This window comes from Suncus etruscus, chromosome 2 (genome assembly GCF_024139225.1).
Source record: "Suncus etruscus isolate mSunEtr1 chromosome 2, mSunEtr1.pri.cur, whole genome shotgun sequence".
Lineage (NCBI taxonomy): Eukaryota > Metazoa > Chordata > Mammalia > Eulipotyphla > Soricidae > Suncus > Suncus etruscus.
Genome location: NC_064849.1, coordinates 55957326 through 56924825, shown reverse-complemented (window position 1 = coordinate 56924825; position 967500 = coordinate 55957326). Strand labels below are relative to the sequence as shown.

The 967500-nt window shown below is 37.3% G+C and overlaps 2 protein-coding genes, 4 non-coding genes and 1 pseudogene across 9 annotated transcripts; 3 read left to right on the top strand and 4 right to left on the bottom strand.

The window, feature by feature from the left end:
* Nucleotides 1-215056: 215056 nt before the first annotated feature.
* On the top strand, nucleotides 215057-298364 carry ARHGAP5 (Rho GTPase activating protein 5). Of its 3 annotated transcripts, none has more exons than XM_049766576.1 (7): nucleotides 215057-215200; nucleotides 227748-231631; nucleotides 270562-270709; nucleotides 285565-285642; nucleotides 289493-289624; nucleotides 291917-292022; nucleotides 297605-298364. In XM_049766576.1, exons 2-7 carry the CDS (start codon nucleotides 227912-227914, stop codon nucleotides 297930-297932), a joined length of 4512 nt encoding a protein of 1503 aa, XP_049622533.1. In that variant the 5' UTR covers nucleotides 215057-215200; nucleotides 227748-227911; the 3' UTR covers nucleotides 297933-298364. The 3 variants fall into 3 exon arrangements, with proteins under 3 accessions (XP_049622533.1, XP_049622534.1, XP_049622532.1); XM_049766577.1 differs by having other exon boundaries at nucleotides 227744-231631; nucleotides 270565-270709; XM_049766575.1 differs by having other exon boundaries at nucleotides 227744-231631.
* LOC126002592 (small nucleolar RNA SNORA51) lies at nucleotides 238058-238187 on the bottom strand. The gene has a single exon (XR_007493277.1). It is a non-coding gene; the product is annotated as a small nucleolar RNA SNORA51 (small nucleolar RNA).
* A 38895-nt stretch (nucleotides 298365-337259) lies between the features above and the next one.
* Nucleotides 337260-337366, top strand: LOC126003037 (U6 spliceosomal RNA). The gene has a single exon (XR_007493581.1). It is a non-coding gene; the product is annotated as a U6 spliceosomal RNA (small nuclear RNA).
* Nucleotides 337367-338645: 1279 nt separating this feature from the next.
* On the bottom strand, nucleotides 338646-338752 carry LOC126003036 (U6 spliceosomal RNA). Its single transcript, XR_007493580.1, has one exon. It is a non-coding gene; the product is annotated as a U6 spliceosomal RNA (small nuclear RNA).
* Nucleotides 338753-365146: 26394 nt separating this feature from the next.
* On the bottom strand, nucleotides 365147-365497 carry LOC125998883 (cytochrome c-like; annotated as a pseudogene).
* Nucleotides 365498-445324: 79827 nt separating this feature from the next.
* On the top strand, nucleotides 445325-950642 carry AKAP6 (A-kinase anchoring protein 6). 2 transcript variants are annotated; one of them, XM_049766574.1, is made up of 15 exons: nucleotides 445325-445446; nucleotides 559749-560106; nucleotides 637702-637953; nucleotides 648370-650118; nucleotides 693030-693152; nucleotides 719191-719287; nucleotides 720395-720558; nucleotides 806542-806690; nucleotides 818755-818875; nucleotides 864972-865118; nucleotides 868164-868388; nucleotides 910577-910792; nucleotides 940076-943476; nucleotides 949681-950104; nucleotides 950140-950642. In XM_049766574.1, the coding sequence occupies exons 2-13, from the start codon at nucleotides 559783-559785 to the stop codon at nucleotides 943433-943435; spliced, it is 6927 nt and encodes a 2308-aa protein (XP_049622531.1). In that variant the 5' UTR covers nucleotides 445325-445446; nucleotides 559749-559782; the 3' UTR covers nucleotides 943436-943476; nucleotides 949681-950104; nucleotides 950140-950642. The 2 variants fall into 2 exon arrangements, with proteins under 2 accessions (XP_049622531.1, XP_049622530.1); XM_049766573.1 differs by having other exon boundaries at nucleotides 720392-720558.
* On the bottom strand, nucleotides 914172-914306 carry LOC126002700 (small nucleolar RNA SNORA51). Its single transcript, XR_007493372.1, has one exon. It is a non-coding gene; the product is annotated as a small nucleolar RNA SNORA51 (small nucleolar RNA).
* Nucleotides 950643-967500: the final 16858 nt, after the last annotated feature.

Below are 967500 nucleotides of genomic sequence, written 5' to 3'. Positions count from 1 at the left end.
TCAGCATAATAATCTCCATATATATCCATATATATCCTTTATATTTTTGGATTTTGGACCACACCTGTTGATGCTCAGGGGTTACTCCTGGCTTTGTGCACAGAAATAGCTTCTGGCTTGGGGGGACCATATGGGGTGGTGGGGGATCGAACCGAGGTCCATCCTAGGCTATTGCTTGCAAGGCAGATGCCTTACCTCTAGTGTCACTGCTTTGGCCTCCATATATATCCATTTTTAAGCAAATTTCAAGACTTTATTTTTTTCCTAACAGCTGTATAGTATTCCACATAGTAGATGTACCACAGTTTCTTTAGCTACTCATCTGTTCTCAGTCACTTGTGCTGTTTCCAGATTCTGGCCATTGTAAATAGCCCGCAATTAGCATAGTAATTCAGAGGGCTTTTCTGCATGGTAATTTGGGTTCCTAAGGTATATCCCCAGATATTGCTGGAGTATATGGAAACTCAATTTCTAGAGTATATCCCCAGATATTGCTGGAGTATATGGAACCTCAATTTCTAGTTTTTTGAGGAATATACATATTGTTTTCCAAAAATGCTGGACCAGTCAGCATTCCACCAGCAGTGAATGAGTCGCTTTCTTTTCACATTTGCACCAGCACTGGTTGTTCTTGTGCTTTGTGATTGTGTCATTCTCTGTGGTACAAGATGATATCTCATTGTTGTTTTGATTCACATTTCTCTGATGATTAGTGGTGTGAAGCATTTTATTCATGTGCCTTTTGACCATTTTTATTTCTTTGATGAATTGTCTATTCATTCCTTCTCCCCATTTTTGGAGTTAGTTTTTATTTTCTTGTTAAACTCTATCTGTACCTTTTATATCTTAGATATTAACCCCTTGCCAGATGAGTATTGGGTGAATAATACCCATTCCATGGGTAGCCTTTGTATCCTAGTCACAGCTTTCTTTGAAGAAATGTCACATACTTTGATGGAAGCCCAAGATAAAAGTATAGTCATAGTCACTCCAATAAATATCTGTGATCAGACCATTACTCAAGAGGATAGAAAACTTGGAAATAATGCAAATGAGATGAAGGAGCATTCACCTCAGTGATTCTGCTGCACAATATAAAATTGTAATTATAGAACCCTTCCAAGAAAAGGGGGTCAGAGCAATAGCACAGAAGTTAGGGCATTTGCCTTGCATGCAGCTGACCCAGCTCCAATCTCTAGAATTCCATATGATCCCCTGAACCTGCTATGAGTGATTCGTGAGTGCAGAGCCAGGAGTAACCTCTGAGCATCACCAGGTGTGCCCCCCAAAACAAAACAAAACAAAACAAAAAACTTTTCAGGAAGACTGAAATGACAACCCTGTCTTTTCAATGAAATGCATTTCAAGCCATTTTCCCAAGATGCATGAGAGGGAAAATATTGTGTCTCCTTGACCTAAAGAGTAGGCATTGATTTAACTACCAGAGACAGAGCATCTAGAATCATTATTCATTTATCTGATCATTTATTTATTCACTGATCCTGGTCATTCAGTAAACAAGAAGTCCAATGCAAGGATTGATTTTCGTTGATACTATTGTTTACTTTCATGGTTAATGCTATCTATTGCTCAGCAAAATCTTAATTTAGTGAGGTACAAGGTTTGTTGTGTTCTTTTGTAATGAAGGTTTAGAGAGAAAGAAATGCTGTAGCTTAACTACTATAAAAGAAGAAAAGACTTCCCTGGTCGTAGCATTGATAGATAGGTAGATCTTTTTTGCCTCTAATTCACTTGTCCTTTTGCCTTTTCAAAACCCCCTTTGTCTCTAAATTCTACAATTTAGACTCAGCCCACAGTAAAACCAACTGATAATTATATTAGCATAAAGTGTTCAGAGCTAAATTTATGCACTTTTCTAAGATCATTTATGGTTTTAAAGCTATATGAAAAAAAGATAAGACAGTGAAATATATATATTATTACATTATTTGGGGGTGCCAAAATTATTTTTGATAAAGGATAATGGAAGTAGATGGGACAATGATTAGAGTCAAATATTTGTATACAAGGAGGTTTTTTCTACAATAATTTAGTTGGCATATATGACAAAAAACATATAAGAATATAAGAATTGGTAGGTAAATGGTGATATATCCATACAGCAGTTAAATAATTTGTTATTCACCCATAAATACCCATCAAGCATATCTTTTCAAAGTATATTTGAACACATAGGAAAATATTCAAGACAAATGTTAGGTGAAAATAAACCCATATACTTAATATTATTCTTGTTTTATTTGCTATAGATGTGTTACATATATGATACCTCTATTAATAAAGGACAGGGAGGGAGAGGCTGGAGAAATGGCACTGAGGTAAAGCATCTGCCTTGCAAGCACTAGCCTAGAATGGACGACGGTTCAATTCCTCAGCATCCCATATGGACCCCCCCCCCCAAGCCAGGGGCAATTTCTGAGTGCATAGCCAAGAGTAATCTCTGAGCATCAAATGGGTGTGGCCCAAGAAACCAAATAATAATAATAATAATAATAATAATAAAAGGACAGGGAGGGAGTATCTAAAATGCTAGCAGAGTTTATCTTTAAATAACAGATTATAGGTGTTCAATATCTGTTTCTTTAACTTCAAAATTTGGAGAATTATTTTAAAAGACATTAATAGACATAAATATGTCTGCTTAAGAGTTAAAGATGGAAAATCTATTATTTAAAGAACAGAAGATTGGGCCAGAGAGATAGCACAGCGGTAGGGCACTTACCTTGCATGCAGCCAATTCAGGACAGACAGTGGTTCAAATCCCGGCATCTTATATGGTCCCCTGTGCCTGCCAGGAGTGATTTCTGAGTGCAGAGCCAGAAATCACACCTGTGTGCCACCGGGCTTGATCCAAAAGCAAAACAAAAGAACAGAACAGAAGGTTGATTTTAGAAGAGACCTTATTTTCAGACAGAAAGAATTTTTTTCATTTATTTTAATTTGAGGGAGCTCAGAAGTGCCTTGAAGAGGGCCCAGGTTTGATTCTTGTGACACTTTGTGAACCTGTTCAGTGCTGGGGCTCACCAGTACTAAGGCAGAACAGGAATGTGCCCTGCAGTACTTGGAGGCCTCTTGGGACTTCAATCCACAATGTTGGAGAGACCAAACAGTCCAGGGCCTCAAACTGTGTCCCAGGAAGCATACTGAACTACCTCCCTGTCAAAATTGAGCTTTTGTTTGTTTGTTTGTTTGTTTGTTTTTGGGTCACAGCCAGTGACACTCGGGGGTTATCCTGGCTATGCACTCATAAATCACTCCTGGCTCGGGGACCATATGGGACACTGGGGATCGATCCCAGATCTGACCTGGGTCAGCTGCATGTAAGGGAAACAACCTACTGCTGCTCTATTGCTCTGGTCCAAGATTGTCTTTTGTTTTGTTTTGTTTTGTTTTGTTCTGTTTTTTGTTTTTTTTTCTTTTCTTCTCCCATATCTTTTCTTATATCTCCAAAAGATAGTCATATGATCATTTGGTGGAAATAAAAAATGATCAGACTTGAACATTACATCCAAATCAACAACAACAGAATTGATTCCCAATCTACAACAAGCTGTACAAATGGGGAACAGTTGCACTAGCGCTACTGGAGTAAAGGTGGGAGATATGGGATGCATGCTGAGAACAGGGGTGGAGGGAGAACAACACTGGTGGTGGGAATGCCCCTCATTCATTTTCACTATGTGCCTTAAATATTACTGTGAAAGATTTGTAATTCACTTTAACCACAATAAAAAAAAAAAAGATTGGGCATTTTAGGTGGTGTACCACTTGCCTTGCACATGACCAACCCAAGTTGAATCTCCAGCACAGCCTACGGTCCCCCAAGCACCACCATGAGTGAGAACCAGAAGTAATCCCTGAGCACCTAAGCACTTCACCCCCAAATAACAAAAAGTAGACATGTTGTATGTGACAGTTTTTATCATACATAATTGACAACAATTTTATAGAATAAGAAATCAATAATTTCATAGTATAATAACTAATCAATCTTTATTGTGTACTTATCATTTGCAGGCTTCATATTCAGCATTTTTCTTTTAATTATTCTATGAAGGTAAGTACTAGATAAACCTAACGAGGCAAACAAGGTTTATAAATGGTAAACATATTGGTTATTGTAAAACAAGCTGTTATAAGATAAAATTCAAATCCCATTGGATTAATATAAATATTATTTCTTAATAAGAAATTCTAGTAGCAGCCCAGTGTGTGGGGAAGGGCAGAATATTCTCTTGTGGCATGTAGTGGCCCTTGCTATCTTCAATAATTGCTCTCCAACTTTGCCCTGGGTATTCATATAGGACCAGCACCAGGGTGATAGAAATAACAGAGCAATGGTCAGATTTTGTGAATTTTAACATATATGGCTGCTCCTAACTACAAGGGAGGCTAAATATAGAGAATGGTCATGTCCTCAGGAGAACTCAGAGAATGACTTGCTATGTGTTTTGTGAGCTACTTACTAGAGATCACCAAGTAAGTAGTAGAGCAGGATTTGAGTACAGTCAATCTTATTCCAAAATTGGGGAGTAGATAGATAGGACAGAGGGTGAGGTGTTTGCCTTATACATAACAGACGCCTATTTAATACCCAGCACCACATATGATCCCCCTTCGAAGTGATAATCCTAAGTACAGAACAGCAGTATGTCTTGAGTAACATAAGAAGTGACCCCAAAACCAAGAAAGAAAACAAACAAACAAACAAAAACCTTCAAAACAAAAAAGCATTCCAAAGCTGACCATTTGACACATAGAGCCACACACATAATACTAGAAATTTAAAACCTGGTTGCCTTGAACATTGGTTTCTAGTATAACAGTCACTATCTTCAGAAATAAAATATTCAAACTTTTATTTTTATTTGCTTTTCAAAAAGAGATTTACTTAATTTTTTGCAAACTGAATTCAAGGGATATGAAATTGACTCAAAGGACTGAAGTGGTGTTCACTTCCTGATACCAGATGGCCGCCTGAACACTACCAGGTATAGGAGCCAACCGATGTGACCCTAGTGACCCCTAGAACTACTAGGAAAACACCCAAAATGAAAGCTCTATTCAGAATGCCTGGCAATGCATCCATGGCAAAATGTTCCTGTCTTGAAAGTGTTAGAGCCTGAGTTTAATCCCCAATGCCTCCCATATATTCTAAGCACAGTTTCTATGCTCTGATGTGTGGGCTTTCCAGCTCTGCAATGGTAGAATCTTATCTCCAAACCATAGCCAGGTGAGCACCATAACCTCATTAAACAGCCTGCCCATGCCCTCAGCAAAGAGTTCAGCAAAAGCTACATGAACATTTCATTAAGGGGTGTAACAGTCATTCTTGTGCATATGTGGGTCTGAACACCATAGCAAGCCCAGTGAACATTACAGTGAGAATTTGACAGACACCACACTCAAAGAAATGAGCCCCTGGCAAGAACATGTGCAGGCACAATAGCTCTGGTGGGCACCCTCCAGCAAGCAGCACAGCTGAGTGTGCAAGTCCACACCCAGTATCCAGCCCCTAGCAAACACCACAATCAAGTGTATGCAACCCAGCCAAGCAAATATGAAGAGAGAAAATCCCATTCAAAATGAAAGGAGATGCTAGTGAGATAGTCCAGCAAGTAATGAACTTGCCTTGCATGTTACTGACCCCAGTTTGATCCCGGGCACATCTCTTCCTCCAGCCCCACCACAATTGATTCCTGAGCACAAAACCAGGAGTAAGTTCTGAGAACTACTAGATATGATCTAGAAATAAAATGAAAAGAGTGGTTGAGGTTTTCCCAAGGCTATTCAAGAATAAGACATGCATCCAAAAACTATATATAGGATGAGTTGAGATATGTAAAAATAAAACCATGTTTTTTCAGGGGTAAAAAGAATAGATCCTTAGAAGAACAGGATACAAAAAAGAACAGCATGTTGTAAACGGATGTGAAAAGAAGTTAAAGAATACTTAATGCATTTTCTTTCAATATAGTCTTCTAAGAAAACAGAAGTTGGGGGATGGAGTAAAAGGCACTTTTCCTTGCATGCTGCCAACCTGGATTTGGTCATCACCACATCTGTTCCTCTGAGCCTGCTAGGAGTGATCCCTGAGCACTGCTGGGATCCCTCCTGAAAACAATGCATAAAAAAGACATGAAAAGTGCAGTGAATGTGAGATGTAAAACAACAATGAGCAGAGTTCATTGCTAATAAGATCAGTTCCAGAACATTTATTTCATGAACACTGCTTTCTATTGCTCCCAAGATACAGTTAAATGGCAGTATGGGAGAAAACCCAAAGACTATAGTGGGGAAAAGAGTGCAAGTGGGGTTAAAAGGAGAAACTTTATTAAGTTCCTGGAGGTGAAGAATGAGTTTGCAGAAAGGAAGCAGGGAAAGACTGCAACACAGAAGCAGTAGCAGGGACAAGAGAAACTTATGCCCAAGGAAAATGCTTTGGGTTAAAAATCATCAGCTCCTGGGGAGGCAGTGATCAGCAGTGGGTCTCAAATGAAGGTGAAGGAAGGCATCTGCTGAAGGACCCTGTTGAAGAGTTCATCCACATAAGAGTCAAATTCTCCTGGGCCAAGGTAGAAGAAGACAGTAGGAAAAGTGGAAGATTAGGAAAGGATGTCAATATATATATATATGTACATATACATACATATATATAATAGAGGTTCTAATATTATTTAACATTAGTGACAAATAGTAGAAAAACAAAATAATTTTGAATTAAGAGAAGAGAAGTTAATATAAACAAGATCCTTATCTTTCATATCAATAAGTTAATAAAATTTGCTTTAACTGATGCATTAAAATAAGGGCCAGAGAAATACAGTGGATAGGGTGTTTGCCTTGCACACAGCTGACCTGGCACTACATATGATGCCCCAAGCCATCCAGGAGTGGTCCCTGGGCCTTTGTAAGCAAGAATAAGCACTAAACAGCACTGGGTATAGCCCCCAAACAAAGCAAAATATTTGTATGCATATATATTTAGCCAACAAATTCCCCATAGGAGATAAATAACTTTCAGAATAATAAAAATTAAAATAAAAACCTCTTCTCTTTAGATTGTGTCTAGGAATACAGATGGGCACTGTGAATTGCAAGGCCTTCTTTCTGTACTACTTGACTTGCTCACTTCACAGAAAAAGAACATTGGTTCAATTCCCTTTTTTTGTTTTGGGCCACACCAAAAGCAATGCTCAGGGGTTACTCCTGGCTCTGCACTCAGGCATCATTCCTGGCAGGCTCGGGGAATATATGGGATGCGAAGGGTCGAACCTGGGTCAGCTGTGTGCAAGGTAAATGCCCTTTCTGCTGTGCTATCACTCTAGCCCCTCTGGATTCCCTTCTTTTATCTTGCATAGGTAGAATCACAGAGATCCTTTATGACATAGACTTGTGACCCTACTTCCAGACTCCTGAGACAGATTGACCAAAGACATCAACCGTCCATTAAGAGCCATATCATTAGACATAGAAAATTCTATCCAAAGGTACTGCCAAATTTTCAAAGAAGAAAGCAGAGTCAGAATTCTTTGCTCTCACTGTGACCACACTCTATGTATGATCTTTGAGTCTGCCTGCTCATTCTGCAGATATAGAAGTGTTCCAACTCTGCCCACATATGCCTTAAAGACAGCACTGCTTTGGTGATTCTCAAGGCCTATTGAAAGGTCTTTTATTCTAAGTCTGTGCCCGCAGAATCGCATCACTGCACATGATCATAACACCACTTCGACTATTTACAAAGTAAAGGTGACCTTTTACATGACTAACCCAGGCTGGATCCCCACATCTCATTTGGTCCTCCAAGCACTGCCAGCATAATTCCCGAGTGAAGAACCAGAAGTAACCCCTGAATATTGCCAGGTGTGTCACCAAAACCAAAAACAAAGCTGCTTTGTAGGGACAGAATTTATCCGGTTCTTGATTGGCTAGAATGTTTAATGGAAGACAACTCTTATGACCCAACTCCCATCTCCGCCATGTAGTTCTATCCAGCAGAGCAGTACTTCTAAATCATTTTCGGTTTTTTTTTTTATATTCACAAAAGGTTCTTTTTAAAAGAATCATTGCCAAACTCCAGTCTGAATCAATAGGATCTCTGAAGATAGGTCAAGACATTTGTATTTGTATCGATCCCCACCGCACCCCCCGAAGATTGTAGAGAATCTTGATATGTGACAGTCTCTGGCCAAGTTCTCTGAGTCCCCCTTCTTTTTTTTATTTTTTTTTTATTTAAACACCTTGATTACATACATGATTGTGTTTGGGTTTCAGTCATAAAAGGAACACCACCCATCAGCAGTGCAACATTCCCATCACCCATGTCCCAAATCTCCCTCCTCCCCACCCGACCCCTGCCTGTACTCTAAACAGGCTCTGCATTTCCCTCATACATTCTCAATATTAGGACAGTTCAAAATGTAGTTATTTCTCAAACTAAACTCATCACTCTTTGTGGTGAGCTTCCTGAGGTGAGCTGGAACTTCCAGCTCTTTTCTCTTTTGTGTCTGAAATTTATTATTGCAAGAATGTCTTTCATTTTTCTTAAAACCCATAGATGAGTGAGACCATTCTGCGTTTTTCTCTCTCTCTCTGACTTATTTCACTCAGCATAATAGATTCCATGTACATCCATGTATAGGAAAATTTCATGACTTCATCTCTCCTGACAGCTGCATAATATTCCATTGTGTATATGTACCACAGTTTCTTTAGCCATTCGTCTGTTGAAGGGCATCTTGGTTGTTTCCAAAGTCTTGCTATGGTAAATAGTGCTGCAATGAATATAGGTGTAAGGAAGGAATTTTTGTATTGTATTTTTGTGTTCCTAGGGTATATTCCTAGGAGTGGTATAGCTGGATCGTATGGGAGCTCGATTTCCAGTTTTTGGAGGAATCTCCATATTGCTTTCCATAAAGGTTGGACTAGATGGCATTCCCACCAGCAGTGGATAAGGGTTCCTTTCTCTCCACATCCCCGCCAGCACTGTTTGTTCTCATTCTTTGTGATGTGTGCATTCTCTGTGGTGTGAGGTGGTATCTCATTGTTGTTTTGATTTGCATCTCCCTGATGATTAGTGATGTGGAGCATTTCTTCATGTGTCTTTTGGCCATTTGTATTTCTTCTTTGTCAAAGTGTCTGTTCATTTCTTCCCATTTTTTGATGGGATTAGATTTTTTTTCTTGTACATTTCTGTCAGTGCCTTGTATATTTTAGAGATTAGCCCCTTATCTGATGGGTATTGGGTGAATAGTTTCTCCCACTCAGTGGGTGGCTCTTGTATCCTGGGCACTATTTCCTTTGAGGTGCAGAAGCTTCTCAACTTAATATATTCCCATCTGTTAATCTCTGTTTTCACTTGCTTGGAGAGTGCAGTTTCCTCCTTGAAGATGCCTGTAGTCTCAATGTCCTGGAGAGTTTTGCCTATGTGTTGTTCTATATATCTTATGGTTTGGGGTCTGATATCGAGGTCTTTAATCCATTTGGATTTTACCTTCATACATGATGTTAGCTGGGGGTCTAAGTTTAATTTTTTGCAAGTGGCTAGCCAGTTGTGCCAACACCACTTGTTGAAGAGGCTTTCTTTGCTCCATTTAGGATTTCTTGCTCCTTTATCAAACATTAGGTGATTGTATGTCTGGGGAACATTTTCTGAGTATTCAAGCCTATTCCACTGATCTGAGGGCTTGTCTTTATTTTAATACCATGCTGTTTTTATAACTATTGCTTTGTAGTAAAGCTTAAAGTTGGGGAAAGTAATTCCTCCCATATTCTTTTTCCCAATGATTACTTTAGCTATTCTAGGGTATTTATTGTTCCAAACGAATTTCAAAAGTGCCTGATCTACTTCTTTGAAGAGGGATCGCATTAAATCTGTTTGGGGAGTATTGCCATTTTGATGATGTTAATCATGCCAATCCATGAGCAGGGTATGTGTTTCCATTTCCACGTGTCCTCTCTTAGTTCTTGGAGCAGAGTTTTATAGTTTTCTTTGTATAGGTCCTTCACATTTTTAGTCAAGTTGATTCCAAGATATTTGAGTTTGTGTGACACTATTGTGAATGGGGTTGTTTGCTTAATGTCCATTTCTTCCTTATTACTATTGGTGTATAGAAAGGCCATTGACTTTTGTGCGTTGATTTTGTAGCCTGCCACCTTGCTATATGAGTCTATTGTTTCTAGAAGCTTTTTGGTAGAGTCTTTAGGGTTTTCTAAGTAGAGCATCATGTCATCTGCAAACAGTGAGAGCTTGACTTCTTCCTTTCCTATCTGGATTCCCTTGATATCTTTTTCTTGCCTAATCGCTATAGCAAGTACTTCCAGTGCTATATTGAATAGGAGTGGTGAGAGAGGACAGCCTTGTCTTGTGCCAGAATTTAGAGGAGGGAAGGCTTTTAGTTTTTCTCCATTGAGGATAATATTTGCCACTGGCTTGTGGTAGATGGCCTTAACTATATTGAGAAAGGTTCCTTCCATTCCCATCTTGCTGAGAGTTTTGATCAAGAATGGGTGTTGGACCTTATCAAATGCTTTTTCTGCATCTATTGATATGATCATGTGGTTTTTATTTTTCTTGTTATTGATGTTGTGTATTATGTTGATAGACTTACGGATGTTAAACCATCCTTGCATTCCTGGGATGAAACCTACTTGATCGTAGTGGATGATCTTCTTAATGAAGTATTGAATCCTATTTGCCAGGATTTTTGTTGAGGATCTTTGCATCTGCATTCATCAGCGATATTGGTCTGTAATTTTCTTTTTTCGTAGCATCTCTGTCTGGTTTAGGTATCAAGGTGATGTTGGCTTCATAAAAGCTATTTGGGAGTGTTTCCACTTGTTCAATTTCATGAAAGAGTCTTGCCAGGATTGGTAGTAGTTCCTCTTGGAAAGTTTGATAGAATTCATTAGTGAATCCATCTGGGCCTGGGCTTTTGTTTTTGGGCAGACTTTTGATTGCCATTTTTATTTCATCAATGGTGAGGGGGTGTTTAGATATGCTACATCCTCTTCTTTCAACCGTGGAAGATTATAAGAGTCCAAGAATTTATCCATTTCTTCCAGGTTCTCATTTTTAGTGGCGTAGAATTTTTCAAAGTAGTTTCTGATTACCCTTTGAATCTCTGTCATATCAGTAGTGATCTCTCCTTTTTCATTCCTAATACGAGTTATCAGGTTTCTCTCTCTTTCTTTGTTAGGTTTGCCAGTGGTCTATCAATCTTGTTTATTTTTTCAAAGAACCAACTTCTGCTTTCGTTGATCTTTCGGACTGTTTTTTGGGTTTCCACTTCGTTGATTTCTGCTCTCAGCTTTGTTATTTCCTTCTGTCTTCCTATTTTTGGGTCCTTTTGTTGAGTACTTTCTAGTTCTATTAGCTGTGTCATTAAGCTACTCAGGTAAGCTCCTTCTTCCTTCCTGATGTGTGCTTGCAAAGCTATAAATTTTCCTCTCAGTACTGCTTTTGCTGTGTCCCATAAGTTCTGATAGTTTGTGTCTTTATTGTCATTTGTTTCCAGGAACCTTTTTATTTCCTCCTTGATTTCATCTCGGACCCACTGGTTATTGAGTATGAGGTTGTTTAACTTCCAGGTGTTAAAGTGTTTCTTCTGAGTCCCTTTGGAATTCACAAATAATTTCAGAGCCTTGTGGTCAGCGAAGGTAGTCTGCAAAATTTCTATCCTCTTGATCTTATGGAGGTATGTTTTATGTGCCAGCATGTAGTCTATCCTGGAGAATGTCCCATGTACATTGGAGAAGAATGTGTATCCAGGTTTCTGGGGATGGAGTGTCCTATATATATCCACTAGGCCTCTTTCTTCCATTTCTCTCCTCAGGTCTAGTATATTCTTGTTGGGTTTCAGTCTGGTTGACCTATCCAATGTTGACAAAGCAGTGTTGAGGTTCCCCACAATTATTGTGTTGTTATTGATATTGTTTTTCAGATTTGTCAACAGTTGTTTTAAATATTTTGCTGGCCCCTCATTTGGTGCATATATGTTTAGGAGAATTATTTATTCCTGCTCTACATACCCCTTGATTAATATAAAATGTCCATCTTTGTTCCTTACAACCTTCCTGAGTATAAAGTTTGCATTATCTGATATTAGTATGGCCACTCCAGCTTTTTTATGGGTGTTGTTTGCTTGGATAATTTTTCTCCAGCCTTTTATTTTGAGTCTGTGTTTGTTCTGACTATTCAGGTGCGTTTCTTGTAGGCAGCAGAAGGTTGGATTGAGTTTTTTGATCCATTTAGCCACTCTGTGTCTCTTAACTGGTGCATTTAGTCCATTGACGTTGAGAGAAAGAATTGTCCTGGGATTTAATGCCATCTTTATATCGAAATTTGGTGTGTCTTTTGGTTAGTCTTGTTTTAAATTAGGTCTTTCAGTTTTTCTCTTAAGACTGGTTTTGAGTCTGTAAAGTTTCTGAGCTGTTTTTTGTCTGTGAAACCATGTATTCTTCCATCAAACCGGAAAGTGAGTTTTGCTGGGTACAGTATTCTAGGTGAAGCATTCATTTCATTCAGTCTTGTCACAATATCCCACCACTGCTTTCTGGCATTGAGCGTTTCTGGTGACAGGTCTGCTGTAAATCTCAAGGATGCTTGCTTGAATGTGATTTCCCCTTTTGATCTTGCTGTTTTCAGAATTCTGTCTCTATCTGTGGGATTTGTCATTGTGACTAGGATGTGTCTTGGGGTGGTTTTTCTTGGGTCTCTTTTGGTTGGTACTCTTCGAGCATGCAGGATTTGATCACATATATTCTTTAGCTCTGGAAGTTTCTCTTTAATGATGTTCTTGACTGTTGATTCTTCCTGGAAATTTTCTTCCTGGGTCTCTGGGACTCCAATGATTCTTAAGTTGTTTCTGTTGATCTTATCATAGACTTCTATTTTCATCTGTTCCCATTCTTTGACTAATTTTTCCATTGTCTGTTCATTTGTTTTAAGTTTTTTTTCCAATCTATCCTGCTGTATGGAATTGTTATGTATCTCATCTTCCACAGCACCAAGTCTATTCTCAGCTTCTGATACCCTGTCCCAGAGCTTATCCATTTTGTCATTCACTTCGTTTACTGATTTTTTCAGGCCTGTTAGTTGACATGTTATTTCAGTTTGGAGTTTTGTGATTTCTGTCTTCATATTTTCTTGATTATTATTAGTGTTCTGTTCCACTCTATCCATGGTTTTTTTGGAGGTCGTTGAGCATCTTTCATATTGCTAGTCTAAAGTCCTTATCTGAGAGGTTGATTAGTTGTTTGGTCATTAACTGGTCATCAGAATTGTCATCTTCATTCTCTATGTCTGATGCTGGCCTGCGTTGTTTCCCCATTGTCACACTTGTATTGTGGGTTTTTCTACGTGTTGTGGTGGTATTCATTGGTTATATGATGCAAGCAGCACACTTCTCTGGCTCTGCCCTTTCTGGATGGGCCTGCTTGCCTCCAAGGTAGGGGAGTCCTCCATGGATGAAGTCTCACACAGGATCAAATCTTAGGCCCGAGCACGCAGCAGAGAAGACAGTCTGGAGAGAAGTTCTTGCTTCTGTGATCCAACACAGTTCTTAGTGTGTTTTTTTTTCTTCTTGTGATGGTGTTATTTTTTTAGAAAGAGCGCATGGCTGCGTAGCGAAGTGGAGCTAAGTGCCTTCTGGAGCCTCTTTTCAGCCCACTCTCAGGAGGTTCACGCAGCAGGATAGTAGAGAGACACACACAGGCAGCACTCACAGTTTTTCACAGTCGGGCCCCACTGGACAGGCGTAGTTTTCACTCGCTTGCTTGGCAGCTTCAGAATGCTATATTTTTGGGGTCGCTTCCCAAGAGTCTGAGGAGAGTTGCTGGGTAGCTTCAGTTTTTGGGGGGTTTGCTTCCCAGGGCTCTGAGGTGAGCTTCCAGCGTTCAGGAAAGACAGAGAAGAGTAGGACAGGGCTCCCTTCAGGTCCTCAGTTTCCTCAGAAGGAGCACAGCCGGGTGGAGACTCTGCAGGTAGAGCAATCAGCACTCTGCCTGGAAACCCCCACATCCAGCCATTTCTTACTCACTCACTTGCTGGGTAGCTTCAGTTTTTTTGGAGTTTGCTTCCCAGGGCTCTGAGGAGAGCTTCCAGAGTTCAGGAAAGACAGAGAAGAGTAGGACAGGGCTCCCTTCAGGTCCTCAGTTTCCTCAGAAGAAGCACAGCCGGGTGGAGACTCTGCAGGTAGAGCAATCAGCACTCTGCCTGGAAACCCCCACATGCAGCCATTTCTTACTCACTCACTGGCTCACTGGCTAGCTTCCGAATGTAGTTTTTTGGGGGTTTGCTTCCCAGGGCTCTGAGGAGAGCTTCCAGAGTTCAGGAAAGACAGAGAAGAGTAGGACAGGGCTCCCTTCAGGTCCTCAGTTTCCTCAGAAGGAGCACAGCTGGGTGGAGACTCTGCAGGTAGAGCAATCAGCACTCTGCCTGGAAACCCCCACATCCAGCCATTTCTTACTCACTCACTTGCTGGGTAGCTTCAGTTTTTTTGGAGTTTGCTTCCCAGGGCTCTGAGGAGAGCTTCCAGAGTTCAGGAAAGACAGAGAAGAGTAGGACAGGGCTCCCTTCAGGTCCTCAGTTTCCTCAGAAGAAGCACAGCCGGGTGGAGACTCTGCAGGTAGAGCAATCAGCACTCTGCCTGGAAACCCCCACATGCAGCCATTTCTTACTCACTCACTGGCTCACTGGCTAGCTTCCGAATGTAGTTTTTTGGGGGTTTGCTTCCCAGGGCTCTGAGGAGAGCTTCCAGAGTTCAGGAAAGACAGAGAAGAGTAGGACAGGGCTCCCTTCAGGTCCTCAGTTTCCTCAGAAGGAGCACAGCTGGGTGGAGACTCTGCAGGTAGAGCAATCAGCACTCTGCCTGGAAACCCCCACATCCAGCCATTTTTTACTCACTCACTTGCTGGGTAGCTTCAGTTTTTTTGGAGTTTGCTTCCCAGGGCTCTGAGGAGAGCTTCCAGAGTTCAGGAAAGACAGAGAAGAGTAGGACAGGGCTCCCTTCAGGTCCTCAGTTTCCTCAGAAGAAGCACAGCCGGGTGGAGACTCTGCAGGTAGATCAATCAGCACTCTGCCTGGAAACCCCCACATGCAGCCATTTCTTACTCACTCCTGAGTCCCCCTTCTACCTCACCTACATACTGACTACATATAAGCAACTACTAAAGACCTATTTGCCTGTGGCACTAATTTGCTCACTTTCATTCAACTAGTTCCTTATCATTACAGGCCCAGACACTCAATTGTCTCAGTACTAGCTAAGAGTACTATGGTTGCCCACATTTATAGATAAAGAAGCTGAGGAAGCAGAGGCTAAGTCACTACATAATAGGAAGAAGTTCTCACTGATGGCCTTGATTCTGACATCACTAAGGACACTGAAGCAGAGAAAATTCCTTGTGGCACTCATGCCATACCTCACATCTTGCTGAAGTGGGACATCCTCCCCCATTTGTGTCAGACCCTTCTCTAGTTCTCCAAGAACACAAGGTTCTAGGACTCACACCAGCCCTCTCCTCAGCTCTTCTCTCTTCAATTGACTCTTTCTCTAGTTGTTGAAAATAGGTTGTGACATCTATAGAATCCCCTCCTAGAGACCACATCTCTCTGTAGCTGCCACCTTTTTTTCTCTCCTCAAGAGCGAAGTTCTTCAGAAGAGTGATCACTGCTTGTATTTACATCTGTTCTTCTCTAATCAGACTTCAGATTACTTTTCTCCCTCCTCCCCAGGTCTTACTGTGTATCCCAGTAGTCCAGTCCAGGTCTCACCTCTGCTTATAAACAACATGTCAGCATTAATGATCTCTCCTGAGAACTTCTGGCCTCTACTCTCACTTGGATTCTCTCTCATATTATTGATCATCTACTTCTGAATCCTATAGGGCAATCCCCACCCCCATCCCTGTTTTCTATTCATCAATCAGCACAGGTACTAGGCTTCTAAAATCATAGGTTATCCTATTTAGTACAGTGATAATTCTCATATTTGTATTTCTAAGTATCTTCATGACCATGGGGTAGGAAAATATTTCTTACATAATATCAAATGAGTAAAGAGAGCATAAAGGGGAAACTAGATTAACCAAACTGCCTTAAAATTTAGATTGTTGTGGCTGGGAATGTGGCTCTAGTGGTAAAGCACATGCATTTGACCCTGAGTTCAGTAGACAGAGTAATCCCAGTCTTTTCTCCTCCTTAACCTATTCCTCCTCCAATGAATAACAGCTCTAGTTGCCAGTTTTGAAGTCTAGACATCCATGAATAATTCTCAGTAGTTTTATCTCTCTAAAATTCTTTATACTCTTTGAGTTTCCAAGAGCTATGTAACAAGTGTTTGTCGGCTGAAATCTGGACATTATTTAGGGGAGACCTAAGTCTTCAGTGGTCACTGGTATGTATGGACTCTGAAACTATGTGCTGTTACCCACTCACCTACCCCTCAGCCTACTCTGCTTATAGTTTCATTGAATCATATTGCTTGTTATTTAATTTTAGCGGCTCCAATCATAAATATTTTATCTTCTATACATATGTCTTTCCCTATGTCATAGCTAAGAAATGCTATTAGCTACCTGGTACCAAAGTCAGAAAAGAGTCTCCTCTCCACAACACTTTCTTACTCACAGTACCTGATATTGAGCAGAGGTGAAGTCTTGGAGATATGCTTCCTTACTACTAAAATCTGTCCCTAATTTCACTTTTACTATCTCTAAACTGTTCACTCCCAGTCCGTATTTCTTGCCAGGCTTATTGCACTTCTCTCTTCATGAAGTCTCCCCACTTCACTTCGAGCTCTGCCAACTTGAATTTCACAATTCTACAGAGATGATTTTTTAACATGCAAATCTGCTTATATTATTTCTTTGCTTACTATTTCCAATAACTCTTTTGAATAAAATTTAAATTGCTTAGCCTGACTCAAGGCGCTCATGAGTGTGCCTCACTCACCCTGCTGTTGTCTCCATCTCGCTTTCCCCTATGTAAATCTAGCATTTTCCTAAATGTATTCTCCCTCTTCTTTCCTCTCTTAGTCCTCCCTGAGCTGTCTATTCCCTTTCCTCAGTCTGAATGATACTCACCTTTCAACCAAATATTTCCCTTTCCCAGGAGTCTTTTTTGACCATGTCCAGCCTGTGTTAAATATGACTTGGCTTAAGGAATTAGTTGTAGTTCACAGACCAACTAATTTTTAAAAGACAGGGAAGTGGGATGAATAGGTGATCTTGGGAAGGTTAGAGTAGAATAGTTTTCAGGCTGATTTTTGAAGAGAAACTTTTTTTTTTTGGTTTTTGGGTCACACCCAGCAGTGCTCAGGGGTTACTCCTGGCTTTATGCTCAGAAATCGCTCCTAGCAGGCTCAGGGACCTTCTGCATGTAAGGCAAATGCCTTACCTCCAGGCTATCTCTCCCACCTGAAGAGAAACTTTTTGATGAGCACTGAAAAGCAGACCTATCTAAGACTCACTGCATCTACCATAATCCAAAAGCCAGATAATAAGCAAGGGATATGGTCCAGGAATAGGTCAATGGGAGAGTACCGGCCTCACAAGATGAGGCTCATCAGGGTACTACCTCACAAACAGAATACAAACCCAACACCACCGCAATTAAGCAGTATATAATCCCCGGAGCAGAGAAACAAAGAGTGTGAGCTTCTCAACCTAATATGGGCCTATAATCCCTAGTCATTACATAATAAAAAATGGGGGAGAGGGGAAATTATAATAATAAGTAAGATGCTCCCACAATTCTTATCTCTAGGTCCATGCAGCCTCTAACAAGATCTGTATCACCCACACACCTCTGAAAGTGGGGCTAGACTCTGGCATCATTGTCCTAAGAAAAAGTACTTTTTACAATGGTACCTCATTGTAAATGGTTCTTGGTAGAAGCCGCATGGGCCTAGCAATAAAAATTGTGGGAGCATCTTGTGACATTAACATCCATGTTTCAAGTCTTTCATTCCTAACTTCTATTTAGCAGAGGCCAGGTCCATGTGGGAAAATTATGAGGAAAGTAAAAAATGTAATGTTTAGCTGTCCAATCTCTCAGTCGAAGAAAGGCATACTTCAAGGAGGTGGAAGGAGAGGGGCCAATTTATGTCTTGCCATTGTATATAAAGTTCTGTAGTAATAAGTACAGAGATAGTAATAGAAGAATCAGGCAGGTTCTACTTATTATCTAATATCTGTCTGTCCCATCTAAATAAACCAACTCATTACAAAACCAGGAGCCAGAGAACGTACAGGGTTAAATTAGGAGTAAACCTTGAACTCTAGATCCTTCCAACAAGCTTTCATCATCTCACCCATTCTAACAATTTTTATGATTTTGTTCCATCCAGTGGTATAAATTAACACCTAACTTTCTTAACCATGAATCTTCTCCTATCATTCCTAGTATAAAGCTTCTAGTACCTTTTCTTTTAGTAAAGCACAAAATCCTTAGCACAGTATTCAGTCTTCCTTTTTCTGTCCAGTTTTCTTATTTCTAGTGATAATCACCACTCTCTCAGACACCGATTATGATCTAATTACTCTACTATTTATTGCTCTAGGTGCCAATCCATTTTGCCCTTCACCACCTAGTTCAAATGACACTTATTTTAGACATCTTTTTCATTGCCTTTTATGCTCTGGCCTCCCAATTTTGCATACCTGACCAGCAGCTTACTTTAAAAAAAAAAAACATCTTTCCCTCCCAAGTGTTAATGTTGATTTTTCAAGTTTCCACTGAAATTTCATGTGGTGTGGGATATGGTCTCTTTTTTCTTTTCTTTTCTTTTCTTTTCTTTTCTTTTCTTTTCTTTTCTTTTCTTTTCTTTTCTTTCTTTCTTTCTTCCTTCCTTCCTTTCTTCCTTTCTTTCTTTCTTTCTTTCTATCTTTCTTTCTTTCTTTCTTTCTTTCTTTCTTTCTTTCTTTCTTTCTTTCTCTCTCTCTCTCTCTCTCTCTCTTTCTTTCTTTCTTTCTTTCTTTCTTTCTTTCTTTCTTTCTTTCTTTCTTTCTTTCTTTCTTTCTTTCTTTCTTTCTTTCTTTCTTCCTTTCTCTTTCTTTGCTTTCAACTGTAGAATCAGCAGCATTCTTTTTAGAGAAAATATACTATCAGTAAGTGGCTTGATACTTTTATATTACTGAATAGGTTACTGCCTTCTTCTGTCTACTGTAAGTCCCTTGACTGATTTAGAAAAGAATCCCCCCCACCTTGCCCCAGACTGAAGTGGAATTAGGTGGGGGCGCAAGACTGTTACTCAAACAATGTTGTTGGCATCTTCTATCCACATATTAGCTAGGGCAGCACATTTAGAGAAAAATTTATAGCTCTTGCTCCTTACCAGTAAATGGAAATTCACTAGATGAAAGTAATGGATGAAGGCTCTATGATTGTCTCTGTGGGTGGTAAGCAGCCATTTGTCAGCAGTTTTACAAGTTTGTGAGGTTTTTACTATCTTTGCCTAGTTTTCAGTTGACTTTTACTGCTCTTTTATTGAGTTTTCCCTCTTGGAGGTTGAGTAATGCTACATTTTATTCCCAGAACAACTAACTTTTCAGTAGGAACCAGAAAGACTTTGTATTATTTCTGCATCTTGAAATGTTTTCTGCACAGCATGTTATGAAACATTTTGGCAGGCAAGACAGTGACCCTGGGATTGTCATAGTTCTTGGGAATTTGGACACAACATATTTGGAAATATTGAAAGAATTTGAACATTAAACTGGTTGAGATACCTATTTTTTCTGAGAATTTTTTATAAAATGGAAGTATACTGGGGCTGGAGTGATAATACAGTGGGGAGGGCATTTGCCTTGCATGCAGCCAATTAGTATTTGATCCCTAGCACCTAGTATGGTTCCCCGAGCACTGCCAGAAATACTTCCTGAGCACATCCAGGTGTGACCCCAAAACAACAACAACAAAAAAAAGGAAGCATACTAGACATTACTGGATAATTAAGTTGTATTAATATTATTCTAACTAATTATAATTTCCTGGCTATTTTGATGCCTATTCGTTAGTATCATTAATTAGTTTAGTTGTACTTCTTTTTGCCTTTCTGTTTCCAGAGTTGATGTTTAATTATAGGATTATAAAAATACTTTCTTTAATAAGTAGATATGTTTGATTTCATAAATCTCATATGTCACATAAGGAAGCAAAGTGAGTAAGTAAACTGAGGAATGAATATATTTCCTCCATGTCAGGACAGGAAGGCTTCCTCTATTTACTTTGTGGTTAGAGACTAAAGTAAAGTACAAGTTTTGTACTAACAGTAGCATCCAGAGTAACTATAGGACTAGGCCTAACACTGTACATTTTATTTATTTATTTTGGTTTTTGGGCCACATCCGGTGACATTCAGGGGTTACTCCTGGCTATGCGCTCAGAAGTCGCTCTTGACTTGGGGGACCAAATGGGACGCCGGGGAATCAAACCACGGTCCTAGGCTAGCGCAGGCAAGGCAGGCACCTTACCTCTAGCACCACTGCCCGGCCCCATGCACATTTTATTTTATTTTTTTATTTTATTTTTTTGGGTCACACCCGGCAGTGCTCAGGGGTTTTTCCTGGCTCCGTGCTCAGAAATTGCTCCTAGCATGCACGGGGGACCATATGGGATGCCGGGATTTGAACTGATGACCTTCTGTATGAAAGGTAAATGCCTTACCTCCATGCTATCTCTCTGGCCCCACACATTTTATTTTTATTAGAATATTTTATTCTGTAACTGAATCTGCCTGGTATCTGTTGGACTTTTATTTATGTATGTACACATTCCAAATATGTACATTTAGCCTCTCATTCATGTATGTAAACATGAATGCTACAATATCATTAACTACCTCCAGTGGTTAGTGGACAAAAAGGAAATAACAGTTTTCAATATTGAAATTCGGAATTTATACTTTTATCAGCAAATCATTGTTCCATAGCTAAAGTGCCAATTTAAATTTTGACAAAGTTTTGGTGTCTTTTTTTGTTGTTGTTGTTTTGTTTTTTTGTTTTTTGGGTCATACCCGGCAGCACTCAGTGGTCACTCCTGGCTCTACACTCAGTAATCGCTCCTGGCAGGCTCAGGGGACCATACAGAATGCGGGATTTGAACCACCATCCTTCTTTGTGTAAGGCAAACGCCTTACCTCCATGCTATCTCTCTGACCCCAAAGTTTTGGTGTCTTATTTTCTTAAATCAGATGCTAGGTTAACAAGATTGCATCATTAGTTATAACTTTAACATAGTGAAGAAGAAAGGTTGTCCATGGTTTAAACTAATAGGAATTAAATAAGTGTCCCTAGTTTAAGCTAGCAGGATTAAAAACCCAGATAGTAAGAGTTATAAGCATATGGCTTATTTTTATGACTAATCACTTGAGATATGTAAATGGTGTCACCATAGAAGCAACAGAAGGAAATATAAAAATATGTGATATAATTATGTTTCAGGGAAGAAATAGCTAATTTTATAGGATCCTCTGAAAGATTTAAAAAACTTCTTGTGGCTAAGGATCAAACAAAGCTGTATTTTATAAACTTAAACAAATAAGTTCAGAACCAAAGCTCATGATTTTAAGAACTGTACTTAGAGATACAAAATGCTCAGCATGGACACAATCTTTGATGCAAATATCACAGTTCTAAAAATTGTCTGATAGTGCAGGGCAGCCTTTGAAATTTGGTTTATATATTAAGCTTGTGAATATACTACCTCATTCTGCCAGAGGCTTAAAATTAGTTTTTTTCTTGGTTCACTTGGGATGGGAGGTTGTGAGAAGAGGGTACAAAATTCAGTGCTTATTCATATGTACAAGGCAACATCTGTTCACTTCTCATTTCTGTCTGCATTTCTACCTTCAGAGCATTTTAAATAACCATTGAAATGAGTTTTGTGCTTAAAGTTTGGTAACTCTAAAGTGAAAATAAATAGGTAGGTACATGTTTATGCTAAAGTTCAGCTGGAATGCACCAGCTGTTCAAACACTAAACCCTTTTGCACTGTGGGTCAGTACCTATGGGCTCAATATTTCACCAGTGCTTTCATCTCTGGCTTTCAACCCCTTCCTAGGAAGCTCTGGTCTTTTTATAATTTAGAAACTAAAGAGTTAAGGCCTCCAAGACCCCATTGAAGTACTAGGTACTTCTAATATTTTAACCTAACGCTCTAGAAAAACAGGTTTCCCATAAAAGTCTAAACTGTTTCTACCCTCCCCTGTATTTAGCAGTATAATATTATCTATCTAGTCAAAGTTCTAGCAGGAAAGAGAGCATGCTCAGATGAAGATAATCTGTTAAGAGTCTATTTATAAGGGAACTATTTATAAGTGTGAGTGTTGAAGATAAGGTTTCACCGGATGCTACCTGTAGGTAGCACCATAAACCACAGCTAAAAGCAGCTAAACCACCCTCCCCCCGAAACCTGTGGGAGAATGTAGCGAGAATACAGAGAGGATGTAGGCTGTATTTCTAGAAGTGACGTGGTCAAGCACATTGTCCACCTAAAATAGTCTTGAAAGCAAGAATTCTGGTCAACTGCTGATTGCCACCAAACACAATTGCAGGCAGCTGCTGCCTGACCATCAGCTGCAGCTTTGGGGACCAATCCTGCCCAGAAGCATCTGCAGAAGCTGCATGGTCGGAGGTGAGCTGCTACCACCCAAGGAGTGTGGAGCCAGAGGAGCCTGGCCACTCCACTTTGCTCCACAGCTATGCACCTCTCTTAGTCAACGAACCCTAGTGCAACACACAGAAAACATCACACTACAGGCATGAAAATGGGGAAACAATGCAGGCCAACGCCATACATAGAGAATGAGGATGGCAGCTCTGATAATCCAAAAAAGTGCCAACCATCAATTTAGCCTCTCAGATAAGGAGTTTAGCAAAGAAATATGGAGGATGTTCATAGAACTCAAAGAACGGATAGACCTAGCTGAATGGACCACAAATAAAATTCAAGAGGCTATGAAAATAGAAATCAGAAAACTCCAAACTCAAATAATAGGACTGAAAAACATGGTAGGCAAAATGAAAACCTCACTGGAAAGCCTCTCCAACAGAGTAACAACAGCTGAGGACCAAATCAGTGAGCTGGAAGACGAGGTGATAACTCTATACAATGAAAGAAAATGGTAAAGTAGCTGTGGGCCCATAAAACACATCTTCATAAAATCAAGAGGATAGAAATTGTACAGACTACCTCTCAGATCACAAGGCACTGAAATTAGAAGTGAATTACAAAGGGACACAGAAGAAAAACTTTAACACCTAGAAATTAAGCAGCTCACTATGGAACAACAAGTGGGTCAGAGATTAAATCCAAGAGAAAATCAAAACATTCCTGGAAACAAATGACAGTGAAGACAGAAATTATCAGAATTTGTGGGACACAGCAAAAGTGGTACAAAGAGGAACATTTAGAGCTTTGCAAGAACACATCAGGAAGAAATAAGGGGCCTCCATAAATAATTTAATGACACAGCTTATAAAATTAGAAAATCGTCAAAAAAAATGAACCAAAAATAGGTAGGCAGAAGGAAATAACAAAGCTTAGAGTAGAAATCAATGAAGTGGAAATCCAAAAAATAGTCGAAAGATCAATGAAAGTAAAAGTTGGTTTGAAAGAATAAACAAGATTGATAAACCACTAGCAAAACTCACCAAAAAGGTAGAACTTTATCATCATCTATTCAACTGAGTTCTTATAACTTCAGCAACTGTGAAGAATCTTGCTCCACATCTTAGACTTACTTCTCTGACTGGACTGACTCATGTTCACTTCCCCATACTTGAAAAGATGCTATAAACTTCTCAGCAAATGATCAAAACATAGATTATAGGCCACAAAGAGACTTTGCTTCTTTTCTTTTGTCCCTTCCAAGTCTACCTCCAAACCCTGAGTCCACTGTGACTTAGGTTAAAATTAGATTCATGCCATCTGTTTCCTTCTCCCAGGGACCCACAGTTTTCTGTTGCCACTTCTGCTCCCTTGGTACTTTCCAACTTTGAAGGAAGACAAGCACAACTGGCCAGTAGTGGGAAAAGCATCTTCCAAGATATGGAACCTCAAAATCCAGTTGCCCAGATAACAGATATAATCCATCATGTACTTCTGTGAACACTCGGCTCCTTAGGCCTGTTCCTCTATGGAGGAAGCCCTTTTCTGATGACTGGTAATACAAAAGAGCTATGTTAGATCTCAATAAAGCTAATCACTTAACCCTGTTGCATTCTGGGTGTCATTTATGACTTCAGAGGGTTTTTGTGAAGACTACTTTTGTGGGATGTTTATCTTCTAGCTAGGGTCTGGGATGAATTTTTTTTTTACCTCATCATCAGTTGTCATTTTGGACCTTGTGATGATGTCAGCCCTTCTTGGCAGGGAACTGAGGAAATTATAATGTCTTCACTTCCTAAAGATATAATCTAATGCAAAGATATATGAACAGCTTTGTATTTGAAACGTTCCATTTAAACAATAGAAGAAAGGAAATGAGTGTTTTAATTCTGTGACCATTGAGGTTTCTTTCCCTTACATTTATATGCCTCAAGTGTGTAACAATCAACTTGAATAATGGAAAAATAACAGATAATGCAAAATGTAAGCATTTATTAATAGCCTAAGTATTCAGCACTCTCCAGGTGCAAATACAATGATAGAATTTGATGCCTACTTTGACCTCAGGAAGTCTCTGATCTAGACACTGGTCTAGACACTGGAATACAGAATAGGGAGCAGATAAGTCTAGCCAGAGACTAGAAATAGGGAAGGCCCTTAGAATTCATAACACTTGAACCAGACACTGTAATGCAATATCAGTTTCAAATAGTGAAAACACCCAACGCAAAGTCTGGATGTGAAAGCAAAGCAAGCCTGGAGGAAGTTGAGTCTGTAGAGCACTGTAGCCAGTAAACAATGGGGAGCCATTGTAGGGCCTTCAGCCACACACATTCTATTGGCATTTTATCACTGCTTATTTCACCCTTAGTTGCTACGTGGTAAGTATTGGTCAGGTATATTTAGCTCTAGCACTAGCACAGTGGGTTATGGTAATAACCAAGAGTCTCACATCTTGTTGCAAAGTTTACATAGTTACACACTTTATTCTGCTGCTCATTTGCCAGAAATTATACATTCCATTGAGAAGCTTGCAAGCATGCTTGCCAAGGGCTGTATTCCTGACCATAATGCTCAAATGTCTTTAGCTACTGTGCATCCCAAACAGCAGAGATGGGAGAACATTGCTTGGTGCATGTGTGTGGCATCAGGGATCAAGCTAATGGACTCAAATTTTAGGGCTGTTATTTTATTTATAGAGCCATTTGGCAGGCCCTGTATTTTATAACCATCAGTTTCATGTGAGTGCAAAGGATAAACGGGATATTCCTCCTCCAAAGATATGCATTGTAGGGTATTTTCAATGGCTTTCTAATTTGCTTTCAAAACAGTGATGAATTGCATAACAGTAAGGGTCCAGTCAAGAGAGAGAGAAATGACATCAGTTATTTTAATAGTTTAATTTAATATAAAGGATTGTTAACAGGAATCAGAGAGCTAAAAACAATAAATACATTGAGGTATCACAGTGGTAGTGGGTGTTGGCAACTGTAAGAAACAATTACCAATCTGAGAACTGGAGGATAAGGGATGGTGGGGATGGTGGTTCTGCACTGAGACTGACTTTGTGAATATTGAAAATGTTTCAGTCTGGTCAGCTGCTATCTCTGGCACGGATTGGTACTGCCAGGCTAAATGAGAAACTGGAAGGAATTAACAAGCAAAGAAACAGAAACACACAGGAGGATGCAAGATCTTTCTTCCATCTGCAGCCTTAATTATCTCCTATGGAGAGCATCTTCCTAGCAGGGCCTTGAGCCTGGCAGAGACACAGCAGGCTGCAGAGCCCCTACCCAGAACCACCAGGAAACCCCTGCAAGGTGAGTATGGAGCCAAGTGATAATGGTTTAGTAACTAGCACAGTTACTATCCCCAGCATAGAAGCTGGTGAATGACAAGATATGAGGTATAAGTCCCAGCAGCTATAAATTTCTTCCAACATTAGCAAGGCAATCAGTCATCTTTTAGAATTATTTTTAGGATTACCTGTAAATGCTATTAGCAGTCTTTGCGATCTCTAATTCACATTTACTTTGATGTCTTGAGACTTGTTGCTTTTCTTCAGAACTCCCCTCATCTATTGTCTTGCAGAACTATTATCACCTTTTTTGGAGGGCACACCTGGCGGAGCTCACTCCTGGCTCTTCACTCAAGAATTACTCCTGGCATTGGTTGAGGGGGCTATAGGATGCCAAGGATCAAACCTGGGTCAGTCAAATGCAAAATAAGTGCCCTACTCACTGTACTGTTGCTTGGGCCCCAAATATTGTCAACTTATGCAGATATGTCCAAGCACAACAAAAGCCGGTACTGCCATATTGGCCTGTGAACCCAAACTTTCTCCAGTCACTTGGAATTCTCGGGGGCATAGGGATCATTCACAGAAAAATTATGGTCCAAGTCTGTGTGGAAAAAGATGCATGAACTTGAAGCCAAAAGAATAGATTCAAATTTCAGCTCTGATACTAAGTCACATTCGAGTTACTTAATCTCTCTAAGCCTTTCTGGAGTATATGAAATGAAATGAAGTTATAATAGAATCTTGTACTTAACATATTTAGTAACTCACTTTTCTCTTTTTATCTTATGTCGCTTTTGGGGGTTTGCAGGGATTTGAGCTATAACCCAGTAGTGCTTAGGGGCTATTCCTGGCTGGGTGCTCAAGAGACACTCCTGGCAGTGCTTAAGGAATCATGTTATGCTGGTAATTAAAGCAGAGTTGATCACAAGCAATACAAACTCCTTACACCCCTGTGCTATCTCACTGTTAATATATCTCATTAAAGTAAGAAGATAATTTGAGGAATCATTTTAGGAGAAAAATTGAAAGTCTGTAAAACAAATGTTCTCCTGTTAGGCCATCTAGAACACTGAGTACACCAACAAATTTTTAAATATGTACTTGAAGTTATTTCTAGAGAGGAAGGTCATCTTCAGTGTGTGTAGACATGAGTGGCCGGATACTGTGTCAGAACAATAGCTATTCACTGTGTCCGTTTAAAGTTGGCACAGGGAGGCTCATATTCCAGTGTCATTTCTACACAAACAAATCTCCAGCCAGCTTTCTAGACTCTGCAGACTGGTTTAGACAACCCATTGCAAAAGTTTTCTCCATCTCTCGCCCATATCATTCATTGAAACACTCACTGCTTCTTGGGGAGGCTTATAAACAAAGCTAAATAACTAATGATGTTTTTTAAAACAAATACTCATCAGCTCTTACCCTCGGGATTGTGCTTTGTTGTTGAAGTACACATGGTAAACAGTTTGGTTCCTTCCACCAGAGCCATCAGATAACATGAGCTAGAGGAAGGAAAAGTCCTTTAAAGGCACCTAAGCATGAACAGGCTGACTGAGGTTTGCATCCTGCCAGAGGTCTGGACTCCTGGACCAGTGAATAACGACAGGCCCTTTATTTTTAAGTAGTAGTTAGCATTTGATAGCACTTAATATTTGCAGTGACCTTTACAGCTAATGCTACTCGTTATTCCTCCTGGTGGCTTTTTGAAGTAAATGACAAAACTATTTTTATTCTAACTCTCCAATTCCTGCTTCCACTCCAGTGGCAAGACCTGTGGTACTCTCCACATACCCCACTCATGTGCATTTAGCTGCAAGTCTCATTTGCTCATTATCACAATCTTAGGAATAATAGTCTCAAGTCAAAAACAATAGTTAGTACAGTTTATTTTAACATCATTAATGTAGACCAGGTCTTGTCCCATCTCAACTTTGAGCCCTGTACTTCTTCCTCATCTTAACTTGGTGTCAAAGTCAAAGTTCTTATAATATTCTGTAAGACCTTCATCCTTTGCTGTTTGGACCTCACCTCCTACTTCCCGCCCTCTCCCTTGACTATCCTAGCCTCATGAGGCCCTTTGCAGTTCTGTCAACAAAGCAGATTCTTGCCCTGGGCATTTGCACTGGTGTTTACCCTATTGTAATATTTTCTTCCAAGTACCCTCATTGCTAATTGTCCTCCTCTTTACCTTCTCAAAGATGCCTCCCCTGTTGATAAAACCTAACTCTGAAACTGATCAAGTAATTAAAGCCTAGTATACTCTATAACTTACTCAACCATTATATTTACCATTCTTTTTATCTGGCCCCACTATACTAGAAGATCCACAGAGGGAGAAATCCTCATCTCTTATTTATCGCCAAACACCTGGCACCCAGAGCAATGCATATAGAGGGTATAACTATGTGTGAGTGAACAAGCACTTCTCTTCTGAAGGTCAGAATTATGAAATCTGTCCTCCAGACGTAGAAAGCATTTCAATGTGGTTTATCTTGATATCCCTCAGCAGTAGTTTCTATGCTTATTTTCTACTCATAATAAGCAGTTCATTTTGATGGTAATTCTGTAGAGATAAACAAAGTACACAGATTCTTTTTTGTTTGTTTGTTTGTTTTTTTCGGCCACACCTGTTTGATGCTCAGGGGTTACTCCTGGCTAAGCACTCAGAAATTACCCCTGGCTTGGGGGGACCATATGGAACGCCAGGGGATCAAACCATGGTCCTTCCTTGGCTAGCGCTTGCAAGGCAGACACCTTATGTCTAGCGCCACCTCACCAGCCCCACAGATTCTTAAGCTTGCAAGGAAGAAAAAAAAAATCATTGTTATGGCTTACGAAAGAACTTTAGAGATTTTCTAGTCCAAATGCTCATCCAGTTTAATCCTGTCAGTTCATTGCATTGATGGTAACTACCTACTTCCTCAGGGTGGTGGGGAGTGCAGTGTTTAAAAGGAATAGCTCTAAGACTGGTTGCTCTGTTCTCTGACTCTTGTTTTTTCAGTGTCTGCTGTGTGACCTGGAAGGGTAGTCTCATTCCTCTCAGTCTTGGTTACTTCAAATGTCAAATGGATAAAAGTAAGTCTCCATTTTACAGGGATTTGAAAGATCTATAAGCTAAGGCATAGAAAGAATTTGGGTTATCATAAGCACCGAACAGGTTATTAGCTCTTTTATTAATAGTATTTCAGATTTTTTTAAAGTCCTTAAATGTGAACTTAATCTAATTGAACGTATGCAACTGTTTCAACCCCCTTCAACTATGGTGGTGACAAATCATTGATTTGGCTATTTTCCCTTTATTTGCCAGAAAAATTTTCTTTTTTTTTTTTTAATTTTTTTTTATTTAAACACCTTGATTACATACATGATTGTGTTTGGGTTTCAGTCATAAAAGGAACACCACCCATCACCAGTGCAACATTCCCATCACCCAAGTCCCAAATCTCCCTCCTCCCCACCCAACCCCCGCCTGTACCCTAAACAGGCTCAACATTTCCCTCATACATTCTCAATATTAGGACAGTTCAAAATGTAGTTATTTCTCTAACTAAACTCATCACTCTTTGTGGTGAGCTTCCTGAGGTGAGCTGGAACTTCCAGCTCTTTTCTCTTTTGTGTCTGAAAATTATTATTACAAGGGTGTCTTTCATTTTTCTTAAAACCCATAGATGAGTGAGACCATTCTACGTTTTTCTCTCTCTCTCTGACTTATTTCACTCAGCATAATAGATTCCATGTACATCCATGTATAGGAAAATTTCATGACTTCATCTCTCCTGACAGCTGCATAATATTCCATTGTGTATATGTACCACAGTTTCTTTAGCCATTTGTCTGTTGAAGGGCATCTTGCTTGTTTCCAGAGTCTTGCTATGGTAAATAGAGCTGCAATGAATATAGGTGTAAGGAAGGGGTTTTTGTATTGTATTTTTGTGTTCCTAGGGTATATTCCTAGGAGTGGTATAGCTGGATCGTATGGGAGCTCGATTTCCAGTTTTTGGAGGAATCTCCATATCGCTTTCCATAAAGGTTGAACTAGACAGCATTCCCACCAGCAGTGGATAAGAGTTCCTTTCTCTCCACATCCCCGCCAACACTGTTTATTCTCATTCTTTGTGATGTGTGCCATTCTCTGGGGTGTGAGGTGGTATCTCATCGTTGTTTTGATTTGCATCTCCCTGATGATTAGTGATGTGGAACATTTTTTCATGTGTCTTTTGGCCATGCGTATTTCTTCTTTGTCAAAGTGTCTGTTCATTTCTTCTCCCCATTTTTTGATGGGGTTAGATGTTTTTTTCTTGTAAAGTTCTGTCAGTGCCTTGTATATTTTGGAGATTAGCCCCTTATCTGATGGGTATTGGGTGAATAGTTTCTCCCACTCAGTGGGTGGCTCTTGTATCCTGGGCACTATTTCCTTTGAGGTGCAGAAGCTTCTCAACTTAATATATTCCCATCTGTTAATCTCTGCTTTCACTTGCTTGGAGAGTGCAGTTTCCTCCTTGAAGATGCCTGTAATGTCCTGTAGTGTTTTGCCTATGTGCTGTTCTATATATCTTATGGTTTTGGGGCTGATATCAAGGTCTTTAATCCATTTGGATTTTACCTTTGTACATGATGTTAGCTGGGGGTCTAAGTTTAATTTTTTGCAAGTGGCTATCCAATTGTGCCAACACCACTTGTTGAAGAGGCTTTCCCTGCTCCATTTAGGATTTCCTGCTCCTTTATCAAAAATTAGATGGTTGTATCTCTGGGGAACATTTTCTGAGTATTCAAGCCTATTCCACTGATCTGAGGACCTATCCTTATTCCAATACCATGCTGTTTTGATAACTGTTGCTTTGTAGTACAGTTTAAAGTTGGGAAAAGTAATTCCTCCCATATTCTTTACCCCAATGATTGCTTTAGCTATTCGAGGGTGTTTATTGTTCCAAATGAATTTCAAAAGTGTCTGATCCACGTCTTTGAAGAATGTCATGGGTATCTTTAGAGGGATGGCATTAAATCTGTATAATGCCTTGGGGAGTATTGCCATTTTGATGATGTTAATCCTGCCAATCCATGAGCAGGGTATGTGTTTCCATTTCCGTGTGTCCTCTCTTATTTCTTGGAGCAGAGTTTTATAGTTTTCTTTGTATAGGTCCTTCACATATTTAGTCAAGTTGATTCCAAGATATTTGAGTTTGTGTGGTACTATTGTGAATGGGGTTGTTTTCTTAATGTCCATTTCATCCTTATTACTATTGGTATATAGAAAGGCCATTGATTTTTGTGTGTTAATTTTGTAGCCTGCCACCTTGCTATATGAGTCTATTGTGTCTAGAAGCTTTTTGATAGAGTCTTTAGGGTTTTCTAAGTAGAGTATCATGTCATCTGCAAACAGTGAGAGCTTGACTTCTTCCTTTCCTATCTGGATTCCCTTGATATCCTTTTCTTGCCTAATCGCTATAGCAAGTACTTCCAGTGCTATGTTGAATAGGAGTGGTGAGAGAGGACAGCCTTGTCTTGTGCCAGAATTTAGAGGGAAGGCTTTCAGTTTTTCTCCATTGAGGATAATATTTGCCACTGGCTTGTGGTAGATGGCCTTCACTATATTGAGAAAGGTTCCCTCCATTCCCATCTTGCTGAGAGTTTTGATCAAGAATGGGTGTTGGACCTTATCAAATGCTTTCTCTGCATCTATTGATATGATCATGTGGTTTTTATTTTTCTTGTTATTGATGTTGTGTATTATGTTGATAGATTTACGGATGTTAAACCAGCCTTGCATTCCTGGGATGAAACCTACTTGATCGTAGTGGATGATCTTCTTAACGAGGCATTGAATCCTATTTGCCAGGATTTTGTTGAGGATCTTTGCATCTGCATTCATCAGTGATATTGGTCTGTAATTTTCTTTTTTGGTAGCGTCTCTGTCTGGTTTAGGTATCAAGGTGATGTTGGCTTCATAAAAGCTATTTGGAAGTGTTTCTGTTTGTTCAATTTCATGAAAGAGTCTTGCCAAGATTGGCAGTAGTTCCTCTTGGAAAGTTTGATAGAATTCATTAGTGAATCCATCTGGACCTGGGCTTTTGTTTTTCGGCAGACATTTGATTACTGTTTTAATTTCATCAATGGTGATGGGGGTGTTTAGATATGCTACATCCTCTTGCTTCAACCGTGGAAGATTATAAGAGTCCAAGAATTTATCCATTTCTTCCAGGTTCTCATTTTTAGTGGCGTAGAGTTTTTCAAAGTAGTTTCTGATTACCCTTTGAATCTCTGTCATATCAGTAGTGATCTCTCCTTTTTCATTCCTGATACGAGTTATCAAGTTTCTCTCTCTCTCTTTCTTTGTTAGGTTTGCCAGTGGTCTATCAATCTTGTTTATTTTTTCAAAGAACCAACTTCTGCTTTCGTTGATCTTTCGGATTGTTTTTTGAGTTTCCACTTCGTTGATTTCTGCTCTCAGCTTTGTTATTTCCTTCTGTCTTCCTATTCTTGGGTCCTTTTGTTGAGCATTTTCTAGTTCTATTAGCTGTGTCATTAAGCTACTCAGGTAAGCTCCTTCTTCCTTCCTGATGTGTGCTTGCAAAGCTATAAATTTTCCTCTCAGTACTGCTTTTGCTGTGTCCCATAAGTTCTGAGAGTTTGTGTCTTTATTGTCATTTGTTTCCAGGAACCTTTTTATTTCCTCCTTGATTTCATCTCGGACCCACTGGTTATTGAGCATGAGGCTGTTTAACTTCCAGGTGTTAAAGTGTTTCTTCTGAGTCCCTTTGGAGTTCACAAATAATTTCAGAGCCTTGTGGTCAGCGAAGGTAGCCTGCAAAATTTCTATCCTCTTGATCTTATGGAGGTATGTTTTATGTGCCAGCATGTAGTCTATCCTGGAGAATGTCCCATGTACATTGGAGAAGAATGTGTATCCAGGTTTCTGGGGATGGAGTGTCCTATATATATCCACTAGGCCTCTTTCTTCCATTTCTCTCCTCAGGTCTAGTATATTGTTGTTGGGTTTCAGTCTGGTTGACCTGTCCAGTGTTGACAAAGCCGTGTTAAGGTCCCCCACAATTATTGTGTTGTTGTTGATATTATTTTTCAGATTTGTCAACAGTTGTATTAAATATTTTGCTGGCCCCTCATTCGGTGCATATATGTTTAGGAGAGTGAATTCTTCCTGCTCTACGTACCCCTTGATTAATATAAAATGTCCGTCTTTGTCCCTTACAACCTTCCTGAGTATAAAGTTTGCATTATCTGATATTAGTATGGCCACTCCAGCTTTTTTATGGGTGTTGTTTGCTTGGATAACTTTTCTCCAGCCTTTTATTTTGAGTCTATGTTTGTTCTGACTATTCAGGTGCGTTTCTTGTAGGCAGCAGAAGGTTGGATTGAGTTTTTTGATCCATTTAGCCACTCTGTGTCTCTTAACTGGTGCATTTAGTCCATTGACGTTGAGAGAAAGAATTGTCCTGGGATTTAACGCCATCTTTATTTCAAAATTTGGTGTGTCTTTTGGGTAGTCTTGTCTTAGATTAGGTCTTTCAGTTTTTCTCTTAAGACTGGTTTTGTGTCTGTGAAGTTTCTGAGCTGTTTTTTGTCTGTGAAACCATGTATTCTTCCATCAAACCGGAAAGTGAGTTTTGCTGGGTATAGTATTCTGGGTGAAGCATTCATTTCATTCAGTCTTGTCACAATATCCCACCACTGCTTTCTGGCATTGAGCGTTTCTGGTGACAGGTCTGCTGTAAATCTCAGGGAAGCTTGCTTGAACATGATTTCCCCTTTTGATCTTGCTGTTTTCAGAATTCTGTCTCTATCTGTGGGATTTGTCATTGTGACTAGGATGTGTCTTGGGGTGGTTTTTCTGGGGTCTCTTTTGGTTGGTACTCTTCGGGCATGCAGGATTTGATCACATATATTCTTTAGCTCTGGAAGTTTCTCTTTAATGATGTTCTTGACCATTGATTCTTCCTGGAAATTTTCTTCCTGGGTCTCTGGGACTCCAATGATTCTTAAGTTGTTTCTGTTGATCTTATCATAGACTTCTATTTTCGTCTGTTCCCATTCTTTGACTAATTTTTCCATTGTCTGCTCATTTGCTTTAAGTTTTTTGTCCAATCTCTCCTGCTGTATGGAATTGTTATGTATCTCATCTTCCACAGCACCAAGTCTATTCTCAGCTTCTGATACCCTGTCCCAGAGCTTATCCATTTTGTCATTCACTTCGTTTACTGACTTTTTCAGTCCTGTTAGTTGACATGTTATTTCAGTTTGGAGTTTTGTCATTTCTGCCTTCATATTTTCTTGGTTCTTATTAGTGTTCTGTTCAACTCGATCCATGGTTTCTTGGAGTCTGTTGAGCACCTTCCATATTGCTAGTCTAAAGTCCTTATCTGAGAGGTTGATTAGTTGTTCAGTCATTATCTGGTCCTCAGAATTGTCATCTTCATTCTCTATGTCTGATGCTGGCCTACGTTGTTTCCCCATTGTCACACTTGTATTGTGGGTTTTTCTACGTGTTGTGGTGGTATTCATTGTCTATATGATGTAGGCAGCACACTCCTCTGGCTCCTCCCTTTCTGGATGGGCTGACTTGCCTCTAAGGGAGGGGAGTCCTCCGTGGATGAAGCCTCACACTGGGTCAAATCTTAGGCCCGAGCATGCAACAGAGAAGACAGTCCAGAGAGAAATGTTTGCTTCTGTGATATAGCGCCGTTCTTAGTGTGATTTTTCCTTCTTGTTGCAATGGAGTTCTTTCCTTAGAAAGAGTGCACGGCCTTGTAGCGAAGCGGAGCGGCTGTGCTCCTCTGAGCCTCTTTTTGCCCCACTCGCAAGAGTTTCACGCAAGAGGACAGTAGACAGACATAGACAGGTCACACTCACAGTCTTTCACAGCTGAGCCCCACTGGGCCGGTGTACTTTCGCGGATTTTCCCCGCCTGGTGTCACACACAGGGAGCCAGCTTTTGCAAAGGTTAGCCGGTTTTTATGCTCTGAAGTCCCTCCCTGAAAATGGCGTCTGGGCGAGCGAGGTTTCTGGAGGCTCTTTTTGCCCCACTCGCAAGAGTTTCACGCAAGAGGACAGTAGACAGACATAGACAGGTCACACTCACAGTCTTTCACAGCTGAGCCCCACTGGGCCGGTGTACTTTCGCGGATTTTCCCCGCCTGGTGTCACACACAGGGAGCCAGCTTTTGCAAAGGTTAGCCGGTTTTTATGCTCTGAAGTCCCTCCCTCCAGAAAAATTTTCTATTAGATTTTATAATAAATCCAAATTCAGTCTAAAGGCCCTTAACGCTACTAACATCTCTCTCTCTCTTTTTTTTTTTTTTTTTTTGGTTTTTGGGCCACACCCGGGTGGTGCTCAGGGGTTGCTCCTAGCTCTCTGCTCAGAAATCGCTCCTGGCAGGCAAGGGGTACCATATATGGAATGCCGCAATTCGAACTACCATTGGTCCTGGCGGGTCAGCAGCTTGCAAGGCAAATGCCCTACAGCTGTCCTATCTGTTGGCCCCCATTAACATCTTGTAAAGGTCTAGAAAAGGCTAGAACATCCTGGCCTGAATTCATTTCAATGGAACCAGTCCCAGACTAAACTTGGGAGTGTCTGAATAATCGGCCATGGGTTGCATTCCTCACTGCATGGCCAGAGTAGAACCTGGGATACTATTGAGCACCCTATACTACTGCTACAGCAGTTTCTCAGGGCTTAAGCTTTTAACATTTCCTTATTGTTTCAAACCACCCACATCATGAAGGATTACTGGGCTCTTGGAAAGCCACCCATGCCTCAAGGGTTCTTATGTGCCTGCTAACAGCCCAAGGTCATTCACCCAGAAGACTCCTGTTTGAATACTGTTTGTAACCTAGGGATTCCAGCAGAGGACTTCTTGTAGGGGTTTTCACACCAGGCAGATTGTCATTGCATCTGCTCCCGGAAGCTTCTTGACCCTCCTGCATTTGTCCTCTCATAACAAGAGATGTTGGAGCTACTGGCTTTGTCAGGTTACACACAGCTCTGCTAGCTTTCCTCTCCAGGCCTGTGAGACCTGGGCATGAAGTAGATATGAGTATCCTGAGTACCAGTGGCTGTGTACCAATGCTTCCCCTATCCGCACGCTCTATCTGCTCATTCATTTCACACTGTGCCCTATATGACAAAATTTCACCTAATTAGAATGCAACTAACCAGGACCCATAGGAAAGAAAAGATTCTTTCCTTCTCCCTAGGCTCCCCCCTGTTATTCACAGGATGATCTTAAGCTTTCAACACTAATAATAGATGCTTATTGAATGTGCCACATCAGGCACTTCTTAGTGCTCTTGCACTAGGGCAGTGGTCGGCAACCTGCGGCTCGCGAGCCACATGTGGCTCTTTACACTTTTAATTTGCTCTTCTGTGTGCCGGGCTGCCGCACCAGGAGTCAGGACTCTGCTCCTAGCCTCTGTCAGTGCGCGCCCTGTGTGGCTCTCAAAATAAATTTCAATCATGATTTTGGCGAGATTTGGCTCAGTTGAAAAAAAAAGGTTGCCAACCACTGCACTAGGGTATTTAACCACTGATTGATGAACAGGACTATGACCCAGTGCCAGTCTGCTGGAGTAAAAGACAAAGAAGATGGCTCAAAGAGCTGGGTTGCATACTACATGAGAAGCCCTGAGTTTAATTTTCAGCACCTCATAGTTCCCCAGTATCACAGGGAGAAATCCCTGAACACCATACTGGGTGTGGTCCTCAATTTTAAGTGAATATATAAAAAAGGCTGAAAGCCACTACTTTAATCTTTAAACAATCCCACAGGATAGGTGTCTTTGTCCTTTTATTTGTTGTTGTTGTTTATTTTTATTTTTTACTGTAAAATTGTGATAATTCTTTCAGGCATTTAGTGTTTCAACACCACACTCACCACTAGTGTGACTTCCCTCCATCAGTGCCCCAGTTTTCTACCCACTACCCAAGCTTGTCCCCTTCTCAGGCACAAAAAAAATCTACTTCATATTGCTTATTTAAACAAGTAGGTAAATGGGATGATCAATAAAAATCAATTTGTGATATTGTTATATCTCACAATGGAATTACTAAGGTCATTGAAGATTTATTAAGCTGGTTGGTGATAATTGAGCCAACTGTGTTACTGATTTTGCTCTTTAGCTTACAACTTTCCCATCAATTTTGCTATGTTTCTACTAGTTGCCCTCTTTAGAAGACAATGAAGCCAGCTTGGCAAGGTGTAGTGTATGCCCAAGTTCACATAGCTGTTAACTGGAACCCATGTCTTCTAGTTTCCAGTGAAGCCAGGCTTTGTTCAGATGGAGAGTAAATGCTGTGTCCCAGCTCAATCTCTCAGAATTATGCTTTGCTAAAGCAGAGAGAATGCTTAACTTGAATACTGTGGTAAGGATTTGATTTGATTTGATAAAGCAAGAAAAAGTGATTAATGCAGATACTTTATTAGTGTCCCCAAAATGTTCAGGGTGCTTTCCTTTTCTTTCCAATCAAGTGAACATTTTAGAATAACTTCCCATTTTCTTTAAAAGTGCCTGACACAGAATGGGTGCTCTGTAGGTGGGAACAACCCCCATTATTCCAGTGAGTGCTTGGAAGTCCCCTCCCTCACCTAATTGTTTCCCCAAATTCTTGGCATCTTAGGTTATGTCTTCAAGAACTTCACAGGATATACCAAGTGGATTTAAATAAAGCTGAAGGAAGGGGGCAGTCACCTTCATAGGGAGAGAGGTTCCTATTAGGAGGCCCCTAAATTAAACCCAGTTGACTGTAGTCATTACTCTCTTGGTCATTTATACTGTCAACAGATATTGAAATTTCAGTCAAATCAACATCTCTTTACTTAAGCTGTTATTGATCAATGCCTTATTTGGTTTGTCCTTGAATAATTGATTTATTTTTTTTTTCAAAAGTATCTTGTTTTTAATTCTACTTTCTCAAATGCAGTTTGTTTTGGAAACTTAAAAATTTAGAAAACCACAAAGAAGGAAATTAAAGTCAACATAAATCAACGTGAAGTATTGCTATTTCTCTTCTGTATTGTCTATATTTCTGCTTTTTATAAAATTAGAATCACATTATTAAAAATATTTTCTAAATCTGGTGATTTGTATCATTTTATCCTAGCCCTGAGAAAGCTGCCATCATTTCTGCCTTAAAATGCTCTATCGTTGGCTGAACTGATAATCATCCAAGTGGTCAAGCACATGCCCAGCATGTACAAGGCCAAAGTGTGATCCCCAGCACTATATGCACCCCTCATACCTGCCCAACACTGTAGTCCCTTTTATTAAAGAAATTATATTTCAAAACTGTAAAACAACTATTATAAATCCATATTGTTTTCCTTTCTTCGAGTCATTTTTTTCTAAAGTCTATTATTTAAAGCAGTGGTCCTCAAACTATGGCCCGTTGGGCCACATATTGTATTTGTATCTGTTTTGTTTCTTCATTGCAAAATAAGATATATGCAGTGTGCATAAGAATTCGTTCATAAGTTTTGTTTTTACTATAGTCAGACCCTCCAATGGTCTGAGGGACAGTGAACTGGCCCCCTGTTTAAAAAATTTTAGGACTCCTGATTTAAAGAATTAACTAATGTGTTTTTTAAAATCATAAGCTTTGTGGTCAAGACCCTCTAATTGTTTCTCACACCATAGAAAATAAACCTAGGGCCTTCACTGGCCAGCAAGACAATGTTCAATGAGCTTTCTCCAGCTTCATTTCTTTCCTCTTTCCTTGTGCTCTGAACCATGGTGCTTCCTTCCAGTTCCAGAGCTTGGAAAGGGAAGAACCTTTGTGTTTTCAGCACTCCGTGACTCATTTCAGCCTCCAATCAAGTGCCATCTTTCAGAGATCTCCCTTCTCCAAAGAGCACCTTTTCCTTCATCACCTCCCCTCCCTACTCTATTGCACTTTCAATTTCAATTATTCTCCTATAACACGATCTTCATAAGTATGACATTCTATCATAAGAATATTATATGACACTCTCAATTTCCCATTGTTAAACTTTTAGTTTGCTTTCCTTATTGGGTATTACAATTCATAGCTAAGATTCTACTTTTCAATTTGAAATCCTGATCATTTCTATAATCAGGCACTATATTCACGGCATTTATACACATTTATTTCACCTACATACCCAGTAAGGTAAAGGTAGACACAGTTATTATTGCCATTTTTCAGATGGGGAAATTGATTTAGAGAGTGTAACTAATATTTTTTACATCACTCACAACTAGTTAGGGGTGGAACTAGAATGGAAATCCAGGCTTACTGCTTTGACAGTCTGTGACTTCGGCCTTCCTTCCACGCACCAGGGTCTTGTTCCCAGCAGATGTCAACAAAATTTCTTTAATAGTCAGAAAACATATCAGACTGGAGCTTTGTTGCATTAAAATCTTTTCATAAGAGGATGCCAACTTGTTCATTATTACTTGGGGATTATAGTTAGTTGTAACTAGTTGTACTTATGGAGTCTATTTTATTCTACTGAGTTCACAAATACATTGCAACACCTTGTTTGTTAGCAATTTTTACACTTGATTGTCTACGGAACCCTGATCATCTGTCAACCCTGTGATTGAACTAAGGTAGGCCTGCTCAGCATTTGTCTTCCCAGATCAACATAAGATATTTTTTTGTTAGAATTTTTTTGCTAGAATTTTGTTTCAAGCCTCTAAAATTGAGACATTTGTTTCTGCAAGTTTATGGAACCATGCCTCAAATGCTCATGTACTATCATATTATCATTTTTAGTACTATAATTATGGACTATGTTTTTTAGTGGTCCAAGGATTATATGTATTATGATCTTGGTTGCAGTAAATATTTGGGTAAAAGTACAGATGGGGCTTAGATGTAATTCATGGAAGTATTGAGACTTAAATGTAGTAGTCAGGCTCTCTCCTCCTACCTCCTCACTATCTCAGATTTTAATTTCCTCTTGGCCATGCTTTTGCTCTCTATTGTGACTCAGTGATCATTCTTTTAGATAAAGAGGCTGGAAACAAACTAGGACTTGAGTAATTCTGTTCACTGTATCATCTCACAGTTAACTGTGTCATTTGCCTTAAGCAGTAGGCCAACCCTTTTATTTTTACTCTTCTTTCCAGTACATCCTAATGTCTCAATTGTCATTCTATGTATACATTAATCCCCAAACCAGTCTTTCACTTCTCTAACTTTATTCTTTTGCTTTATACCATCCCTTTGTTTCTACTCTTGGCTGCAAATTCCTCCTTCCTGTCTTTGTAAGTTTCCTTGTAAAATATAAGCTCACTGGAGACATAGAGATTTCTTTGGACAACTCCCTCTCTTCTTTCTCTCTGGAATTATGTTTGAATATATAGCCAGAACTATATTACGTGGCGCCTCCAATCTTTCTAGAATCAAGTTCTACATGATTCATGTCTCTCACTACTGAAATCAAAGAGCAGTTACTTATATCTTACATAATGAAACCCAGCACAATGGTAATAACAACAATAAAAGATGATTTTTATTGCTTGATTTACATGATTGGAGTAAGGGGCTTTATATACCTGGTCTCATTTAATTATCAAAATCAACATATAAGATAGGTTTTATGATTCATGAATATAGTGAGAAATCTGAGTTACAGCAAAGTGATATTTGTACAGTTGTGAGGTTGGAGCCAAGAGCCTGACTCAAACCTATCCAGATTTCTAGGATATACTTTTCCCTCCCATTATGAGTTTGTGTAAATCCCCTAAATCATACTTTCTTTTCTCTGACTTGGAAGTTCTCTTTCCCCACAGTCTCAGGAACACAAACTGATTATTATTCCTCCTTTGGCTTTTACATACCATTTGGTGGCAACTTTGCATTTATGTCCAGGTGCCAGTCACTTTTCTCTGTCAGATACACTCCCTCACCTCAGTGAACAGAAATAGGTTCAAGTGAAATAGATTCAAGCAGCAGCCCTCTTCATTGCCTCCTTGTCCTTCTGTGCCCTGAGATTGTCCACAGAGTAAGACTTGAATGAAATAGATGTTCTTCTATTGGAAGAGCAGAACTGTGAAAGTCTTCTGGATAATTCTTCCATCCCTTCTTAGCCTGCTGAAGCAGTGACAGGTGCACTTAGCCAGGTGGGCACAAGTGGACATAGGCCTCTCTCTCAGTCTGTCTCCCTCACATGCTGCAAAGATTCTTTTGGTTTCAAAGTTTTTCCTCAATTATGTTATACATGCCACTCACTCTTATAAAGAGTGTGATCCTGTTCATAATAAAACATGTCTCAAACAGGACATTAAAACTCCTTTCCAAATGCAGGCAGAGAAAGATCAGAAATCACATGATTCAATCTCTGGAAAGAATTTTTATAGCACATCAATGTATTTGATTAAATCTCAATACAGAAATTTCAGTTTGTGGGAACAGAGAAAGAACTTTGCAAGCAGGGAGAGAGGCAGAATCTCAGAGGCCTTTTCTATACAGCTAAGCAAAAGGAAACCACCTTGACTACTAATATTTAAGGAAATGTTCACTAATACATTTCATCTTCTTTTAGGGGCAAGGGAAGTGTTGAACTACCATCCCAGCAGTTCTCAGAGTATATTCTTGGCTATATGCTTAAGTATATATTCTCACTCTCTAGTCCCCCTGTTTTTAAGTTAAAAATCATTTTAAGGGGCCGGAGAGATAGCATGGAGGTAGGGTGTTTGCCTTGCATGCAGAAGGACAGTGGTTCGAATTCCTGCATCCCATATGGTCCCCCGTGCCTGACAGGGGCGATTTCTGAGTGTAGAGCCAGGAGTGGCCCCTGAGCACTGCCGGGTGTGACCCAAAAACCAAAAAAATATATCATTTTAATTGTAGTTTAGGTAACAGTTACAATAGTGCTAATATGTATTGTTTTGATATGCAAATACAAAATCATTACATCCCACTACCATTCTTTTGTTGTTGGTATACACACACATACCAAGAAAAATGGTACCAATGTCATAGTTAAGTCTATCAGTACTACTATCCCATGCCCACCAAAAGATTGCCAGGATCCCTCAAGCATCATCACAAAGTGAGAAGATTTCTCAGTTCCTTTGAGGAAGCACCAGAGGAAGGCAGCAGGGAACACCAGAATGGGATCTCCTTCAGGTAGCTTGCCCAAGGGTCAGAGCCTGGATCACTCAATATTGTCACCAATAAATGACTACAATAAGTTTATCTTTGAATCTTCATACCCTGGAACAAATTAAATAGATTAAATTCAGACTTTCCACTTATCTCTCTGTTATCATTTTTAAGCACAGCATTGGTATCAGTCATAATAAGATCTTTTTAAATTACCACTGTTACTTCAAGAGAAGCTAATCTACGAAGCAAGATTTCCAATAGAAAAATGGATGAGTGAGGAGTAAGTGAGTGAATGAGAGCCCACATGGCCCTAGCTCCCAGTGAATCAAGTTATGTCATATTAACTGAGCTACAAATAGTTCATTCATCAGGAATGGGGCGTGTTCTCTGTGGTATTTCCTGTTGCAATGAAGGCTAGAACTCGGGGAATTCTGAGTCAGACTAGCAGGTATCATCAGTATGATTCAGGACACTGTGGGGACAGAACAAAGAGCACAGCCACTTTGCTGACCAGTCCAGATAAGCCTACAATGACCTTATATTCACATATGACCAAGTTTATTCTACATATGGAAAAATAGCAAAAACATTGATAATGGAAAACTTTTTGTGCCAGAAACTAATTATTAGTCATGCTCTGCTATAAAAAGCCAAGAAGGTAGCTCAGGGATAGAATACATGCTTGGTGGCATGTATAAATGTTAAATAAAAAGAGCATATAAAACTATTCTCTTACCTTTTCATCTTTCCTTAATATGAAGGTTCTAAGCAAGGGTAATATGTGAGGAGTAGTAATTAATTTTGGCAAATATTGATATTTTTTAGTACAAGAAGTTATTATTAATGAGAAAAATGAGGACAAGGAAATGATTGATAATTCAGAATGTGTTCTTTCTTTAGGTTGATATAATTTAGTGAGAATAATTTTTAAAACTCTTGCAAAATTAGATTAGAATATGTAGTTTTAAATCCTTTGAGATGATATTATAGCAAAACTCAGAATACACAGAAATTCCTGAAGTTATCTCTGAAGACCTGTTTGTCCATGCATACATGAACCCATTCATGTCCCTCTGCCCACTGTTTTTCTATTTATTGATTCAATATTACCAAGCACTGTAATGGGATGAATGTTGTTCCTGCCTCCAATTTATATGTTGAAGTATTTTAATTATTGTGTGAGCCACTCTTGAAAGACTTTCAAGTGGCATGTGCTACCAGGAATCAAACCCAGGACCTTGTGCATACAACATATGTACTCTGCCATTTGAGTCACATCCTAAGTCCTTTTATTGAAGTCTTTTTTGAGGTGTGAAGGGGGCAGTTGAGCCACATCCAAAAATGCGCAGGAGGGAGCTCTTCTTGGCTTTATGCTTAGTGTTTACTCCAGATGGTGCTCAGAGAACTATATGTCGTGCTGGGGTTTCAAAACTGAGTTTTGCAGGAATAAGACAAATTACTTAAGCCCTGTGTTATCTTTCTGACCTCTTTTTGGAGGTGGAGATGGGAGTTTGGGCCACACCCAGTAGTGTTTAGGGCCTACTCTTGGCTATCTATGCTCAGAGATGTGGGAAACTGAGGCAAGCATATTATAAAGAAAATGAAGCTGCTTATTATTATAACAAATGTGGTCCTAAAATATAGTCATGTAAACTGATATAATTCACCAAATGTGAAAAAATTGGGAAGAAGCAAAATAAATGGAAGAAATGAAAAGTACTCAGGGGATCATATGTGGTGCTGAGGATGGAAGTGGGATCAGTTACATTTCAGGCAAACACCTTAATCCTATGTTGTCACTCTGGCTCTTTAATGCCTTGACTTCCAGTATCCCATACTATGACTGTACTTGTAGATAAGATCTCAAAGGAGGCAGTTAAAGTTAAATGAGGTCATTGACGTAGATCTTAATAAATATACACTGATGTCTTTAGAAGAAGAGGAAATTTGAACAGAGATATGTAGAAGAAAATATGTGTAAAGACATAAAATTTCTTTTCTACAAGCTAAGAAGAGACTTGAGAATAAAACAGCCCTGCTGACTCCTTGATCCTAGACTTATACTCTCCAAAATGGTGAAAAAAATTTTTAATGTTAAAGCCACACAGTTTACTTGGTTATGGTAACCTTAGCAAATTAATACAATATACCAATGCCCTATTCTAGTTGTGAATGAAATATCATTTCTTCCTTAAAAGAGCTCTTAGCCTGCTAAGTACAAAATATAGAGGGCTGTCATCATAAATCAACTACTATTAAACTATTAGATCTTGACAATCTATAAAACTTTATTTAAAAAGTTCTCATTCCCAACTCATCACAGGAACTGACATGTGAACTTATTTTATTTCAAATTCTGACAATAAACTTTTCTGGGGTGATGAGGAATTTCATGGAAGTTAAGTGAAATTTTTATCAGCCATAGGAAATGAAACCTTCAATAATACAGTAGATTGTGTTTTTAATTCATGTGACATCCTTTAAGTATAACACAATCTTCAGGACATTTCTAATGCCATAAACTCATCAGAAAACTCAATTTCACAGTAAGACCTTATCTTCATGGCAGATCTGATCACACCTAGTGTTAGCTGATTCCCAAGTAAACAGGAGATTTGGGAAGGGAGGTGACTTGTTCCTTGCTCACATAAATTCTGTATGTACCCCGATGTTTATTTACATGGACCTACTATGAGAACAAATTATGACTGGAACCACAGTGGAAAACAGAGAGTTGGACCCCTTGGCGTTAAAAGCAGAAAGTAGTCACAGATTTTAACAAAAAGCAAGAACCAAACTATGGCATTGTGGATTTTTAGAGTTCTAAAGGACTTAATAAGTTGTCCAATTGAAAAAAAATCCTCCCAAAGTGCAAAGGTAAAAGTATTTACCTAGTATACTGCGGTAGCTGAAACCCTGGTTTCAGAGTTTCTACTGTTAGAAACTGTTTCTACTGTTACTCTGAAACCCTGGCACAACATGTGCCCTCTCCCAAACCCCAGCATGACCAGGTGTTGCCCTTAAACACAGAGTTAGGAAAACCCCTGCACACGAGCCAGATATAGCTTCTGAGCACTGCTGAATGTACCTCCTCAAAAAAAAAAATTCTTCATTTTTATATATTTGTAAGATAGATTCCAGATAAGTGTTACATGATTAGCCTACAATTGAATTTAAAAAAAAAAAACAAAAAAACAACAACAACAAAAAAAAACCATGGGCCGGGAAGGTGGCGCTAGAGGTAAGGGGTCTGCCTTGCAAGCGCTAGCGTTGGACGGACCGCGGTTCGATCCCCCGGTGTCCCATATGGTCCCCCAAGCCAGGGGCGATTTCTGAGCGCATAGCCAGGAGTAACCCCTGAGCTTCAAACGGGTGTGGCCCAAAAACCAAAAAAAAAAAAAAAACCACTAGCTAATAGCTGAAATGGGCTGAAAACCCTAGTCTCATTTTAGAGATCCAGTTGCTTTTTCTGCCCCTATAGTTTAGGAGGTATGGGAAATCATAGTGTTAAGCAAATCTCTTCACAAACACATATTTGCATTTGAGGTATATTTTGCTGACTATAGAGAATCTGTCTACTCCTTGGTTGGTCTGGGTGGTTAAATTTCTTTTTTGATGTGTAAAACTGAGTCAGGCAAGTATAACCTTCATTTCCATAAACAAAATGGAGCTGCTTACTATTATAACAAATATGGCCCTAAAATATAATCATGTAAACTAACACAATTCACCGATGTGAAAAAATATGGAAGAAGCAAATGCACAGTAGGTATCAGCTATGGAGTCAGCACCAGGCCAGCAATTCAAAGCCATCCTGATGGCACTTTTGTTATCACTATTTTACATATGACAGAATTGAGGGTTGTTGAGGTCCCCTCTCTGGTCTCATGGTGCTAAAGGACAATTCTAGGATAGTTTAGTTTCTCTCTGTCTTAGCACACTCATGATTGATCCACAAGTGAACTGTATTTTGGAATGCCCCCAGGAGAATTATGGCACAAAAGGGGATGTTGCTCACCATCAACCTCAATCTAAGGATTTAATTTTTCCACCCACTCTATACAGCCTTCCTTGGTATAATTGATAACTATTATGAGGCTAAGTGAAATTTTGGTGATGATATTCAAGCAGACATTGAGATGTATCTTATTTGTTTACTTTTATCTTTCCTCAGTTGTTGTTGGTGCAACACTGGATCTTTCCTGGCTAAAATAAAATGCCACTGGAGTTCATTTGGAACCCTTTGTACTAGGAATTTTTCCTGGTCTCATATCTGAGAAACAGCTTTGCATCAGAGATTCTGTGGGTCAGTATGACAATTGCTTTCTCTAAACAAAGTGCCTTGCCACCTCTCTTGTTCTCATATCTGGCTTCTTGTTTAAGCTGTTGTGGGGAAACCTATAAACATGCCCTTTTTTACTTAGTTCCTGAGATCTTAGATCTCATGGTCAAAAATCAGGGTGCTTAGGGTTTAGAGAGATACTATAGTGGTAGGGTGCTTGCCTGTGAGCAGCTGACCCAAGTTCTATCCTCAGCATCCTGTATGGTCCCTCAAGCCCACCAGCAGTGATCCAGGAGTACAGAGCCAGGAGTAAGTCCTGAGCACAAGTAGAAAGGAAGGAAGGAAGGAAGGAAGGAAGGAAGGAAGGAAGGAAGGAAGGAAGGAAGGAAGGAAGGGAGGGAGGGAGGGAGGGAGGGAGGGAGGGAGGGAGGAAGGGAGGGAGGGAGGGAGGGAGGGAGGAAGGAAATGAGGAAGGAAGGAAGGAAGGAAGGAAGGAAGGAAGGAAGGAAGGAAGGAAGGAAGGAAGGAAGGGAGAGGGAGGGGAGGAGGGAGGAAAGGCAGGGGACAGAAAGGAGAGAGGGAAGCAAAGGAGAGAAGGGAGAGAGGCAGAGGACAGAAGGGAGGGAGAGAGAAGAAGAAGGTTTCGTTGGGTAAGTTTTCTTCATAGACATGAGAGGCCTCCGCAACATACAGTTTGTTGAATTCAGTGACTTACATTCTACTTGGAGCCCCCTTTTCTATGGAGCTGGTATTTAATGAACACTGATATTCCCTCTACCAACTGGTGCTTCAGAGACATAACAAGCCATATACCTATATGAATCATCCCCTTAAGACACAGAAGAATCTTTTTTTTTATCTTTAGAAATAAATACCATAAATACAAGCATAATTGTAATTGCGTTTCAGTCATAAACAAAACACCCTCCTTCACCAGTGCAACATTCCCACTACCAATGCCCCCTTCTTTTCCCACCCCTGCATGTATTTTTCAGGCATTCTACTTCTCTCCCTCATTGATGTTGTTGTGCTTGTGGTTAGTGTAGTTATTTCCCTAACTGCACTCACCACTCTTCGTGGTAAGCTTCATATTGTGAGCTGGTTCTTCTGGCCCTCATCTCTATTGCCTCTGGGCATTATTACAATAATGTCTTTAATTTTTCTTAAAACCCATAGATGAGTGAAACTATTCTAAAGACACATTGCACTTACCTACCTAAGTATACAAAGGTGTAAACAGTCACTTATGAAGATAAAACAATTCAACCAGGTGCATACAGCCATCAAGCACTCATGCCAGAGCTTTGAAGGTAGGCTGCCTGTGCAATATCCTGAGCTTCTAAATCTCTGTGTTTATTGCCTCTCTCACTGTGTTTCTCAAAGCTGAGGCTTTAATTCACCACCTCTCCATTTATTTCATAATTATTGCTCTTTCTTTTTTTTTTTTTTTTGGTTTTTGGGCCACACCCGTTTGACGCTCAGGGGTTACTCCTGGCTATGTGCTCAGAAATCGCCCCTGGCTTGGGGGGACCATATGGGACGCCGGGGGATCGAACCTCGGTCCTTCCTTGGCTAGCGCTTGCAAGGCAGACACCTTACCTCCAGCGCCACCTACCCGGCCCCAATTATTGCTCTTTCAACAGATGATTTCCAAGGTCCCTCAAGTATTGAATTTCCATGATTGATTAAAGTTGTGATTCATGTAGCTTGATTAATTTGTACTAATTCCTGCATTCATTTACTTCATTATTTCCTTTACCAAGGATTCTAATGGCTTTTTCATAACAACTTTTATATTTACTTACAGATCTCTTGGTGATCTAGAAGTCATGCTACTTTTCCCAGAATAACACTCAAAATCTGAATGTCAGAAATTTAGGGTTTAAAAAAAGTCATTTTTGAAATGTATCGAACTTTCAGATAGACACAGAACAATCTTGTAGAGGTCTCTCAGTTGTTTCTCCCTCATCTCGCAGAGGCAATGCTAATTGCCTGAAGCTCTGAGTCTTTTTTTATTTAATTAATTAATGGCTCTTTTTGTTTGTTTTTTTTTTGGGAGCCACACCCAGTGACACTCAGGGGTTACACCTGGCTATGCGCTCAGAAATAGCTCCCGGTATATGGGGGATCATATGGGATGCTGGGGTTCGAACCCAGGTCCATCCTGGGCCAGCCGTGTGCAAGGCAAATGTCCTAGCACTGTGCTATCGCTCCGGTCCCTAATTAATGGCTCCTGAACCACATCTAGATATGCTCAGGGCTTACTCTGGTTTCTGCACTCAGGGATGATTACTGGAGGGCTCAGGGGACCATATGAGGTGGAACCTGAGTTGACTGTGTGCAAGGCAAATGCCCTACACACTGTACTATCACTCTGACCTTTCTGGGTCAGAGTTACCATATGGTAACAATCTTAGTGCATCACATAGACATTCTTTCTTTGGAGATGGTTATGGTTCATAGGGGTGCTGAATCCACTTGGAGATCAACTTATGTGAACTTCAGGATGCTTCCTGGAGTACCTATTTGGTGCTCCTTTCATCATAGCATGGTATTCAGACTTGAGGCATTTATTTTCCACAAGTCCTCTGGGCTAGTTATAGCAACAATGACTTTACAGCTAAAGGCACATTTCAAGGATTAAAATTTTACTCTGGGGCTAAAGAGATAGCACAATGGTAGGGCATTTGCCTTAGTTGCAGAAGAACGGTGGTTCGAATCCCGGCATCCCATATGGTCCCCCAAGTTTGCCAAGAGCTATTTCTGAACCTAGAGCCAAAAGTAGCCCTGAGTGCTGCTAGGTGTGACCCAAAAAAAAAAACAAAAAAAAATTTATTTTTACTCTATCCGCATCAAGAAGGCAAGAAAGGTCAACATTAAAAGGGAAAAGAAGGGACAGGGTTTTGCAATTATATCTGGCATAAAATAGTCTCAGGTATCATTACAGACACTTCTGGACTTTGTCTGGCCTATGCTTTCCTACAGTTGAGTAGTGGCTAGAGGGCCTGTATCTAGTAAAGTAGTACTAGAGTCTTTAGTATAGCTGGTCAGAACTCTACTGTGAATAGCTGTGACTAGGTACTTTCGGGCCTATCTGTTGCAGTGCCCTTATCTGTAAATTGGGATGAGTTTATTGCTCCCCCTGCCCACCCCCAGTGTGCTGATTGATGACAACAGGTACTTGAACTGTTGATGCTTCAGGCCTGCTGGCCCCCCCCTGTCCCAACCATATCCACAGGTTGCTGCCTCTTTTAACTTGTTTGTCCTATCTATTCCTACTAAGACAGGATGCTCTAGGCAAATTTGGTTCATGCAAACCAGTATTTTAGGGACATTTGTACAGGTGTGTTTCATACACTATATGTGTACTTGTAAGGTACAAGTAAATTTGATTTTAATGTTTTATTCTAAGTATACTTGAAGAGTCAAGGTGTGTCTGTGTAGAAGGAATAGCAGAGGGAAAAGATCCTATCTTGAGAAACTTTGGAGGGCTGGTGCTTTTCTAGAACCAGTGATCTCCTAGAAAAATCCTGTGAAGCATCAAACCACACCCACCCATAGTTAGTGGAGCAGGTACATGAACTACTCTCATCATTGCTACTGTTACTGATAGAGAAATTGTCATCAAACACTTGAATTTGGCTCTAGATATATTTCAGAAGTGGTCTTTAATCAAGCAGAATCTAAGGGTACCTTTTGGGACTAGTAGTTGCACTGCTAATGAAGGGACACTTCTGTCACCTCAGGATTGATTCCACAGGGCACTTCACATGCTCTATGTCTTTGCTTTCTCCCAATAGCTGTGAGGTTCTTCCAGTGTAGACTCTGGTTTCTTGAGCACTGCACAGGAGCCTGTACCTGGTTGGGTTTTATTTAAGGGACTGGTGGGAATGGTACCCAGCTGACTGCTGAGCCCATGATGCTCTGTGGAAAGCTGGTTGTGAAAATGACCATCTTGTGTTGTGACTTAGGTTTCCAGAGGACAGTTTGGGCCAGATCAACTCAAGGCTGGGTAACTTAAAGCCTGGGCTAAATGGGACAAAAAGGGCTCAGCATACACAGGTCTGCATCTTCACGGGAGAGTTGTGTGAGATTGGTGGCACCAGGCAGCTGGCTGCCCTCCAAGTATTTACCATGCTGCTCCTGGCCTACTATTTTCCTTCTCCTAGCCATACCCTCCTCAACCCCTGCAGTTCTCCTGTACTTCCTCATGCACTTTTCATAAATTGGAAAAATGGTGTTACCCACTGGCCCAAGGGAGAAGAAACAATGGGAGTGGGGTCCATCCCTGCCCCAGTTTCAGATCCCAGGCCTTCTCAGGCCTTTCTGGTGATCATGCCACCTGCCTCTGCTCTGGAAGCTCCAACTCTAGACTTGAAACCTGTTCTGTACTCACATTTGCTTGGGTGTATCACTTCTTCCTGGAAAGAACAGATTGTCCACTAGGAAATGGAAGCCCCTTGCAGCCCCTGGATTCAGAGCAAGCCAAGGAGAACAAGAATTATACATCCACTCTGCCTCCTGCACCCCTCACTCCTATCCTCTGCTCTCACGTGCCCAGGACAACTGCCCTGCTTAGGGGCCACAGACTTTGTAGAAGGTTCCAAGAGAGAACCAGGTGGTGCCTTTAGTGGAACATCTCCATGCTTACCTCCCAGAGCTGGCACCCACTGCAGCTGCTTTTTGATGATTCCCATGTAGGCAACTGAAGTCTCATCTCCAAGGCAAGATGTTTGGAGCACCCTGAGCCTAGCCTTGGACAGAGAATTTGCTTGATAAGCCTACAGGGCTGCAAGCCCTGTACCAGAAGACTTCCCCAGCACCTTTCATGCTCACTTGTACTCTCAGAGGGTAACAGGAAGGTGTCTTGGTACTATCACTGCCCATTTGCTGTTGCTAGCAGCCAATTATTACCATTGGATGAAGGCGGGTCAGAAGGGTGGCAAGCACTAATCGTATGTGTGTAACTAATCGTGTGTGTGTGTGTGTGTGTGTGTGTGTGTGCGTGTTTGAACTAGCAACTTATGTATACTGGTAGAACCTTCATTTCATTCCTTTGTGCCCAGACCTGCTACTAGTAACTCTAGCAATGTCGGCTCCAGTGTTGGCTACCTCACATGGGGTAACCAGGTACAGCAGCCCCTGTTCACATTTTGGACATCTCTCCAGAAGTCCTCTGAGACCCATCCCAGAGCTCAGTAGAGGAGAGCTTTTTCAGGGCCTCAGACTCACTAATGGACTAAAAAATTTTTGTCAGAGAAAAAAATGTGCCTAAAGGCCAGTGAAAGAGGACTGAAAGAAGGAAATTATCAGGCACTTTAGACTTCTGTCACCCTTTAGTGCCATGCCCATGAATTTTTACTTATTTACTTATTTATTTATTTTTATTTTAGTCATTGGTTTGGGGGATATACTTGGGAGTGTATGGGGTTTACTTCTGGCTTTGTGTTTAAGGATTACTCCTATTCGTGTTCAGGGAACCATACATGGTCCTGGGAATTAAACCTAAGTCAACCACCTGCAGTGGTTGACTTTCAGCTCCAGACTATATCTTTGGTCCTGGCTATAATTTTTTTTAAAACAAGACCTATTATATATCTAATAGAATAATTACATGGCTGTGTGCATGCTTTAAATTTTACACATATTGCAAACTTAGATTCACTAGCAATGAATTTCTAAAATAGCTTCAATTGTTGACATCCTGTTTGGGCAGGCCTTGTTTTATTAGATCTGAGCCTCAGAGAATGGAAACACTTGGGCATCTGAGTGGCCCATGACCATGTTCTTCCTGGTGGATGGTGGGAAATAACTGTCCTGTCCACGTTGTTATTTTTTGCCTCAGAAAACTCTCAGGTGCAGCTCCATTTCTTTATAACACTGACCTAAAAAGAAAGACCTTCTAGGTGTGGGCATTCTCAGCTCAGCCCTTTTCTCACTCCCTGGGGAAAGGCTTTTTGATTTTTTGGTTTAGAACTGCAGCCTGTCCTATTGGGAAGAAATAACTAGATGATGTTCTTGTTTTTACCTCTGGACATTAGGGTTCAACTCAGGCTGCACAACAGAATCAAGCAGTGTTAAAAAAAAAAAAAAAAACCGATACCTTGGGGTATAGCTAAAATAATGGAGCATAAGCCTTGTGTGCCTGAGGGCCTGGCACTGCATAGCTTAAGAGCACTGCCAAGGAAACATCAGCAACAAATACCCTGGTGCTTGGACTCTACAAGAAAATTCCAACTTATTTGCTGTCAGATATAAGATGGACATTGGACATTTTAAGGCTCCCCAGGTGATTTTAATATGTAACCAAGTTACAGAAACAATGAGTTAAGACAGTGACTCAAATGAGGATGCAAGAGAAAAATTGGGCAGGAAGTGGCAGAGAGGAAGAAAGAGCTGTTACAAATCAGATTACTCTATCAGAGAAATAGTTCAATAGGCTGGAGTGCCCAAGGTTTATTCCCTGGCACTGCATGCTCTCTTGAGCACAGCCTGGAGCAACATCCAGCATCAAGTCAGGAATTACCCCTGTACACCACTCACCAGGTGTGGTCCTCAAAATAAACAAAGCAAACTGCTGGTTACTATGCCCCATCCCCATGGTTTCTGAATCTGAGTTTCTAGATAGTGCCTACTATTTGCATTTCTCACAAGATCTTTCTTGTGATGCAACACTTTGCTCCAGGACTGCGTTTTGAGAACCACTGCTCTAAAAGAATGCAAGTCAGGGAAGAGGAAAAAAGTGAATCCACAAAATTAGTTCTTTCTGAATCTCACACTATTACACTTGGCTTCAGAAGAAGGACCACTCCAAAATTCCAGGGTACGCAGAAAACTGCAGAAAATTGAGATGAGGGTTGAACTGAGAATGCTGGCAGTTTTAGAAATCTGACCCAGAAATAGAAGATCTGCTGGTTCTAGAGCATTCTGTCCTTGGAGAAATCATGCAAGGACATATGTGTCCCAGCTATAATGTTCTATTTTCTGGTCATACGAAAAAATTAGAAACTGAGATTAATTGTAACAATAGCTGTTTCGGCTCAATTTTCCAGAATGTTATCATTTTATTGAAACCAATATAAACTTTCTGAATGAGTTTTCAGACAGTCTTTTGTTCTTTCCTGGCTTTCCTTTCAGCTATTATTTTTCTGCTTAAGGCACATCTCAGTAAGGCCAGTCAGTCTCCTTCAGTAGTTGCCTGTGGCCAGTGCAAGCCTGGATACTGCCTCTGATCAAAGGCCAGGACACAGAGGTCCCGGCTGCTCCCAGCAGCAGCCAGTCTCTCCTTCCCACGCCTGCCAGCAACCCTGGGACCCTGGAGTCTGTTCTCAGCATCTGAGAATCTTTTGTCTTCACCAAGGGCGTTTCTGAAAAGCACAAAAGGTCGAGCCGGTCAAATCAGGTCCTCGGAGCTTGTTTCCTCATAGCTTGCGTGCTTGAATTCAGGCTGCCCACGCATTCACATCCTTTCCTCTGTTACCGACCTGACCTGCACAAAAGGGGAGAGGAGTCCCTGGATGTTGGTGGAGAGGACAAGGCAATTGTGGGAGAGAAATGGGAGACTGAAATGGACTAATGGTGAGAATGAGGGGAAAAGGAGAGTAAATGAAAGATATTTCCACCGCCTGTGGCTTAGGGACGCTTGTGTATGAATGCTCATGGTGCTGCATGCTCTGACACACAGATGCACTGTCACTTTACTCCTCAGAGCCTGTGGTGCTCTCTCCACTTTGAGACTTCCCTCCCTCTCTCTCACCCTCTTTCCCTCCCTCTCTCCCGTCCTCCCTCCCTCCCTTCTTTCCTCTCTTCCTTCCTCTCTTCCTTTCTTCCTCTCTCCTTCCTCCCTTCCTTCCTCTCTCCTTCCTCCCTTCCTTCCTCTCTTCTTTCTTTCGTCCTTCCTTTTTCTTTCTTTCTCTTTCTTCTTTCTTTCGTCTTTCCTTTTTCTTTCTTTCTCTCTTTCTTCCCCTTTCTTTTTTCTCTATATTTTTATTTATTTAAACATCTTGATTACATAAATGATTGTGATTAGGTTTCAGTCATGTAAAGAACACCCCCTTCACCAGTGCAACATTCCCACCACCAATGTCCCAAATCTCCCTCCATCCCACCCCACCCCCACCTGTACTCCAGACAGGCTTTCCAGTTCCCTCATTCATTCACATGATTATGATAGTTCTCTGTGTAGTTATTTCTATAGCTGCACTCACCATTCTTTGTGGTGAGCTTCATGAAGTGAGCTGGAAGTTCCAGCCCTCTTCTCATAGTCTCTGAGGATTGTTGCAAAAATGACTTTTATTTTTCTTAAAACCCATAGATGAGTGAGACTATTCTGCGTCTCTCTCTCTCCCTCTGACTTATTTCACTCAGCATGATAGATTCCATGCACGTCCATGTATTCTTTCTTTCTTTCTTTCTTTCTTTCTTCTCTTTCTTCTTCTTTCTTCTTTCTTCTTTCTTTCTTTCTTTCTTTCTTTCTTTCTTTCTTTCTTTCTTCTTTCTTTCTTCTTTCTTTCTTTCTTTCTTTCTCTCTCTTGCCTTCCTTCCTTCCTTCCTTCCTTCCTTCCTTCCTTCCTTCCTTCCTTCCTTCCTTCCTTCCTTCCTTCCTTCCTTCCTTCCTTCCTTCCTTCCTTCCTTCCTTCCTTCCTTCCTTCCTTCCTTCCTTCCTTCCTTCCTTCCTTTCTTTCCAGGCCACACCTGGCAGTGTTCAAGTGTTTAAAGTTTATTCCTGGCAGGGCTCAGGAGACCATTTGTGATGCCTGGGATTAAACACAGGTCAGCTAGGTGCAAGGATCGAGCCCTACTCACTGTACTTTCTCTCCCACCTCAAGTCTTTACACTGTGACTATTGAATGTCCCCTGTAAGAGAGAGCCTATTGGTGAGGCACTAGATTATAATTATTGGCACAAGTTTTGGAACAGTTAAGTCTGAGTTCAAACCTCACATTTGCAATTTAATTTTAGGCAAGTTATATCACTATGCCATGATTTTTTTCACTTGTAAAATGTATATAATAACACTTATCACAGAAATCTGATAAGGATAAAGTGAAGTAAGATATGTCTGGGGGGGTGGTCTCCACAATGCAGCTGGGTCCTGGGGGCCACTCTTGATGTGCTCAGAGTCCACAAAGGTCTTGTTCAGAGGTTCTCAAGGGAGCATGCTCAGGAGACCAAGTTGTACCAGTATCTGCTCTACCAAGGATCCATCTCTCTGGCCCTCATATTTTTAGCACTTTTTAGCACAGTGCGTGAAACCCCAGTGTCTGGTGTATGGTAGTGGCTGGAAACTCTTCTGGTGAATGAGATACCTTGGGTACAGAATTCAAGGGAGTACATACTCTCAGGGCCCACAGTTGTACCATTTACACAAAGCTTATTTCTTCATTTCTATAGATTAAATCAGGTCACTTGCTCCATAAAAGCTCCTGATAATCATGTCCATTTTCCCATGGACATAGTCTCGGAATCCCTTGGGTAGAAGTGATTTTTCCTTCACTTCTAGTCTGTGTTTGATATTTTTGTGTCTACATCTTCTCTCCCCTGATCCTGAAATAATGAACTATGTGTTTTGTGTGATTACGTGCACCTCCCCACATTGTAAGCACACCAACAACACTGGTGATGGTGATAACAGCATACATGGCCATACTGGCAGTGCTTGGGGTCACTCTCAGCAGGGCTCAAGGGACTGTGTGGTGTCAGAGATCAAATTCAGGCTTCTCTCTTTTTTTTTTTTTTTGGTTTTTGGGCCACACCCAGCGTTGCTCAGGGGTTACTCCTGGCTGTCTGCTCAGAAATAGCTCCTGGCAGGTACGGGGGACCATATGGGACACCGGGATTTGAACCAACCACCTTTGGTCCTGGATCGGCTGCTTGAAAGGCAAACACTGCTGTGCTATCTCTCTGGGCCCCAGCTTCTCTTATGCAAAGCACATGCTTATCCCTTTGAGCTCTTCCTTTCTCTTTTTGGCTCCATTTTAACTATTTTATTAATATATATTTTTATTGAAGTCATTGTGAATTACAAGTCTTTCACAGTTGTACTTCAAGTGTTTTTTTTATTTTGATTTTTAATTTTTTTTGTTTTTTGGGCCACACTCATTTGATGCTCAGGGGTTATTCCTGGCTAAGTGCTCAGAAATTGCCCCTGGCTTGGGGGTACCATGTGGGACACCGGGGGATTGAACTGTGGTCCTTCCTTGGTAGTGCTTGCAAGGCAGACACCTTACCTCTAGCGCCACCTCACCGGCCCCAGTTTGAGTGTTTAGTGACAGTGAATTAGGGCCATTCCCATCACCAGTGTTGACATCCCTCCACCATAGTTCCCCAAATGTATCCCAAACCTCACCCTTGGCCTCATGGAGTAGTAGTGTAAGAGGTCCATTTTGTGTTTAGCTTGTTATATTTTGGGTCTCTTGATTCTGTTGTCATTAACTTTGGCTTGGGTATTTAGATAGGACCTCTTGTTTTTATTTTTCCATTCAATGTTCCTGATTTTTTTTTTTATGTCACAGAGTACATTCACACTGCTATTCAACTATCACCACCATCTGTCACCAGAATCCTTTCCATGTTCTTAAACTGTACCCAGCATTCTCTATTTCCTTCCCTTCAGCCTCTGGAAACCACCATTCTTCTTCTTTTCCTCCTTCTGCTGCAGTCCTCTCTTCCTTTCCTCCCTCCTTCTCTTCATCCTCCATTGTCAGAATTGTTATCAGAGTGTCACACATACCTACTTTGTATTTTAATGAATTTGACTGCTCTTAGTGCTTTATATAAGTGATATCATATAGTATTTGACTGTTTGAAACTAGATAAACTTACTTAGCATTATGCTCTTTATTAATATTCATCAGTGATATTGGACCTTCATTGTGAATTGCAACTCCATGTGGGTTTGATAATTCATTTTATAGTTCATTAACAGTGTTTGATAATATTATTAACTATCAATGTTTATTATCTGTTTGATTTTGAAACATTTTATATACCTGGTGTTACATAAAATTTTCTTGGGCAAAAAGGGATTGTAAATAGAAAAATTTAGGAATCCTTATCATAGGATTGTCAAATTGCTTCCTTTGAGAGTCTAAATAACATTCCTTAGACATAAATATATATATTTTTATCTCCCTCTTCCATTAATGAATACTTGGTCTCCTTCCATCTTTGGGCTCTAGTCTGCTTAAAATAATACATTATGGAATTTTTCTCATGTGAGTTCCCACAGAGCTATCACATTCTTCTTAGTAGATTAATAATATTCCATTGTATTGGACTGAATTGTCTAGAGTCACACAACCAGCAGGTGGTGTGGTAGAGAGTTGATCCCAGTTCTTTCTGGTTCTGATGGTTGAGTGCTTTTCACTCCTTCAAAAGACATGAGAACATGTTGAGTCATTTTATGGGTGACATGGTGCAACTTGGTTGGGTTCAGAGAGGATTTATTTCAATAAGGTTGTGATGAGAGTGGGTGGAGGACACTTCTAACCCTGAATGGGGGGGCAGGGAGTGTGCCATATTGCAACCTCCTGTGACATAACTGCTTCCCGGTTACATAGTTTCTGATTTTGGTGGACATGGCCCCCATTTGGGGCTGGAATAATAATGAATAGTAGCATCTTCAGGGTAGAAGGAACCTTCTGGTAAATTTGACCTGACTTTGGAAGCAACTAAATGCTGGGGATGTTTTTGCCCAGCTTCTACTAAATAGTGGAGTAGCTAAGCTAAACAATGTGGTCAGACTCTCCCCACTGTATCCCACCTTAATTTTATTACTCATAATTGCTCAGTTGATGCTGGAAACCCATTTTTCCCCAAGTGCTTTATTTTTTTATTATTTATCTCTCCTGTATTTATGAATTCTCCTAACAGTTGGTCTGGCCCTATCAAAAGACATTTATGTTTTCTGTTCATTTCTACTTCTCTTTCTTTCAGGAATAGAAAATCAATTTGAGTATCATTAAGAGTATGTTACTTAAAGATTGCTGGGGATAGTGGATTTGTCACCCAACTTACTTTCTTTTACTGCGAAACTGGAATTTCTTCCCTGGGGAGACTGAAATCCAGTGTTGTTTCATTGTCTGTCTGAGTTTAGGCCTCTAACTGACTTGCCAATGTTCCATTTCATTGCTCTGCTGTCATTGGCCAATCTAATCTCTTCACTGATTAATTCACTTCAAACCCTTTCATATTGATTTAATAAAATTTGCTTGTTTAATTTTGTTGGGATATTCTAAGAATATTTTATTTAGACTCTTGATAAAAGGCATTTTTTAAACATCCTGTCAAACACATGCTTTGGGAGAGAGGCTGTCTCCCCTTCATTCTCTTGAGTGACAAACAAATACAGAAAGGATGACAGACCCTCCCTGCAGCCTGGTCTGGATGCTTTTATAACAGTTCTGCCTGAAGATGAGGTCTTTGTTGTGTCTTCTCACCAGAGAACATTCAAGCTGCTGCTGTTTCCCTCCAGAGGTCTCCTGAGGGTGGTTCTCAACACTAGGACTTAACCCGACAGGGAAGGGACCTCCCCGTGTCCATGTCTGCCTCTGGGCCAGGAAAGAGCATCAGCCCCTTTCCCAATCCTGCTTTCATTCCCTTACTGTACATTTATAAATGGCTTCCCCCTTTTTATTGACTGCAATCCCCCCTCAGGAGATGTGGACATGCAAATTACAAAGTTGAATGTTTTCTATGCTGTCACTAGGAGAAATGGATGGGCAGCTACAAGTGTCCTCTAAGGGAATTTGAAGGGAATTCGGCTGAGTGCCAAACCTCATCCCAGACGCAGAACTGATTCACCATGGTCTTTAAGACATGTTTTGGGGTGTGGCTGCTCAGTGACTGGAATTTTAATTCTACCGACTACTTTCCTAATCAGAAACCATGAGGATGCAGGGAACTCGTTTATTTAACATAATCAGACCACTAAATCCAAGGAATTTCTACTTGCATATTTCCCCTATTCACAGAAATGTCAAACATGCTCTTAGAATCTTCCTAGAATTTCCTTAAAATTTGCCCCTACACATAAATCCACACCCAAGGAGACTGTTCCCCTCCCCCAGTCTGGGTTGTCCAGGCAGTGACTGAACCTCAACACAGCAGCCCTCAACGCAAGCTTTCTCATAAGTCTCCATCAGACTAGGCAAGAGCTGCAGCCAGAAATGAGCTTCTTGCACACAGCACCACCCTGTTAGGCAGCCCTGGGAGCTACTGTGCAAACTGCAGCATTTGGCTGACTCATTTGTCTTCATTAATGTTGCTTATAGCCGAGGCCTTTGTCACATATATGATTATGGAGACTCAATTCTCCTGAATGTGTAAACACAGAGGCTGTCATACCTGGCTCCCAGCAAGCCACAGCTAGGAAAGGGGATTTTCTGCTGCTGGGGGCGGGGGGGGGGGGGGGGGAGGGGGCTACATGTGTTCTCAGGTCCCAGGATAAATGGGTAGGAAAATGGAGGTAGCTGAATTGTAAATGCGGAGTAACTAGTTTCTGGGGTGATAGGAGTTAAGAATGTTGCTGTTTTGGCCCTTTGCCCCAGGAGCTGGCCTCTGTTCTGCTCTCTAGTCACTTTCTGGGCTGCTCTTTTTCTTCCTCCAGCCCCTGACAGCTCCACATGCTATATGTAACCCTTACTGTCTCCTCACCTGGCCCTCCTTCTTTCTCCTGCTCTGTGTGTACCTGAAGTCACAGCTTCTTACTACTGTTGTTTCAGTCCACTTCTCCTTCAGCGTGGTTTTCCCTTCTACTCCATACATGGCACCCATAACTCAATTTTCTGGAAATACATATCTCCTTCTCTTTACATTCTTTGGGGCATATGAAAAGGACCTGTAAGCCATTGAAACTCAGCCATTGAAACTCAGCCCTTTCACCCTTCTAGCTTTGGCCTTATCAAACCCTGATTTCCTTACTCCCTCGGCCCCCCACACTTTTCTCTTTATGAGTAAGAGTGACTTGTTGACAGAGGTTTGTTTGTTTTGCTTTGTTTTTAGGTCACACCCAGCAGCACTCAGGGTTACTCCTGGCTATAAGCTTAGAAATCACTCCTGGCAGGCTCGGGGGACCATATGGGACACTGGGATTTGAACCACTGTCCTTCTGCATGTAAGGTAAATGCCTTACCTCCATTCTATCTCTCTGGCCCCATGTTGACAGAGTTTCAAAATAATTTTTTTGAGTTTTTAAGTTTAAAATAAAGCAATTTTTCATTTGAAATCACCCACTCTGCTACTTTTCCAATTAATAAAAGTAAAACATGAGGAGTTTGGCTGAATAATACTACAGTCAAGTTAATGCTTTGATCAACTATTCTCTTCTCTCTGGTTTGAAGCTTCCTTTCTGAGCTGTCACATTCAGACTACTTTAGGGGCAAGAAAGAGGACAATCAAGTTAGCAGAGAATAAAATGTGAGACTTTATTAAAGGATATTCATGAGAAAACCCAGAGAAATTAGATTTCAGGGAAGAAAGCAGACAGCTAGCTTTGTGGGCAAGCCCCATCTCTCCTCAAACATTTATATCTCTCATCAGCTTTGTCCTTACCCACCCTTCCTTCCTTCCTTCCTTCCTTCCTTCCTTCCTTCCTTCCTTCCTTCCTTCCTTCCTTCCTTCCTTCCTTCCTTCCTTCCTTCCGTCCTTCCTTCCTTCCTTCCTTCTTTCTTTCTTTCTTTCTTTCTTTCTTTCTTTCTTTCTTTCTTTCTTTCTTTCTTTCTTTTTTCTTCTTTCTTTTCTTTCTTTCTTCCTTTTCTATCTTTTTCTTTCTTTCTTCTTTCTTTCTTTCTTTCTTTCTTTCTTTCTTTCTTTCTTTCTTTTTTTCTTTCTTTCTTTCTTTCTTCTTTCTTTCTCTTTATTTCTTTCTCCCTCCCTCCCTTCCTCCCTTCCTTCCTCCCTCCCTCCCTTCCTCCCTCCCTCCCTCCCTTCCCTTCCCTCCTTCCTTCCTTCCTTCCGTCCTTCCTTCCTTCCTTCCTTCCTTCCTTCCTTCCTTCCTTCCTTCCTTCCCTTCCTCCCTCCCTCCTTCCCTCCCTCCCTTCCTTCCTCCCTTCCTTCCTTCCTTCCTTCCTTCCTTCCTTCCTTCCTTCCTTCCTTCCTTCCTTCCTTCCTTCCTTCTTTCCTTCTTTCCTTCCTTCCTTCCTTCCTCTTGTTCAGCTTATTTTGCTCATTTATCTGTGTACACAAAAGGGCAGCCACTTGTCTACACAGAATCCACAATCCACTACAACTCCCCTTTTGTCTGAGAATGTGTTGCTACATGTCACATTTACTCCAAGTTGCAAGAGTTCTAGGTCCTGACAAAACTAAAGATGGGGTATCTTAGACTCAAAATTAAATTTTTATACTTCCTGTGTGTGTGCATATATATGTGTGTTTCTAACATCTATTTAGGCATTGTGAATTACAATACTGTTAATTATATAATCTTGGGTATATGAGAGAGGTCTTACTGCATTTGTCCCTCTCCTAACTGACTTCACTTGACATGATACTCTCCTGCTCCATTTACGTTGCAGCAGATTTTATTATCTAATTTTTCTTATAGCCAAGTAGTATTCCACTTTATATATGTACCATTGTTTCTTTATCCAATTATCTGATCTTGGATATGGGTGATTTTCATATTTTGTCTATTTTGAATAGTGCTTCAGATGTCTTCTCTAAACTGAGGTTGGACCTTTGGTGTAGATCCCAGAAGTGGATTTGTTGAGTCATATGGTATATAGCTCAATTCCTAGTTTTTGGAGATAACCCTATTTCTTCTTTTGTATTTATTTGTGTTTCACTGATGTTCATATACATATTGACCAACTGTCAGTCTGTCATGAGGAAGTATCTGTTCAAAACTTCTCCACATTTTCTGGTGAAAAATGTCACAGGAGGTTTTTTTTTTTTTGTTTTGGTTTTGTTTTTGACTTAGAATTCTTTCTCACATTCTTCTTTGACCCAAGCAGAGAGGTTACAAGGATGTTCTGCCTTCTCATTCAGGGCGGGAAGGGGAGGCAGTTTATACACAGAAAACTGTATTGTTTATTATATTACCAATATCATCTAACAAAATTACAAAAGGAGATTGTATTAGTAACAAAGTATGGCAGAATGGATGGCTTCACGAAAATATCTTCTTGTCACAGTTTTTTAGGCAAGAAGTTTGAAGCCAGGATAACAGGCCTAGCTGCTGAGGGCTTAGAAGGAAAATCCATTAATGCCACTTTAAGATTCTGATCACCAGGAACATTTTCTTGACTTATACTAGTAGTTTCTCTGTATTTCTTGACATAGCCTTCTTTCTTTTATGTCTATCTCCTAAATATTCTATTTAATTTTTATAATTATTTATATATTATTTGGGAACAGAAAGCTCCCAGCAGTGGCTCAGAGGGGTCTGGTGCCACTCTTGGTAACTCTAACTCAGTCAAGTTGATGATGCATTGAAAAGGGACTAAGGATTTAATGCTGCTCAGGTCCTGGTTCTGAGGGTTGAGACCTCACAGATTCAGGGATTCAGACTGTAGTGTCCCCAGTGGGAACATAATTCTTCCCATAGGAGAGGTGAAGGGCAGGACTACATATATCCATAGTTTTCTTTCCAAGGTTTCTTCAAATGCCTGCCAGTGAGCCCTCTCTGTGCCAGTGCCTGGGGCATAGACAGATAGCAGGGACCTTAGGTTCAGAGTGAGTTCTCCATTTCAGTCAGAAATAGCCTTTCAAGAGAGGTGGAGCCAGCTTTCCCTGCAAATGTCTATCAGGGTTCCAGAGAACCACACCTTAGGTGAAAAGACAGCATAAGGACTATGCCAGAGGAGCACTCTCCTTCTAGTCAATGATCCCCAACATGGCAGGTAGAAAAACAGCATACTGCAACCATGACAATGGGGAAAATAATGTAGGCCTCCACTATGCTTAGAGAATGAAGATGGTAACACTGATGACCCAAAAAGTAACAGCCACCTATTTAGTTTCTCAGATAAGGACTTTAGAGAAGAAAATTAGAGGATGGTCATAGAAACTCAAAGAAAGCATGCAAAAGAACTGAATGAGTCAAAAATAGAAATCAAGAGGATATGAGAGTTGAAGTGAGAAAACCTCAAACTGAAATAACAGGACTGAAAAACTTCGTAGGTTAAATGAAAACCTCACTGGAAAGCTTCTCTAACAGTGTAACAGTGGCTGAGGACAGAATCAGTGAGCTGGACGATGAAATGCATAACATTTCTATACAATAGAAGAGGTTGGAAAGAGCCTTAAAACAAATGATCAGACAATGGAAAAAGTCCTTAAAGTATGTAAACAGATGAAAATAGATGTTTGATAAATTCAACAGAAATAACATAAAAATCATTGAAGTCTCAGAGACCCAGAATGAAAACATGTATGAAATATCAATGTCAAGGACATCATTGCACAGAAAGTCCCAGAGCTAAAGAGCACACGCAATGAAATCCTAAATGCCTGAAGAGTACAAGACAAAAGAGATCCAAAGAAAAGCACCCCAAGAAACATTCTACTCACAATGATGAATCCCACAGATAGGGGTATACTGAAAAAACCAAGATCAAATAAAAATTACATTCAAAGAAGCATCCTTAAAACTTATTGCAAATCTGTCATATGAAACTCTCAAGGCCTGAAGGCAGTGTGGGATATAGTGACAAAACACTTTGAAATCAATGCATTGTTAAGGGTATTTTACTCACCAGACTTATATTCAGGTTTGCAGAGAAGAGTAACAGCTTCATGAGTAAGCAACAGCTCAGAAACTTTACAGACTCAAAGCCAGCCTTAAAGATGAACTGAGGGCCCGGAGAGATAGCACAGTGATGTTTGCCTTGCAAGCAGCCTATCTAGGACCAAAGGTGGTTGGTTCGAATCCCGGTGTCCCATATGGTCCCCCGTGCCTGCCAGGAGCTACTTCTGAGCAGTCAGCCAGGAGTAACCCCTGAGCACCGCCGGGTGTGGCCCAAAAACAAAACAGAAAACAAACAAACAAAAAAAAGATGAAAGGTCTGCTTCAAGACAAAACAAACCAACGGACACACCAAATACCTAAAAAAAAAAAAAAAAACCCACTAAATACCATGACAATTGTCTCTCTCAACATCAATGGACTAAATGCACCAGTTAAGACCCAAAATGGCAAAATAGATCAAAAAGCTAAATCCAATGTTTTGCTGCCTACAAGAAACACACCTGAATAGTAAAAACAAACATAGACTCAAATTCAAAGATTGAAGGACAATCATTCCAGTAAACAACTTTCTTAAAAAGGCTGGAGTGGCCATACTAATATCAGATAACACAGACTTTAAACTTAAAAAACATATCAGGGACAGATGAAATATTTTGTAGTAATCAAGGAATATGTACAATGGGAGAAATCACTCCTAAACATATACACATATAATGAAGGGCCAGCAAGATATTTAAAACAACTGATAACTAATTTGAAGGAAAGCATCAATAGCAACACAATAATGTGGAAGATTTCAACACCATCCATGTCACCCCTTGATAGGTCAATGAGCTAAAACTTAAACAGAATATATTAGCACTGAAAGGAGAAATGGAAGAGAGTGGCCTATAGGTTGTATAGGATATATTGGATATACAGGGCTCTACATCCTCCAGAAAACCAAATATACATTCTTTTCCAATGCACATGAGTCATTTTTCAAGATAGGCCACATATTGGCTATAAAACATACCCTCCATATTAATATAGAAATTATATGAACTACCTTCTCTGATCATAACTCAATAAAGTTAGAGTGAATTACAAACAGACACAGAGAAAAAACTTTTAATACCTGAGATAAAACAGTTTATCACTGAAAAATCAGTGGGTCAGAAATAAAATCAAAGAGAATATCAAAAGATTTCTGAAAACAAATGAGACTGAAGACACAAATTATCAGAATTTGTGGGACACAGCTAAAATGGTACCAAGAGGAAAATTCATAATTTTGTAAACACACACCAGGAAGGAAGAAAAGGCCTACATAAGTAACTTAAAGACACAATTTATAAAATTAAAAAATGAACCAAAAATAGGCAAATGGAAGGAAATAATAAAGCTTAGAGCAGAAATTAATGAATTTAATATACAAAACAATGCAAAAGATCAATGAAAACAAGAGCTGGCTCTTTGGAAAATAAACAAGATCAATAAACCAGCAAAACTTGCAAAGAAAGGAGAGAGAAAATTAATACACTGAAATAGAAATGAAAAGGAGAGATTACTACAGATACTACAGAAATCCAAATGGTATTGAGATTACTTTGAGAAACTCTGTACCACAAAACAAGAGAACCTGAAAGAAATGTATAAATTCTTGGCCTCTTATAACCTCCCATGGTTGAACCAAGGTAATTTGACATATTTTTAAAAACCTATCACTATTGAGGGAATTAAAATGATAATCAAAAGTCTTACCCCAAACAAAAGCCCAGGCCCAAATGAATTTCCTAACAAATTCTTTCCAATTTTTAAAGAGACCTACTACCATTTTTTCAGGCTTTTTTAGGAAATGCAAATAAAAATAATGAGATACCATCTCACACCACAGAGATTGGCACACATCACAAAGAATAAGAACAATCAGTGCTGGTGGGGATGTGGGGAGAAAGAAACTCTAATTTACTGCTGGTGTGAATGCCATCTAGTCCAGCCTTTATGGAAAACAATATGGACATTTCTCAAAAAACTGGAAATTGAGCTCCCATATAATCTAGCTATACCACCCTAGGAACACAAAAAACACAATGCAAAAATGCCATCTGCATACCTATATTCATTGTAGCACTACTTACAATAGCCAGAATCTGGAACTAACCTAGGTGCCCAACAACAGATGAGTGGCTAAAGAAATTGTGGTACATATACACGATGGAAAACTATGCAGCTGTCAGGAAAAATGTAGTCATGAAATTTGCCTATAATTGGATGGACATGGAAACTGTTAGGTTGAGTGAAATGAGTCAGAGGTAGAGAAACAGACATAGAATAGTCTCACTCATCTATGGGATTTAAGAAAAATAAAAGACATTCTTGTAATAATACCCAGAGACAACAGAGATGAGGTCTAGAATGCCCACGATATGAAGCTTACCACAAAGAGTGGTGAGGGCAGTTAGAAAAATAACTACACTGACAACTATCATGACAATGGTAGTAAGTGAGAGAAATAGATTACCTGTCTTGAAGACAGGCAGGAGATTGGGGAGGAGGGAAATAGGTGGGAATGTTGCACTGGTGAGGGGGATGTTCTTTTTTATAACTGAAACGCAACAAAAATGTTTGTAATCATGATGCTTAAATAAAGACATTATATATATAAAATTATTATTAAAAATAGCCTTTCATTGTATTTTAGGTGCAGGAGTTGGGCCACATCTAGTGATTCTTATTTCTTACTCTCTGCTTTGTCTCAGTTCTGGATCTTTGCTCACAGACTACTCCTGGTAGAGTTTGGAGGATCATGCATGGTGCCAGGGATCAAACCCAAGTTAGTCATGTGCAAGGTAGTGTATCACTCTAGTCCCAAAAAGAACCTTTTAAATGACAAGTAAACTTGAGCTACAGATAACCAGTACCCCACTGAACCAAAGAATATAGTCTTTTGTTTGGTAAAAACTATAGGAAAAAAGTAATAACCTTCATAACAATTATTAGCACAGTCAATTATGACTCAACAATAATGGGAATACTGTACTTTTAGAGCATTTTCATTTTTTTTGAAACCACGATGTGAAATAGCAAATATGAGTTATTACTATTTTTTTCCTTTCTGTGCTTCAGTTTCTTTGTCTACAAAATGAAGATGGCAATAGTTATTCCAAATATTGTTGCATGGATTTAATGCATTAATAACTTTAAAGCATTGATATCCAAGAGGTATGAAATAATGGTTGCTATTTTTTTTTTGGTTTTTTTTTTTTTTTTTGGGCCACACCCTGTGAGGCTCAGGGGTTACTCCTGGCTATGCGCTCAGAAGTTGCTCCTGGCTTCTTGGGGGACCATTTGGGACGCCGGGGGATCGAACCGCGGTCCGTCCTAGGCTAGCGCAGGCAAGGCAGGCACCTTACCTCCAGCGCCACCGCCCGGCCCCTGCTATTTTCTTTTTTAGTTTTTTGTTTGTTTGTTTTGTTTTGTTTTGTGGCCATACCAGGCTGTGCTCAGGGGTTACTCCTGGCTCTGTGCTCAGAAACCAATACTGGCAGGCTCAGGAGACCATATGGGATGCTAGGATCAAACCTGGGTCATCTCTGTGCAAGGCAAACACCCTACCACTGTGCTATCACTCTGACCCAAATGATTGCTATTTTCATATGCCATTCATCTTGCAGAGGAAAGGAGAGGCAAAGTTGGGCCTCAGCCAGACCATGAAATGCATTACTATACTGGGGCTAAGGTGCACAGCTCAGGATCAAGAGATTTATTGAAGACCTCTCTGAGGCCAGGAAGGAGCTATATTTTCATTTCTACTCTCTCTTCTGATCTCTCCTAGAGTTCCTATGTTAGTGGCTGATATAGTGTTGTTTTCCTCAACTGTATATTCATTTATTTAATCTCTTGTCAAAGCCATTTTTATTTTAATAAAATTTAGGGAAATAGAAGAAAATATATATTTGAATACAATCTCTTTTATGTAGCTAGTATTATCTAAGAGCATTATCCCTTACCAGAAAAATCATAATATCTATATGTATGAGCATCTTTCTTCTCTCTGTTCTCTCTTCTTTCTCTCTTCTCTTCTTGACTATCTGAAACAGAGATTTGTTTCCTTTCTCTCCCTGAGGTTCTTTCGTTCATTCTGGAGTGTGTTGGGTGTATTGGACTCCTCAGAGAGGTGGAGGTAAGGAATTGGGTGAAACAGATTCTTTAAAAATCACTGCTGGGGAAGTTTGTGGTTTGGATACAGAAGTGGTATCAAGAAGGGAGGCCAGGATTGCTATCAAATCAAGCTCCACAGAGTTGCTCTGGGAGACAGAGTTGTCCTTCAGAAAGAATGAAGGCATTTTACACCCTGAAAATAAAAGTCACCACCTGCCTCCCTCCCCAGGCAAGACATTTTCTGTCACTTCCAGCTTTTTGTGTGCAAGACTGAAGTGGGGAAGGGTTATTAGACCAGAAACAGTTCTCTCACTGTTGAGAGGAGGAGCTGCATAAGAGGAGGAGGCAGAGATCTGAGGGGAGAAAGGCAGATCCCTCAAGTGTGTGACAGATGGAGAGGTTCTGATTCCTGATGCCCTTCTATGAGGAGCTACTTGAGGTTCTTCCACAGCAAAATTGACGGAGTTTTACAGATCCTTAAGCTACAAAACAAGCACATCTCTCTGTGTGCACACACGTACATTGGATATTTGGGCAGGGTGTTGATGTTTATGGTATACAGAATCTGGACTTCAGTTTCTTTAACTAATCTCAGAGAGGGAAAGAAAGAACAAGAGTGAAGAAGAATCTTTCAGTGGCAAGAGTGTGAAACTATTGGAGTGCCAGGCATGGATGAGAGGGAAGAGGAAAGTACTTTAAAAATGTACTATCTGGAGGCCGGAGAGATAGCATAGAGGTAAGGCGTTTGCCTCACATGCAGAAGGATGGTGGTTTGAATCCCGGCATCCCATATGGTCCCCCGAGTCTGCTAGGAGCGATTTCTGAGTGTAGAGCCAGGAGTAACCCCTGAGCGCTGCAGGGTGTGACCCAAAAATCAAAAAAAAAAAAAGTACTATCTGAGTTCTGCTTGCTAGACGATACCTGCAGAGGGGGAAGTTTATAGCTCAAGATGGTTTCTCTGAATGGAGAAGCAACTCAGGTCAGAAACTTGGAACGTTTTGGGACAAACAAAAATAACTGACGTCAGTGGGTAGGGCAATTGCCTTGCATGTGGCCAACTCATGTTCAATCTCTGGCATCCCGTATAGTCTGCTGAGTTTTCCAGGAGTAATTTATGAGTGCAGAATTAAAAGTAATCCCTGAGCACCACCTGTGTGACCCAAAAACAAATAAGCAAGTACTTGGAAATTTAGAGCTTTTTTCTTGGAAGGGAGTATCAACAATATCCTAGATTTGGGAGCACACTGAAGAAAGATTTGAAAGACTCTTTATCCTCTGAGAGGTCGAACAACAAGTCTATTGATCCTGGAGTCTCACTAGAACTCCCAACAACAACAGCATTTCTACTGTGCTGAATGGAAAGTGGTTTGGAAGTTTGCTCTTGAGGAAGGACACTGTAATTATTTATAATTTTTGTTTTGTTTTTGTTTTGGGGTCACACTGGTGGTTATCAGGGATTACTCCTGGCTCTGCACTGAGGGATTACTCCTCCTGGCGCTTGGAGGACCATAAGGGATGTCAGTGATAGAACCCACATTGGCTACAGGCAAAGCAAATACCAACTACACTATCATTCTTGCCCCGTTATATTTATTTATTTTACATATGTATATATTTAATGTTATTATAATTTTTTTAAATTTTTATTGTGACCAAAGTGCATTACAAATCTTTCACTGCATCATTTATGGTACATAGTGATTATGAATGAGGGGCATTCCCACCATCAGTGCTGTCCTCCCTCCGCCCCTGTTCCCAGTATGCATCCCATATCTCCCTCCTCTATCCCCCAGAATGCTAGTGCAACTGGTCTCCACTTTACAGCTTGTTGTAGATTGAGCATCTATTCCACCGTCATTGGAGATAAAAAGGATAAGAAAAAAGGGAGAAAAAAATTTGGTGACAACTACCAAAAAAAGAAAGAAGAGAGAGAGAAAATAAAGAAAAGAAAAATGGAAGAAAAAAGAAAAAAATGGACCCGGCAAATAAAAATAAAAATAAATCTCTAAATAATAACCACAAGAGTGAAAAAGAAAGAGAAAAGTGGAAGAAAAAAGAGAAGGAAATAAAGTCAAAAACTAACAAATCAAAACAAAACAAGAAAAAGTATGGGTGCTGGAGTAATAGGGTTTGGCATTTCCTCCCACTTTTTTCTTTTTTCTTTTTTTTTTGCATAGGCACAGTAAGCATTGGGGAAGAAAGGGAATTCCCGTGGCCTAAGAGATTCAGGGTTTCTCCATCCTTGAAGCATACCATCATGGGATCAACCCCTGGCTCCATATATACTCATTACCCCATCCCAAAGGCTTTTTTGTGATGCCAGAAAAGTTTCCTCTCAGTTGTGTGTGAGAAAATCAAGCCACTGTAGCTAGCGATCTTGGTATTTGTGCAGGTTATAGGTCAGGGTCTAGGATAGAATCTCTAGGTTCTAGAGGTTCCTACCCATCGTTGTTGTTGTGTTCAGTCTTCTGTAACACTTGCTCCCTGTTTTTCTTCAGTCCCTAAGCCGAAGCCTAGGATATTATGGATCCAAAGGTTCTGCTCAGTCTCTGTTGTCCAAGTTGGACCTCTGCAATAAGACATCTTGTTGTTGTTGTTGTTGTTTATGTGTCCTGGGCTACAGCCTAGGGTAGGGTTTTTCTTATTAGTCCCAAGATAGGTTCTGTTCAGTCACGGTTGCCAAAGTCAGTTTTCTCTTGTTGGTGCTCTTATTTTTCACAGTTCAAAGGACTATATCTCTTCTGATTTCCATTTAGTGTTAGGTGATGTGATAGGAGAGCCTGGTCTCAGGTCAAGTTTTCCTTTACTCCTTGTCATATCAAAACTGGCACAAGTTGGTGCCAGAGTAGTATTATAAATCTCCCAATAGAGCTTAGTTCCTGGTGGTGTTGCCTGGAGCTGTATCATTTCTACGTCAGGGATCTGGGGTTTTGAGTTGGACTAACACTGTCCAATCTCCGGGGACTGGTTGTATCCACATGAAAATGTTCAGGATGGGAGGCACTCTTCTGCTATAAAAAGTGAGTTCTTATCCCTAGAAGATACGATCTTGTTTCTATGTCTATGGTTCCCCCCCCCTTTTTTACTGTGCCCATACAAGAAGGTATGGGGTCATACTGTGTTGCTGGTGCTATTCTGGGTAAGGATGACAGGTTGCACACACAGTCTCTGTCGTCTGGTTTTGTTCTGAGCTTTTATCCCAGTCAAGGCTTTTTGTACCAAGCAGCACCAAAAATGGTAAGGATAGAGGAAAAAATGTATATATTAAAATAGAACAAATAAATAAAACTGAGTTAAAAAGAAAAGGAATTCGAATAAAACAAGTGGTGGAGGAGGCTACTTGTATATTTAGGAATACACATCTTAAGATGTATTGTTATACAGGTATTGAGCTTTCATAGGCAATATAAGACTCCCAATTAAGTCTTTTGATATACTCTTGTGGGGAGTAAAAGCCAAGGTACTTTTCAATTCACAGACCTTGGTATTGAGTTTGAGAGATGCTTTGCTGCATTATGAGACCATATAGTGTCTTTGAGCCGGGAGTTTTGCTGAGGCCGATTCCTGTATCGTGCAACAGTCCACGATTTGGTGGGGGTGAGAGGGGCCATCAAGCATGAGTCAGCAGGCGTGCTGGTTGTAGTTCTTTGCCGATGCATGATCACTGGGACCCAGAGGGTGTCTTTTACTGAGGAGCTGGAAGGTGGTCTGTTGAGGCAGGAGGTCAATCTTGGTGCCTACCGAGTTAGGAACTGAGGGTAAAGAGGGTTAAATTAAGGGAAGGTAACAGATCAGGATTGGGAGATGAGGGGATAGAAGAGACACAGGGGTAGGGGAGAGGCAATACATGACAGGGGCTATATATATGTATATATATATATATATATATATATATATATATATATATATATATATATATATATATATATAAATTGCTTGTGGTTTTGGCTTGGAGTCAGTATGGAAAGTCACCTCTATAAAGACTGACTTTAAAGATCTATTTGAGTGTTATCATACAAATCTTTGGTATTCCATTTTCTTTCCTAGGAACCGTCTAGAATAAAGATCATTTTTAGATAATGCTTAAAAAGTATATTTGTCGCTCAGTTATGAAAATGAGTATTAGTAAGAAAAGACACCACTGCAAGGGGACCAGTATGAATACGGGAGGAGTTTCCCTCCTCCCCCCACCCCCCAGAGCCCAGTTGCCAAACCTGGCCCTAAAGACCAGTTTGGCATGGGGCGGGGGGGGGGGATCTTGGTCTCCTGAACTAAGTGGTCAGCCCAGGAGGCCATTGGCCAGCTGTCTGCCCAGATTCCCAGCCATACTCGTAGGAGAGGACTATTATAATTTCTTTATTTTAGCACTTTGATTATAGAAATGTTCATTCTTTTAATTATTTCTAAAAGATATTTACATGCATATATATCTTTATTGTTACAATATTTTTAACTTAGGCTCTATAGACTAGCCAGAAATTATGCCCTGCTTGCACTTCTGAAAATTAATTTTCGTAAATCAGTTAAATTTTATTATTTAAGACAAAGACAATAATAATACCATAAACTATAGTCACTTCCATAGATCAATTTTCACAGCATCCTTGTGAAGAAGTGTAGTGTCATTTCTAGATAAGGGAACTGATATTCACAGGGATCAGGGATATGCTCAACCTATAGTAGCTAGTTCTCCTCACAGCAAAGTTTCTCTTCTTTTCTTTATTCATAACTCATTAACAAAATTAACTCCATGGAGAACATACTCATTTTTACAGGTTAATCTTTCTGTTTAAATTATGCAAAATATATTTGATTTTGTCATTATTATAAAGTGAATGTATCTTGGTTCACCAAAGACTTGGTTCATTGAAGACGAAGTGGACTTATTTCCTTATTGTGGTTAAGAAGATGAAAGAACAAAATTGTAAGTGAATTTTCTAAAAATTTAATCCTGAGAGTATCAGCACTGAAAACTTCAGGCCTCCAGGTTAGTCCAGACAATATACTTGTTGGTTCTTTCATTGATAAATTGGTTATTTGAAATACCCTTAAAAGTTCTCTCCGAATAGGCTTAGGTTAGCTTACATAAGACCCAAGGGAAGATACATGTATCTAAGCTTTGAAGGTTAAGCAATTTCACAGACCAATCTTAAGACAATGGATATGAATACAGAATTAGTGAAGAACTTTAAAGATTGAGCTTCATTAGCTTCACAGGAAATCACCCTCCACCAATAGCTGGCAGCAGTACTCCAGCAGATTTCTTTCATACTGTTGTATCATACTCCCAGAGCTCCACTGTCCTAATAGGCAGGAATGAGTTGATGTTTGTCTTCCTTCAAGTGAGGACACAGCCTTGTGAGGCAGAGAAGCCCCAATTGAGAGAAGATATTGAGAGCAGCTAGACATTTCAATGGCCACCAAGCCTCTAAGACAAGACAAATTACCTTCCAAAAATCTGACCTGTATTTGATTTCCAGTATCCCATATGATCCCCCTGAACACTGTCAGAAGTGAATTCTGAGTACAGAGCCAGAAACAAGCCCTTAGCACTATTGGTTATGCCCTCCCCAACAAAACAAAACAACCCAAGTACCCTAGAACAGATAAGTGAATCAAAGACTGTGCACCTACCAAGACCACTAATTACAGAAGACTGATTATAACAACTGTGATGGAACAAAACTTCTAGAACCATAAAGACTCTATCCTAGACTTTGACCTATGACCTTTGCAAATACCAATATCTCTAACTACAGAGGTCTGATTTTATCATTCACAACTGAGCGGAACATTTTCTAGCACCATAAAAAGACCTTGGGGGGGGGTTCAATGATGAGCATGTATAGAGCCTGTAGTTGTTCCATGAGAGTATGCTTCAAGGGCAGAGAAACCCTGCATCTCTTAGGCCAAGGGAATTTTCTTTCCAATTTCCTCAATACTTACTGTGTGTATAAAAAAAAAAAAAAGGCACAAAACCTTACCGCACCAACCCTCCTTCCTTATTTTTTCTTTGTCTTCTTTTTTTTTTTTCTTGTGGTTGTTGTTTTGCTGTTATTGTTTGTTGCTGTTGTACTTCTTTGTAGTTGCTTGTTTTGGTTTTTTTTTGTTATGATTTTCTTCTTTTTTCCCTTTATTTTTCTTAAATTGATATTTATAGCCTCTAGAAGGACTCCTTCCAGCCTTTATTTTCCCAACAGACCCACAGAACTTAAATCATCTTGTTCTGCCTCATAAACTGAGGAAGGAAAAATGAATGGTACCAGGACCAAACAGTGGTATGATCACTGAGTGAAAATAAAATATGATCAGACTTAAACATCAAACCCAAAGTCAATGTCAACAGAATTGATACCCAATCTACAACAAACTATACACTAGGATAGCAGTCCAGGGGACAAATGGGGGGAGATATGGGATGCATAATGGGAATGGGGTGGAGGGAGGACAACAGTGGTGGTGGGAATGACCCTGATTCATTGTCACTATGTACCTTAAATATTACTGTGAAAAGTTCATAATTCAGTTTGGTCACAGTAAAAATTCTAAAAAAAAATAAACTAAAAAACAGTTCAAAACAAAACTAAACAAAAAAACCTGTGCAGCTACACAATGGAATACTGCAAAGCTGCTAAAAAATGAAGTAATGAAATTCGCTTATACATGGATGGATATGGAGAGTATTATGCTGAGTGAAAGGAGTAAAAGGAAGAGGGATAAACACAGGATAAAACATCATTTGTGGGATATATATTTTTTAAAGATAGTAATAATATCCAAAGACAATAAAGATGAGAGCCAGAAGGATCATTCTATGGTAGGAAGCTTGTCACAAATAGTGAGTGTGTGCTCTTAGGACAGAGAAGGAACCCTAGAACAATGGTAGTTGGAAATGATTACTCTGGACAAGAACTGGGTACTGAAAGGAGAGAAAGTGATATGCATGATATCCTTCAGGAACAATATTGCAGACCAAGTGTCTAAAAGAAATGAGAGAGGGAGAGAGAGGGAGAGAGAGAGAGAGAGAGAGAGAGAGAGAGAGAGAGAGAGAGAGAGAGAGAGAGAGGGAGGGAGAGAGAGGGAGGGAGGGAGGGAGAGAGATGGTTGTCATAGAGGCAGATTGAGGGAGGGCAGGAAGAAACATGACAATGGTGACTGGAAATGTGCATTGGTGAAGGATATTGCATTGGGGATTGCATGAGTGAAATTCAATCATGGACAACTTTATAACTGTGAGAGAAAAAAATAAACAGGAACACTGGGGTGAGAGTTGGAAGACTTGTGGCAACTAGTGATCCAACTGTTAGAATGTCTTATGATGTAGTGAAAAATTTCTATGAAACATTGCAACTTGGGATAGAACATTGAAGAAAATGATTTTCAGGATTTCTTCAAATGCTGAAGTATTGAGTTTTTTCACTGATAAATCCCAACTACCAGGCTCTTCTGCACCAAATATGTCCAGACTAGAGGTTTTTTGAGCCAGAGTGAAAGGAATAGAACTGTCCAGGTGGAAGCAGGCAGCTTGGTAGTCACAACCTCACTAGCAACAAAGAGAGTGAAACTTATTATCTGACTTCAGATTATTTAATATTCTTCATAAAAGGAATGAAGTGGTAGAACTTTTCCTGAGACCACGAAGAAAGACATTGGGGCTGGACAATTAGTATGCCTGGAGCCTGGAGTTGATCTTATGACAGGATGCTTTATGGGTAGAGACACCCCAATTTTTTAGGCCAAGGGTATTATTTTTCTAATTTCTTCAACATTTTCTGTGCCTATGAAAAAAAAACCCAAACAAAACAAAAAAAAACCAACCCACAAAACTACCACTACCACCCTTTTTAAAAATTTTTATTTTTATCTTTTAGATAGGACTCACACCTTTTCCATAGAAAAACGGAGGTGAATTACTTTGTTTTTACCTTATATTTCTGCATCTTTCTGTAAGTTGAGAAAAGAAAAAATAAAGTGGATGAAGCCCAGTGGCCAAGAGGTCTAAGGTGCATTGGTGGAATAAAGGTCAGAACTAAATATCTAAGCCAAAGTCAATGACTATAGAATCAAGAGGCCCAAACTATAACAATCTAAACTTAAAATGGACCTGCTATACTGGTAGGCCAGGGGGCTAATGGTGGAGGTATGGAATGCATATTGGGAATTTTGGTGGAAGGAGGTCACAACTGGTGATGGGAATGGTTCTAATTTACTGTCATTATATAACTGAAATATAGCTAGCTATGAAGGACTTGTAATTCACGATGATCTCAATACAATTTTATTTAAAAAAAAAAGGATGATGTGATTGTTTAAAATATTACAAGTTAAAGAGTGCAGGAATGAAAACCTTGTAGTTTTGAAAAAAAGCATAGTATGGGTGGGAGACTCTACTCAGAGAGGTTATATATATGTCAACAGAGTACTTATACCCTCCATATCCTCCTCATTTCATAGCCATTTCAATCCATTGAAAAGACTGATTTGGCTTCTCTAAAGAATGCTACTGGTTACTTATTAACGTGTATGAAAAATGTTTGTAATGCTACCTCGGGGTTCAAAGTCAACCTAGCTGGATCAAACACAAGGCCTGAAAATCCTAATAATGTCAGCCTTGTTTCCTGTGAGAGCATGGTGGAAAGTGAAATATTAAATCGAGTCATTTAAGTACCTGGAAAACAATTTCACATCAGACTGGAAAGAATTTATCAAAAAAATGCATTTCCATTTTCCAACATTAGAACCCACCATTCATTGCACACAAGTTATACAGCAAAAATCCTGTCAGATTCTATCCTGGGCAAGTGTCCTGGTCATAATAGAAATTTTGACTGGGAATTTTCTCCCCAACCCAGCAATGTAATAAGATAGTCACAGATCCCCAACATTCTTTGTAAATGTATTCCCCAGGGCTCACTCTTTCTCAGATGGACACTGTCCTCTAAGGACAAAAACTGGGCATGTGGTGTGAGTGAGGTCCTTTTCACCAGGCCAGCTCCTAATTACGAACTGCCTTTCTCTAGTGTGCTCAGCAGCAAAACCAGACAGGCACAATGAACTCATGTTGCAGGCCCGGGATAATGCCAGTCATTTATTGTGCTTGAATATCACAGCCAGGGCCTTCCTGTTTCCAAACCAGTCAATAGAGTTATAGGGCTGGGAATGTGTTTCACAGCTTTTTGTCATTACATGGAAAACAAAGAAGAGTTTGATGTCTGTGCCCTAAATACTTAGCATAAGATGCAACATCCAGCCATTACTTTGCACAGCCATGAGAGACAGTGAGACTAGGAACTATTTTGATAGAAGCACATTTGCTGGGCAGCAACTGCGATTCTGTACTCTCATGTTCATGGACTTTTTCTTTACAAAGCAGTATTTGTTCTCCTGCATAAACACACAGACATCATTTGGGGACTTAAAAGATTGCTGAATTTTAAAAATCCATTTTCACACCCAGGCATTTCATGGTTTCTTTGTAAAAAAAATATTCCATTGTTTTCTTTAACATTTAATGAGACAATATTTTCAAAACACTTTAGATGTTCATCATAAAACATTGGTATGTGCCAGCTGTGCCTCTATTCCAAGAAATAGGTGATGTGAAAATCCTGTCTTCTTCCTATGCAGAGAACTGCTCTGCTAATCAGAACATATACAGTGGAGGTGGACCTTAACCCTTTGGGTATCAGTAATATAAAAGAAATACAGACTTGTTCAAGACAGTCTCTTTATTTTATTCACAATAGCTTGGAAGTCAGTTTATTCCTACACTTTGGTTGAGAAAGAATTGCTATGAATAGCAATAGAGCACGTGAACCAAGGCAGGAGTGTTCTGTAAATTAGAATCCAATCCATTCTTGTCTTCCCCATTTCTCCCTCTCCACTCTATTTGTAAGTAAACACTACTCCAAACATGTCAGGCAACTAAAAGTGTAGATATTTACAAAAACAAAACAAAACAAAAAAAAACCCCACAAAAACCAACATCTCATCCTCATCCTGCTATTCTGATGATATAAATCAGAAGCATGAAACTTATATGCATTTTATTAATTCATCTCAGTCTGTTTTGCTGCACATACTTTATTGTTTCATTTGATCCATTTTCTCTAGTGACTTCTAGTTAGCCAATAAACAACTTCCAGTCAGCTTACATCCCTTTGGGGGTGAAAGAGAATACCAAGGTAAATGATTTGACTGACAATAAACTAATTTAGATTAATAATAATATGAATATTTTAGTTATAGTAAAAAATTCCTTTAGGTAAATAGAGAAAAACCAGGGAAACAGTCTTAGGAATAAACTCGTAAGCCTTTCAGTTCTCAATGTATAATTTTCTCTCATTCTCTCAAACACCCTTAACCAACCAAGTCTTATTTCAGGCAATGATAACACTGGGAGGCCTTTTATGATCAAGCCTTTTATGGTCAAGACTAGGGTAGGTGGCTTCATTCTGTCTTTTATAATCTATCCGTTGCCTCAACAGAGCATTGTCTTGCCCATCTGTATAATAACTTTTTCTTTCTCTTTTCCACTGGTCTCTTCTTTCTAAGGCCAAGGTCCATTCCTGTCTTGCTCACATTTTGATCTCTATCACAGATTGTGACATATAGTAGGTGCTCAATAGGCATTCAATGGAGGAATGACATCACTGTCATTCAAGATAACCTAGACTTTGAGGACAAGTATGAATTGTGACCCTTTTTTGTGTGACTGTCATACTCTGTCCTAGTTTTTTGAGACCACTGATGGGACAAATGATGACCTTATTCCCAAATCTCTTACATACTATTCTAGTTAGTGAATTGAGACAATTAGAAATGCATCAAAAGCTAAACTGAATCTCTGACTTTAGCTGAAATTCAGAGAAGCAAAAGATCATCAGGACTAAGAAATAATGTAAGGCTTTAAATCTGGTGAGATTCCAGAAGGCCTTGACAGGAGTTGTATTTGATTATGGAGAAAAGGTAAAGAAGGTATCAAAGGAAGAAAGAACAAGATATTGAGGTGAGGGAGAGTCAGGCAAAAACAGGTTACTCGAGGAGCCTGGTTTCACTACAATAGAGTCCAGACTTTTCTATAGCCAGATAAACTGGGCTAGATTATGGAGCATTTAGAAAGCGAGACTAGAGGGGTTTAGACTCAGATACTGTGTAATAGGATAGAAATTTAAGATTTAGAGCAAAGGAATTTCATAATAAATTCATTTAGGAAGAAAGATTTAGGATGATGGCTAAAGGGACCTAAAGGGAGAGAGCTGCACTAGAAAGCCACAGAGTTGCCATTGAAATTATCCAAGAAGGAGGTGACCTGACCTGGGTAAGAATGCTGAGTAAAGGAAGGAAGGAAAAGAAATTGGCAGATTGGCCTCTGCCAGAAACTTATAGTCTTAAGAAGTCTCATTATCTAATTACCCCTGAGTCACCAATAACCAAAAACAGGAAGAGGAAGAAAAGGACTTTGGATATTCACATTCATAGAGAGTTCAGGCCAGTCTTCCCCTTTGACTATGTGCCTCTGTATCTTTTGTTTACTCCCAAGCATAGCACAGTAAGGAAAACTTCTTTCTTCTATATTCCACATTTGAAATGATTGTACTCTTGCTGTCTTACAGGAATTTGAGTACTTCCAAGACAGAACTGGCAGCTTCATTGGGTGCAAAATACCAATATGGCTAGAAAGATTTGGGTAGAGACAGGGAAAGTCATACCTGAATATGCTCAGAGATTACTCCGGCTTCTATGTGCAGGGCTACCGGCAGTGCTTGGGGGACAATATGCAGTGTTGGGAATCAAACTTGAGATGGTTGAATGTAAGGCCAGCACATTATCTGATGAAATCTCTGCCCATCCCAGGAAGAAATTTTAAGGACCCAGAATGTAGCACAGTGGTGGAATGAAGGTCTTGGTTGTATGAGGCCCTACATTTGATCACCTGCATCCCTTCCCACCTAATAAAAATTATTTTTAAAATTATACCAGCCTTACTAGAATGTTATTAGTACATATCATGAGTCTTATACCTATACAAAGGTATAAACTATATTCCTGAAATTCTAGAATGTTATTAACTAATAATAAACACTAAAGTATGTACATGTTAAAATACACACACTTTTGAATGCCTTTTCTAAGAATGCATCATAGCCATCTCTGCCTACATGCTTTTCTTTGATAGCTTTTCCCAGTAGTCTTAACAACCATCACATCACCTTTCAAGACAACGTGCGTTTTTTTTCATGAATATTCTCAGGAGTAGCCAGTTCACTTGCTCCTGATTGGGAGAAGTTGATGCCTCATTGTTATGATTTATCATTCTAGTGTCATTCCGAGACAGCCTGTATGCTTCCCTGGGTCAGCTTTTCATCATAATTTGGGGGCTTTTTGCTCAGTCTTAACATTGCTGTTGTAATTGTATTTTGGACCTGACCTCCTGGCAAGCTGTAGGCTTGGCTAAGGATGCTGGCAGAAGCTAAAAACTGCAAAGGAGAGTGGCTTGAGCTCATGAGCTACTTCATAAAAGAAGGATATTGGGAAAGACTCTCAGTTCTGCTTGTGCTTTCTGAGCCAGAAAAGGGGATTCAATGAGCAGCCATCTTGATGCTGTCTTTTGGGTCCAGTAATGGGATCACAATTGTGGTATGATGGTTCCCTACTTTGTCATGCCTTGATTCCAATCATGTCCCCAACCCCAAGCCTTTCATGCTGTTGTTATATTCCAACAAATATGATAGTTACTTCTCTTTAAATTTGGCTTCATCTGAAATGAGTTACAAAGCAACCTGGGCACAGCTTCCTACCTCACTTAGAATGGAGGCCGTAGGAGCCATAAAGTCTACTGAGCCTGTTGGGAGCTTTCTACCCACTTTTCAGGCCCCTATCCCATGCTTGTTGATCAGTGAGATGGAAAAGATTAAGAAGAAAAAAAAGCTTTGGGGGCCGGAGAGATAGCATGGAGGTAAGGCGTTTGCCTTTCATGCAGAAGGTCATCGGTTCAAATCCCGGCGTCCCATATGGTCCCCCGTGCCTGCCAGGAGCAATTTCTGAGCATGGAGCCAGGAGTAACCCCTGAGCACTGCCGGGTGTGACCCAAAAACCACAAAAAAAAAAAAAAAAGAAAGGAAAAAAAGCTTTGGCTGGACATCTGGAAACCTAGGAGCCCAGAGTCTTCTCTAACAGCCTTTCCCCTGGTGATTACTTCATAAGAATCAAACCAACCACCAGCCTCTATCTTTGCCTTGGAGGCATAGTTTTAACATTATTGATCATGTATGGTGTGTTAAGCTATTTACATAGACTGTTAATCCCCAGGATAGCTATTAAGAATAAATAGTTGTATTTATTTAATACAAATCTACAGTTGCTCCTGGAGTGAAAGTAATTAACTAAAGCTACAGAGCTAATAACTACTAAAAGTCCCTCTAACTTCTCTTACTGCCTCTGAGCAAGGATAGGCCTGCTTAAACACTGGCTCTTCTCATCCATAGTTAAACATGCCTATTAGAAGGATTGATATAAACAACTATTTATTAAATCACTTCAATGACAGAGAAAACCACATAGTGGTTCCTGTTCCCATCTCTGCAGCTATTTGGATTCCACCCCACCTCCTTCTCAGCAGGGCTATTTGGATTCCCTTATGATGTGAGCAGTTGGGTGTCATGCTTTCTACTCTCATTCCAGATAAATCAGTGGTATTCAGTGGGAAAAGTAATCCTGAACAAGAAGAGCCTGAGGGCTGATCCCAGCTGTCTAACTGTGTCAGACAACTCTTCATTTAGCCTGACTGGGTTTCAGTTTTTCCCCTCAAAAGAAATGTTGAAGCTCTCTTCCCAGCAGAGCCCTCTATAAAGAAAGACACATGCATCTCATATTTGCAAAGAAGTTGGTGCCAACCAACAAGCTGGACTGGAGAATTTTTGCTTATCTCCTCCTAGGAAGATGATCAGATAGAGTCCAATTGCTAGCTTTCCTGAAAAAAAAAAAAAGCAATAATCTTGTCTTCCTACCACCCCAACACAGGGGCAGATATTATTTGTTCTATTAGTCACATAGCCTCAGTATCTTCCATTTGAGCAGGGAATCTTAGAGTGAAGGTGATTCATCAGATTATAAACAGTTATCCATGAAGCTACTACAGAATTAATGCTCTTTCACTCTTCTCCACTTAACCTACTACTCCTCTTGACTCAGGATTTGGGATAAATAGCCTTTGCCTTGTACCCTAACTTTTTAGCTTAGCTTCTTGAATTACTAGGAGAAATGAGATATTTTTCCATCTCAGATTCATACTCAGGGCTCTTACTTTAGTTAGGGTGAATCTGTACTACACACACCAACAACCTCCACTGGGTATAGAAGGCTTGAATCAGAGCAGAGTTCAGCTATCTATCTGGATACCTCGGCTCTCCTCTTGTCTTCCCAAGTGACCTCACACTCTCTCATGACTCTTGTCCTTTCTCCACTCCAGCTCAGCCATAAATAATGTTTTTTTTTTCTTCCTTACATTTACCATTACTAGTTCCTCCCCTGGCTGTGGGGAAATACAGTGTTGAAGGAATTCAAAGTTTTACCTCTGTTGGTTGGGAAATGAACACCAAGAAGTGGCTAGCAGAGTATGCCATGAGCACAGGAGAAACTCAACAGAGAAGTCCAGCATTTGCATCTCTGTACCAGCATCAAGCACTTGTTTCCCTGGCCTCACAGAAAGTGATTTGTTTTGTTTGTAAAATTAGACATACAGTATTGTTTCTTCCCTGATAAGAATAGATTTTCTTAAAGTACACATTTACATTTTATCATAATTACCTTCAATAGAGCGATTTGTTTTAGAAGAAGAGTATTATTTTGCCACTGAGATGGGTAGAAAATCTTCCTGTTATTTCTTTTGCCTTTCATTACAGAGTGGAGAAAAATGGTACCTCTATCTATCTAGAGATAGACATTAGATAGTAACTCAACTCTCTAAATAAGTCTTTATTGCCTGTTATGTGCCAGACACATCTAGGCACTGGAGATACAAAATGAAATTAACAGGGGAGTACTCATATTCTAGCCTGGAGTTGTCACATCTTAATCCCCAGAAAAAGATATAACTCAAAGCCTCATGGCTTCCGCTAATGTGCTGCCACAGTGTTCTTAGAATTCTGTTGTCAGGAATTCTGTGATGCCTTTAAAATGCTCACAGATTTAAAAAAAAACAAAACCCAACAACCACCTCAACTGCATTTCATAAATCTGACTTAGGTAGCAACAAGCTACTTGGCAACAGTCCCCAAACCTCCCTATTCAGCTTCCACAGATTCCTGTGTTCAGCACTTGGCTGCTCATCCTGGCTCCTGAACCAAATCTGCCTTAAGCTTGATATCTTCACCCTACCTTTCTCCCAGCACAACCTCACATGCCCCCAAGTTTCAGATTTGTAGGGCTTTATTTATTAAAGCAACATAAGTGATTGATTACATAAATATTCACTACTGCCCACCTTCATGTTACTTTTCACACTAGCCTGACTCTTAGCATTGACATGTCACATCCTAAATTCCATTTGTATTAGAGGTCACTGCAGCAGCTGGGTGACCATGTAGTTGCTAAGTGGCATTGGAGAGTGGGGAAATGCACGGATTATTTTGGCAATGTCCAGGTATTTCATATTTGCTGTCATTGTGATTCCAAGATGACTTTCAGTGCTTATCAACATGTTTGGCAATACAGAAACATAGCCTTGGCCTGGAGAAGGCTGAAGCCATCTGTTCTTTTAAGCTATAAAATGGATGTAACTGGATTAGCTAGGACCAAGAGAACACAAGAATACTGTCTAAAAAGTGACCCAGGTCAAAATGTTGCTTACTGTGCATACAGAAAGATCCATAAAAAATGTTGAATGCTGACAGTTATAAGGGATTTATGGTCAGAGACATAAAATAAGTAAGTTGTTGGTTGCCAGTGACTGAAAGAGTGATGGGTATGGGGGTGATGAGGGAAAAAGAGTGATAGCTAGAATTTTGGAAGAAAGATGATAAAAAATGTCTCAAATTATGTAATGGTAATAATTGCACAGTACTGTAGTTATACTAAAACCCATTGAATTGTACATTAAACAACTGAATTTCATGGTTTTTGAGTACTAACTAAATTATACTTCTATTTAAAATAATCTATGATTGATAGAAACCCCCTAGTACACATTTAATTTAATAAATACTTGTTCAGTATCTGCTATGCACTAGGCTTTTTTTGAGGCATGAGAGGTATTCAGAAATAAGACAAACAAGGAGTTTTTGGAACTCTACGGAGCACAAAATTGCAATTGACATTTCCTTGTGCATATCTAGGGCTACCTGGATTATTTGTCAACACTGAGCTAGTAATAGATATCTACCCAATAACAGTGGTTCACCTTTGGACTTCCTGCCATGAAAATACTGTCCACCTTGGCAACTCTAAATCCCTGGCATCTCTAAGGAGTATTTCACTGATGAGCTGGCTTATCTCACTTGTTAGTTCGCAATCACATGAACAGAACAAACTGCAATCAATCGTTCTTCTTTTCCCTGGCTTGTAAGTGTGCTCCAGGTCTTTCTCTGAATATTTCCATCCAGAGATTTGGTCCTGAAAACTCAGTGCAAGATGTTATTCAGATAAAGCAGTGCTCCCAAGGCTGGCATGGCCTGGCAGTATTGAGCTCTTGGGTAGACCACTGCATCCAAATTGCATCCTCACCTTGAGAGGTTAAGCAGACCAGCGTGGGATGCCTGACCTGCACACTGATGAGCCCCAACCTTCTTTACCTGGAGGCCACACTAGCTATAGCAGGGGCTCTATATTCCTGATGTGCATTTATTCTCAGCCACAGAACCCAGTCACACTTCTGATTTCCAATCAAATTGTAAAGACTTTGTAAGTGTCCTTCTTGTCCTCTAACTGGCATTCCAGAAATACCCAACATCCGGCCTTGACCTTCCCACCAAACAAGAGTAAAGCCAGACCCAGACTGAACCCACTAAACCCAACTGAGTTGTGCACTTGGAACAAAGCCAAGTGTAACCAGATGAGGATTTCCATATGTGCCAAATGAGTTCTCAGGCAGGAGAACAAAGAGACAGTGTTGAAAAGATGTCATCTAGTTTTGGAAAGAGACAGACAGGAGTTCACATCTTGGGAGCCTACTGGCTACAAACAGACCCCAGAAGCCTGCTTTGAGAGATGTTTGTGAGTCCCCTTAGGGACAGAAAAGCTGTGGGCAAGTACAGCCCTTGGCACTTGGAAACTCCAGTGCCTGGAGCATAAATTGAGCAGTTGTGAGGCCTGGGGCATGGAAAAAGCAAGACACACTATTAGGAGGCTCTCTGGGGGATCTTGTGATGCTTCTTCTGCAAGACTTAGACAGGTTGGAGGAGCTTTCTTGGCAGAGGCAATAGAAACAAAGCAGTTCAGTTTTCTTTTTTGATAAAGTTCAGCTTAATTTTTATTTTAATTGCAGCTTGAGTGCAGTCTCTCAAATAAACACAGAAAAACATGGCTGTTTATTGCCACCAACCTGGAGAATTTTCTTTTCAAAATCATCTAAGTAACAATTGGAAGGTCACAAGGCAATTGGACAGGAACAGGTCCTGTCCAGCTGTCTCACAGGAGGAGAAAACAGATGCACAGAAGGGAAAGTTGAAAATAACAAGGGCTCTTTAAATAGAGCTATAAAACTGGGTGGCAAACTTAGTCCAAGGGTTAAAAACATGCCTTTCCTCCAAAGTTTCTATGGCAACTGGATGAAATCTACAGCAAGAGTGTATGCAGTTAATGAAATATTTCTTTAGGACCAACATGTAGCAGAAAATAATGAAGGCTGACTTTGTGCAAGGATCCAACACAGACATTTTTAGCTGCTACTTTTTTTCTGGCAAGAATTGGGTATAGTGTGGAAACTCCATGTACTATACAATCTTATTCTCTTGCCTCACCCATAGCATAGTCTCAAAAGTGCAGGCCAAAATGCTGGTGTTGATCCAAATCACTTGGAAGGAGAAGAACCTTCTCCCTCCCTTAATCCCCGCCCCCAGTTTGAATTCGTTTGACACACACTTACACTGTTAATTTGGACATTGAGAATAAATGCTCATGACTAACTAATTTTATCTGTACACAAAGAATAAACACAATCTGGTGAGGTTAGTTGGGAGCTATTTGTGTTGTGCATGACTAAGACGTAGTGGGAATGCTTGGACTTGGAGGCCTTGAAAATGATATTTTAACTCAGCCAGTTACTAGCAACAGAATTTTAGGCAAATAATTTAATATTTTTGTGTTCCAACTGGGCATGAGGCTCATGCCTGCCCAGAAGTTGGCTTAAGAATTAAAGCAGATTAATGTATTAACATGTGCCCAGCAGTGACTGGTATAGAGTAAGTCTTCAATAACCACTTGTTAATTCTGATTAAACTTTTTATTCTCTGGAGCACTTTAAATTTCTAGAGAAGTTCCACTATATTTCTCACCAATAATATTGACTTTTAATTCCTTTTCAATAAGGTGGATTCTTGAGGGGGTGATCTTAAAATATGAAATTATTCTAAGTAATGGCAGATATAATTAGATAATAGTGAAAGTAACTACCAGTTACCTGCACCTTTTTGTGTGTTGAGAACTAAACACAATTCTTTAGGATGAATTTACTTGTAATCCTTTTGTAGTAGTCAATACTGGTTTTTTTTTAGAAAATGAAAAAACTGAAGCATGGAGAAGTTGAAACTCTAGATAAAGTAGTGAGTTGTTTTAGTTTACATCCATTGCCACCATTATTGTTATCTCAGGAGCTTTACACAGTGCTAAACACTTTACATGTATTGCTTCATCCCACCTTCATAACATATCAGCTTCTCTCTATATGTAAGATTTCCCCATTTTAGTGTTCCTATACAAAAAGAAAAATGCCACATGATACTCCTGTTGTAAAAATAGCAAGCTAAACAATCTTGAAAACCCGTTTTTAACCTGAACTCATATCCCAAACAAGACTTTTCTTTTTTTTTTTATATAATTTTTATTTTGATCATAGTGGCTTACATATTGTTGACAATAATATTCTAGGTACATATTTACATAAAATCAGGGGGGATTCCCATCCCTAAATTGTCCTCCCTACACCTCCGTTTTTGACCTACCTCCCATTTCCTCTTCCCTCCCCCCAGGGTGGCTAGAATATGTGATCCCCTCTGTATTTGACCTACTACTTAGTAGTCTTGCATCAGTTTGGTCTTGGTGCCTCCCTTATTTCCCCCTCTAAGTGGGGGCAGGGCTAGCAGTTCAAGTTGGGTGGTTTTGCCTGAAAAAGAGAAAATGAGTAAATTGGGGTAAGAGTCTAATACCCCAAAAATGGGCAGAATCCTTCTAGAGGTTCTCCTCATCGATTGGGGAAATGAAGGAGAAAAAGAAGGTGAGACACCCCATCAGTACCAAAAGAAGTGTCAAATATCCAGTGAGGACTCCAGTTACATCGATAAGCACCACAAAAAAACTGATTAAAAAAAAATACAAACAAAAACAAACAAATATATAAACCAAAAAAACTCGCCGTGGTCTTGAAATAAGAAACATGGTGTAGCACATAACGAAAGAAAAGAAAGGAAGAGAAAAAAAAACAACAACAAAAAAAGAATAATTGGGGACAACAATTTCAATAATCACATCCAAACCGAGAAATCGACCAAAATAGGTAGGTAAATAAAAATGATAATAACAATAATAAATGAAGGTAATATATATATATGTATGTATATAAAAAATATCCAAGGTTTTGTGCTTTTTGCATTTTTGTTTTTTCCCTCTGCCCTGGCACAGTAAATATTGGGGTCATTCGACACGGAATTCACTTGCCCTATGAGATATGGGGATTCTCCGTCCTTGGAGTATACTGTCATGGGATCAGTTCTAGTCTTTGCTCAGGATCATTACTCTCCCGGTGGTGTTTTTTTTTTTTTGTTTTGTTTTGTTTTGTTTTGTTTTGTGTGTGGAAGACTTCTGCTTTGTCCAGGGTGATACATTCAGAGCTCTGTGTTTAGTGGTCTCAGTATCTGTACAGATCCTGAGGTGGGCCTTATGGTGGAGTCAGTCTTTGTGAATCTAGAGGTTCTGTTGCCTCAGTGCCATTTGAATCCATCTTCTGTGGTTGGTGATCTTGGTCTTTGTACTGAACCTAGGATGGCATCTAGGTTAGTGTCTTTCTTTGTGCTTCCGGAAGCCCCTTTCCGTTACAGTTGTCTCTGCCGGACCTTTGGAACTGGGGATCATGCTTGTTGTGCCAGTCTTAGTTCAAAGCCTAGACTAGGGCTTTTTAATTGGTCCCAAGATGTTTACAGTCTGGTCGTGGTTCTAGCAGCCAGTCCTCTGTAAATCACTATCTTGGCTTTTGGACCTACCAAAGGGTGCCACGTCTTCTGGTTTTGTCTTGTCGTTAGCTGGTAAGGTAGGCTAAACTGCTCTAAGGTCAAGTTGTTCACGTTTTCTTCATTGTCGGGATATCATGTTAGCGCTGGCCCTTGTTGTTGACCCTGCGGTATTGAGGCCATCCCAGATGGAGTTTGTTTCTTGCAGCTGTTGTGAAGAGCTGTGCCGTTTCTATGCCTGGGCACCAGGGTTCAAGGCTGGATGAATGGAATCTGATCACCTGAGGTCTAAGTTGATTCCACATGACATATTTTCAAGGTAGGAGATATCCCTGTATTGTAAACAACTATGAGTTCCTATCTCTAGTAGGTAAGAGCTCTTGTTTTTTTTTTTGTAAGATTTCCCCTTTATTTATTGTGCCTTTGCAGGGGGAAGTGGTGCTCCATTATATTGTTGGTGTATTTGGGGTGGACAGAGTGGATAACAGAAATAGGTCTCATACCCAAAAACGATTAAAAAAAAAAGTGCATGTGCCCACAAATGTATATGTAGGGCAAACATTAAAAAAAAAAAAGGAAATATAATGAGTTAGTGAAGTTTTTAAAGGACCAAAGTGGTGCAAAAGACTACTCTACAATTGGGGGAGAACAGGTAAAGAGGTGGTGTATTACAGTTCTTATGCCTATGTTGGAAGTACTGTTTTTCCCCTTGTCTTTTGGATTTTTCTTGTGGTGTGTGGGTTCCCAGGCATCTTCCAATTACACTCCCTGACCTTCTTCAGATTGGTAAAAATTTGTGGCAGGGAGGTCTTGGAAGAGTTCTTGCATTGGGGATACTATCCTAAGTCCGGTTTCAAGAAACAGTCCACGTTATGGGGAGTTGGTAGGGAGGGTCTCGCAGCATGAGTCCACAGGGGAGTTGGCTGTCTTTTCTTGCAGGAGATGAGGTGTGGGTTCGGCTGGGTGTCCCCTCCCCTGGGTGCTGGGTACTGGTTCGTTGGGTAGGAGGTCGATCTTGATGCCTAAAAGATTAAGGACTGAGGGTGGAGAGTTTTATTATGGTGGGAGATCTGGATGGGATTGAGGGGTGAAGGGATAGTTGGATTTCCGGGGGGGGGGGGGGAGAAAGGGGAAGGTATATGGGAGGGGTATGAAGGTAGAGAAAAGAGAAAATACCGTAGAAAGAAAGGGGGAAGAGAAAGGGAAAAAAGTAAAGAGAAGAATAGAAGAGAAAAAGAAAAAAGAAAAGAAGAAAAAAGAAAAATAAATAAAGTAGTGAGAAGAAAGGAGAGAATAACAAGGGAATGTTGGTTTGGCTGAATGTGTTCGATGGCTAGAGCCTGTAGTTTAGGTCTGTACGTCACAGGTACTGCTTTGGTGGTCTGACTGGTCACGTGGTTCAATTCCTAAAAGAAGGTTTAACCTAGAAATAAAGTGTATGTTAAAGAGTTTTCTCGTGGCCATCTCGTAGTGCAAGCAAGGTACGGTATCTCGTGTGGTATCCCGAGTTGCCATCTTAGTTTGTCCGCCCTTTGTATCTAAGGGCGCCTGTGGGCAGAAAAGCTGAGAGGTTATTTAAAGTATAGTAAGGTAAAGGGATTAAAACGTAGTGTTATGGTATGTTGCCATCGCATTCCGTGGTTTCCCGTGGTGTTCTATACTTGTGTTCCTGTTAACAATCTCTAAGGGATTATTGTGGACCTTTGTTGTAGGAGTCTGATTACATACCTCTCTATGTTGCTGTTTTCTTTGTGGTATAATGTGCAGTCAAGAGTTTGCGTTATTCCTTCTTCATGTATTTTTGGACACTGCTCCCATGTATATGTTGACTATTACATTGTTTAGAGTTTCTACCCTGTTAAACCCTGTTATATGATTGTTAGGTATTAGTTATGTATAAAATATATGTTCTAGGTGTTTCAGAATAGTGCTACCATTCTGTGTTTATCTTTTGTCTTCTGACTTACTTCGTTTAACATAACATGATCTAGGTCCATCCACGTTGCTGCAAAGTCTGTGATTGTATCATTTCTAACTGCCATGTAATATTCCATTGTGTATATGTACCACATCTTAATGATCCATTCATCAGTTGTTGGACATCTAGGTTGGTTCCAAGATTTGGCTATTATACTGAGTGCTGCGATAAATAGTGGGGTGCATACGTATTTTGGAATGAATGTCCTTCCATCTTGTGGGTATATGCCTAGGAGAGCAATTGCGGGGTCAAATGGCAGCTCGATTCTGAGTTCTTTGAGCACTCTCCAGACTTTCCTCCATAGGTGTTGGACTAGGGGGCATTCCCACCAGCAGTGGATGAGAGTTCCTTTCATACCGCATCCCCGCCAACAAAGGTTGTTTCCGTCATTTTTGATGTGAGCCATCCTCACTGGTGTAAGGTGGTATCTCATTGTTGTCTTGATTTGGATCTCCCTGATGATGAGTGAAGGTGAGCATGTTTTGATGTGTTTGTTGGCCATCCTTCTGTCTTCCTCAGAGAAGTGTCTATTCATTTCATCTCCCCATTTTTTTATAGCTTTGTTTGGTTTTGGGGGGCTCAGCTTTCTGAGTGCTTTGTATGTTCTAGATATCAGCCCTTTATCTGATATGTCGAGTGAAAAAAATTTTTCCCATTCTGTTGGCTGTCTTCTTGCGTTAAGTAGGGTTTCTTTCGCCATGCAGAAGCTTTTTAGTTTGATGTAGTCCCATTTGTTTATATTTGATGCTAATGTTCTTGCCATTGGTGCTCCATTCTCAAAGACCTTTTTGATATATAGGTCTTCGAGTGTTCTGCCTATTTTATTCTTGATAAACTTTATGGATTCGGGTCTGATTTCAAGGTCTTTGATCCATTTTGAGTTGATTTTTGTATAAGGAGTAAGGTATGGGTTGATTTTCACTTTCGTACATGTGGTTTTCCAGTTGTACCAACACCATTTGTTGAATAGGCTTTCTTTGTTCCATTTCAGATTCTTCCTCTTTTATCAAATATTAGTTGGCTATATACCTGGGGGTTTATGTCTGGGAATTCTGTTCTGACCCACTGGTCTGAGGTCCTGTCTCTGTTCCAGTACCATGCTGTTTTGATTACTATGGCTTTATAATATAGTTTCAAGTTAGGTAAGGAGATGCCTCCCAGCTTCTTGTTTTTCAGTATTTGTTTGGCTATCCTGGGTCTTTTGTGGTTCCAGATGAATTTTGTGAATGATTGTTCTAATTCTTTGAAGAATTGTGTCTGGATTTGGATAGGGATTGCATTAAATCTATATAGAAGTTTGGGTAGGATAGTCATTTTGATTATGTTAATTCTACCTATCCATGAGCATGGGATGTTCTTCCATTTCATTAGATCGCCTTCAATTTCTTTCTGAAGTATTTTGAAGTTTCCCTGGTATAGGTCTTTCACTTCTCTTGTAAGGTTGATTCCTAGATACTTGATATTTTTTGATACTATCTTAAATGGAATTGTATTTTTAATCTCTCTCTCCTCCGCTTCATTGTTTGTATATAGAAACGCTACTGTTTTTTGTGTATTGACCTTGTAACCAGCCACTTTGCTGTATTGGTTAATTGTTTCTAGGAGTTTTACTGTGGACTCTTTTGGGTTTTCGATGTATATCATCATATCATCGGCAAATAGAGATAGTTTGTGTTCCTCTTTCCCAATTTGAATTCCTTTGATTTCCTTCTCTTGTCGGATTGCTATTGCTAGGACTTCTAAGGTTATATTGAATAAGAGTGGAGAGAGTGGACAGCCTTGCCTAGTTCCTGATCTTAGTGGGAATGCTTCTAGTTTCTCGCCATTGAGTATAATGTTGGCTGTAGGCTTTTCATATATAGCTGTAACTATCTTGAGGAAAGTTCCTTCTAATCCTATTTTGCTGAGTGTCTTTAACATGAAAGGATGTTGGATTTTGTCAAACGCCTTCTCTGCATCGATTGATATGATCATGTGGTTTTTGTCTTTCATGTTGTTGATGTGGTGTATAATGTTGATTGATTTGCGTATGTTAAACCAACCTTGCATTCCTGGAATGAATCCCACTTGATCGTGATGTATGATCTTCTTGATGAAGTGCTGGATTCGGTTTGCTAAGATTTTATTGAGTATCTTTGCATCTATGTTCATTAGTGAGATTGGTCTGTAGTTTTCTTTTTTGGTAGTGTCTTTGCCTTCTTTGGGAATGAGTGTGATATTAGCCTCATAAAAGGAGTTGGGGAGGATTCCTGTTTTTTCTATGGTTTGGAAGAGCCTATGGAAAAGTGGTAGTAACTCTTCTTGAAATGCTTGATAGAATTCACCTGTAAATCCATCTGGGCCTGGGCTTTTGTTCTTAGGGAGTTTTTTAATTATATCTTCAATTTCCTCTGAGGTGATTGGTCTATTTAGGATCTCTAGATCTTCCTTTTCCAGTCTTGGAAGAGGGTGTTTTTCCAAGAATCTATCGATTTCTACTGGGTTCTCTAGCCTAGTTGAGTATAGATGTTCATAATATGATCTCATGATATGTTGTATTTCTTGGGGTTCTGTTGCAATATCTCCCCTTTCATTTGTGATCCTACTGATTTGGGTGTTTTCTCTCTTTTTTTTTGGTGAGTTTTGCCAATGGTTTGTCTATCTTGTTTATTTTTTTGAAAAACCAACTCCTGGTCTCATTGATTTTTTGTATTGTTTTCTTAGTTTCTATGTTGTTTATTTCTGCTCTAGTTTTTATTATTTCTTGCCTTCTGGATGTGGTTGGATTTCTCTGTTGCTGTTGTTCCAATTCTTTGAGGTGATCTTTTAAACTGTTGGTTTTGTTATTTTCCTGTTTCTTGACATAGGCCTGTATTGCTATGAGTTTCCCCCTAATTACTGCTTTTGCTGTGTCCCATAAATTTTGACATGTTGTCTCTTCATTGTCATTTGTCTCAAGGAATCTTTTTATTTCTTCCTTGAGTTGTTCTTTGACCCAGCTGTTGTTGAGCAGCATGTTGTTTAATCTCCAGGTATTAGTTTTTCTCCATTGCTTCTTCTTGACATCGATTTTGAGCTCTGTTGCATAGTGATCTGAGAGGGTACTTCTAATGATCCTTACCTTTGTGGTCTTATATAGGTTGGCTTTGTATCCTAAGACATGGTCTATTCTGGAGAAGGTTCCATGTGGGCTTGAGAAGAATGTGTATTCTGCTTTCTGGGGGTGGAGGGCTCTATATAAGTCTATTAGCCCTAAATCTTCTAATTTTTCATTCAGAGCTCTTATTTCTTTGCTAATTTTCTGTTTGGTGGATCTGTCCAGTGGTGATAGTGAAGTGTTGAGGTCCCCTGCTATTATCACATTTCCCTTCATGTGCTTCTCCAGGTTTGCCAGTAGTTGCCTCACATATTTTGCTGATTCTACATTAGGTGCATAGATATTGACCAGGGTTAGTGTTTCTTGATCTAATGTTCCCCTGATCAGTAAGTAGTGACCCTCTTTGTCTCTGACCACTTTCTTGAGGTTGAATGCAATTTGGTCTGATATGAGAATGGCTGTCCCTGCTCTTTTTTGTTTTCCATTGGCCTGAATAATTACTTTCCATCCTTTGATTCTTAGCCTATGCTTATCCTGTAGCTGTAGGTGTGTTTCTTGTAGACAGCAGAAGTCCGGTTTATTTTTCCTAATCCAGTTCTCTACTATGTGTCTTTTAATTGGAGAGTTTAGTCCATTAACATTTAGGGAGATTATTGAGAGAGAGGACTGTTGTGTAGTTGTGTTGTGTAGGGTGGCTTTTGTTACAATCGGGGGTTTGGATTGTGTAATTCGTCTCTCAGTAGGTCGTTTAGGATCGGCTTTGTTTGGACAAATAGCTCTAGTTCGGTCTTGTTTGAAAATGTTTTCAGCCTGTTCTCCCATATGAATGATAATTTTGCCGGATATTGGACTCTAGGTTGGAAGTTTCTTTCATTCAGTCGTTTAAATATGTCATTCCACTGTCTCCTTGCTTGGATTATTTCAATTGGGAGATCTGGCTTGATTCTTATGTCCCTACCTTTGTACTTGAGGTTTTTTTTCTCTCTTATTGCCTTAAGAAGTTCCTCTTTCTCTTTGTTTTTTGCCATTTGGATTACTATATGTCTTGGTGTAGGTTTATTAGGATCTATTTTACTAGGAACTCTCTTGATTTCCTGGATTTGCCCTGAAGTTTCATTCCAAAGGGTGGGGAAGTTCTCTGCTATTATCTCTCTGACTACTTGTTCTTCTCCTTTCCCTATTTCCTCCCCTTCTGGTATGCCCACGATTCTTAGGTTGTTTCTTTTGTCCTTGTTCATTAGGTACTGGACTTTTCCTTTCAGTGCTTTGCCTTTTATTTCTTTGTTGGTTTCTTGTTCATTTTTTGTTTGCAGTTTTCCTTCGAGTTCTTCGATGTGTTTCTCCAACTCTGTGTTTCTGCTAGTAAGGCTTGTTACTTTGTCTGTTAATTCCTTCACTTCTTTTTGTATGGACTCTCTCATACTCTTTAACATTTCTTCTTTAATTTGGGTGATTTGTTCCTCCATAGATGTTTTATACTCGGTAGCTAAAGTTTCTCTCATTTCTTTAATTAGTTCTTGCGTTTCCTTCCTCATTGCTGCTTTTAGGTCGCTTTCCCACAGATCTGTGCGTTTTGACGGGCTTGGAAACTTGTAAAGGTTTGTCTCCGTATCTTCAGATCTTAGGGTTCTCTTTGATTTACCCATATTTCCTTGTGTTTATTGCTGTGCTTTAGAGTGCTGTTTCTTCCAATTTCAGCCTGTTTTGATCCCCTGTGAGGTGGGAATGGGTCCCTTCCCTGAGGGTGGATCTAGTGGTACTGTTGGGTGGGCTTGTTGTGGTTTGGCTCCTCTTGTGCTCTTTCTGTGGTCTGATTCGTTGCTTTGCCTTATTGTTGCCAGCTATTTCTGGGTGGCAGGAGATTCTCGACGGGGGGCGGGGCACTTTCACGCTGTCCGCGTGGCTGTGTGGAACTTCCCTACCTTCCCGTGGGCAAAGGAGCCCCAGCAGGAGCAGGGCAACCGTTCGCGGGGTCGGAGTGGGTGGGCGGACCTTCCCTACCTTCCCGGGGACACGGGAACCCCAGCAGGAGCGAAGCAGCCGTTGGCGCGGTCGGGGTGCACGGGCGGGGCTTCCTTACCTTCCCGGGGGCAAGGGGACCCCAGCCGGAGGAAGGGAGCCGTTCGCGCGGTCTGGGCGTGCAGGCGGAGCCTCCTTACCCTGGCGGGGGCTATGGGACCCCCGCCGGAGGAAGGGAGCCGTTCGCGCGGTCTGGGCGTGCAGGCGGAGCCTCCTTACCCTGCCGGGGGCTATGGGACCCCCGCCGGAGGAAGGGAGCCGTTCGCGCGGTCGGGGCGGGCAGGCGGCCCAAACAAGACTTTTCTTCTAAAATTTCCTACTAAGCAGATCTAAAAAAGGGATAGAGGAAGCTACCTCTACATATGGAACTAGCCACTTCATATGACTATGAAGGAAATGCACCTACAAAAACATACAAAAGAAACATAGATATTCTCTTTAAGTCTTTTGAGATAGTTGAGGATGGTGGTGGTGGTGGTGAAATCCAGAGCACAGTATCATCCTGCCCATGGTCTTATGGAGCTAAGAAATGGTTCAAAGAAGTCGGAAATTGGGTAGTTTCCTCGAGCTGAAGATCTCTTGGGAGTTGAATCCCATAGCAAGCAACAGTTTACAGTGGAGGTAGGTGGGAGAAAACGGGCCGCATAGGATGAGTCTGAGGATGCTGTGGCTGCAGCTTCTCCCCTGCGTGAGACATAGTGTGCTGGAAGGGTGTTCTTTCACTTTAAGGGTCAGCAGGAAGCTTGTTGGTGTAGGGGAAAGATTCCAATTCCTGAGGAATTAAGAACTGAAGGTGAAATCTCATGTCATAGAGACTGGCACACATCACAAAAAAACAAACAAACAACAACAACAACAAAAAAACGTTCAGTGCTGGTGGGAATGTGGGAGAAAAGAACTCTTATTCATTGCTGGTGAATGACTTCTAGTCCAGCCTTCATGGAAATCAATATGGAGGTTCCTCAAAAAACTGGATATTGAGTAAAACTATTCTGTATCTACCTCACTCTGATTTATTTCACTCAGCGTAATAGTTTCCATGTTCATCCATGTATAGGAAAATTTCATGACTTCATCTCTCCTGACAGCTGCATAACATTCCATCCTGTATATGTACCACAGTTTCTTTAGCCATTCATCTGTTGAAGAGCATCTTGGTTGTTTCCAGATTCTGCCTACTGTAAATAGCGCTATAATGAATAATAGGTGTGCAGAAGGCATTTTTGCATTGTGTTTTTGTGTTGCTAGTGGGAGCTCAATTTCCAGTTTTTTGAGGAATCTCCATATTGTTTTCCATGAAGGCTGGACTAGAAGCCATGCCCACCAGCAGTGAATGAGAGTTCCTTTCTCCCAACATCCCTGCCAGTGCTGATTGTTCTTGTCCTTTGTGATGATGCCAGTCTCTGTGATGGTACCTCATTGCTGCTTTGATTTGCATCACCCTGATGATTAGTGATATGGAGAATTTTTTCATGTGCTTTTTGTCCATTTGTATTTCTTCTTTGAGAAAGTGTCTGTTCATTACTTCTCTCCATTTTTGATGAGGTGAGATTTTTTTTCTTGTTAAATTCTGTCAGTACCTTGTATATCTTAGATATTAGCCCCTTATCTGATGGGCATTGATGATAGTTTCTCCCATTATTTGGAACAAGATACATTTAAAATATTCCACAAGTCAAGGAAGATATCATAAGAAAAATGTGAAAGTCTTCTAAACTAAATGATAAATATATACTACATATACAAACATATGATACAGATAAAACAGTACTTAGATGGAAATTTATAGCTTAAAAAATTTAAGCATATTGGGACATTGGTGATGGGAATGGGTTACTCCTGGCTATGCGCTCAGAAGTTGCTCCTGGCGTGGCGGACCATATGGGTCGCCGGGGGATCGAACCGCGGTCTGTCCAAGGCTAGCACAGGCAAGGCAGGCACCTTACCTCTAGCGCCACCGCCCGGCCCCCAAGGGGGTGTTCTTTACATGACTGAAACCCAACTATAATCATATTTGTAATCAAGGTGTTTAAATAAAGATATTAATTAAAAAATAAAAATAAACAAAAAATTTTAAGCATAAAATTATGAGTGTAAATGATTTATTAGAAAAGAATGATTTAATTTAAAATATCTCATTTGACTAAAAAGATCAAATTAAACCTCAATAACTCAAGTCAAAGAAATAAACTAAAAAGGAGAGCATAAATCAAAGAAATAGAGTAAATTAGTAAAGCTAAATTTGCTTTAATAAAGTTTGTAATGCTCTAGCATTATTAAGAAGGAAAAATACAAATTATATCAAGCATGAACAAAGGGTGACAATATAGACATTCTACAGACATCAAAAGAAAATCAAGACAATATTGTGAAATATTCATGTTCATAAGTATAATTTAGAGGTTTTAGAAAAGTTGAAATTGCTAAAACAAAGGCAATATGTAAAAGGAAATCTGATTAGCTTATGACTATTAAAGAAATTCCTCTTGTAATAAAAAACCTTACCCACAAAGAAAAGTATACACCCAGTTTCAATAATAAATTTTCCTTAAGCACTTGAAATATGCAGGGCTAATATTCTCCATCCAACTTGCCTATTTGGTTTGTGCAGAAATCAAATGGATCTTAGAGAACAATGTTCGGTAACTGCAAATGTATCAAGGAGTTAACTAGTTCCCAATGTAGTTTTATTGTTTGAGAAAATTAACACTTACCTGATACTTAACATTCATTTACCAATGTGACCAATGCCTTTTTTCTTAAAATATTTTAGTAAAGGCCACCAGAAGCACTTTGCTTTCAATTTGCAAAACTACCAAAATATTTCCACTGTCCTATTTTAGGAGGTTGCAACTCTCTGGGCTAATGCCATAATTTAGTCCACAGATATTTTGATCCCTTATACCTTGCATATAATATATTGATTTACTATGGACCATCAAGTTACTAAGTACTATGAGTGTCTCATCATGAACTGACTCACTAGGAGGTCATTAAACTTGGCATGCCCACAAGAACTGATATCAAATAAAGTGGGCTTGTGGAGGCCCTGAAGAAATTGTATACTACACGAAGAGGACCTGGGGGCTGGAGAAATAATAGAGCATGTAAACTGACCTGAGTCAGTCCCCAACACCCTAGGTGGTCCCCCAAGAATCACCAGGAGTAATTCCTGAGCACATATTTAGGAGTAACACATGAGGACCTCTGGGTGTGGCACAATCCCTTAACCCCTTCAAAAAAGAGAAGGGAATCAAATTACCATGCTACTCTGACTTCTCTCTATAAGTCTATACCTCTGGCCTCAGAGGGTGCTCCTTGCAATAAGCTAAATAGAAGGAAATACTTGGGTTTTTGTTTGTTTGTTTGTTTGTTTGTTTGTTTGTTTTTAACAGAGTGTCTGTGCTATACACAAAAAGGTGAACTGTTGGCAATACTATTGATTCTTTCTGAAATGTCCTTAAAGGACAGTGGTAAAGGGAAATTCTTCCAGTGGTAGTACATCTTGTTTATTTTGCTTGGAAGGAAAAATGGAAAGAGGCATTAATATACAAATATACATATTTGTACTTTGATCAAAAGTTTGGTCATCATGAGACTCAAGTAGTAGCACAATGGGTAGGGCATTTGCCTTGCATTGGGTGACCTGGGTTCAATTCTAGCATCCTATTTTATCCCCAAATCTGCCAAGAGTAACTTCTGAGCACAGAGCTAGGAATAATCTTTGAGTGTCACTAGGTATGGTCCCAAAACAAAACAAAACAAAACAATGTTTGGTCATGACCAACCAGATTATATATACATTTATATAAACAACTCCTTGCAATATAGTCCTCTATCTATGCACATATATTTATAGGCATACAAATTTATTGTACTCATAGTTTTCTTTTTTTTTTTTTTTTTTTTGGTTTTTGGGTCACACCCAGCAGTGCAGGCATCCCATATGTTCCCCAAGCCTGCTAGGAGTGATTTCTGAGCTCTTGGAGAGCCAGGAGTAACTCCTGAGCACTGCTGAGTGTGACCCAAAAAGTTTTCTGATGATTTCTAATGGATACAACTCTTAATTTCTTTTATAAATCTAGAAGAACCCTTATAATAATATTTGTTAATAACTGAGAAAATAAAGTTATTGATCAATATCACTTATAATATGAAATAGACACAAAAATTCTCAAAAAATTTCAAAAATATAAGTGATATACAAATATTTAAGTATAAATAAAACATAAATAACTATAAATGATAATTGTGACTGTTCTAAAAATGCTCCATGTACAATCTAACCCAGGAAGCTTCTATCTAGCAAAGTTTATCCCCACCATTATGAATTGCATAGAAACTGGAAACCCCCTCCATATGCTGGTCTAATTTTTTAAATTTGTTTATTTTTTAAGTGCTCTGACCCATTCTATATGGGTCAGTCCTTCAACTGTAACCTACAAATAGATTTTCATTGTCTGCCTATTGTTTCTGTGTGAGTGTATATGTGGTGAACTCTAGTATGTTTGTCTAGTACTGTACATAATCCCTGCCTATATTGTATATAGTACTATTATATAATATCACTCACCCATCTACCACCTTACAAATCCCTTTCTATCCTCTCACCCCTCAACCCTGACCCTCTATCTCCCCCTATTTAATCCTCTTCACTCTCAGTTCTAAGTTTTATTTACTTTCTCATATATTCTTAAAATACTCTTATTTTTAACTTAATAATAATATATTTATTTAAGCACCATGATAATGAACATGTTTGTAGTTGAGTGTCAGTCATAGAAAAATACCCTCCTTCACCAGTACAACATTCCCACCTTCAATGGCCCCCATCTCCCTCCTCTCCCCTTCCACTGCCTGTATTTGAGACAGGCATTCTATTTCTCTCACTCACTACCATTGTTAGTGTAGTTATTTCTCTATCTGCACTCACCACTCATTGTGGTAAGCTTCATATCATCAGCCGGTCCTTCCAGCCCTCATCTCTGTTGTCTCTGGGTATTATTACAATACTGTCTTTTATTTTATTTTATTTTTTTAATCCCACAGATGAGTGAGACTAATCTATGTCTGTTTCTCTCCCTCTGACTTATTTCAATTAGCATAATAGTTTCATGTCCATCCATGTATAAGAAAATTTTATGATTTCATTTTTTCCTGAAGGCTGCATAGTTCTATTGTGTATATGTACTACAGTTTCTTTATCCACTAATCTGTTGTCGGGCAGCTGGGTTGGTTCCAGATTCTGGCTATTATAAATAATGCTGTAATGAATATAAGTGTGCAGAAGGTAGTTTTATATTGTGTTTTCCTATTCCTAGATATATACCTACAAGTGGTATAGCTGGATCAAATGAGAGCTCAATATTAGCCCCTTATCTGATAAGCATTGGTGAAGAGTTTCTCCCAGTCTGTGGAAAAAGATACATTTAAAATATTCCACAAGTCAAGGAAGATATCATAAGAAAAATGTGAAAAATCTTCCAAACTAAGTGATAAATATATACTACATATACAAACTTATATGATATGACAATGAGAAGACCACAGGACTCTGTAAGAAAAATGTGATTACTTTTCTATCTTTCAACAAAACTTTAAAGGAAAATGCAGTTTGAATGTAACATCGTGCTATAGAAAGTAATATCTACATTTTTTACTTGGCATACCCCAAAGGGTAGGGAGAGTAGTGAGGAGAGTACTGGTATTCAGACCCACTTTTCATACATTCATGGCATTCCCTTTTCTTTGATCTACTTTTCCAGAACTTAACCAATATATACAAAACCATCATTACAATACCAGGAAAGACAAGGCATACACATATCATAAATTAAATATGAAGACAGGGGAGAATACAATTTTAAGCTATAACTGGTTGGAATAGGGGGACAGGCTCAAATTCCCTTTCTAGGTGTTTGAACACCTCTCTAACACAATATCACTTGCTATACCTAAGACACAGGGGCTGGGCTAGGATTGGGCACATGAAACAAAAGATACCAATCTACAGATAGGGCTTAGCCAGTGACATTTCTAAGCATTTGAGCTATAAAACTTGGATTATAGTCAATGTAGAATTATCAATAAAGTAAGCATGAGAGCAGGCTAAAGTTATGACCATGGTGTGAAACTGGAAGTTCAAGAACTTTGGGCAATCTATAGATATAATAGGGCCAATAAAAGAAAAATCAATAGAAAAAATCCAAAGGCTAAGAGAAAAATAGATTCCTAACTGAAAATGTCCCAGTTAAGTCATATGTGTGAATGTGTATGTGTGTATGTGTGCGCTTCTGATGTTCAATTTCTGTCAGTCTACTGAATCCTCTCAGTAATTCTCTTTTTACTTCAGATTATTTTAGTTGTGGTTTTCTCCTGCCTTTATAATGATATCTACTCTAACTGGTACCATCACTAAGATGAAAGAAGTGTAAGAATTCAACCAAATTATAAATCATGTGGCCTGTAACTTAGGAGAGGAGACAAAAAACTTAAGGTTCATCTCAAAGGAAGCATTTTTTAATGTATAATAGTGTTTTAGGTACCGTGTTTTATAGTCCTGTTAATTATAGGATTTCATGCATACATTTTTGTTCAATACCACACACCCCTATCAGAGTATTCGCTTTCTTCCCACTGTTCCACTGTTACCCACCTCTTTTATTGCACCACACTACATTATCCTCCATAGCTCCCATTACACCTTCCTACTGAAGATCAATTCTCCATTTCTGTTGCCTTTGGTGATTTTTATTCCCCTGCTATGTTTGTTTATATCCTACATATGAGAGAGATCATTCTGTATCTGTCCCTCTCCTCTAACTGACTTCAATAAGCATGGTACTTTCCAGATCTATCAACATAAAAACAAATTGCATGACTTTACCTTTTCTTTAGTATATGTTGTGTGTATATAAATATATATCATAGTTTCTTTATTCAGCCATCTGTTGTTAGATACTTGTATAGTTTTCAGGTTTTTCACTATTAGGAAACTTTCTTCTTTTTTTTTTTTTTTTGGTTTTTGGGCCACACCCGGTAACGCTCAGGGGTTACTCCTGGCTATGCGCTCAGAAGTCGCTCCTGGCTTGGGGGACCATATGGGACGCCGGGGGATCGAACCGCGGTCCGTCTCCTAGGCTAGCGCAGGTAAGGCAGGCACCTTACCTCCAGCGCCACCGCCCGGCCCCAGGAAACTTTCTTCTTAGTAGTGTAAAATATGGGTAACCTTAAGCTGCCACATAATTTTCCTTTAGGGGTAGGAGAAATAGTATAGCTGGTAGAATGCTTTGCATGTGGCACACCTAAGTTTGATCTCCAGCACACCATATGGTCCCCTGAGCCCTTCCAGAGTGATTTCTGAATACAGAGCCAGGAGTAATTCCTGGACACAGCTGGGTGTGAGCCAAAAAACAAAAAACATTTTCATTTGTACTATTCATTGTATCACCTTTTAAAATGATCCACTAGCTTATTTTTGAACAGTTTCTATTAGTCACTGAGGCAGTCTGTCTTTTCCTCAATTTACTTCCTGTCAAAGGATGTATCACCTAGTTCTTTGTTGAGTCTGAAAGTATCAAGCTCCTGTGTCATACAATTTTTGATTGTTTTTAATAGTTTAGAAAATTATTATAGTATTAAGCTTTATGGTGTCAACTTATAAAGCTTATGGTATCACCTCACCATCACTAGAGTGCCCTGACCCTCCACCACAGTCCCTAACATCTTGTCTCTTGTCTTCCACCCTTTTTTCACACTGATAATTGGCTCTGTAGTTTATTTTGTCCTTCCAAGAGGTAGGATCATTTAGGGTAATAGCACAAAATGAGAATTAGAGCACTTGCCTTTAATTCTTAGTTTTTGTGGCCCAGAACCTGGTGCCAATTTCCCTGCTGTGTAGAGAATGAATATTGAAGGTCTTTCTCCCTCTTTCATTTAAGAATATCATTATAGGTGATCACATTAATGAGATCATGTTCCTAAGAGGATTTTATATCTTTCTGTGGTAAACAACAGAGATTACTAATCCACCCAATTGCTTGCTATTGCTAATAGTAAGTACTAGAGATTTTGAAAAGAAGTGGTTTTTAGTTATTTTTTCTGTAATTGTGAAGAAGATTGAGAAGTAAAAAGGAGGGGCAGAGAAATAACAACTGACTTCACTTTGAGATGGCATTTGACTTTCCTTTGGAGGTAGATGAAGGTAAAAAGAGACCCAAAAAGACCCAAAATTTTCCTATTCTTTCCTCTGCATCACTACAGTAAACCTAGTCTTGTCACTGTTTCGTTTGAGAGAACACTGATAAAAACAGATGGTCCTTAACTAATGTTCTCCTATGTGTTTGAATCAGTGATGACATTTAATATAATGGTGACATGGGTCAGGTTAAATTATTACTTTGCTATGAAGAGATTTGGAATAAAAGGCAGAACTGTAAACAAAACAGAGCCCAAATGGTATTTAATTTATAGACTAAAATAAAAATGAGTTTTGCATTTTGGATGATCTGTGTTAATGTACAAAAACATTCTAAAATGCATGGCAGAAATATCAGGCAAGACTGCATGAATGATAATATTTCTAACAAAAAGAAAAACCTAGGGGCCAGAAGGCAACCAACTATCATAAAAATAATAAATTGTTTTACTTTTTAATGGTCTGGCAAGATTGTCTATGAAAAAATAAATCACACAAATAGGATTATGATGTCAGACATACTATCCATCGAGGCTTAAGGGACCGGTCCTGCTGTAATTTACTAGAATGAATTTTAAAATGTTTTATGGAGTTGGGAAGAGCAATGTCAAATGGTTTCTCTTTTATAATATGCTAGATAGCATTTCTTTCCAAAAATTCCTTCTAAATTTACTGACTGTCTCTTTACCAATCATGTCTTTTACCAAGGACCAAGATTTTAGTGCCTGATTTTAATGACTCAGCTTAATGTGAACAAGACCACATTGTTGGCTTTCTTGTTTTTGCACCAGCATTATTGACAAGATTTGTATAACCCTTGCAAAAAAGGTCTGTTGTCTAACTAAGCTACTATGGAAACCTGATCCAAACCATTTAGAAGCCTAATGCCTTTTTTCTTTTGAAATTGTGAAGAATTTGTGGCTGGTTAAACTTCACTCAGAAAATATTCATCAGGGCATAGGGGCACAGCTAATTCACTCCACATCACTTTTCATCTGAAATCAGCTGTAGACTTACTGGCCCTGGTGAGGGCAATCATTGTAAAGCACACAAATTTTATGTATTTTATTCCTTACCTTTTTCTGACTGACAAGAGCAAGAAGATGCAAGAGTTTGGTTTCACAATACACACAAAAAGTAACATTCATAAAGTTGATGGCTGATTAAAAAAAAGTAGATGTCTATTCTATATCTGCAGATATCTCTGTATTTAAAAGTTGAAACTTTACCTCAAACCTCTAGATTCTAAGGAAGACTCGTAAGTGTGGTCTTTAACTCAGCTTCCCCATAAGAATGTTTCTTCTACCTACCCCTTTGCTTAAGATATCAACTTAAGGGGCAGGAGCAATAGCACAATGGATAGGGAATTTTCCTTGCACAGAGCCAACCCAGTTTTTATCCTCAGCATCCCATATGGTCCCCTGAGCCTGCCAAGAATAATTTCTGTGTGTAGGGCCAGGAGTAACCCCTGAATGCTTCCAGGTATAGCTCCAAACAAAAATAAACAAACAATATTAACTTGAAAAATGAAGGAACACTCTGAAAGGTGTTGAAAGAGTTCATTTATCAGGTATCTGTAGCCATGGCAGGAGTTCCTCTGGCTGTGTGGAATCCAATGACTTTCCTCTAAGCCATATTCTTTCCTGGTTATAAACTAAGTATTCTGAGATCTTGAAAGGATAAAAGGAAGCATCTTTGCCAGTATCTTTTCTTTTTTTTTTTTTTTTTTGTGGTTTTTGGGTCACACCCGGCAGTGCTCAGGGGTTACTCCTGGCTCCATGCTCAGAAATTGCTCCTGGCAGGCACGGGGGACCATATGGGACGCTGGGATTCGAACCGATGACCTCTTGCATGAAAGGCAAACGCCTTACCTCCATGCTATCTCTCCAGCCCCGCCAGTATCTTTTCTATTCTTTTCTTTTTTACAGCTTTTTCCTTAAATTTAATTAACTTTATTTAAAGAGTACATATTACATAGTTGATGTAGCTGATTGTAATACATTTGTTTCCAGGTATGTAGGAGATAATTTATTAAAGAAGAAAGTAAATAAAGAAAAAGAAGAAGTAAAAGAAATAAAAGAATACAGAAAGAAGTAATATGGGGAAATTATTGTATCTCCAATGAGGTAATTGTCAGAAAATTTAGTAAAGTCTTGTTGCTATTACTTCTATTGTTTCTGAACATTAGGTGGGCCCAGAAAAACATTGGTAATTAAATTGTTGTGTTTCCATGGGGATGACAGTATTAAACAAAAATGAAGCTGTTGTGTGGCTACATTTGCGGCTGCACTGTCCAGGAATTTCAAGCACTGTTGCCGATGAGCCGATGAGTCTACAGGGAGGAGCTAGAAACTGAAGCAATTGTAGCCTTTTTATATTCCCCTTACATCTTCTACAAAAATGATGATGATTAAATCTCACCATTATGTGAGGTAATTAAGATAATTTAATACATAGTTTCTATTCCTGATTCTGACAATATTTAAACTTATTTTAGGGGGGTCAGTTAAGAGTGTTAAGAGAAAAATTAGTGCCATTGAGCTTTACATCATCACCCCACCTTCAACCTTCCTATTCCTTTGAGTAAGTTATACAGATATTGTCAGTGATGCTGTTGCAAAAACAAAGCAAAGGGAAAAAGGATAAAGCAAAGAGTTTTTAATTTATTTAATTACCTTGAACCTGGAAACAAGCCAAGTGTCTGAGAAAGTAAAGAGTTTTAGTTGTTGCTATTGTTGTTTTTGGTTCTTGGGCCACACCCAGTGGTGCTCAGGGGTTACTCATGGTTCTGCACCCATAAATTACTCCTGGTAGACTTGGGGGAGGGCATATGGGATGCCTGTGATCAAACTGGGTGCCCACATACAAGGCAAATGCCCAACCTGCTGTCCTATCACTCAGACCCCAGCAAAAGTTTTTAATAGTCCCATCCTGGAGTTTCTACTCTTAGAGCAGTCATTCCTGACTGTTACAGTTCAGCCCCTGATGAGGTTGACTGATGGAGGGATGGAAGATAGGCCTTTCTCCTCCAGCTTGGACCACTCCTCTGTTACCCTGCTCAGCTGGAGGTTCTGAGATGAATTCGGTGGAAAGAAAGCCAACAGGCAGTCAAGCTTCCGAAGAAAACAGCTCTTTATTCCGGGAAGAGGCCAAAGCCAAAAGGCCTAAGAATAGGCCTCAGGAAAAAGACCCTCGCCTTCCACAGACCCTTGCTTTTATGCCCCAGAATCAGGTACCACCCAATGGTGGGAGCAGAATGCCAGGTCACACCCTAGGGTAGGCCACAATCACCGATCAGGGTAGGGTCAGTAACATAATAATCCCATTAAAATGTTTCCATACACAACACCTGACATAGAGGATGCAGCTGAAGTTGGGGTATGATTTAACCTTTCAGGTTCCCCTGGGGTAGTTTCTGCCACAGATCCTTTGACAGAAGGATATTAACCCAGAGACTTCAAGACAATCTGGCAGATTTAGTGAGAGGAAGATTCTGAGGCCGGAGGAAAGACTATTGTTCTCTGAATTCTTAGATTATTTTATCTCAACAAATTATGTTCTAGATATTCTAGATATTTAGGCTATGTAACTCAACAATAATGACAATAATAAAAAAAAAAAAACAAGACAGATATTCCAGTCCTGATAGAGATTACTTTCCAGTGCAAATAAAACCAATAGAAACCAAATAGAGGCTGGAACAGTGACACAGAGGTAGGGCGTTTGTCTTGCACTCGGCTGACCTAGGATGGACCACAGTTCTATCTCTCAGTGTCTCATATAGTCCCCCAAGCCAGGAGCAATTTCTCAGCACATAACCAGGAGTAACCTCTGAGTGTAGCCCAAAAACAAACAAACAAACAAACAAACAAAAAGAGAGACCAAATAAATAAGTTGATGATAAAGGTAAGGGAGTTCTGAGTTTTAGTATTGATTTACAAGCTCGATCAGGATGGATCCCATTGCAAATGAAGTTTAAGAAAGGAGTGGGAGTTTCCATTATTTGTATTTGGGCAGCTCCATAGACTCATCCTATTCTCACAAGAGATGTATACTAAGACATGAAAAATCATGGGTTCACCAGTTGCACAGCTGAAAATGGCAGTCTCTGGAGGAGAGGACAAGCCATGTCCTTGTCCTGCCAAAGCCACGCCTGCTGCACCCACCATTCATAGCTGCTACTTTGCCAATAACCCAGCTTCACTACTCAACCATGGAGCTCTGCAGAGATACCAAAATGGCCAAAACTCCAAGTATGTGGGTATTTGGGCTTAAATATCCAGGCTGTTTTTGGAGTGAGTGTGGGCACAATTCTTTTCACCCTGCCTTCTTATACTTCCAGAAGCCTAGCACCTGAAACCATGCCCTACAAAAGCTTCAATATTAGCCACACAGCTTGGAATTTCTGGACTATGCATATGCATAACTGCAACAACTCCAATTTTTTTTAGTGCTGTCATCCCAGTAGGAGCACACCAATTTAGATATCAATATGGAATTGAAGCCACTTACCTTCAGAAACAAAACTAACAATCAACTAGAAAGAAACTCTTGGCAAGCCTCTGACAATGATTTAATGATCTTTCTGCAAGATATATTTATTCCACAAATTTTTTTATTGTGATACTTAAAAAATAATTTATTACCACTTACCTGTAAACATGCAATATCAAATATATTATTTCATGCCTGCCAAGGGAGTAGGCTTGGGAATAGGTGGGAATCTCGGGGCAATGATACAGGGAATTTTACAATGGTCTTGCTATTGGTCTTGGAACAAATGTATAATGAGAAGCTATGTAATACATAACTTTTAAAACAAGTAATTTAAAGGGGAAAAAAGGAGTTGAAGGAAGTAAGAGAGTTTTCTGTGGGCTTTCTGAAAGATTATCCTGGATGGAAGAAAGATCAGTTGAAGGCTCTTATGTAGGAGACTTCTGGCACATTTGAGAATTGTAAAGAGAAAATACCCTAACAGGGGTCTCAAACTCAATTTACCTGGGGGCCGCAGGAGGCAAAGTCAGGGTGATCCTTGAGTGCAAAATCAGTAGTAAGCCTTGAACATTGGGGGTGTGACCCAAACAACTAAAACAAAACAAAACCAAACCAAAAAGGATTCCTCTAGGGCAGAGGGCAGGGCCACAAAATGTTGTACGGAAGCCGCAAACGGCCACGGGCCACAAGTTTGAGACCCCTGGTAGCAGAATGAGTAATGAGGAGAATGAGAAGGAAGAACATAATCGAAATGGTGGAGGGACAAAACAAATAGAATAGGAACCTCTAGTAAGAACTTTAGCTTTTATTTTGCAGATTATAGGCACTGGACAGTCTGAGCAGAAGAGTGACTTGTTATAATTGTTATAAAAGATTTTTCTGCCATCCTAGGATCAGTGCAAAGACCAAGACCACCAACCACAGAAGATGGACTAAAATGACACTGAGGGAACAGAACTTCTAGAACCACAAAGAACGACTTCATCATAAGTCCCGCTCCTGGACCTGTGCAGATACTGAGATCTCTAGATACAGAGGTCTGATTTTATCACCCAGGAAGGAGCAGAAGTCTTCCAAACACCACGAAAGCACCAAGGGGAGAGTAAATGAACCTGAACGGAGTCTATAGTTAACTCCATGACAATATACTCCAAAGGTGGAGAAACCCCATATCTCTTAGGCCAAGTGAATTCTTTTTCAAATGACCCCAATATTTACTGTGCCAGTACAGGAGGGAAAAAAAAGGCAAAAAGCACAAAACATTTTTTATATATTATTTTTATATACTCATTTTTTATTATTTTTTATTTTTATTTACCTATCTACTTCTTGTTGATTTCTTTGTTTTGGTGTGGTTATTGAAGTTGTTGTCCCCATTTATATTTATGTTTTTTCCTTCTTTTCTTTTTTTTCTTTATGTGCCCTGCCATGTTTTTTATCTCAAGACCATGGCTTTTTTTGTGGTGCTTATCGTTGTTATTGTTGGAGTGCTTACTGGATATTTGACACTTCTTTTTGTACTGTTGGGGTGTTTCACCTTATTTTTCTCCTTCGTCTCTCAAACCGATGATGAGAGCCTCTAGAAGGATTCCGCCCATTTTCGATGTATTAGACTTTTACCCCAGTTTATTACTTTTCTCTTCTTCAAACAAAACCACATAACTTGAACTATCTAGTCCTGTCTCCCAGTTAGAGGGGGAAATAAGGGAGGCACCAAGACCAAACAGGTGCAAGACTACTAAGTAGTAAACTAGGTACAGAGGGGACCACATTTTCTAACAGCCCCAAGGATGAGGGAAGAGGATATGGGAGGTAGGACAAAAATGGAGGTGTAGGGAGGATAAATTGGTGATGGGAATTCCCCTATATTAATTTTATATTAATATATACCTAAAATATTATTGTCAATAATATGTAAGTCACTATGATCAAAATAAGTTATATTAAAAACTTTTTTTCTGAAGACTTGAATCATAGTACAGCTGGTAGGACATTTGTCTTTTATATGTCCAACTTGGATTTAATCCCCAGTACCTTATATGACCCCCCCAGCCCAGAGCACATAACTACAGTAAGCCCTAATCACCATCAAATGTGTCCCCTCAAAAAAAGCCAAAACAGAATGTATTTGACTCCTGTACTCAGAACAAGGCAGAGTATAAAAGGGTGAAAGAAGAAAGACAACAGCTAGGAGGCTGTTGCAATAATCAAGGTGAAGAGATGATAGTGACTCAAATTAGAGCAGTAGAAATGGTGGAGAAAGGACAGCAAGAGAAAGAGAGGATTCTGAATTCATTTTAAAAGTAAAGGTCAAAAATTTACTGGTGTTTAATTCCCTAATTTCAGGAGTAGGAACAGGATAAATCTAAACTAGAAGGAAGAAAATTCCAGTACCCAGTGAGACACCCCCCACCCATGTGCCTCTAGTGGCCTTATAGGGGCAGGGGCAGCCAGAGAGGCAAATATCTCTGCCTGGACTGTCTGTTTAGCTTATCTCTTTCATTTCTCTAATGGTCTACTCAGCCCCAACCCCTACAGTGGTATAAAAATAATATTAAATTACAAACCAATTCTAGTCATGCAAGTGTCCTCTTCACACATATTCAGTACTGGTGTGTCAGTTACTGAGGATAAGAGAATCACTGTCATGTCTTGGTTTAGTCAGTCAGCTGGGATCTCTGTGCTTCACAATTATCTCATTTAATTCCTCTCAGAGACCCTTTGAAATAAGGACTATTTCCAATCTCTATTTTATAGATGAGTGATGAGGATCTTGGTTCAATAATTTTCCAAGGTCACACAGCTAACTAAGCATGAGCTATAACTTAAACTTCCTGTATCTGACCAGCTCTTACTTTTAGCTTAAAAACTCTAAAGCAAAAGTTGACAAACTGTGTTTTTCTTTCTTTGGGGGTGGGGAATGGGGATCACAGAGTTGTTATTTCTGTCTCTATACTCAGGAGTGACTCCTGGCTGTACTTGGAATGGGGTAGTCCATGGAGGAATCAAACCAGGTCATGGCAATTACATATAAAGCAAGTGCCTTAACCTCCTGTACTATTTTTCTGGCCCCAGAAGTTGATATGTCTTTACTTTAAAGGACTAGGAAGGAAATGGGACCATAAAGTCTCTGCACTATTCTATTGTAGGTGAATTCTGCCTTAGACTAACATAAGCCACAGGAGATGGCTGTGTTCCAATAAACTCACAACACTGGAATCTAAGTTTCACTTTATTTCCATGTCATGGATATTATTCTATTTCTAGTGTTAAAATGTAGCCCTAATTTTAGCTCATTAGCATTTGTTTTATTTTGGGGCCATACCTCATGGTGTTCAGGGGACACTCCTCATTCTGCCCTCAGGAATCACTGCTAGTAGGGTTCAAGAATTGGACCTGGGTCAGCTGAATTAAAGACAAGCACCCTAATCACTATACTCCAGCCCCATCTCATTAGTCTATAAAAGCAGGTAGTGAGCCTGAGGGGCCAAAAGGATTAACCCCTTCTCAAAAAATAAATTCTCTTATCTGAAAGGCTGAACCCTAACAATTTTCTAATCTATTAATTAGATTGTGATCTTCCTAGCTTTCTGATTTAGAAATGAAGAAACTGAGGCCCACAGGAACTTGCTTAGTTGGGCAAAGTAGTGGTGATGGATCCAGATCAATTCATCACTGAAGTAAATTTCTATAGGGATTATTTCCCCATCATTAAGGGCTTCCTGCTTGCAGCAAAAATGTTAAAGGCAACAAGTTTCCAAGGAGCAACTTCAGGATCCATGCTGGGCCTCAGTATTCTAACTAAGGGTTCTCAGCACTATAGACTTGAAGCCAGAAAGGAAAATAAATTTTCCTGAACTGAAGGAAGACAGTAAGGGATTCTTTAATTACCTAAGGAATCTCAGCTTCCTGTCACTGAGCAAAATAATTTTCTCCTGTCCTCTCTTTGCTTTGAAGTTAGGCAACTCTGTTCCCTTTCCCAAGTTCAGTTCTCCTAATTGGTAAGAGAAGCAAGATGGGAGGTATAGCATTTCAGGTCCACTGGTTAGAGATGCTCTAATCTGGAATTATGTGGGACCTATATATCAACTGCATTGTCAGATTCCTTCTATAATCTGCCCAGAACAAAAAGTGCTCATGTGACTTTTAGTTTCAGATTAGCTGAAAATCTTTAACATATTCTAATTTTAATGCATCTGGGAGAAAGCTCACTTACATTACAAAGACCAGGGGCTAGATAGATAGGATAGTGGGTAAATAATCCTGGAATCCCATATGATCCCCCAAGCCTGTGAGGAGTGGTTCCTGAGTGCAGCAAGGAGTAACTCCTAACCACTGCCAGGTGTGACTTAAAAATCAAAGAAAATAAACAAATAAAAAAGTTCAATGAACCTCTTGAGCCTTTAATGTGGTATACAGGAAATAAAAAAGCTTTCTTGGAGAAGAGGGGAAACAATATTTGAAGATTAATCATATGATCTTTCTAGAAAATAATCCATTAAGTAACTTCTGAATGGATAACATTGATGCTTGCATTACATCATAGTTGAGTGAATTCAGGGCGAGGCCTTAGTGTTCCTGCATGGGGTTCATGCAGAGCAGTCAACTGAGTGTCAGTTATAGAGAGCAGCACTTATTGGATTGGATATGCTCAACACCAGGTTGGCCAGGGCCTTGGAGAACAATAGATTCCCATTCAGGGACTCTGCTAGGCACATGTTCTTGGCTTCCACATTCGCAGGCCAGCACCTGGAACACTCAATGTCTAACTTGTAGAACATCTTGATGTGGTTTCTGGTGAAAGCAATGGACACCAGGAAGATATTTTTGCAGCCTCTCTTGCACATCCCTCTTATGGTGTTCTCCAGCTGAGGCATCAGATTCACCTTGCCTTGCCATACCAGCAGATAGAAGTTGAAGAAAGCCAGCTTATCCATGACCCTCTGCACAGAGGACCCCCACCTCCTGGAGGTAGGGGGTTTCCTCTGTTGACCACAGACAGTGGCAGTGAGTAATCAGAGAAGAGAATGACCATGCCACTTCTCTTGTTAGCTAGAAATGCTCCAGCTCTTTATGAGAGTTATCTGCAAAGCACTGGATGAGGAGGGGGGTTGTGGGCACCTGTCCATGGTGCTCCACTTTTTCCCAGGCTGCCAGCCAGTCTCTGTAGAATCTGAAAATGGTGTTCAGGCTTCTGCCTGTGGTGGAGCAGCTGTACTGCAGGTACTGAGTGAAAGCCCATTGATCTCATCTCCTTGATGGCTTCTTCTGTTAAAGGATGCACATACGGAAAACTGATGTAGCATTTGTGCATGGCTGTGGCAGGGGACATCTTATCCAGTTCATTCACCATGCCCACCGTGCCTGGTCCCTACATGGACATTCACCTCTTGACTGGAGAACCGTCTCCAATCTTGTACTGCTCTTGAATTTTGGAGGTCTGGCATTTGATGATGAGTGGGATGAGCTTATTCTGGAAATGAAGTGACATGAAGTCTTGGTCAAAAAAGAGCCTGAGCAGGAAGTCATAAATGTCTGCAAGGGTTTCTGGTCTCCCTCAGCATGAGATGATAGCATAGTATCGAAGGTGCTTGCCTTGTATGTGGCCAACCTGGATTCAATCCTCAGTATCCCATATGGTCCCCCAAGCACTGCCAAAAGTGTCTCCTGAATGTAGAACCAGGAGCACTGTTTGGTGTGGCCCCAAAACAAAAGATATCATTGGTGTATAGAAGACCAGGAAGAAAATCCATGTGAAGAAACAACAGTCAAAGACATCATCACTAGAAGTTACCAGAGATGAAGAAAGCTTATACCTACATTCTGAACACCCAAAAATACCAGCTAAAAGAGATCCAAATAAAAGCAGCCCTCCAGGCCCAAAGGCAGTGTTGAGATATAGTGAAAAAAATCAATAAAATGGACACCTCACCAAGAATACTTCATTAAGCCAGACTTCCATTCAGGTTTGAAGGAAAGATACACAGCTTCACAGATAAATAAAAGCTCAGGAACATTACAGATTCAAAACCTACCTTACAAGAAGTACTGAAGGGTCTACTTTAAGACAAGACAGACCCCACAAACACCAAAATTCTACAAAAAGATGGCACAAAATCCCATGGCAATCATCTCTCAATGTCAATGGACTACCAGTAAATATCAAGAGACACAGAATGGCAAAATGGATCAGAAAAGTGAATCCAACATTTTGCTACCTGCAAGAAACACATTTGAATATTTAGCACTAACCCAGACACATTTGATTAGTCAGAACTAACACAGAATCAAATTTAGGTTTGGAATTTGAGGTTGGAAGAAAATCCTTCAAGCAAACAACTCCCTTAAGAAGGCTGTAGTGGTCATACTAACATCAGACGACACAGACTTCAAGCTTAAAAAGGTTGTAAGAGGAGCCGGAGTGATGGCACAGCAGTAGGGTGTTTGCCTTGCACGTGGCTGACCCAGGACAGACCAAGTTCAATCCCCGGCGTCCCATGTGGTCCCCCAAGCCAGGAGCGATTTCTGAGCTTATAGCCAGGAGTAACCCCTGAGTGTCACCAGAGGTGGGCCCCCCAAAAAAAAGTTGTAAGAGGAAGGGTCAGTTCTTAATAATCAAGTGATGTGTACATTATAAAAAAAAAAAACCACACTCCTACATATATGCATCCAATAAGGAGCAAGCAAAGTACTTAAAAGAACTGCTAATAGACTTGAAGAAAGATATCAATAGCAACACAATAGCAACACACTGCTCTTTCACTTCTTGATAGATCAGCCAGACTAAAACTTGACAAGGATATACTGGCTTAAAGAAAGAAATGAAAGAGAGAATCTTAGGAGATATATATATATATATATATATATATATATATATATATATATATATCTCCTAAGATATATAGGGCTTTTCTCCCCCAAAAGCTGAAAATACATTTTTATACAATGCATATGAAACATTCTCCAAGATAGACCATATGCTGGGCTATAAAACATACCTTCATAAAATCAAGAGGATAAAAACTTATCAACTATCTTCTCAGACAATGATTCACTGAAAATAAAAGTAAATTAAAACAGGCATGGAATAATAAATTGAACAACTAGATATTAAACAGCTCACTACTGAAAAATCAATGCTTCAGAGAGGAAATAAAAATATTCTGAGGGGGCCAGGGAAGTGGCACAAAAAGTGGGGCATTTGCCTTGCACACGGCTGACTCAGGATGGACCACAGTTTGATCCCCCGGCATCCCATATGGTCCCCCAAGCCAGGAGCAATTTCTGAGTGCAGAGCCGAGAGTAACCCCTGAGCATCACCGGGTGTGGCCCCAAAACCTAATAATAATAATAATAATAACAATAATAATAACAATAATAATAATAAGATTCCTAGAAATGAGAAATGAGAATGTAGATACAAGTGATCAGAATTTGGAGACACAGCAAAAACAGTACTAATAAGAAAATTTATAGCTTTACAAGCATTCATAAGTAGGAAAGAAAAGGTCTACATAAATAATTTAATGAAACAGCTTAAGAAATTGGAAAAAGGGGAGGGAAAAAAAGAAATTTGAAAATGGGCTGGAGAGATAGCACAGCAGAAGGGTGTTTGCCTTGCACATGGCCAACCCAGGTCAGACAGTGGTTCAATTCCTGGCATCCCATATAGTCCTCCAAGCCTGTGATGAAGAATTTCTGAGCACAGATCTAGGAATAACTCCTGAGTGTCACCAGGTGTGACCCAAAAAGTTAAAAAAAATTGGAAAATGACCAACAAAAAAAGGGAAAGCAGGCAGGCTGAAGGAAATATTAAAACTTTAGAGCAGAAGGAGCTGACTGGGTGGCGCTAGAGGTAAGGTGTCTGCCTTGCAAGTGCTAGCCAAGGAAAGATGGCGGTTTGATCCCTCCGCATCCCATATGGTCCCCCCAAGTCAGGGGCAATTTCTGAACACTTAGCCAGGAATAACCCCTGAGCATCAAACAGGTGTGGCCGAAAAACCAAAAAAAAAAAAAATAGAGCAGAAATTAATGAACTAGACATCCAAAAAACAATCCAAAAGATCAATGAAAGCAAGACTTGGTTCTTTGGAAAAAAAATAAATGAATAAGATAAATCTCAAGACTCACAATGAAAAAGAGATAAACTTAATAAATTGAATCAGAAAAGAAAGGGTGGATGACACAGATATTACAGAAATTCATATGGCAACCAGAGATTACTTTGAGAATCTTTATGCCATGAAACAAGAGAACCTGGAAGAAATGGATAAATTCTTGGATTTCTATAATCTCCCAAGGTTGAACTAAAATGATCTGGCATACCTAAACAGACTTATGACTATTGAGGAAATTGAAATGATAATCAAAAGGCTCCCCCAAAACAAAAGTCCAGACTCAAATTGTTTTAGTAGTGAATTCTTTCAAACCTTTAAAGAGGACGTACTGCCAATTGTTTTCAGGCTCTGCCAATCTTTTTACTGTTCCAGAATATTGAAAAAACAAAAACACTCCCAGTTTCTCTGTAGCTATCTTTGGTATCATCCTGATACCAAAAGCAGAGATACCACCACCCCCCCAAAAAAAAAGAGAAAGAGAGAGAATTACAGGATAATACCCTTAATGAAAATAGATGCAAAGATTCTCAACAGAATACTAGCAACTAGAATCCAATAGCTCATCAAGAAGGTCAATATATCATGACCAAGTAGGACTCATTCTAGAGATGCAAGGATGGTTTAACAAACACAAGGCAATCAACATAATACACCACATTAAAAAGGAAAAATCATATTATCATAGCAATAGATGCAGATAAAGCATTTGAAAGGTTCAGCACCCATTCATGGCAAAAACTTTCAACAAGATGGAAATTGAAGGAACCTTCCTCAATATAGTCATTTACCACAATCTCATGGTAGCATTATAATCAATGGAAAAAACTAAAAGCCTTTCCTCTAAGATCTGGTACAAGACAAGGTTGTGCCCTTTTACCAATTCTATTCAGTATAGTTTATGAAATAATTGCCATAGCAATTAGGCAAGAAAAAGTTATCAAGGACATTCAGATAGAAAAAAAAAAAAAGAAAAGAAATCAAGCTCTCACTGTTTGCAGATGACATGATACTGTATTTAGAAAATCTTAAATATTCTACAAAAAAGCTACTAGAAAGGATAGATTTTTATAGTAAAGTGTAGGCTACAAAATTAATTTAAAAAATTCCTTGGATTTTTTTATATACAAAGAATTAAAAAGCAGAAAATGATATTTAAAAAATCAATTCATTCACAATGTGCCTCAGAAAATAAAGTATCCAATTTAACTAAAGAGGAGAAATTTATATACCAAAAAAATTTTACAAAACACTGATTTAAGAATTAAAAGAGGACACAGAAATGGAAACACATACCCTGCTCATATATTGGAATGATTAACATAATTAAAATGTCAATACTTCCCATTCTCAATACTTTCCATCCCTGTATACATTAAATTAAGTCCCTTTAATGATACCCTAACATATTTCAAAGAAATAAATCAAACACTCCTGTAATTCATATAGAATATGTCTCCACAAATACCTAAAGTAATTCAAAATATACTTGAATATTTTGATACTGACCCTCAGTATCAGAGGGTCAAAAAATATGAAGTGGAGCAAGCAAGGAAAGTCTCTTCAATAAGTGGTGTTGGCAAAACTGGCCACCTACATGCAAAAAAAAGTGAATTCAGACCTTTCATTAATGCTTTACACATAGTCAAGTCAAATTGTTTAAAGATCCTGATATCAGACTTGAAACCATAAGATACATAAAGAAAACTGAAGGCAGAACACTTCATGATCTTGAAACTAAAGGTATCTTCAAAGGTTAAATACCACTGGCCAAGCAAGTGGAAACAAATTGAAATAAATGGGACTACAAAAACTGAGAAGATTCTGTATCTCGACTAGGAAATAAAAGCTACCCATAGATTGGGAGAAACTAGTTAGCCAATACCCATCTGATAAAAGGTCAATATCCAATATGTACAAGTTATCTAACTCCATTCAAATATTGGGAGGAGAAATAAACATTTTCTCAATGAAGAAATTCAAATGGCCAAAAGTCACATGAAAAAATGCTCCACATCATGAATCATCAGGGAAATGCAAATCAAAACAATGAAATATTATCTCATACCCTCACACAACAGAGAAGGGTACACAGCATACACACAAACACACACACACACACACACACACACACAGAACAAGCAGTACTGGAGCAGATGCAGAGAGAAACTCTCTTTCACTGATGGTGGGAATGCTGAATGGTCCGGCCTTCTTGGAAAACGATATGAATATTTCTCAAGAAGCTATAAATTGAAATTTCATATGACCCAGAAATTCCACTCCTAGGAATATACCCTGGGAGCCCAAAAAACACAATGTAGAAAAGCTCTCTGCATCTCTATGTTCATTGCAGCACTATTCACAATAACCGGATTTGGAAGTTCCCGAGAACAGAAGAATGGTTAAAGAAGACACATCTATACAAAGGAATATTATGTATCTGTTAGGAAAAATGAAGTAATGGAATTTGCTTATACATGGAAGGATATGGAGAGTTTTATGTTGCGCGAAATGAGTCAGAGGGAGACGGATAGATATATAATGATATCACAAATTTGTGGAATATAAGAATAAAAATAGTATGACAATAATACTAAATACAATAGAGATAAGGTTAAGAAAGACCAGTTTAGGGTATGAATTTTCCCACAAATAACAGGAGAATGTAATTAGGGCAGAGAAAAGACCACTCTGACAATGATTGTTGGAAATGATCACTTTGTACATGAATTAGATGCTGAAAGAAGAAAAAGTGATAGGTATGATACCCCTTAGTAACAAAATTACAAACCATAGTGTCTAAAAGAGGGCAAGGGAGGAACTAAGAGAGATAAAAAGATAAAAAAAACTCTGTGCCCCATAGGCAGGCAGGGGAGAGGGCAGGAGAGAAATTAGGGACATTGGTGATGAGAAATGTGCACTGGTGAATCGTGTTGTACATTGCATGACTGAAACTCAATCATGAATTCCTTTTATCTGTGGAGGTAAAAACCAACTCTATAATGAACAACTTTGTATCCACAGTTTTTAAATAAAGTAATTAAATTTTTTTAAAATAAAATAAGCTGAATTTTATATTTTGTTTGCTTGGGAAATTAAACAAATGTATTAGGAGAAATAAAGTCAGTGAGCCATTCTCTTTTTTAGAGTTAGGATATTAGATACAGAAAAAGATATAGCATTGCAGGATTAAAGCAAGACTTTAATACTCTATGTACCTGGGCCAAGAAAATAGCTCAATAGGCTGAGCACAAAGTTTGTTTACTGGAGCACTGAGTTCTATCACTAACACCATGCATTACCTCTGTGCTTCATTAGGAGAGACCCTGAGCATAGAGCCAGGGGTAGCCCCTAAACACCACTAGGTATCCTCCTGAACAAATTTTGTGTAATTGCTGTATCCCTCCCATGTTTTCCCCCAAATGCATCTCTTTCTCCAGTGCTTTGAAGAGATTCAAATGAAAATTTCCATCATTTTCTTAAGATAAATTCCTCTGCATGACCAACACTGAAAGTGTGCTATTCTGCATGAAAATAGAAAAACTTTCTCTCAAATGTATTGCTGTGACCAAAAATGTCACCAGGTGACCCAATTCCTTCATTCAAATGTTATTTTTAGTGAATGTCAGCTTGAGGAAGAGTGTCATTGTGAGGCTGAGAACAAATCCCCAGCACAAGTCTTTCCTTTTCATCTGCACCACCCACGGAGGAGGACAGGCAGACACGGGGCCATTAGGTCTTTCAAGAAGATAATGGACTAGATCCCAAAAGATGCTTCAGCCAAGAGATGAGTCTGCCTTTTCTCTGTCCAAAAATTCAAGACTGCCCCCAAATTAAGATCCTAAATGTATAATAATGCCACTAAATACTGGATTTGAATGTAATGTATTATTCTACCAGAGACAGAAATAACATTAATAACTGTAATTTGGATAAAACTGTTTCTCAGATTTACAATCAAGAAGATTGTACTTCTATCTGTGTCTCTATGAAAAGACTCAACATTGATCCCATTTTTTAAAGAAAATGCATGGGAGGAGCCTGGAGAGATAGTATAGTAAGTAGGGCATTAATCTTGCACAAGGGTTGACTAAGGTTTGTTCCCCAGGACCCCATATGGTCCTCTGAGCTCACCAGCTTGGACTCAAAGCCAGGAGTAAGCTCTGAGTACAGCCATGTATGGCTCAAAAACAAAAAAAAGGAAGAAAGGAAGGAAGGAAGGAAGGAAGGAAGGAAGGAAGGAAGGAAGGAAGGAAGGAAGGAAGGAAGGAAGGAAGGAAGGAAGGAAGGAAGGAAGGAAGGAAGGAGGGAGGGAGGGAGGGAGGGAGGGAGGGAGGGAAGGAAGGAAGGAAGGAAGGAAGGAAGGAAGGAAGGAAGGAAGGAGGGAGGGAGGGAAGGAAGGAAGGAGGGAGGGAGGGAGGAAGGGAGGGAGGAAGGGAGGGAGGAAGGGAGGGAGGAGAGAGGAAAGAAGGAAAGAAGGAGGGAAGAAAGGAAGGAGGGAGGAAGGAAGGAAGGAAGGAGGGAAGGAAGGAAGGAGGGAGGGAGGAAGGAAGGAAGGAAGGAGGGAGGGAGGAAGGGAGGAAAGAAGGAAAGAAGGAGGGAAGGAAGGAAGGAGGGAGGGAGGAAGGAAGGAAGGAGGGAAGGAAGGAAGGAGGGAGGGAGGAAGGAAGGAAGGAAGGAAGGAAGGAAGGGAGGGAGGGAGGAAGGAGGGAGGGAGGGAGGAAGGGAGGGAGGAAGGAAGGAGGGAGGGAGGAAAGAAGGAAAGAAGGAGGGAAGGAAGGAAGGAGGGAAGGAAGGAAGGAAGGAAGGAAGGAAGGAAGGAGGGAGGGAGGGAGGAAGGAAGGAAGGAAGGAAGACGCTGTTAGAGAGAGTATAGGGGTAAAGTGCGTCTTTATTGGACCCCAGTCCAATTTCTGACCCCACATATGAGAGCCAGAAGTAATCCCTGAGTTTATAACGAGGAGTAAGTTTTGAGCACAGCTATATATGCTAACCCTAGCCCTTTAAATTAAACGCATAAAGGTTGGAAGTATGTGAAAGAATGAAACCCTGAGTTTGATTTCTGGAACTGCATGTTCCCTGCCAAGTATTCCTAGATGTGACTTTAAATACCACCAGGTATGCCCATTATAGAAAGGAACAAAATGTATTAAAATGAAATATTACAAATTGTCCACTTGGCTATCATGATAGACAAACCACCAGTCACTTGTTTCTGAATTTCTGACTAGTTGTGTGTGTTTATGTGTGTGTGTGCGCGCGCGTGGTGTGTGTGTGTATGTGTGTGAAAGAGAGGGGGCGGAGAGAATTTCTATTTTCTGTTTTCACTTCTTAAAAGCCAGAAATGGCATGAAGGGTGTTTTCTCAATCGTCGGAAATTCATATTTTTACCATCTGTTTGCCTGGATTCAGTAAATAAAATTGCTCCACATAACACTAAGGATTCAGTGAAGGTGAGTAGTTTCTGGATAAAGTGTAGCACTGTTGTGGCAAAAGTTGTTACCCCTACAGGCTACCCAGGATTGGATGAACATGAAAGCTGGCTTCACCATCAGTATCTCTACCTCCTGACCTTCAATCATTTCCTTCATGCTTTGTTGTTGGCCACATTCAGTAAGCTCACACTAGGTGAGCATGGCTCTATGAAAATCACTAAGGAAAAAGTGACTCAAGGGTCAGCCCTGCCAAGGGACATACCACCTATGTGACCTAAGGACCAAGTGACAATAGATGTCTAATACTTGGTGCTTATGTATTATATATAAGGAGTTCAATATTTATATACATATATTTATATATATGTCAGTATTTTCATTATGAATGTTTGTATACCCAATAGAGCCTATTGTTTAAGATATTGGCCTCCAGAGTTTTTCATTTCAAAATCCTTCCTTATCTCTTACTAGCCATGTCATCTTGGACAAATTAATGAATCCCTCTATACTTCACCATACTCTTTTTAAATAAAGGTTTAGTAGTACCCAGTTCATTATTACAAGAATTATGAAAATTATATGAGATGACACATGTAAAGCAATTGGCCTAATATCTACCATAATAAGCATTCGATTGCAGTTAGCTTTATTATCCGGTATTATTTATTATCTGGTATTATTTATTATCTGGTATTATTATTATCCGGTATTATTATTGCTTCTACAAATAATAAAAGTGTCTAATATATCAGGTGATTGCTAGCATTAAATAAGATAATAGCATTAAGAAGCTTAGAACAGTGTCTAACTCATTGTAAGGTCTCAATAAATGCTAATCCACAGTGGCTGGAGAGATGGCACAGAGGTAGGGCATTTGCCTTGCTGTACACAGTCAATCCAGGACAGACAGTGGTTCAAATTCCAGCATCCCACATAGTTCCCCGAGCCTACCAAGAGCGATTTCTGAGCACAGAACCAGAAGTAACCCCTGAGCGGCACTAGGTGTGACCCAAAAACCAAAAAAAAAAATAAAGCAATGCTGGTCCTGATGAGCATAATAATAACAATGACTAGGGAGGTGAAGTAACCATTGCAAACGTCAATACTAGCTAGTGAGCGAATGAAAATAGAATTGGAATATAATGGCACTACTATACCCTGCCTCTGCATTAAAAAGTGAGCTAAGAAGTAGCCATGAACATTTTATTTATTTTTCTTTCTTTTTACTATTATTTCTTTAATTTTATATTTTCTTCAATTTTTCTTTTTTTCTTTTTTTTGGGGGGGAGGGGAGGAGGGAGCTTTCCTTCCCATGCCTTTCTTTTTTTCTTTTCCTTTTCAGAGTTTTTTTTTTTAATAATACCTTTATTTAAACACCATGTTTACAAACATGATTGTAGTTGGGTTTCAGTCATAATTTCTTTCATTCAGCACCAACCAATACTTCTTGATATTAAAAATGCTGTTTCTCTTTAGGTGTTCCAAGATTTTCCTTGATTCTAGAATTCTTGCACTACCTTTTTTGACTATCCCACACATTATTAATTAACCATATTTTAAGTTCTCAATAAGTTTATTGGCCAATATTCATATAGTGTTTATGAGTGGAAATATGAGTACCAGAGTAGTGGAGGACAACAAATTCATGTTAGGATGAGTTTTAAATGATACATTTCTATAGATCATAAAACCTCAGGATCACTCACAGATTGTAGTAATTGCAGGTTTTAAATATACAAGTGTGAAATCCCAAAATACCAAGCATCTTTTCTCCTCATTTATTTCCCAGGATATTGTTCTAGAAAAAACTATGTGGATAATTTATAGAAAAAGCCTAAAATTATTCTAAAGACCATTAACCTTAAATTATCTTTTTGTATTCAAGTTTCCTGCAAGCTCAAAATAATCCAATTCATTCCTTAAAGTTTAAATGAGTAGCTATGATAAAATACTACTATGTTAGGGGAGAGTTACTGGGTTTGGGGGGATTTTGTGCGTTTGTGTATATAAAAATAATTTTATAGATACAATGAAAGAAATTTACATTGATACATTGAAAGATTGTGAAGGGAGAGAAAGAAGGAGAGATACATATTAAAGAAATAATATGAGCTTTTCAATGAGGAAAAAGCAGAGTTACTATTTTCATTTGTCATCTCCATAGTAGTCAAGATGGTTGAAGATTGAAAGACACATTTTTTTAATCACAGAAAAGGTGTGTTATTTTTCTATTTTCTTTCCAAATTTGTATTTAATGTTTTGAGCTTTTATTTTATGTTGTCACACCACTTTATTTTAATTCATTTAAATTTACAGAATCAGGGTCAGAGAGATAATACACAAGGTAGGGCTCTTGCCTTGCATGTGGCCAATGTGGGTTCAGTTCCCAGCATCCTATATAGTTAATTCTCAAAACACTCCCAAGAATAACCCCTGAGCATTCCTAAGTGTGACCCAAAACCCAAACTAAATAAATTTATAGATGCTTTTTTCTTTCATCCAGCATATGTTTCTTTTAATTCAATTCTTTTTCATTTTAGACATTGTGCTTTATAACACTATTAATGATGGCGCTTCATAATATAAAGCCTTACATCACACTCTCCACCAAATGTCCCCAGCAAAATACCAAATTACCTCAAGTCTTGCAACTCTCCATTCCCTTTCCTCCACCAGAGTAAGTTCAAATTCTACAGACTTGTCCTCAGGTTCTGTTGTTGATGACCATTTGTTATTTCCTTTATGTCCTACATATTTATCCACTCATCTGTTCTTGGACACTTGAGATGTTGTTAGATCTTAGCTATTGTTAATAGTGCTGCAAATGTTTTTTTGAAAAAAGTTTTGGACACTCATAGTAGATGCCAAGAAGTAGAATAACTGGGTCATATGGATCCTCAATTCTAATTATTTTGAAAAGTGTCCATATTATTTTCCAAAGAGGTCAAATCAGTAGATATTTCCATCAGCAGTGAATGAGGGTTCAAAAGGTTTATTTTTTCCTTCAAAAATCTCATTTAGACTTTAATATTTTAAAGTAATTTCTTATATTTACTTATACCAATTATATGCATTCAAATGGAAAACAACAGAAATGTTTCAAAAACTATTCAATCTTTACTAAGATGGGCCTTTCAGGAAGCAAACCTGATTGCACAGTATATAACACCTAACCTAAATGTCTCTGAGATATGGCAATAATGAAACATGTTTCTCACTTTATTGCTTTATTTTCTTTTTTTTTCAATAAAAGCAGTCTCTTAATTTTTCATGATAGAAAAATTATTCATAAAATTATAAAGAATGGTAGAAGAAAAAGTGTTAATTTTTTGAAAGAAAAAATAAAACTTGAGACCAGTGAAGTAGATAGCCAAGGGTTATTTCTTATCCAGATTCTATATCTATAGAGATTAAAGTGAAATTCATCTCTCAGATACAGGCTGTGCTCCATACTATCCAAATTTGTCTGGAATTTGGGCAGGGGTAAAGGAGAATGAAGCACTTCTCATTTTTAATTCCCACTTCCAGCAGGATAGTTTATGACTCATCTGATCCTACATGTGTACAGTACTCAATCCCTTGTTACTTTCTCACACATGAAACTCAGCTCCTCTCACTGCATGGCACAAAGTAAGGAAAACAACAAAAATCCCTCACTTGAGACTTTTGTACACACAGCAGACTTTAGATAAATATGAGGAGATGAAGGGATTTTATACCCTTGAAACATTAACAGTTGAAGTTAATTGAATATACCATTGAGTTTAAATTCAGGCTCCTTGACTCCTGAAATGTTCTTTTAGATTTCTCACTTTTCCATTTCTTTTTTCTTCCATCGTCAAGGCCCATTTCTCCTTTTTATTGATCTACTTTTACATAGCTATTTAACCTTTAGTTTGTTCTCTTTTGTCCTTATAGATGTTTCATTTTTCTGTATAAGTGGATCATCAGTTTACTCTTTATTAATTTCTTTCAATAAATTGTTATTGCACATCTATCATGTCCTCACACTGAGGTAGGCCCTGGATATTCAGAGGAATAAATGAAATTTGGCTCCTTTCCATATTAAACTTAGTAGTCATTTCTTTTTTTACAAAAAGATGTCTAATAACAAATAAAAATAGAGATTTTTAAAAATCTCACTGCATTACAAACAGGCCTCTGTATTTTCTAATTCATCATGGCATTCAATATTCTGCCATTGTGATAATAATAGTTTTCAAATGTATCAGACTTCTATTGGAATATGCAATAGTATATCCCGGTCCCAAGTAAGGCTGCTGACTTTAAAATGAATAAGTATAGGGTAAAACCAGAGAGACATCTTGGATGCTATATCCAGAGATTATAAGTATACCCTAAAGACTAGACAGGGCCATAGCTAGCTTCATCAGATAGAGAGAGACATGTCACATTGCCTGGCCTTCTTCTCTGGAAGGAAAAATACCAGGGAAGTACTCAGCATGTTAAGATAGAGGTCAAATTAAACAGTGTATTGTGGACACATGAAAACAGCATTCTTTAAACGTGTTTAGGCCTCAAATTAAAGATCTCCAAGACATACAAGAGTGGAACAAGTGTGAGGGCTAGGAGTTTGAATTAGCTCAGAAGGAGCCTTTTCTCTCCTTTTACAAGTGCCATGCAGGTGCGAATGAAAAGCAGTCAATTGGGGACAGCTAGAGACATGCAAAATAAGAGTGGAAGCCAGGGAACTTGGGGCTTCAGGACTGAAAGAAGGGCAGCAGTCAATGGGCAGATTGTGTTGCCTGCTTATCAGGCCTCATAAGCTAAATAGTGCAGGGCTTGTCCAATATGCAGATGAGGAAAGAGCAGATCCTTGTTTTCTACTAATGGCCTCATAACTACTGTCAAGTGAGAAGCAATAGTAACAGGCAGACAGTGGGGATTTATTTAGAGCAAGAGGGATGGAATGGCTCATTTCAATCCAGGCATCATGCAAACAACCCATACAGAAGCGTGCCTGGGTCAACCCTGATCAGCAGAACCCAGCTGCTGGCCAGCCTGGGAGCCCCGATGTGGTAGGTAGTCTTTGTTAGATGCAATAGGATATGTTTCCTGAATATTTTTGTACAGGCATCCTACCTGCAGAAATAGAACTATGGCTCTTTGGAAGCCAGACACTTAACAGATCATATATGCAAATTGGCTTATCTGGTTGAAGTTTCTCCTTTTGTGTTAAAAATATATTAGAATATTGTACTCTTTATATATAATAAAATAATATATATTTAGTATAAGAGTATTTAAGTTACTTGTTAATTGCTTTGTATACCAATCCCCAATGTTTGGAGAAAATACTCTTTTTCAGGAGGATGGACTTGTTTATACCTTGGCTGTCAGTACTTGGTGCCTGGCTACAAATTCTTTAGGAAGGGGAGAGAATATTTTTTGATGTGAATAATAGAATCTAATGGAAATGTCGCACCATCAGCAAAAATTTTGTCCTGTATAGACTGGGAGAGGAAAGCTGTTGTTTAAGGAAACATATATTCTGTACAGTCACCTATACACTTTCCTTTTTCATCTTGCACTCTCATGTCGGTGTCGTTTGGATGTCAGTTCCTGCCAATTCTCAAGCATTTGAGTATGATAAATACCACATAGCACCGCCTTAATAGATGGAAAGCCCTGCATTATTTAAACCCACTTGTTTCAGTCTTTCACAGACAGAATTAACAGTCTTTACTCTTTGAAGAGACCTGTAAAGACTATTCTAAGACACATATAAAAAAGTTTAGACATTTTCTACTTTCTTGTTCATTTTGGAATGGAAATAATGGAGTTGAAATAAGGTGTGTGATTCTGTCTTTCCTAAAATAGGAAAAACACAAAGAAAAAAGAAAAGAAAAGAACCAATTATTTAATTTGTTCTTGATTTCATACTATGATCACTTTGAGACAGACATTTCTCTATGTGAGAAAGCCTTGAGACTCTTAACTATAGCTAAAAGGTAGGTCTCCAAAATAAAATAGAATTTGTAGATGAATATCCAGCTAAAATTCTAGTCTGCTTCTAAATTAACCTAGATGGTTCAGACATAAGTGGGATATTGCCTGAATGACCCAGGTAATTACACAATGCCTGATGGCAATTGAAATGATGAGTATTTCCCCAAGTGAAGAATATGAGTATAATTTTTTGAGATATATGATGGCCAGAAGAATAATTGGCCAATTTCTTGACAACAGTTACAGAAGAAAAGAATCACAAATATACTCCTTGTTCAATCTCCTTTTAAGCAAAAATGACACGAGCCACTTGTAAAATCTGGGAGGCATTCCTCCTAAAGACTGAGGGTACTTTTCCTTGTGGGACTGTCTAAAGGAAATGACAATATTTGCTAATGCTTAGGTTGAGATGACTATCCTTTAACCTAAAGGTTTCCTTGAAAGCTAAATGATAGGAGGCTTACTCTTTCAAATGGTGAAAGAGCTCTTACAGTTCAGGGTGGGATTACTCTTAAAAGTTCACTAGCAACAAGGGCAGTTAGCAGATAAAAATGCTGTTGTAGTCAGCTGATGGGACAACACCATAGAAAATAAGAATGAAATAATCAAATGTAAAATTGTTTCTGAAAATCTATCCTTAATGTCAAGAAGAGAGAATTAGGGTCCGGAGTAATAGTACATACAGGTGGTAGGGTATTTGTCTTTCATGCGGCGACCCAAGTTTGTTCCCCAGCATCTCATATGGTTTCCCAAGCCCACCAGGAATAATTCCTGACTGCAGAACTAGAATTAACACCTGAGTATTTCTGTGTATTGCCCACCTTAGAATAAAACACAGCAACAACAAAAAGAATTTAATCCTGTATTTTAAAAGTCACCAATGGTAGTATGTATTATTACAAAATGGGAGAAGCATGAAAGGAAATTTCCAATTCGGCAACCTAATCGGCACAGAGTGCATAGGGCCCTCTTCACACAGTGAAATCTGTGTACCAACATTCACACTGTAGCTAGATATGGCAAGTTATCTATTAATTTTCTGTTCTTTTTAAAAACCAAGGCTTGGAATAAAGACAGACCTTCAGATCAATGGAATATACTTGAGTATTCATAGAATTTTTCCCAGATATAAATCAGTTAATCTTTGATAAAGGGGCAAGAAATGCAAAATGGAGCAAGAAAATCTTTAACAAGTGATGTTGGGACTGGTCAGCACATGTAAAAAAAGTGAACTTGGACCTTCATGCACAAAAGTCAAATCCAAATGGATTACAGACCTTGATATAAGACCCAGTACCATCATTTATATAGAAGAAAACATAGATAAAACACTTCATGACATTGACGGGACCAGAGCGATGGCACTAGAGATAAGGTGTCTGCCTTGCAGCACTAGTCTAGGACGGACCGTGGTTCGATCCCCTGGCGTCCCATGCGGTCCCCCAAGCCAGGAGCGATTTCTGAGTGTTTAGTCAGGAGTAACCCTTGAGAGTCAATGGGTGTGGTCCAAACCAACAAAACAAAACAAAAAACAAAAAAAACCACTTCATGACATTGAGACTAAAGATATCTTCAAGGAGAAAACACCACTGTCCAAACAAGTGGAAGCAGAGATAAACGAATGTGACTATATTAAACTGAGAAGCTTCTGCATCTCAAAGGAAATAGTGACTAGGATACAAAGCCCACCCATAGAATGGGAGATACTATTCACTCAATACCTGTCAGATAAGGGACTAATATCTAAGATACAAGATACTGACAGAACTTAACAAAAACAAAACAAAACAAAAAAAACTAACCCTGTCAAAAAATGGGGAGGAGAAATTAAAAAATATGTTCTCAAAGAAGAAATACAAATGTCTAAAAGGCATATGAAAAAATGTTCCACATTACTAATTATCAGGGAAATGCGAATCAAAACAACAATGAAGTACCATCTCACACCACAGAGATTGGCACACATCACAGAGAATAAAAGCAATCAGTGTTAGCAGAGATGTGAGGAGAAAGGAACTCCCATTCACTGCTGTTGGGAATGCATCTAGTCCAGCCTTTCTGAAAAACAATATAGAGATTTCTCAAAAAACTGGAAATTGAGCTCCCATGTGATCCAGCTTATACTACTCCTAGGAACACAAGGAACACAAAAAACACAATACAAAAATGGCCCCTGCATGCCTATGCTCATTGCAGTGCTATTTACAATAGCCAGAATCTAGAAATAACCCAGATGTCTGACAATAGATGAGTGGCTAAAGAAACTGTGGTACATGGGGCCAGAGCGGTGGACATTTGCCTTGCATACTCTAACCTAGGATGGACTGTAGTTAGACTGCCTGGTGTCCCATTTGGTCCCCCAAACCATGGAAGGACATAGAAATAATTAAGTTTAAGGCATTTGCCTTGCATACTCTAACCTAGGATGGACTGCAGTTAGATCACCTGGTGTCCCATTTGGTTCCCCAAACCATGGAAACACATAGAAATAATTAAGCTGAGTGAAATAAGTCAGAGGGAGAAAGATAGACCAGAATAGTCTCACTTATTTGTGGGATTTGAGAAAAAATAAAAGACATTATTGTATTAATATCCAGAGACAATAGAGATGAGGGCCAGAAGAACACTCATGATATGAATCTTACCATAAAGAGTGGTGAGTGCAGTTAGAGAAATAACTACACTAACAATACTCATGACAATGGCAGTAAGTGAAAGAAATAGAATGCCAGTCTCAACAACAGGCAGGGGGTGGGAGAGGAGGAAGGTGGAGGGTATTGGTTGTGAGAATGTTGCACTGGTGAAGGGGGGGGTGTACTTTTTATTATTATTATTATTACTTTTTTATTATTAAACCCAACTACTAACATGCTTGTAATCATGGTGCTTAAATAAAGATATTAAAAAATTAAAAACAAAGCCTTAACAAATGATTGGGTAAAGAAACTATAACACATATAGGCAATGGAACACTACTCTATAGCTGAAATTATGCAATTTGCTGGTACATAGCTAGATCTAGAGACTATCTTGCTGAGTGAAGTTAATCAGAAGGTGAGGGACAGACACAGATTAATCTCTCTCAGATGCCAGGTATAAAGAAAGTAGGAATATAACACATATCCAAAGCCAACAGACACTGAGAACCAATCTTCAGTAGAAAGCTTACTACAGGGAAGGGCAGCATGGGGGGGGGGATTAGGACACTGGGTTATTTGTACAAGGAAGTGAACACTCTGGTGGAGGTATGGTTCTGGAATGCTTTATCCATAAAATCCTAAAACTAACAGTATTGTAAGCCACAAGGCTAAATTTTGTTTTTGTTTTTGTTTTTTTGTGGGGCCACACCCAGTAGCACTCAATAGTTACTTCTGGTTCTGTACTCAGAAATCATGCCTGGCAGGCTCAGAGGACCATATGAGATGCTGGAGACTGAACCAGGGTTAGCCATGTGCAAGGTAAATGCTGTATACCTACTGTGCCCCAAGGTTAAAAAATTTTAATTAATAAATAAAAATAAAGACCTAACTTTTAACCTCAGGAAGAATTGCCAAGGTATTTGAGGTTCTATTGACCTGATTCAGAAATAATATTTTGACAATCCTCTTCTGAATCTAGGGCTACAGATTCTAAGAAAATTCTAAGAACAGAACTGAACTGTGTACAAAGGAACTGCCTGTTGAGCAGGCCAGAGAATAGGACAGTCATGGGACTTGAAACTGTTTGGTTGCTCCAAGAACGACCAGGTAGTCTGTCTCTCTCCCCTTCTCATTTTTTTTTGGGGGGGGGTCACATCCATCAGTGCTCAGGAATTACTCCTGGCTCTGCACTCAGAAATCACACCTGGTAGGCATGGGGGACCATATGGGATTCTGGGATTCAAACCACCATTCATCCTGGATCGGCTGCGTGCAAGGCAAGTGCCCTACAGCTGTGCTATCTATCAGGCCCCTATTCTACCTCCCTTTAAAGGGAGCTTGGACAACATTGCTCATGGCAGAGCTTAGAACCTCCTGCTGATGCCAGATCCATTTGTAGGATAATCTAATGAGCAAATTCTAGTGTGTGGTTAATAATTCTGTGCGGTGTGTTGTTTCTTCCCAGGGACAAGGACAAAGATACTTAAAGAAGGAATTTTTACAGATGCTATTGAGTCTGCAGGTGCTGGGTGGGCTGCCAACAAGCAAGCTCCACATGCTCTGTGATAACTTTAGACACAAATTTGATTCTGTTTTCCTGTCCCAGAGAAAGTCAGTCTTGCTATGGGCTTCTAGACTGTGTCTTTCTGTAGTCACCTGCATGATGTTGACCTTTGTGCAAAGGCAAAGAGTGACATACAGGAAAACAGACTTACTTTAGTCCTGAATTTGGTGTGAGCTCTACAGCACCACATGGCATATTAAAAAAATAATGTGGGAATTAATACCATCTCTTCCCTGTTTGTTCTTCTGAGTCATGCTCCAGTTTAAAGAGCACAAAGGATGACGACCTTTCTCTTCACTTTGACTTAAAGAGTAGCAGATGCCAAATGGAAATTTTTGAGAAAGTAATTGCCATGCATAGGTTCATTGGCCAGAGCATTTCCTTAAGGAATTCTTTTCCAAAGAAAGTGTCTCAGAGTGTGGTGGTGGTGGTGTGTGTGTGTCGGGGGGGGGGGGGGGGACACAGGTTTGAGAAACATGGCAGGTAGATTTTAGCAATCTCTTGGTGACTATGACTCTTGGAGTCTTTTTAATATTTTCCTAGACTTTTAACTTGGAGACAGGCTTATTTTGAGAGGAGATTCTTCCTTACAGACGCTTTGGGGGTGTAGTCAGGGCAAGAAAATTTAAGTTCAGATCCTGGAGTGTTTTCCTGACAGTGCTGATAATCTGCTAGAGAAAAAAAGGCATGTTCTAGTATCTTCTTTCCTGTGAGGTGACCATTCCAGCCCATGTGAGTCTTCTGGAAATCTTGGGTGTTTATGTGGTTAATATTGAAGTGAAAATCTAGACTCTCAGCAGACAAAAAAAATGTGGCTAATTCTCCAATCTGACATAAAGCTACAATTCTTTTCCCCAGGGCAGGTCCATGCTACTGTATACATGGATATTTGAGGAAAAGGTAGCAATGCTGGGTCTCATTATCTGGTTATTTTTAAAGCTTTTATACGGGGAGCTGGCTAATGAATGACCTAAAAGTAAAGACTATGAAGGAATGTACTCTAGAAAAGCAAGGCACTGATTGATTGCCTTTGTTAAGGCTTAAGAAAAAAGGTAAAAGAAACTTGTATTAAATCAACAGAGATATAGGCTAGACATAATGAGGAACTTGTTGATAACTTGAGCATTGTAAGCTACTGAGTAAAGCAAGTAAAAAACATAATCTTGCCTTTCACCAATGTAGAAAGCAATGAAATGAGCCAAATTTCTCACAAGAGTCTATATTATCTGAATTAAGTGGCATAAAACGGTTTTTTTTTTTTTGTTGTTGTTTTTTTATGGGCACGAGAGGGTTCATTTTTCCACAAACAGCTCTGTAGCTGTAGAGTTGGCAATTTTAAGGTCTCTCCAAAAAAAAAAAAATTCCTTGTAGAAACTTGAACCTTTCTCATCAGAGCTGAAAGTGAACTTAAAGTTCTAGGAAAACTAAATTTTTTAAATGGGAGCAGTTTCTGCTCCCTTCCTTTTCCCTCCTCCTCTGTCTCTCCCCCCCAACCCCGCCCTGCCCCCAAACCTCCCTCTTTCCTTTTTTATTCACCCTAGCTAAACTACCAGGCACAGATTCTTCCCAGGAGGCTGGTTCCTACTCCTATTTATTGAGATTACCAGGTCATATCACTTGTTTTCGATTAACCCAGAGCTATTTAAAACTGCTATTAGGTCATTAACTGCTTTCCTATCTGCCTAACTTTCCCAAGTCTCTTCCCTCCCATTTGGCTACCCCACTCCCTTTTTTCTTTGACTTTTTTTTTATCCTTTTTTATTACTACCCCTTATACTTCTTACTTTCTCGTTTCCCTGCTTTCTTCAGTTAGGACTCCTTGTTCATTCTTTCTTCCTCCTTCCCTTTTATAACTATTTTCCCTAATTTAATCCCTTCCCACTCTTCCCTCCCTCTTCTTTCTTTCCATCTTTTTTTCTCTCTCCCTTCCTCTCTCCCTTCCTTCTTCCTTCCCTCCCTCTCTTCCTTCTTTCCTTCCATTCCTCCTTCCCTCCCTCCCTCTCTTTTTTCCATCATTCCTTCCTTCTCCCCCTCCCTCCTTTCCTTCCTTCTTTCCTTCTTTCCTTCTTTCCTTCTTTCCTTCTTTCCTTCTTTCCTTCTTTCCTTCCTTCCTTCCTTCCTTCCTTCCTTCCTTCCTTCCTTCCTTCCTTCCTTCCTTCCTTCCTTCCTTCCTTCCTTCCTACCATGTTCACTGCTTCATTCCAGAATTTTTGCAAAAATTACGTTGCTTCTCAGGATCTAAAATATAAAGTTTAATAGAAAATTATTCCTGAGATAACCAGAAAAGCCAGAACAAGCATACAAATCTGTTTTTTTCTCAAATCACTAAATCTTTATTACATAATTACTATGTACCAGCACCATGAGATTAAAGTGAAAATAAAGCAGCACAATTAATATTTGGGCGTGAAAATAGATGACTTTTTTCTCATGATCCCTGGGTTCTGAATTAGCCGAATATTCCGTGCAAGACCAAAATGTAATACTTTTCAAGAAAGCTGATAGACTTTGCTTCAAGCTAACCACATATCAAAACTCTGATAAGAGTTTGGAAAGCAACACAGAATTATTGCAGCTGTGGACTCTCTGAGAGAAGGAAAGAATCCTTATATTGTTCAAGGATGACACAATGAGTTTGTAATGGAGTCGCTCCATCCTAGATATATTCAGACTCAATGCATTAATTCTCCTCGCCTGCCACTGCTTTCAATTAATGGTGAAAGGGGACAGCAATTAATTCTCTTACTTGCTCTAGATACACAGAAACCAAGCTGGGGGAGGGAGGAGGAAGTGCAAAAGATCAGTAAGAATAAACTACTTCTGAGTAAGAACCTAGTTTCAGGACCAACAGTTTGAGCAGGCCACATCAAGACAATATGTGGAGGAGGACGTCCTGGGTGGAAGCTTCACAGGGCTGAAAAATGGATGAACTTTACTATGGCAGTGATGGTTCTGCCTCTGGATTAAGGGCTGAGTCTGGGGGGAAAAAAAGGTCTTTTTTGACATTTAGGTAACTTCTGTATGATCTCTAAGTATCTTTTTCTCTATATGTCTTTCTTTTCTTTTTTCTTTTCTTTTCTTTCTCTTTCCTCTCCTCCCCTCCCCACCCTTCCCCTCTCCTCTCCTGCCCTCCTCTCTCTCCTCTCCTCTCCTCCCCTTCTCTTTTCATTTTCTCCCCTCCCTTTATTTCTCCTCCCCTCTCCTCTCCTCACCTCCACTTCCGTCTTCTAACTTGCTTTGCTTGCCGATTTTATTTCTTTGGGGCTACATCCTGTGGTGCTTAGAGGCTATTTGCTGGTTTTGTGCTGAGGAACCCCTGGCTAAGCTTAGGGGGCCATATGTGGGCCTGAGATTTAAATTGGCATTGATGGGATACAAGACGTAACCTTTGCACTGTCTCTTCAGCTCTCCTTAGATATCTGATACAGCTTTCCTTCTACTTCCTTCCACATTACTCGAAAACTGCTACTTTCTACAATTATTGCACCAAAGGCTTTGATAAAGCTTATTTACCATTTTTTAAATATATTTATTTGTTGATTGTTTTTTGGGCCACACCTGGCGATGCTGAGGAGTCACTCTTGGCTCTGTGCTCAGAAATCGCTCCTGGCAAGCTCAGGGAACCATATGGGATGCCAGGAATCAAACCGGGTCAGCTGCATGCAAGGCAAATGCCCTACTGCTGTGCTATCTCTCCGGTCCCCATTTTTCCATTATTAACTATATAATTTTGGCCTCTCCCTTTCCCTCCTCTCTGCCCTCTCCCTTTACCTCATCTTTACTTAAAGAGGTAACTTTGTTTGACAAGACAGCAACTAATGATAACTGATAGATGTACAATGTTACCAACCCATGCCATCTACCTTAATCTCTCTGGGCCTCAACCTCCTCATGAATAATGACTGAAAAAGAAAACTCAGCAGGATCAAGGTAGAAATTAAGTGAGGAAAAAAAAAAGAAATTAAGTGAGTTATTTAGGCATCTGTCTTATACTAATCATTATGAAAAATATCTTCATATTAAGTTTTATATGAAGGGGTTATGTACAAAGAGGCATGTTAGACTTAATAAACATCTATTCACTAGACATTTTTAAAAATTTTTATTTAATGATTAATGAAATGATTTGCTAATATAATAACTGAATTGGTTTTTTATTCCACTAACTATTTTTATTTAACATTTATAGCAGGGGGTACAACCTATGGTAAGAGTCCAGATAGGCTTCTCATGAGAGGATAAGTTAGCCTAGAGAAAAAACTAAATTTCAAGAATCCAAGAATGTCCAGCTATGGAAGAACAAATCAAAAAGTTGTAGTATATGTAAAATATATAATATAAGCATAAATACAGATGTAAATACTATGAAACTGTAATTAAAGGTGAAATAATTTATTTCTAACTAAAGGGTACCAGGTAAAGATACATAAGGGATCAACAAATGTCCAAAGGCAGAAGGACTAGAGAATTGGTCCACAGTATCAAATTTACTTTGGAGGGATTGAAATGAATGAAAGGAGCCCATGGGAAGTGGGCAATCTGTGGTGGATGTGGTAGTGGAATAATGTATGAATAAAACTCATTAAACCACAACATTTCAGTAAGAAAAGAAAATATAGGTTTTAAGTGTCACACAGAAGGTGGCATCTACTCTTCAGAACTTTACAATGTAGTGGTCAATGAGAAGTCACAGGCATTGTCCTTACTAGAAGTAAAGATAGGGAGAATTTCTTCTGAAGATATGGTGTAATAAACCCAGTGTTTTAGCACTAGGGTGTTTATGCAGAAGGAGCTAATAATTTGGGCATGATTCCTAGGAAAACTCTGACAAGGAATCACAGAAGATGAGCAGAAAGTGGATTTGTGGTTAAGGTCATATGCATCTACATCTTCATTGCCTTGTATGGACCTCTAGAGGTTATAGGGGCCCATGGTTTTTTTTCCTCTATCCAAATGATATCCAGTTGTGGAAGAGGTTTATATGTGATTTGCTCCTGGTAAGCATCAAATGAAGTAAAGTAGAAACTAACTGGCACTTGTGAGGGAGATGTCCTCTTTTCAGATGAATTTGCTTGCACCATGGCTGCATCAATGTGGTTATGTCCAAGAGAAACAAATTAGATAACTTCTCATGCTCCTTCTCATTCCCATGAGTGTAAGAAATAACCATTTTGGGGTGTGTGTGTATGTGTCCATGTGTGTGAGAGAGAGACAGAGCAGAGAAAAAGACAATACAATCATGGTATTTCTAGACAAATGTATGTTTCTATGATATTGGTGTTTTTTTTTTTCACAATTAGAACTAGGAAGTAGTTAATTACTTGGAAATATTTCAGACAGAAATGTTTTCACCAATTCTTCAGAGGTATCATTTAGAAAGAATGACTCAACTCTCTATGGGACAGATAATGCTTTCAGTAGCTTTTCTTAAGGGGATGGGACTTTGCTACTTCCAGTTCAGCGGACTTGGAATTAAAGGAAAACATTCCTGTGCCATCATAGCAAAAAAATACAGCTTAGGAGAAGCTCCGGATGTGGCTCATCAGTAGAGCACATGCCTTGCGTGTGTGAGGCCTGTGTTTTATCTCTGAGTCCATAAAATAATAATGATTATGATGCAGCTAAGTAGAAGGCCTTATTCCCAAGCAGGAAATGGAAAAGATGATTAATAGGAGTTAGGTTGTCTAGACTGTGGCCTGGGATAAGCTACTAACTAAAGAATAAACTTATCAAGTCACATAATTTCCTCAGACCACCGTTTTTCTAGCTGTGGCCGGTCTCCTCAGCACTAATATCCGGTGTTTTAAAGCACAGGAGTATATACAAATTAAGAAGCTACTTAAACATGGCTACTGTTTCCATATTTCCCTATTTTTCCAGCTATTTTAATCCTGGAAGAGTAATTCAGCATTAATAGGTATTAATCAATATCTAGACAAGTTTCAAATGGACTACATATCAATTCTTTTTCAGACACATTTCTTACAATAAAATTATGGTCATTTAAAGATATATAAAACTCTAGTGTATAGCATTTAATTCAAGTGATGGGGGAGGGGGTTGAGACCTTCACTGGTGATGCTTAACATTTACTCCTAACTCAGGCATCAGAGATCATTCTTGATAGATTTGGCAGATTATGGGCTGCAGGGAATTTTTCTGGGTCAGCTATTTGCAATGCAGGCACCCTACCTGCTGAACTATTGCTCAAGCTCTTCAAGTGATAATTTTTTTCTTCCTGATCCCTTAATTCTTTTTCTAGTTCCTTTTTGGTGGTGGTGGGGGCAGTGGTTGGTCCCATGACCTGGAACCCAATTCCTGGCAATACTCAGATCTCTGGGTTGAACATCTCAGTTCTTTGACCCAGTCTTTTTAGGGCTTCCAGGATTTTATCTGCCAGTTCTTAGGGACTCTAACGACTCACCCACCTTTTCTGAGGAAATAGAACTATTGGTACTTGAGACTGTACTTGGATCCTTTTGTACACAAGGCTTATTCTCCTGATCCCTGAGCAACTTCCCTTGCCCTACCCAGTTGTTTTAAATAATTTTGACACCCAGTATGTGCCCAGCATTGTCCAAAGGAAGATAATAATCAGATTACTACACTGAAGACTCCACCTCAAAACTGATAGACTCATAAAAAAGCACTAGAGCATTAGCTACAGTTTGGCATTTGTCCCAGAATCTGACTTGGACATACATTTTGAAGTGAGGTTTTTTTTTTTTTTTTTAATGAGCATTTGAAACTGAAGGCAATGAGTCTAGGGTGGACATCGCATACAATGCTTTCTTCAAAAAATAAGGTGTCAGCCAGGTTTCTATCACCTAACAACAATTACAGCTGACATAAAATCCCTCTTTCTTTGTCCCAGGAACAATATAAATGTAAAGTCTTAAGTCTGACAAGATAAAGGCTAGGATCCTCACAACTTCTCACAGGACAACAGACCTCCTCTAGAAGTGGATAGTGGATTCTCTGCTGGGCGCCATATTCTGAGAGGAGAGTACAGGAGTGATGGTTGCAGTTCTGATCAAAAGGGTGTCTTTTATTCCCTGAGATTCTTAGCAGGATTACTGTTCTCTCTGTATTACAATAGCATGATTGTTTTCACTTAAGGGGTACCAAAGACCAATGATAAAGTGAATGCCAAAAGGAACATAATACAAAAGAGTAATGCTGTGCAAGAATAAACTTTGTAAACAGTTAGTGGGAATTCAAAACAATGGGTGCTTCCAACTTCAATCTTCCTATCACCTGATAGTGTGTGTAGGAGTGTGCAAGAGATGTTTTCTCTGTTCTTATTTTCTAAGGACAAAGGAACACTAGGAGTTGGGCCAGAGCTGAGAGACAAATATACTGGTGGAGAAATAAGGTATGAAGCATCCCTAGCTCTCAGTGTTCCTGGTGTATAATGGTCTTTAGGAACCTTCTAGACAAAGAATTTAAAGTGAGTCCTGTTGCAAACCAAGAAAGCAATCTGGAGGGGAGAGATTGAATAACTACTAAATTGCTAGAGCCCTGAAGTCCCTGGGAGAAAAAATATTTTTCAGGGGAGAAAAATTTTGACACAGCAAACTGAGCTTAGCAATAGAACTTAAGGATCAAAAGGAGTAATGACTCTTGGTTCAGCATGAAGGCTGTTATTTGAAGCCAGCCTGGCCTAATTATCTTGCTGTTGTATGCTGGCCCTAGTGAGAAGAATAAATCAAATTAGAAAAGCTGTGTTACCAAATGACACATTGGAACATTGGAACACATCTGGAACATTGCAGAGTCCAGACAACTCCACTAGAGTATGGGATCTATCCACAGCAGAGTAGAACAAGACAGAAAACAGCACTTCATTCCCTGTAGTGCTTGCTAGGTAGCCAAAGTACTTGGAAAGGCCCTGCCTCCAAAGACTGAAGGGGCAGTAAATGGCAGGGTGGGGAGGCAGAATGCAAACTAAGGGCTCCTTCACAATCATCATAGGCCCAGAAAAGTCTTGAGAACTCTCCCCTTGACCTAGATTACTTATAGGGGTCAGGTGCTGTGGGAAGAAATGCAGATAGAATCCTCCAATTCAGGAATATCCTACATCTAGGATTAAAAATGTCTCACTAATTTCTGTAGGCTAGACACAGTGCTCATCAAGTTTTGGAAATATGCCTGCGACTGGATCTAACAAATACATTCTACTTCAGTAACCTGAGTCCACACTGTTTGTTCTGACTACGTCAGTGTTCAACTCTGCTTATGCTCCAGGTGACTTTTTACACAAGTTGGCTCCTTGTAGGGTCTCTGGGGCCAGGCCAACCCAACGAGACCAATGCAAGGCGTGGGTAAGGGTCTCTTCCCGCCCATAGCCTCGAGCCTAATAGGCATGACTCAGCAGAAAGAGATGGAAGACAGCGAAGCTACAGACTGACTGTGCAGGAGACGCGTTGGTCAGAGCAATGCAAGGCCTTTTAAGGGCCAAACTTTAACGTGGGAAGCAATGCAGTTTAAGACAGCTTAGGCGTTACAATAACGAGATGGTATTTGAAGACAACAGGTCACAAGGTACATGGCAACTACTGATTTGGATAGTCATGCACAAAAGATAAGCTGTTATCAATGCCCCATTGCATTATTAAATCAGAAGCATTGATTAAAGATAGTGTAGCAATACTCATGGCAATCATTCAATCAGGAAGAATGTAAAGATAGTGATTGCAATGCGTATGGCACGACATTAGTCCTAGACAGGTTCCCTTGACCTAGATGACTTTCTCCTGCACCTCATAACAGCAGGGACACAACCAGAGTCTAGCGGAGCCTTTTATTTTAAATTCAAGGCCAACTTGTAGAGAAATTTCCTTATTTCCAGGTCTCTCTCTCCACAGCACTAGTACTCTCTAGTTTTACAGTTGCAAGAATTTTCCCTTCTTCCTGGGAAGAAGGCGTTGGTTGAGGAGAATTCTACTGTCTCTCCTATCCCAATAAAATACATAATCCTGAAGATGTCATTGTGCCAGTGAGATAGTATGGTAGACAGGGGTTTACTTCATACTCTATGATCAGGGAATTCACTCTTCAGGTGTTCCAAGGAAATCATTCTTGTGATTACTCCAATGAAATCACATTGGGGCATCATATGCAATACTAGGAATGGAACCAGGGTCAACCACATGAAAACAAGCACCTCAACTCCCCATTTCTTTCTTATTCCCCAGAAAATTATATTCAGCATTTGGTCCTGTTTTTTCTTTCATAGCACCAGTATAACTATCCAAGACCTTTCAGAATGCCCAATTTATTGAATTTAGTATTTTTTACAACATTAGTAAGATCAGGAGGCCCATTTTACAAAAACAGCAAAGGAGATATCATAATAGGAACACAAATAAAGGATCTACCATGCATGTACTTGGCCCATCTAGAAGCAGTCAGTCTAATAATAGTATTTGCAGAGTTGAAGAATAAAAGCTCAAGCCAAATCACCTCTTGGGGAATATTTTTCCCTTTAAGAACTGGAGCACATTTCCTTATCTTTCACTCCTAGTGCTTAAATTGTAACTTTTATAATAATATAGTTAGCACATTGAATCCCTTCTGTGGCTCTGCTTTTTGAAGAAACCACATGAAAAAAGGAGGTTCTAGGACTGGAGAAATTAGTTTAGCAGGCAGGGGTGCTTCAATCCTAAACACATATATGTCCTCCAAAACACATCAGGTGGAGTGATCCTGAGCTCAAAGCCAAGTGAGAAACTGCTGGATATAGTCTCAAAATTAAATTTAAAAAAAAATAGAAAAGGAGGTCCTGACAATAGAAATATAAAGTCTGCAATCTCAACACTTTATCTGAAAATATTCCCCTTAGTCATTTTAATCCTAAAAATAAAATTTTATTGACTGCCATTTGTTTACAATTTTATATGGTTTAGGGAGTACAAAGTGCACACCAATCTTTTAAGCTTAATAATATTAACAGTCCATGCGCACAGTGTTTTGGGTTTGAATCATGGTATCAAGTAGAAAGAGCTAGTGGAAGATAATGTCTAAGAGTTCTTAAATTGCCACCAGACACCTCCATTGAAAATTTCAGTCAGAGCAACCGATACTAACATCAGGAATTAGACTAATCCAGAATAATCAGTTGATCAACCAAAGTTGATCTTTAATGCTTTGTACATATATACTTTTGTTCAGCCCTCTAAGCAACACACAAAAACTTAATACATGATGTTTTCTTTCCTGTCTTTCTTATCCCAGCACTTATAGCTCCATATTACGTTATTTGGGACTAATCACTTAATATTTGCAGTTGATTGTTAATGAGTGATTTAATCATTTCCAAGAAAGTTTCCAGATTTAAATAAAATAACCCTTAACTCAAGAGACCATATTTCTAATTGTGGAATTACTGTTACCAGTGGGTGGTTGGTACAAAGACATTTAAAAATTTCTTTTAAAACATTACATACACATTTATTGTCACTATGCCTAGAACTTAGTTCAAGCTCTTTTCTTTCTGTATCCTTGTTTACATTAATGCTTTACTACTCTGTCTATTTATATATCTATTTACTCATAAATATATCTGTAGTCTTTCCCTAAAATAATTCCTGGCTTAAATTCCTCTTAAAAAAGTGTGTAAGTAAGATAAGGCAAAGAAAACTCCCATGACTGCTGTTTAAAGATGTATTTATGGAACCACAGATGTAATTCTGTGGTGGGGTACGTGACTTGCATAAAGAAGGCCCTGGATTTGAGCACCAGCATGGTATAAAGTTTTTTAATTCATTCAATACATTTGAAATCAAAGCAAAGTAAAAAAAAATTCTGCTTCAATTGCCCCATTAAAAAGAAGTTTTTATATCTTATGTATATTTGTTTTCTGGAAACTGAAGTTCTTGGATTGTCATTTTTAGAATAAGAAAGAATCATCTGGGATCTGTGGCTTTAGGGATAGTACAGAGGGTAGGACACTTTCCTTGCACGTGACTGATCTGATCTCATCCCTGTTATCTGATACAGTCCCCTGAGAACCATCATGAGTTATCCCTAGGCAGAACCAAGAATAAGCCCTGAGCACCCTGAATATAGTCCCAAAATAAAAACAAAACATTCATTTTTCCTAATTCTGTTATAGTAAATCAACTCTCAATTGTTTGTTATAAAGATGATCAAAGCTCTAAAGTGTCTCTGGGTTTGTAGTGAAATTATAAATAATACCTTGAAATAAGCACAAAATTTGAGTCAGATCAACCTACTCGTCTGGTGACATTATCTGAAAGAACACTAATGAAATATCCTAGACATAAGGGAAAAGCCAGAATTCTATATGTAATTTTATCCTGATCTCAATTCCTCCTAACTTCAGATTTTCCCTACAGGACACTAACCACTGGGTTTGCTGCTTCTGCACCAAACATCCCTTAATAATTTCTCCCCAAGTGCTTCCACCAGCTCACTGACCACAGCTTACTTACTGCCACACAGTTCTAAGCATGAAATTGTTTGCTTATTTTCCATAGAATCATTCTGTTTCCATCTCAGCATTCAAGTTGTTGGAAGACAGGAAGCCTGTCTTCTGAATTGTCTGCATTGAATGCTCAGGGACTTGGCATACACCTAAGACTTTATACAGATCTTTAAGCCTTTTTAGATATATTCTCTCATTTAAACATAATGGATAGTGAACGGCTTGGCCTACTTACTTCCTCCAAACTGGCTCTGAGTACTTTAAAGTGTTTCTCCAGGGATACGTGATCATGGCAGTTAATACCAGTCAGAATATTTTCCAGCTAGACTGCGGGCAGTCATCATGAGCAGAGACAGAGACAGGGCTTTTCTGTGTGAGAGCCAGAATTCAGCAATGCTTAGCTTTTCTTGGGAAAAAAGAGACCCAAGGTTTTTTTTTTCAAACACCCATTTGCACTGACTCTTTTTCGGCTTCTTAGTAAAAGGATTAAGGACCAGGAAACTTGGTTGGTGGGAGGGAGAATGGCTGGTTTAGTTGGAGAGTGGAGCTTGTGCAATTCTGAAACACTGTCTGTGAAGAAGCCACAAAGGCACTCCCCTGCCTCTATTTCGGATAGAAGTGGCTTACCTGGGTCTCTCAGTATGATTTGCAGGGCTTTCTGCTCTTATGTTCACTGAATTAAAACTATTGTCTGTAGTAAGCGTATCCAAGACTTAGCTCAAATAAGATCCTGAAGCACAGAGGCAATTTATTAATCAATATCTTAAAGGTCTGAATTGCTTCATCTCAGCTTCCAGAGGGTCCCTTTTTTCTAAGCAATAACTGATCCTTTTATGTGTACCCTATGGGTGTTTAGCTAAACAAATAAAGATAAGCTTAAAAATAACAAGAGGTGTCAGAAATATAGTACAAAAGTTAAGGTGCTTGCCTAATATGTGTAACTGTTGACACTGCAACCTTAGTTCAAATCTCAACACTACATAGGAGTGATGTTTGAAACTAGAGCCAAGTGTAGTCCTTGAGCACTGCTGGGGCTAAAGAGAAAAGAAAGAAGAAAAGAAAGGGGTGGGGCAAGGGGCAATGAGAGGTTAGGAAGGGTTAAGGGAAGGGAGGGGAGGGAGGGAAAGTAAGGGAGGGGAGGGAAGGGAAGGAGGGCAGAGGAAAGAGAAAGAGGGGAAGGGAGGGGAGGGCAAAGGGAGGGGGAGGGGAAAGATGGGAGGGGGAGGAGGGGGGGGGGGGGGGGGAGGGGAAGGGGGGGGGGAGGGGGAGGGGGAAAGGGGAGGGAGGAAATGTTCCTAATCCCTAGTCTCAGTGGAAGTGAAGGGAAGGAAGTGAAAGGAAAATAAGACCAGAGAGACACAATAGGACAGAGTGATGCTTTGCATGTAGAGATACCAGGTTGGTCACTGACAGTGGAGTGACCCCCAAGCATAGAACCAGAAGTAGATCCCAGTACTCTTAGGTGTGGATAGGGGTCCTCAAATAAAAACAAACAAACACAGTTTCAGATTCTAGCTGACTAAGCCTTTATTTCTTCTGAGTGTCCCTAAAGAAATTCCCTTTTATTTAAAACTTTTTATGATAGAAATGTCCTGTACAAGTCACTGGAAACTTGCAGATATTTCTAGCCTGATAATAGGTGATAACTGGGTCCAACTGCCAGGTCCTGACCTAGTTAGATTTTTAAATCAGAATCCAGGTGAATTACAAAGTGACTTCTTTCATGATCCTTGTAAATGTACAGTGTTTTCAGTAAAGAGCAGGCTGACAGAAATCCGTAGGGGCTTATCATAAAAGTTGGATACAAAATCAGCAATTTAAGGTACGTGCAACACATAAATTTCCTTGAGTGATTCCCAGAGCATCTTTTATATGTCTTTCTTCCTCTGTCATTCCATAAGATCATTGTCAGTCTTCCTAGGAGCTGTCTGGAAAATAAAGCAGCATGAGAAGTAAACTTTGCCCAAAGAATGCTATGTGCCCTGGGAGCTGTTTAACACTGAATTCTTTTCTTTTCTTTTTTTGTTTGTTTGTTTGTTTGTTTTTGGGTCACACCCGGCAGCACTCAGGGGTTACTCCTGGCTCTACACTCAGAAATTGCTCCTGGCAGGCTCGGGGGACCAAATGGGATGTCGGATTCGAACAACTGCCCTTGTGCATGCAAGACAAACGTCTTACCTCCATGCTATCTCTCCGGCCCCAACAATGATTTACTTGGGGGAAAGAAATACCATGTGACCTTTCCCCATCCACACACCTTTTCCCTATCCACACTCACATATTTGGTGGTCTTGGATTCTTTGGAAATTGAGGACACCTTCACAGTCACCTCAGGCTACTAATTTCCACACCAGGACCCTGAAGACCACTGTGCCAAGTCTCAGAATCAGAGAGGGTAAATCATGCTACATTTTCATGCAATGACTGTGTTTGGATGCAGCACAGTATCTCATTAACATATGATGTGTTTTCAAATACGAGTTGGTTATGTATTACAATTTTATGAATCGGTTGGTTTTACCCCTTACCCGCCTCTCTCGTTCAGGGGTGAGGAGCTTGTGCATTAATGTGAATAGTCAAAAATCTTATAAAATGAGCAGAATTCTGAATTAATGGAATTATTCAGAGAATAATTAAAGATAGATTAAAGATAGGTTACAGTTAAGAGATGCTTAGAACTCTGCCAAACCTACAAAGCAAACCTGTTCATATCTACTATCTTTTGATTCTAAAGAGAGCTACAGTGTTCTGTCTCTAATCTCCTTGAGTCTCAGTGTTCTTGTTGAAAAAAAGAGATCTAGATACATCTTTAGCATTTGTGAAGTTCTGTGGTTCTAAAATTCTGTAGATCTGCATATCTTTGGCCAGGGTTTAACCGAATCCCCAAATTTTATTAATACCGCAAACTGCAAATTGACATGCATTTTCATGTTATTATGGATAGTTAACGAAGTACATAAAAACTCTAGACAAAAAGGAGTCTCGGGCCGGGCGGTGGCGCTGGAGGTAAGGTGCCTGCCTTACCTGCGCTAGCCTAGGAGACGGACCTCGGTTCGATCCCCCGGCGTCCCATATGGTCCCCCAAGCCAGGAGCGACTTCTGAGCGCATAGCCAGGAGTAACCCCTGAGCGTCACCGGGTGTGGCCCAAAAACCAAAAAAAAAAAAAAAAAAAAAAAAAAAAAAAAAAAAAAAAAGGAGTCTCTTCATTCAAACACACGTGATTACAAACATTTCTTAATTTTTGTCTGACTAGCATCTTTTATCTGCACAACATTTCCTGTATCTGTACTGACAAATAATGTTCCTGTGTAATGGTCATGCTCTCTCTCAGTATAGAAATAGCCTGGTTCAGTTGGATGTTAATAAGGCATTTCCCCTACATTATATTTTATGAATGGGAGGTTAATACAATTGTGCATGTTTTAGTATTTTACTTCGCACATTATTTTGTAATGGTAACGAGACTACCCTACCTTTAATTTAGGGTATTATTAGATTAAATGCATTTCAAATAAAGGGCCATTTTATTCTACTATTCCCTCATACTCTTATGAGTAAGAAAGCATTCTAAATGCTTGCATTTGTTGGTTCTCTTATCTTATCTTCTTATGATTATCTTATCTGAGGAGACTCAGATAGCCAATAATTTAGTCTATTTTTCACACAGAAAAGAAATTGGGTTTTGGAAAAACCAGAGATCTTTAAACTGACAAAAGAACTATATTCTGTATTTTTATAGTTTGTGCTCATCTAGTTAAAGAAATTTAAATTTTAGCATATTAACAATTACTCAAATATTCTCAACCAAGGAACTTAACATATCCCAGACTCACAGGTTCTCAGTGGCTGAGTATGACAAAATATTGGCTTTGGTAGGACACAATTCAGTTTGCATGGCTGACTCATACTTGAGAAGGTATTTGGCATTCTGGTACCCACTAAATGCCAGAAGCACCCTCTGATCATATATATATATATATATATATATATATATATATATATATATGTACATATATATACACACATATATATACATATACATATACATATATATATATAACAGCTGTCACAACTTTTCCAGAATGGAGGATTCATAATAAAATATTTGCTTTCAGAAACCCAGAAAGGAGTGTGCCCACATGTGAGAAATGTGGCTTTAATTATTCCGGCCCACAGCTTCAGTTCATGTATCTTGGCAATGCCATTGCTCCTGGATAATGACACTTAAGAGTAAAACAAAGAAACAAAAAAGGAGATTTGAGAATCATATGCTACAAAACAACATATATTTATCCTAAATTTGAAATAAGGATAAAAGTCCTTATTGTATAAACTTATAGAAAGTGTATTTAGTCTTTTTATGATTTGCAGCAAAAGTTTCCAACCACCTGTCTGCAAAACAGGCAGATACTAGTCTACATGTAGAAAATGCTTTAAAATTACGGCATTATATAATAAATTAGGTGTGCCCACCCCATAAAATTATCCTTTTGAAGTAGAGATCCTGCACATAGGAATCACAGAAAAATGAATAAATTTTGTTTCTGTGTTCCAGGTGTCTCTGTGATAGTAGGGTTTTGAATTTCAGTCCTAACTAGAACATTCAATAAAGAAGTATTGGTGCTCAATATGTTAGATGTTCTTTTGGATCCTATGCTTTAAATATTAATGACATATTTTCTCTGCCTTTGAGACCCACACCTATATATTAGACAATTAGGAAGAAATTAATCACCACCACCACCACTGAAGTATGTTTACATGCTATGAAAGTTAAATAAAAGGAGTGTTGAGAGATTGTAGTGATAGGACAGTGGTAGGACACTTGCCTTCATGTGGCCAGTCAAGGTTTGATTCCCCAGAACCACTTATGGTCCCTTTAGTCTCGCTAGGAGTGATCCCTGTGCACAGAGCAGGAGTAAGCCCTGAGCATCATCTGATGTGGCCACCCTAAAACAAATAAAAAAGTAAAGAGAGATTTGATTCCACCTAACTTGAAGTATTAATAAGGGTGGGTAGACTGGGAAATCCAAAGGAAGCTTCAGAGAGAAGGTACCAAGTGACTTGGGCCTTGAAGAAAAGATTATTTCCCATGTGGTGATGGGGGAGAGTATACGATCCCTAGCTGAGAATAGCATATACATGTCAGAGAAATATGATGGGTAATGAAGAAAAGGCAGCATGGTGGACAGAGAGAGGGTAAGAAATGAGTCAGGATCAAAGTTAGCATTCACAAGGCGTGATGTGGCAGGCCAAGAGATGTTGAAAGGCCAAGAGTTGAAAGGAAGCAAATTAGACAAGTAGTCTGTGCTTGGGGGTCACTTGAGAAAGTGGACGGACCCACCTGAACCTCCCACATGGAAAGCATGTGTTGATCCATTGTGCTCTCTCTCTTCAACTCCACAATTAGGGTTTTAGTTTTTTAAATAAGATAATAAAATAATCAGTTGATATGGGAACAAGAACAATGATGACAATATGAAAGGTAGGCAGATATAGACAAACTTTAACCAGGGATACCAATAAATAGATATTAATATCTCACTTTTAAGCACGCCTTTATAAGATTTGGAAAACCAAGTTATTCAATGGCATATAACATTGAGAAAAATAATAAATTTGAAGATTTTTTCCCAATAAAATTTTTAATGATATTTTTATTCCTGATATTGAAATCGGGCTCCTTTTGGGTTCTTTTGCCTTGTTCTGGTGTCGTACCTGACAGTGCTTTGAGCCTAATTTTGCCTCTAGGATCTGATTATAAATCCCTGTGGTTCTAGAATGGCATTCTAGAATTCATACCTTAGTGCCAGATATGGCTAGCCATGCCTCCAAGTGATGTTTTCCCTTCACAAAACACAGCCATTGCTTTCCAGGATGGTCACTGCATCTCCCAAACCTTTTTGCTTCTCAGGGAAGATATAGCAGCAGTTTCTACCAGTGAACTTAGATTTTGAATGTTACCATCTTTTATATTCTCTCCTTTTCTGCCATTTGCACCTCAAAAAGGATGGGAATCGAGGGAACAGATGTAGTAGAATCCCAGCCCTGATGGAGTCTAACTTGGAAGAAAATTACTAGAGAGCAACACCTGTGTTGTATTACTAATTTGAAGTTTAGGGGCTAATGCGATATGTTTCCAGAATTGACTGTGAATGTGCCACCTCCCTTTCTTGCCCTGGGCATTGAGACCAGAATAAACTCAAAGCCAGAACAGAACCACTGGTGCTCTGGTAGTTTACACAACATTGCTGAAGAGCTGTGAATCTACCTCAGATTACTCTGTTCTCCCGTATCCAGAGTAGCTCCTCTTTTTATTGAGCATAAAAGAAAAACCAGAAGGTGTCATAAACACAGACTAAGTTTGTAAACACATTGTCTTTGTGCCTGCTCCAAATACGTGAAAACTTGAGAGGAAAAAAATAACAGAGCTTTGCACCTAGTAGCACCTCTCTCATCTGTTAGAGACATCCATTCTAGCCCAAATTATATTTAGAAGCTGCTTCCTATTTGACAACTCTGCCTGCTGAATCAAAGCCACTTTTGGTGTGAAATCCAACACCTGTTTAATGGGTTCACAGGAGATGACGCAGCTGTTCAATAGTAAGCAAAAGAGTAAAACACCTGGGAAAAGGCACTATAACTGGGAAGAAGAAAAGCTAGGAATCTGGAGGTTTGTTTCCATTGCCACTGTCTTGAGAACTTGGTGACAGAGGTGAAAAACAGGAATTGATCCCATAGGTACTCCCAACAGAGACATATAGAATGTATCCCAGAGTTACCTACCTGAAGGAAAGAAGGGAGACCAGTAGTGTCTGATATAGACCTTAATGCTAGAAATACAAAAGGATTCGAGTCCATTGTTTCCTGATGCCAAGTACCAGGTCACTGCTCTTACTTCAAGCTTCCCCTGGTCTAAGATACAGTTGGGACATTTGCTTCCAGTTCTAGAATTGCTGCTGCTGGTTTCTTAGGAAAGCCTAAGTTTCAATTCCATAATATCTGGCCTTCAGCTTTCTTACCACTTAAAAAGGGATCTTGGGCTCATTTATTATTTCCCAAAGTGAATTAAGCAGTATTGTAATATTAATGAACAGACATTGCTGGGAAGAAAGGGTTTTGTGATCAAGTAAGACTGGCAAATGAAGCTAACCAAAGTCATACAAATTTCATCAGTGAAGGATTGATACTTCATGACATATATTTTACAAAACCCTTTATTTGAGAAGCAACTCAAAGAATCAGGTTGTTTTCTTATAATAATGTTTATTAACACTTTATTATTTGCCAAAACTCAGACCACAAACTTCTAGTACACATATATTTTTTTTCAATAGGAACTATACCTGGGAGTGCTCAGCCCAGTACCAACAAAAGTTGCTCAGGCTGATGGTGCTTGGAAGGCACCAGGGATATACCTGGCAGTGGATAGGGCAACCATACAGTACAAGGATTACACTTGGGACCTGGCATGTGCTAAGGATCTTCTCTGCTATTCAGTGCCCTCCTGCTATGTGTAGCACTTTATTCGTGGCTGGATAAATTGGCAAACAGGATAAAGCTCCTAATTTTTTTTATTGTAAGTGAGATAGAAGTTAGACAATATACAAATAACACAAACCAAAAACTTCTGCACATTTTGTGAAAAATTTAAATGCAGATATAAAAATTTGCCATGCATCATCTCATCGTAAGTGAAGGAGAAACATTTTATCATGGCTGTTTTACAAATAATGAATCTGAGGATGAGATGGCAACATTTAAAATCACAGAAATAGAAATAAAAATACAGGGTTATATCTGTATTAAAGTCTTTTTTAAATGTACAAAGTCAACTTAATTCATTTCCTGGGTACATTGACAATAACATTATCCATTACTTTATCAATTACAATGATATTATTTGTCATTGATTTATGTATGGCTCATACTTATAACTTCTTTATTAGTTCACCATGATTGTTTAGTCATTATACTGAAGGTCAGAGTTCTATAATAAACTATTTTGAATGGGCTGGAGAGATAGTATAACGGTTGACGTTGTTGCCTTTATGTGGCTGACCCTGGTTTGAACCCCAGCACTACATAAGGTTCACAAGCACACCTGAATAGTTTGAGAAGAGATCTAGCCCTACTAACAAAAAAGAATTACTCAAACACACAGTAAAGAGTCCGAAATCAAATGATTGAAAGTGATGATATTGCAAAGTATTGTATAATGTCTTATGAGCTATGCCTTTCAACAATTCTGAATAGATGCCTTTTTATTCTCTTCTTACCATAATAATTACATTTTTCTCTATGGAAAGTAAATATTTGTGAAAGTCTTGCAACTTAAATAATCTGAGTGACTTGTTAGTGATAAACTGATTTTAAACCATATACTTTATCTTGACACCATCAAGATAAAGAAAACAAAAAGTTCAGGTCACAATTTCTTTTTGGTTTTCTTTTGTTTTGGGGCCACACCTGGCAGTGCTCAGGGGTTACTTCTGGCTCTGAGCTCAGGAATTATTCTTGGCAGGCTTGGAGAACCATATGGGATGCCAGGAATTACACCCAGATCATTCCCAGGTTGGCTGCATGCAAGGCAAGTGCCTTACCCACTGTTCTATTGCTCTGGACCCTCAGGTCACAATTTTAATAATCTGTGATATCACTGTTAAAACAATAAAGTAGGGAAAAGAAGATTATACTTTTTTTATAAGGCCCATTGAAATGGTCAAGACTGTTTAATGTTAGAGACAATAAAATATCCCTTTTAGAATTTTATCATATTTAGCTTTCTTGAATGTAGCCATTCTATATACTATGATGAATTAAAGAACTGGTCCCGTAGATCTATAGGTGAGTTTTGAAATTTAATATTTCTGTGTTTTCCAAATTCACATATGAAAAATCATAATAAAGGTTACCCACCCCTAATTAGAGAGTATTAGAGAGTGGGGACTTTGCAAGATTTACTTACATTACCTGAGGTCATATGATGGAGCATTCAAGAATAGGATTGGCGCCCTTAGAAGAGTCAGGAAAGGGGCCAGCGAGGTGGCGCTAGAAGTAAGGTGTCTGTCTTGCAAGTGCTAGCCAAGGAAAGACTGCTGTTCGACCCCCCCTCCCCCCCGCATCCCGTATGGTCCCCCCAAGCCAGGGGCGATTTCTGAGTGCTTAGCCAGGAGTAACTCCTGAGCATCAAACGGGTGTGGATGTGGCCCGAAAAAACGAAAAAAAAAAAAAAAAAAAAAGAAGAGTCATGAAAACTTGTTTTCCCAGTGTGCTTTCTGCTATGTAAGGACACCAGGCAAAGTCATTCTACAAATCTAAAAAGAGTTCTCACAAGAACTGCCCATGCTTACACACGTATTCGTCTTTCAGACTTCAAACTTGGAGAAACAAATGTCTGTTGTTCCTAATCTACCTAATCTATGGCATTTTATTAAAGCAGCCTTTGCTAATGACAGCTTGGCATCTTGCTTACTTTAACTGAGGCTCACTGGCCATACTGGTAACATACTTTCTGAATCCTTTTCCAGGCTCGGTACAAAGGCAGAACCAGAAACTTGTTTGGTTGAATAGCCTGGCCTTCATCATTTTATCAAAGCACCATGTCAACTTTGTCTCTTTTATTGTGCTTGATAGTCAACACTAATCGAATTGAACATTTTTTTGTCCTTCATTCATTTCCAGTGGCTACAATTTCTTTGAAAATTCTTCAGAACAACAGCAAAAAGGACTTTAATACAACATGGTAGAGTAGAGGAATTAGTGCTAATTATGATTTTTTTCTCAAGAGGAATAAGAAGCCATGGATATAGTACTTTAAACTGGAAATATGAAAGAGAACCAAAGAGTATAACAACACATCTAGTCTCTAGAAGGCCAAAAAACCATGTCTTCTAGTACAACTCAATTTTTCAGTATTAGAACTAAAAAGGAAATTAGAAATGAGTTAGTGTCTTCCGTCCAAAAGAGAAAACTTAATGACTTAAGTGATTCTCGTAATTGCTTCAATGATCCATCTACTTCTTAGTGATAAAACTTTCTGCTCTGTCATTTACTATCTGACTTTAGATAAATTACTTAAGCTTTTCAAATCTTTTGTTTCCTAATAAGATGGATGTGGTGATAACTCAGTCACAATATATGTAAAATGTTTAGTAAGATGCCTTAAATGTGGGAAGAACTCAATTTATATTAGCAAATTAACAACAACAAAAATGACTTTATTGAGGTTGGAAAGATAGTACAGTGGATAGGGAGCTTGGCTTGCATGCAACCGACACAGGGTCAATCCCAGTCTTCTACATGGTTCCTCAAGCACCACCAAAAATGATTTTTGAGTGCAGAGCCAGAAAAAAAAAACACTAAGCATTGCTGAGTGTGGCCCCCAAACAAAAAATAATAATGATTATAGTATCATATGAGTAGTGCTCAATTCTGAATGGTAATCCAAATCACTAGAGTATTTGAGAAAGTTCAAATTTTCCTGGCCTACCCCAAACTTACTAAATCAGGAACTTGAGGAGGGAGGGGAATTCTGAAGAGTTCTGTTTACTGCTTCTGACAGTAAGAACAAAGATTAGAAACAATGTACCAAAGGCACTGCCATTCAACCTTTATTCTTTTTCAGTGTATGAGAACACAGAATCATGTTCAGTGGTTTGGTGCTTTAAGTGAGGGTAAGTATAAAGCTGGGGGTGAGAGAGAGTTACTGCCCATAGTTCTGTGACCACAGGAAATTAAAATCATACATTTGTCCCCAAAAGCAACAGAGAATGGATAATGGATGGCAAATTCAGGAAAATTGGTTATTCATCACTGGTACAAATAATTAATTATGCCCTGTTTTGCATATACATTTGCATGTCTCTTAATATAACATATGCAAATACATCTTTAATAGCATGACTTGTTTGCCAATGTTGAATACTAACAGTAAATAATTTCTATTTTGTGTAGTGTTTAGGAAACTTCAATATGGCACTTTCTGGCAGAGAGTTTTTCCTGAATTTAGCAACTTACTAGGCAATCATTACAGGAACAGTTTTTACTTACTTCTAACAAAAGAAGTCTAGACAACAATTTGTGGTTGTCTATGAAAGCAGGATAGATAAGGTAGGGATAATTTAAATTTATGCAACAGTTTAAGTATAACATCAACAGTTGTCTTTTTTATTCTAACTAAGCTTTTGCTAATGCAGAGGAAAATAGGTAGACCATTAGAAGTTTCATCATATTTTTATAGGACCTATTTACTATTCTGATGTCACTGACAACTAACATAACATAGACAATAGAATGCAGGAGAGAGAATGGCCAGGGACTCAGATTACTGCCAGGTATTACAGAATAATTTGTTGAAGTCTTCCTTTTTCCAGATCCTTTTCCTTCTCATTCATCAATCTGTTGTTTCCTGCCTCTATAAGAATCAGAGAAACTATTGTTTGAACTGTAAATTCTTGTACTTGACTCTGAGAGTTTCTGATAAAGTGCATCCAGGGTTCCTAAGGACCTGAACTATCCTACCTCCACAATCAATCTAGTGAATTTAATATAGATGGTCCTTAAGATATACATTGAAAAACACTGCCTTGGGCAATAAAAAAAACCCTCAAAACTCTGTGTGGTTCCTATGCTAATAGCATAGGAAGTTTGAAATGCAAAATCTTAGGATTCATTCAGCCATAGTCAACGATTGAGTATGTGACAATGTACATACTCACTGTATACAATGGTATACCATTTCAACAACATTCCCAGCTCATTTATATGTACATTTATAGGCATTGACCTAGAAGAACCATCTTCCTTTTTGGCATATATGAGCCTATTAATTTCCCTTGCCACTGTCCCCTCCTAAATTATATGGTATTGCTTCATTTTTCGGCTGCCTGGGCCCCTACAGGGGCTGAGTCAGAAACTCTTGAGTCCAGCAATTTGTGTTCTTGAAACCCTGCAGTGCAGCTTGATTCTGATATCTGCTTGATTTTGAGACACACAAACATGATCATTGCTACTGGCCTTTGTTTTACTTTATTTTATTTTTATTTTACTTTTTGGGGTTTTTTGACCACACCAGGCCAAGCCAGCCATATGCCCACTGTGCTATCTCTCTGGTTCCTGCCCTGTGTTTTAAACAAAACTTCATAGGAACATTCTGCATCCTCTTGTGTAACAAATGTCAGTGCTATCAGAGAGAGAATGAATCACAGAGACTCTTGCTTTATGTTGTCAATCCCCCAGAATCTGTTAGTCCTACGGTATCTCCTACCTCCTGCCTCACTGATGAAGAGGGGGCTGTCATCTCTTTCATAATTAATGAAATGCCAAAATCTGAACCAGGTAGCTCTGCTGTATATGGTATGGGGAAATGAACGGTTCCTGACAGTTGAGTTTCAAATGAAAAATAACATACTGATCTCAATACGTTGGAGGTTACAAATTAGTATTCTCCACTTCCTGAAGAATGACCCAATTGGAATAGCCTGAGAGAAAATAGCAAGGTGAAATGATGTTCCAAAGAGAGCCTCTGAATGTGAATTGGGATTGCAATGTGGCAGGAAGGTCAGGGAATAGACTGGATCTCTGAGCAAGTCAGTTCACATTGAATACATCCACCTTTTCCTCTCTCTTCTTTGGGCTTTCCAATAGATTATTACAGTCAATTCCTGATCTAATATCTTCTTGTACTAAGTCATAGTTGAGGACCAGAGAAATGATATCTTCCAGTTGAAGTCCAGTAGTCATACTCTAACTCATAGGTAGAGAAAGGCCCTAAATGCTGAAAGGTATTGGTCCTCACATAAAAGCAAAACAAAAACATTGGAGATTTTCATTTCTCTCAGGAGCTTTCATTCCATATCATTTTGGGGAATGCTAACTCAAGCACTCTCTCTTTCCACCCATCTCCCTCTGTCCCTCAATAACTCACAGCCCCACCCTCTTTTTTTTTTTCTATATCTTCAGCATCTCTATCGTCAGCACACTTTGTCTCTTATTCTCCCTGATTGACACTGTATCTTTAATAAAACATTTAATTTTGCGGAGAGGGGAGAAAAGGTAGGTTTCACTATGAAATAGGTTTTTGTTAATTTTTTTTCTGCTGTTGGGGAGTTATATGCTGTGTTCCTATCTTTCCACTTCTTTTTTTTTTGTTTTTTTGTTTTTTTAATTTGAGAGTGTTTGCCATAGATTATTATCAGGCAATTTCTCGATGGAACTGGAGTACTAGTTTATCAAAATGTCAGCATAAAGACCAAAAGTCAAGCAAATTTGCTGTAATAAGGAGAAGCTCTAAATTTGCTGTCAGTTAAAAAATCCTCTTGAATTTAAAGTGCAAGTCTAGCTAAAAGCATTTTTTAATAATTGTGATTCAATGAGGGCGAGGTTAACTCGGTATGTGTGCACTTTGATCTTGAGCCTTATTAAATTCCTCAGTTTTAATAATCGGTGCCGTTATTTATGCTATGATTCCAGGAGCAGTACTACCAGGGAATGCCTAAAATATCAAATCAGATTCATTTTGCTAATTTCATTTGTTGAAACTCACAGCTATCCTCCTCTTATTCTTTTTGAATGTTAATAATGATGTTCTCTGTAACGACTTTCCTCTTCAAGTCTTAATTATAGTTTGGATGGAATACTGAATTATTTTAACATTGAAAATATTTGGCAAATAAGGCCTATAAAATTATAAAAGTTTTATTATATTTATGCAGTGACTATCTAATGGATATAAGCACAAAGAGATGAAGTATATGAAAAAAAAAAAAGACTTTTATCTTCTTGGCATGTTAAGCCTTCCTGCAATATTCTAGTACAGTGGAGTCACAGAAAAAAAAGAATAAATTTCTCAAATCTAATTATCAAAAAGCTATTCATCTTGCTTGAGTATCTCAATCAACACATCCCTAAAGCCACTTCTCATTTTATCATCTTGTCTGATATATGAATTTGTGTGTGTATTATCATTTGGAAGAACCTCTTAGCATATGGTGAGAAAATGGCGTTTTGCTAATTTTGTGTTTTATTTCTTAATGGCCTATTTCTCTGCAGCAGCTTCAGGGAAATGTTTAAGTTCAATCTGACTTTTTTTAAAGTCTTTTACTCTGGAAGTGACTTAGCTGGGATAAAGCCTATATGCTTACATGATTGGGGCGAGGGGCTATTGGCTGCTATTTTTGCTGCTTTTGAGGAAAGCAAATTGCAGACCAATCAGAATAAATATGATCATTAATGGATGCAAATGCTGTAAGGATATGGGAATGACTTAGAACTCGGAGTTCAGTAAAGAGACTATGTGCTAAGGTGTCTGAGGAAACTGAAATGAGTAGTATCATTAAATAAATAAATAAATAAATAATTTGACCATAATTCTTTATCTTTAAAATCAGGTGAATACGTGCAATTTTAATTAAAATGCTACCCAGTTAATGGGTCAACTTTTCCAAGGACAAGGAAAGCTGCATAGTATTTTTACTTTAGAGAAATATTTTAATAAATGTTTTGTAAAGAAAACTACTTATAGGCAACTTCAACCTAAGATCTGGCAATACTGCATGTGTTGCAGAGGATAACAGCTTCTAACTAAATCGTCCATTGGTAGAATAATTATCTTTCCAAAAAGGGAAAGATGATCTGGGTTCTTTGGAAATTTGATTGTTCAGAACAAAATTGAAATTCTACCAATATGTAATTTATAGCCTGTCTTGAATAATACTGTCCATGTTAGTTAGAATTTATTGCAAAAGTAAGTTTCTTTGGTAAATCAATAAAGCTCAATTGCTTTTTTCCTATGTAATCACTGTACTATACACTCTAGATACTTCCAGATTTCCAGAGCTTTGGTTTATATATAATTCTTGTTCTCCAAGTGTTTACATTTCAGATCAAACACTTTAGTTGAACTTTCTACTGTGATGGAACTTTTCTATATTAAATTACCTAATTGTTTTTAATATAATATTTTATTTAAGCACCATGGTTACAAACATGCTTGTAATTGGGTTTCAACCATAAAATGCAGACCCCCATTTACCAGTGCAAATTTCCTGACACCATTGTTCCCCCATTTCCCTCCTCCCCCAATCCTTGCATGCCTTTGAGACAGACAATGTATTTCTCTCTCTATCATTGACATGGTAGTTGTTAGTGTAGTTATTTTCCTAGCTGTATAAACCACTCTTTGTGATAAGCTTCTAATCATGGGCTTGTCCTTCAAGCTCTCATCTCTATTGTCTCTGGGTGTTATTATTATGCTATCTTTTATTTTTCTTAGATCCCAATATGAGTGAGACTATTCTATGTTTATCTCTCTCCCTCCTATTCACTAAACACAATAGTTTCCATATTCATCCACGCATAAGAAAATTTTGTGACTTTATTTTTCTGATAGCTGCATAGTATTCCATTGTATAGATATAACACAGTTTCTTTAGCTACTGATCTGTTGTTGGGCATCTGGGTTATTTCCAAATTCTTGCTTTTGTAAATAGTGCTGCTATGAACATACGAGAGCAGAGAGAATTACGGCATTGTGTTCTAGTGGTCCTAAAGTATATCTCTAAGAGTTGTATTGATGAACCATATGGGATTATATATCCAATTTTTTAAGGAATATTCATATTGTTTTCCAGAAAAGCTGGAATAACTGACATTGCCAACAGCAGTGAATGAGAGCTTCTTTCTTCCCACATCCACACCAGCACAGGTTGCGCATGTTCTTTGTGATGTGTGCCAGTCTCTGTGGCATGAGATAATATCTCATTGTTGTTTTTTTGTTTTTTTTTTTTTTTTTTTTTTTGGTTTTTTTTGGGCCACACCCTGTGAGGCTCAGGGGTTACTCCTGGCTATGCGCTCAGAAGTTGCTCCTGGCTTCTTGGGGGACCATATGGGACGCCGGGGGATCGAACCGCGGTCCGTCCTAGGTTAGCGCAGGCAAGGCAGGCACCTTACCTCCAGCGCCACCGCCCGGCCCCTCATTGTTGTTTTAATTTGAATCTCCCTGATTATTAGTGACCTGAACTAATTTTTATGTGCCTTTTGGCCATCTGTATTTATTCTTGGAGAAAAATGTGGGTTCTTTTCTTCTCCACATTTTCTGATGCGGTTAGTTTTCTTTTTCTTGTTAAGTTCTGTCAGTACTTTGTATAGTTTAGATATTATCCCTTATCTGATGAGTATTGAGTAAATAGTTTCTCTCATTCCATAGGTGACCTTTTCATCCTGGTCGCTGTTTTCTTTGACATGTAGAAACTTCTCAGTTTAATGTAATATCATTTTTTTATCTCTACTTCCACTTGTTTGGACAGTGGTGTTTCCTCCTTGAAGATGCCTTTAGTCTCAATATCTTGGAATGTTTTGCCTACATTTTCTTCTATATATCTTATAGCTTCAGGTCTTATATCAAAGTATTTAATCCATTTTGATGTGACCTTTGTGCATAGTGTTAGATAAAGGTCTGAGTTCACTTTTTTGCATGTGGCCAGCCAGTTGTCCCAGCACAACTTTTGAAGAGGCTTTCTGTGACTCCATCCCAGATTTACGTGTAACTACCTGCAAGACCTGCCCTTTCCTGAGAGAAATTTGCCAGCATGGAGGTCAGAGGAAAGATGGCTGAAAGAAGTTAAGACACAGGGCAAGCTAAGAATGGCATGTGCTTAAATGGTTATGATATAGGCCACACACGTGGGCCAGGGCCAATAAAGATGTTATCTCTCTGGAAACCTGCCTGTGAGTGAGTTCTATATCCGCTGCTTTCCTGGACTCAGATACCCGCCAGCTGAAGGGGGTTGCAGAGCCATGTGGCCTGGGATGGCAAAGAAAGGTCCCATCTCCATCCACCAACATCCTAGCCCATCCTAAGGGCTACTTTACTATAACTTTCCTTGCTCCAGTTTGTGTTTCTTGCCCCCTTTTCAAAGATTAATGGTATATCTGGGGGTAATTCTCTTAATACTCAAGTTTATTCCATTGATCTCAGGGTCTGTCTTTATTCTAGTACCATGCTGTTTTAATGATTGTTGCTTCATAGTGCAATTTAAAGTTGGGGAAAATGATTCCTCCCTTCTTTTTTTTTAAGGGCTGCTTTAGCTTTTCTTGGGTTTATTGTTCCAAATGAATTTCAGGAGTATTTGATTCACTTCTTTGAAGAATGTCATAAGTATCCTTAGAGAGATTGCATTAAATCTGTATAATACTTTGGCTGTATTACCATTTTGAATATGTTAATCCTCCCAATCCATGAACAGGGTATATGTGGTATATGTCTCCATTTCCTTGTGTCCTTTTTTATTTCTTGAAGCAATGTTTTATAGTTTTCTTTGTATAGGTCCTTTACCTCTTTAGTTAAATTGACTCTAAGGTATTTAAATTTCTGTGGTGCTATTGTGAACAGGTTGTTTTTTTAATGCCTATTTCTTCTCTATCATTATTTGTGTATAAAAGGCCATTGGTTTTTTGTGCGTTAATTTTAGTCAGCAACTTTTCTATATGAATCTAATGTCTCTAGGGGCTTTTTGGTAGTCTAGGATTTTCTATGTATGATATCATGTCACCTGCAAACAGGGATTCATTGGCTCTTTGTTTTGGATTCAGTCCCTCACTTGGGTGCCACTGATGTGACTTCTAGGTCCCAAAGCTGCAGACTCTACCACTGTGGCCTCTTGTCTCTGGAACATGGATTCTGCAGCTCTGGATTCCTACCTTGCATCCTGCCCCTGACTTTGAAATGCAAATAGTTTAAATGAAAATCTTTTATTAATTAAAGTTCCAATAAGCATACAAAATTAGTAACAATTTTATTTTCTTTTTAAAAAATTATTTTCTCGCTCAGGGGGCCAGCGAGGTGTTTCCTGTTGAAGAGTTTAAAGGGTACCCCAGGCTCTCCCCATTCCCCACTCAGCCCTGAAGGGAGGGTCTGGGTGGGACTGGTGACCTCCGGGCTCCCAGCTCTTGAAGGATCTCTTTCCTTCCTGGGTACTGGTTTCAGGGAACTTTCCTTCCTACCCATGCCTATTCTTAAACCGTGTGGGTACTTAAGCCCCCGCGCAGAATATATAGACAATTTTTTGAATATCATTGGGTTTACTCTGTTTTATACAGAATGTCTATGATGTATAATTTTGTTTACCGTCTTAGCTCACCACCCAATGCTAATTTTTATTCCTTACTCTCTCACTCCTATGGCCTATCACCCTCATTTAACATTTTTACCTTCAGTCCTTGGCTACTCATAATCCATTTATTATCCTTGCCCAAGCCAGCTGCCAGACAGCTACTAAAGTGAAAAAAAAAAATATATATATATATATACATACTCACCAGCTGCAAAGAAACCAGTACTCTGCTCCTACCTATCTACTTTCAGCAGCCTCCTGTTCTCTACTTTTCTTCAATGTGTAACTGTGGTTGCTACCATACTAGGTTTCTGATTAGTTCCTATTCAAAGGCATTTTCTGATATGGAAATGCTAGTATTCATTTTGCTGACTCCAACAGGCCAAATCACAGACCAAAGTGGCATCCAGGTTCAGCACTCTCCGCCCGACTATTTTTAATGACATAAAAGAGGCATGCATATATATATATATATATATATGTATATGTATGTATGTATTACATGTATGAGATGTATTTCCTTAACCGCTATAACTCTTACTGAATATCCTCTTATATTGTGACAATTGTGCCCACTGTTTTCTGTCTACTTGTTTGTTAGTTTGTTTTTCTTTCTTTTTATTTAACACAAAGAAATCAGTTTAACAAGGAATTATTGTAGAAGCATCTTCTGCTTTAGAATTCATGTTAGAACCAAGTTAAGGAGATTGTTGAACTTGTTCCTTCGGCTCCCCAGAGGCACCAATAATACATTGTGGCATTGTTTCTCTTTTGCATAGGTGCATTAAAATGGGAAAATACTACATATGCAAACAAGTTATTATATAACAGATAGGAACACAAATTTTGGAATGCAATTAGGCCTTATGCCTTGATCACTGGCATAATGACTTGGCTCAAGCCTTCAAAGAATGGGCATTGCCCATACACCCTGAAGCATTGACTATCTACAGAAACAAGCACAATTTTCTACAGCATCACCAGGAGGCAAACCCCAACCAGGGGAGACCTTTCTACTACCCTGGCATTGACTTTACTTTAAGGAGTGTTCCCTTGATACCCAGATGACTCAGCGACAGTAGCAACTTGCTTGCACGCAGAATGCTCCGCATCTGATGGTGAGGTGAAACTGGAGGACGCTCCACATCCTGACTTTGATATGAAACACAAAAACCAGAATCCTTCTGGCACAGAAACCGAATCTTTAACTACAGAAACTGGACAACAACAACAGTTAATGTATGAAAAAACAAACTTTCACCACAGAAAATGACCAAGGGGTTGGACAAACTAGTATGCCTGGAGCCCAGAGTCAGTCTTATGCCAGAGAACTTCAGGGATAAGGTTTCTTTGTATTTAGGACAAGACTTTTTTTTTTTCCATTTACCCATATTTTGCTGGGCCTATGCAAAAAACACTTCCACTCTTACACCATTATTGCTGTATTTTTTTTTTTAGCTCTTATCCTTTAAAAAAATAACTTACTAAACTTTCTGCTGGTGCTTCATTGAATTCAATGTAAGTCAATAGTTTTCAAAAATACTCTCCTTTCTCTTACATTTCTTTAGTTTTTCTTTCAACTTTCTATCTTTTTTTTGGAAAAAAAACCATGTTGCTTTTGGTCTTCCTAAAAATTTATTATTATAAGTAATGTCAACAATGTAATGCATTTTCTTTAAATAAATTTTAAAAAATTATTTGCTCTTTCCCTCTTATCTTCCTTTTATTTAGTAAAGTAAAATAATTTTATTTCAAAATATGTACAATATAAAGGAGAGAGGAATATAGTAGGAGAGAGAAAGAGAGAAAATGCTGTGGGTATTACCTCAAGTTGAGAAGCAGGTGAATATTTATAATACCTTCCCTTCTCTTCCCTTCCCTTTTTATTATTGCTGCTAAAATAGTAGGTTTCACACACTTGGTTGCAGTGTGCTGGGAATAAAACTAGCACCTTTCAGGTGGTACTGGATCAAACTCATTTTTGCTTTTGAACTATCCCTGGGTTTCTAGGATGCCCATTTAAAAAAAAAAGGCAATATTAATTACCAGGAAATAATTAAGAAAATACTGTTTGTCATGGGGAAGAACTTGGGCTAAATTTTGTAAGCCAGGGTGTGACTATAATGAACAAAAGAAGGAAGTAAAGTTCTAGACTAAAAGTATAATAAACCGATCACTTGAATAATGAAATGCCATTGGGGTCATGGAGACTTCTCTACATCAACAAGCAACTCCACAGCACCAGACAGATATTCAAGAATTCATCCCAAGTCTAATGCTATCTCTCCAAAGATGGAGGCCATTTCCATAGGCTAATTCTGTGGGGTCCAGTCCAAGGAGTTAGACTCCTAACATCAGCCTCTGTTTCAGAGACACATAGCAAAACCAGCCTGTTACATGGACTTCTCACCAACCAGTTACTACTATGAGGTGCCCATGACCCTTTGCCAAAGTCCAAGTTTCTGTTGTAAGCCCAGATTATCTCTGGATTCTATCAGCCAGAGATTCATATGACTCCTAAGATTTAAATGATTTGTTAGAGTGACACTCCAAACTCAGAAAAAGTAATTGTACTCACTGTAGCACTGGTTTATTACAAAGAATATTAAAGGCTATGAGTTAACAGTCAGATGTAAAGAAACAGAGGACAAAAATCCCAAAACATGGCTAATCAGTTCTCACTGAGTTTACCTGGGTGTCATCAAGGCAGCACAATATGGTAAAAGGTGAAAGATTTATGTGATCTGAAGAGAAACCAGAGTATGGGGCAGCACAATATGGAAGCACTCTGATCTCCCAGTCTAAAAGCACTCTGAAGACACTTCCTCATGAGTTTATTATTATTAAATAAGCTTGACTAATGACTTCATTGGCTGTTGGCAATTTAAATCAATTTTTTTTCATGTGCCAGCTGACTATCAGTATGTCTTCTTTGGGGAACATACCTCTGTATCTCCCCTATCTGGCTTTTTATTAATAATTTTTATTTTGACCAAAGTGGATTACAAATCTTTCACAGTAATATTTTAGGTACATAGTGACATTGAATCCTGTCCCTCCCCTGAAGTTAAGGTAGATGGAACTGAAAGTTCTAGCTGTCAAAGGATTCAGTGATTTATTCTAGCAACACCCTGTTCTCAGATATTTTCTGTTATCTTCATTAAGGCCAAGGAGATAACACGAAGATTTGCAGCACATGCATCAGCCCATTTGACCAAGTATCTCTGTCTCTGTGAGTGGCCCTGAGCCTCCTGAGCATTGCTTGCATATGTAAAGGAACAGAGAAGACTTAAGGTCAGAGCAGTGGTGCAATTGGTAGGGCGTTTGCTTTGCACATGCTAACCTAGGACAAACCTCAGTTCGATCCCCTGGCGTCCCATATGGTCCCCCAAGCCAAGAGCAATTTCTGAGTGCATAGCCAGGAGTAACCCCTGAGCATCACTGGGTGTAGCCCAAAAAGAAAAAGAAAGGAAGGATGGAAGTAAGGAAGGAAGGAAGGAAGGAAGGAAGGAAGGAAGGAAGGAAGGAAGGAAGGAAGGCAGGAAGGACGGAAGGAAGGAAGGAAGGAGGGAAGGAAGGAAGGAAAGAGGGAGGGAGGGCAGGAAGGAAGGAAGGGCAGGAAGGAAGGAAGGAAGAAAAGAGAAGAATTATGTTAATAGTTACCATCATTAGCATTTTTAAAATGCTCTTTTTAATAATTTATTTACATAAAGAACATGTGTTACATAGTTGACATAGTTGATTATAATGCATTTGTTTCCAGAAAAGTGAAAATAAAGTTATTTAAAAAATAAAAGAAAAAAAAGGAAGAGAAAAAAGAAAATTAAAAATAAGAAATAGTGGGGCCAGAGAGATAGCATGGAGATAAGGCATTTGCCTTGCATGCAGAACGGCAGTTTGAATCCCGACATCCCATATGGTCCCCTGAGCCTGCCAGGAGCGATTTCTGAGCATAGAGCCAGGAGTAACCCCTGAGTGCTGCCGGGTGTGACCCCCCCAAAAAGAAAAGAAATAGTGACAAGCAAATTTGTAAAATTGTGAAATTGTAAAAAAAAATGTTGTATCTTCAATAAGGTCATTAAGACATTGCAGAAGGTTTAGTAAACTCTTGTTACTAGCTGACCATCCTGTTATTTATTATTTGTTATTTGTTTTTGAACATTAAGTGACCCCAGCTACATTTTGGCATCTAAATTGGTGTGTTCTTATGATGACAGAATCAAATAAATGAAGTTGTAGAGGAATTCAAAACACTATTACTGATACTGTGGCTTTTGTGGGGCATGTTCTCAGCTGCTAGATCTCCCAGAAGTAGGAAAATGTGGGGGTGGGGAGAAGGGTGCCTGCATTCACTCCCCCCCCCAAAAAAAAAAGCCCTGGTTAGATCAGATTATATAGTGGGAAACCTGGAGTTTGGTCAAATTGGTGTCTCTGCAGAGAATCAAAGAAGAGTGGTGAAGGACCATAGGCAAAGTGGGGATTATGGGTGATGGATGCAGCAGGAGTGGCTTTAGTAGTGCAGGGGCTTGACTTTCCTCATCCTGAGATTGTCAGCTTTCAGTTGTGTGAACAGGTGTACACACGGTTTTTCATGGCTTGGTTTACATTTCTTTCCAGAAAAGACTGAATCTATGGAGCTGATCTGGTGCAAACATGGCGACTATGTTTATGGGCCAACACACTCTTAATATTCTCAACACTTAAGAAGTTCCCAGGAGACCTATGAGTTAGAAACTATGGATGATCAAATATGCATGAAAAAAAATTTAGCCATCTTATAACCAAATTACTATAAATTATTATAAAATTTCTACAATTTATTATAAAGCTGTAGTTCTTTCTAGAGCTGAAAAGGAAAGAAAATGGGATGAAGAGAGAGAGAGTTGGGATATTAGGGAAATACCTCTCCTGTGTTATCATCAGGCCTGTGATGTATTAATGTTATATTAATGTTATATTAACCTCTATAACCAACTGATGATTAATTACAGCTATCATCCTTATTTTATACTCAAGAACAGGTCTTAGGGACATAATAATTTCCCCCCAAGGTCTCAGACTATAAAGCATCACGGCAAACTTTAGACATCCTAAATGTCATGTTGCTTTACCAACTTATTCCACTGCAGAGGTGGAATCTCTACTAACTTGTGACTGTGAGCATCTATACAATAGAGATATAAAAATATATATAATTGAAGGTTATTTAAGGTTGATGTGCTAGAATTACATGTGATAATGTGGATGGACAGCCTAACAAAGCTTAGCAAATAAAAAGGGTTCAACAGATCTTTGTCTAATCTGATTACATGGTGCTTGGCTTGCATGCTGCTAACATGAGTTGGATAACCCTTTCTCCCAGTATCCCATATGGTGTAATTCCCCCTGCCAAGCTCGCCAGGAGTGATTCCTGTGTGTAGAACCAGAAGTAACCCACTGGTTACTGGCAGGGATGGCCCAAAACAAAAACCAAAAGGTGGCAGTGAAGTTAGGGTTTGCCTAGTTACATACACAGCCTATTGCCTATGGGACAACAATTCAGTTTCTTGAGGACTGACATATTGAAAGTGCTACAAAGGACTAACTAGAGCAATAGTTTCAATGGGTATGGTGGGTAGGATACTTGCCTTGGAGGTGGTCAACCCAAATTTAATCCCCTCTATCCTATATGGTTCCCTGAGACCTGCCAGTACAATGTGATCCAAAAACAAACGAACAAACAAAAGACTAACCAAGGAGGCTTTAAAAAGACAATTACGGCCTTAACTTGTCCTAGAGACTAAGGCTCAACAAATTAAAAAAAAAAAAAGAAAAAAAGAAAGAAAGAAATTTTATTTATTTTCTTTGAAACAAAAATCAAGCTTTGGGGAAAAATGTTTTTAATTTCAAAAGATGACAAAAAAATTCAGCTGTAATTCCACATCTGAACAATCACCACCAGTATATTGGGATATATTTTACAGGGTAGTATGTTAGGGTTTTTTCTTTCCTTTTTTATGTGAGTGAGTGGAAAAAGTACATGCTCAGCAGTCTCAGGAGTGACCCTGATGATGCTCAGGGGACCATATATGTTCCTGAACATATATGAACATATTTGAACAGGGTTGCAGCAGCTTATAAGGCAATTGCTATATCTCCTGTATTATCTTTTAGTCCATCCTAGCAAGTTTTTATGTCTGTTTTATATATGCTAATTTACTTTTTAAAGTTTACTACTTTTACCCACAGTAAAATTCACAGTTTGGGTATAGTGTTCTATGAGTTTTGACAAATATTCTGTCATGTTGTCACCAGCACGATTAAGATATAGATTAGTTCCATTGGCCTCAAAAATTTTTGTGTTTTCTGACTTTATTTTAGCCTTTCCTTTTATTTCTATCCCCAGCCTTTTATGACTTCGATCTGTTTCATTTCCTATAAATGTGCCTTTTTTCTGAAATGTCATACAAATGAAATTATTCACAATGTCATCTTTTAAATCTGACTCCTTTTATTTAACATAAGGCATTTGACATCCATCCATATTGTGTATGAGGTAGTTCATTATTTTTTTATTGGCGAGTAATATTTTATTTTACATGAACCGTAGTTGGTGTCTAGTAAGATATTCTAGTTACTTTATTTCTATTATTTTAAGCAATTTGAATAGAACCACTTAGAATTAAGTTGTAATTTCTCCTTAAGCAGAGATCTAGATATGAGATTGCTGGATCTCATTGCTGGATCTCAGGTTAAGTAAATTTTTTACTTTATAAGAAAATAAAAGTTTCTCCTAAATGACTAGATCATTTCCATTTGCATTTCCATTAGCAAAGGTTCTAGTTGTTTCACATACTAACCAGAACTCCATTTGGTAAGGTGTATGTATGTGTGTGTGTTTAGATAATCTAGTAGTTATATAGTGGTACATTGTCATAGTTTTAATTTATATAATATCTTAATATGTTATTTTTGTCTTAAATAGAGAAATTTTTATTTCTTCTTTCCATGATATAGGCTTTTTTCTTTTACTTTTTTTGGGGGGTGGGGAGGGGGAGCACACCCGGTGGCGCTGAGGAGCTACTCCTTGCTCTGGACTCAGAAATCAAGCCTGGCAGGCTCAGGGGACCATATGGGATGTTGGGGATCGAACCCGGCTTCATCAGGGCCTGCTGCGTGCAAGGCAAACATCCTACCAGTGTGCTATCTATCCAGCCCCAAATACAGGCATTTTTCTTTTGCCTATCGCGTTGACTAAGACCTTCAATATAAGGTTAAATGGTTGATGGGGGGCCGGAGAGATAACATGGAGGTAAGGTGTTTGCCTTCATGCAGAAGGATGGTGGTTCGAATCCTGGCATCCCATATGGTCCTCTGAGCCTGCCGGGGGTGATTTCTGAGCATAGAGCCAGGAGTAGCCCCTGAGCACTGCCGGGTGTGGACACCCCCCACCAAAAAAAGGTTAAATGAAAGTGTTGAGAGCATACAGACTTCCCTTACTCTTATTATTAGCAACAAAAATATTTTTTCTTTCTCCATTAAATGCAATGTTAGCTGTGGTGCTTTTTGTAGATGCCATTATTATGTTTTTTGTTTTGGGGAGGGTTGGGATCTCAGGGGATGGTCCCTATTCTGTATTTGAGGGTCATTCACAAGTTTTGATCAAGGAACATGCAGTGTGAGCAATTGAACCTGGGTCTCCTGCATATAAAGCATGTGTTCAACCCAGTGCATTTCTAGCCCAGATACCATTTGTAAATCTGAGAATTTGCCTTTATGTCCTAAATTGATACTAATATCATGACTGGATGTAAAATCTTGTCAAATGTTTTCATGTATATATTGAGGTAATTATGATTTTCTTTTAGTCTATTGATATGGTAAATTGCATTGGTTGATATTCCAATGTTAAATCAGTCTTGCATTCCCAAGCTAAATTTCACTTAGCCATTCCATATCATCTTACATTTGGCTATATTTCTTTTGCATGCAGGGATGTGTTTGTGTTTGTGTTTGTGTATTTTTTAAATTACAAAGTGGATATTATGCTGGTTTGTTGCCTCTTTTTGAAAACTCAGATCTTATTAAAAAATAAATGATAAAAATAAAAGATAAAGGGGCCAGTGAGGTGGCACTAGAGGTAAGGTGTCTGCCTTGCAAGCGCTAGCCAAGGAAGGACCACGGTTCGATTCCCCGGCATCCCATATGATCCCTCCAAGCCAGGGGCAATTTCTGAGTGCTTAGCCAGGAGTATCCCCTGAGCATCAAACGAGTGTGGCCTCAAAAACCAAAAAAAAAAAAAAAAATAGTTAAAAATAGAAGATAAAAATGTTTCTACAGTTTGCCACAAAGAGCAGAGGAATAAAGTTAGGATAGAGAGAGACCATTATGACAATGATAGTTGGAAATGATCATTTCGGAGAAGAACTTGGTGCTATAAGAAGATAAGGTGATATATATGATACTCCTTCAGTAACAATATTGCAAATGACAGTGTCTAAAAGGGAAAAAAGGGAAGACAGAGATGAGAGAGAGAGCGAGAGAGAGAAAGAGCGAGAGAGAGAGCGAGAGAGAGAGAAGAAAAATCTCTGCCATGGAGGCAGGCAGGGGGGGAAGGGGGTAAGGTGGGAGTGGAACTGGGGATATTGGTGGTAGGAATTTTGCACTGATCAATCAACATTGGGTGCTGAACATTGTCTGAATGAAACTCAGCCATAAACAACTTTATAACTGTATCTCATGGTGATTCAATTAAAAATTTTATTTAAACAAATATTCCTTCTTGGGCTAAATTGATAGTACAGTGAGCAGATACTGGCCTTGCGTGTGGCAAACCCTGGGTCTATTCCAAGCATATCATATGTTCCCCCAAACACCACCAAGAGTTGGCCTTGAGTGTAGAGGCAGAAATAAGCTCTGAACATTGCCAGGTATGCCTCACTCCCTCAAAAAGTTTTTTTTTTATTACTTGAATAGATTCTTTTTACTTTTGATTGAAAATATAATTATTATTTTACTTCTGGTTCATTAAATTTGAAAACTGAAATGAGAAATTTCCAACCCACACAACCAACTCTTCTAATTACCTGATAAAACATTAAAAGGGCTATTTGCATCTTTGACACAATTTTATAGAGAAAACTGCTTTAACTTTTGAAGGCCATTATAAATGCTGAGAGTAAAGGAAGGAAAAGAAAATTGTGAAAGTGAAAATGTCATCATGAATCTGGGAGTACATGATACTTCATGGTATAGACTCCTTACAGTATTCAGTACCATATCACTTAATTTTCTAGATTTGAAAATGATGATTGTTTTTTAAGAATGCTACATACACAATCTAATCCATAAAACCTTTCTTCGGAAAAGTTTATCCTCACCAATCATGATTAGCTTAAAAAATGGAAAACCTTTACATTTGATTTGCCGGCTTTATAATTTTTAAGCATTCTGTCCCATTTCACCTGGGTAAGCTTTTCAACTGTAACCCATGGATCCATCCTCAGAGTCTGTCTATGTGGGTACATAAGTGTTTGTGTTGGCTATCTCAATGTCTAATGTCCGACTATAATATGCCTAATGTCTGTCTATGTTCTATATTGGCCTTTCCCCTAATATATATATATATATATATATATATATATATATATATATATATATATATCCTCCTTCTTCCTTTGCTTACCACCTTACAAATTCTTTTCTAGCCCTTCACTCTCTCAATCCACATCTGTTATTCCCCCCACCCATTTAACCCTTTTTACCTCAGTTCTTAACTCCTCATGAAGCAGAACATTCCCCTCACCCAGCCAGCTCCAACTGCCACCCAGCTGTCAACAAGTTCTCAAAGTGAAAAGATAGATTCTCAGCCTGAGAAGAAGCTGACATTGCTGCTGCTGCTGCTGCTGCTGCTGCTGCTGCTGCTGCTGCTGATGATGATGATGATGATGATGATGATGATGATTTGCTCTCACCGGTTCCTTTCCCCTGACCTCCCTTTGCTGTTTTTCCCCTTTTGCTTGCTACCAGATTCAGTTTCTGAGAAACCCCCAGTCAAGGACATATCCTGATATGTAACTGCTGGGAGCCATTTTTAGATTCCACAAGACCAAATCGCAGGCTGAAGCTTGTGCCAGATTTTACCCCCACCCCAAACTATTTCAAAAACTTAAAAGGGACATGTATATATCCTTTGAATATTTCTTTAGATGTTTTTCCTTAATGAGTATAACCCTTATTGTATATCTTCTTATGTAGTGGCATAAATAGTAGCATATGTAGTGACCATTTTGGGTGATCTGTATAGTAGGGAATTCTAGTAGATAAGATTCTTTTGTGTTTTGAGTTCATGTTAGAACCAGGTTATAGGGATTGTTGGGTTTGTTCTTTTTGCCCCATATGCACCAATAGTGTGGCATTGTGCACCTTGTAGCATTGTTCCTTTTTGCATAGGCACATTAAAATGGGAAAATCTTATATGCGCAAACAAGTTATTATCTAAGAGAGATAGGAACACATAGATTTTATATTGCAGTGGGGCCTTACACCCTAAATACTTGTCATTGTGACCTGGCTTAGGTTTCAGAAGATCGGACATTGACCATTCACCCCTGAACCTTGGATCCCATCTATGGAAACAACCACTATTTTCTACACCAACACCAGGATGCCCTGGCATCGACTTACTCCAGAGCAGGTTCTTATGACACCTTGATAATTTGTAACAGCAACAACTTGCTTTCAGGGCAGGGTTCTTTGCATTGTCACCTAATGGTGAGATGAAACCAGAAAATGCTCCACATCACCCTAACATTGACATAGAATCTATACAGAAAGTAGGGTCTCTAACTACAGAAACCTGACAGCAACAACCATGATTGTGAAGAGTTTTTACTGGAACCACAGAGAAAGACTTTGAGGTTGGACAACTTAGTATGCCTGGAGCCTAGAGTTGTTCTTATGCCAGGATACTTTGTGGGTAAGATCTCCCTGTTTTTAGGTCAAAGGTTTTTCATATTTTCCCCATATTTTGCTGTGCTTCTGTAAACAACATGAACTTCCACGCACACACACCTTTTATATTGTGTTTCTTTTAACCTTTTATCTTTAAAAAAAGAGCTTGCTAAACCTTCTGCTATTATATTAATGACTTCATTGAAGATACAATAATTTTCCCAAATATACTTGCTACTGAACTTTCTTCTTTCTTTTTTCTTCTCTTCTATTTTATATTTTAGTTTTTCTTTCTATTTTTAAATAACTTTTCTTTCCTTCATCTTAAAACAAATGTATTATGATCAGTTATGTCAAGTAAGTGATGCATTTTCTTTTTTGTGTGTGTATTGTTATTTGTTTTTATGGGGGGGGGTCACACCCAGCAATACTCAGGTGTTATTCCTGGCTCTACGCTCAGAAATCGTTCCTAGCAGGCTCCAGGGACCAAATGGGATATCGGGATTTGAACCACCGACCTTTTTGCATGCAAGGCAAATGCTCTACCTCTATGCTATCTTCCTGGCCCTGTGATGCATTTTCTTTAATAAAAATTATAAAAATAGTATTTTGTTATAGGACTTGGAAAGATAGTACAGGAATAAGGTGCTTGCCTTGTACACAGCCAACCTGATTGCATATGGTCTCCTGAGCTCCACCAGGAGTGACAATTGAGCTCAGATCCAGAAATAACACTTGAATACAGCTGGTTGTGATCCAAAAATTATAATAACAAAAATATTTTTTAAAATTTTATTTTGAATATTTTGTCTGTTTGGTTTTGTTTTTTTGGGGGGTCACACCTGGCAGTGCTCAGGCATTACTCCTGGCTCCACGCTCAGAAATTGCTCCTGGCAGGCTGGGGGACCATATGGGACGCTGGGATTCAAACCAATGACCTTCTGCATGAAAGGCATATGCCTTACCTCCATGCTATCTCTCCGACCCCTTCAATATTTTTTTTTTTTTTTTTTTGGTTTTTGGGTCACACCCGGCAGTGCTCAGGGGTTACTCCTGGCTGTCTGCTCAGAAATAGCTCCTGGCAGGCACGGGGGACCATATGGGACACCGGGATTCGAACCAACCACCTTAGGTCCTGGATAGGCTGCTTGCAAGGCAAACGCCGCTGTGCTATCTCTCCGGGCCCTAAGAAATTTTTTTTTTTTTTTTTTGGTTTTTGGGTCACACCCGGCATTGCTCAGGGGTTACTCCTGGCTGTCTGCTCAGAAATAGCTCCTGGCAGGCACAGGGGACCATATGGGACACCAGGATTCGAACCAATCACCTTTGGTCCTGGATCGGCCGTTTGCAAGGCAAACGCCGCTGTGCTATCTCTCCGGGCCCCCCCTTCAATATTTTTTGAGGTACTTTTCCCCTGACAAATTTTTCCATCAAAATATATGAGGGGCTGGAGCAATATTACAGTGGTGCTTGCCTTACAGAAGGCTGACCTGTGCTCAATCCCCAGCAGCACATATAGTCCCCTGAGCCCTCCAAGAATAATACTCTACCAGATATTACCAGAAAACAACAACAAAAATGTTTCTGTGTATCAAGAATAATTTGCACTGGGCAGCTACTTTAGACATGTTTTTAGAATTCTAAGAATCTACTTCCCCCCTAAGCTTTCTTTTAAGAAAAAATACAGCTTGGTTTCTCTTCATAGTAAACATTTTTAATGACATTGCTTTATTTTATATGTAAAGGCAGAGCTCAAGATGCTGCTAAATCTTGTTGAAGGCCTCAAGGATACTAAACAAAACCTTGGAAGGAATTAGAGTGCTTTTCTTGTGTTCCCCATTCTCAAACTGATGTGATGACGATTCTGGTTCTCAGAATGTTTTCAGGAAAGGATGAATTTCAATGTTTGTACCATTTCCCCTGTTTTATACTCTCCTCGCATAGACCATAGCTGAGAGCTTTAGAAAAAGGGCGCTTTCGTCAAGTGCAAAGTGGTATTGTCATGTTGCTACTGGAGCTGTTTGTGAGAGCCAAGAAAATAGGACAGAATAAAAAGGAAGTAAAATAAGTAAAACCTTCTCTCTCAGAGGAAAGCAAACATTGAAATATTGCTTGTTTTCCTGGCTGCCTATTAAAGGGGGAAATTTGCCTACTGTGCTAGATGAGTCTTAATTCATCGTTCTGTTGATGCAAAGCATCCAACTTGAGGTTTTTGTATGCATAACTCATTCTGTTTCTTAAGGGGAACTCAACTGACAGTGAGTATTGAACAGATTCAGCACTTCTCTGATTAGAAAAGATGTTGATTTGTTTTAAGCATTCAGTTATTTAAACTAGATCTGTTCTCTGAAAGAGTTCAATATAAACATGTTTGTTGCAAAGTCCATTCACATTTTTGAAATATAGCAAGTCATTTTTTACATGAGAATGGAAATTTTTATCTTAAATATGGATCAGTTTGTTTGAAATAAGATGCTATTTGACTATTTTGTCGAACTTGCACCCATTTATCACTGTCAAAATATTTCAGTAAGAGGGATAGTAAACTAATTAGCTAATATAATAATCTTGAGTTTATAGGTATAGAATTGTAGTGCCACACTGTGCAATTAAATATCCTACATTCCATTCTCAGAAATCCAAGGTCATTGGTCTAAATTACAATTACAATTTCTGCTATGATTGCTGATGATTGAAATAATTGACTAATTATTGCCTAAACAATGGAAGTTGGCTAAGACTCAACTCCAACAGATGCTTTTTTTTATGTGAGAACAGCAAGAAAATGGAATGCTTTTTTATTTTGTCATTCATTATTGTAGACTACAATTAATCATAAATATTGCACAAAGGGTGGGGGTGTGGAATCACTTTTCTGAAACATGCAAGAAGGCAACCCTCCAGAGAAATATGACCAATCATATTTAAAGAAAAGTCACATTGGCTGTCTAATCAAAAAGGTAGTATAGTGGGAAATCTCTCAGAAAATGATCCCAAAGTCTAGATTTTAACAATCAATGTTCTTCCTAGACCAAACATTGCTTTTAATAACATAAAACTCCATTTAAAGAAGGTGCCATCTTTCAACCTTCTTATCTGACCACAGGGTCAGAGCTCATTGCTAGACAAAGAAATACTAAAATATTTAATGAATTACAGGATGAACCTGTGTCTAAAAAATAGTTTGATTATCATTTATGATACTGCATTTAGAATAAGCATGTGTAGGGTCAGAGCTCTAGCACACTTATCTTGTGTAGGGCACTTGTCTTGCACGCGGCCAACACTGAACCAGACCCTGGTTCAATTCCTTGCTTCTCATTTAGTCTCCTGAGCCTGCCAGTAGAGATTTCTGAGTGCAGAGCCAGGAGTAACCCCTGCCTGAAGGCTGCCGGATGTGGCCAAAACAAAACAAAACAAAACAAAAGAATAAGCACTTTTATCTTTAGACAATTTCACATATTACATAATTTACTAAAACCATCTTTGCTTTTTCTGTCTTCTCCAGTAATTTGTTTGTCTGTTTTAGCCATTAGCTTCGAAGGAATTTGAAATATGAGAAGTTCGTCATTATCACCTTGCAAAGTGGAGATCTGTATAAGTATGATAATTCATCCCACAGTACAGAATTAAAAAATTAGGGAAGAAAATAGTGTGCACAATTTAGCTGTGCACCCTAAATTGTTAGGAATTACAGAGAGTTTTTGGCATTTTAACTTTTAACATATCTTTTGGCACTAAGGAACCACTGGTCCTAGATGTGAGTGAAAGTTCTCTGCTGAGGACTTACAACTGGGGCATCTCAGACTCAGAATTGACAACAGTTTTTTCTGTGAGCCTCAAGGCAGTCAAAATTTTCCCAGAAAATTTTAATTTGTCTTTTTTTTGGGGGGGGGGGTCACACCCGGCAGTGTTTAGGGGTTACTCCTGGCTCTACACTCAGAAATCGCTCTTGGCAGGCTCAGGGGACCATATGGGATGTCAGGATTTGAACCACAGTGCTGCATGCAAGACAAATGCCCTTTCTCTCCAGCCCCTTGATTTGTCTTATAACTACTTTCTCAAAGTCTAGGTAGAGCGTTGCCTCATCTTCCCAACCCTTTCAAGGAGCTTTATAAGTTGGAGTTACAAAGGTCATAATTCCATATCCCTAAATATTTAGCCTCATTGATAGAAAAGTTCCTTTTAAGAATAGCAAATTAGGAAGCCGGAGAGATAGCATAGCGGCAGGGCATTTGCCTTGCACACAGCCAATCCAGGACTGAAGGTGGTTAGAATTCCGGCATCCATACCAAGCCTGCCAGAAGCGATTTCTGAGCACAGAGCCAGGAGTAACCCCTGAGCATCGCTGGGTGTGACCCAAAGCAACAACATCATCATCAACAACAACAACAAAAAGAATAACAAATTATAGCTGGAAAGATATTGCAAGGGCTAAGGTACCTGCCTTATATCACATTGCCCCAAATTCTAATTTCTGCACCATATATGGTCCCCCATGCGCCGCCAGAAGTGATTCCTGAGGAAAGAATCAGAAATAAACCTTGAGCTCTCTACCAGATGTCACCCCAAAAACATAATTAACAAAAAGAAGAATAGATTGAACAGACCAATGCTAGTATCATAGTCCATACTAATAGCACATTCCAAAATTAATAATATGACTTCTGAAGTATTGGGTCAAATAAACTGCCTTAGTATAGCATAATGTAGCATAAGTAAAAAGTAACTTCCTGGGGCCGGCGAGGTGCACTAGAGGTAAGGTGTCTGCCTTGCAAGCGCTAGCCAAGGAAGGATCAAGGTTTGATCCCCCGGCGTCCCATATGGTCCCCCAAGCCAGGGGCAATTTCTGAGCGCTTAGCCAGGAATAACCCCTGAGCATCAAACGGGTGTGGCCCAAAAAACCAAAAAAAAAAAAAAAAAGTAAGTTTCTTCTTTGAATTTCATTTAAGCATTGCATGTAGCTCACCTAAGAGATTGTTTCATTTCCTTGGCAACAAGTGACTTAAAGGCAGAGGCAAGCTGTCCGTTATAGAATGAGACTCTGGAAACCTTGTGGAAAGTGGTGTATCAAACCATTTAAACATATCAGATATGATTTAACCAGCTATCAGGCTTAAATTTCTATTCTGCCATTGCCAGCTATAAATCCTTAAGCAAGATACTAAACTTCAGTGTACCTCAGTTTTTTCATTTGCCAAATAATATGTATAATATATAATTACACTTAATTCAAATTATTAGTGTGAGCAATTTTTTAAATTTGTTTTCTGGGCCACACCTGGCAGTGCTCTGGGGTTACTCCTGGCTCTGCACTTAGAAATCACTCCTGCTAGGTTTGAAAGACCATATGGGATAGTGGGAATCAAACCAGGATCAGCTATGTCCAAGGTAAATGCCCTATCTGCTGTACTATCACTTGACTGTGAGCAATTTTCAACATTCAGGTTGAAAACTTGATAGATTTAGCTGCCCTTTTATTGTGCATATTTCACATGCTCAGATTATTCTTTTTATGACCTAAACGATGCCAGGATTATTCAGAATCTTTTTTGAAAATTATTCTAAATGCCGAAAAGCAACAATTCTAGAAAATGCTATTTCTTGTAGGTACAAAACACACATCACTAGCAAAAGGCCAATCTCTCTATGTTTTCCTTAGTATTGGTAGGATAGCCTTATTATAATTATTTTACTGGGCTCAGAGTTAAAACAACATTATTAACTGGGCTCAAAGTCCTAAGAAATTAGACAAATTAAATGAAATTGGCTGAGTAGCATTCAAATGATTTTAGAATTGCTTCTCCCAGACGCTGGAGATATGTAGGGTACTTGCCTTGCATGTGGCCAACCTGGGTTCAATCCACAGTATCGCATATGGTATCCTGAGCACTGCCAAGAATGATCCCTGAACACAGAGCAGGAGTAAGCCTGAAAACACTGACAGTGTGGCCCGACACCAAGAGCAAAAGGAAATGGTTCTCCCACTGTTGCTTCTTCAGGTTCGGAATTGTTTTTACAAACTTTAGGAGACACAGAAAAATGTGAAGGGCGAAGTGCTGGAGTATTTGCATAGCCTGATGGTTGCTTTGCCTTTGATAGCTCATCAGGGTTTTATTCTGGAGTTACAAGAAGTTATTGACCAAGGTAAGTTCGAAAAAAAGAAGTTACTTTGCTGTTTTTAGACCATAGCATTCATAAATGTTCTTAGATAACAATTTTTGGGGTTTTTTTGGGGGGGTGCACCTAGGACTATTAAGAAAATGCTTTTCTTAAAATTTCTTTTTGGTGGCAGGCCCACATGCAGTAATGCTTAGGAGTTACTCCCAGCTCTGCATTCAGGATCAAAACCAGGTGGGCCCCATGCAAGGCAATTGCTCTACTCACTTAACTGTCATTCTAGCCCTTTAAAATTCTTAACCTAACATAGTAACTTTTTCATTTTAACTTCTGAGCTAACCTTGTAATACAAAGAATGAAACAATATTATACATTTTAGATGCACAGATGCAGAAAAAAACTTTCTTGAGTATAGTAAAATCATAAACTAAAAAAGTCAGTCAATTTATAAACTCTCCAAGATCTTGCTGAGAAAATGACTATAAAATTCATAGAAAATATGTTTATCATTATGACACATTCAAAATTCCAGACTATTTCCCTAAATGATAGTACCATGCTATATAGGACATGTAAGATTATGAATGCATTGAGTTTACTTAATATGAAGCTTTGGGGAATGTAGAATAATTGAAAGCTTTGGAGATAAAACTAGCATCAATTGAGTTGAAAGTTCCGTTTTAAATGAAAGCTGTTAAGTTATACTGTAAAATGCTAGAAAAAATATTATGTACTATCTAAATGTGAAATGAATGTCTCCCTCAGCATTGCTGTATGTAGTGCCTCTCAACTTATTTCAAAATTGAGTGAATTGTTTCTTTTGTTTCTAGAGATTCAGATTTCTCATGTAATAATAAATCTTTCCCTTGTCTCTTTATTTAACCAAATTCTGCTGCTAGACTAAAGTATTTGAACAAGCAAATTAGTGCCTCTTGGGAGAGTATTAATATGTCACAAAGCAAAGAGAAATATTTCAAGAAAAGTAAATATATATACATTTTCTTATAAAGCATCATAATTTACAAAGTTATTCATATTTTAGTTTTAGACATACTATGTCCCAGCACCAAAACCACCAGCAAAGTCATCTTCCCTTCTCCAAGGTTCCCAGGTTCACACCCACTTCCTTACCACCTTGACAGGCACATTTTTTTGTTTTGGTTATTGAAGTTTAGATCTCTTGTTTTCAGTATTTTTAACTCTGTGGTTTGTATATTTAGTTATATCACCTCTTACACCACCTATATACTTAGATCACCTTGCTTCCCATCTATTTCTTCTCCCTCCATATATCTTTTTTTCTTTTCTGTCCTCCCTATACTCTGGGGTCAAAGATTACTAAACATCCTCTCTTTCCAACATTTCATTTCCTTGTCCAGTTATTCTATATGCCACATATAAGTGAGATTGTCTTGTGTTCTTCTTAGGGCTTACTTTATTTAATGTGGTATCTTCCAGTTCCATCCATGTTGCAGCAAATTGCATGATTTCATCTTTCCTGCTGCTGCATAGTATTCCACTGTGTACCACACCTTCATGATCCACTTACCTACCCTTGGATCCTATGTTTATTCTATATCTTAGATGTTATACTAACTGCACAGTGAATATTGGTATGCATTATGTCTTTTTAAATTAATGTTTTTGTGATCTGATGGTAGATATCCAGAAGTAGAATTGTTTGGTCATATGCAGCTCTAGTCTTAGTTTACTGAGAGATTGTTTTCCATAAAGATTGAACGTTCTCTTTTCACCACATTCCCATTAACACAGATTGTTCCCAGTATTTTTGACCTGTGCCATTCTCACTGATGTGATATATCACATTGTTGTCCTTCTTTACATTTCCCAAATCATAAGTGATGAGCATTTTTTCATGTGCCTATTTGCCATACATTGGTCTTCCTCAGAGAAGTCCCTGTTCATTTCCTCTTCCCATTTTTAGTGAAGTTCTTTGAATTTTTTTGTTGTTGATCTTTGTAGGTACCTTTATATTCCTGTGTATCAACTCTTTATATAATGTGTTGAATTCAAATATTTTCTTCCATTCAACTAGCTATCTTTTTGTTTTAAAATTTTTTATTTTTGCCATGCAGAAATTCTAATTTGATGTAGTCCCATATTTTAATTTTTGTTTTGGGCCACACCCATCTATACTCAGGGATAACTCCTGACTCTGCTTTCTTCAGGACTGCATGGCAGTCCATATGTATAGCAGACCATATGGGATGCCAGGAACTGAACCTGGGTCAGCTACATGCAAGTAAAGCATCTTACCTGCTGTACTTTCTCTGGCCCCATTTTTTATTTATTTTTGTTTTGTTTTTAAATTAATATCTTTATTTAATCATTATGATTACAAACAGGTGGTAATTGGGTTTCAGTTATAACAAAAAGAATACCCCCCTTTACCAGTGCAATATTCCCACCACCAATGTCCCTCATTTCCCTCCTCCCCCACCCCCCACCTATCTTTGAGACAGGCATTCTATTTCTTTCACTCACTACTATAGTGATGGTAGTTGTCAGTGTAGTTATTTCTCTAAATGAACTCACCACTCTTTGTGGTAAACTTCATATCATGAGTCTGGTCCCATTTTTAAAATTGTTTATTCTGTTGCCTTTGCCAGTGGCATTGTATATTCACATTTTTTGTTTGTTTGTTTTTTGGGGCCACACCCAGTGATGCTCAGGGGTTACTCCTGGCTCTACACTCAGAAATCACTCCTGGCAGGCTCGGGGGTCCATATGGGAAGCCACAATTTGAACCACTGTCCTTCTGTTTGCAAGGCAAATGCCTTACTTCCATGCTATCTCTCCGGCCATTATATTCACAATTTTTAATGCTCCACTTGCTTTGTGACTTTACTCACTGAGTTGGAATCTTAGATCTTTTACCAAGGATCTTCCTTCTTTTTAGTAACTTTTGACCTAATTTATGCAGGTCATTCCATTTGTTGAATTTATCTCCATGAACACAAATTATCCAGTAAGTCATTCTTTGGTTATTCTAAGAATAAATATACATTTGTCAGTTGAATAATATTGTGTTTTCAATATTCATGGACACATATGAACGTAGGAAGTTATCAGTAGTTCTTTAAAATTAAGTTCAAGAGAGATGGCTCAACAGGCTGGAGTTTATGATTTGCTGTGACAATCCTATGTTTGTCTCCTGAAAAGCTAGTAATCACTCCCAAAAATTTAGTTTTTAAAAACTCAAGATACCTTTAGCTATTAAGGCACTATTTAAAACTAGGATAAATAATTGTGCAGAAAGTTAGTTTCTAAGATTCAAAAATAATATACTATACTGGAGAGATAGTACAGAATATAGGGCATTTGTCTTACATACAGATGACCCAGGTTTGATCCCTGGTACCCATATGATCCCTTAGTCCTTTCAGGAGTGGTCCCTGAGTGTAGAGCCAGGACTTTGTGCTGAGCACCATTAGATGTGACTCAAACTAAAACAATAAAGAAATACTATATACACAAACAATTTTTTATAGTTCCTGGAGAAAAACCCAGGCCCTCTCATGTGCAAGCAAGCCCTTTGCTACTGAACTATGTCCCTAGCAACTACAAAAATGTATACTACAAATCCAACAGCCTGGTTGAAGATATCAGCAAAATAAATGAATTTACTTTAAAAATATGAGTTATATTTGCTTCCAAATTTACTTTCCTATTTTCTTCCCCAAGCCATGCATGATATTTTGAGCCATTGTACTGATATTCTAATATGTATCAAGAAAGTAGACTCTGCTTCATTTAGGTCACCATTGAGATGTTTAGACTCCATACATTATTGTCATTTTAAAACATGTTTTTCTTCATCCAAATTAAATCGGTGATGTTTGATTTTAGAAATTGTTCTTTATATGTATGAAGAAGCATGGGGTTTGATCCTTGGCATGAGTGGGACATAAAAATCCTGCACTCTGCCCAGACATCAAATATTTTGGTTTGGGGTGTGTGTGTGTGTGTGTGTGTGTGTGTGTGTGTGTGTGTGTGTGTGTGTGTGTGTGTGTGTGTATGTGTGTGTGTGTTTGGTTGTTTTACCTTGCTACACTTGCTACACTTTCAATTAAATACAAACAACACAACATGCTGCTGCTTCACCCCAAGCACTGTTTTTAACTCATTCCTTTGTCTCAGACCTTTGAACTTCAAGTTTTTAGAGGTGAGATTCAGAAATACACAACTTCAACAAGCACTTAAGTAATTTTTCTATATATTAAAATTGCATTCTGTAATCAAATCATAGTCTACATGCTTTGTAGGAATTTTATTGCATGTACTATAAATTGGCCTAGTGGCATAATATATTCCCCTTTGAGAAATATGTAGTGTTTTGTGGTGAGATTCTGAAGACTGGTGTGGAAGATACTGTGGTAATAGGTAAGGACATTAAATTTAGACTTCCAGGTTCTACTATCTTGCAGTGTGAACCTTGCAAGTTGCTTAATTTTCTGAGCATCCAAATTTTCTCCTTTAAAATAAAAATAATCCTATACTCGCACAGTTGCTAAAATAACATGAATATAAAATACCTGGCATACTCAGCCTAGCTTATTAAAGGCAGGCAATGATTAATTACTGTCTTTACCTACGCTAATATAACTATTACTTTCTTTTTTTTTTTTTTTTTAATTTTTTTTTTTTATTTAAACACCTTGATTACATACATGATTGTGTTTGGGTTTCAGTCATAAAAGGAACACCACCCATCACCAGTGCAACATTCCCATCACCCAAGTCCCAAATCACCCTCCTCCCCACCCAACCCCCGCCTGTACCCTAAACAGGCTCTACATTTCCCTCATACATTCTCAATATTAGGACAGTTCAAAATGTAGTTATTTCTCTAACTAAACTCATCACTCTTTGTGGTGAGCTTCCTGAGGTGAGCTGGAACTTCCAGCTCTTTTCTCTTTTGTGTCTGAAAATTATTATTACAAGGGTGTCTTTCATTTTTCTTAAAACCCATAGATGAGTGAGACCATTCTGCGTTTTTCTCTCTCTCTCTGACTTATTTCACTCAGCATAATAGATTCCATGTACATCCATGTATAGGAAAATTTCATGACTTCATCTCTCCTGACAGCTGCATAATATTCCATTGTGTATATGTACCACAGTTTCTTTAGCCATTCATCTGTTGAAGGGCATCTTGGTTGTTTCCAGAGTCTTGCTATGGTAAATAGAGCTGCAATGAATATAGGTGTAAGGAAGGGGTTTTTGTATTGTATTTTTGTGTTCCTAGGGTATATTCCTAGGAGTGGTATAGCTGGATCGTATGGGAGCTCGATTTCCAGTTTTTGGAGGAATCTCCATATCGCTTTCCATAAAGGTTGAACTAGACAGCATTCCCACCAGCAGTGGATAAGAGTTCCTTTCTCTCCACATCCCCGCCAACACTGTTTATTCTCATTCTTTGTGATGTGTGCCATTCTCTGGGGTGTGAGGTGGTATCTCATCGTTGTTTTGATTTGCATCTCCCTGATGATTAGTGATGTGGAACATTTTTTCATGTGTCTTTTGGCCATGCGTATTTCTTCTTTGTCAAAGTGTCTGTTCATTTCTTCTCCCCATTTTTTGATGGGGTTAGATGTTTTTTTCTTGTAAAGTTCTGTCAGTGCCTTGTATATTTTGGAGATTAGCCCCTTATCTGATGGGTATTGGGTGAATAGTTTCTCCCACTCAGTGGGTGGCTCTTGTATCCTGGGCACTATTTCCTTTGAGGTGCAGAAGCTTCTCAGCTTAATATATTCCCATCTGTTAATCTCTGCTTTCACTTGCTTGGAGAGTGCAGTTTCCTCCTTGAAGATGCCTGTAATGTCCTGTAGTGTTTTGCCTATGTGCTGTTCTATATATCTTATGGTTTTGGGGCTGATATCGAGGTCTTTAATCCATTTGGATTTTACCTTTGTACATGATGTTAGCTGGGGGTCTAAGTTTAATTTTTTGCAAGTGGCTATCCAATTGTGCCAACACCACTTGTTGAAGAGGCTTTCCCTGCTCCATTTAGGATTTCCTGCTCCTTTATCAAAAATTAGATGGTTGTATCTCTGGGGAACATTTTCTGAGTATTCAAGCCTATTCCACTGATCTGAGGACCTATCCTTATTCCAATACCATGCTGTTTTGATAACTGTTGCTTTGTAGTACAGTTTAAAGTTGGGAAAAGTAATTCCTCCCATATTCTTTTTCCCAATGATTGCTTTAGCTATTCGAGGGTGTTTATTGTTCCAAATGAATTTCAAAAGTGTCTGATCCACTTCTTTGAAGAATGTCATGGGTATCTTTAGAGGGATGGCATTAAATCTGTATAATGCCTTGGGGAGTATTGACATTTTGATGATGTTAATCCTGCCAATCCATGAGCAGGGTATGTGTTTCCATTTCCGTGTGTCCTCTCTTATTTCTTGGAGCAGAGTTTTATAGTTTTCTTTGTATAGGTCCTTCACATATTTAGTCAAGTTGATTCCAAGATATTTGAGTTTGTGTGGTACTATTGTGAATGGGGTTGTTTTCTTAATGTCCATTTCTTCTTTATTACTGTTGGTGTATAGAAAGACCATTGATTTTTGTGTGTTAATTTTGTAGCCTGCCACCTTGCTATATGAGTCTATTGTTTCTAGAAGCTTTTTGATAGAGTCTTTAGGGTTTTCTAAGTAGAGTATCATGTCATCTGCAAACAGTGAGAGCTTGACTTCTTCCTTTCCTATCTGGATTCCCTTGATATCCTTTTCTTGCCTAATCGCTATAGCAAGTACTTCCAGTGCTATGTTGAATAGGAGTGGTGAGAGAGGACAGCCTTGTCTTGTGCCAGAATTTAGAGGGAAGGCTTTCAGTTTTTCTCCATTGAGGATAATATTTGCCACTGGCTTGTGGTAGATGGCCTTCACTATATTGAGAAAGGTTCCCTCCATTCCCATCTTGCTGAGAGTTTTGATCAAGAATGGGTGTTGGACCTTATCAAATGCTTTCTCTGCATCTATTGATATGATCATGTGGTTTTTATTTTTCTTGTTATTGATGTTGTGTATTATGTTGATAGATTTACGGATGTTAAACCAGCCTTGCATTCCTGGGATGAAACCTACTTGATCGTAGTGGATGATCTTCTTAATGAGGCATTGAATCCTATTTGCCAGGATTTTGTTGAGGATCTTTGCATCTGCATTCATCAGTGATATTGGTCTGTAATTTTCTTTTTTGGTAGCGTCTCTGTCTGGTTTAGGTATCAAGGTGATGTTGGCTTCATAAAAGCTATTTGGAAGTGTTTCTGTTTGTTCAATTTCATGAAAGAGTCTTGCCAAGATTGGCAGTAGTTCCTCTTGGAAAGTTTGATAGAATTCATTAGTGAATCCATCTGGACCTGGGCTTTTGTTTTTCGGCAGACATTTGATTACTGTTTTAATTTCATCAATGGTGATGGGGGTGTTTAGATATGCTACATCCTCTTCCTTCAACCGTGGAAGATTATAAGAGTCCAAGAATTTATCCATTTCTTCCAGGTTCTCATTTTTAGTGGCGTAGAGTTTTTCAAAGTAGTTTCTGATTACCCTTTGAATCTCTGTCATATCAGTAGTGATCTCTCCTTTTTCATTCCTGATACGAGTTATCAAGTTTCTCTCTCTCTCTTTCTTTGTTAGGTTTGCCAGTGGTCTATCAATCTTGTTTATTTTTTCAAAGAACCAACTTCTGCTTTCGTTGATCTTTCGGATTGTTTTTTGAGTTTCCACTTCGTTGATTTCTGCTCTCAGCTTTGTTATTTCCTTCTGTCTTCCTGTTCTTGGGTCCTTTTGTTGAGCATTTTCTAGTTCTATTAGCTGTGTCATTAAGCTACTCAGGTAAGCTCCTTCTTCCTTCCTGATGTGTGCTTGCAAAGCTATAAATTTTCCTCTCAGTACTGCTTTTGCTGTGTCCCATAAGTTCTGAGAGTTTGTGTCTTTATTGTCATTTGTTTCCAGGAACCTTTTTATTTCCTCCTTGATTTCATCTCGGACCCACTGGTTATTGAGCATGAGGCTGTTTAACTTCCAGGTGTTAAAGTGTTTCTTCTGAGTCCCTTTGGAGTTCACAAATAATTTCAGAGCCTTGTGGTCAGCGAAGGTAGTCTGCAAAATTTCTATCCTCTTGATCTTATGGAGGTATGTTTTATGTGCCAGCATGTAGTCTATCCTGGAGAATGTCCCATGTACATTGGAGAAGAATGTGTATCCAGGTTTCTGGGGATGGAGTGTCCTATATATATCCACTAGGCCTCTTTCTTCCATTTCTCTCCTCAGGTCTAGTATATTCTTGTTGGGTTTCAGTCTGGTTGACCTGTCCAGTGTTGACAAAGCCGTGTTTAGGTCCCCCACAATTATTGTGTTGTTGTTGATATTATTTTTCAGATTTGTCAGCAGTTGTATTAAATATTTTGCTGGCCCCTCATTCGGTGCATATATGTTTAGGAGAGTGAATTCTTCCTGCTCTACGTACCCCTTGATTAATATAAAATGTCCGTCTTTGTCCCTTACAACCTTCCTGAGTATAAAGTTTGCATTATCTGATATTAGTATGGCCACTCCAGCTTTTTTATGGGTGTTGTTTGCTTGGATAACTTTTCTCCAGCCTTTTATTTTGAGTCTATGTTTGTTCTGACTATTCAGGTGCGTTTCTTATAGGCAGCAGAAGGTTGGATTGAGTTTTTTGATCCATTTAGCCACTCTGTGTCTCTTAACTGGTGCATTTAGTCCATTGACGTTGAGAGAAAGAATTGTCCTGGGATTTAACGCCATCTTTATTTCAAAATTTGGTGTGTCTTTTGGGTAGTCTTGTCTTAGATTAGGTCTTTCAGTTTTTCTCTTAAGACTGGTTTTGTGTCTGTGAAGTTTCTGAGCTGTTTTTTGTCTGTGAAACCATGTATTCTTCCATCAAACCGGAAAGTGAGTTTTGCTGGGTATAGTATTCTGGGTGAAGCATTCATTTCATTCAGTCTTGTCACAATATCCCACCACTGCTTTCTGGCATTGAGCGTTTCTGGTGACAGGTCTGCTGTAAATCTCAGGGAAGCTTGCTTGAACATGATTTCCCCTTTTGATCTTGCTGTGTTCAGAATTCTGTCTCTATCTGTGGGATTTGTCATTGTGACTAGGATGTGTCTTGGGGTGGTTTTTCTGGGGTCTCTTTTGGTTGGTACTCTTCGGGCATGCAGGATTTGATCACATATATTCTTTAGCTCTGGAAGTTTCTCTTTAATGATGTTCTTGACCATTGATTCTTCCTCGAAATTTTCTTCCTGGGTCTCTGGGACTCCAATGATTCTTAAGTTGTTTCTGTTGATCTTATCATAGACTTCTATTTTCGTCTGTTCCCATTCTTTGACTAATTTTTCCATTGTCTGCTCATTTGCTTTAAGTTTTTTGTCCAATCTCTCCTGCTGTATGGAATTGTTATGTATCTCATCTTCCACAGCACCAAGTCTATTCTCAGCTTCTGATACCCTGTCCCAGAGCTTATCCATTTTGTCATTCACTTCGTTTACTGAGTTTTTCAGGCCTGTTAGTTGACATGTTATTTCAGTTTGGAGTTTTGTCATTTCTGCCTTCATATTTTCTTGGTTCTTATTAGTGTTCTGTTCAACTCGATCCATGGTTTCTTGGAGTCTGTTGAGCACCTTCCATATTGCTAGTCTAAAGTCCTTATCTGAGAGGTTGATTAGTTGTTCAGTCATTATCTGGTCCTCAGAATTGTCATCTTCATTCTCTATGTCTGATGCTGGCCTGCGCTGTTTCCCCATTGTCACATTTGTATTGTGGGTTTTTCTACGTGTTGTAGTGGTATTCATTGTCTATATGATGTAGGCAGCACACTCCTCTGGCTCCTCCCTTTCTGGATGGGCTGACTTGCCTCTAAGGGAGGGGAGTCCTCCGTGGATGAAGCCTCACACTGGGTCAAATCTTAGGCCCGAGCATGTAACAGAGAAGACAGTCCAGAGAGAAATGTTTGCTTCTGTGATATAGCGCCGTTCTTAGTGTGATTTTTCCTTCTTGTTGCAATGGAGTTCTTTCCTTAGAAAGAGTGCACGGCCGCGTAGCGAAGCTACGCGGCCGTGCTCCTCTGAGCCTCTTTTTGCCCCACTCGCAAGAGTTTCACGCAAGAGGACAGTAGACAGACATAGACAGGTCACACTCACAGTCTTTCACAGCTGAGCCCCACTGGGCCGGTGTACTTTCGCGGATTTTCCCCGCCTGGTGTCACACACAGGGAGCCAGCTTTTGCAAAGGATAGCCGGTTTTTATGCTCTGAAGTCCCTCCCTGAAAATGGCGTCTGGGCGAGCGAGGTTTCTGGAGGCTCTTTTTGCCCCACTCGCAAGAGTTTCACGCAAGAGGACAGTAGACAGACATAGACAGGTCACACTCACAGTCTTTCACAGCTGAGCCCCACTGGGCCGGTGTACTTTCGCGGATTTTCCCCGCCTGGTGTCACACACAGGGAGCCAGCTTTTGCAAAGGATAGCCGGCTTTTATGCTCTGAAGTCCCTCCCTGAAAATGGCGTCTGGGCAAGCGAGGTTTCTGGAGGCTCTTTTTGCCCCACTCGCAAGAGTTTCACGCAAGAGGACAGTAGACAGACATAGACAGGTCACACTCACAGTCTTTCACAGCTGAGCCCCACTGGGCCGGTGTACTTTCGCGGATTTTCCCCGCCTGGTGTCACACACAGGGAGCCAGCTTTTGCAAAGGATAGCCGGTTTTTATGCTCTGAAGTCCCTCCCTGAAAATGGCGTCTGGGCGAGCGAGGTTTCTGGAGGCTCTTTTTGCCCCACTCGCAAGAGTTTCACGCAAGAGGACAGTAGACAGACATAGACAGGTCACACTCACAGTCTTTCACAGCTGAGCCCCACTGGGCCGGTGTACTTTCGCGGATTTTCCCCGCCTGGTGTCACACACAGGGAGCCAGCTTTTGCAAAGGATAGCCGGCTTTTATCTAACTATTACTTTCTATGGCTCTTTCCTTACTTTCTAAAGTGATAACACACAGAATTTTGCATTGTTTCAGACACAGATACTATTTGTGGGTTATTTCTGTTCTTCGTTCCTCTACCCCTCCTTTTCTCTATTGTTTTTGGCTACCTCTTGGCTATTTCACTGTTCATTAGTCATCTCTACCAGGAGGAAAGGTAAAATAGAAATTCAACTCAAAACATCCATTTTCTTCATGTTTTTATTTTTAGTAAAAGGTTAAGTTTGAGTTAAGGGAGCAGAATCATGAAAGAACATGATTTCTACTTTTTTGAAAGTTTAATTAATCCTTTTATGATAAGTAGTAGTCACCCACTTACATACACTCACTTAAAAACTGACTTTTTAAAAAATAGAATGGTCATAATATCCAGAGACATTACAGGATGAGGGCCTGTCCATAGTAAGAAGCTTACCACGAAGAGGGGAGAGAAGGATTCACTATGACTGATCACTCTGGACAAGAACTGGGTGCTGAAAGGGGATAAAGTGATATGTATGGAAACCCTTTGTTAACAATAGTGCAAACCACAGTTTCAAAAAGAAAAAGAGAGAAAGAAAGGGCAAAAGAGAGTGAAAGAGAGAAAGAAAGAGAGAGAGAGAAAGAGAGAGAGGTAAAATGCTTGCTCCAGAGGGGTTTGGGGGCATGGGAGGGAAACTGGGGGCACAGCTGCCGGGAAATGTACACTGGTGAAGGGTGGTGTACATTCTATGACTGAAATTCAATTATGAACAATTTCGTAACCATGGTGCTTAAATAAAGTAATTATTAAAAAATTAAAAATAAATAAAAAAAACTGATTTGTAATTAACATTGCATGATACAAAGGATATTTCTAGATGAATCATTTTGGACAGAATTTCCATCTTTACTCCTTTTTTGGGAAACTGAAAAGATTTGACTTAGGAAACTCATTAAGATCCCATGGAGAAGAACTCAAGTACAAAGTAGGTCAAATTCAATCACTCTGGCTATGCCCTTTAGGCATTGCTGACAAGGGTTTCAGAAGAGGTGGGTCACATGTGCATGGATTCCTAGATTACAGAGCTTCTCTGGACAAGCTCAGGCATAATTAGAAGGTGACTTACTGGGCCTGTCATCAGGAATCTTGGTTGCTCTCAATGCCTTCAGATCTTCTGGAGGATTGTTTTCAGGACAGGTACTGCATCCCAGGACTTGCATAATAGGCCTCTGCTGGTCATCTGTGTAAAGACTGAGCTCTCAGAGGTTTTGACAACCCAAGAAGCAAAGAAGCATCACACCAAGGTGAGTGTAACAATAGGAAGATTGTTTTTTTCTGAATCATGAATTTATGTTGTCAGACTGGCAGGAAGTGGGTGGGCAGCCCTGTCTGGCAGCTTGAGTGCTCGTCCTAAGTCTTGCTCTGTCCCAAGGCTTCACAGAGTGTTTGATACTGGCTCATACAAACCTGATAGCTGAGTAATATGTGAGATGCAACTAATCCACTAGAATGGAAACTTCTTGGTGACAAGCATTTTTGCCTGCTTTATTCACAGCTCTAATCCCAGCATCTGGAATCAGATATAATACAGAATAGGTTTTCTATAAATATATGTTGAACAATTTTTTTATCAAAGCTAACAAATGTTTATTGAAGAAAATTAAGATTAAAAAATAGAAGAAGAGAAATACAAAATGATTGGCTTGGTTGAATAAGTCTATTATAAGAAGAAGGCTCTTTTCAGATAAATAAAAAAAGCACAATTGATCAGAAGCATCTGAGATGCCTGCTGTAGATTGGCCCTCCAAATAGATTTAAGATTTACACTGATAATATTAATGCCAGTGACTTATCTGATTGGTAAAATAAGAATAATGACGATAAATGATAGCAAGAGAAATTAATGTTTATTAAGCATTGAACCATGAGAGTTGTGTTTTCCAATATTTAACTTAATGAATAATAATAAAAGTATAAAGGCCTTTTTGCCCACTGCGTGAATCTTGGCCTTAAATGGTATCAGGCAATCTGATTAATGGGATATAATGTTACAAATAAGTGTTAAGGGCATCAGACTAGTCCAATTTCTTTAAACACAACTTTGAGAGAGTGAAAGAGAGATAGTGCATGCACATTTATTCACACGTTAATTATATAATTAATTTTACCCTTCTTTTCCCCCTTGTTCTGTAGTTACTGAGGATCACACATTTTGGGGTGTGATGCACAGCTGTAGAACTTGCACACCCTTTGTAAAGTTTATCAGGTTGTTCTTGAACACTTTTGGTTCTTATGCCCAGTGAGGGTTGTTCGCTTCACTGTGGTGTTTGTCCTCCTTGTTGCTATGCTCACAAGGAATTGCATACTTTGATTACAGTGCTTGCATAAACTGGCAGTGTCTCTACAAGCGAACATTACTGTGGCTCTGAGAGTCACAAAAGGCAACTTGCTGAGATTGTTCTCAACATGAGAGGCCTGGCTGAGGGCAATGCAAGGCAGGTATGCTTCACTCAGCTTGCCTTGGGGCACTTCGTATATGCAGCTGAATGCACAACTACTTAAAACCATTTCATTGATAACCATGAATCTGAGAGTTGGGTTGCTTGATAAAACTAAGTGTAATTTTTACTTTTACTGCCACCTTGTTTTCTGTGAAGTTTCCAAAACAACAAATGCAAATAACACAGGCATCTCTAGAAATTTTTCTATCTGGAAAATGACAAAATGCCAACCAAGGTGAAGTTCGGAGCATACTTTTCCGAAAAGCCCTCACCAGGCTTGTATTTTATAGATCTGTTATGTGGTCCTTATTTTGTCATTTGTTTGCTGCTTTCATTTTGTCTCTTGAATGTACTTCATTTAAATTCAGCGAAGGCACGCTGGAATAAATAGAGCCATTAAATAAATAGTAGTGTCCTTGAGTGTTTCCTCTGTGAAAGGGCATAGACTTAGAGAAAAACAGACTTGGTGGTTTGGATTCCAGCTCTGCCAATGACCACTTGAATGACCTTAACAGAGTTCTCCTCTGCAAAGTTGAGAAATAACTTCTAAGGATGCTTGTAAGGGTAGAGAAATCATCTCTGGAAAGTGCTTATTAGCACAAAAACATGGCCTCTATAATATGTGGGTGTGTAGATAATTGCTTCCTACCTGGTCTCACCACCAATACAACCCCTTAGCATTCTGCAATGGTTTGAGTACCTGGTCAACCTCTAGAGCCTCAGGGAAACCACTCCTTTCTCTCATAGACTGCTGTCATTATAGGTAAACAGTGTCCTACAGCTCACTTTCTATATTGTCACACACATTGTAATGCATATATACTCACACAGACTTCTTTATTCCATTTGCTTCTTAATTTTCTGCTACTTGCTAGATAAAGCACAGTTCCTTGTGAAAGCCTGCTTACATTCCTCATCTGGCCTTAGATCTCTTGACTCATTTCTTGTTGATCTTAATTGTTTCTTCAACCTTGCTTTTTATACCTCTGTGCCTTTGAGTAGGTTTTCTGTTTTGTTTTGGTTTTAGCCTGAAAATCTCCTAGCCCTCTCTGTCCACTGAATACCCACTATTTCTTCCTGTAATGTAAAAAGTTGTATTCTCTATTAAAAATCTCTATACTGCCTCAAGTCAACTCTGCCATTTCCCTTTATGCCTCTCTGGCTACCATAGGTTGTTATTTATATCTGTGTTAGAGCAGCATTAACTAGTGATTAAAATTCAAACACATGTAGCAATACCACTTTCTTCTTTACTTTGTTTTTGTTTTTGTTTGGGGCCACATCTAGCTGTGCTCACGGCTAATGCCTGGCTCTGCACTCAGAAATCAGTCCTAGTAGGACCTGGAGTACCATAAGAAATGCTGGGAATTGAATCTAGGCTAGACATGAATAAGGCAAGTGCCCTAGCCACTTTACTATTGTTCTGGCCAAAAAATAGAACAAACAAAACTTTCTATATGTGACCTTGGGCAAGTAGTATGCCCATAAAAGCCTTGTCTTCATTTTGAAGACATTTCTACCTATCTGACATTTATTTTAAGTATCATATGGCATAGTTCATGTAAAGCTCAGGCTCCATAGTGTATCTAGAACTAAGGCAACTGATCAGTAGTACTCTAGTAAAAATATAATAATTTCCTTAAAAGCCTATCTTTGTATGGGGCTGGAGAGGTGGTGCAAGTGGTAGGGCGTTTGCCTTGCATGTGTCTAACCTAGGATGGACCACGGTTTGATCCCCAGCATCCCATATTGTCCCCCAAGCCAGGAGCAATTTCTGAACACATAGTCAGGAGAACTCCTGAGTGTCACTGTGTGTGGTCCAAAACAAAACAAAACAAAATCCTATTTTTGTTAGACTTTGAACTACTTCACTTCATATCTTTAATTCCTAGTACAAAGCCTGGAAGATAGTAAGTATTTAATATTACTTTGTGAGAAGGAAAGAAAAAGCAACTAAACTGCCTTTTATCTATAACAAAGAAAATATGAACTCTATGAGGAAAGCTCAACAACTACTGTCTTTCAAACTTTCAGCTGAAACTCCTGAATATTTAGTTTCACTAGAAAATGTCTGTTCCCTTTTCCTCCCTCAAAAAGTTTATGAGATATAATATTTAAATTTACATAGTGTCCCAGGATTGAGAAATAGTTCCTAAAAAGTACTATGCATAGTGACCTTATCTAGTCCTCAATATCACATAGATGTGACCCATGAGTGTAGAAACAGAGGTAGCGCCTGAAAACCACTGGCTGTAGTCAAAACTCTTTCACTTAAGTTACACAGCCTTAAGTGTTTAGTTATTTCTCACCTTTCAAACCTGAATTAATGCTGTCAAAAAATTGGACAAAAAATATTAGATTTTAAGAATGCCTATAAAGTGGGAAAGTAAAGAAGTTTGGTAGAATGTGGGTCTGGAGAGATACTACAGAGGTTAAGGTAAGTTCTTAACCTTGTACTTAGCCAATCCAGGTTCACTCTCCAGCACTGCACATGATCCCCAAAACCCCACTACAAGTGATCCTTGAGCACAGAGCCATAAGTAAACCCTGAGCACCACTGACTGTACCCTCCTCCCCCAAATAAACAAATAAAAACAAAGACACATATATGTCTAACATGGTACTAGGCATACAGTTGTTACCCAATAAATGTCATTTTCTTGTTTATCAGGATCTTGTTTGCACCATGCTTTATTTAGATTTTCCTGTTTATATATAGGCCTACCTCACTCAATAAGCTCATATAAGGAAGGAATTATGCAGTATTCATCTTGAATTCTTAACAGCCAGTACTTTGTTTGACATCTAACAGATATCTATCTTCTACATAGTTATGAAGATAGAGGAAAAAGATGATTAAAAAAGGAAAGAAAGAGGAAAATACTAGCTAGACTTTAGTATCTAAAGCATAATTCTATAATGATTTGAGATATTGTGTTTAACTGATTATGATTTATCGTATTATAATATTTTTAAATAATCAAAATTAATGGCAACTGGGGCTGGAGAGGTAGCATGGAGGTAGGGAGTTTGCCTTGCATGCAGAAGGAAGGTGGTTCGACTCCCGGCATCCCATATGGCCCCCCGAGCCTACCAGGAGCACTTTCTGAGCGTAGAGCCAGGAGTAACCCTTGAGTGCTTCTGGGTGTGACCCCCCCCAAAGAATTAATGGCAACTTCTAGGATATCAGCATTATGAAAATATACTTCTTAATACTTTTTAATGAAGAAAACACATTTCTCTCCCTTTTGTTTTATACCAGTATACATGAGTAAGCATACTGAATAAATATTGCTTGTCAAAAATATAACAAATGTTAGTATGAAATTCTAGTAGACAAATCTTTGTTTAGAGGTCATGTAAGAAAAAGGTTATGGGGATTGTTGGTCTTGAGACCTCGGGCCCCCACATACAGTAGTAATACCTTGTGGCATTGTTCCTTTTCGCATAGGTACATTAAACTGGCAAAAGTTTACATATGCAAACAAGTTTTTATCTAATAGAGATAGGAACACAACATTTTATACTTCAGTGGGACCTTACATCCTGAACACTTGGCATAGTGACTTGGCTCAGACTTCAATTGATCGAACATTGACCATTCACCCCTGAACCATGGATGCTATCTACAGAAACAAACATGGTTTCCTACACCACCACCAGGAATAAAAAGTCTACCAAGGAAGGCCCCACTACTGCCATGGCACTGACTTACTCCAAAGATGGTTCTTATGACACCATGACACCTAGGAAAAGCAACAGTCTGCTTTTAGGGCAGGATTCTCTGCAATGCTTCCCAATGATGAGACGAAATCCCAAGACACTACACACCACTCGGACTTGGACATAGGATCTGTACAGAAACCAGGATCTATAACTACAGAAACCTGACAGCAACAACTGTGATGGTGAAGAGCTGTTACTAGGATCACAGAGAATTAAGGGATAGGACAACCTAGTGTGCCTGGAACCTTGAGTTAGTCTTTTGCCAAAATACTTCAAGGGTAAGGTCTCCCTGTTTTTAGGACAAAGGTTTTTTTCCTTCCAATTTCTTCCATATCCTGCTGTGCCTCTGCAAACAACAGCAACTGCCACCCACACACTTCTTTTTTTTTTTTTTTTAGTGTATCTCCTATCTTAAAAAAAAAAGTGTACTAAAATTTCTGCTATTGTATTAATAACTTTATTGGTGATACAATAATTTTCATGACTATAACTGCCAACTCCTCTTCTTTTTCCAATTTTTTTTCTTGAGATTTTCTATTTTCTACTATGCTTTAATAACTTCACTTTCTGTCATCCTGAAACAATTGTATTATTATGTTATGTCAACTTTGTGACATATTTTCTTTAAATAAATAAAATTTTTTAAATGTAACAAATGGGAGTTGGAGTTGTGATTTTGATAGCATGTTACATTTATGCCAGCAAAAGGAGTGAAGTGGCACCACGTTTCAGGGCTCTTATGTGGCACTTAGAAAACTTTGAAGTTTGCACTCTACTTATTCTATGACCTAGTCAAGGTAATTTATAACAGGTATAAAAGCATATGTTTCATGCCTTTTTAGTGATATGTTTAGTACATATTACAAAATAATACAATCTGTGTAGTATAAAGTCGCAGTGCATACCAGTCAGAGATGCTATACTTTTGGGTTACAGAATTCACTACTTAAAGTTACCTTACCTGAATTAGGAAAAGAACAAGAAGCTGCTGCCAAAATAGCTTTACATCTTCTCAAACTGTGAATGCTTCTTCTCAAATATGTACTATATCCCCTAACTTTATTTTAGATCTTTATTACTATTATTGTTCCTTTCTCTAGGTTAACAATTTATGCATCCATATTATTTTATTTTTCCTTACTTTTAAGTTTTAATATGAAAATTTAAATAATATAAGTAATAATAAACTATTGTTTTAGGAACTATGGATTGGTCCTTAATATGGCACTGTTTGAATGGGAGACTGCTAGGGCCAACTTGATAAGGAGTAACTCTGCTTCCGGGTCCAGAATAATCTCAGTGAAGTCAGGCAGAGGCAAGCATTATCTAGATGGTAGAGCAGCAAATAGAAGGTCAGGTTCAATTAGAATGTTTTTATCATTGGATTTTCAAGAAATGAATTTTATTTTAATTTCATATTTATCTTTATTTTATAATGCATCCAAGGAGAGTTTAATAATTTAAATGAATAGACACTTAAAATTATCCTACAAAATTTTATATGGGGAGAAATATAGGCAAATATGAAATGATGTTTTTCTTAGTACATCCAGTTCTACTGAAGTCCTACAAAATGATTGCTACTAAATTTAATGCATATTTTCTCATCTGTTTATTTTTGGAACAAGTGCTTTCATCATTTCCTTTCTATTACAAAAAATTTGTAATTTCTAAGAATTCTGCACTTTTAAATATTGAAAATGAGAAATGTAGTCTACAACTATTGGGCTTAAACTATCTTAAGTCTTAAACTATCAGGTTAGTGAGATAGTACAGGGGATAAGGTGCTTGCTTTACATATGGCTGACCTGGGTTTCCTGAGTGCAGTGCCAGAAGTAAATCCTGAGCATAGCTGGATATGGCTTTATACATATGTGTGTATGTATGCCACATACACACAAACACACATACATGAACACACACAGGAATAAACCTAAGTACTGCCCTGGAGAGTATGACCCCCCCAAAAAATGTAAATAAATGATAAAGTATCTACAGAGGATAACTACTTTGGAAAATAACTGCTATGTGACTTGGTGGTTAATGTGTCCAAAGGCACAGCAATTTTGATATTAAATCCATAATTTAGTAACTTACTAGACATTTATTTAACCCATAGAAATTATTCCAGAACTTTCCACAAAGATCTTTGAACAATTCAACTGGGCCAAATTAATTTTTGTTTTCGTTTGCTTTTTATTTTCAGAAAAAATTATACCAAAAACACTCCAATGTTTGTATGGAGTATGTTTGGTGACTTTTTAAAGTATGTTTGGCATGTTTAGTGACTTTTTAAAAAGTTGTTAGATTGAGAGCAAGAATACAAAAACATGTACCAAAATGAAATATGCTGCTAAAATTGTTAAACAGTGGTATTTGTAAAACATGGTTAAGTGTGTGTGCTTTTGTAAAAGTGATTAAACTGAAACAGGATTGGCAAAAATTTAGGGTTCAAGATTAGCATAGAAATTAATTTCTGAACAAGCAGTTTGTCTTGTTTTATTTAATTGCTTCCTGTGTGATTATGTAAAGCTGAAATTAATTTCTGAGCATTTTTTAAGCCTTGAAACTATAGCTGTGTTTTAATTTTCAAGTCTATTTAGAGTCCCATGTTTGTCTCTCATATAGTGGCCAATAAAGTCCTATTCATACCTTGATGAGTTTCTGACTAGTATTTTTGGGGGGATGGACAATGAAAATAGAGGGTTATCTCCCAAATGTGTTCAGCACTCCTCCTGGAATTCTCAGTCAATTAGGCAGACCTGAGTTTGTGAAGATATAAGGATGTGGTGCTTGAGGCTTCCAGGACTGTACCCAAAGATGATTGGGGGACCATGTGGTGTCAAGGATAGAACCAGGGTAGGCTACATAAAAGACTTGTGTCTAAACCCATCTATATCTTTCTAACCCTCTGACTAGCTGCTTATAATCCAAATTATGACATACAGCATGTTTTAAGTCTCTGAATCATTCCCAAGTGAAAAAAATGTTTTTGTTTTGTTTTTGTTTTTGTTTTTGCAGAACTGACACTCAAACTGAAGAAGTCAAACATATAAGACCTGAACTTTACCAATAGAACTCTTCTTATTATTTTTTAAAGCTTAGGGGGGACATACTCAGTAACAATCTCTAGCTCTGTGCTCAGGTTTTACTCCTAGTGGTGCACAGAAGACAATAAATGACACTAAGGATAGCATGCGTACAAGGCAAAAATCTACGCCCTCTATTATATCTCCACTCCCTAAACAGCATTAATGTTTTTATTTTAGACACCATATTAAATACTGTTAATGGTAGGGTTTCATACATAACATATGCCAGTATTACAGCCCCCACCAGCGTGTCTGCTTCACTTCACATTTGTCCCAGTATACCCGACCCCATCTCATCTTCACTTCCCACTAAAAAGTTTTTGTTGTCTTTGAATATTTTTATAATTTATTATTTTTATATCCCACATATTAGATATATTATTCTGTATCTTCCCCTTTTGTTCTGACAAACTTCACACAATATGATGTCTTTCAAATCCATCTATGTGGCAATAAATTGCATGATTTCATCTTATATCTAAATATATCTATGTACCATAGTTTCTTTACCTAGTCACCGTGGACTTCTGTGTTGTTTCCAGATTTTGGCTCTTGTGAATAGTACTATAATAAACATAGGATCACAAATATCTTTTCTGAATAGAGTTTTTGGGATTTGGGGGTAGATGCCAAGAAGTGTAATTACTAGATAATATGGAAGTTTAATTCCTAATTTTTTTAGAAGTGTCCATATTATTTTTCAAAAATACTGGGTCAGTGGATATTCCCAGCACTAGTAGATGAGTAAATGAGTAGGTTCTTTTTTCCCCACATCCATTCCAACACTGGTTTAAAAGTATATTTTTGTGAAATATTTTTACCCAATAGAACAAATCTTATAAAGCTTCATGAACATATTTATCCTCTTAAATTTTCAAAGGTCTAATCATATTAATTTAATTTGTTAGAATTATTAAGAATATAGGGGGCCGGAGAGATAGCATGGAGGTAAAGCGTTTGCCTTTCATGCAGGAGGTCATCGGTTCAAATCCCGGCGTCCCATATGGTCTCCCGTGCCTGCCAGGAGCAATTTCTGAGCATGGAGCCAGGAATAACCCCTGAGCACTGCCGGGTGTGACCCAAAAACCAAAAAAAAAAAAAAAAAAAAAAAAAAAGAATATAATTGATTAGAATTTCATTATCTTGGTCACTTTCAACTTTTTTTTGCAAATGTTAACAAATGCTTACAAAAGTAAAAATATTAAATTGAGATAGATTTCAACTAAAACATGGAAAAACATATGTAAAGATGGTGATAAAACGTCATAGTCTTTTAAGCAGTTATAATTAAATAGCATAAAGTAGAAAAATATTGAGTTAATAGTCATTCATATTAGTTAGGACAGTGATTGTTTTGGAGAACAAAATCATGTACCTGATTATTTCAATAACTTACACATTATAAAAGGATAGATTAAAGATATTCTCTTAGCATTTTTTGCAAAAATTATCTCCTAAGTCATGTTTGTTCTAAGTTATATTAATGGCCTTTAAATAAGTGCTAGACATCAGCACTTCTATCTATTATATAATTATGAGTATATTGAAATACAAATTTTATAGACTACTAACTAATAAAATATTAAGTAATACAGCAGCAGGGCCAAAGCAGGTAGAGCATTTGTGTTGCATGCTGCTGACCTGGGTTTGATCTCTGGCATCCCATATGGTCACCTAAGCCTGCCAGGTGTGGTTTCTGAGTACAGAGCTGGAAGTAACACCTGAGCACTACCAGGTATGGTCCAAAATCCAAAAAAAGAAATAGAGTAGTGTTTAAGAATATCATTCTGGATATTTATAATGGGTTCACTAACCATAAATAAGAATATTGATACATTTTTATGAAAAACTTCCCTGGCATAATTATATTAATATTGCCACAAGTTGACATTCACATCTACATGTGACATTTAAATTCATTTGTATGGTTCAAAAATAAAGGCCCTGATAAAATCAAATAACTTTTAGAGCTCAAAGGATTCTTAAAGAGCAGCTTGTCCAGGCTCCTTATTTTATAGATGAGGTAATTAAGTTTCAGGAAGAAGACCTTTTGTGCATGTGCTCAGGGGGTTTCTGCAAAACCAAGTATCCATGACTCAGGTGGTTGTTTTCCAAGAGGGCTGACTTTTGTGGGAAGCTTTAAATATATTCTCTACATCTAAAGATTTAATATATATCCCACATGTTCAATTTTTTCAGTTGTATGCAAATGCCACAGGGATTACTAAAGTGCATGCATCTTTTAATGAAAAGTAAATCAATGTAGTTTTCAGCTGGGCATTTTGTGTTCTTATTATCAAAATACAAACTATTACATAGAAATTGCTGAAAAATATGAAGTGATTATAAAAAGTTTGACAATGATATGTATTTTTTATCCTACTGACTGAAGAAAACTTTGATTCAAAATTTCACAAATATTGAAAAGTAATTTTTTTGGTATTATTTGTCATTGGAATAGGGGACTGACCTGTAGAGCTGGTGTTATGAGGAATCTAAAACAAAAGAATCAGGCATACAACACTATGGATCTATATAGATGATAAGAACTCTGATACTGGCTGTGTTCTGGACCACTCAAACATTATTTAACATGCACCCTAACCAAATGAAAGGCAATCTCTCTGCAGTAATTTTAAGATACAGTAAACATTTATGTATAATGGCCTTTACTTCTAAGAGTTTTAGCATATGAACATTCTATTGTTTTTTTTTATCCTGACTGACTAGCGGAAGTGACTTCTTAGAGCAATAGGTAGCATGGCAGTCTTATAAACATCCCTGGAGAAGACCACGAAACCCTATGATATCTCATGAATTAAATCAGCACTGCCAAGTCTTTCTTTATAAGCTATGCCCAGTGTAATTGCTTTTATTTTATTCATTATTCACGGTATCCTTTATAGGCTTAAAAATAGTTCTCCTGGAATCGGAGAGAAAGCACATTGGTAGTGCATTTGCATTGCACGCAGCAGACCCAGGACGGACCTGGGTTCAATTCCTAGCATCCCAGATGGTCCCCCGAGCCTGCCAGGAACGATTTCTGAGCCCAGAGCCAGGAGTAATACCGGTTGTGTGCCCCCTCAAAAGTTCTTCTTGTCTCAAGAAAACAGATACAAGCTACTTTATCTCTTATAAAATAAATTTCCCATAAATTAGTGCACTCAAAATGCTGGAGCAATAGTACAGTAGATCTGGCACTTGCCTTGCATTCAACTGACCTGGATATGATTTCAGAACCAAATATGATCCCCCAAGCCCACCAGAAATGCTTCCTAGTGTAAAAAGAAAGAAATGTTTGTGTTAAATTGTACTCTATCAGAAGATGGTGAACGGTGAGTGCATCGCTAGAACAGAAACACCCTGCTGTGAACCTGCTCAAAGGCAGGGTTTCAATAAACACACCAAGCCTTTCCCAGATGAAATGAGGACCCAGAACACACCCCTTAGTTGTACAATCCAAATAATAAATTGCACATTCACAGATTGTTCTCTGAGTTTCTGCTGTTATTCTGTGGGTTCCATGCTTTCTCCGATGTACATTTCAGGTCCCACAATCTTCCATGAATTTTATCCACATATTAAGAAACTGATCTTAATATGTAGGGAACTGCCTGTATGGTTTTTCTTAGGAAACAAGATTGTACACAGGAGTGTAACCAAGGTCTTCCTTAAGTTCAACTCCAAACAGATTTTGTCTCTATAACATTTGATATACTTGGGGCTCAAGTAAATCTTTGTATTTACCTTTGGTGGGCCACACATAATGGTAATGGTGGGTGTGGAGGGCCTTTCCCTGAGAAGTTCTCCAGAAGACATGTGGTATTAGGGATCAAATCAGGGTTATATAGAGGCAAGGCAAGAGCCTTACCCTCTATGCTATGTAACTGTCATTTAAAAGAAAATTTAATTCTTTGGCAAGACAAAAATCTATTTGGGGGGTTTAAATAATTTGAAAAATAGCACAATCACTAAAGAACTATAAACTATTATTTGTACTAAAGTCAAACATTATATGCACAGAATGTTCATTTTTAATTATTAGATTGTTAAAATTTGCTTAAAAGGATTTATGATGTGTTAGCAATATTATTATTATTATTTTCTGTACTACTATTTCTACCACTCTTGCTGCTGCTACTATTAATACCATCAAGAGGATTTGCTGAGCAAAAAGTCTGTTTTGCTTGTCTTAAAACACCTCCCTTTTATCACTTTTCTTGGAATGTCCTGTAAAAATTTAGCTATGTTGAAGGAAATGGAAACAGTATTTGAAGAAGGATGGCTTTTATGAAATGGTATTTGTGGAATGTCCTTATTTTGGATGAGTTTCAGGCTTCCAAATTCCGCAAAATAAAATAAAATAAAAAAAAACAGTTACATGCCAGTTAAAACAAGCCTTCACTCTGTTTTAAAATTCCCTCTAAGTCATTTAGTGGTAAAGCAGTAATTTAAGGACTGTTATACATGGGACCAGTGATAGTACAGTGGGTAGGGAATTTGCTTTGCATGCACCTGGCCTAGGTTTGATCCTTGGCATCTTGTACAGTCCCCTGAGTCCCTCCAAAAGGAATTCCTGAGTACAGAACCAGAAGTCACTCCTGATAATCACTGGAGCTATGCTGGGATTAAAACAAAACTAAATAAAAGACTGCATAAAACCCATGTGATTACAAACTTTTACTAGAAAACAGAGTTGACTAAAAATGCTTCAGAATGTGAATCTACAAATACTTTATTTTAATGAGGGACCCAAGGAACAGTGGGCAAAGCACTAGCCTTGGATACCAACCTGGGTTTGATCCCTGGTATCCCATATTGTTCCCTGAGCCCTGTAGGAATAATCCCTAAGTGCACAGCTAAAAGTAAATCCTGAACACTACTGGTTGTGGCCAAAATCAAAACAAAACAAAACACCCTAATCACAAAAAATTATTTGGACAAATTATTTGGCTAGATGATTAAGAATAAATTATTGTGGCTGGAGCAGTGGCGCAGGGCATAAGGCATCTGCCTTGTGAACACTAGCCTAGGACAGACCACAGTTTGATCCCCCAGCGTCCTATATGGTCTCCCAAGCTAGGGGTGATTTCTGAGCGTATAGCCAGGAGTAAGCACTGAGTATTACTGGGTGTGCCCCCCCCAAAAAAAAAGAAAAGAAAAGAATAAATTCTTGACTATTCAAATGTTTTTTCTTTACTTTTTCTGTTGTTTGTTTTTCAGCCACATCCTGTGACCCTCAGGGGTTACTCCTAACTATGCGCTCAGAAATCACTCCTGGCTTGGGAGACCATATGGGATGCCAGGGGGATTTAACCTCGGTCTGTCCTAGCTTATGGATCAAATAAGGTAAAATGATAAATTATACATGTTGAAGAAATTATAAAAAAATAAAGATTGAAAGCATAGTTTCTTTCCTCTAAAAGAAATGATCCATAGACCTACTTCTCAGTTAAGGACATAACTTCTCACCTAGGACATAAAAATGAGCTCATTATAGAGAGCCAGGGTGATAGTACAATGGGTCACACCCTTGCATGTAGCTGACCCAGTTTGACCCTGGTATGATCCTCCTAACCCCAACAGGAGTGATCCCTGAGCACAGAGCACAGAGTAAGCCCTGATGTGGCCCCCCCCAAAAAAAGAAATTAAAAATAAACTCCTTATAGGCTGAAAGCAGGCCATTCATTTTAATTTGTTCTATAGTGGCTAAAAATTAGTATCTGTAAAAGGTTACTTCAAAATAATAATCCCAAGAAATAGTCTAGTTAAATTTAAAATTCTTATTGATTGTATTTAGTCAGTATGAGTAATTTTAAGGAACATTGTAAATGAAGCTCCGTGTTATATATGCAGCAGTAAAACTATCTTTTTTTAAAAGTTCTACAAAAGTATATAGATATATAAGAAAATATATAGGATGAATACTTAAGAAAATATACATGATGAATATTTATTGATATGGAGTATGAGTCACATTTTTTCTAGAGCGTGTTTTCTCATGGGTTTAGGTAGGGTAGTACTGAGGATAGACTCAAAGAATCACTCATGTAGAAGGCATGTGCTCTTTTATTGAGACATACTACCAGAAGCCTTCATAATTAAAATGTGTTTTAGAAAATTATTCAGAAATCATCATTGTTAATTTTTTATATATTATTACAGCGTACCTAAGTACTGATTTGTCTTGTTTTGTTTTGGGGATACATCTACAGTACTCAGTGTTTATTCCTGTCTTTGTGTTCATGGATCACTCCTTGTGGGCTTGAGAAAGCCATATGGGACACCATAGATTGAACCCAGATTAGCTGTGTGCAAGGTAAATGTCCTATTCAATGTACTATCACTCTGGCCCAACATTGATGTTTTTTATATTTGAACAAACTGGAGATAACATTGAATTATTCAGAATATATAAAATGCTAAGTGTATTTCACATATAAAAAAGCCCAGCATTCCTAAATTGTTTTTATGTTGAAGGCTGTTCTATTTTCAAAATGGACATTTCTTGTTGGCACTTAGCATATTTATTCTATTTAAGAAGAGTTTGTTAGCCAAGTCTTCTGTCTAAAGTGCAAGTGTAACAGTGGCATCTGATCTAAAAATACTTTTGCAAACCCCTATTATTGTGATTTACTTAACAATACTTTTTGAATTGTTGTCTGAGGCAACCTACTAGAGTGAGTTAACTGGTAAGATGACTGAGGAGTGTTGAAAAACTTAACCCTCAGGTAAATTCAATTGTCAGCAGCCAGTTTCAATACCAGGTCAACATTCAGAACACTGTCAAAGGTAGAGCTCTTTTTATAAAATTAAGATGACACTTGGGACACCTATTACAATAACTTGAACCCAGAGGCCACACTAGATGTACACATAGTAAATTAGAAGTGAGTGTCCCAAGAACTGGAGTTTCTTTTTGATAATTCTTAAATCACTGTGGCACAGTTTCTTTGGGGACAAGAAGTTGCCTTGCACTCCAAATATTACAAAGCATGCAGCATTTTAAAGTATCAAATGAAAATATAGCTTTGAAGTGAGGTAAAATTCTACTCTGTTGGTTAATATAGTTACTTATTTTAAAAAATACTAAATGAGTAAAAATCAAACACCAAAGAAAAGAAAGCTAGTTGCGATACTTTAGGTTGAAGTGCCTCAATTTCCTGCCTGTCTTGTATTATAGCCCTTTATCTAGTTTTCTGATAGAATGAGTGTTCTGTTTCTAGAACAAAATAAAATAGAATAACTGGCATGAGATTCTCTTGTTTAAGCAAGGAGGAATAGAGACAGTCCATGTATCTCCAGTAATGAAGTACTTTACTCAGTGACATTCTAATATTACAACTGGGGGAAATTTTGCAAACCAAGGAAAATAAATACTTTAGGATAAAGATATGATTCAGTGGTAAAGTATATTCTTTGAATATGTAAGAACTAGGTTTGATTCCTGGTACTACAAAAAATACGTTACAAACACGCAAGAAAATTATTCTTGAAAATTGTTTCAGAAAAAGTATTGTAATAAGAAAAATAACGAAAATATTCTTTTCCAAAATTTTCAATGTAATAAGGTTGGACTCAATTATAAATGAAGGTGTGGAGTGAGAATAAGGATGGGTATGATGAATTGTGGGACTATCAATAACTGTGGACTTAGAAACTATAGGCAACTTTTTGGCAAAGAAGATTCAGAACAACTGACCTTTTCATCGGAATGAATAAGGAAGACTTGTTCTGGGAAACCTGTAGGTCCAAAAGTAATAAAATTAATTTGTTCAATATATTGTAAGAAATGCTAATTTACTTTTTTTTTTTTTTTTTTTGGTTTTTGGGCCACACCCAGTAACGCTCAGGGGTTACTCCTGGCTATGTGCTCAGAAGTTGCTCCTGGCTTGGGGGACCATATGGAACACCGGGGGATCGAACCGCGGTCCGTCCAAGGTTAGCGCAGGCAAGGCAGGCACCTTACCTTTAGCGCCACCGCCCGGCCCCTAGAAATGCTAATTTACTTGATTTAATCAGGTTAAATTGTATGCCTTCCCACTCTATATGCATAAACGTGAAGTAAGAGGCTAAGAGTGAGATAAGGGGCTATAACTAAACCTATTGAGAAGCCAAGATTCTTAGCTTCTTCCTAGGTGTGGTGGTGTTCACAGATGGACACATCTGTGAATGAGGAGAGATTTAGATTTATGAACATGGAGTGGATTATTTCTCAGTCTAGGACTGTAAGATATCCCTCAAAATAACTTTAAGTAGTAAATAATGATATTTTGGCAAAAGAGCCATTCTGTAGATGTAGAATCTGTTGAGAGAGATCCACTGATTACTGCAGATCACACCGTATGCAGACAGAACATGTCATGTTCAGGTTTGTGACTCCTATTTGGTGGTCTTTCTACTACAGATCAATTTGTGCCCTAGTATTCCTTTGTACTATTACAAGAAAATTTTTTATCTTTTCTTTAAGCTAGTCATTGAACGCACTGTGCTGAGTAAGATATAATAAAGGAGTTCCACAAGATAAATGCTGGAACTTAAACAAGAAGCCCTCAGTTCCCTGAGTGATGGGTGCCAAAGATAATTTAAGTGTTAGCAACTTCACATGAGAAACCATCCTAATGGAACACATTTGATCATAAACCTCGTGGTTAAAAAGAGGAATATTGGGACATGAGGAAATACCAGCTTAGCTTTATAAGTATTTTAAAAACCATTATCTATATCTGAAAGCTTTCAGAGTCATAGTATAAAAATAGATTAAGAAGTTTTTGTGTCATGAGACAATTAGTAACTAAAGCATTACTATAAACAGATTTACATACTTAAGAGTACTTAAAATAGTATTTCTCTGCTTGATAGGTTTTAGCCTATAAGAACTTTACAACAAAAGTCATCAAAACAAAAAAAAGGGGGAAAAATATCAAGGAATAAAATGATGGGAGGATGAAATATACATAGTTGGAGTAAGAGGGGTAAAGGTGAGAAGAAAAGGGAAAAGTATAAAAGATAAGTGGCAGGGCCGGAACAATAGCACAGTGGTAAGACGTTTGCTTTGAATGCAGCCAACACAGGACCAACCCGGTTCAAAGCCCAGCATCCTATATGGTCCCCTGTGCCTGCCAGGAGAGATTTCTGAGCCAGGAGTAACTCCTGAGTGCTGCCAGGTGTGACCAAAAAGAAAAAGATAAATGGAGTAAGAAGTTCAATATTTTTTCTTAGTTTGCTTATACATGGTCTCAAATTTTACTATCACTGTAATCCAAATAAAATATTTTTAGATGACTGAAAGTTTTCAAATTAACATTTTATCATAGATATTTACATTAGTTTATGACACTATAGATTTCAGTTATACAACACTATAAGTACACATAATACATTCAGATGTATACTTATAAACTATACTCTGTTTACCTGCAAATATTTGTTTTCAACCATCACCATGCAAAAGCAATTATTTTTTGGTTTTTGGGCCACACCCCGTGACACTCAGGAATTACTCCTGGCTATGACTCAAAAATCGCTCCTGGCTCAGGGGACCATATGGGACGCCAGAGGATCAAACCACGGTCTGTTCTAGGTCAGCCGCGTGCAAGGCAAATGCTCTACTGCTGTGCCACCTCTCCATCCTCCAAAAGCAATTTTTTTTTATTATCTAAGAATAATATTCTCTCAATCCCCATTCACAGGAATGCCTAGAATCACTCTTTATACACCATCGTCCACCACATAACAATTCACAATAGTGGAAACATCCTTTTCCATGTATGTGGGCCAATAGACTGAAGAAGACCCAAGCTTGGGTCATAAAAACTGCCACAAATAAAAATAAATTGAAATCATACAGTGTATACTTACAGATCATATTGTAATCACACACTAGAATGAACAGCATTTTCTATGAAGGACAATCTCCAAACACATGAAAACAACCTCCCATAGTCTGCAACAATGCAGTTTGAAAAAGTAGTCAGAAAAATACAGAGAAGGTGCAATACCAAGAGCCTGAGCTTGTAGCAGCGAATATTTATTTATTTATTTATTTATTTATTTTTTAATTTTTTTATAAAGGCAGTCTCTAAACAACTCAGTGTTCACCTGAGAGTTTAAGAGTGAATTAAATGCAAAGTGAACAGAACTTTTGTAAATTTATAAAATTTCACAAATAATTGTGGAAAGAATAAAAAGAAATTACAGTGTTCATTCCTATGGGAACCAAAGTTAAGAACCAATAGTATACACTATAGTATATACCAAAAGTATATACTGTATGTTTGTGATAGAATGTAGTGAAAGAACCATCTTGGGTGAAAGATAGGTATAATTACTCCTCATATTTAATAAGAAAATTATATTTTTCACTTAAAATATCAAATTGTAAATTGAGAATTTTTTTTGAAAAGTGCAAAGGATAGGTTGGCAAAGCAAGCATTTACTATTGATTTAGCTTGATACAATAGGGAAACATGATAAAGCTTTAATTGTGAAATGATTAGCTACCTTATTATTGATTTTAGAAACCCTGATGCTGCAGTATTTCTATAGAATGGTTGGTGATGATTCAGATCGGTAGTTATTTGTTACTAATAACTACAGCTACTATCTCCTGGAGAGGAGAGATATTATGTAAAGAAGTATGGATTATACTCAGAGGACATCTAACTCAATGTCACATACTAATTCAGCAGTTTTTAAAAATGATTTGTGTTTTCCAAACTGATTATCTCAGCTGGTCTTTTACAGTATAATCAAAAGCCTGTTGTTAGCAATAAATCTACAAAAATCTATAAAACCATGAGTGTCTCATGCTGTTATTATTAAACATGAATTGCTCTTTCTACTAATGGCATTCTACTTCTAGTATAGGGACACACAATTATTTGTAATTTCTTACAACTGGAGGAGTTCGTAATTCAAATTTGACACAAAGAAAGTGGGAACAAGGATATTCACAGAAAATATGTTCTATGGTTAAAATCCAAGCAATGCAAGTTCATGTTTCCCTATGTAATGATTTACAAATGATCATGATAACAATCTCAAATAGAGAATTCAGTTAGCAACCTTTGCAACAATATTTTACCTTTATGGGGTTAACCTTATTGGAGTTTGACTAAATTCAAGCTGTGATTTTTTTTTCATAGAAAACGCAATGGAGAGTTTAGATGGCCCAACAATACATCCCTTTGTGAAAGGAAATAACTCAAAAAGTTTTATCTAATTAAACTATTTGTGCTTGTGGTACCTGAGTGAATTGTTATTCCTTTAAAAGGAATCTGAATTACAGATAATATTTATAAGACAATTATGAAATAGTTTTGCTTCCATTGGCTCAGTGAATGTTTCAAGTCTTTGTGTAGATCTAGAATTTATTGGACACTTTGAAGCTAGACTCCTGATACCATCTTTAGGATTTCAGTCTGAAACTACAATACTGGGAAATCATCAGAACAAGGCTCTGTGGAATAATATGCCAGCCAGAAAGGTCAATGCATTACTTTCTATCTTTCCAGTCTTATACTCACAATTACTTCCACTCTTGTCAAAATATTTTCTATGGTAATGGCCAAGACATAATTAGCACCTGTCTTCAAGTTAAAAATATCATTGGGTCCTAAAACAAATTTGGAGAAAGTCTTTCAGAATTCGGCAAATGGTATACAATGATTTGCCTATTAGTGAGACACCCCATTTTATCCTGACTTTCTTTCTCCTTATATGGGCTCCAAAAAAGAGAGAAACCTAGGTGGGAGATAGGGCTTAGAACAGGAGTGAAAGTATGTAAATAAGTTATAAAATCCAATGAGAAATTAGAAAAAAAAATCTTATTTTCGAACCTTGATTGGTTCCTTATTTACTTTTGTTATTCATGAACTTTGTTGTACATTTTGCTGCTAATCAAGGTGATATTCTGAGGTAACTTGTTCACCAAGGTCCTGTCTTTTATCAAATGAGCAAACGTTTTTGTGTCCTCAGGAAAAGGTCCTTAGGTCTTGAATGAGGTTACAAAAGCCAAAGAGGTTATGATCAGGGATTTCCAGCAGGGGGGGTAGCAGCTTCTAGGGTAAGTTCTTTGGGTAAATCCATCACTCACTGCTGTGTTCTATTGATAGTGGAAGCTGGAATTAGCACTTGAAAAAAATTGACCATCTTTTTCTTTTATTGTAAGAGATTGTGCATAATAACTGCTTTATTAAGATGAGTTAAAGAGCTAGAAATTTGTGAACAAGACTATTTAAATTAAAAACCTAAAATGCCTGAAATCTTATCCTGCTTATTTAAAAAAAAAAAAGTAAATGAACTGTTAGATGATTTTAACTTACCAGTATGGCATCACAAGTGCTTAAATTTCTTATTTTAGATAAGAGCACTTGATTTGAGACTGCTTGGTCATATTTACTCTACCCCCTTCTTCTCTTTTCTTCTTTCCTCCCTTTCTCTCTCTCCCCTCCTCTATCTCTGTCTCAGTGTGTGTGTGTGTGTGTGTGTGTGTGTGTGTGTGTGTGTGTGTCTGTCTGTCTGTCTGTCTAGAATAAAATAGTTTTCTCAAAATGTTTTCTTTTAGTTGGGAGAGTGGATATTTAGACTATTTTTTAGAACTTTAATAATGACTCAATTAATTTTAAAAGATGCATCCTTTTCTTTGTTTTTAATTTCTGCTTTTTATTGAATTTTTTAGACATCTCAATGTTTACAAACAATAATTTACTCCCAATTCATATTTTCAGACTATTATTTGTATAGATTATGATTTATTTTCTAAGAGCAATGATAATAGAAATGTGAAACTTCTATTGACTTTTTTTGGAGGGGGGGTTTACACCCTGCAGCGCTCAGGGGTTACTCCTGGCTCTGCACTCAGAAATTGCTCCTGGCAGGCACGGAGGACCTATGGGATGCTGGGATTCAAACTGCTGTCCATGCTGGATCGGCTCTGTGCAAGACAAATGCCCTACCGCTCTGTTATCTCTCCGGCCACCTCCTTTATTGACTTTGTTGTAGTACAAGCAGTTTTGAACTACTGCTATTATTAAGGAGCAGAGTACTAAAGTTATAGATCCCTTAAATAAAGATGTAAGACTGAGAAGAAAGGTGACTATGAAAATGATCCTTTCAAAACTGACTTTAAAAAAATCGTATGACGTTTTCATTATGAGAAAAATTGTTTCAATTAATTTTTTTACTCCTCCAGTATCATTTCATTTCAAAGGAAAGGGTAATTTTATCTCCATGTTTCCTTTAAATAAAGCACTGGCTTGGGGAGGCGGAGCAGTTGGAGCCATAGTAGAGGGTTGGGCGTTTGCCTTGCGTGCGATTCCATAATCAGCATCCCATATGGTCCCTCGCCCACCACCAGGGATAATTCCTCTTTGTAAAACCAAGAATAATCCCTGAGCATTGCTGGGTATAAGCCCCAAAAGTAAAAAATAAAGTCCTAACTTGGGCTCTTCAAGCCCATGTTTCTCCCTTGAACATATATCTATATTCTGTTTCTTTGTTTGCTTATTTCTCTCTTGAACACATTTCCCCTCTTCCTCTCACATCTTTCATAGCAAGTTTTTATCAATACAAGTTATCTTGTTTCATTGAAAAATAAATGAATAGAACAAAAGCCCTAGTTTGGCTTTGGTTCATCTTGATACCTGATCATGTGTTATGGCATATTTTTATTATGTATGAAATGATTTTTAAATATCTTTAGGGTAGATCCTCTGTAAGTAACATCTCTCCTTAGACTTTGAATTTGCTTAATGTATTTTATACAGTACTTTGATTCCCCAAGCTAAATCTTTCATTTAGGACCCTTTCCTCCTTTTTAATATTTATATTTACTTTCATTGAATTTTTCTTTAATAACCTTTCCTGCCTATGATTTTTAACTGAAATAAAGAAGTACTTACAGATCTTATTTAAACTATTCGGTACCTTGGCAAATGCAAAGGAACGGTCTATAAAAGACATTTTAATCGGAAGTTTTAAAACTAGAGAGTAAGAAACAGAAATTAAAAATCTCTTTGTTTACCTTTAAGAAATATGGATAGTAGAAGGGCAGGGGTGTGGATAAAACAAACAACAGAACTTCTGCGGGAATATTGTGACAGATTTATTGACACTTGTCAGTAAATTTTCTCTAACACATTTTTAACCAAAAGGCAATTCTGTTTTTTTTTCCCCCACTGACAGACCATAAACGTATTTGAGGATGGCAGCAGTTACATCATTATAATGAAAATGCAACCCAGACTAACTTCAGTACCTTATGTGAGGTAAGAAACAATGATTAACTAGAATTTTTTTCCAAGACTTTGTTTTGTTTTTGTTTGGGGGCTACACTCGGCAATGCTCAGGGATTACTCGTGGTTCTCCAAGTAGGACTCACTCCTGACAGTGTTGGGGAGACCATCTGGGTTGCAGCGGATGGAACCTGGATCATGTGCTTGCAAGGCAAACCCCTAGCCGCTTCGACCTCGCAGACTTTTTTTTTTTTATGTCAACCATACCGATGATAAAATTATTTTCAAATCAGGGAACTACCATTTCTCCAAAAGAAATTCTCCCTCAAATTATATTTTGTCTTATCTTTTGGACAATTAAGCTAGATGCGTGTTTGTGCACTTTTTAAATTTCCTTTCTGCTGACCTCGGTGTAAGACACTTTCCGACGACCTTGGGAAAGTCACAAGACCGTTGTTTTATTTTTTTCTTACAGTGATGAAAGTCAGGGTAGTCAGCGCTCCCATTTTTTCTTTTTCCACCCATTCAATGGCCAATGGCCTGATGAGATACACGCACATAAGCACTGGTCACATTTCTGTAGGTTGAAATCCCATTTTTTTTGAGGCGGTCTAAGAACTCAGGTGGACAATGGTTTCAGCGTAGGCCGGTGATGGGGCAACAAGATTGGGGGGGGGGCTTTGAAAACCACAACTAAAACCTGCCCCAGGTCCTGGCATCTGCCCTAAAAAAATACCCAGGAATCTGCCTGAGAACCTGGGCATTCCGTGCCATATGCATAAGTCAATGCTCGATTGCTGGGGCTTCCTCGGAGTTCTGCTTTCGGGTGAATGAATAGGGCGCGTGAGGTCTCCAGTGGCCGAGCGATCCGGTGCAGAAGAACACGGTGGCGAACGAGCTGAGATCCTTTTATGCTCAGAGAACCGAGCGAGGCGTCCCGCGGGCCGAGCCTTAGTCTCGCCCGGCTGAGGCAGCTCCGGCTCAGTCTCCCGGTGCAGGACGTCCAGGTCGCTGCTTGCTTGGCTTCTCTCCGACGGCCCGAAACCGAAACAGACGGGAGCGAGCTAAGTAGCAAGTACTGGGTGCCAGCGTCTTCTCCGCTGTGAGGAGGACGGTGAAAGCCTGAGGGAAGGAAGAACCGGGCGACGAGGAGAAAGCCGAGGGAAAGAAAACACTCACGCCGACTGGGGAAAGGGAAAAGGTGAGAAGGAATGGAGTCGGCCCGCCCGGGAGCCAATGGGCGGGCGCGACGGCGGGAGGGGGAGGGGCGCAGCCAATGAGGGAGCGGGACCCTCCCGGCCCCCCCTCGCGCGCTCTCTCTCTCCCCCGCCCCGCCCCTCCCCTTCGCCCCTTTCCACAGCTCGCGCCTTCCCTCGCAGGCTCCCGGGAGACGACGGAGGGTGGGAGGGAGGGAGGGAGGGAGAAAGGGGCGGGGCCGAGGCGGGAGCGCGCGCGTGCGCGCGCGGCATCGCGAAGCGAGGGCGGTGGGGGCGGGGCCGCTGCTGAGCAAGGGAGGCGCGGAGACGCGCACGCGCGCCGCCCCCCTCCTTCCCTCCGCCGGGTGTGAGTGGCCGCGCGCACGCGCACGCGCGCGAATGTGTGCGTTCTGGCGCTGCGCGCTGAAGAGATGCTGAGGTAAAGTTCGGGCGAGCGAGCGAGAGAGCTCCGTCAGCGCGAGTGGCCGCCATTACTGAGGCGGCGGGCGCTGGGGACGGACGGGAGGGGGGAGGGACGGGGCCGCAGCCGCCGCCGGTGGCGGAGGGGGGGGGGGGTTCCAGGCAGCAGCAGCAGCCGCCGCCGGAGCCGGTGGGGCCGTGAGGGCGAAGCTTCGGGGCGCGCGCTCGCGTGTGCGGGCGAGGGGGAGGCGGCCGCAGGGAGCGCGCGGGGAGAGAGGCGAGCCGAGAGTGGAGGAGGAGGAGAGAAGGAGAAGGAGGCGGCGGCGGCGGGAGCGGGAGCGCTCCCCAGGAATGTCGCCGCTGCCGCCGCCGGCGCCGCAGCCGCGGGTGAGGAGCCCGAGGAGCCCGGCGGCGTTGGCGAGGTAGGTTGGAAGGAAGGAAGGAGGAAGGAAGGAAGGAGGCAGGCAGGCAGGCGGGACCCCGCAGCCTCCCTCGGCGCCCAGCACTCAGGCCGCGCTGCCGGCTGCTCGCTCCGGCCGCCGCCGGTTGGAACCGGTCGCAGGGGCCTCGGCCCGGGCTTCCCGGGCGGCCGCGAGCCCCGCACCTTCCCACAGGTGACGCCGGGCCGGGCTGCGGCGGCCGAGGCCCGGCGGCGGAGGGGCCGCGAGCGAGGTTCGCGCCGAGGCCGCGGCTGCGGTCTAACGAGTTGCACCTGGAGCGGGGGGCGGGGGCCGCGTCCGCCCCGGCACGTTCCCGGCCGCAAAGTTGAGTCGCCGCGCCCGCCCGGGGACCGGGAGCCCGGCCCCGACACCTGTACCTCTCTTCCCCGCGCCTCTCCCCCCACAACACTGCGCCCCAGCTGCTGGAGCTCAGGGAGGCGCGGAGAAGTTGAGCCCCGACTTTCTTCGCCTCCCCGGCGACGCCCGCGGGCCGGCTTTCGGGGCGCTGAAGGTCCGTCCCGTGGCCGGCCGCGGGAATCTGAGCCCTCGCCGGGCCGCGTCTGGGGTCCACTCGGGGAAGTATCGGGGTGGGGTGGGGGCGGGGAGGCTCGCGGGAGCGCGCGCGCACTTCTCGACACACTCGACACGCGCGCACACAGACACACAACACACGCACGCACGCCCACCCACCCCTCCTCCGATGAAATGCGGGCCATGGGGTGGCCGGTGCCGAAGGTGCTCGCCCCAAAGTTGTCGGTCGGGGACACGCCGGCTCGCACTCCTGCCTGCCGCATCTCCCAAATGGGCGTTCGCCCTCCCTGGCGTAGGAAATGGGACTGTAGGTGCCCAGGCTAGCCCAGAAGAGGGTCCAGATGGTGCGCGCGCGCGGTTTTCTTAAGTTTAGCTCCCCAGCCGCATCTGTGTATTCTTTTGTAGTAGGTAGGTCGATGTCATTTTTTTTTTTTCCTGAAAACGTTTAAGCAGCCTTTGTGATGCTTTGCCCTCCTAGGTTGCCTTCTACAGGTGTTGAGGGGCCAAGGATGAGGTTTGCTGGCTCCACTTGTGTGTCAAGTCAGCATTGAGTTGAAACTACGTTGGGCACGATTTTCATCTCAGGAGTAATTCTCTAAGCCTCCATTGAAAAGCGATTCTTACCAATATTTTAATCTAGACAGGACTATTCAGAGAAATACTTGGTTGAATAAGGTGATGTTAGTAAAGTGTTCGGTAAGTTTATGTCATTTCCGATTGACTTTAGTAGGATAAAACTGCTTTTACTATTTTACACATATTGATCATATTGCTAGCGCTCTGGACAATTTACAGTTTTTCACCTTGCTTTTATTTACAATTGCTTTCTCGTTTGGTTTTTTTTTTTTTTGTTAAGTTTTCCTTATATTTCTTGCATCATTTTATCAATAATAGAGCCTAGAAGAATTGTAGATCACTAAAAAGTTGTGTAAGCCTTGGAACACTTTGTGACTAAACATACAGTGCCATTATATATACATTATATATATATATAATATATATAATATACATTATACAGTGCTGAGTATATAACTGCTTTTTAGTTTCAAGAAGTAACTGTTGGTTTAATTGACTTAGGGCCTCACCATGTAACTGGATTTAGTTGTCATGTCGAGGCTACATATTAAAAGACAGGATACCATGGAGATTGGTGTAGTCTAGCAATATACGATATGTCAAAGAATTAGGATCTTTTAGTCTTTGGGGGGGTACCATTCCCTCTTTAACTACTTGGTCATTGAAAAAAATTATTACAACAAGACTGATCTCAGAACTTGGTCACATGGTGTGGTTATGTTTTTATTTATTATATTTTTGGTTGGGTGATGGCCATGGTAGGTTATGTTGTGTTTAGGGGCTATAGCTGATTTTATGTTGTGAAGACCATGTGGTCTGGTAACTAACACAGGCCTTCCACATACTCAGCCTGGTGAGCTTCTCCAGCCTCATCCAAATATTTTCAAACCATAGTCCTTCCCTTTCTTTGTTAGGCAAATTTAGTGTACAACTATTTGGGAGAAAATAACTTTGACCTTGAGTTTTTTTTAAGAAAATAAAAGACTTATAGGTATTAGGGTTGAAGCTTTGGTGTTCTCATCTTAAATGCTAAATATAAAAGAGGTATTTTTGGTAGCTACAGAATAAGTTAAATCTTTCACAATTTCATTTTCCATAGTGCCATTTAAAAAATGACTAGGTTTAAGATCCATGATTTTCTCTTTTTTTGGCACACCAAGAAGGTATACGGATTCATGAAGTATTGTATAGTGTTCAGATATAGTAATGTCTGTGTTTTAAAAAGATGTTTGTAAAATACTATCGTGAACCAGGAGAATTTATTTTTTAGAACAGATTTAATTTTAAAAGAAGAGAGAGATAGTACAGGGTTATGATTTTGTTTTTGAGGATTTCTTTTTTTGCATCAGCTGACCCAGCTTTGGTTTCTGATACTGTATACAGCCCCCTGAACAGTGCCAGAGTGATCACTGAACGCTGTTGGGTATGGCCAAAAAACTAAAAAAAAAAAAAAAAAAAAGAAAAGAAAAGAAAATCATAAAGTGATCTTTTAATACTTAACTAAATTCCCATTTCTTTGTAAGTGGTTGTTGGCCTATCTCCAGCCCTAAAAATTTTTTTGGACTACAGCCCCTAAAAAGTCCTTTTATTCTCAAATCTAGTTTCGTGTTCACTTCCATCTTACAATTTTTTTTTTGCTTATTACAAGGTCTAATTTGTTTTCTAAAAGTCTTCTGTAGTCATAACTATAGAAATAAATGGATTAAATGGGGGGAAAAAGTAATTCTTTACAGCATGACAACTATACTCAGGCACTTCATCCTAATTCACCCTTGAAAGACTTCTTTTTAAAAATCCAAGTAAGTCCAGGGGCTGGAGCAATAGCACAGCAGATAGGGCCTTTGCCTTGTATGCTGCTGACCTTGGTTTGATCCCCAGCATCCCATATGCTCTCTAGAGTCTGTCAGGAGTGATTTCTGAATGCAGAGTCAGGAGTAAACCCGAGCACCACCAGGTGTGGCCCCAAAACCAAAAATAAATAAACAAAAATCTATTTTTCAAAATTCTCTCAAATTCTTTCTTCTAACTGAAACTTTAAATTTCTTGTAGATCTCTGTAGATTATATAGCCTCTGAGCCAAATAAGTCCTGCTGCTTGTTTTTGTTTAATGGCTTTTTTTGTTTTGAAATGGTTGATGAAACCAAAGTTTTGTGATGCTGAAAATTATATGAAATTTAAATTTCAGTGCTCCTGAACATATTCTTTGTATCTATGTTTGCCTTTGTACTGCGATGGTAGTTGCAAAAGATGTATGGAACACAGAGCCTAAAATATTAGTCAAGCCTTTAATGAAAAAATTTAGAAGGACCGGATATAATGTATAATGTGTATAGCAAGCAGAGTTTGCCTTGCACATGGCTGACCCGGGTTCAATATCCTGGGCACCACAGAAGCTCCCATAAGGTCCCTTGAGCATTGCCAACTGTGATCCCTGAGCACAGTCAGGCTAAAACCTGAGAGCACTACCAGGTGTGGCCCCAAAACCAAAAAAAAAGTTTTGTTTTTGTAAGCTGTGATAGATTTCAACTTTTGCAGCAGTCTTTCATGTATTCAAATATCTATACCATGAGTTTATCAGATAACACTGGGATGAGGAATGTCTGACCTTGTAGGGCAGTTATGGTTCACAAAACCCTGGTTCATGCATGATGCTTCTCAGTTACCTAGGCCCCAACTACCTTCAAATAAATATCCGAAAGGAAATCTCCCTTACCCCTGGTAACATTTTGTCTTTTTCTCTGAGTTTAAAATTAGTGGTAAAAGGGCTGGAAAGATAGCACAGCGGCAAGGATTTGCCTTGCATGCGGCCAACCCAGGACAATCTGGTTCAATTCCTGGCATCCCATATGGTTATCCGAGCTTGCCAGGAGTGATTTCTGAACACAGAGCTAGGAGTAACCCCTGAGCATCCCTGGGTGTGGCCCGTAAAGCAATTAATTAATAAACTGCTTTAAAAAAAATAAAATTAGGAAAAGTGCTTTTCTACCCCAACCCTTTTATTGGTAGTGGTGTTAGGGATCAAATGAGTGTGCTTCATGAGTGTGAGGTATATATGTACACAACACTGAACAACATATATCCTAGCCCTCCTTTTTATTTTTTTTATTTTTTTGGCCTCACCCAGCAGTATTCAGGCTTTACTCCTGGCACTGCTCTTAGGGAATCACTCCTGGCAGGTTTGAAAAACCATATTGAGCAAGCACTTGAACCGCTCTATAATTGCTCTGGCTCTACATCCTAGCAAAATTTTTGGTGATGCTGTGATCCTTTTACATTCAAGTGCTCTGCTGCTGAGTTGTTTACCTGTCTCCTTTTTTCATCTCTGTTCATTTCTGAGATTTTTGTTGAATTTAACAATCCAATCATTAAGGAAATTGCTCAGTTTTACTTACCATAGTTTAAGTATTTGTATAATGAAAGTGATAGAATTGGCCCTGACTCCAAAAGGAAATGAGTATATATATTATAGCACTGGCTTATTGGATTTAACCTTTGTACTGTCAAAACTTGAGACATAAAGCTTAAGCAGATAGCAAATAAGCACAGTAAATACTTTGGAGTTGTTTACATAGCTTGATATAAATGAGTGACCTTTGGTTCTTTTCACCATGGAATAAGGAAACGGACTCAGGAAGAATTTAGAATAACTTTCATACAAAGGCCTCTAAAGAGACAACATGCTGTTAGATGAAAATGCATGTTAATTAATTTTATAAGTACTACTTTGGGTTTATACTATTTTAAACAGTGGAAAAATTTTTTCTGAGAAGTAATTACTGTGGTACCAAAAAATAAGATTAGATAAAAACAGAATAATTGTTACTGAATAGGACTTGGGGAACTTGTAGAGTATTTATCACGTGCTTGGATTCTTTTACTTCTTTGAGACTTTAGGCCTTGAATTAATCTCATAGTTTGTGTTAATGAATGTATGCACTGGCAATCTTGAAATTTTCTTTTACTAGAACATTCTGCCCTACTGGACTTTATGGGTTTAATAATAATACACACACACACACACACACACACACACACACACACACACACACACACACACTTTTTTTGTCTTGTTTTTGGGTCACACCTGGTGACGCTCAGGGGTTACTCTTAGCTGTGCACTCAGAAATTACTCCTGGCTTGGGGGACCATATGGAACGCTGGGGATCGAACTGTGTGGTCCATCCTAGGTCAGAGTAGGTCAACTGCAATGCAAATGCCCTACTACTGCGCCACTGCTTTGGCCCCAGTTTATAATTTTTTTGTTAATTATAACTACATGGCAATTTCAAGATTGCCTAATGGTGTATGTAGGATGGAGATTTATTTGTATAGTTATCAATTATCTTGAGTTCCCTCTCACCGTGTCAAGTCCTGTTTAGGTGTAAAGGATATGGTGAAAACAAACCAAAAAGCCTCCTGCATCTCTGTAAACTGTTTAATCCTATATCCCTCCACTGTATGATTCCAGAGTATTTAGTCATACATAAGTGATTGAAACTTTATAGATATTTTTCTTTAATTACCTGATTATAGTCCTGTTAGAAGAGTAGTTCATAGAAATGATGACATTTTTGTATTCCTTTTAATCTAAAAGTGCTGTTTGTTAGAAGTTTTGGCCAAACATTACATAAAATACGACTTTCTACAGGTATAGCATTTGTTTACTAATTAGGTACCTTGAATGTTAAAATAAGCAAATTTGACCCCTGGCACCACTTTGCCTCTAGAACAACACTGGAGGTGCCTCGTCATCCATAGCACTACCTGGTATAACGCAAACTCCTCCCCACCAAAAAGACTGTTTAAGGCTGTTTCTTTCCTACAGCATCAATAATGTGTTAAGAAGAATTAACAGCATTGGTTGGCTCAAAGGCCTTTAAGACATGTGTATTTGGGATTCAGTCCCTTACAATACAGAGTTCCTTTAGCACTGCCGGATGTGGTTTTCCCCTCAAAATAAAATTGAATTAGGGACATTAAAAACAAAACACATGGGATCCAGAGTGATAGGGGTCAAATGACCAGAGTACATGCTTTGCATTTAGGAGTCCTACATTTTCATCCACATACCACATGGTTCTCTGAGCACTGCTTGATGATGGCTCAAAAACTTAAAAAGAGAAATATTATATCCATATTATGTCCTATGCGTCTTTGAGTACAGTAACTATTTTTATTCTTAAACTATTCTAGACAATTTAATAGTCCTTAGGCTTTAATCTGTCTTTTTTGAACACTTGTTTATACAAGAAATATTTTATTTATGAGAGTAAGATGGAGCATATAATCACAAAATTAATTAGGTCTCGGTCTTGAAAATGTAATTTCTTGTATAATATTTGTGATTAAAGTTTTTGGTTCTGGGCCAGAGAGATAATGCATTGGGTAAGGCACTTACCTTGTACGCAGTCAACCCTGTTTGGGACCCTAGCATCCCGTATTGTTTCCGAGCACTGCCAGAGTGTTGCTGTAGCACAGAGCCAGAATTACTGGATTACTACTCAAAAAAAAAAAAAATGAAATAAATTTTTGTTTGTGGGGAGGAGCTTGGACCACCTGACTGCTCAGGGCTTACTCCTAGCTCTATGCTTAGGGATCATTTGCTGCTAGTGATCAAACTGAGCATGGCTGTATACCTGGCATGCACCTTACCTGCTGTATGAATACCCTACCCCTAAAAATATATTTTTAAATTAATAGTAATCATCTTCATTCTGGTGACTTAAGGTTTGACTAAACTTTGGGACCTGAAAATACATGTATATTTTCTCTATAAATAGCTTTAGAAAGCCCTATAGATGAATAAGTCACACTACTTATGCAGTAAATTTAATATACTTTAATTTTGTCAGATAATACTTCATTTTAATGTTAAGATTCATACAGTTATTAATTATGAGAGGCCCTTGAAATAAAAATTTGTGCCTTAGAGGTTCTTTTCTCTAAAACTGAAGTGATTGGGGAGAGGGGTAGAGTCAATGGCAATTTGCTAAAGAAATATTTGTAAAGAACATAAGGAATTAGTGAAGGAAAGTGGCTTAAGAAATAATTGGGAAAATCTAAATGCAAAAATAAGTACATGGTCTAGTATTGAGCAACAAGTCATTGCTCTTGTGTCCAGAGTATGAAAATGGGCAGAATAGATTGAGAGTAGGTCATAAAGTTAGCAGTGGACAATGCAAATCCTATGGGTAAGTCTTTTAAACAGATTTGACCTTGGGGCCAGATTATTAGATCCCTGGCATCACATATTGTCTCCTGTCCAGGGAAAGGAATTAAACCTGAGCAGTGTGAAGGCCCAAGAGATGTCATGGAGGTAGGGTGTTTGCCTTGCATGCAGAAGGACAGTGGTTTGAATCCCGGAATCCCATATGGTCCCCCGAGCCTGCCAGGATCGATTTCTGAGCGTAGAGCCAGGAGTAACCCCTGAGCGCTGCTGGGTGTGACCCCCCCCAAAAAAAAATACCTGAGCACTGTGGAGTATTTCCCCCAAAGCAATAAGTAAAAGACCTTAACTTCTACTTATTTAAGCCATTGGAGGTTTGAGCAGACAGAATGATGGAAGGATCTGACTTAAGTTTCCAAAGGAATGCTATCTAGTCTGATGTGAATAGGCTGGGGGTGGGAGGAAGTGAGTAGGAATCAAAAGGGAAATCAGAGAAATTAGAACGCTGGAATAATCTAGAGCTAAAGGTGTGATGGTGGATGGGATTAGAATTATAGCAGAAGTAGTTAAACAGTGGTAAATTCTGGGCACATTTTTAAGATAAGGCCAATGAAAATTTCCATACATAGTCTTAAGGAAAGATAAAATATTTTTCTTTCTCTTTTTCTCTTATAGTCTTGAGAACCATATCAGAGCCTCAGATATGCTTGGCAAATATTCTTTGCTAAACTATATCTCAGCCTCATAGATACTTTTATGATACCTTTTGTGCAACCATTTTGTGACAAGTTGCAAAACAAAATAATAATAATAATAAACCCTAACTCTAAAGGAACATATAATATGCTTAAAATTAAAGGGGCAAAAAAATTACACAGCAGATTATCAAAAACAGCTCTTTAAGAAAGTGTTTAAGAAACCGCTCTTTAAGAAGTGTCTCTTTAAGAAACAGCCCTTTAAGAAAGTGAAATTTTGGAGATAGGCAGTATGATCACTATGGCTTTATAGTATACCTTCAGGTTAGATAAAGAGATGCCACCCAACTTCTTTTCAGTATGTGTTTGGCTATCCTGGGTGGAGATAGGTAGTATGTTAGATAGGATGCTTGCCTTGTGAGTGTCTACTCGGGTTCAATTTCTGGCACCTATAATGCCTCTTTTTCCCTTTTTCCCCAGTACCGCCAAAAATGATGCCTGAACTCAGAACCAGGAATAAGTCCTGAACATTTCTGTGTGTGGCTCAAAAACCAAAAAGAAAAAGGAGGCATCATTTACATTTTTGAAATAGTCATTACTACTTTTGGTTTATTCCTGAAAGAAGCAGAGCATGATACTGGATTGTAAGACAAAATAATAATTATATGAAATTCATATAAAGCTACATCTAATAGCAAATATTACTCTTAAATATATTTTGAAAGGAATTTTCAGGTTAACATTCTGTGCTACATTGACTCTTAGTTGACAGAATAGAAAGCGAGGTGTTTAAAAGAAAAAGAAAGCAAGGTATTTAATTCTGAGTACACAAGAAAAAATACCTTGGTTAGTTTAAGAGCAGTTTTGACCTGGATGCTGAGGACGATGATGTTGGATATATAAACTATCCAAGTAACTGAAGTTCTCTTCTTTTCATAAAGAACAATTTGTTATAGATCTTTTTTTGTTTGTTTGTTTTTTCGGCCCACACCCGTTCGATGCTCAGGGGTTACTCCTGGCTAAGTGCTCAGAAATCGCCCCTGGCTTGGGGGGACCATATGGGACACCAGGGGATCGAACCTCCGTCCTGATCCTTGGCTAGCGCTTGCAAAGCAGACACCTTACCTCTAGCGCCACCTCGCCGGCCCCTATAGATCTTTCTTGTATGAGGTGGCGGTATTATGTTCACATTAAACAAATGACAAAATCTTTTTCAGGTAGATTGATGACATTTTTCGCTTAGCATAGGTTTGACTAACCTTTTTCTTTAAACAGAAGCTTCTGAGATAAGTAAATCTGTAAATCAGAAAAGGAAGGTGCTACTTGATGAGAATTATGATAGAGCAACTATTTACTCAACATCTTTTTTCCCATGTTGATGTGAAAAAAATTTACCATAGATCTACACTCTGATGTAATCTATGTGATGACATATGACCTAAAGCTGACTTTAGTATACCAACAGGTAATAGGCCCTACAGCACTGTTAGAAAGAAGGATGGGATGTTCTTTTTCATTGTGTTTTATTAATAGTTTACTGTGAATTTATTATAAAAATTATAAGTGTCATGCAAAACCTTACTGGTTTGGGGTGTTCACCTAGAAAGGCTTTGGCACCCAGTCACTGCTGGGGAATTCATCCTGTAACTCCCACAATCAAGGCTTATACTTTAACCCTTTAGCCATCTCCCCAGTCCAAAGCTACTTTATTTACCTTAGTCATTATTCAGATTATCATGATCAAATTAAGATGTGTTGAAATATCAGTATTGTATCTAACCTTATGAAGTTGAATTTATATCTCTTGATTTCAACGACTAGTGAAAGAGTAATGATTTTTATGCCTTCTCATCTTAATTCCCTTCTTCGAAGTTTTTAATTTGTTTTGTAATGGAGTTTTTATTTCTACTCATACCTTTTTTTATCTTAAATTATTTACAATGTAGCTCAGCTTCTTTGAGATTTATAGCACGAGAGCAGAACCCTTAGATGTGTTTAATTCTAGGTATATATTATACAATCCACATATTATATGTATGATTATATAATATAGATCAGGGGTGGCGAACAAGTTCAACACAAAGAGCCAAAATTTTAAACTGTGAGAGTCAGAGAGCCACACCACGCAGTGACCTGCCAAAACAGACACTCACACAAAAGCATATAATTTTAACAATAATATATTAAACATACTGATTTTGCCATTTTGAGTGAGGGTAAACATCCTGCAGTGATGGTGAGGGTGTGCTGCGTCCTCCACACTAAGAACTAACGGCAAGATGTGGCCCAACGTGTGACACACGAGTCCCCGCTTGCTGGCCCGTGCAGTTGTTTCCGAGGGATGGGAGACGGGATGACGCAGCCTGGGGGTGGGACTACGGGCTCGGAGATCTTTCCTCAGAGGTCCCTCCTCAGAGGCAGCAGAACAAAATCCAAACTTGGCAAAGAGCCACAGTACACAAAATAATGATAAGAGGCAGAGAGCTGCATTAATTTTGGCCGGGAGCCACATGTGGCTCGAGTGCCTTGTGTTCGCCACCCCTGGAATACAAGCTTCCCATATACAAAGAATCCCATTAAGTTAAATAAAATTCTCAAAGTTACTGATTTATTATTTTTACATAAATAAAATTAAATTACATGAAATTCTTGAAAGTCATAGTATTGTTGATACCAAATAATTCTAAGACTCCACATCAAATTATATATTTGAGAATCTTTTTTGCATTTGACTCCAAATGTGGCCTATACCCTTTTGTAACTTTTAGGAAAAAATAAATGAAGAAATCAAGGACATTTAGAAATAATTTGATAGATTTTTCCATTTGTTTGTTTTTGTGCCACACCCAACAATTCTCTAGGTACTCATGACTCTACTCAGGAATCATTCCTGGCAGTCTCAGGGGACCACATGGGATACTGGAGATTGAACCCAAGTCAGCTGCCTTACCCATTGTACTATAGCTTTGGTCTTTTGATAGAAATTTCAAGCTTCAACTCTAGTTAGAAATTAAGGCTAAAATTTATTTTTACTTAATTCACTGTATTTTACAGATTTGGGCTTGAAATAAGACAATTTAGTACTGAGACTGGGGATATGCCTCAAGTATTAATAAAGCTCATGCCAAGCATTCTGTTTTGGCATCACATTCATGTCCCACTTCCTAGCACTGCTTGGTATGTATGTAGCTCTGGTCTTCCCTGAGTGTCACTAAGAATGATTCCTGTGGGCCACCTGCTCAGTCCACTGTATTATGTGGTATCTATAAAAAACATGGGTCATTCAGTTCACCTTAGTAAAGCATTGATTTAAATACTAACATTGTATTTCTTTTTTTTTGTTTGCCTTTTTTTTTTTTTTTTGTTACTCCTGGCTCTACACTTAGAAATCGAGGCTTGGGGGACCATATGGATCCCGGGATTCGAACCACTATCCTTCTGCATGCAAGGCAAATGCCTTACCTCCATGCTATTGCTCTGGCCCCTAAACATTGTATTTCTTAATTGTCCATTTCTATTTCCTGTTATGTACTTGAGTTCTTCATTGCTTTCAATTATAATTGACAAATTTTACAGGAATATGTTAATACTTCTTGGGAGGATAAAGCAACCCTTAAAATTCTAAGATCGTGATTCCAGAGAAATATTACAGGGGTTACTGTATTTGCCCTGCATAAGAATGATCTCTGAGAAAGAGCCAGGAATAAGCCCTGAACATCTCCAGGTAGGACCCCAAGCAAACATCCACTCATCTACCTCGCCTGCAATCTAAAATCTTGTTAAATTCTTAGGAAATACTGTTTTAGGGAACAAGTTTTAAGGAATGGTATAATTTGAAATTCTATTTTAGGGAACAAATGTTTAGGGAAGGCATAACTGAAGTGTTTATAAGTTTTTAGGGAAGTTGTTTACAGCAAACTGTTTGTTTCTTAGAGGTAGAAAAATTGAGGAAAGAGAAAAGATTAGTTTTATATTCAGACACTTAGGGAGAAATGAAGACAAATAGCTGTTTAGTTAATAGGTATGTTTTTTAAGTTTGAGAAATCACATTACATTTGTTTATTTTATTTTGATGCTACGTCCAGTGTTCACAGCTTGATTCTGGTTTGTGTTATGGGATCATTCCTAGAGGTGTTCAAAGGACCACATGTGATGCCTGGTGTCGAACCAGGGTCAACTGCTTGTAAAAAGTACTTTATCTATTGTACCATTGCTCTGATCTTGAGAAATAGCATTACATTTTATGTCGCTTTAATTGGGGTTTGTGTGGGGGGCTCATACCTTGGCAGTGTTTAAAGAGCTTCTACTCAGTTTGGTGTTAGGATTCTACCAGAGGTTTCTGCATGCAAAACATGTATTCCAGCCCTTTTAACTAGCTTCCAAGCCTCTAACTGCCATACATTTTGAGGTCATCTTACATTTATAGCAGTAAACCACAAAATGTCTCCATAATGATTTCTTAAATTGCACATATTAAACTCTCATTGTTTTTTGAACGGACATCTATAATATGTGTAACTTAATAACTGAGATTTGTTCTTTCTTTCTCATTTTTAGGAAGATGATCCATATGATCTTGAGGACCTTTCTTCAGAGAAATGAGGGAAATACAAAGAATCAAATATAGTTCTGAAATACAGAATCTATATTTTGACTTGATTTTATTTTCAGAATGAGAAGTATATCTGCTTACCTTTATGAATGTAGAGACATGAGAATAGAGTTATGATGGCAAAAAATAAAGAACCTCGTCCCCCATCCTATACCATCAGTGTAGTTGGACTCTCTGGGACTGAAAAAGACAAGGGTAACTGTGGAGTTGGAAAATCTTGTCTGTGCAATAGGTTTGTTCGCTCAAAGGCAGATGAATATTATCCAGAGCATACTTCCGTACTTAGCACCATTGACTTTGGAGGACGTGTAGTAAACAATGATCACTTTTTGTACTGGGGGGACATTATACAAAATGGTGAAGACGGAATAGAATGCAAAATTCATGTTATTGAACAAACAGAGTTCATTGATGACCAGACTTTCTTGCCTCATCGGAGTACAAATTTGCAACCGTATATAAAACGTGCAGCTGCTTCTAAATTGCAGTCAGCAGAAAAACTTATGTACATTTGCACTGATCAGCTAGGCTTGGAGCAAGACTTTGAACAAAAACAAATGCCTGAAGGAAAGCTCAATGTAGATGGCTTCTTATTGTGCATTGATGTAAGTCAGGGATGCAATAGGAAGTTTGATGATCAACTTAAATTTGTGAATAACCTTTTTGTCCAATTATCAAAATCAAAAAAACCTGTAATAATAGCAGCTACTAAATGTGATGAGTGTGTGGATCATTATCTTAGAGAAGTTCAGGCATTTGCCTCAAACAAAAAGAACCTTCTTGTAGTGGAAACATCAGCAAGATTTAATGTCAACATTGAGACATGTTTCACTGCATTGGTACAAATGTTGGATAAAACTCGTGGCAAGCCGAAAATTATTCCCTATCTGGATGCTTATAAAACACAGAGACAACTTGTTGTCACAGCAACGGATAAGTTTGAAAAACTTGTGCAGACTGTGAGAGATTATCATGCAACTTGGAAAACTGTTAGTAATAAATTAAAAAATCATCCTGATTATGAAGAATACATCAACTTAGAGGGAACACGAAAAGCCAGAAATACATTCTCAAAACATATAGAACAACTTAAACAGGAACATATAAGAAAAAGGAGAGAAGAATATATAAATACTTTACCAAGAGCTTTTAACACTCTTTTGCCAAATTTAGAAGAAATTGAACATTTAAATTGGCCAGAAGCTCTGAAATTAATGGAAAAGAGACCAGATTTTCAGTTATGCTTTGTGGTGCTAGAAAAAACACCTTGGGATGAAACTGACCACATAGACAAAATTAATGATAGACGAATACCGTTTGACCTCCTGAGCACTTTAGAAGCTGAAAAAGTCTACCAGAACCATGTACAACATCTAATATCAGAGAAAAGGAGGGTAGAAATGAAGGAAAAATTCAAAAAGACTTTGGAAAAAATCCAATTTATTTCACCTGGACAACCATGGGAGGAAGTCATGTGCTTTGTTATGGAGGATGAAGCCTTCAAATATATCACTGAGGCTGATAGCAAAGAGGTATATAGTAGGCATCAGCGAGAAATAGTTGAAAAAGCCAAAGAAGAGTTTCAGGAAATGCTTTTTGAGCATTCTGAACTTTTTTATGATTTAGATCTAAATGCAACACCTAGTTCGGATAAAATGAGCGAGATTCATACAGTTTTGAGTGAAGAACCTAGATATAAAGCTTTACAGAAACTTGCACCTGATAGGGAGTCTCTTTTACTTAAGCATATAGGATTTGTTTATCATCCCACTAAAGAAACATGTCTTAGTGGCCAAAATTGTACAGACATTAAAGTGGAGCAATTACTTGCCAGCAGTCTTCTGCAGTTGGATCATGGTCGTTTAAGAGTCTATCCTGACAGCACCAATATAGACAAAGTTAATCTTTTTATTTTAGGGAAAGATGGCCTTGCTCAAGAATTAGCGAATGAGATAAGGACACAATCCACTGATGATGAGTATGCCTTAGATGGAAAAATTTATGAACTTGATCTTCGGCCAGTTGATGCCAAGTCGCCTTACTTTCTAAGTCAATTATGGACTGCTGCCTTTAAACCACATGGGTGCTTCTGTGTATTTAATTCCATTGAATCGCTGAATTTTATTGGGGAATTTATTGGGAAAATAAGAACTGAAGCCTCTCAGATCAGAAAAGATAAATATATGGCAAATCTTCCATTTACGCTAATTCTAGCTAATCAGAGAGAGTCTATAAGTAAAAATCTACCAATTCTCAGGCACCAAGGGCAACAGTTGGCAAACAAGTTACAGTGTCCTTTTGTAGATGTTCCTGCTGGTACATATCCTCGGAAATTTAATGAAACTCAAATAAAGCAAGCTCTAAGAGGAGTATTAGAATCAGTTAAACACAACTTAGATATGGTGAGCCCAGTTCCCACAAATAAGGATGTAGCTGAAGCTGACTTGAGAATTGTCATGTGTGCCATGTGTGGTGATCCATTTAGTGTGGATCTTATTCTTTCACCTTTCCTAGATTCTCATTCTTGCAGTGCTGCACAATCTGGGCAAAATAATTCCTTAATGCTTGATAAAATAATTGGTGAGAAAAGGAGACGAATACAGATCACAATATTGTCATATCATTCCTCAATTGGAGTAAGGAAAGATGAACTGGTTCATGGATATATATTAGTTTATTCTGCTAAGCGGAAAGCATCAATGGGAATGCTTAGAGCATTTTTATCAGAAGTTCAGGACACCATTCCTGTACAACTGGTGGCAGTTACTGATAGCCAAGCAGACTTTTTTGAAAATGAGGCCATTAAGGAGTTAATGACTGAAGGAGAACATATTGCAACTGAGATCACTGCTAAATTCACAGCATTATATTCTTTATCTCAGTATCATCGGCAAACAGAGGTCTTTACACTATTTTTTAGTGACGTTCTTGAGAAAAAAAATATGATAGAAAATTCGTATTTGTCTGATAATACAAGGGAATCAGCTCATCAAAATGAGGATGTTTTTCTACCATCTCCCAGAGACTGTTTTCCCTATAACCCCTACCTTGATTCAGATGATGATACGGAAGCACCACCTCCATATAGTCCAATTGGGGATGATGTCCAGTTGCTTCCAACACCTAGTGACCGTTCTAGGTATAGATTAGATTTGGAAGGAAATGAATATCCTATTCATAGCACCCCAAATTGTCATGACCATGAACGTAACCATAAAGTGCCTCCACCTATTAAACCTAAACCAATAGGACCCAAGACAAATGTGAAGAAACTGGATCCAAACCTTTTAAAAACAATTGAAGCTGGTATTGGTAAAAATCCAAGAAAACATATTTCACGGGTGCCTTTGGCACATCCTGAAGATATGGATCCATCTGATAATTATGCAGAACCCATTGACACGATTTTTAAACAAAAGGGTTATTCTGATGAGATATATGTTGTCCCAGATGATAGTCAGAATCGCATTATTAAAATTAGAAACTCATTTGTAAATAACACCCAAGGAGATGAAGAAAATGGATTTTCTGATAGAACCTCAAAAAGTCATGGAGAGCGGAGGCCTTCAAAATATAAATATAAATCTAAAACCCTTTTTAGTAAAGCCAAATCATACTACAGAAGAACACACTCAGATGCAAGTGATGATGAAGCTTTCACTACTTCTAAAACAAAAAGAAAAACAAAACATCGTGGAAGTGAAGAAGATCCACTACTATCTCCAGTCGAAACTTGGAAAGGTGGTATTGATAATCCTGCAATCACTTCGGACCAGGAGTTAGATGAAAAGAAAATGAAGAAAAAAACACACAAAGTAAAAGAAGATAAAAAGGTAAGTTTAATGTTTTATTAATGTGAATTATTTTGGTTATTTTATTGACATTTATTTTACTTGGGATAAAAACTTGATTTCATATTCTTCAGCATAGAAATTTTAGGTGAGAATGTTTTTTTTTTTGTTGTTTTTTTTTTTTTTACAAAAACCCAGATAGAAAGTCATGTCCTTTTTTATTTATAATCATTCAGTATGTCTCTTTTTTCCCTCTGGTTAATAGTTTTGCATTATTAGTTTGATATACCTGTCTGAAGGTAAGCTATTTTTACAGTATGATAAAACTAACATTTTATAGCCCTAAAATTTATAAACTTCCACACAACTACTTTGTGGATGGGAGTCTACTGCTTGAAGTCTGAAGTTTGAAATGTAAAATTCTGACCAAATAGTAAGTTTTATCTTTTATCATTATAGTAGATAATTTCTGATGGTATTAAGCATATACATAGTTGCTATTATACTTAATTGCTTTATTACTCAATTATTATTCAATAATACTATTTGATACTTGATTTAAGTGAAATACATCGTCTCTTACAAAGTTAATGTTTGTAAGTGGAGGTTTTTTTATTGGCTTAGGAATGAATACTGAAAGCTCTCAATATGCTTTTATTGACATTGATAATTTCTTCATTAAATCCATCATAACATTTATAACAAACTGCTTCTTATTAAGCCCAATTAAAGATAAAGATATTTTGATTGAAATTATTCTAAATTTCTTATATGTAGTCATTATCTTCTATATCAATTGATAGATGCCATTCTGTTTTCTAAGTTTTAAGTTACAAGTCTTTTAAGTTTTAAGTCTTTCCTTCTTTTATCACTAACTGTTCTCTAGGTTAGGCATGTAAATTGTTTTGAAGTAAGACCTAGGCTTACAGCAGGCTCAACTTATCACACAGATTTTACTCACCCTATTACTGGATTCTAACTGCACATTTTATCATTGTCAAAAGACTTTGATATTTCTTTTAATTTGCTTACATTATTAAAGCTACTTAATGTTTATTAAGAAAAATAGAGGTTCAGTGGGCTTGCAATGGGGGAGAACGTTTATATTTGAGCCCCTGATAATAACCAAGTGACCAGAAATAATACCGTCACACATTTTATATTTCTTAGCTTTTGTTTGTGTGTGTGTGTGTGTGTGTGTGTGTGTGTGTGTTTTAAATTTTGATTGCAGGAGTGCTTAATTGTTTGGTAGTGGTAACTTTGTACATAGTTTTTTTTTTTGCTGTGAGAGGAAGGCATACCAGCAGTGCCCAGGATTTACTCCTGTGTATGTTCTGGGCTCACTCCTGGTAAGGAGCAATACAAGGTACTACTGAGTACCAAACCAGAGAGTCAGCTGCTTGCAAGGAGATGCCTACCTGTTGCATTATTACTCGGGCACCCTTTTTATATAATTTTCAATTTAGAATAATGGTAGAATTGCAAAATAAGCTTTACCCTTTATCCTGGTGACCAACTGTTTGCCTTTTACCCCATTTGCTTGAAGGATATTTATATGTTTATATGTATGTATGTTTGTATTTGGGTTGGTTTTTGTTTGTTCTTTTTTGTTTTTCTTTTTTGAGCCATTCACCAATAGTGCTCAGAGTTTACTTCTGGCTCTTGTGATCAGGGAAGGGTTCTCTCCTTGTGGGATTTGGGGAATCATGGTGCCATGGATTGAACCCAGGCAGGTTGAGCACAAGACACTCTACCCACTATTGTCACTTCAGCCCCCATAGGGTGGTTTTTTTAACCCTTTGAGATGAAGTTGGAAGTGTTGGACTCTTCTATTATACGTTTTATTGTGTATTTACAATATATAAACTAATAATCTGTCAAAAATGCAATGGTACAGTTACCCAAATCGAATATTTTATGATTCAGTGCTGTTATTATCTAAAACAAAATTCATATTTTGATTTCCCAAAGTTTTTTAATACCTTCCATTTTCACCTTTTATTTAGTGTAGTTTAGTGTATATTATATTTTTCTATACTTTTCAGTCAGTTTTAAATATTGCTAAATAGTCTTTAGAATGATGATTTTAATCATTTAGCTTTTCATTTAGTAAATGGAAATCAAAATTGGATGATAAAACTTCCAAATTTAAAGTTTTCTGTCCTTTCTGTTTCGAATAGCCAATAAAAAACTTGCTAAAAGTGTTGATTTATTTTGGAACTTCTTTAGGATAGACCAGAAAATGAGATCACTAACTGAGCAAAAGGCATAAAAGTATGTTAGTGGCAGTATGTATTATTAACTTTTAACTCATGAGAAAGAATGGCAGATTTGTAAATTATAATCTGTTATGATGTTGGTTTGTTTTTTGGAGGGAGGTTTGGGCCACACCCAGTGACGCTCAGGGGTTAGTGCTGGCTATGTGCTCAGAAATTGATCGATCCTTGTTTCGGGGGACCATATGGGACGTGGGGGTGAGAGTGGGATCAAACTGTAGGCAGTCCTAGGTCAGTCATGTGCAAGGCAAACGTCCTACAGGTGCTGCACACAACTCTGGCCTTGGACTTTATAAATCTTATGAAAATATACCAAAATAGAATTAAAAACTAAAACTTGTGGGATATCAAGGACAGCTCTCTGGTTGGAGGCACACAGCAGAGACCTTTGTTTGAACCATGGTATCAGAGGCTCATGTGCAGCAGGGATCTAAATTTGAACTCTGGTATAAAATGGCTTATAAAACCCACTGAGCACTGCCCATTGTATTATTTTATTTGTGTTTGTTTGTTTGTTTGTTTGTTTTTTGTTTTTTTGCTTTGGGGCTACACCCAGCGATGCTCAGGGCTACTCATGTTCTGTGCTTAGAAATCACTCCTGGCAGGCATGGGTGACCATATGGGATGCCGGGATTCAAACCAGCGTCGGTCCTGGGTCGGTGCTTGCAAGGCAAATGCCCTACCACTGTTCTATCTCTCCGGCCCTATATGTATTTTTGATGACTTCCACCTCTACCAGATCCAAGCCAACATCATATTTCTGTGCAGTGAACTATCAGACCCAGTTGGTTGTACCATCTATTCCCCCAAAAAAGCAGTTGAAACTATATAAACTAAAAACCCAAGGGTCCAGAGTAGGGTAGGTCACAACTCAGGTGTGATTCCCAACATCCTATATAGTCCCCTAAGTCCACCAGGAGTGATTCCTGAGTGCAGAGTCGGGAACAACCCTGGAGTACCACCAGGTAACCAAAAACCAATACCAAATGGACAAAAAAACCCCAAGTATTAAGATTCTACAAAGACTAATATATATATTATATTATATATATGTTATATATATATAAATAATAAAGTATGTATATATTTAGGGGCCAAAATGATAGAAAAATATTTAGGAGCCAGCAGATATGGTGTTTGCCTTGCATGGTGCTGACTTGGGCTCAATCCCCTGTATGCCATATATCCTCCAAGCTCTAACAGGAGTGAACCCTAACTGTAGAGTCAGGAGTAAAACCCCAAGCTTCCCCCCCCCCACCCCAGAAAGCAGAAGGGAGTCAGGAGCAAGCCCTGAACACCCTTAGTTGTGACCCCAAACCATACACACACAGAGACACACACACACACCCAAGCCACACACACACCATAAAACAAAAGACCTAGAAAGTAGAAGGGAGTTAAGTCATATATCTTATTTTCCCTTTTTTTGGGTGGTTTGAGCCACACCTGGTAACGCTTGGGTTACTCCTGGCTATGAAATCGCTCTTGGCTTGGGGGACCATATGGGATGCTGAGGGATTGAACCATGGTCTGTCTGAGGTTAGCGTGTGCAAGGCAAATTGTCCTACCACTTGCGCCACTGCTCCAGCCCTTGTTATGATGTTTCTTGAATTGTCTTTGGCCAAGTAATTTTGTTTTATTGTTGGATTAAAATACTAAGACATTGGGAATATAGCTTTTTTACTTTTTAACATTGAATCATTCTGAGATACAGTTACAAAGTTGTTCATGATTGAGTTTCAGTTATACAATGTTCCAGCACCCATCCTTTTACCAGTGTACATTTCCCACCACCAATGTTCTCAGATTGCCTACCTCCCACTGTCCCCACTGCAAACCTTGCACTGATAAACTCTCCTCCTCTCCCCTCTTCCCATCTCTTCCCTCTATATCCCTTTCCCTCTCCCACCAGCAGTGAATGAGTCTCTTTCTCCCTGCATCCACATTACTACTGGTTGTTCTGTTCTTTTTGATGTGTGCCAGTCTCTGTGGTGTTAGATGATGTCTTGTGTTTTGTTGACTTGCATCTCAGTGATGATTGATGATGTCCACATTTTATGTACATTTTACGTACTATTTTATGTACGTTTTGGCCATGTGTATTTTTTGAAGAATTTTCTGTTCATGTCTTCTACCCATTTTTTAAATGGGGTTGGATGCTTTTTTTCTTGTAAAGTTCTACTGTCTCATATATTTTTGACATTAGCCCCTTATCAGATGACTGTGGGGTAATAATAGATCCCATTTAGTGGCCTGTCTTTTTGTATTCTGGCTGTGGCTTCCTTTGAGGTGCAGAAGTTTCTTACTTTAATGTAGTTCTTTTATTTTTGCTTTCACTTGTTTGGCCAGTGGTGTTTCATCTTTGAAGATGACTTTAACATCAGTGTCCTACATTTCCTATGTGCCTTATGGTTTCAAGTCTGATATCAGAGATTATATTGATTTGACTGTTGTGTACACATTAAACAAAGTGAGAGTTCAATTTTTTCTCGTAGCTGACTGGTTTTCCCAACACACTTTATGAAGATGGTTTTCTTGCTCCTTTATCAAAGATTAATAAGTCACATCTGAGTCTGTTTCAGAAAATTCAGGACTACTCTATTGATATGAGGGTGTATCTTTATTCCAGTACCATGCTGTTTTAATTACTACTACTACTTTGTAGTACAGTTTGAGGTTGGTGAAAGTGATAACTCCCAACTTTTTTTTTTATACCAGCATTGCTTTAGATGTTTTGTGTGTATGATATTGTTCCATTTAATTTCTGGAGTATTTGCTTTGTTTCTTAGAAGCATTCTACGGGTATCCTTATGCTATGAATCTGTATGATGCTTTGGGGAGATTTAGTTTTAATGATGTTAATCCTCCAAATCCATGAACAGGGGATGTATTTCCTTTTCCTTGTGTCCTCTTATTTCTTGGAGGTTTTTTATTTTTTATTTTATTTTTTATTTTTGGGCTACACCTGGCGGTGCTCAGGGGTTACTCCTGGCTGTCTGCTCAGAAATAACTCCTGGCAGGCACGGGGGACCATATGGGACATCAGGATTCGAACCAACCACTTTTGGTCCTGTATTGGCTGCTTGCAAGGCAAACGCCACTGTGCTAGCTCTCCGGTCCCATGTAGTTTTCTTTGTTTAGGTCTTTCACATCTTTAGATTCTGAGGAACTTGATTTTTCAAGGCACACTTGATTGATTTTTAAATGTCTCTTCTTTCATTTTTAATATAGGAAAGCCATGGACATTTGCATATTAATTTGTAGCATGCCACTTTACTACACAAATTATTTCTAGAAGGTTTTTTTTGTAGAAATTTTATTAAATATAGTATGTCATCTGCTTGAATTCTTCCTTTCCTATCTGGATGCCCTTGAAATCTTTTTCATGACTAATTATTTTGGATAATACTTCAAATTCTATATGGAATAGAAGTGCCAAGAGTGCAAGAATGAGCAATCTTGTTTTTAGCCTGTTCTTAGAGGGGGACTACTTTTATTTTTCCCCACTGAGCATATTCACTGTGGGCTTGTGATAAATAATTTTTGACTATATTGAGGAGAGTTTCTTTAATTCCCATCTTGTTGAGTTTTTGTTATGAATGGGTACTGGATCTTATCAAATGCTTTATCTGCATCTATTTTTCTGATCATACAATCTTTAGTTTTCCTTTTATTGATATCATATGTTGAGTTGATGGACTTGCAGATGTAAAGCCATCCTTGCATACCTGGGCTTGGTCATGCTGTATAATCTTTTTGATAAATTGGATTCTATTAGCTATTAGTATTTTATTAATGATCTCTGTATTTGTGTTCATCAAGGATCTTGCCTGTAATCTTTTTGTGGTATCTCTACTTTTTGTATTAGGGTGATGTTAGCATCATAGAAACTGGGGGAATGTTTCTTTTTCTTCAGTTTCCCAGAGTTTGAAAAGGATTGGCTGTAGGTCCTCTTTAAAGGTCTGGGCTTTTAATTTTGGGAAGTATTTTGATTACCATTTCAATTTTCTCAATGGTCATAGTTCTGTTCAGGTATTCCAGATCATCTTGGTTCAGTCTCGGTAGGTTATAGGAGTCCAACAATTCATCTGTTTCTTCAAGGATCTCTAGTGACATAAGATTCTCAAATTTCTGGTTACCCTTTGAATTTCTGTAGTTAATTTGTTGTGACATCCCCCCCCTTTATTTTGCCCCCCCCCCATTCACAGTACAGACCAGGCAAAGGGCCTGGGTTGAGGTGTATATGGGGAGCATTTACTGTACCTCCTCTTTCTATACCAGTCAGTGTAAAGAACACAGCCTGTGGTAAGCATTGGGAGGCCTTATCTTTTAATATATATTAAAAAAAAACCTTCACCAGTGCAACATTCCCATCACCAATATCCCAAGTATCCTTCCTCCCAACTCCACACAGGCTTTCTACTTCCCTCATTCAGTCACATTTTGTTATGAAAGTTCTCAGAGTAATTATTTCTGTGACTGCACTAAACAATCCCTTTGGTGAGCTTCATGTCAGGAGCTGGACCCTCCAGTCCTCCTCTATTTTGTGTCTGAGAATCATTACACAAATGTTTTTCATTTTTCTCAATTTCACACCACAGAGATTGGCACACATCAGAAAGAATGAGAACAAGCACTGCTGGTGGGGATGTGCAGAGAAAGGAACTCTTATTCACTGCCATCTAGTCCAACCTTTGTGGAAAGCAATATGGAGATTTCTCCCATATGATCCAACTATACCACTCCTAGGGATATATCCTAAGAACACAAAAATACAATACAAAAATCCCTTTCTTACACCTATATTCATTGCAGCGTTGTTTACAATAGCCCCCTTTTATTTCTAATTCAGTTTATTAAGTTTCTTCCTTTGTGATTCTTGGTCGTTTTTTTTTTTTTTTTTAAGGGAATCAACTCTTGCTTTCATTGATCTTTGGATTGTTTTTTTGGGTATCCAGTTTATTAATTTCTGCTCTAAGTTTTATTATTTCCTTCTGCCTGCTGCTTTCGGATCATTTTGTTGGTCATTTTTCAATTTCTTAAACTGTGCAGTCAAGTTATTTACATGACAGTTTATTCCTTCCTTAGAAGTGCTTTCAGAACAAGCTTTCCTCTTAACACTGCTTTTGCTCTATCATACAAGTTCTGATAGCTCATGTGTTCATGTGCATTTGTTTCCAGGAATCTTTTGATTTTTCTCTCTGATCAGCTGGTTATTCAATAGCGAGCTGTATAATTTCTAATTGTTAGAATTATTTCTCTGTTTTGTAATTCATTTCTATTTTAAAATCGTGGTCTAAAAAGATAGTTGACATATTTTCTATCCTTGAATGAATGGTGGTATATTTTGTATCTTAGCATGTAGATGGAAGTGGCTTTGGAGATTAAAAAAACCCTAATCATAACTAATCTCTCTTCCATTTCTTTCTTCAAAGCCAGTATTTCCTTGCTGGAGACTTTAAAATCACACAGTGACCTCTTGATTTTAAAGTCTACAGCTACCATTGTATTGCTCTCGGTGTCTTTCTTCAAGTCTGTTAGCCATTGTTTTATGTATTTTGCTGGTCCATCTTTTGAGTGCATTTATGTTTATGAGTTTATTTATGCTTATGATAGATCTACCAGATGTATTTGCTTTTTGATTGGCAGATGTATCTGCTTTTTGATTGGGTTGTTTTTGTTAAGTTGTGTGGTTTTTAAAATATATATATAATTTGGGTATTGTCCCCTAGTTAGGCATATCAGTGATGGCTAACCTTTTTTGAGCCCGAGTGCCCAAACTGCCGCACAATGCCCGGTCCTCCCAATGGCCAGTCTGGTCCTGTTGCCAGGTGAGCTGCAAAGCAGACACACGGCACACTCGCCTTCCGCCGCTCCGAATATCTTAATTGCGGGCTCCTTCCCGCATGCCAGCTGCAAGGCCTTCACATTCCACCGCTGACATGCATGTCATGGGTTCGCTAATGAGGGCATAGCATTTTAATTTGGTAGCTATTAGAATTGTCTTCAAATATATCTCTAAGGTTTCTTGACTTTGTATAGGTCTTTCACAGCATTTGATATGCCTTATTTGCTCCTTGGCATTTATCTTTATTTTTTTTAATGAAAGTTTAAGTAAATAGAATTGGAATCATTTTAATTTCTAATTCTTTGTACAGAGAAATTTAGTAGATTTTGTACATTGATATTTTTCCCTTTTACAAATTTCCTGTATTTATATTTTTGGTAGCTTAGATGTAAACTTTTCTGTCTTTTGTATATTTATTCTGTTCTCTGCAAATAGTGATAATTTTACCTTTACCTTTCTCTAGTATTCATTTGCTTTTTCTTATTTAATTGCACTGACTGGATTTCTAAAACTATGCTGACAATAGTGGTCAGATTAGTCATTTTCATCTTAATTGTCCTTGTTCCTGATCTAAAGAAAAGGCTTTCAAATTTTTTGGTGTTAAGATTATGATGTTAGCTGTAGATTTGTTTTATATGACCTTTACTATGTTCCTTCTATTTCAGGTCTATTGAGCTTTTTTTTAAATCATAAGTTGAAGTTGAATCTTGCTGAATGCTTTTTTCACTGTGTTGATGTGATCATGTGATTGTATCTTTTTCTTTTGTTCATGGACATATTGAACTATCTTCTATGGAATGACTTCTACTTGGTCATATTATATGACTTTTTTTTTCTTATATTTGTCCTCCTTTTTTATGGTTGCACACATTCCTGGTTGTGGTGTTTCTTTTTACCTTTCTTTAAAGAAAAAATTTTTAAACACACTGTCATTTACAATACTCTTTACATTTCATTATAGGGTTTATGATACAGTATTCCAGAGCCACACCCTCCAACAGTGTCCATTTTCCTTTCATCCTATTTCATGGGTCCCTCCCAACTTCACTGTCCTTGCTAAGTCCAGTTCTTTAAAGAAGTTCTCAGGTGTATTATTTTTGATTATTAGTCCCATACTATGTTCTTTTGTATTTTACATATAAGGGAAATCATTTTGTTACTTAAAAAATTTTAGCTGTGGTTCTCACTAGCTATCACACACCTAGTTGCAATTTTCCCACACATGACTGGATTACTCACTGAAATGTGCACTCACTTAGGTTTCACAGCTTGCAGGTTGTGCTTGTTTTTGCAGGTTGTTCCTTGTTTTTCCCGAGAGTGACACAAAAGTTGAAGGCACAATTTATTGTTATGTACTAAGCATGTTCACATGTGCCCACCAGGGATGAGAACTTATTGGCTATGGTTACTCTTACATATCTTTCTATTTGCATTGTTTGCAAAATGGTATTGCACTTCATTTTATGATGCTTATACACACCTCATTACTGTGTGGCTATAAGTTGCTGGCAGCAGAGAGAATGGTAGACAGCATAGCTGCATGTATTGCATTCAGCACTTGTGAGATTAGGGACTTGAATTCACAGCTTTACACTTCCAAGGCAAGTACTTTTATGTTTGGTTTGGGGTCGCATCTGCTGGTGCTCAGGGATTACTCTTGGCTCAGCACTCGAGAATTACTCCTGATTGATCTTGGAGGCGTGGTGATCTATGAGATGCTGGGACTTGAACCCAGGTCAGCTTTATATAAGGAAAACATGCTACTACCTGTGATGCTATTGCACAGGCCCACAATGTGTGTGCTTTTAAGCCACTGCATTCACTGTCTCTTCAGGTTTTGTGCAATTCTTTGATGTATTACTGTATTCACCGAGGTTTTATTGAGGTTTTTTTGCATCTTTGTCTCGTGCATGTGTGTGTATTTTGACCCTGTCTATTTTGGGTTTAGATTAATGTTGAGATTATATGTTCTAAAATGTTTTGGATAGCATTTCTATCTCTCAGATTTCCCATCTCTCCCTTAAGAGGCAGGTAGATTTTAAGAAGGGTAAGTATTGTATCTTTGAACATTCCATGGGATTCTTTAATTAAGCCATATGGCTCTGGTCTTTGTTTTTTGATTGCCTTGATTTGGTTGTGATTGGTCTGTACCAACTATTCCTACTTCAATCTTGAAAGTTGTAAAAGTCTTAAAAATTTGTCCATTATCCATCTCGGGAGGAGCAGGCCAAGCCTATGCCCAGATGAAGCTACACAGCTGCTCTCATCACCCAAAATCACCATTTTTCCCAATGGCCTTGTCTCTTTACTGACATTCTATAATGTCCTTTGGGGACACCAAAGTGACCACACTTCAGGTACATGGGTTGGAGATGAAATCATCAGGGCTTTCTGGAGCAAGTGCAGCCGCCCTTCCCCTCACCCCCTCTCCCCCTGGCCATCCCATATCCCCATATCTTTCATCTTCTAGGAGGCCAGGAACATGAAGTTTAGTAGATGCCCCTAAAAGTGATAGTATCAATACTAGTGCTTTGAATCTCTGGAAAACTTCATTTGTTTGATGATATCATCCTTGTAGGAACACACCAATTTAACAGAATGGACAGCCAGCAACAAGACCTTACTAAACCTCTGCCATTGTATAAATGACTTGATTAGAGAGGCAATAATTTTTACAAATGTAATTACTACTGTACTTTTTCATTTTTCTTTTTTTAACTACATTTCTTTTTTCTTTATATTTTATTTTTAATAACATTGCTTTCATTAGTCTAGAAACAAGTTATTATGATAAACTATGTTAACAACGTGATTTATTTCTTTAAATAAAAAAGTAATATAAGTTAAAACATTGTTTCTCAGGAATAAAATTAGAATAATCCTTAAAAAAATTGTCCATTATTTATAGGTTGTTTAGTTTGCATATAGATGTTCCAAAGCAATCTTTGTGTGGAAACAATGTAGTGTTGCCATTTTCATTTGAAATTCTTTACTAGTTTTTTTTTTCTGGTTTTCTTAGCAAGTGTAGTTAAGAGTTTACCAATTTTCTTTACTCGTTCAATGAACCAACTCTTAGTTTTATTGATCTTTTTTTTTTTTTTTTTTTGGTTTTTGGGCCACACCCTGTGACGCTCAGGGGTTACTCCTGGCTATGCGCTCAGAAGTTGCTCCTGGCTTCTTGGGGGGACCATATTTATAACTTCTTGATTTTATTTGGTTTATTTCTAATTTTTTTAATTTTGTTTTGTGGCCAAATCCAGTGGTGCTCAGTGATTACTCCTTGTGGTGCTCGGGGGACTGTAGTAGATGTCATGAATCAAGCACAGGTTTGCTGCTTGCATGGCCAGATGTCTTATCCTTTATATTTTTTCCAGCTCTCTGATCTGAATTTTTAATTTCCTTTCTTCTAACTTTCAGTTTCATTTGTTGATCTTTTTCTAATGCTTTATATTGAGATTGTTCGAGGCTAGATTGAGACTTTGATGTGCAGCTGTCTTGCTATGAGTTTTCCTCTTAATGCTTCTACTGTATGTCATAAACTCTGTTAGCTCTTCTCTTCCTTGGTCTTAATTTTTTATTCTTTGATTCCTTCATTTGCTCAAGAATTATGTAGAGGGGCTGGAGAGATAGTACAGCAGGTAAGGAACTTGCCTTGAATTAGGCCAACTTGAATTCAATACCCCACATCCCATATAATTATCCATCACCTCCAAGAATAATTCAAGAATTGGTAGATGCATTCATTTTATTTAGTGTACACATACTTGAGCTTTCCCCCCCTTTTTTCTGATTGTAGTACTTATGATTTTATTGTTTTGTGTCCCAGTGTTCCACTTCTACTTGAGAAAAGTATGTTCATTTATTTGGGCAAGGAAATGTCTATATATGTCTTTTAAGTACTTCTGACTGTTATTTAGTTTTGGGACATGTTAGCCGCTTGAGTTTCAGTTGTATCATGTCCTTTGCAGTACTTAGTATATTCAGTGTGTGTATGGTGTCTCAGTGGTGTGTGTGTGTGTGTGTGTACACACCCTAGAACTCTGTTAAGTAAACAAAGTGTTCCTCAGTTGTTTCCATGGCTATTGCCACTCAGCCTTCTATTTCAGGAAGTACTTGTCTGGCATATATAAATATATGTACATACATATATGAATATATTACTTCTGGCCTTTTGGCTTGAAATACCATACTTCAAGCCTTGAGTTTATGTTGGCTTTTGATGTAATATGGTTTTCTTATGTGTGTGTGTATATATATGTATGTATGTACATATATATAGGTGCTTTTTATTCATAAGCTGCTCCATGTCTTTTGATGAATAATTTTGGTCTATTCACATTTTGGTTGAATATTAAAAAAAGTTTTGGAGAGGGATTTGTTTTATTTATCTAGTGGGTTGGGGAGGGTGTTTGATTCATCTGACTTTTCATCTTATGATTCTTTTTTTTTAATTCATTTTAATTTTCCTCTAAGAGTCTGTTCCAGATTTTATTTTTGATTTTCACAAGAATTAGATCTACCAGTCTTTAGATATTTAGGATAATCTTTGTATACTGGCATTGGTTCGACTCTTCAGTTTTAAATCAACTCTTTTGTTTTTATTTATTCTTAAATATATTTTTGATTATTACTCTTTATAACCATGTTCAAGATTTTCTTGTATTATTTTCCTTTCATGTAAAAAATCTTTTAATTATTTCTTACAGTACAGATTTGGTGGTGGTAATCTAAATTTTCTCTGTGAAAGCCTCAATTTTTTTCTTTTTTCTTTTTTTGGGGGAGGAGCATCACCTGGTGATGCTCAGGGGTTACTCCTGGCTATGTGCTCAGAAATCGCTCCTGGCTTGGGGACCATATGGGATACTCAGGGATCAAATCGTGGTTCGTCCTAGCTTATTGCATGTAAGGCAAACACCCTACCACTTGTGCCACCACTCCGGCCCCAATTTTTTTTTTCCATTTTTTTGAATGATTTTGTATTCTTGGCTAGAAGCTTGTTGTTCGTGGTGGGTTTTTTTTTGTTTGTTTTGTTTTGTTTTGTTTTCTGTTTTTTTTTTTTTTTTTGCTAGGCTTATGAATATTTTATTTTGAATGTCATTACATTTCCAGGTCTGTAGAGTTTCTGCTAGCAAATCTGATACAGTTTTATGCCTCTTCAGAATGTTACTATACCATATCCACCACCCTCCAAAAATAGCAGTATCTCTCCACCACATTCCATTAGATCTCTTTCCTTCCACTCTCTCTTCTCAAGCCCTTCCCTTCCCTTACTCCCATCTTCTTGGTAAGCCAAATTCAAGGGATTTTTTTTTTCCTTTTAGCCTTGTGTCTCTCCTTGCTTTGCTTGTTTTATATTCCCTTCTATGAAAGCAAACATCATGTATATCTTTTCTTTTCTAACTCAGCTCTCAATTCCATTTATGTTGTTGCAAAAGGCAAAGTTTCATCTTGTCATAAAGCTTAAATAGAATCCCACATGTATTTAGGTAACATTTTCTTTGTTAGGGGTGCTTTGGACGTTTCTATATTTTAGCTTTATTCGAATTGTGTTTTTGTGAAGAAAAAAGGCATACGTACATCTTTTCAGGTTGTGCTTTTCTTTAAATAGACAACTTGGAGTGCAATTGGTAGATCTTACAGTAGATATATTTGACAGTTTGAGAAATCTCTGTATCAATTTCCATCATTACCTTTAAAATGTTTTAAATTTGATTATAATTTATAGTGCTGTTAATGATGGTTTCCCAAATACATACCAACACCACACTTAAATCATCAGTGTACCTCCCTGCCTCTCCCAAGAACCTAGTGTTCCATCCTTTCAACCATAATTTATCCCATGCTTCACAAACTCAGTTGTGTGGATCAATTCTTCCATTTCTCTGACCTTGGCTCTTTACTGCTATCTTACCTTTAAGTCCCTCAGATAAGAGAGATCTTTCTATATCTACCAGGTGTCCTCAAACTTTTTAAACAGGGGGCCAGTTCACTGTCCTTCAGACTGTTGGAGGGCTAGATTATAGTAAAAACAAAAATTATGAACAAATTTCTATGCACACTGCATATATCTTATTTAGAAGTGAAGAAACAAAATGGGAATAAACACAACATGTGGCCCGCGGGCCGTAGTTTGAGGAACATTGATCTATCCCTTTAATTCTGACTTTATTCAGTACAATATCTGCTAGTTCCATTCATGTTTTGGCAAATTGCATGACTGCTAGCCTGGAATTATAGGCTAGGTTTCCATAGTCTGAAACTGTTAATAGTTTATCCCTGTATCTCAAAGGGAGTTGGAGGTGTATGGATAGAAAGGGTATTCAGTCTGCTGTGCTATAATCGCTGGAGTTCACAGTCTGTCAGCCATCTAGTAAAGGAGCTTTTTGGATTACTGAGAACTTGTGTCTGAGAGTCCTGTTCTTCCTGCTATATATGCAATATGTGCAAGGGTCTCTATTTTCTTAATATTACTGACTTTTGTTCATCTACCCTTAAAAATGTATCTGCTTGGATTGATCTGATGTCATCTAGTGATAGGCTGTTAGCACTTTCATGAAATAGAGCTGGTTGGTTTCTGGCTGGTTTAAGAGGACTTGATGTAGTTTATTCTGTTTTGTGGCTGTTTATTAAATTAAATGTCAAACTGCTTGTCCTACACAGTCATGTTAACTGTATATATTTATATTCTTTTTTTGGGGGGGGTTTGGGCCACACCTGGTGACACACAGGGGTTTACTCCTGGCTATGCGTTCAGAAATTGCTCCTGGCTTGGGGGACCCTATGGGACACCGGTGGTTCTAACCACAGGCAGTCCTACGTCAGCCGCATGCAACGCAAATGCCCTACCGCTGTGCCACTGCTCCGGCTCCTGTATATGCTTATATTCTAAACATTGCTGTTTGTTGGGTCTCTTTAGTTTTTTTTTGTTTGTTTTTTTGTTTGTTTGTTTTTTTTAGGATTTAAGTTTTTGTTTGCTTTTGGGCTCTGTGCTCAGGAATCACTCCTGTCAGTACTGTGGGACCATATGAGGACCTAACCCAGGTGGACTGGATGCAAGGAATGTGCCCTCCCCATGATACTGTCTTCCAGTGCTTTGAAGTTGAAGTCTTACACTTCTACATTTAATTCTCTCTTCTTTTTTTTTTCCCCTTGGTTTTTGGGTCACTCCCGGCAGCGCTAAGGGGTTACTCCTGGCTCTGTGCTCAGAAACCGCTCCAGGCAGGCTCAGGGGACCATATGGGATACCGGGATTCGAACCACCATCCTTGTGCATGTAAGGCAAACGCACTACCTCCATGCTATCTCTCGGCCCCTTTTTTCTTTTCTTTTCTTTTTTTTTTTTTTTAGAGAAATAACTACGTTTTGAACTATCCTAATAATGAGAATGTATGAGGGAAATAGAAGCCTGTCTAGAGTACAGGCAGGGGTTGGGTGGGGTGGAGGGAGATTTTGGACATTGGTGATGGGAATTGATGGGAATGTTACACTGGTGATGGGTGGTGTTCTTTACATGAATGAAACCCAAATACAATCATGTATGTAATAAAGTTGGTTAAATTAAAAAAATATTGTAATAAAAAAACATTTAATTCTCATTCATTCTTCTTGATGTTACAAATGGGTTTTCTTTGAGGGGTGGGGTTTAGGCACCACATCTTGCACTGCTTAGGGACTATTTCTGACTCAAGTGACTGGGCAGTGCTTTGGAAAACACATGTAGAACCAGGGATTGAACGAGGATCTGCAGTGTGCCAGCCAGGTGTTTCCCCTTTCTTCAGCCCAGTATATGTGTGTATATATATGTGTGTGTATGTACATATGATATGTGTATGAATGTATATATACACACAAACATACACATGTGTGCTTATGTGATAATGTGATAGGAGCTGGTGATATAATATGTTCACTGGTTGAATAAGTTCTTTGCTTATATGAGAGCCCTGGCTTAATCCCTGGTAGCATACACATACAAAGAGAGACCAAGTGAGAAATAAACAAAGCCATAGTTGAATTTTTTGAGATTTGAAAAATAGATGAGAATTAAAAGGTAAATATATAAAAAGATCACATTAAAAATACTTAAGTCAACAGTTTTAAAGCTTTAATGATAAATAAAAATAAAACTAATAAAACTTTATCAAAGTTTTAAATAAGTATAATTTATCTAGAAAGTTGAATAATTCATGACTGTCGAATGTACCAAATCTAGATCTTTCTAGAGGAGACATCACCCCAGTGTTCTACAGACAAATTCATGCAATATAAAGCAATAAAGCATTTTTTATATTTCGTAGTTCTTTTGAGGGTAGGGCATTACATACCTGGCTATGTTCAGGGCTTACTCCTAGCTCTGCTCTCAGGAATTACTTCTGGAGGTAGTCAGAACCATTGAGATGCAGGATTGCACCGAGTCAGTGTTGTGTGTACCCTACTTTCTGTACTATCCATTCAGCCTTCTCCCCAATAATTTTATTTTCCAAAGTCGTTCATCCTTTTTTTGTTTTGTTTTGGGGCCAAACATGTCAGTGATCCAGTCTTATCCTGTCTCACCATTCAGTAATCACTTTTGGCTGTTTCAGAAGATCATTTGGGTTGTTGAGGATTGAATCCACATCAACAGAATATAAGACAAGCTCCTTTTCACTGTACTATCTCTCTGGTTCTATTAAGTCATCCATCCTTAGTTCTAGAATTACACATGGTAAAATTTATTATCCTGTAACCCTGTTTTACTTTTGTGTTTGCACGCAGAAGTCCTAATTAAAAAAAGGGCTACAGACTCTTTTAGCTACAGTTTGAAGTACAGTAATCTCTAAAAACCAAGGTTTTTGTTTTTTGGTTTTTTTTTAACCTCCCTCCCTCCAGATGATGGGATTTTTGATATTTCATCTAGGTCAGAGAGATAGTATGAAGCTTAGTAACTTGCCTTGAATGGGGTTGATCTTGGCTTGATCTAGCACACTGGGTATGATCTTTAAGCACCACCAGGAGTGATCCCTGAGTACAGAGCTCAGGAGTAAGCTTTGAGTACTGCCTATGTGCTTCAGTCTTCCCTCTTCTACATTCCATTCCTATGCTTTTGTTGTTAAGAGTTGTACTCTTTCTTCCCTGAGTGCCACTGGGTGTGACCCAAAAAACAACAACAAAAAAAGAGCTGTACTCTTGGTTGAGTTAGAATCCAACTTGGAAAAAAAAAAAGAATTCAACTTGGATGGGGTGTACCAGAGATTGCACACATCATTATGCTATTGAGGCTTGTTCTGAAAATGAAACTCATGACCCTTATGCCTTCAAGTTAGCATTGAAACCTGATTTGATTTGTTAGTGTCAAAGCCTGACTTGATGATTAGGTTCCAGGCTACTTAAAAATTATTGCTAGGCTAGAGAGAGAATAAGGCACTTGCCTTGCATGTTCCTGGCCCAGGTTTGATTCCCCAGCAGCCCATATGGTCCCCTGAACACTATCAAGGGTAATTCCTGAATGCAGAGCCAGGAGTAACCCCTGAGTCAATATATCATTGTTATGACCCCAAAACTTAAAAATAATAATTTATTTCCTAATTAAGAATGAATATCTTAGAGTTTACTGCCGAAGTATTCATGTATTTAGTAACAGGGTACTAACACAATTTGCTGATATGTGACATAATTTTGGGGGGGGAGGGGATTTGAGGCCACATCCAGCAGTGCTCAGGGTTTGGTTACTCCTGGCTCTGCACACAGAAATCATTCCTGGTAGCCTCAGGGACCATATGGGATGCTGGTGATCAAACCCGGGTCTACCGCATTCCGGGTAAACACTCTACCTGCTGTACTATCGCCCCAAACCCAGTGAGATTTTTATTTATACTTTTTTTAATTAAAAAAATTAATACCAAAGCATTTTCCTCAACGTTTTTTTAAGATAAAGGGATTGTGAACCTTGTTGGCTTTTTCTAGTTAACAGTTAAAATGGAGTAGAAGAAAACAACCCCCAGATCCTCTCTCCATCTGTGTGCTAGGGGTTGAACCTACATCTCATGTATGATCGTGGATTTTGTTGTGCTAGGAATCTAGGAATTGCATCCAGGATTTCATATGTAATGACCATATTTTTCGTACCATAAGACACCCCCCCCCCAAAGATGCATTTTATGAAGTGAATGCCACCTGGAGCTGAAGCCTGAGTGCAGGGGAGGAGTACATCTAAAAACTGTGTGTCTTATGGTCAGGTTTGTTCTATAGAGTGAAAAATACAGTACATCCTTAGCCTCAGGAAAGATTTTTATTTTTTGGTCACACGCAACTGTACTCAGCTCAGGAATCACACCAGCTACAAGCATCCTATCTGCTGTGCTATTCAGCCCCAGAAGAGAACATTAAGTTAACAGAAGATGTCTATAGATACACAATAAGTGTATGAGAAAGTATGAGAAATTGATAAGAAAAATTGTACAATCACTTCTTAACAATTTTCTTCAGAGATTCTAGTCAGAGAAGTAAAGGTCAAAAAAAAAAAAAAAACCCTTGAAAATTGGGAAGAAGATTATTGACATTATTTGCTGATTGCATGATTGTGTCTATGTAAAAGCCAGAGGATTTACAAGCAAATAAATCATGTTAATAAAAGAGCAGAATACCTTGATTAAAAAAAAATAGTCAAAATGAAGTTAAAAGTCAGTTGTGGGGCTGGAGCAATAGCACATTGGGTAAGGCATTTATTTGCCTTGCACTTACACATCTGACCCAGCTTCGTTCCCCAGCATTCCATGTGGTCCCCTGAGCCTGCCAGGCATGATTTCTGAGCACAGCTAAGAGTAACTCCTGAGGGTTGCAAGTTGTGGCCCCAAAACAAAACAAAAATATTTGGAAAACATGATTAGCCCCAGTAGCCATTTCTTACAAAAAGTATGAAAATTATCAAGTGCCTGGGAGTAATGTTTGCAAAACTTCATAGAAAGTATACTTTATTGAAAAATATTGAAAGCAGATGGTAAACTATTGTTTTTCTGTCTTTTAATGAAGCATTTTACTTATTTTTTGGTTTTGTTTTTGGGCCACAACTGGTAATGCTCAGACGTTACTCCTGGCCATGCACTCAGAAATTAAAAAAAATCGCTCCTGGCTTGGAGGACCATATGGGACGCCCGGTATCTAACCGAGGTCTGTCCTGAGTCAGCTGTGTGGAAGGCAGACACCCTACTACTGTGCTATCACTCTGGTCTCAGGTACAGAACCCTGGTTTAATGTCTACCATCACTTACCCTCTGAACATTAGTTATGACCTGGGTGACTACCAGAGCATAGAGCTGGAATAGCACTCCATCTTGGGGCCCTGGCATCCATTTGAGCTGATTGGCCAATTATTGCTCAGAGTGGCCCCAAGTGCCACTTGAGCTTGGAAGTTTTTCTTCCCAAAATGAACATAAAAATGTACCTATATGTGTATAGTATGTCATTATATATAATATTAATAAGAGATTGATAGATTATTTAGAATGTTGTCTTTTAAGTTCTGTGTTACTTTTGACTTCTAGAATCTCATAGTCTTTATTAAGTAAAATGCCTTTTTAGAATACTGTTCAAACAGCAGTAATCAGAATTATGTCTGTATCAAACTATTGTTTTTCTATATCAAAATGTGTATGTTGTAGGGTAAGTTTACTTGTTCTTTTAGTGTTCATCACTCAGCTTCTTGCTAGTCATTTGATAGGCTCTTAAGTATTTATATCTTAGGTTCATGGAAGAATTTTTATTAAGGTTAACTTAAAAATTGGATTCTGTAAAGCTTTCTGAAGATCAGTAAAATAGATTAAGTAGGTAAAGGGTGGGCATACACTATGTATAATGAGTAAGGTGATTTAACATAATTTTGCATGCTTTAAATTTTTTCAACAGCTTTTTCTTGGCAGTTAAGATTTATCTGTAGTTACCTAGCAGATACTTTTTTAGGGAAGAAATTGACGGTCATTTTTGGAATGAAAACATGTTTTAAGAGGTAAAAAACGTATGAGGCCTGAACATTAGCATAGCAGAGAGGTCATTTGCCTTACACCCGGTCGACCTGGGTTCAATCCCCAACATCTCACATGGTCCTGAACCTGCCAGAAATAATTTCTGAACAGAGTCAGGAGGGACTCCTGTGTGCTGCCAGGTATAGCCCATATAAAAAAAGTATAAATCAAAAAGTAAGAAAGGTATTTTTCAGACTTGCTCATCCAGTGTTTTCTAGTTTCCTGCCTTGGATTTGGTGCAGAGTGTATCCCTAACTACTAAGCTTTTATCAGGAGGATAGAATTATATTACTAAATTTAATCCTGTATCATTAGCTATAGTGCTCTGAGTGAAGTTGATTTTAATGAAGTAGTAATTTCAAAAAATGAAAGTCATGTCTACTACGAGCAGATTAATATCGTATTTATAAATGACCTCCATAGCCTAGCATAGTGTGTGTATTGTGTTCAGTTGTAGATAGTGAACATATAATTTTGTTTTCGTTAAGAGTAATAAAAAGCATGTAAGGGTATTAAGATATAACTCACCAGTAGGGAGTATGCTTCACCTTTTGCAGTCCTTTATACCAGAAATAAAAGAAGTATGTGTTTAATAATTTCAGGTTATTTTAACTTAGGAAACTTACTTTATTAAGCAAGCATCTTTCCAAATGCCTACAATGTTGAAACATTGAAGCTGAGGATATAGGAATGAGTTGGTCATGACTATGTTCTCAAGAAATTTAATGATAATGGATTTTCTGTTTTTTTTTTTAATTTTTTATTTTGAATTATGAGAACAAAGATGCAAAGAAAGAGGACAAGGTAAAGTTACAGTGGAAGGACAATCACCCATAACATCATTCTCAGAAGAAGTCCCCTTGCTGATATCTTAACTTTGAACTTTAAGCCAAAGAACATTAAGATAAATAAAACAGAATTCATGTACAGTTACTTTGTCCCTCACGTCCCCAGATTGTAACACATTATAATATTTCTTAACAGCACACAAGGAATTCTAAAGCTATAAAACTTACATAACTCCTTAAACATTAGAGGCATAGTATTTTTTCATTTCCATGTACATGCATATTAGCTTAAGTTAACCTCAAATTTTAAGTGTTTTTTTTTTTTTTTTTTTTTTTTTTTTTTAAGATTAGAGTCAAAGGAGCACAGTAAAAATGGTGTTAGAGTGGCAATTGAAATTTCCCGGCATAAGACCAACTCTAGGCTCCAGGCAAGCTAGATCGTCCAACCCAAGACATTGTCTGTAGTGCCAACACACTTATTTTTCACACAGTCTCTGTTGTTGGTATCATGTTTCTGTATTAAAGATTCTGGAATCTGCATATCCTACATTGAAGTCAGGGCGTGGAGCGCCTCACAATTAAAGGGTAATGCAGGAAGCCCTGTCCTGTAAGCAGGTCGTTGTTGTTGTTAAGTCTTCTCAGTGTTAAGGGAAGTCTCTTGAGCAGATCGATGTCTGAGCAGTGGTAGGGTCTTCCGTGGTAGAGGATTGCTTCCAGGTGATGTTATAGACAAACTTGGATGTTTCATGGATGGCTTCCCTGGTTCAGGGGTGAATGGAAAATGCCCTTTTTTCTGAGGCCTGTGCCAGGTCGTTATGTCAATGTTCAAGGTGTAAGGTCCCTTTGCACTGCAAGATTTATGTGTTCCAATCTCTATTAGATAGGATCTTATTTGTATGTATAGTATTTTCCCATTTTAATGTGCCTATGCAAAAAAGGAGCAATGCCAAGTGGCGTTATTGGCGCATATGGGGGCCGTAAGAATAAGTCCAACAATCCCCATGACATGGTTCAATCATAAGCATTAAACTGGGGGACTCTTTCACCAAAATTCCTTGTTGAACAGCTCATAGAGAGAAGATAAAAAGTGGTTAGAATCATCACTGTATAAGGGAATATTTAGTAAGACTTATAGCTGTCAGAGAAAAAAATACAAAATATTCTAAAGAAATACGTGTCCATTTTATGTCTTTTGAAACAGTTTGGGGTTGTTAAGGAGTAAAAATGAGTTTTGTAGGGGTGTGGGAAAGGGCAGAATACAAAATGGACATTCTGGATACGCAAAACTTAACATAAAAATAAGAAATACTCTTAATACATTCAGTGCGCGCAGGGGCACTAGCCCCAGCGTGGTTTTCCATATGTAGACTGGTCATAACTTGCCAGTGACAACTTAGTGCAACCGAGCAAAACTCAGCACACCCCAAGTTAGGACCCACCATTTCTGGCCTCCTGGGCTGCCACCCCAGAAGGCCTGGAGGCCGGGGGCAGAAGAGGGGAAGGCTGGGGGCCTATCAAGGCTCCCAGCGCACCCACGTTAGGGAGAAGGCCTTCCACATGGGGTCTCCCCAAACCCCATGCCAGCTAGAGCTAGCCTCCAGCTCAAGAGAGGATGGATAGAGAGCCGGAAGCCAGGATCTGCCCCCACCCTACACCATGTGCCCTTCCCACCCTAGAGCTGGGGGAAGGGCAGGGAAAGTTTGGAACCCCATCCAGGAGGGGCCTCCCGACACCCACCTTGTCCGGCCACCTGGGCTGCCACCCCAGAAGGCCTGGAGGCTGAGCGCAGAAGAGGGGAAGGCTGGGGGCCTATCAAGGCTCCCAGCGCACCCAAGTTAGGGAGAAGGCCTTCCACATGGGGTCTCCCCAAACCCCATGCCAGCTAGAGCTAGCCTTCAGCTCAAGAGAGGATGGATAGAGAGCGGGAAGCCGGGATCTGCCCCCGCCCTACGATAATGGATTTTCTTGAAAATTAAATGTATTTTATTTTCAGCAGTGGGTTTTTTTGTTTGTTTGTTTGTTTGTTTTGTTTTTAAATCTCATCTCCAAAGCATTAACTGAATCATTCTTTAGTAATCATACAGATCTTTTTGGTTGAGCTCCCTTTTGATCCAGCTATTCCACTCCTAGGGATATACCCTAGGAACACACGGATACAATACAAAAACCCTTTCCTCACACCTATATTTATTGCAGCACTATTCACAATAGCCAGGCTCTGGAAACAACAAAGATGCCCTTCAACAGACGAATGGCTAAAGAAACTGTGGTACATATACACAATGGGATATTATGAAGCCATCAGGAAAGATGAAGTCATGAAATTTTCCTATACATGGATGTACATGGAATCTATCATGCTGAGTGAAATAAGTCAGAGGGAGAGAGAGAGACACGAATAGTCTCACTCATCTATGGGTTTTAAGAAAAATAAAAGTCATTTTTGCAACAATCCTCAGAGACAGAGGAAGGCTGGAACTTCCAGTTCACTTCATGAAGCTCACCACAAAGAGTGGTGAGTGCAGTTATAGAAATAACTACACTGAGAACTACCATAATCATGTGAATGAATGAGGGAACTGGAAAGCCTGTCTATTGTATAGGTGGGGGTGGAGTGGAGAGGAGGGAGATCTGGGACATTGGTGGTGGGAATGTTGCACTGGTGAAGGGGGGTGTTCTTTACATGACTGAAACCTAATCACAATCATATTTGTAATCAAGATATTTAAATAAAGTTATAAAAAAGAAAATTAAATGTTTTATTTTCAGCAGTTTTTTTTTTAATCTCCAAAGCATTGACTGAATCATTCTTTAGTAATCATACAGATTTTTTTGGTTGTTTTCTTTTTTTGTTTGTTTGTTTTGGGGTCATACCCAATGATAATACTCAGGACTCAGTCTTTGATCTCCACTCAGGGATCACTTCTGAGGGGAACCAAATGGTGGATTGTTTGTGGAATCATGAGATGTTGGGGATTGAACACAGGTTGGCCATCTAAAAGGCAAGTACATCTACTGTTTATCACTTCAGTCCCATTTCTAGAGCTTTCTTCTAGTTAATTGGCTGATTGCTCTTCCACATTGATTAGTATGTACTGTTTCTTTCTTTCTTTTTTTTTTTTTTTTTGGTTTTTGGGTCACATCCAGCAGCACTCAGGATTTACTCCTGGCTCTGTGTTCAAAAATCACTCCTGGCAGGCTCTGGGGACCATAAGGGATGCCGGCATTCAAACCACCATTCATCCTGGATCGGCTGTTTGCAAGATAAATGCCCTATCTCTGTGCTGTCTCTCTGGCCCCATAGTCTGTACTGTTTCTAAATCTTGTAAAGTTAGGTTTCTTAAAATATCTGATTCTGTATATATAAGTCTTGGTATTAATATAAGTATAGACATGTCTATATTTTACCATTTTCTATTTTTTTAGTTTGGTGTTTTCCATTTAAGAATGTTTTATGGGGCCGGGTAGGTGGCGCTGGAGGTAAGGTGTCTGCCTTGCAAGCGCTAGCCAAGGAAGGACCGCGGTTCGATCCCCCGGCGTCCCATATGGTCCCCCCAAGCCAGGGGCGATTTCTGAGCACATAGCCAGGAGTAACCCCTGAGCATCAAACGGGTGTGGCCCAAAAACCAAAAAAAAAAAAAAAAGAATGTTTTAAATTTAGATCAAAATCTAGGTAATAAATTTTTTAATTGTTTTTAATTGTTTTTTTTATTGTTTTGGTTTTATGGGGGCATACAGGTGCTCAAGAGTTAGTCTTGGTTCTGCTGGCAGGGTCCTAGCATTGTTTGGGGTACCATATGGTGGGGTGCTAGAGATTGAACCCAGATGACTTGAGTGCAAAGAGTGCCTTACCCACTGCACTACTGCACTATCTACCTGCCTCTCTAATGAGAATTTAAATGATTGTTTTCACTAATTTAAAAGCAAAATGTAAATTTCTTCAGTGTGACATTTTTCTTAGAATATTAAATATTTAGCATATCATGGTACAGCATAAAATACTGAAGTTACTCTTATTTCTGCTGTGTACTAACTAGAATACAATCAGTTGATTGTAGAGTTTTTATCAAAAAACCAAATCAAATACCAAAAAAGAGTATTTATCAAAATAATATAATTTTAATTCCATGTCAATGGGCAATTGCAAAAATTACAGGTATAGAAAAGATGTTACTGGGAAATGTTGATTTATGTACTCTAAAATTCTATACACTACAAATTGTCTTACTCAGTCCTAGAAGTTATTTTTATATTGCTTGTAGTTTTTATTATTTTTAGGGGAAGGGCCTCCTAAGTGGGGAGTGGACCTTGGTAGGTTGAATGCAAAACTTGTGCCTTAACACATGTACACTCTCTAGGTATAATGCTTGTTTTATTTTTTGAGTGGAGGTAGGGTTTTGGCTACGTCAGGGTTGCTTATGGACTATTTCCAAGCTCTTGTGCTCAGGAGTAAGTCCCTAAGGCGTTTTTGGGACCATATAAATTCAGTATGGCGGATCAGATTGTGGTGGGCTATATCCAAGACTTACTTGACTTCTTCCTATCTTTAGCCTTTATAGCTTGTAATGTTTTCTTATCTCAGCTCAGTAAGTCTTAATCTGTGGCTGTTTACAAAAACCCAGCAGAAGAAAAAATAATAGTGCTAGTATTTCTTAGTACTAAATAAATGGGTTTGACAAGAGTGATCTTTGGTTATATTTTATTGTTCAATAAAGATACAACTTGCATAGTTTGTATAAAGCACTCATTTTTTAGGTTTTTTTTTTTTTTTTTTTTTTTTTTTAGAAATTTTAGCCTTTGAAAATCTTAGGAAAGGCTTGAGTATTATCTCTGAAAAAAGATATAAACATTTTACTGAGTTCTTTAGGATCTTATACTTTGTAAAATGTGGACTACTTGAGAATATTGGTTGATATGAATACTGAAGGAGAGTTACTTAACTTTTCTTTTATTATTTCTTATTATTATTCCTGATGTTGTAATGTAGCCTTTTAAATAATAGGGTACCTACCAAATGATGGGGAAAACGACAGCTTTAAGAATTAAATACTGAATTTAAGCTTATTTTTGTTTGAGAACACTTTAAGTTATGTGTATGTTTGGGAATGTTGTGAAGTAATCCATGCATTAGACACTTTACTTTTCTTAGAACTCTCCAAATGAGAGAAGTCCCAAGTGACTCCAGATTTGTTGTTACTAGTGAAGTTGTAATGGCATTAATAAAATATTTTCCAGGTGGATAGTACATGTTGATTTTTTGTTGTTGTTTGTTTTGTTTTGGGGCCACATCTGTCAGCACCCAGGCATTATTATGTGGGCAGGCTCAGGAACCATATGGGATGCCAAGGAATGAGCCTGGTCCACCGTGTGCAAGGCAAATGCCCTATTTGCTGTGCTATCGCTTTGGCCCTATGTTGAAATATTTTACAGGGATATGTCATCTCAGACTTGAATTAGCACTAGAACCAGTTTGTCTGATTACTATATGCAATAGTTTAAACCACATGTTTATTCTCTTGTCTCTTTTATACTTAATGTTATTTTTAATGCTGTCTATTAAATACCCTTTACAGCCTCCCTGATTTCCTAAGTGTTTGGATTCTCAGCCAACATGTATACCTCTTATAAGACTTTGTGTTTGGGAGTTTGTTTTGGGGTTGTACCATTTGATGCTTGGGTCTCTCTCTCTCTCTCTCTCTCTCTCTCTCTCTCTCTCTCTCTCTCTCTCTCTCTCTCTCTCTCCTTTCCCTCTCCCCTTCTCTCCTCTCCCTCTCCCCCCTCACTCCTCTCCGTCTCCCCTTCTCTCCCTCCCCGTAAATTTTTATTGAGTCTTGGCTCCAAATAAACATTTTTCTCACATTCATGTTTTATATTATAGTACAGTGCTTTGTATATACTTGTATAATACTCTTCTCATCTAATCACTATATAATAGTTACATTGCTTTGTAGTTTTGGTTTTGGTTTGTTTGGGTTTGGAGGCCACACCCAGAGGTGCTCAGTGGCTTACTTGTGGCTTTACACTAAGAGATCATGCATTCCTTGTGGGCTTGGAATGACTACTTGGTACCAGCAATCAAGTCTGCCTCCTGCAAGACAAGCGCCCTCCAGTATTGCCTTGTAATTCAATAACTTTTCTTACAACATAAAAAACTTTAATAGCAATTAGGATTATACTCAGTTTTGCATATCCTAACACTGGTATTTTATTATTCTTGAATTATATAAATCTTATTTTTTAGTTTTGGTTTTTTGGCCACACCCAGTGGTACTCAGGTTACTTCTGGCTATGTGCTCAAAAATTGCTCCTGGCTCGGGGACCATATGGGACGCCAGGGGATTAAACCAGGTTTGTCCTAGGCTAGCACACGCAAGGCAGACGCATTACCACTTGCACTACCACTCCGGCCCCTAAATTTTATATTTTAGATTTAACCCTCAGATATCTGTAGCTGTTTCCCAATTTGGGGCTTTTCTGTTTTCCTCTATTTGAAGATACTCAACTCTCAGTGTTTGGAGAGGGGGTTGTCACCTACCCTGGTGATTAGTATTAAATCATTCTTCCTGCATTCAAAGCATTTGTTCCAGTCTGCTGTCCTTGCTTGAAGTCCTTGCTTCTCCTGGTCATTTTTTAAAGCATAGTGGTTCTCCGCAGGATCAATTTTGTCTTTCAGGGGGCATCTGGAGTTTATATTATATTTAAATTTCCAAGTTTCTGTAGACATTTTTGATTCTCATGACTGGTTGCTTCTGATGTGAGGATATAGATATTGGAACACATCTTAGATTTCACATCCTTTAACCTACAACAGAGGATTATGCAATCAAAATATCCATGATGTTAAGAAACCTGAAATTCCTGTGGAATTTCTGGAAATTAGTAATAAGATGCATGCTTGTACCTTCACATTAGAGAAGGAAAGTTTTTCCTCACCGGTTATAGCTTTTACTTTTCTATTCTCCCTGTGTTGGGTAAAAATATATATTTTCCAGAAAAGGAACTGTCGTTCAAAGATAGCTGATGCTATTGCTGTTTTTTCTATTTGGCTCATCTTTTCATTTGCTGTAGAACTTGTTTGCTTCCGATTTATTGTCCCCAGCTTAGTTGAGGTCATTGTAGTCTAGTATCACTTAACATTGGGGTTTCTAGGATACATTTTGCAAAGTGTCACTAGGCAATCGTTTTATTGTGCAAATAGCATAGAGTGTAACTAAATAATTTTAGATTGATATGCCATTGGAACAAATATTGCACAGAAATTTATATACCTCTTACCCAGTTTCCCACTAAGATGATATCTTAAAGAACTTTACTGTAAAATCGTAACTGGAGTTTATATCTTATTTAGGTTTCCCAATTTGCCTATAGCCAGTCAATTTATGTATGTTTTTAGTTCTGTAGAATCTTTGATGTGTGGGTTTGTCTATCTGCCTCTAGAGGCAAGATAGAAAACAAAACAATTATATCAATGACTGGAGAGATAGCACAGTGGTAGGGCGTTTGCTTTGCATGCAGTCGATCCAGGACAGAGGTGGTTTGAATCCCAGCATCCCATATGGGCCTCTGTGCCTGCCAGGAGCGATTTCTGAGCACAGCCAGGAGTAACCCCTGAGCACCGCTGGGTGTGATTTAAAAACCAAAAAAATAAAAAACCCAAAAAACCAATACCTAGTTATATCAACAGCAGATTCCTCCTGTTGTCCCTATATAACCACATCCCACATCTTTTTTCCTCCCTTCCACTCCTAATAACCACAAATTTCTGTTTACCATTTTTTTGTTTGCCAGAATGTATAAATGTAATTCAGTTATGTGACTTACAGGGATTGCATTTTATTCAGCCTATTTTTTTTTAGATTTAATGAAATTATTGCATAAATTATTCACTTTCTATTGTTGTGTGTTCTATAGTATCGAAAAAAAATCCATTTCTGGGGCCAGAGTGATAGTACAGTGGGTAGGGCTTTTGCCTTGCAGCAGACCCAGGTTTGATCCCTTGCATTTCGTATGGTCCCCTGAGCCTGTCAGGAGTGATTTTACTCTCTTTCCTTTTCCCCTTCCCTCCGCTCCCCTCCCTTCCCCACCTCTGTTCTCCCCTCCCCTCTTCTTTTCTTCTCCCTTACCTTCTTCCCCTCCCCTTCCCTCCTTTCTACCCACCTAGCCCCCCTCCTCCCCTCTCCTCTCCTTCCCTCTTCTCCTCCAACCTCTCCCCCCTCTCTCCCTCTCCTTCCCTCTCCTTTCCTTTCCTCTCCCCTGTCCTCCTCTCTCCTCCCCTCCGATCTACTCTCCTCCCTTCCCCTCTGACCTAATAGTTTCATGCCATGGACTATTTTTTCTTTGGTTCCCAATCCCTATCCTGCTGGTGCCTGTATCTCAGATACCTTTCTATTAACACACAAGTGAAATGCAAAGGCTGGGAGGACCTGCTTGGCTGCAGCATGGGTGGAAACCCATCCAGAGGCTACATTTTACTGCCACCAATGTGAAAACTTAACTAAATCTCAAGGTTTCTAGAACTCTCCTGTGATCTGTGCGTGCTGAGGAAGTGTTGAAGGCCTTTCCCCCATTCTGAACATGTATTGCTTCACACCACTGAATTTATCCTCAATTATTACGGTTTGAAAATTTGGGAAAGGCCTCCACACATTACTTTCATACTGACAAAGGTTTCTCTCCAGTATATTTGTTTCTGTCCACACCTGGCAATGCTCAGGAGTTACACTTGACTCTGCACTCAGGAATCACTTCTGGTGGTGCATGAGACCATATGGGATGCTGTACATCAAAGTCTATTAGCCACATCAAGGCAAACACCCAAGTAACTGGAGTCTTCTTAACTCTGATCCCACCAGTATGGAATCTCGTATTTATAATAATGTGAGGATTTAGTGAAGGCCTTCACTTCCTACTTTTATATGATTTCCTCTAGTGTGTATTTTAGTTTTTGGGAAGCCACATCCAGCAGCACTCAGGCAATATTCCTGGCTCTATGCTTATAAATTACTCCAGGCAGATTTGGGGTATAAATGGGGTACCAGGGATTGAACTTGCAAGGCAAATGCCTACCCACTATACTATTGTTCCTGGCCCCAAGTATGTATTTTCTTATGCAGAGAAAACATTTTGAAGTAAACAAGGCCTTCATACGTTCCCTACATGTCATTCTCCTCAGTTTAAATTTTCTGGTTTTTTTTTTTTTTTGGTGGGGGAAACATCCCATGGTGCTAAGGTTACTCCTGGCTCTGCACCTTAGAATCTTGGTGTGCTTGGGTGACAATACAGGATTTGAAAGATCAAACCTGATCCAGTGATGTGCAAGGCCAACCATGTTCTGTGATCTCTCAGACCTACAAATAAAATTTTATATGTATGAAAAGTTTTGAATAGGAGTAAAGGACTCCCCACATTACTTACTTACGGACTTCATGTTTCTCTCCAAAATGAATTAATGTATGTCTACAAACACCTGAGTTGAAAGCAAAGGCCTTCCCACTCTCCCGGCATGTAGAAAGCTTTGTCCTATATGGATTTTTTTGTGCACAAAAAGGCCTGAATATTACTCCACTGCCAGGCATGATGTCTGACCACAAAGCCAGAAGTAACTCTGAGCTGAACCTGGTGTGACTCAAAAACAAAAATCAGTTTCTTAAGTTGTTGAAAGACATCAACAATAGATAGGGAACTATTATAATTAAAGTTGCTATTGACAGACTTTATATACACATTTCTCCAGGTTTGATGTGTAAGAATTCACTTATATGGTAATTTTTTTCTTTTATTTCTTTTTTTCGGTTTTTGGGTCACACCTGGCAGCGCTCAGGGCTAACTCCTGGCTCTATGCTCAGAAATTGCTCCAGGCAGGCTCCGGGGACCATATGGGATGCTGGGATTTGAACCACCAACCTTCTGAATGCAATGCTAATGCCTTACCTCCACGCTATCTCTGCAGCCACAGTTTATGGTAATTTTATGGTCTTGTGAAACCACCAAACTTTCCAGAGTGGATGGATGTACATTTTATTTATTAAATATTTTGTTTTTTGTTTTTTGGGTTATACCCAGCAGCGCTCTGGGGTTACTTCTGACTCTACGCTCAGAAATCACTCCTGGCAGGCTCAGGGGACCATATGGGATGCCGAGATTCCAACCGCTGTCCTTCTGCATGCAAGGCTAATGCCCTACTTCCATGCTATCTCTCCAGCCCCATGTACATTTTAAATTTCCACCTGCAGTGTCAGAATTTTGCCTTTTTTTCATATCCTCACCAATAGTGGAAGTATAGTAACTTGATTTTTTGTTTGTTTGTTTGTTTGTTTTTGGTTTGGGGCCACACCCAGTGATGCTCTGATGTTATTCCTGGCTATGTGCTCAGAAATCACTTTCTGGCTTGGGTGACCATATGTGACGTGGTGGATTGAACTGAGGTCTGTCCTGAGTCAGCTGCGTGCAAGACAAACACCCTATTACTGTGCTGTTGCGCTGGCCCCTATAGTAACTTAAGTTCTCTCTTTTATTCATCCTAGTTTCAAAGTATTCTATATTGCTTTATAAAGAATAATACTAAAACAGAACTGAATAATCTTCACTAAAATTACCTGGAGCCTTTTATGAATTCTTTTTTCTTAGGCACTTTGTTTTACCCTGATCTTCCTATTTCAATGTTTATTCCTATACATTTTTAGAGTCCAGATACATTGATATAGATGCAACATAATAAATTATCTTAGAGCTGCTATCAAGTTTATGCATAAAAGTAATCAATAAACTGTCAGTTTCTAATGATTTCTGGGCATTTATGCTGACATTATAGGTACCCAAATACTTATGAGTGGATGATTTATAGACTTAGTGTGTAAATTCTTGAAATGACTCTGATCTCATTTTCTTTCTTTATAGTATCTTGAATTCTCAGTTTTAAGCCTTACATTATTTTGACTCTTAATCATATGCTAATTTGTGCTGTTAAGTGATTGGTAGTGAAATATTCTTCACGTTTGATTATTATGTTCCTTAAGAACAATTTTTATTTGTTTTCTAGCTTTTATTTTTACTGATTTTTTTTTATTCTTTGCAATAGCCTATCATGATTTATGCTTATACCAAGTACTCGTTCTTAAATACTAAGGAAAGTATTGCCGTATATACAAATGAATTTACATAGACTTTACTGTAGATTCTGCAATTAGATAATCATTTTAAAAAATTTGTATTCTGATTTAATTTGGCTGTAAGTTGTTCATCTACTGCAGAAGCCCCAAGGCTGACTTTGTTCATAATTGAGTTTCAGTTATACAATATACAATACTAATCATCAGTGTACATATCCTGCCATCAGTGTCCCATTTTCCTCTTTTTTTTTATTTAAACAACTTTATTACATACATGATTGTGTTTGGGTTTCAGCCATGTAAAGAACACCACCCATCACTACTGCCAACATTCCCATCACCAATGTCCCAAATCTCCCTCCTCCCCACCCAATCCTTGCCTGTACTCTAGACAAGCTTTCTATTTCCCTCGTACATTCTCATTATTAGGATAGTACACAATGTAGTTATTTCTCTAACTAAACGCATCCCTGTTTGTGGTGAAATTCATGAGATGAGCTGGAACTTCCAGCTCTTTTCTCTTTTGTGTCTGAAAGTTATTATTGCAAGAATGTCTTTCATTTTTCTTAAAACCCATAGATGAGTGAAACCATTTTGCGTCTTTCTCTCTCTCTCTCTCTGACTTATTTCCCTCAGCATGATAGATTCCACGTACATCCATATATAGAAAAATTTTATGAGTTCATCTCTCCTGACAGCTGCATAATATTCCATTGTGTATATGTACCACAGTTTCTTTAGCCATTCATCTGTTGAAGGGCATCTTGGTTGTTTCCAGAGTCTTGCTATGGTAAATAGTGCTGCAATGAATATAGGTGCAAGGAAGGGATTTTTGTATTGTATTTTTAAGTTCCTAGGTTATATTCCTAGAAGTGGTATAGCTGGGTCATATGGGAGCTCGATTTCAAGTTTTTGGAGGAATCTCCATATCGCTTTCCATAAAGGTTGAACTAGACGGCATTCCCACCAGCAGTGGATAAGAGTTCCTTTCTCTCCACATCCCCGCCAACACTGCTTGTTCTCATTCGTTGTGATGTGTACCAATCTCTGGGGTGTGAGGTGGTACCTCATAGTAGTTTTGATTTACATCTCCCTGATGATTAGTGATGTGGAGCATTTTTTCATGTGTCTTTTGGCCATTTTTATTTCTTCTTTGTCAAAGTGTCTGTCCATTTCTTCTCCCCATTTTTTGATGGGATTAGATGTTTTTTTTTCTTGTAAATTTCTGTCAGTGCCTTGTATATTTTGGAGATTAGCCCCTTGTCTGATGGGTATTGGGTGAATAGTTTCTCCCACTCAGTGGGGGGCTCTTGTATCCTGGGCCCTATTTCTTTTGAGGTGCAGAAGCTTCTCAGCTTAATATATTCCCATCTGTTAATCTCTGCTTTCACTTGCTTGGAGAGTGCAGTTTCCTCTTTGAAGATGCCTTTAGTCTCAATGTCCTGGATGTTTTGCCAACGTGTTATTCTATATCTCTTATGGTTTCGGGTCTGATGTCGAGGTCTTTCATCCATTTGGATTTAAGCTTCGTACATGATGTTAGCTGGGGGTCTAAGTTCAATTTTTTGCAGGTGGCTAGCCAGTTGTGCCAACACCACTTGTTGAAGAGGCTTTCCCTGCTCCATTTAGGATTTCTTGCTCCTTTATCAAAAATTAGGTGATTGTATGTCTGGAGAACATTCTCTGAATATTCAAGCCTATTCCACTGATCTGAGGGCCTGTCTTTATTCCAATACCATGCTGTTTTGATAACTATTGCTTTGTAGTACAGTTTAAAGTTGGGGAAAGTAATTCCTCCCATATTCTTTTTCCCAATGATTGCTTTAGCTATTCTAGGGTATTTATTTTTCCAAACGAATTTCAAAAGTGCCTGATCCACTTCTTTGAAGAATGTCATGGGTATCTTTAGAGGGATCGCATTAAATCTGTACAGTGCTTTGGGGGGGGTATTGCCATTTTAATGATGTTAATCCTGCCAATCCATGAGCAGGGTATGTACTTCATTTTCCGCATGTCGTCTCTTATTTCTTGGAGCAGTTTTATAATTTTCTTTGTATAGGTCCTTCACATTTTTAGTCAAGTTGATCCCAAGATATTTGAGTTTGTGTGGCACTATTGTGAATGGGGTTGTTTGCTTAATGTCCATTTCTTCCTTATTACTAATTGGTGTATATAAAGGCCATTGATTTTTGTGTGTTAATTTTGTAGCCTGCCACCTTGCTATATGAGTCTATTGTTTCTAGAAGCTTTTTCGTAGAGACTTTAGGGTTTTCTAAGTAGAATATCATGTCATCTGCAAACAGCGAGAGCTTGACTTCTTCCTTTCCTATCTGGATTCCCTTGATATCTTTTTCTTGCCTAATCACTATACGAGTACTTCCAGTGCTATGTTGAATAGGAGTGGTGAGAGTGGACAGCCTTGTCTGTCAGAATTTAGAGGAAAGGCTTTCAGTTTTTCTCCATTGAGGACAATATTTGCCACTGGCTTGTGGTAGATGGCCTTAACTATATTGAGAAAGGTTCCTTCCATTCCCATCTTGCTGAGAGTTTTGATCAAGAATGGGTGTTGGACCTTATCAAATGCGTTCTCTGCGTCTATTGATATGATCATGTGATTTCTATTTTTCTTGATGTTGATGTGTATTGTGTTGATAGATTTACGGATGTTAAACCAGCCTTGCATTCCTGGGATGAAACCTACTTGATCATAGTGGATGGTCTTCTTAATGAGGCATTGAATCCTATTTGCCAGGATTTTGTTGAGGATCTTTGCATCTGTATTCATCAGCGATATTGGTCTGTAATTTTCTTTTTTGGTAGCATCTCTGTCTGGTTTAGGTATCAAGGTGATGTTGGCTTCATAAAAGCTATTTGGAAGTGTCCTGTTTTTTTTTGATTTCATGAAAGAGTCTTGCCAGGATTGGTAGAAGTTCCTCTTGAAAGGTTTGAAAGAATTCATTAGTAAATCCATCTGGGCCTGGGAATTTGTTTTTGGGCAGACATTTGATTACTGTCTTAATTTCCTCAATAGTGATGGGGGTGTTTAGATAGGCTACATCCTCTTCATTCAACCGTGGAAGATTTTCTTTCTTTCTTTCTTTCTTTCTTTCTTTCTTTCTTTCTTTCTTTCTTTCTTTCTTTCTTTCTTTCTTTCTTTCTTTCTTTCTTTCTTTCTTTCTTTCTTTCTTTCTTTCTTTCTTTCTTTCTTTCTTTCTTTCTTTCTTTCTCTCTCTCTCTCTCTCTCTTTCTTTCTTTCTTTCTTTCTTTCTTTCTTTCTTTCTTTCTTTCTTTCTTTCTTTCTTTCTCTCTCTCTCTCTCTTTCTTTCTTTCTTTCTTTCTTTCTTTCTTTCTTTCTTTCTTTCTTTCTTTCTTTCTTTCTCTCTCTCTCTCTCTCTTTCCTTCCTTTCTTTCTTTCTTTCTTTCTTTCTTTCTTTCTTTCTTTCTTTCTTTCTTTCTTTCTTTCTTTCTTTCTTTCTTTCTTTCTTTCTTTCTTTCTCTCTTTCTCTCTCTCTTTCTCTCTTTCTTTCTTTCTCTCTTTCTTTTTTCTTCTTTCTTTCTCTCCCTCCCTCCCTCCCTCCCTCCCTCCCTCCCTCCCTCCCTTCCTTCCTTCCTTCCTTCCTTCCTTCCTTCCTTCCTTCCTTCCTTCCTTCCTTCCTTCCTTCCTTCCTTCCTTCCATGATTTGACCCTCACAAGCCATTTGAAAAATGGAACAAAAAGCCAAATGAAAATATGTTGAAGAGTGACTGGGCTGTAAAAAGTAGAAAATAGTAGATATAGATTTCTACAAGAATTATAGTAATTTGAAGTCTGTGGAATCAGAAAAGGTTTTTATTTTAAAGATAAAGAGATGTTAGAGAGTATTTTATATGTTCATAAGAACATATTTTTCCCTCAGTAGAGAGACAAATAGATGCTATAGGGGGAAAAAGGAGAAAAGGGGTAGCTCAGAAGAAAAAAGGGGGGCAAGAATTTACATGCTTTTCAGAGTATGGAGTGGAGGGTTTGATGTATACAGATTCTTAGTTACTATAGGAAAGATTGAATGAGTCAGATCAGAAGATAGACTGGATTGATTATAGGCATAATTTATGTTGAGTAATTTGTCTCATGAAAATGTATGTCAAGGATTTGTGATTGTATACAATGTTTAAATAACTTTATGGAACCTTTTACTATCTCAGAGCATGTTAGTAAAGAACTCATTTAGAGTCCCCAGAAGTTCCTTTTCTTAAGCCAGTTACTTTGTTTTTGGGTTGTTGTTGGATTATTTTTTTAATTTAAACCCATGATTTTCAAATTGTTCATAATACAATTGTTTTGGGCATCAGAGCTCCAGCAACAATCCCACCACCATCATTATCATGAGTTTCCCACTCACCCATCCAAGCCTTAGTCCCTTAGTAGGCACAAAATAATTATATTTTCCTTTGCTTGTTACAAAAATTGACATCAGAAAATAGCTCAGTAAAAGGAAATTTGCGAAAATGTTATGTCACATTGCTATTTGAAGTTTTTAAAGTCATTCAGGGTTTATTGAGCTATTTAATGCTAGTGAGTGTTTTGTGTTATTTATTGCACTTGGTTGGCTTCTAGGCTATCTCATTTGCTGTGCTTTTACTGGGTTATCAGTACTTTGGTATTTGGAGGTGTTTTTAACTGTAGAATGCATCAGGAGCTCTAAGATCTGTAGAACTGGGGCCATTCTCTGTCCAATCCATTCACAAGGCTGGTCTAGAGGTTTCAACCTGAAGACCAGTATGACTATATGTTGGCTTGGCTTGCTATTTCCTCCTTGATTAGTTGTAAATCTGTGAAGTTGAGCCATTGTTTAGCCATTGTTTAGTTGGCAGCTGCGGGGGGGGGGGGGGGGATATGGATGCTGAGGCTCTGGCAGTATGTGATCATGGTAGTGAAACCGACCACCACCCCCACCACCACCCTGTTTCAAGAAGAGTCCAGAGTTTTCATCCCCAGAAATAGGAGTTTCATCTGCTTGGCATCTACATAGATGAATTATGGGCCTTTTGTGTGGCCGTTACTGTAAGGTACAGTATTTGGTGTGACTGATGGGACTTTCTCAGGGCAGGAACTTATCCTGCCCTTTACCCGCTTCCAAGGGAGCCACAGCGTTTTTTCAACCCAGAGACTAGTGTGTAGCTATGAGTTTCATTGTCTTGGCTTGGTATTTCTTATGAGTCACGAAGCAGGATTATTGTTTATATTGTGACAGCTGAGAATTTGTCAACATTTTTTCTATATATTATCTTCCTCCCACATAGTTCTTTCACCCCTGGGGCCCCATTTGGTCCCTGGTGCCCCCCCAGTAGTGACTTACTTAGTCTTTCATTACATTATATTACTAATTTTAGTGTAACTACAAATTTAAGCTGTTCTTGCAACTTTGTGGACTGTGGGGTTTGTTCCCTGAGCATAAGCCACAGAATATCTTATTTCCTTACCTTTACTGCTCCCAACCCTCTTTTTTAAATGAAGTATCGAGGGTTTTCTACATAAAGTTTACATTTTACTGTCCAGGACCCTAGATGGGGTAAAGATGGAATGATATCTAAGCCACCTAACTTACATTTGGGCTTCTAAAGGACATTATTAAAAAGATTTCTTCAGGTAACTTTGCAGACTGTTAAGATCTTGGTGGTTTTTTGGGGGGTTTGGTTTTTGTGATGCTAGGAATTGAACCCAGAGTCTCCACACTACCACCAAAGCCACATCCCTGACACTTAAGATCTTTTTATATTTAAGTTACTGTTGTTCCCACCAGTTTAGGCTTTTTGAAAAAAAAAGAAAGAAAAAGAAAAAAAAGGTAAAAACGGGCTTTATTTGAAGGTACTGAAGAAAAGGGAAGGAGAAGATAAGGATAAGAAAAGGAGAGAGTAATGTGCTCAAGAACTGAAAATAGGCTTCTATAGAGGTGGAGAAGAGTCTGGACTTTATTTTTATTAATCTACCTTCAGATGTGGATTCTTCCAATACTGTATTGCCTAAGCAATTTATTTTTGTTCCCAGTTTTCACTTACCAAATGATGAACAAAGTTGTACTTGACAATTTAAAAGCCCCTGAGTGCTTCTGAGAACAAAACCAACTCTGTCCCCCTACTCGGCTTTGAAATTACTGGTCTCCTTTCCATTCCTTTCCCCTGTTCTGTTTTGATAATGATAAAGTTTGAAGGATCATTTAAGGATTAAGGATATGAGTATAAGGATTTAGCATGTGGCCAACTCCAGTTCATTTCTCAGCACCATGGCACCACTAGGTGACCCTCAATTCCTATTTCCCAAAAAGGATCCATGCTACATAGTGGCCTATTTTTTTGTTATTAGGGACTATCCTGGGGATTAAATCCTGAGTTTGTGCTCCAGCTTTTAGAGTCATCATCCTAATCCTAGATTAAATCTTGAACAGACATTTCTTGTTAGCAACATTATAGACACCTAGCTATATTGTATGTAATCTGGTACATAGTAGAGTTGTATATGCTCTGAATTGTCAGAGAGTGATAGTAAATAAGGGCTTAGGAGTAGATTTCCTGGGCTTAAATTTGCTAGGTTGAGCAACTTAAAATTAAAGAAAGATTTTTATTATGATTTATAGACTCTTTGAAGATTCTGACTTGACCAATTTTGCTCAATGCCTAATTTTTTTTTTGAGTCAACATTCAGAAAGAAAGTTTTCAATCTCATTTTACTTATTTTTCAGTTATATGTCCATTATCTGACATTTTTGCTCTGCTCGCTTGTATTTTAAGATTGCTTAAGTTGATTCTTCCAGCAGTTTATTTACTGGTTTTCTCATAGTGATGAACATCTAATTTGTATATACTTTTTAAATATTTTATACAAAAAGGTATTTATGGCTTAATACTAATGTTTTTCAATAGAAATCTTAGTCATTTACTCTGGGAGGATTATATTTTTTAATATGAATGTTGTTTTACAGCAGAAAAAGAAAACTAAGAACTTCAATCCACCAACACGTAGAAATTGGGAAAGTAATTACTTTGGGATGCCCCTCCAGGATCTGGTTACAGCTGAAAGACCTATACCACTATTTGTTGAAAAATGTGTGGAATTTATTGAAGATACAGGTAGGTAGAGGCATCATTGAAAGAGGTTTGACTTAAAGTTTTATTTTTTCTTACATCATCTGTTGGTCATGTTCATGATTCATTACAGCTCAATTTTTAAAAAGATACATAATTCTAATGATTAGAATTGCAGTTGTCTTAAGTGTTACTTCAAGCATTAATCAGATATTAAAGAAATTTGTTGTTTACTGGTAATGATACTGAAATGGCTAGTTGATAACAAAAGTTTAAAGTTTTTTCTGGAATAAGGAAAAACTTGGTTATTAAATTACTCCTGTTAAATAAAGAATATTATTTAAATGAGTAATTCAAAAGTTTTTACTTTTATGTCTTAATACTACTTAGTTCCCATCCTTCATATGAATTCTTCTTATAAAATTTATAATAATTCCTTTTTTTTTTTTTCTATTTTGGTTTTTTTGGGGGGGCCACACCTGGTGGTGCTCAGGGGTTACTCCTGGCTGTGCGCTCAGAAATAGTCCTGGCTTGAGACACTATATGGGACACGGGATCGAACTTGGCTCTGTCCTGGGTCAACCGCATGCAAGGCAAATGCCCTACTCCTATGCCTATCACTCCAGCCCCTCATAGTAATTCTTATTAGTATATGAAAGACAACTAACTTATGGTGTGACTTCGGCAGCACTAACTTAAAGGTATTAGTCTTGAGATTGATTGTTTTGTTTGGGGGCCATACCAGTCTTCCCTTGGAGATTATCCTGGCTCTGCCTCAGAAATTACTCTTGTCAGGCTCAGGGGACCAATAAGGGATGCCAGAGGTTGAACCTGAGTCTACTACTTGCAATGCTCTACCACCAGGAAGAACTCCTAGTCTTCAGCATATTTACATTTAATGAGTTTCCAGCAAAATACAACTGCTAATAATTGCTAATCAACAATGTCACCTCTCAATAGATCAACTAGACTAAAGTCCAATAAGGAAATACTGGCTTTGAAGGAAGAAATGGAAGAGAGGGGCTTAGAAGATAAAGGACTTTTCATTCTAATGAAAATTTCAGTGTTCTTTGAGTATTTCATTGCTCATTCTCTAGACTCTAGAGCATATAGGACACATTCTCCAAAATAGACCATGTGCTTGGATAGTTTTCACAAAGTCAAGGAGGTAGAAATTGATACCAAGTACTTTCTCAGCTTATGAAGTAGTGAAAGTAAATATTAATCACAATCACAAACAAACAGTGCAAATGCCTGGGAACTATTTCCTTAGTGTGCAACCAGTGGGTCAGAGAGAAAATCAAGAGATACCTGGAAACAAATGAAAATGAGAATACAAGCCACTCGTTGGACACAGAGAAAAGAAAAGAATGTTAGGGGGAAAGTTTTGCAAGTATTCATAGAAGACAGTTCTTCATCTGGTTTAATGAGAGTATCAGGATAGGGGAAAATCTCATTTTACTTAGAGTCATGAGCATGTTTACTTAAGCCGTTGTTTTAGGACTCAAGTATCTGGCCATTTTAATTACATGCTATACAATATCAGGTGCTGTGTGTGTGACATGCGCATGTGCATTCATGATAGGCATTTTAGTAAGTAATGTTAAATTTTGTTTCACATCAGATTGTGTCTGTTTATCTCTTTGCTTTTAAGTACACTTTAATTTCAGCATACTAGTGTTCATATCAATTTTGCATATTTCATTTTGGTTTTCAGGCCATTGCTTGTAATTAAATTCCCAGATCTTAATTTCTCCCACTATAGTGTGTTTCTGTATTCCTGAATGCTTTACTAAACCTTTCTGCCTGGATGATAACTTGGATTTGTTTAAATTCATCTTTCTTCAAGCTACTTTCTTTTCCTTGATTTTCCTTTTTCTGATAATGTGTTTCTTTCCCCAGTGCTATGGACTAAAGTATTTTTATGCCCTTTTTATCCATTTCACTCATATAACATTAAATTTTAATTAGCTTTGCCTTTGCTTATTTTTATCCATTTTCCAGTGATATACTGAGGTGTATTATATTTATATTGTTGTTCCTATTGATCCAGTTTTTCCCAAACTAAGATAGTTATGTCCTCTTTTAAAATATTGATTGCCTAGATAAGCAGCTATAAATTTCATAGCCTAAGATATAAGGCCTTTTTAATAAAATAATTTTTTGCAAGAAAACATGCAAAAATTAAGTTTAGTTTCAAAGTTACCTTATGGAAGCCAAAAATATTAAATCTTCCAGTGGACTCATTTCTAAGGAATGCAGTTCTTTCTGTTATCTTTTTTTCTCTATACATAGTTTTTCCCAGAGTAGGTTATAACTCCAGTTGGGGGTGGATTCTGTGACTTTAGATGCAATTGGGGAGTGCTTGTTTTTTTGTTTCTGTAAAGTAGATTTTCTGAGAGGTGCTTAGAATTTTTTTCCTGAAAGGGGCAACTAGGCAAGTTTAGGAAACTTTGCTGTAGACTCACTTTCTTACCAAGACCATACATTTTTCTGTCTTCGTTTATTTTTTTTTCCACATGAGCTTTCAGATTTTTTTAAGTAAAAGATCACAGAATATAATTCATCTTATGTACATGTGGTATTTAATACATAGTATTTGGGCTTATCAGATATTAACTGTAGTTATAAGTAATTTTATTACCCCTAAGAAAAACCCTGTCTATGTCCACTAGTCAGTCACTGCTCTTTCGCCTTTGCAATTTCTAGTAACCACTAATCTATTTTATGTCTAGATTTATCTATTGTAGCTATTTCTAATATCTAAAATAAAAATTGGTGACTTTTGGGAAGGGATCCACACCTGGCAATTCTCAGCACTTATTCCAGGCTCAGTACTTAGGAATCACTCCTGAAGGGGCTGTGAGGACCATATGTGATGCTGGATATTTAATCCAGATTGGCTGCATGCAAGGCAAACATCCTACCTTCTGTACTATTGCCCAGGCCCCAAAACTAATGACAGTGTTTTTCAATACTTGGTGCTTTTTTAAAAATCATAATGTTTTTGGTTTTGTATTTGGCTTACAGGGTTTTTGGTTTTGGTGTTATTGTTTGTTTTGGCAGTACCTAAAGGTGCTCTGGGCTTAATTCTGTCTCTGCTCAGGAAATCACTCCTGGAAGTGCTTGGGACCTAGAGTGAGTTGCATGCAAGATAGGCACCTAAACCGCAGTAATATCTCTCCAACCCCTCATACAGTTCTTGAGATTAGTTCACATGATGCCATGTTTCAGCACTTATCCTCCTTTTATGGATGAGCAGTATTCTATTGATGGACTTTGAAAGTATTGTTAATAGTGCTTCTGTTAACATTTAAGTATAAACATTCTCACATTTATGAATACTTAGAGTATTTACTTGAAAACTTGAGTTCTTTTTTATAAGGCTCATAGACCCTGAGCACCCAGCAGTGCTCAGGAGTCATTCTTGGCTCTTCACTGTTCATGCTGGAAGGAAGGAGAAGCATATGGAATGTTGGAGATCAAACCCAGTTTGGCCACATGCAAAGGAAATCCCTACCTGCAGTACTCTCGCTCAGGTCCCCTTGAGTACCTGCATTCTTTAGGGGGATTGTGTAGGAGTGTAACTTATTTTGAAAAGCTTGAGCTGCTTTTGTTACCCACCAGCAGTGTTTGAGGGCCTCCCATTTTTCACCAACATTTATTATATTTACTTTTCAATTAAGCCATTATTAGTGGGTATGAAATAATCCCTCATTAAATTCAGGTTTGCACTTCCTTAGTTATTAATGTTATACATTTTTTAAATGTAATTGGCAGTGGAGGATGGTCATATTCATTTGAGAAGTGTCTTCACTTGAGTCTTTTATCATTTTTTTTCATTAGGTTATCAATAATTTCCTTGCTGGACTATTAAGAGTTCTTTTTTATCCTTCATTCTTATCTTTTTTGGCTCCTATATTTGATAAACTCAGTTAATTAATTCTGTTAATTTCTTCTGTCTCCTCAGATCTGGGGTTAAACCACCCTAGTTTTTATTTGAATAATTTCACTTATCCCAGGATTTTTCTTTGATATATATTTATTTATATTTCTTATCATTTCTGTGTATTTGTTCGTCTTAGTTTCTATAGGTAATTTTGTTGTTTACATATTTTACAAACATTTATTTAGAGTCTTGGTCTACTTAGTACAATCACTTGTTTTCTCATGGTCATTTATTACTTCCTTTAGGGACCATACTGTTTTAGGATTTATTTTTTCCTCATGCCTGTTGAATATCAAAATATAACCTCTTTGGAAATCACATTTCCTCTTATCGTGGTTTGCATGGTTGTGGCTGCTTGCATGACTAGTTTTCTAAAAAATTTTTTAATCTCTGTATCCTTTGTCATTTGGAGCTACTCATATCTGTTCCATTAGCTTTGTGGCTAGCTGATGTTTTGATGGTTTCCTTAAATTATGGAGCCAATGGGGGAAATTCTTTTCAAGCTTTTGCAGATTGACATGCTGGGGCATTCTTTCAGCACTTAACCAAGCCACTTAAAATTCTGCCTGGCTCTTCACTTTTGGACAGACTTGCCAGTCAGAACTTAAAGCTTAGAATTTGTTGCCACAAAGCATTTTTTGAGTGCTTTCTAGACCTAAGCATATGTGTTGTCATCTCAATTCCCCCAGTACATAGGACCACTTTAAGACTCATTTCTCTTTCCTTTCTGACATTTATTTATTTTAGGCTTCTCCGTTTGTATGTTGCTAGTCTTGATTGTTGCTTTGTTCCCATTCAATTCTATACCATTCAATTCTTGTGAAGGTATTCCCCCTCTTGGTTAACATTTATGTTGAGTGATGAACAGGCAAACACTTTTGCTAGTTTTAGTAGCTTCTAGACAGGTTGAACTTCACAGCCACAATTCTTTGAGAATAAAATCTGTATTGCGCTTTCTGACACTGCAACCTGTATTACCTTTATAGTTGACACCAGTATGAGAGAGGTGGTAGGGGTACAATTAAAAATTATTTCTTCATCAACTCCCTTTTCTAGTATCTGTGATCTTTTTAACAGATTCTAGAGATATGCAGAAGTTTCTTCTGCCCATTTTGAGCATTTTTTTTTGTTTGTTTATGGAACAAAGCCTGGCTTGATATCATTCCCAATGGTGTTTATCAATATACTTTAACCTGTGCTTTATTTACCCTTTAGTTTGTTACTTAGTTTGGCTCTACAGGCTTCTAGTACTTCAAGGGTTGCTGTGGTATTTCAGCACTACAAGGCATAGGCAATATCACATCCTCAGGCTCTTGCACTTAAACTTTAGATCTCCAGAGGACCCCAGACCTTTTGAGCACTACTTTGAAAGTGTCCCCTTTCTTCAAAAACAATGAGCTTTAAATTCTTCCTAAATTTGAGTTTGGTGCATTTTTAGATAGATTGTCAGGTTGTTAGATTCAGATTCTCATTTTTGTTAGAAACACCAGCAGGGTATTCTTCAAAGTACATTGTGTCTTTTGAGACAGGATGTCAGTTTGTCTAATAAAGGTGATATGGGTCAAATTATTTTGATCGTTTGGTATTGTAACAAGTGTCACTGAATTTAAAACTTTGGACTTAATAACTTATATTTGTATGGGCATATTCTTTTCAGTGAGTTAGGTATTAATATATTTTTGTTCATTTATTTGTTGTTTTTGGGACACACTCTGCAGCTCTTAGGGGTTACTCCTGGCTCTTCTCTCAGAAAGTAGCTCCTGACAGGCTCCGGGGACCATATAGGATGCCAAGGTTCAAACCTGGTCGGCCACATGCAAGGCAAATACCCTACCCACTGTGCTATTGCTCCGGTCCTTAAGATCCATTTTTTTTATATTCAGATTATGCTAGTTTATATCCTTTTATTTTAAATTATATCCACATAATTTTTCAAATATTTTCATTACTTTCTGGTATAAGATGCAAGTAAAGAATTTACCTTTTTTTCCAAAGAACTTTTGTTTGGGTTGAATGGTATTTAAAAACCAATATTTGTAACTTTACCTTGTCCTCTTTCTTTGCATCAAAAAAGAAAAAAAATTTTTTTAAAAACGGAGAGGTATAAACATAGAATGATCACAGTCATTTGTGGGATATAGAAGAAGAATACAGTATGGTAATAATATTCAGACAATAGAGACCTGGGCCAGGAAGATTAGTCCATGTTAGGAAGCTTAAAACAAATAACAAGTATAGTTAAGGGAGTGCAGTTAGGGCAGAGGACTATGACAATAATAGTTATAAATGTACCTTGGACAAGAACTGTGATGAAAGGAAGTAAAAATATTATACATGATAACCCCTACTATAACAATATTGCAAATAACACTGCCTAAAAGGAAAAGAGAAAGAACGAGAGAGCAAATAAACATCTGCTATAGGATGTTAGGATATAGGGAAGGGCAGGAGGGAAACTGGGAACACTGGTGGCAGGAAATGTTCACTGGTGAAGGGTTGAGTGTTGGACATTGTATGACTGAAACTCAATCATGAACAATTTTGTAACTGTATATTATACAATTATTAAAGTAAAATGTATAAATCAAGCAGCAATTTAAAAAAACCAATATTGTGGCTATCTTTGTCAACACACAAAGCTAGTAAGTAAATATATTTTGCACTATATATTTTTGTATCCATATCACAGACATTCTTGTTTCTTATTTTAAATTCAACACTTGATGGGGCCGGGTAGGTGGCGCTGGAGGTAAGGTGTCTGCCTTGCAAGCGCTAGCCAAGGAAGGACCGCGGTTCGATCCCCCGGCGTCCCATATGGTCCCCCCAAGCCAGGGGCGATTTCTGAGCACATAGCCAGGAGTAACCCCTGAGCGTCAAACGGGTGTGGCCCAAAAACCAAAAATAAATAAATAAATAAATAAATTCAACACTTGAAACAGTGAGTTAGTGCTACACTTTCATTATATCACCTCAGTAATCAGTGTTAGTATTAGAGAGTTTGCACCTCCAACAGTGAGAGAGTTATAACTGGAAGATATTCCAGTTATCTTCAGTGTACTTTAAATTTTTTTTTTTATTTAAAGAAAATGCATCACACAGTTGACATAACTGATTATAATTCACTTGCTTCAAGATGAGGGAAAACAAGTTCTTAAAAATAGAAAGAAAAACTAGAAAATAAAATTGAAGGGACTGGAGCAATGGCGTGGAGTGGTAAGATGTCTTTCTTGCTGGCGCTAGCCTAGGACAGACTGCAGTTCGATCCCCCAGCATCCTATATGGTCCCCCAAGCCAGGAGCGATTTCTGAGCACATAGCCAGGAGTAATCCCTGAGCGTCACCTAGTTGTAGCCCCAAAATTCAAAATAAATAAATAAATAAAATTGAAGAGAAGAAAAAAGAAAGGAGAAAAAGTTCAGTAGCAAGTATATTTGTGAACATTATTGTATCTCCAATAAAGTCATTAATATAATAGCAGAAGGTTTAGCAAATTTATTTTTTTAACGATAAGAGATAAGAAATACAATATAAAAGGTGTGTGTGTGTGTGTGTGTGTGTGTGTGTGGCAGGTGGTATTGTTTGTATAGGCATAGCAAAATGTGGGGGAAATAGAAAGAAAATCCTTTGTTCTAAAAACAGGGAGATCTTACCCATGAAGTATCCTGGCATTAAGACCAACTCCAGGGCCCGGAGAGATAGCACAGTGGCATTTGCCTTGCAAGCAGCTGATCCAGGACCAAAGGTGGTTGGTTCGAATCCCAGTGTCCCATATGGTCCCCCATGCCTGCCAGGAGCTATTTCTGAGCAAACAGCCAGGAGTAACCCCTGAGCACTGCCGGGTGTGGCACAAAAACAAAACAAAACAAAGACCAACTCCAGGCTCCAGGCATACTAAGTTGTCAGACACTAAAGACTTCCTCTGTAGTCCCAGTAAAAGCTTTTCACAATCATGGTGGTTGCTTTCAGGTTTCTCTAGTTAGAGATCCTAGTTTCTTTCTGTACCGATCCTATGTCGATGTCTGGGTGACGAGCATCTTCTGGTTTCAGCTCACCATTAGGTGGCAATGCAGAGAACCCTGTCCTGAAAGCAGGTTGTTGCTGTTACCAAGTCGTCAGGGTGTCATAAGAGCCCACTCTGGAGTAAGTTGATGCCTGTTCAGTAGCAGGGCCTTCTCTGGTAGAAGTCCGATTCCTGGTATTGGTGTAGAAAACAGTGGTGGTTTCCATAGGTGGGATCCAAGGTTCAAGGGTGAATGGTCAATATCTGATCTTCTGAAGTTAGCTAAGCCAAGTCACAATGACAGACATTCAGGGTGTAAGGCCCCACTGCAATATAAAAAGTATGTGTTCCTATCTCTCTTAAATAAGAACTTGTTTGCACACATAAGATTTACTCATTTTAATGTGCCTGTGCAAAAAAGGAACAATGCACAAGGTACTATTTGGTGCATAAGGGGACAAAGATAACAGTTTCAACAATCCCTATAACCTGGTTTTAACATGAACTCAAAACACTAAAGAAACTTATCTACTAGAGTTCCCTACTAAACAGATTCCTCCCAAAATGGGGAGATTTGCTGCTACATAAGAAGATAGACAGTAAGAATTATACTTTTTAAGGAAATATATCTAAAGAAATATTCAAAAGAGATATACATGTCCCCTTTAAGTCTTTTGAAAATAGTCCGGGGTTGTGATAAAATCTGGAGCACATTTCAGCCTGTGATTTGGTCTTGTGAAGTCTAAAAAATGGTTCCCAACAGTCACATATTAGGATATGTCCTTGAGACAGGGGGTTTCTCAGAAACTGAATCTGGTAACAAGCAACAGTCCACAATGAAGGGGGGGGGGTTGCCGAGAGCAAATCAGCAGCAGCAGTGTTAGCTTATCAGGCTGTGAATCTGTCTTTTCACTTTGGGAGCTGTTTGGCAACTGGCTGGGTTGGGAGAAATATTCCTCTTCCTGAATAGTTAAGAACTGAGGGTAATAAGGGTTAAATGTTGGGGAAATTACAGATTAGTTGAGAGCGAAGGGCTACAAAAGAATTTGTAAGGTGGTAAGAAAAGAGGGGAAGGAGGGGCGATATATAACAGGGGAAGACAATACATAACATAGACATTATATATATAAATGATAGACATTAGACATTGAGATGGCCAACACATACATTTACTTATGAACACACATAGACACTGAGGATCAATTCATGGGTTTCAGTGAAAAGCTTACCCAGGTGAAATGAGACAGAAAACTTAAAAGTTATAAAACCGGGTCAGATATAAAGATTTTCCATTTTCTAGGCCAATCATGATTAGTGAGGGTAAACTTTACTGAAGAAAGTCTTCATGGGTTAGATTGTCTATGGAGCATTCTTAATAACAATCATCATTTTCATGTCTAGAAAATTAAGTGAAATGGTCATGAGGAGTCTTACAATACAATATCATGAAATATTGTCTAGCAGATCTTGAGCATCCAGTTTTCTTTCCTAAAAGCATCTAAAATCATTAGCATTATGGTATAATGGTAAACTACCTACAATTAAAAACAACTAGATTATAATAACATTCAATGAATGAGCTCTATAACAGGAGTTTATGGCATGCAGCTTCATATTCCATTGCTATCTTTGGACATAAACATTAGATTAAATTATCAGCCATAATCAAGGAGAAAATGAAGAGATAAGAGTTTTTGTTGTCAAAAGAAATACAAATGGTCAAAAGGCACATGAAAAAATGTCCACATTACTAATCATAGGGAGATGCAAATCAAAACAACTAGGAGGTACCATTTCACACCACAAAGATTGGCACACATCACAAAGAATGAAAACAAGCAGTGCTGGCAGGGATGTGGAGAGAAAGGTACTCTTATCCACTGCTGGTGGGAATGCCGTCTAGTCCAGCCTTTATGGAAAGCAATAATATGGAGATTCTTCCAAAAACTGGAAATTGAGCTCCCATATGATCCAGCTATACCACTCGTAGGGATATACCCTAGGAACTCAAAAATACAAAAATCCCTTCCTCACACCTATAGTCATTGCAGCACTATTTACAATAGCCAGACTCTGGAAACAGCTAAGATGCCCTTCAAGAGATGAACGGTTAAAGTAACTGTGGTACATACACACAATGGAATGTTATGCAGCCTTCAGGAGAGATGAGATTATGAAATTTTCCTATACATGGATATACATGGAATCTATCATGCTGAATGAAATAAGTCAGAGGGAGAGAGATAGAAACAGAATAGTCTTACTCATCTATGGGTTCTAAGAAAAATAGACATTCTTGCAATAATTTTCAGAGACAAAAGAGGGGAGGGCTGGAAGTTTCAACTCACTACAGGAAGCTCACCACAAAGAGTGATGAGTGCAGTTAGAGAAATAACTACATTGAGAACTATCATAACAATTTGAATGAATGAGGGAAGTAGAAAGTCTGTCTAGAGTACAAGCAAGGGTGGGGAGGAGGGAGATTTGGGACAGTGGTGATGGAAATGTTGCACTGGTCAAGGGAGATGTTCTTTACATGACTGAAACCCAACCACATTCATGTTTGTAATCAAGGTGTTTAAATAAAGATATTAATTTAAAAAAAGAATTTTTGTTGTCACATTATCATAATGAGGTCTTCTGAGTAATATTCATTGACATTTAAGGAAACTATTGACAGAAAGGGCTGTTGTTATGCCATAATATTGTGTAGGATTGTTTTACAATTAGGAATTTGGTTTGTGTATTTACTTTTTGAGTAGCTCATTTAGGGTCGATTTGGTTAGCGCAGATATTGCAAGTTCTTTTTTGTCGAAGAATATTTTTAACCCCCCCTTATGTAAATGAGAGTTTTGCTGGATAGTGGACTCTAAGGTTGAAAGTCTCTTTCATTTCGTAATTGAATATGTCTTTTCATTCATTTTTTTGCCTGGATTGTTTCAGATGGAAGGTCTAGTTTGATTCTTACGTTGTTTCCTTTATACTTGAGGGGTTTTTTTCCTCCCCGTCTGCTTTAAAGATACCTCTCTCTGTTTTTAATTTTTTTATTATTTTGTTTTGTTTTATTCAGCCAAGCCCACTACGCTCAGGACTTACTCCTGAATATGTGCTCAGAAACCGCTCCTGGTTTGGGGGGAATCAATATGGCATGCTTGGGGATAGAACTGCGGTCCATCCTAGGCTAGCACCAGCAAAGCAGATGCCTTACCACTCTGCACCACCACTCTGGTCTCTTTGTTTTTAGCCATTTGGATTACTTAAATGTCTTGGTATTCTGTTATGGTCTATTTTGTTTAGCACTCTTTTTGCCTCTTTGATTTGTAGTGAAACTTTTTCTTTGTTTTTATCTCCCTGTTGTTAGCCTTTCCCATTTTATTCCTCTTCTGGAATTTCTATAATTCGGAGATTATTTCTCCTGTCTTGTTTTTTTTTTTTTGACTTCTTTATCCTAGTTGGCTTATAATTTGTCTTCAAGTTCCTCAATGCGATTCTCTCGCTACGTAATTCTACTATTATGGCTTACTAACATGTTTTTTTTTAGTTCCTTTGGTTCCTTTTGTATGGATTCTCTCATCTTCTGAAAGAGTTCTTCTTTGAGTTGGTTGAATTGTTCATGTATAGATTTCTTAATTACGCAGGCTAGTGACTCCTTGATTTCCATTGCTAAACCATGACGTGTTGATTTTAGGTTCTCATCTATAAGGTTCAGGCATTTGAGTGGATTTGGAGAATTGCCAGGATTTCTCTCTGTATCCCCCACAGTAGTTGTCTTCTTTAGCTTCCCTATTGATCTTTGCATTTAGTGGTTTGGATTGCTGGAATCTCGGGGATTGAAAGAAGTGCTAGATCTAATCAGCCATGAAGTCTATGATATAAATTGAAAAGACTTCTCCTGGTGGCTTTAGCTCCTTCATGGTTTGGGAAGAGATTAAGGCATGTGAGGTTCCTTATTCCCTTCCAGGCACCAACCTGGCTGGCCCAGAGGGCAGAGGGAACAATGATGGTACTAGAACCCAGAAGGAAACTGAGGGAAGGTTGGGAAGGATGCCCCGTTAGAGCTTGGTGGAGGGGACTTGGACCAGAGCCTCCTTGCTCTCACCCAGACAGGGGCCAACTTATCTTCCATATATTTCAAGTCTAAAATACACATAAGTGTACTTACTCCTCAGATGGGGAACCTGACTACAGTTCAGTAGTTAGTTAATATTATTCTATTCTCCCCCCCCCCTCTCTCTCTGCCATTCTCTTTCTCCCCTTTCTTCCTGTCCTTCCCCCTCTACCAACCTTCTATTCCAGGTCTGAGCTTTGTGTTTTATCAGCATTGTCCCTGCCCTGCCCCATCCTCTGATTTTTCCCTCCAATTTTTAGAACTAGTTATATAAAGAATGCCAAATTTATGCATATAGTTTAGTGAGTTATGACAAATGCTTGCCTCTTGACTCTTGTCAAGGCATAGCACATTTTCCTAAAACAATACAGAAAAGGTATTTGCTCTCCTACATTCATTGCAACACTACTCACAATATCCAAAATCTAGAAACAACTCAAGTGCCCAGGAATAGCCCATAGAGGCAGACTGGGTAAGGGGAAATTGGGGACATTGGTGGAGGGAACTAGACACCGTTGGACTGAAATGCAATCATGAACAACTTTGTAATTTTGTATTTTATGGTGATTTAATAAATAACCCCTCTACAGATAAATTCTCTCTGTGTTTGAATTTATTATTGGGTTAATAACGCTAAATAAATTATTTCATTTTTTATTACTTTCATCAATAGTATATCTGTGAGATTAATACCTATTGGCAATGTCATTAAAGCAACACTTTGAAAATAGTTTTATTAGCCAGAAAAATAACTTTAGGATTATGGGTGGCATGTTTTGCATGTGCATGGCTCCAAGTTTGATCCATGGCACTGTATGACTCCCCCAGTACAAACAAGTACAATAGTTCTCAGGGCCAATAGATGGCTCAGAGGCTTAATTAGGAATGTATGCAGCACTGTTTGAGAAATTTCTGGTTGCACATAGAAATAGATATAGATAACATGAATATTAAATATTTTGTTTTGGGGTTACACTGGCAGTACTTAGGGGTTATTCTTGGCTCTGCACTCAGGAATTATTTCTGGCAGGCTTAGGAGACCATCTGGGATGCCAGGGATCAAACCCAGGTTGCCCCTATTACAAGGCAAATGCCCTACCCACTGTACTATCATTCTCACTCCAAAAATTCAAGCTTTTGTTACTATTTTACAAATTTTGAAGTTCCAAGTTTAATATCATTATATTTGCATTGGGTAATTAGTTACTACTGATTTATCTTTAAATCACTAATTACTGTCATTCTGTTAAAATGCCAATTTAGTCAGTTATTTCTTTTAATATTATTAGTAGTAAAAATTTAAATTTATTTTATCTGAACTTTATTTCTTTGCCAAAATTGTACTTTTCACTCATTAGATAGTTTTATCATGGCTATTTAAAAATCTCTGTAATTCCTGTAACAACTTTATGTTGGTTGAAGCCAACATTTTCTTGATATATGAGTGATTTTTATTTCATTATTGTAGTCAGAACAATTTTTGATAATACAGAATGAAACATTGCATCTTTTTTGACTTTTACCTTTTAGCAGACCTCCTGAATACTATGTTGTAAAGGAAGGAAAACTGCACCATGACTGTAAGGGATGGGAAGGTTGGGGGGGGGGGGGCAATGAGATACAATTCCAAATTGTCCATTGTATTTCCATTGACCTCCACTGATAACCCGAATGAGAAAGAGAATACCATTTATCCTCATAGTCATTGCAGATTCTAGGAATGGGAAAAGGTGTGTCTTTGTTACTATTGGACAGTGGTCTAATTCTTGTGGTCTTTGCTGTTTAATGAGGAATGTTTACCATAAATTTTCCTGGAGTAAGACAGTTACACTAAAAAATGTTTTTTATGTTTGCTAAGGTGCACTTTTACCAATCTTATTACGAGAGAAAATAAGCTTTTATTCCTATTTATTTCCTGTATGTAGTTTTCTTTTTACTAACTTTTGGGTTGTGGACTTCTCTATTGCCTAATCCAAGATATAAAAGGCAAAAAGGAAAACCCAGGGAATTCACTGTCATGCTCTAAATTCCAAGCCGTGGGCCAGAGAGATAGCACAGCTGTAGAGCGTTTGTCTTGCAAGCAGCCGACCCTGGACAAACAGTGGTTCGAATCCTGGCATCCCATATATTCCCCCGAGCCAGCCAGGAGTGATTTCTGAGCAGAGAGCCAGGAATAATCCCTGAGTGCCACCGGGTGTGACCAAAAAAAAAAGTAAATTCCAAACTAGTCTACCTTCTTTCATTATCAAGAGTTTTAACTGATACCTGCTTTTATATATTGCATTCATTAATTTTAGCTGCTGGTAGTAGAAGACATGGGAATGTGTCTTCTCATTTTGCATGGAACTGGAATGTGTGTGTGTGTGTATATATATATATATATATATATTTTATGGGGCCACACCCACTGAAGCTCAAGGGTTACTATGCGCTCAGAAATTGCTCCTAGCTGGCTTGGGGGACCATATGGGATGCTGGGGGATAGAACAGCAGTCCATTCTAGGCTGGCACTGGCAAGGCAGACGCTTTACCTCTTGCGCCACCGCTCCAGCCCCTGGGTGTCCTTAATTATTTGAAATTAGTTTGAGGCCTGAGTGATATTACATCAGGTAGGGCATTTGCCTTGCATGTATAGCCCTCATGAACCTGTCAGGAGTAAACCCCAAGCATGTTGGATATGGGCCCCCCCAAAAAAAATACTAAAAGTAGTTTTCTAAATACTTAAAATGTTTTATTCTTTAATATTTTAGTATCATATTTTTAAGCACTAAGATGTATATAAAATAACAGTTTTTGTTGTAAATACAAATGCACATATAAAAACATATATGTATATTCCTGTAGGGTTATGTACTGAAGGACTCTACCGGGTTAGTGGAAACAAAACTGATCAAGACAATATTCAAAAGCAATTTGATCAAGGTAAGAAGAAAATAGAAATAAAACCATTTAAACATTGTTTTCTTTTCATTGTAAATTGTGGTAAGATTGGTTTTATATAAAAAGAAAACATGAGATGTGTGTTGACAGTTTTTGATATCTGGATGTGTTAAGTAGAAAGGATAACTGAAATCAAATGGGAGACCTATAAACTGTTACCAGAATTAGAAAAGCAACAAATTGATTTATAGTAGGTCCACACTTATTTCTAGCTGTAAATATAGATTATATATACCAATATATGATACATAAATATATAAAAATACATTTAGTTAAATGTTAGTTTTCTCCATAATACTGAACCAATAGGAATAAAAACAAAGCTAAATTCTATATGCATTAAAATAAATCATTTAACATCAACATAGGTATGAATAAATATAAAAAGTAAAATTGAGTACTGGAGAGGAAAATTGCATACATTTCTAATCTTTAACAACATTGACAAGCTGGACTACATAAAAAGTTATCAAACTGAACAGTTCACTTTGACATACTGGGTGAAATATGTTAAAGTCAAGAGACAAATTACAAATTTTGGAAGATGTAAAATTGCAGTAGGTGGGTGAATACTTAATAGAAAATAATGAACCAATTAATATGAAAGTGTGCTCAATCTTTATATTGTACAATATCAATTACAAAGTGGGCAGATAGGCAGTGAGTTACATATCCTTTGTCTATCATCTTCATTCCCCATCAAATCCTTAGAAGGAGATTACTCTAAAAGGATTTCATTGTCAGTGTGAACACTCTTATGAAAAGTTCATAGAGTATTGGCATACTTAAAAAATTTTAATTGTTGCGTGGGTATCTTTTAAAGTTAATTCAAGTTTATTAAAATTTAGTTAACTTCTAGAAAGATACCGTTTTTAAATATTTATGTTGCATAAGTCTTTGAGTAAGCACGTCACAGTACACTCAGTGATGTTTTGTTTTGGTTTGGTTTTGGTTTTTGGGCCACACCCAGTGACATTCAGGGGTTACTCCTGGCCATGTGATCAGAAATCGCTCTTGGCTTGGGGATCATATGGGACTTTGGAAGATCTAATCGCAGTTCATTCGTGGTTAGCCTGTGCAAGGCAAATGCCTTACTTGCTTACACCACCACTCTGGCTCCTGATGTTTAGTTTTATAAAAAGCATTGAGTGTTTGGCTTACTCTTGAAGCCAGTGCTCTTTGAATACATACCTTTTTGTTCACTCTTTCAAGTCCTTGTTCTCCAATGAATGCGTTCTTTCTCCCTACATCCCCTCCTGTCTAAGTTTCAATAAGAACTATCTTTAATTTACAAAAAAAAAAGGTCATGTATATCTATATTTTTTTTTGTTTGTTTGTTTGGCTTCTTTTTGTTTTTTTGGGTCACACCCAGCAGCGCTCAGGGGTTACTCCCAGCTCCAGGCTCAGATATCACTCCTGGCAGGCTCAGGGGACCATATGGGATGCCAGGATTTGAACCAATGACCTTCTGCATGAAAGGCAAATGCCTTACCTCCATGCTATCTCTCCAACCCCCATGTTTTTATAAACATAATACTGATTGCTGTTTCAAATAATGAAGATGCATATATGTTAAAATGGTAAAAAAAAATTGTCGGGGCCGGGCGGTGGCGCTGGAGGTAAGGTACCTGCCTTGCCTGCGCTAGCCTAGGACGGACCTGGTTCGATCCCCCGGCGTCCCATATGGTCCCCCAAGAAGCCAGGAGCAACTTCTGAGCGCATAGCCAGGAGTAACCCCTGAGCGTCACCAGGTGTGGCCCAAAAACCAAAAAAAAAAAATACGTAATTTTGTTTTAACATTTTTATAAGAGGGCTGGAGTGTTGGCACAGCACTAGGGCGTTTGCCTTCCACATGGTTGACCTAGGATGGACCACAGTTTGATTCCCGACATTCCATATGGTCCCCCAACCAGGAGCGATTTCTGAGCGCATAGCCAGGAGTAACACCTGAGTGTCATTGGGTGTGGTCCAAATAAAACTAAATAAATAAATAAAATAAAAATTTCTATAAGAAACTCTTTAGACTTTGTAATATCAAATTGATAGAGTTTTACCTGTAGCACTAAAGGGAAAATGTAACAGTGGTAGTAAGGTTTTTTTGAATCAGACTTTTGGATTTTATTTTCTAGTTCTGCCACTTTGTCCTAAAAACATTAATACTTTTTTTTTGGGGGGGGTGGCATATCTAGCAATGATTGTAAAACTTACTCCTGGTTTTGCACTTGAGGATTGCTTCATATGAATGGGGTGCCTGAGATCAAACCTGCATTGGCTGTGTGCAAAGCAAGCACTTTGCCCAATGTTTTACAATGTTCTATCCCTCTAGCTTCAGTCTTTCTAAATTTCAACTCTTACAGAGTTCTTTCTTGGTACCAGTTTTGAAAATTTTATGCAAAATTAAAATTGCAATTAAAACCTTACTGGCCTCCAAAAATGGTTTATAGAAGTTGCTTCTGAAATTTTAATAGCTTTGTGTAATGCCTTAAAAATGAAATTCGGGGCCCGGAGAGATAGCACAGCGGCGTTTGCCTTGCAAGCAGCCGATCCAGGACCAAAAGGTGGTTGGTTCGAATCCCGGTGTCCCATATGGTCCCCCGTGCCTGCCAGGAGCTATTTCTGAGCAGACAGCCAGGAGTAACCCCTGAGCACTGCCGGGTGTGGCCCAAAAACCAAAAAAAAAAAAAAATGAAATTCGGGGACAGGAAGATAACTCAGGCAACAGAGGCTGAGTTCAGTCCTTAGCACCATATTGTCCACACATACACACTCCCCTACCTCTAGCACATTGGGGTAATCTTAACTTTTAAAACAATTCTAATACTAAATGTATATATGATTTATTTCTAATAAACAATAACTGAAACAATGCAGTTCTCATAGATAATTGTTTCTAGGTTATGGAGCAGTGTGTGTATGTGAGATTAAGGCACTGGTTTACAAAACTATTCAGATGAGTTTCAGCATAACAGTATTCCAATCCCACCAGTGTAAATTTCTCTCCACCAACTTCCACAATTCTCCTTCCTCACCCTCCTCCCCATCTAGCCTCCTTCAAAGACCAATTACATTTTTGTTTGTTTTGGTTTTGGGGTCACTTCAGGGGTTATTCCTGGCAGTCTGGGGCCATATGGGATGCTGGGAATTTAACCCAGGTCGGCCATGTGCACGGCAAACGCCCTACCCACTGTACAATTGCTCTGGCCCCCAAAGGCCAATTAAATTTCAAGTACAAATTAAAGATCTAAACTCAAATTATTTGGGGTTTTTTCCCTGACTTTTGAATTTTTCCGACTTCTTTTAAATATATAAATTTGAATAACCTTGTATCAATGAAATTAAAAATGAAATTCAGGGACAGGAATATAGCTCAGTCCTTAGCACCATATTGTCCATGCACACATTTCCCTATATAAACACATTTTTTTTTTAAAGAAAGTATACATAGGCCAGAGAGATAGTGCAGGGATTAAAGAGGATTAAAGAGCTTGCTTTGTATGTGACTTAGCCCAGTTTGGTCTCTTGTCCCAAGGACTGCCAGGTGTGACCCAGAAAGCAAAAAAAATGTTTTTAATATCATCATAGTAACCAAAATACTGCTTTTTTGCTCCTTTCTTTCTAATCTGTATAGTTTGTTATAAGCAAACATTAAAACAATAGAAAGATTAATTAGCCTATAAAAGCTTAATGTGGATAGGGTAAATCTATTTCTCTAATGTTTATAAATATAAAATACAAAGTTCTAAAGGAATATATTTGATTATTACAAGTACCTATTTAGCTTCTAAAATTAAGTCTTTGTTATAAAAATTAAAATTTGAACTTTGTCTTCTAGATCATAATATCAGTCTAGTATCAATGGAAGTAACAGTCAATGCTGTAGCTGGAGCTCTTAAAGCTTTCTTTGCAGATCTGCCAGATCCTTTAATTCCTTATTCTCTTCATCCAGAATTGTTGGAAGCAGCAAGTAAGTATAAGTGTATTTTATTTTCTTCTTAAGGGATAATAATAGCAATTTAGTTAAATTAACTATACCTCAAAATAGTAAAATGGGAGCCTGAAAGATACAGAAGGTAGGGTGTTGCATTGCATACAGCTTTGATCTCCTGGCATCCAGTATGGTCCTTCAAGTCCCCCCATAAGTGATACCTCAACACATCCAGAAAGAAGCTCAAAATGCCACCACATGTGGCCAATTTTTTTTTTTTAAACGAAAAGGTAAAGCAGTAAAATGCATCCTTGGTCTCATTATTTATTCTTTTTTATTTGTTTTTTTCAGCCACACCCGGTGTTGCTCAGGGGTTATTCCTGGCTATACGCTCAGGAATCACTCCTGGCTTGGGGAACCATATGGGATGCCGGGGTATCTAACCATAGTCGGTCCTAGGCTAGCATGTGCAAGGCAGATGCATTATGCACTGTGCTACTGCTCCACCCCTCATTATTCTTACTTTAGCATTTATCCGCTTTTTTGGAGGGTGGAGTTGAGGGGTAGTAGTGGTCAGGGTACAGTAGGAATCTCTGGTGTTGCTCAGGGTTCTATATATCATGACAGGAATTAAATCAGGATCAGTTGCAAGACTGATAGTAAAGTCTAAGACAAGCACTTTACTATCTCTCCAGCCCCTATCTCATTGTTCCATTAGTCAGATATTCATTTATTACCTGGAAGATGAGATGAAGGTCTGTGTGAGTACCAAATATCCTGGTTCTCTATTTTTGTTTTGTTTTTAGGTGCCATACCTGGCAGTGCTCAATGGTTACTCCTGGTTCTGCACTTAGAAATCAATTCTGGCAGTGCTTAGGGGACCATATAGTATACCAGCGTTCAAATTTGAGTTGACCACATACAAGGCAACACCCCCTATCCACTATACTAGTGCTCCAGACCCTGATATCCTGGTTCTTAATCAGAATTTGTATTAATGTTTAAACCTTATTTAGTTTTTTAATATATTAAGTGGGACTACTTTGAAAATTTTAAATGTCAAAGGTTTTAGTCAATTTACATTAACTTTTTCACTATACTGTTAGAAAATGTATGGTTATTTTATATGTAGTCTTATTTGCAAAACTTTTAGACTTGGGAAGTATGAGAACTGATTTAGAAGTAATTTGTGGAAGGTGAAAATTAATTTGAAATAAACTTGAGTACAGATGACATAGTCTAGAGGAACCCATTGTTAACTTTAGAAAAATAAATGAGGTAAGTGGTAGAGCATAAGGCCTTGATCTCATTGCATCACCCCATTCACCCCAGACCCCCAGAACTTCCAGGAGAAGCTCCACAACAAAAATATGTAAGAATGGAAGTAAATCATTTCATTTATAACAGAACTACATTTATTATATCTTGTTTCAAAATTTTCATAAATTGTATAGGAACTGAGTTCAATATGCATACAACTTTGAAGAAAAAATCTTTATACATGTGTGAGTTTTAAATACTAGATGATACTTCAAGTCAGTTGGTGGCAAACTGGCTTACAGCTAAGATCTAACCTTGCCACCAGGTTTTGGAAGACTTGAAAGCTAAGAATAGTATATCATGTACTTTTTTCTGCCTCCTCCCTTTTGTACTAGGACTATAACACGTGAATTATGTACTTTATCATTGTGCCATATTTTTAATATTTTTATATTATGATTTTAAGTGATAAAAAATTTGTGACATAGTAAAATATGTGAAATTCAGACTTCAGAAGTTCAATTGGAACACAACCTTGGTTATTTGTTAATTGTGTCTGACTGCTTTGTGCTTACAGCTGCAGGGTTGAGTAGTTGTGCCCACAAAGCCTGAAATATTTTCTCTTTGTGTCATGAATAATAAAAATCTAGCATTTATAAGTAATTAGTTAATTCTAAATCAGAGTCTATTGAAAGAAATCGCTTGAGGCAGTTAGATCCAGTTCTTATACTTTGCTTTCTTCCAGTGATTGGCCTTATTTGCAAAAAGACTATTTTTTGTAGTAGTTATTTCCAACAAGTTCTATTTTTTTTAAATAATATCTTTATTTAAACATCATGATTACAAATATGTTTGTAGTTGGGTTCAGTCATAAAAAAGAACACCCACCCACCCCCTTCACCAGTGCAGCATTCCCACCACCAATGCTCCCCATTTCCCCCAGCAAGTTCTTTAATTTTCTCAATATCCTTTAAACATGTTCAATATTACCCTTATAATTAGGACAAGTAGAAAGTTTACTCACATCCTTAAAATCTTGAGTTTCACAAAAATTCTTTTTTAATTTTACAGAAATACCGGATAAAACAGAACGTCTTCATGCATTGAAAGAAATTGTTAAGAAATTTCATCCTGTAAACTATGATGTATTCAGATATGTAATAACACATCTGAACAGGTATTTAACTTTGTGTTTTTTTAAATAAATATCTCAAGCATATTATTTATAAAAATAATAGTTATAAAATAAATAAAATAAATTACATTAATATATAGGTCTTCCCCCTACACCTCAAAAATGTGCCTTTTGATGGGGGGGCACACCAGTGATGCTTGGGTTACTCCTGGATAAGCACTCAGAAATCGCTTCTGGCTTGGGGGGACCATATGGGACTCCAGGGGATCAAACTGGTCTGTCCTGGGTCAGCTATAAAAATATGAGAAAATTATGACTCACAAGTTGTTAGGATTCAATAAAATTATTAGTATTTGAACTAATATATTTAGTCTACTAACATTTTCAACTAATATTATCAAAGTTGAGTGTACCTTTCTATACCTCTAAAAAAGATTATATTAACCAATGTATATAAGTATTCATTGTATTTAGCTGATCTTAGTTTGATTCACTAGCAGTAGCCACAGAATGCTTCTGGCTGTAGGCTCCGATCCAAAAATAAACATATTTTTTAAATTCCAATACATCACAGTGCTAACCTACACATTAATATTGTTTTAGACACTGTTTTTCACTCTTGTGATTCAGAGGCAAAAAGCATTTTTGATATATTAGAGACCTGTTCAATCAAAACAGAATAAGAGATAAGGTCAGAATGGGAAGTGGATTGCCACAGCTAAGGACTATAGTCTGTTAACTAGGTTTAATTTCCAAAGTATTTTACTGACATGAAAAAGATAATAAAAAAGGTGTATCAAAGGAGAATATAAGTCACATATCACTAAACATACTGTTTAGTTCAGCTCACTTTGTAGAGTCTTGTGGAAGAAGATTCAGTGAAAAAAACATTGACTGCATGATTTTAATCTTTTACTTTGAGTAATAAGGAGAGCCACTGGAGAGTAGAGCAGAGAAATAACAACCTTTGTAAATATTCTTTTCTGCTTTCTCAATTTATATTTTATTGAAATAATACTCACCTTTATTTAAGACGTAACAGTTTCACACTTCATCAATCCTCCACCACAGTACCATTAGCCCTCTACAACTCATTGGACCCCCTTCTATCCGAGAGAGGGGGAGAGAGAAGAGAGGGAGGGAGGGAAAGAGAGGGAGGGAGGGAAAGAGAGAGGGAGAGAGAGAGATTTGGGGAATATAAAATAAGTGTTTTATTTCTTTCCCATTAATATTGAGATACTGTGATTTTATTAGACCCCCTTCTTTCCTTTCAATCTCCTGATTGTGTGTGTGTATGAGAGAGAGAGAGATTTATTTCTTCCCATTAATAATGAGATACTGTGATTTATAAAACAGTTAATGAGTCTTGCATACATTGTTCCAATGCCACACCCACCACCAGAGTGCTGACTTCCTCTTCTAATGACCAAGACCCTCCATCCACATACCTTCCACTCTACAGTACACCCATACAAACTCTTTCCCTCCCCTCTCAAGACAGACAGTAACACACACACACACACACACACACACACACACACACACACACATGTTCTGGAGACAAACACTCGAGTTCTGATCCTTTGACCATTTGTTGATGTCTTATTATGTCTTTATAGTCCATTTATGGCAGCTAAAGAGATAGTACTACAAGTAAGGATCTTACCATATCTGGGACTGACTGAGATTCAAATCCCTGAACTTATGGTCAAGAATGATCCCTGAGCGCTGCCACATGTACTCCCAAAACCAAGTAGAGATAGATAGATGCACATGAGAGGGATTTTTTTTTTCTTTTGGCCCATTTCCTTTGTTAACTTCAGTTCTACAGTGAGAATCCAATAAATTTTAATTAGACTTTATTTCCTTGGTTTGGTGTTTTATTTTTTTTATATCCCTAAACATAAGTTGTTATGAAAATGTTCATTGCCACATGTCAGGGAAATGCAAAGCAAAACAATAACTGCCATCGCACAGTAAGAATGACATATATCAAAAAGACTGGATTGGGGATAAAAACCAGAACGTTTGGTAAAATTTTTTTCTGATTTAGTTTCTAAAATCTGCAGTATGGAGAGCACTTACCTTGCACACAGCTGACCTTGGTTCAATCCCTGCGACTCATGTGCTGAGCATCACTGGTATAGCCCCAAAACAATCAATCAGATATCGGTATAAAAAATGTAAAAATAATAACCAGAAGTACCATGTGCAAGTAAAGGGAATGAAAAGATCTAATAAAAATCCAAATAGGAAAAAAAATTTATGATGTCTACTTTGCAACAAATTAGTTTTATTTGATCAGATAAGCTTATTAAAGAAATATTACACATAATGTAAATAAATGATAGAGGAACCAGAGATATAGTACAGTGGATGTCTTTTGCCTTGGCACACAACTGACCCAGGTTCAGTTCCTGCCACTGCCTATGGTATGTTGCCAGGAATAAGCCCTGAGCAGTCAGCTTTGACACCAAAACCAAAAGGAAAGAAATGAGCTCTTGTAGTTTGCTACATTGGAATTGGAGACATAATGTTAAGTCAGAGAGAGAAGGAAAAGTTCTTATTAATTTATGGTATCTGGATAAAAGAATGAAAACATCATTGATGAGCACAAAATTGAAATCACCAGTGAACGGAAGGAGAGTGAAAGAGACAGAAAGGAAGACTAGAAGCTAAAGCCAGTGTAGAGGGTCTTGAACTCTTAGGTGATTGTGAAGGTTTAGTAACTTTGTATTGGCAAATAATCTTGTACAACAGAACTATTAGTTATTACTATTGTAACCATGTTATTAAAAAATAATTTAAACAATTCTTGCTCAAAACTTGCAACAAAAAACTTGCCACATCTGCTCCCCATCCTTTTTGTTTTGTTTTGTTTCGTTTTTTGTTTTTTTGGGCCACACCTGAGGACGCCAGAGATTGAACCCAGGTCTGTCCTGGGTCGCAGTGTACAAGGCAAATGCCCTACTGCTGCACTATTACTCAGCCCCATGCTCCCATTCTTTTATTTTATTTTTTATTTATTTACTTTTCTTGTAATTTATTTATATTTATAGCTTCTAGACAGGGGCTCCCGCCTGCTTTTTTGCCTTTTTTTTTTTTGGGCCACACCCATTTGACGCTCAGGGGTTACTCCTGGCTATGCGCTCAGAAATCGCCCCTGGCTTGGGGGACCATATGGGACACCGGGGGACCGCGGTCCGTCCTACGCTAGCGCTTGCAAGGCAGACACCTTACCTCTAGCGCCACCTTCCCGGCCCCCTTTTTTCTTTTTTTTTTTAACAGAACCATAGAACATGAATCATCTTGTTCTACCTCATATTTCTATGTCTTCCTACAAATTGAGGGGAAAAAAGTGGATGGGACCAGGGGCCAACTGGTCTCAGGAGATTCAGTGGAAATAAAAAACAGTCAAAGTTCTTCCTTGATTGTATTATCTTTCATCCTCCATATTCAGTGATTTATCTTTTCAAATAATTTCTTTTCCCTGTTCTCAATGGTCTATACTTTTGCTTCAGACTTTATTATTTATTTAGGGAACTGATTCTTTGTAATTGAGACTCTCTGCCAATTCTTTTAAGTCTTGTCTTTATTCTGATGCCAGAATAATTTTTCCGAAGCTCTTTCTGTAAAGATCACTTTAGATTAAATATCCTATATCCTGAAGATAAAATTCAATTTTATCTGTTTCAGTGATCTAGCTCTAATTTCTTCAGTTAAGTAACTGTATAAGTAAGTGGTTGTATATTAATCCAGTAGCATCTAATAAAAAATAATGTGTTATGAATGTACTCACTCTGACAGCTTCCATATATACACCTATATTCCAAGTATATAGTAAGTATCCATTTGTGTTTCATTCTTCATATCTTACCTTAGTCATTAATTTTTTAAATTAATGTGTTTCTCAAATCAAGAAACACTACTGTGTGCAAGACAAGTGCTCTACTGAGAACTTGTTAGGAATGAAAATTAGCCAACCTTCCTTCAAATATAATTACTGATCTATGTTGACAAGTCCTCACAAAATTTTTTATTTTATTTTTGGGCCTCACCCTGTGATGCTCAGGGGTTACTCCTGGCTATGTGCTCAGAAATCGTTCCTGGCTTGGGGGACTATATGGGATGCTGGGGGATTGAACCGCGGTCTGGGTCTTTACTAGGTCAGATGTGTGCAAGGCAAACCGCCTTAATGCTTGTGCCACCACTACAGCCCCACCACAGAATTTTTTTATGCATTGAAGTTGACAATACTTTTCACTGAATTAACTTTCTTTGCTATCATTCTGCTAATGTCCATCTACCCAGAGTCAGTTCACAAGTATCTCATCAAGGAAGCCTTTCCTGTTTACCCTCATCTCTGATTTAGCTACCTATAGGTGCCTTTCCTTTTTACCTTTGACTCAACTTTTAGACATAGTTCCCAAACACTTTCTTTTAACTTTATATTCTTCCTTTTTTTCATTTTTCATTTTTTATTTGGGGCCACACTCATTGATGCTTAGTTGTTATTACTCCTGCCTCTGCACTCTGGAATTACTCTTTGGTTGGTTCAGGGACCACTTAGAATGCCAGGTATCAAACACAATTTGGCCATGTGCAAGGCAAGCATCCTACCTGCTGTACTGTCTTTCTAGACTCTAACTTGATAGTTTCAGAATCCATACTTGCCTGCTACATAGAAGTAACACCTAGCAGGAACACTGTATTTAACAAAGTTTAGTTTAATCTGGATATTGTTTATTAAGTAATATTAATTTTTACCATAGAACATTTTTAAGGCATATATCCCTATATCTGGATGTTCCTTGACTTAAATTTTAAATTTTCTGGTGTGCAAGTGTAAAGTTTCCCTGCTGCCTTGAATACTGGTCTGTAGAACTATGTGCACATTTTTCATTTTATTTTGTTTTAGAGAGGTTTTTGTTTTATTGAGTCATAACCACCTGTGCTCAGGTTATTCCTGCCTTTGTGCCCAGATATCTCTCCTGGAGGTTCTGGAGTACCAGATGTTGTGCACAGGGATCAATTGACTCAGCTGTGTCCAAGCAAATTCTCTGTCTGCTATACTGTCTTGCAATTTACTCACATATTTAAGAAATCAAATTTAAATCGGTTAATGTAATATGCAAAGTTGTTAAATTCTAAGAATATAAAATGAAATGTTTTGAGTGTTCTTTTTAAAAATGTGAAAAATACTGGTTTTATCTGGAAAGTAATATTTTTGAAAATGTAAATGTTTTCTATTGTCTAGTTTCTAGTGTCAGTAAGTGCCTTAGTTTTGACTTTTAACTTATACAATTAGAATTTGCTGTTCCTACTGCCAGAAACTCACTAAATTTGTCATATGACCTTTAAGACTGAAATTTCTACGCATAACTGCAGCTTTTGTGAGCCACATTTTGATTTTTTATTTCAGAACTTGGCACAACATTTTAAGAATGTTTTAGCATAAGAAATGAATTTTGGTATTCTCTCAAAATGTTACTGAACATAGAATGCACTTTGAATAGATATTTAAATTGTGGAAATAAATTATATAAAATTATTCCCAGCTTCAAGATCTTTAATTGCAATGTGTTTTTAATTGATTGCTAATTGTTTTATTATTATAATTTCAGGGTTAGTCAGCAAAATAAAATCAACCTTATGACAGCAGACAACTTATCCATCTGTTTTTGGCCAACTCTGATGAGACCTGATTTTGAAAATCGAGAGTTTCTATCTACCACTAAGATTCATCAATCTGTTGTTGAAACATTTATTCAACAGTGTCAGTTTTTCTTTTACAACGGAGAAATTGTTGAAACTGTGAATACTGTGGCTCTTCCACCACCTTCAAACCCTGGACAGTTAGTGGAACCAATGCTGCCACTTCAGTTACCACCACCATTACAACCTCAGTTGATACAGCCACAGTTACAGACGGATCCTCTTGGTATCATATAAATAGGAAGTGATAGCAGAGAGCCTGAAATTGGACAAAAAGCAAATCTAGGCATGCATGTTTCAGGGTTCAGTAGTATACTTTGTTTCTTACAGATAATTCACATTCAAAATGATGAGATACTTTCTCTTTGGACTATATGGTATTCTTATTCATTTACATTACAAATCTAAAACCTGTGATAAGCATGACTGGAGAGATTTAATTTTTATAAACAGAAATAGCTATAAAATACAAAGCTGCTGTTGCATGCAACTTTATTGCAATCAGTATATCATTCCTGTGGCATTTTTTGTCACATTATATTGTGAATAAAATTTTTCTATAGAAATTAAATGATTTAAAACATATATGAAACATTTAATGCTTTTCAGCCTGCTTTATGGCTGGTTTTGTTATTTGATGTGCTAATTTGGGCAACTTAATTTACATTTTAGCAGTCTGTGTAGCTAACTAAAAGCCCAATAAGTTTTATAATTTTAGACTATTCTGCCATGTTTAGGATGTTATTTGAAAGAAAGAAAAAAATATCCTTAACATATTTCTGTACCTTCATCATCTTAGTAAACTTGTGAAATGATTTGATGAGGGATAAATAAACATTTCTTGTACACACACACACACACACACACACACACACACACACACACACACACACACACCAAGGACATGCTTGTGGCTAAAGTGAATTGATAATGTTGTGCAAAGGATATTGTCACCAACTCTTTTTTTTTTTTTACAGTCCATGATAAAATAAACATCTTGTATACTGTTATAATTCTGTAAACAGATGCATGTTCAAAAGATCTATGATGGTCTTGTAATCTTAATCTAATATATTTTAGATATTTTAATTTTTTCCCTCTTGGGAAATACATTTAGTATAGTGTAGAAAGTAATCCATGACATTTTCATATAAGGTTATATAACTTTTCATACATAAAACAAAATTTGTTGTAGAAAATTCTTTAAATCAAACATTTTAATCTAGGAGTTCAATTTAATCTGTTCCTTGGATCTATTTTTATGTGCCCCTTAAAAACATATCTAAAACCATTGCTAATAGAGCAATAAAGATACTTTGGGTACTGACAGCCTTTTTGGAGTGTATATATAAGTTGCAAACTTGTATTCATATTCTTTTCTGTGATATGTTGTACTAAAATCCTGAATTACTTTCGCACCATTTTTTTAACAGAACATTTTTCTTTATGTTGGTACCAGATTTGCTGTAAATGACTGCTGCTTTTGGCATTAAAATTTTTTAGTGAAGATACCACCAGAACACTAAATTACAGATAAAATTTTCAGAATAAATTGCATAGGTAAATTTATTAGGCTTTATTCAAAATTTGTTCTTATCAAACCTTACCGATCCCCCCACTCCCCGGAAAGTAAAGAAATAGTTTGTCTTTGGTTGATTATATTTTGTGTAGTAAAGAGAAAATTATTTGGTCCATATTGTAATCTTCATTCATACTACAATTTTAAGGTTCTCTGATGTGTATTATACTAAATTTTGAGATTCAAGACTCCTAAGAGTTTGATTTGCTACATTTTTACCTAAAAATAAATACTGTCTTTCCCAACTGTCATGTCCTAGGTATTGTATTGTACTTCTAATTTTGACTTCAAAACAAGATGTTGCCATGAACCAGGCTGCTGTTTAAAGTACATGTATATTATAAATTACCTTATTTGTGTTATAGTCTTACATGTTTATTATCTTTTCTAAGAAAACAAAGTCCCTATTATTCCTATTGCAAAGCACACAGGAATTAAGAAAGTACAGTAATTTTTAAAAGAAAAGTCCGGTAAATGTAGCATTCTTAACTTGTTCTATATTACTTATACCTATTGTCTATATAGCTTTAATTTATAGCTGTCAGTTTAACATTGGCATGTCTGGCAAAGAAAATTAAACTTTAAGAGTTTTATAAACTGTTTCTAGGTTGCTAAAGAATTTATTTTTCTACTATATATGGTATAGACAAAGCTCAACACTATGTACAGGAAAAAAGCCTGACTATTTCTTTTGGAAGTAGACTGAATTCCCAGAACTGTTCATTTCTTCAATTTATTTTATCATAACATTGCTGTTGTAATATGTGAATCTCAGTTTATTTAAGCTTTTCTCTTTTATACTTTGTTAATTTAACTTTCTTGTGCATTTAGTACCACTTTTATTAAAACTAGCATTTACCATTTTCTACATTAACTTCTTTACACCTTCCCCCAGACTTATCTTCACTTTTCTATGCATTCTATAATTGATTTGACGAACTTAGTAATCGCTTAACTATTCTACATTTGGTTCAATTAACTAGTAAGTTACAGTTAATTGAAAATTAAAGTACAGTTTAAAGCTCAGTCTGTTACACTGAATTGATTGTGTTTGGTTTTGCAAAGGGGGTAGATGTTTTTAAATATTGAGATAATTCTAAGAACAGAATAATATAATTAAACAATTTTTCTGATACGATACTGGAAGGTTTCACTGCTTAGGGACAAAAGAGACGTCTTAAATGATGAAAAATAGCTAGTCTCATAATTATGAGTAAACATAAAGGCATTATATTTTACAATTTTAAATAAAATTCCATCTACACATATATTCACATGTTGCCATTGTTTCATTTAAACTTCAGTGCTTGTAGTCCTTACAAAATTGTACTTAACAGTATCTAGATTAGCAATATACGGAAACAATGCTACTCTTAGAATTTCGGTAGGTATATTGAAAGTTCATTCTATTTAACAAATACTTATTGGTACATACAATTTAAGAACAGAATTCCAAATACAGCATATTTTCATTTAAATTGGTATTGGTTAGAAGTGCTCTTTTTTCCCCTTTTCATCTACGAATGTAAATACTGTAGGTTACAGCAATCTAACTTAGCCAAAAAGCAGCTTTTATTTTCCATACTGTATGTAAATAATGTAGACTTTTTTTGAGGTGCTGGAGTTTAATTTCTAATATCTCAGATATTTTTTAAAAAGGGAACAATTGGAATAAAATTTAGGCCTTAGCTTCCATGGTGATTTTTAGTTTTTTATAAAGAAATAATTGTGATGCTATTTGTCAACTGGATATAAATATATAGAGAGAATTTTAAAGTCAAAAGTGCTTTCTTTCTTTGTTTGTAATTAATGTAATTTTGTGCTCCACCCACAGGATGCTGCAGTAAATTAAATATCAGTGAAGCTTCTGCTGTATAAAGAATGCTAAATAAAACTAAGAAGCTTTATAATTTAAGCTATAGTTGCCTCTAATTATACCATTTCATTAGTGAAACTTGAATTTTTTTGCATAAAATAGGAAAATAAAAATGTCAATACAAAGAAAATTTTATTAGGGAGCTCTTGTGAAAGGAGACCAAAATTGTATATGTGCGTGTGTATATGTGTGCGCATGTGTGTATTCATGTGTGTGCACAGGTTTAAATTAAGTTCATTCAATTAAGATTCCATGATATTACCTGGAACTGATTTGAGCTGTGGCTAGACAGTCTCAAGCCACTAGAAATATTTTTAGCCTATTTTAGTTTATAGCAGAACTTCTAACATCAAAGAAGGTATTTTTGTTTTTATGGTTATTAATATTAAACCAAAGTTTATGTCAGATATTTTAAGCCTAGTGTAGTCTGTACTTTAATTCTTAGCTGAAATATTTTATTAAAGTTTGATGAGGTATATTTAATTTTTTATTGTATTTGAACTTAAGGTTTTCAGCAAGCTTTATCAAATGTCTGAAAATAAAGTTTTCTAAGATTTAATATGGTGAGAAACTATTCAAATATTTTCTTGGAGCAACTGCGTAGTTAAGATTTCATTTTTCATGTCCCTTTCAGTTAGCCTGATTTTATTGTTGGTGGGGGGTGTAGGTTGGGCCACAAACAGCAGTGCTCAGGGGTTACTCCTGGCTGGCTCTGGAGATGCTGGAGATCAATGTGGGGTCAGTTTTGTGCAAGGCAAATGCTCCTTACCCATTGTGCTATGGTCTCTTTGACCCCATCATGTTATTTATTGTTAAAAATATTAATGAACTTTGGAAATCGTCATTATTCAGTTGAACTTCCTTATAATTTTATCTGTGATTCCACTTTCCCCTCGTGTGTTGGGGTGAAGGTGTAATAGGATTTGAGGATCCACAGTTAATAATGGTTTCAAATTTTAAAATGCTCGATATTAATCTTTTATAGAAACTGCAGGCAGTAGGAATTATCTTTACATGCTACTTAGTGAAAATGTTTTTATGTTAATTTATTGGTTAATTTAGTAAAAGTATAAACTTTGTAATTAACACTAAATACTGACAACAATGGTTAAGACCTGCAATTTGTTTCTGGTTCTCAAGGAATTTGCAGTATGGATACAACTTAAGGCTTGTTTATTCTCAGACTAAAATTTTGTTTCAAATTAAAAATAGTGATTTTTTTCTAAATTTTTAAGATTCTCAGCATTATAATTTTTCCTGCCCCCTCCCTCCTGCCCAGCATATAATCTTTTAAAAAATATTTTGTATAGCTTTAACAGCTGGTTTACTCATTACTAATTCATCCTAATTAATTTTACCAATATCCACCAAATCATTTTCTTGTAAATTCAACTAAAAATTTTGGTCCTAATTTAGTGTTTTCTAGGTAGTAGCCAGTTTTAGAATTTTGAGGGCTTTTGGGGGGGTGGGGTTTGGGGGGGTCACACCCAGCCAGCGCTCAGGGGTTACTTCTGCTCTACACTCAGAAATAGCTCCTGGCGAACGCCTTACCTCCATGCTATCTCTCAGCTCCCCCCTCCTTTTTGGTTTTTTTTTTTTTTTTTTTGGGCCACACCTGGTAACGCTCAGGGGTTACTCCTGGCTATGAGCTCAGAAGTTGCTCCTGGCTTGGGGGACCATATGGGACGCCGGGGATCGAACCGCGGTCCGTTCAAGGCTAGCGCAGGAAAGGCAGGCACCTTACCTCTTGCGCCACTGCCCGGCCCCTCCCCCCTCCTTTTTAAAATAAATTTGGAGTCCTTTATTTGCCCCTCTAGATTTCCATCATAATTTGGAACCTGAAGAGTGAAACCATGAAGAGATTATGGGTGATTTTCTGAAATGAGTGAAACAAAGCCTATACATTAGAATTCAACAACTGGTTCTGTTAAAGCAACAGTCTCTTCAAGTGCCTATACTTAGGCACTCATAGCAGAAATAATTGAATTAGTAAGTTGTAAAAAGTAGAGAAAACATTTTACCTCCACTGGAACACCATAAGATCTCCATTAAGGATAGAAGAAAATGAAATGGCATCTCTAAAGTGTTGAGAGGGGCAAATTGTCATTAAATAGTCCTTGTCGTACTCAGACAAAATATTACATAATCCAAAGGCTGCAGGAAAGAAGGAAAGCAGAAAGTAGTTCTTACATCATTTTACTCCTGTTGTCTACAGACTAATTTCGTTCCTTAGGGAGTATGCAATAAATGTTTCGAATTCCTTCTAGAAAGTTGCAAGGTTTGGAGTTTTTGATGTCTCTAGTACAAGCTACATTGAAGTTTCCGAGATCCTGAGATTAGTCAATTTTGGACTAATTCCATTGGAATTTAAAGATAGCCCAACACTTTGAGCCTTGTAGAAATGAGCATCGAGAACATAGTAATAAATTAGTAAGACCTACTACTGCTTGGTAGTTACTTTCAGGCCAGTCAGTACTTATTATTGGGAAGAAACAAAGAGTCACAGTGGGGAGAAACTTGAAAATTTCAAGTCTCTGTGTTTTCAAACATTTGAGGAGAGAATTCTTATGGAGAGGTATGTTTTAAATCTTGAAGCTAGAACGAAAAGTACAGGTTAGGCACTTGCCTACTGCTAACTGGTTCAATCAGTGGGAACTGCTAATTGGTTTCCCAAGCATTGCCAGTAGTGAGTCCTGTGCACTGTCAGGTGTGACCCTAAACAAATTGTTGTACACTGTGGTATTCACACTGGAGAGTACATCTTTAATTGCACTTAAAATTTTCACCCTGGGACCAGAGAGAGTACAGTGGTGTAGGGCACTTGCCTTGCACATATTCAACCCAGGCTCAATCACCTTATAAGCAGTCTCCGATCCTTCCAGGATAAGTAAGCCCCGAGTACACACACTAGCAAAAGGATGCAGTGATTATGAGAAACCTTGGTCCAAAAGTTAATGTACACCAGAAACTAAGTGTAGAAAGGAAATAAGTCAAAATAACTGATAGCCTCAAGTACTCCCAAGTGCTTTTCAAATCTTTCACATCCCTACTCACTTCCCCAAATTGGTCTTTGTGTCCAGTAGCTAGATGGCCTGTCACTTCCAAGACTATAAATGATAAAAACTTACTTGGACAACCACAGTACTTTTGTTTGGGGTATATGTACAAACCTTTGCTAGAAGGGAAGCAAAAATTGTCACGCTGTAACTGAAGAATCACATATGGTGAGAAACTAAAGTCTTCAACTAGGGGAAACTACCTTCAACAATTGTGAGTTCAAAAGCAATTTTTGCCCAGCTAACATCTTCAGTGGAAGCATAAAAGAACCTGAATTAAAACTACACAGCTAAGCCATTCCCAGGTTTCTGGTGCTCAGAAAAGTAATATTCTAAGCTATTTTATTTTGATTAATTTTATAGCAGTCAGCTAGGACAGGGGCAGAGATAACTGGCAAAAGCACCCACATTACAAGCATAAGAACAAGAGTTCAGTATTACCTACTTGCACGAAGTGCGGTTCCTGTAACTGCTATTTTGGGGATTCTGCCAACTCCACTCCAGAGCTACTGTGAAAGTGTACTGCTATCTCATACCACAGCCAGGTGTGCAAGCATCACTATTAGTGTGTGATACTCTAGGCAATCCAGCAGCTGTGTGTCATGGTGTGTAACCCCTGGCTTAAAGGGGTAAAAAGAATTTACTTCACTTTAAAGTCACAACCTTAACAGAAAATTCACACAAAGTTAAATGTGTACTGGGGAAATTTTACATGCTAGACTAAATCAATATTAAAAAGTAGATGAAAGCTGTATCAAATAGACCACAAAGTACACATTATAAGTAACTCATGGGAAATAACAATTTAAGTAAGTTTACAGAAGACATAAGTAATTTGTGTGGGTATATGTAGACATATGAAGACCTTTCATTAACAGGTAAAATTTGAACATGACCAGAGTTACTGTTAATGTCATAGCTGTGGCAAAGACCTTGAAATTAGTTTTGGATATTTGACAATAGATTTTAAAGTGTTTCTTACAGTGAGAAAGGGTCTCAAAAATCATTAAATTACACATAGATGTAAGATAGTTTAGAAAATATATGAACATAGCTGTGAGAAATTTAGGAGAAAACATCTAAGAATGTACTGATTGGGGCCAGAGTGATTGCACAACAGGTAGGGCATTTGCCTTGCATGAGGCACACCACTGTTAGATCCCTGGAATCCTATATTATCCCCCCCAGCCTGCCAGGAGCAATTTCTGAGAGCAGAGCCAATTTTTGAGTGCCTTCCCCCCCCTCCCAAAAAAAAAAAGAATTGTACTGAGAATAGGAGATCTTATCACACTTTTTAGCTATGATTTATAGTGGGAAACAGCAATTTGTGGTTTTAGGGTGTGTGCTGGCAATCTTTTTTATAAGGTAGATGGTCAATATTTTAAGATTTGTAGGCTAGCAAGGTTACAGTACTGGGTAGTAGTACATAGTGTGTAGAATGTTTTCCTTGCACTGTATAATACAGCCTGTATAATACAGGCTGGCCTGTATTCAGTTCCTACCAATACCCCACTAGGTCTCCTGAGCCTCACCAGAAGTGACCCCTGAACATCACCAGGTATGATAAATAGTTTTTAACCCGGGATATATAAGAAAATTTGATAAAAATCAAATTTGTATTAAAGTATAATTTCAATTTAAGGTTGTGTAGAAAATTCAGTTAAATTGATTTTGAAATGTAGAAAAAAAATTTTTGATATTCCATCAAGGTCTGAAAAGTGCTGCTGAAAATATACAGTGAACTTGGAAAACTTGTCCAATAAAAATTTAGGGCTGAAGATCTCTCTGTTTTTAACATCTGATAGTACATAAGTATATAAAGCAGTTTGACAACCACTTTTGTTAGTGTCATCAAAATGATAGTACCTGGTAGATTTTGCATGTGTAAGCTATTTTGCTTGTTATTTTAGATGGATTTATTTGATAAACCAAGCCTGCATATAACTAATTTTAAAATCCATTCATTGCTCAATGAAGGTAATTGGTTGGGTTCTGTCATTCAGAAGAATTTTAGTTATAAAATAGAAGAAAATGTGTGTGCATTTCACCAATGCAAAGAAACTGGAAGAGAAAATCTATGCTTTTGAGAAGTGAATGGAATTTACAATGGATTAGTGTATGATCTTGAAGTTTATTGTTGATACTGCTGGTTCAATAACACAAAAGATACAGATCTTTTCCATAAAGGACTTATTCATAGTGATGCAATAAATAATCTTAAATTTAAGCCTTTAAAAAAAACTATACAGGGGGCCAGAGTGATGGCGCAGCGGTAGCGCATTTGCCTTGCACGTGGCTGACGCAGGACAGACCACGGTTCTATACCCTGGTGTCCCATATGGTCCCCCAAGCTAGAAGCGATATTTGAGCACATAGCCAGGAGTAACCCCTGAGTGTCACCGGATTTGGCCCAAAATTAAAATAAAAAAAAAAACCTACATTATGTCTGTCTTATACATAGTTCATTATTTCTTGGTAAAACATTTGTTCTGAATGTTTTCTCAACTTTCTGAAAAATATTCTCTAAATTGTCCAACATAGGCTACTCAGATATTATTCAATTTCATCTGAATAGTCATTGATTCCTTAAATAGTCATCTACTAACCAGTTTTTATAACAGGGTCAGCCACATGCAAGGCAAGCAGCTTAACCACAGTATTTTCTTTTTGTTTTTTTGATTTTGGGGCCACTCCAAGTGCGGTGCTCAGGGATCAAATTTGGGTCAGTACAGCACCCTATCTGCTGTACTTTATCTTCACCATCCTTAATCCCCCTGTATTTTTTTTCTCCAGCCCAATTAGATTCTTTTATAATCACACAGAGGTTTGCATGACTTTTCAGTGAATTTATATAAGGAAGAAATAGCATTAATGTTCTAAGTCTAGTAGAATAGAAAAAAGAAGCACGGGACTGGAGAGATAGCATGGAGGTAAGGCATTTGCCTTTCATGCAGGAGGTCATCGGTTCGAATCCCGGCGTCCCATATGGTCCCCCGTGCCTGCCAGGAGCAATTTCTGAGCCTGGAGCCAGAAATTACCCCTGAGCACTGCCGGTGTGACCCAAAAAAACCAAAAGAAAAAAATAAAAGAAAAAAAAGAAGCACAAACTGATTTTATGAAATATTATTATTATTATTATTATTGGATTTTTGGTCCACACCCAGTGATGCTCAGGGGTTACTCTTGGCTGGCTATGCGCTCAGAAATCGCTCCTGGCATGGGGGACCATATGGGAAGCCAGGGGATTGAACCGTGGTCCATCCTAAGCTAGTGCACGCAAGGCAAACACCTTACCGCTTAGCGCCATCGCTCCAGCTTAGAGATATTATTTTGATAACTAAATTTAGCAAGGACAATTATAAAGCAATCTCATTCATGAATAAAACAAAAAAATTAAGTATTTGTATTTGGCAATACAGAGTTGTTTCAACTTTAAAATATCAGTCACTTTAATTTGCATATACATAGAGTAAGAAAAAGCATTATTTTTTGTAGACTCTAAAAAATATTTTATGAAAAGGATGTGAAAATACTAGCAATTGGTGATGTGATACTATTCTCAGAGAGAACACATAAGTAATGAATGGTTTGGGGGCTGGATACAGTACAGTGGATAGGGCACTTGGCTTGCAAGTAGTTGATATGAGTTTGATCCCTGACACTCTGTAGGTTCCCCCTTAGACCACCAGGAGCAATCCCTGAGTGCAGAACCAGAAGTAAGTCCAGGGCCAGAGCAATAGCACAGTGGTAGGGTCTTTCCCTTGCATGCGGCCAACCCCGGACAGACCCTGGTTCGGTCCCCTGATTCTGCAGGAGTGACTTCTGACTGCAGAGCCAGGAGTAACCCCTGAGCATCGCTGGGGTTACCCAACCCTCCCCCTGCCAAAAAAAGCACCACTGCATATGACCCCAAAACAAGAAGTTAAAAGTGAAAAAAATATTTGGTTTATCAGATAGAGATAGCAATTTTAAATGTATAAGCACCTAATAATAGCTCTAAGATAAATAAAATATAAAAAGAACTTTAGGGTCAGAGAGAGAGAGTACAGCAGGTAAGGCACTTGCCTTGCACACTGCCAATCCTGGTTCTATTCTCAGCATCCCATTTGATTCCCTAAATACGTCCAGAAATAATTCCTGTTTGCAGAGCCAGGAGTAACCCCTGAGCATTATTGGAAATGGCCAAAAAAGAAAAGGGAAAGAAAGGAAACTGACTTTAGAGAGAAAGCAAAGTCCACAAAGCAAGAAGATTGGAGATTAAAGTTTCATAAGTGACTAAACAAATGTTAACACCGGTGTTAAAGAATTAAGCATGATAAACCATGACATTATGGTCACTAAAGATATTTACATTAAGCTTTTCAAAATTGAATCTGTTGAGCCACAAAGGAAATCTTGAAAAATTCCAAGGTATTGAAATTACACAGAGTTGATTTTCAGTTTACATTAGAATAAGGATATACCTAAAGAACACAAAACAATACAAAAATGTTCTCTGCAGGTTTATGTTCATTGCAGCGCTATTTATGATAGCCAGAATCTGGAAACAACCCAGATGCCCAACAAGAGATGAGTTGCTAAAGAAACTTCTGCCCCAGGCCTCCAGGCCTTCCTGGGGTGGCAGCCCAGGCAGCCAGACAAGGTGGGTGTCAGGGGGGTGTGTTCCCTCCTGGATGGGGTCCCAAGCTTTCCCCGCCCTTCCCCCTGCACTAGGGTGGAGGGCGGGCAGATACTGGCTTCTGGCTCTCTATTGATCCTTTCATGATCTGGAGGCTAGCTCTAGCCGGCATGGGGTTTGGGGAGACCCCATGTGGAAGGCCTTCTCCCTAACTTGGGTGCACTGGGATCCTCATAGGCCCCCAGCCATCCCCTCTTCTGCCCCCGGCCTCCAGGCTTTCCCTGGGTTCCAGCATTCCACCATTCCAGAAATGGTGGGTCCTAACTTTGGGTGTGCTGTGATTTGCTCGGTTGCACTAAGTTTGTCACTGTCAATTTCTGACCAGTCTACATGTGGAAAACCGCGCGGGGGCGCATGTATTAAGAGTATTCCCTATCCTTATGTTTTGTGTATCCAGAATGTCCATTTTGTATTCTGCCCTTTCCCACACCCTACAAAGTTCATTTTTACTCCTTAACTCTCTCACACACACCCCAAACATCACTAACCCACATTACTCTTTTTAACTTCAGTACTGCACAATCCTAATCACAGACCAAAGCCATGCATTGTGTGTAACAACCCCCAACTATTTCAAAAGACATAAAATGGACACATATTTATTTGAATATTTTATGTGTTTTTTCTCTGACAGCTATAAGTCTTACTAAATATTCTCTTATACAGTGACGATTCTAACCACTTTTTATCTTCTCTTTGTTGCTGTTCAATAAGGCATTTTGGTGAAAGAGTTCCCAGTTTAATGCTGTTGATTGAACCATGTCACGGGGATTGTTGGACTTGTTCTTACGGCCCCCATATGCGCCAATAACGCCACGTGGCATTGTTCCTTTTTTGCATAGGCACATTAAAATGGGAAAATACTATACATACAAATAAGATCTTATCTAATAGAGATTGGAACACACAAATCTTGTTGTGCAAAGGGACCTTACACCCTGAACATTGACATAATGATCTGGCACAGGCTCAGAAGAATGGGCATTTTCCATTCACCCCTAAACCAGGGAAGCCATCCACGAAACATCCAGGTTTGTCTATAACATCACCTGGAAGCAATCCTCTACCACGGAAGACCCTACCACTGCTCAGACATCGACCTGCTCAAAAGAGACTTCCCTTAACACTGAGAAGACTTAACAACAACAACGACCTGTTTACAGGACAGAGCTCTCTGCATTGCCCTTTGATTGTGAGGTGAAACGAGAGGACGCTCCACGCCCTGACTTCAATGTAGTATATGCAGATTCCAGGATCTTTAATACAAAAACATGATACCAACAACAGAGACTGTGAAAAATAAAAGTGTGTTGGCACTACAGACAATGTCTTGGATTGGATGATCTAGCTTGTCTGGAGCCTAGAGTTGGTCTTATGCCAGGAAACTTCAGGGGGTAGGGTCTCTTTGTATTTAGGCCAAGGTTATTCCTTTCCATGCCCCTCATATTTTGGTGGGCCTATGCAAAAAACAATTGCCACTCTAACACCATTTTTACTGTGCTCCTTTGACTCTAATCCTTAAAAAATAACCCACTTAAACTTTTGAGGTTAACTTAAACTAATATGCATGTACATGGAAATGTAAAAAAAAATACTATGCCTCTAATGTCTAAGGAGTTGCATAAGTTTTATGGCTTTAGATTGCCTTGTCTGCTGCTAAGAAATATTATAATGTATTACAATCTGGGAACTTGAGGGACAAAGTAATTGTTCATGGATTCTGTTTTATTTATCTTAATGTTCTTTGGCTGAAAGTTCAAAGTTAAGATATCAGCAAGGGGACTTCTTCTGAAAATTATGTTATGGGTCATTGTCCTTCCACTGTAACTTTACCTTGTCCTCTTTCTTTGCATCTTTGTTCTCATAATTAAAAATTAAAAATTAAAAAAAATTGTGGTACATAAACACAATGGAATACTATGCAGCCATGAGGAAAAATGAAGTCATTAAATTTGCATATCCATGGAATGACATGGAAACTATTATGCTGAGTGAAATAAGTCAGAGGGAGAGTGATAAACAGAACAGTCTGAATTATTCTGTGGGATTTAAGAAAAATAAATGTATGGTAATAATATTCTGAGACAATAGAAATGAGGGCCAAAAGGACCAGTCCATGATATGAAGCTTAGATTGTTGAGTGCAGTTAGAGAAATAACTATACCAACAACTGTCATGACAATGAGAGAGAGAGAGACAGAGAGAGAGAGACAGAGAAAAATAGAATGCTTGTCTCAAATATGGGCAGAGGGGAGGTGAATGAGGGACATTGGTGGTGGGAAAGTTGCACTGATGAAGGGAGGTGTACATTTTATGACTGAAACCCAACTATGAATATGTTTGTAACAAGGCTGGAGTGATAGTGCAACAGGTAGGGAGCCTGCCTTGCACACAGCTGACCCAGATTCAATCCCAGACTTCTCATCTGGTCTCCTAAACCTATAGCATCTCCAGATTTGGCCCCAAAACAACCACCACCAAAAAAAGCCAACAAGGCAATCTCTGTGTTTGGTATTTAAGCATCTATTTCTAAACATTTTATGGTTGAAATGTTAAGTGAAATATATTTTGAACTAATAGATAATAAAAATATATCACCTTGTAGGGGTTAAAATATAGTGGAGATAGCTACAGTACCGCTTGTTGGAAATTTATGACTGCATATATTATAAATTGGAATTATAGTTTTGAGTGCATATATTATAAAACCTTAATTACCAGGGATAACAGACAAAATGAATGAATTAGATAAATATACTAAGATCATAATTCATATCTATAAAAAGTTAAGCAAAGTTAGCTATACTGGAAAGTCCCAATATGACAGTATATGAGTGGAAGGAATCTGCGGTGGGAAAAGATAATGTGAACTTTCTGGCATCCCCCAATAGGGAGACTACCTCTTTATTTATATTTATTTATGTAGCTGCTATGAAACATGAGTCATGTACTACTGTACCACTGAAAAACATACCTGGCCCCACAACTTAGCTTTAGAAAGGGGTTTAAGCAATATAAATCCAAGACATATCATTCCAAGGCACCTGTAGATAATGATCAAGTCATCTGTAGGAGATCACAAATATTAGGGCCAGACAAGTTTGCATTTACAAGTACCAGAAATATTTGTTTTGTTTGTTTTTTGTCCACACCCAGTGGTACTCAGGAGTTACTCCTAGCTCTTTGTTCAGGAGTAACTCCTGGCAGGCTCAAGGACCATAGGGGATGTCAGGGATCGAACCCAGGTCCATCCTAGGTCAGCAGCATGCTAGGCAAATTACCCTACCACTGAACTATCACTCCATCCCCTAGAAATATTCTTATGAGAGGGATACAAAGTGTGCAAAAGTTAGGTGGCTCTAACTCCTTTATTACTAGAAGAGGGAGGTCTCAGAATTGAGCTCTTTTACCAAAGTAGGATGGTATCATCCTAAACTAGATGCATACAAATCTGCCAGAAGCTAGAAAGCTGCAGTCATTGACATCTAAGGCTAGGGGTCATTGACATCTAAAACCCAGAGAGTTGACCAGAAAATTTAATAGACAAAAGCTTCTCTCAGCAGAAAAAGACCATGGAAATACTAAAACACAGCATACTTGGAAAATGAATATTCAATAATGGGCTTTTAAAAATCTTAAGTAATTAGATGTGGAAGAACAGGAGTGCAAATTACATCAAGAGAAGTTAAAATCCTCTACCAGCGTTCAGATTCAGAACTAATGAAATAAAAAGATAAGCTAGAATGACCCAACAACACCCCCTCCAGGTTGTCTGTAAGATTCTTTCTGTCCCCTCCCACAAAGACTCTGACCATTTATTTAGACAACTGGCACTACAGAAAGAATTTTTTGTTTTTTGTTTTTGGGGCACACCCAGTGGTGCTCAGGTATTACTCCTGGCTCTGCGCTCAGAAATCACTCCTGGCTGGCTTGGGAGACCATATCGGATGCTGGGGATCGAACCTGGGTTCGTCCAAGGTTGGCAGTGTGCAAGGCAAATGTCCTACCTCTGAGCTGTCATGCTGGCCGCAGGTACTTACATTTTAAAGAGTATTAGAGCTAAGTTAGAAGAAAGACAAATATTAAGTGATCTCACTTATATAGAGAGAGTAACAGGAGAAGTCTAGATCACAGAACTGAAGATTGGGGAAGGAAAGAAACCAATGTAGGAAGTAAAGTCCAGTCAGAGGCAAGAAAGGGACCTCAGAAACTGGTAGTGTTTTAAAACTGAGGTATCTATAGATCTGAACTACAAAATAAACATAAATAAAAGCACAGAAGTTAACAAACTCAATTTTATGTGCCTGTCAGGGATAGAGAATATATTAGTCAGGGCACTTTCCTTGTACCCATAAGGTCCCCCAAACCTCTCCAGGAGTGATCCTTGAGCAGAGCCAATAGTAAACCCTGAGAAAAACACTAGGTGTGGACAAAAAACAAGGATCCAGAACAATAGTACAGAGGATAGTTCATTTGCCTTGCAATCAAGACCAATCCAAGTTCAATCCCCCAATATGATCCTCCAAGCCTGCCAGGAGTGCTCTTGAGCTTCGAGTCAGGAATAAATCATGAGTACTGCCAAGTGTCTCATACACACACACACACACACACACACACACAAACAACTAAAGGAATGTACCTGTCATGTAATCAAACTGTGTGTGTGTGTGTGTGTGTGTGTGTGTGTGTGTGTGAATTTGGGGACATTGGTGAGGGAAGTTGACACAGATGATGAAATTGGTGCTAGAGCCTTTCATGCAGCTGACTCGGGTTCAATCCTTGGTATCACATATGGTGTTCCATCCCCACACACATTATCCCCATCCCTGAGCCCACCTGGAGTGATCCCTGAGTGTGGAGCCAGGAGTAAGCCCTGAGCACTGCTAAGTGTGGCCAAAAACAAACAAAAATATTAGAGTCTGACTTGACATTTGATATGACAATGAAGTAGAAACTCATAGAAGCATTAACACCCTTTTATTAGAATGAGAGGGGCTGAAGAGATAATACAAGAAGTGTGTAAAGGCTTGCCTTACATGTGGTCAACCTGGGTTCAATTCCCAGTGTCCCAATGGTCCCAGAGAACTGCAAAGAGTAATTCCTGAGTGTAGAGCCAGAAGTAAGGCCTGGCAATGGGTATGTGACCAAAAATTAAAAAAAAAAAATTAGAATACATTATTCCCTATGGAGGAGCCAATTTTATGGAATCCTGTCCAAAGTCCAGTCAGTTTACAGTGGATCTACTGTTTCTATAGAGCAGTCCACTGTTTATTTGATTGATCTTAAGTGTATAACTAGGTTTAACATGCTTGGTAGTTTGAGTAACCCACACATGGTACATGTACTTTGTTTAGACGGCTGCTACAGCAGTGAAAGACTCAATCTGCCAGCTTCTGAGAGTAATGTTGGATGATAAACCAGCTGTCAGACCTTTCCAAGAATTACCTTTGCCCAATATTTCTGGGAGTAGCCTGTATCCAATTACTGGTTAAGTATGTGACTATAAATTCCCAACCTCTTACCCTAGTGTGGAATAACTCTTAAGGAATCAGGCCTGTTTTAAAGCTCCTGATGAAGTTGATTGGGGCCTTTATTGTACTTGTATTACAGCTTTCCTACTCCCTTTGTTCAATCATTGTTATCTTCTCTTCCACCACTGATTAGTGTCTTGGAGCTGGTCTGCTCTGGAAGCAAACAGTTAAATTTTCAGGAACTTTAGAAGCTTTCCAATTTGATATTGTGCTAACATGTTAAATGTAATTAATCATAGTGGGAATTTTAAGGCCACAGACATCAGCAAACCCAATAGATCTTGATTTTCTTTCTCTCCAGGAAACCAGGTTAGTAAACAGTTTGCTAGTACATCACTTTGGTGCTGATCACAGAGCACTATTTCCTATTAAACCTTTTACATGCTAATGTGTATCATAGGCTGCTCCCTAGAAAGCTGACTTGCAAGTGTTGTATATGAAAATACAGGTGGGGCAACAGCAATGAAAATTGTTTCATTCAATGTTTAGGAAAATTTCCTGTTCTGGGTCCCTGAGTGGACTTTGCATAATGTCTCCATGATCATATCAGTTTTATTTGTATTCTATTTTTCTCCCACATTTCTCAAAGTGCAAATTGACATGTAAACTTGTCCTCGCATGTGTGTATATGTGTGTGTGTGTCTGTGTCTGTCTGTGTGAGCAGTCTAAGATGGAGGGAATCCTGCCCTGGCAGGGAATCGTGGTGCCTGCCTTGTTCCCTGAGTTGTGGGGAATAGACTCTAAACAAAATAAATAAACTCTAACCTATGATTCTGAAATGAAATAGGCAAATTAAAAAAATAATGAAAATTGATAATTATTTAATATAAGAAATATTTAGGGGTGAAAGATGTTTCTGTAGCTAGAAATGTTATAAGAACTTAACTATTATTTATATCAGTTAACATGACCCTTCAGGGTGATGGCTAAAAGGGCTGAAGCTTCAATTTATTAATTAAACCATATCCAAGTGTGAGCCATCAGTGGTGCATGCCAGTGTGTTAAAACATTGTTTTGCTTGCTTTGTGCATGGCTGATGCAGGTTCAATCCCCAGGACCTTATTTAGTCCTTGAGCACTGCTAGAAGTGAGTCCTAAATGGAAAGCCAAGGGTAAACCTAGAGCATATGGGCTATAACCCAATGCCCCCACCCCCACCCCCGAAAAGAAACCACCACTATTTGCAAGGCTCGAGATGGCTTAAAAGAATAGAGTATAGCCCTGGGTTCAATCTCTGACACCAGATGGTGTCATTATTTGGTGTAACCCCAAAACAAAACAAAAACATTTCATGTAAATTAATTTTCCAAGAACCTATCAGTGATGTTAACTGAGAACATCTGTATTTATGCAGTAATAGATCTTTATATGTATAACCTCCCACACAGGAATCAGATCCAAAAAAAAAAAAAAAGCATGTGAATGTCAGTATAAATTAAATTAGAACTTAGTGGAGAAAAGGATAATAATTAACTTGTCTAGGTTTGCTAGGCATCATAAGGTATCAGCATTGAAAATAAACTTCAGTCTCAGGTCACGAGAGTGGTTGACTGGCCACCCTAACAAAGAAGGTTGGGTTTCAGGTGTTATGTTGACTTGTTGATTAAGAGCAGGAGTTTCAGGGTGGTGATTGCAGTCAGAATAGGCTAAATGCATATGGAGAGAAAAGGCCTGGGTCTACCTAATGTTCAAGGTAAAATCAATTTTAGTAGTAGGGAAAAATGAGACTCTGAGGCTAGAGCGATGACACAAAAGGAGGACACTTGCCTTTTTCACAACTGGCCCAGGTTGGATCCTCAGCTCAACATATGGTCTTCTGAGCCTTTCCTTTGCAGAACCAGGAGTAAGCCCCGGACATAGCCAGGTGTGCTGCCTCCCATCCCACAAAAATGTAAAGGCTTTGTGCTGACAAATGGTGAGGAAGCAGAAAGGGCTGACCATCCTTTGCAGTATTTGTGGTCATGTACAGAAATGAAAATGTACAGAATCTGGCTTTCATTACAAGATGAAATCTATGATAGTTTTCTCATCAGTATGGATATACAGGAGAATGAGTTCAAGATTGAAATCTTAAGTTTCTTGCAGGCTCAAAGAGCTGCATGCAGAAGCCTCTAGGTCAATACCAAGCACTACACTGTACCCAAGCACCACTATAGAAGAACCCCAAGCATTGAGTCAAGAGGAACCTGAAGCATTACTGGGTATGGCTTTAAATTTTTTAAATTTTTTGGGTTTTTTTTTTTGGGGGGGGGGTCACACCCGGCAGCACTCAGGGGTTACTCCTGGTTCTGTGCTCAGAAATCGCTCCTCGCAGGCTCGGAGGACCATATAGGATGCCGAGATTTGAACCATCGTCCTTCTGCATCTAAAGCAAACGCCTTACCTCTGTGCTATCTCTCCGGCCCCAAATTTTAAATTTTAAAATAAAATAAATACATTTTATAGTGCTGAAATGAGGTCAGCTGTTGTTTATTTGGTATCTCAGCTTAGAAAGGCTTAGTTTTTTGAAGGAAATAACATTGAACTTATATAAAATTCAGAAACTTTTATTCAACAAGCCACAACAATTAAAAATAAGGATACAAAGAAATTTTGGAATGGTTCTTTTTTTTTGAGAAAGGAAGAGATCAGCATCTGGTGAATAAGATCTAAGTTGTCTGTGTACAAGAATAATAAGATACATACAAAATGATTCTTCAGCTTATCAAGGTTTTTAATAATAAAATACCAGCCATTATTGATTTTTGTAGGGGAAATTAGTTTTCTACAAATAGCTATCTAGTTTTATATGTATTCATGACATGAAAATATAAGTTCTTAACACATTTATTGCCTGTGTTTTATTTGAAGATCCCATAATAGGTGTATAAGGATAAGTTTCTTTATTAGTATTCACAGCCATGCCCTTAAAGACCATATGAAAAGTTTCAACAAGGCAAAAGAAATTAAATCCTTTTTTTGGAGGGGGGTTGTGTGCCATACCTGACAGCACTCAGGGGTTACTCCTGGCTTTCTGCTGAGAAATTGCTCCTGGCAGACTCAGTCATAGGGGGCACCAGGAACCAAACATGGGTCCAACCCTGGGTTGGCTGAATGCAAGGCAAATATCTTACCACTGTGCTATCACTCTGGTCCTAGAAATTAAATCTTGACCCTGACTCTCACTCCCTTTATAGGGAGTTGGGAGCTTTTATCTTTAGCATATGATGTCTGTCTGAAATGTTAGAAGATTAACTTACTAGAACTCAAAGTTTCGATGGTAGTCTGAGTGAGAAATGAGTGAGGTTGAGAACATTACAAATAATGTGTCTTCCTTCACTTCTATATCAGCATACATCTGAAACCATCCATTTTCTTGGTCACTTTAGGTTCTTGGAGCCTCTTCTTATCCCACAGTGCTTTTATCCTTTTGTATATACTTTGTGTATGATATCAACCAAAGATACCATTCACAACTTGTTCTGTAGATATGCATTCATGTGATAAGAAAACAATTTTAACCAAAGTGTCAAAAAAGAAAAGAGAGAGTGAAGTGGGGCCGGGCGGTGGCGCTAAAGGTAAGGTGCACCTGCCTTGCCTGCGCTAGCCTTGGACGGACGGCGGTTCGATCCCCCCGTGTCCCATATGGTCCCACAAGCCAGGAGCAACTTCTGAGTGCATAGCCAGGAGTAACCCCTGAGCGTTACCGGGTGTGGCCCAAAAACCAAAAAAAAAAAAAAAAAAAAGAGAGAGAGTGAAGTATAATGCCTGCCCAGAAGCAGATGAGGGAGGGGGAGTGGAAGGAAAGAGGGCATCAGGAAGGATGAGAGGTAAACTATTGACATTGGTGGGAAATGTGCATTGGTGAAGGTATGACATTGTATGATTGTAACTCAGTTATGAACAACTTTATCTGTGGGAAAAATGTAGTATGAACAACCTGGTAACCATGGTGTATAGATAAAAAATTTAAATAACATTTTGCATTTATGGTCCCCTGACCACCTTCTAAAGAAAGTGATTCATTAAGATTGAAGGAGTGTGAAATTGATTTTTCTTTCTTTTTTTTTTTACAATTTTATTGCTTTATTTTAATGTGAGTTTTAGTTATAATTTACTAATGGGTATAAAATAATTATTTTATTTTATAGCCCAATATAATTTTAAAACTTTTTAATATGTTCTCTTTATGTAATCAATGCAAGATTGAATATTATCATTTAACTGACATACTCATTATTTTTCAAATAAGCTGAAAGTTCTTTATCATATGAGTGATACCATACTGGGCAGTAGGTAAGTTTTTTGCCTCTTTGTAGTCAAATGATAATTCATCTTTACTATTACTCTGAATGTGTTAATAGGTCTAAAAAGTTAGAAGAAACAATCTCTATATAATCTCACTTACTCTTTTTTTTTACTCTGTAGCAACATTTAATTATAGAATAAATTGTTAACGCACCCTCCCATCAATAAGAGCATGAAACATAAATCACCTTACAAGTAAAAAATTGTGCCAACAACTTTGACTAACTGCTCCCCATGTTTCTGTCCATGAATTTGATTTTTCACTGAGACAAAATTATAGGACTAAAAATATGTTGCCTAAGATGAGGATGTGAAGAGGATGTGAAGAGATGAGGAGGAGATGAGGATAGAAGTTTGGAAAGGTAAAGCAGTTACATAGATTGACCAGGGAAGGAGCAGGACATCAGGTGTCTAGAGGCTTCAAAAATTCTCTGATAACAGAGAAGGTGTACAGGAATTGTATGGTGTAAGTAATATGCACTCTCTGAAGCAAGCTATCCTTATCTCCCTCCTCTCCCTTCTCAAAACCAAAATCCTAAAGAATCTACAAAAAAGCCTTCTTGAAATAATAGATCTGGGGTCAGAGCAATAGCACAGTAGTAGGACATTTGCCTTGCATACAAGCAAACCTGGATGGACCCCGGTTCTATTTCCAGCATCCTATATGGTCCCCCAAGCTTGCTAGGAGTGATTTATGAGTACAAAACCAGGAATAACATCCCTGAGCACTGCCAGGTGTAAATACCCCCCAAAGAAATAATAGATCTGTGTAGTAAAGTGGCAGGCTACAAAATTATTATGCAAAAGTACATGGCTTGCCTATAGGTTAAGATGAAAGAGAAGAGAGAGATTTAAAGCAATCCCATTCATAATTTTGGCTTGGAAAATCAAGTACCTCGTGCTGTGGCTAGCTTTGGTCCTGTTACTTTAGAGAAATTCTTTGAGTTCCCTCTAGAAGAGTGGGTGCACAGACAGTGAAATATGAAGGAATGAGGGACCAACGTGGTTATGTGGAAAAACAAGATGTTCTTATTTTTAATGCAAAGAATCAGGAGTATATATATATATATATATATATATATATATATATATATATACATATACATATATATGTGTGTATATATATATATATATATATATATATATATTACCAGTCACAGGTATGAAAAGAAAGCTCACATTGGTTTCTGTGCAAAGTATGACATGTCTCTCTTATAAATGGAGGCTTTATCAATATACATAGTTTAATCTACAAAATAATTCACTTGGCTTTAGGTGGTATGCAGACATGATGAATAGATATATTTCAAGTTAAGATCCAGAGTTAAAAATGATAAGATGAATTTTAACATCTCAAAGCAGTTACTTTGAACTAGTTCCTGGATGTCAATACTGATGTAATTTAAGGGATTTTACAAGATTCTGGGTTTCCCTATCAAAAATTTCTATTTCTGAGGGAAGATATTTTTCTATTAGAGGTAAATAAAAGAGACAAACTTATCTGAAAGGGATGCAAATCTATACCTGGTAAAAGTTCTCAACAGCTCAATGCTATATCCTGACCAAACTTTTTGGATGTTAATTCTGAGGTGAAAATTATCAAGTGGGCCCGGAGAGATAGCACAGTGGCGTTTGCCTTGCAAGCAGCCAATCCAGGACCAAAGGTGGTTGGTTCGAATCCCGGTGTCCCATATGGTCCCCCGTGCCTGCCAGGAGCTATTTCTGAGCAGACAGCCAGGAGTAACCCCTGAGCACCGCTGGGTGTGACCCAAAAACCAAAAAAAAAAAAAAAAAAAAAAAAAAAAAAAAAGAAAATTATCAAGTACTCAAAGTCCTTTTAGACATGTTCCAAAAGCAGAACATTCCTTTCTATTTAAATGGCGCAAGGACGTTTTAAAGACAAAGGAATAAAAGTTGTTTTTAAGTATCTTTTGGTGCTGAGTTTTCCAGGTAAATAGAAATTTAATCAAGGCTATATTTGCCTGTAAAATTCCTTATGTTTGTAAGTAAAAAGATCAAATATAGACACACTTTTTTTTTTTTTTGGGCCACACCCAGCGGTGCTCAGGGGTTACTCCTGGCTGTCTGCTCAGAAATAGCTCCTGGCAGGCACGGGGGACCATATGGGACACCGGGATTCGAACCAACCACCTTTGGTCCTGGATTGGCTGCTTGCAAGGCAAACGCTGCTGTGCTATCTCTCCGGGCCCAAATATAGACACACTTAATACAGCAGAAGGGAGATTCAGATTTAGGCCAAATGTTTGTTACTAAGCATGAGAAATGTCACCTTCGCTTTCAAAAATCTTGGTAAGCCATCTGCACTGAGGAAAGACTTCTCAGTGGGCCTTTTGATGAAATTCTCATTAGATAGTGGGGAGTGATAACTTCAGAATCAGCTTAACTAAAGAAGTAAAAGACCTATTTAAAAACCCCACCAAATACAACTCTTAAGAAGTAGATGACTGGGGTCAGAGCAATAGCTCAGTAGGTAGGGCATTTGCCTTGCATGCAGACAACCTGGGTTCAACCTCCAGCATCCCATATGGTTCCCTGAGTCTACCAGGAGTAATTTCTGAGCACAGAGCTAGGAATAACTCCTGAACACCACTAGATGTGCCCAAATACAAAGTTTATTAAAAAGAAAAGAAGTAGAAGACAAAAAGAGATGGAAATATAATCCTTGTTCATGGATTGAAGAATTAATATAAAAATGGCAATACCCCCCCATGTACCAATTCACTTAAGTCAGGGGTCTCAAACTCAATTTACCTGGGGGCCGCAGGAGGCAAAGTCGGGGTGATCCTTGAGTGCAAAGTCAGTAGTATGCCTTGAATATTGGGGGGTGTGACCCAAACAACTAAAACAAAACAATACAAAAAAAGATTCCTCTAGGGCAGGGCCAAAAAATGTTGTACGGAGGGCTGCTAACGGCCCATAGGCCGCAAGTTTGAGACCCCTGACTTAAGTCCTTATAAAGATATCCATGACATTTTTTTTCAAAGACATAGCTCAAACACTCCTGAAATTCATATGGAATAATAGCATACTCATCCCAAATAACAAAAGCAATCCTTGGGAAGAAGAAAATGGTGTTAAGGGAAAATTTATGAAAATAGATTTGAATAATTATAGTAACTCAGATAGGTGATTAGATATGGATGCTTGTTAAGCTTTTCTCCACCCCCACCTTGATCCTCTTGATCTGGAAGTTCACCTTGAGCAGGAAATCTTTGCCACAATTCACCCCACATTGTCTATCCTTTTGATATGGAATTTCACCTTCAGACATCGACAGCCTGCTGCTCTGGTAAACCATTAGCCAATGTCCCTCCTGAGAGAAACTTGACATATTTGGGCAAAAGAACAGAATTCTGCTAGCTCCTCCTAAAGTTCTTGCTTTATTTGAAAAAGAACAAACTCACCATCTGATTGGACATTGTGCTTGAACCTGGACTAGGAATTGGTGCATTCTACAAGCCCTTTCCATATAGACCCTCCTCTGAAGGTTCCTTAAACCTATAAAAGACACCTCGCTAGATTACCCTGGACTTTTGGTTTCAGAGCCGGTGCCCCAGCTAGCTGGAATCAATAAACCTGATTTGCTGTTTCATTCTTTGAAGATTCGTGGTCTTTATTTGAGGCGGTGGGCTTTCACGTATCTTTAACAATGGGAGGCATCACTTTCCCTAATTTCAAACTGTATTACAAGGCAATAGTAATATCAACTGCATGTTACTGGTATAAAGCCAGACTTCAAATCAGTGTAATAGATTGGAATATCCTGATACAGATCTTGAGGTATATGATCAGTTAATCTTCTAGTAATAAGGAAAACTGTGAGTGAAGCAAAGAAAGCCTCTCCAACATAGTGGTGTTGAGAAAACTGGTCATCTACATGCAAAAGAATAAAGTGAGACCTCTTTCTAATCCCATGTACAAAAGTCAAAATAAGACAAGATGGATTAAAGACCTTAATATCAGACCTGAATAAGAGGAAAACATAGCCAGACCTCTCTATGACACTGAAGCTAGAGGCATCTTTAAATATAAAACAACACTAACCAAGCAAGTTGAAGCAAAAATAAGCAAATGGAACGACATTAAATTAAAAAATTTCTGCTTAAAAAAAAAAACAATGATCAGGATACTAAGACAACCCATGGATTGAGAGAAATTAGTTACTTAACAATTTATCTGTGAGGGGTTAATATCTAAGACAGGATATTTAGAGGGGAAAAAATTCAGCCCATAAAAAATGGGAAAAGGAGATGAACAGAAACTTTCTCAAAAAAGAAATATTAATAATATATGAAAAATGCTCTGCATTACTAATCAGGTAGATGCAAATCAAAGTAACAATGAGATTATCATCTCACATCACAGATTGGTACACATAAAAAAGAACAAGAAAACCAGTGTTGGTGTGGATGCAGAGAGGAAGCGATTCTTTTTCACTGCTGGTGGAAATGTTTACTGATTTTGTTCTTCTGAAAAACAATATGGACATTCCTAAGAAATTTAGGAATCAGGCCAGAGCAATAACACAGGTGTTTGCCTCGGATGGACTGGGGTTTGGTTCTGGCATCCCATATGGTGCCCTGAACCTGCCAGGAGCGATTTATGAGTGCAACGCCAGGAGTAACCCCTGAGTACCACTGTCTGTGGCCCCAAACAAAATAAAGCAAACAAAAAAAGAAATCTAGGAATTGAGTTTACATTTGACCCAGCAATTCTACTTCTTATATATACTCAAAAGGCCCCAAAACAAGACATTTTGCACCCCTACGTTTCTTGCAACACTATTCACAATAGCCAAAATGTTGAAATAGCCTAAGTGTCCAAGAGTAGGTGATTAGATTTAAAAAACTATGGTACATCTCTGGGTGCCAGCCCACACGGTCAGAAAGGTGGGTTTCGGGAGGATTACGTTAAAGGGGTCTCCAGGCTATCCCCGCCCTTCCCCTAGCACTAGGGGGGGGAAGGGCACAGGGAGGAGGGTGAGCAGATGTCTGGCTTCTGATTCTCCACCGAATCCTTTCTTGATCTGGAGGCTAGCTCTTGCCAGCATGGGGTTTGGGGAGACCTCAGGCCAAAGGCCTTCTCCCTAGCTTGGGGTGCTGGGAGGCTAGGCAGGCCTAGCTGGGTTGCTGTGCTGTGCTGAGGCAGTCACTGGCAACTTTTTTCCTCATCGGTCTACATTTTCAAAACTGCGCGAGGGCTAGTACTGTATTTATTAATAGTAATCCCTATGATTAAGGTATGTTTTGAATATGCAGAACGTCCATTTTATATATTGCTCTTTCTCATACCCCTACAAGCTCTTCTCTAATTCTTCACTCCCTCACCTCCAACCATCATTACCCCACATTTACCCTTTTACCTTCAGTAATGCACAGGCCAAATCACTGACCAAAGTGGTGCACCTGATTTAACACCCCCAAGTATTTCAAAAGGCATAAAAGGGGCACATATATGTCTTTTGAAAAGTTTATATGTATTTCTTTAACAGCTCTAACTCTTACTAAATATTCTCTTATACAGTGACTATTTCCCCCACTATTTTTCTGTTCTTCCCTTTGCGATCTGTTCAATAAGGAATTCTAGTAGAAGAGTCTCTCAGTTTAAAGTTTATGTTTGAACCAAGTTACGGGGAGTGTTGGACTTGTTCTAGCGACCCCCATATGCACCAATAATGCCATGTGGCATTTTTCCTCTTTTGCACATTAAAATGGGAAAATACTATACATACAAACAAGTCCTTATCTATAGAGATAGGAACACACAAATCTTGTAATATAATGGGACCTTACACCCTGAACATTGTCATAATGACCTGGCTCAAACCTCAGAAGAATAAACATTCTCCATTCACCCTTGAACTAGGGATACCATCTATGAAACAACCAAGGTTGTCCATAACATCACCTGGGAGCAATCCTCTACCAGGGAAGACACTACCACTATTCTCACATTGACATACTCAAAAGAGACTTCCCTTAATACCCAGAAGACTTAACAACAACGACCTGCTTTCAGGACAGGGCTCTCTGCATTGCCCTCTAATTGTGAGGTGAAGCTAGAGGATGCTCCACAACATCCTAACTTTGATGTAGGATATGCACAGATTCCAGGATCTTTAACTACAGAAACCTGATACCAACAACAGCGACTGTGTGAAAAAGAAAAGTGCATTGGCACTACAGACAATGACTTGGGTTGGACAACCTAGCATGCTTGGAGCCTAGAGTTGGTCTTAGGTCAGAAAACTTGAGGGATAAGGTCTCCTTGTATTTAGGCCAAGGCTTTTCCTTCCCATGTCCCCCATATTTTGCTTGGCCTATGCAAATAACAATTGCCACTCTAACACCATTTTAGCTGTGCTCTTTTGACTCTAATCCTTAAAAAAACCACTTAAGAGTCTAGCAGGAGGGAGTTTGGCAGGCCCCCGCCATGCCAGAGGCCTTCTTAACCAGGCCTAGTGGGGGTTTAGGACTTGGGTAACCCCAGCACCCCTCTACCGCCTTGCTCCAGATCTCCAGGGCTTCCCCGGGCCACATGCCTGGGCAAGCCGGTGAGTTGGGCCCCTTGGTGGAGCTTGAAGGTACCCTAGGCTTTCCCCCATCATCCATTCAGCTCCTTAGGGAGGGTCTGGGTGGGGCTCTGAACTTCTGGCCTCCCAGCTTCTTGAAGTCACTGGTAATCTCTGTCCAGTCTATATTTTCAAAATCGAAACAAGAAACATTAGTAGTACTCACTATCATTGAATTATGTTTTTATGTATGCAGAATGTCCATTTTGTACTCTGCCCTTTTGCATACCCCTTCATAAGATCATATTTCTCTTTAACTTCCTTAACTCCTATCATCATTACTCCTCATTTACCATTTCTAACTTAAGTACTGTAGAGTCCTAAGTCACAGACCAAAGTGGTGCCCTGGAGTTAACACCCACCCAACTATTTTAAAAGGCATAAAAAGGACACTTATGTCTTTTCAACATTTTATGGGTGCTTTCTTTGACGGCTATAACTTTTGCTGAATATTTTCTTATACAGTGACGACCCCCCCCATGTGGTTTTTTTTTTTTTTTTTTTTTTTTTTTTTTTGTGGTTTTTGGGTCACACCCGGCAGTGCTCAGGGGTTAAGGCACGGGGACCATATGGGACGCTGGGATTCGAACCGATGACCTTCTGCATGAAAGACAAACACCTTACCTCCATGCTATCTCTTCGGCCCCTCCCCCCATGTTTTTTATCTTCTCTTTGTGAACTGCTCAATATGGAATTTGGTGTGAAAGAATCCCTCAGTTTAATGCTTATGTTTGAACCAAGTCATGGGTATTGTTGGAAATGTTCTTACGCCCCCATATATCTGATAGCACCACATGGCTTTATTTCTTGTTTGCTTAGGCACACTAAAATGGGAAAATACTATATATACCAATAAGTTCTTATCTAATAGAGATGGGAACACACAAATCTTGTAGTGCAATGAGACCTTACACCCTGAACATTGACATAAAGACCTGGCACAGGCCTCAGAAAAATGGGCATTCTCCATTCACCCCTGATCTAGAGAAGACATCTACAAAACATCCAAGGTTGTATATAACATCACCTGGAGGCATTCCTCTGCCAGGGAAGACCCTACAGCTGCTCTGACATCGGTCTACTCAAAAGAGACTTCCCTTAACACTGAGAAGACTTAACAAGAACAATGACATGCTTACTGGACAGGGCTTGCTGTATTGCCCCTTAATTGTGAAGTTTGTCTATAACATCACCTGGAAGCAATCCTCTACCACGGAAGACCCTACCACTGCTCAGACATCATCCTGCTCAAAAGAGACTTCCCTTAACACTGAGAAGACTTAACAACAACGACCTGCTTACAGGACAGGGCTTCCTGCGTTGCCCTTTCATGGTGAGGTGAAACGAGAAGACACTCCACATCATGACTTCAATGTAGGATAAGCAGATTCCAGAATCTTTAATACAGAAACATGATACCAACAACAGAGACTGTGTGAAAAGTGTGTTGGCACTACGGACAATGTCTTGGATCGCACGATAACTTGCCTGAAGCCTAGAGTTGGTCTTATACCAGGAAACTTCAGGGGTAGAGTCTCTCTGTATTTAGGCCAAGGTTATTCCTTTCCATGCCTCTCATATTTTAGTGGGCCTATGCAAACAACAATTGCCACTCTAATACCGTTTTTACTGTACTCCTTTGACTCTAATCCTTAAAAAGCACCCACTTAAAATTTGAGGTTAACTTAAGCTAATATGCATGTACATGGAAATGTAAAAAATACTATGCCTCTAATGTTTAAGGAGTTACGTAAGTTTTATGGCTTTAGATTGGCTTGTGTGCTGTTAAGAAATATTATAATGTGTTACAATCTGGGGACTTGAGGGACAAAGTAATTGTACATGGATTCTGTTTTATTTATCTTAATGTTCTTTGGCTGAAAGTTCAAAGTTAAGATATCAGCAAGGGGACTTCTGAGAATTATGTTATGGGTGATTGTCCTTCATTGTAACCTTATTGTAACTTTACCTTGTCCTCTTTCTTTGCATCTTTTGTTCTCATAATTCAAAATAAAAAAATTAAAAAAAAACCACTTAAACTATGAAGATTAACTTAAACTAATATGCATGGAACTGTTAAAAATATTATGCCTTTAATGTTAAAGGAGTTACATAAATTTTCCGTCTTTAGATTGCTTTGTATACTGCTAAGAAATGTTATAATGTACTACAATCTGGGGACTTGAGGGACAAAGTAATTGTGTATGGGTTTTGTTTTATTTTTCTTAATGCTCTTTGGCTGAAAGTTCAAAATTAAGGAGTCAGCAAGGGGATTTCTTCTGAGAATTCTGTTTATGGGTGATTGTCTTCCCACTATAACTTTACCTTGTCCTCTTCCTTTGCATCTTTGATCTCATAATAAAAAAAAACTATGGTACATACACACTGTGGAGTATTACACAGCCATAAGAAAAGTTAGTTATGACAATTTGAGGAACCTGGAGAAATCATACTGAATGAAGTCAGAGGGAGAGTGACCAACAGAATGATTTTGCTCACAAGTGGAATATAAATAAATATAATGGTGAAATAATGACTAAAGACAATGGAAATGAATAACATGAGAACTGGTATTCAATAGGAAACATGCCACTCAAGGAAGCTGGGGGATAAGAGAGGGAGGAATAAAGTCTATGGTGGAGAGAAGCATTCAACCTGGAGGAGGAAGAGGTGCTAGTAAAGTATTTGTTTGAAGCACTCCTATCAACAGTACTGTAAACCACAGTGCAAAAACTCATTAAATAAAAAACTGCCTCTCTTAGAAGTAGGCTGATGGGTGGGAGGCAAATGGGAGTGATGAAAGCACTGGCAGAGGAAAGTAGATACTGGTGAAGGGATTGGTTTTGAAATATTGTTATTGCCTGAAATCCAATCACTAATAAACTTGTCATTTCACACTGACTAAATTTAAAAGAACATTACTCACTTGTGCTTGAGAAGGTTAAGTTGTTTACTTGTGTTTTTTTTTCTGTTTAAGGTTATAGGACAAAGATGACAAAGTACTGAGCCTTTGAAAAGAGAGGCTGCCACAGAGACACAAACACACCATGTGTCTTTACAAGGATTCTTTCTGTAGAGCCCAGACCTGCCCATTCCTTTTCTCTTTTTACAGTGGCTTCTCCACTTCAGGCTTTGCATGGCCCTGCAGAGGCAGTAGAGGCAGTGGAGGAAGGAAAAAGGAAAGGGCTGGGCAAGAAGCCAGAGCCTGGGCTGAGTAGATTCCTCAAGGTTTTGTTGGAACAGGCCTTTCTTCTCCACCTTCTCTCTTCTCTCTAAACCCCTCTTGTGGCATGATACATAATGAAATTGTGGGGAGGACAAATGGAGAAGGTAGGAAGGACATTGACTCATATTGTAGGTGCTTTCACATACTCTTTTATAGATTTATATTTAGATATATAGATTTTCACCATTATAGAAAGTTATTTATAATTTATAGAGCAGGACACAGAAACCAAGAGGGATTAAGTGACAAGCTTAAGAGTTACAGAATTGGAGGGGCCGGGAAGGTGGCGCTAAAGGTAAGGTATCTGCCTTGCAAGCGCTAGCGTAGGACGGACCGCGGTTCGATCCCCCGGTGTCCCATATGGTCCCCCCCAAGCCAGGGGCAATTTCTGAGCGCATAGCCAGGAGTAATCCCTGAGCGTCAAACGGGTGTGGCCCAAAAAACAAAACAAAACAAAACAAAAAAGAGTTACAGAGTTGGAGAGTGGGCAGGTAGTTCTGACATAAAGTTTGTGCTGTTTCCTCTACTCACAACTGCTGTGCTGGAGTGAGTAATGTGGGATTGTGAGGGAATCATTGAATCAGGGTATCAGAGAGCCTTAAAGATCAACTTTTCAACCCTAAGCCCCAGGGGTCTGGAAATTGACCTGTTTTATCGGAAGTCGTCATCACTTTTACAGTATTCTATGAGGTTTCTTGCCCTCTGGATTCTTACCTCACTTTATACACTGAAAACTATTGCCTATTCACTGGAGAGCATTGTCACACATAATTCTTGGGAATTTAGTACTTTAAAAGTTAAAGAGTGTTTTAAAGCTAGTTTGATAAATTCTTCCCGTATATGATGCTTTCAGGGTTCCTGAAAACCAACTGAAACAAACATGAATACTGAGAACAGCTGATTTTGAGTTTAAATATATTATAGACTTCCATGGTTTAGGACTCCAGGAAAGAAACTATAATTTTTCTATTTTTAGTATTGATCCTAACCAACTCTTCATGGTTGCAATCTTCCTGAGCAGGCAATTCCACGATCCACTTATAAATTAGATTCCACAATTTAAAAAATATACTAGTGTTGATCTGTAAGTTCAAAGATTTTAGACTCTAAATATAGTTGCTATAAATATGAGCTTAAGAATTAATTTGTCAAATGTGAATTATTTTTATATCAATTATTTAGGTGAAAAATACAAATCTTTCTGGATAACATTTTATTTTTGGTGATTTGGACCTTACTCAGCTATATCCTCAGGGAGCCATGTGATATGGGGAATCAAACCGAGGTCTTTGCAAATCCCAAAGCAAATCAACAGCCTAACAAATTACCCATGGTGTAAGGAATCAAACAGGAGAGTTCATAATAGTATCTTTCCATGTATTTCCACATGGGAATAAGATTGGGAAGGCAGATTCCTGAGTGGGCAGCCAGATACTTCATTGTTTCTTCATAGCATTTCAAAAGTGAACATTTTTTATAACCCTAATACAGAATACTTTTTAAATACGCTAGCCTGTCCCCTGAAAAATAATTACTTTTAGTAATAACTTGAAAATCAAAACTTCTTGAAAATGATGCAGACACCATTATATATAATCTTTAGAACTTCATAAGAAAAAAACCCCTACTTCAAACAATTTTTTTAATCGTTGATAAGTTATATTTACTTAGAAACATTTTATTCCCACAAAGAACTGTAAGGCATAAGGGAATTCTATTACTCAGTGATAAACATTCTTTCCTTGTTGGGATGGGATGGGGTGGGGTGGGCCACATCAGTGATGCGCAGAGCTTACTTCTGGTTATGTGCTCAGGGATCCTCCTGACTTGAGGAACCATATATCAGGGTTCAGCTGGCAGCACAAGCACAATTAGTTACCTGTGTAATCATCTTTATCCTCCTTAGAAAAGGTGATCTCTCTTCATGCCTATATTCTAAATCACTTATAAACTGTATTATAAACTATATATTGGACTTCACTTCTTTTCTTTTTTTCTTTTTTTCTTTTTTTTTTTTTTTTTTTGGTTTTTGGGTCACACCCAGCGGTGTTCAGGGGTTACTCCTGGTTCTATGCTCAGAAATCGCTCCTGGCAGGCTCGGGGGACCATATGGGATGCCGGGATTCAAACCATTGTCCTTCTGCATGTGAGGCAAACGCCATACTTCCATGCTATCTCTCCAGCCCTTTACTTCCTTTTTGTTTTTTGTTTGTTTGTTTTTGGGTCACACCTGGAGGTGCTCAGGGGTTACTCCTGACTCTGCTCTCAGAAATCGCTCTTGGCAGGCTCAGTACCACCTGGGATGCTAGGATTCAAACCACCGCCTGCCCTGGATCTGCTGTGTGCAAGGCAAACGCCCCACCGCTGTGCTGTCCCTTCTGCTCCGCTTTAGTCATTTTATAATAATATATAACCATCATTTATTTATCTATGGAGAATTTGAAAGATATCTAAGTCCTTGAGACTGCATTGGACAAATCTAGTGCTCACTAACATTCTTAGGCAAAATATATAAAATGTATTAAGTGGACATCTATAAGTCTATATAGACAAGCTGTAATAGCAGCTAGTGGATTCAGATACAGAATATGGGATGGTTTGTCAGATTCACTCTTGTTGGACTCCTCCTGCTTCATCAGAAAATTCATTGAAACATGCCTGTCACAAATGAGCTCAGGACAAACATGAAGCTTCAGGTGACTTGTGAAAATAGATAGCCCTATCTAATTGGGGAGGCTCTGCCATCGGTGTTAGGGGATGATCCAGAAAGGCAACTTTCTGGGGTGGGGAAGGAGGGAGATGGGAGTCATTGGTGGTGGAAATGTTGTACTGGTGAAGTTTGGTGTTCTTCTTATGACTGAAACCCAACTACAATCATGTATGTAATCATGGTGCTTAAATAAAGATATTATAAAAAAAAGAAAGCCAACTTTTAAAAATTAAAGTAGCTTGTGAATGGACCTCTGAGTACTGCCTGTCAGCCTAAATAAAGGAATAAAGAAAATTTATAGTGTTGAATTAAATCAGAATAAAGCAGCAGCAGGATTTTTGATCCTAAGAGTACAAAGTTTGATATCTTTCCTTTAGTTTTGGTGCTTACCTATAACTGGCTATGGTGAAGCTGGAAATTGCTTCTCACTGATAACTGAGCTATCAGAAGCAAGCAAGTTCTATGCATATGTAGAGCTCAAGATTGAACTCGAGATCTTAGATTTGCAAGGCAATCTCTTAACTACTGAGCTACTAACTACTACTACTACTACTACTACTACTACTACTACTACTACTACTACTTTCTAACTACTGTTGTTCCAACATTTAATTCTTGTCTTTTATTGTTGTTGTTGTTTCAGTTGTTAGTTGCTGTAGGGGCCACTTCTAATGGTGCTTGAGGAGTCAACATGTGCTGGGATTCAAACCCAGAGCTCTCACAAGCCAAACACCACCACTTGGCTCACTTCCTCAGCCCTCAAATAGTAGTTTGATGCTACATCACAAAATGACATGTCTCTTAGTAATGTACTATTATGTAGTGGCTAATGAGAAATAAATAGAGTCTGAATAAGATGAACATGTTTGTGCCAAGTGAAAGTCAAATGCATTCAGTTCATTCTATACAAATAAAGATTGTTGTGGTGATTTGAATATTCTCAATTGAAACAGTGAAAATAATACTAATAAAATTTTCTTTATGATCAATTTCAGGAGCTGCTGTTAATGGTGAAATTCTGTATTCTCAAACTTGATTCTTGATTCAACCATAGTTCTGGGCCTGTCTGGAAAACCACACAGCCTATGATAACCCATGTCAGACTTGTTTCCCTGTTGGACCTGTCTGCCTTGTTTTGGAGGTGGGAGGGAAATATTTATTATACAGACTCTCTCTATTCTTTTTCTCTCTTGCTAACAATGGTTGGTATACTGGTCAATTAGTGTTCCAAGAGGATCAATAAAACACTTTTTTAATTCCTTCTTTACCTTCAACAGCATATAAGCTACAGGATTGAAATATAAAACAATTAGTTTTTAAAATAAAAATATTTAAAACTATTTTATATACATATGTCTTGTTTAAAATTTCAGTAAACCTGATAAAGTATATATTAAGTGCATATTTCAATTCTACTGTCATGCTAATTTCATGTTGAAATGAATGCTACAGTTTTCAAGTAGTAATTTGACATTAAGGATTCTCAACAGTAGCATATTAAGTCTGAGACCCAATACTCTTAATTACCTTATTTCAGAGAATCTCAGTTCTGTCCTCTTCTATGTCATCATCTCAACGGTGTTAAAATACAAAAATGAACACATTATTCAGTGGTGCCACGGTATAAAATTATGTGTTCTTGCTATTTCTGTATATAACTGATCATTTAAAGTTGTTATAAACATTTCACTGTCAGAATATTTGATCTGTTAACATTCAAGATTCTGTTTTTCTGTCTGTGTTGAACAACTTTTCTTCTTTTTTTTTTTTTTTTTGTTGTTTTTTTTTTTGGGGGGGCCACACCCGGTAACGCTCAGGGGTTACTCCTGGCTATGCGCTCAGAAGTTGCTCCTGGCTTGGGGGACCATATGGGACGCCGGGGGATCGAACTGTGGTCTGTCCAAGGCAAGGCAGGCACCTTACCTCTTGCGCCACCGCCCGGCCCCAACTTTTCTTCTTTTTAGAATTCAGTGGTTTGAGGGTTCAGGGAGGTAGTACAAGTGGTTGAGCACAGAGGTCAGTTGTGTTTGACCCTTCACTTTAGAGGCTACATCCATTTCCAACACTGTTAGGGGGAGTCCCTGTAAGAGGGGAGGGAGAGAGGGGGAGGGAGGGAGGGAGAGAGAGAGAGAGAGAGAGAGAGAGAGAGAGAGAGAGAGAGAGAGAGAGAGAGAGAGAGAGAGAGAGAGAGAGAGAGAGAGAGAGAGAGAGAGAGAGAGAGAGAGAGAGAGAGAGAATGAGCACTTGACTGAAAAAGCCCTGGAACACTGTTTTTCCTTGAGCCAAGTGTCTTGGTGATATTGTACTGTTTCTTTGATTCAGAGATTTTTGGGTCATGGCTTTATTTGACTCTACTCTCAGGAATCATGCCTCATGTCATAGGGTGCCAAGAATCAAACCTGCAGGTGCCCTATCTGCTGCACTTTCACCCCAGCCCCCCAAAGTTGTAAGGCTTCTAACAAGACATGAACATAGGGTTTGTGAAAATTTCTTTAAATTCTATGGCTGCACATAATTTTACTATTAATACATTTGAATCAGAAGTGATATAAACACAGGTCATTAAGAAGAAATCTATCAGGGCCAGAGCAATAGTACAGGTGATAGGACTGACCAAGGCTCTGATCCTAAGCATACCATAAGCAATTCCAGGAGTAATTTCTAAGTGTAGAGCCAGGAGTAACCCCTAGCAACGCTGTATCTGGCCTCAAAACGAACACCGCCCCCCCCAATAAAGAGTATATCAATGTATATTTTGTTTATAATTAGGTAACAATTTAACCCAATAGACAATTGTTGCCTAATTTGTGGGAGAATCTGGAGGAAGAATATACTTTTTCAATTACTTCTCAAAAGCTGTGAAGGAAAAGAATTATAACAGAGAAAGATTTAGCAATAATTCTAGTTGGCTTTCTGTTTTTTTTTGTTTGTTTTTTTTGGGGGGGGGGGCACACCCGGCGGTGCTCAGGGGTTACTCCTGGCTGTCTGCTCAGAAATAGCTCCTGGCAGGCATGGGGGACCATATAGGACACCGGGATTCAAACCAACCACCTTTGGTCCTGGATCGGCTGTTTGCAAGTCAAACGCCGCTGTGCTATCTCTCCGGACCCCTAGTTGGCTTTCTATACTTTCCTCTGTTTTTGTTTCATCAATACCAGAAACTCTTACATGGTTTCACACTATGTTCTTGTTGTACAGCAGAAAATAGGGTATAATTTTTATAAATTTCTTGAAGTTACTGATCTTACTAAGCTTTTATTTCAAAATATTGTCATAGTTTAATGGGGCAGTAGGGCCACAGGAAGAGATGAAAAACAAACTCCATTTACTGTGTTATTTATTAGGGTTGAACCTCTGACATTAATACACATAACATATATACATATAAATATTTAGAGAGCACATTCTATAACTAGTTCTTAATTCACTATGTTTGACTTTTAGCCCTATAACTTGAGCCACATGGATTCTTCATATTTAGCACCAACATTGGAATATTTCTTAAAAGTAGGTTTGTCCTGCATGTTTACATCATAGGCTTGGATTAGGTGTAGGAAGTATAAGGACAAGAATTATAGTCCAGTTAAAATCTACATGAAGAGTGTAATTTCAGGGCCGGAGAGATAGCATGGAGGTAAGGCTTTTGCCTTTCATGCAAAGGACGGTGGTTCGAATCCCGGCATCCCATATGGTCCCCTGTGCCTGCCAGATGCGATTTCTGAGCCTAGATCCAGGACTGACCCCTGAGCTCTGCCAGGTGTGAAAACCAAAAAAAGAAAAAAAAGTGTAATTCCTTAAATTTACTTCTCAGGCCACATAGGTGAGCTGTAGCGTGTTCTCTGGATAAAATGGCTGGGCAACAGAACCATTTTCACTGTTTTGGCCTTAAAAGACTCAGGCCTGACAGTGACCTAGAGCATTTACGTGGAGGGAATGAAACACGATTACACCCCTAAGTTTATGGCAAAATTATTCACAGTTGTGAAAACATGGAACCTCGAGAGACAGTATAGAGAGTAAGGTGCTTCTCTCTCATAGGACAGACCCTTGTTCCTTCCATCCCTATCTGATCTTTGCCCTAACATAAAGTTCCCTGAGTTTCCCCAGGACTAATTCCTAAGGCGAAGCCAGAGTAAGCACAGTAGTGTGGCCCCCAAATCTAACAAACACAAACATAGAATTCAATTTATATGCTTATCAGCAGGTGACTGCATAAAGAAGCTGAAGAGAGAGAGAGAGAGAGAGAGAGAGAGAGAAAGAGAGAGAGAGAGAGAGAGAGAGAGAGAGAGAGAGAGAGAGAGAGAGAGAGAGAGAGAGAGAGAGAGTGTGTACATAAAAACAAATACTATTTGCTTGGTGGAATGCCTATCTGTTCATATATAAAAAGAATGCCTTTGGGACAAAATGGATGACGCATATATATATATATATATATAGACAAAATCCAGCAGGCTTGGTGAAAACTGATGGTTACTAAAGAGAAAGAAGAAAAATTAGTAAAGGGGTCTTTTCTTTTTCCTTTTTTTTTTTTTTAAGGAGAAAGACCCTCTTGGTCAGACTGTCATTCTGGAGTGTTAGGTGCTCAAAGTGAAAGTGCTTAGGGACCACCAGTGCTGTACCCAGAAGACTTGGAGAAGTGGGAAAAAAAAAAACATTTGATGAGAGGATGGAATTCAGTCTCTTTGGTGGTGGGAATGGTAATCTACATATTCCAATGAGTAGAGCTTGAACTTTCATAATTTCATACCAATGATAACCTACAAAAATTTAAATACAGAGTACTATATATAATTTTAAAGCATAAAATAAGTACCTTATTTTCATTCCTTAAGCTACTACCAATTCTCAGACCCAAACCAATTTTCTCTAAGGTCACTTACTTTTGAAAAAGAAAAATTATTTTATTTTGTTGGTGTTTGGGGCCCACATTTGGCTATAATCAGGAGTTACTCCTGGTTCTGTACTCTGGAATCACTCCTGGCAGAAAGGTCACCTTCTTTGGTCAGTGAAGACTAAAAACCGCACTGCAGACTGACCTTAAAGTAGCTCCCCAAGTAAGTAGAGGAAAATCTGTGCACTGCAGAGGAATTGTGTATTTGACTTTGCTTTACTTTCTGGAGAAAGTATTATTTGTTCTTCGCAAATTAGATGAATATATGCACACACGAGTTTCTGCATTTATATGCAAATGCTTATCATCTTTAAGCTTATCATCAAATGCTTATTAACTCCTTTTTTAAAAAATAAATAGTGTCTAGAAGACACTAGCAATAGTGATAGCCACCCTTCTTGGTTCCTGGCACCCCACAGAGAAAGCAAAGAGCCTTGGAGGATGGACAGAAAGCAGCAGAGTGGACAGAGGCTACATGCAGAGTGGACAGGAATGCACAGACGCCGGAGCGGATGCACCCAGAGCCCAGGCAACCGAGAACGTGGTGCTGAGCGTCCAGAACTGAGCTAGGAGGAATGTCCGACCTAGAGGGCTGGACCTGGCATATGTCTACAAAACATTAGGCCCCCGGCACGAGTGCCCTAAGTCGAGGGAGAAAATATCGGTGACAGACACATGGCAAATTTTGCTAGGAGCTGTCTAGAAAAAAAAAAATTGTGCTAGTTGGCTCCGCCTCCAAGCCGTCTCAGTGGCACCAACAGGCTGCACCACTCGCGTCTATAAGCAAGGGCCGAAGGGCTCGAGCTCCCGGGGCTTTCTAGCAGAAGGTTCCCGTTCCCGGCATGCTCCGCGGGCGAGCGCACCAGCCCGAGAAGTCGCACAGGCTCCGGCCAGGGTTTCTTACCCAAGATGCCTCGGGAGCTCATTTGCATGTCTCACTCCCCCAGGTAAACCTGGCTGGTCACTAAGGTCTGGTTGTTGTTAAAAGCAAAAAATACCAGCACAGTGAAGGCAATTTGGCGTTTCAGTGTCCTGAAAATAGATAGAAAGGCGCAAAATAAATAGGAAAGTTACTCACCCTAACTAAGAAGTAGCAAGAGCTTCCGTGCTCTATAAATGCAGCGGATGGCTTCACAACCGTGCTCGCTTCGGCAGCACATATACTAAAATTGGAACGATACAGAGAAGATTAGCATGGCCCCTGCGCAAGGATGACACGCAAATTCGTGAAGCGTTCCATATTTTGGCTGGTTGGTTTTTAAAACTTTGGCTCCTCTGGAAAAGTAGGGCTAGAACTTGGTGGATCTCTAACGGGGTTTGACAGCTCTCCAAAGAAAAGGCCTGCTCTGACTGCGCTCCCTGCACGGGGTAAGAGGTCTTACGAGGTCCCCCACTCCACAGTCCTCTGGCAGCTCCGCAGATGCCCAGGTTCCTCCAAATGCGTCCAAATGTTTGTTTCCACTTGTCAGCATTTTTTTTCGGGCTGCGACCACTGAGCTTTAAAACTTCACTGCCATCACCGGCTTCATCCAATTTAGACAAACCAGCATTTCCCAAAAGCCGGCTAAAAGTGTTAGCCTCCCTCAGAAAGACGTGGGGAAGCAGATCTCAATTTCTGGCGGCTGTCGTGCAGCTCTCAACCGGCTTTGGAGCAACTCTCCGCCCGCGAGAAAGCGGGAGAGAAAGCGCACCTTTTTCCTACAGTACTTAACGCTATCACTGTCCAGGTGCAGGAACCGTGCACTCCGCTGCTTTGCTACTTTTCCTGAGCATTCGCGATGTTAACAGTCACTTATTGATTCAAGCATCGAATAATGACTTGGTAAGAAAGTTCCAAGCCAAAAAACAAACAAAAACCAAAACCCCTGCCTGGCAGCATTCTGGCGGTCCTTTGAAGTTTGTGTTGAAGGGAGAGAGTACAACGATTTCAGAGCTTTAAGGCTTTATTAGGGGAGGTGGAAATGGTCATGTTCTTCACTTCTGAGATATGCAGACGACAGCTGCACTGCCTGTAGCCAGGGCATTCATTGTCTTGCATAAAAATGCTTTCTTCTGAACATATAAGTCAGGAACAATCCCGCCCTGAAAACCTCCTGATGTGTCTCGCTGGAAAAGAAAAGAAGAGAGAGAAAGAAGGAAAGAAAGAAGGAAAGAAAGAAAGAAAGAAAGAAAGAAAGAAAGAAAGAAAGAAAGAAAGAAAGAAAGAAAGAAAGAAAGAAAGAAAGAAAGAAAGAAAGAAAGAAAGAAAGAGAAAGAAAGAAGAAAAAGAGGAAGAAAGAAAGAAAAAGAGAGAAAGAAAGAAAAAAGAGAAAGAGAAAGAAGGAAGAGAAAGAAAGAAAAAGAGGGGAAGAGAAAAAGAAAGAGAAAGAAAGAAAAAAAGAAGGGAAAGGGAAAGGGAAAGGGAGGAGAAAGAAAGAAAAGAGGAAAAAAGGAGAAGAGAAAGGAGAAAGGGAAAGGAAGAAGAAATGAAGGAAGAAAGAAGAAAGAAATGAAAAAAGAAAGTTACGTAATTAGCATTATCGTGGCAAAATATGGAACGCTTCACGAATTTGCGTGTCATCCTTGCGCAGGGGCCATGCTAATCTTCTCTGTATCGTTCCAATTTTAGTATATGTGCTGCCGAAGCGAGCACGAAACTTGTGCTGGCCAGTCCTACTTATAAGGCGAAGACACAGTGTCCCCTTTTATAGTAACGGTGAGTAAAACAAACAAAAAACACCAACAAACCAAAAAAAAAACAAAACAGGCCTTCTTGACGAAGTCCTGAAGAAATGCAAGCGCCTGAGTCACTTCACGAAGTTGCTACGTTGTTTGACAGGACGGCTCTCCCGGATGACAGGCGCGTCAACATTTGCCTAAGATATGCAAATGAGCCCGGGGCACCTTGGGAAAGGACCCGGGCTCTCACCTGGGCCGAGGGCTGAGCGTCTCCGGCGACGAACGCTCGCTCGGGCCGCGGAGCACGCCGGGAGAGGAGGGGGCGTGCTCGCGCGAGGGCGCCGTGGCGAGCGTGGCGCCGTCGAGGGCCGTGTGCACAGCCGCGAAGCGTGAGGCCCGCCGGACAACCTCGTTTCCCGCCTAAACTTCCTCTCAGCACTTCCGGTGTCCACGCAAGCCTCGACTGCACTCTGGAAAACTCTGAGATCACCGAACGTTCAGTCCGCGTTCCAGGTTCCTCGACATTGTTTTCCTCAGATGCTCAGACGACCTGTGGAGATTCCTTGAGTTGGGGGTCCCACTGTTGGCCCATTCAGACACCCCGAAGGCCTTAGGCTCCTGTCTTTAGGGGATGGTGGCCCTGACTGGATTGCTCCCTAGGGCCCTCTTCTCAGGCTTTTGAGGGGGTGTGCTGGGGCCCGAGGCCTTCCGCGTGCCTCTGGTCCTGGGGTGCTGTGGGGCGCTGCAGAGTCCAAGTCGAGGACACCTGTGTTGACCTCTCCTTCCCCGGCTTGCACACAGGAATTCCAGCGCACACAAGAATTCTAGGAATTCTTGGCTCTGATGAACATGGCCACTCTCAGGGTCTGTTGGCGCAGGATTTTTTTTTTAAAGCACCCCCCTTTCCTTCTTATTGTCTTTTTTTTTTCTCCCAATAGACGCATTGCAAATCAATGATATGAATGTAGGCCTCTTTTTTTTTTTTTTTTTTTTTTTTTTTACTTTTCTCCCTTCCTCCTTCTTTCTTTAAATGGCTGCCTGCCTGTGACTTGTCAAAACCCATGGGAAGAACTCCAAGGATGTTTCAAAACTCATCATTTTTGAGTTTTGCTTCTTCAGGACTCTGCTACCTATCCCCCAAAGGCTAACACAGATCACAGCTCCCCAAACCTGTGTATCATACGGTTTATAGAGTTGCAGGGATTAGCCAGTGCCTCCTCATTCAAGGCATAAGTTGGCTTGTCTTCCAGATGACCCAGAGTCTCTGTATTTGATAGACTGCTTTCATGAAATGAGAAAGTTACTGTGATAAGTCTGGCCTGGTTTATTTTTCCATAGAGTGCTCTTTCACGAGCACCAGTTCATTATTTTCATTTTTACCAGTTTTCAGTGAGGGGAATAACTGTAAGAGATAACCTTCCATATTTTCTCATCCTTACTACAAATCTATCTATATTCACATATACTTATTTTTCTTCTCTTTTGGTTTCTTCAGGAGAGGGATATGTCTTTTATGGGGTTGTAGCTATATGGAGAACTGCTTTCTATAGACTTAGAGAATATTCACTGGGATCATCTGATTTTAGTTCTATGGAAACTAACTTGAAACATGGTGAATTGTAGCTAAGAGCAATGCAGAAGTAATTATTATTGGGGGGGGGCCACAAAGATGGATCAAAAGACTAGAACACATGCTCTGCGCAAAGATATATACATATGCAAAATTTGCCCTTACCATAAAGGTTCAATTTTCTTTTTTCCACTATGGAGGAAACTAGTTTTGCCTCCATTTGCATCCATTTGAATAGTCCTATATGTCATATAAATATAATTTTTAATTGTTTGAGCAAATTGCTTCTACCATATTCCATCATTAAGCAATATAAATTTTTTAACATCTCATTTTTATGCCTTATGGGAAGCAAGCTTTTTTTGGTTTTATCTCTTTTTTGAAATAATGACTTATTTTTTAATTTATTTATTTAAAGAAAATGCATCACATAGTTAACAGAATTGATTATAATACATTGGTTTCCAGATAAGTGAAAGTAAAGTATTGAAAATAATAAAAAAAATAAAATAGAAGAGAAGAAAGAAAAATAAAATAAAAAAGAAAAGGTACAGTAGCAAGCGCTACATTTGTGAAAATTATTATATCTCCAATGAACTCATTAATACAATGCATAAGGTTTAGTTTGCTCTTGTTAAGCTGTCCATCAAACAAATGAAGTTGTCCAGAAATTCACACTATTCTTGATACTACAACTTTCAGGGGCATGTATGTATTCAGCTTCCAGGCCTCCTGGAAGAAAGATGACACGAGGGGTGGGGGTGAGTTGCCACACTTGCTCCAAAAAGCCCTGGTGATATTATCCCAAAACGTGTGTACTTGAATTATGGTCAGATTGGTGTCCCTGAAGGGAATCATAGAGGGTCAGTTATAAGGCAGGGTCATTAAAGAAATAGTGATTCTGGGCTAGCTTGGCTTTTGACAGCGCAGGGGGCTTGTTCCCACCTTTCCTCCCAAGATACATGTTTTCTCCTGCATGGGACAGTGTAGCCATTATCTTCTATGGCTTGCTTTACATCTTGTTCGAGAAAAGAGTGAGACTCTGGGGGCAGGAGCGGTGGCACAAGCTATAGGGTGTTTGCCTTGTGATGGACCACTGTTTGATCCCCCGTTGTGCCCAAAGCCAGGAGCTATTTCTGAGTGCATAGCCAGGAGTAACCCCAATAACCAAAATAAAAGGTGAATCTATGGAGCTGGCCCAGTTCGAACATGGTGACTGTTTTTTTTTTTTTTCCCTGTTTTTATCTTTTTTTGTTTTTGTTTTTGTTATAGGGTCACACTTGGCGGCGCTCAGGAGTTATTTCTGGCTCTGAGCTCAGAAGTCACTCCTGGCAGGCTGGGGGACCATATGGGATGCCAGGATTCGAACCTGGGTTTGTCTACATGCAAGGCAAACGCCTTACCACTGTGCTATCGCTCTGCCCCCTTGTTTTTGTCTGTTAATGGTTTAGAGATTTACTGAAATGCCCAGTGGATTTACCTAACTAAACCAGGTCTACTTTGTCACCAGAAAAGTGATGCTAGTGGACTATATAAAGCCCAGATACCTCTTTTAGCTTTTAAAATAACAACAGAAAATTTCAGATCATATCAAAGTTTGATATTATTTCTCTCATTTTGTGTTACGAGTGTTTTGTTGATATAACAAGTCATTGCCCACTGTTTCTAACAGTGATTGAAATTGGATAGTATGGTCTAACCATTTGCTGAGCTCTGTAAATAGATTAATGATTTGAAGAGATCTAGCTAGTTTCTGTTGCCCAACAACAGATGAGTGGCTAAAAAAACTGTGGTACATATACACAATGGAATACAATGCAGTCATCAGGAAAATGAAGTCATGAAATTTTTCTGTACTGAAAATTATTATGCTGAGTGAAATAAGTCAAAGGGAGAGAGCTAGATACAGAATAGTCTCACTCATCTATGGGTTTAAAAATAAAGATTATTGTAACAATTCCCAGAGACAATAGAGATGAGGGCTAGAAGGACCGGCTTATGATATGGAGCTTACCACGGAAGAGTGGTGAGTTCAGTTAGAGAAATAACTATACTGACAACTATCATGACAATGATAGAGAAAAAGAATGCCTGTCTTGAATCCAGGCAAGAGGTGGGTGTGGAGGGAGATGGAGGGCATTGGTGGTGGGAATGTTGCACTGGTGAAGGTGGGCAGTTAGCCCTGAGTATCACTTGGTATGGCTCAAGAAACAGAAAGAAAACAGGACCAAGTGATATTAGTGGTAGTGGAGAAAACAAAATAAAAGGACAGAACTAAATATCCAAACCAAAGTAAACAACAATAGACTCAAGAGACCTAATTTTTTTTAAATGAATATTGTTGCAAGTCAGCCTCTGAAGAGGTTGACTGATGGAGGGATGGAGGATGAGGTCTTTCCCCTCCAGCTCGGAGCACGCATTTGCCACCCTTTCCAGCCAACGGTTCTGAGGTGAAACGGCGGGTAAACAGCTCGCAGACAGTCAGGCTTGTGGAAATATTTGCTTTATTCGGTGGACAAGACTGAAGTCCAAGGTCTCAGCCTCAGTTCCAGCCAACCACCTCTCGCCTTCCACAGACCCTTGTTTTTATCCCCCAGAATCAGGTACCACCCAATGGTGGGATCAGATACCACCCAATGGTGGAAGCAGAATCAGGTACCACCCTAGGGTGGAGGCAGAATGCCAGGTCACACCCTAGGTAGGGCACAATCACTGGATCAGGGTAGGGTCAGTAACATAATAATCCCAAAAATATTTACATACACAATGGAATATATTTATTTAAGCACCACGATTACAAACATGTTTGTAGTTGGGTTTCAGTCATAAAAAATGTACACCCCCTTCACCAGTGCAACCTTTCCACCACCAATGCCCTCCCCAACTCATCTTCTTCCTCCCCCACTCCCTGCCTGTCTTTGAATCAGTTTACTTCTATCACTCACTACTATTGTCATGATAGTTGTTGGTGTAGTTATTTTTCTAACTGCATTCACCAATCTTTGTGGTAAGCTTCATATCATGGGCTGGTCCTTTCAAATCTTATCTCTATTAAGAGACCCAAGTTTTAATAATCTAAACTTAAATGTGCCTGATATACTGGCAGGCTAAGGGGCAAAGGGTGGTGGTATAAGATGCATTCTGGGATCATTTGTGGAGGGAGTTCAATACTGGTGGTAGGAATGGCCCTGATTCACTGTATATCTGAAATTCAACTATGAAGGACTTTGTAGATCACGGTGGTTTCAATAAAATAACATTTAAAAAAGATGAAGAAGGGTCTCATACAAAATACTGTCCCATATTATCTATGATTTTATGTATCAGATGAGGAGGTATACAGCTATTCTAAGAGACCCAAGGTCCCCTCAGTGATATTTAGCCAACTTGGAGTTAATGCTAGGACTGTACCCAGCGATGCTTGGGGGACTAAGAGGTATCAGGGACCAAACTGGAATTAGCCACATGCTAAGTATGCACCTAAATACTGTACTGTTATTCTGGTTTCTCCAATCAGCTATTTGTACAGTGAAATTTTTGTTTAAAAATCAACCGATCTTTATTTAGTCTCTTCTTACTTAAAACACAATGAAATAAAACTACGTTTTTACTTAATTTTTTAATAAAAAAAAACAAGAAAACAAAAGAAAAATAATAAAAGGTATCTGTGGGTTGAATTTCCCTACCTCTCAGATAAGCTTCTTTTAATATGCCCATAGTAGGTAGGCTGCTTTCAGAAGTATTAACTTGATATGGGGAACTAAAGGTCATCAAATTCCTGTTGGCCTTGGAAGTAACTGTTACAATTATTTAGGAATGCAGATTAACCAAGGAGATAGCTTAAAGGAATAGAATACAGACCCAGACCTGTACACTGTTGTCCATCCCAACACTACTCCTGGGTGTGGTCCTGGGGCTTCCAGTAATGCTGGACCCAAGTAGCCAGGAGTGCACTGCAGCTGCAAGTTTCGTGGAATGCTCTGAACTCATCGCACCCACCGCCAGCACCACTGGGGATCCTCCCTTATCCCCTCCTCCTAAAGAAAGCATTGCAGGAATTCAGATTATTTTAAGTGAAGAGCATTGACGGCTCTAGATGAGCTCTTGCCCATCTCTGTCCTTGGCCTTTTGCCTACGTAATTGACCTAGCAAAAATGTGTCTTTGAGGCTGCCAGTTTGAGAAGTTATATACGGTCTGTTGGCAAATATAGAAAGTTGTGGTGCTGTGAATTTATGAGTTTTGCTAGTTTGATAAAATATTGAAGTATGATTGTGTTCAGTTATCAACTCCCTAACTTTCTATGCAAAATAGAAATTACTTTGGTTAAAGGCTATAATTTTTATAAGTGGTTGTGACTACGGCAAGAAGCAGTAGCTACAATGAAATAGAACTGTGTATGTGTGCATTTCTATTTTTTTTCCTAAGAAAAAGACCATTTTTGTCTTAAAGGAGCCTGACAGTTTTTATGTTACCTTTTCTTTTGTTTTCTAATATCTCTAGTGAGGTCTCCTTTTTCTTTTCTTTTTTTTGGGCGGGGAGGGGGACGGGCGGGGACACACCAGATGATGCTCAGAGGTTAATTCTGGCTCTGTGCTCAGAAATCGCTCCTGGCTCAGGGAACCATATGGGACGCCAGGGATGGAACCCAGGTCAAGGCAAACACCCTACCACTGTGCTATGGCTCCGGCCCCCCCTTTTTTTTCTAATGTTGACAATTTATATTTTCTGATATTGACAATTTATATTTTCTCTCTTGATAGGCTTGGCTAGAATATGATACATTTTTTGGTGTTTTTTCTTTCTTAATTTATCTGTCATTGACTTGCTTTCTATTCTTTATTTCCTTCCATTTACTTTATTTTATAAAATTTTTTGCTGCTGTTGTTTGGTTTTTGTTTGTTTTGGGGGCCAAACCTGGTGATGCTCAGGGGTTACTCCTCGCTATTTGCTCAGAAATCGCTCCTGGCTTGGGGGACCATATGGGACACTGGGGGATTGAAGTGCGGTCGGTCTTAGGTCAGCCGCTTGCAAGGCAAATGCCCTACTGCTGCACCACAGCTCCGGCCCCAGCTTCCATTTACTTTAGATTAAATTTTCTGTTTTGTTTATTTCTTATAGTGACTACATGGATTATTAATTTTATAACTTTCTAGCAGTAACTTATTAGTGTTTAGTAGTAGTATATCTTTTTAGAAGTATTTAAAGCTAGTGATTTTTCTCTAGACTCTATCCAACTGTGCTCCACAAACTTAAATGGGCTGTATTTATATTTATATCTAGTTACAGATATTTACTTTCCATTTTTTTGGTCTTTATCACAAGGACTATTTAGGGGCTTTCACCTCTAAAATTTTGGGATGATATCTTTATATTCTTTTTTAATTTAATACTCTTGTAGTATGATTTCTGTTGGTTTAAATTTATTGAAATTTGTTTTATAGCCTAGGCTGTGGTACACTTAGTGCATAAGTATGCACAGGAAGAGAATGTGCAGTTGTTTGTAAACTGTTAATAGGTTAAGTTAGCTGGAATGTTTAATCATACATGTTCTTACTGATATTTTTATGCTTCTTCATGCATTATTGAGAGAAAACTGTTGACATTTAGCTCTAATATGGAGTTCTCTTTGTTTTAATTCAACGGTTTTGTTTACTGTGTTTTGAAATTATATTGTTACTTATATACACATTTAAAATTGCTTTGTCCGGGGAAAGTGCAGTTAGGGCAGAGAATGATACAGCAAAGAGTAATAGGGCAGAGAATCACTACGACAATGATAGTTGGAAGTGATCACTCTACCAGTGGTTCTCAAACTTTTTAATTAGGGGGCCAGTTCACTGTTCCTCAGACCATTGGAGGGCCGGACTATAGTAAAAAAAAAAGAACTATGAACAAATTCCTGTGTACACTGCATATATCTTATTTTGAAGTGAAGAAACAAATGGGAACAAATACAATATGTAGCTTGCGGGCAGTAGTTTGAAGCCCACTGCTAGACAAAGTCTGGGTGTTGAAAGTAGGTAAAGTGATATGAGTGATATCCTTTCAGTAACCATATTTCAAACCACATGTTTAAAGAGAAAAAAAAAAGAAGAAAGAGGGGAGAGAGGAGAGTGAGGGAGAGGAAGGGAGGGGCAGGCAGTGAGGGACAGAGAGGAAGGGAGGAAAGTAAATAGAGGGAGAGGAATGCAAGGGGGTGATGGAATATTGCATGATGGAAACTCAATCATGAACAACTTTCTAATTGTGTCTCACAGTGATTCAATTGAAATTATTAACTAAAGCATAAATAAAATTGCTTTGTTTTCTAAATCAAAACAATGAGATATCATCTCACGTCACAGAGACCGTCACATATCACAAAGAACAAGAACAACCACTACTGACATAGATGTGGGGAGAAAGGAAATCTCATTCACTGGTGGGAATGCCATCCAGTCCAGTCTTTCTGGAAAACAATATGGACATTTAAAAAAAAAAAAACTTGTCATTAAGCTCCCATATGATCCAGCAATACCAGTACTAGGGATATACCCTAGGACCATAAAAACACAATACAATAATGGCCTCTGCATGCTTATGTTCATAGCAGTGCTTTTTATATTAGCCAAACTCTGGAAACAACCCAGAAGACCAAAAACAGATGAGTAGCTAAATAAAATTGTGATACATCTAAATGTGAAATACTACATAGCTGTTAGAAAAATTGAAGTCACAAAATATACCTTTACATGAATGAATATAGAGATTATTATGCTGAGTGAAATAAGTCAAAGGGAGAGAGATAAACACAGAATAGCCTCACTCATCTGGGAATTAAGAAAAATAAAAGATAGTATAGTAATACTATCCAGAGACAATAAAAATGAGGACCAGAAGGACCAGCTCATGATATGAAACTTACCACAGAAGTGGCGAGTGCAGTTAGAAAAATAACTGCACTAACAACTACTATGAAGTTAGAAAAATAACTGCACTAACAACTACTATGACAATGATAGAGAAATACAATGCCTGTCTCAAAGACAGGCAGGGGATGTGGGAGGAGGGAAATGGGGACATTGGTGGTTGGGAAAGTTGCTCTGGTAAAAGGGAGTGTGCATTTTATGGCTGCAACTCAACTGCGAACATGTTTGTAACCATGGTTCTTAAATGTTGAATAGCAGCCCTGGAAGGGGCTGGATGGTGATGGGATGGATGGAGAGACTTTTCTCTACTGGCCCGGGCCATGCGTCTGCAACCCCCTTCAGCCGGCGAGTCTGAGGGTTTAGGGTGATGGTGTGGAAGACTCACATCAATCAGGTTTCAGGAGACATCAGCTTTATTCAGTGGAAGAAGCCTGAAGAATGGGCCCCAGAATGAGCCCCAGCCTTCCTCAGACCCTTGCTTTTATACACAGGAATCAGGTACCACCCTAAGGTGGGAGCAGAATACCAAGAAAGGAATAATCCAATATACTATCTCCAGGTCACACCCTAGGGTGGGGCACAATTATTGATTAGGGTAGGATCAGTAACACAACATCTCCCCCTTTTTGAATAATTAATGATCAGTAACAACACAAAGAAATTATTATTAAGAAAATTTTTTTAAAAATAATTTAAGTTTCATACCACAAGAGTGGTAAGTGCAGTTAGAGAAATAACTATAGTAACAACTATCATGACAATGTTAGTGAGAGAAATAGATCGCCTGTCTTGAGTACAGGTGGGTTTGGGGAGGGAGTTGGAGGGCATTGGTGGTGAAGAGATTGCACTGGTGAAGTGTGGTATTCTTTTTTTATAACTAAAACCCAACTACAAACATGTTTGTAATCATGGTGCTTAAATAAAGATATTATAAAAAAGAAAAGAAAAGAATTTAAGCTTCATTCAATATGTATATATATATATATAAAATATATATATTTGTTTTAGGTCACCCACCAATGCTCAACAATTATTCCTGATTTTGTGCTCAGGGATCACTGCTGGCAGGCCTCAGAACTCATGGGTTATCAGGGATTAAACTAGATCAGCTCTTGCAAAGCAAGAGCTTGGTAAATAAGCATTAAGAAAATTTTAAGTTACAGGTGTATTTTGTAGAAAAGTTACTTTTATGGAAAAGGCTGATATTTTAATTTTACACTTTAAACTTTGTTGCTATGGGAATATTAAGGTTCCCGCCTTTGGCTGGCGGAAGTCAGGAAAACAAAGCTTATTACAGTTCCTGATTAATTATTTAAAAAGGGGGAGATGTTGGGTTACTGATCAATAATTGTACTCCTCCCTAGGGATACCTAATCAATAATTGTACTCCACCTGGTGATAGTATATTAGATTATTCCTTACTTGGTATTCTGCTCCCACCCTAGGGTGGTACCTGACTCTTGTCAATAAAAGCAAGGGTCTGAGGAAGGCTGGGGCTCAATTTTTTGGTTTTCTTCCACTGAGCTGCACTCCATCTTAGGAGCAGAAAGCTTTTGTGGTTTGAATTTCTTGCTTGAGCACTGGATTTCCTGAACCCATTCTTGTACCTTTTCACTGTGTGGATTATTTTCTGTGGATCTTTACAACTGAAACTGTATCCCTTGACCTAATGGGACAGGGCAATGGGAACTGCCTTTCCTGTCTGGGAGCTCAGTGGGAATCAAACCTTAACCAATCTCGTAGAGAACGTGACACTTCAACACCCTCCCACTCTATTAAATCATTAGTCTCCACTAATCCACCAGTCTAATATTTAGATTAAATAAAAATATTTGTCTTGAGCTACATATTCTTAAAATACATTTATTATAAACATTAGTAGACACAGAAATTTCTTGTTAAAGAGAAATTTTAATATATTGACTAGATTTATATAAACCCTTTCCCCTAGGTAAGGGTGAGAGGAAACTGTGTACAGATGAACTGATTGGAGGACTTCGCACATTACATTCCTCTATTTTATCACAGAGTGAAACTTCACTTTGCTTAGTTTTCTTAGATTGATTTGAATTTCTACTGCTTAATGAACTTTGTTTGAAATTACCTTTTATTTTTATTAAATATTTAGAATGAGAATTTTTTTCTTATTCCTCCTCTCTATCCCTTTCTTTTGTTGTTGACATTGTTCTTGTTGAGGTGACTGGGTTGAATACATACCTGGCTTTCAAGGTTGCTGCGAGTCCACACGTCAAGCTGCAGTTGCTGCAGTCTTAGCTTGGTGCTCACAGAAGATTGCACTCTTTAGATTCCCTACTTGTGCATGTACTTGCTGGGACTGTGCTCTGAGCTGAAGCATACGTGTTGTGGTTCTGCATGTGCTTTTCTAAGATCACACTTCCAGACACTCATACTTTTTTTGTTATTGTAGGACTTGCCAGGGACCGCACCCCATTTTGTGATATTTACACAATGACTGCTCTGTGCCAAGATACTTCTTACTCTGCCAGGGCTCACAGGTAGCAGAACTGCCAGAGTCAAACAACAGGATTAACTTGAAATCTTCAAAGAATTTTACTTGGTACATATGTGACATGTGATTTGAACTTCTGACCATATATATACCTTACAAAACAGGTCCTTGAAGGCTCTGCACTGTTCTATTGGCTCCTTTCATGATATTGTTGTTAAAAATTACCCTAAAACTGGGGCACCCCCGGCCGGGCCGCCCCCGCCCCGACCCCACACCCCGAGGGTCTCTCTCCTTCGATCCCCCCCCACTCCCCGTCCCCTCCCCGTGCCACACAAAAAAAAAATTACCCTAAATCTTGGGCCTGGAGCTGTGGTGCAAGCAGTAAGATGTTTGCCTTGAACACTGACCTAGTATGGACCGCGGTTTGATCCCCTAGTGTCCCATATGATCCCCAAGCCAGGAGCAATTTCTGAGCACATAGCCAGGAATAACCCCCGAGCGTCACCAGGTGTGGCCCAAAAAGCAAAAAACAAAACAAACAAACAAACAAACAAAATTACCCTAAATCTGGTTAGTCAAAATCTTAAATGGTTAAATCTTAGATTGTTGAAAATAACAAGATTTTTCTTTGCTCAGAAACACTCTCAAATTGTTTTAACTAAGCTAACATCACCCTGATACCAAAATTAGAGATCACACACACACAACACACACATGCGCGCATGCACACACACACACACACTCACACACACACACACACACACACACACACACAAAGAAGTACATGCTAATATTCGTGATGAACACAGATACAAAGATCCTCAACAAAATCCTAGCAAATAGGATCGAATATCTCATCAAGAAGGTAATTCACCATGACCAAGTCCCAGAAATGCAAGGATGGTTTAACATACACAAATTAATCAACATAATACATTATATCAACAACAAAAAAAATAAAGACATATGATCATATCAATAGATGCAAAGAAAATATTTGACAAGGCCCAGAATCCATTTATGAGCAAAACTTTCAGCAAGATTGGAATTGAAGAAACTTTTCTCAATATAGTCAAGGCCATTTATGACAAACATGACAAATATTTTTCTCTCTGAGGAAAAACTAAAAGCCTTTCTTCTAAGATCTGGCACAAAACAAGGGTGGCCCTACTCGAAACTTATATTCAACATTGTCCTGGAAGCACTTGTCATAGCAATTAGGCAAGAAAAAGATATCGCGGGCATCCAAATAGGAAAGGAAGAAGTCAAGCTCTCAGTTTGCTGATGACATGATACTATATATAGAAAAGCCTAAAGAATTTACGAAAAAGAGGGCCCGGAGAGATAGCACAGCGGTGTTTGCCTTGCAAGCAGCCGATCCAGGACCAAAGGTGGTTGGTTCGAATCCTGGTGTCCCATATGGTCCCCCGTGCCTGCCAGGAGCTATTTCTGAGCAGATAGCCAGGAGTAAACCCTGAGCACTGCTGGGTGTGGCCCAAAAACCAAAAAAAAAAAAAAAAAGAATTTACAAAAATGTATCTAGAAACAGTAGATTTGTATAGTAAAGTGGCAGGCTACAAAATTAACACTTGTGATCATAATAAAATAATTTAAAAAAATTGACACACAGTAATTCATGGAATTTTTATATAAAAATAATGAAAGAGAAGAAAAAGACATTATAAAAACAACCCATTCACAATTGTGCCTCAGAAAATCAAATACCTTAGAGTCAACTAAGAGGTGAAAGACACATACAAAGAAAACTAAAACACTGCTTCAAGAATAAAAAGAGGATCCAAGCAAATGGAAACACATAACCTGATCATGGATTGGGAGGGTTAACATAACTAAAATAGCAATATTTCACAAAGTATTGTAAAGATTTTATGTAATCCTTCTAAAGATACCATGACATTTTGTTGTTTTGTTTTGTTTTTCGTTTTGGTTTTGGTTTTTGGGTCGCACCCGGCAGCACTCAGGGGTTACTCCAGGCTCTATGCTCAGAAATCATTCCAGGAAGGCTCAGGGGACCATATGGGATGCTGGATTCGAACCACCGACCTTCTGCATGCAAGGTAACCAAACGCCTTACCTCCATGCTATCTCTTCAGCTGCACTATGACATTTTTTTAAAGAAATGAATCAAACACTACTGAAGGTCATTTGGAACAATAAACACTCATGAATAATTAAAGCAATCCTTGGGAGAAAGAAGATGGGAGGCATCTATTTTCCCAACTTTAAATTGTATTACAAAGCAGTAGTCATTAAAACAGTATGGTATTGAAATAAAGACAGATCCTCAAATCAATGGAATAGACTTGAGTATTCTGATATTGGCCCCCAGGTATACAACCAATTAATCTTTGATAAAGGAGCAACAAATACAAGATGGAGCAAGAAAAGCCTCTCCAACAAGTGGTACTGGGGAAACTGTTCAATTTCATGCAAAAAGATAAACTCAGACCTCTCTTTAACACTATGCATAAAGGTCAAATCAAAATGGATTAGGGGCCTGAGAGATAGCATGGAGGTAAGGCATTTACCTTGCAATCAGAAGATCAGTTTTTCGAATCCTGACATCCCATATGGTCCCTCGAGCCTGCCAGGAGCAATTTCTGAGCATAGAGCCAGGAGTAACACCTGAGTGCTGCTGGGTATGACTCAAAAACAAAACAACAACAATAACAAAATTAAAATGGATTAAAGATCTTGATATCAGACTTGAAACCATAAAGTACATAGAGAAAAACATAGGCAAAACACTCCATGGAATTGAGACTAAAAGCATCTTCAAGGTAGAAACACCACTATTCAAGCAAGTGGAAGCAGAGATAAACAAATGAGACTATGTTAAACTGAGAAGCCTCTGCACTTCAAGGAAACAGTAACTAGGATACAAAGGCTGCCCATGGAATGGGAGAAACTATTCACTGAATATCCATCTAATAAAGGGCTAATATCTAAGAACTGAACAAGAAAAAACATTTAACCATATTCAAAAATGGGGAGAAGAAATGAACAGACACTTCCTCAAAGAAGAAATACCAATGGCCAAAAGGCACATGAAAAAATGCACCACATCACTAATCATCAGGGAGATGCAAATCAAAACAACAATGAGCTACCATCTTATGTCACAGAGATTGGCACACATCATGAAGAACAAGAACTATCAGTGCTGGTGGGATGTGGGGAGAAAGGAACTCTTATTAACTGCTACTGGGAATGCCATCTCACCCAGCCTTTATGGAAAACAATATAGAGATTTCTCAAAAAACAGGAAATTGAATTCTCATATGATCCAGCTATTCCACTCCTAGGGATATACCCTAGGAACACAAAAACACAACACAAAAAGGCCTTCTGCATACCTATATTCATTGCAGCACTATTTACAATAGCCAGAATCTGGAAACAACCCAGGTACCTGACAAGAGATGAGTGACTATAGAAAAAAATGGTATATCTACACAAAGGAATACTATGCAGCAGTTAGAAAAATGAAGTCACGAATTTTGCTTATACATGGAGAGTATTATGCTGATCAAAATGAGTCAGAGGGAGAGAGACATAGAAAAATCTCCTTATCAGTGGAATATAAGGAAAATAAAAGACAGAGTGGGATGATATACTGAGACAATTGAGAGGAAAATCAGAAGGGCCAATGGTAGCTTGCCACAAAGATCAGAGAGTGCAATTAAAGAAGAGAAGGTCTAATATGGAAAGGATATTCATGGCAACCCTTCAGGCAGGCCGAGGAGAATGTGTGGGAGGGAAGAGAGCATCAGGGAGGGTGAGAGGGAAACTTGGGACATTGATGGTGCACTGGTGCACTGGTGAAAGTTGCTGTGCATTGTATGCCTGTAATTCAATCATGAACAACTTTATCTGTGGAAAAAAAACTATTATAAGCAACCTTGTAACCATGGTGTTTATTTATTTGATTTATTTATTTAATTGATTGATTTGATTGATTGACTGTGGGTTTTGGACCACACCTTGTGGTGCTCAGTGGTCACTCCTGACTCTTAACTCAGAAATTGCTCCTGGCAGGTGGAGGACCACATGAGATTCCAGGATAAAACTGGGTTCCTCCTGGATTGGTTGCATGCAAGGCAAATACCTTACCACTTTGCTATTTCTTCAACCCCAACCATGGTGTTTAAGTAAAACAAAGATTTTCTTTTCTGCCACAAACAGTTGTTTATTCTATTTTTTTTTAATTTAAACACCATGGATACAAGGTTGTTCATACTATAGATTTTTCAACAGATAAAGTTGTTCATGATTGAGTTACAGTTATACAATATATAACAACCTTCACCAGTGCGCATTTCCCATCACCAAACAATTGTCAACAGTTTCCCTCTCACCCTCATGCCTTCTCACCTCTTGCCTTCTTCCCTCCCACACCTGTCTCTGGGACAAGCATTTTACTTCTCTCTCTCTCTCTCTCTCTCTCTCTCTCTCTCTCTCTCTCTCTCTCTCTCTCTCTCTCTCTCTCTCTCTCTCCTCCTTTTCTAGTTTCAATACTGTTAATGAAGCAGTGTCCCTTTCATAGTAGACCCTAATTGCACTCTCAGCTCTTTTGAGGCAAAAGTTGTTTATTTAAATGAGCTACATGCTTTGAAAATTAGAAACAATTAGGCAGAAATTCACTGAAGATGATTGGTCTGGTTGTTCTTTTTGCTTTTGGGGTGGTGGTGGTGGAAACATACCCAGCAGCATTCAGGGGTTATTTACTCCTGGCAGGCTTAGGAGACCATATGGATCTGGGGATTGAACCTGACCTAGTGCCGGCCCCATATTTTCATTTTCATTTATGCCTTTATTGGTAATCATAATTTCCCCCTGTACTTATTAATTGCTGTTATCTTTAATTATATGTAACATGTTTCTGTTATTTTAATAATTGTCTTTATATGTGTTATATATATGAGCAAATATATATGTCAATGCTTATTCAGTAATATTCTTCTGGATAATAAGGAATCTTATTGTTACACCCCTTTTTCTACAAGATATATTTTTATTGTTGTCTTGGTTTTATTTCAACTTAAAAAATAAGACCCCCTAAAAGCTTTTATTTTTATGGCTAAAGATTATTATTATACTTATTATACTTGTATCAATTTCTATACTTATTGCCCTGAACTCTTTCTTGCTGAAGTATGTTCTTTGAATTTTTTGTTGTTATTTATTTTTAATAAGAAAGTTTTTAGTGGTGCATTATATCTGAATAACTGGCTAGATATACCATACACCTAGAATGAAAGCTGTTTGGTTCTTATCTATCAGTATGTTATCTCTCAGATATTAGTTTATTTTCTTTTGACTTTGATTGTTGATGACAAATCTGTTGTTGGTCCAATTGTCATTCCTTCATAGATAACTGTCTTCATAGATATGTGTCTTTTCTCTCTACACCCTTAGGTCATTCTTCCTTTTTAAGTGGAGACTACACTCAACAATGCCCCTAGGCACCATGTGGTACATTACTTGAACTCTCTCCCTGGCCTCTTTAACTTTTACAATGTTCTGTAATTTTGGCACACATGGCTGTAGATTTTTTGATTGCTTCCCTTTGCCTATTAGAGTGCATTTTCAAGCTTGAGATTAAGGTTTTTTTTTTTAATTCTCAAAAACATTAACTCCAGTTTTTTGAATACTGAGCATCTTCATGAACTCTGTTCTTGCAAAATTGATTAGATGTATTTTGAAGTATCTCAATGTATTCTCCCTGTCTCTTAATTACCCTTTCACATTTTTGCTCTTTCTTAGCATTAGTTTTCAATTTCTTAATCTTTTCAGTGTGTACAGACTAGAGGTCATCTCACTACTTTTTTCAGTTTTTTATAATGTATTTATCATCTACTTCCTCTAACTTAATTTGTATTCATTCATCTTTAAAAATTTCAGTTCTTGTTTGTTTGTTTTTTGTTTGTTTTTGCCACATCCGGCTGTGCTCAGTGCTTACTTCTGCCTCTGCACTCAAATATCTTTCCTGGTAGGCTTTGCTAAGTGGCTGGTTACTACAAAAAACAAACAAACAAACAAAACAAAAAAAAAAAAACAGAGAATACAGAGTGAAAAGGACAGAGATAGGTTTGTTAAGACACAGCGCTGAGGGCCTGCAAGTCAGAGACTTGAAACCATTTGGGTGGTACTTTCATATGTTAGGTGGTTGGTTGCTGAGCAGAAGAGAGGACACAGAGAGGAGAGTATAAGAATATATTTATTGGGGCCAGAGTGATAGCATAGCGGTAGGACATTGCCTTGAATGCAGCCCACCTGGTACCTAGCAGGGTCCCATTCATGGTATCCCATATGATCCCCCTAGATTGCCAGGAGATATTTCTGAGGCCAAAACCAGGAGTGTGGCTCAAACAAACAACAACAATAACAACAAAATACACTTATTAAGACTCAGTGCTGAAGGCCTCCAAGTCAAAGGTACTCAAAGTGCTGAGGGCCCACAAATCTCAGAGACTTGGAGAAAGCAGTCTCAGTGGGATCTCCATATGTTAGGTGGCTGGTCACTGCACAGAAAAGAGGACACAGAGTGCAGAGGAGAGATAGGTTTGTTAAGACTCAGCACATAGGGCCTGTAAGTCAGAGACACTTGGAGCCATCTTGATGGGACGTCCACGTATTAAGTAGTCATAGAGGACACAGAGAGGAGAGTATAAGGATAGATTTAGTAAGATTCAGCTTGACGATCCGCAAGTCTGAGAGATTTTTGAGAGTAGTCTTGGTTGAATCTTCATGCTAGGTGGCTGGTTCTGTACAGACTAGAGAACAAAGAGGGTAAAGTTTAAGGATAGATTTGTTAGATTCAGTGCTGAGTGTCTGCTAGTCAAAAGGAGCCCTGAGCATGGGTAGGCATACAATTTATATATTTTCAGCCTGCATATTCAAGGAACATATCCATATTTCTTCAAGGTACATATAAGCAAAGCAGATGCCAAATTAAGCCATGCATCTTGTTTGTGAGCCCTGTTTGCTTGTTATCATCCTGTCCCTGCTCTCCCAGAGACCTGGGAGAATTTTCCTAATCTTATTCTGGGCACTGGGTGGGCCTGGTCTGTGTTTTGTTTTCTGAGGTTCAGACCCTAACTGTGTAATAGCACTGCTGTGGTTCACAATTTGGGAACCATATGGATTGAACCAGGGATTAAACCCAGGTCGGCCTCATGCAAGAGGCACCCTACCAAATGTGCTATTATTCGGGATCCTAAATTTTCAGGGTTTTTTTTTTTTTTTTAGGGGTGGGTAGGTCCACATATGGCAGTGCTTAGGAGCTTGGGGGATTGAACCCGGGTAGGTCAAAAGCAAGGCAAATGCCCTACCTGCTCTGTATTACCCTAAAATTTTAGTTTTTAAATGAATGTTATTTGTCTCTGTGAGATCATGAAAATCCATAAACCCTTTTCAGACTATTCTATTATTTTCAATGCATTTGCTGACTTTAGTTGTCTTTATTTATTGACAGTCTCTCTGCTATCTTTCTCACTCTTCTTCCTTCTCCTCTCTGCTCTTGTTTGTTTTTGTTTGTTTGTTTGTTTTGAGGCCACATCAGGCAGTACTATAAGGGATTACTCCTGGCTCTGCACTCAGAAATCACTCCTGGTAAGCTTAGGGGACCTCATGGGGTACAAGGAATTAAACCTGGGTCTGCTTCAGGCAAGGCAAATGTGCTGTCACTCCAGCCCCACCACTCCTTTTTTAATTTTTAAGTTCCAGGGATAAATTCAGGGTAGAAAAAGTACTCTACCATATGCAAGTAAGGCAAATGCTCTATACCTGAGCTATATTATTGGCTTCTTATTCTCTTTTCTCAGTTATCCCTCTAAATGTGTAACCCAAGCTTCCTGAAATTGCAGTTCAGAACCAAGTTTTATATGTGTGGTGGAAAGAATTCTGCCTTGTGTGCTACTTAGAAGACCACATGAAATGGGTGAGGAAATTAATTATGCAAGGACCTATTAGGAGTATCATAAAATGAATAAACATTGGTCCAGCCAGGATGGTTATCAGGGAGGTTTTCCAGGGTAATCACTGTTCATACCAGGAAACCCCTTCCCCGTCTTTCTAGCTTCTGTAAACTAGCCTTCATCTATAGCAAAGTTTCATGAATGATCCTTGACTTGTAAGCATAGAAGCAACATTGCCCCCCTAGAGCTATACAAGGCCTTCTTTCCTTCAGGAGAAGTAAGTTCAGTCCCTCTGTTCTGGAGTGTTGCAAGTCAGCCCTGAAGAGGTTGACTGATGGAGGGATGGAGGATGAGGCCTTTCTCCTCCAGCTCGGACCAAACGTCTGTTACCCTGTTCAGTCAGCAGTTCTGAGGTGAATGCAGTGGGAAGAAAGCCAACAGGCAGTCAGGCTTCCGAAGAAAACAGTTCTTTATTCCGTAAAGAGGCCGAAGCCAAAAGGCCTAAGAATAGGTCCAGGACAAAAAACCTTCCACAGACCCTTGTTTTTGTTTGTTTGTTTGTTTGTTTGTTTTGTTTTGGGGCCACACCCGGCGATGCTCAGGGGTTACTTCAGGCTGTCTGCTCAGAAATAGCTCCTGGCAGGCACGGGGGACCATATGGGACACCGGGATTTGAACCAACCACCTTTGGTCCTGGATCGGCTGCTTGCAAGGCAAACACCGCTGTGCTATCTCTCCGGGCCCGACCCTTGTTTTTATGCCCAAGAATCAGGTACCACCCAACGGTGGGATCAGGTACCACCCAATGGTGGGAGCAGAATCAGGTACCACCCTAGGGTGGGGGCAGAATGCCAGGTCACACCCTAGGGTAGGGCACAATCACGGATCAGGGTAGGGTCAGTAACATAATAATCCCATTAAAATGTTTACATACACAACACTGGAGGTCATCTTCAGCTAGGGAGGCAACTTGCTCCTGTAACTCAATAGAAAAATGGAGTCATGTCAGATCAGCATCCACTTGTTGGGAGAGTTGTCTAAGTTGTATGTCTCCCTTGACAAGGGAAGCCACTCCCATCCCAGTGGAGGTGACAATCCCATTTGCCACAGCGCTGGAAACGAAGGGAAATAGCCCTCTTTGGTGGGGATGATGACTTTGATAAATTTGTTCCCACCCACCTTCTCCTGTTATGTATGACACCTGGTGTAGGAGAATGACCATGATGCAAAACTCATCTGAGTTTGTAAAAGCAGTGGTAAACAAACAGGGAGTTCAGTTCTTTAGAACATGCAAACCATGTCCCATTCAGTCCTGATTGGGGATTACTTCCCCATGCAGCTATATTGATCTCTATGGGTCTCATTGCAGTAGTCCAGGTAAGGGAAGGGGACCCTGATGGCCCTTCCAGGGGTGGATAAGAGGCATGTGCCTGCCTCTTGTATTCTCTGCAAGTGATCCTCCCCTCAGTCCAGAGGCAGCTAGAGTCTGTTGTCTGAACCACTGTCCCCATGACTCCCAGTCCCATGAAATGTGGAGGTCCAAGCATAGCTAGTTGTGTTTGGCTAGCCCCAGCCGAGTGGCATGAGAAACTATGGTTTCTATGCTTCTATGGTCTTGAGTGTCTCTTTACATTTGGTTATTGGGCTAGGAAGAGGTACAGGATTACAGGCTCAGGTATTATTCCTGGGCATGGAGTGCTGGGTTTGGTGGGGGTGTGAGCAGAGGCCATTAGGGTGGCTGGGGTATCTGGTAAGTGAAGAAACTTTTGCCAGGCCCTATTTCTGGACCAATCCTAGGTCTGACCACCTTTTGGTTGGAAAATTCCATTCCAGAATCATTTCCAACTAGCATTATTTCCCAGTTTCCACTGCTGGAGGCTCAGAGTAATGCTGTTACACCTTCCCACAGCTCAACCATGGCCACTACCTATCACCATCCTATCACCTTCAAGTTTCTATAAGACTAGGGATCGCAGCCCCAGGAAGCACAATGGAAGTACTGGCTGTCCCCATATTTTCCCCCTTCTGACTCCGGGCAAATATAGAAATCTACATTGCGGAGTTGTGCTCCATTCCCTGTGTTCCGTACCCAGCCAAAGTGAGTACCGAGCACCAATTCAAGTCCAGGATCTGTGACAGTAGTGGTGTGCCTTTCTTCTTGCCCCCAGTGCCTGACAAGCTGGCACAGGTCCAGGCAGAACTTTGGTGATTATGTAGTAGTGTTCACCTGGACCATCACTCACCCCGTTCTTGGGTTTGAAAGGATCCTTTCAGAGGGGCGGAGAGGTAAGGCTGGTGTCCTAACAGACCCAGTGCTACCAGTGTCAGGAGCCAGGCCACGATCACTAATGCTGGAGTGGATTTCCAATGGCCTTCTGACCAATCAGAGTTTCAGTCCTTGTTCCTTATCCTGTGGTGACTCTGTCTTCTCCAGCTTGCTCCTTCCTGAGGTGGGAGAGGTAAACCCATGGTTTAATCTCATCCTTGGTGGGATGTGGTGGGAGTGGTGGATCACTGTATAGGGCCTTTTCCACTAGGGTTCGAGAGTACCAGGCTAATGTCCTTTCACCAGGACTGTGTCACTAGGCTGGAACTTGTCCTCAGCTGCCAAGTTGATCACTATTTCAAATTCAGGCTCCCCCTCATGGGCTGTTCTACTGGAGGACAGTGTGATCATTCAGTGTTCCTAGAACATCCTCCCATAACCTGGGCCACACTGGGAACTTTTGACCAAAAGAATCTCATAAGGACTGACAGAGCAAATGTAGGGGGTACACCAAGTCCGAAGGAGGGTGAAGGGAAGGAGATCTATCCAATTTCTACCAGTGTTCTCCAGTGTTCTCAATAATTTTTCCTAATATTGTCTTTAGGCTCCGATTCATCCTCTCTACTTGTCCTGAACTCTGAAATCTATATTACAGTGCAGCTTCCTCCCTTTTCATAAGCTTTCCTGCCCTCTCTATGACATACTGTTTTCTGGGACTTCATCCTGGATTGGATGCAGTTATATACCTGTCTGATTAGCAGTTCCCCAGCCTTCAGAGCAAAATGATCCTTATTTCTTCGTCCTTTGCCCAGCCATCCTCCCCCAACTTTCCTTCTTGTTAATATAGTACTCATCCTTCATAGTATAATCCAGTTTTTCTGGCAATGTGAGTGCAGGGCAAGGCCAGGAGGGCCTTGGTGGTCCCTAGGGCAGCTGCTGGGTGGGGGGCAAGAATGGGGCTCTAGTTTCCAACTGTGACCAGGTTTTCTCCTTTATGATGTCCTGGGCAATACTATTACTAAAAGGGTATCATGCATATCACTTTACTTCCTTTCATCACCCAAGTTTTGTTTGGGTTGATACATTCCAACTATCATTTTCAGTGGTTCTTTCTCTGTCCTAATTGCACTGCCTTCTACCCATCCACCCCTTGTGGCAAGCTTTATACTATGAACCAGTTCTCCTGGACTTCATTTCTATTGTCTTTTGGTATTATTTCCATGCTTTATTGTTGTAAATATCTCACACATGAGTTCGATCATTCTGTATGTCTGTCTGTCTGTCTGTCTCTCCCTCTCTCTCTCCCTCTCCCTCTCTCTCTGATTCATTCCACTCTGCATGATACTCTCCATGTTCATCCATGCATAAGCAAATTTCATAACTTCATTTTTCCTAATGGTTGTGTAGATGTGTAGATTGTGTAGATGTCCCAGTTTCATTATCCACTCTTTTGTTCTAGGGCACTTGGGTTGTTACCAGATTCTGGTTATTGTGAAAAGAACCTCTTGTTTTAAACCAGATTTATAAGGATTGCCACAAGATCCATCAACATCTTTCACTGAGAGATGAATGAACAACACCTGCTTTGCTTAGTTGCAAATAAATAAACAGGTCTGGGAGTTAGATTTAAAGTAGTAAATATCAATAGCAAGTTAGAGAATTTGGTATCTTTCTAAGCAGATCTAATACGATAACATTCTTTGGTAAAGAGGAGCAGGTGTTGAAAGTTTTGTGTTGTTGAATGCACTGAACACACAGTGGCTGAGAAGAATTATGGAAGACTGAAGAATTGAGTTATCAGTGATGATGTGAGCTGGCCAATTTGTAGCAAAGATGCTAAAGATAGCTGTATTGTTGCTCTGAGATATTTTGCTATCTTTAGAATTTATAACCAAAGCGGAGTGGGCACTTTGAGTAGAGTTTTTATTTAACACAAATCTTCCTTGAAAAAGTTGTATAGTCCAGAACATCAAATGTTAGTCATAGATGAGCATAGAGATTTCTGAGTCTTGTGAGAATATAACTAGTGGGTTGTGGGAGTAAGAGATGTATTGAATAGTTGATATTCTTTATGTGACTGTGGGTATAAAGAAGTTCTCACCAAATGATTTAGTTATAGATTCTTATAACTTGAGTGTTGAGCAGGGCTTTAGCAAACAAACACCTCATTGTGCAGGAGTTGAGACCCAAAAAGAACTTTCTTGCTAGAAGGGAATAAAATAGAGTTGAAATCCATGCTTCAGACCTTAACTTAACATTTATTTTTTACACTTCCCTGGGGTTGAACCAGGAAACCTCAGGGAAAGATAGGAATAGAAGAAATAAATGGAGACATGAGAAAACAGAAAAAAAAACTGACCAGTGAGAAAAGGAGTTTCTAAATTCTACCAGAGATTGGTTAAAGACTAAGTCACTTGAAATAATGTAAAAGACTTCATTTGTATTTATTTTCATCTAATCAGAATGCATTTAACATTATATATACCTGTATACCTGAATATATAATATATTTATAATATAATAAAATATAATTTGCTGTTCAAACTGAGACCCTTTGCAAATCGATATGGGCATTACTGGGCTTGTTGATAAAACTTTTGTAAACTGATACTGTCAGGCAAATATGGTAATATACCTGTCTATAGACCCTTTTCAGTCCCCATGGACACAACTAAGAGGTGAGACCTGTACTCATTCAAAAGATTTATTAAGCATGACTATGTCTACATTGTGCTAGACACTGGGATACAAAGCTGAAGCCCCAGTATCAGATGAGACCTTATTTCTTTTTTTTTTTTTTTTTTTTTTTTTTTGGTTTTTGGGCCACACCCGGTAACGCTCAGGGGTTACTCCTGGTTATGTGCTCAGAAGTTGCTCCTGGCTTGGGGGACCATATGGGACACCGGGGGATCGAACCGTGGTCCGTCCAAGGCTAGCGCAGGCAAGGCAGGCACCTTACCTTTAGCGCCACCACCCGGCCCCTGAGACCTTATTTCTATGTCAGAGAATGTCATAATGCCAAAGGGAAAGGCCAAACCTATACAACCCAGCTCACCAATTATAATGCTGAATGAGGTCTTGCTGTTTGGTAGTGACTGCACACTCTAAAGCATGAAGAGTCACAGTGATGCGATTTTTCTGCCACTTCTCTGCATATGTCCAGTTTAATCAAATAAACACCTAATCCTGTAGTGAATTTTATTAAGCTTTTTGCCCTTCCTCAGCAAAATTGTTACATGCTCATTCTCTGTCCTCTAAGTGGAATAAGTCGTGTGGTTATTTGTTTTCTGGCTTTGATTTTTTATTCTATGTTGATATTTTTTTAGAAATAGACCTGGAGTCAAGAATTACAGTGAAATTAAAGTGAATCTGAGCATTTTCAGTATCCTGAGTTAATACCTTTAAAGCTCCACTTCTCTTAATCAGGAAAGCCTTCAATTCGAGTGCTGTTAAATCAGTGTCCAGGAAGCTCTGCAGTTGGTTTCACAGATTTTACTGGAGAGACTGCAATTATTGTGTACCTAGGTAGTGAAAAAACACTTGGGGACATACAGCAATGGTAGAGTCCAGTTGAATCTGTAGGTCCCTGTTCTGGCCCTAACTGCAGAGCCCACATATCTGCTGGTGGCTGAATAAAAACTTGCCTCAGAACTACACCCATAATCCAAAAATGCCGCAATGTATGCACACTGGGCCAGTGCCATAGACTCATTTAACTTTTTGAAAGAGAGGGACAAAAACCTCAAAACTCATATCTCACAGCTGATGGCACTGGAACCCATCAAGAAGGAGGCAGGGCATGTTTCCTGTTCTGCTGAAGCCTCAGCAGCTCCACACACAAACTAACCCAACACATGCTGCTACTCCCATGACCCAACTTCACCACTTTTCCATTATTCTCTGCAGAGACACCTAACTGCCAAAAATTCCAGGTATAAAAGTGTTGAGGTTGACATCTATGGGATTCTTTGGAGCCAGGGCAGGCCACGTCCTCCCATGTCTCTGTACATCCAGAAGTCCCTGCAGCCATCCATGCCCACCATCTATTGCTGCGGCCATATTGAGTTCTTCAGATTCTCAGTCCTGGACTGTGACTGCATTAGCTCCATAGTTTATGAATACCTCCTAGTTTTAACACTGACATGGTAGGAATACACCAAATTAGATGTGAAATTATCATAAAAGCCACATAAGTTCAACAAACGAAACTATTAACAGAATTCAACTATCAATAAACAGCTTTGTAAACCTTCAGTGGCATAATTACCCTATTGTGAGATATAATAATTTTCACAAATTTTCTCTCAATGAAATCCTATTTATTTCAATCAAGTCTTAATTGATAGTTTCATTTCCATTTAGTTGTAACAAGCAGTATTAAGTAAATTATTTGTACTTGTCAAGGGGCAGGTTTTGGGAGGTTAGGAAACTTGGGACAATGGTAGAAGGAGTTTTACACTGGTTGTGATATTGGTACTGGTGTTGGAAAATTGGATGTCATAAATAACTATATTGTGAGCAACCCTGTAGACCCTAATGTTTAAAATAAAGAAATTTATTTTAAAAAATTCTTGCCTCAGTGAGACTTCCTAATCTATATGATCTATTTGGCTACTTCATTGCCTTAATGATCATATCATTCTTTGTTTTTAAAGATGAGACATGTTAAGTATTTTTTATTTGATACTATATATCACACTAAAATAACCATTAAGTGAAAGACAACATTTTAGATAGAGGGACTTTTTGGTTAAGTTGGCATAATTAAGAACAAAAAGATTTAAGGATCACTGTCATCTTATCCTGTTATTTTTTTCCCTTTATCAGGCTAATGAATACAACCTAAAACAGATAAGTCTTCCTGTGCTAGGAGACAGTGATTTCTTCAATCTTTGGGTATATTAACATAGCCAGTTATAGAAATCTGAATAGGAAACTATTCTCCCACAGGTAAATATATGGCAATCCCCATCTCTTGGAAAGGTGAATGTGACCAATTAAGTTCAATCATATCTTTAGAAGAGGCAAACAGTGACTTGTACTTGCTGACCTGGAATTATCAAAATTCAAAAAGCTGATCATAAGTCACTTAAACACAAGCCAATCTTATTTAAATCAGGACAGTCCAACAAAAAATATGCTACACCAGTTACTCATAATCAGAATTCCGATGAACAAAATGGAATTAAATATGATACACAAAAACATCTTGAGACATTTTTGTAATAAATAAGGTGGTGTTAACTATTACTCATCAGTAACTTTTTTGTGGTAAACTATCAACTCTGACCTCTCGGTCTTCTTCTTAATGCCAGTGAAGATCATTTTTGTTCCAGGGATGTACTTCTTGAGGTTCTTCAAATACTCCCTCAGTGACCATCTCCCCAGGTGATGTCTTTGTCCTTGTTAGCACCAGTATAAGAAAATCCAGGAGCCAGACCCATCTTCCATCCAAACAGACCATGGAGATTCTGCCCAATCTTGTACTTGCCTCTTTTCTCCATGGTATGGCACTGAGCACACTTCTGGACAAAGATCTTTTTGCCCTTCTCAATATTACTCATCTTAGAATCTTGCTGTCGCTGCACATGACCAAAAGAGACCCAATCATATTCTTAACATTTAAAACAACTTGAAAATAAACTGTATAAATCTCAAATCTGCAAATAATAAAAAAGGCACAGAAAATTCCCATTGTAGCTTATTTTCATTTTTTTGTTTTTGTTTGTTTGTTTGTTTGTTTACATTTATTTATTTATTTATTTAAACACCTTGATTACATACATGATTGTGTTTGGGTTTCAGTCATGTAAAGAACACCACCCATCACCAGTGCAACATTCCCATCACCAATGTCCCAAGTCTCCCTCCTCCCCACCCGACCCCCGCCTGTACTCTAAACAGGCTCTCCATTTCCCTCATACATTCTCATTATTAGGACAGTTCAAAATGTAGTTATTTCTCTAACTAAACTCATCACTCTTTGTGGTGAGCTTCCTGAGGTGAGCTGGAACTTCCAGTTCTTTTCTCTTTTGTGTCTGAAAATTATTACTGCAAGAATGTCTTTCATTTTTCTTAAAACCCATAGATGAGTGAGACCATTCTGCGTTTTTCTCTCTCTCTCTGACTTATTTCACTCAGCATAATAGATTCCGTGTACATCCATGTATAGGAAAATTTCATAACTTCATCTCTCCTGACAGCTGCATAATATTCCATTGTGTATATGTACCACAGTTTATTTAGCCATTCAATTGTTGAAGGGCATCTTGGTTGTTTCCAGAGTCTTGCTATGGTAAATAGTGCTGCAATGAATATAGGTGTAAGGAAGGGGTTTTTGTATTGTATTTTTGTGTTCCTAGGGTATATTCCTAGGAGTGGTATAGCTGGATCGTATGGGAGCTCGATTTCCAGTTTTTGGAGGAATCTCCATATAGCTTTCCATAAAGGTTGAACTAGACGGCATTCCAACCAGCAGTGGATAAGAGTTCCTTTCTCTCCACATCCCCACCAACACTGTTTATTCTCATTCTTTGTGATGTGTGCCATTCTCTGTGGTGTGAGGTGGTATCTCATCGTTGTTTTGATTTGCATCTATCTCCCTGATGATTAGTGATGTGGAGTTATTTTCATTTTAATAGTTATTCTCCTTAGCAATCATGATAAAGTTTTACTCTGATGGGATGAAAAAGATTTAAAATGTGTTTATATATAACAAGTTAAAATTTGGTTAATTTTCAGTAACTACTACTTTATAACACATGGATTCTTTTCCCTTTTGGTATTATCAAAAGATTTAATGTCAAAAGGTTTATGTATTTTTAAAGTTCTTTGGGGAAGGTTTCTCATTTCTGTTGTTTTTCAAGTACCTCATCCTTTACTAGCTATATCCTAGTGCTAGATCGATGGTTTTTCACAGAGAGGCTAACTGAAAAATATTTCCCAATTCAATACCTTTGACTTGTAAATCCATAGTATTCTTTAGACCATAATTTTTCAAGTAGGTGACATTTGGGCCTCTGGGCTATCTGACATGGGAAATTTTAAATGAAAAATATTACAAAAATGGGGGAACTGGTGACTACAGGGTCAGCTGGTAGGCTTATTCTATTTAAACATACATAGCACTACACCTTTGGAGGCTTTTACTTAATTTTAAAGGGGAATATTAAAGTCTGTAAGGGATCTTGTTCTATCAGCTACTAAAAGTAGACTTAGGGAAATAGTTGTATAAATGCTGTGAGCACATTAAAGCATGTACACCTCTTTTGTTTTCTTTTGGCTTTTGAGCCACACCTGGCAGTGTTCAGAGGTAACTCCTGACTCTGAGCCCAGAAACAACTCCTGGCAGGCTCGGGGGACCATATGGTATGTTGGGGACTGAACTCGGGCTGGCCACATGCAAGGCAAACTTCCTATCCACTGTGCTAGCGCTCTAGCCCTCAGCAGATTAACTTTAAAAAGTAAATCTTGGGGCTTGTGTGGTAGTACAGGAAGAAGGGGGCTTGCCTTGTATGTTTGGGGGATGACCTTCCTTGCCTATTCATTTTCTTTTCTTTTAACTTTGCTTACTCCTATTATTCCTACTACTTGGGCTCTTCTATCTAGTTCCCCAGCTTTCCAAGTTCTCCAGCACCACCAGTGTGGCCAAGAAATCAAAACAAAATAATAAATAAAAGTAAATCATTTGGCCATAAATTAATGTGATTATTGATGAAAATGGAAATATTAATGACACACCTTAGATTCTAAGGCTTAGAAGAAGCAATGGTATCTTGTGAGGAGAGAGGCTAAGAAATAAGGGGATTTCTGCAAACTGGCCTTGAATATAAAAGAAAGTCTCAGGGTAGAGACTTAGGTTATGAGTGCAGAAAAAAGTCGTCCAGGTCAAACAACCTGTTAGGTTAATAGTGCCACAAGTATTGCAACCACTATCTTTACATACTTCCTGATTTAATGATGTCATGGGCATTACTACGCTATATTTACATGCTTCCTGAATGAATGATGCCATGGGCATTGTAACCGCAATCTTTGCATACCATCCAAATCAATGATGCCATGTTCCTTGTGACTGTTGTCTTCACATACCATCTTATTGCTGTAATGCCTACACCGTATTACCCACATTCTGTTTCCAGCCTAAAGTTTACCCTTAAAAGCCTTATCCCTGCCTTCAATAAAGGAAGCCTATTGCTCTGACAATGCTTCTTTGTGAACGGTCTGTGGCTCGTAGTCTTCCCTTCCTTTCCCTAGCCTAGCCTCCGAGGCTATGGGCTGGAAGAGAACCTTACCCACCCTTGCATCGGACTCGTTGGGGGGCCTGGTACCAGAACCCTACAGTATATGTTCCTTGAAGGGGTTGATGAGTATTTTTCTTGGTGGGCATGTTCACATTTCTGGAGAGATAGCACAGCGGTAGAGCTTTTTGCTTTGCACACAGCCAATCTAGGATGGACAGTGGTCTGAATTCCGGCATCCCATATGGTCCTCTGTGCTTGCCAGGAGTGACTTCTGAGTGCAAAGCCAGGAGTAACCCCTGAAAACTGCCGGATGTGACCCCCACCAAATAAAATTTCTGACAGTAACTTAAAGGATTCTTCTGCTTTTACTCATTAGAGAGATTCTCCTTTGCAAGGATAAGGCCGATTACTTTGTTTGAGGGTACACGGGTACAAAGGCAGAATTATCATGCTTCTTATAGAGTGGTTGCTGTAAAATGTGAGCTATTAGAGGCTGTAAGTGGGTGCTATACCATCAGGACCTACTTGCCTTGCAGAGTTAAGGGAATGCATCCAAAATCTCAAGAAAATACTTTCCTAAAACATCGCACTCCCACAGTGCTGATTAAGAGTTGATGATTCACATTTAGGTGCCCTTCCACCTCTATCCCCTATGTAATGATACAAAATTTGAGTCAAACTTGAACCTTGCTAAGCAAACTTACTTGCTCTTTTTAGTTCAGCAGCTCTGTAGTCTAAAGAGAGACTATGTGGGAAGGCACATCCTTTGTTACCTCCTCCCCAAGCTGTTAGAGGAATTTCATACCTCTGTCTGCCAAAGCTCTTTTATGATGAGCTCTGGATTTTTTTTTTCTCCCTCTGTAGGGGTGAAGGAATGCTTTAAGTAACTTATATCCCTCCCTCTTCTGGGCCTCAGTTGTTCCTCTTAACAGGATTTTTGAGGTGCCTCTGGCCTAACCTGGATTCCCCTCTAGCTGGACTTACTACCAGAGAGCTTGTCCTGGCTCAAGAGGACTGCACTATATTTGGAGACAACAAATTGCAGTATGTCACTCTGCAGAGAGGAGCTAATTTGGAGTGAGAACTTCATAGCAAGAGACTTTTGAAAAATACAGATTTTCTGGGAAAGGAGAGCAATAATAGTGCCTTGCTTTGTTGTTGTTGTTGTTGTTTGTTTTGATTTTTGGAGGGACACACCAGGCGGTGCTCAGGAGTTACTCATGACTCTGTGCTCAGAAATTGCTCTGGCTCGGGGACCATATGGAATGCTGGGAATCGAACCCGCATTAGTCCTGGGTTAGCTGTATGCAAGGCCTCTACCACTGTGCTACCACTCTGGCCCCAGGCCTTACTTATTTTAAGGGCCCTAGAAATCAAAATGATTAGACTCTGCTTGGCTTTGCTAGTGCTTGGTCAAATTATTTGTCCTCAGTTTGTGGTTATCTGAGTGGAGAGACCCACAGGTTAGGGAAATGAAGAGGCCAACAAACCTAACTCTATTCTTTGGTTTGTATGTGACTATGAATTGTTGGGCTTTTTGTGCACCTTCTTTTCATTAAGTGTTATATGAGGATGCCTTACAATTTTGTGTAGGGAGGCCAGAGAGATAGCATGGAGGTAGGGCATTTGCCTTGCATGCAGAAGGATGGTGGTTCGAACTCCAGCATTCCATATGGTTCCCACCTCCCCTCTCTGAGCCTGCCAGAAACAATTTCTGAATGTAGAGCCAGATTCCCTGAGTGCTGCTGGGTGTGACCCAAAAACAAAAAAAAAATTATTTTTTGTGTGTGGGGAAGTTTGATTCTTGTGAAAGAAAACCTGATTTCCTGTTCCTGCTTACCACTCTATCACTCTCCCATGCTTGTCTACTATCATCCTACCCTATATATCTGTTGAGCTGGCACCAGTGTTAAATAAATTATTCCTTGTTCCTATGGTGTGTGTCCTTGTCTATTTTCTTTACTGGACTGTTCTACAACATGGGGAAGGGTTATGTAAGTGAAATAACAAATATAGGATAACAGTCTAGTAAGGTGTGGTCATTCCTCAGATCTCCAAGTTTAGCTCACTGTGAGTGAGTTGAAGCTGTCTAATACTATGTACCAGATCTTGGGTATGTGTAGGGGCCTAAGAAATATCTCATTGAATGAATGAAGAAAGCTAAAATGTAATAAGAGGGAATATGTACAGTGGTTAAGGTTAAGTGGTTAAGTGGATACTAGAATTAGTTTACTTAGGTTTGAATCCTAGTGCTAGTCACAACTTGAATAGTGCCAAGTCTATCTTTTCCTCAGTTTTCTCTTCTGCAGAATGATAGTCATAAAAATGCACTTTTTTCCTTGGGTTATTATTAATAGCAAGCTAGTTTTTTAATAATAATTAGATCAGTCCTGATATGTGGTGCCATTTAAGAACCTATCATTATTTTTAAAGATCATTAGTTTAGGATTAGACAAACCTAAGTTCTAAGTCTATTATTAATTATCTGGCTTTAATACAACCAATTAAATTTCTCTATGCTCCAATTTCCTTATCAATAGAATAAAGATGGTATACCCATAGGATAAATTGTTATGAAGACAAAATTGAGATAAGTTCTGTCTATACTTAATAACTGGTGGTAACTATTAGAAACTTGCTTTAGTTACCTAGAACCAAGAGTCTTAAGTGACTGATGTTCTTTAGGAACCTGGAAACCTTAACTTTTGGGGCTTGCATAGACTGGGCAAGAGGAGTAGTGGATGCATTGCAGGAATGGATAGATTATTTTTTTTATTTGTGCTGGTTGCTAAGCTGTATCACCAAAAGCCTAACCAAATTAGGTAATTAAAATACATTTGGAAGAGAGACTTTATCTGTGTGAAATTCCAACACAGGCCCATGCATGTCCCCTTTCTATGTATCTCTGATTATGTAAGGTGTTTCTTGTATTTTTGTCCTTCAGTATCTGGCTAAGGTACTGTTACAGAAGTGCTAGAGATAGGGTATGGAGATGGGCCATTATCTGCCAGTCACATTAGACTGTGATTCTTGGTTTCCAAGACATTTCCAATACTTAAGAGTCTGAGCGGGTCTCACTTTGTCTCTTCTTAGGAAGCCAAGTTAGTACTCAGAGAGTTTTTGTAGGGTTTAGACTTAGTCTAGGGTTAGATTTATACCACAAGATCTGATTTGGTTCTTAGTGATGTAATAGATTCTAAGGGGTTTATGTCCCCTAAATCTTTACAAGTCTACAATTCAGGACAGAGAACATTGTCATCTCAGTGTAGTTCAAGAGACCTAGTGGGACCTGGGGGTGGTGGGACAAGCAAATGCAAATAAGTTTCAGAAAGGTGCTTTGGCTTTTCTTCTGGTGACTTTTTGTTATTTGCTTCAAAGACTAGGAATTTGAACCTTATTTCTCCCGTCATTTGAGTTACAACTTTTTTTTTTTTTTTTGGTTTTTGGGCCACACCCAGTAACGCTCAGGGGTTACTCCTGGCTATGTGCTCAGAAGTTGCTCCTGGCTTGGGGGACCATATGGGACACCGGGGGATCGAACCGCGGTCCGTCCAAGGTTAGCGCAGGCAAGGCAGGCACCTTACCTTTAGCGCCACCGCCCGGCCCCGAGTTACAACTTTTTAGGATGCAAGTTTTTCAATTGCTTTCTTCTTTTCCAGAACTGTTTTCATTAAAGGTGTGTGTGTATGGATTGGTGAACTTTTTTTTTGTTTTGTTTTTGTTTTTTGAGCGGTGTTCAGGGATTACTCCTGGCTGTCTGCTCAGAAATAGCTCCTGGCAGGCACTGGGGACCATATGGGACACCGGGATTCGAACCAACCACCTTTGGTCCTGGATCTGCTGCTTGCAAGGCAAACACCGCTGTGCTATCTCTCCGGGCCCCATTCTTAAACATGCAAAGCTTGTGCCTCTATCTGAGCAACATATTCATACCTGTTCTGTTCTTACTTTGTATTTGGTAAGAAATTCTTCTGTGCAGTGCAGCATATTTTCAGTCTATCTCCTTTCCCTTTTGTTTCTATGGCTGGGAGGGGTCAATACTAGGTTGTGATGATCACACTCTTGACTGTGGTATGTTCACATTTTTATGTCTCTGGGGAGTGAATTAGCATTGATTGGACCCAGTTGGTCATGTGTATAGGGCTGGGCATTTATATATATAAGGCAGGAGTTCTATCACTGATCTTGGGCCCTATGCAATGAATTATTTGCTAAAGATATGCAATATGCAATAAAATATATTGTATTCCTAGCTCAAAATTATGTATTTGCTACATATTGTAATAGCATCTCATCATCTCATAATAGCTTTGTGGCTTATTCTTAGTAGTGCCAAAATTGGTTTGAAATATCAAGATAAAAGTAACCACTTTTTCCCTCATTATCTTTGAGGGTTTTTTGTTTGTTTGTTTGTTTTTCCTGGTTTTTGGATCACACCCAGCAGCGCTCAGGGCTTACTCCTGGCTCAGAAATTGCCCCCAGCAGGCTCGGTGGGACCATATGGGATGTCAGGATTTGAACCACCGTCCTTCCGCATGCAAGGCAAAGGCCTTACTGCTGTGCTATCTCCCCGGCCCCACCTTAGAGTTTTTTTTTTTTTTTTTTTTTTTGTGGTTTTTGGGTCACACCCGGCAGTGCTCAGGGTTACTCCTGGCTCCATGCTCAGAAATTGCTCCTGGCAGGCACGGGGGACCATATGGGGCGCTGGGATTCGAACCGATGACCTCTTGCATGAAAGGCAAACGCCTTACCTCCATGCTATCTCTCCAGCCCCCCACCTTAGAGTTTTTTATGATTATACTCTCCCCTATGTCCCATTATATTTAGGGTGGGAGAAAAGGTTCTTGACTAATTTCAATTTGCTTACTAAAGTTCAGATAAGGTTAAGTTTAAAGAGCTTTCAATTATATTCAGGTGTTAGGCCTGTATACAGCATTTCAGTGAAGTTCAACAGTTACATATACCTGATGAGTTTTTAGAAGTATGCTGCTCAATTTAAGACTATCAAAATAATTCACTGAGCTAGTATAAAGACAAGATATTTGAATATTTTTAGATGAGTATAATGAGAAACACAGTTGAGTATAATGAATTAAACAAACTGTTTTGTTTGGATTAAAAAATTACATGAATGACTGTATGTTGGAATAACCAGTCTTCTTTCTATTCAGGATAATTCTTCTTTGTTGGTGCTTATTACTCATTGGATTGAAGCACCTTTTGGATTTGTCCTTACTCTACCTGTTCTCCACCCTAGGGTGTGGTCTTTCACTTTCCAATAAAGACCCTGGGTCTCAGGGAGAAACTGCTTGGGGTTTTGTTTTTTCACAATTGAGCTAGCTATCTGCCTGCTGACCTTAGTGTTAGGAATGGAAAGTTCATGGTGGACTTTTCCTGAATGTGAACCATTGCCCTTCAATTTTGTGTGGATTATTTCCTGTGTCAGTGTTTGCTCCCAGACCCCATCTCCCCAATTCCTTGGGATTGGGCCATCAGGCTGGTGCCTGGAACAGGGATCCCATTTATGACTGATGAGATGTTCCCTAGGGTGATTTTGTAGTTGTTCAAGTGGATAATTCCACTGTGGATTTTGCAATTAGTTTCTATTTTGTTCAAAGTTATGACAATGGCTTGGTTTTGATTTGAGGGAACTTTGCCACTCTTCACATATAATGCTACCTTCTTTATTCCAACAGTCAAAATAAAACATACTGATGTAGTAATTTGTGGGGAGCCTAGCTGATAAACCTAGAACATAAGACACCTCAGTAATTCCTAATCTGGTCACCACGTGACCAAAGGCGCCCATGCCTTGAGAACAAAGGAAATAGACAAATAAAGTAATTCAAAGCAGCCCAATACATCCAGCCAGAAAGAAAGATATAGAGCAACTTGCCTTTGTGTTAGCAAAACGTTATTAAGATTACAGCTGAGGTTCTATTTATGCATGTTGAGTGTAATATATAGAACTCTGTTTGAATCTTATGCCTTCTAGTAAAACGTGCTCAGGTCTACCTCTTTGCCCCTCCCTATTACCTGCCCCAGTTTATGCTAATGAATGCTTGTAACTGTGATTGGTGGAAAACTTGTAACACCTTCTGACGTATTTCAACCCTTAAAAGCTGATCCCCCAACAATAAACTTCCCTTTTTGAACAGCATGCGTTGTCTTGAAGGCTTCTCTTACTAATTTTTCTAGTTCTTCTTTACAGGTCGGTTCTGCTCAGGTGAACCCACTAATAACTAGCAACCTTCATTTCCACACCCCCGCGGATCAGGGGTCTCCCACGGGAGGTTGCAGTAATTTATATATTTGTTATTCTAATAGTGGTTCTTATTGACATAATAGTTCATATTTATTGCTAAATGCATAATGTCAAGCTGAGTGTTCTAAAATCATTCCATTTGTTTCTGAGACACTCTCAACTGTTTCTGAAGTGCCTCCTACTGCTTCTGAAAAGTCTCTTTCAGAAAACAAAAGTGTTTTCCCAGTAGTGATCTGTGCTCAAGCCAAAAGACCTGAGGCTGGTAATTCACTACCACCACCACCCTGGCTCTGGACATAGGAGCCACCAACAGCTGACATTGGTTTACTAGATGAAACAAATGCCGAAAATGAGATACTAACAGTCCAAGTGAATGCTGAGTCAGAAAGTGGATCTGTAAGGTTACAACTCAACCTGCCCCAGCTCCACCTCCTTAGAGAGTGTGGGACAAGTTCCACCCCACACCCACCGAGACTTTTAAGAGAGTGTGGTACTAACACAGATGCAGAAAAAGCTCCTATCAGAGAAACAATCAAACCCTCACCTATGTGGGTTTAAATATGGAATATCTCAGTTGGTTTAAGAAAGTGTGCTCAAAGTATGGTCCACTTTCTCCGTTTTGTCTTGACTTCCTTGTTACCTGGAGTGACAGTGGGTGATGGATCCATTAGGACATTAATACTGTGGCTAAGACTTGCCTGAGAGCTTTCCAAATTTTGTAATAAAAATGTGTTGGTTGATAGAACTAAAACTAAGATTAATAGCCTAGATCACTCTGGAAGTATGGTTGCAGGAGTTCTATTGTCATATGAACTATACAGGAAGGAGCCTTTTGAGATACAAACAAGCAGGAAAAATCACCACATTCTGTTTTGGAACCTGGCAGAGAGCTTTCATTTAAAGTTTGAGAAAAAGTTGATGCAGATGTTGAATTTAAGGGCAGCTTTACAGAATTTTTCAAGCTGTTTCAGAGCCATATGAAGAATTTCTAGGGAAACCGATAGATGTAACCCAGAGGCAGATTAAAGAGAAGGAAGCACTATAGATTATGACAAAAACTTTAGCCTTTGAAAATGCCAATGAAAATTGTCAGGCTATATTACATCCCATTAGGGAGATGTAGATTAGAAGATGTCATGGGATTTCTACATACTTGTAAGAATATTAGAACATGAAATTCTTCTCTTTCTTTAGTAAATATGCAGTACAGAGGCAAACTCCTGGAAACCAGAGAAGATACAATTAACCTGTTAGAGGACATGGCAAACTCCACCCAAGAAGACCACATGCACTGTGCCTGAGGTGTGGCAAAGGATTTCATTGGAATAGAGATTCTCATTTTCTTATCATGTCTTGAGTGATTGGAAAGAGGTCCAAGCCCAGCCCTGTGAGTTCATGCCATATTCTTTACCAGTGGCAAAATGGCACATTTATGTAGAGACTGCTGGATGCCACTCCTTTCTGCTCCAGTTCCCAGAACCACATCCTTGAGGCCAAGACTTAATCATACAGTCTCAGGAAACTGTGTTAGGGGCTAATTCCAGGCTCCATAAAATCTGGAAACTTTTGGTTGACAATTCAGCTTTCCAAGAGAACTCTACAGTATGAACTCATTAAAGCTTGCCACATCAGGATGCTGTGCCATTGATATATCCTGCCCTGAAGAATTAACCAGAATGCCAGCCCAATGCCCTTACAAGGTAAGATCTGGCATAAAAGGGATGATTCCTTTGGGAATAGTGGGCTTGATAATGGAAGACACAGTCTGACTATTTCTGTTCATTTGGGAATGATAGATTCTGACCACAATTGAGAAATAATAATTCTTAATTCTGTGCCTACAGTTTGGACTATAAAAAAAAGGTGAAAATGTGGCAAATTTTATTACTTCCTTAGATTATATCTGGCAAATCAGAATATTGATGGGAAGGGGGTGTCAGAAGTACAAATCCTGATGATTCTGCTCATTTCTTAATAGGCTATACTGCCAAACTTAATGAAAATCCAATGTTAACTCTTAAAATTTAGGGCAGGAAATTTAAAGAAATGTTTGATTCTGGCACTCAAGTTTCATTGGACCTGCAATTAGGCTTTGCAAGATATACTTTATAGCCTAGAGGGGAAAGGTGGTATTCTGCCTTCAGCATCTGTCCCTCAAAGTTCAAAAATGTTAAGGTGCATATATCCAGAAAGTCAGCAAACAGCCTTTTCTTTTTGTTATATGTGGCTCCAATTTCTTTGAACTCCTGGGTCTAGGTGCATGACTTGCATAGACAGTGGGAGGTATAGTACCACATCCCTTGTCCAGTTCCCTCTCAAATCACCAGCTCAGATGTTTCATCTCCTTGCTCAACCCCCTTTCAGTCCACCAGCTGAGAAAATTTGCCTTTTTTTTTTTTTTTTTTTTTTAAGATTTGTCTTTTTAATTGAAGCTACTGGATTACAGCACCTGGCACCCATTCCAATCTAATGGAAATTGAATGTTCCAATCTGGAGTCCCTGGTAGCTCATTAACAGCACAAAATTAGAGGCACTGTAAAACTTAGTTGATGAGCAGCTAAGACTGGGACACATTGAAACCTCATTTTCTGAATGGAGTTCCTCTATATTTGTTATACAAAAGAAATCATGTAACTGGAGATTTTTGTCTGATTTAAGAGCTGGTTCCTATGGGGGAAATTACAGAATGACTTACCTTCACCAGTAGCTATTCCAAAAAACAGCCTTTGATAGTAATTGACTTAAAAGACTGTTTTTATAATATTCCCATTCACCCAAAAGATAGAAAACATGTTGCCTTTTCAATTATTTCATTCAATAATAGAGCTTTCATGAGGCTGTTTCAATGGACTGTTATGCTTTAGAGCATAGCAAACTCACCCACAATGTATCAATATTTTGTTGATGTGGTTCTACACCCTGCTTGTGAATAATTTCACCATGTTTATACGTTACTTGGACGACATTCTCTTAGCCTGATCTACTAACAGAGAATTACAATGTTTGTATGAATATGTCATCAGTTGCCTATAAGTTATGGGTTTATCAATAGCCACAGAAAAATACATAGCCACAGAAAAATTCAGACTTTGTCCCCATTTCAGTACTTTGGTTTTATATTGGAGTGTACTTTGGTGAGTCCCCCAAATATATTTTTTTATCAGAAATATCTAAGGACTCAATGATTTTCAAAAACTCTTAGATGACATAAATTGGATCCCTTCCTCAATTGGGATTTTAAGTTCTAAACTCAGCAACCTGTTCAACACACTGGAGGAAGATTCAGTATCTAAATCAAAAGGCCCAAAAGGATTTGGATTTTTCCATGGACTGGCTCCAAAAGTCCTATCTTTCTAGGTTCACACCTGGAGAAAAGGTGTGGCTTTTAATTTTTGCAAGTACTCATTCTCCTAAGGGTGCTATTATTTAGATGTCTTGGCGTTTAGAATGGGTTTATTTACACAACAGGTAATCTCGAATATTTGTGCCCTATTTAGAATTGATCACTGCTCTGATCATCAAAAGGTTTGGAACAGTGTCTTTGTTAGGCTTTGATTCTGAAATAATAGTTCTACCAATTCCAAAAAAAAAAAAAAAAAAGTAGAAGCATAGTACCTCTTAGTGAGCCTCTTCAATGAGCCCTATCAGATTTTTTAGAAGTTTCTTCCCATTGTTTCCTGCTGGAAAGGCCTGGATTTTTTTCAGAAGGACATATTTTGTAATTTCTTCTGTTCCTCCCCTATACCTGATGCCCATGTGTTTTAAATTGATGGGTCATGATCAGGAAAAGGCAGTATGACTGGCCCTTCATTAACAATAACAGTGTCTACAAATTACAAGTCTGCCCAACAAGTGAACTTGCTACTTGGAATTACTTACTATGACATGTTTCAGGGTCATGCAACATAGTAAGCCACTTAGCCTATGTGGTGGTTGGCTTTTTCCTGGGATCATCGATGCTTCTCTAAATGTCCGTAATCACGTGGTTCAGGAATTGCTTTAGCATTTCCTAAAATGCATTTCCTGAAATGCATTTCCTGAAAAGCATTCTGAGCTAATATTTATCACTCACATAAGAGTCTATTCTGGCCTCCCATGGCTGATGGCTCAAAGAAATTAAACTGCTGATCGTTTAGTCATGCCAATATTTAAGTCCCCTGAAGAACAATTCAAGATTCCATACAAATGCCTGCTGCTTGCATGTGAACTATCATTTTCCATGGAAGTAAGCAAGACAGATAGTTGATAAGTGTACCATTTGCTCATCTTTGCATAAAAGAACACATGTAGCTGGGGCCAATCCCTGAGGTTTACAGACAAATAAATTATGGCAAATAGATATTAACACCTTGACTTCTTTCCAAGAAAACCTTATATCCATGTGGTTGTCAAGACACAAGCAGTTTAATAAATCTTTTATTGCTACACTTTTCCAAGGCCAGTTCAAGTCCACAGTTCAATGCCTCACCTGCCACCAAGAATCTTGGATATTTGAGATCTTTATTCATTTAACCTTGCCTTTGACATTTACAGATAAATGCATATTGCAAGGTTGACTTAATTTATTTTTCAAAGAACTGAGAGAAAATAATAGGTTTTACTGCAGTCACTGCAACACACAGCAGGATTCTTTAAAAAGGACAGAAATTTGGAAATTACACCTGTGCTTCTTAATATATCTGAAATGCTTTTCCTACTATGGCAAGTGGATGAAAAAACTACAGACCTACAAGGAATTTGCTTTGAAACACCTTGACATGGGGCTGGAGTGGTGGTACAGCTGTAGGGCATTTGCCTTACATGCATGTGACCTAGGATGGACCATGGTTCAATACCTTGGTGTCCCATGTGGTCCAATTCCTCGGTGTCCCATATGGTCCCCTAAGCCAGGATTGATTTCTGAGCACATAGCCAGGAGTAATCCCTGAGTGTCACTGGGTGTGGCCCAAAAACAAACAAAACAAACAAACAAACAAAACCCTTGATTTGTCACAGTATACAATGGATTTTAAGGTCAACCCTGAAAAATACAATTTATTCTATTTTTTAACCATTATAGTAAAATGGAAAGGGTCATTGCACAAACCTATTGTAAAAATGCAGCAAGATAACATAGGTTTAAGTTTGATGATCAAGAAGTTTTAGAAATCTCCAACTCATCTGCGAAATCTTCAGCTCTTATATACTTTTTTATACTTTAGAGAGTCCGGCAGCAACAGATACAGCTGTTTAGGTTAAGCAGGTGTTCAACTAACTGCTCTTTATAGATGTCTATAATAATGTTCTAATGTTTTTACCAGAGAAACAGCTGTAGAATGTATTTGGAAGCCATAGACTCCCATTAAAGTGCTCACTATTAGACTGTTTTAGTGTTCTAATTTCAATATTATTATGTTTATAATATCTTTTAATAGTTTTTGTTTACAGTGATCCTTGGAGATATAGGATGGATGCCCTAGTTTCTCATTATAGTGCTATATTCCATTAGGTTCCTATTACAGATAATTTTAAGAAATATTTTAAATTATTCATTTCTATTTGATTATTCCTGCTTGTATGATTCTCTCCACAGATATTCTTGGGTAAGGCATATACATGCCATAGACTTTTGCTACAGTGCTCAGTCATTGAGTATGTTTGTGCAATTTATTTTAAATTCAAGATAGTTTTCTACTATATCAAAATGCCTTTGTTCTCAGTTTCCAGGAAAGGAACCTGAATATTTGAGACCTGTAATATGATACTTCACCCTGAACATTTGCCATAGTGACTTGACTTAGGTTTTAGTCTCTTGGACATTGACTGATTATCCCTGAACTTTGGATCCCATCTTTTGAATTGGTACGGTTTTCTACACCAACACTAGGAATCAACCTTCAATCAAGACAATGTTGAGTGAGAGAAGTAGAATGCCTGTCTTGAATACAGGCAGGGGGTGGAGGAGGAGGAAGATTGCGGGGGGGTATTGGTGGTAGAAATGTTGCACTGGTGAAAGGGGTGTTCCTTTTATGACTGAAACCAACTACAAACATGTTTGTAATCACGGAGCTTATATAAAGATATTTAAAAAGAAAACAATGTAGTGGATAACATTAAAGGTTAACTTGTTACTTTTAAAGGTTATAAGATAGTGCTATTTAAAAGGCTTTGTCTTTGTGATTTTTGTTGTTTTTAAAAATTAAACTCAAGGTATTGGGACTTGAAATGTTCTACCTTTCATCAGGACCATAACAAAAATATTATCTATTTGAATAATCTTTTTGGTGTATGACTATTTTGACTCTGGTAATTTCCAATGAAGTTGAACAGAGTGCCCTTAAGGGACTAGTTGGAGTCACTTTTTTTAGAATTAATAGCTTTCATATCGCTCCTTACAACACATTCCTCAAACTTACTGTTGGGATTCTTAGGTTTCCAGTTAAGTAAAACTGCAGAAGTCAGCCTTGTAAATGATCAGATTGTCTTTTAGATGAGTGAGAGCATACATTGAAAGCCACTTTCTCGAAAGTTTTCTTTTCACTCTGTTATATATAGTATATTCTTCTCCTTAAAGCTTTATGTAGAAATGTCAATTTACTTATAAAAAAATTTAGGGTGGAGGGGAAACAAGAAAAAAAAAGAATTTAGGGCTGGACACTTACTGCATACTTACTTACTTACTTACTTACTTACTTACTTACTTACTTACTTACTTACTTACTTACTTACTTACTTAGTTACTGCATAGCCTCTGAAAATCTGATGCACCTGTGGTTAGAAGTCTCAGCCCTTTTATGGATGGCACTCAAGTGCAGGAAGGAAACGATTCTGATTCCGATTTGCCCTGAAAATGCTGGCTGAGTCCCTCTTGAAGCACTTTGGTTTCCTGAAGTTTCTAGCTTGGCTCTGTTGCTTTTGGAGCCGAAGTGAATCGTAATCATTAACATTAATGAATCGTTGCTCATTAGCATTTGTGAGGAGTACCAGAATGACTCCAACAAAGGGTGCAAAATCCTTGCTTGTGGGGGAGGGTGAGCTGGATTGTTTCCTCTTGGAATCGTACCAGAGTTATTTCCCTTGGTGCAGATTCATTATTCTCTGTGTGGGAATGTTTAATGTACTGTTAGATGAGCATCTCATTTGAAGAACTTGTGAAAAATACACACTGTTCTCAACATATCTTAAAGTACTCATACTCCCCCATCCCTCCAATAACCTCCACAACTGAAAGGCGTGATGACTTTCAGAAATTTGAAAGGACCTTCTACAGCAGGGGAGCATTTCTTGCAGAGCAAGTCTATGTGTCATTCAGGCAAAGAGTTAACTTGGGCCAGGAAGCTTTCTCTGGCAGCCTACAAGATTTGTGCAATAGCAAGTTGGGGGCTGAGAATTGCTGAGATTCATTTGTTTATGTATGAGGCGTTCATTCCCAAAGTCTTAGACATTGCATACCAGGAAAGATGATTGTGAAAAGCAGAGACAAACTCAAGTGTTTTCTGGCTGTACTGGTTGTCTTTGATATTACCAAGTTTACTAGGCCGTGTTTGCCACTTGGTTGTCTAAACAAAAATTTCTTCTTTGGTGGTGAGCGAGAATTAATTATTCACATCCAGTCTCCTCATAAATATTATTATGCGAGCTTGTGTACCTAAATTAGTCTTGTAATAAAAGCTTTAGTTTGGAAATCTTCACCCTTTATTTTGATTATACCATTTGTAAACATCACCCTGGAACAGAGTAGCTTGATGAGGTCTTTGATTCTGAGACACAGCAGAGGGGTTTTGCAGGAAGACAGCTAGAAATTTCTCTTAGGACTTTAAACGCTGTCACTTCCTTTCTCTCATTGCCAAAGTCCGTGGGCCTGGATATAGCAACAGCACCCTCTGGTGTGAGACCAGTCATAGGTGGACTCCTGGTTTGCTCAGTAGGGTGAGGTGGTCTATCTAGCCTCAAGAACCTTGAAGTTGGGAAGCTGACCACTTGACTTTCAACTAACAGTACAGTCATGAAATAATATGTAACAACAGTGTATTTCTTAGGTCCTGACAGCTGTGAAGACAAGATACAAACAGCAAGAAGATAGGATTTAAATCGAAAGCCCTATCAAGGGGTATAAAGAGGTAAGTAGATATTAGGGGTAGAAAGAGAAAATATGGAGGTCACTGGGAAAGAATTGTTCTTATGAACAATTTTCATTTTTCCAGAAATTCCAGAATTGGGTCATGTGGACAGAGAGAAGAATATATGAGACTTTCAATGATTGTTGAGACTGTGCCTACAAAGGGGTCAAAGCCTTTTTGTTTAGTTCTGTTTATAGTTAGACTGAAATTCTAAATATGATAAGTTGAAGGCTACTAAAATAAAGTCCTGGGTATGTAATGTATGGATGGTGATTATAGTTAATTATAATCTATTGTATATTTGAAAATTGCTAGGAGAATATATATTGGAAATCATAATAAGAAAAACTTTTATTTGTGGGGGCCGGGCGGTGGCGCTGGAGGTAAGGTGCCTGCCTTGCCTGCGCTAGCCTAGGACGGACCGCGGTTCGATCCCCCGGCGTCCCATATGGTCCCCCAAGAAGCCAGGAGCAACTTCTGAGCGCATAGCCAGGAGTAACCCCTGAGCGTCACAGGGTGTGGCCCAAAAACCAAAAAAAAAACAAAAACTTTTATTTGTAACTATGAGAGGTGACAAAGTTAAATGTTATTATTTCACAGTATAGATGGATACTAAATCATGCTTTATATCCAAGACTATAAGTTTATATATGTTAGGCTTATTTTTTTTTTAATTTTATTAAAAATCTTTTTGTAGATTGGGTCACACCACTGGTGCTCAGGACTTACTCCTGGCTTTACACTTAGAAATTACTTCTGGAAGGCTCAAAGAATCAACCATATGACATGCCTGAAATCAAACTTAAATTGCCACTTGCAAGGCAAATACCCTACCTCTGTACTATTGTTCCAGTCTCTGCCTCAGTTTTTAAAAAGGTAACTAAAAAAGACAATAATATAAATGACTAAGATACTAGCTGATAGCAAAGTTTTGAGACATTCATAAGTACCAATAGGAAGAGGGGCAAAGAGTATGTCCACATGGAGGTAGCTTCTAGAGAGAAGGGTAGTAGGATCCTTCCTACATTTTGTTCTTTTAATACATTTTTATTGTTTAGATGCTTTAGGGGCAACTTCTATTCAAGGTCCTGATATACATATATGAAAAAGCAGCCCTGAATTCATGAAGCAATAATCATTATAGTTATCAAAATGCAGGTAACCAGGTCCCAGTCAGTGTTCCATGTTCACATCCTCACATTTTATTATATATATATTTTTTTGTTTTGTTTTTGTTGTTTTGTTTACGGACCACACCCAGTAGTGCTCAGGGGTTACACCTTGCTCTGTACCCAGGAATCACTCCCTGGTCCACCATGTACAAGGCAAATACCTTACCTGCTATGCTACCACTCCAGCCTCTAACGTCATACTTATATCTCCTTATTTATTGTCTGAAAGTTTATTTATACTTTTATTTATATATTTATAGAAATATATGTTATTATTCGATAATTAATATTATTATACATTACATTTATTTATACTATTTATACTTTATTTATTTATACTTTTATCTTTATTTATTGCCTGAAAGTTAACCATCTGACTAGACCTGGAATGATAAGAACACTGAAGAGTAAAATAAAATTCTGGTCCTGGGGACTAGAGAGATATTACAGTGGTTAATGTGCATGCATGCCAGCCCTTACTGAAATTCAGCACTAAATGGTTTTTTGGTCATCACTGTTGGGTATGGTCCTTAAGGCTCCTAAACACTGCTTGGGGTGGCCCCGGTAATCCCTATACTGCTGGGTTGGTACCATATTGTATCACTGAACTGCTAGCTCAGCTGGCCAAGAATCTCAAAGAATGGACCCTGGGCTTTCTGAGCACTGTGTGGAGGCCCTGACATTCTGGCCCTTTCAAATTATGACTTGAGGAATTTACTTCTCAGAACTAGAAACCAAAGTTTCAAATTATGACTTGAGGAATTTACTTCTCAGAACTAGAAACCAGGGGCCGGGAAGGTGGCGCTAGAGATAAGGTGTCTGCCTTGTAAGCGCTACCAAGGAAGGGACCGCTGTTCGATCCCCCGGCGTCCCATATGGTCCCAGCAAGCCAGGGGCGATTTCTGAGCGCATAGCCAGGAGTAACCCTTGAGCGTCAAACGGGTGTGGCCCAAAAACCAAAAAAAAAAAAAAAAAAAAAAAAGAACTAGAAACCAAAGCTTCTCCCTTGTAAAAGCAGCTGTATTATTCCTGCTAGATCCCTTCTAGCTCTGACATTTCCTTTCACATGGCATATTACATTAAAGAACACTGGACTATGGATCTACCTCTGGGGACATGGGTTATTGTTTGGGAGTAAGAGCAGAACTAAGTTAGACAGTGAAAAAAAATAAAAGAAAAGAAGGGGACATGGAAAAGCAACATGATTTGATAACCAAATTGAGGCTTTTGAAAATATTTCCAAGGCAGTTATTCCCAGGTTCAATTTTAGAGTAGAAATTGCTTAGAAAGGAAGGTGGTAGTGTGGATATGTTTCAGAATTTTGTAGGTCAATGAACTTTAAAAATTATCTATTAAATGTATATCATAGATATCATAGATGTGACTTCTGAACTGCAGCTTCTCCTCTAAAGAGCTTTATGATATTTTTATTTTGAATTGTGTGGAGTGTTTTCTTTTTACTTTCCCTATAGACTTTGAATCCTAGAGAGCAATTGACCTACTTTTTACTATTGTGCCTGCAATATTCAGTGAGAGTATATTTTAGGAAATACTTTTTCAGTTTGAAACATGATTTTGCTTGTGAAAACCCACTGCAGTAGAACACCCAGCTGGATTTCTTGACTGTCCTAACCCACTGTGTAACTTTGGATTCTCTGTGACTTTTCTTCTTGGAAAGAGGCCATATAAAATCTGTTCGCTTCTTTGGGAAAGAAGTGGAATTTCAACTTTACAGACTCTTGTGATGCAGATTAATGCAAGCTTTGATGGTGTTTTGAAGTGAAACAGACAACTGCCCCCACCCCCCACAATTATTTGTTAGGTTTTTTTTGCAGTTGTTTTTCAGGCTTTCCTGATTTTGTCATCTTTCACTTTGCAAAGTTTCAGTTTATCCAAGAAGTCCAAAGTACTGTGTGAACAGTATTTCAGGAAAGAACATGGGTGGAACTTTTTTGCAAAATTTCTTCCTACATTTGGCCTGCTTATAAAGACATAACATTAAGGAGTAACAGAGAGGCAGAAACTTTGGGCAACTCTAGAGTTTTCTATGTGTGTGTTCTGCCATCTGCTGGAAAAGGATCACAGCATTGGGAAGCTTCAAAGCAGAGGAGGGTGTGCTACCCTCACCCTCTTGTAGAACTGGGAAGAGAAAAGCTCATAACGTTATTGTGAAGTACTTGCTTTCCTATCTGATTACCTTGATCCATGAGTTTCTCACCAGTCTGCTGGACTAAGTGGCTTGACACTTCAGACATTGCTGCTTTGGGAGTTTGCATCCAAATACCCTCTGGCCTCATTTCTCTGGTGTCCTGGATAGTCTTGAAGTACATTTTATTAGTTTAAAGTGGAAACAAAACATAATATTAAAATTTATAAACATAGAGCAGCAGGGTGACTGCCTTCTTACGAACCTGATTAGAAAAGAGTGTTCTCTTTTTCTGAGAGTATAATCTCCCTGTTTTTAAGAGTTTTAACAAACTGATAGTTATAAATGAGTTGTGTTAGGCATCAGAAAAAAATCAGTAACGGTAAGTTCAAAAATTCTTTTGTATATATAGGGTGGAAAGTGAGGGAAGGCTCCTGGGTGGTGCTCAGGGGACCCTTAGGGACCACTACCAGTGGTGCTTGGCTAACTAGACTGTTTCTTCAAAGCTATAGTTCAAAGATGTGGTACTAATCACCCCTGTCATGTTGGGCAGTAGGGTCAACATTCAAAGAATGTGCCTTACCCTTGTACTATCTCTCCTACCTGCCCTTCAGTCTTCCAGATCTTTAAAATGTTTCTCTGTCTGTGAAATCCCTAAGGCTGGTCAAATTTGGGGTAGCTGTTATTTCCTGTGCTGTCATCTTTACTATCCTGTGACAATTTGTCGCTTCCATATTTTCTCTGGCAAATTATCTGTGGGTTTTATGTGCTGTGACCCACATAGAAACAAAAATAATAGTGTGGTAGAATGAGGATATTGTTGCTTTATTAACTGGGTCACTGCCTTACAGACGAACTTTGGTTTATTAGTGAAATAAATGCTTGGCCTGATTTACACGCTTTTGGATGAGTTTCTTCCTCTGGAGTCCTGGGTGGAATGTGACTTCCTGGCAGGATGTGAAAGTAGGACTCCATGGGAAAGACTTAGATTTCTGGCAGCCAGATAGAACTTCCCGGCACAGTGTTGGAGGCCCAGTCTCCCTATTTCTTCTTGAGCTTTCTCAGATATATACACTACTTTTGAAAGATCTTAAAATAGTATATGACTTTTAAAAAACAAGAGCACTGTGATTTAAAATACTGTTTAAAGTAGGGCTTCATGTATCAAACATTCCAGCACCATACCTTCCCTGTCTGTCCATTTTCTTCCCCATTGCCCCAAGTAGCCCTCTCCCACAAAGAAACCTCAGACCCTGCCCTTAGTAAGCCCAGTTTTGTAAACTACTTCTCAGGTTATATTATCTTTCATCATTTGTTATTTCCTTACTGTTTCTTTATATCCACATATGAGAGAGATCCTTCTGTGTCATTCTCTCGCTTTCTCACTAATGTCACTCAGCACAATACTCTCCAGATCTGTCTGCGTAGCAGCAAATTGCATGACTTCATTTTCTCTTATAGTAGAGTATTATTCCATTATGTATATGTACCATAGTTTCTTTATCCAGTCATGTGTTATTAGAAACTGGGGCTGTTTTTAGATTTTGACTGCTGTGAACAGCGCTTCAGTAAATAAAGGAGCTCAAATGAGTTTTCAGGTATTTGATAGAAGTGGAATTGCTGTGTTGTGTGGATGTTTAATATTTATTTTTTGAGAAAACACACATAGTTTTCAGGAGGTTGAAGCAATCAACACTCCCCCTGCAGCAGTGAATGAGAGTTGGGATAAGAAATTTTAATATCTTTGGTTAGTTAAAATATTCTAGTAATTGTATATTTCTCTTTATTAAGGATTATAATTCCAGAAGGGTTTCTGTTTAAAGTTCTTTAAAATGTTAATTCAGAAAATGAAAGAAAAACTCAAAAAGAAGGGCCCGGAGAGATAGCACAGCGGTGTTTGCCTTGCAAGCAGCCAACCCAGAACCAAAGGTAGTTGGTTCGAATCCCGGTGTCCCATATGGTCCCCCGTGCCTGCCAGGAGCTATTTCTGAGCAGACAGCCAGGAGTAACTCCTGAGCACAGCCGGGTGTGACCCAAAAACAAAAAAAAAAAAAAAAACCTCAAAAAGAAGTGGAGATACTCTAAGGCACATTTGGTAGTTGACTCGAAGGAACTTGAATTGAAAGAATTTTGAATTTGAATTTGAAAATTAGTTTTGCATTAAGAGGACAGAGAAATTAGATCTGAGTAGATCGAGGCTGGGAAATTAAGTTTCAGCTGAAGCCAGAACACATGGTGTCCATGTTGAAAAAAGATCTTTAAAGAATAAGGCTTTGGGTATATTTGGGTATAACAACTGATCTGAATTATCTAGGACATTCAGGATTATTAGGTGCGGACTTCTTATGGAAACCTAAGAAGCCTGAGATCTAAAGGCCATGCAAAAAAGGTGGAAAACTTTCTTGGTAACTTTTCACAGGTCAGATTCTTTTATAAATATAGGCAAGAAGTGATTTCATAAAACTTTTGAAACTTGATTCACCATTTTGGCAGATTTGTATTGTCTGATAAATATTTTAGACTGTGTGTATATTATTTTCAAGGAAAGGCAATAAAATGTAGACTTCTTTTTCAGCAAAAATGAAATATTGTAGTAGTGTTGGCATTTAAGTTAGAATTTTGTTAAGTGGGATGGCATATTTTTTTATCCCTAGGAGAAAAAGGGGAGGTTATTTTTTTTAATAGAATTAGGTATATTTATTTATTTATTTATTGGTTTTTGGGCCATACCCAATTATGCTCAGAGGTTACTCTTGGCTATGCACTCAGAAGTCACCCCTGGCTTAGGGACCATATGGAATGAACCGCTGTCTGTCCTGGGTCAGCCGCGTGCAAGGCAAATATCCTACCTCTGTGCTGTCACTTCGGTCCCAGAATTAGGTAAATTTAAAGTATTTTTTTCATTGAAAGTGATTAGATCAAGGTTTAATATGATTTGATTGTTAATTAATTTACTGTCACTTGTATTATATTATTTAATTTTTTACTGCATCTAAAATCTGTGTGTAAATCGATAGCAACTGAAAATGTGACTTCCACTGTTTAGAAGGAAAATTTGAAAGCAGAAGAGTTTAGGATTAATAGTTTCAAAAGGGAGCAATTATTTAACATTAAGGGTGTGGGAAATGTTACAGTGGCACTTGCCTTGCATGCAGCTGATCATAGTTTGATCCCTGGAATTGATTCCCACCCCTCTCACTTCCAGGAGGAAGTTGAAATGATCCAGAAAGGAAATAAATCAAGGGTGTGTACTGGTTTCCTTAAATCATAGCTTGTGTTAATGATACCATCTTGTATTTTCTTCCGAATGTGCTTCACATCTGTCATTTTATTTGCTATTCAAATATTTATTATGGTATATGGTTATAGTAATCTGCATTTCATTTGCTATTCAAATATTTGTTAAGGTATATGGTTATAGTAAGAATATCTCTATCTTTTAACTTGAAAAATAGATGTACAGATTACAAATTGTCTCCTGTCTTCTGCTTCTGTTTCCATAATTAATTTCTTATTATTGGTAATAAGACTAACATACATCAACCACACATTTGTCAAGTACTTTACCTGTAATATATCATTTTTTTCTGATGTGAATATAATCATAATTTTTCAGATGAAGAAATAGTGGTTTGTTGAGATTTTTTAAATTGTTGGAATTTATCCAGGTTTCAATTCGTATTGTGGCAGAACTTTAACTGATCCTGCTCTGATGATGTTTAAAACCATTTCACTTTATTGCTTCTCTAGCAATATGTCACAGATACTGCAGCTTTCATAGACCAGTTGAACCTTGAACCTAACTTCTTTTACTAGGTTACCAGTTTATTTACTCTTTTCCCTCCAGAAAAATAAGGGGTTGACTTAATACTTCCATGACAAGATTCTGGAGAGGCAGAGAATATTGCTTTCTAGGCTCAGGGTTCTCTGTCATGCTAAGATGTTTTAAAACGACATGACAAATACATAGTAAATAAATATATATTCTCTATATTAAAAGACTCAGTGAATAAAGATAGTAATTGGTAAGGTCAAAGAAAGCAGGCAGGAGGCTTCACATGAACAGGCCCATCCAAAGTTTAGAGAGGTGTCATCGTCTCAGCTTTAATCCCATCCTGCCTTCTTTCCTTTTCTGTTTTCTTGGGCAGAATCCCAACTTTTCTTGAACTTTTTCCAACTTTTCTTTTGAACTTTTTGAAGAATATCAAAACTTGGACTTCTTAGCTGTCTAAATCAAATTATCACTAAGGTTTGCTCTTTCAGAAAAGATATGTTGGGTTGAGCTGAACTTTTATGCCTTGGCATTACAGGAAATTCAGACACTACAGGAGAATCTCAAAACCAACAGCTGTTTCCTTTATCTCATAGTTAGAAATTTGACAGAAAAAAATCCTACAAATTTATCTAATGTCAAATAGTAACTTGGGACAATGCCATAAATGCTTCCAATTTTTATTCTTTGAGAGGTAATCTTTCTTTTACAGACCCCCATCCTGTACAAATAAAATTATATTTGAATGTAGTTATTGTAGGAGGTGCCATTTGGTGTGTCATAGTCTTTGAATTCCGAAGCATCTTTATTATTTTATTGACTATCAACATTTTAGAAGAAATCATTTTGTAAAATACATACTCTGTATCTGGCTTGTGTAAAATTAATTTTAAGGGATGATGCCATAAATGTATAATGTACATAATTTACTGTTTTAGAAAGACAAAAAGATAGTAAGCTCTTCATTATTTTTTTTGGTTCTGTGAGATAATCAGATTTAACTTTTTAAATTTCTCATATGCCTCAAATATTAAAAGTTCTCAGCTCTGCACCAACACAAAATATCTCACATACTTTAAGGATTTTAGAAGAAGCAGGGTGTGGTTAGAAGGCTGCCTTCTTTCCCCTAACACAGACAAATAGTGTCAAATCACTTTTTAATTATTTACAGAAAAATTGACCTTTTGTTTTAGCCTCTGCATATTAAGATCATGATTTCTAACTTTTATTTATTTTTTTGGTTTTTCCGGACCACACCTGTTTGATGCTCAGGGGTTACTCCTGGCTAAGCGCTCAGAAATTGCCCCTGGCATGGGGGGACCACCCGGGGATGCTGTCCTTCCTTGGCTAGTGCTGGCAAGGCAGACACCTTACCTCTAGCGCCACCTCACCGGCCCCAAGATCATGATTTCTAAATACCATTCGTTACAGCAAAAATTCATTACTTTTAGTATATGGGTTCAGATGCTCATTATATTATGTTTCCTCTTTTGCTTCCTAAAACGATGTTCACTTACTCCTGCACTTCTACAAGCATACTGCAAATGGGAAAGAGTTAAATAGATCTGACTCATCAGCAAACTCAGCCCTTGGCCTTCGGGCAAATCTCTCAGTGAACTGGAACTTTAACAGGAAATGGATTTTTGAGGAAGGCAGTTTCAAGTAATTTGGCAGTTTTGTTAGCAGCATTCATATAAACCAGAGGATAATCTTTTCCTGGTCCAAACATCTTACAACACAGTGGTGGAACCAGATGTACATGTGATTTCTTCAATATACCCATTGTCCAATTTTGAGCCTTCAAAGTGTGTTGGTGAGGTGTTACCTATGTCTTAATTAAAGAGGATAGATTTCTGCATTTAGCAGGTTATATATGTTATCATTCCTGAACAGGGTATGCCTCCTTTTGGAAAACAGGCCCTCTAACCCTACCAGGGTAAGATAACCTCTAATCCAAGCCCAGAGTAAGGATAATGAGAATGGGAACCTTAAAGATACCCTCACCCAGTGGATGATCAACTTTGATATAAATGAGGCCATTCTTCCTTCTTGTTTTCCAGACTCTGGATTTCTTCCTGTTGTGATATATCACTATAGATTCATATTGCATCCTGGAAGATAGTTCCTGTTTTTGTAGAGAATTACTTCCAAGCTATTATTTCAGTTCTCTCTTAACAGGTATTTCATGCTTGATTAGGTTGATGGCTTATGCATGGTAAAGTAGGTGGCCAATATATTTCTTGATCATTGACCTATTTTCTGTCATTGACTTTTATTTCATAGTAAAGTGTATTGCTGGTAGCATGATAGGTTTTTTGGTATTCCATATATATGAAATTGGCACACTGTGAGCCCTGGATGGTGGTGCAGATGGAAACTCTGCAGATAGTGAAGGCAAAAGCCTGCACTCAGATTAGTTACATTATTCTATGAGAATCATTGGCCTTTAAAGGGATACCATTTGCCACCAGGCATCATCCCCAGGGGATGATCAGCAGTTATTTCTGAGCTAGGAAAGTCAGGGTTGTAAATCTGTTGAAGTCTGTTGGCCTTGGCAAGTGGGAAACTTACTCTGTCACTGTGAGATTGTGCCCATATTATCAATGACAGATACAGCATTTCAGCTGACAAAGTGATTTTTGCCTATTAAGTTGTCTTGTGTTTATTTCATGGTTGATGGTTCCTGGTGAGTATTAATATGTAAGGCAAACTCTTTAATCTTTATACCCTACAACTTTGTCTATTTACTGGCCTTTTTTGGGGGTGGGGGGCACCTGGCAGTGCTCAGGGGTTATTCCTGGCTCTGCGCTCAGAAATTGCTCCTGGCAGGCTCAGAGGACCATATGAGATGCCCAGAATTAAACCTGGTCTGTCCCAGGTCGGCAACATACAAGGCAAATGCCCTACCACTGTGTTATCGCTCAGGCTCGGGCCCTTGACTTTTTTTTTCTCTGACCTTTTGCTATCTTTCTACTTTAGATCTCTGATCAGTCATCAAGCCCCTCTAATCTTGCAAGTCACTATAGTAATTATATTTTTGTTCTTTTATAACTTTTTAAAAATTACAGATTAGTTAACACAGCAACAATAATGCTTATGGCATTTTTTGTATAGTTACTATATATTGCCATCACCAAAATGCTCAAGACCCTCCACCACTGTCCTGTCATCTCTAATGCATGTCTTCTTTCCAACTTTGCCTTCTGCTTAGTAATATGAGTTTTGTAATCCAAGGCCAAGGGTTTGTCATCATTCGGTACTGGAGACTGTCTTTTTCCTTGTTTTGTCTCTCTATGCATCACAGATGTGCAAGACCATCTGGTATTTTGATTAACATGATAAAATCCAATTGTAGATAGAATTGTCCACATTTCAGTGAACTGCAGGTTTTCATTTTATGGCTGCTTAATATTCCATTATGAAGATATATAACAGTTTCTTGATTTTTAATTAATTTTTAAAATTTTAGTCAACATTTCTACCAGCAGTGAATGAGAGTTTCTTTCTTCCCACATCCATGCAAGTCCAGGTTTTTCTTTTTTTTTTTTTTTTTTGTGGTTTTTGGGTCACACCCGGCAGTGCTCAGGGGTTACTCCTGGCTCCATGCTCAGAAATTGCTCCTGGCAGGCACCTGGACCATATGGGACGGCGGGATTCGAACCGATGACCTTCTGCATGAAAGGCAAACACCTTACCTCCATGCTATCTCTCCGGCCCGGAGCATTTTTTTCCATATGCCTTTTGGATATCTGTATTTATTTTTTGAGGAATTTTTGTTAATCTCTTCTTCCCATATTTTGATGAGTTGGAATTTTTTTTTCTATAAAGTTCTATCAGTGCCTTATATCTTTGATATTAGCTCCTTATTAGATGGTTATTGGGTAAGTAATTTCTCCCAGTCCATGGACAGTCTTTGTATCCTGGTCATTTCTTTTGAGGTACAGAAGCCTATTAATTTAGTCCCATTTGTTTATCTTTGCTTCCACTTGCTTGGTGTTTAATCCTTGAATATGCCTCTAGCTTCTGTGTCATGGAGAGCTCTGCCTACATTTTACTCTTATTCAGGTCTGATATTAAGGTCCTTATCCACCTTATTTTGCCTTTTGTGCAGGCATTAGAGGTCTCAGTTCATTCTTTTGCATGTATCCTGATATTTTACTCTATTCCATTGATCTGAAGGTCAGTCTTTATTCCAATACCATGCTGCTTTAATTACTACCATTTTGTTGTACAGTTTGAAATTGGGTGAAGTCATGACCCCATCTTCTTTTTTATGAGGATTGCCTTGTCTACTCAATGACTTGAGTTTTGGGGCTTTTGGTACCACAGTTTCTTTATCCATTCATCTGTCATTGGACATTTGTTTTGCTTCCATATTTTGGTTATTGTACTAAAGTCTATTGCAGTAGTTCTGATCTCCTAACTTCTGAGCATCCATTAATAATTTATTTGAACAGTTACCCAACCCTGTTCCTATCAACAAACCATACTTTGTGACCCCCTCCTCTTCTTTTATTGGCTCTCTTAACAGAGAAGAGCTAATCATAACATTTTTTGTGATGCTGGTTCCTTTATCACTAGCAAATTCCTAATGCCTTGGTTCTTCTATGAAATGTAATTCTCTGGTGGGTCATTTGACTTTAACTGATGCATCATGCCTGTTTACCTGTTACCATTTGCCTCTTTATCTGTTATAATGCTTGTTGTAGAATTTTAATCACTTTAACCTTTTAAAGCATGGGCTATAATTTTGTTTCAGCATTCAAGAATCACCTTAACAGGAAGTTTATGCCTTTCATGGGGTCTTAGCCAGGGTTTTAAATTACACGTGCTAAGAAACTGCTCCCAGGTTAATTTATTCTTGCTTATACAATCTTACATTCCTCTTTCCTTAATTAAGCACCCTCAAATCCAACAATAGAGGCCTTCCCTTAGATTGTCAGGAACATCTTAATTCTTGCAGTTCTTTTAGTTGGTAATCTTTTCTCTTATCAGCTCTAATATGTTACCACAAATTATGCTGAGATTTATTTCTAGTTATCAATTTGTCAGCCAGAGGACAAGATTTTTGAAGATGGCATGTATTGTCTTGTAGTGGAAAGGCTGCTGTAGTGTCTTCTTGCATGGCTAAGGTTAGGGGTGTGTGTGTGTGTGTGTGTGTGTGTGTGTGTGTGTGTGTGTGTGTGTGTGTGTGCTGCCTCCTTACTCCTGGCTGCTCTATACACAGGGATCATTCCTAGCAGTGCTTTAGGGACCATATGGGATTCCAGGGATTGAACCTGGGTTGGCTGTATGTGAGATAAATACCCTATGTGTTGTACTACTGCTTTATCCCAAAGAAGAATTTTGATTAATGTAAACCAGATTACATTCTCAGTTTGGAAATCATTCAGAGAAAATTTATTATTTATTTTAATTTATTATTATTATTATCATCATCATGATCATCATCATGATCATCATCATCTTGGCCACACCTGGTGTTACTTATGGCTTACTACTGGTTATATTTAAAGATCACTCTTGGCAGGCTTGGGTGACCATATAAAGTGCCGGGATAGAATTCAGGTGTTTGGTGCAAGACAAGTGCCTTTCCTACTGTACTATGACTGAGGACTTTTAGTGTAAAAGCCAGTCTTTTCATAGACAAACATTATCTATGCTTTTCTACTTTTCCCCTTTTCTGATCTTGTCTTTTCCTTTGTTCACTTGCTCTAGCTCTAGCTGCCTATTTTCATCTTCAAGAAGGTTAGCTTCTCTGCTACATAAAGATCTTTGCATAAATATTTCCTCTGACATCCCTTTTCCATTTACCCACTTGGTTCATATTCTAACTTCTGAGATACTGTTTAGATGTTACCTTATTAAGAAAATGTTTCGGGCCCAGAGAGATAGCACAGTGGTGTTTGCCTTGCAAGCAGCCGATCCAGGACCAAAGGTGGTTGGTTCGAATCCCGGTGTCCCGTATGGTCCCCCGTGCCTGCCAGGAGCTATTTCTGAGCAGACAGCCAGGAGTAACCCCTGAGCACCGCTGGGTGTGGCCCAAAAACCAAAAAAAAAAAAAAAAAAAAAAAAGAAAAAGAAAAAAAGAAATGTTTCCTGGGGCCGGAGAGATAGCATGGAGGTAAGGTGTTTGCCTTGAATACAGGATGGTGGTTCGAATCCTGGCATCCCATATGGTCCCCTGAGCCTGCCAGGAGCGATTTCTGAGCCTAGAGCCAGGAGTAACCCCTGAGTGCTGCTGGGTGTGACCCCAAAACAAAAACAAAACAAAAAAGAAAATGTTTACCAACACACTGGTTAAAACCACTTTTTCCCTCTGCACACCAGAACTCCTCTTAAATTCCTCTGTTTTGTTCCTTTTCCAGAACACTAACATATAATTTATTATTTATTTGCATTCACTTAGGTGTGAGGGAAAGCAATTTTTGTTTTGTTGTTTGATATGTCCAAAGTAATGTAACAGTGTTTTATTCTTAGAAGATGCCTATTGTTTAATATATAAAAAAACTAGGTTTTCCAGAAGAGAAAACAGAGCAAAATATTAAACTTGATAATCTGCTAGTGCAATAAATTCCTCTGTGATTTTTTTGTTTTTGTTTTTAGGCCACACTTGGCAATGCTCAGGAGTTACGTTAGCTCTACACTCAGGAATCACTTCTATCATTGCTCAGGGGATCATATGGGTTGGCTTTATTTAAGGCAAGTGTCCTACACAGTGTGCTATCTCTCTAGCCTCAGTTTTATGATTTAATATTGCTTTGAATCTTATACTCAGAACTGACCAATTTTTATTCACCTCACATTTACTTAAAAGTATCTTGTGTCATGCACAAGATCAGGAAGGAATCATGTTCTGCCCTTGACTTCAGAGTTTCAGAGGCAGGAGCCAGAGTGATAGCTCATGTGTTTAGAGCTCCAAACCAGTACCCTCAAGCCCCAAATAAAGCAAAGAACTCAGAGACAGGCACTTACATGTCATAGAATATCTCTTTGTCATTTCTTCCTTTAATTTTTTTGGTCACACCCAATGATGCCTAGGGTTTACTCCTGGTGAAGCTTGGAGACAATGCGGTGCATTGCAGGGAATCGAACCTGGGGCATATGTTCCAGTCTTTTGGGGCATTCCTCTGACCATCATTTAAAAAAAATCTAATATGTACATAATAGAAGCAAGATAGGAGGCACATATGAGTTATTATAGAGTTTCATATACCCCAAATTTGATTTTTGGGGCCACATTTGTGTTCAGGGTCTACTCTTGGCACTTTGTTCAGGAATTTCTCCTGGGAGGGTTTAGGGGACCATATGATATCAAATCATATCAAACCAGTATGCAAATCAAGTGCTTTACTTCTACTCTTTCTCCAGCTCCCTATTTCAAATATTAGAAGTTACTGTAACTCCCATTTATCAAAATTATATGAAAAACATGTCTTATATGAAACAAGATTAATCTGTTTAAAAGTGAAGGTACATTTTTTGTTACCTAAAAAGAGTCATTGTGAAACTTTCTATTAATTAATTAGCTTTAGGACAGCTTAAATTAAGCTTATAAACAAAGTTATGTTGACTCTGATCACAGAGCCAGGAGTATGCCCTGAGCACAGGTGTGGGAGCCATAATCCTCACCTTCATTAGGTTGTAACTTGTTCATAATATTAGAAAAGAAAATAGATGTTTTTAGTTCTTCTTAAAAAGATTAATGTTTATTTAAACATTGTGGTTACAAAAATAATTCTTTACATGTGTCTGAGAAGGTTTTTGCTTAAATTTAATTAGTTTTCTTTCATTGATTTAAGAACATAATTCTTGCTGTCTCTCATTGAAATAATTTAGAATATTTAAGCAAAGACTTCAAGAAAAGCAATGTTTGGGGGTCCATGTCAATTTTTATTTGTTATTTCTTCATTTATCTGTTATTTGTTTAAAAAGAGTAATGGGGTAGAAAGATAATATAGGAAGTAAGGTTTGCATGCTGCCAAACAGATTTTGAATTCTTCACACCACATACAGTCCCAAGTACCATCAGAGGTGACTGTTGTGCAGTCAGGAATAAGCCCCAAACACCAATTGGTATGACTCCCAAACCAAATACCATTTTCATATTTATTTAATATTTTCTAACTTCTGTCTCCTTCTCTTTCTCTTCCTCCTCAACTTCTTTTTTCTTATTAGTATTCTCCAGTAGCTAGTTTCTAAAGAGTTTTTAAATTTTTAACAAGTTTAAAAAGCATGGGCTCAAGCAATAGCACAGTGAGTAGGGTGTTTGCCTTGCATGCAGCCAACCCTGGTTTGATCCCTGTCATCCCTTATGATCCCTGAAACTGTCAGCGGTGATTCCTGAGTGAAAAGCCAGGAAGTAATCTCTGACCACCAATGGCTGTGGCTCAAAAGAAAATAAAAAGTTAAAAAAAACTCACCATTTCCTTGAGTAAATCAGGTTATTCTTAGATCATTTTCCAACCTTCTTGCCTTTTTTTAAATCTTCTCTTCTTTGACCTTTCCCTTCAAAGACATCATCTTATTTTTGCTTTTTATCCTTTCTGAAATTTAGCTAACCCATTTTATTTTATTTTTTGAAATTTTTTAGTTTCATTGATTTTCTGTACTTGAGAAAAGTTTCATTAGATTTCTGAGAACATTTTTCCAAGTTCAGAATATGTCCCTAAGAAAGGCACTTTAGGGGCCTTAGCAATAATAGCACAGTAGTAGGGCATTTGATTTGCATGTAGCTGATCAAGTCCGACTTTGGTTCTATCCCCTGGTGTCCCATATGGTCCCCCAAGTCAGAAGTGATTTCTGAGTGCATAACTAGGAGTAACCCCTGGGTGTCACAGGGTGTGGTCCAAAAAGTAAAAAAAAAGGCACTTCCCTCTGAAATTTTTTCTTTTGCATTCTCCATATTTTGTTTATTTCAGTTCAGTTTTGTTATCATTTTGTTCTATTACTGTATTTCTGGAGGTTATAAAACTTTTCTTTTTCTGAATTATCTTTAATTCATTGGTGTCATGATTCCTAGATATATGTCAGATTTTAATTTTCCTTTTTTATTATAGAAGCTACACCCAACTTCTCTCTCTCTTTCTCCCTCTCTCTCTTTTTTGTGATAGTTACATTTTGCTTCCATAATTTTTATTGAAGTACCAGGAGTTATAATATAAGTGATAATACTTTATATACATACTTTATTTCAGTACCACACCTATTGCTAGAGAGCCTGCTTCCCTCCACCATTATCCTAAACATCCTTTCTACAACTCTCCCTATCTAAACTCAGTTCTGTAGACAAAGCCTTCAGTTCCTATGGCATTGACCATCTACTGTTTTCTTACTATATTCATTTTTACCCCACATATGAGGGTTCTTATTAATTTAGACACATGTAGATGAATAGAGCTAATATGAAATTCCGCAAAATTTTAAATCAGTGCTAATACGTTGATAATTTTTTCAAAAACTATGTTTATAGAGGTATACATTAAAATCAATGTAACGAATAACTCTATCTTAAAACATTTAAAATTTACATAAAATAAAATTTTACAAATAGGGATTCCCTGCTTGGGACATCAGGCGGGGAAAAGACACGAATCTAAGCCTGCGCAGAGGGGCCCAACTGTGAGTGTGAACTGTAAATATCTGTCTACTGTCCTCTTGTGTGAAACTCTTGGGAGTGGAGCAAAAGAGGCTCCAGAAATCTGCTCTCCCTATCCCGGAGGCCATTCCCAGGGTGGGATTCAGGACATAAAAACCGGCCGGTAGACTGCTGCAGAAGCTGGATTCCCTGCTTGGGACATCAGGCGGGGAAAAGACACGAATCTAAGCCTGCGCAGAGGGGCCCAACTGTGAGTGTGAACTGTAAATATCTGTCTACTGTCCTCTTGTGTGAAACTCTTGGGATTGGAGCAAAAGAGGCTCCAGAAATCTGCTCTCCCTATCCCGGAGGCCATTTCCAGGGCGGGATTCAGGACATAAAAACCGGCCGGCAGACTGCTGCAGAAGCTGGATTCCCTGCTTGGGACATCAGGCGGGGAAAAGACACGAATCTAAGCCTGCGCAGAGGGGCCCAACTGTGAGTGTGAACTGTAAATATCTGTCTACTGTCCTCTTGTGTGAAACTCTTGGGAGTGGAGCAAAAGAGGCTCCAGAAATCTGCTCTCCCTATCCCGGAGGCCATTTCCAGGGCGGGATTCAGGACATAAAAACCGGCCGGCAGACTGCTGCAGAAGCTGGATTCCCTGCTTGGGACATCAGGCGGGGAAAAGACACGAATCTAAGCCTGCGCAGAGGGGCCCAACTGTGAGTGTGAACTGTAAATATCTGTCTACTGTCCTCTTGTGTGAAACTCTTGGGATTGGAGCAAAAGAGGCTCCAGAAATCTGCTCTCCCTATCCCGGAGGCCATTTCCAGGGCGGGATTCAGGACATAAAAACCGGCCGGCAGACTGCTGCAGAAGCTGGATTCCCTGCTTGGGACATCAGGCGGGTAAAAGACATGAATCTAAGCCTGCGCAGAGGGGCCCAACTGTGAGTGTGAACTGTAAATATCTGTCTACTGTCCTCTTGTGTGAAACTCTTGGGATTGGAGCAAAAGAGGCTCCATCAGAGCACGCGGCCGTGCGCTTCTTCTAAGAAAAGAACACCATTGCAACAATAAGAAAAAATCACAATAAGAACTGTGCTATATCAGAGAAGCAAGCATTTCTCTCTGGACTGTCTTCTCTGTTGCATGCTCGGGCCTAAGATTTGACCCAGTGTGAGGCTTCATCCACGGAGGACTCCCCTCCCTTAGAGGCAAGCCAGCCCATCCAGAAAGGGAGGAGCCAGAGGAGTGTGCTGCCTACATCATATAGACAATGAATACCACCACAACACGTAGAAAAACCCACAATACAAGTGTGACAATGGGGAAACAACGCAGGCCAGCATCAGACATAGAGAATAAAGATGACAATTCTGAGGACCAGATAATGACTGAACAACTAATCAACCTCTCAGATAAGGACTTTAGACTAGCAATATGGAAGGTGCTCAACAGACTCCAAGAAACCATGGATCGAGTTGAACAGAACACTAATAAGAACCAAGAAAATATGAAGGCAGAAATGACAAAACTCCAAACTGAAATAACATGTCAACTAACATGACTGAAAAAGTCAGTAAACGAAGTGAATGACAAAATGGATAAGCTCTGGGACAGGGTATCAGAAGCTGAGAATAGACTTGGTGCTGTGGAAGATGAGATACATAACAATTCCATACAGCAGGAGAGATTGGACAAAAAACTTAAAGCAAATGAGCAGACAACGGAAAAATTAGTCAAAGAATGGGAACAGATGAAAATAGAAGTCTATGATAAGATCAACAGAAACAACTTAAGAATCATTGGCGTCCCAGAGACCCAGGAAGAAAATTCCCAGGAAGAATCAATGGTCAAGAACATCATTAAAGAGAAACTTCCAGAGCTAAAGAATATAGGTGATCAAATCCTGCATGCTCGAAGAGTACCAACCAAAAGAGACCCCAGAAAAACCACCCCAAGACACATCCTAGTCACAATGACAAATCCCACAGATAGAGACAGAATTCTGAAAACAGCAAGATCAAAAGGGGAAATTACATTCAAGCAAGCATCCTTGAGATTTACAGCAGACCTGTCACCAGAAACACTCAATGCCAGAAAGCAGTGGTGGGATATTGTGACAAGACTGAATGAAATGAATGCTTCACCCAGAATACTATACCCAGCAAAACTCACTTTCCGGTTTGACGGAAGAATACATGGTTTCACTGACAAAAAGCAGCTCAGAAACTTTACAGACACAAAACCAGTCTTAAGAGAAAAACTGAAAGACCTAATTTAAGACAAGACTAACCAAAAGACACCAAATTTCGATATAAAGATGGCATTAAATCCCAGGACAATTCTTTCTCTCAACGTCAATGGTCTAAATGCACCAGTCAAGAGACACAGAGTGGCTAAATGGATCAAAAAACTCAATCCAACCTTCTGCTGCCTACAAGAAACACACCTGAATAGTCAGAACAAACATAGACTCAAAATAAAAGGCTGGAGAAAAATCATCCAAGCAAACAACACCCATAAAAAAGCTGGAGTGGCCATACTAATATCAGATAATGCAAACTTTATACTCAGGAAGGTTGTAAGGGACAAAGATGGACATTTTATATTAATCAAGGGGTATATAGAGCAGGAAGAATTCACTCTCCTAAACATATATGCACCAAATGAGGGGCCAGCAAAATATTTAATACAACTGTTGACAAATCTGAAAAATAATATCAATAACAACACAATAATTGTGGGGGACCTTAACACGGCTTTGTCAACACTGCATAGGTCAACCAGACTGAAACCCAACAAGAATATACTAGACCTGAGGAGAGAAATGGAAGAAAGAGGCCTAGAGGATATATATAGGACACTCCACCCCCAGAAACCTGGATACACATTCTTCTCCAATGTACATGGGACATTCTCCAGGATAGACTACATGCTGGCACATAAAACATATCTCCATAATATCAAGAGGATAGAAATTTTGCAGACTACCTTTGCTGACCACAAGGCTCTGAAATTATTTGTGAATTCCAAAGGGACTCAGAAGAAAAACATTAACACCTGGAAGTTAAACAGCCTCATACTCAATAACCAGTGGGTCCGAGATGAAATCAAGGAGGAAATCAAAAGGTTCCTGGAAACAAATGACAATAAAGACACAAACTATCAGAACTTATGGGACACAGCAAAAGCAGTACTGAGAGGAAAATTTATAGCTTTGCAAGCACACATCAGGAAGGAAGAAGGAGCTTACCTGAGTAGCTTAATGACACAGCTAATAGAACTAGAAAGTGCTCAACAAAAGGACCCAAAAATAGGAAGACAGAAGGAAATAACAAAGCTGAGAGCAGAAATCAATGAAGTGGAAACCCAAAAAACAATCCGAAAGATCAACGAAAGCAGAAGTTGGTTCTTTGAAAAAATAAACAAGATTGATAGACCACTGGCAAACCTAACAAAGAAAGAGAGAGAGAGAAACTTGATAACTCGTATTAGGAATGAAAAAGGAGAGATCACTACTGATATGACAGAGATTCAAAGGGTAATCAGAAACTACTTTGAGAAACTCTACGCCACTAAAAATGAGAACCTGGAAGAAATGGATAAATTCTTGGACTCTTATAATCTTCCACGGTTGAAGGAAGAGGATGTAGCATATCTAAACACCCCCATCACCATTGATGAAATCAAAACGGTAATCAAAGGTCTGCCGAAAAACAAAAGCCCAGGCCCAGATGGATTCACTAATGAATTCTTTCAAACTTTCCAAGAGGAACTACTACCAATCCTGGCAAGACTCTTTCATGAAATTGAACAAACGGAAACACTTCCAAATAGCTTTTATGAAGCCAACATCACCTTGATACCTAAACCAGACAGAGATGCTACAAAAAAAGAAAATTACAGACCAATATCGCTGATGAATGCCAATGCAAAGATCTTCAACAAAATCCTGGCAAATAGGATTCAATGCCTCATTAAGAAGATCATCCACTACGATCAAGTAGGTTTCATCCCAGGAATGCAAGGCTGGTTTAACATCCGTAAATCCATCAACATCATACACAACATCAATAACAAGAAAAATAAAAACCACATGATCATATCAATAGATGCAGAGAAAGCATTTGATAAGGTCCAACACCCATTCTTGATCAAAACTCTCAGCAAGATGGGAATGGAAGGAACCTTTCTCAATCTAGTTGAAGCCATCTACCACAAGCCAATGGCAAATATTATCCTCAACGGAGAAAAACTAAAAGCCTTCCCTCTAAATTCTGGTACAAGACAAGGCTGTCCTCTCTCACCACTCCTATTCAACATAGCACTGGAAGTACTTGCTATAGCGATTAGGCAAGAAAAAGATATCAAGGGAATTCAGATAGGAAAGGAAGAAGTCAAGCTCTCACTGTTTGCAGATGACATGATACTCTACTTAGAAAACCCTAAAGACTCCACCAAAAAGCTTCTAGAAACAATAGACTCATATAGCAAGGTGGCAGGCTATAAAATTAACACACAAAAATCAATGGCCTTTCTATACACCAATAGCAATAAGGAAGAAATGGACATTAAGAAAACAATCCCATTCACAATAGTGCCACACAAACTCAAATATCTTGGAATCAACTTGACTAAAAATGTGAAGGACCTATACAAAGAAAACTATAAAACTCTGCTCCAAGAAATAAGAGAGGACACACGGAAATGGAAACGCATACCCTGCTCGTGGATTGGCAGGATTAACATCATCAAAATGGCAATACTCCCCAAGGCATTATACAGATTTAATGCTATCCCTCTAAAGATACCCATGACATTCTTCAAAGAAGTGGATCAGGCACTTTTGAAATTCATTTGGAACAATAAACACCCTCGAATAGCTAAAGCAATCATTGGGAAAAAGAATATGGGAGGAATTACTTTCCCCAACTTTAAACTGTACTACAAAGCAATAGTTATCAAAACAGCATGGTATTGGAATAAGGACAGGCCCTCAGACCAGTGGAATAGACTTGAATACTCAGAAAATGTTCCCCAGACATACAACCACCTAATTTTCGATAAAGGAGCAGGAAACCCTAAATGGAGCAGGGAAAGCCTCTTCAACAAGTGGTGTTGGCACAATTGGATAGCTGCTTGCAAAAAATTGAACGTAGACCCCCAGCTATCATCATGCACGAAGGTAAAATCCAAATGGATTAAAGACCTCGATATCAGCCCCAAAACCATAAGATATATAGAACAGCACATAGGCAAGACACTCCAGGACATTACAGGCATCTTCAAGGAGGAAACTGCACTCTCCAAGCAGAGATTAACAGATGGGAATATATTAAGCTGAGAAGTTTCTGCACCTCAAAGGAAATAGTGCCCAGGATACAAGAGCCACCCACTGAGTGGGAGAAACTATTCACCCAATACCCATCAGATAAGGGGCTAATCTCCAAAATATACAAGGCACTGACAGAACTTTACAAGAAAAAAACATCTAATCCCATCAAAAAATGGGGAGAAGAAATGAACAGACACTTTGACAAAGAAGAAATACAAATGGCCAAGAGACACATGAAAAAATGCTCCACATCACTAATCATCAGGGAGATGCAAATCAAAACAACGATGAGATACCACCTCACACCACAGAGAATGGCACACATCACAAAGAATGAGAACAAACAGTGTTGGCGGGGATGTGGAGAGAAAGGAACTCTTATTCACTGCTGGTGGGAATGCCGTCTAGTTCAACCTTTATGGAAAGCGATATGGAGATTCCTTCAAAAACTGGAAATCGAGCTCCCATATGATCCAGCTATACCACTCCTAGGAATATACCCTAGGAACACAAAAATACAGTACAAAAACCCCTTCCTTACACCTATATTCATTGCAGCACTATTTACCATAGCAAGACTCTGGAAACAACCAAGATGCCCTTCAACAGATGAATGGCTAAAGAAACTGTGGTACATATACACAATGGAATATTATGCAGCTGTCAGGAGAGATGAAGTCATGAAATTTTCCTATACATGGATGTATACGGAATCTATTATGCTGAGTGAAATAAGTCAGAGAGAGAGAGAAAAACGCAGAATGGTCTCACTCATCTATGGGTTTTAAGAGAAATGAAAGACATTCTTGCAATAATAATTTCCAGACACAAAAGTGAAAAGAGCTGGATGTTCCAGCTCACCATAGGAAGCTCACCACAAAGAGTGATGAGTTTAGTTAGAGAAATAACTACATTTTGAATTTTCCTTATAATGAGAATGTATGAGGGAAATGGAGAGCCTGTTTAGAGTACAGGCGGGGGTTGGGTGGGTAGGAGGGAGACTTGGACATTGGTGATGGGAATGTTGCACTGGTGATGGGTGGTGTTCTTTACATGACTGAAACCCAAAAACAATCATGTATGTAATCAAGGTGTTTAAATAAAAAAAATAAAAATTAAAAAAAAAATTTTACAAATAAAAAAAATTAATAAGAGTGCGGAGAATTAAGAAAATTTTAGGGGGAGGCAGATTCATGACATAGCATACAAATTGCACAGATTTGTGGCAGGGACCTGAAACCTGAAACCTAAGACCTGAAACAACTCGAAACCTCCAGGCAGAGCAAACTAACCTGCCCAAGCAGACAGACTTCTGACCCCCACACACAGGTCAGAGGCCATGCCCAGGTTGTAGCCTCTTGAGTGGCTGCTTATGTGACTGTGAGATAATCTCATACACTTTAACTCCCCTGAGACCTCTCCTGCACTGAGGAAGAATGACCGTGATATAGGAGAGAAGAACCTTGAGATTACAAAAGGACATGGTAAGCAGCAGCAAAAAACATCACATTTTGTGGCTGAAGATTGCAGTCCTACAGACCCAATCAGTAGTAACCCCCTATCTGAACTCCCTCTGAAGTGAAGTTCAAATCACAAAGGCTTAGTTTGTTCAATGAGCTCAAAAACAATGGAACATTTGGGCAGGAGCAAAAGCATAGTGGGAATGGGCATATGCCTTGCACTCAGCCAACTTCGTTTGAACCTCAGCATCCCATATGATTCCGTGAGCCTGCTAGTGTTAGGTTCATGCTAACAACTCAGCGATAGGACAAAGAGACCACTTGGCAATGCAAGTCACAAAGCAGGGTTTATTAAGCCAGCATGCTGGGGTCCAATCACTCCTGACCAGCAGGATATAGGTTAGGCCCTGAACTTGGAGTCCATAGAGTTTTTATAGCCATTGTGCACAACATGATGCACATTGTTCAGTTAGCCTCAGGAAACAGATAGCAAAGGATACACATTTTTCATAATACAAGTAACATAATTCAAATGGATCAAGGTCACCCTAGACATGACATGTTCACCAGGCCAGGATGTAGGAGAGCAGACATAGATAAATATTTATGGGGGCGTCATAGGCAATTATCAGTATCAGTTTCTGTGCCTCCCTGGTGCCTCTTTTCTTCTGGGAAGGTTGGTAGGCTGTATTTTCCTACATCAGCTTGACCTCTGGCTGTATATGAGTATTAAGGCATAGTTAAAGCATAGCCTAGGGCCTAACCAGCCAGGCATCTTGGTCAGTGCCTTTGAATGTGAGGTTGGAATGTACCCACCTGTCTTTACATTAGGAGTAATTTCTGAACTCAAAGTCTGAAGTAACTCCTGAAGTCCACTTGGTGTGGCCCCCAAACAAAACAAAATAAAACAAAAAGAAAAAAAATAATGGAATGGACTGCCAATAAAACACATAGACTATGAGGGCAGAAATGAGGAAAATACAAACAGAAATGTCAGAAAAACTTGGTAGGCAAAGTGAAAAATTCATTAGAAAGCCTCACCAGCAGAGTGAAATTTTAAATAAATTAAACAGAAATAACATCTGAATCACCAGGGTTCCAGAGAGTAAAGAAGAAAATCCCTGTGAGGAAGCAAGTCAGTGACTTAATTGCTGACTTCTCAAAGCCAAAACATATGCACCCACATCCTGGAAGATCAAAGAGTACAAAATTTTATATATAAAATAAAGGCCGGAGTGGTAGGGCAGTTGCCTTGCATGCAGCTGACCCAGGACCAATGTGAGTTTGATCCCTGGCATCCCATATGGTCCTCAAATCCAGGAGCTATTTCTGGAGTGCAGAGCCAGGAGTATCCCCTGAGAGCACCAGGGCACCAGGTGTGCTCCCCCCCCCCCTAAAAAAAGACCCCAAGGCACATGGTAGTCACAATGATGAGAAGCAGAGATAGAGGTAGAAAACTGAAAGCAGCAAGATAAAAATGGAAATTACATACAAAGGAGCATTTGTAAGATTTATAGTAGATTTACCAGAGGAAAATAGTGGTTTATAATGAAAAACCTCAATAAAATGAATGCCTCACTAAGAATAATTTACTCTGGGTCAGGAGCAATATCACAGGGGGTACAGGTACAGCTTTGCATGTGCTGACCCAGGATTGATCCTTGGCATCCAATATGGACTCTGAGAACCACCAGGAATGACTCCTGAGCACTGTTGGGTGTGGCCCCAAAACAAAAGAATACTTTACCCAGATAGATTCTCATTTATATTTGAAGGACTGCTACACAACTTCAGAGATAAAGAGCTCAGGGAGACAAAGAGCTCAGGAACTTTATTGACTCAAAATCACCTTTAAGAGAAGAACTAAAGGGGCTACTTTAAGACAAACACACCAAACTTCTATGGAAAGATTGAAAAAACTCCATGACCATAATCTATTTGTGGCAATGGACTAAGTGCACTAATTAAAAAACACAGAGTGGCAGAGGGGTTAGAAAATTGAACCTTATGTTCAAAACACATTTCAACAACAGAGAAAATAGATACTTTTGGTCAAAGGTTGGGAAATAATTCTTAAGAGAAAACATTCCCTCTTAAAAAGGCGAGGATGGCTCTACTAGTATCAGATGATAGAGACCTTAGGTTCAAAAGGGTTAAAAGACAAAGAAGGTCATTCATGATCCAGGGACAGTACATCACAAATAGCCTACAATCCTAAGCATATATGTACCTAATGAAAGACCAGCAAAATACTTAAAACAACTGCTAATAGACTTGAAAAAAACATTGGTAGTAGCACAATAGTGTTGATTAAAATATAAATATAAAGCATAGAGTCCACGTGTAGGGTGAGGCCACTCAAGGCACCTCACTGCTCCTCTAGTGCCTTTGGATGGTGGGTCTGAAGATGCAGGATAATGGCAGAGAAATAATTCACAAGCAGTCAGTTAAAGTATCATCAGCTCTTATTTCATGACTTTTCTCTGCCATGAGCCTCTCAGACATGTACCATGTCTGCCTAACTCATGCCTTTCTTTCAGGAGATTTTTCAGTCTCCCTTGTTGCTGCTCCCTTGCTACATCCCAGGCAATCTTTTATTCTATTATTCAAAATAGCCCGCTCTTGTAAAGTTCTGTCAGTGCCTTGTATATTTTGGAGATTAGCCCCTTATCTGATGGGTATTGGGTGAATAGTTTCTCCCACTCAGTGGGGGGCTCTTGTAGCCTGGGCACTATTTCCTTTGAGGTGCAGAAGCTTCTCAGCTTAATATATTCCCATCTGTTAATCTCTGCTTTCACTTGCTTGGAGAGTGTAGTTTCCTCCTTGAAGATGCCTGTAGTCTCAATGTCCTGGAGTGTTTTGCCTACATGTTGTTCTATATATCTTATGGTTTTGGGTCTGATATGGAGGTCTTTAATCCATTTGGATTTTACCTTCGTACATGCTGTTAGCTGGGGGTCTAAGTTCAATTTTTTGCAAGTGGCTATCCAGTTGTGCCAACACCACTTGTTGAAGAGGCTTTCCCTGCTCCATTTAGGATTTCCTGCTCCTTTATAAAAAATTAGGTGATTGTATGTCTGGAGAACATTCTCTGAGTATTCAAGCCTATTCCACTGATCTGAGGGCCTGTCTTTATTCCAATACCATGCTGTTTTGAAAAATATTGCTTTGTAGTAAAGTTTAAAGTTGGGGAAAGTAATTCCTCCCATATTCTTTTTCCCAATGATAGCTTTAGCTATTTTAAGGTGTTTATTGTTCCAAACGAATTTCAAAAGTGCCTGATCCACTTCTTTGAAGAATGTCATGGGTATCTTTAGAGGGATCGCATTAAATCTGTATAATGCCTTGGGGAGTATTGCCATTTTGATGATGTTAATCCTGCCAATTCATGAGCAGGGTATGCGTTTCCATTTCCGTGTGTCCTCTCTTATTTCTTGCAGCAGAGTTTTATAGTTTTCTTTGTATAGGTCCTTCACATTTTTAGTCAAGTTGATTCCAAGATATTTGAGTTTGTGTGGCACTATTGTGAATGGGGTTGTTTTCTTAATGTCCATTTCTTCCTTATTACTATTGGTGTATAGAAAGGCCATTGATTTTTGTGTGTTAATTTTGTAGCCTGCCACCTTGCTAAAACATCTAATCCCATCAAAAAATGGGGAGAAGAAATGAACAGACACTTTGACAAAGAAGAAATACAAATGGCCAAAAGACACATAAAAAAAATGCTCCACATCACTAATCATCAGGGAGATGCAAATCAAAACAACGATGAAATACCACCTCATACCACAGAGAATGGTACACATCACAAAGAATGAGAATAAAGTGTTGGCGGGGATGTGGAGAGAAAGGAACTCTTATCCACTGCTGGTGGGAATGCTGTCTAGTTCAACCTTTATGGAAAGCTATATGGAGAATCCTCCAAAAACTGGAAATCGAGCTCCCATACGATCCAGCTATACCACTCCTAGGAATATACCCTAGGAACAAAAATACAATACAAAACCCCCTTCCTTACACCTATATTCATTGCAGCACTATTTACCATAGCAAGACTCTGGAAACAACCAAGATGCCCTTCAACAGACGAATGGCTAAAGAAACTGTGGTACATATACACAATGGAATATTATGCAGCTGTCAGGAGAGATGAAGTCATGAAATTTTCCTATACATGGATGTACACGGAATCTATTATGCTGAGTGAAATAAGTCAGAGAGAGAGAGAGAAAAACGCAGAATGGTCTCACTCATCTATGGGTTTTAAGAAAAATGAAAGACACCCTTGTAATAATAATTTTCAGACACAAAAGAGAAAAGAGCTGGAAGTTCCAGCTCACCTCAGGAAGCTCACCACAAAGAGTGATGAGTTTAGTTAGAGAAATAACTACATTTTGAACTGTCCTAATAATGAGAATGTATGAGGGAAATGGAGAGCCTGTTTAGAGTACAGGCGGGGGTCGGGTGGGGAGGAGGGAGACTTGGGACATTGGTGATGGGAATGTTGCACTGGTGATGGGTGGTGTTCTTTACATGGCTGAAACCCAAACACAATCATGTATGTAATCAAGGTGTTTAAATAAAATAATAAACAAAACAAAACAAAATAGCCCACTCATCTTAGGTGTGGGTAGATTTTATTATCCAGGTGGGATTAACATCTCAAAAGGAAGCTTTGGTAAGGGTTTTGAGGGAAGGGGTACCCTACATTTTTCACCTCTTTTATTTTATAAAACAAAACAAAAAAGAAATAAGAAAATTTAAATTATATAGAATTCTCAAAGCAATCAACCTTTTCCACATCTTTTACATACACGATTTTTTCCCTAGACTTTTCTGAACATAAGCATTAGAACTTTTCTGCAGATAACACTTATAGTTTGAAAATTCTTAGCATTATTACGCCAACCACTGTAATAAGTCTAGAACATCTGAGTTGTCTTTTTTTTTTTTTTTTTTTTTTTTTGGTTTTTGGGCCACACCCGGCAGTGCTCAGGGGTTACTCCTGGCTGTCTGCTCAGAAATATCTCCTGGCAGGCTCGGGGAACCATATGAGATGCTGGGATTTGAACCAACCACCTTAGGTCCTGGATCAGCTACTTGCAAGGCAAATGCCACTGAGCTGTCTCTTCGGTCCCACGTTCATTTCATTGAGTTTCATGGCTGTACATTTTTGCTGAAGGAATAGGAAGTTTGAGGTAGGTATTTTGGCTCTTGTAAAAAAACAACGATGAGATACCACCTTCCAGTTTCCTGGTATAGTGGCCAAAACTTGCCACAAAGTTAAGTAGAGTAAGCAAATACTTATCTCAAGGACCCCTTTGCCTTCAGAGATCTTCCTTTCATATTTAATCTAGGTACTGAAAATTTTATATTTGCAAAAGTAGCTCCTCTTTTCAAACCACTTATTTGAATGTGTAAGAAAGGTTCATCACAGTAATGTTTTATATATCTCATTTCATTCTTTCCATGGCCCTTAATAGATTTATAAAAGATAGAAGAACCCTAAAGAATATTGAGAAGAAAAGTATGAAAGAATAGCCAGAGGCATAGCTCAGTGGATTGAGAGCACCCATTTCATGCCAGAGGCTGGGATTTGATTCCTTGCATTGTGTGCTTCCATAAGCTCTGCTGAGGACAATCCCCAGCACTGGAAGGTATGGCCCCCAAACTAGATTGCTGCTATACCAAAGTTTAGGTAGCTCATATACAGAATGGCTGATAATCAAAATGATCTTGAGAGGTTGGAAACATAAGTCTGAATCAACAAGATGAAGTAATATTTGGATAAAAAGGTATATTTAGAATTCTTATCATGGAACCAAATACACACACCTCTCTGATGCAGGGGTTAGGAATGCAGAAGGAATATCCAGAAGGAAGGAGAGTAAGTTTTAGCCCTAACTACTTTCTTTTGCCAAAGAAGAAAGCCAGGGGCCAGAAAAATAGTACAGCTGGTGAGGTGTTTGCCTTTCTTTGGGTCAACTTGAGTTTCATCCCTGACACTGCATATGGTCCCCTGAGTCTGCCAGGAATGATCCCTAAGTGCAGGTGTAAGTTTTGGGTGCAACCCCAAAACACGCAAACAAAAAGAAGCTAGATGAGCAGCAGCTTCTGTAATTTACACACTGTCTTTTGGTGCTTCTTTCTACTAACTTTTCCACTGAGATATTTTTTGTGACCAATCCTTATCATAAATATACAGGAGGCACTGGAGTTATGGCATAAATAGTAGAGCACATGTCTGACATATGAGAGGCTCTGTGTTTACATGGCCTCTTTGAACATCATTGGGTTGTGGGCCACTTAGTAAGCTGTCACAAATAAAGGAATGTCTGAAACCTTTTGTGAATAGCACTGTATGCCTTTGTTTCCCACTTTCTAATTTATTTTCCCTTTATAGTACTGGTGCTTCAGTCCTTCTAGGCCTTGGAAAGCAATCAGTCTTTTGGAACTTCTTCACCTCCACTGTAACTATCCAGATTTAAAGAAAACCAGGAAGGACAATGCATTTTGTGTTGTTGTTTTTGGACACCCCCAGGATTACTCAAAGCTTACTCCTGGCTCTATGCTCAGGTGTCACTCCTGGTGCTGCTCAGGGAACTTAATATGGTGCCAGGGATTGAACCCAGGTCAGTTAGTTGCATGCAAGGCAACTGCCCTTCCACTTTACCATGGCTCTGATCCAATGCAGTTTTTAATCTAAGGGGATTAAGGTTATTGGTGGACCAAAACAACAATGAAACACAACTAGGCAACAGAACTCTTAAAACCTTTGCAATAAGAAACACTTTGATATCAGATCAGAGAAACTTTGCACTTTAGAGAGATCAAAGGGACAAAACAAGGCACGGAGATAGAATCAGCCAAGAAATCAGCATTGTCATTTGATTTAGCCCAGATGGCAATCTTGAAAGGGTCCTATCATTGGGACAAACACAAAGATACTATTCAGCCTCATCACTACCAAATACCACTTGTTGAGCAATTCATGGTTTTGTTTTTACTGAATGAGGCATGGGATGATGAATAGCTTGAAATAGCAAGGAATTATTTGGTCACTGATTTGATTTTTTTCATGTGCCTATTGGCCATCTGTGTGTCTGCAATGAAGAAATACTTGATTGATCCTATGCCCACTTTCCCTGTCTTCTTTTCCTTTTGCTGTTGTGATGATCAGGGATTGCACAGGTACTTGAAACCTTATTGTGGTGCTCACTGCTATTTACACACTTTAGTTAGTGTTTGCAGTGGGCTACACACTTGGTGGTGGTGCTTGCCAAGGGTAATACACTTTTAATTGCAGTACTTGTACACATATACTGTTGTGCATTGTTTTATTGTGGTAGTAGGTATCACAAAAGCCCACAATGTATTTGTGCTTAGCATATGGACCTGGTGCCAGAGAGCAAACTTGTAGTCTCGTACATTAAAACAGGTACTCTACTTCTGAACAACTTCTTCCAAGTTAACTTTTATTAGTTTTTAAATCATGTTTTGGACATTAATCCCCTTATTGGTTGTATTATTTACAAATATACTAACAAAGTTAGTAAGATGTTATTACTTTGATTAGTTTCCTTTGCTGGGCAGAAGTTTCTTGGTTTATGGTCACATCTTTAAAAATTTATGCATTTGTTTTGAAATCTTGCTATTGAAGTTGAGTACCCAAAAACCTCTTAAATATGTTGAGGAGTATATCATCTCAAGGATATGCTCTCAAAGGAGTATATCCTTTTTATGGTTTCAATTTCTATGTGTATGTCTTTATTTAATTTGAATGACTTTGATTTTGGTGTTAGTAGTCTAGTTTCATTCTTTTACAGGAGACTACTCAGTTTTTCCATATTTGTTGAAAGACTTTCCTCATTCTGTTTTATATTCTTGAATTTTTCTTTTCGTCCCTCCATCAATCCCTTCCTTTTTTTCTCCCTTCTTCCCTCTCTCCCTCCCTCCCTCTCTCTCCCTCATACCCTAGGAGGCAAGTAGACCTTTTATATTTGAATCACATTATTTTTTAGGTAACAGGAAGAAGATGTAAAATAGGTTTTGATCATACTTTATTCTGTAATGTCACCATAATAATTACCTCTAACTATGACCTAGTAACCAGAAAGAAAGAGGGGAATATTTAAATTTTTTTTATCTTTTCTCTCCCTGTGATGAAGAAATCATCAATGATTGTGATATCTAGAAGAAGAAAATGAAAGTATCAAAAATTTAAGCAAATTAAGAATTTGATCAGAGAAGTATGTATTTATATATACATATAAAATACATAAATATTTTCTCACAAGCATATAAGGTTACATACTTATAATATGACAAATCCCTTCTTATATGTACATTTGTATATACTCACACAAGGGAATTTAAGACAGGAATGTGAACTTATAATTGGGAGTTGATAAATGAGTCTCTGAAAAGTGCTGGAGTTTGTAGGTACTAGGTAGGGTAGTCTTTGTAGAGTGTCTACAAAGAGCAAAGAGCTAGAAAGCAAGAGCAAGCTGGAAACATAAATACAGATAAGATGCCACACAAATGGATTGAATCTTTGAAAGTCCTTTTTTGTCTTTGATATTACTTTAAAGTTGATTGAACTATATCTGATTTCCAATATTTACTCTGGTTAATATTTTTACTCTCCCTGGCTTTTCCCTCCTTTTCTTTATTCAGGAAAAAAAAAGACAAGTTTAAACATCAAAGTTGTTAATGGGCATTACTGGGTCTTTTACTTCAAGAGATTCTGATAGCAAAATGAAGAAAATTATGCAACTTATATTTGAGATGCTGTCTCAGATAGCTTCCTTTGTTCACTTGTCTTTTGTTGTATTATTGCAGGCATACGAGTTGATTTAAAAGACAAACATCTTTAGACATCTATTTTATTCTATAAAAAGATCCCACATATTATACTCTAACATTAATTTTTGTAATAGTCTGCTTTAGGTTTGGCAGTTTTTGTTGTTGTTACTGAATTAAAAAGATTACAATTAGAATATTAAATATCTAAAGTCTTGGTTGATAATGCCAATTATAATATTAAAGCTTAAGTGGTGAACCATACTTAAATATTTGATTTAGAAATAAATATTTAAGCATACCAAAATTCATGTATATTTATACATATTTACATATATTTTCTAAATATATCCATAAACATTTGACCCTAGTTTTCTTTCCTTTTATTCAAGAAAAATAACTTTTTTTTAGTCTGCAAAGAAGAAACATGTAATAAACTTGTTCTCATTCCAGTATCTCATTTTATGCTGGGATGAGAACTAGTTTTTTCCATGTTCTAGTAATATCAGAATCTGCTGACATGGTTTTTTAGGGAGTTTTTTGGACTACATCTGGCATTGCTTAGGGCTTACTTCTTGCTCTGTACTCAGGGATCATTTTCTTTGGTGGTTAAGGGATGATATATGGTGCTGGGGATTAAACTGGCATCATCTGCATGCAAGGAAAGCTCTAATAATTCCAGTATTATCTCTAACTTAAAAATTGCCATATTGAGGGGCCAGAGAGATAGCAGAGTGGTAGGGTGTTTGCCTTGCATGCAGCTCATCTAGGACAGATGGTGGTTCAAATCCTGGCATTCCATTTGGTCCCCATGCATGACAGGAGTGATTTCTGAGTGCAGAGCCAGGAGTAACTCCTGAATGCCACCGGGTGTGACCCATAAATCAAAACCAAAACCAAACCAAACAAAAACCAACCAACCAACCAACCAAACAAACAAACAAAAAAAACAATGCCATATTGACCTTTGCTAGCAATTTGTCAATTTGTTAGCACATGCCTATTTTATTTGTTTTTTGGACCACAGTGGCAATGCTTAGGAGTTACATGTGGCTCTGCATGCATGACTCATTCCTGGCAGGCTCTGGGGACTATATGGAGTGCTGGGGATTGAATGCATGATGACTGCCTGCGAGGCAAATGTCCTACACTCTATACTATTGCTCTGACCCCCAACATTTGCCTATTTGGGATTGAATCCAGACTAGTGTATACTGGGGAGTGGAACTCAACATGACCTAGGAAAGTGAACTTGGAGACCTGCCCTGTTATTTATGAAATGGAAAAAGTTGGGAAGGCAAAAAGCAGTTTTGGATGCTGCACAATTATGGCCCTACCCCAGAAGCTTCAATTTGAGGCTCACTCTTCTCATTTTTCTAACCGGTGACATGAAAAGACAGAGGTACTCCTGAACCATTGCCAGAGCAGGGATACTTAGCATCTATGTAAGAGAAGTGCTTATTGGAATGGAGCCCATTCTTACTACTGTTTCATCATGCCACTAGGCTAGGACCATTAGAGATGAGCTTTCCTTAAAGGTCCTAATTCATTTCTAGACTCCCAAATACCTAGGATTGAATTACTTACAGAAACATGAAGAAGCAGGTTTTTTATTTTAACATTTTTTTTGTTTTGTTTTGTTTTGTTTGGGCCACACCCGGTGACGCTCAGGGGTTATTCCTGGCTATGCACTCAGAAGTTGCTCCTGGCTTGGGGGACCATATTGGACGCCGGGGGATCGAACCGCGGTCCGTCCTAGGCTAGCGCAGGCAAGACAGGCACCTTACCTCTAGCGCCACCACCCGGCCCTATTTTAACATTTTAAAAGAGTTAACATTGTGCACTTTTGAGTAATTCCCAGAATTAGAAATTAAATGCAAAATTGTTGAAATGATTTGTTTGGTCATAGCTATGTTATTTTGGGAGAATCTTTTGCTTATGGTCATTCAAACTATTTCCATCATCACACAACTAGGTTTTTTTTTTTTTTTTTTTTTGCTTTTTTTGGGCCACAACCGGTGACGCTCTGGAGTTACTCCTGGCTATGCGCTCAGAATTCGCTCCTGGCTTGGGGGACCATATGGGACGCCGGGGTATCGAACCGCGGTCTGTCCAAGGCTAGCGCAGGCGGGCAGACACCTTACCTCTAGTGCCACAGCCCGGCCCCACACAACTAGGTTTTGAAAACAGTTAAGAAGGCAGATGCTTCTCAGGTCACTTTATGAACAGAAGTTTCAAATAACTTGACAAAGATTTATTTTGGAAACACAAACATCTATTTTTTAAAATATTTTTGTCATTAAAAGATTTTATTTCGGCTACACTTGGCTCTGTTTTCAGGAATCACTTCTGGTGGTGATAGTGGGAACTTATGTGGTACTGGGATCCAAACCAGAGTCACAGTGGCTATAGCTACATAGTAGGCAAGCACTTTAACCTTTGTGCTATCTCTTTGTCCCTGAAAACATAGTTCTATGAAAGAAACATAAAACAAATATTTCAGGGGGCTGGAGTGATAGCACAGCAGTAAGGCGGTTGCCTTGAACCAACACAGGGTGGACCCCAGTTTGAATCCCGGCATCCCATATGGTTCCCTGAGTCTGCCATGAGTGACTTCTGAGCTCAAAGCCAGGAGTAACCCTTGAGTGCTGATGGGTGTGAACCCCCTAACACTCCCCCTTAACTTTGAATATAGTCTAACTTAGAACTTATATTACATATGTATATGTGTAATTTATTCTAATAAATAATTCTAAAATGTATAGTGATATCAGTCAGGAAAAGACTGGTTAAGGTATTAACTTTAAGTTGAATACAATTTAGCTATTAAAGTACATGAAAAAGCCCTACAAGTAACCACAGAAACTGGAAAAAAGTAACTTGCAAAAGAGTCTATAATATAATAATAAAATTCTTATCTTTTTTTTAATTTTAGTTTTTGGGCCACACCCAGTGACACTCAGTGGTTACTCCTGACTTGGGGACTATATGGAATGCCATGTGATCAAACCATGGTCCATCCTAGGTTAGCATGTGCAAGGCAAACACCCTATGGATTGCTCCACTACTCCGGCGCCTAAAATTCTTATCTTAATATCAGCATCATATCTGGGATTGGAGAGTAATACAAGAATAAGGCACTTACCCTGCATGCTGCTGATCCATACCAAGCATGGTTGCCTGAGTACTGCCAAGAGTGAATGATTCTTGAACACAAAGTCAGAAATTAGCATTGAACACAGCCTGGTATGGTCTAAAAAATCTCATCCAGACCCAGTTCCACATATATGTACAAATAATCTACATGTATATACAAATAACTCACATAAGTCTCTTTTTATGTTGCTAAACAATACCCAACAAAGATACCAAATCATTTATCCTCAAGGAGATAGGGGGCACATTTTCTTTTTCTGTTTAGTATTTAAAAAATATTATACTTTTTAATAATTTTGTGTTCCTTTTGAAACAAAAAAAATACAATATTCCTTTTTCCTTTCTTCCTTTCAGACCCAATCAGGGGATAGCCTGAGATCTCCAGGGATGTGATGAATAAAGCCTTGGGTATTACTGCGTGGTAGGAGATTTTCTCTTAAAAAGTCTTATCCTGACCAGACCATCAAGGCTAATTAAAAATGGAAAATTCATGGAAGGGGAGGCCTCTCTGCACACCCCAGGGGAGCCATTCTTCCTAGGCTCCCTCTGGATTCTTCCAGTTCATTAGCTAAGAGGGAGTCGAGGAATGGCCTCTGGCCACAGCTGCTGCCTTCTCGAGTGTCACTCTGAGCTGGTCAGCAAACCCCTGTGGAAAGTAGCAAGCCCTGAACAGTCTGCCAGTTCCCTGCTTTCTTTTCAGACATCCCTCCTCTCTGCACGAACCATTGTGCAAAGTGCAGATAATAGTTTGGAAACTTGAGGATTGAGGAATTTGATCTTCAAGAAGGGATAGGAGAGATGTGGAGGAGACCTGAGACACCAGAAATGACCAGAGCCTATGGCCTTATTTGGGTGATGAACTTAATGTGTCCACAGAAATTGTAAACTTTGCCCTGTGCATCTGAGACCCCCTCTTTTGTGATGCTTCCCCTCTCTCTGAATCTTTGAGAGGTGTGAGCACAAGATTGCATTAATGTCAAGGTAGCATGTAGGATGAGCCACAGAGCAACAAATAACATCTGGGCCAGTTTCAGTTTGAAGGAGGCAGCCCAACTGACAATGGAAATAGTGAAGTGTCAGAAGCCACCGACAGAAGTCAGAAAACACTGCTCAAAGAGGGTATGTGTCTTTTCCTTAACTCCAGGTCTGTACCCCCACAGATGATGCTTCATCAGAGTTAAAACATTGTGATTTGCTTTGGTAGTTTCCACATCACCACACTAGGATTTCTGTAGTATTAATTCTCTGCTCACCTTCAACACCTTTTTTTTTTTTTTTTTTTGGTGTTTTCGGCCACACCCGTTTGATACTCAGGGGTTACTCCTGGCTAAGCACTCAGAAATTGCCCCTGGCTTGGGGGAACCATATGGGGCGCTGGGGGATCGAACCGCGGTCTGTCCTACACTAGCGCTTGCAAGGCAGACACCTTACCTCTAGCGCCACCTCACCGGGCCCTTTTAACTGATATGATTATAATGACATCTAAAGAGATGGTGTAAGCAAAAAACCAAAGTAGCCTGTGAAAACAGCTCCTTTTCCACCTGAGATTTAATTATTCAGCATCTTGTTATCTTAGTACTTTTTCTTATTTAATAAAAAACAAATGCTTATCTTAATACAAAGTAAGGTATAACAAAATAAATAAAGGTAAAATAAAGCTGCCCAGGGGTTACTCCTGGCTCTGTGTTCAGAAATTACCCCTGGCAGGTTCTAGGGACTATATAGGATGCTGGAGATCGAAGCCGGGTTGGTTGCATGCAAAACAAACCACTACCAACTGTGCTATTGCTTAGCCCTCAGCTGCTTTTAAAAAATTGTTGTTTTGTTTCTGTTTTGTTTTATTTTATTTTATTTTAGGGCTATTTCAAGCTGTGTTCAGGGTTTACTTCTGGCTCTATGATTAGGGATCACTCTTGGTGGGGCTTAGATCAAATCTGGGTTAGCTCTGTGCAAGGCAAGAGCTAACCTGTACTATCTTTTCAACTCTGTTTCTTCATTCTTTCACGACAAAAGATTTGCTTGTGCTTTGAAAATACACCTTCTTTCCTTTTTTCCTCCCAGGGCACAATCCTAGGCACCATTTCTTTCTTTTTCTTTTTTTGGGGGGGTTCCTCCTGGCTCTATGCTCAGAAATCGCTCCTGGCAGGCTCCGGGGACCATATGGGATGCCGGGATTTGAACTACTGTCCTTCTGCGTCTCAGGCAAATGCCCTACCACTGTGCTATCTCTCCAGCCCCAGGATCTCATTTCTTAGTCTCTCTTGCAACTACTATGTATGGCTTTATCTGGATTTGATCCATGGAATATCAGAAAAAGGTCTTACCCATAAATAAAATAACTAAAAATAATAATGGCAAGAAAATTAAGACTTTGAGAATATCACAGTTGCAAGATTGAGGAACTTGAGTCCTGAAAACTCTATGGAACAGAATTTCTCTAATGATTCACTAGACTGATATGAATAAAAAGCAAATTTTTTTCCATAGCCACTGAGATTTGGGGATTCTGTGTTAGAAGTCTCTTCTCATATTAAAAAAAATTTTAGGGCCACACCCAGCAGTGCTCAGGGGTTACTCCTGGCTCTGCTCTCAAAATCTTTCCTGGTTCGGGGAGCCATATGGGATGCCGGTGATTGAACCTGTGCCCAACCTTTGTCAGCTGCGTACAAGGCAAGTGCCCTAGTGCTGTGCTACCATTCTGGCCCAATCTCTTCTAATATTAGTATGGATTGCTTAGGATTCAGAGATTTCTTTATACTTTAATTCATTATAGTGAGAAAATGCTACAGAAGTATTATGTTTCTATATTACTAGATCTTCATTTAAAGTTCATGGCTTCAGAAATTCTTTTAGGCAGGGGCTGGAGCAATAGCATAGTGATAGGGCATTTACCTTGCACGAGGCTAACATAGGATGGACACCGATTTGATTTCCCGCATCCCATATGGTCCCCCAATCCTGTTGGCAGTAGCAATTTCTGAGCACAGAGCCAGGAGTAACTCCTGAGCATCGTCGTCGTCGGGTATGACTCCCCTCCCAAATCTTTTAGGCAAGTTAAAATAATCTTGTGAAAGTGGTCAGATCAGAAATGATTTATACTATAGTTCTATTATTGCCAAGCAGAAAACAATTGACTTTCTATGTGGTAAGATTAAAACACAAACTAAAATGTTATTTCTCTTCCACTGCAATAGAATGGTCAGTGGTAAGGTATCATTATTGAACTATTTTTAAGGTGCATCCCAGATAAGATACTCTGGTCCTTTTAAGTTTGTAACAAAATTGACTTTATATATTAAAATAAAAAAGATTGAACAGATTTGTATAGTTCATAGATGATAACAGAAAAAAGGATCTCCTAAGCCATGATAGCTCCAGGATCAGAGAGGAGTTCATGGAAAACTCTAGCTGCCTTCAGAATAACAGCTCTACTTATTGTCTATCTTTTCATTTCTTCTGTCATGCTCTATTTCCTGCGGGGGAGAGACTGTTTACATGCCTAGCCCTTGGCTGACAACCCTTGATGAGACTACTCTGAGAGACTGAGGAGTACCACTAGGAGGGGGAAAGGGAGAATATTCCCAATGAAAGGCAGGAATCTGAAATGTCCCTTAATAAAATGTCCCTTAATAAAAACAAAAAAGCAGAAACAGAGTTAGATGACTATAAATCTCTTTTGCCTGGTTTTCTCTTCTATATAATGAGTGTCCCCTTTTCTGACTAATAAATATCTAAAGAGATACTGCAAGGTCAACACATAAAACTTTTATAACCAAATGCATAATTTATTATTGCATGATTGTTACCAATTACTGCACTCTCAGTAAGCATTATTATCCAAAAGCTTCTAATATTTTTACTGTATTTAATTTCTTATCAAATGAACAAGATTCATGGATATAATAAGAAGTGAGGTATAATCACAAGCATGTGGCATGGTGGTATTGTGGGTAATTACAGTTTTTAATACTGTGCTTAAATTAGCAACATGCAGATTTATCTGGAAAGTGTCTTCAGACTGACAGCAACTTTTAAAGTAATTGCTGCCTACTAGAAAGAGAGTGCTTGAGCTTATTAGCACCTGAGGTCAAAAGAACAATAAATTATATGAGTAAATTATATGAAACCTGTTTACTGATCCTTGAGGCTCTCTTTTTTTTTAATAAAAAATTTAATCATCATGAGTTATAGATTTGCAAAGCTATTTGTTATTGTTTCATTCATGCAATATTCCAACACTAATCCCTTCATCAGTGTCCCCAGTTTCTCTTCCATCTCTCTGACTTCTTCTAGAAGAGGTATATTGTCTGAGTGTTCTCTTCCTTAATTTGTCCCCTGCCATCCAATACAGTGTGAAGTTTTCTACTGAAGAATAGTTCTCCTGCTCTTTGTTTCTATTTCCTTTTTGGAAATATTTTTGGAAATATTTCCCTTGTTATTTATTCCCATATGAAGCTTATATTCTACACATAAGAGATCATTCTGTTTGTCCTTCTCCTCCTGACTAACTTCATTCAACATGGTATTCTCCAGAGATGTTTACATAACAGCAAGTTGCATGACATTATCTTTTCTTACTGCTGAGTAGTATTCCATTTTGTAAATGTACCATAATTTCTTTATCCACTCATCTGTTCTTGGGCACTTGGGTTGGTTCCAGATTTTGACTGTTGTAAATAGTGCTGCAATGATTATAGAGTAAATATGTCTTCTCTGGCTTGTGTTTTTGGACTTTTGGGGATATATTCTGAGTAGTGGTATTGCTGGGTCATATGAATGCTCAATGATATTTTTTTGAGTAATGATCATATTGACTACAAAAAAGGCTGGATCAGTCAACATTCCCACTAAGTATGAGTGAAAGTCCCTTTTCCCACATCTTTGCTAACACTAGTTGTTGTTCTTTTTGGCAAATGCTATTGTCTTTGATGTGAGGTCATATTTTATTATTATTTTGGTTTGCATTTCCTTAATGAGTAGTGATAGTCTTTTTAATATGAGTTTTGGCATTTGTATTTCTTCTTTTTGGAAGCTTCTGTTCATCTCTTCTCCTTTTTTGATGGGATTGGATTTTGTTTTTTCTTGTAGAATTCTACCAGTGCTTTACATAATTTAGATATTAACATTTTATTGGATGGACAAAAATTTTCCCAAGTCTGTTGATTGTCTTTGTATTCTGGTCATAATTTCTTTTGAGTTATAATCATTGAGGCTCTTTATGCACAGTATCATTCATTTCTTGTTTGGATAGTATAGACTCTGTGAAATGTAGTTACATTCACTTTTTAAATTTTACTTTAAAAAGAACTTAAGAGTTTGTTGTAAAGTAGGAAAGTTTCTGTATATTTTTCACTTAGTTTCCTCTCCTGCTAATATTTCATGTTAATACACATAGTAAAAATCTATTTTTTTAGCCATACTTAGTGACACTCAGGGGTTACTCCTAGCTCTGCACTTAGAAATTAGTACTGGCAGGCTCAGGGAATCATGTGGGATGCTGGGAATTAAATCTGGTTTGGTCTCGTGAAAGGCAAATGACCTACCTGCTGTGTTATTGCTCCAGCCCCAGTCATATTTAAGTGGTTGATGAGTAACACAGTTATTTGACTAGAGAGAGACTGATACACCTAAAAGTATGGAGCTTTGGACTCTGACAAATGGGTTTAGATACTATAATCTATTTAAAAACTATTAGACGATTTTAGTTAAGTTATTTCTCTGTAAAAACAGGTTCTTTTTGTGATATAGCTGAGTAATAGGGAGTACATGCCTCACATTTATGAGCTTCTGGGTTTAATTCTTAGAAGCAAAAAAAGGGGATGCAATCTCTGTGGGCATTAACTATTCCACAGAATAGAATCTTGTAAAGATATGAAATATAATAGTTGCTTAACAAATATTTATTTTCTCTCGCTCTGTAACTAACATTCTTTATGCTCCTTATATTCATATCATAGGAAAATGTCATTTTTTTAATGTTTTCCTTGTTTTTGACTTCTACGTTTTTACCTGTTCCCAGACAATCATCTTAAATTTCCAATTCTTTCGCTTTCTGCTGATAAAGGATGAGATGCCCTTTTCAACCTTAATATTGCCCAGCCTCTTACTGATTTTGCATATAATTCACCAGTTTGAAGCACAAAATATTTCTGCATCATTCACAAAAATACTGAGAAATTATGAGAAAATAAAGAAACGTTTGTAGTCTGCAAAGTGTGTGTGTGCATATGTGTGTGTATGTGTGTGTAAAGTGGGGGCACTACAGCCAGGATATAAACTTTGAAAGATAGCTCTAGCCTCCCTATACTTTAATACTGAGAAGGATTTTAGTGTGTGAAGTTCAAGGTCTTGTACTTAAATAAATACTGGACAGGATTATATTAAATGAAGTTCAATGTGCGGGGTCCATTTTAGCCAACCAGGGCTCAGCTACTTGATAGGCTAATCTACTCTCATCATTTACACTGATGGATGTCCACAGGGAAGGGGAGTAGCACAATACTGGCACCATTTCTCTTTTGACAAAAATCTGCTTAAAACCAGATGCCTGGTAGCCATCTGACAGATGCTCCATCCTGAAGAGAGGCTGCCCCTCAGGGACCTAGAAGAGGTGGGATGATTATACTGTGTGCTTACGTCTAAGCCTAATGGGTAAGCTGGGAGGGTTAGATGGAGCCTTGAACATCTTGGAGGTGACATCCTCTGGGCCATAAGTGCTCCAAAAAGGATTTAGCCTCAGCTAAGCAGCTGTCCCATGGCATCAGCCCTTTTCACCATATGGGGATCTGTACTTGGCAAGGAATTTGTATCCTCAGGCTGATAAAAACCCCATCATTAAGTGAGCGTGTGCTTAGAGCCCTAATTTGTGTGTGTGTGTGTGTGTGTGTGTGTGTGTGTGTATGTGTGTGTGTGTGAGTGAAAGAGGGAAGGGAAAAGAGAGGGACACACATATACGCATAGAGAATTATAGTTAATCTTAATTGCCTTAATTGTTATTATTTTTTCATTCAAGGACTTTTCTTTTTTGTACCACAATAGGAAAGAGGAGCAAGTCTGACTTTGTTACCCCAGGAACTAAGATAAGGAAAAAAAAAACAGAAATTAGGGTTGAACTAGGAAAGAGTTTCACTAAGAAGAAATGCCCCCTCTTTTTTTTCTTTTAAAAGTTCAGGGGTTATTATGAGAAAAATAGGTCAAAATAGGACCTTTTGGTTAAGGAGAAAAGATGGAGGCCATATGTGAGGCAAGTGGCATTTTTGTAACAACTAAACACCCAAATTTGCTGACACTTGACAGTGTTCTTTCTCTGGCGGTGGTGGCTGGAATACAGGACCATATGACACCTCCTTTTCCTGAACCGTGTGGGAGGGGCAAGTTGGGGATGCATCTGGGTAGGTGGGGGACTAATTTGTTATAAAGATTGAGTCATTATTGTTAATATATATTACCACGTTTGAACTTTGCAGAGGTGGCAGAAGTGGAATCATTTTGATTAAGTCAAATATCAGGAAAATTCCAATTTGTGAAAATATGATATGGTCCTATTTTGGAAGACAAATGCTAACATATATCAGATCAGCATAACTATGTGATATAGAGGAAAAATGATTGAATAATAAATCAATTTTGTTTGATTTGCTTTATTCCTTTTTCTATCAAGGAGAATATCAATAATAGCTGATATCTCATGATTAGTCTTGTACTGGGTATTTTCCTTGTAAAAGCACTGTTATTATTTTCTTCGTCTTAAAATAATTTTTTTATTTTATAATGAAGGAATTGAGACTTGTGTGAAGATCTTTCTAATGCCTTACATCTAGTATATGTCTGCCCATTGGCCTGGGCAATCTAATTTTAGAGCCTATATATTTAATTCCTCTGTTATATACTCCATTCTATTTAGCTCACCATGGCAATGGTGTGATGGCTCCTAGACTGGAGAGAGCAGATCCTTTGGAAATTTATTAAGGCGTTTTTAAAACCTAAAAATCACCTTTTAAATATCTGTAAAGTCCTTCATCTTAGAATTTTTGAACTGTAAACTAAATGGCCTACTTTTGGATAAAAATCAGATGACTTTTCTGACTCCTGGGAGTTAAAAAATGATGTGTATATATATATATATATATATATATATATATATATATATATATTTCAATTTTTAGTAGTTAAAAAGAATGAAAATTGACTGCAGCAATGAAAGTTTTACATATTAATCCTGAGCTTTAGAACCCTGTAGGTATTTTTATATTCCTTGTTAGTAATAATGGGGGTGAATACAAAGTTGTCATTCATTTACTAATAACAGCATTTAACATGGACTTACCATGGTTCAGGTGCTGTTCTAGTTCCTTTACTTGCATCAACTTATTTAGCAATCACTGAAGAAGATGTTCTAAAAGTTTCTAATTTCATAGATCAAACTGAAGCAATGAGAGATTAGGTGACTTGTTTATTATACACAGCTTCTAAATGACAGAACTGGGATCTGTTCTTATAATTCATAATGACTATTATTTGAGTCCTAAGACCATATGTTTGCAAGAAGAAATAGAGAATTTATGGTTCAATCTTCTGCCTCACAGTGAGAATGACTTGTTTAGGTTCAGAGGAATAATAGTGTGGGTAAAGCATTAGCCTTGCAGATAGCTGGTCTGCTTTTAATCAAGATACCCTGAGCACTTCCAGGAGTATCTGAGTACTGAATTAGGAGCCCTGAGCACCACAGGGTGTGACTCAACCTCTCCTCATGAAAAAACAAGTAAACCCCACAACAACCCAAGAAAAAATGTTTGGTATTTCTCAGTGTTTATTCAATCTCTGCATATCTTTCTTGAGCATCAATGTGTTTTATGCCCTAATCTGGCAACTTCACCTTTTCCTTCTCTACTGATCTTTTAGATTTTGAGGTACATAGAAGATCATTTTTTTCATCAAAATGACACTCCTTCACTGTTGAAATACTAATACACACCCATTATTTTCTAAGCCAGCAACTTTAGTTCACTTCAATGGTGATTCATTGACTTAGTTAGTCGGACTATATATATATTACATATGTATATTCTGTATGTGTGGACTAGTGAGGAAGAACAATTATTGGCTACAGAACTTAATTTTTTTAATTTTAGGTTAAGATTGCATTAGCTTTTTGTATAACCTTATCACATACATTTCTCTTATTGATTACAAAACAGCTAACTGACCACCTGTTGGTTAGCCTATTTAGGCTACCATAGCAGAATACCTAACACTGACTTAAACAATATAACACTTATTTTTTTCACAGTTTTGGAAGCTCTGTTTCAGACCAATGTTCTGAATAATTTTGTTTCCAGGGAGAGATCTCATCTGAAGAAAAATGTGACCTTTAGTCTAAAGTACAGCAGATAGGGCGCTTGACTGGCATGCAGCCAAACAAGGTTCAATCCCTGGAAACTCTTATGGTCCCTTGAGCACCACCAGGAGTTATTCCTGAGTGGAGTTAGGAATAACCCCTGAGCATTTCTGGGTGTCATCCAAGAACCCTCAAAAATTAACTTGGGCCCGGAGAGATAGCACAGCGGTGTTTACCTTGCAAGCAGCCAATCCAGGACCTAAGGTGGTTGGTTCAAATCCCGGTGTCCCATATGGTCCCCCGTGCCTGCCAGGAGCTATTTCTGAGCAGACAGCCAGGAGTAACCCTGAGCACTGCCAGGTGTGGCCCAAAAAACTAAAAAAAAAAAAATTAACAACAACAAAAAAAGAATAATCACATCCTCATATATACTTCCTCAGTGTCTGTGTAATGATGAGTACAAGCTTCAGTGTGTCTCCCTTTTAACAATGACAATAGTTGGATCATATTAGGCCATCAGATTAGTGCCCCCAATGATTTCAGTTAGACTTTATTACTTCCTAAGGGGGTATGTTTCCAAATATAAGCCTAGTGGAATTATGACTTCAACATATAAATTTTGAGGGACACAATAAAACTTATTACCACATTATAAGTTAAAAGCATCTTATGATCATAAGAATGTGGATCAATAGGATTGGGGACTTGTGATAAAGTGAAGGAAAGTCCACGATGGAGCTTCAGGGCAACGTGGGGAGAGCGAAAACTGGCCCTCTATGACCTTCATGGGCTAGTCTTTCTGATTCTGTAATCTCATAAGCCCCCAATTTTTCTTAGTTGTAGCTTTGATATTGACAAGTATGGATAGAAAGAAAGTGGATTCAAGTATGTCATTGTACAAATAACTCTTTTTCAAGCCCAGGGATTCCCCAGCTATTCTATATTGGACATTTGGCCTTCTTGACATTGGAAACAGATGCTGGGAGAGCAAAGTTGTAAGCTGAGCCCTTAATTATGAGGCAAAACCCCCCACAAACCTTCCTTAGGAACTTCACAGTCAGCAGCAATACTGTGTAGACATGCTAAAGAAATACCAGCTGTCATGTGGAGAGGTTCAAGGAGGAGAGACCCACTTTCTCTGTGATGTAGCCTACTTTAGCCAACAGCAGAGAGGATCTATCAGAAAGGGCACATGTTGGTCAGAATTTTTTGGATTACAAATGGTAGCAAAATCAGCTTCTAAAGGGCTTTTAACAATATGGTCATGTCCCAGTACCTGGTAACTCTACAGGCAGGTTGGGATTCTAGTGCCTTTTCTTTAGTGCTTAAAAAGTATCACCAGAATCAGTCTTTAGGCAGAGGTTGCTTGGGTTGAGCTTGGCGGCATCACATTGTGGTTTCATAACTTCTCTCTACTAATTCCAGAAGAAGACTAAACATGTTCCCTTGGCTCTGACTACTTTATGTTCCATTCTGGGTTGAATTAGTGTAGCCAAAGGGAGAGGCTTCATTATTTTTTTTAAAGCCAATCACCACTTTCCCTGCCTCTCTTCCTCTTCTTCCCACAAACTCTCCAAAGTTAGGGTTGGAGTTAGTTCTGTATAAACCACATAACAAGATAATGGTGAAGATGGTTTCCTAAAGGAAATCTTGGATCTTTTATAGCTTCTGGAAATTCTGTGACAAACATAATAGATGTTGTGGCTCACTTATGACATGGTATTTAAAATAAAAATCTAGCCAATGTTATTGGCATTTTCCTGAGAATTATAATAAGGTCACTTTCTCTTTAGATTCATTGCAAGCAACCTTATGTTTCTTTTGTATTCTGTTGTGTAGGGTTATAAACCCTCAACACTCTCTCCCATTTCTTTTTCTTTCTTTTTTTCTTTTTTTTTTTTCAATTTTCCCCTTGGTCTTGCTTGTGTGTCATTTTATCTTTAAACACATGCTTACTGTATCCTGTGAACATGAGATGTATTAGGTACTAGGGATGTTCCAGTGAATAAGAGGAAGAAAGAGGAATTGTCCCCAGTCTTTATGGGTTAGGATTACAGAGTCCTCATCAAGCTGCTACACTGGCGTTGCCCATCATGTACATGGTTCATGTATTTGTGATCTTCCTCAGTGATGGTTTCTTTCACCACCACTTTGGCAGTATCCTGTTCTTTATTACATGGTATCACTCAGAGAACAGGTATACCATCCTCCTCATAATTCTTTGCAGACAGCTAGCAGTATTCTCTCATGTGTGTGGCCCTTGTTACTGAATTATCTATATATTTTATTATTTGCTTAGTATCTTTCTCACTAGACTACTCTAGTTTATATTATACTCTTGTCTTTATTTTGTTTTTCATCATTAGTTCCTCATGCAGTCTGTTAGTGCGTTGAGTGATCTGATAGATTCTTAGGTTTTTAAAGGCTGCATAAAGTTCAGGAATAATGAAACAGAAATAGAATATAAAATATCTTGAAAAAGTTATTTGGCCTTTGGATTGTAAGCAATCTCAGGATTCCATTTAAAAAATCTAGATTTGGGAACAGTGGTGGAGGGAGGACAACACTGGTGATGGGAATGCCCCTGTTTAACTGTCACTATGTACCTTAAATGTTACTGAGAAAGATTTGTAATTCACTTCGAAACAATAAAAATTATTAAAATATCTAGATTGGATAATTTAAGCACAGAAATTAATTTTCTCATTTTTGGAGGCTGGGAAGTACAACATCAAGATTATGACCAGTTTGATTCTGATGAGAGTGCTCTTTCTCACTCACAGATGGCTGCTTCCTTGCTTGCTGTTTCCCCACATGGCATACAAAGCCAATTTCCCTGTTGTTTCTTAGACATAAAGCCTGGCCAATAAGCACCCTACCCTTGATACTTCATTTTACCTTAATTACTTCCAAATACATTTAATTTTTGCTCCAAATACATTTAATTTTTGGGAAGGGCCACATCTGGTGGGGATCAGGCATTATTCTTATCGTTGCACTCCTGGTCAACTCAGGGGACCATATGGGATGCTGGGGATCAAACCTAGGTTGATCTCATGCAAGGAAAAATGCCCTATCTGCTGTACTATCACTTTGGTTCCACATTTATTTTATTTAAATTTTTCATTATGGAATTACTGTGAAGTATGCAGTTACAGTTATTCATGATTGAGTTTCAGGAATTCAACATTCCAACACCAATCCATTCACCAGTGTTCATTTCTCTCCACCAATGTCCCTACATTTATACACAGCTTACTGATATCCCTGACAGTGATAAACTGCAGTACTACAGTGGTCCCATGAGATTCTCTCATATAGCTTATTCCATAGGAGGCTCTATTATCTAGGTTTGGGTAATTACACACTATGATATTCACACAAAGGCAAAAATAGCAAAAAATAGCCCAATGATGCAATTATTTAAAAATATTCTGGTTGTTAAATGAGGCGTAACTTTATTATTACATTATTGAAAGTTAGAACTTTATATTTCAATTTGTGGGGAACTTAATTTAGTCTACAGTAGTGCTGCTGTTCTCATACTACATAGCTCTAGGTACAGAGACAAATGTACACATCTTCCTAGTTTCTGCATGCTTTCTTGTGGCAGAGTCCCATTTACCAGCTGGAATGCAGTCAGCTTGTTGACTCATAAGAATCTGAGCATACTTGTCCAAAGACCCAAAAGGAATGAAGTCCCTCTACTTCTAGTCGAAAGTAGGTTTCTGAGTTCCTGTATTTGTCCAAGTCTGTCTCATACATGTATTGGGAATATTACTTTATTTTAAGGTAATCTTGTCCTCTGTCCATAGTTTATCTCTGTGAAAAATAGACAAAATATATTTAAACAATATAGTTAAACAACCACAGTAACATAAGAATATTGGTTAGGGGTCTTGAGCATTTTGATAGTTTATAGGTGAGGTAACTATGTACATAAAATACTCATAAAAATATAAACATGTGACATACAATGACACATAAACACACACAAGTATAAACATGCGACATGCATGTGAGATGTAATAATACTCATAAGAGTATAAACATGTGACCCAAACTATAACAAGTAAATTAAAATGACTTTTCTAAGGCAGTGGGTAGGATGGAAATTTGGTTTATTGGTAGAGGGACACTGACTCTGATGGTAGGTTTGTAGTTTCGTGAAACATTGAATTCATGAGACTGTTCTTAAAAGCTTTGTAAATCATGATACCTAAAGTTAAAAAGGGACATTAGATAAAACAGAAACAGTTTAGCCCAATCTCCAAAGAAAATATTTACTAAACAATACTTATATTTTAAATTTGAAATAGTCACATTAGTTAAGTTTGTATTGTCCTCCAAGAAAAATGAGTGATGCATTTGGTGATGTAAAATTAGTGATGTAACTAAAGATCTACATAGACACGTTTTTCAAAACAAAGATCATCCATCCCAAAGGGAATTCGAGCCCTATTAATGGGTAGATAAAATTGTTCCAGTACCTTCTACAGATTTTACTTATTAAGCCTAGGCAAATCATAGAAGTGACTAAAACTTAGACTATATATAAATATTACTTTAGTTTGGTACTGAATAATATAGTGTAATATTTTAAAATATGAAGCTAGTACACTGTGTACTTGAATCATGATTACTGCAATAAAGAATAAAATTCCACCTCCAAACTGCCAGATATGTGTTTTCTGTAGATATAATCAATAGAAACAGAAACATCATTAGGAGTATAGCATTATTTTGTTCTGAATGTTAAATCATTCAGCTGTAATTAAAAAAAAAGACTACTTCTAGATGTCTGCATCAGCCAGTGCTATAGATTTATTTTATTCTCAAAAGAGATGTAAACCAAGCTGTGAAAATCATGGGTACATTGATTTCACAGATAAAAATGGGCACTCAGGAGAGATGGGCCAGGTCCCTACCCTGCCAAAGCATCACCAGCTGTAACCACCAATCATATGCATTGCTTTGCCAATGGGCCAACTTCACTGCTTAACACTGATCTCTACAGAGATGCCTAATCAACCAAAACTCCAGGTATGCCTGTATTTGGGCAAACATTACCAGGACTTTGTCAGAGTGGGTGTAATAACCCTTCCCCAGCCTTCTCATGCTTCTAAAAGGCCTGGCAGTTGAAACAACACCCCACAGACACTGCTATCTCAGGCACAGAGTTTGAAATTCCTGACCTACACAGCTACATGCAACAATTCCATTTTTTCAATACTGTTATCCCAATAGGAACACACTAAATTTTTGATTTTTATAATTTTAATTTTTTTTTTTTTTTTTTTTTTTTTTTTTTTTTTTGGTTTTTGGGCCACACCCGGTAACGCTCAGGGGTTACTCCTGGCTATGCGCTCAGAAGTCGCTCCTGGCTTGGGGGACCATATGGGACGCCGGGGGATCGAACCGCGGTCCGTCTCCTAGGCTAGCGCAGGTAAGGCAGGCACCTTACCTCCAGCGCCACCGCCCGGCCCCTTATAATTTTAATTTAATTGAAACCATTGTGATTTACAAAGTCCTTCATAGTTAGGTTTCAGACATACAATGATTCAGAACCAATCCCACCACCAGCATCGATCTTCCTCCACCAATGTCCCCAGGTGCAACCCATACTACTCCCTCTTGCTCCCCAGCCTGCCAGTATAACAGGCCAATTTTAAGGTTTGATTCTTAAAGTTTGGGTCTCTTGATTCCATTGTTGCTGTCTTTGGCTTGAATATTTAGTGATGTCCTCTTTTTAACACTGCCAATATACCTGAGACCACTTGGCTCCTGGCCCCCATCCTTTCATATTTGGGAACACACTAATTTAGATGCCAATATTGAATTGAAGCCACCTAATGTTCAGAAACAAAACAAATAACAGAAAAATCAACTAGTAACAAATAGTTTGCAAACCTTCTGACAATGACTTAATGACCTTATTGCAAGATACAATGATTTTCACAAATTCTCTTTTTTTGCTGTACTTTAAAAATAATTTAATTACCACTTATCTATAAATAAGCAATACAGATATACTATTTTGTGCCTTCCAAGGCTTGTGAATGGGTGAGGACTTGGGGATAATAATAATAATAATAATACATTGGTATTGGAATATGGAGTGGCAGAAACAAATGTATTATGAACAACTATGTAAATCATGGTCTTTTAAATAAACTAGTTTATAAAAACAACAACAGGAATGAGCTCAGGTGGTAGCTTATTTTGCATATGTGAGATGTTCAGTTCTATTCCCAGCATTGAATATCCCTGAGCTCTAAATTGTATAGGCCCTGGTCTCTAAGCACTGCAACAGCAGTAGCACCACCATCACCACCACCAGCAGCACCAAATCAACAAGAAAATCAAACAAAACTCATTTCTTGGACTAACCATAGATAATGACAAAATATCACCAAATATAAATACTCTGGTTGGCCTTTACTTTAGTATTGTAAAATAATGTCTCAGGAGGAGAAAGACAAGTTTTGAAATATGTTTGCCTTCTGACATGCTCACTGATTTATTCGCCTACAGTTTTGGTGGAGAATATTTAATATAATTGATGAATGCTCTAAGATTGAATGAGGAAACCAACAAGACAGCAGTTTAAAAACATGAATCAAGAATAAAATACAATTTTAAAATGGTTGAAATGTTTTTTTCTGGTAATAATAGTGAAGGGAACAAGCAACATTTCTGTCATGCTTTAGAGTCTACATCTGTTTTAGAGACAAGCACAGTTCAAATCCACACTAGTAAATAACTTTAAATCTCATCATTCAAATAGCTTGTGGCTGTGTGTGTGTATGTGTGTGTTAGTGTGTGTATGTGTGTGTGTGTATGTGGAGGGAAGGGGCTTTATTTTGCCTCTTCCAATGCTTTATGATACCTCAACTTCTGTGGGTCCCTCATTATCTCACTTGAAATTACATACCTTTGGAATTTCTAGATTTCTCCTAAAAGGAAGAGGACTTACTTTCCTTTTTTATTTTTATTTTTTGCTATCAAGGAAGAAAGAAATAACTATAAGATAACCATGTTACAGATTGAACACAGGATTATTAACCTGTCCTGGCTTATCATCAGCCATTTTATATCATCTGATTCTGTATTTTTCCATCACTCAGCTAAAACCCACCATTGTCATACACTAAACTTGGCAGAGGTAGGAATCTAGAATCAGGAAATCCGTTCCTGGGTGGGCCAAGGGAAGTTTAAAAAGCCTGAACCCTGGCTGATTTAGGGGACATGGTGATGGGATAGAAGTGATAGATTTTGCTCTGGGTACTTTCTTCCAGCACCATTCCTTGAATCATCTTCCATGTGTTTCTCCTGTAGAGCAGGGGGACTCTTGCTTTCTTTCCTTTAGTTTGTCCCCTCAGAGAGCTCAGAGAAGAGATACTTCTCCCCTTGGGATTCAGTCAGATGGACCTTTCTTAGTGACCTTTGGTTTCCTATTGCTGAGGCAGGAGGAAAGTGCTGGGTGATGATGAGCTCATCAGGCCAGTATAGAAAACAAGGTTTCTGACTTGTTCGTTCTCAGAGAGCAGATTGTTGTCTCTCATTTGTATGTTAATAAAATTGCTACCAAGTGATAAGTGGTAAGTAACAGTCTACTTGATATATATTAATTGAATTCCTCTGAGTTTACTCCATCAAGTTGTCTTTACATGATGTATTTCTTCTACTGTGTTGTTTTTACAAGTGTTTGGATGAGCATATTTAGATGAGTATCTTCATATATATATATACATATATATATACATATATATATATATTTTTACCAGATAGGTTTACATCTCTGTTGAAAATTCCTCCAACTTCTTTCAGTAGTGCCTTTTTTATCTTTAGAAAGTAGGCCCTCTATTTTTTAAATCTATATGTCTCTTTATTTTATAAAATATGTTTTTATTTATTTAAAGACTATGTATTACATAGTTGATCATAATACATTTGTTTCCAGGGAAGTGGGAGAGAAAGTATTAGAAACAATAAAGAAAAGAAGGAAAGAAAAAATAAAAAAAGAAGAAAATAGTACAACAGCAAAATTTGTGAAAATTATTGCATCTCTCAGTGAAGTCATTGATAGGTTTATAAAATTTTGTTGCTAGTTGATTTTTATGTTACTTCTTTTTATTTATGAACATTAGATGACTTCATATTGGTGTCTTCCTACTGGGATGACGATATAAAGATATTTAGAATTATTGTGCAGTCGTGTATACAGCATTGTTGTCCAGGAATTCAAAACATGGTGTCTGATACTGTGGTTTTCATGGGGCGTGCTTTTGGCTGCTAGGCTTTGGAGAAGTTTGAGGTGTGTGTGTGTGTGTGTGTGTGTGTGTGTGTGTGTGTGTGTGTGTGTGTGTGTATTGTACCTGCATAAATCCTGGTGATGTAATCCCAAATACCAATATTTCTGAGTTTTGGTCATAGAGTCATAGATGAGCCATGTGACTAGGCCATTGGCAAAATGGCAATTGTGGGTTGTGGGTGGTGAGGACAGCTGGCATGGCATCAGCAGGGCAGGAACTTGGCCAGCTTCTCCTCCCAAAAATGTCAGTTTTCAACTGCATGTAGGTCCTCTTTATAGTAACAGAAAGATGCTGCCTATAGGGCCAATAGGGATGATAACTTACAGAGCCAGTAACGAGAAACCTTGTTTAGTACTCACTAGCATTTGAACTTTCTCAATTTGAGAATTTACCCAGGTTTTAACAGCCTACAAGATTAGTGTTCATATACATGGGAAATTTTACCCTCTTGTTATAGGGATGGGTTATTCATAGAATGTTACATTAGTATTTCTCAACCTTTTTCTGACCTTGTTTTTTCCCTGTGCTTGCCTATTTCATGCTATTGTCTTTTACTTATGAGATATTTTCACCTGATTCTCTTGGAATATTCCGGGGGTCCTACAGTGGGCCACTTCAATAAACGCTGTTGAAAAATATTGTTCTAAATAAGAGATTAACATCACATTTATTACTATTGTTACTATTCCTGACTACTCTTACTACTGCTAATATTGTGGCTGTTACCTGCGGTTTTACTAGAAATAGAGCAGATTCTACTGTGGATGATTTTGCTGAAACTAGTGTTGCTTCTTCTGCTGTCACTATCATCACTATTCACTTCTCCTATGCTAGGTACTTATTAAAATTCATTATTCAAATCTTTAAGATGCTTTTAGTCTACGTATGACCAAACTTGAGAGATAATGGCTGGTATATAAGCACACTAATTACCATTTATTTTATATCAATGTGTACTTGGCACTGATATTCTTAGCCCATTTAATTCTCTTCATCCTTCTAAGAGTTAGGTTGTACTATTAATACTTCCCACTAAATGTTTAAAGAGGACAAGTAACTTGCTGATGATAACATAGTAAAGGGCAGAGTTCTTCTCAAATACTTATACTGTTTTTTTTATTAGACTGTTCTATAGTCTTTAAATAAGAAAATAACGTTATCTAAGAGGATTTCACAATAGTCCCCAGAAATGATAGAACATATTATGAAGAACAAAAAAATGAACTTGAAGCAGAAAATATGAATGACTCTCAGAGATAGTTAGCAGAACTGGTGTTTAGGTCTTTAAATTACCAGTTCATGCTTTGATTCCCAATGGAAAAACAGTGTTTTACTGACTCAGTCTTTATAAAGCAACCCTGCAAATTAGTGCAGGCCCAGAACCTGAAAATTGGGCCAGGGGGACAAAAGTTGTAGCAATTATTGAGAGTGTACTTCTTGTACGACACCCTGTACTTGGGTAGCAACTATGCCCCTTGAGCAGTATAATGGAATATTGCTTTGATCAACAGTTTATTATTTTGTCCTTTATCCACTAATTTTTATTGTAAGATTGTGATTTGCCAAGTTGTAGCAGAAACTTTTTGAGAATTTCATAAACATGATGCCCTCCAGTATCAGATTGGACAAGCAAGTCTTTGGCAATATTTGGTGACCTCTAAAATGAGTAATAACAGGAATCTATTTAAGGGTTAGTCTCCCTCTATGATCTATAAGTGGCTAAGTGATGTTTTGGGCTATAGTGAGCCTTGCCTTCACTGTGGAATGCATTCTGTGTTGCTGGGGGGAACCAAGGTGTAAAGACAAGATATTAGGAAAGGTATATTAAGAGAATTGTTGAGAGGAAACTATAAACACTTCAGATATCATATCCTGTGTTTTGGATTTAAGGGCACAGACAGTGCTAATTAACTAGTTCAAGGCCTTTCTCTACTATTATGAGAAGCAAGAGGACACTCTGGATACCTTTATTTCTTTTTTTAATAATATTTTTATTTAAGCACCTTGATTACAGACATGATTGTAATTGGGTATCAAGTATATAAAGTATACTCCCTTTACCAGTGCAACATTCCCATCAACAATGCCCTCCATTTCTTATTCCTCTCCATCTCCCATCTTCCCCCTCCCTCAGCCTGTATTTGAGACAGGCCTTGCACTTATCTCACTTATTGAAATTGTTATGGTAGTTGTCAGTGTAGTTATTTCTCTAACTGCACTCACCACTCTTTGTGTTCAGCTTCATACTGTGAGCTGGTCCTTCCAGCCCTCCTCTCTATTGTCTCTGGGCATTATTACAATAATATTTTTTGTTTTCCTTAAAACCCATAGATGAATGAAACTCTTCAGTGTCTATCTCTCTTCTTCTGACTTATTTCACTCATCATAATAGATACCATGTACATTCAGGTATAGGAAAATTTCATGACTTCATTTCTCCTGATGGCTGCTTAATATTCCATTGTATATATGTACCACAGCTTCTTTAGCTATTCATCTGTTGAAGGGTATCTTGTTTGTTTCCAGAGTCTGTCTATTGTAAATAGCACTGCAATGAATATAGATGTGAGGAAGGCATTTTGTATTGTGTTTTTGTGTTCTTAGGGTATATTCCTCAGAGTGGTATAGCTGGATCATATGGGAGCTCAATTTCCAGTCTTTTGAGAAATCTCATATTGTTTTATAAAGTCTGGATGAGACGGCGTTACCACCAACAGTGAATGAAAATTCCTTTTTTCTCACATCCCCTCAGCACTGATTGTTCTTGTTCTTTGTAATGTGTGCCAGTCTCTTTGGCATGAGATAGTACCTCATCATTGTTTTGATTTGCATCTCCCTGATGATTAGTGATGTATGCATTTTTTCATGTGCTTTTTGGCCATTTGTATTTCTTCTTCGAAGAATTGTCTATTCATTTCTTCTCCCCATTTTTTGATGGGGTTAAAATTTTTTTTACTTGTTAAATTCTGTCAGTACCTTTTATATTTTTGATATTAGCCCCTTATCTGTTGGGTATTGGGTGAATAGTTTCTCCCAGTCTGTGGGTGGCTTTTGTATCCTAGGCACTATTTCCTTTGAGGTGCAGAAGCTTCTCAGCTTAATATAGTCCCATCTATTTATCTCCTCTTCTGCTTGTTTGGAGAGTGCTGTTTCCTCCTTGAAGATGCCATTGGTTTCAATGTCATGGAGTGTTTTACCTATGTATTGTTATTTATACCTTCTGGTTTCTGATCTGATATTAAGGTCTTTAATCTATTTGAATTTGACCTTTATTCATGATATTATATGGAGGTCTGAATTTGCTTTATTGCAGATGGCTGACCAGTTGTGCCAACACCACTTGTAGAAGAAACTTTCATTGCTCTATTTTGCATTTCTTGCCTCTTTATCAAAAGTTAATTGATTATATATCTGGGGCACATTCTCTGAATACTCAAGTCTATTCCACTGACTTGAGGGTCTGTCTTTATTCCAGTACCATGCTGTTTTAATGACTATAGCTTTATAATACAATTTAAAGTTGGGGAAATTGATGCCTCTCATATGAGGAAGGCATTTTTGCATGTGTTTTTTCGTTGTTCCTGAGGTATATCCCTAGGAGAGGTCTAGCTGGATCATATGAGAGTTCAATTTCTAAGTTTTGAGGAATTTTCGTATTGTTTTCCAGAAAGGCTGGACTAGACGGCATTTCCACCAACAGTGAATGAGAGTTTCTTTCTCCTCACATTCCCACCAACACTGATTGTTTTTGTTTTTGTGATGTGTGCCAGTCTCTGTGGCATGAGATGGATACCTCTATTTCTTATAAAACTGAGACTCCAAGTAATTTTTAAAAATTTATTTTGGGGTTAGGAGGTATGCCTGGAGTGCTCAGGGGCTACTTCTCACTCAGTATTTAGATGTTGTTCCTGGTAAGGCTTGGAAGGCCATGTGAAGCCCAAGATAGAACAATGTCTCCTACATGTTAAGCATGGATTCTAGCTCATTGAGTGCACTCTTTGGCTCACACAGCCTCGTTTCAAAATGAACTAGAAATCAGAGATAGTACAGAGGTTAAAGCATTTACCATCTTTGTAGCCAACATGGGTTTGATCCTTTTAGCACAAGCTAACAGTAACCCTTGTGCACTGCTAGTGTGACTAATAAATAAAAACATAAATTAAAGACAAGTAATAATTACCCTCAAATGCTGCTTCATAACTACTATAGAAATAGTTATATTTTCTTTTATATTTATTTCCCAAAAAGTAACTCACATTGCACGAAAATATTTGAAAACTTTATTTTCACACATGTATACATATATATACTTTAGTAATATATATATATATATACTTATATATAACTATGTACTATATATACTACTTTTGTAATTTAAACTGAGAGTATATGTTTAAACCATAGTTTTTAGATACATTACAAAAATCAAAGAGATTTGGTCAATTTAGCAATTAAGAGTAGAGCCATTTATGGACTAGAGAGATAGTTGGGATAGCATTAGAGCATTTGCCTTGCCTGTGGCTGACTCAGGTTTGATTCTTGGCATCTCATATGGTCTCCTGAGCTCCACCAGGAGTAATTCCTGACTGTAGAGCAAGGAGTAGTCCCTGAGCACCACTGGGTATGACTCTAAATTAAAAAAAAGATTCTGCCAACAAAATATAAAACCAAAAACCCCCAAACAAGAGTAGACCCATTCCTAAAAAGAACAGATGAGATGGAATTGCTCAAAGAATAGTGTTTGGTTTATGCATTTGTCTAGTTTAGGTGTTAGTAACTTCATATCTTCCTCTTTCCCTTCCTCTCCAGACCTCTCCCATATGTTTTTTATCTGTTTTCCTCACCTTGCACACTCTCTATTACCTTCTATAAGTCAAGCCTGCAAGCAAGGAGTAGATTAGGTCAAATATGTCACCCATAGTAGAAAAACAAATTATTCTAGACAGTGGAAGTCTGTAGTGGTTCATCCCATATTTATTGAGTACAAAGGTATACTTCACACAGTCCAGCAAAATTCTGAGAGAAAGCCATACTTTTGGGCTTCTTTGAATGTGGCTCTTATAATGAGGCATAGCATTTGTGGGAATTCTGGAAGTTCTTATGAAATGTTGGAAAGGTAATGACTCCTATGAAGGATGGTGTTTTAAGACTGCTAATTTGCAAGAAGTATTATCTCTCATTATTCTTGTGCCATTGCTGAGATACCAGGTTGAATTATTCCTGGACACAGTGTGGGCTACTGCATATAAGGGTCAGGCCTTGCAGAAAGAGCAGTGTGGATGCTTCCTTATTGGCCAATTCTGAATAGTACCATGCTATTGTTAGTTGTAAAAACTCTCAAGTCTCTGTCTGAGTGGTCAAGTTAACTTCAGAAAACACACATAAAATTTAGCCTTAAACAAGGCCAATATCCTGATGTGGCAGAAGCTATGTAGCAGGGTATGACCCTAGTTTTTTGCCTTGGGGAGGCATACGACTAGGCTTTATTTTTAAGTTTCTGTTACAATATACATGAATATTGGAGCCAGTTAGTGGTGAAGTGAAGAAGAGAGCATCTAAATCTACTTGTAGGTTCTTTTGTGTGTCTCTCCTTCCTTATCTCCTCTTTTGATGAGTGAATACCAAGGATCCTAAGGAAGGTGAAACCTCAGTCTAGCCTGACTAAGTGAATGGCAATAGGAGCACCTATTTAGACTTCATGTGAAATATATCAAAAGTGTTAGACAGGTAACTTGAAGAATTTCCCATGAAATCAATTAATATTCAAATTTAATCATTAGCTTTTGGCTAACAGCATTCTTTAGATTTAATATTCTAGAAATTCTTTAATATTCTAATTATTTCTAATTAATTCTTTAATATTCTAGAATTTTTTTTTGTTTTTGGGTCACACCCAGCAGTGCTCAGGGGTCATTCCTGGCTCTGTGCTCAGAAATTGTTCCTGGCAGGCTCAGGGGACCATATGGGATGCTAGGATTCATACCACCGTCCTTCTGGATGCAAGGCAAACGCCCTACCTACATGCTATCTCTCCAGCCCCTAAATCTAGAAATTTTTAGGTCATACTCTACTGTAGTTTTCCTGAACCCTTTTCTGATATGTCCTGCTTCTGACCATTTTGTAGTCTTCTGATCATATCAGTTATCCCTTAGACTTCAGTTATGGACCCCATTTATATAATTTTTACTTGTGAATCCCTAGGAATATCCTGGCCTACTTTGGAATATCCTGGTGGGCCATGTGCTCCTAGTTGAGAAGTGCTGTTCTCAGGAATGTAGGTCTGTCACATTTTCAGTAATTATTTTAAGATGTTTTAAATCCCTAAATACAAACATAAGAAACATGTGTACATTATGAGCTAATGACTTGGAAAGAATAGTATGTGTTCTGAGATGGTAAGATTATACAACTACTAATATGGAAAAGAAAAATGGGCAGGAGGAAACATTTATATAAATTTATAACATCACCATATTTTTGTCTGGCCAAGATGATGGAGAAAGAATATGATTTCCATGTGGTTCAGTTGAGCACTAGGGAGAGAATATCTATGTCATCATTCATTTCTATGATGCTTTTGGTTTCCAAATGCATAATGTATGTATGCAATACTTAAGCAAGAGTGGGATAGTGATGTAGGAAAAGTAAGAATAGTCACAGTGGTCTCCATGATGAATGACTAAAGTCCCATTCACAAGGAAGGAAATCTGTAATTTTCATAATGTTGTGACTTATAATAATAATAATAATAAAAATTCACATACATATAAATATTTCTTTGTTTCTCTAACACATATCTTCTAAACTTTCAAAATATTTTATTTGTTTATGGGCTATGCTGACAATGCTCATGGTTCTGCACTCAAGGATCACTCCTGGTGAGGTTGGGGGACCATATGGTGTGCTGGGGATTAAACCCAGTCAGCTGTGTACAAGGCCTTATTTAAAATATATATATGTTGCTCTGTCCCCATACTTTGGATATTTTTCTGTGGTGAATATGTTAGGTGAGAAAGAAATGTCAAAGAGGTGACTTTTATAATGCACTCATTTCACTTACATTTGAAGACTAGTCAGGGTAACTAATCTGTGATCAGAAGATTGGAGCTTTCAATCCCCCATTAGTCTTCACCCAGGAATGGATATGGCTGGAAGGTAAACCTATTGCCAATGGCTAATGATTTAATAACTTATGTAATGAATTGTCATCCAAACTTAACAATAAAGGAATTTAGAAATCATGGTATTGGCTAAGTCTATCATCTCTTTGGATAAAAAAGTTGGGGCCCAGAGATGTTCATTAATTGATTGGCCTGATGTCACACATGCTCATTGGAGGAAGTGGGATTAATAATAGTGTTCCTTGAATCCTAGACTAGGGATCCTGGAGTTGCTGCGTGCTACTTCCTTCCATAGTGTACATTACATTTCTTAGATAGAGTGTAGTGAAGCCCAGACCTTATCCAAGAGCATGCCTGGCTTGGGCAGAACTCCACCTTTTTATAGTTCATCTCCTAGTTTCTCTTTGGGTAATGGAAAAATAAAACTTATTGTTTAGGAGCTCTCCCTTTTATCTCTTTTGGTTTATTTTATTTACCTGACTAAAAATAAATTAATATAAGAAAGATTTCAAAATAAATGACAAATCTCATTTCACATGTATAAATTTTTGTAAGACTTAGAAATTAGTGAATGACCAAACCAGGAGTCTCAAACTCGCGGCCCACAGGCCACAAATGGCCCTCCATACAACATTTTGTGGCCTGCCCTAGAGGAATCTTTTTTGTTTTGTTTTGTTTTAGTTGTTTGGGTCACACCCCCAATGTTCAAGGCTTACTATTGACTTTGAACTCAAGGATCACCCCGACTTTGCCTCCTGCGGCCCCCAGGTAAATTGAGTTTGAGACCCCTGAAAGCAGTTAACTTATATAATTTTTGGACAAGGAAGCAATGAATCTGTACAGTAGGGCAAAAAATTATTGAAATATTTTGTTTGAACAATGAATTTAATGAGGCAGGCAGACATGCTTTCTTTTTGGGATTAGGGGAGAAGGTGATATCACGAATAAAGCACATAGCCTCATAAAATCAAGAAACTTTTATCTTTGAGCTATATTCTTAGTCTTAAGCAGAGTTTTAATGCAACTTTCCATTCCTCTCTCACTGACAATAAGGGTATCTCCCTGCCTCTGTGCAGGGAGGGTAACTTTCACATAGATTTATTTCTTATTTTCACTGGGAATAGAAAAGAAAGGGGGGCAGAAGAACCTGCCTGCTTTTCAAAGAAAAGGAGATTTGGGATATCATTCATTAACTGTCTGTTTCTTTATTTTCCAATAATTAGTATTCTACTTCGCCACATCTTGAGTGGCCTAATCTAGGACCTGCCACTGTCCAGGGCACAACTGCTCTGTGCACAGATGATGGTGCACCCTGCTTGTGTCTTGGCACTTCTCAGGCGTTTGATTAACTCTTAGTTTCCAAGGCACTGCTTGAATTCCTTCTGTCATTTTATCCACATTATAACCCCCTATGGGTTAGTAGCACCATATAAGGACTCAAGCGGGAGGCGACAACATATTCATCTCATTAGATTTTGCACTTTGCTCCAGAGGTGTGAAGGTAGAATGGATGTAAATTGGCTTGTCTGTCTCCAGTCTGCAAGTATTAAATATGTCAGAGATGGCTGCTTTTTCCAGGTGTCTGTTCCCCATTTCTTCTCATATGATATTTGTTTCTGTTTAGGACTAGAAAGAGATGAGTTCCTATAGGTATGTTTCTTTTATAAATCAAATGTGAACTACCTCATCATGCCTTGTTTAAACTTTTTAAGCAATTCTGACTTTTTTTTGGGGGGGAGACATATATTGGGGGGGGTAGGATGAGCATGAGCAAATTTTTCCTGTATGTCTTACTGATCTAAAGAAAGGAAAATAGAATCTCAGAACTTGGAATGTTGACATTTTAAAATTTCTAGTATGTTTGCTACTTGTTATAACTTCTAGTTTAGTTCCAGAAGACCTTCTTAAATTTTACTTATGAGTGGGAGGCATTCTCTACAAGCCAAAGAAATATTCTTCCACCTGCCTACTCATTGATCAAGTGAGAGTTGAAACTAGTCTGCATGAGAAGTTTCTATGAGTTTATGTCCTTCAGAGGAAAGGATAAGGGCAGACTTTGTTGGTGAAAGTTTGCTCATCTTTGGACAATTAAAGTCTGTAGGAGTTTGGCTGTGTTTTGAAAACAAGAACCCATTTGCCATTTAGTTGTTTCTATTCCATTTTTAATTCTTTTCCCCCCTGTTTTGCTTTGTACTTTTTGGTCTTTGACAGATGAAAAAAATTTATTTTTTTATTAACTTTTAAAAGTATCTAATTCTATACAGAGAAAAAAGTGATGTACTTAATAGGGAAACATTGCATTTTGAATTTTACTTGTTCAGTACTGAATGCACACTCTCTCCATCTTTTCTAAAAATGTAACAACAAAGTAGGAGGTCATTTTAATTTTTTCTCAAAGTGCTTTTCATTTAGGAATTCCCTTTTAAATCTATGGAAGAGACGAGAGATCCTCTTCCTTCAGTCTACATTTTGCATATCGTCTGTTCCTTACAGTGCTTCCGTATTGTCTTAGGCTCCACTGGAAATGCAGCAAGGATTCCTAGCACATCCCGGTTGCCATAGCAACAGCAGTCTTTCCCATAATGAGCTGCATCATCTGAACTGATGTCACAGCATCATGCAGCAGGTCAAACAAGGCATCTTCTAGTATTGCATCCTACAGATGTGCTGTAAACATCAAAAGAAGACTGTGGGAGCAGGAGATGGTGAGTGTTAAATGTCTGGGCCTTAATTGCATGGCTGTTTTTCTGGTTAGTCGTTGTCTGCGAAGGCGGAGGTGGGTAAATGTTGTCTGCTTGAAATGGACTAGGGAAAGGAGAGAGCTGTTTTACCTAAATCTGTTTTTCAATCTTCTGGGTTAAGACAAAGGCCTATAAGAGTCTTAGAGGCATAAAAATATGCAGAATTATTCTTGGTGTTGTTCTACCTGATTTTTTTAGTGTTCTTATAGAATTTATTTATAAGCATAAGGTAATTTTCTATTGTAAAATCTAAAACAGTGTTTAAAATGAGTAGTTCATAAAAGTAAACATTGAGATGATAAAAATTTTTATGGGTAGAGGTAATTGATTCCATAATTGTATTGTGATTTATGAAATACTTTGTGATTTTTCAGTATGGAATTCAGTATTTACCTCGGTTGGGTTTCAGTTTCTTCATGGCAGGGAATGAATGCTGAATAAGCATTTGATAATCCTGATGTGAAAGGAAGTCTCTGACATAGTTAAGACAATTTATTGACAATATAAAGACCAAATCAAATATATTATTTGAGTCTTTTCGATTTATATGGTAGTTCTTCAATCCTGTTCTTTAATGCTCCTGGACTGCCACGATGTTTTCCATCTTTAGCTAGTCTTTAAAATAGCTCGAGTTGTTTGCAGGCTGACTTGTAACAAGTCTCCTCTGCGGCAGTTCAGCAAAGGGTAACCTAACCCTAAGGAGAGGCTCTGAAGTAGCAGGCATCTTGGCAATCTTTTGCTTAACTTTAACCAGAATTTGGTAAAACAAATAAATATGGTTCTTGGCTACAGATTTCTGTGCTCAGTCATAACCTCATTTCTGAAACTCAGATAAACATGGGTCCATTTTCATTCCAACTCTTAGCTCTGTGGCATAATATTATTTTTTACCACCAGCATCATCATCATCCCCATATGTGGCATGACAGCATTAGATAAAGGTACAGTGTGTTGCCTTTTGTTTTGGAAATGAAATGGATTTCCCTGGTACTGCTGATTGCTACTGAGGGAGAGAAAGGAGGAGGCACATGTCAGCTCAATTGATCAATATGTCCACTTGTAATCAGGGAGTGGTCTTTTGGCTCCATGCTGCTGAGTTGATAGTTTTTATTTGAAATTCCTCAGTGGGAAGGATGGCAAATCTTGAGTTGTTAAATTTTTTTAGGGGCTTTATTGAGTCTAAAAGAGATGTATCACAGGAAGCAGGAAAAGCAATACCTCTAGCCAGCTTGAAGTGATTATTTTTGCACAGTTGAGCATATTGGTCCCATTAGGCACTAGCTGGAATGAAAGATCTCAGATTTTAATTAGTTTGTTTATACACATCACACACATGCTACTCTCGATCCTTTAAGCTCATATAGCTGACATGCAGTTGGGTCGGAGGGGAGAGGTCAGTTCAACCTGGCTTTTTTGTTAGCATTTAGGACCATGAATTGTTCATTGTCTGCTTTTTTATGTCATATAATTTGAGAAGAAAGCTCTATTGGGACTTCTGGGTGTGAACACACCTAAGTCAGAATCTCTAAGGTGACAGGAAGGAGTTGCTAGATGGGGATGGGGGAAGGGAAGGTGTGTCTACTGGCTGGGTTATGAGTCTAGAGAAACTCAATTCCCGTTAGAAATCTTTTAAAGTATTGTTTCCAAGTGAAAGTAATGAAGAAAAACTTGTTCGGTAACATAAATTGTTGGGAGTAGAAACAACAAAGGCAGCATTTTAATGAATTTTCTATTTGCTAAATTTTCATTTCTTTTGTCTGACAGTGTTCTCAGTTGCTTATAATCATTTTGAATGATTTATACTATTACTGGAAGTTGCAGAAGCCTTTTAAGGACAGTATTAGGAAAAGTGGGGAGTCATAGTTGGAGGAGGGTGAGAAGGTGCTACTGCATGTGGACTGATGCCTTCTCTGGTAGCATTGCTTCCCTGCACAGAGGAATTGATGATCATCTCATATGTTCACAGTGTACTTACATTCAGTTCCTCAACTTTGTGCTCTATGCTCTTTTGGCTTTAGGAGAACAAAGCTCGGGTAATGGAAGCTGTCATCCTGGCACTGGGTTTCTTTGCAAAGGACCACAGCCTGATTAGTTGTGTATCTTAATTACTGATTAAGGCTGTTGCATTCGTTTTTAATATATTCCCAAGAGGGTGGATAGTGTATGTATATATGTATGGGGAAGGGTGATGTTGCTCTGTGATTGCACTTACTGGTGTGTCACTGATACTTTCTAGAATTCAAAGAATTTTGTTTCATGGTAATCAACCAAAGAATAGGTGCCTATTGACAATGTGACCAAACTTTGAAGTCTCTCAAAAGCTATCTTCTTCCATATTTTACATTATGGTTAAAATAAATCAGAATCACGATGATATAGAAAAATATTAAATCTTCATGAGAATTAGGCAATAGTTGGATAACACACATAATAATTTTTTAATTTTGTTTTTGGGCCATACCCGGCATTGCTTAGGGTTTACTCCTGGCTCTGCAGTCAGGGATTATTCCTTTTAGGGCTCAGAGGATCATATGGAGTGCTAAGAATTGAACTCAGGCTGTCTCCATACAAAGCTAGTGACCTGAATGACCTCTGTTGTCTTAATGATCACAATTACTACAGCTATCATTCATTAAATATTCTGTATCAGGTTCTAGACTAATATTAGTTATGTCTCACAATGACACTATGAGATAGTAACAGTTTATATTTTGCAGAAGCCAGATTAACAAACTAAGGTCAAGTTAATAAGTGATTGAACCTGAATTCAGAACCAATGTGATTTGACTCTGAAACTCACATCTTACTCATAGTCATCTTAGTTTTCTGACACCTTAACTGTGCAAACTGTAGAGATTAGTCATTCTCACTCTATGGTATTCACCTTACTGCATCTCATTCTAATTGGAAAATCAAAAATCACATGTAGAATGAAGTTCCACGATCAGTTTTACTTCAGGAATAAGCATGTCTTGGTCACAAACTCAAATCCTTGAGATTCAAGTTTTGTAAATTTATGTTCAAATTTTGACATTACCCTTAGTTGATAAATCTTTCTAGAAGGCTATGAGGAAACGGTGCACAGATGACTTTTTGCATGATAGAGCTATGATTGCAATCTTACCTGAATCAATAATGATTCAGATTTATTGTACCTGTATTATCAGCTTTATAAATAGTATTCTATTAACTTTAATCTATTTACTGTTTCTGGCAACAGACAGTGCCAGACAAGAGATAGGCGAAAAAACTTTTTCACAATCAGGAAAGTGTACTATGAATATATCTTTTGGGTTAAATAGATAAAGAAACGTAATTTTTCTGTGTCACTGCCTACCTCTGATGAGGCTTAAGTATGACTATCTTGTGCAGGTCCTGGAAACTTTGTAAACTGGAATTGACATAGTCATCTCTGCATCATTGTGTTTATCCTCATATATCCACACCCTGTATCATTATTAAACTTTAAGTGCTGTTTCTTGTTTTGTTTGACTGTGGGGCTAATGCACACATTGATAGCATATTGATATTGATTCTGGTATAGTGAGTACTTCATAATATTACTCCACAGAGCTCTTTTGCCCTTTCTAGGTTCTGGGAAGAATTAACCTTTGTGCCAGCTATATCAGGAAGGCCCAAAATTATGACTTCATGAGCTCCAGGAATAGAAGACTCATCAGATGATGCCTTCATTAGAGTTTCTAGATGGAGTAACTATGAGAATTAGATTCTAGTTAGGTAATTAAGAACCAGTGAAATTAGGGAAGTTAGTGATACTGCTATAGTTTTCTCATTTCCTCTTTCTAATTCTACAATCAGTTGATCTTATTTGTTTTAAAAGATCAGAATGATAGTATAGCAGGTAGGGATACAGCCGACCTGAGTTTAACCCCCAACACCCAATATAGACTTCAGAGCCCACCAGTAGTGATTCATGAGTGCTGAACCACGAATAAGCCCTGAGAGCTATTGAGTATGACCTGAAAAACTGAAACCAAAAATGTTTTGTTTTGATAATTAAGATTCAGCTAATTTCAACAAGTATTTAAGTGTCTAGTATGTGTCAGGCACTGTCATAGCAGTAAATTCGTCAGATTTAAAACTTCTTCCCTATTTACTATATATGGACAGACAAAAATAAACACATAAATTAGTATAATTTGGAAAAATTATTTTCTCTGATATTGTGGTAATATTTCTATATACATTTAGTCCTTTTGCTAATAGAAGAAATCTATATCTGCATATATGTAGGTGCATCTAGATATACAGGGTCTACATGTATATGCATATATGACAGTAAATAATTGTTTTGCTTATGCTTCAGTTTTATTAGAGTTTTGCTACATATAGACAAAGCAATAATGGCAATTAACATTTTGTTGGTATAAACTATTCTGAAAAGTATAATTATAATCAAAACATACATCTGTCTCAACTGACACACACCTGACACAGGACTATAAAAATACGTGGAAGATTAATAAAAAGAGATAGTATCTTAAAATGTTTACAAACATGCTCAGAGAGCTCTCTAGCTGGAATATTTTTAGTCAGTGTGCTCACAGACATAGCTGCCATACAGAAAGGCATATTGGGAATTCCAGCCTTGAACAGGCTCTTCATTCACTCTTGCAAAAACCACTTTGTTTTGGAAGCATTTTCTAGATAGTCTAGAATACATAACAAATGGTAATCCTATTTTTGTGTAATTTTTTTTCAGATGTGTGGCCATCTGAAATTTTTGTCAGATGCATGTGGATTGTCTGATATATGGCAGCTCCTTGCAGATTGATGGTCATTGCTGAAACCCAACTAAGTGGATAGACCTTGAGTAGGAAGATAGACATTTCAGTAGAACATCAGTTTAAAATAGATTTTGACTATTGCAGTAGATATTTGTATGTTGAATACACAAGGCAGAAATTTCCATTTCAAAAATTTCAAGTGCTCATACTTGTGAGCAACTGACATCCCAGTTATTTATTTTATTTTATTTTATTTTTGAAAGGGCAGAGTGTGTTTAGGTCACACTGGTGGTGCTCATACACTATTCCTGACTCTGTTTAAGGGTGACTCCAGGAAGTGCTTGAGGAAGCATACATAGTGCTGGTCTGAACCAGGTTTTCAACTACTGCAGGTGCATGAAAGATAAGGGCCTTTCCTCTTCTACCATCTCACTGCCTTCAGTTGGTTTTAAAACTTGCTGAGGACTAAGGAGAGGGACCTTGTTTTCTTTCAAAGGCACTATCCCCCCTTTTTTTTATTCTTTAATACTAAGTCATGCTATGGTCCAAACTCTTCCAACTATCTTGTATCTGTGAGATTTAAGTCATAAAGGGCAATATGTAGAGAATTTAAGACCATTTTTCTTTTGGTTTTTGGGTCAGACCTGGCAGTGCTCAGGGGTTACTCCTGGCTCTACACTCAGAAATTGCTCCTGGCAGGCTCGGGGGACCATATGGGATGCCGGGATTCGAACCACTGTTCTTCTGCATGCAAGGCAAACACCTTACCTCCATGCTGTCTCTCTAGCCTGATTTAAGACCTTTTAAACAGGGTTTTAAACTGAGTGTTTCAGGGCCAGAGTGGTAGCACAGCAGTAGGGTGATTGCCTTGTTGACCCAGGATGGATGCGGTTCTATCCTAGGCATCCCATATGGTCTCCTGAGCCAGGAGTGATTTCTGAGTGCAGAGCCAGGAGTAACCCCTGAGAACCTCCAAGTGTGGTCCCTTCCCCCCAAAATATTGAGTAATTCATGAGTTAAACATGGCATGTAGCTTTTTATATGGTTTCAGGGCAGGCTTCATGTATTTGTAAGCTGTGTAGTTAATTAAGTTCCTGCATATAGAAGGGTCCTAACTTGGTTTAATATTCTACTGTTTTCAATTTAATATTCTGAATAACTTTGAGTAAGGGGCTCTGTATGTTCATTTTACATCAGAACTTGAAAATTAAGTAATCAGTTTTAGTTGACTTTTTATGAGGCAGGCATGGGGGTGGGATGGGGTGTTTTGGGCCACATCCCATGATACTCAGGGGTCTCTCTCAGATCTGTGTGCAAGGAATTCCTCCCAGAACAGTGCTCAGGAAACCATATGTTGTTGGAGATTGAGCTAGAGTTGGCTATATGCAAGGCAAATATTTTAAATCTTTGTACTTTTTTCAGCTCTATATGTCTGCTTTTCTATGAAACGTCAAATTTCAGTTTTTTTTTTTTTTTTTTTTTTTTTGGTTTTTGGGCCACACCCGGCAGTGCTCAGGGGTCACTCCTGGCTGTCTGCTCAGAAATAGCTCCTGGCAGGCACGGGGGACCATATGGGACACTGGGATTCGAACCAACCACCTTAGGTCCTGGATGGGCTGCTTGCAAGGCAAACACCGCTGTGCTATCTCTCCGGGCCCCAAATTTCAGTTTTATGATTTCTTTGATGAAGTAGCATAGCACCTGGGGCTTAGACAGACGTTTTCTTCACTTCATCCTGGTATACTTTCCAGTCCCACTATTCTTGCTACCTCAGTTATTTGATCCAGTGTGTGTTTGTGAGTTTGAGAACTCTGCTCTAGAACAATTCAAAAAAGCAAAAGCAAAAACAAAAAGAAAACATAGAATCTAAAAAACAGAAGGGACCATTGTTAGAGTACAGACCTCATGCAAGGTGATTTAGAGTATCCATGGTAATTCAGTACCATACAATGATTGAGTGGCATTTCTTTTATAGGTAATGGGGGGATTATATTACATTATACCTGAAGACATTTGGAAGGTCAGGCTTATTTGTCACTACCATTGCTTTCATGGGAAAAATCAAATCTTTGTAAAAGCAAGCTAATTAGCAATCCTATTGGTTCATTGTTTATATTAATTCTCTTGCCCTTTGCTTACTACTTGATTATTTTTATCACCTTCTTTGGTAAATTTTTTAAATTACACATTTTATGTTGACTTTTTTAAACACTGTTCTCTCCTCCCCCTACCACCTTCTCCCCAGGAGGCCTATAATTTGAGGTAATATGATTGCAAGAAGAGTTTTTTTTAATTAAAAGGGAGGTACAGTCAATATTCACAATGAATCCTTCTTTAGAAAAACAGTTCCAACTGTGCTAATGTTCACAATCTAAATCTGCCCTTCTGGTTTATAATGAGATGCTAGTGACAGACTTCTGGACCTGAGATTGGACAAAGCATGCCTGCTCCTTGTTACAGGGTAAAGCTATTTTTCTAATATATAGATATGCAAAGATTCATTAAAGAGTTATGAAATATTAACTTGCTAACAGCAAAAAGTGAATGAAATTGTGGGGCTGTGTGAGTAAACAAAGACTTGACAAGCTAGGATCGGAGGAGAAATTTTCTCCAGGCTTCAACTTTCAAGAACTCATGTTCTTATGATATGCCTCAAAAGAATCCTAAAGTCCATCATGCCTGTTATTATACAATTTATAAAGCTAACATTTAAGATAATTTTGCTAAATTAACAATCAACAAATGCATCAAATGTGCAAGATCCTGTGTTAAATTAACAAACATGTTCTGGATTGTGATGATCAAAGACATGCACAAGTATTTTATTTGGGGAGCTTGTCATTAATTTAACATCTAGACATGATAAAATTTTCTCCTCTTTGGAGGTACCCTGAAATGGATCTTTAAATATGGAGGTACTTTGCCTACAATATTCTGTTCTTGGCCAGAGAGATAGCATGGAGGTAGAGCATTTGCCTTGCATGCAGAAGGACAGTGGTTCAAATCCTGGCATCCCATAGGGTCCCCTGAGCCTGCCAGAAGCGATTTCTGAGTGTAGAGCCAGAAGTAACCCCTGATTGCTGCTGGGTGTGACTCAAAACCCCAAAATAAAAATAAATAAATATTCTGTTCTTTTAATTTAATTCCTTGATTAAATACCCCCCCCACTTTAAAAAGCATATGAATTACTCTGATTGGCCCACTTTGAATCTTTTTTCCCATTTCTTTTCTATTTGAAAAGACATTCGAAAAACTGAAAAGTTTATAATGATCAGAGTTTGTTTTAACCTTTTACCTTTGGGATAGATCTGAAACCATCATAATCCTCTCTGCTAGAAATGCCCCAAACTTTCATCTTCCTTCCACTGATTCCACTATATTAGCCATCTGGAACTGAATTTTACTGTTGCCACAGTCTTATGAACTCATCTGCTTATCAATAGCTTTTTATAGTTCATTTAGCTATTACACTGTACTTCACTTTTCCCTTTATGTGAATTAGATTTACTTACTAAAATTAAATTTCTTATTAGTCATTCCTTCAGGTAGTCCACGTGGAACATTAACTAGCAATAACCTAAATAGCAGTGCCATATGAAAAAATGAAAACAGGTGTGCAAATGTATTTTAACACTCTTTAATTTTGTTATTACATTGTATATTAAATTAACAGTAGATAAAAATAAAGGGGGTAGTATAATAAAAATGAAGGTTGGCAGTACAGCAAGGTGCCAGATAGCTGTCTATTTCTTCAGGCTTGGATAAGAGTTGTAGGCACCTTTTATCATTCTTAAGGAAAATGGCAGGTTTACAAGAAGTACTGCTTTAGAAGATAGGACATCTGAAAATAGAGATAAAAATTAAAATAAGCACGGCATAGTCTGATGGATTTAGAGAATAAAGAACAAGACTGGTAACTTAGTATACTATTTTTCACTAATTTAGTAATAAATACTCTACAGCATTTCCCCCTTTTTTTCTTTAGGACCACACCCTACTTGCTCAGAGTTTACTCCTGACTCTGTGCTTAGGTATCACTTCTGATGGTGCTTGGGGACCATATATGGTGCCAAGGATTAAATGCCAAAAGGCCAAGTACAAGACAAGTGCCTTAACTTGTGTATCACCTCTCTTGTTCTAATAGCATAGCTTTTAAACATCTGAATATTTTTAGTATTTTAGTTTCCATTAGGAAAAATGGCATGTTATTATATATGTTTAAAGTAAACTGTATGGTGTTTGATTTGCATACATTTAAAGCATTTGAATTTTGCCTAAACTCAAAAGGCAGCTGACAGAAAATAAAGTGCACTTAACCAACTGAGAAGAGATGAAGAATTTTACAAGGTTTTGTTTTAGGGCATTTTCCCTTTTGTACTCTGTTCTGGTTATTATTATTTCTCCTCTTTTCTTTTCCTTTTTTTGTAAATTCCTGTGTTTTATTTAATTTTTAAAATTACTTAATGATTTGTGGCATAATTTTTGTAATATACAACCAAGTTATTGGCTCAAAACAAGCATTAGGAAATAAAAAATTATTTTAACATTCTGAAGTAGTAAGATAATATTCTACTCCCCATGAAGAAATGTAATTTCTTGACTCTAATACACAAACCAATAAGATTATTTTTGAGCATTTGTTGAAGGAAAAAATAAGCCTTTAATATATTTAAATGCTTTTATTGCACTATACACATGTATTGCCTCGCATAATTTCCTTCCTTGTATAATTTTCTCCATAATATCTATCTACTAACTACACATTTTTTCTTATATTCATCTTCCCCTACTATAAAACAAATTACACAAGGACAAAATTTTGGTCTATTTTGTTCACTGATGTTTTCTCAGCTCTTAGGAAGTGCTTGGCATATGGTCATTACTTAATAAATACTTATTGCAAAAATGAATTAATTCACATTACCCTATGACAGGGTATGATTGTATTCATTGTGTATAAAATGAGTTTCCTTTAGTAATAATGTCCTTTTAAGGAACTAAATACCCTTATTAAGTCTTTCTATCCCAGATAGCATGACAAAAAGCCTGTGTGAACTAATGGTTAACTGTTATCACCATCCAATGAGTCTAAATTCTTCCATTGAAAGCAGATACTGCATGAACAGCTTACCTTGCCTGTGGCTTCTCTCCAGTGTGAGTTTCTATAAAAATTCTGGGTTTCACAGGTCATTTCAAAGATACATCTGTTCTCAGGACCAAAGTGATAGTACAGCAGATAAGATGTGTGTCTTGAATGTGCCTGACTTAGGTTCTATCTATCTATCTATCTATCTATCTATCTATCTATCTATCTATCTATCTATCTATCTATCTATCTATCTATCCTGCCCTGTAATCCTCCAGGAGTGTTCCTTAGCACCATCAAGTATGCCTAAAAACAAAAACAGAAAATAAAGATACAGGGGCCAGAGCGGTGACGCAAGCACTAATGTGTTTGCCTTGCACACGCTAACCTAGGATGAACCATGGTTCGATCTCCTGGCATCCCATATGGTCCCCCAATACAGGAGTGATCTCTGAGTGCATAGCCAGGAGTAACCCCTGAGCATCACACGGTGTGGATCAAAAAGAGGAATAAAAGAAAAGAAAGATACATCAATTCTTTAATGTGTGATTGTTGCCTGTCTTTAGTGAATTTGATTCCCCTTCAAGATAATTTCTCTCAGACCTTAAATCTTTATTTTTTTAATTTTTAAATTAAAAATTTTTTTTTGTTTTTTTGGGTCACACCTGGCAGCGCTTAGGGGCTATTCCTGGCTCTAGGCTCAGGAATCGTACCCAGCAGGCTTGGGAGAACATATGGATGCCAAGCTTTGAACCACCATCGTTCTGCATGCAAGACAAATGCCCTACCACTGTGCTATCTCTCTGGCCCCATCAGACCTTGAATCTTTAGTATAAATATCTAATAGAATGAATTACTAGATGATGAAAATTTTTTGATAGAATTATATAGAATAGTAATCTATCACAGTAAGCTCTGTCTGTTATTAAAAATGTTCTGATAATACTGTATTCAATGGGGCTGAAGTGATAGTACAGCAGGTAGGGCATTTGCCTTGCTTGAGACTGATCCGGGTTGATTCCCCCAGCATCCCATATGGTCCTTGAACACACCAGGAATGATTTCTGAGTGTGTAGCCAGGAGTAAATCCTGAGCGTTTCTGGGTGTGGCTCAATCTCTTCCCTCTGAGAAAAGTTCTAATAAGAAGGAAAAGCACAGACACATAAAAATATAGTTGTTCTGCCTAAAAAAAAAATACAGTCTCATTATATAGGAACTATGATAGTAGTTGATTTTTCTTTTAGGTAAACTATCTTTTGGCAACTCAATGTCTATAGCAGAATTTTATATCTAAGGAATTCTAAATGTCACAATAATGAGCTGAATATTTCTCAGTGAGCATGTGTGGAATTTTTTTTTTCAATTCCAACCATTTTAATAGCACAGCTTTTTGAAGTACTTTCCTATTTTTAAGAAAGCAAAACAATATCCAAAAGCAATTAAAAAAAACCCTGAGAGATGGTAGTTAACAAATTGAACAAATGTATCCAATCCTGTTAAAATTTAAAACTCAGTGTTTTTATTTTGTGCTCATGTAACATATTTAATGTTGTTTTTAGCAATGTCATTAATGCTACAAGATAAATTATACATCATGAAAATTTTCTCATGTATGTTAAATATTCCACGGCTAGTTGTAATACAAAAAGACATTATTGTGTTAAATTCATTAAAAAAAAACACAAAGCTATTTTAAAAAGCTTGAATTGGAAGTAAGGAAGATAAGTTCTATTACCTGATGATATTATCTTCCTGACACTACTTTTCTTCTTAATAAATATGTTGAATTTCATTTATTTTTGTTTCTTTTTAGTTCTAATGTTTTATACCTTACAGGTTTCTCCATGTTTTTCAATTGGACATCTTTTTCAATTTTCTAAATAGTGATTCACAAAGTATTTTAAATTTACTTATTATTCTCATGTAGATGAAAGCATATTTCAATTTTCATTTTATTTAAGAACGCACTTGTATATTTCATTAGTTTGTGGTTAACCTATATTTAATATACAAGGTCTTAATTTAACAAATCATTGTTTATAGTAATCTTTCCTTTCTATTGAATTTATGTATGCTATATTTATTCCTCTTTCTAACCATAGCATGTAGTTTACGTTAATGAGCTAAATGAATTATTTATTTCTTCTTTACTCTTGCTATTGAGTGGTGTTCAGGGGCTATTCCTGTCATGATGCTCGAGGGACTCTGTGGTGCTAGAGAGAGATTCTGGAGTTTGCACTAGCAAGACATGGCCCCAGCCTTTTAAGTTGTCTCCCTCTCCCCTCTAAGTCTACTTAGAAACTCCACTGCTGCTTTAGATATTTATAAAAAAGACAACTGTTCATCCTTTAACAAGGTCAAACCATATGAATTCCCATTTCTGTAGGTAAAAAAAAAAAAAGATCAGTATTAGTAGTTTCTGGTGTTCAACTACTTAGTTTACTAACTAAAGAACATTGGTTCTTTTACTACTTTTAAAATTAAGTGATGAAAAATGTCTTAAATGTGCTAATGCAAAGATCATGCAGGGGCTTTGGTTAAGACAGAGCTGGATTGTATTCTACTATTCTCTACCATTAATGTGCCTTGGGCAAGTTTCTCAGTTGGAGGACTTCTGTTTCCTCTTCTGAGGAATGAAAAGCTGATGCCTTCTCACAGACTTGCTAAGTATCACTATAGCTCAGGAATGCTGCTGGTCACCCACTCGACACTCAATAACTGGCCATACTGTTTCTACTAAAATCATTGTAATATTACCTCATTCCTAAGCAATGTAAGTGTTAAATTATTAAAACAAGCATGTGGAGACTTGAGATCATGGCTTACTGGCATAAAGCATCTGCTGCAAGCATGAAGCTGTGAGCTTGACACCTGGTGCTGAGCAATGTCCTTGTAGCTCTGCTGTTTGGGACCCGAGTGCTACACTGAGGACAGATTCTCTCATCCATAAGAGGGTGTTTGTGAGCATCAAATGACTCCTAGCAAATCTATAACCAGAATATACCACAACACAAAACCCAAGAGAGTATGATCCCAGATCCCCCACTCCTCTTCTTTTCTTTTATTGGGATGAATGTGGGGAGTTTAGTCAACACCCTATTGTGCGCAGGGCTTATTTCTAAGTCTGTGCTCAAGAATTACTCTTGTCTTTGCTCAGAGGATCACATAATATTGGGGACTGATCTATGGTCAGCAGGATGCAAGGCAAACTCCTCATATTATCTCCTTAACTCCTATATTATCTCCCTACTCACCCTTCATTTTATATTTTATTTTTGAAAGCAACAAGCTTCTCTTATAATAATGACAGGCTATTAAATCATAAATATGTTTCCAACAGGTTATAAATGCTATCCTATAAGATTTTTTTTGCTAAGAAATGTAGAGTTTAAATATTTTATTTGCTTGTTTTTGGGCCGTGCTCAGTGATACTCAGGGGTTACTCCTGGTAATGCACTCAGGAATTACTTCTGATGGTGCTTGGGGATGCCAGCAATCAAATCCTGGTCTGTTGTGTGCAGCACACTAACCACTGTACTATCTCTATCACCCTAAATGTTTTAAATAAGTGAAACACATATATTAGTAAGCTTAAATAACTGTAGAGTTTAAATGTTTTAAGTAAGATTAAATAAGTATTGTATTCATTTTATGCCTTCTATGTAAAAAAACCATGACGTTTTAATGAGTTTAACATCATTCTTATGCTTCTGGTCCCAATATAACCCTTCCTTTAACCCTCCCCCCCAATTATTTTGGTTTTTTTTGGGGGGGGCACATTTAGTGGTGATCAGGACTTATTTCTGGTTTTGTGCTCAGAGATCACTCCCAGTGGGGAACCTTAATGATAATAGAGCAAACTTGGGTCAGCTTTATGCAAGGCAAGTGTCCTACCTTCTGTACTATGGCTCTGACCCCTATTAATATATTTTTAACTTTCATCTTTTTTTCTGGGATGCTCTTACTTGAACCATGTAGATTCCTCCTATAGGTATGAGCTAATGACTCACACATTCAGATTTTTGTCCTCTGCTTCTTTTTCACTAGACTCAGTATTATACTTCTCTTGCTTTCTGCGTATCTCCTGAATCTTCATGTGTGCCTTTCCTCTGCACAACTAAAGGGATTCCCCTCTTACCTATTCCTAACTGGTTTCTCTTTGTGAACTTCCCAAATAAAAACTGCTTAATTCCTTCCTTCAGCTTGGAGGCTCAATTTACCCCCCCCATTTTTATTATAACACCATGATTTTCCAAATTGTTCATAATGCAATCATTTCAGGCATTAGAATACCAGTCCCATAACACTAGTGACCTTCCCTTCACCAAAGTTTCTCCAGTTTCCTACCACTACCATAGTCTGCCTCCAAGCAGGCATGAACAAATTTACTTCAATTGGTACAACACAAAGGCAAACGAAATAATCAAAACTTAGATCAGGGGCTGGAGCACAGCGGTAGGCATTTGCCTTGCACATAGCTGACCCAGGATGGACCTTGGTTCGATCTCCAGTGTCCCATATGGTCCCCTGAGCCAGGAGCGATTTCTGAGCGCATAGCCAGGAGTAACCCCTGAACATCATCGGTGTGGCCCAAAAACCAAAATAAAAACCAAAAACAAAAAAAAGAATAAAAACAAAACAAAACCTATAGATCAACAAAGGCCAATTTGAAATGATTGATATAACTCTCTATGATGTTACTAAAGTCAATTTCTAAGAATTTACTGGGTGGTGGTTGGAACTTGTTGAGCCGTCTATGTTAAGGCTTCTATGTTAAGGCTCACTGAATTTGGTAGATTACTATGTAACTTTTCCACCAGAGTTCCTATGATAATACTGGGATGACACTACTATAAAAGATTCAGGTTTCACGCAGCCTTGCATGGTCACCATAGTTTCATGGACCAGGATTTATAGATCTAAAACAAATTTGGTGGCTTAGAAGGTTAAGTTGGGGAGCTAGACCGTTTCTGTCAGAGGGTGAAGAGTGCAGCATTGGGTTGCTGCTGATCATGCAGAAAGGGGATTCTGCATGCCCTGTCTTATCTGAGAATGCCACAGAGTTATTAGCTAGAACTGGATTACCTGGGAAGTATCAGCGGTCATTGTTTTCTTTTGGAACTCAATGGAAAATCACCAGGAAGATGGCAGCAGTAGGCAGAGGCTGCTGGGTTTTCTGGTGGGTGGGTGGGTAAGTTGGCCCAATTCCCTTCTGAAAAGAAAGTCCCAGAGCTTTCAGCCCTGTAGTCTGATCTCACCTGAGAAAATTTAGCTGCTCATATTATTTGATTTCAGTCGAGGAACTGGGCTATTTCTGTGGGAGGGTATAGGATGTGGTGTGAGAATCTTTCTTTCCATCTCTTCCTCTCATTCAAGTTGCAGAGAGACTGGCTCCTTTTGAATTTCTAGCTCTCTGGGATTTGGTGAAAAAGATATTATTGTCTTAAAGATCTAGGTCATTTGCCCCTACCTCCCAACTTTTCTTTTTTTAAACCACTGATATTATTAGACATTTTCATGGAAAGCCAGCTTATTTCCACAATCTTCTCGGTTGTGCTCTGAACTTTTTCCAGATCTATAGTCTATGTCCAGAACCTCAGGTATCCAGTGTAACTGTGATGAAGGTGAGGAGAAAATTATTACCATGATAACTGGATGGATATGCTCATGATCAAAAGACCTGTATGGAAAGAATGTTATTTTCACCTTGAAGATTTTATCTGATGAAAGAGTTCCAAGAGCTGATATCTAAGGTTACTACAGTCAGAATCAAGAGGATTACATATTGCTGATTCAGCTCCCATTTGCATTCTCTTTTACAGGCACAGTTCTCGTTTGTCTTTTGAATTAATTCCAAAAGCCAGTATTAAGTCTGTGGCTAGCAGTACCAGAAGTATTAACAGGACAGAAAACTGGTAACCTTTAATCTTCTTGAATGATTTAGGAGGCAGGCTGGCAGCTTGTTTGCTGAGCCACTTAGATCTGAGTTCAAATTCCAGTCCTGAAACTTGCTTGTGGTGTCTAGGGAAAGGTGGTCTTCTGAGCTCTGTATTTCTTCATAAGACCTGCCTTGTCTGGCACTGTGAAGTTCCAAAACAATGTGTATAGTGAAAAAGGAAGGGCAGTAGTGGCCAGATTTCCTTCCTTTTCTGACCTTGATTTAGGAGAGCATCATTTCACATCTCAGCCTCTAGGATTTCAGAGGACAAATAAAATGTTTTTAATATCTTATATAGTTAGCATATTTCTCCCTATTTTTTTTTGGCCAGACCCGGTGACACTCAGGGGCCATTTCTGGCTATGTACTCAGAAATCTCTCCTGGCTTGGGGGACCATATGAGACGTCGGGAGATTGAACCGCGATCTGTCCATCCTAGGTTAGCACATGCACAAGTCAGACACCTTACAGCCTGCACCACCATTCTGGGCCCTTTTTTCCCTAATTTTTTATTATTACTAGATAGGTGTTATTAATATTAGAATGTTGTTATCACTATGTCATATTTTATTTTTTGTTGTTCTCTTTATAATTTGGGGGATTTTTCCCCCATAGGAAATGGTTTCAGGCCTAATTAAAAACTCACCATTCTCATAATCTGATAGGCTTGTCAAAGGAAATTTCATATTTTAAAATATGCATTTACTTCCCTAACACAGATTCAGTTAATGCAATCTGTTAAATCCTTCAGTATTTTAAAAATGTTTTGCACAGTTTACTTTTCTTTCCTCTCTCTTCTATTGAGTATGTAAGCAATGATTGGTGAGAGGCATCCAGTTTCTGTATAAAATTGCCTAGAGGGGCTTTCCTATACAGGTAAAGTATTACATGGGAAATGACAATGTGAATTAGCAAGGCAGAGTTAGTTTTTCTGGAGTCTGTCAGCTATGGTGTAGCCTGGCACCTTTCAGCTTGAATTGCCCTGTCAACGCAGAATATATCTGGGCATGACTACCAAAAATCTGTCTCTCCGATGTCTGTAATGAATTGGTGTTTTGTCCTATCAGTGGAAATCATGGATTGTCACTAGGCCAGAATAACCTTTTTGAGAAAATTTATCCTAAGAGAGATAGGGATAGTCATGATTAACTCTTATTAGAGTCATTCTGAGCCTAGTAGGCAGTGAGTCAGAGGAGGCATCCTCTTGTATGCACTTTCTGCATGCTGGACTTAGTTCTGATAAGCTGGGGAGGTACATAAGAGCATACGATAGATAAGAACCATTAATAGTGAGTCTGCATTGTGTGGCACAAGACCTCTCCTGCAGTAACTTTTAGTATGGTATGTAGAAGCCTGGTTTCTTTCTTACCACAGATACTCTAAATAGAGACTTTCAAATTATTTTGATTGATATACCAATGTTAAAATATTCTAAGCCCTTCATTCGGTTGGGAGAGAGAGAGCATGCTGGTAAAGCACTTGCCATGCATGCAGCTGACCTGGGTTCAATTCCCAGTATTCTTTATGGTTCCCCAACCAAACCCACCAGTCAGGAGTGATTCCTGAGTGCAGAGTCAGGGCATAAATCCTGTGTACTCTGGAATGTGGCCAGAAAGCAAAACTTGTACAGGTAAGTTCTTAATACAGAAGAAAAAAAACTCAAAAGAATGGAACAATGAAGCAAAATTTTATGATTTTTTAAATATTCCCAAATATACTTACTTGTAATCTTCCATGGAGTGAGCCTGGCCCTGAGGACCACTGCTGTGGATTATCAGTGAAGGGGAGGTGGGGACTAGGTCCAAAAGTAGTGGTGGAGGGGCCTGGTGGACTCCTTTCCCTGTAGAAGTGTTCACACATCTGAGACCCATGCTGAATTAAGTAACACCTCCTTTGAAAATTCAGGGTGAGGTAGGTAACAAAGAAACATGTGAGACAATACTAAGACCCCATTTCTATCTCTACTCCAGAGATAGGAAAACTTGGGTTTGTATAAAAATTCTTCTGAGATTGTATGTTTGTATTACATTTAAAAGTTTACCACTAGCTTTCACATAACTTCTGAATTACTCTGTAGGCTCTGAGGATAGAAAGAGAGGATTCCTTATGTCAATTTAGTCATATTTAGTTTTGGGGCTCCATTTGGAAATCATAGTAGTTAGCACCCAAGAAATTTAAGATGATGCTACTTGTTCACAATCTTAATAAAAGTACAATTCAGACCAAAATCTACCATATAAACTGCAGATTTTTATTAAATTCTTATTAGATTCTTGTGCCTAGAGGGCTCTCTAACTGATCTAAGATTTCTTAACATAGAGATAGATATAAGTTGTCCTCATAGAACCTATTGGTTTTCTAAGAACTCCCTAGTTAACTATTGGTTATCTAATTTTTCTTTGTTTTGTTTTTGGGTCACACCTGGCATTGCTCAGGAGTTACTCCTGGCTCCAGTCTCAGAAATCGCTCCTGGCAGGCTTGGGGGACCATATGGGATGCTGGGATTTGAACCGATGACCTTCTGCCTGAAAGGCAAACTCCTTACCTCTATGCTATCTCTCCGGCCCCTGGTTATTTAATTTTTAAAAGGAACTCTCTAGTACCTATTATGCAATAAAAGAAGTGTCATTGTTGTTTGACACAGTAGAAACTGAAGGAATTTTTACAGATTTATTGGATAGCAGCCATTTTTTTTTTTTACTGATGACATTGCAGCATTTCAAAACAGCAGTGCTTTGGGCAAAGATTCAAAGCTCACTATATAGATCCACAGTCAATTTGAACTGTATGTGGGAGTGTTTATTTTTAAATGCCCTTCAGATGATTCATTTAATATTAAAAAACTTAAAAACAAGGGTAAACCTTTTTGCATTAAAATCTTTAATTTTATGTCACTGTGTAGATGCTTGAAAATGAGAGAAAATGATTTATTATCAAATAATAAAGCATTCCAGACTGAGAGTAGGAGGGTTAATTTCTTGGCCTTATATGGTCCTGAATTTCAAAAATAGATAATGATTTATAGGACTATTACAACTTGATATAAAGATTAATAGGATAAAATTTGGTTTAGGATTTGGACATTCCAGATTTATTATGAATGCTCATCATCAGCATCACAATTATGCCAATAATAGTTCATTTCACTTGATGAGTGATTACTATGTATCAAACTCTTTGTTAAGAAGTGGTTCATATATAATTTATTATGTTTACTATAATCTTTAATTTATTCAAAGGATTTTGAAAGGACACACAGTTCCTAGGTTCTTATTTCTAAGCTTCATTTTTTAATAAAAGGAATCAGTGTGCCTAAGAGAAATGGTCAATTCTAGGGCTAAGGCAGTGAAAATTTTAAGATGAATGAACATTAGGTAGCATATTTAGAATGTAAGAGACCTTTTTAGTATAGTATTCACAAATCAAAAGAATGGGGGTATATTAAAAGGACATAAAAGCTAAGCTGAATTGGCCTCTAATGGTCAAATTTAGAACAATTTGAGCAAGAAAATATTACTTATTGGCCTATTTTGCTTATTAATTTTTATCCAAAGTATAGAATGAGATGGGAGACACTTAGTAATTCAATTCCAAGAAACAGAGAAGGGCAAAGGAAAATTAATACATTTCTGAGATGAAATTTGACAAATACAAGAAAATGATAAAAATCCACATCATTCGTGATATGTCAATGTCCTGTTACCTTGATAAAATATAATGATAAGGTGCATCAGTGCTGAGTGTGTGCCAAGATCAGCATTAATTTTTGCATGTATAACTTAATAATATCAGATGTTACAATAGAAGAAATAATGTTGGTATGTATATTTAGAGCTCTCTGTTCTATTGCTTTTGTAGCTTTTATGTAGATCTGAAGTTATTCCAGTTAAGTCCATTAAAGTAGAGAAATGAATACTGAGGTAACTGAAATTAAAAAAGGTATATGCTCTAAATTTTTTGAAAGAACATTGCAGAAAGTGAAAAATAGTAGAAACTGTGATTCTGCCCTACTCAAATAGCAGAGGTAAATATTACTGATCAACTTGGTATGAAATTGCCAGGTATTTGTTATTACATACATTTATATACTTGAAAAATGTCTAACTAAAACTTTTTTTTTGCATTCTGTCTTGCGACTTTTTCTCTCTATTCAGCATTGAATCATGGTTTCAAGACACATATAATGATTTTCTGGTGATTTTTATTTGTTTGTTTCTTTGTTTTTGGGCCACACCAGGTGATGCTCAGCGGTTACTCCTGGCTATGCACTCAGAAATCGCTCCTAACTAGGGGGACCATATGGAACACTGGGGGATTGAACCATGCTCCATTCCTAGACTAATGCAGGCAAGGCAGATGCCTTACCGCTTGCACCACTGCTTCGGCCCTTGATTTTCTAGTGATTTTTAAGTGTTCATGAAGGAGTATTGCTTCCACAGAGGCATTAAACTGTTGAGTCTACATCTTTTTAAGTCTCTGAGAAGTGCTTTTATAGAGACCTTTAGGCATTTCTAAAATTTTGTCATATTATGTGAGATTATTACTTTCTCTGTTTTGAAAATAGTGCTTGGTAATCACATTTTTAAGAAATAAGTCTAAGAAAAGAAAAGTATTAATTTATTAAAATAAAAGAAACAGAAAAGATGTTGCTAGTTTACACATTGTAGTGATGATTATTGATAACTTAAATGAAGTCATTGGTGATAGAAACTGAATGTGTGTCAGTCTGAATATCTATGTTTGTGTGTTTGTCCACAGACCTATATATAAAATTACTACTGACTCACATCAGGTATAAGAATAGTAACCTCTGATTATCTGTTCTCTGAGCGAAAGAAATTGGCAGTCTGGGTAATGCTTTATTCTCTCTCTCTCTCTCTCTCTCTCTCTCTCTCTCTCTCTCTCTCTCCCCCTCTCCCTCTCCCTAGCCCTCCCCCTCTCCCTCCCCTTCTCCCTCCCCCTCTCCCTCTCTCCCTCTCCCTCTTTCCCTTTCCCTGTCTCATGTGTGTGCATGCGCACACTCAGAATTGTGCTCAGGTTTTACTTTTGCCTATATACTCATATGTGTGTATGAGTGTACATGGATACATGGGTTGGTGCTTGCAAGGCCTGTTGTACTATTACTCCAGCTCCTAATGTTCTATGTTCATTTCCTCTTGTAACATGACTGGAATTAGTCCTTGGCCCTGAATATGTCTCAAGTATCATGCTTCATTGACTTCGCTACTGGGTAAAAGTTATATAGCATGGACACTGGTTGCTGTGCAACATTTGGAAGAGTCTGTGTATGTGTGCAGAGTTTTCTTTAATGTGTGTTCCGAAGATTTTTTTCTCCTTCACAGTCCATTTTCTCTTGTTCCCAAGCCAACACTAACAATCCTTCACTAGTCTGCCTAGTCGTGACTTTCCAACCTCCCATTTCTCAGTCTCTGCAGAAAGAAATGATTCCCTTACACCCTACTTCTCTGATTCAAACCTGGTACATTCTTTGTTATTTACATTAACTGTTTTTTATAGGAGAAGGCAATGTATTGTTGAAAGTATGGGGTTTGGAATCTGGAGGGAAGAGATTTCTTACCATTGTGGCTGCATGACCTTGGGTAATTTATAAAGATTTTTCCAATATTCATGTAACAATATGGCTCTTTCTATATATTACTTGGTAGTATCATAGATTGCTTAGGAAAATCTTTTCCACAAGGTGTCTAGCACAGTAGGCACCTGAATAAGTAAATAAAGAGCAATAGTGGCCTTTTCCTGTTAGAATGGAATCTAGCATTTCCTGGGATTTAAATCTCTATTGCTCTGGCTCCTTATTCTATAAATATGCTCAATTAAAAGTAATCAAGAACCCTCCTTTTAAGACTTTCTTGTGATTTTACGTTTATTTTCTGCCTTTTTTTCCTCTTCTCACATCCAAGATTTTCAACAGTGTTTTCGCCCCGTTTTATGTGACCTTAGCCCTCAGGCTAAAGCAGTTTGGATTATGTTTCCCTTGAATGAAAATTGTTCTCACACAGGTTCTCTATGTGACCCCGAAGTTGACATCTTCATTAGGGTGCTTCAGTTCTGTGCCCCTTTAGTTACTAGTGTACTGTTATGAGGAGATCACACTTCTTTGTGGATTTGGGGACCAGTTCAAGAATTTGGTGCCATTTCCAAACTAAGGGATAGGCTTAAGACCTCCGATCAGATCAAACAGACAAGCAAGTCAGGGAAATGAAGAAAAAGATTATTTTCTCTCTGCTAACTTGATTCCCTAGGACATTTTTTTCCCTGTCTTTTCAGGGGACGAGTTCTACAACTTTCCTTGGAATCTATAATATGCTTAATATTTCTTTTGATATATTTCTTTTTTGTTTTATGATGGGTCTATTGCTTATGGGAAAAGGACTTAATCCATACAAATTCTTGGAAGCTTCTTTGATATTTTACTATGGTTTATTCCTCTCTCATCCATCCTTGAATCTAGTACATGTCTCTAGTAAAGTTTCTAGTACTTTGCTACTTTAGAACACATGAATTACCATGTGTTTATCCATTTTTCTTTGATGCTAAAATGAGTTCTTAAGAAAAAAGGACCATTTATATATTTCTAGCTCAGGTTATGCTAAGGAGCTCATCCATAGTCATAGTTCCTCCAAAATTTTTGTTGACATATTTAGTACTATTGCTAAAAAGTCACTATTGTGTGATACAAATAGAGTAGTTTTTATGGTATGAGAGAAAATGAATAAGTTTTATACACAATAAATTTAGGACAGATTTTTTAGCCTTGAAATGTAGCATAATTGTAGTAGAGAAAGTAGGTTAAGAAATTAAAGCACAATTAAATTATAGACATTTTGAAAAGTGATTTCATAACTATTCTAGCTAGATATATTAACATATGAAATAATTTTCCCATCATATCTATTATGTATATATAATATCTTTTCATAATATCTTTCTAAAATATCTTATCTAAATGGTGTTGGTTTTGCTTTGAGTACAAATTCTTAGATAAATAGCCAAAAAAACAGGAATACTTCTGGCATTTAGTGTGTTTGAATATTGAAAATTAGCATAAATTTATTGGCTGAAAATCACACAGAATGCATTGAAATAGCAGTTGCTGCTTCTTCCATGTAAAAAAGACATAAGACATGAAAGCAGAACTTCATGCAAAATAGATTCTTTTCTCAAAATATTTTGCTTTAGGGGCCAGAGAAATAGCACAGCAGCAGGACGTTTGCCTTGCACACAGACAATCCAGAACAGACAGTGGTTCAAATCCCGGCATCCCATATGGTTCCCCGAGCCTGCCAGGAGCGATTTCTGAGCATAGAACCAGGAATAACCCCTGAGTGCTGCTGGGTGTGATCCAAATTCCCCCCCAAAAAAAGATTGTTTTATTGTTTTAGGAAGTTGTTATCACTGAATGATGCTATTAGAATAGGATGCTCTGCTATTATTTCCTGGTGAATCATACAATAGATATGAAAATATATGATGTTAAAGGAAACTTCACCATCTGCCTCTGTCCTCTCCCCCACTCACCTTCCTCATGCCCAGCTGTAAAAATGAATGAAGGAAAAAATAAATTAGTACATAACAAGCAAATATGTGAAAATTATTTCTGTCTCCATGAGGTCTTTAAATCATTGTCAGAAGGTTTAGTAAGGGCCTGAGAGATAGCACAGAGGCAGGTCATTTGCCTTACATGGAACTGATCCAGGATGAATGGTGATTCAAATCCCGGTATCCCATAGAATTTCCCGAGCCTGCCAGGAATGATTTCTGAATGCAGAGCTAGGAGTGATCCCTGAATGCCACCGGGCGTGACCCAAAAACAACAACAACAAAAAGAAGGTTTAGTAAGCTCTTATTGTTAGTTGACCATTCTGCTACTTCTTTTGTTTCTAAATATGATGTGGCTTCAGATACACTTTGGCATATAAATCAGTATATTTCTACAGGGAAGACAGTATTAAACAAAAATGGAGTTGTTGCAAGATCCAGACATTTCAAACACTATTGCTAAATCTGTGGCTTTTATGGGGTGTATTTTTAGCTATCAAGTCTTTCAGAAGTACTATAAGGCACTGGAGGGAGGGCTTGGGTGTGGGTGGGAGGTGTTTTCTAGACTTTTTGATATGTTCCATTGTCACTGACTTGAGATGATCAATCAAATCAATGTTTTGATTTGCATCATGAATAATGATGACCGTTTCTAATATGCTTATTGGCCATTGGTCTTCTTTGGGAAATTTTGTTGTTGTTGTTGCTTTTGTGTGTTTGTTTTTGGATACCTGGTGATGCTCATAACTTAGTCCTGTCTCATGCTCTCAGGTTTGCTGAGGGTCAAACCACAGTTGACTGTGTGCAAGATAAACTCCTTATCTGCTGTACTATTGCTCTATCCCCTGTTGAGTTTTGTGAGTGCTTTATAGAACTTTATAGAACTTTGATATTAACACTTTATTTGATATTTTGAGTGCAATATCGCATACAGCACTTGTTTAATTTTGTTTTTGTTGTCTTCTGCAGTCAATTTCCTGAAGAGTTCTGCCAATGTTTTCTTCAATGTATTTTATGTCTAATCTTGAGGTTTTTAATTTGCTTTAAATTTACTTGTGTGAATAGGTGAGATAGTTACAATTTATGTTTTTTTTTCACACATAGCTATCCATTATCCCTTACAGCAGGTGTGTATGAATGTATGTCTTTGCTTGTTTATTTTTTGACTACACTCAACAAAATTCAGGGGTTACTTCTGGCTCTGCCCTCAGAAATCACTCCTAGCAGTGCTCAGGGGAACATATTGGGTGCTGGGTATTGAGCCTAAGCTGGCTGCATGCAAGGCATGCCTTATCCACTTGCTATCTCTCCAACCCCAGCTAGTAATTAACCTATGTTATCCATGGCTAAGGTGTTGGCTAACAATAAAGTTAATGCTTTACTCCTACACTTTGTTCATTCACTTTTCTATTTAGTATATATTTATGGATGTTTATTTTATGTGTCATGTTATTATCCACTAAAATAGCTATTCCTTACATTGTTCAAATTGTTTCAGCTCCAGCACTGATACACTTCTGAATATCTGGAATGTGTCATTGTTGACTGAGAGCACAGTATGAGTAGTAGTATGAATAGTAGTATCTGCTAGTGAAGAAACCTGGCTGGATCAGGGTCTTGAAGTTAGGTTCTGCTGGAAATGGCAGGGGATAACACACATGTGTAACACATAGGCTCAGGAGGCCAGTAAGCCAGCACTGGCAGCAAATAATCAAGGGAACAGTTATTTCAAAGCACAGAAACTAATGAATTATTATATAATTTTAAATAATGCCATTTAGAATTTTGTTTTGAATTTTGCCTGAATGAAGTGTGATGTGAGACTAATTAGAGCTTTCTTCATTTCTCTTAAAAACCTTTCTCTTTTCTGCAAGGAATATTTCTAACTGCAGTTGAAATAGATTGATTTTTATTCTTACTGGCTTTCATTAGGTTTTATGCTTTATAATATAAGACTCAATGTCAACAACAACCAGGGCGCACTTAGGTTAAATAGAAAACAATTTGATAATCTGTTTCTTATCCTTCGATTGCTCTTTCCCATTCATTAATTAGAGCTCGTGGGGGTGTTGCTGTACTTTGGTGCTGAAAAGACCCCTTTGGTTGTACAGGTTTATCATTGAATTGCACACCAGGGGAGCATTTTGCTGCTGACTGGCTTGAAAGATGCTTGTGAGTCTTTGCTCGGTGAGTTTCTCTTTCTTAAGCACTATAAGTAAATTGTTTGCTCATCTCACAGGTCTGTGGTGAGAAATTAATAAGATGGTTTATTAAAAAATATCACCTACAATATCACACAACCAATTGCCTGTGTTCAATTAAGGCTTTGAGAATGAAAAAGGGAGTTGAGAGGATCCTGAAAAAATTGGTGAGTGTATACAATGCTTGGGAGTCCATTGCTAAGTTCACTTCAGCATTTAGAGTAAATGCTTTGTATTTAATTTTGAATATTTCTAAATATGTGGACTCTATAGTTATCTTTGTCAGTGGTTATAAACATTGATTGGGAACTTTCCTAATGTTAGTACAGCCTGACTTGTGAGCATTACAAAGGTGAACTAAGTATGTCCTGACTACAAGTGCACTTACAATACAGTGGGGGAACAGCTGTGTAAATAGAATTAAAATTCAGTGCATTAAGTGCTATGTTAGAGGTATGAACAAAGAGTAATGGGGCAGAAGAGAAATGAATGAGCTTTGTCAGATTCAGGAAAGGAAGTTTAAATTTGAGAGTGGCTTTTATTCAAAACAGGAATGAATATTTAGGCCAGAGGGTACAACGGTAAGGTGCTTGCCTTGCATACAGCTGACCCAGATTCGATTCATCCCATATGATTTCCTGTGTATATTTTAGGAGTGATTACTGAGAACAGAGCCATGTGTAACTCTTTCTCTTTCTTTCTTTCTTTTTCTTTCTATCTTTCTTTCTTTCTTTCTTTCTTTCTTTCTTTCTTTCTTTCTTTCTTTCTTTCTTTCTTTCTTTCTTTCTTTCTTTCTTTCTTTCTTTCTTTCTTTCTTTCTTTCTTTCTTTCTTTCTTTCTTTCTTTCTTTCTTTCTTTCTTTCTTTCTTTCTTTCTTTCTTTCTTTCTTTCTTTCTTTCTTTCTTTTCTTTTTTTTTTTTGGTGTGGTTTTTGGGTCACACCCGGCAGTGCTCAGGGGCCACTCCTGGCTCCATGCTCAGAAATTGCTCCCGGCAGGCACGGGGGACCATATGGGACGCCGGGATTCGAACCGATGACCTTCTGCATGAAAGGCAAACGCCTTACCTCCATGCTATCTCTCGGCCCCATTCTTTCTTTTCTTTTCTTTCTTTCTTTCTTCTTTCTTTCTTTTTCTTGCCAGGGATGAACTCAGGAGCCTACTGCTGCTCTCCATTCCCAGGAAAGCCAGATCACTCTTGCTCAGTATCATAGTGTAGTAGGAGGAGAGAGAACATAAGAAGGTGGAAGGTGAGCAGCAGGGAGCTGTTCTATATGGAGCTAAAGATGTAGATAATGATTCTGGATTGCTCATTGTCAAAACTTAGCAGAAAAAAAAAAGATGTGAGAAAGGTGGGAGGCTTTGAGGGGAATAAATTGTGCAGAGAGACAGTGAATTTGGACTAGTTTAGTATTCTCTGGAATTCTTCTAGGACCTTATACAGAGATGCTTTAATTGTAAGTACCCTCCCCTCCATATATATTACCATAGCAGGCCTATGGATGCTGCCTGAGGACCATAGTAGAGTAGCTGACCTGGCTGGCTGTGCAGGTATAGTACCAGTATTCTCCTGTTGCAGCCTGCACCATCTGTTGGAAGCGCTGGTGGTGGTAGAAGTATGATTTCTTTAGTGCGTACTTTCTCTACCTGTGAAAAACAGTCAATCTTTCACACTGGCAGCATTTTCAACTTTTTGTTTCATTTTGTTTTCCGGCCACACCCAGTGATACTCAGGGGTAGTACTCCTGGCTATGCACTCAGAAATCACTCCTGGCTTGGGGGTGGGGGGAACCATATGGGACACCGCGGGATCGAAACATGGTCTGTCCTAGGCTAGCTGGCGCAAGGTCTTATGCCCTGCGCCACTGCTCCAGCCCCTCAACTTTTTCTTCATTTGGCTCACACGTTTCTCTTCCTCCTCCCCAAAATTGCTCATTTCCCACCCTCACCCTCTTGCTCACAGTGAAGTATAAAATTTTCTAACAAAGAAACTAAGATCTTTATTCAAAAGTAAAAGTGATGTGGAGAGATTTTTGATTCATTTTTTTAGTCTCTACTCCAAAAACTCCAAATGCTGCCTTTCCATGTGACTGTGGACAATACAAACAGTAAATCATAAGAGCCACACCGTGGTCTTATCAGAATGTCTCTTTTATTTTGAGCTAAGTGGTGAGCTTAGGTTTGCCAGAGCTGTTTGGACTCTGGATCAGATATTTAACTCCTAAACAAAGTTAATGATAGAATTTAAAGAACAGTTACATCAAAGAACAGCTTAGAACATATCTATATTCTAGAACAAACTGGGAAGCTGGCAGTCTTTTTGAACAGTATTTGGAGGGCATGAGTTGGGCAATACCCTCAGCCTGTACATATAATTCTATGGGACCTGGCTCTGCTGCAGTGGGCTGGGAGTGGCTCCGCATTCCTTCATGGCTCCTGTTGCTTCCATCATTCCCTTGTTTAAGTTACAGGATAATGAGATCTTTGTCTTTTAGTGAGTCATCTCAGACAATGTGCTTGCTTACCTAAGGATTAATTTCTGGGACAGCTGGGAGAGGGATTCTCTTTTTTTTTTTTTTTTTTTTTTTGGTTTTTGGGTCACACCTGGCAGTGCTCAGGGGTTACTCCTGGCTGTCTACTCAGAAATAGCTCCTGGCAGGCACGGGGGACCATATGGGGCACCAGGATTCGAACCAACCACCTTTGGTCCTGGATCGGCTGCTTGCAAGAAAAACACCGCTGTGCTATCTCTCCGGGCCCGAGAGGGATTCTCTTGATGGGAATTTCCTGCAGCCAGTTTCCACTGAACCTCCTTATGACAGATCAAGTTTTCTCCCTTTTGCAGGACATCTATAGTGACACTTGGTATCAGGAAACTGTCATTTCTCTGGGATTTGCTGGCAATCCTAGGACAGGCCTGTTCTCCCTTTGGAACTGGCCATGTAATGTGTGCTTTATCTGATCAGTTAATACTCTTGATTGCTAATTCCAATCCTCTTCGATCCTCTTTTGGACAGCTTTTTCTTAGTGTCCTGGCCTGTAATGACTCTACTCTCTCCTTTCATCTTCTGTGGTCATTACTTTTGGGGATCTTGGACCCTCTATCAAGCAGTGTCTGAGCCACTCCCTGGACAACCCCCCCTGATCAGTCTTTATCCTGTCTTCTGAGTAACAGTCCAAATTTTTACCCTAATTCCTTCCCTATTAACTCAGGGAAAGACTTACCCCAGGGGGTCCCAAGGAAATAATTTACCCATTATAACTATATTATCTATATTTTCTTTCTTTTTTTCTTTCTTTCTTTCTTTCTTTCTTTCTTTCTTTCTTTCTTTCTTTCTTTCTTTCTTTCTTTCTTTCTTTCTTTCTTTCTTTCTTTCTTTCTTTCTTTCTTTCTTTCTTTCTTTCTTTCTTTCTTTCTATATTTCTTTCTTTCTTTCTTTCTTTCTTTCTTTCTTTCTTTCTTTCTTTCTTTCTTTCTTTCTTTCTTTCTTTCTTTCTTTCTTTCTTTCTTTCTTTCTTTCTTTCTTTCTTTCTTTCTTTCTTTCTTTCTTTCTTCCTTCCTTCCTTCCTTCCTTCCTTCCTTCCTTCCTTCCTTCCTTCCTTCCTTTCTTTCTTTTCTTTCTTTTTTTTGTTTCTTTCTTTCTTTTTTTTTTTTTTTCTTACCTGGTGGCGCTCAGAGGTTACTCCTGGCTCTGTGCTCAACAATTGCTCTTGGCTTAGGGGACCAAATGGGATGCAGGGGATCAAACCTGAGTCAGTCCTGATTCAGCTGCATGCAAGGCAAATGCCCTACCACAGTGCTACCACTCCAACCCCTATCTTTTATTTTTCTTATGATGATGATGATCTTCTTTGATATTCCTTTCCTGTCATTGTTCTTTCTTTGTGCTTGCAGTGGCACCAGGTAAAGATCTTATCAGACTTCAGCTGTGTGTTCCCAAGGTAGGTCTTAACAGTAATACTTTTAGCAACATTTAGAGTTGTGAGAGTTTCTTCTTCAAATCCCATCTCTTGCTTTTGTAACAACCCCAAAACTTTTATTATTTTCCAATAATTCATTGTCATTGGGATGGTCCTTCCCTATCTTCCTGCCTGCCTACTTTAATTTGGAGAATGGTACTGCCTCTACCTCAGTGTCCTGGGCATGTTTACTGGTCTCTATGCTCAACATTTTCTCATTCTTTAGGCGAGAGCTTTACCTGCTCTTTCTACCTGTTCCTGTAGTCCTTTAGACCTGGTCATCTCCGCTTGACTCTGTGTCTTCAGACATCTCTCCCTACTTCCCCTCTTTGGGAGGAGGGATTTGGGCCACACCCACAGTGTTTAGGGCTTACACCACATGTGGTGCTCAGGATTGAACCTGGTTTGGCTGCATGCAAGAAAATACCCAACTCCATGTGCTATTACTGTGGCCCCCAAAACTACTTTTCTTCACTGGTCCTTCCCCTTGAAATATGAATCTCTCAAACTGCACCTTTTAAAAAACATATCTAGACAGAGACACTCTCCCTGCCCCCCACCCCCATTCAAGAAATACCATCTCTGCTCAGCCCTCCCCACTTACCCCATTCTTGCTCCTCTTCTTTGGTAGTGGCTTCTGGGTAAGGCTTCTTTGATTAGACCGCTTTCCCTGAAAATTCAACTCTCTGAACAACTTGATGCTGGGGAACCTCAGGAGTTAATTCTTTGTGGGGCAGCCCCTTTGGAGTCAAAGTTCCCCTTGGATGTATTGTCAGACTGTGGCTGTTTGCCTGTTTCCTATACCACCTGTGGCTGGTTATGTCTGCTGATGGAGTGTGGATGGTTGTGATCCTTGGCACATGCTGTCTGTTTTCAGTCCAAGGTCTTTAGAAAACCATTGTGTAAGCTACACAATCTGTCCTGAGAACCAAGTCCTTTTATTTTTAGAATGTTGATTTTAGCTAGTGTTGCCTATTTTATCTCTGGCTGTTTCTTAAATAGAGAGTAAAATCTAATCAAAAAGATCAGTGAAAGTGAAAGTTAATTCTTTGAAAAAATAAACAAGATCGATAAATCATTAGCAAGACTCACAAAGAAAGGGAGAGAAAGAAACTTAATATGCAATCAGAAATGAAAAGGGTGATGTTACTACAGATACTACAGAAATATAAAAGGTAAGTCGAGAGTAAAATCTTTCTCTTTACATTTGTATTTGAAAATAAGTCTGTGTGTAAAGTAGTAGTGTAAAGGGATGTTTATAATCAAAACGGTAACATACATTTTTGTTTCATCTGTTTATTTGATATGTTAATTATGAAAATTGAGGTGCCCAGATCTCATATTTGTCACCTAGGAGAAAGAAAGGCTTGTGTAATGTTATGGAAGCTAGGGGAAAGAAGTTTAAAGGCACACTCCAGGGTGCTTTACAAACCAGCTTGACTTGCCTTCTCATGAAACTTCCGAATAGGTGATTGAAAGGCCCTAACATAGTAGCTAAACACGAGGGTATTCTAAAATTCCCTGCAGTGGGCTGCTCCAGCTCAAATCATGAATTATTCAGAAGTGCGTTTGGAAGCCCTCCTGGGAACTGCAGTCCTACTCCCCTGGAGTGGACTATTTTCAAAGAGTGAGGCCCTTCCACTTCTTCAGACTTGTGGTTGGGAACGCCTTTCCTGCCCCACTAAGTCCAACAAAACAACACAGCCTGCAACAAGGAGCCAGTGGCCTCTGTCACCTCCATTCTTATCTCAGAGCCTGGGAAGGCCACTGCTATTCTGGTGCCCTCCAACTCGGGTTAAGAACAACTTAAGAATGCAAAGGAGTCTAAATGCTCATGTTCAATAATCTCTATCACTTTGCTTGCTTGCTTTTTCAATTACTAATAACTCAGAAGCTAAGAATAGGAATATGTTATTCAGCATTATTTCCTATGAAAGAGAATCATACTTTTTCCTTCACCTTTAGTTAAAGTGAAGAATTTTGTTTGTTTGTTTTTACTAAAAGTTAAAAACTGACATTAAGGGCAGGTGAGATAATATAGCAGGAAGGAGCTTGCCTTGAATGTGGCAGACCTGGATTTGATTCCCAACATCCTGAGATCACCAGGAGCGATTCCTGAGTGCAGAGCCAGTAGTAATCTGAGTACTGCTGGGTGTTACCCCAAAACAATAGCAATCAAAATTGACTGTCATATCTGTATGTACATTTTTTTATATTTTAAAAGAATAATCGATTGCTCTCAGTCACATTTTAAAATTTTTAATTTTTAAATATTATTTCTTTTTTATTTTTGGTGGGAGACACATGCTGTACATGCTTACGACTTATTTCTGGCTCTGCATAAAAAGTTTACTCATGGAAGTTCTGGAAGTCATATAGATGCTGGGGATCAAACCCAGGCTGGCCATATGCAAGACAAATGCCCTACCCGCTGCATGATCTCTCTGGCCACCATAATTTTCTTCTTATGATTGTATCACCTTTAGTGATACCTTCTCATTATACCCTGCTTCTCTCCTACTTCATCAATTTTTTTTAAGGGGGTAAGGGGCTCCCAAGCTGTTCTTAAGGATCACTTGCAGCCATACTCAGACCATCAGACTGAACAGCTCAGTGCCAGGGCCCTGCTCTATGGAGTTGTGGTGCCTAGGTATTCCTCACACCCAGTGCTGCTGGGTGCCACCTGGGCCACATCTCTCAGTTCTCAAGGGGCTATGGAGTACAAGAATTAGACATGCAAGGCTCCTGAACTGTAACCTCTTTCACTGGGCCCTAACAATTTTTTATAGGTGTGTAGAATAGGGGCAGCCATGAATTCTCAGAAGGTTCAGCAAGATCTGATAGTTTTTGACTTGACAGGCCAAACTGTTTAAGTACTTCAACCTCTAGTACTCTTCTTTGCTCTTTATTATTGTTGATGGTGGAAGTTCTCTAGGTGGCTTATGTGAGGAAGGAAGTTAGAGAGTTGGGAGCCTCAAGAAGAAAATTTGCTGTTTTCTTTTTCCCTAATTTTGTCAACTGGGGAAACACCTCGGAGATTTAGGACTGGTAAATCCTGGTAAATTGACCCCTTGCACAGCATGGAGACTCACATTCTGCCAACTCCATGAGGCAATTCTCAAGCCACACCTGAAATCTACTTGTTCTACCTTGTATGGGTGATGACTCTATTTCTAAGGGAACTGTGGACTTGATGTAGAAGCAGTGATAGTGGGTCCCTGTGTGTATGGTTTTGGATTCTTCAGGATTTTCAGTAATGAAAATATTGAGTAATCAAAAGTTCAGATGCAATTGAAAATAAAAAAGTTTTTTTTGAAAGTAGAAGGGAAAGGGAAGGAAACTTCCCACTTGTAGAATAGTAGAGAAACTTAGTATAGAACAAAGTTAATTATGACCCATTTTATCTGTTTCCAGAGGAAAATTAGGTCATTGTGTTATTGAATGACAAGAATGTTAGAAGGGTGCAGGGAAGTCAAAGATAAGTGATTGTGTGTGTGTGTGTGTGTGTGTGTGTGTGTCCCTTATTACATGGAAATTGGGCTCATTGCATTTCTTACCAATTGATAATGTGATAGAGAATGCAAGGATCATACAGAGTATGATTTGTCTTAGATATTGCCCATGATCTCTGCAGAGTCACTAAACATACCAAAACTTCAGGTATGTTGGAAATTGGGTTGACATCATCAGGACTTTTTTGGAATGAGTATGGGTACCCTCTCTCCACCTTCTTGTATTCCCAGAAGCCCTGGAAGTGGAGACTGTGCCTCACAAAAGCTAACAAAAATCTCAAAAGAAATAGAACCAATAGGATACATAGAAATATATGTGAACAGCCTTTATTGTAGGAATCACCATTGTCAATGAGGGCTGCTGAGAAGTCCCTTGATTTGCAAACTAGAAATCACAAAAGCCGATGGTGGAATTGAGTCCAAGTGCAAAGGCCTGAGGAAAATGGTGTTAAATTCTGTTCTGAGTTCAAATGTCTGTGAATCTGGAGCACTTATGTGCACAAGTAGGTGAAATTGAATGTCCCCACACAAGCAGAGATAAAGGATTTACCCTTCATCTATTTTTTAATTGATGCCCTCAGTAGGTTGGATGATGTTAACCCGAATGGGTGAGGATTGTCTTTTATTTTATTGATTTAAATTCTAATGTCTCTCAGAGTCACCCTTTTAGACATAACCTGTAACAATATTCTACCAATTATTTGGGTAATTGCTTCAGCCCAGTCAAAATGACATGAAACTAATCATCATATATTCAGTACATATATTATATTGAGTTAAAATATTTTTCTTGACAAGTGAGGGAGAGAATACTCATTATAAACATCATGTTGCTCTCTTCAGGTGTTTGTTTTGCTCAAAATGTAAATAATTCTTTCTGTTGTTCTCAGTGTCATTTTATATCTTCTAAAAACAATCCTATTAATGTGATGGTATTCTGAGTTTTTCTGGGAAACGAATATAAAAATTATTTCTGGAGATAGAGAAACTACAGTAGGTAAAAACACTTGCCTTACATATAGTTGACCTGGGGTTGATCCTCACCATCTATGGGCCCTCAAGCACTACCAGGAGCCATCCATTAGCACAGAGCCTGGTGTAAGCTCTGAGCACTACTTAGTACAGTTCTAAACATATACCCTCCTCTCTGCCCCTAACTCTTCCTGAACTCTGGCTCAGCAGAGTTCTCTCTAAAGGCTTAATATTAGTGTGAACTCATATAATGACTGAGTTTGATTCCCTACAGACTAAAATTGTTCTTTATGAGGTATGACTACTAACAGAGTTCTGCAGTGTCTCCAACTGCACAATTTTTAGACTTGGTCATAAATAACTTCCTGAGTAGTTAGAGAGGAAACCAGTGACTATTAGTGTTGGTGAATGAAAGAAATACTGAAAAACTCAAATAACGTATATTGTCTACACTAAAGATAGATAGAAGTTTATAGTTCCTAGATTTTATGGCTTGCAAAGACAGGCAGATATTAGTATTAGAGGGACCTGTCCCTGTGTGGTCATTCATAATTGTACCCTCTTTTTGTATATGTAAGAGACAGATGAATTGTTACTGATGATTCTGATCTATTGAGGTAAAAAAATGAACTAATTTTTTTTAATCTCCCTTTTATTTGGGTGGCCTTGGGCCACACCTGATGGTGCTCAGGACTTACTCCAGACTCAATGCTCAGGGATCACTCTTGGGGAACTCAAGGGACCATATGCAGTGCCAGGTATTGAACTTGGTTGACTGCATGCAAGGCAAATACTTCAACTACTGTATTTTCTCTCCTCTCAAAAATGATCTTTTTTTAATATCCAACAGATCTAACATATGAGTGTAATCATTCTATGTCTGCCCCTCTCCTTCTGACCCAGAGACAATAGAAATGTTGGGTAGTAAGTGCAGTGTAGATGAGAAAGGACTACTATGACAATAAGAAATGGAAATAATCACTCTGGACAAAAATTAGGAATTGAATGGAAGTAAAGTGATGTACATGATACTCCTTCAGTAACAGTACTAAAAATATGGTGCCTAAAAGGAAAAATGAAAAAGAAGAGAGAGAGACCGAGACAGAGAGAAGGGGTGGAATGATGAGGGAGGGTAATTGCAGAAATTGGTGTCTGGAAATGAACACTGATGAAGAATTGGGTGTTGTAACATTGTATGATCAAAACTCAACTATCAACTCTATAACTCATGATTTAATAACAATAAATAAATAAATAAATAAAAATGACGTTTCTTAAATTTATTCTGGTAGATATCCTTTGGTAGTTGAAGTAATGTTAATTAAAGAGAAATTTTTCCTTAAACTACAGCACAAGGGGCCAGAGAGATAGCACAGTGGTATTTTGCCTTGCATTAGGCCAACACAGAAAGGATCCTGGTTCAAATCCTAGCATCCCACATGGTCCCCCGAACTTGCCAGAAACAACTTCTGAGCATAGAGCCAGGGTAAACCCTGAGAGCTGCTTAGTGTGACCCCCCCCCCAAAAGAAACAACAAAATTTACACCACAAAACGTCAGAATCTGAAAAATTAATGAAAATTTTACCTTAAAGTAATTATACTGATATTAATTTCTATTAGCTGAAAAGTGTCAGAAGCAAGACAACGAGCCACTTATCACTCTGTTTTATCTTTCACTTCCTCTTCTTTTCAACACATGTTTACTGTCTACTTTATTCTGGTTGTACTATGTTTTGGGGACATAAAATGTACCTCAATGCCCACTGTCCAGAGATGATGAATGAATACATTGTCAGAAGGAGAGTTTCTAGGAGTTTTTGTGAGTTGGAGGAGGTTAGCTGAAGAAGACTTTTATCTCCCCCCTTTTTAAAACTTGTTTTATTAAAGCATTGTGATTTACAAAGTCCTTCATAATTGGTTTTCAGACATATAATGAATCAGGGCCAATCCCATCACCAGTGTCCACCTCCCTTCACCAATGTTTCCCAAGTGCATCCAATACCACCCCCTTGCTCTCCAGACTGCCAGTATAAGAGGCCCATTTTAAGCTTAGGTTGTTAAAGTTTGGGTCCATCTCTTGATTTCATTTTTGTTGCCTTTGGCCCTGTCCTTTTTTTTACACTAACATGCACCTGAGACCACTTGGTTCTTGGCCTCCATCTTTTCATATTTGTATTTCTCCTCTTCCACTCAGTTTCTTTCCTCTTTCTTGCTATGCTTTGGGCCAAGAATGCTTGAGACTATGACCATTTAGATCATTGCGTTTCTTCCTGTAGTTACTCTAAATATCATATATAATTGATATGATTCTGTATTTATCCTTCTTTTTTCTGGTTCAATTCACTTAACAAAATATCTTCCATGTTGTAGCAAATGGTATTTATTGCATCATTCCTTACAGTTATGTAGTATTCCACTGTATATATGTACTACATCTTTATGACCCACTCATCTGTTGTTGGACAGCTAGGTTGATTCCAAGTCCTGGCTATTGTACTGAGTGCTGCAATGAATTGCGGTGTGCATACATTCTTTTGGATGAATGTTTTTCTTTCCTGGGATAGATATCCAAAAGATATTGTTCAGTCATATGGCAGTTCAATTTTGAGTTTACTGAGAATCCTTCATAGTGTTTTCTATAGAGGTTAGACCAGGCAGCATTCCCACCAGCAGTGCAGGAGAGTTCCTTTCTCACAATGTACCCACCAACAGAGATTGTTCCCAGTATTCTTGAAATGTGATATCCTCACTGATGTGAGATGATATCTCATTGTTGTTTTAATTTGCATTTCCCTAATGATAAATTATAAATGAGCATTTTTTCATGTGTCTGTTGGCCACTGTTGAAGTTCTTTAGAAAAGTATCTGTTCATTTCCTCTTCCCATTTTGATGGGCTTTTAGGTTTTGTGGAGTTAACCTTTGAGAGTACTTTGTATATCCTAGATATCAAACCTTTATCTGAAGTGTTGAGTGAAAAAAATTTCTCCCATTTATTTAGCTGTCTTTTGGTTTTAGACCATGTTTCTTTTTCTATACAAATATTTTTTAGTTTGTTGTAGTCCCATTTATCCAGAACTAATGCTATAGCCCTTGCATTTGGCATCCTATTATCAAAGACTTTCTTGATGTCCAAGTCTTGGAGTGTTCTGCCTATATTTTCCTCAATGAACTTTGTGGGTTCATGTTTAATATCAAGATATTTAACTCACTTTGAATATATTATTTTGTAGGATGTGAGATATGGATTGATCTTTAATTTCTTTTTTTTTGTTTGTTTGTTTGTTTTTGGGTCACATCGGCAGCGCTCAGGGGTTACTCCTGGCTCTACATTCAGAAATTGCTCCTGGTAGGCTCGGGGACCATATGGGATGCCGGGATTCGAACTACTGTCCTTCAGCATGCAAAGCAAATGCCCTACCTCCATGCTATCTCTTTGGTTCCGATCTTTAATTTCTTAAATGCGGTTATCCAATTGTTCCAACACTTTGTTTAAGACTCTTTATTCCATTTCAAATTCTTGTAAAAGATGAATTTCCCATATACTTGTAAAAGATTAGTTTCCTATATACTTGGGGGTTTGTCACTGGATATTCTATTCTGATCAATTGGTCAGAAAGTGTTTGTTCTAATACCATTCTGTTTTCATCACTATGCCTTGTAGTAGAGCTTCAAATTAGGTAATGAAATGCCTCAAGTTTCTTGATTTTCACTACAAATTTGGCTATCCTAAGTAAATTTATCCTAGATCTTTTATGGTTCCACACAAGCTTTATAATTGATTGCTATAAAAGACTTTTTATACAAACAACATTTGCAACCACTCTGTAAATGATGCTTATTATCTTAACATTTTTCTTTTAATTTTGATGGATCCTTTGTGGATTTTTATTATGATAGATAAGTTTTGAGCCATTGTATTGAGGAATTTTGTTAAAAAATACACAATTGGCAAGGAGAGGGAAGGATATTTTAGTTTAATGAACCTTAGTTCAGAGCAAATTTAGTGAGCCAGATGTAGTGTTTGCAATAATTAGTGATAGAGCACTTGCCTTGAATATGAGAGGCACCAGGTTTAAACCTCAGAATTAAAAAAAATTAAAAAAAAGAACTGATCATTAAAGTCTAATGTCTTTCAAATTAATTTTAAAATGGTTACATGTCTAACATAGAAGTAAAACCCCCACACCGGCCCAGTGGGGCTCAGCTGTGAAAGACTGTGAGTGTGACCTGTCTATGTCTGTCTACTGTCCTCTTGCGTGAAACTCTTGCGAGTGGGGCAAAAAGAGCCTCCAGAAACCTCGCTCGCCCAGACGCCATTTTCAGGGAGGGACTTCAGAGCATAAAAACCGGCTAACCTTTTGCAAAAGCTGGCTCCCTGTGTGTGACACTAGGCGGGGAAAATCCAGCGAAAGTACACACGGCCCCAGTGGGGCTCAGCTGTGAAAGACTGTGAGTGTGACCTGTCTATGTCTTTCTACTGTCCTCTTGCGTGAAACTCTTGCGAGTTGGGGCCAAAAAGAGCCTCCAGAAACCTTGCTCGCCCAGACGCCATTTTCAGGAGGGACTTCTAGAGCATAAAAAACCGGCTAACCTTTGCAAAAGCTGGCTCCCTGTGTGTGACACCAGGCGGGGAAAATCCGCGAAAGTACACCGGCCCAGTGGGGCTCAGCTGTGAAAGACTGTGAGTGTGACCTGTCTATGTCTGTCTACTGTCCTCTTGCGTGAAACTCTTGCGAGTGGGGCAAAAAGAGCCTCCAGAAACCTCGCTCACCCAGACGCCATTTTCAGGGAGGGACTTCAGAGCATAAAAACTGGCTAACCTTTGCAAAAGCTGGCTCCCTGTGTGTGACACCAGGCGGGGAAAATCCGCGAAAGTACACCGGCCCAGTGGGGCTCAGCTGTGAAAGACTGTGAGTGTGACCTGTCTATGTCTGTCTACTGTCCTCTTGCGTGAAACTCTTGCGAGTGGGGCAAAAAGAGGCTCAGAGGAGCACGGCCGCTCCGCTTCGCTACGTGGCCGTGCACTCTTTCTAAGGAAAGAACTCCATTGCAACAAGAAGGAAAAATCACACTAAGAACGGCGCTATATCACAGAAGCAAACATATTGGACTGTCTTCTCTGTTGCATGCTCGGGCCTAAGATTTGACCCAGTGTGAGGCTTCATCCACGGAGGACTCCCCTCCCTTAGAGGCAAGTCAGCCCATCCAGAAAGGGAGGAGCCAGAGGAGTGTGCTGCCTACATCATATAGACAATGAATACCACCACAACACGTAGAAAAACCCACAATACAAGTGTGACAATGGGGAAACAACGCAGGCCAGCATCAGACATAGAGAATGAAGATGACAATTCTGAGGACCAGATAATGACTGAACAACTAATCAACCTCTCAGATAAGGACTTTAGACTAGCAATATGGAAGGTGCTCAACAGACTCCAAGAAACCATGGATCGAGTTGAACAGAACACTAATAAGAACCAAGAAAATATGAAGGCAGAAATGACAAAACTCCAAACTGAAATAACATGTCAACTAACAGGACTGAAAAAGTCAGTAAACGAAGTGAATGACAAAATGGATAAGCTCTGGGACAGGGTATCAGAAGCTGAGAATAGACTTGGTGCTGTGGAAGATGAGATACATAACAATTCCATACAGCAGGAGAGATTGGACAAAAAACTTAAAGCAAATGAGCAGACAATGGAAAAATTAGTCAAAGAATGGGAACAGACGAAAATAGAAGTCTATGATAAGATCAACAGAAACAACTTAAGAATCATTGGAGTCCCAGAGACCCAGGAAGAAAATTTCCAGGAAGAATCAATGGTCAAGAACATCATTAAAGAGAAACTTCCAGAGCTAAAGAATATATGTGATCAAATCCTGCATGCCTGAAGAGTACCAACCAAAAGAGACCCCAGAAAAACTACCCCAAGACACATCCTAGTCACAATGACAAATCCCACAGATAGAGACAGAATTCTGAAAACAGCAAGATCAAAAGGGGAAATCATGTTCAAGCAAGCTTCCCTGAGATTTACAGCAGACCTGTCACCAGAAACGCTCAATGCCAGAAAGCAGTGGTGGGATATTGTGACAAGACTGAATGAAATGAATGCTTCACCCAGAATACTATACCCAGCAAAACTCACTTTCCGGTTTGATGGAAGAATACATGGTTTCACAGACAAAAACAGCTCAGAATCTTCACAGACACAAAACAGTCTTAAGAGAAAAACTGAAAGACCTAACCCTAAGACAAGACTACCAAAAAGACACACCAAATTTTGAAATAAAGATGGCGTTAAATCCCAGGACAATTCTTTCTCTCAACGTCAATGGACTAAATGCACCAGTTAAGAGACACAGAGAGGCTAAATGGATCAAAAAACTCAATCCAACCTTCTGCTGCCTACAAGAAACACACCTGAATAGTCAGAACAAACATAGACTCAAAATAAAAGGCTGGAGAAAAGTTATCCAAGCAAACAACACCCATAAAAAAGCTGGAGTGGCCATACTAATATCAGATAATGCAAACTTTATACTCAGGAAGGTTGTAAGGGACAAAGACGGGACATGTTATAATATAATCAAGGGGTACGTAGAGCAGGAAGAATTCACCTCCTAAACATATATGCACCGAATGAGGGGCCAGCAAAATATTTAATACAACTGTTGACAAATCTGAAAAATAATATCAACAACAACACAATAATTGTGGGGGACCTTAACACGGCCTTGTCAACACTGGACAGGTCAACCAGAACTGAAACCCAACAAGAATATACTAGACCTGAGGAGAGAAATGGAAGAAAGAGGCCTAGTGGATATATATAGGACACTCCATCCCCAGAAAACCTGGATACACATTCTTCTCAATGTACATGGGACATTCTCCAGGATAGACTACATACTGGCACATAAAACATACCTCCATAAGATCAAGAGAATAGAAATTTTGCAGACTACCTTCGCTGACCACAAGGCTCTGAAATTATTTGTGAACTCCAAAGGGACTCAGAAGAAACACTTTAAACACCTGGAAGTTAAACAGCCTCAATGCTCAATAACCAGTGGGTCCGAGATGAAAATCAAGGAGGAAATAAAAAGGTTCCTGGAAACAAATGACAATAAAGACACAAACTCTCAGAACCTATGGGACACAGCAAAAGCAGTACTGAGAGGAAAATTTATAGCTTTGCAAGCACACATCAGGAAGGAAGAAGGAGCTTACCTGAGTAGCTTAATGACACAGCTAATAGAACTAGAAAATGCTCAACAAAAGGACCCAAGAATAGGAAGACAGAAGGAAATAACAAAGCTGAGAGCAGAAATCAACGAAGAGGAAACTCAAAAAACAATCCGAAAGATCAACGAAAGCAGAAGTTGGTTCTTTGAAAAAATAAACAAGATTGATAGACCACTGGCAAACCTAACAAAGAAAGAGAGAGAAACTTGATAACTCGTATTAGGAATGAAAAAGGAGAGATCACTACTGATATGACAGAGATTCAAAGGGTAATCAGAAACTACTTTGAAAAACTCTACGCCACTAAAAATGAGAACCTGGAAGAAATGGATAAATTCTTGGACTCTTATAATCTTCCACGGTTGAAGGAAGAGGATGTAGCATATCTAAACACCCCCATCACCATTGATGAAATTAAAACAGTAATCAAATGTCTGCCGAAAAACAAAAGCCCAGGTCCAGATGGATTCACTAATGAATTCTATCAAACTTTCCAAGAGGAACTACTGCCAATCTTGGCAAGACTCTTTCATGAAATTGAACAAACAGAAACACTTCCAAATAGCTTTTATGAAGCCAACATCACCTTGATACCTAAACCAGACAGAGACGCTACCAAAAAAGAAAATTACAGACCAATATCACTGATGAATGCAGATGCAAAGATCCTCAACAAAATCCTGGCAAATAGGATTCAATGCCTCGTTAAGAAGATCATCCACTACGATCAAGTAGGTTTCATCCCAGGAATGCAAGGCTGGTTTAACATCCGTAAATCTATCAACATAATACACAACATCAATAACAAGAAAAATAAAAACCACATGATCATATCAATAGATGCAGAGAAAGCATTTGATAAGGTCCAACACCCATTCTTGATCAAAACTCTCAGCAAGATGGGAATGGAGGGAACCTTTCTCAATATAGTGAAGGCCATCTACCACAAGCCAGTGGCAAATATTATCCTCAATGGAGAAAAAACTGAAAGCCTTCCCTCTAAATTCTGGCACAAGACAAGGCTGTCCTCTCTCACCACTCCTATTCAACATAGCACTGGAAGTACTTGCTATAGCGATTAGGCAAGAAAAGGATATCAAGGGAATCCAGATAGGAAAGGAAGAAGTCAAGCTCTCACTGTTTGCAGATGACATGATACTCTACTTAGAAAACCCTAAAGACTCTACCAAAAAGCTTCTAGAAACAATAGACTCATATAGCAAGGTGGCAGGCTACAAAATTAACACACAAAAATCAATGGCCTTTCTATATACCAATAGTAATAAGGATGAAATGGACATTAAGAAAACAACCCCATTCACAATAGTACCACACAAACTCAAATATCTTGGAATCAACTTGACTAAATATGTGAAGGACCTATACAAAGAAAACTATAAAACTCTGCTCCAAGAAATAAGAGAGGACACACGGAAATGGAAACACATACCCTGCTCATGGATTGGCAGTATTAACATCATCAAAATGTCAATACTCCCAAGGCATTTATCAGATTTAATGCCATCCCTCTAAAGATACCCATGACAATTCTTCAAAGAAGTGGATCAGACACTTTTGAAAATTCATTTGGAACAATAAACACCTCTCGAAAAGCTAAAGCAATATTGGAAAAAGAATATGGGAGGGAATTACTTTTCCCAACTTTAAAACTGTACTACAAGCAACAGTTATCAAAACACAGCATGGTATTGGAATAAGGATAGGTCCTCAGATCAGTGGAATAGGCTTGAATACTCAGAAAACTGTTCCCCAGAGATACAACCAATCTAATTTTTGAAAAGGAGCAGGAAATCCTAAATGGAGCAGGGAAAGCCTCTTCAACAAGTGGTGTTGGCCACAATGGATAGCCACTTGCAAAAAATTAAACTTAGGACCCCCCAGCTAAAATCATGTACAAAGGTAAAATCCAAATGGATTAAAGACCTTAGATATCAGCCCCAAAACCATAAGATATATAGAACAGCACATAGGCAAAACACTACAGGACTATTACAGGCATCTTCAAGGAGGAAACTGCACTCTCCAAGCAAGTGAAAGCAGAGATTAACAGATGGGAATATATTAAGCTGAGAAGCTTCTGCACCTCAAAGGAAATAGTGCCCAGGATACAAGAGCCACCCACCGAGTGGGAGAAACTATTCACCCAATACCCATCAGATAAGGGGCTAATCTCCAAAATATACAAGGCACTGTCAGAACTTTACAAGAAAAAAACATCTTAAACCCATCAAAAAATGGGGGAGAAGAAATGAACAGACACTTTGACAAAGAAGAAATACGCATGGCCAAAAGACACATGAAAAAATGTTCCACATCACTAATCATCAGGGAGATGCAAATCAAAACAACGATGAGATACCACCTCACACCCCAGAGAATGGCACCCCATCACAAAGAATGAGAATAAACAGTGTTGGCGGGGATGTGGAGAGAAAGGAACTCTTATCCACTGCTGGTGGGAATGCTGTCTAGTTCAACCTTTATGGAAAGCGATATGGAGATTCCCTCCAAAAACTGGAAATCGAGCTCCCATACGATCCAGCTATACTCACTCCTAGGAATATACCCTAGGAACACAAAAATACAATACAAAAAACCCCTTCCTTACACCTATATTCATTGCAGCTCTATTTACCATAGCAAGACTCTGGAAAACAACCAAGATGCACTTCAACAGACGAATGGCTAAAGAAACTGTGGTACATATACACAATGGAATATTATGCAGCTGTCAGAGAGATGAAGTCATGAAATTTTCCTATACATGGATGTACATGGAATCTATTATGCTGAGTGAAATAAGTCAGAGAGAGAGAGAAAAACGCAGAATGGTCTCACTCATCTATGGGTTTTAAGAAAAATGAAAGACACCCTTGTAATAATAATTTTCAGACACAAAAGAGAAAAGAGCTGGAAGTTCCAGCTCACCTCAGGAAGCTCACCACAAAGAGTGATGAGTTTAGTTAGAGAAATAACTACATTTTGAACTGTCCTAATATTGAGAATGTATGAGGGGAAATGTAGAGCCTGTTTAGGGTACAGGCGGGGGTTGGGTGGGGAGGAGGGAGATTGGGACTTGGGTGATGGGAATGTTTGCACTGGTGATGGGTGGTGTTCCTTTTATCACTGAAACCCAAACACAATCATGTATGTAATCAAGGTGTTTAAATAAAAAAAATTATGCATTAAAAAAAAAAGAAGTAAAACCCTTTTATTTCCAGATTATAAGCTTTATTTAATCATTTTTCCAACTTTTATTGCGACACTATAATTTACAATACTGTTAATGTGAGGGTTTCATGAATGAATACCACACCCACCACCAGAGTGTTCCATGATTCCTTCCTGTACCCCCACATCCTTTTGCAAACACACTTTTGTAGGAAAACTCTCAGGTTCTGTTGGCATTGACCACGTGTTATTCTCTGTGTTTTTTCACATCCTACAAAGGAGAAATAATTCCTTTTTATATAGTTTTAAAAATTGAATCACTGTGAGATCCACAGTTACAAAGTTGTTCATGATTGCATTTACCACCACCAATGTTCCCAGATTCCCTCCCACCTTTACCCCTGACCTCTTCCCTTCCTGCCTTTATGGTATATATTTTGCTTCTCTCTCTCTCTTGTTCTCCTTTTTCTCAATATTGTTTTCGAAGGGGTATCATGCATATCAATTTATCTCCTTTAAGCACCCAGTTCTTGTTCAGAGGGATCATTTCCAATTGTTATTGTCATAGTGGTCTCTTCTTTGCTGTATACTACGCTTTGTGGCAAGATTTCTCTGGGCCCCCAGGAGAGATTATTCTGTCCCTGTCTTTAGTGACTTTATTCACCCTGATACCCATCCAAGTAGTAGAAAATATATGGTTTAATTTTTTCTTGTATCTGAGTAGTATTCCATTGTGCAAATATACCACATTATTATTATTATTATTATTATTATTATTATTATTAATTATAATTATTTTCTTTTGGTTTGGGGGCCATATTCAAAGGCACTCAGGCTTTCCTTATGTCTCTTCACTCAGAAATCATTCCTGTCAGAATTGAGGGGGCCATATAAGATGCCAAAGATTGAATCCAGGTCAGCTGCATGCAAGGCAAATGCCCTACCCACTGTGCTTTTGCTCCGCCAATATGCCACATTTTTTTAATCCACTCATATGTTCTTGGGCACTTGGGTTGTTTCCTTATCTTAATTACTGTGAATAGTGTGGTGAACATAGGAGTACAAATGTCATTTCATGTTAGTGTTAGGAAGCCACAGAGCCAAGATTTTCTAGTTTGGACAAGTGGATATTTGATATATGTAAAAGAGAGGGGGAAAGAGGCTAGGGACTTAAATAGAAAGGAAAACATTTTGGATATTTTGAGCTTAGGTACCTAATGAAGTTGTATTGATGGTGATGCTTGGAAATACTCCAGAGAGTTCTGGATATATAGAGCCAGGATTGTATAGATGTGGCATTATGTCATCTAAGTTGAAGCTGATTTCACAAGGTACGTTTAAGACAAGTAGAAAAGCAGGTCTAAGGGAATAACTTTAAGAAGGGGCCGGGAAGGTGGCACTAGAGGTAAGGTGTCTACCTTGCAAGCACTAGCATAGGACGGACCGCGGTTCAATCCCCCGGTGTCCCATATGGTCCCCCCAAGCCAGGAGCGATTTCTGAGTGCTTAGCCAGGAGTAACCCCTGAGCATCAAACGGGTGTGGCCCAAAAACCAAAACACACACACACACACACACACACACACACACACACACACACACACACACACACACAAAATAACTTTAAGAAAAGGTAATGTGTAAGTGATAAGAGGAAAATGCTGAGTCAGCCAGAAACCAAGCCTCAGATAGATGAAGGTTTATTATGAATTTGCTATGTTTCAGGTATCATAGATTTATATTTATAGACTCATTGAATGATTACTCTTTTATAGTTTAAAAAATAAGGTAACTCATGAACAGAAAAGTCAAATAACTTGCTGGTTAATAAGTGTCAGAGATGAGTTTTGGACTAAATTATTCATGTTGACTTACCTTGTAGCCAGGGAATGAGGGTTTTTTCTAAGAGAATAGTCAGTAAGATCTACATGGTTTGGTCCTAATCTATATTTTTATCTTTTTCTTATAATAACTTCACTTGAGCTGGTCAGTTTAAAGTTTTTTGTGTGGATTAGTAGTTTCCTGAGATGCTCTATAAGAAAGAGTTTGAGAAATGCTGCCAACCTGACTCTTATCACATATATCAGCCCAGAAAAGATATTGTGAAGTCTTCTAGGTAGAGAACTTCTTTCTATCAAAGTATTTATCAAATTTATGTGAACTTGTTAACCTAGGGACCCATTTCCCTTTTCCTCACAGGAATCTAAAAGTTAACTCGAATTGGAGTTCTCAAATAATTCAAGTCAAACAGTTTAATTTTCTTTAGGCACTTGTAGTTGAGATATGTGTACCTTATCTGTTTCTCATTCTTGATGTCCAGGAAACACACTTTTCCTATATCATTTATGCTCTGTATGCCTCCCTCTTTTTGTGCCTATTTCATTTTGGTGATTTACATAAGAATTACCACAGTGAATCTCATATAGTACTTATTTCACCAAATTCTTTTTGTGAATAAATAAAACACTTATCTTTTTTGGGAGGGCCACATCCGGTGACACTCAGGGGTTACTCCTGGCTATGCACTCAGAAATTGCTCCTCTAGGGGCCAGGGAGATAGCATGGAGGTAGGGCATTTGCCTTGCACGCTGAAGGACGGTGATTCGAATTGGGGCATTCCATATGGTCCCTGTGCCTGCCAGGAGTGATTTCTGAGCATAGAGCCAGGAGTAACCCCTGAGCACTGCTGGGTGTGACCCCACCCCCCTTAAAAAAAACACAGAAATCACTCCTGGCTTGGCGGACCATATGGGATGCCTGGGAATCAAACTGCAGTCAGTCCTGGGTCAGCTGTGTGCAAGGCAAATGCCCTTTCTGCTGCGCCATCACTCTGGCCCCAAAACACTTACCTTTTAAGTAAAAAGACCTACTGGTACATTTAAAAGAATTACTGTTTTTAAAAACATGAAAACAAGTATTGATGAAAGCCAGGGCTTGGTTTGAGATTAAGAATTTTTGTTTTAACTGTTTGCTTCTGTGTTCTGTTAAGTATATCGAAGAAAGTAACATTGTGGTTATTCTTGTCTAATTTCTTATTTCTGCTACTTACTATGGAGCATACCATAGTCTTGGAAACCATTTTTCTTGAGTACTGCTGGTCTTGTCTTATATTCAAAGTCAGATTTAGATTTTAAATCTAAGTTACTGCATACCTGTAGCCTTTAAACATTTCTCACTGGTTTGATGCAGTTATTCTCTTGCTTATGCTAACTTACTGTTGGCAGTAGTACCATTGGTTTCATTAGTTTGTCAGATCTTATATGGAATTTAATCAAATGTGATGTTTTGTCTGATCTTTGTCTCCTTTGAACAAACTTCATCTTTGCCTTCATCTGTTTTCCTTTGGAGAGAGAGAGAGAAACGAGACATTTCTTGGACTTCGTCCCACACTTCTTTGCATCATGCAGCTCATAACACCCACATGTTCTAAGTCAGATAGAAGCGAGAGAGTGAGAAAAAACAAGAGTGAAGGCATGTATGAGATAGAGTCTAGGTGATAAAGAGTGTGTGTGTTTGTGTGTGTGTGTGTGTGTGTGTGTGTGTGTGTGTGTGCGCACACACCTATAAGTCAGAGAGTTGTTAGGGAAGGAGAGAGGTATTTCCAAGCACAAGCAGTTAGCAAGAGATGAATATGAAGACAGTTAGAAAAGCCCTGAGTATTTGGGTAAAATGGTTGTCTTCCTTTATGCATTAACCCTGCCAGCATTTCTACTTCGGGAGCAGAACACCAGAATACCGGAGAGTTTAGAGGTCTCTGTAGGAGTTTTATTAGCTCACAATACTTGTTTAAGAGCTCTGATTAATCATAATTAATGTTTTATAATGAGTCTGAGTTTCTTATGAAGGTGAATTGTATTTGAAGTATGTATTTTTATTTTTAGTTTCTTCAGTGCATGAAGAATAAATTATCTTAATTGGCATATGTAAACATTGTGGTGGTAGACAGCTAAGCAATACAGAAAATCTAAGAAATAACATTTTTGAATAAACAACTATTATGATATCATATTGCAAAAGGGAGAAAGTATATGATTGGCTTGATGCACAGAGAAGGCTGTTTATAACCATTAGCACTAAATAACAAGAGGTACATTTCCATCTCTATTGCTTCCCCTATGAACTGTCTTGTGTCTTCAGAGCTGCCTTTGAAGCCCATACACAATTTTGGCTTACATCCATTTTAAAAGCAACCTTTGAAGTCAGTGGGAGCTCGAGCCTGGAATAGAAGAAAATGACTAAGTCTTGGGTACCTACTGGGGAAGAGAGATAAGCCTAATTATCAGAAAAAAAATTATTGATTATCCTCATGTGCATGATCTATTAGGCTTTATTCTAAAGTGACTTTTGAACTGTTTGCTTTCATTTTACAGTATTACAAAGCTACTAAGATGATTTAAACTAGCATAATCTTTTAAGGCATTTTTTCCAGTCATTTGAAATAACTGGAGAAAAAGGGATATTTATAGTAAAAATAAATCTTTAATCCTGAACATCACAAACTCCATGCTTCATGATAATGTTTCTAGATAATTGAAACTAATAATTAAGAATAATTCTTTTGTTTGTTTTTGGACCACACTCAGCAGTGAACATGGCTTACTCTGGGCACTGTACTTAAATATGACTCCTGGTGGGACTTGATACTATGCTAGATTCTAGAAATGTCATCAACTATGTGCAAGTCAAGCACCATATTTACTGTGCTCTCTCTCCAGCCCCAGGAGTAATTAATTTGAGCATGATGAATTTTTTTCTCCTTTATGAAATCATGTCAGACTCTTCAACTTAGAAAAACAACTTGTCAAAATTTGGAGCTACTAGGAAGTAAAGTAAAATATTTCTCATTCTGCCTGCCCTGCCTTTTCCTTATTGCTTCTAGTTCTCAAGCAGGGAATTGTTCTATTTCTGTTGGGCTCTATTACTTCCTTTCACTGTTTTATTTTTTTCTCCTTGGTTCCTTTTTTAATGGTTAATGATTAATGTTTTAATGATTAATTTATTTAAGCACCATGATTACAAACATGTTTGTAGTTGGGTTTCAGTTATAAAAAAAGAACATCATTCTACACAAGTGCAATCTTCTCACCACTAATGATTCCCATCTCCCTCCTTCCTCACCCCCCTCCTGTGATCTAGACAGGCATTCTATTTCTCTCACTACCATTGTCATGATAGTTGTTAGCATAGTTATTTCTCAACTAAACTCATCACTCTTTGTGGTAAGCTTCATATCATGCATGGGCTCATCCTTCAGCTCTCATCTCTATTATCTCTGGATATTTTTACAATCATGTATTTTATTTTTCTTAAATCTCATAATGAGTGAGACTATTGTGTGTCTATCTCTCTCTTTATGACTTATTTCACTCAGCAGAATAGTTTCCATGGCCATCCATGTATAGGAAAATTTCATGACTTCATTTTTCATCATGGTTTCATAGTATTCCATTGTGTATATGTACCACAGTTTCTTTAGCCACTCATCTGTTGTCAGACATCTGGGAACTTCCATATGATTCAATTATACCACTCCGAGGGATATACCCTAGGAACACAAAAACAGAATACAAAATTGCCTTCTGCACGCCTATATTCATTACAGCTCTATTTACAATAGCCAGAATCTGGAAACAACCTTTCACTGTTTTCTAAAGAAGCAGAAGCCCGAGGTAGTTTTGCACCTTTTTTTACAGAGCAGTGATTAAAAGAAATAGAATGCCAGTCTCAAATACAGGCAGGGGAGTGGGGAAAGAGGATGATGGGGTGCATTGGTGGTAGGAAGATTGCACTGGTGAAGGGGAGTATTCTTTTTTATGACTTTAACCCAACTACAAACATGTTTGTAATCATGGTGCTTAAATAAAAACTTAAAATACATGAATAAATAATAATAAAAAAAGTTTCTTCTCTTTTTCTTTTTTAATCCTCTCATTTTTTCTTAGTCCTCACTTTCTGTCTTTCTTTTCCTAAGCTCTCTGTTGCTCTTTCTGATTCCATTACTCTACCATCTGTGCAGAGATGTGTCATGATGTCCAAGCTTTTGGACAGACTTGAGCTTTTTCTGAGTTAAACTTGACCTCTGAGGGACTTGGTTGCTACACTTCAAAGTTGAGTCCAGCAATACCCACAAAGATCTTTATTTTCAATCTTTCTTGTGCTATCACCTTCCATCCACCCACCATCTGGTCTAAAAATATGTGAATTTCAACAACTTGACAACTTCTAACACTCCACTTCTAATCATTTAACAAATCCTGTGAGGTTCATTTTAGAAATCCATGTCCTGCCCATCTTTGTTCTTTCCACACTATCTTTTCTGGTTCCTTATCACTTCTTGGGATATCTCCTTTCAAGTTATTTTCTTGGACAGATTTATTTCTCACTGTTGCAAGTTCTCTTTCCCCTAGCTTTTGATGCTGACATCACTTCCAGATGTGATCACTTCCTCCTATCTAACAACATTTTGTTTCAGCTAAGTATCTAAAGCATCTTGTTAACCCATATGACTCTAGTAACTACTAATGCCACAACATTTTTTTTCCTATTGTCACAAAAAACACTATTTCATTTGACAAATGTCTGCATTCTTTAAGACTAGATGATTCTTTTCTATGATACTCTCTCCAGTACCTTCAGGCAACTGTGCCTCTGGGCTCTCCACTTACTCTCTTTTCCTCATTTATGGTTATTGGTGAGATGACCTATGATAACCTGTCTTATGTCCTATGTTCTAGAGTGAGCATTCCTTTAACAGCAGTTTATAATCCCTCCCCCATCGCTATCCCAGTGCATATTTTATCAGAATGAGCAAAGACTTTGAAAGGCTTTTGGTTTTTTTTTTTTCACTGTTGTACATGATGCTGTGTTTTATGTTATTGAAGATGCTGGCTCAGACATTAACATAATAAAACATTTAACAGATTTTTATCTTCAAGAGAAATCTAGTTGGAAAAAATACAACTTTTATTTCTTGCAAGAGAAAACAGTGCCTTTACCCTAAGGATGGACTAGACCAAGGACAGAAAGTTCTGCTTTTTTAGTGATGTTGTTAAGCTTCTGTACCACCTCCAGAATCATCTGTTGTTAGAATTTTTGGTGCATGAGAAAAGTAACCCTCCTTATTAAAAAAAAACTTTCTTAAGAGTACAGTGTGTAGCCATCTGTTTCATAGCATTTACTGCTCAAGATTTCTAAGATTTCTCCTAAATCTCTTACAAAGAGTTTTTTTAAGTGCTTTTAGCAATACCTATAACCAAAAACTTATATCTCCTAAGAATTACCTAGAGAATGATGATACAGTTGAAGAAATATGTAGACAATGTACTTAGACAAAACACCTAGACAAAGTACCTGTAAATGAGGAACCTGGGTAGAGCAGTAGCACAGTGGGTAGGACATTTGCCTTGCACACGGTTGACCTGAGTTCAATCTCTGGAATCCCATAAGGTCTCCTGAGCCTGCAGGAGTGATTCTTGAGTTCAGAGTCAGGAGTAACCCCTATGCACTGCCAGGTGTGGCTCCAAAAGCAAAACCAAAAAACTAAAATAAAGAGAGAAAATGAGAAACTTTGTGAAGAGAGACCTGGCTTCAGTTTCAGTCATGTTTCTGGACATTGGTAGAAACAGAAAATGATGCCCAGCTAATTTTAAAATTGAAGAACATTTGGTTTCATTTTGTAAATAGACAAAATAAAAGCATGCTTCAGTTCTTATCATTTGGGTGACTAAAAGAGGAGTGAAAGGGAGAAGGATATATCTGGAGGCAGAGCAGTTGGGGACTTGAGTACTCAGCAAATACATGAGTTAGAGAGGAGCCTGGGAAGGCAGACAAAACCACCAAGGAGAGGAGGGTGTTCTATTCTTTCTCTCATTGCTCCTTAGGCTTCTATTCAAGGTCTCTGCTTTGTTGACTTTTTTTCCTACCTTCTAATCTTACTCATCTATCCAAAGAGTCTTATAATACCATTCAAATTATTACTCAAGGCAAGTAAGATTATTATTATTTTTTTAAACAGTTTTTCTCCAGACTCTCCCCTGCTCTGGCTACCAGGTACTATTGTGTGTGAGATTTCAGATCCTTCCTTCTCTCAGTGGAAGAAAATTCTATTTGTTCATCTTAGCTTTGCTGGAATCTTTGGTGTGTTATTTAGCCCTCAGCATTCTCGTCTGTAGAGAAGATAAGTAATGCATACCTCAGAAGATTGTGAGTCACCCAGCAAATAGGTGGCCCTTAGCAAATATTTGCTTTCTGCTGCTGTTCCCATTGCGTCACTCCCACTTGCTGACATTAGTGATTTCCCTCCAGTCTCCATTAGTGTTCAGCATGGGCTTGTAATCTACCACTGGAATCTGCTATGTGTCTAACCCTGATTCTGAAATGAAGGTTTCAGAGAGTTCAGGCATCTCTGTCCAAGGTCTAAGCTTCTGAGTTGAACACTTCTGATTTGGATTTTGGTCCTGCCTCATGCTTGCAGAGTGAGCATTGAACAGATTACATACTCTCTTATGATTTAATTTTCTCATAGTCACTGGTGGGGGAGGAGGGTAATAGCTATTATCCTCATAAAGTTGTAATAAGTCCTAGATAACCCACTTCATGAATTCTCAGAATATGTTGTTCATTATCTGCAATTAATACATCAGTCTAGAAAATTTGCTGAATATCTTATCACTAAGGCACAAATTTCTTAAGACCCCAAATGCCCTATCACTTGCACCACTGCTCTGGCCCTAGAAAGTGGAAATATTTTAGTGGGTAGTTTCAGTGACATGTCAGAGCAGGCTTTTGCTAATGGCTTGTTGAGGGTCACCGTTTCGGGAGTGTGGAATGGTGTTCTGGCTTGCTTTTGCCTGGGAATGAGGCCTCACCAATAGCAGGAAGGACAACAGCTACAAGGAAATGGTAATGCGATTTTTTTAGGTGACCATTCTGGAAAGAAGTGAGGGATGTAGCTTGGGAGAAGGGGGTTGTCCTACAAAGTCTGGTACTCTCTTGGTATCTTCATCCTCGCATTCACCACTAGATTCATGTTCCTTAGACTCTATAAACCATTAAACACTTGCTTCCTTAAGGGTGCTGGGGGAAAATCATGTTCTATGCTGAGGAAAGTAACCAGAAGGGACAAATTAAAAAAATTTTTTATATTGTTGATTTTGGTCCTGGAGACCGAACCAGGATTGGCCATGTGCAAGCAAGTGCCTTAATCCTTGTACTATTTCTCTGGCTCCTGAATTTGTTTCCTAAGACAGGTATAGAGAAGGACTAAAAATAAACTGCATTCATAGATTAAAATGTTAATTTAGCTAATATTAAAACAGTAGCAAAAATATTAAGATTTTCAGAAAAGAATTATTTTAAAGTAACTTAAAAATAGGTGACTGGGGCCCGGAGAGATAGCACAGCGGTGTTTGCCTTGCAAGCAGCCGATCCAGGACCAAAGGTGGTTGGTTCGAATCCCGGTGTCCCATATGGTCCCCGTGCCTACCAGGAGCTATTTCTGAGCAGACAGCCAGGAGTAGCCCCTGAGCACCGCCGGGTGTGACCCAAAAACCAAAAAAAAAAAAAAATAGGTGACTGATCTAAAGAGCTTGTAAGGAAGTGAGGCACTTGTCTTGTATAGAGTCCAATCTAGTTTGAATCCCAGAGGCAACATATGGGGCCATGATCACTGAGCACAAAGTATTCCTGAGCACAGAGTCCTGAGTACTTCTGGGTGTGACCATAATCCCATTTCCATGGGCTATTTGTTTGTCAAAATGAATAAGTCTGATCAAAGAAATAAACCAATTAACCAAATAAACCAATAATCCATGCTTGTTAATAGGAAACAAAACAAGTGAGTTTATGCATTTGTGTATATGTACTCAAAGAAAAGGGAAAATATATATTTTAGGGCTTGTATTTTTCTAGAATTATTACAGTTTCTGAAATCTATAATTTATCACATACTCTAAGGCTAAGACAGAATTTCTGACTTTGGCTAGTGCTAGAAAATCTAGTGTTGACAGTATAGTGGTTATCTCATATGGCATAGCATATGAAAATTAAGCCAGGAGCTTTAGAAAAGAAATGGAAATATTGTGAGTTTTTCTACATGCTGATTCATTCATTCCTAGGATTTTACTTGGGATAGGAGTCACAGTTTTGCTTTTTCTCTGTTGATCTTAGCTTCTTCAGGACACTAAGGTGGAACAAATACTCAAGCGAAAGATGATTCTGGTCTTATCTATGACTCCTGAGAGTAAGATGATAAGTAAGATGACTTACTTATCCCTCACTTATGCTCTAAAAATGTCATTCCAATACTAGAGAATAGCAATGTTACCAAGGGCCATGAGTCTGTCCTCACAATGTGTTTCTTAATGGATCTTCAGATAATTTTTCAGATAACAAACTGTCATATCTGCTGTTAGGAGAATTTAAACCCTGGCACAATGTACTTCCTTAGTAATTCCTCAACTTCATCACAAATTACTTTTATTTTTATTTTTATGTTTTTTGGTTTTTGGGCCACACACAGTGGTGCTCAGTGGTTTCTCCTGGCTGTCTGCTCAGAAATAGCTCCTGGCAGGCACGGGGGACCATATGGGACACCAGAATTTGAACCAACCACCTTTGGTACTGGATTGGCTGCTTGCAAGGCAAACGCCGCTGTGCTATCTCTCCGGGCCCCACAAATTACTTTTAAATCTGGTCTTCCACTTTTTCTCTCTACTCAGTTTCTATTTCTTTGCTATTGTGTATGAAAGCAGGGAATAGGTAGTCAAAAGACTGGTTCATGACCATCAAACATTTCTCAGTAATGTGGTGATTCGTACTGGAATTAGGAGCACCTAACTAGGAGGTAATGCCCTAAAATGAACAGTTTAGGTCTGTAGAAATGCTATCAATAAGAAAAATCCTTAATGTTAAGAATCAGACTCTAGACCCAAGAGAAATGTGGTCATACATCTGTTTTTGCCAGAATAATTCAAGGAGGGTTTGCTTGTTTTCTAGACTAGATTAAGTTTCATAACCAGAACAATAGGTGGAAGCTCTTTGGTTTAGATCTTGTGTCTTGTATTTTCCCGATCAGCAGAGCATTCAAACTAGCCACATTCTCATGGTAAAATTGGTACTATGAATATGTATTATTATGAACTGATCATGTCATATTTGTTGCCGTTGCTTAGTGATAATGGGGAGGAGGGAAGCAAGCCATAGTTGATTACACATACCTACAAAACTAAAATAATCATAAATTTTGGAAGCTAAGTCCTATTTAAATTTTAGAGTGGGAAATTATTTGCTTAAGATAGTCAGAACTAGAACCTGTTTTCTGTCCCAGGATGGTGTTCTTTATGATTTTACAGTGTCAGATGAACTGCTTAAATAGGAACTGGTTTAGCCTGTTTAGTGTCAATACAGTGCTACCCTCCATTGAGGCCCCAGAAAAGGAGAGGACAAAGACTACATTATTTTACTTCTTTGGGTTTTAGGGGATATTATTGAAATGGATAAAGTGTGAAGTATGCATTAACTCTAAAAATATTTTGTGTTTTTATATGCAGGAACTGGGGAGGGACAAAAATGGGAGTAGTTAGGCTGAATGAAGAGGGAACATGATGCTAATGAAAGATATAATACAAAAAAATCTAAGTCCATTATTGTAATTTCCACTTATCCTGTATTTATGAAATTGATGAGGATGTTGTGAATGTTGCATACTTGGGTCTATTTGACTTTAGACAGATAACCAAGTAGTAAATTTAAAATGAGAAAGAGTTTTAGAGATTACTTTCTTGCTACTTCTTTTGTTATGTTGTTGCCACAGGACCTCTTTTGACTTGACCTTTAAAAAAAAACAAACAAGCCAACAAAAGCTCTTCAACATACCAATGATGTCACTCATTTGTGGTAGAAGGAAAGAAGACAGGACAAGTAAATAGACAGTATTGAAGGATGAAATATTCTTGGCCTTGAATTACAAACAGATTATTAAGCAGGGGGGACAAGGTGAGAGGAAATAAAGAGGTGATCTAGAGGTTACAGAGGAATAGTTGCAGAGGATTTTAAGGACTTTGGAAATAATTAAATACAATACCTTTGTACATAAGTGCCATAAATGGTAAGCATATTACTCAAATTATAATTAAATATATAAATGAAAATGAAAATAAAGAAAAACTTCTCTAGTCTGTGGCACCCTAGAAAGAAGGATGGGTCTAAAAAAAATCAAAGGGCACATTTTCTAAAGACAATAGCACTCATGGTTATGCAGGTTAGAGGCAGGTTGGAGGGTTCATTCGGGAACAGAGTCAATAATAGATCCACATAGACTATAGAATAGACCAGAGCCATGTTGAGTATGGCCCATAACCCACATACCACATACTACAAGAAAAGAAAATTCCTTCCATATATAATTTTACAAGCTACAAATTTATTTTGTTTGTATTTTGTTTTGCTTTTGGGAGCCACACCAAAAATACTTGAATGTTACTCCCAGATTTGTGCTCAGGGCTCACTTCCTGCTACACATGCTACAACATAATCTCATAATGGGGTTACTGAAGTTATTGCCTAAAGATTGTCTGAGCTGTTAGGTACCAGTTGAGACTTCTGTGCTACTGTTTTTGCTGTTTACTTGGCTTCTAATTTTCTGTGTTCTTATTGGACTGTCAGTACTGTGAACTTTAGAGATGTAGTGTAGCTGCACGTATAGCTACTACCTCCTAAAGCTGGACATGGATATTAAGCACCAAAGTGTCTTGGGCCTAACAGGATCATCCTGGGCAGTGGCTTCTCTTTAAAATTGGTCAGAGGGCCAGGATATTTTTGTTCTTTTATGGACCACATCTAGTGGCACTCAGGTTACTCCTGGCAGGCTTGGGGGACCATATGGCTAATATCCAAAATATACAAGGCACTGACAGAACTTTACAAAAAAAATTACAGCTAACCCCATCAAAAAATGGAGAGAAGAAATGAACAAATACTTTGTCAAAGAAGAAATACAAATGGCCAAAAGAGACATAAAAATGCTCCACGTCACTAATCATCAGGGCGATGCAAATCAAAACAACTATGAGGAATCATCTCATGCCATAGAGATTGGCACACATCACAAAGAATGAGAACAAGCAGTGCTGGCAGGAATGTGGAGAGAAAGGAACTCTTATTTACTGCTGGTGGGAATGCCATCTAGTCCAACCTTAAATTGGAAAGTGATATGGAGATTCCTCCAAAAACTGGAAATTGAGCTCCCATATGATCCAGCTATACTACTCCTAGGGATATACCCTACAAACACAAAAATACAATACAAAAATCCCTTCCTCACACTTATATTCATTGCAGTGCTATTATAATAGCCAAACTCTGGAAACAACCAAGATGCCCTTCAACAGATGAATGGCTAAAGAAACTGTGGTACATATACACAATGGAATATTATGCAGCCATCAGGAGAGACGAAATCATGAAATTTTCCTATACATGAGGGATGTACATGAAATCTATTATGCTGAGTGAAATAAGCCAGAGGGAGAGAGATAGTTGCAGAATAGCCTCACTTATCAATGGGTTTTTAAGAAAAATAAAGGATATTTTTGCAATAATTCTTGGAGACAAAAGAGAGGAGGGCTGGAAGGTCTAGCTCATGACTTAAAGCTCACCACAAAGAGTGATGAGTGCAGGTAGAGAAATAAGTACATTGAGAACTACCATAACAATTTAAATTTTCAGGGGTCTCAAACTCAATTTACTGGGGGCCGCAGGAGGCAAAGTCAGGGTGATCCTTGAGTGCAAAGTCAGTAATAAGCCTTGAACATTGGGGGGTGTGACTCAAACAACTAAAACAAAACAAAACAAAACAAAAAAAGATTCCTCTAGGGCAGGGCCACAAAATGTTGTACGGAGGGCCACAAACGGCCCGGGGCTGCGAGTTTGAGACCCCTGGTTTGGTCATTCACTAATTTCTTTAGAGTCTAAAGTGTAGGTATTTTGATTAATAATATATCATTTTAAAATAATATATAATTTTATGTATATTATAATTTGGCAAACTTTAATCTCTTCTAATTTTTGTACTATTGTTATATTTTACTTTTATATATATTGAAATTCCAAAAAATATTATTTTACTTTAAGTATCCAAACTTCTAAAAGAAATAAATAATTATATACTTATTATATAGGTATATAAATATCTATATATTTCCTCTTTTTGTGGGGGCGGTTATACCCAGCAATATTCAGGACTGCCTCTGGTGAGGCCTTCTCAAATTAAAATAAAATTATACCAGGACTGAGACCAAGGTGAAGAGAGGTACCAAGGGTAATTAAAGAATAACATAAAGAGTTTAAGAAGAGTGATCTAATAAGGCAGGTGTAGTTCTGATGATCCCCAGACAAGCAGCCCCATATCACAAAGTGGGATTGAACATTGAATTTTCAGGCCTCCAGATAAAAATCACTGAGTGTGACCCCTGAGCATTGCTTTGGGAGTGACCTACAAACCAAAAACATTTTGATAGGGCTAAAGAGATAGTATAAATATTATGATGGTTAGGGTTCTTATCTTTCTTGTGGTTGACCTAGTTTTGATTCTGGGCACCACATGATTCCTCTTGCATTACTGCCTATGCTTCCCCAACATACAACACATCATGTATGCCAGAATATGACTTAACAATTTAATGTAGAATTTGTGTGTGAGGCCTACTTGGGTCTTTCCACCAACACTGCGAAACAAAAACATAAACAGGTACATACTATGTTAATTTTATTTAAAATATAGTTCTCTCCTCCACAATGGTATTGACCCCTTTTCTCATTTTACTCACTCTTTACCTGTCCTCACTTTTGATAATCTTTATTTGGTCTTAGAACCTAAATTTAATTTGTTTTAATAAGTTTTATGTAGTATTAAAAATAAAATGAAGAAGTAAAATGGAGAATAGACTAACATTTATAATAGTCTCAGTTTATATTTAACTAGGCATTTAGAAAGTATTTGTTTTGACAATTTTAATTACTTAAATATTACTGCATTTTAACCATTAATTGTAATTTTATGGTGCCTTTTAATTTTCATCTAGATACAGAAATGTTATACTAATATTTTCTAAAAACTAGATAAAACTTATAACAAATACTAGAAGAATATATAGGAAATTGATAAAACATTGACTCAGGTGGTAGGATTTAGTTTGGTATTTTAAACTAAATACTTCCACCTTTAATTCAATTTTGCTATGATCATAAAACTGAAAACTTTAGTTTATTAAAAAAATTTTTTTTGATTTTGGACCACACCTGCCAGTGCTCAGGGGTTGTTGCTGTCTTGGCATTCAGGACTTAATCCTGGTGGTGCTTGGGGGACCATGTAGGATTATCGGAGATTGAACCCCAGTCAGGTGGATGAAAGGCAAGTACTCTATTACCCACAGTACCATCTCTCCTGACCCTATAATTTAAATTTTTATCATAGTATATAAATCTAGTATTTTGAATTTCTATTAATTTTTTATAGAAAGCAAGCCAAAAACAAGGTTTGAGGGGGGGGGGGCAAAGTTTGAGTAAAAGGGAAATGGGGCAAGAAAAATGCCAGAGTATGTGCTGTGAAGCATTATTATACTGTGTCAAACAAGAGTTGCATGCAGGACTTTTTCCTTCAGAAAATCCATAATATGAAAAGAAGGAAGCCCATGGAATGCTAACAAGAGAAAGAAAAGAGGAGATAGGTAAGGGACTTTCAAGACATGAAGGTTTTGTAGACCAGTAGATGAAGAAGGAAAGAATAATAAAATATAGAAAAAATGGCATCAAATAGTAAGGAAGGACATTAGATAACTATCTCAAGATCCTGTAGATGGTGCAGGATGTTTATTTCAGAATTAGTTAGACCTGAATCTAGATTCATATTTCATCATATAGAAGTTGTGTGTGATGCAGAGAAAATAAAATGATTTGTTTAGGCTATATTTTTATATCTAAAATGAAGAAAAAAGTTGTTTTGAGAAATCTGTTAACTTAATGAGATTGCCTGGCACTTGGTGTATATTGCTTTCCTCTATTCCACTTTTGTTATCTTATTAAATTTTATAAAAACTTATATTACTTCATCAGTATTTGTTTCTTGGGATATGGAGACATTGGAGTGGAGGAAAAAACTGAGTATTTTCCCCAACATTAATGGGAAATGAATAAGTGAATTAAATTTCCGATAGCATCTATTCTCATTGTGGCTAATGGAGAAATCTAATTTTACCATTTTATAGATACAAAGATCATAGCATGCCTCCTCTTGAAAGTGACTCACTCTTTTTCAGATTACTTACGTTCAGTCATATTATCTCTGCAAAATTTTTTTGCTTTATATTAAAAAGATGACTTAATTAACTTGTTTGTTCATGTTTTCTGATAGTCAGGCATAGCTTAATATGATTCAAAACTAAAATCTTTAATTACCCTGGTAAAGTGGCTATACAATCCAAGAGGTATGGAACTACGAGAGTTTGGTGGCTTGGAAGCTTAACGAGGTTTAGTTATGGAGCCAGGACATTTCTATACCAGAGTATATTTGGTAAGACTTGGGGCTACTGGGCCTTAGGCAGAAAGGAATATCTGTCCACCTCTATTTTGAGAAGTCCTCAGAATTCTCAACCTGGACCCATCTACCTGGGACAATTCAATTCCATCATGTTCTTTTTGAGATTAGTTGTGGAGCTGGAACGTTTCTATGCTGGCAGTTGTTTTCTGTATAACTTTTCTGGCAAAGAGCTTTGCTCTAGAACCTTTTATTTTTCCTGTACTTCTTATCTTCCAGGCAGAGTATCTTAGTCCATAGACATCAGAAGTGATAAGTTAATATCCATGGTATATTATTAAATTACTAGGTAGTTAAAAATATACCCAAAAGAGAGATACCAGAAATATAAAAATACTTTAAAATCTGTGAAGGATCTTCCCATTTATGGAACTAGAATGGTTTTCTGCACCAGCACCAAGAATCATACTTCCACCAGGGAAGGCTGCTATGGCACCAAATTGCTACAGAGTGGATTTATATAACATCCTGAGGACTTGGAAACAGCAACAACTTGCTTTCAAGGCAGGGTTCTCTGCATTGCCACCTATCGGTGAGATGAAACCACAACTTTTACAGGGACTTTGGGGTTAGACAACTTAGTATACCCAGAGCCTATAGTTGGTCTTATGACAGGTTGTTTCATGAATAGGGTCTCCTTGTTTTTAAGTCAAAGGTCTTCTTGTTTTTTCCTTTCTGTTTTTCTCAACTCTTGCTTCACTTATGCAAAACAAACAAAAACCCAACAACAAACAAACACACACACAAAACAAAAAACCTGCCACACACACTTTCTTTCTTTTTTTTTTTTTTTAAATATTTTATCTCTTAAACTGGAGCACCCACTTTTTTCATAAACCTTGGGACATGGAAATTACTTTGTTTTACCACATATTTCTAAACTTTTTTTTAAAAATAAAACTATGAAGAAAGGAAAGAAGAAAGGCTGGGAATCATGGATCAAGTGGTCTCAGATGCATTGGTAGAGCAAAAGAAAGGACAGAACTAAATATCCAAGCCAAAGTTAACAACAATATACTCAAGAGACCTAAACTTTAACAATCTAAACTTAAATACTGACAGGCCAGGGGCAAAGGTAGAGGTATAGGATGTACTCTGGGTTCATTGGCGGAGGGAGGTCAACACTGGTGGTGGGAATGGCCCTGACTCACTGTATATTTGAAATTCAACTATGAATGACTTTGTAAATCATAATGATTTCAGTAAAATAAAATTTATTTACTTTATTTTATTTTTGGTTTTGGGGTTACACCCGGTGATGCTCAGGGGTTACTCCTGGCTATGTGCTCAGAAATCGCCCTTGGCTTGGGGGAACATATGGAATGCCAGGCGATCAAACCAAGGTCTGTTCTAGGTTAGCCACGTGCAAGGCAAATTGCCTACCACTTGTGCCACTGCTCCGGCCCCACAATAAAATAAAATAAAACTTAAGAAAATCTGTGAGGGATCTTGTTTTAAATAAGACACCTTTTTGTTAGATTAAAAATAAACTGTTTCATGCAGTAAGAGGAATCCTGGCAGAGCATGGATTATTTCTGGGTATGCTTATCTGAGTGACTGGTATTTTTAGAAACATTTTTCCCCAGTAGCTCATATATTCCAGAATTTGAACAAACTGTCATATCACTTTTTATCATTCAGATGAAAATGTCATATCTAAAACTTTTGTTTAAAAAACAGTGATGATATACAATGGTATTCTTTTAAGAATTGTTAAGTGAAAAAAGCAAAAGCAAAGTGTAAGTGACTATAATTTGGAACCCTTCACATAAGAAAGCTAGGAAAATTAATAAATTTACAATTGTTAAAGAAGAATATAAGGCAAACAAACAACATAAATAAGCTAGTTTATGTAGAGAGTAGGAGGAGAAAACTGGAAAACAGTGTATGTATGTGGGAAAAGACAATGAAAGAAGAAAGAAGATACAGAGGAGTGACTTTGCTCTGAACATAACTTTTTAGTGTGGTTCTGACTTTTAGAATCATGTTAGTGTTTTGTTTACTTTGATAAGCACTCAGGATGAGGGAAAATTAAACATGAAATTTAAACCAAAAGAATGAAACTATTACATATGAATATCATAATCACAATGAATGAGATAGAGAAGAAAATAATTAACTTAAACAACTTGGGAAACAGTTTTTCATTACATGTTATAGTGTAAAAGATTATAAAAAAGACTGAACAGAGATAATTTTCTTTAGTTAACAGCTTGTTTTCCCACATGGGTAAATAATTTTGAAATGTTATTTATAATTTTGAAATGACTTTATGTGTGTTCTAGAATATAGAATAAATAAGAAAATACACGAGAGATAATGAAAACCAAGTGTTGACTAAAGAGATAGCTCAACAGGCTGGAGCACAAGCTTTGAATGCAGGAGGGCTGGGTTCAATCCTCTGCTCCTAGTACAAATCCTGAAGTAGCTAGCATTGCCCCACATAGATAAAAACAACACCAACAACAAAATGACAAGTTTATTTTTACTGTCAAGGAAAGGAACTACAAGAAGATACAGAAGACTATAATGAACCCTATGATGATAGAGACTGAAGAAATTAAAATGTACTCATTTTCTATTTATATACAGTTTATAGGAATAGATACGGATGTTTATCTATTTGGTTATGTGTACATGCACACACACACACACACACACACACACACACACACACACACACACACACACCCAAGTATTTTTTTTCCACAGAGAGGCAGTGAAAACCAGTAGCTAAAAGCACTACCAGCCTAAGTTTTGGTTTTAAAGTACTTTTATCAGTGTTTTTCAACACATGGTGTCTTTAAACAGATAGCTAGAGGCATGAGTCTCCTGCCAAAAGTGTACCATACTATCTGGGATTTTTCTGCTGAAGATATGTTGTTTATACTTGTTGTCTTTGTTAGATTCCTAAAGCTTGTCCAGATAATAGACTGTTTTTGAGCCAAAGTTGGTGTTGCTAAGAACCCTTCCTGGTTCCATGTTTGGGGATTTCTGGGGGGTAACTATGGGGTGCTTAAGAGAACTAAATTCAGTACCCTGCATACTTAGCTTGCATTCATCCCACTGAGTTATCTCTAGCTTTGTTTGGCCTCTGTAATGTATTTGTAATGCTGGCATGTGTCCATGATTGCTCAATGTATCTCATACTATTAATTTGTTATCAGCTCTGTCTTCATTTTATTTTGTGGATCCTAACCAATATCTGGAAAGCTATAGCCACAGGATACATTGTTTGTGAGTGAAATAATGTTATTATCATCTATAATGTATATTCATTTCACTTCACAGAGTTAACAGACTGAGTTATTTCATAGAAAATCATATCATTTTGGACAGGAGAAGAGAGAAACTGATGGGAGAAATGAACAGGCAATAGTTTTACTTTTTATTTAACTTCTGCATTGCCTATAAGATCTCATAAATTTGAGTCCAGATTGATTGCTATTCATTCAGTGCTAAGGTGGTGTTTGTGATCTTGGCCTGTGGCTTCATCTGTATAATTACCATGTCGATAACAGAGGGTTTTCCTTCCTAGGAGAGTGTTATGGAAAACAAGTTGCCTTTCAATCAGTCATTCCTCCTTTTTCTCTGTGGCTGATCCCATATTTTTTGTAACCTTCCCTCTCAAACATGGGATGTAGGTATGTAGATAGGGGAAGAAGGAGCTAATCTCACCTTGGGTTGCGGGAAAGGGCCTGATTATCTTCGTCTTGCCAGTATTGATTGAAGAAAAGACTTTGTGCTGCAGTTGGAACTCATGATAAAAGAGGAAGGATGTGCTGAAGCCTTTTTTTTTGGGGGGGGGGTCACACACGGCAGCGCTCAGGGTTTACTCCTGGCTCTATGCTCAGAAATCGCTCCTTGCAGGCTCGGGGGACCATATGGGATGCCGGGATTCGAACCACCATCCTTCTGCATGCAAGGCAAGCACCCTACCTCCATGCTATCTCTCTGGCTCCTATGCTGGAGACTTTTGGTGAAGTTTTCCCTCATACTTTTGAAAGAGTTTTCCTAAAGTGAACCTCCTGCCTTCCATTGAATGCTTCTATATGCAGATGTGGTACTGAGCTCCTGGTGATATGCTGAAGGCAGCTTGAGGTTGAAGCTAGTCCTCAGAATCTGTCCTTATGTCATTTTAGATACTTGAGCAAATTAATGTTCTCATTGTTCAGGCTAGTTTGCTAAGTGTCTTCTGTGACTTACAGTCAAAATTGTCATAACTTGTTTAATAAAGAAGTTTCCAGTTTTGAATAGGGATAAAGTAAAAAATAGAAATAAAGAAAGACAAGCTGACAAGCTGGAGAGCAACACAGAATTCTCTTATGCTTCTCTAATTTGAACATTATGATAGAATCTCCTAAAGCACAAATTGCCTTGCTTCAATAGCTTAGTGTAGTGACTGAGGATTTGTATTTCTAACAACTTCCTCAAAGGTGCACATGTTTCTGGTCCAGGCTCCATATTTTGAGAATCACTCTGTGGACTTTCAAGTATTTTGCCTTTATGTCAGGTTTGCCACTGGTAATGGGCAGGGTCATGGTAGCAAAAATGAGTTCTAGCTTTCCAGGAGGAGCCATTGAGAATTTGAAGTAGATTAGGCAGGTACATCCATATCATAAGACAACTTACTAGAACAAAATTGTCATCCAGAATTAACCCTATGTTTATTAAGGATAGGGTTCATAAGAAAAGGGTTCATGAATTGAATGTTTTTGTTCCCCAGAGGATTTAGTTCTCGGCTCTAAGTATATTCTAAATATTAGAAACAGCTTGAGTGTTTACTAAGAGAGCAGCACTATTTGTCCACTTTTGTGGTTGGATGATTTAAGTTAAGAATAACCAGATTCTCAACAACAGATGAGTGGCTAAAGAAACTGTGGTACATATGCATGATGGAATACTATGCAGCTATAAAAAATGAAGTCATAAATTTTGCCCATACATGAATGGACATGGAAATTGTTATGCTTAGTGAAATGAGTTAGAGGGAGAGAGAGATACAATAGTTTCACTCATTATGGGATTTAAGAAAAGTAAAATCATTGTAATAGTACCCAGAGACATTAGAGATAAGGTTTGAAAGGACCAGCCCATAATATGAAGATTACCACAAAAATTGTTGAGCACAGTTAGAGAAATAACTATACCAACAACTATCATCATAATGAGTAAGAGAAATAGAATGCCTGCTAGAAGATAGGCAGGGGTGGGGGAGGAGGAATATGCGGGGAATTGTTGGCAGAAAGTTTGCACTGGTGAAGGGGGTATGTATTATTTTTTGACTGAAACCCAACTACAAACATGTTTGTAATCATGGTGCTTAAATAAATATTTTATTTAAAAAAAAGAATTAGTAGAGGATTGTAAGTAAGGAGTGATTGTTAAGTGCTCACCTTGCCTGCAGTAGACCTTTGTTTTGAATTCCTGGCATCACATGTGGTTTGCTAAGTACCACTAGGAATGATCCCTGAGCACAGAGCCAGGAGTAATCCCTGAACACCACTGAGTGTGGCTCAATCATCCTCACTCTCCAAAAATAAAAAAAGAAATAAATATAATATACAAGAATGGCTAAAACTAATACTAACCCAAAGTGATTATTATGTAAACAGAGGCTCAAAAGGTTGCTAAGAAATTCAACAGCTACTCTTTTGGGCAACTGCCAAGCTGACGGCTTCCTCTTTGAAGTCTTAATCACTGATCACTTTCTACTTTTCCTACCAACTGCAAACTAAGTCTTTCATACTGCCTTACTGGTTTGATACTGTTGTTTTTGCCTTGGTGTATTGACTTCCTCTATAAATGCCCCAAATCCTAGGTGTTAGTTCAGGTAGATAATAAACTACTGCTTTTTCAGAGAGAAGATTCTTCCTGCTCTTTCTATTGACTGCATTTAGACAAATGTCTTTTTTTTTTTTAGACAAATGTCTTTTAAATAAGGAGCACACTTGTTCATGTATTTCCAGAGTGTGCCCATTCTTTCTTCCAAGCTTCAAACAGTGGTCTTCAATGTGGTGAGGCTCTGCTGTGCTCTCTTGCCTGTGATGGGAGGAAATTGAAAGTTCGAAGGAGTGGCTTTCTCCTAGGCAGGGAGTTGCTATTTCCTGCAAGCCTCTATTAAACCAGGTGTTTGTTCAGCCTGAGGCAGGGTCAGGCTAGGGCTTTTGGCTTTGAGTTATCCTTGGCCTTTCTTTTGGCATTAGGCTTCGCCAAGTGATTCACACATGCTGGAAATGCAGACAAGCCTGAAGGAGGGGCCTTTCCCTTTGCCAGGAATAGATTAAGACAGTCATCAAATCTGATGAACATGATTTGACGCAACTCCTATGCTTTCACTGAACACATTATATATTGATGCCTCTTCCATGGTTTCAGCATTCTGCTATGATGAGCCAGAATAAAAGGTGCAACAATCTCTGTGAATAAATAATTTCTGATGATTTCTAAACTGCAGACCTTCAAAGTGACATTTCTCCAGTACTGCAGTGGAATAGTTTGTTGTTTGTTTTGCATTTTCTGATGATCAAACCCATGTCTTCCACATGTAAATTATGCACTATTCTACTGTGGAGTTGAATTTTTATTTATAATAATTGATGGCATCTACACACTGCTTTCCTGCCTTTTTATTACTACAAATTATTATAAATACTTTTTAAAGATTCTCTCCTATTTTAGAAAAATATAGCAAAATTCTGTTTCACAGACAAGAACCAATCAGATAATCAGAGGTTTGATGTCAATATGGTATCTTCTAAAATGTTGGACTTTGTTGTGAAATATTCTCCAATTTACATATTAAACTAATGCATCTAAATAGGATACTTTCTATAGAACACAAGATTTCACAATGCCTTACATCGATAGTCTTTTTATGCTCTAAAAATTTAGCCTCATTGGCCATTTAACTATTGTTCAATTTTTTAATAATATAGTAGGAATAAAGACAAGGTTTTCCATGGTAAAACTTGAGGTCATCGTTAATATTCAAAGTAGGACAACTTGAGGTCCACTTGCTTTGATATTCAGGTTAAAAATGTTTTATGAAGCAATGAACATCTTTTCCCACTTTTTGTTTTGGTTTGGTTTGGTTCACACTCGATGGCGCTCAGGGGTTACTCCTGGTTCTGCACTCAGAAATCGCTCCTCACTCACGGGACCATATGGGATGCTGGAGATCAAAACCACAATCATTGTCCTGGGTCAGGCGCGTGCAAGACAAACACCCTACCACTGTGCTATCATTCCAGCCCCTAATTTTTTATTTAATTATTAATTTTTTATTATTTAGTCACTGCGAAATGACATAGTTATTCACAATTGGCTTTAGGCATATAATGTTTTAATACTGATCCCTTTACGAACATTCACTTTCCTCCACTAATGCCCCATCGCTTCTCTTACTACAGGATTTCATACAAGGCACTTTACCACCTTTCAACACCATATCTTACTCACAGTTTAATATTTTTCTTCACCATAGATCTTGTCCCCTCCCTGTCCTGTCCCCCAGGTTCCTCAGGTATCATGTTTCCTACTGAATTCCAGTTCTCAAACTTTTTGTTTCCATTATCTTTGGACATATGTTATTCCATAATTATGTTATTTTTATATCTGTCATTGGGAGAAATTATTCTGTGTCTTTCTCCCTCTGACTAACTTCACTCATTGTGTTACTCTTCAGATGCATCCATATAGCAGCAAAATTTACAACTTCTACCACCATATGTCCCATGGTTGTTTCTTCTTCTTCTTCTTCTTCTTCTTCTTCTTCTTCTTCTTCTTCTTCTTCTTCTTCTTCTTCTTCTTCTTCTTCTTCTTCTTCTTCTTCTTTCTTCTCCTTTTTCACCTTCTCCTCCTCCTCCTCCTCCTCCTCCTCCTCCTCCTCCTTCTTCTTCTTCTTCTTCTTCTTCTTCTTCTTCTTCTTCTTCTTCTTCTTCTTCTTCTTCTCCTCCTCCTCCTCCTCCTCCTCCTCCTCCTCACTCCTGGTTATGCACTCAGAAATTGCTCCTGGCTTGGGGAACCATATGGGACGCTGGGGAATTGAACTGAGGTCCATCCATTCTAGGTCAACTGCAGGGAAGGCAAATGCCCCTACCACTACACCCTACCACTGCACCACCACTTCGTCCCCCTTTAATTTCTTTTCTTCTTTCTTTCTTTCTTTCTTTCTTTCTTTCTTTCTTTCTTTCTTTCTTTCTTTCTTTCTTTCTTTCTTTCTTTCTTTCTTTCTTTCTTTCTTTCTTTCTTTCTTTCTTTCTTTCTTTCTTTCTTTCTTTCTTTCTTTCTTTCTTTCTTTCTTTCTTTCTTTCTTTCTTTCTTTCTTTCTTTCTTTCTTTCCTTTCTTTTTTTTTTTTTTTTTTGGTTTTTGGGTCACACCTGGCAGTGCTCAGGAACTACTCCTGGCTCTATGCTCAGAAATCGTCCCTGGCAGGCTTGGAGGACCATGTGGGATGTTGGTATTTGAACCACCATCCTTCTGCTTGCAAGGCAAAAGCCCTACCTCCATGCTATCTCTTGGCCCCCCCATCTTTCATTTCTTATCCTGTTTATTTTTTGAGTTCTCTCTTTGTGAATCTTGCTAGTGGTTTGCCAAGCTTGTTTATTTTTTTCAAAGACAAAACTCCAATTCTTTTGGATTCTAGCTCATTAATTTTGGCTCTAAATTTTATTAACCTCTTCCTGCCTATTTTGTGTTTCTTTTGTTGATCATATTTGAAGGCTGACCTTAAATTATAAATTGTCAGGAGATATCTTTATTTATTTATTTTTAGCTTTCATGTTAATTTAGTGTTTGTTTCATATTGTTATCTGTGTATAGAACTTTTTCTCAGTGTAAGCTTTCTAAAATAGTGGTTAGATGCCTTTTAGGTTAAAATTCAGTTCCATTACCCCACCTTGTGGTTACCTTATGTATACATAATTACTGAGGTTAGCAGTGTCCTCTAGAATAACATATGAGTTATTAAGTAAGTGTTTTTAGATTCTCTCTCTCTTTTTTAAATCTTTGCTAGTTTACCTTTTGGTCCTTTGGAGGTTGACATTGAATTGGGGAAAGGGGGTGGAGAGCGGACAGTGTTTTTATATTTCTAGGCCATCTTTTGTGGACTGGTTATTCTTGATCCCAAAAAATAAGTTAAAATTCCTCAGGCTACCTCACAACTTGGAAATTTATTGAAATCCTTAGATTCAAGAGAAAATATTATACTTCTCTGGCCCATCTTTATTTCAATACACATATCAAGGACTTTAGAGCCTCCTGAGAAATTAGAGGGGCTAAGACAGCTGCTATACATTAGCTGTGATATAATCGGGAAAAAACTAGATTGAGTCATAACTAAGCTTAATTTTTGACTTCCCCTTGTAAAATAAACTGAATTAAATAATTTGTGCTTTTATTGTATCATCTATGACATGGAGAAAAAAATACCTCATAGTTACTATGGAAAGTTAAAGAGTACAGTGCACTTTAAAACTTGGCATTAATTAGGCATTCAGAAATCTAGCTGAATGCAACCCTGTCACTTTCTTAAGGGTTATGTTGTGCTTCATTTTCTCATACCTGGATAGTCTCTGAGAATTCATTTCTATGTATTCTAGTCTGAACCAGCTGTTCACAAATTAAATACTTGCAAATCACCTCTGATTTCTTCTTAAAAACATAGATGTGTTTCAATTCTGAAATTTCAATTCTTTAATTCTGATATTATAATCTAGTAAAATCTGGATCTTGTTCCAATAGTTTGCATTGCCAGATAATGATGGTATCTTGAAACCATACTTTGACAAACCAGTTTCAATAACATTGTTATTCTTTGCTCCCTTAGTAAGGGTTATGGGATATGAATCTGCTAAGAATTATTAATTTACGAAGTGGTTTAATAATTTAAAAAGTGAAAGTTGGTGTAGAGCTTCCAGAAAAGACTTTAAATTCTGTGATAAAGGTACAGCAAAAGGTGGTCTTGTTTTTCCTTTGGATGTTATATGAGGACCTGATGCTTAGAATTGCCATAGAAAACACCTTCATTGCCAAGTATGAGGTTAATCTAAGGTTTGCACAGAATCAAGAGAATTATAGGCCAGCTGAACTTTTTTCTGGTTAGACATAGTCCTACCTCTATTATCACACTGTGTATATGATGGTATATCTGTGGAATTTTAAAATATGAATATATTCTCCCTACTAGCAGCTCCAAATATTCTAAGTGGTGCAGTCATTGTATTAATATGTTAAGTCTTAGTATGTGTCAACCCTAGTTTTGGGAAACAAAGTTTTTAAGTGTATCTATTTATTTGTATTTATTTTGTTGTGGTTATACTTGGCAGAGCTCTGGGATCACTCCTATCTCTTCTTCACTCTTCTTTCTGTGCTCAGCAACACCTGGTGGTGCTTAGGGCATCAAATGTGGTGCCATAGGTCCACCTGGGATCAACTACATGCAAGATTAGTACTTTAATTTCTGTAGTAGCTCTCTATCCCTAAATTTGTTTTTAATTATGTTTTTTTCTTTTTAAAACTACTCATTTTCTGTGATATTATCTTCTCTACTTTACACATCCACAACCCTTAAACTTACCTACTCTTCTGTTAGTTACATGTTTAAATACTGTCAAAATTGTGAATCCTTTCAAAGGAAGCAGCAGATTCAAACTTGTTTCTAATTTGCACATATGAGACAGCAGGATATATTTCTGATTCAATGAATGATGATAATGTTTGTAGACGTATTTTCCACATATTTCTATACAGTTATTCTTTTGGCAACTTCTTGTTTAATTAGTGTCTTAATTTGTTCCATTTCAGACTTTAGTTCCAATTTCTCAAATTCCTCAATCAAGTCAAATTGATTCTACCAGAAGTTCAAAAATAGTCTGTCCTTGGTGTTAAATTTTTGTTGGAAAGAATCACAGAAAATATTAAGACCACATGATCCAAATACCTAAAATCCTGAAATGTGACCAGGACCACAAAGAAAATAAAAATGGAGCTCTCTAAGGAGTTGAGCTAGCCCAGCACCTCCACATGAATCTGAAAGAGAGAACAGTGAATCCCCCCACTCTTCTTTGAAATCCATTTGTATAGCCTCTTTATTCAGAACATCAAGGATTGTTGACAGTTCAGTGAAAGGAATGGGGGCCCATGGGATTGCAAACGAGACACAAAGCCATTTTGGAATCAAAATACATTTTTATCTTTTGGCTTCTCTTGCCATAGGGGAAATGCATTAAAAGCTTTAAACCAATTTCTATTGATAGGTATTCTTATCATGGTTAACAATGTGATGTGTTTTCTATTGGTTTCTGGGAGTGAAGGCCAAGGGGCTTCTAGTTGTGTGCTGTCCTCTATTAGCTGGAGCTGGGTCAAGGTGAGAAAATTGGTATTAATGTGCATGAAGCACACTGTCTAAAAGGCAACAAAACTTCTCTTTGTAAAAATGTTTATATAACTATGTGTTTTAGGAGTGCTTTTTCACACCTCTTAAAAAGCAAGTTATCTTATCACACCTATTGTCAAAGTGCCAAAACCCTTTCACCACCTGAATTAGACTCCTTCACCCTTTGTGACCACAGATCCTCTCTACCTCTGGAAACTTCAGTTTTATTGTCCAAATCTAAGGGCTCATTTGAATGTATTATTTTCTGCTCCCTTGAGTTTTTATCTTTACATTACACATATGAATAAGATGATCTGGTATTTGGTATTTTTCTTTTCTCCCTTTGACTTCTTTTACATGACACTTGTTTTCTTCAGCATCTTGACTATTGTAATCAGGTCTGATTATATATAAATACATTTTCTCATTCAAATTAGTATTTATATATATTTTTTGATTTATGTTTTGGAGTAAAACTGGGGTATTTTAAGTCTACTTTCAGTATCTTGAGATTATTATTTTCTGTTTACGTTTCCACCAATAATGTATTAAGATTACTTTTTAAAATAACCTTGCCAATACTTATTATTTCTGGTCTTTTGATACAGGTCGTTCTTATAGCTGTAGAGTTTTTTTTTTTTTTTGTGGTTATTATTTATATCTCCCAATAATAAGTGATGAAAAGCTTTTTTTCCCCTTTTTGTTTTTTGAATTACACATGGTGTTGCTCAGGGGTTATTCCTGGCTCTGGGCTCAGGGATTATTTCCCGTAATACTCTGAGGACCATATGGGATGCTCAGTATTGAAGCTGGATTGGTCACATGCAAGACAAACTCCCTACCCACTGTGCTGTTGCTCTGGTCCTGAAAAGCATTTTTTTTTTATTTTGGTTTTTGGGCCACACCTGGTGACGCTCAGGGGTTACTCCTGGCTATGTGCCCAGAAATCGCTCCTGGCTTGGGGGACCATATGGGACGCTGGGAGATCAAATCATGGTCTGTCCTAGGCTAGCGCGTGCAAGGCAGATGTCTTACTGCTTGCGCCACTGCTCTGGCCCCCTGAAAAGCATTTTTTATGTGCCTGTTTTTTTAATGTCATTTTTTAGAGAAGTGTCTATTCATCTCCTGTTTTTGAAGGAGTCTGTTGTTGAATTTTACAATGATTTTAAAATATATTTTGGATATCAGCATCCTAATTAAATACATAATGGTCAAATATTTTCTTTAATTGAACAATGATTTCTTTCACTGTGTAGATAAACATGTTTTAGTTGATGTTCTATTGTTTATTTTTACTTTTATTGTTCTTGCTATGGGAGTTATGGTCTCAAAGACATCATGAAGGCTAAAATCATGATTTGTTTTGCCTATTTTCCTTTTTTGTATTTTATGTATTTTTAACTTTTTAAATTTTTTGTATTTTATGATATTTTACATCCAAATATTTAATTTATTTGAAATTAATTTTATTTAATTTTTATTGTGGTCAAAGTGCACTACAATTCTTTCACAGTAATATTTGAGGCACATAGTGACAATGAATGAGGGGCATTCCCAACATCAGTGTTGTCCTCCCCTCCCACCCCTGTTTCCGTATGCATTCCACATCTCCCTATTTTACCCCATAATGCTAGTACAACTGTTCCCCCTTAACAGCTGGTTGTAGATTGGATATCGTTTCTATTGTCATTGACTTTGGATTTGGTATTCATGTCTGATCAGTTTTTATTTTTACCATCATTTGGAATTAATTTGTGTGTAAGTTATAAAATAGTGAATTATTTTGTAAATGGACAACCAATTTTTTCTAGCACCATTTGTTGAAGATTGTTTTCTTATACCATTGCATGTCTTTCTTTTTTACACTAAATTAAGTGCCCACATATGTGTTATTTTTTTCTTGACTTTCATTCTATTCTACTGATTCATATGTTTATTTTTTTCTAATACTGTACCTTTTAAATTCTCTCACTTTGTAGTATAGTTTAACAGGAGTGCTACCTTCTTTTCTTTTTTAAAATTTATTTTAGTCACCATGATTTACAGTTCCTTTAATACTAGGGTTTACTCATCACACAATTCATCATTCCCTCAATGCCCCAGTGTCTATTCCTTTCCACCATTATTTATGTGCCCCACCCCTCCTCTTGCTGAAATCATTAAAAACTCTCTAGTTCTATCCACATAGAAGCAAATAACATTATTTTGTCATTTTAAAAATTGCTTTATTGAAGCACTATGGTTACAGACTTGTTCATCATTGTTTTGGATTTCAGTCATAGGATGTACACCAGTGCAACTTTCCCACCACCAGTGTCCCCAATTTCCTCTCATCCATCCACCCCCTGCCTGTCTCTGGGGCAGGCATTTTGCTTCTCTCTCACTCTCTTTCCTTTAGGAAAGAGACTGTTTGGCACTGTGTTTGCTTTTGTTGAGAAGGGATGCCATGCATGTCACTTTTCACCCTTTCAGCACCCAGTTCTTGTCCAAAGTGATCAGTTCCAACTACCATAGTTGTCATAGTAGTCCCCTCTCTACTCTAACTGAACTTACCACTTTTTGTGACAAGCTTCCTATCATGGATTGGTCTCCTGACCCTCATCTCTATTGTCTTTGGATATTATTACCATGTTATCTTTTATGTTTTTATATCCCACAGATGAGTAAAATTATTCTATGTCTATTCCTCTTCCTCTGACTCATTTTACTCAGCATAATACTCTCCATATCCATCCATGTATATGCTTACACTTCATGACTTAATTTTTCCCAACATCTACATAGTATTTTGTTGTGAAGGTGTACCATAGTTTCTTTAGCCACTCATCTGTTCTCAGGCACTTGGGCTGTTTCCAGATTCTGGTTATTGTAAATAGTGCTGGGATAAACATAGTCATGCAAAAGGCATTTTTATATTGTGTGTTTATATTCCTAGGGTTTTTTTTTTTGTCTTAAAAAAAGTTTTGGGCCACATGTAGTGGTAAACAGGGAACACTCTTGACATTTCTGGGTTCTTGAGATCCATCCTTTCTTTGTGCCTCAGGGAAACCATGAGATTCTAGACATCAAACCCTAGGGACCTTGCATGATAAACTTGTTTTCCATTCCAGCCCTTTTAAACTGTTTTTCTCTCCCTGAATCTTTATTTTCTTTTATGAATTTATTACACTACAGACTTAAAAACTATTCATCTTCCAGAGTGCATAGAGATGCATATCAGGTCTTTTAAAGTTCCCTAAAAGTGAATGAAAAATAATGCTCTCTCTTTGGGAAGAGACAGCTTAGTTGCTAAAAGATTCCACAAGGATTCTTGATTCCCTCTTAAATAATGAGTATACTGAAGTTGCTTTTTTTTTCCTTTTCCTCGTGATAAAATTAGATTCTAAAGCCAAGCCTATGACTTCACAAATGTTACTGCAGTGATAGTCCTCCTGGGATGCCTAGTTCCTATTTTCAGTTACTCATGAAAGAGAAGCAGTCTAAGTGGAATTTGTGTGTTACCATAAGTTCATTTTTTTTTTTTTTGCATTTTTCTTAATTGTACACACTTAAGAGTACTGTGTTTACAAGATCTTGTGGAGACAGCACAGCTTGGTGGTTAGATGTCTGGGCTCTAAGCCAGATGACTTACATTTGAATCCCAGCTCTGTCACTTACTGGCTATGTGACTTTGTACAAGTTACAAAAGTTACATTCAGCTTCTTTATTTATCAAATGACAATAATAATAGAGATATAGTTCTTAGGGTTGCCCTTGATATTAAATAAATCACTGCATGTAAAATATTTTAAGTAGTGTTTTTGTATGTTTTTGCTTGATTTAAATATTAGCTGTTCTTAATTTTTTTAAATCAGTCTCTCATTGTTATTAGTACAGATTGATATGGGAGTTGTACTTTTTAAATAGGTAACTGACATATATAAACCTCAGGGACTTAATAAATATTTAATATTTGGGCATATTATGAAGTTAGCATCATCGTATGTCTAGTTACTCCCTGTCAGCATACAAAGCTATAGAGAGCAAGCCTTTTGTCTTTTGATGAAGACATTTCACACTTACTCAGCAACTTTCAGATTGTCACACACTGTTGAATACAGTTAATATATTGTTTGTTAATCCTCAAGACTTAATGGAAGATTTTTACCTTTTAGCTTTCTTCATTTGATTTGCCTCCTTACACCTCCTATTATGAATAACAATAGTTTTATTTTTTAATACACACTTGAGTGTTTTAGGTAGCACATCAAAGATCAGGCAGTTATTTGTATTTCTTTGATTTAGTTCACCGAGCAGAATGCCCTTGAAGTTCCAATCATTTTGTTACAAACAAGATTTAAACATATTGAAGTTGATACTGCATGGACCTCGTTTTTCTATTAGCTTGAAAACTGAACCTTTAACAACAATGAAAGGTTTTGAGTAATTCCACAAAGTATATATTTAACCTGAAGAGATGATCTGACTGGTGAGTTTTCAGCCTTCATTTTGTAGGAAAGAAAAATAATAGAGATTTCTTGGGAGGAAGTTGTGCTAAATGAAGTAAATTTTCCAATGTTATTGGAAATCCATTCATAATAGAGCAATATAGAATGGCTGTGCTATAAAGCTTCCTTAGCTATATGCTCATCTTGCACTGTTTCCCTCACTTTCTTGTGAAAATTGAGACTGTAATTAAACAGCTAGTTTCAGTACCTTTATTTCCAGAATCCTAAGAGCTGATAGAATTAAAATATTCTTATTTAAGACAGTGAAAACATTTTCACTTGGAGTCTAAGATAATATTTAAAAGTTGTGATAGATTTTGGAATGACAAAGAGTAAGAATATATACTAGTAGGGCCACATCAGGAAATAGTTGCTACTGTAAAAATGGGTAATTTTGAGAGAGTTTCAAAGTAAATTTTTATGAAGGTATGAGCAGGGCTTAGGGAAATGACAGGGGACAGTAGTTTTTTTTTTTTTTTTAGGTAGTAGGAATAAAAACTATGTTTACCTGCCTTAGGTCTGAGTTGGTGAAAGAATAAACAACAGAAATAAAGGGAGAAGGTAGAGGAAGGAGGAAGAAGAGGAGGGCAAGGTAGAGGAAATGAAGAGATTAAGAGTAGAGAGAAGGTATAAGAAAAAGAATCAGGATGCAAAAAAGGAGGAGAATGTTTAGAACTAGGCATATTGAAAATATTTCTGCAGGAAGTATGACCTCTGGCTAAAATCAAAAGATAATGGGAAAGTAAACTGATATATCAATCATTGATAACAATATGACATATTTTTAAAAAGTTAAAAGTAGAATGAAGTAGATGGCTCGGGGCTGGAGAGATAGCATGGAGGTAGGGTGGTGCATATCTTGCATGCAGAAGGATGGTGGTTAGAATCTCAGCATTCAATATGGTCCCCTGAGCCTGCCAGGAGCAATTTCTGAGTGTAGAGCCACAAGTAACCCTTGACTCCCCCAAAAAAAGTAGAATGCCCTTGTGATCCAGACATTTGAAGCCTATATAGTTATTCAAAGAAAATGGTGTCACTTTTTGTAGAGCTATCTACATTTATTCATTGGCATTTTATTCAGAATACTTAAGATAAGGAAACACCAATTTTTATCTACAGGGAATAAAGACGTACAATATATTTACATTGGAATATTATTCATCTGTAGAAAAGGGAATATCTGATAGTTATGGCATGATTAGACCTTGAGGAAATTCTTAAAATGTAATAAGCTAGACAGAAAAACAAACAATACACAATCTCATTTATATGTTGATCTCATAAAAGCAAACTCAAAAATAAAATAGAATTGATTAATAAAATAGAAAGGATAGGGAAGTTGGATAAAAAGATGTTATTGAAAGGGTACAACATGGGTGCAGTTAAATAAAATTAGTAAGTTCTCAAGATCTAATGTATAGCATTAAGAATATAGTTAGTGGGGCCGGCAAGGTGGCGCTAAAGGTAAGGTGTCTGCCTTGCAAGTGCTAACCAAGGACCGCGGTTCGATCCCCCGGCCTCCCATATGGTACCCCCAAGCCAGGGGCAATTTCGGAGAGCTTAGCCAGGAGTAACCCCTGAGCATCAAACGGGTGTGGGCTGAAAAAAACAAACAAAAAAAGAATATAGTTAGTAAGGTATTGTATACTTCAAATTTGTTCAGATAATGACTTTCAAGTGTTTTCACCACACAAGAATTTAACTGGGATGGGGTGTGGGGGAACCATTTCATAATGTATATGTATATCAAAGAATCCTTTTCTCTCCTTAAATATATACAATGCATATTTTCCATTCATACCAGCAAAACTGGGTTTTGGAGTGGAGTTTCAAAGAATGTTGCCAGACTGGAATATGATTTCAAGAAAGGGAATGAGGTTGTGATCTCACTCTTCATTCCTATTCTTCCAGATGTTTCCTATGACCATATTCAGAATCCAGAGAGCAGGGGTACCCTTTATATCTCTATATAAGCAAATCTATCTAACTCAGTGTTCAGAGAGATCGATCATATTTTACATATTTTCATTGGCAGTGTTTAACAATTCATTTTGACAAACAATCGTGTAAATACTTAGTAATGACCACTGTTTTCTTGATTTATCCTTAAGTTTTGTAATGAATATATTTAACTGCTAATAATTATAAGTAGCATTTTTAAAATTTATTCAAATTCCTAAAATAGTTCTGAATTTCAATATCCATTTCTCAAACAGAAAATAGTTGTATTGTTGTAATTTTACAGTTTTAAATATGAATTAAGGGTTCCACAGGATTATATAAAGTGGCAGAATTGACATAATTTATAATTTGGTTCTTCCTCTCGACAACACCTGTTTCTAATTACTCTTTAAACAAGGGATTTGTAGTCTTTTGGAACTAGAGACAAGAACTTCTGCAGCAAACCCAAGGACTCTTAATATCTGTAATTTAATTTAGAAAGAAATGACTGTATTCAGGTCTCTGAACTTTTTTTTTTTTTGTGGTTTTTGGGTCACACCCGGCAGTTCTCAGGGGTTTTTCCTGGCTCTGTGCTAAGAAATTGCTCCTGGCATGCACGGGGGACCATATGGGACACCGGGATTCGAACTGATGACCTTCTGCATGAAAGGTAAATGCCTTACCTCCATGCTATCTCTCCGGCCCCGGGTCTCTGAACTTTTTAAGTAACTCTACTAAACCACATGTATATTAAAAGTGAGTGAGGAATAGGGGAAATTTGAAGTCTACCCAGGTATTATTAAAATTATAACATCACTTCATTTTAAAATTTTAGTCATGGCATGAACAAAAATTATATTATTACTGGTTTATTAGTTCTTTTGAATTCTCCATAAACAATTCACCCCCTAGATGCTGGCCATTGGAGCACAGAACATGATTAGGAGGGTATAGAGAGGCAGGACACCCTTACACCTTAGCTGACTTTTTCAGCAAGTGATGTTTATTCCATGTCTGTCTGAATGAGATTGTCAGGTTTGTTAACCTCTTACTACTGATTTATGACAGCTACATGCTAGGGGTGAAAGGTTGAGTGAGACTGATTATAACAGACTAGAGTAAGGATTCATAATAATTCTACATAATAAAAACCTTAGAGGCATTTTTCTTTTTTTGCTGTAAGATTTTTGCTGCAAGTTTTCAAGAGCTTTAGGGAATGACATTATGGAATTACTTTGTTCTATCCTAGAAACATACTTCCGTGGAAGTTGCCACCCACTGCCAACCAACTTCACTTGCTTGATTTTCTTTTTAATTTAAGTTTCTACAAGTCCTGAAGATTTGATGGCTCCTTTGCCCTCTTGACTTTTTTCTCTTTACCCTCTTCTTGGGTACCTCTGTTTTCTTCCTCTTTCTTTCCTGGATCAGACATGTATTTGGTCTGGGAACTTTTAGTAATCGATGGAAAAGATTGTTAGAAGCTTTATGTCAAATGTTTTGTTGCTTGGTAACTCAGAGAATCTCATGCCAAGTTTATGTTCAGAGACTTAGACAAAGCACCCAATCCCCACTGTTTTTAGGTCTGGGCAATATCAGCTTGCCAGCTGAACTATGTCTGAGGAGATCCCCACAGCACCGGAGCCTCAGTCTCCAGAGAACAATGAGAGTTCAGACAGAGGCCGAGACCAACTCCCTGGACTGAAGAGATCCTTGGGGAAACTAACCAGTGCAGAGGTGCTGATATATTACCGCAGCCAAGAAAACTGAATAATCACTCCACATTGGTAGGTAGTTTGAGATTTTTCTCATATTTCTTTATTGCTTCCTTTGTTCTACTGTGATATTTCTCATTCTCATTTCAGTTCCTAGTGGCTTTCAGGAAGCACAGAATTTTAGATAGAAAAACTCTAACAAACAGTGCTAGGTAGCATAGAGCTTCTCACTGCCAGCCTTCAAAAGAAATAAAAGTGAACAAATTCCTCTAAGTTACTGGATTGGGAGATATCAACTTGGAAATGAGAAAATGAGATATCCATAGTGATACCATAGGATGGTACATGAATCCACAGGATTCATTGGATAAAATAGTGGCTCTATTATCAGTTAGGAGCTAAGGGCCAGAAGTGTTCCAAGGTCCCACAAAGAGTTCCATGCTGGAAAACAGATAATAGTTACAGCCTAATAATATATGGTAAAGTGCCAGAAGAATAGGTTTCTCCTATGCAATTTCAGGATCCTCTGTTATATGCATAAACAATTGACTTTATAATTCTCTCAACTGTCACACAAGAAATATTAAAAGAACTTATAAGAAGACAAGAACTGCCATAGCAGGAGTAAGAATTGCTATTTGGCAACCATCACAAGGACTGGATAGGGTGGGAAGCAGGATATTCTCCAAGACTGACTGGCTATAAGCCAGAATTATTCAAGTGGAAATGAACAGAGAGAGATGGGAAAAGAACAAGTCTTTCGAAGGTTATATTAAAAATTATAATAATGAATCTTCAAATATTGTATTGTCATATTGTTTATTGACAAAAATAATTGCAAGAAAGGAAAAGACCTCACATTAACAAAAATATTTGTATTAAGAGGTTTACAATGCTTAGAGTAATGGGCAAGAATGGTTTTAAGTGTTGAAACTCATTTTATTTTTATTTTTTTTAATAAGATAGATGAAAAAAATCTATCTATAGAGATAAGAATAAAAATTTAGGTGTTGAGACAGAAATGATAATATGGAGAGCAGGGTATTACCTTGTCTAAGACCCAGGTTTGTTCCCTGTTATCCCATACGGTCCCCCAACTTCTGCCAGGAGTGATGTCTGAATATAGCACTTCTAATTGTGATGCCCCCACAAAGATGCATGTTAAGTTGTTCTTAGAATACTAAGAAATAGGGTGACTGACTTAGACATATAGTAAGAGCTATTGTATTCTACTATATGAAGTTGGGGAAGGAAGATATGTGTGTATATATAGATATATATATACATATATATCTATGTATAATTTTAGATATACATATAAAATTTTCAAGAAAATATACCAGTAAGTAGAAGAGGAAGATTGTGATTTCACTTACCTAGGAGAGGTAATGTTCGATGGATCTTGGCAAAGGATAAAGGCTCATGTATTTGGAGAAGAGAATGCTGGTCAGACTGCAGTATGAATCATTAGTTGATAGAATCTAACAAGATTTATTCATAAAACCCTGTGCAAAGATTCCTTTCCACCATCACTACCTAGAAGAATGTATAGGTTTGAATGGAGTTAGGTACAAGCAGAATGACTTTGAATAAAGGATGCTCAGATGTCTTGTTCTGTTCCTTCTTTTCCCGAGGCTTAGAAATATTTTAGTGCTGCAGAACTATATGGATGAGGGTGAGGCATCAGATCTCTTGATTTAAAACCTGATAGGTAAGAATAAATAAGGTCTTTTATTTAAAGATAAGACCAAGTAAAAGTTACAAAAATAATTTACGTAGATTTTTTAGGTGAGTTGCAGTTGGGCATTATTAAAAGCAAACAAACAACACGTCGGTAAAACATTCCATGACATTGAGACTAAAGGCATCTTCAAGGAGGAAACTGCACTTTCCAAACAAGTGGAAGCAGAGATCAACAGATGGGAATACATTAAGCTGAGAAGTTTCTGCACCTCAAAAGAAATAGTGCCCAGGATACAAGAGCCACCCACAGAGTGGGGGAAACTATTCACCCAACAGATAAGGGGCTAATATCCAAAATATACAGGGCACTGACAAAACTTTACAAGAAAAAAACATCTAATCCCATCAAAAAATGGGGAGAAGAAATGAACAGATAATTTGATAAAAAAGAAATACAAATGGCCAAAAGGCACATGAAAAAAATGCTCCACATCATTAATCATCAGGGAGATGCAAATCAAAACAACTATGAGGTACCACCTCACACCACAGAGATTGGCACACATCACAAAGAATGAGAACAATCAGTGCTGGCGGGGATGTGGAGAGAAAGGAACTCTTATCCACTGCTGGTGGGAATGCCGTCTAGTCTAACCTCTATGGAAAATGATATGGAGATTCCTCCAAAATCTGGAAATTGAACTCCCATTTGACCCAGCTATTCCACTCCTAGAGATATACCCTAAGAACACAAGAATACAACACAAAAACCCCTTCCTCACACCAATATTTATTGCAGCACTATTCACAATAGCCAGGCTCTGGAAACAACCAAGATGCCCTTCAACAGACGAGTGGCTAAAGAAACTGTGGTACATATACACAATGGAATATTATGCAGCCATAGGGGGGGATGAAGTCATGAAATTTTCTTATACATGGATATACATGGAATCTATCATTCTGAGTGAAATAAGTCAGAGGGAGAGAGAGAGAGATGCAGAATATTCTCACTCATCTATGGGTTTTAAGAAAAATAAAAGTCATTTTTGCAACAATCCTCAGAGACAATGAGAGGAAGGCTGGAACTTCCAGCTCACTTCATGAAGCTCACCACAAAGGGTGGTGAGTGCAGTTATAGAAATAACTACACAGAGAACTACCATAATCATGTGAATGAATGAGGGAACTGGAAAGCCTGTCTGGAGTACAGGTTGGGGTGGGGTGGGATGGAGGGAGATTTGGGACATTGGTGGTGGGAATGTTGCACTGGTGAAGGGGGTGTTCTTTACATGACTGAAACCTAATCACAATCATGTGTGTAATCAAGATGTTTAAATAAAGAAAAAAAAAAGAAAACAAACAAACAAAACCCTAGCTCTTTGTACTTGAACATGTTTCAGGAGTTATAAAAGCAATTACTACACAAAGTTGACTTTGTGTGATCCTTATGAAAAGTTCAATTTTTTTGGGGGGGGGTGCACATCCTGTGATGCTCAGGGGTTACTCCTGGCTATGCACTCAGAAATCGCTCCTGAATTGGGGGGCCAACTGGGATGTAGGGGTTCGAACTAAGGTCCATCCTGGATCAGCCGCATGCAAGGCAAACGCCCTACTGCTGTGCTATCACTCCGACCCTGAAAAATTTTAATCTTATGTGTAAAATGTACTTGCATACTGCTGTGAAATAATAACAAGATTTAATTCAAAGCTAATGGTAAAACTGATGACTTGTGTGAATAAGATTAAAAATCCACCAGTTAAAAGTGATGTTAGGGGGCCGGGCGGTGGCGCTAAAGGTAAGGTGCCTGCCTTGCCTGCGCTAACCTTGGACGGACCGCGGTTCGATCCCCCGGTGTCCCATATGGTCCCCCAAGCCAGGAGCAACTTCTGAGCACATAGCCAGGAGTAACCCCTGAGCGTTACCGGGTGTGGCCCAAAAACCAAAAAAAAAAAAAAAAAAAAAAAAGTGATGTTAGATACGCCCGGAAAGGGGGAAGCCACTGAACTCTGCTGGAACTCAAATGCCAGCACCTATCTCTGACTGTCTCCTGTGCTGTGCTGCATTTTTGGCCTAATTTCATCCTGTGTGTGGCTTCATCTGCGCATGGCTAGCCTTCCCCGAAGGTGAGTTGATACGCCCAGAGAGGGAGGAGCCACAGGAGCGCTCTGCTTCACTACTGGCCACACACATCATTTAGCCAATGAATACAACCACAACACGTAGAAAAACCAACAATACAAGTGTGACAATGGGAAACAATGCAGGTCAGCGCCAGACATAGAGAATGAAAATGGCAACTCAGATGACCAGAACATGGTCAACCAACTAGTCAGTCTCTCAGATAAGGAGTTTAGAGTCGAAATATGGAAGATGTTCAAAGAACTCAAAGAAAATATAGACAAGAACACTAATAAGAATCAAGAGAATATGGTTTTTTTTTTTTTTTTTTTTGGTTTTTCGGGCCACATCCATTTGATGCTCAGGGGTTACTCCTGGCTAAGCGCTCAGAAATTGCCCCAGGCTTGGGGGGACAATATGGGATGCCGGAGGATCGAACCGCGGTCGCGATCTTTCCTTGGCTAGCGCTTGCAAGGCAGACACCTTACCTCTAGCGCTACCTCACCGGCTCCGAATGAAGAGAATATGAAGATAGAAATGAGAAAACTCCAAACTGAAAATTCAGGTCAAATAACAGGTCTGAAAAACTCAGTAGATGAATTGAAGAAAAACATGGATGAGCTTTCCCATGGGTTAACAGCAGCTGAGGATACAATTAGTACACTGTTATTCATCCATGAATAACAACTCCGTACAGCAGAAGAGATTGGAAAAAAGCCTTAAAGCAAATGATCAAACAATGGAAAAATTACTCAAAGAATGGGAACAGATAAAAATAGAAGTCTATGATAAGCTCAACAGAAACAACTTAAGAATCATTGGAGTCCCAGAGACCCAGGAAGAAAATCTCCAGGAAGAATCAACAGTCAAGAACATCATTAAAGAGAAACTGCCAGAGGTAAAGACTACATGCGATCAAATCCTGCATGCCCGAAGAGTACCAACAGAGACCAACAGAGACCCCAGAAAAAACACCTCGAGACACATCCTAGTACAATGACGAATCCCACAGATAGAGACAGAATTCTGAAAGCAGCAAGATAGAAAAGAGAAATTACATTCAAGGGAACATTCTTGAGATTTACTGCAGACCTGTCACCTAAAACACTCAAGGCCAGAAAGCAGTGGTGGGACATAGTGACAAAACTCAATGAAATAAGTGCTTCGCCTAGAATACTGCACCCAGCAAAACTCACTTTCAGGTTTGAAGGAACAATACATGGTTTCACAGACAAACAACAGCTCAGAAACTTTACAGACTCAAAACCAGTCTTAAAAGAAAAACTGAAAGACCTACTTTAAGCAAGACTGACCAACAGACACACCAAACTTTGATATAAAGATGGCACTAACTCCCAGGACAATTCTTTCTTTCAATGTCAATGGAATAAATGCACTAAGAGACACAGAGTGGCTAAATGGATCAAAAAACTCAATCCAACCTTCTGCTGCCTACAAGAAATGCACCTGAATAGTCAGAACTAACATAGACTCAAAATAAAAGGCTGGAGAAAAGTCATCCAAGCAAACAACACCCATAAAAAAGCTAGAGTGGCCATACTAATATCAGATGATGCAAACTTTATACTCGGGAAAGTTGTAAGGAACAAAGATGGGCATTTTGTATTAATCAATGGATATGTACAGCAGGAAGAAATCACTCTCCTAAACATATATGCACCGAATAAGGGGCCAGCAAAATATTTAATACAATTGTTGACGAATCTGAAAAATAATATCAATAACAACACAATAATTGTGGGAAACCTCAACATGGCATTGTCAACACTGGATAGGTCAACCAGACTGATACCCAACAAGAATATACTAGACCTGAAAAGAGAAATGGAAGAAAGAGGCTTAGTAGATATATATAGGACACTCCACCCCCAGAAACCTGGATACACATTCTTCTCTAATGTACATGGGACATTCTCCAGGATAGACTACATGCTAGCACATAAAATATACCTCCATAATATGAAGGGGATAGAAATTTTGCAGGCTACCTTCGCTGACCACAAGGCCCTGAAATTAAATGTGAACTACAAACAGACACAGAAGAAAAACTGGAAGTTAAACAGCCTAATACTGAATAACCAGTGGATTCGAGATGAAATCAAAGATGAAATCAAAACTTTCCTAGAAACAAATGACAATGGAGACACTTACTATCAGAACCTATGGGACACAGCAAAAGCGGTACTGAGAGGAAAATTTAAAGCTTTGCAAGCACACATCAGGAAAGAAGAAGGGGCATACCTGAATAGCTTAATGACGCAGCTCATAGAATTAGAAAGTGCTCAACAAAAGGAACCAAAAATAGGGAGACAAAAGGAAACAACAATGCTGAGAGCAGAAACCAATGAAGTGGAAACCCGAAAAACAATCTGAAAGATCAACGAGAGCAGAAGTTGGTTCTTTGAAAAAAATAAACAAGATTGATAGACCACTGGCAAAACTAACTAAGAAAGAGAGAGAGAAACTTGATAACTCATATGAGGAATGAAAAAGGAGAGATCACTACTGATATGACAGAGATTCAAAGGGTAATCAGAAACTACTTTGAGAAATTCTATGCAACTAAAAATGAGTACCTGGAAGAAATGGATAAATTCTTGGACACGTAATCTTCCACAGTTGAATGAAGAGGATGTAGCATATCTAAACACACCCATCACTATTGAGGAAATTAAGACAGTAATCAAATGTCTGCCCCCCCAAAAAAAGCCCAGGCCCAGATGGATTCACTAATGAATTCTTTCAAACCTTTCAAGAGGAACTACTACCAATCCTGGCAAGACTTTTTCATAAAATAGAAAAAACAGGAACATTTCCAAATAGCTTTTATGAAGCCAACATCACCTTGATACCTAAACCAGACAGAGATGCAACAAAAAAAAAGAAAATTACAGACCAATATCACTGATGAACACAGATGCAAAGATCCTCAACAAAATTCTGGCAAATAGGATTCAATGCCTCATTAAGAAGATCATCCACTATGATCAAGTAGGTTTCATCCCAGGAATGCAAGGATGGTTTAACATTCATAAATCTATCAACATAATACACAACATCAACAACAAGAAAAATAAAAATCACAAGATCATATCAATAGATGCAGAGAAAGCATTTGATAAGATCCAACACCCATTCTTGATCAAAACTCTCAGCAAGATGGGAATGGAAGGAACCTTTCTCAATATAGTTAAGGCCATCACCACAAGCCAGACGCAAATATTATCCTCAATGGAGAAAAACTAAAAGCCTTCCCTCTAAATTCTGGCACAAGACAAGGCTGTCCTCTCTCACCACTCCTATTTAACATAGCACTGGAAGTCCTTGCTATAGTAATTAGGCAAGAAAAATATATCAAGGGAATCCAGATAGGAAAGGAAGAAGCCAAGCTTTTGCTGTTTGCAGATGACATGATACTCTACTTAGAAAACCCTAAAGACTCTACCAAAAAGCTTCTAGAAATAATAAACTCATATAGCAATGTGGCAGGTTACAAAATTAACACACAAAAATCAATAGCCTTTCTATACATCAATAATAATAGGAAAGAAATGGACATTAAGAAAACAACCCCATTCACAATAGTGCCACACAAACTCAAATACCTTGGAATCAACTTGACTAAAAATGTGAAGGACCTATACAAAGAAAACTATAAAACTCTGCTCCAAGAAGTAAGAGAGGACATGCGGAAATGGAAACATATACCCTGCTCTTGGATTGGCACGATTAACATCATCAAAATAGCAATGCTCCCCAAAGCATTGTACAGATTTAATGCGATCTCTCTAGAGATACCCATGACATTCTTCAAAGAAGTGAATCAGGCACTTTTGAAATTCATTTGGAACAATAAACACCCTAAAATAGCTAAAGCAATCATTGGGAAAAAGAATATGGGAGGAATTACTTTTCCCAACTTTAAACTTTACTACAAAGCGAGAGTTATCAAAACAGCATGGTATTGGAATAGACAGGCCCTCAGATCAGTGGAATAGGCTTGAATACTCAGAGAATGTTCTCAGGACCTCAGATCAGTGGAATAGGCTTGAATACTCAGAGAATGTTCTCCAGACATACAATCACCTAATTTTTGATAAAGGAGCAAGAAAACCTAAATGGAGCAAAGAAAGCCTCTTCAGCAAGTGGTGTTGGCACAACTGGCTAGCCACTTGCAAAAAATTGAACTTAAACCCTCCAGTTAAGATCATGTACAATGGTAAAATCCAAATGGATTAAAGACCTCGGTATCAGACCTGAAATCATAAGATATATAGAACAACACGTAGGCAAAACACTCCAGGACATTGAGATTACAGGCATCTTCAAGGAGGAAACTGCATTCTTCAAGCAAGTAAAAGCAGAGATTAACAGATGGGAATATATTAAGCTGAGAAGCTTCTGCATTTCAAAGGAAATAGCACCCAGGATACAAGAGCACCCCACTGAGTGTGAGAAACTATTCACTCAATACCCATCAGATAAGGGGCTAATCTCTAAAATATACAGGGCACTGTACAAGAAAAAAAACATATAACCCCATCAAAAAATGGGGACAAGAAATGGACAGACACTTTGACAAAGAAGAAATACAAATGACCAAAAGACTCATGAAAAAAAGCTCCACAACCCTAATCATCAGGGAGATGCAAATCAAAACAACTATGAGGTACCACCTCACCCCAGAGATTGGCACACATCACAAAGAATGAGAACAAGCAGTGTTGCTGGGGAAGTGGAGAGAAAGGAACTCTTATCCACTGCTGGTGGGAATGCCGTTTAGTTCAACCTTTATGGAAAGCAATATGGAGATTCCACCAAAAACTGGAAATCGAGCTCCCATACGATCCAGCTATACCACTCCTAGGAATATACCCTAGGAACACAAAAATACAATACAAAAATCCCTTCCTTACATCTATATTCATTGCAGCACTATTTACCATAGCAAGACTCTGGAAACAGCCAAGATACCCTTCAACAGATGAATGGCTAATGAAACAGTGGTACATATACACAATGGAATATTATGCAGCTGTCAGGAGAGATGAAGTCATGAATTTTTCCTATACATGGATGTACATGGAATCTATTATTGCTGAGTGAAATAATTCAGAGAGAGAGAGAAAGTTGCAGAATGGTCTCACTCATTTATGGGTTTTAAGAATAATGAAAGAGATTCTTGCAATAATAATTTTCAGACACAAAAGAGAGGAGGGCTGGAAATTACAGCCCACCTAATGAAGCTCACCACAAACAGGGGTGAGTTTAGTTAGAGAAAGAACTATATTGTGAACTATCCTAACAATGAGAATGTATGAGGGAAATAGAATGCCTGTCTAGAGTACAGGTTGGGGTTGGGTGGGGAGGAGGAAGATTTGGGACATTGGAAATGGGAATGTTGCACTGATGATGGCTGGTGTTCTTTACATTGCTGAAGCCTAAACACAATCATGTAGGTAATCAAGTTGTTTAAATAAAATATATATTAAAAGTGATGCTAGAATTAGATTCTCACCTTGTACAGGCCAGAACATCACGGGTAGCCTCAGGAGATGCCTTAGTTTTTCACCTCCTTAAATAATATATTAGATTTAAAATTATTAATAAGATAATGTTCCTTGACTGATAAGAACAAACTATTTTCACAGGTATGCCATATTAATTGTTATTTATTTTCATATACTTTTAATATTAAACAATATTTTAGGGACCATGAGTTACACCTGGCTGTTCTCAGGTCTTACTCTTGGCTTTGTGCCTTGGGATCATTCCTGAATATACTTAAGGGCTGTGTGAGGTTCCAGGAATTGAGCCTAGGTCAGTTGCATGGAAGTCAAGCACCTGACCCCAAATATAAAATAATCTTTTTTTGAGAATTTTGCTTTCTAGATGGCTAATTACTTTAAGCATGAGTTATAGGTATATAGTTATCATCATCCACCCATCTGAAACTAATGTCATTTAATATTTAAGAAATTGATTGCAAGATCTTTTGGTGTGTATGGAATATGTCAAGCATGAGGTTCAGTAGGAAGCAGAAGTGTTTTGGCTTCCCATGAGAATATGTTATTCTCTGTAGACATCTGTGATTGTCCTATGTGGACAATAAAGTACTAATTATACTTGGTTCAAATATCAAGGTTCAAGTACTACTTCCATAGTGGGTAGAGGTTAACAGATATTACTAAATGGATATTTGTTGTGAGAAGCTTCCTTGTGCATTATTATTCTCTAATGCAAAGGATAACTTCACAAAAATAACCTGACCCCCAAAGTCAAAATGTCAAATCTAAGAAATGTTCCATAGAATGATAGAAGGAATTGCTTACTGATGAAAAATCTGCCTATACATGATACCCCTTAAGTGACAGTATTGCAGACCACGGCATCAAAGAAAAAAAAGAAAGATGGAGAGAGAGAGAGAAAGAAAGAAATAATGAAAAAGAGAAGCAAAATATCTGCCATAAAGGCAGACAGGGATGGGGAAGGCAGGAAGGAAATCGAAGACATTGGAGGCAGGAAATGTGTATTGGAGAGGGGATAAGTGTTGGATATTGTATGACTGAAACTCAATCATGAACAACTTTATAACTATCTCATGGTGAATCAATTAAAAGAATTAACATAGAACCTCAATATCTACTTGACAAAAAATATCACGTTTTAAAAACCCAAAGAAATCTTACAGTTCAAGGACTCTCTCCCAGAAAAGCAGTAAGAAAATTTTCTTCCTGAAAAGTTGGAAAAAAAAAAAAGAGAAATTCACCTGTAATCTTATCTTTTTAGGTCTATTCTTTAGAACGGATCAGGTCTCAGCCTTCTAACTGTTGGAGGGTTTTAAAGCCCTATGGCTAGCTTTCCCTTCTTTTGATTTTTACTTTGACAGTCTGAGTTCAAAGGCTCTCTCCCACTTTAAAATAAAAGAAACCCCTCTCAAAATAAACTTATAAAGACATTTAGACACTGGTATTTACAAAGTTGTTGACAATAGAGTTTCAGCTACATAGCGGAAATGCCAAGAAAGTAGGTGTGTGTGTGTGTGTGTGTGTGTGTGTGTGTGTGTGTGTGTGTGTGTGTGTGTGTATGTATGTATGTAAAGTAATACACACAGTGAGGTAATACTGGGCAAGGGCAAGGCTCATGGAACAGAAACACTCCCTTTTCTTTTCCTCAGAGGGAATTTGAACTTTTTGACATTTGTGTTTGTTAAATTGTCTTTCAGATAGTCCTGTTATTTAGGCTTACTTCATCCCAGTTCTGGGGCATTAGGGAGACTCCACATACATATGAATTGATGTGGCTTTCAGTTTCTCTCACTTGAGGATTGATTCAGCTTCCTCAGACTTGCAAAAATCACTTAATTGTCCATTTGTTTTCTGGTTTCAAAAGTTCTCTTGTCTTTATTACTATTAGATACTTCATTAGTTAAAAACTTTCCTTTAGTGGTATGTTTGTGGGAGTTTGAGAGAATGCAGAGCTTAATGAGAGCATTTGACATTCATCAGAAGTATGAAATCATTTTTTCATTTTTAGAATGTGTTCTATAGTGCTAGCCTGCTAATTTGCCTGCTAATGTCAAGAAATAATTTTCTTTTTTGCAATGTAAAGAGAGTTTAAGTATTTGAGTGGTTTTTTTTTTGTGAGATAAGTCCCAGATTGAGTGCTATATCAAAAATTTCTTCTATAACTAGAAATAAAGGAAAAGAACATTTACCTTTTTTGTTTCCCTGAATTTTTCCCCTTAATTATCTCATAGTGACTTATTTATTATGGAGCATATAGTTTCCTACTAGTTTATTAATATCAACTCCTTTTCTCTTCACCAATGGCATCATTTATGCATTTACTCTCCCTCTCACTGACTCAATTCACATGTCTTTGTTCATGTTTGTCACATGCCTGCTATGGTGAAGAGTCTGAGTCAGGCACTCTAAGATGCAAAATTATGCCATATGATTTCTGGTTATTTTAAGGAGTTTACAATTTTAGAAGCAAGTAACCTGACATTTTCCATGACAATGTGGCATACATCATAATATTTACATATAATATTAACACAATACCATTCTCCTCTCTTGTACACTTAGTTTTGAAAGGCATCTTATCCACCTGAAATAATTGATTTTAAGTATTAAATATCATAGTCAAAAGAAAACTGCCATTCACTGTGGATCTTTGAGTCCTTTGGAGGTGAAGCTAAAACTCATTTGAAATATCTATTAAACTACAGATTTTAGGCATATGCAGTGTTATTTTTTGATTATGTCTCAAAGCCAAAGAAAAATAAATGGGAAAATTGATTAGAGACTTGCTATTTATGTTCAAGCTAAGGTTTTCTCTAACCATTTTCTCTCTGTAGTTCTGTTGAGAATTTAATTGCACACAGAAGCTGCCAGTTTTTATTTTTCTAGACCTAATATTCAGGGAGGGTGGAATATTGCTCAATGTTGACCCATTTATCTTCATACACCATGCAAGCAAGTGTCAGACAAAGTGAGATGGCATGAAGTATATTTTAAAGCATCAACAGTAGTGTATACAAAACTGTCAGGTCTCAATATATTCCTTTGATTTCTTAATTCTGTCTAAATCTAACTTCATTTTTATATCATATTGCATATTATGGAGGAAGCAGAGGGAAAAAGGCATTCTTTCTGCTATATCTATTTTACATTATGTTAACAATAAAGTGGCACAAAAGCACCCTATATTTATAAACTTAGAGGTTGTTACACATGTCCATTTTTTACATTTTTTATGTTGAAGAAATATTCAGGATAGTTTATTTTCATAAATATGTAGTAACATTTCTTGTGGAATAAATCAATTCAAATGACCTCAAGTTTCCAAACGATGCTTGGATTATACAAAACTATTGAAAATGATAAGATTGAGGAAAAGGCTCTGAGGAACAGAAGTTATCACAGGCATTATTGGTCAGAGGTTTATTTGCATCTGGCAACAAGTGACTAAAACCAAACATTGATGAATCATGCACTATATGAATGTGAAGCATTACTTGAAAATTATAAATGCAAATCATCTAGAGACTTTGGAAAAGGTTTTATTGTTTCAGAGTGTCTCAGAAGTTGTAACATTTGCTAACAAAGGAAGATATGACAAATTAAGTTTTTTAAATGGACAGTCAGTTTTTAAGCATCTGAACCAACCTTGGATTGTGACTAATTGCTCATGTACTCATTTATCCATGACTGACTTACATTAGGCATGCAAGAAGTAAATGCTTGGAAATGACAGTCATTGGAAGTTTCTGCTCCCTTATCTCTGCACCACAGTTAGGCTTGATTAGTGGTAAGTGATGAATCTAATGGCTGGGGAATTTTGTTTTTATTTAAAGCTTTACCACTTATGGCATAGGGGAAATAATTTGAATTGAGCTTTTATAATATTCACTAGTTTGTACCTTGTGGATTGAGAGGGAATCGACTTTTAAAAATAAAACCTGTTTTTTTTTTCCTGTGTTTTCTGAAAGGAAGATATGGCAGAGCATCTGGTAATACTTATGTATGATTTTCTAGAATTGATGAAGGGTCTGCAAGATTTTTTTAAAAAGATTTTAAGACAGTAGCCCTTAGTCAGCATTTTTATTATAACTGTATTAAACAAGAACCTGGTTTATTAACAAAGTAAAAAAATTAACACAAAAGAAATTATAATAAGTTGTTAATTGTTCATGATTTTTATTTTCTACCTGCATCAGTACTTTTTTTAAAAAGTAAAATAATTTTATTAACACATTTCATATACACATTAATAATAGTGAATATTTAATCAATTAAATTTTTTAGTATAAGGAGAAATGGCTACATGGTATGACCTGGACAATACTCAGAAAATTCTGCATCCTCTAGAGTTCTAATACACAGGGTCATATTTGCTAGGGGTGGAAGAATTTAAAATTTAAAAGAAGTATAGAGTGCATGGTTTATCTATCTTCTTGATTTTTTCAAAGAACCAACTTTTGCTTTCATTGATCATTTGAATTGTTCTTTGGATTTTCACTTCATTAATTTCTGCTCTAAGCTTTGTTATTTTCTTCTGTCTACCTATTTTGTGTTCATTTTGTTGACCACTTTCTAATTTTATAACTTTTGTCATTAAGTTATTTATGTAGTCCCCTTTTTCCTTCTGATTTGTGCTTGCAAAGCTATAAATATTTCTTTTAGTATCACTTTTGCTGTGTGCCAAAAATTTTGATAATTTGTGTATTCATTCACGTTTATTTCCAGGAATCTTTGATTTCCTCTTTGATTTCACCCCTGAACCACTGGTTGTTCAGTGTTGAGCTGTTTAATTTCCAGGTGTTAATGTCTTTCTTTTGTGTTTCTTCGTAGTTGACCTCTAAATTTAGTGCATTGTGATCTGAGAAGGTAGCCTGTACAGTTTCTATCCTCTTGATTTTATGGAGGTATGTCTTAAGAGCTAGCATGTAGTCTATCCTAGAGAATGACTCATGTACATTGGAGAAGAATGTGTATTCAGTTTTCTGGGCATGGGATGCCCTATATACACCTACTAGGCCAATTTATTCTATTTCTCCTTTCAGATCTAGTATAATCTTGTTAGATTTCATTCTGGTTGACCTATCAAGGGGTTACAGGGTAATGTTGAGGTCTCTCAATATTATTGTGTTGCTATTGATGTCTTCCTTTAGATTTGTTAACAATTGTATTAATATTTAGCTAGTCCCACATTGGGTGTGTTTATGTTTAGGAGTGTGATTTCTTCCTGTTGTATACCCCTCAATTATTATAAAATGTCCACTTTTCCCTTATAATTTTCTAAATATAAAATTTGAGTCATCTAATATTAATATGGCCACTCTAATATTTTTACAAGCGTTGTTTGCTTGGATGGTTGTCCTCCAACATTTGATTTTGAGTCTGTTTGTTCTGACTATTCATGTATGTTTCTTGTAGGCAGCAGAATGTTGGATTCGGCTTTATATCCATGGTGCCACTCTGTGTCTCTTAACTGATATATTTAGTCCATTGACGTTGAGAGAGTTAGAGAGATAAATGTCATAGCATTTAGTGTCATATTTATGTAGTAATATGGTCTGTCTCTTGGTCTGTTCTGTCTTAAGGTAGACCTTTTAATTTTTCTTTTAAGGTTGGCTTTGAGTCTGTACAGTATCTGAGCTGCTGTTTATCCATGAAGCTATGTATCCTTCCTTCAAACCTGAATGTGAGTTTGGCTGGATGCAGTATTCTAGGTGAAGCATTCATTTCATTGATTTTTGTCACTATATCCCACCACTGCCTTCTGCCTTGAGTATTTCTTGGGACTTATCTGCTGTAAATCTTAAGGATGCTTCTTTGAATGTAATTTTCCTTTATGATCTTGCTGCTTTTAGTATTCTATTCCTATCTCTGGGATTTGTCATTGTGACTAGGATGTGTGTTGGGGTGCTTTTCTTTGCATGTCTTTTAATTGGTACTCTTCGGACACACAGGATTTTGTTGCATGTATTTTTAACTCTGGAAGTTTCAACAATGATCCCTGACTATTGCTTCTTCCTGGGGATTTTCTTCCTGGGTTTCTGGACTCCAATGATTCTTATGTTGTGTCTGTTGAGTTTATCAAAGACTTCTATTTTTCTGTTCACATTCTTTGAGGATTTTTTTTCATTTTCTGATTGTTTGCATTAAGGCTCTTTTCCAATCTCTTCTGTTGTATAGAGTTGCTATGCATCTCATCTTCCAGCTCACTGATTTTGTCCTCAACTACTGTTAATTCTGTTTGAGAGGCTTTCCAGTGAGTTCTCATTTCACCTACCAAATTTTTCAGGACTGTTACTTCAGTTTGGAGTTTTCTCATTTCTATTTTCATATTCTCTTGATTCTTACTTGTGGTTCATTCAGTTCGAACCATGCTTTCTTTGAGTTCTGTGAACATCCTCCATATTTCTTCTCTAAATTCCTCATCTGAAAAGCTAAGTGATTGGAACTTTTTGGGTCATCATAGTTGTCATCTTCATTCTCTATGCCTGGTGTTGGCCTATGTTATTTTTCCCATTATCACACTTGTAGTGAGGTGTTTTCATTGTGTTGTGCTAGGATTCATGGGCTGGGATATGTTTTTTTTTTTTAAGGATAAATGATCTGTAGTTATTAGAATTCAAAGATTTAGTGAGAAGCATATGGCTGGGAGCAAAGTTGGAGAGATTTTCCAAAAAATTTCTATGAGTTGATATGAAATTTAGACATTATCTTTCCTTCTTTCTTTCTTTTTTTTTAATGAGGCTTAGGGTTACATCCAGTATTAATAAGGGCTTATTTCTTGTTCGTTGCTCAAGGATCACTCTCAATGGTGTCTAGAAGACCATATGGCGTGACAGGGATTGGACTCAGGTTGACTGTGTGCACAGCAAGCACCTGACCATTGTGCTATTACTTAGGCCCCTAGGCTATATGATTACAAACATGTTTGTACATGAGTTTCAGTCATAAAAAGCATACTCCCCTTCATGCAACATTGCAACATTCCCATTACCAATGCTCCCCATCTCCCTTCTTCTCCACCCTCTGCCTGTATTCAAGACAGGTATTCTACTTCTCTCATGTATTAACTTTATCATGATAGTTAGTGTAGTTATTTCTCTAACTGCACTCACCACTCTTTGTGGTGAGTTTCATATTATGAGCCTTTCCTTCTAACCCTGACTTCTATTGTCTCTGGGCATTTTTATAATAATGTCATTTTTCCCCTTAAAACCTATAGATGAATGCGAATCTATTCTCTGTCTATCTCTCTCCCTCTGACTAATTTTACTCAGCACAATAGTTTTCATGTCCATCCATGTATAGGAAAATTTTATGACTTCATCTCTTCTGATAGCTGCATAATATTCCATTGCATATATGGACCACAGTTTCTTTAGCCATTCATCTGTTGAAAGGCATCTTGATTATTTCCAGATTCTGGCTATTGTAAACAGTACTGCAATGAATATAGGTATGCAGAAGGCATTTTTGTATTGTGTTTTTGTGTTCCTAAGGTTAGGATATGTGCTTGGCCTTGGCTCCTCTGGCTCTGCCCTTGGTGGGTGGGGAAAGCTCACCTCAAAGAAGTACCCTCGGGGCCAGAGAGATAGCATAGAGGTAAAACATTTGCCTTGCTTGTGGAAGGAAGGTGGTTCAAATCCCAAGCCTGCCAGGAGCGATTTCTGAGCATAGAGCCAGGATTAACCCCTGAGCACTGCTGGATATAACCCAAAACCCAACTCCCCCTCAAAAAAAAGAAGTACCCTCAGGAAACTTCTGGGTGGAGTGGTTCAAGGTCCAGCCTAGCAGAGCAGATAAAGTCACAATGGCTGTGGTGTGCTAAACACATAGCAGGAGTCCCTACCTACATCAATACTTTTAAGTAGAAAAAAATGTATTTAATTTTATTTGGAAACATAATGATATCTTATTTCATATATGATTTTTTCGTGAAATAACTCATGATAGAATCTGTTATAATTGATCAAAAACCCACAATTGCTTAGATGACAGTTTAATGCCTTGATACATTTTAAGAAAGATAATTGAAAATATTTGAAATAGATTCTATATTGCTGAATTTTTTTCTTTGCAAAGCAGATATTGGTTCAAAACTTAAGATATTTTTCTGTAACAACATTAAGAGGGATGATCTCTCTGATCAGACAGATCTATGAGTAGTCAGAATCTTTGATCTCTTCCTTTAGTATTTTTTAGTGGGACATCAGGATATTCTAAAAAAAATCCTTCCTGCCTAGGTGGAAGGTAAAAATAAATAAGAAATAATCATGAATAAAAATCAAGGCTTTGAAAACCTGTATCTTTTTTAGAGTTCATTACCCTAAAATGTTGTCTTTTCTGAAACAACAAGACAATCAGTTACTTGATGAATCCTCATGTTGTAGTATAAACAGCAAAAAAAAAAACACACACACAAAAAAACAAAGGTTATTGATTTCAACAAAGGTTGAAAGTTCTAACTTAAGTTCATTATTTTGTATTTTATCTGAACACACTTGTCTTAAAAATTAAGAAACATGTACTCTGAATTATGTTTTCTCATGGGATAAATAATAAAACAACACATTTTCATCCACATTCATTTCACATAGCTCTAGAGATATGTGAAGAATGAGGAGAAAGACAAATATTATAACAAAATATTGCTTTTTAGAAATTATCTAAACACCATTACAGAAATGTTCATGATTGAGTTTCAGTCATACAGTGTACACCATCCTTCAACAGTGCACATTTCTCTTACACCAGTGTCTACAGTATAAGACACTGTCTTACAGTGTCTACAGTGTAAGACACATGTCTCACCACCACCCCCTGGCAGACACTTTACTTCTCTGTCTGTCTAGACATCTATCTCTCCTTTACTTTTAGATATTTGGTTCACACTATTAATAATAAAGGGGTTCCATGCATATCACTTTATTTTTTTTTCAGCATCCAGTTCTTCTCCAGAGTGATAAGTTCCAACTATCATCTTCATAGTAATATCTTGTCTACTCTAACTGTATTGCTCCACTATTTGTGGCAAGCTCCCTACCATGGATTGATTGTTTCTCCTGGCCATCATTTCTATAGTCTCTGGATATTATAACCATACTGTCTTTTATTTTTCTTGTAGCTCACAAATGAGTGACATTCTATCTCTCCCATCTCCTTCTGATTCATTTCACTCAGCACAATACTCTCCATACACTATCCATGTATAAACAAATTTCATTACTTCATTCTTCCCAATGGCTGCATAATATTCCATTGTGTAGTTGTACCACTGTTTCTTTAACCACTCATCTGTTCTCAGGCACTTGGGTTGTTTCTAAATTTTGGCTAAATTTTTGTAAATAATGCTGTGACAAACATAGGAATGCATAGGGCTTATTTTCTTATCAAGTGGAAGCTAAAGTTCTATTTTTTAAAGGAATATCCATATTGTCTTCTAGAAAGGCTGGACTAGTCTAAATTTCCACCAGCAGAGAATGAGAGCCCCTATCTCTCCACATCCACACCAGCACTGGTTGTTCTTGTTCTTTGTGATGTATTCTAGTCTGTGTCATGTGAGATGATATCTCATTGTTGTTTTGATTTGCATCTTCCTGATGATTAGTGATGTGGACCATTTTTTTCATATGCCTTTTGGCCATCTATATTTCTTCTTTGAGGAAATGTCTATTCATATTTTTTGCCATTTTTTGAATGGGGATAATATTTTTCTTGCTAAGTTCTATAATTGCCTTGTATATATATACATATATATATATGATATTAGCTCCTTATCAGATGGATATTGCGTGAATATTTTCTCTCATTCTGTGGGTAGTCTTTGATTGACCTAGAAAATGGAAAATCTTTCCATCTGACTGACTTGTTGATTTTATAATTTTTAAGCATTATGTCCCATTTCACCTGGATCAGCTTTTCAACTGTAACCCATTTATTAATCCTCAGGGTCTATGTGTGCACATGAGTGTATATGTTGAACATCACAATGACTGTCTAATGTCCAACTATAATATGCATAATGTCTGTCTATGTTGTATATTGTCCTTCTCCTTGTTATATAAAAGGCCTCCTCCCCCTCCTTTGCTTACCATCTTACAAATTCTTTTCTAGCTCTTCACTCTCTTAACTCTCATCTGTTATTCCCCTACTTCACCCCATTTAACCCTTTATACCCTCAGTTCTTAACTCCTCATGAAGCGGAACATTCCTCCTACCCAAGCCATCTGCCAACCAGCTCCCAAAATGAAAAGACAGATCCTCAACCTGAGAAGAAGTTGACACTGCCGCTGCTTCCCACCTCTTGACTGAACTTGAGATTATTAGGATAGCAGAGAAACTTTTAAGTCATGTAACTTATTTTTGCAATGGTGTAGTACATATATCCTATTTCAAAATTAATTAAAAGGTAATTTAGAACAAGAAAGTAAAAATCAATGCATAAATGAAGCCTAAAAACATTTCACTTGATACTTATGGCGCTATTATTGTGAGTTGAGTTAATGGGTAATTTTTATGTTTAATGAAATTAGTAAACCAGCATTGAACTCAATAACTGATCCAAAAGACTATCATTTCTCTTTTCATCTCTCTATCCATATTTTTTGTGTGAACTAGAAAAAATATTTGAAAGTTACATTTTATATTAATAAAATCTCTTTATTTTAAGAGGATATTGATACCACAATACTAATTTCTCATTTTTTTGTTGGTAAATAAGAACATGTATGCTGATATTTATGTCTCATTCTTGAACACAGATATAATCTTACTTCTTTTATTTGTGATATTTAGGTCTGTATTCCCTGTGAGATCAACTCTATCATGTGCCATCTACAGAACTATTATGATGATAGCTACAACTTGCCATATGATCTTACCTATCTGTCTTTTCTGGGAAGCTCCATTTTCCTCTTGATTGAATGCTTTACTGTTTTTTTCTCAACTTCTTGGCATTGATGTCTCCATGTTCATGCAGTTACCCCCATTGTCGATTTGTTTGCCTACCCACCCTTCTATCTCTGCCCATTGAAGTCAGAACTATTGTTTCCCAAGTCTTTGAATTGTTACCTGTTTGTTAAAGTTTCACCTTCTCTTTTCTATATCCATAATTAATGCCATATACTAAGGCCTCACAGGATTTTGCTCATGCCCTGCCTATGATATAGGTAGTATTTGTGTTTTTATGGTAGAGATGGTAGGTGTTAGTAGTGGATAGAGAAATTGAAATTCGTCCTATTAAATTATAATTTACTGGAGGGCAAATATATATAACCTATGCATATATATCATATATAAACATTTATACAGATATACAGGTTATATGTATATAGTAGATTTACACTTTCATTTGATTTGAAACATAGTTTTACTTTATGTTAATAGCATTTACAGAAGAAAAACCATACAAAATATTTCTATTTACAAATCCTCTGAGACATTTTTAGAAATAGCACAAGATTGGTTATTTGAACTTGAGACGGGTATTAGAAATGTGAATGATTGTTTGCCTAAAGCCAGGGCTGCTCTCATGAGCCTAGGCCATGTTTGTGGTTATGTTGCTGGCTACCCAGGTGACTTTCCTGAGTGACAGGAACCTGGTGGGCCTGATGACTAGCTGGCTCAATCTGGGAGTCTCTGTCACAAGAGATGGGTCTGAATAATTGAAGGAGATGATAGGAGGAGGGGTTGAGGGTGGGAGATGATTGATGAGCTATATTATAGCTGACAGAAAATCATGTGGTCTGGGGTAGGGAGTTAGCAGGTGATTGAAGGGTGTCCTGGGAGAAGGGTGTATGGTCTCTGTGATTAGCTAGAAGTAATCAGCCATCTGCCTGGGGACACAGCTGTACACAAAGGATACATTAAAGGAGAAGAAAGAGGGGGAAAGGAAAAATATCAGTGATTAATACCAAGAAGATCTCTTAAATTGTAGAAATGTTTTCTGGCCCCCAAATTTACACTGTTTCTCATCCATACCTCATGCAGGGACATAACTTCTCATTCATATCACTTGCAGGGGACATGTCCTTTGTCATGGCAAGAAGATTATAAAGTTACTAATCTGGGGTTACTGCAGCCATCTCACTAACCTATTTTCGCAGCTGAGTGCTGAGTGGGACCAGGAGAGTAAGAGATAGGAAAAGGGGAAATTAGGTAGCAGTGATGGGAAGATTCTTAGGATCATTGTACAAAAGCCACTCTCTTTTTTTCCTAAGAACAAATTTAACTTCAATACTTGGCAGGAATTCTTCAACTCTTTCCTGTAAGAGCTTAAAGTAGTTTAAATTTCCCAAATGTAGAACTCACAAGAGGCCAGTGAGTTGGGAGGCAATAAGATTTAAAACTGAGTAATATATTAGAGTCTCATTCATCTAGGTAGTCTGTGACATTTAATTTAGCGAAGCACTAGATATACTTTTGTATTTTATTAACAGAAGCCATTTATAAGACCCTGGAATTGGACATAGTGTGTGTGTTCTTCCTGCACTTACTTATTTATCCTGAACAGTCAAACTATGAGCTAAAGAAAATCTAAAGAAAAGCTAAAGAAAATTAAGAAAGGGAGAATAACAGAAATCAAGACACATGAAGAAAACTTTATTGCCCTCTAAAACTTAGTGAAAATCTCTGTGAAGAGTGACCATGAGAATATAAAGAAAAAAAATGATGAAGGTATTTTGTAAAGGGCACTGTATGGTGTCTAATTATTTTCTCTTTCTCAGTTTAGTAGCATGTACTAAAATCTCTCTTAAGGCTCTAGTCTCTCACATTTTTTAAAGGAGTAAATAGGACACTAAAAGATGGAGAGTAAGAACTGAGACGGATTAGATTTACATGTTGATAAGACTGCCTCATACATAAGTTGTGGTGGTTTTGCTTGTAAAGAACTAGGGTTTATTTTGTTTTTTATAAAGAAAGGGGTTGAATCTTTTTCAGCATTTTGCTTTGTTGGCAAGTTATGTTAACACAATGTCACTCATTTATGTATAAATGTGTTAGTGTATCCTGTTTTGGGCTGCACAGTTTTTCAGTTTTACTTCTTCTGAACCAATGGCTGGAAGCACTTGTTCCACTTAAACACTCTTTCCCCATAGTGATCCCATTGTTTTGGCAATCATCCCTGATTTCTCAGCTCACTTATCACGGGCTTGTTTGTGAAAGGTCTGCCTCTAACTGCACAGCCCTGCAGTTATATGTTAGCTTCCAAATAGGGAAAGCATAGTAGCTCTCTCTTTGGCAGAGATTTAGGCCACAAGGACGTATGAAACGGGTGCTCTGATGATTTGCCAGTGTTCTGCTGGCATGAAGGAGCCCGGACACAGGCTGTTATCTTGTTTGGACTTAAGAAGAGAATCCTTAGAAAAGAGAGCAGGAGGAGTCAGAATCCTAATCCAAAAGCCTTTTAGGACAAATCAGTGAGTACAGTGGACAGATTTCTGGTTTTTCTTTAATTTCAGAGAAAGTTACAAGAGAAAGGAAGTAGAGGTGAGCAGTCTAGATAACTGTTGTTGCATTTCTTGCCTCCTTTCAAAGAACTCAATGATTTCAGTGTTTCTTTATTCAAATTGAATGCATCTGCTAATGTTAAGTTTTGACTTACAACTAGTGAACTTTGAGCTATATGGTGAAGTTGTCCTTCCTGGTAAATAGAGGAGCACTCTCCTGAAATTATAAAGAAAATAATCTTTAAAATCTTTGCTGCTTTCATCTTTTGCTCTTAAATGTTGACCCTTCTTCGGATTTGTAGAAAGAAAAGGGTTTGATGAATGTTATTTTTAACAACAGCTGAGATAAAGATGGTATTATCTCTAATGCCAGAGAGGTGACCACATATAAGGATTTGGCTGAGACACTAAGAAGGTGAGTTCCAAAAGGCTGATTTATCATTCCTCTCATGCAGTTTTGGAGCTAGAGTTGTCATTGGGTGGGATTTGTGTGCTTTGGGAGCCATTGCTTTCATTCAAATAATCAAAAATAGTTCACTACCCTTATTACCACATCACCAATAACTAGAACATAATCTTATTGCAAAATGTTTTCTAAAAAATACAGATTTGATGGTATTATAGAAGGATATAGAAATATGCTTAGTTTCCTATTTATTTACACCCAAGTGAACTAAATAATTTGATGAGAAAGCTCATCAAATTTCACAGAAATAGTGTTACTATATATATCTACAATATGAAACATTTTCACAGAAAATTTCTGTGGAGAATTTCACAGAAATAGTGTTACTATATATATATCTACAATATGAAACATTTTCTTTTATTTTTATAATTTTAGTTATGGTCAAAATCAGCTATGATATTGTGGAAATGAGAGTTTGGTTATATATGGAGAGTTTATTTAAATGTGGACTACCAGACTTGAAAATTAAATATGAACTACCAGAATTGAAATGTAAATGTTAATAATAATTTGCATTAAAATGGGTAATCCATCAAATCATGTAAGAGCAGGCTTGGCATGCTATTTTGATAGATATGGCTTACCTTTCTTAATGACAAAGCTGTATAAAAAAGAAAGTAAATAGAATAAAATATTGAGTAAAGTTCTGTTTTGAATTTCTTTTCTGGAGTTTTGAAAAATCTCAGTTTACTATACTAGCAGTTAAATATAAAAACAGGACATGCAGGTTAAAATTTTAGAGATGCAGAGAAATTTTGCTTAGACTCCCATGCTCTTTGCTGGTAAGTGATGTGCACTCCATCCCTTTTGTTTAAGGCTTTATTTAGTCTGTTTTCCTCTAATGTATAGTACATATACATGTATACTTCTGTGCCATGTGAGTCTTAAATTTCAAATTTCTAGAGAATAGAAGCTCCATTAACTTCTCTGAGAAAAATTAGCAACATGTAATGTGTAAATAGTGATTTATAAAATGTGTTTGCAGGACTATTCATTTACTTATTTTTATTAAGTAGACAAGTCTATTGGTGCTGTTTGGTTATGGCAGAACAGAGTGTCATCATTTTGTATATGTGCAGTTGTCAGCATAGGCAAGATGTTTTCAATAGTTTTGAAATCTCTCAATGAATAATTGTAGGTTTTTAGAACAAGATAAGATCTTACAGATTATCTAGGCCAATTTTGTCCTTTCATAGATGAGGATGTTAAAGCCAAGAAATGTGAAACTTCTTTCTCTCAATTACACAAAGCTACACAATGCCTAATTTGTACATTGCCCTGAGGATACAGAAATGCCTGTTGGGACATAAATTGCATTGAGTTAATTCTTTGTGTTATTAAATTTATATTTGTGTTGATCTAGTGGTCAGGGTATTGGGGGTGAGTAGATATGTAAGAGTATCTGAAATCTTTATTGTATACTGCCCTTTCCTATTGTTTCTGGTTTAGATGTGTCTGGTTTCTTAGAAGAGAGAAAGGCTATTGACACTTATGTCATAAGTAATGTCTTTCACTGATTCTCTGCCCTTGATCCAGAATTTTTTAATTAATCTTTGTGTCTTAGTTTTCTTCTGTGAGAGTACAGTCTTTCTCAGCTGATCCCCAGAGGATATAGTTAGCCAATTAATAATTGAAGAGTACTTTTGGAAGTCAAAATCAAAGCATCTCTGAGGCTAGGGAACAGTTTAATGAAGTTGTGGTGTAGTTCACTATTCCTGGAATTTTATTCCACCCAGTGAAAATTTCATTATCTTCAGTTCTGTTTTATTGTTGAATAGCCTGTTATATTATTTGTATTTTAAAAATGTTATCAAGGGAGGCATGGATTTCTCTATAAAAAGAAGAGAAAGCTATTAAGTTGAAGTCTAAAATTATTCTCTAAGGCATGTACCTATGTTATAAGCCTATTTTATCATAACATTTTGCTTTCTGTTTATAACTTTACTTTATACATTTATTTATAAATGTTTTGATGAATTGTCTGGGGGAAGGTGTTCAGGAGGTCCAGGCTTTTTATAAATTCTTTGACAACTGGGCTGAAGGCTTCCTATGAGGACCAGAGAATGCAAGGCCTGTACCTTAAGTAGCCTGAACATTTTTCCTTTACACTGATTATTTAATTTAAAATATGCTCAAGAAATTAGGAGGAGGAAACAGTGCCTATAGCATTAGAAGGCTCCTGAAATAAAATATAAAGTAATGCTCTTAAGGTTTGTCAATTTAGTAAGTCTTTTGTTACCTATCCCATTTATATAAAACAAGTTACATGTTTCTTGTCCAATGGGATCTTTCATGATTGTATCCTCCTTATTTTTATTTTTAGAAAAACTATTTGTTGTTACTAGTAAATATATGAATAAAAAATAAGTGAACAGGGCCCGGAGAGATAGCACAGCGGCGTTTGCCTTGCAAGCAGCCGATCCAGGACCTAAGGTGGTTGGTTCGAATCCCGGTGTCCCATATGGTCCCCCGTGCCTGCCAGGAGCTATTTCTGAGCAGACAGCCAGGAGTAACCCCTGAGCACCGCCGGGTGTGGCCCAAAAAACAAAACAAAACAAACAAAAAAAAATAAGTGAACAGTCTCATTTGCTTTCTGATTTTTTGGTTGGCTACCCTTTATCTTTGAGGGAAATTTAACTATAAACTAATTGAATGTGTAATACGGAAAAACATAAGAAAAAGGGACCTCTTCTGTTGGGGGGGAATGAAAGAATTTATTCCTGAAACTGAAAATAATGGCAATTTTATTTTATTTTATTTTTTTGGTTTTTGGGTCACACCTGGCAGTGCTCAGGGGTTACTCCTGGCTCTATGCTCAGAAATCGCCCCTAGCAGGCTCAGGGGATCATATGGGATGCCAGGATTCGAACCACCGATCTTCTGCATGAAAGGCAAAAACACCTTACTTTCATGCTATCTCTCCGGCCCCAATAATGGCAATTTTAAATAGCAATTTTAGAGCATAAAATCTCAAAATTTGTTATTTATGAAACTGAATTTTTAAAAACAAGATAAATAGCTAGATCATTACTACATAAATTAACTTTAACTTTATTATTTATATCTTTATTTAGGCACCATGGTTATAAACATACTTGTAGTTGGTTTTCAGTCATAAAAAAAAACAATCTCTTCATCAGTGCAACCTTCCTGCCACCAATGTTCCCCCACCTACTACATTTTTCTCCTACCCCAGCCCTGCCTGTATTTTAGATAGGTATTCTATTTCTCTCACTCACTACCATTGTCATAATAATTGTTAGTGTATTTATTTCTCTAAATGCACTACCCAATCTTTGTGATATAATTTTTTGTGGAAATTTTTATATCAATTTTTGTGGACATAATTTGAAAGTTACATTTTATATTAACAAAAATTTTTATTTTTAAATCTCATATCTATTGTCTCTGGGTATTATTACAATAATGTATTTTACTTTTCTTAAATCCCACAGATGAGTGAGGCTATTCTGTGTCTATTTTTCTTTTCTCTGACTCTTTTACTCAGCATAGTAGTTTCCATGTCCATCCATATATAGGAAAATTTCATGATTTCTTTTTTCTGACAGTTGTATAGTTTTTCATTGTGTATATGTACCACAATTTCTTTGGCCACTCATCTGTTGTTGGGCAACTGGGTTGTTTCAAGATTCTGGCTATTGTAGTTAGAGTTTCAATGAACATAGGTGTGCCAAGGCAATTTGGTATTGTATTTTTTTGTTCCTAGGTTATGTCCCATCGGACATATGGGAGATCAATTTCCAGTTTTTTGAGGAATATCCATATTGCTTTCAGAAAGCAATACAACTGGATTAGTATTATTGCTGGATCATATGGGAGCTCAATTTCTCATTTTTTGAGGAATATTCATATTGTTTTCCATAAAGGCTAGACTAGGCAGCATTTTCACCAGCAGAGAATGAGACAGTTCCTTTCTCCTAACATCTCCACCAGAACTGATTGTTCTTGTTCTTTGTGATGTCTATCAATTTCTGTGGTGTGAGATGGTACCTCATTGTCGTTTTGACTTTTATCTCCCTGATGATTAGTGATGTGGAGAATTTTTTCAGTTCCTTTTAGTCATTTGTATTTCTTCTTTTAGGAAGTGTCTGTTGATTTCTTCTCATTTTTGATGGAGTTAGAAAATTTTTTTCTTGTTAAGTTCTGTCAGTACCTTGTATATATTAGATATTAGCCCTTATCTGATAGATATTAGGCAAATAGTTTCTCCCATTCCGTGGGTGGTCTTTGTATCCTAGACACTATTTCCTTTGAGGTGTAGAACCTTCTCAGCCTAATATAGTCCCATAAGTTTATCTCTGCTTCCACTTGTTTGGACAGTGGTGTTTTGTCCTTGAAGATGCCTTTAGTCTCAATTTCATGGAGTGTTTTACCTATGTGCTCTTCTTTATACCATATAATTCCGAATTTGATATCAAGGTCTTTAATCCACTTGGATTTGAGCTTTGTGTATGAGGTTAGATGGAGGTCTGAGTTTGGCTTTTTGCATGTGGATGACCAGTTGTCCCAATACCACTTGTTGAAGAGGCTTTCCTTGCTCCATTTTGCATTATTTTGTCCCTTTATTAAAGATTAATAGATTGTATATCTGAGAAATATTCTCTGAAAACTCAAATATATTCCATTGATCCTAGGGTCTGTCTGTTCCAATAATATACTATTTTAATGACTATTGCTTTGTAATACAATATAAAGTTGGGAAAAGTGATGCCTCTCAACTTCTTTTTCTTAAGTGTTGCTTTAACTATTTGTGGGCATTTATTGTTCCAAATGAATTTCAGGAGTATTTGATCCACATCTTTAAAGAATGTCATAGATATCTTTAGAGGAATTTTGCACTGAATCTATATAATTCTTTGAGGAATATTGTCATTTTAATAATGTTAATACTCCCAATCCATGGATAGGGCATGTGTCTCCATTTCCTTGTGTTCTCTTAGTTCTTGAAGAAGTGTTGGTAGTTTTCTTTGTATAGGTCCTTCACCTCTTTAGTTTAGTTGACTCCAACGTATTTGGGTTTCTGTGGCAATAATGTGAATGGGATTTTTAAAGTTTCATTTCTTCTCTATCATTTATGTATAAGAAGGGTATTGATTTTTGTATGTTAATTTTGAAGCCTATGACTTTTGCTATATGAATCTGTTGTTTTCAGAAGCTTTTTGGTAGAGCCTTTAGGGTTTTTTTTTAGGGTTTTCTAAATACAGTAATATGTCATCTGCAAACAGTGAGAGCATGACGTCTTCCTTCCTATCTAGATGCCCTTTATATCTTTTACTTGCCTAATTGCTATGGTAAGTACTTCCAGTACAATGTTAAATAGGAGCAGTGAGAGAGGCAGCCTTGTCTTGTACCAGATTTTAGAGGAAAGACTTTCAGTTTGTCTCCATTGAGTTTAATATTAGCCATGCGCTTGTGATAAATGGCCTTGACTATACTGAGAAAAGTTCCTTCCATTACCATCTTGGTGATAAAAAGTTTTTATCTTGAATGGATATTCGATTTTATTAAATGCTTTCTCTGAATCTATTGATATGATCATATGGCTTTTATTTTTCTATTGTTGATATGTTGTATTATATTGACAGATTTATGTATGCTAAATCACCTTTGCATCTCTGGATGATAATTGGTGTACGACCTTTTTAATGAGGCATTGGATCCTATTTATTAATATTTTGTTGAGGATCTTTGTATCTGTACTCATCAGGGATATTGGTCTGTAGTTTTCTTTTTTGCAGTTTCTCTATCTTTTTATGGTATCAGGGTAAGGTTAGCTTTGTAAAAACTTTGGGTGTGTTTCTGTTATTTTAATTTCCTGGAAAAGACTGAAAAGGATAGGTAGTAGTTCCTCTGGAATGGTTTGAAAAAATTCATTAGTGAATCCATCTGGGCCTGGCTTTTGTTTTCAGAAACATTTTTGATTAGCATTTTAACTTACTCAATAGTGATGGGTCTGTTTATATATGTTATATCATCCTGGTTCAACCATGGCAGATTACGAGTCCAATAATTTATTCATTTCTTTCAGGTTCTCTTGTTTTGTGGCATAGAGTTCCTCAAAGTAGTCTCAAATTACTTTTGAATCTCTGTAGTATCTGTAGTGATCGCCCCCTTTTCATTTCTAATTCTGTTTGTTAATTTTGCTCTCTTCCTTTCTTTATGAGTTTTGCCAGTGGTTAATCAATCTTGTTTATTTTATTCAAAGAACCAAATTTTACTTTCATTGGATTTCCAACTTATTTATTTCTTCTCTAAGCCTTGTTATTTCCTTCTGCCTACCTATTTTTTGTTCATTTTATTGATCATTTTCTAATTTTATAAGCTGTGTTATATAATAGTAGGCCCTTTTCTACCTTCCTGATGTGTGCCTGCAAAACTATAAATTTTCTTCTTAGTCCCAATTTTTTCTGTGTCCCACAAATTCTGTAAATTTGTGTCTTTATTTACATTAGTTTCCAGGAATTTTTTGATTTCCTCTTTGATTTCATCTATGACCCACTGGTTGTTCAGCAGTGTGATGTTTAATTTCCAGGTGTTAAAGATTTTCCCTGTTTCTCTTTGTAAATCACTTTTAATTTTCTTTATTTTTTTGCCACACCTGGCAGTGCTGAGGTTTATTCCTGGTTCTTCTTTCAGAGAAGCTCCTGCTTTCATGGAGCTTCTGGCAGGCTCCTTGGCCCATATAGTATGCCAGGGATCAAACCCGGGTCCGTCCCAGGTCAGCAGCATACAAGGCAAACACCCTACTGCTATGCTATCAATTGGGTCTCTTAAATTCACTTAGAATTTCAATGCAATGTAATCTGAGAAAGTAGTTTGTACAATTTTATGCTCTTTATTTTATGGAGGTATTTTTATGGCCCAGTATGTGTTCTATCCTGAAGTATCACCTATGTGCACTGGAGACGTATGTGTATTTTCTATGGGTAGGCCACTTTCTTCCTTTACTTCTTTCAGAGCTAGTAAATTCTTATTATGTTGGCCTATCTAGAGGTGATAGGGCAGTTTTGAGGTCTCTCACTATTATTGTGTTGCCATTGATGTCTTCTTTCATATTTGTCAACAATTGTATTGAATATTTTGCCGATCTTTCATTGGGTGCATATATGTTTAGGAATGTGGTTTCTTCCTGTTGAACATATCTCTTGATTATTATGAAATGCTCATTTTTAAGTCTAAAGTTTGTGTCATCAGGTATTAAATATGGCCACTCCAGCTTAAGGGAATTGTTTGCTTGGATGATTATCTTCCTACCTTTGGTTTTTAGCCTATGTTTGTTCTGACTATTCAGATGAGTTTCTTGTAGGCAGCAGAATGTTGAATTTAGATTTTTGATCCATTTGCCACTTTGTGTCTCTTAACTAGTGCATTTAGTTAATTGATATTGAGAGAGATGATTGTCATGGGATTTAGTGTCATCTTTATGTAGGAGTTTCATGTGTCTCTTGGTCAGTCTTTTAAAGCAGACCTTTGAATTTGTCTTTTAAGTTTTGAGTCTTTAAAGTTCCTGAGCTGTTGTTTATCCTTGAAGCCATATATACTTTCTTTAAACCTGATTTGGGTCTTGCTGTGTGAAGAATTCATTTCATTGAGTTTTGTCACTACATCCCACCACTGCCTTTGGGCCTTGAGGGTTTTTCTTCTGACAGATCTGCTGTAAATGTTAAAGATGCTCCTTTGAATATGATTTCCCTTTTTGATCTTGCTGCTTTCAGTTTTCTATCCATATTTGTGAGATTAATCATTGTGTCTAGGATGTGTCTTGAGGTGCTTTTCTTCGGGTCTCTTTTAGCTGGTACTATTTAGGCATACAGGATTTGGTTTCACGTACTCTTTAGCTCTGGGAGTTTCTCTGCAATGATGTCCTCGACTGTTGATTCTTCATTGGTATTTTCTTCCTAGGTCTCTGAGACTCCAATGATTCTTATGTTGTTTCTATTGAGTTTATCAAAAACTTCTATTTTCATCTGTTTATATTCTTTGAGAATTTTTTATTGTCTGATTATTTGTTTTAAGTCTCTTTTCCAATATCTTTTGTTGTATGGAGTTGTTATGCATCTCGCTTCCAGCTCACTGATTTGGTCCTCAGCAGCTGTTATTCTGTGGGAGAGACTTTTCAGTGAAATTTTCATTTTGCCTACCTGGTTTTCAGCCTTGTTATTTCAGTTTGGAGTTTTCTTATTTCTATTTTCATATCCTCTTGATTCTTATTTGTGGTTCATTCAATTTGTTCCATGCTTTCTGTGAGTTCTATAAACATTCTCCATATTGCTTCCCTATACTTTTTATCTGAGAGGCTAAATAGGTATTTGGCACTTTTTGGGTCATTAGTACTGCCCTCTTCATTCTCTATGCATGGTGGAAGCCTGTGTTGTTTTCCCATTGTCACACTCATAGTGTGATATTTTCTACTTGTTGTGCTAGGGTTCATTGACCAGGAGATGTGCCTGGCGTTGAAGTGGAGTGGAGTGGCTGGGGTCTCTGACTCTGCCCTTTTTGGCTGTGGTCAGTTCACTTCTATTGATGTGCCTCAGAGTGCTCTTCTGAGAGGGATGGCTCCTGGCCACCCAGCGACAGCAGTGGTGGTTCAAGATGGCACCAGTGTTGAAATATCTTAATTTTAACTTTAAAAGTAACTTTACTTCATTATGATTTACACTAAGTTATTTGTAACTTTACTCTAATATAAATTTTACTTAGTTATTTGTAACATATTTAATTAGATTTAAATAGTACTCATTTAAGAACAATTTCTAGTTGTTGAAATATTAGAGTTCTCTTAAAGTTTATGATAATTAAATAATGTAATTTGTTGAAAGTTCATGAGATATGTTCTATATAGTCTTTGATTTGCAGGTTTTAGAAAAATAGAAGTTTAGAATTACTCACATATATGTCTAAAATAATAAAAATTTTGACTCTAATATGTCTGGGATTTTTTACATGATGTTGCTTATAATAAAATGTTTTATGTTATGATTTATTAATACAAGAAAGTTGAATATTAGACTGGAGTGTTAGTATTGGGTTGAGGCTTACCTTACACAAGATTGAACCTAGTTTGATCCCTATCACCACATATAGTTCCAGGGCATGTCAGGAGCAATCTCTTGAGGAAAGGCCTAGGAAAAAGTAAGCTCTGGACAGTATTGAGTGTGACCTCACAAGTTAAATAAACAAAATAGTAAATAAAAATGACATGAAAAAGAAAAGTTTTCCTAAGTTCATCATTAAGACATTTCTAATGGTGACAGCTTCCCTCTATAGGGGCAGAGAGTCAATTTTCCACTGACTTTTTTTGTTGTTGTTCTTTGGGAACTGGTTGATCAATCAAATTTACTTCAAACATTTTAAGAGGAGAAAAGAGCACATTTTCTTATACATATAAAATTTTACATGGATTTAAATTCTAAAGTATATGGGTTAAAATGAGAGTGTTTAACCTGAGCTAAAGAGGGAGAAGTGGATTTCTTAAGAGTGTGATTCATATAACAAATAACACATAGTCTGTGATTACTTGTTAGCCCTGCCATATAAGATAGGCTTCTCTGATAGATTATTTCGGATAAAATATTAAATTTGGGGGCAGTATTCTTAATCTTTGATCTTCTAGAAAAGTAAGTAAGTGGTAAAGTTTCTTTTGAACCTACAGCCTTGGTTGACCTTAGCACATACTAAGTCACATGGTAAAGTAACATATTTTAGAAAACACTGTTCCGAACATCTTAGGGAGGCCTACTCTGTGCTATTGAATATTTCATTTATATAGTCAATTAGAATCCAAAAATATATCGACTATATAGGAAAACCCAAAAACAATAATAAGATAAAACTTCAAGGGAAAAATCTCTTTTCCTCTCAATGAAAGCCCAGGACCCTATTCAGGACTGGAGTACCTGCTTCCTTGCTCTATCATTCTCTAATCAGCTTCCCCAGAAGCCACTCCTGATCTGATGCTAACTGGAACTTCAGTCATTAGACCACATTACAAGTTGGAACAAGAGGGAAAGATAGAAAGGGAGAGAGAGGACCCCTCCTGAGTCAACTCCCTTTTAGTCTTGCAGCTTTCTACCGAACAGCCCCTTTAATCTCTCATTGGTCAGAATTTAGCCACGTGGCCACATAGTTGCATTGGAATCATGGAATGTAGCTTTAAATTCTTGGCAGAAAAACAGCTACCTGAAAGTCAAGTATTTTGTTGCTAAGGATTGAGGAGAGAACAGGTTGAAGCAGTCGGTATTACTATGATTTTTCTGTTTGTATCATGTGCTGGATTTGGGGACTACTATCTTTCAAAACATCCCTTTATGCTTCTGTTATGAGCCATGGTTTCTTAATTTAGAAATCTGGCTTAATTTAGAAGTCCTGTTTCTTCTGTGAAATATCATTTCTTTATTTGGCAATCTTTTCTGACTCTTGCTTTCTTCTTTCCCTCTTGTTTTTCAGCTGTTTTGGAAAGAAGTAAGGCTTAGCTTTCTCCATGTTCACCATGAGTGTGACACTTTCTCCCTTGAGGTCACAGGATCTAGACCCCATGGCTACTGATGCTTCTCCCATGGCCATCAACTTGACACCCACTGTGGAGCAGGATGAGGGAGAAGAGGTGATGAAGGACATGGATTCAGATCAGCAGTATGAAAAGCCACCTCCATTGCACACAGGGGCCGACTGGAAGATTGTCCTTCACTTACCTGAAATTGAGACCTGGCTCCGGATGACATCAGATAGAGTCCGGGATCTAACCCATTCTGTCCAGCAGGACTCAGACAGCAAACATGTGGATGTACATCTTGTTCAACTGAAGGTAGGATAAGTCTCTGGGCTCAGAAACCCTCCTGATACAAGTCCAAAAAGAAAGTGACACCAAAAGTTTGGGCTCTGGATTTCCAGTGAAATAGGCTGAAAGTCATTATCTTTATAGATCAACATGGGAAAAATGTATTTTATTTTTTTGTGCTGATTATCTAGAATACAATTGACTTGGGGGATAATGCAGAGTAGAGAATGGGAGAGGAATTTTTATGCCATGTCATAGAAATCATTTATAATGAATAAAAGTAATACAAGAGGTTTCAAAGACATTCAAAGGTAAAGCATCATACTGAGTTGGGACTGTGTATATGCATTATTACTACTGATTAAAGTGCTCTCAAATCCCAATATAAATCTCTAGTTAACTAGATAGGATCCTAAGTTCAGATAAAAAACCTTTACCTATGCTGGTTTATCCTAAATTATCTGAAATCAAAAAGAAAACATATTTTTGGTCTTTAATCCTTAAATGGCTTATACTATGCAGCCAACAGCATGAAAGGAAAATATTGGTATTTAAGAGAGACCATTGTCTCTGAAGTCCTGAATTCATCTGCAGCATAAGAGAATGTATCCAAAAGAGGGACAAAGGTTATTGTTGAGGGTAAAATGAAGGAGACCAAGAGAAGGGGGAGAAAGAAGAAGATAGGAAGAGAGAAGGGGATATTCTGTGTACATATTCTTAGAAAGTAAAAATGCAGCACACAAACAAAAACAGCTAGGACATCATCAAAAAGATGAAAGATTGGTTTCTTTCTTACCATGGCAAGCAGGAATTATATTTTAGAAACTCTTTGAAACTTTCTTTTCATCCTAGAGCAATTTTCCAAACTCTATGATGCTAGAGGGAAATAGGAGTTGGGGAGTCCATTTTATCTCTTCTCTACTTTGTCCCTCTAGTGCAGGGATGGCAAACATCTGATTCACAGGACACAGAGATTCAGAAAAGTCTGTGGCCTGACATTGGCATATAACAGGTCAGACAGGTACACTTCTTATGGACTCTCAACAGACTACCTAACCTTATTATTTGGCTTGAAAATTATTGTAAGTATCCAATGGTTCTTGGTAGAAAAACAGTTCCCCAGCCTCATTCTAGTGTTACATCTATCTGTGACTTCATGTAGATACAAGGTTGGATTGTAATACAAAATCATGGTATTTTATATTAATAAATAAATGATGATCTTTAGAATATTGCACTAATGGTGCTGCTAAATGTTCCTAACATTAATGTGCCAATTAGCTGAATTTAATTACATCAATATACTTAATAAAATTTTAAATTTTGGTTCCAAATAGGAATGTAAATTTTGTGTGCAATTAGTTAACTAGTGTTATTATAGTTAGTACTTGAGAACTCACCTCTACATGAATTTGTTTGCCCTTTGATTTCTGGGATCACCTATCACCTCACTTCAGAAGAAGCTTCTTTGGTCACATGCATCCTGCTCTCTCTTTCCTCTCTCTCTCTCTCTCTCTCTCTCTCTCTCTCTCTCTCTCTCTCTCTCTCAGTGTGGGTTGTCTCTCTCCTGAGAAAGAAGTTAACAGGGCATGAAGTCAATGCAGCAGCCAGTAGTTAATCAATAATTGTTAAGGAAGGAATTGAAATGATGTGATGGTTATTTTATTCTAGGGTTTCTGTCATTACTCTTTTTAAATGTGCATTTCACTAGATGATTTAAACATCCAATTCTCTGTAATGCTCTATAGTAATAAAGCCCAAAGTCACAATCACTGGTCAGTAAGCTGTGACCTTCTCTATACAAAGGTTTCATTTTATTCTTCTAATCTGTATAGTTGTTTCCCCCTTATTTAACACTGCTTTATTCAGTCAAATAAGCATATGGATGCATTAAAAATGAACACATGTCACTTTTTCATACTTCTACACTGATGCACAGAATAAAAGGTGAAATTGTACATCGTGCTTTGTGTATGGAATATAATAAAACCACCATGAAGAAGAGGCTCTAGTGAAGTCATATGCCAGAATACAAAGGGTTCTCCACCTGGGCAGTTCCAGCCATCTGCTGCAGGGCATCCCAGTTCAACTCCTGCTATCTTTATAAATTTATCCATTTATTTACTTATAATAAAATGCTATCAAGGCAGTTCGGGTTGCTCAGGATTTTAAGCATTATTTTTAATGAAATTTTAAAAATCTTCAAAATTTATAACCATCCTATACCTTCCCAGGAGCATAGCTAGCTGTTCTTTCCATTATGCTTGTATTGTCTCAAACTGGTTATACTCAATGAATTCTTTGTCTTAAAATTTTTAGTAAAAGGCAACACTCTTTCTCACACCTAGATATGACTTCCCATTTCACACTAATGTGTGTGTATGTGTGTGGCTCAGCATATCATGGAATCTATCTCCAAAACATGACCTAAAGTTGTTTACCTCTCTGAATACTACCACTATCCCATCATTACCTTAAGTTTTATCACTGCTTGTCTAAGTTATATTGGGAGCCTCCTACCACCCTTATTTACTACTGTACACAATGGAATGTTTTAAAAAGGTAAATGAGGTCATATTTCTTTATCATGATATTTGCAATAAGACTCCAAACTCTTTCAATGACTTTGCCTCTGTCGATGCCGTTTCTATGTCTCTGTTTATATCTTCTGTTACTTCCCCCTTCTTCAAAAACCTCCAGTTGCATTATAATTAAAGAAGTGTTAAATTAGTTCTTTCCTTATAAAAGGAAGAAAATATATATATTTAAATATATATAAAAGGAAGAAACTCTCTTCCTGCATCTCTGGCAGATTCTGTACTATCCAGTCAGGGGCATAGCCAAGTTCTAGTATCAAGGAGGCATTAACCTGGAAGACTATGGGCAGAAGTTAGGAGTAAGAAAAGGGACTGTGTAATGTGTTTGGTGGAGGACAAAGATAAGTGAGCCTTACCTAAATTTTTCCATGCCTCTCACACCCTTTCACATTACTTGTTTTAAGTTTTGCCACCATAGTCTTTCCCATCTTTGTATCAGTGTGATTAATTTTGAAAAATTCATTGAAAAGAAACTCAGCTTATGATTTTATTTTAAAAGATAGGTAGGTTAAATGCTATTTTTAAAATTCATCATCTCCTCCAAGCATTATCCAAATTGTCTCAGATGCTGCTTACCACCAGTTGCAATAATTCTCTGCTCTTAATTGTGTAGGACAAGGGCTAGACACTTGCAGAGACTTAGTTTATCTTTTAGTTGAATCTCTGAGTTCAGCTGAGTCTTTGGTCGGTGCCTTCACTAAAAACAGACCTGTTTTTACTGAAAGACAAGACTAAGGGCTAAATTTGGATAAAGGCATTGTATGAAATAAGTTTCAAGTGCATTTGGAGCATTACTTTCTGCTTAGGAAAAGTTTGTGATTTAGAAGTCTTAGAATTTTTGTTTAGGAAATATTCCCAGGAGATTCAGTTTTCCCTGTGTCTCTTCTCACCCCTCTTTCTTTTGGACTTCCTGTTTGGTAATGCGTTTGCTCAATTAACTTACTCTTGGTTCTTCTTGACTGGAAACTACTCTTTATAGATATCTATAGCAGAGAATCACACCCTTCTGTGGAATATAGAAAGACAAAGAACACAGACAGAACTCTTTATATGAGTATATAATATAAGAACAATAACAAACTCAGGTATTGGAAAATAGAAGCAATCACCAAACTGTGGGAGGGGGGGAGGCAAAAGAATGGAAGAGAAGACCAAAATAATAGTCATAGAGATAGTAATAAAAGAGTGTGGACATTTTGGTAGTAGTGTGATATAGTAATTTTGTTAGTGATAACATAAATTTTAAAACTATTTTAACTATTTAAAATGTAATGAATTAAACATATTAAAGAGGAAATATGGACCAAAAAAGTCAAACAATTTTGTTTATATTTAGTCACTCTTGATTATTTTTTTTCTTTTTGGACACACTGGCAGTACTGAGGGGTTACTCCTGGCTCTGCACTCAGGAATTAATCTTGGTAGTGCTCAGAGGACCATATGAATGCAAGAGATCAAACCTGGCTTGGCCAAACCTGGGTCAGCCTCACTCAAGGCCTAAGTACTAAGAATGTTTATTTATCAGTGAGCATTCTTACAACTTTTCCCACAAGTTATTAGGGGATTTTTAAAAATTGTCTCCTTCAAGATTGATTACAAATTATTGTTATAAAGTTCCTGTGGACAGGTTGTGATTGATTGTAGTGCATGAGTAAAAACATCTAACCTTGAGATTAAAATAGAGAAACTATGTATTATGTATATTTTGCCATTACTTTTAAATTGGCAATGTTTTATTGCATCTTAGCGTCTAGCTATTCTTTATTAAGAATTCTGCTGAAACATTTTTAGAAATTCCCCCTCTCTTTTTCTTCTTTATGTTTAGGGGCTGTGCTCTGAAGGAAAACAAGACTAAAGGTCTTAAAATTTATTGACTTTAACTGAGACCTTTAGTCTTGGTGAATCCATTTGAATACTCAGGCCAATTAGGAACTTCTGCTTTCTGATGAGTGGTCCTCTTAGCATATTATTTGTGTTTCCTGGAAATATGATAGCAGGAAAGAGGCAGGGCTGGGATTAGTTGGGAGTCTAAATAATGTAGCTTGATGGCAAATACTAGTTTTAAAGTGGCTAAGTAGAAGTCAGCATCCCAGATAATCTGCTTTAGAAAGTTTGGAACTGATTATCAGAATTCAACAGACTATTTATAAAATGCTCTTTCAGGGTAATACTGAGATTAAGATGTGGCTGGCATTAATTAATTAATTAATCCAGGTACCCAGTGACTCACATAGGCTCTGAAATAATTTCTGAATAAAAGTTTTAATCCTCTTCATGGGTAAGACTGAGGCATTGTCTGGTGAACTGAAAATAACCTAAGACCTTGGATGTGACATTCATAGGAGAGGATCCACTCTCATATGCCTCTTCTCAATTTAGGAGGGAGGAAAATGGTGTTTGGAGTTCAATGTCTATGTTCCTAGGCTAGAACAACTCAGCATGTGCATAGAGAGGGCAAGGCTTTTGGACATATTTTAAATGGTGCTCTCTCTGGGCTTCTCTCCTCCTCACATTCAGCAAGGCACAAAAGGAAATAGTTTCACAAGTAGTTTGAGGCTTGGAAGATTTCTGATATTAAGTGTTAATAAGACCATATGTTAAAGCCCAAGTTTCCTATTTACACCCTCTAACACCCTGTGCTATGCAGCAAAATGGTGCTTACCAAATTGTAATGTTTTTCCTGTCCTGAGTGTCTAAATATGTAAAAGCTCATTAACTATTAAAATATATGAAATAAAAAGAATGCTGAATATTTGAAAGGCCAATTTCAGATATTGAAAATTGGAAATTCAATTTTGTTTCTAAATTTTAAAAAATCAGTTTCTATTTTTATTTATTAATGATTTAAACTGGTATCTCCTTACCATCCAATACCCACATGCAGTGCTGGAAAAATAGATGAATACCTTTTTATTTGGGGATTGTTATATTTTCATCATGACTTTGATTATCTAAAGATTTTCATATTTAGCCACTGTTTCATTTTATAGATTTCATTTAGTAATCCTGGTTAAAACATGGAAGAGTGACATGAAAAACTTACTTTGGTACTTTCTCACATTTGTATTGAAGGTCTTTGGATATGCATGAATTGTAGCTATGTGAATATTTAGAACTCAGGAAGGCAGTGTTGATAGTCAAAGGGGCCCAACAAGTCCATCCCCTGATTCAACTGGGTAGTTTTTTTTTTTTTAATTTAATCAAAACCACTATGATTTACAAGTTCTTCATAGTTGTGTTTCAGGCATACAATGAATCAGAGCCAATTCCATTACCAGTTTCCCAGAGTGTATCCCAACCACCAACCTTTGCCCCCCAACCTTTCAGTATAAAAGTATTTAAAGTTTAGATTGTTAGAGTTTGGATCTCTTAAGTCCATTGTTGTTGATTTTTGGCTTGGATAAATCTATTATTTATTTATTTATTTATTTATTTATTTATTTATTTATTTATTTATTTATTTATTTATTTATTATCTCCACCAATGCACCTGAGACTGCTTGGTCTCTCGCCCCCATCCTTTCATATTTGAGTTTCTTCTCCTCCACTTAGGTTTTTTTTTTCTTTCTCCTCACTATACTCTGGGGCCAATTTTTTGTTTAGTTTCGTTTTGTTTTGGGGTCACACCTGGCATCATTCAGGCTACTCCAGGCTCTATGCTCAGTAATTACTCCTGGCAGGCTCGAAAGACCAGATGGGACCAGATGGGATGCTGGGTCCCCACAAGGGTCGGCTGTGTGCAAGGCAAATACTCTACCAGCTGTGCTATTGCTCCAGCTCCACCAACCTCGACAGTTTTTAATTACAATAATAGTAATAGCATTGCTACTAATGCAATAGTAACAAGAAAAAACAAGGACTATTAAAAATGTCACAATTTGAAAGAAATAATGAAAATAGGGTTTAGAAAAAAGTAGTAAGTATCATGGGATGATTTGAAAATATCACCAATGAGAAAAGTCTGAGTAAATTGCGTTATTTACATTCAAGAAATGTTACTAGAGTTTGTTACTTAGAAATGGTTTTCAATGTCATCATGGGCAAAAATTGTGTTTTGTTTTATTTTCTGTTCTCAACCTGGCAGTGCAGTTCCTCTTGACTTGGTACTGGCAGACTGCATGGTGCCAAGAATTGAACCTAGGCCTCTGGCATGGAAAGCCTGTGAATTTTCCCTTTGAGCTGTCATCCTGGCCCTGAGCCATTGGTTTTAATTATCACTGGTATGGAAGGTAAGGGGAATGTCTATCAGAAATAGGATAAGAATGAACGAACTCTTTCAGTGCCTACAGAATTTTAACTTAAGTAAAATTCATTGAATTTCTAGTATGTACCAGGCCTTTTTGAAAAAAATCCCAAGATTTTAGTTAATCATAATAATAACCATGCAATTGAGAAGAGAAAATTTTGTCTTGGGTTAGTAGATGATCATCTTGGAAATCAAAGCAGGTTTTATGTGTCTAACATGCAGTTTTTCTACTTCTGTGCAATGATCTCATTCTCATCTATTGGTGTGAGAAAGTTATAAGGTGTAAGAATAATACTCTCATTTTCTTGCTCTAGATGATTGGTAAATCTCCTAGTGTGATTTAGCATTCTGTTAAAACAAAACTAAGATATAACATGTGTGTATTATAATGCATCACAAATAGAAATATGATGGTTTTGAGGCAAGGGCATAAATGAAATTCTAAGCTTCTTGAGGGCTAGGGAGTATTTATAATGATCTTGAGCATGAAAGATATCTTGTTAATTTCTTTCTTTTCCTTAATAGCTGCTATCATGCCCATGCCCCCTGACTCCAAAATTTGATGTCTTTCAAATGGGAAAACATAAGATCTCATTAAAGTACTAAGGCATAAATAGTAGTATCCTACTACTACTAATACTAATCCTAATAAGGAATTAATTGGAGCAAAAGGCAAACATCTTTCATGATAAACTGTGTTAATTAATTCATTGATTTCAAGGATTGGTATGCATAAATATGGTGGCTCTTGAGTGACTATCATTTAACTTAAGCAAAACTGGTACATTTCCTAAGTTACATTCTGCAACAGAACAGCTCCAACAGAATCTGAATTTGGACTTGTGTATTATTGCTTTCAGAGTCTACCCAGGTGATTCCAAATGCATATCTATAAATCACAACCCTTGGAAGGAAATGCTTTGGAATAGGGAGTTTGGGGATGCATTTTGCATATCCCAAAAATTTCCCCTTTATTTCTAAATGAGGATTTAAAATCACTAATTAAGGAATAGATTGCTACATGGCTCTTGTGTGCTTCTTCTGTTCCTAAATAACCTCATTAAGTCATGAAAAATAGTGGCAAGGAAGAGAGCCTATACCAAATACTAGCCTATGAGTTTAAAATAGTACTCTCTCAGGCAATTCTCATGTTTTATTTACAAAAGTTGCCCCAGAAAAAGAATGCAACTCTTTCCTTAATTTTTCACAAGCTTTAACTAGAAATTATTTTTATCAAGACTTCCAGATACCTATGCCTATGCAGGCTATTAGGAATTTCTTTTTGTGGAATTGTGCAGCACACTTTCACTACATTCTGTCTACTTATTGAATGTAAAAACATAAGGCCTGTTTCCTCTGGATTAAAGGAATGTTGAATGACATTTTTTTAGCTTAGTAGAGGCATATTTTGAAGGGTCATAAATACTTAGGATGCCACAGAGAAGCCTGGGCTTGATCCAGTAGTTACAAAGGCATCTACAAACAAAATAATTAAACCTGGTAAAAAAAAAAAATTGGGTCATTGAATGAATTTGAGAGTATGTGCATGGTGGTTTGAGGAGAGAGATGTTGATAAAATAGAAATTGTTAAACTTAAAATTGTAGCTCATTGGTAGACATTCCCTAGGGAGAGTTAGTTCTCATATGTGCCCTAAAAATATAAAGCATGACTGTTTTCATCTTCTTTTTATCTTTGACACGACATCTTGGACACTTTGCTCTTTGGGAATATGACTCTGGGAAGTAATCCTTACTTTCATACTCTGCTTGCAATTTCAAAGATAGCCAATAAAAAATTTAAGTAAATAATATTGCTAACAAAAACTGGATGTCATTAATAAAGTTACTGTAAGGAAACTCAAAGATGATGATTTACTTTTATCTTTTTGAGATTTTTTTTTGTATTGTTGCTTTGTATATATTAGACTATGTGTACATGAGTACAGACAGCTCTGTATCAGGGGAAAAACAATTGAACATTCGTACAGACTGGATGATTTTCTGGGTTATTTGTTTAATGTGTTAACTCTAGAAGTTCTCCCTGAGGTATATTTAATTAGTATGTTAAAATATTAAAATGAATTTATACTTAGCATATATTAACATAATAGTTGATATTCTATGTGTTATTACTTTATTTCCTTTTATGTTTCTTTTTCCCTGCGTGTATCTTTTATATGATGAGTTTATATTTTAAATATTTCTTCTAGTGCTTTTATAAATTTACTTATAGATATGTAAAAAGATGTTTGTAAAATGATAATTTATATGAACTGCTTCCTAGAGCTGGTAAGCATGTGTCTTGCTATTTTTGTTTGATTTACATTTTTTAAATTGTTCTTACCTCTTTCTAAAGATCTACAAGTGATTATAATTTTTCTTTGAACATGATTATAAACAAGAAAAATATTTTATAGTTGTTTAATGTAGTTATCTAAAATTAAATCCATCTTTTAAAAATCAATTCCATATGTTTGTTTTACCACAGATTTTTCAGAACAAACTTACAAAGAACAATCAACAAAACTTTATTAGTTTACTTAGTGGATATAGTTTTATTTAGTTATTTAGTGTATTTATTTAGTGGAATTTAATAGCATCTGCTTTTATTTTGGGAGGCAAATGTATTTTTTCATTTCTTGTCAAACTTTAATTTTTCTGTCTTATTTTGGTCCTTATTGATATTTGTGTAGATGTTAGCCAAAGATAGAAAATCTTATTTTAAACTGAAGTTATTTAAGAAGAACGTGCTCAATTTTCTCTTATTTTTCTTATCCCTGCATATATTCTATTTTCACACTATTCTCTTCCACATCCAATTTATAATTAGTGATCCAAGACCTAAAAAACAGCTCGCTTTTCTTGCTACTTTTTAACTAATTGAACATCAGCATTTGTTTTTGTGCTATGATTTTTTTAATTACCTTAAACAAGTCTAAAAGCTTTTTAAGATACAATCTCCTATTTTTTTTTATAAAACTCCAAATGCTTTTTGGGTCAACTGACTCACTGAATCCTTACTCTATCAAATTTCACTTTATCTTCTACTTTAAGTTGCATTAGTATACTAGGGGAACCATAGCTTTCCAAGGATATTTCATTGAAATATTAAATGCATTCATAAGCATTTTTAAATTCGTATAATTGTTCACAGATACTTTAGGATGAGGGGTTGGCCAAAATAAGCAGAAATTTTTCTGGAATTAACCCAGCACAGCAAAATTTTAAATTTTTCTTAGAAAGAATGAGACGACGAGTAACTATAATTAAGTTCTTTCAAAGACAACAGACTCCAACTAACACATCTCAAATTTGGGGCCAAATTAAATATCTGCACTCTGTGCAAGTCAAAGAAATAGTATTTTTGTCTGAGAAGAAGTAGAAGTAGGAAACTAACTCCACTTGTATTACTTGGTAGTTTTATTTTGTACTTATCCAGGTAAGCATTGGGGTAGAAATATGGTCACTCATGACATTCTTTCTATCAACTCCTACAGTGGAAGTCTTTGTTTAAAAGGATAGATCAGGTATACTGACATTTAAATCAATCATATACTTGCCAATGCATGCTGCTTTTTCTGTAGTAAGGAAAGCAAAGACGGAGGAATTAGAAACTAAATGAATTGGCATCTTGATTAATGATGCTCAGGGTCAAAGGTTCTCTTGTAAGGAAGAAAAAACATCTATAATTCTGTTGAAACTGAGTGGTTTTTGTTTGGGATGGGAACACCAGTATCTCAGTGGTAGCTATTCTTCTTCCAGTTGCTTGGTTAGACCTAAAATTTCAGGTACAGCTTTGTCATTAAATTTAAGATGTGGCAACACTTTCATTTCCTGGGTTTTTACCATTTTCTTTTGCAAAATGAGGGACTTTAGGGGCTTCTTTCAGCCCCCAAATTTTGCAAAACTATTTAGGCATACCCTAATAAGCTAACCTTTGCCAAATTGTGGCCTCCCTCTCTAATTTTCTCTTACGCATTTGAATGAAGATTTGTTCTACTTCTAAAAGTTTCTCAAGCCTGTTACTCTGTTAGTAATGATACTAACATGCACTATGACATTTATTCTTTACTTTTTTCAGAGTGACTTCCCTTTATTATCTCAGTTAATCCTTACAATAAACTAGATTCCTTGCTTGGGATTCGTGACACAGAAAAATTAACTTAACTAGGGTCACATAGTAAGAAAGTGGTAGAACTAGGAATGCGAACTAGGTTTTTATGATTTTGAAATCTATGTTTAGCCAATTTTGGAACAGTAATTTGAGTTTGTGATGAAACCTGTGATCATCATCTCAATTGTAAACCTGTGCCCATCATTTTTTTGCGTACTTCTTTAAGAAAACTTTTGAAACTTATTCATGGAAACTTTAAGTTAATTTCTGTAGATGACTACATCATGCTGCTTTGCAGTTACTTTTTCCTGATTTCTAAATAGTAAGATTCTTGGAAAGAAGCATATTAAAACACACACACTTTATTTCACAGTTTATATTTAGTATAAAAAAGCTACCCGGGGGCTAGAGCTATAGCACAGTGGTAGGGCATTTGCCTTGCATGGGGCTGATCCAGGACAGACCTGGTTCAATCGCTGGAGTCCCATATGATTCCCTTAGCCAGGAGCGATTTCTAAGCACATAGCCAGGAGTAATTCCTGAGCACATAAGCCTAGCCAGGAGTAATTCCTAAGCATCACTGGTGTGGCCCCAAAACAAAAACAAAAACAAAAAGCTACCTGAATTTTTTTGGCATTAGATTTCTTCAATATATATATTCAATATGATATATATGTATATATTGAACATCAGGGACTTGGGGCTAGGGTAGAGGGTCTGACCAGTCCCTACGTAGATGGTAAAGCTGAAGGAAAGGTCTTCACTATTGAAAATTATCTTCCCAGAGAGCTCTTAAATGCCTGAATTTCCTTTCTTTTTTCTTTTTTTTCTTCTTTTTTTCTTTTTTGGGCCACACTCGTTTGACGCTCAGGGGTTACTCCTGGCTAAGTGCTCAGAAATTGCCCCTGGCTTGGGGGGACCATATGGGACGCCGGGGGATCGAACCGCAATCCGTTCCTTGGCTAGCGCTTACAAGGCAGACACCTTATCTCTAGCGCCACCTTCCGGGCCCCTGAATTTCCTTTCTTTCATAAAACTTACACCCTACAATTAAGTCACTATAAAGTAAACGTCATAGTGGGTAGGGAAATGAAAGTGTTGCACACAGCCAACCTGGACTTAATCCCTGGCATCCCATGTGGTTCCTTAAAGACTTCCAGGAGAAATTCTACTGAGTGTAGATTCAAGAGTAAGCATTACCAGTTGTGGCCCAAAATCTAGGGGGAAAAAGGTAAATGTTATTGGAATAAGTGATACATTCCTTTCTGTGGTTCTCAAGAGCAAATAACAGAAGCTTTTTTAGAAATGGTTTTTTTTATAGAGGAGAGAGCTTTGGGCCTATAATGGGCAGCATCTCTTCCATTATCTCTTCCAGTTTATAGGCTCTGCTGATAAATTGCTAGTTTTACTTCAGTCTTTTTATTTGATGCCTACTTATTTTAATTGAATCAGAGTAAACTAGGTTCTAAGCACATGTGTCATAACTACTAAAACAGTCAAAGGTATTCTTAAAACTGGATTGAAGCTGGCTTCTGGAGTTTTATAGGCATTTAGAGATGTTCTGTAACTCTTATCTTAATGGTATCTTGCATATTTCCAGCTGCTACAGAGATTTCAGAAGTATACAGTGAACAATAAAAACTTGATTCATTTATTAGTATTGTTTAGCATATTATGCCTGGATGGGAGTTCTTCAAATTACTTACCATTAATTATCATCCCTGACACCATATTTTCCCTATTGCTGCTGACCTAGGCTGGGAGTGAGGCAAAATGGAAAACCTCCAGGATTTAGATTTGGCAGATTTGGAAACTGTCAAATCTTTACAAACCACTAGAATTGATATACCAAAGAATTCAGGAATTTCTATGAGCATTAATTTTCTAGGTGCAAATATGCATCTTACAAAGGATATTGTAAAAATAAACTAATTTATTGAAAGAATGTGACAATCAGATATTATGTTTTTTTTGTTTTGTTTTGTTTTTTGGGCCACACCCATTTGATGCAAAGGGGTTATTCCTGGCTAAGCGCTCAGAAATCACCTCTGGCTTGGGGGGACCATATGGGACGCCTGGGGATCGAACCACAGTCCTTCCTTGGCTAGCACTTGCAAGGCAGACACCTTAACTCTAGCGCCACCTCTCCAGCCCCAATCAGGTATTATTTCAATCAAAGGTTCCCAATTTTTTTGGTCTACTTACACCTTTTAAAAAAAATGACTCAGTAATCCTCTGAGCATATAAAATGTCTTCAGTTGCACATGAGATTACTAGACTCCCCCATCATTCCATCATTCCATCCCCCTCTATTCCTGTGGTATCTCATGCTTGGAGTAACATTGATTTAAATGTTTGTATTTGATAATAATTAATGTCCCAGTATAGATACTGCTTGATATTTTTGTGATATTACACAGTGAGCTGGCAAGTGTGTAGCATGTATATATTTATTAGATTTTTTGATAACAATGTTTGCATACTTCCAATACAGCCTCCTATAATTTTTTTCAGTTCATGAGGGATCATGAAGTTGTATGGGATTAAGTTGTATGGGAATAGATTTGAACAGCAGAGATTTCTCTTACTTTATATGGGTCTAAAAAATCAAATTAGCTTGTTTTGGGGGAGTTATTTTGCATGCTTCTTTATTTTTTTAAATTTATTTCTTTTTAATTTCTTTTTCTTAATATTTTTTACTTAAACACCTTGGTTACAAACATGATTGTGGTTGCGTTTCAGTCATATAAGATGACCCCCCCCATCAACAGTGTAACATTCCCATCACCAATGCCCCAAATATCCCTCCTCCCCTCCCCGCCCCCACCTGTACTCTAGACAGGCTTTTTATTTCCCTCATATATTCTCATCGTTAGGATAGTTTGAAATGTAGTTATTTCTCTAAATAAACTCATCACTCTTTGTGGTGAGGTTCATGAGATTGGCTGTAACGTCCAGCCCTCCTCTCTTTTGTCTCTGAAAATTGTTGAGAAATGTCTTTCATTTTTCTTTACACCCATAGATGAGTGAGACCATTCTGCATCTTTCTCTCTCTCTCTCTGACTTATTTCACTCAGCATAATAGATTCCGTGTACATCCATATACAGGAAAATTTCATGACTTCATCTCTCCTGACAGCTGCATAATATTCCATTGTGTATATGTGCCACAGTTTCTTTAGCCATTCCTCTGTTGAAGGGCATCTTGGTTGTTTCCAGAATCTTGCTATGGTAAATAGTGCTGTAATAAATATAGGTGTAAGCAAGGGGTTTTTGTATTGTATTTTTGTGTTCCTAGGGTATATTCCTAGGAATGGTATAGCTGGATCGTATGGGAGATCAATTTCCAGTTTTAGGAGGAATCTCCATATTGCTCTCCAGAAAGCTCGAACTACTCAGCATTCCCACCAGCAGTGGATAAGAGTTCCTGTCTCATCGCATCTCTGCCAACACTGCTTGTTCTCATTCTTTGTGATGTGTGCCAATCTCTGTGGTGTGAGGTGGTACCTCATAGTTGTTTTGATTTGCATCTCCCTGATGATTAGTGATGTGGAGCATTTTTTCATGTGTCTTTTGGCCATTTGTATTTCTTCTTTGTCAAAGTGTCTGTCCATTTCTTCTCCTCATTTTTTGATGGGATTAGATGTTTTTTTTTTTCTTGTAGAGTTCTGACAGTGCCCTGTATATTTTGGATATTAGCCCCTTATCTCATAGGTATTGGGTGAATAGTTTCTCCCAATCAGTGGGTGGCTCTTATATCCAAGGCATTATTTCCTTCGAGGTGCAGAAGCTTCTCAGCTTAATATATTCCTATCTGTTAACTTCTGCTTTCACTTGCTTGGAGAGTGCAGTTTCCTCCTTGAAGATGCCTTTAGTCTCAATGTCTTGGAGTGTTTGACCTACGTGTTGTTCTATATACCTTATGGTTTCAGGAGTGATATCGAGGTCTTTAATCTATTTGGATTTTACCTTCGTACATGATGTTAGCTGGGGGTCTAAGTTCGCTTTTATGCAAGTGGCTAGCCAGTTGTGCCAACACCACTTGTTGAAGAGGCTTTCTTTGCTCCATTTAGGACTTCTTGCTCCTTTATCAAAGATTAGGTGATTGTATGTTTTGGGAACATTCTCTGAGTACTCAAGTCTATTCCACTGATCTTAGGGTCTGTCTGCATGCTTCTTTAGAATTAAATTTTATACTAGCTAGGATAAGAGAAAATATAAGATATTCTATTGCTTTATTGGATAAAAGTACATAGGATAGAAATAAAATTCAAAACTTGTAAGTAAAGACATGAGCTTCGCAGTGACTAAAATCCATTCAGTGAGTTGAATAATTTATCACCTTATTAAAAATATATTACAGCTTTCAATGCTTCAGCTTTCATTTTTCTACTTCCTTCCATTTATCACTCTTTCTGGTTTATTATTTTTTATTATGAGATCAAAGATGCAAAGAAAGTGGACAAGGTAAAGTTACAGTGGGACGCCAATCACCCATAAACAGAATTCTCTGAAGAAATCCCCTTGCTGACACCTTAATTTTGCACTTACAGCCAAAGAGCATTAAGAAAAATAAAATAAAACCCATGCACTCTTACTTTGTCCCTCAAGTCTCCAGATTGTAGTACATTATAACATTTCTTAACAGTACACAAAGCAATCTAAAGCCACAAAATTTATGTAACTCCTTTAAAATTGAAGGCATAGTATTTTTTTTTAACAATTCCACATATATATTATTAGTTTAAGTTAACCTCAATAGTTTAAGTGGTTTTTTAAGGATTAGAGTCAAAGGAGCACAGCTAAAACGGTGTTAGAGTGGCGATTGTTGTTTGCATAGGCTCAGCAAAATATGGGGGACTTGGAAAAGAAAAGTCTTGGCCTAAATACAAGGAGACCTTATCCCTGAAGTTTTCTGGCATAAGACCACCTCTAGGCACCAGGCATATACTAGGTTGTCCTGTCCAAGTTATTGTCTGTAGTGCCAATACACTTTTTTCACCAGTCATTGTTGTTGGTGTCAGGTTTCTGTAATTAAAGATCCTGGAATCTGTGCATATCCTACATCGAAGTCAGGATGTTGTGGAGCGTCCTCTAGCTTCACCTTGCAATTAGAGGGCAATGCAGAAATCCCTGTCCTGAAAGCAGGCCGTTGTTGTTAAGTCTTCTGGGAGTTAAGGGAAGTCTCTTTTGAGTAGGTCGATGTGAGAGCAGCGGTAGTCTCTTCCCTGGTAGAGTATTGTTCCCAAGTGATGTTATAGACAATCTTGGTTGTTTCGTAGATGGCATCCCTGGTTCAAGGGTGAATGAAGAATGAAGATTCTTCTGAGGCCTGAGCCAAGTCATTATGACAATGTTCAGGGTGTAAGGTCCCATTGCATTACAAGATTTGTGTGTTCCTCTCTCTATTAGATAAGAACTTGTTTGTATTTATAGTATTTTCTCGTTTTAATGTGCCTATGCAAAAGAGGAACAATGCCATGTGGCGGTATTGGTGCATATGAGGACCACTAGAACAAGTCTAAAACTCCCGTGACTTGGTTCAAACATAAACTTTAAAATGAAAGACTCTTCTACCAGATTTCCTTATTGAACAGATCAGAAAGGGAAGAACAGACAAATAATGGGGAAAAAGTCACTGTATAAGAGAATATTTAGTAAGAGTTATAGCTGTTTAAGGAAATACATATAAAATTTTCAAAAGACATATACATGTCCCTTTTATGTCTTTTGAAATAGTTGGGGGTTGTTAAATCCGGTGTTCCTCTTTGGTCAGTGATTTGGCCTGTGTAGTACTTACTGAAGTTAAAAAGGGTAAATGTAGGGTAATGATGGTTGGAGGTGAGGGAGTGAAGGACTAGAGATGAGCTTGTAGGGTGTGAGAAAGGGTGAGATACAAGATGGACATACTGCATATTTAAAAAAAGAAAACCTTGATCATAGGGATTACTATTAATAAATACTATATATGTGGGGGCACTAGCCCCCCCCCCACTGTTTTGATAATGTAGACCAGTGAGGAAAAAAAAGTTGCCCGTGACTGCCTCAGTGCAGTCCAGCAACCCAGCTAGGGCTGCTTAGCCTCCCAGCAACCCCAAGCTAGGGAGAAGGCCTTCAGCCTAGTGTCTCCCCAAACCCCATGCCAGCAAGATCTAGCCTCCAGAACAAGAAAGGATTCGGTGGAGAACTGGAAGCCATCTTTCTGGTTTATTCTTTAGTGAAACCTCAGAGGTTAATTTTTTTTGGTATTAAGTTTTTTTAACTTTCTACTTGGTAAAGCATTGTCTAAGAAATTTCCCAGATTAGCACTGCCACTCATGGTCTAGATATCAATGATGCAGAACATGGATTGGGGGTTCTCACCTACAACACTGAAGCTCCTTCAGAAACTGTTATTCACTAATCTGGTTTTGTCTAGAAGCTAGTTCTTAATTTTTGTTGTTTTTATACTTAAAACATTTTTAGATTTTGGGAGGGCTATAAAGTAACATGTAGTTTTTAAAACAAATGCCAGTCTTCTCTGTTGTGTAATAGGGTAACTACTAGCCATGTATGAATAAGTTCAAATTAATTAAAATGAAACAGAAATTAAATTTTAGTCCATAGTCTTTCTTACTAGCCATCTTAAAGTTAGTGGCAAATGTATTTTATAGTCCAGGGTATGTTTTTCATAAATGCTGGGAATTTTGTTGTGGATGATGCGGATAGATACTTCAGATCACTTTCTTTATTATTATTATTTTATTATTATATTATTATTAGATATTATTATTTTTAGATCACTTTAACTTATATAAGTTGTGACCACATCTCAAACTCAAACTCAAACAGTGTCTACTATTATTTTTAGTACTCTCTAGTAATGTAGTACTAATACTACATTCTGTATTTGTATAGTCTAATGATTAAGTTGCTTTTATTTCCCTCTGTTTTTAAGGTGTTATAAATATTAATATCATTGAGAATAATTTATTTTGTACATATCTAAAATACTCAACAGTGGAATTGCTGGGCCCAAGACAACATTTTTATATTTTTAATGGACTCTAAGCTGGAAATTTAATCAGTTTTTGAATATGTCATTCATTTCAATTTTTCCTAGCTTGTAAGATATCATATTGAAGGTAATTGCTATTCTTTTTTTATTTTTTAATAATATTTTTTTACTTATTGAAAAAATGCATCATATAGTTGACATAACTGATTATAATACAATTATTTCAGGAAGACAAAAGCAGTATGATTAAAAAAAGAAAATTGAAAGAAAAACTAAAGATATGGGAGAGAAAGGAAAGAAAATGTTCAGTTGCAAGTATATTTTTGAAAATTTTTAAATCACCAATGAACTCATTAAAGCACTAGCATAAAGTTTAGTAAGTTCTTTTTTTTTTTTTAATACAGTATAAATGGTGTGAGTAGTAACTGTTGTTTGCATAGGCCCAGCAAAATATGGGGGAAATGGAAGGGAAATGCCTTGGCCTAAATACCTTATCCCTGAAATTTTCTGGCATAAGACCGACTCTGGACTCCAGGCATACTAGGTTGTCCAACCCCTGAGTCATTCTCTGTGGCCCCGGTAAAAAATATTTCCCAGATTCACTGTTGTTTGTGTCAGGTTTCTGAAGTTAAAGATTCTGGTTTCTGTGCATCTTTTTCATCAAAGTCAGGATGATGTTGAGCAACTTCTAATTTCACTTCACCATTAGCAGGCAATGTGGAGAGCCCTGACCTACAACAGGTTTTTGTTGTTGCTAATTCCTCTGGTTGTTAAGAGAATACTCTTTGGAGTAAGTCAGTACCAGGGCAATGGTAGGGTCTTCCCTGGTAGAGATTTACTTTCTGGTATAGACAATTGTGGTTGTTTCTGTAGATGGTATACATGGTACAAGGGTTTATGGGCAATGCCTGTTCTCATGAGGCCTGAGCCAAGTCATTATGACCATGTTCAGGGTATAAGGCCCCACTGCATTACAAACTTTGTGTTCCTATCTCTATTAGATAAGAACTTGTTTGCATATGTAATATTTTCCCATTTTAATGTGCCTATGCAAAAGGAGGACAATGCCACAAGGTATTATTGGTGCATATGAGGGACAAGGGAACAAGTACAACAATCCTTGTGACTTGGCTCTAATATGAACTCGAAACAGAGAGGTTCTTCTGACAGAATTCCCTATTGAACATATTGCAAAACAAACCAAAAACAATAGGCGAAATTGTCACGATATAAGAGGATATTCAATAATAGTTATAGCTGTTAAGGGAATACATCTAAGATATGTAAAGGAGTTATATTTGTCCCTTTTATGCCTTTAGAAATAGTTGAGGGAGTGCTCAGTCCGGGATACCACTTTGGTCTGTGATTTGACCTTCTGGAGTCTCCAAAATGACTCCCAGCAGTCCCATATCAGGAAATGTCTATGATTGGGGACTTCTCAGAAACCCAGTAAGGTAGCAAGTACATTTACTCAATGAAGGGAGGTGGAGGAAAGGAGGCCGCTGAGAGTAAATCAATATCAACAAAGTATTGGTTTCTTCTCAGTCTGAGAGTCTATTTTTTTTTATTTTGGGAGCTGGTTGGCAGCTGTCTTGAGTGGGGATAATGATCTGCTTGTGAGGAGTCAAGAACTGAAGGTTAAAAGGGGTTAAATATGGGATAATAGGCGGTGGGATGAGTTGGTAAAGGACTAGAAATGCGCCTGTAAGGTGGTGAGCCAAGGGAGGAAGGACAGTATATTACATTCTGTATATTGCAAACGTAGATTAACTCTAAGATATCCTATTAAACTATATAAACTTTGCGCACAGGGGCACTAGCCCCCTGTTTGAGAATGGGGCTAGTGGGAAGGAAAGTTGCAAGTGACTTCCTCAAGCCTCACCCCTCTTGTGCAGGGTGGGAGCTGGGGAAGGCCTGGGGGTCCCCTTTAAACTCCTCTCCGGCACCCACCTCATTGGTACCATGGGTAAGTGCCCAGGGATAGCCTCGGAGTCCAGGAGGAAGGTGAGAGAAGGCTGTTGGGGGCCTGCATTTTTTACATTTTAATACATATTAGAGTTGATTTCTAGAGTAGTTTTTTAATAAATATTTCCTTGGTTATTTGTGAGAGAAGAATGTCTACTGAGATAAGTCACTGAACTTCTCCAAATATCATTAATTTTTCTATTTAAAGTTTGAATAATAAAACCTGCCACTTACTATACTAGGGAGTAAAATAAACGAAAAAATACCTATGAACACTTAAACAATGAGAAAAAAGTGCTTTTGTCATGAATGGTATTTATTTTATTAAACTAATGTTCATTGTAAGGATAAAAATCAAGGATCCTTAATCCTATGTGATCTAGTTTAAACACCTGAATAAGCATACCACCAGTAGAGGGATAGTGGTGGGAGAACTTGTAGAGGAGGAAGATGAGGAAAGAAGATGACTTTGGAGGTTTATTATGGTAATAAAATCCCTAGCTTCAGAAACAACATGTTGTAATATAAGTACACAGGGCAAAGGAACAGTTTTTTTAATATATGAGGACAGATAGAGAGCGAGATAATTTAGTGTTGCTTTTGTGTTATGGTTGTTTGACTTGAGGTGTTCCTGACTCTGCACTCAGACTCCCCCTGGTGGGTTCAGGGGACCATTTATGGTGCCTAGGATTAAACTCAGGTCAGCTGCACGCAAAAGCAAATGCCTTCCTGTTACACTCCCCATTCCATCCCCAATATTTATTTTAAAGTGAAAACGTGGTGAAATTTGAGAGGTTATTCAACCCCATTCATTGTTCTACATGAGCAAATTGAAAACTTGAGAAGTTAAATGAACATCAGGTTCTCACAGCTGACAAGGAGGCAGAATCCACGTTAGGCTTGGGCTCTTTTCCTCAGCAAGCTCTGCCCTGGCTCTGAGTAATGAGTGCTCCTTAGGCAGTAGCTTGCTTCTCCACCTGCTCACATGAGTTCTGACAACTGTGCTTGCCAGTGTGATAACCAGCATTTACTTGGATGATTCTTCTGGAACATACTGCTTGTATATAGTAACTGGGACATCTGAAAGTCAGGCTTCCAAATATTCATTAGTTATGTGAAATGCCTGTAGTAATAATAGAAATTTTCCAGCAGGCTGTTTAAGACAGCTCACCAGCCAGGCTGTTCTCATTAATGGCATCCAAGTTAAATAGTAACTTAGAGAGGAATTAGAACTCTCACTCTGGCTTATTTCTGAAACTCTCTGAAAGCCAAATCTTTAATACCTTCATTTACTTTATGGCTTTATATTGAAACCTTATAACAAAGATTGTTATTAGCCTGTAAAACCAACCAGATGGCAGTATCCTTCCACACTTTCTGAACTTGCCTTCAGAGTGCTTCCTATTAGTGATTCTTCCCCACTTAATTGCTTCAGCAACATTTTTTGGAAGTGTCTAGTAGCAGCTAAAGCTGATGTCCCCGCTCCTGTAAGCTATCTAGCTCTATGAAAAAACAGTAAGAGCTCTGTTTCGAAAGGGGAGCCCATCTAGTGAATCGTGTGTGAGATTGCAACTTTGCTGCTTGGTCCCTCTAATCCCTGTACTTCTACAGGAAATAAAATTTTCCAGAAGTTTTGAGCACAGTAGTTTCTCACGTGGCCATTGCTGACTCCTACATTACAGGTTTCCCATACATGAGAGTTTCGGCTAGGCCTTGTACCTGATGATGAAAAACAGCAGAAAATGAGGAAACGGTTGTGCAGGAATAGATCAACAGAGAGTTAAATTACAGAAAAAACTTGATTTGTACGTGAATTGAAAAGATACAAGGGCCAGCAAGAATTCAAAGTGTGGCAATCCAGATAGGATCTCTGGCATCATATAACCTTGAACCTGAAGAACTGCTTGGAAGTAACTGAGCACAGAGCCTGGAGTATTCCCTGATCTCTGTTAGGCATGGCATCAAAATTAAAAAATCCAAAAAGTAAAATTGACATAATACACATTCCTAGGGTTCCAAAGTATGTTGCCATTTATTTTGTGATATAGATATAGCACAAAATAAATGTATATATATACATATATATTTATGCTATATACTTTTAATGGCACAAAATTGTATATTTTTGACATGGATAGGATTATTTTCCTCATATATGCTTCGCTTTATTATTTTCTTCATTACTCATCATTAAATTTTTATGATTTCTTGATATTTAGCAATTGAGAAGTATTTTCTTAAAAATTAAGCATTTAAAAATTATGAATGAGACTTAACTAATTGAATAACCCTTAGAATAACCATTAAACATTAGATTGTTTCAGTGTATGATTAGTTGTTTGGTTAGTTGTCAAACCTGGTTTACTCAAAATTATAAAATATTATCCACTGAAAATCAGATTGCCTGCTCTCTCCTTTTTATTGAACCTAATTCTGTTCCTCTGAAATTTTATTAGCAAGTCGATACTAATGGAAAGAATAGTGAACCTGCTTGGTCCTGCCCCATGGCTTCCTTTATAACAACCCAGCTTCATTTTTTACCTGTGCTGTCCACTTTTTTAAGTTAACACATAACTGTTTCAGACCTACTCTGAAAATGCATCAGTATACTAAGCAATGATTGATGGGTAGACTGTGCATGCTGGCATAGTGCTGGATGAGAGGAAGGTGACTGAGGAAAGGAAGTTGTAATATTGATGTGGCTGTTTTCCAAGGGATGAAGTTGTGTGTATTTATATTGTTATTATCCTTCATATTTTTATTTGTTTGCTTGTTTATGCCTTTTTAGTGGTAAAGGAGCAGATGTAGAAGATATACATGTATTTAGAGTATGGCTCTGAGGGTCCTTCTAGGCTAAATGGAGAAACCTCACCATCATGAGATAATACATTGGGTGGTCCCAAGAATCACTGAAGGCCTCTATATAGTGTAATATATTTATATAACTATAAATACACAATATTACAAAGTTTTTTTGGTTTTGGGGCCACACCCAGTGACGCTCGGGGGTTACTCCTGGCCATGTGCTCAGAAATCACTCCTAGCTTGGGAGACCATCTGGGATGCCAGGGGCTAGAACCAAGGTCCATCCTAGACTAGCGCAGGCAAGGCAGATGTCTTACCGCTTGCACCACCACTCTGGCACCACAATATTAAAATTTTTAAGTGATTAAATATTAATGTTTTTTCAAGATGTGATAAATGTCTGAATATATTTGATTATAAAACTGGTATATCAATATTGCTGAGGTCAATAGGATTTATAGAAATGAATCTAAATATGATCATAGTACTTTATATGAAAAGGAAGTTTCACTATAGTTTATATTTTAATTCTGAGCAGTCTTTGTCTACTAATTAGTAGTGTTTTATATATATTGTGTTATATTAGTAGTGTCTAATCTGGGAAATCTTTCAAAGTAAAGAAAAAGTAAAAATACTTTTGCTCCACATATGTAAGTTTGATTTTGACTTTGGAAAGAACAAAACGAGATTATAATTTTCTTTACAAAATCAAAGTCCACTATACACACATCAAACGGCAGCTGTTAGAAAACAATAAAATAAGATAAAATATTCAAAAAATCAAATCCCATATACAAAATAAAAAGCTATAATATAGGGGCTAGAGAGATAGCACAGCAGTAGGGTGTTTGCCTTGAATGCAGCCAACTCAGGAGGTACCCAGTTTAATTCTGGCATCCCTTATGGTCCCCTAGCTTCGAGGGGTAATTTCTGAGTGCAGAGCCAGGAGTAACCGCTGAGCACTGCTGGGTGTGGCCCAACAACCAATCTATCAATGAATCAATAAATAAAGTTTAAAAAAAGCTATTATATACTAAGAGATTGCTAAACACAGCTAGTTTGAGGAGTAAACATGCAAAACTTTTAGTTTTATTACTAAATAACAAAAATAGTTAACCTATAGCCAACCTTATAAAATGAATTATGATTTCAAAATTAAAAACTTTAATTTGAAGTACAAAATCTAATCCAATAGTTTTAGTATGGTTTGTCCAACAGTCTTATTTTGGAGCGACACCCAGCAAAATGATCAGGGGTTAGTCCTGGCTCTGAGCTCAGGAGTTACCCCTGACAGGGGTCAGAGGACCATATGGAATGCAGAGGATAAAAACTCAGGTTGGCTGTACTGAAAGCAAGCATGTGCTATTGCTCTGGTTCCAGGTCCAACAGTTTTTTTTTTTTCAAAATGAGGGGATATGGTGAGAATGGATTGGGTAAGGTGAGAGCTTCTTGCAGTCTGAGAAGCCACTCATCCAAGTTCTGATTAGGGGCCAATCATCTACTAGGTAGGGGTTAAGGAAGTTCAAAAAAGTAAAATTAGGTTTTGAATAGCTTGGGAAAAGGATTGGCCTGCAACGCCTATTGTAGTGAGAAATTTTGGTAGTATTAAATGAGATCCTGAGGATTCTGGACCGTTTATTTCTGAAGTTTTACAGTTTGGCCTTCAAACGACCCTGGTGTGCAAAGGAGGCAGCTCAAAATGAGCAAGTGACCCTGGCTGAAATTTTTCTCTTTTCCAAAGATGGCTGAGAACAACATGCTCTCATTCAAACTGGGAATTATGATAAAGCAAAACTCAGAAATCACCAGCTTTTCATTAATCTAGGAGCACTTTCAGGACTTCTACATAGTGCTCCATAAGAATGAAAACAGAAGATACTCTTGTGATGATCACACTGGAAATTTTTCCGTCTGTGCTGATACTGACATCTTGATAAAGTTCAGGCTATTGGTGACGCTGCACAGACAGGACCGAGTCTCCAGACCACAGACCTCATCTACGTCACAAACATAAAAATTTTAAATTCTTCCTGTTGGAAAATATTTTCATTGTTTAGAGGCCATAAACTTTAATTATGTAATTGGAATCTAAGAAAAGCCAAACTAGAACATTTCTGTTCATTTGTCTAAAAATTTTCTCCCTTAACTTTGGAAAGTTGAAAAATGACATGGTTATCATTTGAGCCATTCAAAATGACTTACATCACTACATGGAATTCTATTAATTTTTTTTACAAAGTCATTTTTGTTTGAGCTGTCTGTGTGACAGGAAGTGAATGTAAATGAAAAACCATGCCAACTACATATGAGTAAATACAATTAAGAGTCAGGTTATTCAAGATGTCAGTTCTTTCACTATCTTAAAATGACACTTGTAGCCAGAAATGTGAAAATTTGCATTCATTTCCTAAATGGAATTCCTAAGCAGAGAAAAAAACTACTTAGAAAAATTATTTTTCAGATTAGGATAATAGGTTTCCATTTGAATTGTGTACCACCTTACAAAATTATCAATGAATTACTCTTGACCCCTCAAAATAAAGAAAAGAGAAAAGGCAAATGCTAATGATGATCAAAGTTCAATTTACAGGAAATACAGGGGAGAATTTTGTGCTAAATAATACCATGGAGTTTTAATCAGTAAAAATCAGACTCTGTGAAACATGAAAATGCACAGGAAAAACAACACCGATGTTTCAACAAAAATTTCCAAAATAGATAGGGAAAGAGAAAAATATCTACTGATGAATCAAGATATGAAGCATATTAATTAATCAATGTGTGGGCCTTATTTAGATCCTGAGCTTAAATAAAAGTAATATAAATAATGTATATGACAACTTGACAACTGGTGAATTTGTGACATAACATGATTATTAATGAATTAACGTTGAAAGAATATAACATTATTGTGGGTCCTTTAAAAACAAGAATCTTGTCTTTTAGCAATGCCTACTGAAACATTTAGATGAAATTAAAGAATGTCTAAAATTTGCTTCAAAATGATTTGATTTCAGCAAGAATAGGTAGGAATATAGATAAAGACTGACCAAGGGTCACAAACTTTTATTGTTTATTTATGAGTATATGGAGATTCCTTCTACAATTACCTGCATTTTTTTATGTTTAAAATAGTCCATAATGAAAAAGATCAAAAAATAGGATGGCTAATTTATGTAAGATTTTTTCATACCTTGTAGTAAAATCTTTATTGTTCTGCAGGACAGGAAATAGATACTTAGGTTCTTATTTGCCATAGGGCATATGACAAGAGAGCATTACAATTAGGAATTCCAGCCTGATCCTTTCATGTCTCTGCCTGTTTAAAGCATGCTGTCTTAAAACAGGTCCCCTGAATGCCTGGGAAACTCCATCCAATGTTCTCATGCTTGGTGTGTGAGAAGTCTGAATTTCAATAATTTGATATATGATTCCTGTAACATCAAATGGTCTACCTCCCTCCCTCCCTTCCTCCCTCTCTCCCTTCCCTTCCTTCCCCTTCCTCCCTCCTTTCCCTTCCTTCCACCTTCCCTCTCTTCCTTCCTCCCTCCCTTCCTTCTTCCCTTCCTCCCTCCCTCCTTCCCTTCTTCCCTCTCTTCCTCCCTCCCTCCTCCCTCTCTTCCTTCCTTCCTCCCTTCCTACCTCCCTCCCTCCCTTCTTCCTTTCCTTCCTCCCTCCTTCCCTTCTTCCCTTCCTTCCTCCCTCCTTCCCTTCTTCCCTTCCTTCCTCCCTCCTTCCCTTCTTCCCTTCCTTCCTTCCTCCCTCCCTCCCCTCCCTCCCTCCTCCATTCCTCTCTCCCTCCTCCCTATCTCTCTCCTTCCTTCCTCCCTCTCTCCTTCCTTCCTTTCTCTCTCTCTCTCCTTCCTTCCTTCCTTCCTTCCTTCCTTCCTTCCTTCCTTCCTTCCTTTTTCTTCCTTCCTTCCTTCCTTCCTTTTTCCTTCCTTCCTTCCTTTTTCCTTCCTTCCTTCCTTCCTTCCTTCCTTCCTTCCTTCCTTCCTTCCTTCCTTCCTTCCTTCCTTCCTTCCTTCCTTCCTTCCTTCCTTCCTTCCTTCCTTCCATTTCCTATTTTTTGGGCCACACCCTGTGCTGCTTAAGACTTACTCATGTCTCTGCAATCAGGAATTACTCCAGGTTGGTTCTGAGGACCATATGAGGTGGCTGGGCTGGAATCAGAGTCAAGTGTGTGCAAGGCAAGTTTCCAACATGTACTATTGTATTATTGCTCAGGCCCCTACAATTTCTACTTTTTGGTGACACTTGCATTCTCTTCCTTAGCCCACTTTTTTTTATCTTTTAAGACTGTACCTGGCATTGGATTTGGGTTTCAGCCCTTGTATGCCTTCTTTCTCTATCTAGGAAATGAGTACTCCATAGTTCTGTGAGACCTTGTGAGACTCTGAGACAAGTGAGCTCACCTCACCTGTACAGCACTGAAGCACTAGATTGGGAGCTGCTTAAAAGCAGACTTAGTGCTTACCTTAGGATTACCTCTCCCTACTAGGTACTCTGTAATTATGGAGAATTGCAGAATGTTCTTTCTCTAACTCAGATCAAGTGTTAGAAAGGTTTCTTGTTAGATCACACACCTGCGCTACAATAAAGTAAGGAAGAATAGAAGAATCCACTAGCAAAATGACCCTCTTCTTCTGGTATAATTCATTGTCTTCTGTCCCCTAGTTTTACCCCTCCATTTTTCTCTTCCATTTACTCCAGACTCTAATTCCCCTCTCCCAACCAAAATTCTCCTATCACAACACACATTTCAGAAATTCTCAATTCCCCAAAATGTCTTGTGTGGAAACTGTCCCTCTTGGCTCTAACAATCCTAAGCCACCTTTGCCTTGTTATTTCTAGAATATTGTACTGATAAAAAGCATTTGTTTAAAATGACTTTTTTTAGTGTGTGGGAGTCATACCTGGAAATGCTCAGGGATTACTTCCCCTTTTTCCCTGAGGAATGATTCTTGACAGTTCTCAAGGAACCACAGAAGATACTGGGAATTGAACCCTGGTCAGGAGTATACAAGGCAAACACTCTATCTGCTATACTATCGCTCCAGCTTCTAAAGTAATCCTTAATAAGATGTAATGGGAAGATTTTATCCAAATTAATGTCTGCTTAATGAAGTGTGTGAACCAGATGGACCTAAATTCTATAGAGATTCTATTGACTAACTAGACATTCCCCAAGAAAATTAGTGGATTCAGCTTCTAATTATTCAGTCCTCCAAGACTTGCAGAGTTCACTGTGATCCATAATTGGGAAGTGTTGCCCAGACATTGAATCTTACTCAGAGAATGAAATTCTGGACATTGTGTGATGAAGCTCATAGCTAACCCAGTAAATCTTTAGAGAGTTTCTGTTATTCTTAAATATCTCTAATTAATTTTTATTAAAAATCCTATGCAAGCTCATCCTCATTAGTATAGTGGTGAGTGGGGACACCTGCCATGTGGGAAACGGGTTCGCATGTATATCTTTTTTCACTGTAAAAGATTTGTAATTCACTTTGCCCACAATAAGAATAATTAAAAAATCCTATGCATGCCAATGTATTGCAAATTATGTGACCTTTAATATTCTCCCATTATAATCTAAGGAGAATTATAAAACATATTTGTACATGAAATGTTCATATGTTCATAACTGCTAGTTATGACATAGTAAATCACCAGTGAATCCCAAAAGTATTTCATAGTAGTAGAAAAATAACTGGTGATATGTAGAATGAACTCAAGTTTAGTGCTTTCTTTGTAAAAAAAAAAAAAAAAGTAGACAAAATTTAGCAATTAATTCTGAGTAAATTGTCGTAAGGGATTGCCTGAACACTTGCTGTTTAATTGTGTTGTAGCACCACCTAGTGCTTATAAAGAAAAGAGCTTTCAATTCCTTTTTTTCCTTTCTTTGCCTCACCATTTACCAAAAACCTTACACATTTCAGTTACCAGCTAAAGAAATGCTACTCAAAGATGTTTGAACATTATGAAACACAAATTAAATTATTTTTCTAAAATAAAGGAGTTGCCTAATAATCTGGAATGACATATTAATTTATATGCACACATGATTTTTTTTTAAAACCAATTTTAAACTTCAGGTCTTTTCATTTCCTACCAAAGGACCTTGTAGATGTTAGTAAATTACTGATTCACTTAATTTCAGTTGCTCTTTCAGCAAACAGATGCTAAAATGGTGGCAAATAAATTGTGCCAAATATATTAAGGCTATTCAGATTCAGATAGCCAATAGGAAATTTCACTTTTTTCCTGCCACTAGTGGGTGGGGGGAACCACACCTGGGTGTGCTCAGAGCTTGTTTATGGCTCTGCACTCAGCAATCACTCCTGGCAGGGCTCAGGGAATCATATGCTGTGCTGTGGATGGAACCTGGGTTGGCTGATGCAAAGCGAGTGCCCTACACATTGTACCATCTTTCTTGCTCTTAAGTGAAGTTTTGATATTTAGAACTTTGGTGCCCAAAGTGTGGTGCATAGATGACAGCACCAGCTGTCAGGTCAGGAATGCCAAGTTTCTGCTCCTATTCTAGAATAAGGCTTTGTAAATTTTTTCCACTTGTCACCCCCCTTTTGCTATGAACATTTTCTTTCTTTCTTTCTTTCTTTCTTTCTTTCTTTCTTTCTTTCTTTCTTTCTTTCTTTCTTTCTTTCTTTCTTCTTTCTTTCTTTCTTTCTTTCTTTCTTTCTTTCTTTCTTTCTTTCTTTCTTTCTTTCTTTCTTTCTTTCTTTCTTTCTTTCTTTCTTTCTTTCTTTCTTTCTTTCTTCTTTCCTCTCTCCCCTCCCTTCCTTCCTCCCTCCCTTCATTCCTTGCTTCCTTCCTTCCTTCCTTCCTTCCTTCCTTCCTTCCTTCCTTCCTTCCTTCCTTCCTTCCTTCCTTCCTTCCTTCCTTCCTTCCTTCCTTCCTTCCTTCCTTCCTTCCTTCCTTTTTTGGCCACACCCGGCATTGCTCAGGGGTTACTCCTGGCTGGCTGCTCAGAAATAGCTCCTGGCAGGCATGGGGGACCATATGGGACACCGGGATCGAACCAACCACCTTTGGACCTGGATCGGCTGCTTGCAAGGCAAATGCCGCTGTGCTATCTCTCCGGGCCTGCTATGGACATTTTCATATGACCCTATGTATATTGGTAGAAAATTCAAGCATTTACTCATAACACACCATAAATTTGTTTTAGAACAGAATTTTCATGACTTACATATTCAGTGAAATGTCCTTCATATTGGGTTGATCTCCTATTTAAGGAACAGGGTTTTCAGAATTGATTGTACATTGCAATTTCAATGATTATTGGTTCTAATGTAATGGTCACTGTTATGGTTTGCCCTTAAACATATTATTATGAATGTTAGAAATATATCAAAAAAATTTTGAGGCTTTCCAGGTGACTCAAATAAGAAGGAAAATTCAAAAGCCTCTGTTCTGGACCTATGAATCAAGATCACCATCTAATTCATATGTCCATTAAAATTTGAGAACTGTTTTTAAAACTTAATCCATCTTTCCTTTCCCTGCCAAAGATTGAACATCAAACCAAGACTAAGAGATTTGATTTTGATTTTAGTTTTACAGTATTTTATTCTCGGAAGAAGTTTTTCAGTTTTCTTGTCTGACTCATGGCTTAGTTTATATAAATTATATCAATACTGTATTTTCTTAGATCCATAATCAACAAATAAGCCGTCCAATGAGGGAGTCAAGTAAAGTAGCAGAAAAGAAAATTTAGGGCATGAAAATGCTAACAAAACTTCTAAGATTGGTGTAAATTGAGTCATAGTTTAAATAGATAATAGATGAAACAAATAATTTCTGACAATTGAAATAGGAAAGAAAACTTAAAACTGGGCTTATTATTAAAATTGAACAGTATAAGCCTGATTTAAATTCTAATTTTATTATATTTATCTTTCTACTTACAAATCTAGTATATTAGGTATAAATATAAATTTACTATCGTTTTTTTTACCTAATATTCACTAGTTCAATACTATAACAATTTACCATCATTCACAACTTTAGTTAAATATCTTTCCCTTATAATTTGACCTACCTAATGAGCTCAGAAATGTTTTATGAATGAGAGCATCTGTCTTGAAACATAAAATGTCAACATTCATGTGTACTTAGACAAATTTTGAAAATGAAGTAAACCAAATTATAAGATTCTTACTTTTATCACAGTCACAGCTAATATCTGTTAAACATTTCAGACAGAAATTTTAAGGCAGTATTATATTTCAGTTTCTTAAAAATCTTCCCCAAATTTGAAAATAAACAAAAATTGTCACCATAATTACAAATTTTATAACTACATTTAATACAAAGTAACATGGCTTATGTTATTATTCCAAGACTCATTTTATGTTTACCTAGGATTTCCCGTGTACAGCTGAGTGAAAGAGAAATGTAAGTGGTTTTCTCTGAGGCTGATTCTTTGAGGAGAACCCATAATGGAATAAATGAAACACAAGATCATTGTATTGAAACTTCTTATCATTTAAGTCTTCCATGCCAGCAGGCAATTCAAGTTCATGGGTCTCATTTGATATTTAGTTTCACAGTTCAGTGCATCACTTGTTCCCTGGAGTATTCTCCCTTATTCACATTTTATTGTAAGCTCTTCCATTATATACTCTCACTCAGTTTGGATAGATGGGACTCTACCCTCCACCAGGTTTTAACTGAACACATTCAGCTAATGTGTTCATCATATAATTAGTAGTTATTATGTATCTACCTGGGCTATAAATTGTATAGTTTATTACCTGTTTCATCTGCCTCAATTCTACATTTTGTTGATGTTTCATTCCCTCTGAAGAGTTTGGCTGAGAATGAAATGCAAAGCACTGTTACAATAACCCCGGGGGAACCCAGAGACTGCAGTGTGGTAGGTATCCTGAGTTATTATTGTGAATAGACAAAGAAGTCAATTTTGGTGAGGCTGCTTACAGACTTCAAATAATTTAGTGGATTTTTTCATAAAAGAAACTAGAGGAAAAGCTGGAGAGAAAATACATGGGAAGGAGCTTGCCTTGCAGGTGGCAGACGTAGATTGAATCCTTAGCACCCCATATAATCCCCCAAGCTCCAGCAGGAATGATTCCGGGTGCAGTGCCAAAAGTAAATCCTGAGCACCACCAGGTGTCCCACCTGCAGAGAAGAAAAATAAAGAAATTAGAAATTTGATGAGTGAGATGGGTTGCAATTGGTAGAGCATTGTACTTACATAAGGGCAGTCCTGTGTCTGGCACTGCATCTTCTCCCAAACTTCATTCTGCTGAGTGTGGTCCCATAACAATAATAAAAGAAAAAAATAGAAAGCAAGAAACTAGAGGTTTAATAGAGGTTTAAGAATGTATTTCTTAATATAGTCTGAGTACCCAGAAAATAGATTTTAAGATGCTGATATCTGCATGCGTGGTGTAAACTGTTGGGAAAACACCTGTGAGAGATGTGGAAAGTCTCATTAAGCAGAGGAAGCAGTTGAACCCCATCCTGTTGCTGCAACAGAGATCTTAGATATTGTTGTAGGGAATTCTACAAGGCTGTACCCTTCTCCCTCACCAAGCTTTAATATCCCCTCTATTGAGCATATGTGGAATAGGATTGCACCCAGGGAAAGGGTGGTCTAATGTGAAGGCAGCTAAGGGCAATTCCCAAAAAAGGTCTCAGTAAGCAGCCAACTCTTATTAGTTGGAGGAACAAATGCCTCAGTCAGAAGTAGGGAGAAGCATAGATGCTGCCCATAGCATTCACTGTGCTTTACTTATTGTTGTTGTTATTATTATTATTTTCAAAGAAGGAATTGGTCCAGAGGAAAAAAATCATGGCATTCTATCAAGAAACTAAATTCTAGGAGAGGCAATGTAATAGCAGACTGATTAATGCAAATAGAAAACGCCCTTCTTTCAATGCTGAGGCGCATTGTGGAGAATGCAGAAAAACATGGCATTGATGTTGGCAAGGGAGATAGCAAATGAGATTCTCTGAACCAACTGTCTGCTGCAGCTGTGAAAAGACACACAGTCTGGTTGCCAACTGTTGGCCTCATTGTGCTTTGGCTGAATTTAGTTCCCTCTTATGTCAACTTGCAATTCTAAGTCGAAGAAAATTAGTCTGGTCTGCCACTATCCTCATCTCTTAGCAACTGAGAGAGATTGAAACAACAGCTGGGTAATTTGATAGTGGGAATTTAAGAGGTCATGAAAATGGATATAATAGCTGTCTGTTTTAGAGGGAAGGGGGTAAAAAGAGAAAATTATGTAACTCTGTTGCTTAGAAATCTTTGGAATGCTACATATGGGTTGCAGAAAGTAAAAATTTAGTTTAAACAGGATTATTCCTCCCTGATAGCAATGGAGTCCTGAAGCAATTCTAGATACCTATATTTGCCTAAATATAAATTCATGTGGATTATGAAAATACTTTCTGTCCTCTGAATTTATTTCTTTAGACTTAACTTATTGCTTTCTTACCACAAATTTTATAATTCCATTGTAAGATATGTGGTAGCTTTGAATTTTATTGTCTTGTTGGACAGTTGGGGTGGGGACCGGAGTTGAGGATGGGAGGAAATGAGGGGTTGACCTTGAGGGCAATTATATACTCCAAACATGTTTCATAGACTATATTCAGTCTATCTCTAGGGTATTATGGGTAATAATACAATTACATGTTCTAAAACTAGAAAATGAAAAACCAAGTTAACAAGTTGTTTCTCTTCTACCCCAGGGCCAGTGAAGAGGCCATTTGGTTTTCAAATGAGGGAAGTCAGAAAATACAGTGTCAGAGTAAGTCAGATGTCATACTCTAATGAAATTTTCCAAATCAGAAACAGAGAAGGAAAAAGGGAGGAGGTGGAGGAGCATTCGACTTTCTTAATTAGTAAGATGAGCTACTTGCTGCTTGTATTCCTAGAGGCCCATAATCTAAGCATTTTGCAACTGTTTGGTAAATTTTTCTGGACATGATTGGTTTTAAGGGGATGATGAATAAAGGAAAACTGACTGAAAATTTAGGCATTACATGGTAAGTAGGGGCCTGATTTTGCTTCTCAGACTAATTTGTTTATTCACCATACATGCAGTTATCACTACAGCACTGAGGGAAGACATCTCCCCTTTTTTCTTAATGGTTCAGTTCTTTGACATTTTCTCATTTAGTCATGTCATGGACCTACTCACAGCATCAATGTGAACATCTCTGTGCTTTAATATCAACAACTAAGAGAACTGAACTTCTTCCTGTGAAGTGGTTCCAATTCCCTAAGTTTCACTGAGGTTTTTGTGACATAGTAATTTTAAAAAGGTAAAGATTTATTGAGAAGCATATCACTTCTTATCCAACTACTGCCTTAGCTCCCAACTTGCCCCCAGACAATACCCATTTAATTTATAATAAATGAAGTAAAACTTTATAAAATTATTTTCCTGGAGGTCAGTAAGCTACATATACTTAATTTAACATTGTTGGTTCAACTTCCAAATACACAAACAAGTGATCTAAGAAAAAAGGCAAATAAATTGAGAGACAGAATATGAGCACTAACCTTAAAATTTTCTGAGAGGAAAAATAAACAGAAACTTCAAGTTAAATAATGACAAATTTATTTGTAACCAAACTAAATTTCAGATTAAGCTGATTTATAGTTACTGACATGTAGAAGAAATAGGAATTGTATTGTGAAGAAAACTAGTGCTTCTTGAGAGATATGAAGATTTAAAATAGGGGAGAGATTTTTCCAGATTACTTGATCTTACATATTTCTTTAAAATTCTTTTTTCGTTTGTTTGGTTTTGGTTTTTGAGCCACACCTGGTTGATACTCAGGGGTTACTCCAGGCTATGTGCTCAGAAATCACTCCTGGCTTGGGGGACCATATGGGACACTGGGGATCGAACCAGGTCCGTCCTGGGTCAGCCATATGCAAGGCAAATGCCCTACTGATGTGCTATCGCTCTGGCCCCATCTTTAAAATTCTTTTTTATATTAGCACCTTATTTTTCCAGATTTTCACAATTCTAGACCTCTGTGATACATTACTAAGAATTTATTTATAGATTCTTTGCTTTGAAAGCTAGGAAAAATATAGTTTTAGCAAAATACATGAAACCTGTAACTTTTCATTTATACCTGATAAAGAAAGTGTGCATTTTTACCGTGGCTCTAGAATATTTGTTCTCAATTTTGTATTTTAAGCTTTTAAGCAACAGAAAATATATTTGTTTATTTTTCTTTTGGAATGAACTTAGACTTACACCCTGATGAGTATTTTACAAAAGAATAAACATCTTAACATAGTGCTCTGGAGCTTTTCCCCAGTGGTGCCAAGGATTGAGCCCATGTCTCATTTATAAAAGCACATATCCAGGCATGACATTTATTTTATTTTATTTTATTTTTGGTTTTCAGGCCACATCTAGTGGTGTTCAGAATTTATTCCTGGCTCAGAGATTACTTCTGACAGGATCAGGGGACCATCTGGGATGTTGGGATCAAACCCAGGTTGGGCAAGTGTGATGTAAACACCCTACCAGAACCTTGTAATGTAAGTGATTTATGAAAATAATAATCACCTTAGGCAGCAATATATGTTAGTTTTAGTTTTCATTTTGAGTTTTGGGGTCATACCTGGCAGTGATTCAGGCTTTTTCCTGGCTCTGAAGCCATTCTTGGTGATGGTATAATTTTAAGCGGTATTGCAGTCATAGCCACATGCTAATCAAACTCTTTCACCCTTGCCTTATCTCTGTGTTCCTTAGATGTGAATTTTATCCAACATTGTATGCCAACATTTACTCTTTATTAATCAATATAAGAGCTAGTTTTGTTTATTTTTTTCTAAAATTTTTTGTTTTCAGGGGGAGGGCATATCCAGTGGTGCTCAGAAGTTACTCTTGGTTCTGTGCTCAGAAATCAGTTTTGGCATGATTCTAGGGACTATATGAGATGTCAGAGATTGAACCCAGGTGGTCTGGGTGCAAGGTAAACTCCCTTCTTGCTGTGTTATTGCTCCAGCCTTTTTTTCTCTAAATTTTCAATAAAAGTTTTTGTTGTCTTTTTGAAATGTACCTTGTGGACCACCTGGTACTGGAAATAAAACCTGGGGTTCTTACACTTATAGCATGTGACTAGACCTTTGCAGCATCTTATAGGTCCTACTTTTTTTTTATTAGTTTACTTAAACACTGTGGTTTACAAAGGTATTCATAATGCACTTGTTTCTGGCATTCAATGTCCCAACACCAATCCCACCATCATTGTAACATTCCCTTCACCTTTGTTCCAATTTCCCACCTACTTCTAATCCTGCCCCCTTGGCAGGCACAAATAATTTACTTTATATTACCCATTATAACTAAAAGGCAATGGAATTATTGACAAGCTTCAGTCAAGGAAAATTTGTGAAAATTATTATATCTCACAATGGGATCATTGTCATCTTTTTTTTTTCTTTTTGTTTTTGGGCCACACTTGGCAGCATTCAGGGTTACTCATGGCAGGCTTGGGGACCATATGGGATGCTGAGGATCAAACTCGGGCCCGTCCCAGGTCGGCTGTGTGTAAAACAAACACCCTGCCACTGTGCTATTGCTTTGGCCCCAGTCATCACCTAAACTGTTGCTACTTGTGTATTCTGTTAATTGGTTTTGTTTGTTGAATTTGGGTGGCTTCTATGCAATTTCACATCTAGTTTGGTGTGTTCTGCTGGGGTATCAGCATTGAAAAATTTAGAGACTGCTTGCTCCTGGAATTCTGATGACTGGACCGATGGCAGCTGCTATGAGATATGAATGTGGCTACTAAAATTTTTTGAATTTTGGAACTTTTCGGAAGTATGGAGGGGCAGTTAGGGGCTGTTTGCCCTACCACTGAGAAGCCGTCAAGTTTTTCAGCCTCCAAAACTCCAAACCTGAAGTTCTTGTCAGGTTGCTGTGTATGCTGAAATTTAGCAGTGAAGTGATCAAGTCGGGCCATTGATGCGGCAGTGATTGTGAAGTGTGAGTGCATTTTCCCAGGGCTTCAGCAGGGCAGGAAGTTGGCCTATACTCCTCAGGAGGGCATCCTAAATTTTTCAGGTGTGAAATTGATGTATCCATGAATTTATTTTGTTTGTTTTGGGGCCACACCCATTGACGCTCAGGAGTTACTCCTGACTATGTGCTCAGAAATCGCTCCTGGCTTGGGGGACCATATGGGACGCTGAAGGATGCCGTCAGTCCTAGGCTAGCGCTTGCAAGGCAGACACCTTACCTCTAGCGCCACAGCTCCAGCCCTTAATGTACCCATGAATTTTAGCAGCTTGCATCTTTTATAAGAATAAAATGAGTCTATGGAGCTTATGGAAATGGCTGATCAGCCTATATGGTGGAGACTATGGGACATTGTCTTAAAGGCCCTACTTTTTTATTTATTTAAAATTTTATTGATTAAGATTCTATGATTTATAGTATGCTATTGATGACACCCATCATCAGTGTACCCACCTTCCTTCCCCAGGAATTTCAACACCCTCCCTTCCAACCATCCCTGCCCAACTCAGTTGTGTTGTTACTTTCGGCCTTTTTTTGGTGTTTCATCATGTATAAACGTTTAAGTTCACCCAGGAGAGAACATTCTCTCTGCCCCATATCTTCTCAGCATAATATGCTCTAGCTCCATACATATTGCTGCCAATTGCCTGCTTTTGTCCTTTCTTAGAGCAACATCATATTTCAATATTTGTGTATATATTATACTTTATGATTCATAGTTAGGCATTTGGGTTGTTTCCATATTTTGGCTATTTACTAAGCATAGAGTCCTACATTTAATACAGATAACATATGTGGAACTTGAATTACAGAGGTTAAATTTCTCTCTCAAGGAATTGAATTGTTGATAGCAACTCTGAGACATTCTCTCAGGTCATCTTCAGATATACTCTCCTAATTTAAAGTACCATTTGCCTCTGCACTGAATGCGACCAATTTTGAGATTTCTCCAATTAAGCATTATTAGTGAAGGTTTCTGTTTTCTGTTCCTGTTTTAAAGGTGACATTTGGATAAGGTGTCTTCAAGGGTTGGTACCAAGTGCCTATTGGCTATTCTATGAAGAACAAAATTTCAAAAGAATTATCTTGTATTATTTTTGTTGTTGTTGTTGGAATAGAAACAAAATATTCTTCTGTGTGTGCAGTCAGCCCATTTACCTGAATCCATCACTGATGAGTTGAGTATACAGCCAGCAACCATTATTAGCAAAATATAAATCCCATTTTAATGATACAATATTAAAATTACTACTTAGTACCATCAAATTTTTCTGTTTTGCTGATATAGACATTCTTTATGCTGTTCTTAATATATTTATTTCTATGCTATATATTCTTGCTATTTATTAATGTACTAAATATTTATTGAGAGCCTACAAAATATCAGACATCCTTCTTGGCACAACACTAAAATAACAAAAGTTCTGACCTGGAGCACTTAACGCACTGTAGTGAATTAGCTTTTAAAAGTGTTATCAACAATAGGCCAGGAAGGAGAGACATGTATAGAAGCAACTCCTCAGAGAGAATAGAGAGGCCCGAGGAGCAATGTAAAGTACTTCTTCAATCAGGGGAAAGCTAGCTCAGCACTCTGCTCAAGAGCAAACACAAAATAGAGGCCAGAAGAGGTTTAGGCTGCTTTTTTCTTTCTGAGAATTATTTTCATAAATGCTCTAGGTATAGTGTTAGTTTTATATGGATTTAAGCTTAATTTTTCATTGACCTTTATCTATTTTAACTGTCAGATAAAATTAAAATTCTTAAACATCAAGCCTTAAATAGGTAATTTTTCTGAACTTTTTTGATTCATGAATCAAAAATTTTTGAATCAGAAATCAGAAATTTTTTATGAATTATTTAATTCTATGTTAAAATAATATAGAAGAAAGAAATGTATAAGTGAAGCAGCTGAATGATGGGGACTCAGGGTATATTCTTCAGTACTCTCTCAAAGGAGTGGCTAACACTTTTTGGTGAAAGCTCAACTAAAAGGCAATTTTGTTGTCATATGTTTGTGAGCGCCAGTGCTGACAGTCTAGTGCTAGAGTGCAATGAAACATTTTTATTCACACAGCTCTTGCTACAGTTAAGAGGCAGTTGGTAGTCAAGAAAATTGATTCCAGCAGCCCAACTGTCTGGGTTCTACTTCCAGGTCTTTTATAGCCACATAAGATAGCTTTCTGCTTAATTTCTTTTCAGTAAGATAGTTGTAACAATAATAGTATCTAACTCACAGGATTGTAATGAGTAGAGTATATGTTAGAATGATGCCTGACAATATTAAGTATTATGTAAATGTGTCAAATATTATATGGATATAAGACTAGAAGCTATACAATAAATACACAGAAGAAAAATATAAGTGATATTTTCCTGGACAATAGTCTCATGGATATATTTGTGTATTCAATTCCAACAAGGGAAATGAATGCAAAATTAAATAGGACTAAAAATTTTCTATCCAGAAGAAGAAACTAGCCTAAAACTGAGAAGGCAACCTAGTGACTGTAAGAAGACATTTGTACATCAGATGGCTACTAAAATTTAAAAGGAACTAATACAACTTAACAACAAAAACAGAAGTGCAATAAACAATGGGATCTGGAGAGACACTTCTCCAGAGGAAAAATATTACATGAAAAAAAGCTCAACATCACTTACTAGCAGAGAAATACAAATCAAAATAGTGATAAGATATAATCTCACACTTGTGAAAATGACCTATCTAAAAAGGCTGGGGACAGTAAATATTAGTGAGAGTGTGAAGAAAAAGAAACTCATACACTGATGGTGGGGATGTAAATTTGTGCTGCCTTTATTTATATAAAATAGAACTGAGTCTTTTTTTGAGGTTTTCTTTTCATAATTTTTAAAGTTTTCTTTATTTTGTTTGAGTTACAAGTCATTCACAGTTAATATTTAAGGTACATTGTGACAGTGAATTATGGCAATTCCCACCACCAGTGTTGACCTCCGTCCACCACTGTTCCCAGCATGCATCCCATACCTGCAACCTTAGCCACCTGGGCTGCTTAGTATAACAGGTCCCTTTTATGTATAGCTTCTTGTAGTTTGGGTCTCTTGATTCTATTGTTGACTTTGGGTTGGGCATTTAGGTCTGATAATTTTTTATTTCCATTCAATGCTCATGAAACTGTTTTGCCCCTGGTACCATCCACATTTTTTTTTATTAATTTGTAGGAAGACATAGAAATATGATACAGGAGAAAATGATTCATGTTTTATTATTCTGTTAAAAAAAGAAAGAAAGTGGGTGGGAGCCCCTGTCTAGAAGCTACAAATATAATTTAAACGAAAAGAAAAATCGGGGGTATAGGCTGGTGTGGGCTGGTGTAGCAAGGTATTTTGTTGTCGTGGTTTTTGTTTATTTGTTTTGTTTGCATAGGCACAGTAAGTATTGGGGAAATTAGGAAGGAAATTCCCTTAACCTAAAAGATATAGGGTTTCTTCACCCTTCTAGCATACTGTCATGAGTCCAATTACAGCCTCGAACATGTTCATTGTCGAACACCAAGGACTTTCTTTATGGTGCCAGGAAATGTCTTGCTCAGTTGTGGTTGTCAAAGTCAGCCCTCTGTATTTGGAGATATTGGTTTTTATACAGATCCTAGGATGAAGTCTAGGATAGGGTCTTTCTTTGTGGTTCCAGAAGTTCTGCTCAGTCATGATTATTGTTGTTAGTCTTCTGTAATAAGTGATCTTGGTTTTTGCACAGATCAAAGGACTGAGTGTCTTCTGATTTTATCTCACAGTTAGGTGATGAGGAAGGACAACCTGCCCTTAAATGAAGTTTGCTGTTTCTTTGTTGACAAGAAGTTGTATGGTTTGGGTTTTATTGTTTTTGTTTTTGTTTTGTTTTATGGGTCATGCCCAGAGGTGCTCGGGGGTTACTGAGCTAGGGCTCTGCACTCAGAAATTGCTCCTGGCAGGTTCAGGAGACCATATGGGATGCTGGAAATCAAACTGGGGTTTGTCCAGGGTTGGATGCTTGCAAGGCAAATGCTCTACTGCTGTGCTATCATTTCTGCCCCATCAAATTATTTTTTAAGGGAAAAGAAATTCACAGTTGACCTGAATAGTGAATTCTCTGGTATGGTCTTTTGCATTAATACAAGTTTTGCATTTAGTGAAGTATTATGTTGAAAACAATAGGGTATATGCAGAGAGCCCATAATAAACAAAAAATAAAAATACCATAATTTATCAATAACTCAACTAGATATTTATTTGAAAAACATGGAAACACTAATGCAAAGTATATATACATATTTCCCCATTCATAGAAACATTATTTATAGCGCCCAAGTGTGAAATTAACTGAAATGCCCTTGATGGATGACTGTAAAACTGTGGTATATAAACTTGATGGAATACTATTTATGTATTATAAAATTAATTTGTATGTATTACAAAATTAATATTGTCTTTTACAACATTCAGAGAAAATGTGAGGTGATTATGCTGAGAAAAAAATAAGGGGAAAGACATATAGGTGGGTATTGTCACACACATAGAGTATAAATAACCAATGAAACTACATACTAAAAATCTGTTAGACTTCAAAAATACGGTGGTTAACAGAAGGAAAGAGGACTAGATGGAAGGAGTCAGTTTGATTGTGTATAAATTGATGGTGGGCAGGGTGAAGCATATACACATATATAATGTTAAATTATGTTCTCAAAATTGTATAGTATTACAAATTCATAATAAAGCAATGCATGTAGCAATATGATGACAGCTTTAGATTTTTCTTTCAATAGGCATTGCTTCAGCTGGCGAGAACGTTTCACATCACACACTTGGATAGATTTAGTGGCCATTGGTCTTAAGTGCCAGAAACCAACTCATAAGTCTCAGAGAAAAGCCATGTGCTAGGTCATTGCTGTGTACGAAGAGTTGGGTTTTTGTATTTAGTGATTCAGAGCCAGCATTAATGAATATCATTGCTAATAAGTATTTGCCCCCACCGGTGCATATGTTTGCAAGCCACGTTCCTATATGCTGCCACTGAATATATCAGGAATATGTCATGCTAAATATCTATGAAATCATCCAGGAAGGTGAGAGTTCTTCTTTTAAACAGATGACTAAAAAAATTAAGTGGTGGACAACAAAAAGGAGAAATTCCAGACTCCAATTGTAGTCAAGGTGTAGAGTTTGATGTGACTTCAGCTCAGCTAAAATATCATAGTGACAAGAATTAAAGAGGGACAAATGTCTTTATTTGAACTGAATATCTTTAGTTAGAAAGCCAAATGAGGCATATATCACAGATCAAAAACTATGATTCAATGGCTGGAAGAGGTGACTAAGTGTGGAAAACAAGATTTAGCCTGAAATCAATGTCTATTCAAGGTATAGGCCAGGGACAGATGAACATCAAATTGGATGTCTGCAGAATGTGGGGGGAGGTGTCACAGGCACTGGCCCATTTGGATTTTACCTGGTATTCTGAACTGTGAAAGAAAAAGCATTCTACATATGTAAGGCATAACTTGGAGATGAGACTTTGGAGGTTGTGTCCTCTTATAGCCTTACTTTAAGGAGCATAATCTGATTAAAGCTATATTTCCTAACATAAACAAGTGATATTTAGTTCTTGCTTAAGAGATTAAATGCTGGTAAATTACTATGTCTAATATTGATAAAAAAAATGACAGTTTAACTATTCTTCAGAATTAGGTGAAAAATCATAGTCATCATTAATAATACATGTAAGAGATGGTGAAGTCATTTTTAAGAGAAAAGAAATTCACAGTGAATTTTCTGGTGTGGTCTTTTGCATTAATGAAAGTTTTGTATTTAGTGAAGTCTTATGATGGAAACAATAGCATAATATGTAGAATTCAAAAGGTTTTCTTCTTAAACACTCATGCCTGATTCATAGATGAGATGTCCATTCATAGTCATGCTTCTGTTGCTGAGTTTCCTTTTATGATTTGTAGATTTTTGTCTAGTGACTCGTGTAGCTATTCTGGAAAAAAGAAGAAATACTTTTTGATTTAGTATAAGCAAATTTGGAGCCTAACCATGAAAAACAATTACTTTTCATCTATCATGTGTTTCTTTTAGGTTCAAATATATAGCAAACAAGGCTGTAATCAATCCAGATATGGTTGTTACTATTCCCCTTTTGGTTGTATCCCTGCTGCCATACTTTGATATTTAAAATAAATTTACAGATTAAGATATGGTAAAGTAGTTTGAAAATAGAAAATATACATGTTTTTATGATATACAAGATTATTGTTTAAAAAGCAAAGAGGTCACATAACTTCAGAATGTTCTTTTAATATTCTCAGCAATAATTGATAACTTGGCATATATTTTTCATGATAGTCATTCATTGTTTCATAAATTTTACTGCCCAATTCTGCAATAAAATAACATATTTTACTTTAGAGTTTAAATATACAGTAGATAGTATCAAATACTTTAGAGTTTAAAATAAATTATATCTATAAATTAAATAATATTTTAACTTTCCTTCCTCAAAATATGCCCACGGACATTATCTTTTTAGCATATGCTTTCTGTTTTCAAATATTTTAAAACACCATACATTTTTTCTCAAATTTGTGGGTTTTTTTGTTTTGTTTTGTTTTTTGCTTTTTGGGCCACACCTGTTTGATGCTCAGGGGTTACTCCTGGCTAAGTGCTCAGAAAGTGCCCCTGGCTTGGGGGGACCATATGGGACGCTGGGGGATCTAACCACGGTCCTTCCTTGGCTAGTGCTTGCAAGGCAGACACCTTACCTCTAGCGCCACCTCGCCGGCCTCTCAAATTTGTTTTTAAAAAACAAAATACCATTGATTTTTAGAGTGGTTATATTATTTTTCTTTTATATTTCTGTGTTTATTTTATTCTGTGAGTCTGAATCTTTTGTTCCTCTAATATTTAAGACTAACAGTTGGACTTATCTACATAGTCTCTTAGATTGGTTCATGAATTTGCAAAGGCCTTGAAAGAGACAAATGAGGTTTTCCCATTTTTTTGTCAAATTGTAGGTTCTTAGATCCTTAATGTTTTGGTATTTCACAGATGCCTTCAAGCAGAATCTTATTATTTATTATTATTCAGCTTGTCTGGTTCTTCTCAGTGAGATGGTTGGTCTGCATAAGACAGTCTGACAGGGCTAGAAATATAAATTAATAAATTAAATAAAATGGCAGTTTAAGATTAAAGTACAGAATTTTTGTTACTGAATCATTATTATAATTTATATTCATGCTATGAAACAACAAAAGTAGCAGAAATGACCTCAATTGAATATTGTGGTATTTAGCATCCTAAGGAATGATCTGGCATTGTCATTGGTCACTCCACCTATCTCTGATTAATTACCTAAGTCATCTCAGTGCTGGGTGGTTTCTCCTTTCTCCCTGAGAACTTCCCGTGTATACCGCCTGGATACCTCTGTTTAGGATTACCTAAGTCATAAATTAATAAAGACATGAGTTAGTCATGCTCAATGGCTTTGCTTCTTTACCCACTATCTTTGGACTGATGATAGAATAAGGTATACTATATTTCCCAGTTACTTTAGCAATCATTCATTCTTTTTTTATTTTACTGACATTTTATATGTCCTTATCCTGAGTTGTTGAAGATTCCTATTCTAGACCTCCTGTCCAAACAAGAAATGATCCTTCTAAAGTATGGATCTCACCCAAATTTTTACAACTATGACAGCAATAGCTCTTTGTAAATTAGAATTACTTCTTTGTCTCAAGGATGCAATTATGTATTATATATAAGTATATGAATATATAATATAAATACAAATATAAATATATTTGTAAAAATACAAATATAAAATAATAAAAATAAAATATTCATATTTAAAAATATATATACATGCATGTTCTCCCTTTCTGTCAGCAGTAATGAAGACAGTCACTGAGTGTGATCGGATATTTAGGCACATCTGTCCTTATCAAAGGACTACCTTCTTCAAGTAATTAGAGAAAATCACTTTTTCAAACTTTGATTTCCTCCTTCACAGTAAGAGTAAATTGATGCCCACAACTAATGACATCCCATCTCTCTCCTCTCCAACCTTCTGCCTGTATTCAAGATAGGCATTAGAAGGGGGGTGTTCTTTTTTACAACTGAAACCTAACTATAAACATGTTTGTAATTATGGTGCTTTAATAAAGATATTAATGAATTAAAAAAAGAAAAGAAAATAATAAAAATAAAATATTCATATTTAAAAAAGAGTGAATTGAACCATAAGTGTCTACACTTACTACTAGGATATACAGAGTTTTAGTCATTAAGTGATTCTGAATCATTGCCTTAAAATGTATGATTATGTGTGCCCTTAAAAGTAAAATTTATGTTTATTGCAGCACCCATATCTGAATAGCAAATGCTGTATATAGAATACCAGCACAACTCAATTATACAATTTTTATGTAATGATGATTTTTTTTATCTATACTGATTTGTGACTAAATGTCAACAGAATTATTGTTTACTTGAAGTTTTATTTGAAATTCTTAGTGTTAAGGTGCATTGAAAAATGTGATAACTCAAAGATTGGCACACATCACAAAGAACAATCAGTGCTGGCAGGGATATGAGGAGAAAGAAACTCTTATTCACTGCTGGTGGGAATGCTGTCTAGTCCAGCCCTTATGGAAAACAATATGGAGATTCCTCAAAAACTGTAAATTGAGCTCCCATTTGACACAGCTATACCACTCCTAGGGATATACCCTAGGAATACAAAAATACAATACAAAAATCCCTTCCTCACACCTATATTCATTGTAGCACTTTTTACAATATCCAGACTCTGGAACAACCATGGTGCCCTTCAACAGATGAATGGCTAAAGAAACTGTGGTACATATAGACAATGGAATATTATGCAGCCGTCAAGAGAGATAAAGTCATGAAATTTTCCTATCCATGATGTACATGGATTCTATTATGCTGAGTGAAATTAGTCAGAGGGAGACAGAGACACACAGAATAGTCTCACTATCTATGGGTTTTAAGAAAAATTAAAGACATTTAAATAATTCCCAGAGATTAGGGCCAGGAGGCCCAGCTCAACATATGAAGCTCACCATGAAGAGTGGTGAGTACAGTTAAATAACTATGCTGAGAACTATCATAACAATGTCAGTGAGTGAGGAATGTAGAAAGCCTGTCTCAGGCGGGGGTAAAGAGGGTAGAGATGGGGGCATTGGTGATGGGAAGGTTGCATGGTGAAGGGGGTGTTCTTGTTATGACTGAAACCCAACTACAATTATGTTTGTAATCACGGTGTTTAAGTAAAGAAATAATTTTAAAACTTATTAAAAAAATAAAAATGTGACAACTGACAGCCTTTCCTCTGGACTAGCTCAAGTGTGATTTTATTTGTTGGTTGGTAACTTTGCATTCTGTTACTCACTTCATTTCTTATTTTTTTCTTTTTTTCTTTTTTGTGTTTTGGGTCACACCCGGTGGCACTTGGCTTATTTCTGGCTCTATGCTCAGAAATTGCTCCTGGCAGGCTCAGGGGATCATATGGGATGCCAGGATTCTAACCACCGCCCTTCTGCATGCATTTCTTAACTTTCTAGAATTTTTTCATTTTGAGGTGTTTTCAGTTCCTTCAAAAACAGTGCTCAGGGTCCCAGCAAGTGGATTTCAGTGAGGAGCAGTTTAAAGGAGACCCCAGGCTTCCTCATTCCTGCAGAGGGCTGGGAGGGGATGGGTGAACTTCCGGCTTCCAGCAATTAGGAAGTCGGAATTAGGGGAGTCGGAAGCTTCAGCAGGCAACACAGGGGCGACATGGCTCCATGAGCTCTTCGCTTGGCCAAATCACAGACCAAATTGGTATCTCAGAAACGACAACCTCCCTCAAACATAAACCTCCTTTTATGTTTCTAAAACATAAAAGGGACACATGTATCTCCTTTGTATATATCAGATGTATTCCCTTAACATCTATAACTCTTTTTGAATATCCTCTTATATAGTAACAATTTTGCCCACTGGTTTTTTCATTTGATTGTTTCCTTTTCCCCCTTTGAGATCTGTTTTATAAGCAATACTGGTAGAAGAGTATCTCTGTATAGAATTCATGTTTGAACCAAGTTATGGGGAATGTTGGACTTTATTCGTTGGCCCCCAGATGCACCAACAATATCTTGTGGCATTATTTCTCTTTTACATAGGCACATTAAAATGGGAAAATAATACATATGCAAACAAGTTCTTATCTAATAGAGATGGTAACATAAATTTGGTGATGCAGTTAGGCCTTATACCCTGAACATTGGCATAATGATTTGGCTTAGACCTCAGAAGAATGGGCATTGCCCATACACCCCTGAACCATGGATGCCATCTATGGAAACAAACACAATTTTATATAACATTACCAGGATCCAAACCTCTACCAGGGAAGACCTACTACTGCTCTGGCATTGACTTACTCCAGAGACTGCTCTCAACACCCAAATGATACAGCATCAGCCTGCTTGCGGGGCAGATCACTCCGCATCTAATGGTGTGCTGAAACTAGAGGCTGCTCCACATCAGCCTGACTTCGAAGAAAGAAATGCATAGAATCCAGAATCCTTAAATATACCTACAACAGCTAAAGTGTGAAAATAGTTTCACCGGGTCCACAGAGAATGACTCGGGTTGTACAGACTGGTATGCCTGGAGCCCAGAGTCGGTCTTATGCCAATAAACTTCGGGGGTGAGGCCTTCTTGTAATCAGGCCAAGGATTTTTTCCCATTTTCCCCATATTTTTCTGGCCTATGCAAACAATGGCGATTGCCACTGTCACACCTTTACTATTTTGTTGTTGTTGTTGTTGTTGTTGTTGTTTTTGGGGGGCACACCCAGTGACGCTCAGGTGTTACTCCTGGCTATGAGCTCAGAAATCATGCCTGGCTTGGGGACCATATGGGACAACGGGGGATCGAACCGTGGTCCGTCCTAGGCTAGCACAGGCAAGGCAAGCACCTTACCTCTAGCGCCACCACGCTGGCCCCTACTAATTTTTTTCTTAACTCTTATCCTTTAAGAAAAAAAAAACAACAATTTACTGAACTTAAAAACAAATAGCTATAGTAGAATGCCTGTCTCGAATACAGGCAGGGGATGGGAAGGGAGGGAGTGGGGAATGTTACACTGGTGAAGGGTGGTGTTCTCTTTGTGACTATAACCCAACTATAATTATGTTACTTAAATAAAAATATATTTAAAATAAACAGTGCCATATTCTCTCTAACTTTCAGGTCTTTTCACAGAATGTATCTTAAATGCTACACCTCAAACATATGTCTGGCTTTCTATTACATGTTCTTTAAAACTTGAGTTTATTTCATCTCCTCTAAGTAGCCTTTCTGTTTTATTCTGAGTTAGGTGGCCTTCCATTCTTTCCTGTTTCCATTATCTTCTCTAAAGATACCATCACTATAATTATTTTTTAATTAACATTAAAATCTTAAGAGGGCTGGAGAGATAGCCAGCAGTAGGGCGTTTGTCTTGCATGCGGCCAACACAGGACAGACCCCGGTTTGATTCCCGGCATCCCATATGGCCCCTCGAGCTTGCCAGGAATGATTCTGAATGCAGAGCCAGGAGTATCCCCTGAGCACTGCCAGGTGTGATCCATACACAAAACAAAACAAAATTTAAAATCTTAAAATAAAAAAATAAACTATGATTTATAATACTGTTAACAATAAGTTTCATGTATAATACTACCCATCACTAGCCCTGCACCCAGAGTGCCAACTTTCTTTTACCATTGTCTTAGTGTTGACCCCCACACCATAACCCACCTGCCTATTCCTTTCCTATGTAAGCTCCTTCAGTCTACCATTTCCAGGTTTTTGTTGCCCTTGGGAATTTATTTCTCTAATGATTATTTTTTTTATTTAAACAACTTTATTACATATATGATTGTGTTTGGGTTTCAGTCATGTAAAGAACATCACCCATCACCAGTGCAACATTTTCATCACCAGTGTCCCAAATCTCCCTCCTCCCCACCCAACCCCTGCCTGTACTCTAGAAAGGCTTTCTATTTCCCTAATGATTCTTTATGTCTCACATAAGATATAGATAATTCTGTGTCTTTCTGACTAACTTCACTCAGCATAATACTCTTCAGATCCATCCATACTGCAGCAAATTGCATGATTCCATCTTCTCTTATAGTCAAATAGTATTCCATTGTATATGGAATATACAGTTATATTCCATTGTATATAACTGCATCATAGTTTCATTACCAGTCATTGGTTCTTGGACATTTGAGTTGTTTCCATATTTTGGCTATTGTGAAGTGTACTATAATGTTCATAGGAAGGTGGATATCTGTTCTGTATAGATTTTTCTGGCCCTTGGGATAGATGCCAAGAGGTAGAATTGTTGGATCATATATAGCTTAATTCCTATTTTTTTTAAAGAAGTATCATACTTTTTAAAAAATGACTAGACCAATAGACATTACAACCAGCAGTGAATGAGGGCCCCTTTTCCCCCCAAATCCATACACTCTCGTTATTTTTTTGTTGATATCACACAACATTGTCTTTATTTTGTCATCTGTCTGCTATATAGAGCCTGAGGTCCTTCATGATAGAGCCATGTTCATTATAAAATGCTATGATCTGAGAACAAAGCTTAAGATGCAATTAATATTAAATAACTTTATACTTAAAGAATATATTTCACAATAAAATGTTTAAAGAAGAGTATTTTTTAAATATTAGACAAATTCCTCTTATATTTAACTTTATTAAGGAATGAGTAGCTTTGGGTAGTATGTGTATGTTTGTATTTGCTTTTGGTATGTGATATTTATGGAAAATTATGCTTATATACTTCTTAAATTCTCTGAGTAACATGTAATTCTCAAATAAGAATAATTTTAGACTTATGTTAATATTTGGTGCTAGTAAGAAGTTTTGCCATATTTTTATTTTCCTTTTTTGATTTTCATCTTGGTTTTGTCATCTTTCTTCTTTTGTTCTGGCAAGATCCAATAGCTATTTAAATGAGAATTAAAAATAGGATCTTGTGAAATACATGCTTCTTTTTTTCATTCCATTAGGATATAACTAACTCAGTAATAATAGATCAAGGCTTATATATCTATTTTAAAAAATTATCAAGGGCTGGATATAGATAGTTCAAAAATTAAGGCACTTTTCTTGTGTTCTTATGACTCTGGTTTGATTATGATCACTGTATTTGATCCCCTAGATACTACCAGAAATAATCCTCAGCACAGAGCCTGGCATGACTCAAAGACCCCTTACTCCCAAATCTTCCTCCTCAAATTGCCAAAAGACCATGCTATCAAATTCTGATAAAAACAAGGGGTGAAAAATAACTCCTAAAATAGTTGTACACCATTCACCAGATAAGAGTTAATATCAAAAGTTGTAAAGAATACATAGAGCTCAAGAACAACAAAAATGAACAACTTGGTTAAAAAGGGCCCAAGATCTGTATAGATACGTCTCCAAAGAAGATACAAAGATGGTGAACAGGCACTTGAAAATTTGCTATCACTTCTAATTATTAGATACATGCTAATCACAACTGTATTGCACCATCATTTCACATCTGTGAAAATGTCTTAGATGAAAAGTCCTAGTAACATATGTTGGTGAGTCTGTAGAGAAAAATAAATCCTGATTGATAGAAATTACATTTAAATAATTTGAAAAAATAATTTCAAACTAAACAATTTAAAAAATTAAAGGCTCAATAAAAAGCTTTCTAAAAGGTATTTTAGTGGACCCAAGTACCTTTTACTACTTTTAGTAGAAATAGTGCAATTTTCTTATTCCTAAAAGATATACAGATAATCTCAAAATTAAAGTGTTGCCAGTTTGTATCTTTGTGATTCATCCACATTATCTTGGCTTTGACTGACATATATGTCTCCCTGACTGCATCATTACAAAAGGAAGCACCTCAGCTGCTGAGAAGCTTGGGCATTAAAGAGTAAGAATGATTGCTTATCAGGCGTGGCAATATGTGCAAGCTTTTTGGCTTTGGGTAAGTGAGTTTTAATTTATTGTTGGGACTGACTGACTAGCACAGGACTGACTTAAGACTAGTGTTGAAAAAAAGAGAAGAATTTGGATCTAAGATTAGCTTTAACTTAGGATTTGACACACAGTTTTCATTTATTTATTCCTTCATCATATACCCATTGAGTTTTATTGAACAGTCTGTTTGACATCAACCATTTTGCCAACTCAGTCAACCAGTGTTAATGTTATCTTAGGAAAGCGAATAAAGAGTGAAATAATTTATTGAACCCATGATCAAGCCATGTGTGCCCTAGTGAACGTTATAACCTCAGAATTAATTTAGCAAACATTCATTGGTACTTACTAAGGACCAGATACTGTAAGTCCAGCTACTGCAGATCTGAGCTAGACTCAGGGTACACATAAAGTGGTATTAAGCTCTTTAAAATACTGGGTAATGGCAGAGCTCAAGAGCATTGAGGAGAGTCCTTTCAGCCACTCTTTGTGTTCATGAAACTTCTAGAAGAGGCTTACATTGAGAGAGAGTTTTGAAAGTGTTAGTAGCTGGAAAGGAAAAACCTCCCAACATTATCCATCTCAGACCTCTCTAGGCTCACTGTTCCTAACAGACCTCTCAGTTCTTTTCTTCAAACTTTTCTCAGTTTGACTAATTTTTCACAAGTGATTCTCAGCCTGCCTTCAACCTAGAAGTCTGTCATATCTAATTTAGAGCCACTCCTTCCTGGAAATCCTGCTTCTGACTATTGTGGAAACCATGAGAAGAGTGTTGATGAGGAAGTTGAAAGGTTTGTGAGTTTGTTTCATGTGGCTTTTGGGAGTCAGAAAGCTCAGGACAGCCTTAAGAAAGCCACTGGTAAGGGACACAATGAAATTTCCTTCTATAGCTTCTTTTTGGGTTATATCTCTCATGAGCTATGTATCTGCAAATTGGTGATATGAGCCAGTAGGTGGAGTACTTTATAGGGACTAGCTTTATGAGTCATTTTCTGTTGATATGTATCAGTTTGTAGGTGGAATTGACTTTTATGCTTTGAAAAGTGTTGACAAAGCATTTTTGTATTTATCTTTCTCTATGAGAATCTAGAAGGGAATGAATTCTTTGGATAAGATTCTAGACAGTTTTATTTTACTGTGACTTCTTTTGATGTGGTACTTTATGTGACTATTTAGAACCTAACTATTTAAACTATTTAGAAATCTGCCATTTAGAACTTAAGATTGCTTTGTAAAATAGCTGCTCAAGTCTTTCTTTTGCATGCCTGAATTATTATTCATGATGAGTATATATCTTATGTATGATAGTTTAGGTGTGTGATTTCAGTGTTTTGTAGTAGGGTGCAAGGAAATGCTGCATATAAATTGTAAGCTTCTGGAATAAGCTTTCTGTTGTAACCAAGCAACTGATACATTAGATACCCCTTTGCCATCAGCTTACATTCTCTGAGAACTTAGGTCAGTGCCTAAAATAACTCTGCTAATTGTGAGGGGCACATGTGGGCTGAAATTCCAGTTAGCAGTCTGGTAGCCGAGGGACTGAGGATTTGAGACCTGATTATAGTTACAGTTCACAATGAGTCTCTTGAAAGTTAAGTCCAAAGTGTCTAAATGTTGGGAATGAAAAGAAAATTAAATATCGTGTTTTATAGTCTCTGTCTGTAAAGCTGGTTAGCCAGTGACAGCTGGTTAAAGACCAAATCTACTTAGGTTACCAGATCTGGACTTTCCGTGTCCTGCTTTCTTCCTTTCGGGTGTGGTGGAAGAACTAACAGAAGTGGATGGCTTGCTTGAGGGATATGGAAATTTTGCAGCACTCATAGGAAGCCTTTGGACTTCTTGCGGTGCAGTTCAGGTAGGATGCTTTAAGATAGACAGAGATTTATGCCTGTGCACTTCTAGAGTTGGATGTGAGAGTCTCGTGTCTATTACACACAGCATGATGGGGGTACTGTAGATCATTCCCACTAGCACATCATGCTCAGGGAGAATATAGTCTTAATCAAGTGAACTCAAATTCTAGTGCATAAAGGAGACTGATGGAATTCTAAGAAGTATGATTTATCTGTCATGTCTCTTTAAAATTTACTTTCATTATTAAAAGAAAATTCCTTTATTCTAACTTTAAGCAGCATGCTTTTATTCTTGTGGGAAATTGTGAAAGAAAAGTTAAATCTCTTAGTGTTTCTTACGTTAAAAAAATCACTCCATAGTTTTTGGGTTTTATCTTTGAGATTACATTCAACATTCTTTTATAAATAACTGCTCTTCTGTTTGTACTCTATGTCAGTGTAAATGACATCAAATGCTGCAATATTAGTGCTTCTTCTTATTCTATTCTTAACTTGTAATATTGAGTCAGATTTCATTTTGTCTTCCAAGTATTTGGTAAAATAACCATGCAAATGCTGTAAAATTATACTTTGAAATGTCTGAGTGAATTTTTAATCAAGTATTTATTCAAATTTATACATGTATCATTTAACAGATTTCTGAAACATATGAAAATGTGTTTTGTAATAGAATATTTAAAACACACTCTAAATACTGATCAGTTTCTTGGTGGTAGGGGAAGGTTGGGTCACACCCAGTAGTACTCAGGGCTACTCTTTGGCACATCTAATGTGGTTTTATCCATGCAAAGCATGTGCCCATTAAGCTCCTTGCTGGCACTAAAAGTGGATCACTTTTAAGTAAATTAATGTGTAAAATGAAAAAAGTACAGGTTAATTGATGCATTGAAGATTCTTTTTTTTAATATCAAGGTTCTTAAATAGAGAATTACTGATGTATAAAACTCGAATACATTTCATAAATGAAAGCTGACTTCATTGTCAAGGAATATAATCGTATATGTGGATGCACATATATATGCATATGTATACAAACATATACAGTTGTATTCAGTCTTTTAGGGAATCCCTAAAAGTGATGTCTGTGTGATAGTAATGTCTGTATGACTTGGGGGTGACCAACTAATTTCATTAGCTATTAAAGTGCGCCTTTCTTGGAGTAGGTTTTCTAGATTTAAAACTTTAGCTTAGGTAAGGTGTCATTCTACACTTTGCGCATCTTGTAAATGTAATTTGAAAAGCTCCCACTTTATTGTCCTCTTATCATATTTTATGGAACACAGTTTCAGGCAGTAGAAGCATGATCATGTGAAGTTGTAAACATTATTAATAAATAAAATAGTAAAATGATTTATATTTATATTACCCTAATGCCTATGATAGAAATATCCTATAAGAGAAAGACCTTTTAAAGAAAGTTACAGTCACAGAATTAATCAAAAAAAAAAAAAAAAGAACAGATTTCAGAATTCTTGTTTTAACACAAGGGGCAAAAGGTGCACAATTTTTTATGTACTCGGCATTGCTAGTTCTCATTATTCATTAATGTTTAATAAGCTCATTGTTGCTATCTTGGCAAGTGCTAACCTAGGCCACAACTTGCCTTTTCTCAGCAGTGTCTGCCAGGGCTTTACCTCCTTTTTCAGGGAGGAGGGTAGGCCTATACCACAGCAGGCCTGCTGGTATTCAGTCATCATGCCTGTAGGCCAGGGCTATAGCATAAGTCTATCTAGGATACAGAATAATCCTAAATGCCAATGCCTCTAAATAAGAGGCCTTTAAAATACATTAGACCAGGGACAGAACTATAGAAAAGTAGGTATGGTGTTTGCCTTGCACAAGGCTGACCTCGACATCCCATTTGGTCCTTCCAGCCAGCCAGGAAGAATTCCTGAATGCAGAACCAGGAAATAACCCCTGAGCACAATTGGGTATGGCCAAAACAAACAAACAAACAAACAAACAAAAATATACTAAATCAAAGTTGATAGAATAACAATGAGGAAAAGACAGGTTCATGACCATAAATGAGCTGTCATTACCCCTCAAAAGAGTTGAACGAATGAGTGACACTGTGATGGTAGAGAAGGTGTGGTTTGTATCCCAGAAGCACCAACATTAACACTACTATAACTCTGACACCTCATTAACAATTAAAAATTGTTTTTAATTTGTTTTGGGCTCAGAGTTTCCAGTAGTAAATATGTGTTCATTAATTTCTGGTATGTTTTATGGGCAATCCTTCCATATGTCAATTTTGGGGAATTTGAGTGTGAACATGTGCCTGGCTTTGGTGGTACTTGGTGAAGCTGCTGTGAGTAGAAAAGGTGCTAAGGATGCTGGCCACTGGAGTGTAGGGCATGCCATGTACGCAGTGCAGTGCAGGGGCACCTTGGACCTCACCAGGCCTCTCAAGCTATATAAGCTCAAAATAATTCATGTATTTCTATAAAGGTAACAACAATTTTTTATTTTGGAGGGGCCACACCTGGCAACACTCAAGGGTTACTCCTGACTCTGTGCTCAGAAATCGTTCTTCTCAGGCTTGGGGGGTCATATGGGATGCCAGGAATCGAACACAGGTTCGTCCTAGGTCAGTCACATGCAAGGCAAATGCCTTACCACTGTGCTGTCTTTCTGGCCCAGGTAACAACTATTTTAAAGCATTTTTCTTCCCTCATCTTCTCAGGCATTATTTCTTTTTACTTTGTAATTTGGGGGTCCCATGTCCAGAGATTTGCTTGCGGTCTCACTCTACCTATTATGCTATTTAGCATGAATTGCCAATGGCATGTTTTACAGTATCATGGAGCAAATAAATATTTGTTTGACGAATAAATATTTGCCTCTGTGTGTCCTGGATGATACAGGATTACACTAGAACAGTAACTCATTTCTTTCTTGAACTGAATATTTCTTAAAGAAAGTGATCACTGGGAGAGTTCAAGGCAGCAGCATCATGAAGGGGAGACATCTTGAGATTTTGTGAATGAGCAGTCAGTTCCATCGGACTGAAATTAGTGTCAAAATTACTCAGTGTAGAACTTTCTCATGCACTAAGACAGGAACACATGGGAAATCAGCTTACAGCAGCTAAAGTTGGCTGGGATTTACATGTGCTTCAGCTCCATCAGAGTAGCAGTAGTAGTTTGGCCACAGAAACAAGTTAGCTTTGGTCATCTAGCCAGGGTAACCTCGAGGGTCTGGGGACTAGAAGAAGGTCAGTGTGGTTTGATTGCATTATTGGCAAAGAAGTTTAGAGACTTTCAGCTACCATATCAATGTACTTTCACATTGCAGAGTTCTACATATATTCTCTGTTTTCTTTTTCTTATCAAACTACCTTATGTGATATTAAATAACCCCAGTTTAAAAATTAGGGACATTTCTAAAGTTAGATACATAAATATTCACTATATTAACATTCTTATACATTCTTATATATTATGTAATATATCATCCTGTGTATTCAACATAGCTAATGATAAAAAGCATGGCATATGAAAACTTCTTTCAAATGCATTGTTGCTGAAACAAGGCAGAATAAAGTATACTTTCTAATGCAATTTATATAAAAATTAAAAACAGGGAAAGCTGAACTGTTTTAGTTTGATATATCCATATGAAATAATTTGTAAAGTTTTAGGTAAAATATTTTTAAGTAGCAAAACATGATCACAAAATAATAGGTGATGACGTCTATGCAGAAGCAAATATGTGAACATCTTGGTTGTTAGCAGTATCTCATTTCTGAAGCAACATCATACTTAAACATCTGTTAATTCTATGGTTATTCACTAGTTTTGCAGTAATGAAAACTATATTTAAAAACAAATAATTAAAACATGATGAGAGAAATAAAAAAAAAGAGAGCTAGAGGAAGAATTTTATTCCTTGGGAAGGAGTTATCTTTCAAGTGGTTCTTAGTAAGCCTAGGGCCACTTTTATTTATAACTAGATAAGTGGGCTAGGGTGCTAGGGACTGAAGAAACTGAGTTGTTCAGGCCCTGCAGTGTTAGGAACCACCAGGGACAACCTAGCAATGTTTGGAGCCACCCTGGCTGCACTTAGTAGTATTATGGCACCATGGGTACTATGGTTTGAAAGCTGCTTTGCATGCATGGTAACCCCATACTATCTCTCCAAAATAAGAATAAATTGAGTTTTCATTATCATTAATTTAGAGATATAATTCATTTTTTAAATTGGAGGCACCATGATTTACAGTACCATTTATGATAAGCTTTCATGCATAAAGCAATTTACCATACACACACACTCTCCACCAGAATGTCCACTTCCCTCCATCATTGTCTCAGGATTTCTCCCAACCACCTTCCATCCCCACTATTGGTAAGCTTTGTTTTGTAAACCAGTTTTCAGTCTCTGTTTCCTTTAGTCCACTTGTCATTCTCCTACTTTGTTACTTTTATATTCCACATATGAGAGATATCATTCTCTATGTTCTATTCATCTGATTTCACTCAGCATGATGCCTGTCAGTTCCATCCAGGTAGCAGCAAGTTTTATGATTTTAGGGTTTGTTTGTTTGTATTATATTGGGTTATAATTTTAAGGAAATCTGCCCCTTGTCTGCTTTCTTCTTTAATTATTATTTTAATAGAGACCCATACCTAGAAAAACTCATTGAGGTCCACCAGGGTCAAGCCCAGGGAACAAGTAGAAGCAAGGATGAATCTCAGGACCTTGTCCATGCTAGGCTTGTACTCTACATTTGAGTTCTCTTTCAAGACTCTTCTTAGCCACATTGTACAAATTAGGAACCTGGTACTGGGAAAGACTGTATAATTGGCTGTTCCGATAAAAATGGCAGTGACTGGAGATCTTAACTCTAGTGATGTTCTTTCCTTGGATCCTCTGTTGTTTCTTTGTCTCCATTTAGTTCTTTCTAGAAACAGTTCTTGCAGAAAATGTGTAACTTCCATATTTGATCTCATCAGCTTTCCTAGGCTTCTCTATGACTTAATGACAGTATCTTATTACTCGTATTTTGGTAAATGGCAGGCAACCCAATATAATAAAACAAATATGTTTTCGTGAATGATTCCACTAATAGTACTATTCCGAGCTTTGCATTATCATATTGAGTGGCTCTTTTCCTTCTGAATACTGAAGCTCCTCATTCAAAGCTAAGTATTATTAAGATCCTCATCAAGCCATTTCAGTATATAGCTGGCATTTTGTCATAATGAGCAGTTAGTTCAGTTGAAGTTTTCAGCTTTTTTAATAGTGCCTATAAGAATAGTAACAGAAGTGCTCTTAATGGTGAAATTATTGAATTGAAGTGCTTGCATAGCTGCATTATTTCTTAGATGGAAGGGGATATTTTAGATGGCAAAGTGAGATAACATTCTTCCAGTAGACTAATAGTAAAGAGTGACAGTTTTCCCGGAATTAATGATGCTAGTTAAATCTTAGGCACCAACCCAATCTAAAACAAACAAACAAAATACTATATGGACAATTAACAATTAAGAAAATGTCCATGAATGTAAGGTTTTATTGAAGAAAATGTAGCTAGACTACTGCCCTTTGGCTTGAAATAACTCATTGCAAATTAGTTTCAATTTTTGTTTTCTTAAAATCTTCAGTATGAATATATTCAGAATTTACTCACAGGGTTAAAAATATTTATATATTTAAAAATAGTGCCAGGCCTTCTTTTTTTGCTCAGTTTACTGATTGATTTCTTTGCCCACTTACTCTTTTCTCCTCCAAACAGGTAGGTACTCATTTGTTTTCTGCAGAGTTTTCCTGAGTTTGTATACACATCTATAAGTAATATTAATAATTTTAATATTCTTTTTTATTGTATACCCTTTTGTCTTAAACTGAATAAGAATCTTTCTTTTAGTTATAGAGCTTTGTTTTAAAAAAAATCATTCTTGGGCCAGAGAGATAGCATGGAGGTAAGGCTCTTGACTTTCATGCAGAAGGACGGTAGTTTGAATCCCGGCATTCCATATGGTCCCCTGTGCCTGCCAGGAGCGATTTCTGAGCATAGAGCCAGGAGTAACCCCTGAGCTCTGCCAGGTATGACCCCAAAACAAAACAAAACAAAAAAATTATTCTTTGTAGCCTTCTACTGAATGAATTAGTATATCTAATTTCCTTAAGTTATTTATGAAGGATTTATGTTATAGTTTCAAATCTTTAGTCTGTTTCAAATCTTTCAATGTTATAAATCATATTGCAATGAAGAGATCTAAATACAGCTCATTGAAAAAATGTAAAATATATAGGAGATATAGTTTCTTAGAAGTAGGATTACATGTCTGTGGTATCATGTACATTAGACATTTGATAGAAATAGTCAACTGAAAAAAATAAATAAAAAGAAATAGTCAACTGTCTTCCAGTGCTTGTATTAATTTATTCTCCAAACAGAAATGTACAGTGTCTATTTCTTATACCTTTGCCAATATTTTATTAACAATATTTAAAATTTACCTTATAGCTGAAGTGATATATTAGAATTATTTAAATTAATATTTTCATACGATGAGAAAGCTAGACATCTTTCTATATATATTTTTTTCTTTGGTGAGAAGGGAAGTTTGGGCTACATCCATCTGTGTTAAGGAATTTTTTCTGACTCTGTGCTGAGGGAGTCATTCCTAGCATATGTGGTACTAGGGAACAAATCATGGTCATCTGCATATAAAGCAACTTCTTTACCCTTTTATATTTCTGGTTACCAGTTCCAAATATTGGGATAATTTGTATTAATTTTACTGTGCTCATATATTTTTTCCTATTTTTAGTTTTGTTTTGGATTGTTAAAACTAAGTTTAGAGAGTTTTGTGTTTGTTAGAGGGATAAGTCCTTAAACATGAGTTTTCATTTCTTTTTCCTGATGTTTCATATGCCTGTTGACTTGGCTTGAAGTATATTTCTTCATCACTATAAGGTGTTTATGTCAAATGCTCCTCTTTTTGTTCTGTCTTTAGGCTATACCTGATGGTGCTAGGGAAAAGGGGGAAGTCTACTTCAACCTCAGCTCTCTACTCAAGAGTTGCTTCTGATGGTTCTAGGGCACCTTGCAGTGCCATAATCTAAGCTAGATCTCCTGCTTTTCCTATGCACAACTCACTGAGAATTTGTTTCTAAAGCCCCAATATACTCTTTTTTATAATCATAATTCAATAATATTCACATTTATAATTTAGATTTTGGATTCTTCTTTATAGACATTTGCAATATTTCCCTAAAAGTTTCTTAATTTTATGCTTTATAATAATAAAATTAAAAAATTATTTATGGCCAAGTAAGTAGGGTTATTAAGTTGAATATTAGTTTTTAGTCAAAATAACAAAGAATGTGTAACTATGATTCAGATGACAGATGATACAAATATTAGTGAGTAACTTTGAACTTGCCTGAAGACTTTCCTTGAAGTAAAACTGAAGATATTTTTTTATAACTATGGTGCTGGAAAATAAGGTATGTAGTGCCACAGAGTGACTACTAAGAGAACATGCATCTTGTGTTCTTTTGTTCTTTGTTGTTGTTGCTGTTTTTATCATACCCAGTAGTCTATCTAGTTTAGGAGCTTGAAGTCATCCCCTTACTGTTCAGAGAACTATGTGTTGCTGGGGACTGAACCTCGAACTCCAGCTCTTTGAAGTGTTACTTTTGTAATAATAAAATCTAGTGTTAGTATAGATGTGTAAATGAATGGATGTATATATATACATATATATATAAAATTTAGTACTTCCCTTGACTTACAAAATAAAAGGCAGTTTGTTGGCAAAGTAATATTAGGAGTGTTGTCAAAGTAATTAAGTGCAATTCTTGACTATCTTTCAAGCTCAGTCAATATTATGTTTATACATCCTATTTGTCAAAAATATCAGTTAGTTTGGGTTCTTTGCCAAATAAAACTTTAATTTGGATATTGTGGATGACTTATAGAAAACTAATAAGAATTGCTTTACATTTTGTAGATTAATACCTTGTATAAAATACTATTTAAATATTGAAATAAATAAGACAGTCTTCCTCTCAAAGATTTGACTATCCTGTGCATCAACTTACTTTTAAGGTGGGAAGTTTTTTTTTTTTTTTGGTTTTTGGGCCACACCCGGCGGTGCTCAGGGGTTACTCCTGGCTGTCTGCTCAGAAATAGCTCCTGGCAGGCACTGGGGACCATGTGGGACACTGGGATTCGAACCAACCACCTTTGGTCTTGCGTTGGCTGCTTGCAAGGCAAACGCCACTGTGCTATCTCTCCGGGCCCAAGGTGGGAAGTTTTATAATTAGTAAGCCAAAAACATTGACCTCAAAATAAATTCTACATTTAAAATAATAGAGGGTGAATAAAAGTAAGATTTTCTGCCTACATAACTGTGACTATTAAATTGTATATTTTAGTATCAGAATAACTTGACTTTCTCAACCCATTGGGATAAAAAAATCTTTGCATTTTCACCCTCAGCTTTTAAAAAATATGCAAGATACTTCCCTGAGCTGTGAAATATTTACTGTTGTAAAATGACATGTGATTTAAGTGATGGAATGAGTGTGGGCAGATATGTGCTGTTGTAGAGAGGACAAACATTTTTGTTTGGCTTGGGGAAACATTCTGGAGGAGATAAGGCTTGAGCTGGGTCTTATAAAAGATTGGATCAGCCACCAGGTCAGGTCAAAAGTCCAATTCAGGCAACGGTAATAATTAAGTAAAAGGCTTGAGCAGCCAGAATGAGTCAGGTTATTTTCAAGGAGTGTCTGAAAACTGTCTCCACTGAAAGGATCTGGGTAGGAGCTGATCTGGCAAAGTAGACTGGAAGGCAGCTGGTGTGTCCTGAAGTAAGCAAGTCATGGTTTTTAGGCCACAGACCAGGGCTCTGCCACTGAACATGTGTCCTTGGCAAGTTATTAAACCTCCCAACTTCAGTTTTCATCAGCTGTGAAAAACTGGCTTCAGACAGAAAAGTCTGTAAAGAATTCTATAATTTTCATGATTTTTCTAAATTTGCTAAGCCTTTAAGGTTACTTTGAATAAAAGAATCACATAATGGGAAGGATATTTACTGTAACTCAATTCAGCAAAGTACTTTGCCTAGGGAAGGCTGTTAGCAGAGGAAAGAGGCTCTGTCAGATGATAGCTTGGCTGTTGAAATATAAATCAAAAGAGGGACATGTAAAGTTCTTGTTTATTTCTTCTTTATTGATCATGAGAAATTATACATGGTAGTTGGAATGTGGTGCTGAGAAATAATCCCTTTTTACATGGAACTTAATAGTATAACAGAAGGAAAAATCAGAGGTTAGGGAGATAGGTCCAAGGCCAAAGTGTATGCTTGGCCTAGACAGGATCTGAGATGGAGCCAAAGGCCCTACAAAGTGTGACCCTGAGGGCTTTTAGCAAGTTTTTTCAGGAATGGTCACTGGGACTTCTGAGGATTTAGGAACACTTCTCCAAATTTAAAGGGAATATCAGAATTTAGTGACATCAATGAAGAATTCAAGGTCAATTGTTCAGCAGCAAAGATTGTCTTGAAAAATATTTTATGAATCTATAAATAGTTATAAAACATTTATTTAAAGAAAAGAGTACTGATGATGCAATTGAGTGAAAAGCAACAAATATAGAATAAAATTTAGATATAGATCATGTTATCTGAAGAGGATTATTAGTGATTTATTTATCCCTATTTGCTTATTTCTTAAGTATCTACTGTGTGCCAGATATTCTTGTTTTCAGGGATAAATAGGACAGATATTTTTTACTTGTCTTTATGTGTGTGTGTGTGTGTGTGTGTGTGTGTGTGTGTGTGTGTGTGAGGATAGAGGGGCCACATCCAGTGGTGCTCAGGGGCTATTCCTGGCACAGTGCCTTGATGGAGGGGGGTTGCTCCTGACACTGCCAGGAATTGAACTTGAGTCACCTTCATGAAGAACAAACATTTCAGCCTTTTTGGACTTATTTCCCCAGATTTTTCTTTTTCTTTTTTTTTTTTTTTTTGGTCGCCTACATATTTTTGAAGTGAATTAATATTGTTTTTGTGAAAAATTAAAAAGAATCCTTTCATTGGTCATTTATGTGTTGTGAGTATTTAAATTTTCTTCTCTCCTTGGCTTTACAAGAGCAGTGGTGGATATATTCTTATAAATGACCCTGTTTTGTGTTTTATCCAGATAAGGATTGAACTTACCCATAACCTCCATCAAAAATCTCAGCCACTCTATTCCACAAAGCTAATTTAAACAACTTTCCTAAAAGAGGATAGTGTAGACCCAAAGACTACCCAGCCTACAAACGTTTCAGTGAATACTAAGCAGGGTTTTTGGTTTACAAAACTAAGCAAGGTTTTGTCTACTCCCCTCACTCTCACCCCAGATAAATGGAAGTTTTATAGCACCAAATAACCTGCTGGCAAAGTGTCCTTTTCGGGGTACTGGTAACTAGCAACTTCACCTTTTTAATGGCCCCATGTACCATCTATCTGTGGATCTCCACTAGGCCAATGCTGTCTTAATGCCATGTGCTGATGTTGGGAATAGTGTGCAGCAAACCTGACTCAGGCATGGGTGAACCAAAGGAAGATGTGCAAATTCTGAGGCTGAATGTAGCTCTCTGGCAACAGATAAGGGAGTTGGACAGATATTATAGATGTTCTTGAAAACTATGTGTACAACTTGTGTTTGTTGACCACTCCCAATGGTATTCAGGGATTACTTCTTCCTCTTTGCTCAAAGATAACTCCTGGTGGTGTTCAGAGGACCACATTTAGGGGCCAAGATAGAACCAGAATTGACTGCCAAAGTGCCTTAATTATTAAAATAATGCTCCACTATCTCATTGGCCTTGTGTATATAATTTTAAAACTACTTGATCAAGCCACTTGAGAGAGCCAGCCTGGAAGATATTTGTCTACCATATTGTTTCTCTTGTGTTGAAACACAGTCCCTAATTAAATCATATTGGTACATATTTTTGACTAAAATTTCAGTTTTTGTTACATGCATGGCCAAAGAACCTGAGCCTGTTTATACTTCATGAGCAGGGAGGTGGCTCTGGGACATCAACCTCCCTGTGTGGGGTGAACCAGGTCATGGCTGCTTGCTCTCTGGTGGCTAGAGAGATCAGAACCATCCTACCTCCACTCCCAAACTTTATCTGCTTCCAAAACATGATGATTCGACTGGCAACTCTACAGGCTTTTTATAGACTTTCTAAGGGCTGATCATGGGAGCCTTGGTGTCAATTTACATTTACATAGAGTGACTTGACAATCCTTTATTCCTGTTGAAGTTGCCTCTCCCGGAAATCTCTGTCATTCCATAAACCCTTGGCAACTGTCTGTGCAGCTGAACTCCTACAATTTGAAAAACAAAATTTATTCTGGCTTTATTTAAAGAATTTGGGTCAACTTGGTTGTGTGATATTTTTGTGGGTAGAACACAGTAATGTTGTTCTGGTTTTAGATACATCCTGGTTTCCAAATCCAAAGAGCCAAAGTCTTTGTGTTCTTTTCTTTCTTCTGTGGTGACAGCTTTTCTCAGTTACTATCAGTTACTATATCTTACTGTATCTTTCCTGCTAGGACGAACTCCTCATCACTTTTCATTTTTAATAGGCAAGAATATTGTGTATATATGCTAAAGAACAAATAAGCAAAATCAGAATACCAAATTATTATTTTTAGAAAGGATTCCACTTTCCTCAAAAATTAATTGTGACAATTAAATAAATTGATATATCAATGAAGAAAATATTACTTGCAATTCTTTTCCCCAGAGACACTGCCATGGATCTGACTGTACTATGTGTACTTGTTTTACTTTGTAATCTCATGGTTGTTTTTAGCTTCTGTTTTACCATTTATATAATATAGTCATGATCATAAAAATATTTTTCATCATTGATTTTATTCTTTCTTTAGAAAATGAATGTTAGCAAAATGAGTTGCTTAGATGCTATTTTCATTGAGAAAGTTTCTTTTTGGTCCTGATCTTGTAATGATAGAATATTGATCCATTTCAGGAAAGCCTGGGTTTGTTTTCTCACATGAGTTTTGCTGTGGGTAGTGACTGAAATCAAGCTAGCCAATCAAATCCTCACTCTTTCTAGCTCTGTAAAGAAACCTAGGGGCATTTTAGTACAGAGGGCAGGTGGGGAATAGTCTTGACTTTTGTACTGTCTTGAGGGAGAAAGGAGAAAAAGAGGTTCTTAGGGACCAAATTATCTGTACATACCTTTCCCTTCTTTGTGGAGTGTGAGAACTTTTTGGATGCTTATGTGGGAAAACCTGGTATGTGGTCCCTCTATAAGGTGTCCATGGACAAAGTTTAATAATAGAGAGGTAGTTCATGATATAAAACATTTTTAAAATCTTTACTTGTGGTTGAAGGATCAGCTCCTCAAAGCTTTTTCCAGTATTTCCAGAGCTGGTATTTTGTAATACTAGTTTGTCATTCCAGTATGCGATGCGATCAAATGATGCTCTAGAGTGCTGAGGTTCCCAAATTATTTCAAGTATCACCTCCCTTCTAGAAAGAAAAAATATCACTTAGCCCTCTGAGTGCCTTCTTTAAACAGACAGTGTCCCTGCCTCCTACCCATTGCACTGAGCTTGTCCAGAACTCCCCTTCTTTGAGGCTAAGCCAAATCTTGTCTTCTCCCCAAGATTTGCCTTTTGTATAATCTAAGAAGCAACAGTGTTCCAGAATGTACTTTGAAGGCTCTGGGGGTGGGGTGTATCATCCAGGTTTGGGTCTGTCTGTTAATATGTACTATCATTCTGAGAACAGAAGGTTTCCAGTAGTAACAATGAAATCATCCCCTTTGTCATTTGAAGTCTCCCTCTCCTCTGACCTTTTTGAGATTTATCCACATTATCCTTTGCTAAAATTTGGGGCTATTAATCACTGACATGACCTCTGGCTTTGTTATTGACTTGGTTTCTCCTTTGTGTACTACTCTGGTACCATTTTGATAACTTATCCCATCTGATAAAAACCCAGAAGGTTGAGAATTTCCCCCTGTAACTCTATATAACCACTGTTCTATTTCATTTGAACAGACAACATTCTTTTTGTTTTGTTTTGTTTTGCTTTTTTGGGCCACACCTTGTGACGATCAGGGGCTACTCCTGGCCATGCATTCAGAAATTACTCCTGTCTTGGGGGACCATATGGGATGCCAGAAATCAAACCACAGTCCATCCTGAGTCAGCCATGTGCAAGGCAAACGCCCTATCACTGCACCACTGCTCCTGCCCCTGAACAGAGAACATTTTTAATCTTAATCGAACCTTGTTATAGCTCTCCACTTATTCATAAAGATATGCATCTTTAAAGACTCAAGATCCTCCTTGTTTGGGTGTTTCATACCTTTTGTTCATTTTACTGACAGGGATTATCCATTATTACCTTCTAATGCTGACCACTGACAATTTCTATGTATCTCTGATTTCTCTTAACCAATCTTTCTTCTATCCATGCCTGGCCACACACTTTATCTTCCTACTGTAAAGTTAAAATGACAGTGTGCAAGTGCAGCTATTTTACTTTAAGTCTTATTTATCATGTTTTTCCTATCTTCTTTTAATAGTTCACTATTTGTAAGCCACATTCATTATCTTCTTTATATATGTACATAGTATAATTAATAATATAATTTGTCTATATTTTTAGTCAGTTTCAGTTCATTTCCTCCTTTTACTTATTTTTTGATCATTATTATTTTGTCTATACACATCTGAATTTTTTGGCTGGATATTCACAAAATGTTTCCTTGTATGTGAGTTAAATAAGGTTAGAATGGCATAAGACTTAATTAAATGAATTTAACATTTAAGGAAAAAACTTGAGATTTGGTTGATATTAGTGCTTGTTCAGAGCTACATTATTCATCTAGCTTTCCATTTTATGTGTTTTAATGGAATTCTGTATATTTAATTATGGGAAAGAAAGTTCTTTCTAAGTTTATAGCCAATCTAGATAAATAATGAGGTGACTTCTCCTTTCCCCTATGCTTAGTAATGATTTTATAGGTAAAATTAACCTGGATGTTTGGAAAATGCATCAACATTAAAAGAATTTTAAAGCTGATAGCTGAGGTCAAAAGTAAATCTCAGAACAGGGGAGATAATGCAAAGGGCTGGAGCTTCTACTTTGTTTGTGGGAGATCCAGCTTCAGTTGCAGGCACTGCATAGTCTCTCAGCATCCTGAAGCACCACACTAGGAATATCCCTTGAGCACCACCAGTTGTGAACCTAAGCAAAAACTAAACAATCACCATAAAAATAAGAACAAGAATAAAAACTCAATACTCCTCAATGTCTTTTTGAGGAGACTCAATAAGAATTATAGATTGTTTGAATGGATCATCATTCAGGACATTAATAATTGATGATTGCTGTACATGGTGGTCAGATATAATTTTTACTCATTATTATTTCTCCACGGGGCTCTGGAATAGGCAGTGAAGGTGAATTTAAGAACATTATTGGAATTCAATAACTTTCATCTTGCTTTGTATGTCCAGTATTTACTGAAGAGTTGTTATAATTTGGAGAGTCAGCCAAGCATGGAGGAGGCAAATTTCCAAAATAGTTTTTATAACTAAGATAAAAACTGATTTCTATGTTTTAGTGTAGACTCTGTGGTCAACACAAAATTTAAAGAAAATGTGTTCGATGTATACATTATGCTCTTTTTGAGTAAGTGGATGAAAGAATGAACATAGAACAAAAATCTAGAGTACAAATTATTTGGAGTAAGCCAAAGGTTTTTTGAAAATTATTTTTATTATAGTTTTGATAATATGATTATAATAATAGTGTCATTTATAGCATATAAAATGAGGTATTTCTAAATTATTTAGCAGAAATTGTGTAGTCCAATAATTTCTAGGCATTGTGAAGGACTAGATTTTTAGTTATATAAAACAAACCACTGTGGGGGCATTCAGTCCCTTTTAAATGCCTTCCACTTCCTGGAAATTAAGCTAAAGTAATGGTGGCTTGATATAGTAACTTAATCATTGAATCACAGAATTCAATTCTAAGGTATTGAAAACACTCCTGGAGAAATGGGGTTTATTTTGTTAAGTGATAGAATCTCACCTCAAAAATATTATTCCCCATAGATTTGTCGAAGAAGGTAGAAGATGGTGATCTATCCAGTCATATTTTAAGATAAATCAATAAAATTTAAAAGAAGAGTAATAGTTACTCTTTTCAGATGATTAGTGTCATTCTTTCACTCAAGTCTGTATTTCAAGTATGTCCTTTTTTTTTAAACAGAGCAAAAAACAAAACCAAAGTTAAGTCTTTAGGGTTGGTGGACGGAAGAGATAGCGCAGCTATACAGCATTTGCCTCGCACACAGCGGACCTAGGACGGACAGTGGTTCGATTCCCAACATCCCATATGGTCCTCTGAGACTGCCAGGAGCGATTTCTGAGAGCAGAGCCAGGAGTAACCCGAGTGCCGCAAGGTGTAACCCAAAAACAAAACAAAACAAAACAAAACAAAAATCAAGGTTGGAGATACAGCTCAAAGAGCTAGAGTTGCCTCTTTCCCAAAATAAATCCTTCTGAAAAAGGGGCTGGATCAATAGGAGTTTGTTTTCCTTGCAAATGGTTGATCTGGGTTCAATCCCTGTCACCTCATCTGGTCCCCTAAGCACCACCAGGAGTGATCCCTGAGTGAAGAGCCAGAAGTAATCCCTCAGCATCTCTACGTAGAAAACCAAAATAATATAAAATAAAATAAAATAAAATAAAATAAAATATAAAGCTGGCATATATCTGGCAGCAGAAACCCCAGGTCAATCCTTGGTACTGCATGACACTCACCAAGCACTGCCAGTGAACAACCCTGAAGCAATGAGCCATGAGTTGCCTTTAGCATCAGTGAGTTTGGTTCCCCACCAAAACCCATGTCTGAATAATAAGTGATTAATGATTAATACATTATTGATCTATTACTTAATAGCAACTGGCCATCTTAGATAGAGTCCTATAGGATGAAGGAATAAGATGAATGACTTTCTACAACAAGAAGGATGGGAGACTGAGGATCCTATCTGATACTGCTATTCTTTAGTTCCTATGATATTGTACTTTATATCACTTATTTAGCAAAGATGGACCTCGTTCTTTCAGTGTTGTTTTGTAACTTCACTTCTTTCTTATTATTCAATCTTTTGTGTATTTTTAAACAAATGAATTTCTATTAGAAAAATGCAAAACATATAGAAAAAGTATATTAACAATCATTTGTACCCTTACATGTGTGAGATCCTGGGTTCAATTCCTGGCATTTAAAGACATTGTTTTAATAATGCTGTAATTGTAGAAACTACTATAAGCTGATTTTTACATCTTTGCTTTGCTCTTTATCTATTTAGATAGCTATATTTTCTTATGGATAGCTTTTTTTTGTTATTGCTGTTGCTTGTTTATTTTATTTTTGTTTTTTTTTGTTTTTTTTTTCAGGGATTTTTTTAAATATAATTTTTATTTTGATTCTTATGGATAGCTTTAATAAGTTTTTTTCTCAAGAAACTGTCTTCTAAAGCCATAAATACATTGAAGAGATAATTATTGTGCTTGAAGACTTGACTTCCCTGGAAGGGATATATAAACAAAAATAGACAAATAGAATTAAATAAAACTGTGCACAATGGAAAAAACTTGTATCAAAATAAAAAGTCATGCAACTAAATAGAAGATATTTGTATTTCATGTTTGGCAAGGAGTTAATATATAAAATATGTAGATAACTCATAATGCAACAACTAGAAAAATAAACTAGGCAGAAAAAATTAAAACTAGGAAAATTAAATCTATCTAGAACTTTTTCAAAGAAGATAAACAGATGGTCAGTAAACACATTTAAAGATGGTTGTCTCATCAGGGAAGTAAAATTAAGACAGCAATGAGCTGTCACCTCACACTTATTAAATGATTATTCTAAAGAAAGAAAACAACATGGATGCAGAGAGACTTAAGTGGGTGGGGTTGTTATTTCTTTCCTATTGTAGAACTGTCCAAAGCTGTGAGTGAGAATTTAAACTCACTCCCTTCCCTGTACCACCTCCCCATATGTACACACCATTACTGAATTACTATTGCTGATATTCTTCCTACTACTAATTGCTTAAAGTATATTCGTGCTCAGTTGTAAAACTTCTTATTGTTTGTAACTCCTCATCATTGTCTAATGCCCTTTATTATCTTACTACTTTTTCTAGCTGAAAATTTTTAGATCTACCATATTTTTTTGAGGAAGGAATGCAGTGTTCATTACCATTTTCTTATATAATTATTTTCTGATCTGTAATTTTGAGCCTCTAGAAGCTACGTTTACAGCAGATTGTTCACAGAATTGAGGTTTCTAAATGGGGGGTGGATGTAGGAAGTGAGCTACAAGTGTTCAGTGTAGTAGAGGGATATTGGAATTTTGGAGGTGGCAAGGTATGATGACTTTTGACTCAAAGCATATAAATATTTATAGTCTTGTAAACTAAGGTTACTTCAATAAAATTTAAAGATGGTAGTGAAATAAAACTCATCAAGTGCATTTAAATGCATAAAGATATGATAACACTAAGTAAATCAAGTGGTTTATTTTTTGAGAATCAACTAACAGAATCAATTTATCATCATGAAAACTGGATAAAGAAAAGAAAAAAGAAGCCGGAGTAATAGCACAGCCTCTATGGTATTTGCCTTGAACACAGCCAACGTGGGTTTGATCCCTGGCATCCCATATGGTCCCCATGGCCTCCTAGGAGCGATTTCTGAGTGCAGAACAAGGACTAATCTTTGAGCACCACTAGGTGTGGCCCCAAAACAAAATTAACAAGCAAAAAAATAAAAAAAAATCAAAGGAAAGGAAAGAATCAAGTACTTACATTGAATTTTAAATGAATTTCACAGCATTATCTAATAGATACAAAGTGGGATCATCTAATGAAGTAATTCCAGCTATTAATAAAAAAAAAGCAGAATGATAGAATTAGATTAGGCATAGAAAGTTAACTTCTGAAATACCTGGGCATATAAATTTACAAAAAATCCAAAGTTAATGTCTCTCTCTCTCTCTCTCTCTCTCTCTCTCTCTCTCTCTCTCTCTCTCTCTCGTACCTTTTTGTAGTAATTACATTTTATATTTTTCTTCTTTTTGCTGGTTTTGATTTATTGTTAATTTACAACATTATAGAATATCAGGGACATAATCTAACATCTCTCTGTAGCATTTACCAGACCTACCCTAAAAAATGATTGGCCAAAATTGTTGTTGTTGTTGCTTAATTTATTTTATGTGTATTTGCCTACCCTTTGTCTATTTCCTATCTCATAGATATTGGCAGTGAAAAATTCTGAGATGGAACAGCTGAAGAATCTAACAGAGGCGGCGGGGGTTGGGGCACAGGAAGAGACTAAGGACAGTGGCTGAAATATTCTAACACTGGTGGTGGGTGTGGTGCAGTAGCATTATAAATAAGCAAAGGGTAAGAATATAAAAACTATTGAAATCATGATTCTGCAACTAAATTTACTTTAAAAGGTGCATTTTCCAAAAGGAGAAAGGAGTTAATCTCTTTAAGGTGAAATAAAACACCTTGTTATTGGAACTTGTATTGTTGGATACAGAGCAGTTTGGCTAGTCAACTGAAAATTATGAATTATGAATTATGAAAATTATGAATACTTGATTAAAGGAACTTTGGAACTTTTAAATTTTGTTGGGGTTTTCTTTTTGTATAAAGTTGCAAACTTTATGACAAATAGTACACTTGTAATTTTTTTTAACTAAAATGTATGCTCTTGGTTTGGATTTTACAATATAAATTGCATCATATTAGAATTATATAAGAATCTTGTGTCACCATTTTTATATTTTTTGAGGTAAAATGGTCTTATTGAAAGAGATTTAGAGAGGTGTGGGAAGAGAGGGAGACATATACATGTCCAAGAGAGTATGGGGCTTTGCAGATGGTGAAAGCTCCTTGCCATTTTTTTTTATTGTATCTTGATTACAAATATGATTGTGATTAGGTTTCAATCATGTAAAGAACACTGCCCTTCACCAGTGCAACATTCCCACCACCAATGTCCCAAATCTCCCTCCATCCCACACCACCCCCACCTGTACTCAAGACAGGCTTTCCAGTTCTCTCATTCATTCACATGATTATGGTAGTTCTCTGTGTAGTTATTTCTCTAACTGCACTCACCACTCTTTGTGGTGAGCTTCATGAAGTGAGCTGGAAGTTCCAGCCCTCCTCTCATTGCCTCTGAGGACTGTTGCAAAAATGACTGTTATTTTTCTTAAAACCCATAGATGAGTGAGACTATTCTGTGTCTCTCTCTCTCTCTCCCTCTGACTTATTTCATTCAGCATGATAGATTCCATGTACATCCATGTATAGGAAAATTTTATGACTTTGTCTCTCCTGATGACTGCATAATATTCCATTGTGTATATGTACCACAGTTTCTTTAGCCATTTTTCTGTTGAAGGGCATCTTGGTTATTTCCAGAACCTGGCTATTGTGAATAGTGCTGCAATATAGGTGTGAGGAAGGGTTTTTTGTATTGTATTTGTGTGTTCCTAGGGTATATCCCTAGGAGTGGAATAGCTGGGTCAAATGGTAGCTCAATTTCCAGTTTTTGGAGGAATCTCCATATCGCTTTTCATAGAGGTTGGACTAGTCGGCATTCCCACCAGCAGTGGATAAGAGTTCCTTTCTCTCCACATCTCTGCCAGCACTGATTGTTCTCATTCTTTGTGATGTGTGCCAATCTCTGTGGTGTGAGATGGTATCTCATTGTTGTTTTGATTTGCATCTCCCTGATGATCAGTGATGAGGAGCATTTTTTCATGTGCCTTTTGGCCATTTGTATTTCTTTTTTTTATCAAAGTTTCTGTTCATTTCTTCTCCCCATTTTTTGATGGGATTAGATTTTTTTTTCTTGTACAGTTCTGTCAGTGCCCTATATATTTTGGATATTAGCCCCTTATCTGATGGGTATTGGGTGAATAGTTTCTTCCACACGGTGGTTGGCTCTTGTATCCTGGGCACTATTTCTTTTGAGGTGCAGAAGCTTCTCAGTTTAATGTATTCCTACGTGTTTATCTTTGCTTCCACTTGTTTGGAAAGTACATTTTTCACCTTTAATCTCAATGTCATGGAGTGTTTTACCTACGTGTTTTTCTATATACCTTATAGTATCAGGTCTGATATCTAGGTCTCCTCACCATTTTTCTAATGAATACATGCATGGATATGATATATTCTTTTAAAATAAAATTATTTATTTCTACAGTTTTTGTAATACCTCTATTAGTAATAATAGTAAGATATTTTGCAATGAGATTAACGAATTCACACAAAAATCCCTCCTATGTATACTTCTCTCATTTTCTGACCTTAGAATATACAGACTTTTGTTCTAAAGTTAACTGTTTTGAATAAATTGAAGGTCCATGGAAGTGGGATTGATACATAATTTAAAAAATAGACTTTCAGTCATTTTTGTTTTAGAAACATTTTCCAAAAATGTTCTTCAGTTATATGAATGTAAACCAAGACTGTTTTGAAATAAATAGTGGTATTATTTTCTGGCAATTAGAGAAATATTCTTGGAGGGGTAGATGGAAGAAAAAGTATTCATGAAAACGTAGGTTGTAAGGAGTGGGGTAATTTCTGTGTTTTCTCATTTAAGGATTGCATGTGCACAAACAAGAAGCACGGAGAAGTGGCTGGGACTGAACTGTGCAAATTCATGAAATTAAACTACCAAGTGTTGATAATGTGATATGGTGAAGAAGTTGCTAGAGAACAGATGTACCTTCAGATGCACACAGAGCCTTGGATATTGGGAATTTGTTGATCTATGGACACTTATAATTTTATGAGAAAACCTTTAAAAATAGTTGAGAATAGGCATAGTGGCTGTGATAAGAAAACAATAAAATGTCTTCTAGGAATAGTTAGCATGACTGGAGGAAGTGACATTGTTATTATAGTAAGCAACCACAGGAGGGTGACCTTATTTCTATTCGCCTGATGGTGAAAAGCATTACTTTGCATTTTTTCTTTTGAAGGTTCTATACTTGACAGTACCTAGGGTTTATTCCTAGGTCTATGCTCAGTGCTTTAGGAAACTGTAAGTGCCAGAAATAAAAATCAGGTGCTGCCTACAATATAAGTTCCTTGCCTCTGTACACCTTTCCAGACCCTAGGTGTATAGTTATTACTTTGGTTTGGGAGTGGCATATCTATTGGTGATCCTGGCTCTGTACTCAGGACCACTCTTGATGGTGCTTGAAGGACCATATGTGGTGCTGGCATTGGTGGCATGCAAAGCAAGAGCCTTACTTGCTATACTGTCTCCCTGTGCTCCCATGCTCCCTCCCTCCATGTATATAGTTCACTACACTTTGCACAAAGCACCAGTATCCTGGGCAAGGATGATATGACAGTGGGAGGGAGGGCATTTGCCTTGCATGCGATTCAGGCTCAATTCCACAACATTCCATATGGTCTTCTGAGCCTGCCAGGAGTGATTCCTGAGCTCAGAGCCAGTAGTAGTCCCTAAGCACTGCCAAGTATGACCCAAAATCAAACCAAAACAAAACAAAAAGTACCAGTATCTTCTCTCAACTCTCCTTGGATCCAATTTTGTTTTCCACTTCCACCTCTTCCTTTCTTCACTACGGCCAGCCACTTGTTATTTTTAGTTCTGTTGTCAGTTTATGGGTTTATTTTCTTTGGCTATTGTTTGTTCCATTGCCATGTTTCTTTATATATATATATACACCACATGAACAAGATAGTCAGGTATTTTTCTTTCTCCATATAACTTATCATTAGTCCTTCTAGTGCTGTAGCAAAATGCAAGATTTCATCTTTCTGTTCTTCTGCTTCATCTTGTTAAGGTAATACACAGAGCTGAATTTCTCTTTTTATTCCAAACAACCCCCAAAGAAAGGAAGCCATTCAACACCTTGTTTCTTAAAAATATCTAACACTTAACTATCTGCATTAAAATTAGCAGAATGTAATCACCTCCAGTTTCTTTTTTATGAATGTTCAGCAAATATGCTACAGCTAAGCATGAGAAACCTCAAAATGATTATTCATTAAACATTTGTTCAACATTTATACAGAAGGAAAGGGAAAATGGATTTTCTGATATAAAAACGTATGTAAACTAATTATACCTCAGTTAATCTTTCTTGAAAATAAAATAAAATAAAATCTCTAATTAAGTGCTCAGAGTATGTCTGGAAAAAGATGCATTTATACAAACATTCGCATATACCCAGACCACTTCCATGATAATTTGTAGGTCATGTTATAAAGTTTATGAATACATGTGATGTTTGCTAAACTTTGTGACAGAGTAGAGAATATAAAAAATAATATGAGATTTTACACAAGTTATTTAGTTTCATAATTTCATGCATATTGCCAAATATCCAAGTGCATGAATTCTCTTAGGGAGAAGGAGTTTCTTTCTCTTCAGGATCATCTTCTTCTGGGAACAGGACCAGTTTATGTTTTCCAATTGTTTAAGGAGGAATGAAGTGTATGAGATCCAAACTTGAATTCTACCACTGATGCTTACTTTAGTGACCTTACAAAAACTGTTGTCCTTAGATGATTGCCAAATAATCTTGACCCATCCATCAATTTTGAGGGACCCAAATAATGTCAGAGAGGTAGATGACAAGTGGTTTGGTATGAAATTTTTATGGTGCCAAGGCTATATATAACTTCTAAAATTGTGGAGTGGGAGCATGATGATTAAGAAATACCTTTTAGGGTATTTGAAGCAGTTAGCATAAAGGTTACCTAAGCTTTTTTGTTTTCTAGTACTACAAAATAGTTTGTTCCTATAGGAGTAAAGCAGATATATAAATTGGGGGCTCCTGACAATGATTTATTAAGAAGTAGTTCAACCAAGATGGAATTTAAAGAGGTCTCTAGCACTAAAGCAACAAAAAGAATTAATGCTGAATTCATTTTGTGAACATAAGAATAAAGAGGCTGCTAAAACTCTAGCTGGAGCCAGCACGGACCCAGAGAAGTCTGGTTCTTCCTCCAGATAAAAGCTTCAGCAGGAATAAAGATTGTAACAAAGACACCAGGGTGGAAGCCAACAGTTCTAAATATCCTCTTAACAACACCAACATACTCCTTTCTCCACTGTAACTTCTACCCCATATCTCAGTGGGACCATTTGTGCTCATGAACTACATGTGGAAGAATATTGCTTATTTGAGATTCCCAAATCTATTTAGTTTAATATTTTTGGTATTATGCTACATTATCAGACTCAGGACTTTGCACATACAAAGTAAAAGCTCTACAATTGTGTTATATCCCAGGAGCGATTAGTTTGTTTTTTCAATCTTTTATTAGGCATTCTCACCAATTTGTATCACTGTCATTTATTATTTTTTGACTTCAAGAACCATTATTGTTCCATTTACTGAACTAATACAATTGTTATAATTCTTCAGGATTCAACACAACTTTACACCATTTTTTTTTTTAAAAAAAGCTATCCATTTCCCCTAGATTTTCTCATTTCATGACATATAGATTTTCAAAGTTATCTCTGATGATCCTTTGGATTTCTGCAGTTGTGATGTCTCCCCTTTCATTTCTGATTCAGCTTATTTGAATTCTCTCTCTCTCTCTCTCTCTTATTGTTTATGACTTTGACATTCTTGAATAGAGTTTTTTGTCCACAATTCTACATTGTCAAATAAAGTGCCTATTTCATACTCCTTGATTTTAACATTACAGTGGAACTTTGGGAATGTGTAAGGACACCAGATATGCTTTCCTAGTAGTATATGTAGAGGTGATGGAAATTTTGATTAAGGATAATTTTAAGTATCTGGATCTAAAGAAAAAAATCTATATAGTATCTTTCTTCATCATTTTGTGGTATAGGGGGGCTTTGCTTTCTTAGAGTAATTATTTTTGAAAGGTCAAATTGAAACTTAGATGTTCATTATGAATTTAGATACAACATATTCCTCAATGAGGAATTGAGGAATACTTTTTTATAATAAATATTCCAAGACTCATTGAAAATGGCCAGGAGTTCCTTTGAAGCACATACCCTAACCTGTCTTCTTTCATGCTATCTGGGGATGCTTCTACTTTGAAGTGTTGTATGATCTCTGGAAGTGACTAACACAGAGAACTACTGTTTTTTATTTTTGTTTAGGATCCAAACAAATAGTCACTAGAGAGGAAAGAAAACTATTTTGTAGGCAAAATATTTTGTAGCTCAACTTCCAATTTGAGCAATCTAAAGACTAAGTAATATAATTTTATTTTTTGTTTGTTTGTTTGTTTGTTTGTTTTGGAGCCACAACTGGCAATGTTCAGGGGCAATTCCTGGCTCTGCACTTGGGATCCACTCCTGGTGATTGAGGGACCTTATGGGATACCAGGGATCAAACCTGGGTAGGGTGCATGCAAGGCAAGCTTCCTACAAGTTGTACTATCTCTTAGGCACCGGTAGTATGATTTTAGTTATTAAAAGCAGATTGCAACCATGCTCTAAGGAACCATTACCAAGGAATATGGCACACATCAATGTATCTGACCTTTGATTTCTGTGGGGTAAGGAGTAATGGCTCAGGAGGTAGTTGGGATCATACTTGGTGATGCTTGGACTTACTCCAGGAATCAAAGGTACCAGGGACTAAATCGTTTCAGCCACTTGCAAGGCAATCACCTTAATCCTATGGTGCACTATAATCTCCAGCCCTCTGTACTGATGGAAAAACACAAGCCAGTCTTCAAATATGCTCTCACCAGACCTGCCTAAAATTGGTGTCAAGTGAAGGGGTCATTTTTCATTGACTACCCTGCCTCCCCAGGATAAAGCAAGCAGTCCTCAGTTATTGTACTTTTCTTTCCTGCAGGATATTTGTGAAGACATTTCAGATCATGTCGAGCAGATCCATGCTCTCCTCGAAACTGAATTCTCCCTGAAGCTGCTGTCCTACTCGGTCAATGTAATTGTGGACATCCATGCAGTGCAGCTCCTCTGGCACCAGCTCAGAGTCTCAGTGCTGGTTCTGCGGGAGCGAATTCTGCAAGGCCTGCAGGACGCCAATGGCAATTACACCAGGCAGACAGACATTTTGCAAGCTTTTTCTGAGGAGACAACGGAGGTGGGTATTTCCTTTAAAACCCAGGTAATGCTTTGTTTAAGTGTGAGCTTTTGACAATGTTTCATTTCAGAGAGGTGGGCTAGGAGATCTTCGTAGGGAAATGAACAGGTCCTGAATCAGACTTTGAACCTAGATAGGTAGATTAGAGGGCACTTCTAAAGTGAATGAAGTTTTGGATCATGGTGTATACATCACCTCATAATTGGCACTAGTACTGTGTTTCACTCAATTATTTGATAACTACTTACTGAACACTTATACTTACCACCAGAATGTTTATTCCCCCCTCCCAATTGTCTCAGGGTCCTCCTCTTAGCAGAGTAAATTCAGTTTTGTAGGCTATTTCTTAGGCTCTTTCATTTAGGCCACTTGTTATTCCCTTACTATTAACTTTAATATCACACATATGAGAGGTATTATTCTGTATCTCTCCCTCTCCTTTGGTTGATTTTACTCAGCATGATACTTGTCAATTCCATTTATATAGCAACAAATGGCATAATTTCATGTAATATTTCTATTTCTGCTTTAAAATAGAAAAACTATTCCTTATTGCTGAATAGTATTTCATTGTGTACATATGCCATGATTTTTTTTATCTAGTTACCTGTTCTTAAGTATTTGGGTTATTTCCAGATTTTGTATTGAAAAGACATAAGGAGGTCTGCACAGTTCGTTAATATTTTATTGATTCCATATTATCAAAACACAAAAATGTGTGATTATTGTCATAAATGATCTATGCTTATTATTGGTAATTTTCAGAATAGCAGGCCTCTTGCTGTGGCTCCGAAACATGTTGGGCTCAAGTAACCATACTTCTATTGCTCACATTCACTTGGTCTTTTTCATTTAGTACTCTCTGTTATTGTGGCTGTGAGGGAGGTGATAGAAATTTTGGTAGAATCCTTCTGAAATTATATGAGGAACGTGTAGGTACACTATTAATAATCACGCTGTTAGTGATTAGATGCCAATTCCTCTTAAAATGGATTCCTAGAGAGTTTTCATTTGCTACTCTTGTGACAAACAATGATAGATCATGAACATTTTGAAGCTGGTTGACAGTGTCCTAAATATGTTCTATCTGAGTTATGTAGTTATGTACTGATGAACATGGGAAGTTATTTTTTTTAATAATATCTTTATTTAACCACCATGATTACAAGCACGTTTGTAGTTGGGTTTCAGTCATAAAAAAGAACACCTCCTTTCACCAGTGCAACCTTCCCACCATCAATGTTCCCCATACTCATCCTCCCCCAATCCCTGTCTGTATTTGAGACAGGCATTCTACTTTATCGCTTACTGCTATTGTCATGTGATTTGTTAGTGTAGTTATTTCTCTAACTGCACTCACCACTCTTTGTGGTAAGCTTCATATCATGAGCCAGTCCTTCCAGTCCCCATATCTAATGTCTCTGGGTATTATTACAATAATGTCTTATTTTTCTTAAATCCCATAGATGAATGAGACCATTATGTGTCTATATCCCTTCTTCTGACATTTCACTCAGAATAATAGTTTGATATGACTTCATTTCTCCTGATGGTTGCATACTATTCCATTGTGTATATAACCACAGTTCCTTTAGTCACTTATTTGTTGTCAGTCATCTCTGTGTTTATAAATTCTGGCTATTGTAAATAGTGCTGCAACAAATATAGGTGTGCAGAAGGTTTATTTGTATTGCATTTTGGGGTTCCTAGGATGTTGGGTTACACCTTATTTTACCCAAAACAAAGATCATTCCAGGTTTCTTTATATGTAAGTTTACAAGTTGGATTTACCCCCAAAAAAGAGATTGTAAACCTGGGTGGATTTAAGCTCCACCACGGGTGGTCTCTGTATTCAATAAAAATGGCAGTTCTGGCAGGCAGCTGGCTTCCATATTAAGTAGAAGACTGTCAGACTATACTTATTTTACCCTCAGCTTGGTTTGGATTATTTTATGTGTGACCTTGATTCAGACTTGCTCACCAGGGATTGGAGACATGGTGTGTGGAGTGATTTTACACTAGGGTATATCCCTAGGCATGATCATATGGGAGCTCAATTTCCAGTTTTTTGAGGGATTTCCATATTGCTTTCCATAAAGTCTGGACTAGCAGTGAATGAGAGTTCTTTTCTCCCCACATTCCTGCCAACACTGATTGTTCTTGTTTTTTGTCATGTGTGCCAGTCTCTGTGGCTTGAGATGGTACCTCATTGTTGTTTTAATTTGCATCTCCCTGATGATTCGTGATTTGGAGCATTTTTTCAGGTGCCTTTTGGCCATTTGCAATTCTTCTTTGAAGAAATGTCTGTTCATTTTTTCTCCCCATCTTTGGATGAGGTTAGATTTTTTTTTCTTGTTAAGTTTTGTCAGTAACTTGTATATCTTAGATATTAGTTCCTTATCTGATGGGTATTGAGTTAATAGTTTCTCCCATTCTGTGGGTGGCCTTTGTATTCTCATCACTATTTCCTTTGAGGTGCAGAAGCTTCTTAGCTGAAGCTTAGCTGTTTACCCATCTGTTTAGCTCTTCTTCTGTTTATTTGGAGAGAGATGTTTCCTCCTTGAAGATGCCTTTAGTCTCAATATCGAGCGTTTTATCTACATGATATTCTATATACCTTATGGTTTCGGGTGTGATACCAAGGTCTTTAATCTATTTGGATTTGACCTTTGTTCATGGTATTAGATGGAAATCTGAGTTAGCTTTTTTGCACGTGGCTGGCCAGTATCCCAACACCACCTTTTGAGAGGCTTTCCTTGCTCCATTTTTGCATTTCTTGCCCCTTTATCAAAGATAATTTAACATTCTCTGAATACTCAAGTCTATTCCATTGTTCTGAGGTTCTGTCTTTATTCTAATACCATGCAGTTTTAATGACCACTGCTTTTTAATACATATTAAAGTTGAGGAAAGTGATGCCGCCCATCTTCTTTTCTCTAAGTATTGCTCTAGCTTTTCATGGGTGTTGTTCCAAATGAATTTCAGGTGTCTTGGATCCACTTCTTTGAAAAATGTCATGGGTATCCTTAGAGGAATTATATTAAGTCTGTACAATGCTTTGGAGGAATATTGTCATTTTAATTATTTTAATCCTCCCAATCCATGAACAGGGTATCTGTCTCCATTTCCTGTGTTCTCTTTTATTTCTTGAAGCAGTGTTTGTAGTTTTCTTTGTATAGGTCCTTCACCTCTTTAGTTAAGTTGACTCCAAGGTATTTGAGTTTGTGTGACACTAATGTGAATGGGATTGTTTTTTTGATGTCCATTTCTTCTCCATCATTACTTTTGTACAAGAAGGCCATTGATATTTTAGTATTAATTTTGTAGCCTACCACTTTGCTAGATGAATCTATTGTTTTTAGGAGCTTTCTGGTTTTTAGTTTTTAGGATTTTCTAAATATAACATTAGTTATCTGCAAACAGTGAGAGCTTGACTTCTTCCTTTTCTATCTGTATGCCCTTGATAAATTTGTCTTACCTAATTGCTATGGCAAGAACTTCCAGAACTATATTGACTAGGAGTGATGAAAAGGGGCAGCCTTGTCTTGCACTTTAGAGACTTTAGAGGAAAGGCTTTTAGCTTATCTCGATTGCAAATAATAGTTGCCATTGGTTTGTGGTAGATGGCTTTGACTATACTGAGAAAATTTTCCTAACATGGGGAGTTCTTGACTAAACTTTTTATTATTTTTCCCAGGTGCTCTGCTGGCTCTGCTCAGTATTTAGTCTGACCAGTCATCACTTGATTCCCAATTTCTGCTATATAGGGTAATTAGACATCTTTGACTAAAGCCAATTTATTTGCTAGTTTATTTTTTTGATACACACTTGTTGACCAACTCTTTTATAGTATATCTGGGGTTATAGTAGTGCTATAGACTTTATTTTAATCATGATTGTTGTTATTTTGAAACTGTGTATCTAATAGAGTTACTTAGACTTGCATCATACTTAATGGTAACCCAAGAAATGAAGAAAATCCATTGAGGCTAATAATTTGTTGCTAGCCACTTTGGTCACAGCTCTGTTTCAAGTGTATGTTACCGAGTGTACATAGCATTTCTCATGTTTAAGCTCAGTAGCAGTTAACAGACATGAAGGAAAGCATTTTTAATGCATTTTTTAAAATTATAGTCAGTTTTCAAAGACTATGCCATATAAAGAGCAATGGGATAGTGAATTTTTTTAATTTTATTTTTATTATTTCTATTATTATTTTTTTGGTTTTTGGGTCACACCTGGCAGTGCTCAGGGTTTACTCCTGGCTCTATGCTCAGAAATCACTCCTGGCAGGTTCGGGGAACCATATGGGATGCCCGGATTGGAACCATCATCCTTCTGCATGCAAGGCAAACACCTTACCTCTATGCTATCTCTCCGGCCCCGGGATAGTGAATTCTAAGTTGTCTACTCTGTGAATGTTTTTCTTGTTGTTGATGTTGTGTATGATGTTGATAGATTTACGGATGTCAAACCATCCTTGCATTCCTGGGATAAAACCTACTTAGTCGTAGTGTATGATCTTCTTGATGATGCACTGGATCCTATTTGCCAGGATTTTGTTGAAGATGTTTGCATCTGTATTTATCAGGAATATTGGTCTGTAATTTTCTTTTTGGGCAGCATCTCTGTCTGGTTTTGGTATCAAGGTGATGTTTGCTTCATAAAAGCTATTTGGGAGTGTTCCCATTTTTTCAGTTTCATGTAAGAGCCTGGATAGGATTGGTAGTAGCTCCTCTTGAAAGGTTTGAAAGAATTCATTAGTAAATCCATCTGGGCCTGGGCTTTTCTTTTTGGGCAGATGTTTGATTACAGTTTCAATTTCCTCAATAGTGATGGGGGTGTTTAGATATGCTACATCCTTCTTACCTAACTGTGGAAGGTTATTAAGTGTCCAAGAATTTTTCCATTTCTTCTAGGTTCTCATGTTTAGTAGCACAAAGTTTCTCAAAGTAGTCTCTGATTACCCTTTGGATCTCTGCAATATCTGTCGTGATCTCCCCCTTTTAATTTCTAATATGGGTTATCAGGTTTCTCTCTCTCTTTCTTTGTGAGTTTTGCCAATGGTCTATCAATCTTGTTTAGTTTTTCAAAGAAACAACTTCTGCTTTCGTTGATCTTTCGTATTGTTTTTTGGTTTTCCACTTCATTGATTTCTGCTTTCAGTTTTTTTTTTTATTTCCTTCTATCTCCCTGTTTTTGGTTCCTTTTGTTGGTAAATTTCTAATTTTATGAGCTGCATCATTAAGTTATTCAGGTATGCCCCTTCTTCCTTCCTGATGTGTGCTTGCAAAGCTATAAATTTTCCTCTCAGGACTGCTTTTGCTGTGTCCCATATATTCTGGCAGTTTGTGTCTTCATTATTATTTGTTTCCAGGAAAGTTTTGATTTCATCTTTGATTTCATCTCAGACCCAGTAGCAGTAGCAGGCTGTTTAATTTCCAATTGTTAAAGTTTTTCTTTTGTGTGGCTTTGTAGTTCACATCTAATTTCAGAGCCTTGTGGTCAGCAAAGGTAGCCTGCAAGATTTCTATCCTCTTGATTTTATGAAGGTATGTTTTATGTGTCAACATGTAGTCTATCCTGGAGAATGACCCATGTACATTGGAGAAGAATGTGTATCCAGGTTTTTTAGGGTGTAGTGTCCTATATATATCTACTAGTCCTCTTTCTTCCATTACTCTTTTCAGGGCTAGTATGTTTTTGTTGGGTTTCAGTCTCTGGTTGACCTATTAAGTGTTGACAGAACGGTGTTGAGGTCTCCCACAATTATTGTTTTATTATTGATGTCTTCTTTCAGATTTGTCAGTAATAGTAAATTAGATAATTTGCTGGTCTCTTATGTTTAATAGTTTAATATGTTTAATAGTCTGATTTCTTCCTGTTTCACATATCCCTTGATTAGTACATAGTGTCCAACTTTGTCCCTTACAACTTTTCTGAGTATAAAGTTAGTGTCATCAGATATTAATATGACCACCCCAGCTTTTTTAAGGGTGTTGTTTGATTGGATGATTTTTCCTCCAGCCTTTGATTTTGAGTTTATGTTTGTTCTGACTATTCAGGTGTATTTCTTGTAGGCAGCAGAAGGTTTGATTCATCTTTTTGACCCATTTTGCCACTCTGTGTCTTTTAATTGGTGAATTTAGTCTATTGTCATTGAGGGAGATGATTGTCATAGGATTTAATGTCATCTTTGTAGATAAGTTTGCTGTGTTTGTTGGTCTCTCTTGTCTTAAAGTAGACCTTTTGGTTTTTCCTTTAAGGCTGGTTTTTCATCTGTGAAGTTTCTGAGCTGTTGTTTATCCATGAAGCTATGTATCTTTCCTTCAAAACTGAATGTGAGTTGGGCTGGGTGCAGTATTCTTGGTGAGGCATCCATTTCATTCAGTCTTGTCACAATATCCCACCACTGTCTTCTGGCCTTGAGAGTTTCTTGTGACATGTCAGCTGTAAGTCTTAGGGATGCTCCTTTGAATGTAATTTCCCTTTTTGATCTTGCTGCTTTCAGTATTCTATCTCTATCTGTGGGATTTGTCATCATAACGAGGATTTGTCTTGGGGTGTTTTTCTTTGGGTCTCTTTTAGCTGGTACTCTTTGGGCATGCAGGATTTGATTGAATGTAGTCTTTAACTCTGGGAGTATCTCTTTGATGATGTCTTTGACAGTTGATTCTTCCTGAAGATCTCCTACCTGGGCCTCTGGGACTCCAATGATTCTTATGTTGTTTCTGTTAAATTTATGAAAGACTTCTATTTTCATCTGTTCACATTCCTTGAGTACTTTTTCCATTGCCTGTTCGTTTGTCTTAAGGTTCTTTTCCAATTTCTTCTGCTGTGTTGAGTTTTTCTGCATCTCATCTTCCAGCACGCTGATTCTGTCCTCAGCTACTGTTACCCTGCTGGAGAGGCCTCCACTGAATTTTTCAGTTGAGCTACCGTGTTTTTCAGATCTGTTATTTCAGTTTGGAGTTTTCTGATTTCTGTCTTTGTGTTCTGTTCAGATCGATCTATGCTTTCTTTGAGTTCTACAAACATCTTCCTTGTTTCTGTTCTAAACTCCTTATCTGAGAGGTTAATCAGATGGTTGGAATTTTTTAGGTCATCTGAGCTATCGTCTTCATTCTCTGTGCATGGTGTTTGCCTGCGAGATTTCCCCATTGTCACGCTTGTAGTGTAATTTTTTTCTGCGTGTTGTGGTGGGGTTCATTGGTTAGAAAAAGCGCATGGCCGCTAAGTGAAGCAGAGTGGCCATGCTCTTCTGGAGCCTCTGGGAGAGCTATTTTTCTGGGCCCTTTTCGGCCCACTCCCAAGAAGTTCAAGAGACAGGACAGTGGAAAAACATGCACAGGCAACATTCACAGTTTCTCACAGTCGGGAACCACTGGGCAGCGTGGATTTTCCCAGCCTGACGTCACAAACAGGAGACCTGCCTTTCTGCAGAATACTGCGGGTAGCCGGTTTTCATGGTCGGACACAGTTCCCTGGTGTTCTGGCCCTTGGATGAGCCTCTGGGAGAGCTATTTTTCTGGGCCATTTTCGGCCCACTCCCCTGTCAGGAGACAGGACAGTGGAACACAGGCAACACTCACAGTTTCTCCTTTCAAATTTTTTAGTATACTATACATTAAAAATAGTATTTTAATAATTCTGTGTTAATACATTTTAAATTTACATGAAATAGATAAATTATATAAACTGTGTCTTGTAAACAAACTTGGCAAAAGACTTACAGATCCAGAACCAAAAACTACAGATAAATAAAAATTGAGTAAATGCTAAATATGTATAAAAATGTATTGTACTAAGTTTTTCTTTATTTAAGACTAATAAAAACTTTCATTGCTTCATTAACTAAGTAAGTAAAGGATGTATTAGTTCAATGTTATATATGTGATGACAATAATTTAAAAAAGGTTATTTGTATAGAAATACAAATCTAGAAATAGTGAAATAAACACAATCTTCCAATTCTTAACTTTTCCCTATTGTATATTTCTTTTTCTCATTTCTTCATTCCTCTCTCCTTCCCTTCCTTCCTGGCAACTTATCATACTTCCCTAGATATTTTTTGTTTTCTTATTGTACATAAGTCTCTAAGCATTCAGGTGAACAATATACATCAGAAATCATCTCTAAAATTTCTTAGATACTGTAATAGCAAGTTAGCAGAGCAGGTATTTATAATAAATAAAAGGATGAGATATTATTTGTAAAACTTGTCCTTTTATAAGGTAGTGGTAACTATTAATACTATTAGCACAATCCCAATTTATTAAGAATTAACCCAGGGTGTGGTGAGCATTTTATTTATAAAATACTTCTCTCTCAGTGGCACTGAATTATATCCTTTCAGAACATATGATACTGAATGCTCCTTCATGCTTAGTGTGTACATTTACTGGCACTCATAATACTGTATTATAACAAAGTATGTGCTGGCTTTGAAAACTTCAGGAGTGCTGGCAGCACTATTGAAGCATCCTTATATCTCCCACAACCTTGTACTGCTGTTTATAATACCTGATGATTTGAAGTGTATATCATCAATTTAAGTAGAAAGAAAGATATATATCATGGTAGGTTGGTAGACTAGTATAGTATGGGCCAGAAAGATAGTCCAGGAGGTGAAGTGTTTATTCTATGTTCAGCTTACGCTGGTTTAGTTCCTAGCACTGCATTGTCTCCCAAACACCTCCAGTAGTGAGTGACCTTTGAGCACAAAGCTTTAAGTAGGTCCTGATACCAGTGTGGCCTACACCCCTCTAAATTGAGTATGAATAAAATAGTTATATTTATTAATTAACAAAATTAATAGCTAATTATAATGAATAATTATAAAATAATAGTTAATTATCATTGATAATCCTTCATACTCCAAAAAAGTAAACTTAATGGGAATAAGGATAGGGTTCTTTTTGGAGCATATATTTCTGATTTATTTTCCAAAAGTGTTGATTAGTGATCTCTATAGAGTTAGGAAAAGGCACTCTATTATTTGACTCTATTATTTGATGTAGTGTCATGTCATCTATTCATCAATTTATTAGGCCCAACCTTTTTCAAGCAAGACAAAATTCTTGATTAGAAGTTTCTGTGGCATCCCTTTCCCCAAATGGAAACCATATACAGTTCCATGGTCATAATGGTCCCTACCTATCAGGGCAAATGATAAATACTTTTAGGATTTAATTTCTTGTGTGTTCTCTCATTTTATTCACTCTTCTTAGAAATCCTTAGAGCCCCCTTAGTCTCAGTTAAGAAGTTGTGGTGCTGTATCTTATTGATTGGTAGAGGATATATTTTAGCAGGTTAGTAATTTAAATATGGTAAACTTGTAGCATAGCTTTGGGACTTACCCATCATTTCTACTATTTTTGTAGGAGAGAGATTTAGGTGATGGGAATGTTGGCACTGGTGAAGGGGGTGTTCTTAACATGACTGAAACTCAACTACAATCATGTTTGTAATCAAGGTGTTTAAATAAAGATATTATTAAAAATAAAATAAAAGAAAGAAGTAACAAATAGCCACATTATTATTTTTTCCTGAAATAAAGCCAACTTTTACATTTGGAATTTTCACTATTACTTTCTAATTATAAACAATATGTCTATTGTTTGATTACTTCATTACACTGTTTTTGAATTTTTTCTCTTATTTGTTTGTAAATTCAGCAAGTCATCTTCCTGTAATTTATGGATGCATATCTTACATTTCAGATATCACATAAGTAATTATTTTATTTAAATCAAATTGGTTGAGCATCTACTACTACCACTCTGGTAGTTGCTACAGTGATAATTGTAAGCAAAATGGACAATGATGGAGATTGTACTCCTACTTTATTTTGTTTACAAAAATGTTTATCCTTAAGGCATTACAGAGGAAATAGTTAATAAGTGAATAATATGTTATTTTAAAATAAAATTTTAAGGGGCCGGGCGGTGGCGCTAGAGTGCCTGCCTTGCCTGCGCTAGCCTAGGACGGACCACGGTTCGATCCCCCGGCGTCCCATATCGTCCCCCAAGCCAGGAGCGACTTCTGAGCGAATACCCAGGAGTAACCCCTGAGCGTCACCGGGTGTGGCCCAAAAACCAAAAAAATAAATAAATAAATAAATAAAAAAATAAAAATAAAAATAAAATTTTAAGGTATGTATAAATTAGTATTTGGGCTTGACCTTGACTATTCTTAGTAAGGCTCTATATTCATTAAAAATCTTAAAAACAAGAATAAGAACTATCAAAAGTAATATAAGCAGATAAAAATATGCTTTTCTGTGTGTCAAACCAGAAGCCATTGAAACTTCTGCATTTCTGCCTCTGTAGTGGCCTCTGTTGAGACTTCACTTGAGAAGCAGCTGAGTGTAAAGGATGTTGCTTATACTAAAATTATTACCATTGTCTGTTCCAGGGCCGACTTGATTCACTAACAGAAGTGGATGATTCAGGTCAACTAACCATCAAGTGCTCTCAAAACTATTTGTCTCTTGATTGTGGTATTACTGCTTTTGAACTGTCTGACTACAGTCCAAGTGAGGATTTGCTTGGTGGTCTGGGTGATATGACCTCTAACCAGGTGAAAACCAAACCCTTTGACTCTTGGAGCTACAGTGAGATGGAAAAGGAGTTCCCAGAGCTTATCAGAAGTGTTGGGCTACTTGCAGGATCTACTGACCTTGTTCCCTCCAGCTCCAGTGAAGCATTTGGTGAGGACATGTCTGACAAATCTCGTTCAGCAGACAGCAAAGAGGGTCATAAAGAAAACAATGCTTGCACAGTAGAGGAAGAGCCAGGCTCAGTGCCAGCTACGTCATCATCTGGGGAAGTGCTGACAAATGCTGATCAATCATCATCTGAGTCTTTGAAACAAGACGCCCAGTCCACCTCCCAGCTTGGGCCAAAAAACCAACAGATTTTTCCTGGTGAAAATGCAACTCCCAAGCGGAGCATCAGAGATTGCTTTAATTATAATGAAGATTCTCCTACACAGCCCACAGTGCCCAAAAGAGGGCTTTTCCTTAAAGAGAAAACACTGAAGGATCTGAAAGGCACTGTGAAGAAGAAGCAGATGGCTGACCTCAAGCCTGAGATGAGCAGAAGCACCCCTTCCCTGGTGGACCCCCCTGACAGATCTAAACTCTCCCTGGTGTTGCAGTCTTCCTATCCCAGCAGCCCATCAGTTGCCAGCCAATCATATGAGTGTTTGCACCAGGTAGGGGATGGGAATCTTGAAAACACCGTCAAAAACCACATTAAAGAAATCTCTTCTAGCCTGGGAAGGCTGAATGATTGCCATAAAGAGAAATCCCGATTTAAAAAGTCTCGAAAGACATCACAAGAAGCATTTCCACGCCAAATACCTAAGCAAGGAAGTAGTTCAGACAAACGAGCAGAAAATGTGGGACGCACAATTGTAACTAATGGAATCCCTGCGGGCACCTCCAAGGCCATAGACACAGATTCTGCTTCCACATCTTCACTTGAGCCAGGTAGTCAAAATAGCTGTAATGCTGAATTGCCAGTGCAGGCAGAAACTGCCAGTTTATCTTTTTTGTCTCAAAGCAGTGAATCCTCTGCTGGTTCAGAGAACATCATATCTCCAATTCCCCTTCTTTCAAAACACAAAAGCAAGAAAAGTACTTCTCCTCCAAATCATGTAACCATGAACGGTCCAGTTGTGGAAGCCTGGTATGGCTCCGATGAATACTTAGCACTGCCCTCGCACCTTAGACAGACAGAGGTCTTAGCCTTGAAATTGGAAAACCTAACAAAGCTTCTGCCTCAGAAACCCAGAGAAATTATTCAGAATATTGATGATTGGGAACTCTCAGAAATGAATTCTGATTCCGAGATTTATCCAGTGTACCATGTCAAGAAGAAACATAGGAGACTAGGCAGGGCATCGCCAAGCTCGTCCAGTGACATAGCGTCTTCCCTGGGAGAAAGCGTTGAATCTGGACCCCTGAGTGACCTTCTTTCTGATGAGGAGTCATCTATGCCTCTCTCTGGCCTGAAAAAATACATTAGCCAGAAGTCAGAGGGAGCTTCATCCACTGAAAAAAACGAGAGTCACTCTGCTGCAAAATCTGCTTTAATTCAGAAACTGATGCAAGATATTCAGCACCAAGACAACTATGAAGCCATATGGGAAAAAATTGAGGTAAGACCGTCTTCTTAATATGATTTCCTACCTGAATCATGGAAATAATGCTGGGGGAAAGTCAACTTTTCCCTGTTTCAAAAAAAAATTAGTTGCTTTTTTGATAAACCTAATTGAATTCCTCAAATATATGTAAGAAAAAATTATAGTGGTAGCAAAACTGTGATGGAATCTTCAGCTTAGGAACTGGCCTTGCTAAGGATTTGACTTGATGTGATTTGTCATGTACAGGAATTTTGGTTGATGTATCTTAGACCTCACAGATCCTGATAAACTGTGGACTACCCTGAAAAGCAATGAAAGATAAAAGGCTAGATGTGCATACATATCAATCACTTGGAAATATGAGTAGTCTTCTCACTGTCACTATAATTAAAAGCTCACTTTCTAGCTATAGTGTTAAGCTACTGTAGAAAAGAGTAGACATTTTGTATTTTCCTTCAATTTTCCTCAGCTTTTAGGTCCCTGAATAATAACTGAGCTACTTATACTTTGTACCTCTTCAAAGTATAGCTGTTTTCTGAGATGGGGAGTTAAGTTTTAGTATTAACCTGAATCTGAATTTAAAATTATATATTTATATTTATTTGGAATAATAAAAAGTTCAGGAGCATAGTTTCACTCCTTGATAAGAATGTGTCCACACCATATTCAACTACTATTTTAGGCACAATTCATCACTGTCAAGTTGATGATTAACCATTCTCTTCCACACAATTTTTCCTTTCTCATTGGAAAACATCATTTTAATCTCAGAATCTAAGAATAATTTTTGTTGTGTTATTAATTTGTTGTGTTTTATTGTATGTTCATTTGTTATTTTTTTATATTCCACATGCAATTAAAACCATTCATTTGCCTTTTTTGGACTGACATTGATTAACATAACCATTCAAGTTTTATTTTGCTACAACAGCAATTTTTTTGAGTGAGGGGTACTTTGGGTCAAATCTGATGATGCTTAGAGCCTGTCCTTGCTTCTATGTTCAAGTGACCCCTCGCGGTGCACAGGGACAACTGGTAATGGTGGTATGGATCTAATATTGGCATGATGCAAAGCAAGTGTCTTAATCGCTGTACTATCTCTCTGACTCAAAAGATTATCATTTAGCTATTATTCCATTAAGTATATATTTGTATAATATTCCCTTTCCTTAGTCTTCTTTCAATAAGAATTCAAATGATTTTATATCTTGACTATTGGAAATAATACTGCAATAAAATATGAAATGTGTATATCTTTTCTTTTTTTAAATTTTATTTTATTGAAACCATTTTGATCTACAAAGTCCTTTATAGCTAAACTTCAGATATACAGTGAATAAGGGCCATTCCCACCATTAGTGTCAACCTTTCTCCACCAATGAACCCAGAGTGCATCCTATACCACCACCCTTTGACCCTGGCCTGCCAGTATAACACGTCCACTTAAACTCAGATTGTTAAATTTTAGGTCTCTTGATTCTATTGTAGTTTATTTTGGCTTCAATATTTAGTTCTATTCTTTTTTTTCCCTCCACCAATGCAACTGAGACCACTTGGCCCCTAACCCTTATCCTTTCTTTTTTTTCTTTTCATCATAATTTTACAGAAAATGCAGAAATATGAAGTAAAACAAAGTAATTTATGTTCCAAGGTTTTATATACAAAGGTGGGTGTCTCTATTTAAAAGGTTAAAAAAATAAAGAAGAAAAAACTACAAAAATGGGGATGGTGGCAGTTTTTGCATAGGTGCAGCAAAAGTTGGGGGAAATAGAAAGGAAAACCTTTGACCTAAAACAGGAAGACCCTACCCATGAAGCATTCTGCCATAAGACCAACTACAGGCTCCAAGCATACTAAGTTGTCTAGCTTCAAAGTCTTTCTTCATGGTCCCAGTAGAAGTTCTCCTCCATCACAGTTGTTGCAGTCAGATTTATATAATTAGAAATCTTGTTTATTAGCATAGATTCTATGAATATCTGTGCTATGTTGAAGTCAGGGTGTTACAGAGTGTCTTCTGCTTTCTTTTTCTTTTTTTTTTTTATTATTCCCATTCTTTTTTTTTATTTAAACACCTTAATTACATACATGATTGTGTTTGGGTTTCAGTCATAAAAGGAACACCACCCATCACCAGTGCAACATTCCCATCACCCATGTCCCAAATCTCCCTCCTCCCCACCCGACCCCTGCCTGTACTCTAAACAGGCTCTGCATTTCCCTCATACATTCTCAATATTAGGACAGTTCAAAATGTAGTTATTTCTCTAACTAAACTCATCACTCTTTGTGGTGAGCTTCCTGAGGTGAGCTGGAACTTCCAGCTCTTTTCTCTTTTGTGTCTGAAATTTATTATTGCAAGAATGTCTTACATTTTTCTTAAAACCCATAGATGAGTGAGACCATTCTGCGTTTTTCTCTCTCTCTCTGACTTATTTCACTCAGCATAATAGATTCTGTGTACATCCATGTATAGGAAAATTTCATGACTTCATCTCTCCTGACAGCTGCATAATATTCCATTGTGTATATGTACCACAGTTTCTTTAGCCATTCGTCTGTTGAAGGGCATCTTGGTTGTTTCCAGAGTCTTGCTATGGTAAATAGTGCTGCAATGAATATAGGTGTAAGGAAGGGATTTTTGTATTGTATTTTTGTGTTCTTAGGGTATATTCCTAGGAGTGGTATAGCTGGATTGTATGGGAGCTCGATTTCCAGTTTTTGGAGGAATCTCCATATTGCTTTCCATAAAGGTTGAACTAGACGGCATTCCCACCAGCAGTGGATAAGGGTTCCTTTCTCTCCACATCCCCGCCAGCACTGTTTGTTCTCATTCTTTGTGATGTGTGCCATTCTCTGTGGTGTGAGGTGGTATCTCATTGTTGTTTTGATTTGCATCTCCCTGATGATTAGTGATGTGGAGCATTTCTTCATGTGTCTTTTGGCTATTTGTATTTCTTCTTTGTCAAAGTGTCTGTTCATTTCTTCTCCCCATTTTTTGATGGGATTAGATGTTTTTTTCTTGTAAATTTCTGTCAGTGCCTTGTATATTTTAGAGATTAGCCCCTTATCTGATGGGTATTGGGTGAATAGTTTCTCCCACTCAGTGGGAGGCTCTTGTATCCTGGGCACTATTTCCTTTGAGGTGCAGAAGCTTCTCAACTTAATATATTCCCATCTGTTAATCTCTGCTTTCACTTGCTTGGAGAGTGCAGTTTCCTCCTTGAAGATGCCTGTAGTCTCAATGTCCTGGAGAGTTTTGCCTATGTGTTGTTCTATATATCTTATGGTTTGGGGTCTGATATCGAGGTCTTTAATCCATTTGGATTTTACCTTCGTACATGATGTTAGCTGGGGGTCTAAGTTTAAATTTTTGCAAGTGGCTAGCCAGTTGTGCCAACACCACTTGTTGAAGAGGCTTTCTTTGCTCTATTTAGGATTTCCTGCTCCTTTATCAAAAATTAGGTGATTGTATGTCTGGGGAACATTTTCTGAGTATTCAAGCCTATTCCACTGATCTGAGGGTCTGTCCTTATTCCAATACCATGCCTTTTTGATAACTATTGCTTTGTAGTAAAGTTTAAAGTTGGGGAAAGTAATTCCTCCCATATTCTTTTTCCCAATGATTGCTTTAGCTATTCTAGGGTGTTTATTGTTCCAAGCAAATTTCAAAAGTGCCTGATCCACTTCTTTGAAGAATGTCATGGGTATCTTTAGAGGGATAGCGTTGAATCTGTATAATGCCTTGGGAAGTATTGCCATTTTGATGATGTTAATCCTGCCAATCCATGAGCAGGGTATGTGTTTCCATTTCCGCGTGTCCTCTCTTATTTCTTGGAGCAGAGTTTTATAGTTTTCTTTGTATAGGTCCTTCACATTTTTAGTCAAGTTGATTCCAAGATATTTGAGTTTGTGTGGCACTATTGTGAATGGGGTTGTTTTCTTAATGTCCATTTCTTCCTTATTACTATTGTTGTATAGAAAGGCCATTGATTTTTGTGTGTTAATTTTGTAGCCTGCCACCTTGCTATATGAGTCTATTGTTTCTAGAAGCTTTTTGGTAGAGTCTTTAGGGTTTTCTAAGTAGAGCATCATGTCATCTGCAAACAGTGAGAGCTTGACTTCTTCCTTTCCTATCTGGATTCCCTTGATATCTTTTTCTTGCCTAATCGCTATAGCAAGTACTTCCAGTGCTATGTTGAATAGGAGTGGTGAGAGAGGACAGCCTTGTCTTGTGCCAGAATTTAGAGGGAAGGCTTTTAGTTTTTCTCCATTGAGGATAATATTTGCGTCTGGCTTGTGGTGATGGCCTTAACTATATTGAGAAAGGTTCCTTCCATTCCCATCTTGCTGAGAGTTTTGATCAAGAATGGGTGTTGGACCTTATCAAATGCTTTCTCTGCATCTATTGATATGATCATGTGGTTTTTATTTTTCTTGTTATTGATGTTGTGTATTATGTTGATAGACTTACGGATGTTAAACCATCCTTGCATTCCTGGGATGAAACCTACTTGATCGTAGTGGATGATCTCCTTAATGAGGTATTGAATCCTATTTGCCAGGATTTTGTTGAGGATCTTTGCTTCTGCATTCATCAGCGATATTGGTCTGTAATTTTCTTTTTTCGTAGCATCTCTGTCTGGTTTAGGTATCAGGGTGATGTTGGCTTCATAAAAGCTATTTGGGAGTGTTTCCACTTGTTCAATTTCATGAAAGAGTCTTGCCAGGATTGGTAGTAGTTCCTCTTGGAAAGTTTGATAGAATTCATTAGTGAATCCATCTGGGCCTGGGCTTTTGTTTTTGGGCAGACTTTTGATTACTATTTTTATTTTATCAATGGTGATGGGGGTGTTTAGATATGCTACATCCTCTTCTTTCAACCGTGGAAGATTATAAGAGTCCAAGAATTTATCCATTTCTTCCAGGTTCTCATTTTTAGTGGCATAGAGTTTTTCAAAGTAGTTTCTGATTACCCTTTGAATCTTTGTCATATCAGTAGTGATCTCTCCTTTTTCATTCCTAATACGAGTTATCAAGTTTCTGTCTCTCTCTTTGTTAGGTTTGCCAGTGGTCTATCAATCTTGTTTATTTTTTCAAAGAACCAACTTCTGCTTTCGTTGATCTTTCGGACTGTTTTTTGGGTTTCCACTTCGTTGATTTCTGCTCTCAGCTTTGTTATTTCCTTCTGTCTTCCTATTTTTGGGTCCTTTTGTTGAGCACTTTCTAGTTCTATTAGCTGTGTCATTAAGCTACTCAGGTAAGCTCCTTTTTCCTTTCTGATGTGGGCTTGCAAAGCTATAAATTTTCCTCTCAGTACTGCTTTTGCTGTGTCCCATAAGTTCTGATAGCTTGTGTCTTTATTGTCATTTGTTTCCAGGAACCTTTTTATTTCCTCCTTGATTTTATCTCGGACCCACTGGTTATTGAGTATGAGGTTGTTTAACTTCCAGGTGTTAAAGTTTTTCTTCTGAGTCCCTTTGGAATTCACAAATAATTTCAGAGCCTTGTGGTCAGTGAAGGTAGTCTGCAAAATTTCTATCCTCTTGATCTTATGGAGGTATGTTTTATGTGCCAGCATGTAGTCTATCCTGGAGAATGTCCCATGTACATTGGAGAAGAATGTGTATCCAGGTTTCGTGTCTTCTGCTTTCATCTCACTGTTAAGTGACCAGGCAGGAAAACCTGCCCTTGAAAGCAAGTTGTTGCTGTTGCCAAGTCATCAAGGTGTCATATGAACCCACTCAGTGCAGTATTAAGGTCTTCCCCAATAGAAGTTCGATTCCTAGTGCTGGTGACGAAAATGGTGCCAGTTCCAAAGACGAAATCCAAAGTTCAGGGGTGAGTGGCCAATGTCCAGTTGACTGAAGCCTAAGGCATATATTCATGCACGCACATAGACAGTGAAGATAGATCCATAGGTGCAGTTGGAAAACTAACCCAAGAATGCTTAAAAAATATAAAGCTGGCAAGTCAGATGGAAAGGTTTTCCATTTCCTAGGCAAATCATTACTGATGAGGGTAAACTTTACTGAGGAGAGGCTTCCTGGGTTAGATTGTGTATCATAAATTTCAAATCTAAAATACTAAGCAATATGATAATAAGCACTGTAAAAGAAGTCTACACCATGAAGTATCATCTAATGTGTCTTGAGCATCCAGGTTCCTTTCCTGGAAGCAAATTGAAATTGTGTGCATTATAATAAAATAGTAAAGTAGCTTGAATTGAAAATATATTGCAATAAGATAATGAATGAGCACTGTAGCAAGAGTCTATAGCATGCAGTTGCCTATTCCAAAGATATCTGTGATATAAACATTAGATCATATTAGCAGGCATAATCAAATGGAAAGTGAATAAATTAGAATATTTGTCAAGAATTTGTCTTAATAAACACTGTATTTGGAGTCTAATATAGCACTGCAGTGTGAAACTAAGGCAGCCAACCTATATCTCTAAGAATCACTGTGAACAAAATAAAGAGTTATTATAGACATTAAAATTAAGACACTAAAACATTATTATAGTGAGCATTGCATTTGGAGTCCATGGCTTCCAAACATGTTCTGCAGCTGTTTCTGAAATGGCCATGGGAAGCAGTCAATCAGGACTCAGGATTTGCATACATTTTCAAATTTGTTTTTGGTGTTATTTACACAAATAACTAGAAGTGAAATGACTAAAACATTTGCCATTTTTCTTAAATTTCTGGTGGATTGTCCATTCTATTGTCTATAGAGACACACATTTGCATTTCTATCAACAGTGCTGAGTTTCCTCCTTTTCCATACCTGCACCACACTGATTACTAGTTTTTGGATACAGACTGCTATCATGGTGTACAAAGGTATTTTCATTGAAGTTTTGATTTACAGTTCCTTAATTCTAAGTTATGTTGAACATTTTTGTGCCTGTTTACCATCATGTATTTTCTCTGGAGAAATGATTTTGCCATTTTAGATTGAATTATTTTGCTGTTTTTTTTATGAGCTCTTCCAAAAATCATCTAGTTTCATTCTTTTGCTTTTCAGATTTTCCACATTTTAAAAGAGGCATTGCTTTCTTTACTGTGTATTCTTGCTTCTTTGCTATAAATATTTATGTATGTATGAATGTATTTATGTATTTAGTCCTTATGTGTAGGGTTATATTTCTGAGCTCTCAATTATTATCCATTGGTCCATGTGTATTTACTCTAATAACATATTGTTTTGATTGATATGTTTTTTAATTTTATGTATTTGGGAGTATTAGGTGCTCAGAACCCAAGTACTCAGGGCTTATTTCTGGTTCTGTGATCACTGAGGTGTTAGAGGTGCTCAGGCTGTTGCAAGATGCTGAGACTGGTTTAACGGGAACTTCTTGGGAAGCATGGGGTTGACATGGGGTTGGATACTTCTAAACCAAAGTCTAAGCTTCAACTTCAATTGTACCTTATATCCCTTGAAGTAGGCTTAGTCAGAGAAGCAGAAAGTAGTATTATGCTAAAAAAGAACAATCCTTTCGCATTGACTGGTTGATATTATTACCTTCACCTGAAAGTCTGTTACTGTGAGCTCCTAGAATAAACAGTCCTCTCCCCCTTTTTTCAAAAAGGCGTCTCTATCTACACTCCCAGGGATTTCTACCATAGTAGAAAACATGAAGAGTGCTGGGAAACAAATCTAGTGGTCACATGCAAGAAAATTATCTTAATTTTTGAACTGTCACTCCAGGATTCTGGTTGATATAATCTTGTAGCACAGTTTAAAATTGGAGACCATTGTCCTGTGTCATCTATTTTTCTTTCTTTCTCTTTTTAGTATTGCTTTAGCTTCTCAGGGTCTTTTGTGACTTCTCAATTTTTTTTATTGTTTGAAAAAGGTCACTGAATTTTTAAATTTTTTGTCACATCTGGAGGTGCTCAGACTAATTGGGTGCTGGGAACTGATATATACATATTATATTGGGTGTAAGACCTTGCTTGTCTCCAACCTTTGAATTTTACCAGAACTTAATTTAGTATCTTATAATGTTTTTGTCATTATAAAATTTTATTGTATGTAAGTAGATCCAGAAAATTTAAAGAAATAAAAAAAAATCACCTGAACATTGTTATACTGTATATTCCTTAATGATGCAGAACTTTTCACACTCAAAAGCATTAAGCATTATTGCTCAGAAATGCTCATTATACTCAAATTGTTATCTCAGAAATACCGAAAACTTGGGGCTGGAGCAGTGGCACAGGGCTTAAGGCGTCTGCCTTGAGCACACCAACCAGGGACTGACTGCAGTTCTATTCCTTGGCATCCTATATATGGTCCCCCAAGCCAGGAGTGATTTCTGAGTGCATAGCCAGGAGTAACCCTTGAGCATCACTGGTTGTGGCCCCCCCCCAAAAAAAAAAAAAAAAAGGAGAAAGAAAGAAATACTGAAGACTTGTTAATTTCTCTTCTAAATAATCCATAAAATTAAACAATTATGATAAAATTAAATTTCAATCATATTTTGAATCTGATTTTTCTTGATAACCTCATTAATTTCAGCTTTTTACATAGTCTATTATCATTAATTATTATCAGTTAGGTCACATGTTTACAATAGTGTTAATGTTTTGGGGTGGTATTTTTTTGATTTTGGTCCCCACCTAGGTGCACTCTGAGGTTGCTACTTCTGGCTCTGTGCTCAGAAATTACTCCTGGCAGGCTCAGGGGATCATATGGGATACCAGGAATTGAACCCAGGTCAGCCCACATTCAAGGCAAATGTGCTACCTGCTGTGCTATTGTTCCAGCTTGTTTTTAATTTTGATGTACAGTTTCCACATTTTACGACCACTATAGTGCCCAATACTTTCCACTAGTGACTTTACCAGTCTGCTTCAGAATGTTCTGGGGTTTTTTGTTTGTTTTCTGGGGGGCCATACTCGGTGATTCTTAGGAGTTACTTCTGGCTATGCTCTCGAGAATTGCTCCTGGCTTGGGGGACCATGTGGGACACCGGAGGATCAAACCGCAGTCCGTCCTCGATCAACCGTGTGCAAGGCAAATGCCCTACTGCTGCGCCACCGTTCTGGCCAGAATGTTCTGTTTTTATTATACAAGTCTTTCATCTTCTTTGTTAAATTTTTTTTATGAAATTTTTCTTTTTAATTTTAGGGCCTCAAACCCTGTGATGCTTAAGGAACACTCCTCGCTTTATACTTGCGGGTTATTTCGGTCCTCAGGGGATTATGTTGTGCTGGGGATCACTTGGGCCTCCTGCATTCGAAGTATATGCTCAGCATATTAAGCACTTCTTTTACCTTCCCACTCATTTTTATCCTTTCTCCCTATAGGTTGCTATTCTTGAAAGTACTTAGGGTACCTGGGGAAACTCCAGGCTGTATTGGGTTCAGTACAGCTACACCTGACAGCACTCTGCTAGGTGCATAGTCTACAATTTAAGCTATTTCCATGTTCCTAGAATACTTTATTAGATATGATGAAATCTAAAAGGATAGATTTATCAAAAATTTTAAGGTTTATTTCATCAAATATGCCATGGTTTAAAATACAGGATAAATATATGTACTTACAGACAGAATAATTCAGAGAAAGAAAATAAAGATACACAAAATGAAGAAGGGAATAAATCAATAGCAATGTATAATGTATATTATATATTGATGGTAATTTGGGACTGCTGATGTCTGGCTTACCCAGAGTACATGCTTTGTATATACAAGACCCAAGGTGCAATTCCTGGCACTACAAAATAAAAGTGTTTTTCCAAATTATTTAGGTATCTAGTCATCTCAATAATCCTAAAATCAATCCTATTTTATATTTGAAGAGACTGAGTATGAGAGAGCTATTCCATAACCCAGGCTACAAAGTTAAAGTTTTTCTGTCTCTCCATGAGAAAATAACTAAGATATTGAGGTATTCATCTAGAGAGTAAATAATATTCACAGATATAGAATTTTCCTGGGAAGTTCTTGTGAAGTCCTTCAGTGGAGTGTAGAAGGATGTCCCAGGACTTAGGCAGATACAGAGCATTTCATATGGGAGAAACAGAAAATAAAACCAGAGGTGGATGGGATATGGGAATGAGTATGTGGCACACAGAGAGCATTCCTGAATCAAAATCTGTGATCAGAGAATGATGGTAGTTTTCCTGAATATCATGATCTTAATAGCTGTACAGACAGACCTGAAAGTCAGTCATTTCAGTTAGAATCTAACCACCAGACATTTACGGCAACTCTTCAACAGTGACTGAGAATAGCAACATAACTCAAAGAAATCAGCACCTCATGGGCTCTGATCCAAGAGTTCTACAAAATTTATTCTAAATGAGTCCTAGGATTTTTTTTCAAATAGGTAGGAATTTTTTCAGATAAATTTAAGGGCATAATATGTGATTAAGATACTTATTTAGTAGACAGAGAGATAGTAATCTGAGAGATAGTGGCAGGGTGCTTGTCCTATAGACAGTCTGTACACATTTGATCCCTAGCACCCCATATCAAACCCTGAGTGATCACTGACCAGAGTCAGGAGTAAGTCCTAAGCATCAATGGATGTGGCTTCCAAACCAAATAACTTTACATGTAGAGTCAGGGCAAAAGATATTGTAAAGGGTGTGAGGTGCTTGTTGTGAATGCAACCAACCCTTGTTCTATGCCAGCACTGATGGTTATATCCCATCCTCAAAGTGAAAAATATAAATGGAGAGTTAAGACTTGAAACAAGAGCTGGAATACTTAAAACCTTATAGATCATGGTGCCCAATAAACTTGCTGAAGGTTTAATTGACAAAAATTAGAAAGATATTCATGGGCAACCATTGTGCTGTCCAGGGCAGAGATATTGCCCCATGGCAGCCAACTGAAAGAATACAATGATGTTCAGTGTGTTAGAATAGAAAGAGGAAAAGGTGTAGAAGTAAAACAGATCTGGAAAACTGACTTTAGGCCTTGCTTAGTTATTAAAACTTGTAGTTACTAAAACCCCTATTATTTTTTTTTTTTTGGTTTTTGGGTCACACCCGGCAGTGCTCAGGGGTTATTCCTGGCTCCAGGCTCAGAAATTGCTCCTGGCAGGCACGGGGGACCATATGGGGTGCCGGGATTTGAACCGATGACCTCCTGCATGAAAGGCAAACGCCTTACCTCCATGCTATCTCTCCGGCCCCTAAAACCCCTATTATTACTTATAGGTATTCATCCTCCATTCGGGTAATTAAGTCTTTAGTAAATAAGAGATTTTTAATCAGATGATGTCTGTGACACTAACTTCCAATGACAGTATGCACTCTTAATACCAGAAAGCTTACGTAACACTTTTAGCCTCTGAATCTTGAATAAGGAAATATTTGGATGGGTAGCTGGGTTAAAGTTGAAGCGAAGCGGGTAATTAAACTGTGCATAGTTATGAAGTATATTATGAGACTTTCAAGAGGAAGTACCTTGTAAGTTGTTGGAAATAGTGTCCTAGAATTAAAATAAGAAATGAAAGCTCTGAGAAGATTAGTCAGATACCTCAGTCCAACTTCCCTTCAAGTATCAGGTGAGGATAGTTGCAGTTGCCAATATTATGTCAATCAATTGACCCTGAATATTTGAGTCTAGGTTTAATGAACCAATGAACCAAAGAACCTGTTTGAGCTTAAAAATTAGACACAGCGGGAGAAATTTATTAAACATTCCTTATTTCCTATGTCTACCCTTTACCTGCAATAATTTTCTCATAGGATTCTCATAGTCACCCTACAGCATCAATTTTTTTGTGTGTGTGTGGTTTTCGGGTCACACCCGGCAGTGCTCAGGGGAAACTCCTGGCTCCATGCTCAGAAATTGCTCCTGGCAGGCATGGGGGACCATATGGGAAGCCGGATTCGAACTGATGACCTTCTGCATGAAAGGCAAACGCCCTACCTTCATGCTATCTCTCCGGCCCAGCATCATCAATTTTTTTTTATCCAACATGAACCCCTGCAATTTTCCTCTATCCTTACAACCTTATGTTCCCATGTTGGTCTCAGCCATTGAGCTCCATTTCCTGGATTATTGTAGTAGCCCATCTGGCCCCTGCTGCCACCTTGTGTCCACTCGAGTTAGTTCCCCACACAACAGCCAGTGAGCCACTTGAGAGTCAAGTCTGATCATTTCACTGCTTTCTCAGAACCCTGGAATAATGTTGGTTCTACTCAGAGGCCCTAGTTTATCTGCTCTCTTGATTTCTTCTGACTTTATTTTCTGCAGGTGTCCTCATACTCCCTGCTACGTATTTAATACATCTGGCATTTTTTGTAGTCTTTGGATAAACTGTGCTTTTTGGAGTCAGTCCCCTCTGCCTGCACCTCTCAACCAAAAGTCATCATTTCTAATTCCTGCTCCTTCTCTGAGTCTTTCCACAAACATTACTTCTCTCAGAGAAACCAACCTAGATCAAAAGAGAACCTGATCTCCTTTCTTTTTTTTTTTCTACAGTTCTTATTATCTTCTGTAATTTGATATAATCATTTTTTGTTTTCAAATTTTGGGGGGTCTATACCTGACATTGTTTAGGAGCTCCTTTAAACTCCCATCTCTGTGCTCAGGGACTGTGTAGGGCCGGAGATAAAACCCAGGCCTCTGGCATGCATAGCAAGCACCTCAGCTCATTAACTAGCTCTCTTCACTAATCCTCTTAGTTTTTAGTGTTATTTTTTTTTAATTTGTCTCTCCTGCTGAAATGAGAACTCTGTGAGGGTAAGATTATTTATCTCTTTAATTTACTTGTATACTCATATACCTAGAAAGGTGCCAAATACATGATAAAAAAGAACTGCTCAGTAAAGACTATTGAATGAATAAACAAATTTACATTTTAGAGCAGGGTAAACTTAGTTAAGAGATAGTACACTATACCAGAGCTGTTTTCTAATAAATCAAAGGGTCAGGCTTTTTTTTTCTTCAGATAAAGTTTTGGAAAGAGATGGACCTGTTGAAGTCAAAAGGATGGAGAAGGAAGAAAGGTGTCAACTGAATTTTAGCTTGTATTCTACTTATGAGGGAGCAACAAGGAAGGGGCCCAACTGTGGGGTCTAAGAAGTTATAGAGGATTCTCAGGTATTTAGTAAATGAAGTGATGAGAGATATTTATTAAGATGCATGTTGGCTTTGTTCTCTGTAAAAGGGAGATAAAAAGGAATAAGAACAAAGTCAAAAGCATCCATAAGATTTGTTTGAAAGAATCAATGAGAACCTAAGAGTAAAGGGGACTTAATGAAAGAAAGGATGGAAGGAGATGCTGGATTATATATGATTAAGAAGTGAAAGAGAATCGTCCTAATAGGTGAAAGAATTAGGTCATGAAAGCAATATATAGAAAAAGATAGAAGTTGAAAGCAACTTAAAATGAAAGTTTTGTTTTAAAGAAGGTAAAGCTTATTTTAATTCAGGAAAAGAGACTACAAGAAAGTAGAAAGAGAGCTGGTATGTAAATGTGGCACCTACTGAGAAGGGAGGTTTTATAGAGCTCTGTGTGAAGAATTACAATTGACAATAAAATGCTATAAAATAGGGGCTGGCAAGGTGGTGCTAGAGGTAAGATGTCTGCCTTGCAAGGACCGTGGTTCGATCCCCCGGCATCCCATATGGTCCCCCCAAGCCAGGAGCGATTTCTAAGGGCTTAGCCAGGAGTAACCTCTGAGCATCAAACGAGTGTGGCCCAAAAAAACAAAACAAAACAAAACAAAAACACAAAAAATGCTATAAAATACCTGGACTAGAGAAGTAGTACAGTAAGGAGGGCACTTGTCTTACAGGCAGCTAACCTGGATTTAATTCTCAGCCCTCCACTGTAGCTTCTTTAAGCTCTACCAAGAGTAATCCCTGAGTGTAGAGCCAGAAGCAAGCCCTGCATATTACCAGATGTGCCCCAAAACACAAACAAAATATTTTAAAATAATAAAGAACACTTCTTGAACACATCTCCACCAAAGATGAGATACAGAACCAATGAAGGAGGGTGTGTTTCCTCCACCCACCACACTCCAGTTACCTCCATCCTGTGTTCTTCTGGCCCCACAGTGCACAGGACAGGGGACAGAGAAGCCCACTAACAGGTAAGGTGCAGAAAGGATTGTGACATTCAAGTGACAAATATCTCAAATGCCATTTCTGTTCTTGCTACTCCCACTCTTTCCTTGTAAGATTTTAGGTAGCCTGACTTGATTAACAAAAATTTCTTTGTGTATTTATAATCCTTAAAATAATTTATTTGAATATAAAATGTACTCACATGGTTTAAGCAGACATATATCTCTGTACATTAGAGTACACGGTCAAAAACCTCTCTTGCTTTTATTTCCACTTGTGATTCCTGTCCCACCATAAGTGATCACTGTTGTTTTAAGTCTTCTTACATCCTTTAATAATTTCTAAGCAAACAAATATTTTAAGTGATAGTAATATTTCAAATCCCTGGAAACAGGTCACTACCTTCTCCAGAAATAAATCTCTGTTGGGGCTGGAGCAAGATACAACAGATAAGGTGCTTGACGTGCATGAAGCCAACCTGGGTGCAATCCTGGTATTCCCTATGGTTGACAGAGCTCACTAGGAATAATTCTCGAGTATAGAATTAGAAATGATCCCTGAGCACCTCCAGATGTGGCCTGGCCTCAAAACAAAAAGCAAACACACACACACACACACACACACATACACACACACACACACACAAAGGAAAGAAGCTCTGAAGTTAACTTCAAATTCCTATTGACTAGTAACTTTATCTTTAAGCGTTTTTTAAAGAATCTTGCTTAGATCAGGCTGTTTTCTCAAGAACCTTTCTTATGGATACAGTAGTTAGGTGCTTCACACTTGGTACTCACTACTTTTGGGGAGGGCAATCCCCCCAAAAAACCTATGGAGCAAACTCATAGGTGCTCAGGGGTTATTCCTATGTCCGTACTCAGGAATTACTCCATATGGGATACCAGGGATTGAATCCAGGTCAGCCAAGTGCAAGGCAAAGGTCCTCCCCACTATGCTTAAAGGACCAGCTCAATGCCTAAAATTAAAAGTGAAAAATCAGGGGCTGGAGAGATAGCATGGAGGTAAGGCGTTTGCTTTTAATGCAGAAGATCATTGTTCGAATCCCAGCATCCCATATGGCCCCTCGTGCCTGCCTGGGGCGATTTCTGAGCATAGAGCCAGGAGTAACCCCTGAGCGCTGCCAGGTGTGGGCCCCCCCACCCAAATAAATAAAAGTGAAAAATCAGACAAATATTTTCAGTGAGGCTTATTTGTTCTGATCATTCAAGGCATCAGATAAACACAAAAGAGAAAGTCAGAAAGGGTATGTTTGGAGCAGAATGATTCAAACAAAACAGTGAAAAAATTAGTGTTGTACAGGACATATGTGGTCTAAGTAATGTGGTCAATATAAATACATAAATCAAACTATAATTTGTGGGCTAAATATGCCCAATGCTTAATTTTTAGACTAAAGTTTATTAAAACATTGTTATGAGCATCATTTGTGCCTGCTCCTCTATAGCAGTGATAAAGTTGGATGTTGGTTGTAGAGATCAGTAGCTTGCAAAGCATGAAATATTTATTATATAGTCCTTTACAGAAAATACAAATTGCTGACCCCTAGAGGGACCCAAGAGGTTAATCTTGTTGGCATCTGTCACTTCCTAGTTATGGAGTAGGTTATTTCATTTAATTTCAATAACACTTCAATGGAAGAAATGCTATTTGGGGGCTGTTCTAAAGCAGTTAGTGCACACAAGATCCAGGAGCCCTACTGAAGATTCTTCCGGACTAGCAGTTCTATGACTGGTGATGATGCTGTGCTGATTTGGTTTTGTGCTGTCAGAGACAGGCTGGCAGTTTTTGCTGGGAAATGAACCAGAGATATGCTGAGCTATACTATCTCCTGATTTGTGGTGCCATTTTATGGATGATGAATCTAAGGTTCCAGTGCCTTGCCCAGCATCATACTGCTGCTTAGTGTGAGAGTTTGGATTTCAATGGTGAAAGCAATGCTTACCTAGTTTTCTTCTCCTGGTAGAGCTGGGAAGTTACTGATGTTTCATTGGCAGAATGTAGTGCAGGCTGGTGCTACCACTGAAACATTGCTGTGGTTTAGGGAAAGACACAAGTCACAGGCTTGTTATTCATACCAAATTTTCAAACTCTTTCCAAGTTCTCAAACTCTTCCTGGAGGACCTCATTCCCTGAGATTGAATTCAGTTACAAGTCAGTGAAACATGGCAAGTTGATTGTTTTGTCTCCAGAGAAACAGATGTCCTCTAATGCTAAATTATAACATCTAATGATAGGTCACTACTTCAGCTCTTGTTACCACTTTGTCTGTCACTCTTTTAATTTAATTTTTAAAAACTCTCCAGCATCAGCTTCTTCTAAGGGTGTCCTCACAGAGAACTTATTTTGGATTCAGTGCTGCAAATACTTAGTAGTGTTTGCTCTTGTGTAAGTAGTTATAAACTTTCAGCCAAGTCTATGCTATTAGTGCCACCATTGCTGCCTAAAGGTCTGGAGGTGGGAAATGATGCAAAATACAAGGGCGATATTAATGTTGAAGATACTTTTCCCTTGGATTAATTTGGCAAGATTTATAGATTTATTTTTCTTGGAGGTAACATGGGTTCACAGAGGACCCATCTTCTCTTTACCTTCATCATCTCCCTGGTTATTTTTAGTTTGTTTGTTGTTTGTTTGTTTTAGTTTTTGGACCATACCCACTGATACTCAGGGCTTATTTCTGGTTCTTTGCTCAGAGATCACTCCAGGTAGGCTCAGGTGACCATAAGGTGCTGGGGATCAAATAGGATTGGCTTTATGCCAGGCAAACACTTTACCTGTTATACTATTTCTCTGACCTCTTTTACCATATTTTGTTGCTGGTTTTGTTGTTTTTTTTTTTTACTGGTTTGTTTGGGGGCCACACCTGGCAGTACTTGAGGTTACCCCTGGCTCTGCACTGAGGAATCACTCTTGATCCTGTAGGCATATCAGTGATGGTGGCAGTCATTGAACAAATTTGTTCTGTCATTGAACAAAGTTGTTCTGAGGTCTCATCCTTTCTTTTTGTATCTTTTCTTTTAAAAACATGTTTGTAGTTGAATTTCAGTCATAAAAATGTACACATCACCTTCACCCGTGCAACCTCCTTCTCTTCCCTTCCCTACCTTTCCTTCCCTTCCCTTCCCTACCTTTCCTTCCCTTCCCTTCCCTACCTTTCCTTCCCTTCCCTTCCCTTTCCTTCCCCTTCCCTTCCCTTCCCTTCCCTTCCCTTCCCCTTCCCTTCCCTTCCCTTCCCTTCCCCTTCCCTTCCCCTTCCCTTCCCCTTCCCTTCCCCTTCCCTTCCCCTTCCCTTCCCCTTCCCTTCCCTTCCCCTTCCCTTCCCCTTCACCTTCCCTTCCCGTCCCTACCCTTCCCGTCCCGTCCCTTCCCCTCCCCTTCCCTTCCCCTTCCCTTCCCCTTCCCTTCCCTTCCCCTTCCCTTCCCTTCCCTTCCCTTCCCTTCCCTTCCCTTCCCTTCCCCTTCCCTTCCCTTCCCCTCCCCTCCCTTCCCTTCCCTTCCCTTCTCTTCCCTTCCCTTCCCTTCCCTTCCCTACCTTCCCTTTCCCCTCCCCTCCCCTCTCCTCCCCTCCCCTTTCCCTCCCCTTCCCCTCCCCTCCCCTTCCCTTCTCCTCCCCTCCCCTTCTCCTCCCCTCCCCTTCCCCTCTCTTTCCTTTTTTTGGTTCCTTTTTTCTTTTCCTTTCTCTTCTCTTCTTATTTTTTTTTTGAGGCCATACCCAGAGGCACTCAGAGGTTAATAGTGACTCTATGCTCAGGAACTAGTCCTGGCAGGTTGGGGGACCATATGGGATACAGAGGATTGAGCCTGGGTCAGCAAGACAAATGTCCTACCTGCTATGCTATTGCTCCAGCCCTCTTCCTTTCTTTCTATTAAGATTAAAGTATTAAGTATATACATGTGACTGTGAAAAAGAACTCTAGAAGTTCTTCTTTGAAGAAAATTCTGTCTCTAATCCTATTAAACAACGGCCCTTTTTCCTTCCCTCTAGCTCCTGATAGCCCCCACCTTATTGTTTATATGAATGTAACTTTTTAGATGGCTCATTTAAGTGGAATAATACAGTATTTTGTGTGTGTGTGACTGGTTTGTGTCTGCAGAATTTCCTCATGTTCATCTATGTTATATAATGGTAAAAATTCCTACCTTTTTAATACTGGGAAATATTGTATTATAGATATGTACATAATTCTGTTCATTCATTTGGCTATGAACTGATACTTGGCTTACTTCTATCTATTGGGTGTTATGAGTAGTGTTGCTATGAATATGAAAGTGCAAGTATTTCTTTGAGAAACTTATTTTATTTTGGGGGGTATACACACTTTCAGAATAGGATTGCTGGATCATGTGGTTAATTTTTCAAAATAGTTTTTGTTATTTGGGCCACACCCAGCAGTGTTCAGAGATTACTCCTGACTCAGGGGACCATATGAAATGCTAGGGATTGAACCAGTGTTTGTTTTGGGTCAGCAACGTGCAAGGCAAATGCTCTACCACTTTGTTATCACTCTGATCCCTTTATTTCAATTGTTTAAAAAATATCTTTACCAATTTCCATACCAGTTGTTATATTTAACAATCTGACCAATAATATATAAAATTTCCAGCTTCTTTATATCTTTTCAAACAAATGTTCTAGATTTGGGCAGTAGCTAGTAATCATCTTAATGGATGTGAAGTAATATCATAATTTGCTTTTTAATTCTTTTATGATTAATGACATCAAGCATCTTTTATATACATTTAGGCCATTTTTTATTTATCTTGGGAGAAGTGTTTCAATTGGTTTATTTGATTTTTTTGCTGACTTATGAGTTCTGTAAATATTCTGAATATAAATTCCTTATTATATATTAAATGCATTTTTATTCTTAACTTTCCTTTTTACTCAGTTGATTCATTCAACATGTATTTTTAAGAATGATATAGTTGCACACATCTATTTCTGTTTGTTTTTTTGTGTGCCCAATTGGTATCACATCCAAGAAATTATTGCCAGGTTAAATGTCATCATCAAGTTTATTCTCTACTTTTTCTTTGAGGAATTCTTAGAATTCTCTTTTATCTCATTGCAAACAACTGTCATGTTTTAAGGATCTCACTCTAGGATTTCTTAAAACATAAGACATAGCTTCAATGATAGAATCAATAATCTTTTGGGAGATAAATCATTAAAATACTTTGTAAGGCATGGAGAGATAGTACAATGGGTAAGGCACTTGCCTTTCATGTGACCAACCAGAATCTGACCCCTGAGACTCCATATGGTCCCCTGAGCACCATCAGGAGTGATGCCTGAGCACAGTCAGGTGTGGTCTCAATAAAAAGAAAAGACTTTGTAGTTTCCCCTAAAAACCCAATCTGTTCTTTAATTATTTGATTTTTTATCTAAACAAGTTCCATTAGGAGCATCTATTGCTTTATTAACCTCCAGAACACAGCATCATGATAGCAGAGGAGTTTGGAAGGTGAGCCTTTTTACAATCAAATAAACTATATATTTGTTTTTATTTTGTCTTTGATATTTATTTGATATTTGGTTGAGTGGAAGTCTGCTCTAAGGTGTTGGTAACTGTCTTTTAAGAGTACTCTAGTGTGTGTAGAAAACATTTTAGTCTTATTGGATTCCATCGATCTTCACTGGGGTCTCACTTTGTGTGTGCCTTTTCTTTGTTCATTTTTCCATTTCCTCCCTGCATTTTCACCCACAGTGCTAGTCTTCCTTTTATCTCTGGGTGTTCTCTTTCTTATGTCTTTCTTTTTGTTCCACTTCTTGCTTTTATTCTGCTTATCTTCTCTCTGGATTTTATTTTTCTTTTGAAATTCTTCCTGTTTATTTTCTATTTTCTTCTCAGTGGTTTTCTTATTTAATTTCTTATATAAGAGAGTACTGTGAATTTTCTCCCCATCACCATTTAGGCTTGAACCCTTGGCCTTTACAGAACATTTTTCAGTCTCAGACATGTTCAACTAAAGAGTTGAACAACTGTTGAGATAATAAAATAAGCAAAAAATAATTTAGCTTAAACATAAAGAGTAGCAACTTAAGGGCCAGAAAGAAAATACAGTGTGAAGGTCTCTTGCCTTGAACATTGCTGACCTATATTTGATCCCTAGGACTCCATATGGTCTCCCAATCCCCTCCAGAAGTGTTCCGTAAGCACAGAACTAGGAGTAAGCCCTGAGCATTGCCAGTATGCCCTTCCCCCTGTAAACAAGACAAACCACTTAGAAATGATCAGATTGCACCATAGCCAAAACATCTTTATTTGAAAGCAGGCATTATGCTTCTAATTCACAGCCAAGGACCAGTCCCAAGATGTGCTTCATCAGGTCTTGGGAGATAAAGAGGATCAAGATGAGGAGTGATCTGATATGGTCATTTTTAATTTTTGGAATAGTGGACTGGAGTCTTCAAACAGAATTAGATTGTCTTCCTGTTTCTTGTCTATTCATTAGGAGAGAACACGGTGTTGGTGTTTCTTTTCCTAATAAATGATAAGGAGAAAGCAACAGGTCTTCTTTTGATAAGAAGATATCAATGAGCAAATATACTCATGATCACCAGGAGGGAGTTGAGTTCATTTGTTGAGTCAAGTCCTTTACTTAGATTTTTGCCACATGCCTAGACTTTCTTAGCTTTTGCCTACATGTTTTATCATGGTAGTAAGATATAAGTTGGAGTTTGTGTAACTCAAGATAGGCGTCATAAGGCAAAGTTCAAAATCATGAAGGCAGGCTTGACTTTGTGATTAATACTGGTAAATTCATCAGCCCTAAAGGATAACAAATTGAATGTGAGTTGGTAGTGTAGATGATTATTCAAAAATGAGTTTAAAAAGAGTCATTAACATATTATTGCTCAAAAAATTATAACTGAGTGCTAATTGGGACTCTGAATACATTTTTTAAAATCTTATCTAAAATATAAAATTTCTTTCATTTATTTGTTATTTATTGCTTTTGGGGCCAAATCCGGTAGCACCCAGGAGTTGCTCCTAGCTCTGTGCTTAGAAATCACTCCTGGCAGGCTCAGGAGACCATATAGAATGCTGAAGATTAAACCCAGGTTGGCTGCGGGAAAGGCAAATGCTCTTCCCACTGTGCTATCACTCCAGCTCCTAAAATTTCTTTTAGATTCTGGATTAAGACCATATGAAAGCTAATGACAGCATAATTCAAGGTCCATTGCTTGTCACATAAATAATTGTGATAAGTACCAATTCTAGAACAGAGCAAGGATGATAATAATGAGAATAACTAGAAGAAAGAAGCATGACAGAAAGGGACCTCTTGCTTCTTGAATAGTGAGTATGGTCTACATAACAGACAGGAACAGACAGGTTAGTGATAATGACAGAAGCTTTGGCATAAACTAAATTTGAGGTCAAGATTGTTGGGGAAGGCTCACACTCAGCACTGCTCAAGGGTTACTCCTAGTTCTACTCGGGAATTACTCCTGTCAGTGTTCAGAGAACCACATGAAGTTCTGGAAATAGAACCTGAATTGGCAGCATGCAAGACAAATGCTATGCCCATTACTATTGCTCTGTGCCCTACAGGCAAGGATTTTAAAGATATATTTGGGCAATAGATGCTTGGTATTTAGATTGTAGATAAAGCTGCAATAAATGGAGATCCCAAAATAAAATATACTAGAAGTCGCTTTTCTTTCACACAATGAGATAGGCAACAGTTTAGGAAAATATAGGCCATCTGTGAATCCAGGTGCCTTCCCCCGGTTGTGCTGCTTATTTGTAGATTACCAATATTTTGTCTGAAATTCCTTTTCACTGAAAGAGGAAGGCTGAAAGCCGCCAGCTTTATTTCTACAGGTAATTACTTGAAAGTGTTACTCACCACTTTTGTTTATGTACTGTTGGCTCAGGCTTTGTCACATGGCTTCAATTAACAGCAGAGGTATTGGAAAGTGAACTGGGGGAAAGGCATAATTCTAGCTGGTTAGCGTAGAGTTTTGAAAGGGGCCTATATAGTTAGAAATAAAGAACAGGGACAACGTAAAATGTACTTTGCCTCACATGTTCGCATAGCTCAGACATAAACACAAATACATGAAGAGTGTGAATTAAATGTAAAATAGAATTTAGAGTTCAGTTGGAACCATGTATTCTAGACAAAATGACTTTCTGAGGTCAATCAAAAAATAGAGCAGTCAAATAGGTAGGTGGAAAAGAGATGTGATGGAGATAGAAAAATGAGAGGCATATCAGTGTTCAGAGACAGTCACTGAAGGAATTATTGCTGGAAATCTGGCATGGTGTGATAAAATCATGCAGTTTAAGAAGTCTGGATTTGGAGGCTGAAGTGGGGGCATCTGCCTTGAACGTGCTAGCCTAGGATAGATCTTGGTTTGATCCCACTGGCATTCCATATGAGCCCCCAAGCCAGGAGTGATTTCTGAGTGCATAGCCAGGAGTAACCCCTGAGTGTCACTGGGTGTGGCCCCAAAACCAAAAACCAAAAAAAAAAAAAAGTCTGAATTTTATATATCTCTCAATTTAAAAACTTCAAGTAATCCCAATGTGCATTCAAGGTTGGAAATCAATGTGGTAAGGCTAATGTTGAAGGTTATAGCAATAATTTGGATATGTAGTAAAGGGTTTGAACTGTGGTTCTAGAAGGTAACTGACAGAGATACTGATGATGTGGTAGTTTTTGCAGGATCTTTAGAAATAAGATGTTCTGAGGCCAGAGAGATAGTACAGAGGTAAAGGAGCTTACTAACAGCAGATTCAAAAAAGGGAATTTCTTGAATACAGAAGGGACTCAAAAGAATTGAGATTGGGGTTTGGGAAATCTAAGAAATTTAATATTTCTATGGGACATGGGAAATTAGGAGATAACAGTGGCAGAATTGAGATCTAAGAACTATCTTTTATGCAAACACTGCAGTTAAATACAAATGGAGAAATCTAAATAACCATACCATTCTGAAAGATAAGGCTACATAATTCTTTTAAAAGATAATAATAGTTTGCGTATATTTTAATTTTGCAAAGTCAAGGAAAATAACTAGTGAAGATTTTAATGGATTTGTTGAGACAGTATGTCAAGGTCGTTCGTTGCTCAAGGTTGCTGGGGAAGAACTGCAGGATGGAAGTAAATTGCTTCCTGTTTTTTTTTTTTTTTGTTTTGTTTTGTTTTTTTTTTGGTTTTTGGTTTTTGGTTTTTGGGCCACACCCCGCGGTGTTCAGGGGTTTCTCCTGGCTGTCTGCTCAGAAATAGCTCCTGGCAGGCACGGGGGACCTGCTTCCTGTTTTTAACAGGACTATTTCAGTCCTGCTTCTGGCTAGTCTTTGTGAGCCTTCACAAACTTGAGGCTTTATCAGTGATGCCAGCACCACCGTGAGGTTGAATCTGGTTACTGCATTCGGTACTTGGCCGCTGAAATATATAAGGGACAGATCAGTTTTTGTTTGCAGTTTAAATGCTTACACAAAATAGTTTTTTGTTATTTCTTTTATATGGGAAAGTGGCGATGCAATAGCATTTGCGTGTCAAGATCATAAAAATGGTCAGCATTTGAGCATATTTCTGTGATAATAAAAATCGAAAGAAAAATCTGGGGCCAGAGAGAGCATGGAGGTAGGAGGTTTGCTTTGCATGCAGAAAGACGATGGTTCGAATCCTGGCATCCCAAGCCTGCTAGGAGCGATTTCTGAGCGCAGAGCCAGGAGTAACCCCTGAGTGCTGCCGAGTGTGACCCAAAAGCCAAAAAAAAAAAATCAAAAGACAAATAAACTCAGTTTGGAAGTAAACTAAAATAATCAATAGAACATTTGTGAATTAATTTTTTCTTTTGTCATTTGGGCCACACCCGGTGGGCTCAGGGGTTACTCCTGACTCTGCACTCAGGGGTCATTCTTGACTGGGCTCAGAAGATCATATAGTATGTCGGGGATTGAACCCAGGTAAGCCAAGTGCAGCCTTGCCTGCTGTGCTATTGCTCTGGTACCACGAATTTTTATTTATTTTTTTAAATCTGAATTAGTGACTTTGTGATGAATTAATGAGACTGTATTACTGATAAGATGTTTTGAAAAAATAAAAAATTATCTGATGACAATAGATAGGATTGGCACTTTTGACCACCATTCAGTGGAAGTACTATGTTTCAGAGAATGAGACAAACACAGAAGGAGATAAACACATGGACAGTCTGCATCTAACATCTGCACTTTAGATTTGCCAGGGCAGCCATTAATGAGCTCAAAGGGAGGCCATTTATTCAATACCATATCATTCCCTCACCCCTATGGACTCTCAATCAGTGAGCCATTGTTTTAAGTTGACAAAACCATTAAGAAGACTAAGAGCATCAGCATTCAATAGATAAAGAGCAAATAAATAAAATTATTTATTTTTATTTATTATTATTTAAAAAAATAAAATTAAAAAATAAAGTCTATGACAGTTTCTTGTTTTATTTTTATTTTTTTTAATTTTTACTGTGACCAAAGTGCATTACAAATCTTTCACTGCATCATTTATGGTACATAGTGACAATTAATGAGGGGCATTCCCACCACCAGTGCTGTTCTCCCTCTGCCCCTGTTCCCAGTATGCATCCCATATCTCCTTCCTCTACCCCCCAGAATGCTAGTGCAACTGGTCTCCACTTTATAGCTTGTTGTAGATTGAGCATCTATTCCACCGTCATTGGAGATAAAAAGGATAAAAAAAGGGAGAAAAAAATTTGGTGACAACTACCAAAAAAAGAAAGAAGAGAGGAAAAAAAAAGAAAAATGGAAGAAAAAAGAAAAAAAATGGACCCGGCAAATAAAAATAAAAATAAATCTTTAATAACCACAAGAATGAAAAAGAAAGAGAAAAGTGAAAGAAAAAAGAGAAGGAAAATAAAGTCAAAACTAACAAATCAAAACAAAACAAGAAAAAGTATGGGTGCTGGAGTGGTAGGGTTTGGTGTTCCCCCCCACTTTTTTTTTTTTTTTTTGCATAGGCACAGTAAGCATTGGGGAAGAAAGGGAATTCCCGTGGCCTAAGAGATTCAGAGTTTCTCCATTCTTGAAGCATACCATCATGGGATCAACCCCTGGCTTCATATACTCATTACCCCATCCCAAAGGCTTTTTTGTGATGCCAGGACCTGTCCCAACACTTAAAGACCCTAAATAGTCTTATTCTGTGCTTGCCTGATATTCTCTTTTTTTCTGGGTGCACATTTGCACTTTTGCACTTTAATATATAAACTATTTTACTATGGCATATCCCATTCTTGGGTTTTTTCTTTTTGTTAGGGGTGACTTCCCACAAAAACTGAAACAAAACCTTGACCTTTATTGCTTACATACATGTCAAGCTATATGATGAGAGTTTCTTCATTTAATACACTATTTTATTTAGTTATTGATGATAACTCTTTCTTTGGTGCACATACTCTTATATCCCACTTTACTAATGACAAATAATAAACTAATGATATACTAATATACTACATATACTAATAATATGCATAATGATATACACTTATTTACCACTTTACAGAGAGATATAGAGAAGTTGGTAATTTAAATAAAGACACAGACCTGAGGGCAAACCCATAGCCTCGATTTACAATTCCTTTTCTTGATTGAGTAAATTTGAAGAAGTCTCTCATGATTATTATTAAAACTTACTAATCTTTAAAGTAGAATATTATGTTCTATGTCATTGAATAGGTATAGAATTTGTATAGAATTACAAAGATACAGGCTCATTGTTACTACTAAAAGTTGAATATCAAGCATTGTGTCTTATCCTATGAATCAAGACACCAAAAAAAGTAGACAAAATAAAAATAAAAGTTTTAATTCACTCCTAAGTAGCATTTAGACTTTGGGAATTTAACTTTCCATGCTTTAATTTTGAGGAGTAAGCATTGATAAAGAGGAACCAAAGAGATGCCAAAAGATAGGGCACTTGTCTTGCACACTTGTTTACCTGGATTCTATGCCCAGCATCCCAGGTGGTCCCTCGAGTACTACCAGGAATGATTACTGAGTGCAGAGCTAGAAGAGTATCCCCTAAACATTCTGAATGTGGCTCCCAAACTAACAATCAAACAAAATAAAAAATTTGATAAATAAATTGAAGAGCAGTTCAAAAGACTAGATACATACTTGATATGTATCTTTGACTTTGACTTTGGGATTTTGGAACCAAATATGATGTTATGTCTTATCCATTTGTCTTCAGCCATGTTAGTCTTAGGAAGTTTCTGCCTCCTACATAACCACTTGCTACAAGGTTAATGGCACCCTCTTTCTTCTTGAGACCTGTTATGGTTGCCTAGCCTCCTGCTGCCTTTTCTCTGTGAGACATTAAGCTTCTTGCCCTGATAGATGATTTCTGTATTGTCTTAGAGCTAATTCTTCTCTAATTGGTTCAATAATTTTAGTTAATATACTTTTCTGACATCTTAGAAAGTTTATGTCAGGGAATTTATGCTATGAATGTATAGTAGAAAAAATACAAATAACATTCTAGTTTATAGACTGCCATACAACAACCTTATAAATAACATGAATTTATTTATAATTTATAAATAAATATATTATATTTATTTGTAATTATGTACTTATTAACAATAGTATCCAGGGGCTGCAGCGATAGCACAGTGGTTAGGCATTTACTGTTCATGCGGCTGACCTGGGTTTGAGTCTCAGCATCCCATATGATCCCCCAAGCCTGCCAGGAGTAATTTCTGAGCACAGAACAAGGAGTAATCCCTGAGCACCTCTATGTGTGATCCAAAACCCAAAACAAACAAATAAAAAATATCCACAGCACTCTTTAACCAGTGAGAGAATTAAAAGGAAGGGCCTCTAATAAATTGATTTAAAATTATACCTCAAAGTATAGACTGCTATAGATGGGAAGACTGAGACCACTTTTAAAAACAGAGCAATTAGATTTGGCTGGAGGAACATTTGAGCTGGTTAAAAAAATGTGATATGTAGTAGAACATGATTGGAAATGGATTTGGAAGTAATCTAATATGAATTCACGGTCTGACATTAGAAGGTGAAACTTACGGAATTCTTTGGCTATAAAAGAGGCTCCATATGTGAAAACCACAGATGCTAACAGAGAAAAGTCAAGAGAAGTTGTCCAGAGGAGACTCACACCCTGTTTATCTTTATCTCATCAAAGAGTCACTTACAGATCCCTGGTTATCCCAGATCTTGCAAGCTTGTCACAAACGAACAGCAGCATTTCTTTTTCCTTCTCTCAAGATCAACTATAAAATATTCCTAGTGTGTCACAATAATGAAATTTTTTTTATTTAAACACCTTGATTACATACATGATTGTGTTTGGGTTTCAGTGATAAAAGGAACACCACCCATCACCAGTGCAACATTCCCATCACCCAAGTCCCAAATCTCCCTCCTCCCCACCCAACCCCTGCCTGTACTCTAAACAGGCTCTACATTTCCCTCATACATTCTCAATATTAGGACAGTTCAAAATGTAGTTATTTCTCTAACTAAACTCATCACTCTTTGTGGTGAGCTTCCTGAGGTGAGCTGGAACTTCCAGCTCTTTTCTCTTTTGTGTCTGAAATTTATTATTGCAAGAATGTCTTTCATTTTTCTTAAAAGCCATAGATGAGTGAGACCATTCTGCGTTTTTCTCTCTCTCTCTGACTTATTTCACTCAGCATAATAGATTCTGTGTACATCCATGTATAGGAAAATTTCATGACTTCATCTCTCCTGACAGCTGCATAATATTCCATTGTGTATATGTACCACAGTTTCTTTAGCCATTCGTCTGTTGAAGGGCATCTTGGTTGTTTCCAGAGTCTTGCTATGGTAAATAGTGCTGCAATGAATATAGGTGTAAGGAAGGGATTTTTGTATTGTATTTTTGTGTTCTTAGGGTATATTCCTAGGAGTGGTATAGCTGGGTCGTATGGGAGCTCGATTTCCAGTTTTTGGAGGAATCTCCATATTGCTTTCCATAAAGGTTGAACTAGACGGCATTCCCACCAGCAGTGGATAAGGGTTCCTTTCTCTCCACATCCCCGCCAGCACTGTTTGTTCTCATTCTTTGTGATGTGTGCCATTCTCTGTGGTGTGAGGTGGTATCTCATTGTTGTTTTGATTTGCATCTCCCTGATGATTAGTGATGTGGAGCATTTCTTCATGTGTCTTTTGGCCATTTGTATTTCTTCTTTGTCAAAGTGTCTGTTCATTTCTTCTCCCCATTTTTTGATGGGATTAGATGTTTTTTTCTTGTAAATTTCTGTCAGTGCCTTGTATATTTTGGAGATTAGCCCCTTGTCTGATGGGTATTGGGTGAATAGATTCTCCCACTCAGTGGGTGGCTCTTGTATCCTGGGCACTATTTCCTTTGAGGTGCAGAAGCTTCTCAACTTAATATATTCCCATCTGTTAATCTCTGCTTTCACTTGCTTGGAGAGTGCAGTTTCCTCCTTGAAGATGCCTGTAGTCTCAATGTCCTGGAGAGTTATGCCTATGTGTTCTATATATCTTATGGTTTGGGGTCTGATATCGAGGTCTTTAATCCATTTGGATTTTACCTTCGTACATGATGTTAGCTGGGGGTCTAAGTTCAACTTTTTGCAAGTGGCTAGCCAGTTGTGCCAATACCACTTGTTGAAGAGGCTTTCCTTGCTCCATTTAGGATTTCCTGCTCCTTTATCAAAAAATTAGGTGATTGTATGTCTGGGGAACATTTTCTGAGTATTCAAGCCTATTCCACTGATCTGAGGGTCTGTCCTTATTCCAATACCATGCTGTTTTGATAACTATTGCTTTGTAGTAAAGTTTAAAGTTGGGGAAAGTAATTCCTCCCATATTCTTTTTCTCAATGATTGCTTTAGCTATTCTAGGGTGTTTATTGTTCCAAACAAATTTCAAAAGTGCCTGATCCACTTCTTTGAAGAATGTCATAGGTATCTTTAGAGGGATAGCGTTGAATCTGTGTATTATGGAGGTATGTTTTATGTGCCAGCATGTAGTCTATCCTGGAGAATGTCCCATGTACATTGGAGAAGAATGTGTATCCAGGTTTCTGGGGATGGAGTGTCCTATATATATCTACTAGGCCTCTTTCTTCCATTTCTCTCCTCAGGTGTAGTATATTCTTGTTGGGTTTCAGTCTGGTTGACCTATCCAGTGTTGACAAAGCAGTGTTGAGGTCCCCCACAATTATTGTGTTGTTATTGATATTGTTTTTCAGATTTGTCAACAGTTGTTTTAAATATTTTGCTGGCCCCTCATTTGGTGCATATATGTTTAGGAGAGTTATTTCTTCCTGCTCTACATACCCCTTGATTAATATAAAATATCCATCTTTGTCCCTTACAACCTTCCTGAGTATAAAGTTTGCATTATCTGATATTAGTATGGCCACTCCAGCTTTTTTATGGGTGTTGTTTGCTTGGATAACTTTTCTCCAGCCTTTTATTTTGAGTCTATGTTTGTTCTGACTATTCAGGTGCGTTTCTTGTAGGCAGCAGAAGGTTGGATTGAGTTTTTTGATCCATTTAGCCACTCTGTGTCCCTTAACTGGTGCATTTAGTCCATTGACGTTGAGAGAAAGAATTGTCCTGGGATTTAATGCCATCTTTATATCGAAATTTGGTGTGTCTTATGGTTAGTCTTGTTTTAAATTAGGTCTTTCAGTTTTTCTCTTAAGACTGGTTTTGAGTCTGTAAAGTTTCTGAGCTGTTTTTTGTCTGTGAAACCATGTATTCTTCCGTCAAACCAGAAAGTGAGTTTTGCTGGGTACAGTATTCTAGGTGAAGCATTCATTTCATTCAGTCTTGTCACAATATCCCACCACTGCTTTCTGGCATTGAGTGTTTCTGGTGACAGGTCTGCTGTAAATCTCAAGGATGCTTGCTTGAATGTAATTTCCCCTTTTGATCTTGCTGTTTTCAGAATTCTCTCTCTATCTGTGGGATTTGTCATTGTGACTAGGATGTGTCTTGGGGTGGTTTTTCTTGGGTCTCTTTTGGTTGGTACTCTTCGAGCATGCAGGATTTGATCACATATATTCTTTAGCTCTGGGAGTTTCTCTTTAATGATGTTCTTGACCGTTGATTCTTCCTGGAAATTTTCTTCCTGGGTCTCTGGGACTCCAATGATTCTTAAGTTGTTTCTGTTGATCTTATCATAGACCTCTATTTTCATCTGTTCCCATTCTTTGACTAATTTTTTCATTGTCTGTTCATTTGTTTTAAGTTTTTTTTCCAATCTCTCCTGTTGTATGGAATTGTTATGTATTTCATCTTCCACAGCACCAAGTCTATTCTCAGCTTCTGCTACCCTGTCCCAGAGCTTATCCATTTTGTCATTCACTTCGTTTACTGATTTTTTCAGGCCTGTTAGTTGACATGTTATTTCAGTTTGGAGTTTTGTGATTTCTGTCTTCATATTTTCTTGATTCTTATTAGTGTTCTGTTCTACTCTATTCATGGTTTCTTTGAGTTCTTTGAGCATATTCCATGTTGCTACTCTAAAGTCCTTATCTGAGAGATTGATTAGTTGGTTGGTCGTTAACTGGTCATCAGAATTGTCATCTTCATTCTCTATGTCTGATGCTGGCCTGCGTTGTTTCCCCATTGTCACACTTGTATTGTGGGTTTTTCTACGTGTTGTGGTGGTATTCATTGTCTATATGATGCAGGCAGCACACTCCTCTGGCTCCTCCCTTTCTGGATGGGTCGACTTACCTCCAAGGTAGGGGAGTCCTCCGTGGATGAAGCCTCACACAGGATCAAATCTTAGGCCCGAGCACGCAGCAGAGAAGACAGTCTGGAGAGAAATTCTTGCTTCTGTGATCCAGCACAGTTCTTAGTGTGGTTTTTTTCCTCTTGTGATGGTGTTCTTTTTTTTAGAAAGAGCGCATGGCTGCGTAGCGAAGTGGAGCTAAGTGCCTTCTGGAGCCTCTTTTCAGCTCACTCTCAGGAGGTTCACGCAACAGGATAGCAGAGAGACATACACAGGCAGAACTCACAGTTTTTCACAGTCGGGCGCACTGGTCAGGCGTAGTTTTCACTCGCTCGCTGGGCAGCTTCAGAATGCTGTATTTTTGGGATTCACTTCCCAGGACTCTGAGGAGAGTCACTGGCTCGCTGGGTAGCTTCCGAATGTAGTTTCTTTGGGGTTCGCTTCCCAGGGCTCTGAGGAGAGCTTCCAGAGTTCAGGAAAGACAGAGAAGAGTAGGACAGGGCTTCCTTCAGGTGCTCAGTTTCTGGCTCGCTGGGTAGCTCCCGAATGTAGTTTCTTTGGGGTTCGCTTCCCAGGGCTCTGAGGAGAGCTTCCAGAGTTCAGGAAAGACAGAGAAGGGTAGGACAGGGCTCCCTTCAGGTGCTCAGTTTCCTCAGAAGAAGCACAGCCGGGTGGAGACTCTGCAGGTAGAGCAATCAGCACTCTGCCTGGAAACCCCCACATCCAGCCATTTCTTACTCACTCACTCAATAATGAAAATTTTATCTCTGAAAACAACAGAGACTTTGGCAGCAGATTTCACTTTTCTTTTTTTTTCTTCCACAAATCAATTTGTTTTATTTATCTAATTTTTGTCGGTTTCTTTGTTTTGGTGTGGTTGTTTTTTTCCCCCTTTATTTAAACATCTTGATTACACATATGATTGTGATTAGGTTTCAGTCATGTAAAGAGCACCCCCTTCACCAGTGCAACATTCCCACCACCAATGTCCCAAATCTCCCTCCATCCCACCCCACCCCCACCTGTACTCCAGACAGGCTTTCCAGTTCCCTCATTCATTCACATGATTATGGTAGTTCTCTGTGTAGTTATTTCTCTAACTGCACTCACCACTCTTTGTGGTGAGCTTCATGAAGTGACCTGGAAGTTCCAGCCCTCTTCTCATTGTCTCTGAGGATTGTTGCAAAAATGACTTTTATTTTCTTAAACCCATAGATGAGTGAGACTATTCTGCGTCTCTCTCTCTCCCTCTGACTTATTTCCCTCAGCATGATAGATTCCATGTACATCCATGTATAGAAAAAATTCATGACTTCATCTCTCCTGACGACTGCATAATATTCCATTGTGTATTTCTTTAGTCATTTGTCTGTTGAAGGGCATCTTGGTTGTTTCCAGAACCTGGCTATTGTGAATAGTGCTGCAATAAATATAGATGTGAGGAAGGGGGTTTTGTATTGTATTCTTGTGTTCTTAGGGTATATCCCTAGGAGTGAAATAGCTGGGTCGAATGGGAGCTCAATATCCAGATTTTGGAGGAATCTCCATATTGCTTTTCATAGAGGTTGGACTAGTCGGCATTCCCACCAGCAGTGGATAAGAGTTCCTTTCTCTCCACATCCCTGCCAGCACTGATTGTTCTCATTCTTTGTGATGTATGCCAATCTCTGTGGTGTGAGATGGTATCTCATTGTTGTTTTGATTTGCATCTCTCTGATAATTAGTGATGAGGAGCATTTTTTCATGTGCCTTTTGGCCATTTGTATTTCTTTTTTTTATCAAAGTGTCTGTTCATTTCTTCTCCCATTTTTTGATGGGATTAGATATTTTTCTTGTAAAGTTCTGTCAGTGCCCTGTATATTTTGTATATTAGCCCCTTATCTGATAGGTGTTGGGTGAATAGTTTCTCCCACATGGTGGGTGGCTCTTGTATCCTGGGCACTATTTCTTTTGAGGAGTAGAATCTTCTCAGCTTAATGTATTCCCATCTGTTGATCTTTGCTTCCACTTGTTTGGAAAGTGCAGTTTCCTCCTTGAAGATGCCTTTAGTCTCAATGTCATGGAGTGTTTTACCGACTGTTGTTCTATATACCTTATGGTATCAGGTTTGATCACTCTGAGGACTTCAAGGGAAACTTCTCCTGTGCCTGTCTGTGTTTCTGAATACCTAAAGGTCTCCTCAGAGGCCTAGGGAGATTTCACTTTTCTATATGCAGAGCTTCACAGTTGATTTTGAGACCTGGCTTAGGGTTGAAAATAATTGAGATAGACAGAAAATGCATCACTGACATGAGAAAATTGGAGTGCACTTCATAATGTGGTCTCAGAATGTGGAAAACACACTGTTCTAGGTTTTCATCCATTCTCAAGGTCTTCAGTAAGTACTCAGTGTGCTACTTTCTCTAAACCAGATAGTGTTCCATGCCTTAACAGTATTGGAGAATGAATGAATGGTGTCTAATACCATGTTATCTATCTATAAAAGATTTCTTCCTTCTCAATTTCTTATTGCTGCTTTTCAGGGTATGGTACTTCTAAAAAAATGAAAAGTTACCATCCAACTGGTCCTATCCATTTTTAACTTCTCTCTCTTTTTCTGTCTCTATCTCTGTATTTTTGTCTCTGTTTTCATATCTCTCTCTCTCTCTCTCTCTCTCTCTCTCTCTCCCCCACACTGTTCTACTGCTTCAGTCAAAACCATTGACCTTTTTCCAAGCAACATTTAAACTGAAGAAAGAACCTTTTTTCTATATTAAGTACATTCTTTTTTTTTTTTCGGGCCACACCCATTTGATGCTCAGAGGTTACTCTTGGCTAATCATTCAGAAATTGCCCCTGGCGTGGGGGGACCATATGGGACGCCGGGGAATCGAACCGCGGTCTTTCCTTGGGTAGCGCTTGCAAGGCAGACACCTTACCTCTAGCGCCACCTCGCTGGCCCCTCTCATTCAATGTTTAAGAAGTTTTTTTAGAGGCTACATAATATGTGATTTTACCATAGATTCAATGTACAAAAGAAATGGGAATCCAGCTGTTTTTTATTAAGCCAGACAGAAATAAAATCTGTATACATCTAAAAGAGTACCACTCTTTTCCTTATTTTGAAAGCACAATTTCATAACAACAATGTATGATGACTTATAATAGGCTACTATTATTTAGAAATTAACCAATAATTTTTAAATTCTAAAATGAATATAGTTATGATGCAAGATATCAAAAGAGGAGATTTTTCAAAAAACTGGAAATTGATCTCCCATATGATCCAGCTATACCATTCCTAGGGATATACCCTAGGAACACAAAAATACAGTACAAAAAATGTCTTCTGCACACCTATATTTATTGCAGCACTATTTATAATAGCCAGAATCTGGAAACAACCAAGATGCCCGAAAACAGATGAGTGGCTAAAGAAACTGTGGTACATATACACGATACTATACAAGCATCAGGGAAAATGAAGTCATGAAATTTTCCTATGCATGGATGAAAATGGAAACTTTTCTGCTGAATGAGATAAGTCAGAGGGAGATAGACACACAACAGTCTCATTCATTATGTATTATGAGATTTAAGAAAAATAAAAGACATCATTGTAATAATACCCAGAGACAATAGAGATGAAGGCTGAAGGACTGCCTCACTATATGAAGCTTACCACAGAGTGGTGAATTCAGTTAGAGAAATAACTACATTGACAGCTATCATGAAAATGGTAGTGAGTGAGAGAAATAGAATGCCTGTCTCAAATACTGGCATGGTCGGGAGGAAGGAGTTGGGGGACATTGGTGGTGGAAAGGCTGCATTGCGACGGGGTATGTTCTTTTTATAACTGAAACCCAACAACAAACATATTTGTAATCATGGTCCTTAAAAAAAGGTATGTTTTAAAAAATAAACAAACAATAAGAGCTCTTAAAAATCAAAAAAGAAAAATTTAATGTATTCTTTTTAAAATGGTATGGTTTCTTTAATAATTCCAGAGTCTAAAATGACTTGTCTAAGAGTTTTTGAACTACTTATCTGTATTGTCATTCATGTTTGTTGTTTTTTGGGTCACACCCGGCAGGGCTCAGGGGTCACTCCTGGCTCTACACTCAAAAATCGCTCCTGGCAGGCTCAGGGGACCATATGGGATGCTGGGATTTGAATCACAGTCCTGCATGCAAGGCAAACGCCCTATCTCCATGCTATCTCTCCAGCCCCATCATCCATATTTTACTTTATATCACAATGATCTGTAATCTACAAGAAAAGAACCTGGGTGATTTATGTTAGTTAAAGACTATTTTATTATGTGAGACTTAGCTCTTTATAAATAATTTTAGTAATGTACTTAAAATATACATTTGCATGCATACAAACCATACATACTCATTAGAAAGACAATGCAATATTTAATTCAACTGTCATAAAGCTAACTGATCTAAATATAGAGTTTAAAGTTAGTTAAACCAGTAGTGCTCTGAAATTTTATGTTGTTTTTAAGGACTCTTGCATTTTTTTGAAATCTAGAAATTTTATTCAAATAATATATATGAGAACTTTAAAACAAACAACTATGGCTCTATACTTGAAAACAGAATTCCTGAATTCTTCTAGCTTTCCTACATCTTCTTGTTATTCTTTAAACATAATTGATGATGTTAGTCAAGTGCTTAAATTTTCTGAGACTCTCTACTACCCCCAAAAGTCATAATATTTCTGATGGGTAAATAGTACAGGGGTAAGGGCACTTGTCTTGCATTTGATTCACACCACTTTGATCCCTGATACCTCATGTAGCTCCTGGAATACCTTTAGGGGTATTCCCTGAGCACAGAGCCAGGAGGAAACCTTGAGCACTCCCCCAAATAAAAATAAATAGATTAACAAACTAGAAATTTTAAATATTTATATAAGCAATAGCTCAACAATCACAGGCAATCTTTCAAATAACCTAAGCACCCTCCAAACACTTTCATATCATTTTGCATTTTCTTATTCTAGGTATTTGATTTGCAAGGTGGTCTGACTAATTAGCAAGGTGTTTTGAGCTAATCCAAATAAGATCAGGCTAACAATATAAGCTCTGCACTTCAGTGTCAAGCAATCAGCCCTTTACATGAAAGTTTATGGACATACTGGAAATATTGTTTATTAAAATGATTAATTAGCCTCAACCATGTCAGGGGGGCTTTGAGATGTAGAGTAAGAGCTGCTGAACAAAGACAAGGAAAGAAGTGACAGGATTAAAGGAAGAAGAGAAAGTATAAAAGGAGAAAGTAAGAGATCATGAGAGCTAGAAAAGAGGAAAATCAAAAGAGAGATAGGAATCAAGAAAGAGAAGTGAAGAAGCATAGAGCATGAGAATGATCTAACGCAGAGGTGTCTATGACAGGAATGATGAAGAATGGTGAGTAGTGTGATAATGTAGGCCTGAAAAATAAGAATGGACAGCAGTGGGAGTAACAGTTCTTTGATTTTTCTCTCCACCAACCTTGTGGGAGTAGATATGGCATTGTAATTCAGAACTTGGGGATGTGTCAAAACTATTTAATAGCTTGACCTTGGATATTATGTAACTCCTCTATGTGACAGCCCCTTCCTCTGTATAATAGAGAAAACTGTGAAGATTAAATGACAATGTAAGTTATTTAAAAATAGCTAGTAGCATCAATTGCCTGCTATTGTTATTTAAAATAATATTATTAATAATCATTTTAATAAACTATTCCCAGATATGCCCATAACCTTTCATGTAAAGGGCTGATTCCTTGACACTGTAATGCAGAGCTGATATTGTTAGTCTGATCTTATTTGGATTAGCTCAAAATACTCTACAAACACTTTCATGTCATTTTGCATTTTCTTGTTACTGGTATTTGATTTGCAAGGAGGTCTGACTAATCAGTAGAGTACTTAGGCTATTCGAAAGATTACTTGTGATTGTTGAGCTATTGCTCATATAAATATTCTAAATTTTCTATTTTTATTTATTTATAATACTGGATAGAAAAAACCTACAATTAAACAACTAAGCTATCATAATCGTAAATCCTAAGGTATGGGCTTCTCAGATCCTTGTTTGAAATAGAGGGGTAGATAAAGATTTTATTTGTTTTTCCAGTTACTGGAGGACTACAGTGCCTGGAAGAAGGTCTCAGCTAGAAGGGGGCAAATATGAGACAGTAGGACCACCTGAGAGCATCCCAGCTTCACTTCTGATGGCTGTGTGTGTTTGAAGTGGTTGTGCTTTGATTTCTTCCTCTAAGTAGTGTACAGTATGGAGACCTAATACTAGTGTATTAAATGGCACCCAGTTATCACCGCATTCCTCAGTTTTCTCTTTCCTTTTCACCCATCCCTTTGATATGTAAAAGTCCACCTGGTTCTCACACCACCCTCCCTGCCAGGATGAATTTGTACTGATGGAGTAAAGAAAAGACAGTTTGGTTTAGTATGCAGAGAGACCAGTAGGTGAGAAGCAAACTGACTCCATGATTTTCTCCTGACTGGCTTAGTTTATTAATTCTTTGTGGCTACCCTTCTTCAGACTCTTTCAACTGAGGTTGGTAATATTGTGCGTGGGGTGATTTCAAAACATGGGCTTTATTTTACATGAGAGTTTTTGTTTGGGTTGGAGTGGGGTTATTGGGACCACATTCAGTTGTTCTTGGTTTATTCCTGTCTTTGTATCAGGGATCACTCCTAGCAGGGGTCAGAAGATCATACATAGTGCTGGGGTTAAAACTGGGATTGGCCATGTACAAGCCTAAATCCCTAAACTGTCTCACCAGCCTAACTTTTATACTTAGAAAGATTAAATAAATGTCGGCACATAATAAACAATCAGTTAAGATGATTAGTTCCAGTTTGTTCCCATTTCTTTCATATATATTTAGATGTGGATTTCAATCATGATACCTTTAAAATAGTTAATAATTTCTTCTTATACCAATGGGGATAAACTTACCTTAAAGCCTCTAGAAATAGCCCTTTTTCATGAGACTTTGAAAATTTTTTGAGTTTTTTTTCCCGATTGAAACTACAGTGAATTGTATTTTATATATTTGAGATTTTAGCCAATTTACATGATCTAATTAAAAATAGAACATCTCCCCTTTACCCAAAATTTGGTCAGTTTTGATAATGCCATTCTGTGCTATTTTATTTTCCTCTGTTCAACTATCTAATACAGTTTAAATTTAATTTTTATTTTTTAATTTAAAAGTAAATTTTGGGAGGAGTGGGTTTTTTTGTTTGCTTGTTTTTGGGTCTCACCTGGCAGTGCTCAAGGGTTCCTCCTGATACTATGCTCAGAAATCGCTCCTGGCAGGCTCGGGACCATATGGGATGCCGGGATTCAAACCACTGACCTTCTGCATGAAAGGCAAACACCTTACCTTCATGCTATCTCTTCCGCCCTAAGAGGAGTGGTTTTTGCTGATCCTCAGAGCTAACTCCTGGCTCTGGGAACCATATGTAATGTTAAGGATTAAACCAGGTACAACCTCATACAAGGCAAGTACCTTAATCTCTGTACTATCTCTCCAGACCCTGATACAGTTTTTTTAAAATAATATCTTTATTTAAACACTGTGATTACAAACATGATTGTAGTTGGGTTTCAGTAATAAAAACGAATACCCCCCTTTACAAGTGCAACATTCCTACCACCAATGTCCCCCATCTCCCTTTGACACAGTTTTATCAGAAAAATGTTAAAATCCTAAAGACATCCATTCAACTTTTAGAATAGAAACTAAATATTTCTCAACACTTTTCAGTATGTGAATGTGCATGTTGTGTGTATGTGTAATTGAAGTTACAACTGCCTTGAACCTTTACATTTTCTCTTTAGTTTTTATTCTAAAAGCACATGACACGTTCATCCTTCTCTCATTTACCGTATTTTTCACTCTATAAGACACACCTAACCGAAAGATGCACATGGTTTTTAGATGAGGAAAGCAAGAAAAAAATATACATTTTGTTTGTTTGTTTGTTTTGTTTGGGCCATACCTGGTGATGCTTAGGGGTTACTCCTGGCAATGCACTCAGAAAATCGTTCCTGGCTTGGGGAACCATATGGGATACAGGGGTATCAAATCACGGTCTGTCCTAGGCTAGCAGATACCTTACCACTCTGTGCCACTGCTCTGGCCTCATGAAAAAAATATTCTAAAGCAAATGTGTACTAAAATATTTAATAAACACAGGAGATAGTGACTGGGAACAATCAGCATGTGAGGCTGAAGTATATTTACAATAAACCGGTCCACAGCTGGTTACACACATTAAGCTAATTTTTTTTACATCAGAAAATAAAATAAACATTTTTAAAAATAGTTCTTCGTTAATATAAAAGAAGATAAAAGTCACAGCAGTGATCAAATAGTCTTACATGAAAGCTCTCTATGTGAAAGTGAAAATGTATTAACCTGATTGCTCATACTGTGTGGTATATCAGTGCAATAAAGTGGGAGTAACGCTGCGGAAGTCAAGTGGTTAGTATATGCTCTCCTCTGCACTCAGGCTTCACTTCCAGGTGGCATTTGCTCCATAAGATACGCAGACATTTTCCCCCATCTTTTGGGGGGAATATGTGTTTCTTATGGTACAAAAAATATGGTACTTGTTTTCTATTGCATTTTTGTGGGTACAAATGAAATTAAGTGTGTTACATAGAAATTTTTGAATATCCACATGTAGCTCTTTGATATTGTTCTTTAATATAATTGTACTCCAAAATACACTGTTAGTTTTAGTACATATTTAGCTAGGAAAGGTAAATTTTATATAATAAAATGTATATAAATATAAAATCTAAAGTAGTAATTTTATGTAGGAAAATGGATCAGAGAATTAAGCACAAATGGTGGAGGGAGGAGGTGAGTAAAGAGAGGAAGAGAGGAAAGAAGAAAGAAAGGAAAATAGGATGGAAATAGGTGGTGCTTAGGACTTTCTTCTGGTTCTGTCTTCAGATATCCATTCTGGTGATGCTCAGGGGACCATATATAGGGTACCAGGGATAGAATCCAGGTCAGCTGCATGCAAGGCAAATGTCCTACCCACTGTTCTATCCCAGAGGTCCAACTTCCTCCCTCCCTCCCTCACTTCTTCACTTCCTCCCTAAGTCCCTCCCTCCCTCCCTCTTTCCCTCCCTCCTTCTTTCCCTCCCTCCTTTGCTTCTTCCTTCCTTCCTTCCTCCCTCCCTCCCTCCCTCTTTCCCTCCCTCCTTTGCTTCTTCCTTCCTTCCTCCCTCCCTCCCTCCTTTCCTTCCTTCCTTCCTTCCTTCCTTCCTTCCTTCCTTCCTTCCTTCCTTCCTTCCTTCCTTCCTTCCTTCCTTCCTTCCTTCCTTCCTTCCTTCCTTCCTTCCTTCCTTCCTTCCTCTCTTCTTTAAATTTTGGGCCCCACCCAGCAATATTCAGGGCTTACTACTGACTCTGTGCTCAGGGATTTCAACTGGCAGATTCAGGGGACCACATAAGATGCTGAGCATCAATCAAACCAAGATTGGCTACTTACAGGGCAAAGGCCTTACTTTCTATTCTATCACTGTAGCCCCAATGGGCCCCTGTTTCATTTGCTTTCATGATTTCTGCATTTATTCTTATATGCTACTAACTACACATAGCAGTAGGAAGCTAAGAGCTCCCTAAAAGGGAGCAGCACTTAGCTTTAATTACAAGTTAAGAACACAGGAATCTCCTGGGTTTCTGTTGTGATTGATTAAACATTTTTAGCATTGGCAAGAGGAGAAAATCCATAAGAACTGAAAATTGGTAAAGATGGGATATAATTTAGAAGATACCTAGTTAAAGCCTGGAAAAATTTCATTTCATCTATATTTTTAGTCTTTGTTTTACAGTTTGTTTGTCTCTCCCCACCACCCCCCACACAAAAGATTATCTAGAAAATTTCACCAGGTTATATAGTTGATATATAGCTTTGACTCAATATGGGTCTAATGGTGTACAATTAAATGCAGTCAGAGGTTCTATTAAAAAACAGATAATAATTTTTGAACACTATCTTAAGTTTAACCTCTTGGGATGAAATAACCAAGTAAAATCTCTCTCTCCCTCTCTCTCTTTCTCTCTCTCTCTCTCTCTCTCTCTCTCTTTCTCTCCTCCCTTTCTTCTCTCTCCATCTCTCTGCCTCCTCTCTCTTTTCTCCCCCTCTTTTTCCTTTTAGTCAGTGCAGTTTGCAATACTGTTAGGGGGTATCATTAATACCATTATACTTCCTTTTGGTTTCCAACATTGATGCCATAGTGTCATAGTGGTATTTTTCTGTCTTCACTGCACTTCCCATTCAACATTTCTATTGTCTTTGGGTATTGCTCTTATACTATGGGTGTTTTTTAAATTTATTTATCTATTTATTTTGGGGGACAGCGGTGCTCAAGGGTTACTTTTGGCTTTGCACTCAAAAATTGCTCCTAGCAGGCTCAGGGGACCATATGGATGCAGGAAATCGAGCTCAGGTCTGTCGTGGGTAGGCCGCAAGCAAGGCAACACCCCTACTACTGTGCTATCTCTCCAGCCCCTATGGGTGTTTTTTAAATACCTCCCTTATGGCAGATGCGAAAGTATTTCTGAGTTTGTCTCCCTTTCTCTTTATCAGCCTCCTTCTCATTTTCTTTAAAAAAAAAAAAAAGCAAAACAAAAAATTTTAAAACAACAAATTATAGGGTAATGAATCTTAAAATATTTCCTAGGAGAAACTTTAAACAAATTTATGTATACATTTAACTCCATCCATATAAAAACTTCAGTGAAGCATTGAACATATTAAAATCAATCAAAGAAATGTCTGAAGAATAGGTAAATTTCAAGCTGTCTTAAAGAATACATGTGGATGTCTGTCATTGCTCCTTTAGGCCACCAGGTGGTGCTGCTTACCTAGTTTTGGAATGCAGGCTCCCAGCCCTGATTTGTAAATGGGTTTACATTGCTTTCAAATATTTTCCATTCTACGAATGTGTACTTTAGTAGGTCAACATTTTTTTAAATAAATTCTCGTTGAGAAAGTTGTATCTACCAATCAAGAGCGTTTCTTTATTTCAGAGATATCCGCAGTCAGCATTTGTTGCTTGATGCCACCTCCTTCCTGACCTTCCCTTGCTTCTCTGAACCCAGGCCCATCCACGACATTTGTATGTCAGAACTCATCTCAGACCCTTTAAACACATTGACTTTTTAAAGCAGGATTTCTCATTTAGTTAAGGCAACTCAGATTCATAGGCTCCAACCTCTGAGTAAAGAACGTTGTCTTCCAAAATCTCTTTATTCCTTCAAACCAACTTGTGTTCCTAACACTGAACAGATTATGGTGAGGGGTCATTTCTCGGACTCCAGAAATGCTTTGAGAATTTGAATAACCTTTATAGTGATGATACCTTACCATCCTCTCTGGAGGATGAGAAAAGTATTTCTAGGAAAATAATTGCGAGGACATCAGCAGTCATGTCATTCTTTTGATAGATTTCAGAGTGCAAATTCTGGGAATTCTGTTCCACGGCTTGGAATAAGGGTGCTATAGTATTGTTTATATCATGGATGAGGCTTAGAATTCTTAAGACTGACTTTTTTTTATGGGGCAAGGCACAGCCAGTGGCACTCAGGTGTTTATTCCTGGCTTTGCCTTTAGAAATTACTCCTGGCAGGCTCGGGGGATATTTGGGGATCAAACCCAGGTTGGCTGAGTGCAAGATAGCATCCACTGTGCTATCGCTCCAGCCCCTTAAGACTGACTTTTTAATATCACCTTCAGACTTCATGGTCTTGGGTCTTACATTGAGGCATTGACTCTTCTGAATTCATTTTATGTGTATGGAATTACAAAGTAATTCATCTTTATTAATTATACATAACTGATCAGTTGTCTTTGTACATTTGACAAAGTATTTCTTGGATATTTGGCATAAATTGGTCTCAGTAAGTGTGTAGGCTTATTTCTGTAGTTTTAAGTTCTAGTCCAATGATTTATATGTCTGTTTTTATGTCTGTTTTTATTCCAAAAAATATATTGAATTACAAAAAAAATAAATAAATAACTGAATTACAAAAAAAAAAAAGACTGACTTTTTAAAAGAACCAACTAACATGCTTTTCTTCTTTTTCTTTTCTCTTTCTGTTACCAGGGGTTTGTAAACAAGCTGGATGAATTTATTCAATGGTTAAATGAAGCCATGGAAACCACGGAGAATTGGACTCCACCCAAAGCAGAGACTGATAGCCTTAAACTGTACCTGGAGACTCACTTGGTAGGCAAGATTATGCTCTGCTATTAGGAGGAAAAGGATTTTAATGTTCTGTTTGGCTGTTTATGGAGAATACAAGTATTTTTATCAGGAAGTGCTAAATGATAACAAAGGTCCATTTTTATTTATTGCTTCAGGGTCACACCTGGGTATTGTGGTGCTAGGGACCCTTAAGCCAGACCCAGGGACAGGGCAGCATCCAGAGTCTCATAGAAAGACTCAGATACCACACCTACCACATGAACTACATCTTGGCCCTAAAATAAACATTTTTGTTTGTTCATTTTGGTTCTTGTTTCTTGAGGGGCGTGGTCACAGCCAGTGATATTCAGTGATTACTCCTGGCTCTGCACTCAGGAATCACTACTGGCAGTGCTTGGGGGATCATATGGGATGCCAAAGAATCAAACCTGATCAGCCATGTACAAGGCAAGTGCCCTGCCCACTGTACTATCACTCTAGTCCACTGTGATGTAGTTTTATTGGGGTAGATGCGAAGCTAAAATTGTAATTCAGGTAATTATTCCATATTTTCAAGCTGTTCTTTTTTGTTTTGTTTGTTATTATTGTTGTTTTGGGGCCACGCCCAGTAGTGCTCAAGGGTTACTTCTTGCTCTGCACTTAGAAATCACTCCTGAAAGGCTAGTGGGACCATATGGGATGCGGCATTGAACTGGGTTTAGTCCCAGGTAGGCCGCACGAAAGTCAAAAATCCTACCTCTGTGCTATCACTTCGGCTCCACAAGCTGTTTTATTTCTTTTAAAAAAATTTCCCCCAAAGGTAAATCATTATTCTAGGAATATCTTAAGCGATTTTTCAATGCCCTTGCTCTCTAAAGCACTGTCCCTCTTCAAAGAATAAATAAGAGATCATTTTCATGACCATTCTAAGCTTTCTAGAATTCTTGTAAAATTAATGAACTTCTCATTATCAAGAAGGTCTATTTTATCTGTTTTACACTGGGTTATTTTAATAAAATATTTAAAATGATGAGCTCCATCATTTTTGCTATGTGGATTGTTCAGCACATAATTAATACAACTGTCATTACACTCATCCTACTGCACAAGAAAAGCCATGGAGAGAAGTTGAAAACACTGAATGAATATGCTTCTGAACATGCAAGAAGCAAGAATTATGGACTGGGGGACAGTTGATGAACCTCGTGAGGTTTTTCCTAAATGCTTCAAATGGCCGATATCAATTATGAAGGGGTGGAAACCAAGTAGTGGAGTGTGATAAAGCATGAAACGGAATCACGTTGTTATAGGGAATGAAAATTCAGGCTTTAAGGAGCTCATCTTTATTCCTTTCACTGATAGCATAAAATTGACAAAGGCAATGAACATGAATCCTTGGGCACCCAACTGTGGGCTTGGTTTTCTGCCCCTCTTACACACTCAGAATTTGGATTTAGTAAACATGGTGTGGGAGCCCTCCTTGTAAAGAATTTGCAGGGTTTTTAGAAAGATTTTCTGTGATGAAGAATTAGAGGGAGGGAGGGAAAGAGGAAGGGAGGGAGGCAAAAACAGAAGGTTTTAATACACTATAAGAAAACCAGTCTAAAAGTCTATTGCTGTATGTAAATAGCCTTGTGTGTGATAAAGAATGATGACATTGTGGTATAGTTGAGTATATAGTTTTCTTTTTTTTGGAGACCTGGGTGGATGGAGTGTAAGGGCCAGTGACCTAAGCACCTTTCTTGTACATGGATTTTAAATACTGCCCTTGGTACCCAATTCCCTGTTGAGTTGAGCCTTGATTTTTTTTTAAAGAGGGCATTTCATAATAGCAAGATAACGATATTCAGTGCTTTATAATGTAAATTGTATTAATTAGAATGTCAACTTTTCACTGGCATTGTTCTGACAGAAATTCTAATCTGTGTTTAAACAGGAGTATCTGAACTTTATTTCACATTAAGAATGCTGTCTTAATTTCTCTTGATTTAATATTTTATGGAAAACACACATTTAGTTTTTGAGGTCCCAGAGGGTACAAGGACATAAAAAGCACTGTAAGCTATTTGTTGAAAGCCAGGCTGTGAACCTTTCTTCTCTTTAGAAGCTGAATGACATGGGCCTTTAGTACCGATTGCCTTGTTGTCATCTAATCCATCTTGTAAAGTTTCTTACCTGGCATCCCTGGATTGGTTTCTGCCATGTTCTAGTCCAGTGTGTTCTAGAACTAGCCCAATATTAGAACTTTTTGCAGCAATGAAATGTTTTATAGTCCAAGTCTAGTTAAGAATCCATGAATCATAGGGATCTAAGTAGCACTTGAAATGTGACTAAGCCAATTGAGTGGATGAATTTTTAATTACAATTAACTTTTATATTATAATTATATTTAAATTTCACTTGCCAATGTGGTTTGTGATGATTATATTCTAGCCTTAAAATGTCAGGACTCTTTTTTTATAGGTGTCTCTACCTTCCTCATTGTAGCATTCTTAGCAACATGCAGAAACCATTTCCCTTTCCACAGTTAAGAATTCATCTAAAAATGATTGTTTTCTACCAAGTGTTCAACACTTTCTTGAATTAATTTTTTCTTTACCATATCTGATTACTATCATATATTTTTATTCAGCACATGATGTCTGATAGTGTTAATATTAGTGTTGCAGAAATGCAATGTTACTGTACCACAATCTTCTCTGATCCCCATTTAGTATCAGCATCTCTCAGTACTAACTCTAGGTCCTCTCTGTGACCTACACTTTGGAAATTTGTTTCTATAAGCAGACTTCCAGAATCTGTTATCATTATCTTACATTTTTATTTGTGCTATACCTGGCTGTACTCAGGATTTACTCCTAGTTCTGCACTCAGGAATTACTCCTGGCTGTGCTTGGGAAACCATTCGGGATGCTGGGAATAGAACCTGGCTTGGCTACATGAAAGGCAAATGTCCTAGCAGTTGTACCATTTTGACCCTCATTGACATAACTTATTCCTTTACTTTGTTTTGTTATTCCTTTACTTTTTTTTTCTTGTGTTTCTTAATTTACGTGTGAATAAGACCATTAGATATTTGTCCTTCTTCCTGACTCACTTTGCTCAGCATAATACCATCTAGGTCCATGCAAGTTGCAGAAAATGGCTAGATTTCACCTTTTTTTTATAGCTGAGTAGTATTCAATTATATATGCATATATTTATATATCTTTGTAATTTCTCATTTACACAAATTACACAATTTCTTTATTAAATCATTTGTGTCTAACACTTAGTTTGTTTCCAGCTCTTGGTTATAGCAAATGGTGCTATAATGAACACAGTAGTGCAAATATATATTTTAACTGATATTTTTGTATTCATAGGGTGAATACCAAGATGTGGGATTTCTGGGTCACATGAAAGCTCTATTCTTAATTTTTTGAGAAGTCTCCATAATATTTTCCAGAGATTGAACATATTAGAGTCCTACCAACAGTGACTAAAAATTCTTTTTATGCTTGCTTGTTTCATTTGATATAGAAACAGATATAAATATATATTTGTTTTGTTTTTGGAGCCATATCTGGAAGTGCTCAGGGAATACTCCTGGGTCTGTACTCAGAAATTACTCTTGGTTGGCTTGGAGGCCATATAGAATGCCAGGGGATGAACCTGCGTTGACCACATGAAAGACAAAGGTCCTACCCATTGTAGTATTGCTCTGGTCCCCATAGAAATATTCTTATCTCTCATTCATGAATAATGAGAGACTGTGATATCTGGACTTACAAAAACTGATTATTGTTATACTCTCAAATTTCAATTCTAAAATGATGAATGCTAGTGTTTAAAGTTACTAAGATCTAGTATCCGAGACCACTGATGAGTGTTGAGGAGGGCCATTATGGACTCACTGCTTCATTGCATACAGTCCCTCTTATCTAGTTACTGCCTATTGTTTAGACATCCTTCAAATAAACTCTGAGCTACTCTGTCAACATAAGCATCTTTACGGTTTCTCTCAACTAGGGTTGTTATTTATACATTTCTATTAAATATTCTTTACTGTGGTGTTGAGCTAGTATTGTCTTTCTTAAAAGGAAGAAAAAATGTTCCCTTTTCTATAAACTAAGTAAACCTCTAAGCCTAAGGATTTATAGTCTTTAAAGTATTCTGTACAAATTACTGCTGCTTAACGCATCAGCAAGTGGTATTTGCAAAATTACACAGTATATATGAACAATCATATGCATTTCTTTAAATAACCCTACAGGTCCTATAATATAACATTAAATCATCAGTGGCACAAGCCACAGAATTCAGTGTCTCTCTGTACTTAATAATGTGTTGGCATAGTTGGCACCCTGCAGTGTTTATTGTAGAGAAAATATAAAAACAATACCAGAAATTGTACATTTATACTTTGATACTTAATTCAATTATTTTCCATGATGGTAACCAAGGGGTTCTTACCAACACAAATCAATTAAAGCTTCACAATACCTTTATGAGAGGTATGAAGGAGCTTTATTTTAACTGCAAGAAATACTGTGAAATTGCAATGATACATCAATGATTTTCTATGATAATTAATCATCTGCTTGCAACCTGGCTGCTTCTTTCAAAAATACAATTCCTATCTTGCTAGAAAGTGACATTTTCCTGAAAATGTCATTCTAGAAAGGCATTTGTTGAGTATTGAACATATTGAATATTTTCTTACTTCAAAACTTTTTAAAAATAGTGCAGTATGTATATATGAATATAAATAGATAGATAGATATAGATAGATAGATAGATAGATAGATAGACAGATAGATAGAGATTGATAGAAAGATAGATGGGTCACTATGTATCTTCCTGGACAGACTTCTTTATTGTCTACATTTTTACTTCAAGGTATAATTGTCACAAAATAACTTACATTTAAAGTACACAATTTTACAAGTTTTGACAAATGTTTATATTCCATGAAACTATCACCATAATCGAAATCATGAACATATCTATCATGCCCCCAAACACTATAATTATTCTCTCTTCCCCTTCCACATTCCTAAGCAATCACTAATCTGCTTATTCACTTTCAAAAGAAATCAAAATCCTACTTTGGTGGGTACTTTGGTGGGAGATCTCATTGCTGTCACTCAGCATACTTAATTTTTTTTATAATATAATTTTTATTTTGATCATAGTGGTTTACATGTTGACAATAATATTTTAGTTAAATATTTACATAACATCAGGAGGGATTCCCATCACCAAATTGTCTTCCCTTCACCTCTGTTTTTGTCCTATCTCCCATATACACTTCCCTCACCCCCAGGGCTGCTAGGATATGTGGTCCCCTATGTACCTATCCTACCACATAGTAGTCTTGCATACTTAATTTATGTCAATGTTTTTCATTCCTTTTTATTGAGTACTATTTTATTGTATAGATAATTCACATGTGGTTTTCCAAAAACCATTGATAGACATTTTGATTCTTTCCCTCTTAACCTTTTATTTATTTATTCATTGTTTTGGGGCCACACTTGGTAGTGCTCAGGGTTTACTTCTGGCTTTACATTTAGGAAACACTCCTGGTGGGCTTAGGGGACCATATGGAGTCTTGAGGATTGAACCCAGGTCAGCCATGTGCAAGGCAAGCACCACACTTTCTGTGCTCTCTCTCTTTTTCTCCCCCGCATTACCTATATTTTTTACTGACTAAAGAAGAATGTATCACCAAAACCTATGTATGAGTTTCAACATAATGTATATTTCTTAGTAAAGAAATAGAATTTTCATTAGAAGAATTTGTAGTATCTTTGGTCAGAGTCCTTTATGAGTAAAGCAGTAGAGCAGGCTAGCAGCTTTCCCCTCTAGACATTTCATTTCATATCCATTTGCTCCTGAAAAAAAACCTTTGATCTTTCAAGTTGTTCTTAATGCATGCCCAACTCACCAAATGGCATCATTTTATATGCAATCAATTTCAGTAAAACAAACCAGAAATTCTTTTATCTATAGTCAGAAAAACAAACCAGAAGTTCTTTTATCTGTAGCCAATCAGAGTATTCAGTAGGATAAAGCAAAGTCAAACTGACATCAGAGAGCTGTAAAGAATTAGAGAAAAAAGAGCCAAACACAAGTTTGGTTCTTCAAATTTGAAGAAAAATTTGCATTTATAGTACTTACCATATCATGTTGGACAAACACTAACAACATAAAAACAGCCTTGGTAGAAAAACATTCTTAATTCTATTTGATAAATGAGAAAACACAGGGGAAATGGAACGAGTTAATATGTATTAAGCACCTGTGAATTCCAGATAGTTTTTTTAGGTACTTTGAATACATGATGAACATGTTTGGTTTCTCTCTCCCAAGGATTTACGATCTAAGTGAGTAAGATCACAAATTGCATTTAACAGACCTATCAATGACAAAAGTTATACAATGTTAAATAGTAAAATTCTTGTAGGATAAGCAGAGTACTGTTTGAAAAGTAAATAAATGTTTTATTTATTTTTTTCTGAGGAGAGGGAAGGTTAAAACATGAGGATGGAGCAATTGATACACAGCATTTTAACTAATGAGTTGAAAGACCTATACAAAGAAAACTACAAAAAACTGCATCAAGAAATAAAAAAAAAAAAAAAAACCAGAATCATCTGCAAACACATACTCTGCTCAATGGATTAGGATGATTAACGTCATTAAAATGGCAATATTCTCAAAGTATTGTACAGATATAATGCTATCCTTATAAGGATACCCATAACATTTGTTCAAAGAAATAGATCAAATATTTCTGAAATACATATGAAGCAATGAGCCTCCATAAACAGCTAAAGCAAACTATGGGAAAAAGATGGGAGGCATTACTTTCTCCAACTTCAAACTGTATTATAAAATAATGGTCATTAAAACACCAGGGTATTGGAATAAATACAAACTCTCAGATCAGTGGAATAGACTTGAACATCCTGGAACTGATCCTCAGGTATATGATCAATGAATTTTTTAAATTAAATGTTTTTATTTTGATCAAAGTGCATTACAAATCTTTCACAGTAATATTTTAGGTACATAGTGATATTAAATCAGAGGCATTCCCACCATCAATATTGTTCTCCCTCCACCCCTGTACCCAGCATACATCCAATGTCCCCCACTTTTACCCCCCAGGCTGCTAGTATAGGTGGTTCCCTCTGTGCTAGTATGTTGTAAATTGGGTATTGAGTCTGTTGTCGTTGACTTTGAATTTGGTGCTTAAGTTTGATCATTTTTTTATTTTTACTTAATGTTCAATGACTGTTTGATTAATTAAGTTTTGATAAAAGGGCAAGAAATATGAAGTAGATCAAGAAAAGCCTCTTCAACATGTATTGTTGGGAAACTTCTACATTTAAAATAAAATTGTGGCCAGGATACAAAACTGCCCATGGATTGGTATAATTGAATTGAGTTCACCCAATACCTATCTGATAAGGGGTTACATTCTAAGATATACAAGGTACTGATAGGGCTTAATGAGTAAAAACATCTAACCCTATCCAAAAATGGGAAAAAGATATTAACAGAAACTTCCTTAAAGAGAAATACACATGGCTAAAAGACACATGAAAAAATGCTCCACATCATTAATCATCACATAGATTCAAATCAAAGCAACAATGAGATATCATATTATACTACAGAGACTAGCACACATAGAATAAGAACAACTAGTGCTGGTGAGGCTGTGTGGAGAAAGGACCCTTATTAACTTCTGGTGAGATTATCAACTGGCTAAGCCAGTTGTTATTTTTTTTATAAAAAGTTGATATCTTTTTAAAAACAATATATATTGAATATATATTATACATATATTTATATATTGTATATATATTTCCTGAAAAACTAGAACTTGAGCTTCCATATGGCCTAGCTATATGGATACTAAGAATATACCCGAAGGGCCCATAAACACAGTGCAGAGAAGCCCTCTGTACTCCTATATTCATTGCTACACTTTCACAATAGTGAAAACAACTGGAAACAACCCATCTGTTCATCTCAGAATAGATGAATGGATAAAGAAATAGTCTTACATTTAGGCTATGGATACAACATAGCAGTTAGGAAAAAATGAAGTCATGAAATTTGTTTATACATGGATGGATATGAAAAGTATCATGCTGGGGTCAGAGAGATAGCATGGAGGTAGTGCATTTGCCTTGCATGCAGAAGGACGGTGGTTAGAATTCTGGCATCCCATATGGTCCCCCAAGCCTTCCAGGAGTGATTTCTGAACATAGAGCCAGGAGTAACCCCTGAGCATTGCCAGGCGTGACCAAAAAAAAAGAAAGAAAGAAAGAAAGAAAGAGAGAGAGAGAGAGAGAGAGAGAGAAAGAAAGAAAGAAAGAAAGAAAGAAAGAAAGAAAGAAAGAAAGAAAGAAAGAAAGAAAGAAAGAAAGAAAGAAAGAAAGAAAGAAAGAAAGAAAGAAAGAAAGAAAAGAAAAGAAAAGTATCATGCTGAGTGAAATAATTCAGAGAGAAAGGATAAACAGACATTTAAATAAAAAATAGTTTGGTAAACAAGACAATAGAGATGAAGGCCAAGAGGACCAGTCTATGGTATGAAGCTTTCCACAAATAGTAGAGAGGTGCAGTTAAGGCAGAAAAGGGAACATTATGACAATGATAGTTTAAAATGATCACTCTGGACAAGAACTAGGTGCTGAAAGGAAACAAAAAGTGACATGCTTGATATCCCCTCAATAACAATATTGCAAACCACCACTAAAGAAACAAAAGAAAAAAAATACACAAAAGAAAAAAAGGAAGATAGAACAGAAAAATGCTACAAAGATAGTCAGTTAGGGGAGGGCAGAAGGGAAAATGGGAACACTGGTGGCACAGGTGAAGGGATAGGTGTTGGGACATTGTATGATTAAAACTCAACCATGAACAACTTTGTAACGGTGTATTGCATGGTAATTTAATATTCAATATATTTAAAATATATTTTAAAATTAAAATATTTTTAAAATAAAAATTAATATATTTAAAAAATTAAAAGCAAAACAAACACAAATATATGATTATATTAGTTATGTTATTCTACTATATAGCAATGATTTATATTATATTAGCAATGATTTAAAATTAGTAACTATAGAACTATATAATACCTTTGAATGGTGGCATGGTATTCATGCACAGTGAAAATGTTGTAATTTATCTAACCTGTTCTTTATTGATAGGAATGGAGGATCTTTGTAGTCTTTTCTTTTTCTATGGCAGAGTCCTTCATTGAAAATCCTTGGATATTCATCATCTTGCATAGTATAAGTATGTCCTTAGAAAAATATCTTATATGTGAAATTTCTGGGTCAAAGGTCATACACATTTAAAATTGTCATGTATGCTAAATTGCTCTTGGTAAAGATTGTTCCAATTTTTACTCTGAAATGCATGAGAATGCCTATTTCTACATATCTTTTCTAAAAGAGTATGCTATCATATTGGCTGATCTTTGTCCCTTTGATAGTTACAAATGACATCTTACTATAGTTTGGTTTGTATTTCTTGTATTTTAAGTGAAGTTACATATTTTTCATAGTTTTAGGAGTCATTTATATATCTTTGTGATAACTATCAGCTCAATTATTAGCCTATTTTTATATTATCATTGACTTTTTGCATCAGGATTTATATAGAGCATTCTATATATTAAGAAAAAGTTTCCAGTGTTTTTTTTGGATGGATAGAATATATATATTTTCAACAATCTAATTTGTCTTTAGAAACTTTGCTGATTTTTATTAATCTTTATTTTTATGAATAGTTACTTTATCTAAGCATTATGGTCACCAAATTATTCATAAATGAGTTTCAGTCATAAAATATACATTACCTTTCACCAGTTCCCTTTTCTGCGGGGGGGGGGGGTCATGCCCAGCGATACTCAGGGGTTACTTCTGGCTCTGTGCTCAGAAATAGCCCCTGCAGGCTTAGGGGATCATATGGGATGCTGGAAATAGAACCACCATAGGTCCTGGGTCAGCCGCATGCAAGGCAAACACCCTACCTGCTGTGCTTATCTCTCAGGCCCTTACCAGTTCACAGTGCACTCTTTCCACTCCACATGTCTCTGGGACAAGTATTTTGCTTCTACTCTCTCTATTTATCTCTATCTCTCTCTTCCTCTCTAGCTCCCTCTCTCTGTCTTTATCTCTTTTATCATTTTTGACACTGTGGTTTGCCCTATTGTTAATGAAAGAGTACCATGCATGGCACTTTACTGTAGACTCTTCTTTACTCTAACTGTACTCACCACTCTTTATGGCTAGCTTCCTACAATGAACTGATAGAATATATTTTCATTATTTTAGGAATTCTGTTCCAGAAGAACATGAGGATCTCAGTAGTCTGACAAATCCAGTGATAGGCAGACATGAAGATAGGCTGGTAACCATGAAATAGTTCTCTATTCTCAGCAAAAACATCTTCAAATTACAATCCTATAAAAGCCAGTACATTCTAGGTTGTTTGCTTACTTAAGTATGAAGAGTACAAATCTAAATCTGAGTATGTTTTTGAGCATTTAGATTGAATGCTATTTCAGTAATGAGAGAAATTGAGCATGTAAAGGGGTCAGGTTTGGATGAGAAATAGATAAGAGTAAAGAGATTAGGAAAGAAGGAACAATTGGAGGAACAGGTCAGGTTGCAATGATAGTATAGTGAGTAAGGCTCTTGCCACTGTACTGTTGGAGAATTTGAATATTGTTTCCTTATTGTGTCAGGTATGTATAAAATCAGATTGCATCAAACTGATATGTCTGCTTAACAAGTTTTCAGTGCATATAATTTTATGTATTGGCATCTATATTTTTATATATAATATTTTTTTATTTTAGACATTATAGTTTACAGACTTGTTCATACTACAGTTATATCTGGCATTCAATGTTCCAACACCAATCTCACCTCCAGTGTAACTAACATTCCCTTCAGAATTGTCCCCAGTTTCAGAAGACAGCTAACTGAATGGGAGAAAATTTTGTACTCAACACATCAGATAAAGGGTCTACAAAATATAGTTCTTGTAGAAGTATCTAGATGTTTGATTAAGGAAATAACAGAATTTTATATTTGTTAAGCTTTTCAATGTCTGCACTAGGGAATTTTTTACATAAAAGACAAGTTTTGGATTCCTTCCCTTTCTAATATACATTACCAGCTTTATGCTATATTTATGCTCACAGTGCTCCTGAGTGAGAGAAATAGAATGCCTGTCTTGAATATAGGCATGGTGTGGGGGAGGAGGGTGATAGGGGGTATTGGTGGTGGGAATGTTACATCAGTGAAGGAGATTGTTCTTTTCTATAATTGAAACTCAACTACAAACATGTTTATAATTGTGGTGCTTAAATAAAGAGATTTTTTTATATTTTTTGGGGGGGTCACACCTAGTGATGCTCAGGGGTTATTCCTGGCTATGCTCTCAGAAATCGCTCCAAATGCCACCGCTTGCGCCACCCCTCTGGCCCCAATAAAGATATTATTATATAAAAAAAACAACTTTCCTTTTCCAGGTTTCCTGGTACCATCTCTTTCTGTCTTCTTTTCTCTGTGGAAATGATAGGCAGCCCTGGTATAAGCAAGTTGAGCCCACAAGACCAGCAGTTTCCATATAACTGTACTACTTAGCTAATGGGAGGCAGTCATTCTGTCAGATTTCAAAAGTCTGAGCTCTGTGAATTTGACTCTCACCTCCCTCAGCCTTACTGAGCAGAACTGGTATTCTGGAAAGAAAGAGCTTTGAAGTTTCATTTGCTGGTCCTCCATTATTCCCTTCAGTGTAAGATGAGTAACTGATAGTTTGGAAGGCAATGGCAGCACTTCTTGATTTACAAAATGTGTGACTTCTGAGTTACTCCTTTGGTGGCACAGGAATGTAAATGTCAGTCAGCAGATGATAACAGGCAGGCATTTGGAGGTTGGTGGGAGTGAACAGGTGGCATGTTTTAGACATGTGGACATCCTGGGCCACACTTCTCTGTTCTTTAACTTAAATTCTATGTATCTCAGGGAGAAATAATGCTACCTTCCTTTTTATTTTATTTTTTTTTATTGAAAAGGATCCCTGAATCATTCAAAGTATTAGTACCTAGGAATTATACTTAAAAAAAATAAAATAAAACCCTGACTTTAAGGACTCTTGGATCAAATACTTTACTTTTTGCAGCATTTTGAAAATTTGTAGTGATTGGACACATTATGGATTTATTGCTTTATTGTTCTTTTTAGGTATCGTGGGCTTTAGATTAGAATGGCAGGAAAACCTGCATTTATTATCGATTCCTGATTAGGATAGTGATGTGTTTAGTGCTGAAGAAAGTTTATAGACTTGCAGTGGGTTCATTTGCATAGCGAGGCCACATCATAAATGATTGATTCTCAGGAGATAGGACCTGATACCAACTATATCTCTCCTTTTGTTGAGCCACATGCAGGTGTTACTTGCCCAGTATGCCATGTGACATCATGAAACAATTTAGTCAGCATAAATGGTATTAAGATACAAGTTCTGGGCCTAAAACAGATATTAACAGTATTCAGAAAAAAGCTTATTATTTGGGGTGGGGGAAAAAGCTTATTATTTATCTTAAGTTTATGCTAACATCAAATCAACTTGTTGTATAGGGGGATGCTTTGTTTATTTGGGGGAACATAGCTTATTTTTACTTATTGATAAGAGGATAGGAAAAAGGGAATTGGAGAGAGGTAATTAAAAGGTTAAAGCTTTCAATTATTCTGTAAGCACCAGGATGTACAATACAAGATAAGGATACAAACTGAATTTATTACAGTAAGTAAGCATTTAACAATGTAAATCAATCATGCGTATACATTAACTTATAAAGTACTATACAATGTGCTATTTGTTACAAAAATTCATAAAAGAGAATCATCCAGCCAGAGCAAATAATAAATAAATATATTTTTAAGAAATAAAATTTTGGAGTAGTTCATTACACAGAAATAGCTAACTGATACAGGTCTTACTAATTATAAATAAGCCAATATGTAAGTTTCGCAAAACTATTCTTAAGTTCTGGTGTTTGCACTGGAACCTTTATATTAGCAGGTGTATGTGTGAATAATATACTTCTATTTTGGAGATGAGAAAATGTGGTGTGAGAAAAGCATTCCTAGAGAGAGAAGTGGTAATTCTCTGCATCCACCTTCCTTCATCTGACTCAGGGATTTCTGTGTTTTTGGTGTCTCCCTTGCTGCTCAGTATTGCTTGCATATGTACAATAGGAATTAGGAGTAACTATTGAATGAATGCATATATGTAGAAACAATATAACAACCACCACAAGCAGTACATTATTCTAATGTAATAAATAAACAAGCAAGAGCTGAGAATGTTTGCAAGTTAAATTATTTCCTCTGCTATTTCCAAGCTAAAGTAGGTTCTGACTACAAAGTTTTCCTTCCTTCCTTCCTTCCTTCCTTCCTTCCTTCCTTCCTTCCTTCCTTCCTTCCTTCCTTCCTTCCTTCCTTCCTTCCATCCTTCCTTCCTTCCTTCCTTCCTTCCTTCCTTCCTTCCTTCCTTCCTTCCTTCCCTCCCTCCCTCCCTCCCTCCCTCCCTCCCTCCTTCCTTCCTTCCTTCCTTCCTTCCTTCCTTCCTTCCTTCCTTCCTTCCTTCCTTCCTTCCTTCCTTCCTCCTTCCCTCACTCTCTCCCCCTCTCCTTCCCTCCTTCCCTCCTTCCTCCCTTCCTCCCTCCCTCCCTCCTTCCTTCCCTCCCTCCCTCCCTCCCTCCTTCCTTCCCTCCCTCCCTCCCTCCCTTCCTTCCTTCCTTCCTTCCTTTCTTCCCTCCTTCCTTCCTTCCTTTCTTCCCTCCTTCCTTCCTTCCTTCCTTCCCTCCTTCCTTCCTTCCTTCCTTCCTTCCTTCCTTCCTTCCTTCCTTCCTTCCTTCCTTCCTTCCTTCCCTCTCTCCCCCTCTCCTTCCCTCCTTCCCTCCTTCCTCCCTTCCTCCCTCCCTCCTTCCTTCCCTCCCTTCCTCCCTCCCTCCCTCCTTCCTTCCCTCCCCTCCCTCCCTCCCTCCCTCCCTTCCTTCCTTCCTTCCTTCCTTCCTTCCTTCCTTCCTCCTTCCCTCCTTCCCTCCTTCCTTCCTTCCTTCCTTCCTTCCTTCCCTCCCTCTCTCCCCCTCTCCTTCCCTCCTTCCTCCCTTCCTCCCTCCCTCCCTCCTTCCTTCCCTCCCTCCCTCCCTCCCTCCTTCCTTCCCTCCCTCCCTCCCTCCCTCCCTCCTTTCCTTCCTTCCTTCCTTCCTTCCTTCCTTCCTTCCTTCCTTCCTTCCTTCCTTCCTTCCTTCCTTCCTTCCTTCCTTCCTTCCTTCCTTCCTTCCCTCCTTCCGTCCTTCCTTCCTTTTGTATTTTGGGTCACACCCAATGATGCTCAGGGGTAACTCCTGGCTATGCACTCAGAAAACGCTCCTGGCTTGGGGGACCATATCGGATGTGGGGGGGGGAACGAACCACCTGTAGTCAGTCCTAGATTGGTGCTTGCAAGGAAAATGCCCTACCACTTGTGCCACCGCTTAGGCCCCATCTACAAAGTTTTCTGTATATTATGTGCTATATTTGTAATAAGAAAATGCCTGTAGAGAAGAAAAATAGTAATGTTTTCAGGATGTAATTCCCTCCCCATTGGCAGCAAACACAAGGAAAATGAGAATGTTAACTCAGATACTAAAAGGGTTTAAAAAAATTCCACAGGCTAACATTACTATTTTGGAACATAAAGACTGCACTAGAGAATGTTAATGACTTGACATTACAAATTTTATTTAATTTATTTTTAAACCAATATGGTTCCCCCTCTCAAATGCATGAAACATGTGGGAGTTGAAATATCTTTGCCCCAGGCTGCTAAACAAATTTTTAATGGAACGGAAGTCCTTCAGGGATTGTCCTAAATCCACATAATATTCTTAAGTCCTGGTGTTTGCACTGGGACTTGTGTATTAACAGATGCACGTGTGAATAATATACTTCTATCCATCCATCACCTTGGTGACTTCCGGCTGGAGGGGCTGCTGCACATCAATTATTCCACTGCAGGGGGTAGGGAGATATTTTGGTGAACATTGACCTCCTTTTCAATCAGAGCCTCAGAGCAGTGTGCGCTGGAAGGGAAATGGTCCCTTTGGATAAAACCTCTGTTTGAGAATCCATTTAGCCTAATGTGGTCATGCTGGGAAGCCAATGTGATTACCTGTGCCAGGTGTGGAGAAGGTATCAAAAAAGTAAATAAAGAAAATGAAAATTTGGTTACTAAGAGGCATCATCATCATTCAGGCCCTCTCCCATAGATCTAATTCTTGCATCAGGAATTAGCACAATAAGAAATGAATGTCAACTTTACTCAAATAAACTAACCCTCTGTAAAAAAAAAAAAAGGATAATTGTTCATTTGAAAACATGGGCCTTGTTGAAAGATCTTATTTTAAAAGGGTTGGGAATATTTAAATTATCTGAGGTTTTAGAAATAAAGTTACTCAGAAAAAATAAGATCTTAGCTTTTCTATTTTAGTGTATTTTTTAAAGAAAACAGATTTTATAATGCTTATCTTTTGATTAGACTCTTCATACTTCTTTCTAAGGGTATACAGTGCTTTTAATATTTTAAGCTTCTGATGCTAGACCTGGAGGTGTGTTATAGATTGTCATAACTGATAAATCAATGACAAATGTGGCCACTTCATTTTGTTGGGGAAATACACAATTGTGATGGTGGCTGACCATTTATTTAATTAGGTGGTAAGCACCAAGTGATGAGAGGGTAAAGTTAAATTGATGATTTGGGCTATCTCAGCCAGGGTGTAGTTTACATGGCAATTACACTGGGATCATCTAAGTGTAATTGGCAAGTAATTTCATAAGTGAAGGAACATGACAGCTCATTTACAAGGTGTTCACTGAGTAAAATTTGGGGACATTCATCAACCACTTCCAAGTGGAGAGTAATTGCATTAATATCTCTTCAAATGCTTTGAAAGCTACATGGAAGATTTCTGAATCTTCTTTTATTTGCTCCTTGAGCATTTACTAGGCATGTACCCTCTATCAGGTACTGGTCCAGGCACTGAAGACAAAAACTGAGAGCAAACTTCTGCTTAGCACTCATGGGTGGAAAGCAGAGATGGCATCAACAGATGTGAGCTTATCACAGGTTCTGTGGATGCTTAGCACTCATGGGTGGAAAGCAGAGATGGCATCAACAGATGTGAGCTTATCACAGGTTCTGTGGATGCTGACAATGAAAATCTAGAAGGAGAGAAGATTGTCAGGAAACTTCTGTGTAGAGAGGGTGGTCCAGGCATTGAGTTTTTAAGGAATAAGCAACTCAGTCAGGGGAAATGAGAAAAGGATATATGGTCAGAAGTGTCAGCAAGAAGATATACTTGTGGGTAACCAGTTTGAGTTGAAAACTTTAAGCACTTCAGGCATATTTGAAAGTAGACATGTGGCCCACCATACAGTCTGGGCTGAGATCCTTTTGTGGGATATGATAGACTCCTGAACCTTGACTGAGTAAAGAGGATATGGGGTGGTGGTGGTGATAATAATAAGACAGGAATATTTTAAGAAAAGAAGCATTTTTGGACTGAAGGGATTTTTATAGAACAACTATAAGCTGTTCATGCTGTGTTATGAAATGTTTGAATTGAGTTGTTAGGATACACCAGACTCTGTTTTACAAGTATTAAGTACTTGTTTTCACAGCAACCCCATGAAGTTGGCACTGACCTTCTTACTTTTTACTGATGAGGAAACTGAATTACATAGGCATTGCCTGAAGCTAGTACAGTACATGATGCAAGAATCAGGATTTGAACCACTGTCCATCTCTAGAGCTTATGCTGGTCATCAGTTCTCCACACAATTTTTTGATTTTCAGATGCGCATGCACCCTCCCTGTTACACTAGTCTGTGCTGCTAGAGGACAGGTCCATTCTCATTTTGTTCGTAGCAATCTCTTCAAGCTTTGGGCAGTGCCTGCACCATTTCAGGGACCCCACAGTGATGTCTGCCACCTCAGACTTTTGAAGTCAACCTGGCAAAGGGGAGGCTGAGGGTCTGTAGCTAGAGCAACATTAGTCAGTACTGAAGAGAGGGTGGAGAAATCAATCAGCAGGAACTGATGATTGATTGGACATATGGATTTTGTTGGCATATTCTCACAACGTTTAGGATTTTCAATTCCTATGCTGAAGATGACTTGACAAAAGAATCTGGAACACAGAGAAGGTTGTGCTGCTGTTCTAATAACTCCTAAATTCCTCAGAAAAAAATGCTTCTGAATGACTGAAGATTTGGAAGAGCCTGGAGGTGGTTAAAAATAGAATGGCTACATCTGCCTGGGTCAGCTGAGGGACACAGATGCCCTGGGGTAGATGAGTGGGCAGATGGCCTTTGGGATTCTTCTTTTGAAAATTTTCTGGTTTAAAATAAATAAAAACTATTCTGAGCCACCTCTCCTTAACTGTCTGACTGTATGATAAAAAAAATCAAAGGGTCCAGCAACTGGAAAACTTTGAGTCCAAATGCCTGGGCTGTAGATAAGGAAACAGAAGCCCAGAAGGGTTAGATGACTGATCCAGGGACACTCACCGGAGGCAAAAGGAAGGCCTGACTACATGTCTGGTTTGTCCCCTTCCCTCTGCAATGTTCCTGTGTGGCTCCCACTGTGATCAGGTCTGTGCTGGGCAGTCTGATGTTTTCACTGGGGCACTGGCAAAGAGTTCCACAGAGTGAGTACTGCCTGCCACCTGGAAGTCCCCAAAAGTATTGTCTATTCTTGAGAAAGTTTGAAACCTAGGTGACATGAGCTACGTCTTAATGATGGTTCCCCCAATACACACAAAATTCTAGGCACCGTTTTCACACTTTACATTCACTTGTGCTAATTCTGTCATGGACTGAAAAGCTGGATGGTATTATTTTCATTTCATTGTATTTTTTTAAAAATGTTTTAATTTAAAAACTGTGGTTACAAGGTTAGTCATACTACAGAATTTTTTGACAGATAAAGTTGTTCATGATTGAGTTACAGTTATACAGTGTACTATAGCCTTCACCAGTGTGCATTTTTTATGACCATTTTACCTCTCACCTTCCCTGATGCCCTCTTTTCTCTCACTCACCCTCGTCCACTGCCGCCTTCTTCTTCTTCTTCTTCTTCTTCTTCTTCTTCTTCTTCTTCTTCTTCTTCTTCTTCTTCTTCTTCTTCTGTCTTGTTCATCTTCTTCCTCTCCTCCTCCTCCTCTTCTCCTCCTCCTCCTCCCCCTCCTCCTTCTCCTTCGCCTTCTCTTTCTCCTCTTCCTCTCTCTCTCTCTCTCTCTCTCTCTCTTCTTTTATGTCAATGTTATTGAAAGGGTGCCATGCATGTTCTTTTCATAGTAGACACTTCTCTTTTCAAATTGCACTCTGCTCTTTATGGCAAACTTCCTACCATGGACGGATTCCCTAAATCCTCATCTGTATTGTCTCTGGATATCATCCCCAGACTGTCATTAATTTGTTTTATATCCCACAGATTATTGAGATTATTCTATATTTAACCATTTTCCTCTGACTCATTTCACTCAGCATAATAGTTCCAAGTCCATCCATGTATAAGCAAATTTCATGACTTCATTTTTCTTAATGGCTGCATAGTATTCCATTATGTAGAAGTATCACAGTTTCTTTAGCCACTCATCTCTTGTCAGGCACCTAGGTTGCTTCGAGGTTCTGGCTATTGTAAATAGTGTTGTTATGACCATGGGAGTGCAGATTATATTTTTGTATTGTGTTTTTGTGTTCCTAGGGTTTATCTCTAGGAGTGGTATTGCTGGACACTCAATTTTTGGTATTTTGAGGAACATCTATATTGATTTCCAGAAAGGCTGGACTAGATGGAATTCCCACCAGCGATGAATGAGAGTCACTTTCTCCCTGCATTCATGCCAGCACTTGCTATTCATGTTCTTTGTGGTATAAGCCATTCTCTGTGGTGATGATACCACATTGTTCTTTTGATTTGCATCTCTCTAGTGATTAGTTATGTAGAACATTTTTATGTGCCTTTTGGCCATGTGCATTTCTTCTTTGAGGAAATGTCTGTTCATTTCTTCTCCCCATTCTTTGATGGAGTTAAACTTTTATTCTAGTTCATTTTTGTCAGTACCTTATATAAACTTAGATATTAACCCTTTGTCAGATGGATATTGGGTGAAAAGTTTCTCACATTCTGTGGGTAGTCTTTGTATCCTAGTCACTGTCCTAGTCCTTTAAAGTGCAGAAACTTCTGTTTAATGTAGTCCCATTTGTTTATATCTCCTTCCACTTGCTTGTACAATGGTGTTTCCTCCTTGAAGATGCCTTTAGTTTCAATGTCATGGAGTGTTTTGTTTATGTTTCCCTCTATGTACCATATAGTTTCAAGTCTGATATCAAGGTTTTTAATCCATTTTGATTTGTCTTTTGTGTGGGGGTTAAAGAGAGGTCTGAGTTTACATTTTTGCATGTAGTTGACCAGTGTTCCCAACACCACTAGTTGAAGAGGCTTTCTTTCTTCACTTTGTATCTGCTGCCCCTTTATCAAAGATTAATTGGTTAAATATTTGGTGGTCAGTCTCTGAAAATTCAAGTCTATTCTATTGATTTTAGGGTCTATCTTTGTTTCAGTACCATGTCGTTTTAAAGACTATTGCTTTATAGTACAATTTAAAGTTGGGGAAAGTAATCCTCCCATCTTCTTTATCCCAAGGAGTGCTTTAGTTATTCATGAGTGTTTGTTTGTTTATTTATTGTCAAATCCCTGTTATTTTGTGAGAATTTGTCTTTTTTTAAAATATCTTTATTTAAGCACCATGATTACAAACATGTTTGTAGTTGGGTTTCAATCATAAAAAAGACACTATTGTTCCAAGTGAATTTCAGGAATATTTGATCTTTTTCTTTGAAATATGTCATGGATATCCTTCAAGGAATTGCATTAAATATGTACAATGCTTTGGGAAGTATTGCCATTTTACTGATATTAATCCAATCCATGAGTAGGGTATATATTTCTATTTCCTTGTATCCTCTTTTATTTCTTGAAGTAGCATTTTATAGTTTTCTTTATATAGGTCATTTTATGTTTCAGAAAACTAAAGCAACAAAAACTAAAACTAAAGCACTAAACACAAATGCAATCTGAACAGATGGTGCAAACATTTTGTGGTGTTGCCCCATGCTCTTTTTATTTATCTACTGGGATCCTTCATTCGTAGAGGTGTTTTTATCTTATCTTAGATGATATTTGGAATCTTGATTTTTGCTTGTAATCGATTTTATTATTTTAATTTTTTATTTTGTTTTATTAGTTATTCTGGACCACACCTATAGTTCTTTGAGTCTTCTTTCCGTAGTGCCATAGACTTAGGGTTCCTCTATGCAAAGCATGAGTTTCTCCTGAGCTATCTCACTGGGTCTCTTTAGTTTGAATTCATTGTTAATTCAATGTCTGCATTATTTCTGAATTAAGTTTCTGGGTGGTTTCCAGAATCTATGGCATTGAGAAAACATATCTTTAATTTTTAGGACTGGCTTCTATTGATGGAATTGGGAGGAGGGAAGAGAAATGGTTTTCCACAGAGATTCATGGCTCCCTTCCCACTGCTTTCTACTTCCCAACCTCAGTGTAAGAGCCCCTCCTAGAACCCAGGACAATGCTGAGAACAGCTCAGTGACTCTGGTGTGTGTGTGTGTGTGACAATGTCCTAAGGAAGATAGCAGGTGACTTTTCAAATCTGCTTTTACTTACTGAATTCTTCTTCCTGCCTTTGTAAAAAAAAAAAAAAAAAAAAAAGGCAAGTTTTCATTTTCTTAGGGTAGTAAAATCTTTTGTGTGAGGAAAAAGTGTCAGCAAGTGCCTTATTCATCAGCATATATACCATCTCTTTAAAATGACAGTGGGAGTAAAAGTTCATCAGTTCAATATGTCTTTCACATTTGGAGACTCCTGACTAATAACCTCTGGTATTTATCATCAGAGCAGCCAAGAACTCAATTCTGGCACATGCTGCTCTCACGCACTGAACAATCTTTAAAAGAAAAGAAGACTTTTTTTCTCATTTTTTCTTCTTCCATTCATTTAGAAGAGAAATCATACCTTTTTTTAATTAAAAAAAAAAGCACTAAGTAACATCTGGCCTGTATTATCCTACTAGCCTCCTAAATGGCCTTCCTGTCTCCAGTATTGCCTTTTCAAGTCAACTTTACACAGGAGTCAGAGAGCTTTCTAGAACGTGGAAGTGCATCAGTCACTCTTCTGTGTTGTTGCACTTCCTTGACTCTTTCATGGCTATTGGAGTTAAGTACCATGTGTTGCCACGTACCCTGCTGGATCCCTGTCACAGTCACACCCAGCTGCCTGTGACTTCCTGGATTGTTTGTTAATTTCCACAGCGAACCATATGCAAATCAGTCCTTCCTTCCTTCCTTCCTTCCTTCCTTCCTTCTTTCCTTCCTTCCTTCCTTCCTTCCTTCCTTCCTTCCTTCCTTCCTTCCTTCCTTCCTTCCTTCCTTCCTTCCTTCCTTCCTTCCTTCCTTCCTTCCTTCCTTCTTTCCTTCTTTCTTTCTTTCTTTCTTTCTTTCTTTCTTTCTTTCTTTCTTTCTTTCTTTCTTTCTTTCTTTCTGTCTGTCTGTCTGTCTGTCTGTCTTTCTTTCTTTCTTTCTTTCTTTCTTTCTTTCTTTCTTTCTTTCTTTCTTTCTTTCTTTCTTTCTTTCTTTCTTTCTTTCTTTCTTTCTTTCTTTCTTTCTTTCTTTCTTTCTTTCTTTCTTTCCTTTCTTTCCTTCCTTCCTTTTTATCTTTCTTTTATTTTTTGAGGCCATACCTGTGCTCAGGGCTTACTCTGGTTTGATGCTCAGATATCATTCCTGACAGTGCTCAGGAGGTGCTGGGAATTGAACTTGGGTTGAGCATGTGCCAGGCAGGCACCTTAACCCCTGTACTATTGCTCTGGCCCACAAATTAATCTCCTTTTAACCAGTTCCCTGACAGAGTCTGCAGATTCTGGCTCCCCGAGTGGGTACCCACAACACCTACCTAACACTTATCACACATGGATGGAATACATCTCACAATTTTGTTTTCACTTAACTAAATTGGTAGTCAACTTTTAAATGTTGTAATCTTATTGACTTGGACATTTTTAGTTCACTTAAAATCTTATAACTGTTATAGAGCAAACCATATTTATATATTTATTCTATACAGTGTCATATAGGACTATTTACTTCATTTTTCTTTTTACCTGATCCACTATAACCTGCTCAAGTGAGGTTATAAAATTGTATATTAACTTTTGTTACTTTTAGACCTGACAAAGATGGCTTTCAATAACTGTGCATTTATTAATGTATGCTTTTTAAAAAACTGATATTAGGTTAGGAAATACTCACTAATACTTTTTATTTCTTTTGGTCATTTATGTGTCATAAGATTCATAGATCTCAGTGGGCCTGGCAAGTACTAATAGTTTTATGTGGTAATGATTAAATGTCTACACTCAAGAAATGATGCTAAAGTTAAGCCACTTTGGATCTTTAAATCTCTGTGATCATGTTCTTCCCCACTATTTTCAGTACAAGTTCTTAGGATATTTTACATTTGTCACAAGTTTTATTTCTGTAGTCGGGTTTTGATCTCAGTTTTATATCCATATAACCTCACTCCAATCAAATGGGCTTCAGAAATTTGAATGGACTATGATTAGATATAGTGTTTTGTTGTTTCTTTTTTTACTTCCACTTTGCGAAGTCTGATCAGAATCAAAATACAGTCAGCCTCCTCTGTAAGTTGGATCCTACCAAGGAGTAATTCACTTAGCTCTGTACCAAATTCTGGTGAGGGAGGTTAGAGATGGCCATAAAGAAAACATACATTGAAGCGGCGTTTGCCTTGCAAGCAGCCGATCCAGGACCTAAGGTGGTTGATTCGAATCCCAGCGTCCTATATGGTCCCCCGTGGCTGCCAGGAGCTATTTCTGAGCAGATAGTCAGGAGTAACCCCTGAGCACCACTGGGTGTGGCCCCAAAACTTACCCACCCCCCAAAAATATGTTGATAAATATTTGTTGTATCATTATTTAGATAGTCCAGTCCTTTGTCTAGTCACTGTATTTTCACTTCTATAATTACTCTCTTTGAGATGTTCAGTGCTTGTTGTTTTAAGTTAGGAGTTAACTTTAAAATGTCCAGCATTCCTCAAGGCCCAGATTACTAACATTTATGTAATTTCATATTATCAGTGAAACAGCACTATATTGCTTGCTTATGGTGATGCCATTGCCATAAATTCAGTCTTCAGAACACACCCTGCATTTTGGGGGTATGCTATGGATGTTACAATGGGACTTTATTTCATAAAGCATTGCATAGAAAATGCTTCAGTAGCATAACATAAATCTGTCCAAGTATCATATTCAAGGGTGGGGGGAAGAAGAAGAAAACCTTTCTTTCAGTTTTTCTTCCCTCAGGAAGAGGTAGACACCAAATGGGGAAGTTATAATAAAGAATCATTTAGTAACCAGAAATTTTATTGATAGTTTTGCTAACATACCATTTAGACTGTTTTTTTCTGAGGCTTATGTGAACCCCTTAATTAATAGTATTCATGCTTTATGGATGTCATTGAAAGCTAAACCAGATCGCACCCATTTGACTAGTTATAGTAAATGAGTCTATAACATCAAACTTGACAGTTTTTATTTTACCTAGTAATGATTTATAATCAATTGCTTTCACATCAAAAATTAAAATCAAATTGTATTAAAATTTTGTTTCACATCATTTGAGAAACATCTAGTTGTATCAACTGCATCAATTCTATATCTTTAGCTTCAATACTGTCAAATTATCCTACCTACTCCCAGGTCCTTAGTTTCTCTTTTGCTCAAAAACTCAAGATTTCCAACCATTCAGCTTGTGTGTTGTAGTAAACATGAGAACCAGAGAGAATGCCAGGGTGGGAGACAGTGAGATAGCTTATAGGTCTAGAGCACAGATTTTTGTGTGCCGAAGACCTGGCAACAGGGCATCTCAGAATCCTTCAGTCCCCACTGAACCCGAATGTGACCCCCTCATTTATATTTTTAAAGAATAGAGTGTGGCATAGTTTCAGAGTTGAAGATTTCCAATGCAGAAGCAAAAAGTTAATATAGTCATGTTTAGGTTACAAATGAACAAAATTTAAATGTTTCATAGAAAGCAAAGTAACCAAAAGTTTCAGAATCACCAAACACTGCCACATTTAATTTTATTCATTCAAATCCCTGCAGCTGAGATAGATTGACCAACCTGGGGGGAAGCCATCAGTGTCCTTTTCTGTCCTCTACCACTAATCTAATGATACGAGTCCTAATATTGGAGTCAGTCTTTTTTTTAATCAAAGTTCTTATCTTTGTATTTTTCAGTCTAATCTGCCTGTTTCCTGTCCCCATTTTCTTCAATTTAGTGCCTATTTTCTTAACTAATTTCTACTAAGTAAAGGAGCACACAGACTCCCCATTTATTCTCCAAAATGACACAGGCTGCATTTCATTCTTCCAGTAACTTGTCCAATGCCTTTGTTGCTAGATACCAGGCTTGTCCAGCTCTTCTATTCTTTCCTGGCCTACTGGACAATATGCTTTCTAAACAAATAAATAAAGCCCAGTTTTACAGTTTGTGGATGTTTCATTTTATTCTTACTGGGACTATATTACCTAGAACATCTATCAATTACTAATGTTAATTCTAGTACAATATTTACAACTAACTTTCAATGAATGTTCATTGAGCATAAAACATGTTGTCTATTTTAGATCCCCATCATGTCAGACCCCCAATTTTTTCACAACACATTTTAAAACTCATGCTAGTTTTAGTTAGTTCAAAGATTTTTAATCCCACAGATATGGTATTTTTTGGCATGCAGCTGACTCCTGGCACTGCATATAATCTCCTGATTTTGGTTTGTGTGGTCCCTAAAGAACAAAAAATAATTGGCAATGTTTAAATGGAAGATGTCCCCTTTAGAAAGTACAATTGATGTATTCCAATGGTTATCTATTCTTCACAAACATTTAGGAATAATTTTGATCCATTCCAGTGGATATTCAACACTTAAGAATACCTTATTTGTAACAAGGGATTCAGATACATATGAAATTGGTATTTTGAAAATTGCTTGTAATTTTTGGTAGCTAAATATGGAAAGAGAAGAAATGAAATCTGATAAATGCAATAACAGGAGGAAGCATATGGATATAACAGAGGTAACATAGAGGGGAATCATAAATTTGTAAGGAAGAAAGACCTGTTTCCTGAAAGAAATGGCTCTGAGTTAGAATTCAACCATTAGATGATAGTGGTTTGTGTCTTTTGGATGACTGTCATAAATTTAAAAAAAAAAACAAACCAGGATAAACTTGGTTGATTCTGTTATAAAGGAGTGTCCTATGTAAGGAATATACTTTAAAAAAGAAAGATTTCCAAGGCCGTTGACTTTTCTGTACAGCCAGCACCTAAATCTACCTTGGCATTTTATGGTTTGTGCGATAGCTGAGAAACAGAACTGAATTAAGCTCTACTATATTAATAGATTTATATATGTGCACATAATGCTAATATATTTTATGCTGCCAATTTTTATGGTTTCATAAATAGTGCAATCACTAGCAATTTTTTTAAACGAAGAAAAGAGCTCAGATGTGCCGGTAGAGATTCAGTGTATTTTATAGATCACTGCTACCCTTGATATAGCCTATGGGATATGACTTTTCATAAAAAAAAAAACACTAATGAATATCTAGATTTGTCAGCTGTTTCCAAAACAGATGTACCCTGCTAATCTAATGGAAATGTCTTGAGCCCAGATCTCGAGTATCAGTAGCTTTTAGTATTGCAAATTAGTTTGTCTATTGGGTAAATCAGCTTTGCGGTTCTTGATAAAAAATTGTGAGTAATTTTTCATAGATATGTTTTGTACTGAACTTCCCTGCTAGGGTGTGATCTTCCTATATTTCTCTTTACAGAGTTTCAAGTTGAATGTAGACAGTCATTGTGCTCTAAAGGAAGCTGTGGAGGAGGAAGGACACCAACTTCTTGAGCTTATTGCGTCTCACAAAGCAGGTAAATCCTCCTGAAATATTGCGAGTCTTTATGTCTCCAGACTATTAAGAATGAAGAAGCATTGCTGTAAATTACTGCATATATTCACTTTCTTATGTATTATTAATATTTACATTATCAGATTGACCTTCAAGATTTATAAATGTTTCATATACTGCATACAATGCTGTGATACTTATAAGATGAAATACTGCCTCCAAATGGTCTGTTCATTTTATTTGGGGCTTGCTGTTCGCCTGAGTTTCAATTGAAAGCACATTCCTGCAAACTTCAAGTTGACATGCTTTTTGATGTAGGTGTTCTGGAAATAACATTAAGATAATGAATGAGGATTGTGCATATAGTTAAAATGCATATGCACTAGAGTACTTATAGATATCATTACAGATATAAGGCAGGCAGTCTGATTATTTGCCAGTTCACACACATACATATTTCGCATGTATTTTGCTAGGCTTTCTGTTCACAGAGTTTGGGCATTAAACCAGTTCTTACTCAGTATTAATGTATTTATGAAAAGTAGATTAAACATGAAAAAATTTTTTATTTGGTTATACTTAGCCTCATAATAAAAGAACATAAGAGGATGAATTACAATTGGCCCTTGATTTGGGGCTTACATAGCTACATAAGAAAAGATCCGTATTAATCAGATGTGCTAATGCTAAAGACCACTGTCTTAATTTTAGCCATATACTCTATTTCTCATCAAGTTAACTTTTTCTATTTTCATAAATAATTCTAATGATTAAAAATTCTCCACACCCATATACCTGGGGCCTATTCTGTGAAATATAAGATGATATGAAGGTGATTTTTGTACATCATGAATTTGTTCCTCATGCCTTTTTTAGTCCACACATGCAAACTAATGATTACAAACTCTGCATGTGTGTGGTTACTCCTTGTTTGTGTCCTTATGCCTGATGTCAAGTCAATATTTCCTTTCTCTATTTTGAATGACAAATGATAATAGAGCAGGTGATGGTAATCATCATTTAAAATGTTTGTTGTTTGCAATCACTCTCTAATTTGCTGTGTAAAAAATAATAGCAGGTAAAACTATAGTCGATTCATACCTTGTGCTTTCCCCTCCTTTTGGAGAAGGACTGAAGGACATGCTGCGGATGATTGCAAGTCAATGGAAGGAGCTGCAGAGGCAAATCAAACGGCAACACAGCTGGATTCTCCGGGCTCTGGATACCATCAAAGCTGAGATTCTGGCTACTGATGTGTCTGTGGAGGATGAGGAAGGGACTGGAAGCCCCAAGGTAAGTGGCTTGAAGTTTGGTTTATTTCCTCTTATTTCTGTCTTCTTTTGAACTGGGCACCACTGAAGTTTTCTTTCCACCCCTAAGGCTTTTTGTTCTTACTGTGTAAACTTTACTTCTCTCTTCCTAACCCATTTTCTCTTTCTCTCTCCACCCTTCTCTCCTTCTCTCTCTCTCCCTCTCTCTTTATAAAATATATATATATGTATATATATACATTTATGTATATGCATGCTTATATAAACAAAATGAAATGACTTAGTTTAAAACAATGTTAAAAGCACACAACTTTCAAGTTTTCCAGAAAAAATCTTTTTTTAAATGTTAGGGTAGGAATGTACAATACTTTTAGGGGTAAGAGAAAGGGGAACATAAAACGTTTAGTAAACAAAACAGAAAACATTTTTAACATGAATAATCAGAATGGTTTTAAATTGTTTTGTTGCAACTATAAATCACTATAATCAGTGCAATCACTCAGCTCTGACATCCATTAGCCGCTTGGTTACAGCAAATTAACAAAGAAGAAAGAAAGTGATTCATTATCTCATTCCTGTTAATGACTATCAGATGCATTGCCTAATTAGGGGATGGTCATTGTAGTGGGAAGAAGGTCATATGCTTTGCAACAAATCTTTTAGCTCTGAGTGTAAGTTCCCCCATTATAGTACATACACTGAATACAACAAGTACTTTAAAAATTAATATTGACATATTTTGTTTATCTATTTTAAATTTAAAAAATAATCTCATACAGCAAATAAAATGAAACTTTCTATCAGGCACCCTTTATTTGCACATTGTATCACTGTTTTAAAGGTATCTTTGAATTTCTGTTGTGAGAAATAATTTTATTGATTTGATATTTTCACATAACAATTGTCTTTTGTATTCATTCTTTTATGAAAGTTAGTACAGAAGATTAATCTGATAATGGTTGTGCATTGAAACATTATGTAACATAGAAAAAACAGACTTAAAAGATTATAGCTTCTATGTCTGTCATGGACAGAGTAATTAAATTTTCATAAAGTTTCATTTATTCAGCATGCATCTGGATTGGCATTGTGGTAAATGTACACAGATCAAGTTAAACAAACCCTTTGTTCTTATACAATCATGGGATGCTGGGGAATTGAACCCTGGTCAGTCCTGGGTCATCTGCGTGCAAGGCAAATGCCCTATGGCTGTGCTATCTCTCCAACCTGACATGGAAGAGCTTCACCCAGATATCTTACACAGATATCTTACTACTGACCCATTGAGTACTTAAGTAGTATTTTTTTTTTCTTTTTTGGGTTTTGAGCCATACCCAGAGATGCTCAGGAGTTACTCCTGACTTTGCACTCAGGAATCTATCCTGTCAGTGTTCAGGGGATGATATGTAGTGCCAGGGAGCAAACTCGTGTTGACCGCACATAAAACAAAAAACTTACTCACTGTGCTTTCCTCCAGTCTTAATATTTAATTTTTGTGTGTGTGTGGTTTTTGGGTCACACCTGGCAGTGCTCAGGGTTTACTCCTGGCTCCATGCTTTGAAAATGCTCCTGGTAGGCACGGGGGACCATATGGGATGCCAGGATTCGAACTGATGACCTTCTGCATGAAAGGCAAACGCCTTACCTCCATGCTATTTTATTGAGCCTAGAACTTACTTTTTACATATAATCCTGTATTGGCTACATTTGATATACCAGGTACTATTCTACAGCTCTTTGTTGTTATATTATTTATAGCAAGAGACCTTTAGATAATCTTGTTATAATTACTAATGGAGAAACTTGGACACAGAGAAATTAAGTAACTTGCTTATGTTCCCACAGATATGAATAGCTGAGCTTGAATCTGAAGTGGAATCCTTTGGCCCTATAGCTCATAATGACCAACCATGTGATTTTCAATTTTTTGGACATGGCACAGTGTACAGGTGTGAAAGGATTGGAAATCACTGTTCTGGACTGAGCATGAAAATGTGCTGTTAGCTTCAGTGCTTGGTTCTTGCAATTTGTGGTAGTTTAGGTGACACACTTAAAAAGAGTGATTATTTTTTATAGAAAGTGATAGGAAAAGGAGAGGAAGTAACTGGAATTTGGCTGGGAGAAATTATCAGGGCATCAAGGAGGCCTTCCTTGAGGAAGCAACATTCTAAGATCAGGGCAATGATGACAGAGAGGAATTATGAGCAAGAGAAGTTGGATGGCTAGTTGTCAGGGAAAGGTAAGGGATGGCAAGCTAATGCTCTACTGATCTGCAGTATAAACTCACCCTGACTCAAGGGTAGAACAAGAGTGGACGGAGTGGGGCAATGAGGCAAGGATGGAAAGATGCCAAAGTGGAACAACAGAGAGGTATGAAATTATCTCCATTAATACAAATCCTGGGTTAGAAATTAGTATTTTTGAGCCATTGTGCTTTTGATTCAGTCCATTTTCTAGGAAGGTATTAAGAAAAATAAAGATAGTTTGGGTTGGGGTGTTGCTTAGTGCACTGTTGGACATATGCCTCATATATGTGAAACTTTGGAACCTCTGAAACTAAAATAACAATAAGCTGTTATTCTTATTTTATAGTAACCTATAGAGTAAGAGAAGGTAGTATCCAAATGAGGAGCAATGCCAGCTTTTCACAGCAATAATACTACATGCACAGGTTTTACCTTAGACAGATCAGAACCTCTTTGTTTGGGGCCCAGAATTTGCATTCCAGAAAACTCCCATCAAACCCTAGACTGGATTCTCAAAAGATCCTTCTTCCTGGGCTATAGTTCTTATGTGAATAAGAGTTTTTGTCACATTTATTTTTATAATAGGAAAAATATCAACCTAAATGTTTTAAACATAACATAATTTATTAATTATGCTATATATTATCCTAATGAAATATTAGCTAACCTTATGCTTATATGTAAGAACATGCATGAAGACTTAGGACCACAACCAATGATGTTCAGGGGATACTTCTGGCTCAGTGTAGGGGTTGTCTTTGGCAGTGCCTCAAGGATGTGATGCCAGGGATCAGATGAAGCCTCTGGTATGCAAAGCATGTGCTCCAGCCTATTGAGCTATCATTCCAGTACTGAAAATAATGTTTTAGAAGAGAATTTTAAATAGCACTCATAGAGGTATATAATATAAAATTATATAATTTAACTGTTATTGAGTATATTTAATACATGCAATGAATACATTTTTAATCTAAAAAGTTAAAACTCAAAAGATAATTACTTCATCAGAAAAAATGAAGAATATATCTAAAATACAAGAATTAGGTGATTAGCCTGGAGAGAGATTATGTGGAGGTCTGAGTTCTATCTCTAGCATTAAAAATATCCCTTTGAGCACTCTTAGGTGTGACCCCAAACTCCCTGGACCCTAAACATGATTTGAAAGGTAAAACTTGATTAGAAAGGTGTCATTGATCTGTGGGGACTGGGGATTTAAATTTAAATATCAGGAGGAAAAAAATAAAAACATCTGGTACTTAATGAATTCTGTTCCTCACTTTTCCACAAATAAAACAATATTTCTTTCTTTTGGAATCATCTTCAACTTGACCACATTTTTCCTGGAGTCATGTCCATTTCCAAAGAATCACCTGAGCATTTTACCCATTAATAGTATTTCTGTTTCAAAGCATTCTATGCCGCATTCTGCACAGTGCAGGCATCTGAAAGGGATGATGAAGAGATGAAGCTGCAGACTAGTCTTGCAGACACTGAGCCACAGACTTGCAGCCTCTAAACCAGATCTCTTTCCCTGTCTGGGTTGAATTTTCTCTAAGAAAACAAACTCATTCACTGTCAAGGGTAAAGGTGAAATCAATTTAAGACTTAGAAAATATATTTCTAAAGTTAAGCTTAGGAACCGATGGAGAAATCAAAATGATCATTCTATTTGTTTAATGTCTATAGATTGCTTCCCCTAGTCCCTTGGGCAAACATGAATAATAATAGGTGAACTCAGATTCTGAACTCAGACTTCTCCAGTCCAGGTCTTGAAATGTACTCCCTGAAGCTTCACTGCAACCTGGGGACATTAACCTTTCTTTGCTTCAAAATTCTTCATTTGTAAGATGTGGTGATAATATTCATCACAACAATTTAGGTTGCACATTTAAGAGCCGAAATTTTAAAAGCTCTTAGAACAGTGCCTGATATGAAATAAATCCTAGATAAAGGAAAAAGTACAGGCTGTATATTCTAGTAGAGGAGACAGTAAACAAATAGTTATAGTAGAATTTGATAAATACTCCAGTAGAGATGGGTACAAATTTCTCTGAGTTACAGAGAAAGAAATAACTACTCTTACTTTGAAGCACCATGAATATTTACAAGTTGCTAATGTTTGGAATGAAGGACAGTAAGGATCTTCGGTAGGGTGAAAGAACTTGGCAGAGAACTGTACGAAGACTTAAGTGGTGTTAAAGAAAGGGTGTGAGCTAGAATCATGATCATGTCCTGGACAGACCAGCTAGTCCTAGTCTGCACCAAGGTCACAATGTGATAACAAAGTAAACCTTAATGATCTGTGATTTGTGCACTGTTCCTTATAGGTTTCCAATTGACATTCTCCAAACCAGAGTCATCTTTCTCTATAGCATGTGTCTTATATGTATTGTTTAAACATGTTTTTTTATTGCCCTATTGTATTAATAGAGCAAACTTAAATAGGTTACCCTGGAGTCCTCCAAGACTAAAAACTGCATTGAACTTGTTATAACCGTGTCAATCTTCTTTCCCTGATGTGACCTTGTACAGGTCAGGTACAAATAGTGCCATGAAATGCATCTCCAAGCACAGCAGTTATGATCATGTATTTCATCTTAGACCTAAAGAGGAACTAAAATTAAAACATAATAAAAAATAACTCCAGAATTCATCTTCGGCTTACTTCAGAAGCTACTGGGAACTTGAGAAGCATAATAGAAAATCTAAGGAATATATCTAGGGGGTATTTTTCTTTTTTACCTTGTTTGAGAGACTGCAGAAAAGGACTTGGTCTTAGATATCTTGTAAAGAAGGAGGATAGGAGGAAATTCAAAGACTCTGGGAAACTTCTCCCGCAGGACTCTGCAGCATACCTTATTTGTTGTATTTCATTTCTTAAAAAAGTGTTTTCCCAGGACTGTGAGATCTTTTATACATGGAAATAGAAAGCAAAATTCTCCAGTTGTAGAAATAGAGCATCAGCACTCACATCCAAGAATTGAAAATATGCTTATAATTATGTGTTTTATTTTAGGATAGATTGGTGAAATTTTATCACCTTAAAGTAGGCTTTTAGTATGTTAACTTTTATTTTGGATTAAAGAGATTTTGAAAACTGTGAATATTTACTCTGTCAGAGGCTGCATTCTATTTTTGACCTTTTAAGGCAAAATCTACAAATCTTAAAAATTGAGAGAGCAGATGTGACTCAGTGGTGTAACACATATTTTCTATGAGTGAGGCCATGGGCTTGATTATGACACTGAGACAAAGAAAAATCCTGGGCCAGAGAGATGGCTTGATGGGCTCAGAGCACTTTGCCTACAGGAGTCCCAGGTTCCGTCCCAGTCCCTGACACCGCATGTTCCCCAAGTACAGAGATGGAACATCAGGGCTATATCCCTCAGAAACAAAACAAGAAAAGAAAAATCCACAAAGCAACCAGAGTTCAGGCTTGCACATTGCCTACATGTATTAAATAAAGGCCAACATTTCTCTATACAATATCTCAAACGGCATCACAGAGATACACATAAGCAATCCTCCTTGTCCTCTTTAAAGAAATAAAGATTTAAAGAAAAAGAAAGATTGATAATTTTATTGTGAAGTCATAAACTTTTCTAGCTATTAGAACGATGACCTAGCTAAGTTTTAATCGATATCTTTAACTCCCAAGTGAAAGGAAACAGAGGGTTAACTATTTTGAATCCAGCACTATGTTTATTTTATCTATCTTCTGTGAGGTTCTTAAATGTGGTGTAGTATCCCTTTGGAAAGCAATAACAAATGACTAAGGTCATCAACATTATCACTTTAACAATATCAAATTTCTTTTGGTGGGGTTCTCAATCAGTGCTCCTGACAGCAGCAGGGCTTCTGGGAACCACATGGTGCCTGGGATGGGGCTAGAACTTTGGTTTGCCTGGCATGTAATCAGCTCATGGATATTTCTTAAATCTCTTTAAATCTGTTCAAATTGTTAGGTAACAGTCTTAGAGATGAATTGAGAAGACCCTGTAGTGATCTCAGACTTGTCACAGACAATCTTGCATTTCTTTAGATGTCAAGTGAGGGCAAGACTAAGATTAATATACATTTTTAAAATTTGTTTTCCAGATACACCTTAATTCAGTACTTATGGGAATTTGGGATGACAAGTTTTAACTGAAGGTGGAGAAAGAAGAGGATTGAGGGCATTTTCTAAGATATTTTCTTTGTATGATATAGTTTTTACTTCGTGGGTAAAATGCATCTGGATATTATTATCTGGAATGAGATTGGATCCTGATTGTCCCAAAGTAGTGTCTCTGCATTCTTTTCTTTTTTGGCTCACTTGTTGTGTCTTTTAACACAAAAACACCATTAAGGTCATAAATGGGAATTGCATTTAAATGTTGTTACTTTCATATCCATATCCACCAACATACTAGTATATATACATATATATTAATATATATAATACTTTGCTCTCTTCTGCATGCATAAAGAAGCACAAATGTAAGCTGTGTAAAGGAACCAGCAATGTTATAGTAAAATTAAATTGTGCCTTAAGTAGTAGAAAGGTAATGGGTAAAGGCTGGCTATTATTTATGGAGTGCTGACAGAGTGCTGGGTCGGAGTGGGGCCAGACACAGAGAAGTCATGCTTTTCTGCTCAGTGGTCTTATCATGTCAGTGTAAGCACACACTGGAACATCTTGTCTAATGTAGATTGCCCTATCTTAGATCTGGAATAATAGATCACCTAAGATTCAGATCATCTTAATTAGGATGCTGGCAGATTGAAATGAAAAGGGATTCTTGATGCAAGCAAATGAGTTTTGAACACATTAGCAATTCCACTTCTCCCTTGCAGAATTCTTCCTGAAAGTCTGTATATATACACACATATATACATTTATACATATATTACTCTTTGCCTGCCAAACAATCTACATGTATATACAGATATGCGGTACCAAGGGAAAGTACATTCTGGATTCTTCAGTATTCCTGTTTCTTTGTTATCAGAAGGGCAACTTTTCTTCTAAAGTGGCTTTGAAAGATAGAAACAAAACTGAGTCGTTTCTTTGAAATTTAGTTTTGGTTACTAAATTTGTGATAGCATCACATAAAAGATTGCTTCTATAATCTCCTAGAAGCACTTAAATTTGCATTTTATCAGATGCATGAGTAGATCCAGAATGAGGATTTTTGTTTTAATTGCCACCCTAACAAGGTGACTGAAGTGGTTGAGAGAATGGAAATACTTAGGAGGTCAAAAGGTGACTTAATTCAGCCCCTTGTGATCTCGATATTATATTAGACCATACTTTTTTTACTTATTTCAACCAATTCTTCCATGACTGGTGGCTTTGGGAATGGAAGCATTACACTCTGCAAAAAAGTGTGAAATTCTTTGGTGTTTGTAATCAACACAGAAAAATGTCATTAATAGACACAGGTAGTTTTTCTCTTACTTAGTCAAAGAATTCTTGGTCTCTGAATATAAAATGTCAAGAGTTGTAAAGATGTGCTGTATTAGACACAACATCACAAACTACAAAAAAGTAGCATGACTCACTTTTTAAAAATCCACTATGTCTATTTTAAAGTCAACACAGAATACCTAAGGGGTCACAGAATGGTTTGCACATGGCTGACCCAAGATGGACAGCGGTTCGATCTTCTGGCATCCCATAAGGTCCCTCAAGCTAAGATTGATTTCTGAGCATTTAGCCAGGAGTAACCCCTGAGTGTAACCAGGTGTGGCCCAAAAGTAAAAAACAAAACAAAACAAACAAAAAGAAGTAATACCTGAGAGCATTTTTCTAGTGTATGGTGGAGGTGAATGTTGTCTTCTAAACTAGGAGTATTTAAGTGCAAAAAGAAAGGCAGGACATATAATTGTTTCTATAAATGCATTAATAAGTCAATTATTGAAAAGTAAGAAAGAATAACCTCAATATGTGGCTTATACTTTTTCCCAGAGTTGTTCTTTCTGACTAGAGAGCAGGCTGAGCTAGGGAGAGCCCAGCTAAATGGATCACTAATTTGGCACTTGTATTAATGCCTCAAGTCTCCCCAAACACAGCAGCTTTGAAAAGTTCTCAGTCCTGCATTCTACACCTTGAACTCTCCAAATATGTTTAACTGCACTCATATCTAGTATCTCATATCTAGTGACATCAAGAAGCACCACAATGTCTACAATTCTGGCTTTTTATTTCTCCTCAGACCAGTAGAAATACATTTATGTGGTTCCTATGCCAATAGAGAGCGAACTGTGTTTTTGATGTATGCTGTGCTCTTCACCATTAATACAAAATATTCACAAACTCACCTCCTGAAGCACCTAAATGAACATGAATACTTCTCAGGAAATATGAACTAGATTGGAAATCCAGTTAGACCCAATGAAAGGGACCATCTTACTGCAGCTTTCAAGTCTTGCATTGTGATAGGCTGTGGCTTCTCATCTTTTTATTTAGTATGTGGAGAGAAGCCAGTATTTGTTTGACTCCCATCAACATTTCCATTCCTAGGAATGAGCAAAACTATGCACATCCCAGTGGAAATGGAAGCAAGGGAAAACTGAAGCAAAAGACAAAGAAAAAGAGAGAAAAAATATTAACAGAGGGAATTAAATAAGCAAGTACAGTATATGCTACCCTTCTGTCTTTAAAGGCTATTATTCTCTTCCCTGCCTCTTCCTCAGCCTTTCTTCCTCCCTTTCTTAATATATGTGCTGCTGAAGTGAGTACCCTTCTTTTCTTCTTTTCTCTCTCCCTCTCTCCTCTCTCATACCATTATTATCCTGTAAAAGTAGAATACCAATGACACCTAAAGTAAAGAGTAGTCGTTTGAATGTGATTTTATAGGAGGAGAATCAAAAGGATTTTGCATACAGAGGATGAAAGGCTAAGGAAAGAAGCAATGATGCATTAAAATAGTTGAGCCTTGAGCAGTAGGAAACTGGCATTACTATTAACTTGTTTTTGGTTACATTTTTATTAAGAGTGGATTTGAAAGTGAAGTATAGCATCTCAATGTCTAATAAATATAACAATATTCGTGTGTAAACTTGTGTATAGATGTTTTTGTAATCTTCACAGATTATTCCAAAGTATATGAAGCTTGGAAAACAATTCTATTACTAAATAAAATAAACCTGAATATTTTCTATTTGTGCAATGTTTGATAGTGCAATACTCAGTGAAAATGCGGACATGGAGCCTGAAGTAGTGGCTAATAGTTTGGCAGCCAAATAGAAATGATAGCTATAGCCTTGGAAGTTCACTTGAATAAGAATGACATCATTGTGACATGATTTACATTGTCATGTTAATCTCCACTTTTATGGTAAAAAGATCTACACATCTTTTATGGTATATTTTTGTTCTTGTTATTGTAGAGCCAAAATCAGGCAGTGCTCAAATTCAAGATGAGTGCTCCTCCACTTGAGCCACATCCCCAGCCTTTATGGATAGCTTTTCAGGTGCTTATATTCGACTATAGTTGCCAACACCTCAGAACTTCAACTTGTATCTTCAGTTTCTTTGTTTTATTCATCAAAAGCATTATTTAAACTAAAAATTTTAATTTTATATACAATATTCATGAGAATAGTGCATTTTATGAGTATACAATATTACATAGCATCACATATAACACAATACAATATTCATAAGAAAAGCTAAAGAGAGAATTCCATCTTGCCTGCTCATTTTCATGATACTTTATCTTAGCTGTGTAAATAATGGCACAATATATCTTTATCCTCTCTTCCTTTTCATAGTTCTTTCCTATTTCCTTTGTTTCATGCTTTTATTGTAAATGAAACAATTTTTGAAAGAGATGTTTCAACTAGTTTCCCCCTAAATAACTAGTTGTTTATACCAAAAAAGAAAAGGTATGACTTTATTGGTTATTAATTTTTTGGTCAGTGCTGGGGTTGATGCCAGGACTTTGTGTAAGTGAGGTATACATTATATCACTGTCATCAAACCATATCCCTTGTCCTTTATTATTTTTGTGCTATTTTTGGTCATGTTTACTTGGTTAATTATTTTAATAATTTTAAAGTGTTTTAATCTATTTGCTGATCAAGTATGCTTTGTGTTTTTTCTTTGGAAAATTCTAAAAGCATCTAATGTGACTTAGCAGCTGACCAGCATACTGGTTGATGAAATTTGTACTCTTTACTCTAAAGCTTTATAACAAGATTAAGTGAGATTGAACTTGAAAAGGTAAAGGTCTCTAAATTGACATAAATTCAAAGGGCAGAAGTGGATCATACCACTTTTTGAATCTCTAACAAAGTCTAACCTCTGACATATTATGTTTGATGTACTATCTGTGTGCATACACATCTTTCTATCAAATGATGAATGAGAGTTAGCTAACAAAATCAACTCTGTAGTCTTCTAAACCTTAGTAGGATATACAGAATCAGGAAACTCTGCTCTGTAAAATGACCAGTATCATTTGATGAAGTTGTATTTTTCTAAAACACGGTCAGATTTATTTCTATGCTATTGTTAACCTGACCGCTTTCCTGTCTGTCATTAGATACATTTATAATCAGATAAATAACAAATTTTATGTTGTAGTTTTTTGTTATACAGAGAGGGTAATAAGGCATCAGATTAGGGAAAGAATAGCCCTAAAGAAAGGAATTACTGGTGTGTAAAAATAGACTATTTGTAATATGGACCCAGAATACACCAGCTAACCTGTATGGACTAGAAGATAATCATTGTAATGATCCTTATTCTTCATGCTGTTTGACTGAATTGCCTGTATTAAACTTAGGGAAAAGTGCTCACTCATCCCTAGAGAAAATTCTATGTAGAAAAAGGGGGCTACATTTCTCTGCACTTTTATTTAGAAGACCCTTCCCATTCTGCAGGAGCTTTCCTGTCCTCTCTTCTGTTTAATTAAATCTCTTCTGAGTTTGGCCATTTCATTTTGTCTTGCTTTCAATTTTGACTACTTGAGGACAAGAACCCAAGTACTTTAACATTTCTGAGGGAGTATTGATCTATTTGTGACATCAGAGACAATAGTTGTTTCATCACATGTTTTGACTCTCATACTTAATCTGCATCTTCTGAAGATTCAACCATCATTTAAGAGATACACATTTTGGATTATATGGAACTTAGAAAAACTTTTCTTTGACTCAGCTCTTATCTCCTTTTAGATCCTCAAGCTCAGAGTTTTCATTTCTTCCCTTGTTGAAGCCAAACTAATACTTACATAATGTAGACTTAATGTGAGGTTGACTCTTAGACCCACTCAGTAGCAATCATGAATAGTAATTGCTAGAGCTGATGGCAACTGGTTAATGTATTAAAATTTTCTTCGTTATTCAAGACATTGAAGTTTCTGAGACCTCCTCGGTGCCTTTGATTTCCTTATATAGTTGCACAATGTTTTTTATCTTCAAACTATTCTAAAACTTTTATTTTTGGAAAATGATAGATTTTTGAGTTCTCATTGATAAATTCTTGTGTCATGATTTAAAAATAAATTTCAAGTAAATTAGACTAATACAACTCAACAAAACAAAGTGTGTTTTTTTCAGTCTTCAATGGTATTGCCATTAATATTGTGTTTTATATTGAAATCACATAATTTTTTTTCTTTTTTGGGCCATACCCGGTGATGCTCAGGGGTTACTCTTGGCTATGCACTCAGAAATTGCTCCTGGCTTGGGGGACCATATGGGACACCGGGGGATCGAACAGCGGTTCATCTGAGATCAGCACATTCAAGGCAAATGCCCTACCAGCTTGCCCGACTGCTTGCACCACTGCACGGCCCATGAAATCATATGATTTTTTAAATAAATTATAGCTTATAAATAGTACTGCTAGTCAATAATTAAATATGCTTTATTTTTGTTGAAGGCCATGAATTCTTTAATAATGTATGACAAAGGGAATAGTGATATTGCTAGCTTAAAATAAATTTAGAGATCTGAGTTTTTCTCTTTTGTAATTAGTTTTGCACTTTATCCATTTGTGAAATACTTTTTAATTATAAATTCCTGCTTCAGACCTTTAACAAATAATATCTTTTTTTGGGGGGGGCACACCCAGCAGTACTCAGGGGTTACTCCTGGCTGTCTGCTCAGAAATAGCTCCAAGTCTCTCTTACACACAAAAAGCTTAATGACTTTTTTTCTATTGATTAATATACATAAGAGAAACCAAGTAAAAGAGTTTGAAGATAAAATCTCTTTAAAAATCTTGCATTTTAAGTAAACATCATCTCACAACAACTCCTTCCACTGAATGTCTTGAAATAGAGACTCGTGGTCTGTTCTTCTCCTAGACAATCAATAGTTCTTTTTCCTCCCATAAATGGTAAAATTGGGTATTAGAAAGTATAGACACACTTCCCCTCATCAGAAAAAACAAAGTTGTGGATGTCGCATTAATAATATAATCATCAACAACAGCATCAATATTTATTAAGCTTAATTGGCAGACATGTGGACTGCCTAACCAGTACATATTTTTATTTGCTCCTCTAAAATTACCCATTTAGTCAGTTAATTTTTTTTTGCAATACTAAGGATTGAAATCAAGGTATCACACAAGCATAGTCTGCATTATATTGCTGAGATGCCTCCCTAGCCTTCAGTATACCATTTTGTACACATACTACCTTCCTCCATACATTACATGATTCAGGTAATGTGGGCCCTTTTTTCCCAGCCCAGGAACTGAACCATAGTGAGTCCATCAAGCAGAAGGGCTCCCCTAGCCTTGTCAGTGATTCAATTGGTGCCCTTCTCTAACCAGAGAAATGTAAAGAAAAATCTCTGCAGTGTTAGGGGAAATTTTTGCTTTCTCATAGAGAGAAATAAACAGGTAAGAAAGTTCTTTTTCAAATTCTTTCACAGAGATGCTTTCACAGGGACATAAAATGAACTATATTCATTCTGTCACTTTGAATAAAGTTGAAGACAAGGCTTATATGCCAAAGATGACAGAGGGCAAAGAATTCTTTGTATCATTGAAGAGCTGACTTAACCAACCCTGGAAAACTACCTCCTGCACCTCCAATATTATCTCTCTTGTTTAAATACCTTTTATTACTGGGGTAGATTTTTTTGTCGTTGTTGTTATTATAACACAAGTATCCTAAGCAGCAAAATCATTGTTTTAATGAATATTGCATAGGTGCCTAAGTCTTATTCTATTAGAATCCCTTTCTATGTGTTACGTTTAAATTATTTCTTTAAAAAATTTCCCTATTACTGAACTATCTTTTAAGCAAACAAAAAACTCAATTTCTTCTCAATTGCTGCCTGGAGCCTGTGCTCACAGAACTCTGTTAAAATCATCCATTAGTGCTCATGCATGGCTTCCTGTTATTAAGTCAAATAGTTTCTGGGCCTAAACTCCTAATGGGTGGTTTTAATTTAAAAATTATCAGCCAATAACTAATTATTGCCATAAGTATTTTATTACTTATCAATATTCTGATTGTTTTAATAATTGATTATATCAATTGGCAAAAATTATTCATTATTAGCCATTATTTTTAAAACATTAAACATTATTTATAACCTTAGCTTATAGAACAAACCAATGAAGGCTTCTTGGTTCCTTTCGAATGATGGACTTGCCCCCAGCTTCCTGACACCTTTATCTTTTGTTTGTCCTTGCCACTAAGACTTGCCAGTTCCACAAGTTCTAAAACTGATCTTTGCATTTGAGCTGATTTCCAGTGTTTCTTCTGCCTTTTTGCTGTTTTCAGTGTAGCAGTTCTACCTAAAATGTTCTTGTTTTTTTTTTTTTCATTGTCTGCCTGTAAAGTCATTTCCAGCTTTGGTCTTTGAATCTTCATTGTGCTCCTTTGTTGGCTGCAACTACATGAGGTTCCTCATGGTCTCTATTAGTACTGGATTTGTCCTGTTTGCTTCTCGTTCTGCACCTCTCATCTTTGCTCATCTGTGTTTGATCATTGCTTTGCACATGTGCATAGTATTTATTGAAGTGAAAGTGGCTGTAAATTTTCCCAAAGTTCCTGGAGATTTTAAATTCTATCATAACATGGATCCTCACATGATCTCTTTAGAGTGTTTTGTTTGTTTTAATTTTGTTTTGTTTGGGGGCCACTTCCAGAGGTGCTCAAGACTTATTCCTCCTCTATACTTAGGAATAGAGTACCAAATGGGATGCCAGGGATTAAATTCAGGTCAGTTGTGTGCAGGGCAAAAGCCTGACCTACTAAACTGGTCCCTCTCTTTGGAGTTTATATTAAAGACATTTCTCCAGGTTCACATTCTTTGAAGGCAAGAAATTAATCCTTCATTGTCATGTAAAGGGTCTCCAATGAGTCCCTCAAAGATGACTCTATATAAATTCTTATCAATGAACAAAATTTATAACTAAAGTCAAAAATCTTTAAATTATGTGGTCTTGTTTAACTTTTTATTTTTATGAGTCCCTTAAGTGTTTATAAACATTATATAAACTACACTATACTACTTTAAGTTAGTAGAATAAATCTACTTAATTGATTAAATATAATTATATGATGGAATCTAGGCCAATTATTTAAAACTACGGTGAGTATCTTCTCAATGCAAATTGTTTTGTAGCTTTGCATTTCATAATATAAAAGAAAGATATAAAACCAAAGTAACCAACTATATCCATACCTTTGTTTGATATTTTGATCAGAGACTTCCAACTAATGCTTAGGTGGCTCTAGGTATTTTCACATGTGATTCTCCAATAACAGGGAGGTGGAGGCAGTTCAGTTTAATGGCCTGAAGACAGTGGCACTTTGTGGTTCCCAGCTGGTGCCTTGAATACCTGAGATGTCCCAGCATTTCTGGGATTATTTTGGCTATACCAGGAAGTGCTATATGGGCCATGTGGTTCTGAAAATTAAATGAAATCATGAATTACATGCTATAGGCAGGTATCCTAAAAACTATCCTGTCTCCCACTGCCCAGAAATCTACTTTGTGGTACCTAAAACAGTGTTATTTATGAGTTAGTTAGCTGAATGACATCCTAGGATATTATTTGTCAATTTATGAGAAGTATAGAAGCTGTACTAATACTGTATTTTAAACACTCAATTATTCTCATTTTAATTGAGATAACATTATGTTACATGACTGCATTGCTGTAGGGGATTTCATGTAACTACTAGATATATGTTTCCAAACTATCACTACCACAATAGTGCCACAGTCCCTCCACTAGAAACACTGTAGCAGTGAATATTTAAATGAGTTATTGAGATTCCATGAGGATGATCAAATGTGTGATTTCAATAAAGTGTATATCTATTTGTATTTATTTTATCATTTACTCTAATTGCTAAAGGTTACCATTCTTTAGTAGAATGTCTAAAATTCTAGAAAAGTAAAATAAAATTTAGAAAAGTAGATGAAGATAAGAATGTATCACTGTACAACTATTTATTTTTTTGTTTTGTTTTTGGGTCACACCTGGTGGTATTCTGGGATTATTCCTGGATTTGCACTCAGGAATTACTTCTGGAGCTGTTCAGAGGACCATATTGGATGATGGGGATTGTGCAAGGCAAATATCCTATTTGCTGTACTATTTCTAGAGTTCCTATTTTTCTTCTATCTCTTTCTCTTGTTGTGTATGTGGGGAGAGGGAATTCCTGACAGTACTCAAGGGCTACTCCTGGCTCTAAACTGAATGACTGCTCTCAGTAGATTTCAGGAGACTATGTAATATGGAGGAATAACTAAGATCTCCTGCTCATGGAACATGGGCTAAGCCAGTTATGGCTTAACTTCTTTTTTTATTTAAGCATGGTTACAGAATTGTTCATGATTAAGTTTTTGTCATAGAATGTACACCAACCTTAACCAGTGCACTTTTCCTGCCACCAATGTCCCCAGTTTGCCTCCCAACCCACTTCCACCTGCTTTGGGGCAGACATTTTACTTCTGTCTTTCTCTCTCTCTTTCCCTTTTTCTCTCCCTTCATTCATTAACAATAGTCATTCAGCTCTTTAGTTTCTACTGTTTGATTTAATTTACTTCATGCTGTATAATTTTATTAGTTAAACTTTGTTTTAAAGAGTAGTCATTTTATTTAAAAAGGTTTGTATTTTAAAGACCATAATAAAGACAACAGTGATGATATAATGTTTGCCATGCTTTGGAAATGAAAATAAAAATAAATTTAGTTAAGTACTTTTTCAAGGCTAATGTCAGTTATTTTCATAACTTGGAAGTACTGGCTTCAACAAAGAAATTATAGAGAAAAACAATGATCAATCAGATCAATAAGAGATGGAAATAAGTTTCTATATCCATAAACCACAGGAAAATGAAACTCTTATTTTCAGGGATTATCCAATCAGAGAATCCTCTCTTGTGCTCATCACCTGCACAGGAAAAATAAGAATATTACCTCTTTACCTTCCTGCATGGGGCAATTGACGGCATTAGATAATACACGTGGACATGTTTTCTGACTTAGATTCTTGACTATGTGTTATGAAAACAATAGATGTTCTGGTTATTCCTAAACTGCTATAGTTGCTTGCAAGAGTCTGGCTCCCTATTTTCATGCAGTAGGGATGATGACCTGCCGAGACCACAGTGATGCCACACAAGGAACAATGAGTGAGAAACAAAAGAGAATGGCAGCATCCATGGGGACCAAAAGCACAATCAAAAGCAAGGACTGAGTTAGTACTGGAGTCAGAACTAACTGGCGGCAGAGAGAATCAATGCAGGAAGGGAAATAGAAAATGGTACCTAGAAAAAGCCACTTGGAGACACCAGTTTTCAGGTACATATACTTTACAATATTAATTTTGGGTGGTACCATAGGTGGTAGTGTTATAGCCATTAAGGTGATAGAAAAGTGAGTCCCAGCATGCACTACATCTTCGACACATCATCTTGTCATTTCTGGGACTACTCTTGAGGGTAAAAATATTAGCTCTCTTGGCCTCACAGATCAAGCACTGGTAAGAAACCTTCATTTTTGGAATCACATTATACCCTATGATATCTAGAAGTTTTAAAAAAAATACAGAATTTGAGCTCCCGAGTGATTTTAATTTTTGTTATTATTATCAGACATAATTCTGCCTTTTATATAGACATACCATAAAGTGTTTTTGTCTCTGGCATTGACATTTCTTGATAGGTCTAATATATTATCAGGATGTGGCTCAGTGGTAGAGGGCATGCCTTGATTTGTGAGGCTCTGATTCACAAGTCTACCAAAGAAAAAGAAAAGAAAAAAGTGTTAGTGGAAAAATGGGGAAAAAATAACAGTCCAGGTCACTAAGGGTTGGCCTATATATGTACATTATGCAACCATTATAAAAATAGTATGAAGATTAAAAATACTAAAAATGGAAATGACATTACCATTCCTGAGTATGTTTATCTCAAAATATGAAAAATACTAATACAGAAAGATTTTGAACTTCTGTGTTTATAGCAGCAGCTTTTACAACAATCAAAATACAGAATCAACCTAAATGTCTATCATTAGTTGACAAAAAATAAGCTATGGCAGGGCCAAGAGAAAACTCAGTGCTAAAGCATGCTTTACATGTGGGAGCTCCAGGTTTGATCCACATTGTGTGGTCCAATAAGCTACAAAGGAATGGCTCCCAGGATATCCAGGCATGACTGTGAGTACTGTGTGATCCAATTAAAACAATAAGATTTTAGGGCCCGGAGAGATAGCACAGCGGTGTTTGCCTTGCAAGCAGCCGATCCAGGACCAAAGGTGGTTGGTTCGAATCCCGGTGTCCCATATGGTCCCCCGTGCCTGCCAGGAGCTATTTCTGAGCAGACAGCCAGGAGTGACCCCTGAGCACTGCCGGGTGTGGCCCAAAAACCAAAAAAAAAAAAAAAACAAAGAAAAAAAAAACAAAACAATAAGATTTTTTAAAGATGCTTTATTACTCAATAAAGTACTACTCTGCCAGAGAGATAGTAATGGGGTGAAGACATGCTTTGCATGCATCCAACTCTGGTTTGATGCTGGACATCACAAGGAAACCCTGAAGATTCTCTGAGAATTTCTAGGTGTGAGTGGGTGCACCCCAGAATCGCCAGCACTGCAGGCCAAGGCAGCACAACATTCCCAGGCTCTTTCATTGAACCTCTAACCTGCTTGTCTGAATATCACTCCACAGGAACCCTGGGCCTCCTGAACAATGCTCAGAGACACCCCAGAGACCCCACCACAAAACAAAACAAAACAAACAAACAAACAAAAAAAACGCAAAATGATTAAATGCTGCTTCATGGATAGATCTTGAGGAACTTAAACTAAGTGAAGATGTGAAATGTTATTACTGGATTGTTTCACTCATGTGTGAAAATAAAGCAAAGAACTAGCAAGAAACAAAACTTTTAGACTCTGTATAAACTCTAAATATTTCTTAGTAGAGGGGAATGGGAAAAAGGATTATTTTTGATAGTGAAATGGCACTAGAACTTTGTGGTAGGTGTTGTGAATTTTGCAGACTGGAATTGTGGAGCTATTAGCTATTATATTCTGAAATTCTATAATATTATATCCCAATGAAAACTTAATAGGAACGGGGAAAAGTGCCATCATAAAAAAGGTAAATCTTGTATATCCTTTTCCATAGGCACCTCTAAATTCTTTGTGGCATATTTGCTGCTTTTGGCTTACCAGCTAGTAGTGATGCCCCACTCAAAATAAGAGTTAAGAGTGTTGTGACCAAAAGGCAGAAAGAAGACTAGGACAATGCTTTAAGAAAAGGGTGTTTTACCCAATTCAGCATCTAGGGTAGTGTTAGTACTTCAACGTAGGAAAGCAACATTTCCTGCCCACATAATTTCCATACTGTGATCTTATAACAAACGTTGAGCAGGAAGTGGAATCTGCATGTGATTGCCTGGCTGTATGAGCCATCCATCAGCTGCTTATAGAAGCTTGGATCCTGGGGGAGTTGTGTTTGACTTGTTTAGTACAAAAGTGGTTGTACAAAAATTTTGGAGGAAAAAATAGTGTCCAGTGGACTCACTATAACAACATGGGTAAAAATGGTTACTGAAAATGCCGTTGGCCTCCTTTCTAATTGTATTGGGATTTTGAATAAAATCAAAAGACTTTTCATAAGGTCAAGCTTATCTTAATTGCTTTTAGTGCTAGTAAGAAGCTATTCTATAGTGCAAATGACAAGCAAGCCTTTGGGTTTATGAGTTCAGGATCTCGGAGCTCTCACCTTAGAAAACATTGGAGGATCGTTGTTGGATTAGTGGCCACAAATGATGACAAAGCACAGGGTAAGGATTGATTAAAATATGCTGCTCAGAAACATAGTCTTTTTTTAACAAAGCACTGACGTTCTTGTACCCTGAATCTGCCATGATATAATGACCTTATTAAAGGAAAAAAAGTGAAAATAAGGAGTCAGCATGGTTGTTACCTAAACCTATCATAACATTTTAAATTGCTTGAAGTTGCAATCTCTTTAAAAGATATTACAGTTGTTGAGTGGCCGTATTGGCTACTTGGCAAGATTTGTAATTAAGATGGTTAAGAACTTAATTCTTATGGAATTTTGTTTGTTTTTTTTATGTAAAAGGGTCACAACATTTTATATATTATAGAAAAATATGAGATGATTAAGACAAAAAATGGGCCAAGAGAAATAAAAAGCATACCTCTTTCCTGTAGTAGAGTATTAAGTAAGACAAACAGCTTTATAATTAGAAAGAAAATTATGAGAAGTTATTTTTATTCTAAAAATCACATTAATGGCTTTGTCTGCAGCACAGTTATTACCAATTGCCATTAACTTGTGACACAAACAAGCTTAAAATTTATTTCATTTTCTATAGTCCTAATAATTTTTTGAAAAAGTGTAGCATTCAAATGGTGTAATTAAAGCAAGTAGAATAATAAACATTTATTTATGAAGGGTTGTAGATGTATTTGTTTTAAGTTGAATAGATAATTTCTAGTGATTTTGTGAGTCATACAGTGAATAATTAAAATAAATTTAAACTCAAATATTAACATTTCAATTTCCAGTTTGGTGAACATAAGCAAATTATTATAAGTTTGTTTTCAATTCCTTCGTAGCATATTAAAATTAACTTTTTCTCCATTTAAGTAATGTGTATAACTAAACTTCCTTCCTACTGTGAAACAGTTTCATTTATTGCTATTTGTAAACTGCCTAGGATAGATGCAGAGCGCATTGGGCTCAAAACTCCTTGAACAGTTTCTTTTGAAATAACACTACATACGTTAAGCTCAATTACACATCCAAACAGCCACAGCTCACTTTTGGTAATTTATTCATTGATTTAACATAGTACCCAGAAGAGCCATGCCTGCTGTCATTTTTGTAATATATTATGTTTTAAATATACTCATGCTCACCCATGCACACCATTAAGGTGTGCATAAACCTGTGTTTTTCTCTCTTGACAGCTATAAATGTTTGTTATTATTACACAAAACATATGTTCATGTTGTTTTTGTCTAAATTATTCTATCTGGGGCTATAAAGTTTTAATGTTATTAGTTGCCCTTAGAATTTTAATGTTTCACTGCTGTAACCTTCTTAGGATTTCTGTGCAATTAAATAGAAACTATTTCACTGCAGCCTGGAAAAAACAATATATATTATATAAATTTTTAAAAATCCTGCTCCATTTTCTTTCACATAGTAAAAATGTTTGCTTGACAGTTTTCTTTTGAGTCTATGGAAGCACATTACCTGTGGTCATATCTAAGCACCAGCTGTGTGCAAAACTTTGTTCTTCCTGCTCCTGGCAAAGATAGGAGTTAAGGATCATTTAAACCAAAGGAAAGATATCGAACAAACTCTCAGGGGTCATTCCAGGTGCTGTTTTGTTAACTCTATTTGTGCACAATTCTGGTATAAAGAGTGGACTGAGGAGCTACTTGCAAAGGCTGGAGTAGTTGCCTTGAATGCAAGTGCCCTGGATCCAATCGCCAGAACTACATGGACATAACTATCTCTACAAAGTAAAATATACAGAAACTAATAGGTGTTAACCAGAAAACCCATTATTATACTAGATGTCCAAATTGGGTGGTTTTCCTCAGTCTGAGAAAAGGATTTTTAATTTAGAGATTAGTGGAAACACTAATTAGCATTTGATTACTCAGAACAATGGTTTTTCTCCTTTCTACATCTATATACATCCCTATACTTGGCCTTGGTCCTTATTGTTTCAAAGCTGTGTAGACTAATCTTGAAACCTATTGTTCTATATGTAGAATCAGTGCATTACAAATAATTTTTATTTTCAGATGACATTCTAAGAATACTGACTTCTTCACCTAAAAGTCTATACAGTTCGTTATGTCAGGGTCCACTCACCTTGAAGTCTTTCTTTCACATACTGCTGGAAATGAATAATGTCACTGACAGCTACTTGACTCTTGGCTTCGATTTTTCTCCCTATTTTCTTATCACTGTGGTTCTAATGTCATCTTCCTAAAATACATCTCAGATCACATCAAAACTTAAGCTGAAAAGCAGTGACACAAATATACCTGAACTCCCTTAATAAGTCATTCAAAAGTCTTGATGTTATACTGTTACTTCTGCAAGCACATTGACCCTTAGTTTTCTTGCATTGCACACACTTCAGCCTTTCTTCACCCTCAGCCACAGGTTCAAGCCTGTTCCTTAGACTCAGATTCTCTTTTTGCTCTGCTTTCTATCCATTCAAATTCACTTCTTAAAAATTTATTTAAAATACTGTTTCATTTTTGAGAATCTTTCTAATTATCAGTCAGTTAAAATTAATTGCATCTACTCTGTTCCTCCAGTGCTTTGCTTTGTAATCTCTCATATTTTGCTCTATTTCATTGAGTTTACTATATTATTAGCTCCATTTAGACAAGGACTGGGTTGGTGTGATAACATAGCAGTAGGGCATTTGCCTTGCCTGCAGATGACCCAGGATGGACCCGGGTTCAATCTCTGGCATTCTGTACAGTTCCCCAAGTCCACCAGCAGTGATTTCTGAGCAAGACACAGGAGTAACTCCTGAGTGCTGCTGAGTATGGCCCAAAACAAACAAACAACAAGAAAAGCAAGGACTATATTTTTCTGTCTTCTAACTGAATCATTATTTATAATAGGTATTGATTTATTGGTGAATGAATGAACATTATTTCCCATTTTCTTACTTTTTTGGGGGGGAGGTCACACTTAACAGTGCTCAGGGATTACCCCTGGCTCTGTACTCAAGCATCATTTTTGGCAGACTCAGAGATACTGGGGACTGAATGCAAGATGACTCTAGTTAAGGCAAACTCTCTTAATATCACTCCAGCCTTTTCTTTACTTTTTTTAACCTTGAGAACCACTGGGAATTATTAGGTTGGCATTGACTAAAATTATACTTAATCTCTCTATCTTTGTTCAGAAATTATGGGTTTAACTATAGATCTAATAGAAGGATAGATCAAAAGGCTATAGGGCCAGAAAGATAGCTCAATGGGTTGAAGCATAATTTGACTTTAAGAGGCTGGTTTTCTATTCCTGAGATTATGTATCTCTTTAGAGTAACACAATGCATATGTTTAAATCCCTGTGAATCCTTTTGCTTGAATCTGAAAGTACTTCTATCTGTTATTGAGAAACCAAAGATGATGTGGCTCTCATGATTTGAATTGTATCCTACTGCAATAAAAATTCAGTGTAAAAATCAGAGGAACAAATAAGTACTTTTTATATGATGGGTTTATCTTATATAAGTTCTGTTTAATTTTAGTTTCAACTTTTAGGCTTATTTAGTTGTCGGAAATTATGTTTAATCAGTATTTAGTATTATTTCATTTTCCAAGATCTTGATTTTGTGTTGTTAATGTATTTTTTAATTATTTTTTATTATTTATTATTATTATTTAATATAATAAATATTATTATTATTATTTATTATTTATTATTTTTTACCATATTAAGCCTTTAATTTTTGTATATGGGCTTATAACCATTAATGCAGGGTAACCAGTAATGCAAGAATATGAACTCCCAGTGTCATACACAGTGTTCTTGTGAATCTATGTGGTATGAGGTGTTTGTGATGTGAGGATTTGAATTCAGGGCCTTGCATATTTTTGTTATGTGTTCTTAAGATATTTTCATATCCAGCACTGGAATGATAGCGCAGTGGTAGGGCATTTGCCTTGTATGCAGCTGATCCAGGAAGGACCTTGGTTTGATCCCCGGCATCCCATAAGGTCCCCCAAGCCAGGAGCGATTTCTGAGCACGTAGCCAGGAGAAACCCCTGAGTGTCATCGGGTGTGGCCCAAAAACCAAAAAAAAAGGAGATATTTTTATATCTTCCAAATTGATCCACTCTTATTTGAATATAAATTACATAACTAAATACAAGCTTTATATTCATATAAAGCTATAGCATATAATCATATATAACATCATGATATAGTCATATCATATAATGTTTTACCAATATAATCTTATAAATAACGGCTAATAATTAAATGTAAACTTTATATAAAGTTTTAGATAACTGTAAAGGCTTATTTATCTTTTCTTAAACAGTTCTCCTAAAATAGCTTGCATTTTATATTTTGAGTTATTCTTAATGTTCTCAAGCTGAGCCAAAAAATATTTTTGAGATATTTTATCTCAAAATAATTGGATTTGTGAAATCTTGAGTACACACCTGGCTGTACTTGGAACTTACTCTTGGCTCTGTGTTCAGGGATTTCTCCTGGTGGTGTTTTGGGGAACTATACATGGTGCTGGGGATTGAACCCAGATTAGCTGCATTCAAGGCAAGTAAGTACCTTATCCACTATACTAACTCTCCAACCCTATAACTTGATTTTAATAGAAAATTCGATTAATGTATTTTCCTTTTCTTCTCTTCACTATCTGTAGTAATGGTAGAGCTAGGAAAGAAAGCAGAAAATGAAGTTCTTAAAGAATTTTAGAAGTCTTGGGGCTGGAGAGGTGGTGCTAGAGGTAAGGTGTCTGCGTTGCAAGTGCTAGCCAAGGAAGGACCACGGTTCGATCTCCTGGCGTTCCATATTGTCCCCCCAAGCCAGGGGCAAATTCTGAGTGCTTAGCCTGGAGTAACCCCTGAGCATCAAATGGATGTGGCCAAAAAAAACCTAAAAAAAAATTTTAGAAGTCTGTAATTGAAATTTCTTCTTTCAGACTTTCTTCTGTCTTCCATACTTTCCAGTAAATACCATGTAAAAAGCCTTGTTGAAAAGAGACTTAGAAAAACATGTTTAATATTTTAAACATTTATATTTAAACATTATATATTATATTTAAACATTATAGGTATATAGATATATATTTTGCTTGAAGTGGTCACAAATGCCAGTGAATTAAGTCCTCAGAAAACAGCAATCATGGCCCAGGAAGAGTGTACCCCATTTACTCTACATAATTTTAGCTACTTTTAAAGCTTTTACCCATTACATGGTAAGCCTGGGCAGAGGTTCCTAGTGAAGTCTGTAGAATTAGAAGAGTTTATATTGGGAAAGTCCAATATTTGTAGAATGGCTCTAACAGAGAATGGTAAATCAAGGTACTTGGTTGCACAATAATTTCCCATTAAGTGCTCATTACTGTTAAATAATTGAGTGTGTTACCAGAAGTTTCTCAGCGAGAAAGGGGCAAGGAGGTCAGTTTCTGGTGCTAATGACCATATCGGACATTAGAGGGTATGAATGCTACTCAGAACAGAACTTAACTTTTCATTGAAGTTTTTATTTAAATGATATTAACTTCAATTCAATTTTTGATTGAGGTGCAACCATCCAAATTCTACAGCCAGGCACCCAGTGGTAGTAATGAACATAAAATTACCTGTTCTTCTGATAGGTGATTAGAATTTCAAGGGCCTCCATAAAGCTGTTATTAGACACAAACTGCTTTGAATTCTTCTGTTAGAATTAAGATTGGGGAAACGATTTCATGAAATAATTTCAACTTAGTCCTCTGAAAGTATTTAAAAAAGGAAATAAAATATTTTTGTTCGCTTTTTTGTGGTAAAGTGAAAGGAGTCATTTATATAGCCAGTTTTGAATGTACTAAATGGGAATAGAAAAAAAAACACACAAGAAGAGATAGCCTTTCCCCCCTAAATTAAAAAAAAGTGGACAACATACCTATATGTCATTAATTCTCTTAGGATAGCTGTGGTATGAGATTTAAGAATAAAATAGGGGCCTGAGAGGTGGAGCAAGCAGTAGGGTGTTTGCATTGCACACGCTGACTGAGGACAGATGGCAGTTCAATCCCCCCGCATCCCATATTTCCCATTAAGTGCTCATTACTGTTAAATAATTGAGTGTGTTACCAGAAGTTTCTCAGCGAGAAAGGGGCAAGGAGGCTATGGTCCCCCAAGCCAGGAGTGATTTCCTAGTGATAGCCAGGAGCAACCCCCAGTCATCACCGGGTGTGGCCCAAAAAGCAAAAAAAATAAAATAAAATAAAATAAAATAAAATTAAAAAAAATAAACATACCTTTGCTAAGCGAAGCATAAATAATTAGTTCCAGAACTTTGCTATCTATGATTTATAAACAAGTTAATTTCTAAATAAAAAACATCTAACCCACTGTAGTTGAGATCTCATGGAAACGTGGGAGTGCATGTGCAATTTGGGGAGGGAATCATCTATTTCTCCTTCTCTAGGAACAAAAGAGAGATAAAGCAATTTCAAGGTTCATAATTTTACCTCTTGGAGCCAAGAAGAAGGAGCTATGGGTAGTGAACAATTCATAAACAGAATCGTCCATACCTAAAACCCTTTGTCTTGTTGTAATAATAAACTTCATGAAGATTTGGTGTTAAGTTGGTCGGTTGCCATTTTACAGCAAAGAAATTTGCTAAAGGAATTTATAATGGCCCTTTTTCCCCTTGGAAATGGATTTAAGCTACTTTACATTTTTGGTAGATAGCCAGCATTTTGTCATTTAAAATTGTCACATTACTATAAAAACATCATGCATCATAACACAGCATAACTGTGTGATTAAGAGCTAGCTTCTCCAAAAATAAAGGAAGGAAAAGGAAAAAGAAAGGAAAAAGACATTTGCTCTCTCTCTCTCTCTCTCTCTCTCTCTCTCTCTCTCTCTCTCTCTCTCTCTCTCTCTCTCTCTCTCTCTCTCTCTCTCTCTCTCCCCCTCCCTCTCTCTGTGAAAAAGCCAATTGACTGTTGATGCAAACTTTCAAACTAGCATGACATCTCTGGATGTACAGGTATAAGTGGGCTTCTTCTATAAATGTGAGTCGACAAATCTGGCTTTATTTCTAATCAGGAAAAATAGCACATAAATCGGTGACATGTTTAATGCATCTAGTTGTATGTGTGCACTCATTTGTCAGGAATCTGCTAGACCTGAGTTTTTTAAACACAATTAAATTTCTTCTGTGATTTGATTTTTATCCTTTGTAAGAAAGATAATACAACACTATATAATATTGACTAACCCTAGAATTAGTTTGAAATGACCTCAGTGCACTTGTGAAAAAAAAAACCCTGCTTATAATAGCTAAACCAATAAAATCATTTCTGTGTGATTGCTGGAAGTTTATTACTCAAAGAGGTGGATTTCACATCTGTGAGAAAACCAAGGCTGCAGCTCTCAGCTGCCTCTGCTGTCCCTATTAAATAAAGTTGTCACAATTTAACATGTAAAATTTTTAATTGAAGATCTCATCTCATTTTAAACTTGGGCTTTGAGAAGATCATGTTTCATAGGTTCATTTAATTTACTTCAAATCATCTTTAAATTGAAATTAGAAATAGGGTCCCAGATGAGAATATAAGCAAATAGCTTATTGTATTGTTCAACATTTAGGAAATGAAGGATTTTTTATTCAACTATAAAAAGAGTATAATGGAAAATTACCTCATCTTGCTATTATGGAAAAAAAAGCAATATAATGCATTACTTGTAGAATTTGATGTAAAACCTATTAATGCAATAGGGTTGGGTATTGGTATTGATTTTATTTTTCAAGACATTTTTGTAATAATTTTTACAATAATTCAAAGGAAAAGGCAAAATGCTTTTGGACCTCAGAGAGCATATTCATCTCAAAGTGAATGGCACCTACTAGGACTTGGATGCAAACAACCCAACAGAAATGAAATTGTAACCTGATAATATGAGCTTCCAACATTCTCTGAAATCTGAAGTAAAGGTGGAATGTACAAAGAATACTTAAAAGTATATACCGTTTTTGATACAAAGGGATTTGTTTTTCATATCTTAACCACTGTTCTTTTTTATATTAATAGAAGTTCTTTAATGAACACATGGAAATTATAGAAAACAAATAAAAAAATAAAATCATAATATTACCACTAAACAGTAAGGGCAAATAACATTTTATGTATCATATTCCCCTCTAGTATATTTTCTACTGCCAAATATTTTTATATTTAAACCAATTCACAGATTATATTAAAATATGTAAATTAGACAAGATATTTTATACTTTACATTTTTTCTTTATTTAAACATCTTGATTACAAATATGATTGTGATTAAATTTCAGTCATGTAAAGAACACCCCCCTTCACCAGTGCAACAGTCCCACCACCAATATCCTAAATCTCCCTCCATCCCACCCCACCCCATCTGTACTCTAGACAGGCTTTCCAGTTCCCTCATTCATTCACATGATTATGGTAGTTCTCTGTGTAGTTATTTCTATAACTGCACGCACTACTCTTTGTGGTGAGCTTAATGAAGTGAGCTGAAAGTTCCAGCCCTCCTCTCATTGTCTCTGAGGATTGTTGTAAAGATGACTTTTATTTTTCTTAAACCCATAGATGAGTGAGACTATTCTGCGTCTCTCTCTCTCCCTCTGACTTATTTCACTCAGCATGATAGATTCCATGTACATCCATGTATAGGAAAATTTCATGACTTCATCTCTCCTGATGGTTGCATAATATTCCATTGTGTATATGTACCACATTTTCTTTAGCCATTCGTCTGGTGAAGGGCATCTTGGTTGTTTCCAGAGCCTGGCTATTGTGAATAGTGCTGCAATAAATATAGGTGTGAGGGAGGGGTTTTTGTATTGTATTCTTGTGTTCCTAGGGTATATCCCTAGGAGTGGAATAGCTGGGTTGAATGGGAGCTCAATTTCCAGTTTTTGGAGGAATCTCCATATCACTTTCCATAGAGGTTGAACTAGACGGCATTCCCACCAGCAGTGGATAAGAGTTCCTTTCTCTCCACATCCCCGCCAGCACTGATTGTTCTCATTCTTTGTGATGTGTGCCAATCTCTGTGGTATGAGAGGTATCTCATCATTGTTTTGATTTGCATCTCCCTGATGATCAGTGATGAGGAGTATTTTTTGTGTGCCTTTAGGCCAATTGCATTTCTTTTTTATCAAAGTGTCTGTTCATTTCTTCTCCCCATTTTTTGATGGAATTAGATGTTTTTTTCTTGTAAAGTTCTGTCAGTGCCCTATATATTTTGGATATTAGCCTTTTATCTGTTGGGTATTGGGTGAATAGTTTCTCCCACATGGTGGGTGGCTCTTGTATCCTGGGCACTATTTCTTTTGAGGTGCAGAAGCTTCTCAGCTTAATGTATTCTCATCTGTTGATCTCTGCTTCCACTTGTTTGGAAAGTGCAGTTTCCTCCTTGAAGATGCCTTTAGTCTCAATGTCATGGAGTGTTTTAAATATGTGTTGTTCTATATACCTTATGGTATCAGGTCTGATATCAAGGTCTTTAATCCATTTAGATTTTACCTTCGTACATGATGTTAACTGGGGGTCTATGTTTGCTTTTTTGCAAGTGGCTAACCAGTTCTGCCAGCACCACTTGTTGAAGAGGTTTTCCCTGCTCCACTTAGAATTTCTTGCTTCCTTGTAAAAAATTAGGTGATTGTATGTCTGGGGGACATGGACGGGCGTCAAGTTTTCAGACAATACTTAACATTTTTTATTAAGAAATTGCCTTCTCTGTTTCATTTTCCAGGAATCACAATTAATTTTGTTTGGAAGAGTTTTTTTTTCTTATACTTACTTTACTGAATATCATATTGTATTTGAAATACCCATCTACTGTTGCCATGTTATTTTTAGAAATTATTCTTTGAACGCCCTATATTTGTGTATAAGATTGAGATTTATACCACTTCTGTGCTTATTTAAATAAACTCATGATGTTATAATGACAGGTTTTATATTTACCAATTTTCCACTTTTCAGAATGCCTTCTTGGATAGTTTATGATTTCATGATTAGATTTCATGATTGAATAGTTTACGATTTTTTAAGATTGAGTGAGATTGGTTAGATTTTTAAATAGGTTTTACAAATGGAGCAAAACTGTAAACACTACATATTACAGTTGTGCAGTTGTAGAAACTAGGGGAAATACATTTATTAATCACTTGAGAACAGTAAGTGCACCATAAAATATGAGATTCTGCTCACGGTCTTCTACTACTTCAACGTTTGCTGCTATAATTTGAACTCAATACTGCAGCATTTCACTAATAAGATAACCTCAATGTCTCTGAGTTCATCTTTGGCAACCATTCCTAAAGTGTTGACCTGGCCAGATCAATGGCATGTTTAAAATGATTTTAAAATTTATAACAGCATTTTTATTGTCAATTAAATTCAGTTAAAGTCATTTATAAAGCAAATGTGATGTGGTTGTGGTATGAGTTACAAATGTTCTTTTGAAAACTGTTCCTTTACATGTTGCAGATCATTATGATCTATAAAAGGAAGCATTCTTAGACCTTGATAACATTCTAATAACATTCCATAGTATTTAGGAAATGGCAAATTAGGTGATGAATCAAATTTTCTTTTTAATATTACAATTCACATCATTATATTTTTTCATTTCTCCAATAGTTCTAATTTTGTATTTTTACAGTGTGTGTACATGTTTGAGAGAAAAAAAAGGATGATTGTTGAGATTTATGTGATTATTTGACTTGGCACCACACTTTCCTAAAGCTATTGGCTACAGCTTTTCCTCCTTGCCTAGGTATGAACAAGATGTACTAAACATTACCTATAAAAACACATATTGAATCTTACTTAGATAAATTTATCCATTTAGGAATTACCTATGGAAGACTATTAGCCTTTTCTTTTAGTTTTAGTAAATACTAAATACTAGAATATACCATCAACTCACTTATCCTTTTTTCTCTATTCTAAAATATTTATTAACTTTCTAGTGTCTTTTCTTCATTCTAATATATTTTTCCCCAGACTTTCAAGTTTTGTGTTCTTGAAAAACTTGGGCTTCCCATGAAAAATATTGTAGGTTTGCAAGAATGGCAAGAGACTGACCATTTTCTAATTGAATGTCAAATGAATCTTTAATTTATAAAATTGATCTTTGATATTTAATGGGAATGTTCTGTTATCAGAAAACTGTACTCAGATAAAATTGAAAAATTTTAAGGATATATAGCTATATTTTGGAATGTATATATGAAACTTGATAGGAGGCTAGGAGAGGAATCAGTTGAACCAGACAAAGAGTGACTTTTAGAAAGACTTTGCTTGGGATTTATAAATGACTAATAGGAACAATAATTGACCAAAAATAATTGAAGATGATATAAATCTATTAATAAGCAGTTACCTTGATAGATTTATAAACTTCAAATTAGTCATTTGAAAATGACTAATTCTAAAGATAACATATTGGACCAGAGTGTTACAGCAGGTTGGGCATTTTCCTTGCATGCAGCTGACCCAGTTTTTATCTTTACATCCCATATGGTTCCATGAGCCCAATTAGGCATAAATCCCAAGTACTGCCAGGAATAACCTCCAAACAAAAATAAAAGTATATTTTTATTTGCTTTAATGACTTGTGTTTTTTAGCATAATTTATCAGTACTAGAATGTATTCTACTAATGTATCTTCACTGTTACAGACTAGTATCACATATATTTTAATGTAACCAGACTATTTTTTTAGGTCGAGTCACAAAGAATCAGCAGGTAAAAGCACTTTAATTTCACCTCATTTAAGGTTGAAAATCAAGGAGGTATGAACACATGTTAACTAGGTTCTTTCTTCGTATTTTTTTCTAATTGAACTTTATTTGTAATGAAAGAATGTAAAAGATTCTTATGGGTTTCAACAGTTCAGATAAAGTATCATGATTCACTTTTCAGTCTTACAGATTTTAGGCATAGGATGATAAAATCATACTACGTGAGGTTTTTACATTAAAAAGCACAAGTGAGTATCAGTTGTTCTTAGAAGAGAGCCTTGTATCTGGGGATAAGAGACTTCACCCTTAACTACATGGTTTAATCATTTCGGGCTGTTGCTTTAATTTGTAGAGACAGCATCTCTAGGAAACACAAGGTTCTTCTGGTAGATTGTATTATTTTTCCCAGGGTTCACTCCCCTTTTCTGTAAGAGGATTATAAACTCCTGCCTACTATCACATGATTCACAGATCTTCTGAGGAGGAGGTTCACCCCTGCTAAATCCATATTGAGTTAAAACTTGACTGTGCCGTTTGCCACAGACGATGTCAGTGAGCAGATGGAAGAATGTCGATCTATCAGCTCTCTGATTCTTTCCCCGTGGCTCCAAGAAGTGCATGTAGAGGCTGTTCCTTCATACTAGGTCCAGGAATAAAGAAGAAAGACAGAAAATAAAAAGCATAATTAGTAAAGAATTGCCTTTTTTAGACATGTAAAGTAAGTGAGATACACATTTTGTAAACTCCTAACACTTGTGGGTTTTTACTGCAGCAAAGTTTACAAAACATGTTTATCAAAAGCCTGATTTACTATCAAATAACTTACTAACCTCTTCCAACTATACTGCCTTTCTGCATGCCTTACAAATTTAAGTCTTCTTATCATGCTGTTCTCTTGCTCATAAATCTTCCATGGCTCCTTACCTCAAAGTCAATCCTTTTATTTTCTAAGGCAGCATTTGCTTTTTCATGTGACAAAATTATTTTCTGATTTGATTCTGTCCAGTCTCCATCATTAGTTAGGCCAATGTCCTTATTTGCCCCCAGGATCCACATTTATGTTAAAGACATATAGTGGTTAAGACATCTGGTTTCAGATGCCACAGAGTAAACCATGTAGAGTGTTATTGAACACAAAACTCAAACTATATGGCTTCAATTTATTTTTCTGCAAAATTGGATTAAGAACACATACCTCACAGGGCTTTAATATGAACTAATGTTAAGACTGTGACTATTTAATGTGGCACCTGTCCTATGGTAAATCCTTAATGAGTAGCAGTACTTTGTGACCTTCACCTGGAAGGTTTATCTGTCTTGTTCTTTATCTGAGTTGTTATCAAACTTCAAGTTTCTTTATGAAATATCTTCTTTTAAGTTTCATTTCTTTCTTTCTTTTTATTTTGGCCACACCCTTTGGTGTGTAGGGGTTACTCCTGGCTCTATGTTCAGAAATCGACCCTGGCAGTCTCAGGGGACCATATGGGATGCCAGGAATCAAACCTATTTTGGTTGTGTGCAAGGCAAATACCCTACTGCTGTGCTAGTGCTCTGGACTCTTTGCTTTTTTTGTTTGTTTGTTTTTTGTCCTTTCATTTTTAAGCATTTTGAAAACTGACTAGTTAAATGTACATTGTATCATTGTATTCTTGTGTTGATGGAGGGCTTCATGGCAGCCCACTCTCATTTATTGACGGTAATTACATTGTCAATGATTTTTTTGATTTGTTTTGGAGATAGTTATTGGAAAGAATGTCATTGTGAAAACAGTGACCATGTTAACATAATTTATTTTAGACCACTCTGTTTGTTTGTTTGTTTTGGGGCCACCCTAGTGGCGCTCATGGTTTACTTTTGGCTTTGCACTCAGAAATCGCTCCTGACAGACTCAGAGGACCATATAGGGTCCCAGGATTGAACACAGGTCTTTCCCAGGTCATCTGCATGCAAGGCAATATCGCTTTGGTCTCTATTTTAGATCTGAAATGGTTGACGTGGCAAGCCAGCCAATTATCTTCCTAAATACACCCCAAATTTGAACCTTATAGCCATAACAATAGGTTTGGTGGTAAGATAAAAGTGTCTCAAGAATTCAAAACTTGTAAGCAAATGGAAACTCAAAAATTTGATTAATAAAAAGAACTCAAAGCAAAAAGAAGTGAGGCATTGACATAAAGTCTAGTTTTCAATATAAAGCTCAAGAACAATTTTAGTATTGGTGAGTTTAATCAGGGAAGTTTTGAAAAAGAAAACCATTCTAGCTCAATAAAATATGTTTCTTTCCCAAGGTCAAGTTGTCCTTTATAGTTTGGAAATTTCTGTTTTGTACCTTATTAATTGTTTTCATATTGAAAAATAAAGTCTTTTCAGGGAACTCTGGGAGTCAGTCAGTTTATCAGTGAAGGAATGGGGCAAAAAAAAAATCAGTTTGCCAATCCTATACAACTATGCAGAGCAAAGAATTACAGAAATATTACTAAATTATTTCTCGTCAGAGTAAACAAATCTTTTCTTCAGGGTCTAAGGTGTATATATTATGTACAAAAGAAACAGACTTGGTGTCTTTTATTGTCTGTTTTAATTTGTATCACTAGCTAAAAGAATTATATGAAGCAAGCACATTAAAGATCCATCTGTAATTATTAAATTGAAAGTACTTTTAGGAAGTACTAACCTTGACAAAAAGCTTTATTATTTTAGCTATATTTAGGAAGCTGTCTTGGAACTGGGAGCTGCTAGTTTATATGACTGAGTTAGATAAAAATTAGATTTTACTGGATTGTGAGGGACAAATCAGAGGGTTGGTACTTTGTATGTGGGAGTTCCTAGGTTCTCTCTCTGGCACTACATAATCTTCCCCACTCCAAGAAATACCCCAGGGAATGCAGTTGAGTACCCCTGACACTATCAGCTATAAATCAAAGACAACAAGAGAAAATATGATTAAAGAATATTAAGCAAATTTACAGTATTTTGAAGTATTTATAATTGGGAAAACTGTCTTAAAGGGATAACTATGTAGAAATGAGTGTTTCACTGGTCATATTTTATTAAGTACAAAAATAATGTTGAACCAATGATAATTAATTACAAAACCTAATTTTTGAAAAGTATGAACACATGAGAATTATAGGAATATATGTTAAGCTAAATAATGGTCGAAGACATTATGTCAAAGAAACGAGTTTATAAAACCATTTTATTAGCCTTTGTGAGAAAAATTCAATTTACTTGTAGCTTTGTGTTTGATTGTTCTCCAGAGATCTAAGGCCCACCATTAAGCTTACTGATTTACATGCAAATAGTGGCAGTTTTTTTTTTTTATCATTTGTGTACAATCCAATATTTGTAAAGACCTGGTGTTATGCTCAGAAATGTTTTTGTACTTAAAATTATTTAAAATAAAGATATCCCAGTATTTGTCAGGCACTCGAAACAAAAAAAAAAAATCACATGCCTTTAAACCAGGCTGTGAAATGCAGCAAATGGTACATGTACAGAAATATCTACACACATATAACATAATTGCTGGCAATCAAATAACTTACCCATCAAAACAAGCAAATGGTGTCTATTTTACTCTAAATGCATGACTGCTGTCTTCATTAGGAGTATTGACTTATCAAAACATCATTTGTTGCACTTAGAAAAGGATAAAAAAGAATTCCTTAGGTGAATGATAGAGTTTGAAACCTACTCTTCTTGATATATGACTTCAAGTTGGGGGCAGTTAAATTAGAAAGAATACACAAAGAAGCAGGTATTTGATTCCCTTTCCACATTAAAAACACTGTGAGGATTTCAAAGCTGAGAAAGCCACAGACCCGATAGCCCCATAGGAGATCTTAGTTGAGTGTGAAGGATATCATATAACTTGTACTGTGGTACAAGGTAGGAAGGCATCTGCCTCAAGCAACAAGAAAACTTTTCAAATGAACTGTCACCACTGTGTGACACTGTCAAAGGGGCAGGAAGAAACTCAATTTGCTCATGGGGCAAGGGAAAAGTGTTGTGATCAGGGAGGCAGATAAAGAAGCTAGCTGTGATTTGACTCCAGTGATAAATCTACTGAGTTTTCATCTATTAATGAAAGTGCATGCGTTGGGCATTTAATTGAAGGACAACACAAACAATAATGAATTGAGAGGAATCCCTAACATCAATTGGAAAAATTTGGGGAGATGGAAAATTTAACCTGGAAAAGCAAGGAGGAAGAAAGTGAGTTTCTTGCTACCCCTATTCCAGGTGGCAGAGATAGTAAAAAAGGACAGGTTGTGTCCAATAAGCATTAAGGAGGTAGAAGGATCTTGGCTTTGACAGTTACTTCTTATTAAAATGTCCATATTCATAAAATGGAATAATAATAATGCTTTTTTTCTCTGTGATTGTGAGGATTAAGTAAAAGACTGTGTTCTGGAATGATAACTGTGGAGAAAGGAAGGGTGGAGGTCAGATTATAGTGAATTCAAAAATAAATTCAAAGTGAAGAATTTGTAGGAAAGATGTAATAAGTATTTCAAATGAAGGAAAGGAGAGAAACAAGATCCTACTCAAAGGGACCTGCTATTAAAAGATCTTCTTTTGCAATTTTGCTTTTATTTTGAATTATTTGTTTGTATCTTAAGAAGAATTATGCAAAATTTAGTTGAGTAGGGAAATAGTAACAAGGAGATAAATGAATAAGTCCTAATATATAGGCTAAAAAAGATAAAAAAAAAACAAACCAGAAGAAAGCAGGTAAGTGGATATGGATTAGAGTTGTTATTCAAGGCATGTCTAGAAAGTATATATTGTTTGTTTTGGGGCCTCATCTGTTGATTCTCAGGTGTTACTTGGGTCTGTACTCAGGAATCATGCCTAGTCTTGCTGTGGGACCATATGGGATGCTGGGGATCAAATCAAGGCACATATAAGTGTCTTACCTGAAACAGCCCTGAAAGTATAAATGTATTAATGGAAAAAGAGAAGAAAAGAGAGTGAGCACACGCATTGGTGAATCAGTGCTTGTGCTTAGAGAGTGGGAATCGAAGTTTACATCCACATCCTAAATATGTCAAGAATAGGATCTGGGAGTGAAGTGAAGCATTGTGTAGGTCATCATAATGAAAGAAGTAGAAGAACTAGGATGTAGAAAGAGTCTCCCTCACTTTGAAATTGTCCAGAGCAGTTTGGAGAAAGGAGAGAGACAGGGATTCTGTACCAGGTGCCATATTCTCAACTGATGAGTGGAGAAATTCAGGAGTAATGATCCATATAAAGTGTTTGTTTGTTTGTTTGGGTTTTTTGGTCAATACCCAGCAGTGCTCATGCTTTTTATTTAATAATAATTTTTTAAGTATCATTGTTACAAAAATGTTCATAGTTGGGTTTCAGTTATTAAATGTAAACTTGACTCTGCACTCAGGAATCACTCCTGGCAGGCTCAGAGGACCATACAGAATTCCAAGATTGAACCCAAGTTAGCTGCGTACAAGGCAAATGCCCTACCTGCTGTACTATTGCTCTGGCCACAAAGGGACATGTTTATTTGAAGTTAGAACAAATGAGCATGGTTTGAGAAAGATTAAGAGGAACAAGACTTTCTCTTCTGGATGTTGTGGTGATTCAAGAGTGGAAGGATGAGTAGCCTCTACTTCTGAGGAAAGGACTAGTCGAACAATAGAGAGAAAGCTAGTTGGAAGAAGTACTAGATAAATAAGAGGAAAGAAACGGGTACTTTTTGAGAGGAATGGTGAAGAATCACAGGATTGTGACACATAATAAAATTATTAGCTTTCAATAAAATTACTCTCCCATTCTGTTTTGTTTTTTGTTTGTTTGCCATACCTACCAGTGCTCAAAGTAACTCCTGGCTCTGTGCTTAGGAATTACTCCTGGCAGTGCTCAGGGAATCATCTGGAATACAAAGGATTGAGTCAAGGTCAACCTAATGAAAGGCAAACATCCTACTGACTGTACTGTCACTCAAGCCCTTCACTCTTTCATTCTGATACAAGCTGTATTTCTGAAGGAACTGTGGCCCAAAAACTGTTTATTCAATTTTGTTTTATGTACCTCTGCTTTGTTTTTCTTTCTGTTCACTGAAATCCAACATTTTTCCTATTTCACTGTGCATTAGCACTTCTGCCAGATAATTGAGAGAAGGTGAGAAGAAATGAAAATCTAATCAGTACATGATTGCATATAGTGATAAAAACAAAAATGGAAATAGCTGCTACAGATAGTTGATATTATCTTATCTAATGGCTTAATCCAAACAAAGTATATCATGTAGAGACCACTTTCCTTCCTATTTTTTTCTTATACTGTCTCTTCCTATTCACTTATCTCCTTCATTTCCAAATATAAGACATACATTGTTTTAATGTCAAAGCACTCTGTTCTATTGTAGAATAGAATATTGGAGAAAATATACAATTCTTATTATGTTTTTTGTTTGTTTGTTTGTTTGTTTGTGTTTGGGGGATGTATCTAGTGGTGTATAAGGGTTATTCCTGGCTCTGCACTCAGAAATCATTCCTGGCGGGCTTGGGGGATCATATGAGATACAAGGATAGAACCTGGGTTGGTTGCAGGCATGGCTGGCATCCTTCCTGCTATTGCTTTTTTGTTTGTTTGCTTGTTTGGAGGCCACACCCGGTGACACTCAGGGGTTACTCCTGGCTATGCGCTTAGAAATCGCTCCTGACTTGGGGGACCATATGGGACGCTGGGGTATCCAACCGCAGTGCTTCCTAGGTCAGCCGTGTGCAAGGCAAACGCTGTGCTATTGCTTTAGCCCCACAATTAATATTTTTTGGGGGAGTTGGGCAATACTCAGTAGTGCTTAGGGGTTATTCCTGGCTCTGCGCTCAGAAATCGCTCCTGGCATGCTCAGGGGACCATATGAGATGCCAGGAATTGAACCGGGGTCCGTTCCTGATCTGCCTGGTGCAAGGGAAATGCCTTCCCACTGTGCGATCTCTCCAGCCCTCCACAATTACTATTTTTGTTTGTTTGTTGTTGTTTCGGGGGTCACACCAGGTGGCGCTCAAGGGTTTCTCCTGGCTCCATGCTCAGAAATCACTCCTGGCAGGCTCGGGGGACCATATGGGATGCCGGGATTCGAACCACCGTCCTTCTGCATGCAAGGTAAACACCCTACCTCCATGCTATCTCTCCAGCCCCCACAATTACTATTTTTAAGGTCACTATAAATAAAGGAAAAAAATCTGGCCATTTTAACTATAGTGCCAAAAAATGGCTTAAAGTAACAAAGAATGTATTCTGGAAATAAGGACATGAAAGAATTGCTAATATGTAATTATTTATAATATTTTTTATTTAGTAGGAATTTTGGTCTTGGTATGGCATTAACACCAAATCTCAAAGTCTGTGGGGCAAGACTGATGGTACAGAGGTAGGACATTTACCTTGCATGCGGGTAACTGGTACTTTATCCCCTGCATCCCATATGGTTGCCCAAGAAGGCCAGGAATGATCCCTAAGTTCAGAGTCAGAGGTAAGCCCAAGATTTGGCATTTGACTTGCAGCTGACTTGGGAGGGGTCTGGTTCAATTCCTGGCATTCCATATGGTCCCCCAGCCTGTTAGGGGCAATTTCTGAGTGCAGAGCCAGGAGCACCCTGAGCACCACTGGGTGTGACCCAGAAACCAATCAATCACTAATCAATCAATCAAGTTAAAAAATAGAAAAAAAAGTAAAGAAAATAAGCCCAAGAAAAGCCTGTTGTGGCCCCAAAACAAATATTTAAAAAAATTCAGATGTCTTCATGTATGTTGGATGTTCTAAGTTTCTCTGATGTCAGCACAGATAACTGACATATATGCAATATATGGTCTTATTGCTATTGACTTTTTCATACTATATTAATGTTATGGTCCATTACATACAAATAAACCCTAAGGATATTTAAAGGAACTGTACATGGGTCAGAAATATCTAAGTTGGTTTTTCTATGACATGAATTTATGTTTGTGTTTAATCATTAATAAGGTTAATTGTGTGTGTGTTTTTATGGGGCCACACTTGGCAGCACTCAAGGGTTACTTCTGGTTCTGTTCCCAGAAATCACTCCTGGCAGGCTTGGGACACCAAATGGGTTGCCAGGGATTGAACCCAGGTCCATCCTGGGTAGACCACATGCAAGGCAAATGCCCTATGGTTGTCCTATCACTCTAGCTCCAATCATTGATTAGTTTTTTTAATCAGATTTGGGACTGCAGCAATAGTACAGCAGGTAGTGCATTTGCCTTGTATGAGGCTGACCTGGTTTCTATCCCCAGCATTCTATATGATCCTTCAAGCAGGGGTCCTCAAACTTTTTAAACAGGGGGCCAGTTCACTGTCCCTCAGACCATTGGAGGGTCTGACTATAGTAAAAACAAAACTTATGAACAATTCTTATGCACACTGCATATATCTTATTTTGCAATGAAGAAACAAAACAGATACAAATACAATATGCGGCCCGCGGGCCATGGTTTGAGGACCACTGCAACACTGAGAAGTAATCATTGAGTGCAGAGCCTCAAGTAACACTTGAGCATCAACAGATGGGGTGTTCAGGTGAGAGAGAGAGAGACAGACAGAGAGAGAGAGACAGACAGAGAGACAGAGACAGAGAGACAGAGACAGAGAGACAGAGACAGATAGAGATGGAGAGAGACAGAGAGAGGAGAGAGAATTTAATTTGAGAAGAGGTTTCAAAATTAATTTTTGGGAGCCACACCAAGCATTGTTTAGGGATTACTCATGACTGTGACTCAGAAATCACAACTGGTGAAAGTGATCATATGGGGTGACAGAGATCTAATCTGGTCAGCCACATGCAAGGCAAGCTTCACTGTACCATTGCTCTGGTTCTAAACATTATCAATTTTTTACAATGAAGGTACTACAGCCATCTCCTCCAAGATTTGATGGTTACTTTGATTTTATCAACACAACACTGACCATTCCAATATGAATTGAAAATCATTCATTCCTTTGCTTAGTTGTCAGACATTCACTAAGTGACTTCCATGTGCCCGGACTTATACTGAGTCATTTAAGAAGCCATCATAAAAATATCTGATAAGATGTATTCTCTCATGAAGCTTGAGGGTGGATTCATGGAATATAACACAATATATGTTCAGATAAAAAATTGTGTTTTGTGGAACATACAGTAAGGGAAATCTCCACATTGTAAGGAGAACTTATAATTGATTTGATCTGCTCAGGGTGGTCCAGCAAGTTTTTAACCAAAATGGAATGGTGACTTTAGCAATCATTAGGTGTTAAATGAGTAAAGATCAGTAGGAGAGAAAGACTGAGATGTTTTTAGACTGAGGAAGTTTTAGTGATTGTGTGATGACTGAAACAAAGGTTGCAAGAAGGATCATAGTGTGGAGCAAGATCTGGGAGGAAAACAATAGTCAGATTGCTCAAGATCTCTTAATACCTCATTCTGTGATGGCCAAATGCATAAACCAAGTAATTTCTATTTTTATTCCTATAGTTTATTTTAACATAGATGCATCTCAAGTTAAATAGCTTTTAAGAATAAAGTGGAAACACTATTATTGTAATGATAGAATGTTTTGATATTTTTCTTTTTGTCTTGTTTGTTTATTTGTTTGTTTTGGTGCCAGGGATTGAATCCAAGTTCCTGCATATAAAGTCATGTACTTTATACCACCGAGTCATATCCCCAGCCCCCCATGTTAGAATATCTTCATAAAAAGTAAAAATAATATTGTTTTATTTTTATTTCAGAGGAAATTTATCTAATGAAAAGGAAAAACATCACAGTACTTCACTCATAAAATAAATATATAAATGAGAAGAAAAATAAGATCTCGAGCTCCTATCTTGTTTATCCTAATCAGGATTAGCTTTATCCTAATCAACAATCTTATATTCAACCTTAATGATATTTCATTAGCTTCTCAGAACCACCTTTCCTGTCTAAGTCTAATTATATCTAATGTAATGTATCTCAACTCACTATATTAAATCATTTTTTAAAAAACATTTTAAAAACATCTAAAAATTACTCTACAGAGTTTTAACTTAGGACTTAGAGAAGATTGAAGCTCTCATATTTTTCTTTTGGACCCATGACCTTTCAGTTTTTTCCTAAATGTTTTTTATTTTTCTTATTTTTAATTTAGGAAGATAAAACATTTTATTTGTAACAATTTATAAATGTCTTCTTATATAAATTGCAAACGTCTATATCTGTTTCAGTCTTCGCAATAATTAGGGACTACTGTGATAGCACAGCAGGTAGGGCATTTGTCTTGAATGAGGCCAAAACGAGTTTGATCCCTGGCATCCATTATGGTTCCCTGAGCACTGCCAAGAATGACCTCTGAGCACAGAGCCAGGAGGAAGAGCTGAGCTCTGCCAGTTGTGGCCCAAAACCCAAAAATAAATAAATAAAATTATTCAGTTATTATATTTTATATTGTGAATAAAGACCAACAACACTCTTACCTGTGTTATTTTTAGCCTTCACATATAGCTTCTACTTGATTCCGTTAATTTGTTCTTCATTTGAAAGTCTTAGAGTTAGGTAGTGGCAGATTCTATACCTTATAACTCAAGATAATTGAGAAATACGTGGTAAAGACTAAGGATTGTTTGTTTCAGGAATATACAGACAATGAATATACAAATCAAAGCATTCAAATTAAAATCCAATTGTGAAAAATAGTAAGAAACCATTAGATGTTTCCATGTCTCTTTGATGACCATATGGTAGTGTATATTTATAGACTACTATCATTGAAGGCACTGTTCAGAGAATTCTCAGATTTCTTTTAAGGTACATTATGGATGCTATTTTTAGTGGTGTGCAGGAGATATATATATTCATATTAATCTACTCTTTGTTATGATTTTTTCATTAAAATAATGTTTTGAAATTAATAAAGAAAAATGCTTATTTTCTTTATAGGATGGTAAAGAGGCATTGGCTTTGCATTTAATTAAATCCAGCACATTTGATGTTCAGAAGGTTAGGTCTGAATAGAAGAGAATACAAATTATGTAAGTGAAAGAAGTGGAATATTTCAATGATATGCTGTATAGAAAAGCAGAAATCTAGAACCTTCCAAACAGAAAAGAGAATCTCCAGCTTTTTCTGTTATGTTAACATATTAAATGTTAAAGATATTAAAGATGCTTAAAATTTAGCATCTTATTTTTAAGTGGGTTTTGAGGAAAGCAACAATTTGACCATTGCGTATTGCATTCTCTATAGAAAGAAGAATTTTAAAATACTACAGATACTGTGTAACCTTCAGATGATTAGAATTGGTTACAAATATAAATGAATTCTTCAACATATATGTTATGTTTAATATGTTAAACCTATTCCATATGAATTTTAGGGTTTTTTCTAATGGTTAGAGTTAATGGTCCCTATAGACATACCTTGAAGACTACCAATAGAAAATGGTTAAATTCAGTATGGTCCCTTAATTCCACTCTGATAAATAACTGTCAGACACATTTGGAACTTGAATAAAAGGGAATTTGTGTAAACTTAAAATGGTATGATTTACAGGTGCATTCTTGATAAATGTTACATAAAAGAAAGTGAAGTATAAAAAAATAAGAAAGTGAAGTATATTTGTATATTTTGCTGCTAGGGTATTTTATATTTTAACTTAAAAGGATTTTTAAAAAGGAGAGAAGCCAACATTCTTATGTAGAAGTTGTTTTTGAAAATGTTCTTAGAACCGGGAGATTTAAAGATGAGAAATCAGAAAATAAATAAAGGTATCTTTAAGGAAAAGGCTGTTAACATGATTTTTCCAGAAATGCAATATCATTTACTTGGAGGAACAGAAATGATTAATATAGTCTTTTTGTTCAGGGAAGCTATTCCACAAGATAAAAGGCTAGTAATCTAATAACTAGCATATCAGTATTATTTTATTTGCTTTTTCCTGTTTGCAAAATAACTTCAGTGCTATCTTGTTATTGTTGTTATACTTGGCTAGTTATACATCTACGATAAGAGAACATAATTAATGTGAAAAATTATACTGAACTGGTTGTGTTTATTCTGTGTCACTTAAGCAATGCCCCTTCAGGAGTGCTATTCTTATTTTCCACTTGCATTCAATAATAGGCTTGCAGCCAGTGGCATTGTATTTACACAATTTTTGTCAAAACAATTTTATCTCTAATAGATTTTTATCTACATTGACAAAAAACTTCTGTTTCTGTTTAAACTTTAATGTAATTTCTTGCATTTCTATTTCAGGCACTAAAAAACTTTTGAACTTATATATTCTTGGCAGCTATTTATATTTTTGTTTCAAAAGTTGCTTTATTTTTTTAAATAAGGTGAAATGTCCTTAAAAGTAAATACTTAAAAGTATTTTTAAGTGGGTTTTGAGGAAAGCAACAAATTTGACCGTTGTCTGTGTATTGCATTCATTCTCTATAGAAAAGAGACTTTTAAAACACTACAGATATTGAGTGACCTTCAGATGATTAGAATTGGTTACAAATATAAATGAATTTTTCAACACCATTAAATGAACCCCCAAGAAACCTTATTTGAGAAAAATGTAGTGTTTTTTTTTCCATTTTGATGCATAAGGATTTACATGTGTGACTCTCTATTATTTTTACTCAGGTAAATCCCATTAAAAATGCATATGCCTCTGTGTGTAAATTTATACATGAAGTTCAGTTAGAGTATAACTGTTAATATAGTGCTGTGGGAATAAAATATGATGAAAAAATTGGCAATACAGTTCATGTTTACATGGTATTAGAATATTTTCATTAGGATAAAAAGTTTTCATGACAATATGAGGATAGATTGATACTTGTTAGTACAACTAAAACAAATGTATACAGTTCAGTATGCTCATAAAACAAAAGCAACATAAATTAAAGCTCTGCATCTCTTAAAAGGAATTCCCATACCATTGGGTTGCCCTGCTGAATATTTGAAATCTATCCCTGGATAAAAATAAGAATAGATGGTTAAATCTCTTTTATAGGCTGTATATTATGTTGAAAAAGGTGCTTCCTGTTTGCCTTCTTTTCATCATTCCTTTTTCTTTTCTTCCTCACTTGGTTCTAACGTTCTGCTTTATCCTTTCATTTTTTTCCCTCCTGGTTCATAAGTATGTTTCCTCTTTCTACTTTTAAACATTTGTGCTGTTGAAGAGAGTTATAGGGTTTACTGTTACCCATTATATCTTATCAATGAAAAGAAACATATCCTTAATATAAATAGATCTTTGAACTGTAATGACCCAGTAATAGTACTGGGTCTTGATTCCCTGCCAAGACCAAACCCAGGTGAAATAGAAAAGGAAAATGGATGATTCTTTATCATCAGTTAGGAGTAAATCTGTAATGCTGAATGCAGTTATTTGTCTCTTTCTCTTTCTCCTATTTCTCATATATATGTTCACCTGACATACTGAAATAATAATAAGTACAGCACGTACAAAGTCCACTAATTTGACTTATGAAGATACTCAGTAGCAGACCTTTGAGGATGAGATGTTTGTTGGAGTAGCCATTTCTAATAGATCATTTGATGTTCAATGGTCTGACTAAATTTGATAATCTGTTTGCCACAGGATGAGTCCAAAGCATTGTAAACCCAATGTTCACAGTGATCTCAATCCAGATAGAGTTGGAATTGATCTTAAGGATTTTGAAGCAGTATGAGGGGTAGAAGTTGCTATTCTCTGAAGGCTGTCAAATAATGTCCAGAGAAATGACTCTCTCTATGATGGTCATTTTTTCCTCCTATCAAGTGTTTCCAGGACAGCTTCAGAGAGGAAAGCTGTCAGTAATTTCTAACCTGGCTAGGTTTTATCTGGTGACCTTGGAGCAAAGAATCTCTAACATAGTGCTGGTTTCTTGAGACATTCATTTGATCTCTGTAAATACTGCCCAAGGGGTTTTGTATCTAGTTCTCCTACCAGGTAAGAAAACAAAAAGGACTTTAGATACTCAAAAAAAATTTTTTTCTGATTTCCTATAAAATGGCACCAATCCCCAGATTTTTATTTTTCTACTCTTTTCTGGGAACCAAGACCTTTTGAAAATCCCATTATCTCTCTCTCTTTCTTCACCTTAATTTCCTTTTTTCTATTTTCTCTTCTTACCAATTCTTATATACACAAACATTTCTGTTTCTCCAAATATGTGCATTTCTTTTTTCTTCTCACTTAATCTTTCCAATTTCTTAAACAATGAGCCTTGGGAGAAACCCAATAAAATTTCTTCCTGTCTTTGTCAAGAGAGGTCTTTTTATCACCTGGAAAGCTGCCTGCAATGATGTTTTTGACAGACTAACAGGTGTGTTTACTGTAATCAATGGATCATTCAAGCACAAAAGTTACAAACTAGTCACCTCTCAGTTACAGATTTATTTCCTGACAAACCTAAATTTGTTGTTATTCTTGCAGTAAAGAATGTATGGTGCTTGGCTTAGGATGGTATGATTAAGAAAAAGAACTTTGACTTTTGACCATAACCTAGTCTCAAACCAGTAGGCTCTTCTTAAATGTTCACACTGTGCACAGGAGAATCGTCATTAAATAAAAATTCATTTGTTGTTCTGTAACACAAATCATCGGGGAAAACCTTTTCTTCTTAAAAAAAAAAATCACATGTAAAAGAGCAAGGTAGCCTTGAGGAAAATTTCTACCTTGAATTTTTTGAAGTGCCACAAACTATCAGTAGAGTTGGCTATGTTTCCTTTCCCATCACAACTGACTGTCAATGTATTTGTGGGTAAAAAGAAGATCTCTTTCTGACTAGCTGCCTCCTACCTTGTGTCTTTTGATTGCCCTGTCTAGCTTGGTGACAGAGGGAGTGGGGTATCACAGAGGCATCTGAACAGCCGCACCAATAACAGGGTTGTGCTGAATTCAAGTTAAATCTGCAAGAGAAGCAGGTGAATAGAAAGTCAGACACTACACACATTTCTTAGGCCTCTCTGGCAGGTGGATAAGAGCTTGACAGAAAGAATCTTCAAATAAAACATCACAGAAGGCTGAATTGCACTTTTTAATGGGAAATTCTTGTTTTGATTCTAATTTTATGCTTAGATGCTTTTAATTTGATCCACATTTAATTTGCCATTCCTTGGAGAAGGCATTGATTATATAAAAAACTATCTGCTCTGTTGCTAACAAAACAGGAATGTTTTTGGAGGCTACCAGGATAGCATTGTGGTTATTGGTGCCCACTTAATAACACTGAAGGCATGTGCCCCTGAAATAATCTATACACTTATTGTATTAGTGACTTTATCACAGTTTTGAAATAAAACAAATCACAATTGTGTCTTGAAAAAGTAGGGGAAAAACAAAGTTTGACTATGAATTACAAATTATTGCAAAGGATTATTTAAAATGTTAAATAAAGGGCAATTGAACATCTGAGAACACATATAATTTAAGATATGTTTTATACGTAATTACCCAAATCCAATTGCTGTGTACCTTAATAAAAATAATGATACTTGACACTCATTTCAGAAGATAGAGATTTTTGAGATTAGGGTAAGAAACTGTATAATAATTGTTATTTTAGTTAGAAATCTGATACTACGTACAGAATCTACTACAAACATTGTTTCAGAAAATTTATGTCTTCTACGTTTAAGAAATTAGGCTGCCATTATTTCCAAAACTCAAATACTGTACTAGCAATAGTAAAGATGTCCATATTTTGATGAAATGTATTTCATAAATTAGCTTATCATTGCACTGATTTAGCATGCCTAGCAGGTGAGAGACAAAAACATGTGTTATCTTCCCTAGGGAACCTTCAATGAATGTCATTTTGGCTTCATATGTCTTTCTTCTCTTCCCTTCTTGAACTGATATAAAATTCTAATGTGTGCCCTCTAGTTCCATCTTCATTGAAATCTAGCAAAACTGCTGAAGGTAAGATAGTGGCAATGGTGCATGAAAAAAAGGGAAAAGGAATACAGTGATTCATAGCATACTTGAAGAAAGTTGCAGTTGTTAACAGCACTATTATTGTATGTAGACAGGTTAAAATATGTCATATATCAGTGTGAAAATAAAGTTATTCATCTTGGATAGTTCCTTAAAGTTCAAGGGAAAAAACACTAAAACTATATTGGTATCTTAAAAATATTTCCTATTATATCTGAGGGTATATCAAATCACTCTCAAACAATGAAATATGACATTTTCAAACATAGTAGATTATGCTAACTTCCCCTATCTCTGATAAATTTTCACATATGTAAATTTCAACCAATAAATGTGATTAAACATCATTTTACAAATGGCAACCATTGATCTTCACATCTACAGATGCCAATGCTTTTAGAAAGAAATGATCTTTCTTTTTTTTTTTTTTTGGTTTTTGGGCCACACCCAGTAACGCTCAGGGGTTACTCCTGGCTATGTGCTCAGAAGTTGCTCCTGGCTTGGGGGACCATATGGGACACCGGGGGATCGAACCGCGGTCCGTCCAAGGCTAGCGCAGGCAAGGCAGGCACCTTACCTTTAGCGCCACCGCCCGGCCCCAAGAAATGATCTTTCACTCTAGTTGTTATTTTTGTCGCTAGGTAAGAAAACTGAAGTATATGCCAACTATGTATCTTTTTACTGGTAAGAAAAGTGAGGTCTAGCTTCCTAGGGAGAGTTTGTGCTTTGTAAACATGAGGCAGTGAGTTTGAGTCCCAGTACCAGTCCTTCTGTGGTGGTTTGACTCCAAAGGTCCTGCCATTTAGGATCTTTAGTGCTACTAGTACACAATCTCTGGTACAACCAACTAAGCCACAACTAAAAAGTAAGTGACCACTGGTAGGCATGATGACCAGTATGCAGGCATTATACCCAGTGTGCAACTCCTGATCATCCCAACAACAACAACATAAAAGGAAGTTAAGATAAAAGAAAAATAATTTTAGGGGCCAGAGCAGTGGTGCAAGCAATAGGGCATTTGCCTTGCATATGCTAACCTAGGCTGAACCACAGTTCAATCCCCTGGCATCCCATATGGTGCCCCAAGCCAGGAGCGATTTCTGAGTGCATAGCCAGGAGTAACCCCTGAACATCACCGGGTGTGGCCTCAAAACCACAAATAAATAAAATAATTTTAAAACAGCAAAGTAAATTTAAATGGCTAATTGAATTTTAAAAATGAATTTTTGGAATATTGCTCCCTTTCTCAACTTGCTTAGTCTTTTCTTTTTAAATTGGGGTAAGTTCCCATTATTTGGTCTTGATGATACTTGGGTTCAGGGTTCAATAGGGCCAAACCTGGTTGTCCTGGAGGACTAGAAGCAGGTTCATTTGGTGCAGGAAATCAAATTCAGAACCTTAACCTCACTAGTTATATGCTCTGCCACTTAAATTGTTTTTCTGGTCCTTTTTTTGTCAGTGAAAACATACAGAAATTTTACTCTTCCCTTTGCTTAGGAAGCCTGAGCAAACATTACATGAATTATCATGTTAAAGAGAACACTCAGGTTGAAGCTTGAATCAAGCAATTCTTTTGAAAGTAAGGGAGGATTATAATATTTTGTGATCTGTAACTATATGTAAGAAAATCCTCACAGATGAGTTGACCTTCTAAATTCTAGCCAATGGTTGTTTACAGCATTAGTGTAATTGAATGTTAAAAGTAATGTTTCATCAACTATTGAGAATTAAAACTTCATACCATGGAAAGCTGGACCATTGTTGAAAATTGTCCTCTCCACTTATCAATAAGAACAGTATCCTTTTTTTTTTGATAAACCTTTTGCCAGTGTATTAATGACATCATTGGTGATAGAATAATATTCACAAATGATCTTGCTACTGAACTTTTTCTTTTTTCTTTTCTTTTTCTCTACTCTTCCATTTCTTTTTTAATTTTTAATTTGATCATAGTGGCTTACATATCTTTCACATTAGTATTTTAGGTACATATTAACATTGAATCAGGGGAATACCCACCACCAAATTTGTCCTCCCCCCTTCCCCGTTCCCTTTCTGCAACCCATATCCCCCAGCCTAACCCCCTGAGCTGCTAGAGTAGGTGGTCACCTCTTTGTCTAGCTTACTATCAGTGATCATACACCTGTTTGGTCCTGGTGCCCTCCCTTGTTTCTCCCTCTATTTGAGAAGCTAGGCTAGATAAATCGAGTTATGTGGTTTTGTTTGAGGGAAAGAAAAACAATAGAATGGGGTAAAGATTAAGCAAAAAAAATTAAAAAAAATTTGGTGAAAATGGGCAGAGTCCATCTAGTGGCTATCAGCCTCAGTTTGAGAGAGGTAATTGAAACACCATAACAATACAAAAATAAATGTCAAATTAAATATCTATGAGCCCTACAGCAATAAAGAGAAGCACCACACAATAGTCTCGGTTCTGAATTCAAATCATGCCAGCGTGCAAAAAGAAAGAGAAAGATAAGATAAAATAATATAAAATAAAAAGGGAGACATCAACTTCAATATCTACACCAAAATAAGGACTTCAAAAAAAGCAATCAATCAATCAATATATATGTGGAAAAATGATTATTTTATGCTTTTATTTCCTTTTTTTTTTCTTTTTCCCCCTGCATAGGCACAGTAATTATTGGGGATATTATAGAGGGAATTCCCTTGGCCTAGGAGATACAGGGTTTCTCCATCCCTGAAATATACTGTCATGAGATTAACTATAGACTCCTTGCATGATCATTTACTCTCCCCTCGGTTCTTTTGTGGTGTATGGAAGACTTCTGCTTCATCATGGATGGTAAAATCAGTCCTCTGTATCTAGAGATTTTGGTGACTGTGCAGCTCAAAGAATGGAGTTAATGATGAAGGCTTTCTTTGTTGTTCTAGCTGTTCTGCTTCTTCAAGTGTTGTTTTAATTCATCTTCTGTAGTTGGTGTTCTTGGTCATTATGTTGCTCCTAGGATGGAGCCTGGGACAGAGTCTTTCATTATGTTTCTGGAAGACCTGTTCACTTGCGGTTGTCACAGTCAGATCTCTGGAACTGGAGATCTTGTTTGTTGAACAGATTGTAGACCAAAAGCTAGGTTAGAGCTTTTTGTTATTGTTATTGTTGGTCCCGGGATGCATACTGTCTAGTCCTGGTTGTAACAACCAGTCATCTGTATATAGCAATCTTGTTTTGCACAGATCAAAGGGTGGCATGTCTTCTGATTTTGTCTTATCGTTGGCTGGTGAGGAAGGATAACTTGTTCTTAGATCTAGTTGTTCCCATTTCCTCATTTTCAGCTTATCAATTTAGAACTGGCATATGTTGGCGTCAGAGCAACATTATGAATGCCCTGGAGGGGACTTGGTTCCTGGAGCTGTTGTGGAGAACTCTGTCATTTCTATGTCTGGGACCCAGGAGTCAAGGCTGGATGGTCGGTGCCTATTTCCCTGGAGTCTAAGTTGGTTCCCCATGACATACATTCAGGGTGGGAGATGTCCCTGTGTTGTAAAAAAGTATAAGTTCTTACACGTAAAATTTCCCCTATTTTTAATATGCCTTTGCAGGAAGAAGTGGTGCTACATTATATTGCTGGTGGATTTGGGGATGGAGAGAGAAGAAAACAGACCCATGACAGAAACTAAAAATATATATGCTCAGACATATCTAAAGAAAAAAGTTTCTTAAAAGAAAATAAAAGGATTAAATAAAGGACATAATTAAAGGAATAAAGTGGGGCTGGGAGGGATAGCATAAAGGCAAGGCGTCTGTCCTTCCTGCAAAAGGACAGTGGCTCACATCCCGGTATCCCACATGGTCCCCCATGCCCACCAGGGGCAACTTCCGAGCACAGAGCCAGGAGCACCCTCCAAGTGCCACCAGCTATGACCCAAAAGAAGCACAAAACAAATCAAATCAAAAAACAAAAAGTAGAACAAAACAAATAATAATAATAACAACAACAACAACAACAACAACAATAATAATAATAATAATAATAATAATAATAATAATAATAAAATGAACAAGGGGGAAAAAAGAAAAAAAAACAAAGAAAAAGGGAGAAAGTGATACAGGAGATTACATTTGGGGAGAAACAGTATAGGAGGTAGTGTTATATAAGTCTATACTTATGATGATAGTATAGGCTTCCCCATTGTCTTTTGAGATTTCCTCGTGAGGTGTGGGCTAGGCAGGGAGGTCTTGGGCAGAGTTTTTGTAATGGGAGTCCTTTTGGAGCTAATCCGGTATTAAGCCACAGTCCACAATAGGGAGAGGTGATTAGGAGGGCCACACTGCATAAGTCAATCGGGGTATTGGTTGTATTTTGTTGCCGGGAACGAGGTGTGAGTTTGAGTTAGGGTGTCTCTTCACTTGTGAACCGGGTACCGGTTCGTTGGTGTAGGAGGTTGGTCTTGATGCCTAATGGGTGAAGAACTGAGGGTGAAGAGTTATAACATGGTGGGGATATTGGGGATTGGATTAAGGGGTGAAGGGATAGTCAGGTTTCTGAGGGGGGAGAGGGGATAGTACATGGGAGGGGTTATAAGGTATAGGTATGTATTGATTGTGGTTTAGGTTTGTCTTTTAAGGAGGATTCCTATCTCTGTGTGCTCCTGCCCTCATATAAACATATAGAAGTTAGCTTAGATATATATTAATGTAGAGAGGTGGGGAGGGCAAGAGATACGCTGAGTACAGAAAGATAGGTAGGTATAGTACTTGTAAGGAAAGGAAACTAATAGATCAACTTTTGGATATGTATAGGTTTTGTGTCTCAAGTACTAACCATTGTGTTAGTGAGGTCTATCTATATAGGTGTTTACCCTTTGCAGTATTGTCCACAGCACTCTATATATCAGCTTTCTTTCCTTTCCTATAGAGGAGGTAACCGTGTGGTTTTATTTGACATGGATTGAATTGATGGTAATAAGGAGAAGAAGGTGGAAGAAGAGGGAGACAAGAAGAGAGAAAAGGGAAAACAAAACAGAACAAAACAACCAACAATTAAACAACAACACCAACAAAAATATGAAGTAATGAGAAGAGAGGGTAAAAGAGCAAGGGCTTGTTAGTTTGCTTGAATGTGTTCGATGCTTAGGCCCTGTAGTAAAAATCTGTCAGTCACGGTTGTTGCTTCGGTGGTCTGGCTGGTCATGCACTTCAGGTCCTAAAAGAAGACATAATCTAGAGATAAAGGGTATGTTAAAGAGTTATATCCGGACATTTTCATGATGCAAGCTGAGTATGGTCTGACTCAGCACCAAGGTACCACTGTAGGATGTTCAACCTTTGTATCTAGGAACCCCTATAGGCAGAAAAACTGAGAGGTTATTTTAAATGTGGTAAGGTTAAGGCATTCAACCGTAATGTTTTGAAATGTTTCCATTGGAGTCAATAATTTCCCATCATAATCTTTACCTGTATTCCTGTATAAGAGCCCTAGTAAATTATTATGGGCCTTTGTAGTAAAACAATAATTACATACCTGTTCTCTCTATGCTGCTGTTTCTGCTGTTGCTGTTTTTTTTTATGATATAATGTGTAGTCGAGCTTCGTGTTGTTTCTCTTCCCTTTGTTTTGGGCTCTACGTTCCAGTATATGGTGATTGTTACAGTGTTTGAGGTTTCTATCTTGTTACACCCTGTTATTTAATTGTGGGGTTTTGGTTATATATCTGGTACCTATTCTAGGTACTTCAGAATAGTGCTATCATTCAGTGTTTATCTTTCGTCTTCTGGCTTGCTTCATTTAACATAATATGCTCTAGGTCCATCCACGTTGCTGCAATGTCTGTGATTGTATCATTTCTGACTGCATGTAGTATTCCATTGTGTATAGATACCACATCTTAATGATCCACTCATTTGTTGTTGGACATCAAGGTTGGCTCCAAGACTTGGCTATTATACTGAGTGCTGCAATAAATAGTGGGTGCACACATACTTTGGGATGAATGTCCTTCCGACTTGGGGGTAGATAACCTAGGAGAGCAATTGCTGGATCAAATGGCAGCTCAATTCTGAGTTCCTTTAGCACTCTCCAAACTAGAACAGTATCCTTTTTACTTAGCAAAGCTTTTCTTGATTTTATTGAAAGATTATTAGAATATCACATATGTTATATTTCATACATTTTAAGTGTTTAAAATGATGGTTTGATATAAATATCTATTATGAAACAGTTTTACAATGATCAGGTTAGTTAATATCTCATATGTTATATTTCATACATTTTAAGTGTTTAAAATGATGGTTTGATATAAATATCTATTATGAAACAGTTTTACAATGATCAGGTTAGTTAATATCTCCATCCTACTACTTAATTCATTTTTCTGTGTGGTGATAGCTTTTAAGATATACACTTTAGTAACTTTTAGTTTTATAATACAACATTGTTATAAAAACTAAGTTTTTGCAGCCACAGTGTCATAAGCATGGGAATTACATGTATTCTCATTTCTCTGACTCACGCAAATCAAAACTATGAACTAAATCCCAAACTTAGCTAGAACAGACTTTAGAAGAAGGCTTTGTTTTATTGTTAAGCAGATATTTTAGAAAATATGCTGATGTGAGCATTTTAGATATAAAGTTAAATAAACTTCCTCATTGTTCATTAAGAGTTGATCTCTCAGATTGTGGCTTTTTCCTTCTTTTAAGGATTACTATTTAACTATGTAAAATTGCTTTTGGCTGTTTCATAAATAGTTGTGATTATTTGAAATCACTCTTTTGAGAGGACACACCCAATGACACTCAGGGCTTACTCTTGGCTATAAGCTCAGAAATCGCTCCTGGCTTGGAGGACTATATGGGATGCCAGGGTATCAAACTGCAGTCCGTCCTGGGTCAGCCACAAGCACAGCAAACATCCTATGGCTGTGCCATCACTCCGGCCCTTGCAATCACGTTTTTTTTATTAATAATTTTTATTTTGACCAAAGTGGATTACAAATCATTCACAGTAGTATTCTAGGTACATAGTGACATTGAATCAGGGGCATTCCCACCACCAGTGTTGTCCTCCTTCCACCACTGTTCCCCAGCATGCATCTTATATAGCCCCTCCTTTTTTAAAAGAGAAATATGAATGTGCTCTCTTTTGGTCAAGTGCTTTCAGCAAGAAGGGTTGGCTCTTCCTTTTCTTTTCTTTTCCTTTTTTTTTTTTTTAGACTTACCACTCTGTCATTATCTGATGTTTAGCAAAAACTGTTTTCTCTTGCCTGAATATGCTTTGACAGAGCTGACATTAGAAACTGTATCTTAACTTACTTGAATCAGTGCTGTAGAAAAGCACCCAGGCATGCTTAAGACAGCTTTTATGAGGTGCATTTTGTCAGAGTAAACACTGCAAAATCCAACACATTTGGAAAAGCACGCTCTGTATTTGTTAGAATGAATGAATCGCTAATGCATTAAAGAGCGCGTCCAAATAAACCTAGGCTAGTCATAAGCATATGTGGCCTAATATTCAAATGTAGGAAATCCAATTAAGCTCCTGGTCTCTTTAGTTTCTCATTCAGGAGGCGGTAGCTCTACCGAAAAAGCAAATAACTGAAAGTTTCTTTTACCAAAAAAAAGGCATTGCATTTTTTAAATATAAGTTTGAAGTTAGTCTTCCACAGATAGCCAATTTAATTATGCTAAAAATGACATTTTTAATTAAACACCAAGGTAAGCATAAATGGATTTCAAAATAATTAATCAAACATCAAAAAAATTGAAACCTTTTTCTGCTTGAGCAGCAGAAATGAAAGAACCAGTCTTCGGGTCTCATAGAGATTCAATCTAATTTAATTCTCTGTCTTCTCTAAATAAACATTCCTAAAACCTTTTTTTCATCTGGGGGAATAAGGATGAGAGGGGTAATCAATATTTCTAGCATTTTAATTAAAACCGTTAGTGGAATAAATCCATTTAATTATCAGTTAATGAAATACAAGGTCATTTACCTGACAGGAACTTTGAGGGTGGATTACTAGCTGGAATAAAGCAGAAGAACCCAATGTCACAGCCATTTAACTTCTGTCAAATTTAAGGTTAAAATCCTTTTAGACTCTTTAACCTATTCTCTACCATTTTCCTATTATGTATGCCAATTGGCAGGAGAAACGCATGCTAAAACTTATTTTACATTTAATTGTGCTGAAAGTTTTCATTAAATTTCTACAATACTTTTATATTTCTAAGGCATGTACTAAAAGACTAGACTAGATTTCAGTGTCATTTCATTTATAATTTATCAGTGATAAAGTTAAAACAGACATTTATGTATTATTTCTTCTTTTTTAAAATAAATATGGATGAATTAAATACAAGTTTTAGTAGTTTGTAAATTTTTGATCCAAGTATGGGAAAAACAGGAAACAAGTAGCTACATAATTATGATTAATTTTGTAGAGCTCTTTTCATAAGTGAGCTGTATCTCATAAAAATAGTATAAAAAATCTTCCAGAAATTGCTCAAAGGACTGGAGGCATACTGGACTCTTGAGTTTGATACTAGGTACCACATGGGGCACTGAAGGGAGCAAATCCTCAACCCCAACATCTACCAGAAAGAGCTCCTCAGTCCCTCCCAGTCTGGTCCCAAAACAATCACCAAAAAAATCAAACAACAAAAAGAAAGAATAGAAGGTATGTAATAACTGATTGCTCACTAAGCTAAGTTTACAGTTTATGTTGATAAATTTAGATAGTTTTAAGAAATGAGAAGTGAAGGCAGAGAGTAAGTAAGTATGTTGCAGAGAGAGGTTCCTTATCTTTGATAGAGAGCAGGGTTTCTCTAAGCAGTTCACACTGCTCAGATTTTGTATCGATCAATTTTTAACCCTAAGATGGACACTTGTTATTCCTTTAACATAGATGTTAGATTAACTCTCGAGGGTTTTGGAATTTATTTTAATTTTGAATATTTTGAGTGTCTCATACCTGCAAATTTCATTAAAAAGGGTCACTAGTCACTCATACCTCATTGTTCCTTTTTTTTTTTAATTAAAATTCCTACATACTAAAATGATGTGTAATACAAACAGGCAATTTACTCTGTGGAATTTCATCCCAAGCATCTTAGCTGAAGCCAAATACTGGTATATAATTAATAAGTATTAAATATGACAATTAAGTGACAAAAATCCAAGCAACCTAAGGGGGGGGGGGAATATGTTACCAGCTCAAATCTAGGTTGTTGGTTGTTTTTTGTTCGTTTGCTTGTTTTTTTTGATTGAATCAAAAAACCACACCCAGTGAAACTCAGTGGTTTCTTCTGGCTATGCACTCAGAAATTGCTCCTGGCTTGAGGGACCATATGGGACACCAGGGATCTAACTCAGGTCCATCCTGGGTCAGCCGCGTGCAAGGCAAAAGTCCTACTGCTGTGCTATTGCTCTGGCCACTCAAATGTGTTTTAATCAGACCAAGATTCCTCTTGAAAATGAAAGCATTATTAGCTCCATTTGCATTCACCTAGTCTGGACATAGATTTTTTTTTTTCATAAAGAGAAAGTAAAGAACCTCTTAAGAAGGACTGGTTTAGGATAGATAGCTTCAAAAACATTTCCTCTTTATTACTCTTTCTAAGTTATTTCAATCATTTTTTATCATCATAGTGGTGGCGCAGTGTTAAATTGTTACATATAGTTTGTTAATTCTCTGTGGGGTCACTTTTAGTTCCTTGTACTGTGTATCTGATTCCTATCTAGATTATTAACAGCAAATAACTAATTTCCTTTGATCCATTCCTTTTTTTCCTTTGACTATCTTCGACATTTATTCTGGGTTTCTCTAGATAATATTCTTTGTGGGAAGGTGCAAGGTCTCCCAAGCAGTGCTCATGAACCTCAAAGATCTCTAGGACTACATCTGCCAGTGCTCTGAGGGCTCTGGGGTCCTGGGAATTGATGCTCAAGGGAACACATTTGGCATGAGGGATAGAATTGGGGTCAGTGACAAGAAAATCAAGTGCTTTACCCTCTTTACTGTCTCTTCAGCCCATATATACTTTTTACATTATATCTATATAACACAAATATATCTACACATACTCTCTTTTGAGAATTATATAACAGGATAATTTCACCCACTACTCTCAACAGTGATGATCAGCTTTGCATCTTCAGTGAACTATCTGTTCATTTTGCATCTTGTAGTAATCTTCAGTGGCCTAAAGAATATAATAATTTTATGATGTTGATATCTAAAACTTTTCGTACCAACTTATTTTTACTTTTCTTTTTATATCTCTTTTGTAGTCCTACCCTGCTGCCTGTATATGCCAGTCTCCTCAGCAATAGAAAGCAGAACCCTTTTCATTGTTCTTTCCTTTACTTCCCCAAAGAAAAACACCAGTCACCTAGCCCTCCCTGAAGCTTCCTCAACAAGAACTCTTAGAAGCATTTTTTCTGTATTTTTCTGGGTATTGCAATAACGTAATTTAATTTACTTTTTTTGTTTTGTTTTTGGCCCACACCCGGTGATGCTCAGGAGTTACTCTTGGTTATGCGCTCAGAAATCGCTCCTGGCATGGGGGACCATATGGTATGCCAGGGAATTGAATGCGGTCTGTCCTAGGTTAGGGTGTGCAAGGCAAACACCCTACCACTTATACCACCACTGGTCCCTAATTTACTTTTTATTAGGAAAATCCTCTCACTCCTACTTAAAATGGTAGCTGCTCTTATTTTAAACATGTTTTATTTTCTCCTCAATTGACAATTCCCCTTATCCTCAACATTCTTCTTTCTGAATGTACATTTTTCAGGCTCATCAGTCAGCGCTTTTACTTCAAACATTTATATCATGAAATAATTACTTGATTAATTGGTACATGTTTCCTCTACGTCTAAGTTATCCACCATTGAAAGCTTAGTTACCATGTTTGGTCATGCCATCTCATTTTTCCTTTACTGACATATACATAAATTTTGTGTGTCAGTTTTCTCATTTATAAAATTGGAATGATATTTTTTATTTTGAAGAACATGATGAAATGGTTAAGTATTAAGTAATGGGTTTGAATTTGTTTGTTTCCTCTGATCTCTGTATGAAAATAAACAAAATATTATGTTTTAATTGATTGGTTCAACAGAGAAAACATAATAATTGATTTTGGGGGAGTTGGTGCAATAGTACAATGGGTAGAGCATTTGCCTTGCATGCAGCCAACCCAGGTTGAATCTTTGGCATTTATATGGTCCTCTGAGCCTTTCAGGCATGATTTCTGAGTGCAAAGCAAGGAATAATCACTGAGCACTGCTGAGTGTGGCCCCAAAACAAACAAACAGAACCCCACACATAGTAATTAATTTTTGTGATCTTATATTCATCCTTGCTATTTTTAGGGCTTGGCCTATTCATACCTGTGTACTTTCATAGCAACAAATCAGAGGAATCATGCCCTGGGTCACGTGTGTTCTTCTGCTATGTGCTCAAGTTTAATTGGAACCATTGTACCTTAAACTCTTATTAATTGCTCAAACTTAAAGCCATTAATTTGGATCATCATTAAAAATCAGTCTCTGCCCTATCAAATACCCATAATTTTAGTAGCTGTATAAATTTCTTCTCAAAAAATGACATGCTTAATTTAATAATGGTATGTCATATGCAGATGACTGGGGGACTTTGTGAGGTCATTTACAAGCTCTAGTTTCACAAGAGTTGGAATTTGAAGCTCATACCATCCAGTAGATTTTCCTGACATAGTCTCATAGCATAATCCTTAACAGGACAGCCAGAAAATGGCATTGACTTTTTGGAAACTTTCTTCTGAGTGAGAGTAAATTGCAAAGAACCTAACCATAAATGCATCAAATGAATTAAATTACAACAAAGCATGTGATTCCATGATTTGGGGGCCACACCCAATAGTATTCAGGGCTTGCTTCTGTCTCTGACCTTGTGAATCACTCTTGGAAGTGCTCTGGGACCAAAAGTGGTGCTGGAGATTAAACCCAGGTCAGCTACATTCAGGGAAAGAAATTTATCTGCTGTACTGTAGAATCTCTTTGACTCCTATAAATGCTAAGTATGAGAACATTTTAGAAAAGGTGTTTCATGTGGTAGAAGTATTGCTTGTAGAGACTCAGGGTAAGAAGCACTTCTCTTCAGGAGTCAGTGATGAATAGAAAAAATGGCCTTGAAAAGAATGTTCTCTGGAAAGTAATGGGAGAGAAGATTGAAAAAGGAGGTAAGACTGGGGAAAGCTTTTCTGCCAACCTAACTTTTTATCTAGTAAAGTGAATTGGACCATATTTTCTCAGATTTATATTGATCTTGTCATATGTAATATAATCAGAAATCTAAGAAAGTCAATGTATGTTAAATCTGTCTCTCTTAAGATAAATATATCTACTTCTCTCTAGATAAGTCTTTCTTAGTTATTTCAGTGAAAATATAGAGTTGGATGGCATGAAACATGATATAGATTCAGCCATATGCTGGTGAAGTAATAGTAACAAAACTAGAGATTCTACTAACATTGACCTTCTTTAATGAAAAGTTTTTAGAGATAGATAGTCCAGTTGGTAAGACACTTACTTCACACACGACTGAACTCAGAGAGCCCTGAGCATAGATGGGTATGTGGCCCAAACCCTAATTTTTATAAATGTGTTTGAAAACTCCATTTATGAAATATTATGTACAATAGAGAGAATTGTAAAAATAATTTATTCCAAACAAACATTTTTTATTATTTGTGGTTTTTAATCTGCCCATTATATCATGTTGATTCTAAAAAGTGAGTTTTATCAAAATGTTTTTCTCTTAAACTTTCATATTCCCTCTCCTTGAAGTGCCAAAGCTATGAAGTTAGATGTAGACTTTTGTTCTCTCTTTTTTTTTTTTTTTTTTGGTTTTTGGTTTTTGGGTCACACCCAGCAGTGCTCAGGGGTTACTCCTGTCTCTATGTTCAGAAATGGTTCCAGGCAGGCTCGGGGGACCATATGGGATGCCAGGATTTGAACCACCATCCTTCTGCACGCAAGGCAAACGCCTTACCTCATGCTATCTCTCCAGCCCTTTTTATTCTCCATTTTATGGTCATTTCCTATCATAACAATAATAATCTGACAAGTAGAAGACAGTGGCTTCTCTCTCATAAGATCTCTATATTTACTGACGAAACATCACTTGGAAGAGCTGGCTAACGTTCACCAAAAAATTCATTTCTCACAACTCTGCATTTGAGTCTACATTTTAGTAAATCTGATTCTGATTCAGTTGATTTTTGAAGTGCTGAGAAACTTTAAAGTGAGGGGAATAAATCAATTTAGTAGAGAGAACTTACACTTTTAGGCATTTGTTGGACATATTTATATTCAGTAAACAAAAGACTTAGTGCCTTATGTTTTTGCATCTTTGAGGTAGGTCCTAGGAACTCGGGTATTTGTGAAGCCTTGCCGAATTTCTAAAATAAAATTCAGTGCTGCTTAAAGCCCTGGCTTTAAATATGGTTGTTTCTGTCTCTTGTATTATATATTTACTGCATAAGATTTCAGATATAGCAACACTTCATAAGGAATTTCATCATATAAAAATATTTTGGTAAAAGAACTACAAATTCATTCAAACAGAATCAGGAGTGCCCTTGCATATATTTTCAGGATGGAACCTCAGACTTGTTTGAAGGAAGAACATGTCTGCAAGATCTTCCAGGATTCTGGGCCCTGATATGCCACAGTAGAAAAGACCAAGTAATTCACAGTAACAGCCTGTAAAAAAATCTTTGCACACTCCCAAAATTTTTATTTCCCAATTTGTTAACTTAAAAAACACACTGAAAAAGATATCTGTGGGAAGCTGTGGTAAAATGATAATTGACAGGAAGCTCAGGTACAGATGTTAATGAAGATACTAGCCATGCATGTGGCTGACCCTAGATTGATTCCCCCCAATACCACATATGGTCCCTTCACACCACTGATGTACTTGGGTCCCCTATACTCCTGCTTCCCATCTGTCTCTCTCCTCCCCTTAATTTGTTTCCTCAAAGATCTATTCTTATACAGTTGAATCTTAAAGAAATTAAAAGGTGACTTTGTTTTTTAAAATAAAGTTTCTGCCTTTTGGAGACTTCAAATACTAAATGGCATTGCAACTGGTACTTTCTTTGGTCCCTTGGAATATGGAGGTTAAGAGATTGTCACATTGTTACTATGAATTCTTGTTGAGTCATTTATCACTTATAAGAAAAGTCTCAGTCTGTGGGGATTTTTAAAACAAAATCTTCTGCCCTCTAAATAATCATTGCAGATTGCAATATATTCTCATATTTGAAGTGTGAATGCCATTGGCTCAATATTTTCAAAAGAATTTCCTTTTTTCATTTTGATAGAGTTTCACTCATATTATGAACATCTCCCTGTTTAATATTTTAGATTTGCTGTGTACTTCAAATGTGATTGCTATTTTGTGATTTACCACCTAGGAGAAAAATAACATGGTAGTCATAACTTTGCAGTATTTTTTGTGATGCATGAAGATCAGATTTTTTAATGTTGGTTAATGCTTTGCTAATTAAAGTGTGCATGTTAATTAAAGCAGAGGCTAATGTTAATTACCTATATTAATGGAATATCATGTAGCACCTGCCTGAAGCAATGGGTTCAATTTTCAAAATATCTCAATTAAGGTTGAAACTTTTGATTTGCATCTAGTAGGGTTTCAATTAACTGCATTGAAAACTTAAATAACACTCTTAGAGGTGCAAAATATCAGTGATTATGTGAAGTGTGGTGGAATTTGATAGGTTCATTTATAGAGACTCTCCCCTAAGTTTTATTTCTCCTAAAATACATTTATTTCTTGTCTAGTGGACAAATGTCTATTTATCTATCAAGACACAGTGAAAATATGACCTACCTCATCAAATGTTTTCCCAATAAGTGTTGGTTTCCATTTATTCCAGCTGAGATGTAACTGGAAAACCAGGAAAAAGAATACATAAATGAATTATAATATCCCTATTTCCAGTTATCTATATTCTGATTCATTAAATTAAGATTTGAGTCCCTATCTGATAACTCCATGTATGTATTTTAATATTATTATGTTTTACAATTACTTTTAAGTTTGGGTCTTTTGGTAACATAAATTTCCTTAAAACCTTGTCTCTTAGTCTCTTACAAAAAGCAGCAAAACTCTAAAATGAAAGCTGAAGATAGTTTTTTTTTTTTTTTTTTTTGGTTTTTGGGCCACACCCGGTAACGCTCAGGGGTTACTCCTGGCTATGCGCTCAGAAGTCGCTCCTGGCTTGGGGGACCATATGGGACGCCGGGGGATCGAACCGCGGTCCGTCCAAGGCTAGCGCAGGCAAGGCAGGCACCTTACCTCTTTGCGCCACCGCCCGGCCCCAAAAGCTGAAGATAGTTTTTAAGTTTTCATAAAACAATTCAATATATCTATTGACAAAAGTGAAATGAAATGAGTTTTGCACTTTTACATAGTGATTGTATTATTGCTCCATCTATGATAGTCCTAAGTATGGTATAAAGTTGCTATTTGGGATATCATTGTATTCTCAAATAAAAGAGATACTTTACTAATTGCAGTTTATATGAATAGATATGGGGAATAAGTCAATTGTTTAAGATAAAATATCAATATTGTGATGCTAGGGGATATGTTTTTATTCTGCCAGGGGCATTAATATCCTCAGTCAGTACCACACTTATCATTTGATCATTGTAAATCTGTCTTGTGACTAAAACATATGACCAGACTCATATTGCTCTAAATAAGCCACTGATTTGTCAGACTTGGAAAGGTTGTTTCTTTTGGGAGAAAATATATGAGATTATCATATGGAGAGTCCAAATCTTATAATAATGAATTTAATATAGGACTAGATGACTCTAGACAGGTATATTGTAATTAGTATCGATTTTTCAGAACTGTCTTCTGTTTGCTGAAATCTCAACAGTCATTACTCTCGTTGGGTCTCTGGATGGGATTTTTGAGCTTTCAAAAAGTGTGAACCTTTTTGATATGTAGCATAATCATAATTTTAGAAAAATATTCACCATTATTCTACATAATTGGAGGGAATAATAATCTCGGTAAGTGTTACAAATGGAAATAGCATCAGAAAGGCTGAGCTTTGGCTGACTTTGACTCTTAACTGACGATTGATTTTGGAACTCTAGGATTTGTCTCCACTCAACTGTGGAAAAAAATAAGCAAGAATCAGAGTCACATGGGCAAAGTACAGCCAGGAAGATGACACAAAGTCTCAGACTTCCTCATTCTCCTGATCTACAGTCATGCTGGTAAAAATAAATAAGGGTACAAAGATTAGTGCTATTTGAGCATGAAGATGTCTATTGTTATCCTGAAGAGATCCTGTGGTAGGTTGATATAAAATGTGTATTCATGAATGAAGAGCAATGCAGCTTTAGACATGATAATGAAAACTCATGTGCTTCATGTCACAGATGACCTAATTTTGATTAGCACTTGAAAAAATGCAACTCATTTATGGAGAAATGGAAAATATGTGCAGTTCAGACTCACAAGATGAGGCAATGGCCAGGTCTTCACAATTGAAAAAGCCAACTCACCCAAAGCATCCATTTCCTCTGTTCTCTCTTGTGATACCTTTAAGTTGGCATATGGCAGAGCATTAAGTAGAAAGACATGGGGAACATCTGGAAAACATCTGTTAGGAAGTAGAAACCTATAGGAGTTCTGAGCTTTTTCTAATTGTGAAGCAATAACTCAAAAAAGCCTAGAAAGAAACTTCAATATTTTGCTTGGTGGAAGGAAGGAGTTGACTAAAGTGCCGCCTCTAGTTGTTTACTTTAGTGGTTCTGAATATAATTGACTTCAGAGGCTTGGACAGAATTGAGCAAGGAGAACTTTGAAGGGGGAAAATGATTATACAAAACTAATTTGCATAACCCCAAGTTTTTAATTAAAGGTAATTTTTTTCTTACTTTTTGGTTTGGGAACCACACCTGGCTATGTTCAGGGATTGTTCCTGGCTATGTTCAGGGCTCAAATGCCACTAATGGCAGGGCTCAAGAGGACATTATATGGTGCCAGAATCAAACTAGGGCTGACCACATGCACAGACAGTACCTTATCACTATACTACTTCTCTGACCCAAAATAACATTTTAAAGTGTATATGAGGACCTGGACTTTACCTTAGGAATTAGATTCATCACTATATTGTGAATAATATTTAAAGTATGAAATTCTGAAGGTACATTGAAATGGTGAGTATTCATTCAGTGTAGGGAATACTAACTTAGCTGAAGTGAGGGTATGGACTATTTCACAACTCAATTCACTGTATCTTCTTAATGTGATGCCTTTTATGAGATCTAGTTGAAATACACAAAGAATTTTATGTTTTTTAAAACTATTCTGTCTCCATATTATTTTCCTCACTCTAAAATTTTAATTGAGTCTGTCTCTAATGGTTTACTTTCCACTTTGTTAAATCTCATCTAAAAAATTCCTTCCACTTTTCTTCCTTTCAATTCTTTCTCCTTCCTTTACCTTCCTTCCACTCCTTTCTCCTTTCTGTCCCTTCACTTCTCTTCACTTTAGTTCTCTCCCCTCCCTTACCCTCTATTTTTCTTTCCCTCTTTCTTTTCCCTCCCCTCCCCTTCTTTCTCCTTCCCTTCCCTTCTCCTTTACTCCCTTCCCGTTCTCTCACCCTCCCTCCCCTTTGCTTCTTTCTCCTTCCCATACCTCCCATACCTTTCCTTTTCTTCCCCTTCCCTTTTCTTCTTTTCACTCTCCTTTCCCTTCCTTCTTTCCCATACCCTCTCCTTCTTTTTCCTTTCCTTTTCCCCCCTACTTTTCCTTATCCTTTCTTCTCTTTCCCTTCTCTTCCTTCTCCTGCCCTCCCCTTTCCTCCTGTTTCCTTCCCTCCCCTTCTGTTCTCTTGCCTTTCTCTTCTCTTCCTTTTTATTCTCTTCATATCCATCTCCTTCACTTCTACATTTCTTCCCTCCCCTCCTATTCTCTTCCTTTTCCTTCTGTCTTTTTTTTTTAATTTTAGTCTTAATCTCATTCACTCTTAGGGAGCCCAGGAGTAAAATCTTGATATCCTCTCAGTGTGGTTATATAGATTGTCCAGTCCATAAGTGCCAGCAGAATCACTTCTGGCCAGGCTGGGAGGAGACAGGTAGAGAAGGGTGACTGTGGGACTAGGGATAGAATATGCATAACAATCCTTCCAGCTTTTAAATTTTTTCCTGGTACTTAAAATTTTTATTTCTTAGTTGTTTGGGGTTAAATCACTCAAATATTGTTTGGCAGTCCCAGAGGTTCCTCCCTGAAATTCTTAGTTGGTGGTTCCATTATGGTGGCCTAGGAAATGGTGCTGTTTTGACTCTGAAGTACCCATTAACCAAAGCCACCTTTAGAATTATAACCAGGAATGCTTGGGGAGCTCTGTGATGGCAAGGATCAAACCAGAGTCAGTTGCATGTGCCTTAACCCCATTGTTATCTCTTGCCCCTACCTAATTTTCTTTAATGTTTTTCTTTTCAGTGACAAACTATCCTTATACAGTGACACTTCTTTAGGGAAGTTACTGTTCTACAGAGCAAGAACAGTGACATCTATGTTTCCTCATAGACTGATTGGTAGAACTGAGGGAGACAAAGGTCACTTAAGTCTTCTGCCTGAAGAAGACAGGTTATTTCACAGAGTACCAAAGTACCTCAATTGTTTTATGAAGATTTAGTTGGCATATGCAAGCCTACATGATTCAGGATATAAAAAAATTATAAGTAGGTATCAGAGGGCCAGAGAGATAGTCTGGATGAAAGGTGTTTGCCTTGCCTGCAGAAGGTCAGTGGTTCGAATTCAGGCACCCCATATGGTCCCCCGAGCCTGCCAGGAGCTATTCCTGAGCATAGAGCCAGAAGTAACTCCTGAGCATTGTTGGGTGTGACCCAAAAATCAAAAAAATAAGTAGGTACCAGGGGATTTGTGAATTTCCTGGGTGTTGTCCCAATCTACTGGACTTTGAGAACATTAAACAAAACTGTTGAAAGGTATTATAAAAATTCATCAAAAGGTCTACCTTTCCAATGTACTCAACCTATCTTCCTTCATCCAGCTTGATCCCAGACATTGGACTGACAGTTTATTTTACTCTGTCTCCAACAGAAAGAAAAGAAGGAACTGAACAATTAGCTCCTACAGGGTATGACTATCTCCATTCCTGAGCATGAACAGTCCAGATGTCCTCTTAGAAAAGGCAGGCAGCTGTGATCAGAGGAACAATTGGAAAACACATAGGAAAAGAGGGGCTGAAAGGCTGAGCAATCATAGGGGGAATGAGTAAGTATTTTTGAAGCAACGTGAAAGCTAAATTAGAAGTCCCAGAGAAGCATTTTATGTAGGGAAAAGGAGGTCAGAATAAAGCTGGGATCATCTCTCTAGAAAGAAAAGATGGAGACAAAAATCAAGGCAAAGAAGTCAAGGGCTTAACACATGCTGCAATCCCACCCCCAAATGTCTATGTCTTAAGACCCTTATGAACCCTCAATATCAACTCTTCTTATTAATATCAAGTATTGATACTGATTGAGAATAGACCATCAAAATTGGCAAGAGAAAGATCTTCATGGTAAGACCAAATGAATGTTCTGAGTAAAGGAATACAAGCTGAGTCAGACAATTAGAGTGGAAGGACCAGTAACACAAGGAGGGGCACAGCCTCAGAGGTTGCAGAGTCAGTGTCATCTCTGAAGGCAAAGGAGCAAAAAGTTAATTGAGTGCAAGAGTCACACAGCCACATCCATTGAGACTTGCCAAAACTGACATATGCGTGTGCTTCAGTGACTTCCTACCAGACACAGGCCCTTTTATTTGCCTTTGTTGGGACTAGCTAAGAGCTAGAAATCACAGTCAGAGCTGTGGAAGAGCTTGGGGTGGTTTGAAGAAGCAGCAGCAGACTTGGAACTAGACCCCTATCTTTAGCTATGTGACTCAGAAAACAAATTTTCTTGATTGCTGACTTTTCATCTGGTCAGTGGGTATAATAATGCCCAATCTACTTGAGGATAAGATAGGCTAATAAAATGAGAAAGATAAGATAAGATAAGATAGGCTAATAAACGAGAAAATGCATGCGAAATCACATAAGCTCTAGACGTATAAAGGTGCTTTATTACTAAAAGTTTTAATATCCAATTACAAGTGGTTCCTGATAAAACAGAATATTTTTCTCATGAGGTACCCAGTGAATAGGGTGCTAATATAGTGAGAGATAGTTGATCCACATCTAAATAACCACTTCTAAATAACCAATTTAATTTGCATATTGCTACAAGTAACAAGACAAAATGAGTACTTGCTTCATAGAAGAATAGATTATTTGGGCTGACACCATAAAATGTGAATATCTAATTATGTAAAATATAAAATTTTACAGTTCTTCTTAAATGTCTAATAAAATATCGAAGTTCTATTTTGGTTGTGGGGTCTTCACTACAAATATGGTGTTTATCATTTAAAAAAATACAGTTCTAACAGTTGCTTTCATGTCTGCCCTTTGGCCAGTGCCATAAACGCATTTAACTCTCAAAAGAGAGGCAAGCCAAGCCTCATTAAAAAAATCATAAATATATTGGTCTCATAGCTGATTGCACTGAGGCCGTTTGGGAGGAGTCTGAAGCAAGTCTTCTGCTCTGCTGAAGACTCAGCAGCACAGACCAGCCCCATACTGTTGCCACTCCAAAGACCCAAACTCAGTGCTTTTCCACTAATCTCTGCATAGACACCTAATCACCAAAACCTCCAAATATACCAGTTTCAATGCTGAGATCTCTGGGAGCTTTTTAGAGTCAGAGCAGGTTACCTCCCCCAGTACCTCTGTACTTCCAGAAATTATGGTAGTTATGTTCACAATCCATAGCCACTGCCATGTCAGCACATTGGCCTAGCTCCATAGATTCTTAAAGTCCTGGACTGCATATCTGGACCTCCATATTTTTCAACAGTGATATCCGAGTAGGAATTCATCAAATTAGATGTGAAATTATCATAGAAAGCACCTAAGCTCAACAAACAAAACCAACAAACAGCTTAGTAAACTTTCAAATAATGACATAATGACTGCATTGCAAGATATGAAAACTTTCACAAGTGTTTTTTTTTTTAGCAAAGGTTGTTTATTGATTGATTGATTGGTTTTTGGGCCACACTCGGTGACACTTGGGGGTTACTCCTGGCTATGCACTCAGAAATCGCTCCGGGTTCGGGGACCATGTGGGATGCGGGATGGAACCTGGGTCCGAGAGCAAGGCAAACACCCCACGAATTGTGCTTCGGCCCCAGAAGGTTGGGTTTTTTTTGTTTGTTTGTTTGTTTTGTTTTGACAACACCATCACCATTAAGTTGAAACAAGCAATATTAAGTAAATTGCTCAGACCTGCCAAGGTGCAGGCTTGGGAAAAGGTGGGAAACTGGAGACAATGGTGGAGGGAATGTTAACTGATAGTGGAATTGATGTTGGAGCACTGAATGCCAGAAATAACTTGTGAGCCACTTTGTAAATCACTATGTTTAAATAAAGAAAAAAAAATTTTTTTGTGGTTTTTGGGTCACACCCGGCAGTGCTCAGGGGTTATTTCTGGCTCCAGGCTCAGAAATTGCTCCTGGTAGGACAGGGGGACCATATGGGACGCTGGGATTTGAACCGATGACCTCCTGCATGAAAGGCAAACGTCTTACCTCCATGCTATCTCTCCAGCCCCAAATAAAAAAAAAATTTTATAAGAAATAAAAATAGAATTCTTTTTAAGGACTGGTTCTCAAGCGGCAGACTATTACATAAGAACGTAGTACATTTAATGTCGGTATAAAATGACTTATTTTCAGTTTTCACTGTCATCTTTTATTCCAACATGTTTTTCTGCCTCAGAACCCTGCTTCAACTGAGGCCCCAGCAGCCTTTAAATATCAATGTGAAATAATACTTCTCTGATTGTTATCTCAGTTTCTTCTAACTTTTTTTTCTCCATTCCTTATCCCTATTTCTTCTGAACTCTGTAATTGGTCCAGAGACTTGCCTGGATTCAATTTAGACATTTGTGGATTGCATTTTCATATGGTATCTCCATATATCAGATTGTCAATAGTTTTTATGTCAAAGTGCTGATGTCTCTTTGGTGATGAGATTTCTTTTGGTGATGTGATTTCCTTTATACTTACCAGGTAATCTATAGAGGCTGTGCTTTTTGTATTTGGTAATAGTCAGTTTCCATCTGAGGTTTGCTTACTGGTTTTACAATATATTGATGAATCTTACTAAATCAATCCTTACCTTAAAATTTATAATTATAATTTTATTCTACATGTTAACTGACATTTTCCCATAATACTTCCTCTTAACATCTTACCTGATGAACTATATTAATCTCCTTAAGAAAACAAGTGAGGAGTTGGGGTAATAGTATGTTAGATTATTCTTTATTTTACCCAAAACAAAGATCATCCCTGGTTTCTTTGTATATATTTGTTTACAACTTGGTTTTTATTCCAAAACAGAGATTGTCTTAATGTAAACCTGGGCAGGACTGGCTCAGGATAGCCTGAACTATCTGTACTTATTCTGTCCTTACTCTCCACATGGGAGTGGTCTCTGTGCTCAATAAAAATGACCTGCTGGCAGGTCTGCTGGCAACTGGTTCTTGATTCAAGGTAGAAGATTGAGAGACTACATGTGTTTCATACTCTACCTGGTTTGGAGTATTTCATGCACAATTCATTCCCTGACTCATACTCATTTACCTGAGGTTAGAGATACAGCACATGAGATGATTTTACAGTAGTAATACAATGGGTGGGGCACTTGCCTTGCTCATGGCCAACTCGGGTTTGATCCCTGGTATTCCATATAGTCCTCCAAACATACTAGGAAGAAAACCTGATCTCAGAACCATTAGTAAGCCCAGGATAAAGTCAGGTGTGCTCCATAAACAAAAAGAAAGAAAAAGAAAAAGCAAGTGAAATGCCTAATTTCTCCTCAATAATTTTTGTGGTAAAGAGTTATACTTTTTAAAAAATTCCCTTTTCAGTATAGTTACATATATATTGATTTTAATGGACTCAATATCTACCTATAATAAATAAGATTATTTTATGTGATACTTAAATTATCCAAATTTTTCCTCTTTATTATAGATAGATGCTGTGTTGTTTGCTATATCTCCATTGATGACTAATTGCTTCTTTGCTTTTGGGTTCAAGATGTTCCAGGCTTACCTCCATCTTTATCCTGCCCCAGACTTTAAAGAGGCTTTTAGATGATATCTTTAACTCTTTCTAGATAGCAACAAGCTGTTGCAGACCATCTCTTTGCTTCATTCATTCAGTGAATATTCTTTGTCTATGATGTGTCAGGAATCTGTGATTTGAAAATCAATCAAAGTTCTATACTTGGAGAGTCTAAAATATAAGATGAGAGCAGAGTCATGGATATCTGTAAACAGTGGAAAGCAGCATATGTTTTATAACAGTGTTTGAGAAATTCAGCTGAAGTGGAAGCTGAGTAAGCCTGGAGAAATATGTAGGATGTAGAGCTCCAGACAGAGAAGGGAACGCTGTGCATATGGGAAATTGATTTTCGTCTAATCTGAATTTAAGGAGCATTTGCCTTTTGTCAAAAAAGAAGAAACACATAAAGTGTTTGTAAATGTGGACTAAGATTCCTCCCTAAGTGGTATTTACAAACCAAATTGAGGCATTTGAATTTTATTTTGAAGAACAATTAAAAAGGTTTTGTTGTCTGTCATTATTTTTTAAAGCAAGAGAAAGGTGTAATACCTAAACACTGTTTGGCATTGCCCCTAAAGCAACTGGGATAAATTTTTTAATTAAAAAATTGTTCTAACCCTCCCCCTTTTGATTACTACTGCTAAATTAAATAGGATTAAGAGGGTCTGTGAGCTTATTTTAGAGAGTTTGTCCATTTATTATTTTTATTTTCCTTTGGTACCTTGTGATTTGAACTTTTCTATCTTAGCACTTTTATGTTGTGAAATTGTTTCCCCCTACTATAACTTTGAAGATTCTTATTCCCACTGCTACCTGGAATGTGATATTTTCTGTATATTAGTTCAAATAGGAGCTTTTTTCCCAGGGGTAAGCATCTGTGAAGACCTCTTAAATTCAGGCATTTTCACTTTAAATTAAAATGTCTAACAAAAAGACCTAATGTCACCTAATAGTTTCCTTATTTGAAATTTTTAGATAATACCATTCTATTTTTTAAACTGTAGGAAATCTTATGGAATTCTAGTCAAAGCAGCCCATTAAAGGACATTCATGTAGCCATAGTTTAGGAAAGCTTTAGTATGCCATCAGTGGCATTCCATCACTCAAAATCATAACTTGAGCAATTTTTCAACCCTGAACAAAGATTTCTCTGCCTCTACACAGACATCACCTCTACTTGAGATCTCCTACTAATATCATTTATGAACTGTCACAAAACAGCCCATCATTCCTTCATTCACTTTCTGCACACAATTTCCTGGGAAGTGGAGATACAATTATAAGCAAGAATGATTAGGATCCTCCCTTCTTTTCTCCCACCTTAACTGTATTTCCAGACACTGTAAAAAAGCATTTCAATGGTATATAGATCTGTTGAAAAATGTGTGCAAATAGATAAACAATTGTTCAATGAAATATTATAAATCAATAAATATTAGGAATAAATATAATAGTACCCAAGGAAAAGAGGAGAAAGAAATTTAATAATGAAAAATGCCTTTGACAAAATGATCAGGGAGAGGTAACAATTTAAACTGAGACCTTATGGCAGGGCTCTTCAAACTTTTTAAAGTGGGGGCCAGATTACAGTTCCTTAGAGAGCTGGAGGGCTGGACTATATGAGCTACTAATTCCTACTCAAACTGCACATATTTTATATAAATAAAATATAAACCATTTATAAATAAACAGATCACGCACCAGTATTTCAATGGGAACTGTGGGCCTGCTTTTGGCTAATGAGATGGTCAATGTCCAGTTCCATATTTGTCACTGCCAGCCATAACAGGTGATGCAAGTGGGCATCAGTTAATCTTGATCTGGTTGGAGATTTTCAGGTGTTTCATTCTTGAAAAAGTCTGTTCACAGGCATAAGTGCTACCAAAGATGGTTACCATTTTGAGTGCATGGTTCCTGATATTTGGATATGTCTCAGAGGGGAGATATGCATAGAAATTCAAAAGGTTACTTGACTTAAATGCGTCTTTCAGAGAGTCACAATTCTGCAGTTCAGCCAGTTCCGTTTGGTAAATTGTAAGGACATTTTCAATCTCAACAGAAAATGGGTTACGAGAAAGCTATATGTCCTGTTCATGGAGATGAAGCTCTTTGAATCTAAATTGAAACTCCTTTTGCAACAATTCTAGTGAAGCCAGACATGTTTCCTTTGGGAATGCAACCAATGGTTTGTCTGCTGACAGGTTTTGAGTTGTTGGGAGAAGACTGAAGTTTTCCTCCTGTATTTGTTTGATGAGAAGGCCTAATTTTACTTCAAATGTTTTCCATGCGATGCCATATCACAGATGAGCTTCCCCTTGCCTTGAAATTGCAGATTGAAACTGTTGAGTAGCTCTGTTATATCTGTCAGAAAGGCAAGGTGCCATTTCCATTCTGCATCATTGAGCTCTGGTACTTCTTGGTTTTTTGAAAGTAGAAAAGCCGTAATCTGCGGAAGTAAGTCATAGAAATGTTTCAAAACTCTCCCTCTACTCAGCCAATGGACTTCTGTGTGGTACAGAACATCTTCATGGGCAACATTTACCTCAGATAGAAATTCCTGAAATTGTCAGTGGTTTAGTGCATGAGTTCTAATGTAATTAACACAAGATTCCACAATTTTCATAACAGAGTCCCACTTCAGTGATTTACAACACAGCGCTTGTTGGTGGATGAGGCAGTGTATGGCAATTGGATGAGGATGGTTATGTTTGTCCATCTCTTGTGTAATGTGAGCAATTACTCCTCTCTTAGACCCCACCATGCTAGGAGCACCTTCAGTTGTTACACTGACTAGTTTAACCCAGTCCAGCTCCAAACCATTCACAGTTTGGCAAACCTTTTCAAATATATCCACTCCTGTGGTTGTACCTTTGATACTTTGCAGTGCAGCAAGCTCTTCTGTGACTTCAAAATACTCATTTGTCCCACGCATATAAATGAGAAGTTGGGCAGAATCATGAACATCATTGCTTTCATCGAGTACCAAGGAAAAATAGCAAAGTTTCTTTGCAGAGTTTTGCAAATGGTGCAGCAAATTTTCTCCCATTTCTTCAATCCTTCATATCATTGTAACTCCTGAAAGGCTCACTGTACTAAATCGGCCTTCTCTGGACACATCTCTTTGGCAACAGAAATAAGGCATTCTTTAACAAATTCTCCCTCCACAAATGGTTTGCCATTGCGTGCTATTAGCTTGGCAACTTGAAAACTTGCCCACAGTGAGGAAGTATTTAACTGCTTCTGCTTCACAAAAGTATTTTGCTGAGTCATCAGTGTATGTTTCAGTTGTAATATTTAATCTTTTCTCACTTCTCCAACCAAACAATCATATTTATCTTTATGTTGAGTTTGATAGTGGCGTCGCAAATAGTATTCTTTGAACACAGCAACTATATTCTGGCATATCAGACACACAGCGTTTTCTTTGTACCGCATAAAAAAGTAAAGTCCACTGTTCTTTGAATATCCTACACTCGCCATCAATTTTTCTTTTTCTTGACATCATTGTTTCCTAGGGATTCCAAACTGATATTAGTGAAATACAAATATGTGTGTATATATACACACAGTATATGAACCCCCATTAGTCCCTGATGTGAACACTTACCCCTTGCAGGCTTTTCTAAGCAGACCAGCTCAGTCCCTGATAGTTCAGTTATATCTCTCTATATAATAACCAAATTGATATGTTCGGAATCAGCATGTGAACACTGAAAAGGAATTGCAAAATGCATCTAAAATTTTCAATGTAACCCCTTTAAAATGCTTCAGCATCGAACCCCTAATTTTCCACATGGGCAATTCAGCACCGAACCCCTAACCTCCTAACCACCGCCCACCCCCCTAATTTTGATTTCAGCACTGAACACCTCACCACCCCCAAAGGGGAATTTTCATATGAGTCACCCACAGCCCAATCAGGCAGAACCTCCCATCTGGCAAAAATTTATTTCTATGGCACTTTTGACTGACCTTTGGCAGTGGAGGGAATGGAGGAAAACCTCACTGACAGGCAGGCACAGCACACAGACACCACATTGCCTAGAGGTGGAGCAGGCGCCTTTTTACATCATATAGTCACCCACATGTGGTACTCCTCACCACGCGACGTCTGGTGCCCTCCAGTGATGTCATCAGCAATGCACACCAAGTGCCAGGCACAAGGGCGCATCAGTGTCCCTCTCAACACTGCCCTCACGCCCACCCTCCCGGCACACAACATGCCATGGGTGGAGGCGGTTGACGTCATCCCTAAGAAACCGTGACACTGAGTGTATATGCTGTCAGGTATCTTGGCAACCAAACAGTGCTCACTGCTGGCGGGCTGGATCAGACTCCTCTGCAGGCTGCATGTGGCCCGCAGGCCGTAGTTTGAAGTCCCCTGCCTTATGGTGTCAGAGAGATAGTGCAATGGGTAAGGTACTTGACTTGCATGCAGCTGACCCAGGTTAGGTCCTGGCATTCAATAAGTGTGGCCCCCAAACTGATAGTAAAAAAAAAAAAAGAATAAACTGAGATCTAATAACTATGAAGAGATTGGCAGGTGAAGAAAGGAGAAAAGTTCCTGGTAGAGAGAACCACATTTACAAGATGGGAAGAAGTAATGAGTTAATTAAGGAATTGAAAGCAGTATTAGACTGGGTGGGTAGGCAGGGCCAAGAGGAGCTCAAAACTTAAGGACAGCAGAGACAGAAATCAGACTCCCCAAAACTCACTACAAAATTTTTCAAGGAGAAATGCTTATATTATGAATAAAAAATTCTAGTTACCGATGATGGTAAGTTTTTACCACCAAATAGATTTTAATTATAGTATCTAATACCTGCTATATTGTTACATGTAAGGATAAAATACGGAATAATGAGAATATAGAATAACAGTGAAAGTCTTTATTTAAATTTGTCTGCTTCGTATAGACAAATTTAGACAGTGATAATTAGCAATCTTTTTATGAATATTTTTTGGCATAAGAGATAACATTTCATTTTCTCAAATTCTAAAGTAAAACAAATCAGAAAAATCATATAATTGAAGTAAATAAAATGAAGAGAATATTATCTTGCTTAACCTATTCTTTTTCTTAGAATAGCAATATGCTTTTCAGATAGAAATCAGGTCATTGGAAGGAAATAATGTGTATTTTCTCAAAAGTCTCCTCCAGCTGGAATAACAATGAGCTAGTGAACATTTTCAGGAACAACTAAGCAGCAAAACACCTTTAATCTAGTCATAAGGATGACACCAATACATGGTTTCTACGTACGTTTGCATATATGTGTGTGTATATGTGTAGAGTTGAGTTGATCCTAAGCATAGATCCTGAGAGATGGGCACCCAGATTTGGGAATATTTCCCAAGGCTCTCTTTTGCCCTATATTTTTATGTTTTTATTTGGTTGAAGAGTTTGATTCACACCTGGCTGTGCTCAGGGCTGACTCCTGTCTCTGTATGCAAGGCAAGTTCTTGGCTTCTAGGCTATCTTTCTGGCTCTAATAATTTTGACAGTAATAATTTAATGTGATTTTCTCATTCACATGATTATGATGGTATAGTAAACAAATGATCCCATTTTAAAATATTTTCTATAAAATATTGTTAATATTCTATTTTATTTTATTTTTAAATTGTTTTTACTTGTTTTCTTAAAATAAATTTTAAATAAAATATAGAAGTTTGAAAATGACTTTCCTATTTTTTTCTTTTTTTCATCTTCAAATATTTCTCATTAAACAGTAGACCACATCTCACTGTAATATCTTAATAAAAAAATCTTCTCCCTCCTTTTAAATAATTTTATAATATCATCTGTTTTTATGGCATGTCGCTGCATGTCTCCAGAGGCACACAGCATTTTTATTTCCAAGTAAATTCATATTAGTTACAGTCTCCAGCTGTTTTAGATATAGGATCATTTCCTGTTGGTCCTGTTTCCTGGACTATTCTTCTTGTCCCTCACAAAAAATGAAAAATGTAATTTAACCAAGACAGCCTATAATTGCCTTCATATCTAGCAAGGTATCTAGCAATCGAAATACTTGTTTTATTTAAAACATCTGTCTACATAATATCTATTGATTGTTCATCCTGTATCATCCTTGAGAAAGGCAATTGCTGCCATTTTTATTTAACTTATGGAACTAGCTAAACCAACTAAAATAATCTCCTTAATGTTGAATCTTTTTCTACTAGGTCATATTGTGAAATATTTTTTTAATTGAGCTTACCTTTATGGAGCTTACAAATCATTTTGTCTTTCTTAAATTGGGAAAAACTATTTTGAAAATAACTAAGGTGGGGACAGCCAGAGCATAAGTGCAACAGATTGGATGCTTGCATTGCAAATGTCCGACCTAGTCTCAGTTTCCAGCATCCCATAAGGGCCTTGAGCCTCCAGGAATGATCCCTGAGTGCAGAAGCAAGAGTAAACAGCACATGGTATGATCCAAAACCCAAGAATCGAAAAGAAGAAAAGAAAAGTAAAAAACATTTTATAAGAATACTAAGCTTTTATTATAAATATCAAAATACATGAATCAAAATGGGGCTTTCCTGCTCTACTCAAATAGGCATCACATCTTTTCAAACTGTTAAAAACTATTTGTGTCTGGTGTATATTTTAATGTGTAAGAAAAAAGCAAAGGTGTGTGTCTGTGTGTGCATGTGTGTGTAGTCTGCTTAATAGTTAATATTTTTCTTGTTATTTTTCAGAAAATACATAGAGAAAGATGGCAGCTTCTATAAAAGTTCTTTGTCTTGAGTGTGATACTGAGTGTTGCTTGTAGAGAAACCCATTTGCAAACTGTTTATTGTGTGTGACCCTGGGAGCCCAAGACAAAGTGTTTAACTTCTAATAGATGGTATCACTAAGCTCAGCCGAATGCCAAAAACAACAGACACTGAGGCTTATTACAAGATTTGTCTAAATGGGAAAGTTTACCTTTTCCGGGGAAATAATAAAAATATTCCTTTTTTGGAACACTAAGAGTTTGAAAGGAAATGATTATAGCTCCCTACTGACATAATGCTATGATTGACAGGAAAAACCAACATGCATGCCACCTGAGACATCTTGTTCAGGAATTTTCTGGAGGGTAGTAAATTGGTGTTGGCACAAACACAAAAAAATAAAATGACTTGATTCAGCACTTTTCAATTCTAAATCCCCAAACACTAAAGAAAGAAGTAAATATTCATCATATGATCAAAATTTATATTGATTTTTATTCTACATTAGCAGCTCAAAGTCGAGATCCTTGACAGGGTGGTTGTTGGTTTGAATGATTCTCTTTGAAATGAGGATACAGGCACTGAGCTGTGTGCTTCCTTGCATTCCTGAACCATAGGCCTGCTTATTAGAAGCTGAGAAGGCTAAATTTGCCAAAGTACCTGTATAAAAGCGTACTTGTTCAGTTTTGTTTTGATAACAAAATTGTTATTATTAATATGTAAAGTAATTCTTGTTGTTCCTGTTCCTTTCATTCCTTTTCTAGCACTATCTCTGCATGACTATTTTATAGAATCTCAAAGAAACTAGAGTGCACTTCGTGTCAGAGACTTAGGCAACATTTGCCAGCATAATTGTACTTGGGAAGGAACCACCAGTCTTCAGGGCAAGAGAAGCTAAGATTCTATCTTCGCATTATACATCTTTAATTTTTAGTTTTTGCCAGCAAGTAAATAAGGATTTGCTGTAGTGAATTTATAAGATGGGAATAAGGACGCAGCCACCGAATATAAACAGACTTGATGCCGTGTCATTGTGCAGAGATTTGCTAAGGAAACAGTGGCTAAACATCGAAATTCTAATCATCCCTGCCAGTCCACACAGTGTAATCACACTGCCTTCCCATCCTGGCTCATGACATAAAATGCTGCATTTTTAATGACTTTACTTGCATTACAAAGAGGAGTTGGGTGGTGGTGGATGAGGCTGTCCACAAAGGCAATTGTGTGATTTATTTGTTCGTTTTAGTTGTGAGGTGGAGGTATTGTTGTTGCTGGTAATAAACATTTCCTGTCATTAAAATGAAGGAAGAGGACATTTTTCTTTACACACAAACAAATGCCAAAAAATAATGAAAATAATGACCATGTTAATTTTTCTGCACGGTTTAAATGCTTAGAAATAGCACTAACTTCAAATAGCTTCAAAATGGATTTCCCAAACATTATGGCAGTGTTTTTATGATATATAAACAAAATCAAGTCAATAGCTAGAAAGATGACCTTTTACAGATGCAAATTTATTTTTATGTAAATAAGTTATCTTTTGCACTTGTTTTGGCTCAATTACTCATGGGTATAAATAGAAATAACTCCTGAAAACTTAAGAGTAGATGTTTTGCAGTTGCCAATACTGTCAAAAGTTTTAAATGCAAAATTTTTCACAAAACATAACATTTTTGTGCAAAAATCAGGATACATTTGTGTCCTATAATCAATAGACTCTTCTGATATATTGAAATAATATTAAAATTATTATTCCATGTTCTTATGTATTTTTATTAGTGGAAAATATTTTTGATACTCATAGCTTATTGTATATTGAGGCAAGAGTTGCTGTACCTTTGAATGGACATTTTTTGCTTCTATCAGTAAGTTTAATTTTTCTATAATTCATGGTTACATATTCCCTGAGGTAATTATGATTACCTGAGAAAAGGTACAAAATGAACCCTGATTTTATATTGCACAATGTCTCACTACACAAAAGCTACTCAAGAGACTGGAGTAATACAACTAGAAGGATGGTCCCCTTGTGTGCAGCTAACTAGTGTTCAATCCTTGGCACTCAATATCAATATGGTCCTGGATGTGATTTCTGAATACAGAACTAGAATAAGCCTACACACCACTTCATGTCTTCTCCCAAAAATATTATATCAGAAGAGGATATTCAAGATTATATTTTTCAAATGATTAAATGAATGTCCTTAATCAGCTTTACTCCATTAAAATACACTGCTCTCTGCCCTCTGCCTCCTGGTTCTAACCTTGTAAGGTGGCTGTGGTACTCCTCCATCCCTGCATTGGGGCCTGAAGAACAAACACCATGTAATGATCATCTGTTGTAATGGCAAATGTTAATTGTACTCAGCCAGGTTGTAGCTGGTCATGGATATGTAGATGAACAGAGAGTTTGTTCTAGAGCATTTGTTTTGAATAAGGAAAAAAAATTCTTGAACTTGTTCCTCAAGGTGAATTATTTCAGAAAATTATGCTCTTTCAACAATGGTAATCAAAACAAAAATATGCACAAAATAATGAGAATCAGTGGAGTTGGTAGGGATTAGGGTTTGGATGTTCTAAAGAAAAGTCCTAGAATGAGAATGGGTTTTGCCAAACAAAAGCTTGGTGATTTCCAAGAGTAGATTCTAATCAACCCTAGAATTACTTGTTATGGGCCCTGGGGAGTCTTGAGACCAAATGGTGTTTCCAGAAGAGTATCAGCATCTAAGTCTGCTGCATGAGGGATTATAATGAGGAAAAAGGGAGGCAAATTAAGTATTTGTAGAAGGAAAGAGAAAAAGGCATGTGGTGGAAAGTACTGCATCTGAGGTGGGGAAGAAGGGAGAACTAGCAAAAGAAAGAAAATACTCCCTAAATATCCAAATTATTGCCAGAAAATGTACAACCCTCCCTCTTTCTCCTTCTACATAGAAAGATCTCTACCTTGTTAGCCTAGACTCTTCAATAGCATGGTTACTGTCACCTTCCAAAATGCCACTGACTCCTGTCTTTAAACGTGAAATCAGATTTTATTAAATAAAAACAAATTCCTACCCCTAATTCTTAAAATTTAATTTTAAAATTTATTCTCACAAGAAGAAAATAGCTTAAGTTCTTATTCTACATTTGGGACCATTGTGGTTAGTTACTTTTTAGCTGAATAAAACATGCCCAGTGATTCTTGAGTCAAAACATTCATTTTAATTTTTCCCGAGTGAAAAGTAAATAGCCGTGTATTTCAATAATTTTATATTTTTATAAATATATTTTTATAAAGAGGCCTCTCCAGCAGTCCTTGGGACTGAGGCAGCTACAGTTCTGGAGGGCACATGGATTGGGGATTGAAGAACCTTATTTTTATGAAGTAGGTTTTCTATTCCTTGAGCTTTCCGCAAAATCTTAATTTTCTTTCTTCTTAAAGAAGAAAAAATTTTTAAGGAAAAATAAAATGTATTGGTTTTAAAATCATGCTGAAACTATGACCTTCAAGTTATTTCATTTTTTGGAGAGGTAACAGCAAGTAAGCCAACTGGGGTTTAATCTTCCACAGCTCTGCCATTGGAGCGGTAAGAATAAGACACAGGTCTATATATGATAACAGCAGCAGTTATGTTTTTAATCCTTAATGAGTCTTAGAATGACTGGAATGTCCCCCATCCCTAAACTTGTGAGGGCAGAAAACTCTTTTCTTGTTTGTTTGTTTTTTGGGAGGTCACACTTGGTTGTGCTTAGGGATCACTCCTGGCTGTGTGTAAGGAATCATGTGTAGTACAGGATGAATCAGAATTGACCATATACAAGAAAGCACCTTAACTCCTGTGTGATATCTCTCAGGGACTAATAACTTTTTTATTACTAGACACAACATCAAAGGGAAGTCTATAGTTGAGTTTTCAAGCCCCTCAACATCACTGGTTTTGAGTTAAATACAATATAAAACATTTGAGTTAAATACAAACTTAAACTTAAAGACATCTTTTAAAAATATATTTTGCTTTTGGGGCCACACCCAGCAATGCTTAGGGGCATACTCCTGATTCTGTGCTCAGGGGTCACTTTTGGTGGTAGTTGGAGCACTCTGTAATATCTCTCCAACCAAAATAAATTATATTAGAACACTTCTTGTATTCTGATCAAGTTAGTAATTTATAGTCTAAATTTGAGTGGAGTACCTTTTTTGCTCTGGGCACCAGGTGCAGGCAAAACAAAGTGAAAACATGCTACTAATGGGGCCAAAGTGATGCACAGTGGGTAGGGCATTTGCCTTGCACGCAGCTGACCTGCTTAGATCCCTGGCATCCCATATGGTACCCTGATCTGCCAGGAGTGATTTCTGTGCAGAGATCCAGGAGTAACCCCTGAGCATTGCTGGGTATGACCCAAAAACAAACAAAGAAAAACATTCTATTAATTATAAGCAGCAATGCTGTTGTATAAAACTTCAGATGACAAGACAGTGATTTTCTTTATTTATTATGTGTATTAGTCAGCTAGGACAGCAATTTTGTACCATAGATTGTCAGCTTCAACAAAAGCAATTTTTTTCTCACAAATTTCTTTTTAAGTCTTTGGAACTCAGAGTCCCAGATCAAGGAGTTGATAGGTTTGATTTGGTTTCTAGTATGGCCTCTCTCCTTAGTTTGCAAATAGTTTTCTTCTTGTAGTCCTCAAGTAGTTTTCTTATTGGGTGTCCATCTTCAGCATCTTTTTACCTTCTTATATGGTCATGTGATTTATTAGCTTAAGTCCTACCCTTATGGATTTATTTAATGTTAATCACCCCTTATTTTCAAATGCAGTCATTTTGTGGATTATAGCTTCAACATATTAACTGGGAAGAACACAGTTCATTATGGTAAAGAGCAAGTTACTAGACTCCCCTAGATATTACCACTGTTTGTGTCTTCTGACTTGGGGAGAACTGCTGATTTTTATCTTAATGCAGAATTCTCAAAGTCACCAAAGAGAGAGGCTATAATGAGCATATTTGGAGTAATACATCAGATGACTATTATTCCAGTGCAGAAGAAGATGGAGGAAGGTTAAGGCCATCATAGAAAACATTGGCATGCTGTTTAGCTTCCAACTTTCTAACCAGATGTCATACACACACTGTCCCTTTTTTCTCTCCTCTTTGAAACCCCCAAACTCTAGCCAACATTCTCTGAACTTGCAATCACTTTTCACAATTTTAGGTCCTTGAAAAAATAGATCATTCTATCTATAATAGTAGCCCCTTGCTTCTTTTTCTGACAAAAATCATATCCCATATTCCCAGATCTGACTCAAATGTTATATTTACTCAGCTTTTTCTACCCATCTCCAATTTTCAGGTACTTATGGTTTTCCATTCTTTCCTAAAATCATTTCACTTGACATACTTTTAAGAATTAATATAGAGACTAATGGAATTGCTCAATCAGATATTTATCATTACTACCTTTTTACGGACTATATTTTCTTTAACTTTTTCTCATAAAGATATATCTGAACTAATACATACATGGAAAAAAAGTTTCAACTGTCTGCAGAAAAATTTAGAATGGTAAAGTCATTCAACCTTAGCAGAAGGAGCTACTTTGGCTCTATTTTTATCCTCACAGTTAGGAATGAATCACTGAAAGCAGAGTTAGAAATAGAGATGGATAGGGAAGACCTGGGCCATCTAATTCATCTCCCTGTTAGTGAAGATAAGTTTGCTATGTCAAATGCCTGTGAGATATTGTGTAATAAAAATGTTCAATTACAGCATTTCAATCATTTTTGTAATGTGACTATCTTTCAAGTTACTCAGAATTGTTTGCTTAACTCCTTTCCAGGTATCCTTATCATGTGAAAGAAATTTCCCTTTCTATGCAGAAATGACCAAGAATCTCAAAGGACTTTACTCCAATTATTTTTTGTTGTAGTACAAATTAAGTCAACCTCCATCTTTATGATCTACTTTTTTGTGACTCATTTTGTGAGATCATTACCCAGAATAAGCAGTGGCTCAGTTTGTTACTTTTGCATGGCTAGAACTAATAGGAATTGTTAGGGATCAAATATGACACTTGGCATCTAATGTTAATATAGATGCATTACTCTAATGGGGTTACTAGTGGAATACTTGGTATATACTTCTTATTATCGCAGTACTTTTAACCAGATGAGAAGTGTGTGTGTGGGTGTGTGATATCTGAGAGGATTTTTTAAATTATTAACTATTGTTTATTATTTATTTTATATTTAGTCACATAAGAACATCACATACTCTTTTGAAAGATATACTGTTTTATTTTAAAAAAATAAGTGACCCTTACATTATTTTTATGCTATATGTCCCTGTCTAATTAATTAATTAATTAATTTTAAATTAATATTCTTAGGTCACAAGACATTCCTTTGAGCCCACTACTATCTGAAAATGTCTTAGTTGGTATTCGTCTATAATGCCCTTAACATACTCCTCTTCCACTTCAATATTAAGATGATAAATAGAGCAAGAGAAACAATAGTACAGGAGTTAAGCACCTACCTTACATGAGCTCTACAGCCCTTTAAAATTCCTGGCATCACATCTGATTCCTTGAGCACTAGTAGGAATGATCCCTGAGGACAACACTAAGTAAATTCTGAGCATTGACAGTTATGGCTCAAACCCCTCTCCCTGTAAAAAAGATTTTTTAATGATAAATAACTCTCAATGTAGCATTTCCTTTGTGTCTTGCTATCAACCACATCATTAACGCCACCAAACAGAACATACTCAATATCACATTTCCTTTGCTTAGAACAATATTTTCCCACTGCTGGGTGTTATATGGCCCTTTGTGAGTCCCCAGATTATTCCAAAGGTACCATAGGTAAAAATCTCAGAAATAGGGGACCATAGCATGAGACTATGCACTAACCAGAAAGAGCAGGAATTACAGGAATGAATTGAGGTCATAAGGGATCATAGTTAGGAATGGATTGAGAGATATTGGTCTAGAACATTTGAATCTAGTCTTATTTAATCCAGTTAATTTGGGTAAGAAAAGTATATGTGAACTGCTACATAGATTGCCATCTTAAACTGCTCTCTAAGATTGTGATTAATTTTTGCCAAATTTCAATTAAATGTTGTCAAAATTATTGCCAAAAAAAAAGTACAACCCTCTTCCTTTCCTCTTCTACTTAGAGAGATCTCTACCTGTTTGTTAGACTACAGTCTTCCAAGTAGACATCACTGCATGGCACTGTCACCTACAAAAATGCCACTGACTCCTGGTCTTTAAATGTGAAATAAGATTTTATTAAATTAAAACAAATTCCTCCTCCAATTCCTAAAATTTATTTTAAAATGTATTCTCTCAAGAAGAAAATAGCTTAAATTCTCATTCTACATTTGGGACTATTGTAATTGGATTACTCTTTTGCTGAAGCAAACATGCCAAGTGATTCTTGAGTCAAAACTTTCATTAATTAATGATGTTAGCAGGGTTGTTTTTTTTTTTTTAAAGTTATTCTGCAATCTAGAATGTTCTGAATACTACTTGTGGTAATTACTTGTGGAAGGCATCTCCAGAATGGTTTTAAGACCTAACATTTCATAAGCCACCACTTTCCTATCCAAAATCCTAAGATTTTTTTTTTTGGGGGGGGGAGTACCTGGTGACACTCAGAGGTTACTCCTGGCTATGCTCTCAGAAATCGCTCCTGGCTTGGGGGACCATATGGGTCGCCAAAAGATTGAATCGCGGTCTGTCCTAGGCTAGCGTGTGCAACGCAGACAGATGCCTTACTGCATGTGCCACCGCTCTAGCCCCTCTTTTCTTTTTCTTTATTGTTTAGTTTGTAAAACTAAAGATCAGGTCAAAGGCCTTGTTTGCTCTGGACACAAAACACAGAAGATCATGTCTGACTTAGCTTTCCTTACATGTGACAGAATTCTAGAAGTTCTGCATTAGCTGACCCAGAACTAATTTTGTTAGTCTAAATAGTAAAATTATAAAGAAGTAGCCATTTGAAGCTCTACATCCCTAACCCTCACCATGCATGAATGCAAACCTCAAGAAAAAAGGGCAGTGTGGGGCTACAAGGTATACACACACAACACCATCCCTGGCTCTATTACCATGGGTAAGCATGTTGCTAGATGAGTTTGCTCCTGATCTCATCTGGTATTCTTGGAAAACTAAAGCCACAGAAATCAAAACAGCTGCAATAAATAAAGCATCTACTCAGTACATTTCCATGCCAAAAATTATTCAGCATTCTTTGGTCTTGACTTGAGAGAAAACAGCCCGGGGAACTTACTACCTCTCCATTACAGTGAGCTGCAAGGTACTAGAAAGATTGAACTAATCAAACCTCCATGTAAACAAAATCACTAATTTCCCTACTGTAGGACTGCTAAGATACATAGAACGAAAAATAGTTTGAGTCTTCTGTCCCTTCCTTTTGGAGGCATTGGAATGAGTCTTATGCCATTTTTCCCCTCAAAATAGGATGCAGAGTATGTGTCCATCCAAGTGTGTGGCTTGAAGGAGGTTCTACAAAATAAATGTTACATGTGTGTGGCAACATGAGTAAGAACAATAATATTAGGAAATCTCACAGAATGTTTATGTAGTCTCATCATACTGTGTTTGGAGCTCAGGGATATTTTGTGATATTTACTGATTCTTCTGAGAGTTCCTTTATTTTATTCATATTTAAAGGAGGAACTTTTTAAGATTCAGATCTAAATATAATTCTGTAATATGCCCGCCTGATTCTATTAAATGCAAGCTTAAAAGGAGTGGTAGAGTGATTTGAACAATTCCCACTCTTTGAGTCATTCTACCTCACGTGCAGTGCATTCATTGTGGATTCAAACAGAAATTCTTTGTTTCTCTCTCCAGGCTGAGGTTCAACTATGCTACCTGGAAGCACAAAGAGATGCTGTTGAGCAGATGTCCCTCAAGCTGTACAGTGAGCAATACACCAGCAGCAGCAAAAGGAAAGAAGAGTTTGCTGACATGTCAAAAGTTCATTCAGTGGGAAGCAATGGGTAGGAAACTGTTCTTTTTGTTGTTTTATTCTCACTAATCTTGACCTTTTCAGCGATTTTCACTGGTAGGTGTTAGGCAGGCATATCCACTTTAACTAACAGGCAAGAGACGTTCAGTCGACAAGGCATTTATGTTCTTTTTCATTCATGCCAGAATTGAAGACTGAATTTTATCAGCCTCTGTCATCTAACCCAGAACTTCCTAACTTTGTTGTTATTTTTTTTTCAGAACAGTCTTGTGATTTTACAAGGCTTTTTTGTATATGCATTGCACTTGTGGTATTAGTTTTATTGTTTATCTACTTTTTAATGTTTTTACCCGTTTTAAATGTCACCATTTATTTTAATGTCTATATAAGGAAAATATGAATACCAGAATCTCATTGAAAACGTGGTGGAGCATATATTTTTAAAAATGTATTTATTTGATAATTATTAGAAACCATAAACTTTCAAGTTAGCTTCCTATAGAATTCAATGGGAACAATAGAATACCATTGACTATAGAAAGGAATAATATAGAATTTATTAGAGTACCTGAAAGACTTTTCAACTTCAATGACTTATGAGTCTGAGACATCTGTATTTATAATATACTAATTGTCCATACTCTATTGAATAACTAACTTGTACAACCAGATATTTTCAAATGACTATGAAGTCATGAAAACATTGTGTGTTACAGTTTTTATGACTCAGGTATAATATTTGGTAGTTGATTATTAAAGAGTAAGAATAATATTGACATTTACTTATTTCATAGTTTTTAATAGCTCAAGTATACTCATAAAAATAAAAACATATTTTACTTTCATTTAAGCCATATAACAAAAGGAAGAAACTATTCCTAAACTTCTATTTTATGTGTTATAGCATCATCTTAATCTGTACATTATAACTCTAGCCAATTTTTTTCCTGAAAAAGTCAGGATGAAAGTCCTTCCAAGTGCTTCTTTGCTTTAAAATTTTTGAAAGTGCTTATAGTTCTAATTACTTATAATCCTCATACAAATGTTGATAATAAATTAAGTACACAAATACACATTCTCTTTTGGGCTGGAGAGATTGTGTACAATGAGTAATGTGCATATGGCTGACCCAGTTTCAAATCCTGGTACTGTACATGGTCCCCTAAACATCTCCAGAAGCAATCCCTGAGCATAGCTGGGAGTAAGCCCTAAACACGGCTTGTTGTAATCCTCTTCTTCAAGATAAACAAACCAAAAAGAAATTCTTTCTTTGGAGAAATCCACAGGCCTAAGCATATAGAGAAAGAATCTCAGTTATCATTTTGAATAGGAAATTCTATCTACGATTAAGTTTATTCCTCTATTTAGGAAATGGAAATAGATTGTTCATAAATTGTTGCTCTGACAGGACTTTTTAACGTACATAGACATGCTGTGTATGTATATGGTTCATCTTATGTGATTGAGTAGATATTATTCACCCAAGGAAAAACATAAGGATAAATAAGGAAGAGAAGGTTAAATTTTAGAATGGGAAACAATAAGCTGCTTTGAGGTCTTAAAGCATCTCTAAATGCCTAAATAATCTCTGGTGCACAAGTAAGCACAAACTTTGGTCACATTTTTGTGTTTTGTAAAGGCCTGGAAATTGTGTGGGCACTACGTGCTTCTGACCTCAGATTCCAAAGACCCAACCTGAGTACTTTCTCTGGACAGCACAAATCTTAAATCTGCCCTGGGAATTGCTTAGTTAACAACAAGCATTGTTCTGGGAAGTGGGAGTAGGTGAACTTTCCTGATATCCTTTGTTTATGCTCTTTGGGGTGCTGAAGGCAATGTATTGTGCAGAAATTTAAGAACCCACTAAAGCAAAACTAGCTATTTAATGTTAAGGACAAAAATTGTATATTCCTTTCTATTTTCTGTTTACAAAGAGAAAAGCATTGTTTAAGAAATTCATGTGGGTGAGGTTATCTAGGGTGTCCTGCCCTCAAGACTTGCTCCCACAGTCAAGTCCTTGATTCTAAAACCTTAGGAACACAGTCTTGCAAAATTATCTGCTCCAGTGATACATAAACTTCATTAAATGTTTCTTTTGTATAGAATGAGCATTGTTTCTGATAAGCAATTACGGGAATAGTGTGGGCTTCCTAGGGTCTTCATCCATATGCAGATTACAATCTACTAAAGAGAAAATTAAGTTGGTGGCACAATTCATATATTTTTATTCCCCCTGTGCCTACCTGCCTTTTTAAAATAATTACTTTAAGCACTGTGTTTACAAAATTGTTCATGGTTGATTTTCAGTCATAGAATGTACACCACTTTTCTTGCTATCAATTTCCCCTTTCTCTTGTATAAGCATTTTGCTTTTTTCTCTATTTTCTTTCTCTCTTTCATTGTTGACACTGTAGTTTGCACTACAGTTAATGAAGGGGTACCATGATATCATTTTATCCCTTTTCATCACCTAATTCTTATCCAGGCTGATCAGTTTCAGCTATCTTTGTCATAATGGATCCTTCTCTACTCTAACTGAACTCACTTCTCTTTATGGCAAGCTTCCTACCATGGGCTGGTCCTCCTGGCCCTCATCTTTATTGTCTCTGAATATTATTACCATATTGTCTTTTACTTTTCTTATATCCCACAAATGAGTGAGGTAAATCTATGTCTATCCTTATTCCTCTAACCTATTACACTCAGTGCAATAATCTCCATATCTATCCATGTATAAGCAAATTTAATGACTTCATTTTTCCTAACAGCTGCGTCTTATTCTATTGTGTAGATGTACCACAGTCTCTTTAGCTACTCCTATGTTGTCAGGTATCTGAGTTGTTTCCAGATTCTGACTATTGTAAATAGTATTGCAACAACATAGAAATATAGAGGGTTTTTCTGCATGGTGTTTTTAGGTTCGTAGGGTATACTCCTAGGAGTGATATTGCTGGATCATATGGGAGCTCAATTTCTAATTTTTTGAGGAATATCCATATTGTTTTCCATAAAGGCTAGACTAGACAGCATTCCCACCAGCAGTGAATGAGAATTCCTTTCTCCCCACAACCCAGCCAGCTCTGATTGTTCTAGTTCTTTGTGATGTGTGCCAGTCTCTGTGGCGTGAGATGGTGCCTCATTGTTGTTTTGATTTGCATTTCCCTAATGATTAGTGATGTGGCACATTTTTTTCATGTGCCTTTTGGCCATCTGTATTTCTTTTTTGAGGAAATGTCTGTTTGTTTCTTTTTCTCATTTTTGGATGGGGTTAGATGTTTTTTTTTCTTCCTAAATTCTATCATTAACTTGTATAGCTTAGATACTAAGCCCTTATTAGATGGATATTGGGTGAATAGTTTCTCCCATTCCATGTCACTGTTTCCTTTGAAGTAAGAAGATTCTCAGTTTAATGTAGTCTCATTTATTTAGCTCTGCTTCCATTTGTTTGGACAGTGGTGTTTCTTGAGGTTGCCTTTAGTGTCACTGTCATGGAGTGTTTTGCCTACATTTTCCTCTATGTGCCTTATGGTTCAGGTCTGACATCAAGGTCTTTAATCCATTTTGATTTGTCCTTTGTGCATGTGTAAAAGAGAAGTCTGAGTTCACTTTTTGCATATAGTTAACCAGTTACTCCAACATCACTTGTTAAAGAGGCTTTCCTTGTTCCACTTTGTATTTCTTACCCCTTTATCAAAGATGAATTGATTGCATATGTTGGGGTTAATCTCATAATAGTCAAGTCTATTCCTCTGATCTGAGGTTATGTCTTTATTTCAATACCATGCTATTTTAATGACTACAGCTTTATTGTACATTTAAAGTTGGGAAAAGAAATGCCTTGCATTGGCCTGCCTATTTTTTATAATAGTAAAAAAGAGTAAAGGAAAGAATGAAAATATGCAATAATACTATCGTAGGGAGGACTCTGAAATATTAAAAATTGATCTTAAATTTATATGAAATTTAATTAACCAAAATATATCTTAGAAACTCACTTATATCTCTCTGTCTTGACAAAAAGGTATATATTACTGTAATTAAAGTTTTTTTATAACAACCACTGTATGTTTCACAGCCATGAAGGTGTGTGATGGGAGAATTTTCCCAATGTATGTGAGGCTGTGAGAGCTTTAGTAACATGTGTGTTCCTGTAGGAGATATGGGCATAGGCTACAACTTTGCAAAGTTGGAAAGCATGACTTTCTGGCAGACTTTCTGACGGAGGGGTCACCGATTCTCAGTCACTGAGGGGTTACTGATCTCAGTAAAGGCACATTGGTTCTTTGAGATTACAATTCATTTTAAAAGAAAGTAGTTGTGGATTGTTTTATTTCTTTAACTTAGTAAATATTGCTGAAGGCCTACTATGTGCATAGCATGATACTAGAACAGAGTGTGCCAAGAACACTTACATGTTGGCCAAGATTAAATTATGTTCTAGTCAGATCTTTCAGTTGATAAATATTGTTCTGTTCTTTTCTAAATTATTTGAAAAATAAGATATTTTGAATAATTGAAAGCACTCAGAAAGATGAATATATACCCTGGATTTTTCACCGTAAGGTGATCTTTCTGGCAAATTATTAGTCCCCACCACACAAAAACCATCTGAGTAGTATGTGTAAATATATGTAATAAATATACATGTTTATATATAAATATTATATATGTTTATATTTAAACATATTTAAATATGTGTTTGGGGTCATGCTATTACTATTTTAAGGTACAGATATATTTAACTTTTTAACATTAGAAATGGACAGTCTTCCACTTCATGATCTGATAATTCTCCATACTAGAAGTCAACAAAGTAAACCAGAAACATACTGGGGGAAAATACAACATACTTCAATTAATAGTCAAGATAGTAAATAAAGATGCTTGTGCAACTCCTACATTGTAATAATTTCACTTTGGAGAATTGATGGGCCCACTGAAGAGGAAGAGTGATAATAGGAGTAAGAAAGTACTGGAAATAAATCTAATCTGCCTATTTCTACTGTTCAATACTCAAGTCACTTTTTAATTTATTCCTTTGTTTATTCCCCTATCCCCTTCACAAAGTATTTGAGTTAACCTGCAGAAGTATTTATAATAAAATAGAATAACTATTGAGCTGGAATACATTAAGCTTAAGTACAATGTGTATAGGAAAATACACAAATGCATATTCTTTGCATATATCCAAAAACTTTGATTTAACCCTAAGCTTTCCCACTTGAGGAAAAGAGTGAAAACTTCTTTACCAGGAAAATAGTGCCTCGAGATGAAAAATAGATGAAGTGTTTTTGAGAAAAGTCTCTATATTCACTATTATCCTCTATTTTTGCTGGGAACTGGACTGGTGAAATTTATTTTCAGATTGTTTACTTCCTACCCTTATCTTGAGAGTAAACTTTTCTATTGCTCAATAAATAAGCAATAGAATAAGCAGAGAATTTAAGAATAAGTTATATTAACTTATGCAACTCACCTTCTACAAAAAAGTGAGATGCCCAAACCACAGCAGAAGACCAGAAGTGGTCAAACTCCAGTCACCTCTACAAATAAATGACAATAAAGTAAGGTTCAGCCTTTTAAAATTTCTTTAAAGCTTCCCTTTCTTTTGAGTATAGATCTCTGTGTTAGAATTACTACTGATTCTAGATTCTTCAGAATATTTTAAATTATTTGTCTAGAATTTACCCCAGTATGTTATGTGTACATTTAAACAAGGTTCTTATTTCTGTCGGCATTTTAGGATTCCCTTAATATGCCCATAAAACTACATTGATATTCAAATTTTTATAGCTGGTGTGTGTGTGTGTGTGTGTGTGTGTGTGTGTGTGTGTGTGTGTGTGTGTGTGTGTGTGTGTGTAGCAGGGGTAATATTTAGCTATTCTAGGGGCTTCTGCTGAGCTCTGCACTCAGAGCATACTCCTGATAGGGCTCTGGGAACCATATTGGATGTGGAGGATTGAACCCGGGTCAGCCATATGCAAAGCAAGCACCCAACTCACTATACTTCAACCCCCTCAATTTCATGGATAATTTAGAGTTGAGAATGTTTCTGCTTTGTGGCTTTTCTTTCAATAGCATTTATTTATGGACTTTAGATCCAGGGTCAATGTGAAAGTTAGCTAGTCACTGACTAATTTGTAGGGTTAATTTTATTTTTTCTTAAATATTTTCATGAGTACACAAACATATATGAGAATCAAGAAAATTACTGCTGGGAAGCAGTCCATATTCCTTTTTATTTATTAATGGCAAAGGGAAGCTGCTTTTCTCATGAGAAAGTAGCTCATGAATTTTCATTCAAAATAGTAAATTAGTGTCCACACTTTAATATGTTTAGAGTGAAGAGGGACTCGACAGGCAAGTGTGCATATCAAATTCCATGTCTGGAAAGCTAAATTGTATTCTTTAATGATATTATCATTGGTCTAGATACCACTGTTATATGTATCTCCCTTCTGCGCTTACTTTTCATGTGCAGTGGAGGATTATGGAAAATTTCTAACTTAATATTTTACTTCAGCAAATTTCTTAAGCTGTATTTTTATGAGATTTTTTATTACTCATCTTTTAAGTGTCTTTCTATTGTTTTCGTTTGTTTTGTTTTGTTTTGGGGATCACACCCAGCCACGCTCAAGGGCTACTCCTGGCTCTGCACTCAGAAATCACTCCTGGCAGGCCTGGGGGTCCATTTGGGATGCTGGGATTCAAACCACCATCCATCCTGGGTTGGCTATGTGCAAGTCAAACACTCTACCTCTGTGCTATCTCTCCAGTCCTTAAGGCCAATAATAAATTTTCTTGATCAAGGGGAGAGTAGTGATACTTAGTGAATATTAGAGAAAACAATTATATGCTGAAGAAACTAGGAAAATCTGATATTCAATGGAAGTCCTAACTCATACAGCTGTTATATCAGGAACCAGTGGTGGTGTATTTTTGGATGTATCACTGTGAAATCAACTGCTAAACAGACAAAAGTAGGATTCTTAAATGCTTAGAAATATGTATTATTCTCACCTTAAGTGGAAATCTTTTAGTATTGTGTCCTCAACTAAAAATTTCTCTCCTTTGATGATTTTTTCATTTAGTTGTCAGTTTTAATCAAAATTCCTTAGTGGGCCAAGCTGAAACCTCATATATTCACACACACCTCTCATTGATTTCACTTGGGTGAAACTTTATCTTTTAAGCAAAGTTTAAGTTGAAATGTTGAGTTAATGATGCTCACTTTAAATACCAAAGGCTGAATGCATTTATGTATTCAAACACTTAGCTAGTCAAATATAACTCCCAACAGGGTTTAGAGAAAGGATTATATCTTAAACTATGCCAGCCACACAAATAATATATTACTATTCAATCTGCAGCAAAATGATACTAAATAGGCTTGTTAGTATTTTATTTCTGTGGTGACAGGTCCTGCAATTGTTTTTTCTTTATATTAAAAGGACTGAGTAAAATAATGGACAGTATATTGGGAAATGATTTTGGCAATTACCCAGAATGCTTATTACATAAACTAAGAAATAGACACAAAAGAAAAAAAGCACAATAATTTCTCCATGACATTGTCTCTGTCTCTAAAAAAATCTTAGGCTTTAAAATAAATTCATAACTCTTTAATTGTCTAACAAATACTGACTTTGACTTAGAAGCCTTTTTCTTCTCATGACATTATTAAGCTTTTAAACTTCCTAAATGGGAATATTACACTAGCAACAGAATTTCCAATTATTTTTTCTGTGAACTCATTTAAGATCAGCTGTACAGCAATTTAAAGGAGAAATAGCCATAAGAATACATTTTGGTGATGTGTTCACTTTATTAACACCTTCACGGTGTGTATGTAAATTTGCTTTATAACATTTTCATAGAGAATATATTTATAAAGTACAAGAAAAAAAGGGTTGAGATATTTTAACATCTAAGAGACTACATATTTGAGTGAATAAGTTCACAGTAAACACAAACACAATTACAAAGAAAAAAAATTTATGAAGAAAATTTCTCCAAAATAGTAATTCCCAAAGCCATATTCTTATAAGATTTTGAGCTATTTGCTACAATTTCAATTGCCTCTCTCTACTATAAAAAGAGTAACTAGAACATTTGTCACCAGGAATTTAAGAAAGAACCTAATTCTGAATTCAGTGAATGAAATCAGCACATAGATTCTTTGAAGACTTGTAAAACTGTTAACTAGAACTAAGCTATCCTTGAGAAATATACTCATTTTAATCTCTTTTCCTACATAGTAGCAGGCCCTTGTTCTGAAGAAAAAAGTATATAAAATCCAACAAAAACACTTACATACTTTTGCAACTCGTGTATACTACGAAAGGATGCTACTTCCTAACCCAAGAATTTTCCTGAAGTAATAAGCACACTAATTTGTAATCATTTACAAAGTGTACAAAAGAGCAAAAAATCTAGATATCTTTTTGGATTTGTTACAATTATATATTTTATTTAGCTTAGATTTGAAAAATAATTATTTCTAAGCTGTGAATTAACATATGAACAATCATCTATAATCAGGCATAAATGCTTATTAAAATGTTTGTCTTTAGTATTGGGCCTCATGATAATTTGTTGCTTGGAAATCCTTGGTATTAATTTTCCTCTAATAAAACAAAATATGGGACCTAAGCATTTACTGTTAGCTAACAACTTTAAATTTGAAAATATATTCTTAGCTTGGATGAAAATAAGTAAGAGATAGGAGAAAGGGAGTATATCTTTGTTATATTTTTCACCACTTGCAAGTTTCAAATGTAGGTTATTTGAGGAGTCTGAAGTGGATAGAAGAAATGGCTTTGTTCTAAGTCTCTCAAGGAGGAAAAAAATTGGAGGGAAAAGTTCAGTGAATATAATGATAGGTAAAGTCAATGATGAAATTTTGAGGGTTGCTAATCTTTCTGCATATACTTTTCATTTATTTAAAATGTTTTAAAATTGTCTTTGTGTTTTTAATTAAGATGGTATGGGAAATAACATATGGACTGTGGTGAAAGGTCATGGGTTCTTTGGTTGTAGTGTTGGTAGGGTGTAGTGACTTCGTTCAACCTCAACACTATTGCAATCATGTTACTCACACTATTAGAAAATCACAATTTTTTAAAGAAAAAAAATGGGAAGGCAACTCATTTATAGAGCACCTCCTGCATATAATCTTTAACAGGTAACCATACATAGTCATATGGAATAGATTGTGAAAATAAAATATTACATGCAGAATAAGTGAAGAAGTTTATTCACCTTGCATTATTTGATTTGCTTTTGGCATATGGGAGTAAAACACAATTATATCTGTTATATGCTATTTCTTTTGAAGTCATTCTTGATCTATTCAAAGGTTTTGGTTTCAGTATATATATTTATTTATTAACATTTACTGGGTACAATATTGGGTTTATGGGATTAAAAGAGAGACCCTCATATTTATAACCAAAGCTTCTCATTTCAAAAGTATATGCTATGAAAAAGACAATAGCTTTCTTCAGTTTTCATGCTGATTGACAATTTTTATGAAACATCTGAAACATATTTTTGGTAAAAAAATAAAAATGCTTTAAAATCAGAATTTAGACTCTTAAGCACAATATAAATAATAAATAAATAAATAAATAAATAAATAAATAAACACTTTCTCTGAAAACAACTTCTTGAGATAAATGCTGTTTTTCATATTTCATTTTCTTCTCCTCTTTTTGGTTTAAGACAGCATCCAAGTATTTAGGAGACTTTTCTGACCTCATGATCTGGGATGCAATGAGATCTTCTGGTTTTATGTGACCTTTGTGCAGGCAGCTGGGTTCATTGAAACGGGTCTTTGCATGCAGGTTGTGAACTTTGTTTCTCGTAGAGGTCTCTGGCTGTATTGTTATTTCTCTGCTTGGACAGGTGATTCCTGCCGACTAAGGCTTATCTCAGTCTCACTGGCCCTGTCAACACTGAAGTCTGGCCTCAGAGACCCCCTGACTCTCCTTAGTATTTGGTGTGCTTCTGTTACCGTGGCAACACCTCTATCACCACCCCAACTTCTAGAAACCTTGTGCTTTTGCCTTTCCCATTTACCTGTCTCAGATGCCTCCTTTTTGGGTCCTAGACCAATAAGGAGGACATACATCTAAACACTTCTTCAGCTGCCTTCTTATTCTCCAAATCTAGTAAGATGAGAAGCCTGAGAATCTCCCTTTCTTTTTCTCCTTTGGTTTTTACTATTTCCCTGTGTCATACTCCTGATTTGGCAACCAGCATTCCACCTTTCCTTGGTGGTTAAGTTTATTATTAAAATGTGGTAAGCTGCAAGGAGAAGGAATAATGCCATAATTCGAGAGACATTTCTAAATGATTGCATCTGTTGTGTGAGCAAATGCTTGTTTGTCATTCCTTATTAGTCACTCACAGAATTAATAAAGCACGCCTGATGGTTTACTTGTCCCTGTTCTATGTGATTTTTTGTTTTTAAATATCTTGAAGTGTTTTTAGTGTCTTGAAATTTGAACTATTCAAATTTGCATGTATTTTGGAAGTTTCTTGCTCAAAGTAAAGTCCATGGTCTTCAGTGTTGCTAGTTTTATTGCTCACAGAAACTTAGACCCACTTGAAAACTACTGAATCAGTACTTGCATTCAACAAAACTTCAGATGTGCCAGATGCACATTAAAATTTGAGAAGAGCTGATCTAGATCATCATCGCTTTACTAAGGACTTTAGCTGCATCAAGTATTTCCATTCTCAACATTCAGTAAAACATTTGTTAATCAATGTATTAGCCACAGACAATCATTGCCCTTGGTGCTTATGGCCTTTATCAAGGATATCTACAATTATTGTAAAGTAACCAAAGTGTAATAGTCAATTTTATATATAGATTCTTCTATCACAAGATACATTTTAACATTTGGAATATCTATTAAGATTAAATTGTAGTTATGAAAAGTGCTATTTAGTTTCTTGGAAAGGTGACAGGAATTGATAGTAGTAAGAAACTTGTTAAAATCCAAATTTATACCTGAGATGACTTGCTCCAGGAGTATAGGGTTCTTTCCAGCTACAGTTTGACAGTATTTTAGGATTCTTTTAGGGAGCTGATATTTTTTGGGGGAGGACAAAGTCATAGTTTTTCATCCTGCTCTTTCATTTTCTGATCACAGTGTTTTAGAAGAATCTGGGCTTTACTTATTCACCAGGCTTTCAATAGAAAATCACATTAATCCTTTTAAGCTCCTTATTCTAATGATTTATTTTGTTGAAAACCATAGTGATCCTCCTTTGAATTTTAATGATTCGGGCTATTCAAAGATTCATTGTTTTGACTTCCTGTCCTTACCTTTGTTTCCTACATGTCTGTGGGGAACACCTGTCTAATATTGGGTCTGCCCCTGGTTCTCACTGGCTTACCAGAGTCACTCAAGCCTATCTCTGAGTGTTAAACTGAAATGCTGGTTACTCATCCATGAAGATAAACGTAGGATATCTGTTTGCAGAGATAGGCAGATAGACAGCAGAAGGACAGATAAATTATTGAGTCATTTTTCACTGAAAATAGTATTCGGCATGGGCTAGTATGTTGTGATCATTATAGAGAATTGCCTTAAATTTGCATTCTTAATCATACATGGATTGGGATAAATTATCTGTGAAATATCCAGTAGACAAGAGAAGGATTCAAATATTGATGGTGTTATTCTTGTCCAAAATTATGGACTAGTTTTCTCTGACACAAGGCACCAGTTTCCATTTCTTAGTCTGTTAAATGCAGCACTTTTTCAAGAGCATAATAGTGGTCATTTTGTTCAAATGCTGCACCACCTGAGAAAGGGTCAGCAAATGGAGCTAGCCATAATGTGTCTCAGGTACATGTATCAGAATTACATGTTACATTTTCAGAATCTAAGAAGTGGCCATGTCGAAGCTTGAGCACCTCTCTTTCCCACCATGTAACCACATAGAGCATTTTTCCTTTTCTCTTTACAGGTATCACCTAGGAACATCCTGGGTTTTTCAAGAATATATTATTCTAATAAGAGATTTTTAACAACTACACTGTATTTATGCATAATACATTTTTTGTGCCTTATCTTCAGGCTTCTGGACTTTGATTCAGAATATCAGGAGCTCTGGGATTGGCTGATTGACATGGAGTCCCTTGTGATGGACAGCCACGACCTGATGATGTCAGAGGAGCAGCAGCAGCAGCTTTACAAGGTTAGAGCTTCCCTTCTTGCCTTTACCTTGCGGTGGAAGATCTGATTAGTCTGACAAGTCTTTCCCTCTCTCAGGATATCTTTGCACTCATTGTATGTATCATGGTGTCTATTAGAATTCCCTTCCTTGTCCCCAAACTCATTTCCATCCCTTGTGTGCTGACAGGCTGCACCGACATCATAATTGCAAGGAAGTTCCCTTTATCACATTCTATTTGGTGTAATTCTATAGAAGGACAAAGATTTATCTTCAAGATGAATAGCAATAAATGAAACTGCATTAATAAATAGACTGAAACAAAATGAAGGATAAATGGACTGGTAACATTTAACAAAATGTATTTTGATTGGAGCACTCAGGTGGATTCTATCTGTCCCTCAGAACATCCCAGAGATAAAAGAAATCTGCCCGTGGTTTGGCTTGCTGTTTTCAGGGCACAAGGCTTGTCCAGTTTAATGTTTATTAGTGGTACATAAAGAAGACACTGTCATATTAAGTCAATACATTTGTGTGTGATTTAAGAAAACTGGCTTGGAATTCAGGTATTGATTGCAGATAATCCACCTAATAACTGTATTGTTTTCTACATCTGCTAATTTACCCCTAGCCTAGTGCATTTTGCCAATTCTTCTTAAACAGTCTTAGGTATTCTTACAATACAACCCTATGATTTTAACTGAAAAAATGGTTGCAAGATTCAGTGTCTGGAAAAGCGGTTGGGGAGGGTTTAGGGATTTTCCACTAAAATATCAGACTGCAGTAAATCTTCCTCATTTAGGCAATTTTTATTGGAGTAATTCTGACAGTTGTCATCCTTGAATTGCTTTGAGCATATGGCATATTTCAAAGAGCAGATTGTGAATCATAAAAAATAAAATTAATAACTAACCACAGAATCAGCAACAGTATAATGAATGACAAGAAACAACTACCTTCTAGCTTTTTTGAATTTCCTGTAGAATAAGAAGTACATTCAAGGTCAAATAGAAGTTGTCTTCTTTCTTCTTCAATTTTATCCTTTTAGTTTACTTCTCCTTAATATGTCATTTTAACTTTTACCTTCTCAAAAGAGAGTTATTTGTACCTTTCAAGGGACTATAGTTGACTTTAATTAGTGTTTCTGAGAATCACTGTAGTTAAGAGAAGATATAAACTCCCTGGGGACTCAGAAAATGGGACTATTCTACTCCCTCCAGGATTTTGTACAATATTAATAGAGTTTGTTGACTTTAGTTATTTCATTTATAGATAGCTGTCCACATTAACAACAAAGCTAAGCAGTATGTCTTCTAACAGAACAGATTATTGGAGGAGCTATCTCAACCTAATATAACCAAAGTTAGGTGATTGCACACGTAATTTAGAATCAAAGATTATATGAGAAATGTTTATAAATAAATGTTAATTTAGCGATAGAAAATATATTTTAGTTATAAGTATTAAAGTGTAGCCAAACAAGGAGAAAATAATAGTTACCACCTACTTATAAGTTGTTATCTCAGATCTTATTGCCATAGGATGCCTAATATTGTTTCTTTTATTCTTGATGCATTTTGTGTTTTGCACATAATTCATTATTTTTTCAGAAACAGTGCAATTCTTTGTAAAAATTACATTCATATAATTTCCATCACAATTAATAGGAAATCACTGGATAAAACTGCAGTCTTGTGATTTCCTTGTAAGAACTTTGTCTGAGAATTCCCATTCTGGCTTATTGAAGGTCGTTGTTTCACCCACGCACTACTTCTGGGTTATAGAATTTTTTCCAAACACTTTCTGTTCTGTGACTCTTAGTGACTCATGTCATGCCATCATTCTTTTGCTTGTAGGTATTCCACCTGCCAAATTTTACTAGGGTATGTACAAAGTTAAAAATTAAGTTAAAAACCAAGGCTAAGAATCTATAACTTTGTAGTTTCTTTTTATATAAGCCCTTAAATTTTCCAGAGATTTGCAAACCTTCACAACTATCCTGAGGATACTGACTAAAAATTCATTTAGAACTTGAGGTGATTCCTAATTGAAAAACTAATTCTGGTGACTCCTGAATTAGAAAAATAAAATAATTCTGTTATTATTTTAGGTCTTAAGACTTTCCTAAGAATGCTTAGGGATCCTCAGGTTGGCTCTACATTTTTAGTGTTCTAGGTCTCTGTTCATTAGAGTCCATTGGCCCGAGCCATTGAAAGTCTAGAACATTTTAGTGGTTCCCAAGTCTTTCATTGCCATGAGGCCATCTTAATCCATTTGAATGTTTAAACTTGTTTATTTTGAACAATACAGTGTTTTACCAGCATTTCCCAACTGAGGCATCATTGGCATTTGAACCAATCAGTTGTTTAGTTGTGACATAAAGTGTTTCTTCTTCTACTGCATATTACTATTCATTTATTTTTCCCTAGTCATTGTGACAATAAAGCAGGACTCTCAAATCTATTTCATAGCATTTACAATCCATCTTGACTTAATATACTTCCATATCACTTCTTTAAAAAGTTGTTCAATGCAAAAAAATGGCTTATATATTTTTTAAAACTTAATTTTTTTATTTATCAAATTACCATCAGACACAAAGTTACAGAAATGTTCAAGACTGAATTCCAGTCATACAGTGTTCGAGAACCCATCCTTCATCAGCACTCACCTCCCTCTACCAATGTCCCCTGTTTCCCTTCCAACACCCAGCCTGTCTCTATGGCAGATATTATGTTTTTTCCTGTTAGGGAAAATACCTTATATTTTTACAGAATTTTTATGTTTTGTCAGCAACAAAAATATCTTTATAGCTAATACTAAACTAACTATAACTATGAGTTAAAACTCATTATCCATAGTATTAAGGCAAAAGATAAACAAGAGGTTGAATCCAGGATAGAATATTTATTTTCTATACTGCGGATTTTATTCTACTTATTTTATTTATTCTACTCTACTCTGCTCATTCATTTTAGTACTCAGATCCTTTCTTGGCATAATTAGTCATGTGTGGTTTCCAATCCATGTATCACAGAGCCCTCAGTTGATCCCCAAAGTACTTATTTGAAAATGATGGGTTAGAAAAAGATATAATAAATTGATAGTGAGGGATTGGAGAGAAAACTCAAAGGGGTAAGTGCATACTTTGTAGGTCAGATCTCTGGGTTCAGTCCCTGGCATTGCAGGCTTCCCCAAGCATTGAGCTAGCAGTAACTCTGGATATGTACCACTAGATATGCCCCCAAAATTGAGGAAAAGGCATGATAACTAAGTGAAGATTATAATTTTTAATTTTTGTTCTTACAAATTGTTATGTTTGGTATCATTATTATTATCTTTCTCATAGGTCATACTTTCCTGGACTTATCTATTTCTATTATATTCTACTTTCTGCCAAAATCTCATCACAGGCCAGAGAAATAGTACAGTGCTTAAGGCACTTGCCTTGCATGCAGTTGACCATGGTTCCATCTCCAGCACCACAAAAATTCCCAGGCACTATCATCAGAAGTGACTCAAGCACAGAGCCAGGAGAAAGTCCTAAGCACCAACAAGCCACACACTCAAAGAAAGTCATTAGTCCTAAACACCCAGATATAGATCAACAGACAAATGCCCAACTGTTCCTTCAGGCAGAACACATGAGTACTGGTAATTTGTTGGCTATTTCAAACCAACAAAATGTATAAAGGAAAAGAATTAGATTTAGCTGGCAAATAATATACTGATACAAACTGATAGAAGTTTTACATGAGATTAAGATATCATAAGGAGCTTTTGTCATTTATCAAAAGCTATCTTTTGTCATTTATCAAAGTATGAAAAAATTAAGATTATTTTCCTTCTAATTTTAAACTTTTGTAATGTCTTAAGAATGTCCTAAGAAGTGAACCACTCCTTTCTATTTTTCCCCCTTTATTTTTTGAGAGGATCTACTTAGACCCTGCCTTTTCTTCTCTTTCCTCTGTGCTTTTCAGACTAAGAGTCACCTCCTCTTACTCATTGTTGGCAGTTATACATGTTGGCAGTACCCTCAGCTTAGAAAACATTTAATGTAGTTCTTTCTCATGCTTACTTCTCCTGTCTGAGAGTCACTTCCAGAGAGAATTTTCTCCCATGCTCTCACTTTCTTTCACTTCATTCCTCCTACCTGCCTAAGTAGGACAATTTAATTTGTCAAAAGTAACCACCGTGATTTTGAAAGTTCAGCTCCTATTTGGACTAGAACGACGAAGCCAGAATTCATAATCACAGGGAACTGTCACTCTGCTGGTCTGCGTGCACATTAACTATTAATGGGGAAATATTTAAAACCCACTTGCAAAGGAAAAGCTCCATTTTTTTCCATGCTACTAGATCAAAGGTGACATTTTTCTTGGGCTCAGGGAAGTTCAATCCTATAAATGTTATAGAGTGAGGGACCTGAAAGCAGCATCAGCTCCTGAAGCTGATACATCAGAGCTTATGCAGTCTACTACTTTGCTAGTAGCTATGCTGAGGCACTGGTGAAGGTGGCACTGTCAACAGTTCCTTAACTCTCCACAAGGCTTTGCCTCTTCTGAGTCATATACTGAGCACTGATGACAGAACTTCCCCACTAACCTACTTTTGGAGGCAAGTTTAGAGCTGTCTTCAAATAGTATAAAGTTTATAAAACACTATATTTTGGGCAAGAAGGTGTTAGAGCAAGGAAGGTGCTGCCTTGCATGTAACTGATTCATTAGACCTCTGGCACTCCATATGGTTCCCTGAGCGCTTCTAGGAGTGATCTGTGAACACAAGTTAGAAATAATTCCTGAACACCACTGAATGTGGCCCCCAAACCGGAAAGAGCGAGATAGAGTACAATACCACATTTGCATGTGTGTACTTAAAATGAATGGCTTATCTGCATCTCATAAATAAAATATTAAGTGATTATATGATTATTTGGGGAATTAAAATAAACCTTCCAGCTTAAAAATATAAATTATCGTTCACTTCAATAAGACCTTTGCATTGATTTTTGAACTTATGTTATTTTGGGGCCACACTTGTCTTAGCTTTCTATCCTCTTAGAAGAAATTAATTTTTAAACTTCACATTGAAAACAATGAAACTAATATATAAATACAAACAGAATTGGGTATATGTGTAATAGAATCTATTTCTGTGACAAAAATTTATATGTAGCCACATAGATTGTAAAGAACCATGCAAAAGTATTAGTGTTGTTACAAATATTAATATTGAGTTTCCTAGTTATGAAAGCCAAGAGGAAAATGTGCTCAATTGCAAAGAAGTACATTTCCTATGGGAAAAAATATTTTTCCCTTTGAAGAAATTAATCCTGTTTTTACATAAACCTTTTGGTTTTAGTATTTTGGGGCGAGTCCACACCCAGAGATGCTCAGGGCTGATTGCTAACTCTGGCTCAGTGATCACTCCTGGTGTACTTAGGGGATCATATGTGGTAATTGAACCAGCTTTCCTGTATATTACCTGCTATATTGTCCCTCCATTCCTCTTTCATATAAGGGATTAGAATATGATAGAGAAAGATGTAGCCACAATATCTCTTGCAAGTACATTTTAAACATTGTATGTCTGACACGTGAGTTGGTTATTTTCCTCTGACTATATTGTCACTTATCATTTACTTTAGTTCTCATTCAAAGGTAGCTCCTTTTAATCATAATTTGCTCAGTTGTAATAACAAAAAATACATTTGTGTTATATATTGGAAAGGAAAAGAGTGAAGCGAAACTACTGAAGGTAAAGAAATTAAGATTAGTTAATGAAAAATTAGCCAAACAAAAAACAAGGAGCAAATAGAACTCATGTAAAAATGAAATTTGCTAAATATAAAATATAAGGTTCTATAAACCTAAACAAATAAGTATTGTGTTAAGAAAAAATGGATGTGATCCCTTTAAAGTAGAAAATGTTATTTCAGGGCTGGAGAGATAGTACAGCAGATTGAGTACTTCTTTGCACATGATCCATCTAGGCTCTATCCCCAGCATTGCATATGATTCCCCTAGAAATGCCAGGAGTAATCTCTGAGCACAGAGCCAAGAGTAACCCCTAAACATCACCAGTAAGGGGCACCCTCACCTCCACAAAATAAGTTATTTTAGAGAATTTTGTTGTGTGTTAAGAGACATGCATTATGAGGTTTAAAAGAAACATATGTATGGAATAAGATTAGAAGTTCTGGGCAACAAGAAATAGTATAAAAGAAGAAAAATGGGACATAGTTGACTTGTTATTTTATAACTATTGATGCCAAAATGTTGTCATAGCTATAAAATGATCATAAAAAACAGATTAATCATACTCTTCCTATACTATATAAGTTCACAAATTTCAACTTTCTTGAGTGGTTCTCTTTTGTTTTGTACCAGGCCAGATTGAGCTAAATAATTTCAGATGTGGCTTGATACCTTTATGGCTAAATATGAGCTCTTAAAAATGTAGTAATAGGTTGGTTTATAGTTAAAATCACAGCAGCTAGACTTAAAATAGATTAAAATCCATTAACTTAAAAATAATTTTTCATATTGGTATATAGAATCAGAAGTACAAGTCAGAAAATTGAATTCTGTTAATTAGGCCCTATGCTGGAATTTCAGTACCAAAATTCTCTACCTTGATTGTTCAAAATTAAATTACTAGTTATTGAAGCAGTCGAGGTAAAAATGTTCCAGATATATCAGACACAAGACCTAATGATTATTTTTTTACCTCTTTCCCAGTAGATTAATTGTAGAGCTTAATTGTGTGTTAGGTTAAAACTCCATTAAGATAAGAAGAATATGTTTAAAATCATTATAATATTTCAAATAAGTTATCCAGTCATTTTTTAAAGTGATCAGAATAGAACAACCTTGGCTGCATCTCCACTTGCTATCTAAAAACGATTTTGTTGTTCTATTTTTTGGGGGTTAAATTTCCAAAAGTCTAGAGCAACTATCATTCATTTGAATCTTAGGGAATCAGCGTTTGCTATATTTGTTTTTATCTTCTTTGGTTTTGTTTGTTTTGTTTTGTTTTGAAAGGGCAAGACTCCCCCTGAAATTACTGAGAAGAAGATATGTTTCTGCTCAGGATGTGAAGGGAAGTTAGGCTGGAGCGTCTCATTACTACTTGAACTATTTATGTTGCTTAAGGGTGGGGAAGGGGGAGACGTTAAGAGAAAAGGATGCCAAGAAATCCTTGGCTCTCTCTGCCAAGGGGAAAGGAAGGAAAGACCCGCAGCGGTTTTTGTCTCAGGCGGGTGAGCTACTGTCCAGAAGGTGCGTTGGCTCCCTGGGCTGCCTCTGCTGCATTGTGCTGCCGGCTCTCCCCCTGGCTTGGCCTACTCTGGCCTAGAGTGGATCAAACAAGCCCTGTGGAAAGTTCCCCTCATTTGCATCACTTCTAGACAGTCCTGTCTTACTCTTTGCTGACAGGAAATCACTGTCTTTGTCACCTTTTCTCAGGGCCCTCCTTTTGGCAGAGATGGACCATGTGACCACGCTTAATCACAACAGGGCTGGCTCGGACTCCATGACATGTTTTCCTCAATACTTCAATAAATGGGGTAGAGGAGTCAGTAGGAAATGAATACATTCATTTCAGAGTGAAAAGATAATTAACACTTGATAGACTAATGCTACAACCTATGGAATTAAGTATTCAGATTGCCAGTTCATTTATCAAAAACTTGTGGAAACTATCTTCCCTAATGCAACTGTTGTTTTTGTTTTTGTTTTTTAAATAAACCCTAAATGCTAAGGCCAAGGCATGTTGGAGAGAGAACTGGAAGGAGGTGGAGAATGTGTATAGGAATGAGGAGAAAGGGCGAGAGTGAAATCATAGCATTAGCTGTGTTTGAAAAAACAACTTAAATGGGCTAAAACTTCAACATTTGGGACTGAAGGCTGGAGCGTGTAAAATGCTTACTTAGATGATATGAATAGGACACTGGCAAACAAAAGCAGCAGTGTGCTCCTAGAAAACTGTGCTTAAAGGAGTTTCCTTGGCAACAGAAATGCAGTTCCAAAAGTAGACAGAACTTTCCTCAGAAAGCATACTATTAATAACAACCTTCCGGAACAACTTGGAACAATTTGACGACTTGGCAATAATAATGCCAAGTGTTCTGCAAATTAATCTAACACATACCGGTTATGTTTCTCTTGCCTGTGATTTTGACTTGACCCTACCTAGAACTCAATGCTTTTCAGTTACACAAATATTATTAAATGTTGTCATGGAAAAAGGAAACCAAAAGAAATGTTAACAGCCAATAGCAATCAAGGACAATATTTATTCTTTGGGGATTTATGGGAGATCTTAGTTTACTGAGATGAGTTTATTCCAATTAAATCTATTGCATTCAATAGCGTATTCCAATAGATGAATCCTTGTGCAAGACAGAATAAAGGGTTAACAGCCTGAAACATTCTGTGGTGTGAGGCACTTCTTCAGGCTTTTGGTTATATAAATATAACACTCTACGAAATACATACTGCTGTTATTTTTTTAAAGCATGATCATTTCTTGTCAGCCCAGCAAATAAACTAATCTTGGATCTACTTGGCCAATGGGAATCATTTGAATTCTGCTGAAGGCTGAACATTTGCCAACCTAGAAAGGTAGAGTGTTTCTTCCTCTGACCTTTCTTAAATCCTTGGATCTAAAGGTTAAAAATAATCAATATCTCATTGCACTGGTTGTTTTCAGGGTAATAAGTAATAACCATCATGTTAAAATTCAAATGATTACAGATAGCACTTAAATTAGTTGACCTGTTTGGGAACTTTTATTCATTGCCATCGGGATAATCATTAGAGTTTTCTAATAAAAATTTGAACTAGATTGCCAAATTTTCAGCTTTTAACTTTTTGAAAAATGACTTGTACTTAATTAGGTGTGAGTGTGCAATGTTCCTTTCTGTGTTAGTCTGAGAAAGTTGGCTTTAACCCCTACCCCCATATTTGTAGACTTGTTTCTAGTTCTTATAAAATAAACTATGGGAACATTTAACTTCTTTTAAAAAAAGACGGTGTTTGGTTCACAGCTACCTTTGGTTCTGAACTATTCAATATTTTCTATATGTTTCAAGTTAGTGGTTTAATAAAAATGTCCCTCACTTATCTTTTTAAAAGCATTTTTCTAACTTTAAGTTACTTAACCTTAACACTTAAACTTATATTCAGTCTAATCTAATTTAAATAAAAATCATATGATGTTATTAAACTTTAAAGACAACCATGGTATGATATGGGGTTATTTATTCTGTTGAAAGAATCCCAGGGCTGGAGAGAAGGCTCACAGATCTGGGGTGAATGCTTTACATGCCTGAAATCTAGGTTCCATCCCCACATTATATGGTCCCCCAGCACTGCTAGAAGGATCTACAGGTACCACTGGGTATGCCCAACACTACTATGCTCCTACAAAAACAAAACAAAACAACATCAACAAACAAAAAGTCGAAAGCCAAATATCACTGACAAAAGGGTCTTGATACAAAATGGATAAATGTGTTTTATTCTTTTTTATTTTTAATTTATTTTGGCTTGAGGACCACATTTGGCAGTTTTCTGAGGCTACTCCCATCTTTGTGTTTGAAATAAATTCCAGCAGTGCTCAGGGAATCCAAGTACTCAACCCATTGAGCTATCTCTTTGGTCTGAATAATGTTAGTTTTTAATGTATGTGATTACACTAGGAAGACATTGGTAAGCATTGCTGTATAAAACCACAAGAAATTATATATCTCATATGTATATACTATAATTAGTATTAAATCCAAATTTTTCTTTATTATCATCTTTATTTTATTTTAATTATTAGAGTTTTATGCATATACTCCTAAAAAATGGATGTGGGGCTAGAATGGAGTTTTACAGATTTATTTGGCCTATAACTCTCTTTACAGAAAAGTAATTACTCAGAACATACATCCCACACCCCACCCTACCCTGGTTTATTTTCTTGAAGCCACCCCCTAAAAAATACTTCCAGTTGCACCGGAGACTATGGCTACCCCAACTCCCATTCTAGCAACCCCTAATGAAAATTGTGACCCAGTTTGGGTGCTTAGATAATATTCTAGTTGTTTCAAAAGAGGTTCTGGTACCTGTTCAGAATAGATTGGTGCTCTTTTGAGCTGAGAGGCAAAATAACAGCCTAAGTATTTGTACAAATAGAAGCTTACTGACCTCTTTCTTATCCTTATCTCATTGCCTTGTCTAACTTTAGAAAGAGATAGATTTGCAGATTTCCAAATAATATCATTTTTGAAACGTTAAGATCTTCCCAGACCGATTCTTTCCAATTTTTATATTATTCAGAATGCCTAAAATACCATCATAAAATTCATTTTGGTGGAGGTAAAAAGACTTTACATTCTATTGTAAAGTATATTGTATATTCTAGAGCAGGAATTTGATACTAAATTCTGTCTCAATTTTAACATAAAGGCACTAGAAAGGAAAGATGAAATGAGTAGAGAATAGAAATCCAGAAAAGGGGCCAAAAAGAAATGTTATCTAACCTCCATTTAATAAAGAGGGAAGTTTTAAATTACACATCTGTGTGAGAGAGTTAGGGTGAAAGTGAGAGGCACAGGATGGAGAGATTAAAAAAATGTTATTCATATCTAACTGTTGAACTGTGTTTGTGTTTCATGCATATTATCTTATTTAATGCTCACCTTAACTTGGATTATTTTCCCATGTCTTCATTTTATGAACTCTGAGCTTAAACTCAGAGATCCTAAAAGACAAAAGACACAAGATTACTTTTGTTCTTTAGGTTATTCTAGCTGAGACAACAAAAACACACACCCCTCTTCTTAAATCTCAAAGGCTGAGAGCCACAATTATTTATTTCTCATAAACTTTGCTAGATGACACTTCTACTCAGAATCATTGGCCAAAAGACACATGTTCCCATCCAGCTCTAAAGTGAATGGGAAGACACAGCCTAACCACATGTTTGAAAGGTAGGAATCAAGAAATACTGATGGAGATGCACCATTAACTATCTGCAGAAGCCAGCCAGCCAGCTGTCAGATTGACTATGATGGGGAGGAAAGAAGGATTCTAATAATGCTCTTTCATGTGCTTCATGTGTGTTCCCTGTTGTCTCACATCCTCTCCTCTGCAACATGCAAAATTCTTGCAAAAATACAATATTTTCCTTCCCCCCGCCAAATTTTTGTGCTGCGTTAGGAAGAATAAGGTTATAAGTATTATCTGACTTCTACAGAGAAAAGCTGACAAGCATTTTTAGCCCAGAATTAGGATGTTCCTTGAAACCCCTCAAATGCTTCTGAGCACCTCTGCACCCTGGGGAAGTATTGCCTTGTAGAGCCTCACAGAAGCCTCATTTATTTGATCAGATTCACAAAAGCGAAAGCTGAAAACATTTCTGGTTTATTTATTTATTTCTGGGGGTGGCCAGTGGGTTGGAGATGCATAGAAGGCAGCTTTGCCCTGAAAAGACTGAACCTCATGGATCCAGTTTTTGCCAAAGTAAGTTACTGACAAAATGTTCCCCATGGAGAGATACTCAAGAGGAATATTATTTGCAAAGAAAAAAAAAAAAAAAAGAAACAAAACATTTTCCAGTCCTGTTGAGGAGGCAATTTCAGTTCCTAAAAACAGGGCATTCTAGGCTTATTTTTTTTTTTTTTAAAAAGGCATTTGTGAAGCTCATACATTCTTAAACCAGGAACTTCGGCAATACTCTATCCCTAATGAGGAACACTGGGGTAAGCTGCAAGGATGCAGTGGTCTTCCTACTAAGCCCTGATTTATTTGCAAGACATAAACCACACACATATACATAAACTCACACACATTGTTTTGAAGCAAGTAAAAAAATCAACCAAACAAATATTCTTATTACTTTGGGGTCAATTTCATTTTTTCTTCCAAACTTTCTCAAACTACAGAGCCACAGCCTTACTCCAGAAGGATTTCTATATATCCTGAAACTCATATGAGCATACTATTTCACCTTTCCTCAGTAGTTGATTCCACCTCTCAGAAACATTTTCAAAAGAAAATATTTGATTTTCGATCATTCCCATGCCATCTCACTTTAACAATTAAAAGCTAAGAAATTCGTATACTTCTGCACAATTACTTATGGTTTTTTCATACACACATGTATATAAAGAATTAATTTATTCAATTAGAAAATCTTTCATCAGGATTGAATATGGATGAAGCAGATTTCATGAACCAGATATGCTAGTAGTCCCAAGACATTTTGATCATGCACCAAATAAATAATTACATAAACTCCCTTTGTATATGTCATGCTTCAGTCTGAAGCTCACATTACAAATCTTGGCATATTGTATTTTGCTACCTTTATTACAATAGTATTATTTCTTCTGATACCAGAAAGAGCCCTTTTGGAGATTAACATTGCAATCAGTACATATAACTAATTAAATGCATGTTTAAATGATGATAAAGTTGAGCTTTGTGGACAAAATTTTTAAGTGAATGTTTATTTTATTCTGTATGCTCCAGAAAGTACGTATTATAACAGTGTTGGTTATGGTATTGGTATTGGTATATCTCCACTTATGTGAATGGCATACAAAAAATTTAATTAGGGGCTAGAATTATACATAGTTATATATATATGTATATATATAAATCCATTACTTTTTTAAAATTTTATTTCCATGCCCTAATAATTTAGTCTGAACTTCAATACCTTCTCTTAAGATACATTAAAACCAAAATGAAAACATCGATTTTAAAAAACCAAAGTGCATTATGAGAGTTCATGATATTCAGATTATTCATAAAAAGGTTGATATTGAGAAAGAACAGGGGAGAGAGAGAAGGAGGAAGACAGTTATACTTGTATAAGAAAAATAAAACAAAATGTATAACTAGTCATCATAAATCTGTGTCTAGTCTAACCAATTTTCTGTTGTGCTCTTGATTATGTGATACATCTCAGTATAATTATTTGTAAATATGAGGAAAATATGTGTAATTAAATATCAAAACTGAAAGTAAAGTAATAGATGTGAACTTGCACCAAAGGTAGCAGGAAAAGTCTGTTGACACATTTATTGTATTTGTGATTGTTCTGATATAATTTTGTTTATTTAAGTACATAATTATAAAGAAGGTGAAAAAAGCAAGAGAGATGGACTTAACTCTTTAATCCAAGTAACCATGACGTGGATAGAGGAGAACTTTACAAGACTGACTTTTTATAAACTGAAGCTGTTTCAGAATATGAAAACTTAAAAGTTAAATCTCTTTGCACTGTTACCCGAAGGCTAAAGTATAATTCTGACATTTTCTTCCATAAAGTTATTTTCAAAAGTTTGATGGTATTCATAATTTACAAAAATAATCTTTATATGTGATTATATAATTTTTTTTTTTTGATTATATTAAATATTTCTTTTTTTTTTTTTTTTTTTAAGATTATTTTTTTTCTCTTTATTTGGATATCTTGATTACATAAATGATTGTGATAAGGTTTCAGTCCTATAAAGATCACCCCTCTTCACCAGTGCAACATTCCCGCCACCAAAGTCCCAAATCTCCCTCCATCCCACCCCACCCCCACCTGTACTCCAGACAGGCTTTCCAGTTCCCTCATTCATTCACTTGATTATGGTAGTTCTCAGTGTAGTTATTCTATAACTGTGCTCATCACTCTTGTGGTGAGCTTCATGGAGTGAGCTGGTGTTCCAGCTCTCCTCTAATTGTCTCTGAGGATTGTTACAAAAATGACTTTTATTTTTCTTAAGACCCATAGATGAGTGAGACTATTCTGCGTCTCTCTCTCTCCCTCTGACTTATTTCACTGAGCATGATAGATTCCATGTACATCCATGTATAGGAAAATTTCATGACTTCATCTCTCCTGACGGCTGCATAATATTCCATTGTGTATATGTACCACAATTTCTTTAGCCATTCGTCTGTTGAAGGGCATCTTGGTTGTTTCCAGAGCCTGGCTATTGTGAATAGTGCTGCAATAAATATAGGTGTGAGGAAGGGGTTTTTGTATTGTATTCTTGTGCTCCTAGGGTATATCCCTAGGAGTGGAATAGCTGGGTCGAATGGGAGCTCAATTTCCAGTTTTTGAAGAAACCTCCATATCGCTTTCCATAGAGGCTGTACTAGACGGCATTCCCACCAGCAGTGGATAAGAGTTCCTTTCTCTCCACATCCCCGCCAGCACTGATTGTTCTCATTCTTTGTGATGTGCGCCAATCTCTGTGGTGTGAGGTGGTATCTCATCGTTGTTTTGATTTGCATCTCTCTGATGATTAGTGACGAGGAGCATTTTTTCATGTGTCTTTTGGCCATTTGTATTTCTTTTTTATCAAAGTGTCTGTTCATTTCTTTTCCCCATTTTTTGATGGGATTAGATGTTTTTTTTTTGTAAAGTTCTGTCAGTGCCCTGTATATTTTGGATATTAGCCCCTTATCTGAAGGATGTTGGGTGAATAGTTTCTCCCACTCAGTGGGTGACTCTTGTATCCTGGGCACTATTTCTTTTGAGGTGCAGAAGCTTTTCAGTTTAATGTATTCCCATCTGTTAATCTCTGCTTCCACTTGTTTGGAAAGTGCAGTTTCCTCCTTGAAGATACCTTTAGTCTCAATGTCATGGAGTGTTTTACCGACATGTTGTTCTATATACCTTATGGTATCTGGTCTGATATCAAGGTCTTTAATCCATTTGGATTTTACCTTCGTACATGATGTTAACTGGGGGTCTATGTTCGCTTTTTTGCAAGTCGCTAACCAGTTCTGCCAGCACCACTTGTTGAAGAGATTTTCTCTGCTCCACTTAGGATTTCTTGCTCCTTTGTCAAAAATTAGGTAATTGTATGCCTGGGGAATGTTCTCTGAGAACTCAAGCCTATTCCACTGATCTGAAGGTCTGTCTTTATTCCAATACCATGCTGTTTTAATAACTATTGCTTTGTAGTACAGTTTAAAGTTGGGGAAAGTAATGCCTCCCATTTTCCTTTTCCCTAGGAGTGCTTTAGCTATTCGAGGATGTTTATTGTTCCAGATGAACTTCATAAGTGTTTGATCCACTTCTTTGAAGAATGTCATGGGTATTTTTAAGGGGATCGCATTAAATCTGTATAATGCTTTGGGGAGTATTGCCATTTTAATGATGTTAATCCTGCCAAGCCATGAGCAGGGTAAGTGTTTCCATTTCCGTGTGTCCTCTCTTATTTCTTGGAGCAGGGCTTTATAGTTTTCTTTGTATAGGTCCTTCACGTCTTTGGTCAAGTTGACTCCAAGATATTTGAGTTTGTGTGGCACTATTGTGAATGGGATTGCTTTCCTGACTTCCATCTCCTCCCTATTATTATTGGTGTATAAAAAGGCCATTGATTTCTGTAGGTTGATTTTGTAGCCTGCCACCTTGCTATATGAATCTATTATTTCTAGAAGCTTTTTGGTGGAGTCTTTAGGGTTTTCTAAGTAGAGTATCATATCATCTGCAAACAATGAGAGTTTGACTTCTTCCTTTCCTATCTGAATTCCCTTGATATCTTTTTCTTGCCTGATCGCTATAGCAAGAACTTCCAGTACTATATTGAAGAGGAGTGGTGAGAGAGGACAGCCTTGTCTTGTACCCGAATTTAGAGGAAAGGCTTTTAGTTTTTCTCCATTGAGGATAATATTTGCCATTGGCTTGTGGTAGATGGCTTCAACTAGATTGAGAAAGGTTCCTTCCATTCCCATCTTGCTGAGAGTTTTGATCAAGAATGGGTGTTGGACCTTATCAAATGCTTTCTCTGCATCTATTGATATGATCATGTGATTTTTATTTTTCTTGTTGTTGATGTTGTGTATGATGTTAATAGATTTACGGATGTTAAACCATCCTTGCATTCCTGGGATGAAGCCTACTTGGTCGTAGTGTATGATCTTCTTGATGATGCATTGGATCCTATTTGCCAGGATTTTGTTGAAGATCTTTGCATCAGCATTCATCAGGGATATTGGTCTGTAATTTTCTTTTTTGGCAGCATCTCTGTCTGGTTTTGGTATCAAGGTAATGTTGGCTTCATAAAAGCTGTTTGGGAGAGTTCCCTTTTTTTCAATTTCATGGAAGAGTCTGGCTAGGATTGGTAGTAGCTCCTCTTGAAAGATTTGAAAAAATTCATTAGGAAAACCATCTGGGCCTGGGCTTTTCTTTTTTGGTAGATGTTTGATTACAGTTTCAATTTCCTCAGTAGTGATGGGGGTGTTTAGATATGCTACATCCTCCTTACTTAAATGTGGAAGGTTATAAGTGTCCAAGAATTTTTCCATTTCTTCTAGGTTCTCATGTTTTGAGGCATAAAGTTTCTCAAAGTAGCCTCTGATTATCCTTTGGATCTCTGCAATTTCTGTTGTGATCTCCCCCTTTTCATTTCTGATACGGGTTATCAGATTTCTCTCTCTCTCTTTCTTTGTGAGTTTTGCCAATGGTCTATCAATCTTGTTTATTTTTTCAAAGAACCAGCTTCTGCTTTCGTTGATCTTTCGGATTGCTTTTTGGTTTTCCACTTCATTGAGTTCCGCTTTCAGCTTTATTATTTCCTTTTGTCTCCCTATTTTTGGTTCATTCTGTTGGTCATTTTCTAATTGTTTAAGCTGCGCCATTAAGTTATTCAGGTATGCTCCTTCTTCCTTCCTAATGTGTGCTTGTAGAGCTATAAATTTTCCTCTCAGGACTGCTTTTGCTGTGTCCCATAGATTCTGGCAGTTTGTGTCTTCATTATCATTTGTTTCCAGGAAAGTTTTGATTTCCTTTTTGATTTCATCTCGGACCCACTGGTTGTTCAGTAGCAGGGTGTTTAATTTCCAATTGTTAAAGTTTTTCTTCTGTGTGGCTTTGTAGTTCACATCTAATTTCAGAGCCTTGTGGTCAGCAAAGGTAGCCTGCAAGATTTCTATCCTCTTGATTTTATGGAGGTATGTTTTATGTGTCAGCATGTAGTCTATTCTGGAGAATGACCCATGTACATTGGAAAAGAATGTGTATCCAGGTTTTTTGGGATGGAGTGTCCTGTATATATCTACTAGTCCTCTTTCTTCCATAACACTTTTCAGGGCTAGTATGTTTTTGTTGGGTTTCAGTCTGGTTGACCTATCAAGTGTTGATAGGGCTGTGTTGAAGTCTCCCACAATGATTGTGTTATTATTGATTTCTTCTTTCAGATTTGTCAGTAATTGTATTAGATAATTTGCTGGTCTCTCATTGGGTGCATATATGTTTAATAGTCTGATTTCTTCCTGTTGCACATATCCCTTGATTAGTACATAGTGTCCATCTTTGTCCCTTACCACTTTTCTGAGTATAAAGTTGGTGTCATCTGATATTAATATGGCCACCCCAGCTTTTTTCAGGGTGTTGTTTGCTTGGATAATTTTCTTCCAACCTTTGATTTTGAGTCTATGTTTGTTCTGACTATTCAGATGTGTTTCTTGTAGGCAGCAGAAGGTTGGATTCATCTTTTTGACCCATTTTGCCACTCTGTGTCTTTTAATTGGTGAATTTAGTCCATTGACATTGAGGGAGATGATTGTCATAGGATTTAATGTCATCTTTGTAGATAAGTTTGCTGTGTTTGTTGGTCTCTCTTGTCTTAGAGTAGACCTGTCAGTTTTTCCTTTAAGGCTGGTTTATCTTCTGTGAAGTTTCTGAGCTGTTGTTTATCCGTGAAGCTGTGTATTCTTCCTCCAAACCTGAATGTGAGTCGGGCTGGGTGCAGTATTCTTGGGGAGGCATTCATTTCATTCAATCTTGTCACAATATCCAACCACTGTCTTCTGGCCTTGAGAGTTTCTTGTGACATGTCTGCTGTAAGTCTTAGGGATGCTCCTTTGAATGTAATTTCCCTTTTTGATCTTGCTGCTTTCAGTATTCTATCCCTATCTATGGGATTTGTCATTGTAACGAGGATGTGTCTTGGTGTGTTTTTCTTTGGGTCTCTTTTAGCTGGTATTCTTCGGGCATGCAGTATTTGATTGCATGTAGGCTTTAACTCTGGGAGTATCTCTTTGATGATGTCTTTGACAGTTGATTCTTCTTGGAGATCTCCTTCCTGGGTTTCTGGGACTCCAATGATTCTTATGTTGTTTCTGTTGAGTTTATCAAAGACTTCTATTTTCATCTCTTCGCATGCCGATTATATAATTTTTAATTTGCAATTATAAATATTTTTGTTTGGGGGCCACACCTGACAGTGCTCAGGGCTTTTTTTGATTTTTGGATCACACCCGGCAGTGCTTAGGGGGCACTCCTGGCTCTACCCTCAGAATCGCTCCTGGAAGCCACGGGGACAATATGGGATGCCGCACATCAAACCCAGGTCAGTACTGGGTAGGCTGCGTGCAAAGCAAATGCCCTACCACTGTGCTATCTCTCTGGCCCCAGGGCTTATTTGTTTTGTTTTTGTTTGTTTTGGGGCCACACCCTGTGACACTCAGGGATTACTCCTAGCTATGTGTTTAGAAATTGCTCCTGGCTGGGGGGAACCATAAGGTACATCCGGGATCAAACCCAGGTCAGTCCTGAGTCAGCCGTGTGCAAGAAAACGCCCTACTGCTGTGCTATCTTCAGTCCCCTACTCCACCCTCCCCAGGGCTTATTTTTGACTCTACCATTCAGGGATCTCTCCTGGCAGTGTTTGGTGGGTCCATATATAGTGCTAGTGATCAAATCTAGGATGACTTTGTGCAAGGTAAGTATCCTACCTTCTGCATTATATATGCAGTCTCTATTTTAATTATTTTTTTAAGCAATTACAAAAAGGTTAAAAGTTGTGCCATTTAAAACAATCATTTGGGAGCCAATGAAATAGCTTGACAGGCTGAGCACTTGCTTTGCAAGCAAGAGGTCTGAGTTTGAAACCTGTCACCATATGGACCTCTGAGCACAGAGTACAAAGCTAGGAATAGAGTAGATCCTGAGCACTGTCAAATATGGCTCAGATACCAAACCAAGGAACAGAACCAAACTTCCCCCAAAATAATAAAATTAGAGTCCAGAATGTTAATATAGAAGTATCATCTTGACTTACATCTGTCTAACCCTGATTTGATGTCTAACACCATATATGGTTCCCCCAATATTTCAAGAGTGATCTCTGAGCAATGTTGAGCTCTGAGAACCACCAAATATGTCCCCCAAAAAAAACAAAACTAAAATAAATTAGCATTTGATATAGATTTACAAATAATTTATTGTCTCAATTGGAGCATTCCTTATCCTTTTAGGTTTAAAGTTTTCCAACTGAAGCTTCTTCTTCCCTTTCAATTTTTCTCAACTGGGACATGGACTTTCTTCTCTATGGGATTTTTCTCTCCCCTTCCTACTCTCATCCGTTAGGTTATGCTAAAGATTTATTAGGTGAATCATTGTTTTTCTTATAAATCATAAAATGTCACATTTACTAACACAATGTAAGTGAATGTATAAAGTTGAACTAATTGAGATACCTTTCTATGAATGGACCTGCAGCAAAAGTACTCAAATATGACTAGTATTTTATAATTCATGTTTCGATGATAATTATATAGGCCCTTTTCTAGTTTGGGTAAAGTGAAATAAAGTGCAGAAAAACCATTAGAAGCCTTTTCTGTTTACAAAGATCTCGGGCTGCATAAGTAATGCCAGAAATCTCATGTGACAGCCGGCTCTTGTGAGATTTTTAAATTCACCAAGATCAGGAAATAGTTCCAGAAAGCTGATTGAAGCTCAAAGATTAGAGGGAAAAAGAATAAAGTGAATAATTGTGTTCTCTGGTCATTATCTGCGCTCATGCTCAGACTTGTGCCTTACTGCCTTGGCCTTCTCCCCAGGGCTAGGTAATATTTGGCACTCAATAAATACTTTCTAAACTAAATCACCTGCTTAATGACTGTTTTTGCCTGAATCTTCTAAATCTAAAGTGAGTCTCTTAGAGGTTTTGCATAGTTATTTATTTCCAGGGAACTGAGAATTTTACCTGGCTTCAAGTCTGCAAGTGACCTCGAAAAGTACCTTCAGTTCTTTCTGTTCCTTTCAAGATTGTTTTTTATCCATTCCATGCAGAAGAGAATTTGTCCTCATTCAAGATCTTTCCAGGGGGAATTATACAACTTCCCATTAAAATGTTTAACAACTCTGCCTGCCCTGAAAGTCTTCTTATATCTTGTATAAATTCCTTTCCTTGTTAGATTTGTGGAATCAGCCAGATCCATACTGTCATTAACTCCTGTCTCTCTGTTTTCTGTCTAGTACCATTCCTCAAATTTTTACACTTCCTTTTTTATTTCCAAGTTTAAAAAATTCTTATAAAAATTCTTTATTACCAGTTAAGTCCGTGTTTCATCCAATTGAATCCAATTCCATTCTCTTTCATAGGAAAAAAATTGCTAATATTGAGATTAGAGGCAGGCAGATATCCACATATTTGAAGGGCTGTAACTCCATGCATTTCCTTGCAAGTTCTCAACTTCCTCTTAATAAGTTACTAAAATAATTCAAATATAGCATTCTAAGATGGCATGATTTATAGTATATATTGTTGTGTATGTAAACATTTTTATGGGATTATTATGTTACTGACCCTACCCTGATCGGTGATTGTGCCCTACCCTAGGGTGTGACCTGGCATTCTGCTCCCACCCTAGGGTGGTACCTGATTCTGCTCCCACCATTGGGTGGTACCTGATTCTGGGGCATAAAAGCAAGGGTCTGTGGAAGGTGAGGGTTTTTTTTTCCTGGGGCCTATTCTTAGGCCTTTTGGCTTTGGCCTCTTCAGCAAATAAAGAGCCGTTTTCTTCGGAAGTCTGACTGCCTGTTGGCTTTCTTCCCGCCGCATTCACCTCAGAACTACTGGCTAAACAGGGTAACAAAGCATGGTCCGAGCTGGAGGAGAAAGGCCTCATCCTCCATCCCTCCATCAGTTAACCTCATCAGGAGCTGATTTGCAACAATATATCTGGATGGAAGCAAAATTTTTAAATAAAAAGAAAATAATATCAAAATATGATCTTCCACCCAAAGGTCCTCTTTTTTGGAACAGAGACGCTTCTTTTAGTTGATATTAAATATGTTATTTACATAAGAGAATTATAGTTTTGGCTTCTGTTCCATTTGGACTATAAACAGTAGGACATTCCTTGGTTGATTGTTCTATGCATAGTTTTGTTTTTACTAATTGCTGTTGTCTTTTTCATGCTTGCTTATATCTGTTGTTATAAAAACTGACCTAATGTTTTTAAACATAAAGGAGTGATGGCAGGACTGGAGAGATAATACAGGGTTAATGGTCTATTCTTGCACAAAGCACACCTTGGTTTGATCTCCAGCATCTCATATGGTCAGCACACTGCCAAGAGTGTTCCTTGCACACCACCGGGCTTATCTCTTCCCTCCTCCAAAGTGGCTTTTGAGGCTAGAGAGATTGTACAGAAAATAATGTCCTTTTTTTACATGGAGCCAACCCTGTTTTGAATCCCTGGCACCTCATGTTTCCCTCCAAGAACTGGCAGGGTCAGTCAGTTCTTAGCACAAAACCAGGAATAGCTAGCTCCTGAGCACTGCCAGCAGGTAAAAAAATAAAGATGAGAAAGAGGAAGAAGCAGAAGAGAAAGAAGATGAAAAGAAAGAAGAGATAGAGATGGAGAAGGAGATCATAAGAGACAAACTACATTTCAAAGACGCATGAGGTAGAAAAACAGGGGCACTGTCACCATGCAGGGAAATCAGAAGCCACTGAAGGATAATGCAAAGGAAAGCCAGAAAAAGGTATTTAGAATTACAGAGCCAAAGATGGTCACAAGCCAATAGTATTCCTAGGTTAGGAAGATATAAAGGATTTCCTCTTCCCACTGAATTACTTAAACTGTTTAAAATGTAGTTTCAAAACTTATTTGCTAATAAACCTTATCTTATTAGGTTATTAAGGGCCAATGATTGTAGTATATATCTATATATGTATGTATACATATATATATTCAATATATTGTAGTATCTGCTCTATAAAATACAGAATCATTGGTTGACAAACTGTGGCCTGAAGGTCAAATCCAGCCCACAGTTTGTTTTCAAAAGTTCTGTTGGCATACATCCAGGCACATTTAATTACAAACTGCCTAGGACTGTTTTTACACAATAGCAGAGTCATCTGCCTAAACTGTCTTTACTCACTGCTCCTACAGAAAAAGTTAGGCTTTCCCGGACACAAATAACTCTTTGTGGAACACGTTTGAAATAGACATCATTCTGCCAACTTGAATAATTCCCTTAATTCAGTGTCTGCTGGTTGCATAGCAGTAATCCCTGTTGACTATCATTCTTTTGCCTGAGGTTCTAGTTCTTTCATAACAACCCCAAGTTTGCCGGGTTCAAGGGTTTTTCAGTGCTGGTTAAATAGTAAATTGGTTCATTTCACCACCAGGTGGCCTCCTATGCTCTGCTGTGTGTGTATGTGGGACTCAGAGAATTGCAGAGTGGATCTAGAGCATTCTTTTTGATGCTGTTTGTTACTCTTACTCTGATCTTTTTAGTACTTCTCTGGTGCTTCTGGAATAATTGGCTGCTTTGAATTTACTCTAAGAACTCTGCACTTAATATTTAGTCCTAAAACATAATTTAAATTGACATTTAAAATTATAAATCAGTTTAGAAAGAGTCGAAACACTCAAAACAAACTTAAAATATTTAAATACTTACACATAGCACTTATGTGGATTTTTTTTAAGAAAGAAGGTTGGGCACTGAGAAACAGTACAGGGATAGAGCACATATTTTGCATTCACCCAACCCTGGTTAAATTGATTTCCACCACCACATTGCCCCTTGAACATAGCTCTAGAAGGCTTGAGCACTGAGGGTGTAATATTCATGACTCCCAATCATCTCTGTAGTGGCCTTCGTTGTCTCTGACACCATAGGGTCTGCTGAGCAGGTCTGCAACTTCAGGCCCTTGAACTGCTCTCCCTATTCTGAATGGAACTGCTGGCCCCATTTTCAGAAACGGCTCTGAAACCTTTGCGCACCACTTTGGAGAATTCCCTTTAAAACTGAAGTTTGGGGGCAGAGAGATAGTACAGTAGGGAATATGCTTGCTTTGCATGCAGCCAAACTGGATTCTATCCCCTGCACTGAATATGATTCCCTGAACTCTCAAGGAGTGACCCCTGAGTGCAGAGAAAGGAATAAGCCCTGAATATTGCCAGGTGTGGTCCATCTCTCCAAAAACACTTTGACTAATCATTTTAAAAGTGTTAAGATAACTTAACTCTGCTCATGTATCGAGCAATGTTAACTGATCGGGAAGCTTCAGGAAAAGACAAATGTCACTGTGAGTATATATAATTACATATTACTCTCTTGAGAAGTATGTATGGACATTTTCATTTTCTTTAAGTAGCATGTTCATCTTTATGTGCCAGTTTTATTATGTTATTTTATTTTTTATAAACCCTTTTTAGTATTTTTAAGTTTATTTTTTCAGCTTCCCTGAGGACTGGCCAATGTTAGAAAAGGGAGACTGGAAATCCTTTGAATAACACTGCCATGAAGGAGTTTCTATTCTCCTTGAACAAGGATTCATCTCTCACATTTCATTTGTTTTTTTCTTTTTTCTTCTTTTTTTCAGACGCGGGAACAGCTAGGGGTGACCCAGTGGAGGGTCACAGTGGTTACGGGGATGGAATATGGGGAGACAGATTGTAACGCCAAGGGAATGGGTGAGAGGAATGGGGAATAGAGGGGAAGAGGGGATGGAAAAGGAGAGAAGGGATGAGGAGGACAGGAAGGAGGGGTGAGGGATAGACAGATCTATTGGGGGGGTGCAGGGAAAAGGAATAGAGGGGAGTGGCTGGCATCTCACATTTCATATGTAAAATTAGGAGGTTAAAAAAAATCCAAGCCTGTTTTAGTTAGTAGTGGATTTTTACCATAAACAATATTGAACAATCAGAATTTTAGAAGCTCCATATTAAAAGCTAAGGAAACAAACTCCATCAGTAAATATAAATTTTGGAAAGCAACTACAATAATTAAGTAATTTCTAAAGTCCATGTTACTTTCATTTATGCTAGGAGTAATCATAAATACATAATTTTATGAACCTCTTAAATCCTTTTTTTTCCATTTTCTTTTATTTAGTTGTAACTATTCATTTGGATTCTTGACAATATCTTTTGCTGAGTATCATAAAAGTTCAGTATCATAAAATATCATGAAAATTTGATCTTATTTTTTACACATTTTAACTTTTCTGTTCTTTTCCTTTCTAATTTTTTTATTAAGGCACTATGATTTACAAAGTTTATCATAGTTGAATTTCAGGCATATGATATTCCATCATCAGTACCTTCCACTTGTGTTACCTTCCCTCCATCAGTGTCTCCCAGTTTCCTCCCACCTACCAACCTGCCTCCTTAACTGATAGGCATAATAAGTTTGGTATTTGTTGTCTGAATCTCATGTTTTCTGTGTTGAATATACTGTGGCTTGGATATATACATTAACCACACCTCTATCCCACTAACGAACTCAAAGCCCTTGACCCCGTTACTTCTTTTTTTGTTTGTTTGTTTGGTTTTTGGTTTTATTGGGCCATACCCGGTGACACTCAGGGGTCTTGGCTATGACTCTTGGCTATGCACTCAGAAATCACTTCCGGCTTGGGGGACCATATGGGACAGCAGGGCATTAAACCACAGTCCCTCCTAGGCTAGCAAGTGCAATGCAAACACCCTACGGCTTATTCCACTGCTCCAGCCCTGACCCCTGTTACTTCTGGTGTGTCTGCCTCTTCTTATTTCCCTCTCCATTTCTTTCCTCCCTGCCCTTCACCAACTATCCTAACTTTTTTCTCCAGGTAGAATCATCATACACTTCTCTTAATGTTTCACAGTATAGAACATATGTATTTATTTTTAATTAAAAATTAGTCATTTCATATCACTTGAGCAGTCTGTTCTTACCTTCTGTTTGTATTTTGGTAAACATATCACTAGTTTGTATTTGAATTGTCACTTAGGCTGTCATGGCAAATAACTGCAACAGGCATTTAGCTGTCTATAAGGAAATGACCAGAATGGTCCCAAGGGCATTATGGTAAAGTACCAGCTCACATTTGAATTCAAAGCCTATCCTGGGAGACCTTGTGATAGGCAATCACTCTAATTCTAAATTCCCTTTTGGGGCTACTTCTCTGGAGAGCTATCTGGTTAAAGGCAGTTTCATATTTGCTTGGGGAGAAATTGATTACAAGTTATTTCCACTTTGCAAACCACACTAATTACTATCAAACTCAACTAATAATTTAGGAAATGCTCACCATATTTCCTCTATGTGTAAGCTCAATTTCCGACCTTAAATTTCTTTTTTCCACATATGTTTTTATAACAGTGAATATCCATTTAAATCCTAATGTATAATTTCTATCATTACCTTAAAAGTCAGGAGGAAAGGCAAACCAGAGGTACTGTAAGAACATTGGTTATGGGCCTTGGACTTTTTAGTGGTGTAGAGGCCAGATATTTGCATATATATCAAAACCATTAGAGCCAGAACTCCTGTAAACAGGGGATTCAATCTATAATGATAATGCTCCCCTAAAAGTCATTTTGTTAAGGAAGCAGATGGGGTGTAGGAATGAACCTTAAGACATTGTCAGAGGGACACTTACACTTGTGTGTTTGGGGTTGAAATATTGTATATGTGGAACTGTATTATTAACAGCTTTATAAAGCACAGTGTTAAGATAAAAATTATAAGTCATGAGGAATGAGCAATGATCTTATATAGTTTTAGCAGCAATATTAAGATATGCATTTGTCAACTGTATATTATGGAGAAAAAAGAAATAAAGGTTTTCCTTTTCCTTAAGAATTTATAATCCACTTTGAAAAGCAAACCACATAAAAAAAATCATGAAATAATGCCCCAAGTTGCAAATTTGTGTGGTATAAGAAATAAAATGTGGTCTTTATAGAAAGTTTATAGAAGAAATGAGAGTTGAACTAGGTCTTGCTGTAGAGATTTTAAATATATTTTAAATATAGAAGAAATGAGAGTTGAACAAGGCCTTGCTGTAGAGATTTTAAATAAAAATTTAAATATTGTGAATTGAAGAAGAGAGACTGGAGAAAATGACTCCAGACCTGGGAATTAGTTTGACATGCTCTTAAGACTTTACCAAAACTATGAAATCATACCAGAGAAGAGCAGCAAACCAATGACAAATCATGATAACTGTCACCCATAAATTCCATGAAAGTCACTAAAAATAGAAATGTTTTCTTTTTTTTCATCGAATATTGAATCCTAAATGCAATGTTTCAATGTGGAGGGAAATCATATACATAAATACATAAACTAGTTGCATAAAAGAGATGAGAAGAGCTATATTTTAGGTCATATTTTCTTAGTATACGACATTTGGATCAAGTTTGAGCAAACATTTGTATATAGTGCTTATTAAGTAACAAGATTTGTTCTAGGAGCTTGCATGTGTTAGCACATTCACAGCATCCTAGTGAAAGAAGTATTTACATTATTGTGTAATGAACAACTAAGTATAGGGAATTGTACAGTTTACAAAGCAATGCAGGCAAGATTTTAAAATAGACAACATATTTCCAGGTATATGTTTTCATTTTATTTAAAATAAAATGAATCTTGATGTATGTTAGAATGTATGGCATAGTTAATTTTCTTTGCATTTGGATTTGGTGGGGAATGGTGTATTTGAGACAGAACCCAATGATTCTCTAGAATCATTGTTCTTTCGTACAGTACATGAGAGTTCACTCCTCAAGGTATTGGGGAACTGTGTTGTGCCAGGGATTGAATTCAGGGCTTCCAAGGCAAATAATGTGACTCAAATCTTTGAGCCCTTTCCCTGACTCCTATCTTATTTTCAAAAACTATGTTTATCTTCCTTTCCTTACTTTTATCACTTTTGTGATAGGATGCACACACACAGTGCACATACATATGCCAATTTGTTCTTTGATGGAATTGTTCTAATAATAAACTTTCTGGAATGTTTATGAGAGATTCTCTTACATAACAGAAAAATGCTCAAGCAGTTATCATACTAAGGTCTGCTCTTTATAGTTTTAGTTTTCCTAATTTCCTCTTCTCCCTAGAGCATCTAAGTGAGCTGTCATTCTTCTGAGTGACAGGCATAACTATCAGTGAAAACTCTCCCATCTGCCCCTTTAGCCTCAACCTCATACTATTAAAAACCTATGGAGGTTTGGTGGATGAGCCTACACCAGAATGAGTCTGGCCATAGAAGCCACAAGGTTGGGGTTCTGAAGTGTTTTAACTACTCCAAAGTCACTTTGAAAGACATTCTTGAACCTATTTACATTATACCCCCAGGACCTACCAATTTCCTCAGACTTCTAGACTTATGTCTATAGATACAATTTCAAGAATAACTTCTTAGTTTAGAAAACTTAACTTAAATTTCCTTCCAAAATTCTATCTATGGCCTTTAGCACTATCTTACTGACCTTGGGCAAGTCACTTAGCTCCTGTGTATCAATTTTTAATCTGTAAGACAGAAGTGATATCACTTACTTTCCCTATGGGCTTGCTGTAGGAGAACAAAAAAGAGAACAATTCATTGAAATGACAGTCAAGCTTTCTGAGACCAGAGCCATAAATGGTGCTTAAAGCTTAAAGTCTAAAATCTCTAAAATTTATTTTCTTAAAATCTTTCTGTGAAATGTGGACGTGTACTCCAGTGTAACAAAAAGGAGAGGTATAACAGAAAGATTTTTAAAGTCTATGGTAGACTGGTCTTGGAGTTAGAAATTGAACTGAGCCTTTTGCATCATTATTGCTACTAGAAAACATTGAACTCATAAAAGTTGTTCCTAAATATTTAAAGAGTGGAGTCACTTTCCTTTTTTTATTTGATACACTTTATAGTAGCTTATGTTGGCCTCTTCTGTCTAGGGGAAGCAACTAACTTCATTCACAGTTTTTAATCTCAAAATTGAAGTAATATTTTTGTATCAGATGCTTTTGACTAAGTTTTTCACTCAGAATTAATTTAAAAATAAATCAATAACACACTAATCTATTGTTTACTAATATTATAGTAGAAAAATATTTCAAAGACTGATAAAGGATCACCTGTTCTTTCTTTTGAAAGAAAATTAGGTTAATAAATATTTTCAACTTCTTCTGTTCCCTAGTCCTCATGCTAAGAGTTGCAGTGGACAAGAGATAAGCAACTGACCTGATTCACTCCACTGCAGGAATTTATAATCTAATTTTGAAACCACATTCAACTTCATCAGATCTGAAGGAAACAGAGTAGCCACAAAATGTGGCCTCAAGCATAAATATTTTATAATCCAGGGACTTGGGAAGTCACCAAGAAAAATCCAAAGACATTATAGATCTATTAAGATCATAGATTTGAAAATATTTTGAAAGTTAAAAAATCCTACAAAAAAAGTCATGATGTAACAGTATAAAAATAGGATGACATTTCTATTGTGTTTGAGTAGCAGTCATTCCTGGATGCTTTGATGGGCTCTGTCTCGATACCTGTCATCACCTGCTGAGTTTGTGGGCCGGCTTGAGATGATAGTCCCCAGAAAATGCACAATGTCTGCACTTGACTTGAAATATAGATTGTGTTGGTGACAATATGGAGGATAGAGATTTGACCTTCATTTAGGCTTGTGATTCTCAGGGGTTTCCATAGTCATTGCAAGTTCTGTAACAATATCATTTTGAGAAACTCCAATGGCTGTAATGTACTTCTCATTTTTCTTGTCATCTTCAAAGGAAAAAGCAAGATATGCTCTTTGAAGAAATATTCTCAACAGAGTTTACATCAGAAATATATAGTCTTTTTCCTATGAAGTTACTTTGGCATTATTTTTGAGGTGCACAACTTCTTGGCAATGACTTTGGTTTAAAATTCTACGTGATTTAAGAAAAGCACGTTTCAGAATGTTTAATTCAGCAATACAAAAGACACTAATGAAATATGCATGTATGAATTTTATATCATATTAGTTCCTTCTTTCTTGAAATCTGAATAAAAGCCAAACATCTGGATTACATTTGAAAAGCCTGAATTTCTAATTTTCAGAGAGATTCAATCTATTTTGACATTGCACACTTACCCTTAACATTTACAGTGTGCTATTAACATTACTTGTAATTGTAAAAAAAAAAAAGCCCAGATTTAAACAAACTTGGTGTGCCCTAATACTAAATATATATATACATACATATATATATATACATATATATGTTTTAAGTGGCTTCTGTGTACAACAGTACATATCCAGGAGCTTAGACTACATTTCTATTATAAATGCTTGCATTAAATAAACTGTAATCCAATTATGAAGACATGGGATAAACCTTAATAAATAGATTTTCCAATGGGTCTATATTTTACAATAAACAGAAGTTATGTGGTGCTTAACTTTTGGAATTTTTTGACAGCTTCAAATATTCAAGGTATTTCAGGATTGAGTCAAAGATATAGTTCTTGTTCTTTGAGAGTTTATTCTTCAAAGTTATAAATCAATTAAGATTTCTGTTTTTATAGATATTCGGATAGATTTTGGCAGCAAGATTTAAGATGTGGGAATAATTATATTCATAATAATGATTAAGTAAATGAGGCTCTCAATGTTTTATCTTATTTCATTATTTCATTATGTAAGACATGGCAGATCAATCAGGTTTTAAAGAATGAGGCAACAAGTTCTATTTGTGGACAAGAAATCAAGGAATAGAAGAATGTGATGTTATGTCTGAATTTTGCACAATAGTAAGATTTCAGTGACTTTGATTCACTATTCTTAAATCTTTACTAGATTTTTTCTAACACATTAGATGAAGCTTATTTATAAAATATAACCACTGAAATCAATACTTTTACTTTTCTTATCTTAACATATTTAAAGAGGCAAAATGGGCTGGAGACATATTTCAATAGGTTAAACATACGGTTTGATGCAGGAGATCTAATTTCCATCCCTGCACCCCATGGTTTCTGGTGTACTTCCAGGAGGAAATCCAGAGCACAGAATCTAGACAGAATAGACCCTGAGGTGAAGGGAAAAGACAGAACCTCAATTCATGTAGTATTACTGAATTAAACTAAAAGATGTACTTTGGAGGCATTTGTTTAGTTTAGGAGAATAAAAACCAAAAAAAAAATGGTACTTAAAATTGGAAAATTTACTGTTTACTAAAGAAAAAAACTGAGTTTCATTACATTAATTGCTGGTACTCATATCTTTTTATTCCATCCAACATTGCATACTTCAACAGATATTACATAATTGCATAACTATTCATACTATGTGCTGACATGACATTACGACAGCCTTGATATGGTGCATCATAATGAAACCATAATTAGAACCGTCATGATGTATTATGGCAATGATCCACATCGTCACTGAAATGTATTGGAATGCACAGAAAACCCATTGAGATGTGCAGATTTTCAACGAAATACAGCACAGCCATGAAGTTTCATAGCATGGAGGGGAAATTGCTATTATGCATTCACTGCTGGCAACAAGGCTTATAACACGTTTCTTATATATCTGTTAGAGAAAGTTCTATAATGATGGGAGAAAATGTTAGAGAGTGGAATTTGTGAAATATATGTCTGTAAAGAAATTATACAGGAAATACATTGCTGAAATCTGAACCTAACTGCATAAATTCTTTAATAGGTTGATAAATGAAAAGTTTCATTTAATACCTCTAATTTAAAGAACACTTTTCCAGAGTAGGTCAGATAGATCAAAGACTGAGGGTTTCTGACTAACCTCACTTTTTCTGTTGGTCTCTTGTACCTCATCTTAAGCTTGGGTTATATAGCTTACATCTTATGCGATTGTCTTTGCTCCATGATTATTCTCCTAGGGTTCTCTGCATGAGAAATTCATATGTAAAAGTCTTTCTCTAACAAATAAACTTTTTACCCTTAGCTTAACTTTTTTATCTTGACATATTTTGTATATAAAGCAACCTGACTGGGCTAACTTGAAAAACAAAGAAACCTATTTTCTAAAACAGAAGAATGTGACATTTCTATTTTTAAGACCAGTACTCGTTCAATGACTTATTGTTTTACAATATAACCCAACCAGGTTCTGTCTACCTCAAATACCTCTGGTGAATGATCATTTACAATTTCATGAGTTTCATATTTATAGTGTGGGTTTGTTATTGTTGTTGTTGTTGTTTTTGGTATAGGTACGAAGGAAAATGGGAAGTAGGTAGAGGGTAGAAGATTATCATATCTTTTGGTGCTAGGGTTCAATTCTGGCAGTTCTTGTAAAGCTGTTGCCCCAGTGCTCAGGAGGACACCATGCAGTTACTTTGACTGATCCCTGGACTCCTGCAAGTTTTGCATGTTCTTTAACTACTTTGACCCATTGCTCTAGGCTCTGTTTGCCTACTTTTGCTTAAACCTTTGATCTCAGGCCTGATATTTGAGGTTGGATGAAATTATTTTCTACATAAAAATTCTCTGCATATTCAGAATCTACAAACACTGTCATTCCTCAGCTCTCATTTTTTAGAGGATTATCTTCATATTTTGCAAAATTTGTTCCTTGGAGAAGTGTGGAGTCTTCTCTATTCTGTGGTTGTTTTTTTTTTTTTTTTTTTTTGTATATTTAGTACATAAATTCCCTTTGAAATTCAGCTAGAACCAGTGCCATAATTTGATCTTAATAAACCACAGACAAACTACTGTATTACTTATTTCTCTTTTAAATTTACTTTATTTAAAAAAATGAATCACATAGTTACATAGTTAATACATTTGTTTCCAGATAAGTGAGAGCAAATAATTTTTACAAATAATACAAAGGAAAAAAAGAAGGAAGAGAAGAGAAGAAAAAGAAGAAGCATGGCAGTAAGCAAATTTATGAAAATTATTGTATCTCTAATGAAGTCATTAAATCTTTGTCAGAAGGTTTAGTAAGCTCTTGTTGCTTGTTGTTCATTCTGTTATTTTATTTGTTTCTGAACATTAAATGACTTCAGATACACATTGGCATCTAAATTGATTGATCTTATGGAGATGACAGTATTAAACAAAAAATAGAGTTCTCAAGTGGCAGTAAAGGCTATGTGGTTCTGGAATTCAAAGCATTATTACTCATACTGTGGTTTTTGGATAGTGTGTTTTCAGCTGCAAGGTCTTCTGGAAGTACAAGAAGGTGGGGGGAGGGTTAAAAGGAGGGTGCCTACACACATTCCAAAAAGTCCTGAAGATATCAACCCAAATATTGACATACCTGGAGTTTGCTCAGATTGGTGTCTGCAGAGACTTGTAGAGAAGTGGTGAAGCAGGGCCATTGGTAAGACAATGATTTCCTTTCTCTGTTTCCTTCTATGTCTTTTCTTTCTTTCTTTCTTTCTTTCTTTCTTTCTTTCTTTCTTTCTTTCTTTCTTTCTTTCTTTCTTTCTTTCTTTCTTTCTTTCTTTCTTTCTTTCTTTCTTTCTTTCTTTCTTTCTTTCTTTCTTTCTTTCTTTCTTCCTTACTTCCTTCCTTCCTTCCTTCCTTCCTTCCTTCCTTCTTTCTTTCTTTCTTTCTTTCTTTCTTTCTTTCTTTCTTTCTTTCTTTCTTTCTTTCTTTCTTTCTTTCTTTCTTTCTTTCTTTCTTCTTTCTTTCTTTCATTTCTTTCTTTCTTTATCTCTTTCTTTCTTTTCTTCTTTCTTTCTTTCTTTCTTTCTTTTTCTTTCATTCAGTTTTTTCTTTCTTTTTCTTTTGTTTTTTTTTCTTCCTCTTTCATTTATTATCTGGTGACTTTTGAAATAAAAAAATAACAAAAGCTTAGTCTCTTCTGTTCTTTCACCATTTTAACATTTGTCATCTTTTCTTTGTAGATTTTTTTTTTTTTGGTCCACACCTGGTTGTCTTCAAGGGTTACTCCAGGCTCTGAGCTCAGAAATAGCTTTTGGCAGACTTGAAGAATCATATGGGATGCCGGGGATTGAACCTAGGTCTGTCTCAGGTTGTCCAAGGCAAATGCCCTATGGCTGTGCTATCACTCCAGACCCTCTTTTTAGATTAGGCTATTCAGCTAGTATGTTTTCCTTTTATAATTTAACCTCATCAACTAAAATGGATGTTGAGAAGTAGTTGCCTAAAAATTCACATCCAACACAAGAGACACAAGTTGGTTTAAACAGTATTAAAATTTTTAAATTCAACATATAATAATTAGGACAGGACAGAATATCAATACAGTGGGTAGGGTGCTGCCTTGCACATGTACAAATTGGGTTGGACCACCCTATATAATCCTCCTAAGCCTATTAGTAATGATCCTTGAGTGGAGAGCAAGCCACCAGCACTGCTGGGTGTGACACTCCTTCAAATAAACCCCAAAACAGTTATGGCATTTTATTCATAAACATACTCCTGGTTTCATTTTAAAAACATTCTTAGTTGTGGGGCTGGAGCGATGGCACAGGTGGTAAGGCAATTGCCTTGCACGCACTAACCCATGACAGATCACAGTTCGATCCTCCTGCATCCCACATGGTCCCCCAAGCCAGGAGCAATTTCTGAGCACAGAGCCAGGAGTAACCCCTAAGCATTGCTGGGTGTGGCCCAAAAAGCAAAAACAACAACAAAACAAATAACATTCCTAGTTGTACTAAAATCATATGCCTTCATAGATACTGAAGCCAGAGCTGAGTTATACCCTCACAGGTAGAACTATTCTCTACTAGCCTTAATAATCCAAACTCTTCCCTTTTATTTACTTACCCTGGAGTAGAATATCAGTAATTATCCCATTTGTGTATGAGCTTTCTTCTAATAGAGGGCACTAATTCTATGTTTTTCTCTTATTTCCTTTTTAGGGTGGTGGGAATAAACTTTCAAAAGGTGATTAGGAAATCTGGGGATCAATCACTCCTGGTGATACTCAGCCAACTAAGAGGAGCAGTTCAATGCTAGGGTCAGATGCAATAGAGCTAGGTTGCTGTGGTGCTGGAGACTATCAGAGTCAATCCTGTAGTGCTCAGGGTCCCCAGTGCTATCCCTGAAAATATTCCAGTAAGCCATCTGTGATAGTGGTATCTCTGTAGGATTATGTACATGCTAGACTTGTGCCTTAATCACAGCACTCTCTCCTCAGACTTGACACTATTTTCATGACATTTGTAATTGTCAGGATATAATAATAGGAAATGATTTCTCTGTGATCGGCACAACATCTTTATGTAAGATACTAGGTAGTGGTTGCTAGGATTGTCTAGCATGAAGGTCTTTCATTAACCTGAATAATCTTTCATTATATTCATTATTATAATTAAAATTATTTATTATTATTTATTATAATACCTTGTAACATTGAAAGAAATGTTATTTGAAGTCCAATGCTCATTATACTTTGCTGTTCTTAGCTTTGTAGTTTCCAAGAACCTACTGATGGCATTAAATGAGAGCTTACTGTACTGCAGGGGTCTCAAAATCGCGGCCTATGGGCCGTTTGCAGCCCTTCATACAGCATTTTGTGGCCCTGCCCTAGAGGAATCTTTTTTATTTTGTTTTGTTTTAGTTGTTTGGGTCACACACCCCCAAAAGTTCAAGGCTTACTACTGACTTTGCACGCAAGGATCACCCCGACTTTGCCTCCTGCAGCCCCCAGGTAAATTGAGTTTGAGACCCCTGCACTGGTTTGTTAAAGTTGATTATTAAATATTCAGGAATTTTGCCAGCAGTGCCAACCTTTGATAACTTGGAGTCTGATATAGTGGGAGTATTTACTCCAGGGAAATTAGTCAACTCTACAAATCAGGGCTTTCTTTTTAAACTTTAGAGAGTCAATTTACTAATATGCCCTATCTGAGTTTAAGATATTTTTGAACTAAAATATTTATTGATCTTTAATAATCAATGTTTTTTGTAAAATCTTAAAACGTGATCAACTTGCCATGTATATGTTTTACATTTACATAATGGATTCAAAGGAAATCACACCACACCCTATGAGTTCTTCACAACTATACAGCAAGCATCAGGTTGCTAAGAGAAATATTAAAGATTCATTTATTGATAACAGAAACACTTCCAGAGATATATCTAGAAAAACTAAATAATATCACATGGCTTCTGATGACATCTTTACATCACTTACCAAAAGCAGACCATGTTGGGAAGAAGAAAAGGAAGTTTATTTAGGGAAGTTATCAGAGAAGACATAGTAATCAGAAGATATGCGCATTTAAATTCAGTCTTCTCCTTTGAAAAGATACAGAAATTAGTTATTTCAAGGAGAAACTTTTAAGTAGAAGGCTTATATATAAATTTTTTGTGACAAATGATCTCAAACCTAAGACCCTCCCATGAAATTAAAATTTTGTCAAAGTCTGTTTTGGTGTGACAGATTTTTGCTATAGTGTACTTAAGAATATCATTAATAGGGCTAGAGTTATGGTATTGTGGATAAGGTGCTTGCCTTGAATGCTTCTTATCCAGTTTTGATTTTACAAGCACAATTGATCCAACAAACACAGCAAAAGTGATCCCTGAGCCCTGTACACTGCTAAGTGTGACCCTCAAACCAACATAAAGATTATTAATAAAATTTTTGTATAAGAGTCAAACAAAGAAGAGTCCTGTGCCTTATAGATCAAGCAGTGATCTTTACATATGGTTGCTCAACAGGTTCTCCTTGTACTTCTGTGCTCACAATGATTATATCCATCTGCTCACGTTATACTTATAAAAACATAATAGAAACACATACACCTAATTCAAGCATTCATATACTTGCTCGGGGAATTTAAGTCATTAGATTTGGGGTGTATGCTCTTGGCAATTTAATTATGTTTAAAATCTGGTTAGTAGTGTTGTAAATAACTGGTATTGCTACAAAATTGTATTGAGAAGGTAATGTGATTGAATTTCTACTCAAGTTGACACTCAATTAAAATTTCCATATATCCAATGAGTTAGCCAATTCTTGGCCTGGGAGCTAGAATAAATACCTTCTTCCTAAGACAATCACTTCAAAACAGGCAACATTTGATAAAGTCAATATAAGATTCAATGCATGAATTAATATTTTTATTTTAGCTTATCAAATACAGATCAAAGGCATGAAATAGCATCAGAAGAGCACAAAATATTTCTTAAATTCCTCTGTTTTTTGATACTGAAAGAAAAATAACACATTAAAACCTCCTTACTGAATTACTGTCTTAAACCAATAGATCCATGGGGCTTGTTCAGCTAAAAGCCACAACAGACTTTGTAATGCAATGATGTAATCTAGGCTTTGTGTCATTTATATTCAAGTAAAAAAATTTTTTTCCTGAATAGACAGGCTGACAACAATATTGTTCCGTGTGGGTTTTTATTTGGATTCTTTCCAAATGGTTCACATGCCTTCACAGTAACACATCATGTCTGCTTATGTTTTTGCCTGAATTCCAAAGTTTTCCCCTTTTACTAGCTTTCTATTTTTCTTTTAAGGTCTCAGTTATGTTTGTAAAACTAACCAGCTCCACCACAAAATTAGGATGTATCTTGCAGAGTGCGTTCATTTTACTTTTTGCATATTTTTCCTGAGGTCATGTCAAGGTTAGTTTGAATTCCATCCTACATTAAGACTTCTTTCACAGCTATTTAGCTCGGCAGCCTACTCCCCGCTGGGGTCTGCCCCTTGGGCACGTCAAAGCTTCAGACCTGACAAATCACACACAGATGAAGCTGTACAGTTTTTTAAACAGTTTCATCAGTAACTTTTTTTTTTCTTTCTCACTATCCTTCGCAATATTCAGACCCCCCCATTGCCATTTTTAGAAATGTTGATTTCTGTTTGAGGCAGTTTGTTTTCATATGAGTCACAAACTAGCAGTGCATTTATTTATATAAATCATGCTAACAGTCATCCAGTCAGCAGAACTACGGACCAGAAGCTTTATAGATTAGAATAGCTATAACTGCTTTATTAAAATCTATTTGTAGCAGGAAGCTGAGTATGGGAAAGGTAGCTATATCACCAAGCATACCGGGATCTGAAAAAAAAAAAGTTAACCATAAAAATGCATTAAGTTTATAACATAGTTGGGGTGAAAAGAAAATGTTTCTCAAATGGTTAGTAATATGCTTTTTATCAATATTTTAGCAAATTGTGAAACTAACGGTGCAACTCTATTTCCCGTTTAATTGATGAAGTTAAAATGCTTGGTTGCTAATGAATGTATTAGTACACAATGTATCCTTTATAGGCTTAAGTAGATGGAGATTTTTTTGAAAGCAGCTTATTGTTCTTATTTTTATATAATGAAAAATATTGACTGCTCCAGAATTGTTAGATTAACTGAAGAAATGGTGTAATTATTGCTGTATAGTCATTTTGATTATGCCAAATGATCAGATTATAGTTTTCTAGTTCTCACACTAGAAAATAGTCATTTTCTTTTATACTCCATAGGCTTTTCATTACATTTTTATTCAGGACAAACAACACCTGAAGATCTTTACTGCAGGCTAAGCAAAAAAAAAAAATCCTTAGATATAATGGGGTGGTGTGGGGGTAGGGTTTGAAATAATATTTGAATGATTCTCCATTCCTTGGTCTTCTTTTACAGTTAGTTTAGTATGAAAAGTACCACTGAAGGGTTCTATAAAAGGTTGCTTGATTGAAACTAATTAAAGACAGGTCTAAATAGAAAGAGAAAAGAGAAGGGGATCAAAGGAATTAGATTAGGTGTCAAGATGTTGTTTGATGGAGATATTTTACTTAGATTTTTGAGATTCTAATCCAGGAAAAAAAAAAACCCTGAATTCTAAAAATGTTCACTTCGTGCCATAATTTCATATTTGCATTATTTTTGCAATAAGATACATGTCAACAGCAAACATCTTGAAGAAATTATTTCAGCATTGGCACATTAACACATTATGGTGAAAAGGGGCTTGTGCTTTTCACGCAGCGCATTTCAGTCTTCAATTAATGTGAAAGCACTACAATGCCTATGCAACTTCTCTTGCCTAGTGGTGCACCATTTATCATTGCAGTTTTACATTGACCTTGACACCCACTTCATTAGAATAAAGATTGTCTACCATTTAGGTTACATTGTTCCTCTGCACAGAGACCCCATGCAAATTTCTGTTCAGATAGAAGAGCTGTGAGGCTGTCAGAGGTCATCTGCATTAAATGATTGCAGCTATTTTCCAACTGCTTCTTTTCATTCTACTCAATTCAGGCTTGGAGGATCAATCAAGTCCTCGGCCTAAAACAGTGGGACTGCTGGGGATATAACTGTTTTTGGTAGCAGTACATATGCCCTAAACAGTATTAAATATTTAATATAAACTCATTAAAGGCTATATAAAGACTTAGAAAGCTAGCAGATTTATAGAAAAATCCAAAAAAGGCTAGAGAATCCTTTGAAAGATAAATAGAAGAAGAAACAGTTTTAAAATGTTAGTCTTCATCACAATAGTACTTGTTATTACAATAGTGCTGAAACTTAGTGAGTCCTTTCTAGTTCTTTCCTCATCCTTGATTTGGGTAAGAAAGGACCAAAACAGGTAGGTTTAGTGTTCTCAGTGCAGTGTTTTATATGAAATTGGTGTAAAATTTTTTTAGATATTGATCATTTTTATTTTATAACTGTAAATTTTGCTCTGGATATATGTCCATATGCATATACAGGTTTTGTATTTGTTATGTATAAGAGTGACTGGAGAAATAAGTTGCTAGGTTTCCTACTTAAGTTTTCTGAATGATATAATTAGAATTAAATTATTAATGAGAGATACTTTTTAAAAAGATTGTTTTATGATCTTCTATTAGAGAATTTGCAATTCATTTTAATATTTGTAGTTTGATTTATATTAAAGATAATGCAATCTATGTCCAATTAACAATACATGGCCAATGTAATGTGATTTTCAGATCATGCAAATGGAATAAGCTAGAAGAGGGGGGGTTTCCTCTCTTCTCAATTCTTAACCGCAGATGTAATTTGCTGTACGAGTTCTGGCAATTTTAAATGACATTGCACTTTTTAATTTTTCCAAAGGCTCAGCAGCAAATTTATCCCAATCAGGAAAGCCTATTATTAATTTACAAGGACGATTGTAGGAGTCTTTATAATTTCTCTGTGCAATTATTTGGCATAAATTGCTAATGGTAAAATACAAGGAGTTTGCAGGAAATACGACTATTATTTGTCTTAGGCTTGAACCTTCTTCTTCAGTCTTGAGCGTCTTTCCTACTTGCTGGTGATAGTGGCTCCATGTGAAACATCACATGAATTGTGAGGTGCCGAGAATTGGTGTTCTGAGAAAGGGGGCAGCACAAGGGGCGCCAGTGGCCTTTAGCAGATTCCTGCACTCGGCATGTACAGCTGAGCTGTGGACCCTGGACTTTTCTATAAAAAGACTCTTTGTTCACTCCTGAATGGCATTAGGCATGGACTTGCTGAGGGGCCACCATGAAGCCTCACATGAGGAGGGCAAACACTAGCCAGAAAACACAATAAGAAAGTCATAGGCACATTGGTACGCTTCCTTGCAAAAATGCATATTTTCATACACATTGCCAATAGCTTGGTGTTTTGGTATATTCCAGCATATGTTTTCTTATTAACAGACTAAAATGCACCATGTTTCTCAGTGGTTTTTTTTGTTGTTGTTGTTGTTATGGGTGTCTGAGAAAGGGGATTATGTTGGTAATGCAGGTGTTTGTGGTATTGCTTTGCTTTGGAAAGATATTCAGATTTGTTTGTTATTCTAAAAACTAGACCATTTTTCCTTTTATTTAACTCTTCCTTACGAAAATTCTCACGAATTTCAGTTGAAATTTGGGATAAGATGTAAATATTCTAATCCTGAAGACAGAGAATCTGACAACCCTATGCTAATAATAGAAAATTCTTTAGTATAATTCCTGTGTAGCCAAAACTTCACTCTCACTCAGTAATGTCTGGTCTCTTTTCAGCATAACCAACAGAAGCACCATACAAAAGTCTTACAATGGATGTCTTAATCTCTCTGTGTGCTTTTAAAGCATTATTTTGAATTCCATCATGCTGCCTTTTTTCTTTCCTCTTCTGAAGTTTTATTACAACAGCAGAATTCCCAGGGAGCTTTGGGGGCAAGGTTCACATAATATAGCCCTGAAGTTTTGCTTAGGTGGAATCCGTCCCCCAGTCCAGACCATCTTTTGATGATCTTTATGTTTCAAAAAGATTCAGTGGGTAGAGTCGTAGAGCATTAGATGTGTGTAGTTTATTTTTTATTTTTTTTTTATTTACTAGACAGTGAGCATCTCCAATGCTTTCATGATGCTTTCTTTCTGTGACCTCACACTGACAAGGCATCTCGTTCTTTAACATTGAGGGAGGCAGAAAAATGCTTGAGTTGCTCAATGTGCGCCTTCTATACCAGTTTCAAAATGGCTTATTCTTCTGGTTTCCATGGTGACAATTAACACTGTTTCAAGGCATTGTTCCAGTCTCCATTTGGGCAGAATTTTCGGTGTGATTTTTAACAACAACAACAAAAAAAGGTTTTAGAAGGGAAAAAAGCCTTTTGCATAACTGTCAAAAAAGTTATCTCAATCAAGTCTTCATGCATTTCTAATTATATTTACTTCAGACATCCCTGTTTTAGCTGGCTTTGTTTTAAAATTCAATTTTTATACTTGTGTTTTTAATAGGTCTTGAATAAAAATTTTTTTAAATCTTTAAAAATTCTTAGTTAAGAAAGTGAGCTAGTATTAGCTGTTCTTTTTAACTTTGTTGTGAAGTTTTCTTTTTTATGTTTCTATATCCACACAGTAGTGGCATTTCAGTAAGGAGTGGCCTGTTTCTTTCATTTAAAATTTTCACATATCTATTAGGAGGCTTCATTAGTCCAAATTAAATTGGCCAAGCAAATACACTTAATAATGTAAATATGCCCTTTCAATAGAGTATATTTTATTTTTGACTAGACAGAGAGACCCACAGCAGGTGCTGTGGGGAAATTAAATACTGGATGCTTATTTACCTTAGCCCTCCAGAAAAGCCATCTGACTTTAACTTGGCTAATCTCATTTTTGGCTGCAATAGAGGAGTCTATATCATACCATCCCTAGACTCAGAACAAAATGGGGCAGCCCCCGCTCATTTACTGTGGTGGGTGAGATAAATATGAAGACTAAATTATCTTTTTATTTGGATATAAAGTAGTCCTATGAGATAGAATGAATAAAAACTGGTAGTTGATTGTTTTTCTGTCTGTGGATTCTGAAAAGATATTGATGAGTGAAGAACAAAACTATATCAATAGAAATATGACACAATGTGCCATCACAGTGTGTTTAGATATACAAACACACACAGAGACCTTGTCATGCCAGATTAAACTTTCAGGTACTTCAATTATTAAAATATTTTATCTTAAATTACATGACATTTCAGTATTTTTTATGCACATACCATCACATTTAACTATTAGCTGTGTTCTCTTAGCTTTTGTAGTTTGAAGGCATTGTCCATCTATCACATCTTTCATCAATCTGTTTATATAGTAGGTTACATGGTAACAAGAGAATATAAAGAAAGAAAAGACAAGGTGCTTTTTAAATGTAATAACCTTTTATAATAGCTGTCATAGTGACAACTTGTACCATATTTCATGCAAAATATCCTATTATGTCTAAAATTAAGTTAGTTGCTTTATTGTAATTTTATTATTATAATACTTATTTTCTCTTGACTTATCTAATTTGTAGGAGCTAATCTGAGTTAGAGTAAAGGACAGTGAACTTGTCACCAATGAACATGGTAACTATTAGAGGTTACCCCAGACAGCATAGCTGGAAGATCCTTTCTGTCAATCAATACATATGGCATCAGAAAATGTTGAAATAAGATGCTTCCATCTACTTGACATACTACTTTCCTTCATTGTTATGTCAAATTAGTTTTGTCAAAAGAAGTATATGAACCTTTGTCATCTACAGACATCTTTAGAGAAGAATTGGATTACATAAAATTAATGGCCCTCTTCCCCAATAATTACTCTGGTAAATAAAACACTATCTAGGTGCCTAAAATAATTGTTGAGTGTTGAGTCCAGAAAACTTGAATAGATGGTGCATTTTCTAAGTGTTGGAGTAATGTGGTTGTGGTAATTGCCTGCCATTAGAAAACGCAATCAGACTTTCCTATGTATTACAGGCCAAATTCTAAAAGAGCTCTAAAGCAATCCTTGATTTTTTTCATTATGCATATTCATGTAATTTTGGATACTCTGACACCCTGATCAACATTCATTAATACTATGAAATGCAACATTCATTAATACTATGAAATGCTTTAAATCACCTCATTTAAAACATTTTGTTCTGTGATCCACAAATGACTAACATTTGGAGAAGTTTACATAATACAAATGATGTGCATGTTTAGTGTAAATGAAAGATTAAAATATGAAACTAAAAGTATGCAAACATATGCACGCAAATGCTGATGATCTATTAACAGAAACAGTGATATCACACCTTCTTTTCCTTTAAGCTGTTTCCAATTGTATTTAAGTTTGGAATCTTATATATTTTCAAGGTGAATAAAATAATTCAAATGTTTGGACATGCTTTGACTTACTAGTTTGACCCTTTCCTTGGATAAAAGTTTGTCTTATTAGACCTGATAAGGTGTTCAGTTAAGACAGTGGTAATAAATAAGGACACTGTCCTTATTTTATGCCTTGAAGAAGAATATTTCAGGATTGCCATTATATTTTGTAAAAGTACTCAAATCTACTTATAATATTTTTGTCTGAATGTAGTTTTTCTACTCATTTTTATGTGATATATTTAAAAGTAACAGTCATGGTCCATAATATAGATCTTTCTACCTATGAAGTTATCAAATAGTTATTTGAAGAAAATCACCATGGTAACTACCATTTAAGAGCACTTGCATTATCTCTAGTAAAACATCTTTTGGAAGAAAGGTACTTGGTAGTTTGTTAGAATACAATGTATATTAGAGGGAAATTGGGTTTTGGGCCACACTTGCACAAGTTTTGTTTAGTCTCTAGCATCTCAGGAATGCTAAGGGGACCATGGAGCATCTAAAGTTGAACTCATGTCTCTGGCTTACAAAGTATATGTATTAAGTCTTTGACTTCTTTCCCTGGCTTACATGTTTAAATAAGTGTTATTTTGTTTGTACTACCCTGAGGTTGATCCTTTGCAGAGCAGAGATGAGGTACAGGTAACATTCTGGAGTAACTTTATTGCTGGGGCCTGAGAGTTGGGGGTGTGAGGTTGGTTGCACCTAGTAGTGCTCAGCCAGCTTACTCCTGGCCCTTTGCTAAGGGATCAACCCTGGAAGTGCTCAAGAAACCTTGTGTGGTACTGGGAATCAAATTGTGACCAACTGTAGACAAGGCAAATACTTTACCTTCTGTACTATCTAGCCCCTGGGGCAAATTATTTAACAAATTACTATACTATTTTATATTTTTTTCCTTAGACCAAGTATTTTCCTATTTAAAATACCTTAAAATCAAATGTGTTCATAAAATTTTAAATTTAATTTTAGTTTAATCACTGTGGTTTATAAGGTTAGTATTAATGTTTCAGAAATACAATGCCTCTACATACAACTGCCTCCAAAATACCAGCATCCCTCTACCACTCACTCAAGCCTCCACACCCACTTCCTTACTCAATAAACTCATTTCTATAGGCAATAATATATTATATAAATATTATATAAAATATAGGCAATAATTCAGATAATTTTTATTTGACCATTGTATAGTCCCTCACTATGTTTTTTATTACTTCATTCATGAAGGTCATTCAGAATTAGTCCTTTTCTCAGTATGATTCCCTTCTGTTCTATCTTAGCTGCAGCATACTACAGGTTTTAATCTTCTCTTACAACTGAGTAGTATTCCTTTGTGTTATACATACCACAATTTATTTATCCAGTCTTTTGTTGTTAGGCATTTGAGTTGTTTCAAGTTTTTGACTGTTAGGAATAGTGCTACAATGAGCATAGTAGTGCAGTGATCTTTTTAAATAAATGGTTTTTTGTTCCTGGGCATCTTAGTTACCAGGGAATGGATTCTCTGGGTCATATGGTAGTTTTTCTTTTAATTTTTTTGTAAGACTCCATATAGTTTTTCAGAAAGGCTGAATCTAAACTATTTCTACCAATTAAATTTTATTTAAAAGAAAACAAATATTATGGCTAGTGAGTAAGATATTACCTTGCACATAGCAGACTAAGATTTGATCCTTAGTACCATAAATGGTCCTGTGAGCAAAGCCGGAGTTCACTACTGAGCACAGAGACAGGAGTATATCCTGAGTAAAACCTCTCCTTGTCTTTCTTTTTTATATATATACATATATATTATTTAAACACCTTGATTACATACATGATTGTGTTTGGGTTTCAGTCTTGTAAAGAACACCACCCATCACCAATGCAACATTCCCATCACCAATGTCCCAAATCTTCCTCCTCCCCACCCGACCCACGCCTGTACTCTAGACAGGCTTTCCATTTCCCTCATACATTCTCATTATTAGGACAGTTCAAAATGTAGTTATTTCTCTAACTAAGCTCATCACTCTTTGTGGTGAGCTTCCTGAGGTGAGCTGGAACTTCCAGCTCTTTTCTCTTTTGTGTCTGAAAATTATTATTGCAAGAATGTCTTTCATTTTTCTTAAAACCCATAGATGAGTGAGACCATTCTGCGTTTTTTTCTCTCTCTCTCTCTGACTTATTTCAATCAGCATAATAGATTCTATGTACATCCATGTATAAGAAAATTTCAAATCTTCATCTCTCCTGACAGCTGCATAATATTCCATTGTGTATATGTACCACAGTTTCTTTAGCCATTCGTCTGTTGAAGGGCATCTTGGTTGTTTCCAGAGTCTTGCTATGGTAAATAGTGCTGCAATGAATATAGGTGTAAGGAAGGGATTTTTGTATTGTATATTTGTGTTCCTAGGGTATATTCCTAGGAGTGGTATAGCTGGGTCGTATGGGAGCTCGATTTCCAGTTTTTGGAAGAGTCTCTATATCGCTTTCCATAAAGGTTGAACTAGACGGCATTCCCATCAGCAGTGGATAAGAGTTCCTTTCTCTACACATCCCCGCCAACTCTGTTTATTCTCATTCTTTGTGATGTGTGCCATTCTCTGTGGTGTGAGGTGGTACCTCATAGTTGTTTTGATGTGCATCTCCCTGATGATTAGTGATGTGGAGCATTTTTTCATGTGTCTTTTGGCCATTTGTATTTCTTCTTTGTCAAAGTGTCTGTCCATTTCTTCTCCCCATTTTTTGATGGGATTAGATGTTTTTTTTCTTGTAAATTTCTGTCAGTGCCTTGTATATTTTGGAGATTAGCCCCTTATCTGATGGGTATTGGGTGAATAGTTTCTCCCATTCAGTGGGTGGCTCTTGTATCTTGGGCTTTCAATAAAAAGCCAGCACACATCTTTGTCTACTAAATGAGATATCAAAGGATATTTGTGTATATCTATATCAAACAATTTTAAATTAGTATTTTGGGGGGGCACACCGTTTGATGCTCAGGGGTTACTCCTGGCTAAGTGCTCAGAAATCGCCCCTGGCATGGTGGGACCATATGGGACGCTGGGGGATCGAACTGCAGTCCTTCCTTGGCTAGCACTTGCAAGGCAGACACCTTACCTCTAGTGCCACCTTGCCAGCCCCAAATAAGTATTTTTTAAACCAATATCTCTCAATTACTCAAGGTTCATAGGTTTAGCTTACCTATACATTTTATTGGCTATAGAAACTTTTAATTCCCATGAGCGTCATGAACTTGGTCAGAAAGGTTTTTTTTTGCTTTTGCTTTTTGGGCCACACCTAGTGACACTCAGGGGTTACTCCTGGCTATGCATTCAGAATTTGCTTCCGGCTTGGGGGATCATCCCGTGGGATGCCAGGTGATTGAACCATGGTCCATCCTAGGTTGGAGCGTGCAAGGCAAATGATCTACTGCTTGCACCACCCCTCTGGTCTCAACAGAAAGATTTTCTAAAAACATCACCCTTCTTTAATAATGTCTCTTTCTCTCTTTTCATTTTAGCGATACAGTGTGGAAATGTCCATCAGGGACCTGAAAAAGACAGAGCTGCTTAGTAAGGTTGAAGCTTTGAAGAAAGGTGGCGTTTTACTACCAAATGATCTCCTTGAAAAAGTGGATTCAATTAATGAAAAATGGAAACTGCTTGGGGTATTTGCATTTTTATTACTGTTTATAGGTTATATGTACATTTTTGTGTGTAGTAAAGTACTCTATCTGTCTTATTTCTAATTTGAAGCACAAATATCTCTCTCTTTCAATTCACTACCTACATTTCAAACAAGATATTCATGCTATTATGGAGGAAAACACTGCTTCTCCTCTTCTGTTTGATATTTTTTCACTCTGAGTTTGTCTCCTCTCAGATTTTAATAATTTTTGGTTCTTTAATACATAAAAAGTAAGTAAAATATGCCATGTATTATGGGTATGCATCAAGTCAAGTATAATACAGTATATCTGATATACACTGACTGTTATGCTTGAATGAATGTTAATAGAATTTATTCTGAAGGTACATGTTAGAGACATCCACTTTTTAACTATTTACTGTACCCTTCAGATGAAAAGTAGAATTGTCACTACAGCTTTCAAATCACACTAAAAGCACCAAAACAAAGATGCAAATTTGACCCAAATTTGAATTACAGAAATAAATCAGCCTTTACTTTGTGCCTCAATTTACAGCTTACTTTTAACAAAGCCAAAAAAAAAAAGTTTCATGTAATTCATTTCACGCAATGATGGGCTGGGTCTCAGCCAAAGACTGAGATTCAAGAATCTGGCAAAAAGGCAATATAGAGATTCTGCTACCCAGAGACCAGGGTGGCACTGTGCAGGAGACAGTACTGTCCTTTTGTTGGAAGACAGCTGAGAGAGAGAGAGAGGTTAAACTGTATTTTTTTCATCAACTTATCTCCTAAATTGCCTTCACTTCAAATCAAGGGTAAGCTAAATTTGTCAATTACTTAAATGATTAATTATAACAGCACAGTATGGGTGGTGTCAGTTTTGAAGCATAATTTTGCATGCTTTCCATTTCCTTCCTTTTTTTTAATTTTAAGGAAATAATACTCCAAAAATATTTTGAATAAAAAGCTCTCCATGTACCTTGATGACTTGGAGGAATGCCAGTGTTTAGTTTATGCTATGCTTAATCTAGGTGATTAAAAAAATTGCAAGTTTAAATCCTTGCTTTCTCATCTAAATTCACAATGCTCTGCAGTTGTACAAAGTAACTTAAAATATTAAAAGTTTTTACTTTAACCTATCTTTACATTACTTTTTAATACTAATTACTGGTTTTTGCTTGATCATATGGAGATTTAAGTCAGAACTTGTTAATGCAGAAGTCATCAATTTCATGCAGGAAAAAATGTGGTTGTGTATGCCATTTTCATAGATTGTTTAGTAAGTAGAAGAAAACAACTACATTATGAGCTTGCTAAACTTCCAGTTTATCTGTATTGCATCTCAAGATAACTTAAATTGATAAATAGCTAATATTATTCAAAAACTATGTGGAAATGTCCTATATCTTGCTTCCTCAACCAAGTACTTAAATTAGCATATATTCTTATTTAAAAACAGAGTTATCTATTTATCCCTTATCAGTGAGATGCCTTAAAAATGGTTGCCATCTTGAAAAAAATCAGTTAATGCAATATGCAGAGTTTTGTAATGATTGGGGTCTAGATGAGGGATTTTATTTTTTTTTCCAGCAAAACCTATGCTACACTAACACCACCAGGCTTACTGCTTTAATTGGCATGATTACATTTTAATTGGCATGAAAAAATTAAAGACAAGGATTTTAACTTCTAACAATAGTAAAATAGAGGGATATGGTTTTTAATATTACTTTCATCTAAGGTGAACACTGTGGAATGGAAATACATTAGAATGAAATGTCAGTGGTGCGTACAGTTTAATCTGTGAAATTTTGTCCCCTGTGCTGCATATTACTCTGTCTCAATTGCATATTAAACAACCCTATCAAGGCAGGCATTGGCATCTGCTGTGCTGACACAAATTGTGAATTAAATGAAATTGATGTCCTCTGTCGTATATTTATGAAGACGGACCATTCTCTGAAGTATTCTGTTTATGAAGAATTTATGATTGCAAACTGTTCCAGAACAAAAAAGTGGCAATAAATTCTTTTTTGTGACCCTACCCTCCAAGGGCATTGATTTCACCTCCTGCTGCTACTTTTGTTACAGCGTAAAAACAATAGCTAAATCTGGATTCCACTGAGGGTCTTCAAATTATCAATATTTGCACCATGAAAATACAAGGGTGTTGCCAAGAAAGGCTATTTTTCTATTACGATCTTCTAAAATATACTATTTATAGAACACTACATTGCAGATGAATGTTTGTCTGACTTAATTTTATTTGCATTTTAAAGCTTATTTTTGTAGGTTTAATTCCACATTACAGATGAACTTTTGCTGTGTCTCCAAATAGTATTTTTCACTAAAACAAAAACAAAAATAAATAAACAGGAAGATGCCCTTATCTCTGTGCCTAATTGCAACATCTTGCCATGATGGAACATCTAAGATGATGGTTGTAGTGTAGTGATTGGGCCTCATTTTAACATAAATTAGAAAGTCTCATAATCACAAATAGAAAGTGAAAAGAATTATGGAGTTGAATAATTTCCAAGTCAGATTAAATGAGCAACTCTTCTCAGCTGCCCTACTTGTATGGTTTGGAGAATTAACTTCACAACACAAACCAAAACAAGGAACCTCATTCTTCATGCACAGTCTACTCATGGGCTCTTTAACTTATTGATTAAAACTCAGATTTCTACCTGCTAAGAATTTAATGCAGATTTTTTTTTACTGTCAGCTCCTGTCAGGAGAATTCAAATGAGTTTTTATCAGTGACCATCAGTGAACTTTGAGGTCAAATATTCTCTCTGTTAAAGGAAAGTATAAGTGAACAAGTTTTGCTTAAGCCTCCAGTGGAAGTCAGAACAATACAAAGGAATTCAAATTTAAATGAACAATGAGCTAACCTGAACTGAATGTCAGTGTTGAGGACACCTGCAGATGGTTCGCTTTACCAGACAAACTGATATGTTTTTGGTACCTAAACTAATCTATGATTTTTTTCTGTCATGTTTACTATATTATTTTGTTTTTTTTCCCTTTGTTTGTTTTATATTTTAATCGGATGCATTAGAAAACCCTTGGAGAACAGATTCAGGACACAATGGTGGGACACAGTGGGTCTGGTCCTCGTGACCTACTCTCTCCTGAAAGTGGAAGCCTCGTAAGGCAGCTGGAGGTCAGGATCAAAGAACTGAAAGGGTGGCTGAGAGATACAGAGCTTTTCATCTTCAATTCTTGCCTGAGACAAGAAAAGGAAGGAACAATGAATGCTGAGAAACAACTGCAATACTTTAAGGTAATAAAAAAAAACAATCAAAGTTGATAAAAAGCTTTCTATGTCAGGATGAAATATTTATCAAATACAAAAAGTATTATTTCAGTGTATCTATGTATTAATGTTTTCTTGAGTTTATGGGTACCCTCCACATTTCTTATGTGCCTAATGTCTGTAAGTGTATAAAGATGAACACTAACCAGTGTATTTGGAAAATTTCTGCTTGGGTGTTTGTGAAATTCCTGTTGAGAGAGGCTTTGATAATTGAAAGCATATCAAACCAGAAAACGCTAGACTACTGAAAACTTTGTCTGGCAGACCTAACTGTTCTATAAATAATGTGCCTAAGAATGTTCCCCTAAATTGATGTGATAAAGGCACATGATTAATTGAAGCCCATTAATATCAGCAAAAAATATAATTTTTACATAGGAAAGTATTAATTAACTAAGAAGGAAATCGTGTCAAGTATACTAGGAAAGTATCAACTAAATAGGAAAGAAATCATGTGGTACATGTGGACATGTGTATCACATGTTTATGAAGAAGCAATTGTTCCTGGTTTCTTTCCCCAAAGTTTACCCAGTCTTTGTTTAAAAGTAGTTTAAAATTAAAATGGTTTTTTCTTGTCCAAGTGAGCTGTTACTGCCTAAATATTTTTGTAAATGCACTAATTCCTCAGGGTTTCACTTGTTTCTCCCTTATGCTTTGGGGTTGTGTAATATGAACTTGATAGCAGGAAACCTTCTGGCTTAAATGTTATTAAATAAAGACAAGGAGGAAAACAAAAAGGAAAAGAGCTGTTGGTGACTGAGCAACTATTTCCCAAAGCTTCCTGAACCAGATTTCCTTTATCTCTCACCCTCTATCCTATCAGCTTTTATCTTTCTGTCATTGAACTTAATTACAGGGGTTCACCTATCTCAGAGAGGCCTGCTAGCCTTGCCTGCTTAACCCTAGAAAAGCCCCTTTTAGGGTAAGACTACTTTATTTCTAGACCAACAGTCTTCATTACACTCCTTAAAGTGATTTGGTTGAAATCGCTCTTTTGCTATTGAATCAAAATATAAAACTGGAAAATAAATGGTAGCATTGTCAGAGTAAATGGGTTTTGCTATCTACAATTCACTGCCCACCTGACTTGTTATTTCTTAATTTTTTCACCCCAACCCACATTGCAGTGAGTTGAAATTTCTAGAGAGTTTCCTAGTCTTTATTTAAACGCACCTTGTGATTTCTAAAGTATTCTAGTCCTGATAAATAAGATGTTGTGATGTGCATTTTTCCCAACTGTGGCTCTTTTGTGGTTCTAGCAACCTGCTTAATGACCCTCATCCTTGTTTTGATTTCTGCTGTGACCCATTGGTACACCAATTTATAGAAACTAGAGTGCCAATAGTATTTATGATTTCATATTGATAACCTATTATTTATTTTCTGTGATGGTAGGTTCAGGAGGAATAGAAATTTCTCTATTTATTTATTTATTTTTGGCATCACCTGTTCTTGCTCCTGGCTCTGCATTCAGGAATTGCTTCTTGGGGGCTCAAGGGACCATTTGGAGTTCCTAAGATTAACCCAGAATGACCATGTTCAAGACAATCTTAGCCCCTACTATCACCTATACTATTTCTGACCCAGAAATATCAATCTCTTAAAATAATAAGCCTGAAGATGTTACGTAATAATTGTGACCAATCATAGAAAGTTATTTAATACAGTTGTTTGTATATTCACCTACTACCTACCATCATATTTCCACCCATATTGGAAAGCAATTTCTTTCTACATTATTACTATAAATAAAAGCATTAGCAATTATGCATTAATTTTGCTGATAACTCCAGAAGACATTGATTGTACACCTTAACATTTTACAGTGACATCAACATAATTTTTTAGTGATGCCTGATCATAAAGTTTAAAGAGCTTAAAAAGATATAAAGAGAGAAATTGTTGAATGTTCAGATCACTGGCTATTTCCCATGTTTCCTTGTCATTTGCTAATACTTTCTAGCTACTAGGAAAAATGTTCACTGAGCCTAATTTATTATGTGTATCTTAGTAGCTAAAATATTCAGAATTTTTATTTCAAAGTAGTAAGGACTTTTATAAACTATGTATCTTATTTCTTCTAAGATTTTTTTTCACATGAAGAGATGTTTCTCAAACATTTTTCACCATGATTCTCTTTGGAACTTGTTTCCTTCCTGTACTCCCAGCCCACCTCATCTTACTGGTTAGTTCCTTATCTCCCACTGTGGCCTCCATCTATGAGATTTTTTTTAATTGATAATTTTTATTTTGACCAAAGTGGATTATAAATCATTCACAGTAGTATTTTAGGTACATAGTGGCATTGAATCAGGGGCATTCCCACCATCAATGTTGTCCTCCTTCCACCCCTATTCCCAGCATGCCCCTCCTTTGCCCCTGGGGCTGCTAGTATAAATTGTCCCTTCTGTGTCTAACTTGTTGTAGATTGGGTATGGATTCTGTTGTAGTTGGCTTTGGATTTGGTATTGAAGTCTGATCATTTTTTATTTCTACTCAATGTTCTTACAGCTTTTTTATCTTAGTGTCCTCCATTATTTCCCCTCAATTTGTGAGGCAGAACAAGATGGTTCAAGTTATATGTTTCTGTTTGAAGGTAAGAAAAAAAAAGAAAAAGAAAAAAAGGGGGTGAAAAATTCAAACAAGCATCTATGAGATTTTTACCTATTGCCTCCTTGGAATATCCTGGAACTCACAGGAGTTATATGTCCCTAGGTGGATAAACACTGCATTAGAGTACTTTTATGTTTTTATCATCACAGTTATACTTGTATGCTTTTGTATTTCATTCTGTTTGGCTGTGTTTGGTGTATTTGGAATCATATATACAGTAATAAATGGTAGAATTAGGTGTCAGTCCTGGCTACATGATTTTAAAACTCGTTCTGTTAGCTACAAAACACAATTAATACTAGTTGATATTTATTGAATGGCTTTCCATGATGGGCTGTCTGAAAAGGAAGAAAAGTACAGAAGTGAATGTCATTATTTATTTATTGGTAGATTTGTCATCAGAATCTTTTGCTATTTGACCAGAATAATAGATACTTTAGTGTTAAAGATCTTGTTAGGTGAAAGTATTTGTGTTTTTGTTTTACATTTTTGTGTTATACCTATGTTAATTTTTTTTTTTTTTGCTGCATGTCACTTTATAAACTTGAGCTTCTTAAAGTTTCATTTTTGGGGATTATGTAACTCTGATAGATTTTCCTTATAATCTCAAAGTTTGGTCTCAAACATTTTTTAACCTGTTTGCTCATATAAACTAGGAAGATATAAACTAGAAGTATGGTAGTCCTCCTTACCTCACCCCTTCCTTTGTTGCTGCTTTTAAAGAATATTCTATATATTTTTTCTAATGAGAATTTTTTTCTTTTTAATTTTATGTTAGGTACCATAATTTCTAGTAATTTCCAAGAATAGTGTCACATGAAAACAATGTTCCAACACCACACTTCTCACCAGAATGCCCCCTTCAAACTTTCCCCCACCCCAACTCCAATCCTGGTAAACTCAGTTCTGTAGACTAGTTCTCAAATTCTGTTGTTTTTTAAGTATTTCTTATTTCCTTACCTTGTTTCTTCATCTCCCACATATGAGATCATTCTTTGTACCTCACTTTGACTTCATTCAGCACAATACTCTCCAGATCCATTTGCATAGTGGGAAATTGCATGATTTCATCTTTTCCTATAGCTGAATTGTATTCCATTATGTGTATACATATATACAGAAACATGCAAATACTAGTTTCTTTATTCAGTCATTTGTTCTTGGACACTTGCATTACTTCCATATTTCAATCTTGTGAATAATGCTGCAGAGAATATGAGAGCACAAATGCCATTTTTTGGTATAGAGTTTAGGGGCTCTTGGAAATAAAAGACAAAAAGTAAAATTATTAGCTAGAATTCTAAATGTTTCTGAGCTATTTATGCTATAATAGTCAGATTATTAATCAAATATTTGTATACTACCATTTTTATTTGAAAAATGAAAGCAAATTTGTCTGTAAAATAATAATGTATGTTTATATCCTATTAATCATTATTGATAATAATATGCAGAGTAAATAACGTTTTGCTTGCCATATATCCCAAAAATCTGTCTCTATCTTTCTAAATAATAAAATGGAGAATTATAAAAGAACGTATACATTTAAGAAACTTTTTGCATGTGAGAAACCCCTTTTGTATATTCTTTTTTTGGTTGGGGGTTCCACCTGATAATGTCAAGGGTTACCTTGGCTCTGACTCTGAACTCAGGAATCATTCCCTACAGTGCTGATGCTTGGGGATCTTATGTGTTGTCATGGATATAACCCAGGTTAACCTCATGCAAGGCAAGTGCCTAACCTGCTGCTTTTTTTTCCTCTGGCCCCACTAGTGGGCTCTTTTTTTTATTATTAATTTTTTATTTTTAATTATGAGAACACAGATGCAAAGAAAGAGGACAAGGTAAAGTTACAGTGGAAGAACAATCACCCATAAACAGAATTCTCAGTAGTCCCATTGCTGATATCTTAACTTTGAACTTTCAGCCAAAGAACATTAAGAAAAATAAAACAGAACCCATGTACAATTACTTTGTCCCTCAAGTCTCCAGATTGTAGTACATAATATTTCTTAGCAGCATACAAAGAAATCTAAAGACATAAAACTTACATAACTCCTTAAACATTGAAGGCAAAGTACTTTTTTACATTTCCATGCACATGCATATTAGTTTAAGTCAACCTCAAAAGTTTAAGTGGGTTGTTTTTCTTAAGGATTAGTGTCAAAGGAGCACAGTAAAAACGGTGTTAGAGTGACAATTAATGTTTACATAGGCCCACCAAAATATGAGGGACATGGAAAGGAAAAGCCTTGGCCTAAATACAAGGAGACCCTACCCCTGAAGTTTCCTGGCATAAGACCAACAACTCTAGGCTCCAGGCAAACTAATTTGTCCAATCCAGGTCATTGTCTGTAGTGCCATTACACTTTTATTTTTCACACAGTCTCTGTTGTTGGTATCATGTTTCTGTATTAAAGATCTTGGAATCTGCATATCCTATATTGCAGTCAGGATGGTGCAGAGCGTCCTCTCATTTCACCTCACAATTAAAGGGCAATGCAGAGAACCCTGTCCTGTAAGCATGTCGTTGTTGTTGTCAAGTCTTCTTAGTGTTAAGGGAAGTCTCTTTAGAGCAGGTCGATGTCAGAGCCCTGGTAGGGTCTTCCCTGGTAAAGGATTGCTTCCAAGTGTTGTTATAAAAAACCTTGAATGTTTCGTAGATAACTTCCCTGGTTCAGGGGTGAATGGAGGATGCCCATTCTTCTGAGGCCTGTGCCAGGTCATTATATCAATGTTCAGGGTGTAAGGCCCCATTGCACTACGAGATTTGTGTGTTCCAATCTCTATTAGATAAGAACTTATTTGTATGTATAGTATTTTCCCATTTTAATGTGCCTATGCAAACAAGGAACAATGCCACATGGCATTATCAGCACATATGGGGGCCATAAGAACAAATCCAACAATCCCCATGACATGGTTAAATCATAAGCATTAAACTGAGGAACTCTTCCACCAAAATTCCATATTGAACAGCTCACAAAGAGAAGACAAGATAAAAAGTGGGTAGAATCATCACGGTAAAAGAATATTTAGAAAGATTTATAGCTGTTAAAGAAAATACACATAAAATATTCAAAAGACATATGTGTCCATTTTATGTCTTTTGAAATAGTTGGGGGTTGATTAATCCAATGCATGACTTTGGTCTGTGATTAGAACTGTGTAGTACTGAAGTTAAAAGGGGTAAATGTGAGGTACTGATGGTTTGGGGGTGAGAGAGTTAAGGAGTAATAATGAACTTTATAGGGGTGTGCGAAAGGGCAAAATCTGTTGGGGCAGGAGGTCAGTCTTGGTGCCTAACAAATTAAAGAACTGAGGATAAAGAGGGTTAATTAAGTGGAAGATAAGGACTCCGGATTGGGAGATGAGGGAGTAGAAGGGGCTCTGGTGTGGAGGAGGGGAAATATATCAGAGGGGTTATATATATTGTATAGATGAATTGTTTATGGATTAGACTTGGCAGTCAGAGAGAACCACTGTATAGGAAGTCACGTCTACATATGCACTGATTTTAGAGACCAATTTAAATATTATCCTCCAAATGTAGGGAATTCCTTTTTTTTTTTTTCCGTAGAAACAGTTGAGAATTAAGAATGTTTTTGGGTGTTGTTAAAAAGTATATATGCCACGCGGGCACAAATGAATACTATTAAGAAGAGAACTCCTGAATGGGGTCCAGTCTGGTGTGGGGGATCTCTGTCCCCTGGACTAAGTGGTCAGCCAGGGTGCCTATGGTTAGCTGTTCTGCCCAGAGCACCCAACATACCAGCTGAAGAGAAACAGAAGAACTGGCATGTGGAGTCTTCCCGGTGCAGCCCCTGCCTCTGTAGTTTGTGGATGCATAGGGGAGGAATTTCTCTCCCCCACCCTCCCCCCAGGGCCCGATTAACCAGGCGTGGCCCTGAAGACCCATCTGGCATGGGGGGGATCTCAGTCCCCTGGACTAAGTGGTCAGCCCAGGGGGCCTATGACTGACTGTCCTGCCCAGAGCCCCCAACATACCAGCTGAAAAGAAACAGAAGAACTGTCATGTGGAGTCTTCTGGGTGCAGCCCCTGCCTCTCCACTAGTGTGTTCTTATATGTCTAATACTGTCACTGATCTCTCTCTCTTTCTATCTCTCTCCCCCCCCCTCTCTCTCACACACACACACACCAATATTTATCTACAGGGTTTAATTTTATGATTAAAATTTTCTAAAATTTCTGGGTTTTAACAGAACAATTTTTTAATATAACACTCAGAGTAATAATAGCTAAGCTACAGTGTACTCCCCAGAAGAGCAGGGAGGGAGGGAGGAATATGAAAAGAAAAATACCTCTCATTGTAGCCATAGCTGTTTTTTTCAAGCTTGGTTTATCTGAAACTTTAGAAGGAATTAGTATCAGAAATTTCAGAAAAAGAGAAAAATCAATTTTGGAGGTTGTTCTTTTTCTCAAAAGCATTAAGTGTGATAAATGAAGGATTATGCAGAAGGCAAAATTCTATCTGAGAAATTGAATGTAGCCTAACCACAGGGAAGGGCACAGGGGTTCAAATTGAGGAATTATGAGACAAAAATATGCAATTGCTAAGAAGTGAGTGCTACAAGATTTCAGTTGAGTACCTTGAGTTTATGAGGCCAGTTGGCCTGATGATCTTCTTAGTGGGTGTGCACCTTCAATGAACTTCCTGAAAATGTCTATTTTTCTCATGGCCCTTTAAGAAAAATAAAAAGAACATTAATCAAATGTTCGTTTTATTTCCATAACCAGATAATTATTGTAAGTATTCAAGTTTGGTAGAAATTATACTTTACCAACTCAGAAGCCATCATGCTGAGCTGGTCCAGACCAGCCTAGAAAGGACAAGCTGACAAGACGAAAGAGCCTTTCATCAAAAGGTGAGAAGGAGCCAATGATAAATCTCAAAGGGGAAGAAAGGACATGCCTGGCACAAAGGCCCCAAGTGCTGTCCCTGAAGTTCTCCTTAGAATGTCAACAGGCTAGCCCTGGTGAACCCCCAAGACCACTCAGTCTGAACCCTACAGTGCTAGGTGCGTGGCACATCATCCACAGTCCTAGGACTAGTCCTGCCTGCCACCTTGGCTATGACTATTTTTTTAAAGGTAAAATGCAGCATCAGTTTGGTAATCCTATCAATTATAAATGCCCCAGATTTGCTTAGTAATTTAATTTTTATATTTTATTTGCTTAATAATGTAAATTTCACTACATTTTATGAATTCTCTATACATTATGCCAATACAAATTATACATATATAAACTGAAAATTTGTGATTATTTATTATGAAGAACTTAAAATAGAAGTTGAAGTGAAGTGTTTGAATGTACACAGAAATCAGCAAGACTCCAGGCAAAAGTTATAGTCTCTGGGCTCAAGTATTTTCCCATTTTGTCATTCAGTGACCCTTCAGAATGAACACTAAAACCTTGTTTTATTCTAAATTGGAAGTTCACAAGTATTTTCTGTAAAAGTCCAGATAATACCATCTCTGTAGCAATTATCCTAGACCATTATCAAAATATATAAGAGCAGTTACAGACAACATATAATTAAATAAATTATATAATTAAATATATAATTTATAATTTATAATATATAATATAATATATAATATATAATATATAATTTATAATATATAATTTATATATATTATATATATAATATATATTATATATATAATATATATTAATAATATATATAATAATATATATATAATATATAATATATAATATATATAATATATATAATATATAATATATAAAATAATATATAATATATATAATATATAATTTATAATTTATAATATATAATATTTATATTATATTATATTATATATATTATATTATTATATATATATTATATATATAATTATATATATTATATATATTATATAAATAATAATTTATAATATATAATATAATATTAATATATAATATAATATATAATATATAATATAATATAATAATATAATATAATAAAATATATAAGAGCAGTTACAGACAACATATAATTAAATAAATTATATAATTAAATATATAATTTATAATTTATAATATATAATATAATTTATAATATATATAATATATAATATATATAATATATATAATATAATATAATATAATAAATATATAATATAAATTATATAATTAAATAAATATAAATATAAATAAATAAACTCAGTTTGTTCACTACAACTAATTTACAAAACTGTTTGCAAAAGCAGACAGTGGGTCACATTTGGCCCAAAGACCCAAGTTTTGATTACAAAAATCAATTATTATAATCAATAATTATAATCAAGAAAATGACAACCATCTACATCACTTTTAGAGAAGGACCCTGTGTTTTAATTGCATTAGGAGGAACCAATGTTCTTTTTTGAATATAATGACAAAAATATTTATCTAGTCCTCATAGGAATCACAGTTTCAAGTTTTTGACCTATGATCAATTGTTTAATCTTCATTATCTAGCTAAGGCAGGTAGTATTCTACTTAAAAATGAGAAAACTAAGGCATGGAAAATTAAGGTAAGCTACTGGAAGGTCATGAAATTGTAAGTGAATGCCAGTAGTTTGACAAAGAAAGTCTTCTGAAAGCTGTCAGTGCTTTGTAGACTCTATTCCCTAGGTCAAAGATCTCTTTCTGAAAAAAAAAATGAACTGATCACTAACTCTATTATTCCTTATCCCACTTCTGAATACTTGACAGCCTTCTAGAAGAAGTCAATGAATTATTTTTTTAAATGTTAGAAATTAAAAATGTTAGAGTAGGGTCTTTAAAAAGATTTCACATTCACTGTTAAATTGTGGCACTGCTAAGTAATTTTGCTGAAAAGAAATATTACCAATGTACTTTCACAAAATAGATAAATAATAGAGTTAGGCACAATTCACATGATTTAGAAAGAAATATTTATCCCAACCCCTCTGCATGACTTCCAGAAATAAATTAATACTCATCTTCCCAAGACTTTTAGGAAAAAAATCTCTCATATCCTCTAAGCAAATCTCAAGTGTCACCATAAATAATCAAATGTTCTGTGTTTCCTAGCTGAATAGTTTAAAAGAGATTGTGCTGAAAAACAGGTGAGAAAATTTCATTTTGATTTTTTTTTCTGGAGGAATGGGGAAATGGGCCACACCCGGTGATACTCAGGGGCTACTCCTGGCTATGCATTCAAAAATTGCTCCTAGATAAGAAGCTTCTTGAAAGAAAGAGCTTAGAATAGAAGTCATGTGAGGAAAAGCATATGGCAGTAAGGGACTTGGAATAAAGTCCCTTAAAGACTCCAAAGAAATTCTAACTGACTGCTTATGAATTAATCTCTCTTCTGTTATGCTACTGTCTTCAGACCCATCCACTGTATCGTGCTGAGGGAGGCCTCACCATAGAAGTGAACTTTAGACATTATACATTAATTAAAACAACAAGAACAACAACTAAAAGAAATTGCTCCTGACTTGGGAGAACATATGGGACAATGGGGATCAAACAAAGGTCCATCTTGGGTCAGCGTGCAAGGCAAACACCCTACCTCTCACTATCACTCTAACCCACCCTTTTTTCATTTTTTAAAATTTCATTTTAATTTTAAAAACGTTTTATTATTGAGGATCTGTGATTGAAATGTTGTTAATGATGGCATCACTCGTACATACTTTTAACATCATACCTATATCCAGTGTATTTACCTCCTTCCCAAAAGGCCCCCAATGAGAAGTCCCCCGGCCCCTCTCACTTCAGTTTTGAGGATTAGTTCTCTTGTATTGCCTTTGGAACTTAGTTGCCATCTCGCTGTGTAGCTTTAAGTCCCACATACTAGAGAGATCATTCTGTATCTATCTCTTTCCTTCTGACCGACTTCATTTAGCATGATATCCTATAGTTTCATTCATGTCATGGCAAATTGCATGATTTTGCCTTTTCTTAGCACTTCATAATATTCCATTTTGTATATATACCATAAATTACTAATCCATTCATCCATAGTTGGGAATTTGAGTTGTGTCCATCTCTTGCGATTGTACTAAGTGCTGCAATGAACATAGGTGTGCATACACCCTTTTATATCAGTGTTTTTGTGTGCTGGACATAGATGTAAGAAAGTGGTATCTTTAGGTCAGAATGGGAGTTTTATTACCATTTTTTTTAGAGAAAAGAGAGAATATTTTAGAAGTTTATGAGCTTGAGAAAGGAGCCCCTCGTTTCCTGACGATATCAGTCTCATTAATGGCTGGAGCCACTACAAACTCACTAATGATCTGTTTGAAGAGTTTCAGTCTTACAGCAATTCAGTTTGACTCTAACATGCAAAAAATTTAACCCAGGTTAGACAAGATTTCATCTTTTCTATATATCTTAGGTTAAAAAAATTAAAGCTAGGGGTTGGTGAGATATTACAGAATTTAAGACACTTGCCTTGCATGCTGCCAATCTGGGTTGGTCCAGAGCCCTGCCAGTAACATTAAGTCCTGAACACAGAGCAAAGTGTCAGATCTGAGCACAAGTGGGAATGGCCCAAACATTTAAAAAAAGAAAGCTTTTTTTTTTAAAAAAAAATATATTAAAACTTATTGGACTGGAATATAGCTCAGGGTAGAGTGCATGCCTAGCCTGGGTGAGACACTGAGTTTGAACCTTTCATGGCAAAACAAAAATAAAGGAAAAGCCATTGTAAGTCTACCCATAGCTGGATTCAGTCAGGGCAATGTCTAAAGGGACTGGAGTGCCTGATTTCCATGTGGAACTTCCAGGTTTAGTCCTCAGCACAGTGTGGTTCTTTGAATCCCTGAGCCCCTCTTTGTTGTGGACTAAAAATCATACTTAAATACATATTGATCTCAGCTCTTATAAGATATGTTTAGCCACCATCTATAAAAATATCTATCACCTAACACTTCTTTGGAAGTGATGTTGAGAAGTTGGACACAATTCAGAACTGCCTTTTAAAAAAACAGTAGATTGGTTGAGGTTGAGATTCAAAGATAGATTTAAATAGGTGTTATTTTCATGTTTCATTTCATATTTTCACCATCTGCAGTCGGTGGAAAGACACACAGGAATTTTTTTATGTGTAGTTTCAGTGCACTTCTTTAAAATAAACAAAAATTAAATGACATAAAGACCTAATATTGTCTAACTGTGCCTATAACTGAAAAATGATGAATAACTGAAGTGGTGTGGGGGTTTTAGCTCCTGAGTTTCTTGTGTATTATTGTCCTTAGATAAACCAGATTCATGGAAGCTAATGCTCATCTAGAGAAATAAGAGATTGCTTCCATTCTTCATTTTGACTAGAAACCCAAATATAACTTTTAGACTTGAAACTACAGCAATAAATATTTTTTAGTAATTAATTTCTAGTTTGCTAGTAAATTGTAATTAGGAAAAAAACTGGGAGAATGAAGTTGCAAAGATATCTCCAGGCTTTCTGTACAGTTAAGTAAGACTGGAACAGTAAGTTTGAATCAGTAAAGACAGAGGTACATGGATCAAGTTGTTCAAGTTAGATCCAGTATGAACAAAGGCACATGAATTCAAGATGCATAAATTTATCAGGAGTCCGTGTATTCCTAATCTTTGATTTTTCTTTCTTATAAATTTCAGTTTTCCCATCTAAAATATGGGTAATAATATTATTAACCTTATAGAGTGGTAATGAGTAATAAATGAGATTAAATATGTGAAATGAACTTCATTAGAAGCTGCCTAGTAAAACACAATATTATTAGAGTATTGCATAATAATTATTAGCATAATCTGTCCTTATTTTTTCTTTGCTGTTTTGGAGCCACACACTGGTGGTGTTTATGGGATATACAGTGCTGTCCTCTTGCATACAATGTATGCATTCCAGCTGGTTTGACTATCTTTCTGTTACTAAACTTATACTTTTAATTTGTTTTTGGGCCACACTCAATAATACCTTAAAGGATACTCTTGGTTCTGTGCTCAGGATCATTCCTGTGGTGCTTGAGAACCATATGTTTGCGCCACGATTTGAGCCAAATTGCATGCTGTATTTCTCCCTTACATGTGTCTCCTGTCACTGCATACTATTAATAAATAAAAATTGTAGGGGAGGGGCTGGAGCGGTGGCTCAGTGGTACAGCATTAGCCTTGCATGTGGCTGACCTAGGAGGGACCGAAGTTCCATCCCCTGGCATCCCATGTTGTCCCCCATACGCTCCCCCAAGCCAGGAGTGATTTCTGAGCACATAGCCAGGAGTAACCCCTACCGTCACCAGGTGTTACCAAAAAGAAAAAAAAATCATGGGAGAAATGAAGATTTAAATGTTTTAAACTATATAATCTATAGGAACTAAATTATATATTAGCTTCATCACTGACCTATCTGTCAAGACTAAAACAAAAGAAAAGAAAATCAGGGGCCGGAGAGATAGCATGGAGGTAGGGCGTTTGCCTTACATGCAGAAGGACTGTGGTTCGAATCCCGGCATTCCATATGGTCCCCAGAGCCTGCCAGGAGCGATTTCTGAGCCAGAAGTAGTCCCTGAGCACTGCCAGTGTGACCCAAAAACCAAAAAGAAAAAGAAAGAAAGAAAGAAAGAAAGAAAGAAAGAAAGAAAGAAAGAAAGAAAGAAAGAAAGAAAGAAAGAAAGAAAGAAAGAAAGAAAGAAAGAAAGAAAGAAAGAGAAAGAAAGAAAGAAAGAGAAAGAAAGAAAGAAAGAAAGAAAAAGAAAAGAGAGAGAAAGAAAGAAAAGAGAGAGAAAGAAAGAAGAAAGAAGAAAGAAAGAAGAAAGAAGAAAGAAAGAAAAAGAAAAGGAAATAACCTTCAAATTTAATCCTCTTTTTTATAATTATCTTTATTTAAACACCATGATTACAAATATGATTATAGTTGTATGATTACAGTCATGTAAAGAACACACCCCCCCTTCACCAGTGCAACATTCCCACCACCAATTTTCCAGATCTCCCTCCTCCCCACCCCTCCACACCTGTACTCGAGACAGGCTTTCTATTACCCTCATTCATTCACATTGTTATGATAGTTTTCATAGTCATCTCTCCAACTGCACTCATCACTCTATGTGATGAACTTCATATCATGAGCTGCTCCTACCAGCCCTCATCTCTCTTATCTCTGAGATACTGTTAAAAATGTCTTTCATTTTTCTTAAAGCCCATAGATGAGTGAAACCTCTTTTTTATTTATTTTATTTTATTTTGGGGGGTCACACCCAATGGTGCTCAGGAATTACTGCTGACTCTGCACCCAGGGGTCATTTGTCAGTGCTTGGGGGATCTTATAGGATGGGTGATATTGAACCTGGGTCTGCTGCATGCAAGGCAAATGCCCTACCTATGTGCTGTGCTATCACTCATGCCCATCCTTTCTCTTTTTAATATGGACTGTTCTTTTTAGGTGCATATGTCTAAACCCAGATTGTAAAAGGTGTCACTGGTTAGGAATCCTTTGTCCTTTTTGTTATACAATGTTTTCATGTTATTTTTTCTATCTTTTTTCTTTACACACATACCAGAGACATAGATACATATATTACACATACATTTAAGAAGAAAAACAAGGGGCCAGAGCAGCGGCACAAACAGTAGGGTATTGCCTTGCATGCACTAACCTAGGAAGGACTGCAGTTTAAGTCCCATATGGTCCCACAAGCCAGAAGCAATTTCTGAGTGCATAGCCAGGTGTAGTCTTAAAATAAACTGCTTGTATAATGAAAACCAATGTACAGTTTTTTGGAAAATGGGATACAGAATATTGTTGACTAATTAACAATATTCTGTAGTCAATGTTGAAGGATTCCTTTTCAATGGCTCTGTTATCTTGTTTTATTTCTTTAAATCCCACATGAATAAAATAATCTACTATTTGTCTTTCACCTTCTTCCAAGACAGTCAGGAGAGAGCCATGGGACCAGTTTGCACCTGGTGGTATATTTGAACCCCAACTTTTCTTTATTATACCAAGACCATCCACCAGGAGAAGGAAGATTGAGAGTGAGACAAAAGTACCTATTCAGTGGGCTTTTACATATCAAAGGAAGATGTTTCAGGGAGGAAGTTAGAGGAATGCCTTTGTATTGGGCTAATAGCTGGGTGTTCCTTTGGACATCCAGTTGTAAAATAAAACCCATGAGTTGTGAGATCATCCCAGGCACTATGTTTCCATGGAAGGACGATATATAGCTGGGTGCCATCCTACATCCCACCCTTGATACTTTGCATTCCCTTGTCCTGTTATTCTGTTTACTGCAGATAGGTGAGATCACCTGGTGTTTGTTTTTCTAACCAATTTTTTTATAACTTCATCAGAAAATTAAGGTTCTTTCATATTTAGGATTCTTCTTAGACTTTTGTCTTTATCCTTTAATGCCAGCGAATTCCTTTGAGTCTTAATGTATCTTCTGCAATATGTAGGCAAGGTTTTAGGGTCTAGTGACTGTGTAGCTTTGGAAGTCTTCTGGGAATTTTCAGTCACAAGCTTATTGCATTAATTGTATCTATAAGGATGAGCAGAACAGTACTGCATCTGAGTTAGTATTTACTGGTGCCTGATAATAACTCTGATGTTGATATCCAGAAGGATTGAGGGAAAATTGAGTTTTATGCTCTAGTATACCCAATAATACTCATAATAACAACTATATCTGGCACCTACGTTGTTGTTTCTTTTTTTTTTAATAGGACTTCTATGTGTAACTCTTGTGTTTCTAGGTGCCTGGTTGTCTCTGTCTTATCAGGTTCAAGTTGACCAGGCAGCATCTGATAGTCCAAAACTGTTTTGACCAGGTCTGGCCTCACTAAATGTTTAATTTTTTTCAAACAAGAGCACATCAGGTAGTAGCAGACCTGTTGCCTATTTAATCTCTACAAGCCCTTTCTGATTCCCAGTATTCATTTCTCTGCTTGCAATCAACCAGACATAATTGAGAGGGACTTGGGTTTTGCGTGATAGGCAGATGTCACTCAGCCCACTGAAGATTTGCACTTTCTTTGGAATGGTGGACTTTGCAATCAGAATGTGTCCCATTTTTGAAGGGTTCAAAACTCATGACTATTGTTTTGAGTTCTTAAATTGGACCCTGTTTTGAACTATAGTGTTTGTTTAGTGTAGTCTTTTTTCTATGTCTTGTTTGTTCTTAAGGAGAAAATTTTGTTATTCATTACAATTATTGGGATTGGTTTTTTTAGAGATTGTATGAGTATATCCCTGTACAAATATTTTTGTCCCAGACAAAAGGAAAGTATTATTTCCTGTTGTAAAAATTAGGGATGAGAAAGTATTCACCAGATATAGAAAATATCAAATTGCCTATTGATAACAAAGTGTAGGATTATCTAGATGGTAGTTTGGATAGGTGAAGTTGAAAGAAAGCCAAGGAACTCAAGAAACTTATACTGTACTCATTAATCAGGGGAATTTTCATATACCAGATCAGGAGAGTGGCGTTGTAGAGCTATGTGTCCAAGCTCAGAGGAAAAAGGAGGAAACCTCCATTGGAAGTAGCTATCCAATAAATTAGGTGGCATTTTCTGTGGCCTTATATTGTTCAGTTATAGTAAAAGACATGAAACTAAATTTAAGAGACTTCAGGATTTGAGAAGACAAGATTTAAGAATGGATTTGCTGCTATGGGTGAGGAAAAAAAAGAAGGATTCTCAGTTCCTCTCTCCCTCAAATTCAGTTGTCTCTGCAACCTCTCACCATATCTATTATTACCTCCAGTTTTCTTCTAATGAGTACATAATTTTTTTTAGATTTTTGTTTCTTAGGTTTTTTTTTTATTTTTATTGTGACTGAAGTTCATTACACAGAATTATTTACGGTACATAGTGACAATGAATGAAGGGCATTCCCACCATATCTCCCTCCTCCCCTCCCCCCCCCCCCAGAATACTAGTGTAACTGGTCTCCACTTTACAGCTTGTTGTAGGTTGGTTATCTATTCTGTTTGGTGTTCTAGTCTGGTCATTTTTTATTTACCCTACATGTTCATATGACTGGTCCTGGTGTCATCCTTTTCCCCCCTCAATTTATGAGGCTGAATGATTCAAGTTATACTATTCTGTTGGAGATAAAAAAAAGAAGAGGTTAAGGAAAAGAGAAAAAAATTTTTGGTATCAACTACAAAAAAAAAAAAGAAAGAAAAGAAATGAAATAAATCACCAAATAATATCCACAAGAGTGAAAAAAAAAAAAAAGAAAAAAGTGGAAGAATAAAGAGAAGGAAAATAATATCAAAAACAGACAAACAAAACAAAACAAAACAAAACCAGAAAAAAGAATGCTGGAGTGGCAGGGTTTGGTGTTACCCCACTTCTTTTTTTTTTTTTTTTTTGTATAGGCACAGTAAGTATTGGGGAAGGAAGGAAAAAGTGCCTTGGCTTTCACTCTCCACAAGAATATCTCAGAAGACCTAATTGGGAGGCTTATATTGCCTACGTAAGCTTAATACCTTTATAATAATGCATCTTAAGATATGTATTCCTAAATATACAGATAGCCTCCCCCATCACTTTCTTTTTTCAAATACCTATTTTTTTCCTTTTTTTTTTCTCAATTTAACTTTTTATCTCAGTTTTATCTGTTTGCTCTATTTTTTATATATGCATATTTTTTTCATCCTCACCAGTTTTGGTGCTGCTTGGTACAAAAACCAAGAAAACATCTTGCCTGGGATAAAAGCTCAGACCACACTACAGATACTGTATGTGTAACCTGTCATCCTTACCTGGAATCACACCAGCAATACAAAAGGACAACATACATTTTTGTATAGGCACAGTAAATAAGGGGGAAATCATGGACTCAGGCACAAGATCTTATCTTCTAAGGATAAGAACTCACACTTTGGGCCCGGAGAGATAGCACAGCGGTGTTTGCTTTGCAAGCAGCCGATCCAGGACCAAAGGTGATTGGTTCGAATCCCGGTGTCCCATATGGCCCCCCCCCGTGCCTGCCAGGAGCTATTTCTGAGCAGAGAGCCAGGAGTAACCCCTGAGCACTGCCGGGTGTGGCCCAAAAACCAAAAAAAAAAAAAAAAAGGAACTCACACTTTTTACACAAGGGTGCCTCCCATCCTGGACATATGTCATGTGGATACAACCCAGTCTCCACGAGATCGGACACTGTTAGTTCATTCTCTAACCCCAGATCCCAGAACTGAAGCAACTGCCTGCAACAACACCAGGAACTAAGCTCCATTGGGAGATATATTTTGCTAGTGTTAATATGACAACAAGGACAGCGAGGAAATAACAACTTGACCTAAGACCAGGAGGTCCTATTACATCACCTAATACTAAGTGGAAATCAGAAGATGTATCATCCATTGAACTATGAAAAATAAGAGCACTAACTACAGAAAACTGACTTTGACAACTGTGACTGGGCAGAACTTACCTTGAGACCATTAAGGAAAACCTTACCCTAGGCTATAGCCCAGGTCTCTTACAAAAAATCAAGATTTCTTAGTACAGAGGCCCAATTCTGACAACAGAGACTGAGCAGAACTTTTGGAACCATAATTTCCTAGACTTTGGCTTAGGGAACTAGCAAAAACATGGAGCACATGATACAGAAAACTGAACACACCAACAATGTTGGAACAGAACCTCTAGAACCTTAAAGACTATCCTAGGCCTTGTCCTAGGACCTGCGCAAATACCAAGATTGCTTGCTACAGTGGCCTGATTTTCTCATCACAACCGAGAGGAAAGTTTCCTGACACCACAATAAATAAATAAATAAATAAATAAATAAATAAATAAATAAATAAATAAATAAATAAAACATGGGATGTCAATGAGAATGTATGGAGCCAGTGGTTGTTCCCATGACAATATGCTTCAAGAGTGGAGAAACCCTGAATCTCTTAGGCCACAAGTACATAATTTTTAAGAAAAATCTTTGTACATAATAGAATATAAGTATGGAGGGATTATGGTACCTTATTGAAGTCAGTTATGTCAGATTATGTAGATAATATGGATAGACATTTTAAATTTATTTAATATTTAGGGCTGGAGAGATAGCACAGTGAAAGGTTATTTGCTTTGCATGCAGCCAATCCAGGATGGACGATGGTGGTTTGAATTCTGGCATCCCATAGGTCCCCCATGCCTGCCAGGAGCGATTTCTGAGTGTTGAGCCAGGAGTGACCCCTGAGTGTTGCCAGCTGTGATCCCCCCAAAAATAAAACCCCAAAGTGTATTTAAAAGCTTTCTCTAGGGTAAACTCTTATAGCAATTCCTATGCCAGAAGTTGGAGATATTGTGGTGAACCTGAAAAGAATATAGAAATATAAATAAGCAAGTAGAATAGAGTCTGACATGTGCTTTGATAGGATTTTATTCCTGCCATTATGGAATTAAATGATATATTCCCTGGGAGGGTTCACTTGGAGAGAAGCAAAGTGGTTCTTTGAATTAAACACCACAAATGAAGATCTGAAATTAAGAAGGAGGTTGAACAAAATAATTGTGCATCTATAAAGATTTGGCTATATGTGACTAAAGAAATACCCATTTGTATATTTGATAAGTATTATACAAGTAGGTATATGTGCAAACATTTTAGTATTTTATATTTTTAGAGTAGTTTCAGGTTCATGGAAAAATTGAAGGAAAAACACAGAATTTCCCTACATTCCTTGCTGCACATATTCGAAGTCTCTTAATAATCAGCATCCCCCACCAGAGTGGTATATTTGTTACAATTAATGAAGTTATATTACTAAATTATAATCAACCAGAGACCCATAGTTTATATTAGAGCTCATTCTTAATCTTATGTATTTTGGGGATTTGTATATTTGTATAATCATCTGTAAATGTCATGATAGCAGCATATCAGATAGTTTTACTGCCCTAAAAATCCTGTGCTACACCTGTTCATTTATTTACTTATTTATTTTTTCCCAAATTCCTAACAACTTCTAATTCTTCTACTCTTTTCTTAGTTTTTCCTTTTCCAGAAAGCCATATGGTTATAATTATACAGTATATAGTCCATTAACATAGACTCCCTTAACATTGACTTAGTCGTGTATATTCTATTTGGTTTCTGTTTGGTGGGCCACACCCACCTCCACTTAGGGATTACTTGCTCCTGTCTCTACATTCAGGGATCATTTCTGTGGGGCATGGAATCATATGTGATACTGGGGATTGAACCTGGGTCAGCAGCACCCAAGGTAAGCACCCTACTCGCTATATTATTTCTCCAGACCTATGATATATATTGAAAAATCCTGAAGATTTATTTTTGTTTCATGGCTTAGTAGCCCATTTCTATTTTTTGTTTAGTATTTATACCTGGCAATGTGTGGGGATTATTCCTAGCTCCCTATTCAGAGATCACTCCTGGAGGTGCTCAGGCTACCACCTTACCCACTTTCTTATCCTATGGCCCACTAGCCCATTGCTTTTTTATCATTGATTACTTGCCTACTTTCTTGTTGTTCCACAATTTATCAATTGCTTCACCTATTGAAGGATTTCTTTATTGCTTCTAGGTTTTACAGTTTGATTAAAGTTGGTATAAATATATTTGTAAAGTTCTTTTGTAGGCACAGTTTAAAATGCTTTGGGTAAGAGCTAAGGAATATGATTGCTGAGTTGAATGTTGAGGATGTGGTTTTTTTTTTATAAGAAACTACCAAATTGTTTTCTAGACTGATGATACTATTTTGCATTACCAGCAACAATAATTGAGATTTCTTATTCCTCCACAATCTTGTTAACATTTATTATTGTCAGTGTTATAAATTTTAACCTTTTTAAAATCTGTATTGTTGGACTTTACACTTTGCAAGACATAAACTTTGGGTAGGGATTTTGGGCCACAACCAGAGATGCTCAGGGGTTACTTCTGGTTTTGCACTCAGAAATTATTCCTGACAGGCTTGGGGGCCATATGGAATGCTAAGGATTGAACTCAGGTCAGATGCATGCAAGGCAAATGCCTTACCTGCTGTGCTACCATTCCAAACCCCAAAATATATAAACTTCATAACAGTAGGAAATATCTGGAAGTATTTTCTTTTTAGTCCCTTCATAGTACTGTGGGCCATGCCTTACTAGAGACAAAAATACTTAACCAGTTATGTAATTTCTCCATGTAGTATGTTCAGAAGTCATTTAACTTGCTTAACAAGCATACTACAAAGAAGACATAGCATGTTTATGATAAATAAAATCACTTTCCTAGGACTATTCAACCAGAGCCAGATGGCAAAGCAAGTCTCCCGTATTATATGTCATGCCTATCCAGTAATACCAAAAGTAATATCAAAATGGTCATTTCATGTTATTCCTCATTTATGTCTTAGCCATTTTGTATGTCCATATGCATCATAGTATAGTAAATATACTTTATTTGTTGATAGGAATAAAAATGATCATTTAAGAGACTGTGGTTAATAAAAAATCTAAAAATACTAACTAGTATTACTATTAAATGTGCTCTTAGATACTTTTATTCTTTTAAAAGTATTCTTTTTGAAGAATTCTTTTAAACAGTATTCATATATACTTACTTAATAATAAATAAAGGCTTTCCGGCCTTTGAACTTAGAGAAATTCTGCCTTTTGGGGAAATTCTGTTCAGTATTTGTGGATTACTTGGACCACATCCAGAAACACTTGACCAGTGATATTGTCATAGATCAAACTCAGGACCATATTTTATAAGGCAGGCTTCTAGAACTTTTTCTACTCCTTTTTATCTGAGAAATTTCAATAGAATCCAAAGTATTCTAGAGTCATATAAATCAACCACTTAGGGTTATGACTCACAATTTCAGAAGCTGCAATGAAAGACATGTGCTCCAAACTCAGAGAAATATAGTTTTGACCTCCAACAGCTTCTCATTTCCAGGGACCAAACTCTCAGAAGTTCAACATAGTATTTGCTGCCAATTTTCACCTTGTGTTTATGTTGTACCTCCATATGAGAAGCTTAAAGAACTTTATAGACATTAGCTCATTAATCCTGTAAAACCTCTCTGTGATAGGGTGGAAGCAGAAATCATTATTCCCAGCTGGAGAAAAAATAGCCTAATTTATCTCTTCTAATTTTACTGATATTCTACAACTGTTGATTCAATCCAAACTTAAACCATGTACATTTAAAATATCACATTCTCTTCCCAAAGGATATGTTTTCCTTTTGAATTTAATGTCATAAACCAGGTTTACAGATCTCTTTATTATTTATAATTTTTATTTTGACCAAAGTGGATCACAAATCATTCACAGTAGTATTTCAGCTTAGCAGCTTCTCTGAGAATCACAGGACAGGTAGTCATCCAGAGTCTTCTTTACTCTAAGGTCTTACTCCTTTTTTCTAAAGGTCCTTCTTGATTACTTACCAGTCAGGACTAGAAAAGTGACTTTTAGGAATTGGAATGATGTCTCAAGGCTCATTTTTTTCTTTCTGTTTATTAACACCCATTAGTTAAAAAAAAAAAACAACAATGGATATCCATTCTACCATATTGTCCTAATGCTCAATAACACCCTTATATAGCAGAGCAAAAGTTTACACAGAGATCAATGGAAGTTAAATGTACATCTTTTGTATTTGTTTTAAGCATGTGGATCTCACTATAAAGACACTTGAATTTGGGGCTAGGAAGATCGCTCAAGTGGGGTGGTAGTTTAGCATGTACAAGTCCCATTATGGCTTTCTGGCACCATGTAGCTCTCTGAGCACAGCTGGGTATAGCACTGGTGACTTCCAAGCACGGCTAATCCTTACCAATACTGTTGGTGCAGCATTGCCTAGAGTAATCTCAGGACCTCTAACCAACCCTAGGACTCCTGAGGGTATCCTGTTATCCTGTATCTTTGTGTGTTTGTGCATGTCTGTGTGTACATGAATATGTGCACTCACGTGCATGCATATGTAATTAGAGTTTGATGATACTGGGATATGACCAAGATGTGAGCTGAATCTGAGACTTGTGCAAATGATTTCAACAATGTATTTACCCAATTAAAGTAATTGTCCACAGTTTAGCCCTATTAAAAGTAGAATGATAGACAAATTGAAATTAATATTCTGTTACCTCTAGTTCTTCAGAGATGAAAGTCAACTTATAATTCATTTAATATTCTAAGTTGCTTTATTATTGTTGTTATTTGCAAGGCCAGGGATTGGACTCTTGGCCTCACATACACAAAGCAAATGCTCTACATTCCCCAGCCTCTTGCTACTTTTTAAAAGCTCATCTTAGAATAGCAAGGCATTCTCCATTCTCAAATAGAATAAGGTTAGTGTTGGGGACTGACTTGTTTGAGGACATTTTGCTGTTCTCTCTGCCATAGCCCAGCTTTTCACCTAAAAGCAATATGCAGTCTTGCTGTAAATCTCTGAGCTAAGAGAAAAGAATGTAGCTGCAGGACTTAATTTAGCTATAAGCCCGGAGGAGAGAAAAAACCGCCTGGTCCAGTTATCAGAAACTAGGCCCCATTCCTTAAGACCACATTCCGGAGTAATTTAGGCTGTTATCAATAAGTATATGCTATATTGTCTGTTCAAGATCACTTAGGCAAGCACATATTGCACCATTTCCTGATAGTCAAGCAATTAGGAATGCAGCTAGAAGGACACTAGAAGTTTCCATTGAAACAGCACGTTCAGTATAGCTTAAAGGTCATCCAGCCCCTAGCCCACTGCCCACTTCCTTATGAGCCTTCGCGCCAAAAGTATGATTGACATCACCTTTGTACTGCCCCTTTTTCTCCTTCACTATTTAAGAAGGAACTGTAGCCAATAAAGACACCCTTGACCAGTGAGACGCTGCCTTGGGTCTTTATTATTAACCTCTCTCAGATTTTTTACAGTGTGGTTGTTCTTCTACTCAGCAAAATAGGAGTGCAGTCGTCTGAGAAGCCTTCCCAGCTAATTCCTGCTGGCCGGGTCCCCCCTGGGGGGTTTCTGGACACTGCATTTTGGCGCCCAACGCTGGGCTCGAAGATCACCGCCACACTCCGAACGACTACAGGTCGGCGAGTCTAGAGCTCTTTCGTAAATCGCAGGAAATTACCTCATCAGGGTAAGCGTTGAAACGAGTTAGCCTTAATCAAAATATTTAAACTGCAGTTTTCCAGTCGTTCTGATCGCCGCCCCTGATTGGCTTTTGGGGTTTAGCCCATAGGAGACGCTACCATGGGTAATTCTTTGAGTACTGAACTTAAATTCATTAAATATATACAGTCTGAGTTGAAAGCCAGACATATAGAGGTTACCAAAAAAGATATTTGTAATTTTTTAATATTTGTTCATGATGTTTGCCAAAAATCTAGTGTTCCAGGGCTCCCTCTCGCTCTAACTCTGTCTCTCAGTTTCCTTCCTCTTCTGACCCTTCATCTTTACTTCTGCCGCTGCACCCTCTGTGCAAAATCCTAAACAGCCCTTCACTTCCCTAGCTTCAGCTCCGTCCCTGTTCCACCAACTCCCCTCCTTAACCAGCAATTGCAACAATACAAAGCCTTTAATTGGAAAAGCCTCACAGCTGTCTCAAGCCGTGTGACCCCAGCCCCTTACACGCTCTCCTGCTTGAAATCTATTGGGGGCGGCGCTGTCTCCCCCGCTGAAAAGCTGAACTCTTGCAAAGTTAACTTTTTCTCCGCAGTAAAATCTTTCCTTCCAGCAAGCAAGCACAGATTCTAATCTCTGAGCTCATCGCTGGCTTCACCTTAAAGGGACAGCGCCCATTTTCCAAATCCCAGCTTAAACCCGGTTCCACACGCGGCAACAAACTTTTGCTAACCCCCCCCCCCCCCCCCCCCCCCGCCATCCTGGCCATGCGGCCGCTTCAGCAATTTTAGCAAGCAGGGCGAAAACCTCCCATCCCTTACTATACAAATGCCTATCTTCCCTCAGGCTTTTATAATTGTCTCTCTGGTGCTACAACTGTTCCCTTTTCCTGAGTTGGGATGCCTAAGTTGAAATGTTTTTCTAAATATAAAGGCCACAGTTGGTAAAATTAAAAAGTCTTAAATGTGTTACAAAATGTCATAATAAGTTTAACCTACGCAAAGGTGACGTACCTGTTTTTAAAACTAAGTTTCTATGTAGCTAAAATGCAAAAAAAAAAAAAAAAAAAAAAAAAAAAAAAAAAAAAAAAGCCCGCCGTTTTTTTTTTTTCTCTCTTCCCTGCGCTGTAAGCTCGGCCTCTAAGCTTTTAAAGGCGCAGTGTACATTTTCCAAACCCTAGCTTGTCAGCAGCTCTGTGCCTGAGTCACTCTCCAAAGTCTGTGTCACAGCAACAGGAAAATAACAGCAATAAACACCCTTGTTCATGCCTCTCAAAAATTTTAAAGTAAGGTCATAATTCTGTTACTTGTAATAACAAATTATCAGTAAACAAAAAACCTTTTCGTGCTTTAAAACTTAAACAAACACACAAATATTAAAATTTAAGTCTTTTTTAAAATTATTTTTAATCTTAAAAGTATATGAAGTTTGTAAAATAGTTCATGTCATGGGCATTTTTTAGTAGCTTAGGCTCCTTAATCTGCATTTAAATATTTCTTATATTTTGTCTTTTTAATTGCTCTTTCCTTCCCATGTTTGCCATTCAAATCTAATAGTTAAATAACATTTTGTAACATTTTTAACTTTGTTTTTAAGAACCTCTGCATTGGGAAAAAAAGCAAAACTCCTTTGTTAAAATTACTGCACATGTTTATAAAGTTAATTTTTTAACAACTAAAATAATACAAGTAAGCAAAATAAGTTGGTCAGCTTTCCTTAACAATAGTGTGTAAACATTCCAAAACTCTAAACTAAGCCTAAGTTCTTTTAAATGCATAATAAATATAGCAAAATAGCATTGCCATTTAAAAAACTTAAACCTTAAGTAGCCTTATCCCTTTTCTCAATTTCAAGCTTAAATTTAAACTCAAAGGTAAGTACAAATAATTTTGCATTCTCCAAGTTTAATCTTAAATTGTCTCTGTTCATGTTCTGGTTAGCCTTTTTTAAAATAATATTGTTAATTAGCATTATAAAGGTACCTAAATTTTATAAGCAAATTCACAAGTACTAAAAATAAATTTGGTCTTAAGTTCTAGGTGTAAAAATGCATCAAATGTCTTTAACTATATTTTATAATGTCTACACATCTTGTTAATTTGGTATATAATTTTTACAAATTATTCACTTAAAATCTTCAAAGTACAAACAGTTGTTTTTTAAAGTCAGTTTTTTATACCTTTAATAATCATAGTTCATGCTCTCGTCTTTAATCATAAGAATTTTTAACACTTTATTACAGCTGTCTTACTATTCTACTGTGAAACCAATTTATAACAAACCTGTTCCTTTACAGCAAATGATATCATACTTCAAAGTGGAAACTCCTTCTACAGTGCTCATTTTTTAACTGCTAACATTTTCCTTCATGTTTTAAACTTCAAATTAAAATTGTTTAAAAAATGTTTTGTGTTAAAGCCAACCTTAAAATTTATTTTCAGCAGTTCCATTCCAGCTACATTAAAATAATTTTTTTTCCTTCTTCTTTTCTCTCACAAATATGCCGGCTAAATACTTTAAAAGCGCTTGTCCATTTTTCTAATGCAAGTTTTCATTCAATCCTTTTGTTCAGGTGTGCGTGTTATCAGTGAAAGTGGCCACAATGTTGTGTTTCTTGTTTGTTCTGTCTGTCTATTTGTTGTTTTTGCATTTCTATAAATACAATTTTTATAGTCTTATCCATTTTTAAAATTTCAATTAATTTTTTACCTAGCTTAGTCTAGTCATCTATAAACTGTGAAATCATGCTAAAAATCCTGTGCTAAGCTAGCTTTGTTCTATCAGCATGGCAAAAAAGATAGGGGATGGTAAACCTCAAAAATTTCTCAAATGGCCATCAGGAATAACTTTTTCCTGGAGAATTTTTGAACTTTGCAATCCCCAGTTTTTCTGCTATGTATAGTTAAGGCCAATACAATAAGGCCAAATGTGGCTACAAAAAGAAGCATCTAGCTTTAAAATAATAACTAAAAAGTTTAAAAGAAATCATTTAAGTTCAGTTTAAAGGTTTTTAAACAATTGGCTATCATTAATTATAAAATTTTTTTTGTGTGCTAAAGTCCAACAGTAGTCATAAGGCATTCCAGTGGCATTCAAAAATAACCATTTTTGCCTCCTGCCAAGCAGTTTCCTTAGCCTCCTGCAGTCCTCTCTTCATTCACTTCAAAACAGCCTGCCACCTCTCCTGCTGGCTACCATCCCTGCAAACCTGTTGCTGACTGACTCCACCTTTCACAATGCTGAATGGTACTCTGCCTGGCTGCCACCAACCACCCCCTTCAAACCAAGGCTTCATTAATTTGTTTGCTTCACTTCACTCTTCCTTGCAAGTCGATGACAACACCTCTAGTTCCTTCCCTTCTCCTTCTACAATGGTGCCGAAAACATAGCCAACTCCCTTGGCAATGTCAGCTCAACCTCTCCCATACCCTCGGCTCTTCAAAACTCTGCCGGCTTCCCCACCCTTCCAGCCCATGCTGTCCTCGGGACCCCCTCCTCTTCTCAGCTCATCCTTGTCATAATCAACGCTTCCGCCCTCCGTCCAAACGCAGACGCCTTCGGTACCTGCTATTCACCTCGAACCTCATCCTACAAATGGTCAACGCCTCCACCATCACTGACCCAGCCTATCTGCTATTCATCTCAACCGCCCTTCTGCTTTGGTAACCCCCTGCCTGTCTCTAACCCCTTCGCTCTGCGATCCAGCCCCAAGCCTCACTTCAGCATCACCTTGTAACAGGTGGTAAAACTTGGACTTTGCCTTTTGGTACCCAATATTGAAAATTGTAATCAAATTCTTGTCATTAATTCCTCCTTTCAGTTCATAATTGCCCCCAATTTAACGTTTCTTGCCTGTTCTACTGGTTTATCTCCCCACATTGTTTCACATTTGTCTTTTCAGTCCTATAACTACTGTGTTTTAGTTGTTTTAATGCCTAAATTAACTGTTACACCTGAAACTAATTTATTACCCCTTAAAGATAACTCTGTGTCTCTCTCCCTCCGCAGGAAATAGCCAGTTACTGCTCTTACCCTTGCCTTATTAATGGGCCTGGGTATTATTGGTGCTGGCACAATAATTTATTCATACTCTAAAATCTGTCAATGCCTTAAGTATAACTGTTGTTAATAATGTTTACAAACCTAAACTAAGTTTACAACACTTAAAGCACATTGTTAAATCCCTAGCAAAGATAGTGCAGCAAAACCACCATGCTTTAATTTGGTTTCCTTTTTTTTTGAAGAAAGGGGGAGTCTGTGTAGCCCTTAAGGAACAATGTTGTATTTTTAAAGACAAAACAGGTTTAGTTAGAGATAGCGTTCAACACATTGGTGATGGTATAAAAGATTTTGAAAAACATTTCGATGAAGAACAAGGTTGGTACCAGGATTGGTTTTTCTCTTCCCCTTGGTTCCACACAATCTTGTCCACCGTTGTGGGCCCTCTTATTAGCCTCATGCTGCTCTTTTCTCTTGGCCCATGGATTTTCCGCAAAATTACTGCCTTTATTAAAAACCAGGTAGATGAAAAGGCAAAAACCTCTATTCAGGTTAACTACCAGCGTCTAACCCCGCGTGACTCCTGTGAAAACTTGGCTTTAGTCACCAAGCCGCCTTTCCAGCCACTAAGTTTCCAGGAGATAGAGCGCATAGCTAACAGACGGAGCTCGCTCCGGCACTTGTGCTCTCGGCTGTGGAGACACCTACGACGGGATTAGCAAGGTCCCAGTTAGGGCACGGCCCTAAAAGGCTACAACGTATAATTCGGATCTCTGCGCACACCCACGGCGTTTGTAGCCACCTTTTAAATGCGGCTTTGGCCGTGTCCGACCTGGTCAAACCTTGTATGCCTAAGACACGGTTCTTCCACCCGCTCACGACTTTCCTTCTTTTATTAGAAGAGAAAGGGGGAGATGTTGGGGACTGACTTGTTTGAGGACATTTTGCTGTTCTCTCTGCCATAGCCCAGCTTTTCACCTAAAAGCAATATGCAGTCTTGCTGTAAATCTCTGAGCTAAGAGAAAAGAATGTAGCTGCAGGACTTAATTTAGCTATAAGCCCGGAGGAGAGAAAAAACCGCCTGGTCCAGTTATCAGAAACTAGGCCCCATTCCTTAAGACCACATTCCGGAGTAATTTAGGCTGTTATCAATAAGTATATGCTATATTGTCTGTTCAAGATCACTTAGGCAAGCACATATTGCACCATTTCCTGATAGTCAAGCAATTAGGAATGCAGCTAGAAGGACACTAGAAGTTTCCATTGAAACAGCACGTTCAGTATAGCTTAAAGGTCATCCAGCCCCTAGCCCACTGCCCACTTCCTTATGAGCCTTCGCGCCAAAAGTATGATTGACATCACCTTTGTACTGCCCCTTTTTCTCCTTCACTATTTAAGAAGGAACTGTAGCCAATAAAGACACCCTTGACCAGTGAGACGCTGCCTTGGGTCTTTATTATTAACCTCTCTCAGATTTTTTACAGTGTGGTTGTTCTTCTACTCAGCAAAATAGGAGTGCAGTCGTCTGAGAAGCCTTCCCAGCTAATTCCTGCTGGCCGGGTCCCCCCTGGGGGGTTTCTGGACACTGCAGGTTAGTAATAGTGTAATGTCAGAAGATGTTAAAGGCTAAAGAGCATTGGATCTTAGAGGAAAGGTACTGTGAGCATATCAGAGTTACTTGAATTACTTGAGATCATATAGTTTTTTTCAGTCAAGGAGTTGTGTGGGTCCTCCCACCCAATACAATGTATATTACAGATATTCAACAAAACATTTTTGTGCTCAAACACCTGTGTTCTGTCTTGCTGCCAAAATGTTAGGTAGCATGAAGTAGATGAATACCCCCAAAGATACTTAGGTTTTTTAGAGGAGTAATAAAAGAAAATAAACATGGCCTCTTCTTCAAGGAAATTTAACTTTATTCAGAAAAGTGCTCTCCAAAAACTCTCCTGAACCTTGACATTGTTTTAGCTGGAGTGTTTAAAGAATAATGTTATTGTGTTTTCTTTTTGCAAGGTTCCATATTATTGCTTTGAGCTAAATAATTGTTATAGCAATTTACCAGTTGACTAATATTTAGTCATCAGCTCTTGGCTACCTATTTTAATAACTGAAGACTTCCTGTTCTATTACTAGTAAAACTTCTAAATAACCCAGAAAATGGTTTATATCACTACACATCTGGGAACACTGAAAAGTATTTAAAATACTGAAAAATAATGAATACAGGTAAAAGGACTCCACTTGCCCTATATCTCCAACATGAATGCAAATGAAAGAGTGAAGAAGCAAATTCCCAGTGGTTCCAACTCACAGGGAAATAAAAGGTAAAATTATATTTATCTTGATGCAATGGTAATAAAATCAGGACTATGAAGTTGTAAAGCTTTCTATATCTCAGCCTCCTACTATTTATGGAGGAGTAAATGAACAAACAGCAAGTGTTCTTGAATGTGGACATTTGACTAAGATACTTCCTTTCTGTTTGTCTTTTTCACCTTAGCTTGACTCCCTTCCTGCAATTTTATCTTGTCCTTTTAAGACAATGAACTTAATTTAAAATTCTTGAATGCATTTACTTTCTAGCTGTAGTATTCTGAAATAGCAGAGACACTTACTTCCCTAAGATACCATTTTCTAGCACTTATAACGCACGTAATACTTGGAGTTTTGTTGGGTTTTCTAGGAATGGCTTGAGAGGAAAGAAGATTAAATTAGCCAGAGTTAAGTCTAAGGAAATGAGTTCGATAACAGAGGAATGAAGTCTAGATAATTATATATGGATAAGAAAGCTAGAGTAAATCTGGATAGCAGAGTTGAACAGGTCACAAAACTAATCTGTCCTTTTTATTTGCTTGTTTCTCAGTAGCTCTAGGAATTCCTCTTGGCCAGCCCTACTTCACTGTTCTCTTGCTTTACCTTTTTCTATGTGTATGTGCTAGAATTGGTGCTTCCTACAGACAAGGCAACTCTTCCTCTTCTGAGCTATACCTATCTATCCCAAACCCTGACTTTTCTTAATTAACATTATTTTATTTTACAAGTGTGGGCTTCATAATGATTCTGCTATAGGCTCAGCCTACTGAGTATATTGTACTATAATTTTATATAAAATTATTTCCTTCCTCTCCTCAAGATAGTCTTGAATATTCTTTTAACCTAGTCAGTGAATATACAGCAACCATTTATAGCACAAGTAGTTTATAGTTCAAGTAGCTGTAACTGGCTGATAATCTAGAGGATAAAATAACATTCATCTGTTTCCAAGAATTACTCTGAAATGATTCCTATAGAATCAATGAGATAAAAAGCACAGTAGGTATTGTAAATAGATTTCAAAATATAATAATGTAAAAATAAATGGCAATTAATGCCTTTTCTTCTTAGAAAAAGAGTGTGGGATTTTTAGAAAAGGAATTTTGTTGTATAATGGCTAAGTTGCATTGCATTTATATCCAGCATCCTTTCCCCCTTATTGCTAAAAGTTGCCTTTTATAATTGCAGACTAGTTTAGCATCTTAACAATAATGGACATATTTTAAAAGATTATTGCCAAAAGTGCATTCTTTATTCCAGGGAGACTTTGTAATAGATACCACCATTTTAGTAATGATACATGCAATCTGTAAGCTATTCCAGTTTTCTTTAGAGTAACTTAATCTTCATATTGTTTTGTATGTCTGGAATTTTAATAGTGTTTTTAATTTAGAAAAGGAAGTATATACCATATTACTAATTACATATGAATGTGAACTAAGCACTGGTCCACTGAGCTTGATTCTTAAAACCAAACATATTTAAAAGTACTTAACCTAGAATAGGAAAAGTCACAGAGAAATTAAAGTATGCCACCCAGGAATATAGTAGTTTTCATGGACTAGCACAGCGAGGGCCTGAATTTGTAGAATGTTTCTTATATTATTGTTCAATACTAATTGTCATTTTATTCTCATTTTATTATTTTTGGGTGATGGGTTTGGGTCACACCTACTGGTATTTAAGGTTTATTCCTGGCTGTACTCTGGGAATACTGAGAATGGAAACAATATATGGTTCAAGGGATCAAACCTGGTTCGGCCATATGAAAGGCAAGCACCTTATCCGCTGTACTATCACTATAGCCCATGGTTCAACACCTTTTTAAAGAGGGCAATAAAAATAAAAATATTATTTTTCAAATATAGTTAATACTTTTTATTTATTTATTTATTTATTTATTTTGGTTTTGGGGCCACACCCGGCAGTGCTCAGGAGTTACTCCTGGCTGTCTGCTCAGAAATAAATCCTGGCAGGCACGGGGGACCATATGGGACACCGGGATTTGAACCAACCACCTTAGGTCCTGGATCGGCTGCTTGCAAGGCAAACGCCGCTGTGCTATCTCTCCGGGCCCCAGTTAATACTTTTCAATTAATCAAATTACAAAAACAGACATAGTGTATATAAAAGAGTGATTAGGTTTTCCCTTGATGACATCATCCACCTATCTATCTAATAACTTATAGTATTAATTAATGATTCTGGTGGCCCTTAATTATTTAATTTTGTCACTGTGGGTACTGGATTATAAGGAAAAGTAAGTTCTTTCTCTAAATCAAAGATCAGAATAGTTTGGCTAAGAAGGAAAAAGTCTGGTCTGTATTTCAAATCTCATTTTATGGCTACCTAGAGCTCAGAGAAAAGATACTTTTTCTTAAGTAAAAAAAAAAGTACTCACTGAAAAATATTTTTATTTTAAATGGTTATAAGAAATCGTTTAGCATAAAACTCTAGATGTATATTGTCATGTGCAATTTCAAGACTATTTTGGCACAAATCCCAGACCTTCAAGGAGCTGATGGAGATGTGCTTGATGAACCAATTCAAAGACCCTTCGTGCTATTTTTAAAACCCAAAGCTTTTACATTAAATAAACCAGTTTGCTATTTTGAAAGAAGTTTATAATCTACTTAAAACTGTCATTCTCTGTTTCTGACTTGCAATTAGATGGTATTTCCAAAATGTCAGACCTAAATTCTACTTCTACCATCACCATAATAAAATGTGACAGCCAAGATATTATATCAATACCTTTTCCATAATTAGCAATAAGGATACTGCCAAGGGTTAACTAGAAAAGTTTCATAAACGTTTTTCTACAAATGGTCTTGAAAGCAGCATTATGCTTTCAAAATCTGCTAATGTAGCAAAGACTCATGACAACCAGGAGACAAATCTATGAGCAAAACTGTTTGGAGAGAAGACTTTTGTAGTATATGATGTATGTTATGTAAATGAGCTTATTAGGCCTCTCATCTATTTTATTATTGGTGACCAATTTAATAGAGGCATTTAAAAAACAATATTTCTGCCTGACTCTTAGAAATGAAGAAGATACATTGATATAATTGAGAGCAAATGATTGCATGTCGTGCCATTTAATCATGTCATTTTTCAATTGCTATTTTTTGCACTTCGCTGCATGCTTATAGAATATTTAGCTTCAATTTAGATTAAGTTCCAGGGTTTGCAACAGAGCTGAGTTCCTATATTGGCTGGTGTTGTCTTTTAAGTTTGGAATCACTTAAAAATGCACAATGTCATTTACTTATATTTTCTTTAAAACACACTTGTCATCATTCATACCTCATTTGAAGTTTGCTTTGTGTGCTCTTTGAAGGAATTATTCTTTACCATTCAAGGGTGGAAATTCTTATTTGCGGCATGAATACATCCAAGTATAGTTAAAATTGTCACTGATTCAAGACCAGAGTTGTCATGACTGATGGACCTACTGACTCTTTTCTAAAAAGTTTAATGATCATTTGCCTAATGATTATTTCCTACTTTAGCTTAATCTTTACCTTATTATGTATGTAATTTATATCTTTCTCAGGAAATTATTTTCTACTTTGAGCTAGAACGTAAAGTCCTTGAGGACAGAATGCTTTATCTATTTTGTTTGTTGATGTATCCCACCTCAGGACAGTCTTCTTTATATTAGATACTTAATATTTCTTTTTAAATGAATGAATGACTATTTTAATCTATTCTGCTGTCATAACCACATTGATCTTAAGAATTGCACAGACTAGATTGGTAGATGGATCAGTGGGCTGGAGCAAATGTTTTACAAGTAAATTTGGTTCAAATTTGGTCCTGTCACTGAATACTCCTCACTATAGCACTACTAACCACCCTTAGAACCCAGTTGGAAGTAATCCCTGACCACTGCTGTGGTCAAAGAAATTAAAACATAATAATAATGGCACCAATTCCTAATATTTTTGGGGACCACACCCGGTGATGCTCAGTGGTACTCCTAGCTTTGCACTCAGAAATCACTCCTGGCTCAGGGGAATGCCAGGGATCGAACCAAGGTCTGTCCTGGATAGGCCGCATGCAAGGAAATTGCTCTACCGCTGTGCTATTGCTCGAGCACCAATTCCTAATTTTTTTTTTTTTTTACCATTTTTCAGGACTAAGATTTGGTCTAAGAAATATCTCTGAAGATACTTTAATTTTTATTAATTTTTAATTGACATTAACTTTATGACTGTTATTACTCCTAGTTAAAGTTAAGGAGGGAAATAAAAAATACAGAGCTCATCTATGAAACTTTATTAATTATATCTAGATTTAGACTGCATGTACTAAAACCCTATCCCAGTTGCTTATTAGCAATTACCTTTGGTCATTACTTAAAATCACCATCTCCTCATTTGTAAAGTAGATGGCAGAGTACTAATGAGAATTAATTGAATATGTGTATACAGAAATATGTACAGAATACAGAACTGTTTGTCATTAGTATAGGGGATCATTTAGAAACAAATTTAGAAATTAAATATAGAGAAAAATACAGAGGATGTGACTCAGTGGTACAGTATATGCCTGGCATATGTGAATGCTTGGGTTTAATCCTCAACCCTCAGAGGAAAACCAAAAGAATAATGCTCTGTCATTAATAAAATTAAATGAATAAATTTTAAAGATAACATGATATTATAATTATTATTTTGTATTAGTTTGGAAATATATATCATAACTCAAAATAAACTTTGGTAAAGTGTAGGAGGTGGTACATCCTAAGTATCTCTCACAAAACTATAGATTCACACCAACAATACAACAAATCCCAATTTTATGGCATATGTGAGTATATGAAATTTATATATAAATGCATTATAAAACAGACTTAATTAACATTATTTCATATTGATTCTACCCCACTTTTTTTTTCGGTTTTATTTTTGGGCCAAACCTGGTGACACTCAAGGGTTACTCCTGGCTATGTGCTCAGAAATCGCTTCTGACTTGGGGGACCATATGGGACACAGTGGACTAGAACCGAGGTTCGTGCTAGGCTAGTGCTGGCAAGGCAAACACCTTACCACTCCACACCACTGCTCTGGCCCCTTCTACCCCATTTTTAAAATCCATTCCCTTATATGTATACCTTTTTGTTTTGTATTGCTATATTTATAAAGGTAGGACAGCTATATTTAATGAATTATTGTATATTTATCATATAGCAGAAAACTTATGTTCACTGAAATTTTTTTGTTTTGTTTTGGTTTGGTTTTTGAACCACACCCATTGACTCTCAGGGGTTACTCCTCGTTATGCACTCAGAAATCGCTCCTGGTGATCCCCCTGGGAAGCCGGGGGATCAAAACGTGGTTCATCCTAAGCTTGTGCTTGCGAGGCAGAAGCCTTACCTCTAGCGCTACTGCTCTGGCCCCCACTAAAATTTTTAACTTAGTGGTTATGGCTCCATCCAAGAAAAGTTTATAGACATTAATGATTTCTTTAAAAAGCTCAAGTTTTCATTGTAAATAAAAAAAAACTGTATATGGCCTACAGTTGCAATAACGATGACTAGTTGAAATTGATCACATGTTAGATTTTGTTTCATGATATTTAAAAGAAAGTGAGTTCTCGGGTTATATCATTTTTGTGCAGTTGATAATATATCTGCCTTACCAAGAGTTTTAAAGTAATTTTATAATAGTTAAGATAATGTGTTTATGATGGTGTTGACTATTATGGCCTTGGTATACTCACCAAGGAACTTAGCTTGCCATAGCCAAAGTAACCAAAACGCTCTCTTATACATGCCCTATGTAATTTAAAAATCTGGAGTTTTCAGTTTATATTTCAGCACCAAGAGTTTATCTGTTTATATTATTAATTCACTTTTTTATGTACTTGTATACCACTTATGAGTGAGATCATGATTTTATCTTTTTTAAAGATGCATAGTATTCCATTGTATATATATCTTATCCATTTGTCAAACATTGAACATTTGGGCCAAGAGTTCTTTTTTAAATAGCAATTTTATTGAGATATAATTAAAATACTGTAAAATTTAATCTTAGTTTTTACTACTTCCAAAAGAAATATTTTACCTTAGTCACAAAAATCCTTTACACCTATTTTGTTAAGTTGATTACAAGGTAATTGATTTTCTGAGAATCATTGTGAATAGAATTGTTTTTAATTTCTCTTTCTTCTCTTTAATGACTTGTATATAAAAAAGCCATGTATTTTTGTGTTGTAATTTTGTAACCTGCCACTTTACTATATAAATCTATTGTTTCTAAACTTTTTTTGTAGAGTATTTAGGATTTTTCTAAATACAGTATCGTGTCCTCTGCAAACAGAGAGAAATTGGCTTCTTCCTTTCTTTTCTTTTCTTTTCTTTTTTTTTTTTTTTGGTTTTTGTGTCACACCCGGCAGTGCTCAGGGGTTACTCCTGGCTCCATGCTCAGAAATCGCTTCTGGCAGGCTTGGGGGACCATATGGGATGCCAGGATTCAAACCGATGACCTTCTGCGTGCAAGGCAAACGCCCCTACAGCTGTGCTATCTCTCCGACGGCTTCTTCCTTTCTTATTTGGATGCCCTTGATACTTTTTTTTTATTTTATATTTTTTTTGGTTTTTCGGGCCACACCCGTTTGATGCTTAGGGGTTACTCCTGGCTAAGCGCTCAGAAATTGCCCCTGGCTTGGGGGGACCATATGGGATGCCGAGGGATGGAACCGCGATATTCCTTGGCTAGCGCTTGCAAGGCAGACACCTTACCTCTAGCGCCACCTTGCCGGTCCCGCCCTTGATACTTTTGATATGCATGATACTCCTTAGGCTCTTGACTAAGTATGAGTCTAGAATCAGAAGATGTATTTTATACTTCTAAGAAATTTATTCAATTTAATGAATTCTCTAATCTGAATAAGTGACTATTTTAATTTTGGGGGTCCTTATCAAACTATTACTCACTGAGGCTATCCACAACATGAAGAAAGTGAAGAAGGGCAGTGGAAGCTGAGACTTCAAATTTTCAGTGAGTTCCTAGGTAATGTTCAAGCTGCTTGCTTTGGAGAACACATTCTGAGTTTCTTTGAAAAGCTGTCTTATGTGGCAAATAAGAGAGGCCATTTTAACACATGAGCAAGTGTAGAAAACTCTCATCATGAGAAAATGGAGATACTAAGTCACTATTTTGATTTGGGGTTCACATTGAGTGTTGCACCTGGGCTATATACCTGGCCTTGTGTTATGAGAGTACTCCTCCAGTAGTGCTCAAAGGGCCATGCAGTGATGGGAACTCTTGCTCCTTGAGATCTCTGCCTAGCACCACACAGCATCATTTAATCAAAAAGAACTTGTCTGTCTTTTTCGACATATATATCTATATCTATATCTATATCTATAGATATATAGATATATATACACATCACACTTGTTAAAAGACAGGCACATATCATGAAGGTGATCAACCCTTCTTTATTATGCTTATCATACAGAAGTTACACTCAATAGATACTGTTAAGCATTTGATGGATCTAGAAGGTAAAATCATTTAGAAAAGGCTTTCTAAATGGAATTGCTTCTATAGTTTTCTTTTATTGTCAGATCACCTAAAGCCCTACCACTTTGTTCATATTAACCTACTAAATAATGTTGCACTTATCTGCTGAATATATTATTAAAGAAATAGGGAGACTAGTTGCTTTGGGGCTTCTAAATTTTTCTCTTTTGTAACACAGTGGTTTTATTTATTTAGGGAATTATGGGCCATATCTAAGTATGCTCAAGAGCTCTTTCTGGCTATGTTCTTGGCAAGTGACTCCTGAAAGTGTTTTGAGGCCCATGCAAGTGCTAGAACCTGGGTCAACTCCTGTGCAAGTCATTAACTTAACCCATGTATCTAGCACCTGCTTTTGTTATTAATTAAGTATTTATTTTATCCTGATATCTTTTCTGATTTGGTGCTTCAGGTACCACTTTGGGGTACCCCAAATTAAAACTTTAAAAACTATATTATTGGTATATGTTGCACTTCATGTATAATGTGTACATATTTGCATATATTTAATATGTAACAAAGAATAAAGTTCCACTGTTTAATAATAATTCAGTGGTGTTAAACTGAAGGCCACGTCAAAAATGGTGTTATGTCATACTTTACTTGAAATTATGAGTAGATAAGCAGCCAAAAATGTTGATAACAGAAATCTGGAGAGGAAAAGAACATCCAGGTACATCTATAGCACACGTGTGCATCCAATTGATGAATTGTAAATCAGACTGAAAGGTTTTAAGTGTGGAACAGAAATCTTCAGCCTATTAGCAACTTTCTTGAAATATATTCAAAGAATGTTTACAAGATTAGATAATGTTACAATCAAATGACTTAAACATTTTTAATTTTGTTTATTACACTTCTATCTTTTTCATTAAAAAAGTACATTTTTTAGAAAAATTAAAGTGGAGTAGAAATGTGTAATAAAATAATTCCTTAGACCTTTGAAGGCCACACGCTCAGCTATATTATACAATGGACTCTCAAGTGTTAGTAAAGCGGTAACTGAAACTCAATATTCATCCTGTAGGTAACCTGGTAGAAAGAAAGTACCTGGAGATCGCCAAACAAAAAGGATAATCACACAAAAGTATCTTTATTCTCTTTGTTAAATTTTTACAATCATTTGTTGTGTTTTTAATTCTTTTAAAACTTTCTTTCCCTTTTCTTGACTTTGTTTTTGGTTGTGAATGTAATAAGATTGTGTATATATCAATGTGATTTTAGTAAGTGTTTGTGAAAATACTTCAAAGATGATAATAATGAAAAGCACTCCAACGTTTCCTCACCTGTTTCCTGCTACTTCTTTCTCTCTTTCAAAACACTCTTTTCTCTCTTCATTTCAATTTACTTGCATCTGTATTTCTTATTCTTATGATCACATTCACCTCTGTTTGTAGTATCTAACTCTCATTGTTCCTCTGAAAATTTCACCATTCTTTCACTAGTTGTTTGCATTAAACCTCTGTTAGTGCCTTCCCCTCTGTATTCTTCTTGATTCTGTGCTTCATGCGCTAATATACCTCTGGTCAACTCAACATTTTGAGGGAAAGACCAATAACTTGTTCTTTCTTATTGAAGGCTCCATGTCTGAAGCAGAGTCCAGCAGATGGAAGGAGCAATCCACAGTTTTAGGAGGCCTAAAAGATACAGATGAGTTTATCTTATCTGTGTGCTTTACTTAGATTGCTTAGCTTGGGTTTCTGTTTAAAAGTACTTTCCTTTGAAAATTTACTCCATAAATAGTTATAATAATCATTTGTTCCTGTGAGTTATATTTAACATTTCTCTATGCATAGTTTATCATAGAAATAATGTAAACTACTGATTCTAAGAAATGTTGCCTGCAAAAGCTGTGATTTTATTTAGTATGTGTTTGTGATTATAAATAAATATGTATATTTTAATGGTTGTTATGGAAACCCATTTAGGTAGAAGAGTGTTATTTTATCAATTATTCCTCTAGATATAAAAATGTACTGAAAAATATGTTGGTCACATAAAATTCCTGTTTTACCTCTCCTTTTTTAAAGTTGTGTTATCTCCCAAGTATGCATATAAGATAAATTATTACTCCATATTATAGGGTCTGTTTTTGGATATTTAAAGTAAAAAATAAAGAAGTGTGAAGATCCTAAAATCTTTTATTGAGTGTCAACAGCAACTGCTTTCACAAGGTTTTATATTTTTATTCTAATATTATTGTTGTTCTGATGCTAGGATTTAAACCAGGGCCACACACATGCAAGGAATGTACTTTCTGTTTGAGCCACTTCCCTAGTCCATTAGTTTTTCAGCTACTTAGACTTATATGCATTAAGATATGGGCTAGAGACCATCTAGATACTTAAATATTGGATACATTTTAGATACCTATTTTAAAAGTAAAGTCTTTAACAATATTTCCCTTACTAACCTCATGTGTCCTATTTTAGAACTTTGAAAACTCCTGTGAGATGAATGAAATCCATTTAACTACTTTGCAAATGTTGCTTAATGTGGCTATGCTAACTTCAGATACAGCTTTAGTGCCATCCATGGCAGATTTCCACTTGGCTAAGAAACATTAGATCTTTTTGTTGGCTTGAGAAATGCAGTTACTATTCCAGTTAACTTCAAAGAACTTGTGAAATCCAGTTTGTAGCATGGAAACATCTCTTTAGATTTTTCTAGCCCTTCCCCCACTTTTGATGTTTACTCTACATTTATTTCCCCTTCCCTTTCTTCTTGTGATGACCAATGTCACTCACCCTTGATTGTGTGTAGCAGAGAGACTTTGTTGTGTCACTAAGATTCCCAATGGCTGCTGGGATTGTACTTGGCATGTTGAATGGTAAGGGCAATCAAACTCTTTCCCAGTCTCTACCCTGTATCACACAATGTGTCTTACCATTGAGTCTTATTCTGTGCCTCCTATACTCTTAATTATTAATAAATTAGTGAAAGCAAAATCCTTAGTACTCATTTTCACAGGGCTCATTTGAACCAGTTGAATGGACTATATTACCATCAAGAATGTTTAATGTTAGGCAAAAAAAATGACAAGTAATAAAAAGCTTGATGGTTTGATTTACCCAATAGTTGCTTTGTTAGAAAACAAATTGAAGTGTGAGTAGTGGGAAAATAAGACAGAGTATATGAACCTATGTTGGTGAGGGCCATTAGTAGGGTTCAAAAGATGCAAACACACAATGCCTGTTACTTTAGTAAATCCTTAGGTTTTAGCTTTGAGTGTCTAGGGATTTCTCCTCATTCAGTGTTGACTAATAAATAGCATCAGTACAGAAATTTGTCAGACCTCATGGTAATATCAGGAGTTGTACAGGAAAATAGTAATGAACCCTAGGAAAATAAATAAGGTTAAGTTCAGGAAGCATAACTAAAATTGCTGCACTGCTATAAATTGAATAATAAAATTCCTAGTCATATTTTGCTATAAATAGAGGTTTGGGGATTTGTCATTCACCTTACTTAAAATTCAGAAATATTAAAGGCATGGGGTTCTCTCATTATAGAAATAATAGAATTCCAGCTATTACTGAGTTAGGGTCATTTAAATGGCTAGAGCATGCATTCTATCAGTAAGTGGGACATCTGTAGGAAACATCCACCTGCTGATCTACTACCACTCTGTGAACATTTCAATGAATTGCACTTAATCATTTTAAGACTTTTTCTAATGAAGCCTTATCTAGATTAACATTTTAAGCACAAATACTTTTAGGCATTAAAACTCTCTCACTAAATGAAATTGCATTGTCTTGTTTACCCTTGTTGATTAATAAGCAATCTGTTAACTGTTGGAACAGTCCAATTGTGGCAGTAGATAGAGATTAGTAATTCAGCGATGTTTGTGGATATAATCATCATTTCTCCTGAAGGCTTTGAATTAGAATATCACTTATAAACTATCCTTAGGCAAAGAAAAGATATTTTTTGGCATGTGTACTGACTATTCTGCTTGAATCATTCAGCTTAGGGTCATTGCAGTAATTCAAATACTTCTGGAGGATAATACTATTTTGATGCATGTATAGCTCTCTTAAATAGTGCAAATGTCTATTACAAGAAAAGAAACCATAAACAAATAGTGCGGCCATAATCCAATCTTTATTTGTGTTTATAAAACATTATTGCTTATGTAAGCTTCAGAGAAGAAATGTTTTTTGTTCTCTTCTTCAAATAATAGTTTATATATTTAGACCCAATTCTAATTTAGACCCAATCAGTTGAAAACTAAACTTATGGGCCCTATCGAATCCCAGAATGCATTTGGAAAAACTCAGTTTCCTTTTGTGTAATTATCTATCATGTTTCCTATGACCTTGAATCAAAGCATGTTAATATGCTAAACCTTAATATGTCCTAAGTGATTTGTTTGTTTCATTAAGTTATCAGTTATTTATCATGTAGACTTGAAAATGGGACCTAACATTTTAAATACTGAAGTCAATGGAAAAGAGAAATGAAATGGGGTAGAGGTGAATTCGTTGGTCTTAGTTGGATATCTCTAGGTGGTACCCACTCTTGGGCAAACTCAGACTCTTCTTTCTGTCCTTTTATGTGGAATTGTGGTAGAAGAATGTATCTTATACTTTAGGGAACTCTGAGAACTCATGGCAAGGTCCCTCACTCTGTGTTGCAGTCCCTCTGTTGTGAGATCAAGCAGCGGCGGCGTGGTGTGGCCTCTATCCTACGCCTGTGCCAGCATCTTCTGGATGACCGGGAGACCTGTCATCTGAATGCAGACCACCAGCCCATGCAGCTGATCATTGTCAATTTGGAAAGAAGGTGGGAAGCCATTGTCATGCAAGCTGTCCAGTGGCAAACGCGGCTACAGAAGAAGATGGGAAAGGAGGCTGTGAGTGATAGTTATTTTCTATTTATTTTTCCCTTGGCATAATGATCTCTCATTTTTTCTCAGGAAAAAAAAATAATTTCTTTCAGGACCTGGAAATGTGCTCATCTTATAAGTACTTTTCTAACTGAAGGCACTGCTATCTTCAACCATTAAATGAAATTCCATTTGTCACAACACAAAGATTTATTTGCCTACTTATAAGATGCATTTTTATTCTGTGCCATTTTTTAAAAAAAAATCACATGGAGATTTTTGTTTAACCTGACCAAAAAAGCCATTAATTTTTTCAATTTTCTCCAATGGTATTTATTAATCATTTCATAAATACTCTGCTAAAAAGGGGCTTGCTACTCTCAGAACATATGGAGTGATATGTATGTTCAGCAGATAATGCAATAAAAACTCTCCCTTTGTATTACATAATATGCCTCAACATTGTCTAATTTTCAACAGTCTCCAATGTTTCTTCTCAAACTTCTGATAAAGTTGCCTGTCTAAGAATTAGTAAGTTTTCTCCTGGAGTTCTAAGACAATGTTCAAGACAGAGATAGTTTAAGGTTAAATAAGTTTTAAACTATAAGTTTAAGTACCTTACAGGTAAAGTTTGTTAAATTATAATATAAAATATATACACTTGAAATCTTTTCAGCTGCAGGGAATTTACTAATAAAATAGATGCATGCATATCAAACAACCCTAAGTCAGTGTCTTTAAGTTGAAGGCCTAGTTCTCATGTTATACTTACCATATTTTCCAGTGTATAAGGCTACCCTTCAACCCATAAAAAACTTCCTAAAAGTCTTAAAAGTAAGTTACTTCTTAAAAGTAAGAGGGGGGCAGATAACTTGTCCCTGAAGCTGGAATAAGTTTCAGCATGCTGTATACTGCCATATAAAAAAACTCCCGACTTTTAGAAAGTTTTTCATGGGTTGAAGGGTCATCTTATATGCCAGAAAATATGGGTAAATAAAACACACAAACATATAAATATATTCACACAAAGGTAAGTGTTATTGTGGGGGCTGGTCGCATTCGGCAGCACTCAGGAGTTACTCCTGTCTCTGAGCTCAGAAATTGCTCCTGGCATAGGAAACCATATGGGATGCCAGGATTCGAATCACCATCCATCCTGGATCGGCTGCATTCAAGGCAAATGCCCTACCACTGTGCTATCTCTCTGGCCCCAAGTGTGTATGTTTATAGTTTCAATTTCCATGCCTTCAAAATTTCAGATTCAAAATTGAAAGGATCAAATGTGACAATCTTTCCACTGAACAACAGACTTCTAAATTTTAATATTAACTGCCTTGGAATTTGCTATCTAGCAAATTTGGTATTGGGCTTAGAATCAGAAAGGACAATGAATCAGTATGCCTTCAATCTTTTTGCATCTGTAGCTATTGTGAGTCTAGGGGACAATTTTATCTCCAACAGTTCCACTTAATTGTTTTTAGCTGAAGTAGATTTCTTAAGGCTTTCAAATTATTTCCAGTAATCAGAGTTTAGATAATTGAATGTATTGTCTTAAAATGACCTGTTTGTTGTGAAGTTATTTTGTTATTTAGCTAGAATGTTTTCTTGTTCTTTTTTTGAATATTTGAAAAGGTAAATGAAGTTATTATTATACTTGATTTTAAAGATTCTTGCATAAAACCAATTTCATTGGGAGATGCTGTGATATTTTGTAAGTATTCAAATTGGGGAGACAAACGGATTTTTTTCAGGAGATTCGTTTGAAATAATATGTTGAAGGATATTGGAATAGATCTCTTCTTACTTTTGTAGTAGATGTAGGCATTTTGATCTTAGTTCTGTGGTGTAGGTGAACTTTAGCTCTGAAAAGACCTGGTAGCTTCTTAGAGGTTTCGGCTTCTCTATTATAGAGGAAAATCTTTCAATTCACCCCCAAAATATGCTGCTGTGTATTTTGATTCTGTGTAACAAAATCTGAGTAGCAAATAAAGCTGCATGTGCAAACAAAAATTGAAATCAGTGCAAAGGATATGATATGAGTAGAGTGGCATTTATGCCAATAATATAATAAACTCTGTGTACCTCATTCAGTTGAAATTTTTCTTGCTTCCATTCACTCTTCATTGAGTCATGTTTTCAAATTACTTTGATGGTCATATAACTATTGCACCAATGTGATAGGCTGTATTGTAAATAATCATGAACTTCTAAGTGGTCTGTCTACTTGCTTATTTATTATATGTACCTCCAGACTCTCTTCTATTGTACAGGGACTTTTATTGTATTTTAAGGATCTAAGATTTGCTAATTAAATGAGGTCATTATTTTAGTGAGTAAACTCTGTTTCATCTTTTCATTTGGTTTAGAGTTACTATGTCTATTAATTTTCACAGTTCAAATTCTTCAAAGTGATTTTGAATATTCTTATTTTTATAAGAATATTTCACCTTTTGGGGCTGAACATAATATGGCTATGTGGGAGCTTTCTTTTCACATGCTGAACATGAGTTCCATCCCTGGAACACCACTATGGTCCTCTGAGACCACCAGGAGTTATCCTTGAACTCAGAACCAGGAGTAAGCTCTGAGCACTGCAAAGCTGGATGTATTGCCCCTCAAAAAGGAATATTTTACTTTAATAGGAACAGTAAAAGAGTAATGTTTTCAAATTCCATAACAATAAAAATTACTTATAGGCAATATTTATCTTTGAAAGTTATTTCGAAGGAATGTAGGTTTGGTTTTGGTATTTAGAATTAGGTTCTGATCTTATATTTGTGTTACAGGATTTTCTTCCTTGATCACTTTGGAAATAGTATGGATAAGAAGATACTAGCAAATTATTCATTTGCACTTGTTCAACTCTTTGGCGATGATTTCATTAAGTTTGGTTCTCTCCATTGGTCTGAAGAGAGCCACCAACATAGCCACCATTTTCTGCTTTTATTGAAGGTCATCCTATGTCATTTCTAAAAGTAGTAGACTAAGCTCTGCATAAAACTCTTAAGTTTGCTCTTGAATCTACGGCAAAAAATCAATGGAACAATAGCCTGATAGTGGATATATGATTCTAGATTTTATTTTATTTTATTTATTTATTTTTGTTGTTGTTTTTGTGTCACACCTGGTGGCATTCGGGTGTTACTCCTGGCTCTGTGCTCAGAAATCACTCTTACTCTGATGTACCCTTTGAAGAATATATGATGGTGTTTTTCTTTTTTCTTTCTTTTTTTTTTTTTAAAGAAATAAAAGAGAAATCACTCTTGGCAGGCTTGAAGGACCATATGGGATGCCGGAATTTGAACCAGGGTTCATCCCTTGTTGGCCATGTGCAAGGCAAATGCCTTATCTCTGTGCTATTGCTCCGGCCCCGTAGATTTTATATTTAATTTTTAATTTTTTTTTATTTTTTTGTCCCTGATTCACTATACAGACCAGGCAAAGGGCCTGTGTTGAGGTGTATATGGGATGCATTTACTATACCTCCTCTTTCTATACAGTCACTGTAAAGAACACAGCCTGTGGTCAAAATTGGTAGGCCTTAATTTTCTTTTCTTTTTTTTTGATTTTTTAATATTTTAATTTTATATATATATATATAAAATCCTTCACCAGTGCAACATTCCCATGATCAATATCCCAAGTGTCCTTCCTCCCCACCCCACATCAGCCTGTACTCTAGACAGGCTTTCTACTTCCCTCATTCAGGCACATTTTGTTATGATAGCTCTCAGTGTAATTATTTCTGTGACTGCACTAAACGATCCCTGTGGTGAGCTTCATGTCGGAAGTTGGACCCTCCAGTCCTCCTCTAGTTTGTCTCTGAGAATCATTACACAAATGTTATTCATTTTTCTCAAAACCCATAAATGAGGGAGACCATTCTGTGTTTATCTCTCTCTCTGACTTATTTCACTTAGCATAATAGATTACATATACATCCATGTATAGAAAAATGTCATGACTTCATCTCTTCTGATGGCTGCATAATATTCCATTGTGTATATGTACCATAGTTTCTTTAAGCATTCATCTATTGAGGGACATCTAGGCTGTTTCTCAGATTCTGGCTATTGTAAATAACGCTGCTATGAATATAGGTGTGAGAAAGGAATTTTTGTATTGTAGTTTTGTGTTCCTAGGATATATCCCTAGGAGTGGTATAGCTGGATTGTATGGGAGCTCAACTTCCAGCTTTTGGAGAAATCTCCATATCGCTTTCCACAAAGGTTGGACCAGATGGCATTCCCAGAAGCAGTGAATAAGAATTCCTTTATCTCCACATCCCCACCAGCATTGCTTGTTCTCATTTATTCTGATGTGTGCCTATTTCTGCGGCATGAGATGGTACCTCACAGTTGTTTTGATTTGCATCTCCCTGATAATTAGTGATGTGGAGCATTTTTTTCATGTGCCTTTTAGATCCATTTGTATTTCTTTTTTGTCGAAGTGTCTGTTCATTTCTTCTCCCCGCTTTTTGATGGGGTTTTTCTTGTAAAGTTCTGTCAGTGCCCTGTATATTTTGGATATTAACTCCTTATCTGATGGGTATTGGGTGAATAGTTTCTCCCACTCAGTGGGTGGCTCTTGTATTCTGGGCACTATTTCCTTTGAAGTATAGAAGCTTCTCAGCTTAATATAGTCCCATTTATTTGTTTCTACTTTCACTAGTTTGGAGAGTACGGTTTCCTCTTTAAAGATACCTTTAGTCTCAATATCAATGGAACAGGGAAGGCCTCTTCAATAAGTGGTGTTGGCACAACTGGCTAGCCACTTGTAGAAAAGCAAATTTGGACCTCCAGTTAACATTATGTACAAAGGTAAAATCCAAATGGATTAAAGACCTAGATATCAGACCTGAAACCATAAAGTATGTAGAACAACATGTAGGTCAAACACTCCATAATTTTTAATTTTTAATTGAGACCATTGTGAGTTATTAGTCTTTGACAGTTGTATTTTAGACATTTAGTAACAGAGAATTAGGGCCATTCCCACCACCAGTATTGACCTCCTTCCACCATAGTTCCCTGCATGCATCCTATACCTGAATCCTTAGTCTCTCAGACTACTTGTGTAACAGGTCCATTGTTTAGCTTGTTATAGTTTGCATCACTTGATTCCATTGTCACTGACTTTGGATTGGGTATTTAGAGTATTTCACTTGGTATTTTCACTTGGGTATTTTGCTCAATGCTACTGAGACCACTTGGCCCCTGGGCCCCAACCATATTTTTTTCTATCCTCAATTTGTATGAAGACATAGAAATATGAGGCAGAACAAAATGATTCAAGTTATAAGGTTCTATGAGAAGGTGCAAGCCCCTATCTAGAATATAAATAAAATTGAAAGAAGAAAAGAAAAGAAGGGGGGAGGAGCAAAGGTGGCTTTTTATTTTCTTTTTGCATAGGCACAGCAAATGTTGGGGAAATAGAAAGGAAATTCCATTGGCCTAAGAAATACAGGTGTCTCTACCCAAGAACAGGAAGCATACTATCAAAAGACCAACTACAGGTTCCAGGCATATTGGTTGTCCAACCCCAAGTTCTCTCTTTATGGTCCCAGAAAAAGTTCTGCTCAGTTGCAGTTGTCAAAGTCAGTCTTCTGTAGTTCGAGATCTTTGTTTCTGTACAAATCCTAGAAAGAAGCCTAGGATAAAGTCTTTCTTTATGGTCCCAGGAAAAGTTCTGCTCAGCCAAGGTTGTTGTAGTCAGTCTTCTGTAATTAGAGATCTTGTTTCTTGCACAGATCCTAGGACAGAGCATCTTCTGATTTCATCTCACCATTAGGTGGTGAGGTAGGGTAACCTGCCCTTAGATCAAGTTGTTACTACTTCCTTGTCATCAGTGTGTCTTATGAACTTACCTTGAAGCAGGTTGGTGCCTGGGCAGCATTCAGGCATCCCCCAGGGGGAGTTTGATTCCTGGTGCTGGTGCTGTAAATTGGGCCAGTTCCAATGTTGAGATCTGAGATTTGGGGTTGGACAGAGGATGTTTGATCTCTTGAGGCCTAGATTTTAAAGTGCTTCCAAAATGTTGCATTAAAAGATTTTTGGATATTATAACACCTTTCTCTTTAAACTTCTCTATTTTAGTCTTTTTAACATCTACAGCTTAAGAATAAGTTCTTCTATTTTTTAAAATTTTTTTGACACTATTTTTTTTTAATTTTTTGACTAATGTGTTGTTTTTCTTCTTTTTAATTTTATTTGAGCACCATGATTACAGCATGATTTTAGTTGGGTTTTAGTCATAAACAGAACACCTCCCTTCACCAGTGCAACATTCCCACTATCATTGCCCCACTTCCTTCCTTTTCCACCCCTGCCTGTATTTGTGACAGGCATTCTACTTCTCTCACTCATTAACATTGTCATACTAGTTGTTAGTGTAGTTATTTCCCTAATTGCACTCACCACTTTGTGTGACTTCATATTGTGAGCTGGTCCTTCCAGCCCTTATTACCTCTATTGTCTCTGGGCATTATTACAATAATGTCTTTAATTTTTCATAAAACCCATAGATGAGTGAGATTAATCTGTGTGTCTCTCTCCCTCTGATTTATTTCACTCAACATAATAGATTCAATGTGTGCATTCATGTATTGGAAAAATTCATGATTTCATGTCTCTTGATGGCTGCATAATATTCCATCGTGTACATGTATCACAGTTTCCTCATTTTGAATGCTCAAAATAGTTCTCCTACTTTGAATGCTCCAATTGAATTTAGACAAATTAATACATAAAAACAGAAATTATGTTTAATTTTTACAAATAGGAAGATTGTGACATGTGTATATATTTGTCTGTGTTTCACATAGTATGTGTTAAAGAAAACCTGATGAAGACACAGCAATTATTCTTAGTTTGACAAGGTATCAAAATATATTTATTGATAAAGTCTTCAAATTTTGTCTATTCACTTCTAGATTTTTGTTAAGAAATGTCCAGAAGTCTTTCATAATGTCTAAAGACACTACTAGACTAGGGTAAATGGACATAGGGAAACAATACTAATGCAAAGTACAAGATATGGTTTGTTTTTCATAAATGTTAGTAGTGGGAAATGTTAGTAATGAGAAAATGTTAGTAAAATGTAAATAAAATAAAATAAATAAAATGTTCGTAGTAGGAAACCTTATATTCTATAAACAATGTAAAATGCTTTTACCTTCATGTTTATTCAGGGGATAAATCTCTGCAAAGTTCAGGTGTACTCATAATAAACATCTGTAAAATACTCAGTACAGCTCTGTCTAGATCCCTTATAAACCCAGAATTTCTCTGAAGAGGAAGAAAATATGCCTTTTTCCAACCCAGTTTCTTCATGTAACTTATTTCATAAGACCTCTGAAAAATTTGATCACATTTGATAACATTGGTAATTATTAATTGTACATAAATTATTCTGATTTATTTTTAATTTTATTGAGATCATTGTGAATTACAAGTCTTTCACAGTTGTATATCAGGCACATAGTGACAGTGAATTAGAGCCATTCCCACCATCAGTGTTGACCTCCCTCCACCGTAGTTTGCAGCATGCATCCCATACCTCCACCCTTATCCCCCTGGATTACTAGTGTAGCAGGTCCATTTTGTATTTAGCTTGCTATAGTTTGGGTCTCTTGATTCTATTGTTGTTGACTTTGGCTTGGGTATTTAGATCTGGCTCTTATTTTTTTTTAACTCAATGCTCCTGAGACTGCTTGGCCCAAGTCCCATACACATTTTTATCTTTTTTATTCTGTTTTTTAAAGAAATGTTTTAGCACTTTCCTAAAGAAGACATTCAGATGGTAATTAAGGCAAATAAAAGAATGCTCTCAATCACTTATCAAAGAAATGAAAAGTAAAACCATAGTGAGATATCACCTTACACTAAAGAGACTAGCACACACGCACATACACACACAAATACAATCAATGCTGATGCAGATGTGAAGAACAAAAAATTCTCATCCACATCTGGAGGGAATGCTGACTGGCTGAATTTTTTTTTGAGATAATTTGGCATTCTACAAAGGACTACAGGAACTTTCATGTGACCTAGGAATTTTCACTTCTTGCATTTATCTGAAGGGCACCAAAGCTCTATTTCAGAAGGACTTGTGTGTTCATTGCAGTGTTCTGTGTTCATTTGGCTAGTCACAATAGCCAAAATATAGAAACAACTCAGGTGTACAAGAACAGATGACAGGATAAAGAAACTATAGCATATACACATTGGAATACTACTTAAGAAAAAACAAAATCATGCAATTTTTATGATATGAATGTATTTTGAGAGTATTAGGTTGTGTGAAGTTAGTCTTAAAGAGAGGAACAGATACGGAATAATTTGTTGTATGTGGTATATAAAGAACTTAAAAGAATAGCAAATGGTCAATGACAACAGAACCTGAGACTTGGTCAACAAAACTGAGTGTGAGGGCAGAGGTGGGTTATAAAGAATGTGGGGTCACTGAGATAATGATGAAGGGAACTGGACACAACAGCAGAAGGTGTGCTGTTGGAATATTGTATGCATGAAATCCTGTCATGAACAGTATTAAAGTTACTTTGACTAAATAAAATTGAAGTAAATTAGTAACAAATGTTTTATACAGAAATGTGGAATTTTCTCCTCTGAAATACTTTTATTTTAGTAAGCAAATCTTCAAATACTCTATATTTGGGCTTTTATATTTTTGTTCTTCACAAACAATATTTTTTTCCTTTTGCCCTGCCACTCCAGAGCTCTATCATTGAAAATAGGATCTGTGGTCAGATACCCCCTGCACTTTTATTGGCCTTGAAAGTATGCAGCACATCTAACCACATAATTGAAAATAATAAGGCCACAATAAATGGGATGGCCCTAGGGTAAAACACCCAAGGGATTAAATTGGTGTCACTTTGCATCAATGTCCATGCATCATGGTAATTGAGGTAACATAACCAATTACCACATTTTAATTAGAGTTCTAAGAACTTGAGAAAATTTGCAATGATGAGATAGTTCATTTTATAAAAAAGGAAAAGAAAGAATGAAAGAAAAGGAAACCCCCCACACTACATTATCTACTTCACTCATAAGGAGGAATAAGAGAAAATACTGTATTTATTTTTTAAGATTATATTTTTCTCTATCTTATCTGACAGTTCATTTGAAGAAGATAAGTATTTTATTTAACATACTGTTTTCTAGCTAAAGTAATAGAATATTACTTTCTGACTGATGATTTTTTAGAAATGTATGACCAATGAAATTTTCAAATAAGTGGTTTTATCTCCCACTTCCTCTCATCCTAACTTGAGGATTCATTTTACCTTTAAAGTAAGTGTCTGAATACAGTAACACTCTATTAAATTACATATTCCTTTGGCTCTTGTTGCTAAAAAAAATAGACCTAGGTTTCATCCCCCTGCAAAAAAATTAAATCAGAAAGAATTACTGCATTTAGAAAATAATTTTTACTCTTGGCAATTATTTTTATAAGGCTAGAGTTTAAGTGAAAAACCTCCTGTAAAATTTTAGTGCTGCTACATAATCAAGTAATTATGTAATTACTTGTACTTAATTACTTACAAGAGAGATGGTTGTTAAAAAAATCTTTATACATGTCAAAAGCAGCTTTCTTCTTTAGAGTAGTTCTAGCTAAGCTTAAAATTCCCAAAAGGTCTTTTAAAACTAATCTTCTGTACATTTATTTTATTTTATAGCTCTTCACAATTTTACTTTAATATATTAAAGTGCATTATATACAGCTCTACATGTCTCCATCCTATCTCTATGTATAAGAAAGGAAGAGAAAGATGGAGGAAGAGAGGAAGGGTGGAAGGGAGAAAGGGAAAGGCAGGAGGGAGGAAGGGAGGGAGGGAAAAGGAGGGAGGGAGGATAGAGGAGGAAGGAAGGGAGGAAGGAAGGAAGGAAGGAAGGAAGGAAGGAAGGAAGGAAGGAAGGAAGGAAGGAAGGAAGGAAGGAAGGAAGGAAGGAAGGAAGGAAAGAAGGAAGGAAGGGAAGGAAGGGAAGGAAGGAAGGAAAGAATGAAGGAAGGAAGGAAGGAAGGTAGGAAGGAAGGAAAGCAAGGAAAGAAGGAAGGAAGGAAAAGAAGGAAAAAAGGAAGGAAGGGTAGGAAAGAAGGAAAGGAAGGAAGAAAAGGAAGGAAGGAAGGTAGGAAGGAAGGAAGGGAAAGGAAGGAAGGAAGAGAGGGAGAAAGGAAGACAGGGAGGAAGAAAGGAGGAAGGAAGGAAGTGAGGAGGAAATAGAAGGAAGGAAGGAAAGAAAAAAGAAGGAAAGAAGGAAGAGGGAGGAAGGAAAAAAGGGAGGAAGGAGGAAGGAATTTAAAATTATAGTCAAAGGACTTAATATTAAATATAAATCTATATCTTTATAGTGCAATTTATCAGGGCTGGGAAGTGTACCACAATGGGCTGGAGCATATGCTTTGCATGCTGGATTCCAAGGTTCCATACTTAACATAATTGAGCATGAGCCTTCCAAGCACTGAGACAGGAGTAGTAACTAAGAACTGCTGAGTATGAGCAGTATGAGTCTGATCAAAAAAGCAAAAAAAAGAAAAAAAAGAAAAAGTTAAGATAAATATCATTCATTTATTTTTCAATATATGCTTTATAGTGCTATAAATGTCACTATAAACATCTTTTTGTTTTTTGAAATTATTTTTCATACATATTTTTAATTCCTGGTGTTATTTAGAAGTTCTATTTAATCTACAAGGAGTTGCAACTTTTTCAGGCATCTTCCTGTTATTGATTTTATAGTTTTAATTCCATTGAGATCTCAGTTTTTTGTTTTGTTTTGTGTTTTTGGGCCATACCCAGCTATGCTCAGAGGTTATCCTGGCTTTGAGCTCTGGAATCATTCTTGGGAGGCTCAGGGTGGTGGGGGAGAGAGAGGTGGGGGAGATTTTTGGGATGCTTGTTTCGAACCTATGTAAGCCTCGTACAAGGGAAATACCCTACCCACTGTGCTAACACTCTGGCCCAAGGCATATGATTTTTATTCTTTTAGATTTGTTCAAATGTGTTGTGTTCACAATGTATCCTGTGTTGGTGAATGTTTTGTATACGTTTGAGAATGCTATTATTGGGCCGGAGAGATAGCACAGCGGTAGGGCATTTGCCTTGCATGCAGCCGACCCAGGACAGACTGTGGTTTGAATCCTGGCATCCCAAATGGTCCCCGGAGCATGCCAGGAGTGATTTCGGAGTGCAGAGCCAGGAGTAACCCCTGAACGCTGCCGGACTTGACCCCAAAGCAAACAAACAAACAAAAAACAGAGAATGCAATTATTTAATAAAATAGTCTTTGAATGTCTATTAGATCCAATTAATTGATAGTGGTCTTCAAGCCAACTATCTTATAGTTTTTACACCATTTTAATTACTAAAGTAATATGGCTAAAATCAGATATTATCAACACTGGCAGAAATTTTATTATCTTAATGCATTTATTGCTTTTCCTTGCTGTTCTATCAATTTTTGTTTTGCATATTTTAAGGTTGTTTTATATATATGTTTAGAATTGTTACCTCTTCTTAGAGATCTCATTACTATTAATCTCATTACTATTATGTTCTATCTCTTCTGTTGTTTTTTTAAGCCTCCAGAGATTATAGAGAGCTACCCCTGCTTTATTATTTGGTGGTTTCTTCCCTTAGTTCTGTTGAGACTATATAATGTTGGTCATCTAACCTCAGACTTCTGCTTGCAAAGGATGCAGTGATTAATGTTATAACAGTATAGATTTGTTTTCATTTTTTTTAACTTGTAATTCTGTGAACTCTATAGAGTTCATTCTTGCTCTTTCATCACTGAAAATTTCTCTCTTAATTACAAGTTTTAGAATACCTACATTTTAAGTGATCATTACTATAGTTGGTTTAATGTCTATCATGTTTGTGATTTCTATATTCTATTGTATCTATTATGTTCTCCTCTTATTTATTTTTGAAGGCTATGCTTTTATTTATTCTTTTCTGAAATAGATTGCATTTATTGAACCATATTGGATATCTTCAGATGTTTCTGTTTTTTATATTTTACTATCCAAGAATTCCAAGCAATTAAAAAAACAAATCAACAATTATCTAGAATTAGTAATAGAAATATTATTTGTATTTAAAAATTAAATATAAATTTAAATGTATATATGTACACATTAGTGCTATTTCAGCATTTTGACTTTAATGTTACAATTTATTAATGTACTTCATATTATTAAGAATACCAATTACACTTTTTTAAAAACAAAATTGGATCCTATAGCTCAGTATATATTTTACACTAATTAAACTCTGCCTTTGAATGAAGTTTGCCTGCATATACAGTTAGACATACTTAGTGCAGATAACTTAAAATATATTGTCCTAAAAATATGTATATATTTCCTCAAAGTTCCTCTTTTCACTTTTAATAACATTTCTGCCATTCATTTCCTAAAACTTTATTACTGCTATTTTAAATAAATAGTATCTTTTAGATCAATGAAGAATAAGAATAGTGAAATATTTTACTTTAATTTTTGTCCAACACTTTTTTACTTATATGAAAAATATAAATGATGCACATGTTTCAGATGCACAAATTTTTTTTTCTTTTTTTTGGGGGGGGGTCACATCCGGCGGTCCTCAGGGGTTACTCCTGTCTGTCTGCTCAGAAATAGCTCATGGCAGGCACGGGGGACCATATGGGACACCAGGATTCAAACCAACCACCTTTGGTCCTGGATCGGCTGCTTGCAAGGCTATCTCTCCGGGCCCAATTTTTTTTTTTCTTAAGGAACTTTTTTTAACATTGCTAGCAGGACAGATCAGCAGTGAATCCACATTGTTTGGCTGCTCAAATGATGCCCGTTCCCAAATTTCTCTGTGAATACCCTCATCCGTATTATGCTTTTCCTATTTCTCTGTTCATCTTCTATGTATTTCAAGTCTGGATGCTCTTCTCTTTTCATTCTGTTCTTTCTCTATGTAATTTAACCCACACCTGTAGCTTCAGTTCATGCAGTAAATTTCACTTAGCATTGTTGAAAGGTTCTTGGAAACTGCGATTTTAAGTGAAACTACATATAATGAAAGCAGGTTCTCAACATTTTATTCAACTTCAACTGATTGGTTTTTTTCACTGTTATAACAAAAATACTATTCCATTATCTGTTGTATTTCTGATTGCTTCAGACATGTAAACACTGTGTGGTACATTGTACAGAAATCTTGCTCCCAATATTTTTCAGGAAGACTCCGATATTTCTTTGTCAAACTGAGATTTCACCAGTATTCTGGATCTTTTAGAAAATCACCGTAATATCTTCAATTTTACACCTATGAATATAATATGTTACACCTTAACACATCACTTATTTTCAGTCCTTTTTACACTTCATAAGTTCTTGTTGGTTTTACTCTCTGAAGAGCACTGGAGTCTGTACAATTTTTATCTACCACTGTGGTCCAAGCAACTACGTGTCTCATGAAGTGTGTAGTATATTATCTGTCATAGAGAAGATGATCCACAGTGCTTGTTGTTATAACTGAGTCACAACAAGATCATTTAGATGGCCTTCCCCATAACAACTTTCACCCTATCCAGACTATTTTTCAACTTGTTGCCATGTAAGACTTTTTAAAAGTAGTAACCTGGTCATTTCACTTTGGTTGCTTCTCTAATTTATTCATTCCAAGTCTGCAGTCTTTCTCTGAAAACCAGGCATCAATGCCTGTTATCACATCCTCCTACCCAGAACGTTCCCTTCTTTGATGAACCTTCCTGCTTCTTTCTGCCCTCACTCCTACCCACTTTGGGATTTACCCCCGCCAAAAAAAACAGAATTTATCTTTTTTGGGGGGCCACACCCATTTGATACTCAGGGGTTACTCCTGGCTAAGCACTCAGAAATTGCCCCTGGCTTGGGGGGAACCATATGGGATGCCGGGGGATCAAACCGCGGTCCTTCCTTGGCTAGCGCTTGCAAGGCAGACACCTTACCTCTAGCGCCACCTCACTGGCCCCCTTATCTTAACCTTAACCTTTAGAGCCACTTTCTGTCACCAGGCTATGGTTAAGCTTTGTCTATTTCTGTCATACCTCACATTCAGTAAAAATAGTGGTGAATAACTTCGCTGAATTTATATTTGTTATATAAATAAAATAACGAATAAATCACATTGTCTAAGATTTTAATAACTTGGTTTTACCTGTTTTCCCTTCTTTTTCTAATCCTGCCATTAACTCATTTTTCATTTAGCCATCTCTCCATCTGCTCATATATTCATGATTTTCTCAACAGAATAAACCACTGTTTATAAAGTATTTCTCTGTATAGAGCTGCTCAGCTATGTATTCTGCTCAGCTAGATGTGAGTTAAGATGGTAAAATTCACTTCCTTCCTGATGGAGGGAAAGGGTAATGGAGGGGAATTCAGGATGGGGCCCAGGTGTCCTCCAGGTCAGTTGCTTTCTGAATCCAGCACTTTTCCTTTCCTCTGAGTTTGCAAGTCTAGATTAGCATTTTCTATATTTTGTGACTTGAAAAAGGTTGGAAAGCACTGGTCTAGAAATAATAAGTATTAAGCCTCAATACTAACCTACTGATCATGAAGCAATAGTTGCATTTAAATTTTGATTGAAGAGAAAACATTTAAGTGGAAATGCCACTGGGGTCAGATAATTTTCTTATCCCTCCATAGAAAGATCAAATTTACTCTAATTTTCTTCTTTATTCAAGTCTAATATTTTGGCTCTGTTTTTTCACTTGAATTGTATTCACGATTTTTTAACACAACGGTTTTCTGAATGTCAAAGAAAAGTTGCTATTTTGCCATTCCGAGAGTTAAAATTGAAATACCAGTATAGAAGAGCCTGCTTTTTGTTATGAAGGATAGAACAGTGCAAAATAATACAGGCAATTGTACTGGCCAAAGCTGAAAATTAAAGTTGGTTTAAAATAAATATTATTTTATTTTATTATAGTGATAATACTATCGGTGTATCACTGCTGATTTTGCAAATATTTCTTTCTAAATAGTTCATCTATTTGCAAGGAAAGTTGTTTGAGTTGTTTGGGTCATTTGAAAGAAATATAACCAACCGTAAGATAATCAAGTGTCCTTTGAACACCTGCTTCTTAGCATTGTCCTAATACTTGCCTACTGAAGCATATAGTACAAGACATGATCTTCACTCTCAAGTAGTTCACAAAATATAAGGAATACTAGTAAGGTAATAGTGATAAAGTAATGAAAAAATTATGTCAAAATATGTTTGAGCATATAAATGATACCAGAAATAACAAAACTAAATACAAAGCCGTCAGATCCTTGAGAGATGATTCTATGCTCAATTCACCTTTTATATAAACAGTGCTGTGCAATACTGTAGAAAGAATTCAGTCAATATTTTTGAAAGAATAATAAATATAAATACTACATTTGGGTGTACTATCACCAGTGTAAATGAGAGGAAAATCACTGCAAACCGACTGTCCTGAGAAATCTTTATGCAAGAGTTTATCTAAATTTTAGGAGATTTGGTGAAAGCAGTAAAAACTAAATAGTTACTTACCAAAGGTCAACTGTATAGGAGCATTAAGATTGATCAGATTCTGGATTTCCTTTAAAGTTGGAGCCATTTGAAGAAAATAAACAGAGAAGTTGGATTGTTTTTTCTTTTATTTAATGAGAATAATAAAATTAGTTCTTTTAGAAAGTTTTGTTTGAAAGTGGTGTGATTAATCATCTTGACCACATTGTTGGCCTTTCAATTTTAAAGTCCTTGGATAGATTTTCCACAAACTTTGGTATGTCTGAAATTGTTAAGTTATTTTTTATAATAAATTCTTATAAGGCATCTCAGCTACTTTTTCTTACTGTAATCTAGCTTTTTTTTTTCCAGTTTGGAGTAATAAAAGAACTCCAAGTATAGAGAACTTTTTATTTGTTCTGGTCATGATAACTTTGTAAATGCTGTGGAAAATAAATTCCTCTGTAGACTTTGTTTTACCTCATAAAATAACTCTAACTCCCTTAGGTTTCTCAAAGTTTGTTTCTTCAATGTTATAATTCATTGGCTAGCGAACTTTAATGTTATTCAACTACCTAGATACTTCTAGATGTTTCCAATTTTTGCCTTCTTTTTTGCACTTAAAAAATTTCAAGTAGGGGTCAGAGAGATAGCATGGAGGTAAGGCATTTGCCTTACATACAGAAGGTCATTGGTTCGAATCCCGGCATCCCATATGGGCCTCTGAGCCTGCCAAAAGTGATTTCTGAGCATAGATCCAGAAGTAACTTCTGAGCGCTGCTGGATGTGACCCCCCCAAAATTTTTTTCAATTAAAGTACATATAATGGTAATTATTTCTGAAGATTAATGTATTAGAATTGTCCCCCAATAATCCAATTTCAAGTTCTGTTTTTTACTTGTAAAGACAAGTCAATCCTACTTAATGAAGGACAAAGGGTTTTTAATTTGGTTTAAGTTAAAATATTCTGTATTTTCTCTTTTCCTCATCTGATCATCATCATCATTTGTTAAATGTTACTTTTTTAAGCTCTTTGCCTAGCCTTTTTTCATCCCAAATCTGGAAAAGGAGTTTCAGCAATGAATGTCAGAGATTCTTCCCTTCCTTTCTAGGACACAGATATAGTTAAATATAGGCAGAAAGGGCCAACTAATTTGTAGCAAATAGTACATGTAGAAATGAGGAGAGAAAAATACATTCGCAGAAGACCATCATGGTTTGTCTACTGAGTAGTGTTTAGTGAAGGAACTATAAAAGGACTATTTGATTTATTGGAACTCCTTAATCAAGAATCCCATTCACTGAACTTAAATTCTCAATTACAGAGCATTAGTCCAAATGATCAAGTGTAGAGAAAGGTCAAGAAAGGAATTCAAGTGTCTTTGTATATTGTAAAGGTTGTTCTCTAAGATCATTAACCAACCTCATCCAATAATACACATTTAAATTGGTTTCACTCAAAAAAATAAAAGAGTAGACTATTTGAAGATACAAAAAAAAAATCACCAAAAGGTTCACAGCATCCACCACCAGAGTTTCAATGCTATATACTATCAAAATGCTCCCTATCTGGTGGGTTTAGACATTTTGATAGGAATAAATGGCACTGAACCTTTGGTGGTAGTTACAGTGAAACATTGATTCATATTGAGTAGTAAGACCAGGGTTCTGAAATTTTATAGTTATAGAAATACATTCAGGCTTAAGAACAATAACAACTAGTGCTGGTACAGTTGTGGAAAGGGACACTCATTCTCTGCTAGTGGTCTAGTCTTTTGGTAAAACAATATGAACATATTTCAAGAAAACTAAAAATTGAGCTTCCAAATGACCCAGCAATATCACTCTTGGTATATACTCCAAAGGCCCCCAAAACATTGCAGAAGAGCCCTCAACTCTCCTTTGTCATTGCAATACTATTCACAATAGCCAGCATATGGAATCAACCTAGGTGTCTGTGAACAAATGAGTGTATAAAGAAATTTGTGGTACATCTAAGCAATAGAATACTATGCAGCTGTTTGAAACATATGAAGTCATAAGTTTGCTTATTATGGATAGATATGGAGAGTATTATGCTGAGCAAAATGAGTTAGATAGAGAGAGATGGATATAGAATGATTGCACTCATTTGTGGGATATAAAAATAGTTATGGTAATAATATCCAAAGACAATTAAGAAGAGGGCTAGGAGGACTGATTCATGATGGGAAACTCTACACAAGAGGCAGGGGAGTGCAATTAGGGCAGAGAATACTATGATAATAATATTAATATTTGGACATGATCAATCTGGACAAGAACTGGGTGCTAAAAGGCAGTAAAGTGATATACATGATACCCCTTTAATAACAGTTTTGCAAAACTAAAAGGAGAAAATAAGACAGGCAGACAGTGAGTGAATGAGAGAGATAGAGAGAAAGAGAGAGAGAGAAAATATCTGCCATAGAGGGTGGCAGAAGGGAGGGAAGAAGGGGAGTAGGACAGGAGGGAAACTGGCGCTATCGGTAGCAAGAAATGTGCACTGGTGAAGGGATGGGTGTTGTATATTGTATGACCAAAACTCAATCATAAACAACTTTGTAACTATCTCACAGTGATTCAATTAAAATTTTATTTTAAAAAGTAATACATGGTTTATTAGTACATTTGATCAAAACAATAATCCATGCCATTTTTCTCTTCTTTTTATTTTTTACACTCTCAAAGAACCCACTTCAAATAAGGAAGGCGTCCAATTTTCAACAAGGCATTTCCCTGTTATTTTTCCTCTCAGAGTAGCACTCATACAGTAGCAGTGGTAAAATAAACAACTATGTGTTGGATTTTGTTTCTCTTTATCTATATGACATTTGTGTCATCGCTGTCGCTCTAATCCATATTCAGGTCTTCATGTTTGGTGTGCAGTAATATGTAAATGATCTCGCCAGCTGCATGGAGCAGTGTTTGTTTATTCTATTTCTTTTGGCACTGCATTGAACTGAATTTCTGCCAAAATGGGGCTGCTTCAGGGAGCACTAATGCTGCAGGAGGAAGTTTTGAAAGGAAACGCACATCATAAGTCTTCACTCTGTGAAGCAGCAAAATCAAAACAAACTTTCTGTTTACTAAAATATTGGTATTATGAATGTAAAATAATGTGTTTGTTCAAATATAATGAGCATGCCTCCCATCTCCAGGATGCTCCATCTACCGTGGATCTGGGAAATGAGGACACAATGCTGAGAAAGCTGGTGTGTTTTTATTCTTGGAAAGAAAGTAGGTGAAACAACAGAGACAACATCTAGAAGTTTAAGGGGGAAAGAAATATTTTAACATGCATATTAATCTCTGGAAACACATGGCACTCACATGCATTTAAATGTGGACAGCTGTGGCGTTTAAGTGTTAAAAAATTTCATTAATGATGCATAGAGCTATCTACTTCTGTTGGCAGGCCTTTCAGTCTTCAATCTGACACTTCCTTTTTTATCCAGCAAGCTAATTTCCCCTCTTTTGTGAGGAGTAACTGTTTTCACACTACTGCTTACCCAGCAAGCTTCCTTATTGTTTCATGGTTAATTATCTTCTGGAGCTTCACCTTCCCCAGTGAAGGGAGCAGGACTCTTTCTCCCCAGCACTAATGAAAGCTGGGTTTTATGGGTACGCTGTGTAAATAAACGCAAGGTCTGATCAGGCAACATAATAAATGAGTTTCTAAAGTTTATGGAGTTACAGCTCATCTAGTGACGATACTAAATAATAAGGTGGGAGGGAAAACTTTAATTTTGGAGAAAAAAAAATTGAGCTTTTGCTAGCTTAAGATGAAAACTGCTTAATAAATCTAAGGGATTTCTCTATCCACTTGCTTCCTAAGCACAATGATGACATTTGCCAGGGGAACACCTTTCATAGAGGAGGTTTGAAAAATAATAATTTTGAAAAATAATGATTTGGTAAGAGACAGAACTCATCTGGCATCACATTCCTTTGGTTACTTGCGACATGTTAGAAAGAAAAAACAAAAAAATACTCTATGCAGTGAGTATGTTCCCCTTTGTGTTAATTGCAAGAACAGATCAGTCAGAAATGTTTCCTTTTGGAGAAGAGCACTTGCATTAGTACCTTTAACAGGTCTGGCCTGAGTGTTCAGTTACATTGGCTCTCAATATCTTGGATCTCTGGCTGAAGTACTCGACATATACTTTGAGTTGCCAATCATAATTTATAGCTAAAGAGTTTGGGGTTTTCTGTTATTGTGGGTGATATTTTGTATTCTAAGAGGATTTTTAGAGAATTGAGTCTCTAAAATTACTTACATACAAAATTAATTTACATTTAGGGATCTTTTGCCCTCTAGACTGAAATTTCCACTTCTTTGATTTCTGAACCATTCATTGGGGTTACAGTCTGAATTTAGACACTGACATTTAAAACTCTCAAGAGAATTTGAAAGTTCTGGACTCGAGCTTCTATTTCATTCAGGGATTGAGTTTTTAAATCAAGTCAGATCTCAGGTATAAGAACTATTGGAAACTTTCTTCAAAGATATTTATTTTCAGGGGCTGGAGAAATAGCATAGCTGTAGGGCATTTGCCTTGCATGCTGAAGGAAGGTGGTTCGAATCCTGGCATCCCATATGGTCCCCTGAACCTGCCAGGAGCGATTTCTGAGCATAGAGCCAGGAGTAACCTCTGAGCGCTGTCGGGTGTGACCCAAAAACAAACAAACAAACAAAAGATATTTATTTTCTGCTATGAAAATTAACCCATAATTTTAAACAACTTTTCCAGAATTAATCTATACTCTACAATCATGTTTATGAAGGAATGGTGACAGATCCAGGGAGGTGTTCTAGTGATTAAGAATCTTTTCAGTTCTCCATATTATAAAAGCATTTATCTTAAGGCAGACTATTTAAACAAAGAGTAAATGAAATTAAGTGAAATCAGAAGTAGAAACAAAGGCTAAGCCAACTTAAGAAAACAAATTACTGTTGATCTGCCTATTAATCATCTTAGAAACCTTTGGCCAATCAATCAAATGATAAACTGAGAAGGGAAGTTTGATCAACTGGCATAGATAAGAGAGAAAAAATTAAAATGATTTTAAGATAAAATTAAACTGCATGTCATTTTAAATAAGAATTAGCTATTCTGTTTGCTTGTCAAATTGGTCAACCTTTTTTTTCTATGTTTTTATTCCCCCATTTCGTGAGTTATAATTCATAGCCTCTGAATTAAAAACAAACAAATTTCCAGAAAACAATCTATGCCTTATTTATCTAAAAGGAGCAAACAATGAAGAATCATAGTAACAGAATGTTGGCTAAATGTGTATCCTTATAAAAAATTAAAAGATGCAATGATGTTCTCTCAGCTAATATGTACTTTGTAAAGTCTTCATATGAATAAACTCTTTATCTAGTATTTGACATTTAAGTAAGATTATCAGGATAGCAAAGCTATTCTTGTACATTAGAGAATGGCATGTGACAAATCTTAGCTTATTTTTTTCTTTTTGGGCCACATCTAATCCAATGCTTTTAGTAACTCCTGGACTCCAAAATGCAAGGCATGTTTTCTGCCCTTTAAGCTATCTCTCAAGGCCAGAAATCTTGGGTTCTTAAAATTCAATCTGAAAGTTGGGAACCCAAGTTTATGTCACTCTAAAGTGCATGTGTTAATAAAATTCACTTGTTATAGGTCTGCCATCTCCTCTCTACTACCAATATGCTTCGTAAGTTTTTTTTCAATTATTGGTTTTTATTAAAATAAAAGATAATTGCCATAATGAGGGGAAATATATTTTGTGGTCATTTTGTTGTTTTATTTTTATTGTAAAAGAAGGGCAAATGAAAATTTAAAATCAGGGACACAAAATTCAAATGTCATAGTCAATAATAGACAGTCAAATGACAAAATGTATATAAAACATCTAGAGCAATTCCAGAATGATGGTGTAAATGTAATTTTTAAAAAGACAAAATAATTTATGCAGCTTGGCGTGATGGTCACCCACTGTCATCCATATAGACTTACCAAGTAGTGAGATAAAGAAAATACCACTCTTTTTGGGTGCATAGGTTTTTGCAAATTTATTGAGGTAATTTTTTCAGGTACTTTCTATTGAATTGCTTTAGTTCTACATAATACTACAAGGTCAAGTAAGGAAATTTTATTTTAAAATATCTTCTTACAGGGGCCAGAGTGATAACACAGCCTGTAGGGAGTTTGCCTTGCCTGCGGCCAACCCAGGTTTGATCCCCTACACCCCATTTGGTCACCTGAGCCTACAAGGAATATTTCTGAGCAGAGTCAGGACATACACAGGAATATAAACACATTGAAAAGTATCTATGTATTATGTTACAAACACAACCTTGAATAATGTTCTGAACTTTATTATGTTAGATAGTGCTATGAATTTGAAACTCAGTTTTAACCTCTTTTTTAAATTCAGTGAAATTAATATAATATACGATTAATAATTTTAAAATGAGTAAGTCAGCAGCATTAGTACATTTGTAACATCTTGTCTGTCTGGTCCAAAACATTTTCATCACATCAAAGGACTCATTCATATGAAGTAATTGCCTCCTATTCTCCTCTCCCCTGGACCCTAGTACCCACCAATCTTTATTCTCTCTGTCTAGATTTACCAAGCTTAGTTAATTTGTATAAATATATGACTTTTTTGTGTGTTTGGCTTCCTTCACAGAGGATCATTTTTGTTACTACTTGTTTTTATAACTGAGCAAGTATCTAAAAAGTCAAAAATTCTTCTTCTGGTTTTTATTATGGCAGCATTTAACCTGTTGACCATTATTAATCAGATCCCTTCAATAAGTATATGAAAGCACAGAGATGTCTTTCTTCCTTCAGTGCAAAGTTTTTGAGAATATTTTTTCTACCATGCACTGTTTCTATGTGAGGGTTACCAAAGGAGATAGAACAGTCCCTCTACTAAAGTTTATATCTGAAGGAAAAACCTCTGCTCCTTATATTGAACTCTTGTCCCTAGTTATTATTGAAAAGTAAAAGGCAATTTTCTCTATTATAAACTTCTCAAAGCAGACATTTAGTGGATTTCTGAATTTCAACTATTTTAAAATTATTTGTGTAGTCGAAGTTAGGAAATGGTCACATCCGGTTCTCATTTTTGTGCAACTTCTGAGATGACTCTGGGTTTTGAGTTTTTAATCAGCTTTATCTTGGGAGATATTATTATCATACTGTGCTTTATTTTTCTTAAATCCTACAGATACGTGAGGCTATTCTGTGTCTCTCTCCCCCTGACTTATTTCACTCAGCATAATAGTTTCCATATTCATCTATGTATAGGAAAATTTCTACTTTTCTAGATTTCTAATTCTAATCAGCTTCATTATTGAAAAAAGCATCCATAAAAAACAATTTTTGATCATTAGTTTGAAATAGACTTTCAAAGCATTTTCTGAGCTGAGACATGCTACTTTAGTATTATGATTGTCAATCTGCTAGACAGCCACAATATTTGATTGCTCTAGTATGTCAGTTGGGATATAATTTCACAGACAACAGACTTGCCTTTTTAAGAAAAGATTATTTTCAGGAAATAGAGTCCTTGAGCTCAGCCCTTGCTGGTAGGTATCTTTTTATCTGGTTATTTCTGAAGGATTAAGCCAAACAATATATACAAATACTTACTCATCACACTATTTAGAGCCCAGAGATAGTAAGAGCCTAATTGATGATAATTTCATTGAATCTCAAGTATGTGGCTGCCCAAAGGAAAGAAGTCAATCAGTCACCAGGTTTCAATACAAACACTATGATGGCTATTTTTTTTCTCTACAATAGCCCTTGTTCCTATCGTTATAGGGGCAATCTGAGAGTGGACATCATTGTCTCTCTACTTAGTGTCAGACCCAGGATTCAAACCCACATCTCTGAGTTTATGCCTCAAATTCCAATATAGTTGATAGTGAGCACTTTTGCTTTTATGTTTTCTGATTCTGTTTATTTATTTACTTATTTTGCTTAGCCTGAATCTAATCTTTACTTAGCAAAAAGCAGAGTACTATAAACTTCAAATTCTTCTAAATTTTTTTTTTTTTTTTTTGGTTTTTTGGGCCACACCCGGTGACGCTCAGGGGTTACTCCTGGCTATGCGCTCAGAAGTCGCTCCTGGCTTGGGGGACCATATGGGATGCCGGGGGATCGAACCGCGGTCCGTCCTAGGCCAGCGCAGGCAAGGCAGGCACCTTACCTCCAGCGCCACCGCCCGGCCCCAAATTCTTCTAAATTTTATCTTTCCATTTTCTGAGTTTTATTTGTTCTTTATTGTTATTGATTGTTTTTGTTTTTAGGCAATAATAAGCCTGTTTGTTTTGTCTTTTTGAGATTCTTTAGTTTTTCAAAAAGAGGTAATTTTTTTGAAGAAAATTGAGAGAATTCTGAGGAAGCTATGTCAGATCTATGTTTTATTATTTAACAGAATGTCTGAGTTCTTCTCCACTTGAACTGATAATGTGTTTCTCATCTCCTAAAAATGTCCTTCAATTGATCTAACATTTAAAGAAACTCCTAAAAATTCAGCCTAATACCCCTATTTAAAGCCGCATAAACACCATAAAAAAAGCACATTTGTATGTGAAATTGTATTAAATATTTGGTGCAATTGTAATTTTAGTTTTCCATCATCATTACTTTTCTGCTTTTACTTTTTGTCTGTATATATAATATAAAAATAAATAATCTTCCCAAAGTAAAACAAAATTAGAAAGAGAAATTAATTCTAGATATGTAAAGTTGTATGTGTATTCTTATTGTGTATTATTATTCATAAAAAGCTATTGATTTAGATCCAACATTCTGTACCTATGAATGAAAGAACCTGTGAGAATTAACTTAACTAAAAATTATCTTTGAAATTGCAGACTGTTAAAATATCATTTACTATTCACTAAATATCCTTTAGGTTTTATTCAAATATTCTTAGATTTTTATCTAAAACCATATTGCATTTATCTCTTTATCAAAAAGAAGCATATTTGTAACTCTGAAAATTCAGAAAATTCATCTATAAAACAACAACAACAAAATTACTTAATTAGCTTTAGTTTTGGGGGCTAAATTGGGCTATCATCAAAGAGATAATTTTCCCTCCAGTTACATCACACTCTATATATATATATATATATATATATATATATATATATATATATATATATATCCTTTTCCAAAAGGCAGTGTTCAAGTTACATATAAATAGTTTAATCTCCTTCTTTTTAGAAACTTCCCCCACTCTCTTGTCCCCTAGTAAGTTTTATGTTAAATCTGAGGAATTGGAGATTCTGTTAAAAATATTGACAGAATTTAATCCATAGCAGAAGGGAGTTAATTAGGAAAGAATGACTAGAAATTTGATAATATATAAAACATGAAGTAAAAAATGAGCACCTTTAAATGGATCTTGTAAGATATTCCCTGACATTTAAGTACAATGAAATTTCAGAAATTACTATAATTTTATGCAATTTTTAGGAAGAGAGACTTAAGAAGGTAAAAGGACAATATTACATATCCAAAATTTTAATCTTTATCTATGAAATGTTTCACTCCAACTACTTTATTAACCAAAGGAGTTATCCTTTTAGGTGCTATCGTATTTTTTATACATTCCTAAACATGCATGTGTAAAGTCATAAAGGTCAACCTTTGAAAATGACTATGTCTGAGTTGTAGACAACTACTGGTATACAACCAGATGGCACAACTTCTCCAGATCAGTGGGAATACTCAGGCCCTATAGGACTCTTATAGAAAGTCTCTGATGCTGAATATTTATGTCAACCCAAATAGTTACACAGGGAGGTCCTTTGGAAGACCAGTTCAATTATTTATTAGCACTCTAGAAGTTTTAGACAGGATAATTTTTTGAAATTAATATACTATTTAATTAGACTGATTGATGTTCCTACAACTGAAAATTTTAACATTCATTACCCATACTAACCAGTCATTAGTATTTTCTTTATCAGCAAGCAAAGAAAAAACAGAAATTCTAATAAAAATTTATCACAATGGAATATGTTCCATTCTGAATAGAGTGTGATGCTGCCTACTTACTATATATTAACTGCTGTAACATTGGACACAGAAAATATTTGTTATAAAATTTAAAATATTCCTTAATGTTTACTTCATACCAGGATTCTTTTAAACATAAGTAGGAAACATCGATAATTTTACATATATTTACATATATTACATTATATATTTACATATATTTTATATTATATAATATAATAAAAAGCTAATGGATATTTAATGCTTAATTTTTGGTGTAGTTTCAGGGAGGTTCTAAGGCTTAGAAAAGTTCTCTAATACATTGCTGATGAAGAGTTTTTCTCTCTGCTAAGAAATAAAAGCCAAGATGGCTTGTATTTCAGTTAGATTCTTAGAATAATTCTAATTGCAATGCAAATATGCTGACTTATTGCTCTATATGACACCTTTCTTTACCTACTGTGCCATGAATTCCTTGTGGTTGAAGAGCAAATTGAAAGGAATTATGGAAAGGAAAGAATGAAGAAGGTAGAGATAATACTTTTCAGAATTCACTCAAGATCATTTTAGAGCAATGTTTCTCAACTTATTTTCCTTTGTGATCTTCCTGTTGTTGTTATTGTTGTTGTTGTTGTTGGTGGTGGTGGTGTGTGTGTGTGTGTGTGTGTGTGTGTGTGACTGTGTGTCCCTTTTACCCAGTTGGTCCTCTACACATAGGTGGGCAATTGAAAAATGTCACTCTAAGACCTACATTTGTTTTTGTTGTTATTTATGGGTTTTATTTGTTTAGTAGCCATACCAGTCTGCATTCAGGGCTTACTCCTGACTGTTCACAGATCATTCTCTATAGGGCATTGGGGACCATATGGGGTGCCAAGGATCAAACAGTTTAACTTTGTGCAAGGCAAATGTACCTTCTGTATTATCTCTCCAACATCAAACACTTTGATTTTGGAGCCACACCTAGTTTACTGAGGGTTTACTCCTGGCTCTTGGATTAGAGATCATTCTTGGTATTGATTGGGTGAATGGGATGCAGAACACAATTTAAGTTAAGCACTTAAATCCATCTCTCAGGACTCTACATCATGGCTTCATAAAGTATGGCTGGTCAGGACAGTCAGTCTATATTCAGGTAATTGAATTTAAAAATCACACAAAAAATCTTTTAAAATTTGTTTTTAAATAAAGTTTATGATTGTTCATAATTTTTAATTGTATACCTATTTTTATTTTTGTTTTGTTTTGTTTTGTTTTTAGCCACACCTGGTGACACTCAGGGCTTACTTCTGGCTATGCACTCAGAAATCACTCCTGGCTTGGGGGACCATATGGGACGCAGTGGGATAGAACCTCAGTCCGTCCTAGGCTAGCGTGGGCAAGACAGATGCCTTACCCCTTGCGCCACGGCTTCAGCCCCTATTTTATCATTTCTTTAGCAAAATGGGGTCATGATTGGAAGTCTTACTCTAGGGTATTAAGAATTATAACTACCCTTATGAGAGAAACACAAATCAAAACAACAATGTAATATCAGCTCATATCAGTGAGATTTACACATCACAAAGAACAGATACAATCAGTGTTGATGTAGATATGGAGATAAAGGGACCCTCGGGCAATGCTGGTAGGCTTGTCAGCTGGTCCAGTCTTGGAAAAACATGGACACTTTCTTAAAAACTAGGAACTGAGCTTTCATATGATCCACTTCTTGATATCTACACTCAAAGACTCAAAAACTATTCAGAATGACATTCGGACTACTGTGTTCATTGTAGTACTAATCATAATAGCCAAAAGGTAATTTTCTCCAAGGGCCCAAGGATAGATGTCTGGCTAAAGAAACTATGGGATATATACTATGGACATACACATATACAATTTATATGGGCATTTACAATTGAATACCAATTGAATAAAGATGAAGTTACTGTTATTTGCTGCTACATGGATGATCTAAAGAGAATACTGCTGAATCAAGTTAAAAGGAGAGCGACATATACAGAATCATTTCTTTCATTGTGAATTACAAAGAATCTTAGTAGGAAGATAACAAATTTTCAAAGGCAATCAAATTGTTGTTGTTGTTGTTGTTTCTTTTTTGTTTTGAGGGCCACACCTGGTGGCACTCACAGGTTACTTCTGGCTCTATGCTCAGAAATCACTTTTGGCAGGCTCGGGGGACCATAATGGATGCCAGGGTTCAACTCAACTCAGGTCTGTCCCGGATCAGCTGCATGCAAGGCCCTACCACTGTGCTATCTCTATGGCCCCATTCAAAGGCAATTGAACCTGAGAACTAGTCTTTAGTAGGAAGTTTACTTGAAAGAGGAAGGACTATGGTAGATAAAGCACTTTGGCATTGGCAGAAGGCAGTGGACACTGGTGGGGACTGTAGAGCTGGAATGTTGGATGCATGAAACCCTACCATTAATAGTATTGTATATCCCAGTGTCTAAATTTAAAAAGACAAAAAAAGAATTATAACTGCCCAGTGCATTCTGCCTCCTCAACCTTCACAAGCATAAACTCCATTGATATGATAAACTATTTTGAAAACCAGACCCTGCACTACTGCTTAGCGGGTGAGACTAAGGTTAATTTGCTAAGGTCATGAAATGGGGTTAGGGGGGAGGTCAGGACTTTAGCAGGCTGTCGTGATTCAAGAGTTCTACTTCTCTACCTGGCCCTGCATGAACATAAACTGTGTGATGCATTCTGTCTATAGGCAGCCTCTCTGGTCCTGAGGACCTATAGTACTTCTATTGGCCCTAATGTGAATCTAGACAACTAGACAGCAATGCAGGAGGAAGGAATTTGATGAGAGTTCAGAAAATCATTTAGCTATATTCTAGAATCTCAAATTATACTACCTAAATTACGCTTACTGTATAGTCAGAGTGTGAGTAAATTTTAGCTGCTCAATCCTTAGAAGTCAGGCAATTCTTCAGCAAAGTGTTGATATAGGATTAGTTAGGGTCTAATGAAGCAGGTTCCTGCAGTTGAGAAATAAGATCTGAATTGATAATAATGAAACAATTATCAAAGATCAAAATGAAATGACATGTTTATCCTAGAGATTGTTGAAGCAAGGTACTGACAGATCTGTGATCACAGCATGCCCTGGAGCTCTGGGGTCAGAGATCAGGACCAAAGAAGATATAAGTGAGAAAATTAGTTAGGTACCAATCAACTTAGATTTAACTGGGAGTCAAATCAAATTCTGAATTCTGAGCCCTGAAAGGAAAGGTAGAGAAAGTTAGACAACTGTAATTATATTCTATTTCCCTTTAAAAAAGGACAATTCAGATGGAGAACCCAAAATTTGAGACAAGAAGGGTTTTTAATGCCTGGCTGAAGAAAATATTCTAGAATTAAATCTGTATTATAGTGAAATAAGTGGTGTCATTGAATATGCATGTTTTATCTGTTAGTTTTAACTTTACTCAACTCCAAGTTAAAAATGTAGGTGAATCAATAGAAAATTATTTGTTACATAGCTTTCTATTTGATTATAACCTGCAATCTATGTTATTTGTGTTCTGTGGCAAATTACTATTGCTAGAGAGAATTTTCAGCAATTCTTACTGTTATGCCAGAGAGAGATCAAGCTGGTAATTCTGCTAACTTTTAAAGCCATGCTTGAGGCAATTTTAATTCCTGGCTCTTGCAAGAGATTTTGAATGGATAACAGCTTCATGCTTGCTTATCTAATGCTCCTTTTTTTTTTTTTTTATTCCTTCCTCAACACAGGAAACTTTGAATGTGATTGACCCAGGTTTGATGGACCTAACTGGCACAAGTGAAGATGCTCTGGAATGGGATGAAACTGACATAAGTAACAAATTGATTAGTTTGAATGAAGAAGCAAATGACCTTGATCAAGACTCCCAACTTCCTGTGCCTTCCTTGAAGCTGAAAGAGACAGGTGGAGAGGATCCTGCTTGTGAAGAGGAGGCAGGAGACTGCTCAGGGTCTCAATATGCCACAAGTGTCACTGTTTCCTCTGGTCCTCACATTTACCAGGTGTACAGTCTCCACAATGTCGACCTTTATGAGGACAACCACATACCATTCCTAAAAAACAATCTCAAACTCATCAGTAAGACCCAGCCTAGTATTCTAACCAAGAGTTTCAGTAAGGACTCTTCATTTTCATCTACCAAATCTCTTCCAGACCTTCTGGGGGGTTCAAACTTGGTGAAGACCTGTTTGTGCCATGGAGGAGACAGGAGCCAGAACTCAAGCAGTGAGAGTGGAATTGTCAGTGAGGGAGACACTGAAACCACTACCAACTCAGAAACATGTTTGCTCACTGCAGTGGATGGGTTGCCATGTAACCATGAAACAGAACATCTGGACCCCCAAATTGGAAAGGCTATCGACGTTTTAACACAAAAGTTTAAAGATGACAAGGAACACATTAAGTTTCCAAATAGCTCTCAGTCAACGATTTCACCATTGAGTTGTGTAAATGGAAAAGTTGGAGATTTAACCAGTGTTACCAAACATACCCCTGATAGTTTGGGAGAAGAATTACAAGGAAAACATGATGTGTTTACATTTTATGATTACTCTTACCTCCAAGCCTCAAAACTCAAGTTACCCATGATAATGAAACAGTCTCAGAGTGAAAAAATACACAGGGAGGATCCTTTGCTTCATGGTTTTTATTTTGATAAAAAATCCTGCAAATCTAAACATCAGGATACAGAGTTACAATCAGAGACCTCTCCCCATGAAAATATTTTGGCAAGTGTGTCCCATGATGTGGATTACAGTTCCTATAAAAGTGGTGATGTAGAGAAGACATTCACTAGCATGCAGAATGCCAGACCTCTCTCCCTTTTATCCCATAGCTCATCTATTGAATCTCTTTCTCCAGGAGGTGATTTATTTGGGCTGGGCATCTTTAAAAATGGCAGTGACAGCCTCCAGCGAAGCACTTCTTTAGAAAGTTGGTTGACATCCTATAAAAGCAATGAAGATCTTTTTAGTTGTCACAGTTCAGGGGATATAAGTGTGAGTAGTGGCTCAGTTGGGGAACTGAGTAAAAGGACATTAGATCTCCTGAATCGTTTGGAGAATATCCAAAGCCCCTCAGAGCAAAAGATAAAGCGAAGCATTTCTGATATCACACTCCAAAGCAGTTCCCAAAAAATGTCCTTGAATGGACAACTATCTTTAGACAGAGCATCTTCTATCAATGAAGATTCCCCCACCTCACTGACAGAATTTAGCAGTAGTGATGAGATTTCTCTTTGCTCAGAGGATATTGTGTTACACAAAAACAAGATCCCAGAATCAAATGCATCATTCCGGAAGCGCCTGACCCATTCGGTAGCTGATGAAAGTGATGTCAATGTCAGCATGATTGTTAATGTCTCTTGCACCTCTGCTTGCACTGATGATGAAGATGACAGCGACCTCCTCTCCAGCTCTACCCTCACCTTGACAGAAGAAGAGCTCTGCATCAAAGATGATGATGATGATGACTCCAGCATTGCAACAGACGATGAGATTTATGAAGACTGCCACTTGATGTCAGGGCTAGACTACATAAAGAATGAACTACAGACCTGGATTAGACCAAAGTTTTCCATGACAAGGGATAAGAAAAGATGCAATCTTGGTGATGAAATAAAAGACAATAAGGGTGTAAGTGGTAGCGAAATGACCAATTCATCTGATGCCCTCAATATTGAGGCCCTCCTAAATGGGCCCATAAAACGTCTCTCTGAAAATAATGGAAATGGTAAGAATTCATTCCAAACCCATCAGGCAGGAACAAAGTGTGAGAATAAGAAAAATCTTTTCAAAGTTAATAATGATCCATATGTGGCTGACATGGAAAATGGCAATATTGAAAGTACTCCAGAAAGACAAGAGATCAAATCAGGTGGGATATCCTTGGAATCAGAAACCTTTGGTTCAACTGGCAAACTAAATTCAGAAAATGGGCATTGCAAGTGTAAAGCAGTTATGGAGAGCTCAGAGGAATCAAATATTGCTGAAAAGGAAATTGAACCCCCAAGTGTTAAACGCCTTTCAAATAAATGTCAAAATCACCACTGTTCTGAAAATCAAAGTTCAGCGTCTACACCCACTGATAAATCTATTTCAGAACTACCTTCTGAAACCAGAGTAGTCCATACACAGGATAGTGATGTGCCCAAATCTTCATCTAATGATGTGCTGAGCACGCCTGGGAACTCTGTTGGTTGTTGCCCAGCATTCAAACAAAGTGAAACAGAGGAAAATGCTTCTATCAGCGATATTTCCTGTTGTGACTATGAGCCAGATGTTTTCCATCAGAAAGACGCTGAAGATTGTTCAGTACACGACTTTGTTAAGGAAATCATTGACATGGCTTCAACAGCCCTGAAAAGCAAATCTCAACCTGTAAATGAAATGGCTGCACCGACTTCATTAACTCAAATCAAGGAAAAAGTGCTGGAACATTCTCATCGACCCCTTCAGCTGAGAAAGGGGGACTTTTATTCCTACCTATCACTCTCTTCACATGACAGTGATTGTGGAGAGGTGACCAGTTACATAGAAGAGAAGAGCAGCACCCCATTGCCCCCAGATGCTACTGACTCCAGCTTAGAAGACAAGGAAGACATTGAATTCTTCTTTGAAGCCTGTGTTGAAGATGGCCCTGATGCCAATGAGCCTTGTTTCCTCAGTTCTCTTCCAGATGCACCTGCAGTTCCTGTTGAAGCTGTACTACCACGTCAAGCCAGAGTAGGTCCTTCTCAGTCTGGTGAGGTGCCTCACTCAGCTAATATTGCTCCTCTCCCTCCAAGTGGGTCTGACAATGGAAAGGAAGTGGTTAATTTACCCCAAGGTCCCAGTGACTCCAAGGAAAACCTAGATTTAGCTGCTTCTTCAAGGCTTGGCAATGAAAAAGAAAGTTCACAAAACCTAAGTGAGTATGGGATGGCAGGAGCATATAATTTGGCTACAGCCAAATCCAGTGTTCCAGACTTTTCCGCGAAAGAAAAGCAGTCCAAAGACAAGGCTGCATTGCATCCCAACCCCAAAACTTTAACCTGTGAAGAGAATCTCCTAAACCTTCATGAAGAACAACATAGAAATATGCATAGGTAGAATATAACCCTCTCCAAGCATGAAAATCATCTCACTGAAAGGTATGTATAGTCCTCATTTTTCCTTGACATCTGACAGTGTTGGAGGCAACTCCTGGCTCTGTGTTTGTTTAGGAGTTATTTTTTAGCAATTGCTGCCCACACATTCTTGGAGTTTGGATCCAGGCCTCCATCATGCAAAGAAAGCATTCAGCTCTTTCTCTTTGATACTATAATAGTCATGGTTTTATTATAGTTTACATGCATAAAGGATTTAAATTTATATATCTATATATACATAGCTAGCTAGCAACATAAAGAGTTAAAATATGGATTTGAGTCAATGCAGCCATGATAGGCAAAAATATTAGTAAGGATGACTGGCCTTTAGGGATATTTATCTGAATGAGACATTTATATTTAAGAAACACTCCTTCGAAATACAAGTCACTGTGAACAAGAAGAAAGATGGCCACAATTGACATTCTTAGTGATGATATCTTTATAACATTCTGACCAGAAGAATACAGTGTTTGAAGAAGCAACTGAAGTAATTTAAGACTTCAAATTCTTCCATTGAGGGAGGAAAAGGTCCTCCAAATTGCAATTAGAACCCTCTAATCAAAATGCACACATAGTAACAATGCTACCCACTGCAATTCTCTTCACACAGAACTGTCTTGCCCCAGTCAGTGCCTGCAGATGAACAATGATTAAGTTAAAGGCTGCATCTTCTGATCTGGGCCTTCCTTTTATGCTTTTGTGCTGTCAAAGTTCCTAATCACCGTCCAATCTGAGGATTCAAACAGCAGAGAAAGTTGGTATGAAAGAAGGGGCTCATACTCAGACACACACAGTTTGAGAATAAGCCCAGTAAGCAAATGCAGAGAGATTGCATGACAAGTTAATGGCATTTTAAATTTTTGAATTTTGCCTAAAGGTGTTAAGCTGATTTCCACCCCTTGATTTTTAAAGAAAACCAATTCACTCTTCCTTTTTAAAAAGATAATTATTGGGGGCCAGAGTTGTAGTGCAGCTGGTAGAGCAGTTGCATTACACATGACTTTCATCCCTAGCATTTCATATGGTTTCTGAGCACTGCCAGGAGTAGGCCCTGACAATTTGCTAGGTACTATCCCAAAGCACATAAACACACCACACATAAACACACACAGATGATGATTGATTTATAATTCCAATATGGTGATAAAGATCTAAAAGGAACCAAAAAATCTGGTTCTTTCCCAGGTCTAAGCCCATCAATGAATATGCTTTCTCAATCAAGTTCAAAGAAGAAAATTTGAGCTTTTGGAACAGAGTTTTATTTCACCAAAGTCTGAGATGCCAAATGCCACATCCACCCCCACTCCAGAAGCTTAATGCCGTAACCTAAACTCGTGCTATAGGAAATGAATTACAGAAGCAATCTACCCTAATTTGTTAACTTATTCAAATAACAGTTATTATACTTAACTATGCTAAAGATTATCTTTTTTGTGGCAGATTGTTTATTTTTTGATGAGCCTAATTACTGATTTTCTAAAAGTAATTTACATTTATTACAAATACATCTTTTAAAATGTGACAGATAAATGTTGTTCCCATAATGTATTATGAAAAAAGTTACTATTTAAAAACACATTATTTAATTTGAAAGATGAATGGCAAACATCGTTATTTTTTTTCTTCAACACCTGTGCCCTGAGCTCATTAAAATGTGTGATTCTATGTAGAGCTGCTAGAAATGGGGAGCGAGGGGGGAATCTATACCATATATATACCCTAAAAATAAACTCAATATGCAAAATTGAAGAAAGGCATCCTCCTTACTAATGTAGCTCAACTAATTTTCTGTGTTTCAGACTCCATTTACAATTGGCTGCAAGTGAGAACAAAAGCAGGCGAAGGAAAAATGTATTTTCTGTAAAACATGTCTACCCTATAATCACATTCTCCATCAGTATGTAGTGAAACTGACCATTAAGGGAGAGTAACTGCAATTCTATAAGCTGCTGGAAAACAAGTTCTATTAGAACCAATTGTACCACTGGCTCCACCAACCTCCACTGAAAGTGGAGTCTGGTAGAGTCTGGCAGATTTTGTTTTCTGGAAAGGATAAAGACTTGAAAGCAATACCACTCTGGGGATGCCATTGCATGACTGTGACCCTCAAGTCCCTAGTGCTAGTGAGATGGTGAGCTGAGAGGCCCCATTCCTTTCGGATACTCTAGAGTCAGTGTCTGTCCCTATCAAAGAAGCAGAATTTAAGTGAAATGTAAATGATAAACAATTCCATCTTTAGAGGCTGGGCAGCATTTGTGCCCAGATCTGTATATAGATCTGTATAAGTCTCACAGTTCATAAAGAACAGTTACTATCAGTCAGCATGCCTATGAGTAACTAGAGTAACATTTCAGGGAGGCCCCACTATGCAATGACTCCACTAGCTCCAGCAAAGATATTAGTCAGTGTTTACTTCTGCAGAATTTACACTGCCCTTGTCCCCCACCCCCACCCCACCCCCGGGATTTGTTAGCCATCTAGAATCATTTAAAGAGACATGTTTACTAGTCCTCATAATTTCTTATATCAGATAGATAAAGAAACTCAATGCCTGAATTTGCGGGGGTGGATGGGAGATGTTTAGGGCTACATTCATTAGTACTCAGGCTCTGTGGCTCATTGCTAATGGCTCACTCATGGCTCTGTGCTCAGGGATCACCCAGAACAAGTGTCAATCACATGCTCATTGCCTGAAGTTTTTACTAGTAATTAGTAATTAGCTGGATATAAATTTTTCCTTTTTTTTTTTATTCATTGGGTGGCCACACCCAGTGATGCTCAAGGGCTACTTCCAGATCTGTACTTGGGACTTACTCCTGGCAGTTCTCATGCGGAAAATGCAGTGCCAGGAATTACATCTAGGCCTCCTGCAATCAAAACATATACTCAGCCTGCTAAACTATCTCAGCAGCCCCAAATATGTTCATAACACTAAAATATTGCCAAAGCGAGAGAGATAATACCAGAGTATGGTACTTTTGTTGAATCTTACTGACTTGGGTTCAAATCCCTGGAACCACATATGGTCCCCCAGACACTTCCAGAAGTAAGCCTTCAGCACAAAGCCAAGAAATAACCCTTGAGCTGAGTTATGAAATGGGTGTGGACCCTCTCCACCATGAAAACAAAATGAATAAATGAAATACTTCATGGGTCTATAGGACCATGTGGTACACAAGAATACATAACTTGTATGTGTGAATTCTGGATTTGATTCCAGGCACTGCCTGTTGGGCCTACCCCTTCCCAATATCCGAAGACTCCCAACTACTACTACAATAATGAAAGGAAAATAACCAGCCAGGTCAAGTTATTAAATTTTAAAATGTTGACAAGACTTTAGTGTTAAATGTCAGAAATATTGAGTCAAATAATTTGGTAAATATGAGGTTTTATATTTATGAAAGTTAAATTGCCATTGCTTATTCTGTGCATTTCAAAAGAATGAAAGAACCATTCTACCTTCATAGACCCTTTAAATGCCATAAATTGGGTTGTCTTTATCAGCATAATACAATTAATCCAATTAAAGTGATTTTTTCCCACCCCCAAAAATAATATCTCAGAACGATGATAAAATTGTTATAAAGTTATCTAGAAGAGTATGTGAAAGAGTAACATAATTTTTTTCAAGAATTTTGGAAAATGGTTTTTTACTTACTGTGTGCTAATTAAAATCTCTGAAAGTATTTGAGCAGTTTTAACATGATTCAGACAGTATGCATTTGCACTGAGTTCCAGGCACACTGCTGTGCTTTTCACTTCTTTCATTTGTGTGTCATGTTTCTACAAAAATAGAGAGGTCAGTTACAGCAAATCACATCAAAAGAAAGGTAACTGGCTAGGTTCAGATATTTCTGCCTTTTTTGGAGGAAGCCCATAATGTATGTCTGGAGTGCCTCTTAGTACCCGCCTAAGAGATGTACTTTACGCTAATCTCTGGGCTGTATTCTAACAGTTATTTCTTCATAATCCTCATTATAAGCTTCTGATCTTTGGGAATGACTTAACCCTAAACTTTAGGCTGAATAAATCCTGTAATATGAAATGTTAACTCACTACATGCTGATGATATTTACTTTTTTTGGTTTCTTTTGGTTTGTTCCGGTGATTTTCAATTTTGCTTTCTGTATTTATATGTACATTTTGTAAGGGGTGGGGCTATATTTATTTAGGATGCATATAGTTCCTTTAGAACTTTCCAGATCAATTACCTTTCCTACTTTATTGATCTGCAAATGAGTTGGGGTGACCTATGTGAGGCAATGACTATATCCATATAAATTCAAATGCATACACAGTTCAAAGTATTGCTGCTCAGCTTTTATATATCTATAAAGCAATACTTACATGTATAGAATGCAATTTTTTCATTAATTGAACGTGATGCATTTTACCTAAATCTGACTTAGTAGGTTTAAGAAACTACCCTTAATGATTGTGTATCAATATTTCACTGACATAGGCCTTGCCAAATTTACCTTTAAAATCACTTTAACAAATCAGTTTTCTGGTGAATGTATTTTTAACAATCAGGCTTTCTAAATAGTTTGGCTTCAATAATAAAGAAGTGCTTTTATTTTTGTTTTATGGCCACAACTGGCAAAACTTAGGGATACTCTTGGTTTATACCTGCAGGACTATGTGGTTCTAGGAATTTAATTTGGGACTACATGATGCAAAGCATGTACTTCAGCCCTTTGAATTCTCTCCCCATCTAAATAATAAATGTTTGTTTTATATCACACACACACACACACACACACACACACACACACCTGTATGTTTGTTAATTTTGCCTGTCTTGGGACCAAGTTGAAAGAACTGATTATCCAGACAAAATTTAGTAATATCATTCTTGCCTTACCTATTTACCTTGCCTTACATATTTTTCTCCTCAATGGCCAAATTTTAAATAAGTCATGTCCTCAGCAGTTGAACAATGCACCATGCTCTTTCTGATTTACTCAATGTTTCACTGTACCAAAGTTCACGCCATCACTTCCCATCTATCTCTCCTATTCTTTCTCCCCAACTTCCTATGACTCTACAAACCATATTTTCTTTTTCAATTTCTTTGGCTCTAAAACATAATGTAAAATTAGGGAGGAAAAAAAACACAGGACAGGTAAACAGAATATTTAGTTATAAAAGGGCAGTGTGGCATTAGACAACTTGGTTTGAACTCAGACAATCAAAAGCTGCTTTATTGAATCGTTGATCAGAGGGCCTAAAGTAATTGCAACCTGTATTACATAGTCCTGGAATTTAGTTCTTTATCACTTGCTGCAGGTTGCTTTTAACCCCTTAGAAATAGAGTCAATTAAATTTAGAACAAATTTGTATCTAAATTATTGAATGTAGGAATAAATTGAATCAATCTCATTTCCACAATGATATCTATATATTAAACAAAATACTTTAGTTGTTGTGTTATAAATTGCAGTTATCTCCTTTTTTATAGGCAAGAAGCTGAAGCACTTGGAATTTTCACAATGTTCTGAATATATTACCATTTTCCAAATGTTTACCTCTTTTATTATTATTATTATTATTTTTTTTTTGGCTTTTGGGTCACACCCGGCAGCGCTCAGAGGTTACTCCTGGCTCCATGCTCAGAAAATCGCCCCTGGCAGGCTCAGGGACCATATGGGATGCCGGGATTCGAATCACCGTCCTTCCACATGAAAGACAAACACCTTACCTCCATGCTATCTCTCTGGCCCATCCTCTTTCTAACTCCACTGTCACACAGTCATTGAAGAAGGGTTAAACCTGGAGGCCTGTATTTCCATTCTTTGAGTTACTGTTGATCCTTTGCTATACTACTTCACATTGGCAGACCTCCATTTTTATATTGATGAAACTTCATTCAAATCAACGTTCAATATTGTGTTTGCAAGCCAAAGAACAAATGAGATCCATAAAAATATGAAGCTATGATCATGCTTTCTTTAAGTTATGTCTTTTAAAATTTGATTCTCTTTTGCACAGAAATTCTTAAAATTACACTGGCAACACAATGCTTGGGTTATTACAATCATTTTCTATTTCATGTACCCTTTTGTTTCAGAACATTTATAGGTAACCTCAAAAATAGCAGCCTTAGACAATTTTTCATGTCCCCCTTCCCCAATTTTCCCAATTTTGCGAATGAAATAGACATTTCTAAACTCATTTCTTGTCACTTTTTATGTCTTGTAGATAAACCTGGCTGCAACTAAGGGGTGGCCTCATACTCCCACCCCAGCTCGTCTCTGGTCCATCATATCACTGCCATCATTGTACTAACCTCTCCCAAGATGAAGCTTCCTTCTGAATGCGGTTTGTCCACATGCGCCTTGTGAACTGGATGTGTGCACTGGTTCTTTCTAGGTGATCGTCTTTGAAGTTCAGCACAGCTGCTTGTTTTTGCCCATGGATTCCTGTCCCAGCTACCTCTTCTAACCTCGTCTCTTCAGCAAGACTTTACTTTGCCTCTGTGCTTCCCATCTGCTCTTTAAGATTTTACAATTCTCAAAAATTGATGGTCCATTAATTTCACTTCTCCTGGAATGACCCCTTGCTGATATTTATTGAATTTCATGTTTCAAATCTGGATTTTTTTAATGGTATTATGGCTTTGTTTGTGATAAGTGATTTACCTAAAAAGCCAATATTCAGTTTGACTACAGCATAGAGAAGAAACACTGGCCCTTCTTTCAAAATTAAGCAGCTTTTGAAAGTACCATTTTATTTATTTTATTTAAAAATATATCTATGCAGCACTTGAAGAAACTATATGGTGTTGTATATTATAAACTTGTGATATTCTACTCTTCAATTATATACATTTTGTTTTTTAATGCTTCTTAAGGTGGGAATGAGAAAACAATGTTTTTTAAAAAAAATGTGTGCCTTGCTGTATTTCTTATGCCATTTATTAAAAAGCTGCTTTCATGGTAAAATTATGTTGGTTTGAATGGAGGAAATAGCAAGGTTAAGAAGTGTGAATAGATTCTGTATATATGTATAACCAAGTACAAACATTGATGTATAATGACAGTATAAAATGCTTTAATGTTTGTGATGTCTAGTGATGTGGAAAATATAAGCCTTAAAGCCATTAGATTGCATGATAATTAAAATTGGCATAATAAATATAGTTTATTGGGGGAAAAGGAAAATTAGTGATCTCTTCCACCTGTGTTCTTGACCAAATTACTGCATCTAATTTTGAAAAAATTGCCAGATAGCAGCTTCCAAAGTATTCATATTGCATAAGAGGTTTGAAGTTACTAAGCAACTGTACACGAAGCCTACACAAGTTTTAAAATCTTTCTCTTCACTCCAAAAGATCTTGGAACACAAGTGATTAAATGGTAATTGCCCTAATTCAACAAAATGTATCTTAGCCTTTTAATTTCTATTTATTATTAATTATTGAATGTTAGTTTTCTGGATATCTACAATATCCTATATTTTATATATTCTTCTGAATGGGTTTGATTGATAGTAGAAAAGTATAAAAATTTGACTTTGATTTAGACTATAGATTTCAAGCATTCTTTGGTGTAAAAAATTAGATAAGGTATATTCTATTTGATTTTTACCTACTGTAATAAATGCAGCTTTATTTAAAAAAAGTTATATCCTCATGCCTACTAAAGTGTCCAACACACAGTAGGTATTTGGTAAAAATGTGCTGAATTAAAGTGTTGAATCAGGTAGCACAAATGGCATATGTTTTCATTTAAACAAACACTAAAACTTGGGCTAGAGTGGTTGTGCAAGCAGTAGGGCATTTGCCTTGCATGTGCTAACCTAGAATGGACCACAGTTTGATCCTCCAGTATTTCAAATGGTCCCCCAAGCCAGGAGCAATTTCTGAGCACATAGCCAGGAGTAAGCCCTGAGTGCCACTGGGTGTGGCCCCAAAACCAAAAACAAACAAAAAAAAGAAAGAAAGAAAGAAAGAAAAACCACTAAAACATACAATTAGAAAAAGAGAAATAATGCAATATAAAACCACACACAATGTGTTATCTCAGAATACAAGGGAAATAATATTGTGCATTCACAGAATGACAATCACTCAAGCAATTGATAGAGCTAAAGCCTGTTTTCTGCTAGTAACTTCCTAGTTTGGGTGTGAGGTGTGATGCTGATCAAAGGCCCTGCTTTCATGAAGCTTTCCTGCATTCTATCCTGTGGATAGAGTGAATTCACTAAAAGATGCTACTGTTGAGAGCAGAGAACAAATATGGTCAATAAGTCTCAAAGAAAGTAACAGCAATGAAAGGTCAAGGAGAAAAAAAAGGATGTTGTGAGAGAAGAAAGGTAGACCATTAGTTTTCAAACTTCTATTATTGTCTGCAGACCAGCACCTGTGCTGCATATGGGTTGATGATCTAGCTATTATAAACACTGTGGTAGATCAATGGTTTTAGCCTTATTACACATGCAGACTAGCACCCATTTATGGGCCAATGGTTGAAAACTGAAGTAGACAACAGAAATTTAATGAAAAAATTTTGTAAAAGTAGGAGAAAAGTAGTGGAAAAAAGATCAATTGGGAGGTTGAATGAAAGGTTTTTTAAGAAGTAAAGTTGGAACAGTTGTATGAATGAATAGGCTAGTAGTAAGGAAATGATAGTCTTTGTTTGGCACCTAACCATATCCTTAAAACTTTATTAGTACTACTCCAAGAACATAAAAAAATAGTTGATAATGCTATGATTTTAGCTCCCTTCTAATATTTTCTATATGTATTTTTAAATGGCTAAATCGCTAAGCTTTTGAATAGCTAATAATTTGTTTAAGAGGGATTTTAGGCAGACATCTAAATGCAATGAAGTTCAAAGATGATTGCAAGAGTTAGATATTAATAAATGTCTCCTTAGGAGACAGCTGTAGAAAATAAGCAAGACTTGAGGTAACAGTGCACAGGGTTAGTTTCCCAGATAGAGAACAAATTCTAAAGTCTTCACAATGTTTAGCAGCATTCTGGGTCTCTGTTGAAGTGTGTTGTTGTTTTATATAGTGAAGTAATAAATGTTCAGTCTACATAGATTGGCTAAACATTCAGAGAAGCAAGCAACCACAATGATGTTCTTATTTACCTGTTCTATGCTCATTGAAAACCTTGAGGTATTGAAACATTTGTTTATTATCTACTTAGTATTCACACCTAATCTGTAAAATGACTTTCAGGTTTATTGAACAATGGAATGGAAGAGAGTGAATCTGTTGCTCTTTTTAGGCACTGGGCTCCTCAAATACCCCGGAAACAGTCCCACTCGTGCTGTCACCAACTTGTAGCCAGTGGTTCAGAATCTATTGAGTCTAGCTAACTCACTAGCTCCTCTAGTGTCTCTCAGATGGTTGTATCTTTTGAGAATATTTTCTTGGATTGCTAAAAATCTGCAAGTCTCTTTTTAATTTTATTCACTGATCTGGGTTCTGTTCTGATGAGCTGCTCAGAGTATTTCTACCCCTTATTTCTCATAGTAATCCTGAAGATCTCATCCTCGCCTACTTATTCATCCTCTCCCACTTACTCATCATCTCCCAGTTGCTATGATTTGTCCTATAGTTTCCACAACTGTCCCTTATATATCATGACTTTTCAATCCATTTTAACTTGACTGAATTTTAAAAAACAGAATCCTTCATATTAAGGAACTGTTCATCATCCTACATGTAGAGAAATAGCTGAACATTTAAGTGGTAAGTTTATATCTAAAATATATGCGAGATATATGCTTATTCTATTATTGTACATTTCAATAAAGAAATAAATAAGTCAATAAATGAGAATCCATTACTTCCTTCACTATCCCTATTCAGTACCAGTCATCCTAATCTTTTTCTCCTATCAAGTATTAAAGCCTAATCTGTTTTCATATAAAGTAAGTGTCCTCCCCCCCATTCATTTACTTATTCATTCATCCAACAAACATTGATTGAGAGGCTACTTGTGTGAGGCATTATATTAGGTGTTAGAGACACGAAGGCAACCAAAATATGTTCTCTATCTGCAAATGGGTTTATGGTTTTTCTTGTAAAAGTGCCTTTTATGTCCTTAAATAATGATTTTCCTTCATTAGTTTATGACTTTTATTTTGTTTCTGATTTAGTTTTTCTACATTTTCAAATATATGTTGAACAAAATAGTATACAGAAAAATTTGAATTTTGACATAAGTGAAGTGTTTTTTTATTTGAGCTTTTAAGTTAATGGCAGAAAAAATTATTCTAGTCACTGAAAAAATAATTATCTTTAAAACAATAGAACACTCTAATTTTAGGATTTTTGTGAAACTGAACTCCTTAGTTTTGTTGTGTTTGTTACATCCTGCTTGGACATTTTCTAGGTTTTAATTTCTAAGAACAAATTAAATTAAAACATCCAAACACACTGAAATAATTTGTTGCAAGTCAAATTATTTTAATATCAATCTTCAAGCAAAATTGACACTTAGAATTTTAGTAGAAACCCAACTTTAAGCATCATATTAATTATATCTTTCAAGTTTTTCTAATGAAACAACATACATACAATGATGTCTCCTTTTTATATTTTCTTTTACTAAATTTTATTTTGAATAATTTCAAATTTATGTAAAAGTTGAATAAGCAAATACAATGTTATTTGCATATTCACCATTCAGATTTGTTGTACTGACAATTTGTTTTATCTGTACAATGACACATTTGGTGTGATTGATCATTTATTAAAAATGTCATAACATTTCATTCTTAAATGCTTCAGTATATATCATCAAGGAACAAAGGCATTCTCTTACAATGTCATCTTCATTCCTAAATATTGTAACAGTGACACAATAATATTGTCTGATAATCCATATATAGAACATTCTAATTTTGCTATAAATGTCCTTTCCATTTGTTTTAACTTTAGTCCAGGATTCAAACAAAAAAATCATACATTGCTTCTAGTTTTCATATCTTTTAAATCTGGAACAGTTGCTTCACTCTATTCTTTCGTTGGTCTTTCATAATTAGCATTTCTGGAATGGAGGCCAGTTTTAGAGAATGACTCAGAATCTGGAAGTGTCCAGATGTTTTCACATTAATCAACTCAGGGTAAACTTCTTTGTCTAGTACAATACATTGGTGATCTGTGTTCAACAGCTTGTCTTTATTGAATGAGAATGAATCACTGACATTCTTGATGTGCCTGAAAGATCACGACCTAACTCTTACAGCTCATGCTTTATTAGTGTAAGGCAAGGATCAGCGGACTACATACAGTTCATGAGCCAAACCTGACCCACAATCTATATTTGTTAGGCCTATGAGCTAAGAATGATTTTGTTTTTAAATGACTGAAATTTTTTGAAAGATTATTTCAATGACATGTGAAAATTATATGAAATTAAAATGTCAGTGTCCATGAATAAAGATTTACAATAACATAGCCACACACATTTGTTTACATATTGTCTATGGTTGCTTGTGCACTGTAACTAGAGTTATGTAGTTATGACAATGAGTATATAGACTACAAGTCTAAAATAGTTACGATTTGGCCCATTAAAGAAAAAGCTTTCCTATCCATGCTCTATGGTTTTCTAAATTCTGACACCATTTTCTTTTTTTTTTTTTTTTTTTTTTGTGGCTTTTGGGTCACACCCAGCAGTGCTCAGGGGTTACTCCTGGCTCCATGCTCAGAAATTGCTCCTGGCAGGCACAGGGGACCATATGGGACGCCGGGATTCGAACCGATGACCTTCTGCATGAAAGGCAAACGCCTTACCTCCATGCTATCTCTCCGGCCCCACACCATTTTCTTAAAGGCAAATAGTTTTCTGTTTGCAAAATCAAGATAAATATATTAGCACCTTCAATACTTATTGCATTCTACATTTTTTTGAGTTTTCAGTTTAGTTTCAATTTAGTTATTTTAATGAAATTAAGTGGGCTTTGCTTAGAGAACTTAAAGATTGTTACACACACAGTTGGCTTAAGGATTTAAATTTAGTTTACTTATTATAATCTATTTTTGATTGATTTAGAGGGATAGTCAATTACAGTCTAAGTCATTAGTTTAATCAAAGTCATCAGGAAAATTGACACAACCTAAACTCACTTTAAATCACCAATTAACTGGATTTCATTCCCTAAATGTTTTTCTAAAGCACTTCAAGGAAATTTAAATCCCGGCCATCTCATTGTCAGTTTCAAAAAGATGTTTCTCAACCCAAGTAAAGGTAAAATCATGATCAAAGACTGTTTAAAATACATTTTCACTTCCACATGTTGGTTATAAATAACTATCTGAATTTACCAAGCATACATTACAAATCCCATTGTGACCATAGGTTATGTCTCCAAGATGTTTAAGGAGTAACAGTCCTATTTACTTTATTTTTTTGTAATCACTTTTATCAGCACTCCCACTTCCAGGCTTAAGAGACAGTTAAGGAATCATTTTGGCCACTTCCTCCTCTTTCAAAAATGGCTATGTATCTTCCATGTGAAATTTCTGGCTCTTGATGTGAAACTTACTATGAATTACATTTCCAGAGTAGAATAACAAAATAAAGCATGCAAGTCAGGCCCATCTTAGTGATAGTAAGATGTCTGTAAAAAGTCTTCAGACCTGGGGCCTGAGAGATATCATGAAGGTAAGGCGTTTGCCTTGCATGCAGGTCGGTTGTTCGAATCCCAGCATCCCTTATGGCCCCCTGAGCCTGCCAGGAGCGATTTCTGAGTAACCCCTGAGAGCTGCCAGGTGTGACCCCAAAACCAAAAAAAAAAAAAAAAGGCAAAAAAGAACAACAAAAAAAGTCTTCTGATCACTCAAGTCCTTAAATAATATGTCCACACAAAAACAGAAAACATTCAGAATCATTCCCACCTGTGGTTGAAGTGAATCAGAGTTTCACTTAGCATGTTTCTCTGTATCTTTTCTATTGAAATATACATAATTTGAAAGATACATGTGTGGGCCAGAGCAATAGCACAGCAATAGAGTGTTTGCCTTGCACGCAGCCAACCCTGGACGGACCCGGTTCAATTCCCAGCGTCCCATATGGTCCCTCGAGCCTGCCAGGAGCGACTTCTGAGCACAGAGTCAGTAGTAACCTCTGAGCTCCCCACCCCTGGTGTGACCCAAACACACACACACACACACACACACACACACACACACACACACACACACACACACACACATGTGTATGTGTGTGAGAGGCCACTAAGCCTGGCAAATGGTTAATAAACTTTTTCCAGCAAAGAAAGAGACTTCCCCATTTCCCTACTCTGAAGGGGAATTACAGCTGAATTTGAAGACAATCTCTTTCATATTGTAACACAAAAATTATTCACAACTATTGACACTTTACTATTATTGCTTACAAACCCTTTATACCATCAAATTAAAGAAATACTGGTACTGAGGTTTGCATTCTTTTGCCTGGAAGTACCCCAAGCTGGGAAAGGAGTCCCAAAGAAGAGTATTCACATCTCCACACACTGTTCCAGATGTTCTGCTACCTGAAGAATTCAAGTTATCTGGTGAGTGCATTCTCTAGAAAAAAATTGGGTTCAGGAGAGACAAATGATAAATAAAACAAAATTTTACATCAAATTTGCATTGGAGAACTGGCCAATTCTAATGATATGGTCCAGGGACATTCCTTCTTTTGACTAAATGTCAGAGACTAAAATTAGTGAACATCTAGATTTTCCAGATGCACATATTTGTGTCCCTACAATATAGGGTGCTATGTACATCAACTTTATATTCAGGGGCAGAGCAATAGGACAAGGTTTAAGGCACTTGGTCCTGCATACTACTAACCCTTGTTCCATATCTGGCTCCATATACCACAAAGAGTGATCTCTGGTACCGGGAGTAAGTCTTGAGCACAACTGCATGTGACACCATTCAAGCAAACTGGGAAATGCACAAATACAATATTTTTGGGTTTTCCTCCTATATCAGACATAATATGAATTTTATAATATATATAATATAAAATAATAGGAAACAATATTAAACTATCAAGACATTTCTTTGTCCAACACTTATTCTACCATTAAAAAAATTAACTCAATAAAAATGGGCTATTATGGGCAAGAAAACAAAAATTAACAAAACTTATTCAAGGACTAAAATGATTGAAGGCATAAATACATAAAAAATGTATGGAAGTCTCTTTAAGCACCAATATTCTCTAACTATTGGTTTATATCATGCTCTAAGAATATAGAATTGCTGTAGTTCTATTAGTCGATCAAGTTACATTATCAGCAATTTAAAGCAAATAATTCTTTTTTTGTTCATATTTGCTTGCTTGAAAATGTGTTTCATTTATTTTAAAGTGTCTTTTATATAGACAACCAAGTTTCTGGGAATTATTATAAAATGATATGAAAATCAAATCAGTCTTCATATTGGTGCACTGAACCCTGTCTGTAGCATTGACTGATGATACTGCAAGATTACTCGGATAAAAACTTACATTCTGGAGAAATAGTTGTTTTTATATGAATATCATTTTCTCTCTTAATTATTTTCATTATTATTAATATTATTATTTGGATTCTGGGCCACACCCGGTGATGCACAGGGGTTACTCCTGACTATGTGCTCAGAATACGCTCCTGGCTAGGGGAAGAATATGGGATGCCGGGAGATTGAACCATGGTCCGTCCTAGGTTAGCGCTTGCAAGGCAAATGCCCTATTGCTTGTGCCACTGCTCTGGCCCCTTCTTAAATATTCTTAATAGTGTTTAAGTCCAGGATGATCTCTTTTTTCAATCAAAAATGTATTTTCATGTAAAATATTTTGATATAAAATACTTATTATTAAGTAAGAGGAATTTTCTACAGAAATTAATAACATTGTGCAAATATTAAGTAAACATTTAGGGAACATTGCTAGGGTTCAAACTTAGGATCTTATACACACAGAGCATCATAATGAGCCACATCTTTGGTTCCAGAAAACATATTTTGATTGACTTAGAACAATTGAAACCGAAAATATTATAGGCAGTATTCGAGCATGAACATGTAACAATGTGATTTAAAATATTTAAATAAGAATTAATATTTGATTATTTGGCATTATCACAATGATAATCAATTATTCATCATTATAATAAGTAATTTATTTAAAAAAAGATTAATTCAATAAGCATACTCTGAAGTTTGTTTTGTTGTGTTTTTTGTTTTGTTTTGTTTTGTTTTTTGGTTTGGGGGCCATACTCGGTGATGCTCAGGGGTTACTCCTGGCTATGCGTTCAGAAATCGCTCCTGGCTTGGGGAACCATATGGGACACCGGGAAATCGAACCCTGGTCTGTCCTAGGATAGGATGGGCAAGGCAGATGATTACCACTTGGGCCACCACTCCGGCTCCTGAAGTTTGTTTTTTAATTGTTTTTATAGGGTCTTACCTAGAGGTCTGAGTCTAGTGGTTTCATGTTTTGGGGGAGTGCAGGGACACCTCTGACAGTGTAAGTTCAGAAGCATGCGGAGTTAAACACTCCCGACTTGTGCTTTGCTATCTCACCAACTCAGCTTGTTTGTTTTCTAAATAAATATAAGTAATAATGAAACAAATCATTATCACTTGAGAACCTGCTATATGCTAAGAACTGTATTAAGCACTTCAGATTTAATTAATTTAATAAATACTTTATATTAAATACAATATAATAAATATATTAAATATATGTAGTTCTGCTATTGTGGATGACCATTTTGTCATAAGGAAATTAAAATCTATAGAAGTTGGCTATTTATTATTTTCTGTTCATGAAAAAGTACAGAACAAAAAAGTTAGTTTAGAAATGCATTTCTGCACAGATAAATAATATTTTACCACGTTGAATATTCATATTAACATTGTTAAATTATCTACCTATATTACTTATTGATAAATAATTTATGCTAAGACTGAAGAAAGGACATTATTTTTTAGTATTTCTTTTTTTGGGGGGGGGGTCACACCGACAATGCTCAGGGTTTACTCCTGGCTCCATGCTCAGAAATCGTTCCTGGCAGGCACAACGGACCATATGGGATGCCGGGATTCAAACCACGGTCCTTCTGCATGCAAGGCAAATACCCTACCTCCATACTATCTCTCCAGCCCCATTTTTTAGTATTTCTTAAATTCTATAGGAAGAAATTATTACTAATTTAGCACTTGAAAAAGTCCAAAGAAAATTAAACACTGTGTATAATTATATCTCATTATGACCTCTACACGTTTTCCAGAAAAGTTAGACTTTAAGAACACACAAAACAGGTACACCTTAAAGGTCAGAATAGTTAATTATGAAGGATGAGATAAATATTCTAATGGTAACCTACATTTTTATCATTACATTTTGTTTGAAAAATACTTTAAATATGCAATTTCCCTTTTATATATTTAGTTTCATAGCTTAAAGAGGTTATAGAGACAATTCTACAAGTAAAACTATGAGTTAAAATTTTAATATAAAAAATTTGAGCTTTTTTATGATATCAATGACGCCTTGTATGATATTTCTTCACCTGTGTCTATTTCTCAAAAGTCCTATTGGCTTTAAGAGAAACAATGAGGTTTTCAATAACAAAATATTTACCTCAAAAGTTCTTATTTGGCAGGAAAGATCATGCATTTTAGCCCTGGAGGCAGGTACCAGACACATCCCTGGCCTCCTGGGGCTCAATCAACATCCTTGGGTCCAGCACTGAAGCACCAATGGATCCACTGAATGTCACTGGGAAATTAAAAAAAAAAAAGTCTGATTATATTAAAGAGGTATTTTCAACCATATCAGACTTTCTAGATCTTAGATGTTAAATTCCCCAGAGGCAACTTATCTGCTATACACATTTCAAATAGCAACATATCATAACTTTTTATTATTACTATCTTAGATAATTTGATTTATTGCTTTCTATGCATATATCCATCCTTGCAGTTTTATCTTACTCATTTGATCATAAGTGGCATATATCTTAATCTTTCATCTCTAAATATATCATTGTATATTTCCTAAATTTGGAATATAGGTAAGTTGTTGTTGTCTTCTATCAGCATGGTATAACTATTGACTTCTTCAATGCCTACTTTACAATTTTACCTATTTCCCTGAAACTATCTTTTCTAGCATGACCCCTCTTGGGTGCATGGTTTCAGTATGTTATTTAGTTGTCAAATATCTTTCACAGTCTTTAACATTCCATATTCCTCTCAGCCTCTTTTTCTGTTCTCTCTCTGACTTTAAAGAATAGGTCCCACTTTTAAAATAGATAATTACTTATTTTGTGTTGTCTAATCTTTCCACATGATTATATTCAAACAAAGACTTCTCAGCAGAGAAGATACCTATCTCAAGATGTAGCACATGTATGGAGATTCAAATGTCTAACTTTGTCCCGTTAGTGCTGTTATGTTTTATTAGTTTGTAGAGAAGCATTTTTTTAATTTATTTAAAGAAAATACATCATATAGTTGACACAATGATCATAATACATTTGTTTCATGAGGACCAAAGGCAAAGTTATTTAAAAAAAATAGAAAATACAAAGAAAATCTAAAGAGATGGAAGAGAAAGGAAAGGAAAAAAGTTCAGTAGCAAGTATATTTTTGAAAATTATTGAATCACCAATGAACTCATTAAAGCCCTAGCAGATTTAGTAAACTCTCTTCTTCTTCTTCTTCTTCTTCTTCTTCTTCTTCTTCTTCTTCTTCTTCTTCTTCTTCTTCTTCTTCTTCTTCTTCTTCTTCTTCTTCTTCTACTACTACTACTACTACTACTACTAGAATAAGAGTTAAAGAAATACAGTAAAAATGCTGTGAGAGTGGCAATTGTTTTTTGCATAGGCCCAGCAAAATATGGGAAAATGGAAAGGAAAAGTCTTGGCCTAAATACAAGAAGACCTTACCCCTGAGTTTTCTGGCATAAGACCAACTCTGGGTTCTAGGCATACTAGGTTGTCCAACCTCTGAGTCATTCTCTGTGGTCCCAGTAAAAATTATTTTGCACAATCGCTGTTGTTGGTGTCAGGTTTCTGTAGTAAAAGATCCTGGATTCTGTGCATTTCCTACATTGAAGTCAGGATGATGTGGAGTGACCTCTGGTTTTATCTCACAATTAGAGGGCAATTCAAACAGCCCTACCATGAAAGCAGATTGTTAAGTCTTCTGGGTGTTAAGGGAACCCTCTTTGGAGTAAGTCAATGACAGGGCAGTGGTAGGGTCTTCCCTGGTAGAGGTTTGGAGAAGCACTTTTAATCTAATTCCATCTAACTTTCATCTATTGATACTTCTGCTCTGATATGATCCTTACCAAGGTAGTTGTAACAATGATTTTTCTTATAGCTCTGCTGCTCTCTCTGCCTTTACTCCCCCTACAACTCTTTTTCTTACATTAACACTTAGTGATGCTTCTTTTTTCTTTCTTTCCTTCATTGACTCTTGTTTCTTTCATTCATTTTTTTCCTTCTTTTCCCTTTCCCTTTATTTCCTTTTTTCCTTTCTTTTTCTTTCATTTCTCCTTTTTTCTTCCTTCTTCCCATATTTCCTTCTCTCCATCCTTTTTCTTTCTTTCTTTCTTTCTTTCTTTCTTTCTTTCTTTCTTTCTTTCTTTCTTTCTTTCTTTCTTTCTTTCTTTCTTTCTTTCTTTCTTTCTTTCTTTCTTTTTCTTTCATTCTTTTTCTCTCTCTCTTTCTTTCTCTTTCTTTCTTTCTTTCTTTCTCTACCCTTTTCTTTCTTCCTTCTTTTTTCTTTTCATTCTTTTTTTTTTTTGGTTTTTGGGTCACACCTGGCAGCACTCAGGGGTTACTCCTGGCTTCACACTCAGAAATCGCTCCTGGCAGGCTCGGGAGACCATATGGGATACCGGGATTTGAACCAATGACCTTCTGCATGAAAGGCAAATGCCTTAACTCCATGCTATCTCTCCAGCCCCAATTTCTTTCTATCTTATCCTTTTTCCAAACTACGTTTAACTTACTAATATCATTAACTTATTTTAATGGTTAAATTTTCTCAAATTTGGCCAGTGAGAAAGTCTTTAATTTTTATATTCTATTGGATTGTAGTTTGTTTGTTTATTTGGGTTTATTTGTGTGTGTTTTTTTGTTTGTTTGTTTGCTTGTTTTTTTGTGATGATGGAGTCACATTCTGCTGTGCTTGAGAGCTACTCATGACTGTGCTTAGGCCTGGCTCTATGCTCAGGAGTGAACTCTATTGGGGCTTGAATAACTATATGTGGTGCCAGGAATTTGATTAGAATCAGTCATATGCATAGGGGAACTTGTGGTGTAGGGGATTAAACCAAGGCCTCCTACATGCAAAGTATGCATTCAAGTCTTTTTTGCAGTCTTTTTCCCTCTACAATTCCTTTATTTTTTCTCCTTTTTGGCACATGACTTTCTTTCTTTCCTTTTCTGCTAGAGACTCCAGGTCTCCTTCTTAGCCTCTATGTCTATAGTTCCTATTTTCTTCTTCCACAATTTCAATTCACATCTTTGCAGCATTTCATTTGTGAAACAGTCTTTTCCCAGGACTTCTAAGTCTAAGGATTTCTTACTCATCCAATTGTTTGTCCACCTCACACTTCAAAGCCAAATTTGTGATTTCTTATTCTTTCATATATACCTCTACCTCAGATAATCACATTATTATTCTTATCCAAAAATCATTTAAACTTTGGGGTTCTTTGGCAGGGGGAGAGTTGGAACCTGGCTGTGCTCAGGATATATTCCTGGCTCTGTGCTCATGGCTTATTTGTGGCTCTATTCACAATGCACACTGATCTCTCCTGGTAGAGCTTGGGTGTCCATATATAGTACCAGGATAGAACTCAGGTTGGCTGTATGCCAATGCAAGATTTCAACACCTTGTATTATTTTTTAACCCTATCAAACTTTTAGTATCTATGATTTCTTTCTTTTCAATTTCCCAAATATAACCCGAAACATTCTAGTTTTTCTTCCACATGTTTTGAACACCCCTCCTTTTTTTTATTGTTGTGGAGGCTACTCAAAGAAGTGCTCTGGGATCATGTGATGCCAGAAAATAAACACAGGGACTTGAGTATTTATTTTCCCCAGTCCCTTGGATTTTTTTAAAATGCTATGCATTTACATTTCCATCTTAGTGCCTACACCACAATTCACATATCATTCATGAAAGTAGTTTTCTGGTCCATATTTATTTTGGGGATCTTACTTCTTTCCTCACATGCTTCTTCTTTTTTTCAAATTATTTGAGAATATTTCAAACTTTTTCCATCCAGCGGTATAAATATTATTGGTGGAATATCTGAAACAGCCTATTGACAGTGCTCTAGCAACTTTGAGATTCTCAGTCTTGAGTATGCAAACACCCCCTGAGTCACTTAGAAAGATGAAGAACAGTCTTCCCCAACTCTTATTCTGATTCAGCTGATTTAGATAAGATACAGCTTAAATTTTGGCTTAACCATTCTTCTATATTATTATTTTACATTTATTATACTAATCACTGTCTAAAACATTTCAGAAAAAATAAATAATATAATATGCAGTCTGTTTGAAGAGCTATTTTTCATATGTATTTACATACTGCCTACTGACAAAAGTAATGTGTGATGCCAATAAAAATGACAATTAAGTGGAAAATTGTTAGTAAAAGACAAGAGTCATGATACAAAAATGGCAAGGGCTAATTATATGAAAATTATTTTATATAGAAGTATTGAAACTAAGCAGAAAATTTACTTGGAGCTTTTAGTAATTATAGTAAAAAGGAAAACATGATCAATGATAATATTTAATAAAAAATTCATTTCCTCTTGCACCTGCACTTTGGATAGAATCTACCCTATGGGTATTTATTTAGGGACCATTAAGTAATATAATATTTAATGTGATTAAAATCTAAAGAAACTGTCTGCATGAAGCAATTTCTTTCAATAAGCTTAGATGAAAGCTGAGGGCATATTGGGGTTGCATTTTAGTGAATGCTAAAGATAAGTGGTCTGTAGATTCCTTCAAAAATATGTTCCACATATCAATAATCTCAGACAGTATTTTAACTAGAGAACAATAGATAACTTGTTCAAAATTCAGATTACTATCCAGTTCTACTCACAGATGTTCTTTAATAACTCACAGATAGCTACAGTTCTGATTGGAAAAAGTGGTGACATAGAGAAGACAAAATGTTTCCTTGTGAAAATAAAAGAACTTGGCTGATATTTTTATCTTAATAATCACTTCACCTCTATACAATAGAGAATCAAATGAGCACTTTCAAACAGATCAAAAGCAATTTTCACAAAGCAATTCAGTGTCTTCAAGAATGATGGGATGCCAGAACTCTATGCCATATAGCACACAGGGGATAAAGCATCTTTAAAGGTTTCAAGAAAAAACTAAAGTTCTATCATAATGGCAGACTACCCTTCACATGACCTCTTAAAATGTATAATTTTCATACCAACTGCATAGCAGGGGTTAACCAGGTAAATCACTGGTTGTAACTACATATGGTCATCAGTTATGCAGACTAACCTAATATTACCCACTTAGATGTCAAAGATGCCTGCCAAATTTGATAATTTTGGTTTAGCATAATTAATATTTAGCAGCTTTTCCTGACATAAGTTGGCCAATAAATTGAACTGCTTGTCAAAGCCACTTCAGTGACCATACAGGAAAGCATGTCATCAACAGGAGAGGTGCTTGCTCCGCTGAAGGTAGGTCAGATAAAGACAACAATTTTTTTTTTTAGTTATAGAATTAAAAGGAGGGCACTTGGGATCTAGCCCTGTTTCATGCCATTTAAAATAGACATTTCAGGGTGGGTTAGGAAGACGCCTGGGAACCCACACACCACAAGAAAAACCCAAAAAACAATGGGAAAAACTGTACTTCCAACATAGGCATAAGACCTGTAATACACCACCTCTTTACCTGCCCTCCCCCAAATGTAAGGTAGTCTTTTGCACCACTTTGGTCCCATAAAAATTTCGCTAACTCATTTTATTTCTTTCTTTTTTTTTTTAATTTATTTATTTATCTTTTTTTTTTAAATGTTTGTCCTTCATATATATTTGTGAGCACATACAGTTTCAATCCCCCCCCCTTTTTTTTTCTTCGTTTTTTGGTAGGTGACCTGTGGCTGTTATCCCATCAGTCCACCCACGAATACACAGACATTATAATGTAGCACCACTTCCCCCTACAAAGGCACACTAAGTAAAGGGGAAATTTTACATTTAAAAAAAAAAATAAAAGAGAGCTCTTATCTACTAGAGATAGGAACTCATAGTTATTTAAAATATAGGGATATCTCCTGCCTTGAAAATATGTCATGTGGAATCAAATTAGACCTCAGGTGATTAGATACCATTCATCCAGCCTTGAACCCTGGATCTCCGACATAGAAACGGCACAGCTCTCCACAACAGCTGCAGGAAACAAACTCCATCCAGGACGGCCTTAATACGACGAGACCAACAACAAGGCCCACCTCTAACATGATATCCTGACAACGGGGAAAATGCGATCATTTTGACCTTAGAGCAGATTAGCCTACCTTACCAACTAACGACAAGACAAAACCAGAAGTCTTGGCTCCCTTTGGTAGGACAAAAACCCAAGATCGGGATTTACAGATGACTGGCTGCTTGATTCACGACCAGACTGTATACATCTTGGGACCAATAAATAAGCCCTAGTTTAGGGTTTGAACTATGACCTGCACAAGAATCATGATCCCCAGCCCCAAAGATCCGGCAGAGACAATTGTAACGGAATGGGGCTTTTGGGAGCACAAAGAAAGACGCTATCCTAGGTGCCACCCTAGGCTCAGTGCAAAGACCAAGATCATCAACCACAGAAGATGGGTTAAAATGACACTGAGGTAACAGAACCTCTAGAACCACAAAGACTGACTTCATCATAAGTCCCACCTCAGGATCTGTACAGACACTGAGACCTCTAAACACAGAGCAGAAGTCTTCCACACACCAAAGGAAAAAAAAAAAAGAAAGAAAAAAAAAAAAAACAAAAAAAAAACAAAAAAACACCACCGGGAAAGTAAAGGATCCTGAGCAATGTCTAGAGTTGATCCCATGACAGTATGCTCCAAGGACGGAGAAATCCCATATCTCTTAGGCCAAGTGAATTCTTTTTCGAATGACCCCAATATTTACTGTGCCAGTGCAGGAGGGAAAAAAACAAAAATACAAAAAGCACAAAACCTTGGTTATTTTTTTGATATAAATATATATAGTACCTTCATTTATTATTGTTATTATTATTTTTGATTTACCAATCTATTTTGGTCGATTTCTCTGTTTGGGTGTGATTATTGAAAGTGTAGTCCCCAATTATACTTATTTTTTCTATTTTTTTTTCTCTTCCTTTCTTCTCTTTCGTTATGTGCTATGCCATGTTTCTTAATTCAAGACCATGGCGTGATTTTTGTTTGTCTGTTTTTGTTTTATTTTTTTTCTACTTGTTTGTTTGTTTGTTTGTTTGTTTTGTCTGCTCTGTGTGGTGCTTATCGAAATAGCTGGAGCCCTCACTGGATATTTGACACTTCTTTTGGTACTAGTGGAGTGTTTCACCTACTTTTTCTCCATCTCCCAGAGTGATGATGAGAGCCTTTAGAAGGACTCCGCCCATTTTCGGGGTATTAGACTCTTACCCCAGTTTATTGCTTTTTTCTCCTTCCAAACAAAACCACGCAACTTGAACTAGCTAGTCCTGACTCCAGATAGAGGGGGAAATAAGGGAGGCATCAGACCCAAACAGTGCAAGACTACTAAGTAGTGGGTTAGATACAGAGGGGACCACATATTCTAGCCGCCCCTGGGGTGAGGGAAAAGGAAAAGGGAGGTAGGATAGAAACGGAGGCGTAGGGATGACAATTTGGCGATGGAATCCCCCCTGATTTTATGTAAATATGTACCTAAAAATATATTGTCAACAATATGTAAAGCCATTTATGATCAAAATAAAAATTTATATTAAAAAAAATAGACATTTCAACTGTCAAAAAAAAAAGCTTTTT

Coding starts and splice junctions, on each gene's coding strand:
- ARHGAP5 (XM_049766576.1), top strand. CDS start 227,912: ATGATGGCAAAAAATAAAGAACCTCGTCCCCCATCCTATACCATCAGT. Junction 231,632..270,561: donor AAGTAAAAGAAGATAAAAAG/GTAAGTTTAATG, acceptor GTTGTTTTACAG/CAGAAAAAGAAAACTAAGAA. Junction 289,625..291,916: donor AGAATTGTTGGAAGCAGCAA/GTAAGTATAAGT, acceptor TTAATTTTACAG/AAATACCGGATAAAACAGAA.
- AKAP6 (XM_049766573.1), top strand. CDS start 559,783: ATGTTCACCATGAGTGTGACACTTTCTCCCTTGAGGTCACAGGATCTA. Junction 650,119..693,029: donor CCATATGGGAAAAAATTGAG/GTAAGACCGTCT, acceptor TTCTGTTACCAG/GGGTTTGTAAACAAGCTGGA. Junction 865,119..868,163: donor AAAAATGGAAACTGCTTGGG/GTATTTGCATTT, acceptor CGGATGCATTAG/AAAACCCTTGGAGAACAGAT.